The sequence below is a fragment of the Pezoporus flaviventris genome, unplaced genomic scaffold (assembly GCF_033815535.1).
Source record: "Pezoporus flaviventris isolate CSIRO_AGI_PZ_B2104156 unplaced genomic scaffold, CSIRO_AGI_Pfla_v1 ptg000021l, whole genome shotgun sequence".
In the NCBI taxonomy this organism is placed as follows: Eukaryota; Metazoa; Chordata; class Aves; order Psittaciformes; family Psittacidae; genus Pezoporus; species Pezoporus flaviventris.
The window spans coordinates 9570081-10707138 of record NW_026892569.1 but is presented as its reverse complement, the minus strand read 5'-3'; the positions used below and the strand labels follow the sequence as shown (position 1 = coordinate 10707138).

The 1137058-nt window shown below is 48.7% G+C and overlaps 34 protein-coding genes and 7 long non-coding RNA genes across 89 annotated transcripts; 14 read left to right on the top strand and 27 right to left on the bottom strand.

The window, feature by feature from the left end:
• Positions 1–7591: 7591 nt before the first annotated feature.
• Positions 7592–17196, bottom strand: GATA2 (GATA binding protein 2). Of its 2 annotated transcripts, XM_061456037.1 has the most exons (6): positions 17059–17196; positions 16126–16589; positions 14897–15496; positions 12219–12364; positions 9191–9316; positions 7592–8358 (listed from the first exon to the last, which is right to left on the bottom strand). In XM_061456037.1, the coding sequence occupies exons 2-6, from the start codon at positions 16352–16354 to the stop codon at positions 8059–8061; spliced, it is 1401 nt and encodes a 466-aa protein (XP_061312021.1). In that variant the 5' UTR covers positions 16355–16589; positions 17059–17196; the 3' UTR covers positions 7592–8058. The 2 variants fall into 2 exon arrangements, with proteins under 2 accessions (XP_061312021.1, XP_061312022.1); XM_061456038.1 differs by lacking the exons at positions 16126–16589; positions 17059–17196 and adding an exon at positions 15774–15901.
• LOC133270618 (uncharacterized) lies at positions 12414–14982 on the top strand. Its single transcript, XR_009743852.1, has 4 exons — positions 12414–12594; positions 14089–14154; positions 14262–14414; positions 14863–14982. It is a non-coding gene; the product is annotated as an uncharacterized LOC133270618 (long non-coding RNA).
• Positions 17197–20406: 3210 nt separating the features above from the next.
• LOC133270617 (uncharacterized) lies at positions 20407–24830 on the top strand. The gene is made up of 3 exons (XR_009743851.1): positions 20407–20719; positions 23245–23452; positions 24042–24830. It is a non-coding gene; the product is annotated as an uncharacterized LOC133270617 (long non-coding RNA).
• Positions 24831–55585: 30755 nt separating this feature from the next.
• Positions 55586–62671, bottom strand: RPN1 (ribophorin I). The gene is made up of 10 exons (XM_061456036.1): positions 62408–62671; positions 61803–61867; positions 60664–60970; positions 60011–60220; positions 58868–59060; positions 58461–58560; positions 58055–58193; positions 57798–57917; positions 57110–57355; positions 55586–56154 (listed from the first exon to the last, which is right to left on the bottom strand). Exons 1-10 carry the CDS (start codon positions 62624–62626, stop codon positions 55972–55974), a joined length of 1782 nt encoding a protein of 593 aa, XP_061312020.1. The 5' UTR covers positions 62627–62671; the 3' UTR covers positions 55586–55971.
• Positions 62672–71532: 8861 nt separating this feature from the next.
• RAB7A (RAB7A, member RAS oncogene family) lies at positions 71533–89268 on the top strand. The gene is made up of 6 exons (XM_061456035.1): positions 71533–71682; positions 84923–84983; positions 86022–86148; positions 86910–87128; positions 87662–87790; positions 87930–89268. The coding sequence occupies exons 2-6, from the start codon at positions 84931–84933 to the stop codon at positions 88023–88025; spliced, it is 624 nt and encodes a 207-aa protein (XP_061312019.1). The 5' UTR covers positions 71533–71682; positions 84923–84930; the 3' UTR covers positions 88026–89268.
• A 10994-nt stretch (positions 89269–100262) lies between these two features.
• Positions 100263–101201, top strand: LOC133270613 (histone H1.10). Its single transcript, XM_061456034.1, is given in 2 exon segments — positions 100263–100581; positions 100584–101201. Coding segments are annotated over 2 exon segments (663 nt in total). The 5' UTR covers positions 100263–100388; the 3' UTR covers positions 101054–101201.
• A 3140-nt stretch (positions 101202–104341) lies between these two features.
• Positions 104342–106625, bottom strand: LOC133270612 (histone H2A type 2-B). The gene is made up of 2 exons (XM_061456032.1): positions 106587–106625; positions 104342–106510 (listed from the first exon to the last, which is right to left on the bottom strand). Exon 2 carries the CDS (start codon positions 106443–106445, stop codon positions 106065–106067), a length of 381 nt encoding a protein of 126 aa, XP_061312016.1. The 5' UTR covers positions 106446–106510; positions 106587–106625; the 3' UTR covers positions 104342–106064.
• A 1401-nt stretch (positions 106626–108026) lies between these two features.
• Positions 108027–114614, bottom strand: HMCES (5-hydroxymethylcytosine binding, ES cell specific). Its single transcript, XM_061456031.1, has 6 exons — positions 114356–114614; positions 111024–111167; positions 110651–110770; positions 109998–110158; positions 109450–109642; positions 108027–109078 (listed from the first exon to the last, which is right to left on the bottom strand). Exons 1-6 carry the CDS (start codon positions 114536–114538, stop codon positions 108872–108874), a joined length of 1008 nt encoding a protein of 335 aa, XP_061312015.1. The 5' UTR covers positions 114539–114614; the 3' UTR covers positions 108027–108871.
• A 676-nt stretch (positions 114615–115290) lies between these two features.
• COPG1 (COPI coat complex subunit gamma 1) lies at positions 115291–134615 on the bottom strand. 2 transcript variants are annotated; one of them, XM_061456030.1, is made up of 24 exons: positions 134573–134615; positions 130503–130555; positions 129666–129746; positions 129485–129556; positions 129086–129165; positions 128214–128289; positions 127968–128060; positions 127547–127633; positions 127257–127414; positions 126532–126665; positions 125750–125817; positions 124828–125016; positions 124295–124390; positions 122717–122960; positions 122283–122358; positions 121844–121947; positions 121610–121735; positions 121106–121174; positions 120634–120776; positions 119171–119342; positions 118114–118211; positions 116701–116839; positions 115995–116093; positions 115291–115470 (listed from the first exon to the last, which is right to left on the bottom strand). In XM_061456030.1, exons 1-24 carry the CDS (start codon positions 134598–134600, stop codon positions 115340–115342), a joined length of 2616 nt encoding a protein of 871 aa, XP_061312014.1. In that variant the 5' UTR covers positions 134601–134615; the 3' UTR covers positions 115291–115339. The 2 variants fall into 2 exon arrangements, with proteins under 2 accessions (XP_061312014.1, XP_061312013.1); XM_061456029.1 differs by lacking the exon at positions 134573–134615 and adding an exon at positions 133611–133682.
• Positions 134616–138086: 3471 nt separating this feature from the next.
• On the bottom strand, positions 138087–167014 carry COL7A1 (collagen type VII alpha 1 chain). The gene is made up of 120 exons (XM_061456206.1): positions 166646–167014; positions 164567–164657; positions 164289–164469; positions 164058–164217; positions 163867–163960; positions 163627–163785; positions 163297–163460; positions 163081–163210; positions 162875–162997; positions 162121–162270; positions 161312–161431; positions 161065–161211; positions 160780–160896; positions 160554–160703; positions 160249–160377; positions 159990–160136; positions 159706–159831; positions 159492–159635; positions 159285–159410; positions 159067–159213; positions 158862–158990; positions 158642–158788; positions 158376–158495; positions 158149–158295; positions 157938–158074; positions 157735–157861; positions 157516–157659; positions 157284–157444; positions 157088–157135; positions 156904–156930; positions 156749–156793; positions 156478–156570; positions 156254–156346; positions 155901–155954; positions 155663–155731; positions 155471–155584; positions 155161–155187; positions 154964–155017; positions 154800–154862; positions 154646–154705; positions 154503–154538; positions 154349–154393; positions 154138–154173; positions 154019–154063; positions 153873–153908; positions 153774–153800; positions 153640–153672; positions 153405–153476; positions 153255–153314; positions 153128–153163; positions 152845–152925; positions 152681–152716; positions 152562–152606; positions 152419–152490; positions 152252–152296; positions 152119–152145; positions 151991–152032; positions 151336–151416; positions 151166–151201; positions 151041–151076; positions 150876–150956; positions 150693–150728; positions 150406–150477; positions 150189–150233; positions 149980–150015; positions 149801–149836; positions 149614–149718; positions 149479–149514; positions 149304–149339; positions 149102–149149; positions 148951–148986; positions 148698–148829; positions 148378–148587; positions 148255–148290; positions 148050–148094; positions 147826–147897; positions 147686–147730; positions 147481–147543; positions 147357–147401; positions 146894–146929; positions 146673–146708; positions 146509–146553; positions 146380–146412; positions 146183–146245; positions 146065–146100; positions 145859–145939; positions 145711–145779; positions 145595–145630; positions 145383–145424; positions 145235–145279; positions 145067–145111; positions 144915–144950; positions 144767–144826; positions 144514–144639; positions 144351–144422; positions 144133–144168; positions 143839–143898; positions 143686–143730; positions 143568–143603; positions 143408–143443; positions 143268–143324; positions 143048–143119; positions 142745–142816; positions 142612–142647; positions 142441–142521; positions 142311–142364; positions 142084–142137; positions 141947–142009; positions 141780–141842; positions 141436–141552; positions 141057–141134; positions 140926–140979; positions 140665–140713; positions 140514–140561; positions 140312–140356; positions 139987–140076; positions 139721–139789; positions 139175–139297; positions 138663–138842; positions 138087–138515 (listed from the first exon to the last, which is right to left on the bottom strand). Exons 2-120 carry the CDS (start codon positions 164646–164648, stop codon positions 138466–138468), a joined length of 9126 nt encoding a protein of 3041 aa, XP_061312190.1. The 5' UTR covers positions 164649–164657; positions 166646–167014; the 3' UTR covers positions 138087–138465.
• On the bottom strand, positions 154799–155192 carry LOC133270609 (uncharacterized). The gene is made up of 3 exons (XR_009743850.1): positions 155161–155192; positions 154964–155017; positions 154799–154862 (listed from the first exon to the last, which is right to left on the bottom strand). It is a non-coding gene; the product is annotated as an uncharacterized LOC133270609 (long non-coding RNA).
• A 9384-nt stretch (positions 167015–176398) lies between the features above and the next one.
• Positions 176399–184785, bottom strand: LOC133270608 (cytochrome b-c1 complex subunit 1, mitochondrial). The gene is made up of 13 exons (XM_061456028.1): positions 184656–184785; positions 184084–184224; positions 183555–183641; positions 182476–182605; positions 182094–182292; positions 181399–181478; positions 181146–181261; positions 180617–180760; positions 179733–179893; positions 178655–178740; positions 178080–178168; positions 177460–177535; positions 176399–176658 (listed from the first exon to the last, which is right to left on the bottom strand). Exons 1-13 carry the CDS (start codon positions 184725–184727, stop codon positions 176594–176596), a joined length of 1446 nt encoding a protein of 481 aa, XP_061312012.1. The 5' UTR covers positions 184728–184785; the 3' UTR covers positions 176399–176593.
• A 438-nt stretch (positions 184786–185223) lies between these two features.
• On the bottom strand, positions 185224–191392 carry SLC26A6 (solute carrier family 26 member 6). Of its 3 annotated transcripts, none has more exons than XM_061456044.1 (20): positions 191218–191392; positions 189955–190109; positions 189553–189692; positions 189358–189468; positions 188924–189096; positions 188674–188838; positions 188434–188586; positions 188185–188267; positions 187950–188097; positions 187740–187853; positions 187559–187636; positions 187336–187431; positions 187148–187254; positions 186996–187065; positions 186752–186844; positions 186569–186673; positions 185924–186109; positions 185735–185789; positions 185355–185476; positions 185224–185273 (listed from the first exon to the last, which is right to left on the bottom strand). In XM_061456044.1, the coding sequence occupies exons 2-20, from the start codon at positions 190098–190100 to the stop codon at positions 185250–185252; spliced, it is 2169 nt and encodes a 722-aa protein (XP_061312028.1). In that variant the 5' UTR covers positions 190101–190109; positions 191218–191392; the 3' UTR covers positions 185224–185249. The 3 variants fall into 3 exon arrangements, with proteins under 3 accessions (XP_061312028.1, XP_061312029.1, XP_061312030.1); XM_061456045.1 differs by lacking the exon at positions 191218–191392 and adding an exon at positions 190404–190481; XM_061456046.1 differs by lacking the exon at positions 191218–191392 and adding an exon at positions 190172–190290.
• A 2522-nt stretch (positions 191393–193914) lies between these two features.
• Positions 193915–223158, bottom strand: CELSR3 (cadherin EGF LAG seven-pass G-type receptor 3). 6 transcript variants are annotated; one of them, XM_061456043.1, is made up of 35 exons: positions 220050–223158; positions 213812–214444; positions 212120–212342; positions 211576–211691; positions 210660–210748; positions 210095–210252; positions 209731–209894; positions 209208–209333; positions 208894–209063; positions 208505–208690; positions 208257–208367; positions 207842–208010; positions 207450–207591; positions 207187–207307; positions 206705–206888; positions 206524–206625; positions 204335–204429; positions 203484–203693; positions 202902–203085; positions 202280–202429; positions 201809–201977; positions 201378–201545; positions 200929–201055; positions 200553–200759; positions 200277–200451; positions 199754–199866; positions 199365–199444; positions 198641–198767; positions 197945–198058; positions 197664–197800; positions 197453–197559; positions 196718–196891; positions 196391–196591; positions 194962–196033; positions 193915–194297 (listed from the first exon to the last, which is right to left on the bottom strand). In XM_061456043.1, the coding sequence occupies exons 1-35, from the start codon at positions 223117–223119 to the stop codon at positions 194270–194272; spliced, it is 9402 nt and encodes a 3133-aa protein (XP_061312027.1). In that variant the 5' UTR covers positions 223120–223158; the 3' UTR covers positions 193915–194269. The 6 variants fall into 6 exon arrangements, 4 of the variants coding, with proteins under 4 accessions (XP_061312027.1, XP_061312024.1, XP_061312025.1 ...); XM_061456040.1 differs by lacking the exons at positions 193915–194297; positions 194962–196033; positions 196391–196591 and adding an exon at positions 205922–205936 and having other exon boundaries at positions 196671–196891; positions 201809–201989; XM_061456041.1 differs by lacking the exons at positions 193915–194297; positions 194962–196033; positions 196391–196591 and adding an exon at positions 205922–205936 and having other exon boundaries at positions 196671–196891.
• Positions 223159–226116: 2958 nt separating this feature from the next.
• NCKIPSD (NCK interacting protein with SH3 domain) lies at positions 226117–261858 on the bottom strand. The gene is made up of 13 exons (XM_061456004.1): positions 261598–261858; positions 246137–246249; positions 245172–245373; positions 242096–242180; positions 239437–240059; positions 237964–238134; positions 236989–237075; positions 236086–236224; positions 231722–231802; positions 230333–230461; positions 229834–229926; positions 228218–228390; positions 226117–227685 (listed from the first exon to the last, which is right to left on the bottom strand). Exons 1-13 carry the CDS (start codon positions 261766–261768, stop codon positions 227482–227484), a joined length of 2271 nt encoding a protein of 756 aa, XP_061311988.1. The 5' UTR covers positions 261769–261858; the 3' UTR covers positions 226117–227481.
• A 5790-nt stretch (positions 261859–267648) lies between these two features.
• On the bottom strand, positions 267649–287894 carry IP6K2 (inositol hexakisphosphate kinase 2). 3 transcript variants are annotated; one of them, XM_061455987.1, is made up of 6 exons: positions 287805–287894; positions 273950–274248; positions 271634–271856; positions 270660–270835; positions 269813–269988; positions 267649–268431 (listed from the first exon to the last, which is right to left on the bottom strand). In XM_061455987.1, the coding sequence occupies exons 2-6, from the start codon at positions 274149–274151 to the stop codon at positions 267934–267936; spliced, it is 1275 nt and encodes a 424-aa protein (XP_061311971.1). In that variant the 5' UTR covers positions 274152–274248; positions 287805–287894; the 3' UTR covers positions 267649–267933. The 3 variants fall into 3 exon arrangements, with proteins under 3 accessions (XP_061311971.1, XP_061311972.1, XP_061311970.1); XM_061455988.1 differs by lacking the exon at positions 287805–287894 and adding an exon at positions 287593–287614; XM_061455986.1 differs by lacking the exon at positions 287805–287894 and having other exon boundaries at positions 273950–274339.
• A 17490-nt stretch (positions 287895–305384) lies between these two features.
• On the bottom strand, positions 305385–311486 carry SEC13 (SEC13 homolog, nuclear pore and COPII coat complex component). The gene is made up of 9 exons (XM_061455984.1): positions 311299–311486; positions 311096–311140; positions 310266–310381; positions 309942–310093; positions 309055–309188; positions 308135–308268; positions 307516–307636; positions 306621–306767; positions 305385–306213 (listed from the first exon to the last, which is right to left on the bottom strand). The coding sequence occupies exons 1-9, from the start codon at positions 311299–311301 to the stop codon at positions 306103–306105; spliced, it is 963 nt and encodes a 320-aa protein (XP_061311968.1). The 5' UTR covers positions 311302–311486; the 3' UTR covers positions 305385–306102.
• Positions 311487–311705: 219 nt separating this feature from the next.
• On the top strand, positions 311706–327581 carry LOC133270592 (cullin-associated NEDD8-dissociated protein 1-like). 5 transcript variants are annotated; one of them, XM_061455981.1, is made up of 16 exons: positions 311719–311876; positions 314108–314251; positions 314902–314956; positions 315985–316139; positions 317783–317906; positions 318515–318771; positions 319362–319467; positions 320134–320276; positions 320914–321206; positions 322238–322379; positions 323560–325062; positions 325404–325499; positions 326021–326190; positions 326299–326463; positions 327014–327121; positions 327321–327581. In XM_061455981.1, the coding sequence occupies exons 2-16, from the start codon at positions 314221–314223 to the stop codon at positions 327546–327548; spliced, it is 3576 nt and encodes a 1191-aa protein (XP_061311965.1). In that variant the 5' UTR covers positions 311719–311876; positions 314108–314220; the 3' UTR covers positions 327549–327581. The 5 variants fall into 5 exon arrangements, 4 of the variants coding, with proteins under 4 accessions (XP_061311963.1, XP_061311965.1, XP_061311967.1 ...); XM_061455982.1 differs by lacking the exon at positions 311719–311876 and adding an exon at positions 315228–315361 and having other exon boundaries at positions 314233–314251; XM_061455979.1 differs by lacking the exon at positions 314902–314956 and having other exon boundaries at positions 311708–311876.
• A 1201-nt stretch (positions 327582–328782) lies between these two features.
• Positions 328783–330814, bottom strand: RPL32 (ribosomal protein L32). The gene is made up of 4 exons (XM_061455978.1): positions 330713–330814; positions 329966–330066; positions 329566–329747; positions 328783–328957 (listed from the first exon to the last, which is right to left on the bottom strand). The coding sequence occupies exons 2-4, from the start codon at positions 330059–330061 to the stop codon at positions 328828–328830; spliced, it is 408 nt and encodes a 135-aa protein (XP_061311962.1). The 5' UTR covers positions 330062–330066; positions 330713–330814; the 3' UTR covers positions 328783–328827.
• Positions 330815–331305: 491 nt separating this feature from the next.
• Positions 331306–337938, bottom strand: MBD4 (methyl-CpG binding domain 4, DNA glycosylase). Of its 2 annotated transcripts, XM_061455976.1 has the most exons (7): positions 337814–337938; positions 336714–337543; positions 336074–336148; positions 335603–335737; positions 335206–335355; positions 334503–334606; positions 331306–331581 (listed from the first exon to the last, which is right to left on the bottom strand). In XM_061455976.1, the coding sequence occupies exons 1-7, from the start codon at positions 337933–337935 to the stop codon at positions 331504–331506; spliced, it is 1494 nt and encodes a 497-aa protein (XP_061311960.1). In that variant the 5' UTR covers positions 337936–337938; the 3' UTR covers positions 331306–331503. The 2 variants fall into 2 exon arrangements, with proteins under 2 accessions (XP_061311960.1, XP_061311961.1); XM_061455977.1 differs by lacking the exon at positions 336074–336148.
• Positions 337939–338334: 396 nt separating this feature from the next.
• Positions 338335–768018, top strand: IFT122 (intraflagellar transport 122). 7 transcript variants are annotated; one of them, XR_009743844.1, is made up of 30 exons: positions 338335–338390; positions 339018–339084; positions 339994–340078; positions 340884–340962; positions 341754–341830; positions 342256–342322; positions 343410–343556; positions 344511–344586; positions 345090–345281; positions 345918–346056; positions 346670–346872; positions 347372–347509; positions 348227–348391; positions 349216–349413; positions 351001–351141; positions 352859–352912; positions 355673–355834; positions 358170–358336; positions 359157–359328; positions 360396–360498; positions 362008–362148; positions 363166–363263; positions 364101–364201; positions 365335–365500; positions 366454–366565; positions 366990–367118; positions 367942–368018; positions 368598–368762; positions 369439–369622; positions 768002–768018. XR_009743844.1 is itself a non-coding variant. In XM_061455995.1 (29 exons), the coding sequence occupies exons 1-29, from the start codon at positions 338350–338352 to the stop codon at positions 369687–369689; spliced, it is 3504 nt and encodes a 1167-aa protein (XP_061311979.1). In that variant the 5' UTR covers positions 338335–338349; the 3' UTR covers positions 369690–369887. The 7 variants fall into 7 exon arrangements, 4 of the variants coding, with proteins under 4 accessions (XP_061311979.1, XP_061311978.1, XP_061311980.1 ...); XM_061455995.1 differs by lacking the exons at positions 369439–369622; positions 768002–768018 and adding an exon at positions 369648–369887; XM_061455994.1 differs by lacking the exon at positions 768002–768018 and having other exon boundaries at positions 369439–369641.
• RHO (rhodopsin) lies at positions 372664–376675 on the top strand. The gene is made up of 5 exons (XM_061455975.1): positions 372664–373845; positions 374698–374866; positions 374960–375125; positions 375356–375595; positions 375963–376675. Exons 1-5 carry the CDS (start codon positions 373485–373487, stop codon positions 376080–376082), a joined length of 1056 nt encoding a protein of 351 aa, XP_061311959.1. The 5' UTR covers positions 372664–373484; the 3' UTR covers positions 376083–376675.
• Positions 378765–380479, top strand: LOC133270736 (histone H1.8). Its single transcript, XM_061456216.1, has 5 exons — positions 378765–379065; positions 379202–379485; positions 379620–379752; positions 379841–379899; positions 379971–380479. Exons 1-5 carry the CDS (start codon positions 379050–379052, stop codon positions 380346–380348), a joined length of 870 nt encoding a protein of 289 aa, XP_061312200.1. The 5' UTR covers positions 378765–379049; the 3' UTR covers positions 380349–380479.
• Positions 383680–458383, bottom strand: PLXND1 (plexin D1). Its single transcript, XM_061455989.1, has 36 exons — positions 456959–458383; positions 439220–439396; positions 436280–436411; positions 434458–434558; positions 433656–433785; positions 432151–432325; positions 430526–430634; positions 429547–429649; positions 425794–425898; positions 423453–423542; positions 422540–422633; positions 420154–420317; positions 418299–418450; positions 417958–418057; positions 415249–415388; positions 414564–414731; positions 412255–412345; positions 411836–412111; positions 410778–410927; positions 407671–407785; positions 406525–406632; positions 405760–405872; positions 404481–404588; positions 403257–403387; positions 402641–402839; positions 396947–397093; positions 395438–395594; positions 394825–394928; positions 393835–393898; positions 393180–393214; positions 391879–391983; positions 390941–391104; positions 389381–389528; positions 386905–387045; positions 386078–386152; positions 383680–385517 (listed from the first exon to the last, which is right to left on the bottom strand). The coding sequence occupies exons 1-36, from the start codon at positions 458285–458287 to the stop codon at positions 385401–385403; spliced, it is 5817 nt and encodes a 1938-aa protein (XP_061311973.1). The 5' UTR covers positions 458288–458383; the 3' UTR covers positions 383680–385400.
• Positions 461627–466684, bottom strand: LOC133270588 (uncharacterized). Of its 2 annotated transcripts, XR_009743842.1 has the most exons (4): positions 466525–466684; positions 465301–465441; positions 464435–464513; positions 461627–463821 (listed from the first exon to the last, which is right to left on the bottom strand). It is a non-coding gene; the product is annotated as an uncharacterized LOC133270588 (long non-coding RNA). The 2 variants fall into 2 exon arrangements; XR_009743841.1 differs by having other exon boundaries at positions 461627–464513.
• TMCC1 (transmembrane and coiled-coil domain family 1) lies at positions 481288–565076 on the bottom strand. 13 transcript variants are annotated; one of them, XM_061456011.1, is made up of 7 exons: positions 563240–563483; positions 562767–562840; positions 548196–548252; positions 544853–545094; positions 490901–491835; positions 484485–484620; positions 481288–481899 (listed from the first exon to the last, which is right to left on the bottom strand). In XM_061456011.1, exons 4-7 carry the CDS (start codon positions 545051–545053, stop codon positions 481585–481587), a joined length of 1587 nt encoding a protein of 528 aa, XP_061311995.1. In that variant the 5' UTR covers positions 545054–545094; positions 548196–548252; positions 562767–562840; positions 563240–563483; the 3' UTR covers positions 481288–481584. The 13 variants fall into 13 exon arrangements, with proteins under 13 accessions (XP_061311995.1, XP_061311994.1, XP_061311989.1 ...); XM_061456010.1 differs by lacking the exon at positions 562767–562840 and adding an exon at positions 551400–551489; XM_061456005.1 differs by lacking the exons at positions 548196–548252; positions 562767–562840 and adding an exon at positions 564940–565076 and having other exon boundaries at positions 544853–545557.
• Positions 566913–603310, bottom strand: LOC133270607 (uncharacterized). Of its 3 annotated transcripts, XR_009743849.1 has the most exons (6): positions 603221–603310; positions 594336–594463; positions 586319–586378; positions 582091–582246; positions 578602–581130; positions 566913–567838 (listed from the first exon to the last, which is right to left on the bottom strand). It is a non-coding gene; the product is annotated as an uncharacterized LOC133270607 (long non-coding RNA). The 3 variants fall into 3 exon arrangements; XR_009743848.1 differs by lacking the exons at positions 578602–581130; positions 582091–582246; XR_009743847.1 differs by lacking the exons at positions 578602–581130; positions 582091–582246; positions 586319–586378; positions 594336–594463; positions 603221–603310 and adding an exon at positions 570478–571284.
• On the top strand, positions 593149–596246 carry TRH (thyrotropin releasing hormone). Its single transcript, XM_061456024.1, has 3 exons — positions 593149–593273; positions 594272–594490; positions 595672–596246. Exons 2-3 carry the CDS (start codon positions 594295–594297, stop codon positions 596244–596246), a joined length of 771 nt encoding a protein of 256 aa, XP_061312008.1. The 5' UTR covers positions 593149–593273; positions 594272–594294.
• Positions 603709–616520, top strand: RBSN (rabenosyn, RAB effector). 2 transcript variants are annotated; one of them, XM_061456003.1, is made up of 12 exons: positions 603709–603732; positions 603912–604183; positions 606386–606529; positions 606955–607055; positions 607664–607709; positions 607823–607984; positions 608873–609114; positions 609956–610026; positions 610959–611045; positions 611510–611612; positions 612067–612141; positions 613017–616520. In XM_061456003.1, exons 2-12 carry the CDS (start codon positions 604021–604023, stop codon positions 614151–614153), a joined length of 2331 nt encoding a protein of 776 aa, XP_061311987.1. In that variant the 5' UTR covers positions 603709–603732; positions 603912–604020; the 3' UTR covers positions 614154–616520. The 2 variants fall into 2 exon arrangements, with proteins under 2 accessions (XP_061311987.1, XP_061311986.1); XM_061456002.1 differs by lacking the exon at positions 603709–603732 and having other exon boundaries at positions 603785–604183.
• On the bottom strand, positions 616862–618216 carry MRPS25 (mitochondrial ribosomal protein S25). Its single transcript, XM_061456025.1, has 4 exons — positions 618064–618216; positions 617855–617961; positions 617458–617545; positions 616862–617236 (listed from the first exon to the last, which is right to left on the bottom strand). The coding sequence occupies exons 1-4, from the start codon at positions 618195–618197 to the stop codon at positions 617044–617046; spliced, it is 522 nt and encodes a 173-aa protein (XP_061312009.1). The 5' UTR covers positions 618198–618216; the 3' UTR covers positions 616862–617043.
• Positions 625817–657827, bottom strand: NR2C2 (nuclear receptor subfamily 2 group C member 2). 5 transcript variants are annotated; one of them, XM_061455969.1, is made up of 16 exons: positions 657690–657827; positions 654490–654573; positions 648932–649042; positions 645331–645531; positions 644031–644133; positions 643766–643864; positions 642795–642974; positions 640084–640231; positions 638446–638539; positions 637893–638026; positions 636103–636280; positions 634660–634781; positions 634015–634154; positions 630218–630355; positions 628588–628693; positions 625817–626403 (listed from the first exon to the last, which is right to left on the bottom strand). In XM_061455969.1, exons 2-16 carry the CDS (start codon positions 654547–654549, stop codon positions 626229–626231), a joined length of 1989 nt encoding a protein of 662 aa, XP_061311953.1. In that variant the 5' UTR covers positions 654550–654573; positions 657690–657827; the 3' UTR covers positions 625817–626228. The 5 variants fall into 5 exon arrangements, with proteins under 5 accessions (XP_061311953.1, XP_061311954.1, XP_061311955.1 ...); XM_061455970.1 differs by lacking the exon at positions 657690–657827 and adding an exon at positions 656495–656749; XM_061455971.1 differs by lacking the exon at positions 643766–643864.
• Positions 666592–756707, bottom strand: FGD5 (FYVE, RhoGEF and PH domain containing 5). Of its 3 annotated transcripts, none has more exons than XM_061455991.1 (21): positions 756594–756707; positions 741658–744598; positions 722110–722239; positions 710850–710908; positions 710708–710738; positions 700599–700750; positions 698477–698633; positions 696188–696275; positions 693642–693692; positions 692057–692115; positions 686353–686424; positions 684799–684867; positions 680573–680656; positions 679286–679365; positions 675565–675664; positions 674010–674147; positions 672915–673017; positions 671138–671268; positions 669756–669884; positions 667966–668114; positions 666592–667083 (listed from the first exon to the last, which is right to left on the bottom strand). In XM_061455991.1, the coding sequence occupies exons 1-21, from the start codon at positions 756643–756645 to the stop codon at positions 667047–667049; spliced, it is 4812 nt and encodes a 1603-aa protein (XP_061311975.1). In that variant the 5' UTR covers positions 756646–756707; the 3' UTR covers positions 666592–667046. The 3 variants fall into 3 exon arrangements, with proteins under 3 accessions (XP_061311975.1, XP_061311976.1, XP_061311977.1); XM_061455992.1 differs by having other exon boundaries at positions 696188–696272; XM_061455993.1 differs by lacking the exon at positions 756594–756707 and adding an exon at positions 755973–756136.
• THUMPD3 (THUMP domain containing 3) lies at positions 756251–1107042 on the top strand. Of its 2 annotated transcripts, XM_061456021.1 has the most exons (10): positions 756251–756270; positions 1101229–1101485; positions 1101729–1101806; positions 1102304–1102843; positions 1103895–1104025; positions 1104424–1104493; positions 1104849–1104964; positions 1105158–1105268; positions 1105508–1105631; positions 1105886–1107042. In XM_061456021.1, exons 2-10 carry the CDS (start codon positions 1101270–1101272, stop codon positions 1106015–1106017), a joined length of 1518 nt encoding a protein of 505 aa, XP_061312005.1. In that variant the 5' UTR covers positions 756251–756270; positions 1101229–1101269; the 3' UTR covers positions 1106018–1107042. The 2 variants fall into 2 exon arrangements, with proteins under 2 accessions (XP_061312005.1, XP_061312004.1); XM_061456020.1 differs by lacking the exon at positions 756251–756270 and having other exon boundaries at positions 1101225–1101485.
• On the bottom strand, positions 790805–794872 carry LOC133270586 (uncharacterized). 2 transcript variants are annotated; one of them, XR_009743840.1, is made up of 4 exons: positions 794805–794872; positions 792816–793009; positions 791237–791466; positions 790805–791102 (listed from the first exon to the last, which is right to left on the bottom strand). It is a non-coding gene; the product is annotated as an uncharacterized LOC133270586 (long non-coding RNA). The 2 variants fall into 2 exon arrangements; XR_009743839.1 differs by lacking the exon at positions 794805–794872 and having other exon boundaries at positions 790952–791102; positions 792816–793083.
• CAV3 (caveolin 3) lies at positions 831028–834931 on the top strand. Its single transcript, XM_061455967.1, has 2 exons — positions 831028–831669; positions 834403–834931. The coding sequence occupies exons 1-2, from the start codon at positions 831556–831558 to the stop codon at positions 834742–834744; spliced, it is 456 nt and encodes a 151-aa protein (XP_061311951.1). The 5' UTR covers positions 831028–831555; the 3' UTR covers positions 834745–834931.
• Positions 837113–844381, bottom strand: OXTR (oxytocin receptor). Its single transcript, XM_061455966.1, has 3 exons — positions 844302–844381; positions 842909–844092; positions 837113–838410 (listed from the first exon to the last, which is right to left on the bottom strand). The coding sequence occupies exons 2-3, from the start codon at positions 843831–843833 to the stop codon at positions 838163–838165; spliced, it is 1173 nt and encodes a 390-aa protein (XP_061311950.1). The 5' UTR covers positions 843834–844092; positions 844302–844381; the 3' UTR covers positions 837113–838162.
• Positions 864184–922751, bottom strand: RAD18 (RAD18 E3 ubiquitin protein ligase). The gene is made up of 13 exons (XM_061455968.1): positions 922434–922751; positions 921970–922051; positions 918195–918256; positions 916768–916838; positions 908920–909275; positions 906706–906805; positions 904196–904380; positions 900272–900348; positions 899510–899570; positions 893521–893655; positions 890150–890306; positions 877756–877818; positions 864184–866704 (listed from the first exon to the last, which is right to left on the bottom strand). The coding sequence occupies exons 1-13, from the start codon at positions 922491–922493 to the stop codon at positions 866602–866604; spliced, it is 1512 nt and encodes a 503-aa protein (XP_061311952.1). The 5' UTR covers positions 922494–922751; the 3' UTR covers positions 864184–866601.
• On the bottom strand, positions 929980–932103 carry LOC133270735 (uncharacterized). The gene is made up of 2 exons (XR_009743894.1): positions 931105–932103; positions 929980–930268 (listed from the first exon to the last, which is right to left on the bottom strand). It is a non-coding gene; the product is annotated as an uncharacterized LOC133270735 (long non-coding RNA).
• On the bottom strand, positions 951307–1067189 carry SRGAP3 (SLIT-ROBO Rho GTPase activating protein 3). 3 transcript variants are annotated; one of them, XM_061455999.1, is made up of 22 exons: positions 1066943–1067178; positions 1011273–1011465; positions 1006692–1006854; positions 997851–997913; positions 992011–992196; positions 990750–990878; positions 979424–979645; positions 978834–978935; positions 978390–978587; positions 977009–977093; positions 974592–974619; positions 970685–970787; positions 968033–968093; positions 967550–967627; positions 966350–966484; positions 963042–963147; positions 962521–962748; positions 961272–961351; positions 959029–959209; positions 958323–958472; positions 957630–957957; positions 951307–955350 (listed from the first exon to the last, which is right to left on the bottom strand). In XM_061455999.1, the coding sequence occupies exons 1-22, from the start codon at positions 1067007–1067009 to the stop codon at positions 954934–954936; spliced, it is 3303 nt and encodes a 1100-aa protein (XP_061311983.1). In that variant the 5' UTR covers positions 1067010–1067178; the 3' UTR covers positions 951307–954933. The 3 variants fall into 3 exon arrangements, with proteins under 3 accessions (XP_061311983.1, XP_061311984.1, XP_061311985.1); XM_061456000.1 differs by lacking the exon at positions 970685–970787 and adding an exon at positions 968767–968797 and having other exon boundaries at positions 1066943–1067175; XM_061456001.1 differs by lacking the exon at positions 957630–957957 and having other exon boundaries at positions 955188–955350; positions 1066943–1067189.
• A 187-nt stretch (positions 1107043–1107229) lies between the features above and the next one.
• VHL (von Hippel-Lindau tumor suppressor) lies at positions 1107230–1109796 on the top strand. The gene is made up of 3 exons (XM_061456026.1): positions 1107230–1107462; positions 1107816–1107926; positions 1108283–1109796. The coding sequence occupies exons 1-3, from the start codon at positions 1107276–1107278 to the stop codon at positions 1108465–1108467; spliced, it is 483 nt and encodes a 160-aa protein (XP_061312010.1). The 5' UTR covers positions 1107230–1107275; the 3' UTR covers positions 1108468–1109796.
• A 3867-nt stretch (positions 1109797–1113663) lies between these two features.
• On the top strand, positions 1113664–1131093 carry IRAK2 (interleukin 1 receptor associated kinase 2). Its single transcript, XM_061455964.1, has 13 exons — positions 1113664–1113908; positions 1114905–1115084; positions 1120887–1121054; positions 1121726–1121838; positions 1123213–1123407; positions 1123846–1123910; positions 1124371–1124485; positions 1125203–1125312; positions 1125691–1125886; positions 1126576–1126638; positions 1127679–1127879; positions 1128045–1128555; positions 1128926–1131093. The coding sequence occupies exons 1-13, from the start codon at positions 1113722–1113724 to the stop codon at positions 1129042–1129044; spliced, it is 2223 nt and encodes a 740-aa protein (XP_061311948.1). The 5' UTR covers positions 1113664–1113721; the 3' UTR covers positions 1129045–1131093.
• The last annotated feature ends 5965 nt before the right edge of the window (positions 1131094–1137058 follow it).

The window sequence follows — 1137058 nt, the reverse complement described above, 5'->3', positions numbered from 1 at the left end:
AGGAACAATCACCTACATCTCCTCAGCAATGGTGCAAACTCCAGATCAGATTGTGCCTCCTTCTTCCCTGCCCATTTCTCAAAGCAGAAACTGTAGGCTTGGTTGCTGGAGTTTAGCCCATGAGCTGCCCAAAGCAAACCAGTGTATGAGCATAGGTGCAAGCTCTGTGGGGGTCAGAATAAAGTGATCTATGACCCAGGGGCCACTTTGTGGTACATGGTTCATTAGCCCTGCCCAGAGCTGGAGTGGAAGGCCTCTGGCATGCTCAGCTGTGCTTGTGCATCCTTGGTGCTTTTGTGATCCTGGCAGAAGGGTAGCTGTGAGCAAAGCTTCGTTCCAGTGGATGCTGCACGTAACACGAAGTTCACCTTCAGTTAGAGAGGATCTTAATACGACCTTCTGTCAAAAGGGGCATTGTTTTGAGCTGTTAAGCAGCTGCTGTGTTCCACCCCGTAATGGTTGCGATGCAGCAGTGAATAATATGAGCCTCAGAAAAACAGCCGGTAAAATAATCTGGGATCTTTCCCGGCGGGGGGAAGCAGGCCAGTTACTCTACAAAAATAAATGGTGATTCTCCCTGCCTAGGAAGTGAAGTGTTCTCCTTCATCACCAAGGGGATGTCACGCTACATCTCTTCCCACCCTGGAAGCAGCCCAGTGCCGGCTGCGGTACCCTCTTGCCACCTCCACCTTCACTGGAAGCAAGGGGTGGGTTCAGTTCGGATTCATGCATCTTCTCCTTTTTTTTCCCCTCTTTCCTTCCTTCTCCATCCCATCCCCTGTCTTCTTCAGAACAACCTTCCCAGCTACCGCTCTGCACAGGCACAAACACCATCTCCTCTCAACTGCAGAAGTAAAAGCTTCCCTAAACCACTCCCTCCTGCCAAACAGGGAGTGTGTGCTGGGTACGCGCTGTGTCTGCTGAGCTGGGGCAGGACTGAACCGCGCCGGGCCTTGGGTCTTGGCCTCCATCGGATGAACAATTTCCCGTTGAAGGTTACTCACTTCCTGTTTTCCGTATTTAGACAATCTGGGCCTATGGGGAGGCTTTGATTTGTTGTAAACTTCAGCTGGTTTAAACGTTAAGTGGAGGGACACAGAGGTGAGGGGGAGGAGGGGAAGGGCCTGGAGACAAATTAGGGCTATTTAATACCGTGCCTGTGTTCTCTCGCCGTTTTCTAGTGACCATTAGAGCACGTGAAAGGAAGGTCAGGGGCTGACAGCATGGGAGATGCAGAAAGGGCTGCTTCACAATGAGCCGGGGCTGGCGGCGGTGCGTGCCTCTCGGTGCGTGGGGCTCGCGGTGCGCGCAGCCCTTGGAAGCAGCGGGTGATGTGCTCCAGTGACTAATTTCTGCTATGTGTCCTTCCAGCTGTAGGAGAGGCCAACAGCAGCGAAGGCGAGCAGGGAGGAGCCTCTAACCTAGTTAGAGGGGAGCGCTGTGCCCTTTCCCGGTGCCTATCGGCGCACACCGCTCACTGACATGTGTTAGGACTTGCCCAGAAGTCTGCTCGACGGGAGCGAGTTAGCACTTGTACCGGGCTGATAGAGCAGGTCGTGTCTTCTTTACATCTGTTCTGCAAGGGGAAACTGAGGCACGGAATGCTGTAACTGTGCTCGTTACCCGAAAGGGAGTGTGCGAGGGGCTGGGGTGAGCCCTGACACTGATCAGGCAGTGCTCTGTCTCCAGAGATGTGCTTCTTCATGAAGAACATCTTCCCTGTGCTGGTGGAGGCTGAGTTGGAGAGAGAAAAGCAGTGCATGGCCCGGAGTGCCTGTGGGTGCTATGCTTACGTGAATGGTTTCGGCCTGTTCCTTTTTGTTCACCTACTTCTCTTCTACAGATTAACTGTGAAAATGGGGTGCTTTTGCTTCCAAATTTTACAGGGGTCTGTAAAAAAGATGATTAAAAATAAGCATATGGGCTGAAATGCAGAGGGAGATGGTAAATTAACCTGAATTTTACAGCAAAGTCCAACAGGGATTTCCAGGGATGCCTTGAATTCACTCTACCCATATAACCTGATCCCAGGATGTCAATGTAGGCAGGTGGAGTGAGTGAAAGCACCAGAGATAAAAAATCACAGCCAAAACAGCCAATGTAATGCTCCTGTTTCCAAGGTAGAGAGACCTGCCACATCCCCTCTGCCTGGCAGAGAGCAGGCGAGAGCTGAATGAAGCTCCAGGGGAAAGTAAAAGCCCTGGGGAAGATCTCAGTGAAGCACTCCAGTGTTTAGGAGGAGAAACAAGGGTCCATGTTCATGATCTGGCATTGACGGGCCCAACTCCAAATGATTTACACGTGCTCTTGACCCTGCTAAGCCAGAGTCAACTTTCCTCCAGATAAGTGCCTGCAGCGCAGAGCGCAGGGAGAGGCAGGGGAGCAGGATGGCTGCAGGTAGCTCTTCCTCCCTGGCGTTGCTGCCTAGGCTGGGTTCACATTTTAGTTCCCTGATTCATTTTTGATAGACCAAACAGTAGTAGTTCCCTCCCTCAGTGCTACGGCAAAGCTGTTCCCTGAAGGAGGGGTTAGTTCTCTGTTGTGTTCCTACCTGCTGGATGGTTTTCCTGCTCTATCTCCTACGCTGCAATTGCTTTTTGCTCAGCTGAGCTTTTGGTGCTCAGAAATGCAACTCAGTTCTTATTGCAAATGCAGAGTGTTTTTTACTGCAGCCTCCCCTGTAAGCTTCCTCCGATGGGGCCCTCGACCTTCCAGCAGCACCTTGGTGCCATTTGAGCCCTGGGTTTAGGACAACCCTGGATCCACCAGACCGAATCGGGATTGACTGCAGCGCCGGCACCATGGGGAATTGCACCCAAAGCTGTTCAAGCAAATGGTGTCTCTGAATCAGCACCAGCCACTGCCCTGATGCTGAGGTTTGATCTGCTAGATCCAGAGCAGCCTGGCTTGCACCCATATCACCATGCTCAAAGAGCAGTCGCTTAATCTCACTTAGAAATGTTTACTTGCAAGCAGCAGATGGCCCAGGGAGTTGGGCTAAACAAAGCTTTTACTTCTAGGTCACACCATCTAATCCAGTCCAGGTTGGTGATAAATGAACTTATTCACCTGGTAGCCACTTTGCCTTCATTTTTGGTGTTTTTCAGGCTGGTTCCCAAGGGGAGATGTCACCACAAAACCTCCCTCCATGCCCTGCCACAGTTGGTACTGATTTGACTGTCTCAGTGGAGAAGCCAAGGATCAAATGCTCTATGGCGCCAGACTGTTTTCTTTTGCAGCCTGCAGGTAAGGGGAAGTTGTCCCGTGTCTGGCTGTGTCACGCCTGCTCTGCGGATGGGCAGGATTGCAGTTGGAAAAGCTGCCAGTCCAACCCCCCCCCCCCCACACACACACACAACGTGAAATTCATTAAAAACCCAGGGAAATGTTTAATTGCAGTTGACGTATGGGCACTCTCTGCTATGAACTCTACACGCAATCACAGATAACAGCATCAGAATTAATGCCTGCTTCCCACTTGTCCTGCTATAAGCAATAAACGTTTGGCAAGTCAGTAAATAACAAAATTCTCATGTGGCCATCTACAGGTCACCAGGATACTTAAGAAGTTTGCGTTAATTATACCACGTTTGCCATCAAAGAGGGGATGTTAACCCTTTCGAGCAGCTGCAGGGAAGCAGTGGAGTCGTTTGGAAGTAAGTAAATGAAGAGAGTAAGTAAAAAAAAAAGAGACCTTTGAGGCAACCTCCTCCTGAGACATCATGGAAAATACGGTACCTTTTCAGCTTTCCTTTTATTTATTTTGTATTTTGACATCAAACACTCCCTGTAACCTAATCTTCTTGGCTTTTGATGTGGCCGTGGAGACATGACAATTAAGCACGGCTTAAAACAATAATCCCAACAACGGGAACCAAAGGCAAGTAATGTCAGGGCTCCCCCCTCCCACAAAGCCTGTCCCCCAGTGTTTGGTGGTAGTGAAAGCACCGTAAATCCCAATTTGTTGCCTCGATATCTGCTCTCTGCTTACACTTTACGCTGAACTTTGCACACTTGCTCCATTTCCATTCCCTGCTGTTTGTTTTCCTTCCGCTATGCAAAATGTCTGGAGACGGACACGATGCGCACGCTGCAGAGGGATGGTTTGATCCTTCACAGATTAGTGCCACCTGACAAACATGGGATTATTTATTATCTCTGTGGCAGGAACTGCTGAGGACCCTGCTCAGAGGAGGCACCCTCCTCGGGGTGCTGGGGGCTGCAGCACCCATCCGGACAAGCTGATGGGTTATGTGATTCTGGGACCGGATCAGACCTCCCCAGCCAAATGCCTGCAGAGAGGCAGCCCCGAGGTGAGCCCTCATCAGAGCCTGGACAGGGTGTAATGCCAGCCAAAGCAGCCTGATTATTCTAAAGTATTAGAGAGATGTTGTTAGTTTTGTTCCCTCCTTGTCTCAGCTATTGAAACAGAGGGAGAGCAGCTGAGTTCAGTTGTAACCCCGTTTTAAACCCGTCTGAAAGTGAACATGTTTCTTTTTAAATGAAGCTTGCACGGTATGCCATAAACTGCCTTTTTCTTTCTTTTTTTTTTTCTTTTAATGGGTGTTTGCACTGAGCCTCGCTGAACAAGTTAGAGAGATGATTAACTCGTCTGAAATGATGCAGGAAGGCCTTGTCCCAGTTGCGTGTTCTTTCTTCAGCCCATCTAAAGCCTCTGCGACTCCTTGTCATTCGGGAGCGGGGCTGGGGAGGAGGCTGCAGGCTAAAGAGAAGCACTGATAGAAAGAGCTGGAATCTGAACAGACACACTGAAGAGGAACTGGGGTTATTTCTTTCGTTAACGAGTAAGGGGTTATCCCCAAGTTGGTTTCCACAGAAGTGAGACTCAAACCACGCGGGGTTGGAGGAGGAAACCCAAGGTTCATTAGCAGTTTTCTTGCAAACATGGTTTTAGCAGCAGCAGTGCTCAACCCTACACAAGGCAGGGAGCTCTGTACTGTTCACTTTGTAAGGCCCCAAGGAGTTCCTTGTGTGGGTCGGACTCGACCGCGTGATAAAAGCAGCCGCAAAGTTCTGGCCACTGGGAAGCTGCCTGATAAGAGCCCTTCTCCATCCTTGTGCCAACCCACGGCTGCACCCCTTGTTCCCGGGACAGCATGGAGCAGCTCCAGCCTGGCCAACCCCCTTGCTGCCTTTACACCACTGATGAAGCCAAGCGGTAAGAAACAGGTTTCCAGGTTGATGGTGCTGCCTGTTACCACAGTGCAAGAACCAGCAGAGCCGTGCCTGGTCTGATACAGGCTCTGCCTTGAGCCCCAGCTGCTTTTCTGCATTTATGGTGCTTTAAAAACTTCTTTTTAATTGAAAACTATTTCTCCAAACACTTTAAAAGAACAACCCCAAAAGATCCAACACAAGCCCCCCCCCCCCCCTCCAAGAAGCTTCAGTTCGTGGGCTGCTGCCTTACATTTCACACTGGTTTAGAAACTTCAGTGCATTTAACTGCATGACCCCATCGCCCCCAGGACAACAGCAGAGAAGGAGCTTTTGTACCTGTGCTTTTTATACTAAATCATTCACAACTCCTTTTTTTGTCCTACCCTGGTAGGGTTTTGAAACATAAATAGGCCACTCTGCAGAAGACTTGAAGCTAATAATTCTGCTCACAACAATGCCCGGATCATTTTTCCTCTCTCCCTATTCCAAGGTGCCTTTATGAGACAGAGCTGGGCACAGGTACTTTCACAAAAAAGGTATTTTATTATTCTTAGCAATATTCACCTGGAAGGAATATGAGGAAAGCATACACTTTTTACAGACAATATATAAACATGTTGTACAGAATTAACAATAACTTAGGTCACTAATCCAAAAATAAGCAAAATAAAAATTAAAATAAAACCAGAAAATACTGAAGATTTTTTTTTTTTATGCTGATACAAGTACAAAATAATTTAAATCTCGACTGCCGTTGTCTATGCTGCAGTGACTGACAATATATTGCACTTTGTCAACTGTATCAGTAATCCCTGTCTTCCACCCACATCCCATCCCCACCCCCTGCCCCAATCCTACAGGAATCTGAGTTGGGTACAAATAACATCCAACTGTACCATTGGAGAAGGTTAAAAAGTGAAAAGGTCCCAATTTTTTTCCCTCAGTAGATTAAAAATGCTTCCGATTTCTCCCAACCAGTTTAGTCCCCCGCTTATTTCCACTTCTTTACAAAGTGCACCTATATGCCTACGCAGACCAGAAAAAGGAGGAAAGCAGGATTTTCACGGCTGCTTGGTTCTTAATTCGTTATCAATATTGGAATTACAGGCTTAGAAAAGAAAATTAACGTACATCCATTTTTATTCGTTCTGTTGGGTTTTTTTTCTTTAAAGCAGGACTTCTGCAGGAAAGATACAATTGGTTTGATCCAAAACCAAAAAATAAAAACAAATAAAAAAAAGAAAAATCCCAACAACAAAAAAAGTTAAAATTAAAAAAAAAAAAAAGAAAAGAAAAAGCTTGTCACAGAGTAAAGCTTACGTGGTTTACATCATCAAACCCCTCTGTTCGCCGGGGCCTTTCATCAGAAGTATAGCTAAATATGTACATTGTATGTTATACTGGAGCTTGTGTTCACGAGAGGCATCGGATCATAACAATCAATAGAATACACTTCACATTGGCAATAGCTTGGGTTTCGGTCCTTTACGTACAATATGCTTTAATAATGGGAGATTTAAATTTACTTTATCTTTTTTTTTTTTCCTTTTTTTGTTAGTTTTTCCTATAAAATACGCTGTGGGAAACGGGCGCTTCCCCCGTCCCATCAGCTGCCGCAGGGGCTGGGGGTTGACGGGTGTGTGAAGCTCAAACTGATTGTCTCTTTCTTTCCCCTCTCCAGTGATCTCGATGTGTTTTTGCCCTTCCTCCTCCCTGTGAAGCCCACGGGGCCCCTGGTGCCCATGCGGGTGACCGGTGTGGTGATGGCCACGCTGCCCCAGGCTTACCCAAGCAGCTCATCTACGTTCTTAAGCAACAGCTGCCGACACAACAGAACAAAATGCTTCAACCTCTGAAGTCTGAGAGTCAGATGGGTTTATGCCCCGTGATGATTTTAGCTGTGCTAGAATTTAGCTGCGACACTTTGGGCAATGCCTGCGTCTCACCCCTTGCTAGTGCAGGATTGCCTCCCCGAGAGCTCTTTCCCAATGGTTTATCCAATCTAGCTGTTTAGTTTGAGGAATAAAAGGGTAGCTGGGAGAGGGGCTGAGTTTTTTAAAGAAGTCTTTCATGTTAGGGAAAAAAAAAAATGACAAAATCATGTTAAAATAATGACCATCTTGGGCACGTTAAAATTCTGTATTATTTGCTTTGTTTCCCCCAAATCTTGCTCTCCTTCCTATAGATATTTTGGTATGGAAGATAGATGGAGCTAATCCAAGGGGCTGCTGAGTATGTTCCCCCTCTCCCCTTGTTTCGAAGGCAGGTTTGCTCACAGGGTGGTAGCCATTGCAAACAACAGCACAAGAACATGCAATCAGAGGGGTTGAGGCTTTTTGTGGAAAACAAGAGCAAAATAAATATGACTTTGTGTCTGATTTCCTTTTAAAAATTACGGTTTTATAAAGATGTCCTCTTTTTTTTTTTCTTTCTTCTTTTTTTCCCCATCCCAACTGAAGTCCACGATAGAAATCCAGCATGTCTGGCTTCCAGTGAGCCGGTTCCATCCTGGGAGGCTGCTTAGATCTCTTTACAATATTCACAGTAATGACAAAGAGAGAAAGGAAAGCCAGTTCCAAGCCTTTTCCTTCAGCTTCTGCCACCTTTTGCTTCCTGCTGGACCATGAAGTATTGAACAGGTGAGTTATTTTTCCTTATACCTGAGGGGGCAAAGTGCATTACAGGCACCACTACGTTTCTGCAGAAGACCCATCACTTGCAAGGTTTTAGTCCAGCATTAAGAGTTAAACCACATGGGAGCAAAGATCCCCTTTGTCATCCCTACATTCTCCTCTTGGCAGAACATTTTCTTACTTGGTGTCGTCTTAGGCAAAGCCCCATGTTCTTTAATCTCTGGGTGGGTCTCTTGGTCATCGGGTTTTATCCCATGGCTGTAACCATGCTGGATGGGTGTGGATGTCCAAATGAGATGCTGGAAGATGGGTGGATGGGGGTAGGTGTTGGAAGGATGTGTCCAGAGTGGCTGAAAGGTGGCAAATGCCCCATGGGAGCCATGTGACTAGCAAGGGCAGCAGCGCTGAAGGGAGAGGATTTCTCCTGCATGCACTTGGACAGTTCCTCAAAACACTCGGAGCCTTTCTTGCTTTTCTTTGATTTGTTGGACATTTTCCTATTCCTGGTCTGAATTCCTTCCTTCTTCATGGTCAGAGGCCTGTTCACCTGCAAGAAATGAGAAAATCAGGCTCATGCTGACAAAATGACCTTACTGTGCAAAAATGAAAACATTTGGACAGCCCCCGTGTGTTTTTCCTGGATGGAGACCTTTTTCTGGCCAAAACAAAAAAAGGTGTTTCTTTCTGCAGAACTTGTTTATATGGATTTGTTTGAGTTGTTTAATAAAACCACACACACAAAAACCCCCTAGACATGAAAAACAAATGGAAGCGCATTTGGCAGCCGACGGCTTTTTCCCGTAGGCTTACCCTCGGTCCTCATTCGTTTCCTAATAGAAGAGATCAAACTTGGAGGCACACATTGACTCAAATTCAGTCCTAAAACATGAGCAATCTTGTACCACTAACCTCTATTACAGTTTAAATAATGCTCCAACATGTCAAGTGATTCCTGCTTAGGATTAATTTCTTTAATCGTATACATATTAAAACAAAGTCCTAGATTTAATTATTTAAAGAAAAAAAAACACAAGGAAGATGTCCCATCAGAATTAATTTTTCCTCAGAGCCCATTCCAAGTGACCTCTGCGTTTCTGGAGGGAAGCAGCACACAAACCACGCTTAGTTAAAACCAAGTGTGGTAGCTCTGTTTTGCCCAAGCGTTAGAAGCCAAGCTAATACATTGTAATGTCACTGAACTTAGCATCACTGTGCTGACAAAGAACGGCTGTCACTTCCCAGGGGAACCTTAGAGACGGGGGAAGGAATAAAACAACAACGCAAACCCTGAAACCAATAAAAGCCTGGTGTACACCATGCAGTTGAGACATCAATCCTGGCTGGGCAAGCAGCAACACATGAGATGAGTAAATACTCACATTGTGCAATTTATAGTAGAGTCCACAGGCATTACAAACTGGGTCCCCGTTTGCGTTACGTCGCCATAAGGTTGTGGTGGTTGTCTGACAGTTGGCACAACAAGTCCCTGCTCTCCTGGCCGCTGACTAACAGAAAGAAAAAGAACATTAAAATGTGTTGGCAGGAGGAGGGAGATCCTCACACATCAGAAAGGTCAGGTTGGACTAAATGTTTGGGTTGGGCAGAACGAGTTCCTATGATTTTACACGGCATCAGGGCTGAAGGAGAGCTCCTTCAGTTTTACATTTAGGGTTTTGTTTAAATCCAGGTAGTCTTGGATGCAGACGGCAGCCTCCAGCCCCATGGCACCGTGCATGCAGGGGAAGTAAGGAGAGAAACAATGCATCTCTAACTGCACAAAAATTGTAGAAGGGCAACATCACCTGATGTGTCCAGGTTTTCCCTTTGCAGGATTCTAGATTTTGTCCTGAAAACATATTTGTCTTTTCTTTTTAAACGACCAATTCAGTTTGTGCCAGCATTGGGGCCGGGTTTGAAAAGAGGGGAATGATCTTAAAGAATGTGATTTTTACCCCTGCTCTGTCCCTTTAAAGATGGACACAAAAGAAAACCAACCGCATTGCTTAACTGGGTGCAGTATTTATCAGAGCCATCACTGAAAATTCAGTTTCCATTTACAAGTGAAAGGGGGAAAACAAAACCGGCTCCAACTTTCTTTAAATATTTAGCAAACCAAATTTCATGCCTCGAAGCAATGATTGCGCTGACCCGGCTGCCACCCCTGTCCCTACTCAGTGCCTTGCCTGACAGGCCCTCAAACAACTATCTTCAAGGGGAGAAAAATAGAGCAAAACTCTGCCACCCTTTCCTAAAAGTATTGTTCTGCTGAAACCAAGGTGGGGGGGGGAGAGAAATGCTCAAACATTTCCCCCACCTCCCCAGACAAGAACAGGAAAAGTCAAACAGCAGGCAGCAGTAATCCCTGGATGGGCCCTTGTCTGCCAGACCCCGCAATAATGCGCTCTTTGTGCGTGCACGGCATCGATGGAGCGTTTCGGACGGGCTAATTGCACCCCATGTTTTGGGAATTAGCTTCGTATTAGGAAGCTTTGGCCCTGCCTCTGGGAGCACTAAAACTCAGGCAAGTTTTGTGCAATGCTGAGGACCCAGTGTGTGTTTAACGCAGCAGAGCCCGCTTTCTAACATGGATCAATCCTGGTGGTTTCCCCGGGGCTCTGCTCCCTGGATGTTTTTGCCTTTAGGCACCAGGAGCCATGGGGTGAAGCAGCAGCGTTACAGGGCCAGGAGCAGACCTGGAGTGATGGGTTTCCCACACAAGGACTGTGTGCGCTTCCCTGCTGCCGGCATCGTGCAAAGGCCAGACTGACCGGGCTCCTGTAAGAGGAGCACCGGGTTCTGTTCTCACTTGTTCCTGATTTACTCCAATGCCCTCTGTAAATTCCTCAATGCTAGTGGATGGCTCAGTAGCTTAAGGCAAGAATCAGGCCCTTGGAGACTCATGTACTTGAGTCCTTTACTTGCCCATGAGAACAGGCCAAAGGCAGAAAGAGGGGGTACCCCCCACTGCCACTGCACTCAGGCAACCCAAACACAATTAATGCCAGACGTCCAAACCCTGACATTATGAACATGATCTCTTTGCCATTGCACGTCAGATGAACAAATCCCCAAAGATGGCCATCCCCTCTCCCCCGCAAACAAGCAAACTCCAGCGGAAAAAGGGGCAATAAACAAAGCTGTAAATCAATTACAACAAAACAGAACATTAAAACAAACTATGCTGAGAGAAAACCTCCCGAGTGCCCCCCAAACCCTGGGCACTGAGCTGAGCGTAAGCCTCCAACATATTGGAAGGTGGAAACCTGTGTTTGCATATTTGAGATGGCTTCACTGATACTCAACTGTGCTGCTTAACTCTATGGCCTGTCCCATTCAGGCTGGAAAGCACTTGAGCCTGGGAGACGATAATGTTACACTGTTGTCTTAACATTTTTCTATGTGTCAGTCACTTTAGAAGCCAGTCATTAAGGAGCTTGCATAGTTGAAATTCTGACTCACAACAGAAATCTTCAGTATCCCGTCCCAGTGTTAGAGCAGCAATGCCAATTTTCTGCTCTCCAAACCTCATTGAAACATGCCCACGAATAGCTGAGAGACTTGGGCACCATAAATCACAAAGCTCCAACAAATATATTTATTATTCTTAGCATTTTAAGCATTATTTGTGGAGTGGAGTGTATTAGAAATTTCAAAACAGCAAGCATGACTGGCAAGGCTCGCCTATAGAAACTCTCTAAAGCTTTTAGAGTCAGGAAACAGATACACAAAGTTTCCTTATCTTTACCGTGCAGATATCCGGATAGGAAACTACTACCAGGAGCTTAGAAAGGACTTTTTTTTTTTTAAATCGCTCAAATGAAAATACAAAGTGTAGGTGACTCCATGGAAAAATAATGGGATTTTTTCTTAAACAGTAGGGGATTGTCTGGGGAGGGAACTAATATTAATATTGCCAGAGAATATAAGAGTGAAAATTACTTCATGGCCTTTATACAAATAATTATTAAGTAGGAGCAGTAGCTTTGACTCATCTGATTTGTTTTGCTTTTTTGGAGCTGGAACCCTTTTTGTTTAGTAGCCGGTGGAGGACATTGCGCTGATAACCCTTTCGCTCCCGGTGCGTGCTCAAAGCTCCCAGGAGGCCAAATAAATGAGGAATTAAATTAAAAGCTGTCATCCCAGGATGACCGGGGAGCCGGATACACGATACCCCCTGTGGATTGGGAGCGGCGGGGAGGCTGCGGGGGGCTGCCGGGGCAGCGCTGGCCCCAGGCTCATTGTGACCCCGGCGTGCCGGACCCCATGTACTGGACCCCCTGTACCACAGGGCTCGGCTCCGGGCAGGGGCTGAGCAGAGCTGAGACATGTTTGAGTTTGAATTGTGCCTGTGTGTGTGGTCCCCTTGCCTAATTGATCCCCAAACCCAGGAGAAACAGAGCCACCTACCAGCCTTCGCTTGGGTTTAATGAGAGGTCGGTTTTGACCGTTCATTTTGTGGTAGAGCCCGCAGGCGTTACACAGGTAATGCCCGGTGCCGTCTCTTCTCCAGAGAGGGGTAGCAGTTGCTCCACAGTTCACACACTCTCTGCCTTCTAAATGGAAACACGAAGAAACCGGATTTCTTTCTTTAAAAACAAATTCACAAAAGCTTTCTGCATTGTCCTGTAGGCATTTCCCAGGAGTCAAACAGCGTGTTAGTTCAAGCACAATCAGACAGCAGTGACATCTACAGCACATGCAGCAAGGAGCTCAGCTCCGAGAACACCCAGACTCCAGCATGGATTTTATGTCACGATCAGAAGTGGGCAACGCTCTCTGCCAGGTGAGGAATGACACTGAGTTGTGTCAGGTGGAAGTTACCATCCCAGTGTTGGGCACCGCTGCCCTGCCCTACCGCTGCGCTCCGATGTTAGATCCTGCATTCTCCAAGCACTAACACACACACACCTGCAGACATGCAGCATGTGAAAGAGAGAAGCAGGGGGAGAGGTTTTGTAGAATTAAATCCAAGCAAAAAAGACCTCCCGCCCTGTGCTTTCCTTTTTGTTGCTAATGCTACGGGAGGAGAAAGTGAAGCCGAGCAGACTGGGAAGGGACACAGAATGCCAAAGGCTCCGTTGTGATTTTTGCTCTAAAGGCAGAAAAGCGTTGTTAATGCCGAGCTTTGAGAAAGCCCAGCTTTAGCAAGCACTCTGGAAATCACTGTAAAAAACAGGCTTGGAGTTCTCTGCCTCAGCAATTTTTCAACACCACCGTTTGGGTTTGGAAGGGAGCAGTTTACCTTATACTGCTTCATTATTAGTTTTAGTGGGGAGCACGGCATTGCAGCAGGGCTGTATTAAACCCTAGATATGTACCTCCTAGATATGTATGTTCCTGCCTCAGAAAGCTCTCTGCTGAAAGTTCATTTGCCTCTGACGGTTCGAGGGCAGGTCTGCTTAATATAGAAATCTCTCTTAATATAGTTTATGCAAATCCTACAGTATTTAACTGGAGAGGAAATTCTTCTTGCTAATAAGTGGAGCAGGCCATGCCGAGTTCAGCGGGGCTTGTGTCTTCTTTAATCTAGGGAGTGGGTGGCTTTTAAACAACACAGTCCAGAGTGAAAAATGAGGGGAGCTCTGCGGCGCTGCGCTCGGAGCTTTTGTCCCTCCTAGGCAGGAAGCTGCAGGAGTCGGCGTGTCGTGAGGCTTAGCTCTCCTACAAAAACACGGAGTGGTCACGAACTTTCCCCAGCTCCTTGCACGGGGGCTCCCTCACGGCCAAAGAAAATCCCACTACCCAAAACCCATTAAACAAACAAGGAAAATAGGTGCTCACTTCCTCCGTCCAGCACAGTCATCGGCAGCTGCAGGACAAAATCTAGAGCTACTCAAGTCCCTTTATCTTCAGAGTCCTGGCTCTTGACTGTTTCCAGGCTCGGGCTGTGAACTGCCTTCACTTTTTACTCTCTGCACTACTAAAATATATCTATTTATGATATAAATATATACACATAGTGGCTACTATGTATCTAAAAATAAATATACATACATAGTGGCTATTATGTGTGTGTATGTATATAAAAATAAATACATATGCATAGTAGCAACTGCATTTAAATAATAGGAGATGATAGTATTTTTCCTGAGGAGCCATTTGAAGCAGAGCTGAGGAGCTCATGCAAGAGCTGGTATTTTTGTTGTAAAATTCAGAAGAGTTCACATTTCTAAATTATTGCCTGCTTTAAAAATAAATGTAGTGTCTTTGTAAGCATATATGTGCAATGATACGCAAGAATATACACACAAAGCTTATGTAGCCCTTTTCTTTTAAGGGCTATCTGAATCCAGCCCCAATGTTCGGCCGTGCATCTTCCCTTGCCGAGAATGTTAAATGGGAGGTGAGTAGAATTACACCAATTATCTGAATTAATCTGTCCAGTTGCACATTTAGTGGGATTGCGGAGGGGGATTAAAACTTTGCCCATCACCTAATTTGCTGACTTAGGTCTGAAGAAATGCAAGGAGGGGTTGTGAGATGGGAAAGTCGTTTGGAAGCACAAATAAGGCTGGTTCAGAGGGGAAAAGAAATAAGGGTATTTTCTAGTTAAAGTTGTGCTGGGGAAGGGTAGCTCTGACTGACACCTCCGTCCTTGCGCTGGTATGTAAACTACATTTGAACTTTTGCTCCTGTAAAACGTGAAGGGAATCGGGCCCCGGGCGATGGGGAGCGGCCCGGCCGGGGCGGTTTCGCTTTCGCCCTGCGCTGGGCCGGGTTTGCGCTGATGAGGAGCCATGGAAGTGACTACGGGGGGAAGATCCCTGGCCCACGTCCCCACGCGTGATCAGCGCGGGGGTCTGACCGCCCGGGGGGGACCGAGGTCAGTTTTGCTCTGAGGGGAAACACATTTAGCCTACTAATCCCTCCTTGCCGCAGTGGATCTGCCGGCTCTCACTGCACCGGTCCTCACATCCCCTCCGAGCATGCTGAGGCTCAGCGGTCGCTGTGAATGTATTGGCACCACGGGAGCCTGGAACAAGCTCTATCTCTTCGCTTAAAAAACTCCAGAAACGGGAGAGCAAGCTGCCACCTGTCCCTCTGTCCCCAGACACAAGCACCCCGCATCAAACCCCAGCACTTACCCGAACAGGACCTGGCCTTGCTCCGTGGCTTGGGAGTGAAGCTGGATGCAGGGCCCCCCAGGAAGCTGCCAGGGTGGAAGAGGCTGCTGCTGTAGTCGTGTGCGGCTGGCACATAGGAGGGGTATGTAGGGATGGGGTGGTGGGTTGAGGGTTGGGCCCCCATGCTGGCAAGGCTGCTCCTCAGCGGACTGGCACTCTCCATCTTCATCCCCTCCGACAGCGAGACTTGGTACTTGATGCTGTCTTTGTCCTCCTGCCTGGCCCCGGCAGAGGAGGATGGGGAAGCAGCGCTGGTGGAGTTGGGGTCCGGGGACACTTCCTTGGGAGGGGTCGGGGGGAAGCCGAAGAGGTGGGAGCCGGAGTGCGAGGCTGGGGTGAGCGAAGAGGCAGAGGCGGTGCTGGACGTGCTGCTGCCCGGGTACACCGAGATGGCCCCGGGTGCTCCCGCCGCCGAGGGGTGCAGGGGGGTCTTAGTGAAGGGGTTGACGGTCCAGGGGTTGTGGTGATGGGCGGACAGTGCCGCCTTGCTGCTGTCCAGCCAAGGAATCCCGGGGCTGTGGAGAAGGTGAGGCCGGCACATCTGACTCCCGGTCAGGCGGGCTGTAGGGACACAAGAGCGATTGGTATCAGCGCGGGGCCGCTCGGCACGGGAAGGCCCCAGTCCCTCGGCAGCAACTCGGCCTGGGGGGACTGGAGAGGGCCCGGAGAACCGCAGCCGGGCTGGCACAAAGGCCCCTTTGCCCAATTCCTTCCGAGGGGGACACCGTCTAGCCCAGCGAGGGGGTGCGGTGGGCACAGGAGGGCATCAGGCACCAGGGGCAGGGGTTAAATCTCCCCTTTCCTCCCACTCCACCCCGCCCGGGGATAAGCAGCAAACCCCTTTCTGCTCCATCTTCCGAGCTGCTGCAACGCGCTCTCTTCGGCTCCTAAAACCACCCCCAAATAAAACCCATCGCCGATTTGAACCGGTTTGTATTTTGCATCCGGGAAGTAGCCGCGTCTGAGAAGTTTTAGCCTGTGCGCACACTATTTCCCCTTCCTTTCTAACCTCCCCCCTTTCTTTCCCTCCCCTCTGCCAGTCCTCGGTTATCTCTAGGGTTAAAATCCAGACGTGCCTCCCTTTCTATCCTGTTTTCTCAGGTCTCCTTCCCCCCCCTCTCGGAAACACCGGAGGGTCCCCCCCAGTCGTCATTGCTCGCCTTCAGCCCGGGCCGCGGGTGCCGGTTTACCGTGTGCCTGGCTGTAGGAGACCCTGGCCCTGGCATGGGCGGAATTGGCGTAGTAGGGATTGCCTTGGGAGTCCAGGTGGTTGAAGAAGACATCGACTTCATCCGGAGGTAGGAGCTGCGCTGGTTCCATGTAATTGTGAGCCAGTCCTGGGTGGTGGCTCTCGGGATGCTGCCCGTTGAGCACGGCGTGGTGGGCCATCCAGCGAGGCTGGTCTGTGGCCACCTCCATGGCCTCGGGCCTCCCCTCCCACCCAGCCCCAGAGCAGGAGCGGGCCGGTGCTGCTCGGGGAGGGGGGGCGGGGGGGTTGGGGTTGGCGCTGCTGGTGGGATTTAGGAGATGGAGTGGCTTTTCTTAAGGAGAAGATGGCCGGGCGGCTGGCGTGGGCCCTGGGAAGGGTTGGGGGAGCCCCCCGGAGTCACCGTGTCTCTCTGTCCAGGCGGGCGGCGGCAGGTCCGGGCAGCACCTGTAGGGACAGACGGAGGGGTGAGGGGCTCGGGAGCGCTGTACCGGGCGGTACATGGATGGGGAGGGAGAAGCAGAGCCCCTCCCCCCCTTCCAAAAATGTCCTCTCCCCCAAAGTCTTCTCCTTGCTCCCTCCCTGCTCATTGCCCCACAGAATAAACAGAGATCCCATTTCAAACTCTTTACCAAAAAAAAAAAAAAAAAAAAAAAAAAAGCAAAAAGCTTCCTTTCCCCCCCGCTCTCCCTACAAACGTCAACAGGAGTTTTCCCAGCTGGCTTCAAAAGCGGGGTGAAAAAGGAAGAACGGCAGATCCAATACAGAGTAGTGCCAGCAAGAACTGGGCCTGACACAAAAGGAAAAGGAGGGGGAGAAAGAAGGGGGGAGAAGGCGAAGAGGAGGGAGGAGAAGGGTGTTTAGTGAAAGCAGCGAGTGCGCCCTGGCAGCGGCCCCCCCCGCACCCCGCACTTACCGGCTGGCGGTGGGAGCCGGCGTGGAGACCGCGAATACGGCGGAGAGGGGAGGAAGGAGGGGGGAAAATGGGGAGGGAATTAAAAACAAGAGAAGTCCCGAGCGCGGGGGGATCGGAGCTGCAGGGTGTTACTCAGATGGCAAAGCCGCTGCTCTGGCCGGCGCGGTCCCATCCCCGCGCATCCTATATGAGCGCTGGCGCCAGCTGGCCGCGGCGCCGCAGACGGTCCGGGGCGCGCAGGGCCGGCGGGGCGGCCGGGACAGCCAATCCCGGCAGCCGATCCCGCAGATCCCGCCGCCCCACACCGCCCCCAGCCGCACCCCCGGCCCGAACGGAGCCGGCCTGGGGAGGGGGGGAGCAGCGCGGACCCCCCTCCTCCGCCTCCTGCCCCCCCGCAGCATCCTCCGGCAGCGCCGAGGGGGCTTTCCCTGCCTGGGCGCTGCACGCCCCTGCGGGGCGGGGACGGAGAAATGGGGGGGGTCCCGCCGGGGTGTGCGGGGATGCGGAGGGGCATGGGCCCACGCTTTGGTGCGGGGGGACCGGAGCGGGCAATGGGGCCAGCTCCGCCGGGTGCTGCCCCCGACCGTGGCTTCCAGCGCCGCCGCCGGGATGCCCGGGGCGAGGGGGCTGGAAGTCAGCACCGGGGAGATGAGTACGTTAAAATTCCCTTAAAGCAGGCACAGCAGCGCGCAGCCGGGAGCGGGGCTAACCCCAGCGTGGCTGTTCCCATCGTGTTGGTTTGAAATAACTGTCTGAACGGGGAAATAAATAAATTTCAACCAAATAATTGCGCTGCTCCTCAGAGCCCGGCAGGCTGAGAAGAGGGAGCGGGGCCCCGCCGGGCAGGCGGCGGATAAGGGACGGGTCCTGCCCGGCTCCCGGGGAGGCAGTGCTGGGGTCGGGCCTGGCTGGGGCTCGCTGGAGGCTGCGGCAGCGGGGAGCCGAGCCGACGGGGGCCGGGGACCTGCTGCGGCCTCCCCTACGGGGCTGCGGCGCCAACACCCCGCGTGTTCTGCTTCTCCCCTTAAAATAAAATTGAAAAACCCCACAACCAAACCACCAACAACAGAACCCTCCAAAGATTCAGTTTTAACATTCGCAGTTACTCGTGAGCCAGGGCAGAGGCGCAGCCCTGTTCAACAGGCGTTTTCCGCGGAGTTCGCGGCGCAGCTCGGGTTCTGCCACCCTCGAAAGTGCGGACAAAGCCACCCGCTTTTGGGGCAGAAAATGATATTATTAATACTAATAACAGTGAGAAAGCCAGAGATTGCCCGCGCCCCGGAGCGCTGCCGGGCGCTGTGGGGGTCCCGTTCCCCTGCACTGCCCTCCCGCGCCTCCGTCGTCGCTTTCGCGGGAAATAGGAACAGCTCGTCCCGATCCCGTAAAGCTCCGACCTGGACCTGGGGCGAAGGAACTGCCCCTCACCCGGGAGAGGGCAGGGGGGAGCCGAACACGGCCCGCCGTCCCCTCGGCAGCGGCTCCAGCCCGACGGCGCGGCCGGGGAGGGGGCTCGGGAGCCGGTCGGGGCCGGGCCGGGGCCCAGCGGGGGGGGCCGGAGGACGAGGAAGATGGTGCCGGTGCTGCCCCGGCCGCCCCAGTCACCACGACGCCGGGGCTCTGACGTCACCCGTCACTGCCAAATTCGCCAGGAAATGAACTTTTTTTTTTCTTTTTAATAATAACAATAATAATAATGATGATGACGGTAATAATAAAACTTCTTTTCCTCGCTGCCGATCCCGTCTCACCGGAGCGATTCGGGCTCCCTCCATAGCTATTCCCTCACCACCATCACCCCTTGTTCCCTCCAAGCATCCCCCAGGGGCACCCCCAGCGCAGACCCGGAGAGGAGAACAGGCAACGCGGCCCGGGATGGCTTCTACGGAGGCTGGGGCTGGGGGAGCCAGCTTTGCTCCCCCTCTCCCCGCATCCTTTCCTGTTGCACCCGAAGCCAGGACTCCCCAGGGCCCTGCTTTCGGGGCTTGGCCGTGCCCCTAGCCCCCCTCCGCTGGGGGGATGCCAAGCAGCTGATCCGGGCGGCAGCTCCTCGCTTGGCTGCCGGCCGCAGCAGGGACGGCGGAGCCGGCTTCTCTCCGGCCGGGCTGGGTGGTCGGGGCAGGCCGGGGCCAGCGCTGGGGCTGGGCGGGGAAGCGGGGCCGGGCCTTGGGGTGCCCGGGCGCCCAGGGCCGGAGGTGCCAAGGAGGAAAGGGAAACAAAGCAATAAAAAAAAGAAAGAAAAAGGAAAGTCAAAAGCGAGAGAACCTGGGAGCTTTCGAAAAACCCGGCTTCGACCTCCGAAGCGATTTTCTTTCTGCACGCATCAAAACCCCCACAAATCCACTCAAATATCCCCCCCAAAGGAATTTATTCTTTTTTATTTTCCGAAGAAAGGGTGAGTATAAACTGAACGCGGCCGGTTGCAGGTCGGTCCCCTCGGCGTCTCGTTATCCCCGCAGCCCGGGGGCTGCCGGAGCCGGGGCGCTCCGTGCCCGCGATCCCTCCCGGAGCAGCCGGGATCATCCCGGGCCCGGCCGGAGCGGGCCCAGCGCCTAGCTGCGCCTTTATTAATCAATATGGCTGTTTAATTACTGCCCGCTGCCACCAGCATGGGGCCGCGCTAGGTTTTTTCTTGGGGGGGGGCGAGCGGGGTGGGCTGTTTGTTTTAGGCAGGTGATAAAATCGCAGTTAACGAGCTGATAATTCGTTCGTGTTTGTTTTAAAAGACAAATTGTAAAGATTAATCAGGCGGTTTGATTTATGGCGAGGCAGACCCCGGCGCTGCCCGGCCGGGGCTCCCTGAAGCCCCTGTCTCGGGTTACCGGGGGCCGAAGCGAAACAAAAGGGGCGAACCAGAGACGGAGGCGGCAGCTCCTGGGGTCGGGTCCCGCCATTCCCGAGCCGGGGTCCGGCGCCTTTCCTCGCACCCTCCCCCCGCCTCTAAATCCCTCTGTAACTGAAGGACCCCTTTATCAGGGATGGACCATTTCAGCTGAGGAAGCGGCTGAATTCCCGCGGGAGGTTTTCCTCCAGCCGCCTCCCAGGGTTTCACTTGAGTTTATTTCGCTGTTTCTTTCGCCGCCGCTTCCCGGCCTCGCTGCCAGCGTTTGCCGACCCGGCCGCCGCTGCGGACTCGGCCGCTAATGCCCCGGCGGCAGGGCTGGCGGTTAATTGAATTAATTCCCCGTCGGGAGAAGCAGCAGCAGCAGCTCTGCACCCGCGTCCCGGTGAGCAGCTCCCCCACAACCCTCTGGGGAGGCAGCGGGTCCGGGCATTAACTCCGGTTTATTAACTTCATTTTGTTATTCCCGTTGCATTTCTTTTTTTTTTTTTCGGTTTTAATCAGGAGCTTTCCCAGCTCTGGAAGCACAACTGGTTATTTTGATTTGATTGACAAGTGATGTCATATCGTTAAGGGAGAGGGGGGAGACGACAACGTGTTTTAGCAACAGTTAGGAGCCCTGTGTGATGGAGTTGACACCTACGCCGGGGCAGAGGCGAAGGCAGAACCCCTCTTTCCCTATCCACGCACACGGAATTGGGTTTATTCCTTTTGATTTCCTTTTTTTTTCCCTATTCTGGGTGCTCGGACCCTCGCAGCCGGGAGTGGCTGGGCTGGAACCTCACCCCCAGCGACACTTCCCTCCAGACACCCCCTTCTCTGGTGTGTCCTTGGGTACAATGTTTTGGGGAGGGGAAGTTCTGGCTTTCTGCCTGGTTGTTTTATTTCGGTGTTTTCCTCCCTCTGGTCTTGTCTCCGCTTCGCTTTGCTTCTCCCCCGGCCCCCCCTCCCCGCTAATGGCTGCTAATGGGGCTATAAAGTGACACAGTTACCTCCTAACCGCGAGACCCTGTTTGAGCTGCGTTAAAGGAAAAAAAAAAGGAAAAGAAAAGGAAGGGAAAATTAAAGAAAAGGGAAATTAAAAGGAAAGGAAAAGAAAGGGAAGGAAAATAAGGAACAAGGGAAATAAAAAAGAAAAGAGAGACGGCTCTGGAAATAAATCATGGAATACTTAAATTATTATTTTTTAACCCCGGAGGAGCCTCTCGTTTCCCCCATCCCGCAGCCAGTTGCTGCTGTCCTATCCGCCCCATCTCTCCTTCACCTGCTCTTTGTCCGAAGTTCGTCCCCCTCTTCCCCCGACAGCAAATAAAGGGGAAGAAAATGCTCGAGTGACCCCCGCCTGCCCAAAACGACGGCTTTTGTGCGACTTCCCAAAGCCAAACGCGTGCGGGAGGCGTGAGGAGCTGCACAGCCAGAGAAACCTATCACCATTTATTTTCAGGCGCTACCAGGGAAGATTTCGTTCGCCGGAGCTCGGTTTAATTTTATGTGTATTTTTTCTTCCCTTGCAAGGTTATTTCGGGCTCAGCTGGTGCAGGAAAGGGGCCGTTCCTGCAGGTTTCATTTGCTTCCTCGCAAGCAAAACTCCGCTGGGGAGGGACGGAGCCCGAAACGGGCAGCGGTGCTCGTCTCGCCCGCGGTACCGGTCTCGGCTGCGTTCCCCCTATAAGCAGCGGGGCACGGACCAGGGCGGCATGGGACTTCCGAGGGTAAAAACTGTAGTAACTAATTGCTTTTAATAACGATGCTCCAGGGGAGAAGAACCCCCGCGACAGAAACGCGCATCCCGCTTAGAGAAACAGCTTTTCTTATTGAAATCGCCTCAAATCCAGGCAGCTCTGCTCCTGGGTGCTTCTATTTATTTTTTTCTTCCCCCCCCCGCCCCTCCTTGCCTTCCAGCCCCAGCATCCCAAAGCAAAAAGAGGATAAAGAGGGGAACTTTGCACATACAACAGCAAAAATCATGCAAAGCTCCGTAAAGCTGCCGCACGGGACTGGGACTGGCGGGCTGCGGCGGGCAGGTGCAGGGCCGGCACAGCGAACCCGCATCTCCCTCCGGTTTTCTTTCTTTTGCTTTTTAATGCCCAAATCTGCCAACAATGGGGCGAGGGGACGGGCCGCGGCTGCGGGAGGGGGCGCGGGCTCTGCACGCCCGTGCTCCGGGAAGTGCCTGCCCGGCCGCCCCGGGTGAAATGCAACTTTCCAAGATGGAGATTTAAATAATTACCCGGTGACAATGGGGAAGGGAATAAAACCCAACCAGCCTCAGACGCGGCCCCGCTCCCCGCAGGGTGCCCGTGCAGGAGCGATCCGGTGCGCCCGGTAGAGCCCCCGCGGAGTCTCCGAGCGCTGCACCGGGCTCAGCCGGGCCCGGCCGAGGCTGCCGGGTGGGACCGTACGTGCTGGGGACATTTATTCGTTCTTCACACAACCGTGCCCTGTTTGTCCCCGGGGAAAACTGCCCCGAGCGATGTGTTCCAGAGGCGAGACCCGCATCCCGGTGCGCGGTGGCGGCGCCGGTACGGCAGCCCTGGGGCCGCGCAGCCGCATCCCCTTACCTCGCCTTTCGCTGTTCCTCAGGTTTCTTTCAGTTTTCCGGCCGGTGCCTGGAAAGCGCCGGATCCGCTCTCCCGCGGGGCCGCTCCGCAGAGCCTCCCGCCCGCCTGCGCCGGTTCTCGGCGGCGGACGGTGCGCGCAGGCTGCGCGGGGCTGCCCGAGGTGCGCGCTGCGGAGAGCGGCTGCAGTTTTCGAGCTGAGCCCTTGTTTCTTTTTTCCTTCCCCCCCTTCCCTTCCTCCCTCCCTCCTTCCCTCCCTCCCTCTCTTTCCCTCTCTCCCTTCTTTCCCTCCCCTTCCCTCTCTCTCTCCTGCATTCAAGGATGGCACAGCGAGCCACTGTGTATTTATGTACATAATAAGGCAGCTCGTCCCCTCCACTTCATTTGCATCATTACAATATCTGTACAAGCACATCACATTGTCTGTTGCTTGCACCTTTTGTTACGGTTGCTGTCACAGTCTACGCGACTTGACTTTCATATTTTAAATGAATTGATATTATACCAACAACACACACTCGCATTCCAGGCACTGGGAATCCGGCTCCGGCTGGCTCCCGAGCCGCTCGCTTCTTCCACCGCCTCCAAGGAAGGTGGGGTTGGGGGGACCCGCTTTGCAGGATCAATTATTCGTATAAATTATTCCTATTCGTATTAATTTTGTTTCCACTCCCGTGCGAGGGGAATGTCTGGGGGTTTCTCGGTTTATACTTTTCCTTTTCGTATTGGCCAGCCTGGTTTTCGTATAACCTCGTGTTTCTTCTCCCCCCTCTCCCTTCCCAAACTCAGTCTTTCGGGCTATGCACCTGCAAGTAGGAGAAGCAGCGGAGAAGCTGAAAGAGGCGCAAGCAGCTATTTCGCCAGGAATCGTTGTTGTAGCTAGGAAGGTAACGGTAAAACACACATAGGAGAACCAGCCAAAACGAATGGGTTTGGAAACGTTTGCGCTCCCCAGCCCCGGCTCTGCAGTCCTCACCTGACGGGTATTTTGCTCCCGGTGCGTGTGTGTGTGCGGGTCTGGGTTGGGGGGTCCCCTCCCAAGCGCCCGGTGTCGGGGTGGGGTGGCGGGCCCCGGGGTCGGCAGAGGGGCTCAACATGAATCTCCGGGGGAGAGCGGACGGGACCCCCTGCCCGGGGCTGCGGGGAAACCGTGTTAATGGGGAGACAAAGGCCGGACCGTCCGGCGGGAGTCCTGCGGGAGCGGGGAATCGAAATACGGTTCGGGAAGGGAAGGAGAAAAGTTTCGCGGGAGGCGGAATTATCATCATAATGGAGGTAAAAATGTGAGCAGGGGAAAGGCGGGGTGGGGTGGGGGGGGATCCCATTCTGCTGGCATTTTCTGTCTGTCTTTGTGATATGGTTGGGGGAAAAAGGGTCCTTGATATGCGGCAGATAATTCTTATCAGCCCCACGCAGCCCATTTCCAAAGTAAGTGTTTTAATTACTTCTCCTGTATTACCCTTCATCCTCTGAGAGGAGATGCATCACCAGATTTATGCGGGGAGGGGGGGAATACAAAAGAAAGCGGTATTAAAATAAATACACATATACATATATATATCCCCCTGTCTTTCCCTTGTGCCCAGGAAGAGGGAGACGCTGCTGCCAGCCGCGCCCTGGGATCGCCCCTGCACGGAACGACTCTAAACCGAGGGATCGTCGCTCGGGCGGGAAAACCACGGCAAAAGCGGGGTTTGAATCCTGCAGATTGCTCCCCGCGCGGGGACAAACGAGGGCGGCCGCTCCGGGGCTCGGGGAGGGGCTGAGACCGGCGGAGCGCGGGACCCCGCTGTCCCGGGTTGCCCCGGGCCAGGGCCATCCACCGAGTGCCACCAACGGCATTGGGGGCCGGAGGGGCGCGGGTGCGATTTGCTCTTCTTTCCCGCTGGAAGAGAAGGATGTTTTCCTCTGCTCTTTAGGTTTCCTACTTAAGATGTCATCTGAAAGTCTGGGAAGGAGCGGGGACCGTGCTCTGCTTCTTCCACGGTAACAACCATATTCTGCATATCGAACAATACAACAGACAGTGGGAAAGGCTGAAACCCCCCGAAAAAAATAAGGAGAAAAAAAAATTAAAAAAGAAAAAATCCCCAACCTTTTCAATATTGATTTAAAAAAAAAAGAGAGAAAATTTAAAAAGAGAAGAAGCAGCACCAGCAGCAAGGAGAATATAGGCTCAGCAGCTCTCCAGGTTCGCTTCCTTATTATTACTATCCAGGGGTAATTTTTCATCTCTGCTAGCTAATCTTTGTTCCTTGTGAAGATAATGAATAGCCCAATCCTTATCTCCTGGGCTCCTGGAGGCTGCTGGAGAATGGGGTTGAACAGGGTTGAAAATTGGTTCCAAAGTGCTGCTGAATAAATGGTGTTCCTTATCTCTCGCTTCCAGATTATCGGAACCCTTTCAAAACTCACACAACAAATACAGCCACCGCATCTAATGCATCATTTACCAGAGCAGATCTCCGCGTTTGATCGGCAGATAGGCAAAATCTATGTATTCCTTGCTTTGGTTAGTATGCATGGACGCGGGGCTGCTCTGCAGGCGGTGCCCCCGGCCGGACCCGGGACACCCCAGAGGCTCTCGGCACAAACGGATTTTGCTGTGGACGTGGAGGAGTGAGGAGAGGGTCCCCTGGCTGTCCCCGAGCCAGGGCAGGGTGGTACAGCACCGCGGCTTGCAAGATGCTGCCGTGCAATGGGGATTCGGGGTTGCTCCGCTGGGGAGCTGGTGGATTTACAGGGAGAAGGGAAGAGGGAGAGCATCGTCTTGGGCATCCGCTTGTGCTTATGTTCACTCTGCACTCACAGTCGCATTCACCCGCACCCGGGAGCTGCTCCAGGGGCGCCGAGTTCCCTAAAGCCGTTCTTAGGCTCAGCGGTACCCTGGTCCAGCCCGAGCCCTCGGCACCCTCAAGGTCCAGCTGGTTAAACCTCCCAGGCTGTTCCACCCAGAATCCTGTCAGCGCAGCCAGTCCCTGGGTCCCCCGGGGCTGGGGCAGCTTCCAGCAGCCTCGTGGGTGCTGGGTGAACCCCACATCCCAGCTGCAGGCAGAACAGGGCATCTGTGTTCCTCTTTCTTTTATTTCCTTTCCTTCTCTCCTTCTCTCCTTCTTTCCCTCTTTCTTTCTCTCCTTCTTCCCCTCTTTCCCTGTTCTCTCTTTTTCTTTTCTCTTCCCTCCCAGTTTTCTGGTTCCTTGGTATCTTTCCTGATGTTATTGTTATTATTTTCCCAGAAAAACCCTCTATGTATCAGTGAACTCTCCCAGCCCGGCCATGCACACCTGGTCCAGAGCAACAGATCCCTGGCCCAGCACAAGGAGTGAACGTCCCCTCCACTCTCACCCACCCTGCTCTCCCCAGCAGCACCTCAGCTTGTGCCGAGGTACCAAACAAGGCAGCATTTTGCTATGTGCCACCACAGGCCACTCCTGTGTCCCCAGCCCAGGGGGTGGTGAGATCCCGGGTTGGGGACAGGACCCCCAACCGTGTCCCAGCCCCTCTGCCTGCCCAGCAACACTCGGCCCTTCCCGGCCTGCAAAGGGAGGGGAACTCGGGTGGAAGTTGGTGGTGAGAAGGGCCCAGCCCTGCCCGTGCTCCGGAGCTTTGTGAATGTTCAACTTGTGCTAATTTTTTATGGCTGTATTCGCAGTTGTTCCCTGTAAAAAACAGACCTGTGTTAGTTTATTAATAACCTAAACATTACGTATTAAAGACCTATGAGTGACACAAGATGACAAAAAGCTGTATTTTTCCAATATACACAAGCACACATTTAATAACCTTCTATTGCATCTCAGCTAGGCCTTCTCTCTGATGGTTCCCATGGTAACCCAGATAAAAAAGCAGCCATTTTCCATATCTCTATGAAAGTCTATTATATTGCAGGATTAGTTCATCTTCTGCTAAGGTCAAACACAAAGTCATACAACCTGAAATATTTAGAATCCATGTACATTCATTTTTTTATATGCCCTTTCATTTTCCACAAAAGCCCGGGCTCCTCCGAGGTTTTATTCCCCAGAAAATGCTCAGCAAAGCAATAAAAAAAAATCATGATTAGCAGCTGATGAAAAGTTCAATTGTTTTTTTTTTTTCCTCCATTTTTTTTCCCCTCCCTTAACCCCCCCTCACCCCCCGCCCATCGCCGGCCTGATCGCGCCGTCCCCATTTATCTCTATCAGCAGCCGTGATTGCGGCCGATACCCGCCTCCTAATTGGGCTGGGAGCAATTTGCAGGCGGACGGCGGCACCTTCTGGTAACGGCGGGTGCGGCAGCGCCGGGGCCCGGCGGACCCGGGACGAGACCCGGGACAGTACCGGGGGTGCCAGAGCCCCCCCTTCCGCAGCACCTCCCGCCCGCTCCCCGCGGTGCGCAGCGATGGGGCGGCCCCGCTCAGCTTCCCAAGGACGGACCCGAGCTCCACTGGTTCGCACTCACTGTCCGACCCCATCTCGGTCCAGCCACAGTCAAGCACCGGTGTTCATTCATTTACCTAATCCCTGGCAGTGCTCAAGGCCAGGTTGGACACAGGGGCTTGCAGCACCCTGCTCTAGTGGAAGGTGTCCCTGCCCGTGGCAGGCGCTGGAGCTGGAGGAGCTTTAAAGCTCCCTTCCAACCCAAACTGTTCCATGGTTAGTGTGTCTCAACAGAGGTGCTCAAAACCTTCCAGGGCTCTAGATGCAGCTATTGCACCCTTGCAAAACAACAAGTGTTGGACCCACCCAGGCCAGGATGTGTAGTGTGGTGTGGAGAGCAGAAGTCAAGTCACTTTTCTCCCTTTATGAAGGAGTTGGTGTAATTCAGCTGGGGCTTGCTGACACCTGGAAACCCAATAAAACAAACCCTGCAGGCAGGCTGAACGGTGACAAACGTTATCTGCCGGGACAAGAAGAGCTACAGCTTACTCTTTTCCCAAGGTTACTCCTGAAAACCTTGAATATGGAGGAGAGGATGTGTACGTGTGGCCACCCACACCCGTGGGTATGTCCATGGGTACCTGCCACGATGTGATGTTTATCCCAGCCCCTATTAATGTGAGGCTCTGGGAACGTTCACAAACATGGAGAAGCTCATGGGGGGCAGGACTGAAGATTAATGTTTTCCTTCTTTTCCCGAGCCTCCATCCCCTGGGAGCTCGCAGGGGTATCCCAGTGGCTCTGGCCACGCTGCTGGAGCAGCCTGGGGTGGGTGGAAGGTGTTTTTAGGAGCTGTTTGCAGGTTGGTGATGCAGTGGCCAGAGCCATGCCCACCTCCAGAGCAGGCAACAGACCCGGGGGGTGGCTGGGTGGGGGGTGGTTATCAGGGTGGATTCCCCACCCAGGAACTGGCTCACCTGGAGAACATGAGCATCCATAAAAGCCCACACCTGCACCTTCCCTTCAGGCTCTGTTTCCTTCTGCTCAAGGAAGGGGGGATGATTGCATTTGGGGGCTAATGCAAAGCTTTCTGATTTGAAGCCAGTGATCCTGGGATATGGAGGTCTCCTCTCTCTTCTGTTTTTAATTCTTTTTTCTAGTCTCAGGATTTGTGCTGCAGAGAAGGTGGTCGGAAGCTTGAAGGAGGAGTTCAGAGCATCACCAAATGCAAGTGGATTTCTTTTTCAAGTCTTGTGGTTTCTCTTCTTCTCTACTTCATCTTTCCATCCCAGGCAGCAGCTGATGCGGTGTTTGCAGGTCTGAGGTCTGCAGCCCTGAGAAAGAGAGCCTCTAGAAATCTGTGAGTAACTGTGTTCTCCAGCTAAACCAGGGGTGTCTGGTGCCAGCACCCTCTTGGGTAGCGGTGCTGCTCTTCTCTCATAGCTCTTTCTTGTGAAACGTGCTGGGGGTTGGCAGAGGCTGAGCTGCCCTGGTGCTGGCAGCATGGGGGCTATAGAGTGCCCTGTGAGGGTCCCTATCCTGCAGCGAGTGGGGTGTTTGTGTGCTGGTGTCCACTGGGGTGCTGCTGGGGACCCCGCAGAGCTTTGCTATCGCTGAGCACTGCTCAAACCAAGCAGTGAATATAGGGGGGGACCCAATTCCCCTTTGGGTTGCCAGTGTTGATTCCCAGTGGATGGCTGCTGCTGGGGGATGCCTGGAGCTGTGGGGTTGCCTGCAGGGGCAGGGTGGCTGCTCCAGGATGAAGGGGCTCCTGCATCCAACCCCAGGGACTGGGGGGTGCTGTGCTCTCCTTCCCCTGCCCGGCTGCCCCCTGCTTTGGGCTTCTGGGTAGGGGAGAACTGCCCTGGCCTGGCCCCTGGTTGTTTTTCTGTCTCTGTGACATCTGGTGCGTGGCTGCGAGTTCCCAGAAGAGGCCCTGATGGAGGATGTTGGGGTGGGGAGAGCAGAGCTGACCTTCTTAGCAGAAGGCAAAGGACATGGAAATGTTTCAGGCTGTTCCTAGCAGACATCCCTGGGAAGGGAAGCGCCTTGCTCTGCTCCACCAGGGCAGCTCTTCTCTGCTATTTGTTCACTTGATACCATGCTGGAGATGCTTAATTTATCCTTGTCCCCATTGCTGCACCTGAAAAGGTCTTGTGGAGTTTGAGGATTTAAGTTCCATTGATCCCTCATGACTTTGTGTGTTCCTGGTCTTACAGTGACACCAACAGCCCTGACACGCTCAGGTTAAAGATGCTCATCTTGAAGTGGGAGGAGTGTGGGGCTAAGTCTTGCTCCGAGTCCAGAGCAGTCCCATTGAACCCAGCCCGGTGTGAGCAGCATTCCCAGCAGCACCCTTTAAAGAGGGAATTTCTTGCAACCTTGTGATCCCTGCTCTGGGTAGGTCCCATGGAGGAAGGAACCTTCACCATTGCATGGCTGCCCCTCTTGATGGGGGGGGGGAGTGGAGTCATTGGGATTAAGCAGGAACCAGCTTTGCTTACAGTTTGGGATGGAGGTTTTCAACCCTCTTGGTTTTTTTTGGCTGAGATCAAAAGTGGCATCAGTTTAACATCTGTATCCTTTACGCCCAAGAGCAGGGCTGGAGCCCAGCTCACCACCTCGCTCTGCAGCAGCAGAGCCGCATCCTGCTCCACTGGTCCTTGAAGCGCGTTGCTCCATCCCCACACACCCGGCTGTCAGGTCAGTGGAAGGATGGGATGTCCGTACCTGGGAGGTCTCCAGGAAGGTCCCCAACCCACTGGAGACTAAGTCAATGCTGGGGGCAGAATGGGTTGTGTTTGACTGCCAAGGGCTCCTAAGGCCCTCTGGAGCACCTGGTGCAGCCGCTGTTGGGGACAGGATATTGCAGTGGGGGATATTGGAGCTGCTCCCTCAGCTCCTGTGCCGTGGCTGTGTGCAATGCACCCCGCTGTGGGACACACTGCAGAGTGTGGATGTGGTATTTATTTAGGTGTTGGATGTGAAACGAACCTCCGCTCTTTCTCTGCGGGCCGAGTTTTTACCTGCTCCTGCAGCTGAAAGCCAGCACTGCTGCTCTAGAGCTTGGGAGCTCCTTCCAGCACCATGGGTGGATGTTTCCTGGGCTTTAGGAGAAAATCCCTTTCCTGCTCCATGAAGAGCTTGGTCCCCCTGACTCATTCCCACTCACTTTTGCCTCCATTGTCAAAGGCTGATGGGGCTGATGTTGCTCTGCCTCTTTTCCTTGTTTTTTCCTAGCTGTTTTGGAGCCCAGTGGGTGGTTGGGACAGAAACCTGCCCAGCCCACGGGAGCCATGGAAACACTTCCTATGGGGCTGATAGAAGTGATAAAAGCAGGTCAGGGGTCTTGTTTGGTTTTGTTTTTTTGGGGGGATCTTTTTTGCAAGAACCCAAAATAGCCATTTCCATGGCACAGGCCCATCAGCGCTGCGTCAGCTCAGCCCAGCGACTGCAGATCCTACTTGGTGGTGATGCTCCAGAGGAGCTGCTGCTCTGCCCCAGCACCCACAGGTGAACTGGGAGCAGCCACACCGGGATCAGTGGGGCCATCCCTGGAGCAGTGCTCTCCATAACCCATCGGTCTCATCCCCAGCCTGCTGGGCTGTTCTCCATGCTCTGAAACAAAGCCCATCACTCAGCTGGGAATGTGGCTGTGGATTTCTTCATAAATCATTCCCCCCCAAATGAAGAGGGAAGAGAAGGGGGGGGGAGGGAACCCCCAGCCCTTGTCCTGGTGGCTCCTCACCCCTGCCTTTAATTGACAGACCTTGCTATTAATGCTTTCCAGCCGCCTCTCATCCAGGGCTCAAACCTCCCTTTTAAAGCCCTGTCATGTTAAAAATTGACGTGTGTTGACTTTGGCCTGGGAGAAGCAGGGCCCTGGCTGTAGGTAGGAGCTGCGTATGTTTAGTCTGGCTTACGTTTTATTTTCCCCTTTCATCGAATTAGTTCAGCTGTATTTTTTTGTCTGAAGGGAAGAAAAGAGAAGGAAAACTGTTTGACAATCCAAGGCTCTGGGTTAGAGCTGCAGCCTCGTGTTAAAACAACACACAACAGCTCACAACCGTGGGCTGCGGCGGGATGGGGAGAGGGGGCCACCGGAGCAGGGCTGGGAAAGCCACTGCATGTAAATTCATCCCTGAGGAGGTGCACGGAGACCCCCCCCCTGTGGCCCCACAGCCCCGGATGCTCTTGGTTTGGGTTGTTTCAGTTGGGGTTGCTGCATTCAGCGCTGCTAAAGTCAGTGCTGTCCTGGCTGCGGCAGAACCGGCTCAGCCCCTGCAGCAGCGTTGCTGCAGGCACCTGAGTGCTCCATCTCCATGGGATGTGCTGCAAGCCCATAAAGTGAGCACCAGGCTGAACTGGGCCTGGAAAGCCACGGGAATCCTGCTGCTTGCCCACTAAGTGCCTGGGGTTAGGAACCATGTGGTGCATTTCATCGGGATTACAGTTAAGGTCCAAACTGCATCCATCAGGGATGCTCCTGGCGGTGAATGTGAAGTTGAGGAGATCCCACACGCTGGGGAGAGCGTGTCCTACTGCTCCAGGATTTTACCAGCCCCTTAGGGCCTCGCTGTGGGAGGCATCTGTTCCCCTCCTGGTGCATTTTCCCAGGTACTTAAGGGTTAAAGGCATTCATTTAACACATAGGGGGTCTCCCAGGTCCCCAGGAGGAACCAGGGAAGCACCACCTCCTGTTGTGGTGCCAAGTGGAAAGAAATAGCCGGAACCTCAGGGAGTTCCCAATGTGCTCGTGTCACCGTCCTGCTCTGCCCAGGGAGGATGAGAGACCCCGGCCCAGGGCTGGGAACAGTGAGGGGGGAAACCCCAGTGGGGCTCACAGGAGGCAGGGGAGGATCCTCGTTTGCTCTGGGGCTGTTGGGGACAACCTGTCTTTGCCTCCTGAAATGTCCCAGGTGTGTGCTGGTGAGCATCTCCCCTTGAAGCATTATTCCCATGCATGTAGTATCATTCCCATGCACTGATGATGTATCCATGGGATGCCCACCACACAGCTCTGCATCCTCAGTGCCCACCAAATGTGGTGCCAGACCCCACCATGCTGGCAGCCCCAAACCTTCAGCTGGGATTAGCTCCCTGGATTGTGGCCATATGGGTGGACAAGAAAAGGTCCTATGCATGATGCTGGCTGCCCCACTGGAGTCAGCGCAGGATTCCTGCCTCCCTGATGGACCCATAATGAGAAAGTTGCACCCAGGGAAGTGTGGAGAGATTCAGCACATAGACCATAGCCATGATCCCTTCCCAAAGAGCCTTCTGGGCATCCTGCCCATGCACACACCCAGCCCCGGCCCCTCATGGCAGGGCTGGAATATTTTCTAGCAGCTACTTTTGTAACATCAGGGAAATCAAAGTCAAACGTGTCAGAATTCCCATTAAGACACGTTTAACTTCCCTTGTTTCAAGACAAAGTGTCTTTGCCTGCAGGCAGGTTTCGGGTTTGCCGGGCGGCCATGGGAGACTATTGGATTACAGTCAGCACGGAGCCAGAACTTGCTCTCTTCAGGGTAAAGGCTTTTTCTAATCAGGATCAGTTTAATTCTGTTATCTGAATTATTGGCTTGGCTCCGTTTCTGTGCAGGAGGGAGAGGAGGGGAAGGAGCCTGCTGCTGGAGGAGGAGAGAGGGTCCCAGCCCCAAAGGGCAGAGCCCGTCCATGCCTGGGACCTGCCCTTTGCACTTCAGGCCCCCGTGTTTATGTTCTGGAAGATGATAGATTGTGGAAGGTGTGAAGCCTCTGAGGGCTTTAGTGCTACAGGTTAAGTCTCACAGCGTGGCTCTGCCATAGGAGAGCATCATCCTGGTTCGCTGGTGGGGAGACTGAGATGCGGGGCAGAGGCTGGATGTGGAGCCGTGGTGCTGGCACTGCTGAGCCACCCTTGCCTGCACAGAGGTGAATTCCTCATTAAGTAGAGGAGACAGCAAAAATCCTTCCTTCCCTCCTGGAAAAAAACCAGCATCTCTGCATCCTGGCTCATGTGTCAGCGGAGGCTGTTTGGACCTTACCACATCCTTGCTTTGAAAAGGATACTTTTTCCCCTTCCTTTTTTCCCTTTCTTTTCCCCAGGAGCGAGGGTGTGTATGGAAATTTGAAGCTGGTGTTTTCCATGTTATTCCTCTGATGTCCTCGTTCCCAGTGCCATGGGTCCTGCCTGTGGTCCCCATTCCCCGGTGGATCCAGATGCCTCTGCTCCGGACACAGTCCCGCCAGGAGGATTTTGGCTGTTTTACCTGCTCAAAGGGCACCAGGCAGCAGTGGTAACCAACAACAACCACCACCTTGGTGGGTATTGCTGCTGGCACCGTGAGGAGAGCATGAGCAACCACTGAGCAAGGTTTGGGTTATCTGCCCCTCTGAACAGAGGGGAATCACTCAGGCCATGGCCATTGTAAGGTCTGAGCCGGGTAGGTCTGCGATGTGTTGGCAGAGCTGGAGAAATGGATGAGCTGCAAAGGACCTGGGGAGTCCTTAGAGGATGAACCGCTGAGCTGTATCTTACCATGGTTTTAAATGGTTTCCTTAACACCCATGAAGAACAAGAGACCTGGCTGGTACGTGAGGGGTCTTCAGCCCATTAGGGCTGTGGACAGCCGAGCTGGCTGCTCCCTGGCTGGGGCAGTGCTGGGGTGGGAGCACTGGGTCTGCCCCATCAGTGATGGAGGAGCCTATGACTGGACCCATCCTGGTCAGCATGTGGGGGTCTAACACGTGGCAGAGCTCAGCTCCAGGGGGATGGAGGCTGATGTGATGTTTTTGGCTTTGTTCCTAGGTGGCATAATCAGTCTTCTGCAAGAGATGCTCTGCTCGGGATGTCTGACAGTATCTCATCCCACTGTCAAGTGCAGGCTGAAGCAGTGTCCCAGCACTTTAATTTCAACCACTTAAGCCCTGAGCATTGTTGAAGCCCTGGCTCTATTCTTCCCTCTGCACTTGCATCTCCTTGCTGATGAGTGGCTGTTGCACAGGGATTCCAGCCTGTGTCTTTGGTGTCCTGCCTCAGCAAGGTGCTCCTTTCCTGTCACCTGTTTTGGTCTGTAGAGTCCTTTAGGTTCCCTGTGTCTGACATTATCTGTTTCCTGATGGTCTGAGTTGAGGAACTAGGTGATCCTGGAGTCCTCTTCCCTTGGCATCCTTAATCTGATGAAGTCAACATGATGCTGCTTTTGCTGGACCCAAATTTTTCCATAGAAGGCAATTTTGTGGGGCTGCTGCTGTTTGTGTTATTCTGTGTTCAGGATTGCACTGTGTGTTTTGAAGTGGTTGAGGGTTGTGAGATGTGGCACAGATGTGCAGGTGGATGTCTAGAGGCAGAGTTTGTTCAGGTCACTGCTGTGGGTTTCTGCCATGGAGCTGCTGGAGCCAGTGTCCAGGACACATGAGGTACCAGCTGAGGTGGTGCCTCTTTGAGCATCTTCAACATCTTCCAGCCCAGTCCATGTATCCTGAAGTCCCTTTCACTCTGCTAGAAAGAGGAGAAGGGCGATGGCAGGAGCTCAGGCCATGGGAGCTTCCATCCTGTCATGAGCCACTGGCCATGGGTGGCAGGGATGGAGCTTCCCAGGGCTCTCAGCTGGGGCAGCCCAGAGCCGTGCTTGGCAGTGGGCAAACACCTCCATGGTGCTCCATCGGTGCTGCTTCCCCAAGGGGCTGCTGCCACCTCAAGCAGCTTGCAGCTACTGCTCCATGAGCAGGGGCAGTGCCTGCAGCTCCCATCTGGGTGTTTCATGGTGGGAGAGGGACCTTCTCCCAGCTGCTGGGGGTGGCAGAGCTGTGCTGCTGTGTGCCTGGTGCCGGCTCCCCTCACCCCTGGTGCTGCACCACAATAGCTGCCATGGACGGGGCTTTGTTGGCTTTTTTCTTTTCCTTTTCTTTTTCTGTCCTTTTTCTCCTTCCTGTGCTCAGAGTCCCCTCACGCTCCTCAGGAGGCTCTGGCACATCATCCTACAGATGTGGCACAGAAGCCCTGGTTGCAAAATATATCCGGCATGGCAGTTGGTAGTGTTGTGCAATCTCCATCAACTTACGGAAACCACTGTGAGATACTATTAAAGAGAGACTCCGGCCCCATCCATCACTCCAGCCGCAGTCACGTGTCCCTCTGACAGGCAGAAGGGCACAGGCAGGCAGCACTGGGGCTGGAGGCACCACCAGAGCTTTCCCTTGCCCTGGGTGTTGTCGTGCGGGGCCGGATGCGATAGGAGCGCTCTTCCGGCACGCTTTGCCCTTCAGAGCAGATCTGTTGTATTGCCACTTATGTTCTACCATTAAATGTTCGTCTTGGGTGTTTGTCAGTGCCGTTGGTTTCACACCGGTGACTAAACCTGTGTGGTCGTGAATGGCCTTGCAAAGCTCAGCAGGGAAACATGGCAGGGATGATGGTTAGAGTAGCTCTGAGAAGCCAGACATGGAACGGGAGCATGAAAGCTGCTGTTCACATCTCAACACATTTCCTTTTTCTTAACCCAACAGAGACCTTCCTGTGTGCTCCAGGGCCCAGACCACCCCCTGGGGCCAACAGTGCAGTGTGCTCAGACCATCCTAGTGTGGGACCACCTCTGACACCAGCAACCACTTGTGAGAAGGAGCCGTGGCAGCTGGAGACCCCAGGTATTTCCTTGCAGGAGAAGGATGTTGTGTAAGTCAGAGGATGCTGTAGGGTCTTGAAGGTAGAGGAGGGAGGGTGTGTGCAGGTGTCTGCAGGAACAAGGGCATTCATGCTGTTCCTATGTGGCTGGCTGGCTTTTTTCAACCAAAAGGGAACGCTTTGGATGAGCAACACCAAATGGGGAGCAGGACTCTACCTGCCCCTGTGCAGAGAGGCTCCTGGAAGCAGCGGCTGGGCTGGTGATGGGGCATCCCTCTCCATCCTGCCTCTCTGCTCTCCGGGCTCTCCCTAATCACCATCCCAATGAGTGGAGCCTTGGCTGCAAGGGAGCACTTGTACAACAACCCGCATCTCTTGGACTGGCATGAACATCAAGGGCTGTGAGGATGGACCGGCAGCCTTCAGCCATGGGCAGGCTTGGGCGAAGGGCCACAGGGCACAGGTCTCACCACCCTGATCCACCGTTGTCCTTGGGGCACCTTCCCCACTAACCCCAATGGCTGTGGCAGACACCACAGAGCACAGGGAAGGAACACGGTGCTGGTGTGAGCACCCACTGCTCATGAGAGCCCTGCTCAGCATGGCAGCCCCTATCACCACGGCCTTATTGCACCCCATTGCAGAGCCCCTTGTGGCCCAGCTCAGCCTCTCCTCCCAAGCTGTCTTGTGCCCATCTCACTCTGTGCAGGCATATTAAACCCCTGAGGTCTGCCCAGCAGAAATTGCTGCTGCTCCATTACCCCGCTGTCAACATCCGCTGCACTTGGGAGAATCAGGCTCCGCATCAGCAAATAATAAAGGCAATGTTATGAGCAGAGGGGAGAGGAGATTAAAAAGCTGCCTAAAGAGCCTTCTGGTCCCCGTGCTGTTTATTGCACATCGTGACTTTGGGTTGTATTTGTTGTCACTGAAGTTGGACTTTTAATTTTCCTCTGGTCATCAAGTGTCTGGTTTGTAATTTCCCTGTAGCTTGCAGGATCAAAAAAGGCTGGTTTAAAGTACCTGTTGCTCCACGATGAGGTGGTGATGCTTTCTGTGCCAGCTGAAGTGCTAATTGAAACCTTCATTTAGCCAGACCACAGTTATGGTGTGCGTGAGTCCAGCCCTGAGGCTGAGCCAAGCTCACGGTGGCAGAGCTGCTTGGGAGGAATCTGTGTCCCAGCACTGGGGCAGTTCTGGCTTCCCCGGGATCCCGCTGTCACACTCGTGTCTATCCAGGACTGTTCCTGGGTTTGGATGTGACTTCATTTCCAGGGTGTTTTGGTCAATTTTCACCCTTAATGCCCCTGCCTAATGAGCCTTCAGAATGGCTTTCATGCACTGACGTGTTTGTGCTGTGGGCTGGCAGCACTGTAAAGGGAAGGTATTTAAGTCCTCCAGCTAGAAATGCCGTCTCCTCCACCCTCATGCCAAGTACTTCATTTGTGCTGGGATTTCATTGTTGGCGCTGGTGTTTCTTTAATTAATGGTATCTCCAGACACAAATCCCATGAGGTGCAGCAGCAGTGATGGGTGCTGGTGCTGTGGAGCTGTCACAGGCTGATGCTGCAGCAAGGGCTCTGTGGGTGCATGGTGGCCCTGGTGAGCATGCAGGGACACTGGTTGCTGCCGCTGCCCTGGCTGGGTGCTGCCTGCCCAGCTCTGTGCTGGTGGGTTGGGATTGTACCTCCCCAGCCAAGGGGGTCAAGGCTATTTGGGGTGGCTTAATGCATTTTACTGCAGGTCCTTGTCAGGCCTGGGGAACTTCACTGGTGTGATGCTGGGGTCCATCACATGAGCAGCTCTGCCTGCAGCTCCAGGGCAGACATCATTTCAGCTGGCAAAGCCACAGGAGAGGAAGTCAGTCTTGGAGATGTTGGCTGGAAGCAGCTCATGGAGGACTCCAGGCTGAGAGAGCAAAGCTGTTGCTGGCACTTGATCAGCTCTGGCTTTGCTCACTTAAGCCCTGCAAGCCTCCAAGGATGGGACTCCTTACCCCTCTGGGGAGCGAGCCTGCTGCTGCATTCTCATCCTGCTGATGGCAGGAGGATCAGGTAGAGATGAGAGTGTGATGCTGTGTGCAGCTCCTTCAGTCACAGGGCCATGGCAAACCATCGGTGTGAGGTATCTGATGGAGAAAGGTGGGTGATGATGGATGTGGTCACTGGTCTCTACACAGCGGAAGTGCTGCAGGCACTGCAGGGGTGCCCTGTGAGTGTCTCTGCACTGGGTGCACTTGGCCGATCTGGGAGCTCCGGGCAGCATTCCGTGTTTCCAGTAAGGCAGGGGCCTTGACCGGGGCAGGAAGCGTGCAGCAGGCAGCAGGAAGCTGGCCGCCACGCTGCGGCATTCCTACGCGCTGGAAACCCGAGTCACGCTTCCTGCGGCGTGCCGGGAGCGCCTCCGCCCCGAGCAGCGCCCGCCGGGCTGGATGCGGCCCTAGGGCTCAGGACCCTGCTCTCGGGGATGGGAGCAAAGCAGTCCTCAGAGGCGCTGGTCCTCAGCACGGGATACAGCCCTGGGGAAGGCTCCAGGGATAGGTCCGTGCTGCGGTACCTCTAGTGATGATCCCATGGTTATGCAGGGGTGAGATGACAGCACGTGTGTGTGTTGGTGTGGAAATGAGCAGTGCCCCATGGCAGCGAGTCACAGATGGAGCCCCATGGCAGTGCCCCATTGCTCTTCTCCCACCACAGGCTCATCCCAGCATGTCTTCTCATGCCATGCTCCCATACTGCTCAATGGGGATTCTGTTTCTGCTTGCACTTCTGCTCTGCACCTCCTGAGGTTTAAGTCCAGAGAAATCCGAGCTGTTGGCAACAGACCCGTCCCTAAGGGATGGCATTATTTCCTCTCCTCCACAGCAGGACCATGGCCAAGAGGGAGGCTGGTTATCATGTCCCCTCCAGCTGGGGTTTCCCCTGTTTCCTCCTGTCTACCCTGCTGCCTGCAATCCAGAGGTGGTACATACCCCATCCCTGGCAGTGTTCAAGGCCAGGTTTGATGGGGCCTGGAGCAAGCTGCTCTAGTGGAAGGTGTCCCTGCCCATGGCAGGGGGTTGGAATTGCATGAGTTTTAAGGTCCCTTCCAACACAAACCAGTCTCTGATTCACTTTGCTTCCCTCCAGAGTCTCTGTGATTCTCCCTTATGTCCACAGATGGTTCCATTAATGTGCTGATAGAAAAAGCCTGTGCTCTGTGCTGGCACAACAGCGTGTCTACAGGAGGTTGTCAGCTTTGCTCTCTGACAATCCACCAGGTAAGTTCAGTCCTCTGCAGGATGCTCGTCCAAGTTTACTCCCACACCCCAGAGCCTATTTAGTATGAGCAGGGCTGCAGGATCCCCTGCCTCGGAGCTGGGCTGGTACAGCAGGAAAAGAAGAGGAGAGGATGGGCACAGACAGTGAGAAAAATCCCACTGGGCAACATTTTGGATAGAAATTGGGGTCTTGGTGTTCCCGTGTGGAGCTGACACACGCTGGGACTTGATGACCTGTAAAGATCTTTTCCAACCTAGCTGATTATTCCATGCTAGAGTGGTTTAGGGGTGCAAAGCAGAACAAGGGCAGCCAGTGGGTGTGATGAGCGCGGTCCCCGTATCCCTGCCGCCGCAGCCCAGCAGCGACCCGCACTTGCTAACCCCCCCTGGGCATCCTTCCCCCTGCTCCGGAGGGGTCATCCCGCAGCCAACCCTCCGCGGCGGGGAGCGGCCCCGCGGGCGGCGGCTGCGGTTTCCCGCTGCTGCTTTCGCAGCCGAGATTGCGGGGCTGCAGTGATGAGTTCCGCAGCCCCGGGCGCGCAGCGCTGCGAGGGGAGGAAATCCCAGCGCCCCACGAGCTCCACATCACGGCGGGCAGCGAGGAGCAGGAAGAGCTCGTTAGGAAGGAGCGAGGAAGCGGAGCCGCTGCCTCGGCCCGAGCGCACTTTTTAGGACCGGAAAGTGGGAGTAAGGAAGGCTTAAAAGTGCTCTGAGCCCCCGCAGAGGGCAAAGGGCGAGGGGAGAGGGAGCAAACCCCGGCGCGGCTCGAGGAGCGGAGCCGCCGTGTGCGTGCTTCGCAGGGCGCTTCACGCTGGAGCCGCTGATGAAGCAAGAAGGGCCGGTCCCGGCGGCTGTGGGTTAATCCAGCAGGGATCGCGCAAAGGCAAATTCCTCCCAGCAAGTGTAATTACGGGGCCGGAATTCCTCCGGTTCCTCGTCCTCCCCTAGCGGGAATCCTGCTAAAGCCATCAGGTGAGGACACGAGGTGAGGGGGGGGAACTCGCAAGCCCTGTGCAAAAACAACCTCCCTCCTGGCGAGGCAAGGATTTCACATCAGGGATGGACGGGTTTTCTCTCTGATTATTCCAGGGTGGAAAATACACGTTCAACAAAACAGGCTGGGTCGCAGGGCGGCTTCCCCCAGGTCAGCACGCTCGAGGTGGAGGTGGAAAGAGGAGGGTGAGGGGTCTGGGCAAGTCACCAGCAGGGTTTGGCACAGCCTCATCCTTCTTGCCAAGGGGTGCCTGGCTCTGACCCAGCTGGAGAGGGACTCTTCATTAGGGACTGTAGTGATGGGACAAGGGGTAACGGGTTCAAACTTAAACAGGGGAGGTTTCGATTGGATATAAGGAAGAAGTTCTTTACTGTCAGGGTGGTGAGGCACTGGAATGGGTTGCCCAGGGAGGTTATGAATGCTCCATCCCTGGTGGTGTTCAAGGCCAGGTTGGACAGAGCCTTGGGTGAGATGGTTTAGTGTGAGGTGTCCCTGCCCATGGCAGAAGGGCTGGAACTGGATGATCTTAAGGTCCTTTCCAGCCCAAACTATTCTATGAGTCTATGACACTTCGGGGCTCACTTTGGCACATCAGGGCACATGTTGCTGTGTTTGTGCCCATGCTGCCTGGGCAGCATGCTCATGGGGGCAGCACATGAAGATGTGTCCAGGTACCTCTGGAAACACAGGGACAACGGGGATTATGTGGCATGGGTGGAAGGGGATGGGATGGAGGGCAGGGATGGAGGGTGAGCAATTGGGAGAGGAAGCGGGGGGGATGGAGGAGAAGGGGTGAGCTGGGACCTTACAGAGCAATTAGTCAAAGCTGAATTGTTTTTCTAAACTCTTAATGCAAACAAAGAGCGGGGCATGGCCCAGATGGTGCCAGGGGATCAAATAAATGTCGTGCTCAGGAAGCAGCTGCTACTGGGAATGTTTCCTGCCCGCCCCGCGGCCACTTGTGCTGGGTGTTGTTTTTCAGGGCTGCAGCTGGGCTTTCCCTCCAGCTGTGTGGAAACAGGCTCCAGGCTGGTCCATGTGGAGGGCTCAGCCCTGGCCCGTGGCAGCCCCGCGTATGCAGCATCCCTGCGGCAGCCACAGCCACCCTTCCCCATGGCCAGCCCTCTGATGGAGCCCTGGCGTCCTCCAGCTCCACCCAGCCTGGTCCAGCACCATCCCTGGTACATTGTGTGCCTTTATCTAGTGCAGGGTTTGATCCAAGGGCAGTGTCCTGTTTCCCTGCCCAACCCAAGCACCCAGCAGTGGGAGATCAGCCTGTCCCAGCTCTGTGTGGCTGATGGGAATGATCAGAAATGAAGAAATTTGACAAAAAATGAACACTTTGGGTGTTGTTTTCATCTGCCTGCTGCTCTTCGGAGCCAGAGAGGTGTTTTCTGTAATCACAACAGGTAAAATACCCTTGTTTTTAGGAAAAAAAAAAAATAAATCACAGCCAAAACCAGGCTCCCCTGGCTCCAGCAGCTGGGCTGTAACAAAAGCATCAAACCCACCCACATCAGCTCAACATCATGGGCATCAGTCAGCCTGGGAGCTGGCGAAAGGAGCCTGAGAAGGGACTTTTGTGCTGAGCAGGTTGTGAAGGCTGGTGTTCTTCTGATGGAGGGGCTGGGGGCTGAATGGAGGGGGACTGTGCTCTGTCCATACATTGCCTGGTCTCTTTTTCTTCTGGACACAATCAACCTGGCTGTCACATGCACACTTTCCTGTGCACATCAGTCATGAAAGCTCAGGTTGTGCCAGTCCCATTGATTCTCTGGGCTTTCCAAAGCCATTGAAAATGTGTGTGCAAAGAGCTGACCTGGTAGAGAAAAAGTTCTGTTAGTGCTGCCATGGAGAAAAAGAGCATAACATGTGCTCAGCCTCTTATTAGCCAGCAGAAATTCTACATGGGGCTGTGCTTTTGTGGCACAAAGCAGTTGGAAAGCTGGCTTTGTAGGACAGCTACATTCCAGAGCAATGTGCTTTTAAGACTCAAGGATCGTGGTGGGTTGGTGTATATTCAAGTATTTTAATGGGAGACCAGATGTAGGGACCATTCAGGTCCCTCCAGGTGTGCTCAGCTCCTGCCCCTTGCTTTTTATATGTGGAAAACCACATTAAACACTCCATGTCCAGGTGCAGCCTGATCTCCGGAGGGTCTCATTTTCCACCCAAGCCCTTCTCTCTGCGCCCAGGAGGATGAGCATGGATGGTTTGCTGAGGCTCGTGGCTGGCTTTCACCCAGCGTCCTCCTCCACGGTGGGGTTGGATAACTGAGCAGGCTCCTCCACTGCTCCGGGGTGGGAATTGCCCCAGGCAGCAGCTCTGGGGGCCCAAACAAGGGGAAGGAGCTGGGCAAAAGAAGCCATGGAGCAGTCGGCCCGGGCTCGGATGGTGCAGGAAACAAACCCCTGTGTGCCTGGTTCAGCAGCAGGGCCCTGCTGAGCTCCAGTGAGCTGCCAAGGCAGGACCCGCGCTACCAAGCTGCATCCTTGGAGTTTTGCTCCAGCCTGCAACTTGGAGGTGCCCTGCAAGGGTTTGGGCTGGGGCAGGGCAGGGTGGGGGGGGTGCTGTTTCCCGGCTCCGATGGCCGAGGCTTTGCCAACTCCTGCTGGAGACGTCTCTTCCCTGGCCGTCAGAGCGCCGGGGGCTGCGGTTGTGTCCTCGGAGCTGTTTGATGCGCTGGAGCCGCAGCTGATCAAAGGGGCAGTTCCGAGAACAGAGCACTGGGTGACTTCCTCCGGTGGTGCCAGAGGCAGCCCTTTGGAGGCCAGGCACAAGGAGAAAGCTTTTAACTGCTGAGCGTCAATGCTGCTCAGACCCCTGCTGCTGTAGGGCAGCCTCTGTGGGGCAGCCCTGCTGCACGGCCAGGAAAGAGCTGGGGATGGGGTGTTGAAGAAAGAATGAATAATATTTATATATAATATAATATTTATGTATTTTTGATTTAACATAGGATTCAATTATTTTTTCCTAGACAGGGGAAGAAAGAGGCAGCCAGTAATGCTCAGTTGGCACATGCTGCCCTCCTCCTTGTGACATGGGGAGCACCACCCGTGTGGGAAGAGGAGCATCCCGGGTAGGTGATGCCAGGATGGGTCTTGTCTGCAGTCACCCCTGTGCTGGAGACCCTCCAAAGCTTCATGACTCTTTTTGGCCTGTGTAGTGAATGGGGAGGTTTGCTGTCAGCAGGGATCATGTTGAGCTGGAGCATTCTCCGGAATGGTTGCACCAACCCTGATGGTCTCAGGAGTGGATGGGATGGGCTGTGTAGGAATGATCTCCCTTCCAAAGGGAGCTCAGGTAGGGATTTGGAGCAGCGCTCCTGGGAGGGACCTTCCTGTGCTGGTCCATGTGTTACCAGGACATCAAACTGCTGCAAGCAGCTGGTCCCATTGCACAGCAGTGGGAGGGGACGGGCAGAGAGTGGAAAGTCACCGGTGGTGGAAGCATTAAAGAGGAGCAGGGGGAGCTCCCGCCTGGCCTTGTGCTCTGGAAAACCCCACTCGCTCCCCATGGAGAGGAGGAAGCTGGTGCCGATGCTCCGGAGGTCACTGCCATCAGGAGGCTGTTTGTAGGCCACGTATCGATGGGGGTAGGAGATGCAGGAGATGAGTCTGTGGGGTGACCGAAGCCGTGGTGCCTGTTCCTGGGCAGCTCTGGAGGGGGTCAGGGAAGGAGAATCCCAAAACAATCAAAGCTTTGGGAAGAGGCATTTTGCTGGGATGGTGCCCGGCTGCGGTATGGCCTCAACAGAAGCTGGTACCTGCTTATGCTATCTATGGGGTGCTTCTGTAGGACAGAGCCATCTGTGGTCTGGGAAGCCCCATGAAGTGCTGGTGGCTGTACTCTGTGCTGGGACGTGAGATGGAGCCTTTGGCTCTCCTCTACAGCCATCCTACAAGGGTCCATCTGTCCCTTCTGAGCTCCCCCAAGGGGCTCTCTATCTCTTCTGAGCTCCCCCAAGGGTCTCTCTATCTCTTCTGAGCTGCTGTTGGAGGCTTTGTCCCAAGAGGGGCTCAGGATTAATTCATTACAAGCTGCTAAGTAGAACTGATACCAGCTCAGAGAACACCTTAAATGCCAGTTGATGTCCTCCCAGGTGGGATGCTTTTCTTCCTTGACTTCTTGAGCAAGACATGCTCCTTCCAGCCAGGGGCTGACCTCACTGTTGCCATCAGGCTGCTCACATCAGAGCATCTCAGAGCTTTTCCTTACAGCCTGCAAGGTGCCAGGTTGATCTCAAGAGTGAATCTGGGCAATGTCATGTGCAAGAGCCTGTTTTCTGGCGGTTCTGATGTGAGATCCCAGCCTGCAGTGGTGTGAATGGCAAGCCGGAGCTGGTACAGGCCATGCTGGGGCTGCCTGATCGAGTGTGCTGAGCTGGTGTGAGCTGCAGGAATGCACTGTCTCGAGTCCCCGTTTGGAAATGGTGCTCTTTTCAACGGTTCTGTTATCAGATGGAGCATTTCCTTCATCAGTGTTAATATCCATGTAGTGAAACAATGAAAGGGCTTCCTATCAGTTCCAAATAGGACGTGAAAAGCTCTCAGCGTTAAGAGTAGAGGATGCTGGAATAGGGCAATGGGAAACGCCTGAGTCACTGAAATGCCTCTTTGATTCCAGGGGGCTGAAACGGTCACAAGGGAAGGAGAAAAAAACAAAAGGAGCATGGAGCTGGGGAATGATCCCTGGGATGGGATGGGTCAGGAGGGGCTTGGAGGGGCCGTGCAGGAGGGGGCACAGGGGGGTGCCTGGCAAGAGCTGTGCAAAGCAGAGAGGGTTCGGTTTGGAGAGGGGGGGAGGCGCAGAGGGGAAAACCTTCCCCAGGCTGACCCCGTGCCCCTCATCCCGCTGCCTCTTGGCCGGTGTTTGCTTTGCTGAGTGTGAGGAAATGGGCCAGGGCAACGCTCAGCAGCAGAAGCTGCAAGAGATGAATGCATCCCGGTGCTCAGTGCAGATGCAGCCTCTCTTCGGCTCTCCCTTTGCACTGGCAAAGAGGGTGAAGCCCCTGGATGGAGGAGCCGCTCTGGGTTTTTGCTGAGCAGCATCAGCAGCACCACGGGGCTGTGCTGGAACTCCTGGTATATGGAGGCAGCACCAGGCATCCCATGGGCAGGAACCCTGCTTGCAAGCTGCCCCTGCAGCCAGTGGGGTTTCGGCTGTCAGCCCTGCTCAGCTGGGGGCACTGAGCTGCAGAAGGAACTGCTAAATCATGGGGATTTAATGGGCCCTCCAAGCGATGAAGACTTGAGGCAGGAGAGGGGAAATCTGCTTTGCAACGTGCCCCAGGGGCAGCAGCCCCAGCACAGAGGAGCTGACCCTTCCCTTTGCCTGTTGCCCTGGGGCTGGAGGACGTGGGTGCAGGTGGGAGCAAGGGGACTGCTGATACTGGGCAGGACCTGCTGTCCTGGGGCAGAAGGAGCAGGATATCCTGAGCCTGCAGCAATCCCTGGCCTAGAGCAAGGACTGAAGGTCTCTCTGGCCGTCCCCATGGTCAGGTGTATTTACAAGGCCACCAAGCACACACATGGTCTGTGCCAGGTCAGGGGCTGCCAGCAGATTTGTTGCTGTTACAGGAAGGGCTGCAAATACTTTACCTGTTTTCTCTCTCTGTTTTGCAAACCATCCCCAGCCTGCTGCAGGCAAACACCCCATTGGGAGTAACAGCGACTGCCTCCCTGGTGATGCTATAGAATCATGGAATGGTTTGAGTTAGAATGGACCTTAAAGCTCCTTCAGCTCCAGCCCCTGCCACCGGCAGGGACATCTTCCACTAGAGCAGCTTGCTCCAAGCCCCTGTGTCCAACCTGGGCTTGAACACTGCCAGGGATGGGGCAGCTACAGCTTCTCTGGGCACCCTGTGCCAACACCTCAGCACCCTCACAGGGAAGAGCTTCTGCCTAAGAGCTCATCTCAGTCTACCCTCTGGCAGGTTAAAGCCATTCCAATCAAATGAGTTATTAGTGCAAGAGAGAAGGAACTGGGGAAGAGGAGGAGGTCACAGTTTCTCCTTCATGGTGCTAGGAGCATTTGGCACAGTGAGGAGCCATGGAGGGCTGTACCTGAGGGGCACAGCTGCTCCCTGCACAGGGTTATGGAGCACACCTGAGATCACTCCTCTCCCGGCTGCATGTGGAGGTGTCCCACGGCTGGGAGCTGTGCAGGGCTCTCCATGAGCCTGCTCTCCAGGGCTGTCCTGTCCTCCCAGGACATCCCTCTGGATGCCTGCTCCCCTCACACTGCTGGGAGAACAACCTCTGGGCAATGCTCAGCACACAGCATCCCACCGGAGCTCCTGTTCCCAGGCAGGATAGGGCTGCCCTTTGTGCAGGCGAGAGGAAAGGCGATGAAAAGCCATGGGGAAGTGTGCCAGGGCTGGAGGGAGCCCAGCACCGGGGCTGGGACACAAAGGGCCGTCCTGTCTTCACACCTGCGGGGCTGACAGGGGCAATGACACCGCTGACAGGGGCATGGTGCTGGCAGATGGTGACACAGTGCTTCGGATAAGGGTAAGTGATGCAGTGAAAGGAGACGTGCCTGGGCTTGACTGCACTGGGGATGGTGGCTGCTGTGGGCATAGGCTGGGGACCCTGTGGCGGGGGGATGGAGAGGTCGGGCAGTTGCTTCTCCTCCTCTGTCCCTACAATGCTCAAGCCCAGGCAGTACTTTGGTGTTTGCTGGGATTTGTCTTGGCCAGACTGTTTTCTACCACTGTGGTAGATATAAGTGGTCTGTGTGAGCAGGGACTGGAGCCAGAGCTTGGATAAAGGCTTGGGGAGGTTCTTAGGAAAGATTCCCCCATCTCTACCTTCCTGAAAACACACAGCAGACCTAGCCGATCCATGGGGTCTTTCCAAGGTTTGCTGAAGCCCCAGATCAGGAGCCACTGCAGTTTCCAGCTACTTGTCCCACTGCTAGTCAGATGTGACTCTGTTTGGACCCGTGGCTATGCTGTTCCCTTGGCTTTCTGTGTCTTGTCTGGAGCAGCCAGGCCCTGGCAGGGGCTGGGGTCCAGCATGGTTGGATTCAGAAGGTGCTGAGCCTGGGCTACCCAGCCCTTTCCTTACAGCATGCACCAAACTACAGTGCTTTAACCCTGAAGGACCGATGTTGCCTCCACTGGGAGGGATGTAGCCCAGTGCTGAGCCTTCTCTTGCTGCCCAGAAGGACCAGGAGCCCTTTGGAGCTGGGGGGCACCCGTGCTGTGGCATCACCTGATCCCATTGTGATACCGGGGTCACATCTCCCTGGGTCCTGATCCCCCCCGCGTGTTGTCACCGGCGTGAGGTAATCGGTGCCCGCACAACCCGTATGCGTGCGTGGGTTGAAGATGCTGGGGCAGGAGGAGCGGGGTAGGAAGCAGGTTGTGGGTTTAAGCGGGTCGAGCCGGAGGGGGAGCGTCCCTGCTGCTCCGGGACCGCGGGGCTGGGGCTGAGCCGTGGAGCGGGCAGGAGCGGGCCGATGGTGCCCTCCTGCGGCCCCGGGGCCGGGCTGCCTCGTCCCGAGCACCGCGGACCCCCTGCCTTGTTGGACCAGGCTCTGGCCCGAGCACTGGTTCTTCAGTGCTTTTACTTTGTCTGCCGGGACGGTTTCCCTCCTCTGGCCTCTGCTTTTCCCTGGCTGTTCCCGTTTGCTGGACTCCCACCTCCGTACGGCAGCCAGGAGATGGCCGAGATGCTGCTGCACTGTGGGGTCCCTGCACCCCATCCACATCCCTGCCAGCACCCTGAGCAGGCTCCCACTCAACGGATGGCAGCAGACCCTTGTCTTTAGGATCAGGGTGAGCAGGGAAGGGGCATGAAGGGATGGGGTGACCCTGAGAGAAGCCTGATGGGATGGGCAGCCTGCGGTGGGCTCTGTTTGGTGCCTCGGGAGGGAATGGAGGAGTATCCATGCTGAGGTCCCAGCAGCCCCAGAGCCCTTTGCAAGGGGCTTTGCAAGCCCCAGCCCTTGGGGCTCGGGGGGAGGCAATGGGCAGATCCCATTCCAAGGCTTGCAGGAACTTTTCTCCTCCAGCTGGGTTTTGCTGGGGAAGGGAAGGGGGAGGCGATGGGCTCCCAGAGCCCTCTCCAACGGGCTGTGCTGCCTCCTCACCCCAGGCCGGTGCTGAGAGATGCCTCCTGGAGCTGTCAGGGGATGGCAGCAGGATGGAGGCTCCCAGCCCTGCCCCGCAGATGGGCTGAGGACGGGCTGCCTTCAAAGCAAAGTGCGGCTGGTGCCGGGATTAGGAGGCTAAGGGCTGGCGTTGTTTCCCCAGGTCCAGAGGAGGTGGATACCTGGCAGGATTAGTCTGGCAAAGCTTCCCCATGAGCTCAAAGGGGCACAATAGGACCTTGAAGAGAAGAAGCTGCACTGATGACAGGTGAGGGAGCATCTCTCAGCAGCAGGGATGCTCTGGGCAGGTGCTGCTGCTTCGTGGCTCTGTCCCTGCCAGGGACCCCCCGGCACCACTGGGCCTGCGGGTGGGCAGACGGGGCGCAGTGCATGGAGCTGCCTGTTGGGCAGGTATCTGCTTCACCAGTTATCGGGCTTGTAAATGATACTTGGCTCAAGAGAAACTACATGCACTGTTGAATCTTGGGGCTCCAACAGTACTGTGGGAGCCAGCTTTCTGCCAGGGCATCTCTGTGCCACACAAGGGCATTGGGAAGCTCAGGAGATCCCTGGGATAGTGGGATGGGATGTGTGCAGGCACCAGCAAAGCCTTGGAGCAGGCAGGGCATGCAGGCAGGCAAGTAATAAATAAAAGTTATTTATTAATTAATTCATTCATTTATTTAAACATGATTTGCAATCAGGAGCAATCAGAAGCCTTTGGAGCAGCAAACCCCTGCCGTGCTGGGTTGCTGTTTCCCAGGGCTCTCCTGCCCAGAGACCCACAGCAGCACCACAGGGGCTGCTCTATGCCCAGGCCTCCCACAGGGCTGAGGCTGGGCTGGATGTGTCCCCCCATGCAGGGCTGGGGGAGGGTATCACCTGCAGGGTGCGATGCAATGCCCAGAGCAGGCCCTGGGCAGGGGGAGCCCATGGATCCCCATGTGGCTTTCCCGGGGTGCTCTGTGCTCTGAGCTGGCTCAGTCAGGTTCCTTCTCACCAGATTCTGCTGAAGTTGCAGGCACCAGGAAACAGATTCGGCTGGGCAGAAACGTGCACGCGAGGCCGGCAGCTCAGCGCCAGGGCGGTGAGGAGCTGCTGCAGCAGTGAGCCGCAGTGATTGCCCAGCTCCCTGCTCAAACCACAGCTCTGCAGCTTTTGGTCTGTATGTGATAACTCATTAGCTCCGATAACCCATTAACTGGTGGGGAACTTGAGCGTGTGCCTGGCCCAGCTCCTCCAGCGTGGGTCTTGGCACCGTCCTGCTCCTCCACAGCCCGGCTCACACAGCCCTGCCCGATGGAGGCAGGTCTGTGCTGTGCCATGGATGCACTTGGCCTGCCAGGAGAAGGCAGCTGAGCCTGTGCCTCGCTCGGGGCCTGCCTCGTGCTATCTGAGGCACTGCAAGGCTGAGAAACGAGGAGGCTCAGCTCATCGCAGGCTCCTCACCTGCATGGCTCTGGGGTGGCTGCCCTGGAGCAGAGGCACCAGCCTCAGGCTGGGCTCACTCTGGGGAGCCCCTGGGTAGCGGTGTGGTGTTGGGGAGCAGCCGGAGCATCCGTTAGGCTGCACGGGGCTTGCGTGCCCTGTTTGTGAAACCGCCACGCTTGCGGTTGACCAGAGCGCTGAAATGAGCCCGGCCGGAATTGGTGCAGGGCTCTGTATCCTGATGTGGTGAGCGGCTCCCACCGGCGAGGGGGAGGCTGGTGGCAGCAGGACGGTGGGGGCTCGGCAGCACCAGGCCCAGGCGTAGGGCCCCGCCAGCACCCGGAAAGCTCAGCCTGGCACCAACGGAACTGTGATAAAAGAGAACGTGAGCAGGAGCCAGCACGGGGGAGATTGATGTCAGATTGTGCCAGGGGAGGAAACTCGGGCGGACACGCTCAAACAGACACCGGAGCGCACGGGGGGGGCACGGGGGTAGGCACCGCTTTCCCTGCCATTGCTGCATCTGCAGACCTGCATCCCCCCCTACAGCCTTGCAGCAGGGAGGAAGGGAGGGAGGCTTTGCCTGAAGCGCGTGCATCACCCTTACCAATCCCTGTCCTCAAATCCTCACACCTCTGCAGGTGGGGGTGTCCCTTGCACCAGCCTGAACACTGACATCGGCAGCACTTGCTGCCTAACACATTGCTGCTCATCCCCTGTGGGTCCCTGCCCAGGCCGGGTTTGCTGGTGCGAAGCTTTGGCTGTGGCAGGAAGACTCTTGACTGAAGATGCTTTGCCACGGCTGCCCGCAGGAGTAAAGCTCCCCTTGTCACTGCTCCCAGCTGCTCCGGCCTTGCCAGGGAATCCTGCTGGTTCAGTTGTCTCCTGCACTGCCTCATCCCCTGGTATCACCGCAACTTCTCCAGGACCCCCCAGCTTCCAACCGTGCAGGTACGAGAGCCTCTCAGAGGCCTCCTTTGCTCCATCACCTCTGGTGATCCCGGCGATAGTTTTCCCTCTGTCCCTCCTTTCTCAGCTGCATCACGTGCTCTTTCTCACCCGAATGAAACAATCCATGTCCTTACCCAGCCTCCAGAGCATCACCTTCCCTTTCTGGTCCCTGCTGTGCCCTGGGCTCTTTGTGCATCTCTCACAAGGCAGCATCCAGCCTCTCAAAACCTGCCAGTGGGACCATCCCAAACACAAGACTCTCCAGGTTAGGTCAGAGAAAAGGCAGCCACAAACCAGGGCTTAACTAAGTGGCCACAGAGCTGGGCTCCACGGGGGCTGTGTCTGCCCTGTTCACATCTTCATGCCCCAGCCCTCCCGCATCCCTCCCGCATCCCTCCCGCATCCCTCCCGCATCCCTCCCGCATCCCTCCCGCATCTGTCCCGCGTCCCTCCCGCACCCCCGCCGCAGGACCCGGGTTTGTCCCGCACTGACCGAGCCGGGGCCGGACTCCTCCTGCGGGACGCTGCCCCGCGGCTCCACTCGCGGCCTGCAGCGACCCCTGCTGGCTGCCTGCGGCCCTGCGGCGCCGGGACCGGGACCGCCGTGAGACGGGCTCGGGAGCGGGGAACCGGGAATCCCCCATTGAAACCTGCGGTACGGCCCTGGCACCCCCCGAGAGCTGCAGCTCCTTTGCTGCCGCCAGGAGGGGACCCAAAGCCTTTCCCCACTGCTGGGTGAGGAGTCAGGGAAAGGCATTTTCCGTCTCAGCCCCTTTCTCGTTTGATTTCGCTCTCCCTCCTCTCAGCTCTGCAGGGGGACAACGCTGAGTCCTCCTGCAGCTCTGTCCCACCAGCTCCGTTCCACACAAGCCGTGTTTTATGTACCCTGAACAGCAGCCCCTGCTGTCAGGGACCAGTTTCTCCAGGACAGGAGCTCTGCTGGGATGCTTGCCCCAAAGCTCTGGTTCTATTACTCCTTTTTTAGCTTTAGCACCCAAGCAATTCACTTCCCCTGTGATGGTACTCACTTGATCCTCTATACCTGAGCTCACACCTTGTCCCTGCCAAATGCTGCTGACCCCCACCATGCGGGTTTGCTCTTTCTGCATCACTTCCTCCAATTCCTCCTCGGTCCCCTCTGAATGCCTCCAGCTTGTACAATCTCTCCTGCAGCCAAAGGCTGCAACAAAAGTGTGTTGCCACAACCATCAGCCCCGGAGCAGCAGGGAAGTGGGGTCTGGGCTGCCTGGGACCCCGTGGCAGCAGCAGCAGCACAGGGCAGGGAGCAGAGGTGGATCCTGGTTTGTCTCAGTCCTTACTGGAATGCAGGGAACAGAGGTAGAGGGGATGGGGTGAGCCCCCCTTGAGGCACAGTGACACAGAGGCAGCCGGCAGAGCCCATGTGCCCCGGTTAACATCTCTTGGTGAGGAAGGACCCAGCACAATGTGCGGTGCAGCTCCTGCTTTAGCCGTAAGTTCGCTCTTCCCTGCTCCCTGCCCCTGCGCTCCCAGGGCCGCGGGGAGAGGGCTCCTGTGTTTGGGCTGGGCACAGCGTGGGACACTCAGGAGGTGCGGGATGCTCTCGGGTTTGCTTTCTGCATCTCGCGGCTGTGGGGTTGCTGCAGCCGCATCCCTGCTGGCCAAGCGATGCTCTGCATCCCGCTGCTCTGCCACGTGTCCCACCGCCATGTGCAGCCCTCGTGTCCCCATGCAGGAGGATGCTCCCCACCGCCCATAGAGCCCCTGGCACAGCACCAAGTGTCAGGCTGGGGCGGGTTTTCTCCCCATGGGCACCACGCAGCGCTGGTGGCACCCATGGGGGACGTCCTCTGAAGTCAGAGCCATCACAGACGGGTCTCAGCCACTGCAGCACATGAGGCCCGTGCCAACACCGAGGGATTTCTCCAGCCCTGCTGTGCACAGGAGGAGGAGGCAGCTCAGGGCCGCACATGGGCACCGCTACCAACGGCGCTGGGGAGGACGGGGGTCCCGCCATGGCCACAGTGGGGTGGGTGGCCTCGGCCATGCCTGCAGACCCCAAGGTGGCCCCGGATCAGCTCCCTGGGCCCAGGGGACGTTTCCTGTTTGCTGCCCGTGCTGAAGCATCGGCCCTTCAACCGCCGCCAGCGCTGCGCTTCCGGCCGGGTTCCCGCCGGAGCCCCCCTGCACTATCAGCTCGCCAGATGCCTTTTTCAGGATACTGTGGTAAAACTGCACCGGGCAGGAGCTGTCATTTGGGGTTTTCTCTCGTGTCAGCCCCGAAGACAAATTGGATGAGGAGGAGCGAGAGAGGGGGAGAGAAAGAGGATAAATTTAAACCAGCAGAAAGAAGAACACGGAGATGCCCATGGCCATCCCCACTGCTGGAGCAATGGGTGCCCCAAGGTGTGGGGCCAGGGGGGACCAGGGCAGGTTGTGGTGGTCACCGTGGTGTTGTGGCCACCAGGCCGGTGTCAGCCTCTAGTGGTAGCGGTGCCATGGACCTCACCAGCACCATGGGGACCTTCTCCTGTCCCTCCTGGCACTGCTGCCCATGGGCACGGGGTCCTCTTCCCAGTGCTGGCACTTGGAGAGACATGGTCCTGATGTGGGTCATGGCCCACCCTGTGCGGGAAGCAGAAGCAAGAGGCACCCCAACTCCCTCAGGAACAACAGCCCAGGGTGACCCCAAACCATCCGGGTGCCCCCCAGGCTGCTGGTCTGCAGCCAACAGATGGTGCTGAGCAGCCCCCAGACTGGGCAGACTGGGAGCTGGGCAGCGCTGTGGGGACAGAGGCTGGGAAATGGTGAAAGGGCATGTGGGGAAGTCGGTCTGTCTATCTGCAGTGCTGTGCAGGGGTGGCTGCCAGGCCTGCCATGGGGCTGCAGTACCCGAGGGGCTGCTGGGGTTGCTCCGTGGACAGATGGTGGGAGCAGACCATGGATGCTGTTGAACCTGGGAGCTCACCAAACCCCTGTGCTGGTGCAGGGGGTGTGTGGGGTGAATGTCTCCCAAGGCTGTAACTCAGCAGCGCCAAAGCTCAGCTGCTCCCACGGAGCTCACCCATGAATCCCGGCTCTGCCTCCCTGTAAAGTGGGGCCAGCTCAGCTGGAAGAGGCGTTGTTAAACCAGGCTGGGTTTGGGCTCCCAGACACTTGGCACCTCCCGGGGCTGGCCGCAGACCTGCGGGATCTGCTCTGAGCCCAGCTCAGTGATGATGTGTGGCAGCTGGTCCCTGCGGAGCGGAGGGAGGTGTCACAGGGAGGGGAGGCAGCATCCATGGGGCAGAAACAGCACCGGGCTGTGCCCCGCCTTGGAGATGGATGGGGCTGGCTGGGGCCGGGGCTGTGGGTGCGGGTTACAACACCCATGACTGTAAAACCCGGCTTTCTCTGCAGCCCCTGAGGTCGAGCATCCACTGGAGGAGGGGTTGGACCGTCCCAGGCAGAGCTTTGCTCCCGTGGTTTCCTTTGGAGCACCGTCAGTGTGGAGGTGAGAGGGAGAAGCTGTTCCCTGGCTGCTCAGGACCTCCGGGAGAGGGGCAGCACCCTGGTGAGAGGGGAGCAGTGGGGTGCAAAGGGAGCAGTGAGGAGCACTGGGGACCTGTGGGGAGCCACCCGCGCTGAGCTGAGGCTGCGCTGAGCTGGGGACCTGAAATCATGGCTGCTCGCTTTCGCCGGCAAATCTTGCCTTTGTGTGGTTTCCTTTTCCTTCTTCTACACAGACTCCTTTTCCTCCCCTCTCTCTTCATTTCGTTCCTGTTCCTGCAAAGGCAAACTTCAGCCCTTCCAACCTTTCCAAGCTCTCCACAGGAGCAGAACCAACCACGGAGTCCCAGCGGGGCTCAGCTTTAATCAATCACCCACGAGATGTCAATCTGCTGCAGGCTCTCAGGTGCTGCTCTACCTGAGCCCTCCTTTGCTTCTGCTGCTCTGCAATCCTCCCCACAGACCCACCCCTCCGCTCCCTTTAAATTTGGCAGAGACAAGCAGCTGCAGCCCTGATTGAGCCGTTTCCTACCATCAGCTTTGCCTCTCCTGCAGCTCCTGGTAGGTGCTGGCTGTTCCCTCCTCCTTTCCTGGGTTATCCCCATAACAGAAGCTGCTCTGGTTTGTAGGTCACTGCTGCTATTTGCTGAAGGGGCTCCCTGGGTATGAGCTGTTGTTGCAGGCTGCCCCTGTGGTGGTGCTCAAGGGGGAGTTCTGTGTGCTTTGGGGTCTGCGGTGTCTGCTGCTGGTGGTCTCCACAGTTCTGGGGTTTGCTGACACGGGGGGGGGCCGATAAAAGTTTGGGGACCACACTGCGGGATGAAGCTCACGCTGGGGAGCGTCACAGCATGTGTGTGTCCACCCTACTGCATTCCCCAGTTGAAAAGCGCATAGGAGATGAGCCTTGGACCCACGGTGAGCCCCAGAATGGGACATCCCTGGGCCACTCACCCCATTGCCCTTGCCCTTTGTGTGCACTGGCCCCAAGGGAGCAGCGCTGGGGGCAGAATGGGCTCAGAGTGCAGGAGGCTGCACCCACCCAAGAGGGCAGCAGAAGGGAAAGGAGCAAAGCAGCTCTTTTGCAGCTGCTGTTTTATTCCTGGCCTCTGGAACTGGGGCAGCTCCCACCAGGGACTGGAGGCTTTTTTAGCTGCCTTCATCCTGCCTATTTATAGCTGCTGTCTCTGCAGCCGTGGTTCCCTTTAACAAGCAGGATCTGAAGCTGCCCAGGAGCAGGAGGGCTGAGGTGTGTGATCCAGCAGAGCCCTTGGGATAGGGAGGGAAAGACACGGAGACACCATCAGCCCCCCTGGGCACAAGCTCCACTGCACTCTTGGGGGGCTGGGCTGCCTGTGAAGCCAGGTAGAAGCTGGGAACATGGGGAAGGAAGGGTAGCACTGCCTTCCCTCTGCCACAGAAGGTTAAGGGTGTCGCTGGGACCATTGGTTTGATCCCTCTTCTCCCCTGCACCTGCCCGTGTTGCCCCAGACACACAGCCCTGTTTGGTGTTGGACACTTCTGGTACCTCCCCAAGTACTGTGTGTGTGTTTTGGCTCAATGTGTTCATGATGATTTTAGCTGTTGGTCATCCCCACCCTGGTCAGGCAGGATTGTGGCCTCAGGGCTCCCAACAGCAGCTCCATGGGAAGCAAGGCAGAGGTCAGGACAGGGATTCAGGGATAGTCCACAGTGAGAGGTAGCAGCAGGGGCTATGTCGTGTGCTGTATCTATCATCTCCCCATAAAGGTGTAGAGGCATGCACATCCCTAAGGAGCATGGGCTTGCCTTTCTCCCCGGTGGCCAGGACCTTGCAGGGTGGCAGAGCTCTGCTTTCAAGCAGCCAGGTGTTAGCGCAGTCCCCAGCGCACTGCACTGCCTGGCCCTGGGCAGGATGGGGCCACCCAGGCCCTGCAGCAGCCCCTCTGCCTCCCCAGCCCGGTCCAACACGAGGCGAGGCAGTGGTGGGTTTATTTCAAAGTAGAAGAAAGGTTTTATTCTTCCTGGAGGTGATGCAACATTCAGATTTGCCACGAGCGTGTCTCTGCTCACACTGGCTGCTTGCATGTGCTTAGTCAGGGCACAGCTACACAGGGAAAACCCAGAGTGGGAGACATAACCTGTCTGAGTCCCAGGTCTGGTGAAGAACCCCGTTACCCAGCCAAACAGCGCGATGGTGTGGTCCCTTGCGCAGCACGCTGCTGAGCAGACAGGCTCTACAGGAAAATCTAAACCCAAAACGTACTTTCAGACATTTCACATCAACTTTTCCCCTAATGCTGCTGGGCAGGAGGTTGGGCTCAATGTGTGTCCCCTCCCAGGCTCCTCTCCCCTCCACATGGGCACTGCCAGCAGTTACAGCGCATCGAGGATGTTGTCGATCCTGGTGACCAGGTCCTGGCGCTTGTTGGAATGCATCTTCTCGTTCTCGATGTACGTGTCCTTCTTGAGCTTGCCGGCCACCAGCCGCTCCGCCTCCACCGAGGACTTCAGAACCAGCTCCTTCACCTGCCCATCCAGCTTCTGAATCTCACTGACCTGATGAGGAGAAACACAGGGAATGTGGGAGCAGACAACAAAATATCCCTGCAGTGAAGCTGGAATAGAAGAGATGCTCAAGCTGGAGTAAAAGATGAAGCCTCTGCTAAGTGAAACATCTCCAGTCCCTCACTATTGCCTCCTGAGCCATCCCCTCTCTTGGCCATCACATTATAAGTATCTCACGAATGTGCATTTAAGCAGCATAGATAAAAGGGCTCTAAGGAACCAGGAGCCACACCAGCAAGACAGAGGAGCAATGACTGTTAAAGAGAGCTTAACAACGGCTTCCAGGTAAATCATAACTATGACAGCAGGAAGCTGCATCCCTGCAGTTAATGGTGTGTGAGAAGCAGGTCTGTAATGACAGAGCTACTCTTTGAGTAACAGATTAAGCAAGGTGGACCTTAGACTAAAGTGTCCCTCACTTCAGGTGAAGTGGCTGCTCCAGGTCAGTGTGTGCTCACTGTGCTGTGGCTTTCAACGTGGCACAGTCAAATGCCCCCTGAGGAGCATCACGTTACCAAGCTTCTGTCAGCACCAAATTCACACGTGCAAGATGAGGGAGCAGATTTTGGTCTGGCTCGTGTCAGTAGTGTAGTTGGGACTGATAACGTGTTGATAGCCTCCTTTTTTTGCCTGTCACTGTCACAAGCTCCGTGAGAAGCATCAGGATTGTGTTACAGAAGCATTCATGTGAACAGATCCTGCAGTTGGTTCAAGGGCTGTTTAAGGAACAGCACAAGCAGCTGTTTAGCACCAGCACTTACAGAGCTGCATAACCAGTACTGCAAACAAACCTGATCTTCACACCCTGGCAAGGATCAAGCCATTTCCAGAGGAAAAAAGCCCTAGAAGACAAGCTGCAGAAACTAACCCCCAAATTAAAACTCGCATAGAACAGATGACAGAGAAGAACAGGAGAGCTTAACAAAAATGCATTACAATTTCTTACTTTATCACATAAGTCAGAGCCTTCTGTCTTCAGTTTGGACTGCAGAGAGGCTATTTCGTTTGTCAGGGCCTTGTGCTCTGTCTCCAGAGACTTCTTGCCACTGTTGAGGGTGGAGATGTCCCGTGACTGCTTGTATTTGTTCACTGCCTCATCGAAATGGCGGTACAGCCCCAGCCTCTTGTTCACCAGGGTCAGCACTTGCTCTGTGATGCAGGCCACCTTCATCCTGGCTTCAGCAGCTGGATCCTGCAACAGGACACAAGGGAAGATCAAAGCAGTCCTATCTTTAACCTCCATCAAGCTACAGCTGCAGTCTGGCACAGGACTGTTACAGAACTTGCTCCTTTGAATGGTGAATGGTGCAAGTACTGACTGGGACAAGCACCTTTCAGCAGTCAGCCTAGCCCAAGGAAAGTGAAAACACTGCAGAAGAACTGTGGACATCCCTGCATCTCGGGGGGGAATTCCTTCTCATCCAGAAGGCAAAACTCTGGTCATCCTGAGCACACCAGTTCAAACCCTTCAGGAGTATCAATGCTCAGACAGTATGAAAACGGCTCCGGTTAAGGATCTAGTAAAGTATCTGATCAGCAGGAACATTCAGTAGGAATTACTGGTGTGAAAGATCTCCATCCCTCAGCTGAGTGAAGCCACTAATGCTCCCACAGGGCTCTCCAGCATACAGCACCTTGGTGATGGAGAAATCCAGCCTCACGTAGACAATCACAGTGAAGAACAAGATGTAAAAAGCTCCAACCACCAACAGAGGCTCCTGCAGCATCAGGATCTTGTTGAAGGTGTAATGAACCTAGAAGAGAAGTTCCAAACACTGAGTAAAAGCAGTGACCCCTGTTACTATGGGAGAGATCTCCTCTCCTCAGGCAGCTGGTGAGTTTGGAGGGGACACAAGTGCTCAGACAAACCACACAGAGAGGCCACACTCACCACGATGTCTTGGATGTGCTGCTCCACCAGGTTGCTCTTGTGTGCCACAATAACTGGACGTCCAAAGGTGTCCAGGTAAGTGTAGTGGAGCTCGTCTGAAGCACGATTGATTTCATAGGGGCTGTCCACATGGATATTCCTGTGGATAAAACCACAGTCCCCTATGACTGCACAGTGTCTGAGATGATGTAACCTAAGACTTGGCTGGCCAACCGTAGCCTTGAGCACAAGGCCAATTATGCACTTTAAACACCACTCTAAAAGGAAGCAAAGCTGTGTTCCAAGCTCTCCTCCACAGGCACAGTCATGGTTTTTTTTCACTGTCCTCAGGCCATTCCAGTAAGCTGGAGAAGTGCCACCACCACAGCAGCATCTGCAGTAACAAGGCAGGAGCAATGACACTTACTTGGCACCTTCTGGCAGGACGATCTTGACAGTCAGGGAGTCTGTGACTTGCTCATCAAACACGTGGTCCACAAACCTCATTTTCAGGGCATACTGATCACCTAAGGGAGGGCAGAGCAGGGGGTTACAGCTGCTCGGAGAACAAGGGGCGACCCTGAAGCTCAGCTCCTCCTAGGAGTGAGGGTGCATTGTGCAGCAGGGCCACCAGCTCCCTTGAGTCCATTTCAACCAGAGGTCTGCAAAAGCCTGAAGGCAGCACAGAGAAGGTGGATTTGCACATTCCAGGAAGATGAGCCAGCAACTCTCATTGCTGAGGTGCAGCATGGCACAGCTTTCACTTCTGTACTGTACAGCAACCACCTCTAAACACAGAGAAAGCTTCTTGCTCCCTTCCCCTGTGCCACCCACCGAGGTTGTAGAGGTATTCATAGCTCGGCAGGTTGTAGCCAATGATGTAATGGGTTTTCCATCCCCCAAAGAGCGGGAAGCGGGGCCGGATCTCCATCTCCACAGAGTCATCCAGGACAAGGAGGTGGCTGGTGGAGATGTTTCCAATTTCATCTCGGTAGTAGACATCCTGAGCAGCAGCAGGGAGAATGGTCTGTGGGGAGAGGAGCAGCGGTCAGTGCCTCATTAGTTATTCCCAGTGGAACTGGGAAAAGCAGCAATGGCTGTGCAGGATCAGGACACCCTGCTCCTAAGTGGGAAATGCAAAATGGCCATTCAGCTGCACTGAGCAGTGAAATTGTGCTATTATACGCAATGAGCCACACAAGTGGCTGCCAGCCCCCAGATCACTTGGACTCTAAATGGATGTGCTTCTTCCAGTGCAGTTTCCAGTACCCTAGACAGCGAGGGAGCCCATCCTGCCCACCAGGACAACAATTCCCTCTCCGCTCCAGCCCACTGCCCCACAGAGCTTGCTGCTGCCTTTGTGCTCAGCAAAATGAGAGTTCTCTTTGGCTGCACCACCCTAGAGAATGACAACACCAACCCTGGAGGCTTCCAGCAGTGAGAAAGGGTTTGGCTCGGATGAAAATACAAAACACTTCTCACATCTGGCCAGCAGAGCCACAGCTTGAACTGAGTGCTTTGTGAGCAAGGAATGAATGGATCAGCTTCCAACTAATGCTGTTCAACATGATGAGGATATGACAAGGCAGGCACTCTGAAAATAAGAGGGTGAGGACAGAATGAATGGCCCTTCAACAGTGGAGGATGGAAAGCAGAACTATCCACACAGGGATTAAGGAATTTAGAGGGTGCCTGAGTTTGGGTGGGAGCACAGAGGGACACCACCTGCCCAGGTACACGCAGTTTGTTTGCCCAACAGATGTGATGAAACAAGTAACCTCCTAATTCTACCTCCAGAAGTTATTCCTGTCTACCACGAGCCCTCTGAAAACCCATCAGAGCTTTAATACTTCCTCATTACTTGGGTATGGTACCAAAGAAAAGGACAACTCTATTTTTTCCCCTCTGGGGATGCAAGAAAGGGGGAAGCCACAGGAAGAAAGAAGCCAAATTTCAGTAATTACACAAAATGTCAACCTTAAAGGACTTGACAGAGGAGATGCCGCTGTCTGGCTGGCGCTGGTAGTCATATCTGGAGAAAGGCCCTTTCAGCACTGCTCCTGTGTGCTTCAAATCAACCGTCTCCTCCACCGCGATGTTCCCCCAGTGAGACACCTCGATGACCCGGGTCATACTGGTGATGGTCAGGAACGGGCTGTTGTTTTCATAGTGCACCTTCAGAGTGTCCTGACAAGGGAGAAGATGAACTATCAGATATGAAGTAAGGAGCAGCTTCCCCTTAGAATTATCTTCCTGTCCCACACAGGAACCTCCCTGACAGACTCATAGAGGTGAAGCTGAGTGCACAGGAAGGTTTGAGCCACCCCTGCCCAGCTCGCACAGGGCACTAGGTACCTGGGGTGTTCTCTCACATCTGGCTGAGAACAGTGAGGGATCCAGATGTGCATACACCCCTGCCAGAGCCATGCCCAAGCAGAAATCAGCAATCACATCTGCACGAGGAGCACCTTACTGGAGCACGCACTCCCACCTCCATGCAAGCTAACTCAGGCTTGACCTGTGACTCTTACCGAAAGCCTCTGCTTCTCACTCCCCAGCCTCTGATATGCGGGTGCCATCTTAGCAAGATGCTCTGTGCAGAGCCACCACCTCCCTGCACAGACATTTACCTGGCTGTAGGGAGGAATGTCCCTGAAGGGGCCATACTCGATCGTGTCTTCGGTGCGGGAGGGGTTGCCCAGCTTGGTGTAACTCTCCACGTTCCTGGAGGCCAGTTTGACCCGGGTCGTCTGGCTCTTGGTGAAGTATGGGGAGTAGAAATAGTGATTCCCTTCAAAGACCACAAACTGCTTCTCGCTCTGGGTGATGTGGGTAGGGTAGGGCTGCAGGACGTGCGTGAATACCATCTCCACAGACACCCGGACCTTGGCTCCCGGGGCCAAAGGAGATGGCAGCTTCACTGAGAAGAATTTCCCACTGGAAGGATGGAAGAATGGGTAAGTCAGGAGAGATCTGCCCTGAGAGAGAGCGCTCAGATCCAACCCCTGCAATATCCCCTGTGGATGGAGCCCAGCTATCACAGAATCACTCACTGGTTGGGGTTGGAAGGGGCTTACAGCTCCCACAGTTCCAACCCCCACGGTTGACTGTGGCTCCTCCAAGGTGCACGGATGTCCTGCCCCAGAAGCTGTGCTTACTCTGGACTGGGGAGGCAGTACAGGGTGAACTGTGTCCAGGAGTTAGTCTTTACTTCACAAACCCACTGGTGCCAAAGAGCACTCGGGATCAATCTGTAATTGCCATTGCCAGGCTTTTGGGTAAGAGCATGGTCACAGCTACAATGCTTCTCTTACCTGTATCCCTTAATAAAGGGACAGGGCATTACTCAAGGCACTGAGTACAAACCTAAGCACAGCTGAGACCCCCTGAGCTGCGTTTAAGAGAGAGCCTCTCTCCCTTACAAGTCTGTGCCCTCACTCTCAGATATGGGTGGCTGTGAGGAGCGGGTATGTGCTGCTGGTGCTGGGCTCAGTGCAGAGACCTAAACCCACATGTGCCATCTCCCAGTTAAAGAGCATTTGAGGGAGGGAAATGGCTTCTACTGGGGCCTCCTGGGCTGCAGGGATTGGGTAGGGGTGCCTGTGTGCCCTGGCTCTGCAGCACCCAGTGTGCAGCCTGAGTACGGGGTGGATCTTCTGGGCACCAGAAGACTCTGGGATCTCCAGCTATGTGGGACTGAGGCTGTATTCCTGCTGCACTATGAGGATGATCCTGGAACCCCCATGCACAGCACTAGGTATCGACTCACCTTTTGCCCTTAACTTTTGTCTCTCTCACTTCCAAGGTGTTCTCCTCCTCTTCCTCACCCTTCACCTGTTTCAAAACAGACTGATCAGTGTGCTGCTGTTCAGAGACTTTAATGGGTGTGCGGTAAGCTCCATTTGGCTCCTATCTACTCTTTAGGGGCACGACCCCAGAAGTACAAGCTGATAGAAAGCTATCACAAAAACAAACCCCTTTTACAGTGCTTCCCGTTAACACACACTGCGAGGTGCAAGAACAGACACTGGAGAGGCAGCTGCCTTCGTGACTTTCCTATAGCGGAGAGCGAGCGGGCACGGGACCGCTGCACACGCCGCTGGGCTCAGAAGGACCGCGGGGTGCAGGAGCTGGCTGCCAGCGCCGCTGCTCCGCTGCCGTTACCGAGGACCGCCGTTATTAGAGCCTGTCCCGCCTCCCCCACTTCAGCCCGCACCGGAACAGCATCCCCGGGGCGCGGCTCACGATGCAGGCGCGGGGCCGCCACGGCAGCGGAACCGCGGGAGCCGACGTGGCCCTGCGGCCGGCGGGGCCCACGCAGCGGCCGGGGCCGGGGCCGGTTCCCCCCACGCCGGGGCCGCCGCCGCTGCTCACCTGCACGCCCAGGTAGGCCAGGCGGGGCTCCAGGCCGGGCTCCAGCGCCAGCAGGAAGGAGGAGGCGGCCGTGCCCGCCGCATTGGCGAGGCTGAGCTCGGCAGAGACCTTGGCGAGGTGCGTGCTGAGGTCCACGGAGCGCCGCGCCTCCTCCAGCAGCAGCTCGGCGGCGGCCCCGGCCACCAGGCACAGCAGCAGGCGGCACAGCAGCCCCGCCATGGCCGACTCAGCACGGGGAGGGCACAAGATGGCGGCGCCCGCGCTGTACGGGGAGGGCACAAGATGGCGGCGCCCAGGGAGGGAGGAGGCTCATGATGGCGGCGCCCAGTATCCCCCACCCACCTCAGCCCCGTGCTTCCAGCAGGAGCTGTTCCAGGCCCTCCGCTCTCCGGTGAACCCGTGTTTATCCTGGCCCTGTTCTCCAGAGCCCAGCACTGGGTGGGCAGCTTCAGGGAGACCCAACTGACCCGGAGGGCAGAGCACAGCGTCCTTGCGGGCTGCGGGTGCCATCCCCAGGGACACAGCCATGGGGGGTTCAGCCGGGATGGAGCCGGGGCTGGCCCCGCCAGGCTGAGCAGTGGGAGAGGTCTCATCCATGTCCCTGGCAGGGCTGCCTCTACCTTGCTGCTGTCACAGGGCTGGTGCAGTCCGAGCTGGGGCATCGGTCCCAGTGACCTGTTCACAAGTAGGAAAGGAGGTTCCTGAAGGAACGGGTTGGCTGTGACCACAGGAGGAGCAGGGAATGGGATCTGTCCTGGTGTGATCCAGATGTTGCACTGGGCTGTGCGGGAGCCGCAGAACTCACCCTGGATCCACCTTAGCTTAATACAAATCCCAATGGAACGCCGAGGAGAGCCCCAGGCACATGGCTGCCGTGGTGGCTGAGGAAGAGCTCAGGCTTTATTGGTGCTGCCCTGGTCAAGTCTGTCTGTGTAAAGCCCAGGCAGCTCCTGGCTGGCAGCGGGAGGCAGAAGCCACTCCTCTGTGTTCAATCCTGAGCCAGGTCCTGCAGTTCCCAGGCATGGGAGTGCAGGCAGGACCTGCCTGGGTGCCGTGGTCTGGCCAGGACCCTCAAGGAGCAGCCGGGGGGTAGAAGCTCTTCCAGCCTGGGTCCTTTTACCACCCTGTTTCTGAGCTCTTCAGCACCACTCGCACTGAGCCTCTGCCCAGCAAACACCGTGAGGCCTCTGCCTGCTGTGGGATGGGGAATGGTGGGGCTCAGCTCCACGCTGCCCTGGGTGCATGTCCTGCCTCTGCACAGAGGTGATGCTGCCGGGTGCTGCCTGCTCGGGGGTTCAGTTCCCACAGGAATCTCCCCCCTTCCATGCCCATCTTTCATTGCACCTCTCTCCGCCTGGGTTTACACACAGTCTGGGTTCCTCCCTGCATCAGACCATGAGGCTCAGTGGAATTACTGTGTGTGCCCAGCGGTGGTGCGGAGCATTGGGAGGCACAGAGGGACGATGTGCCGGATTGGGAGAGTGTCTTGTGGGTGCTGGGAGGAGCTGAGCCCGCTGGGTGCTGCGGGAGGGAGGAAACAACGCCGCGAGGGGGTCCCTTCGCTATAAAACCCCTTTTAACCGTGCTCGAACCTCACCGGCAACGGAACCGAAGGAGCCAGGGATGGGTACCGCGGGTGGCCGCCAGGAGGCGCCCGGGGCGCGCCAAAGGGGCGGTACCGGCAGCGTCAGCGCCACCCCTCGGCGGGGCGGACTTGGCGGCTCCCGCGCCCTGTAGGGACAGCGGCAGCAGCGAGGGAGCGGCTCCGGTTCCGCTCCCGGGGCACCCCGTGAGGCTGCACCCGCCCGCTGCCGGTGATGGGTCAGAGCCGTCCAGACCCGCGGGGTAACGGGGGTCACCGCATCAGCGCAGCCTGGCAGTGTTCAAGGCCAGGTTGGACACAGGGGCTTGGAGCACCCTGCTCTGGTGGAGGATGTCCCTGCCCATGGCAGGGGTTGGAACTGGAGGAGCTTTAAGGACCCAAACCACGCTGTGATTCCATGGTTCCATCCATCCATGATTCCATGGTTCCTCACCAGCCATGCTCAGTACAGTAACTTCAGTTTCCATCTCTGCATGGATCAGCTCCTCTTCTGCTTTTGGGAAGGGAAGCACTTGCCGGTGAATTTACTTTGGAATTCTGTTGTTCAGAGATTTGAACCTGGATTTTAAAGCCTCAGTTTTGCAGAGGCTTTAAACAGACAGGAGGAAGTTGAGGATCCCGCTCACAGCAGCAAGAGGGGGTGGAGACCTCATAGCAGCCTTCCAGGATCTGAAGGGGGCTATAGGGATGCTGGGGATGGACTCTTCATTAGGGACTGTAGTGACAGGACAAGGCGTAACGGGTTAAAACAGAAACAGGGGAAGTTTAGATTGGATATAAGGAAGAAATTCTTTACTGTTAGGGTGGTGAGGCACTGGAATGGGTTGCCCAGGGAGGTTGTGAATGCTCCATCCCTGGCAGTGTTCAAGGCCAGGTTGGACGAAGCCTTGGGTGAGATGGTTTAGTGTGAGGTGTCCCTGCCCATGGCAGGGGGTTGGAACTGGATGATCTTAAGGTCCTTTCCAACCCTAACTATTCTATGGCTCTATGTGGAGGTTGGCAGCTCATGCCATGCCTGCTGCTTCCCCAAGCCCCTGTCTGAGCAGTGCTCATTGGGAGATAAGGCAAGTTTCTCACCAGGTTGCTAAACCCTGGAGTCCTCCTCCCCTGGGTGATGCTCTGTGAGTGCCAGCAGGGATTTATGTGTCTCCTGCACAAGCAGCCCTTGTGGCTGAATCAAAGCCTCTGCCCGAGCCTGGTTGTTCACAGGCCTTGGGCATGTGTGTACATGGGCTGGGCAGTGACCCCTTCCCCAGGGGCAGCCCCACTGAGCCCTGGTTCTTTCCCACCGCAGGATGTGTGACCCAGAGAGGGAGCATCACCCCCCTGTGATCAGCACTGGTGTGCAGCAGGGAATGAGACAAACCCAGCGAGACCCTGTTCATCTAAATGAAGTAAAAGGGGCTGTTTTCTGTTTGCCAGGAATTCGGGCAAGGTCTGGAGCCAGCCCTGAGTGCTTGCACAGAATCACTGAAGCTTTAGCATCCTCCTAAACCCATGTCAGTTCCGGCTGATTGTGCCTTGCAGGGCATGCCTTCAGTTCGGGGGCTCGGGGATTGCAAACAGTGAGTCACAACTCCCTGGGATCCAAATGCAGCTGCTGAGGCACCAGCATGGAGAAGTGTTGTCCAAGATAAGAGCAAAGCAAACCTTGCTGCCCACACACCCTTATCCCTCAAGGCTGAGTATCTTTGTCGCTGTCTTCAAAAACACACACTCAGAGTTACACAGGCTTCTTGTGGTTGCCATTGATACAGGATTTGCTGCTTTTAGAGCAGACGAGGGGACTGAAAAGCTGTGATTTGGGAGAGCTGAGCAGATGGATCTGGAGCTAATGTGCAGCACCCCATGTGTGCAGAGGTGGCTGGTGCTTGGGGAGGGAATCACTGCAGGACATGTCCATGGCCTGTGTCCCTCCCAGGGAAGGACCCAGAAGAGCTCTTGGGGCCTCTGTAGACAGGCCCTGGTGCTTTCCATCCCTGGATCCTGGAGAGCCCACATGCAGCCCCGTTTGGCTCTGCCCATGGAGCTTCAGGACACCTCTCAGCACCGCCTCACTGCAGAGGAAGAAGCAACGTGTGAGTCACCTGTCCCATGAAGTGTTCCACTCACAGCACCAGGCTCCTGTCCCATGATACATCCCAGGTACAACATGGCACAGGCACAGAACACCTGGTGCAGAGCTCACGTGGCTGGTCCACCCCATCACACAGGCTCCATGCAGAGCAGTGCTGGCACACGACCTGCAGAGCGCTGCATCCACCTGTCCTGATGGTCCCCAGTGCTTCAAAGCCACCTCTGTCATGAGCTGAAAGGTCTCGGGCACTCCAGAGCTTCACTGTGAAGGCTTCAGAGCTCGGTCAGTAACAGTGTGCAGAACCCAGTGCTGTGGTAGCACACTGCTGTGACAGCCTTGAGTCCTGGGGAAGGGCCGAGTCTGCCAAGGCTGTGCAGCTCTGCTGGTGCTATGCAGCTCTGTGCTGGTGCTGTGCAGCTCTGTTGGCACTGTGCAGCTCTGTTGGCACCGCAGCTCTGCTGGTGCTATGCAGCTCTGTGCTGGTGCTGTGCAGCTCTATGCTGGTGCTGTGCATCTCTGTACCTAGTTTTAACACCACTCCTATGGTTTAAAAGCCTTTCAGAGATGCCCATGTTCAGAGGGCCCTGGGTCTGACAGGGACTGACTCACTGGCCTCCGGGAAGTTACTTCACTCCCTGGATCATCCTCTCCACCTGAGTGCTGGACCCGTCATGGACCACAGACCTCCAACACAGCTGAGCAGGGAGCATTGCTGCTCCGAGCACAGGCTGGGAAGTGGGCAGGAGCTGGGGTTGCTGGGGAAGCTCTGCAGCAGGGGAGGCCAGAGGGGGTCATGGCTTGTGTGCAGCCCTGGGGATGACAGTCACAAACAGGGAGCAGGCATCTCTGTCCCTGAGCCCCAGGGCCATGGCAAGTTCAAGTGTCACAGGGCAAGGGGGTCTTTGATGGGCTTTGGTTTCCTCCACTCCAGCCTACAGGGAACTGGTGGTGCCAAGTGGGTAAGCACAGAGCTGTGGGGTGCATCCCACCCCATGGCCAGCAGCATGCGGGGGGGCTGTCCCTGCCTGCCTGGCCAGGGCCATGGGATGTCCCCTGCAGGGCACTGACTCAGAGCAATGGAGAGATTTGGATCCCAGGGGGTGAGCTGGCTCCTAAGGGGAGGCACCAGCTCTGCCACCTCCCCGCTCACAGCTCAGCAGTGCCTTTGTGCCTGTTGGGCAGGGGAAGGTGTTAGGAGAGCCCCGAGCCACATCTGTGCTCATGTCTCTGTGTGGGGGGCTGAGGGGACATGGGAGGATCAGGCTCTGCAGCACTGGTGTGGGGCTCGGGCTCCACCGCCTGCATTTAGACCCTTTATCAGTTGTTTGATGTTCACCCTCCAGCAGCAGCATTTATCAGCAAGTGCAGGCGCTGGGAATCCCTCACATTATGTGCAATGTCCTCTGTACCTCAGCAGAGATGGGACTGGAGATCTGCCATGAGATAATGTGATTGCAGCTGCTTCCTATGGCTGGTATCTGGTGATCAAGTCCCGTGTGGAGCTAGCTTTCTGCTTTCACGTGCTGATGCTGTATGACTGAAGTCAGCTGAGGCTTGCCAAGGTGAGCGCATCAGTAAATTACTGGGGTGGTATTTGTACTGCAGGCAGGGATTAGGGGAGAAGGTAGGCAAAAGACCATGGGTGTGCTCCTGCCAGTGGGGATGCAGATGTGGTCATGCAACAGCAGAACATCTCCCATGAGCAGAATGCCAGTGGAAGCAGGGTCAATCTGCTATAGACAAGATAAATCAACGGAGGACAAAGCTTGGAGTACTGAAGCAAGATAGTGTGCGTTTACTTCATTCCAGTTCCCCTTTCGTTCTATTATTAAGTTAGATCATTAGAATGGTGCTTTGAGGAAGCTGCTCTGGGAAGCCAGAGGTGACAAGAGGGAAGTGTGGCATCACTGAGAGAGGAGAGCTCTACACAGGGCTCTCCAGAGCTGTACCAGCACTGGGCTGTGGCTGCATCCTCCTGGGCACAGAGAAAGGTGCCAGGGCTGTGCCCAGTGGTGAGGAGGACGAGCTGCAGGACCCAGGGGGCTGAAATGTGCTGGGCAAGTGTCAGAGGAAGGAGCAAGCTCTCCCCAAGCTGCAGTGCCACAGGCAGGAGGTGGGGACCATTCCCAACCCAGGAACCATCAGGTGTTCTTGTGTCCCATTCACTCTTCCATAGAATGGACTAAAAGAAAGGGAGAGTCCTTTTTGGTGCAAGGACAAAAGCCAAGGGGTTGTGTGAGACATCGTGTTTTATTGTCTCCAATTGGATCAGAGAGGTCAGTAAACAGAGATTAGCTGTCACTAGGGAAGGAAATCAAAGCAGGAGACATCCTTACTTCCTGGTTCAGAGGGATGAGTGCAGGAAATAGGGCTTTCTGCACTGGTGAATGTCATTAGACCTGTCACTTGCTCACCGTGCTAAGGTCCCTCAAGGCCAGAGAATGGATTTCTTCAGAGCAGTGTTAGTGTTGGGAATGACTTGCCTTGGTTTTCAAATGGATCCATTTTCATGGGGTTTGGTATCATCAGGAAGGGGTCAGATGAGGAATCCCATTTTCCTGACCAGCTCCTGACACAGAGCTCCGAGCCACCCGCAGCACTAGCTCTGCCTTCCCCAGGCACATGTTTACTCTGGTGGGGAGGTATTTGTGTGTCCATGGGGCCGGGCAAGAGCCAAAGCTCGGTCCTTCCCTTTGCCACTTTCTCACCACTGCCTTTCTCCTTCCATCCTGCCCCTGCGATTGCAGCTCCATCTGTGCCAGGAGACAGGAGTCCTGCTGGAGAGCAAGGACCTCTGTGGCCATTGCTCCTCCCCAGAGCCAGGATCCAGTGCTGTGTCTGAGACCAGGCTGTGTTCCCACCCAGGAGCCAGAACAGCCACTGCATGGCACAGCTGCTGGTCATGCCAAGAGAGGTACCAGGTGTGAGGTTACCTCCTGTGCAGGGATGGAGGGGGTGGTGTGGGATTGCTCTGCAGGAGGGAAGGGGGAATTTCACCCACAGTTTTTACTGCTTTTCATATTGTGCAAAGAGAAAGAAGAAAAGAAACCTTTAAGAAAAGCACGCTGGAGAATGCTCTGTGATTCACCAGTAATGTCTGCTCAGAACAGCCCAGCACTGGGGTCTCCTGTCAATGGAAATGGAACTGTGCTCTGCCCACCACTGCTGATGTGATGTGCCCACAGTCCCAGCGCTGAGCTGATACTTTCCTCCCCATCCAGAGGAATCGTGTGTTCGGGAGAGTTTTCTCCATCATTTCACTAACCAAAGCCTTTCCTATTTTGTCCAGCCCATGTTTTAACTGGGACCAGGTTCTTCTGCAGCTCTTTGCATCTAATGGGGCACCTTAAAAGCACTAATGAACGAGATGTCCCAGGCTCCGCTCTGCTGTGGGGTGTTTGGTAATAGTGACACAGTCCTGCAGGTGGGGAAATGAAGGCACCAAAGTGGCCATGAACTTGCTGTGTCACAGGAGAGCTCAGCAGCCCCGGCTGCCCCGCTGGGCAAGCAGTGATGGCATTACCACCACACTTGCTTTCACACCATTGATCTCCAGCTGCTCTGCCATGAACCCAAACCTGCAGCGCCTCGCCCAGGTGAGCGTTCCCGTTTCCGGGTGACACACAGCACCCTGGCACCCTGCACAGGAGCTGAGCCCTTTGCCTAATGATGTATGGCACATCCGCCTGGTGACAGAGCAAAGGTCTGAGGGCAAACCAGCCCGTCCCTTAGCGAGCCACGGCGGTGTGCTGCGTACTGCTCACCAGGGACTTGTTTTAATGTAGCTGTAAGCGGCTTTGGTCCTTTTCTCTCTCCAATTAGCTCTAAAAATCCTTTTATCCTTGGTTGCTTTCCTGAGCTCACTAAAGCCACAACTCACTGCCTGGGATCAACGCAAGGCAATGCTCAAGTGACTGCTGGATGGTAAAATGAACTTGCTGCCAGGGTCCTATATGAGACAAGGAGGCACAAAAGCACAATGTAATCAGTTCTAAGTAACGTTAAGTTTGATGGCTTTGTAATGGAAAATAACTGTGGTGCTTGAAGGTAGTTGACATAGTTTCAGGTCCTTAGGACCTTAGTACGAAAAGTGTATGAAAAGCAGAATAGAAAAACCGGACCTGGGGATGGGGAGTATGTGGGACTAGCAGATGTCCAGGATGGGCACAGTTAAACTAACTGATAAGTAGGAGGACGGGATGATTGCTATGTTTGTGGTGTTAATGAACCCGTTAAGGTGGTGTAAACATCTACTGGGGAGTATCCGGGACTAGCAGATGTCCAGGATGGGAGCAGTTAAACTGATTAAGTAGAAGGACAGGATGATTGCCATGTCTGTAATGTTAATTAAGCTGGTGCTTCAAAGACTGCCAGAAGTTATGAAGATTGTTGGGAGAAGTAAACGACCCTTAAAGACCACCATTTTTTTTGTATGCATGTGGGAGACTTTCTGGAAGATTACATAATTCATGTGTAGCCTCATATATAAGGATGGCCTGTATAGCAATACAGCGACACACTTAGGAGCTATCCCCCGTGTCTCCTGGCGCCGCAATAGGGAATAAATGCTTGTGAACTTGAAAACTTTGTTGGCGAGTTTGTTCATGGAGTTTTCTCCAAGTCACCTTGTACCTCAGGGTGGCTGTCATCACATGGGTTAAGGTGCCGGAGAGTTCATACGGACCCATTTTACCTGCCTGTGCATTGATCTTGGAATGGGCAATAGCCAAATTAACCAACCCTTTAACTGTATCTAATGGTTGTACTTTATTTTTTCCCTGACAAATGCCGTTGCTGTCACCTCACTCCAGATCAAAGCTGCAAATAAAGAGATCCCATAGCACAGGTTTGTGCCCTTGTGTCCCCATCCTCTATGTCATAGCATCCCAGACTGGTTTGTGTTGACGGCACCTTAAAGCTCCTTCAGCCCCAAACCCTGCCACGGGCAGGGACCCCTTCCACTGGAGTGTGGAAGCCCCTGTGTCCAACCTGGCCTTGAACACTGCCAGGGATGGGGCAGCTACAGCTTCTCTGGGCACCCTGTGCCAGCGCCTCAGCACCCTCACAGGGAAGAGCTTCTGCCTAAGAGCTCATCTCAGTCTCCCCTCTTTCAACGGGTAGATAGAAAGTCTATCGGCCCCTTCAGGCACTGGAGCTACTCAAAGGTCTCCAGGCGCCCCAGCCACCTCTAAACCCAAGGGGTGTGAACGTTCCTCCCGGGGGCAGCCGCAGGGCAGGCACTCCGAGAGGCTGGCCCCTCCTGCCCGCCCCCGGCGCTGTGCGGGCAGCCCCGCAGGAGCCCCGGCTCCGCTGCGGGATGAGCTGGACCCGGCCCCACTGAGCCCCCGGTGCCAGCACCGGGTGCGGCCTCAGCCATACAAGATGGCGGCGCCAAACCGGCGACCACCTGACCCTCCACCTCCTCCGCTGCCCGCCGGGCGGCGCGCTGACGTTACGGGCGGCGGGCGGGCCCCGTGATCGGAAGTTGTCGGGGGGAGGCGGAAGTGAAAGCGGGGAGGCGGCGGCGGGGCCCATTAAAGCGGACGGAGGGGAGCGGGCAGCGGGTCTGCGCGGGCGCCGCGGCACACGCACCGGGTGAGGCCTGCGCGGCGCCGAGGTCCTGCGCGACAGCGGGCGGTCTGGGGTGCGGGATGTTGGCGGCTCGAGCGCCGAGCGCCACTCGGGCCCCTCCCTGCGGCCTTGGGGGGGGTGGGGGTGCGGTGCGGAGCGGGCGGCGGCCGCCGGGACCCTCCGCGAGGTGGTGTGGGGAGAAGGCGGCGTGGCGCTGGCTCTGTGCGCCGGCTGCGTGCGCCTGGGGCCTGCGCGCCGGGCCGCGGCGGCGCTTCGATGTGTCTCTGTCGGCAGCCGAGCCGAGCTTGGCCCGGCGCGGAGCTCCCCCCGGCACAATGCAGCGGGCCGCGGGGGTCTCCTGGGGAAGGTTCCTCCGCGCAGCCCCTTGGGGCCCGCGGCCCTTCCCGAGGTGAGGGTTTCTTGAGGCTTGTGTGGAAGCCTCGTCTTTGGTTTCGAGCGGCCCCAGCGGTGCTTGCAGTGGGGACAGCGCGTTGGCTGCGACGTGCGGGGCCGCTGCGGCCTCCTCTGGTGGGTGAAGGTGCTTCGGGCCAGGCGGTGCCCGCAGGTGGCCCGAGCGGCGGGGTGGGGGATGAGGTGCTGTTGGGGGGGGTGGGTGTCGTTAAGATGAGCCGGCGGCGCTGGGAGCGATGAATGTGACAAAACAGGCGCTGGGGAGCCTGGCAGTTATTGCGAAAGTCGCTCTCAGTGTGTGTAAAGCCTGAGTCAGTTCTGAGAAGTGTTGGAGTGGATGTTGGAAGTGCTTTGGGTTGTGAGTGTATAATGAGGGAAATTAAATGATAGCTGTGTTATTAGTCTGCAGGTATATATAGACTAATAAATATGGAAATACATAATTGTTGCATTGAGGACAACTGCAATGTTTTCTCTGTAAATAGAGGGGTTATTTTAGTAGTAAAACAGCTCTAAAAAGCCTGCCTTAATCTACAGGGAGGTAACTTCAGCCTCCAAATGAGTTTGTCTTACCTGGCACCCCCAAAACCCTTTCACTCGGAGCTGGAATTCTGTGTATTATCTCCCTGAAAACCAAGCTCACCAGCTGATATGAAGAGCTGTTGTGATACGGCCATAAGAGGGGTTTATGTGTAAACTGAGAACACATGGCAGAAGGAAGGCCTCCAATTGCAGGCAAGCTGTTCTTTGTTTGATAGGTGCCAGCATGGAAGCCTTAGAGCTTCGAACACTTACCAGTGGCCAGTGCCTTGCACAGTGTGTGTCCCGCTGGGGAAGTGGGGAGCTCCCCTTAGGAGGGTGGTCCATGGTTATGGACCTGTGTTGGGCTGGCTGGGCCTGAAGGCTGCGGTGGTACCAGCCCTGTGTGCTCCCGGTGGAGCCGGGCTGCTGGAATCCCTGTTCCCTGCTCTCAGTAGCTGTGGTTGAGGTTAAAGTGGGTGGAGTCATTTGAATATTCCTTGTTAAATAAGCGAGGCCTCCTTGGTGCACTTGGGAAGAACGAGTGTATTTGTGTCTTCCCCCCCTTCCCCTTGTGACTCCCAACAGCTGACCCAACACATGACTTGACCTCCATGGACTAATGAGTAGACCCACCATGCCTGGCCTGAGCCCTCACAATCCAAAGCAGCTCTAATGCTGCTCCTTCCACTGCTGCCTTCCCCCCCCCCTTTTTTTTTTTTTGGTGCTGTTATGTTACTACTCCACTCCTGGTGTTGAAAAGCCATAAGGTGGGGTTAATCTGACCCCTCAGAAAGGGAAACTTTTGAATCCAATAGTGGCTTCTTGCTCTCAACATACAGGGAGAAGTATAACTGGTAGGATGCAAGGCGGCAGCAGCAGCAATTAAATTTTCTTCTTCCTTGTGATGTCACACAATGGTCCATGGCCTCAAGTACCTTACTAATTACAGAATGGCTTGTGTTGAAGGGACCTTAAAGCTTCTCCAGCTCCAACCCCTGCCACAGGCAGGGGCCCCTTCCACTAGAGCAACTTGCTCCAAGCCCTGTGTCCAACCTGGCCTTGAACACTGCCAGGGATGGGGCAGCCACAGCTTCTCTGGGCACCCTGTGCCAGCGCCTCAGCACCCTCACAGAGAAGAGCTTCTGCCTAAGAGCTCATCTCAGCCTCCCCTCTGGCAGGTTAAACCCATTCCCCTTGGCCTGTCCCTACAGACCCTTCTCCAAAGCCCCTCTCCAGGTTTCCTGGAGCCCCTTTAGGCACTGGAGCTGCTCTAAGGTCTCCCCTTAAGGAGCCTTCTCCAGGTTGACCCAGCCCAGCTCTCAGCCTGGCTCCAGAGCAGAGCTGCTCCAGGCAAGAGGTGCTCCAGCTTCAATTTCTGCAGCGCCCTCTTAAAGGCCCAGTTGTAAGGCTCTCCTGTTGGAAGGTCATGTGAGTTACCTGTTGGAGCAAATCTCTGGCAAAGCTTGTCCTTGAGGAACCATGACAATTACAATCAAACCATCTGTGCTACACTATAAATAACTTTGTCTCCAACATGTATGGGATTTTGGGCTGACTTCTCTCTGAAAATGAGACTACTTTATGCGGAATCTAACATTTGGCTGTAAACAAAATGGCTTGTGCTTGATTAGGGTGTGTTTTAAATGCTGCAGTGTGAGGTGGTGTCTGGCGAGCCTGGGGTTGGGAGCATGGGATGTGGAATAGGGTGCTTGGACGTTTGTGTTCTCTAGAAGTGGTGGATGTGTGGGCACATAGATACGTACTGGTGGCTGTCCCTGCTGCTCTAATATAGCAATTTCTTCAGTATCAGAAATAAACTGAGCATTTGGTGAGTATGGACCCTTCGGCTTGCATGCTGCTAGTGCTCCCTAATGGCTGCTGGGCTTCCCTCAGCTGTGACCTGAGCTGCTCTAAAGTCTTTGTTACTAGAGCCTGAGGGACGAAGGTACCCCTGCAGAACTGTAGTGATTTAAAGCTTGCTGCCTTGATGGAAGGGAGTCTGGGTAACGCCGTCCCTAAGTGCTCAGCCTGTGCACTACCACCTTGTAGCTGTTGTCTGACAGCAGCCCCGCACCCTCCAGATGCTGGAGTGCTCCATCCTTGCACAGTGCTGCTTTGATAATTGCAGGCTAATTGCCCAATGAGTTGGAGCTCAGTTGCTTTCCCCTTCAGCTTCCCAAAATGATCCCTCGGAGCTGGTGTGTAACAGCCTGCCCTCGGCCGTGCCTCACGTGTGCAGTGGGTTGTGGGGGCAGAAGGGTCACTTTCTGCGGTGTCAATCCGGAGGTGATGGCGTGGGTGCTTAGTGCAGTGGGCAGTGCTCACACACCAGTTCCGCAGCTCAGGGCTCTACTGAAGAGCGTTTCCTTTTAAGTGCCCCTTGTCAGGAGCTCCCGGCCGAGCCCAAGGTCAGGGCTGCACACGGGAGCAGCACCGGAGGGATCCCTGGCTCCTGCCGCGCTCCCCGCTCCCGTGCTGGGCTCGCAGCGCCGAGCCCGGCTGCGCTGCGGCGGCCTCCACCGCGCTGGGAGATGCGCCCGGGTGGGTGATGTCATTGTTGCTGCTCCGAGCCTGCTCCTCCTCCGTGCCGGCAGCGAGCCTCGGCCGCGGTGTCAGCCCCGCCGCTGCCTCCCGGTCAGTGACAGGGAAGCGAGCTCCTCAAGGCCGCTGAGCGGGTTGATTTACTACTGCTCCCCAACAGCCTTGGCGCCTGCTCCCGAGGCTGTTTCAGAGGGCAGTGAGGCTTCCCTCCCACCTCAGATGCAGCACACGCCTCCTGAAGTGGGGGCTTGTGGCACAGGTTGGGATTTTGTGTGGTTGAAAGGCACTTGAGTGATTTGCTTTTGCCTCTCTACTTAAATTTCAGCACAAGGTGACTAACTCTACCTAACTATCTAACTGTACTTGCATGAGCTTAAAGCAGAAATTCTTAAATCCAGCAGGTCTTTATATTGTCAGTTAAGAAAACAGCATTTCTCTGGAGTCTGTCCTCTATGGCTGCACACTGGCCGTTTGGCAGACAGGCTGGGCTGGTGGAGTGGTGGAGCAAAGCAGAGGCAGGCAGCCTTCAAGGCTCTCTGGAGCTGCTGGGGCTGCCAGTTTATCTGAGCCCTTGATGTCTCTCCAGCTGGGAAGCAGCATCCTCTTGAGAGTAACCTGCTTGGTGCTTGCCTCCCTAGAGTGGGCTGGGTCACTTGGCTCTGTAACCTGCTCTTCCTCTCAGCTCCCAGACATGGATCATGGTATCTGAAGTCCATACCAGTACAGTACCTGAAGCATGAGCAGCAAGCTGGTTGTAACCGAGGCATGTCCAGGCCTTATTCCTTTCCCCCTCAACAAGAAGATGCAGTTTACCACTCTCTGAAGCTCACTTAGTCCTGTCCTTGTGGAGCTTCATCGGAACAGCTGAGCTGGTAAAGTACTGATGCAGGATCTGTGCAAGAGGTATGAGGGCATGAAGCATGAGTCTGAAACTGAGTATCCTCAGTAGGAATTCCTTGCTAGACACTGACTCAGCTGTCATGGCAAGCTACCTGTTACATTCCCATCCTGGGACTGAAATACTCGTCCTTCCTGCTCTGCAGACTCCATTAGCATAGTAAGAGGCATTGAGTGTGTGGGATCAGGAGTTGTGCTCCCAGAGCAGGGATTAGTTCTTAGATTGCAGCCTGTCCCTAGAGGAAGCCTCCATTCTAAAGACTCATTCCTGAGAACAGGACCTCCTGGAAGGGATGTAAGGCGTTTTTGCCATCAGTGTTAGTCTTTTACTACTTCTCCATGTCTGCTTGTCTGGTGATAGATTGCCCATCAGTATTTGTTCTGTCCCTTCTATCAAGCTCCTGGTGTTGAGGGAGATAAAATGCTCTCTCATTTGGATCTTGGGTGTGAGGTACAGGGTCTGGCAGGGCTCCTGGGGGCTATTGCTTGACTTGAAAGCATGAACCTTGGTCAAAGTCTCCCTTCAGTCCCTTGTTTCCTGCCCAGCCTCTGAGAAGGCAGCAGCCAGGAGCAGATAAACAAGGCTTGCTTACCAGTGACAAGGTGTAAGAGCTGTGCTTTGCTTACACCTGCAGGGGTTATCTAATGACTCCTATCTGTGCTTCTGAAACTGAAAGCATGACAGGAATGTGTGAAACCTTGGGAAGCTGTAGACAAAACTAGAAATTAATCTCAAAGTACTTGAAAAACACAGTCAGATCTCGTAAAGATCTGACAACTTTCCTGTTTCTTTGGGGCTTGGCTAACTTGTGAAGTTTGGAATTGGTCAGCCTTGAATTCTGGGCACGAAGATTGAAACCCATCTGCTCCTGGCACTGTGCTTGGTTTGTAGGCAGGAATGGGCAATGGTGTTCAGTGGGGTGGCCTGACCTGAGGGCTGGGCTAGTGGTGGTCACATTAGGCTACTCAACTGCTGGGTGGCTCTGCGGGTTGGTGCCTGGGTGCCAGGAGGCTGGTACATGACTGTGTAACCCAGGCTGTATGGGCACTCAGCATGTCCTGTTAGTGTAAGGTTTGTCTTGCTTGAGTTGAGGAGATGCACCTTTATTCTCTACATATCCATCATCATGACACAAAATGCCAACCCAATTCCTGTTCCTTATGGCATATAGTCATTTGGGCAGATAAGGCTGCAGTACAGGTGCTGTGAATGTGAGGAGTGGTCTCTGGGGTTGTAGTGATTGGGGAAGAAATGCCCCCACTCATTTTACTCTCCTATAGCAATCATTAGTTAAGGACATAGGGATGTGTGTTTAGTCTCACCACTTAAATGTTCTTGTTTGGGCTGATTTAGAACCTCTGGCTGTTGCTTTTCCAGCTCTTCACCTATTTCTCAGGCCTTATTGACAGGAGGAAGGCCCATATTGACTTGAGAGAAGACATCTGGTCCTCTTGTTGCAGCCTTCCTTATCTTGAGTCCTTGTAGCCTTGTCCATGACTGTCTTTATACACAATGAAATAGTTGTTCAATTCAGTATCAGTTCCCCCCCTTTGGAAGTAATTTGCTATTTCCCTGATTACTTCCACAAGTGTTTTGCTGTTCCCCTCTTTGCACATCCTATACAGACGCTAACTATTAAAATCAGTGTTATTAATTGGGTATCAGAGGCATGGCAACATGGAAGCTATCCTGGTAGAGCTGAAGTGCTTTGCGTAGGCAAGGCCCTTAGTCAAGACACATGGCTTGTTGCCTGGAGTCTCCCAGCAGCCAGCAATGTGCTCAGCTCTCCTCCCACATCCTGAGATTGTCTCCCCCAGGGCAGAATAGGGGAAGTTGAGCTTGCTCTGATCAAGGGGGAGGGGTGTTAAAGTAAGCATGCCTGTGCTTGTAGCAGCTTCATCCTTGGGGAAAATCAGCTGGGAACCACCTGAGATCCTGCAGGGATTTACAGAGGAACCGCTTCCTCCTGGGAGGCAAGGGCACAGCAGGACTGAGTCTTGAATGACAGCATGAGCCTCCAAAAGGAGGGTAGCTGCAGATCTCCAGATACTTGCTATCAGCCTGTTAGGGCTCTGTGTGTGTCTGCCCATTCCTGGGAGGAGGGTACCCTGTGGTATCGGGGGCTTCAGCTGCTGGAGGGTTTGGTGGACTAAAGCTCCATGACTGGGAACATCCAGCTTTCTGTGAGGCTTCTGGGTTTGGCTTTCCCACAGAGATGCCTTCCTATAACCTGATGGCTTCTCCTTCAGCAGCCCTGGCTTTGTCTGGGAATCCTGCTCTTATGTGTGTCATCAGCTCCGAGGACCTTCCTGCACCCAGATCTAGTCTCCAAGTACCTGCTGTGGAGATGACGGTGATTGTCCTCAAGATGGTGAGGAGCAAAGTGATCCATCCGGGATGGTGATCTAGCATCACAAGGGACACTTACTGCACTCCCCTCCCTTTGGCTCAGGGTGTTTGTCACCTGAAGAGCGTACATATGCTGCTGCAGTCTTGGGCTGAGCAGCAGTCAGGGCAAAGCAGCGTTCTTGTAGCTAGCAAGAAATGATCTCCAGACCTTTCCCACTGCTCTAAGCATACTGGTGGTCTGACTAACCATGCAGAGGTACATCTGCCTTGGTACTGAAAGCAGATGCATTTCTGTGCTTGTTTTGCTCCCACTTTCAAACCATGTCAGATCAGCATGATATCACCTCAAGAGGAGGTGGCTGCTGTGATATCTGAACCGGCAGAGATCAGGTTCTGAGCTTTACACCTTCCTGGATGTCGGGTGGGGACTGGCCCTGCATAGTTCAACATTCTCTAGGGTAGAGTCGCAATTCAGCCAGCTCTGACCTGGAGGAATGCTGGGAGGTGCAACAGGGCTGTGCATCAGTGAGGCTGTGACTGAAGAGCTTGCTTTGGGAACCTGGGCTGTAAGCCTGCCTAATCCTTTGTGTCGGTGCCTCAGGAATGCAGCGCTCCAAATCGCAGCCCTGGGAGCCCTGAGAGAGCTGAGCTGGGAGCTCAGGCAGGGAGACCCCTGCTCACATGCATGTCCTGTGATTCCACTGCAGCCGTGGCTCCTGCCAGCACCATTGCCTGTGCCTTCCCTGTGTCACCTGGGCCCTTTGGCACACTAGCTATTGTTGTATATTCTTCCAGGGAGCTCTTTGAGCCCTTGTCCACAGCAGGGATGCATCCTAGAGCCTCCGGCTGGTGATTGATGGTGTGTTTGAGGTAAGCTAAAACCTCGTTGCCATCAAAAGGAGCATCTCCCCCAGCAGTGGCTCTGCAGCTTCCTTGATCACACCGAGAGCCTTTTGTGCTCACAACTGTTCCAAAGCTTTTGCTTTCCAGCTGGGTTTCCTTCATGCTGCCTCATCATTCTCCTTTTAGCACTGCACTGTCTCAAGAGCACGTTACCCAGGAGCAGAGAGTGTGTGTGTGTGTGTGTGTGGTGGGCCTGGTGTCATCTCCACCCGGTAGCGAGCTCACTAACCACGTCAGCTGGCTGCTGGCACTGTGTCACACCAGCTTGGGTCTGGTGCTCATGCTGAAGCAGCCACTGAACTGAACTGGCAGCATGTGGTTGAGCTGCTGGCTGATTCCTGAGCTTCATTTGGTCCTAGAGCAGCCCCTCTGGCACTGGAGGCTTCAACTCCACCCTCGCAAGGAGGTGGAAACTTACTGCAGACAGCTGTAGTCTAAAAAGCCGATTCCTTTGGGATACTGAAACATGCTTTAAGCTTCTATTTTGATCTGAGCCGTGTCAGTTGCGAGTGAGCATCTAAAGCTCTAGGCTGTTCTCCAAGAAGGTAAAGCTTTTGGCTTAAAGCTCTGGGGTGGGAGGCACTGGATGTACCTACACCTGACAACTTGCAGTAGCAGGTTTTACACAGGGTATCGCAAATCAGCTCATAGCTGAGGTGGTTCCTGCCTCATGGGGAAGGCACCGAGTGATGCTGAAGCTGCAGGCAGCAGCAGGAGCTCACTGATCCTCCTGAGGAGGGAAGGATGAGCCCTGCTCGGGCTCTTGGCTGGGCACCAGCAGGAGGGAATGTGTTGGTTAGAACAGCAGCATGAGTGCGTGGGGAGGAAGGACGTGGAAAGCACTTTGAGATGGCACTGCTAGAGCAGCAGCTCCAGCACACCCTTCTGCGGAGCTGTCACAGAGGGTCTTGCCAGCTGCTTCTGGTGTGGGCTTTGCTTTGACTCTGCTCTGTGGTGCTTCAGTGGGGCCTGGAAGCGCCTCTCATCATCCTCTGGCTGCAGGGAGTGGAGGAGCCCGTTTCCCTAAAACACAGACCACTGACAGCAGTTCTTGTGAGTTGTCAGCTCAAATGGCAGGATGCTCCTGATCTGCTTCTTAGGCCCAAAGCCAGCACATGTCCCCAGTGAGTGTGAGGCTTCCCTAGCTGGGGTCCTCCAGCCAGCTGGGAAAGCTGAGCTGTTGCTGGAGCCGCTGTGGGAGCGGAGGAAGGCATTGTCCTGCTGGTGCAGCCCTGTCAGTGCAGGGCAGCGTGCTGCTGAAACTGTGTGTGTGTCTGGAGCAGTCGGTGAGAGGATGCTATGTGCTTGTTCAGCTTGTAGAGCTCTCCGGTTTGGTAAGGAGTCAAAAATAATCAAAGGCAGGTTTATTTCTAGCTTCTCCTTTAAAGGCAGCCTGGCCCCTCTGAAGCCATGTTCATGTGAAAGTACCAGCCCTGCTGATGGTCCTCTGGCTGCTGCTCCCCTCTTTCCCACCTGAAAGGACAGGGCTCTGCTCTGTGGGCTCTCGCATCATGCAGGAGGATGCAAGTAGGGGATGTCCAGCTCCACCTTGAGCTCCTGCTGCAGTTGGAGGCTGAGGCTTCAACACAGGGTGCTGGGCACTTGGGCAGTGCAAATGGGAATCTGTGATCCTAGTCAGCTCATGGTGATCACAGCCTCTGCCCTTCCTTGGGATGAGGTGTTTTCAGGGGAGCTGGGTTGGAGCAAATGCATGTGTCCACTCAAAGCCTCAGCTCAACTTGGCTTGCTGAATCATGGCAGGGTACTGTGTGACCGTGGGGCAAGTGAGATGTGCCCATCAGGTCATCCTATATTAGGGTAAGTGTCCAGTGGCCTCTCACTTGAGTACCCACAGGTCTGAGCACCCACCCCCCTGAGGTGCCAAACGTGCGGGGGAACTTGCTGCTTTGGGGAAGGAACTGGTTTAATTGGACTGAGCTGGGCCTGAATCATTCTTCCAGCTTCAGTTTCCTTGAAGAAATGCAGAACCATTGGAAGGGGGAGGATAAAAATAGCGCTTTGGTGTAGCACAGAGCCTGAGTGTTTTGCAGCCTCCCCCATGCCAGAGAACAGTGAGCAGATGTGGTGCTTCTGTGGGAAACACAGAGAGCTGCGTTTTGGGACAGAAAGTTCTCCCCGTGTTCAAGCATGGCTCTTTGCTCAGGCTGTCACCAGTGGGGTACTGCTCTGTCCTCGTCGGCTTTCTCATGACTGGGGGTTGTTGCTAAGGGGTCCTGTAATGTAGTGAAGTGAATGCTCTGTTTATCCACAGCACCCAGAGCAGACCTGCAGTGCTCCGCATCCAAATGTGCCTTCTCGTGCAACACCTCCTTACCCTTGTGCTGCCTGCTGGGCCAGGGGAGCAGAGCGGGGTGTCCTGTGTGCCACAGGGAGTTCAGCTCTGCTTGGGGCTTGCTTACCTACTGCTCTGTGCCCTGTCAGCCTTCTCTGAATACCCTGCAAAGCACACAAGGTGAGAGGTGCAGCCTTGCTTCGGTGCTCAGCTGGTTTCTAGCAGAGGATGTAGGTGGCATCTGGTAGATGTAGGAGCAGAGAGGTCCTGGTCAAGTGTCCCCAGTTCCTCAAGCCCCTGCATAAACACGCTTTGGTCCTTGGTTAAGATTGTGACTTGAGCTATTCAATTGCAAAGCTGCAAGAGCAAGGACTGCTCCAGCAGGTTCCAGGCTGCTGCCTGGGGGAGCTGTTGGCCTCCATGGAGGTGAGATTCCCCCCAAGGCTGGCTACTGTCACACTAAAATTGCCCATCAGCAACTTCCCAGGGTGTTCCTGTGTTAAAGGCTAGCTCATCTCAGAGACCTGGTGGGCCATCAGTGCACCCTCCTGTTCTTCTTTGCTTGTACCAATGTAAATATGTTTGCATTGTGACCTGACAAACGTTCACATCCCTGAGGAATCCTTACCCATCCATTTCTGCTTTGAGTTAAAGCAGCTGACCTAATACAGCAAGTGAAAGGGTAGTTGCACTGTACTTTGAAACAACAAGGGAGAAGCTAATGAGATTTGGCATAGGCTTTATTTTCTCTTCTTCTGGGGAGCTGTAGCAATATGGAGCTTCATGGGACAGTTTGGCTCTTCCTTTTGGATCAGTAATCCAGTAACACTTTGGGGCTCAGGTATTAGGGGTTTCCCCTTGCTGCTCCAGGGTGGGCATGAGCATGCTGTCCCAGGTTTAGTCTTATGAGGGTCAGCCTAGTGTTAATGGCTTGCTGGCTTAGAGGGATGGGCAGTAAACATTGAGTGGAAGAGCTCCTCTTGTGTGTCAGAGGCAGCTGTGTCATTCCCTTGGCACCAGCTAAGCCAGGAGGAGGAATGATGCTGACTGGTGTCCTCGTTGATGGGAAGGTTCTGCTGGCTCCGGAGCAGGGTGGGCTGTGTCTGAGCTCCAGGAGATTTCACACAGTGTAAACCAGAACCGATGTCTTGGATCCCATCTTAACAAACAGGTTTTTCTCCATGGTATCTATGCAGGAGGAAGCGTTTGCTCTGGGGCTGGCTGTGGCCCTGAGTGAGCACACTGCCATCTGAAGGGCTTGTGGGCTGCTGCAGGATGCTGCTCTGGAGGAGTCATCCCGAGTGTAAACCAAGACAGGCTGCATGTAGAATGCAGAATAGTCCTGGGTGCACTGACTCAGCACTATCAGTTTTCATCTCGATTCAAGCTGAGCTTCTCTTAGCATGGGGAGCCCTGCACAGCTCAGCTTAGCTCAGTAGTGTTTCTTACAGGTGTGACTGGAGAAACTGCTTGTGTGCACTAACTGTTCCTCCAGGCATTCAAACCTGCTCTGCGAGCTAAAGCTGTGCGCTCCTTGGGCTCTAAAGCGGCATTGATCAAGACTAATAGAGCAGTGGTGAGGATCCCTGGGCCGTGTCCACTGCTGGCCCCTGCAGGACTGGAGTTCCTCCGGGCCCAAAACAAATGCCGAGCTGAGGCAGCTCCTCCTGTGCCATGGCTCATATCCGTTGCATCACCGGGGTGGAAGCTCAGTGTCTCACCTGAGCAGTGTTGCTGAGCTGTCAATAGCCCTTCATGCCCATGGGGTGGGTCAGCAATGACAAGAGGCAGTGTCAGCTCTGACTCTGCTTCCTCCCTTTTCAGGTGCCTGCTCACCTGAGTGGCTTCCCAGGTAATGAGACTTGACACAGCAGTTCCTCCCTTCACAGAGGGACTTGAGGCTGTATTGAACTTTGGTGCTAAGCATGCAGTGTGAGTTAGTGTTGTAACTTAGGGCTCTGCAAATCCCTCCCTGAGCAGGAGAACTGATGCCAGCGTGTCCAAAGCTGCTTGGAATACCAGGAACCAGTGAGCTGCAGCAGCCAGTGGCAAGTGATACTGTAAACACATGGAGAAAATAGAAACAGCATGTGCTGAGCTCTGGAACAGTTACCTCAGGGTGAGTTGTTTTCCTCTGTCCTGAGGAGAACAGGGAACTCTCACGCTGGACCTGAACCTGAATCACAATTCAGTGCACACAGATGTGTTTAGGCTGTTTCAAAGCTCTGTTCTCTTGCTGCTTGCTCCATCTGAGCTGATTGTGCTGCAGAAGTCTCTGGCTTGGCTGTCACAAGTGTCACTTGTGCTGCGTGCCTTGAAAACACAGGAGGTGCAGTCTGCTTGAAGGAGCTTACAGGGTCTGTTCTCTCCATAGCCATAGAGGAGACGAGCTGTGGAGTAGGGGGGGTCTTGGCGAGAGCAGAAGCAGATTAAATGGGGATTATCAGGGCAGTGACCACTTTGAGCTGGCTCTAGCTTGGCCAGGTCCAGGCCTGGTCCAGGGGGATCAGTGAACCTTGGGAAGGAGGTGTTCCTGCCTGTTCTGTGCAGACTCTCTGGTGTCTGTTAACACCTACTAAAGGACAGTGTGAGCAGCACCTCATGGTCTAACAGCAATAGATGGACTTGTGAGGTTTGTCTCTGTGTCCTGACCTGCCCTCCACCGGAGCTGAGGTGGCAGCAGCTCACTTCTTATGCTCTCAGCAAAGCCTCAGCACCTGGTAGCACTTGTAGTTCAGGTGGGTCTGTGTGGTTGTGTGACCACTTCAACCAGTGTGTCCTTGGGCCTCAATGCTTTCACAAAGCACAGCTGCCACTGAAAGCTGCTGCTTCTCAGCTGAACCTGGAAGGTGGAGGAAGCCCCTGGTTTTCCTCTTTTTCTACTAGGAAACTACTGAACAACACAAAAAAGCTTTGAGTGTGGCATTAGCTACATCTCTGCTTACTTCTCACTTAGTAGCCTGTAAGAACTGGCCTGTGTTGGGAGCTGGTGTGTGTTATTTACTGCTCTACCTCCAGCAAAGCTAAGGGAGGTGGCTTAGGCTGGTAAACCCCCACAACAGCCTGGAAATGGGGTCCAAGCTACGCTTGGTGCTGCAAAGGACGAGTGCTTGGCTCACCTCCCTGTTGGTATTCAGTTGCTGCTACTGGCTGGACATGGCCTTGCCTATGAAATGGACAAACACATGGTTAGTGCCCAAGTGTAGCCTTGAATTGATGAGTGTGGCTTCAGGAGCTGCTGGTTCCTGGCTGGGAATTGGATTTCTCAGTCTGTGAACCTGGTGCTGTCTGCCTGGAGGAGTGATGTGCTGATGGTGTCTGATGGGACCTTTCTGCTTCCTTTCCAGTGTAAAAGATGACTTCTAGGAAGAAAGTGTTACTGAAAGTCATCATCCTTGGGGACTCCGGGTAAGTGGAGGAGCCTTTAGCCTGCCAGTCTGCATCCAGCTCTTGACGGGAGAGCTGGGATGTGCTGTTAGAGACCGGCAGTGCCTGTGGGAGAGATTGCACAGTCCCAAGTAGCTGTGTTATCTTACAGCTTTAAGACCTCGGCACTGCCCTCTGTCCTGATTGTGTCCCTGCAGTTTAACAGCTTGAAGTCCTGCCACAATATTAAAGGCAGGGGCAAACCTCTCCAGCAGCAGAAGTGGATAGCAGATAGAATAGCCTTGCTGCAGGGAGCATGTGGGGGGTTGGAAGGAGCATTTCCCTTAAAGGAGAAGCAAACCAAAACTGTTATCAGCAATCTCCAAACCCTGCCTCTGTCACACACAGTTTATACAGAGCCATCTGCTCAGCTCCTGTGTGACCTGGCCCCTTGGAGCGAGCAGCTTTGTTGTGTGCTTTGAGCAGGGAGGCTGCTCCCTGTTGTAGGTTACTGGCTGTGCTGGCTGCAACCTGACTCCATGACGTGAGGCTTATTTATACCCCTGAGCCCGGCAGGCTGCTGATCAGAGGGTGTTTCTCAGCCAGAGAGGGGAGCTGGGCCTGGACACTGGCCCTGTGGGGGATCTGCACCTCTGGCTGCCTGGCAGGTGTGTATTGAGCTGCTCCCAGCTGAGATCCTGTTCCTCCACCTCCTCCTTCTGCAGAGGGTGCAGGTTTCTGGTGGGTTTCTCTGGGGTGCTTCATCTTCTTCCAAAACTGCCCCCATGATCATGATGTGATGTGACCCTTGGTAAGGAGCACATGTTATGATGGGCAACAAGGTTTCTCAAGGTGCTAATCCTTTGTGTCTTTAGGGAGCTAATGCTCTTACTCGGCACGTAGCCTCAGTATCTATTGCTGTAAAAGCCCCTTCTTAGAGAGGTGGGTGTGTTTCCCCTGCCTGAAGGGCCAGGAGGCTGTGGTGGAAGGCAGGGGACACAGGGCTGTTCCATTTGGGGTGGTTAATTCAGGCACTATTGAAGGAGCAGCCTGCATTGTCTCTTTTGTCTTTCTGTACAGGGTGGGAAAGACCTCACTCATGAACCAGTATGTGAACAAGAAATTCAGTAACCAGTACAAGGCCACGATAGGTGCAGATTTCCTCACAAAAGAGGTGATGGTGGATGACAGGCTAGTGACAATGCAGGTAAGGAGAGACCCTGCTCCCTGCTGCAGGGGTGCCTGGCTGCATAGACTACTATGCTACCCCAGTGCAGCCCCAAGCAATGCAGTGGTCAGTGTACAGGGTGTGGATCTTGTTTGCACTGAACTCTTCCGGGCATCCCTACAGATCTGTGCATGGGCTGAACAAGGGAAAGCAAAGATCAGCTTGGCCTCAGCTGAGAGCAGCTTTGCCAGGCCTAGTTTAAAAGAGCAGCATTTGATACTGTCCATAAACTAGATCTTGTTAGAGAAATTCACTTCCCTGGTGGAAGGGGCTGGGAAAGGACTGCTTAGATCAGCTACTCATGGTGCTCTGAGTCCTATGGATATAGTGGTCAACCTGCAAGTCTGCTTATGTCTCTAGTATCTAAGCTTTCACCTCTCTGGTGAGACTGACTGCAAGGCAGCAGAAGTCCTGTCGCAGCCACCAGAGGAGTGTTTGAGCTGTGCTGGTGCCCAAGTGCCCCCCAGCACTGCAGGCAGGTCCCCTGCTAGCCCTGATACCTGTGTCCTGCTTGGCCCAAGCTAGGTTATTCACCTTGCTGAGGCTGGGCACAAAAAGGGTGTTAAACACCTATCTTTAGAATGGTGCTTCTGGTTCTTGGTCCTTAGTGCCTCCAGGAGCTTGTCTCTGGCTAGCGGGGGGCTGTAGGTGCCTGGTGGGGAGGTTTGCAGTGACTGCTCTAACTGTGCACTGACTGTGTCAGAGCGGAGCTGGTTTATCTGCCCTGTCTTTCACTCCAGATCTGGGATACAGCAGGCCAAGAGCGATTTCAGTCTCTGGGAGTTGCCTTCTACAGGGGAGCAGACTGCTGCGTGCTGGTGTTCGATGTCACGGCCCCCAACACCTTCAAAACCCTCGACAGCTGGAGGGACGAGTTCCTCATCCAGGCCAGCCCGAGGGATCCCGAGAACTTTCCTTTTGTTGTGCTGGGAAACAAGATTGACCTAGAAAACAGACAAGTGAGTGCTGGGGCTGAGGGGCCTCCTCTGAGGAAGGTGCTGAAGCGGGAGACCTGGCAGGAGCTCTGGGGGTTAGCTGAGGAATGGGAGGTCCCTGAGTGTGGTTCAGCTGCTGTGTAGCACCAGGGAAGTTCCTGCTGCCTGGAGAGGTCAATCCATGTGTGCAGCACGCTCCTGCCTGCTGCTGGAAGGATTGCAGCAGCTTCCTGGGTAGCAGCAAGGGCCAGGAGCTCATTCCCTTCTCCTCCAGAAGGGTTGAGAAACCCCTATGGGAGCAAGTCCCTGCTCTGGGCATACAGGAGCAGTCTGTGCCCTGTGGCCTTCCTCAGGTGTCGTGCTCCTTTATCATGGGGCTCAATGTGTCTGGTGGTGGGCAGCAGTTTCCTGTGCTCTGTATCAAGGCTGTAGTTCTGATGAGGCCAGAACTGCTGCCTCAGCTCAGGTTGGGTATGAAGGGGCTCTGGCCTTGCCCTGGGAATAAACACCCTTTCCTGCAGAGCTGAAGGTGATGATGCTGCTCTCTGTCCACCCAGGTCACCACAAAACGGGCACAAGCCTGGTGCTACAGTAAAAACAACATCCCCTACTTTGAAACCAGTGCCAAGGAGGCCATCAATGTGGAACAGGCTTTCCAGACGATTGCACGAAACGCACTTAAACAGGTACTGAGGGGGCCGGTGGGTGCCCTGTGCTGGTCCTGCCCACTGAGCTCTGCTGCTTACCAGCGGCTTTCCCAGCTCCATGCATGCCAGGAGCTGCCTGCAGAGCCGTGACACCGACTCCTCTCTTCTCTCCCATTAGGAAACCGAAGTGGAGCTTTACAACGAATTCCCCGAACCCATCAAACTAGACAAGAACGACCGAGTGAAGGCTTCTGCAGAGAGCTGCAGCTGCTGAGGGGAGAGGCAGGGGTTGAGCACAGTCCTTCACAAACGAATATCACACTTAGGCCTTCAAACACACAGCCCCTCTCCTGTGTTTAAAACGAAATTAAAGGTATCTCCATCTCCAGCTGCCAAACCCCCCCCCCATCTCCCATGAGCATCTTTGAGCCCTGCACCCCAGAGCTCACTCCCCACACATCCCATCACACTTCATGGTAACAGACCTTTCTCTTAGTTTAAAATGGAAACTCTTATGTATGTTTGGAACTGAATTGAATTCCAGGTGTCCAAGGGAGAGAAACTGTTTACAGGTAATCTGTGTAACAAGTTCATACATTTTTAAGTGTCTGGTGTTTTCCCCTGTGAAGGCTGCAGCTGGAAAGGCTGGTTACCTGTAGTTCATCGCAAGCTCAGCACTCAGTCCAACTAGGTTGAGTTTTGTATGTATCTCTGTTAATGCTTGTTACTTTTAACTAATCAGATCTTTTTACAGTATCCATGTATTATGTAATGCTTCTTTAGGAGAAATCTTATAGTACATGTTAATATATGCAACCAATTAAAAATGTATAAATTAGTGTAAAATTCCTGAATTTACATGGTCAAGTACTGAAACACAGATTGGGTAGGAAGTGAGGAGGGCACTTGGGAACTGCAGCGTGGTGGTAACACATGGTCCAGAGAGGCAGTGTTCTGTACAGCTGAGCTAGGGGAAGCCTCCTTGGCCTGAGGCTGGGAGGGCTTCATCTCCTGGAAAATCTGTCTGGCTTCCTTGTATCCAAATGGTCAGATTTGCAGAACAGCGTTGATGTGCACACTGGATTATTGGATTTCAAATTAAATACAGCTATGAAACGACCTCATTTGTTCACTCCCCGACTGCTTAACTCCTAACATCCTGGAGCGAGTGTGGGAAGGGGCTGGAGCTGAGGTGTCGCGGGGGCTCTGGGTGCTGTGGGTGAAGCACTCTCCCACCGGTGCTGTGGTAGCTGTTTCTTGATGAATGACCTGGACACTGAATCTTCCCTTTCTTCTTACTGACTGCTAATCTGGATTTTTGGTATGGAAAAACTTGGCAATCTAGTCCCTTTCCTCTTCCTTTCTTCCTGGTATTTGTTCTTGCGTTTGTAGCTTGCTTAAATGGAGCCCTTCTACCTGTTTTCCAGAGGTCTACATTCTAGTACGTAGGCTGAGCTCTTATGTAAAGAGACAAACATGATGCCAATAAACTTAACAAGAACAAACCTTCTTGGTTACTCCTGTTTCTGACTCTCTTTTTTTCCTCCACTAACATGCCTCTTTCCTCTGTCTCGCCACCATTTCAGCATCCCAGTGCCTGCTAATGGAAGGATGTTTGTGCTTCCTCCTTGCTATAAAGTCTGTGGCTTCCAGATGCAGTTCTTGCTCCCCTCCTCTTGGACGGTTGAGGAGCAGGCTGGGCCCTTCCTGGCTCAGCAGTTAAGGAAGAAGCAAGGCCTTGGCTATCCGAGAGCCAGGTAAGGACCTTTCCTTGGTCCAGCCAAGTCAGGGTTAAGCCTTTAGTTTCTAGATGCTGGGCATGCCCCTCTCTTTGCACTTAGGCTGAGCTCACTGCTCCTGTGCCTGCAGGAAGATGGAAAACAGAAATGAGGCCAGTTATTTCAAGAGCCTGCTCACAGTCTTTGTGCTCTATGTTCTATTTTATGGCTTTGTCCCATCACACTTCTCTCACTTGACTGAGCTTTTGCTGCTCCCATCAGTTTCAAATCACTGCTCTGCCGTGGCAATGCATGCTGGTGCCATTCTGTTCCTCTGCATCAGTTTGAAAGGCTCAGACCTTCTGCCCTTCTCCATCTAAAGCATTTGCTGTCGATACAGCCCCACTGTGCAGCATACTGAGTTGGGGAGGAATAACTGATGTTTACCTCCTGCTTTGGCTGGATAAGCTGCCCTGGCTCTTGGTCCCTGCAGCGTGCTTAAAATCACTCCTAGTATCACTGGCCCCTCATGGCTTTTACTTCAGTGCTGACCTCTGTGCAATGGTGTGTACGTGTAGGGGTGCTGTGCTGTGGGGCACAGCGTGGCGGAGGCCTGGCCCTGAGCTGTCCCCAGCCTGCAGCAGCTGCTGGGTTGGTTCTGCTCCTTGCCCATGTCCTGACCAGGCAAAGGGGAGAGACGTGAGGATGGAGCTGCTGCCGTGAGGGCAGGGACCGGTTCCTCACCCCACAGCAAGGGCAACAGCTACAACCCCCGGCTCGTGGGTGAAGCTGGTGCAACTATTGAGGCCGTGGCTGGGCAGCAACCGAGGCCTTGGAGCTGGTTGGGATGCAGCTCTCTTGTGTGAGATGCTGGGGCACATGCGGAAGCTGTGGAATCACAACCACGTCTGTGCTGCAGGGCTGGGGGTAGCATCAAAACCTGGCGCGTGGGAAACAGCACGGAGATGTGGAGGTGGGAAAGCTGGGAGCAGGCTTCAGCCATGGTACCCGGGTGGGTTTGGGGGCCAGACGTGTCCTGCACTGCAGCCTGCACTGGACCCACAGCACAACCAAACCTCCTGCACCCGGGCACCAGCAGGACCATGGAGCATGTGTTGCCTCAGCACCCTTACACAGACACGGATCCCAGGGCTCAGGGAGCACATGGGGTGTTAGCCACAGGTTTCTGGTCATGAGACACGTGTGTTGCAGGCTCACTCGTGCACACACAGGCAACAGGCAAGTGTTTATTTCTTCACATACAGGTATATTCAGAGAAGGAGACAAAATGAGCTCACGCATAGATATGGCTGCCCTCATAGATTTCATGTACATATCAATATGTAAATATATTCATACATAGCTATTAAGCATTTAAATATGAATTGATGTAGATATAGACACAGGTAAGATTAGAGGTATAGAGAAAATGTAGGTATAGATGCAGATACATAGCTAGATATACATACATAGGAACGTGTGTGTATGTACAGATGTTGCCTCTCACCCCATGCATGGAGGGGCAGAGATGATCGTACACACTCAGACACACTTGAAATTATATCATACTTCAAGGCCTCTATTTGGGTGTGTGCATGTGTGAGCTTTTCTCTCTGTCTACACGCACAAACACCCCCCATATATTTTAATATACAGGTGTGTGTGGTATATATGTAAATAAAGATATTCTTTCTATGTTCCTCTGTATTTTGTGTATACATCAACAGGCCGTATGCATGGGGGTGCATGTGTGTGTGTGTGTGGTTTAGGTATCTTCATCTTTGAGCAAGGGAGGGATGGAGGGAGGTGGGGACAGGAAATGCAAGAAGAAACAGACGCATAAATAAATACATCAATGAACTGGCAGTGGAGATGGGATGTGTGCGTGTGCGTTAGGAGACGGGGGATGACCGGCTCCCTCCTGCTCTCTCCCTACACAGACAGAGAACATAAATGGAGATCAGTACCCGCATACATGCAGATGCAGCCCAGACGTTACAGATGGAGTGGAGGAGAGGGGATCCCCACCTGCATTTTTAAGGGTGCAGATGTGTGTGCGGGGCACGTTCTGCCCCTCTCTGTGTAGTTCTTGTCATTCAGAGAACGACAGAAAATGCATTAGTTACATACAGAAGTAAATAAAGTCTCTGTAGGAGAATGTATGGGAATAGAATCATAGAGTAGTTAGGGTTGGAGAGGACCGTAAGATCATCCAGTTCCAACCCCCCTGCCATGGGCAGGGACACCTCACACTAAACCATGTCACCCAAGGCTCTGTCCAACCTGGCCTTGAACACCTCCAGGGATGGAGCATTCACAACTTCCCTGGGCATCCCATTCCAGTGCCTCAGCGTCCTTACAATAAGGAACTTCTTCCTTATATCCAATCCAAACTTCCCCTGTTTAAGTGTATGACTACTGCATGTGCATGCTCATGTATGTATGTATGCACATGTGGGTAGAGCATGAGTATGTGTGTGAGCAGCTCTCACTCTCTAAGTATCTATGTATATACATGCAGAGAGTGTGTGTCTCCAAGTATATATAGATGGGGGATACCATGTGTGTGAACATCTATGATTGTATATGTTGTAATATATAAAAGTATATATTAATATATATACACATAAATCTCTATTAACTTATACATATTAATATATAGAAAGTGTATTGTGTGTTTGTGTCAAGTATGTGCTCACTTGGTGCGTGTATATGTATATATATGTGTAATATATGTATATGTGTATATGTGTATATATGTGTATATATGTATATATGTGTGTATGTATATATGCATAGGTATATGTGCAGAGAGAGGTGAGTGAATGGGTCCCTCTCCCCTCCATATGTGCATTATGTATGTGTGTGTGAGAACAGCTTTCTCTCTCTCTATATACATATATGTATCTCTCTCTCAGAACTTGTGTGTGAAGGTCCCTTTCTAAGCATAGATATATATATATATGTGGTGAAAGAATGCTGCGTGTGTGTGAACAGCTCGCATGTGCTCTGTGTCTGTTTGATCAGCACTTTAACTATGCAAGTATATATAAAGAGGATTACTTGTGTGAAGTGTCTGTGTATATGCAGAAGCATCTATAGAGACATAGCTGTAAGAAGACAGAGCATTGTGTGTGTGAATATAGCTATCACTCCCTCTCTACACACAGATACACATAAGCTTATGTAATGTGAGCATATATTTAGGACCCCCAGAGATCGTACAGGGGAGGGATGAGAGTGTGTGTGAGAACATCAGTGTATGTATATGCACATAGACAAGGGTAAAGGGGGGGGGGGGGGGGAACAGGACTCTTGAAGTTTATATGACTGTATCTGTATGTGTGCATGTGTATATGTATATAATATACTTTTTATATATATATATATACACATACCTATATATATATAGGAGATCTTATGTGTGAGACCAGCTCTCTGAACAGCTCTCTTGGTGTATATGTATACATGGACAAAGGCAAAGGGGGAAGAGACTGTTACCTCTGCCCACCCCCAATAGCTAGGTATATACTTGTATCTATATATGTGTGTATACAGCAAGCGAGACCTGTATAACTGTGTGAGTGAGAAGCTGTCTGTCTACATGTATTTATATAAATATATAGGGGTCTACATATAGGAAGATAGCTGTGTTGACAGCTCTCTGTATACTCTTACATGCGTTATGAGAGAAGCGTGTGTGAAAACAGCAAGCTATATAGAAAACACACCTATATGTGTAGCCATATATGTTACACATATGTATACGTATGAATATATGTATATATGATTACATAAGAGTGAAAAGTAGGTGTGTGACCAATCTGTGTCTATATATGTATATATGCCTCTATATATTCATATACATGTATATATAAAGAGAATAGTGTGTGAGAGGGGCTCTTGCTATCTCTGCTTATGCACACACATAGCGAGAGAATAGATTGTGTAGTATGCACATATTGTTGTGCACCCAAGGATTAGACGTGTGTAGGGAGGAGAGAGTGATGGAAAATGTGTATGTGTGAATTGTTCTTGCTTGTTTTGTTATGTATATATGTGTATGTGTCAATATATAGCCATAGCAAGAGATGGAACGTGTGTGAACAGCTCACGTGTGCTCTGTATATATGTGTGTCTGAACACCACAGTCTCTAACTACGTATGCACATATAAAGAGGATTACGTGTGCTGTGCCTCTGTGTATACAGAAGTACATATATATATAATATACATATATGCATGTATACAGGCATAGCTGTAACAAGACAGAACACTGTGTGTGGGAGCACAGCTATCACTCCATACACACGGATACACATAAGGAGCATATATACCAAGATATAAACATATGGCTGTATATATTTATGCACCCCACAGATTATACAGCGGGTAGACAATTGTATGTGTGTGAGCATCAGTGTATGTATATGCACATAGACAGCGGGTAAGAGAGAACGGGGAATAGGCTATGGAGTTTATATGCCTGTACCTGTATGTGCGTGTGTGCATATACAATATATGATACACAATATAAAATATACCACATAAATATACTTTTTCTATATATATACCCATGAACATACATATATGTACATACATAAATACAAAACACATTTTTATATATAATATATATTATTTAATAAAACATATATTTTTATATATAATTATGTATGTATAAAGTCTTGTGTGTGACACCCATTCTCTGAACATCTTTCTCAATATATACAAACAATATATACATGCATACTATACATAGTATGTATGTAATATAGTATGTATCTATACATATGTATGTAGTATAGTATGTATATATAGATACATACATCTCAATATATATACATAAATATAAAACATATTTATATATAAAATATATATTATTTAAATAAAACATACATATATATTAATATATAATATATATTTATATATGTATGAAGTCTTGTGTGTGACACCCATTCTCTGAACAGCTCTCAGTATATGTATACATGGGCTGGTGTCAGGGGGAAAGAGTGATGCCTCTTCCTCCCACCCCCAGTATCTATGTATATACATGTATCTATATATGTGTGTGTGCATATAGCAAGAGAGAACTTATTTATATATTTCTATTATAAATATATAGTGTATTTATATATATTTTAATATATAAAATGCATATATTTTAATGTTTATAGCTTTTGTTATAATCAATAATCTGATAATACAATATTGTTACTATAATGACAATATATTATTAAAAATATTAATAATATATTAATATCTAATTAATCTACATTTAAATTCTACTAATGAATTATATCACTAATTAATTATATTAATATAACTATTTTTAATATTAATAATTGTAATACATTACATGACATAATTCTATAGAGACCCACACATTTTTTTATATATATGTGTATATATATGTATATATGTACAGTCTTGTGTTTTGAGCCCAGCTCTCTGAACAGCCTTCTCAGTATATATGTACATATGGGCTGGGTTGGAGTGGGGAGAGAGTATTACCTTTGCCCCCCCCTTCCTCCAATATCTAAGTATATACATGTATATCTGTATATGTGTTCATCTAGCAAGAGACCTGTGTTACTGTGTGAGTGAATAGCTGTCTATGTGTATGTATATAAATATACAGGGGTCTATATATTGGAAGATAGTTGTGTCAACAGCTCTCTGTGTACTCTATATACACAGCGAGAGAAGTGTGTGTGAGAACAGCAGGCTATATTGAAAGCACATCCATGTGTATAGCCTTACATGTATACATAGAGAGAGAGTAGTGTTGGGTGTGAAACAGCTCACTCTGCATACAGACATAATGAGGTGTGCAGAGGGAGAGAATAGGGTGGGTTTGTGCAAACAGTACGTGCTCTTTTGAATTGCATACCTATATATGTATAGGTGGCTATGCATCTATATGCATAAGTGTCTTTGTATATGTGCCTGTATCTATGTGCATGTGTCTATATGAGATGTGTATGTGTAGGTATATATGTATGTGTATGGATATGGATATATGAGAAGTATGTGTGTGACCAATCTATGTCTATATATGTATATATGCCTCTATATATTCATATATATATATATATCAAGAGAGGAGTATGTGTGTGAGAAGGGCTCTTGCTATCTCTACTTACGTACACACATACAGAGAGAATAGACTGTGATATATGCATGCATTTTTATGCACCCCAGGGATTAGACGTGGTAGGACGGAGAAAGTGATGGAAAACGCGTGTGTGTGAATTGCTCTTGCTCATTTTGTTACGTATATCTGCGTATGTGCCAGTATATAGCTATAGCAAGAGATGGAACGTGTGTGAACAGCTCTGTATGTACGTGTGCAGAGCCAAAGGACACGGTCCATCTCTCTGTGTGTGAGCAGCTCGCTGTGAGCTGTGGATATGCAGTTTTCCATGGAGGCTGTAAAGGGTGCCTCTGTGTGAAAAGTGTGTGTTCTCTGGTGTGTGTGTATGTATATACATACACACATACATATCTACACACATATATGTGCACAGAGACACATAAAGCAACAGAAGGCAGGCAGGTCTGTCAAAGCAGAGCTCTCCCCACTGTATGCATGTGTATATGCACATGTGTGCTCACTGTGACTGATGTCTGTGTTTGACCAGCTCTCTCCACCCTTTCTGTCAGTATTTACCCTTGTGCGTGTACAGCGACAAAGAACTCTGTGCACCTCTCACTCCCACTCTGTATATGTGGATATATGCGCTCGCGCAAAGAGATGCATGTGTGTGAGAGGTTTGTCTTTCATTATATGTGTATAAATGCGTAGTTTTACACAGTGAGAGAATTATGTGTGTGTGAACAATTGTGTGTGTGCGTCTCTTAAGTATGCATGCCAATGTACAGCACAGAACCACGGCCTGCTTTGTGCTGAAGGGACCTTAAAGCTCCTCCAGCTCCAACCCCTGCCACGGGCAGGGACCCCTTCCACTGGAGCAGCTTGCTCCAAGCCCCTGTGTCCAACCTGGCCTTGAACACTGCCAGGGATGGGGCAGCCACAGCTTCTCTGGGCACCCTGTGCCAGCGCCTCAGCACCCTCACAGGGAAGAGCTTCTGCCTAAGAGCTCATCTCAGTCTATGTGTGTGTGTGCACATGGATGGGTATACGTGTGCATATATATGCATGTATATGTGTTATATGTATATTTATATATAACAATAATGTATGAACAGCTCTCTTCCTAAGTACGCCTGTACGTATAAACATGCAATGACTGTTGTGTTTGCTCCTGTATATATACACATGTGTACAGTATATATGTGTGTGTTTATATGTATATATGCATATATGCATATGGGGGGTGTGAGAGAGAGCAGCTCTGTGTGTACACACATGTGTATGTATGTGTATATATATACAGACTGCAAGAGAATTCATATGAACAGCTCTCCCCCCATGTATACACACATGTGTGTGCGTGTCTAGAAGTGTGTGTATATATCTATATATGCATACATATGGAGAGAGAACTGTGTGTTTGTGTAAGCAGCTCTAATTACATATGTATAGATGCATGTAGAGAGAAGTATGGGTGAAAGGTCTCTCAGTGTCTATGTAAGTGTGCACGTGTGTGTGTGAGAAAAGCTCTCTACATATACCCGCAGTGAGAGAGACTATACACACATATGTATGTATGTGGTTATGGAACCCAGAGGCTGCACATGTGTATGGGGTGGGGAGAGGGAGAATGATAGAAAACGTGCGTGGGCACTGCTCTGGCTCCTACCCTCAGGCCTGTGTGTGGATCTCTCAGGCCTATGTGTGGCAGGGGAGAGTAATGCATGTGAACAGTGTATGGCTCTATGCCTATAGAGATGTATACAGAGAGTACTGTGTATGTGCATTGACAAGTATGGATGTGTATCTGCAGTGCTATACATTGGGGGGTCTGTGTGTGAATTAGCTCGCTCTCCCATTGTGTGTGTATGTACATATATACAGCTGTGCACACAAAGAGGGGTTGAGAGAGAGCAGTATGAGAGCAGGCCTCTCACTCCATGTCAGTCTATGTGTGTGCATTGTGCATCCATACATGTATGTGTGTGTATGTTTGAACAGCATGTGCTCTCTGCCCCCTCCTTCTCTCACACACTCTCTGGAAATAGGTATATAGGCACCTATATACATATGGGGATCTATACGTGTATATATAAATATATATACATATATATAAAAATATGGCGTGAAATGTGTCCATAAGTGCACATGCATACATAGATGTGTATATATAGCGAGAGTGTGTGAGAATAGGTTCCCTGGTGTGTGTATGTATAGAACATGTGAGAGAAGCATGTATGTATGCGTGACCAGCTGGCGTATATGTATGTGTATATATATATATATATGACAGAGAGACACATGTATGTGACCAGGACTCACTCAATGTGTCTCTATAAGCACGTGTGTACATGCAGGGAGAGCACACGTGTTGGGGCTGTTCTCCCCCCCCTTCTCTGCGTATCTATCTGAGAAGCACAGATACACACATGTACATACACACATGTACATACACACACACGTACATACACACACGTACATACACACACACACATGTACATACACACACACATACATACACGGCCTCCTGAAGGCTCGTACTCAAACACATCTTCTTGTACCTACACACGTGTGCACTGGGGGGGGGGGGATATGTGGGTCCACCCCCAGTCACTACATGCTACCAACACACAAGGGGCCATCACAGACCATCACTGCCCAGCCTTGACATCCCCCCACTGGAGAGCTTTGATTGCGATACTGACATGTTTATGTCAATATACAGCATACAACATACAATATTAATATCAATATACATCAATATATGTTAATGTACAATTAACATCAATATACAACATATATACAGCCTGGTGTTTGTGTGGGTGCATTCACTTGCACCTCTCTTACATTCACAGCTATTACAGTAACTAATAACTATTATATATATGACATATTCCAGATCTATAACAGACACGACCCCCCCCCCATACAGCCATGATGAACAGGCAGCCCAGCAGCAAGCTTCCATTTGGTTACAGCACGAAATCTGCACACAGAGACACGCATGTTCCACACACGCACACACACGGATCTATACATTACACAGCTTAACACACACACACGGATCTATACATTACACAGCTTAACACACACACACGCTATGGGGTTCCTGGGGGGGGGGGGGGCGGAATCCGTGCCTCCACCGCAGCACCTCGCAGCTCCCGAGGCCAGACACAACTCATCACAGGATGTCCGGACACCGCTGATGGGGGACACCCCGCTGCTATGGGGTGGTCTCTCGTCGGGGGTGTAGCGGTGGTGATTGAGGGCACCCCGCTGCGGGGAGGAGATGTGGGACACGGCCGGGCAGGACCCGGTCTGGGCAAAGGGAGAATCCAGCGGGTGGCCCTAAGGACCACCCCGGTGGCAGCGGGGGCCCGTCCCCGCCGGTGCGGGGGGCCCGGGAGAAGGAAATGGCGGAAAGGAGCGTGGGGATGGGGAGGGGGGAGGCGGCGGGCGTGAGCAGGGGGCGGGTGCGAGAGTGTGCGGAGCCTGCGTGTGAGTGCATGTGTGTGCGCGTGCATGTGTGTGCCTGTGCATGTGTGTGCGCGTGCATGTGTGTGTGTGCGCGCGTGCATGTGTGCGCGCGTGCATGTGTCTGTGTGTGCGCGTGCATGTGTGTGTGCGCGTGCATGTGTGTGCATGTGCATGCATGTGCATGTGTGTGCGTGTGCATGTGTGCGCGTGTGCATGTGTATGCGCATGCATGTGTCTGTGTGTGCGCGTGCATGTGCATATGTGTGCGCGTGCATGTGTGTGCATGCGTGCCTGGACACCCCCGGAGGGGGCACACGGATCCCCCCCACACTTACAGGGTCAGAGGGAGCCCAGGCCCGGGGCTCTGCGAGGTGGGGACCTTGTGCACACCACCCCCCCCCCCCCCCCCCCCCCCCGGGAAGCCTTGTCACAGCACCGCTGCTGCCCCCCCCCCCCCCCTTCAGCCCATGCAGGGCTACGGAGTGCAGCGGGGGTAGGAGCCGACCCCCCCCCCGCACTGCACCGAGCCGGGGTCCCCAGACCCCCCCCCCAACCAGCCGCGCTTCCCGCATCCTCCGCTGCGGGGCGATGCCCGCCCCAGGGCGGGGGGGGGGGGGGGGAACCACTGGACACGCAGGGCTCCCCCCTCGGGGTCCCGGTCTGGGCTGCCGCGGGTGTGGGGTCGATAGGGGGACGGCCCCCGCCGCTGGGGCGGGGACCCCCGGCCTCGGCTCGGCGCCTCCGCGCTGCTGCCGGCGGCCGCGGGAGGGCGTCGCCTGTGTTAGTTCCCTCCGGAGAACGCGGGGCCAGCGCGGCCGCCGCCGCCCCCGGCCGCCCGCTGCCTGCCCCCCCCCGCGGCGGGCCCTCTTGGGCTGTGGGAGGCGGCGGCGGCGGCGCGGGGGGGGGTCGCGGCAGGGCTGCAGCCGCCGCCGCGCCGGGCGCCCCCTCCTTCATTGCCTCCGCCGCGCCGGGCGCGCCTCCGAAATCGCGGCGGGGGGCGTCGTGCGGCGCGCGCCGGGGGGGGCCGTGGCGGCGGCTGTGCGGGGGGCAGCGGGGCGCGGCGGGAGGCGCGGCGGGAGCGGCGCGGGGGGGCCGGCGGCGGCGCGGGAGCCCCGCGAAAGGGCCCCAAGAAGCACAAGTTGGAGCTGGCGCTGGACCAGGCTGTTGTTGTTCTCAACGTGGTCCGCCCCGCGCCCATATAAAGGGCGGCGGCGGCGCCCGCCCCTTCCAGAGCGCGGCGGCGGCGGCGCGGAGCCGAGCGGAGTCGGAGAGCAGCGCGCGCGCCCGCCGGGCCTCCGCCACGCCGCGGTGCCCCCGCCAGCCTCCGTCCCGCCCACCCCACGGCACCATGTCGGTGGAGCTGGAAGAAGCCGATCTCCCCCTGACCGAGGCGGAGGAGGTGCCGCTTGCCCCGGAGAAGAAAGCGGCCGCAAAGAAGGCGAAAGGCGGCGGCGGCGGCTCGTCGTTGTCGCCGTCGAAGAAGAAAAAGAACAACAAGAAGAAGAACCAGCCGGGCAAATACAGCCAGCTGGTGGTGGAAACCATCGCAAGCTGGGCGAACGCAATGGCTCCTCGCTGGCCAAGATCTACAATGAAGCCAAGAAGGTGGCCTGGTTCGACCAGCAGAACGGCAGGACCTACCTGAAGTACTCCATCAAGGCGCTGGTGCAGAACGACACACTGCTCCAGGTCAAGGGCACCGGCGCCAACGGTTCTTTCAAGCTCAATAGGAAAAAGCTGGAAGGAGGTGGCGAGGGGGGCGCGGGCAGCAGCGCCCACAAGTCCCACAAGAAGGCGGCGGCGGCCTCCACGTCCCGGCGGGCGGAGAAGAAGCCGGCGGCCAAGAGCAAGAAGCCCGAGAAGAAATCCCATAAGAAGGGAGCGGGCGGCGCGGCGACGGAAGAAAGACAAGGGCAAAGCCAAGAAGGCCACCAAGAAGGGAGCCGCGTCCCCGGGGGCAAGAAGGTGAAGAAGTCGGCAAAGCCCAAGGCACTCAAGAGCAGGAAGGCATGAGAGCGGGGCGCAGGGAGCCCCCCGCCGCCCCCGGACTGTGAGCCCCGCGGCACGGACTGCTCCGCGGACGGACCCCAGGGACCCGCTTTGTCTTTGTGTTGCTGACTCGGCTCCGCAGCCGCTGCTGTACGCGGTGAGCGGGGCTGCGGTTGTCCCAGCCCCCCCTTCCAGCCGCCTTATTTCCTCCACCCCCCGCTCCCCCCATCCCGCGGCTTCTCCCCGATCGCGCCCTTTTGTTGTCGCCCCTGCCCCTCTCCGCTTGTAAACGGTTCCCGTTCCCCCGCCCCCCCGCGTCCTCTCCCGTTCCTCCCCGGTGCTTCCCGGGGATTTTTCCCGCCCGGTTTCTATGGCAACCATTGCGCGGCGGCGCCCCGCGCCACGTGGGCCGGCTCCCGCCGCCAGGGCCCGCGCCGCGCCCCGCCGCCTCCAGCAGCCACGGCGCCCCCTATTGGCTCTCGGCCCCCGCTGCCATGGTAACGGCCCGTTGGTCGCCAATTGGTTGCCGCAGCGTCGGGTGCTCTTAAAGGGGCCGTCCGCGGGGCGCGGGCTCAGGGCGCATCGCCAATGGCCTTTAATTCTGTTTGTAGCCGGTTTTGGGTTGATTTCCGTTATTTTTACGTGTGGGGGAGGGGGGCTTGGGGTGACTTTTTGGGTTTTGTTTTTTTTTTTTTTTTTCATTTATCGTCGTTTCGAATAAATTGGTACAAAACGCCGCTCTCCTGTGCTGCCTTCGGCAACGGGAACCCCAGAGGCTGCAGCTCCCCGGACATGGAGGAGACCCCCCCGCACTGCCCTGCCCGGAGCGGGAGTGCGCTGTGCGGTGCGAGCGGCAGCGCGGGAAGGCAGAGCCCCACCGCACACCCAGCCCCGTGCCTATTTATAGCTCCCGCTGCCGAGGTTGCATAAAGCCCTGCCGGGGATCTGGGCCAGCCTGTGCTGTCTGCCTGCAGCCCCGCACCCACCACGGCGACCCTCGGCCTGCAGCGGGGAAAGCCTGACCTGTGTGCTCTGCAGCAGGGCAGGGAGCAGGCAGAGGTGCTGCAGCAGCACCGCACCTCGCAGGGGGCTGGGGTCAGGCCAGCCTGGCTGCAAGGGAAGATGTCAGGAGCAGCCTCACACCACGCTCTGCCACCCCCATCAGTAACAAAGGGGAGCATGAAGCAGGAGCATCTCTCCCTCGAGCTGCTGCCAGCCCCCCTGAGCTGCTGCACCCAGTGTCTGGAGCACAGCACGGATCAACCCCAGGCACAGGATCCCCTGAGCAGGGGACAGAGTGGCAACGGCCATGGCCCCAGACCCTATGCAGCTGCTTTATTCCTTTGCCCCTCAGAACACCAGCAGGGAGAGGGGAAGCGAGTTTGACTCCCTGAAGAAAGATCCATCAATACATTCAAGGCAAGGGAATCTAGGAGAGCTCCTCAGAGCCCAGCGAGGTTCTGCAGCTGGGAGGCTGCAGCCTCCCTCCGGGGCTGCCCACCCCAAGCTTGAGCCTCTGCTCACAATCCCCAGTACCAGGAGAGCTGCCACAATCCCTCACACACCTGGGGTTGCCTCCTTGGTCAACAGACACTGCATGTTTCAGAGGGCTGAGGAGTTGCTCCTGCAGGGTCCCGCTGGTCCCGCTCCAGTGCTTCACTCCAGCCTGTAGTTCCCGAGGCTGCAGGCAGAGGGGTGTCCCCTCCCCAAGACTGGGGAGTCAGACCAAGGGCACCTGCAAGGCACATTGCTCCACTGGTAAGGAACCACACTGCCAAGGTCAGCACCACTGCAAAGGACCAGAGGCATTCTTGTAGGCAAACATTGGGCAGCTGAGGGCAGCAGGAGGCAGTGGGCAACACTTCGGGGTCAGCATTTTACCTCAGAGAAGACTGCCAGGGGCTGTGCTGCTGAAGCATCCTCAGCAGCTCCCACAGGTGCTGACAGCCACAAGGATCAGGCTCTGGAGACAAACCTCCTGGGACCAGTGACTCCAGTCTCATCCCCAGACACAGCCAGTACCACAGCCATGTGGAGGCTGCTGCACGTGCACAGAGACAGCTCCGCTGCCAGCGCTGTGATCTTACCTTCTGGTGCCCATGAGGCGGCAGGGGAAGAGCACACGCTCCCGTAAAAGCAAAGACCCACAGACACCCTTCAGGGTCCCAGGACCACTGGGAAGCCTCTACTCAGCCAAGTCCTTCACATTCCACCAACTCAACTGCTCTGGTGCTGTGAGGCATTCAGAGGAACCAGAACCAGAAACGCTGCTCCACAGAACCTTTCTGCGGAGATGCAGGCTCGAAGGTGACAAAGTCCACTCCAGCTTCCTACCAAGACTATGACTTCTCCTCTGCCGGTGATGAGGATGCTCAGATGTGGAGTTCAGGAGGTAATGCGGGTCAAGCACCTCAGCAGTGCTTGGCAACAGACAGGATTTCCTTCGGGCTCCCTTGTGACAGCCCAGCGGGTTCATCACGTGGCTGGCGGAGGCGGCTCAGCACTGAGAGCACCACAAGTGCCACCAGCTCCCAGTCACAGCTGTGGGCATCACCCCACCAGCATGGGCAGAGCCACACCACACCTGGGGCGGCTACAGAGCTCCTGAGCCCTGGGGGTGCAGTGCAGCACCCCAACACATCCCCATCACTGCCCCAGGGCACCCCAATTTAAAGCCTGTTTCTGCCTTTTGCAGTGGACAGCACTGGGACAGGGCAGGTGTCAGAGACCAGCCCAGCAGCTCCAGTCCTGACCCACACCTTCCATAGCCCCACACAGCCCTCACCAGCACCCAACTGACCATGCTAGAAGCTGTCTGAGACTCACACAACACTTTCTCCCCACGACCCAAGCAGGGAGCAGCTCTGCCTCGCAGACCCATCCCCAGACCAGCAAACCAGGAGATACCCAGCAAAGGGAGTGAGACGCAGCCCCTTATCTGCAGACCTCTCCCCACCCCTTCAGGACCAGCTTTTCCTATCTCTGCTTACTTGCCTGCAGGTCACCCACAGGGTGCCAGTGAACCCATCAGGTGGGAGGAAGCTCGTGGCTCCAGCCTCCCTCCTCAGGGGCAGTTCAGGCTTCCTGGTGCTGGTCACAGAGCAACCAGGCAATGCGACGTTCCCATAGCAAAGAGCCAGGTAAGGGTTTAACCTGCTCCCGGGGCAGGAAGAGACTGCTTGTCTGAGGGAAGGGCAAGCAGGAACTCTGCCAGGCCACATCTGGTGTTACCAGCAGTCCTTGAGGAAGCTGCACCAGAGCTCCTGCAGCCCAGGCATGTAGCAGGGACAAGATACAGCACATTGGACAGCGTTCAAGAGGGAACCAGTTTAATCAGATACAGGGTTTGCACCATTCTTTCCAGTATCACAAGTCTGCATTTGCTGTAAGAGGTACAAAGCACTCAGGTTGTACGGAACATGGGCCTGGGGGGAACGAGAGGGACAGAACAAGACACTGGGATACAGACACATCGACCTCTGCGCTGGGAAACCCCTCGCCCCATTTCACCACAGCAGCAGTCACTTCCAGGAGGAAGAGGAGGGATCCTGGGGTCTGTGCTGGCCACCCCCTACCCCTCCACAGTCAGAGCATCCCAGGGGACATGTCTGCACCCGCATCAGCATGACATATTCCACGTGGGAGTGAAAACCCCTTCATAAACCCACTGACAAGCACCGGGTTCAGCTACTCTACAATAATAACAACAAACTTGGAGCCAAGGCAAGTTACTTCATCACAGGATATAACAGCGGATTCAGAGGTTGAACACATGCTACTTACAGCACATAAGGAGGATGCTCATTCTTGCTGTTTACTTAAAAACCACATTGTGAGGGTCCAATCGCCCGACACTGATGCATGCACACGGGGATCGGCCCCCATGCAAACAGGGCAAGCTGCCTCTGCACCAGCCATCCTGGGTGCCACAGGCAGGAAACCGGCCCCGCGCTCACCCTGAGCCCACACAGCCAGGAAACGGACACGGCACCAGCCGGGAACGGGCTCAATACAGACTCCAGGGGGCTTAAAACCCATTAATCCATGGAGGGTTACAGTTAACGGAGATCATCGTTGCTTTATTTCCCAGAACCAGGAATAATGCGGAACAAACAAACAACGGAAAGGAAAGACACGGGAATGTCATCTCCGGGAGTGGAGCCAGGGCTCGGGGAGCTCCGGGCAAGGCGAAGGGCTGCTGCAGCCGGAGGGAGGCAGGGATGCAGCCACAGCAGAAGATGGCAGCTCCCGCTCCCGCCTGACCTTGCGACGCTCTCCGAGGGGATTTGTCACCGCAGCCTCCACCCCACCCCACCCCAGCAGGACCCACGGCGCAAGGGACCCTGCAGCTCCCACCTGGGGGTGCTGGGGAAGGTGACTTTGCAGGGAGGGACCCGAAATAAGGGAAAGTAAAATAAATAGGAACAGAGCTTCTTGACAGCGGGCGATCAAGAGCTTCACCAGGAGCAGGACTGAGCAGTCACTTCTTGCCAGAGGAGAAACTTTTCCTCCTTTTCACATCCCCAGCCCCTGCCCTCCCCGCTGCAGTGAGGCCGGGGGCGGGAGAATGGCTGGAGGGGGGGGGAAACTGCAGCATCGAGTCCCAGCCTCACACTGGGGTGAGTAGGGGAAGCTGCGGGGGAGTCTGCACAGTCCCGGGGTGCTGGCGGAGAGGAGAAACATCCGGGGGTGCCCGTGGCCACCCCAATGCCAGCCCAACCACCCACAGCAGCTCCGCACCGTGCCCCAACCATACAGCTTCGGGTGCTGCTGCTGCTGAAAGATGCGATCTAGCTGCCTCCTCCAGACTTCCAGAGGGAAGAGGGGCAGGATGGGGGCACAAGCAGGGCCTGGCCTCCCCCAGCGCCCTGTCGCAGCCCGGGCTGGGGGCTAGCGGGGGTCTGGCAGGGTGTTGCCAGGGCTCAGCACCCAGCCCGGGCTGGGGGACAGGAAGGGGGACCCCAACCCCATGAGGAGGGGAGGTGGGGCAGTGGCGAGAAGGGGGCCGGGGGTGGAGGGGCTGAGGGGGCAGCGCTCACTTCTTGGAGCTCTGCGTCTTCTTGGGCAGCAGCACGGCCTGGATGTTGGGCAGGACGCCGCCCTGCGCGATGGTCACGCCGCCCAGCAGCTTGTTGAGCTCCTCGTCGTTGCGGATGGCGAGCTGCAGGTGCCGCGGGATGATGCGCGTCTTCTTGTTGTCGCGGGCCGCGTTGCCCGCCAGCTCCAGGATCTCAGCCGAGAGGTACTCCAGCACGGCCGCCAGGTACACCGGCGCCCCGGCGCCCACCCGCTCCGCGTAGTTCCCCTTGCGCAGCAGCCGGTGCACCCGCCCCACGGGGAACTGCAGCCCGGCCCGCGACGAGCGCGACTTGGCCTTGGCCCGCGCCTTGCCGCCGGACTTGCCCCGGCCCGACATGGCCGCAGGCAGCGGCCCCTCGCCGCCGCCTCGCAAGGAGCACCGCGCACAGACGGTCCCGGCGCCTGCGGGGACACAAACCCCGTTACCCCGCGCCGAGCCCCGCCGTCCCCGCCCGCTGCCGCACAGCCCCGCGCTTACCCGCAGCCGCCGCCGCTCCGCCCTGCGCGCCGCCCGCCGCCGCACTGACAGCGCTGCCCCCGCCGCGCCGCGGATATCGCTGCCCTCCCCACCGCCCGCCCTTCCCATTGGTAGCCGCCGAGGCCGGCGCGGCGCTGATTGGTGGCTGCGCCGATCCCTGATTTGCATAGGGCTCGCAGCGCCCCGGTTCTGCTGCGGGGCCGGCGCCCAGGGCAGCTCCCGGTGGGGAGCGCCCGAGCTCGGCACCTGCCCTGAGCTCCCCCACACGGGTCTTTGGCCGGAGCCTCGGTGGGTGCCCCTGCAGCGCAACCCCACCCCCGCTGCCTCTTTTACCCTGGCCAAGCCCCCTCCCCAGCCAGAGCCGCTCCTGGGATGGTGCCAGGGTACCCGGGGAACCCCACATGGAGCATCCTTCCCGCCGGCAGCGAGCGGTGCCCTCCCTGCCAGAGCATCATCCTTCAAAGAGAAACGCTGCTCCCCAGCCAGTTTTGGTGCCAGGTCACGCCGGGCTGCTGCTGTCATCTCCCACCAGGCAGGAGCAACCATTGCAAACAGCGCTGAGCGAGCAGCCAGGCTCCAGTTAAAGGTGCTGTAGCTCAGCAGTAACGCCTCCTCATTAAACCCTCAGCGTAGGGGTTCTTATTTTGGTGATGCTGCTGCTGGTGCTTAGAGCCTGGAGGGAGATAATCTGTACCCTGCGTGTCTGCATTGCCGCTGCCCCCCCAGCGGAAGGATGATATTCCCGAGTGGATAAGGTGAGCAGCCCCCACTCGTGCTCAGCATCTTCGCTTCCTCCACAGCAATTGGAGACCCGGAATGAACTTGAGCCGATGACCTTCGGAAAAGCCTGAACTGAGCAGCTGAGCCTCTCACCCGGCAGGAGCGACGGCGGGACAGGGAGAGAAACCTGCCCTGGGGCTGCTGACACAGAGGTGACAGCCCCAGGCACCTGAAACCCTCTTTATTGTGCCAGGAACAGTGACTTTCTTGCCTCAAGTCACCATGGGAGTGCTGAGGAGCCAGGCAGCAAGAGGCTTTCTGGCTGGAAATCCTAATCCCACCCCAGCTTCCCATGAGCCAGGAGCCCTTCTGGGCTCATGAGGGATTCAGGGATGGATTTGGCTCCAAGAGCGCTCGGGACTCCCTGGATCCCTGTCTTCTGCCCCACTCTGCTGTCCTCCTCCAGGGATGAGCCCCAGCTACAGCCACCCCTGCAGCTCCCCAGGGACGGATCATACAAGAGGAGACCCAGAATAAATCCCTAGGAAATATCTTCCTCTGGCAAATTGAAATGCTCCAGCAACAGGGCCCTGCCAGTACCCTGAGAGCTCAGCAGTGGGTACCTGGCCTCCCCCTCAGCAGATGGGGAGGAGAGATGAGCTCTCCCTGCAGACCAAGGCTGGGGGGGGCAAGGGGTACACACACACACGGAGCAGGGTATTGTGCAGTGAAGCAGTGAACTCCATTTTATTGCTTCCAACAGCAGTGAATCGGTGCTTTCCACCAAGGGTCCCACCGTGTAAGGCTTTTGGTCTGTAACATCTGGCTGTGTACAAAATCCCTGACCTCAAACCCAAGCGCCCGGCGCTGTTGTGCAGCAGCACTTTGGTGAGCTGAGCTTTCCTGCACGCCCTATGTGAGCCAGAGCATCAGTCCTGTGCAGACCAGGAAAATCCGCCCCGAGCCTTCAAATCCCATTAACAAATGATTGCAGGAACAACGTGACCAGACGCGCTGCCCCAGGCTCCCCTCACGTAGCTCCTGGGTTTGGAGCCAGGGATGCACGTGCTGCAGCACGGGATGACTCTGGGCTTTCCTCCTGGTGCTTAGTACGTGCTCCTCAGTATGACAGAGGGTGAGAGCTTTAGAAAGGAGTTTGTACAGAACCAATAAGGAATGAAACAGAAAAGAGGCATTAGTTTGATACCAAAGTAAAAGGGAACAGCAGGAATATGAACTATGAGCACTGTCAGCAGGCAGCAGCGACTCCTCCCTGGCAGGCTCGGATGCTTCTCAGGGCTTTATCTGTGCTTGGCACAAGTGAGTGGCTGGAGGGAGGCCAGCAGGTTACATCCTCTCCCATCAGCACCAGGCAAAGCCAAAACCTTTAAAGACAAACACCAGCCTTTAACAAAACACCGAGAACAGAGATAACAACCTAGAGCCTTGGATCAATACCTGAGAGGCTCCGAGGATCTCAACACCATCCACAAAGCCTCCCAAAACCACCATTCCTTGTGCTTCAGGAGACCAGGAGGAGGAAAGATGCCTGGGTCCAGCTGGGCCTAACCCTTGTGCTTCTTGGTCGGTGGCTCCCCCTCCTTCCCCAGCCACTGCTGCAGGATTCCTGCACTGGTTTTCCTGGGGGAAGGGCTGTGGCTGAACTGCCTCATCCCCTTGGGCAAATCGTTTTCTTTCTTCTGGGGAGAGCCCTCCTGGGAGTTCTTCAACCAGCCCAGCATCACTTGGTTGCTGGAGGTGCCTTTGGCCTCCTGGAGAGACAAAAGGCAGTGGGAGAGATGTCAGAAACAAGGCGGGAGCTGATCCCAGATGGGATGTGGAGGCTGGAGCATCGGCCCTGCTGCCATCAGCCACATCCGCAGGAGGTTCCCCAGCTGCTGCTGGGAAGAGGCTTGTCCCCAGCCCCATTTCAAATGGGATTTGCCTCATTTGGCAAAGAAAGCCTGGCACAGGGTGAAGGTCTACTCGTGGAAAGGAGGGAAGGGAATCTATGCAGGGCTGTGCACTCCTGCATGGAGCACAGGCAAGCCCTGCACATGCTGCCTGCTGCTGCCCCTCCAGCCAACAACTGTCCCTGCTCAGGGATGTCACCATGGCCAAGCTCTCCCACACCAGCACCCACCTTCTTGGCTCCCAGCTCGATGGGTGCCAGGCACTCGGGTGCGTTGTTGCGGATGCTGTTGACAAAGGTGGAGACCGGATGGAAAACAATGTTCTCTATGGGCTGGATGAGTTTAACCGCTTCCTGGGTTGGCACTTCAGCGAAATCCAGCCATTTTGTGATGGCATCGTCCCCGTCCAGGATGGCTGGCATCCTAGGGGATGAGACAGTCAGATATGGCAGAGTGCGGGGGCAAAAGCCAGGCTTGTAAGCTAGGAAGGAGCCGGCAGCTCAGGAGGAGACCCTAAAACCTCAGTGTTATCAGCGTTGTTCTCAGGTTAAAGACAAAACCACAGCACTGCACCAGCTACCGAGGAGGAGAGCAATGACTGCTACAGCTGAAGCCGGGACATCTGGAAAGCGCATCAGCCAGTGGTTCCAAAGGAGCTGGTGATGCTGTATTTCCCCCAGGACATCAGGAGGAGGCAGGGCTCCCTGCCTGCTGCCAGACCAGTGTTAGGCACAGCTTCCTCCCCTGCCCTGCAGCCCCCTTGTCCCCTCTCACTTGCCTGTGATGGATGAAGCTCAGGTCCTTGGAGGCATCCACAGTGATGATGGTGTATGTGTACAGCGCTTCTCCTCCTGCCGGCGGCTCCCAGCAGTCAAAGATCCCGGCCATGGTGAGCAACCTCCATCCTTTCCATTCCTCATCTCCCTCCTCCTCCTCGGCCTGCAGGAGAGAGGCCCCATTGCCCATCAGAGCTGACCCAAAAGCAGCTGCAGCACCACAGACCAGCTGGAGCTGTGACAGGTCAACAGCTCGGACCTAAGTGATGAACTGAGCTCATCTGAGGGCTTCCAGGAGCCCTTCTCCTGGTTCAAGGTAACTGCAGGAGAGGAAGCAGGAGCCTCATTGTCCCGCAGGAGAGCCGGCTCCTCCCGTGCCTCCGAACACCCATCAGCCAGCTCAGCAAAGAAAGAGGTAGCGAAACTGCCAGCCCGGTCCCCTGAGCCACACATCACCCCCATGCAAATCACAGCAGTGCGGAGCACTGAGCCTGGCGCTGCTGCTGCTGCTGCTGCTGCTCTCTCAGGCCAGGACCGCACAGGGACACCCCCAAGCCCCAGCAGAGACAGCCAGGGATGGGCCCGGCAGAGGGAAGGGGCTCCAGCGGGAGGGAGCAGGGCTCCGAGCTGGGTGTAGGGGTGAGGGATCCCGTACCGCGGTGTCCTTGGTCTGGGGGAAGTGGATGAAATACGGCTGCTTCCCCCTGCTCTGCTGCTGCCACTCGTAGAAGCCATCAGCCAGGACCACGCAGCGCTTGCCCTTGAGCAGAGCACCCTGGGGGGAAAGCACAGGGGTGAGCAGTGGCACTGGGCAGGCTGTGAGGGAGAACGGGGACCCAGCCCAGCCGTGATCAAAGGTGTTTCACCAGCAGCTTCAGTTCTTCTCTTTCAATACAGCCCCAGTGCAGGGACTCACCCCTGCGCAGCTGGGAAACAGGGATTGGTACTCGCCAGCGAGATGCCCCAGCTCTGGTTTTTGCTGGCTCCAAGATCTCCCCAAGCTGGACTCACAGCCAGCAGTAGCTCACCTTGTAGGAGGCCTTGCTCAGCATGGTGTCGCTGCGGCAGTTGGAGGTGTTAAACGGCATTTTGGAGGGGTCGTCCTGTTTGAACCAGGAGGGAACCAGGCCCCAGCGCATGTCCATGAGGACCCGCTCAGAGGAGTCAGCATCCTTAGGAAGGAGACACCCCAGATCAGAGATACATCATGGGGACCACGAGCACCCCTACAGACCAAGAGGGGCCTCACGGAGCCCTGCGGAAGAGGCTAAGAGGCTTCCCCCCCCCACACCATGCAGAAACAGCCGCTTGTTGGAACACTTTGCACATTATTAAAGGCTTTTCTGTATGAATTAATGCTCAGCACAAAGCCCAACCGGGATAAATGATAGCACAGAGCCTCAGCGAGGCTCGCCCTACTGCTCCCTGCAGGAATGAACACGGTTTTCCTTCTGGGCACACCAACGGCCGTGTGGGGCTGGCACTGGGGTCCTCAGCACTTCCCTCTTCGCAGCGAGGTCCCGGGGGTGCAAACCTCACCTTCATTTGAATAACGTGATTTTGGCTGGCCCGGGTCCCTGGCACCCTGTGCTCTGCACAGCACCTGCCCTCGGACACTGGTTGTGGCTTTCACTTCCCCCCCAGCTCGCTCTCACTTTCTGCCCGCAGCACACGGCTGGGGACCGAGCCCTGAAGAACGGCCGTAGATATATACATCTATATATGTAAATAGATATATACATCTATATATGTGTGTATATATATAGATATATACATCTATATAGAATCATAGAATCGTTAGGGTTGGAAAAGACCTTAAGATCATCCAGTTCCAACCCCCCTGCCATGGGCAGAGACACCTCACACTAAATCACATCACCCAAGGCCTCGTCCAACCTGATCTTGAACACTGCCAGGGATGGAGCATTCACAACCTCCCTGGGCAACCCATTCCAGTGCCTCACCACCCTAGCAGAAAAGAATTTCCTCCTTATATCCAATCTAAACTTCCCCTGTTTAAGTTTTAACCCGTTACCCCTTGTCCCGTCACTCCAGTCCCTAATGAAGAGTCCCCCCCCAGCATTCCTATAGGCCCCCTTCAGATACTGGAAGGCTGCTATGAGGTCTCCACGCAGCCTTCTCTTCCCCAGGCTGAACAGCCCCAACTTTCTCAGCCTGTCTTCATACAGGAGGTGCTCCAGTCCCCTGATCATACTCGTGGCCCTTCTCTGGACTTGCTCCAACAGTTCCATGTCCTTTTTATGTTGAGGACACCAGAACTGCACACAATACTCCAGGTGCAGTACTCCAAGAGCAGAGTAGAGGGGCAGGATCACCTCCTTTGACCTGCTGGTCACGCTCCTTTTGATGCAGCCCAGGATATGGTCGGCTTTGTTGAGTCTTAAGCAGCTTGTTGACTGCTTAAGGGGAAATTATAGAATCATCATAGAATGGTTTGTGCTGAAGGCACCTTAAAGCTCTTCCAGTTCCAACCCCTGCCACGGGCAGGGACACCTTCCACTAGAGCAGCTTGCTCCAAGCCCCTGTGTCCAACCTGGCCCTGAACACTGCCAGGGATGTGGGACCCCAAGGCAGGGCAGGAGGGTAGGAGGAATGCCCAGACCAGGGGGGTTCAATTCAGTGCACCCAGCTTCACCCCACTAAGCACGGAAGAGCCGCAGCTCATCGGGCACCCTCTCATGTGGAAACCAAGCGAGACGCAGCAACAGCCGTTGTCGTGGTTTGAGCCCAGCCGGTAACTCAGAACCACACAGCCGCTCACTCATGGGGAGGAGAATGGAAAGAATGTGAACCCCACGGGTTGAGACAAGAACAGTCCGGTAACTCAGGTGTAACACAAACCCACTGCTGCTGCCACCAATAATGATGGTAAGGGGAATAACAAGGGGAGAGAATATAAAACTGAAAGGGGAAAAGGAAAAGAAAGCAATGAACACGAGTGATGCCCAATACAACTGCTCACTACCAGCCGACCGATACCCAGCCCGACCCAAGCAGCGATCTGGGCTTTCCGGGTGACTTGCCCCAGTTTCTGTATTGAGCAGGACCACTCCTGCTGACCCCAGAACCGCTCCTGCTCACCCCAGGACCGCTCCTGCTGACCCCAGAACCGCTCCTGCTGACCCCAGAACCGCTCCTGCTCACCCCAGGACCGCTCCTGCTGACCCCAGGACCGCTCCTGCTGACCCCAGAACCGCTCCTGCTGACCCCAGGACCACTCCTGCTCACCCCAGGACCGCTCCTGCTCACCCCAGAACCGCTCCTGCTCACCCCAGAACCGCTCCTGCTCACCCCAGGACCACTCCTGCTCACCCCAGAACCGCTCCTGCTGACCCCAGAACCGCTCCTGCTCACCCCAGGACCACTCCTGCTCACCCCAGAACCGCTCCTGCTGACCCCAGAACCGCTCCTGCTCACCCCAGGACCGCTCCTGCTCACCCCAGAACTGCTCCTGCTCACCCCAGGACCACTCCTGCTCACCCCAGGACCGCTCCTGCTCACCCCAGGACCGCTCCTGCTCACCCCAGGACTGCTCCTGCTGACCCCAGGACTGCTCCTGCTCACCCCAGAACCACCGTACTGGCCATACTGGCTGGGAAGGCTCTGGAGAGGCTGAAACTCTCCAGGACACGGTCAACCACTGCGGTACCGTTATTCACAGCTCGGAGGTGAAGGGTTTGGCTCTGCTCCCCCCACACCGTGACCCGCACACAGAAGTGCTGTGAAAGGAGAAAGCCCCAGAAACCCCGAGTAAACCCAGCCAAGCACCTACAGACACTGCGGGAAAATCTGCCACAGGCAATCGCTTACATAGGAATTTGGGAGAAAACAGAGCACTGCTGGAAGCGTGGCACCAATCCCCCCCCCCCCCCGCCTTAGGAGCACACAGGTACCAAGAAGAGATACCTGTGCAATGAGAAACTTCACCGCAAGCTGCACACACTGAGCAAAGAGGAGCCAGAGAAGCCGGTGATTCTTTACAGGAGTAACACACACTTCATCCACAGCCTGGGAACTCTTCCCTGTGAGGGTGCTGAGGCGCTGGCACAGGGTGCCCAGAGAAGCTGTGGCTGCCCCATCCCTGACAGTGTTCAAGGCCAGGTTGGACACAGGGGCTTGGAGCAAGCTGCTCTAGTGGAAGGGGTCCCCTGCTCGTGGTTGGAACCGGACGAGCTTTAAGCTCCCTTCAACCCAAACCACTCCATGGCTCTGTGACCGCGGCTCACACCGGGTACCCCCGCCCCATCCCAGCCCGGGCCAACCTCGAGCTACCCCGCAGGACGCGCAGCGGCCGCGGCGCCCTTGTCTCGGTGCGGGAGGAGGAGAGCAGGGCCCGTACCTGCTGGAGGTGCCGGCGGGACAGCAGCACCGGGCCGCTGGACTGCGGGCCCTTGTTGTACGAGGGCCGGTACCTCTCCGCGCGGATCCACTCGGGCTCCCGCCGCCGGCCCCGCCGGTCGCGGTAGGCGCAGGCCCGACGGAGGTTGTCGGCGGCCAGGGAACAGGCGGTGCGGCCGCACATCCCCGCGGAACGGAGCGGAACCGGGCCCAGCGCTTCGATAGGGCCGGGGCAGCGGCCGGGCTCCGCCCCGCGGGGAGGCGGGTGAGGGCGGGCAGGCAGCGGCTCCGCCTCCTCGGGACAGGATGGGAGCTGGGGCACGGCCGGAGCGATGCAAGGGCTGGAGCAGCTCTGCTCTGGAGCCAGGCTGAGAGAGCTGGGCTGGGTCAGCCTGGAGAAGAGAAGGCTCCTTAAGGGGAAGACCTGAGAGCAGCTCCAGTGCCTAAAGGGGGTACAGGAAACCTGGAGAGGGGCTTTGGACAAGGGCCTGTAGGGACAGGCCAAGGGGAATGGGTTTAACCTGCCAGAGGGGAGACTGAGATGAGCTCTTGGGCAGAAGCTCTTCCCTGTGAGGGTGCTGAGGCGCTGGCACAGGGTGCCCAGAGAAGCTGTGGCTGCCCCATCCCTGGCAGTGTTCAAGGCCAGGTTGGACACAGGGGCTTGGAGCAAGCTGCTCTAGTGAAGAACCCCACAGCAGAGGTTGGAACTGGATGAGCTTTAAGGTCCCTTCCACCACAAGCCAGGCTGGGACTCTATGAAATGACTTTATCTGAATAACATCAAATGGCCAGGAAGCAGCTGTCACAGCCCAGACTGGCCTCTCCTCCCAAGCTCCAGAGACAGTCCTATGCCAGGACAAAGCACACTGTAAAACCAGAGCTTTAAAAACACCTTTATTTTATAGACACAAGAGCTGCTGCAGGGAACGTGGCCAGAAGCGATGCCCGCAGGGTTCAGTGCTGGGACAGTCCTGGAAGAGGGGCTTTATCCAACTGAGGCCATGATCACATCCACTGGGAGCTCCTCCACGCTGCGGGCAGTGACCTGCATCGTCACCGTGTCCGTGAGGACGAGCCGGGACCGGACCAGGAGGTTATGACCCCCCCGGAACACACCTGGGAGGGGCAGCGGGAGAGAGACAATGAGCAGGAAGGGAGAGCACGTCTCAGGCCTCCCCTTTGAGCCTGAACATGAACACTGCAGCTTCCCCCCCGCAGCCTTGCTGATCGCAGCAGGGGAGACCCCTGAGCATCACTTCCCTTTCTCATCATAGCAGACCTGGGACTCCTCCTGCTGTGAACCTCCTGAAGGCCAAGTGTGAAATGAACTAACCCCAGCCGAGAAGAGACCCAGACTGCCCCCATCACCACCAGTCACTCATCCCAGAGCTCCAGTACACCTTCATCCAGGCTTACTCCAAACCAGGATGCCACAGATGACAAAGACAGCAAATTCCACCTTGCTGGAGCTGATCCCAACCCCTGCTGTATGCTTCCAGAGACAGAACCCACAGCAGGACAAGCCTCCAGCTCTCATGGGGAGCACAGTGGGCTCCCTCAGACGCTCCTGCCCGAGTCACTGCAGGCAGCTCTGTGTGACATCCCCCCCTCCAAGGTGCTGCTCCCCAGCCCACAGGTACCTGCCAGGTACAGCGTGTGTGAGTTCTTGTTCTCCGGCACCTTGTCCGAGCGCTCGCAGGGCTGCATCCCCAGGAACTTCACGATGTTGCTAACGGCCTCTGTGAAGAAAACAGAACAGGCTCCACACCACAGGTATCATAACAGGGACACAGAGAACACCCAGAGGTGACCCAAGCCCTCCCTGCACATCTGGGTTCATGCTCCTTGTCCTGAGGGACACAGCATTCGCCAGTATGGCTTCTGGAGGCAAAAGCAACATTAAACTCCCCCCCCCCCACCAAGCAGTTCTGTATCTGATGCAGCAAAAGTGCAACAGAAAGTTGATGGTGAATGAGTCAGACCAGCAAGGAAACAGAGTGAAGCTGGGTGCACCTTCCTTCACAGCCTGCTTGCTTCTCTAAGGTGGATGCAGAAGGAAGGAGACATCCTGCAGGAGACACAGGTCTTCAGGAGTGATCTGAAAGGCCTCAGGGAAGGTCTGTCTGCCTGGGATGGTAGAGTGCAAGACGCTCTCCTGCCTCCCACAATCCAGCCTCGTCCCCATAGGACTCAGAATACTCTTGGGTTTTTGAGGCCTGAGCTAACTTATTACAGTAACTGCAGCTCTGCATTTAACAGCTTGTGAAGGGATCTGCCCCAGCAGCCTCCCCGTGAGAGACCTGAAGGGAGCCAGAAGGAATATTAAGAGCTCAGACGCCCCCTCACCTTCCAGGGTTTTAATAGCAGACAAAGTAAAGGTCTCTTCCTTTTCATACTCGTCTCCCACTTCATCCCAGGCTGCTCCGAAGTTTGGCTTCAGAACCCGCTGGATGTGATCGGCCACTGTGACCTCCAGGTCCTCGAGCTGGTGGTGGAAGGGGTCCAAGTGAAACACGGTTGTTCTTAACCCTGCTCTCTGCAGAGTGGACTTTAGAGCAGATGCCCCAAGAGCGGGTGGATGCAGGAGAGGGGCTTCACGCACGAACACATCAGAGCAAGCCCTGCTTGGCCTGGAATTTCCTGGGTTTACAAAACCAGTTCATGTGCTGAGCACAGGCCTTGGCCTGGCACAGATCAAAGTACAGACTAAAGTCCAAAACAGGGAAAAACCCCAAAAGCTAAGAGACAGCTGCTTGTGCTCACACAGATGCAGCATTTGCTTCCCTGGAATGCCCTAAGCTTCTGGTTTGCCCTCCTGGTTTATCCTTTTGTAGGCTGAAGTACAGCGAGGCACTGGCAGATGCCTGCCCTCGTCTAACACTGGGTGCTGGGCTGCTGAACTGCTGCAGGTACCGAGGGGCTCTCGGCGCAGAGCGGGCCAGGCACCCCCTGCATTCATCTCAGCAGCCACTGCAGGGCAGGGAGAATCTCCTGGTTCGAGCTGGAAGAGTTTTAATTACCACTCGAATGCCCTGGTGACTGGTGGGAAGCAAAGAGGGGTTAACCTTGCACATTCCATTGGGAAAACCCTCCCCCTCCTGTGACTCACTGCACAGCAGTGCCTCTGATCAGGCTGCAGCTGCTACAGGAAATACACACAGAAAACAGCCCCTGGAGCTAACAGGCAAGCTGAGGTAGTGCCACAACATTCCTCCCTTTCCCAAGGGTAAGCACCACCCACTGTGAGTCAGTCCCAGGTTCTGACCAAGCACAAGTTCAGCTTCTTCCTTGGTAGTAAACCAGCCCACCTCGAAATGGCAAAGCCTGGAAGAGAGGTGCTTCTGCAGCATCCGTGCCGGAGCAAGGGGGAAAGCCCCATCTTCCCCAGAGCAAGAACAAGGATGGCAATCTCCTAGTATCAGGCAAGCCACTAGGAGTCAAGTGTGACACCAGGAGAGCAACTCGAAACTAAAGATATCAAACAGCCCTTTATCCTCCACAAACCTCCTGCAATTGCTGGAGCCCCTAGGGAGCAGGCAGCCCAACCTGCAGGACACACCATGGCTCCCCAGAACAGGCATCCTGCATAATCAGGATACTCCAAATGAGCAAACCCACATCTGCACCCTGGGACAGACCCCACGGACAGCAAGAACCTCTTCACGTGATGCTGCCCACATCAGTGTCAGGGTCACATCACTACTCGCAGGGATCACAAACCCCTGACAGTAGCAATAATTTGGATGACCAGCTCCTTACCACATACTCATCCTCGTAGCCCTCGTCATCGGTCTCACCCGTGTTGGGATCACAGTCCTTGACAGTGAACTTCATCATGCAGCTGAAGGTACAGGCCACTGCAGGTGGGGAGGCAAAGGCAAAGCTCAGTTACCACCAGACCTGTGCTTCCCTGTGACACAGCAGGGCTGGGAGATTTGGGGAGCTGGGTTCTCCCCATCACTGTCAGCAGCACAGGCTTAGCCAGTGACTCAGAGGGCTCTCCAATGGTTTCTGGCTCTCCAGGACAAGGTATTTATTTGTAATATGAAGGCCAGCAGACACAGATAAAGACAGGCTCAGGATGGTTGTACAAATCTATAATCCTCAGATTAAGTGCTACTACTGATGAACCTCAGGTTGTGTTGGGAATACTAACCTTGTCTGTCAGTGCCTCCTGGAGAGGCAAGATCCTTACCCAGGGATGGTTGCTGCACCTCTGAAATGAAAGCACCTTGCACTGCACACAGCAGCTGATGAACAGCAGAGGAAGCAATGACTTGTCCCTCTGAAGATGGGCACTGCTGGGTGACCAGCAGCAACACAGAGATGAGCACTCCCAGGACACAAACCAAGGAGACCAAAGCACAGGCAAGGCCTGGTTCTGGCCAGTGACAAATGAGGGGATGTTCACTGCAGACAGACATCCCTGGAATTCCAGCGGTCTGAAACACCCCTCGGCTATTCAGAGCCTCTGGGCACCTGCAGCACTTTACAAATACCAGGCTCCCCACACACTAACACAAATAATAGATCAGCTAAAGGACATGCACAGGACATTCAGCAGAGAGCTGAACACTCATCTGCCAGCTCCCACAGCCTGACTTGATAGCACTGCAGCACAAGGGAAGCAGGAGAGGAGAAGGGAGGCCTGACAGCCCCAGGCAGCAGGAGAAGTCATGCTCAGCATCACTCAGGGCTGCACCCACACAAGGGCTATAAATATCTGGCTCGGATGCAAGGTAGAGCGTGTGGGGGTGAGCAGCAGGGTACACTTAACTGGGGGATGTCAGGCAAGCAGAGAGGGCAAACTGCTCACCTGCTGTAGGATCCTCCTCAGACAGAGCCACCAGCGTGTAGCAGGTTCCTGGCTGGTTGTACACCAGGGTTTTGGCAGGGACGTAGCCAATGACCTCATAGCCCTCAGTCGGCTCCATCTGCACAGTGACATTCTCCAGGATCTGGTCGTTCAGGGTGTTGGTGCAGTCAAACTGAAGAGGGAAGGGGAGAGCAGCAACAGCTTGAAGCTGCTTGCTGTGGTTCTGACACTCACCTCAGGCAGTGGGAGCATGGTGGCTGCTCCCAAACCCCCGCTCCTTGTCTCAGCAGCATACCTCACATCAGTGGCTGCTCACAGGGCTCCTGGGCCAGCTTAGTCACAGAGCCACTGACTGACAACTGCTCCTTTAAATGTTTCAGGGGAGAAACTGAAACCACACAGGGGACCCCAGTGCTCCAGCAAACTTCTTTTTTCAAAAGAAACACCACAGAGCCCATCCAATGAACTATCCAATGCTGCCCTCTGCAACCCAGGCAGGAGCACAGATTCAGCAAGGGTACAGATGTGTCAGCTTCTGCCCATTTCCTTTCACCAGCCAGTTGGAGCTTTATCCTCTAAGTGTACTTTGTCCTTTCCCCCAGGATGGTAATTCTCAGGTTAACTCTTTGCTGTATGGCAACGGGTGCTGTTCTACCTGCATCTGCTCACTTGATGCTACAGGGACACAGTGCCCCACAGCAGACAGGCAGATGATCCTTTGCACAGCTCAAGCCAGGGGCAGTTTGAGCAAGTTTCAGCAGCCCCATGGTTTCGGCAAAACTGAACTTGCTGACCAGACTTTGTTCTGGCTGCAGCGACACATCACTTAACCTCATACAACTGCATCTGGTGGATGGACAACAGAAACACAGATCGGTCCCTGCGAGGACTGTGTAAGCAGTTCTGAGCTCTGGAGGAAGGAGCTGGCTAAAGACAAGACTTTGCTGCTCACAGCTGTGCAGGACTCGCTGTGCCTCCATCTCCCCAAGGCCCAGGCAAAGATGCTGGCACATCACTCCTAACATCTCACATGTAGCAGACAAGGCCAAGAAGCACCAGCAACAAAGGTTAAACCAAAACGTAGGAATGAAGAGCTTTCCCCTCCACATCCCTTTCTTGACTGCCCTTTTCAGCCTCTCAGACACAACAAGTTTCACTCTTTTATGCCCAAAAACACATGCCTGAGGGCCCCGAGAGCACAGAATACAGCTTCCCTGCCCAGTGAGAACAGCCATATCTAGTGCTTGATCCGACTGCACCTGTAAGCACTGCCCAGCCACACACATGCCCCCCAGTTCATTTTTCCTGGGGCTCTGCACACTGGATGAGAAGCTACAGACTCCCCCCTCGCAGTGACGGGCTCTGAACACATATCCCTGAGCTGTTTCTTCCCAGTGGAGCTTTCAGGCAGACAGGAGCTCGGTTTTGAGCATCTTGCAGCACCGCAGGCCAGAGCCACTCACCTGGAACACCATGTGGCTGACAAAGGTGTGCTTGGTGCAGCGAACCACGTACTCCGTCTCCAGCTCTGTCAGGGCAACGGGCTCTGGAGAAGACTTGAAGAGTGGGCCCAGGCCCTGGAACTCTGGGATGGCCCCCAGTTGCTCTGAAACAGAGGACACAGAAACCATTGCCTTCCCCAACCCACAGGAGGGAGTCAGCAGCTTCAAAGCCTGAGGCTGCTGCAGCAAGGAACTGTCCATCAAACATCCATAAACCTTCACCAGGTACTAAAAATAAGGCAGAATTATCCTTTGCCCACATCCACTGCAAGACAAAGAACATGCCTGCAGGCGCCCCCACCCCAGGAGCAAACAGTTCATTTAGAGTGGGGACTTTCTGTCACTCTGAAAGGAGCTGGGCAGGAGGCAGAGGGGCTGAGGCAGGCTCAGCAAGAGGGGGCTGAGGCATAGGAGAGGTCTTGCGTCAGTTTACCTTGGAATATTTCTTGCCGTGTTGCTGCCACCTTCTCTGGCTGTTTGACCACAGCAACGGGGGCATTCTCTGAAAATGAGAACATTTATTTGTAATAAATAAATAACCCCAGAAGATTTGCAAGTGAGGACCAAGAAGCAACTGAATCAGGAAAGAGATCAATGTTTGGAGATGGATTTGGCTGAGGAAAGGAAAAGAGCTCATCTCTCATCTTGCTAGGGACTAGACAGCTACATTTCGCTTCCTAAACCCCTCTGGAACTGCAGCAGCTCCAGGGGGGATTACCAACTATTACTATTATTAGCAGTTGGACTAAACCGAAACATTAATGTGGGAGCAACCAGATTTGCTGGCCTCAGTCTTTACAGAAGATGTAATCCCACACCATTCAAACAGGATGGAGCTCAGCAGTTCCCAGCAAGTCCAATGCAGTCTGTTGTCTGAGGGCTGGAGTGCAAGAGAATTATCAGCAGGCTGGACCAGCATTCAGGGAGTGCTCCTCACCTGTCCTCTGCTCGATGACAGGAGCTGTTGCCAAAGGAACGGATTTCAAGTCAAAGGGTTTCTCAGAGGGCTCCAGGGTGTACTGGTGCAGAGCCCTCTCCAGGCCAGGGATGGACACTGTCAACCCTGCAGACAGAACACACAGGTAGGTCATCAAAAGCACAGCCAGTGCTCTGTGTCACCTGTTAAGCCAGGGAACAGGTACAGCCTTGTTCTGAGGAATTCCTGCATTACCATTCAGGATGTACCCAGCATTGAGGGCTTTCTGCTTCTGCTCCAGAACATTCAGGTAGAAGGTGGCTCTGTCTCTCACTTCGTTGTCATCATCCATCACACACCTGAGGGAAAGTGGAAATCTTCCTTCAGTGCAAGGCAGCAGAGTCCACGTGAATGAATCCAGGTGACTAAGTGACTTCACAGGGCCAGAAAGAACATGCCATAGGAAACAACCACCAATCTACTAGTAATTGTATTACAACAGCAATCATCTGCCATATGTGGTTTCATTCCACTTTGCTGTGCTGAATGCAGCTGTGATCCCATCCCAGGTAACCACTGCACCTTCTCAGATCCAGAGCTGCAGAAAGCTAGACATGCATGGGGATGCTAACAAGCTCTCAAGCGCACCGGGGTTTTCACCCAGGATGTTGAGAAACTCTGAGGTATAACTCACCTTTTCAGTAACACCAAGATACTGGGTAACATCTCCTCATTCTGGGCTCCAAACTTGGCCAGGGCACTTACAGCACCTGCAGCACAAGTCATGAAAACAGATTTAGAAAGCAATCAACTGAAGTTTCCTGGCCTTGAAAAAAATGCCACATCAGAGAGGCTAGCACTGGTAATGCATTACTGTGACCAGGAAGAGACAGGTGTATCACAACAAAGTGCCTGTAAATCCTCCCTGTCTGGTTTCAGAGGCACTGCATCTCCCTCCCCACTCTCAGCTGCAGGCCACCTCTTCCATCAATACCACTGCAGGATCTCTGCTACGTAAAAAGATCTGCTCAGGACTAGATCAAATCACAATCCTCAGATCAGAGGATTCACACACTGCATTTCCCAAAGGCCCATCATCAGGCAGACAGCTTCCCATCTGCCTCTTACCTGCCCGCACTTCCTCGTGCTCCAGGACAACCCTGTTGTAGATGAAGCGGATGTATTTGGAGGGGTTGTTGGTTTTGGGCCCTTCCTGCCCCAGGAGGTGCAGGATCCGTGTGGCCAGCACTGTGAACTCGCAGTCCTCAATGAACTCGCAGAGGTGAGACAAGCCGGTCTCCTTGCTCTCCGAGTTCTCCTCGATGATGCTGATGATGCAGTCCACAATGGCTCGCTTGTACTCAAAGCCACCCTAAGGAGCAAGGGGGAACTGCTCAGCTGAAAATCTCTGAAGTGTTTGAGAGACTCTGAACTGGCCAGACAGGAAAGCATTTCCTTCACTAGGTGCCTCACACTCACTGCTTCTAAGCTGTGTTTGACAGGAGAGGGGCAGTGATGCTGCCCCCACTTCTGACCCCATTTACATCCAGAGATGTATTCAGCTAATATTCAAGCTTTCTTGCCAGCTCCTATCAGGATGGCTGCAGTGAAGAAAAACAAGAGAGTAAAAGAATCTATCCACCTGATACCTCCTTCAAAATCCTCTGCTGCTACAATCAGTGCACAAAAACAGCCATATGGGAGGAGAAAAAAACAACACCAGACATTTGAGGATGAATCACGAGAGAAATATATTAAGGATCATACCTGCCACTGCACGACCCAGCGAACAGCCCCATCAGTATGGGAAGACAGGCAGGCAATCCCTGCCAAGTACAGCCCTACCCCAAAGTGTGTTAATGCTCAGTTATCTTCAGACAGTGTTTACCAGTGTCCTCGATACACACCAGGGGATTAAAGTGCACTGTCCTCTGCCAATCACAGTGCTGGGTATTGGGGGTCTTTCTGGAGCTACTTTGGGTTTTATAAAAGCTTTAAACCAGAATGGTCTGAACAGAGAAGCCACATTCAGAACAATACCATCCACCCACAGAAAACCTGGGAATGGAGAATGGCACATTTGTCACAGGAGCAAACGAGATGCTCCAGTTTGCTCCCAAACAAGAGGCTGGCATTGGCAGAAGTGATGTCCGAGCAGGCAGTGGTGCCAGCTGTGCTCTGGGCATGTCAGCCAGGTTACAAACAGCCTCAGCAAGCCTCTGCAAAGCTGCCTTTCTGCCATTTATGTCTGACTGAATGCAGAGAATGGTTGTAGGTCCTCATGATCCCTCCACTGCCACAGCACAGAGAACAGAACAAAAGTGCTCCAATGTCATCAATAAATAGGTTGCTTTCAGATCTTTGTGTACAAGACAAAACTTCTTGGAATTTGCTGTCAAAGTATAAAAGAAAGCTGGTTCAGATGTGGAACAGACAGGAGCTGCCAACAGATCTGCTGCTGCCTGCATTTGCTTTGAGAGCTAATAACCCCCAGGAAAAAATCAAAGAATGAAAACCACAGTACAGCTATGCCTGTGCACAGGACCATGGTGCACAGCTGGCCACTGCTGCCGGTTAGCTGCAAGCCTTTAGAGAGGCTCTTACCAAGTGCTGTGCAGTAAAAACTGGGCTCTCACAGGGCCCCAGTGCACTCCTGCAGCTCACACACACCAGCAAGAAGCACAAAGCAGTGTCCTGCACACATACCTCTTCCCGAAGCATAGTGAAGAGGAAGTTCATGAGGACGGCATGCTTGCGAGGGTACTTCTGACACAGCGCGTTGATGGCCTGCACCACTACCACCTGCAGCAAAGGGGGACAAGGGAAAAGGGATTCTGTTTCACCAGACAGGATAAAACAGTTGAATTGTGTCAGTTCTGTGCTGGTCCCCAGCCTCGAAACTATGGTTTTGCCTTTACTTATCCAACAAATGCAGTCCCAGGAGGTAAAATCCTAGGGACTGGAGGAGACTGACCGTTACGTACAGGGCAGCCCCTAGCAAAAGCCCACACGGGAAAGAAGAAAAAGAGATTTAATTCTTAAAGGGCTTTCCCCAGAAGAGAGCATGTGACTTTGGAGTTGGGTGCTGTGTGACCAAGGCATGGCTTAGGCTGATAGCCTCAGATTCTTTCTCCTCACTGCAAACACTCTGTGGCTCCTGGCAGCAGCTCCATGCAGGTTCCAGGGTACACAGACATGGAGCTTCTTCAGGAATCTGCATTTCTCTCCTCTTTCCCTACCTTGAACTCATCCGAGATCTCTGACATGAAAGAGGAGATCTGCTTCATGAGCCGGTCGATGCTGCTCTCACTGCCAGTCTTCAGCAGCGTGGTGATGGCCAGGGTGGCAATGCTGCGGTTGGAGTCTGTCACAAGGTTCTCCAGGTCCAGGTTACAGGCAGTCACAGCAGATGGGTGCTTCATGGCCACCTAGAGCAGAGAAGGAAGAGTGGAAATCACTCAACAGACCCAAAAGGCCCAGCTGGAAAAACCCACCAAGTCTCTATAGGCTTTCACTCCTTGCTGGAAAATAAATGCTACAGACTGCACGAGGCTCATCCCAGACAAACAACTAAGCTGAGGTTAAAGTAACCAGTTATTTCTTCCTGCAGATCTGCATCTCTCGTTGCAAGAGAAGCAATAGTAATAAACAACCTTTTACTATTTTTAACTTGTTCTCCTCTACATATTATGAAAAGAAAGCTCTGAGCTCTCCACAAAAACGGAGCGAGCCTTGCTGTGCAGAACAGCTCGGTGGGTGGAAGCACAGCAGTTACAGACACTGACAGTCTGTTTCTTCTTTAGAGCTTATGGGGTCAAAGGAAAAGCTGCAGCAAGGATTGTCACGGCACAGGCAAGAAGCAGCAGCAAGGTTTGATCCCTGTTTCACAAGGGGCTCCTTCAGCACGGCAAGCTCAGAAGGGAAAGCAGTAACACATAAGACCAGTGACACTCTCAGAGAGACCTGTGATGGTGATTGCCTTTTTTTGCCCCCTCTCCTTCTGTAAAATGTTCTTTGAGGCTTTATTCCACACCAAAAGCAATGAAATGTGAGGCTGCAGCCCAGGGTAGAGGTTATTCCCACAAAATCATCACAGAATCTTCCCCCCTTTCTCCTGAGTTCTGCACTTCCCTGCACATGGGAACCTCTCACAGCTCCTACCTTGTTGAGAGTCCGGACAGCTGCATACCTCAGTGCTGCTTTGGGGGAGCTGCAGAACAGCTGCAGAACTGCAAGGTGGGAAAACCAATAAAGGCAGATGTTCAGGCAACCCAGTACTGACAAGTGCTCATACCTAGAGCAAGAGCTTCAAGAGAGACAGCTGCAAGTACGAGACAACTAGGAGCATGCTTAAGCAGCAACTGGGAATTCATCATCTTCTTCCCCATTGTCCCCCTTTGCCACACATCCCTGATGACAACTCACTCTTACCCACGTCCCTCTGCTCCCACAGTGCTGCTGTCCTTTGCAGGATAGCCAACTCCATCACCTTTAATCTTTGATCAATTTGAAACACTGCTCCCCATTCCTATGTTTCTGTCTCAGGACTGGCCTATGAAGGGCACCCTCCTGGTGCAGAGCTGAAACAGCCTCCTCACTGCCAACAGTCCCAGCTCAGTGAACGTCTGGACTGGACTGAGCTGGGAAGGCAGGACCCCAACACCCTGGCTTCTTGCACAGTTGCACTCAGGGAGATTTATCAGTTAGAATTTAGTCCCATTTCAAGACCCCTCCAGTAGCCCATACTTGAACACACCAGGCAAATACCTTTACAGGAGCAAAGCTATTCACACACACCACAGGCTCTCAGCAGCAGCATAAAGCAATAAAGGGCTGGGCAGCATTACAAGCCTGAAACTACACAAGGTCCTTGTTTTCTGGGGCAATCTGGAAGTGTCACCACTGCAGGCTCACAGCCCCCTCACCTTGAGGGCCATATTTACCTGAGACAGCCGGAGCCAGCTCTTTGGCCGTGCAGCTGGGCAGGTTCACGATGGCAGATGCAGCTTCATAGACCACCATCTCGTGCTTGTTCCTCAGGCAGCTCTCGATGAAATCAAACAGGGGGCTGTCACGGCTAGGGGGCAAAAAACCCACAAGAATGAGTTAAACCAAAAGGTGCTAACAGACATAAGGAACCCAGCAGCAAACAGGCAGGTCCCAGAGGCTGTGGGAAGGTAAAAGCAACCACAAATCCACTATCCCTGGATTTTGTAGTGGTCATTGCACCACACTTAGAGCGTGCTGGGGCTGGAAGTCAGGCTGCCTTCAGAGAAGGCACCCTGTGCCTTACAGGCTAAAGGGGATCTCCTTCATCCCTCACACACTAAGAGCTGACTCTCCACACCACAAGTCTTATCCTGCAGGAAGCCACGCTGCATACATGGCAGCCAAATAATAACAGAAGACAAAATGAGATAGCTGTTCTTTAGTGAGATATCCTATGCAAAGCAGTCCGAACTAAGAAAGTATTCAGTGTACAAGCATAGAGACGAGACTCACAGAAGCCATCTCACAACTACCACGAAAGCATCCTTCATAATAACAGAGTAGAAGCTGCATGCTGATCTTCAAAGACAGAAATAATTGCCCTGATGAGATGACAAGTGAGCCAGCAAGAGGAGACAGAAGCATGACCTGAGGAAACGCTTCCAGCAGAGCCCCTCACCTGCCAGCCTCCTCCTCCAGCAGCTTGCTGGCTACTCGAATCATCATGCAGTAGGCAAAGGGTGACTTGAGGCCATGGCGTGTGAACTTGCTGAGCATCTTGTTGACGGCCAGGCGGTCGTTCTTGCGCACGTGGTACAGCAAGCCCAGAGCATGGTACTGCACAGGGAAAGAGACTGTCACAAACCCGTGGTGTGCTCTGCCCCCTTCATCCTCTGCTGCACAGGCTGGCAGTTTGCTCTGCTCCCACCCACTGCTTGCTATTCCCCGTGTTGGTGAAGGGTTTCCCACCTGCACCATGATGTTGTCACTGGAAGCTGCCTCCTGAGCCTCATTTACCCAGCGTTTCACCACGTCATAACTGGTCTTCAGCAGGTGCTGGTGGGAGACAAAGCAACAGATAACCCATGACAGGAAGGGGGAAGCGTTGGGAATCACAGCTCATGGTAAGAAGCAACGAGCCTTCCCCCATGAGGGTGCTGCTGGCAGCACCTTATAGAAGGGTGAGGGATCAGCCTGCAGAGACCCAACCATTATGGCTGCAGCCTCAAGAGGCTCACAATTTCCCACAAAATCAGTGCCAGTCCCTCAGTTCACAAAGAGAGAAGCAGCAGCAGTGACACCCTGAAACTCCCAACATCTCCAGTCCCACCACAGCCAAACACTTCCCAGCCTGAGTGTCCCTGCGGCCCGCCCTGCAGGGATTACATACCAGGGAGGACACCAGAGCGGAGCTGGACACGCTCGGCACTTTGTCCACGATGGCCTGCTTCATGTAGCGCTCGATGGCCTGCAACATGGTGCTCTGCAGGGAGAGGGAAACCACAGCTGAGAGGTAAAGCCATTGGGAGTGTGAAAGGGGAGATGCACAGGCATGAAAAGCAGAGTGGGAGCTGGAATGGGGGGAAGTAGGGAAAGTGAAGGGCCCAGGGCTGCCCAAGGGAACAGCAGCACTTACATCAGTGATCTGACAGAGCGCTCTCACAGCAGGGCCGCGGTAGTTGTCATCCTTCCCAGTCATGTCTTTGGTTAGGCTGGTTGGAAACAGGAAGCTCTCAGAGCTGCAGTCCTAAGCAGAGCTCACACAGAGCAGCAGGCAGCCAGCACCACAGCTCAGTGCCAAACAGGCGGCTCAGGAAGGAGGAAAAGCCAGCACTCGGGTTCCAAGCCCAGCAGCAGGCTGTGTGGGCTCCTGAGCATCGAGCAAAGCCAGAGCACACACACAGATACCACTGAGGCATTTGCCTGCATTACTGAAGGCTCATTCCTGCCCTTTCCCCAGGGTCCTGGTCAGTGTGAGACCATCTGTGAAGGGATGGGAGTTCATCACATCACAGCACTTGGCTCACACCCTCAGGCTCCTGTCTCCCCACACCAGCCTTTCAGTGACATGATCAGCAATTCAGGAACAACTCACAGGGAATTTTACTCCTAGGTGAAGCTGCACCCTTGTGCTGCTCGAGGAGCAGTAAACCCTTGTCTACCTGCAGAAAGCCTGGGGATTTCTGCCAGACATCTACTAAAAGCTTTAAGGCATCTAGACAGGGAAGTAGGATTTAATGAAAGGGGACAAACCATCAGTGCTGCCATACCATGCAATCAAAAGATACCATCCAAACCCCCATGGGCATGGGATGTGGGGACACAGCACAGTTCACACGCCTCACTAGGAGCTCAGCGTCCATGCTTTAATGGCCTCTTTTAAAGGAAAACGCCTCACCAAGGGCATTCCCTGTTCTCACCCTGCTTAGGGACAAGTTATCTGCAAGAGGCTGGACAGGCACTGCTGGAGGGCACGTGAATGACAGCAAGAAAAGTGAAGTAACTGACCTGCTGGTAACAATGATCACATCTTCTGCAATCGAAGACATCTCCTTGATAGTCAGGTAACACATCCTGCGAAGAGTTGGCTGACAAGGAAAGAGGGAAGACAGACATTAGCTGGGAGGATCCCAGATAGGAAGGGATCTCAGTTTTCCCTGCTTCTATTGTGAAGATCAAGAAGAACCTGATACCTTCAGAGAGCCCCAGTGCCCATGTGTAAAACATGTACAAGCCCCATACTGTAACAAAACACCTCTTCCTCATTCTACCTGTCCCACCCAGATCAGGCAGCTCCAGGCAAGATGGAAATGCTGACTGCATAAAAACACAGATCTCCAGGCTGAAAAAGACACTGTTGACAGCTTGTCCCATCAGGCAAATACAGCAGAAAACAAGCAGACTTACATCATTGGACTGGAACAGCTTTGTCATAGCAAAGAAGGATTCTGTAGCTTCCATGACACCAAGGTGCTCCCCCTAGAAGATGTTTGGAAGGAAGGAAGGAAATGCCAGTTATCATAACCAGCTTTGGGCCTGCTGCATGTGTTGGTGTAGATTCTATAGGTGTGGATTCTCTCTCCCTTACCTGGTTTATGAGATACAGGATCTTTGTGAGGATATGAGCACATTTTCGTGGGTTTATGGGAGTCTCATTAAACACTCGTGCCTGGAAACAAAGCACAGGCAACACTGCTGGCACCAGTACCCCGCACAAACACCATCCTGTCTGGTCTTGGCCACCGATACAAACACCACAAGGTATGGCAAGATCCTTAATGACTTTGGATCAGATTCTCCTTAATTCCTGCTAAACAGTTGTGTCTACAGCCTGGCATTGCAATTCCAAGTGCAATTAAGGTTTAAAGGCCAGATCCTCATCACACTTGCCCTCCCACCAGTCTGGCCTGTGTGCTAGCTCTGGCTGTGTGAAAGATGCACATGAGCCCTGCGAGGCTGACGGGAGCCAGCACCATTCACAACAACACAAGCAAAAAGACAATACAAACAGCAGGGGCTGGGGACTGAGAAGTTCATCTGCTGTCGAGCAGAAGGGCAATTCAGAGCAGATCCACAGATCACTCAGTAACCACTCACACCCTACTCGTTAACTTTGTCACCTACGAGACACTTGGGGTATCCAGGGCCAATTTCACAACTTTGCTGGTTTAGGGTGAGCTTTCCCAGGTAAGTTTATTCATTTCATCACCAGTTATAGCTCACAGTCTCTCATTTGTTAAAGACCATTCCTGCCTTCTCCCTTCCCTCCAACAATAAAACCAGAACACATAGGAGCACTGCCCGTTTCTTTCAGCAGGACTGTAACAAACCCCCTCCCTTGCTGAAGCTCTCCAGGGGCTGACTCAAGAGAGGGAGAGACTCCATCCACAAAGGGGTGCACAGAGGAGATCTCCTGCGGGTTTACCTCTTGCAGCACTGCACTTTTCTCCAGGTGCTGGAATGGGTTGGAGCCCCCACCTGCAAAACAGAGGGAGTAAAGCTCTTTCCAGGGATAGTGCTATGGGAAAGCAACTTTCTAACCATGCCCATGCTTTAGAAACAGAGTGAGCATTTTGGGATTTCTTCATGAACACCAAGCAACCAGAGCTCCCTCTTCAAAGTCCTATTTATTGCATGTCCTCATAGCAGTTAGGGGAGGCAGAGTAGACAGGACATTCTTTGATTGCCATCCTCTGCTAGCCATGAATCTGGTAGACTGATCAGCTGTAAAGTAACTGCTCCACTGCTATCCCCAGAGACCTGTGTGCAGTCCAGGGCTGGGAGCTCGCTGATATTAGAGAATCAGTAAGGCCTAGAAACAAAAACTCAGCAAGGAGAGGCATCTCTTGCCAGACTGTCAAGTCAGGAGGGCTTTAGCCCTCCCTTACAGACCAACCAGGAAACCACAGGTAAAGTATTGTTGGCTCTATCTCTAATGAGGAGAACAAGAGAATGGACCAGTGAGCCTGGGCCCAGAGTAACTTCCATTGTTCCACTTAACAGAACAAATGCTATTAAATAATTAACCCCCTCACAAATTAAGGATAAGATAATCAGAGGGGAAAGCACTATCACCCTGCATGGTTTCTATTAGCTTGGCTCCTAAGCCTCTCGAGCTGTAGCCTTTCAGAAGCTGGCAGGTATGGATAAGCAGGTTTCAATTAGTACCTATGTTCTGCCTGGCCCTGGGACAAAATGCAGTGATTTCCAGCACTGCTCCAACATTTAACAAGCCTGATCTGCTGGAGAGCAAGGACACAGCTCCTGGGCCCAGCACTGACCTGACCTGGGCCTGAAGCACCCTACCACTGGTGCCAGGAGGCTTTGCATGAGTGAAGCTTACACTGGAAGAGAACAAGTCTGCACTCGGGCTCCTTCCCAGATCATAAACTGCCCTCCTCTGGCTCAGGAGAAGTCTGCAAATGCAGCCAGGAGCTGAACAAAGCAGACACTTAGGTGGAGTTGAGGAAAGAAGAAAACAAGGGGAAGGACAAAATCAAGGTCTCTGGTGTGAATATGAGCCAGTTCTAGCAGAAACATGTGAACATGTTCCCAAAACCTGCCCAGCAGCACAGCATTTCCCACAGCCCAGCACGTCTATGATCCCTAAATCGGGCATGAGTAACAGAGCATCACCTCATCATCTGTCATAGCACTGAGGAGCTTGAAATACGCTGCACTTCTCGGTCCTCACAAGCACTCTGTGTCAGAGCACTCTTCCATCAGAGGAGGAGGATGCCGGGAAGCAGAGGCTGGGTTCAGTCACCTCGTACCAGGTGATTAACAACAACCTGGAACAGCCACGGACCAAGCAAGGGCCTGGGAGCAATTGTGTGCCCAAAATAACATCTCCAAATGCATTGCTGAGAGCCAGTGAAAGCAGCTCGTCCATGGCTACATAAAGAAGACATAGAGAGCAAAGACACAGGAGCCAGTTAAGCAGACATTCACCTCAACAGGAAGCCAGTTCTGTTAACCCTCACGTGGAATAAGCAGGGATACAAGGCCTGTAAATTAGGGGATGACATGCTCCATCTAACACCAAGAATGACAAGCACTCAGGCTGTACGTTTTGGACATACACACGCACAGGAGAAAGGCAAGCACAGCAAATGCTAAGAAACTTCATCTGAGACAGCCGAAATAAGATGAGAAGTAAAACCCAGCATCCCAGACTGGTTTGGGTTGGACCTTAAAGCTCCTCCAGTTCCAACCCCCTGCCAACACCTTCCTCTAGAGCAGCTTGCTCAACAAAATGCAACAGCAAATTAAAGCACGGAAGCTGCAGCGGCAGAAGGAGAGCTCTGTGAGCGCTTGGTATGAACAAAATCAACAAGGGTCAGCACCATCAGACAAGGAAGTGCATCTCCTGCCAGCCCTAGGCACAGGCAATGCCAGTACCTTGAAGCGTGTGGCAGGTAGAGATGGGTACAGTCCCAAAGCAAAAGCCAAGCACAGTTCCCCTCCAACAGCCACTCCACTAAATTCACTGCTTATCAAGACTGACCGAAGGCTCTGGACAAGGAAAGCAATGGCAAAGCGTTCGGTGCTCATGCAAATCAACGGCAAGCTCGGTCCCATGGAACAACCAACCACTGGATTCACACCGAACCTGTTTGCTCAGGAGGTACTGCTCTGTCACACAGAACAAGGAGTGCAGACAGCTTCACAGGGAGAGGAAAACAGCACCAGGCACAAGACAACACTGTCCTGTCTAGCCTCGACTCTGCCTGCATTACACACCCCATAGAACATCAGCCTCTCCTTACTACTCAAGCCCAAAGCTTTGGAAGGTCAAGCAACCTCTCTGTGTGTCTTCACTGCTCTCAGCCCTTCGGCTCCAGAAACACAAACCGGATTCTACTCTGCCTCAGTGCCTGGTCTGTGAGCTGGGTAACTGTGAACAGGGCTAGAACACCCCACAAGGAGTCCCGGGCTCCACACTGGGGGACGCAGCAGGTAACCTTGGTGGACTGTGTACTGAGGCTGGCCTAGCCTCCAGCTACAGCAGTGGGAGCACGGCAGCAGCCCCCCATTGCCGTAGAGGTCTCCCCTCGCAGCCCTCCATTGCCGCACAGGTCTCCCCTCGCAGCTCCCCATTGCCACAGGGGTCTCCCCTCACAGCCCCCCGTCGCCGCACGAGTCTCCACTCGCAGCCACCCGTTGCCACAGGGGCCTCCCCTCACAGCCCCCCACTGCCGCACGGGACTCCCCTCGCAGCCCCCCATTGCCACAGGGGTCTCCCCTCGCAAGCCCCCACTGCCGCAGGGGTCTCCCCTCGCAAGCCCCCACTGCCGCAGGGGTCTCCCCTCGCAAGCCCCCACTGCCGCAGGGGTCTCCCCTCGCAGGCCCCCATCGCCGCAGGGGTCTCCCCTCGCAGGCCCCCATTGCCACATGGGTCTCTCCTCGCAGCCCCCCATCGCCGCACGGGTCTCCCCTCGCAGGCCCCCACTGCCGCAGAGGCCTCCCCTCGCAGGCCCCCGTTGCCCCACGGGTCTCCCCGTCCCAGCCCGGCTCCCCCGCGCCCCCTCACCCGACTCCTCGTCCTTCTTGTCGAACTTCTTCAGCATGGTGCTGCCGGTGCTGCCGCCGCTCCCGCCCCGTGGCACCGGTACCGGAGCCGCCACCCGCCCCTCCCCTTCCTGCCACCCTGTCACCGGAGCCGCACTGCGCAGCCGCGGCACCTCCCCCAGGACGTAGCTCCGGGAGAGCCGCGGGAAGCCATTGATAGGAGGAGAGGGCGGGGCCGATTGGGAACGGCGTGGTCTGATTGGCGGAGAGGAGGGGAAGGGGCTAGGGAGAGCGCTGGGATTGGTGGGGTCATGGGTACGGGGGTACACTGGTACCAGGGATACACCGGTACCGGGATATGCTGGTACCGGGTATGCTGGTACCGGGCTGTACTGGTACCGGGATATGCTGGTACCGCGATGCACTGGTACCAGGGCACACTGGAGGAGACTCAGCACAGGGGTCGTCACACTGGGACTGGGACGGGACACTGGGATCCCTGGGGGGACGCTGGGCAGGGGAAGGGAGGGACAGCACCAGGGGAGACAATGGTGCCCCAAGGGACACCCTGGGGCTCAACAGGGGGAGATGGGGCAGTGAGCAGGACACGGGAAGGGGGAATCCTGGCGGGGGCTCAGTGCTCCGGGAGACAAGGGGGTGCACCGGGGAGAACCCCTCCTGGGCACGGGCATTGGTGCCCTGGAGCATCCCTGCTGTGACACACCGGTGCTGGCTGCTCCTCCTGTCCCCGCTGCCACCGACACTCACAGACCCTGGGTGCAGCGCTGCCCAGGCACCTCCCATGCCACAGGGCAGGCAGGAAGGCAAAGGACCCCTCACCCATCCCACCACCTCACCCCAGCCCGCCCGTGTCTGGCACATCCCCTCACCCACTACCACAACACCGGGTGTGGGGGCACCCCAACTGCTCCCGACCCCTTCCCAAAGCCGGTGCCGGCTCCGAGGCGCGGGGGCTGCACTCACCCTGCAGCGGGTACTCCCCGAAGAGCATGGCCGTATCCCACCGCGTCCCGCAGCCCCGGCCCCGTTCGCACCTCGCTGTACTTTGCACGGGGGCCGCTCCCGCTGCCCTTATCTCCCAGCGGCGGTGAAGACGGTGACGCCGGCAGCACAACACCGTGTCCAGGCCAGGTTGAATGGGGCTTGGAGCACCCTACTCTAGTGGAAAGCGCCCCTGCCCGTGGCAGGGGTTGGAGCTGGAGGAGCTTTAAGGTCCCTTCCAACACAAACCAGTCTGGGATTCCATGACTCCATAAACCACAACAAGTCGTGTTTGATGCCACCTTTAATTGTGCACATGCACCAGCTCCAGTGCCACGGCTCATGGAGGATGTTGTATGCTGCAGCCACCCAGGGAGAGGCAGGATGTGGAAAACCTGCCCGTCTGGATGTGCCCTTTGGAGACACCCCAGTGCCGGGCGAGCAGGGACCCAGGCACAGGAGCACGGCAGCACCTGGGGCTGGACCCAGATGTGCTCAGCGAAGGCAAACCCGGCTGTACCTGCTCTGGTGGTGCCGAGGTGACAGTCATTAAACCAAGTCCTGCCCGTGGCTGCAGCTTGTGCTGTGGGCACCCGGTCCGTGGGCTCAAGGTGCTGTGCCTGCAGCTCCCTGCAGGAATAGTGATGGCACCCCAGTGGCACCCCTCTGTCCATGGCCCCCAGCAGCCCTGCTTCCAGCTCGATCTCTGGCCATGCAAGTCACCTCCTGCGCCCAAGCCGGGCCATCAGCTCGGCATTGGCGGCTGCCTTGGCCTGCAGCTCCTTCTCTCTGGCCAGCTCAAGCAGGGTGCTCAGGACATGAGTGGGGACATCCAGTGACAGAGACACCTTCCTGCCCTTCTTCCTGGGAGCAGGTCTCTTGGCAGCTGGGCTCATTAGCCAGGGAGATGCTTGTCTCTCTGTCTCCTTTAGTGGGCTGGCTTTGTCCGGATGAGCCCCTTCCACAGAGCCATGCTCACCCCTCCTCGTTTTGGGGAGACCCGGCAGCAGCTCTTTAGCACTGATGGTCTCCTGCCGCATCAACTTGGCTCCATCCCCAGCTCCAGATGCCGGTGAGAGCTGCTGGTGACTCAGCCCCTTCCAAGTTCTTGCTGGCACCCCAAGGACCACCAGGAAGGTGAGCAGCATCCTGCAGCGCAGCAGCACGGGCAGTGCCTGCGGGGAGCACACAGGGGGTGCTGATCACCACCGACAGCCCCCAGGCAGCCCCGCAGTCCCAGGCAGCTGCCCATGCCCAGCGGTGGGGATGCCTTCAGTTTTCCACCCTGATTTTAACCTTTCAGCAACGGTGGGGTAGCTCTGGGGAGGCTGAAGGGGACTTGGGAATAAAATGAGCTGGGGAGGCCCTGTCCTTTCCTGCAGCCCCGGGCTGTCCCCTCCGTTTCACACCCTGCAGCCCTTTGCCACCAGCAGAAATAGCTCCCCGGGTGGGGAGGAGTGGCTCTATGGCGACCGCGGGTGCTTCCAGCCCTGCCCTGCCCTTTGGCCCGGGAAGGGTGACGTGTGGGGCTGCCCTCCTCCCACAGCTTCCCAGCAGATGCCATCCCCGCGCTCTCTGGGGCAAAAGCCCCCCCCCAGAGGGGACATGAGCCACTTGGCCTGGAACACGCAGTGGGTGGGTGGCAGCAGGGTGACGAGGGCACAAGTCTGTCTGTGAGCCTGAGTGGTGCTGAGCCTCAGCATCTTCCTCCACCCTGTTCCCATCCTGGAACCAGAGGGACCCCGGGAGTGTGCGGGGTGATGTGCTCTGGGGTGAGGGTCTGGGTGTCGTGCTATGGGTTGGGGGTCAGAGCGGCTGCAGGGGCATTGCCGCACAAATCCTACCCTATGGCAGCTTCCCCCTAACCCTAACCCTGAATCCCCTGGAATTTGAGGGTTGGAACTAGATGATCTTAAGGTCCTTTCCAACCCTGACTATTCTAGGAATCTAGGATTGTAATCAGTCACCTGGAGGGGTTTGACAGCTGAAGGAAGGCAGTAAAATGCATCTGACCTCCTGCACCCCATCTCCAGGGTAAAGCTCTTTGGAAGGTTCTGGAAGGGGTGGCTGGAGCGGATTTGATTCACTGGAAATCAGGTTATTGTCGGAAAAAGTAGAGTAAAGCATTCCCCCCCCCCCCCCATTTCCCAGGCCCTCATCCCCCAGAACCCCCCCAAAGGAAGCTGCACCTCACCATTTCCAGTGGGTCCTCGTCCTCTGCTGCTCAGGCAGCTCCCAGGGTGGGTACCACGGTTTGCCCTGCTCCCCACCAAGCCCTGGCTCTTATCCTGCTCCAGCTCCAACCACAAGGGGTGACGGGGACACACCATGGGTACAGGGGGGGGTGGAACAGACACAACGTTATTAATACACTTTGCCTAATAGCGGGTGAAATCATCCTGACTGTGGGTGGGTGGGTGCTCCCTTGCTGCTCCATCAGTGCATTGGGGGGGGATTCCGGGAACCTGGGGTGGACCAGGGGTCATTGTTTAACATCTGACTCCATCCAACTGAGCCTTCCTGCTCCTGCCAGCCTCGGGTGAGCACTTAAGGGAGCAGAAAGCACAGAACCTGTCCCCCTGGCTGGGAGCTGAGGTGCTGGTGGCATTGCCAGCCCCCGCCGTTCTGCCAAACGAGGATCCCGGCTGTCTCCTGGTGATGCCATGGCCCGATGGGAACATACCAGGAGACATCACCTCCCCGCTGTGCCAGCCCTGGAAAACACAGTGGGTAGCAGGCTGCAGGTGTTAGCCCCACACAGCAGGGTTTACCCCAAAATCCCCCCCTTAGAGACTGTGGGAGCATGCAGGGGCTCTCGGGCTCGGCAAGCACCTGTGAGGTGAGTTGGGTGCTCAGCCTGGAGTGCTGCCCAGGGCACAGTGTTGGGGGGGCTGGGGTCAGGCCGCTGGGGGTCCTGCCCTCCCCATGGCCACAGGGTGACCGATCCCAGCCCAGTCTCCAGCGGTGGCAGCAGAAACAGTGCCAGCTCTGTCCCTGTGCCAGGACCTCCCACCCAGCAGTCAGAATTAGCTGCGGCGCTGATTCATCCCGCAGCACCGCAGCCCCACGTGCCGGCACGTCATGGCCCGGCCGGGGGGTCACGGCCCCATCTGCGTCAGCCGAGCATATTCCGGGCACAGGGACAGGGCACTGGGGTGCCCAGGGAGCAGGGACCCCAGCCCTGATGAGCATCACCTGCTGCCGGGGGCAGGGAGATGCTCGGTTCAAGAGCAGGTTCCCAGCTCTTACACTGCCCATCCTCAGGGGTTCCCCAGTGTTGACTCCCCTGGGTTAAAGGCCGAGGTGCGAGTGGGAGGGTATTGCAGGGAGAAAGCCTCTGCTCTCCACACAGCTCTTTCTTTGCCAAACCATCGCAGCCACAAAACGGGAACCAGGCCCCGGTTGAGGTTAAGGTGAAATTTATTCAGATGGAGGTGGTTGCGGGGAGGGGAGGAGGGATGGGGGGAGGCAGCGCCTCTCCCAGGGATGTGGGATGAGGGTGTTAGATGAGGGGACCCCAACTGTGCCCAGTCCGAGTGCCGCTCCAGGGCCACCAGAGAGGGAGCAGGGGCAAGCACCATCCCATTGGCAGCAAATAACTTAAAAACCACACTGGGAACAGCCCAGGAAACCTCCAGGTGGGAAAGGGGTGAATAAGGGTTGATACAAATTTCACCTTAACAGGCAATAAAACCGATATGAAAGAAAAACCCCATGAGCAGCAAAAAGACAGATTAGAAATAGCACCAGGTTTCTGCCGGGGGTCCCGGCTCTGCAGCAGCCCAGCCCTGGGCAGGGGCAACCGGATGTGCCATGGGACAGCCCAACCTGCAGGATACTCCCTGCAGAATGCTGCCCGTGGGATGATGCCCATGTTATGCCTGTGGCTGTGCTCCTGCCTCACCGCCAGCATCACCACGGGCACCTGCAGAGAGAGATCCGAGGAGCTGGAGCCGATGTTTGTGACCAGCATCATCCCCCCCAGCTCTGCACCGGCTGAGCCCGCGGCACCCGGTGGGGACGCTGCCGGGGCTGCCGGTGCCAGCGCTGTGACGATCCGTGCCGGGCGTACCTGCCCCGAGGCGCTGCCCGCAGCGCAGCTCGCACTCCTCCCGGCTGTCGAAGCGGTTGCTGTTCCCCCCGCAGCCGCTGTAGACGAAGGGCCGGCACTCGGCGCCCCGCTGGCTGTGGTACCAGCGCAGCGTGTAGCGCCGGCAGCCCCCCTCGTCCAGCGGCAGGCTGCAGGGCTCCGCTGTGGGGCAAACAGCAGCAGTGAGGGGGGCAGAGCAGCAGCACCGTGGTGATGGAGGCAGAGGAGTAACCCCCGAAGGCAGGAGACACACACACACACACACACACACACACACACACACACACCACTCTACTGGGGGCTATGAGAACCCCTCCTGCGACTCGTGATCTGCCACGGGCAGGGGACCCCTTCCACTAGAGGAGCTTGCTCCAAGCCCGTGTCCAACCTGGCCTTGAGCACTGCCAGGGATGGGGCAGCCACAGCTTCTCTGGGCACCCTGTGCCAGCGCCTCAGCACCCTCACAGGGAGCAACTTCTGCCTAAGCAGCTCACCACCCATCACAGCCTGCTCTGAGCCGTCCATCTCCGGGACCTCATCGTACTCCTCCTCCTCCTCTCCGTACTCGCTGTCATACTCGAGGTCATCAGCATCAAGTGTGACTCCTCTGTGCTGCCCTGGGAGACAACAACGGGTGTCAGCAGCCCCCCTCCTGCCCCTGCATCCCTCCTGTGCTGCTCTGCACATGCCTGCACGCACAGAGCACACACGTGCACGCCTGCAAGCACAGAGTACACACGTGCACGCCTGCACACACACAGCACACACGTGCACGCCTGCACACACACAGCACACACGTGCACACCTGCACACACACAGCACACACGTGCACACCTGCACACACACAGCACACACGTGCACACCTGCACACACACATTCCTTGCTGCCCTCTCCTTGCCTCTTTCTTTAACCAAAGCCCCCAGAACAAGCATGGGTGCTGCTGGGTTATCCCTCAGTGCCTGACATGGAGGGCAGGATGTGACATACATGGAGCAGGGCAAAAACGGGATGGGGCCTAAAAGCACACGAATGACACTCACCCTCCTCTTCCTCAGTGTGTGACAACTTGAGCACAGGGACTGCAGGGACGGGCTGGGTGGGAAAGAGCCCTGTGAGGGGGAAGAACATGGTGCAGGTATCAGGGAGGAGGCAAGGGGAAGTGGGGCGCATCCCCCCTGCTTGCCAGGGGGAAAACAGCCCTTGCTGGTGTAGAGCCCATCAGATGAGGACGGGGATGAGAAAGGGCACAGGGAGGCACACATCCCGATGGGGCCAGGTCTTGTATGTCCTCTGGGCTCTCCATCACCTGCTTGGCCGCGGTCCCTGTCCTGGCGGACGCTCCTTCCTCCTCCCTGGGCAGAGCGGAAGCTGCTCCTGGCCTGAGCCCCCCAGCCTCCTTGGGGAGAAAGCACCCACCTCACCGCAGCCCCTTTGCCTCCATCCCTCCACCCCACTGCTCCAGCCTCCCATCCCCTGCAGCAGCCCTGCCCCTGCAGCCCCCCAGCCCCAGCTCCAGCACCAGGCATGGATGGGCACTGTCCCTGTGGTCCCTTCCTGGTCAGGCAGACCCCAGCAGTGCCCAGACCCCTTTGGCACCATCCTGAGCTTGGGATCCCTGCGGCACCACGCACCATCCCTTCTCCCTGTACATGGTCCCGCGCTGGTGCTGGCCCTGGCTGAAGGGGTTCCATGAGGGTCACAAAGGGGGTGACAAGGGTGTTTCAGGGGTCCCAGCTGCCTCCAGCACCCCCAAAAACCGGCGGCACACACGAGTACTGGGACCCTGCTGGTGCCACATGCAAAGGGCAAGGGGTAGGAAGGGGAAGCCACAACCTGAGAGCTCACGGGAGTCCAGGCGCTGCGGAAAGCGGCCGCCACAGGCTGCGGGAAACAAGGGGCCGGGGTCAGGGGCAGTGGGAGCAGAGCCCAGCCCGGGGCAGGGGCAGTGGGACCAGAGCCCAGCCCGGGGCAGGGGGATGCTCACCGCAGTGCTGGCTCATCTCCTGCCGCACGAAGGCACGGATCTCCTCCTCCTGCCCCGCAAGGAGGGGGGCAAAAGACCCAAATCACAGCAAAGATAGTGCAGTTAGAGAGGAGGAAGAGCTCTTCCCCAGCCCCAGCAGAGCCCGGAGTGGAGGGAAGCCCCTCACTGGCAGCAGTGGGATGGATCCAGCACCCCGGCTCCCCATCCCATCCTGATGACCTGAGCACCGCGAGTCAGTGCCGGCTCCCTCTTAGCTCTTACCGTCATTCCCGGCTCCCCCTTCTCCCCACGCTGTCCCTGGGTGCCGGGACTGCCCTGGGGACAAGCAGAGGGAGGTGGGAGGCTGGTCCCAGCCGTGGTTGGCCGGGCAGCGCAGGGACCCGCTCACCAACCTGCTGCCCCCTCTCGCCGGGGATGCCGGGCACGCCGCGGGCCCCCGGCACCGACTGCCCGGGGGGACCTCGCTCCCCCTGCAAGGGACACAAGTCAGGACCTGCCTGGTGGCTCTGGATCCCCTCTGCTCACCCAGCGCCATGGATGTGCTGAGTTCCCAGTCCCCGCACCCTGGGACAACTGTGCAGGTGGGGATGGGGATGGGGACAGGGACGGGTCCTCAGGCTCCCACCCCTGGGCAGGGGGGTGCAAGGGGCAGGGACAGAGCTGGGACATGGCTCCTGATGACACCAACCCCTAGCCCACAGTGGGGACAAGACCTTCCCCTTCCCACAGTGCCTAGAGGGGAACCAGCCCCCCGCGGTGGTGGGGTCTCACCTTCTGGCCTTGCATGCCCTCAGGACCTCGTGGGCCAACGCTCCCGGGGGGTCCAGGGGGGCCTGGAGCACCATCACTGCCCCGGGGACCAGGGCCACCGATGACACCCGGAGCACCCTGCAGGAGAGCAGGGGTGAGGCTGGTGGAGCTGGAGCCCCCAGCCCCAGAACAGGCACCACGGGCACCCTAAAGCACCGGCGCCTTCTTGAGAAGGGAGGGGATTTGTTGTCACTTCAGTGACAATTCAGAGCAGCACCGAACGCCTATCCTGAGAGCATCGGGTTCTGAGGTGCTGCTGGGTCCTGGACAAAGCAACGCGGGGCAATGCATGCCAGCCTGCTCACCCGCTCTCCCTTCTCCCCCTGGTCTCCTTTGGCTCCCTGCTGCCCATCAAATCCCCGGTCACCCTGCGAAGAGGAAGGGACAGGCAGCAGGGAAAGGCAGAGGGGACAGGCAGCCGGCAGCTGAAGCGCCAGCCCAGCTTCTCCCGGCACTGCCCCCATGTACATACCTTGGGCCCCATGAGTCCCTCCTTGCCAGGGATGCCGGGCGGTCCGGACAGCCCCAGCTCTCCCTGTGGGTGACAGGGAGGTGTCCATCAGCCACCAGCCGCACGTTCCTCCACCACCCGGTCAGCACAGCACTTACCGGCTCGCCTCTCCTCCCAGGCAGCCCTGAGCGCCCCGGCAGCCCCGGCTCGCCCTGCAGGACAGGGGCAGGACAGGGGCAGGCTGGTCAGTCTTGTGCCCCCATAGTGGGGCCGAGATCTGGTCGCAGCCATCTCCCTGCTCCCAGTGGCTGGCAGAGGGGATCTGAAGGGCTGCAGTCTCTGGGCAGCACCCAGGCTCGGGCAGCACCCTCAGGCACACACTCACCTTCTCGCCCTTGTCCCCATCGAGGCCACAAGCGCCCTTCATGCCCCGGTCACCCTGTGAGGATGAGGGGAGTCAGAGCCATGCCCAAGGGATGTGGGTCCTGGCTGGGGATGGGCAGAGGCCAACCCACCTTTGGGCCGCGCATGCCCAGGGGTCCCATGTCCCCCTTGTCCCCACGTGTTCCAGGGATCCCATCACGGCCGGGCTGACCCTGCAGGATTGAACACATGAGGGGTCTGCTCCCCGTCCTGCCATGGGCTGGCACCATGGGCTGCAGTGGCACCGAGATGCGGCTCCTCACCGGCTCACCGGGCTCCCCTGGTGCTCCCACCTCTCCCTGGGGATGGCAAAGGCATTGGTCAGGGCAGGTGAGGGTATGGTGCCCCAGCAACCCCCCAGCACTCCCCCAGCAACGGGGGGTTCCAGCTCCTCACCTTCTGCCCACCGGGGCCACGGGCCCCTGGGAAGCCAGTGGAGCCCTTCTCGCCTTGCTCCCCTCTTGTCCCCTGCAAGCAGAGACCAGATCAACACAGGGCAGGAGGGAGAGCTCTGGCTATGGCACAGCCCCATGGAGCCACAGGGACCACAAAGACTGGCTCCAGCAGCTCCCCTTGCTGGGGCTCATCGAGCCACGGTGCCCACGGGCATCACACCCTGGTCCCTGGATCCAGCAACAGCCCTCCATGGTCCCCAACCCAGTAGCCCCCAGCCCCACACAAGCCCCCCCAGCCCCATACCTTCTCTCCAGGCATTCCTTGCTCCCCTTTGTCCCCCTTGTCCCCTTCTGTGCCCTTCAGGCCACGGTCTCCCTGCAAAGTGGGAAACACAGGGCCAGGTCAGAGCATGGGGAGATGCTCAGGTAACGTTGGGATGCAGAAAACAGAGCTCCCTGGTCAGGGATGGGGGACAGATGGAAACAGGGAGGATGGGGACAGAGAGGATGGGGACAGCTCTTACCGGCTCCCCCTTGCTGCCCCGTGCCCCAGCAGGCCCCTCCACCACCACAGTATCGCCCTGCACAAGGGAATGACAGAGATGGAGTAAGCAGGGGGTCAGCACTGCTGCCCTCCTCCCGCTGCCCCATGCTGGGGACTCACCTTGTCTCCTTTGGGCCCCGGGGCCCCAGCGTCTCCCTGTGAGGAAGGGGAGATGGGGAGATGCTGCAAGGATGCCAGCAGGGAGTGACAGCACCCCTGGGACTGGGGACCTGACCCCTGGGGTGCATCGTTCACCCCCCTGGCTCCCAGAGCCCCTCACCTTGTCCCCACGCTCCCCCCGGTTCCCTGGCAAGCCCTGTGAGAGAAGAGGAGAGGGAAGGAGTGCTGGAGGCTCGGGGGGGGGGGGGGGCGTTGGGGGCAGCCAGGGGGGTATTTACCACCGGCCCTCGGTCCCCTTCTGGCCCCGGGCGCCCGTCTTCACCCTGCGAAAAGAAAGGGATGTGAGGAGGGGTCTGCGATGGGGGCACCCAGCACCCCCCAGGGACAGCCTCTGGCTTGCCTGGGGACACGGGGGCTGTGCCTGTACCTACCCGTGGCCCTGGGTCTCCGCGCTCTCCTCTGGCCCCTGGCAGCCCGGCCCCCGGTGCACCCTGCCATGGGATGTCAAGAGCTCAGCCCTGCCCTTGCTGCCCCAGCCATGCTGTGTGCCCCCCACGGCACTGGACACCCCACACAGGGTCCCTGCCACCCCCCCGGGGGCTGGGGGTACAGAAGGCTCCAAGTGCCACCATCCAGAGCGGGCTCAGCATCCCCAGGGTAACTGCATCAGGGACACCCTGTGTAAGGAGCAGCCCTCGTGCTGCAGGACCGTGCCCTGTCCCTACCTTGTCACCTTTCAGGCCAGCAGCCCCCTGGATGCCCTAGAGGAGAGGAGAGGGGTGAGTGATCCATGTGAGGAAGGCAATGCCAAGCACCCCATGAAGCACTCCGGGCTCCCAACCGGAGCCCAGCAGCCCCAGCCCGGGGTGGGATGTGCCTGGGGGGGGTGCCCACCACCCTGCCCACATCAGCGGGCACCCGGGCACTGCAGCCCCACACTCACGGCCGGCCCCGGGGGCCCTGCAGGTCCCGGTGCTCCAGGGGTGCCGTCTCTCCCGGGAAAGCCGATAAGACCCTGTAGGGAAATGGTGAAAGGCAGGGACTGCAGTGGGGGGGCAGGGGGGTCCCACTGCCACTGCCCTGGGCTCCAGGGTCACCCACTGTACCCTCTCTCCTGGGGGCCCTGGTGGGCCAGGCTGCCCACTGTCCCCTCTGAGCCCCGGCTGTCCTGGTGTCCCAGCGATGCCAGCTAAGCCTGGGGGTCCTGGCAGTCCTGGCAAGCCGATGTCACCCTAGAACAAGGAGGAAAACGATGTGGCCCATGAAGACAGCCCCTCGGGAGCATGCTCCCCCCTTGGCCAGGGCAGCAGCAGGGCGCTGGGGATGTGGTGCCCCAGGTGACAAGGGGACAGGGGTTACCTTCAACCCCGGCGGCCCATCCTGTCCCCGCGGTCCCTGTGCGCCGACCCCTGGTGATCCCTGCATGGGGCACAGAGCGTGGGGCACATCCCCTGGCCTGCAGGTACCGCATGCCTGGGGCACTGTGCCACCCAGAGCAGACACCCACCTTCTCCCCTTTGGCTCCAGAGGACCCTTTGGCTCCCTGTGAAGACACGAATGCACCGGTAAGGACTGAGCTGTACATGATGAGGGCACAGGTCCTCTGACAGCACCCACCCCCTCCAGCATCCACCCCTGACCCCATGTGCTCCTACTCACATCTTCCCCAGGATCACCCGGCTCCCCGAATCTTCCTGGCTCCCCCTGGCAGCGAGAAAAGAACAGAAAGCAGGAGCAGGAGGTGATGCACGGGGCTGTGTCCGGATGCTCCTGCTGTGTCCAGGCAGACCCAGGACCCCCTCCCTGCCACCCCCTAGCAGCACTCACCTTCTCGCCCTTGGGGCCTGGCAAGCCTCGGTCACCCTTGGAGCCCTGCTGGGGCAGAGTGGGGTTGGGGGGGCACAGGGCTGGCCTTCCCCCAGGAGGTGTGTGTGGGGGGTGAGGTTTAATGGGGGGATTGATGGGGCCAACTCACGGGCTCTCCCAGCAGCACACCCTCCAGCAGCGCCGGCTCGCCCTGCAGCAGCACACGTGTGCTCAGGCACACACGGGGACACAGATGCTCAGGCACACACGGGTGCTCAGTCGTGTCAGCATCAGGTACCAGACCCGTGCCCGCCCCAGCCCCAGTGCCTTATGTAGCACCCAAGGGTGGGGGTCTCCCCACCGAGCACCCCAGCTCCTCACCTTCTCCCCTTTGGCACCAGGAGGGCCGGCGATGGCCTGGGCACAGTAAGGAGGACCGGTGAGCAGGGCTCCATGGGGATGCTCCGCTCATCCCGGTGTTCCAGCTCCGCACTCACCTGCCCTGGCGCTCCAGCATCCCCTGGCTCTCCCTTGGGACCAGCGGGACCCGAAGGTCCTGGCACCCCCTGGCACAAGCAACAGAAGCCTCAGGCACAGCCCCCAGGCAGAGCGCAGGGTTCCAGTGGGGCAGGAGCATACACGTACCATCTTCCCGGGCATCCCGGCCTCGCCATCCTTCCCTGGCACACCATCCCGGCCTGGCACTCCTGGCTTCCCACTCTCCCCCTGCAGGCAGCAGGACCGGCTGTGGGGTCAGCTGGGTATTGGGGTCCTGCAGCCCCAAACAGCCCCACACCTTCCTGAGCACCCCCACAAGTGGCAACCGGGCACGGAGGGGACAACGCACTCACCACTTGTCCCGTCAGCCCAGGGACACCCGGTGGGCCCTGCAAGGGAGATGGGAGCAGAATCAAGTGCGAGCCCACCAGGAATAGCCATGAGACAGGTCAGGGGGCTGTAAATACCTACCCCAGGGCCAGGGGGGCCAGGGGGGCCAGGCAGCCCGATGTTGCCCTGGGGACCAGGCAGGCCCTGCAATGGAAACAGAGGTGTCAGATAGGCTGAAAAGTGCCCTGGCACAGCCAGGACCTCAGCTGGGCCCACCGGAGATGCACCATGGGATGGATAGGTTTGGGGTTCTGGATGGGGAGGGGGCAAGTGCTCACCCGGATGCCAGAGCCAGGCTCCCCCGGATCACCCTGTAATGACAGCACCAGCATCAGCCCCATCACCCGATCCACAGCCACATCCCTGCCCTGCCACTGGTGATGCCAGCATCAGTGCCGCTGCCGTACCTTGGTGCCAGCTGGGCCTGGGGCTCCCGGTGGGCCGGCGCTACCCTGCAGGGGACAAGAGGATGCTACACTGGGGCAGCATTTGCTGGTGGCACAGCCCACCCTGGCTGATGTCCCCTCTTCGCACAACTGTCCCCTGTGCATGGCACAGGGTGGGTCCTTACCGGAGGTCCTGGGGGTCCTGGGTCTCCTGGGCTGCCCTGAAGGGAGGAAGAGATGGGGGTCACTGCAGGGATGGGTTTTCCCCAGTGGATGCATGGGGTGTCCCCTGAGAGAGGAGACCCAGAGAGTGCCAGCAGCTCTGTGAGCACCCACAGCAAGAGGGGGGAGGACACAGTGCTGTGGGGGTGTCACAGGGACGGGGTGGGGGGGTACAGACACCTACCGGGCGTCCCAGCACGCCAGGGAAGCCTGGCAAACCCTGCAAAGAACCACGTCAGAGCCAGGGAGTGAGCAGGAACCTGGCACCCGCAAACAGCCCTGCCTGTCCCCAGGGATGCTCCCTGTTCCCGTCTGCAGTACAGCCTGGGCTCCATGTAGTGAAGAACTTCCTCAGATCCCATCTCAGCCTCCCCTCTGGCAGGTTAAAGCCATTCCCCTTGGCCTGTCCCTGCAGGCCCTTGTCCAAAGCCCCTCTCCAGGTTTCCTGGAGCCCCTTTAGGCACTGGAGCTGCTCTAAGGTCTCCCCTTAAGGAGCCTTCTCTTCTCCAGGCTGACCCAGCCCAGCTCTCTCAGCCTGGCTCCAGCCCTCTGATCTATGCTCCCACTGGTGCTGGTGATGGCTGGTGTGTGACCACAGGACCTTGCCCCTGCCCCAGCCCACATCCCCTCACCATGTCCCCACTCACCGGTTTCCCCTCTGGACCAGACAGCCCTCTCTCACCCGGGAGACCCTGGAGCAAGAGATGGGCACGGCTCAGTGCCAGGCTGGGGAGAGGGTCAGTGCCGGGCTGGGGTCCAAGCAGCACTCACCGGGGCACCATCCCTGCCCTTCTCGCCAGGCTCCCCTCGCTCTCCCCTTGGGCCACCCTCGCCCTGCAGCAGGAAAGGCACAGGTCACAGGACAGGCAGGGACCATCCTGCCCCCTCCCCGCGGGGTGTCCCCGGCAGTGCCCCCCCGCGGGGCTGTGCTCCATGGGGCTGCCCCATTGGCAGCAGCACACTCGCAACCTCAGACCTTATCTCCTTTGGGTCCCCGCTCGCCCTCGGCTCCTGGCTCGCCCTGTGTGGGGGAGAAGACAGAACCCATCAACCCCCATGGCCCCTTTCCTGTCCTGGGTCACTCAGCTGCCCCCTCCCTTCTGCCCATCCACGCACCTTCACTCCCTTGGGTCCAATGGGGCCGCGCTCACCCGGGAAGCCCATGAGGCTGCCCTCGACCACCTCTGCCTGTGGGGGGGACACAGTCAGGGCCAGCACCCAGGGACACCAGCAAGGTCCCTCCGGCACAACCTTCCCCAGGTTCCCCTGCCAGGGCACTGTCCATCCCAGGAGCTGCAGCAGCTCCCTGGTGATGGTCCCCAGCAGCACCCATCACTTACCTTTGGCCCGGGGGGGCCCTGGGGGCCAGGCAAGCCGTCCCTGCCCTGGAGGGAGAGAAAAATAGGTTGAGCATCAAAGGGACAGCAAGGCACAGGGGAGCAGAGCCACCCTGGTGCGACCACTGCTGGTTGCCCTAGAGCATCCTTCTGTCCCCCAAAGCCCCACAGCACAGCAGGGATGGAGGAGACTGTGTTCCCATCTCACCTGCTCACCTCGCTCGCCCTTCTCGCCCCGGTCACCCTGGGAAAGGAGCACGGTGGCCGTCACGGGGCTGTCCCCACACCCCGGCCCCTGCCGCATCTCACACCCCCTTCCCCACACACTCACCTTCTCTCCGGGCCGCCCGGCCTCCCCCAGCTCCCCGGCCCGGCCCGGCACCCCAGGGATGCCCGGCTTGCCCGGCTCCCCCGGCTGCCCCGCCGGCCCCTCGGGGCCCCGCTCACCCACAGCGCGGCCCGTGGGGCCCTGCGGGCCGGGGGCACCCGCGTCCCCTTTGTCACCTTTGGGTCCTCGCTCGCCGGGGAAGCCCAGGGAGCCCTGCAAAACACAGCACCGTGCTGCCAGAGCCGGCCTGCGCCGGGGGCTCCCAGCCCTTACTGAGCATCCCAGGCTGAGCCGGCTCCATGGCCATGCCCAGCGCCGCTCACCTCCCGACCCGGGGGCCCCCTTTCACCCGGCTCTCCCCGGCTGCCCTTCTGGCCCCGCAGCCGCTCCGACACTGGCAGGAAAGAGTCCGAGCTCCCATCATAGGCGCCCGTGAGCTCCTTCAGGGATGAGACCTGGGAGGGAGGAGAGAGCCGCCGGTCAGGAGGTGAGAGCAACCCAGCCACAGCAGCCCCATCAACCCCTGCCGATCTCCCACCACCTCCCGCGTCCCTGCCCTGCAGCCCTCGTGCACACCTTGATGCCGAGCGCTTCCAGGCTGCGTTCCACGTTCTGCAATAAAGACACATTAAAATGAAGCGGGATTTGCTGCTCCCACCACGGGGGCTGCAGAGGGTTCCTGTCCCCTGGCGCTGACAGCCCAGCCCAGCAGGTCCGGGGGACTCACCACTGCAGTGCCGGGGTCTCCGCGTGCTCCAGGGCTGCCAGGTCGCCCCTAGGTGTGCAGGGAAAAAGGGAAGATGTGTGCAGTGCAGGAGCTGAGGTGAGCAGGGCTGGTGCTGCCCTCGGTAGGTTTCAGCGTTAACACTGTCGGTGCTATCACTGCCCCGGGTGCTGGCAGCGTGTGGGGCTCGGCGCTGGGTACTCACAGGCTCCCCTCGCAGCCCGGGGTCCCCCGGGTCCCCCTGAAACACAGCAGAGGCGTCAGTGGGGCAGAGCCAGCACCGAGGTCCGGCCTTGCCCGGCGCAGGGAGTCCCATTAGGGACTCGTCCCTCTGGCACAGGGTCCCCAGTCCTTTGCCTGCGGGTCCGGAGAGCACCTACCTTGGGTCCGGCCGCCCCTCGGAGCCCCGGTGAGCCCTGGAAGACGCGGAGGGGACGGTGTCACCCAGCACCATGGACAGGGGCAGTGCCCCGCGGAGGACTCCGGCGCTGGGTGGCACCAGGGGCACTACGAACCTGTCCTGGGGGCCCGACCTGCCCCGGGACGCCAGGGAGGCCGGGGGGGCCGAGGGGCCCTGGGACTCCCCTGTCCCCCTGCTCGCCCTTGGCACCGCTGCGGCCCTGCGGAGAGCAGAGGCAGCCGCTGGGTGCTGGTGTGTCCCGGTGCAGCAGCACCCACCACCCATGACCACACTGCTCTCACCTCTCTGCCAGGGGGTCCTGCGTCACCTTTGTCTCCCTAACCAGGGGGAAAGCAGTTACAGGGATGCTGCCCCATCTGCATGCCCCAAAATGATGCTCTGAATCAGGCAGGGGGAGCCACCGGGTGTGCAGGGAGCACAGAGGAACCACGCAGGGACCAGCCAGGGCTTGGCTCCTCACCTTTCTCCCATCCTCTCCTGGTGTCCCATCTTCTCCCTGGGGACACAGGCTGCAGTCAGTGCCAGACTTGACCACCGCAGTACAGGGACAGGCACTGGGGGCACAGCTCAGGGCATGGGGGCTCTTGGCCACTAGCCCCATCTGGGGGGATCAGCAGCCCACAGGACCTCCCAGCAAGCCCAAACGCAAGCCCTGCTCCCCCTACTCACGTTCTTGCCACTGAGGCCAGGTTTGCCGTCCTCGCCGGGTTTGCCCTGGGAGGAAGCAGAGGCAGCAAAAGCCGCCCCCCCCAAGCACCCAGGGTTCCTCAGGCCCCATCAAGGCCCCAGGGTGCAGGGAAGTGGGGGCCGGGCACAGGGTGAGCCCAGCAAAAGGACGCAGTGGGGAGGGCACAGGGCAGGATGTGTCCCCATGGCTTGTACTTACAGGGACGCCCGGTGGTCCCAAGGGTCCCACAGGTCCAGGCAGTCCCTGTTCCCCACGCAGCCCAGGCAGCCCCTGCAGGGAAAGGGGATGGGGAGCATTGGGGGGGGGTACAGGGGGTTAGCAAATGGTGGCAGGGCACCAATCTGCTCTGGGACAGCAGCACACTGCTGGGGACAGGGACAATCCTGCTGTGCTTCCCCGGAACAGAAAGCATGGAACAGGACATCGGTTCCTTACATGGCCCCATCAGAGGCAAAGCCCAAGCCCACCCTCCCCAAAGTACTTACATCCCGGCCGGGGTCCCCCTGCTTCCCAGGGTCTCCCTGCAGACAAGGAGAGGTGAGGACAGGGACACCCCTGACATAAAGCTCCCCGTGAGCATCCCCAGCCCGGAGCAGAGGGTGCACGGGGGGCAGCTCCTCCTGCCCCATCGCCCCCCAGCCCCTGCCCCTGCCCTGCCCCACGCTCACCCGCAGCCCGGCAGGACCTGGGGGTCCTGGTTTGCCCTCCAGCCCATTGCGGCCATCCAGCCCCGGCAGGCCACGGTCCCCCTGTAACAGAACAGCACGGCAGGGCTGGAGCCGTGGGGCAGGAAAGGGGTGCTGTGAGGCAGCCCTAGCCTGCAGCCCACTCACCTTCTCTCCTGGCAGGCCTCGGTCCCCGGGGTCACCCTGCGGGTGGGAACAGGAGTGAGCAGCATCCCCCTCAGTGGGAGCCAAGCAGGACATGGACCCCCCTCAGACCCCATGGGGACACTCACCCGAGCACCGGGGGGGCCGCGGGGGCCCTCCACGCCCTGCAAGAGACACACTCAGCAGTGGGGCACAGGGATGGAGTGGGGGGTCCTGGGTGCTACCCACCGACCCTTGCACACCAGGACCCCCCCGCGCTGTGTCCCGGCACCTCCCGCCCCACGGACCCAGCTCCTACCCTCTCTCCCGGCAGCCCCGGGGAGCCAGCGTCGCCACGGGCGCCCTTCGCCCCGTCCTCACCAGGGTCGCCGGCGTCCCCCTGCCAGGGAAGGGCACGGTCAGAGCCTGAGCCCTGCCCCCGGCGCTGCGGCTGTGCCGAGCCGCGATAGAGCCCGTGCGGAGCGGTTTAGGGCGCGATAACAGCAAAGGTCTCAGGACAGAGGCACGGGCTGCGAGGAGGCTGCTGAGCGCAGCGCAGCCCCCGGCAGGGCAGATCATGGCTGCAGAGGAACGCAACGAGCGGCTCTGCTGAGGCAGGAGCCGGCCGGGACCGCGATGGGTCCCTTAGAGCAGAGCCGGAACTGCCCGAGCCTGAGCTGGCTCCTAAGAGCAGAACAGCCGGAGCGCGGGGTCCTCCTGCACGACCCCTGAGCCATGAGCGTGGTGGGGGCTTCAGCCCTGCACCGGGCAGGAGCATCAGCCCTCGTGCCCCTCGGATCCCGTGCGCCCCATCCATGCTCCCATCAGCTCCCCATGGGAGGGGCTGTTTGGAGCAGGGAGGGCTCAGTGCACTGGGATGCCAGAGCACAGGCACAGCCGGAGGGAGTGGGGGGGACGACGACACACAGCATGGGGCACGGCACCGCCAGCACCCCGGGGGGAGTCCTCATTACCTTCTCACCCTTCTCCACCACTCCTCCGAGCCCCACATCGACCTGTGGGGCAGAGAGAGGCTGTTGGAGCACAGGGGGCCAGGCACAAGCCCGGGGGTGGGGGGGGTGGGGGGGTGGGCATAGCTTACGGATCGTCCTGGGGGTCCGGGAAGCCCCTGAAAGGAGAATGGTGACAGGAGGGGGTCAAGGGGAGCTGGTGTGGCCCCGAGGCGGGGCTAGCCCCGGGTTGGGGACGGTGGCACATGGCCCCACATCACTCACCGGCTCCCCACGGTCACCCTTGCTCCCTGGTGCTCCGGGGCTGCCCTGTGGTAAAGAGGGATGGCGTGAGGGGGAGAGGGAATGGGGATGCGTGGGGTGGAGGGGACCCCTTGGGGTGTGGAGCGGTGGTGCCCATGGGGCAGTGGGCACACACACACAGTACTCACGTTCCTGCCTTCAGGACCCGGGTCCCCTGAGTCTCCCTTCTCCCCGGGGGGGCCGCGGTAGCCGGGCAGGCCCTGGGTAGGGGGCAGGGGGGGTGTAAGCAGGACCCCCGGTACCACTGACTGCCCTCCAGCCCTGCACTTACCCGCGGGCCCCTGTCTCCGGGTTTGCCGGGCAGCCCTGCTTCACCCTGTGGGGAGAGAGGGGTCAGTGTGGGGTGGGGGGGGGGTGGGGGGGGCTCCGTCCTGGGGTGTCCTCACTTACCGGGGTGCCTTCATCACCCTTCTCTCCACGCTCTCCCTGTGGCACGGGTCAGCAGCACCAGATGGGGATAAAGCACAAGTCACCAGCGTCCCCCTGCTCCCCACCCCCCCACCCCACCCTCCTGCGGGGCCACAGAGCCCCACAGCCCCCTAGCCCCACGCTACCTCCTTGCCACGCTGCCCAGTCGGCCCCGGGGTGCCGGCTCGGCCCGGCTCCCCCTTCTCCCCTGGCTCCCCTGGGTCACCCTAGGCAAGGGGGGAGACAGGAACAAGGGGTCAGGGCAGAGTGGGGTGAGCATGGGGGCTGCTGTGGGGAGAAGGGCTCAGCATGGACCCCTCTGCTCCCCAGAACAGAATGGGCTGCAGGGAGAGCCCCTCTAGAGCCCAGTGGAGGGAAGGAGGGAGGGATGGATGGACAGAGGGGAAATGACTCCTGCAGTGGCGTTACCTTTGGGCCACTCCTGCCCGTGAGGCCAACGATGCCCTGGTGTTGGGGAGGGAGAGCATGTGTCACCGGGCAGTGGGGCAGAGCTCTGTACCCCACCAGCCACAGTCCCGGACGCACCCAGACTCACCCGATCGCCCTGCTCGCCCTTGGGGCCGGCCGGCCCGGGGATGCTCAGCCCAGGGGCACCCTAGCCATGGAGAGATGCAGTTTGGAGCAATGGCAGGAGCACTGTGAGCCTGGGGGCAGTGCTGAGCCCCCCATCCCCAGGGGTACTCACACGGGTGCCTTTCTCTCCCGCATCACCCTTGGGGCCGGGAGGTCCTTCCGGTCCTGGGAAGCCTCTATCGCCCTGGAGCAGATGAAACGGCACCATCAGCCCCCCCAGACCACCGCCCTTCTCCCCACCACTGCATAGCCCGGCCTGGGGACCAGCACAGTGTCCCCTGGGGTGGATGCCCAGCTCTGCAATCCCGCTCCCCAGCCTCAGCCATGCCCCGGGGGGGCACTGTTACCTTCTCCCCTCCGACACCAGCCACGCTGGGAGCCTGCAGGGGAAGCAGAGGGGACGGTGCTGGGTGCTGCCCGCCGGTCCCTGTGGCGGGGCTGGGTCAAGCAGCGCTGCACCCGCGGGCAGTGTCCCACGTACCGGCTTCCCGGGCGGTCCTGGCTCACCCTGAAGAGACACAGACCCCCTGAAGCACTGCCCGCCCTACCCACACCCCCCACCCCGGGACCCCATCCTCACCTTCTCCCCCCGTGGCCCAGCAGGTCCCGGAGCTCCCTACGGGAGAGAGGAGACCTCAGGTGCTGGCAGTGCAGGGACACGGCACCGGTACATGGCAGCTCCCGCGGTGCCACATCCACCATGCCATGGCCGCTGTCCCAGCTTACCTCCCTGCCCGCCGGCCCTGGGCGCCCTGGGGCTCCCGCCTCGCCCTGCAGCACAGGAGGGAGAGGAGGTGTGAGGGACAGGTTCACCCCAGCACAGCTTCACCCCACAGCACACCTACCTTCTCGCCTTCAGCGCCCGGCGCTCCACGGTCCCCCTGTGGAGCCAAGCAGAGGAGGGTTTCAGGAGCCTTTCTTCTCCACCCCACAGCCTCTGCCCCGCACACTGCCCCCAGAGCACATCCAAGACCACTGGGCTCCCACCATGACCCCCCAGCACAGCCACAAGGACACCAGGACCCACTGATGGTGCCAAACATGGCATGTTCTCACCTTCTCGCCTGTCTCTCCCAGCTCTCCTGGTGCCCCACGGTCCCCCTGGTGCAGGAGGAAGATAGGTCAGGGGCAGCAGGACCCGTGGGGATGGCACAGGTCACTGCACCCAAAGGCAAAGTGAGAGCATCCCTCGAGCCCCTGCATCACTCACCTTCCTGCCCTGCTCCCCTGGCGGTCCCCGGGGACCCTGCAAAGGAGGATGAGATGTCACCTCTGCCATGGCAGAGCACACGCACAGGAGCAGGAGCCCCCTGAGGGCAGCTCCTGCCCCGTACCCTCTCTCAGGAAACTCACCCGGTCTCCAGGGTCCCCGGGGCGTCCAGGTGGCCCAGGGAAACCTTCGCCGCCATCGCCCTGGGGATCAGGAAAGGGACAGCCGTGCCCACAAGATAGGCATGGGGAGCAGCGCGGGGTCTGCCCCACCGGAGCATCCCCACCACCCTCTTACCTTCTCTCCCTTCAGGCCAGGGGGCCCAGCAGGTCCCCGGGGCCCAGGGTCCCCAGGCAGCCCCTGCAAGAGAGCCCAGCTCAGCCCCGGCTGCAGCTCAGCCCTGGTGACGCGCAGCCACCGCAGCCCTCTCCCATCCCTGCTGGCCACGGGACTGAACTCACCGGGGATCCGGGCTCCCCGCGAGGTGCTGCCCCATCCACAAGCCCAGGAGGGCCCTGCAGAGACAGTGATCAGAGCTTGCAGACAGCCCTGGAGGGCTCCGTCCTCCCCTGCATCCAGGGGACTGCAGTGCTCTCCAGCACCAATGGAAGCCCCATCCAGGAGCGCTCAGGAGCCAGGGAGATGCAAAGCCACTCACCCTTTCCCCTCGGTCACCTTTCTCCCCCTGCAAGGGCAAAAAGCAAGTAAGGGCACGCCTGGGCTCTTCCCATTCCTCCCCTTGAATGGAAGGGATGCGCTGGACAGAGCCCATCATCAGTGGCATCAAAGCACATGCGTGCCACATGCCTGTTCCTGCTCTGCCCAGTGCCAGAGCTCATGCATGTGTGTGTGTGTGCATGGACACGTCTGGTGGGGACACAGCCCATGGGCAGGACCCAGGGAGCACACAAGGGGAGCAGCTTCACCCCCATCCCACACCTCCCTTGCACAGCACGGGTGGGATTTACCTTCACAAACTCTCCTGGTGGTCCTGGTGACCCTGGGGGTCCCAGCGGACCGGGGGGCCCTGGGTCGCCAAAGGGCCCCCTTGTGCCAGGGCTGCCGGGGGGGCCAGGGCTGCCCTGGGGGACAGAGATGTTCCATTAGCTGTGGCCGGGGCTGTGGCAGAGACCTCTCAGCATCCCCATCCTCACACGTACCGGCCTGCCCGGCTCCCCTTTCTGGCCTGGCAGCCCCTGCCTTCCGTCCGTCATAACCTGGGGCTCCCCCTGAATGAGGAGGGGAGGAAGAATCAGTGTCCTGCTGTCCCCAGTGCAGGACAGGACCTCAGGGCCAGGAGCCCAGCAGGGAGATGGGGACACCCTGGGGTCAGCAGACACCAAGAGCCAGGAGATGCCCCACCGGGACCCTGCAGGGCAGCCCCTGCCCGTCACCTACCGGCTCTCCCTTCTCCCCCTTCAGGCCAGGGAGCCCCATCGGCCCTCGTGTGCCCTGGGAAGGAAGGACAAGAGTGAAGGGGGTACAGGCAGGCAGTGGGACAGGGGAGGGATGGGGCCGTACTCACAGGATCCCCTCGGGGACCGGGGATGCCCTGGAAAACAACAGCTCAGCAGGTGAATGCAGGTCCCTGCCAGCAGTGGAGCAGGGATGGGAGGGGGGCTCCAGCCGAGGCAGGGATGGACAGTCACACTTGGGACACACAGGGACAGCAGTGACCCTGCCAGCTACAGAGACCCCTGGCACAGGGAAAGGGCCAAGCAATGGGGAAAGCCCATGAGGCAGCAGGGGACACAAGGGACACCCGCACTCACCGGCTGGCCGGGTGATCCAGGGCTCCCGGGGCGGCCGGGGCTTCCTGGTGTCCCATCAGCTCCAGGGTATCCCTGTGGGAGAAAGAAGCCAGCGTTTGATGCACTCGGGCACTACTGGACACCCCCCAGTGCAGTGCTGGTCCCTGCACCAGTAGCACAGAGCTGCGCCCAGGGACCCCGGCTGAGGCCTCGGGGGTGCTCACCCTGTCCCCCTTCTTGCCCGGCTGCTCCACACTTCGTCCAGGCAGACCTTGTGGCCCCGGGGGTCCTGGGGGTCCTGGCAGCCCGTGGCGGCCCTGGAGGGACAGCAAAGAGGATGGGCTGGGTGCTGGGTGGTGGCCAAGGGATGTGCCTCCTCCACCCCAATGGCAAGGGCTGGGCAGGTCCCTGCCCCAGAGCCTGCCAGCAGGACAAGGGGACATGGGGACCATGTCACTGCCCCCCCCCCGGGAGCTGTCCCCATCAGGATATTACCAGCTGCCCAGGGGGGCCCGGTGGCCCCGTGTGTCCTTGTGGTCCCTGTGGAGACAAAGCCAGTGGTGAGCATTCCCTGAGGGCTGGCACTAGCAGGGTTTGGGGGACACATCACCCCCAGAGCTACAGCTGGGATGGGGACACGGAGCACTCACTGCCTCGCCACGGTCTCCCTTCTCGCCCTGCAAGGGGACAGAGTGGGGGGGTCAGGAGCTGCATCCCCATGCTCAGCCCCTCATTGTGCTGCTGCCATCAGCAAGCTGGGGGTCCCTGGCCCCCACTGAGCCCCTGTGGCACAGTACAGCATAGTGCAGCACAGCATGGTGTGGGGATGCTCACCTTGGGGCACTGCACGGTGCAGGGCCTTGGCTTCGGCTCCGGCTCCGGCTGACAAGACCAGAGAAGCCTGCGTGAGTCCAGGGCAGGAGAAGCCCCCCGTGGGGCTGCTCCCCCCCAGCCCCTTACCCTGGTTAAGATGATGGGCAGGAGAAGCCCCCCCATGGGGCTGCTCCCCGCTCCCCTCCCAGCTCCTTACCCTGGTCGAGATGATGGTGCAGAGGTCATCGGTGAGCTCCCCCTCCAGCTCAGCCGGGGCAACGCCGCCATGGTAGATGTACCGCGGGTCCTCCCCGGTCACCATACGCCGGAGCTGCTCCCGGTCTGCTCCCTCCAGTCCCACTGCCAGCACCCGGACCCCTGGCCAAGAGCAGCCTCAGCACCCTGCGGAGCTGCCGTGCACCCTGCGGCACTCATCCATCCATCCTCACCCCCAGCCTTGACATCCCTGGCCGCCGCAATGGCATCGTCCCCGGAGGGGCCGTCAGCCAGGACCACCAGCACGGCCGGCACGCTGGGCCGGCGCCCCGCACCAGGGCTCAGCAGGTAGGTCCTGGCGAAGGTGATGGCTGCTCCTAGGGAGGGAGAAGGAGAAAAGGGCAGTCCGCAGGGTCCCACAGCGCTGCCCGGCTCCCAGAGCCGCCCCTCACCGATGGCATTGCCGCTGGGCTCCTCGTAGCGCATGGTGCGGATCTGCTCCAGCACGACGGACAGGTCACTGGAGCGGTTCAGCAGCAGCCAGGGCAGGCTGCGGTAGCTGTACGTGGCCAGAGCCACCTGCGAGGGCACAGGGAGCAGTGGGCAACACAACCCGCCCGTGTCCCCGGGGATCCCCCACCACCGCAGCCCCTACCTGGGTGCCGTCCGGGCCCAGGCGCCCCAGCGCAGACACAGTGTTGGAGAGGAGCGTACGGATGGCATCAGCGCCAGAGGAGCTGTCGCGGGTGCCGTGCACCAGGAACACGATGTCACCGCGGGCATCCCTGCACACTGGGGACAGGGAGGGGGTGAAGCGGCTGCTGGAGCAGCCACCAGTGACCAGGTCCCCAGTGACCCCATGGTACCTGTGCGCTCACTGACAGACGTCTCAGCACCGGGCGTGCTGCCCAGCAGCGGGCGTAGGGTGAAGGTGTAGCGCTGGCCCAGGCGCAGCCCCGAGACCTGCTGGGAGCTGGCAGTGCCGGGCAGCGTGCGCCCTGACTCCCTGCCCGCTGCCACCCAGGGATAGGGTCAGGGGGGCAGCGAGACCCACAGGGACACAGCCCAACCCAGGGACACCCGCCCGTCTCACCCGTGGGGGGGGTCCAGGAGAGGATGTAGCCAGAAGCACCAGGGACCGGGTTCCAGGTGAGTGTCACCGAGTCCCTCCGTACCTCTGTCACCTGCAGGCTGGTGACACGGCCCAGGGCAGCTGCCAAGAGAGGAGAAGCGTGTCCCAGCCCCATGGGGCAGCCCCCAGCTGGCTCCCACTCCCCACCCATCACCCTCCTCAGCCCAAGGCACTGCCCGGTTCCAAGTCCCCTCTGGGCTTCCCATGCCCTGCACACAGTCCTGTACCAGTAATGCCAGTGATGGTGGCTGGCTCGCTCTCCCGGCCACCGGCCATGCTGGTGATGCTGATGTGGTAGCGCCGTCCTGGCTCCAGCCCCGTGAGGTCGTAGGTGGTGGCGGTGGCTGGGAGCTGCTGGCTGCGCTGGGGCCCCCCTGCGTGGGCACAGAGGGGTGAGGGTGCACATGGGGGGGCCTGGGGGGTGCAGGGGGCTGGGGTCACTCTCACCTTCAGCCAGGCGCCAGACCAGGCGGTACCCAGTGCTGCCAGTGGCCGGCACCCAGGCCAGGCGCAGCCGGTGCTCTGAGGCCTCTGTCACCTGGAAGCTGCTGACGGGGGGCACTGGCGCTGCCTCCGCTGTTGGGCAGAGGAGCAGGGTTAGGGGCACAGCGCCTGGTGTCACCCCAGGTGCTGCCCCTGACCCAGCACTCACGGGTGGTGACGACAATGGAGACAGGGTTGCCCTCGCGGTTGCCGATGAGCGCTGTCACCTTCACGGTGTAGGAGACGCCTCCCTCCAGGTCGGGGATGTCGAAGGAGCTGGTGTGGCCGGGAACGTGGCGGCTGCTCTCCGAGCCCCCTGCCAAGGAGCATGGATCAGCCCCCAGCCCACCACCCCCACAGCCCATCTCCGTCCCCATCCCACGGTACCATCCCTGCGGCTCCACACCACACGGTAAGCCGTGGCTCCTGGCACACCGACCCAGGTGACACGGGCGACGTTGCTCCTGGATGCCTGCACCTCTAGCCTCGACACCGTCCCCACCTGCTCGGGTGCTGCGACACCAAGAGGACCATGTCACCGGGGCTGGCGGCCAGCGGCACCGGCCAGCACTGACGGGCAGGGGGACACCTCACCGGTCCGCGCCGTGGCGGTGACGGGGCTGCCCTCACGCCCATCCACAACGGCAGAGACACCAACGGTGTAGATGACGCCGGGGCGCAGCCCCTCGATGGTGAAGGCGGTGGGGTCGGCGGGGAGGAAGCGGGACTGCTCCACACCTACGGGGGACGGCTGCGATGGGAAGGGCTCTGGCGCCACCGCGCAGCCTCCCGCGGTGCTCGCACTCACCGTCGCTGCCCCGCCAGCTCAGCAGGTAGCCCCCGGCGCCCGGCAGCCCCCGCCAGGTCACCCGGAGCTGCCCGGGACTCGCCTCCATCACCCGCAGCTCCGACACGCTGCCCACCGCCGGGAGCTCTGCACCGCCCCACGGCACCACAGCGTCACCGCGGGATGCTCAGAGGGGCCCTGCGGCCACCCGGCACCCCACGGGGGTAGAGAACAAAGGCATTGGGGGGGGGGGGGGGGAATGCACAGCACTGGGATCCCGGTGCCAAACCCCGGCGGGGACTCACTGCGGCGGACGGTGAGCGTGGCCGCGCTGCCCTCCCTGCTGCCTGCGAGCGCCGAGACGCGCACCAGGTAAGCGATGCCCTCGCGGAGGTCTCCCAGCTCAAGTCCCGTCTGGCTGCCGGGGACGCGCCTCGTCCTCTCCGTGCCATCTGCCGGGAGCGCAGCCACAGGCACTCAGCACCCTCCGGCCAGCCGGGGCCCTGGGCGCTGCCTGCACCCTGCCCGGCTCACCCTGCCACAGGCTGACCCGGCCCCGCTCACCCTGGCTGTTGCGCACCACCACTTTGTACTCGGTGGCTCCAGGGACCCCCGTCCAGCCCAGCCGCAGCCACCGGCTCGACTCCTCGAGCACCCGCAGGTCCGACACAGCTCCCACGGGCACCTCCACGTCTGAAAGGGCACGCGATGAGGCACGGCTGGAGCACGACCCCAGCATCACCCCAGGACAAGGCTGCAGAGCTGGGTCTCACGGCCAAGGGGTCCCCGGGATGAACAATACCTGGGACATCCCTCCATCCCAATGGATTGGAAGGGTGGGGACAACCCAGGGGACCTCCGGCAGTCACCTGTCTGGAAGGTGGTGACAGGGGTGGCCACCTCCCTGCCATCGTAGAGCGTGTAGAGGGTGATGCGGTACTCAGTACCCGGCTGCAGTCCCGTCAGCTGGTAGGTGTTGGTACTGCTGGGGAGCGACACCGTCCTGGGGGGCTCCGGTCCTGTGGGGAGGGGGGGTGTCAGTGCAAGCTGCTGGCACAAGGGGTCCATGGGGGTGATGAGGCACTCTGAGCCTACCTGCGGCTCTCTTCCACTCCAGACGGTAGCCACGGGCATCACGAGCACTGGTCCAGAGCACCTGGATGGACGTGGGGCCCAGGATGTTGGTCCGCAGCATCTGCTCTGCACCTGGCTCTGCAAGAGGGACCCCATGAGCCAGGCTGCCCCGTGTCACGCTGCCACCAGCCCCGCACACCGCAGCAGCATTGCTGTGGTGCGGTGCTATAGGTATGGTCCCTCCCTCATGCCACGGCAAGGGCAACAGGGTAGGAACGGGGTGGCAGCCCCATACCCAGCACCTACCCGTCCTCTGCCGCATGGTGGCTGCTGGTCCCTCCAGCTGCCCGAAGAGCGGGGCCACGGCCACCACGTAGTCAGTGTTGGGTTGCAGCCCCCCCAGCGCATGCGACGTCCGCCCAGCGTCCAGGTCCACCCTGTGCCTGTCCTGCCCTGCAGGAGCCGGCAAAGCCATCCCTTGGGGTGCCACTGCCCCCTCCTGTCCCCTTCCCTGCGGCCACCAGCACAAGGGGCACAAGGGATGGGCACCTACCTGTGAGGGTGGCCCAGGAGAGCCGGTAGCCGGTGGCCCCGCTGACAGGCTGCCAGGCCAGCAGCATGCTCTGCGCCGACACATTGTGAACAGCCAAGTGCTGCACAGCTACCGGGTGCCCTGCGGTGAGAGAAGCCCCTGGGGTTCCCCATGGGACAGGGGGGCACGGAACAGTGGGAAGCACCAAGACACCCGCCTGCTCTGGGGATGGGAACCCCTCTGCCCATGGATGCTGCACTGCACCCACATCACCCAGGGCAGCCTGCACCCGGGTGGCTTCTTCAAAGCAACCCGGCTCCAGAGAACGGGAGCTCCAACACCTTCCTCCTAATGCATTAAATACTTTCTGCTGGTTAAAGCAGCCTGGGGCAGCTGAGGAATTGGTTTGCCAGTTCTGAGGCTTGCAAAGGTGTTCCCTCGGGGGCTCGCCCCCGCGCCTGCCCGGTGATGCTGCCGCCACCCTCCTCCCTGCGGCAACCACGTTTCCCTCCTTCAGAGCCAGTGCTTGAATTCACGAAAACTGCACTTTTCCAGCCGACATTTTTACATCACGTGGGGGAAGTTCCAGTGGAAACATTCCCAGGAGGCGGCCAACGGGCTCGGGAGTGCCCCCTGGGAGCACCTTCTGGGGCTCAGAGCATCACCATCACCTTGTAGTCATGCGCACACACATCCCCATCCGCCCCTTCTCCCCGGCATCAATGGGCCAGGCAGCCCCATCCCTATGGGGCATGGCGAGTGAAGGGGTGTCCCTGTGCTGGGAACCCATTCCCACCCAATGTGATCCCAGGACCTGGCTCAGTGCTTACGTGTCCTTGCGGTGAGGGTGCTGGGGCGGGCGGGCTGCTGCGCGTAGCGGGGCCGCAGCATCACCACGTACTCGGTGTCGGGGCGCAGGTTGCTGAGCGTGGCCGATTGCGCACTGGCCCCCAGGCTCTTCTCTTGCCCCTGGGCTGCTCCTGGTGGGGAGGCTGCGGTGGGCAGGGGCCTGGCACGCTCCATGCCGGCAACCAAGGGGTGTCTGCAGCCTGCCCTGGGGGTGCCAGGCGGTGCCAGGGGTGGGGAGCCTGGGAGAGGCCGGGACCGCAGCCAGGGGCACCCCGAGGGCCGTGGGGCAGGGAGGGGCTGCAGGTGTGCAGCTGCAGTGGGGCTCAGAAGGACGGGGGTGACACCCCCTGCATGCGTGTGCCGGCACCCCCACCTGTGCCGGGCACGCGCCACATGGCACCGGCTGTCATGAACACACTAGCACACACCTGAGCCTCGGGGTGTAGGAACACACACACGGCCCCATGCCTCTGCACACACGTGTGCCCTGCAGCACGGGCACCAGCAGCCACAGTGCTCTGGCCGTGCACCCCTGCACCAAACCCCATGCATGCACCCCGCCATGCCTATGCCCGGCCTATGAAGCAGTGCAAAGGCATCCAGGCAGGACAGCTCCCTTGTAGGCACCATTCCTTCCCCTTGCATGTCCCTCACCTCGCACATCTCTCATCTAGCACATCTCTCACCTTGCCCATCTCTCACCTTGCCCATCCCTCACCTCTCATGTCCCCTCACCTCGCACACCATAGCTGAGGCTGTAGCCCTGTGGGGGCTCAGGGCCGGGCTGCCAGGCCAGCCGCAGGAACGTCGGTCCAGTCTCCACCACGCGGAAATCCAGCACGGAGCCAGCCTGACTCTCTGGGGACGATGCAGAGGCAGGGGTGAACCCCAGCCCCGTGTGCCCCTGCCCATGGCCCCAACCCGTGGTCACGGACACTCACGGGTGCGCGCTCGGCCGGACACGGACTCGCCGACGCTGTTGGCGTACTGGGCAGTGACAGTGACCAGGTACTCGGTCCCCTCACGCAGCCCCCGCAGCACGGCGCTGGTCTCCCGTGGCCCCAGGCTCACCTGGGCAGGGACCGTGTCACCCCTTGGTGTCCCCAGGCCATGCATGGGGCCGCTGGGGACCCCAGGTGTGTGGGTGAGACCCTCACCTCCTGCCTCTCGGCCACAACCGGCTGCCCCAGCCCAGTCAGCGGCACGTGCTGCACCCGGTAGCCGGTGACGGGGCCGCTGGCCACGGTCCATTGGATCTGCAGCTGATCAAGGCCCCGGTCCAGGAACTGCAGGTTTGAGGGGCCGGTGTGGCTTGTCCCGTCTGGAGGGGAGCACAGGGGCCATCAGCTCCAGGGTGCGTGGGGCAGCAGGGAGAGCTTCCCAGGGTGGCACAGCCATGTGCTCAGTGTCACAGGATGGCCAGGAAGGCATTTTGGGGAGGATGGGTGCTAAAGGTGGACCCAAGGGAGGAGGACAGGAGTCCATACCCAGCGTGCGCAGGGTACCCCCGACGCTCATGCACACCCTCCGTGTCATCAGTGGCACCAGCGTCCCTAGCAGCTTGAAGTCACCAACATAGAAGAAGAAAGCATCGGTGGGCATTGAGGCAACACGGATCAGCTCCTTGCGGTCAGCATTCTTGACTCCTGGCAAGGATGGAGATGATGGGTGAGGGCAGGAACCCTGAACCCAGCAGCAGACCCTCTTGTCCAGTGCCAAAGCCTCACCAACGGCAAAGACCTTGATGCCCTGGCTCTTCAGCTTCGCTGCCGGCCCCTCAGCATCATCCTGGGACTTGCCATCCGTGATGAGGATGCAGATCTGTGGTGCCAGGGATGAGCCATAAGCCCCAGCCCAGAGCCCACAGACCTGCTGTGTTGCTCCCTGGGTGCTCCCAGGGCCACAGCCATGCCTGTACCTGGGGGACCCGAGGCCGGAGCTGTGTGGGACCAAAGAAGTTGTCAGCCACATAGCGGAAGCCGGCACCGGTGCGCGTGTTGCCGCCCTTGTAGCTGAGCTGCTGGATGGCCCTCCGGACACTGGTGCCGTTGGTGTGCTGGGAGAAGGAGAACTCCACCCTGGGGAGCAGGGGACACGTCAGCTCCCGTCCCCACCGCCTGCTGCTCCCGTGCCCCTTCCCGGGGCTCACCGTGGCTCGTCACTGTACTGCACCACGGCGATGCGCACGGCCCTCTCGCCCACCGCCGGCATGAAGGGCACCACCAGCTCCTCCATGAATGTGCGGATGGCACGGAAGTTGTTCCTGCCGATGCTGGACGAGCCGTCCACCAGGAAGGCAATGTCGGCCTCCAGCACGTCCTCACACACCGCTGCGGGATGGCAACAGTGCTCAGGGCACAGGCTGGCACCATTGCACGACAGTGCTGGCCCCTCGCCCACTGCGTGCACCCGGTGCTCAGCACCCACCTTGGCTCCTCTTCTGCACTGCGGCAACTGGCGGGCCCAGGAGCACAGGGAGCACAGTGAGGAGCAGGAGCCGGCTGCTCATCGTGGGAGCCTGCGGGAGTGGAGGATGCCACCATTGCCCCATGTCAGCCCCATGCCCTGACACCGGTGACAGCACAGTAGGCCCGGGGAGGCACCAGTACCACACCGTGCCAGGGCACATGGCAGCCTCAGGAGGACAAGGTGCCACTGCTGGTGCCTCACGTACCAGGGAGAGCCCCGGCTTTGGGCCAGGGCAGCGGGATCATGCCTGGCCATGTGTGTCACCACACATCCCCATGCTGGAGGGACAGCTGGCAGTGCCCAGGGCCACCCAACAGGCCGGGAGCTGCCAGTGCCCGGCGGGCAGCCGCTGCCTGTCCCTGCTCGGGAGGGAGCCCCGACGGCAGCGTGCGGGGGGCCCCGACTCCACTCTGCCCGGTGCCTCGGGGAGTCGTGCCCAGGGTGTGCGCGGGCTCTGCCTCCACAAGCCCTTCCCGCTCCCTGCCTGCTCCCTGCCTCCTGCCTGTTCCCTGCCTGCTCCCAGCTCCCTGCCTGCTCGCCCCGGCCCCGGCAGCAGCTCCCCGCAGCCCCCAGCCCTGCTACGGAGACCCCCGGTGCGGGCGGCGAGCTCGGGTTTCTCCATAGCAGCCAGGGTGGGCGAGAGCCGCCCCTCCCCGCGCACACGGCTGCGGGCGGGGGAGCACCCGGCCTGACACCACTGCGATGGCCACGCCGGGTCTCAGCCCAGCACAGCGCGGCCCGGTTGCACCGGGGAGGAGCGCGCCCCCCGCGGGAGGGCGGACAAGAGCCCGCGGGGGGGGTCTGTCCGGTCCGGTCCTGCCCCGCAGCACCCCCCTGCCCCGCCTGCGGCGGGACCCCCGCGGCCGCACGCACTCACCCACCGCGGGGCTGCACCGCTCCGAGCCGCGCCGAGCCGCTCCGTGCCGTACCGAGCAGAGCCGGGCGCAGGCGGTCCCGCCGCGTACCGGCCCCCGGTGCTCCCGCCCCTTTATCGAGGGCGGCCCGGAGCGCGGTGCCGGGGGGGGGGGGAAGCGGGAGCGTCGCGGCTCCCGCCCAGCCCAGCCCGGCCCCCCAAAGAGGGCTTTCCCCACCCCACCGAGCTGATCCCCCCAAAGTGCCGGCCCTGCTGCAGCCCGGGCAGGGGCTGGGGGCTGCGAGGGGTGGGTGAAGCGGGGGGGGGGGGGAAGTTTGTACCCCTGAGGGGTTTCTGCTGGGCTCGGTGCTGTGCTGGGGCTCAAGGCAGTTTTTGCTCCTGTATCTCCATTCTCCATGTCCCAAGAACTCTGGGATCTGCCAGTCAGGAGCCAGCCGTGCACCTCTGTCTATCTCAGGGCAATGTAATGTGCTCCCGGGGACCTCGGGGCACTGCCTGAGCCTGGGCAGAGTGGGATGGAGCTGCTGTGGGGATCCAAGCCCCTGGCCCGCTCCAGGTCAAGGTATGGCTCCAAGCACCAGCCCTGTGAAGGCCAGTGGTGGTGGAGATGGGCTGCTCCGCACACGAGCACAGCTCCCATGAGGCTGCAGGCTGGCTGGGCCTCGGCCAGGACCTCTCCTGCACCCACAGCTCGTGGGACCCCAGCACCCATGTCAAGTACAGTGACTGCCCTCGAGCCAGCAGGAGCATCCTCCTGCCCTGCTCCGGATGCCACCTCCCAGGAACCACCAGCTCAGACCAATGGCCAAAGCCCACCCCAGAGCCAGTGAACACGCTGGGAAGCCCCCGGTGGTGTGACTGCACTGGGCAGGAGGATGCCCAGCGAGGCGGCCAGGGACCTGTGCTGCCCTGGCCTCCCTCTGCCCACCCAGCGACTGGAGGGACTGTCCCCTAGGGCTCCTCCTCTGCCCAGGGTGCACCCCTGACCCTCAAGGTGCCCCTCACCTCCAGGACACCCCATGGGATCACAACTCTCCTTGGGGTGAATCACCTGCACCCCATCCTACTGCTGTTGCCTGTGCTCCCCCGGGGCCCCAGCATGTGCCCCATGTGCCACCTCCCCCTGTTTCCTCGGTCACCCACATCCCCAACACCCCGCGTACCTCCGCCCTCCTGGCTCCCCTCGGCTCCCGGCGGGGCAACGGGCAGCTCCGGGGGCATCTTCCTGCGGGAGGGAGGGGAGCGGCAGTGGGGTCCCCGGGGCCACTGCAGGGATGGGGACCCGAGGCAGGGCCACCTGCCACCGAGCAAAGATGCTCCAGGGCCGGCTGCAGGCAACTTTCCCAGGCACACACAGTTCCCAGGCAGGGGAGGGGCGGCGATGCCACCGCTCTTCTTAAAGGCGCAGCAGGCAGCGCATCCCCTCCTCTTCATTAGCCTTTCTCTCGTTAGGCCCCTGCCCGGCCCCCAAACCTGGCCGGTGGCTCCAAAGTTCACCGTGGCCACGGCTTTCCCCCTCCTTCCCCAGCTCCAGGGATCCGGCATCCCCAGGCCAGGACCATCCCCAAGCCGCTCGCTTAGAGAAGGCAGGATGTCCCAGTTAGACAAGGGGCTGCGTTACAGGGGGGAGTGCGGGGCCTGCCAAGGCGCTGTGCTGGCCCCGGGCCCGGAGCTGGCGGAGCAGCCCCACGGCGTGGTGCCTGCGGCAGGGCAGGGGCAGACGGGGGTCACTGGGCTGTGATGGGGCAGTGCTGAGGCCGGCATCACCGCGGGCATGGGGGCACCAAGCAGTGATGCTCTGCAGCCGTGCCACGGGCTCTGCCTGCCCGTGGTTCATCACGGGAGCATCCTGACCATCGTGCCAGCAGCATCCCGCTTGCACTGGCACTGGAGAGGGGCACGCAGGGTGCTGGGTCCCCAACACCAAGGTGCCTCCCCCATGCGGTGTTTCCCGGCTCTCTGCGCATACCAGGGCCGGGAAGGAATCCGTGGCCGCCGGCACAAGGACAGAGCCTCGGAAGCAGGAGAGCTCCAGGTGTGAGTGATTCACTGGGTGCTGCTGCAGCCGATCCCTCCAGGAACATCCCAGAAAGCCATCGGCCCTTTCCCGAGCCCGGCCGTCTGAGAACTGGCACGGAGAAAGCCTGGGGCTGAGCCCCTCCCTGCCCTGCGTTGCCAGGTGAGCAGCCGCGGTAGGAAACAAGAGGAAAACCTATTTTCTGCGCCCTCGGGTGAGGTTTCAGCTGTGTTGGGTGGCAGGGAAGGTGAGTCACGGTGAGACGCGACGCTGCAAGAAGCGAGCTGCAGCCGCGGTGCCGTGGGTCCCATCCGATGCCCCACATCCCTCAGCAGCTGTCCGCGGCGCTGGGCACGGGCCCGGATTCGGCGCAGCGCGCACAGGGTTTTGGTGTGCCAGCCCCTCGCTGTCCGGCAGCGCTCCCTGCCCCGGCACAGCCTGGGCATCCCCGGCCCGCGGGATGCGCGGGACAGCTCCAGGGCTGCTGGAGGGGACCTGCCCCTTCCCCGGGCCCTTCCACATCAGGGGCTCCGGCAGCAACGGGGCTGGCGCCGCGGAGGGCGAGGGGAGGAGGAGCGGCCGTAGTCAAGAGGAGCCTCGCCTGCCGCGGGACCGGTTGGGACACGCTCCAGGAATGTCTCCCAGCACCAGGCACCGCCAGCTCCCAACCACAGCACCCCGGGATCCCACCGCCATCACCGGCTGGCTCCGGGAGAGCACTGGGGGGTCAGCATCGTGCTCATGGTGTGGCCTCAGGGACTTGTGTGCCACCCCATGGGACTCCCCAGCAAGCCCAGGAGCCACAAAATGGGCCAGGGAGGGGAACTGGTCACCCCTTATCACCTGCTGACCTGCCCCGAGGGCTTGGGGTGGGAGACGGCCATGCCAGTCCCCCCGGAGGCTCCTCAGCACCATAGGGGACCTCCTGCAGCACCCCCCCTCCTGCTGCAGCCCAAAGCCACATCACTGCAGAAGGAAGCAAAGTGTCACATCAAGGGGAAGCCAGGCCCGGTGAGCTGCCCTCTGCCCCGCGGCACTGGGGATGCTTCTGTCTCCTGGGACCGCAGAGGATCTGGTGGGTGATGATAGGGACAAGTGGTCCCTCATCCCTCAGGGCTCCCCCCAAGCCGCTGCAGAGGGATGGGAAGCTTTTCCTGACCATTAACTGTTGTGTCTGGAGGCTGCCGCCAGCATGGCCACACACCAGCATCCCACAAAGCTGTGCTGGACTGCTGCCAGGCCCTGCTGTCCATGTGGACAAGACTCCAGAGGGAATGGTGACACCCCTTGGCTGCAGGAGAAGGCAGCCGTGGTCAGCCTGACACAGGGACTGGGTTGGTTCCCAGGGACAGCGAGGGAGAGGGAAGCCAGGCACTGACCGGGGTGGTGGCACTTTGCAACAGCACAGAACCACAAAGGGATGGTGATGGTGAAGACAATGGCAGCAGCATGAGGAGGCAGCAGCGCTGTGTAGGGCTCCAGAGCCCCCAGTTAACCAGCCATCTCCATCGGCTTTGGGCAATGCTTGGGTGCCCAGAGAGGCTGCAAAGTGGCTGGGGCTGGGTACCAGGGACCTGGAGCAGGCAGGATGCAGTCAGGGACTGAGGTGATGCACTCCATCTGCACTGACCACCCAGGTTCTTCATTCTGCAATGATGGAGGCACGAGCTGCTTGCCTTTGCTCTCACACACAGGAGGGACCAGGCTCTGTAAAATAAGCCCAGCTTCTCCTCGAGGATGGGGACATAGGAAAGGGTGGGAATGCAGGGACCAGACACAGCAAAGCTCCCAGGGGATGGGAGGGAAGGCAGGAGTCCAGCACTGCTCCTGGGGACCTCAGGGGAATGCTCACCAGCACCGTGCGCAGGATGGTGCCACCGCTTCCTGCTGCACACCAGGTTGAGCAGGGAGACGCCAAGGGTTGGGATATACCCAGCATATGGAGCCCAACCCGCAGAGCTGGGGCACTTGCCACACATCGGGACAAGCTGCCCAGCAGCTCCCAAACCTCACAGCACCTCTGAAGCCCATTGCTGCCCATCCCTCCTGCCTCAGCCCCAGTGCAGGGGGAGATGGGCAAGATATAGCAGCTGCCTGACACTGAGCTACTTCCCCTCCCAGGGCTGGGAAGCGGCACTCAGCCAGGCCAGCTGCCCCACAGACATTATGGGCACTGGCAGCAGGAGGAAGGGCAGGCAGCGTTTGGGCCTGGGAAGCTGCAGCCATTCCTGGGATGCCACCAGCTGTGCCATAAGAAGCTGCTCCTCACGGGGGGTTCATGCAGCTCTTTGGGGACGGGATTATTTGTTCTTCCCTCCAACTGCCTCCCAGGCTGTTGCAGTGGCTCAGGGCAGCTGTATTCCCAGGGGAGGAGCGTTGCCAAGAGGAATCAAGGAGCCATCCCTCAGGGGCCCCTATCCCAACCGCAAAGGACAGAGTGAAGACATGCTGAAGCACTGCTCTGGGATGCTGCTGCTGCACTGGGGCTCGCTATGGACGGTCATTGCCTTCCCAAGAGATGGGAACAAGGAGTCACTGGTGGCGAGTGCACCAGCGCTCCTGCTGTGAGCCATGGGTGCTGCCAGCCCCAGCACAGCAGTCACTGGTGGCAAGGACCCGCTCCGAGGTTCTCGGGAGGAATCTGCCCACCCCAGCTCCCCAGACCCAGGCCCCACAGCCCCGTGCCAGGGAACAGCCGCCCCCTGCCCGCTGCCCTTTCCCGGGATGCCGCAGTGTGGAAGCAGGAGCAGCATCGGGACGCGGCTCTGGCGGCGGGAGGCCGGGGGTTGCTCAACGCTTCCTCCCGCCCCTGCTCCGTGTTTCACAACCCGCACCCACACGCCCTAAACCCGGGGCTCGCTGTGAACCCCCAGGGGAGGGGGGGCTCAGGGCACAGCCCCCTTCCCGCTCCGTGGGCTCGGCTGCTCCTTGCGCAAGGGGAGCGACACCCGCGCCCCCGGGCTGGCGGGGGCCGTGCGGGGCGGCACCGCGGGAGGGGACGGGGACCCGGCACGGCCGGCGCCAGGCAGGGGCACGGCGAGGGGTGCGCGCCACGGGAGAGCATCGGCTGCGCTGCATCCGCCGGGAAGGGGCTTGTGTAAGTCCTGGGGCTGGTAGAGAAGTGCGGGGCATAGAACCATGGAAGCGTTTACGGTGGAAAAGACCTTTAAGATCATCGAGGTCAACCCTTCCCCAGCGCTACCAATTCCAGCACTAAACCATGCCCCCGAGCGCTACAAGTCCTTTCAATCCCTCCAGGGGTGATGACTCCACCGCAGCCCTGTTCCTGCGCTTGTCAGCCCTTTCCGTCAAGTACTGTTCCTAATATCCAATCTGGAAGAGCTGGCACTAGCTGCTCTGCCCGCAGGACACCGTTGTGCCTTCCCATACACCAGCCACCAGCGCCGGGGCCCCATCAGCCGCAGGTTCTACACACCGCGGGAAGGATGAGGATCTGCTGGGGCGGTGAGGAGCTGGGGGCTGCAGGAGCACCTCTCGCTGTGGTGGGTGCCGGGGACCGCGCTCCGGAGGGATCGGTGCTGTTCACAGGACCGGGCTCATCCCCAGGGCTCCTCTGGAGGGGCAGAGCCGCTGCTCCCGGCTTCCCTGGCAGGGAGCCCAGCTCCAGAGAGCAGCACAAAGAGAAGGCAGCGCCCGCCCGGCCCGGGAGGCTCAGTCTGTCACCATGGGAACCCCCGATGACTTCATACCCCCACGGAGCGGCACGGCCGCGTCACCGGCGTGGCACGGGCGGGTGGGCACAGGCATCGCACGCACGGGATGTGGGGCAGATGCTGCCGGGGGGGGGGGGGGGGGGGCTGAGCAGCCCGGTGAGGATGCTGCAGGGGACGGTTGCAGTTTGCACCCACAAACAAGGGCTGGGGCTCAGAGCTCCAGCTCCTTGCAGAGAGCATGTCCCCAGCTCCACTTCACCCTCCTTGCTGGCATGGGGAGGCAGGAGTAAAGGATCCTGTCTCTGGACCCCTGCCACCTCCGGGAGTCACCAGCCCCGCACCATGGGTGATACGCAGGTAGACTCCACAACTCATTAAAGTTGTAAAGTAGGTATGCTTTTATTCAGCACTGAGGCGCATCGGGGATCGCTCCTCCAAAGGCATGCCCACCTCAGCATTGTTCTCCTTCCTATTTATCCTCTAAACTATTACATATTCATGAGGTTACACAACACGCCGATACATAATCATTACCTATCCCTGCTTCATATTATAATGAGATAAAAGGTCCTTGCTTGCATAGGGTCTCCTGGTGGTCATGGGCAGTGAGGTGAGATGAAGTAAACGAGTCTTTCCTGAACTTTCCATCTCCAGTTGCTGTGTATGTTCCCTGGTGATTTAGTCACTGTCCAAACCGCAAAGCTGATTTCAGCCAGTTTAGGGGTCCAGAGAACAGGAGTTACTGTTCCTTCCTCCTATCAATAGCCTTGGTCCTCCCACTCTGTTCCGGCCAGCACAATAAGCGTTGAGCATGTATTTGTTGAATAAGCACGAGTAAGCAGTAACATTGTTAAGCAAGTGGCTTAACCCTACCCCCCCTGTACACTGGTTAACCCTTCGCATCATGGGGAGCTCCTCATCCCTGTCCATCCTCCCAGCAAAGCCGGGGCAAGGTCACTGTGAGTCACTGCCGTGCGTGCGAGGCAGAGGCAGGATCCCGTGTTCCTGTGTCCCCGGGGCTGCTGCCAAGCGCTGCACATCTGGAACAGCTGTAAACAGAGCAGGGGATGAGGGAGCAGCTGGGGCCGAGGGACCTCCAGCCTCGCAGCAGCCATGCAGGGAAGGGGGGATGCCAGTGCCCAGGGCTCACCCACACACCCAGCCCCTGGGCACAGCAGCGCTGCCCCTGCACCAGGGGAAAAGGCAGGGACTTGCCGGACTGCCTCCTGTGCCAGCTCCTCACGCCGAGGCAGCAGATGGAGCCTTCAATAGCCCCAGCACATGGAAGGGTCTCAGTGATGGTGCTGGGACATGGAGCAGGAGCAGCATCTCCAGGGTCTCTGGTGCGTCCAGCACAGGCTCCACTCTACCAGCGCCTCTTTCTATCAGTAAAACCCCTGCTGCTCTCACAAAGCTCCCCATGCTGCCCCCAGCAGCTCTGGGCAGGGAGGAACCCAGGCAGAGCCTCGTTCAGGCACCATGGTTCCAGCAGCTTCTCTGGGCATCCCCAGCTACGGGCTCCATGGGCAGCCCCACTGCAAACCTCTGAGACCTTGGGAAGGAAAACACGAATGAAGAGAGAAAGAGCTGGAACATGAGAGCCACTGATCCTCTTTGGATGGTGTGTAGGGTAAAGCAGCTTTTAATGAGGGTGTTCAGGCCTCAGACTCGCCTCTTCCAGACACGCCACTGAAGAAAGAGGCAATACAAAGAGGAGGCATCCTGCAGCCCCGTGTCCGTGGCAGCCTGGGCTGGCTGGAGCTGGCAGTCAGGCCTGGATGGGCCCTTTGTCCCTTGCTTTGCCACACAATGAATACACTAAAACATTAGATGAGCTGTTTCCTTTTCCCAATAGGGTTTCTGGATACAATTCCAGCCACCACTGCTCACCATTCCCTTCTCCGGGTGCACACACGGATGGGCAGGACCTGTGTGTGTGCCCTGTCCCACCCTGCAGCCCTGCTGGTGACACCTGGGGGTACAATCCCTGGTCTCAGCCACGCTGATGCCTCGGTCAGCCCCTGCCCCATGGGTCCAAGCAGAGCAAGGCCTCAGCAGCACCAGACCTCAGCAGAGCTGCACCTCAAACCTGCTCACCCTCTGCTCCCGTTGCCCCGGCAGAGAGGGCAGAGCAGCAGCCCTGGGCTCTGCATTCTCCTCCCAGAGCTCTGGCACCGAGCAGGGGCACGGCTCCAAGTCTCTTGGTGCTGTGAAAGCCTCCGTGCAGCTCCCCACGGCCCCGAGGCCAGGCTTGGCTCAGCACCCATGATCCCTATCAGATGTACTTTCCAGGGTGGGTAATTAGCTCAGGTGAGGCAACTGCTGACAATTGGCTGCTGTGGCCTCTCCTGGCAAGTGCCTAGATCCCAAATAAGCAGCTCACATATCAAAGGGATCCAGGAGATCCACCCTGGGCATCTGCCCTGGTTCCCACAGCTTTTCCTGCTGGGGACCAGGGAACCCAGAGCACAGGGCTCCAGCACATACCCCCCATGTTCGCTGCTGGGTTTCATGTACCTGAATAGCTCTTGATTGGGGCAGAGTCACCCAGGTGCTGTGCAGGCAGCAGAGCCTTTGCCAGGGAGCACACAACGACGCGCAGCCTCCTCCTTTCCAAATCCTCCTCTCTTCCAGCCAACAGTGCCAAGGTGCCGGGGGGGAAAGCAATTACCTAGAGGTAGGTGGAGAGCGCAAGCTTCAAAGAGGGAACCTCACCAGGAGAGGAGAAGACAGCGCTGAGCAGAGGAGCAGGGAGCAAAGGCCCATTGATACCCCAGGCTGAGCTCACCAGCACAGCCTAATTGGGGTGCGCAAGAACCTTCTCAGTGAAGCAGCAGAACAAAACCCTTCAGCCATTGAAAACCAGTGGTCAGAGCCGCGCTGACCAATCCCACGTTGTCCAGGGAGGGAGCCAGGATCCAGGCTTGGGAGGTCACCCCGACCCCCTCCAGTCCCAGGGGATTTGCCCTGTCCCAGCGCCACTTCCAGCTCTCTCCTCTGGCGCTGCCGCCGCTGTCCTTCACCGGCAACGGAAGCGCAGCGAGGCCAGGGTGGGGGCAGCGGGAGATGTCACTTTTCCAAGGTTGAGGAAAAGCAGAGGTTGGGCATTTCCGTCATGCTGGACGCTTCCCAGTTTGGATTCCCTTGGACTGAGGCCTCTCCGGTGGAGGAACAGCAGCACCCCTGCAGCTCAAGCAGGAGGAGCTGTCAGAGGCCAGAGCTTCCGTGCCTCCAGCACCAAGGGATGCGGGTGCCAAATGCCTGGTCTGCACCAGTTCCAGGTTATGCTTCCCAAGCCCCTCACCAAGGCACCAAGTGCCGATGCCTTTGCCAAGCACCAATGCTCCCGACTCCTGAATAGGTCCCCTCTCCCCACCTTTTAGACCCCCAGTCTGGCTGCTTGCTTACCAAAAGGAAACGATACCTCAACCCTCTCACTCCATGCTTCTGGAAGCACAGATAGCCAGAGCACCCAAACACCACCGGCACTACAAGGCAGGGATCCATTGGAACTGCAGCCAGAAGATGCCAACATGTGGGTAGGCTCAGCCTCGGCTGCCAGCAGCATCCACCTCACTGCACCCAGTGCCACTCACCAGGGCACAGCTCCTGGGCCACATCAGCCCAAACAACAATTTGGAAAGTAGCAGTTGCAGAGGGGTTTGAATCTGGTCCTAGTGCAGAAGGGCCTGGAGGATTACTCAAGGAAAACCACCATTCCTAAGCAGATACATCCAGAGAAGAAAACGTGTAGGAAATGCTGAGGCAAGGATGTGCATCTCCCTTTGTGTTCACACCAACTGCAAAACAGCCTGGAAGCTCACCTGAGGGGGGGAAACATACAGCAATGGAAGACAAAGAGGATTACAGTCTGCTTGCAGACGCAAAGCCAAGGCACCATTTACTGGTTCCACAGGCTGGAGGCAGGAGCTTGTTCAGCTTCCAGCCCTCTGTGCACTTGTAACGAGCCAGAGCTTGCAACCACAGTTAAACCAGTTGCATCAAGAACATTGAACAGCTTCAAACTTGCCTGGGACACGCAATGGGTTCAGAAACTGACTCTCTCGTCAAAAATGCACATCCAGCACAAACGCTCAGAGCACTGCAGTAGTCTCCAGTGTAATGACAACTCCTAGAAACTTTTACACTATCTTTAAACCCCACTTGTCAGGGCAGCACCTGGAAATTAGATGAGAATCCCAGGGAGCTCTATCCTGAAGATAAAAGCAGGGATCACCTCGCAGCCTGTGGTGGCTGTGACAGGCGAGTGCTGCCTGGTGGGAAGCTTTTTGCCATCCCCCTTCCCCAGTTTCATCCTTTGGGTTCCACATTCCAGCTTCCCGGAGGCAAGACAAGGGAGCACCAATCACATTACCACCAGGAAGAGCAGGAAGGGCCGGGTAGCTCCTCCAGCCATTCGGACCTAGAGATTACCTTCTAGGTATAGGCCAGGCCACCCTATATTTCAGTCAGCAGCTTCAGTTATGGCATAGCTGAGACTGACCAGACAGATGGAGGCTCATCTGCAAGAGGAATGTGGAGACCAACACCAACATACTCACCACAGTCTGCTCCTTACTGAGCTGGCTTCCAGGGAACTGGGAAGCTTAAGGTGAGAGGTAACATATCCCACAGAGGCTCGTAGCAACAGCTCCAGCTTCTCTCACCATCATGACAACCACCTCCACCGTCCTGAGGCAGCACAAGGCAGGGCTGGGCTGCTCGCCCTCACCAGCCTCTAGAGCTGGTGGGACCTCAGCACCCAAAACTGTCTGTAACTGACTGGGGAGAGAGGGGTGGCACAACCTGCCCCCTCACCACAACAGGAAGGTCCCCAACAGCCAGGCCAGTGGGACTGGCTGTCACCACACCCAGGGGCAGGAAGAGAATCAACCTTCCACAGACAGGTCCCGATCTCCTTGACAAACGGGAGAGCACAGAAGTCCCCTCAAGGCCCTTTGCTCTTAGGTCTGCACAAACAGCACTGCCACAGCCATGCTGCTGCCTGCACAGAAGGGCACAGTGAAACAGCCAGAGCTACCCTGGCAGCCTCATCCCAACAGAAAGACTTCCTTCAAGCAGCCTAAAGCCAGGACCTCTCCCTCAGCACACTGCCAGCTCAGGACAGAGGAGGTGGGGCTGCAGATAGACACCATTCTAGCATGAGCCCTGACAAAGCCAGATTGTGGTCCAGTAACTTATCTATTTGGCAAGATTAACAATAACTCACACATGACCCAGCAGGACACAGCTGACTCAGGCAGAACCAGCTCCGTACAGGATACGTTTATTTTATACATTTAACACCGAGAAGATGTAGTTGTTAGGACTCATCTTGCCCCTGGGTGCACAAGACATTCAGGGCCAGAGGGAACCTGCCACAGTGCACAGCTTTACCATTCCCACTGCAGGGACACGTCTTAGAGACGGACCCAGTACATGCCACTTCGGATGCGGTTGTAATCCAAGAGCTGTTCGATGGGACCTAAGTTAACAGAACAAGAGTTAGTCACCAGAAATGGAGCCAAAATCCCTGCACAGTTTCCCATGGTCTTAAAGCAGATGGCACCAGAGCAGACTGTGCTCACTGCCCAGGGCAGCTGTGCCCAAAATCAGGCGACTACACTTCAAACCTGCACCAGGAAAACCAGCAGGTACCATCTCCTGACACACAAACTGTTATTTCCTCAGAGTAAGTTGTTTCTGGCACTGCTCAGTACAGCTCCACAGGCAGGTATGACTCCCAGGGAGCCACCAAGTCACTGAGACTCTGGCTGGTTCGTTCCTATTTCCTGTTCAAGAACTGCCTCATTTTTCCAAGCGGCTCCGTTCTGAAGGCCAGAGGAAACAGCCGCCTGGAGGAGGGGAACCCACAACACACAGGAAGGAGGCAGCAGAGCAGAGTGAGCTGCTCAGGCAGGTTTTCAGAGAGGAATTTGTCCTTGGCCAGACAGACATGCCAGAGCAGCACAAGGGAATCAGGTCCCTTCACTTCCCTTACATAAACCTGTGTGACCCCAGTGTAAGGACACAGGGCAGGCACTGCCGGGTGAGTGAAGAGGCGGAGCACAGCCAGAGCTCCTGCCACCTCCAGCATGGGCAGTGCTGATCCCCTGGCAAGCGCACCCTGGCACATCTGATGGGCAGAGGTAGGACAGCAACGAAGAGCCAGAGCAGTTATAGAGGCCAGAACAGACACAGGAACTGCCTGCAGCTCCCTTCCATTCAGCTCTTGACCCCTGCCTCGTTTCTGAGCTCCCATGTATCAGCTCCCACAACTACTCACCAACTGCTGCAATTGCTGGGCATTTGTCATAGATGTATTTACTGCAGACCTCTCTCACCATTCTTGCATCAACAGCCTAATAGATATCAAACACACAATTAATGACCCTTCTGGCAGACCTGCATTCCCAAAGCTGGAAGTTACTGTTGCCATTGCACATCAACATCATCAAAAAGACACCAGCAAAACCTTGGGCCATGTGCACCAACTGCCCAGCTCCTGTTTGTGAGAGTGGCTGATGTTCTACACAGAATACCCTTGTGAGGGCATGGAAGACCAAAATCTGAAGCCTTCCAAGGGATACAGTGGCTGCAGAATTACACAACCCTTATGTAGGCCACCTCCAAGAAAACTGTTAAAGGAATTTCATGTTGTGCTGCTTAACTCAGGTAAATGCCCTCTTTCTGGGAGGGACTGAATGCAGCCACAGGGACACAGGATACCCTGAGTCTATGCCAGATTCTGACACACATGTATCAGTGCCAGTGAGTTACCTGCCTCGACTCCAGGCAGCTTCACTAAGGGATAAGTAACCCTCATGTTATTACAGCAAACTGACACCAGCAAATGCCCAAACCAACCATGCTCAGGTACCCCCAGCAAAACAAAGGGATACCTACAGCAATCCTGGCATCCCACTCCTCCAGAGGGATACGGCGTCCGTAGTTTAAGAGATGGCTGCCAATATTCTCACACACTGGTGTAGTCCCTAGATGTTGAAAATAGCACAGTCATCAGAACAGAAAGCCTCCCAGACCTGCACAGTCCCATCATCAGTCAAAGCAGACAGAAGAAACTCCAGCCATTAAACTGGCTCTCAATGAAGCAGAACTCGTAGTTGCCACTACAAGCAGCTCCAGCAGGAGTTCAGAAATCCAAAGATTGCTTCATTGGTCTCCAAAGAGTTCCAGCCAGGGCAGGCCAGTTTGGGGGTCTCAATTCTACCTTCACCACATTATTTCCTCTCAGCAATGGAATAAGTAGAAGTTTACAGAGTTGGAGCTAACCTGGAGCACAGCAGGCTGGGGTCAGCTGCTTTCACAACTGGCAGGAGGAACATGGAGCAGGGCAAGGGAAGCTTTGCCTAGTGCCTGCCAGCAGTACTGTATGTCTGGCAGAGCTCCTGCTCCCCAGGAGAGACACAAGTGGTGACCTTCTGAAAGCTGCAGTGGGCAATCCAGAAACCAGAACATACCATCCAGTTGAGCCACCATGGCATTCCGGAGATAGTTCTTGGCTCTCTCCACCTCTGACTCTGTGGTACTAGTGCACAGGCGCATCCTGGAGAGGAGATGGAAAAACCACCAAACCTTTTAAATGCTTGTCTGCTCTAACAGAAAGTTAAATCCTCCCTTTCCCAGGCCCCTGCAGAAATAAGCTACTGTCAGCATCACTTGTCCTGCAGCCTTGAGACTCATCCTTGAACACAGCTAAGAAATGGGAAGCACTGAACAGCAGGAGGCAAGAGCTCAAGCCTGTAGGCAGGGGCTATCAGCCAGCAGGTTATACAGAGTTACACTCCAAAGGTTGAAGTAGCTCTGCTGCTGACTCTGGTGCACCCATTAGGCACAGTGACAAGCAGCCTGCAGTACACTGCCACAGGAGCTGGAAGGTGTGTCAGTATTGCCAAGCATTGCAAGCTGCTATGGAAACTGATGCTGAAAGAACAAGACAGCTCCACAGAGTCTGCTTGGAATCCAGCTGCTAAATCCCTTCCTCCCCTGCCAACTGCAATGTCTCTGGGGCTAGGGCTAACTCCATCTGCTCCACACACAGCATGGCTCAGCTCTGAACTTCAGATGTAGCCTCAAACCACCACTGGGATACACACGCACACAGTAAGATGGACAGAGGCCCCCAAGCACTGGCATGACTCCAGCAGCGGGGCATTTATCAACCACAACACAATGGTCTGAAAGAACTCTCTGCCTGCTTTGCTCAAGTTTAACAAGACAATGGAGATGTCTTTAGGCACCTGGGAAAGCCTTGTCTCTAAGGAATGATCTCACTTGTCTATGGAAAAAAAACCAAAGCCTCACCACTAATACTTGGAAGCACGAACAAAGACCTGAAGAGCCCTAAGGGGATTAAAACAGCTCCTCAAAAGCCACATCCTAAGACATTTAAAGAAACCACTTACAGGATCATGTAACCAGAATGCAAGTTACCATAACATTCATAGAGACACAGCTCTCTGAAGAGCTAATGTGTTCCCTCCCAGGTCCATCTCCCACAAGAGTGTCAGGTCTTGAAAAGGAACTTCTTGTACTCACCACTCCCCCTGAGCACAAAACATCATGTCATCTATGGACAGGGGATCCGAAACAAAATGGAAACCGAAGAGGCCAGTGTCAGAGTAACAGGTGTTGAATGTCTGGAAACTGTGGCAGAGATTGTGCTCCACAGCAAGCACAGCCAGCCTGCTGGACTGATTCTGTGAACAAGAGATGCCATCAGCCACTTCAGCTTCCTCACTGCTCAAATTCTTTCCAACTGAGCTGTTTTCACAAAGACCACAGACAAGACAGAGCGGAACACTTTGCTGAAGGAGAGCTTAATTTAGACCCTTCATGTGGTCAACAGATGAGAGTCACTGGTGGAGAAGTCACAGACAATGGCCTAGGAGTCCATCCAGCAAAACCATTTCCTTTCCCAGGCTCCTGAGGAGCTGGCATGCACCATCATAGGAGTGGGAGCAAATGGGAAATGCATGGTCTCCCAGTATCAGAGGTTAGCACAGTTAATGCTGGCCAGACAGATTCCAGATGAGAATGGATCCAATATCAGGTTTTAAACAAGTTCCACTCGCTCTGCAGTTGAAAAGCAAGCTTGACACTACAGACTACTCTGTCCTGCTTCCATCACCATCCCCACTGAATGGTTAGTTTGTGAGGGCAGACATAAACTGCTCAGAACTCATCAATTAAACCTCTTCCTAACTCAGCAGAGAAGGTTCAGTTTAGCTGTCAGCAACTCCTCTCAAAACTGTGCTGGATTAGCCTTGATTACTTGATTACACTGTTACCCTGCTTCCCAGACTTGTAACTGCTGCACAGCTGGGAGCTAAGCACAACATAAGGCATCTTCACTTACGGTCTCCAGAATACTTGTATTAAAAGGCTCCAGGCTCTCCCTGTCACACTGACAAGCCTCTTACCTTTCCACCTCCAAAAGTGCGGTCATAGCGTCCCATGATAGCATTGGCCACATTGAGGACAACGTTGTCTGGATTAGCCCATCCTGGCCCCTCCACAGCAAGAGCAATGTGGGCAACGGGCAGGCCATCATCTCTGGCACGGATCTAGAACATGAGCAGGGGAGAACTGCATGAGTAGTGGCTTTGCTGCAGCCTGTGCAATGCCAGGCTGACAAAACGGGGCACCTGATACTACCCCAGTGAAATTAAATAGTCTCGGGCACTACTGAGCTAAACCAGTTGCTCCAATAGGAGTTTTTCAGCAGATGATGTGAGCAACAGCCTCACATTCCTAACGGAATTGGGTCCCATCTAAAACCCAACACGCTGCGGCAATAAGCCCAAAGAACAGAACAGGGACACTACCAAGATGCCACATCATCAGCTTCTCAAGAGATACACAAACAATTTCTCTTCTGAGCTGCAGCTGTAACTGCTTCACATTCAGTCAACAGCTTGGCAAGAGCTGCTTGTTTTGTGCAAGCTTTACCTCACTCCCTGTGAAGCGGCAGCGCGGGAGGACAGGCACAGAATCCTCTTTGTACTTAAAAGGCACCCCACTGAAGTGCTGCTTAGCTGCATCTACCAGCTCTTTGTGGGAAATACCTGGCAATGGGAGAGACAGTTGCAGTCTTAAAGCAGCTTAATTTAACAGTATTTTACATTAAAGGTGTGTGACAGGGGTTTGAGCATCAGCCTGAAGATACCCAGGCTTCCCAGAATCACCAGGATCTAGAACTCACCTCCAGCAGCTGCCAGGACCATACGAGGTGCCTTGAAGTGATTATCAACATATGAAGCTAGATCTGCTCGAGTCAGATGCCTAGAAAGAACAGAGAGAGAGAGACCCACTATATCAGCATCTCTGAGCCGGGAGGGATGAGAGGCTTAGGAGAAGCAAGTTCACAGTACATAGACAGCAGGGATGTTGTTGATTCTCTTAGTTGTGGGCTAACAATGCTTTTTAGAGGCAAGACTGGTGTTGGTGTCTTCCCTGTGCACTAATTCCAGAACACAGAAAATGGAAAATGGTGGCCAAGGTAGAGAGTTAAGAAAAGACTTTGATATAGCCTAGAGAGTGCTGACCCTGGTCATGGAGCTAACAGGCATGTATGCTCAAGGCCACTGCTTTAATGAGTACCCCATGCTCTTAACCTAACAGCATCAAACTGACAAGTATGGGAGAAGGTTCAACCTGGCCCCACCAACCTCATGCCTTCATGAGGGGATTCTAAAGAATGTGGACAAGCACACTGACTGTCACTAGCACCAACGGGGCAGCACAGCCATGACACAGCGAGAAGCCCATGGGCACAGATCGCCTCCAAGTACAGACTGGGGCTGCCTCGTGCAGTCACCACTGCTGACAAGCTGCAGTTGTGCACCCCAAGGACCAAACCCACGGGCTGTTTGCTGCACCCAGCCTGCTGATGCTCACTTGATGTTGTCTGTGGTCCCCTCGACAGTGTGGGCCAGTGGTGTGCCCTGGAAAGCAGTGGCGTGCAGGTAATCAAAGGTAACAGCCTCCATGTTGCTGTCTATTTCTTTCAGCTCCTGAAGGATGACACCACGTTCCTTCTCGACCTGAGAGTCCTCCAGGGCACAGTTCTGCACGATGTCAGCCAGAAGCTCGACAGCTGTAACACATTTCCAATGTTAGCAGTGCTAATGCTCTCTCCAGCTACCAACTAGAACCTCCAATTTACCTCCCAGCTACTTTGCTCCCTGGCCTGTTGTTAGAGGGGATGCTGGTGGGAGAGAAACACAGGCACATGCATTTGCTTAAACTCCAAATGCAGCTCTGTCCCCGGCCACCCTACCTTTGGGCATGTCCTTGGACAAGGCCTTTATGTAATAAGCAGTCTGCTCACGGGAGGTGTACCCGTTCAGGTGAGCACCCATGCTCTCCACCTCCTTCTCAAAGGCAGCACCAGGACGATTCTTTGTGCCCTAAAAGAATAAACACAATTATGAAATGAGCAGATTTCCCTCTCGGGCAGAACTAAAGCAAGGAAAAGAACAACAAAAACCTAAACCAAGAAAACCCGTCACAAGATTCATGAAAGGCAAGAGCAAGTGCAGAAAGCAAGAGAGTTAACACTTGGCTTTACAATACCCAAAGGATGTTGAAGTGTACTTTGAAAGACCAATAAAAGCCCAGCGGGGAAGCAGAAAACCTACACTAAGAGACAACACTGACTGAGGATCACATCCATCAGTAGGAGCAGAAAACTACTTCTAACACAGAGCTCATCTCTTAAGGAGCAAGCCAGATGCTGCAGCTTCCTATGATGGCACAGGCTGGACTCAAGGCAGCAAGTCCCAGGCTCAGACACCTCCTGCCCTAGGGCTGTTCTGTAGACACACTGGGAGAGCAGTAAGGGCTGTAGCCTCAAAACTTTGCTGGTCCTCTAAGAAAACCAAAGGAAAATAAATGGCTACAGGAAATGCTGCTTTGAGCTCTGCCTGCTAACCTGTTGTATAACGTGGTCATCTGTGTGTGCACCACAGCAGCTGGGCCAGCCAGGGACAGGAACCACAGCAGAGATTCAGTCTCACTTGGTACTTATAACTTTTTTTCCCTTTAAGAGGGGAAATACCAACCAGTTAATAAGAATTACATTAATTCATGCATGCTTGCAAGTTGTCGCATACCCAAAGAGCATCACACAGACTAGGTACCTTTTGAAGTTTATTTCTATACTACGTGCAAAGTCTCTGGGATTCAGATGACCCAATTTATGCTCTTAATAGCTACAGCCTCCAAAGCGAGAGCTCAATAGATATGCACATTTGGAACTGGATGATCTTTAAGGTCCCTTCCAACCCAAACCACTCTGTGGCTGTATTGAGAACAGCTCTCCAGGACTGCTGTGCCAGACCCAGCAGAGCTCTTTACCTTAAAGGCCAGATGTTCCACGAAGAAACCAGCCCCGTTGTTCTTCTCATTCTCATAGCGGCTGCCCACCCCGATCCACACACCCACCTATGGCAAAGGCATCGAGGACACATGTCAGGAGAGGAAGCAAACAGTGTGCTCAAGCCTCAGGTCACAGATACAACTGCAGGGACAAGAAGTCTGTTCCCAGGCACTGTACCAGTAGCACCAAAATCAGAATAAGCACCAGCAGCTGTTTCCTGTGCACGTTTTGGGTTTTCACAGAGCAGCCTCACAAAACCCTCTGCATGAGGTGTAACTCCTCCTGGTCACTTGCTGCTTGCACAACAACAGTGAGGCTGAGGAAACCTGAACTTGACTACAGGCTTCATACAAATCCAGACTAGAGCTTTCCCTGCTCTATCAGCCCCACCAGTTAACAAAGAGGCAGGTTGGCCTCTGTGAAAAGCTCTGGTTCCGGTAGGTTTGTCACTCTGCAGCAGGCAGGGCTGAGGGCTCCAAGCAAGCCCTTCACCTGCCTCGCACTCACCGTGCATGTTGGCCCGGTGGATTCCTCCGAAGCCACCCGGAGGCCGTTTTCCAGAGTGGTGACCTGGGTCTCGGGGACATTCTGGAGCGTCTGAGCATACGTGGCAGCGCCTCGGTTCCTTGTCAAAGTCAGCACAGCTGCCTGAAGGAGCAAAGGCTCCCGTCACCGCCTGCCCCGAGCAGGGCAGCCCCGAGGGCGCAGGCTGGGGGCACGCACTGCCCAGAGCAGCTCTTTCACGGCTGCGCTGGGAAGGTGCCGCTCGGTAACCGGTGCCTGCAAACCCTCCGCAGCGCCGCAGGTTCCGGGCGGGCTGACACCCCCGGACAGAGCGACGGGAGCCGGCCAAAGCCCCGCACCACGGCGGCCGGCGGCACCCGGCAACGCCGCCCCCGACCCGGCCCGGGTTTCCATAGCGACCGCCGCCCGGCCGCCGCGTCCCCGTGACCTTCCCAGCCAGTAGGCCCGGCAGGGTCCCTGCCCTCGGGGTCTCTCGCCGCGGCTGCCGTGCCCGGCCCGGCCCAGCCCTGCCTCCCACCCCCGCCTACCGCCGCCGCCGGGCCGCGGTGACTCACGGGGGGACGCGCACCCCGCAGCAGGGCCCGCGCGGCCGCACCACCGGCCCGGCACACCGAGGAAGCCGCCATCTTCTCCTGTCGCGACCGACCGCGCGCGGCGCGCCTGCGCGGCACCGGGGCGGGGCAACGGCGGCTGACGGGCGGAGACACCGTGAGCGGAGTGGCCCGGACGGGCGGCGGCGCCCCCTGGTGGCGGGAGGTCCCGGGTGCGGGGTCCCGCCCGTACCGCGCCTTCAGCCGGTCCCGCAGCGGGTCCGGGTGAAGAGGGGCCGCAGGGGGGCTCAGGCCGAAGGTGCCCCCATGTACCCCCCATTGCCCCCCTTGCCCCGCAGTGCCGGGATCAGCCAAGGCGGCCGTGCCTGAGGTCACCTTTATTGAGGAAAGTGCATTAAACGGAGCCCGGGGAACGCTGCCCGCGTTTACCCGCGACGGTTTCATCCCGCCCCTCCGCCGGGTCTGGCCCCAGACGAGGCCCGCCGGTGGCACAGGAACGGGCAGAGTCCATAGGGGGCCGATGGGGCCCGGGGTGCGTCGGTGCCATGAGGGTGGCAGGTCCCGACTCAGCTCCGCAGATGTCCTCCTCTTGCGGGGCTACATCCTGGTGCTGAGGTCCGGCTGCGGGGTCACACGGGGTTCACGTGGCGGCCCCCATCCGTCACGGGGACGGGGATGGGGACCGTGAGTGCTGGCGCTTACCGGGGCCGGGCGCTGCTCCCTGCGGGCGTGCTCCGCGGCGGCGTGCACGGAGGGGAAGAAGCAGTGCTTGGTGATGGATGCGCTGAAGAAGTTGCCCCGCTCCAGCTGAGCGAGGACAGGCACTGTGTGCAGGGACAGTACCTGAGGCTATGGCACCCGGCTCAGCACCAGACCCACCCTGTGCTGCGGGGGACACAGGTACCACCAGCGGGGACCCAGCTGCCTCGCTGGGGGCTGCAGGCCCATGGGAACCTGCAGCACCTCTGTCGCGGGACACCCCCGCGATGGGGACACTGGAGGGAGCCCCAGGCCAGCAGCGGTGACGCAGAGGTGGGCATGCCCGAGGGGTGGGTGTCTCTGCAGCCGTTGCCATCGCTCACCTGGGCAGCTGGCAACGAGAACGTCCACTTCTATCTCATGGAAATCCCTGAAGATCTGCAAACCGGCAGGGAACGTTCCACCAGGGAAAAGGAGACGGGCAGCGGTCTTCGGGCCCCCACCTCCGGCGCCACGGGGATGCCCTGAATGGGGCTCCTAACCCCCCCAAGCTCCCCCAGCCCCTCCCTTACGTTCTTCAAGATCTTGATGGAGACGGTGTCCACGAAGCTGACGGGGCTGAAGTCCAAGATGACGGTGTGGAAGCTGGGCTGCGGCAGCCCCAGGGTGCGCAGGGTGGGCGCGGGGGGAGCGCCGCCCTCCTCCCCGCTCAGCTCGATCACCGCAACGCTCGGCCCGTTCTGCCCATCCTGCGTGTGCTGGGAGGGACGACACCGGCCTCGCTGCAGGGGGGCCGGGCAGTGTCCCCCCGGCTCACCTTGCCCTGGCTCTTGGCCGCATCAGAGCACGGGCAGCGGGCGCTCCGCTCGCACCTTCACCCACTTTCAGGCTCTTTCCGAATGCGTCAATACCCACCCCTCTACCGGTGCCCTTCTCTGAGCCGGGCTCATTAGCTGGCACCCGGACACCCTTTGTTCCTGCTCTTAATTGTGATTAAGTCGTTAAATGGCCAATGACTCACTGGCTCCACCACCTAATCATTAACGGCCCCGATTTCCCCACCGACCTTGGGTGTGCCGCCGAGGCCCGGCTATGCCCCAGTGCCCCTTCTCACCAGCATGGCCCAGCCTGAACCGGGACCCTGCATGGGCAGGAGGCTGGGACCAGGAGGAAACAGCACAGAGGGCAGTGGCAAGGTCCCTGCGGCAGGGAAGCACCTTTTTCCTCTTTGCCATCTCCTTCTCTGCTTTCTTCTGCTGTTTCTTCAGCTTCTTGAGGGCCTTCTTCTTCTTCTCAATCAGGCGGTCCACGTTGATGCCACTCTACAAGACAATGTGCCCCATCACCACTCTGGTGCTAGCAGCAGAGACATGGGGGGGTTGGCATCTTTTCCTTCGTACCTTCTTCTTCAGGGCCTCGGCATACAGCTCCACATTGGCGAAGTAGAGGGTGGAGGAGGAGTGGAAGATCTTCACACCAGGGACCTCCTGTGCCTTAGGGAGATGGGGAGGTGATACCCCAGGGACAGAGCCCCTGCTCCCCTTCCCTCCCTCCCCAGCTTGCCCCCGCTCTCTTCCCCAGCAATCAGCCCCTGGGGTGCTGCACCCTCTCTGCAGCGGAGCTTCTCCCCACTCGCTATGTTACCATCTGGTATTGAGCCACATCCCTGTAGACATCAGTGTTGGGGATGCGCCCCAGGATGGAGTAGTGGGGCCTGCAGGAGCAGAGCAGGGGCCAGGTCACCACAGGCCCCCCCACCCCTGGGCCCAGGCCCCAGCCCCAGGCCCAACACTCACAGCTGGGTGCGGAAGATGACGGTGAGCAGCCCGAAGGCCACCGAGGCCCCCAGCCCGATGTCCAGGTTCAGCATGAGCGTGGCCACGAACGTCACGATCCAGACGGTCTGTGGGGGGGGGCATGTCAGTGATGGCACCCGCAGGGAACCTCCCCAGGGCCGGGGCCCCCCTGCAGGTCGATGCCTCACCAGGTCCACCCGGTTGGACTTCCAGAGCATGCGGATGTCTTTGAACTGCTTGAACATGCCGTGGAGGTTGATGATGATGATAGCAGCCAAGATGGCCTAGGAGAGAAGGCCCTGCAGCTATGAGGATGCTGAGGGCAGGTCTAGGGAGGGCTCTTGCTGTTCCCCTGCCGTGGGATGGGCACAGGGGTGGGACATGGTGCAGAGGCTGTGGGACCAGATGTACCTTGGGCAGGTCCCGGAAGAGTTCTCCGATCTTCAGGATGGTCACCAGGATGACCAGGGATGCGATGACACCGGCTACCTGCACGGATGGAGGGCAGGAGGCGAGGGGCATTTCCACACTGCCCGCTGTGCTCCTTGCCCCATCCAGCCCCACAGAGGGAGGTGGAGCTGCCCAGACCCACCTGGCTGTTGCCCCCCGTGCTCTCCTGCACCAGGCTCCGTGACATGGAGCAGCTGATGGCGAAGCACTGGAAGAAGCCCCCCAGGAAGTTGCAGAAGCCCAGTGCGATCAGCTCCTGCAGGGACAGAGGGGCAGTGGGAGAGCCATGCATCGTGCTGCGCGCACAGGCTTAGTGTAACCAGGGAAGGGGCCCTGCGTGCCGGAGCATCACCTGGTTGCTGTCCACTTTGTAGCCGTGCTTCAGGGCAAAGATCTTGCCCAGGGAGATGCAGATGGCGTAGCCCACCACGGCGATGGCGAAGGCATTGCCCACCACCTGCCCAAAGTAGCTGACATTAGGGACAACGGGCGGCTTCAACCTATGGCCAAGACAGGGAGATGGGGCTCAAATGGGGGTGCCATGGGCATGTGGGGCCCCCGCAGTGCCTGCAGTGCTGGCTCCTCACCCACTGGGGATGTTGCCCACGACGGAGACACCAAACTTGGCGTTCAGGTTGACACCGTAGGAGATGCCAGTGGAGATGATTATCTGGGGAGGATGGATGGAGTGAGGCAAGGCCCAGAGCAGGACCAGAGGAGGAGGAGGAGGGGATGGGTGCCCTGGAGCTGCACTTGCTGAGGCACCCATCCCACCCTGGAGGGGACAGGGCCACCCACGGCTGCGTCCCCACAGGAGCTGGGGCAGCTCTCGGTACCGTGATGAGCTCGATTGGGATGGGCATGGGGAGCTTGGCGGCGAACTTGTGGTTGAGCTCTTTCACGATGTAGATGACCACCATGGCAATGATGGCGGTCACCAGGGTGCCCACGTTGGTTTCTGGCAGCTTCCGGCAGATCTCGATGACGGTCTAGAGTACACAGCAGGGAATGGGCTCGGGGCAGCCCCAGGGCAGGTCTGGGGGCTCTGTGAGCCCTGGGGGTGAGCAGTCCCTCACCACGAACAGGGAGAGCGGCCCCGAGTGCTCGCCCAGGGACACCCCGAAGACGTTCTTGAGCTGGGAGACAAGGACATGCACGGAGGCAGCTGTGGTGTAGCCGCGCACCAGCGGGTCCGAAAGGTAGGTCACCACGAAGCCGAACTGCAGGAGGCCCAGGGCCACCTGAAGGGGAGGAGGCAGAAGTGACCCACAGCTTGTGGCCTGGGCCACCACGGGCCCCGTTCCCAGCCAGGCTGGGGCCCCTGACCTGGAAGATGCCCGTCAGGACAGTGATGGTGGCCACCAGCTCCACGCGGGCTGCGTCCCGCCGCTCCTCATTGACGGTCATGTTGCTGCCGTTGATGGACTCCAGGAAGTTCTCGCTGGGCAGCAGGGAGTCCGTCAAGCTCCCAATCATGACGGAGATGACGGCGAAGGGGCCTGAGGACAGGCAGGGAGCACAGGGTCAGCACCAGGAGGTCTCTGAGCTCCACAGATACCTGTGCCCATGGGCTGGGCTCACCACTCACTGTGCTTTGGCTCTGGTTTGGCCAACCACCTTCTTGGAGGGGCAAAGTAAAGGCGAGAAAGGTCCCCTCCAACCAGTGATGCGGCCATGCTGTGCCATGGATGAAGGCTTGCCCCTCTCATCCTCGCTCCATCCCCACCATCCCTGTGGGAGCGCGTGGTCCCTCAGCTTACCCACGGAGTTGTGCCTGGACGTCCCGAAGAAGAAGTAGAGGAAGACGGGGTAGAAGGAGGAATAGAGGCCGGTGACGGGGGGCAGCCCAGCCAGCAGCGCGTACGCGAGCCCTGGACACGGAGCAGGGACACACGTGAGGGACGGCCCAGCCTGGCCCCGCCACAGGACCCCGGCAGCCTGGGTCTGGCGCTCACCCTGGGGCAGGTGCATGATGCCCACGCTGAAGCCCGAGGTGATGTCCCCCAGCAGCCAGTCCTTGAGCGGGTACCGTGGCAGCCAGCGCAGCACGGGCAGGAAGCGGAACAGCAGGGACTTGGCGGTGGAGGCCGAGCATCTGTGAGGACAGAGCCGGAGCCGGGCTGAGCACAAGGGCTCAGGGACATCAGTGGGGGGAGCAATGGGTCCCATGGGAATGCAGCTCCATCCACTGGAGCTGCGTGTCCATTCTGACAGGAGGACGGGTGCGGACACGGGTGTATGGGCTGGGGGGAACCAACCCCTGGGTCCGCACTGTGTCCACCACTGGGATGGGGCAGCCGGAGCCAGGCTCCCAGTGGCCGTGGGGCTGGGGTCCCGTCACATGCCCCCAGTCCTACCTGTTCTTGTGGAGGCAGCGGCGCATCGAGGGCTTGGCAGGGGGGTTCCGCGGTGCCACCTCCTCCAGGTCGGCCTCGCTCAGCGCCCCGTGGGGTGCCCGGTGGCTCAGCACCATCTCTGCCGCCATGGCCACCCGGCCCTGCATGTGCCAGCACTGTGGGACAGCAGGAGCAGCTCAGCAATGCCTGGCCCCAGCACACCCACAGCCCCGCTCACCCCATGGAGCCATCAGCCAGGATGGGCCCTGAGGCCAGGGGTGCCGGGATTTGGGAATGGGGCAGCAGCCAATGTGAAGGCAGGGGGGAGCTGGGACCCTGCGGTGAGCACTGCCCATCCTGCCCTGTGCCAGCCATACTGACCCACACAAGCCTCACTGCCCCACACCAGCCCCACTGCCCCGCTGGGCTGCAGGGGGGGCTCCCCCTCCACCTCCTCCCACAGGACCTACCTCGGTGCCAACCACCCTTCCCCTCCGCGTGCTGCAGCACAGCCACCGAGCAAAGCCCAAACCACCCCATCCGCAGACTTTGTCCCTTTACACATGAGGGGAGCAGGAATGTCAGCCCCAGCCAGTGCCACGGACCTGCCGTCTCCCACCGGCGCCCTCCCAGCCCCTGCACTCACCGGGGTGAGCTGAGGGCATGGAGCAGCGGGGCTGGGGGCTGCCCCTCACAGGATGGGATGGGGGAACCGAGGTGTCCCTGCCCAGATCCACAGCCCCAGAGCTGCCCCCACGCTGACCCAGTGGGTGGGTCCTGAGATGCTCACCCACAGGCAAGCGGCCTCACGAGCCACTCGTGGGGTGCACAGACCCCAGCCCTCTGCCCTGGTGGTCCCCACTTGCTGCCAGCCCGGCTCCATTGCCTCATGGATTCACACCAGCCTGAGCCCTGAGACCCGGCTCAGCCCCTGCTGCTGCGCTGGCTCCCTCGGCTGCGGCAGGCCTAGCGCTGTCCCCATGGACACCCCATCCCAGGGACTGCCCTGCCCACTCTTGGCTCCCAGCTGCAGCCATGGCTCCAGTGCCACCATGCCCCCAGTGCCGGGCACAGGGATGGATCTGCTGCTGCTGCTGGGTACCCGGTGCCAAGCACTCACCTCCCCAGGGCACCTCTCAGGGAGCAGCCATCACCCTCCTGTGCCCCCCGTGGGTGCCCCCTGCCCACCCCATGGAGCAGGGGCTGTGTCCAGGGCAGGGAGGGGCCTTGCAGCCTCCAGCTACCGCATCAGGGTGTTCTCCATGGGCCCCGAGCCCTGCTTACCTGCAGGAACGGGTGTGCTGCGCCCTGTGAACTGCCCCGCTCTCCACAGCACACGCAGACCCGGCCGTTATCTTGTTCCAAAGGTCCCCAGCGGGTACCGGAATCCTGCTGATCCCATCACACCTTCCTGGGCTCCACCGTGACCTGGTACCGCCGCAGGTTTTGGAGGATTTGAGTCACGCTTGGCCCATGCCCATGGGGGCACGGCACTGGAAACATGGGCACCAGAGCTGGGCTGAGCGGTGCCAAGGTATGGGGTGAAGTCAAGGGGCAGGATGGGAGCTGGGGAGTCCCAGGTGCCCTGGGCAGTGGGATGGGGCTGGGACAGGCACAGAGGGTGACACCGGGACCGTGCTCACCGGGGTCAGAGCCACTTGTTCCTATCATTGTCAGAGGGGGACAACCCGTGGCCACCCCCTTCCTCCCTGTGGGTCACAGCACAATGGGGTACCACAGCAGCCACACGCAGACCCCTCGGTCTGCCAGCAGCGGGACCAATCCTGCTCCCGCATCCTGGCTCTGCCATCCCACCCTCGTGCCCATGGTCCCACCGCGGCCGGGCAGTGGCATGTGGCTGCTGCTTGCCCATCGCTTCTCCTTCACCCGGCACCACAGGGAGGCTGTCACAGGCTCTGCCCCATAGCGCCCGATAGCGCTGGGCGCTATTTACTGCCTCCTTATCGCTGCTCCCGTCCCCACCCTGTGCTGCTGCTCCCTGCCCCACAGCCCCTCACCCCCCACCCCTCGCCCCTCGCCTCGGGCTGCCGCAGCTCCCAGCACCGTCAGCCTGGACCCTGTGGCTGCCCTGGGCTGGGTTGGGCTCAGGCCGGTGCCAAGGACGGAGTCGAGGGCCGGGGGGTGAGGGCTGGTGGCGACCCTTGCCCAGGCGCCGTGGATCAATCCTGCCCTTTGCTCACCTGCTCCTTCCCCTCCAGCAGCAGCGTGGGGCAGGGATGCAGGCACCAGGCTCGCGCCGTTCTCGTTCCTAGCCCACAGGTGCAGCCGGGGCCGCGCTGCCTGGACAGTGGATTTATGCCCGTGGCCTCACCCGGCTGCTGGCCAGGGGTGCTGGCAGCTCCCGGCTGGGCCCCACAGCAAACCACAGCCCTGCGGCCCCACAGAGCTGCCAGCCGGGGCCAGCACTGTCACCAGCGCAGGCACAGCCAGGTTCAAGCAGCACGTGAAGCCCCAGCCCCCAGCATCGCCTTGAGCCCCAGCCCCAGGTGTGGGTGCAGGACAGATGGCAGTGAGCCCAGCACCACTTTATAGACCTTTATTTCCAAATCTGGCGCTTCCATGATACACTTTTACACAGCCGGGGCGAGGGAGGGCACAGGCATCTCCCTGCCCACAGCACTGGGAGATGGACAGAGGAAAGAAACCAAAACCAACCAAAGCCCCCAAGGAAACAAACCCAAACCAAGCAGGATGCTCCCCAAGCCCAGGCCACAGCACTACAATCAGGGAGGAAGCCACAGACTGACTCCTGCTCCTCGCCCAGCCCGGCTCTGCGGGGGCAGCCGCCAGCTCCACCGCTTGCTTCTTTTTGGCACTTGTCACTTGCTCCCCATTTGGCACCAGCACAAAGAGCCCTGGACCCGGTGCGGCAGCAGCACGGGCCCAGGACCGTGGCACGTGGGAGGGAGCTTGCTCCCGAAGGCGAAGCCGGGTGGCACACTGGTCCCAGCAGCATGTAAACATGGCAGCAGGCCCTGTCCCAGGAGCGGGGCACAGCGAGCACCCAGCCCTTGTGTCCCCTCCATGCGAGTGGGGCCGTAGCCAAGGATGGTGGCACGGCAGCAGAGGCTGCGCGGGGCTGTAAGGCAGTGAGGAGCAGGGAGCAGGGCACCGTGCTGGGCTGGGGTAGGCATAAGGAGTGGTGTCAGCCCATGGCAGCACCAGGCAGCCGGGAGCAGAGGAGCCGCCCGTCAGCGCAGCCTGAGTTCCCAGAGAGGGCCAAGTGCTGCTCATCATTGCCTCCCAAAACCCGGGTGCTCTGAGCTGGGGTCCTCTGCAGCCGCAGGGATGTGGGTACATACACAGAGCCCGCAAGGAACCCGCTACACAGTTCCTGTGGGCAATGCCAGAGCCCAGGGCTCCTGTTCTTGTGGCTATAAATCCCCCATAGGGCAAGTGCCGGCTCTGGGACCAGCCCAGCCCGCTGCTGAGCAGGGCTGTGGCCACCCAGCTCCTCACCGGGACCCACAGCCGAGAGGTTTGCTCTACAACACAGGTTGAAGAGCACAGCACACAGTGAGTAAACCCATGTGCTCACTGCTGAGCAAAGACAATGCTCAGAGGGGTGGGACATCCTGGTACAGGATGGGATCGAACAGCAGAGAACACAGGTCCCTAACATGGAATCTGCTGCTGCTGTGCTCGTTTGTGCTCTCACTGACCCACAGCCCCACTCGCAGCCCTGGAGGGGTCCCAGAGGAGGGCAGGGGAGGACTGGCTGTGGGGCTGAGGGACCCCAGCAGGGAGGGTGGCACCAAGACACGTGTGGAGGTGCAGGGCAGGAGGGCGGCTGCCCTGCCATAGGGCTGGGACAAGGCAGTGCTGCACAGAGCGGGAGGGCTGCCCCGCACGGCGCCCCCGGTACTCTGGGATCACGGTCCCTGGTACCCCAGGGAGGCGGGCAAAGGGCTCTTGGTGAAACAAACACTCCAGGTCCTGGGAACAGACCATCCGTAAAAATAACCATAGAAATTTCTCTTCTCTCTGATTACAAAGATACAAAAAGGTAGAAAACCCTCCCCCAACCCACGTCCGGGGCTGCCCCTGTCCCTGCCCCCCACCCCGCATACAGAGAGCCAGGTCCGGGGTGGGCTGGAGATGCCACCCTCACCTAGCACCTTCACACTGTACCCATCACCCCAGGAAGGCAAGGGTGGGGGGCTCCCGGCCCCCTCGGGCAGGGGCAGGCAGGGCTGGGCTGGGGTCTCTGACCACCACCAGTTCTGGCCCCTGCCCGTGGGACACCAAACCTCAGCTGGCAGCGCCAGGCGAAGGGCCCTGCGGCTTCCATCTCTCCCATGCTCAGCTCCGGCCCTCAGGAATGCCCCTCGTTCCTCGTGATCCTTCTCGGAGGGAAGAAAAGCAGCGTTTAGGCCATGGCATCGCCCCCGGGCTCCAGCTGCCTCCCAGCCATGCCAACGGGGACAGGGCAGAATCCACACCTGCACTGGGGCAGCGATAACCATCTCCAAGTCCCTAAGCTCAAGGAAAGGAATCAGAATCCCAGACTGGTTTGGGTTGAAAGGGACCTTAAAGCTCATCCAGCTCCAACCCCCTGCCACGGGCAGGGACACCTTCCGCTGGAGCAGCTTGCTCCAAGGAGGGATGGGAACGGGAGCGATGCCAGCAGGGAGCAGAACTGGAGGGGAAGGAATGAATGGGACAGGGTTCCTGGGGAGAAACACGGCTGGGGCAGGCAGGGCTCCTGCAGGTCTTGGGCTCCCTCCTCCTCTCCAGCCTGGCCCTCGCACACGTCCCCTCACTGTTACTTCAGCAGTCCCCTCCAGCAGCCCCAGCTCCACCGATGTGTCTGCTCGTGCTGCAATGCGAGCACCCAGAGCTGCTGCTCCTGAAGGTTCTCCTGCCTGCTCACTGCTCCGGGCCAGGAGACGACTGGCCACAGGGGCTCCCCCTCCCACCGCCCACTCCCCCCAAGCCAGCCCCTCTGGGAAGAGGCCGGGCAGGCAGGTGACACCCGAGGCCTGGCCAAGGAAGGGACAGACTTACTCTGAGTCTGGCGACAGCTCGGAAATGCTGTGGGAGGTGGTGGAGTGAGGTGTCGAGGGGCACAGTGCGGAGGGCGTCGAGGTCTGCATGGCAGAGGCGGTGGTCTGCGGGCACGAAGGCGTGCTGGAAGATTGCACCGAGGACAGGACGGAGGAGTTAAAGGAAGCAAGGATGGAGGAAAGGATATCTAACTGTTCCGTGGAAGGGTGTCGGCTGGGCATGGCCTCCAGGGTCTCTCGAGAAGGCTGCCTCCTCGCCAGCGGCTCTAGGCTTTCCCTAGAGAGCTGCCTCCGAGCCAGACTCCCCAGGTTGTCCTGCGAGGGATGCCTGCTAGGCACTGTGTCCAGAGGCTCTCTGGAATTACATCTTCTGGACAGAAAGTCCAGCTGCTCCCTTGAAGTTTGTCTAGCCGATGCTAGCTGGTCCCTTGAAAGCTGTCTTCTAGAAAGCAAATCCAATTGTTCTCGAGAAGGATCTCGACTTGGCAACGTGTCTATTCGGTCTCTGGACACCTGCCTGCTTGGCAATGTGTTTAGCCACTCTCTAGACACCTCTCTGACTGGCCCACAGTCTAGCTGCTCCCGTGACCCAAATCTGCAGGGGAAGGTGTCCAGGTGGTCTCTGGAGCCCTGCCTCCGGGGCAGCGTGCTCCCGCGGTCGCGCTGGCTGGGCCTAGCAGCGAGCAGATCCAAGGTCTCCCTGGACCCATGTCTGCTCAGGACGCTCTCCAGGTGCTCAGAAGAACCATGCCTGCTCGGGATGGTGTCCAGCTCCTCCCTGGAGCCACGGCGGCTGGGCACAGCTTCCAGGCACTCTCCTGAGTTGTGCCTGCTCAGCTGCTCCCGGGACATCTGTCTCCTCATGAGCATGTCAAGCTGCTCCCGTGATGAGTACCGGCTGGCTGGCTGCGACAGGCTGCCCGCCCCCGAGTAGATCCTGCCATAGGAGGCGGCAGGGACAGCCCTGTGGCCCAGCGTGGAGGTCTTGTACCAAGTCAGCTCGTTGGTCATCCTGCCGACGGAGGGCAGCCCTTGCAGAGGAGGAGGGTACTGGAGCCGGTTCTTCAAAATCCCTGCACCAGACAGAAAGAGAAGTCAAACTTTGCCCAGCAGTGAGAAGAGCACGAAAGCTGGGGGAGATAAGCAATACCTCCCCAAGGATATCATAGAATCACAGCACAGGTTGTGTTGGAAGGGGCCTTAAAGCTCATTCATTTCCAACCCCTGCCACAGGCAGGGACACCTTCCACTAGAGCAGCTTGCTCAAGGGCCTGTGTCCAACCTGGCCTTGAACACTGCCAGGGATGGGGCAGCCACAGCTTCTCTGGGCACCCTGTTCCATGACAAGACGGATCTGATGCTGAGCCTTCAGGACCACATCAACCTGATACAGGCAAGGCCACCCTTGCCCATTTGCTCCAGGCTGTTACCTTTCCTTTGCCGTTGGGTCTGGGTGAGGGAGTTTTCGTCCCCACTGGTCAAGGCCAGGTCTGGCTGATTATTGTTGGCTGCATCCTTGTTGATGTCGAATCCCAGCTTCCGCTCAGAGCCCCACTTCTGCAGGGAGCAGGGGTGCACCTCACACTCGCCCAGAGCTGGCCAGTACGACATGAGCTCATTGCCATCCACGTCTGGCGAAGGACAGAGCAGAAGGGGAAGAGGGAGAGAATGTGTGAGCAGCACTCGAAGGCACCACAGGACACAGCCAGGCCCCAAGGCCTGAGCTCAGCCCTTCCCACCGGAGCCCCGGGACCTGCCTTTGGGTGCAGTGTTGGCGGGGTGAGTGAGGAGCCGCTCACTGTGTGCTGAGCGCTTTGCCCCTCGCTGGAAGCGGCCCCGCAGACGCACATTCTCCTCGCTCTCTGAGGACGGGATGGAGAGGCTGCGCTCCTCGTCCAGGGACAGGTCACTGTCCGAGTCCGAGTCCTGGTCTGTAGGGACAGCACGGTGGGGGGACATTTGGGATGACAGTGGGAGAGGTTCCCGGTGGCAGGGCCAGGCAGGCAAAACACTCACGAGGACCCAGCCTGCCTGAGCCCCACTGACCTCCCCCCGGCTGTGCCCTGCGCCTGCTGCTCCTCCTTGAGAGCAGCCTCTCTCTGCTCGCTGTACCTCCTCCTAATACAGCTCCAAATAGCCATAAGATCCCCTTTGCCTCCTCTTCCTTCAGGCTGAGCAAACCCACCTCCCTCAGCCTCTGCTCGCCTGTCTCACGACCCATTCACTGGCCTCACCCTACTGAGTCAAATGTCTTGTGCTGTGCTGGGAAGCTCAATGTCCCCAGCAAACTCACAACAGCCTCTGTCCTCTCCTGCCTCCTCCATTTCTAGCTCCTTGGGGACTGCCTTTTGCATCTGCCTGGGAGGAGACTGCTAAAGCAGCACGGTAACTGCCTCTCTCTCCTACCCAGAGCGCATTTGGAAGTCACCACTGAACACAGAGTGAAAGAGGTAACCACACAGCCACCACGCAGGCATGGGGCTGAACCTTACCTCCCCCAGCATCGCGGTGGAACATGGCCACATCAATGTCCGTGGGGCCGGCGTGAGCCAACAAGCTGTGATCCAGAGCAGAGCCCTGCCGGGCCGTCACGTTGTCTCTGAAAAGCAGGATGCCAAAGGGTCACAGCGGCAGGAGCCTGGCTCTGCCCATGCGCTCCCCCTGGCACCCAGAGTCTGGCTCTGCCGGTGCCGCGGTCCCTACCTGAGGTACGCGCGCTGGCTGGAGTGGGTGCGGGCCGAGCGCACGCTGCTCACCGAGGAGATGGTGGAGGCCCCCAGGGTGATGCGGATGAGCCCGCTCTCCTCGAACAGCGCTGTGTTGTTGTAGGCACTGGGGCCCTGGCGAGGCAGGGAGAGGAGACAGGGCACGTGCCCTGTGAGGGAGGTGCGGCGGCATCCCAGGAAGCGGGACCATTCCCGTCAGCTCCAGTCCCAGGCAGGCAGCCTGTCCCCAGCCCCTGGGCTGCTCCTGCTGTCACCTACCTGCGTGCTCCTCGTGGCCTCCTCGCTATGCCCCTTCTTGCTGAGGCAGGCCAGCTTCCAGGCCTCCCGCACCTCCTCGTTCAGCACGCAGAACAGGACCAGAACAGCCAGCCCCTGCGGGAGAGACACCATGAAGCAGCCCCTCGCTGCCAGCCAACCCACAGCGCCAGCACCAGGACGGGGCCTGCCTCCTCCGCGGTCCAGCACATCAGCCATGGTGGGCACCAGGCCTGGGATGCACCAAATCTCTCCCCAGTGCCTCTGCAGTGGGCAGGGGTGAAGGAGGACAGGCTGGGTAGCCCTGGCTAGCAGCAGCCAAGGAGCCCCTCTCAGTGTCCCCTGCAGCAGCATCAGCCACGGCGGTGGCAGGAGGTCTGTGGGATGCTGCTGTGGGTCGTATGTGGGGTGTTCAACACCTCCACTTCATGCTGCTCTCTTGCTCTGCCCTTGGAGAGTGTGGAGGCGCCTTCCCTCCAAAGATGGTTCTTGCTGCCCCTTAAATGTCACCTCTGAACCATGCACCTTGCAGCCACCTCCTGCTCATGCCGTGCTCACCACAGGCACAGCTGTGAGGAGTGGCAGAGTCACCCACTGCTGCAGGGGTGACAGTGGAGGGACGAGGACCCTGCTCTCCATAGATGCCAGTGCTCTCCTGGGCTAAGCCAAGCCCTCCCCTGGCAGAGCCTGGGCAGTTACCTGGAGGCTGCAGAGGACAGTGTAGAGGTAGTGGAAAGCCAGGACACTGTTGTTGACAGCCAAGAGGCCAAAGAGCCAGGTAGTGCTAATAACTAGAAGCAGAACAAAGGAGCTCCGTAACGTCATGCTGGAGAGAGAGAGACAGACAGACAGGCACAGAGACACACACCAAGAGGTTAGTGTGTATTGTTAATCTACATTTAGAGCTCACAGACAGAGATCCAGAGGGGAACATCCCTACATAGCAGCTCAGCTCCCCCCAGCTGCCAGACCTTCCCTTCTGGATCACACATGGCAAACACAGGGCCCCAAACAACATGGGTCATTTGGAGGCACAAAGAGTGGAGCCAAGCTCCAGGGCTGGCCCAGGAAGGAGCAGGGACAGGTCTCAGAAGGAGCATGTAGGAGAGGAGTAAGCATGGGCTGAGAGTTGGTGAGGGCAGTGTTGAATTCAAGCAGACACAGGGGTGGCTGTGAGAGCAGCCAGTGAAGTGGACACGCTGGCGGGACAGTGTGGAGATGGGGACTTAGGAACAAGAGGAAAGGACAAAGTTTAGGAAGGGTTAACGTGGCTGGGAGGTGTGGGAGAGGAGGGCGGCTGCAAGGCTGACAATGATGCACAGAGTGGCCCTCTGCGATGGTGGAAGGAGGAGGATGGTCACTGAAACTGCTAAAAACCATGAGCCACAGGAGCTCTGCTGGGAGCTGGGCCACTGATACTCACAGAACCGACTTCTTCTTGGTCTCCTTTTGGCCAGGGGAACAGGACATCTTGGCCACAAGCAGGAACATGACCCCATTCATCTGAAAGTGTTGGCACTGATTAGAAGCAGTGCCAAGGGCTGGGTCTGACCTGACATCCCCAGCACAGAGCATGGGCAGACCCCTGCTCTGCCAGGCCCATGTGAGTGTCCCCTCCTTTCCCCTTCACGCCTGAGCCATGGCCTCCCCTGGGTTTGACTGGAGTGAGGAGGGACAGAGCGAGGGCCCTGGCTGAGGAAGGACTGTACAGAGAACAGAGCAGGCAGTGGGCAGCCAAAGAAGGGGTGAGTGCCCGTGGTGTGCAGAAGGGAGGCAGGAGAGGGCTGTGGGGGAAACAGGACAGGGTTTTACCACAATGACGACAGTAATGGGGCCTGCAAAGCTCCAGACCAGCTTATCATGAATGGAAATCCAGCAGAAGTCAGGGTTCCCATAGCCCTCGGGATCCAGGCCAACAGCCAGCCCTGTGGGAGGATGGGAGAGGTCAGGTGCAGATCCACAGCAGCCTTGGACTTGTCCAAGCTATGTCTCATCCCACCACTGAAAGCCCCAAAGGGCTCTCTCTGCCCAGCCCATGGGCATTCACTGCCAGCAACAGGTCACTCAAGTACACAGGCTTGGGCAGCCAGGAGACCGTAACCACAAGCCCCGCAACCGCAGGAGCCCCATGCCCACCGAAGAAGCCATGGGGAGATGTGCTGAGGAATTACTTGTCCCCACTGGCCCTTGATACGTGGTCTCCAGCTGAGCACCACAGCACTGCTGGCTGTGGCAAGCCCACCCTCAGCTCCCCCCATAGGGTAAGTGAGTGGGGCAGCACCAGGGGGTCAGGAGGCTGCTCAGCACTGATGGCTGCAGGACGAGCAGCTCGTACCGGTGATGATGGCAGGCACCCCCCAGCCGATGGCGTAGTAGAAGCGCATGGCCCCGAAGTTGACGTTGCGAGCTTCCGTCTGCATGCGGTAGATGTGGAGGCCCTGGACGAAGAGCCAGGCGAAGGTGGAGAGGAAGAAGCAGTGGAGGAGGATGGCAATCACAGTGCAAAGAAACTGGGGAGACAAAAGCCATTCAGAGATGGTCCCACGGTGCCCATGGTAACTGCACCAACCACGCCTCGTCCCCACCCCATGTGCTTGTTCAAGCCACAGACCTGGTTCTCAGTGCGGTTGATGCCCAGGAGAAAGAGCAGCTCAGAGAAGAAGAGGGTGACTGATATGTTGGAGTGGATGCCACGTGTGTTGGACTTGAGGCCTTTGAGGCAGGCCAGGAAGGAGAAGGTCAGCAACAGAGCCACCAAAGAGAGAGACACCAAGGAATAGGTGACAATTGCCAATGTCTCCAGGTCACCTTCCAGTTGCTGCAGCAGCAGAGAACCAAAGGCAAACAGCAGTGTTAGGGGGAGGCATGGGAAGACTGCTGAGCTCCCAAACTCTACTTGTGTCCCACAGGGAATTTTCTGCCTGTGCCTGCTTATTGTGGGCCTCAGTGGCTAACAGCCCCCTCCAAGCCCTTCAGGCCAGAGTTACCTCTCTGTGTGAGCTGTCCATCAGAACCCCAAAGGTGCCAAACTGGGAGCACTGGCAGTGCACGTGTGTGGTGTTTCGGTACACGAGCTCGCAGTCCCTGGCTGTCCAGAAGCCAGAGGGGTTGGTCCTGCAGCCACCAAAGAGCAGAGAGGAGAGAACACAGATGAGCAGGGTGCGAGGGGAATGAACTGCAGAGAAGAGGGGTGAATAGCAAAGATTTTCCACCAGCAGATACAACTGTGCTCCTACAGCTCAAGTACTGGAGCCAGAGCTCTGCAGTGATCCTACTGTGCCCTCCCAGCAGGAATGAAACCCCTGGCAGAGGGCAGAAACCCCACGTCCCAGTGCTGCCCAGGCACAGCCTGTCATGGCCAGGGCAACTCAGGGACTGCGGAGGCAGGTGCCTGGGAAAAGCAGCTCAAAGAGTGGCCTCGCCGTGCCCAACTCACGGGTTGGAGTGGTTCCACTGGACACAGAGAGGTTTGCTCCTGTTGGCCGTCTCCAGCAGGTGAAACTCCAGCACGAGAGGGGTGTCCAGGGGCCCCCGCAGGAAGGTGTGATTGCTGAACACAGACACACTCACGATGGGAGAGTTCATCACAGGATTCTTGGGAAGCCTGCAAGCAGCAATGGAGCTCTGCCATCAGTGTGCCTGGAGATGTCACTTTCAGGGACTCCTGGGCACCCCGGATGCACCAGTTCTGCCCAGGCCACACCAAGGGGTCAGGAAACACAGGGCTGAGCAACACCAAGGAGAGAACAGGCAGAGCACCACTGGGCCAAGTGCCTGGAACCAAACCCCAGCCACTGCCAGGGGAGCAGGGCAGAGCCCAGCAGCCCCTCTGCCACTGGTGCTCACTGAGGGCAAGGGAGGATGTACCTGACGCTGCGGCGATCCACCTGGTAGCGTGCAGGCAGCAGCCCCCCCAGCGTGCGGTACATGATGAGGATGATGACGGTGAGAGCAGGCTCGGGCTCCGGCAGCACCTGCCCTGGGGAGGAGCTCTCCACCGTGTAGTTCCCTTCACCCCCAGCCGCCGTGGGCACTGCTGTGGGGGCAGCTGAGGACACGGCCGAGTGGTGAGAACACACACACACACACACACACATAGAGGCTGCTCTGAGGCTGGCAGGAGCCTTTGGAATGGGTGAGATCAGAGGCTCTGAGCCCTCAGAGGTGGCAGGTCTCAGCAGGGTACATGCAGACTAAATGACCTTTAAAGGTCCCTTCCAATGCAAACCATTCCATGATTCTATGACTTTTCCAACCCAAACCATCCCATGACTCTACACCTTCCCCACCAGCCGTGCCCCCCCCGCACTGCTCCTCCAGTGATGCTCACACGCTCACCTTCGGCTTTCGGGGGGCTGAGCACCGACAACGGCAGCACGACGTGCGTGTGGGGGTCCCAGGCGGGCTGGCCCCGGAAAAGGTTGCTGTGGTAGCGAGGGTAGCGCCGGCGCACGTGGGAGCGGTTCTCCATGCGGTCAATGCTCAGCACTGCAGCAGGGGAGGGAAGGCAGCTCCAGAATGGCCACCTGGAGACAACTGTGCTCCAGAGCACCCCATGTTTGAAGTTATCGTCAAAGGGACCGTATGAGCCATAGGCTGGGTTGTGGATACATCCCATGTTTGCACATGACATGAAATCCCAGTACCCACAGGCCTCCTTCCCAGCCCAGGTCCTTGCTGTCCTTGCTCTGCTATAGGGCAGACTCCTTCTGCCACTGAGCTTTTTCACTTGAGACTGGGAGGGAACTGGGAGTGGGCAGCACACTCCTGGGCCTGCTGGCTCTTGGTGGTGTGTCAGCTACTGCAGGCAGGGATGGGAGCAGGATGTCTCTCACAAATACCTCCCGTGTTCAAGAGAGCCCTCGCAGAGATGAAGTGCACTGAGAAGGGGACGGGTGTGATGGAGGAGCAGCTCTGCACCGCCCCAGCCAGGCCCCACCAGCAGCCAGCTCCTACTCACTGATGTTGGGGGTGACAACGCCAACAGGGTTGAGGTAGGTGAGCTTCATGTTGCTGGCCAGCGTGCCCGAGTAGTCCCGCAGCTGCTCCATGAGGCTGGCGCTGCCGTGCTCGCTGTGCGGCAGCATGGCCCAGTGCTCCCGGTTCTCCAGCGCCAGCACCGCGCTGCCAGCACGCAGCAGGTTCTGCAGGGACAGGGAGGGAGGGAACTGCTGCCCTTGGGCCCCTCCTGGCTGCCCCTTCAGGCTCCCACCCTCAACACTCATCAACCAGCACTCTACAGAAACACCTTCCCTGCACCACTGCCAGGAGGGATGTGCAGGCAGCTATAAGACATCCCTGTGCCTTCCCAGGTTGAACAAACCCAGCTCTCTGCTACTCTTCATGCACCTTGTGCTCCAGTCCCAACCACAGAGGTGACCTCCAGGGCTGTCACTCCTGTGGGACAGGGTCTGTGTGGCACCGGAGAGCCCAGTGCTCTTGACGTGGTGTCACATCCTGAACCCCCCCAGAGACCCAGGCTCAGGGTGGCTGTTGAAGAGAAGCAGCAGCAGAAGCCACTGTGGTCTGGGGAGGGCCTCACCTCGTTGAAGTGGGCATCCTGTGTGGCTGTGAGGCCGAAGCCACGCTGCTGGCTCTCAAAGGCCATGAGGCGGGACAGCAGGCGGAAGGTGATGTGCACATCATTCCCAAAGTAGTGGTCCATGTGGTCAGTCACAGCCCGGAGCCGGTGGGCCAGCTTCTTGGCTTCAATTGTGTTGAGCTCAGTCTTGTTCCTCTCCAAACCCTCCAGCTGCCAGTGGGGTGAAAGGAAGGGATTAAACCATTAAGCAAGTTTCTCACTGGGAAACTGGGAGGCTGCAGGCACTGCTGGACCCAGGGATTATTTCTGAAGCCACAGATACTCTCAGTGGTGGTCACCAGAACAGGGAGCATCTCCAGCAACACACCAGGGTTGCACTGGGGCCAAGGAGATGAAAGGACAGGGCAAGCATCTAGTGCTCCTTCCCTGCAGCCTTCCTGGTTTCAGTTACAATTGGTGCATGGGTTCAATAAACTGGCCTGGATATTTCAAAGGGATTTGTCACTGGCAGAGTCTGGGGGCTACAGATGTCCCATGGAACAGACACCCACCAGCTCCAAACAGTCCAGCCCTGCTAAACTGCCTTCAGGGAGCAGTTGTGTTCCTCTCAAATACAGGGACAGGACACAGGTCATTTCTGACAGAGACTCTCAGATTAGATTAGATGGAACCAAGGGAAGTTCAGCTGAGCTCAGTGCTCCCACATGATGGGTTTGGGACAGATGAGAAAGGTGCTGAGCACTGTGGCAAGGTCCTCTCCAACTCCAGGTGCCCAAGAAAAGCTGAGCTCTTTGAAACCTTGCTCAGAGAGCTCCTGCTCTGCCAGGGCTGCAGATCAGAGAGAGGATTACCAGCATAGAGAGCTCCTTGAAGGCAGGTGACGTGCAGTTGAAGAGATCTGGCTCCAGCCAGCCCTTCTCCTCATCACAGTGTCTGACGGCTGCACCTAGAGCCAGAAGAAAGGGCATGTTGGAAGTTCAGCACAGGACAGATGCCTCCCCTTTGCATCCCCCACCACAGAGACCCTCTGCACCAGCTAATCCCAAAGAGCAGCACCAGCAAGTGATGGGGAGGGCCTGTAACACCTCAGGGCTATCGTCCTGCTTTGCACCAGTACAGTCCATTCACCCTTGGTATGCACCACCTCGGCAAGCTGCTCGCTGCAGGAGCTGGGTTCCTCTGCGGGCCTTTGGGCTGCATCACACACAGTTGCAGAGGAATAAGTGCCTTGGCAGGGCTCAGGCTGGAGAAGCTCCTGGTCCCTCTGGGGATGTGTCTGTGTACCCAGGGCACATCCGACTCTGAACTTGTGAAGCCCATGCAGCTCCAGGCGTCCCCTGCTGACAGCCTGCAATGTCTGCTGAGGGCCTGCTTCTCTACAGGGCAACATCACCAGAGGAGGACAAGAGGCTTGCTGTGGAGCTGGCAAACCCACCCCACAGATGAGCTCTGGCTGGGGCCCAAGGGCTGCCACACAGCAATGGAAACACCAGCAACAAACAGGGTCAGCTACTGACCACCACCAAAGCACTGCTAAAGCCAGCACACAGAGCAGTGTCCTGGGCTGGGAGCATCACCCTGCACACTCGGAGCATGAGGAACCCCAGTGTACCTGGCAGGACTTGGACCAGAACCTCCTGGAGATGGCACCAGGGCACAGGAGCCCACCCAGGACCACGCCTGGGGGAGGACAGCAGCATGGCCAGGATGGTGAGGGGGAGCCTGCAGCACACTCTTGTTGCTGCTCAGAAAAGCCCCAGTGACCAGCGTGACCCCCGCCACCACCTCCAGCTCCTACCTGTCCTCTCCAACCATGCTTCCCCAGCTGCAGAAGCCCAGGGACCATTGCAGCAGGGAACAGGGAGGACACCTCCCCACTGCTGGCCTTCCCCCAGCAAGGACAGGCATCAGCAGGGAACAGAGATCAACTCAGCTTCAGACCTGGGCAGGATCCAGCCTCCAGGTCCCTCTATCCCCCTTGCCAGTGGGCAGAGGGCACTGGACCTTGTGTTGTGCATGTCCATCAGTTCCTGCCCCTGCTCGAAAAGCAACCCCTTTCCTTCACCCCATGGCCATTCCTCCTTGGCCCCATCACCCACTGCTCATCGCCAGCTCCTTCCCTCCCAGCCTAAGCAAGCAGGTACCAGCCCAGCAGAGAAGGACTCATCACAGCGGGAGCAGAGCGCTGCAGGCTCAGAGCAGGGGGTGGCAGGGGCTGCATGCAGCTGCAGCCAGGTTTGTGCCGGTTAGTGTGCTGAGAGCAGGGAACAGCGTGGAGGAGCAGCGAGGCCAGGCAAAGCATTGGGAAGACACTCGGCAGCTCCAGAAGCGGTGGGGAAAGTGCAGGGGTGAGCAGGGTGCCAGGCAGGAAGCAGGGGGGGAAAGCCACACGGCACAGCCCTTACAGCACAGGGGGAAGGAGATGGGAACAACCTTACCTGCACCCCTCAAGCCTGAGCACGGAGGGCGAGAGAACCGGGGAGAGAAGCGACAACAGTTAGGAGCCGAACCTGCCTCCTCCCGGGGTGAGCGGCTGGAGAAGGACAGCGTTTGTATTGTCCCCGGGGGCTTGCACTGCCCTACAGCCCCAGACCCCTGCTTGTGCCCTTGCTGTCACCCGGGACGGCCTCCTCCAGCCTGGGACACTGACTCCTACCCAGACACTCACCTAACGCACGCTGTGCCCTGCTTCCCTGGCAACACACACCGAGGCTGGGGCTGGTGGAGCCACAGCAAGGCACTGCAGGCACTGAGATGCCTGACCCCAGCCTCAAGCCCTCCAAAACTAAAAAACAGCAGGGAGAAGGTGGGGAACAAGGCCAAGGGAACAGCACAGTCCTGGGGTGGGTGACAGACCCCACAGCCTGTTCCCAGCCCTCTCTGCTCTGCCCAGGCTGTGGTATCTTGTTCTTCAAGTTCCTCCTCCCAGCCCTCAAGCCCAGCTAAATGGGACTGGGCCAGCACAGAGACACTGCTGGGGCTGCTACAGCCCCCAGCAGGACGGCCAGGCTGCCCCCTCCCCATCGCATCCCACACTCACCCAAGGAGCCTTTGGGACACAGCACTGCAGCTGAGAAGCCAAACTTGGTCTGGGGCCACCACACACCCGCCTTGAGGCTTTTGGGACAGCCGTCATAGAGCACTGTGGGGACACATAGGCAAGGGGCTGTCACCAGGTTGCTCACTCTCACCGAGCCCACGCACCCAGTCCCCACACTCACCCTCGCACCCACTGGGTGTCACCTCAGCGAAGGGGCTGTCGCAGCCATTGCACTGGCGGCCGATGACCCCGGGCCGGCACTGGCACCGGCCCGACTCCCTGTCGCAGGAGCGTGAGGTGGAGCCCACGGGGTAGCAGTCGCAGGGCAGGCAGGTATCACTGCCTTTGGGCCGGTAGTGGAAATCCTGGGGGCCAGGGACAGCCATCAGACAACCCATGGGGACAGCAGGCAAGGCCAGCGCCTGGAGAGCCACTGGAGCCAGGGCAGAGAAGGGCCAGGCTCTCCTGAGCTGCCCCCACTGTCACTGAGCCAGGGCAGGAGAGCCCCAGAGGAGCTGAGCAGGGACCCAGCTCAGAAGTGGGCACACAAAGCAAGGCCTGGGTAGCTGCCAGGCCTTTGGATGGCACAAGGAACAACATCAAGGACAAGCAGGGCTACAGGAAAGCCATGGGCCATGTCCCCACATCCCCAGTGCCCCTCACCTTGCAGTGGCACTGCCCATTGGTTTTATTGCAGTCGGGGTCAAAGCCCTTGTTCACATCGCAGTTACAGGGCCCACACGTGGGGTTCCCCCACCAGCCCTTCGGACACTGCTGGTCCATCCTGGGGAGAGAAACAGTCCCACTGTTACAGCAACCAACCCCCCGGCCTCCTCCCCACCAGCCCAGGTGCTCCAAGGAGCCAGGTGGCACCGAGAAGTCCCTGGTCACAGAGCCATGGCCCTGCCCCGTGCCCTGCATCTCACCTGTGCTCACAGTACTGCCCAAAGAAGTTCTCTCCGCACTCGCACACGTAGCCCAGGGGTGAGCCTGGCTTGCGGCGACACACGGACTTGTTCTTGCAGGGGTTGAGGTGACACACATCCACACAGTCCCCCCCGTAGTACCCTGATGGGGGGCCAGAGAGCACCGTGTAAACAGGCACCTTCCCCCTGAGGGGCCAGGGTACCAAGGAGTGGATTGAGGGACTCAGGAGGGACTCTGCCCTCCAGAAGAGTTGATGAGTGTCTGACAGGGATGTGTCTTGCTCAGGTGAGGGACAGGAGAGCAGTGACAGGCCAGGAGGGAGCCATGGGGAGGAAGGAGCACACAGACAGGCATGCAGAGCGAAGGGGTGGCAGGGTGCTGCCCGCCCTACCTGGCTGGCAGACGCAGGAGTAGCTCTGCCACTCGTCCTTGCAGATGCTGTTGGCTGGGCAGGGGCTGGAGTCGCAGGGGCTCGGCACGCTGCAGCCAGCCTCCACCCGCAGGGCATGGCTGGGCTTGGGCAGCACTGTCCCAGTGACACTGTCACCCAGTCGCACACCCTGCAATGCAGGTGACAAAGTCACAGGGGAGGTAGGACACACACAGCAGGTTACACTTCTCCTGCCCTCCACAGACCCACAGAGGCAGCCATCCCCCATCACCCTGCTGTGTAGTTTTATGGCTGCCTCATGGCACCTCAGAGCTTTGAAGGCTCAGAGGGAGTGTCACCAGCAGGACGGACCCATGTTTCCACCCCTCCATGTAACAGAGCCAATGGAAAGGGAAGGCTCAGAGCACGGACTCACCTGTATGCAGCCCCTCAGCCCATTCTGCACCTCGCCAGAGCCCAGGACTCCCCCGACGTGCAGGTGTTTCACCTTCAGGCCATGCAGCTCATTTCCAACAACCACCGTGTCCTGCAGAAGGAAGGCATTAACATGGGACAAGTGCTATTAAGCTCTCCCCCAGCCCTCTCCGAGGGCACTGGGGCCTGTTTATGCCAAGCATCCCTCACAGTTCCTGTCCTGGTGCAGGGGTCTCAGTCAGCACCTACCTGGTAGAGCCCAAAGTCGAGGGTGAGGGTGATGACGTAGCGCAGGTCTCGCCCACTGCGGACGTCGCGCAGCTCCAGCTGCAGGTCGTGCCATCGCCCATCACTGAGCTGCTGCTGGTCCAGGAGGAGGCTGGTGCTGCGCCCGGAGCCCCTGCTCACCATGAAGGAGAGCAGCCCCCCAGACAGCTGCAGAGAGGGAACCACAGCTGTGAGCCAAGGCATTGCCAACTCTGGCTGCATCCAGCCTACCCTCCCTCTGAACTCGGGGAGGGAAACCCAGCCCTGCTGAGCACCCCTCCATAACCACCCTCTGCTGGGGCTGGGGTCAGCAGGGTGGGCAGGGTCCTGCTCTCCTGGGCTGGGGCACAGTGCTGTGGCTGAGGCCGTACCTGGCAGAGCAGCGTGGTGTACTGGCCAGCGTGGGCCTGTAGAAGGACCCCATCCGGCTGGCGTGTCCGAAATGCCAGCCCCAGGTACCAAGGCACCGAGATCTTCACATCCGTCTTGAAGTCCCAGGTCAGGACACTGTTGCCCTGGAAGTAGTGGGCATGATGCATGGCTGGAAAGGAAAGTGGAGGTGAGGAGGAGGGATGAGCACTAGATGCAGGACAGCAGAGCCAGTTCATCTCACAGGAGCCCCTTACTCTGCTTCCACAGCAGCCCTCACACAGCCCTGCACGCAACCCCCTGCCTGTGCACTCACGGTAGCGACAATCTTTGCCCCCGAAGCCCACGGGGCAGTGGCAGGAGAAGGTTCCCCAGCTGACAGAGCAGGTGCCGCCGTTCTTGCAGGGGCTGGAGTCGCAGAAGGTGTGCTTGGCATGGCAGCCTGGAGGAATCAAGGTCACCCACATCAAACTCCACCTGCTCACCACCTCTCCCTGGCCCACAGGCAGAGGCAGCACTGCCCATCAGCCCTTTCCAGGCTGCCAGAGGGGCAAGCCTGGCTGCTCAGCCTCTCTGCACAGGCCCTGCCTGCTCAGGGATTAGGGTCAAGGCTGTTGCTGCTCCTTATGCCAGGCTAGACCTGCAGGCTCTGCGTGTGGGATCAGGGGACATTCTCAGGACATTAGCTGGGGTGGGGACTGAGGATTAGGGGGATCTGGAGGCCCCATTCTCCAATGGGAAGTTGCACAGCTCCAGCTGTGCTGCCGTGATGCTGTTACAGCCCAGCAGTGAACGGCAGTTCCCAGGACAGGGGCTGGCAGGAGCAGAGGTGCTGGTACCTGCAGCAGTGCCGTTGTTGGCGATGTAGGAGGCCAGGTCAATGCGTTTGCTGTCGATATACAGGTCTCTCATGCACCCCACAAAGTCCCGGTGAGTGACGGGGAAGTTTTCTGGCAGGTTGGGGACCCCTCCGAGGAGCAAGGGACCCGTGAGGTCCAGGGACCTACCAAGGACAGAAGCCCAGGGCTATAAGATCCACAGTGACCTCAGGCTGGCCAGCGCTCCCCAGTGCAAGGGCTGGGAAGCAGACATCCTCAGGGACAGGCACACAGAGCCGAGGTCCCAGGTGCACCACAGCAGCAGTGTCCCCACAACAACAGTGTCCCCACTGCAGCAGTGCCCAGCTGCCCCCAAGGAACTCACTTCTTGGAGCTGGTCTGCACACCCTCTGCAGCACAGGAGTAGTTCCCAATCTCGCTGCCGAACTGCAGGGCCACGGAGGTGTCACACTCGTCCACTGTCACGATGGCCACCTTGTCCTTGGAGGGGCCCTGCACCACCCCCAGGGCGCTGACCCTGGGCTGAAACCCAAGGCAGGGCATCAGGAACACACTCAGACCCAGGCACCAGGGTCCCCACCACAGCAAGGAAGGGGCCTGAGCACAGCCCGGTCCTCACTGATCTGCTGGAGGTGTGCATGAAGCAGAAGGAGCCCAAGCCAGCACACAGTGCCAGAGATGGACATGGGCATTCACACTCAGGCAGGTGACACTGGGTGATTCCGACAGCCCCAAGGGCTGACCTGAGGGTCAATCGCCCACTGCATTTGGCTGCCTGCTCCACTGCACCCATCCCCAAGGGCTCAAAACCACCTCTGCCTTCTTTCCAGGGCAGAGCCAGAGAACAGGAGAGCCAGATCTGCTCACTCACACCTTGCAGGGGGTGCACTCACACCATGCATGCGTGGGGACAGCCGTGGCACACACACCTTGTTGTAGTAGCGGAGCTGCAGCGTGTGCCACTGCCCATCACTCACACCTCCTGGCAGGTAGGGGCTCACCACCGTGCTGGACTCCCCTGCAGACAGAGATGATATGAGCTGAGCTCTCCCACAGCACCAAGCCCACAGTGGTCCCCACAGCCTCATGCAGGGATGGAGAAGGGCTTCAGGGAGACAGCTCAGCACAGCGGCCTCTGCTCGTTGTGGCCTTGCAGCAGGAGTGGGGTGGGGGAGTCATAGCCCTGGGACCAGCAGCCAGCGTCCGTGCTGGCTCCCGTGTCCAGGCTCCCTACCAGCATGTCCTGGCACCCTGCATCTGCCCTCCTGCCAGTCAGCCCAGCTGCAGCAGTGGCAGAGTGGCCACCCAATGCTGTGTGCAGGGGACAGGGGAGGAGAGCAGGGCCCAGGATGGGAAGGAAGCCTCTGTTGTTAACACAAGACTCCAGTGCTCCTGGCAGCTGAGCATTACACCCCTTGGGGCAGACAGGATGGGTGCAGGAGGGGCACAGTATGGGCACAAAGGAGCAGAGATGGGAACAACCGGATAGCAACTGCCCTCCCCAGAGGGTCCTCCTCTCCGGACTGGCTCACAGCAAGGCAGGAGGTGGAACTCACAGTGACAGAACGGGGCAAAAGGGCAGCAAAGGCACCAAAAGGTTTTGGGAGCACAAACCAGGACAAGTTCACTGCTGTGCTTGCATTCCTAAGCCCAGGGAGAGTCCTGGGACAGACACCCATCCCCTGGGCCATCCACTGACACTCACCAACACCTCTCTCAGCCCCGTTTGCCTTAACACAGGCTCCACCCAGGGTAGCACCCTCCTTCCCCTGCTCTGCGAGGGCCTCCTCACAGCTCCCACAGCACAAACCCCATAGCAGGGATTTGGGGTCACCCCAAGCCCACCTGTGGAGTACTTGAGCTGGACCTGCCCCTGGATGATCTCCACCGCCAGGAAGTCGTGCCGCTCGTTCAGGCGCCCGTTGTAGAGCAGGAGGCCGCTGGGCTCCACGGTGCTAAACCTGGAGCAAGAAGGAAGCAGGAGGGCAGAGCGTGCACCAGGGGCACGCAGGGATCCCTGGTCCCCCGTGCACACACCCAGCTCGGGGATGGGGGGAGGCCCGGGTCTGGCCCTGGGTGCAAACTGAGGTGGGAAGGGGCTGGGAGCACCCAATGGGTGCTGTGGGAGCACGGGGGCCTGGCATGGAGGCAGAGAGCTGGCAGCAGGGAAGGGACGAGACACTGAAGGAAGGCATGAGCGGACGGCAAGGGGAGACGTGCCAGTGCAGATTCAGAGCCCTCTGGCTGAAAGAGCAAGGGCAGCCCCAAGCCAAGGCAAAGCTCCTAACACCAGGGTGTGGGGAGCACCAGCCAAGCCCTGGCCAGGCCCAGGGCGCACCAAAGGCACCAGAGCAAGGCGAGGTGACCGGCAAGGGAAGAGAGGACTCACGAGAGCGCGAGAGTGAGGTGGAAGCGCTGGCGCAGGCCCCGGAACATGACGAAGGAGCGTGGTGGGAAGGAGCGTGCGGACACCTCGCAGAAGGGGCTCTCAAAGCCGCCCGCCGGGCACTGGCAGCGGAAGCCGCCATCGGCGCCGTTGGTGCAGGTGCCACCGTTGCGGCACACGCCGGGAGCGCAGCGCCCGGAGCGACTGTCCACTTCACAGTTGTCACCTGCGGGTGAGACATGAGAGCTGTGGACACAGTGAGCACCCACCACCCCCCGCCCCAGTGCAGGCCTTGTACCCACCATCCCTGCCCCAGGTCTGGGGGAGGTGGAGCTAGCGAGGGACATGACAACCCGGGTGTCACCCAAGGCTCCCCCAGGCAAGCCAGCACTGCCAGCCCTGCAGCACAAGCAACCAGCCTGGATGCGTTGCCAGCTTTGGCTGAAGGGGAAAGTTTGGACCCAGGACAGGATGGGAATGGGACAGGAAGCGACTGGCCATGGCTGGGGTGTGCAGTCCTAAGGATGGAGAGGCAAGGACAAGCCAGGGAAGTCCTGGCAATGCTGAGAGTGTCTCCTTGGGTACAGAAACTGTACCAGCCTGGGACAGGCATCACAGCCCTGGCTCTGGGGTGTGGGCACAGCCCAGGACCACTGAGCTCCCCTGTCAAGAGCTACGGAAGTCTCACCCACCCTAACCTAACCCTGCAGGCTCTGATGCAGGAGCAAAAGCCAAGAGGAAACCAGCCAGGAGAGGACACCAAATACTCCTGCACCTCACCGGTGTAGGCACCAGGGACGTCCCAGGCCAGCTCAGCGGTGCAGGGTTCTGGCCAGTCCCTGTTCCCACACACCACACAGAGAACTGCTCAGCCTCAGCCACAGTCCTACACCCCAGGGCCCTGCTCCCATTACTTGCTCAATGGCATGAAAGGAGGATGAGGAGACAGCACAAAGTGACAGGGAAACGAGCTCATTAACCCTTCTGCTAATGGCTGTTCATGCCTCAGATGCCGGGGGTTAATTACCACTGACTCTGTTATCTCACCAGGAACCACGATGGGAGAGCAGCTCCGAGGCAGCCATCTGCTGCTGCACTCCCCCTGCAGCCACAGCCCACCATCCCCAATGGCCAGGCATGGGTCTCCACAGCCTGCTGGGGACTTGTGGCTAAAAGACACTGCCTAGTCCAGGGATTACGCCATGGCTGGGACCAGATCCGCATGGATCGCATCCCACCTGGTGGCGCAGCTGGGCCCAGCCTCCCCTTCTGTTCTGGGGGGGCAGCAGCTCCCCGAGCGCACATGGGGCCAGCATGGGCTTCACACCTCTGCAGGCCAGCTGAAGGCTGGCACAGGCTGAGACAAGCACCTCTGATGGCCCCAGAGCCCAGCACTAGCATGGGGCAGGGCCAAGGAGCCTCCTGTGCTCCTGGCAGGGTCCAACCTGGTCCTGCTCTGTGAGAAAAGCTGGGAGGTAGCACTGGGGTCCCCCAAGCCCTCCATCCCACCTCCCTGCAAGACAGATTTCTATGGCAACCTCAGCCCTGCACATCCAGTGCCATGGAAACACGGAGGGCTGGACGCAGAGCTGGGCCTCTGAAGACAAAGAGGGGCCCCAGGACCCTTCTGGGCAGAGCACCCCGCCATGGTGCCAGCCACCCCGAGGGCCACGCCAGCCATGTCCTGGCACTCACCCATGAAGTGCTGGCGGCACACACACGTGTATCCCCCCTCCTTGCGGGTGCAGCTCCCGCCATTGCGGCAGGGGTTGGAGTAGCAGAGGTTGATCTCCGTCTCGCAGTAGTCCCCAGTGAAGCCCTGCGGGCAGCGGCAGCGCAGGCCGGCGATGGGGTGGATGGGCCGGAACAGGGTGGAGGGGGAGGCGATGAAGGGGGCTGAGCTGTCGAACTTGAGGACAGAGATGCACTTCATGTAGTTCTGGCAGGGCTCCCGCAGGCAGACGTTGTCGTCGAAGGGCAGCACCTCCAGCATGGAGGCGCCCGTCAGCGCCATGCGCTTCATGTACAGCTGCTCCTGCAGCTCCTCCGAGCTGAGGTAGCGCCCGCCCCGCGGTGCCAGCGCCGAGAAGCTGACATTGAGCACCGTGCCCCCCACGTCCGTGTCGTTCTGGATGTTGAAGATGAAGATGTCCTCCTTGGGCGTTGCGAGCACGGTGGCCACCCCTTCCAGGAAGGCGGTCAGCAGCGGGGAGAGGAAGCGCTCCTGCCACATGTTCTCCAGCCGCACCGTGATGCTGTTGGCCAGCATGTCCTCCGTGATGATGATCACCCGCAGGACGCACTGGGCCGTCACGCTGTGGATCCCGTCTGCGGGAGGGAACAGGGACATGCTGCAGGTCTTTGCCTGCTGCCCGGAGGGTCTCCTCCCTCCCACCCCGGGGCACAGCCCTGCGCTCCACTGTGGCCCCCAAAAGGCCCAAGTCCTTGGCTAAGGAAGCGTGGAGCCACAGCTCTGCCACTGGGGATGGAGGGGGAGCGGACGGTGTGGCTGCACCTTCTGCCTCCACCTTCTGCCTCCCTTCAGTCTCTCCACTGAGAGAACTCTCAGGTCTCTCGGGTCTCCTCCCTGTGCTGCATCTCGGCAGCAAACTGAGCACTCAGAACAAAGGTGCTTAAGAGACACAGGCAGAAGAGGTCCCAGCAGGAGGTTGGGCAAACACAGGAGCCAATGCCAGGGTCTGGGGTGTTTTGCTTCCCCACTGTGCCCCGTCTGCCTGCCCCACGTGCCTTCTCCTGCACTCTCCTACTGCCGTTTGCTTCCTTTCTCCTCTGGGGTCTCCAAGGCTTTTGTGCCTGTCTCCCTGCTTCCCCCCTTCCCGCCATCTGCTCCGCATCTCTTCCTCCCTCAGTCCATCTCCGGTTTGTTTAATTCTCTTTCATCTTCATTCTCCTTGGAGACCAGCTCCCTCCCCCTGGGACCCTGTACCACCGGAGCCATCTCCCAGGCACGGGAGCACACTTGGAGCCCGCTCTCTCCCTGGACCATGACCCTGAGCAGCATCTCAGCCCCATGTCAAGCACACTCATGTGCCAGCAGTCAGGCTGCAGGGACAAAGGACACGATACAGCCCGGTGGCAGCAGCTCAACCATTCCCCTGCTTCACCTCACCCACCTACCCAGCCCCAAGGCCAGCGGATCCCGCTGCTATTGGGGGATCACACCTCCGAGCCTCATGAGCAAAGCTGCCTTTGCTATTCCTCTCTTGCCGTGGCTGCCGCGCTGCAAAGCCTTTGATTTCCCCCAGCCCTTTTGAAGCCCGCAGAGCAGGAGGATTTAAGGACTGAAATATCTCCCTTTTCCCCCCCTCTCTCTTCTGCTCTTCAGAATGTGACAGCTTTCTGGTGACCCTGCAAATTCTCATGCAAGCACTGGGGCTGGAGCTCTGGAGATAAGGCTCGCGTGGGGCTGGGGAGCAGCGGTGCCAGCACAGTCACCTGGGAGCTGATCTCCCGGAAAAGGGGGGTTGCTTCTCTCTGAAATCCACCTGCTCCTGAGCCGTATGGAAGCAAGGTGAGAAACCACCCCTCGGTGGTGCGCTGGCTCTGACAATGCAGGGCAGCAGGAGAGCAGTCACAAAGAGCTCTGTGCTGCCTGGGCTCAGCACAAGGAACCAGCATCGCCACCTGCACTCCTGAGGCACCTTCTCTCTGCAAGAGGCTGACCCAGGCCGGGGGGGGCTGGAGCACAGTGAGAGCCACAAGCCTGGCTCAGCTGCACTTGGCAGGAGATGCTCCCATACCCCCAGAGCCTGGCGAGGCAGCATCCTGGGACACCAGCACCCTGAGAGCAGCTCCCTCTTCTGCAGGAAGCTGTGCATGTCCCGTTCCAGCTCTTCTCCCTTTGTCCCTTCCTTGCACTCTGCCTCTGGCCAAGGCAAGGCTGAGCACGGCTCAGCCCAGCAACCCCTTCCTCTGCTCCCTGAGCTCCTGCTTCACGTGGAAGCAGCCTGGAGGCCCAGGGGACAGCTCTCGCCCTCCCCAGGGGCTGCCGAGCGCCCAGCAATAGGCAGGCAGACATCTGCCTGATTTATGGCTCCCATTAGGCCTCGGCTGGCACAATGCTGAGCGCTGGAGCAGGCTGGAGGCCAGCAACACCTCCCAGTGCAAGGAGGCTGTGGCTGGGGAAAGTGGGCTGCAGGGTGCCCAGCACCCTTGGCATTGCCCAGCCCATGGCACTGAGTACCCCTTTCCCCACTCCCCACAGCAGCGTGGAGCCAGCCCTGGCCCCACAGCCATCCTTGGTAAGCTCCCCCATACAACCCTGTCCCACCACAGCATCACACCCAGGGCTGGCTCTGTGCAAGGCGAAGCAGATGGTTAGAGAATGACCTGCTGCAAATGGCAGGAGGAAGCTACCAAAGGCAAACCCAAAGCTGGCTGGAGGCACTGACCCCCCTGGGAGGCATTGTCATCACGACTGCTCAGCCTTTCTGATTAAATCCTGTGGCCAGAGAGCTGGTGTCTGGCGAATATTCATGTAGCAGAGCCCTGGAAACATTGCCTACAGGGAAAGGAGCAGGGAGAGGGGACACGAGGGGCTGGGCAGCACCGAGGCATCCTGTTTGCACTTCCACAACTGACAGCAACCAGCTTCAGCAGCAGGGAAGCTGCAGAAGGAAGAGCTCTGGACAGAGGCGGACAGGCAGCAGACTCCTCCTGGGAGCTGCCTGCCCACCTGGGACAGGAGCTCTGGGCCTGAGCTGGAGGCCTCTTGGGGAGAACAGGGCTGCCATCCGCTGCCCGGCTGTGTGCTGTGTCTGCCAGGGCAGGAGCCCACCTCTCCTGCCCCCCCGTGCTGCCAGAAGCTCTCCAGACCCTGGGCAGCACCAGGCACAGGCTTCTGCCAACACTCCCATCCCGAGAGCCCCCGCGCCACTGGCAGAGGCTCCCCATCCCCTGCAGCAAACACCTGGGCCTCCAGCCTCGCACGGAGCTCCAGGGATGGTGCAGGCAGCAATGCAGCTCAAACAGGTCCTGACCCAGAGGGGATGCACCCCTGCCCTCACCTGCAGGGACCAGGAGCTCAGAGACAGGCCATGGTGCATGATCCCCTGCATGTGCCAAGCAGCAGAGCCTGCATCCAACAGTGACAGCCACTGCTCCGCCCGGGACACCCCGGCGTGGCGATGGCCTCTGGGACAGGCAAGGGGCAGTGCTCACATTTGCAGCTGAGGAGCAGTGAAACATCCCCAGAGGAAAAGCTGGGAAAGGAGGAGACAGGCACGGGAAGGTGAGCAGCGCCCAGTGCTTCCGAAGGGCTTGGGCAGACCTCTCAAGGCTGATGGCACTTGACAGGTTAAGAGATCTCAAACGTAAATCACTTCCCTCAGCCAGCATATAGCACAAATGTCACCCTCCTGGCAGCTCAAAGACTGGGGCTAAAGTACAATAACCAAGATAACTCCAAAACCGTGCCCTAGCCAGGACTGGAAAGCCTTGAGTCTCGCACCCAAACTCTGTGGTCCTCACCTCCGGCTGTGATGGACCCAACAGGGGAGGAAGCTCCTTGGAGTGAGCTCCTCACGGGAGGGGAGGCACGCAGGTTGTGAAAGGCCAGGGCAGCCCTGGGACCCCCAGCTGACCTGAAAAGACAGCTCCGACGTGCTCAGCCCCAGGAGCCAGGACAGACGTGCTCTGGGTGAGTCCTCCCTGCAGGCTGGGATTCAGGTGAGGTAACTGGGACACATTGGTCCCCTCCTCAGGGCAAGCCTTTGCGCTGTGCACAGAGAGCTTGAGGGGAGCCCGGCCAAGGCAACAGCCAGAGCTGAGCCTCCCCCCTGCCATCAGCCTGGCCCAGCGAAACCAGGCTGGGATGGTTTGAAGTCAACATGATGGCAGCTTCCTACAATGCCCCCATTTCAGTTTGCTGCGGCCACGGACACAGCCCCACCACCTCTGCCTTGAATCCTGAGTGGCCAAGAGACCCTTTTAACAGCCATAGGTGACTATGCACCTGCAAGGAACTGGGGTCAGTTTTGAGGTATTCAGTCCCTCCGGAAAGGAACTGGTTTGTGACCATGGAATCCCAGAGTGGTTTGTTTTGAAAGGACCTTAAAGCTCACCCAGATCCAACCCCTGCCACAGGCAGGGACACCTTCCACTAGAGCAGGGTGCTCCAAGCCCCATCTGGCCCAAGTCTTTCCTGCTTCCAGCAAGGGGCTGAGCTGAAGACACACACTGCTCACAGCCCCCTTGCCCTGCTTTAGGCAGATCCAGCCTCCCTCAAAGGGACCATAAAGCTCACAGGCAGGCACAGAAGCTGTCCCCTCCTTGGGTGCTGACCCTCGGGGCACCCTCCATGGTGCTATTGTTGCCTTCCTGCAAGAGGAAGGTGCTCCGGCACAGTGCTGTGCGGGGCTGTGCTGGGCAAACAATGCAGACAGCTCTGATGTCCTGGCCACCAGCCCTGCAAAGCCCCCCTGCACCCAGCACCAGCGCGGGGCCACGGGGCCGCCGGCTACACGGGGGGCTGCAAACAACAACGGCAGCCACCAAAGCAGCCTCCACCTCCCCAGCAGCACCAGGGCCAACAAAAGGCCCCTTTCCCGGTGGCTTCCCTCCCCAGGACAGCTCTTCCCCTTCCATCTTCTCCCCCATCACCAGCACACCTCTCCCAGCTGCCCTTCCCACTGGAAGATGACGACACTCTAACTGCAAGGCCCCCTCGATGCAGGACTTCGGGTTGCGATTGTCTCCTGCCTTTGTGCAGGGTTAAGTGTGCGAGGAGGCAGGGCTTGCCTGAGCACACAGGGCAGGGGCTGGAGGAGTCAAACACCCCATCTCTAGCGATGGGCAAGTGCGTGTCTCAGCCAGCCCTGCAGTTACAATTAACCCCCGAAGAGCCCCAAGCCAGTGCCAGACTGGTGCTGGCCGTGCAGGATTGCCTCAAGCACGTCTGCTCCTCCAGCCTCGCTCCACCTTTGGAAGGGAATCCTCCCCTTGCTGAATGAGCTGATAGAGAGGGAAAGGGGAAGGCAGCTGGAAGCTGAGGTCAGGGGAGCTCCACAGCTTAAGGCTCCCCAGGTAATTCAGCGCTGGCCCCTCAAGGGAGGGCTCCTGCCCTCCCCCAGAGCCGCTCCTCGGTTCAGCGATGGCCAGCCGGACGCCTCCATTTCAGATCACGCATCCACGAGCAAAGAAAGGCTGATGTGAAGGCATCAGGCAATGAGGAGCTGCAGGTCCCAACCCCACCTGCTCACACACAGCCCCTCAGTGCATCTGAAGGGGACCCCAACGCCCCCCAAAGCCATCGCCCACCCGCACGGGGATACTCCAGCAACACATATGACACCAGAGCTCAAAGCGCGGTGCTGTGGGGTTGGTCACAGCTGCCCCTCGCAGCACTCATGTGGCTGCAGAAGGTGGTGCCAGCTCTGAGGCCACAGCACAAAGCACCAGTGCCGGCACGCGCCGCAGCCAGAACTGGGACAGAACCGTTTGCTGCCAGCACACGGGTGTTTCTGAGGGGCTCCCACCCCAGCACAGCCGGTCCCAGAAGGGACAAGAGCCACCAGGCCCGGGACACAAGCACTGTTGGCAGCCCCCAGGGTGGCAGCTTGGCCACCGCGGCACCGGCTGCGTGCCCAGCCAGCACCCTGCAGCCACGCCACAGCCTCACTGGCAACAGCAGCCTCAAAGGTGCCTTGGGAGCAGCTACAAGCGATCCTCACAGCTCAGCAATGTTGCTTTGTTCTCGCAGGCCACCTCCGGCCTCGGCCCCCTCACACAGTGCTCCCCGGCACTCCCACTGCTTCCCAGCCCCTCCAGGATTATCCTCCATCGGAAGGGGCTTCCAAGCCAAATCTTGCTGCCAGTCGCCAGTCCACCCCCCCCAACCCCCCCCAGTGCAGAACAGGCTCCCCTGAGGGTTCTGCACTCAGGATTTAACGATAGGGTGTGAAAACCATCCTACCTGTGACAGTGACCAGCATGGAGGCCACAAGCGGCCGGTTGTTGTCCAGCTGACGGCTCAGCCTCAGCTCCCCGCTCGACTGATTGACAATCAACAAGTGCAGTTCATTTCCCCGCTCAAAGGTGTAGAAGAGGCGGTCAGATGCATCCGGGTCATAAGCTGGGACCTTCCCTATGACACCCGAGGGGAAGGTGTTGGACTTATTGGACACGTAGTTATTGAACAGGATCTGGAAGTTCTTGAGAACGGGGCTGTTGTCATTCTGGTCAATGAGTTTGATGTGGACCGTGGCTCTGCTGACCAGAGGGGCAGAGGTGGCCTGCACTACAATCACGTACTCAGGTTTTGTCTCGTAATCCAGGTCTATCAAGGCTGTGAGCTCCCCAGAAAAGATGTCCATCTGGAATATCTCTGGGATGTTGCCTTCCACGATCTGGTACATGATCTGGGCATTGGGTCCCTCATCTGGGTCAACAGCTGTGATTTGGGCCACGACAGAGCCTACAATGCTGTTCTCCTTTACCAAGACCTCAAACTCTTCGGCAGGGAAGACAGGGGCATTGTCATTCACATCCTGAATGGTAACCTGGATGTGGACAGGAGTGCGCTGAGGAGGGATGCCCCTGTCCACAGCATACGCTGTCAGCTCGTAGACAGGAACGTTTTCACGGTCCAGCCTGCGGACAGTGCGAATGATGCCCGAGGTGGGCTCGATGGTGAAGTCTCCATCCCCATCCTCCCCGTTCTGGAATGTGTACTGCACTCGCCCATTGGTGTGGGCATCCCGGTCAGTGGCAGAGATCTGGAGCACGCTGGTGAAGGGAGGCGCGTCCTCGGAGATCATGCCCTGGTAGTGAGGGCTCACGAACTGGGGAGCATTGTCATTTACATCGTTCACCATGATTTCAACATAGGTGGTGTCTGCTTTCTGGGGGATCCCGTTGTCCTTGGCAGTGATAGCCAACGTGTATGTGACCTGGTCCTCGTAGTCCAGTTCTGCCTGGAGAGTGATGGCCCCGGAGTCCGGATCAATGCGGAACTGAGGGACATTGTCTTCCAGATAGTAAGTGATGCGGGCGTTTTCCCCCACGTCATCATCCGTGGCACTGATCACCACCACGGTGCTGCCCACGGGCCGGTCCTCGTTGATGCTCACAGAGTAGTGGGCGCTCTGGAACACCGGCCGGTGAGTGTTGGCATCAGTGATGTTGATGTGAACATGGCAGTTGTCACGCAGGGTGCGATCGGAGGCCGTCACAGTGAGCACGTAGCGCCTCTCCTGCTTGTAGTCCAGCGGCAGAGACAGCGTGATGAGCCCCGTCCCACCCTGCGTGCTGATGGAGAAGCGATTCCGCGTGTTGCCTCCTGTGATCTGGTAGGTGATGGCACTGTTCACGTCACGGTCGATTGCCGTAACGCTGAGGACGCTGGTCCCCACGGCTGCATCCTCATTCAGGCGGATGAAGTACTCCTTCTGGGTGAACTCAGGGCGGTTATCGTTGACATCCATGACAGTAATGGTGACGCTGGCGGAGGCGGATAAAGATGGGGAGCCGTGATCCCGAGCCTCTACCCCAAAAAAGTAGTGCTCGACCGACTCGCGGTCCAAGGGCCCGCTGACCGTGATCCACCCCGTGGCACTGTTCACCACGAAGGGTGTGTCAGCCGAGACCCCCGTCAGTTTGTACTCCAGGCGCGAGTTCTCGCCGTAGTCTGCGTCCACTGCCTGGATGTGGATGACGGAGTGGCCGAGGGGAGCGTTCTCCAGGACGGAGATCTGGAAAGGCGTGCTGACAAAAATGGGGGCATGGTCGTTGATGTCCACCACCTGGATGCTGGCCATGCCGGTGTTGTTGGAGAGGGGAGGGCGCCCCGCATCCTGTGCCCGGATCCTGAGGGCATACTCCCGCTCCACCTCAAAATCCAGCGGGGCCACCACCTGGATCTCCCCAGTGACGCTGTCGATGGAGAACTGCCCCCGGCTGTTCCCGCTGATGATGTTGTAGTGGACCAGCGCGTTGTTGTCCTTGTCCAGGTCGGTAGCGGTGACACGCAGGATCTCGGTGTGGGGCCGTACGTCCTCCCTCACCTGCACGATGTAGCGCTTCTCGCTGAACTGAGGCGTGTTGTCATTCTCGTCAAGCACCGTGATGTAGACCTTGACTGTGGCGGAGCGGGGTCCTGGCTCCCTGCCCTGGTCGTTGGCCTCCACCACCAAGGAATACCGCTCCATCTTCTCCCTGTCCACGGGCCCGCTGGTGGTGATGAGCCCGGAGCGCGGGTCGATCTCGAAGACGGCGTGTGCCGCCTGCTCGTTGACGAAGCGGTAGCGGATGTTGGCATTGGGTGGGGAGTCGACGTCGGTGGCCCGCAGCTGCAGGATGGGGTACCCCTCCTCCACGTTCTCCCGGATGGTCTCCCGGTACTCGCCCTGCTCGAAGACGGGGTCGTGGTCGTTGCGGTCAGCCACGGCGATGGCCACCATGGTGGTGGCCGAGAGCCGGGGCGCGCCGTGGTCGGCGGCCGTCACGCGGAAGTAGTGGAGCTCCATGCTCTCGCGGTCCAGGGCCTGCGTGGTGGTGATGAGCCCTGCCCGCGGGTCGATGCTGAAGAGCTCCCGGGACCGGCTGTTCATCAGCGCGTCCATGGAGTACACGAGCCGCCCCGCCTCGCCGCCGTCGGGGTCCTGCGCGGCCACCGCCACCACCGCCGTGCCCGCCGGCTGGTTCTCCGCCACCTCCGCTTGGTAGTTGTACTGCGGGAACAGCGGGTGCCGGTTGGGGACTGCGCGCCGGCCCCGCCGCCCCGGGAATAGGGATGGGGACGGGGACGGGGACGGGGATGGGGATGGGGACGGGCGCGGCGCGGCGGCGCGGGGCGGGCAGCGCGGAGCCGGCGGAGCCCAGCACGGCTCTGCGGCGGGGCAGCCCCCGCGGGCCGGCGGATCGGCAGCCCCCAGCCCGGGGGGGAACAAAGACAGCAGCAGCAGCGGCAGCAGCAGCGGAGGAGGAGGAGGACGGCGGCGGTGGCGGCGGCGGCTCGGGGCGGGCACCGGCTCCTCCGCCGCCATGGTGGCTCGGCGGCCGCCGCCCCGGCCCGGCGCTCGGCGGCTGGGCTCGGTGCCGCCCCCCACCCCTCTCCGCTCAGCGCCGCCGCCGCGGCTGCTGGGGGTGGCGGCGGCTCCTCCCGCAGCCCCAACATGGCTCCCGCCGCCCCGCCCCGCGCCCCCGCCCGCCCCGCGCCGCCATCTTGAGGAGGGCGGGCAGCGCCAGGCCTCCGCCCCGCCGCGGTCGGGCACCTGCGGGCACCGGCAGCGGCCGCGCCGAGCCTGTGCTGCGGCTACCGCCGGGCTCGGCGGCTTCAGCAGCGGCCGAGAGCAGACCGTGGGGTTGGTGCCTGCTGCCGGCAGAACCAGCACCGGACTGGTTTGTGTGGAAGGCACCTTAAAGCTCCTCCAGCTCCAACCCCTGCCACGGGCAGGGGCGCCTTCCACTAGAGCAACTTGCTCCAAGCCCTGTGTCCAACCTGGCCTTGAACACTGCCAGGGATGGGGCAGCCACAGCTTCTCTGGGCACCCTGTGCCAGCGCCTCAGCACCCTCACAGGGAAGAGCTTCTGCCTAAGAGCTCATCTCGGTCTCCCCTCTGGCAGGTTAAAGCCATTCCCCTTGGCCTGTCCCTACAGGCCCTTGTCCAAAGCCCCTCTTCAGGTTTCCTGGATCCCCTTCAGGCACTGGAGCTGCTCTCAGGTCTCCCCAGAGCACAGCAGAGGGGCAGGATCCCCTCCCTGAGCTGCTGCTCACGCTCTGGGGGTGCAGCCCAGCACACGGCGGGGTGGGGGTCTGGGTTCAAGCACACGCTGAAGCTGGGTCATAGGGAGCTCCTCCTCACCCGGCACCCCCAGTCCTCCTGAGGGCTCCAAGCTGCAGGTTTTTCTTCCAACATCCATGAAAAATAAAACCTGATTTTCCAAGGGAAGTTCAGGTTAGGGCCCTTGAACCATTCCCATTGGAATGGTTCATTAGCGCAATCAGCCTCCAACTTTGCTGTTGGTTTGATCTCAATCAACTAATATCGCAGCCTAATCCACTGAAGCTTGTAACAGGTTTAGGAATAACGGGGATTTAGGTCCTCGTCAGTGTTCAGTGGAGGAAATACCCTCAGCTGTGTCCTGGGAAGAAGAGCGGAGCCCAAGGCGTGGTGGCTGGGGAAGAAAGAGCCACAGCAGGGAGGGAAAGAAATCTGGGAGATGGGAGAATTGAGGGTGGGGTAGGGAGTACACCGGCCACACCGTGCCTCCATGCACATCCCAGCCCCGCGGGGGCTGCAGGAGCCCCCCCGTCACCGTGATGGGCGGGCTGTGCTCTGGGGTGGGTTGGCTGGGGAGCAGGGGACGCCCCGCGCCCGCACCGCAGCCGGGCTGGGCACCGCCGGCACCCCTGGTGTTAACAGCACAGACTCACACCGGGCTTTTCGCTGACCGCAGGGCACAGCAGGGCTGCGGACCTCGAGGGGTGTCCTCCGCACCGGACGGGGCCGCAGCATCCCGCAAGGTGCTGCGGAAGCGCCGAGTCCTGGCATATCGGCACTGCGCCTCTGCCCAGTGCCCCGTGTGCCTGCACTCCCCCAGCAACCGCGGCCACCGCCGGCTCTCCCGCAGCTCCGGTCCTACCGATGGTGACAGATGGTCCCCTATCAGTTACCATCAGTGTAAGCACGGCGGTGGGAAGCGCTGCTGCTGCCCGCTGAGCTGGGCTCGGCTGCAAGCGCCTCCCGCTCCCAGGGTGACTAAGAGAGCACAAAGCGGGGTCTGCAGCACGCCCGGCTGGTCCCCAGCCACCCTACACCGTCCTCACAGCCGGAGCCTCGGGCTTCCACTGCAGGGCTGGTGTTTCCCTTCCACCTCCATCACGCTGGGCTGAGCACATTTCATGGCTGAAGCACCCGTGTGGCAGGAAGGTGCCGGCTTCACACGAGCCCCTGGCGCCGGCTGGATCCTACATCCCACCTCCTCAAAGTGGGGATTTGCCATTAAGAAACCCAATCAGGAGAGGGGAGAGACTTTTAAAACACGGTGAAGGCTTTCAAGTGTATTTGTTGTAATTACCCGACTGACAGCTCAGCGGAGGAGGAGAAAATCGTCAGGGTATTGCTGCCACAAAACAGTTGTAATTGAATCATTCCAGACAATAAAGCAGAGGTGGGGGTCACAGCCAGCGCATCGCTCCCCCCCAGCTTCCCCAGCACCCATCACTGCTGCGCAACAAAACACATCCATACCAGGAGATACTGCTTTAATAAAGGCTTATTACAGCTAACAGAAGCGCGGTGTATGAGCTGTGCCTGTCACCCACACACAGAGCAGGAGCCACCAAGTATCCCCAGGGATAATGCTGCGGTTCAGCTCCCTGCATCGCACCTTTCCCGGGAGCAGGCGCAGCTCTGCCAGGGTGCAGGAGGGGTCACCCCGTGTGGTGGGACAGGGCTGAGCACACCCAGGGATGCAGAAGGAGCCACCAGCTCTGCCCCATCAGGGCACTGTCACAGGAGGCTTTGCCAGGCTGTGCCCCTGGCTCCCAGAGCCATGGATCCTGCCCGCTCCCCAGGGCAGGTGCCTGCCCGCACCCCAGCCTGGTGGAGAAAAGCCTGGGCAGTGCCACTGAGGGCAAGTGCCAAACACATGCCACCACTGCAGCCGGGCACTAGCCAACACAAGCACAAGCAGCACCCAGAGCAAGCCGAGGTTATCCCAGGGAATGTGCAGCTAAACAAGGGGGCACAGGAGAGCCCCACAGGGGGAGCACCCGTAAGTGCTGGCAGCCCTCATGTACACTGTTCCCCATGGGTGCAGCCTGACACAAGAGACACTGGGTCTGGGACACAGCCCTGGCTCCATTCCTGCTGGCTGCTGCATGAATGGGTCACAGCCTGCACCCAGCACATACAGCCCTGCTCCTGCCCACTGGCTCCTGTTCGAGATCAGGACCCACAGCATTGCCTTTGGGGGCTGCAGGCACCCCTCCACATCAGTCCCCCTGGCAGAGGCAGGCAGGGCTATATTCACACAACTCCGGTTAAAGACATTTTATTCCTCTGCATGTTACACCGAGTGTTTAAGAAAATACAGGATCCGTTTTGACATTCATACATTTTTACAGGGGAAAAAATAGGTTTCTCTACGAGGGTGTTATTGAGCTTGGGCACTGCCAGGCTGCCTTCAGCAGGGCCTCACCCCCCTAAGTGCCAGGCCAACCCCTCTGCTCCTGAGCATCCCTGCCCCAGGGCTACAGCCCAGGCTGCAGAGCTCAGGGATCACTTCAAGCTAAAACAACACAGTGCCCAGCATTTCCAGTTCCACTTTCCAATAGCTCCTACACTGGGTACTGTAAAGGAAGAGCTAGGGACAGGGCTTGACCAGACTGCGCACATGAACAGCTAAGAGACCCACGTTAGTGCGTGTGACAGGTTAATCCCACTTGCTAGAAACCTAGAGGGAATATAAATAAGGGTTCCCCACACTCGTGCACGGTCACAAACAGCTACTGGACACGAGGCTGACGCTGCCTCTGAGCGCTGCCGCGTGAGGGGCGGGCAGTGAGGCAGAGCTGCAACGAAGCAAAACCCACAGAGCAGAGCGCATCTACCCATCCAGGGCCACGCTGCCCACCCAGGGCCGTGCTGCCCACCCGGGGCCACGCAGCAGCCTTTGCTTGGCAGGACACAGCTTTGAGCTGTGCCCAGGCCAGTGGCCTCCCCAGGGCAGCAGCACCTGCGTGGTCGTCACTGGAGGCTGCCTCAGGGTGCAAGGACCTTGGTTAAACAGCACTATAGAAAGCAGATCGAAAAAGCAGCTGCTGGGGTAAGATCTGCTGGCCCTGGCGAGTTGCTGCCCAGAGGCAAGGCTGCGGGCCGGGAGGGGGAAGGCTCACTACACGAGGCGTCAGACAGCGAGCGGGCTGCTCCCCTTTGGCAGGGCGGCAGCACATTGGCACTACAGCAGCAAACAGAACAGATGTTACGGAAGCTTCTTCCAAGCACCAGCAGACTCCACTTGGTCACTGCAGGGAGAGATGCACATGGAAAAGAAGTGATGCTCTAAGGCAAAGGCCTTTCTCTTCGGGACCTTGGGACAGCAGCACAGCCAAACACCCCCACTGCCACGTCCCTCACACTCACTGCCCTTCCCACCATCACCAGCTGCCTGAGCACCACCAGCGCCTGCCGTGCTCCAGCCTCCCCAAGCACCAGCCCCGGGGCATCCCGGGCCCTTTCTGCCGCTGGCCTTGCTAAAGGGCTGGTGAACACTGTCCCAACCTTAGGCCTCGCAGGGAGGGGTACAAGGTATGAGCTGTACTGAAGGGAATGGGGAGGAAGTGTCAACAAGAGACGTTGTCAATCCAAGTGGTTCAGGCTCCAGTTCAAGCCGATGGGCGGTTAGCTGGTACCAGGAGAGATTTCTGGGAACTCCTTATAGATCTCCAGGATGATGAGTTTGTCCATCTGGCACTGCTGGTCCTCCTCCTCCTCGCCCAGGATGCGCTGCAGGATGCCCTGCAGGTCGGAAAGGCGGTGCTGGTGCTGCAGATAGGCTGTGGAGCGGATGATGGCGTGCATCAGAGACAGATACTCCATCCTCAGCTGCCAAGTGGGAGGGGAGACAAAACACAGAGCACAATGAAGGATTTAAAGTGAGATAAACAAGCACAGCAGCTGCTGCTGCTCCACCAGTCAGGGAGTGACTCCAGAGGCACCTGCTTTTCCTTAAGGCTCATGAGTAGCTGTGGAAAACCCTGCTTTTCCCCCAGCAGCCTGGTGCTGCTCCTCACCCACTCTCAGACATGCACATCCCTGCCTCTTGCATACAGGGATCCCTCTTACTTCCAATTACTCACATGGGGTCCCTGTTCCCAAATGTCCCTGCAGAAGGGTGCAGACCACCAAAGGCCTGGCAGATCTTTCCTTAAACATGTGTCTCCACTGCTTGGTGCTGGGCAGGATAACAGCCCCCTTCCTCTTCAGCTCCAAGATTGATCTGAGCATCCAGAAGCATCATACCCATACCATGACCCTGCTCATGCCTGCCCCAGCTGGCCCCCACAGAGGACCAAGAGACACACAGTTGCTCTGGGACTCAGCTCCCTGCCCCAGTGCCTGGGGTTACTGCGAGCACCTTGTCTCCTGGGGAGAGATCAGCGATCTGCCGCACCAGGATGTCGATCAGCACCATCATGTCCGTGTGGTAGAAGATGCTGGCTGTGTCCTTGCTGGCAAAGATGTCCTGCAGGAACTTCAGCACCGAGTGCGGGGGCTGAGGCTGATGCTTGAAGATACAAACCGGATCATCTGGGGAAGGCAGAGGGTTCCTGCTGAGCCATCCCCTCCCTGCATCCCAGGGCCTGGAGAGGAACCGGCCCCGGCCCTGGTGCCCGCGGTGCCTCGTGCGGGCAGAGCTCAGTGCCTCGCACAGAACTGCCCAATGGGAGGGATGGAGCTCTGTGGGGCACGGAGCCCAGAGCAAACCCATCAGCATCAATCACTGCAGGTGCTTCACTCACCTCCCCAGGTGAGAGCTCATTAGCACATCACCTCCCTGTGCCCCCTTCAGCTCAACAGCTTCCACCCCTCTTCCCCCTGGTTCATTAGATCTGGTCCAATGACCCCTCCGAAAAGCCCATCAGAGCCTGTACCAGACACAAGCTTTCCCCACAGGGACCAGGCTCGTACCATCCCAGAAAGAAGAAACACTCTCAAATTTAAATGAGCCACCACATCCTGTTCTCTTCCAGAACACATCCCTGCAGACCCCAAGAGGGGCTCTGGAGACTGAAGCCCCCCAGCAGTCATCAGGAAGGCAGGCAAAGGAGATGCATCTTCATTAGGTTGTGGGCCCCTCTTTCTTCTACCAGCCCCCTGCAGTAAGGTGATCCCTGCAGGGAATCTGGCAGGGAAAGGGCTAAACAAAGGCTTTGGGAGGAGGCCAGACAGAACAGCGCTGAGATGCTGGCTGCCCTTAAGCTGATAGAGTGTGGAGACAGTGATTTGCAACCCCAGAGAGAATTAAAGCCAGGCAAAGATGAGCTGCAAGCATCACAGGATGAGTTTTTATCAGCAAATCAACAGAATGAATCTCGGGCAGCAAAGCCCCTGTGCTCCAGAAGGTATTAGAAAGCACAAGAGTGGTGTGCAGCACAGGCAGAACTGCCTGGCACCACTTCTCCTGCAGAGACCTCCAGCCTTCCAGCAATCTGCTTTGCTAAAGCTCTGCACGTTCTGTGGGTTTCACTCTACCTGGAGCAGACACAAAGCTAAGCCTCTGCCAAGCCATTCTGACATGGGAAGGGCTACTCCGGGCAGCGTTTCAGAAGGCAAAACCTCCCTCTGGATCTGTCCCCTGGGGCAGGCGATTGCCAGCACAGGCAGGTCTGTGTGTGCCGGTGCCAAGGGGTCCTGTCTGCCCAAGCACAGGAGGGCTCAGGACCAGGTTTGCTCCCAGACAAGAGCTTGCCCACATTGTAGCCATCCGCAACACGAGTTGGGCTGATCCGAGCCAGGCGCACAGGGACCTGCCAGCCAGAGCCTCCCCTCTCACCCCACGTGCCACCGGCATCACTTGATCCCTTGCGCAGCTCCACCCTCAGCAGCACAGGTCTCAACTCAGAAACCCACAACTCCTCAGCTCCCTGAATCCCCAACACAGCCACCCTTAGTGAGCACAGGGCTCCCCAAGCCTCCATCAGCTGCACACCCCCCCCACACACACACCCCCGCAGTGCCCCAAACACTCACCTCCTCTGTTCAGCAGCAGCAGCAGTTTTTCTGTGAAGGTCTTTACATTCGAGTGCTTGCTTATTGTGGTCATGATCACACTGTGCTCTGGAACTAAGGGAGAAACCTGCTCAGCTCATCCCTTTGTTTCCTCAAGGCCACAATAATAACAACAGATAGCAGAGGGCTCCTGTTCTGCACCAGAGCTCTGGAGAGCTTTGGGGAGCCACAGTCTGTCAGGGGTACGAGAACTCTCAGCCCCACGACATGGCTGAGCAACCAGGAGAGAACACAGCTCATGCCAACGCTGAAGAGCCTGGCCCCAGCACACGGGCATTCAGTGAGCTGCAAGAGGCAGCAGAAGGTTTGCTGAGACCTTTAGACAGTGCAGTGCCTGAGCCTGGGGCAGCTGGGCTGGGTATCAGCACCAGGGAGAGCCAGAGAGATTCTCCCTCCCCATTCTTCACACCCCAGCTCCAAAGCACTGGAATCCTGCCAGGGCAGAGCAGCACCAACTGACCTGGAATGTGGAGGTTGAAGGCCAGCAGGACGTTGACAAATAAGTCAGGCAGCTGGTCAGTGGTGTCTGAGGGCAGCCCGTCCTCAATCACATCCAGCAGGAACTGCACAAACTGAGAGTTGAGATGTTCTGCGCCAGGAGAAAGACACATTTACAGCACTGGGAACACAAACCGAGCAACAGGGGAGTGTGCAAGCCACTTCTCTGGGCTTTTATGCACAAAACCCACCAGCGTAGTGCCAGCATCAGCACCCAGGGAATGAACAACCTGCAAGTGCATGATACAGACCACTGAAGTGTCTTTGTGTGAGGGACCCTGGGCTCAGAACTGCCCCCAAGGCAGGGAAACACTGAGATTTGGTCCCCCACTGGCAGCATTTCAGAGTGAATTAAACACCAAATGCTGCTCTAGCTGCTGCTGCAGCATCACTGCTGCCAGTGAAGGCATCAGGAGGAAGTTTTGTATTCCTGACCACTGGTTTCATCCATCTGTTTTAAAACAGTAGTCATCCCGATCATCAGTACTAACCCAGTTTTCAACGTTGCCATTAGGAAGGCTCAGGAGCTCATGCAAATAAGTCCTGCAGGAAATAACTGCCAGGGTTACCCGAGGAGAGGAAAGCAGGAGGTGTGGGGGCTCATGCCTCAGACTCCACTGCACCAGCTTAAAGCTTGTACGTATGTACTGGGCTATGAGGGTGAAGCTGCTGAGGAGGTGACTTATGAAGATCTCTGCTGCATTTCCAGGAGAAAGGAGCCCAGTGTCCCAGGTACGGGAACACAGCATGGCCTGGGCAAGAACCAGGCAGGGCTTCCTAGCTGAGGGCTGGAATGAAGGGACAGAGTATGAAACAGGCAGATCTGGCACAATGTTGGCACTTTATTGACACAACACCCTTAATCATCTCTGCTGTCCCCGAGGCACACAGGGCTGCAATGTCCTTTTAGGAGGGAGATCAGGAAGAGGCCACATCACACACCTGACAGCTTTAGTGAGTGTACATGGAGCGATGTGGGCTCAGCCTCAGCAGAAGAACAGACATCTCGGGGCGGAGGGGGTCTTTTTACACAGGGCAGAGGTAATCCAAGATGCCACTTAGTCACAGCGATGGACAAATCCACCTCCCCTGCAGCATGGCATTAGTCCTCCTGCTCTGCCCTGGGTCTGTGCTGTCCTCTGTGGAAATCTAGCACCTCAGCCCAGTGTTTCAGCAGCCAGGCTCTGCTGACACAGAGCAGACCCTACCCTTGCCCTGCTGGTGCTGGCTTTCCCCAGCTGTCGCCTCCTTGGCCATAAGGAAAGGTTCCTTCTCCTGTCTGCTGGGACCCCTCAGACGTTTCACATCAGCTCTGCTGTCTCACCCAGCCCTAAGCATCAGCCGCTCTTACCATAGTGATGATAGGGCAGGGGCTCCCCCATGGAGAACATCATGGCCAGAACCAGCGCAGAGTAGCACATCTTCTGATGATCTGAAAGGTGAAGGTCCTGCATTAATGCTCCTGAGGAGCACTGTTTCAACACTGCTCCCCAGCTGCAGCTGGGGTGTCACACATTTAACACAGACATTCAGCACTGGTTGGACTGCTCCTCACCCCTGTGCTTACCGAGCTGTAAGCGTGTTTTGCCCCTGCTCAAGCACCCCCAAGCACACCTTGTTCAAGCACCCCCCTGTGCCACACACTTCCAAAGCAACTGCAAAATAATCACAAGAAGAATCCTCTTTTATTTCCCCTCCACTTGCGAGGATCTGGGCAAACTCAATGTGAATAATTAAAGCCCTCCCCTGCACAGTCTCAGGACACATCCCGTAGTTATGCAATTGCTGAACCCAGAAAAAGCATCCATCTGGCCACTGTGAAATACTGCCTGTTCCCACCAACGCCACCCCCAGCCAGCCCCGCTGCCTGTCACCCACCCACCCCCCCCCCCCCCCGCTCTTTCTGCTGCCACAACTCTGCCTGCAGGTACAAGGGGTCTCTGGGGATACAGATCGCTGCTCACAGCAGGGCCACATATGTATCTCCAGCACTGGCACATCCCACAGTCTCCTGGTCCAGCAGCTTTCCCTGGCAGCAGCTCTCCATGGATGCTCCACAGAAGCACAGCCAGTGCCCTTCCTGAATCTGAATTAACAGATACATCTCAATAGATACTTATAGGAGAAAAAACAAAATCATGGACTAGGATCTGTGTCATCACCAAATGTTATCTCCAACCAGTTCACCAAGTCCAAAGATGGAAGGAAAAGGAGCATCAATTTTATAAGGTAGGTCAGCACACATAGTGCCTAAATAAAGTTCAGCTTCATCTGATCAAGGGGCTCTTGCTACAAGAAAACTGAGGGTGTATTTATAAAAAACTGACCAAAGCCACTTTTCACTAAAGGAGAAGAAAGTGCCTTCAATGTACGATGCTTCTCCCAACAGCTCTGCTTCCAGCACGACACATGCTGGTTCCCAATGTCTGTGCACAGACTGATCCCTCCCTGAGCATCTGCATGCTGCAGTCTGGTTGTGACTGCTCAGGCTGATGCCTTCACTGTCACCACCTTGCTCCTGGACTTGGCCAAAGGACGTGCAGCACTTGGCAGCTCTCAGGTGCACAGTTAGCATGGGGGGGGGGGATTGATAGTGACTGGTTCCAGCCTCGTGCCTCCAGCTCTGTGAGCAAAGCCTCTACAAACACAGGACACACACACTGTGCCAGAGCTCCACAAGATGCCGGAGTTTTCAAATAGCAAATCTTTGAGTAAAAATAGATCATTTGGGGCTTAAACAGAGATACTACAGCATTAACAAGATTAAGAGTTTGTAGAAGAACACTCTAGACCATGTGGCAGCAAAGGGAAGCTGGAAACTGCTGTTTACTCTTGGTAAATAGAGAGGGAGGATATTCAGTGACTGAAATATAACTCACACTTACATAAGAAGCTCTCAGCTATGAGGTGGCAGCGATGCCAAGGCTCACTGCAGCAGAAAAAGAATCTGACAAACTGTTTAGCACATGATTTCTTCATTCTTCCCTCCATGGCTTCAGGAGCTGGGTATCAGCAGCAGGATGCTGCAGCAGGCAGACACAGGGACCTGCTGCTCCTGCTCCTAGCGAGGCTTGCATGAGCAAAACATTTTCTGTCATCACATCAGGAGCAGTGAAATAATGATCTGAGAACCAGAACCCAGCGATGTACATGTGGTTCTAGCAAATAAGGAGGAAAAGATTAACTAGAGATGGGAGGGGCAGGTAGCTCTACACATCCGTGATCCATCTGCCATGAGCTGAAATCCATTCATCTCGGCTGGCAGCAGACTCCATGACTAGATGGGAAATCTTGTCCTATTTGCCTGAGGATGCCAAAGAAAGGGTGCTGAAAACAGCCAGAAAGCTGAACTCGGGACAAATCCACATTAACCTGGTGCACTCGCTCAGCAGCTTTTGGAGTGCCCCAGCTGCAGCAAGACACATCCAAGACGCCCCATGCAGAGGAACAGAGTAATTGCCAGGCAAAGCACAGCTTTTTCTATTCCTTCCAGAGCAGCATCAGTGGCTGCATCAGTAGGACTCTGCTGATGACAGGGTGATGAGCATCCCTCAAGTGATGCCACTTCAAGTGACTGTGGAGGGCAGGAGAGATGCAGCTCTCTGCTCCCCAGCCTGCACTTCCAAAGCCTGCTGAGGTACTGGTGAGAAAGCTGCTATTACCTATGAGAGGTATTTCTCAGAGGCCTTCAAAGCCCTTGTTCCCACCCCTAACCACAGCAGTGCACAAGCCAGTCCCTGGGAGCAGACACAATGGTCTGCAGCTGAAGCGACCAGAGCCCAGCAGCTGACTTGCACTCACCCTGAGCTGCAGCACAGGAGAAAGTCCCGGTTCCAGACTGGATTATCTGTTTTCTTTGGAGTTCTCCTGGCTAATTCTGCCCTGCTGTGGCTTATTATAAGCTCCTCTAACCCTGACAGATGTGCAGGGAAGCGCAGCAGAGGGAAGGGCTGTCCAGGAGCAATAGACCGAAGCATCTGGCAGCAGAAGTGGCCAGCAGCCAGCGCGCCTGCAGCAGCCCCAGGGCAAGGTGCCTGCTCATCAAAGGCGCCAGCATCCAGCACAGAGCTGCTGCCGCGGCTGCTCTTCAGTAACAAGCCAGGAGGGATCCCAGAGCTGCTGCAGCCAGCTCAGCACTCCCTGGCTGCTGAGCGCTGGCACCGACCGCTCTGGCCCCTGCTGCCGCAGAAGGATTAGCGATTCCGCGGCACGTCACGGATCAGCTGCTATTCCCCAGGTTTTAGTACCAAAATAAGCTCAAGTCAGTCTGGATTCAAGGTCATGTTTTCACACTTGCCATTTGCTGGCAGGACATGGAGCGCTAAGCACCAGGGCGGTAGGAGGGAACTACTAATGCCCTAAAACACCTCTGAAGGACAGATGTGTTTGGGTTGAGGATGGTTCCGTCGCTGCAGCCTTGCTGTGAAGGCCAAGAGGGCTGGAGGACACAGAGATGATGTGTGCAAACATAAGCCCGGCACAGCAGGCAGCATGGGGTCAGGACACCGGTCTGGGAGGCGCCTGTAACCAAAGGCTGTCAGCAAAGGGTGAGCAGCTTTTCACCCTTCAACTGCACTGCCTGTGTATTACAGCAAGGAGGGAAAGAATCCACTACGTTGAGATGAAGCTCAGGAAAGAAGAGCTGCTGCAGGGCTGCAGCTCGAAGGACACAGCAGAGCCACTTTTCACTGCAATGCTCTTGAGGTCTCCAAAGCAGAGCTAACACTTGCTGGGAGATAGCCCTGCTTCAGCCACAAGTGCTACCTGCAGAAGTCAGCCAGGTCAGAGCTCACTGCTCCATCACACCAAGAGCCTGAGCTCCCTGTGCCATCTGGGAGGACGCAGCCCTGGACAGCACGGAGACCAGGCAGGAGCCCTGCTGCACAAGGGAGCAGAGCAGGGCACTGAGGCCTGTTTGAGCATGGTGCACAGAACCCTCACCCAGAGACAATCTTTATGAATTAGTGATGGATGCATGATGAAGCTTATTTTTGGCAGTGCTAAATCGGGAGTAATGTCACCACAGAAGCACAGTCATAGTCCCATAACCAAGTATTATCTGCTGCTAGGGCAGTGAAACCTCAGCCTAGGGAAGAAGCTTCTCATGCATAACCAGATAAAACATGAACCTTGTGATAAGCTCACTGCATAGAACTGATAAGCAGCGGCAGCACAAAGGGAAAGCACCAACGTGGTGGTGCCAGTCCTGCACCACACCACCAGTGCTTCACCCTGCCCCCAAACACTCCCTGTATTTGACATCCCCCCTTGGTGCAGTGGTGCAGGAAGGGTCCTTTCCTTTAACCAGCACACATCTCATTCACCAGCAAGAAACACTGCAAAGACATGGCGTAAAGTGCTAAGGAAAGCTGCCAATAAGAAGCTGCAGAGATTTTCCTTAAGATGTGCAAGAGTCTCTTGTCAGCAGCATGAAACAAAACTGGAATAGCTCAAAATGTGCTTTAAGACATCTACAGGATCATCATTAGCGGCATGTTCAAGAGCCAGAGGACCTTGTACCACTGGACTGAAGCATCCCCTCCATGCATTCTCCACTTAGAGCTGTAGGAACCCAAATAACTTAAAACCAGACGCCCTTCTCCCCCAAGCACTGGCATGTGGAGCAGTCAGACTACAAGGGGCCACCAGTGCTGCTGGAGGTCACCTAATGACAGACACGTTCCTAGGGAGCGGGGTACAGCAGCCCTGGCTCACCTTGAGTGTGAGTCTGCATGTCCCGGGCCAGCTCCATGGGCAGCACTGAGTTCACGAGTGTCGAGATGACCGCAGCATCCAAGTTGCACATGGCTCCAAAGCACTTGAGCAGCAGCAGCCGCAATGGCACCCTGTGCTCCTGCAGAGGCAATCACTGGATGAAACAATGTCCCAGAGGAGGGCTCATGCTCAGGCAGAGACATAACTGGCTGGAAGTTCCCGTTGTCAGGAAGCCACAGACCCTCCCAGGGGAACAGTGTAGAAGCTGTATGAGGTTTTACCAGTAGTGCCAGATGAAAGCCAACCACCACAAGGCTTGATGTGCTGTAGCTGGGGACTTACGGACATGATGGGGACAAGTTTCTAACCCCCCCAGAGTCCTACAACAGCACTTTCCAGGAAGCTGAGGGGCAAAGCAACACCACACAGGCACTGAAGGCAAAACTTCCATTTCTTCCGCTGAATATTGATTTCCTTCCTCACTCCCAAGGCTCCTACTCACAACCTACTTTCCTAAGCAAAGCTATTTACTAATGCACGGGAGTGCATCAATTAAAGGAGAAGCAGTCACAGCCTGTCCGCTTTCCCAGGGCATCCTCAGAAATCCTTCCTCTGGATACCAGCGATGCCAATCCTGTCCCTCAGCAGAGCTAATGAGAGCAGCAAACTTCACCTTCTGTAGTGCAGGGACCGCTGCGAAGTCTCTGGCACCCTCTGCTCTCCCACCCAACCCACATGCACAGCACTGACACCAGCCAGCAGGCAGGTGATGCGCTGCAGCTCCTGCTGCTTCACAGAACCGCCCTGCCCAGGAGGAGGTCTCACATCTGTGCGGCACAGCAAGCCTGGCCCTGCCCCTGCAGGGCAATCCCAGGGGAGATTCGATGCCTTCTACCACCTTACCATCTGGTAATAGGCCACAAGGGACAGGACGGACTCAAACTCATTCTTCTTGCACATTTTCTTGCACACTTCTGGGTCTGCATCTGTCTGGAAGCAGGAATGAACAGGTCAGCCCAGGGGCACACCAAGCAGCAAGGACCTGGAGGAAGGCCAGCTGCTTTCACATCTCAGTAGCCCAACCACCTCTCAAAGGAACTGAAGGCAGAGCACCAAGGCAGCTCAGGAACCTCCACCCTGCAGACTCTGCATCAAAGTGAATTCCTGAGAAGTGTCTCTGCCACGCAGCACGTTTGGGCTGAACATCTGAAAAACCCATGACCTGAGCAGCACCTGATGAGTGCATCCTGCAGTCACAGGACAGCTCCATCACTATTGCCATCCTGACAAGTATTATGCATCTCCTCCCAGCCCTAAATGATGAGGAAAGGTCACACAAGATCCCCCTCTACCTTGCCCCAGAGGCACACAGAAGGCAGCCCATGCTGAGTGACAGACACCAAAAAAGAGCTGTTGTGCTTATGTCAGAGCTGGGAAGGGATACACAATAGGTGCCAGAGCAAAGCCCGCACCAGCACCCATAACACAGACCGTGTTGCTGCACTGAGTGGCAGCTCCTGTATCATCACGTTCCCTGCACACAGACGGGCAGAATCAGACTTCCAGGGTTTCTCTGGGAGGTTGGGGTCTTTGGGAGGTGTGGGTTTATGTTCCCCTGTGATTGGTAAATACCACGGCTGCCACGAGAGCAGCTCTAGAAGGACCTTCAGAACAGCTTGGAAAGGTGGAATGGAAAGCAGGAGCTCTGCACCCCACACACAGGAGGGCAGGGCCTCACATCAGCGGCAAAGAATCCACCAGAAACCTATGGCCTCAAACAACAGATCCGATGGCAACACAGGGCAAAGGAGGGCAGAAAACAGAGCTTCACTGGGAGCATCTGCTCTGCTCTGCCTACAAAGAGGGAGGTTTGCTCACCAGGATGCGGAGCAGCTCCTCCAGGTAGCAGCAGATGACGTTCTCGTCCTCGTAGAGTGCCCAGCTGCGCTGCTGAGCATCATCCTTGTGCCTGGCCAGGTCTGCAAAGATCACCTCCAGGCGCTGCTCGTCGTGGCAGATCTGCCCCGAGGGCAGCCCCGCACTCAGGTTCTGCACGACAGCAAAGCGCAGGTTAAGTGGGGTCGGGACCGTGGGTGCCCGTTTCCTCTCCCCCCCTTTGTCTCGGGACTGGCAGCTGACCTCAGTCAGCCAAGAACTGGCAGCAGAAACCCAGCGAGTTTAAGCCACGTGTTACTGCAGCTCTCGTACTCCCGGAGCTCTACCCACCTCCTTCCCTTGCACGGCTAATGCAGTGAATGAATCTAAATAGGTGCCAGAACTGGTGTGCGGTCAGACAGCCTTGAAATCCGAGCTGCCACCATCCTGCTGGAGGATGTTAAAGCTGTCTTCTGAGGATGTTAAAGAACCCAAGAAACCTCACTCAAAGCTACACCCCTCTCTTCTTACTGCATTTAGCAACCTAGGGCTTTTGGAGGAGCATTTTAATGATCGTTTTAACGATCACTCCATTCAGCCTCTTATCACTAATCTACTTTCTCCAATCCTTCATCCTCAGCCTTTACGACTCCACTGAGCACCAAGTTCCTAATGGGCTCGGATGAGATCAATCCATTATCAAGCTCTTCAGCCCACTGCTGTAAGTACACCACGCACCACCTCAGGGCACCCTCAGCACCACTCTCAGCACCACCCCCCAGGGGTCAGGTGTCTGCTTATTAAACATCTTGGCAGCTGCTGGAACCTGCAGCCTCCTCATATGGCTCTTGCCAGGAATCTGCTGAAGAACCCAGGAGCAGGAGGAGGTTTTGGTATCTCTAACGGTGCCTCTTTGCCTCATGCTGCTGCTTCAAACAGCTCCCTCCTTCCAGCCCAGCAGAACAAACTGCTGCAGGGGTTTTGCTCCTTCTCCAAACACTCTGGGAGCCTCAACGCACCCACACTGCTCTGCGGTGGTCACACCAGCCATGCAAGCCCAGCACCATCCTGCCAAGCTCTTCCTCCCCTTCCTTCCTCACTCCACCAGCCACACGGTGGATCACCAGGGCCATGGGTGCACACACCCACCTGCAGTTTTCCTCCAGACGAGCACAGGCCTATCTCAGGTAAACCATACAGCAGCTCTTTAGAAGCTTTTCAGTGGGGTTGCCCTGGGAGTTCTCCCTTCTCTGGGCAGCAAACTGCTGCAACCACAGCACAGCACCGTGTATAAACACCAGGTGGATAATGCTGCTCTTGGGCCACTAAACCTGATTCCCTTGGCAGCATGTTTACCCCTAACACCTTCCCTTTCTTTGGGATCTCACCACACTTCCCATTCCAGACATCAGGAGTGCTCACTGAGCTCACAACACCCTCTGCCTGGTGCCAGGCTGCAGCAGCCCCTGGCATTACCTTGCTCTCCACCACAGAGATGAGGATCTGCTCCATGATGCTGCTGGTGGCCGGGACGGAGGTCTGGATGTGGCCGATGACCACGCCGATGGCCACGCGGGACAGCTCGTAGCTGAGGTGCGTGTTCCTGCGCACCAGCTCAATCAGTTCAGCCCCTATCGTCTTGGGCACGGACACTGCCAGAGCACTGGGCTCTGCTGCCAATGACTCTGCCATCTTCTTATCCTCCAGGCAGAGGGTGCTGAAGGCGTCCAGGCCCGCAGCGGGCACCGGGGCAGCTTTCTTCACCTGAGCAGCCTTCTCCCCATCCACGGCATGGGACCGGTGGGACCCCCCCTCAGCCGGCGGTGCCGGGGCAACCCTCTTGGACTGGGGGGATTTGCTGGTGCCGTCCTTGGAGGAGGAGCCGTGGCGGGAGTGGGCCACGGAGCCCGTGTCCAAGTTGCGTGTGATGGTGGTGTGGACGCTGCGGCTGGGCACGGGCGGCGGGGTGGTGGCAGGGCTGGAGGCGGCCGTGGGCAGCGCGGTCTCCGATGCGGAAGAAGCGGTGTACAGGGTATCCAGGGACGTGGTGCTCACGGAGGAGGCACTCGAAGCTGACCCAGAGATAATTTCAACAGCGCCTGAAAGGAAACAATGAAAACCGCCTCAGTGACAGCACCAAAGGAACAGAGAAAACACACATTGCTCCGGTGCAGCCCATTAAACGGCTCATTGTGCACGGGCCAGAACAGTTTAACTCCTCTTCCTGCCTCACTTATCTCAAAGCAAAATTGGACCAGTTCTTTCTGGAGCATTCCCACACAATCACCTCTTTAGAAAGGGCAAAAGTGCTCTATTGAGATGAATACCCTTCAAAGGGCTTCCTGTTTTAGGCAGGGAAAGGGAGGGAGGGACCCCACTAAGGGACAGAAAAGTCTTTTCCCCCTGGCTTAGCAAGGGCCTGTTCCTGTGCTTGGCATCTCAGCCCTCACTTCTGAAGGATGGTGCTTGGGAGCTGCAGGACCCAGAAGGTTTCCCTCACCCCTCGCTGACCACAGCCACAGCTGGCACTGACGGGGAAGCTGACAACACCTCCAGTCTCTCCCTCTCATCACCTCCAGCATCTCATCATGAACCCTGCTGGCATCCACCGCTTTCACCAGCCTCCACCTTATCTGCTTTACTGTGTTTCTCCCAGCTCTAGTCCTGAGCAGCTCCAGCAGTGGTACCTCCCCCACCAGCCAAGGCAAAAGATCCACTACAAGCAAAGGGATGCTAAGACTTTTCTTTCCTTTAACCTGGTCTAATATGCAGTTTTAGTAAACCTTAACCATTAATTTCCAGGGGGCAGAAATGTATTTGAGTCCTAAGAAAACAGTCGCTTGGGCAAACCCTGGGTTACCTTCACCTAGAGCTTCACGTGAGTGCTGAAAGGGGAGAAGAGCACTCAGGGGTTCTCCCAGCTCTCAGGGAAAGGAGCTCCCCTTCCAAAGGAAGGACCAGTGGTATGTGAAACACCTTTGCGAGCCCTCCACTGCTCCATCCATCACCCCACCCTAAGGCAAGCATAGGCCAGGCAAACAGGGCCCTTCCCTCTCACAGGGGATCATCATCCCTCTTTTTTCCTCCTCCTCCTCACAGTTCTCATGAGTCACCGCTCCCACCATGCTTCATTAGCTGGAGATAATGAGCTGAAGGAAGCTGACCTTTGCGAACTCCTACCTCCATAGTGAAAAACATGGCTCAACACCATTAAGTACCCGCAAATAAACTGGTGCCAGCCCCAGGTTTCAATTAACTACCTGCAAGTCAGCAGCTCTGCCTGCTCCTCACACAGGCACATGAGTGAGCTTGAGACGGGCTGAGTGACACTGTGACTGTCACAGCACAGCAGAACACAGGTTAGTGACAGCAACTTGGAAGGATGACCGCAGCCTCCATCAGCCCAACTGCACTGATGATGGAGAAGCTCCTGCCCCAGCCCTGTGGTCCTGCTCTCAAGTGCTCCTGACTATCTGCTCCCTGCCTATGAGCAGCACATGGGCATCTGTGTTCCTGCTATTAATGCTGCTCCCCGCTGGCACCAGCCACTGATTTCATGGAAACCCCACCTGAGCACTGCACAAGGAAAGCACCTGATAGACTGGGAGGCAAAAGCAAGCTAGAGCCTGTTCTAAGAGCTACCAGTGAGCTCCCCAGGTGAGCTGCCACACTGGACTGCCAGGGAAGAGCCTCTGCCTGGCTGGGGGATGGCCATGGTGGCTGCGGGAGAAAAACACCCGCAAGGACCTTAAACTGCCGTGGCTGTGTGCTAGCCAGGCCAACCGCATCAGCAGGCAGATGTTCCACAGGGCACCGGCACCACAGCACCAGGATGATTCACCCGTCCACGGGCACCAGACTGCCCAGACCCTCCCACAGCAGAGAGGGTTTGAAGGAGCACTGGCCACCAGCTCATGGTCATTAGCATCAAAACCTGTAGGGGTTTAGGAGATACGTGTGCATATACATGTAAGAATATAAAACTTGTAGGAATTTAGGATGTGTGTATGGATATATATATGTATACATAAAAGGATGCTCTTCTAAGCACAAAGCAAAAGCACGCGGGCACTGTGACTGCTCCATCGCCCAGTGTCCATCTGTGCCCGAGGTTTAGGAATTGCCTTGTCCTTACTTTTCCCAGGGTGAGCCTGCGCGCTCCTGCGCTTCTCCGGAGGCGGGGGGGTGACAGGAGCAGCGCGCCGGGGCTGTGGCGGGATCTGTGGGGGAAGATGCAGAGCAGTCAGAGGAGGGTGGCAATAGAGACGTTCTCGGTTATGAAACCTCCTTTTGGCGCGTGTGCATTTGTCCTTACAGCTCTCATCACTCGGGGAAGTTTTCTCAGGAGGACAGATATTAATAGGCGGCTTCCTAGAAGAACAAAGCAGGACTCAAGCTGGCTTCATCCCCTCCCTGTGACAGGCAAAGCAGCCCTTGTTTAATTGCTGTGTTCAGCAGCACGCAGCACACACGTTGTGTAGACCTGTCAAGTGTTTACTCCTCCTTTATTCCACACGCAATCCCACACGCTCACTGTGCCTCCACATTCCCCTCAATAGCCCCGCAGAGGCTGGGAACAGAGCATGTATTTAGGCACTCTTCTGGAGAGATCCATTACATCAGCCACAAACACCCTTGCAGAAAGACAAAGCCAAGGGCTGGAGCCATGTAAATGCCTTTTCCATGCTTCCAGAGCTATTTCTGCTCATGCAGGGAGAAAACAGGGCTAGACCCTCCGAGCAATCCTAGAGCAAGATGCAGTGGGAGAAGCTTTTGCTGGGGGTTGTGCTGGCTCTCCACACCTGGGGTTTCTCCTGTAAGTCAAGGGGTACCAAGGCAGCAGGAATCTGTCTCCAATGCAGATTTCTACACTCACCCTTTCCTGCGAGACCCAAACACCATGGTCACCAACACCACTTTCACCCAGGACTACTCCAGTGAGGTGTAACCTCAGGGATAACCCTGATCAGGAACACCCCCTGCCTGCAGCAGCGATGCGAGGTGGGAGCACACGGCATCAACACTCAAGCCACCACACAGTGCCAGCCTTGCAGGGGTTTTAGCCCTGGAAGAGGAGTTTTGCTGAGACCTGCCAGTGTTGCCAGCGCTGCAGTGAAGGGCTGAGGCCCTGGAAGGTCTCCATCTGAAACAGCTCAGACCAAGAAGGATGAAAAATGTATTTCTTTTATTCCTGGGTCTGGGAAGGCAGAAATCTCCCCTGGAATGGGAGCAAAGCTATTCCTGCAAGACAGACATCTTCAGGATGTCACATTCAAGATGCAATGCCAGAAGCTGACAACACAGCGTCCACAGCCCATGCCTAGACCCGACCAGGCAAGTGAAGACACAGGAGAGTGCACAGCGAATCAAGGCTGTTACAAAGGGACCTCTCAGCCCCCTTCTCCCACCCACACCCAACACACCCAGCCTTCTACTGTGTCAATGTAAGAGGTCACCTCTTTACAAGCCCCTTCAGCTGGTGGGTTAGTACGAGGTACCACTGCAGGCACCCAGCCTGAGCTCTGCTGCTCCTGTCAATCCACCCTGCATTGTTCTCAGGGTAAAGTGCTACATGATATGTGCATCCAGCCCCAAAAATGATCCATGTGGGTCCAAAAAGAGATTGCACAGCTGAGAGAGGCCAAAACAGCTCGGGAGGGGCCTCTGCACCGCATGGCTGGAAGGAAGGCTGGTCCCAGAGCTCAGCTGTGCTCAAGGCAGAGCCCTCTCTGCAGAGCAGGAGGGTCCCAGCATGCTTGGGGCTCCCAGCCCAGCAGGATTTAGCCCCGTAGCTCCAAGCAGGCACATGGCAGTGTTGGAGAGAGCTGAGGCTGGGTGGTCCCAGAGCACTTCCATGGCTTCAGGAGCCCTTGCAAATTGACCACGCAAGTTTAACCCAGCTATTGCAGGCTGGTGCTTACGTTAATAGCTGTGAGCTAATGTTAGCCCAGAGCCCCGCCAGCATCAGAGCCACGCACCCCAATCCGAGCGCCATGGTGAGAGCCTGAAGCATTATATGAATTTCCCTGTGCTGGTGCTGCCCAAACTATGAGCCCCTGCACGGTCAGGAACCACCAGGGACAACCAGGGGCCATTCCCTCCCTCACCCCACATCCTAGCCAAGGTGTGGGGCTGAGGGGAGGATGAACAACACCAAAACCCCCCAAAGGAAGGGGAAGGAAGGGAAGAAAATGTCCTCCCCCCCAACGGGGAATCAGCACTGGGAATGGGCTGTAAGGAGCTCCATTTGCTTTGCCCACCATGCACCGGTGTGAGAACGGAGCTGCCCAGAAAGGAAAACTAAATGAGAGAGCAAAGTGGAGTGAGCAGGGATTGGTGCTGTGCCTGAACCAGAGCTACTTTTCACCTCTGCTGACCCACAGCTCTCCAAGTGTAAAACAAGCCTCATCTGGGACTGACAATGTGTGTCACACCTCATCACCATGCCTCCAACCACTTATCCCAGGGACATGAAGAAAAACCACAGTGCACACATTCAGCTGGAGGGGAAAACTATCTCTGTGCTCATTCTCGCTTGGTGCCGTTACCCCTGACATCCAGCTACATCCACACAGTGTCATCAGCCACATCAACTCATCCCCAGCCACTGCATCCACCCTGGGATACTTCTCTGAAGCCTCATGGGCACTGCACGGAGACCTTGGGACTGTGTGCCACTGAGATAAAACAACCTGCTCTAAACCATGCTTCCTGCAATTCACCTTTAATTCATCACGACAAGCAACATGCAGACCAAGCAGCATCTTTGGGGGTTTTATATTTTCAGTAGTACAAATAGGCAACCGCAGGAGATGAAATACTGCAGGACCAAGGATCTCGTTGTGCGGATCTAACGAAGGGCAAGCAAAGCCGTGCCAGGTGCTCAAGGGAGCTCTGCTGCTCACCTCAAAACCGTCCTTCAAGCTCCAGCGGGCTTGCAACTCTTCTGTCAAGAGACGGTCACGCAATGTAACGTGGATCTCATGTGTCACCGTAAAACCACAGACCCTCCAGGATCCCAAAAAGCATCGCCAGTGTAAATGGCAGAGGGACCATCCCTGACCTCTTACAAAGGGACAGCATCAGCTCGCACTGCAGTAATGGCAGCACAAACGCCGGATTTGTGACTTCAGCTACAAAGTCCTTCTGTTCAACAGGACAAGCCGTGTGCTGCCACCAGAGGAACCAAGAAAGCGCCCAGGCACTGTTACCTGATAGAGACCCTCATCGTCCTCCTCCACCTCGGTGTTGGGCAGGCTGTGGTGCCGCTCATACCCGGTCCGGCACACACCATTGGGCTGCCGCGCCACGTCCAGGTGGTGGTCGCTGGAGGACTGTGTCATGACCATCCCCTGCGGGCTGGGGGAGTGCCCTTTGCGGGACACCGTCTCCTTCCGGTGATGGATCAGCTTCCTGGAACACAGCGGCCACATCAGGAAGAGCAAAGTGAAAGGGACTGACCTTGCTGCAATGTTCAAGTGATATTTTTAATGGTTTATAGCACTTGGGCTATATATATATATATGTACCAGAACGGGTTACAGTACTTAAAACACCAACTCTGGTTTCATTAACAACCAAGGAAGCACTTCTGGGGGAGGAAGGAAGAGGCTTTGCCAGAGCCCATGATTTATTCATTAGTTTGCTGGATTAAAAATGCCTCTTCCTCGGGGGAGAGTCACATATTGCATCGCCAGCGTCAGGAACTGCCGGCACTTCAGACTCGCTGTCCAACCGAGATTAAACCAGCGGTCCCCAGCACAGCCCGAGGTGCCAGAGAAAAACAAAATGCTCCTCACAAGCAATTATCTGAGCACACATTAAGGACCTCGCGTTATGTGCCAACAGCCTCTGCAATTGCTGCCTGGTAGAGAGGAGAAAATGCATCCAGAAAGGTTTTGGATTTCTCCTCCAGCCCCATAATGCAGCTGAGAGTTTCCTCTTTACATGCACAGGGATAGAGGGGCCACACCAAAGCTCTGCTTTGCTGGGTGCTGTTTGACAGGAGGAGCAGCACCGGCTGCCAGCGCAAACACTGGGACACTGAATGCAGCAGCACTCGCAGCACAGGGACTCAGATCAACGGCATCCCACTTGATTCCCAAGACACAGACACAAGCATCACACCCTGACCACCCTCCACCCGCTCACTCTCCCAGGCACCCATTGCACTCACTGGAGGACATCCCTCTGCTCCAGGTTGTACTTCCCTCCATTCTTCATGGCCGCATTGTGCACAGCCTCAATGGCGCGGTCAATTGACTGGAGAACCACATCTTGCTCCAGCACCTGAGAAAATAACACAACATCCCACGTGTTACTGCACTGCTGCAGCTGTGGCCCTGTGGCACCAGAGCTTAGGGCACGAGAAGCCGTGGCAAACCCCCAGAGCCAGCCCCGCACCAGGCAATGGCCTAAAAACAGCTCCCAGAGCCAGAGCCCCAACCCAGAACCATCACACTTTTCCCTCCTTCTTCCAGAGGAAACATATTTGAACCCATGCTTCAAACTGAGTCTGCCTACTCAAGGTTAATGGTTGGAAAAGAAAGTGACTGCTACAAGCACCACAGTCCAATTACCCCTGCAGGAAGACCAGGGACAGAGCCTCAGGACCATGCAGCAGCCTTGAATATTCAGCCCACTGCAGGGAGGTTTCAAGATCCCACTGCAAAGCCCACCTTACCCCAAGCTCAACTGTTTCTGCTCTTGCTGCCCTGCTGGGGAACAAAGGCACAGCTGTGGACATTACAGACCCAAACCTGGTGGCCTTTGGAGTCTGTTGGCTCTGGGTTTGCGTTTTCACTTGCTTTTTTTTCGTGATGGTTGTTTTGCAGCTTGAAGTGCCTTTTCCAAATCTCCACCCAAGCTGTCATAGCAACATTTATCCCTCCTGCCAGCCCGTTTAACTCTGCTTACTGCAGCTGAAATAAACACCAGCCTCGAAGCAAGAACAGCGAAGACATCGTTCCCTGGGCTGGGAGAACTGGAGTGAAGGGGCACAGGAAGGAAAAGCAGGCTCCCACAGCTGGGGCATTCCTCAAGGCTTTACCAACAGCTGACGAGCCTTCAGAAGAAAACACCTTGATGGGACTGAAGGCAAGGAACAAGTGCTGAGTTTGCCCTGGCTCCAGCAGACCCACAGGGCTCCCACAGGCTGTCAGGGATCTCTGCACCACTGCTGGGTACCAGCGCCAGCAGCCTCAGCCCCTGAGGACAGGGAGGAGCGGAGCACTCAGACCCCACCTGGTTGAGCACTGAAACCCTCTTCATCCTCACTTGCTGTGCCCCCCTCCCTGCACCACAGCATCCATCTACCCAGCCAAGGAGTGGCAGGAATCTCATCAAGGATCCACCTTAATTGGCCTTAGGAGGCTGCAGCAGGCGAGCCCTCCCCACGGGGCGGAGGCACGGCCTCCACAGCACCCCCAGCCCAGCCGCTGGTAACGGGCAATGTATTATTTATAGCCTGATTAATTACAAACATGAATTAACAGCTACTGCAGGCTGGGGGGAAAACCATCCCCTCCCCCCCCCCCCCCCCCCCCGGGTGGTAGGAGCAGCCCCTCTGCAATACTCAGCCTTGGACACGAAAAATTTAGGATAGGTTTTTTTTGTTGGTTTGTTTTCCAAGAAAGAGAGATGGGAGAAAGCAACTGGGACAATGTTAACAATACAGCCCAAATTTAAGGTATCGGATCCAGGGCAAACCCAACACTCAGCACCCAACTTCAGGATGAAGCCCCTTACAGCCCCATATGGCGTAGGGAGCATTTCATCACCTCCAACCACAGACCTAAGCAAGGAAACGGAGCAAAGAGCATTGGAACACATTTAGAGGTGCGCTGGAAGGAAAGGCAAGTTATTTCAGAGCACGGATCTCATTTTCTGAGAAAATGAGGACAAGCTGCACGCTTCCTCTGGGGAACGGCAGCAGCAGAAGTCTCCAGGGCTCTGCTCCCAGGGGAATGGCAGCACTGCTCGGAGCACCAAGACATCATCCACATCCCCCAGGAACCCAGGGCTGGAGCCTGCCCGATGCCATTTGTTATGGAGAGGGTGCTTCTTTCCTGATAAAACAGCTCTTTCACACTAATGCAGCCACGCTGTGACAACCGGCTTTTAGCTGCTGCACTCTTTTCTTTGTTCCCACTCCCCAACCCCCTATTAATGGGGCCCTGTCACAAGGGCTGGAATAAAAAGCATTAACTTGCCACTTTCAGTTTATGATGGGGTGGATGCTGACTGTAAATCATCTTCCCCCTTGCTCAGCAGAGCTGGCTGGAGCAGGGTCACAGCACTGGGGGTTTGCAGGACACCCAGCACTGGGGGCCAGCACCAGAGACCGAGATGAGCTCTTAGGCAGAAGCTCTTCCCTGTGAGGGTGCTGAGGCGCTGGCACAGGGTGCCCAGAGAAGCTGTGGCTGCCCCATCCCTGGCAGTGTTCAAGGGCAGGTTGGACACAGGGGCTTGGAGCAAGCTGCTCTAGTGGAAGGGGTCCCTGCCCATGGCAGGAGGTGGAACTGGAGGAGCTTCAAGGTCCCTTCCAACCCAAAGCAAGCTGGAAGTCTGTGATTCTAAGCCAGCAGCACGGTAATGGGACAGAGCCTGTGAGCTCTGTGGCAGGGGCTGGTGCTCAGCAGTCAGCTCTCACCACAGGACCCTGCCCTCTCCCACGCTCCAGGATGCAGAGATGAAGCTCTGCTCATCGCCACTGAGCTGAGGCTCACACAGAAGCAGGGTGCCCTTTTCATGTGCTTTGCTGCTGTCAGAGGAGACGTACCAAGTAAAGCCCTGGAATTCAGTGGGATTTACTGAAGCTGGGCTGGGAACCACATGGAGGGGGCTGGCAGAGCCCCAGCACTGCTGTATCCTTCACCAGCTTCCAGCTCACCACTGGCACAGCCAAACAGCGAGTCCCAGAAGGATGGGATATGGGAGTGCCAGTGGCAGGGAACCAGCCACACGTGCCCCAGGGGTGGGCACAGGGTCTCCTTGGTTGATGCAGGTGGCACAGCACCATGGGCAGCAACAGGACAGCACCTTCTGCCCAGCGTACTGGGAAAACTGAGGGCTATTCAGTGAGGTATCACCCCCATTGACGTGGTACATCACCCCAGAGGGAGCAGCTGCCACTCGTCAGAGATTCCTGCTTTAATCCAATCGAACTCTGCAGCACAGGAACGCTGGGAGCTATGAACAGCCTGCAAGGACCGGGCTCTGTGGGAGCAGAGCAGTGACCCTGGACAGGCTGATGGGGCAGGGTGCTGGAGAACCAGGGCAGTGCCAGCATCAGCATCCTGCAGGCGAGCTGCTGGTAGGAGCAAATCACAGCTCAATTAGAGCCAGGAACATCAGCTGGGAAACAGAATTTCTTCCTTCACAGCCCAGTGTAGGAGAATCACAGAAGCATCAATAAATCATTACTTCCTCTCTCCTTGCTAATAACACCAGCAAACAAAGGGCTTCCCCAGAGCCTGCTGCCAATTTCCTCCTGCCCCTGATGAGGGCAGCTCTAGAGCTCAGCACTGCCTGGGGTGCTCCGCATCCCATCCTGAGGCCAGCAGGAAGGATGCCTTCCCCGTGGCCAAAGCCAGGCTGCTCAGCAGCATCCTTCTGGGATGCCTCCTGCGTCCCTCAGCACGGCCAGCGTGGGCACAGCCATCACCCCAGCTCACACCAGCATCAGCATCACCGCCACAAAAGGGTCACCCCAGAGACAGCACACGAGCACGGGACGTGTCTCTGCACATGGGCTGATGAGACCCCAGCGCTCCAGCCAGCTCTGCCGGTGTCCTCGTGCGGCAGCACGGTGCCTCTCTGGGGCTATGGAAGCCTTGTCCCCATCCCTCTTTGGAGTCCCCCTCCCGTTCTGCCGGCGCTGCTTGAACGCACTCACACAGAAAAACCTGCTCAACGGTCCAGAATAATCACCCCTTCCAGAACAGCGCTCTCCAGACAAACGTGCTGACAGCGCGGAGGGGCTGAGCCTCCCCATTTACAACAGTGGCCCATCAGTGTCCGGCAGGCTCAGCTTCACCTCTGCAGGGGGCTCATCCAGGAAAACAGGGTGGTTTTCCCTCCTGCCTCCCCAGTTTCTAGTGCTCAAAGGCCTTTGCTCTTCTGCGTGTACCGGAGCCGGTGCCCTCGTGCCTCTGGCTCCTTCTGCAGCCCTGGTGGTGCCCAGGCAGGGCTGGCTCCCACCCTCGTGCCCTTGCTCCGGCTCCCACAACACAACACGAGACAGACCAAGTCTTGTCTGCAGGGACAGCTCGGCAGTCACACAGCTGCACCGGCACTGCTGGAACCAGGGTATTTATCCGGCAGTGTGCACAGGCACAGCCTGGCTCTTTGTTACCCGAATCACAGCTCATGGCCACCTCTCGGGTCACACTGCACCCATCCCCAGCCACCACCAGCCTGTCCACGTGCCGTACCCTTCCAGATGTAAATGGACAGACATCAACTCGCCTTTCATGGCGGAGAGATTGTACCACGGTTCCCCCTTTGAACCACACAGTGCAGGCAAACGGGCTGAGGTTCGGTTTTTGCATTGCTGAGGGAGATTCCGCTCCTTTCTCTTCTTCTTTTTGCAACCCCAACCAGAAATCTCCAGCCCCCAGGCTGTTGGCTCAGATATGCATGAACTTGTTCTTGTCAGCACAAAGATATTGTGCCTCGGAGCACTTGAAACCGCACGATAGAACCGCAAGTGAAACAACGGGCAACTGTCCTGGTTACTGAGCAAACAGATGGGACCAGACCTGCAGCATCTCTGACTCGGCAGCGAGCAAACAAAGCCACGGCTGAGCTCCTCTGACAAAGAGGCAGCCCAGGAGCGGGGCTGAATCCCTGCCGCTGTGCGGGGTTTCCACCAGACAGACCAGCGCTGCTGCACCACGCAGCAGCTCCAGCAGCACCGGAGGGGGGGGGGGGGGGCAAGAGAAGGGGCAGCCAGGGAAGGGCTTTGGTTGTGCAAACCAAGCTGGGGCACAAGCCCGAGCTCCTGGCAGGAGATGCACCAGGGGCAGCACCAGCATGAGCGCTGTTTGGATACACAGAAGCTCTCCCCTGTGAGGGTGCTGAGGCGCTGGCACAGGGTGCCCAGAGAAGCTGTGGCTGCCCCATCCCTGGCAGTGTTCAAGGCCAGGTTGGACACAGGGGCTTGGAGCACCCTGCTCTGGTGGAAGGGGTCCCTGCCCGTGGCAGGGGTTGGAGCTGGAGGAGCTGTAATGTAATGGCGTGTTTCAGGCCAGGGACCCAGGAGAGCAAGCACACTTACAAAGTAGGCGCCCCAAAAAAACATCATTTCTCTATAATGTTCTCATAATATGGATCTTGCCAGCAGTTTCTCTTCTGCCCACTGCCCCCCCCCCCCCCCCCCCCCCCCCCCCTCGGGTCTCAGTCACAGCTATGTGGAATATCAGTGCTAGGAAACCCTGGGATACCCAACAACCACCTCTCAAACATTTTCAGGCCATCCCAGACAGTTCCCGTGTGCTGGGCTGGGGATTCCACATGGGAATCCCAGACAAGTTTCCACCCAAGTAGAACGGCACATCCACCCCAGCAGCCTCCCTCCAGCTGCCAGCAGCCTTCAGCACTTTAACCTGGGTACAAAGTACTCTTTAGGGATTTAAACAAGAAGTATGACAGCCAGGCTCCCAGCAAAGGTAACCCTCGAATGCTCAGTTGCTTGCAGGAGAGCCATGGGAAAGCCAAGGGGAGAAGGAACACCTCTGAAAGAAAAGACATCTCCCTCACTCCCGCCATGGGTTTTGGCAGCTGTGTATTTCAGAGCAGCACTATCAAACAGGGGATGCTCATCATGCTTTTGGCTTAGGGCTCCACACAAAAGTGACTCGAGGTTGGGTGAGCAGCTCATTACAGCAAAGCCACTTCAACACTGTCGAGGATGCAGGGCAGCCAGGGAGGGGGCAGAGGGGCTGAAACAGGCTGTACTCCAGAGGTGGATCATGCTCAGTGGCCATGCACAAAACACCCGAGTTTGCCAACACGCCTGTTAGGTGAAGCTGCCCCTGCAAGCACGTTTAGTCCTGGTAAAGCAGCTATTTCTGCCGGAGCAACCAGCACCCAAATACTCAACCAGCACCAGGCAAGCAATGCAATGAGTGTTGCCGTGACAATGATAAAGCTGATGCTAACTCATGCACAAAAATAAACACAGATACCACTGAGATTTATAGCAGTGTCTTACAACTACAACTGTTACATGCGCAATCATAAAGCCAAAAACCCCCAGAGCACTGAGAGCTGCAGCCCCAACAGCCTCCGGAGCTCTTTCTGGCTGGCAGGCAGTGGGAGTGGACAGCACATGGTGGCTCTGAGCTGCAAACTCAGGCAGGCTGACAGCATCACTGCCCTACAAAAGCACCTTGAGAAGCGCATGTTGAGCTCTGTTTATCAGAGTGATGAGGCTGACTCGCTGTTATCTCCAGATTCAGCTCCAGAACAAATTCTGGGGGTTGTTTAGTGGGGTTTGGATGTTAAAAAAAGACTACACGGTTCAGCTGGATGTGCTGACAGTTCACCATAGAGGAGTGAGAGGCGAGCTGTGAAGAAAAGCAATTCACTGGTGTCCCACACTGTCTGTAGAGGAAAACAGCCAACTGCTCTAGCTGTGGGTTATAATCCCATCTCCTGTGGCAGCTTAAAGCAGCACAGGCTGCCCAGAAAGCACCAAGAAATGGGAACAGGGGGGTAATGTCCTCTTAGGACATTGTGCCCCAGGCAGCAGAACAGCCTAATCCTGTTTTCCTCGCTTCCCAGGGCAGAGAACAAGACTCCTGCATTAGCTGGGCTGTTCACTGCTCACGCACAGACCTTGCACCCAGCTCACCTCATTACAGCATCAATCAGTGCATCCCCCTCGTCATACACCGCATCCACCCCATCACCATCCGCCTCGCTCGGCCGCATCACCCAGAGCAGTGCTGTATTTCAGGGAATCTCCCCAGCCACCTCCAGCGGGACAAACCCACACATCCAAAGAGTCACCAAACGCTGCCAACAGGGGCTTTGCTGGGAGAATTCTTCTGTTCAGCCTTTAGTAGCGTATTAAAGGTGTTCAAAAGCTTTCAAAGTGACCAGAGCTCAATATAACTTTGAGGTCACAGAATCCCAGACTGGCTTGGGTTGGAAGGGACCTTAAGGCTCATCCAGTACCAACCCCTGCCATGGGGGTCATCAGGCTCATGGAACACAGACACACAAAATCAATTCTGAAACCAAATTAAAAGGAATGCATTTTTCAGCTTAAGTCGGCAAAGGTAATTCTGGGGCAGCCAAAATCTTCATTACTTAGAACCCAGCACTTCAAGGGACATTGGCTTCTTGATGTCAAATGGAAAATGTCTTCAGCTGCAAGCACTGATTCTGCTGGCTCAGGAAACCCTCAGCCTCGGCAGTGAGTGCATAACGACTGTTATGATCATCCTTCTGACTTGAGGTGCTGGGTTTTCACACAATTCTTCTTTACACTCTGAAGAACGTGGGCTTCTCTAACACTTGAGCTTCTCCCCAAATACTCCTCAGGGACAGCCAAGCCTGGGCATGGAGGGAAATGGGCTCTGGACCTGCCTCCTGGAGCGATTGCTGACCTGCACAGCACACTTGATGGTCAAACCAGAGTGCCTCTCCATCCCCCTGCAAACACAGGGATGTCCTCAGGAGGACAAGGAAAAAGGCTGTGTTCAAGCAGCCTGGAAAACTGCAGAATTCACCGAGTTCACCCAGCAAGGAACTGTCACCACACCAGACTGAGAGGCCACGGAGGTTTGCATGTGTCTGCTCGGTGAGGAGCTTCTGCCTGATCTCTTTAGGCAGCCATCTGTGCTTTACAGGAGCTGCCACAGCTCTGTGCAACCACCGCAGCACAGGCACCGTGCTGAGCTCGACTGATGTGGCCCTGCCTGGCACCTCTGCCTTCTGCCACCTGCGAGGGGTGGAAGTCACCTGCGCGGCCATCAGGGTTTCCTCCACCTCAGGAGCAGGAGGACACAGCTCCAAGGCTGAGCTCAGCCTGGCTAGCAAGCTCGAGGGCGCTGGATCGGGACCGGGAACCGTGGGAGCTGCCACCCCAACCATGATAGCAGCAGCTCTGCAGATACAGCCCCAGGCCTGACGGACGGGCACTGGAGGCCTTTTCATCAGGACACGATCCCAGCTTCCAGGCGACTCCCTCGTCGTGGGTGAGGGTCTATTTCTGCAGCTCTTGCCTCATCTCCTCCCTCATCTCCTCGTTTCTACTCACTATAATGGAAGGTTTGGATCTGGGGCCTGCCCTCAGGTTTCCATTGTACAAGACACTGTCCCCACTTGTAAGAGAAAAACAAATAAACCAAGAAATAATTGCTAGCTCTGACTTACCAGAGATCCAACCCGACCTCGGCACGGTGATTTAGCAGGAACGCCCCACAGCCTGGCATTATCTAAGCACGCTCAGCCCGACAGCTCGATTCTTTTTGTAATGAAAGCTTTGAGCAGCTGAACAAACTAAACCATCAGCCTGCGGTGGCAGCTCCAGATCACGGGCACCAACCTCAGCCTCTCACAGAGCACTGTCCCCAACCATCCCTGCCTGAGCAGGGAAGAGGGACGAAGCCGTGCAGATCAGACCCCACCAGCACGACAGCAAAGCTGGCCACCTACCCACAGGCACACTTCCCTAGCAGGAAAGGTGGCCCGAGTCAGGGGAATGGGCTCACTACACTTGCAGCCAGGCAGCACCGTCCCTTGAGCTGTGCCGATGGACAGGAGGGACATGAGCTTCACAACGCAGTAACCAAGAAGTAAGCAGCACCCAAGGAGGAAGGGAGAGACAGCTTCTCCTCAACAACTTCAGCAAACAGACAACCAGGGAAAAACAAACCCATGAACCTCATTCCAAAAAAGCCCACGCTGCCAAAACGTTACTTTCCCTTCCTGCTGAAGCCTGATGCTAATGGGGACAAGGATTATTAGAGCTTTGCTCCCTTGAGAGGGAAGCGAACAGCTCTTCGTGTCAGGGTGTGGACACAGAGGAGCTGAAACGAAGCCAACCCCGCTCTCCTGCTGCAGGGTGCTGGGTCTTGTCTTCGGGACAGCCCTGTTCCTCTGTTAGCATCAACAGAGCTTTGCCCAGAATAATGCTCAACATCCCCGCAGCAAGAGCGCGATGGGGGCTGGAGAGGAGCGGGCAGGAACAGCTCAGTCCTGTGAATGGCGTCCTGTGCCACTTCCCATGTGACAGGATACAGAACCCTTGTTTGAAATCAAAGGCTTTGCCATGTGATAAAGACCAAGACAAATCAGGCCTGACAAGTCCTTCCTGTAAAGGTCAAAACTCTGTTTGTGAGCCACTGACTGGGGAAGCAAAGGGATGCTCCTCCAGAGGCAGGACCAGGACCCACCAGAGCTCCTGCTTTGGCTCAGGGCCAGAGGGCAATGAGCACAGCCAGGGCCCACAGGAGGGTCTCCAGGGACCTCAATGGACTTTTCATTTCAGATGAGAATATCTCCTCTGAATACAACAAGCCATTGCAGGTCCAGATGCCAACTCACAGGAGCAGCATGAACCGGATTCCTCCAGGAGCACTGGCCTCCACTTCTCTATGCCTCAGCACAGGAACCAAACTGCTCTCACAGCCCATCAGCAGGAGCAGTCCCAGCATTGAGAGCAATTCTTTCTCCTGGACCCATGGCTCTGCTGTGTCATCTCCACTCCCCAGGCAGCCCTGGGAACGGGACCTCCTCCCCATCACAAGATAGCACCCGTTAGCATAGCAGTCTGCAGGCACAGCCTTGTCAGATTCTGGTTACAGCACTGGCCATGTAGGATGTCAGCATCCGTGTGGACTATCTAATGCTACAGTCACGCACTACGGCTGCTTGTCCTTCCCTCCTTCCAAACTACTTCTGGAATTTATCCTTTTTCCAGCACCCAGACTGACAGCTCATCTGCTGAATACATAATCCTGGCTGGGAAAGAGAGTGTTTAAATCCTTCATGGGGGGGGATGCTGGGATGCTCTTTAAAATTCTGTTTGTTTTCATGTACATCTGAGCTACACGAGTAGGGAAGACAAAGAGGCGGCTGCTTCTGCTTCAGGACCAGAGCTCTCCTCACAGCCACCTCCACAGACACGTTCACCCGGTTTCCATGGATGTAAATACCCATTTTACACCACGGGATCTGACCCTCCCCAGGGGATTAAATATGCCTCAGACCTTACAAGGGACTTTCTTAGGTCAGCCAGTGACCACGATATGGCCTGCTGTTGCCAAAGCCACTCCCAGTGCAGAGGCTGCTCTGAGCACGGAGGTTACTCTTCTCTTGTGTGCTGTTTTCCAGCATCACTAACAACACCTGCACGCTGTTCTCCAAGGACAAGCATTTCCTGTATCCCAGCTCTGTATTCTCATGTGTTCTCTGTACAAATTCTCTGCATTTCACACACAGCAAAAATCTCAGAAAAATCAATTTCCATGAACTTTCTGGCTTATTGCTTTCAAGACAAACCTCTCCTCTGGTTTTGTTTGGGATTTTTCCCTACTGAGAGGTCACCTGCTGGGATGCTGGGAACTCTGGAAGGAAACACAAGCCCGGGATCATGACAAGAGATGCCCAAACACAAGCCCAGGCACATGCACCCTTCATGTTCAAAGCCATCTGCCAACCTCCTGCTGAGCTGCTGGTACCCTGTTCAAGGCAAGGACAGCAATGGAGTAATCTCGAGGCAGAAGACAGTGATGGCTGGAGGTGGGACAACTTTAGCAGAGCTGGTGTGTAGCACATCCACCAGCTTGACTTGCTGTTGGCACTGTTATTGTAGAGACATACCTGTGCTATACAACCTACTTTCCCATGAGCAGGCAAGCAGCCACGTTGCTCAAGAGCAGATGTAGGCTCTTGGACATCTCCATACCCAGCCACTGTGCAGCTGCAGTAAGCCCCGATCACCAGCACTGCTCATAGATGGCTGTCGAGGACAATGCTTATGAGATATCAAAAGCCTACTTATTTTTCATCAGAGTAAAAGCGAGAACATGTCTTCACAGCCAAGCAAAAGCAGACACTACAGATCATTAGCGTGTTTCCACTTTAATCATCCTGAACTGTGGAAGACTGCAGAACTTGTGGCTAAAATTCCAAGTCTTCAGCTACAGTAATCAGAAATGGCTCTAATTCCTCTGACTGTAACTCAGCCTCAAGAACAAAACTTCACCCCAAAGCAGCTCTGGCACGATAGTGTCTGCTACTGTGACAGCTCGCAGGAGAATGCTTCATTCTCCGCGTTTCTCGCGTGTGTGAAGCAGCCTCAGCTGCAGCGTGCTCCCAGCTGCTCTGCCTCCAAAATAAAGCTTTAATTTTAGCCTAAGCTCTTATTCAGGATCTGTGAGTATTGCAGCTGAGCTCTCACGCCCATCGACAGCACCACCAAACCTGCAGCCGATGACAAGCAGTGATGCAGGCTCCAGCGCAGGAGATGGTCTGCACCACGACCATTGCCTTCCGTCCAGGAGCAACCAGAGGAGCTCTGCCCGGCTCAGGAATGCCAAGGTTAAAGCTGGTCTTTGCATAGTTGGAGAGAGGAACTCTGAGCCTTGGCAATTGTGCTTTTCTGTAAGTTTCCAGCGCCTGGGGATTTGCGATGGGAGTATCTGATTGTTTCATTGACACTGCACAACCAACACCGTGCTCACAACCATCATCATCATCTCCGCTCTAGCACCACCGAATCAGTACATTTGCTACCCTGGCAGAAAAGCAACCAGATTAAAAGCAGGGAGCTCTCCAGCGAGGCAGTGAACTGAGCTATCTCCTCCACAGGAGCCGGAGGGCGCGGGAGGCAGGCACTGCTCCTGCGCCCACCCGCCCGGTGGTACCTGTGCTGCGCAGGGCTCAGCCTGCAGGAGGGTTTCGGTTGTTGCTAGGCTGCACCGAGCTGACTCGTATTTTTATCACAGCCTGTTTATTCCTGTGGCAGATACAGCGAACAGCAACGAGAGCATCCTCAAACTGCGCTCCCGGCTGGGTCCATTTTCTCACCAGACGGTTCAAAGCTTCTTGGCCATCAGCACCTGCAGCTTCCCACCCAGACAGCCCCTTCCCACTCCCCCAGAGGTACAGGGGGAAAGAGTGACCCACCAGAGAGGCCCTTGGCTGAGCAGAGGCTCTAACCCCACACTGCAAACAAGTTCTTTGTTATTCCAAATAAAGTCATTTGGAAAACACTATCAACAGTAATTTCAAAGCTGTTTCCTAATGGCTTAATGCAGCTGAGGTGCATGCTAACCCACTCCCACTTCACCGGGAAACATCACCCTGCAACTCAGCCCTTGTTTTTGCACCCCTGGCATTTACCAACACAGCACCGAACGGCTGCAGGTCCCTCCTCAGTGCATTAACACGCCCCCTGACAGGGAACACAGCCTGGGGCAGTGCAGACCAGAGAGCAGGCAAGCCCAGCCGTGGTGCCTGGTGAAGGCATAGAGACATACAGGCTGCTCAACCCAAAGGGAGGACACTCACTGTTTGCTAAACTCAGCATTTGTGCCTCCCTGACACCGAGGGATCTCCTGCTCCTACAGAAGCTTTCAAAACTGAGTGAGTGCACATAAAGCTTCAGAAGGTCTCCTGGAGCGGCCGACTCCAAAGGACACGCTAAACTCCAGTGCAGCCTCTATTTCTCTGCCACTCGTACATCTCTTAAGCATCAGCACCAAGCTGGATACTAAAGCCCAGTCTGGTGCTGACAGCACCTTCCACTCCGTGGGAATGGCACTTGTGCCATCAGCCTCACTGCAGCAGGATTTGGCCTTGTAGTGAGTAGCTTGCTCTGCTGCCCCATCCTTCCCTCTCGCTGCCTGATGGCATCAGTATCTATCCCAGCATGGCCCCCAACTTGGAATGGCTCTTAAACCCCCACAATGGAACTCAATGAGAACTACAGAAGAATAAAATCAGCAGGAACATCAACTGAAGTTGGCTGCTTCCAAATGACTTCTAATTAACTTCACATCATCTGCACCTTCTGGTGCCCTGGCTCAGCCCTGATTTGTTTCTTAGAGGCATTATGTGTTTCTAAGAAGGATCTGTTAGCTGTTTTCACACACACACACAACTAACCCTCTTTTAACAGCAACACTGAGCCACAAGGATTGCAGTACAAAATTCTGCCACATTTGTGATGAAAAGGCATCAGCCAAGAACAAGCTTTAAGTAATAAATAGGAATTATTTCTTCCTCCACAGAAGCCAAGGCGTGAATTTCCTGTACCTGTGAACGCCGAGCAAAACCCGCTGAGACTCAAGAGGAGCGGGTAAGGAAGCTTCTGCCCTGGAGAGCCAAGGGCAGCACCACGAGTAGCCCAAACCCGTTCCTTGAGCCTCCTCACAGGGCTGTGCCTGTTTGCAGCCTCCTGTTCACCTGAACCTGCCTGCGCTGCTGAGGAAGCCACGGTGCACCCCTGCAAGGGGACTCCTGTTGGCCCCCTTCCCTCCCTGCCAAGCACCAACCACCATCAGCTGTGGCTTCCCTCTGTCTTGACCAGGGCAGCATTTACTGCTGACACCAATTAGTCCCAGCACCCAAAACTGGGTGACAAGTGCTTGGCCTCATCCCGGACACGCAGCAAAGTCTCGAGCAAGCTCCCAGCCAGCAGGTGCCTTCTCCCATAAATAAAAGCAGGTTCTGACTTCAGAGTAGCTCTTCAGAGCTGGCAGGAACAGCAGAGAGTCACAGACACAGAGCATTACTGCAACTGCAGAGCAGCAAATGAGATCTTGCTGCCTCATGCACCATCAGGCAAGCTCAGGTGCCAGAAATTTAGCAGCCAGAAGGGATGAGCAGATGCAGGGAAAGCTCCTCTGTTTCGCGCTGCCGGCTCTAAGGGCATTTGGGAAAGTTTCATCTGGTCCAGAGGAGAAGGCTCACAAAGCCACCAGCAGCACTGCTTTGATGTGAGTGCGTTTGTGTTGGGTGCTAGGAGTCAGCCTGGCAGGCTGCACACTGCCTTAAGGCTGCAGCAAAACACGATCTGAGAAATGAATGTAAAGTCAGGGCAGAAATGTCCTTCATGTACAAGCTTCGGGAGCCGGTAGGAGCACGGTGGAGAGATGCAGGAAGGCAGCTCCAGAGGCAGCCGGGGAGGAGGCTCCTGCACCCACGGCAGCAGCGAGAAGACGTCACATCACACGGGCAGAGAGCAGGGGACTGCAGAGGGGAAACTGAGGAGCAGCAGCCTGGAGCTGTGCCACGACAGGGCTTAAAACCCAGCAGTTCAGTGCGATCCGTGCTCTCTAACAGCTCCTGTAAATAGCTTAAGGGCTTACTGCCACACAACATGTCCCCTCCAGTCAGGCCAGGTGCAGGCTCGCAGGAAGGGCAGCTCCTGGACCAAGCAGCCAGCTTAGGGGCCCAGCAGTGCCCTAACACTAGTACAGGCTCCCCAGGTCACACTGGCGGCACTGGAGTGCTCTGCAAAGCTCAGCCCACACTTAGAGGCTGAGGGGCTGCTGTTCACAACTTCAGTGGCACCTGAAGGAGCAGCAGCAGCTCACTGGAACACAGGATTTGCCACCCCTTGCAGCCAGACACCCCATTTGTAACATTCACAGCATTTGTGTGCAGTTCCCCATTCACAGATGCAAAGGGTTTCAAGCACACGGCCCCCACAGCTATCCCAAGGCCCAAAAGCACAAAAGTGAATTAGCCTTACATGAAAGGCCTGCTTTAATTTCAGGGGCCACGTTGTCCCTCAGAAGCCCTCACTACAGAGCCCCTGCACTGCACAAGCCGTAACCAACCTCTCTCCCACGACTGCATGGGTGCAGGGCTCTCACCCACTGCTGCAGCACCCGAAAGGTGCCTCCTCCCTGCTCCGACCCAGCGAGGGCTGCAGCAGCCCCCTCGGAGCTTCTTCAATCACCAGCATCGCCAGCCTGGCTGTGACTTCTGCCACTACAGGCACGGGCAGCTGCCGTGGTGCCTCCTAGCCCCGGCATGGTGTGGGTTTAGTACTGGTGTCGCCAGTCCCCCAGGAGCACGATCACCCCTTGGTGCTGGGGGGCAATGGAAGCCCCCGCGGCTGAGCGGCCGGCACGGAGGTGACCGCACCAGCGCTACGCACTGACACCACCGGGGCTGCTGGTGGGAGACCCCAGCGATACCCGGGATCGGGTGCGCTCCGGGAGCAGGGCCCCGCGCAGCACCTCGGCATTTCCCTGCCTTCCTCTCCCAGCTCTGCCGGAGTGAAGCGGGCTCGACCTGCGCGCTGTTGCCCGGGACCCTCACCCGGCCCGAGTCCCCACGGAGCTCTCGCCCTGCCCCGCAGCGCTGGCGCTCTCGGGACGCGGCACCCACAGGACGCGCCTCCTGCCTCCCTTCAACCCCCGGCCCTGCCCCGGCAGGCGCACGGTGCCGCACGCGGGTCGGGTGCTGCAGGGGTAACCCCGTCCGCACTCCCCGCTTCCCTCGGCCGAAGCCGGCGGCTCCAGAAGGGGCATTGAAGGGACTGGGAGGGGCGCGGGCAGCGCACGGGGCTGCTCCGAGCGGCGTCACCGCAAACCGGACCGCAGGCACCGCCGCCCGCCCGCAGTTGCCCGGCCCCGGGTCCCACCGCGCCCCGGCCCCGGGCACCTGCAGCCGTTGGAGGTAGGAGGCCGGCGCGTAGCCCGTCTCGCCGGAGCCGGCGCGGGTGACGAGCCACCAGTGCTGGTTGCTGCGCTCCAGCAGCAGGAACGTCTCTCCGGCGGCGAAGGGCAGCGAGTTGGGCTCTGCCGAGCGGAAGCTGTACAGGGCCCGGTACATGGCAGCGGCGGCACCGGCTCCTCCGGAGCGGCGCGGAGCGGAGCGGCCCGGACCGGCGGGACACGCCCCCACCTCCGCGGGACACGCCCCTCGCGTCACCGCCACGCCACGCCCCCCAACCGCCAACGCGTACCGCCCCCTGCCGGCGCGGCGGAGCTGCCCGCAGCGAGGCTCCGCCCCCGCTCAATACGTAACAATCCCCGCCACGCCCTTGGCCGCGCCACGCCTCTCCTCCCGCCCGGCAGGGGGCAGCAGCGGCTTTGCCAAGGGCCTGCAGGGACGGGACAAGGGGAATGGCTTTAACCTGCCCGAGGGGAGACTGAGATGAGCTCTTAGGCAGAAGCTCTTCCCTGTGAGGGTGCTGAGGCGCTGGCACAGGGTGCCCAGAGAAGCTGTGGCTGCTCCATCCCTGGCAGCGTTCAAGGCCAGGTTGGACACAGGGGCTTGGAGCAAGCTGCTCCAGTGTAAGGGGTCCCTGCCTGTGGCAGGGGTTGGAACTGGATGAGCTTTAAGGTCCCTTCAACCCAGGCTGGGACTGTGGGTTCCTATGGATTGCAATCCCCGCGTGACGCATCCTGGAGCTTCATCCTCGCTGCATCACTGCCGGGTGACTTCTGAAGCTGCAGACCGCAGACAACATCACCCCTTCCCCGCAGGACGCCCAGGAGCGCTGAGGGGCTCGGTCTGTGCGAGGCAGCCCCTTGCCAAAGCTCCAGCAGCTCCATTCCCCCCCCCCCCCCCCGCCTCGCTCCGGGGCGGCGGAGGGCAGCGTTGCACAACAGCATCATGAGCGCAGCACCGCCTCGCCAGCGCCACGTTCCTGACACAGCTGACAGCGCCGGGTCCTCAGCACGTTGCGAAACAGCTGCGGGATCGATCCTGCTACTTTTAGGTGCACAAATATTATTGTGCTTCCACCGGCCCTCGCTGGGCAAAAAAGCACCGGGGATGAGCAGTGAGGGCACGGGGCTGAGCTCAGCCGGGCCGGGACAGTGATGTCCCTGTCCCGAGCGGAGCTGGGTCGAACTCCGCCTTCCCCACCCATCGCTTCCAAATCCTACCCCTCCAGCTCCATCTGCTCCCCAGAACCCGCGCTGCCGCCCAGGGGAGCTCTGCCCCAGCCCCTTGCCGGGACACGGTGCCCCGACACTCCATTGAGGGGCTGCTCTGCCCATGGCCGCTCCCTGCGATCCCGATGCACGGGGAAGAGGTGGCGGCTCCGGACCCGCTCTGCTCCACCTGCCCGGGGCCGAGGCGCCCGCGGGGCTCCTTGCGCAACCCAAGGGGCTGGCGGGAGCCCGGGCCCCTCCCGCGGCGGGGAAGGAGCGGCCGGTCCCTGCCAAAGCTGCGCTTCCTGGAAACGGGGAACACAGAAGGTCGGGAGGGCTGGGGCGGGTGTGGGGGGGATGCTGCCGGAGGACGGAGGCGCTGCACGGGAAGGGGAGCAGCACCAAGCGCGGCCGGCCCCGCTCCGTTGGGACAAACAAGCTCTTTGGCTGCGCTCGGCAGCGCCCTGTTCTTCATTAACTCCCCGGTCACAGCCTGACCTGGAGAGCCCCGGCCAGCCCCGGCACCGGCAGCGCCGCCCTTTGCTGCCCACAGTGGCCATGGGGCGGGGGGACAGGGACGTGTCCCCGCAGCACCCCGCGCCTCAGCGGTGCCCTGGGCGGAGGGAGGGTGCACGAGGCCTGGCGGGTGACTGAGGTGCGCCGGGATGCGGATCCCGCTGGAGCGCACGGCGGGGCCTGGCTCCAGGCACCCCACTGGGTATAGGGGTTTGCTCTGCCCTCACACGGGCTGCGAGTGAAGGACGGGCGAGAGGCGGCTGCAGGAGGCCCCTTGGCCAATCTCATTTCCATACAATTGAAGGAAGCCGGCTCCCCGCCGAGACTGCCGCCGTTCCCGGTCCCCTCTGCCCTGCTCTGGCTCCAGGCTGGGGCACCGCTGCAGCGTGGCCAAGTGACAGCACAGGACACCCGGCTCCACACGGAGCCACCGTGTCCGGAGCAGGGCCGGGGGCAGCCGGACGTGCCCGATGCTGAGTGCTCCGCAGCGCCGGGGCCGTTTGCTGAGCGGGGCGAGCTGCCCTGCGTTGGGCAGGGGTCACAGTGACATTGGGCCGCTGACCTGCGTGGATGCTGCTGCCCGGGCACGGGGAAATGTTGTGCTCTGGCTCCATAAAAGCCACGTTTGTGTCCATCCCCGCTGGCAAGGACCCAGTTCGGGGAAGGAATCCAGCGGCTCTTCAAGGGGCAGCAGCCCAGGACAGGGATAGAGGCATCTTCTGCCCTGGGGGGCCCACGGGCTGTCCTTTGCCTCTTATGGCTCCTGCCCTGCCCAGCCGCAATGCGAGGTGGGGGGCAACTATCGACACGCCCCGGCAGGTCCCCAGCGCCATCAAAGCGGAGCTCCATCCACCGGGAAAGCCGGCGCCGGCCGCAGGAATGCGTTTCATCTCTGGCCAGCCGACCCGTGGCGATTCCCGGCAGCCCCCTCCCCAGTTTGGGGCTAAAAGTGACCAGTTTACGTAAGATGGGCTCCCCGCGAGCCCGGGGCCGAAGGGAAGGGGGTCTGTGGGCAACCGGGAGCCAGGGCTCAGCCAGGGTGGACCAGGCGCTGCCGCTCGCCCTGCAGAGCCCCCGGGGCAGGGCCAGGCCCCGCTGCAGCCTCCCCGGGCGATGGCCTCGCTGGGCCGGGCTGGCAGGAAAAGGTGGGTCCTGCCCGAACGTCCGGAAGCCACCAGGGAGGGGACCAGACCCAGGGGAGCCGCAGGACGTGCGCGTCCTGCACAGAGCAGCGGCCGCAGAGAGGGGTTCCCGTCCGCCTGCCCGGTGCCAGAGGCAGAGCGCAGGGAGCAGCGGGAGCCGCGCTTGGGGCACACGCAGCGGGGGAAGGCTTCGTGCTGAAACGCGCTCCGCAGAGGCTGCCGCGGCTCCAGAGCCTGCCCGAGGTTGTCTCTCTGAGGGGCTGCCTCATCCCCACCGCGCTGGCAGCCCTGGGCACGGACATCACCTCCTGCACCCTGGGTCAGCCTGGTGCCACCGCAGCAGCAGCAGAGCAGGAGCAGCAGAGCCCTCGAGCCTCTTCCCAGCCCGGTCGCAGCTCTCCCGTTATCTATCGCTCCGTGCCCTGGCAGAGGGGCAGCTCCCGCCCCCCCCAGCACCCACGCACCCCTCCCCAGGCCCGGGGCCTGCTGGTCCCAGTCCTGCCCTCTGAGCGCAGCGGTGATGGGCAGCGTGCCCCAGGCTGGCAGTTACACAACTGCCTTTGCACACACACAAGGAACTGCTCGGAGGGATTTGTGCAGAGCAGCACAGAAGGAAAACAAACCTGGTCCTGACCTCATGAAGTAATGTGTCAGTCAGAGGGACCCGGCTGAGTCACCCCTCTTTAACCCCTCAGGACATGGCCTGGGCTGGGTGAGCCATGGTTTACACCAACGTGTGGGCAACAGACTTTTCCTGCTGACGTTTTGCTCTGGCAGATTTTAAAGCAATTGTCCAAGGAGGTCATTCCCGTCCCGCTCCCCTGCTGCAGGCCCGGGAAGCTTCCAAATGCTGGGTGCTGCTCTGCAGTGATGGCACCGCCTCGGATAATCCTTGGGCCAATATTGGCAAAGGGATTGTAGCAGCACAGGCCAGGGGCCAGGTTTGTGCCCTGCCCTCCTACAGCAGCACCAGCTCCACCTGGGGATTAAATGATTATATAGTAATTAATACAAACTTTATTGAAGGCCCCTCCCCTGAAGAGGGGCTTTGGCCAAGGGCCTGCAGGGACAGGCCAAGGGGAATGGCTTTAAGCTGCCAGAGGGGAGACTGAGATGAGCTCTTAGGCAGAAGCTCTTCCCTGTGAGGGTGCTGAGGCGCTGGCACAGGGTGCCCAGAGAAGCTGTGGCTGCCCCATCCCTGGCAGTGTTCAAGGCCAGGTTGGACACAGGGGCTTGGAGCAAGCTGCTCTAGTGGAAAGGGTCCCTGCCTGTGACAGGGGTTGGAGCTGGAGGAGCTTTGTCTGTACCTATATCTGCACCCCCAAGTGCTCTGGGCTGGCTGCTGCCCAAGCACACACCACTAGCAGCATTTCTGAGAAGGCAGCTCCTTGCCTGCAGGCAGCAAACAAAGAGGACTTGTTCTGGAGGCAGCTTGCATCAGAGCAAATGCGATTGTTCTCATCGGATTATTATGAATTCCCTCCGGAGCTCCTACGTAACACAAGTGCATTAGAGGACTTTATCCCTGCTAATTTCAGACTACAAAGTCAAACCGTGTATCTGATGAATCTGCACAGGCTCATTCAAATGCAGCACCAGTGACAGGCTCCCATTAGCTCATTAGCAGAGGGCATCGTGCCCCAGCCAGGAGAACCAAAGGCAAACCCCACTACAAGCACCTGCATCCCCTCACCCTGCACCAAGCTCCACATCTCAGGGGCAGCAGGCAGGGAGTGCTGCCCAAAGCATTTGGCAAGTGATGGTGCCAAAACCAGAACAAAGAGCCCCAGGGGTGGCTGCAGCCAGTGCCAGGAGCAGCGATGGGGCACCCAGCACTGGACACTCAAACAGCATCAAGAAGGATCAGCAAACCCACCCAACGGGGAACCCTGCTGTGTGCAGGCACGGAGCAGTGAGATGACTGCACCATGTGAAAATAACCCTTTAATTCTGACGTTGGTTTGTGCCCAAACACTGTGGAACAAACAAAAGAAAAGCAACCAAACACTAATGCTCCAAGAGCAAAGGTAATGAAACCTCTTTGCAAGTGCAAGAGCACCACCCAACAGCAATCAGGGAGACTTTGATCAGGAGAACTCGATAGCAGCAGCCAGGGAATACAAAACTGAAGCTGCAGCCAACTGGGGGGGGGGGATGGATGTCCCTTCCCACTGTGGACACACAGCACTCCTGCTGCATCCTGCTCTCCAGAGCGGAGCGGGAGAGGCTCTGGCCCCACCAACCACTAGCATCAACCAACCAAAGCATCAAGCGCCTGCTCCTGCTCCATCCTGGGCACCTGAACAGGCAACAACATCCCCACGTGCTCCTCGGCTCCTCCACGCTCTGTGTTCTTACCTCACAATGGGAGGAGGCATTTATCTGTAGTTGGACAAACACATGTCCCTTTTAGAAGAGCCCATGGTTTGGTGTTACTGTTATTTCAGTTACTCACTGTCCTCTCACTTTCCAACACTTACTTCCTGTTCATTTGTCCCAAGGAAGGCACTAAGTGGCTTGGGACCTTCCAAGCTCTGCCCCAGGTGCTGCTGCTGCAGCTAATCCTGGAGGAGTTTTACAGGTATTTCAGCTCAGTTTAGATTAAAAAATGTCAACAGCTCTAGAAACAGGTTCCATGGTGAGAGAGCCTGAAATGGGAAACAGAATCACAGAATGGTTTGGGTTGGAAAGGACAAAGAAAGCTCATGCAGTTCCAGCCCCCTGCCACGGACAGGGACCCCTTCCACTAGAGCAGCTTGCTCCAAGCCCCTGTATCCAACCTGGCCTTGAACACTGCCAGGGATGGGGCAGCCACAGCTTCTCTGGGCACCCTGTGCTAGCGTTGGGATATGTTTTAAGAGACAAGTTCTCACTCATCAGTTGTACCACTATGGCTGGGACCCTGAAGGTCTTTCATCCAATCTCCTGTGCTGGGTCCCTCATCCGCTGTCCACTGCCCTGCTGCCCTGGCCTCCCCGCAAAGGGCCGGTGGTCGTTGGCTCTGCTGGACGTGCTGCTCCTCACCATGACAGCATGCTCGGAGCAGAGGTGCTGTTCCACAGCTGGTCGCATGAGGCAGGGCAGCCTTCCTCGCTAACTGCTGCTTTAGCATCACAGCACCAGAAAGAGCCAAGCTCCACATCCTCCTCAGTCACCAGCAACAGAAGCATCACTTACAACGAACAAAAAGAATTTTATTGGAACGTATACACACAGGGATAACAGAGGTATCTGAGTAATCAAATATGGAATGTTTAAGAAAGTTAAAATAAATAAGGATACCAAGTTTTGCCAGTGCTAGGTCCAGCACCAATGTAAGTAAATGCCCTCTGAACAAGTCTGACCCTGAGGGGACCATCCCTGCAGAGCCTGTAAAGATTCCTACCACCAGAAAGTGGCCAATAATTCTGGAATACAAAGAGTCACAATAGTGCTTTCTACTGACGTGCATCCACAGTTTATTCGCTACTGTCGTCTCTTATTTCTTTAATAATATCTATTAAATTCTGAAGTCCAAAAACGTAACCCGTGTCCTGGCCCTCGTGCACCACACTGTCCTCACCATAGTACTTGCAGGTGGTGTGGGCAAAGTCTATCATCCGCACATCAACAGTGCTGGTGCTCGGCTTGTAGGCGTACGCTCCCGCCGACTCGTCCGAAGACTCCTCCGAAAGGTCCTCCAAGTCCTCTGGGTCCGAGTCGACAGCAACCTCCTGCCTCTCCTTCCCGTCGTAGATGATGAGCAAGGAGCTGGAGTAGAAGCGGTACGACTCCTGCTTCTCCAGGACAGACTTGAGTTCAGTCAGCTTTTTAATAACAGACTCAAAGAGTTCCCTGCGCAGGTATTTGCCGTTATGAAAGAACTGGTAAAGTGCTTCTTTAAACCCTTGCACCGAGAGCTTCCTTCCGTGGTATTTATTCATGAACATCAGCTGTCCGGTGCCTGCCTGGTAGACCTGCACACACAAACACAAGAGAACACGAATAGGTGAATTGCTGGGGATACACTCAAAGCCTTGAGGAAGAATAAAACCAAAAGACAAGTCATGCCACGGAAAGCTTTTACGGGATGACGTGCTACTACTCATTTAAATATTACTCTTGCACAGCTACAACCGCTAACAAGAAATCCAGCAGTTCTGGAACTCGGAGGCACAGAGGAAATGGAAAATTCCTTCAGTTTAAGATCTGGGCTTTTCCACTGGGAATGTCAGAAGGAGTTTAAATGCGATTAGGAAAGCTGCAGCCAAGATCGCCAAAGTCAGGCTACAACTCGCAGCACAGCTGCTCACCGAGCTCACGTCCTGCCCTACTCACAGTACACCAGTCATTCCCAGAACACGGCTCTACGGGACAGCAAACACTCCCGTGTAAAACTGGGGTGTGCCCATCAGCCTCTGCACTTGAAGAAATTAGAGGTGCTCCTGCAGGAAGATTCCTTCCTACAGCAGAATGGTCTGTGCCCCACACAGCTCAGTAATGCCTCAGCAGCTGGGCTGAGCAGGGATTGCAGGTGCCTCCAAAGCTCCTCTTTGTTTCCCAGCACAGATCTGTACTGGAAGGTGAACAACCACCAGGCCCTGATCACATCCCGGCACAGTGGGGCTGGAAGCACAGCACCCACGCTTCCACTTCAGCCTCATGCTTTTCCCTGAAGTTAAACAGTGAGCTGAACACCAAACATGCCAACAGCCATGCTGTGGAACAAGTCTCAGCAAACACTGCTGGCATTCCTGGAATCGACTGGATGGGAGGAAAGAGGCTTCAGAAAAGCCTCAAACACAAACAAGTTGTTTTCCATCTCTCCCTCTAGGAATACAGACACAGGTAAACAAAACACTCAGGTGAAAGTCCACATGACTGTCTCCTTATTTGACCACGAGTCTCCCCACATTGACCAAACCACTTCTCATCTGCACTTTGCAACAACCCTGCTGGAAGCAGTGAAAGGTCTGGGGCTCTTCAAAGCCAGAGACAGCACTGGCAGCTTCTTAACAATGCTGGCAAATTGCCACATGCTGTATTCAACACGTGGGCACTGCCAGACCCCCCTTTCCAGCTGGCTCCTGTGCTACCCTGGAACATCAGCTCATTGGTAATTTCACTACACAGCTTGGAAGTGCTGCTGCTGTGCTCAGAGAATGCATTCAGTGATGCAGAAGGGTGCTCCTGTGGATGCTGCCACCTTCACCGAGTGACACTCAAAAGCCTCACTCCCGCTGCTGAAGGAAACGAGCACACAAGATGGTAACACATGGATGACTACATAAGCCAAAACCCCACTAGCAGAAGCGGGGGCAAGCCCACTGCCCTGCACATAACTGTTTTTCCTCTCACCTGCATGCCACAGACTCGTACTCCAATAACAGCTGATGTACTCTGCTGACACTTGCGGATCTGATTGGCCTTCTTCTCCTCCGAGGCATCATCTCCATGCTGCCGGGTGCCCATTTTAAGGTCCAACACACATGGTACCTCATATCGAGATGTCAGGTTTTCCAGCAGGATGAATTCTGCTTAGTTAAGGAACAATCCTCACAACGAGGAATACAGGTTTTGAAACCATTAGCACAGTGCCACAGTCTTAACTTCAAGCACACCCAAAATATGCCCAGTGTGCAGAAGCCTATCACAGATTATAGTCCCATAAAACAGAAGGGGCATCTAGCTCCAGTTTCACTGGTCTCTAAAGAAGACAAGCTGATTTCCACACTGCATGGGGAAAAAAGTAACCAGGATCATATGGAAATATAGCCTGGCATCAGATCTGGAATTACAAAATAATTCCTGTCTAGCATGAGACTTTTCATGGGGGGTTGGAATGAGGATTTTGTGTGCTTCAGTATCATTAACAAACAATGAAGTGTTTTCATGCCACCTCTGAAGCACTGCAGTTAAAAAGCACTTCAGCAGTCTCTGTTCTCTGTGGAAGATTCAAACCACAGCAAGCTGTAAGAGCAGCACACTGACTAATCCACAACTTGTAGGTCTGACTTAAGCATCTGAACTTCCTAACCCAGCTACTTTATGACATGCTAGAATAGCCACAAAGTCACCAAATCAATCACAGCTTCAGAGAGTCTCCATGCTGCTGTTGAGCCTGCTCTGTACTTTACCCGGCACATACAAGGAACAGACACCAGAGCCCTGCTCACTGTCCTGAGGTATTTTCAGGAAAGGATACTATATTGATTCCGGTGCTTTGCATTTTCCTTCATCCGCTGTAACTGCTGCTGGTGGCATTTCATGCTCCAAGGATTATGGTGTTTAAACTGTGAACTGACATTCCCTTTTTTCTCTACAGTATAATACAAGACTTCAGATTTCTTCAGCCACTCGAATTCTTCCTCCAATTTGTGACTAGAAAACAGAACAAAGCAGCAAATTAGAGGTCAAGTACAAAAAAAGCACTTTAAAAAAGTTGTCAGTGGGTTTAACTTTACAAACTACGTTGCTGACCATCACTAACAGCATCAGCTTTATTTCGCTTTCTGTACAAGTGGACAAGTTGCTCATCAGTAATATTTCAACCTTTATAAAGCTACTTCTATATTAATATAAATTAGCATATAGGCAAATACATTGCAAAACATGTAATGCTACCTCTACACTCTCCACCTGCCTCAATTACTGCCATTACTTGCATTACTTCCTGCAGTAATGCAAGAAGGAGCTGTAAGATTTATCCTTTGCTAAGGTCGCTGCTTCCAGCACACACAGCACAGCTCACCCTATGCAGTGAGCACAATTCACATAACTGAATAAAGGGGAAAATGTTAACAGCGATAAAGCAGGATTCTCACACATGTATTTCTGACCTGGTTTTCACACCTATTGTGCTTTGCAGGGAGGGGGGTTTCCTCTCCACCCCCTTTATTATTTTTTTTTCCCCAGAAGCTTCAAATTTGACCTTTTTTAATCGGCCACAGCAAAATAAAGAAATACAAAATGCACAGACCCAGCACAACGGGGCTGTCTCACCACTGACCCCATCTGCTCTGCAGAGGTCAGGAAAAACAGAAGAAACAAGAGAAGAACCAAAACTGAAAGTTAAAGAGTTCTGGAGAATTCCCTGGAGTTCTCTGGAGACCACATCCTAACTGGACAGCAAAAATTGTTACGCTCCAACACTCCACATTCCAGTTCCCTCAAACTGACCTTTTCATTTTCTCTTCTTTCCTGTGCTGCCGGACCCATTCCTTGGATATCTTCTCATTTTCTAACAACACTGTCTTTTTGTTAGTCCACCGCAACAGTTTACTTTTGGGTTCACAGTCAGAATTATCTAAGTTTTCTAAGTTATCATGGTCCCCATTCAGTGGATATGCTATTAGACACAAGTTTCCATCTTCATCCTCTTCAAAGCTCACCGACACCACACCTGGAGAGAGAAAGGAGAGAGACCATCAGGAATTGCTGAAGTGGTAAGAAAGCCTTTTAGAGTACATGAGTTTACACTGAGAATACAGCAACTTTTGGGGTTTATTCTTACCCTGGTCCTTAGTTTTTATCTTGCCCCAGGCCAAACCTCATCTGCCAACCTAACAAATATCAAAAGACCTAGACAAAAATGACACCTTATAAAAGACAATTCGTTATATTGACAAAATGATACAAAAGGTTCTTTTCTCTCTCTGATGCAGCCAAATAAGAATCAAATAATAACAGGAGACAATTTCAATTAATAAATGCTTTTATTAATCTAAAAAACCTGACTGGTCTGACCCTAAGTGAGATGTAAAACATTTGTTAACATTTTGTAGTGAGAAGTGACCTGCACAAAAATATCTCACGAAAAAGCTTTAAGTTTTGCGTGACAGCAAAGCAAAAAGCACTTATCCAAACAAGATCTGGTTAATAGATCCCCAGGGGAAAGGCAAGACTTGCAAGTAGAGCAAAACAGGGAAAACGTCACATTACAACAGAAACTAGTCCCACAGCTTCCACTCAGAATCACCACGTTGAATTATACATAGTTCTTTTGTCCATTTTGGGATATATTTTATTGATAGTGGTTATGCAGCAGTCTTATGAAATAAGTAACAAAAACACACTACAAACCAGACCTGTCTGTGGTACAGAAACATGGTGAACCTTGAAAGCATTTTCCCCCTGTCCTCCCCTCACGAGTCTCCAGAGCACTGCACTTCAAAAGCCTCAGTCAGATGCGACTTTCCATGGTTAACGAAGAAGCCATAACAATGCCCTGCGCTGGGTTTAATTTTCCTTTCAGTCTCTCTCTGTATTCTCACATCAGTAAGCACAGCTCTTGCAGCTCAACACTAGCTGGGGAGACCTCCTGGTGAGAGACTGGCACTTGTGAGCTGGGATGGTGGCTCCCAGACTGCCAGAGCCAGGCCAGGAGCACAACAGCAGCGACTCACAGTCCTGCTGCCACAGAGGAAGGACAGCAGGAAAGAGGGGGGAGCGAAGCAGCAAACGGCCTTTGGCTTTATCCTGGAAAAAGTAACAGAGATGGACCGAAAGGCCTTTTACCCCTAAATCTCCCTCCCCACACTCCCCCAAAGCCATATACACTAGTACAGTTGTCCTGGTACATCTTGAGAAGTATCAAAGATGCCATTTTCTTCCAGTCCAACAGAACTTGCAGTCAGATGTAAGCAAGTCTCTGTAAGCATGCAGGGAGTGTTAACTGTGACAGATCTCCTCTGAAGTCTTCTGCCACCTTCACACAGTATGCAAAACTTCATCACCCTTAAAGCACATTGATTTGAACAGCCATAAAAAGCAACTCCATTTAAAAAAAGTGCTTCAGACACATTATTTATTAATCACCAGGTGGCAGTGGATGGAATAGCCAAGAGAAGGAGAAGTGTTTCTGTTAACTAGCGCAATTCTTAGGAGAACTGGAATTTCCACTCCTTCATAACATCTGACTCAGCTTCATCACAGCTACTTGATCCTTCCCTACCTAAATGGCATGAATTTTCATTTCCTTAATGGCAGAAACAACACTGCAAACATCCAACAAGACACCTTACTGACGTGTGTTTATTGCAATCAAAACGAGAGTCAGAGGAGAAATCCCAAAACAAGGGAGAGCACGACTGAGTTTACACAAAACATGCCAACCAATCTCCCCAAATCCTGTACACAAACATTACACCAGTGGTGGGGAAAAGGATAAAAAAAGAAAGAAAAGAAGAAAGCAGCAGGGAATTACTGGAAACTTTCACAAGCTGTTCAGCTGCTTACCTGTGCCTAAGGGAGATACATGGGCTATCACCAGCAGAGCTGCCCTACTCTAAAGCTGTTAGTCAGCCCAAGCACCAACTTGGCAAGCCTTTCCACCCTGCATCTCCACAGCCTGCCTCAGACAACATCAAAATACACGAAAAGAAAACCCTAAAATCTCTTCCACACAGAAGAGATTTCAGAGGAAACAGAGAGCACAGCACGCTTGTGTTTACAGAAAAAAAAAGCCCAACCCCATCCTAAGGTTTGGATACTCACCCTCATACTGCGGAGTGAATTTACGCATTTCTGTTGGGAGAGTCTCATAGAACTGGTGTTCCCTCTGGATAAGGGGCTTACAGATGGTCTTGTCATTAAACCGGAGGACACAGGAGTGTCCTCCGACCTGGTGGACAAAAGGCTCGAGCAGAACTCCCTTGGAATAGTGCTCCACTTCCATGGCTCCAAATGCTGGGCTCATCCTTGTAGTACATTAGACAGAAGGCGGCGACAGTCGTGAAGGCAGTTCAGAGCCAGCAGTCTCCGGGACCTGACGGTGTTTATGCCGATCCAACAGTCTGTTAAAGCAAACACAAGAGAGCGCGGGGCCGTCAGTGCCGCCGCACGCCGAGCCGGTACCGAAACCGGCCGCCGAGCCGAACGGAGCCGAACGGAGCCGACTACCACCCGCTATCCGCAGGCGGCCGACTGCGGGGCAGCGCGGGGCGCACCCAGACAAGGCGCGCTGCGACCACGCCCCCGGAGCGCCGCAGCCAACAGGAAGCTCCCCGGGGCGGGGCGGACAGCCCCGGGGGACGCTGGCCCCACCCGACCGGCCGCGCATGCGCGGGTCAGAGTGCGCGGTGGGCGCCGCTCCGGTGTTGCGGGCACGTCGCGCCGGAGACCGGCCCGCGGCCGCGCACCGAGCTCGCGGCGCCCCTCCCGCGCGCACAGCCCGCGGGAACCCGCCGTGGCATCGCATGCGCGGTCCTCTCCGTCCGGACAGCGGCCGCAGCCGCAGAGACCCGCGGGGCCAGGCCGGAGAGCGGCTGGCTCACAACGACACTCGCACGTTTCACGTCTGACATGGGTGATGACTTCCCGCATGGAAAAGTAACGCCAAGAAGCCCTTTTGCAGGAGCGGGCTGTGCCGCTGCCCCCCGTTCCACACGGCAGCACGCACGCATGGGAGCGGGGCCAAACCTCAGCCCCACGGCCCGGCCAGCACCTTCCAGTAAAGTTTTAGAGTCGAGTTGCTCTAATTTTAGACCCAAGCTTTAATCATTAACTTTCTGCAGCTAAAAACAAGCTCATACTTATTTTGTCTCAAGATCATTATGAGAACAATAATGCACTTAATTCAAAGAGACTACAAAGTGTTCTAGGTCACAGGTCTATTTTTATTTGTCCTCCTTAGATCTTGACCAGCTTTCAGTTAACTGGAAGAGCAGGGACCTGCAGGCACCCACGGCGTGCGCTGCACGTAAGGGCATTAACTGCATTAAACAACTAAACTGCTTACAGAAAAACAGATCGATCAGCTGAACTCCTGGAATGCCGACCTGCACCCGCGGGCAACAGGGCAGTGGAGTTTCAACCCCACACACCAACCGCTGCACTGGGCTTGGGTTTAATTCCTGTCTTTCAGAGCCATATTTGGTAAAAAGTTACCGGGTTGCTGGGGCTTTGTTTTGTTGGGCTTTGGGGTTTTTTAATACAGAAGCAGCTCAGGCCACCTCGACAAGAGTACGTCAAATTCAAGCTTCAAAAGTATTTCCTGGAAACAACACTCCTGATATGCCATTTGTATTTTAAGATGAGAGCAAAATCACTGAGCTTCAATCATCATTGCAGCTACTGCATCCCCAGAGAAGCTTCTCACCCACCTCAACATACACAACTCAGCTTCAAGACACACAGGCAAAAACCTCCCACTCCCACCCCAGATACCAGCCGTTCCTATTTAGAAACCTATTTAACTGCAACTAAGCAGAGCCTCACTGCACAGGGAGCAGGGACAGCCACGTGCCCCAGCCTGACCCCATGCCCCAGGCAGCGCACCCACCTCTGCAGGCACCGCAGTCAGAAGGCTCTGGAGACACATCTGCTCCGTGCTTCCACGCAGGAGCACCACTCCACACAGGGCTGTACTGCTCCTCACATAAGGAGTCGACTTCAAGGCCAAGCTGGATGGGGCTTGGAGCAAGCTGCTCTAGTGGAAGGTGTCCCTGCCCGTGGCAGGGGTTGGAACTGGATGAGCTTCCAACCCAAACCAGTCTGGGATTCTACAATTATATGACTTGCCAGCCAATGTGTACTTAGCAAGCCACATCAGTTCACGAGTAAGCTCTGCCTGAGAGTTGCTTCCATTTTCTATTAGAGAAACTTTCAGCATCTATCTGTGTTTGTATAGCACACCAGTAATTTTATAAGCCTCAGGAGTTTTCATCGGGTTTTCTTAGAGCCAACAATGCCTCCCGTCTTCTGGAATTTCCCAGGGAAAGCCATAAGAGTGCCAGCTTTCACTGGGAGGCACAGTTACATGCGTGCATGATCTTGTGGTGACAGAGCTTTACCCTGGCACAGCCACTTCAACAGCATCACAGCAGCAACTCTTTCCAAGACCAGTATTATCATCCCATGGCTGCCCTCCTCATTACCCCTGAGGCAGACACACTGACTGGCAGCTGCACCAATTCGAACTGAGAGAGCACCTTGCAACATCCCCAACCTCAAACACTGTTAGTGCACCAACGCACCCACCTTGTTTACCCAGCTCATCCCCAGAGAGCCATTTGCCTGAACATACACGCCAGTGCTGGAGAGGCACCAGGCGCTCCTGCCAGGCACAGAGCTGGGCAGGACCACTCACACTACTCCACTGTTTCCTGAAGAAGTCAGACCTGGCAGCACATCACACAGGGTCACTTCCCATTTCAGGGATAACAAAGAAAGTTTTTTATAGCCCTGATGTTATAAAAATATCAGTTATGAAATGTTTAGGCAGGGCTGTTTTTCTAAGAAATGTTGGAAGCATCTAAACATAGTCAAACGCAGTGCACTCAGACTGCATGACCACAAGGCAAATGCAAACCTACCAGAGACAAAGGGCAAAACTCTGACAAGTGAAGACATCTACTCTGCCTGCATTAGCGAGCTCTCCTTGGGTTTATCTTTGGAAACCACAGCACAGCTCCCACGTGTTATTTCTAGTATGAGACCTGTGCAGTGTGTGCCCCTGCTGAAGCTGTATTAACACAGCTCTGCGGACAGTACTGTGCTCAAGGACTCAACAGCATCAGCAAGGGCTTCCTTGCTACGGGGCCTTTAATCCAGCTCCTGATTTGTGTAAAGCCATTTGCTGCCTTCTTACTGAACCTGTAATGCACATGATTTGAACAGAGCAACAGCACTCAGGGCAGAAGCAAGCCCCCAGTCTTGCCAGTAACTTAGACTTTAATGAATCCTGAGGTTTTACCTTGTACTTTGAACAACTGAGTATTTTCGCTTTTCAAGATAAGAAGCCCTGTTCACCAATAAGTTCAGTTTGCTTTCATCCAAAGTTACTCTCACTTGCAAAAAAAAAAAAAAAAAAGTTTAGCAAGATCTTTAGGTTTTTTTCTCTTTGTGTTTTAACATCACCACAAGCAGGATCTGTTTGTCATTATGGCTCTACTCATATTGCAAGTTGTGCCTTACAGATTAACAACAATACCTGGAGCACAATTGCAATGTTCATCAGAAATGCTTTGCTGTTTCATTTACAAATACCTCACTTCCATAAACAACTCCACAAGTACATCAAACTGGTTGCACTTCCTTAGAAATAAACCCTCTGACCTAAGCCCAAGAGCCTCAGCAGCATAGCTGTGACCAAGGGAGGCACAATGCCATTCACTGCCTTTCCTCTCATTCTACACCCATCTGTTTCCAACACCTGGGGCAACAAAGAGCCCAGAACAGCTGGTGTTAGGCAATTCTCCAGATCCCAAATGCAGGCTCAGTGTACCTGCCCTTTTCCTCCCATGTGCTTCTAAGGGCCTTTGGCCAGTATCTTTTGTTCAAAGGACATATCAACAGCAAGCATTCAGAGAAAAATCTGCCATAACACAATAACAGAAGCTTGAGCAATGACATTCATACAGTAAGCATCAGAAGGTGTTTAAAACCCGTCTGTAAAATAGAAGTGACATGCAGAGACATCTTATTCTCACACGAGATAATGACCATCAAAACAACAACACAATGAAATAGTGTTGTCAGACACTTATCTCAGGTAACTGCATCCTTTGGAAGGTATTTCATGTCATTACAAAGTCTCATCCCACATGTAACTGCATTGAAGAACAGATCCTCTGCAGAGCACAGAGCTCTCAACTAAGCAGCAGCTCTTTCCTTCATAAGTCTCAAAAATAACACCTTTACCCAAAGCTCTGCAACAGCAGAGTAACTGATGCAGAGCTGGCCTCCTAACTCATTTGTTAGAACAGGGCTCTCCCAAGCACAGACATTTTACTTTGGGAGGTCAGTTCTGCAGCTCCAAATAGCCATAAATCAGCTTCCCAGCAACAGAAATAGCAAGCAGCAAAGCTTTCTGCCTGCCCTTTCCTCAGTTCAGTGGGCAGCTCAAAGAGGAAGCTGATAGGCCAGGTACCTGCAGAGCAGAGCTGCTGTAGGACACCACAGCCCACTGAACCAAAGCAAAGTCCCTTCTGGAGGTCTCAAGGAAGCAGAGGAATGGCACAGCCAGCCAACAGGAAGGAAAAAAAGAGTTATCGGTGACCCATTAGAGAAGCCAAAGAGTGTTGCTTCAACCCATAGAATACTCAAGAAGAAATGAGCATCAGCTGAGCAACGACATCAGAAAATGAGAGTCTGAAGACTAGAGCAGAGCTACTCAAATCCTCTGCTGCCCAGTCAGCCGCTTTAAAACAGCACCAGGAAGACCAAAAAAAAAAAAAAAAAATCACATTTTTAAGATAAGCCACATACAGATTAGGGAGCAAACCCTGTACAACAGATTTTTTACATCTTAATGGTAAACAAAAAACAAACAAGAAAAACTAAACTTGTGCATTCACCCATCACAATGGTTTTAACAAATTCCCTACTTTGAGGATTCATTATACCACTAAATATAATTCAAGTCCTACACTAGGATTGCTTTTGAAGTCTTTTGTATCTTGCATGGTAATAATTGAATTCTGTTAAAGCAATAAACTGGAGGTTTCTGATTTTTTTATCAGATCAACCTAGAAATGCAGAGCCCACGTAAGAACGTGCTCATAAAAATCCTGCAGGTTTGGGAAAAGCCTCAAGAGCAACCTTAAACTCTGCATGATTACAGGAAACAAGCACTCATCCTGGTAACTCATCTGAAGACAAACGTTTATCTACAGTACAAAGCTTCATGGACATTATTGATCCTCAGACATTTTTTCCCCGCCTTGTAAACAAAAAGCTTCCCCTGAACAGAAAGTGATGCCAGTGTGATCCAGCAACTTCAGAGCTTTCAGCATCAGGGGCAAGAGGAGCAGTGCCCCCATCGCACTGGGAGGAATATACCATTCAGGTGAGCACATGGCTTTTAGTTCTCTCATCTTCGGTCTCCCCCATGGAGAAGGACAAAATGTGACACAAGGCACCAACTCGCTGCAGGTCTCTGCAACGGTCACTGACAAGTATGGGCAGTGTCTGGAAACCCCCAGACCCATGAGGTATTTCAGAAAACTACTCCATGGAGCTTGCTTTAAAAGACAGACTAGAGTGGGGGAAAAAAAAAAAACAAACCTCTTTTCCATTAACTGTAACTTTAAACCAAGTGGTTGTAATGGAAAGAAAAAAAGAGGATGCTGAGCTGTAAGTTGCTACACAAGTCAAGGTTATTTAAGCTCTGCTGCAGCAAATCAATGTAGCCATCATTAAATTATCTCCACATGACTTTACCCACAGATGAGTAAGCATGAGGCTTTGTAAAAATACTCAGCAGGAACACTTGCAAGCTTGTCTGCACCTACATGTTGAGGCTACATGTGCATTCCCCTTCCAAGCAGGATCACTTTAGCTGTAGCTTCCACTGGTAAATCATGAGGGTGATGGAGTCGGGCACTGCAGGGATGCATTTACCATCACCTACAGATACAAAAGCCAAAAAAGAGCAAGTTCTTGCTCAATGTAGGGTGCTTGCACAAGACAACAGAAGCCAGCTGGAAGTGCCGATACGCTTTTCTCTTTTTATTAATCTGTCATTATTAAATGGCTGACAACTGCAGCACCACATTGCTGTAGCTTGGAAAAATGAAAACTGATCCAGATAGAATGGAAAAAGAAATCTCTTGAATTAATTCACTTAATCACACAAACCAGACTGAACGTAGGAACACAGAATTACACATGAATTCACGCACAAAGTTTCTACAAACTACATTTGTAACGCTCTTTAGGAATGCTGCAGATCTGCAGGCCTGCCTAGCAAGGTACAGACCCGATCCTATTGTAACATTAGGCTAAGGACCAAAGATTCTCACCAACAAGGGATGCTCATTACAAGGTGGAAAGCACCCATTCACCAGTTCATCCAAGCAGCAGCCCCAGCCTTCCTCCACACCAGTTACAGAAACTTGCTGGAGCAAGTTTATACAGTAAAACTGAACAAAATCCACTGACATTAAGACTTTGAGAAAACCCTGTGCTGTGTGCCAGAGCTCACCCATCACTGGCACAGGACAAGCCACACTCAGCAGAGCATTTAGGTTTTGTAAACAGTGTTCCAACATTCTGTAAACATTTACCAGATCTTCAGAACTACCAAATGGTTTTTATAAATCTCTGGGCAGTTTAAAACTGCAGAACATCACCCTGAAATCTTCTGAGGGCCTCGGGTCAGGTATGTCACACCTGAAGGTACTGCTTCTCTGGGTCTTTTCCCTCCTCTCTACAGAAAGAGTGCAGAACAACGCTGGCTACCATGACAAAGGCCTCTCAAGTGCTACATTCCAGATCCTGCTCTGAGCTCAAGTACAGGCCAGCCTTGAGAGCTCTTTTTTTGTAAAAAGATTATCAGGCTTTTTCTATAAACTAAGAATTTCATCTGTAATATAGAAAAGGCAGTGCATTGAGATGCTCAAAAGTGCACAGAAAGATGCAATCTCAGCAAAAAGCCATTTCTTTAAGCCAGCAGCATGTGCAAGTTATCTCCTTTTACTCTCTAAACATGGACTTCCAGTTTTGACTCCTTTAATTATAACCAAAACACCATAGTAGTTACTATAGGAAATTAACACTACCACACAGGTTAAGACATGTATTTGCACCTGTAAATTTACCACCACAGCTGCAGAGCCACCTCTTGTAACAAATACCAGAAGGACTTTTGAATACAGCTTTAACAGATGAAATGAAGAATTGCAGAACATTAGGAATAACCTATGAAGGGAGCAAGCTATGAACAAACAACCTGAAGCTGCGTAATGTTCAAGTGTTGTTCTTCATGCACAATTATCCCCATCGTCCTTAAACCAGCTCTATGCTCCTAGGAGGAACCCAGTGCCCCAATCCTTGTGCTTGGTAAAGCAGAGAGAGTAACCAAGAGCTTCCAGTTTTTGCTTAACAGAACTTGCAGAGCAGTGCCTCTGCTGCAGTTCCCAAAACCTCAGTCAGGAGGTTACATGCTCAATACAACTAGTATTTAGAGATGCCCCAAAATACAACAGCTTTCAGCTTTCTCAACACCATTTGCAAACTCAGCAACCACATACACAAAGCTCTGGAGAAATGCCAGCTTTACCTCTCAAGTAAAGCTATTTTATCTCTCTAGAACTAAAATAAAGCCAAGTTACAGGTTACTAAGCATACTCAGCCAGAAAAGAACATGCAGTCCTGAGCCATGCAGTTTTTCCAGGGAATATGTAATTTAAGAACTAGCTTCTTTTCCAAGTAAAAATGCCATGGAAACTAAGGAACCCGAACCACCAAAACTAAGCTACTTATACTTCCTATTTAGAAACTGATCCATCTTAAAACAGTATTTGGCACCAGCACTTAAACCACCAGTTGCTATAAAAAGACAATACTACCCTTTGTCGTGGAGAAACCAAAATAGCATTCAGCCTTTAATCTCCCAAAAATATGACAGCAAGAGCTAAATTGTGGATTACACACATGGAAGTATTATTCAATATACCAAAACTGCCATAAATTCTAACACCAAGATTAAAATACATCCCAGCCTTTCTTGTTACCATGAATTTAGCAGTCTGGGAACTGTATTTCTAGCCTCTCAAGAACAAGAACCCAGTATCTTTGTGATTGGCCATTGAGCTGTGAGCACCTCGCCACAAACGAAAAGCTGCTCAAGAGAAGAACTGTGAAGTCCTGTTCAAAGGACACATCACTGAACTACAGAAAGACTTTACCTGTATTCCCTTCAGAAATCCCAGTCCCTAACACATTTTACACTATAAACATTAGCAGCCCACAGAACGAGATTGTTAAATTTAAGCTCAGATGCCCAAATCCTACAATCCAGTTTAACTCTTCGACCAAAAATTTCCAGGAGCACAAAGCAAAGATCAACAGTAAATAAACTATTACAGGAAGAATGGTGCCCAAAATGCACAATTACATATTTCATTCATGTGTACATTCATCCATACAGACCTCTTCATTTGAAGTCAACATACTTACAGTGAAGAAGTTTAGTCCCTTTTTGTTGAAAATGGCCAAGCACCCCAAGAAGTAGACAGTCACCAGGCTTCAAACACCAATCCACATTTTTAACTATAATTCTTCAAGTGTAGGTTCCAAGCCTTTACTTCTGATGACAGATGGGGAGGTTTTGTTCCAAAGCAGCTCAAGCTCATGAGATGCATTTAATGTATCTTTGTCAACTGTATTTGTTTCAAAACATTCCAAATTACTGAAAACACATCTCAAATCAGATAACACAAACCAGACTCGCATCTTAAAGGAAAGAGTGTACATGATGCAGTGACCTCTACATGGTTTCCCTAAAAAATTATGAAAATACCTGGATGCTCATCTCAGAACACTAAAGAATCATTTCACTATGCTTCCTGTTAAACTACAGTAGATTGGAGAAGATCAAGGAAAGGAAAGGAGTCTTACAAGACAAACTCAGAAATGGAACAAACCCAAGGGGAAAGTCGTGAATGTTTCCCATGGTAAACCCCCAGTTTCTCCCTAGTAAGAGGGACAAGACTCTTTTGTAAAAGCTCACCTGCAGTCATCCAAAAACACTTCGGGGGAGGGGGGAACGGGACGGGACGGGACACGGGACACCAAACCAACCAAAAACCAATCCCAAGAATTATTTCTGTATTTCATGTTTCACTGCTCAGTGATCTCACATACACCATCTGGGGCCAATTACAGGCTCACCAGAATAATCACTGTCAAAGAATTAATCCATTTTAATCTCATACAGTTTACATATTCAAACAGCAGTGACAAAACCACTTGAGAAAACTCTTATCCATGTCAGTAACCTGTGAAAGGCAGCTCTGCAGGGGCCCGGCTGCTCTGCTTTCAGCACCCTGCAGGCTGAGATGCGGCATTCACTGCAGAAGAGCCGCTGCTTTTGTAAGGGACACAACCACAGTCAGACTCATTCCCCTAGATACATCTGTTGCTTTACAGGCAAATTTTATAGCAGGTAGTGAATCTACAGCACAAGCAAGTCTGGTTTGCACAACTGTCAGAGAAATTGTCACTGACCAAAAAGGAAGACTCAGACAGGATGAGTGCCACTTTCTCTACCAAATCTTGCAACACAGCCCCTCCATCCCCCCTAGTGCTCATCTTCCAACTCTGTATCTCTAAAATCAGCAGTTAGGAGAAAAGTAAAAATTCAACAAGCTTCTGAAGGATAGTTTATTTTAGAAAGCAAACTGTGCAAAATGAACTTAATACATTATTTGCACTTTCAAACAAGAAATCACCATTCGGCACTTGCATTTAAATGCAGGGAAGGTGGTGCTGCACTGAAGGAACAGCAAGATCTCTCATCACACACCACTCACTGCAGCTCAATCAGCATTTACTACATTTACTGCTCATCCATGAGAGACTATCTCCATGAACTCCAAAATGATTCTCCAAACTATTTTGTTCCCTCCCCATCTAGAACTATATCCTTAACATTAACATTCACAGATGTCAGGAAATTGACTGGTTCCATTACGCCAGATCCATTTCTTTCCTGAGTTAGCTTGACCAGATTCCCAGTTACACCACCAGTTACAGATCAGTATGAACACATCCACCACTGATTTAACCTCCTATCTCCAGTTAAATTGAGTCAACCTGAAAGAGCCAACAACACATACAGCAAGATGATGTCATGTACTTCCTTCTTACAAAGAAGAGAGGTGAAACTGAGAACATTCATGTAATTGATGTCACCATAAAAAAAACACCAAAAACTCACTTGCCATCATATTGCCCCCACAGAGACAGTCAGACCTCAAAGACTAGGTGCTACATGAGCAAAGAAGCTGCAAAAGATTTCAGTGATGATTTCACTAACACCTGATTAAACATAACCAACATCAGACCTTCATTTGAACAAGCAGTTTTGCTTCCAGTACTTCAGATTTTGCAGGGAGAGAAATTTCTAGCTACTTACAGCACATCATACTGTGCTGTATGTAGCTATATTGTAGCATACAGGTTTTTGCAAAAGGAGGGAAGAATTATTCTGAAACACAGTTATTAAGAAAGGCGCAAAAATAACATTCTAATGAGTATTTCTAACAAAAGCTATAGAAATACACGTCTGCAGTTATATCTGAAAACCCTAAAATGTAGCCTCTTGATATTTGAAAACTGTCCCTGTATTGTTTCAAAAATACAATAACCTTGGACAACACAAAGCCAGATAAAAGAATTAGCAGGAGGAAAAATCCTCTCCCCGCAATGGAAAATTTTCCTCTCTGGAGCAGGCAGAGATGCTCAGAGCCCAGCGTTGCCTGGAGACCAACCGCAGCTCCTGCCAACAGGGACAGGCTTAAGCATCAGCAAATTCAACAACTGATAAGTGGATGAACTGAATGAGAGGCAGCAAGCTTTTTCCACACAGCAGTGTAAAAACCTGATAGCTTTCAGATCCAGCCCATGATAGCTTTCAGTTCTGGCCCATGCTCACCAGATACACAAGAATTACTATGAATATAAGATGTCAGCCTAATAAAGCTTCAAACCCCACTGCACTCAGCTCTTACCTACACACTTTTGGGCACAGCCAGAGCAGCAGAGCACATACAGGTTAACATTTTTAGTCACAACTAAATTTCTGCCCTTTCAATCTTTTGATGCAGTAACTGAACTTTTGAAATAGGGTTCTACTCATTAAACAAGTTCTGTGTTTGAGCACTGGTGCAGAAATATTAAGGAAACCAATGAACTACATCAAACAGGAAGAAGCTACACCTCAGCTTCACAATAAAACCCACATCAAATCGTGCTTCAGTTCAGAGCCCTGCCTTTGCCCCAGCCCTTCCCACCCAAAGCGCAGCTACCCGGGCAGGACAGCTTGAGAAGCATTGCTGACAACACACTTGTGTTGCCTGTCCTGGATCTGGAACTGCTCCCAACCTCGGGCAGGCACGGACTCAGCTACAGAAGCAGCACTCCTGACCTCCCAGAGGAACACCTCAGCTGTCTCCTGACTCTCAACCACCACCAAATGAGAATCATCAAAAGTAACCGACATTTAGTATCAGCTACTCCAGAATCCCCCCCAGACCTTATCTGAATCAGTTCATCAGAGGATTCAGACAGTAAAGAATTAAAAGATTTTTCCAAGAGTTACTTCTACTTAATTCTTCTCTTTAGATATAATATCCTTGTGGAATTTATGTCACCAATGAAGTCAGTCTTCCACCATTAACCTGGCAGCACACACTTCCCTGCCTCCACCTACGCCTAAACCAAAGGGCAGATATTTGTGTCCTTAGCACCACAGCTGACAGACTGAGACAGCCTCAGTGCCTCCAGGTTTACAACCATCCCCTCCCCTTCAAAAGAAAAACCAGCTCACGAATACCCCTTCACACTCCCCAGCTGATCAGAGAATAACCAAAGTACCAGCACACCAGTGACCGGGCTGGAGGCCCATTTGCTGACAGGCAACAAGGAGTTTCTAAGACCTTTTCTCATCCCGTTTTTGCAAAGCCACATGCCTGACAAATCTGAAGTCTTCCCTGCAAGCAACTGGCAGGGAAAGAATTTGAGAGCACAAGGCCAGGCATTCACAGGACTGACCACTATGCAGCCTTCCAGCTGCCTTCCAAGCTACCGTACCACATGGGTACAACCCCTCTGATCTACCTTTCCTCAAGGGGAAACAGCAACATAAGGCTGACATTACCTGTACAACGAAAGTACCACGGACAACAGCTAATTTCTTCAGAAAGGAATAAGCAGTGAAGACGGAAAAGGCAGGAGAACAGATTTTCAATTAACTAAATTCACAGATTTATTAAAAGCTACACGGCCGAGTTTAAGTTCTGAAAGTGCCACAAACAAGCACACAGGAATGGCTGGAACCAACCCTTACCCAGGAGCACTCCTGAGCACCTGAAACTCTTTTTTGAAGGGCTTTTTTCCTTAATTCTGGCACTTCAATCATTGGCTTCTTCCTCCCCCAGTGACACATTTCAGGCAAGAAAAGACTCTAACAACAAGCTGGAAAATGTTGTTAGCCTAAACAGGCCACACGTAAACAAATTAACCACCCTTTTCCTAAAACGCACATATTTGTACGGAAAAACACCGGTTCCAGCCCTTAATTTCATTGTAAGCCCTAAAAATACACAAATTAATTTAAAGAACTTTACAAAAATCTTTTCTCTTACATAAGCAAGGTTATGAGCAAAGATGCCAATTCTTAGATGTCTAAAAACCAAAATAACCCTGAACTTGTCATTCTCAGGAGTCACATTTGAACTGTTCTGCCCTCATTTGAGCGTTACATGTTGAGTAATGACCGTTCCAGCTGACTAAAAAGTTTTAACTCACATTAGCGTCAATGTTCCAGGACCAAATATTCAATTCTGACTGCAATATTTGGCACAGAACTTCCCCCTTAGATGTTCACAAGTCTAAAAAAGCATATGGGCACAGAATGCATTTTGAAAACACCTGAGTATATGGGTCACAGAAGGCACTGTGCCAAAGAAAAAAAGAAATAGGCTACAAGTAGAAGGCAATTAAATTCCAGCACATACCAGTAAAGATATCAGCGTACTTTTCACAGTGGAATTAAGGCCAGGACATATCAGGGTGTAGCTACCAACAGCCTGTTACACTATCAACAGCGATAACATTTATTTTCTTAAACGGAATGCCGATCCCCAAAGCCTCCTTCATCGTTTTGTTTGAGAGCCTGAGGGCCCTCAGCCACGTTAAACACGTATTACACATCTGTGACACTCAAACCAGCTCGTAACATCACATCACCCGGTTATTTCCGTTTCACACAGAGGGGTATTCGCGAGCAGCGCGTCCCATTATGCAACAGATCCCCGAACACCTTTTTTTTACGGCAGTTTGTGTCATTTCTGAGTGAGTGCATGAAGCATCCCTCAACCCCGCAGCACATCCATCACCCCGGCATCTCATAATGCAGGCAGCCGAGAACTGCTGAGTAACGGCAAGGGGCGACCACCAGCCCCGGGGTCACCCGGACACGGAGCACTAGCGCAGCCCCACGCCGCAGCAGCGCTGCCGAAGCATCCCCCTCCCGGTAACCCCCCCGCACAGCCCCGCGGCGGGGCCAAGGCTCGGCAGGAAGCGCGATGCGGCCGGGGATGCTCCGTGACCGCTGTCTGTCTGCTTCCCCCCATCCGCACAACCCCTACCCCCGCGGTGTTGCCAGACCAGAACCCGCTCCTCCCGCTGACCTGCCGCCGCCGAACATCCCCCGCGGGGAGCCGCCCGGCTCCCCCAGGCCCGGCACCGAGCTCCCGCAGCGGGTGGGGCTGGGCCCTGCGGAAGCAGCGCCCGCGGCGCCGCACACACCGGCGGCAGCGCCCGGTACCCGGTCGGGGCCGGGCGGCCCGGGGGACACCGCGGAAGCGATGGCGGGCGGGGAGCGGCGGGACGCGCCCGTTACCTGGTGTCAGCCCGGCGGCGGCGGCGGCTTCGCCTCTTTTGTTCCTCAGACGTCAAAATGGCGGCGCGGCGCGTGGCCGGCCCACCCCCACCGCAGCCCGCCCCGCCCTCCAGCCCGCCTCTCCATTGGCTCTGCCCGCAGCGCCGCGCGCTGATTGGGCGGCCGCTAGCGCCGCTGTTGCTAGGGCAGCCGGGGCGGGCGGTGCTCAGCGGGCCCGGGCAGCGCTTGCCCGGGGAGCCGGGCCCGGCAGGCGTGCGCCCGCTGCACGGGAGGCAGCACCCGGGGGAAGCAGCCCTTCCGTGGCTCCCAGCCTCCGTGCGGGCCCTGCCTCTGCCATATGAGGTGATCACAGGGCACGGCTTCTGGCTCCGGGAGGTGATCGCAGGGCACGGCTTCTGCCTTCGGGAGGCAAGTGCCTCTGGCCAAGCTGGAGGCCCCAGGTGCCCTCATCCCGGTGCCAACCCTGCCTGGTGTGAGCCTGGTTCCCTCTCCCCATGCCCTATACAGCCTTTGGAGTTCACCTCCTTGACTTGCGGCAGCAGCAGCCATGGACAGGGCTCTCCGTAACTCGGTGCTGGTTGCAAACAGTTTATCTCGGTTTGTGCCGGGACGTGGCCCTGGCTGAGGAGGCAGAGGAAGGGCAGGTGTGGATCCATTCACGCAGAGGAGGCTCACGGGCCGTGTGCCCGAGCTCACCTCTCAGTGCTGTGTTTCTGTTTCTGTACCACCACAAATCTCCGTCGGTCAAACGCAGCCGCAAGCGCCGGGGGCTGCCCCGGCTCAGCTTCACCCTGAGGGACCGCTTGAAGCCTGTGATCTAAAGTTTTAGATGCCACTGCGGTTGTCGGGGTTTGCAGCAAGCTCCTGAAGTGCCCGCAAGGACACTTGTGAGGAAACACAACTGAATAATGAGATTATTGCAGTTTAAATTACTAAGCAACAGTCTCTCTGACAATGAACTTAGTAACGCTCTGCCATCTATTTAATCACACTAATCAGACAGAACAACTCCTCTTAGATACAAATTACTCTGCATTTCATTTAAATAAAGGTCAGAGAGCTAAAAGCCACACAAGCCACCGCAGTCCTGCTGTACAACACACCCAGCAAAAGGCATCCTTTGTTCCCACAAGGGACCCAGCCTTTCTGCCATGGGCTGCCAAGGCAGGGCTGCATCTGAGCACCCCACACAGACCTCCCGCCTCCGCTCCCCGTTGCCATCCGTGCGTGGGCCCGGGCCTGCCTGGCTCGGGAGCAGCTCCCTGCTCTGGGGGGTGAGCATAGGTTCATCAATGAGATTCAAAGGGCGAGAGAGCTCTGATTTCTCCTTGTTCTAAAGTACAAGCATGTGTACGGTCTTGTGTAAGAAACAATTATACCCCTTGGTTCTCACTGCTTAAAATATGCCTCTCTTGTCCATGAGGCTGCGGGTCGAAGCCAAGCAGGGCTGCCTGTTGAGAGTCTCGCCATTTATCTGGCTGGCGCCATCGTGATTATCTTCATTTCAAAATCTGTTTTTGTATGTGTCTCTCACCATTGCAAACTGATGACTTTCCTTGGGTATTGAAAGGCTTTGTTTGAAATCCGTGCCTCCTTGGGCTGAAGCTGGTCATGAGAGGGCAGGCCTGTCATTTACCCAAGAGCCTGGCAGTTACAGCTGGAGATTATCGACCCATACTGCTGGTTTTAACCTCCCTTCGCAAGCCCAGAGCAGATGTGTGCTCCCCAGCCACGGGGAGAGGGGAGCTGAGGTGCCCCCGTGGGACCCCTCCCCAGTGGGTGCCTGCACGACGCCTCTGGAGGCTGGGAATATTCCCCCATGCTCACAGCAGCATTAGGTTGCCTCAAGCCTTGCTCCTCGCTGCGCTTCTTTCCACTGCTCTTAACAAGCAGGACAGTGACTGCAGGCGAGTCACCGGCCTCCTCCCGCCTCCCCCCCACCAGCGTCCCCAGTACAGCTCATGCCTGTGCCAAGATGTCACCGTCGAGCTGGGCTTGGCAAGGCTTTCATCCCTGCACTGCCCTTGCCCACACACGGTTTAGGGACACTTCCTGAACCTCCAGCCCCCATCCTGTCGGCTCTGGGGTGAGCCTGAAGCTAACTGTGCTTCCAGCACAGAGACAAGGCTGGTCCTGGGGTCACCGGGCACTCCGGGTGACCCTGTGCCACTGCTTGAGAATTTCACCCTGAGCAATGGTGTGGGGCTGGTGAATGTGAGGCACCCGGCTGCAGGAGTCCCTGCACTTGCAATGCCCCTCAGCCCTCCTCCTCGCCAGGACGAAGGAGCAGGCAGCGAGGATCTGCTTGAGGAGGCAATCAGGAAGGAGCCTGTTCATTCCACTGCCAAAATCACTCACAACATAAATAGGCAATAAACATCCCACAAACACCTTCCTCTCCCCTGTGTGTGCTGTGTGTCTGCATGTACATCCTTATACATATTTTTAAGAGCTAATGAAAGGAGCCCGACTGACAGTTTGAAGGAGCAAGCACTTCCTGTTATTTACAGAACTGGTACAATATAGGAAGCAGCAGAGCAAACTTCTTCCTTGGGCTGTGTCAAATCCCTGATCCAGAGGAAACACTTGAGCATAAAGCTCATGTATGTTCATTTTTCTCATCTTCCCTGTTCGGATGCAGGAACCGTTCCTTTTCCTGGGAGCAGAGGGGCTGTTACGGAGTTCCCTGGCTCAGTGCTATTCTTGCCGTGATGATGGCTGCAAATTTTCATTTCTATGGAAATGGACACCTGAATCAAACAATGTAAACCCCAAATTCCACCTCTTCCCACCAAATCAGCCCAGTTCCCACCCAGTACAAGTTTCTAACTGCATAGTCCTCACCCCCTGTCTCAGTCCCGTTCTCTGCCTGCCTGGTGCTGTGGCTGTGTTAGCTCAAATAAAGCACATGGTTCCAGTTATTATTTACTTGCAAAACATTTCATCAGGCCATGTGTCTGATTCAGGACTCAAAAAGCCAGGCCACTAAAGGAGGACAGCACTTAATGTAATGAAGTAGCAGGGAAATGTCGTGCTTTAAAGATGTCTTGCAAGGAAATGGATTCCATGCTGTATCCTCAGAGCTCTCAAGGTCAAAATAATAATTATGAGAAGGGAGCTGGAGGAAGAAGGGTAAGGATGGGGCTTTGCATGGGGCAGCAGCACAGCCTGAGCCCAGCAGGGCAGGCCTGTCCCTTGCCAAGCACTTTCTACTACTCCTGAGCAATTACAGATTGATGGGTGAGTCACAGAAGAAAAACACAACTGGATTTTGTTTACTGGGGCGGAAGCTGGCTCCGGCGCTTCCCAAGAGCTGGAAGCTGGGGCTGGACCAGCCAGGGGATGAGGGACCCTCCTGCAGAAGGCTCTGATCAATTAAAAGGTTTCTTGTACCCCAACGTCGGTCTGACTGACCTGACCAGACCCAGAACCACACACAAAGCCACTTGTAACTGCTGGTTTGAGGTGTACCGCGCTGGCCAGGCTCCAGGGGAGCGGGAGCACACGGTTCCCGCAGTGCGCTGCGAGGGAGCAGGCGGGGTACCCATGGCCCGGGCTGGTGCCACGGCCCAGCTCGCCCTTGCTGCATCCCTGCAGGAGCCCTGGACTGCCCGTGTCCTGCCCCGTATCCTGCCGTGCATCCTACCCCGCGGCTGGGGAGCAGGAAAGAGGGCAGCAAAGAGCTGCCTCTGATCCAGGGCACTCGCAGACCGCTCGCTGGCTGCCCCGGGGAGACTCAGCCCCTTCCGAGGCAAGGGATCTTCCCAGACCCAGCCTGGGGGGCTCAGGTGGCCCCAGCCCCAGCCAGCCGGCTGTCCCGCCCAGTGATACGGAGCCTTGGGGGCAGAGTCCGTGCAATGCCAATAGAGATCCGGATTGGGCTTCCGATACCAAAACTCCAGTTTCTGCTGTGTCCCCTCCCTCCCCTCCCTGCATCAGCCCTGTCTGCTGAGGCTGTGATGCCCCAGCAGGACCCTCTGACCTCGTGAACTGCGGCCAGGACAGAGTTCATGTGTTTTTGTGATATAAAACAATCACTCGTCAAAGCGCACACAGAAAGAACAATACACAGATAGCAAGTGCCCGAAGATTAGGAACGGTCAGAAGTGTTTTTCCATACAATCCTAAGTTTTCCTATGGGGCAGGGCAGAGCCCGCAGGAGCCCACCTCCCGCTGCTGACACCGGTGGCACGCAGCCGTGGCATCGCCCATCCGTGATCTTCCATGGGAGAGCGCGGTGGGGACCTGAGGGGCTGGCGGGGTATGCGGGGGGCAGCTCACAGCCCCGCTGCGGGCTCTGAGCCGGGGGAAGCCCCAGCGCACGGGGCTGGGTCTCTCCTCACTCCTGCCCCGTGCGGCGCTGCCGTGCTCCGGGGGTGACCGTCAGTCAGAGCCGAGGCCGGAAAGCACCGGCGGCGGTTTCGGGCTTCTCCGGTGCTCGTAGGCGCTGCAGCCCCGTCTCTGCCCTGTCCCCTCCCTGCTCCTGCAGCTTCCCGTCTGAGCATCCTTTTCCTGAGCATCCCCCAGGCGCTCCCTGGTCAATAAATCCCCCCGTTCTCTCCCCATCCCACAGGGCCGGGCAGCAACACAAGGGCCATTCCAGCAGGCTGGAATAATTACCTCTAGTTGTGTTATTATTGTGGAATAATTACGTTTATCATGGTGGTGCTTGGGGCCAGACTCCTGTGTCTGGGACTGCGCTTTTCACCCCGGCCTTCACCCAGTGACCCTCAGTCTCTGCTGGTCCACCCAGACCTGCCATGAAGCCCTCGTGCTTGCCCCAGGGCACTGCTCTGCTGTCTGCTCTCTGGTCACAGCTTCATGGCTTTGCCTTCAGCGGAATAGCCCCAGCTCCCCATCGTGCAGAGAGGAGCAGGACTCAGAGCTGAAACTCCTCCAGGGAACATTTTGGGAAGTTCGCAAGCCTGGTGATAGTGGGATTTGGCTGGTGGCCTGTGCCCCACACCCCACCGCACCTACCCTGAGCCTGGTATTGCTCAAATGCCACCGGTACTGCTCAGTGCAGCACAGCAGTGCAGACTATTCAGGGCAGGGAAAGCCAGCTCAGATATAAATATCAATCAAAATAAGTCATCTTGTCCTTCAGCTGCTTCCAACCTGCCACCCCCAGCCCTCAACTGCCATTTTCAACTCAGCGGCTGCTTTGCCCAGCCTGGTCTTGCCCAGAGACACCCCCAACCCCTCTCCCGCTGCATTGCTGTGGGATCAGGGCCAGTCCTAGCAGACCCTTTGGGAGGCATTTGCGGGCAGGAGAAGGTCAGAAGCGTTGGCTTGGCAGCTGCAGACATCCCTCATCGAGTGCCCCGGGGGAAGAACTGGCTACAGACAACTTCTTGTCCCCATTCAACAAATGTAATGTAATGCTTGCAAGATTTTGCACCATTAAGTCAAAGGAGAGAAATAAAGGCTGGCAAAAACAGCGGCTAGGAGGGGACTCTCTGTACTTCACACATCACAGGGTGCCTTTTGGGCAGAAAGGAGGGGGCTTGTGACCCCCCACCACCCACATCACCGCAGAGGGGCCATGCACTGAGGTGGTACCTGCTTCCGAAACTGAGCATGGCTCTGGCTGTGATGGCCCGGGCTCACTGGCAACCCTGTGCCCTGCCAAGCAATCAAGTAACTGCAGATGCTCTGGGACTAACCCCCCGCTGCAGGAACCAAAGCCTCCCTCCCTCCTTTTCCCTTTCCTTTTCTCCTTTCCTTTGCCTTTCCCCTTCCAGTCTTTCCCTGAGGCAGCCCCTGTTGCACTCTCCTTCTACCTCCTGTGGAGGAGCTTGGATGTGTTCCTGTTTCTTCCCCTTCCCTGCTCCTCCTCGTAGCTTTCCTCTGGGTATTCATTAACCAGTCTGCCCCTTACTCCAGGGACGAGATGATACTGCAGAAGTCAGAGCATATGCCCATGTACCTTCTACCTTTGCAGATGAGCATTTTCATCTCACCTTGAAGGGAAAAACTCTACCAGGTTCTCCTAAACAAGGAGCTTCCCTGAGAATAAATTGTCCTTATTCACGGAAGAGTAAAATCCTCCCCTTGTGTGGAGCTGTCCCCCTGAGGAGCAGTGTGCCCATACAGAGCCGCAGGGCTCCAGGGCAGGCCAGCAGCAGCTGTAAGTGCCAGACTGTGAGCCTGCTCTGGGCAGCTCAGCCTCCTGTGATGGGCACCATGGAGGAACAGGCTCATCTGCTCCCCATCAGCTCTCCATAGCCAACGGTGTGAACCAGGAGATCCATACGAGAGCTGGGAAGGATGAGGAGGAGCGATGCTCTCTCCCAGCTGGGGTGAACATGCTCTATTGGGTCTCCAGCAGCAGCAAGTGCTCCTGGCCCACTGCCCTTGGAGCACCAGTGCTCCAGGCAACGCCAAGAGGACAGACTGAATCAGCATTAATTGGGAATGTAACATCTTGTGAATGCAGCCCTCCCATCCATCCCTTTGCTGCAGTTTCTCCTGCTGCTCCAGGGACTCTTCCTTGGGCTATTTTTAGTGCTGGATTACATCACTGCCAGCTCTGCTGCTTTGAAACAGGCACCGGCTGCTAACACCAGTGACGGTGATCTGCAGGGCTGCAGGGAAGGGAGCTGTGAGGACAGGAGCTTGATCGCTCAGCCAGCAGATGACTGGGCTGCACTTGGGAGCCGCTGGAAGGAGCCTGCTTTGGGACAGCAAACAAGGAGCATCATGGTGATGCTGGTGCCCAACAGGGAGAAGGAGCACCCTGCTGTGAGAGCCCCACTTCCACCGGGACTGGGGGATGCTTTCCAGCAGCACTGCCATTGCCTGGCTGTGCAATACCAAGCAAGTTAATTAATCCTCTGTGCTTCTCCCCTTTCCAAAGAAAGAGTTTATGCTGACCTACTTTTTTACACAGAAATCTGCAAAGGGTTCCAGTGTCCATGACAAGCAAGTGATGCTGAATGTGCTGATTATGCCGGCTGTTCCTGGTACCCAGACAACTGTGGAGCCAAAACAGCAGCCAGCAAAGGCAGAACATCACAGCTCTGGAGCAAGTAACAGAGAGAGCTGTTCCTGCAGGCAGGTCACAACTTCCAGCCTGGCAGCCAGCCCTTGCTTTTGGGCAACAGCAACTCACGTGCTGACCGGGCACATGGGAGGGTGGCTCAGGCCATGAGGTGCCACGAGCAGCCACGAGGCACAGAGGAAGTTGGCCTTGCACCACTTGCATCAGGGTCAAGGGGCCCGGCAGCCCTGGGAGGGTGGAAGCCCAGAGCTCGCAGGGAGCCCTTGGCGTGCCTGAGAGGCTGCAGATGCCCCGCGTGCCTCCTCAGGAGTGCTGGCACTGCCACTGCTCATACAAGCACCTCTGGGGCCCCGAAAGGGCTGCCTGGGCCACGGCAAATTCAAACCTCTCCATTGCTGAGCCAGCCTCATGGCCAGGGCTTCAGGAACCTGCGCGGGAGCCGTTAGCAGAACCGAGGGAACAGGGGCACCCAGGCTGGCCGAGCACCTTCCACAGCCTCCCCTCTGCATCCACACCGGCCAGAATCCCTCTCCTGGAGGCTCTGCCCAGAACAGGGGCTGGAGCTCCTCAGGAGGAAATTCTGAGTTAAATTCCTTCCTGCCGAGTCACTGGCAGTGGGAACAGTGTGTGCTCCAGCACCATGACGTCCCGCTGGCCTCCTGCTGCTCCGCGGCTGCCTGGCACTGCAAGGCCAAGGCTCTCCCAGCGAGGCAGTGGGAGGTTTCAAGGACTGGGGGGCATATTTGTGGTGCCTCTGCCCAGGGGAGGGCTGGTGGGGGCCAGGCATCATCGTGGGGGAAGAGGATGCAGCGGGTCGCGAAAGAGCTGCAAAGATCCCCTCCATCACCCAAGGGAGGAGTAACAGAGCTCTGCTGCAGATTATACATGAGCCCAGCATAAAGCACTTATTAGTGAGGGCTCAGTAACCAAACCCAGGATTAAGGAGAAGGACCAAAGCCTCATCCAGTGCAAACAGCCGCAGCTGCACAGAGGCTGTGAGCTCCACACTAACTCATCCTCAGTTCCTCGGCAGCAATAATGAAACAGTTAAAGCATCCCGAGGAAGCTGTTCAGTTTATTTGCATTGAGCTGCTTAAAAAGTAAACACCGCATAAGGCCAGGCCTGCCAGCGGCTGTCACTGGCCTCACATCCAGGATGTGGTGGGCTGATCCCGAGCAGGGCGGGCTGGCACGCAGCCGTGCTAGAGATGGGAACATGAGCTGTGTCCGACATGGAGCAAAGGCTGCTCCCCCCTTCCCAGGGCAGATCTGCCAGTGGAGTCACAGAGCTGGACAAACATCCCTGATGATTTTCTCTCATCTCAAAGATGAGGCAAATACTGCCCTGATCTGGGCAATCTGGGTAGGGATTATTAAACCAAAGTGGTATCTGGGCCAAGGTTAATGAAGGAGCCTGCAAAATCCTCCTGGCCGCAGCGTTTCGGTTCCCTCATCTCGGTGGCTGGCGCTGTGCCATGGGGACACAGAAGCCCAGCAGCTGACCAGGCTCATGCTGAGTTTCCCATCCTCACAGGGGTGACAGGAACCCTCATGCTGCCTCGTGAACCCTGTGCAGCACCTCTGCAAGTACCCGCTACCTCCATCACCCCGCGGGGACACACTCCCCGCTGCTCAGTGAGGGTCACGTTTCCTTGGAGGAGCCCCAGGGCAGAGCTCATACCTGCTATGCCTGCTGCCATGTGGGAGAGCTGCAGCCGATCAGCATCGCAGGCAGAGGCAGGCTGCACCGCGGGATATGCACGTACCCACCCAGGAGAGGCTTCTTCACCCTCCTCCAGGGTCCCAAATCCCACACCTCTGCTTGGGCAGCAGTCTGCAGACTGCCCCTGGGAAGATGGGGAACGTCCTCAGGCTCTTCCCCCCCCTTATTTTAGGTGAACAGAGAAGTTCTTCAAAGTGTGGGCTTGTGTTTCTGTCATTTTCCTGCCTCTCTCACCACCGAGAGCTTCGGAAATGGAGACCTGGGGGCATCACAGCATGAGCTCACACATCTCTGCCCTGATGGGCTCCTTATCACTGGAGTAGTTTCCAACACCTCAGCCCTCATGTTAAAACCATTAAGTCTCTGCCCACCGATGCAAAGGGAAACTGAAACCACAGCCCAGCAGTAATCAGGGAAATAAAGTTTTCTGCTTCCACCAGTTTGAGGCTGCCCAGATCCTGCTGCCTAATCTCCTGGGAAACCCAGGCTCCCTGGTCCCAACCGCTTCCCCAGGGCTCTCACCAGGGCGCTTTCCTTCCAGTGCCAGCTCCTTAACAAACACTGGCTGTTCCTGTCACATTTTTCTCACAGCAGCCAGTGACGCCAGCCCTGCTGGCGAGGGATCAATTCCTTATTCACCAAGTCAGCTCATCAGAAATGACCCCGGATCCAGGGACACAGGCTCCTTGGAGTGCTGGAGGATTCTGAGGGCAGAGCTGCAGCAGTAACCCATGGTCTGGAGATGCAGCTCCACGCAAGAGACTTGGCACCAGCCATCCCTCTTCATCCTGTATGGCAGGGCCAGGAGGAGCCCTTGCCAATGAGGGAAGCAGAACCGGTATCCCTGTCTCTTCTATCTTTTGTCTCTTCAACATCCACCCTTCAATAAAGCACAATTATCTGTTTACTCAAAACAAGGGTAATTAACCACCCAAATGGTGACTGGGGAATGTGAGAGTCACAATAGTCCCTATTATGGGGCAGATCCACTTAATAGAGATCATTCTTCCTGGCCTTAACACGCTGGCAGTGCATGCCAGCACCTTCACCCAGTGCAGCCTGGCACTGAAAACACACAGTGAACTGGTGTCCCTCAAGTGCAGAGGCCGGCCAGGTCAGGACCAGAGCCACCAGCTTGCCACATGGAGCTGGTGCCGGAGCCTTCCCAGCCCAGGAGGCGACAGTGCTAATGTGAATGCTGCAAATACTTGACTTCCATTTGCAGGGTAACCTCACCAGCCCCCAGCTGAGAGTGATTCCCAGTTCCACACGGACTTGGCTGTGCTCCAGAAGTAGGAGCTGCATCACTAGCCCCCAGCCCCAAATCTGCAGATCCCACTGCCCCAGGGAGCATCCTTGGCACCACCAGGCTCACGGCTGGGCTCAGCTCAATCCCTGTCAGGATTTTCCATGTTCTTAACTTCCCAGGGGTGTGTTTAGATGGAGGAGGAGGATGCTGAAGGTCCCCATCATCCCTGCTGACTCTGGCTGCCATCCCAGCAGGGCTGTGGGCTCTGCCAGCACCTTCATCCCTCTCCTCAGCCTGCAGCCACACTGGGGGTATCCATGTCACTGGGCGTATCCATGTCACTGGGCCATGCTTATGGGACACTCAGGTCACTGAGGAGGGACCCATTTGGCAGGTGCAGCAGCCACCTCTGTTTACCTGCTCCCATCTCGCACTGCACACACACGATTCAGCTTTCGGTTTCAGCCTCTCCTCTATTTATATCAAACCCTTTGAGTGATGTGCCACCACCCCCAGGAGCATGGCTGTGCCAGGGCAGCCTGCCCAGCACCTCCTCACCAGAGCTGGCTGCAGGGGCATTTGATTGCAGCATGACAGCACCTGCACAGGGAATAAATCTCCTGTGGTGTTCTGGGGACAGCCCTGTCATCCCTGTCACACTTACAAGGCTCTGAAGCTGCACTCAGGAAATAGGTTTGATCCTGCTGAGACGCAATCAAAGTGCAGGATGCTAAGTGGTTGCATCATCCGCATGCCCAGGGACAGGGATGTGCCACTCACACAGTGGAGCAAGGTCACGGCCTGGATGGTTCTGATCCCCAGCCCCAGGACAGCAGGAGCTGGTCAGTGGCACATGGCAGTGGGATCTTGGGGTCAGCACTAGGAGGACACAAGGGATGCTGGTGAGCAGCAGAAAGAGATCTGCAATGAGATTTAGTCAGAGGCACCTGCAGTCTGTTGCCATCAGAAATGAAAGGAGGTGGTAGCCCCAGAGAAGCCCCCCCTTCCCCATCCCCACAGGCGCACTGCAGCCCCACACACCCCTGCTTACGTCATGATGGGCAAGGAACCGTAATAGCCAGGCACATGTGATCAGGAACAAACCCTATTTATAGCCCTGCATAATAAGCTACATCTGAGAGAAGATGAAAGGGAAGATGATGAGTCAAGAGGGTGAGCGGGGCTGAACTTCACTGCTAACAGGGCAATTGGTTCACACAGAGAGGGATGTTACCAGGAGAGCTTCCCCTAGCAGCAGCACTGCCAATGGGTACCAGCCAGCAGTCACATCCTACCTGGACACATCCAGCCCCCATGGAGGCAGCCCCATGGAGAGAGAGGCTGGGTCTTGGCAGACTCAGCTACAGAGCTGTGTCCCTTTGACTTCATCCTGCTCATCACCTCCAGGCTTTCTCCTTCCCAGCACGAGGGGGATACCAGGGGCTTCATCCCCCCCCCTTGCTGCCACTGCCCCGGAGCATGTGTGCTCCATGCCATGAGCAATGGTCCCATGCAATTCCCTGTGTTCTCACCCCATCAACAAGGCTCACAGCAGGAGAGGGGACATCTCTGCCCTAAATGCCGCACAGCCATGTGCTGTGGCGTGGGGAGGGTTAACCACCAGAAGGATTCCCCGTGGACCACCGTGTCCCTCCGGAGTGTGCACTCCCTGCCCAGCACAGGGCTGCGGCACCCGGCTGCTCAGCGGGGCCGTTCTCAGCCTCCTTACTCAGAGCTGCATTTTACAGCACCCGTGGGAAATATTTCCATTTCATCATGAAAACAACCCTGTGGCAAAAACAAATTATAAGGCTATCCAAGCGCTCACATAAACGGGGGAAAGAAAGTCCTTAAGCCGGGGAGAGCAAAGGGGTGGCCCTGCTTCCTCCCAGCGGGTTGCATCCAAAGCAACCTCTTAAAGCTCTTTCAGAACAAAATAACAATGCAGTAAATGAGCAAAGCAAACGAAAACAGGAGCGGACACCCCAGCACAATGCAGGGAGCCCTAACAGGGCAGGTGGCTTGGCCGTCCCCAAACACCTATGCCAGGATCTCACCAGGATCCATCCCAGGGAAAGCCTGGCTGTGTGTTACCCCTGCTCCAGGCACAGGCTCTGGGTCTCTAGCAGCTCATGAGGCTGTAGGACCCTCTCCCACCAGGGTCCTCAGAGCCCCCCCAGCGCCAGCCTGTGGCTTCCTCCGCCCTTCCAATGCCAGAGGGTGATCTGGAGACCCCATGGAGAAGCTTCTGCACCACAAAGAGCCACAGCAATGCACGGCCATGCTGAGCATAGGGCAGGCAGGCAGCTTTCAAGAGGCTCTCCAAGAGCAGAGCCAGAATCTTCCTTAATATCCTCTTTTATTTCCTTTTGAAGTGCTGCCAATTTACCTGGATAGGAAGGGAATGCTGAAGCATTCTGGCCCCCTCCCTCCCTGCATCAGGGCTGGCACCTCACAGCTGTTAGCAATTACCTGCACTTGGTGGAGGGTCTCTCTTCAGCCCACATTCTCAGTTAAAGGATCACCCTTAGGGGAAACCTCCCTGTGCTGTGTCACTAAGGACAGTATCAGCCTACATTCACCAGGTGAGCATTCCAGGTGGCCGGGGAAGCACTGGAGCCTGCACTGGTGCTGCTGAAGCCCTCCCCTTCGGCATCTCACCAAAGAGAAACCCTGGCTTAGTCTCCTTGCACTGCGCACACTTTCTACCTCGTTGTTTAAGCACCTGGCACAGACAGATGCAGAGGCTTTCTTTGGTACAAGACCCATGCCGGCCCTCCGGGGCCAGCAGCACCGTCAGGAGCAGAGCTGCAGCCTTCAGGCTGTGGGCGGCTTTGTTTGCTTTGGAGTTTGCACTTGCACTTGTTTTCCTTGGTATTTGCTCCAGCAGCTCCAGCTGAACGCTCATCCTGGGCAGCTCGGCCCCTGCGGTCCTGAGCTCCAGCACCGTGCTCCCTGCGGTCCTGAGCTCCAGCACCGTGCTCCCTGCGGTCCTGAGCTCCAGCACCGTGCTCCCTGCGGTCCTGAGCTCCAGCACCGTGCTCCCTGCGGTCCTGAGCTCCAGCACCGTGCTCCCTGCGGTCCTGAGCTCCAGCACCGTGCTCCCTGCGGTCCTGAGCTCCAGCACCGTGCTCCCTGCGCTCCAATTTCAGATCATTTCAGGCTTTGCTGGCTAAAAATACTGCCAAGCAATGCCCCCGGCTGTGATGGGCCTGTGCCCCGCACAGAACACAGGTGGGCCCAGCAGAGTCCTCCCTGATGGAGAATGCTCCCAGAGCTGCACCGGAGCATCCCGGCAAACCCGCAGCACCCCATCCCTGGTGACACGGTTCCAGTGCCAGTGCCCATGCTGGGAACAGGGCCGGTCATTCGGGGTGCTGTGAGGGATGGGTGACATGGGGTGATGCTTCATCTCCTGCAGTCCTGGTCAAGCACTTTGGCTCCTGGGGGGCTGTGTCTCATGCGATGGCCCATTGGGGTCCCCAGCAGAGGTCTGAGGCAGAGCAGACAGATGCACACTCACGTAGAACACCCCAGAACACAAAGGACACAAACCCCCGTGCAGGCACTCAGCCCTGCCCCGCTGCCGGGCTCTGGCCTGGGCTGCAGCACAGGGCTCAGCACAGGGGACGTTACCAGCCCTGTGCTGCATCCACCTCCTGCCCTTCCCCAGCACCTCAGGCTCTCGCTGTCTGGCCTCCACAGCTCTATTTTAGCACCAGCGATGGGTCGTTTCCCTGTCAGAGGTCCATGTCTTTATTTAACTCCCATTCAAGTTCCCAAATTAGCGCAGGGAGGCTCCGGCTCTGTTTGCCTTGGAAGAAGATGCATCGCCACAAATTATTTTTGATTCAAGTAAACAAAGCCTCTGCCTCTCTTTCTCCTGCTCCCCTTTGATGTCGGTGCTAATTCCAATGCCCAAGATGTGAGCGCAGGCGCTGGCGGGGCCAGGCCGAGGCTCCGGGGATGCCGTGGGCTCCCTGCCCTGCCCTTGCTGCAAACCCAGCGCAGCCCCAGCCCTGCTGCATGGGGCTGCTGCCGCCCCTGCCCTGAAACAGCCCCAGGCTGGGGCTCACCCCTGGCCTGCAGCACCAGTTTCCAAGCGCACTACAGGTGGCACAGCCGCTGGCACGGCGCCGGCTGCCCTGACCCCCTGCCCCGCCGGTGTCAGGACAGCGTGCAGTGCACGGCGTGTCAGCACGTGCAGTGTCAGCACAAGGCAGGTCAGTGCATGGGTGTCAGCGCATGGGTGTCAGCACATGGGGTGTTAGGGCAGGTCAGTGCATGGGTGTCAGCACATGGGGTGTTAGGACAAGGCAGGTCAGTGCATGGGTGTCAGCGCATGGGTGTCAGCACATGGGGTGTTAGGGCAGGTCAGTGCATGGGTGTCAGCACAAGGCACGTCAGCACACGGGGTGTCAGCGCGGGGTGTGCCAGCACTGCGTGACACCCAGGCCAGCAGGGGACCAGGTAGGGCCCTGCAGCAGCCCCTGGGATACTGCAGTGAGGGTACATGGCGCAAGGTTCATTCAGTTCATCCCAGGCTGCTTCTGGGACCTGCTCTGCAGCGGGACAGGAGGTCCTCATCCCCCAGCACAGAGCTCCCCTGGGGCACAGCCCAGCCCCACAGCCACAGCAAAGGAGCCACTTTGCAGCCCAGAGCAGAGCCCCCTGTGCTGCAGGGCCAGGCCCCCTTGGGGACAGTGACCCCATCCCTGCGATTGCCCTCACAGCCTGCATGGGAGGCCTCCTCCAGGCATCGATCCACCCAGACACACGCAGCTATTAATAGCTGGGGCTGATGTTGACTTGGATCAAGTGGAAGATAACGAGGTTATTTTTAGGTTTATCTCTCAGCCTGAAGGGAAACGCTCTTCGCTGGCTCAGGCAGGCTCTACCCAACCTGTTGAGGCATGGTCAGGCCCTGGAATGAGGGACTCCTGCCATGGGGATGGAGGATGGATGCACCTTGGATGCACCAAGAGCACAGAGGATGCAGCAGGAGAAGCCTTGATGCACTGGTCCCCATAGTGCCAGCCCAGAGGGTCTATAACTCCTACCTTCATGGAGAGCAGCAGCACAAGGAGTCTCAAAGGAAACGAAACCATTGGAACCTTCCCTGGCTGTGCTCTCTGAGCCCCTGCACCACTCCCAGCGGGTATCCAGAGGAACCCTGTCCCTCCTGGTGCGGCCGTGTCCTCACTGGGACACCGGGATGGAGCACCAGCATTGTTCATCCCTCTGCAGGAAGATTTCAAGCTGAGAGCTCCAGCTTGGCACCATCCCACTGCCAGCACAGACACTTTAATTATGCTGTCCCAAGCAGTTGTGCCGTGCCGAGTGGCATCTAAAAATACCCAGAACACCAACTCACCCATAATGAGACACGGAGCACAAGGAGCCACCGCAGAAACCAACCCAGTGGCGCCGGGAGGCTTTTCCCATCGGGAAAGCTCATGGAACCACCATGTCCTCCAAAACCCTCCAATGAAACCACAGCTTTGGAGGGAGGAGGACTCCTCATGCCAGCTCCCCTTCCCCTTGGCTCCCTGTGCGAGCCCTGCGGACGTGGCCATGGTCCCATGGGGGTTTCAATGCCCGGTCCCAGAGCTGGCTCCCTGCACACTCCGCCTGCCAGCCCGGGGTGGTCCATCACACACCAGTCTCCTCTGGTCCACAGGACAAAGGGTTGGGCATGGGATGGCACCCAGGAGAGCTGGAGCTGCCCCTGAGCTGCTCCATTGGCTGGCACCAAAGGCAAATCCATGGGGAGCTGCGTCCCATGGCTGCAGTGAGGTCCAGGAACAAGCACTGGGTTCCCGTGCCCAGATTCCAGTGGGAAGGCCCTGGGATGAGCTGGGACAACAGCCTGGCAATGCAGAGGGGTTTGCGGGTGGTTGTTCCCTCCCTGTTCACTTCCACCCCACACTGGACTCCTCTCCTGAGCTGAAGGCCTTTTGCCGGTGCACCCCTGGCACATGAGGGGTCAGGAGAGCACCCCCCACCAGCCAAACCACCTGAGATCAAGTAAATGTGGGTTTGTCCAGAAGGCGCTGGTTAGAGAACACAGCTCCGCTGCCCCTGTGCACCCCAGGATCAACCAGGACAGGACCACGCTGGAGCTGGGGAGCAGGGAAGGGGGAAGTGGCAGTGGAGGCGGCTTCGGAGCACAGGGGAGCTCATGTCTCAGCCTAGCCTGGCAGAACCTCAGTCCAGAGCCTACGTGGGTCCTGCACACAAGCGGGGTGAGCTCAGCTGCCCCTGGGGCAGGGGCTCTGTGCCCAAAGCCCACGGCATGGATGAGCAGGCCCCTGCTGAGCTGTCACCTCAGGGCAGGACAGGAGCTGGCTGCAGTGAAGCCATAAATCATGTTTGTGCCAGAAGCCCAGCTCCAGAGGCAACGGGGCCAGGAGCGGAGCTGGGGCAGGCACGGGGATCCCCCAAGTGGGACGCAGCTCTTCAGGGAAGACCAGCCAAGCTCCGTGTCCCCTCTGAGCCTGTGCTATTTAAATCCTTCTCTTGTGAAAGCAAGACCTGAACAAGCAAACAAATATTATCTGGAAACACAAAAGCCCTGACAAATCTCCCAAAAATTCCTACGTGGGCTGCGCTGCGGTTGCACAACAGGAAGAGGCTGTTGATCCCATGTGCTCTGTGCCAGCACCGCAAGCCTCCACCCAGAGCCGCCTCTCGGCTGCAAACACAGCTGCACCCCACACCAAGCAGGAGGACAGGTCACAGTTTGAAGTAGCCCGCGGCCAGGCACATGTCCCACTAACCCAGCCCAGGGTTGCGGCTCTCAAGCTCCGCTGGGAGATGAGCAGGAGCCCTTCTGGCCACAGCACTCTGCTTGTGTGGATGGGAGATGCTCGCAGGGTAGTGGGTGCTGCAGAGGTCTATTGAGAGGAGGATGCTGCATGGGTTCCGCTGAGCTCTGTGGGATGGAAGGTCTGACTGCCCTTCTCTGGAGGGACGCGGGACCCCACATACATCACCTCCATCTCCTCCAGCCCCCCAGGTACAGGGTGGAGGCACTGACACTGCTCCTGGCAATGCTGCTCTGGCCCAGCGCCCCCAAGTTTTCTCCTTTCAGATCCCTCACATTATCCTTGCCCTGAGCCAGAGGTCAGAAACAGCCTTTGTGAGTTGGTGACAAGTGTGCGCAGCTGCAGAGCGGGGTTTGCTTGCAGGCCAGATCAAAGCTCTTGCAAAACAAGTTAATGATTGAACTCCTTTCAGGGGTGGCTTGCCCTTAAACTTCAAAGTCTGGACATGTTATGGAAGGAGATAATCTGACCCGGAGTGCACCCAGCTCTGAACACAGGAATATGGGTGCTGCAGCATCTCCCCACGCTGGTCATTTGCTGCCACCTGGTGTCATCCCTGCACAAGTGCTGGGGACCTGGGGGTGGCAAGGATGGACCCGCGGCGTGCAATGGCACCAAGTTTAACTGAAAGCTTTGGGTTTTCTTACACTGTACGCAGCATCGTCGCGCTAGAGACTGACACTGCCCCAGCCTGGCACAGCCAGTACCGAGCACACTGTCACCAGGGCTTGCGCAGGGGCAGACCACAGCCAGCTTAATGAATACAGCACACCCAGCCTTAACCAATAGGGCTTTATTCTCTTGGTATCTCAACAACAAACCTGAGGTACAGTACACAAGTGTGGCTAAAAAAACCCTAATCTTCCAATTATGGTCTGATTTATTGATGTTGGTTAAATAACCAAGTTTGAGAACACTGTAAAGCAAGACATGTGCGTTCCACTACTCCTTTTCACCTTGAGGAAAGCACAGAGATTTTCACCTATCCAAGCACATTATTTCGAGGAGGATCAAGCACCACTTCACTATCACCAGGGCTGGCCAGCACGCTGCCATCCAACGCTGAGAACTCCACCAGCCCTTCCCTTACCTGAAGCAAAGTTCTGGCCTCTGCAGGGACAGAGTTATTCGTTCCCCTGCACAAAGGAGTTTGCACCTCACCACTCTGACAGCTACCTCCTGTTCCTGCCCAGGAACTTGAAGCCCGACTACACCACATCCACTTAAACCTGATCCCTAAACCCAAAAAGCAGGGTACAACTTCCACAGCATCAAGGAGTAGTATAAGGCACAGTACGTTGCTCTTTACCTTAAATTTAAGGGAATGTCAATTAAGGCCGATTATCAACATATTGTAGCCTCCCAGGAATAGTTACAGAGTGCTCCTAAGATCAGGTAATTGTTTCCCGTGTTCACGTCCAGTTTAGATAAAATCAGTTCTCATCCGGTTCAAGAAACGCTGCGGATCAGAGCGACCACGTGCGGCAGCTGGAATGTCACTGCTCGTTCTGCTGCCCCTCTGCAGCGGCAGACACCCCGCCTTGGCCCTTGTTGACATCGCTGATGCATGCCCACAGTCCATCCACGGACTCCTTCCACAGCGTCACCTCAAAATGAGACCAGGAAGAAGTTTCAGCCTTAAAGTACAGTCTGCTCCTCACAACCACCACAGCACCGGCTTGGTGACAGTCTACAACTACAGAAATCAAGCACTGCAGTGTTGATCTAAGTATCAGGTATTTGTTGCTGCCTGCTGTGCAATCGTCCAATGGTAAGGGGACAGTATGTGAGTTCTGCTGTTAGCGCCCCTCCAAAAGAAGTGAAGCCTGCATTTCAATACTAACAACGCAGCACATGTGGTTTGCTGAAGGTCAGGCTCTTCCTCCCCTCTTGGTAAATCAAAAGGAAAAATGCCACCCTTGCAGCGAAGTCCCATCTCAACCAGACATGACAACAGCCTGTCTCATCTCAGCTCTTCCGAAAACACGGCACAAGCCAAGGCAGAGTTACTCACCTTATTGTCTCCTCCAGACACTGCAAGGATGTTGGCAGTAATGGACCAACTCACATGCCAGACAACATCATTGAACTTGTGCAGCAGCTTCGGTGACCAGGAATTTCCAGAGGCATCATCACATGTCCAGATGAACACTCTGCCATCCTAGAGAAGCAGACCGGCTTGGTGGGACCACCAGGTACAACACAGAAGACCCCACCTCGATGGCACCTGGAGCTACCCTTCCAACCCACAGCTCCAATATGAGCCCCCGATGTGTCTACAGGGATTTTTGCTCAACAAAGGGGCTGGTTTCTTACTACAGCTACAGGCAAGATAGGAGTACAGCATTCTGGTGAGAAAGCTGCGTACCAAAGATGACTTGCAAATACCAGAAGAGCTCACAAAATATCTATGTACCAGCTGATTTTTTTCCCCAGCATGAATTTTTCTTTCCAGCCACATGACAGCAAGGCAGCAGCTTTCTGAGTAGTCTTCTTGATAGGAAAAAAGCATTTACAGAATGATTAGCAGCAAACACTACAGCCAAGGTGAAGGTTGAGGACATCAGAGCTGATTAAGAATGCCAGTTATGAGAAAGTAATATATTTAGCTGGAAGTTCAGTGATTTTGATCCAGAGGTATTAAAATATGATGTTAGTGTGAAGGTTTTCCTCAATGTGAGATCATCCTGCTCATGATTTTCAGAATAAAAGATAAGTCTTTGGTACAGAGCCACACACACAAACATAAATGTTTCTACTGGCTTCCGAGTCTGGGAGGAAAGAGAACCCAAAGGTTCTTGTGCACAGACCCAGACAATAGCAAAGGATTGTTCAGAGGACATGTTCCAGTGAAGTAACTGGGAGCAAGGGCACTGAGCCTACCTCTGTCACCCCAAGGGAAGCCTCACCTGTGAGCAGCTAGCAATGGTGCTTGTGGGCAAACCTATGGATGGAGCCCAGGCTACATCTCGAACCCAGTCACTGTGAGCCTCCAGCTTCTGCTCTTCTTTCCACTGGCCATCTTCCTCCCTGAAAACACAGCTACACAATCAGGAGGGCAGCAGCAGCCATCACATTTCTCATCTCCTGTTCTGGAAGGCTTTGGTTTTCAGATGCCAGGTTTATCCAGATAATACAAAGCACAAGTGTTCTCCGCTCTCCTCCAAAAGCTCTATGACTTTAACAGACAAAATCCCTTCCAGAGGATAGAAAGCAGCCCAGGCAAAGAGTGTTTGATCTTCAGTTACCGCACAGAAATCTGCTATTGCCCAAGTGACAGCAGTAATCAAAGACAATCAGAAAACCACTTTCCAAGTTAAGATGAAGCAGGGCTGACACAAATTGCTGTAACCATGTGAGAGACTGCACATCACTAAGTTGTTTCTAATTTTAAATCACTTCTCTAAGACAGTAATTCAAAGATGAAAGCACAGAGATGCTGAAAATCTTGAGATACCAACAGGGACTTGCAGACTATCAAGAGTATCAGGTTTTGTGAGTTCTTAAGCCTGGCAACAGAGCACTTACTTCCAGATCTTGACAAGGTTGTCGCAGCCACCAGATGCAAATCTTTTGATGTAGTTTGGTTTCTGACCAGACGGTTGTTCTATAAGGCTTCCTGGGACAACAGCAGGAGCCCAGCTAACTGCATTACAGCCAATCTAGTTGATGAAAAAATGCCTCTATTAGCAGCTGCTTACTTCAAACACATAAAAACAGCTGCTGAGGGGGTGGACACCTCACATACTCTCTACTTGGGGGGAATAAGCCCATCTTAAGAAAGCAGGAGTCTTACACAATGCTGGATGGACACTGGACGAACAAGACATCCAAATATAGCCTGTCTCAGTAAGGCACTTACTCAGAACCCCTCAGGTCACCAAGTAACTGTTCTATGTGCAAATATCATCTTGCATATACAAACAGTGGGCACAGAGACAGAAACTGGAAAGACACCAGACACACACAGTTGCCAAGATTCAGGAATGCAGAAACCTTTTGTCTGGAGCCCCATTTCTCCCTATTGAGAGCTGCTGCCATCAGCTTATTAAGTTCTGCTTAAGAAAAAATCCCCACTATTTTGGGAAAAGCATGAGCCCTGCATTTTCCCAGCTCCAGTTTATTCACAGTTAGTTGGCACAGATGTTCTTAGGACCAAAGCCACTTCCTACAAGGTAACTTCCAGCACTGTATTTAATGCTAATGCTTAATAAACAGGTATTATCAGTGTAACCTTCACACATTTGGTTTTCTCCTTCATTTTAGTGACTACATTGTATACCTTCCCACCCTGGAGTAATTTAAAACAAGTTATCCCAATTCCGGAAACTGTTTCACATAATTCCACTGCAGTTCAGTATTCATCTACTCTACAGTTCTTTGAGGCCTCAGCTCAGCATTTCTGCGTGGCTCCAAGGGCTCTGTGCTGCTCGAAGGGACAGACTCACCGTGTGTGCATTGCTGATCTTTTTGACTTCCCACTGCCCATCACCCGTGTAGCTCAGTAAGGAGATGGCCCCATCGGAGCTCCCACAGGCCAGGATCAACCCATAGTCATGCGGTGCCCAGCAGACAGAGTTCACTGGGAAGGGAGAAGCAGGATTACACCAAGGTCACTACCTAAAACTGACTACACAATACACTAAGACTACAGTTACTGAAAGTGAGCAGCTTGGAGAGCTAGGAATGAGTCTTGGCATTCCCAAATTTCAGCAAAGCCAGTCAATGAATTTTACTGAATGACAGAAAACTGCTTTATTTTTGGCACCCTTTTAGAACTAGAACACTAAAAGAACACCTTAATGAGAGACTAAAGACTTTGATTATCCCCTGCAACAGCAAAGAGCACTGCTGACTCCAGAACAAAAAATGACTGGGAAGCAGTATTTGGAGTCAGTAGACCAGTCGTCATTTAGATCAGTAACACAACAAAGCTGGAGGCTTCTTAGATCTGTACCTCAAGGACCGATCATCTGGACAAAACAGTCTCCATTGCACAACAAAACACAGCATGCCAAAATCCTCCTTTCTTTCTCCCTGCAGTGCACACAGAGGATTTCCCCCAAGAATTCAGTACCTTACTGTCTTGTTTATCTGAAAGCTGATTTATTTGTAAAACAACTCCTAGGCAAAAAAGGGATGAACCAGGACTGGAGGTTTTCCAGTGACATGACCTGACATTAATGTCCTGTGTACATGGAACGGATTTACTGACTCTCCACTAATTTATCCCCATTGACAGAGACTTTCCTCCTTAACACCAACAGGTTTATTCCAGTCTCACCCAACTCCTCTCACATCCCCAGTCTCACTCCCAGCTCCAGACCCCGCATACCTGAGGAGTCATGCCCTGTGTACTCATAGGTCTTTTCCCAAGTGCCATTTTCCTCCTTCCAGACGATAACCTTCCTGTCGTAGGAGCAGGAGGCCAGGATATTTCCATACATCGGGTGAGCCCAGGCAACCTGCCACACGGGACCTTCATGCCTGCAACCAACAACGTTACTGGGGAGAGCTTGACTTTGTCTTTTGTTCAGTGACAACCACCAGAGTCATTATGAACTTGGAGGAATTTACCCTCATCTTACATTGCCAAACAGCAAAGTGACAAAACATGAAGCACTTCCACAGTTAAAATCTCCCCTTTCCGACACTTTACCCTCTTAGGTCCGCGATGAGGATCTGCCCTCCATTCCGAACATCAAAGATCTTCACGGATCTGTCTGAAGAGCAGGTTGCCAACCGGGTGCCATAGTAATCCATCTGAGCATCGTGCTGCAGGGGACAGGAAAGCTGCTGTCAGCGCGGGCGATGCTGCTCTGTTAAACAACCTGACTACATCCGAGACATGGTGGTGAGAATGGTGAACAAATGGGGTTTTCCAGCATGGTGGGTCCCAGCCCAGCGGGTCAGAGAGGACGGGTTCAACAGCCCAGATGAGCCAAGCAAGCCACGGAGCTGCTGCTTTCACCACACAAAGGTCACACAGGAGAAACCTGAGGAACCCGGAGCAGGGATGCGTAGTGTTTTCAGGGGCAGACATGAAATCTGTGCCACGGGCTGCAGAGCCCGGAGCAGTTACGTGGTTTTGCCTGTTAATCCATGAAGCGGGTGTGAGGACACCGACGCCTCGTATTTACGTTTGGCACTTTGTTCCTTCCCTGAGCGGGCTCCTCGCTCCTGCACATCACCTGGACCTTGCTGTACGCGGCCGTTTCCGGGCGCACACACACGCGCGGGGCGGAGGAAAGGTCGCAGTGTCACCTGCCCCTGCTCCGTCCCGCTCACTACACGCACACGTGGTGGTCCATGGAAACGGGCGCAAGCGAGCCTGGGCGGGACAACCGCAGCTTCGCGCCGCTCCCCGGTAGCCGCGGGGCCGTGTCCGCACGGAGCGAACCGGCGCTGCCCGAATTCCCCACCGCGCTCCCCGCGGGAGCCGCATCCCGGCGCGCACGAAGGGCGAGGGGACACCGGCTCGGCACTTACGATCATGTCCTCGTGCGAGGTGTCCACCGTGTTAATGACCGAGACCTGCGGGTGAGCAGAGACAAACCTTGTGCCGCGCCCGGGAGGCCGGGCCCGCCTGCTCGGCCCGAGCACCGCGGACACCGCTGGTTCTCCCCCCGCCACCGCTCCGACAGGCGCCGGAGCCCCCCGCGAACCCCCTCCGGCCCCCGGCCCGGCCTTACCATGGCTGCGGCTGCGGCGGCGGCGAACCCGGGGAGCTCCCGACGGCGCAGCTCAGACGTGGCACGGCGGTCCCACACCCGAACGGTCCCGCCGCGCCCCGCCCGCCCGCGCCACGAGGTTCCGCCGCGCCGGGGTTCCGGCGTTCCGCGGGGCTCCACTGGCGGGCTGGCAGCGGGGACCGGCGGCAACGCACTGGCAGTGCTACGGCCCTAACACCCGGACCGTCCCGCCCCGCCCCGCCTCCGCCGGGACCCCTGAGTGCCCCGAGGCGCTCCCGCAGGGCCGGACCAGGCCGGAGCGCGGGGTCTGTTCGGGGTCTGCCCTGCCCCGTCCCGTCCCGTCCCGCCTGCCGGGGGCAGGCACTGGCCGGGCCCACGGACAGAGCCCTCCGAACCCCGCCCCGCTCCCGGCCGGCGGGGCAACTCCAGCCTCAGGGGGGCGCCCCGCCGATGCGGCCCTGAGGGAAGCGGGGACCCCGGCCCGGCGCCATCTTCCCGCCGGCCGCCGCGATGGCCAGCGCGTCGTACCACATCTCCAGCTTGCTGGAGAAGATGACCTCCACCGACAAGGACTTCAGGTACAGGCTCCGCCGACCGGCACCAAGGCCAGGCCAGGCCGGGAAGGACCGGCGGCAGCCTCCCGGGGCCGGCGCCGGGGGGGGGGGTGTGTCCCACGGGAGGGTCCCTTCCCAGTGCGGGGTCCCTGGGTGCGAGGAGCGGCCGATGCCGGGTGTGATCCGGAGCGTGCAGGAGGTGTTGGTCCGGTTCGTTTGCACCGTTCCAAGCCGGCTGAGCGGGCAGCGCAGGGAAAGAAACGTCCCCCTCCCTTGCCTGGATCCCTGCGTAATGGAAGTGAGGGCACACAGTGAGAGGGGGGTTAAGAGTGTTGTTGACAGGCAGGCTTCAGCCCCGTGTTTGCTCGGCAGGTGAAGAACGTGACAGCAGAAACGCCGAAATGCTTCTTAGCTTGTTTTTCTGTTAGGTCAGAGCATGAAGGCTGAGACCCAGAGCCACCGGCTCCCTGGGGCTGGGGGCTGCAGGTTTTGGCTGTGCTCAGATCGCCTTCAGAGCTGTTCCTAAGCAGGGGTGAACACTCCTGTAACAGGACTGAGATTCTTTTAGTCTGCATCAGCAGAAAAAATGACCTTTTCTTAGGGTTTGATCCTTAAAGCATTCCCTAAATAATTGTTGAAATGAGCAAGTGTGATGGATTTCACCCGTGAGCGCATCGCTCTCTCTACATCAACCTGGAAGTTACCATTTGTGCCAGACTTGGTATTTTGAGGTCTCTTAGAAGGGAGGGAGTAGCAGCATCCCCAAATAGGTTGATTTTTGCAGAGGCTGCTGGTGTTTTTCTGGTGTTAGAACAGGCACTTTTTAAACAGGTCAGTGATGGAGTAGTTGCAGTGTTTGTCCAAAGGGTTTATGGTTAACACTCCAAACAAGATGTGCCCAACACAGGGCGTATCATAGGGGTGTTCCAGGGCCATTTCCTCCCGGTGCACGGTCAGACCTGGGCCCGTTGCCTGTCTTCAGCTGCAGGGGCAGTTGCAGGTCTGGGTTTCATGTGCTCTGCTGACCTGGGTGGATCCATGTGGCAGTGTCTGAGGTCCTGCGGGCAGGATGGCAGCGGGTAGTGGGTCGAGAGCTGGATGTGTTGCCCTGGAAGACTCAGCTCAGCCTGTGGCCATAATTGGTCATGGTTGTTGTAGGCAGACGTTGAGGTGCACGTGCAGCTTTAGTGGCTGATGCAGAATCAGATCGTGCATTTTTCCCATCCTGGATTTCAGGCTGTTGCCACCACAGCAATCCCTCCCTCCAGATGTACCTGATACCTGCTGCTCCGGAACGGGCTGCAGATGGAGGACACGAATGTTGCCCTGGTACATGAGGGCTCTTGCATGCTGAGAGAATTACATCAGAGCCTGATTTAGAATGGAGGGTTTGTTTGGCAAGCGAGAGGGAAGAGCTTCTCTGTGGTTCCTTTTCAACGTCCATCCTGGTGCTGGGGCTAACATTGGAAAGCAGCTGATATACAATAACCACACAGAGGTTTCTCAGAACCTCAGGCTTCTCTGGTAGTATCTTTTACATTTCTTGCTCCCAGGAACACAGATACTTCCCAGAACTTCCCAGTACCCATTTTGACGTTGTCCCTGTTAGAACATTACACTGACTAACAGTCAGCTGGGCGTTTGTTTTTCCTTCTGAACTGCAATGATGAATACCTACTTGGTTTTGCTCATAATAATCTAAATACAGCCTAGGGAACTTCTAAGGTATAGTTTGTATGGAGTCATTACTTTATCCTTTGTTTCTGAACTTGATAGGCCTTCTCCATGCATGGGGTCATACTATCAGACTAGGTATGCCAGAAAGAGCAGAGCCAGGCACATTCATAGACTCCAGACTGGTTTTCCTAGGCTGGGCAATTGGTGAGAAAACCCACCCTGAGTTTTTGCTAGCAGAGTTAACCAGCTTGATTTAGTGACTGAGAAAAACAAAACAGCTGGGTGCCGTTTGTAGAGTTTTAGGTTACCCCATCCCTGCCATGTATATTAGGGAAAGAAGAGAACCTACATTTTTCATTTTCACATATTGCTTAGCTGAACCTTTTCACCAGCTGCCTCTGTCTGAGTTTTACACTTGTAAGACAGTAAATTCTTTGTACCTTATTCTTCAGACTGGATTGTGTAAAGGAGTGTAAGTTACTTTTTGAAAGTGTGTTTTCATTTGTCCAGAGTGATGGGAAGGAAATGCTCATGTGTCTGTGGATCAGGCAATCCAGTTCTGCTGTGTGTTCTTTCAGGTTTATGGCCACCAACGACCTGATGATGGAACTGCAGAAAGATTCAATAAAACTGGATGAAGACAGCGAGAAAAAAGTGGTGAAGATGCTTTTGAAGTTGCTGGAGGACAAAAATGGGGAAGTACAGAACCTCGCTGTCAAGTGGTAAGAGCCTTGGCAGCAGTTCTTATTCTCCCTGGCAGTAACAGAGCTGTCTCAGGCTGCAGAGAGTGTGTGAGAGCGGAGCCCAGCCCTGCAGCACTGGCACCTTGCTGAGAGCTCCCTTTGCAGGGTGTCCCTCATGCTGGGCATGGCAGTCTCTTTCTCTGCTGGTACAACCAGTGAGCATACAGGTCTCCCTGTTGAGGCAGTAGGGGGTTTTGGAAGCAGCTCAGTGTTTATGGTATGAATCTTGCCATATTACAAGTATCATGACTAAGATTTTATTTCTCTGGAGGGAAGCCCAGTTTAAAATTTGGGGCTGTAAATTTTCTCTCCTTTGAAATCCAGTGCTGAATTTCCCAGTGGTCCTGTCTTTGATCGAGATGGTACTGAACACGTACAGCCTTTCAAAAATGGCATTTGAATTTGAGGTCCAAATCCTACTCTTCAAGGGCATTTTCATTAACATTTATATTGCACATGGGTTCTTCCCCTGCACTGAGTCCAAGTGCAGCCTGTGCTGCTGCTTTGCTATTGGCAGTTTCAGTATTTTTTTAACCCCATCTGGAAAAGGCAGAAGGTTCCTTTACTACTGAATCACCTGATGAAGTGATCCCACTGCTGACATGTTCTTTCCTGTCTCTTTCCCCCAGTGTTCATTCTAGAAATGCAATTGAATGGGTCAGTTCACCACAGGGCTCCAGAAAGGTGGGCCACTTAAAGACAACCTTGGGTTCCTGTATTGCTTCCTACTGTGGATCTTATTCACATTCCCTTCATTTATCCATATACTGCTTCTATCCCTCTACTCTCTCTGTGACCTGTGGCCCTTTCTTTTTGATTCCTACTGTCCTGACTTTTCCTGGTCCTTTTCCTGTCTCTGCCTGCTTTGGGTTTGTTTATTCTGTTCATTAAAGCAAATGGTTGGGCACCGAACAGAGTATGAATGTCAGGGGCTGTTTATCTGGGGTTGCATTAGCAGTTAATGTCCAGTCAGTTATTCCCAGCCAGGTGCAAGGATCTCTAAGCAGGAGAAATGTGATGGTCTGAAGGACACTGGCAGGTGGATTAGGGCCAAGTGTGGATCTGTGCAGCCCACATCAGGATTCAGGAGTAAGTTAGGAAACTATTGGGAGGTCTTGCAGTTGATTTTATCATCTAAAACTATGATCTTATTTCTTCAGAGGAAAGCTGAAATCACACTTCGTCCCCCAAAATACCACAAATTTGAAATCCGTATGAAAACTTGTCCTGTTTCTGGTTCTGTGGGTTTGTTTGCAGGTTAGGTGAGTTCCTGAGGTTCCCTGTGCCACAGTGTCTGCCAGTAAAGCAGAGAGAGCTATCCATTCTTTTCTGCATAATGAGCTGTAAGATTGAACACTACTTGCACAAGGTCTCAGGATTTAGTATTTCTTCTCTAATTCTTGTATTTCAGAGTAGCTGCTCAGACTCTAAATGGTTATTATTGTCCTGATTGTAAAGTTTAGAAGTAGTCTTACACAGAACAGGCTGCGTGTGAGTTTGCTTGATGAACTCTGCGTTCAGCATGCTGTCAGGGGTAATAGTGCTGTGCCAGCAGGGAGACAGCTACCTGTGCATAGGTGTTCCATACCCTTTGCACTACTGGACTTGGGGCTGAGCTGCCTTTCAGGAGGAGTGAGCCTGAGCATCCCTTATGATGGTGAAAGCATCCCTCTTTCTCTTTGTTCTGACCGGCTTCTCCTCTCCTCCTGCAGTCTGGGCCCGCTGGTTGGCAAGGTGAAAGAGTATCAGGTGGAAACCATCGTGGATACACTGTGCACAAACATGTTGTCAGACAAGGAGCAGCTGCGGGATATCTCCAGCATTGGACTGAAAACAGTCATCTCTGAGCTGCCACCAACTTCCACAGGTAAAGCGTCTGTCCCTGTTTATCTCACTGAGACAACAGGGAATCACGACCTTTGGGAAACAGAGGAAAAGGGGTAGTTCAGAGCCTGAAAGTTACAGATTCCTTATGCACCTGCTAGAGGAAAACCAGTGAAGTAAGGAGAGAGGGTAGGAGCCGAGGCACCAATGTGACTAATAATGGGATGAAATGAAAACTTGAGCTGGTCACCTGGGGGATACTGGAGTTTGAAACGGCATCTGAGTTCTTGGAGAAATCCATTTTTTTTTACAGCAGTCCTACAGCATCCTGTGTATGTCGTGATAGTGCTGTTCTGGCAGGTCCTCATGTCAGCAATGCACTACCGTGTGTGATCTCAGCAGTGCCAGCACTGCACCACCTCCTGTCTGCAGCCCAGCTGGACCAGGTCTCCTGACTGCTCCTGGAGACTTCCATTTCCTCTGTAGCCAGCTCATGTATCTGTTGTTCCTTCATGGTGGGTGGCTGTGGCAGTGCTGCTGGGCTGCTGGATTTTAGGTGGGGAGGAGAAGTAGGATTAGCATGCAGGGGCTTGCTGAAGTCCTCTGCATTTCTGCAAAATGTTCAGTTCTTGTGAGCCATCCTTTCAGAATTCCTTATTTAACATATATCACATGAACTGCGGCTGGTTTAGGGTAGCAACAGATAAGTCAGCTCCTGAAGGGCTAGGATTGATGCTGTGTGGGTGGGAGGCAGCAAAAGCAGTGTGGGTTTGCTGCAAAATGGAGAGGTTGAACATCTCCGTATGTGCTTTCCTCACCCTGAGCCCCAGTCTCTGTGGTTGCTGTTGCGGTGGTGCTGCTGGAGCAAAGGGAAGGTTTGAAACAATGGCCACAAAGCAGCATATGCCTGAGGCAGGCTCCTCTTGCAGTGCTGTTCAGCAGGTCATGGTGTTCCTGGGACATTCCACTTCTGCTTTGGCGCTGTTGCATCACGGAGGCTGTTCAGAATGGTGTGGGAAGCAATTGTCCCTTCCTTTTAAAGCTTTATGGAATTTGAAGCTGCTTATAATTTGCACTGAACAAACTGGGAAAAATCCACAACAAAACCCACTGTTGGGACAGGCACAGCCCAGCGTGAAGACTAAACTGGTATCTAGATGTCAGTCTGGACTGCAGGAGATGGAGGTTTTAGACTGCAGTTGTAATCTCAACACATTCTTGAACCTGGGTTAAATACTATTTTGAGACAGATTTATCCAGGTCTACCCTTAACTTTCAGCATGGAGCTGAGAAATGGTTTCTGTCAAGACTGCTCTTCCTATGGAGAAAACCTTGGTTTGTTGAAACTGAACATTTTCAAGTTAAAAATGGGAAAAACATGCCAGAACCTTCTCACCCACCCCTGCTCCCTGTGTTGATGGGCCTGGGAGCTGACTGGGAGACAGCCAAAGTGCTTTAGGGTGAAAGACACTGTCTGAGAAGCTTTGTCCAGATAGTTACTGCATGGTACCACCGGGGGAGTATGTGCAGCATGTATCCACAATCTCAAACAAAACCTGACTGCTGTGCTGGTTAGGTCTCCCAGGGGTGATTTCTCTTCCTAATGTAGAAGGAAACGAATGATTCTTAGCAGTAAAAAGACTTGTTTTGAATTGACAGTGGAGAAAAAAAATCTCCCTCTTGCAGGTTCCACCATGACAGCAAACGTGTGCAAAAAGATCACAGCCCAGCTGACAGGAGCCATTGGCAAGCAGGAGGATGTGTCCGTGCAGCTGGAGGCCCTTGACATCCTGTCAGATATGCTGAGCAGGTACTAAAGGATTACCTTCTGCAGGGGGCTGTGTTTGCTTTTGATTTCTCTATTTCCGTAATCCTGCTACGAGGACTTAAAGATTTGGATTGGGTGCCACTGGGGAATATCTCAGCAGAGCAGATTCCTTAGCAGGAATGAGGGATGACATGCTGAGCCCTTCCGTGCTTGGGAATGCCAGTAACATTGGTGATGGATCCCACAGAGGCTCAGTTCAAACACATATAGGGAGGGAGAGGTTAAAGCAGGGAAGTTTATTTTAGCCCTCTGATCTGTTTGCACATGCAGTTTTTCTCCTGGCTGCCTCTTTCTCTGGTTACATGAGTCAGAGTGACAGTGTCATCTGTCAACTGCATGCAGGAAATGATTGACAAACCCCCAGGTCATCCAGAAGGACATGGGCAAAATCAAGCTCCTCCATGATGGAGACAAATGACCTTTCCCTGTGTGTAAAACAAGAGCATCAGACCAGGATGCCAAACCTCCCTCCCCACAACACGCACAGGTTCTTCAGAGCTGAAGCAGTTTTATGGTTTTTTTTTGCTGGCAAAAGGGCTTTTTCTCTGAGGCTTTGACTTTTAACTTCTGCCTCATTTTGTTGATTGCAGACTAGGGGGAACACTCTACTCTTTCCATTCCTCCATCCTGAACTGCCTCCTGCCCCAGCTGACAAGCCCCAGGCTGGCAGTACGGAAAAGGGCCATCATTGCCTTGGGACATCTTGTCTTGACCTGCAGCGGAAGCATCTTCTCAGAGCTCACCGAGCATTTGCTTGCTGAGCTGAAGAGGAATGAATCTACTTCTACTACGAGGACATACATTCAGTGTGTTGCTGGCATCAGCAGGCAGGCTGGACATCGCATAGGTAGGATGAGTAGCTTGAAAGGATGCTGGGAATCACACATCTGTTGTAGAGCTGCTCCTTTTAGTGGTAAAATAAGTATGCTTACGCTGTTGCTAACGTATTAGTGGCTTGTGCTTTGTGATTCCTTCTGTGGTTCTGACCTGGCTCTCTGATCTCTGCTTGGAAGGAAGGAGGCACCAGAGTAATCCTCTGGCTGCTCTTCTGTAGTGATTTCATCTCAAGGTCTTGCAGTGCTTCCCTTCCTGAATTAGGTCAGTGGATTCACCACATTTTAAATGAGAGGAGAAACGGAGGGCAACATATTGTATTACGTGTCTAAAGACCTGCCAGAGCTGAGATTAGGTCCTAGATCTCTAATGGCTGCTCTTCCATGACTGAAATACCAGCAGGGGGCTGAAGGCAGGTACCAGGGTTCTTCTGCTGAAAAGCCCTGCAGGGCTGGCCGTTGGTGGGCTGCTGGCTCCTTGCCCCAGTGGTGCTGAGGAACGCTCTGCCTAGCACACGAGGGAAGTGGCAGATGTGTGAGCTGTCAGCACTCGTGGGTGAAGGCTGGAATGGTTTTTCACTACTGCTTACTCTCTCTTTCCCAGGAGAACATCTGGAGAAGATAATTCCTCTGATTGTTCAGTACTGTAACGTGGAAGATGACGAGCTGAGAGAGTATTGTTTTCAGGCCTTTGAGTCTTTTGTGAGAAGGTGTGTGCCCTCGAGGAACAGCCATGCACCATGCTGTGCAACAATGTCCTCCTAGTGAGACTATCCGTATATTCAGCATCCAGGGTGGAGTACCTTTCTGTGTGTGTTCCTGTTGGCAAAAGCAGTTCACAAATGAAATATCTTCTTCACGTGCAGAGTTGGGCTTGAGTTATGAGCTGGTTTGCCTCAGCGTGTGAGGGGGTGTTTCTGAATTGGTTCTGCAGGAATGGGAGTTTTCCTTGTCCCTGGAGGATTCCTCAGCAAGAGGGATCTGCGGGTCTCCTAATTCCTGGGGGACAGGAAGGGGGCTCAGCTCTCCTGCTGAGCTGCAGTTCTCCCATTCTTTGGTCAAACATTTCCTGCTTGACTTGTTAGGGGAGCTCTGCAGAGTGCTGAGGTTTTTGCCCATGGATGGAGGATTCACCCATGTGGTGAAGGCAGTTTATCATTTTTCCTTACAGAAATCATTTCATCCTCCCCAGGGAATGTGCTCTTGGTTTGTGCACAGCAGGAAAGAGCAGCTCCACTTTAATTCATGTTAGCAAAATGTTCATATAGTTTGTGAAGGATTTTGGGATCCTTTTGAAGTTAAATACGTTATTTGGATATTTAAAATAGCTCAATCTTTAATTTATTAACTCTTAGGATTTTCATTTGTCATGACAGGTGCCCAAAGGAAATAGACCCTCACATCCCTAATGTGATGGGGTTATGTTTGAAGTACATCACCTTTGACCCAAACTACAACTATGATAATGAGGAGGAGGAAGAGATGATGGAAACTGAAAATGGGGAGGATGAAGAGCAAGGTGCCTGCTTGTGAGGATGACTGTGCTCTGCAGAACACTGGGTTAACATTTCTCCCTAAAGGGGTACCTTTAATACCTGGTAGTTATAGATGACATTTCATAATGTCTCTATTTATCGCTGCTAAGAACAAAAGTTAGAACAAGTTCCTTGGAAAAAAGCGTTTTTGTTTGCTTTCATACTAACGGGGTAAAATCCTGGCCTGCTTCCTGGAGAACATGTTGAATGTTCTGCCAGTAACACAGTAAATTGTTACACTGTGTTGTGCCATTCAGGAATTGCTAAGACAAATATTTACATGTTTCTGGCATTAAAATCTGGGAACCTCATTCTCCCTTCACAACAAAAGCCTCAGTGCCTCAGCTGAAGCAGCCCTCACTGGCTGCAACATTCAGGTTCATTCTCTGTCAGCTCTTACTTGGAACAGAAGAATCTGCTGCAGGGTAGCCCTGGCTCATATTGGCTGGTAGTGACGCCTGTAGGGACGAGCCATTCTGGACCATTCCATGTTCCCAAATACGTGTGACTTACTGGCATCAGATGTCTGGTCACTGGCGAGGGCAGCTCTGAGGGTCAGGTGATCCTCTAGCTTGTAACGGGTCTCCCATAACGGTGCTCCTTGTTTTCCCTTCTCTCCAGAAAGCGATGATGAGTACAGTGATGACGATGACATCAGCTGGAAGGTCCGCAGGTCTGCAGCCAAGTGCCTGGAGGCCATCGTCAGCAGCAGGCACGACCTCCTGCAGGACTTCTACAAAACCCTTTCCCCGGTCTTGATAAGCAGATTCAAAGAGAGGGAGGAGAATGTCAAAGCTGACATCTTCAGCGCTTACATCTCCTTGCTGAGACAAACGCTGCCCATCCAGAGCTGGCTGCATGCAGCCGATGCCTCCGGCAAAGATGATGTTCCTCTGAGGATGCTTCGGAACCAGGTGAGTGAGAAGCTGTTGGATTTCAATCAGAATGAAGAGAAGTAGATGCTGTGCCACCGATGAATAAACCCAGTAGTTAAGCATGAAAAGGTAGCTAGGAAACTCATTGAATAAACTGTAGAAATAGACTGGAGGAAGCCATGGGAAGCTCAGTGAGGTTTGGGTCTGGTCAGCAGGTGCGGGAGGGCATGCAGCCCTGCTCATCACAGGAGAACAGCCAGTGCCTTCCAGGGGAGCTGACTGTGGCCATACGCAGTCTGCACACCACTGCTGAGCACACCGTAGTGGAAGCACTTTCTCTGACACACTGCTCTAGTTCAGAACAATGCTGGAGTAATTGCAGTTGGCACAATTCAGCCACACATGCTGATCAGGACTGCCTAGCCCAGGGTCCTTGCTAAGACTGTGCTGTACATGTGCCATTTCAGAAGACAAAAGGAACATTGGAAATAACTATGTAGTTATAGAGTAGCATGACCACAAGAGCAGCTTTTTCTGGCTGATGCTGCCTATCACTGACTGGTGAGTCCCTGAAGCAGGAGGATTAAAATCCCTTCCAAAATGAAATTACATCATTCATTATAAGCTATTAATTTAAACAACTTGCACCTCAGCCCTGTGATTTTGATTTCACTGAATCACTGGCAGGTTTCAATACAGGGATGGGGCTAGGTCCTTAAACAGCAGAGAGGGAAGGAATCGCAAAATTCTGAGCTCCTTTAGCAGTGGGGCCTGGTCTGATAATTTTGTTGTGGCTCCTTAAGCGTCTGTGTTAGGGGATAACCTTGGCTTCAGGAAGGGCTGCTTAGTCTGTCGGTAGAACATGGAAAAGAAGAATAGTGTCCCCTCCTGTGTCCTGCCTGGTAATCCAGCCCAGCCCATGCTCAGGTGGTGGGGAGTGCTGTTCCATGCTGTGTTCCTGCTTGTCCTCATGCTGTTAGTGCCTCTGGCATAGCTGAACAAGCTGCTCCGTGTCCTGGAAGTGGGGTGACTGATGTGTGTGTTCCTGGATTTCTTTTTTCAAACTGCAGGTCCCCAACATCGTCAAGGCCTTGCACAAGCAGCTCAAAGAAAAGAGCATCAAATCTCGACAGGGTTGTTTCAGCCTCCTGACAGAATTGGCCAATGTGCTTCCTGGTTGCCTGGCAGATCACGTCCCTGCACTCATCCCTGGTAAGCTTGGTGGTCTGGGGGTTAAGGAGCAGGGTTGGCCAATGCTACCACATGCTCCTTGCCTGTGTGTTCCAGTTTGATTCCTGTATATGCTGTTCAGCATCAGGGCATACACATCAAGTTCTGCTTTGTTGATGTGCCAAACAGCTCCCAGATCAATCCTGGCCTCTGCCTACCACTGAATGCCAGGATAGGAACATCAAGTCCATTTCCACAGTCTCCTGAAGAGATGCTTTTAGGAGCACTAAAACTAGCTGGAGTTATGCTGTTACTGCTGGGGTCAGTAATGAGTGATGTTCTCTTTTACAAAATGCAGTAGCATTTAAAAAAACAATTTGTATTGGTTGCTTATTTAATTTGCAGCACCACATTTTTCCTTGAGCTCTTCTGCCTGTAGGCTCATGCAGCATCCCACTGCTGAGAGGCTCCAATACTTAGGTCCTGCCTCTGCTTTTGGAGTGACTGTACAGTACATATAAAAACATTCTCTTGTGCTTATCCCCAGGCCAGATCCATGCACCTCCCTCTTTGGAAAAACCTAGTCAAACCAAGTGTCAGGCACGACCTTGGGGGGGGCAAGCAGCTTTGTTGTAAGTGCTTCCCATTAAGTCTTCTGGGAAATATGTGCCACAGAAATTGGACTTGGAAGTACCTCCCTTCTGCAGAGGCAGTCCGTCTGTAAGGGGCCACAATTTGTTCTGAACAGTGCTAACAGATGTAAAACTAGGTGAACACAGAGCCCCAGCTTCTAGAAGACTTCTGACAGCAGAATAGGGGGAAAATGAAAAGCTCAGGAAGGGGCATTCCCGCTGCCTGGAGTGCCTGTTGTTGAGACTAGGCTTTGCCAGCCTTAGTTTCGTTCCATTCTCTCATACTTCCTTGCACTTGACGAGCAGTCCCTTCTCCCCTAGGACCAGGGTGACTTTGCAAATTAACTTTCTAAGAAGTGTTTGTAGCCCCCCAGGACTGCTGCAGAGACCAGTTATGTCTGAACTGCCACGTCCTGGAAAGCAGGAAGTCAGCAAGGAGAGCAGCCCTCTCTCTGGGCATACATTTCTTGGGTGGTGAGAGGAAAGTAAGAAAGAAAACCAATTCCAGTTGTGTCCTTCTTTGGGATGTGTGGGTGTGATAAAACCGCTTGCTGAAATAAGACGCAGTCCTTCTCATCTCTTCTGAGCAGGAATTGTTTTCTCCTTGGCCGATAAATCCAGCTCCTCCAACATGAGGATCGACACACTGTCCTTCCTTCACGTTCTTCTTTGCAACCATCAGCCGGAGGTATTCCATCCTCATATCAAAAGCCTGCTACCTCCTGTTGTGACCTGTATTGGAGACCCCTTTTATAAGATCACTTCCGAAGCCCTGCTGGTTACTCAGCAACTTGTGAAAGTTATCAGGCCGTTGGACAAATCCTGCACTTTCGATGCCAAGCCTTACGTGAAGGACCTTTTTCCTGGTACTCTGAAGCGGCTGAAGGCAGCTGACATCGACCAGGAGGTGAAGGAGCGTGCCATCTCCTGCATGGGACAGATTATTTACAATCTGGGAGACCATTTAAGCACTGATCTCCAGCCAACCTTGAAGGTATTTCTAGAGAGGCTCAAAAATGAAATCACCAGATTGACAACAGTCAAGGCATTAACCTTAATTGCTAGTTCTCCCCTTAAGATAGATTTGAGACCCATCCTAGGAGAAGGTTTCCCCATTCTAGCTTCCTTCTTGAGAAAGAATCAACGTGCCTTGAAGCTGAGCACTCTGACTGCCCTAGACATCCTGGTGAAGAACTACAGTGACAGCCTCAAGCCTGCCATGATAGAGTCTGTCCTGACAGAGCTCCCTGCTTTAATCACTGAGAATGACATGCATGTTTCCCAGGTGGCTGTCATGTTCCTTACTACTTTGGCTCAGGTTTATCCCTCCTGCATCTCCAAGATCAGCGGCTCAGTTCTTGCTGAAATCCTGCAGCTCATCCATTCGCCTTTGCTTCAGGGAGGGGCTCTGAACGCCATCATAGACTTCTTTCATGCTCTGGTGCTGACGAAGGCGGCCCCCATGGGGTACGCGGAGCTGCTGAAGCAGCTAACTGCGCCCGTTTACTGCTCCGGGGCAGCGGCGGCTCCGACATTACACAAACAGGCCTATTACTCTGTTGCGAAGTGTGTGGCAGCCCTGTCCTCAGCTTGCCCCAAGGAAGCCCCTGCGACAGTGAACCGGTTTATCCAGGATGTAAAGACCCCCAAGTCCAGCTCTGCTGTGAAGGTGCTGGCTTTCCTCTCGCTGGCAGAGATGGGGCGCACCACCAACCTCAGTGCTCAGCGGGAGCTCAAAACCGTCATCCTGGAAGCATTCACGTCCAGCAGCGAAGAGGTGAAATCCGCCGCTTCCTACGCGCTGGGGAACGTCAGCGTTGGGAATCTTAAGGAGTATCTTCCCTTCATGCTGAAAGAGATCGGAAGCCAGCCCAAGAGGCAGTACCTCCTGCTGCACTCTCTGAAAGAAGTGATCAGTGCCTCCCCGGCCGACAGCCTCAAACCCTACGTGGAGGATATCTGGGCTCTGCTTTTCAAGCACTGTGAGTGCACAGAGGAGGGGACGCGCAATGTGGTGGCTGAGTGCTTGGGGAAGCTGACTCTGGTGAATCCCTCTGAGCTGCTGCCCCGGCTGAAAAACCAGCTGCCATCAGGTAAGGGCAGGGAGGTGGGAGAGCGGGGAATCCTCCTTGTAAACTGCTGGTGGGTACAGCAGGGAGAAAAGCCTGTCTGCAGAGGAGAGAAGGCAACAAGTGGGGTCTCTGCAGGGGGGCTGGAGAAGCACTGGTTTGCACGGGGGGCAGGAGGGTGTTAGCAGAGGGGCTGCACATGGAGAGTGTGTAGAAGGGTTTAAACAAGGAGATTGTTAGGACAAATCCTGTTCTGTCTCTCCAGTGCGTGTGTGATGTGACTGAGAGCAGTGTACACTACAGAGTCACAGCAGTGATTTTACCTCTTGATCCTTCACTGTTTTTTCTCTCCATCCTCACCGCAGGCTCTCCCCATGCCCGGAGCACAGTGGTGACTGCAGTCAAGTTCACAATTGCAGACCAACCTCAGCCCATCGATGCTCTCCTGAAAGGCTGCATAGGTAGGGCAGTGACCTGGGAATGTGAGGTTAGGTGTCACTGCAGCCCTGGGATTTTTCACACCTATGTGAACCTCATCTAATCCAGTTATTTATCTGTGTTTATCTGCTTGTGGGATTAAAAGGCAACACTGTCACGTGGGTCCTTGTTGAATGCTCTCATGCCTTGCTCTCAGGCATATTCCATTGGCGACAGAGGTTTTTAGGGAGTGTAAGTTCCTTAAGAAAAAAACCATACCCCAACTTCCTTGAATGCTAAAGCTTCTGGTTTGATTTCAGGATGAGGCAGCTGGAATCATGGGGCATGTTTTTATGGCCAAATGTAGGGAAGTGGTGTCTTTTCCATTCACCATATCCCAAATGAAGGGAGGGAAAGCACCTCAAATGTCTCTGCAAGGCTGTGCCTCTGGAGCTACCTTACCTGAGCTGTTTTGATAACCAGACTCTTTGGAACACACTGTGATTACTTTTAAACACTTCTCAGTCGCTGCAGCAGAACTGACTGGTGCGGTCTTGTCCCACAGGTGACTTCTTAAAAACCCTCCAGGACCCGGACCTGAATGTTCGACGCGTGGCTTTAGCCTTGTTTAATTCTGCTGCTCACAACAAACCGTCTCTGATCCGCGATCTGCTCCCTGCAGTTCTCCCCAGCCTGTACAACGAAACGAAGGTCCGACGGGAGCTCATCCGGGAGGTACGGCCACAGTCTTCTGGGTGCAGCACAGCAGATGCAGCACGTGAAGCCCAGTGAGGCTTTTGCCCCTCTGCTGCCTGGTGACGGATGGGTTTCTGTCTTGTTAAGGTAGAAATGGGGCCATTCAAGCACACGGTGGATGATGGCCTTGACGTGAGGAAAGCTGCTTTTGAATGCATGTACACGCTGCTGGAAAGCTGCCTCGACCGACTGGATATCTACGAGTACCTGAACCACGTGGAGGATGGACTGAAGGATCACTATGACATTCGGGTAGGTGCTGTGCCCAAGCTGTGTAATTCCTTCTCTAGGGTCTGGGCTTGAACTGAGCTGGTGTGTCACCACAGCATGGAGTGCTCCTGGCATGCCAGTTCCTGTTCTGTGCAATTACCACAGCCTTCATCTGGGGCTGTCCAGCTCTAGCTTTACCCTGGTGTAGCTGGGTTTATAGGAAACTTAACGAAGTCTAAAGTAAGTTTCTTCTGCCTTAAAACTTGTGATTTGTCACTTGCTTAGTGTGGCAGTGATACTCTGTTAGGAACTAGCACTGTCATTGATGATGGCCCCACAGCTGGATGCATGCTGGGGACTCCAGCCCAACCGGGCAACTCCAGTGTGCTGGCTGCCAGTGCCTGCATGTCTGATGCACCCAAAGCTCTCAATAACCCCCCCTTGCACAAATGCACAGGGACTCAACAGCCCTGTGGGTGCCACACGTTGCTGTGGGGAGAGCAACCACGCAGCCCCAGCAGTGGATCCTCACTGCAGGCCTGGGGCTGGTGGGTGCAGCCAAGTAATGCAGTTTTCTTTCCTCCTGGTGTAGATGCTGACTTTCATCATGCTGGCTCGGCTGTCCACGCTCTGCCCCAGCGCCGTGTTGCAGCGGCTTGAGAGGCTGGTTGAGCCACTCCGGGCAACCTGCTCCACAAAGGTGAGACCAAGGAGTGGGATGCACTGGGACGGGTTTTGCATGAGCCTCTGCTGCTGGCTGCCTGTCCCTGCTGCTGAGGAGCCGTTCCCCACACTCCTCTGGAGGGACAGTGCTCGGCTTGGCTCTGTCTCTGCTGTGTGTCCTCTTCCTCCTGCCTGCACCACCTTTTCTAAATGATAACAGCGCTTTGGATTTGTAGGTTAAAGCTGGTTCTGTGAAGCAGGAGTTTGAGAAGCAGGACGAACTGAAGCGATCCGCCATGAGAGCCGTGGCTGCTCTCCTGACCATCCCTGAAGTAGAGAAAAGCCCAGTGATGGCTGAGTTTTCATCTCAGATCAGATCCAGTCCTGAAATGGCGTCGCTCTTTGAGAGCATTCAGAAGGATTCTGCCTCCCTCTCCACCTCAGAGTCAATGGACATGAGCTAAGGTCTGCCCATTTACTTCACCACCTTCCTGCCCTTGCTGATACCCTGATGGGATGAGGACGTTGAGGACAAGGAACACCATAGAGCTGGGCTCTGCTGCAGCAGCCACTTGTAAGTCACTGGGGACTGACAGGAGAAAAAGTCAGGTCCCAGCAGCACCAGACACCTTGCTGACTGCAGGGAGACACACGAGAGGAGGGAACTGAACCTTCCTTACACAGGGGAGGGCTGAGGAGAGGAATATCCTTGTGTTTTTAACGGGTGTACAAAGTAATTGAAATTGAGCGTGGTTCCGTGGGAAATGGAAACTTCCTGAAATATTTCCTTACTGCAGGACAAAGTTTTAAATGGGATTTTTTTAACCACTGCACATGCACTTTCTACCCCAAACTGCCTGAAGAATGTATTTGTATTATTTCACTAGACAACATGGCTGAGAACCAGCAGTCATGTCTGTAATTAGCAATGAGCATCACAGTCACAGGCCCTGCTTCAATGGGAGACCTGCAGGAGCCATGCTGCAGGGGCTGCGTGGGGTTACCTCCCAGCCTCAGCTCCACCATGGCACCAGCAGCTCGTGTTCCTGCACGTTTGGCTGCAAATACCTCAACCAGCAGTCTCTGGAGCAACAGTTTGGGTTACAGTAAAAACCCTGTGCTAGGACTGACTCTGCATTTAACACTGCCTTGTCTTTCCCGCTTGAGCAGCTCAGTGTTTGTGTTGTGACCAGCCACAAAGGTGCAGATCTGTGCTGACTTTGAGCCACAAACAGCAGCAGGAGAGCTGGTGCTCAGTACTTAAGTGTCACAGAAGAGGGGTGACAACAGCCAGAGGTGTAAGCTCATGAGCAGCACCACTATCCCTCTGTCGCTTGAAAACTTAATTGTGTGGCTGCTGTGGTCAGGCCCCACATTGCACAGAGGAACTAAGTAGCCTTAAAAGACAGGGTGTGGAAAGGCCACCATGACACGGTGCCTGTGGCCCTGGAGCTGCAGTGACCTTTAATTTCTCTGCTTATGACAGAGTGGTTGGTGTGAAGAATATTTATAGCGTGTGTGAAAGAACACCCATTGTTTGAGTGGTATAAAAAATAAACCTGTGCTTGCGGAGCTGCGTGTCCTCCAGAACTCACCATTAGCTGCCACACCAACACACATGAGCCAGTGGTACAGGGGAGCCACCCGCTGCCCCCAGCCCCAGCCCTTCCCTCCAGCCATTCACAACACCCACCCCAGTCTGTTTTACACTTTATTAAATACACCTCGGAGGCAGAGGCTGCTCTACTCGTTCTCCTCACTGCGCAGCCTGGCGTTGGGGTTGGTGATCTTAATGGCGAGCTGGGCCGCCCTCTCCACGATTATCTTCCGGTTCTTAGAAGACACGTTGTGAGCGATCTCTGCGCAGTACGACCTGTTGGGAACACACAGTGCATCAGGCTCAGCTCCCACAGCAGCCAAGGCAAAGCAAAGTGCTTCAGAGCCATCCGGCTGGCAGCACTGGGATGCAGCAGAGCACAGCAGTGTCACAACACAATGGGGGAGCTGAACGATGCAAGTCTCCCTATCACCAAGCCCGACCATCCCAGCCTGAGGCAGGAGCTCAGCACAGCGAGACCCTTCTGCTCTTCCTCTTGTGAACAAAGAGCCAGTAAGAGGCAGTGTTTAAGCATTAATTATTACTCTTATTATTTCGTTCTGAAAGTGCTACATGTGGACTCAGGCCTGTGCCTGAACAGGCACATGAAGCTAGCGCTCTCCAATTGCTGCTTTATCAGTAGTACTGAGCACGTATTGAGCTGTTTGCCACCTCTGTGTCACTGTGCTTCACCTAGAAAGGCTGCACAGATGAGCCCTGAGGTCCCTTCCAACCTGGGATTCTGTGACCAAAGGAGGAGTTCATCAACCAGGACCCCACGGGTGCACTACTGGGGAAACCAAGACAACCTTCATGCTCCTGAAGGCAACAGCTTCCTTGTGTCCGCCTCCCCTGACTGCGCTGCCTTTCCCCCGCAGACTTACTTGTTGCTCATCATGAGCACCTCCAGCTCCTTGACGTTGTGGACCAGGAACTTCCTGAAGCCCGTGGGCAGCATGTGCTTGGTCTTCTTGTTGCTCCCATAACCAATGTTGGGCATCAGGATCTGACCCTTGAAGCGCCGGCGAACTCTGTTATCAATGCCCCTCGGTTTGCGCCAGTTGCGCTGGAGAAATGCAGAAAACATTTACTGCAGGGAGCAGTTCTGAGAGCAGCGTGAAGGCAATGGCCTCCAGGTGACAGCTCCAGCCACTACTCACCGTGCCAGGCCGTGACAGCACAGCCCTGCACCTTTCGTGCCTTAATTCACCACCACCCCCGAGGCAGCTGTGCCCAGGTGTCCCCGAATTCACATCCCCATGAACTTCCCCAGTGAGGTTTTACCTTGATCTTGACATAGCGATCAGACTGATGCCGGATGAACTTCTTGGTTCTCTTCTTGACGATCTTAGGTTTCACGAGAGGCCTGAGGGCAGGCATGGTGCCTAAGGCAAACGGGACCGGTGTGAGCAGGGCGGCCTGGCATGGAGGCGATGCACTGCCCGCCTGCAGCGCGTGTCGCAGACTGCCTTCCACTCGCGGGCCACTCCGGAGGCTAGCGAGGGAATGGGTGTTCGCCTGCAGTGCCTCTGCCTCCCGCCTCCGAAGCTGGCAGAGCACTGAGAGCTCTCCAGATGCGATCCTGGGAGGTTGCCCGCGGCCGCGTTCACGTCCCCCTCCCGCCCCGAGCACTCAGGAGCCCTCCCCACCCCGAGCAGGCGGTGCTGCTTCAGCTATCCCTCGGCAGAGCGGCGGGGGAGCCTGAGCGCCAAACCCGGGGGGGGGCTGCGCCGCCTGACGGGAACGGGCCGGCGCTCGCCGCGCTGCCGCTGAACGTGGCGGGTTTGGCGCACACGCTCCGGCGCCGCTTTACCGAGGGAGCGCCGCGGCCAAGCCCGGGCCGGGCCCGAACTCCCACACCGCGACCTCGGTCAGGCCCCAGCCGACGCCGCGGCGGAGCCCCCGTTACCCGGCCGCCGCCTCGCCGAGACCCCACGGAGGTCCCGGCCCTAGGGGTCCGCACCGCGGGGAAGGAGGAAGGGAGGGGAACGGACCCGCGGGGGCAGCGGATGGCGACGGATGGGAACTCACCGGGAGCGCGATGGCGCCTTCCGCGGCAGGCCCCGCCGAGAGAGGGAGGCGGGGCCGCGCGCAGGGGCTGATGGGATATGCGGAAGGTCCTGCCAGGCTCACGCGGCGGAGCAGAGCGGGCACCGAAACGACCCCGGGCCGCCGGCGGAGGATGGCACCGGGCGTGCTCTGTCCGGCGGGGCCGTCCCGGTATCAGCGGATCGGCGCTGCCCCGCGCCCGGTACCGTGCGCTCGGGACGGAGCTACGAGGACCTGCCCGAGCACACACAGCTTCCGCCAATCCCGCCGGGCGCGGGAGCTCCCCCTGGCGGAGCGGCTGCTCAATCCCGGAGCGTGGGAGCGGAGGCCTCCGGGGTCGCACGCCCGAAAGGCGGCGGCGCTGCCGCACATCGCTGCTTTCTCCTCATCCCCCTTCCCCTCCGCACCCGCCCCTGAGCACCTCTGCCATCGCCAGCCTCCACTTGCGCAGCGGAACCAGAGCTGCACCCCCCCCCCCCCTCCAGCCAGGGCTGGGCACTTGCTGGCAGTGAGCGCCGGGAAGGCACCGTGCACCGGGGCTGCGGCTGGGCCCAGGAGGCACCGCGAACAGGCACTACAAAAACTGGGATACGTTTATTAAAAGCCAGGGATCTGAAACATGACATCACAACAATGACCCGAGCCGGGTGCAACACACAGATAAATACTTAATGTAAGAACTTGGTCAGAGTAACCCCTGCGCGGAGCATGTAAGGCTGTGAAGACCAGGAGGTGGGAGCTGTGCCTTTCCGGTGCCTTTCCTTCCCAGTGCCTCAGCCTATGCTCAGTCTGTCCCGGTTCTCCCAGAGCCATGTGTGGTACACGTTTAACTTGTGGTCCTGTGGCTGTACCTAAAACACCATGAAAATGCTCAGCATTCAATAAAAGACCTTCTCTTGAAAAACCTCATTGCTCTGGTGGATTTCCCCTCCTTTGGGACCCCTCCGTGTCTCACAGAGCCATGTGCTATGTGCCCATGCCAACCAAGGAATACAGCACTTGTTCAGCCCTGAAACCACCCACCCCATGTGAACTGGGAGCAGGGTCCCACACTGGAGAGCAAACCGGCCTCTCGCAGACATCTGCCATAAGAGGACCCCAGCACGGCAGAGACCACCAGTGCTGATCACAGAGGGATGCCAGGATCAGGCTGGCAGGAAGCATAAGGAACCTGGTTCATAACTGGAGCAGGGAAGAGACCCACACAGCGAGAGTGGAAAATAACAGGAAAAAAAAAAATGAAGGTGACAAGATTTTAAAGGTTCAGACTTGTAAAAGGGACATTCTGTGAACTTGACCTACTGAAGGTATGGAAATCACCATCTCTTTTCACAGTATCACAGTATCACAGTATGTTAGAGATTGGAAGGGACCTCGAAAGATCATCTAGTCCAATCCCCCTGCCGGAGCAGGAACACCTAGATAATGTTACACAGGAATGCGTCCAGGCGGGTTTTGAATGTCTCCAGGGAAGGAGACTCCACAACCTCCCTGGGCAGCCTGTTCTAGTGTTCCGTCACCCTCACTGAGAAGAAGTTTCTTCTCAAGTTTAAGTGGAACCTCTTGTGTTCCAGTTTGTACCCATTACCCCTTGTCCTATCATTGTTTGCCACTGAGTAGAGCCTGGCTCCGTCCTCGTGACACTCCCCCTTTATATATTTATAGACACTGATAAGGTCACCCCTCAGTCTCCTCTTCTCCAAACTATAGAGACCCAGCTCCCTCAGTCTTTCCTCATAAGGGAGATGCTCCACTCCCTTAATCATCTTAGTTGCCCTGCGCTGGACTCTCTCCAGCAGCTCCCTGTCCTTCTTGAACTGAGGGGCCCAGAACTGGACACAATACTCCAGATGCGGTCTCACCAGGGCAGAGTAGAGGGGAAGGAGGACCTCTCTCGACCTACTAACCACCGCCCTTCTAATACACCCCAGGATGCCATTGGCCTTCTTAGCCTCAAGGGCACAGTGTTGGCTCATGGTCATCCTGTCGTCCACTAGGACCCCCAGGTCCCTCTCCCCTACACTGCTCTCTAACAGGTCATTTCCCAACCTATACTGGAACCTGGGGTTGTTCCTGCCCAGATGCAGGACTCTACACTTTCCCTTGTTATATTTCATCAAGTTACTCCCTGCCCAACTCTCCAGCCTATCCAGGTCTCGCTGGATGGCAGCACAGCCTTCTGGCGTATTAGCCACTCCTCCCAGCTTAGTGTCATCAGCAAACTTGCTGATAGTACACTCAATTCCCTCATCTAAATCATTGATGAATATATTAAATAATACCGGTCCCAGTACTGACCCTTGAGGCACTCCACTAGTTACAGGCCTCCAACTAGACTCAGCCCCATAGACTACAACTCTCTGGCTTCTCTCCTTCAGCCAGTTCGCAGTCCACCTCACTACCTGATCATCCAGTCCACACTTCCTCATTTTAGCCGTGAGGATGCTGTGGGAGACTGTGTCAAATGCTTTGCTGAAGTCAAGGTAGACCACATCCACCGCTCTGCCATCATCCATCCACCGTGTTATTTCCTCATAAAAGGCTAAGAGATTGGTCAAACATGATTTCCCCCTGGTGAAGCCATGTTGACTGCCCCTCATAACCTTCTTATCCTTGATATGCCTTAAGATGGTACCAAGGATAAGGTGTTCCATCACTTTCCCAGGGGTGGAGGTGAGGCTGACCGGCCTATAGTTACCCGGGTCCTCCTTCTTGCCCTTTTTGAAGACTGGAGTGACATTTGCTTTCCTCCAGTCCTCAGGCACCTCTCCCGTTTCCCAAGACTTGGTAAAGATGATGGAGAGTGGTCTAGCAATGACTTCCGCCAGTTCCCTCAGCACCCGCGGGTGCATCCCATCTGGACCCATGGATTTATGGATGTCCAGATTGCTCAACTGGTCTCTAACCCATTCCTCATCGACTAAGGCAAACCGCTCCGTCGACCTGACTTCATCTAAGGTCTCAGGGGTACAGGGCTCTTCAGGACTGCCCGCAGCAGAGTAGACAGAGACAAAGAAGGCATTCAGTAACTCTGCCATCTCTTTATCTTCTGTCACCAGGGCACCCATCCCGTTCATCAGTGGGCCTACATTGCCTCTGGTGTTAGTTTTGTCTGCCATGTATTTAAAAAAGCTCTTTTTGCTGTCCTTGACCCTTCTTGCCAGGTTTAATTCTAAGGATGCCTTAGTCCTCCTAGCTGCCTTCCTACATCCTCTAGCAGCAGCCTTATATTCCTCCCAAGTGGCCAGCCCCTCCTTCCATGACCTGTAAACTCTCCTCTTCCACTTGAGCATACCCAGCAATTCCCTGTTTAGCCACGCAGGTCTCTTGGCCCTCTTCCTTGACTTCCTACGTGTCGGGATGCTCCGATCTTGAGCACGGAAAAAGTAGTCCTTGAATGTCAACCAACTATCTTGGGCCCCTTTACCTTCAAGCAGCCCTGCCCATGGGATTTCCCCTAGCAATTGCTTGAAAAGGCCAAAGTTTGCCCTGCTAAAGTCCAGGGTTGCAATTCTACTTGGTATTCTACTAGTCCTGCCACACAAGATCCTGAACTCCACCATCTCGTGGTCGCTGCAACCAAGGCAGCCCTCAACCCTTACTGCTTCAACCAGATCCTCCTTGTTAGTGAGGATGAGATCCAGCAGCGCTCCTCTCCTGGTCGGCTCATCCACCATTTGCAGGAGGAAGTTATCATCCATCCAGTGGAGCCATCAGTACAATCAGAGGCAAAGGACAGAGCATGGAGCCAGCAGCGCGGCCGCAAACCCACCTCCTTCCACTCGTTGACACAGAAGATCCTGTAAGAGTCATTCCCATACTTGCCAATGCCATGCAGCTCGATAGGGTACTTCCACTGCTTGCTCAGGTACTCATCTGCAACACACAGGTACAGGCTCCAGTGCCTGCAGGCAGCTGCCAAAGCAGCTCTGGACAAAATCCTCATTCTGTGCTACTGTTACTCGGCTCCATTTTGGAACATTTTAGATGGAAAACACAAGTTTTGTCTCTCTCCTGGTGACAGTAGGTGATGAATCCCTACAGGGCACAGCTAAAACACCTCTTAAACGAATCACCATGGGGGAGCTTTAATTACATCTCTCTCCTCAGAACCCACGGAGGAATAGTTTTATTCTAAGTACAGAAAATATCAGAATCATAGCAGAATTCCTACTGGAACGGCCTTCTGGATGTCACCTGATGCAACACAGAGCAGAGCCACTTGCAGAACACAAAGTCACTCTTGCAGGTGTTCACATCTTTTTGCACTCAAGGTCTCTATGTATGTTATTTCATTCTCACAGTTGAGACAGCAGGAGCAGCAGTGCTGCATATGTAAGACCAACGCTGCAAAAACCAAACCACCACCAATATTTGCCCAAGAGAAAGGAAAATCAGAGAGCACTGTCTGAAAGAGCGGTTTGCCTCACTCGTGTAATTTAGACCATTCCACTGGCAAACCTGGGAAATCCTACCTGAGAACTTGATGATTGTTTTTGCTCTGAGCTCATAGAGGCCAAGAGGTTTGAGCAGCTCTGACATCTCTCTCCAGTCTGCATTCCTGGTTATTTCAGGAGAAGGATATTTCTTAAGGAACTCCCAGAGCACAGGAATTGCCATTTTACCTAGCGAGAGAAACCACCATGAGCAGAAGGCTGTGCAGGTCATTCTCTTTATTCATCGTCTGTGTATGCTTTCTGAAGTGAGTTTCTTCAGAGGCAAGAGCTATGATTGACAGATTACTGCTTTTTACACTGACACAAGTTAAAACACATTTATTCTTTCATTAATGCTATTAAAAATGGCAGCTGTTCTGACCCTGTAACACCTCCCGACCATTTATACAACATCAAATTGTATTAGTCTGTTTACCTGAAGTTTTATTGAGAAATATGGTTGCAATGAGAAGTTTCCACGGATCATGGAAAAGTGTTTCTTGGATTAGATTAAAAGGAGAACGTGGAGGAGTCCATTTTCTGAGGGCCTTCCTTCTAGGTGCGCTGGGAGCTGTACATAGAAACAACACAGGATGATTTATTGGATAGTAAAGGATGGGGTTACCTACTTAAATGAAAATAATAAACCCCAATGAAGCCCTTTTGAAGCAGATTCATCTTTGGGGGGGCACAATATGCAGATGGAGGTGTTTGACACCAGCCTTCAGAGCTGTTTGCAAGACACAAACCACTGAAGTGTAAAACAGGACAAGATCAGTTGTGCTGAACCGAGCTCTCTGATGCCACCTGAGCACAGCCAGCCTAAACCTGAAGAAATTCCCCATAGCATCATCTGATCTTGAGCTATCCTATCCCTCCCCCCATAAGAAATATTATAAGAGTATACCTTCTTTACTGTATTTACTTGAAAAATACGGACTTGTTTTCCTCCTATCCACTTGTGTCCGTGGGATAGAGTCTTCTGTAAAGAGATAATACCTCAGCATTAAAAGGGGAAAAAGAACCCAAGCATTTTGCTGTCCTGCCCCATGCACCATTTCCACTTTATGTTGTGATGCAAAGATAAGGATTTCTTCTAGGTGTCCAGAACATAAATATGCTTTAGATTCGCTCCGGTACTGCTCTGCATTTCATGTCTCTGAAAAGTCTTCACAAGAGAAGACTTCCTTTGCTGCAGTCTGAAGAAACAGGCTTAAACTACAGCTGAGGTATTAAATGTTGCCCACACACTCCAGCACACAAAACAAGCCAGGAAGAGCCTTTTCTAAGAATCAAACAGACCAACTGCGCAATGACATTAAGAGGTGGTGCAATGAAGGTAATGAATGCTATTGTATTATATGGCTAAAGAGATCAACAGAGTAAGTTCCAGTTGGAAATAAATCTGCATTAAGTCAAATGCTGTTGGATAAAGAAATGAGACATTCAGATGCTGAAGCAGCCTGACCTGGAACAGAAAATTGCTTGTACGGGTAAACCCCCTGGCGGAATGTTAGGCCCATGTTCTGCTCAATCCATACACGTACCTGGCAGCACTTTAACGGCTGTGAAGCTGCTCTTGTCACACAGCTGCAAGGCATCAGCAGCCCTTTCAGTCTCAGGTTTAGACTCCTGGTTACCCGGACTCTCTCCACCTGTCTCTTTCCCCACTCCCAACCCGCTGGGTTTCTCCTCACACTGTGCACATGTGTCTTTAGATGCTGCCTCTGCAGGTTCCTCCTCTGTCAGGCCCTGCAACCCCCTCTGCGAGCAAGCTGGCACCGCGCTCAGCTGCGAGGCCGACCGTGGCCACAGCCGAGCCGTGCCTGCACCCGCAGGGTCTGCCCCCTGCTCCTCCACACCCCACCTGCCCACCCCACTCGTGTCTATCTGTCTACAGAGCCTCTTGCTCTGTACGCAGCCCGTTTCTTGCTTATTCCCCGCTCTTCTCTGCCTTTTGTTCTGGGTGCTGTTGCGATCCCTCTCTTCTGAGCTCTTCACAGCTTTCCTGTTCTGGACACGTTTTAAATCTGCCCCCTTCTTTTTGGTTTTCAAACACTCCTCTGGGTTCATGCCTTTCCCGATCAACTCTTGGCTTTCCAAAGCGCATGGAGCGTCTCCCAGGTGCTCATTCCCAGCCTGAACACTTTGAATTCCATTCTCTGCACCATTTTGCAGGCCTTGCACTTGACTGTGAGGATCCTCATTTTCTGAATCACTTCTCGTGGCTTTTGTGCTGTAGCTTTTCACCCTCAGACATCTCCTCCTCCCATTAGAGGCTGTAAAATCAAAATCTTCCACTTTCAGCGATGTCTCCCCAGTTTTCCGAAAGTACTCCGCGAGGGCCCTTTTGGATCGCAGCTTACTTCCGTCAGGGCTGTGGCAGGAGAGAAAAGGGAATGAAAGACACCCCCCCTCACCCCTGGCTCTCACTTCGCACCTACTGCAGCATCTCAGCAACCCAAACAAAGGGCAGAGGCAGCTGAGCGCTGGCGCCTGGACCGGAGCAGCTCCACAGCGGCTTCACCGACAGCCCTCCCCGCGCTGTGCGCTTCCTCCCGGGACCCCCGCATGCACTCACACACCCGCGAGCCCCGCCCGTGCTACCGGGAGGGGCCGGCGGCGTTTGCCCCGGGACCGGCCGCACCTGATGAAGCACACGTCGGTCCGCCCCGCCGTCCTGCCCGCCTGCCTGCGCCTCGTCACCCGCTGCCAGCCGACGGGCACGGCGCTGGGCACGGCCGCCGCCGGTTGCTCCGCAAGCTCCATCTCCGCCGCCTCGCCAGTGCCCCCGCCGCTGGCACTAGGGCCGGGACGCTCCGCCGCTGCTGCGTCTCGGCTGCTGCACGGGGGAGCAGAGCACAGATCGATCCCTGCCCGAGCGCGACGGCTCTGGGAAGCGGCGAATTTAGCCCCGGTTCCCGCACGACCCCGGGCCCACCGCGCCCCACGGCGTCACCTGCCGCCGCCTCCCCCGTCCCGCTGGGGGGCGCTGCGGTTCTTTCCCGCCCCGCTCTGCCGCCGCTCCTGCGTCCTGCTCTGCGCATGCGCGCCCTGGCCCCGTTGGCGAGCGCCCCCTGCCGCTGCGGCGGGTCCCCAGGCGCATGAGCGTTGCCCGTGGCGCCGGCGGGGAGGGTGTAAACAAGGACCGCTGAGGAGGCCCGGCCCGGCCCGGCCCGGGCGATGCGGGCCGCGCTCACCTGGCGCGACAAGGCCGAGCACTGGTGAGCGGCCCTGGAGGGCCGGCCTGTGAGAGGTCGCGTCCCGGTGGGGCTGTGGGCCGGGAGCAGGCTGGGCCGCGGCCGGGCCATCGGGGGAGCGGTGCCGGGCATGGCGGCGGCACTTACCCGGCTGGGTGTGCGGCGGAGTCCGCGGCTTGGGGCTGCTGGTTGAGGCCGCGCTGGGCTCGGCGGTACCGGCCGCTGCTCTGCCCCGCTCCCACCGCGCGGGCGGCGGGAGGCCTGGCCTGAGCGTCCTCCTGCAGGCAGGGGTTCTCCTCCCGTGCAGGCCCCCGCGGCAGCAGCGCTGCGCTCCTACTGCTCGATACCGGAGCTCAGTAACGCTGCCCCTTTTCGAGGTGGTTTTTGTCGTTCTCAGCTCCCGTTCAGCCGCAGGGCAGCAGCCGCGCCCGTGCGTATGAGAGTCTGCCCCCGGGGCCGGGAGGCGGGCAGTGCTTGGGCTCCTCGGGGCACAGGGTGACCATCCCGGAGCTCTTAGGCTCCGCTGGCCTCTGGAGTACGCAGTTACCGGTGTTTGTTGTGCGGCATCTTTGACTTGAAAGAAAATCTATTTTCTGTCCACTAACAGGGAGTTTTTCGGGGGGGGGGATTTGTTTCTTCTTTTTCCTTTAGTATTTATGACCTTGCATTCAAACCAGATGGGACTCAGTTGATAATTGCTGCTGGAAATAGACTGCTGGTAGGGAAACTTTTTCCTCTTACATTTATAGTTGTATGCATATGATTCTTTTACATGTACTTACGAACCTATCAAAAATCCTCTTATCTCTACTAGTCCAGCCTCCTATCTGCATACATATTAATGCAGGCTAATTGTAAAGCTTTTCAATGTTTCTTACCAAGTTTTAAGCTCTATTTTCAAAAGTAATGGGATTTAAGTTACTTTCCTCATCTCATCCACTCGCACCTCACCAGGTCGTTTGGAGTCCATTAACTCACTTGTAGCACAGTGGCGTGGCTTGCAAACACTGCATTGTTACAAGTTTCATGCAAAGCTGTGAAAAGAAACTCGAATTGGTGCCCTGGCTTTGTGAGAAGCTTCAGCTGGAGCTTTTTTGTGCTTCCCCGGTTCTGCCTGCCTGTGTCTGACTCGTCAGGAGGAGCAGCTCGGGGCTGTGCTGCTCATGGGCCCTCAAAGCTTTCAGGTGGGGTGGGGGAGGCACGACATAGAAATGTAGTGAGGAGCACAGAGCAGCGGGCTGCAGTTCACAGTGCTCATGGAACAGGACATTGAGTTAGGGTCCTTTCCACTAATTTATTACATTTAAGCATCTAATGAAGAGAAAGAAGAAAGGACTAAAGCACGCAGGTCAAATGAGGTGTTTGGAATCTTCTGTGCGTGTAGTTTTCTAACACTGAGTTTTCTCATTCTGAGAAGTATTGCATTAAGGAAAGCTTCTGCACTTTAAGCCATTTTGTCTTGCATGGACTATATACTGTGTAAAAAAGAACACAAAAGAAGGTGTATAACCCTTTTGGCCTTCAGTAATTTTATCTTAGCCCTCGCTGAGATATTTTTTTATGTATGTCTTTTTGTTTGAATGTTTGGCTTTGTTTGTTGGTTTTTTTTTTTCCCATGTTTAAATAGGTATATGATACTTCTGATGGAACCTTAATCCAGCCTTTGAAAGGACATAAGGACACTGTGTACTGTGTGGCTTATGCCAAAGATGGTAAATACCACTTTGGGGGCTTTGCTAGTCTGGTTTGTACAGTGCATGTCTGTAGTGCCAGTTGCTAGACAGAGAAACCAGGGTTGTTTCACTAACTCATCTGAACACACACGTGAGTGTTGGTGGTTTGTAACGGAGAGATTGATCTGCAGAAGTACCCTACTGTTACATGTGAGGCTACCTGTTAATCCAAGAACTGCAGCCCCCACTTTCTTCCCCCTTGTACTTCAGTGGTGGTAAAGTTAATATTTGTGGGTAACGTGAGGAGAAGCCTTGTCCCAGAGATCCTCTCTCTAGCACCCCACCTGTCTCTGGTTTTTATTTTTATTCCCATAGTTTCTCTGTCCCAAGGCTTTCCCTTCTGATCCCCCACACGCTACCATGCTTACTACAGGCCTTATTCTGTTTCCAGTTCTCATTCTGTGGGGGCTTACTGTGTGGATTCAGAGGACTTCCTCTCAGATCCTGCTGGTTAAGCTTTCGGGGGTGCCTGTGGAAATGGACTGGTTTTCCCTTGACCCTGTTAACATAAATGCACACCCTGTGACTGACAGCATTGGAAAGTCTGGCTGCTTCCTTGCCTGGCTGGGCTTTAGCACGGCCTGCTCTATGGGAGCAGCAAAGTCAAGTCACCCAAGTTCCATGTAGCTGGAGGAGTGCTGTCACATCAAGACACTTGCAGTGTTAGGCCCTTTATTACATGAGCCTTGTCAAGTTCAAGAACTTCTTGCTCTCTCTTTGATTAAATGTTTGGAGTGAAAGTGATTCTTGTATGCGTGGGATTTAAATGATATCTAATTCCTAGGCAAACGCTTCGCATCTGGCTCTGCTGATAAAAGTGTGATAATTTGGACTTCAAAGTTAGAAGGAATTCTGAAATACACGTAAGTGACGCCTTCCAATTCTGTGCCTCTCAAAAGCGGACTTTGATTATGCTCTTCTGCTGTCAAAGAGTGTGTGCTATTAGATCTGGAGGAAGGTTGGCTAAGGTCAGAGAAAATGCCAGGGGGTAATAGGAAAGGGAGGAGGAAGAGAACAGTCAAAGTATCTGAACGAGGCAGGAAAGCAATTAAAGGCTTAAAAGAGGGTGAGAAGTTTGGATAAGACTCTGGGTTTAGAGGGCTGGCAGAGAATTGGGGAAACTCTCTACAGATCAGAATAAAATTAAACAGAAAGTGACTCTTCTTGTAAAACAAACAAGATTAATATAAAGCTGGTTCAAAGAGCAAATTAAACATCAGGTTTGGAGCTTTTGGTGTATTCCATCTTCTGGCTTTGTTTTTACATCACCCCTCTTAAACGGCATCTTCAAATTCTGTTTCTGAATGTGTGTGTGCATTGCTAGTTGTATGCACAAGCCAGTGGACTACTGGGAACATATGCAGCCGTATTTGGTTTAGAATTTGGATATAACCTTTAATCATGTTTCACAAACCACTATCTCTGTACATTTTTAGCTGATCTTGATGAAATACAGTGAATCCTGCCACTTAGAGACAATTTTTGTAAGGTTTATTACTGATCTAGTTTACAGTAATAGCAGATTAATTTGATGTAATATAAACTGATCAAATTATTTCTAGCATCTGGTGAACCTTTCAGCTATCTTGCTGAAAGTCATCAAAGGGGGCATTTAAGAATGATTTATTGAAATATGATTGTAATTTCATTCTAGGCATAATGACTCTATTCAGTGCGTTTCATACAATCCTCTTACTCATCAGCTGGCATCCTGTTCTTCCAGTGATTTTGGTATGTCTTCTTCCTCCAACTTTTCCATTAAGCCAATAAATTCTATTAAAGTTGTATAGCAAAGCTACCTACAGATGGGTACAGTTCTTTATATCCAGAAGAGATGAGGTACAAAATAGATTACCTAAAGTAATATTAGATAGTTATTTAAATCACTTAAACTCCTTTGGAAAGGGCTATGTAGTGAGGAGCCATGGTATAAAATGTACTACTTTGATACTATGATTTTTTGTAGAGACACTCACTGTATTGTTTAAATGGATTTTTTTTTTTTTCCTGATAAATACCATGTATTTAAATGTCCTAGCAGTGGGTGAGACTTTAGTCCCTGGGAAGTTCCAGCTGAGTTTTCTGACAATGTTAGTTTTCAGTCCGAACACTGGTCATTTGTCATTTACTTTGGCTTTTTGTTTGCTTTAATCAAGGCTTGTGGTCTCCTGAGCAGAAATCAGTCTCTAAACATAAGACCAGCAGTAAGGTTACTTGCTGTAGGTAAGTTTTAAGGATTACCTGGGTCATTTAAGTTAGTTTCAATGCAAACCATTCAAGTTAATGTGCAAGCGTAAAGGAAAAAAATGTTCAAGTGAGACAATTCAGTGTATGCAGAGCCAGTGTCCAGCAGTGTGATAGTTCAGTGTATGCAGAGCCAGTGCCCAGCAGTGTGCCAGGCTCTGCTGCCTGGCTGCTCAGTACCATCATGTGTTGCTGCTTTGCCATTCACAGCAGTGAAATACCTGGGCAGTGTTTATAATACTCCAGTAGGAATATGATTAATGTTTATCAGAGATGATTTGTTCTTTCTGGTGTAGTTTTCACAGAGACCGACTGGCCCCTCTCCTCTCCCTGCACCCTTTCTGTTTTCATAGCAAAGGGGTTTGGTTTTTAATTTGGTTTTTATTTGGTGCTCTTTATAACTGAATTCTTCTGAAAGTATCAGAGAGGTGTTCTGGTCTGGAGCAGGTGCCTTCTCTCTGCCTCTGTTAGTCACCTTGTGAAATAGCAGTAATGTGAAGTTAGAGGAAAAATAATTATACTTTTGGCTTATGGAGCCATTCATCCCCTGTGTTCTATTTTCAGCAGAAGGAGATATTAATGATTATGGGGAAACTGAAGCAAGGGTTCATTAGTTTGTATAAAGTGGTCCATCTGACTGCAGTGGAGACAAGAACAGAGCTCAGATCTCCTCTGTCCTGCACTGTGTGGTTTTATCTGATCAGTGTTCTAAACGTGGCTTTTAAAGCAGTCTGGTCTACTGCCAGCACTGTCATTCCCCAAAATGTGTCTGTTACTTAGCACATGTTAGAAGTATTGAAAGCAGATGATAGATTTAATTTTTTCTTTTTTTATTTCTACATATATTTTAATTCTATGTATATTATAAAATGTTCTTGCTGTAGTGCATGCTGTTGCCATAAATGTGGTTTTAGATGCATAAACAAACTGTGGGATTACTGGCTACCTCCCAGAACTCCCTCTTAGAAGTGTATTTCAGTCCTCCCTATTTGAGTATGTTGTGCATCCTACCTTCCTGCTGCTTGTTTATAGTAGTTTGCTCTTCAGTAAATGTGTGTTTTACCAGCTGGACAAATGATGGCCAGTACCTAGCTCTGGGGATGTTCAATGGCGTTGTCAGCATACGGAATAAGAATGGTGAAGAGAAAGTTAAAATAGAGCGGGCAGGGGGTGCTTCATCTCCAATATGGTCAATTTGTTGGAATCCATCCAGGTAAATCATTTCATCCTTCCTTTTTCATGCTAAATAGGTAATCCCTGTCTTATTGATTGCAAAAAGGCTTGACTTTTATCCCTGCTGAAACAGATTAATGCCATGTAGGTTGCCTTTTTTTAAGTGATTGTGTATTGGGGTTTTGGCTTTGCTGCCAGTCTTCAATTGCATGGAGAAAGTGAGAACAAGTTCTATTTAAATCATAGAATCATTTAGGTTGGAAGAGACCACGCATTAACTCAGCACTGCCAATTCCACCACTAAACCAAATCCCCAGGTGCCACATCTACACATCTTTTAAATGACTTCAGGGACAGTGACTCCACCATTGCCCTGGGCAGCCTGTTCCAATTCTTACCAACCCTTCTGGCCAAGAAATTATTACCACCTCCCTTCTTCCTAGGCAAGAAGCTGTGGAGAAGGTACCTCATGATTTACTCCAAGCTGAACAGATCATGTCAGAGTCCTGAAGTTCACAAATTTGAGACCTGGAGCCTTTCCTTGCTCTGCTGTTGGTTCCACAGGAACAATTTTGGTTATTTTTGTTTCCCTGCCTTACACTGGCAGCAGTAGCTGACTCTTGCTCAGCTGCACTGACTGGTGTTATGGTGGCTTTGTACTACAGTAGCTGAGATCCGTATCCAGGCCTGGGTGCTTCACCTGTGTGAGGGACCATAATTAGCTTCACTGTACCAGGGCTTGTGCCCTGTGTGTGCAGTTGTGCCTCAAGCCTTGCAGTTGTTCTGTGAAGGAGACTGAGTGTTCTTTCGTGTCCCCAGGCTGTCTCCATCAGTTTTAAATGGCAGGATGTATCTGCTGTCCTTTCAGGTTTTGGGTTGTTTTAAAGAGTAATATGAAGTAAATCCTGTTATTCTATTACTTGGTTCTGTTGCTCCAAGACATTTGTTAGTAAATCACTGTAGAATAACTACATATTTCTCTTTTGTTCATTAGAGATGAACGCAATGATATTTTAGCTGTGGCAGACTGGGGCCAGAAACTTTCCTTTTACCAACTCAGTGGCAAACAGGTATGTTTCATTAAGTGCATTCAAGAGGGGCAGGGTTTTTCTGATTCTGTTTTGTGTTCTACATTCAAAGTGCTTGATTAGCTCCAGCAAATGTTTTCTGTTTTCCCAGCCTTTTAGGAATCTGCTTTTTCTAACCATCTTTTCCTTCAGCTCTTGTTTCCTCCATGGCCGCTCAGCTGCTCTTAAAATTCCTGTGTCAAAGCCCTTGCAACTTTGCTGACTTTCATGATACATTTTACTGGTCTGGAGAGGGCATTTTAATATTTTTTTCAACTGATTAAAGTGGGTTTTGTGAGGTGCTTGTGTTCTGAGTAGACTGGCTGTGGGGACTGGGGAGATTCTTGGATGTATTTTAGAACTGCCTTTGGGAATCTTAATACAGCCAGTGGTGTTCTGTGGATAGCCAGAGATGAGAAGACAGGTAGCAGTGACAGGAGTTGTTGCCCTTGGGAAAATAAGAAATGATTCTTTTGTTAATGCTTTTGATTATTTTTCCTGTGTAGATTGGGAAGGACAGAATGCTCAATTTTGACCCTTGCTGTGTTAGCTATTTTACCAAAGGAGAGTATATCTTATTGGGAGGTTCTGATAAGCAAGTCTCCCTCTTCACGAAGGATGGTGTGCGTCTTGGTACCATAGGAGAGCAAAGCAGCTGGGTGTGGACATGCAGAGTTAAACCAGACTCCAACTATGTGGTGAGTCAGAACATTTCTCTGGTGTTTTCATAGACAGTTTGTCATGTAAGGTAAGATCATAAATCTTGAACTCAGTCTAGATATTGTGAGTCAGGCTGTAGAACCTGAGCAGAGTCTAGTGAGGTCCTTGAACTGTGACTGAAATGGGAAAATGGCACCTAATAACTTCTAGGTTGACCAAATCTAATTCCATGATGGGAAGAAAATGTTCAGATCTGTTTGAGTTTCTAGCATTACACCTTGTGGAAAATGCCTACAAGGCATCTGTTAGCCATAAATGCTGCACTTTGTGTCATTGTACAAATATGAGGAGATAGAGAGTGAATTGAAAACCGTTCCCCATCCCCCAGAAAATCCAGTCCGCACCACCCCCCTCATACCCAACCAAAAACCAAACACGACAGAACTGAACCAAACCCCACCCTCACAGCGTGGTGGTCTTCATGGCCTGTGAGGAGATCAGTCCTCCTCCTGCATTGTGCTTTCAGCACTGTTTAAGTACCGGTAGGCTGCAGCTGGTATCAATCTATACATTATGCAGGAAAAGGAACATAATGTTCATATAAAAACCACACATTTTGCCAATTCTCACCTACACATACCAATTAACTAAAATTATTTTCTTCTTGTGTGCAGGCAGTAGGGTGCCAGGATGGAACAATATCCTTCTATCAGTTGATTTTCAGCACTGTTCATGGCCTTTATAAAGATCGCTACGCTTACAGAGACAGCATGACTGATGTTATTGTCCAGCACCTCATCACTGAACAAAAAGGTAATTTCACACTTGCAGTCAGGCCAAAGCTTCACTCTCATTCTGTTTTGTTTTAATTAATACCCATCCCCTTGGAATGTATGCTGCATGTACCAGACAGATTGTTGTCACTTTGACAGTAAAACTGAGGAATACTGTTTGCAGGATGACAGTGCAAACTTGGATTCTGGAGCATCAGCGCTGACAAGCTTAATGAAAGATATGGGGATTTGAAAGGACAGTGGGAGGGGCAGAGGCTTTTAAGATAAGGTTTTAATCTCTGTGAAGGAGATACTGTACATCATATTTAGCTCTTCTTTTTTTTCCTCCCTTACTTGCAGCCTCAAGGATGTGTGTTAATTTTCTTTCTTCATATCCATGGCTTTTTATGGCAAGGAGTCAAAATATGGCACCAGAATGTGCTGTTGACAAATAATAAAGGGTGATAAATTGTGATGGGGATAGTAGATTACATAGATGTATAACAACAGACTTCTCTGAGCAGGAATCTGCTTTTAATTTTAAAGGTGCTTTAGAAAGATCGTATCAATAATTTTTCTGATTTCTGTATCCATTATTTTCATTTCAGTCTATACTGTATTGTTTTTGTGGTTTGTTTTTTTATTCTCTCTAGTTAGAATAAAAGGCAGAGAGCTTGTCAAGAAAATTGCAATCTACAAAAACAGACTAGCAATCCAGATGCCAGAGAAAATCTTGATTTACGAGTTATACTCAGATGATTCTTCAGATATGCATTACCGGGTGAAGGAGAAGATAGCGAAAAAATTTGAATGCAACTTGCTGGTTGTGTGTTCAGAGCACATTATTTTGTGCCAGGTATGTGCCTTACAACCTAAAGTCATCTTGGGGTGCATTCAGACTCTAGGGAAGCTGTCCCAGATGCTGGTACTGTATGGTCTGTGACAGCTTTTCCCCAGGGTACCGCTGTGCAGTGCTGTTGCAGTGTACAGTGCTAGCGTGCTCCGAGCAGGAACTGTGGCACACACAGGCTGCTCTGCTGCAGCAAAACACTCTCTAGTCGTTTGATAAATTAGCACATAATCCAGGGGACTTGGGAGTGGGAGTGAGCTACTGGCAACGTGGAGGGGGAAGGTGGTGTTTGTTTATAGCACTGGAAAACCTTAAAAAATTCAAGCTGTCAAACTGACTATTTGACTTTATGATTTTTATATGTAAAAGTAGGCACACACGCTAGTATGGGTATAATGTGTGTGTATACATGTGTATATATGTAGCATGTATAGTATAGGTAGCAAAGACGCAAGGTTTTTATCTTTACCTTCATGCAGTGTTTTATATGTTACTGTTTCTTTAGGAGAAAAGACTGCAGTGCCTCTCCTTTAGAGGCATTAAAGAGCGAGAATGGCTGATGGAATCTCTCATTCGTTATATTAAAGTTATTGGAGGACCACCAGGAAGAGAAGGTCTCTTAGTTGGTCTAAAGAATGGTCAGGTAACATGTAACGTCTCATGGGTGTCTTTTCACTGCAAATAAAATCTCTTCTGTCAAGGGAAGGTCTTAGGAGCAGCATGCTCTAGAATGCCACTTGACAGTCTCATCTTGTGATTAAAACCTGATTTCCTTTATCTTTCACATTCTCTGGCTGTAAAATGCGTGCAAACCTACTTAATTTTGTCTAAAGCCCATATGTTGTTAGGAACAACTGACAAAAAAAAGAGTTCTTGGTGAGCTGAGAGAGAGTTTATCTTTGGGGGGGAGGGGGTTGGAAGGGGGTATGTACACTTCTCCTGACCTTTGGGAAGGTGCGGGTGCTCCAGGGGTGACACTGGTGTCTCTTTCACAAGCCAGTTTGCAGTTGAAAATTTCAAAACGGGGGCCTGAGGTAGTGACACAGAGGACAGGGACGGAGAGGAAGTTGGGATCCTCTTTGTCTTCTGTACCTATGCTGTATATTCCTGTAGCATTGCATTAATGTAATTGTTTAACTAGTAGAGCACTAAAAGAAACCAGGATGTGTAGCCTATCATTTGTCCATATAGGCTTGCAACCATTGTGGAAACAAATCTTCCCAAGATAACCTCAAACTGAAAGCATTTCCTTAGTTTCATGCAGTTCATCTCTGAAAAGAAATGCAGTTGCACACTTTAAACAGCACTGAAGTTGGTGGAAACAAAAGTGGAAGGACTGACTCTGGTTTCACATGTCTAGATTCTGAAGATCTTTGTCGACAACGTGTTTGCAATCGTGCTGCTGAAGCAATCCACAGCTGTGCGCTGCCTGGATATGAGTGCATCCCGCAACAAGCTGGCAGTGGTGGATGAAAACGATACCTGCCTGGTGTATGACATTCACACCAAGGAGCTGTTGTTTCAGGTAAAATTCAAATTGAAATCAAAGGGGGGTGCTGGGGGAGCAGAAAGTCATCTGGAGTACAGAACATACCAAAAGTGTTGCTGCGCAGGAATTATATCTGTTATTTAAGCCATTAATCACATGTTGTAGCATTTAACTGTGATCTATTTCACTATTGAAACCACCTTAAAAGAGGTGGTGGATAAGGAATTAGAAGACAGGAGATATATGTGAGCAACAGCTGAATAAAGGGCACTTAAGCACGTGACTTTTTCGGTTTAATTTAGAGCTCTGTCCTGGTTCCCACTGAAGCATTATAGTTAATGAGCATTTTGACTTTATCATTAATATGAATGACATTAAAACCTAAACCTCTTTGTTATGTATTGCATGAGTATAAAGTGAATAATGATAATTCTCTCTCCACTGCTGTTTCGCAGTCACTCTAAGGGCTCACTCGTTAATGTTGGTGAGGTATTTTCAGAGAAAGCATGAAGTGCTCCAAAAACAGGGTCTGGAACTTTCTTTTTGTAACAGGCAGAAAAATGGTCAACTGAAAGTGCTAGCTAACAGTGTATTATTGTGGAATTTGATATTATGTGCTACAGTTTGATAGTATAGATCATAAGTAAATGCAAACCAAAGGCAAGACAGTTACAGCCGTTTATTAAAACGTAAAGTATGGCCCTGTAAATCAGGCTTTAGAATATTACACGTATAAATAATAACTGTGTGTGTGTACACATCCAGGCTATAGTAGGTCAAACGTTCTGGCTGAAGGATGCCTGTTTCTTAGGAAAGATGTGACTGCACCTGTTGTAATCATCAGTTCCTTTGCTCAGTAGGAACCCAATGCAAATAGCGTGGCTTGGAATACACAGTGTGAGGATATGCTTTGCTTTTCTGGAGGGGGTTACCTCAATATCAAAGCTAGTAACTTCCCTGTCCATCAGCAAAAACTTCAAGGCTTTGTTGTGGGTTACAACGGCTCCAAGATCTTCTGTCTTCATGTTTTTTCTATGTCAGCTGTTGAAGTTCCGCAGGTAATCCTTTAATCTCATTAAGTGCTGCTTTACATTTCATAAACATCAATGTTTAAGAAGTGAAGAAGCTTTTCTGAGATTTACTCATATTCCATTACCAAAATGATTGCAGTTCACACTTTCTTCATCGTTATTTAAATTATATTGCATGATCTAAATGATATTTTTATTTGGCATTAATTAAGCTAACTTCCTTTTTGCTCTTGTTGATCGTGTTCCTAATTCTCCCTTCCCACTTGCAAATGCACATAATCTAAAAGCAAAGGTGAAGATACGGTGTGGGTGTTACCCCACTGCCTGGATTTTTACTGTAGTCTCTCTATGTACCTTTTCTCAAGTTGTAATTTCATGTTTTCTTATGAGTACATCCCACACTGTCTTATTGTTGCTTCACCTAGATGTGTTTAGGCAACATTTAAGCTGTATGTTTGAATATATACTATGTGGTTAGTCTTGACATTGTAAATTTAGAGATTGCCTTCCTCAGAACACCATTTCCTGCATTATGGGAAGCACTGGAAGAATATAAACCAGTCCAAGAAACAAAACAGAAGAAGGAAAAGGAAAAATGGTTGTCCCTTGTGCAGTCAGGTGTGGGCAGGATTTGAAAATGAGGCAACGGAGAAGCAGAAGTGCCCTGTGCTTTTATTCACACCATTGTTCTAGGCACCTGCCTGCCCCGGTGCATCGCTGGGCAGGTCCTTGGTTAGGCACTGGGCTGTGCAGTGTGGCTCACAGCCATGGATCAGCCAGGCCTGGCACACTCTGCCTGTCTTGGTGTGCTCTAGGCACCAGTATACCACACAATTCCTGGGAAGCATCACTGAGGCAGCTTTCTCAAAGTTAGTCTTTTGGAGGGAGAGAGGACCAAAAAGTCCACAATTTTCAGGTATATTAAAAATAATAGAAATGAATCTGCATATACTGCCTTTAGTGCAAGCCCAGAGTTACAGGCGGTCTCCCATGTCACTTAGAGGGCTTGAGCTGCAGATCCTGAGCCTCGGTCTGTGGCAGCCTGCAGCTGGCAGTTTGTCTCTTTAGTTCTGTTTTAGTGCAGGTCCTTGAGGTCAGTGTGTTTTGGGCTTAACAGTCTTGGTAAAACTGCTTTGTCACCAAGGTTGGCACAGCAGGGTTACTTCCTCATGATACCTTTTCCTGCTGTGTCTGAGTATTTCCAGGAGTGCTTCACACCAGGCTGTCGTACCCCTTCTCATGCTTTTAGCTTCGAGAACAAAATACCCTCTCCTTCACTCTGCTTCTGTGGCATGAAAAAAAGCAGCTCTTCGTACATGATATTTAGCACGTACAATGCACAGAAGGATTCACATTCTTAAGTGCTTCCTAATATGCAAGGAACTGAAGATTTCAAGATGGAGGAGTTTGGAATACAATTAACCCAGCTTAGCTAAAGATACAGTAATAATCACCCCAGAATGTTGTCTATGACACAAGCCCTATACCTTTATTCTTTGTGGAGCTTGTAATGCTTGTGATTAGAATATTTTTTTTCCCAGTTATGTAAGAATTTCACTAATACTACATCTCAGTATTTTTTTCTAATATGTGTTTTTCAATGGAAATCCCCAGTCTGCACCCATGTATCAATACCTGGAACGAAAAATGTTTAAAGAAGCCTATCAAATTGCATGTTTAGGAGTGACTGATACTGACTGGAAAGAACTGGCCATGGAAGCTTTGGAAGGGCTGGAGTTTGAAACTGCTAAAAAGGTAAAGCGTTATTTACTTCGCAGAAATAAATAAATATATATAATATATACTTATATATAAGTAAATATATATAGTGCGTGTAAATGATGTATAGTTTATGGCTGGAGTACAAAGTGGGGTTCCTTGGTTACTGTCTTGCTTGTCTTTAGTGTGTATGTTATTACACATACCAAAGAATATGTTGGTTCGATATATATAACTAGGATCTTGAAACGAGGCTTTAAACTGAAGGTCTATTTTATCTCTCTAGATAAATGCCATGTTCTAAATTAGAGTGTTAAATGCAAAGAAAATGGTTTCTTTCATCTACTGCTGTGAGATGCATTAATAACTTTGGGGAGAGAAGTGGGAGGTTGTTCAGTGGTGCTGCTGACCAGCGGGTGGCACCACAGAACGCCTTGGCTGACTCCCCGCTTCCCCAGTGCTGGGAACTTGCTCTGTTTTCCCCTATTTTTCCCTAGTATTTAACATAACCTCCGTTCAAACGTGGAGCTTTCATATTCTTTCATATTCTAGCTATATATTAATGTTATCTGAAGGCAGTGATGATGTAATGTCATTGTTTTAGTCATTTTCTCTCTGGAATGCCTTGTTTTGGGGAATAAATGGGCATATACTGAGGAATGGCATTTTCTCCAGCATGAAATACTTACCTATTTTCTTTCACCACCTTTTCTCAAACAAGAGAGGGTGAACTGATTTTAATATATAATGAATATTGTATGAAGAACAAAACATTCTAAAAATATGCAGGGGGTGGCCTGTAGCAATAGGCATCTTTTAATAACTGATTTTTTAAGAAGGAAATTAAACACTTTATTTTTCTTCTTTTTTCTTAAGTGGAGGCATCAGAATCATTTCAGCTTCATGGATGGCCTTATGCAAATAGATATTCTTGAAAAGAAGTTTTCAGTGCCTCCTTGGGATTTCAAAGTAGTGCCCTGTTAGAATTAGAGCGGATTAACTTGAACAAAAGCAGCTTCTTGACATTAAAGGCTCTCCTAGCTCCTAGTCCGATCTGGTGTAAGCAGAATGTGCTGTGCCCTCTCAGGCATTAGTTTGGTTGGAAGTCTTGAGCGTGCAGTCTAAAGAGTTAAAATTCTGGGTTTTGATGCATGTCAGGAATAAGTGCTAAGCTGCTGGAGCTCACACGTGACTTTGCCACTTGAGACTTTGGGTTGCACATTTATCTCCATTTGCAAAAGATATTATACTGCTTTGCAGTACTTCTGCCTTACCTTTTTTATTTCCCTTCTTCTCCCTGAGCCACCTCCATACTGAGTGTTCAGAATGGTATAAAAGCCCTAAGCCCATGCAGTATGCTTTGGCAATGCCATCAATTATATGTTCTACCTTGTAATAGTTTCTTTAGATTTTCTTTGCCTGTATCATGCCTCGCATCAAAATGGAAAAGCTATGAAAAAGCCAGAATAAAAGTATTGTCATATTTTAAATGGCATTTTGTATTTCTTAGGGGACTGACAGTCCCTGCCTTTGCTGTTTATTTTCAGTCCTAAGCTGTTTGGATTCTGCCCTGGTCTTATTTACTGTGATGCCTCGGGGCTGCAGTTGCTGTGAGAGCCCCTCGGGTTAGGGACTGCACAGACACAAAGCCCAGCATGTTTCTGTCAGGCCTGATGACACTGGATTTATGCATAACAATATTTTGATTCTTCTGGCCTTTCATGTTAATCCCTTTCATTCTTCTTTTCAATAGGCATTTACCAGAGTACGAGACCTTCGATATTTAGAATTGATCAGCAGCATAGAGGTAAGGGAGCATTAAAGACTGCATATATCCTTACACTGAGTGCTGTGCCAAAATCAGTGCTGTTTTGGAGGGAGTTCTGTTCAGAGAGTGCTTCTCACTGTTGGAGATGTGTTTAGGGTGAAAAATCCCAATGAGCAGAGGTGACACAAATCCCAGTCACAGGGCTGAAACTTCATGGGGAAGAAATGGGGGTGTGGAATGAGAACTTCTGGAACTGTCCTCAGGAAAACTGGAGAAACATTCAATATTCAACTAATAATTGGTAGAATACTACTGTGCTACCAGAGCTTAGTACAGCATACTTCATAAACATGAGTTAATTAAGCCTTTCCTTACCCCCTGGAAGTAGGTAATTACTATTATCTCCTCTTTGCAGAGCCAGAAACAGGCCCAGAGAAGTAAAATGACAAACTCAGCATCTCATGACAAGTCTGTGACAACTGGAAATAGAATTTGGGATTCTTTACTTCCATACTGTGCTCTAATCACTAGTTCTTAACTCTTTTCACACTTCTTGATAGAAATTCACTAGACAATAACTGTCTGTCATGAGCACATTAAAAGACATGGTATCACCCTTGTCCTTCTACAAAGACTGCATGATAATGCTTAGTTTAAAGATCAGTGTTGAGATGGCATAAAAGGAATTCCTCTTTCTCATGATAATTAGATTTGCACCTTCTCTGAAAGAATACATTCGTTGTCTTCCAGTTCTGCAGAGCTGTCCTGGTTATGTCAAAATGACAGTTGGCTGCAGTTGACTGCTCTTGGTGTCTAACATGGGACAAAGTTTTGTGTTGCTTTTAAAGGGTAGCTAGGTAGAGGAGAGCATTCTCTCACTACTGCCAGTCTTTCTTTTCCACATATGCTTCTCTAGATCTGTGTCTATGGAGGATATTCTGGATTCGTCATGTTGTATTCTGTTTAATGAGGAAGATTAGGAGCGTGACCAGCAGGTCGAAAGAGGTGATCCTGCCCCTCTACTCTGCTCTTGAGAGACCTCACCTGGAGTATTGTGTGCAGTTCTGGTGTCCTCAACATAAAAAAGGACATGGAACTGTTGGAACAAGTCCAGAGAAGGGCCACGAGGATGATCAGGGGACTGGAGCACCTCCTGTATGAAGACAGGCTGAGAAAGTTGGGGCTGTTCAGCCTGGAGAAGAGAAGGCTCCGTGGAGACCTCGGAGCAGCCTTCCAGTATCTGAAGGGGGCCTATAGGGATGCTGGGGGGGGACTCTTCTTTAGGGATTGTAGTGACAGGACAAGGGGTAACGGGTTAGAACCTAAACAGGGGAAGTTTAGATTGGATATAAGGAGGAAATTCTTTCCTTTTAGGGCGGTGAGGCACTGGAATGGGATGTCCAGGGAGGTTGTGAATGCTCCATCCCTGGCAGTGTTCAAGGCCAGGTTGGACGAAGCCTTGGGTGAGATGGTTTAGTGTGAGGTGTCCCTGCCCATGGTGGGGGGGGTTGGTACTAAATGATCTTAAGGTCCTTTCCAACCCTAACTATTCTATGATTCCCTTAGCAAACAGGCACAGACTTACTTTCAGACTTGAAAATGCTCCTCCTGAAGTAAGAGTTCTATATCATCGCTTACTCTTGCTTGTGGTATATCGGCTTCCTCTTAAGGCTTGTAAGGGTGTAACTAAGCACACATGTTCCATTGATGTGATGGTTTTCTCTCAGTCATGACACCCTTTTTTTCTGGTTGATGACAGGAGGATACATAACTGCCAGATCTCTGTGTCTGGCAAGATTCTGTGAAGTCTGTAAAAATTGGTGTAACAGTTCCTCTGATTATTCTTGTAACAAAGCTTTTAAAGGGAACTTTCAACACCTGTCCAGTGTCAGCCCAGTTCTGAGTGTGACCAGAGGAGCTATGGCTGAGTCTCCTTTGGCAGTACAGAACTGAATTTGTATGCTCATGGAATGCTTTCCCTCCTTTTGTGCAATTTTCTTTAAATTCAATTCAGATCTACATATTTCCATATGAGGTGGGCTAGCAGTAGTAATAGTTTATCCAAAGCAGGGAGTAATGTGTTTCCACGAGACAGGATAAAGCATATATATTAAAACACACACACATATGACGCTGGTCCCTTGAAGCCAGTGTGCCCCTGTGGGTCTGGTTCACATGAGGGGTTTCCCTGTGGCACTGCACTTGCGCTGCCTCTCTGGTCCCTTCCCAGGCAGGCAGTCAGCAGCTGCAGTTAGCAGGAGAGCACATGCCACTGCTGCCTGCCCGACATCACAAGCTCGTGCATGGGGGGACAGCAGTGGGGACACTTTCTGATTCAGAGGCAAGTTAACAGACTTCCTAAGTCTACTTATGGCTAGCAGTTATTGTCATGTTTGTCATCCCACTGTCACAGTGTTAATACAGCCAAATGATATGCAAGTGAGCTTCTCCAGGAGAAAAGAAGGAGCCCATCAGAGGCTGCCTTTAAAATAGCTGAGCGTAATGACAGCATGTGTTCGTTTTCCTGTGTGAAATCAAGAGAAGTGATTTTTTCATCACTTTAGTTTGTATAGTGACATTTAATTTTGCTCTTCCTAATTTTAATTAAGAAGGGATATAATCCTTTAATTATAAATTCACCAGAAATGTAGGAGAGGCATAATTATGATACCCTGTTACTGGTTTTCATTAACAGTTAAAATCTAATCCTGAAAATCTAATTCCTCCATGGCCATTTCTCACCTAGATGCTGGTCATCTAGACTATTTTCTACATCTCTGCTGTATTTCATTTTGCCAGGAACGGAAGAGGCTCGGAGAGAACAACAATGAGCTGTTCCTAGCAGATATTTATGCCTACCAGGGAAAATTCCATGAGGCAGCGAAGTTGTACAGGAAGAGTGGGCATGAAAGCCTCGCTCTCGAGATGTACTCTGACCTGCGCATGTTTGACCACGCAAAGGTAATGGTCTGCAACTGAATATTTAAATGCAGAAATATTAATGTCTGTAACCCCTTTCAAAGTGGGGTCTACCAAAGGATCTAACCTAGTGTATTTTTTTACTAGAGAATTTTCTTCCAATGATTCTATATGTCTTGGCCTTTTGTTTTCTTTTTTTTAAACTCTGTTTACATGTAGAAATAAATTGAATATGGATTTTAAAACCGATGTTTTGATATGCTGATAAGAAAGCATTACTTGGCTTTTAAGTCCTCCGTGGTGTTTTCTTATCAAAATCCCTAAGAATGCATGCACTGGTTAGTCTCATTTGTCACTTGTCAGAGCCTTATTCTGCCCAATACAGACTTGACCGTGACATGCATTTAAGCTGTTCTAGCAGACATTCCACAAACTGGGCCACAGAGAGATCTTTTTCTTCCAAGAGCTTAATATAAATACTTTGGAGCTTTGCTGATGTAAGTCTGACTTCCACTATTTTTGGCTGATGAGTCTTTGTTAGCTTCAGTGTTTTGGCTCTTTTTGAACATAAATGTAATTCATAGATGAAAATTTTCCCAGAAGTCTTCATAAGGCTCTTTCTTAATTCTTGGCTGTAGTCATGTTTATATTTAACTAGCAGAGAGCAAAAGGTCTTGTGTCCCTATCCTTGAGAGTAACTCCATGCAGAGGAAATTAAAGGTAGTTCACAGCATATGAAGGAAGCTTCTTGTGCACAATACATGGAAGGCTATGTAAACACCCCTGTTTACCAGTTATGTTTCCAAGGAAAGATGGGGAGAAGGGCTGGTGGCGTTGCTTTTAATGGTTCCCCAACTATGCAAAGGGAATCTCACAGAGCCTGATTCCTGGTGCTGGACATTGATTAGCTCTGGCTAGGGAGTCCAGCCTGGGAGCAGAGGTCAGGAAGTCCGCTGATACGTGATCATTGGCTTGTTATCGCAGTACCAGATCCCAGAATCCTGAGAACTCGCAAAAACCTCTTTATCCTTTAAAGGAGCTGAGCTTGATTTTGGACTTACTTTGGTGACCTAAGGTAGAAAGCAAGTTGTGTCAAGTATGTTGTTTAACTTCATTCTTTCACTTCAGTTTTTCATGTTCAAGGGTTAACATGACGTATTTATAGAATGAGGCCTGTGTGGCAGCAGATAGTGCTAGAGCAAAACCCTGTGTAGAGCTCGGTGAAGAGCTGACAGGGATGGGGAACAGTTCTGTACCTGCCAACTGCCTGCAGCAGAGAGACTGCTGCACTGTGGTCCTGGAACAGATCTGTGCTGTGTGGCAGCTTTTTGTGGTTTTTTTTTTTTGCCTGTTTGTTGGGGTTCTTTTGTGTTTTAAACCTCAGTCAGAATTTACCAGAAACACAGTAGAAAAGGTAATTTTCCACTCTCTTCTCACCTTTCCCTTTCTCTGCTGTTCTCACTTTTCACTTGCTGGAAGCTGCTTTAATGGGCAGTAGCCTGTTCTGCTGACAGACAAAATTGCCCTAAATCCAGCTTCTGCTGTTGAACTACTTAGTTGTTTTGGGTTTTTTTCCTGGTGATGTGAACCAAATGCTGCCAGGGCTTTGCTATTGGCATGGGAAGCTGAACAAGCTGCTAGAATGATCACCACCAGGGCTGGTGCTCGCATTCCTTGCAGAAGTCCAAGCGGTAGTTGAGTCACTGTCACTTCTGAGCAGCTGTCATTCTGTCCTTATAAAAGAGCTTCTTTGATACAGTCTAAAATAATTATCAAGTGTTTTTGCAGAAAACAAAATTTCAGCCTTTCATTGATCTGTGGCTGGGCATCCTGCTGCTGCTGACATTGAATGAAGTGGGTATACTGCTGTTAACTGAGCATGGGGTAGGGCTGGGTCAGTCTTTGAGACTGAAGAGATACCTTCTTGGCTTGCAAAAGAAAATCTGTACTTGGAATTGATCTATTATGTGTTTTGACATGAATAGTATTTTGTTTCGGAAAGGCATGCTCCTGAAAAGCATGCAGAAATGACAGTTTGTATCCGCTTCAACAGGCTCAACAGAGTGAGCTTCCTGAGGAACCACGTTGGGGCACACTTTCTGCCTCATCCTTCTCCTGGCCCTCCCAGAACCTCCACTTCTTTTTTTAATTGAAAGCTGTCTAACTGGGAGACTTGCCATTGCTTCCTACCAAACACCGAGCCTTGATGATTGGTTGCTGAAGGCTGGATCAGTTCATGCAGTGCTGTGTGCAGTCTTGCTTTTCTTAGGAAGCATAAAGGCATTCTTTGAAAAAGCCTTTATGTATTTTAGAGTCTCAGCTGTGACCATGTTTGTGAGCAGAAGGTAATGCAAACTTCTGTATTGCACTATTGCAGGATTTCCTGGTATCTGGAGACCCCAAAGACACAAAGATGCTCATAAAAAAGCAAGCAGACTGGGCCAAGAATATCAATGAACCCAAAGCAGCAGTGGAGATGTACCTCTCTGCAGGCGAGCACATGAAGGCCATAGAAATCAGTGGGGACCACGGCTGGGTCGATATGTAGGTTCTAGTTCCATCTCAGAGATAATATAGAATAAAACTTCAAATAGATCTGAGTTCTGCATATTTTTAAAATAAGACAAAACTTGTTTGCTGTGTGCTTTATGTCAAATTGAGTACTTGAAGCACACCTACAATTAAAAATGTTTTAAAGTTACATATGTTTAGATGGTAAGGACATAAATACATAATGAAAGCAAATGCATTGCAACAGGAAAGGGTATGAAGAGGTTCATCTGTAGTATGAGGCTGTCTTCTAAAATATGCATGCCTTAAGCTTTTCAGAGTAATCACCACAGCGGCGCTTACATGCAATAGCCTATTTCTCTGGTTTAAGCTGTTAAGGGTGATCACCTCGGGGGTAGAGAAGACAACTGCATCACAGTATCTCCTTGATTTGCAGTAGGTGACACTGGGTTGTTTGCTGAATTGCCTAAGGTCTTGGACAGATCACTTGGCCTTCCCTTCAGCAGTCTTTTCTTAAGTTAGGGAGGAAGTGTGTCCCATGTCACTTAGTCATGTAGGACCTACTCTCTCTCTCTGTCTTCGTGACTCTGCAGAGTCTGAGACATGGAGTTGCATGTAGGAGTGAAGATTGAAGGAATGGGGTTTGAGTTTGTGAAAGGAAAAAATAAGAATTTGGACTGTTAGCTGAAAACTGTTTAAACACCATTGCATGGTACTACTGTTGTGCTGTTTATTAAATGAGAACTGATTAAAGGTGAAGTTAATAATATAAACAATAATTAATAATAATATAAATAATTAAAAGGCAGACCAAGGCAGAACATGAACATCTGCTTCTTTTTACTGGGTCCAGGTTAATTGAAATTGCTCGAAAACTGGATAAAGCTGAGCGTGAGCCTTTGTTGAAATGTGCCTTCTATTTTAAGAAGCTTGCTAATCCTGGCTATGCAGCAGAAACCTACATGAAGGTTGGTGACCTGAAAGCATTGGTCCATCTCCACGTGGAGACTCACCACTGGGAAGAAGTAAGAGAGCCCTCGATTCCTCTGCTTATTGTTGCTGGCTGCAAGAAGTGTCTGGCTCCCCCAGCACTGTAGTGAAGGGAGCAGCAAGCAGGGAGGGAGGGAGACTGCTGTGAATGGGATTCAGAGTATTCAAGTTAATTTTCATGCCAGTGTTTGTTCAGTGGTGGGTTTGGATTTTGCTTTTGCTTTTGTAGTTGTTTCATTTCCTGGCTGAATAATTGGTCTCACATCTGAGCACCTTTTTTGCCTGTGAGTTACCTTTGCCCACTTCCTGTGATAGTCCATGGGATGCTTCTAGCCCACTAGAAAGAATAAATAGTAATTGTATCATGGGAAATTCTGCTTTGAACTGTGCTGTTTGTAATTTGGACACGCCTGACACGTAATTTAGATCTGATGAACGTGTCGGGTGTTGGTGTGGACTCCACTCTATAACTGGATTTATGCTTCTGATTAGATAAAGTTTGGACTTTACTGGGTTTTCCCATAAAACCCCAGGTCTGCTGGTAACACGCCCCTCACAGGGTGGGTCACCATTAATTTTCTTCTTGTTTTTTCACATGCAGCTTTTTGTAGGTCCGGGTTCCTAAGGAAGTGTTTTGAAAGTGCTGCTGGAATTGACAGCCCCCTCCCCAGTTATACGGGTGCTTTGGAAAATTGTAGTCTTGGCCCTTCCCTCACTCGCTCATGGGTTCAGGAAGTGAATCTGAGCTGCATTCAGAGTGTGGGGTCCATTTCTTTAGAAGATCCAGTCTGTAAAAATAAAAACATTTGCCTCTTGCTGTGCAATCCGCTCCATTCCGTAGATGAGCACTTTCAAGCTCCCCTGTTTCCATAACCAGGTTGTGACTGTGCTTTGCTGCTCATCCTTTGTTGGCGATTGCTTTTTATTTTAAAATGCATTCGTTTCATATGGGAGAAAATCTGGAATGCGCTCTCAATTCTGTGTATGCATTTTTATTGTGAGTTTACCTACAGCTAAACTGATTGATCCCGTGGAACATTCTAAACCCTTTAACTGTTCAAACCATGACATATTCTAAAAATGAATTTGTTGTTCACCTCAGGCATTTGCTTTGTATGAAAAGCACCCTGAATTCAAAGATGATGTCTATGTCCCTTATGCTCAGTGGCTTGCAGAGAATGATAGATTTGAAGAAGCCCAAAAAGGTGAGATTGTCACTGATGGGTCACCGGTCACTTGAAATCTGCTCCATACTTGCCTAGTACAGAGCATGCAGTCTGCCCTAGAGTTTCTTAAACCTGAGACTGAAAACCAAATAGAATCCATGGTTTCATATTGCTCTCAAGGTAGTGGGAAGTTTCCTTATTTAATAAGAAAATGTGATGAATCTGTCAAAAATTATGGCATCTAAGTACAGGTCCACGTTTTCCATCTCACATATCTGAGTGTGGCAAGTGGCAACAGTATTTGGCATATAATCTGAGCTGTCTTTAATAGTTTCATAACAATAGAATTAAAAATATGGTGGCCGCCTTACAAACCTGTATGGAAGGCCTGGATTTACTTTATATTTGGGTAACGTTGAGTTTGTACAAGTAGAATTTTCCTGTTTCTTTAAGAATTTGTCTGTTTTGTTAAGTTTTTAAAGTTACTTTTAAAGACAACTCTCAACCTTCCATCATGTGGACAGGCTTCACATTTAATTCATAAACTGTTCCAGGGATGAGATATTGAAGCAAGCTCCATGTGGAGCCAGCACGTTTTTAGTCTGGTTCCTCTTCTCAGGTGCAGCTCCATGTGACTGTTGCATCTGCTGTTCCCCGAGCCAGCACAGATCCAAGTGTAGAACTTCATTCGCTTGTAAGGGCCAAGGCAGTGAACATGCCAGGCATGGTCTGAACTAGCTTGTGTGTCTCAGCACCAGAGCTGTGAGCTCCTGGGTTTAGGGCAGCCTGGGAGCTTGCACATAGGACTCTGAATACAGGCCTGCGGTTCCCAGTTTGTTCCACAGAATACTGGGATGCTGTGGCTCAGCAAATATAAATGCTCCAGAACAGGGTGAGCTTGAGATCGCTGTGGAGCTACATCAGAATTGGTTATAGGTGAGGTAGCTGAAGTCAGGAGGCAGCTGTGCTGTGGGGATACGTTTTGGGTAGGTTGGTTCTCCCCATCCCTGTTAACCCTGTATGAAGACTCTGCCAAATGCATGTTTACGCAGAATTCAGGATCTTACTTTATACTGGCTTCTGAACATCAGATAAATGCTGTTAATAAATGATAGAAGGACATCATAAATGCAGCAGTCTTTCAAAATACCCAGTGTTACAAGCCAGAGCACTAACTTCAGATGTTAATTTGCTGTAGTTTTGGATGAAGTTGTGATTTGCAGTGTCGAGATTGCTCATACAGAGATCTAATCATGGTAGCGTTTTTGCTCTTTCTGCATTTTAAAAAAGCAACTGGCACTGTACGAAACCCATGAGCTCAAGAGCTGCGGAGCCAGTGCAAAAGCCACAAAACAGCTACAGATGTTTCTCATGTTCCATTAGTGTCGCTGCTTTCAAGGAGAAAAATACCAGCGTATAATCCTTTTTATCCTGCCCTGGATAGACTCTGCGATACTGGTTGAATAGACTGCTCTTAATTTAAAAGCATTAATTTCAGTTAATTGATATAATCACACTGTAAAATCCTCTGTTTGGGCTCCCTGGTAGCGTTCCACAAGGCTGGCAGGCAGCGCGAGGCGGTGCGGGTGCTGGAGCAGCTGACACACAACGCTGTGCTGGAGAGCCGCTTCAACGATGCTGCCTATTATTACTGGATGCTTTCCATGCAGTGTTTAGATATAGCCCAAGGTAAGTAACCAAAAGGAAGTTTCTATTCTTCTTGTTACCTCCTTGTGCATGTAGACAAACAATTACCGTATTGTGGTAGCTTTGCTGTGACTGCCTCACTGTTGTGTGGCTTTGTTTTGGTTTTTTAATGTGTGTGTAACTCTGGCTTGTGCTATTTCTGTAGTCCCTTGGTTTTCCCATGTGCTCATTTAAAACAAATAAGCCAAGCAGCAAGAGCAGCATGCGCAGGCCTCCTGAGCAGAAATCCAGATTGTGTCTCCTCGGATTGTGTACCCTCAGGAACCTTCCCACAGCACACCTTATCTAGGGACATGGTTAGAGGGCGAACATACTAGTAAATCGAAGATGATTTGGGAGTGCAAAATGCATGTAGTATTTGAACAGAGGTTGGAGGGGTACTTTACAAATAATTTCTGTCTACAGAGATAAGACTGACTGTTCATTAGCTGTTCTCTTGTCTTCTGAATGTATTTCACTGAGAGAAAGGTGCAGCCAGTAACAACAAGTGGAATTTAGTAATAATTAACACAGAAGATTGATAACACTGCCTTTGGCCTGATGCTCTAAGTACCTTTCTTTTTTTAGTTCAGTTGTTGCATGTTAGTGTAGATCTGTTACCCCTCAGGTATTTTGTAGAGATGCAGATATTTCCAAATGGCTTAGTAGTGTATTTAGCATTTATGAAACAAATGTTTATCCATAAACTCTGTAGTTATGGATGAGGTTTCCAGTGATGCAGACCTGCCATTTTCTCCTTTAAGCTATAGCCTCTAGCTGTGTTAAAACTGTCACTTCAGCCGTTTTGTGCTTTACCACACTTGCTTTAGACCAGAAATTTGCCCAGAAAAATGGCAGGTCTGTACAATGTGTGGTTTGCACAGGGAGGTGGGACACGCGTGAACTGGTACATGCCTCTCTCAGAAGTGCTGGCACCTAAACAATAATACGCTGTTGTATTCCAGCTGAGTCTCACAGGCTCACCTTGGAGACTTACACTGATGCCTTTGCCTCCTGCAGAGAATGAACAGCAGAAGACTGAAATGTTGCAGAAGTTTCATCACTTCCAGCATTTGGCAGAAGTTTACCATGTCTATCATGCTATTCAGAGATACACTGTAAGACGCTCACTTTAGAGGTTTTGTGTTTATGCTTCCTGGCCATTCTTCTTTAGGGAGTCCAGAAATAACCAGGAATATTGAATGACTTTTCAGGCAATTAAATATTGAGTGTAGATTAGAGATTAGTGTATAGTTACTTACTTATTTCTTTAACTTTATTTTATTATACACCCTTCTGCTGTGCTGCACAAGAACTTCTGTTGTCTTAGTTCCTAGAGCCTGCGGTGCAGCTTAGCAGGTCTGGCCTTGTCTCATGTGAACAGATGAGGTGATGATGACCAACTTCCACCCCCAGCCCTTTTTTGCTGGTTGTATCCATTTGGTTCTACAGTAATCTGAGCCTCTGGACCTACAAAGGCTTCCTGATGTGTGCATACTACTCCAAAATGATAAGCAGTCATGAGTGAGGAGCTCCTGCTACTTCCAGCAGTTACAGCAATGTTGCTGCTACTGTTGGTAAAAATACTCTTTGTGTAAAACATTGAGAACACTTGATCTGTGCCCTTGCCCAAGAGCTGGTGCTATGCTATGGAGGTCTTCGCTGGTCAGACTACTTCAGACCTGATGGTTATGGAGACTCCATGCTGCTGGCCAGTCTGCCCTCAGTTTAAAATAGCCAGTTAAAGATTCTGTTTCAGCAACATGAATCTCTTTTTGTGCATGAGGTTTGGTGATAAAGACATGCAAAATCCACATGCTATGTTCTATCAGTACCTCTTTTTATAACTGTATGAAGAAATGCAGTACTTGAGGTGCCCAGTGCAGGGATGCTTAGTGATGTGAGTTGTTGGTTTTCCAGCTTAGAAATACCTGTCTGTATTTTTAATACTGCAGGAGGAGCCATTCAGTTTCCACTTGCCTGAAACCCTCTTCAATATTTCCAGGTTCCTGCTGCACAGCTTAACAAAGGAGATTCCTTTGGGGATCTCAAAAGTGTATCCTTCCAATACAGAAAAAAAAACATAGAAGTTATCTTGTGAGATACATGAAAGGAATAATTGATGTTGAGCCACAATGCAGAGATTTCCTACAGGGTATCTTCCGTTTCAGCTGTTGGCTATAGTTCATGGAAACTGGCTTTTGTCCCTAAGGAAATGATCAGCATCTCTAAACTGTTGTGTGTTTAACTGCATGACTGTTTTTTAAATAGTTTTGGAGAGCTGTACAAATCAACTTGCCCGATTCTCAAACCATCCACCCAGTGTGGTGCATCACCTTTGTCAGAGAAGCAAGTTCTAGGATACCAGTCACTGCAACAGGATGTTGGCTCTGAGTCTTGACAGTGTTGTTGCAAGGAGACTGAACCGAGACAGGAGGAGGGGGGAAAACCAGGAGCTTTTGCTTCCCATGAGGCTGGTATCACTGTGTAGTGTCTGTCAAGCTCACATTTGCACAGCTTTGTTAGTGCATATTGCATCTCTGGAGAGCACTTCAGAAGTGAGCCCCATGGAAAGCCACCTGTCCCTAAAAGATGGCAAGAAGGGTCACTGGATGACATGGGCAGGCCAGATTTTCTTGGTTTCACTCCATTTCTGGTTTTGGATGGGATGTTAGCTTTCCATTTCATCACCTTCTCACTTATGAAAGGCTTTATGGAAATCATACATTTGTTAACATGCCCTGTGATCAGTAACTTTCCAAACAGCAGTTACTGTTACACACTGATGAAAGGGAAGGACAACCTGTGATCAATGACACGGAGCATATGCTTTAGTTCCAGTAAGATCATGGGTATTTAGTTGGTGTCAGTGGGGTTGCTGGTGCTGTAAGGTATTTATTTGTTTAGTCTGGGGGGAAATCCATTCACTCTAAAACTACTGAAATTTTGTAAATGGAGCCAGCATATTCAACCAAAGCAGTGTTTATGGAGGGTCAACTCCTTACCTTGCTAATAATTGCCCACAGACATTTTGATAGTCCTTTCACTCTTGTTTTTAAATGGAGCTATATAAGTATATAAGTGGATTTCTTCTGTTCCAAGCACCAGTGCACAACTGCTCTGGTCAGAAAGAGTACTGCAGTTCTTCTTAAATGCTGTTTTCATTTTTATTCCTTAATTAAGTTATAGCAATACGTTATTTACCCTGGCAAAACAGAGTAAAGCTCTTGGTGCGTACAAACTGGCTCGTCATGCCTATGACAAGTTACAGGGACTGCAGATCCCAGCTAGGTTCCAGAAATCAATTGAGCTGGGCAGCCTGACAATCCGATCCAAGCCATTCCATGACAGTGAAGTAAGTTGTAATGTGTTTCATGTTAATCGTTAATATGCGGCCTCGTCCAAGCATTTGAGTTGTTGTATCCACAAAAGAAGTCTGAAATACATTAAGCATAGCTCTGTGATATAATTATAGTTCTGCTGGAAACAGTCCTTTTATTGTTACTCTTCAGGTCAGACTTCCTTTTGCTCCTGAGAACAAATTAAAATCAGCCCTTTCTTTATGGGCAGCTTCCATCCTCCCTCTCCTGTCTGGCATCTACCTTCCTCTCTGCCTATTAATTCTTTCGAGCCTTTTCTGTCTGATCCACATGCAATTACTCCACAGTCTTGGTCTGTCTCTCCAGCTGGAGGTCACTTTCATTTGTCCCGTTCCGGGCACTCCTCCCCTCCTTCCCCTATACCTTGAATAACCTTCCTTCCTTAAGTCTTATTTTAACACCTTTTCTTCTTTAACTGAAGCCTGACTTTCTGCAGTGTTCTGTAAAGCCGTGTCTCCTGGAGTACTCGGTAAAAATAAATTGTATTGTGCAAGAGAACATGCACCTGCCCACCCGAAATAATAGAAACACAAAATAACTGCGCTCTTGGAGGAGCGGTGAATTAATTGAAGAACTTAAATTTGACCAAACCTTAGAGCAAAAAACTTTGCTTTGGCAGCCTTCTCTTCGACTTCTTTTGTCGCTGTGTATTTGATGCAGAGTTCTGCTTCTGAGATTGCAAAGTCAAGGTGACAATTTAATTGTTACAGTGGTAGATATGGCTATTTTTAATGTGAAAACTTCCTGCTTTATTAAAAAGGGAAAGCATTTTCAGATGTTGAGGGATCTGATTTCACAGCAGCATTTCTCCAGATTAATGATGATGTATCAGTGGTGTTAAGCCTAAGGAACCCATATTTAATTGAAAACAGAGTTCAGGATATGCTGATCTGTTTATGATCACTGTGTTCTGTATGTGTCTTTGCAGGAGCTTGTGCCCTTATGTTACAGGTGCTCTACCAACAACCCTTTGCTGAATAACCTGGGGAATGTCTGTGTTAACTGCAGACAACCTTTTGTCTTCTCCGCTTCCTCCTATGGTGCGTTGGAATATCACATGTGGTTGTGCTTTTCAAGTAGATAAATGTTAACTGAACAGAATTGGCTAGTACTTAATTTCTTCTCTGCAATGTTAGTTGGACAAGCAAACCTTCCCTTTTGATGCTAGATTTGACTGTGTGGCTGCCTCCTGTCCCAGGGATTGCTGGATTTTGTTGCAGGACAGCAGCAGCAGTAAAGCGTTTCTTTGCTCTGAGACACTGCATATGCAAAGTGTTTCATTAACACAGATGCAGTCCTTTGGGAAGTTGAGGGGATTTTGTTTGTTTTATTGCCTTTAACTTGCTTCATAAGAACATGCGGGCAGAGCACCACCATTGTAGAAGCCAAGGGTGTTCATCTCTGAATGGGCACAGTATCTTATGGGAGGCACTGTCTGGGCTCTTGCTTTTCACACCCCTTTAGAAGTGCTGCACCTGGTTGAGTTCTATTTGGAAGATGGCATCACAGATGAGGAAGCTGTAGCTCTCATTGATCTTGAAGCTCCACGATTGAATAAAAGGGAGAGTAAATGGCAAGAGATGAAGAGTGACAGTATCCTTTTGATTAAGATTGGTTTCCAGTCCTTTTCTTAGGGAAAAAAAAAAAACAACACAATTTTGAGTTATTTTGCCCCTCCTTGGGTTTAAAACTTCCTTTCTGTCAGATGACTGATGTGAGTGCAATTGCATTGTTTCCTCTTCAAGTTAGTACAGCCACCAAAGAGGTGTCTGAACTAAACCTAATATTTCATAAAGCTTTTTCACTAGGATGATTTGTTTCTAATCATGTGAACTATTTTTTTGAACAATGGAATGCCAATGCCATGCTTTACCTGTTCTAGCTGATTTCTGTGAGGAATGGGGAGAATCCCGAGTGTGTTATTCACTCCAATAACAGCTCATTTTAGAGGCTGCCTTCTCTTAGCCCAGGAAAGCCAGCATGGACTTCCTTTGTTACTATTCCTGCTGGAATCTGGTTTGGACTGCTTTGGCATCTAGAGCTATCTGTTGCTGTGGGGGGCACGTAATATTATGTGCAGAGTAATGTCCAAGGAAACACCATCTCTGATTCCAGCTGCTCAAAATGTAGTTTAAATAGGCTGCTTCATGTTCAGGAGGGGGCAGAGAGGGAAGAAGGCAGAGCTGGCGTTAGGCTTGGTTGTGGTCAGCTCTGTTGTTCTGCAGCAGCTGCAATGATCAGTTTTCCCAGTCACTGTGAATCACATCCGGCCCTTCTCCAGTGCTTTATGTAATAATCTAGGCCCTGAAGCAGTTTGAGAATACTCTGGAACAAGGACACCAGTCCTGCTGGTTCGCTCATATTTATTCTGTGGGTGCTGGCTACTGTGAAGACAGTCCTTAAGAAATGCATCTAGATGCAGAGAGCTTGAGGCTTGATGACAATACAGATATTGAAGATGATGACCCCTTTACAGCAAAACTGAGCTTTGAGGTAAGAGCTGTACCCTTGTCTTACAGCTGCTTGTTTCCTGCTACCAACAGAAGTGAATAAAAAAACGTAGCTTACAGTCTCTGCCACTCTTCTGGTGTTGAATGTGTTAGAGAGAGACACAAAGCAGGGATGGGAAGAGAGGGACAGTGCTGGAGAGGGAAAGGGATTTACCAGTTAATTGCTCTCTTAAATAAACAACCCCACAAAACCAACAAAGATCTTAAATGTTCCTGGAACTTGGTTTTATCACCATACAGTGGGGCTGTCTCCAGGGTATTCTGTGTCTCTGCAGTGTACCTGTAAATCAGTCCTTGCTGTGAGGTTTTAATAAAGGCTCTGGGCATGGGTGTTATTTACAAGGAGTTGTGTTAAAATGAATCATGGGAGCTCGCTGTGGGTGGATGCTGCTGTCGCTGAAGGTATTGATAATGCTCAGCGAGTCTGGTGGGACTAGACCCAGGCCAGTTCTATATTAGCTTTTTCTACCGGATTTTACTTTGCTGCTTGCAACAGCTTATTAATCCTCAAAGGGCTTTGCAGTTGGTAACAGTAATTCCTTCTGAACCTGCTCTCCTGCAGCAAGGAGGCTCAGAATTTGTTCCAGTGGTGGTGAATCGTGCTGTTCTCCAGTCCATGAGCCGCAGGGATGTCCTCATTAAACGCTGGCCAAAGCCACTGCGGTGGCAGTACTACCGCTCCCTGCTGCCAGATGCCTCCATCACCATGTGTCCATCGTGCTTTCAGGTACGGTTTCATGGAGAGGTTTAAAAAAACCCCAAAACCCTACAGCCGAAACAATTCCAGTCATTGAAACCTCATGCTTTAAAATGTATTCAACAAGTTCCTGAATGATGTAGACAAAGAAGGCAATGAAAACCAAAAGTCAAGCTGTGTGATGCACAGAGGAGCAGCTGAAAACTTTGAGGTAGCTGTATTTGAGAAGTTGCACTGACAGCAAGTCAGAGCCTCTCGAGCAAACCTTGGCTGAACAACAAACGCGGATTTATAGTTCTTTCTTTGCTCTGTCTCTCTGACTTTCAGCCTGCTCTAGCAAGGAAAATCAGTCAGTAACTAAGTTAGCTTGTGGTTTCATCCCTCTCCTTGCCCTATCAGGAATGGCTTTTTGAAACACTGGAATTCAGTCATGTTTGCTTACGCAGAAACTGTCTAATTTTTTCCTTCCTTCTGCAAAAGTAATTAACGGGTTTGTGCTCTTGAGCAGCATTGGCAATGCCCTGTGAAGTGCCTGTTGCTCTGTTCCAGGTCATAGCACGCTCAAGCAGTTGGAAGCAAGAAGACCAATTCTCTTGTAGGGTAGCTTCAGAATGTTGGTGCCGTAAAGAAGCCACTCAGCTTGGTTAGCATTTTCTTTGAGCAAGTCCTAGGCTAACTTGTCCCTAAATCTGCTCCTCATTAACAGATGTTTCACACAGAAGACTATGAGCTGCTCGTACTCCAGCATAACTGTTGTCCCTTCTGTAGACGGAGAATAGATGAGTCAAACCAATGAAGAAAACCAGTCTCGTACCTCAGCTGACAGACTGCCCTCTTGGCTTGGCAGGACACCCCTGAGACTCACAGAGCTTTCCTGACAACTTTGCTAAGTTGTTGCTCCAGTTTGTCCACCAGAGTGGAACCGAGTTGAAGAAATGTAACTTTTTTAAATGCTGAGGTCTGTTGTTTGTGAATGTCCTCTGCATTTCCCACAGCAGCTGAAGTGCCACAGGGTTTTACCAGAATGTTTCTAGGGTCAAGTTCAGTCTTGAAGTAATTGTTATTTTGATTCCAGTTTGTATTAGGACTTGATTTGCTCCTTACTCTGTACCTGTTATGGACAGATCTCCAAATAAACAGGACTATTTTTCACTAGTCTCGGTCTGGGAATGTTTTTTCTTTCTATTCCATTTAAGCAAGGACAGTTGTAGAGTTTAGAGCTCTTAAAATGTGACCTTAAGAGCTACGCTCACTTCGCACTGGGGGCCCTCTCGCAGCCCCGTGGAGGATTTAATGCTGCAGCCGCTTGACCAAGTGCGGTGAGTTGGTCCTGGCAGCAGCTCAGCCCCATGTAGCAGTTTGCTCAGTCCCCCCCCTCCCTGCAGGACTAGGGGGAAAATAACAAGAGCAAAGGCAAAGAAGCTCACGGGTTGAGATAGAGACAGTTTAAATGAAGCAAAGCTGTGCATGCAAGCAAAGCAGTAAGGAATTTCTTGACTGCTTCCCAGTGGCAGGCAGATGTCCAGCCTGCTTCCTGGAGAGCAGAGCCTCAGCATGAGTAACAGTTACTTGGGAAGGCGAACACCACAAACGCAACATCCTCCTTCCTCCTCCTTTCCCTGAGCTTTTATTTCCGAGCACATCATCTGGTGTGGAATGCTCCTTGCCCAGCTGTCCCAGCTCCATCCCCTCCCTGCTTCTTGCCCAGCTCTGGCCTGTTGCTTGTGGGACAGTGGGGAAGAAGGCAAGCTCTGGTCTTGGCTGTAGGCACAGCACTGGTGTTTGTCAGCACTGGCTCAGACACAAACCTGATGGGTCAGGGCTCCCAGGGGTGGCCACTGAGCAGTTCTGCAGTGGGAACTGCTTTGGCTGGATGGAAGCAGGGGAGTGACAGGTCTCTTGATTTTAATCCAGTACCTATTGTGCCTGTGTCACCAAGACTTGTGGTGGTGTTAAAACATCCTGCCTGTTGCAGCTTCCCTTTGTCTGGATCCTGCCTCGCTGTCTGGAGCTGCTGCCTGAGGTGGGTAGGTGCTGGTGAAGCAGCTACGCAGGGATGGGGCTCTGCATGTGAGACTGGTGGTGTGGTTGTGGCTGCTTGAGTTCCTCCTGAACGTGCCACCCTGCCATGGCACTGCAGGATTCCCAGTCCCCTGGGCGTTCCTGACCAAGTTTGCTTAATTTACCACTTCAAAACATTCTGTTCTAATTAGGGCTTGTCTGCTTTCTGACTCATCTGTCACTGTTTGCAGTGAAGACTTTGCTATTGCCATGGATAAACAATGCTGTTGGAGACGGAGCCAGAGAGGAATTCGCTCGTTCCCCAGCACTGACTGAGCTGGCTTTGCACAGTAGTGGGAAGGAAGAATTACACAAATAGAGGGTTTGTTGTGACACCGAGACAAAGTGGATGGAGTGAGGAAGCTTCTTTCTGTCCTTTAAACAATTCTGTGAGTACGGTCCAGGTCTGAAAGTGCAGACACAACTCCAGGCAAAGCCACACTTGGCACATCTCATGTCAGGAAGGTGTATCTAGCTCCATGCTGCCCTGGGCTGCTCAGACTCTCAGCTGCCCCATGATAACGAGTCCCTGGATGTGCAAGAAATCCCACCAGGGCCATTGCTCTTCACTGCCCCTCTGCTCCTCAGTGACGCACAGCACTAAGCACCCAGTGGCAGCTGCTGACCTCGGCAGTGGCTTATTGCATCAGAGCTTAAGGTAGCACATTTGTGCACTGGAAGATAAACCTTTAATCCTTCTTGTAGGCCAAGGTGGGGTGCAAACAGCTGCACTTGCAGTACCCTGGTGGCACTCTCTGGCCTTGGCAACAAGTGTGAAAAGTTAACTGAGAGGACAAGTGGGGGGTGTTTTCACGTAACATAAAGGAAGACCTTTGGGTCTGCCCAGAGTGATCGTGACCTGCCTTGGCTGCAGCCAGGCAGGTCTTCTGTTGTCCATGGGGCCAGCACTTCAGTTCCTTCAGACCTTCCCCACTTGGAGTGAAGGTTTCCAACTTGGTTTCTTCCTTAAAGAGAGGACAGTGCTTGGTGCTTTGTTCCTTTAAACCTTCTGCATGTGCTAACCTAACCCACAGGGAACACGGTAAAACTAAGCCAGGACTGAAGGAAATCTGTTCAGGCCAAGAGGACACGAGCTTCTGCCCACCTCATGCCCGTGAGCTCCAGCAGCTCCAGCACATCCTCCTGTGCTGGATGCAGCACTCACAGCCTCCAGTCAGCTTTGTTGTGTTCCTGCTGTATGTGTCCCACTGCCTCTGAAACACAAAGAGAAGATAATGTGGGACTCAATCACTGGTTGGCGCAAAGAACGTCTCAAGCACGGTCAAGTGCATTGAGTGGGGAGGCAGAGAGACGTGGAGGACACGGGATGCTCTGATGAGTGCTTCCCCTGTGGGATTTGGTGATCCTGGAAGGTTCTGGAAAGACCAAAGATTTTTGTCAAGGGGCGAATGAAGTTGAGTGTGGCTTCAGCCCAAAACCTCCCTTCAGTGCCCTTGTCCAGCAGCTGTCTCAGCACTGGTGCAGAATGATGCCTATCCAGGACAGATGGACTAGGTTACCTATTTGTTGTTACCAATGTAAGTGGCAAGACCCAAACCACGTGCAAAGCCAGTCTCAGAAGGTTGGTACCGCTGGAAATCTGCCAACGGGGTCAGTGCTTCACTCTGGTGTTCCAACCTCCCCAGCCAAATCCTGCAGCAGAAAAAGACGTGGCTGCGAGCACATGGAAGCAGGGTTGGTGATGCTCATGCTGCCTGAGAGCTGCCTTCTGCAGCCTCCCGCAGGGAATGGCAGTTCTGGTGGGGATGGTTTCCCATGGGGACTCTGGAGAGTCACTGACCCACTTCTCTTGTAAGAAGGGGACACCCCTCTGTCACTGGTGGAGCCCACCACAGCGCCGCGCCCTGCCCTGCCCAGCCACCATCTGCAACCCCCAAACCCACAGTTGTGGGGTTTTGAACCTCAAACTTCTCTCCTGTTAGTGGGGGATGGAAAGGAGCTTCTACTTGTTGGAGAGACCTGAAAGCTCAGCCCAGGAGCCAAGATAAGGATTCCCATCTGCCTTGTCATCCCCTGGCAACCTGATGGTGATGCATCCCAACCCCAGCACCTCCCTGTGGGGAAACTGAGGCATTTAATATGGATGGGCAGTGCACACGAATGCCAGTGGAGGGTGGGCTGAAGGCCTTGGGGTTGAGGGTGGCACATGTCCTCCTGGGCAATGGCAGCATTGAGCTGTGGATGTCCAGCTCTGGATCATGGGGTGCAAGGACTCCCATGGGGGCCGGGCCCACCCCAAACCCTTGCTCCCAGGGGAGCACAGCTGTGCTGAGGAGCGAGGCTCCGTGAGTGGAGCTGCTGCCCGGTTTGGGCCCCCCCAAACGAAAGCTGTGGTGCAGAGCTACCCCTGTATATGCCCATGAACCATGGTCCCCAACAATGGCAGTGTAGGCCGGAGACAGGTGTCCCCTTAATACCCTCCCAGAAAAGCCAATTACCCCGCATGATTATGATTAATAATTCTGTAAGCCCCGATCGCGCTGACTCCGGCACCCGCAGCTTACCCCAGGGGGCACTTTATAAGAGGTGCCCGCGGGGGTGAGCGCCGCCGCTTCTCCCCAGGGTGACTGCGAAGGCTGAGAGGTGGCGGGAGCCCCACTCGAGAGGTGAACCCCCTGCGCAGCACCGAACCCCTGAGGAAGAGCACGAGGCACCCCCCGAGCCGCAGCCATGAACGGGACCGAAGGCCAAGACTTCTACGTGCCTATGTCCAACAAGACCGGGGTAGTGCGGAGCCCCTTCGAATACCCCCAGTACTACCTGGCTGAGCCCTGGAAGTTCTCGGCACTGGCTGCCTACATGTTCATGCTGATCCTGCTTGGCTTCCCTATCAACTTCCTCACGCTGTACGTCACCATACAGCACAAGAAGCTCCGGACACCTCTAAACTACATCCTCCTGAACCTGGCAGTCGCCGACCTCTTCATGGTCTTTGGTGGCTTCACGACCACCATGTACACTTCGATGAATGGGTACTTTGTCTTTGGAGTAACGGGGTGCTACATCGAAGGCTTCTTTGCCACGCTGGGTGGTAAGTTTCCCAGATACCAAAACATCTCCTGCTAGAAATGGCCCCGGATTTTAGGAGGGGGAGGGAAGGCACCCAGATGTTCTCGGGAACACAGGATTTAGGGTGGGAAGTGAAGAAAGTGACAAATGGCACTTTTTTTTTTTACCATATTTTGGTAGCCAGCTGCTCAGTACCCAGAGAACAACAGCTCAGCAATGAAAAGCAACCAACCGGCAGCAGATTCAGCAGTCGCTGGATTTGCACATCTCTCTGGCTTGCTTTCTGACTTGAGAGGTGACAGATTTGTTCTTCCTGTTTTGTGGAGCTGAGTCTGCCATGGGCTCTGCTGCCATGCGTGGTGGTGCAGGCTGGCAAAGCTGCCTCTCCCCCCCCTGTGCCAGCCAGGCCTGGACTGAAGCAGATGTTAAATAAAAACTGTGTCTAAAAATGTTCTCCTCCATTCAGCTCTGGCTTCAGCCATAGCCTAAAGTGGTTCTGGTTTGGTCCTTGGGGCACAAGTTTCCTGGGAAGCTTTGAGGGAAAATCCTGGGATGATGGGCACTTGCTGTATCTCGGAGTGAGACCGTAGGCTTGCAAGTGCTGTCTGGGATGTGTGGTAGGATCTAGCCATAAAATACCACAGCAAAGTGGTTACTGTGGTTAAGCGGTGCAGCAAGGAGGTGTCTTCTCATGCCTTCCTACTGCATCTGGGCTTGGCCTCAGTTCATTCCTCTTTCCCAGCCATTGGCGGACGTTTACCTGCTGCCAGGAGTCTTCCTTGGGAACAACAGCCCAAGGGGGCCTCGTGCTGCAATCAGTGTTTCTGCTGCTGCTCCAAGCCCCCGTGTCCTTGTCCCTCTCTCCCTGGCGCAGGTGAAATCGCTCTCTGGTCGCTGGTTGTCCTGGCCATCGAAAGATACGTGGTGGTCTGCAAGCCCATGAGCAACTTCCGCTTCGGGGAGAACCACGCCATCATGGGCGTTGCCTTCTCCTGGATCATGGCGCTGGCGTGCGCCGCTCCCCCGCTGTTCGGCTGGTCCAGGTACGGGCAGCAGGGCCGCGGCTGTGGGAACCTGGTGCCGGCTCGGCCACACTCCACTGGGTGCTGACCTGCCCCGCTCTCCTCTCCTCGCAGGTACATCCCCGAGGGCATGCAGTGCTCGTGTGGGATTGACTATTACACCCTGAAGCCAGAGATCAACAACGAATCTTTCGTCATCTACATGTTTGTGGTTCACTTCATGATCCCGCTGATGATCATTTTCTTCTGCTATGGGAACCTGGTTTGCACTGTCAAGGAGGTGGGTACCTGCCAGTAGTGGGGTTCAGGGCCACCCTGTGCCGAGTGCTGGGAGGGGGCCCGCTCCAGGCTGGTGACAGAAAGGAGCCTTGGTGCCAGACTGGCTGTCCACAAAGGGGGAAACATCAGATGCCAGATGTGCAGCTCAACCACCCCAAGCCCTGACCCCATGTCCTGGGCTGGCACAGCATCCCCCAGCTCCATCATGTTTTCCTTCCCTCCTGCCCACAGGCTGCTGCCCAGCAGCAGGAGTCTGCCACCACCCAGAAGGCAGAGAAGGAAGTGACCCGCATGGTCATCATCATGGTCATCGCCTTCCTGATATGCTGGGTCCCCTACGCCAGTGTCGCTTTCTACATCTTCACCAACCAGGGGTCAGACTTTGGGCCCATCTTCATGACCATCCCGGCTTTCTTTGCCAAGAGCTCCTCCATCTACAACCCTGTGATTTACATTGTCATGAACAAACAGGTAACCGGCCAGGAGCCAGGCAACCTCCCTTCTTGTGTCTCACTTTGCAACAGCTTGCAGAGAGTTTCGGCACCTTGAGGTGCCCGTGGGCCAGGAAGGGGGGTTGTTTCCAGGTGATCTTGTTCCAGCATGCTGGAGGGGAACTGGGCAGCCCAGTATTGCACGGATCTCATGGCCCCTTCCACCTGAAACGAGCCAGGCACTGTGTCACGGGAGCAGCTGGGGCTGTGTGCAGGCTGGCCTGGAGCAGCAGGCAGGGCAGGCAGCGGGGAAGGACACTCCACTAGCGTGGGGGCTTCCAAACTCTGGGCTCGGGGGCAGCTTCGCGGTGCCCGCCTGCCTCACCCCGGGCTTCCCTCTCTTCCAGTTCCGTAACTGCATGATCACAACCCTGTGCTGCGGCAAGAACCCGCTGGGCGACGAGGACACGTCTGCGGGCAAGACAGAGACCTCCTCCGTCTCCACCAGCCAGGTCTCCCCCGCGTAGGCCCCGCGGCGCTGCCGGTCCTCGGGGTGCGCGTCGCCGCCTCGGGAGCACGAACCTGCCCCCGCCACCGCCCGTCCCCGCTGCACCGCTGCGGGCCCTGCGGGTGGGCTCCTCTCTCCTGCACTAGGAACCCTGGGCACAAGGCTGTAAATGTGTACACACGTTTTGTAATTAAAATGCAAAGGCTTTAGCTCCGCTGCCGTAAATCCGCCTTTCTGTTCACTCGCTGAGCGCTCGCGCCCTGCTCCGAGGGCAGACCCCGGCTCCGACGCCTGCGGTGCACGGCCCGAGCTGCCCTCGCCTCCCCGGTCCCACCGTGACGGCCCGGCCGGTGCTGCCCAGCCGCTCGGCCCCGCTGCCCGCGGCAGGTTCGGCTGCTGCGAGGTGCCCCCAGCCCTGCCCGGTGCTCCCCGCTCCAGCCCTGCCCCACCTCCAGCATGGCAGGAGCCCTGCGAGGCTCCGTCACCCCGCAGCCGGGACAGGGCACGGTGCGGTGCAATCGGGCCCCTCCATGCCGCAGAGGTGATGGCTCAGGATCCTGCCCAGCAAGCGGGCAGCACGGAGGGGTCCTGCCGGCACAGTACAGCACAGCACAGCACGGCACAGCATAGCACGGCACGGCACAGCCACGTGTGTCTGCAGCCAGATGTGCCCGGGAGGGCTCTGTGCTTGCTCCTGCAGGCGCCCCGCGCAGCCAACGCGCCCGGTGTCGGCACCCTGGGCACATCCCTGCTGGGTGTCCCCAGCAGAGCCCTCCCCTGGTCCCACCGCTCCTCCGCGGGCACCCTGGCCCGCGCCGCGCTCCTCCCGCTCCGCCGCGCGCAGTTTGGCACCAGCCCAAGTAGGAGGTTTTGGGCAGTGCTTGTGCTTTTGAGGATCCACGGGCGCGTCGCTAAGCTTCCCTCCGCGCTGTAGCAGCAAGACATGGGAGCATATGGCTCAGAGATGTCGACATATGTTTTGAGCACTACAAGATGGCATTCTGCAATTGTAGCAGTGTTCTTCATTTTTATTTTTAGCTCAGTTACACAAATAAGATGTTTTTCTCGCTGTTCAGTGTTATCAACATTTGAAACTATTTTTGTACATTATTATCCTCTCTGATTTCTAATCCTATGCAGCTTTGCAAGGTCTAATACGGAACATATAGAGCCCATGCAAGTTAAACCTTTAATAAAGAGCAATTTGCAAGTACAATTCTCTCATTATTTTTTTTTATCGATACTTCTGCATATTCAGTGAAATCTAAAGATTAGAGGTTTATGAATAATTCAGTGTTTAGGCTGATGCCTGATTCATGTACCTCAAATCTGGGAGCTGGTTTTGGAGGGAAGAGGAGGAAGGATTGGGTGTTTGTTTGCTGTCCATGAGGCAATGCTGGCACCTTGGCTTTCTCACTGCCACAGGACCAGCCCCAGCACATGGCCCGGCTCCAGGCCTGTGGGTTATCGCGCCACAGCATGCCCAGCCCTACGACTGCTGCTGCTGCTGCTGGCAGGGGCAAGCTAGGGTTTGGAATCCCCCTGTCAGCCCAAGCCAGTGCTGGAAACTTCATGGAGCTGCCAGAGAGGTGATGGCCAGATGCAGGAGGAGGAGATGGTTGGGGATGCTCCCAGCCCTGCACGGCACCAGCCCCTGCAGCCCTCCTGTGTCCCCACCAGCCCCTTCCTGGGAAATTTGGAAATGGACTGGAAATGAAGCAGCGAACATGCTGGACAGGGGAGCTGGGCCCTGGGTGCCTCTCCCAGCTCCTTGCTCCCGCTGGCACTTCAGTCCCCTGCCAGGATCTGGTCGCTGCGCTCAGCGGGTGGGTGAAGACCTTGGCAAAGGTCCTTCTGGGCAGTGCTTTGCATGTACATTTGCACAGTAACACGTCCACAAGGCAGGCCATGACCAGGCCAGTGTCACCTAATCCCAGCTTGCAGCTCTCCCCCATGATGGAAGCCCCGTGACTCTTGCATAAAGAAGGGACTGACGCGGCGCTGTGAAGGACCACAGCGGTCCCCAAGGTGGGGACATGGGCACTGTTCCTGCACCAAAGTGCAATTGGTGAATTACTCAGGCTCACCTTGAGAGCACCACAAGTATCCTGCCTCGCTGGAACAGCAGGGAAAGTGTCCATGGGATCACAGGACGACTTCTTTTCAATGTTGTCATGACACAGAAGTGCCCTGGGTGCCTTGGGGACCCTGAACAGCCAAGGGCTCAGCTCATACCTGGCCCATGTTGTCTGTGGCTGCGGGTGGCTGCTGTGCCAGGACCCGGCATGGAGGGAACGTGGAGGGACATGGAGGGGCTGCCCCTCTGTGGGGCTGGGGGTGTTCTCCCCTAAGCACAATGGGATTTGGCAGCCAAAGGCAAGTGAGGTGCTGGTGGTGAGCGCACCCCTGCCTGGGGCTCTGTGCAGGCGTTGCTCCTCCTGCATTCACTGGCCAGCAAAGCAGCTCGCTGTTTTCCTCCTCTCATCTGTGGGACTGTTTCCCCCGTCCCCTGTTCTCAGGCTCCCCGGCAGTGCAGCACCCTGCTTCCCCAGGTGAAGGGAGCCAGCACGTCACAGCAGCGCACTGGGAACAGGTCCTGCATGGGACCCAGCTGCTTCCCCATTCACCCCACAGTGAGTGCCATCAGCAAGCTCCAATCCCAGCTCCTCACCACCCTCCAAGCAGCATGTAGGCCCCTTTGCCCTGTGTGCTCGGGGTCATCACCCCATGACCCTCCGTCTCCTGCCCTTCCCCAAACCCTCTACTCAGACAGGGCCCTGCTCCCCTTGGCCCCTTGCAGAGCTTTGCAGAGGGCTCTCAGCCACCTGCCAACCGCAGTAATTAGCAGCTCATGAACAGCACCTGCAGGCAGGGTGCTGCTCTGATAAATTAGCTGGGAGTGAACGGGGTAAGCCCCTGAGCAAGGGTAGAGGTGTTGTCAGTGGAGCTGCCTGAGAACAGGGTCTTCGGGCTGGTGTGTGCTGCCATGGAGCATCAGCTGGGTAAGGGGTTTGTAGGCTGCTGCGGGGTCCTGGTGGGGCTGGGGCTCTGCTCAGGCTCTGGTGGCTGTGAGACAGCTCCTGGGGGGCTTTGCAGCCCTCGGGGTCCAGGTCCCATGTGGTGTCTCTCTCCCTGCAGACAAAGCTGCTGGCACAGCCCAGCTCCCAGGTTTACTGGCCCAGCGCCGGAGGACTCCGCACCCCTCAACCATGCAGATGATCATCGAGGCACTGCAGGCCAAGGACAGCAACAAGGGTGCCTCTGTCCCAGCCATCACGAAGTTCATCCTTGCCAAGTACCCCACCGTGGATCCCACCCGCCTCAAGTACTGGGTGAAGGTGACGCTGAGCAACGGTCTGAGCCGTGGGGACCTGGTGCGGCCCCGCAACTCCACTGCCACAGGGGCTGCTGGCACCTTCATGGTGAGTAGGGGAATGCTGGTCCTACTGCAGTGGGGCTGAGGCCTTCAGGGTGAGCAGGGGGATGCTGGCCCCACTGCACTGGGGCTGGGGCTGCGGTGGACACCAGCCCTACTTCACCCCTCTCTCACCCCCAGTTAGCCCCCAAGATGCTCAAGCAGAAGAAGCTGCCAGGCCAGGAGGATCCTGACACAGGAGAGCTCTCTAAGCCAGCCCAGCCTGGGGCTAGCCAGCTTGGCCGGGCCCCCGTGGCAGGTGTGCGGCAGCAAGGTAAAGGGCTGGTGGTGCCACAAGACCCTGGGGTGCCCCAGCCCCAGGAGGGGCTCCTGCCTGGGCTCATCCTCTGCCCATCCCGCAGGGGCTGTGGAGGAAAAGCTGACGGAGGCCAAGCAGAAGTCGAGGACGAAGGCCATGGAGGTGAGCATGGTGTGGGGTGGGTGTGTGGGGGGGCTGGTGGCAGTAGCTGGAGGTGCTCTCTCCTCCCCAAGGACCCCCCACTGGCAGCAGCCAAGCCCAGGAGTGATGGAACGAAGCCCCCACGAGCTGTCGGCCGCCCTCGGGGCCCTGGCAAGGGGCGTTCAGGGCCCTCCACGGCTCCAGATGCTGAGGAGGCAGGAGGGGACAGAGGCGCCAGCTCTGCGGGTGCCAGGGCAAAGCGGCCACGGAAGACCCCAGTGGGAAAGAGCAAGAGGAAGGCACCCGAGGGAGCCCAGCCAGGAGCACCGGAGGGGCCCCAGCCAGAAGGGACCAAGGTGAAGGGGACTGAAGGCAAGGTGAGGAAGCCTCGGGTGAAGACAGGAGCAGGCCAGGGGCAGGCCAGCCTGAAGAAGGCAGCGGCCCTCCCAGAGGGCAAGAAGGCCCCATAGTGTGTCCTGGACAGCCCCTCTTCCATAGGAACCCAGCTGGGGTCAGGCCCTTGGGGTCTGTGTTGGGTTTATTCCCAGGATAGGTTTTAACTCTCTGTTAATGCCCTGTTAATAAAGTTGCTTCATTGCCATCATAGCGTGCCTGCTGCCCTGCTCGTGGGATTCTGCTGCTGCACTCCCATCTCCTGGCCTCGTCCCATGTGGCACTGTGCTGCCTGCTCTCCATGTCCCCTGCTCTGGGCTGCAGCGCCAGGGAGCGTTGCGTGCTGTGTGTGTGCAGGCTGGTGGTGAGCCCCACGGTGGGTAACGGCCTACGTGGGGGCTCTGGGACCCACAGGACACAGCACAGCGGCACCTGGGGCACTGTGGAGCTCAGGCATGGCCATGGTGGGTGCCCAGCTCTCTGTCCTCCTGCCTGCCCTTGTGCTAATGCCTGGCTGAGCTGGGATTACAGGAGTGCAGCAGGTCCAGGTCCATGCCATGGGCAAGGGTCCCCAGTATGGGGGCAGCTGCTGGTGCTCTAACCATGGTATGAGGAAGGTAGAAGTGGTTTAGGGCTCAAAAAAAAGGAGTTTGGGATGTCTGCTGAGGACTGCAGCATTGCTTGTGCTCTTGTTACCTATCTGTGGCACAGTTCCCACCTCTAAACCTGTCTTACTGGCTCCTGAAGATCAACATAGCAGCATTTTCATTTAATAGCTTCAAGTGCCTGAATTTCTCTTGCCCTGCATGGAGCAGAGCCTTTCTGAAGGTCAGCCTGATAATGAAAAGGGTTATAGTCCTCCTGGGCAGGAGTAAATCAGTGGAAGTAAAACTCTCTTCCTAAAGAGGATTTTGCTAATCTTCAGCTGGCCTTGCCAATGCCCTCCAAGGCTCCTGGCCTTGCTCTGGGGCTTAAGCAAGAGCTGAGCAAACTAACTTCTCTTTAAACTTCAGCCTTGGCCGTGTTGATCCGTCTTTAATGGAGCTGAAACTCTCGTCGTGCCCGGGGCAGGGGGGAAGATGCTGCAGCAGTAATGGAGCAGAGCTCCCCTGCCCCTCTGGTGTGGGTCAGCCTCGCCAGGCACTGATCCCTGCATGGAAACGTCCCGTAAGGGAGCTGTGTCCACTCACCAGGCTCTTGGTGTGAAACACCAGGTGCTTGCTTTGGCAGAGGCCAAACCATTTAATGGCTGGATTTAGCTTCAGCTTTAGCTTCAAGAATCAGCTTTCTAGTGGGAAAGGAAAATCCCTCTGGTGTCTGGAAAGAGCAGCTTTTACTGGGGGAGGTGGAAAAGAGAGGATTTGGAAATACCACAGTTATTAGGACCTATGGGGTGGTGTCATGGTGCTGAACCTAGAAACTTTGAGGGGTGGTGCTGGTGCAGAACAGGCACCTGGGCTCCCTGGGGCTGCGAAAAGGCAGAGTCTTGAGGGCTGACAGCACTTGACAGAGCTGAGGGTGCCTGACCCTGGGCACTGCTGCAGTGTCACTGAGCTCTGTGTGCGTGGTCATGGGCACTGCTGCGGTGTCACTGGGCTCTGTGTGTGGTCATGGGCGCTGCTGCGGTGTCACTGGGCTCTGTGTGTGTGGTCATGGGCACTGCTGCAGTGTTACTGGGCTCTGTGTGTGGTCATGGGCGCTGCTGCGGTGTCACTGGGCTCTTTGTGCGTGGTCATGGGTGCTGCTGTGGTGTCACTGGGCTCTGTGTGCGTGGTCATGGGCGCTGCTGCGGTGTCACTGGGCTTTGTGCGTGGTCATGGGCGCTGCTGCGGTGTCACTGGGCTCTGTGTGTGGTCATGGGCGCTGCTGCGGTGTCACTGGGCTCTGTGTGCCTGGTCATGGGCGCTGCTGCGGTGTCACTGGGCTCTGTGTGTGTGGTCATGGGCACTGCTGCGGTGTCACTGGGCTCTGTGTGCGTGGTCATGGGCGCTGCTGCGGTGTCACTGGGCTCTGTGTGTGTGGTCATGGGCGCTGCTGCGGTGTCACTGGGCTCTGTGTGTGGTCATGGGCGCTGCTGCGGTGTCACTGGGCTCTGTGTGTGGTCATGGGCGCTGCTGCGGTGTCACTGGGCTCTGTGTGTGGTCATGGGCACTGCTGCGGTGTCACTGAGCTCTGTGTGCCTGGTCATGGGCGCTGCTGCGGTGTCACTGGGCTCTGTGTGTGTGGTCATGGGCACTGCTGCAGTGTTACTGGGCTCTGTGTGCGTGGTCATGGGCGCTGCTGCGGTGTCACTGGGCTCTTTGTGCGTGGTCATGGGCGCTGCTGCGGTGTCACTGGGCTCTTTGTGCGTGGTCATGGGCGCTGCTGCGGTGTCACTGGGCTCTTTGTGCGTGGTCATGGGCACTGCTGTGGTGCTACTGGGCTCTGTGTGAGTTCAGGTGTCGGCTGTGTCCTTATGTGGCTCTCTGTGTTCTGGTGGGAGCTGAGGCACTGGGCAGCAGGAGCTGCAATGTGCTCTGCAGGCAGTCAGGGCTCTGCAGGGCAGAGGGGCTAAACCCTACCTCTTGTGGAAGCAAGCTGGTTATCAGTTTGCACGGTACATCTTGGACATGCAAAGCTCACTGCACACACCCCGGCTGGTGTCTTCCCCGATGTTGTATATCCTCTGCATGCTCAGGGGCAGGAACATCACTAGGCAGGTTTCAGCACCTTGTTTTATTACAAAGATAGGCTTTTCCAAGAGTCTGCCACTTCCACTACACAGCAGGTAAGGGCACTACACCCACAACACGTGCCAAAGTTTAAAAACATGTTACAAAGGGCTCGGGGTTCAAGGCAACACTACAAACCCTCAAGCTTCTGCCCTGGAAAAGTTGTTCCTTTACATTGGTTGTAGCAACTACTTTTTCCTATTTTTTTTTCTTTTTTTTTGCTTTGGAAAAAAATTAAATAATAAAGCAATAGCCCCAGCACACGGCCCACTCACATCACCCGGAGGCAAACCACACTGTCAGCTCCCCCCGTATCCTGTCCTTGCAACAGCATGGGGCTATCGCTCCATGACCCCTTCCCCACCTGCAGCCAAGCTCAACGTTCTCTGCTACCCTGGTGCTCCTGGCCCTCCCCTCCCCCGGTGCTGGGCCTGCCTGTGTCTCTGGCAGCTATTCACAGTTTCTAAAAGGAAAATAAATTCAAGGTTTTTTTTTTGTTTTTTTTTCTGTGTGAAATCACTTTCAAAATAAAATGTAGCCCAGCTACATTCTTAGAGTTTCTATTCTGAAGCCACATCCTCAGCAAAGACATTGAAACCTCCACAGTGTATGCACTTTTTCTGTAGTTCTCTTAAAAAAACCTCTGTTCTCCCCCTTCCCCCCCCCCCCCCTTTAGCATACTGAATAAAGTCTATCCTTTGTTTTAAAATAGATATCTATATACACACACACAGTTCTGGTGTTCCAATTCCTGACAACTGTGGCATTACTGGGAGTGATGGGATAGAGGCCACCTGTCCATGGCAGTGAGTCACCCAGGAGGAGTTTGGTGGACCAAAGTCATCTAAGACCAGGTTGCATCCTCACCAGCTGATGGGTAGCGGAGGCTCACCTTAGACTCTGCCTGGAGTGAGGTAGTAACTTTAAATGTTCTATTTGGCAGTTTGGAAACGCGGTGGCTACGTCTGGGTTATCTTTCATGGGCAGGTTGCCTCTGCCTGCATGCAAACGCTGGCTTCATGTGGCGTTTGCTGTGGTCCAGCCTCTACCGCGGGGCCTCTGCAACGCTGGAGGAGACCAGAGAGGTCACTGCTCCCCTGGCTGCAGAAAAGATGGTGTTACCTGCAGGAAGGAGAACGGGCCACCAAGATGGGGGCTCTGCCCCGGCGCGGGTGCTGCAGGACAGCAGTGAAGTGTCTGGGTTTTGGACAAGCTCTGTCTGCTCGGTGGGACCCTGCCTGCTGGCCCCAGTATAAGTGTGGGTCACCTTCCACCTTTGTTTGCAGTGTGGGGTGCTGGAGCTGCTGTGCTGCCCTCCTGAGCATCATGCTGTCAGGGGTGGGTCCAGTCCATTTACCTTTATCAGCCAAAAAAAAGACTGGACACGAAGCAGAACTGCACTGTCTTTGCTGCTCTCAGATCTCAGCCATGGCTGGCTGGCTCTGAAGCAAGCAGAACAAGCTGCTTCAGGAAGACACCTCAGTAGCACTGACCAGGGATGATCGCAGGGAGATGCTGGAGCACATGGGGCAGAGGGGGGAAGGTGCTACCTTGTATTCTGCCCTGTGTGTGGCTCAAGCCCACTCACGGAGGGTGTCAGCAGGAGCTGACCCCTTTTGTCGTGATACTACCCAGCTCTAGCTCACTGTGCACGCAGGTCGGGGAACCTGGGGAAGGGGGAACAGCCCTTCCGACACTGTCTAAACATGGAACATGCTCCATAACAGCTGTCTCCATTAGGGGATAAAGTGCTTTCACCATGCCCCAGCTACTTGGGAAGCAGCTGCTTTGTCTTAGTCCCGAGTTCCCCATGTTGCCCAAGTCTCCAATGGAGGAGTGGTTATGTTTACACATACAGTACAAAAATTAAAAGGCACAAAAATACACAGAATGCAGCAGATAGTGATCAGCTGACAGAGTCCCTGGTGATGGAAAAACAAGGATGTCGGAGGGATGGTGTAGTAGGGAGCGCAGGCGTTGCTCTGATGGCCTTTGCTGTCTCTGCTCCCTGAGGTTACCCTTCTGCTTTGTGTAATTGTTATGGCTTCTGCAGCCCCATCTCTGTCCTGAGGAACCACAAACAGGGATGCAGGGAACCGTTGACCGTTCAGGTGCTGATCAGAGGGAAATGGTGAACTGAGCTTGCCACAAGGGTCACGTCTCCATTTCTGGCTGGCAACAGCAAATAAATCATGGGTGCCACAGTGCAGACCAGAGGGGGTTTGAGCTGCTCGGAAAGGTGTCTCGTGGCTTCTTGTTGGGTGAGGAGCCCTTCAGCCGTGGGCCAGGCCCACCCCCATTGCAAGGCTGGTTTGAGAATGGCCCTTGCGGAGGCGATCCACAGCGTATCCGCGGCTGAAGGCAGGTTCCCTACGGCACTGCGCTGCGGAGAAGGTCACTTCCAGGGCTGCAGTTGGCCTAGGCTTCGCTGCAGCACTCATAGATGTTATCTTCCATGAGCGCAATCACTTGCTCAAACTTGTGCTGGAGCTGGGTGCGCTTTGTTGTGGGGTTGGTGTCTAGGGCAGCCACGATCTGCAGGAGACACGGACAGGAGGGTGCTGAGACCATGTGGGCAGAACCTGCAGAACCCCAGTGCCAGCTGGACCCCGAATGAGAAGAGCCCACAGCCCCGGCACCCTCTGGCTCTCTAGGGCAGAGCCAAGTCCCTGAGCAAGGGGTGGGAGAGAAACCAAAATCCACTGCGACAGTAAAGCCCATGGTGTGGAGCCAGCCCGTGGTGCAGGGGGTCGGGAGCAGCCAGGGCCGGGGATGGGAAGTTATTCAAGTGTGGACTGCATCAGCGTGCTCTGCCCTCCAGAAAGCATCTGCGAGTCTACACATCAGGACCCTGCTGCAGTCCAGCCCAGCCACACGCTGTTAAACCAGCCAGGAATAGCTGGATTTCTCTTTCAGGAAGGCGTCAGCCAAAGGCTAGGAGGCAGGTGCATCTGTGTGTGCATGGGATTATGCCAGAAACAGTAATCCCTTTGCAGTGGGGCTGGATGCAGGCGTCTGGCCACTTAGTTAACACACACCACTTTGGTGGTCCCTCCACGGGTACGCCGGGGCCGAGTGTGGCTGAACCTGCTTACCTGGGAGCGGTAGCGCTTGGCGTATTTGTAGATCTCGGCCATGGCGACGTTGGTGTTGAATTCATTTCGGTATTTCTTTATAAAGACAGAACAAAGAGGGGAGGAGCATTAATGTGATGCAGCAAGTGAGTTCAAGCCCCATCAGCAGGCATTAGCTAAATTCAAAGAAGGTTTTTGTCTGGGTATTTTTGTTGCATTGATGTAACCAGACTTTTGATTTACCCCTTTAGGGAAATGCATTTCCTCACAACAGAAATGATCTCAGTCTTTCTAAAGCCAGCCTTAGAGCCCACGCTCCACAGCTCAGTTTACCTGTCTGTGCTCAAAGCCATTTCAACGGGTAGGGCAGCACAACAGCCGGGCAGAGGAATGCCAAGGGAGAAACCTGCTCGTGCCTGAGGCTGAAGTGCCACAGGAGATGGATTGATTCCAAGGAAGCCATAGCCCATCATTGGCAGGCCGTGGATCTGGAGCACGCTGCCGGCATTCCGCATGCGGATGCTGCCAGCAGGGCCCTGGGACTGTGCCGGCCCTGGCAGTTGGTGCCTGTGGGCAGCTGGCCGGGGCTGTGGGACTGCAGGGATCCTGTTCCAAGCTTCCTGACTCTCTGGCACTGAATTTTGCTCTCAGCTCCCAGTGGTGCCAAAGCTAGTTCAGTTCAAGCTAACTCGTGGGTGTTTACTGCAGCTCTGGCAGTAACTGAAGATGCTTGGAATTAGGTCAGATGAAGTTTGTGCATGGAAGTTTGAGGCAAAATACTCTTTGTTGCTTGCTCCTTGCAGCACTTAAACAGTTGCTGGAGGCAGCCTGCGCGCCCCATGCCTTACCCGCGACTCCTCGGCCAGGTGAGCGTTCATCTCCTGCTCGCTGAGCGGCGGCATGTCGTGGATTTGCTTGTAGTATCGCTGCACTATCTTCCTGTACTCGGGGATCTCCTTGGCATACAGCAGTTTATTGGTCGGGGAGTCCTAGTGCAAGGGCGAGATACTGAAATCAGACACTGTTGTTCCTGGCTGAACACTTCCTATCCTGTTTGTCTGGCTCATCGGATGCGGACTTCAGCTACAGCTGCTTTCAGGAAACAGCTATGTCTTTGGTCCTGGCTTTACACAGGCAGGAGTGTGGTGGGATGGCACCAAAGCACAACACAGCTAATGACAGAGGCGCTTCCTCAAACACATCAAGGTGCTGCAGACAGGTACCCCCAACCCGTGGAGCCACAGCACTGTCCCCCAGCCCTTCTTCCTAGCATGAGCTCGGCGTTTGTTAGCTGTACTGCCAGTGAAGGTGGTCTATGTGATGATGTTTTAATTGGCAGAAAGGGCAAGCTAAAAAGTATGCACAAGGTCAGGCGGGATGGCCTGCTGCCAGGTAATGTTCTGCAGATGAGTGCAGCACAACTGTGTTAGATAAAACACTTGTGCTCTGTGGCTCTGCCTGTGGAAATTGGTAACAAGGGAAGGGTTTCTGCATGCATTTACTGGGTCTCTTGAGCAGCCAGGCCAGCTTGATGTAAACTGAAGAACAAAGCTCTCTTACAAGCTGAACTTTGTCAGTTGAAATGTTGCTCTTGGATTTTTCATGTAGCTTTGATTTATTTTGCATTGGCTAACCCAGCCTGCCTGGCCTATATTGAGTGCACATAAAGTAATTAACAGCAAATACTGAGTTCTCTTGATTAATGTCAGCTTGGACAAAGCAGTCTTAACCTCCCAGCCACACAATTGGGTTGTACCAGTGAAGGCACAACCCCTCTTGTGCTCCCCTCAGCCACGAGCGTGAATGATTTTAACCTCAAGGCAATCCTGCCCCGCTGACGTCACTACCCGGGAATGAACTTGGCTGACTGGCCCAGTGCTGCGTCCCAAAGGGAAACAGCCCCTGGCTCAGGGGCACAGAAGGGAGTGAGATCACCGTGTCCCACTGCCCTGACATGGGATGCGGGACTGCTCCTGATGCTCTGGCAGGTGGAGAGGGGAGGGAGGACCTTGGGAGGAGACAAGCTCAGCAGAGGAGGCAGCATTTCAGCTGTATCGGGCAGTAAATAAGGAAGCCCGGGGTAACTGCAATCTGCTGCCGCAATATGTAGCTTGGCTGATGCTGCAGGGGAAATGGGAAATGGGCACCAGGCTGTGGCACCAGATCCCACAGCAGTTTATTTTCAAACCCAATGACAAGGCAATGCAGGAATACAGCCAAGCTACAGAGCCTGCTCACTACATAGTTCTTTTTCTTCCCCTTGGAAACACAAAAAATCCCCCCATGCTGCCTCTTGTTTAAGTTAGTTTTTAATTTGTGTCTGATTCGTCTGTATTACGGAGATGTGTACTGGTTTATTAACTGCTTGTGCACTGCAGATGTGTGAGTCCGAGCCTGCTCTCACATTTGCAGTATCAAGAGCAACATGCTGAACCCAGGGGAAGAATCCAGCCTGGAAAGCATTCAGCGATACACTGCGTGTGCATGCGAGCTGATTTTTATGCTGAGGATTTATTCTTCCCACATTACTCAACAATTCCTTCAGTTATGCTATTGTATCCCCGAAAACTGTTTCCATCTGCTGTCTGACTCGGGCTGACCCCTCTTCCCCTCACCCACGGCCTGACAAGGACAAATTGGAGGTGTTTCGTAACCCACCAGAAAAAAACCCCAAACCCAAACAAAGAAAGAATCAAGTGCTCATTAGATCTTCCTGCAGCGTCAGCCCGGAGCGAAGGCTTCCTGCTGCCCTCAGCAGCGCCTGCCTCCTGCCCCCCTCTGTAGGGTCCCCTCGACGTCACACCCTGCACCGCCGGCCCCTGGGGGGGCACGGGGGGGATGTACAGCACTTCCTAATAAAACTTATTTATGTCAGGAAGTTTCAAACGTCAACACCGCGCTTGGCTGAGCCGGTGGGAGAGCAGTGGGAGAGCAGAACATCCCACACAGGATGGTGCATGGGATCCCGGTGGTGGGAGAGGAGACCTGGCCCGTGCAGCCTCGCATGTGCTCAGGGCAGGTTTGGCTTCCTAGAGCCAGCCCGCTGGGCTCTGCCAGCCTGGGGTGGGCAGCGTGGGATGGAGACAGCAGTGCCTGTCAAGTGCTTCCCAGTGCTGAAGCATGGTGTGAACTAAAGTGGAGTGAGAGGGAGAACCCACCCCTGGAGACAGCCAAAACTCAACTGCACGAACCTGAGCAAGGGTCTCTCTACCATCCCTACTGCTGCGGGAGGCTGAGCTGGGAGACCCGACAGTCCCTTCCCACCCACACTGGTGTGTGTCCTGCCTGCCCGCACAGGAGCCACACGTGCTCTCGGGACAGTACCTTGCCCAGCTGCAGGTCGGACAGGGAGCAGGCATCAATGAAAGCCTGGGCTATCACAGAGAGACAGGCATCGATGTGGTCTGTCTTGTCAATGTCGAAGACGAACTGGGGGTTCTTCAGGATGTTGACCCAAAACCTCAGAGGTAGGCTGCGAAGGAAACAAGTCAGGAACACACACCAGGTGAATAGTTGTCCTCCAGAGGGAGAGGGGAGGAAATGCAGGAAAGATGATGATCGAAAGTGAATAGCAAAGAGAAAAAAGAATGAGGAGCTGGGTTCTGCTATTTAATCACATCCTGGTAGCATATGGCCCATTGCCTAACATGAGGGGCAGGCACAGGTCTTCTCCCTCAAGAGACATCTCTTCAGGCTGAAGCACGTGGCACAGGAAGGAACCTCCAAGTCCAGGCTGTCCAGGGGTGCACAGCACCTCGTTCCTTCAGCAGCTGTTGGTGCCCAGGCAGGGTATGGGCAGGTTTGCCTTCACGGGGCTGCTGGAGCAGGTTTCCCCACTCCCTGATTTCTGTAGCAATGGTGTCAGCTCCTTTCAGTCTTCCCTGAGAGTAACCATCACCTGGTTCTGATGGCAAGCCTTGCCCACAAAACGCATTTCCTGTGCCTCTTTTTCTGCTGACCCATAATTTTCTCCTCCAACTATTTCACAGCTCACTTGGCCACAGTTTCAGGGTACTGCTTGCCCTTCCTATCATTCCTCCTCAGCAGCTGAGGAGTGAAAGCCACTGTAAGTCTCTGCTCTCCTGGCAACTAAAGGTAATGAAGGGCAGGCAAAGCTGTAGCTCGGTGCTTGTGTCTGTGTGCCTGCTATCCCAGCCAGACTTGGTTTTAATGTTCACGTTAGGCTGGAAACAGTCACTGTCCCTGCAGCCCCAGAGGCACTTAGACTCTCCGGACACTCCCTCCAGGCTCCCAGCTCTTCCAGTTAAATCTTCTGGTTTCCTCCTGCTCCAATCCCCCTCCCCTTCGGGTCCCCCATCCCATTCCTGGTGCTCATCACATCCCTCAGCACTGCTCCCGGCTGCAGAGCTCCAGCATGCTACTGCCACAGCGCAAGTGCAAGTGAATGCCCTGGGGTCTCAGCTTGGTTACAGAGACAAAGATGCCCCGAGGGCTGAAGAGCCAGAGAGTAAATGAAAAGGAGCCAAACCTGCTGGTTTTAGAATCTCCATGGTGCTTTAAGGCCTGACGTGGTTTTGTCTCAGATCTCCACTGCTCAGAGCTAACACCAGTGCTGTCTCCCATTGTTCATTCCCTCTCCTGTTTTCCCTTTAATTGTTTGTATTAGTGTGCCAGTTTGCCCTTTAGTTGCCTATGCCTCCTCTTCCAGATCACTTTTCCCCTGAGCTCTGTGGTCAAAGCTCTCCAAGCCTGTGTTTGGCCTCATCTTTCACCACCCCCTCCGCCCCTCTCCTGCTTTCCAAGTCCCTCTTCTACTTTTAGCAACCTAGTGATTAGGACACCAAGGCTTTGTAGCTGCTGCTCTGGAGAGATGGAAGGAAGGAAGGAAGGAAGGAAAGAAAGAAGAGATTTCCTCCTCCAAACCTGTTGGTCTTCCAGATGTGCATAGTGTCAGGGTCTGTGATCCCTCTTTTCTCTGCTTGCTCCTCTAGGAAGTCAAAGAAGTACTTCACAGCCACTGGTGGTTTATCGTCTCGGATGCTCAGAATGGCTTTGAACAAGTCATCCAGGAACTTCTGCAGCGTGCCCTGCGGGACAAGCACCCTATGGAGCCTGGGGAAAGCACCCGAGCCCGGGAAGCAGCAGGAGGGGCTGCGACTGCTGTGCACAAGGGGAAATCCTTTTCTCATTTATCCAACTGGCAGCAGAGAAGGAGGATTCCGAAGGAGGGAGGGAAAGGTTTATTTGTGCATAGCGATATAATTAGCTTGCATTTGGGTTTAATTTCTTTTGGCATCGAGATTTTCTTTCTTACTGCTAGGATCTCACATCTGCGATTGTTCTGCACAGTAAATACAAAGAAGACTAGAAACTGCTGGCCATTCTTGTGATCTCTGCTCCAGTGAAGCATCATGCTGGGATTAAAGATGGGCTGGGAGCCCAACTGTTGGAGCTGAGCACTCGCAGAGAGTGGGGAAGTTCAAATCTGAATTAAGATCGCACAGACATTCCCCTGCTCCCAAAGCTGAGCATCTCCATCTCCTTTCCCAGCAGGATTCCTCACTGCGGAAAGGGGCTCAGACCTAAACAGCGCATCACGAGCCTGGAAGCGGTCAGCATCCCTTCCATGTGCACAGACCCCAGACCAGCCTGGGGAGGTCATGGGGGGCTTCCCACAGTACTGCTGCTCTGAGGATGAGCTGGAAAGCTGGAGGGAGCTCAAGGAGCCAGCAGTGCCTGGCAGCCCCACTGACCATGCTCCAGCATCCACTGCCCCTGTGGAGCAACCAGCCCCACTGCACTCCCTCCCTAGAGCAGGCCTCTGGCTCCAAACAGACTGAGCCAGGGCATCCATCTCCTACCTTTGTGGAGAGCAGCCTGGTCAGGTAGATCTCGGGGAGGACTTTCTTCCTATGGCTCTGCCTGTGGGACTTCTTATGTTCAACCGACTCATCAGTTGGGAGAACCTGGTCCGATATAAAACACATGTTCAGAGTGCTCCTCTGTGGAAGTGTCACACTGGATTTTCATTTAAGTATAGAATTTCAACTACATATAAAATTCAATTAAGAAGCAGTTACTGTGTTGTAAATATACCCTTATATGGCTTTAAAAAAGTGATCCATTATACCCCTTTTTCTGATGTTTCTCTTGCACTTTTTATTGCCTCGCTCAAGCTAGACAAAGAAAATGAAACAATCAATCTCACTTTGCACGTTAGTCTGCTGGCCTTCCTGCTCCCAGGTCGCTGCAATTTGGGCTCCCAGAAGCAATGCACAAGGCTTCTGCAGAAAGCAGCTTTTCTTAGGTTTGGGAAAAGCGCAAGAACCATCAGGCAGTATTCCCACCCTCGCCTTTTTGAAAACAAAACCAAATATTCCACTGGGCAGGTCAGTCAGTTACTGCTCTGTAATGACCTAGCAAGCCATTTAAGGCCATCTTGGCATCGTTTCACATGTGCACATTTGGTTTCCCGTTCCTTCTCCCCCCTTGCTGAGTGCACATGTGTGTGCATGCGCTGTATATTTGCACTCCATCCCAGCATGGAAACTTTGGCAGCAAAAAAAAACCCATCAGGCTATGAGGTATTCTTGCTCTTCATAACACTTTTTGCACAGCAGCTTTTAGCATCGTTCAGCACTTGGTCCTTCAGCACGGAGCACAGCCAGGAACTCATCAATCTCCTGGCCTGGGGAAGCCAGTGCCGTGCCAGGGGCTCCCGGTAGATGCTTTGACCAGGGCTGTGTGGGATGCTACTGGCAGCTCCAGAGCTCTCGGTGGCTGTTGACAGCTACAGCACAGGCACAACACCGGTTGTGCCGTCCTGGTGGTTTTATTCTGTCCCATAGTTCTGAAGCTTGTCTACAGATAACCTTTCTGCACCTCTTTGAGCCCCTCTAAAGAAAACTAACAAGCCCTGATCCAGCTTGTTCCTCACATCTGATGTTCCAGCCCACAGAGATGAATTGTGTTAATATCAGTGAGGCTGAGAAGATTTTCTCCTCTTTCATCACATATGCTGAAAAAACAGGACCCACAGACTTCAGTGCAGGAGAGCCTGACTGGTCACCTCTTTGCCCCCAGCACTTCCCAGGCTGCTGCCTTCCAGGGGGACATCTCCCCAGCAGCCAGCCTGGCAGCAGAGGACAACCTCTCTACTCACCAAGTGGAAGTATTTCTCCGTGTCCAGATCCTTCACTGTGAAGAAGAGAGAAACAAAGCAGCTCAGCCAAGGGCACCAAAGCTTAAATGCGCTTCCACAGATACCCTCTGCATCAGGAGGTGTTTCCCTATTCCCAAGAGCCCCAGCACTGAGCTGGCATTCCCATCCCAAGTGACTTCAGCATTTTTCTTTGGTTTGGGATTGTTTATTACCTTCTGAGGCACGTGGCGAGTACCTCGGGAAGTCCTTTGAGGAGGACTTGAGGTCTTCCACGGGGTGTTTTAAGAGAGATGCAGGAGGGCACAAGAGCAGGATGAGCACAGGGGCAAGCCTGCATCATCCTTCCCTGCGATGCCCCACTGCACCCCACAGTGCCCCACAACCCCATGTGTCCAGGACTGTCTCCCAGCCTTGGCAACAGGGCAGCTCCAGCCCGAGCAGCTCCTCGCTCTAGCGAGGTTCCACTGCAGGGATGGGCTCTGTGCAGGTGGCCTGGAGGTGGGGGTCAAAACTCCTTGTTCATGTGATGTTTTGTCTCCCATGGTCCAGACAAGGACCCAGCTCTCAGCACCCCTGGCCAGAGACACCCCTCCTCTAAAGCTACAAGTGTTCCTGCCTGGTCACCAGCAACAGGGGAAGAGCAGTGAGACATTACCTCTGCTCAGTGTAGTGTCCTTCTTGTCCGACAAACTCATGGCCAGTGATGCCCCTTCAGGGATCTGCAGAGGAAGGGAAGAGCAGATGTTGATGATGGGGCCTTAATGGTGCCTCGCAGGGAGCTGGGTACAGCCCCAGGGAGATTTTCAGAGCTGGGGGACACTGGTGCAGCTCCTGCTCTGCCACAAACACCCTTGTGCCTGCCCTGGCCCTTCCCCCAAGATATATCTTTGGATGTTGACACCAAGTAGCTCAGGACGAGGGAGTGCGATGCTGTGCAGATGCTGTTTGCTTCTCACTCAAAGGGCAGAAGGAACCTGGTGCTGCCAGGACCCATGGGCTGGTGACACCTTCCAGTGCCGTGGCTCCGGCTCTGGTGCAGTGTGGCACTGTGCCAGCAGTGGGGCTCTGAGCGTGGCTACTACCCTGATAATCATATTAATAAGTACCCAGCTCCGGTTTGATTTTCCATGCACTGTTACAGACCAGGGAGTATTATGCTCCCAGGAGTAACAGGGAATACAGAAATCATACCCGATTTGCTGGTTTCATTTAATTTCAAAAGGAAAAATGGTCAAGAAAACAGTTTGCTTTGCCACGTTTCTGCACGTTTTTGGCCTCTGCTCCTCGATGCCTCCTTGGCCCCTGCTCTTAGGGCACACAGAGACAATTGTGCCAGTGACTTCAGCAGGAGCACAGATCAAGAGCAGAGTGGTACTAATCAGCCAAGCTGGTGGCCGCTGGGAATAGGGGCTTTTCCCCCTCCTGTTTCTGTTGTCAGGAATAACTTGTTTTGCATGAAGAGGGTTTAATTAGTTTCAGTGTGTTGCAATATTAACAAGCTTCTCGCCAGGGCAGATGTCTATTCCCTGGAAGCTCTCGTGGAGCTATGGCAACCTCCCTGCCTGCTCCTGATGATCCTGTTTTGGGAGGGGGAACCGCAGTTTGCCCCCAAGTCCAGTCAGGCCCTGCTTCCCAGCAGATTTACCTTGTAATGTGCTAGTGTGTTGAGTTTCTTCCTGCCATCCTCCACCACCGAAGTGTCATCAAGGTCCCGCAGGATGTAGCTGTCGGTGCTGGTGGCGAACCACTCTGAGCACAGAGAAGGGGGAAGTGAGACACCAGCCCGAAGGAGGCACATGCCTTTGTTTGGAAGGAGTTGGCCTCTGGGCAGACAAATGACAGGTCTGAATCTATGGTCAGACAGGAGCCCATGGGCTCAGTTATGGCTGCTTATGGAGAGACATGTATTAACAAGCCATCTCCAGGCTCAGGGGTGCTTAGAGGGTACCTGTTCTGGAGTCCAGACTGCAGGCTTTAAAGGCTCCAAGCATCCCCCCGCTCCACTTGGGCTTTCCTAAAGCTTCTTTCCAGTTATGTGCCCTGTTATTTCTGTCCACCAATACTGGTCCCACCACACATTCCTGAAGACCACCAACAGGAAAGGCTGCCCTGAGATCTGCTGTCCTAACTTAAAACATCTGCCCTCTGGTCAGTGCTGCTTCACCCACAACCCTCAAACAGACACAAGAGGTACCATGCAGTGGCAGGTGCTTTCCCTCATTTTAAGGACTGTCTGGTCCAATGCATCTGGTTCTTACCAAGGTCGACATCTTCCACCCTTGGCCACTGGGAATAGGGGACGTTCTTGCAGAAGGCCTCCAGAATCTTCTCCTTCACTTGGCTGAGCGTGTCTGTGTCCATGGCCCTGACGCTAAGGGAGTCCATGCCACAGCCTTGGAAGGAGACGTTGAGGTTCTGCAGGCAGAGGCTGAGTCAGAGGTGTCCTGCCCGGGTCTGCCAGCTCCTGAGGACGCCCGCACAGCTCCCCCTGTGCCCCACACTGCTGGAAATGGCTGAACAAATGTCACCATCCAGGCTTCACCCTCCAGAGAGGCTGAGTTACACCCCAGGGGGCTGCCGGCCCAGAGCCAAGACACGGGGACTGACACTGACACGTCTCCTGCCGCTGCCAGGCTTCACCCTGGGACAGCCCCAGCTCCTCAGCCTGTGTCCTCTGCTTCCCTGAGAGAAACCCTGCGCCGTCCTTGAGTGGTGAACGCAATCCCAGTGCCATCCTGCTGCCCGCCCAGTCAGCCCGGGGCCAGGAGCTCAGGTACCAGGAGCATTGCTTGTGCTCGGGCAGAGCTGCCTCCCAGAAGGACCCTGGTACATGTGAGAGTTATCTGCAAATGCTGCATCTCAGTATCAGCACCCCTGACTATGGGCACTGTGAATGTGCAGGTGAAGTCCAATTTTCTCCACAGCATTAATGAAGATGTCATTTCACACTCGACACTGTGCAGGTGGGTTTTGCATCAGAGGCTAGCAGCAATGCTGAGACTGCCATCACATATCCCCTGCAGCTGCTGCCCCTTCTTTGCCAAGTGGGAAGCGGCTGCACTTCCCCTGCTCACACTCATGGAGTTACCTCTGCTGAGAGCGCCAACACCCTGCGCCTGCTGCTCATCCCCAGCTTTGCTCTGTACATTTACAGGTCAATTCATAACAGGAATCTGCAGAGGATGTGGAAGCTCGAACCTGCTCTGAGTTATGGTGATGCACATCCGGGGTAACCTCCTGACTGCAGCAAAGCTGCTCCAGATTTATGCCAGGTAATTGAAAGCAGGATTTGACCGAGGCTCTGGAAAGGTGTCTGTTGAATCCTGTGTCAGGCACAGAAGGGACCTGGGCCCTCCACATGCACAGCCCTGGCTGCTCTGGTCCCACAGGAGACATTCCGCAGAGCCACTCTCAGCACCGCTCCTGTGACCTGGGCAGAGCCCTCACCCCGGGTGCCAGGTCTGCAGCCAGCACTTCCCCGCTGCTAGTGAAGATGCTTTTTTGCCAGGATCGATAAACCTGCTGCTTTAACTGAATGTGGCAGAACAAATTTTGTCACCTCCCTCCACCATCCGTCTGAGACACTTCAGTGACCCACCAAGGGACAGACATGGAAGCACAGTCATGAGCCTTGTTCTGCAGTCGTGAGCTTAGGCAGTGGCAAGGTGTCTGGCAGGGATACGGTTTATGTGTCTATCCCACCTGCATGGGTACCTCACCGGCCTCATGCACAATTGCCCCCATCAGAACCAGGTCTAGGAACTCACCCTCGGCTTTGCCTCGATGTTCTCCCTCAGGAGCCATTCCTCGTTCAGGGTGTACCTGGCCTTCCCAGTAATGGCGTCGATGGAGCCTTTGTTAATCTGCTGTTTGATCGCACAGATCAGCAGGAAGAAGGGCTCGCCGACTGTCTCCTGGGGGAAGGAGAGAAGACTCAGTGAGCAAATGGAGCTGCTGGTGGTGATTCCTTCCAGCAGTGTGGCCGGGACACTGACAGTGCCCCTGCATGCTGGGGATAGGACCGGTCCAGCCCAGGCACTGGGAACCCATTGGTCCCCCAGCTCCCCCCAGCATCTCTCTGCAGCTGCTCAGAAGTTTTCAGACTTGTGGCAATGTGACAGCACTGATGGGGAAGAGGAGACAAGAGCCGATGAGAGCCACAGGCTGTGTTGGGGAGGGTGAACTGTGCCTGTCACATCAACATGCCCCATCCAACTGCTGCGGCTCCCTGTTAGCACCGCTGCCTCACGGGCAGAGTGCCTGGTACAGCTCAGGAGGGGGCACATGTGTAGCTGTGTGGAGTGGGGATGTGCATGCACGGCGCTCAGCAAACACAAATGTGCATTAATTTACATGTGAAATTACACAGGAACCTCAGGGAGAATCTGGCATAGGCCGGTACAGAGATGTTTCTTGCAGTCTGACAGGACACAGACTGCACAAGGTACTGCACTCAGCAGCACAAGGATGGGGCTGATGTGCACAAAATCCAGTCCTGCAGAGATACTAGGGTGCCCAGCTTTGTCATGGAGATATCAGCAGAACCCCTCTTTGCACTCCCTGGTCTGCCACTGAAATCCATGGAAGTGAGCCCACTGTGTGTGCCTGTGGCCCTGGGAACTGGTGCTCATACTTCTCATACCACAGCAGAGCCCCGATCACAGCAAGGCAGAAAGGATCAGGGTCAACAAGCTGTTCCCATGCGACAGCAAGCAAACACACCATTTAACTCCTTACATTCATCAAACTTCATCTTACAGGAGAGAGGTGAACTGTGACACTGCTGCAAGGAAAACAAAACCACAACAGGGACCAGCTATTTGCGATGCGGTTCAGATACATGGTTTCATGCCAGAGTCTGATCCACTTCTGTCTGCTGTGCTGATGTGCAAGTAAAACATAAGGTATTTTCTTAAGAAACCTTTTGGTGCTCGAGTACATCTCATTCTCCCCAGTGTTCATGTGCAATTTTCTTCCAATGAGGCAAGTGCAAATTATTGCACATTTATGTACTTTCTGAGCATCACACACCCTGCACAAGCATTGCTGCCATCTGAAATCATACACACAACAACAGATACCAAATGATTTGGGTATTTCTCAGCTAGGAGCTGCTAAATCCTGTTCAATCTGCTTCTTAATTAAGACAGTGATTCTTTTATTCTAATTGCCCTATAATTGCTAAAGCAATTAGTTGGATGTTAATTTGGATGTGGCTGCATTCGGCGCAGTAAGCCCCTGGCAGTGTGGTAGGTGGGCACACACCATCTGTGCCAACGGGGCACCCGCTTCGTTTTCTGAGAACAACTTCTTTTACGACCACAGGGAAGCTCCTTGGGGTTTAATGGCTTCTTGCAATGCCCCTGAGCACGCAGCATGAAATGGGTGCTGCAGCAGAGCTGCCAGTCTGGAAATGGAGGAAGGCATGGCTTCCAGAGAGCAGAGAAAGATGTGAAGTCACGGGCATGAGGAGGAGATAAGGAGTGGAGAAAGTGTCAGGAGACATACAGAAGAGTTAGTTTCTGGCAGAAAGGCAGGAGATAACAAGCAAGGAGATGATGACACCAGTATCCCCAAGGGGACATCCTCAGCCTGCAGTACCTGCCTTCCCCATAGTGTGAGTGGGGAGCCCTGCCAAGCTGACCCTACACAGAGTGCTGACAGACCCCAGAGATGACCCTGCTACCAACAGGAACGCTGCTTCTGTCCCATGTGTGTGAGCAGGCAGCAGGGACGAACCCAAGACTGAACTGAGCACCGGGTTTTGGAGCCTGCCCTGTCCCAGCGTGGGAAGCTCCAGCTCCGGCCGCAGCGAGATGTGAGGGGGCTGCCAACAGCTACGCGGCTGCCTCCAAAAACATCGTCCTGCTGATACAGGAGCTCTTCAAGGCTTGAACCCAGCTCTGCTCGGGTAAAGCTGTGCGGGACGGGGCACACTGAACGTGCAGGAGCAGGAGCAGCCCCGGCCTGGCCAGGTGGGAAACGCTAGCGCTCGGCTGGCGAGATCCTATTTCTGCTTGGGTTTATGGCTTTCAGGCTCAGGAACCGTGGGATGTTATGGAAATGTGCAACAGTGCTAATCAGACAGCAGATTTTAAAGAGGGGAAAGAAGGGCTGGCAGACAGGGACTAGAGATAAAATGGCAAACTTGGAAACCTCCAGCATTGTTCAGAAAACTCATCTGGAAATGAATCAAAACTGTCTTTGGATTTGGCTGGTTGGGAGAAAGGAAGTTTAACTTGAAGAGATCAGTGCTGATTCAGGATAAAAAAATACTTAAAAAAACACAGTCTGGGGCCTTTTTTCCTCCTATTGTGAATGTATTTTAATGAGACTTCATTTTCATTTCTGACTGAACTGTTACGGGCTCTTAAAGCTACCCAGGGCACTGAAATAACTTTGCAGTAATGGGAAGCACAGTTCAGGCTGGCATCACTTGAACTGTTTCACGCACATGAGCGTAGGAGGCCTTGGGTTTTATATGCTTGGGAAAAAAAAGAGTTTAGAGCCCAGGCTGGATTCACATGTTGCTGCCCTATTAAAGAGGCTGACAAGTCATTAGAGATGTCCTCCCAGGAACACCACAGCCATTTCCAAAGTGCCTTGGTGAGGCTGGGGTGGGAAAAGCACAGAGAACAGCTGCTTATCCCAAGTGCCTGCTAATTTGGGGGTTATTATCTGTTTGCATTCTGTGAAGAACCAAGCCTCAGCTCCATCCCACACGCGAAACTTTGGGAAGCTTGGACCCAGACCTGAATTCCAGGACGTTAATTTTCCTTCTGTTCCCAGTCCCCTGATCCTGTTAGGAGCCAGGCACAGTGGTATCACAGCGTCTCATGGGAAAGGCTTTTTCTTCCAGTGTTTTCCACCAAAGCTGTAGCAGCAAGTAGAGACATGGACTGCTTTATCTCCACTTCTCACTGGCTTCTACAGAAACAGGGGTCTGCATCGGCTGTGCAGAGGCTGCAAGTTTCCTCTGACTCTGGCCCCAGAAAGCCTCCTGCTAGGTCTTCATTACATCTCCTGCCCGCACTGAGCCAAAGCTCCCTGTCAGAGTGGTGACTCCATCGCCTTCAGGTGCCCTGCACATGTTCAGACCACGAGTGACTGTGGCCTGCAACTCCTTCCCAGCTGAAGACAGCTCCTTCAAATCATTCTCCCCAAAACACAAATGGACGGACTGTTAGGCAGAGCATTAATACGAAACAAATGTTTTGAGCATGTAGCGCTGACTTACAAGGGAAAATACAAGCACTTGGAATTTTTCCACTGCACAATGGCAGGGACCTTTGCAGCAGCTGTTTCAAATAGAGGTTGTGATTAATGGGGATAATTCAGGAATGAAAACCAGACCCATCGTCACACGGCTGACAGGCCAGTGCTACAGGCAGGCGGGCAGCCTTTCTTTTTAACCAAGAAAGGCCTCTGTGAAGGCAAAAGAGTTTGATCCAGAGGAACGCAAGGCACATGGGAGGCATTTGACTATTGCTAGTATTTAAATCACAGCCCTGAGCTGAAACCATCCAGATACAAGGAGGTGTCCGGGGAGGCTGGAGCTCCTCACCACCTCTGAACTGTGCACCGTGCCCGTTGCTCCTCACCAGGACACAGCTGCACAGCGTGCCCATTGCTCCTCACCAGGACCGAGCTGCACTGAGTGCCCATTGCTCCTCACCAGGACCCAGCTGCACAGCGTGCCCATTGCTCCTCACCAGGACCCAGCTGCACTGAGTGCCCATTACTCCTCACCAGGACCCAGCTGCACAGCGTGCCCATTGCTCCTCACCAGGACCGAGCTGCACTGAGTGCCCATTGCTCCTCACCAGGACCGAGCTGCACTGAGTGCCCATTGCTCCTCACTAGGACCAAGCTGCACTGAGTGTCCATTGCTCCTTACTAGGACCAACTGCACAGCGTGCCCATTGCTCCTCACCAGGACTGAGCTGCACAGCGTGCCCATTGCTCTTCACCAGGACTGAGCTGCACAGCGTGCCCATTGCTCCTCACCAGGACTGAGCTGCACAGCGTGCCCATTGCTCCTCACCAGGACTGAGCTGCACAGCGTGCCCATTGCTCTTCACCAGGACTGAGCTGCACAGCATGCCCATTGCTCCTCACCAGGACTGAGCTGCACAGCGTGCCCATTGCTCTTCACCAGGACTGAGCTGCACAGCGTGCCCATTGCTCCTCACCAGGACCGAGCTGCACTGAGTGCCCAAGCCTTGGGCCCACGTGATAGGATTCAACTTTTTCCTCTTTTTTTTTTGTCTTTCCTTTTCCCTGAGAAAGCCTTCTTGCACAATGTCCATTTTTAGCACACACTGGAGCTGGATCAGATGCCTCACATGTGGTCTCCACTCTCCAGAAGGAGAGATCAGCACTTTTTTTTCCTCCAGCGGTTTAACTACAGGCAGAAAAACTGAAGATTAAAACCTCCCTCACTAATTCACTCTTTTCCGCTCTTACAGGCTGGGCCGTGCTGCATCGGCACAGCCACCCTCATTTGCTCCTGTAACTTTTCTTTCATTATTCTGGCTAATTGTGTGAGCTAAAATGAAAGATTATGAACGACAAAACCATGGGCTTTAGGACAGAAAGCGATCATCAGCTGGGATCAGAAGACATTATGATACGTATGAGGACAATGCAGTATTGCTTCTGTGGCTATAGCAAACACTTTGGGAAAAGAGATTTTTCAAAGGCTTTTTCAAGGCTCTGCCCTGTGGGTATAATGGGGTGTCCTCCAATTAACTGCCATGGAATCAATTAAGTTATTGCTCAATTCTTCTGGGAAATTCCAACCAGAACTGGCAGGCATTGGAGATAAAGCACTGAGCAGATGGACTGTTGATGTGCTCTGAGATGCCAAATAGATTCCTTTTCGTTACCATCGGAAGACAGTCAAGCTTCTGGGACAGACATCCCCCTTCTCCTGCTAAGATCCGCCTAGTTGGTGCGGAACACCAGGACATCTCCTGCGTGAGAAGCCCCATATACCAACGGGCACCGGCATGGAGCAGCCCCGGCACCACCATGCCTCCTGACAATGCTGAATGGGCTGGCAGCCAGCAGCACGGCTGCGGGAGCTGGGCAAAGCAAACAACAAATAACTGGAACAGTTTCCAAAACCTCATCCCATTCTGGTTACTTTTCAACTCCCTACGGCTCTCTTCTCAAGCATGGCGAAAACGCTGCTTCGTGCTCTGGCCTTGGCAAAGGCCACCGCAAAGTCTGGTCTCACCAAATCCCCAGGCAGAAGGGGAGAAGCAACTGAACTTAGGGTTGCTTTTCCACACTTGAACCTTTCAATACACCGGAGTTTGTCAACCACTAATGACCATGCAAGTGGCAGTGTTCGCCACTTGAGGTCTTTAGGTCCTCAGCTGCCCCACACATCCCTCACTACCACTGCACACAGTGCTGAGCTGGCACCCACAGCAGCAGTGGTCTGGATCTCTTACTCTGAGATAGCTGTACATGCAGATGGACATCCAGTTGGTGAGCATCTTCTCCACCACAGATTCCGTTCTCCTCAGCATCAGCTTGGGGTTTTTGGAAGCTGAAGCATCTATTAGATCCACCAAGAGGTCCTTCATGATGCTGGTGTAATACTCCAGTTTCCCATGCAACGCAATAGTAAGCAGGGAGGCCAGGTTACATCTGAAACACAGAAATGTGCATGCCTCAAGCACAAATCCAATGAGACCAAACTGCTGACTGCCTTAAAAAACCCCAGAACACAAAGGCAGTATTCAAGGCAATTTTCATCAGCCTTCTCAATGGTGTCAAAACTTCAAACCCTCTTTCAGTGCTGCAGGATCTTGGATCAGCTCCCACCCTTTTACTGGTAAGCCGAGTGTTCAGAGATACCTTCATGAGCGAGTTGCTCATTGTACCTTTTGGTGCTTTTCAGGATAATGGAGGTTTATGGCCATCCGTTTCTAATAGAAACGTGGGAGGCAAGTGCAGCTCAACCTTCAGCTGAAGAGCATGCTCCAGCCATGGGCTGGATTGCTCACAGGTTAGGCATAAACCAGTTTCCTCCGGCTGCCAGGTCTTTTGCTCTGAAGCTCATACCTGTCTCTAACAGCAAAGTCCTTCTGTTGCTCGAGAGCATGGACAAACACAATGAGGAAGTGCTTGTTGTTGAGTAAGGTGGAGAACAGCGAGATTCCTTCTTCCATATTGGGTCTGCAGTTTTCAGGGATCTAAAGGAAAAATAGAAAGCAGAGTAAGAAAACCCCTGGCTGTTGTTTTCCTCTAGCTTTTATACATCCTGACTGCAAGGATGTCCCTGCTGAAGGCGGAGGTGCTGAACTGAAGACCCCTTACTCCCCCTGCTCGGCACAATCCAGCAGCTTGCTTTCCTGGAGAGGGCACAACTGTATGTGATACACAGCTGTATCAGAAGCAGCTTGCTCAGGGGCTTTGCCAGTGGCAGTGCCCATTCCTCTCTGTTCAGCACCTGGGAGGCTACCTGGAGTACCGTGGCCAGTTCTGGGCTCCCCACTACAACAAGGATGTTGGCAAAGTGGAGCAAGTGCAGCTGAGGGCTGCTAAAACAGTTATTGGGTGTACAGGGAGAGGTGGAGAGGGCTGGGTTTGGTGAGCCTTCAGGAAAAGTTCTAATGGGGGATCGTACTGCAGTCTTCAGCTACCCCATAGGAGGGCAGAGAAGACAGAGCCAGACTCTTCTATGCTGGCACAGGGCTAGGACGAGAGGGAAGGGACAGCAGATGGAGCATCGAACACTGATTAAATATAAGGAAGGAAGTTTTCACCCTTAAGGTGGTTGGACAATGGAACAGGGCCCCAAGAGGCTGTGGAACTTCCATACTTGAACACACTTGACACAGCTGGACAAGGCCCTCAGCAACCTCATCTACTTGGAGCTGCTCTAAGCAGATTTCCCTTCCAACCTCTGATCCTTCAATTCCTATTTCTTGTCCACATGAAACCCAGCTCTGGGACAACAGCAGCTTTTACCAAGTACTGCTTGGGAGGAATCTCATTTATGATGAACTGTGCCCAGGACTGAGGTGACACAGTACGATACACCCAGGGAGAAAAGACCACAACAGAGCTGGGGAGGATCTCAGGACAATGATCCATCATGCGAGAGCACATCCACAGAGATGCCTTCTCCAAACAGCCAAAGCTAATCCGATGCTGGTATGTGTTAATTGCTTTGAGTGATCAAGCATCCCCCATGCACCACAAGAAGATACCCAGCACTGTCAACACACACGACTACAGTTAGCAACCACTCGAAAGCATTTGTTCTGTTAGTGGGTTACTCACTTTCCATTCCCCCACCAGGAGCGGATGAGTTTCCTGGACCTGGGAGCCCACCTGGGAGTTGAGCTGCTGGGATGGCAGGATGTAGCACTCCTCGTAGAGTGAGGAACACTGCAACCAAGCACAGCGTTAGGGGAGGGCTCTGCACTCGGCCGGGGACGTCCTCGCTTGCCGTGCACCGAAAGGGAACAAGACAGAGACTTGTAATTGGGACTGAGGACCGCCCACTCTGCACTGGTATGGTTTATAAAGCCTTTAAACACTTTGCAAGAGCCTCTTGAATGAGCAAACACCACAAGAGAGGGGGGAGGCAGATGTGTGCGCAGACACAAGGCTGTTAGGGTAGGGAGACTGCAAATAGACTAATTTGACAGCTAGAAAAACCCCAGAAGAGAAAGCATTATAGAAGACTTAAGTCAAAATAGAGCAGTACTGGGTGTTTTAACATATGTAACTTTTGAAACAGATGGGAAAAATGTATAAATCTCTAGCATTCGTATAGCAGCCTGAGTCTTGAAGACTGCAGTGTGCTGATATGTAGAGATTGGGTAACTGAAAAACCTGAGTAATAACTCCTAATGAAACACTCTGCAGTCATAAATCATCATCTCACTCCTCACCACTGAAATGCAACTGCCTCGGGGGTGAAATACAGCCGCTGTTAAGGGCGCGCAGCGACGCAGCCGAGCAGCCCGTGACAGGAATTACGGCACCGGCGTGTCTGGTGTGGCCCCAGAGGAGGACTCTGGGTAGACAGACTGGGACTGGGTGCCCATGGGGAGTCTACTGGGAGCACCAGGCACCCAGCCTTTGACAGAGAGGAAGGGGGAGACGAGGCATTCAATGAGCCCCTGAGGACTGGCAGAGCAGCAGGGAATGCTCGGTGGCACACTGGAGGGAACAAAAAGCCCCTTCTCCCTGAATGCCAATGGCAGATACACCATTCAGCCTCAGCTGAACAGAGTGGGGTGACACTGGAGCCCCTGGGGACAAGGGGGAGTCCCCAGTCCCTTCTGCTCATGTCACAGAGGGTGTTCAACAGCATCCAGTGGGTGAGCCAGAGCCACGGCCAGCCTCCTGCCATGTGCAAGCTTCATACCCAGGGGTTGTGGCTCTGCTTTTGATGATAACTGAGGCTGAAATATGTGACAAATAAATATACAACAGTGGAATTATCTTGTTACACAGTAATACCCCTATAGCAGAGGGGAAGCAGAGCCCTGATCTGGTTAGGAAGAACCTGGGAGCAATCAGGTGCCAGTGAAACCCGGTACTGCCTTACTTTGGGGAAGAATGTCCGGGTGACAAAGTGCTTGTACTCCAGGAACGGGATCCCCTGGCTGCGGTTTAACTCCTTGGTCAGGTCTGTCATGTCTGTCTGCAGCTCCGCAAAACCTTACACAAAGAGACCCGCAGATGGTGAGAGCTCCGAAACACCAACAGCTGAGGCAGCAGCAGGCTGGCACCAAGATATGTGGCACATCTCAGCTCTGCCTCCTCCAGCCTTTCCCTAGAGTGGGCTGCCGCAGGTTTTCTCAGCGAGCAGCAGATCAGTGTCAGGGTTTAACCATGAGCACTCCACAGCACGTCCTGCAGCACTGACAGGGGGAATGCCAGCCCTGCCTGCAGGAGCACAGCCCCGTCGCTGGTCCTGCAGGACCCCAGCCTGTGCTGCAGCCACGTACCACGGGGACAGAGGCAGATGCTCGTGGCTTCTCCCACTGCTCTAGCAGCAGCGTTCTGCAATTCCTGTTGCACCCACCCATAGAGCACACCGATTAGTGTGGCCTTCAAGCAACCCTCTGACATGGCCAAGGGCCCTTAACCCTGCTTGCCCAAGTCAGGCAGCAAGACAGCAGCAGAGTCACCCTTCCAGCCTTTGAGCCCCATTCACAAACCCTGCCAAAGCTCAAAGGTAATGACAGAAATTCTCCTATAAATAATACTATAAACTTCTACTGAGTAGAAGGTGAATGGCTTCAAGCTGCTATTCCGCCATCTCCCTCCCAGTTCTGGCTCCTCCTTGGCACCCGGCATGGTGACTTACCTTTGCGGATTTCCTCCCGGATCTGTGACTCCATCTCCTCCATCTGGAGCAGGGTTTTCTGCCAGTAGCGCTCGGCTCTGCGGCTCTTTGTGCAAAACACAAAGAGAGCTGGAAAAGAGGAAGGGAACAAGCCTGTTGGAGTAGGGCTTAGGAGCAGCTGCAGCTAAGATCAGAGCGGTCCGCTGCTGGCATGGGTGCAGAAAGCTAAATCCAGTGTTGGTTTAACACCTACAACAAGACTGGTATCTGATCAGGCAGTGGTCGATTATCTGTAAATAAGTAAAACCAGCTGGAATTTAATGACCGTGCTGTAGCTGTCATCTCCAGTTTAGGTCTGGGCTGTCTGCATTCAGCTCAACTGTATATTAATGTATTCCAGCTGATTAATGAATACAGATTTTAAGATGTTTACCACCTGTATTACAGTGTTCATGTCTGACAGTCTGCCCGTGCCACCAGAAATATGTTTCTAATGACGGGTGGTGCCTTAAATAAATAGTGTGCATTAAAACCTTTACTAAAAATAAATTAAATCCTATTAGAAACACCTCATTTGCTGTGAGCTGGCAGATTCCTTCTGCACAGGGTTTGCTGGGCACGCGATGAGGAGCTGCCCAAGCCAGAGGACACAGGTGTGTTGCACTGCTCCCAGTGAGCTGGGCAAACTGTTGCGTCTGCTCCAGGTCTGCAGCTATGGATGCTCGCTCTGTTCTTCGTACTCTTTGCCAGGTGGCTGTCACTGGCTGTTGTTGATGACAGGACCTTGAGCTAGGTGGACCTTTGGGATGGTCTGGGACGGTCATGCCTGTGAGTAAGCCCTGCTCATGTCAGTATGAGCCCAAAACCAGTTTCTCACACTCTATTTTGTATTATCATAGCTACTAAGTGTTTGGGGGAAAAGAGTAAGTTCATAAATATCACAGGCTCAAGTAACAGAGTTGAGCTATGGATTCAGCCAGCAAATACTCCATGCTACAGGAAGCTTTGATCCTGGGTACTGGCTTGATCCATACAAAGAAGAGTGATACTTGCACCCAGACCAGTTTCAGAAGTTTCTTAACATGTGAGTGAGCCATTTTCCCCCCTCCACATGCAAAGAGAAAAAACCTCAGCACAGCCTAGAAACTCATTGTTTTGTTCCCTTACCTACAACAGAGAGAACCAGCAAGATGCTGCAGATGACAATGGAGACGATGATTGCGGTCTCTCCTCCCCCAAGGTGCAGCATTGCAATTGTGTAGTTGAACTTTCCCACTTGGATCTAGAGGAGAGAGGGAGGAAAAGCAGGAGCTCAGCAGCACGTTGCCAAGCAGCTCAGAGGTTGAGCAAGCAGGGACCATGGGGCAGCACTCAGCAGACCTTCGCCTATCCTAAGGCCACCACAGGGACTCATGTCACAGCCCCACCGAACCCACCCCAGAACACAAGAAACCCTTTTCTTAGGGAGCTCACCATACCATAGAGTGCTGCCTAGACTCCTTTTACTAGAAAACCACTTGCACTAAACATCTGACTTTGTTACGCCTCTGAAAGGCCTTTGATCTGCTCCAAAACCAGAACTGCTGCCACTCAGGAGAAGGAAGGAAAAGAAACTTTCAGGTCTTTGAAATACAAGTAAGGGAAAGTTTGGTTTTGTTTTTTTAAAGTTTAACTTTTGAAATAAAGTAAGAGAATAAAAACAAATAATAATGGGACCAGAGACAAGTAATGATCTTGTGGCTGAAGCAGTGGACTGGGTGTCAGAAGTGCTGGCTCTGCTCCCAACCCATACTTCTTGTGACACCAAGCACAAACCACTTGAGCTCAGTTCTGCGGTCTCCTGATCAGCAGAAGGGAGGAGACCAACACGCACACCACAGGCAGGCTGCTGAGTTTATTTGGTGCTGTTTATAAACGGCTCTTTAGATCCCTGGGATGAAAGGGTGCAACAGCATCATCTGATAAGGAGAACTCATGACCACGCAAGTCTTTTGCTCCGGAACTGTGAGTTTCACTTCTCTCAAGGAATGAGAAGCAAGAAAAACTTGAGGGGAAAAAAACAAAAACAAAAAAAAAACACTCAAAACCCCCAAACTGAAATGAGGTCAGGAAGAGGTGGAATCACCTTATGATTGCATCTGTGTCATGGAGCACCTCCAGGAAAGGTGCACTGCCATTAAAGTCAGCTCTCAGCAGCGGGGACAAAGTCCTTCCCACCACATTCACGCATCAGGCAATGTGTAGCACACAGCTCCATACCCACCGGGAAATCTCAGCCCTTGCTTTTGGGAGCACTGCTGAGGGCACCAGTGCTGCCAGCCAAAGACACCCAGACAAGGCTGGAGCTCTGGCCACACCTGCTGCCTCCATGGGCAAGAGAGGAAGGAAAGCCTCATGTGGGCAGCTCCAGCTGCCAGCACCTGGAGCCAGGGGAACCTTCAGCACCTCCAGCCACCAGTGCTGGACACATGGACTGGCTCCCCTGACTCCAAGCCCCAACATGCCCTTGTACCAGCCCCAGATGGGCTCTGACACTGATGGTTTCTGGGGTGGTGCCTCCAGCAAACCCAGACCAAAACTAAGCTCCAGCTCACCTACTGCACTCCCCAAAATGCTGCTTGAAAGTGATCTCCAAAACACAGGGAGGCTTAGGAGCCCCATCTTCATCACCAGCTCCTTTTCTCTACAGACAGCTCTTACTGCCCTGTACAACTTGCTAACATGGACCTTCACAGAATCGCCATACCCAAAATCAGGGTCAGAATTCAGATCACCATTGGGACACATTTTCAAGGGCTGTTTTCCTGTGTTCTGACCACTGCAGATGGGAGCTCTACCACCTAAACAAGAACAGACTGGGCAGTCACAGCAACAGGCATCAGCTCCCCAGCAGAATTTGCATCAGCGGCCCCTGGCTGCTGCCCTGGCTGCAGGTCAGGCAGGGACCACTGTGCTGTGCTATCAAAGCTGCTACGAGTGTTGTAAAGGCAGCTGCTGCTGTGAAGGGGCAAGGAGGAGATAACTCCAACCATGTACAAAGGTCCAATACATGTGCACAGACATGATAAGAGTTGATTGTTCAGCTGCACTCTCACTGCTGGTACACTCTTAATAGCTATGTGATACTTCAGGGCTGGGTATCATTCTCCTGCTTCCTAAGGACCTGCTAGTTCATTGCCTGGAATGTTTTATGTCAAACCAAGACTAGCAAACTCATAAATTGCTTTTCTTCCCCAAAGGGATTTTCCTGTTCCTCAGTTGTAACTAAAAACAAAATACCCTATTTAAAATTTCCATTAAAATGACTTGGGAAATTCTGCTACTTCTGCATTTCCATGTTCCCAGTTTGCAGCAGAATTTCATACACCACAGCTTGTAATCAGTAAACTGGACGAGCCTGTCAGTGAACTGGTGGTGCATTTTCATGCTGTTCTTCCAGGCAGCACAAGCCCACAGCTTCTGCAACTCCCTTACAGCCTTCCTCCTCCTCCTCCCTGCCATGCCGCAAGCTCCCACCCGTTCACAGTTAAACACAAGGGGGCTGCAGGGTCTCAGACCATGAAGACGAAGGCATTTTCTCTCCAGATATGAAGAGGCAAAATCACATCCCTATGTGGCAATGGGCTGCAGATGACATGAGGGAAACTGAGGGCAAGAAGAGCAGGTAAGAACAGCCCTTCATGGAAAGGACACTAACAAAGTGCTGTGAATTCTGCAGACACAAAGAGGAACAAGAGCCCTGAACACCAAACACTTCACGGTGACAAATGGCAGTCCCTGGGAAGCAACACAAAACCTTCCAGCCCTGTGCACTGCTCCTGCCCTGCCCAGCCACACACAGGGACCCATCTCCAGTGGTTCACTGCAGCTTGGTGAGGGTGAACCCTCACACCCACTTGTAGCCCCTGTGCTGGCCGTAGGAGGCCAGCTGGAGGAGAGCTGCATGGAAGTCCCCAAACGTGTCTCATGAGGGGCACAATTACAGCAAGTGACGAACCCTCACGTGCCCGGAGCTCACAGCGCCTTACACAAGAGCTGACAAAATCCCCCCAGCTCACAGCCCAGCTCCTCACCGGTGCCCATGATGCGGAGTGGGCAGCCCCTCTCCATGACTTGGGGCAGCCTCAGCACCCACTGCTCCTGCATCCCGGCAGCGAGCTGCCAGCCGAGGTGCTCTGTCCACCTCCCATGGGGGCAGCATTCCACCCATGCCTGCCGGGTTTGCACTGGGACCCCTGTGCCCGTGCCCAGAGCGTGGAGGCTCCGGGACTCACCGTCACCGGGAGCTGCCTGTCCGAGGTGCTCAGTGACTCGTTGACAGAGCAGTGGATGACTTTGTCCGAAACAATCTGGATCTCACACGAGATAAGGCCAATCTTCACTTGGTACTCGTTGCTTTCCAGGCCCAGGCTGTCAGGCTCTTTCTAATGACAAAAATAGAACCAGGATGTCAGTCTTTAGAGCAGCAGTCAAAATTGCAATGGATTTTCCTGCCTTACTTTCCGTATTCCCTGCTGGTTTTGAGACCTGGGAGGACTCTCCATCATGAAGGACGTTTTTCCAGCCCTTCACGGGAAACCCAGAACTGGGCCATTCCCCATTTTCCTGCTTCCCATTCCTCACTCAGCATGGGGCACAGGACGAGCAAGCCCCTCGTGGAACCTGGAAAAATCTGCTTTTGATCTGCTCTGCTGTGCACTGAAGATAAGGATCTAAGCGCCCACCTGGGAGAGGGGAAGGATGTACAGAGGAGATAGCCAGGGGATGTGTCTGCAGAGCCTGAGAACGGGGGAGTGAGTTTCTGAAGCACGTTGCAAGCAGTGAGGATATCCTGCGGTGAACAATGGCCTTTGAATTACTGTTGCACATTGTCCAAGCCACTCAATTGCTGTACCCTGACTTCCTTGTTAACTCAGCTGAATTCAGTAGCCAAAAGAGAAGAATGCATGACCTGTTTCTGCAAGAATAAATACCTATTGTCAGGACCTTCTGGAGCACCTGCCTGATTTCAGGCCAGTGCATTACCATTCTCTTTCATATACCCAGTATTTTATTTAGCTTCTTGCTACTACATCCTCCAAAGGCAGCGCTCTGCAACCATGCCTCCAAGGGCATCCTCAGGTCAGGCTGTGTCTCCTGGTGAAGAGATGCAGGTGCAGCGGACTGAGCAAGAACTACCAGCTCCTGTATCATTCCTGCCTCTCCCATCCTCATCCATCCCCCATCTCTCTCCTGCCTGTGTGGACAGTCACAGTGTTGAGACTGAAGAGCTTCCCAGTGGGGAGCATGCAGCACCCCGAAAGAAGCAGAGCTGTTAACGCCACGCTCTCACATGTATAACCAGGGTTAAGGGCTCGCCAGGATGGTGCTTGATCCACTTCTCCTTCTTGGCTGTGAAGAACTGGGGGTCAGCATAGTACTCCAGGCTGAACTTGCTGATGTGCAAGGCCTCCTCGGGGTACATCTCCTCATCCAGAGCCGGACGGTCATCTGTGTAGAGGCGACCATTGAGATAGAAATCGACGGGTGCAGGCTTGCTCCCCACAGTGATGTTGGAGGCAGCAGGAGAGGGGCAGGTGATGATGGTGTCGGTGTGAACCTTGCAGCTCTGACAGCAGGAGAGAGCACACACGTCAAACCCTGACATCTTGAGTGCTCCCACCCAGCCCTGCTCCCAGCCCAGTCTGTAGCAGGTGCCCAGGCCTCAGCTTGACACCCTGGTTACTGGGCAATACCCGGGGGGACACCCACCGTCGGCTCTCTGCCAATGCCTCGGACCACCATGGACACGTTCTGGACCAGTTCAAAGCCTCTTCCTTCCAGGGTGATGATCCTGCCGCCGCTTTGACGAGAAGGGAACAAAGAGAGGGTCACTGCAGAGACAACCCAGCAGCGAGGCGCAGTGGCTGGGTCTCCCTGCTGCCATTTTCCCAGGGATGTTTCCCAGGTGCGTGAGCAGAAAGCATAACCCAGCAGCCTGAGCCTTCTTCCTACTCACGGCAAGCATCCACACTGCTGCCAAGACATCAGGGAAGGAAGGAGGAGCAGTGGCTGCTATGGTGGAAAGCTGCAGAAATCTGCCCCCTCACTCCCACTCCCCAGAGGAGCAGCCAGCCTCTGCCTGCTGGTGTACACAGCAGGTTGCCCAGGCCACCAACAGTGTAAGAGATGAACCTCCAACCCCTCAAAGCAAGGGCCAGGAGATATTCCCTCACTGTCTCCACACGACCTGCAGAGAACTGTGAATCCTGGAGAGGGAAGAGCCCCCTTTAATGCTGACAGGGATCCTGCATCTCCCAGACACTTCTGATTTAGATCAGAATGTGAAGTCGTTTTGTGTTTTGGATCTGCTGCCTGGGGAATGTGAAACATGGGCCTCTCAATGTGAAATCAATTAATGACAGTGACGAGAGGACCCTGATGCTCTGCTAGGCAGGGCAAGGGATGGAGAACTGGCACTGCGTTTCTGCCCTGGACAGCAGAAGCTACAACCTGGATTTACCTTCCCCTTTCTTCACATCACATCTGATCTATTCAGAGCATCTGTCATGGAAGTCAGGACTTATAAATGCCATTATCTGAGGACCACTCCAGACACAGTGACTTTGGGCCCAAGGTTCTCTGAAATCTGGGGGTATTACTACGCATTTACGATCCGAGTTTTTAACTAAGGGCCTGTCACATCTGCAGACAAGTTTACAACTTCTGTTCTGTTTTAAACTTCGCTTACATGGATTATTTTAGCAGCATGGCAAGATAAATCAGATCTGGCTAAATTTTTACACAAGTTAATGACCCCTCATGCTCAGCAGCCCAGCAAGGCACCAGAGCAGTGGGGCTACACGAGCCACCAAGTAGTCTGATGAGTGAGACTGCTGTCATGCTCCCGGTGGAATGCAATTTTGCTGTAAATACTAAGAAAGCAGACCAAGGTGACAGAGAAATACCCTGGTGGTTTCCTTTGTGAATGTGGGCACTGACATTCTTCCACTGTCTCTGTGTTCAGATACCGCTCTCACCACTCAGCTCAGTTCGCAAGCCTACGAGGAGCTGAGGTTGGCTGAGTCACTGCTGCGCCTTGTCATTAACTTTCCCACAGCCCAAATCTTTGGTGATGCACTTGGGAATGCTGAGACACGGCTTTGCTCCAAGGGGATCAGACCATCAGAGTCGCAACAGCACTGCTGTCACCATGGTTCTGCAGGCTCAGGCACTGGGCTCTTGGGTTTCTTGGTCAGCCCTGGGTTTCCCAGGCTGCACAGCCAAGGAAGGTGGGATTTCACCATGGTATCCAAAGGAACAGGAGCCTGAGAGCTCCACAGAGAGACATGAAATTAAAAGCAACACGCTTTGAAAATGAAATACCATCACCAGGGAAAGCTGAAATCCAAAATTACAAATCTCAGCTTATCCTCCAACAGTTTTACTGCCGAGAAAAATCCTCAGGGTCTCATACAGCCCACCTGAACCCCCCTAAAGCACCCACCAGGTGTGCATGGTGCAGTTACCGTGTCCTAAATGCACTGAAATGAGCTACAGAGAGTCCTGGTGTGTGAGATCTCTTCTGCTCCTGCTGAGGCACACTGAAGCACATTGAGAGCTGTGGTGCCCTTTCATACCTATCTGCAAGGCACAAGCTGGTACAAGGGCTGAGAAAGCTCCTTTCTGCCTACAGGACCCTCTCCTGCCAGCCTGGAGCTCACCCTCTCTTTTGCAGGTAGACGCAGATTTGGTGCCAGCTCTGAAATGGAAGTCAGGATGCTGCAATAGTGTGGCATGGGCCCCAGTACCAAACCCTGCCTCCTGGTTGTGCTTCAGGGTCTCCTGACATGGGGTTTGCTCAGGATCTACTCTGCATCTGGATGGCTTGAATGACAGGCAGGGCAAGCCTGCGCTGCCTGCACCAGCCTATACCAGGTACTCCAGTTAGGTCCAGGCTTTGATGGGAGAACCCTGTTCACTTTTCAGTCAGCAAAAATTAAGGGGCTGATCTCAACAAAGGTCACAAAGGAAAGCTCAGGTCCCGGCAGCTCGGCTGTCTGCTGGGGGAGGCACATTACCTGATCTGGCTCTTCTTGGGGTTGATGTCTGATATAATCGGGTTCTTCTCATACTTGAAGGTGATGTTGTAGCTGGCACAAGACTTGTTCTCGAACTGAACGCAGACTCGCACGGCCGTGGTGAGCTCCGCAGAGGGCATGGTGCAGGTGATGGTGCTGGCATTGCGGCTGCATTGGGAAAGCCGGGTAAGCTGCAAGGAGCCAGGGCAGGCAGAGCACGGGAGCCTGGCCCCATGGACCTGAGCACCCCCCCAGGAGCAAGGCAGATGGCAGACATGGGCAAGAAGGAGTTCCCAGTCTCATGCCAATCCCTGTTAACTACATTGCTTACTAACGAGCAATCTCAGCCTTTATCACCTCAGGCTGCCAGACTGAGTTGCCATCCAGCCAAAGGGAAACAGCACACTCCTAATTCTAACCACTGACAAGAGAGGAACATACAGGAGGAGAGTTTTCTTCACCGCTCCAGGAACACCAGCCTGACAGGTGCTGGAAATGGAGGCAGCAGCCAAGTGGGCTGCTGGGGATGCTGCACTGGCTCCAAGGCTTAGCAGTAATATGCAGTGATTCCCCCATGTCCCCATCAAACCCCCAGCTCTTCCTGACCTCCCTGGGGACAATGCCACCCTTCCTAACACTTGGCTCTTGTCACTAGATCAGGGCCAGCCCCTAGACCCAGTCCCACCTGAGGTCAGTGCACTGCCTGGAGGTATTGACCAGGACACGGAGCTCGGAGCCGACATCCAGCCTGCTGCCTCTGATGGTCACTCTGGTTCCTCCTGCCTTCGGGCCATTGAGGGGAGCTATAGACTGCACCAAAGGAAGCTAAAAACAAAGGGGACATCTGATTTCTGGCCTGGCAAATTCACAGCTGGATACTCCACATTGCACATGGGAATTGCTTCAGTAAATTTAAGTATCCAGTACTGTCAGGCTCTAATATAGCAGCACAGCAAAAGCTTTCACTGGCAGGGTTTCAGAACAGGGGAAGAAGTGCAAGCGCTGAGGAGTGAGATCATGTAAACCTCTGTGATCCCTAAATTGTGGCAATAAATGAGACATGAGCCCAACTGGATCCCAGACCCCACCAGTCCCTCGAGATTTCCAACAGAAGGTCCAGAGATGGCGACAGCTCAGGAAAGGAAATTTCTCACTCATCCCAGCTCCCACCATCTCTGCCCTTCCAGATATATTTCTTCCTGAATATGAAGATAATGCTGAAGCCCCACTGGATGACGGCTTTGAGATCTGTGAAAACAGCCACATGGCTCTACATAATTGAATATCAAACTCCTCCTTAAGGAACCTTCAAATCCGAATCTCTGGAGGTGACAGGAAGTTACTTTGCCTCTCGCCATTTTCAGCAGAAATTAGCATGTGTGTTATCTGCATCTGCAGCCCCTGCAAATCTTCCTGAGATTCATGAGCTGGAGGCTTTGATAACTAATGCAGCGCTGAGCCCTTGCAGCGCCTACACCGTGCGCCCCAGCAGAGTCTGCTGGGCAGCCGCCCTGCTCGGGTGCGAGCAGGACACCGAGGGCAGAGTGAACAGTTATGTCAAGGCCCTTCCATAGGGCTGTTGGTAATTCCCTGTCAAGCACTGCAAGGCACAGGCTGGGGCCGGCCAGAGCTGCTCCCCTCCTCCTTGCTGCAGCCATCGAGCAGAACTGCAGCAGCGTTCTGAGGAGGGATGAGCTGCTCCACTCCACCTGGTACAGATGCCCTTCCCTGTCAATCTCAGCCACAAACATCCTTATTAAGAGCTACCCTTGCCCTTGTCCTATGCTCAGCCATTTCCACTGCTGTTTCTGATCATTACCCATTTCCACAGGATTCATTTTGTTAATTTGTGTTTCTGAGTGCCTGCAGGCAGCTGCCTCCTGCCCTTGGCCCCTAACCTGTGCATTCAAATGTGCACTTACAACAACAGCAAAGAGGATTATTCATGTTCCCCAAAGCCCTTCAGCTCTTCCCTTTGGCAAGAGCCAGGGCTACTGCTCTCTGAGCACTGCCAGCACGGATTGCCTCCAGCGCCACTTTGGCCAATTCACCTCATCCATAGCCTGCTATAATGTTCTGGAGAGGTCTGTTGATAACGTTTTGCTCTCCTCCTCAGCAGAATCACAGCTGAATTCTGTCCTCTAGATACATCTAATGGGGACCTTGAAAGCTGTAGCACATAGGAAATATTTGGTATTTTACAAAGAACCTTCTTTGGAAGGGCACTTCTAAAAGTCTTAAATCAGATAAATTGCTATCAGTGCTCAGGTGTCAGCGAGACCAGCCATGCATGGCATAGTCTACTCCATCTTAATGCCATCATATGCGAGAGGAGAATCAAGAGAACTCAAGAGTGTTGCTTAGTTTGTAAAGGGGATGGGAGTCACTTTTGGTGTGGCACACACCACCAGCTACGCATCGTGCAGCTCCCCACACGTGTGCACAAAGCAGGGCACTCTCCCACCTCTACCCCAAGCTTTGCTGACATACGCAGACACAAGACAGCTTTGTGCTGTGCCCCCCCAGCAGAAACTGGCTCCTCACTCCCAGGAGGACAGCCTTCTCCTTCAGCCTGCCAGGAGCTGCAGCACAGAGCTGTCGCAGACCTGGTTTGAGTTCAGGAACTGGCTTTTGCTCCTGTTGCTTTGCTTATCACTGCTGCTTCTACAGGTGCTTCCTGAAAGGGCTTTTCCTTGCATGGAGAAAGCCCATGAAGGAGTGCCCAGCCCTTTCCCACTCTTGGAGCCTTCCTTCTCTTTATCAACCAGACAATAGCCCAGCAATGAGTGATGTGCCCAGTCAGCACACAACCTTGTGACAACGCACCAGAGACCCCAAACCCAAAGTCTGTCACTGGGCTGTACCCCCTGGCACCTTGCTCCAGACTGCTGGATCACTGAGAGACTTTGGATGTGAACATGGATGTCTGGAAACGCTGGGAATGCATGCAAAAAATAAGACAATCTCTACAGCAAAATAAATCAGTTCTAAATAGCACGAGTCCATGTGTGAGTCCATGGTATATAACTTAACTTACACAGCACAAGGAGACTTTGCAAGCCTTAAAAAATCTCACAGATTGTAAGGACGAGGAAGAAAAGGTATCTCCTTCCAATAGCAGGAGAGTGATACAGCCAGGATGAGGGAGAAACCTCTGCAGGAGCCGAAATGGGGCTGAGGTTGTGCCTGACGACACCACGGCTGCAGTCCTGCCTGGGTGTGCCAGACCTCGCCCAGGTAACCACGGGTGAGGAGACGCATCTGCTGCTCCTCGAGGACCCCGACATGTTTGTCCTGATCCTCCTTCAGAGCCAGTTGGGGGGGGGCAGCGGCTGTGGGCTTGTTTTAAGGGGTGCAGGAACCACCAAAGAAACATCCAGGAGCAGCTACTCACCACGTAGGAGTACCGCTCCCTGGACTTCCCCTCCCGGCTCACATTCACTGTCACCACATCCGAAAATGCCTCCTGCGCCTCTCCGGTCTGGCATACGATCCTGCGGATGGGGAAGGGGAGGCTGGCAGTGCTGCTGGTGGCACAGTGCTGCTGGTGGCACAGGGGCTGCCCCGCAGCACTGAGCCTGGCACAAGGCACCACATCCCACCCACAGCATGTCCCCATCCCCATCCTGCCCAGGGTGCAGCGCCAGGGCAGGAGCGGGGCGAGCGATGGGGGCCGGACAGCACAGGCAGGGGACACGAAGGGGAGAGGGGCCCCGCAGCTGCCCCGACACTCACGCCTCGGACACGACGTATCTGGCGGGCAGCGGGGCGCACGGCACGCTGCCGATCCGCACGGCGCCCACGACGTCGCTGAAGCGTCGGCCCAGGTTCCTCCCGCGGATGGTCAGCAGGGTGCCCCCCTCCAGCGGCCCACGCAGAGGCTCGATCTGCGGCACCGAGGCACAGGTCGGAGGGGAACCACCAGGAAGCTTCTTGCCTTCACCCCTGTGCCCGTCCCACCTTCCACTCGCCCCCCACCGTGAGGAAGACAGAATTGCTCCTGCTCGCTCCAGCACACCCAGCACCATGCTCCACTTGCTGCAGCTTTGCCAACAAGGAACCATTGCACTTCTGTGCTGGGTTTGGTCAGGGCTTGCTCCAGCTGCAGACACGTCTGGGGTGAAACAGCACTCCTTCCACACCACAGCTTGGAATGGAGTTGGGGCAGAAACAAACCCAGAGGAGGGGTGCTAGTGTGGAAGAGTCCTGCCATCACATTTCTAAGGGCTGTTCTGAACAGAGCAAGACCCTTCAGGACAAGAATAAGACAAAAAGCATCCTGATGCACGGAGCGTGGCCAAGCCACCAGCACTGCAGCCCCCTGGGGTGCAGGACAAGCCCACCACTGCGGGAGAAGGTTGTCCCCCATCCATCTCTTACACCAATGGTGTTTCACTCCACCACTGCGAGGGGACGGTGCTGGTGTGATGCTGCTCCAGCGCATGAGGGGCATCATCGGGCAGCGTGACTGCATTGTTCAGCGGGTGAGACAAACCCTTCCTACTCAGAAATGTCTGATCCCTTCACAAAGGCACAGGCACACAAAGCCAGCGCAATGCTTTACTGCAGCAGCCGGCCAGGGCTGCTCAGGACCCACTCCCGGGCTCGTGCCCTCCTTCACCCACTGCATTGCCCCCTCCAGAAGGGCTCTGCGGGGGCCCCTCTGCTTGCGTGACTCTGGAGGGTTTGGATCTACCAGCTGCTGTTTGCTGAGGAAACAGCGGCAGAGTCCTGTGGCCCTCTGCCACCTGAACCCTGGTTTCCTTCCATTATTTTCTGGTGAGGTGCTGATAACACTTGGTGTGTGCTGGGGCAGGACAGGCCCCTCCTGCCATTAGGAGAGGGGAGAGGCAAGCGATGGGGACCCTGCAGTCCCTCCAGGGGAGGGTGCCGTGTTATAGCACCTGGATTTTGAGCAGCTATCCCTACACACCTCCCTACACACAGAAATCCCATATCCTTGCCCATTTTGATGTTCACATTAGCAGTTTTGACTCTCCAGCTTCTCCCTTCCTAACGAGCTCATTTTAAGATTTCCTCTATATACTTTCTTTACTGCTTGTCAGGAGCAAATGTGTTGGCTCATTTCATGCCTCTAAGCAGTACCCTAGGTCCAAATGCCCCCGACCAACTGTTCATTCAACTATAATTTAAATAAAACTCATTTCAAAATGATAATGCAAAAGGTCCCTCTGCCACTCTTCATCTCGACAGAAGTGCACAGCAACGTGCAAGGAGATAGTACTTATGTTCACGTTTCAGCTACGCTCCATTAAATGCTGATCCTGGTAAGAATCCTTCACCAACCCTACAAATCGTTCTTGCTTTTACCAACCCCAGGAACTTTGGGACATTGCAACTGGGCTGCTGCTTTTCCCCCTAACATGATAAAGATTGGATCTTGTCACCAGCAAGATGTCCTTGGCACTGGGTGACTCAATGGCATAGAAACAGTAATTCAGTGCTGGTCTTGACCCCGTCCAGCATCAGGGACAAAGTGCGGTCCCTCCCCTGCCCCAGGGGCCCGGCACAGCCGGTGACAGCCCCTGCACACCTGCCTTGTGCTCTCCACGTCCCATCCGTGTCTCACCTTCTTAATCTCTGGAGCAGGGCAGGCATCTGAGAGCTGGGGGCTCTCGCTGTGCAGGCGGCAGCTGGAGCTGCTCTCGCTCCAGATGCAGCGGTGCCCCAGGTCCTCCCTCCCCAGGCACTGGGAACAGTCGGCGCTCCCGGTCGCGCAGTTGTACACCTCCACTAAACCACCAGAGACAACAGTAAGAGTCAGCTCCTGGGCCTGGGGCTTTGCTTAGCTTGAGGCAGTCAAACATACCCCCTTTTACATCCCCCCCCAGCTACATTAATCCAAGTAACATCTGAAATCCAGTGTATTCCAGAGCAGCTTGCACATATAGTGAGATGAGGCAGCTCTTGGCTGCCATCCTGAAGATTTCCCAGAAGGACTGGGTGCTTGTTCTCACTGCAATATAATTTAGCACTTTCTTTTCCTTTTTCTTCCCCTTGAAAAACAAACAACACCCAAACTCGGAACCTTTTGTCAATTTATGCTACATGTTTCCAACTCTCAGCATCCACATGGGAAGCTGCTTGGCAAAGCTGGCTCCATCCTGTTAGCAAAGCAATCACATTGCTTCCACACTCTGACAGAAATTGGATGGCTGCAGTGCTTTGTACAGCGTTTACAGTTCCTTCCCTTCCCCCTGGTGACCACGGGCCCCTTTCATTGACTTCTCCCTTCAGATCTGCTCAGCTCAGCTTCCACATCTTTTTCCTACATGGCTTTCACCTCTTCATTAGCTGGTGCCCGAGGTTACATTTCCTCTCCAGCCTAAAGACTTCTGCCGCTGGAGTGTGGGCATCCGCTGAGATAAACAGCCAGAAACACTCAGGAAACGTTATTTTCACGCCCAGCTCCCCAGAGGAGTCTTTGCAGGAGAACATAAAATAAAGAAACAGCCCCATTTTGCAATTCTGTTCACGGAAGGATCTCAAGATGCTTCATAAGCCACTAATGAACCCTCAGCCCTCAGCAGCCCACCTGTGCTCGCGTTAATGAAACGTCCCCGGCACCGAGGGACTCTCCCAGTCTCCACAAAAAATGAGTTTATTTCTTTCACCTTGCCTTGAGTCCACCCAGTGAGTTGCACTGGTTGGTTTTCCACCCCACAGCAATGAGCTGGGGCTCCTTTGGTGGGCTACCAGAACACAGTCTACAATAAATGCTAATAAATATTGAAGTACTAAACACTAATAACACTAATTCCACTAGCGAAGTACGAAAGATGCACACATTTATAATGGGCCCAGCAGATCTCTCTCTCTGCTCACGAGACAGCCTCTCTATTTCACTCTCACCAATCTGATCAAGGCGAGGAGGAGCCGGAGCCGTGCAACGGTCCCATGGGATCTCCAAATATTCTGGCAAATTCAGACTGATGCAAGCAGAGCCTCTGAAAGCGAGTTCTCTCTCCACGCAGGAGGAGGGGGGTCCTGCTGCACTCCTTCCGCTGCTGTTCCTGCTTCCAGCACCACCCACGCCGAGAACTGAGGCTCTCGCACATCACAACGGGCTCTGCTCAGATCTCCCACCCCTCGCCTCCGGGTTACCTCTGGATCTCACAAATACAGACACTCTCTTCCTTCTGCAAGGAAGTCATATCTGATGCCTACCACGCTGGCATTTCAGAGGCTATTTCACCAATGCGGAATGCTCTGCGAGATAAGCCTTCTTTATACACTGGGATTTACTATGGGGAAACCTTTTTATCCTGGGTCAGTGGCCTATGGTGTTAATGTCTCCCTATTTATTACAGCTGTCCTCTGAAGAAAAGCTTCCCTTGGGCAGCTAGTTCACATTTGCACCTAGGGTAAATCAGTTCCTTCTGCTGCAGTTGCTGACACTCCTGACAGGGAAAAGAGCCCCAGGCTGCTGCCCCCAGCCATGGCACCCAGCTTGGTGCATCACCATGAGCACCCAGTTAAGGTGTGACACCAACAACACCCAGCTGGGTTTGACTCCCTGTCTTGGGCAGGAGAGGGAGGCGGCTGTTGCACAAGTGCTGGCCAGGGGCGAGCTGTGCTCAGAGGCTGCGTCCTCCTCAGCACAGGAGGAACAGAGAAAAGGCTGAATTTTTACAGAGGGCTGAGCCTTGCTGCCACGCAGGGCCTGGCAGAGCCTCCCCCATCCCTGCCTGTGTCCTCTGGGAGGAACTTCTCTCAATGCCGGGGACTCCCACACCTCCCTGTGTCCCAGAGCTCCAGCTTGACTGCCTGCGCTCGAGGATGGGCTGAGCTTCTCCTGGGTGTCCAGGGGTGCCATCTGATCTCTGGGCACAGGAAGAACCAAGCTGTGCCCAGCTGAGCCACGGCTCTCTCCTGAACCCATAAACTTTGCCAGGATTTCGGAGTCGTTCAAGCCACCCAGATGAGAGCAGAATAAAAATAGTTTCAACTCAGACCTGTCATCGTCTCTGGACTGTCGATGAATCTGTCCGGTCTATCCTTCAGCTGCAGGCTCACTGGGAAGAGATGGCTTTTTTCTGGTGTGTGGAGCTGCACATAGGAAAAGAACAACAAATGCTGAGGAAATCTAGTCAAATGGGAGGCTCCATGTACACACTGTATGGATTAACATTCCTCGTGAGGCTGCTGCTCAGTACAGGAGGGTCTCATCTTCAGCAGAAACAGAGGGGAGACTGTTCTCTGGTTTAAAGCTTCTGCTGAGGTCTCAGTGAAGGGTGCTGGGCACAGCACACTCCGCAGGGAGCAGAGCCCAGCCTTGCTGCTATTTTGAGTAGGAACGCACAGGAAAGCCAACAGACTGGACAGTGCTGGGCTACAGCACGGAGGTTTGCAGGTGACGTGGTGGGAAAGTGCTCCTCTCCTGCTCTGCTCGCAGTATTCCCATGGGTGGAAGCCCAAACGACCGCTGCATTTCAGAGGTGCAGTTTGCTCTCTCACAACCGCATGCTGCTCTTCAGTGCCTGCACATTTTCTCAGGCCAGCTCCTAGCTCAGAATAAAAGCTACAGAAATAGCAACACTGAAAGGTGGCCAAATTTTTTGCCTGAGCTGAACTCTGCCTGTTTGGAAAGGTAAACAAGCAGCAACCTCCAAACCCCAGTGGAGCCAGGGCTGGAGCCGCTGCAGATACCCACAGAGCAGACACTCAGCATCGTGAACACCCCCCCAGCACCAGCACACACAAAGAGAACCCGGTTTGCACTTATTTCACCTGGAAGTGGAGGTAGGGAGAAGGGGAGGCAGCGTCCAGCTGCGGGTGGGAGTCTGGGGGCAAGACCTCCCCACGCCATGGGAGATACGGGGTGACAGCCGCAGGGGATATGGGGTGATGGCCGCACCCCTGACTCACCAGCACGTGTATGCATTCCACAGCAGAGGAGTTCACCCACCGGGCTTCAAATGTTCTGTCGGTCCCAAAATGGCATTCCAGGGCTGTCTCCTGGGAGAGGGAAGACAAGGGCAGAACTTCTGTGCTGTTCTCCATCTCAGTGAACCGAGAGGGCAGGCACCCTTGTTTCTGCCGTCAGCACCTGAACCGTGCTCAACTCAAATAGATCAGAACCTGGCACTGGAAACGGGGCTGGGATCTGTGTCTAATTAATCCTGCTCTGGTACACACCTATACACAAAACTGCTGCAGGCTCAGCACTGCACGTGGACCCAAGCCCTGTCCCTTGCTCTCACCTGCTGTGACCAGGCGTGGGGCAGCTGCTCCTGGAGCCGGGGACACACAGCACATGCAGGCCAGATGTGCCTGACCCACAGCACTCACAGACCAGGAGATGTGCCTGACCGACGGCACTCACAGACCAGGGGATGTGCCTGGCTGGGCTATGCTCTCAGAACCCCAGCCTCTGAGGTAGCCAGGTTTCACTGGACGGGGGTGTTTAAAGCTCATGCTGCAACCCAGGCCAAAAGCCAATGTGGTCCCAAGCCGCCTCACCCAAACCGGACCAAACCAGTCCGTCATTTGGGCTCAAAGCCGCCTTCCTCCTCCTCCCAACAACTGCACAGAGCAGATCTCTAACTCAAATGAGGACCCAGCTGGGAGTAGGTTCAAAGGCAGATTTTCTGTGCTGCTTTCCTGATAACACAAGGATGATATCCTGCCCTGAGCCACTGCTGTGTCCCGATCCTGCAGGAAAAAATCCTATCTCCAAGCAGGTTGATGCTCCACCACTACTGAGGTCTAACCGCCCTTTGAAAGCTGACAGATCTGATAAAGGACATGAAAGCAAGCATCAGAGTCCTGGCAGGCAGCTGCTGGCCCAGTGAACGCACACACAGAGCCTGGAGGCGAACTGGAGCCTCCTCCAGTGCATTGCTTGTGCCCCAGTAGCTGCTGCTCTGCAGCCGGCCACTGTCCCCACAGCACACAGGGTCCCAGCACACAGGACATGTGTCCCAGATGCTCTGAGCTCCAGTAGCGCTCGTGAGCTCCTGTGGAGAGGAAAGGAGAAGGAATCCTGCTCCATGCCCTGGGACACCTTGCGGATGGTTCCAGGAGGAAGCCGGACTGCCAGAGCAGCCCCTCCAGCCGCTCCGGGAGCGGTGCCTCGGCCCCTTTCCTGCTGACTTCATCTCCTACTGGGTTACAGGCGGTATTGCTTCCTCTTCACCACCTCCAGTATCCACAGAGGAAGAAGGATTTCTCGCCCTTTCTTGCTGATTGTGGCGGCCACATCCTCCCTTCCAGAGTCCAGACCCATGCAGGAAACAGCAGCCCCAGCCGGGGGGAGATCCATTCTGCCCCTGTGCCAAAGGGCAGGAGGTCTGGTGGAAGCAGTGCCTCTGTGGCGTCTGGCAGCATCCCCACTGCCCCAGCACAACATTCCCAACCTTCTCCATCCCCTCCAGAGGAGCTGCAGGGCTGCCCAGTGTACAGGTACCCTTCGCAGGGCACAGCGAGCCAGGCTGAAGACTTGACCCAAAATCACATGAGGTGGCTTTCTACAAGTGCCAGAGCTTAGTCAAGTATTTCCCCAGTGCCCAGCCTCCCTGTCCCGAACTCCTGTTTCCTCCTGGAGTTCAATGCACCTCCAAAGGCACCATTTGATGTCCACTCCCACTTTTCACCCTATGACAATTTGCATGCCAGAAAACTCCACAGGAAGGCTTTTTCACCAAAAAAAAAAGAGCTCTGGGGTGACAAGCAGAAGTTAAGCTAAAATGTGTTTCCAGGCTGCACTCCAAGCAGTGGCTGAGCCAGCGCAGCGCTCTCTGAGCACTGCTCAGGCCTTTGTCCTTCATTCCTAAGTGCAGGGTGGTGGGGCCGGGAGAGCACGACACTGGCACACTCTGCGGTGTGTGCGATCACACAAGGGAACCAGGAACTTTATTTCCCCTAAACATTTTGCTCTAGTGACTGTTTTAAAAGGGGTAAAAGAACCTCCTTTTGCCAGGAAATAGGAAAAGCCATCACTAACTGCAGGAAATCCCTGGAGAATGCCTGGACACAAACAGCGTCTCCCTTCAGCTTTGCAGCGCAAACCTCACTCACCATCAGGGTGGCTGCTTTCCACCAACGTCTTTTGTCAGTACAGGGATTCCACATGCTAACGCAAACTGGAACTGGCCCCGTCACCCACTCCCCAGGCAGAAACCAGCTCATACTTGAAACCCCTTTGGTGCTCACACCCAGCGTGCCTGGGCTCACCTGAACCTTTCTATCTCTCTGGGAACTCATTTACCTTAGAGAAAGTTGCATTAGCCAGTGTGATCGTCATGTCCCGGGGCACTCCCGTGGGCATGGGCTCCAGAGAGGCAGGGACAATCCGCGGGCAGTCAATCTTCTTCTGTTATGTACAAGAGGAAAAAAGAGAGGTTGGCTGGGTTAATGCTGAGCATCCCTAGTGACAAAGCACGACGACACACCAGGGCCCTGGATAAGATTAATTTCACTACATCTGTAAAGTCAGATCACACTGCAACCCGAGGAACTGAAATACCAAAATGGCAACCCTGATGCAATGAGCAATAATGCCACATGGAGCCTTCCTTCCTCGAGGAGGGCTCCAAGTCCAGCCCAGCATGGCACTGCCTTAAAATCCACCCATCTGCATGTCAGACAGCTGTGGCGGTGGCTGGGTTTCCAGGAGGGCTCCTCCATAGCCATGGCCAGCAGCCACAGGAGCAGCGCAGCAGGAATTCCCCTCTCACTCCCGCCAGACTCCTCTGCCAGCTTGGGACATGAGCAGCTCCCAGCCCCAGGCAGTGGGGAGCAGATGCCCAGCCTGCATTTCATCTTCTTGCCTTGGCAAACGTGTGCTCACAGGTGAACAGGGTCCTCAGCTGCCACTGGGCAGCTCCATCATTACCTGCATTTAAACATTAGAAGACGGGGCTGGAGGGACACTAGAAGGAGGCACTGCAGCCTACGAGGGTGACTTTGCCAGGGTGGCAGCCGATGTCTCACACACCACGACACACACTCCTGCAAGCCCCGGCAGAGATTTCACTGCCCAGCGGTGTCCCTCCAGCACAGCGTCATTGCAGGAGTGAGCGGGGTCTGTGTGTGATCACATCTGCATGGGGGGAAAGGGTACAATGAGCTATGGGGGCTTCAGCAGGGGGACTGCAGCACTAGGGCAGCTGAAATTAAAGGCCTAAATGAAGCTGAAAAATGATTTTAAAAGGTCATCTGTCCCCCTACTTTTGTTCTCACTTTAAATTGATGGCTCAGATACTGGAGCTGACTCAGAATCCAAGTCTGTATGACAAGCCCATCCTGTTCTCTCATGAGATGTAAATCACACTGCAAAACTACAGCAAAAACGAAGCCAGATTCTCTGTTGCCCTAGGGTATATCCATATGAATGCCTCTGACAGTGGAGCCATTAGGGTAAAAGACAACAAAATATTTGGTCCATTATGCAGAATGATTTGCAGCAGGCAAGATTTCATTCTCACTTGCATTAAAGGTTACCCCACTGTGACTCTGCCGATGGCAGTGCTGCTGCTGCTCTGCTGAGAGGTAGCCCTGCCCTCCGCAGAACACATCTCTGGTGCTGGACACGCAGTGATCATGAGGTTTCTCTCTTGCCTTCCCCCAGACCTAGCTAGGGCTCAGGGAGCTATCTGGAAATGCCTGTTTTCCTCTGGAAAACATGCTTTGTTTCTATAAGGACACTCATCTTAACCAAGCACAGCTGGTGCTGCCTGAGCAAGGAGATTAAATAACAGAGATGCACATGATAAGAGAAGTAAAACAACAAAGCAAAGCACTGGAGAGAGATTTCACTCACAAGCCTCCTCTTGGAGAATCAAAAGAGTTAAAATAAAACCAGCAGGGCCACAACTGAAAATTCATGTAAAAGCTCCTATGGCCTGGTGTGTCCTCACATGTCACAGCAGCTGGCATAGCTCGCTAGATAAATACACTTTAGAGGACTGATTAACTTGTCGTCTTGCAGCCCCCTCTCCTGCTGTTCATCAACAGCTAGAAATAGAGCTGATTATATTATTCATGTCTGGATCAGGGCAAAGGGTCTGAATGTTTAAAATGCTGTGGATGAAGCCTGTATGGTGCTGGCTTCCCCGTGGACCAGTTTTCAGGTGTAGCCAGCAACCGTGTGTTTACAGAAAGCTCAGACTGCAGGACCAGGCACCATGTTTCCAGGGCTACAGAGCACCTCTTCCTGCAGCTGCTCACCAAACCAGTGGGAAGAGCTAAGAAAGGCAGAGATAAAACAGGAATGTGCCCAAGCCAGGTGCAGCATCCAACCTAACTGAACCTCTGGAGGAGGAGATCAGAGGCAAGAAAGAGAGGATAGGCACAGTTATCCTTACGGAAGGATAGGCACAGTTATCCCTACCAGAGGGGAACCCTGGATCTTGCTGTCTGCTCAAGGTGATGGGAGTGGAATGGGAGGACTGGGTGCAGCTCTTCATTATGTGTAGCTGAGGCTCCTTGAAACCTTTGTCCATGACCCTAATATCCTCCCTCCGTGCAGAAGAGCAGCTATTCCTAATCCGTGCTGGTCCCCAGCCCCTCCTGTGGCCCTGACGCTGCTTGGTGCCACTGGCGGTGCTGATCCTGCCCTGGAGCCACTGCCCCAGTGCCTGGAGCACACGCAGCAGAGACCAAGGGCTCATGTGAGGCCCCAGAGCCCGGCACCCCCAGAGCCCAGCATCACCAGATCCTGGCATCATCACAGCCTGTACATCACCAGAGCCCGCATAGCTCCATGTCCTGGCACTGGGCAGGCACTGCAGAGCCTCAGCACATGGGTCCCTCATGGGGAGCAGCCATGAGAGAGGTTTTTCAAGTGTCCAGCACCCATCCAGACAACAAGAGAAAACACCAGATGCTTTCTGAAACCTGGGAAGTTGACAAAGTGGAGGGTGCTCCCCCCAAACCAGAGGGAGCGAATGCCAGGGCCAGCCCTGGGGTTAGCCCAGGGGGTGAGGGTGAGACATCTGACATGGGCCAATGTGTGCCAGTGATGGGCATGGGGAACGCTGGAAGAGCTGAGATGAGCTGTTAAAGTGTAAAAGCTTGGCTTAGATCTACACCAAGAGTGACTGCTAAAAAGACAATTTTATTTAAATTATCTTCAATTTAAATTTCTGAAGCAGGAACACACTGAGCCTCGGGGTTATTAAAGGTGTAATTTGGAAAGGGGCAATTTTCTCTGTTAGATGAGCACCACCAGTGGTGCTCCAGCAAATTATTAATGTACCACAACGGCCTAGTCAAAGCCAAATGGACTGTAAGGTATTGCTACGCTTGGTGTGTTACTCAAACCCAGCTGTCCAGGAAGTGGAGAAGCAGTGGCATTGCTCCAGACGTGAGAGGTGATGAAGAGCCAAGCGATGGAGCTGCTGAAGGTACGGGGGCAGCTGAATGCTTTAGCCAGGCTGGCAGCCTCCTCACACAGACATGCCTCCAGGCAAGGCACAGCAGGGCACTGCTGCAGCTTCCCTGCCCCACATACATCCCCCTCCTAGTGCCAGCAGAGGAAGGTGCCCCGACTCCGTCCCATGACAAGCCGTGGCCAGCCCGTGCCGGCTGCTGCTGGAGGACACTCAGAGGCTGCTGGAAGGAGCAGTGAGGACTGAGCTGAGCATCAGTGCCTGAAGATACCCAGGGTCATTGGGTGAAGTGAGGCTCAGGCTGGGGACCTCGAGGTACCATGGTACCAAGCCCAGCCTCAGCCCCACGCTCTCCCGCACTGCCAGGGAGCGCTGCAAACATGGTGCATGCAGAGCACCACCCAGAGTGATCCTTCAGCTCTCCATCGGCTGAGCCTCTGCAAGTGCGATGTGTATCACTGCATTTCAGACTGTGAGGCAGCCCACAGCCAGGCAGCAAAGCAGCACTGTCGTCAGAGCTGCCCCACACCCACCAAACCCATCTGCCCCATCCCGGGATAAGGAAAACCACAGCAACAGCACCCAACCACGGAAGGTGTCCCAGGGCAGCAAAGTTTCAGTGGCCTTACCTTCATCTGCAGTGCATCGTCACACTGGGAGTGGTTGGAAACACAAGCATAGGTGGAGGGGCACCAATGACACTTCCACCTGGTCGAGAGGCAGCTGGTGCACCTGAAATGGCAAAGGTGCAGTGAGAAGAGCAGATCTCGGGCTGCTGGTGGAAGCCAAACCTCAGCCGTGAGATTGGTCTCCACACAGTGTTCAGTCTCTAATGGCACCCAGAAAAGCCCACAGCAGGGGCTGGATTTTCCTCTCCTCTTCTCCCTGGGAGCTGGAGTGAGTCCCGCATTCCCTGTGCCACCCCGAAGACAGCTCTGGAGGCATCACCGCCTGCCCCAGGCCCCAGCTGACTGGGAGCTGCCTCCCCTGCTTAGCAAAATATGCCCTTTTCCCCAAAACCCTCTTTCCCCTTGTCCACCTCTCCAGGGAGCCAGGCAATTGATCCTGATAAAGGCTCTGCCCATGGTTTGCACAGGGCATGGGCTGGCTGGTGGGCAGGACATGGGGATCCCTGCGGGCAGGCTCCATGGCTGCACTCCTGAGAAGTGGATGGATGTCTGCGGCTGGCTCCCCTCAGCCCCCCGTGCTGACGAGGGGTACGTGGCTGCTCCCAGCCAAGGCTGGAAGGGGTGAGAGCAGAGGGAACACCTCCCTCCCTCCCTCACCGCCCCACAGCCACCGCAGGGACCGCCGGGAGCCCGGCTCCGCTGCCAAAGGGTTAACAGAACAAGCTGGATATAAAAATATGATTCACATTCAAGAAAACCCAACACGTCCAGATGGCTCGAGGCAGCGCGAGGACCCTCCTGTGTAAATCCCTGGCAGCGCAGCCCCAATGCTCCTGCCAAATCCTGCCCAGGCCCCTGCCAGGGGGCTGTGCTCCCCCATTAACACCCATGGGGGGACCTTTGTCCAGCCTCAACCGCTCCATCCATCTCCATCGCGCCGGTGCCACCCAGCCGCTGCCCACACACCCAAGGCACTTACGCTCTCTTCGGGTAAATGTTTCCAGTTCTTTTGCAATCGTAGATGGTGAAATTGGCCCGGATAATGTTTTTGCTGTTGACCCGGAGAGCAGTTTCGACAACCACGTGGTCTGAGAGAAACAAGCCAAAGAATATTGGGTTGCAAGAGCCTCTCACTCATGCTCACGCTTAGAAGACAAGACAGACCCTTGGGAAAACAAGGGCTAAATCTGATTTGTTTTCTCCAGGGCGTCCTCCGAGCTGCATTTCTGAGCTTGGACCATTCATCTTTTGCCCTTTGACTTCCAGCTCTTCCCTCTTAAATCAACTCTTTACATCACCCTCACCAGAAAAGAACATTGCGACTTTCAGCAGAAAATTCCAGCGCGTGGTGCAAGTGTTAATTAGCAGAGTTCATTATTGCCTTCGCTTACAGTTGGTGCTAAATGATATTTTAAAAAAATGTGGTAATTAAAACATGTTAGTTATCATGTTTTAAAACCCCGCTCACTTTCCCCATGACAACAAACTCGCAGAGAAGAGTGGAAATCCCTTTTTTGGCTACTTAACACACTACACTGACTCCCCATCCCCCAAAATTGCTTATTTTTTTTTCTTTTTCTTTGCAATTTTGCCATATAAGCACCAGGCACAAGAGACAATGCCTCTTTCAGAATATGTACAATAAATCAGCCCATTGGATTCCAGAAATTCATTTGGACATTGCTGTAACCAACAATACAGAACAGTTAATGATCTCCCATTCTTTGGATAGCTAGGGGGAAAAACAATGCAGCTTTATAAACTTGCCTATGAAAAGTGGGATTTTCAAAAGGGCTGGCTAATTCTTCTCCTACTGAAGTCAGCCATCTTCAATAGAGCATTCACTCCAGGCTTGAAAGATGGAAATTTGACAAGCACTCAAGTCTGGAATGAAGCATCGCACTTCTCAGAAGGAGCTACAGAATGGGGCCATCTCCATCAGTAAATGCCAGTATCAGATCTGGTCAGCTTGGCCAGATCTAAAGTCAAGGCTTGATTGACTTTAAGCAGATGTGCAGGTGAATGTCACCTCGTAATGCAGTTCCAAGGAGTCTCAAGATGGACAACCCGTTTGGTACCATCTGAAAACAGGGGCATCCGAGAGAACCTCAGCCTGGCTTTTGATCACATAAAGGGGATTAAGAGTTTCTGAGCTGCCTTTAGGTATGCATTTGCTCTTCCTCCAGAACCTCTCCTGAAAGGTACCACATGTTCAGGGGGGAAATCAAACAAAACCAATTGAAAATATCAATGTAAGTAGCAACATTATTTCCCCAGGGCTAAGATATCTTTGGTTTAGTACTTGCTAAATCTAAAGCAGAAGCTCTAACCAGATAAATCTTAATAAAATAAGTATATGAACTGGCTTTTAAAGTCTGATGCTTAGAACAAAATTGATAGATTTGACATACTGTCAATTCACGTTAAAGACGGTAGAACTCCTACGCTTTAAAGTCATATGCCCTCTAAAACAGAAGCAGCTTGGGTCTTTTTTTCCCTGTACGTGTTATCTGCACGTACAATTGGAGAAAGAAAAAAAAGCCTATGAAAAATTACATCCACAGAAGTGGTGAGAATGAACTGAGCTTGTTTCCCTCTACAAACCTTGGTCCTCTGGAAACGCTGGATATTTCTCACGTGGAAGTAAACTGCAATAAATAAATTGGTTTACATAATCTCCAGCAACTCTGGCTACCGTGTGGATGTTGTTTCCATAGTCACATGAAATATTTGTTCCATTCAGGTTTGGGATAGTCCCATTTATTTGTATTATCAGGACCTACATGGGAGAAAAAATATATCAGTTACCACGGAAAATTATAATTAGAATTTATCAGTGTTTTCCAAGCTTTTCCTTGGCTAGTGACAGCAAAACAAGTCCTCGGGCAGCATTTTCCTTCATTTGGTGCACTTTGAACTCTCAAAGCCATCTGCATACAAAACCTTGCTTTGACAGTAAGAGCTCTGTCACCATGTACTCCAACAGCTGTAGCTGGCATGAAAACCCAGCCCAGGGCTTCCTCAGGAGACCACTCCAAGGAGGCAGGACGCAAAGGCTAAGCCCTCCCCGGCGCCCAGGCTCGCTCGACCCACGCTGTCTGCACAAACCGCTCTGTACCCGGGCTGGGCTCCTCATCCGCTGCCTCCCAACACTCTGGGGAGGGAGGAGGAAGAGGAGGAAGAGCAGAACAACATTAACCCCTGCTTCTGAGTGCCTGAACCTGCCGGATTGCACCAGTCTAGACCAGGGACACGTGGTGGGAGGTGTGGAGCTGGTGAAGCTGCCGGGAGGCTGCGGGGGGCCGGCCGCAAGCCAGCATCCTCCACCACACACAGGGACCGAGCGGCTGCCGGGATTTCTTTCTGCCGTCAGCCCCCGAGGGGAAGGGAGGGAAGTTTTGCAGAAAGGGAATGCTTTTGAGGAGGGCGGCCCAGAGAGCGCACAGCCCCTGTGCCCAGCGGGCTTCCCTGCCGCCGGCGGGTGAGTCCTGGGGGACCTCAGCGCAGCACTCCTGCATGGCAAAAGTGGAGCTGGACTGATGCGAAGGTCCTGCGGGATCCCTTTCTCCAGCTCTGGTCTGGGCTTTGCCCCAGCTGCCTGCTTAAGAGTGATTGCCCCATGCTAGGACAGGCAGAGAGCTTTGGCACAGAGAGATTTCTGCCATTGGGAGAGGGTCTGTCTTTAAATGAAAAATATTTGGATGAAAACACTTGAAATATAATTAAGATATTGTTAAAAATAGCAACAATTCAACCCAAGAGATGAGTTTATCTAGCTGTCTGCAGCTGATGCTCTGTATTTTGACATTTTGCACATCTCTGCACTGTGCAGCGCAGGAGCGTTACAAGTGCTGCTCACCAACAGGCTCCGCAGCCGGTGTCCTGGGGCCTCCGGGCTGTCGAGGCACAGGAGATCACCTCCAGGCACTCAAGAACCTTGGCCTGGCTTGGTAGCACACACCAGAGCTCAGCACCCCACGACCCACCCCCGAGCTGCTTGGAGCTGTGCTCCTGTGCTGGAGAAGGATGGATATTTATCAGCCCTGAGAGCAGGTAATGACTCTACAGGACACTGCATGGGATTAATCCAGTATTCATATCAAACGCACCGGGTTCTCTTTGTCAATATTAATCTCGGGCTCCAAGATGGTCATTGAAGGGCACTGCTGCACTCCTTCACTTGTGCTCGCCCAGAAGTTGGCCCCTGTGAAGTTGGTGCACTCGTGCTGCAGAGAACACCTGCAGGGGAACAATTTGGGGTTGATTATGTTTAAAACAGGCGATAAAAACGTTTTCTTCCTCATGAGGGAAGATCCTGCGTCAATCCTGTGCCTGCATCCCTTCCCTCCATCCATGCAGCTAAGCCTAAAGCTTTGTTGCTATATTTAAAGTGTCTGGTTGCCATGATAAGAGCATGTATTCCCACCAGCATCAGCAGAGCACCAGGACTCAGGGTAAGCAAGAGCAGGCCAGGCTGAACCCAGAACTGCAGAGGAGACGGTGACAATTTGTTTGACCTCCAATTTGTAAATGTGGAGTCTAATTCCGTAAATCCCCTTTTGAGTGTCCAGTGTCTCCTCCTCATAAATGATAACTGCAAGGGCAAAAGACGATCTCTAACAGGGTGTTGGCTCTCTCAGTCCCATGGTTGGATGCCTGCAAGATATTCTCTGCACTGGCAGCTGACTACAGCATAATAATGCAGCTACACTGAAATCCTGGCTCTGAAGAGTATCTCGACTGTTTCAGACCAGATGAAATTGTTTTTAAAAGGATGTATTTCGTAAGGAACAGATGAAAACTAATGGCAGTGTGACTGTGTGGAAATACAGAAGGCACAGGCTTCTACAGAAGCCTAGGCTTGAGAACCAAGGGACACGTCAAAGCGCACTGAGACGCAACCAGTCCTACCTGGTCTCCATCGTGCACCACCCGCAGTAAGCATCCGCAGCAGCCAGGCACTCCGTGCATGTTGAGTACTGGTTGCAGGCAGCCACCTTCACCCGTGTCATCTGCAAACAACAGCACAACTGCTTCCAACTGCTTTACAGCACCACAGAAACCTGACCAGGATAAGCCAGTCAGGCCACGTGTAGCCAGTGAGGAGCCACCAGCATCTTAGCTGTCTTAGCTCACCAGCATCTCGGGCTGCTTTAGCTGTCACCTGGACCAAGCCTTACAGGACAGACAAGCAGCAGACCCTGGCACCACCGTCCTCCACCCCACACTGCCCAGAGGTGGGTGCTCTGTGTACGACCACCCCGACCACCCCTCGTGGAGCTCCCGCTGCCAGTGCCCCAGGGCAGGATGCCCAAGGGACAGGCCCTGCTGCCGCGGGGTGTGCAGCAGCACTGTGCTGGGCTGAGCTGAGCTGCTCCTTTTCGGCCAGCACTTTGGCCATAGCTGTGCAATGGACAGGCTATAGAGAGCCACACCACACCTTTCGATGCATCAGAGATGCTTTCACAGCTTGTCTGTCCCTGTGAAAAGCTCTCACACAGATGTGCAGAAAGCTCCCTTCTAGACAGAGCTGAATGCTATCTGGCTATTTACATAATGACCAGAAAGCAACACCACCCTGGAAACCTTCGTTTGTAAAGAAATCAAAAAACCTCTGGGGACTTGCTCGGCAGGAAAAGTTGGAGCAAAGCCTAAATACTTGAGAAGGAAAACTGAGTCATTTGGTACTGACAACGTGAGGTGCTGAGAGCTCTGAGTTCCCACCAGGCGAGTGCACCATGGGCCACAGGCTCCTTGGCCTGACCCCACTGTACCCACAGCACCTTCCTGCTCCCCAGCCCTGTGGTGCTCAGCACCCCCAAACCCAACCCCATTTTGCTCCTGGGGAGCTTCCCAGGATGGCTGATGCTGTGATTCTATGATGCTAATTGCACCAAAGAAAAATTAACTCATCTGGTTTATTGGAAAAGAAAAAGACAGAGGAAAGCATCACAAGTGCTAGGGCTGCGTGTTTGATCAAACCTGAAGGAGGTGCACAGCCCAGCCGGGAGCTGAGCTGAGACAGTCTGTAACATCAGCTAAAGAGGCATCCCGGAAGGGCTCTGTGAAATGGTAATGACCAGTCTGCAGGGAGACAGGGCTTGAAAACCAAAAATGCAACATATAACATTTGTGGTTCTGCATCTGTTTTGGCAGATTAAAATGTAATTCAGGACAAACCACGAGCGCCTGGAGCGCTCAGCTCTCATCCTCCTCCTCTGCTCACCTGATGGAGATGAGGCAATCTGTTCCTACCTGCTGCAGCATTCCCAGTCTCCACATCCAGCCCTCCTGCCCGCCAGGCTGAGCAGAAACCTCCCCCAGGATCATGTCTGACAGGCAGACTTTTTGTCTGTAGGATCTCCTAAAAGCCTTCTTAAAGACTGTGCACCATATTCTCAGGTTTCTATACAGGAACAACCCCTGTTTGCTTCTGCACTCCCTTAAGTGGGGTGAGTTTCAACAGCTTTCACCCTTCTTTTTACCTGGCCACCACAAAGAGGACCAAGCCAGACAGGCCAGTCAGTTCAGTGTGACCCCCACGCTGCACAGGAGAACAACAGGCACAGGTACCTCCCAAAGCCCTTTGACACCCCAAAGCTCTGAGCTTCCTGACTCTGCCCATTTCTGTGAAAGCAAATTTTAGTGTCCCTTCCTGCTCCCAGCTGAGTGCTGAACGCTAAACCAAATGAGGGGCCCAAAGGACTGTTTCGCTGGAGACTGAAGCTCTCACCTGATAGGAGGTCATCAGATAGAGGTAGGTAGAATCAGATGGGTCGAACTGCATGATAGGGTGGACAGGCTCTCCGTAAGCCACTGAAATGGATCTCCTGCTAATAACCTTCATGGTACTGTCCAGATTAATCTGTAGTGAGAAGAAGCCACTCATTGAGACCATTTGTCAAACACTGTGGGGAGGAGATTATTTTTCCTTGGTTATAAACAAGCATCAAAGTGTTATCCATTGGTGTTCCATGTTTTCAAGCACTGTAAATCTCTACACACAGTTTGCAGGCTGCACAGAGAGAGCTTTACTGAAAAGCCAGCTCTGTGCCACAGGGAAGGCGCTAAGCGGTCTAGAAAGCCCCAGCCATGGCCAGGAGCTAGGTGATGACCAGTCCAGCAGCCCTCGCTCCCTCTGTGCAAAGGCCTCTGTCCGAGAGGCTGCCTGGAAAACTTGCACCCTACGGCTCTGGCACTGCACGGATGCTTCCAGCGGCAGTGCTGCCCTGCCCTAATGGAAGTGGCACCAGCCTCCAGCCCTTGTCATGTACGTATGTGCGTTTCTGTTACAAAGAATGCTGCATTTCTAAGCTTAATGAAAAACAGGGACAATAAATCAGCAACAGGGCTGTGCAGCATGGCATCCCCTGCTCCCCGCCTATCTGAAAAGTAAGAGTTGTCATTCCTGGCAAAAAGCAGCTTTCATCCCTGCTAATTCCAAAGACCACAGCAGCTGCCGCAGGACAGCCAAATCCTACCTTGCCTCATGAATCACCAACTGAAGTGCTGGCAGTGATGGAAGAGGCTGCAAAGCATCAGCCTGCCTTTCAGATCTTAATGTCTTGGCATTTGACTTGAAAACTCAGCAAATTAAATGTGGCATTGCTGAGAGGAAATAACAATAGGGCTACACAATTTCATGTGACAGTCGCTTTTCAGCTTGAACCAGAAAGGGCATGAGGAAAATTCCTACATCCTTACTAGCAAGGGAAGGCAGTAATTGTAAAGACTAAGCATGCTTCTGCTCTCTAAAGTCTGGATTAATTAATTAACATAGGATTAATTAATTCTCACACTAGAGCAGCACCAACACATCCTAGTAAGATAACACAAGCTCAAAGCAGAGCGCTTTGCTCTGCTAAGAGCCATACGCAGGCACTGCAAGCTAGTATGCAGAAAAAGAAGGGAACTATCATGATTCCCAAGTAGAAACTGGCTATCCAGAAGCTAAATAATTTGCCTGAGATCACCCAAGATGTCCATGATCAAAGTCCCAGTGTCCTCCACTGTAGCTCTGTGACCACCCTCTTCACCCTGAGCTCTGCTCTGTGTTTGGCTGTTTCTAGGCACCTGTCCCCAGGTCTCTCTGCTTCAGGGCTTATTTACCCTACACTGTCACTGCGCTGGCACTTGCCCTGGATCTCTGTGAGCTACGGCCGAGGGAACAGCCACAGCAGCAGCGCAGAGATCAGCAGTCCTCTTGCTGGATGACACATGCTGCACTGGCGAGAGCAGAGTGGGCTGCAGCTCCGGGTGACCCCACCACAGCACCTTGTCTACAGACTTACAGACACGTGGGGACTCGCCAGAAGAAACCCTTCCCACCCCCATCTCCTTCCAGGACATCACACCCTGGCACACCATGCCCTGGCCACCGCTGCCTAAGTGCTGTTTTTCCTCTCATGCTGGATGTGACACTGATAATGGCCTGCACGCAATGCCCGTCTGCAGCCTATCTGATTAATCCCCTATACTTACCCCTGGCAGCCATAATTGCTGCTGGCAGGAGCTGGTCGAGCTCTATTCCTGCTCCTTTGCTGTTTGTTCTCAGGCAGCAAATCTGAATGATAACTCACGCAAAGTATCTTGTATCCCGTGCCAAATAACAAGGAGCCCCGAAGGTAAAAAGGCTTCTGGTTATGCAGCTGTGTTGTAGAATTAGATTAGAGCTATCTGAGCAAATTATCCCAGCAAAGGGTAGCCAGGAGCCTCTCCCTAATGGAGGCGCAGCAGATAAGGCTGCTTTCTCGAGATAATAATGGAAGCGGAGCTGTTAATGCTGTGTGAACAGGGGCTGCGCTGCGTGTGGCATGTGTGTCTGCCACCCTGCACCAGGTCGGGCTGCCAGCGCCCTCCCACCCGGCTGCATTACCTGCCCCTGCAGGCAGAAACCAAAGCTGGGGGTTTCTTTGTGATCGCTCCCACATTTCTGCCAGGAGCACTTGGGCTCAAGGGAAGAGATTGGATCCGTTTTCTTCTCTCCAAGCATTTTGATCCAATATTCCACATTACGCACCACTCACCCCAGGCAGGTATCAGCCACGTCTCTGCTCCAGGGTGCTTTTCTCCCCACCCCTCTATGGACTTTTGATGCTGAGAGCACACCAAACTGTTGTGGTGTGTTGGAATCAAAACTTTCTTTGGCAAACTTCAAGCACTAAAGTTGCTGAAGCCCTGGCCTTGCATCTTGGCTCTGAAGCCAGGTTGCTGCAGTGCCTTACATTGCCTTTAGCATGTTGTTTAAAACAGACACTCCATGAGATGCATGGATTCGCACCTGCTTTGGACTCAGCTGAGATAAAGCATCTCTGGGTGATTTCCCCGTCCACAAGAAGCCTTCAAAACCCATCAGCTCAGGGGGAGAATTTATTAGAAGTGCTGTCGAGACTTAAATGCTGCACAACAACATTACCAGCATAGAGTTCATCAAGAACATCCTGCTCTCATGGCAGCCTTCAACAGCAATTAACGGCCACCAGTGGCCAGGCAGCAGGCATCACTGTTCACGTTACGGCAGCACCCAATTGCTTCTTCATTGCCGAACGCGAGCGGGTGCTCAAACCCCACAGGACGCGATGCCCGGTGCACAGCCCCGAGGGGAGCCCACCGCCCGCCCCGCCCCGGCCCCCAGCCGTGCCTGCCCAGGCTGTGTCTGCCGGGCTCCACTTGCCTTCAGGAGTCCTCCGCTGGCGGTGCCCAGGAACACCACGGTGTAGTTGTTGACGCTGGCCACGGCCACGGCGGTGAGGCCGCTGTAGGTGAACACGGGGGTCGCTGTGACGGGGTTGACGATGGCCAGCGGGTGCTGCAGGTGAGCTGCTCCACAGTCCAACTGCTCCGGCTGCAGCTGCAGGGAGATGCACGTGTCAGCGGGTGCAGCAGGCACCAACGGGTCCCCACCACTGCCACTGCCCCAGGCTCCCTGTGCACAGAGTGCTGACAGCCCCGCTGTGCCTGGGGAAAGCTCCTCGCCACCGAGCCATGGGAACAGGAAGATGTAACGGGTTAATTCGGGAGCAAAGAGCTGTGATAGAGACCCTCCTTTGTGCTTCGCAGATCTACCTCAGACCCAAATCCGGACCAGGCTTTGCTGGAGATGAGCTGTTGGAAAAGCTCCGCCCTTGCCCATGCTACCGGCAGGATCAGGGCAGTATGGGGATTGCTGCTGGAGCACTCCAGAACGGCGTCCTCCAGCCAAAGGCCCATTTACTGTAGCAGCACCCTCAGACCTCAACGCAAAAGCCTGGTGCAATGATGAAAGGAGACAAGGGGCTCCTTGTCCCCTCTCCCACCAAAGCAGAGGTCTGTTATCCAGCACAGCGCTAGGGCTGCCTGCAGGGGAGGTTTCTCTGCCCACCAAAGGGAAGTCCTCCCAGGGGCTGCCTGCCCTGGTCCCACGCACTGCCCAGCGCTGCAGGGGGTCTCCCTTCCCGAGGGTCAGCGCTCGGGATCAGGGCTGGGGAGCGTGCGGAGCCGTGCTCAGCTGCAGCCCAGACGCCATCTCCAGCTCCTTCCTTCTCAAACAAAAGATGAAGAAAAAGGTTTTTCCAATAAAAGAGCTCAAAATGTTATTTCCCTGCAAGTGAGTGAGGAAGTGGCTGAGACCAGAGCCAAGGGGAGGAGGGGGAAGCGTGCTGGCGACTCTCCGGACTGTAAAACCTGGCTCTGGTCTTGCTGCTACTGCAGTCAACAGCAAAATTTCCACTGGTCTTCCACTGGGACAGGATGGGATGGAGCAGCTGTCAGGCAGGAGGGGGCACCGCACTGTGGGACATGGAAGGAAGAGCAGCAGCTGCGAAACTGCCCAGAAACCATCGACTTCGTCCACCCTCAGCCCCGGGGCAGAGGCTGGTACAAAGGCACCCATGTCCATTTGCTACCCGGTGCCAAAGGACAAAGGCAGAGAACAATTGCTAAGGACTCCTCACCTGTGAGCCTTGTCTCTAGGCAGGCATTTGGCTCCTTTGGCCGCAAGCAAGACAACAGACTTCAGCATCCCGTGCTAAATTAATTAGCACAGTTGCTGCATGACCGCAGCATTTGGAAACAGGACTGATGCCACATATTCCTCCTACCCTGCCGAGACGCACCCAAGATTTATGACCACTCTTGCCCTGAATCCTCCAAGACTCCCCTTGTAATTTCTGCTCAGACAATGCGGATGGATTCAATGTCTGAACATCACAACAGTCTCGCTGCTGACAATTTACCCGCTGTCACTCCTGCAGCAGCTTTTACGAAGTGCTGTGAGTGCAGCTGAAGCCGTTCAAATGATGGGCACGTTTCAAGGGCCATTACCACATCATCTACACTGTCATTTCAGGCTCAAGAGAAGCCACAACTGGGCTGTCACCCTTTGCAGTGCCGGCATGCAGCTGCAGGGATGACGCGCAGGTACTTGCAGGCTGCCTGGACCACATCAAATTCAGGCCTTGACTGCGGGAAGTGGTTACACAAAGCTCTAGACAAAAGACCACTGGCGGGCTGCAACCCACATCCCTAAAACTAAGCACATTTCACGCCTTACTGAACTCAGCCCTAACATGGATATTCCTTCCAAAATAATCATCAGGAGTGCTAATTTAAGCAGAACAAATGCAGGGATTTGAGGCTGTATCTGTTAAGAAACTGGACCACGTGCTTCCACCAAGCCGAAGTTGACAACCAGCCTGTTCAGCATAGTCTCTCCTCCAAGGACTGAGTGCACAAGGGCCTGTATTTTAATTCCCTTATTATCATTATTATTTCATTAATGGAACCAGACTAAATCTTCAACTCTCCACTCTCTCCATATGGTTTAGAAGATTAGGCAAATCTTCAGGCTTCACAGCGAGAGTGTGAAACCCAGGCAGGATCACCCTCCTGCATGGACCCCTGGCTGGGGTGCACCTCCAGCCCTCCTGGCCATGACATGTGTGGGGTTGGTGCCCCATACTAGAGAGCACATCCCTGGACAACCATGGGGAAGAAACTTGCTAAAACCCAAACTGCATGTGCAGCAACTGGTCTGTGTCTCCATGAGTGAAGAGCTGGGAGGAAAGGAGCCCCCACAGGCCACCATCCACAGCATCCTCTGCACAATGGCACACACAGCAAATTCCCCTGTGTTGCAGAACACCTTATATCCCTGCCCAGCGGCAGCACACTGCTGCAGACACATCCAGGGCCTATTTCCCTGCTGCAAGCATGCTGCTGCGAACACCAGACTGGGTCCTCTCCACAAAACCACCCTGTTCTCAGTCCCTGCACCCCAGCAGACACCAGACCCACGCCACTGCTGCTGCTGCTACTGCTGATCATGTCAGACAAGGAGCAACAACGACTGATTTGAAAAACTTCCTCTGCTAAAGCAAGTGCCAAGCAGGAGGCAATGTGCGCAGAGCTGCAGCTCGGTTCACATGGGACCGAGACGAAAGATCAGGTGTTGTGGATGGAAGGGACTTTGTTAAATGCATTTTGCAGTTTTATGGCATTTCACCTTATTAAAAAAATAAAATCACAGCTCAAATTATTAAGTGTGTCTGTTTGCCCCCGTAACTGGGCTACACAACGATCTTATACCATACAGAGGGCACGGCAAGCCATTCATGTTTCTGATTTAATGGTCCCTGTCACAGCTAGGCCCTCAGACATGCACTTGGGTTTATTTATTTGCCTTGGGAATGATTCTCTCTAGCCCCTCTTCATTACCCCTCACCAGTATTTACCACCTGAAGCTCACAAGCCTCCCTCCCATGGGAAACTGAGGCACATCAGGGCCCACCTGGGAGCCCGAGGGATGCTTAGCACCTCCTCTTGCAGCAGCTGCCTGTGGAGCCGGTACCGGCACTGGTGTGTCGGCAGCTGGCGGACACAGCCCCTTCTTCTCACAGGAGGCCAAGATCACGGGAAGCTCCTTATCTGCTGCGCCTGCCTGCTTGTAAATCATGCGTTTCAGAGCCAATATCAGCACCAAGTGTTTTCCATGGTAAACAGGATGTAACTATTCTAACACTGGCTAAGCTTTATTTGACCGTGTACATCCTTCCTCTGAAACACCTTTCTTTAAACTACATCAGCTCTTCCGACGGCAGGCAGCAGGAGACATATGGTGTTTCCCTCTCTCGGGTCCCAGGGTGGGGTAACACACTGTGCTCTGCTCTCTGTACACCACAACACTGAGGGGACATCTTCATTCTGTCACGTTACAGTAAACAGGATACGGCCAAGCCACATCCTTCTGCAGACAGCAGGCAATCGCCACAGCTTGGGAAAACACACTTAAAGGCTTTTTCCTCGTGGAATGGGTTAAATCTCGCTCCATCTTAAATCAAACTACCCTACCCTGAGGTGGGGAAAGCATAAACCCGTTTTCTTTCAAAACCAATCTCTTTCTATCATCTGCATTTTAAAGCAACACCATGGGCATTTACTGTATTGCCACTACTTTTCTGCTACATGCTCTGGACACTCAGGAACTCACAGAAATACGGGGCGAGTCTAGATTCAAATCCTTCTGCACCCAAACCATTTGACTGGCACTTTGAGGCCTCAGGCACAAGCTGGAGACATCCCGCAGCCAGCATGGGCAGAGCAGTGCTGCGGCCGTCCTGTGTTCCCCTGCTCACAGGGAGCACGGCCTCAGGATTTCTGCACCATTTCACTGGGGACACCAATGAATGCAAACCAGGGAGCCACATCTGAGAGGAGGGTTAGTCAGATCAACCCCAACTGTGACTGCACAAACTAAGTGGGACAGAGAGAGGTTTCCAGCCCCATCACAGCTCAGGAGTTCGGCTGTTTCCACAGCACGAGTTCAGTTCTTTATCCCAGGTCTAAAAGGAGCACAAAAAGCGATTTCCCAGTATTCCCATTACATCTCCCAGAGGCGGGTGCTGCACCCCAAAGGCAGCCGTGCAGGATGTCCCCTCGGGAAGGAAGTCTGCTGGAAACAGAAGGAGGAAGAGGAGTGGTGAGGCAGCACTCAGGAAAACCATGAAACAGACTGATTTCTGCATCCTGTGTTTGTGACCTTAGTTCTTTAGCAAAGGTGGAGTTTATTTCTGAACCAAAAGCAGGCTGCAGTTCAAAAGCCCTGCAGCTTGTGCTTCCAGCAAGGCTTTTCTGACTCCAGTGCAGCGGGGCTGAAAGCTTCACAGAGCAGCACAAAGTGGAAAGGGAGTCCAGCCCCTTTCATGCATCGTATCAGAGCGGATTAAAGTGCTGGCTCTTAGCATGCCTGGAGTCCTGGGAAAATGACACAGCCAGCATCCGATAATCTGCTCCAAACTTGTTGATTTGTGGGACTTAGCCATCATCTTCATAGGCTCAAAATCTGGCAGTTGCTCCCACACAACTGACATTTTCAGGCCATTAAAGGCTGTGGTAAAAGGACTCTAGTTTTATCTCCTGCCTTCCTTAACATAAACCATTAGAGGCTTTTATTACCATTTAGGTATGACTCAGGGAAACCTCGGATTACAGAGAGAATATCCAAAATAATTCAGATACTGCCCAAAAAAACAACAGCAGGACATGGACTCACAGCAGAAAAGAAGCGAGAGGATAAAATTCACAGGAGCCATTGCACAGCGGAGTGAGAGCTGGTGGCAGGGCAGCACGGCTGCATTATGGAAACAGGGAGCACAAGTCCTCCCTGTGACGGGCAGAGCCCAGCCTGGGCAGGAGCCCAATGCAGGCAGAGCCTGGTCCTGCTGAGCACTGTGGCTGCCGGCAGTTTGTACACACAATCACGCATTTATCTGCTGCAGCTTCACCACCAGAGCCGTCAGAAACCGTCTCTTTGGGATGCCTGGAGGAAAATGTCATCCTCAGAAGAGGGCTCTACTGTTAAGGCACTTGAGACGTAAGCGGTCTCTAATTGTAGTGCTGCTGCAAGGGCAGGCATTATCACAGAGCTCTTTTAACTTCCCATCGTATCTTCAAGGCAATGGGAGGCAAATCAACGCACCCTCTTGGCCAGTCGAGGCACTCAGGATGAGAACCTCTAATGAAATGAATCTTGCTGAACCTTTCTCAAGAACCACCACACGAAGCAATCAGCACCCCCACAGCACATGAGACGTCCTTAAAAAAAAGGCTTAAAATGAGGTTTGCATCCTGCTCTCATCGCTTCTTTAGACCACAGGTTCCTTGAGCGAGGAAGTGGTGGTTTTGCTCTGTTTTGCACATTGGCATAGTGGCAGTCCTGGTTCACGGTGCTCTGTGAGCCCCCAGTGATACTAGCAATGGGCTGCCCAATCTGTCTGGCCCCACGGCAACACAGACATGGCCTGCCCCAGCACCTCCATGGCAGTGGCCAGATGCAGCTCAACAGAAGTGCAGAGTCCTGGGGGTAAATCAGCTCTGTCCCACTGATGCTGGGGGACCCGTCAGCATCCACAGGAGCTGATGCTCTCTTGAGCGTGCAAGAGCTGCTCAGCAGCAGCCATCGGGACCTGTCCTGCAGACCTCTGTGTTGGTCCATGCCCCAGGAAACCACAATGATCCATGTGCAGTCCCATGTACCTCACCCCTTCACAGATGGATGGCAGCTGGGACTATCACCTCCAGCCCCGAATAGGGAAAGTTAATGTCTTGCTGAAGAGTAATTGCTAATGAAAAGCTATGTCCAGATTCCCTGTCAAACTGCTCCCCGGCCACAGGCACATCCACCACACCACAGCCAACAGCACCAGCCCCGGAGCACGTCAGCCACACATTGAGAAACGACCCTGTCAGCACACCCGCTGCTCCCTCCACCACTATGTCACCCCATGCCAAAAAGCTCCCGATGCCTGGCAGGTTTTCAGCCTCTTCACTTTTATTTTACAGGAAAGCTTTTGCTCCGCATCTTATAAAACTCATTCTTCACTCTCTCTACTGCAGACTGGTGAGCCCAGGACCACTGGTGAAGGCCGGGTGCAGTGAGCACTCTGCAGACAAGTGGTTCTCCTGGGACTTTTCGCCTCCCTAGACCTCCTCTGTGCTGCATGAGAACCTGCAAAGTCAGAGGCACGAGATGCCCAGCAGCCCTGGGTGCCCATGACACTTGTCCTTCTCTGTGATGATCGAGGTGCTCACCCATCACAGGCGACAGGCTTGGCAGACCACATGCTTAAAGCCAGACTCAGGGCCGGAGCTGATCCCACAGGCTGAGCCCACCAGCCCCTGAAAGCAAATGAGAAACTTTTCCTGGAGTCTGCAAAGCACAGACCTCCTGCCAAACCTCCGGTGCCGAGCCTGGTCAGGCCAACCTGCCATGTCGAAGCAGCAGCAGCAGCAGCAACGTTCACCTCCACAGCAGCCGCAGACCTCAAACCACCAGAGGTGAGGGGCTTGACATGCCGGAAGATGCTTTCCGCGATACGCCTCAGCTCAGACGAAACCCAAGCTTTGGCTGCTGTTCCAGCAGCAGCAGCCCTGCCAGACCTCACGTATGGACGAGCTGCCTGCAGAGCCCACCTCAGAGGGAAGGACTGGGACAGCACCAGGGAACAGCCGGGCTGAAGGCAATGCTACGGTGAGGGCAAAGCCCAACGATTTGAACACGCACAAGCTCCCTGTGGCCATCCATCCTCTGCTGTGTCCTGCAGGTGCAGGAGGAAAGGGCAGGAGGTGTCTGTAACACTTCCCTCAGGGTGCTAGGGAGGATGCAAGAGTTCCGAGGAGTCCCCAGAGGCTCCACCCTCAGCTCCAGCAGTGATACCAAGGTTGGACACCTGCAGCTAGACTGTGATCACCCTCTTGGTCTCCTCTGCCAGGAACCAGTCCAGACTCAAAGCCATCCATCACTGCACAAACCCCTACCCATGTGCTAACCCTGAGGCCGAGCTACTGGCAAAGGAAGCTGAGGGCAATTTTGACAGGAGCCCTGCAGGATCTGCTTTGCACAGCCCAACCCCCAGAACACCTTCCCCCAGCCCGGCAGCCCTGGCACACAGGATCCCTGTCCTTGCTCCGCTCAAGCCAGCGTTGGGCACACACCGGCGCTTTGCCCTGCGGGGAGCCGAGGCAGCACGTGCGAGTGCACGGGCACTGCTCAAAGCACAGAAATACAGAAAAGCAGCAGTCTTTTAACTGAAACTGCACATGCTTCGTGCCGCCAGGAAGGCTGGTCAAGCTTATTATGTTAGCCTTCATCCTGCATTAAATACAATACTTCAGATTATACAATCAAATCCCCCAGGAATGGGCAGGCAGAGGGATTAACAAACAACAGGCTCCAAAGGGGTTGTCATAGTCAAAACAGCAAGCGTTTAAGCAGTGAGAGCTTGTATGTCCTTTAAATTTGCCCCCACTGGAAATGCAGCTTCTCTGCCACGCTCCCCCGGGACAAGGAAAGAGCGGATCAGCCGAGTACGCCTCGTCCCAAGGACACCCGTGCCACACTGAAAGCCCAACTAACACGTCCCCCTGAAACTGCTCAGAGGAAGACGCCTGATTTAGTCAGGCTGTTTTTTCTTAGTTTCTCTTTCCTTGGAGGAACCCCCCTTTCACCGCTCAGGCTGTGTTTCTCATTTATATCGAGCTTTGGCTTCAGTAACCAACCTCAAACTATTCAAACTCCTTCCCACAGGGAGGAGCCCTGGGTGAACAGTGAGTTTGGCTCCTCAGTCTTCAGGGGTTATTTTTTGTTATTGCTACTCCTAACACTTAGCACTTCACATGCTCAGAGTGCTCCAAAGATTTATGTGTGCGATCCTGGGCTGAAAAAAGCATCCATTAAAGTAACAACATCTTACCGAACACAACTGGTCTTTTGCATGTGTCACTTCAGATCTGCCTTATTTAGCAGTAGTTTATAGTAAATGTTTTCCTGTCTTTTCCTCATTAGTTCTGCCAAATCAATTAAGCTCTGAGATAATGAGCAGAACTCTACTATTCTTTTATGCATCCTCAGTAAAACCCACCCCTGAACGCCAGCACTGCCTCACACTACAGAGGCGTCCCCATGGGTACCACCATGCACATCACCTGCACACCAGCTTTGGCACCAACATCCAGAAACACCACCACATGTTCCCAGCACCCAGCCCGCTGCTATAGCTTGGTATGGAAAGGTTAAAAATAAGCCTTTTTTCCTGACTAAGTGAGAAGAAGGGATCTTTGGAGGCCCTCGCTCCCCACCTCATCCCCCCCAGCTAGGAAATTCAGATCACAATAACTGAATAATTTGAATAATTTCAAAATTTGTTAAAAGCCAATGGTCTTACTGGATTCAGCAACTGAGACCTCTCTTTTTTTTGTTTAAGTATGGAAGCCTTTCATTTCTCTACCATTTTATATTTTTATCCAAGATTTGTAGAAACTGATGTTTCCAAAGCAGTTTGCAAAGATCCACTGAGATTTGCAGCTTGCTGCAGAGCTCAGCAAAAACTGACACTACAGTTGGGAGACCCCAAGGACACAACACTGCAACCCCAGCTCCTCCCCAGAGCTTCAAACCTTTCTTCAGCAGTTTATTTGACAGTGCCCAAATCCCTTCCTGCAGCCAGGGAGCCTCAGTGCACCCAGGCGGACGGAGCAGGCGGGATCCCAGGAGGAATGCTCAGGAACACCAACCCCGGCCTCCCACCATTCGGCTCACTCCAGGGACGTACACGATTCAAACCAAATGAGGAAGAGGAGGAAGAAATCACCTGTATCCGCTGCTCTCCAGATGCAGGTGTTTGTTCCCTCAAGCAGAGACATTACTACAGTTTCCTCTCCACGGGATGACCTGCCACTGACAGCCGAAAACCCGACCTGAGCCCATTCCCTGTGTGAGCTGGTTCCCAGACTTGGGTCCACTGCTCACCAAGGAATCACATGTAAGAACACACCAGCCTGGTGCCTTTGTACTGCCTGCAGCTGACATCTGGCTCTACAAGATGTACTGAAGGATGACATGGACTCATAAGTCAAACAACCTTAGAAACTATTTCATATTGCATTAAAATCCACTCACCCTTCACATCTCCCCTTCTTCATTGAGTGCCATCATTATACTGTAGTTTTCCCAGCTCTTCCTAAAAATGTCACTCTACACACAGCCACTTTCTAGACCATGCCAGGTTTTCAATAGCCCCTTTTAATTAGTGGATCCACCAGAGATGGCTTTTGGCCACTAGCAGCTCACAACCCATTGAATGCTGGCAGCAGTCAGCAGACAGTGGGATGAAAACCTAATAGCCAAAGGGCTTTTGCTCCAGAAGGGAGCAGTGTGAAGCAGCACAATACTTTAAACAGAGATAAGATAGAAATGGAAATACAAGTTCCAAATTTCCTTCAAATAATTGAGGTACATGTTTGCAAAATCCAGACTTCTAGGCAATCTTGCTTCTGGATTAGAATCTAAAGATTTCTATTCCAGGGCCACTAGCAATAAGTAAGCTGCAGGCATCTTGTCAAAGCAAAGACTCTCCAATGGTTCAGACCCAAAAAATGAGCAGCCTTGTTCCAGCAGCTGGTCCCAGCCACCCACAGCACTGCTGCCCCACACCAGCCGTGTCCTGTGCCCAGCACAGCCACCGCTGTGGGTTTGGTGCAGCAGATCAAAACACAAGCCTGCAGCTTCACTGAGCCCTGAGACCTGAGCGGGGGTTTGTGCCTGGACTCAACCCACCCCACCACTAGCCCCCGAGCTCTATCTGGGCCCTGCAGCACCCATGGCTGCCATTCACCCATGAGGCAGCACCCTCGGGAGCACGGCAGCAAACCCAGGGAGTGCGACTCCGGCCGTGCCTTCAGAGGAGGGCACAGCCAAATGAGACTCCCATTAGGGAAAAAACCCTGAATACCCAAGTCAACCCCTATCCCATTGCCCAACACAGAAACACCTCAAGCCTACATGCCTCTTGTCCCCTGTCTGCAAGGCTGGGACTATCTGTAGGTCCCTTCCTCCAAAAAGCAATGCATGCTGAACTGGAAAGGAAGGCACAGGGGCTGGCAACAGCAGATCAGCTCTGCTCAGACCACAGAGCAGAGTGGTCACTGCTGCACTGTTGGTGCTGCAGGATGCCATGTCCCCTGCGTCCTCCATATCCCTGGGGATGTCCTAGTCCCAACCGCCAGCACAGATCTGCAGGAGGAGCCAGCATACACTCCCCTCACTGGACAAAACCTGCTGACACTTGGCAGGTAATGAGAGAAAATCATCATGGGATTTGGTACCAGCCCTGCTCATCAGCACACCTCATCTAATGGGCTCCTCCAGGCTGTTTGATACATCCTGAAGCCGTCCCGTGCTGCACCAGAGCGCTGCCTGCCAGCAGAGCTGCTATCCAGATGTTAGGAATTAGGACTGCTCCCTCTGCTCAAAAACGTCAATAAATTCTACGGGTCTCTCCAAGTGGGAGATTGCCGTAGACAGTCTGCCACCTCCTCCACTTGCTGCAAGGTGTTAGAGCCCAGCTGGAAAATAAGGACTTGCAATCACTTATTTACCAACTCAGGAAAAAAAAACCAAACCAAACAAAACAAAACAAAAAGAAAATCAAACAGACAAGCAAAGCAGATCTCTCCTGCAGAGGCAGGGTTATTCACACCCCCCACGCCATGCCCCTGGGTACGCATGCTGGGGACCTCAGTTCAAACGCTGGTGCTGCCAACCATCTAATCAATGACAAGGCACCTATCAGGCAGTCTCTGACCACCCACCCGCCCCTGTGAAACGCTGCAAGAACACTTCCGCAGCACAGATGGGTGCATGTACCAAGGGTTTCCAAACAGACCTGTGAGCGCATGGGGCTGTGGCAACACCACAGGCACAGCCAGGCCGCTCTTTGCACACGGGGCACATGCACCACATGCAGCAACACCTCCGGGCATCAGCCACGTGCCCACGGCCATGGAGCCATTTCTGCCCCAGGTCAGGAGCCCTGACCTGCATCCACCAGCTCCTGGCTGTTGTGAGTGGTCACACTGCTGCACACGCTGTCCCCGCGGGTGCCAGGCACGAGCCCGAGCCGGGAGGAGCAGCCACTCTGCTGTAGGTAGCGTGTGGTGGTGCTCAGGTGGTTGTAATTGATTGCTTCCAACCGCTGCGGGTTCCAGCTTGCCTGGTGTTTGCATTAAATTACCACAGCCAGGGACTCAGACCTATTGTGTTTCCAACAACTCGCTGGAAGAGGTCATCACACCAGAGTATCACCACGGCACAGTCACTTGGGAGTTTGAAGAGGTGCCTATTGGGATTTACAAGGCACAGCACTGCGTTTTTACAGCATCTCCAGACACCCCTCCAGATTTGTATGTGCACATGTCCCCGGGTGCCCTGAGCCCAAATCTTCTCTCTGAATCACTATAAAACAAACTTTGAAAAACCAGAGAAGAGCTGGCAAACCCCTTCACTTCCATCCACTGAGACCCTGCGGCTCCTGTCGGGGCTCCCACAGGGGCTCCCGGGAAGCAGCTTCATGTTCACGTGTGGGAACCAAACATCTGCCCTGGAAAACATCTGGGGCTACACAAACAGAAGTGGTTAAAAGCCCTGAGTGAAGGGCCTGGTCCTGAGATACAATCACCTCTGTATGATCATATGAGCACCTCTCCAGAATGCTTCAGCTTCCTCCCAGCTGCCAGGCACCTTCCACGGGCAGCACTAGACTTGGCCAAAATGATCCTTTTCAGGTTTTCCACCTAAACCATTACTTAGTTACAGGAGATTTGGTGAACTCGCTGGATCAGGTCAGCCTGACCATCTAGCTCCCAAGAATGAAAAGGTCTGTGCAGCCAGCTGCAGTTCTGGCCCTACAGACACCCAAAGGAGAGCTCAGATCCCCCTGCAGAAGGACCTAGTGCTCAGCCAGCACCATCCAGCACAGCCCTGAGCCCCGGGAGCAGGCAGGCACTCTGCCAGGGCCGGCAGCCACTTTCCATTCTCCCACCTACAGCAGCACAACTTCTGGTTTCCAGGCACTGAATCTTCTGCCACTTTGACCGAATTTCCCTTTGCAATCCAGATCTGTTTGAGCTTGAGATGCAAAGCAGGGGCGAGCCCCGGAGCCTGTAAGGTGTGTTCCCACCACCCACCTCTGGCTCGGGGGCACCGACCTGCTCCCTGGGAGACTCCCTGGCTCCGCACAAGGCACCAGCCCTCGGCACCGGTAAAGCCCCGGGCACGGCAGCCCAGAGCTGAGCCTGCCTTCCCAGGAAGGACGAGGTTCACACGGCTCCTGCTCTCCACTCGCAGCCGCCTGCCTGTGCCGTGGCTGCAGGCAGAAGGCTGTGCTTCCACATAAATTCCCAAGGAAATGCACCCAACAGCTGGCCATGACCCACTAATACCAGGTGAGCAACAGGGCAGGTTCGCAGTACTTGGGTTGGGGCCCAGTCTTGCAGAGCCCGGCAAGGCTCAGGCTGTGGCTCGAACCCCTCATACGGGGCATCCCGGCCCCCCCACGGATGGTGGCTCGGAGAAACACCAACTGCCACTGCTTGTACAACATCCAGAAGCAAAACAGATTATAGCAATGCCACAACGTGGTGCAGCTTTGCAGTAACAGCATTTGCACCTTCGGGTGCACGCTGGCAACTCCAAACACGTCACATTCTGTGAAGAGCAGAAATTAAGTCAGCTACAAGAACTCCTTCCCCACCTCTAATGCAGAAATTAAGTGTAAATTCCCAGTTTCCTTTCTGTGGCTAATCCTCCAGATTTATTTGAGAAGATGTAATGTTAGAGGCACATTTATTTTCATGTTTGGAATTTCTAAATTGGTATAAACCAGAACTTCAAAGTAACTCAGTTCCTATAAAACCCAATCCCACGGAGATGCCACAGTATATTTGGACAGTAAGTAGATGCTTTGTCATATTCCCACGTGTATATGAGGTTTTTTTCTTTGGGAACATTTTCTGCCTAGTTTCAAACCACATTTCTATGCCCAGGCATACATATATACTGAGATTGTTTATACAGCCTACCCAAGGAGTTCGTTTTATTTAACAACCCGGTATAGTAAAGCTCACTGGTGGGTATCTCATCATTACACCACAAAATACTGTGCTCAACGAGCATGCAGGATCTGACATGAAGCCACAAGAGCCAGAAACTTGAGAATTAACGCTGAAACGCATGATTATCCCATGCCGCCGTGCCTACGTTTTTCAGCATAGGAAACAAAACGGATTTTCAGCCTTTTTTGAGTTGCAGACCCCAAAACATTTCCCAAGAGAAATGCAGATCCTTGGCAAGCAAATCTAAGCCTAATGAATAAAAGTCTACTTTCCCTAGTTACCTCTCTGGGAGTTTTTAGAAAGACAGCATGGGGCTCGACAGAGAAACCACAGCAGACAAGGAGTCGGGCGCAGCTCGAGTGTGGGATGGGGTCACCAGCTCAGCATGTCCTCAAGCATGCTTGTTCATGACATGGTGCATTTTGTTTTGTTTTAAACTCAGACCCCCACATCAGCCACCGCTCAGACACCCAGAGCAGGGAGGTTTGCAGAGGTGCCTGGACATCCACATTCTCTCGCCCTCGTGCTGCAGCTGGGGCTGGAGAGCAGGGCTGGGACCCCCTGGCAGCCATCCTCATTGTTGGCCAAAAAGGCAACTGCTGGTTGGGGCAGCACAAAGGTGCCTGCACACCAAGTTCAGAGATGGGGCGGTGGTGAGAGTGCTGGAGGGGGTTCACTCCGCAGGGACGTGGCTGTGATGCACGTGGCTGCCTGCACCACGGGAACAGCCAGACCTTTACGTTCAGTGGCACCGGGGGGGAAGGTGCTGGGACACCCACGCAGTCCTCCCAGGCAAACAGGCAGGGGCACAGGGTCCTGTCTGCTCAGGTTTTGCAAGGGCTCTGGATACCACAGCTGCACCACGCTCCAGCCATGCAGCATACATGACCTTCAAACCTACTGGGCCTTAATCCTGTTGGGGCAGAACAGTTCAAATATGAAGTAAACCCACTCAGTGTCCTTGGGATTTGATAAGCTCTGTGAGCGCATTGCTGCCAACGATGTTAAAGACAGTCTGCTACAGAGAGCTCATACTCCTTTTCATTCCTGGGGGCTCGAGTCCAAATTCCACCCAGGCTTCGAGTGGGCAAAACGCAGCAGTGACTCCATGCAAGTATTTCATTTTAGCTGCAGGAGTTACAAAGACAGCCCAGTATTTGACACAAAATTCATTATAAAAAGCTATTTCTGTTGAGGGAAGCAATCCTAGAGCTCACCCACTCACTCTCAGTACAAGAACCCAATCAAACTAAATCCTTCCCCAGTACATCCTTCTTCCCCTAAGCTGCTACTGCAAATTCACCTCCTTGGTAAGTGACTTTTCAGCAGTACTCAAGGAGAACAACCAACCAGCCTCCATTCCTGACCCAGACCATCCTCCTCTGCACATTTTTGCCACATCTCTCAAAGCTCTTAAACATGTGCTTAATGGCAAGTTAGTGCTTCCACCAAAGCGATGGGCCCATTCCCAGGCTGAGCTGGTGACTGCCCTTGCCCAGGCTCGGGGACTCAGGCCAACCAGCCACCCAGGCTCTCCAGCCAGCCAGAGGAGACCCAGCCACCCTCTGCAGCCCCTGCACGGCCAGTCCCAAGTGGTCACCGTGAGAGCAGAACAAATGGCTGCCACCACATTGACCACAACTGTCTCAGTGCTCCTTGCACTGGGGCAAAGCCTCTCCTACCAGTGCCAGCTTCCCGTCATGATGCCGAGGGGTAACAAGAATGCACCCTCACCAGCAAGCACTGCCACAGCGGTGCCATGGGGACAGTGGCATGCTGAGAGCACCCTCCCGAAACCCATCACTGGCAGCGAGTGCTGCAGCTCCCTGGCTGAGTCACAACCGAGTGCTGCAGGAGAGGAGCATTCAATTAGACAGAAGAGCACACAAGGGGGCAATGATTTTCCTTTCACACCACATTACGCCTAACAGCCTGCGCTCCCTGTTTGTAACAACCAACTACTTCATCCCAGCAAGCTCAGAATGAATCAGGCTGTCATTAGGTTTTTATTTTTTCTTCCAGAAGGAGCTTAAAACCCAACCACCCAGTTCACAGGCAGAACCAATAAAGCACACTTTTGATAATACCAGAGCAACCATCAGTGATGCATCGGCTGAAGACAACCAGGAAACCCACTAGCGGGTAGAGAAGTGGAGCTGAGAATGGGAAGGCAGCTACATGCTGATCCGCTCCACCAAAGCAGCTGCTACTTTAATACATTTTCCTGCTGCGTTCCCAGGGCTGGACACAAAGTGTATTAGAGTATTTCATTGTCCTGAAGGTGGAAACTGATGTTAGGTTTTCGCAGCACAAAGAAACACAGTATTACAACTCTTCTCTTGACACTCTTCTCAGCCACTCTGGGACTTGGAAACGAAACAGCTTGTTAACTTGCTGGCAATTCTAATGATTAAGTAAAAAGCAAAAAACCCAAAAGGCTCTCCTTATGACTGGTAGGAAGGCTTCCCAGCAGCCTTGGTCAGCGGTTTTAGAGGAATACACTTCAAATAAATGGGAAGCATAGAAATATTAGGCATGAACAAATATTAATGGTATGCTTCATTTATATCCTGCTGTACTTAACATCAAAGGATCTCAAAGCAGCTTTACAAATGCAATCTCACGCTACATGTGTTTCTGAATAATAGTAATAAGTGCAATGCAGCAAATCAGGGAACTGAGGCATCTAGGGTTGAAGGACGGGTTCAAGGTCAGCAACACAGCAGCAGTGTCAGTCAGGACTAGAATACAGTTTTCCCCATCCAGCCATTCTGCTGTCTCATGTAAACAGGTTTTCTCACAGCCTTGTTTCACTGCAGTGGTAAATACAGAGGGTTTCCACTGACTCCAACAGCACTAGTGAGGCTCCTCAAACCTCGTATTGCCTACCGCTCACCCCTGTCCTCCACAGGCTGCCTTTGTGGCATCAGCTGGCAACACACTTCTGGTCACCTTCCTCACCTTATCAGGAGGATGCAGAAATAAGGACCCCAAGCACGCTCCACAGCAGAGCAGCATGATGGGCCAGACCCAAAGACGGAGTGAAATCTCACTTCTGCACTGAGTCTCCCTGTAGCCCTTAGGGAATTAGCTGTCCAAATAGCTTACTGGATATAGCACTTAGTATCTTCAACGCAAATAGACCGGTGTTAGTCATGATTATTTTCCTTACGTTCTTGGGTGTCCTTCTGCCATTGACCTGCACTCGCAGCTAGGCTGGTAACTCAAAGCTCCTTCCAGAACCCCCAGACACAATGTCTCCCCTTGACCTGCCTGGTAGAAACAGATCACCCTGCCAGGGCTGAGGGCTAACTTGCAGAGTGCTGAGCTTCAGTCACAGCCAACAAGACCTGCGGGTGCCCCCCTGTCCTGCAAACAGCATCCCTGACTCCTCTGAGAGCCATCACTATGCCAAGACTTCAGGACTGGGCACCCCTTGTTTAACGCCCCAAGTCTTTGTGGAGTTAACTCAAGAGCCAGGACAACTACCAGATTTCCTGGCTGTCAGGCAGCTTGCACTTTGCCACTGGGGAAAAAACTATTCAACTTTGCTGGAGTAGGTCTATGAACCACTGCATTAAGGCTATGTATTTGAACATAGTTTAGAGATGCCACACAGAGCACTCGGGTTACCATGGTAAACCTTTCTCTGTATCACTGCCACTGCACAGGGAAGTCTGAGCCCAAACGCTCTGTCTCGCCTTTGAAACCAAACAGATGTTTTTACGATCTTTGACGGAGTTGAGTTATGCCTCCTTCCCAGAGGAAAGGAAAAATGCAGAGCTCAAGCAGCCCCTTTTCCCTTCTTTTTTTCCTCCCCCCAAGCACCGCGTATCTTCAGTGAAACGGAAAAGCGGCGCCTTTATCTCACGTTTACGGTCACTTGGTAACAAACGGCGACAATGGCAAAACTTCTGCCCTGAACGCGGCAGAACAAGGCAGCCAGTGAATAAAGCAGCCGATGTGCGCGCGTCCGGCCGCGGCGGGGTCCCACGCGGGGTGCGCCGAGCGGGAGACGTCCCGCGAGTGACCGGGAACGGGGCATGGGAACAACGGCGGCCCCGACGGGGGGGGGAGGCTCCCCCACAGCGCACACACACACACACATACATACACACACACACACACATACACACACACATACATACACACACACACACACACACACACACACATACATACACACACACACGTTCTGTGTTCCGTACGAGCCCGCCGCCCGGCTTTGACGATGTGACCGGCGTGACACGGCTCCCGCGCGAGCACTGACCGGCGCGGGGCACGGAGAGAGCGGAGCGGGCAGCCAAGAGAGCGAAGCGCGGGGTAGGGGACCGGAGCGCACTCGGTCGCGGGAGGCGCTGCCTCCCGGGGAAGCGGCGCGGAAGCAGCAGGAACGGGACGGGACAGGACGGGATGGGGCCGCTGCCCCCCTCTGTCTCCCCACCCGGGACGCCCCGTCCCCCCTTCCCCCGCGTGCAGGTGCCCGTACCTGTATGTTCCTCTTCTCGCAGGCCGGGCCGGTTCCCTGCACCACGCTGTCCAGCACGGTGACCATGCCGGCGGCCGGGCTGACGAAGCAGGAGTTGCGGGCAGCCCGGATCGTCTCCTCGATTTCGGCGAAGCGGAAGATGCAGAGCGCGGACTGAGGCCGCCCCCCGCCGCCGCCGGCCCCGGCCCGCTCGAAGACACCGAAGAGCAGCTCCTCGGGGGGCGGCGGGGCCGGGCCCGGGTCCGCGGGGCTGCTCCAGGCAGCCCGCGCCGGGAAGACGGAGACGAGGCGGGTGAAGGCGTCGCTGGCGCCGCCGCAGCGCAGCCCCAGCTGGATGTAGGACTCGGTCAGCTTCTTGGTCTCGCCGCTGCCGTTGAGGGTGGTCTCGGCCGCCTCGCCCAGGCAGATGCGGGCCAGGAGGCTGTGCGAGGGGCTCTCCTTGTCGCCCGCGTTTGCCTCGCTGTTGAGCGCCAGGTACGCGTAGGGGCGCCGGGCGGGCGGCGCGGCCCCGCGCTGCAGGAAGGCGCGGACGAAGCTTAGCTTGTGCCGCGCCTTGGCGCCCTGCTTGATCTTGAAGATGTTGTCGTCGGAGGGGTTGATGTCGAAGGTGAAGAGCTTGGCCAGGTCGCCGCGGGCGTTGAGGGCACGGATGGCGATTTCGGGCGTGTTCTCGAAGCGGTGGTCCTCCAAGCTGCGGTTGCGGGGGAAGAAGGGGCTGCCGAAGCCGGTGTAGGTAGCGGCCACCAGCAGCCGCGCCCCGCCGCCGCCGCCGCGGCGCAGCACCAGCCCCACGGTGGAGGCGTTGGGGTGGTTGGCAGCCACGTTCAGCATGCTGGGGAAGACGGTGACCGGGTCGCTGCCGCCCGGCGGGAAGCGCACGGCCACCGCCGAGATGTTGGCCATGCTGCGCAGCTGGCAGAGGCCCTGGTAGATGGAGCCGCAGACGACGAGGACGCCCTGCTCGGGATCGGGCTGCAGGATCTTGTTGTAGTTGTTGGTGAGCACCTTGGGGTGCTCGCAGGAGGCCTGCGGCAGTTGCGGTGCGTGGCAGAGCGGGCTGTCCAGCACCGGTCCCACCGCCGCCTCCGCCTCCAGCGCCAGCTCGCCCCCCGACAGCTGGAAGAGCCGGTTCACGGCAGCCAGGTAGACGCGGGAGCCGGGGCCGTCCAAGGCGAAGTTGTTGGTGGGGGTGGGCGAGAGGAACTTGCGCTGCACCTCCAGGCCGGCGGCGCGGCCGGGCAGCAGCGGCAGCAGTAGCAGCAGCGGCAGCAGTAGCAGCAGCGGCAGCAGTGCAGGGGGCCGCGGCTCAGCGCCGGGAGCCGGAGCCATCCCGCCGCCCGCGCCGCAGAGTGCATGAGCCCTTCGCCGAGCGGCGGGAGGGGCCGGGCCGCGGGGCCGCTTCCTGCGGAGGCAGCGCCCGCCGCCGAGCGACGCCCGCGGGAAGTGGCGGCCGCGGCGGGTGCGCGGCGGGGGGCGGCGGGGCGCGATCGCGACCGCGCCTCCCTCCCTCCCTCCGCCCGCCCACCCCCGCCCTCTCGCCGGTACTCGCTGGGTCCCGGTGCGGGCCCGTCGTGCTAGCGCGGGGAACTGACCGCGCACCGGGCAGCACCGGGCAGGGCGGCGGTCCCCGCCTCGGCCGCGCCTCCTGCGGGTTTTCCACCGCCTCCTTCGCGTTTCCGCGCAGAACGGGCCGGCGGGAGGAGGCGCGGCGGGGCGGGGGTGGGCTGGACAGGGGACAGGACACACCTTTCCAGCGGCGGTACAGCACAGCCAGCCGGAGCGGGGAGACCCGCAGCGCCGGAGCAGGCAGCACGTACAAAGGGCAAACAGGCAAAGCACGTAAAGGGGGTGTCCCGGGGGTGTCCCCCCGCCTTTCCCCCAGCACGGACACCGCCGGGGGCTCCCGGGCCCGTCCCGTCCCCTCTGCGCGGCCGCGCTCGCAGCGGGATGCGCGTTTGAAGGTAGCGGGGGATGTCGGGGGTGTCTGCTCGGCCCCAGGGTCGCCCCGGCCTCGCCGCCCTCCCGGGGGACAGCGACAGCTCTCCAGGGAACGGGGCGGCGGCAAAGCGCGGCCGATGCCGGGCTCCACCCCTAGAGCAGCTCTGCCAAAAGCGCGGCTCACCCGAGGACCGTGCATCTCCTCTGCCCTCCAACGGGCTCTTTTTATACTGTGGAGGGAAAGAGAAAAAAAAAAAAAAAGACATAAAGAAGCGATGATCTTCCCAAATTCCACCTGCGGGAATCCACCGCGGGGAGAACCACCCAAAAGAGCGGAGCCGCTGATCCACACGCCCTTTCGGTTTGGGAACGCTCCACCTGTCAGGGTAAAGGTGTCAGTTCACATCAGCTGCAGCTCTTCCCTCCTCGGCGGGCATGGGAACGTACTCCCTCGTCATGGAGGGGAACGCGCTGAGAGGCTGAGGAGCACTGCAGGGTGAGATGATACAGAGAAAGTGAGTTTCATCCTGGCGCAGGACACAGCCCGGGGCCACGCTCCCTGCAGCGGGTGCCTTGCCTTACAGACTAAGCAAAGAGCCCTGAGCTCTTTGCCCAGACCAGCCCTCACCTCCTGCCACCCTATCGTAACAGAGAGCACAGCAGTAGCCTCCGAGTGCACCCAGGAGGGACCCGACCCCTTGGACACCGGGGGCACGGGTGGGCTCCAGCACACAGCAGATAACCCTGGTCATGTGCTTTCAGTACCGTGTGGATGCTTTAAGCTGAAGCAATGGCAGAGCAGGCAGCCAAGTGAAGCGGTGGTAGGATGTGGGTACAACATCTTTGTCTCAAGACTCAGTTTCCACTAACAGCAGAGACTGGGCTGGAGCACCCACATGGTGGAGGAAGGCAAAGGAGAAGCTCGCGGGCTTGATTTCATCATGCGGCTGAGGAAGTACATCTGTGTAATGACACAGGTCCCCTTGTAAAGGCTGAGCCTGGAGACACCTTGCCATCCACAAACAGCCAACAGCATTTAAAATAAGGGTGGGAAATTGAGCCTGGTATTTGGTCATGACTCCTGGAAACACTCCACAGGCAAGCCCTGGAACACTGTCCTGCTTCCTGTCCCCCTGCTGTGCCTTACTGCCGTGCCTTTTCCCGTGGCATGGATCTTTGTCCATACAAAAACATGCTAGCGAGGTTGATGAGGATTCTGCACGAGTTCTGTTCTGGAGAGAAAAAATCCTCTTGTCTAATCTCATTTCTACACCTGCCAATTTCCCTGTCCCCCTTGCTGATTCCTCCCCCTCTTCCGATCACTAATTAATACACAACTGCCTTGGCCACGCCATGTCCACCAAAAACCTGCGCTGCGTTAAATCCTGGGCTCTTGTGCTATGTCACTCGTTGTCTGTGCTGATCATACCCTTAATTAATAGACTTACTGGCTGGGTTCAAATGTGGGACTCCCGGTTGTTGGGGTTTTTAAACTACAAATTAGCAATTTTTAAACTTGATCATGTCTTTAATTGCGTAGAAATAAACCTCCATGATCCCAAACCCTTAATCTGCCTATTTTAGGATCTCTTATTGCTGCTTACCCTGATAGCTGAGCATCTTCCATGTAAAATCAGCCCTTTAAGGCACATCAAATTAGCTTCCAGATTATAGTGAGTTAAAAAAAAAAAAATAGGCCAAAGAACATAGAAAAATGTGACTTACCCAAAAGTACCCAGTGCTTTGTCAGAGGAAATCCCCAAGGAGCTCTGACTCCCATTTCCTATGCCCACAGTTATCTGCACTGATACAATTAAAGGCAAAATATTTGTGGTATTGAAGGATTATGTGACAAAGATTTTACTGCTGTTGTCGTTAGGAAACAATTCTCTGGTAAGATGCTTTGAAGCAAATATTTTCCAGAAATTATTCCCCACCCCTATTATCTGAGCTGTTAGAAGCGCCAATGAGTATTTCAGGGTAATGCTCCTAATGGAGTAGTGGCGGGTTTTTAATCTCTCATACACAGATCTCACCATCATTTTTTGTTCAGGAATTTTAAAAAAAGGTCAAAATTAAACCACACGCCTCTTGCCATAGACCATCGCCCCCTGCCAGAATCCCTTCCCATTTGGCTCTTCAGCAGGTTTAAAGCTAACAGCCTTTCAGACGTCTCTGTGGGGGAGAGGGGCTGTGTGCACAAGAACTCAAAAACATTTTAATTATTAATAAATATATTTACACGAGAACAGTTTCCCTTTAGGGGAAACATGAGTTACTCATGCAATTACTCAGGTTATATTGATTCAACACTGTCAAAACCCAGGATCTAATCGCTTTAATACAGGGAGCATAAACATCTGTTTATTTAGCGGGGTTTATCTGCAAGGTACCCACAGGAAAGGGCTCTGTGCAGTGGCAAGGGAGCTCACCCCGGCGCCGGAGGTGGCCGGGTTGGGTCGGCAGCACTCAGCGCCCACCGGAAGGGAGGTGCTGCTTGCGGGGTGGGCGTGCGGGGCGCTGCTCGGGAGTGGGTACCTGGGAGAAGGGCAGCGTGCTCCATGTCTTTGCTGGTGACGCTGAGCGCATCGGGAAGGCTGGTGTATGGAGCACTGCTCCTCTCTGCCCCGCACGGCCACGCTGCAAAGATGAGATGCGGTGAACCAGGCACTGCAGACCAGCTTCTGGGCACCCACCAGAGGAAAAGTCACCCCAGGGCAGCAGCAGGTCGCAAGGTGCCTCTGCTCTGACGAAGGCAGCCAGTCCTCCTCTTTCCCTCCCCTTCACTCTTCACCTCTAAGTGGGCTATTTGGGTCATTTTCTGTATGATTGCAGGGCAGGTTGGCAGGAGACCTCAAGGTGCATTCGCAAATGCTTAGCAGACACGTGTTTTGAATTATTTCGGCGGCTCGCTTTCCTTCTCAGAAACCTGGGCTGATGAAAAGTGGCCATTGAGTACTTCTACTGGATCAGAGCAGGGGTCCATCTCCTGCCTTTTCCCCATGCTGAGAAAGACAGCTAGCAGTTATCTGAGAGAAGACAGAAAGAGGCTGGCAAAAGCAGAGCAGACCCGCTGGGACTCCCCTGCCTCAGCCCAGAGCCATCCAGGACAGGGTTCTCTCTCTGGAGCGGTGTTTCTGAACAGAGGGGAGCCATGCACCAGGAAAACACAAGCAGAGCCGAGGAGGAGCCGAGAAACACTTGGACAGAGAGAAATCATTGCCCTAACAAGAGCTATTCGCTGATCACCCCACTCATCTGATGCTCTCCAGTGCTGCCTGCCACCCTGCCTTTATCCAGTCATTTGTTAGTGCCTTGTGTCATCAAGCTGGATACATCAGCAAAATGCTCAGTGAGGCACTTCAGGACACTCAGAAATAACATAGGGCTTGGAAATAGACTGATTAGCAATCCCCTGTATACTTTTGGATGAGTGTGGACCAAATTCCTATTTTATTGCTCTCAGTCTGTATTGCAGGCATTGCTCATGGAGGAGAAGGCCAGACCATCATTACCACTAATGATTTAGCTGCTGGGAGTCTGGTAGGTGCTTAGCAGAAAGATTAAGGCAAGGTCGCTTCCCAAATGTCCCTTAGTTTAAACACATGCTCCATTGTGGTCTCCAGCTCTGCTGCAAATGGCTGTGGCTGAATTGCACGGGCACAGCATGCTCCACTGCCACCCTGCTGCTGGCCTCCAGCCCTGCTCTGAACAAGGGTGAGAGGGATTTATGGGGACCCGAGGCACTTTATGAGTAAAATCATGCTTTTTTCCCCCTTTTTGCTTTCAAAGATGAACCTTTCCCATTGCTGCCTCAGAGTATGTAATGCAGTCATAACCTTGTCTGCAGCATGCAGCCAGCTGACGCACTCACCATGAGGGATTTGCCTCCAGAGAGGAGCTGTGCAGACAGAGGATGTGAGCATGAAAAGGTCTCCTTCTAGGTTAATGACAGATTCGGTACTGGTGAAAAGTTCAGACACACAATAATGGCAGGATTTTCCAGAGCAGGAGGTTTATCACAAGGCAACAAAACATGTGTCTTTTGCAGCCCGTGCTGAGGTTTGACCCAGCTGGAAAGGAGAGCTTTCATGTTTCAGGCCCTCAGCGGGAATACAGAACCAGCAGGTTTCCAGTTTCCCACAGATCTCCCTGGTGACTTGTTGCCTTTATTTTCCTTAGAGACCTAGGAAGGGCTCAGCCCTCAATTCTCCCAGCTTTACACCGGTCAGGGTTGGACCCATGGCTGGCAAGGGAAAATGAATCTCCAGCTCTGTGGTGCGGGAAGTTCGGCACATGCTGAGGTGAGTGGTCAGATGAAGAAGCAAGCATCTGACCGATGCCCTGCAGGGACAGCACAGACACATTCCCTGGGGTATAGAGAAGGGAGGAAGCAAGTCCCCTTTGAACTCCAGCTCACTACACCAACTGTCTCCCAACCACACCTGTCCCTCGTAACAATGCAGACCTTGGGACATCACAGGTAGGCAGGGGTGCATGCACGTATGGCAGAACAAAGTCCCTTCTTCAGCCAGGTCCTAGCCAGCACCAGCCTGAAGGGGTTTCTGGTGGCTGATCAGACTTGATGTGACTACAGGGTAAAGGAGGGTTTCATCCAGTCCTGCTCTCAAATCCAAGGGAAGTGAGGTACATGCCACCTCTTCAAGCTTCAGAAGGGCATCAGGTAAAAGGTGTTTCGAGACCAAGCACCTGACTGGTGTCCTAAAAGGACAGCACAGACACATTCCCTGCAGTAGAGTGGAGGGAGGATGCAAGTCCCCAGTGCATAGGCCCATCCCAGGGCAGCATGACAGCTCCCACTGGAGCAGCAGCAGCATCTGACACAACAGGGACTGGCCATGTCTTGTCCACACAGGCTGCGCATCTTGACTGCGTTCCAGCAGCGTAGGATGCAGCATTTGGCTCTGAGGAAAGGAAGTGAAGGCAACATAAAGCAGAGCATCCCCTCGTGGGGATTCACAGCAGGGGCCATGCTGATTGTTCAAAACAAAGCATGGCTGCATTGGAAGCGAGCCTGGTTTTACCCCAGGAGTCACACATGAAGGCCATAGCTGACCCAACCAGCAAAGCCCTGCAATAACAACCAGCAAGGCTGAGCCTACCAGCTTTGTTCAAACATCCTCTGCCAAAGCCTGGAGGAAATTTCTCCTTATGAAGTCAGGCAGGATCGTGCTGCACTCTTTGCAATATGCTAACTTTCCAGTGAGCAGTTGCTCAATACGTGCCTAAGTAGACAGGCCACCACTACTCGTTAAGCAAAACAAATGGGAAAGGGGGAAAACTTACAACACAACAATTGCTTTCAATTAGAGGAAATATCTATTGCCAAAATATGTCAGCGGGATTTGACAGACTACATTAACTGTGTACTACTGAAGAACTGCCCGAGTTAAAATACAGTTTAAACTAAATAGGATTTTAAGCCCCTTTCCTTCTTTCCCAGAGAACAATCACCAGACTGTAAATATATCATTATGGTCAACACTACCCTTGTTAATTCCAACCAATTTGACTCACCTCAGCAGTTTCACTGAGTGTTCTTCTCTCCCATGTTCAGTGAGCTTGTTGAAGCTTCAGTGTTGATGCTCGTTATGTGCTTTGAAGTGAAAGGGTTAAACGTGGTCGACTGTAAAAATATTGTTTGCTTTGTACATGTTAATACAATCTTAAGCATTTCGGTTAAAAGCTCATATTGCTCTAAAAGTTATATGGTGTTGCATTGAGCTCTGAGTCACCTCTGTATTTGGTGTGTTCCACTGTAAGCATCTCTTCACTAGCTCCAGCCCAGGTCCAGCTGTGCCCTCTGCTTGGCATGGCCTGTCACCAGTAAACCTCTGTATACCCCATGTGGCACCTCCTGGCTCCATCCTACATCCTCAATCCCCTTTTACAAGGGGATTGAAGAGGGTTGGAAATGCTGCCAGATCCAGGGTTCATGTGAATCCATGGGCTTCTGCTAAGGTCAGCCCCAGCTTCAGGTCACCTCTCATCATTATGCCCTTGGGCCACGTGTCCAGCCCTTGCAAGACACAGCCCTATGTGCCACCCCATAACTTCTGCACCCATCTGTCACACTGACCCACAGCCTCTGCTGGCCTGACCCTCCGCTGGTTCTAACCCAGCCTTGTAACACCAGCCAGCCCCAGCCACGAGCCTTGTTCTGACAGCCCTTGACAGCACCATCTCCAAAACCTCCCTGAGCAGTAACTGTCACGCCCAGAAGTAAACTGAGCAAGGCACCTGAACCAGGGTAACCGCAGGGACCCTCCTTGGCCTTTACCCAGCCCTGGCCCATCGATCCCATCCTGCAGCACCATAACCTTCATCCCCTGCACTGTCCCCACTTGAACTCCAGCCCCTACGGTCCCTTGCCAGTGACCTACCTGCAGTCAGCCCCGAGGCTTCCCCTGCACGCAGCCTGCCCACAGAGCACCCATGCCAGGGCAAGGCAGGACACATCACACACAAGACCCTCCTCGACCTTGCTTCTTTCCACATGGCAGATCCAGCTCTTGCACTGCGTCCTGGCATTCCAATGGACATGCAGGTTCAGCCTCTCCGAGTAACTTACTAACAGGCACTAGTTACAAATATATGTGCCCACTGCTTTTCACCAGGAAACCTGGAATGTTTTCATCCCTATGTCTTCAAACAGGCTGCTATCTGCAATTCTGAGATAAATCTCTGACATGCAGCATCCAGCAGCATGTGTTTTACATTGCCTCTAATAGCTGTCTCTCATTACGACGTCACTTGTGGGGTGTCGCCTGGCATTGTCGATTTTTGGACATATTGTAAACAGTGTGATCTCGTTCTTGAGATTTCCCTGGTGACCCCAACAGTCTCAAAGGTTTGCCCATTGCTCACATGCAGTCAATGCGTTCATTAATCTTAGAGATAAGCCAAAAGTTGTAAGTCACACACACACAGAGACATGTGTGAAAAAGATGTGTGCGCAAGCACGTTTAAATGTCTGTACAAGCAGCATTTTGAATTTTGTAGCAGAAAAGCAGAGCTATCAGGCAGTTTCAGGTTAGCCTGCAAAGATACCCTGCGACCTGCATCCCGCTGTGCCTATGTACGTACCTGTGTCTGAGCTCAGCGCAAAATCAATGATGTGAAATACACAAAGTTACAAACCTGGGTACTGATGGAAACAATCACATGAATCCTGATACAAGTGAAACCAGCTTTTTCCTTGGACTCTCTGGATAACCCAGTAAAACAGGTGCTCAAAGTGCTTCCCCCACCAGCAAATGTGACCCTGAAACTCAGCAGAAGTGGTGGCAATGCGAAAAGGAATGGAGCAACCTGCTGATAGGGCTGAGGAAAGTGGAAAAAGTAACCAAGCAGACTCACTAGCTAAAATGACCTCTCAACACTCTGTTGTAAAATGTAAACATCACACAGTTAAGGATTGGGGTACATTTACCACTTGAATGTCAGCTGTTCCATCTGTCTGTCTAAGCATTTTCACATCACTTACCACACTGTACCTAGATATGCGGTGTATTTCAGGGGTCCTGGCTATCACAGGCAGCCCCCTTTTCTCAGCTTGTTCTACCCCACAGGGGCAAAAGGAATCATACAAATAACTGCCATCTTACCTGAGTTCAGTGGAAGCGATGCAGTCGCTTACACAAGGTGCAGAGCAATAGCTTCATGAAGTTAAATGGCCTCCCCAGCCTGGAAAGGCAAGGGAAATAGCAGCAATCCTTCACTGCATTCACCTGAAGAGAGAGCAATAATGAGCTTTAACAATAATGAGGACTAACGAGCTGCAGGCACCAGCTCTGCACTAAAGGCAACAGCCTGGGCACTGAGCTCTGGGGACAAGGTGTTGGGAGGGTTTGTCCACTGGGGACTGGACAGAGCCCAACCTGGTCCACTCACATTGTCAGCTCAGATTTGGGTTCCCTCAGCTTTGGTGTCCTCCCGAACCTGAGAGTTCTACCTCCTGTGATCAGCAGCAGAACCCATACCTGGGGCCGGACCTGGTTTTGTCTCTCTCCTTCTCCAAAGGGTCCCCAGGCGCTCAGGGCCAAACCTGGTGTCCCCAGAGAGCACCTTGGCCATCCCCACCACCCAGGGGAGGGGACCGAGGGTCTGTCAGGGGTCACGGTGGGGAAACAGGCATTTCACTTGGTGACTTTTGGGTGTGCCATGAAACATGGAGCGTTTTTCCTCACTGCCAGCAAGCCCTTTCAGGCCGGGCAGCTAAATACCCAACATTTCTTCCCATCCACGGAGCTGCTCGTGCATAGGAATTAGCTGACACGTTCGGGTCAGTTCCTGGAGAAGGGGTGCAGTAGCACCAAAACTATCACAGCCGGCACTCATTAGGCTCTTGCCTGCAACCCACACAGAGATGCTCAAAACAGAGCTAGCCACTGAGGTTTCCATAACCTGGAATCTGACCTCATAATTTTCTTATCTCCCTCCCGGTGCTCTCTGTCCTTTTGCACAGAGAACAGCTTGTCCCACAAGGGCAGGCTCCTTTAACCTGCATAATGGTACTTTTCACCTTCAGGGTCCACTCATGCACTGGGTTTATCTTTCGATCGATGTCCTTCTTCTAAGTGATGTCTATTTAAGCCTGGGTTTAAAAAAAGAAGCAAAACTTACTTCTGTTTTCAATCAAAACTGTCAATCAATTGCATTGCTCATTTTAGCCCTGCTTAGCAGTGTTTAGACTTCCCTGTGCAGTGCTCACAAGAGAGTCTGAGGGCCAGTCCCTGAGCTCCTCACACACAGAGAGCTTTCCTATCTCACAATCCCACTGATTTTATCAAGCTGTTTGCTAAGCAGTTCAATAGTCATCACTAGCAGGGATGACAGAGCGTGGCCCTGGGTAAACAGTGTCTTTGTTTAAGCTCATTTCTGGGACTGCAAAAAGGAAGCGTGTGTTGTTCCCAGCAGACCTAACATTTCTAGGGCTTTCAGTTAGACACCCACCTCTGGCACTGATTCTGCTTTGCAAAGCTAGACCCGCACCCACAGGGCCTGTCCCGCAATCCTCCCACTTGTATGAAATCTGTGGCATCAGCACTGTGGCAAGAGGGGCGGGATCTGGGCCAGTGGCTGTTGAGATGCAGAAGGTTGAGTAAATATTAGTGGTTAAACCAGTAATTAACCCAGCAGTTGAAATATCCAATAGATCCCATGTTTTCCTCACGGTTGATGCAAATGAGGTTGGTTGTAAACATCTCATGCCTAAATTATACCTCAGAGAACCCAAGTAACACAGCTGGCCCTGGCTAAACTATTTCAATGAAAACAAGGCTGGCAAATGAGTGCAATTGTTCAACCTCCTTCACTCGCTAGCTTTCTGCTTGCTTGGAACTCTTGCAGCTGGATGTTCATGTAAGGTTTTGGAGTTAACTGGTTCCAGATCTGGCACTACAGCAAACCTGGTTTCATTCATTCTAAGATAGAAAGGGTTAGGGGTGTAAAAAATGGGAAGAGCTTGTTTGTGGCCTGTATTTCAAAGGAACATTGCACTCCAGCTCCCAGACAATCATTAAGAAACTGGTGGCCAATACTGTTGCTATTGTGCTGGGGTCTCACACTTAATCAGCTTCAGATCTAATCGCTCTGATCCCATGCAAGAGAGGGAGAAAGACAGCATGTAAAAATACGTCAGTCTCCCTGTGCCACTTGTTGCATGAAACTTTGCATCTGTTTTACACCAAAACCTAATCAGAACAGCTCCTGGCTGGAGCTTTTTGTTCCACAATCAGACAAAAAAAGCCAATGTCGACTTCCTCCCTAAGGGGCCAATGCTTCCCTCCTTTCATGTGCACATCCTCCATGGATGCAGCCTGCAGAGGAAGGGGGGAGGGAAGCTCAGAAGAAGCAACTGAAGAATGAATGGATTTAGGAAACGCCAAGTAACCGAGGAAGCTGGTCCCAGCACAGCTTTGGTTATCATTGTGTGTACATAGCACTCAGTAAAGGTGCTAGACACAGACAATGTGAATATCGCCTGCAAGCCAGAGGATAGGCTCCAGCATGAGGTGAGCAGCCAGACGCCCAGGTGCGCTCTGCTGCTGCTGCATCCCATCACCCTCACCCAGAGGGACTCTGCGGTACCCTGCAGCCATCACCGCACATGCTGAGTTTCAGCCTCCGCGCAGCTGCCGACAGGTGAGCTCTGCTTGCCGAAACGGCAGGTCTGCACGGTGCGGGAGCCAGGGTTTGAAAGCGGCAAGTGCCTTTACAGCAGCCTCCCCAGCTCTTCCTCACATACGTTGTTTACCGGGATTGCAGGAAGGCTGCTGTGGGGAGATGCTTGTTGCAAGGCCAGAGTCGCAATTTGCTGGGAAGAGCTGAGGGGCCGGGCTGGCTTCTCAGGACCAGGAGGGGATGGTTTTCAACAGCACGTCAATCAATCCTGATGCTGGCAGATGCCAACAGAGCCGCACACCGGCCACGCTGCAGGGTGGGCCGCAGACCCCTGCCTCTGTGCATGGGAGGAGAGAAAGGGCAGAGCGCTGAGGGAGGAAAAGGCATCTATTGTACCTTGGCTCTCATTGCACTCTGGCAGAGAGCAGTTGTCTTTGCAAGATGTCAAACAATGCAGCCCTGGGAAAGAAAACAAATCGTTCTTTTCATTTCAGGAGGGCTAATTGTGAGCTTAGAGCTAAACACAGGAGTGAACACCTTCCTGATCTGAGAAAGGAAGAGCAAAGGGCATTGCATTTCCAAGCAGCACACAGCACAACCCTTTCCACTTTGAACAAAAAAAATAATCCCTCTCCTTATCTTTTCCATTGCTGCAGATTCATTGACTCACGAGTTCTTACCGGCTGCAGCATTCATCTGCACACTTAAAAATCAGCCTTGTACAAGTCTTCTTGTCCACAGTGAGTAATTCCTTTGATGGGTGAGTAATTTGTCTCCGTGGAGGGGCTTGTGTTTGGTTTCTGCTTTTGCTGCTTAGGATAACATGCAGTGGGAGCCTGCCTGTTTTGCATAATTGTGTACTTTAACTAAGCATCAAGGGAAGCCAGAGCGAGGGGTGGGTAATTTCATTTTTATTGTTATTAATGGCAACTGAATAAATAAATACAAAATAAACAAAAATACCAAATTATGCCCTGAATCTTTGATTTTTCTCATGATTGTCCCAGTAAAGGATGTAGGAGACAATAGGATGGCTGGGCTGGGAAATTTCCATGGCAGTTTTTCAGGTGCTTCCTAAAATATTTTCCATTAAATGTCCCTAGAGTTCCAGTATTTGTGTGATTATCGGAAGGAAGAGGTCTTGATTTTTCTTTCCTTCTTCTGTTTCCTCCATTTAATGGCTCCTTCAGACTCTGCAACCCAGTTTTGCTTTACAGCACACAAGAAATAGCATCCCTTGTTTTCACACATCAGAAAAGAGACAAAGGAGACCTTTTGGCAAAATGTCAGATTGTGTGACTGATAACACCCCCAATCACTTCAGACTATGACTTGTGGACATGTTAGCCTCAGATGTGGAAACAAAACACGCACATTTCATGTTGGCCACTTCATTTGATTAAATTAGGACTACTCATTAGCTGGCAGAGAGGGAGAAACATTTCCATCCGGAACCAGGGTGGCTGCGTCTGACGTCCCCTCTTCTCCCTCCCCAGCTTTCCAGCATTTTCCCTCCAGAGACATTGGTGTGAAACCAGCTCACATAACAGATTAACGTGATTCATAACCCAGCTGCAGCCTCTGTTGACAAGCCCCATGCAAAGCAATCATGAGGATTTTATGCACCCAGTGCACCCGGGAAGAAGCCTGGCTGCTGGCACACACCGAGCACCCCAGAGCTCTGACGCAACCTGGCCGGATTCATCTGCAGCACGTGAAGGCCAAATGGCTCTCACTTAACAGCAGTTAATAATGTAGTTTTAAAAGGGATATTTTCCCTGCTAAATTAAATTTCCAAGACATCACCATGCATCTTCAGCCTTATCTTTTTGTCTGGATTTTTTTCTTGACTCTCCTATCAGTCTTTAAACACACAAACGGGGACCACACAGATAAGCCTGGGCTATGGTTCATTCTGACAGTGGCTTATCAATCATGCTTAATTAACTTGGTGGATCCATAAGTTAGACAATTCAGCAGAGGTTCACTTTTCACCACTATTGAGTTAGAACAAGCGCAGTGACCATTTTGGATGTGAAAGCCTGTCCTCTGCCCGCAGCGCAGCAACCAAAGTGCAGAGGCCCCTTGCACTCAATGGGAACGTTCCAGCTGCACATGGGTGCGTGCACCCAGGATGACAGCGAGCTCAGACAGGCCCTGTCCTGTCCTTTTCTGTGCTGTTTAGAGAGTGTGGATGGACCAAGAGGTCCTTTAGCAACACACCACCACGTAGCAGAGACCTTGGCCTCCCCACGCAGTGACCAGCACCTGTGAGAAGTGTGTGATGGAAGGCACCACACTGCAGGCTCGAGGGTCTCTGCATCTGGCAGGTGCCCCTGGCCCCCTCTGGGTGCCTGCTGAGATGTTTAGGCCTAGGCCAGACCCATTAGTTTAGGCTGTGTCTAACACAGGACACTGCTGCTCCTCCCCGAACCATGGGAGGGTCTAAAAAGCAGGGGATATCTTGTCCAGACCTCCCATGTCTGTGTGGCATCAAGTGGGTGGTGGTCGCTCTGTGAAAACCCCAAAGGAGGAGGTGTTCAGGGGTATTTCCACTGGTGCCTCTGCTAAGGGAGAAAAGCGGCAGCAAAAATGCAAAGGAGGAAAATGAAGGATTTCAGAATAATGACCCAGGCTGATTTTAACTCCAGAGTAGATGAAGGGAACAGAGCTGGGATCTGCTCCCATCAGATGGAAGCAAATTGGACTATTTCCCGGACAGATTGGTCCCAGCTGGGACAGATCGAAAGAAGACAAGGAAGGAAGATGGTTCAAGTAGGAGAACAGCAGCTCCGAGTTACTGGGTGTTTTCAGGAAGGCCACATTAGATATATTATCAAATCAACAGCATTAGACACGGCTGGCAGTGCCGGAGGAGCCGAGACAGAGCTTGTCGGAGCCCAGAGTAAATTGAGGTAGAAAAGCAACCAGGCTTCGTGTGGTGTTTTTGTGACTGACAAAACCTGTGCTCTGCCTGTTCCTGCAGCTCAGGGGGCTGAGGGGAGGCACTGGCAGCTGCTGGGGTGTCCAAAACACCCCCACCTCTCAGAGACTTTAGGCAGTGGCTGGAGCCTGGCGTGCCCCGTTCGCTAGGGGAGCAGGACCCTGCCCATCGCTGCACCACCGGGCACCCCGCGCCTGGCAGTGAGCCCACTGAGAGGCCCCATAGCACCCGAGCTGCCATTCAAGAGCCCTGTCCCCAGCCCTGCCACTGTGCTGGCGGTGGCCTCAGGGGTGTCGTTCCACTCCCTGTGCCTGGCAGGGGGGGCTGCTCTGCCAGGCTGCTTGGCAGGAGACCCTGAACATTAATGGATGCACCCTTAGCCACAGCTTCAAGCACGTGTTAGAAGCTTCTGTGCAGAAAATCTCCAGCCCTCCCCAGATCCTCCCCTCTGAAAGGGCAGGGATGTGTTGTATGTATGCTGTATGCTGTACAGCTGCCTGCACCGCGTGAAATTCTCAGGGTTTCCAGATGCTCCAGGCAAAACACCCCAAACATCCTGGGCGAGAGCCCACAAACTCAAAGCCAGCAACAAACAGAAACAAACACAAGCACTGATCAGAGTGGGCTTGACCCTTCTGAGACCCATGGTGGGGAATAGGTTTTAGGGGAGCTCAGGAATGTCCTGGGCCTCAGCCTGTGTGTCTGTGAAGGGGCAAGTTACCGAAACTGCTCATGTGGAAGGAAATGGACCAAAGCACGACAGGAGCTGCTGCAGGCTCCCGGGTGAGGGCTCACAGAGGGACCTCCTACAGCATGCGCCAGCAGAGCATCGGTGGGAAAGGAAGTGAGTCAGGGCTGAGGCGTGCTAATGGAGAAGCAAAACCAGCACCTTAAAAGCCATGATCTGTCTTTGGGCTGCAGGGATGGCCACAAGCAGTGGAAACGGGAAGTGTGGCAAGGAGCAACACCCAGGTCCTGCTCTCCTCTGTCCCTGCTCCCTGCCCAAAGCCCGCACAGATGGGGTGAGACACCGGGCTGGGGCCCAGCACCAAACCTCCAGCCTTTGGGTGCAAATCTGGGGCTCATCCTGCAGGGCCTCACGTGCTGCTGCCAGTGGGGCGGGCAGCGAGCCCCGACTGCCACCAGGACTTCCCTGGTCCTCTGCCAGTGCCTTGAGCCTGGTGCCGCAGGGGGAGGCACTTGGGGCACCGGTGCTGTGTCCCCACTCCCCCACTGGATCCACGAGCTGCCGGCAGCTGATGCAGCACTGGGGGCCTCAGCAGGACCGTCAGCTCCCTGGCTACATGGGGGCCCCTGGATGGACCTGCTCCTGCCCCATCCCCAGTCTTATCAAATAAGGGAGTCACCTCAGCAAGGGAGACCCCGGAGTGAAGCCTTCTGGCTTGGGTGATGTAGCCAGGAGGAGACCTCCATGCTCCTGGCGGGCCTTGTCTGTCCCTGGACTGAAGACTTTCTGGATGCTGCCATCCCAGAGGGAAAAAAGCAGTCTCCCACCAGCGGAACCTCACAGCAGCTGCCCCATGCACAAGCTCAAGGGGGAGTCTTAAAACCAGAAAGCAGCAGATGCTCTGCTGGGTGCCACAGTGAAATCAGTGTGGGCCTGAGCCAGGCCAGCGGTGCAGGCTGGGCTGTCAGGGGTCCTGCAGCACCGAGCCGGGCTGCTGGCACTGGTGAGCCCTGTGCTGGCACTGCAGGAATCCAGAGGCAGAGGAAACAAATTGAGTGTGATCAAATAAAGGCCAGATAACCCAGATAGTAGCAATCTATCTACTCTGCTGCCATTATCACTCCTGCTCACTGTTATTTCTGTGCGTAAAACAAGTTAAGGTTAGCCTAGCAAGAGCTATTATCTCAACCTACAAACTGTGCTTTGCCCGTGTTTCTGTATCAGACATGGAGACTGGGCAGTCCATCTTTGCCTCTCTTCTTCATACACATGGTGCTTATCAGCCAGCACAGCAGAGAGGAAAAGCAGATGCTCCCTGTGTATCAGCACTCTGCAGCAGCTGGCTCCAGGCTTCACAAGGGGCTGTGCCAGCATCAAGTCCTGTCACAAGCCACCATCCCCAGAGCAACTGCCTCAGCCCCAGGCTCAAGTCTCTGCTCAGAGGCTTTTCAGGCAACATCCTGTGGGGCTGAGCTTTCCTCACGGAGCCCCACAGAAGGACCTCAGTCTTTTGGGGGTCAGATGGGACATCCCAGCTTACTTACTTGAGTCAGTGAATACCCGTGTGGGTCCATGTGCCAGAGCAAAACAAAAGCCTGCCTGGGGCAGCAGAGCCGCAGGTTTCCTTATGCTGACTGAGAGAAGAGAAGGATTTTTAGCAGCCCAATTAAAAGACAGCTCCCGGTCAGCTCCCTTCTCGTACCAGCTCCCAGCCGTGCTGTTTCCCCACCACGAGCAGCCCTCACTCTGCCCTCCACCCCCTCCCCATGGGGGCCGTGTCTCCACCTCGCCCCCAGGTAATCAGCTGCACAATTAGCACTTGGCAGGAGGTGGGAGCTGTGAGCAGCACCTGAGAAGGGGGACGCGGCAGAGAGACGAGGGGCATTTTGCTAACAGGAAAGAGCAGCTTCAGGCGGAACCTCTGCAGGCCCCTGTCCCCCCGGGGGAGCAGGCAGCTTGTCCCTGCCCGCATCGGTTTGGGAACCATCCACTTGTGCCGTGAGCTATGCCCTAGAGCAGCTCCCTCCAGAGCCGCGGCGCGGAGCCGCACGGTCCCGTTGGGCGCAGACGCGGGACCTGGCGCTGAGCTGTCACGTTGTGCGCAGCGCCCGGAGAGCAGCTGCGAGCCTGAGCGGGAGAGGCCTCTGCTCCTCCGGGCCAGCCCCGGGGGTTGCAGCCGAGCGGAGGGCTTGGACCAGCGGATCCAGAGGGATGGGAACGGGAAAGGGAGGCGGTGGCGCCAGGCGACCGCCAGGGGTCGCCAGACACTGTGAGAGCGCTGAGCAGGGGCGCGTAGTCCCAGGTGACGCCACCAGGTGGCGCCAGAGACCGGAGGAGGCCGCGGCCTCGGGTGGGGCCGGGAGCGGGGAGTGGGGTGTGACGGCCGGGTCAGCTCGGCCCCTCGGCGGGAGCGGGCGCAGGGCACCGGCGCTGCCGGCTCCACGGGAGAGCTTCGGGGAGGGTTTTTGCTGGGGAAGGGCCCGTGTTCTTTAGCTGGGGGTAAGTTAGACCAGAACCATTAAACCGCCCCGTTCACCCCAGGGATTAAACCGATTTGGACGGGGGTGGCTCAGAGCAGACCCCGCGGGAGGCCCCGGGCAGCGCCGCGCCCCGACCCGGCTGCCCGGTCTGTGGGGCTCTGCCGCCCTTTGGGGCTCGGGGCGCCCGCGGTCCGGCCCCCCCAGCGACAAGGTGCATGTCCCGGCTGGAAAGGGAGGGACGGGGCAGGCAAACACCGATGGCTGTCACAGCCTATTTGCAAAGCGGGGGAAATGCAGCTGTGAGCAATGCAGGAGCGGAGCTGCCCCGACACACGCGAGGGAGCTTGCAAAGGAAGGTTTTGGGAAGGAACAGAGCCGAAGCTCCCGGGCACTCTGGCAGAGCTCGGTTGTACCCATGGCGCGGATTACAAGCGCCTCAGGACGGAGGCAGCGCCGGGCGGAGCAGAGGGATGCCGTTTCCTTGAAGATGCTTTCGGCTGAGGAGCGCTCCGCCACAAACGTGACCTGCAGGGATCCCACGGGCCCTGCTCTGCGGATCGATGTGAGCAGGATGTTGACTTCCGAACACCCCACCTGGCTCCCAGGGCGTGCCCGAGGCGAGGACGAGCCGAGCCCGCTCACAGCAAAACGAGCGGCTCCCGCCCTCGGTCCTCTCACCCGGGTCTGCGTCTCCCTCCGGTGACGTTTTCAGCCAGACCAAGGGTGAATGGGAGTTGCCTTGGCCCACGGCTTGTGTTCCCATTACAGGGCTGGAGAAACACACGGGGCATGTGCGGGCAGCAGTGCCTGAACCAGCTCTAACGGAGAAGCTGCCGTGTCACACTCACAGTGTGCTGTCACACTCACAGCCCTGTGTCACACAGCCCAGTGTCACACTCGCCTCACTCTGCTGGCCACAAGCTCATGGGCCACTTCTTAGGGCTCCCACTCCCTGTGCATCACAGCCAGTGCTAGGCAAAAAAGGTCTCTTCAGACCATGGAACGAGATACGGATGTCCTGAGGGCTGTCACGGCTGAGATGTGGTACCTGACCCCTGTGGGATTTCAGTGCTTTTGTGTGTGCGGTGGAGGAAGTTTCACACTCCTTCAGGCCTTTTTATTGCAAGGGAACCTGGGTGTCAGCCGCGCACAGGAAGGGCTACAGGCAAACCTGCACTGGGGAGGTAGGCTGGAAGCACCACAGCTTCCCACCCTGCTCTGACTGCTCTCTTCAGGCAGTATTTTCTCTGTTTCATCAGCATTCCCTGTTGTGTCCCTTCGGGAAAGGACCAGCACAAGGCTGGAACAAAGGCCATGCCTTGGTGGCTCTTAACTCCAGGGGCATCTGGGTAGGGAATGAACAACCCAGCAGAGCTGGTTTGCCCTGGGATATTTTGCTTTCATGCTAACTCAGGCAGCAGAGAACTCACTTCCCGTTTCTGCTGACTTCAGTCACAGGGGGAGGCTCCACTGAGGCCAACAAACCACCAACCAGCACTGTCTTTTACAGGAGACAGTGGATTTGGCGCTTGCTAAAAACCAGCTTGAAGACAGAAGTGTCGTAGGGAGCTGTCTGGTTGCCCGTTTCCACCACCAACACATCAATGTGTTCTGATCTGACCCATCAGAACAACTGCTCCAGTGAGAAAGATCACCCAGTTCTTCATCTCCACCATGTCAGCCCAGCCTAGCTGTACCCTTGCCACATTCCTGTTTGCCCCCCCAGGCCTGGGTGGAGCTATCACACCACTTCCCACAGGATAACTAAAGAACTGAGTAAGGACTCCTAATCCTCTGAATTACGGGATTAGAATGCTGGCGTGGGAGGTGGCCACTGCTTTCACCCTCAGTCATCACGTCCTGTTGATCCTGAGCCACGTTCAACAACCACACCAAGTCAAACCAGCACCGACCAGGTGATTACCCAAAAAGCATGCAGAAGCATCACACTTCACACCCAGCACCATGTCCTGTCTAGAGCCAGGCAGCTCTAGCAAAAGCAGCACCATGCACTTGCCTCATTCACAGTCTGCTGGAATTAGCATTCTGGTTGTGGGGAGACACTGGGATCTGCTGCTGCAAGCAGCTGCTTTGGCTTTTTGAGCTCTTGCTGGGTTTACAGCACTTCCACCTTTTTGTGCAAACAGAAAATGATGTGGTCCATTTCCCCTTAACAAAGTTGTTGCCAACTTGGCATCTGTGGGGATGGGAATGGTGGTGACCTTGTGGAGAAGCTCCCAGGCTCCAGGTGGACTGGAAGGAAACAATGAGGAAGAACAGAGTGCTGCTCTTCCTCCTCCTCTGCCCGCAGAGATCAAACAACGCAGCCAATGGTGGTGCATGGCTGATTATAGGATGGAGTTGGATGACAGGATCTATGGAGAATTTGCTCAGATTTTAAGCTTTGAGGGCTCAGCACAGCTTTGACACCCCCCACTTCCTTCTTGACCACCCTTTCTCCTCCCCATCCCTTTGGAAACATCCAGACTGGCAAGTATTAATAGCTGAGGTCTTTATTTAAAGTTTTTTATATACAGTAAAAGTGTCACAGATAAATCTGTGACAATCAGACAAGACAAATGTAAATCTCTCTCAACAATTAGCAGCTTAAGATCTATAACTACAGTGTTACGTTCACAAGTGTCATTTCTGTACTTTTCAACCCGTGCAAGTGAGTTTTCTGTTTATTTTTTTTACACTTTTAAACCACACTTACAGCTAAGTCAATTGCCTACTACTATACCACCTGGCATACACAACACAGACACACAGGAGGTTTAACTCTTTAGCCATATTCAGAATTCACTTAAAAACTGGCAAGATGATCCAATCTTGAACCCCTTTGTAGCTTGGCTTCTTCTGCTATAATGCTGCTTCTTTTTTAATAGTAATAATAATAAACCCCCCCTATTTTCAAAGCTGAGAGACAGGGTTTTTCTGTCCCAGTGCAACACGTACAGAAGTCAACATGGAATCTGCACTCACGGGATTGGAACAGCCCAATTCAGTACTTGCTGTGAGCATGCTGAGTAACATTAAACTAAACTAATGAACCTGAGAGAAAACTTGGTAAAATTTAAAATGGTAAATTTTTTTTGCATCAAGATTTTCTTTGTTCTTTACATTGACAGAAACGGATGAAATTCATTTGAACCCCAATTTTGATGAAAAGCTGCTGCTTTTTGAGCTCTTTTCTTCTTCCCTTTTTATAAGCCAAGTTGTTATGTGCTAAACATATCTAAGCAACTTCAGAACAGTTTCAACTCTGAATACAAAATGTCTTGGGAAACATTCTGCAACTCAGAGATGGTCACTAAAAAGTTTACATCCATAAGGAAGGCTAATGAAAGGTACTCACACGCACACTCACCCACCCGTAGCGGAACTGTCTTCTACACATCATCCAGAAACGCTTCATCAAGAAAGCAAACACAACCACTTACAAAGAAAGGGAGCTTTAAAGCTAGAATCACATTTCCAACAATATGACCATTGTTAAGCTATCAGAAATCATCACAGACCTTCAAATTGAAGAGGGAGAAAAACCCCAAAACATTCTGCTAATGCAAAAGGTGAAACACATGGCAGTTGTGTTGGGATATGAGAAGTGGATGCAGCATCATAATGGCATTACTGCAGACAACTTTCTGGAATGGAAGAAACTGTCGAGAGAGAAAGGGACAGACAGACAGACAGACATTGTCCAGAACCATATGTACATGGCCTTCACCAAACAGTTTTGAGGTGATATGTTTCTATTAAGCCTGCGCCTTCTGGCAGAGTAGCAAGTGGTATTTACTGAAGACTACACAGAGTTCAGACACTAAATTAAATTAGGATATAAACAAAAGGAGGGACAAACACTTCCTTCAAATACTACAGACGAGTGGCACTGTGTGTCCAGATCCATTGGCTCTCAACTCCTTCCTGCTTGAGCAATTCTAGAGTGATCAAATCTGAGAAAAATGGGTGCAAAGGCAGGGTTTCAGAAATAAAGGCAACGAAGTCATGTGCCAAACCAGTTCTCAGAGTTATTCACACCTTTGTTTCTGATAAAAACTACATAACAGGAAAATGATAGCTACCTGTATCCCTTGAATCAGCCCAAGAAGGGTACTAAACAGAACAGAATCTCCCTGGAGCTAGAGGCATGGCTGAGGGAGGGAATATTTATGCAATCTTTGCTCTATCTACAACTCTGTAGAAAGCTGATTATTTTTGGCTTGAGTCAGTTGCAACTGGCAATTTGTGTTTTAAGTAGGACAGGAGCAGACAGTGCACATAGTGACAGGTGGGTGCTGGGGTCCCTGGGGAGGAGGTACCTGAGTTTCCTGTGATTATAGACAACACACAGCATCTCTGAAGGGAGAAGGATGGTGGGATGGTGGAGGGCTTATCCCTGCTCGCAATCAGAGACCCTCAAAGTTGTTTACCTACTCTGAGGGAATTTCTCAGAACCCAGAATTTGCATCACAGCACAAAACCCCAGGCTTCTGTGTGCCTACATGTGATGTGCATGTTCCATGTATGTATAGGTATGACTTTAACTGGTTTAGGTCACTTGGGCAACATTTGGTTCCTAAAAAGAACTTAAGCCTGGAAGGAAGGAAAAGTAAGTCCTAATTTAAAGATAAGATCTAACTTTGAAAGAGAATCCTGGACTCTTTTTGGATTCCATGGGGACAAGTTGAACCTTGGCTTGGTGAAAGGGACACCAGTTAAAAAACCAGCACAGAGTGAACGCAGCTTCCCCGCACACGAAGTGTGGCTGGCAGTACCAGCAGATCACCACCACCAGCACGTGGTGGTGACCTGCTAGGATGTGACAGTTACAGTTAAGCTGACATTTCCTTTAGAGCCTTGGAAAGGTATCTACACCCAGTACCTGCCCCCGTGGCTGAGAAAGAGGATGCTCTCTATGGCACACCACATAAATACAGTGTACAAAGACCTTGACACAGACACACAAATAATCTTACCAGAGCCTGACAGGAGGAAAACTTTGGTTTCACTTTTTAGTGGGTTATTTAAAAATTAAATAAGATAATTCTGAGACAACCATTCTTTTAAGTGGGCTGCTGATTTAGTATTTCTTTCCTTAAAAGAACCTGTCTTTTCCCCAGGAAGGAATGAACAAAAATTCCTTATTCTTATCCTGAGGCCAGGATTGACTGATGACAAGCAAATGATAAATATAAACACACTCTCCTTCACATCTGGAAAAGGGAAGAGGGAAAAAAGCCCTGCATGACAACAATGGGTGGAGACATGTTACTCATGATGCTGCATCTGTACACTCAGGAGGCAGATAAATGGCATAGGAACAGCGCTGCACTCCTGCTAGGCTGGCACTAGAAACTACCCTCTGCCATCCTCAAAACTGTTTCAGGACAAGACGGCTCACAATTGTTCACGCATTTCTTCATTTAAAAACATCACTTCTTTATTTAAAAGGAAAAAAAAAGGAAAAAAAAAAGTAATGACCCCCCCAACCCCTTAAAAAAAAACAAAAACAACAAAACCCCCCCGCAAAACCAAAACAAACAAACCCCAATAATAATAATAATAATAATAATTATAATAAAAACTCCTATTAGAAACAATAAGGAAGCACTGAGAGTTGGAGTATTACACTCTTCAAGTATGCTGTTTGGATTTTTTTTTTAATCTGTGACTATACACATATAAAAAAAACCTTAAAAGTGCGACCAAGGGCTTCTGCTTAAAGGTAAGTATTTCAAGGACTACTTCAAAATACTGTAGCACGACTGTGCAGTTACTGTGTATGGCATGAGGCTTCCACTTCATTTGCTTAGCCAAGTTAGGCAGCCTTACAGACAGTTATTGTAAGTCAGGTTAGCACAAATGGCGAACCCAGATGCTGAGCTGGGAAGGAGATCCACAGGTCGTTGTTTTTCTCTTGTTAAGGAAAGAAACCACTCTGAACGCATACATTTGGACATGGAATGTGAGCAGACTTCACAGTAAAGGTTTAGTGTTACAGGTTTGCTGTGGTACCATCATTCAAGGCTGTGCACTAGATTTAGCTTTGCGCATCTTAAGCTAACCACGTTCTCTTCTTCCTGACAGGTTTAGTACAGTAGTTCAAGCCACAATTTAAATTGCCCATTGGTATGCTCCAAATTTCTGTATTTTATTTATTTCTTTTGTACACTTTAAAGAATCTTAAGATTTGCATCCAAAGAGAACCATGCTACATAAAAATTATCCAGGATTCTCGCCAAAAAGTTCTTGAGTAAAATCTAAAAAATACTATTGCAATGCGTCTTGCAGAGAAAAAACGTTATTCTAAATGTAAACAAATTCACTCGGACACTTTAAAACTTCAGCGCAGTAGCTGCTGACTAATCTTTGCCACATGAGCTCACCAAGAGCGCCGGGGACGCGACGCAGCCGATTCCTGCCGCCATCATCTGGGGGGAGAGAAGAACCGTTCCAAGTAGCCGGTGATGGCGTCCCAGTGCTTCCACAAAAAGGCAATGAAAACCACTATAAATAAAGTGCTGAACGTCCTATTGCGAGTCTTCATGAGGGGCACGACGCAGTTGGCCACAGTGGAGACGAAGACGAGGAGGACGGCCATGACGGCCAGGAGGATGTTGATGAACTTCCCCAGCAGATTCCTGGCCGTGGCGTTCTCCAGCCCCTCTAGCTGCACCACTTGCTGCTGCTGCTGCTGCAGCTCCATCTTGGAGATACGGGTCTGGCACGCTTCCAGTGCCTCCTGCCAGCAAGAACACACAGCTGGGTTGCCAGTGCTCCACAGTGCCAGCCCATGGCTGTGACCTCACCAACAAGGCCAGACCAGGGCCACCCTCCTTAAGCAGGACATGAGTCACTGCACTGATTTCATATCCTGCAGCAGGAGGGCAGGAAGCTGTGCCAAGGAGGGTGAGGAGCCCCTCAACTAGGTGCTGCAGTCTGCAATGCACCATCTCATTTACACCAGAGAGGCTTGACAAAGGTGACAGGCTGGGTACAAGTCAGGCTTCCTTAAAAGCTTCAGCTGCCACTTTGCACTGTCAGCTGGCTGCCTGTCCCTGCATGTGTGGTGCAGTGGTCACCTGAGACTTTACCATCCTTCCTGCCTTACCATGGGAGCCAGAGAGAACAGGATGCTGACAGCCCTCAGCAATCAGCTTTTGTCAGAAAGGGGGGTGTTACCTGGTGGGCTGCTCACTTCTGCTTTGGTTTCAAGGGACCACTGAGGGGACAAAGGTGCTGTGTCTGGCAAGCACTCTTCCTCCTCTTCTGGGATGCACGTTCCCAGACCCTCCCATTTTCATCACCTTCCTTGCTTGTGTTTATCCAACCCTTCTGTAAGCCCATTCAATTCTCTAGTCAACCTGGCAGAAAACTAAGTCAACAGAAACAACTAACCAAAAAGGCTTGGCCACATTCTGCTTGCTTAGTGAGCACGAGCTCAGAGAAAGGTTTGAGAAGTACTAAGGCTGGGGCTGCACAGCAGCATGGTGTGGCATTGCCATAGCTCTGGGTGACACTGCAAGGGCTGGAGAAGGAAGCTGTCTAGGAGATGGGTACGAGGCATGAGATTTAGGAAACTGCCTCTAGGAAGAGGCAAACCGAAACTATGTGGAAGGAAGAGACTATCCTGGACAAAACATCTCTAAACTTTTGACTTGGGGTGATTGTTTATGGACATTTCACCATGTTGAACCTCAAGAGGACCAACACAATCCACAGTACAACACTGATGACATGCAGTGGGTGGGCTAGGGAGAAGAGAGGTTTTAAGGCAATTAATGCAATGAGACATTTCTGCTCTTGGAGATACCAAGTTACAACTTTTCTGTTAACGCTCCCTCAGTGTTACCTTTCTCAGACATAAAGGCCACCATCAGGTAACATCTAGAAATCTGCAGCAAGTAGCAGTCTCTCTCAGACTAATCACTGCAAAAGGAACCAGGACTCTGGTCCTCTGCAGCATCAGCCCATGCTCTTAACTAGTTTTTCATGCAAGAAAACTCAACCTTTTCCCCAGCAATGCTGAGGAATAGTCTGACCCCATTTGCAAGTTCCTGCTTTACGATTCAGCGCTTTTAGTGAAGACTAAAACAACTATTGAGAAATCCCCACCTCAGTTTAAGTTTTGAACCTTTCTTCTTCCTTCTGTGTTAAATTGGAGAGGAGAACAAAACTTGAGTATTGTAACATTCCCCCAAGGGAAAGGCTCCTGTTTACTCTATCAGAGGCCACGGCACAATGTCCACAGACATTGATTTACTTTAACCTCATCTTAAAGGTCATTGTCACCTGTTACATTTCTCTGTCATTGCATCATGTCAGTGGAGGTCAATGAACCATGAGGGCTTCTCTTCAGTAACAGCCCATGAAAGCACAGGGCAAAACTGCTCAGCCTGTTCTCACCACGGGCAGCCTGGAAGGACATGGACCCGACTGGACTTGCAGCTGGATCTACAAGTGTGCCAAAAGCACAGCCTGCTCTGCAGAGGAAATCACCTGGCTGCAGCACCTCGAGGGGTTGGAAAGAGGAAGAACTCTGGCCCACAGTGCTCTGCTCACACTTATAAATATCTCTCATCAGCGATCAGAACAGAGATGCCTGCTAAAACTAGCACAACAAGCACTTAAAATGGATGATAGACCCATTTCTGAACAGGCCTTTGTTTTTTAGATTTGGCATCTGCCCAGATTATTTCCCACGTCTTTTGCCCTGTGGAAAACCCTACAACTTCATTACCTCTGTTTCCATAAGCTTTGGTCCTGTGGAGCAGGAAAGAAATTTCTCTTTTAAAAACACCTCCTTGTTTGGGCAAAACCAGCAGAAATAATTGTTTTCTGACTCAATGCAGTGGATATCCAAAACCATTTTCCCTTAGCTATATGTGACCACTGCTGTAAAATTAGTGACACAGGAACACACCATAGGGTCTGCTTAGTGGAAACACTACTGTAAAAAAGGTGCTTAGGTCACGTCCCATCGCTTTCAAACACTGCCCTCCAAAATCTGTGCAAAACACGGCTGCAGGCTTCCCCTTTGCTACACCTGAATTAAAACCACTGCTCTGGAGGGAGGGGAAGGCTCCCCTGCAGGTGAGCCTGCTGCTGCTGCACCGGCACAGCCATCACAGGAGAAGTTCCTTGGAGAGATACCAGAGGGTCAGAGATTGAATAAAGGCCCTTACAGAACTCTCCATATGGAGTTTAGCAATAAAGCTACGAGGATTAAAACCAAATATTGAACCACAGAAGTCTTTCAAAAGTGAATGAGCTACAGAAAGAGCAGGCTGAAGGCAGGACTTGAGTCTCCTTGCTTCTGTCACCCACCTGGATGTCCCGGGCTCGCTCATAAGACTGATAGGCAATTTTCTCCTCCATGCTGGCCAGCTCCTGTTTTAAATTGAGGATCTCATTCTGATGGAGCTCAGTCAGGTCATTTAGCTGCTCTTCCAGTCTTTCACATCTAGAAATGACACACAATACAGTAGCTTTAATGACAGGAGGATGACAAAGTTATACCAGTAACAATCAAACAATGATCATCATCGACTTTTTACTGCCAACTTTGTGGCATCTCAGTCATTACACACATGTGCATTACAGTGTAAGGCCCTCTCACTGGGAATTAAGGAAATCCTTTCTACCAGGTAAGGCAGTGTTTGTCCTGGGGGAAAACACAGCAGTTAAATACCAACTGTCAAGTGATGCAAGAAATCAAGGACAGAATTAGAATAGAGCAAGTTATTCCCCAAACTTCAGAGTAAAGCCAACAGTTCCCTTCTAATACCATAAGCTCTTAAGCATTTCCATCTACACTTGAACAGTGCAGGCACAGAAATGACACAGACAGGAAATGTGATGATGCCTCAGAGAACACGACAGCCCTGACTGATCTCTGCATGTGAGGTCACATGGATATCTGACTTATTTTTTATCTCCCACAAATGATGCAGCTCAGCTATCAAAGACCATCACATTGGTCACAAGGAGGGCACATGAATCATTAACCTGCAGGCTTATTCTTCAGTTTGGTTCTATGAGTGGCCTGGGAGCAGTTCTGAGTTCCAGGAGTTTGTAACTCAGTTGTAACTCAGTACCTGAGTTACAACAATTCTGAGAGATACCATGTTGCTCCTCATTGAGGGAGTTCTAAAATGACTTCAATGATACCTCCATCCTGTTGTTTTAGCACCTTCAAAGTATGTTAGGGATACTTTGGCATTTGTATGTTAGTGCTTCATTTTTTAAATTCAAAGTCCATATTTACAAGTAACTTCTGCTTCAATACCCGTTCAGAATCAGGCAATTATTGCTATTACTTCCAAAAGGTAACACACACACAGAGTGAGGCTGCAGCCAGAGGCTGGGAGCAGTGAGCAGGGCACCATCCACATCACCCCTTCCACCATTCTTCCCGCCTGCTTCTCACTCCTGCTTCATTACAAGTGCTAGTAACTAAGGAATGGGTACAGCTACTGTGGCCGTGGGGTTTTCCCACTCTTTGTTGTAACAGCATGGAAAAGGCTTACCATACAGCTCTTATCATCTGACCCTTGATACTAATAGCTGAGAAATTTCTAAGGAATTCAACAAAGAGATAATTCCTCATTTTAATTTCAGTTTCCCTCTGACTCCATCTGAATTTAATTCATATACACGCATATGAAATGAATCAACAATATTTATCTAGAATGATGAATTTAATTACAAGTTCTAAAACCAAGACAAAAATCCTGCTTCCGGGTTTTGGTTTTTTTTTTTCATAGTTTTTTTTGGTGCTCCACAAGCTAAATATTCAGGTTGTGTAGGCAAAAGCTTGCCTTTAAAAGCAGTCTTGGGTTTTGTTTTTAATTGAAAAGCCTGAAGAGACCTTCCATTTCCACTCCCAATGCAATATTGCTTCAAACTAAGGAGGAGTCAGGCATAGTATGACCATTTCCAGCAATGAAACACGCGGTCAACTAGCAGTGAGGCTGAGACAACTGCCAGCTAACCCAGCTCAGGCCAGGAGGTGCCACAAGAACTGTGCAATGAGAGGACACACGAGAGAACTGACCACTCAGGAACAACAAGCTGCAAACAAGGGAATAGCCATGGAAAGACTGGCTAAAGAAGGAGGTAATGAATACTGCCATTTGTTCCCACCCAACTTAAAACAAACCAGCTTGCCAACCACCAAGAGGAAACCACAAGTAAATCCATCAAAAAGCAGCATCAATTATTTGAAATATATTCACTTTGTTAATAGATTACAAAAATCTCAAGGGGGTTTATTACACAAAAAGGGACTTCAGCATTTCTGAAAATATCATGATTATGCCTTTTAACCTCCTTCCTTCAGAAAGCAGCTGTTTCCAGGCAGCTTAAATCCTGTTCTCTAGCAAGAAACAATTGTATTTTCACAACTTCAAAACTACCTCAATCTACAGGAAACATAAGGAAACCCTGCAAATCTGTATAGGCAAGAGTTTAAGTACAGTGTTATCTGCAAGAGGCCTGGCTCCTGCCCTGTCTGCAGGACTACAAGCTCGCTCCTGAACCATACTTCACCTCCCTGCTCGACCCCAGAGCTGCTGCAGTTTATACCCAAGAACCACTCCCACTTTCAAAACTGGTGGTAGGGAGCTGCTGGAATTGGGTTATTTAGAAAACAAAACAGCACACCCCCTTCTCACACTTGATTTTGAAATTACTCTTCCTCCATTTACCTCCTTTTCACTCCTTGTGCCATTATCTGCAATTCAGAAAAAGTTTTCCTTGCTGTTTTCTACTGGTGCTCAAATTTGACAAGCTAAGAGGGGTTCATGTGACTTACAGAGCCCAAAGCCAGGGTTTTCCTGCTGAAGGATGGTTCACATTTAATTCAGAGGTATTACAAAAAGACCACTTGTCAAGAGAGTTAAGATTATACTCACACTTCCCTCTCTAACATGAGTGCCAGTCTATGCAACAGACTTTAACTCGTCTGTGAATACTGCACTGCCTTGAATGATGAATTCCACTTTACATCCAGTAAATTCCTCACTGGAGTCCAAGAATTATTTTTTCACTAGCTAAAATGTGATTTTTCTCCTCAAGTATTACTAGCCTCTAGATTGACATGCTCCTGCACCGAAACTTTGCTGCGTAAAAGCCTAGTGCCAACTGTCACAAGTACCTTGGAGAACATCAGAGGTGGGTGCTCGGCTGGAGTGTGGGATATGGAAACATTCTATTCAAAAAAGCCATGTCAGACTTCCACATGTTCTCTGAGGCTCACTGCTTGGGACCAGGGAACTTATCTGGGAAAGGCTAAACACAGTAATGGCCACCACGTTTATTCTTTTTTAAGGGCTTTATGGCATTTTAAGGTAATAGCTGTAATATACATGACTAATACAGCATATGTAAGAGACAGACGAGATGGAAATGACATTTTATCTGCACTCAGTACGTATTCTGGTGAGTAAAGAAACTCACAGCTGGGTAAGCACCTGCCTGACCCAACACGCTGCCCTCACTGCCGGCCACGCTCCAGCATGGCCTCTTCAACCCCCCTAGACTTCAGAGGATTGATCTGGTTTACGTGAAAACAGACTGAAGTCCAACAATTGGACTTCAGCAACAATCAGATAAATGACTGCACCAGCATCTAGCATTACGGCTGATGGATTTCTGTGGACAGGAACATGCGAGACCTAAATATCCTTTCCAAGGATACCAGGCTTAGGAAGAAACCCAAACCCTCAGGCTGGCCACGTTCCAACTACATGAGCTCATGATTTCACTGCGTACAAACAGGTTCCTGAAGGGACACACAAGATGAAAATACTCAGCAGGAACTTTATTTCAGTCTCAACAGCACAGAAAGTCCCTGCTCGTATCAGTAAACAACCGGCACCTTCCCACCGATGAGATAAGCAACAGGCAACCCAGCGCCTGCTCCCAGTGCACAAGAAACACAATGAGGGCCAAGGCACCGCCAGCATCTTCCTTCCTCTGTGACTCAGCCCGGCTGCAGTGCTCCGGGGCTGGCACATGCTGCCAGCAGGCAGGCAGGGCAGCACAGCCCCACACCGCAGCACCAGGGCGGCAGAACTGGAGTGACTGCACCAGCAAGTCCCTGCCTGGAGCCAGCTCACAAACCAGCAGCTATGCAGATTGATATGAAAGGTCTGGAAGCAGGGAGAGGGAAGAGATTGAGGCGGCCACGGAAAATGTGCAAAGTGAGCCATGGCTGATAAACAGAAATTGCACAAACACACAAGGAAAAAAGATCAGGACCTGCAAGAAAAAACATCTAAGAAAGAGGAAATGGACAAAGACCAGGTCAGAAAATGTCATGGCACCTGCTTTGCTCCAGCTTCCAGGTACAACACACTCAGTGTTGCCCTATGAGTAAAGGCTTCTCCAAAATACTTCTTTTAAGCTCTAACTGAACTCAGTGCTTGTTTTTGAAAGCTTCCCAGAAGTAGAGCAAATTTACAACCGGCTTTTAAAGCCAGTTAAGATTAATTTGAATCCTCAGCTCCAAACCACAACCTTCATTCCCATCTTCTCATTTTTTTCTGAAGAGAGCTGGGGAACAGAGGGGTTCCTGCTCAGAGAAACAGGAGCCAGCCACCTCCACCAAGGCAGAATCCCCCTCTGCCCTCAGACATATCAGCTAACCTTCCAGGTCTCAGGGTGATGTTGGCTTTAATCTTAAGTGATGGTTTAAAGTACAGAAGGTATCAAACCAGAATCTAGATTTGTACAATAAGGTGTTAATCTCACTGTGATTAACCCATGAGCTCCTCAGATCATGCAGTTACCTGCTCTCCTCTGAGTTTGCAGGGACAAGGGCACTTCATGTGCCCTTAACTGGTCCTCTTTAAAGGTCATACCTTTAATTAATTCACAGCAACATTCCGAATGGCAGGTCTAAATTACTATCTTTTTAAACATTTATAAACCAAATACAGATTCTCCTGGAAGCTTTTCACACCAAGCTGTCTTGGTGAGTGGTTAGGCTCTAGGCTCACCTCAGTAAAGGTTAACAGCACACAACAGATAAGGCTTCATACTGCACAAGCATGAGGACCTACATGAACCCTGCTATGTGGTGCCAGGGAATAACTAACCAGTTTAGCCGACAACATACATCAGTCCCCAAGGTCTTCTATTATACTTTCAGACCACTCCTTCAGCTGAACAGTGCTTGCACATAGTGTTCCACCATGAATGCCTGCTGCTGTATGTGGGAAACAACAACCTACACACAACAGACAACAGGACCCTCTGCTGGGGAACAGAAGATCAAACTCCGCACAACACTGTTATGTGACCTGGTGACAATGAAGCACTAGGAACCAAAGTTGCTGTGCTGGGCGCCGCTCTCAGCCAAATCGCTGATTGCTGCAAAGCAGGATTAGGAAGTGGTGTTGGGCTGGCTTTGTCTATCCAAGCTTTGCAAAGCACACAGAAAGCTTGCTGTCTCTACAAGATCCTATCAGGCTAAGCCTTTCCAAATGTTTTTCCAGTGATCTGGCACCAGTTTGTCTAAAGAGCTGCAGGGCAGCTTCATGTCGTGCTGTGCAAACCAATGCAGCAAGTGGCACACAGTACCTGTCCCCACACCCAGCAGCTTTGCTGGGCCTCACAGGTTGTGCTTCACAGCCTGGCCAAAGTGACAAAGGCCGTAAGCAACCTATTACAAAAGCCTGCTGTCCTCCATCAGAATGACGACTTGGGCCCCTTGCAGTTGTCTGAAGTTTAAGAAGTGCAGCTTAAGAATCCCACTGATTTAGACTGCAGTGTCCTGAATGGCTACAGAAGGGTAACTCTTCCCTCTGGAGCCTGGGGACAAGCCCTTGCTCCCAGTGTGTGACGGGGAGGATGCAAGACATGTACAGCACAGGGCAGCCTGCTGAAAGCTCTCTCCCACCCAACAAGGAAGGGAAAGGGAAAGTGCTCCCTGGAACCTCTCCATGGGTTGCCTTCCTTGGCAGAAAGGTGGGGGTAGCCTGGAGGTGGTAGGAGGAACTGGCTGCCACACCACACTCTTCCTTCACCTCTCCTCTGTGACCTGATCAGGGACAGCAGTACCGCAGCAACTCCCCAGCCCTTCCATTCCTTTCAGCAAGGGGAAGGCTGACAGAAACACAGATTACCCACTTCCAGAGCCAAGTGACCTCCAGGACAAGAGCACTGCCAATATTTGCATTTAATTTTGCTCAATTTCATTGAACCCTGCCTCTATGGGGCTGAGTGCAGGAGGGAAGAGGATAATCTAGTTTCGGCAAGACCATGTCTTTTTTTGAGAACCCTAAGAAAGCTGGATCTTTCTTTCTCTGGTAGTTACGGATCTGAGCATTGGAGGAGGCAGGTCAGGATACTGCCCACCATAGTTCCCTGCCTCTCGCCTTGACCCAAAGCTTTGCAGGGTTTTTGCAGGGAAATGCTCTGTCTGGACAACAGTAACGGCATCAATATACTCCTGGCCTTTTGGGACACTGTTCTAAACCTCTTTTGTTTACCTTTGTATCTTGAAAACACTATAAAGTAACCTTTCTTCCTCGCTATTTCTTTCTTACACAGAAAGGGAGATGAGCAGCAAGACAACAATATTTACAAAAGACAAAGCTGGAAGAGCAAAATCCTAAGACCACAGAGCTTCCCATCTGAATCAGGCTGCTGGGAACAGCCCACTGAGTAGTCCTGTCCAGGACTGGTGCCCTGCAACTTGCAGTATTTAATTCAAAACACAGTACCAAAACACCTACCTGTACCGCTCCTCCTGCAGTGTCTGCATTATTAGCGAGTAGTCCCTCTGATAGCGAACCTTAAGGTCCTCAAATGATTCTTCCAGTCTTGCCTGTGTCTCTCGAATTTCTTGAATCTCATGCAGTATTGCATCAAACCCTGAGCTCTGCATATCCAGAGTGTTTGTTTTGAAGCTAGAAGCTCCCACAGGGCCCCCTGTTGTGCTGTTGGCTCCCACGGAACCCGATGTGGCACTGGAGCAATCCTCCTCACTGCCATATTTTGGGCTTGACTGAAAGTTCTGAATAACACCTAAAGCCTTGCCTCCTGTCCCATCTTCCTGGCCTTCTTCTAAGGAGTCTTTCAGATTAGCAATGTTGTCTGCACTCCCAAACTTGTTCCTTATGAGGGAGGCAATCTCCCGAGGTTTGGAAACCACAGCTCCTGCTGCTGAATGGGTGGCTTGGGAAAAACTGGAAAGCCCACCTTTCACGCTATCTACTACTCCCTCGCTGAAGCCAGTGACTTTTGCTCCAACATCTTTCAAACCCTGATGCATATCCCTGAAGACATCCTTCGGCTGCCGAGGGATCCCATTCTGCTCAATCTCTCGCAGCTTTCGATGGTAATGTTCTAGTTTCTTCTGCAGCTGCAAGATAGTCTGGGCTGACTTTTGATTTTTCTTCTCAAACACCTGCTTAATGCGGGCGCTTTGCTGCTTGTCTGCGTTATTGGCCAGTTTCAGGTACTCTGCCACATTGTCATCACGGGCTGTTTGTTCAATTTTGATCTGCTCGGTCAACTTCAGTATCTTCTGCTGCAGGTGTGTAATAGCCACTTTTGTACGCTGAGGATCTGGGGTCCCATCAACAGAGTCTGCGTTGATGCTTCCATCAGTGCTCGAGGCCACGGCACTGGAGGTCTGTGCTAAGCTGCTCACGTCCAACCGCTCAATCTAGGTGAGGAGAGAGAGACATGTAAGTGCTAATCACCAGCTTCACTAATATAAACCCCTTCCTTCTTTGTTCTAACACACTTGACAAGCAGATGTAATTCTGCAGAAATGCATCCTTTTTCAGCTGCCCAGGGCATGGTACCAACCGAGCTTCATGTGCTTTACAGACATCCAGTAAAAGCTGAGAAAAAAAGCAAAACCTCTTGTACTTAAGGCAGCTTAATGGCCTCAAACCACCAAAAACTCAACACAGATAAAGACACGGCACCCACGTTTGGCAGGCTGCGTTGTCTGAAGCGTTGGTGCGAGGCCATCAGCTCTGTCAGATGGTGAGTAAAGACAGAGAAGGTAACTGTGGAAGAGCAAAACCCACACACATCAGTGTATGGCAAACCCCGGTTATTACCGGGGCTTTACCTACTGCACGAAAGCAACGTGAAACCAGAGGGTCTGCAACGGCCAGAGCTTAAAGCAGAGACAGAGCCCCCCCGGAGCCTGCGAGCAGGGGCCTCGGCAGGTGGCACTTGCCAGGGCACAAACCCCGCTGTTCCCTCCCAAGTTAAGCGCTGTTCCAGCCCGCAAGAACCGCGCACGTTGACCGAGCCCCGACGTCTCCCCGCCCCGCTCCGCTAACGGTACCGGTACCTTGTTGTTGCGGCGGAGCAGCAGCGCACGCTCCCAGTGCATGGCTCCCGCCCCGCGCCCGCATGGCTGCGCCACCACACCTGAGCCCGGCCCCAACCGAAAAGGAGTCGCGCCCTCCGCTGAGCACCACGGCCCCGCCCCCGAGAAGGGCGCCCCGTGCCGGGTGGGAGGCCTCGCCCCTCCCCTGCCCGGCAACCCCGGCCCGGGCAGACGCGGACGCAGAACCCAGCGGCCGCCAGCCCCACCCCGCGGCGGCCCGGAGCCGGCGTCCGGAGGGAAATCTGCTCCCGGTGAATTCAGACCAAACGCACGTTCCGGCCGCGGCAAACGGCCCTGGGACCCGTGGGACGAACCCGCTGTGATTCGCACCCCACACGCCCAGCAAACAAGCGGTAATGGTGCGTGCTTCTGCTCCCCCTGGACACAGCAGCTCCTCTTAAACACGGGGTAGCGCCCCGGATTATTCTATTCACACAACTACCAGCTAACTCACAGCTCACTCCCCAAATGTAGAACTCATTTCCATATTTCTCTTGTCAATATATACTGCACAAAACAAAAATGCTACTGGAATTAACTGCACCCTCTCCCTGTTCCCAACAGTCTCCATCTAAAGCAACAGCCACGAGGCCCCGCAGCAGCTGGCAGCACTGAGCAGGTCAGCAAGGCCCCTTCCCAGCAGCAAGGTTCTCCAACTGATGCATTTTTTAGAGGACTTCACTTGCTGGAAACCACAGAGTATCAGCCATCAGTCTGCAGTGACTGCAGAAATATCAGCTGCTCTCTGAAGCAGGTTTAGCTGTAGAAACCCCAGCTCTCTGGATTAATGCAAAACTAGTGCTGAGAATTCACATTAATCAGTGGGACCAGCTATATGCACGGCATTAGCACTGCACAGAGGACATGCTGTCTCTGGGATCTAGGCACAAGTATATTTCAAAGCAGTACACACTCAGTAAGACACTCCTCCTTGGGATCTGTAATTTCATTAAGATTTTCCCAGGACTGTCACTGATCCGATCTCTTTGTATCGCCTAGAAGGAAGCACAGACCCTGGGTGCACAGGGCATACACAGTGTCAACCCGTACATCACTGCTAGCTTGTGCTCCTCAGGTCCTCCACGCGCAATAGTGCACAGGCCCATTTGCTGCTTCGCCAGCCTGCCCTAATCCGTATGGCCGCGCGTAGGCTTTTTCCATTCAGCACATTGATACAATCTCATTACTCCTCTTAATTGCCTTACAAAACAAGCTGCCTTCTCAGAAAGACCCTATCAATCCCTCTGTAACAACCTGTGCCTGCTCCAGAGGAAGGAAATCTTAGTATTAAACAGCAGATGGAAAGAAGAAAGACCCACAAATGTGATGCAAATTTTTCAGAAATAAATTTGAAATATTCCCCCTCCCCCCCCCCCCCCAGTATTTGCCCTGGGCACTGATATGGGTGAGCAAGAGTGGGACTGACCAGTGCCACAGACCAAACATTTCTGCAGATCATGTTGGGCTGTCAGCTCTGCCACAGCACAGATCTTGCTCCGAGATGAAAGCCGCACATTTCAGTGCTGTAGAACTAATGGGACTTTAACATCACTTTGCAATAAAGAGTTTCTATCAGCATAACCTACTCCCGGTTGGGTGTGATTAGCATGTGTGTACAAGTACTGTATGCTGCACTAATAGAACACTCTTCCTCTCAGACACGTCTTTCTGAGGAAAACTTTGTACAGACTTTCTCTTCCCCCCTTTTAAAGTCAATTGACTTCAGCGCATCTCCTCAGGTCATCTTCCCATGCCTGTGACAGAAACCAGAACAGCCATAGCAGAAGAAACCATGTTGGGATAATTACTTTAATTACCAGCTGTGTGGATATTATCCTGGAATAGCAAGACAGGTTTTTTCCAATTAAAAAGCAAAGGGCTGGACAAAGTGCTGCTCTGGAACAGAACTGAGACAATTTAAGTACTTTCTCTGTATTGACAAGGCTTTAGAAAGGGAAGACTCAGCACAAACTGGGTCCCTGGGAAACGCTGGTGACATATTATTGATTTAAGATGACTGGCAATCTGTCCTGAAAAGATGCTGGTAAATTAAATACTGTAATGCTCAATGTTTGTCTAAAAATATGGATTACAATTCAATTAGTCAATCTCACTTGCAGTACAGTTTTCCAGCACATTGACTCAGCCCAGCTGGAGTGGACCAGCCTGACCTGCCAGGAGGGACACTGAAAGCTGCCCAGTGAGCCAAGTGGCATCGTGTGAGGCCCTTATGCTTCTTCCCCCTCAAGATCTTACCAAGCTACCAGAATTTCAACTGTGTCAGGGCTTCCCTCCTGCAAAAGGTTTTTGATGTCTCTATTCTGCAATACATCTGCAACCCAAAAAGAACCCAGGATCTGCCTTTTGGCTTTGCTGAAGATTAAATGCAACAGTTCCTTTAAGGGTGTTTCACCCTTCTTTGAAAACTACTTCAGCAAAGGCGCATACCACAGGGCCAGTCGCCAACAGGATGGATTGGTTTTTAAACAAGCAGGGCAGCTGGCTTGGGCAAACAGCAGAACTTGAAGCAAGCCTACTGGAAGGAGACGTCTCAGCTCCTGCCTCTCTTCCCTTATGTGGAGCTTTAAAAATGTGACTGAAAAGCATTGTGTTACTTGGAATAAAAAATATCTAGGGCAAGGTGAGAGAAGGGAGCCAGGAATGACAACCATGAGAGCAGCCCCGGGAGGGAGCTCACGCCGCGCAAGCTGCCTGGATGAACCACGCTTCCCAGTGAGCGGCAGCCAGCACTAATCACAAAGGAACTCAGAAGCTGTGCTGTTTCCTTTTCCCACTGCTGAAGGCAGGACAGTGATGCAAGCAGAAAAATCTGGGAGACTCATTAGAAAGTCCTAAGTTTGGAGCACCATCGCCAGCAGCCTCGCTGGTGGGACAGTGAGATGCAGGGGCATGGGCAGGCATGTGAGCCAGCATTGTTACACAACAGTCCATTCTTTGGTAACATCTCTAAGTAACACCTTCTGGGGAATAAAAATTAGAGGGGAGGAAAATAAAATAGAGCATCCTTTGCATCTGACCACGTCTGCGGTTACTGCATCCACCTTGCACCTTCGCTCAGGAAGTGCCCAGTGCACATACATGCTCCTGCGCTATGTGAAATCTGCCCTGGCTTTCCTGCCAAGAATACAGAAGAAAAACAAAGAACAGGCACAGTGCAATTCCTCATGACACACCATGCAGTTACCCTGCAACACTTCACTGGCCTACTGAATCTCCAGAAACTATAGCAGCTTTGCGTTTTAACAGGCTTCCATCTACTTACCCACAGAAACTGCTGATCATCACTGCTAGCAACTGCTTTGAGCTGTCCCTATTACACTCCCAAATCCAAAAGAAAATGTGAACTGGCTAAGGAAAGCTCACAGACAGATGGGCAGCTCAAGGAGGTCTTGCTGTGTATTTTTCATAGTAGGGCTCACTGGTTAGATTGTAACTGGGGTTTCTAAAAGAGGTAAACAGCCTTTGCCTGCTGGCAATTAACCCTCAAAATGGTGGGAAGATCATCCTGGTTATGGAAAAAAAAGCACTTTGAGAAAACAAAAATGAAAAATGACCCTGAAAAAAAGACAAGGAAAAATTCCAATATAATCTCTTTGCCTGCCCTGGATAGCAGCTATTGCTGGTAAGAACAGAAGGAAATGGCTTTATACCTTACTCATGGTAGTTAAATGATCATGAGTGATGATCACTATGACACGTGTGCTCCTGCACACCACCCAGAGCCAGGTGTGTGCTCCCACATGGCCTCGCTTTGCACAGAAAGGAGGAACTGGCAGGCACCTGACAAAGGGCAATGGAGCTCTGGAGACCTGAGGGCTGTTTAGCATTCCCTGTCTTTGGTGGGGGTGCCAAGGGAACCACCCCGCAACAAGGAACTCAGTGACGTTTCTGTTCTTAGTAAGTTCCCAAACATGGTGCATTGAGAGGCTGCACATACCCGTGGGACTGCAGGAACACTGCGGGAAGGAAAAGTGACCTGGGACTGATTCAGCTGGCACCAGTGCCCAAAGAAACACACAGAGAGCCACGGCTGAGGCACACGTACAAACCCTCACCCACAACTTGGTATCTGGTAAAGCCAGCTGCAGTGTGACTCTCCCCTGGCCTTGTCACCTAGCTCGATACGGAGATGGGAGGGACTCCTCATTAGGAACTGTAGTGATAGGACAAGGGGTAATGGGTTAAAACTTAAACAGGGGAAGTTTAGATTGGATATAAGGAAGAAGTTCTTTACTGTAAGGGTGGTGAGGCACTGCTATGGGTTGCCCAGGGAAGTTGTGAATGCTCCATCCCTGGCAGTGTTCAAGGCCAGGCTGGACAGAGCCTTGGGTGACATGGTTTAGTGTCAGGTGTCCCTGCCCATGGCAGGGGGGTTGGAACTGGATGATCTTAAGGTCTTTTCCAACCTTAACTATTCTACATGACTTAATCTGCTGTTTCAAGTGTCAGAAACAAAGTTCAGCCATAAAGCAACCAAACTCCTATCTCTCAGTAGCAGAAATCCCCAAAGGAGACCAATATCTCAACGTCAGCAGTCACTGGGGGTGGGGGAACAGTAAAAGACACCGTTGCCACGTGACACTGTACTTGCTGTAACAGAAAGAATTGCACACAGCATCCATCACAGCCAACATAACCTATTCCGCAGTGAAGCCTCTTTCAGTGCAGTACTAGGGCTGGTCAGGCCATTCCCTGCAGCATCATGAGGGCTCGGAGAGCTCCACACATTCCCCTTGTGTGAATCAACCTGCCTGGGGCACTGTGCGAATGCTCTCACTAACTGGTTAAGAGGTAACTGAAGTTAACTTACACCTTTCCCACCTGCAATTCATACACACACATCCCTGTCTACAGTGTGCTGAGGCGAAGAGCATCACTCAAGCTGTGTCCTTGGATGGACGGCGACATGCAGGACCAGGCACCAGCTCTGCCTGCAAGTGTTTATTTACACCCCAGAGACAGAAGGGGACTGGCACAGCACAGTGTACCAGCTCCCTGAAGATCATGTCTATGGCCCCTTCGATTGTTTTTAAAATTCCAACTGCTGCTCGAGACCGTACCTTCTTCACCTTAAACTTCTGAAACCTTGAGAAAAGGTACTTCTGAATGCAGAAGAGTCAGCAAGGCTTGGTGCTCCGATTCAGTAATGCTTTTGCAAAGGTACACACCAGTCAGGAAGAAAACCATCAGTGCTGGGTGAATAAATGGGGCAGTAACATTGACATTACGGGTAAGTAAGTCATTATGGGTAAGCAAGTCCAAGGGAACAAGTACACAATCTGTATGGAAAAACAGGGAAGAACTGAATTATACACAAGGGCTTGTAGGAACTTGACTTTTGAGGTGAAAAAGGATGACACTGCAAAAGATGTGGCCAAAACAACATTCATGGATGTTTATTCTAGCAGCTGCAGATTTTAAATCGAGGGGCTGCCAATCAGGCCAGAAGTTACAATAATAAGGATAGGAAATGAGGTAAAGCTGAACAAAATTAAGTATAGGAACTGGGAGGAGAGGGTGGAATTGGAAACAAGTTTATACAAGGTTTTATCAGAAAGTAACTATGTCAAATGTCAGGGGCTTTTGCCTTTTTTTTTAAACTGGTTGTTTTCCCCAGCATGTCTGAATCACATCTCCTTACCTTAGAGAAAAAATTAATCACTAACACTTCCCAGAAGGTAGTTTGCTGGGTTTTTTTTATGCTTCCAGCCGCTATCTGATAAATACAGATTATTATTGCACCTTACACACTCATTTGTAAAGAACAGAGCCTAATTTTCAGACTGCAAGTTAAATTTGACTTGCAAAGGAACGGAGCAAACTGGGTCTGGAGTCTGGGAGAACAGATGTCTGCGTGATCACTGTACAGAACATCTTCACGGCAGAGCAAGGATTGCTGCCCCTTTTTCAGGGGAGGTTTCTCTACTGAATATGCAAGTCATCCCCAAATATTTAGTCCAAAGGACTCCTATACCTGAGCACAGCAACTGCACTTCGACATTTACTTCTCTTTATTTATTTTTAGCTGAAGGTACAACACACAGCCTGCCTGTAACCAAAATTCATCCTGGAAGCAGTTCATCCAGTCAACAGTTTATACATAAGATGTAAGTATTTCAAACCAGCAGATTCATTTTTCCTGTGAACACAGGTTGTCATTCCTGTATAGCCTTTCTTGACATATTGTTCTCTTATTTAAAGCCCTTCTACTGTAACATACACATAGCACACCAGCTAACATGCTGCTTCCCAGAAAGTTACACAACAGAACAGGCTTTAGAGGTTCCTTTCCTGTTCAAAGGTAGCATGTGGTTTAGCTTTCAGTGCTGTAGATGCTCCAACATTAGCAGCAGATAAATCTGTAAGATTGCTCTAAGTGGCAAATGAAGCTTGTCAAGGGCAAGGAGAGGCAATGTAGGCAAAGGGCAGTCCTATAGCACAAGAACATGCACACTCCCAGGGCTGCAGACATGCAGCTTTCAGAAACCTAAGAAGAAAACACTAAGCAATGAGGCATCAGAGGGAAGGATGTGTTCAAGGAATGCCAAGCACCTGGCAGAGCAAGGCCACAGGGCACTTGTCCAGAAATCCACAGAATTAACCAAATACTGAAATCACGATGTTGCTTTCAGTACTCTTGTAAAAAACAAGAAGCCTCATCCAGAGCTCCATCTAGAAACAAACCCTACTGCAGCAGCATCTCCACACCACAGGGTGAAAAGTTGCTCAGGTCCATATCTGGTCTGGAGAGCACAGAACAGGGTGTCCTGCGCTCAGTGCCTCCCTCCCCAGCTCTCAAGAGGTGATGTATTAGCCTGATGTTACACATGCTGAGATGCCAATATACAGATCCATCAGCCTGGAATGTGGAATGTCAACAAAGCCTCTGCTCTGGGGGCCCTACCCCAGCGCCCTGCACTGCTTCAACTCTGCATTTCCAACAGAGCCATTCCCAAAAGCTACCTATGTGTCACTTTTGTTGTGAAGACCAATAAATGCAGTGAGAAAAAGTACATGTCCCAGCATGGGAGACCTGGATCTTCCCAAAGGAAAATAAGGAGTCTATTAAATAAATGTGTTTAGACACACATGCTTCAAACACAACATTAACAGAATGCAACTTCTCAGCCACATTTCCTGCAGATGATAAAAAAACCCCAGGCAAACATTCATCTAAAGCAAAGGCAAATGGCAAAAAGAAGTCTGGATCCTGTATTTCTTGCTTCTTCAAACACCAGAGCCACAATGCACTGGACAGCTAACTGCAGCAGCTCGCAGAGAAGTATCTTCTGTTTTGCATTGGAGAGCAGAGTGTCAAAGCCCTTACTGTCTCTCTTCAATATTTAACAAATGTGGGGCGAAAATACAGCTTACTGTTAATTCAGGCTGTGAAAGGGCAATGCCGAGCTACACAGCTAAAGCAAAGCAAAGTACTTATTCATTTCTGAAGGTCACTGACTCCACGGGAAGCAGTACGCACTTACTCTATTTTTACCTGGAGGAAAAATATGATTCTGCAGTTTGTTTACTACTTCCCGAAAATACATTTTGCACAGCTAAAGCAGCAAACCAAGAAGTCACATTTGAAAAGCCACCGATCCAAACACCTCCCTCTGAGATGGGGCTCTGATTCCTAGCCCCTTCTTCCATCATTCATTATATCACACAAGCCAAATCCCGAAACAACCAAAACAGAAAGCCCCAATAAGCAGCACCACGTTAGATCTTGCTTATAGATTGCAACACTCACTCAGGCAGGAGCTGTTTTCAGACTTCCCAGGTTCCGAAACGAAGAAAAGGTATGTAAAAAACCCACCACAGAGACTCCACAGCAGTGCCTGGAGGGAAAAACAGCATTTCCATGGCTGATGCCACAGAAGGTCAACTTCTACTGGGGATTTAAATAAAACAGCCCAATAAGACAACTAATGCTGTTCCAGTGGTGCTCCCCCATCTTCTCACCTTTGCGGGCTCACACAAGTCCCTCTCGCAGCACAGGCAGGCACAGCAGCACCACATAAGCATCACCCCGGTGCCTGGTGCTGCTTGAGCCGCCAGCCTGGCCCCATCCACCACCGGCCCCAGCGGGCTCCGGGCCCCTGCTGAGCCACCACGGTGGCTCTGCCCAGCCCAGCATCGTGTGCAGGGCTCCGGTGCTGCTGGAGCACACCCACAGCCAGCCCGCGCCCGCTCCCTCAGCTGCCAGCATCTCCTTCAGAGGCACAGAAGGGCCAGGGCTGACAGATTTAAAGCTACAGGGCTTTGGCTTCCCACCCGTGTTCAACGCATGGCACTATTTATAAAAGTGTGCCTTTGAGCCAAAAAGACTGCACAGGGAACAGACAGCCCCATCGGGAGCAAACTGACGGCATCAAGGCCACACACACATTCCTCAGCATACACGAAACAACGACCTGGTGGCAAGATTCAAGCAGAATGAAAAATGGAGATTCAAAGAGGCCCAGCAGGAGAGAAATCCACCCACAAATAGAGGTATGCCCTATTTATAGCACCGCTGAAACACTGCTATTTGATAATGGCGAAATCAAACTTCAGAAAATTAATGCGATCTCCTGAAAGGCTGAAACTCTAATTAGGAAGTAATTGTCACAGAAGGACTCAAGTACAGAGCCAGCGGCAGCATTTTAACCACAGCTGTCACTGATGCACGAAGAACTCTCACTGCCTCTTAACCAATGCCCTCGACCTCCCCGTCAAAGGAAAGGTGTTGTACCGTCTTATTTAGAAGATGTAAAGCAAAGGTTCCTCACCCTGTTTGCGACAGCTCTGACCCACAGCAACTTATGCCATCAAACCCTAACCCTTCAGACACGTCTTTAAAAAGCGACCCTCACCTCATGGCTGCTTCTCCCCTTGCTTTTTCCCTGTCTCACTGATAGTTCCTGTTTGCAGCAAATATCATTACTCACCTAGGACAGAGGCAGACGATCACAAAGTCAAGATCGAAGTTTGACGTCTTCAGAACCATTAACTCAGAGTGTGCAAGGTGCTCCCAAGGCTAAATACCAGGAACTGCCAAATCCACAGACTGGAAGTGGCCATTCAGAGGCCTCCTGCGGTGTTAGCCATGCAGCCTGGCTGCAGCCAGCAGGATTCAAGGACGTATCTCTCCTTTTTGCCTATCTGTTTGAGCCAGATGGGCTCAAATATCTGTCAGAGGCTCTATCAGACATTGCAGTGCTTGGCTTTGGTAAGGTTGGGTTGTTTTGGTTTGATTTTTTTTTTTAGATCATTTTCTTAACTCACAGTAATGCACAGGCAACGTGAAGAGCCTGTGCACTGAAATGTTAATTCAGAAAATATACATAATGCGAGAAAACCCCTTATGGACTCAAAGCATGGGCAATGTGGAAGAAAAGATTCCTAAGAGCAAAATTCAGTTGTCATTAGAAAACAAAAAAAGAGAGAAAAGGAGGAATTAAAACCTGAAAATGTGTTCTGTAGGAGCCATAGATAGAGGAAAAAAAGCTAAAAACCCCATTGCCTTAAATTAACCTAGTATGTTAGAAGGCATTTCTGGAAAAGCATTATAATAAAGTATATTGTAAGGGGCATTTAGAATAGGAATTGAGAATGAAAATACTACATAGAACAAGCAGCAACGTCTGACAAGCCATCTCGGTATGGACATATTAAAGGATACATCCACAAAAGCATTTTTGTGGGCATTTTTGCAGGGCTAGAGAATAGGATACAAAGGGCAAAGGATGAAGGAACAGGAAAAAAGGAGGGTAGCAATCAAACCAGCATGTGGTGCAATCCCGCAACTGGGTTGCATGCAGCCACCAAAGCGGAACGTACTGCACTGCTCCAGTACAGATCTGGGTTCTGCACTGGAGTTCACGGACGTTTTGCTCAGCATGAACATGCAGCAACAAGAACCAGCAGAGCTGTGTTCCTTGACACCCTGTACAACGTCAGCTGCTCAGAGCCATTCCCTGTTCAGCAGGTCTGTGGCTAGGGAGAGATCCCAGGACACACAGCGGCAGTAACTGAGCAGAAACGTGCACAGAACAGGAATGGAAATGAAAACTACACAACTGACCATATCACCATATATTTGATACTTCAATGCAGTGCCATGAAAATGAATGCAAGACCTAGAAATCACAGCAAATCTAATTCAACTGAGATTTTCATTAAAAATTCTCTGTGGCGATTCTCAGGGTTAAATGGTAAGAGGATTTCTAAAAAAGTTACTACCTCATGGGTATATTAGATATTGGGATTCTTTGGTCATGGAGCACTTCTCTAGCAAGAGGCAGACAACATTCAGCCTAGTGGAGCTATGGTAAAGAAGGCTTTTGAAAAGGAATGTTGATATTCCTCACTGACCAAGGCCAGGCGAGTATACTGCGAAACCATGAGATTTCTATTGATGATAGCAGATCCAACCTAAAAGAGGTGAGAGGGAAGGGAGGTGAAATTTCTGTTGCAGAAAAGAACATCATTAGCCACCTTTGGGAAGCAGTTTATGTTGGGTTCAACCCAGCTTGACTCACAGGAATTTCACTACTATTCAGATAGATCATTTCACTGTATAAAGCAACAAACAGATCTATGAAAATACATGAAAATATGCTCATTAGTCTCCTTCATATAATCATAGAGTCTTCATGAGATTTATAGAGCAATAAAACCAAAACCAACCTACCAGGCTGAGTACTACCTCCATCAAGAGAAACCAGTCTCACCCCTCAGCGAAGAGGAATGCGCGTTTTCTTCAGTGCGTTCTGTTACCTCCCTCAAGGGCAGCAACAGCATGCTGATGCTTGGTGCTGCTACAAGCAGGCTTCTATACCCAGGAAGCAATAGAAACATCCTAAAAATGAGCACTGACAGTTACTCCTCTGTGAAAAGAGAACTCAAACAACTCTGGCAGGTCACCACTGCAGCGGTCCGGTGGAGCTGGCCTTGCGCAGGAGACAGTGGCCGCTGCAGCAGGACCACATGATGGGACCAATCCTCGGTTGTGGGGGACAACGACAGTTCCTGGTGTCCAGCCGAGAGCAGAAAAAGCCTCATAAACCAAGAGAGCTCCAAGAAGGGCACTGAGCACCCTAGCTCACCTGCAGGCCCCACCACAATGCAGTGACCATCACCCGTCTGCATTCTACAGCATTTCTGTCCTGAAGTTACTTGGTAAAGCTGGAGAGAGAAGGGGTGGTGGAGGAAGCAAATGAGCTCTAATGCAGCTTAAAAACTTATGGAGATTAGATGCTCACATGACCACTGTAACATGATGAGAACTCTTTCTAAAACCCCTTAAAACCAAAACATTTTGGGAAAAAATACAACAGGGGCTAGATCCAGACATTTGGGGAAACAGGAATGCTGCCAAGTATTAAGGAATGTGAAATAAGAAGCCAGAGAGTGAGAAACTGGTGGAAGAGTCAAGAACTGAGTTGTGATGTTGCCTTCACTGTGCTGTTCCCCAAAGTGGTGCTTGGGCTGTAGAGAAAAGGTGACCTCAGACGTGTCACACTGCACATCTTAGTCTCTTCTGCATCAAGCACTGACACAACCAATCACAGATGTCAGACCAGGCTGGAGGGTCCTCACCAGTGATGGGCTCCTTCAGCTCCCTATACAGGGACAAATGCAGGGCAAACTCACTCAAGCAAAACTGCATGTGTAAGACAAGTCTTACTGAAAATGGAGTTAGACCAAGGCAAGCTCACGACTTCCAGGTACACAAGGGTTTCTGCAATACACCTTCTGTCTCTTTACACATCTAGAAATGTTTCACACTTCCGAGTGTAGTTATAAAGAAGGACAACTTTAAGTTAGTTACATCAGGAAAAAATTTCTACCCGACTGTCCTCAAAGGAGGCCCATAGTAGGCATACAGCTCACAAATCCCCCATGATAAAAAGCCAGCTGAGGAACCTGCTTCTGTCACTGTGTCACTCTCAATAGCTTCAACACTAATACTTCAAATATAGAATCTGTTAAGCACTGATCAGACATTTACATATGATGTTGCAGCTTCAGTCCTCCCACCTAAGGAAAGCGGAATGCAGAGCTGCACAGGGTAAAGGAGCCAATGCAGCTGAAGGTGGAAAGCTGGCCACGAGAGGAAGCACAGCCCATGGGGAAATGCCACACACAACTGCCCCATGCACAGCGAGTTCCAGTGTATGCACTAGTGACCAGACAGGCAGGGTTGGAAGGAGATGAGCAAACAGAAAGCAGGGTTGCATGTACATGTGTATACAGGCAGAGTAACGAAGGAATGGAAGTGTGCACACAGGCAGCATTCAAGACCAAGCTGGACAGAGCCTTGGAACAACCTGGTCTACTGTGGAGTCCCTGCACATGGCAGGGGGGCTGGAATTGGATGATCTTAATGTCCTTTCCAAACTGTTCCATGATTCTATGAAGGAGGAAGAGGAGAAGGAGGTATATACATATGAGGAGAAGGAAAGAAGGGGAGAAGCAAAGGAACAATTGTTTATTTAAACCTTAAGAGAGGAGGACTTGCCTGGCAGCCAACACTTTTTAAATAAGTATTCTATCCAGCTATTGCATGGATATGTATTTAGCTTTTTGTTTTCGTAACACTCAATACTCACAGCAGTGACAGCTTTTTAACTTCAGTCAATTCCTTCATCATGTACTTTTTGTGCCTGACTATACCTGTGGTTGTACATTATAAATACTTTTGCATAACCAAACTAAATGTAATATGAATATCTCTCAGAATACACGTGGACTGTACAGTGCATACATTACTATTACCCACTTGGCAACTGTAAAATAGCAACATCATTACAAAAGCTGTCATAATTTTCAAATTAGTAATCTATATTATCTAGTGGGTTTTCTGCCAGTTCAGCTACAGAGCTATGCGTCAGCAGCTAAACATGGAGCCCACGGACTAAAACCACCAGAGTTCAGCTGGGACTGCATGCTCAACAGCAGTCAACTCATTCTGAGGACTTCAGAAAGAAAACATTCTTCCTAAAGCCCAAAGAATTCATAATTCTCTTGATCTGCTTGAAAAGTAACAGGCTCAGCTTTCTTCTAAACTAGGAAATCCCCCCCTAGATAAAGCCAAAATAAGTGGGTTTATAAAGAACAAACCACCTGCTTTACATGTACTTAATGCTCACATCAGCTCCAAAGGACTCTCTTCGGACAGACAGCAGGCAGGAAGATGCTCAAACATTTTATTTAACTCCTTAAGCAAACCATGGACTCCCTAGAAACATGGATCTGCAGAAACCTCTTACTAACACTGCAAACCTTATTCCTGGTACAGCACTTGAATCCATCAACAAGATTTGTCATCCTCCTCCCTTTCCATCAGCTCCCTCCTGAAGAGCAGTTCACTTCTGCAGCTTTTTCTAAGTCAGGCTAAATGGGATCCTCGATGCTGGAGCTGTAACAGACACGACTCATCTGAAAACGTTTCCCCTCAGTTCGGGAAGTGCTGCATGACACAATGAGGAACAGTGATATTTCCCCGTCTCACAGCCTCTACGATGGCCATTGTTGACTAGGGCTGCATCACTGCTTCTTTGTGGGTCCCAGCTTTGAGTACAACTTTCCTTGTACTTAGCAACATGGAAAATACCAGTTTAATAAGGTAAGGAAAAGGAAAGAAAAATAGGAAAGAAAGGGACCTCATTTGTTGTGTTCAACAAAACTTCTGGTCCCACAAACAGGGATTCCCTCTCAGGAAACAAAACCTTTCTAACTTTTTTAAAAGCTGCTGCTGGGGCTTTCAGGGCAAGGAGGGTCCCTCTTCAAAACCACTGACCTCAAAATCTTATTTGTCAGGCAAATCAAAGATATCTTTGGTATGAAATGATATAACACAATTATAGTTTGCAGTGAAGTTTTAAAACAGGCCGTATTACCTACTATTTTTCTTCACAGCTGGTAAAGTACTAAGCCTTCAGCTAAAGATCTTGGAAAGCCAACTACTGACAATGCTGAAAACACCATCTGATGAGCCATTCCCACAGGTTTTGTGACATTTTGCAGCTGCTGACAACCTTATGAGCACTCCAGGCTCATAAGGTTGAAGAGGACAAGGACATCTCTCTCTTGGGAGGAGGTATTGACTTGATGTCTTTGACTACCTCCAGGCAGATGGAGAACCATGAAATCAGACTTTGGCAAGTAGTGGGAAGAACTAATGGAGTTTCAAAATAATCTTATTTAAATACTTAGTTGGATATTTGTATTTCTGCAATATGTGATATTAAATATTTAAGAGCTCTCAAAGAACTGGATGTTCACGGCTAAGTTTTGTCCAGATACAGAAATTCGTTACAGATAAATCACTAAATTTCCACAGAACTCCTAGAAAAGGCAACATTTAGTAGTGAGATTTAAATTCTCTAAATTCACCAGTGCAATACTAACAGGATGTCAGAGTATCTACACAGTTAATTAACTTACAACATTTTGCTTAAGGAAACAGATGGAAAAGTTAAACAACTGCTACCTTAAGGTAGCCTTAAAATGCAGACAGATTACTGAAAATTCAAAGCCACAAGATTTGCCTTTATTGACTAAAACTTTATTTAGCCAGTGAAGAGTTAGTAATCGAACACTACTCCTGAACCAGTAACCTCAGTGCTAGGAGGCATCTTGACTACGGCTTTCTGGTTTATTACATGGTGATTAGGAAGTTTCTGCACAGCTGCATTCCCTACTCACAGGTACCTGGGCTTGATCCATATTAGCCCCAAAACTGAAAGCCAACAGCCTGTTCCCATGCTTACTGCCAGGGACAAGGGCTAAATCCACCTCCTTGCTGGCATATACAAATTACAAACCCCTGTGTGATTATAAATGCCGCAATAATCTAACAGTATAAAGTACCATTTTGATCAGAAGCACTTTAAGCTAATGCATTATTTAACATTTGCCTTCTAATTTAAGCTCCTAGACTTCAAAGTCACTGCACAGAACTGGAGTTCCCTCCTCTGTACCTAGCTACTGGGATAAAGTCAGGATTGACTGTATTTGTCTTTTTTCAGATTTCATTCCAAGGATGCTCTCCACAGGACTTGTGCTCCCTGGTCACAGTTTGCTTCCCTACTTTTAACCCCTGTAAGAAAACCAGTCCTTCCTTTCCCCACACACATTTCCAGAAGTGTTCAAAATGTTTCTACAAGTACTTTAATAATGAGAGAAAGACCAGTCCCTAGCTGTTGTATCCTGTAGCCCTGAAGTGCAGCTGTACTGATGGTGCTGTTTGTAACCAGTTTAGCACAAATGATGCCAACACCCTGAATGTCAAGGGAGAGGCCAGGAAGGTCCTGAGGATGCACTGAGAATGAAGTGCCATCAGGTATCCAACCACAGCCCAGTGTTATTAGCCAGCATATGGCTCCAGGACCTAGGCTGGAGAGGGAACCTGCTGTGAACAGGCCTGGAGAGGTCCTGCAGGTCCCTTCTCCGAAGGCACCCTCCCCGTTACTGCTGCATCACAGGGACTCTCCCACAGCAGTGATGAGAACTCTGGGTGCTGCCTGCCAAACTGCTACCAAACCAGATCTGCATACATGGTTAAAACAATGTCTATTTAGAAAATGACTTCTCAGTATTTATAACCTAGTGAGGAGAAACTTCAGAAAGTATTTGCTGAGCTTGGCTACTCCTACAGCTATTCATGTGTTTATCTAAAACCTCACTTTACACTGATTTTTTAGCATTGATAAGCTCCACTTCCAAATGCAAAACGGAACTTTAAGGACTTCCATCCAAAGCACATGCAAAACTGTATTATATCCCACTAAAGCAGAGTGAAGAAGAAAATTCTAGCTTGGTGGCAGAAGATCAAGTCAGAAATTTTCTGGTCTGGAACAGAAGGGGGTAACTCACTTTCTTCTTCCTCATGAGGAATCAATTGTCCATCCCTCCTGGTGTATCTGTGCTGCAGTGGAGCTCAATCCTGCCTAGCTACAGGCTCTGTGTTCCCTCTGGCCTACACTTACACGCTGGCTGCTGCATTCCTGAGGAGGCCAAGCAGTTCCTCCAAGAGAAACATCTGGAGATCAGGAGTCACACTGGCCAAGGTCTGCCCTGGCCAGCCACTGCCTGTCTCATGCTCACAGTCCCTCACATCACTTCCCAAGGCACCCCCGTGTCACACTGCCCAGTCTGAGGAGGCTCACGAACAGCCAGGGCAGAAGGAGCTGCCGGGAGCTGGGGTAGCCCTGGCACCGTGCCGCATGTGGCTGATTCCTCCCAGGGACAGTAGACTGTAGCTGTGCCAACTCGCTTGTGCTTGGGCCCTGGCATGGGTCAGTGGCCATGGACCAGCCCGGGGCTGCAGCGCTCCACATACAGGCGGTGTGAGGCAGCCCTGGGCACTCCTTGGGAAGGGAGGAAGATCACCTGTCCACAGGCTCCATTCCTGTCCTTTTTTCCAGGTACAGGAAAAACAATCCAGGATGTTTCAGTAATTATTTTTTTTAAAATAAGCAATTAATTAGTTAACCTGTCAGAAATCTCCACATATAAAACTATCTCCCTTCTTCCTGACATGGTAAAATACTAAAGGCTTCTAGCATGCTCTGCACCATTGCTCTGGCTCAGCAGAAAGCCCAATCAAGGCACATTGCCCAGTCTGCACAAAGGATTAAGTTTACCAATAAAGCTGCAACATAAAACTGCACAGTGATGAAATGAGATTTTCCAACTAGGCTTGGTGTGTCATTTCTCAACACTGCTGTCACAAACACCATTAGCGTCCTATGTAAGTTTAACTGATACAGAATACGCCTACCCCCAAAAACTCATTTCTTTCATTGTTGACACTGTTTTCACCAATAAGGTAACGGCAAGCAGCTGTAGCTGAAATCGCTTTTATTTCTACCAAACAAAATTTCACTCACCAGCTTTCAGTTTTATTGGATTATCTATGTATCAAATTGATTATTTCTGGTTATCACACTATTAAAAATTTTTGAACTACCAAACTCTACCCTCTCACTTTTTTTTCTTATTAAAACATAAGTAGAAGGAAAAAAAAACACCAAAACCACAAAAAACAACAAACAAAAAAACAAACCAAAACCCAAAAAGCATCTTCTCACCCTTCAGCAACTGTCTTGGTGGTTTGGTTAGTGCCACTCAGTGACTGAACTTCCTTAAAGCGTCCCCAAAGACCACTGACACACTGAGCTGCTGTGTGCCAATCACAGTATCTGAAGATGTGAGTTCTTTTGGCCACTGCGAGGCAGCTGCATTGGCCTGAACCTAAAGTCTGTAGATAGAGATTCAAGATTTTGTTCCTACCTTGCAACAAGCTCAGGGTGTGCAATGGCACAGGACACGATGGGTTACTACAGCCTAGCTGACACAGGCTAATTTGTGAACTCGGTAATACACCTGAAGTCTTACATTCATTAAAATGGCTTGGATACATTGAATTTGATAGCTCTGCTCTCAGCTCAAAAGTGAAAGGTAATTTCAGAACATGCTTCTTGATTACTACAGGAGCTTCATGTCCACTGTCATTTACAGATATACTTCCTCTGGAAAGCAGTATGTTTTTCTTTCTCTTTGCTCCTGAATGCTCTTCTGATGAAAAGAAAGTCGCAGCGTAACTGAAAATTTTAAGCTGTATTTGAAATTGACCAAACTTCTACAAAAATCCTAAACCCAGAAAAGGTGATGAAACTTGCTGATAGCAGCACGCATAATTCAGCAAGCCCATCCATCAGATTTGCATAATATGATTTCTGAAGTAAGCTAACACAGCTAGAACTAATAATGTCACAACAGACTGGGTGTGGAGGAAAGCAGATTCCCCCTGAGCCATAAATAAGATGTGAATACGTTCTAGAACACAAACCCAAGACATGAATGGAAACTATGAAGAGGGCCACTGATTACGAGGATGACTTCAGACAAAAGAAAATACTGTTGCTCTTGCAGGTTTCAGAGCAAGCACTGAACAAAACAACTATCCCATCTCTGTGTGCACACTGCGTGCACCATGCACAGGAGGCTGGCGAAGTCAGTGGCTGGCAAAAAACATCCTGAGTGACTTCACTGACTGATCAATCCAAAAGTCACGAGCTCTGATAACCTTTGCTCACCGTGATCCTATCCAGAAGCTTCAGAAATTACATCATATCAAACCATCGTATGTCGGCAGAGCTGTATAATGATAAAATCAAGATGTGTTCAAGCTCAACCCACTGCCAGCAGGAAATTCTGTCCCTCCCCACAGCCTCAAGAGGCAGTTGGCTGTTGCAGAAACTAGCATCCGTGTTTGAGTATTGTCAGGTTATATTTGTCTTCTCCATCAATCTTTCCCAAATTAGCATCCCATTCCTTTCCAAATACTAGTCTATGGGTTGTAGCATATGTGACCTTAAATCCAAACTGATGCATTATTGATGGTGAAGAAATGGCTAAATTGATGTTGTCTTTGGAATCGAGTTCTTGATAAAGCAGGAAGCATTTGCTTCTGCATTTCTCTTAAAGTAATTTGATTAAAAAAATCTTTTAATACTACAGACTGCTCAGGAAGATGCTCCTGGCTCTGACCTTTTTCCATTGGTTTGTCTCCCACTTTGCACCCATTGCAGAACTGGCTCCTGGGGTGCTGCTTTGTGCATTTGGACACCCACGAATGTGTTGTTTCTACATCTGTCCTTTCACAGTTCAGGGAACTCTGACCAGCAATCAAATTGTTTAGAATATGACCCTAGTTCTGTAAACAAATGAACCACTGTTTGCCCTGGCCATGTTAACAGCCACCTTCTCTGAGTTACTGGTAACAAAGAAGACTCCAATTGATAACATCCTGCAAATTTAATAGCTTGGTTGATGTGAGGAGGCTGCGCCTTCCTGAAGAGCAATAACAAAGCATCCTGAACAGTAAGTCAAGTCACTGTCCTGGGCTGGTACCTCGCGGTGGCCTTGGTGAAAGCAGAATGTCAAAACAGTATTTAAACAAACAAACAAACAAACAAACCAACAAAACGAAAACCACAGGAAAAGAACAGCCCCAAAACCCCCAAACACCCATTGTTGTGTTTTACAAAAAAAGAAAACCCGCAACTCAAAGTTGTTTTCAACAGCAAATACATAATTCTTCCTTGCAGATGACCTATAAAAATGTTTTTGTTTGGTTCTTTTAAAGTACACAGCACTGTGCTATTTTTTTCCATTGACAGCATATAAAAGACCACACAGACCATCTCTTTCCCACTATAGAAGTTCTTCCCTTTAAACCACATTTCCTTAAACTATAGGCATATGAATAACAGAAAACCTGATCTTTCCTGGCTTTGTTGGCAAGGTACTGAAGACCCACATACTTGGTGCTATGCAGATGACACATGAAACCTGAACTGTTAAAACTCAAAGTATTAGTCATTGAAATGGAGTACATACCACAGAAAAAGCTGAAAACAGAGTGACTTAAAATATATTCTCCTTTTAAATAGTCCAGTCATCACTTATCTTTTGCACTAGTTCTCCAGGCATCTCAGCCTTGCTTTGGTAATCTCTCATCTGAAAATATAAACCCCTTCCTTGTAAGCTGCATAAAAGCAAAACCCACCCAAGCCAGGGTTTCCTTTCTACTCTCAGCTCACCTCTCAATTCTGTCAGTGGCTCTACATGCTGCTCTGGCCGCCCAGCAGAGCTCCACAAAACAAAAAGGCTCCCCGAATGAAAAGAAAAGAGTTTGAATGCTTTCAGTATTTTCACGTTTCTTTGTCCCAACAATGCAGCTCTGTCCCCCGGGAATGAACGCATGCGGCCCGGCACAGTAGGGCATTCTCCAGCTCTCGTCCCCGCAAGCGCTGCTTGCGGCTGCTCCCGGGAGCCGTGCTCCGGGCTGACCTGCTGTGACCCTGGGGGCCGGTCCCACGCCCCAAGACCCACAGACCCCACAGCCAAGGAGATCCTGCTTCCAGCACCGCCCGCATCAGCCAGGGTGGGCAGGGGCAGGAGGATCGCTGAGCACAGCACCGCAGCGCCAACGGGGAGAGAAAACAGTGCTAATGCCTCCAGCAATGCCAGGACTGATGGAATTTCCTTTAGATGGAAGGACGGGAACTGCTGTGCGGTTCACTGCTATTTTATTCACGAAGCACCCAATTTTAAAGCCAACCAAATACGATAGTGAAACTGGGATATGCACGCAGGCTTTCAAGACCAAGCACGTTTCTCTCTTAAGAAGAGGAAGTTCCCTAGAACTGCCTTAGTGTCCAATAAACACAACCATTAAATGCTAAAGAGATTCTAAACATTACTGAAAGTTGATCTCAGCCAGGTTTCCTCCACTGCTCACCCCGTATGTACAAGGCACCTTCTGACAACTTGTCCAGGTTCTGTGTCGTTTGGGACAAATTCCAGAACACTTTGTGGAGGACTATCAGGAGGAAGCCTGATCTCAAAGCTCCCTGGCAGGAATCACTTACCAAAACTGGAGAAGCCCTAACTGTAAGCCCAAAAGTCATGGAGTTCTGGTATTAGAATCTTTTCTAATCACTAAAACATTCAAACCACAGATTCTCTGCATGCATGGAGAATCTCTCAACCCAAAATCTCTACCCCCACAGCAGGAACAGATCAAACACTTTAAAGACAAACAGCACCTCAGCAGTGCAAGCAGCTTTCCCTGGTTTAATACTGAGCCCAAGCGGGGCCACAAACATCGCTTACTACAGAGCAACAGCAGAGGAAAGAAGTCTAAGTCAGTCTCATGAGAGGACAGAGAGAAGACGCTTGAATTCAACCCTCTGGCACTGCAATAGGCAGCAGCTTGCAGGCTGATTTTTAAAAAGCAAACTCCAGCAGCAAACACAAGTGCTGAGCCTGGGCATCCGCTGGGGACCCAGGTCCCTGCAGAGCAAAGCGGCCGCACACACAACCCTAACACCGAGAAAGGAGAAAGCCCGAGACGTACGGTTTGGGAGGCAGGCAGCGAGCCCTCCATGCTGGGTGCGCGGCGAGGGAAGCGCACGGTCTCACCCCGCACCCCGCTGCCGGCCGGACATGCCGTACCACGGAGTTATGTTAGCAGAGACCAGCCCCAGCCCTGCCAGGCTGAGTTCTGCCCTGACAAAGCAGGACCTTGTAATACGAAGCAGCAGTACCCTGGGCGTCTTGGCAGAAGCCCCGAACGCATGGTTGAGAAAGCAACTGCAGCTCTGAACAAGCGAGGCATGAACGCGCTGCACAAGAGTTACCGAGTCTGCTAAAAATACTTTGTCACTGACCCCGTCAGGAGCACAACTGAAGTGAGAGTCTTGTTTTCTGCAGAATAATAAAACAAAAAAAGCAAAATGTATCTGCTGGCAATGATCTTAAAGTTTATTTAAAACAAACAAACAAAAGCCCAACATAGTCTCAAACAGGAAAACACATCCCATTTTCTTCCAGCAGGAAGACTGCTGGTTGAATGACATGCTTCAGACCTCTTCTAGAGCTCTGGGCAACCTGGAACCTCAGAATCTCTTCCTCTGTACCCTGACAGAGGAGGTTGCTCAGGCTCCCCTGACAAGTTCAGGAGCTAACTAACTGCATACAAATTCAAAGCCTGCCCTGACACAGCATGGGAGCATCCTGCTCTGAGCAGCCTCAGTGCCTGGCCACTGGCCCCTGCACAGCTCTGGGGTGCACTATTGCAGTCAGGATGCCTGAAGAGCAAAGGAAGCTGTCGGATCAGAAACGTGGCTGAAAGATACAAAGCATCTGAACTGTGCCTCCCTGGCGGGACAGAGATTCTTCCAGAAGCAGACAGGGAGCCCTTCTCCTTCCCTCCTCTGCCAAGAGGAATCTACGAGGCACGATGGGCAGAACAGATCCCAGGCAGGATATGGGATGTGAAGAAGCCCTCTGGGGAAAACACACCAAGAGGAGGCTTTTATTTTATGCCTTGAGTAAGCATAGCAAGTACATTTTGGGCAACTGTTGGGTGGTGAGACAGTTTATTCTTCTGGGGAAGGAGAAGTGAGAGAATTTCCCTCCTAGCTTACTGCTTTCTAGTCAGACAACTGTGTTCACCATCTATTCATAACAGATCTATCCTTAAAAATAAAGTTATTTTTAAGAGATGTTAATTTATTCACCAGGCATGTTTTCACATGGAGTATGTTCTGTTAATTGCTAATCAGCCCAGTTGTCTGTACCACACTCATTTAGTAAAGTAGAGGTGATGCTAAGTCTAAGAGACACCACGCTGTGTACTCCCCTCACAGTTTTCCAGGTCACAAACAGGGATAATCTACATTAGCATATTCTCTGGGTTTGTAAACAACCACCTACATAGCAGCAGTCTGGCAAGTTTATAAGGATCCTGTTCCAGGGGCAGCCTGCTCTGTTACAGGCTGTTCCAAGGGGGCCCACCAGGATTCAGCCCCCAGCTCCCAACCTGCCAACTACTCCCACCCGCAGCCACTGCCCACTGGCACCGCGCTTCCCAAACCCCACTCGAGCTCCATGTGCACACAAACACCTCGGCACATGCTGCTCCCTCCAAAAGGTTTTCCGGCTGCACAGCAGCGCCACAAACAGCACACAAACAAACAAACATACAAGCCTTGAACTGGCACTGAAGCAAAACTTGTTTCTATGGGAATTAGCTCATAGACAAAAGTCTTAAACTTCTGTTCCTTTTAATCAACAGCTTGGAAACGAAATGGCAAAGGCAGCATCTTCCCCATCTGAAGGACACACGCTCCCTCCAAGCAGCCTGTGCTGTCCCCAGTTCCAAACACTGCCCTGCACAGTATTTTCCATTAACCCAGCTTATCTGGACTGTTTGGCAGTTAGAAGAGGGTAGTTGAAGTTACACAGCAAATCCCACCAAAAGCCCTATGCCTGTATTGCAGCCGGGCAACCTTCAGCACCAATCTCACGACATGGAGCCATGTACAAACCGAGCAGTGATGTACTTCTCCTTGTACCAACTCTTGACTGCTTAATGACTCTCCTCATTCAGAAACCTGACCTCAAAGGAGGCAATAAAAGTTTCATAAAAAGTAGCTAGTTGTTTTCTGCTTCCTGACTGAAGGCTTTCCACACATTTCTAAATAAAATGGTCACTGATCAGCAGAAGACAGCTCTGCTTTGTTGTAACACAACAAAGAACGTACACAGAAGATCACATACAAACCTCACCCCGGAGACAGTCATAAGTAACACATGAAAATACCCTCCTAAGAAGCAACTCTGCTGAATAATTGCAGAAGAGTGTCACACCCTGTTGAAAATAGAACCGACTCCTGTATTGGCAGATAAGAGTTTTGGTCAAAGTATCCACTGAGCCACTTGAATAATTAAGTGTTGCTTCTCCATGGCTTAACAAAGTATCTGATGCAATTCACTGCCCTTTCTATAAAATGCAATATAAATCTAATTGTTCATTTTTCAGCAATGAAATTAACAGAAATAAGGTTTATAGTACTTCACAGTGAGCCTCCAGCTGAAACACGACCATGGCTGCCAAGACATCAGCCCTGCTCACTACATGCAAACTATTTAATCTTTCAGGTAATTACCTCCTGGAACAGAGAAGTTATTTAATCCAGAAATCAGGTTTACTCAGAAGAAAGCAGAAGAAACTCTAGACTGGTAATGCTCAGTAACCTGAAACGTGGCTTGACAAAGTGACAGACAGTGGCTGGTGCATGGGGAGATTTCTTTTTCAAACTATACATACGGTTTTAAAAGAGCGATACATAAAACGCAGCCTTCACAGTAACACAGACCCTGCACATTGCGCAAACTGCTTGTGTTTCACAGAGTCTAGCTGGGTCTTTCCCAATCTTCCCAGCGTTTCATTTCTATCTAGAGAAACTTCAGAAAACTGCCTTCTTTCCCATGCGTGAAGAGCTGAGTGGTATTTCCTGACTCCAGGCCTCCTGGAGGAACAGTGATATAGGGCTGTGCTGTCTCACTGGGATTACTTGCTCCTACTCCCCTGCTATCTCAGTAACCGTTTTCAGTCTATGAGGGCACTAAGGGCTCTTACCACCCACGGTACCATCAAAATCCTCGGTCTCACTCCAACAGGATTCCTGGGTTACAGCATTAAATCAACTGCAATTTTCAAAGAAAGTTTAAGTCTTGAAAGGAGAGTAAATATCTGCAACGATCTGTCTGTGCTGCAGCTGCGCACTGTGAAGTCCTGAAAGATGGGAAAGGGCACTTTCAACATTAGAAACCAACCAACAAACACACACAAAAAAACACCGCCAACAAGAAAACCCAAACACAGAAGACCACCCCAACAACAGCAAACCCACGCAATGTTCTACTGCAAATGATAAAACACCACAGTAGCTACCCAGAGTCCATCCCTGAAGTCAGCCAAAACCCGGGCCATGGTCCTGGGCTTGGACTAGACAATCTCCAGAAGCCCCTTCCAACTTCAGTGATTTCCAACTCTGGAATGCAATTTAAAGTCCTCAGTGTATGCAATTTTGGACATACTGGCAAATGAATCCAGCCACCAGATCATCATTTACATATCTTTACATATATCTACATATCATTTAAATATCTTGAGATATATATATATATTTACATTTCATTTAAATATCTTGAAACAAACACTGTCAATGAAACCCGATCATGAAGGACCAGGGCATGAGCAGGATGATCCTTGAGAAATATCCAAGTGTATCAGAACTTGCCCATTAGATGAACAGTGACCAGAATTCAGGGGTGATCTCTGGATGCTACAAAACACTCTGAACAAATCAAGTGTAACACATGCAGGCTATATATATATATATTTCACTACCGGTTCACCACAGGCCAGGCTGGTCAGAGCTCCACGGCTCCTGCACCCAGGCTGTACGTGAGGCGATGAGCTGGTCCTTCGGTCTCTTCCCTGCCCCAGTTTTCCCCGGCTCACTAACCAGTCCTGTGCTCCCCAACCCACACCAACACGGGTCACATTTTCCTGTCACGTCCATCCCAGCAGCCAGGGCCTGCCCTGCCCAGTGGGAAAGCCAAGCTCCCGGTCCTGCCCGGGTCTGGCCCAACCCCAGCCCCACCGCATCGACACAGCACAGCCGAGAGCACACTCAGTAAACTGCACAGACAGCAACAATTGGCATCAGACAAAAAGGACCCACAGTAACTCAGTGCAAGAGCTTCTTTAGTTATAAGCAGAGAGCAGCATTATGATTTAGGCCTTCCATTACCCTATTTTCACCAACAGATACATTTAACACAGCTATACAGAAGGTTAAAAATAAATCCATCCCATCCCAGCTAGCAACTCAACCACCAATGTGATCAACTGTCCTCAGGAGAGTTCATAGAGGGCAAAATGTGCTCTTCAGGCTCAGACTGAGGTCATGTCTCAAGACAGCAAAGAGAACCAAACACCACAGAAAAATATTTGTAGCATGAAGCTGTAACAGCAGGAGAAAGGCAAAGCTGAGTACATGTAACTCTGGAACTCCTCAAAGGACAGAAACGGGGAGGGGGGCAGGAGTTTTAAGAATAGCAGGAACCTGGAGCACAGGAATATCTGTTGCTCTGTGCTACCCCCTGCCTGCCCATTTATCAGCTATCTCTGTTACAAGCTAGACTACTTCAAATCCTATCTTCTTCTTGGTGGGCAGAAAAGCTCAGGGAATTTCAGTAGAAATATTCATTACTTCCAAATTACAGTAAGTTAGCTCAGGTTCCCATGATTTCGCGCTGTTTCCAACAGTCAAGGAGTTAGCATGCCGAAATACAGAGAGGACACTTCTTGACATTTATGTTCTGCTATTCCAAGTGACAAGATTCATTAAAAAATGGGCTCAAGCATGCATTTGGTTATATTAAAAATCAGCATGATTTAAACCTTTAAGCCCATTATTATTTCTCCCCTTCCAACTACGTTTCTTGTTTTGTTTTTAACCAGACATAATTAACTTGCAGCAGAGAGGAGGGATAGAGAGGGAGTAACAGCAAGATGTATTGCAAAGCAGAAAATCACTGTCTCACTTAGCAGTAAGACATACTAATGGTGCAAGGCGTTTTTTTGAAGCTATAATAGCAAGTGTAGCTATCAGTGCATAGGTGGGTGCTGTGGCCTCATTCCTCCCTGCTAAAAAAATAATTTTATAGGTTAAAAGGAAGAAAAGAAAAAGTCCTATATCTGAATGTCACTGCACTCCCACAATGCAGATAGGGATCACCTGCTAAGACCTTTTCCATTTCAAAGATCTGTGCTCCTTCAGTTGGCTGCATTAATGCAAACAGCAGCACTGGAGTGGATTTGCCCGTTAGTGGATTGCAGCAGTAATTGAAAAGTCACTTAGCATAATATTCCCTTCAAAGAGAAGGCTCCTTTAGAAGTAAAGTGGCAAACAAGATATAAAGGGCGCTGGAGAATGCATGTTTAACAGTCAAGGTACAGCTGCACAAAAGAAGTTTAACACCAAGTGTCAGGTAATTTTTTTTCTTTACCCTTGGAAATGGTTGGGGGATAGATACTCATCTAAATGTTATGAATACAAAGTTTTGCTGCGACTATGCCTGAGCTATAGCTTGCAGTTCCAGGAGAGTGTGAAAACAAGTGCAGCCAATATGGAGCTTCTCAGCTGGATATGGTGGAGAAAAGAGAAGCTGCAGGAGGGGAAAATGCATCTCCCACCCTGGGATCAGTTGGTTTCAGAGGTAGCAAAATGAAGCACAGCGATTTAAAGCCATCTGCTCAATGTCATTAAGACAGAGGTACAGAACCTACAAAGCTGCAGTTCCACGGTTCATAGGTTCAATCAGGTCTGTGACTGCCCAAAGACTCCAATCACTGACCTGCTCCAACATCCCTGTGGCAGTTCCAGTGTGCTGAGATTTTAGTAAGCTAATTTCTGATGTCAGACTTATACATGACTATGTGTTTGTCCACGTCTTATTTCTGCTAGATGACTACTGACTTCTTTATCAAGCCACTTCTTTTGCTTTCCCTCCTCTGGTGCAGCTGTACCCTGTTTCAGTGCTGGCTGTAACATAAGTTTTCCACCGTCCCCTGAGGAAGCCAGGGTGGTTTTCACCTGCGGACTACAGGGCTCCTGATCATTATGAATACCCACGAACTCCTTCTTGAAATGGAGACTACCAGAAGTACCACCAAGAAAAACAAAGACAAAAGCCTCTGTCAGCTTCTGAATCAAAATAGAAAAGAAATATGCACACAGCAAATTACCATGCACAAAGAGTGTTAGCCATTCTACATCTTCCTTAGACGCATCTGATTAAAATACGCTTAATGTATTTAATTTTCCATTTCCATGTAATCCAAATCAGTTTATGGTGCTGGACAGCCTCTCTGCTTTCTAAACCTTTTCATACTTCTTTTTTTGTACACGTCTAAGCAGTGCCCAGGTTGCAGCAGACTTCCAGCCCCCTGTGAACTGGGGCTGAGTTGAATAAGTGACCCAAAAGGTAAAAAGCTATAGGATTCTTCAGCAACTGCTTCAACAATGAGAGATCCAGTCAAGATGTTTAATACAGCACAAAATAAGACTCTCCATACAATATTGCCTCCTAAGGATTATAAACTGTCAAAACGTATAGGAAGCTTGCTTTCTAGCTTTAAAGCAAGAGTTTAAATTATTTCTTAAGGAAAATTCTGTGGATCTGAAGGATCACTCTATTCTACATATCTTTATAGGAAAACACTCTGATAATAACTGGTATCTGTCAGTAAGAAACTGGGTTAAAGCTTCTAAAGCTGCTGAAGTGCACAGCAATTCATTTCCCCCGTCTGGCTGAAGCAGAGTACTCAATAATTCACAGCTTGCTCTGATCAGGCTCCAGCACAGGTGCTGCGCCGTCAAACCTTAGGCAAGCTACCTGCAACATGCCTGATCATCACAGGCAAAACATGCATAAAAGATGTGCAATGCCTGCCTCTACAGGATTTTTTATCGGTGATAACGCTAAATTGTAAAAGGAGCCCTGCTTTGAAAAGTTCTTTGCATTAGGAGTCCAACAGCTTCTAAGAATGCACAGAGAGGAAGAGGTGGGGTGTTAAGAGGAAAAGTGACAGACTGACCTATGAAAACAAAAATTACGTGATAGACCCACACTCCCTCTTACCAAAAGGTAATTCATTAAGCAGAGCACCCCAGAAGTTTGCTATGGCCACTCCTACTGCTAGTGAAAAATAGCAATTATTTCAAGAACAGAGGCTTTTTCATGGAATCCCAAACTGGTTTGGGTTGAAGGGACCTTAAAGCTCACTCAGCTCCAACCCCCTGCCATGGGCAGGGACACCTTCCACTAGAGAAGCTTGCTCCAAGGCCTGTCCAACCTGGCCTTGAACACTGCCAGGGATGGGGCATCCTCTGGGAACCATTTCTCTGAGCATTCCAGATATAAGAAAGAGTGGCAAAACTCACTCCTGACCACCAAGCATACTTACCAGGCTTGAATCCGTTTCACAACACTAAAGAAGCAAAGGCACCTGGGCATGCATTCACCCTCAGGTAATCAGCAGCTCACCAGAACATGGTAATTGCAAAACCTCAGTGAAAACTACTTGGCTTTTCATTAGGACAGTAAGGAGCAGCAGGCAAGGGCAGAAGCTGTTCTGCAGCTCAGGATGGGGTACACAGAGCCCCTGAGCCCAGAGCCTGCCTGGCAGAGCTGAGAAGTGCTGGGTTAATGCTTGAAAAGCAATGGCAGCCAATTAATTCACAGACAAAGCATGACACCAAGTTGCCTCTATTCATCATTTGATCTCTAAGACACAATGTACCCTACTGTTATTTCTTTATCAAATGCTTATATAAAGAATTGTACATTTAAAAACAATGTAATGGTTTTTTAAGCATTCCCAGAAATGGTTTTTACACTCCTCTGAACCCTGCTATTGCAGAACTACTGTTAGTGAGCCTGAATCCCAAGTGGTTTTAATTTATGGTGGCAGTTATATGGCAGTTTTAACCTTCTCTCCCTCGAAGAACAGGTACACCATGACTAAGCTGGGATGATGTCTGCACACTGAGTGGTCAGAAACATGGCATCACTCACCAGGCCCTAGAGAGCACTGCTACAAAGACCACTTCTAGTCCAATTCATCTTGAATACTGCTCCCTGACTGTGGATACTTGCACTTTGGATTTGTCATTTGCTAATGACAGCAACAGCCTACTTTCTGATTTCAAAGATGTGAGAGATCAGATACAGAAGGGCTGCTTTGTTAACTAAAAGCAACAGTGTGGCTGTAACTGTCCAGAAAAGGAACAGCTCGGAGGAACTGTGTCTACGCAATGGTCTTCTACCCACTGCCACCTGCACCGAGCCCCTGGAGGTGCCTGTGCAAACGAGGACCCCACAATGAGGAGCCAAACAAAACCAGGACATCCCGCAGCTCCTCTCTGTGGGATGGGGATGGATGAGCGGCAGCTCTATCCCAAGCCATGGGGCCGCTGCCCGGCATCAGGCGTCTCAGCAGCACACACACCGCTCGCATCCCTGCACGGCAACACATGGAGCTGCACTTGTTTGAGGGACTCCAGTATTTTTCAACAGTGATGCTCAGTAATAGAAATGTTCCTGATCCTCCTGGAGATTCCACCTCTAGGCAAGGGGCCAAGGTGATGTTACAAGGCCTCTGGCTACCAAGAGACTAGCTCCTTTCAAGTTTCTGCCTGGCAAACAAGTACTACCTGCAGCAAGTTTTCTGCACAATGACAAAAGCAGAAAACGAAGTTAATGTGTCATGGATTACAAATCCATAGATTTGAGTGGATTAACTGAAGTTTTGTTTCTCCAAATCCGGTCACCAGATTGTTACGTTATACTCTGAAAATGCTCCACTTCTGGATGTAACAAATTGCTGACATGTACCTTTTATGGAAAAAAATAAAGTTTATAAGAAGTTGTTCACCCTCCATTCATATGTGAAAAATGTATCTTCTTGTGGGGATTCCATTCTGTATAGTACCTGGATTTGAGAGAAATGCGTGGAATTCCCGTAAGTAACTATTACATTCAGAATTGCAAGTTATCAGAGTTTTCCAAACCCCACAGTAATCTGATCTTGGTAAACAATGCCTAAATGAATGCTACAGCTTTAATTAGACCGCCTAGAGGCTATGTATGGTTGCAACATACTGTGATAGTATGATTTAAGTGTATCACACAGGTCAAAATGCCAATCTAAATGACGAGCTGCCTTTGAAATCTGCAAGATACCACAAACCCCAAAATGATTAAGAAATCTTGGAATTCCTTCCATGTCTGGTTTTATAGTGAGCTTTAGCTACCCAAGGTTCAGCTCTGGAATGCACTCATCATCTCTTTGAGCAATGAGTTAAGGGTTGTAACTGCACCTTGGATAGGGGCAGTTCTCTGCTGATGGTCGTACAGACCCACGTCCCCCACACTGTGCCTTTCACAGCACTGGAGCCATCAGCACACATAACATCAGTGCTCCACAGCCAGCACTTCAGACCGAGGCACACATGAATTGCTTGTCTGCTGCTGACTCCTGGTCCTCAGGAACAGTTTTCAGTTTACAGACAGCGAAGTTTGCAGGGAGAGCGCCAATTCACCAGGCAACTATTTACACATCCACTTATGAAAGATACCAGAAAAGCAAAGCTGATAAATAGTACATGCACTTCTGAGTGTCAAGAAAGCATTCAAAGCACCAACATTTCAGGCCCAGAAACAAAACAGTTACAACAATCTTTCAAATGTCTTTTGCTTACTATTAAAATGCTTGAAGGAAATGGCTCGAATGATACTACAGAACCAGAAGGCCTTTGTCAACCAGCTTATTGTTATTTTGTAACTCTTTAATGATACATAAAAGGTTCAAACATCTTTGCTCTTTGGAGGCAGTTTGGGTAGTCAGCTAAAGATGGCCAGATGAAAGCTACAAAGAGAATGAAAACCAGTATTCAATGAGCAATGTGCAAGTTGCTCAAACTTATGACATACATAATCTATCTGCTGGTTACAGATGGTGCCTGGGGTACGTCCGATTAGCTCAAGACATGACAGTAGGAAATGGCTGGAACACAGCCTCCTCTCTCGAAGCATGAACCATACCCCAGAGTACATCTGGGATCAGGAGATTTTCACTGCAGCACCAGTGGCGTTCTGGGCTGGGACGTGTCCCTCACTCCAACAGCAAGACACAGGTAACAGAACAGCATAAAGACTTTCAGTTGCCCAGTGAGAAGTTCCCTCCTCACTACTGATTACCTCAGTTGTTTGGACAATCCACAACCTCTCTGGCCTGTCCAGTGGACTACCTAACGTTTTTAATGCCTCATTTTGAGTACCTAACATCTCATACCTTATGCAACCATTCACTTCTGGCGGTCTATGTACAAACACTGTTCTCCATCTCCACTAGGGTACAAAAAGGGTAATTTTACACAACGTATGGAGGCTACAGCACCCTCCACACTTCTGTAGCTGTCATTAAAAAGCATTTTAGGGAAAAAAAATATAAACTAAAAATTAAATGAACTCCTATGTAAACTAATGAACAGACAAAAGGATGGAACAAATCAAGGTATCAGAGTATTGCCAATACATTACCTTAATTAAGCAACTATTTTATTCAGAACATTAATATTGAAAGCAGTAAAGAAGTGTGAGAATAGCTCATAATCTGACAAGTATCTTAAATGTACAACACTTTATCCTACCACATAATAATGGTGACTAAGACATAATTTCCCTACTCGGTTCAGGACTCAGTCTCCACGCCTCTGCAATACACTATTACTTTTGAGATTAATGGGCCTGATCCCAAGATATGCCCAACTCCTACTGAAATTGATGCTTTGTGCATAAAAAGCAGGGGAATGCCTCTCCTCTCCTCCTTTTTTCTCTTCTTTTCAGTGTGTGTGGGGCGGCTGCTCTCTAGCGTAAAGAGAAAGGCAACCTACATTTCCCTGACAGAAAGGACACACACAACTAAGAGCTTATTTAAATAGAAAAAATGGCTAGCAATTTTAGTCCCATTCCCAAGCAGTAGTTCCAAATACTGAAGACTTGTGGGCAACAGTTCGGCACTCATACTTCACATGCTTTGCAATCCAGCCTCCAGTGAAACACCTCCTCCACACCAACTCAACGCTCCTCATTTCCTCTGCTCTTATTGTCCTGTTGCCAATGGTATCAAGCTGAAATAATTTATTTCAGTAGAAATATTTCTTTCCCCTGTAAGCTTTGGTTCAGCACAACAGGGTCCTGGGACCTTCCACACAGATGGTGTAGGCAGAGGGTCTCTGTGCACCCCCAGGGGCAGACACGCTTCAGCAAGCAAAGCAAGCTGTGTGTGCACAAAGGCCATCCCTGCTGATTTAAGCACCGCTTCACACTACATGTTCCCTGGGAGCAGTCAGGGTTCTACAACTGAAACTTTCACTAGTTGTGGATATTCCGAACATGACATTTGTGCTCGTGGGCTCCTGAGAGCACAGCAGGACCACAGTGTATGCACATAACATGGAGAAAATATTTCTCTGTGGTTGACTGTTTACCAACAGCATTTGAGAGGAAAAAAAACAACAAAACCCCCTTGCAGGAAGACTTTGCAGCTTGCACTCCCGTGACCTTGGACTCCATTCTTGCCAATACGTGGCTGCTGAATGCCCTACCAAAAAAGTGAAATGCTAGCGCTTACAATGTGTTGCTGCAACGTTACCCTGACTCAAATCTAACTATAATTTTATTTGTACTATGCACACTAAAATGTTCAGAGCAATTCCCTGAAGGATTAGAACCTTGCTTCATTTCCTTAGCAATCTTTCCTGTCTGCTTTAAATAGTCCCAAAGCTCACAACTCATAAAAGGAATGTTTTCTAAGCTGAATTCCCTATTCAAATTCCAGTGGATGTAAGTGGTATCCAAACTATGTCTTAAGTTAGGAAAAAAAACCCCAAAACAAACCTTGCTCCTCTGGTTTTCCTGTCAGTGTCCAAAGTGTCCTGAAACTTAGACTACGTTTTCAAATGAATTAATTTCTGTGTTCAGAAGATGGGCTATTCAGACACACCGTCTCCGAAGTGAGTTGTCTGAACTGCACGTACAACTTCATTTATTGTATTGGAAATTCACTCATCATCAGTCTGGACTGAGTTATTTGATGGGATTGGCCCGATTTCCTCTTGTCATGAATTTTGCAGGGAGATTGGTTTTAAAACCTGGAAGACCTGCTTAAGGATGGGACAGAAAGAATCACTTCAAACACGAGTGCAAGCATGCAGCACTAGGACTAGTATTTTACATACTGTAACATCTAAATCAGGTGTTGAAAAAACATATATTTTCTAAGATGCAAAAGATACCAAACCACATTCAAAAGTAACAAAAAGGAGGTGAGAAACATCACTTGCAAGGTTCTGCTAATTTGTAGCTACCGTGGAACATGTTCATCCTCTTTGATTAACCCCCAACACACTGCAGGGCTGTGAACTTCTACATCAAGTAACAGGTCATCCATGGAAAAAGGTGTCGTGTTCTTATGAACCCCAGAGGGCCCAGGAGATAAAAGTGACATCTAAGGCAGTTCCAGCAGCCAGGGAAAGGGCCTGTCCTGTCACCCCTTCCCATTCCAGCAAACCAAGTTTAAAGCCATCAAAGCACCCCCAGAGGGGAGTACACATGTCCAGGACCAGCCCGGTCCAGGGAGGTACATGAGGCAGGGCTGTGGGTCAGCCCCCACACACAGCCTGACACAGAGCTGACTGTTTGCCTTTCCCACACATGTTCATTTAGTAAGGGGTCTGCGAAGAGACAGAGAGGCTGCTAGTGAGAAGAATTTCATTTTTAAGCCAAACTCCCATGGAGACATGCTACGACAGAGATTTATGGAGCCCGCCAGTCCTGGAGCAACACTGCTGCATCCTCAGCATGCCCAGTACAACTGGGACAGAGAAACATCCCCAAACTCTTACTAACACCAGCATTCTGCAGGCTTGGAGAAGGGCTACAGTGGCACCCTGGACTCCCTTTTGACTGTCAAACCCAGCAGAAGCTCTGCTGTATCATTTACTCTGAGCTGCAAACCCGCTCAGGACTGCCAGAATCCAGCATCCTTCTCACACAGACATGGTGGTCATAACATTATAACCCTGAGGTACCAGGCACACAATGCCAAGGAAAGGGAAAAAAAAAAAACAAAGTCTACAGTCAAAACTACATCACACTGAGCATCTTCCTCTTCTTGAAACAAAGACTGTTTATTTTGAGGGAAGCTGGAATAACAACCCAGTTTAATAATGGAAGAGCCCTATTACCTGTCAGTTTACCTTAAATATAATCCCAAATATGAAATTCCTGGTGTGAAAAGATACTCTAGAACTTCTATTATGTAAGTCAGGTGCTTACATGCCCCTCATGGAAGTGCATTACAATGCAGTTACAGTCTGGTAGAACAGGACTGCAATAGTCCATCCACCTTACAGAAGACACAGCTGCCTCTGAGGGATGCTTTGGGGAAAACTGAGCATATCTGATCAACACAACAGGCAAATCCCATCTTTGAACAATCAAAATCCTCTGACTCAAACCTCTACCATTCTTTTCTCTGCTCAAACACAAGCGTTTACAATTATCTTTGATAAGAATTATTTTGGAGGCCACTATTGCATCCTTTGCCAAGACAGGAAGACCCAAACTGGATGCCATGTAAATCTAACTCCAGTTCTCTTGCTCCCATTATTTAATTTCCCCATAACTTCTGAGGCCTTCCTCCAGTATAAAAGCTTTTCTAGCCTTTCTGAAAAGGACCCAGTTTACATTTGGATTTTTATCACCAATGCTGACATCCGGAATGGAAAGATTTGCAAAATAAGAGCAAACTCCTCTCTGACGAAACACTGGCTGAGGAAGAAACCAGCTGGTTTATCACAGGGAATTGAGGGGAGAGGGGCAAATATTACATAAGGCAAAATCTCTGCAAAGGACCCCTAAAGGTAACTAATTCAGAGTAAAGATGCCACACTTGTAATGCTTCTTTTGATTGCTGCTGGTAGGAAATTCCAATTGTTATTGCTATCCAGCCCCATGTAAGCACAATTACAGAGTATGATGATTTTCTGCAGAGCAAACTCCCACGAACTGTGGAATTTCATTATTAAAAGGAAAGATGCATTTATGTAAGCCACATTCCACTTGTAGTCTGTGTTTACATCCTTTAACATGGGAAGGATTTATCTGTCCATAAACTCATCACATTCAGTTCACCAGGCCCCCAGCACGTATAGGGTTGATTACCTAGCATGTATACAATCAACCCTTTGGACTATTAGTAAAGTCTTGCCATGAAGAGAAGTCCTTAGCCCTACCTCTAACATGTCTGCAGGAGTAGGCTCACATGCCCTGATAACCCCCGGTGTGGGAAGATGCTTCAAGTCTATTTTACTTCTGCAGTGTCATTGCATCCATGAGGCTTACACTGAGACAGGACAAACTCTTCATGAAACCTATTGCTCCTACTTCTGAAAACTGAGTGCCAGAAGCTCGTTTTCCCTTTGTAAGACGAATGTGGTATCTCTGCAACATTTTCCACATGTTCCTCCAAGCAAGATGATGCAGTGGAAGTTCATTCCCTTCCAGGGGGATCCAGCTTGCTTAGAAAAGTGCAAGGTATTTTTTCTAATCACTTGCCAACACTTGCTCAACACCACCATAGTCAGCAATGCTTAGAGACCTATTTACATCCCACCATCTCTCAGCTTTGCTTAGACAAGTCTTTTGCCTAGAAAACCTTATATCTGTAGAGGAACACATTCAAAACTATATGATGTACCTTGCCTTTAAGTCTTAACAATAATTTATGACTCAAATTTTTAAGTTACAGACATTTAAGTTGCTAAACTAACACAAAAGCCAAGCTGTAACCCCCAAATACTAAACGCTGATTTGGCACACGTGAAATAAGAAGTAGCACTTGAAGAGAAGTCTGCGTAAACCTTTCCGAAACTCCCAATACAGATGGGTTATCAAACGCAAACATTCCATACATTAGTATAGGCTAAAGTGCTCACACGTCTGCCGAGCAGTATTTCAGAGTTTGACAGTCATTCTGTAAATAAGAAAAAGGCATTAGCCCCATTTGTAAAAGGAAGACAGAGACCAGGGGGCTTTAAAGGATGTGAGCAAGACATACACAGTGCACACAGCCAGGCTGGGAAGGGAAAGCAGCTCTTTGAGGCTAAGCCCTGCATCACAAAGCCATGGTTTTTGTTCCTGCACAAAGTCCTACATTTTCTCTGCTCAAGTTTGATACATTTTGGTGGCAGCATTTTTCTGTTTGGAACTTCCAAATCTGCACAGTCACATTCTATTTGAAGCCTCCACCATTAAGTATGGTTAAAATGTGATTTTGACCTTGCAGCTGTGTAACCCAAGCACTCCATGTAATAGTGTCCTTTTTCACCTGAGAAACTAATCCATCCTGGGAGCATTCAGGCCCTACACAGATGTTTGCCAACTTCAAAGTCTAAGTCAGCAAAGAAAGAACCAAGATTTTTGCACCAAAGACATTAATAAAGTACTGCTTTATTTTGTATAGCCTGGCAGTCATTGCCCTTTGGCTGATACCTGTATTAGCAATATTCCATGCTTGTTCTAGCAGACGAGAGGGTGTTTTTTACACTATTCACTACCCCTTCTTTCCCACTCCCCAAAGACTCAAAAGGACTTCCCAGTCCCATTCTAAACAGCGCTGAGGAGACAGGGAGATGAAGTTCCCATCCTACATCTAAACCTAGACCATCACAATCCATTCTGATGGATCCTTTGTGCAACTATACTTTGCATTTTGTAGAAATACCCAGCTCTCATTACTTCCTTCAACTCATCATACTGCAAAGGCTGAGCACCTTGTACAACTTAAAGAACTAAGAAGCTGTCAAGGCTCGACAACTGTCACAGTAGGCTTGACACAACCAGAGCTGACTCAGTGCAAGACACAACTCTGTCAGGCAACAGAAAAACAGAGAGAGCTAGAAAACCAAAACTGGAACAGTTCTGCTGTAGCAAAAAAAAACAATCAGCGTAACCACTTTTCCAAACCACCCTGCTCACCCAGACAAGCAAGAATCAAAATGGAGTTATTCAAAGGAGTGCAGTTAAAGGTGTTTTGGCTGCCCCATACAAACAGAGCTTAGATACAGAGTTTATTACTAACTATATTGAGTCTCTTCTGAGGGGAAGATTAAACTTCATAGTGCCTGGGGAGGCATGTCCTGCTTGCAAGGCACAGCTCTGACACAGGACAAGGTAAACCCTTAAAAGATGCAAGTTTCACTTTTTCAAACCCCCTTCAAGCAGCCACATCAGTTTGTTTCAGATGAGGAGACACTCAAAAACATCATAGATAAATAAGATAGATACCAACCCACTACAAAGCCACAGCTTTCCCCAAGACAGTCTGCAGGATGTGGGTTCTGACCTATTTTAAATGCTGATAACAGCATTTTTAAATTCTGGTGAATGCATTTTAAAACCTTTATAACCACACACAGAGAGAGAAGAAGAGCTTAAATGTAAAGTGAAAATTCAGCTTGCCATTTAAGTGCCCAATTAATACTATAATTCCTGTGCCCAGAGCCAAGCCTCCTCAATGGGAATGGTCCAGTGGAAAACTGAGGCTATGCTGGCAGCTCTGGAGACGTGCTCTCACCTGCACTGCACTACCCAGCCTCGCTCTTATGCATGGACTGATTTTCTCCATATGTTTTTCGAAGTACGTACATTGGGTTGATTCAGCAACAAAACTGTTGACACGGGTTTTCTCTCCATTCTCTCCTCTGAAGCAGCTTCTTGAAAAAAGTCACAATACTTGTCATTATTAAACGGCAAAACCTGTTCACAGCAACTCCTTTGTTCTTAAACAGGGTATGAACAGCGAGCGCCGCCAAGCACTTCAAAGCGAGCAGGACAAGCGTTCCTCCCGGTTCTGCAGGTGTGTCGATGGGACAACTCCTATTCCCAACTGAGGACATTCTAGCCAGGACAAAGCACACGTTTAAGTAACCGTCATGGGCAGCGACCTTGCACACCCGCCTACGGGCACAACTGCTAGATCTGTTCCCCTTTCACACCCCTCCTTTCAGTCCCGAGATTAAACTGAGTAAGGAATCCGCAGACTCCCCAAAAACCCTACGCGACAGTTGCAATGTTAAAGGAACAAAGCCTACACCTATCGACAGGCAGCCTGCCTCGGAGCACCGACCCCACGGCAAACAGAACCCCTTTGTGTCTCTAGGAGGCAAGAACAAAGACAAGCTGCCTCCTCCGCAGGGACTCGCCCACCTCGGGCGAGCAGAGCCTCTGCCGACAGCAGCAGCGGGCGGGCGGCGCGACCCACCTTGGAGAGCTGCCTCCTGAGGCTGAAGCGCTGGACCATGGTCTGCCTCGGTGCCCGCACGAAGCGGTGCGCGGCGCGGGCATGGGGGAGGGCGGCAGCCGGCCGCGGTCAGCTCGGGCGGCGCATCCCGGGCTGCCGGCGGGGGCCCCGGACCGCCCCGGGGCTGCTGCGGCTGCAGGGGCGCGCCGGAGAGCGGAGCGGAGAGCGAGGCGGGCGGTCCCCGCCTGCCGCTGCCGGGCACCGGACACACCCGCCCGGCCCCGCCCCGCGCGGCGCACCGGGCCCCGCCCGCCGCGGATCGGCTCGGGCAGCGGCGGGGCCGAGCACCGCGCCGGAGCCCAGGGGCCCGTCCCCGGTTTGGCCCGGACCGGCGAGGCGGGACCCGCAGGAAGGGGCGGGCGGGGCCCCAGCGGAAACAGCTCCAGCGCCAGGGCAGCACCGCGCTGGGACAATGGCACGGCCGGGCCAGGCTCCCGCCCGCACTGCAGCAAGTGAGGCTCAACTCTGCGCTGGGCTCCTTCTCAGAACACTTTCCGTGCTAATCCAGACCGCTCGGTCCCCTCGTACCGGGCCTCAGTGTCCCAGTGACCACACAGAGCCAACAGCACAGGAAACCGGGAAAAACCTCCCACTGCCGGCAGAGCCCAAACCAGATGCTCAGGGGGTGCTGCATCGGTCTCCTCTCTGAACTGGATCAAGTATCTCATTCTGCAGTTTGACTGTATCGAGAAGCCTGGTGCACAGCACTGCATTCCTGATGCAGGAACTCCGTATCATTTTGAACAGACTCCATGTCTGGAAAGCTGCCACACTTACTGTAGTGAGACCACCGAGCCTGTCAGCATTCTTGTGACAACATCCACCCAGGGTGGAAAATAGCTTCTTCAACGAACTCTTGCCATCATCTCCTGGGCTTGTGTGTGTTTGTGTGTGTACAAAGATGCACCCAGGATTTCTGCACTCCATGTGGAAACCCAGTAACCAGTTTGCAGCTTGTGAAGGAAGTGCAGCATGGGAGACAAACGCCCACACAACTGCCCTAGAACGAGGGTAGCCAGGGAAGGCTTTATCTTCTGCATCTAAACTTTCCTGTTTCCTTGCTGACAGCAGGTACGGGCTAGATGTGGCAGCTCTGGGTAAACGCCCTCCCACCCTCAGGGCTTGGTGCCAGAAGTTCCAGGGGACCACCTGGTCCTTCCTCTGCCCATCACTTGGCACACCGAGTGCCTCCACTCATACATGGACACCCAGATCTCTCTTCCCCATCAGCTCGGAGTCTGGGCAAGACAGAGACAAGGGAAAGGAGCCAGCTGGCTCAACTGTAATGCACAGCAGACTGAGATGGAACTGGTAGATTAGCAGAACTGATGATAGTCGCATTCTCCTTTGCCTCTGTAGCAGAGGCCTCACAGTCAGCATTTCCAAACTGATTTTGATGATCTGCAGAGTTAATTAATGGCTCCTACTCTTATGCAGACACAAAAGCATCTTATTCCTCAGTCTCCTTTCACTGGGCTATCATTACTATTTTCCCTAATATTCTCCTCATACAGCAATTCATTCCTGTGAAATAGAGTAATCAGCAAATTGTTCTCTCTCTGCTCAGGAACATAAAACACTTTAACCATTCCAAATAGCTTCTGATCACACTAACACTTCTGAAGCTGCCTATAATATATAGCACCTCTAAAGGCACAGACTAAAGAAGCAATGTGTGAGACATACTACACTTCTGAAGAGATATTCTAAGCACCTTAGTGCATCCAAATTCCTAGAAGCAACGGCATTAAATTATATACAGATGTATAAGTACACAAAAACATGTCATATATAGGCAATCGAGTACATCTGAGTATTTAGCAAATACTGGAACAATGCAAGTAGTAAAGTAAAAGAAAGCTTTCTGTATGCAAAGCAGTATAAACTGTGGTAGTAAACAACCAGCAGGATGTTGTGTAATATAAAGGGAAGAAATGGTGGAAAAATGAGGAAGTACTTTATATTTATGCTAAGTGAGCAGGCACTCCAGCGTCATTTATCAACAGAATGTCCACACGCGAGAATCCCAGAGTTTTAACCTACTTCCACCTGAGGTGCTGTCTTCATGGCTTTAAAACTTCAAGAAGTCTCCTGAAGAAATCAATATTTCCTCCCTGATGTTTTCTTTTTTCGGGAGGGGAGGGTGCGCAATCGCCTGCTCAGTTTACTGCTGAAACAGGACATTTTTAGTAGCAGCACTTTTATGGTAAACAGAGATGATGCAATTAAGGTTGGTGCAAGAGGCTCTACCCTCTTCTCCCAGTTTATACAAATCCAAAATACTTGCAGCAGAATTCAGGGCCTTATTAAGAGCTTTGCCACAAGTCTGGCCAAAAGGAGCATAAAAGCAGCATGTGCTGCACAGTCACCCAAGCAGACACAAGGCAGGGACTCTGCCGGCAGCTCTGCCTCCACTGAACGGAGGCTCCCTCAAATCATGCCCATGTGGGAACTTGTCCCCAACACAGGCAAGGCTTGGAGCAAATGACAGCACATTCCACAGACAACAGGAGAAACTGCTGCCAGCTACTGCTTCACCACCACACTGCCTTTGTGTGAATCAATCCACATGAAGTGCAGCCACCTCTGCAGTGAAATGCTGTTCTAGGCAGAGCAGCACCCCACATAGACGAAACCTCAATTTCCTCCTCTTGCAAAACAAATACTGCAAGTAAAACCTAGGTAAGGAGTCTGAGAAAAAAGACCTTGGCCAGGAACTCAAGATAAGATTAGGTATTCAGAACAAGCATGTAATCCTCAAACAACAAATCGCACACTTGTTCACATGGGGGGTAGGAAAATCTCCCTGTCCCAGGAGTGTCTGTGGGCCTTCTGAAAAGGAACTGTCAGAAGAATCATGCCTACAATTCTCAGCTGAAAAAGAAATAATGTGAAATCAGGCACAGAGACTTGTGCAAAGTGTGTGACACTGTCCTCGTCTCTATACTGGGGGACATCAATTTAATGGATGGACCACTCAGTGGATAAAGAACTGGCTGGATGGCTGCAGGCAAAGAGTTGTGGTCAATGGCTCAATATCCAATTGGAGACCAGTAACGAGTGGTCCCTCAGGGGCCAGTGTTGCGACCGACCTTGATCAACACCTTTGTCAGTGACATGGACGGGGGGATTGATGCACCCTCAGCAAGTCCGCCGATTACACTAAGTTATGTGGTTCAGTTGATATGCTGGAAGGAAGGAATGGCATCCAGAGGGACCTTGACACACTCAAGAGGTGGCCAATGCCAACCCCATGAAGTTCAACCAAGCCAAGTGCAAGGTCCTACACCTAGGTCAGAGGAATCCCAGGCACAGCTACAGGTTGGGCAGAGAAGAGATTCAGAGCAGCCCTGTGGAGAAGGACTTGGGGGTGCTGGTTGATGAGAGAAAATGAACATGAGCCGGCTTCAGTGTGCGCTCACACCCCAGAAAGCCAACTGTATCCTGGGCTGCATCAAAAGGAGCGTGACCAGCAGGTCAAAGGAGGTGATCCTGCCCCTCTAACTCTGCTCTTGTGAGACCTCACTTGGAGTATTGCGTGCAGTTCTGGTGTCCTCAACATAAAAAGGACATGGAACTGTTGGAACAAGTTCAGAGGAGCCCACAAGTATGATCAAGGGACTGGAGCACCTCCTGTATGAAAACAGGCTGAGAAAGTTGGGGCTGTTCAGCCTGGAGAAAAGAAGCTGTGTGGAGACCTCATAGCAGCTTCCAGTATCTCAAGAAGGCCTACTAGGATGCTGGAGAAGGACTCAATAGGTACTGCAGCAAAAGGACAAGGGGCAGTGGAGTCGGACAGGGGAAGTTCAGGTTAGATCTAAGGAAGAAGTTCTTTACTGCAAGGGTGGTGAGGCACTGGAATGGGTTGCCCAGGGAAGTTGTGAATGCTCCATCCCTGGCGGTGTTCAAGGTCAGGTTGGACAGAGCCTTGGGTGACATGGTTTAGTGTGAGGTGTCCCTGCCCATGGTAGGGGGGTTGGAACTGGATGATCTTAAGGTCCTTTCTGACCCTACCTATTCTATGTTTCTAAAAGAAAGTTGCATCGGAAAACCAAGTTAAAAGCATACTCAGCAAAAACATTTAAGAAAACCCAAGAAACAACAAAACCTAGGTTTGAAAGGAATCTTTAAAATTCTCAGCTGAGCAAGTACTCTCCTCAATAGAACTGAATTCCGGAAAAGAAAAAAAATCCCACCCCAAACTAGAAGTATGTGCCACTTTCCAAATTAAAGACAACAGTCATAGATGACACTCATACACTTGTAGATGGACAAACATTTCAACAGATTTCTAGAAGTTTTGGTTCTTCTAGATGAAATTTAAATTATGTGACAACCCAAGGAATAGCACATTGTCTGGGGGGAGAGAGGGCAAAGGAACAGAAAGTGATCTACAGAAAAGGCACCAAACATCACAGATTTGGATGCAAATGGAGCTGCAGGCCAACAAAAGAAAGACAAAGATTTGTGTGTCTGCAAACACATATAAAATACCTTGAGTACACCCTAGGGTGAGGAAGAAGAAACCATGAACCTGAACACTGCATTCTGGAAATGAAGGACTCCAGATGCCGAAAACCTGCTGTAGCCCCACACCTCCATCCTGACCCAAATGGAAGCACCCACTGTAGGACCCAGCTGAGCAGTGGAAGGGGGAGCATAACCCAGAGAAAGAGGGTATAAATTAGGGACTGTGTGCATAACCACTTTAACAGCATTATTCTTACTTTTACACGTTTCCGTAACAATTAGATTGGGACTAATAATGATCAGACCCTTAAGATTTCAATTACACTGAACTTAAATTCTTGTCTCTCCTTATATATAATGCGGTTTCCCTCTGCCCATAAACAAGACTTTGAGCCTGAGGCCATGTGTGTGCTTCACAAAGGTTACTGTTACCGGCCAGGGCAAACCAGCGCCTGGTACAGCATGGTCTGTCAGAGCAATTAAGCAACTGAAGATTAGTTTCTGAGCTTTTGAAATGATCCTCAGCCTACTCCTGACCTATCTCAACCTGCAATTAAGCCATTACAGTGATCTGCCAGTATCTTGTGGCAAGATGCAAGCCTAGCCCCCTACGAAGCATCAACACCTAGTTGTGCGCTTCTGCTGAAGGAGGACAGCCTCTGCCACCACAAGAGCAGGAGCTGTGTCTTCCACACTCACAGGCAGCAGAGCTGTCCATTCGAACCTGCTGGAAGCCCAGGTCTGCAGCTCCAGGTTCTCACAGCACCAGTTTTAAGACAGAAAATAAGTCACTGTTGTCCTGAAATGCTCCTTGTACACCAGTCCATCCGGGTTCTTGCGCACCTTGCTGTCAAGCTACAGGTAACTCCTGCATCACCTTCCCAGCCCTCCCTTAACAGTAACTCTGCAAGATCAGTGCTGGTTTAACATGACTCAGCAGCAGGTGTATATACCTAAACCCATAGGTATAATTTCCAAAAGGGCCTGTGACTAACCCGATCTGTTTGTGACATACTATTTCCAATATGAAACCAGTCCTTTATGGCCAAAGCTACAAAATGTTTCACTCAGGATCAATTTTAAAAGTGTTTACTACCTACATTAGCTGAATGGGAGAGCAAACCTTACAGCAGGATGTTGAGATGACTGCTTGTTCTTTTAGGAAATGGGTTAAAGCCTAAGTGATCTTCTATTCATCTGTAACATACTGTTTATAGCCACAGAGGACTTTCCACAGTCTCTCCCAGATGGGTGTCCCACGTGCGCTGCATGGTGTTCAGGACAAAAGGATTTGTGGAAAATCTTCCTGGCAAGTAAATTATTGCTTTAAAAGACTATTTACAATTGGAGGGAAACTGCTCACTCCTCCACAGTACTGAAAGTGTGGCACAGTTGAACATGCTTCCTTTTTTTGTGTTAATATGTAGTTTGGAGACCATGTGCCTGCTTGGAAACAGTCATTAGAAGCAACCAAGAAAAGCAAGCTCACTGTTAGTACGTTTTTGACATAGGGTCAACATCATCATCACTGGAAAATGCTGAGTCTGCGAATAAAGACCAGAACCTTATTCCAGAAGCACATGTGGTCATTTTTCTAAATGTGGACAGTAACAGAACATACATGTAAGCTGTTAAACAAAATCCAAAGATATCTGGAATATTTATGAAAACTGATCACCAAATCTGAAGAGCATGAGGCCACACAAGCCCTATAAGGGCACAGCAGCATGGAAGCAAGCAGTGCCTCGGAAAGCTGCCCTACAAGGATCTTGCTGCCCAACAGCAAATCCTTTTTCCTATCATTCCTGTAGCCCTGGGCAAGCAAATAGCAACTTGGAAATGTTTGGGGCTACGGAGGCAAAAGGCTGCAAATTCCCTAAGGAACTGGACACACTCGGGCTGGGCTGCCTTCTCAGGGACACCAGAAGGTGTCAGCCGAGGGCTGACAACGATTCCCTGCACAGACACCCGGGATGAACAACCTGACCTCCCCATCACCACCACCTTGTTCTGACACCAGCACGCGGCACGTCCAGATGACAGTAACTACGTAAGATCTCAGTAGAAAAAGGAACAAGGTGCTGCACAGCCAATGATTTCTATTTCAACAAGATGGATTTTGTATTTTTTCCATAAAACCCTAACAATATCAGAAGGCTTCATGATTCCAACACGGAAGCCTATGAAAATGCCAGTCCCCCCAGCAGAGCAGAGAGGGTTTTTACTCTTTTTCTGAATTTTCCTCCATTCTTTCATTCTGTTATTTTAATGCTCTTAATGGTTTTGTTCCTTTGAGGTAATCCTGACTTTATTCCTCTCATATCCCATTATTACCTGTTTGATCACCACTGGCTGCTCACCTCACTTCTGTTCTGCACATTGCTGATCCAATCTAAAGAAAATGACTGGTTGAAATGTATTCATTATCCAGATACAGGGTGCCAATAATGCTCCAAATGTCAATCAGGAAGCTGTAACAGCTCACCAAGGGCCGGGGGCAGCACACATGGACTGAGCAAACCCAGCACAGCTGCAGGTTCGACAGAGAAGAGATTCAGAGCAGCCCTGAGGAGAAGGACTTGGGGGTGTTGGTTGATGAGAAAATGAACATGAGCCGGCTTCAGTGTGCACTTGCAGCCCAGAAAGCCAACTGTATCCTGGGCTGCATCAAAAGGAGCGTGACCAGCAGGTCGAAGGAGGTGATCCTGTCCCTCTGCTCTGCTCTCGTGAGACCTCACCTGGAGTATTGTGTGCAGTTCTGGTGTCCTCAACATAAAAAGGACATGGAACTGTTGGAACAAGTCCAGAGGAGGCCACGAGGATGATCAGGGGACTGGAGCACCTCCTGTATGAAGACAGGCTGAGAAAGTTGGGGCTGTTCAGCCTGGAGAAGAGAAGGCTGCGTGGAGACCTCATAGCAGCCTTCCAGTATCTGAAGGGGGCCTATAGGGATGCTGGGGAGGGACTCTTCATTAGGGACTGTAGTGATAGGACAAGGGGTAACGGGTTAAAACTTAGGGGAAGTTTAGATTGGATATAAGGAGGAAATTCTTTCCTGTTAGGGTGGTGAGGCACTGGAATGGGATGCCCAGGGAGGTTGTGAATGCTCCATCCCTGGCAGTGTTCAAGGCCAGGTTGCACAGAGCCTTGGGTGATATGATTTAGCGTAAGGTGTCCCTGCCCATGGCAGGGGGGTTGGAACTAGATGATCTTAAGGTCCTTTCCAACCCTAACTATTCTATGATTCTATGATCCTGCCCTGTCCCAGGGGACAGGCCTGCCCTGGTCGCTGCAATCATTGCCTGAAAAAGCGCAAAGCATTTTTGTTCCTACTAAAGTGATGGTAAGACTTAAGGGTAAGCTTGGTTTTGTGCAGGAATGAACAACCACCAACATTTTCCTGCCAGCAGAGAAAGGAGCAGGACATCATTCAGGAATCCCATAGCTCTATGATATTCCATGTCTCTATGATAGCAAACATCAGCCTTCGGGTAGCCACCACCAGAACTAACCTGAGGCACTGGCTGCAGCATAACGCAACACAGAGGTTGGCACTGTCATTACTTTCATGGCATCGATAAAAGCCCACATGGACACAGTTCCTCACCAAAGTGCTGCTGCTTTTGTATCTTTCGAACCTGAACATGGCTCTGTTTGTCCACATCTTAACATGTAACCCATTATTCCTCAAAAAGCTCTGACAGCGCAGGAAACCAAAGTGAGACCCCATGACTTCATCATTTCCATACTGCCACAATCCTCATTTCCCAGCTCAGTGGGCTGCCTCCTCTACAAGAAAAGATGTATGCAAAAGTATATGAATTTGGACTGCTTGAAATAAAGACCAAGTGAAACAGCTCAGTAAAACTTTAATTATTACATTATTTTCCATGCTATGACAATCTCATTTCTCAATTTCTATGCAAAGCCTGACAATATGCAGCAGGATTATTACTCATGCAAATGTGTGTAAATGAGATGCTAGAACAAATCCAATCTGTGGTTTTGGGATAACATTTTGCCCTTCTATTCCAACAACAAATTGAGAGAACAGAACAATACTGTGAACTAAAAATATTTTGTGTGCAGAGGATTATTAAGAACTTACTCTCCTTTATGCCAGAAAGTACTCAATGTCCTTAATTCCTACTAGGAGCAGAGGATCTTAGCACCACACAGAATCAGGCTCACTGGAGAACCATACAGACAGGAGTGAACCCTCACAATATCAACTTTTACAAGCCAAGTTACAATAGCAAACAATATGATGTTTACCTGGAAGGGACTATCCCACCCCGTGGTAAACTGACAGCTGCCCTTGACCTATCCCTGCACTTCACATAAAACAGTGCTGTAAAGATACAGAAGAGATTTTATTATGCTTTTGTTTGTATGATATATATTGTATAACATATGTAACACCACCAAGTTACATCAACACACTAAGCAGCAGCTCCACTGCCTTTGCAAGCTGCAGTCACAACACACCCAACACTTCGGTCTAACCCCATTACCTGAGGATGGCGCTACCTCGCTGAGTCCCTGACCCTGGGCCAGGGGCTTTAGACAACACAAAAGTCTCCAAAAGTTTGCAGCACACACACATAAAACATGGGGAAGTGGAAAAGAAATAATATAATCCAAACAAACCACTTTGGGTTAACAATACAATATTCCGGGGAGATTAACCTCCTAAACTTCCCAGCAATGAGCAAGTGGAGAAAGCGGGTTCCAGGATCTGCTCCAGGTCTTGCCTGCTCTGAGGAGTCCTGGCTATTCACAGTGTACAAGGGAAATGAATTACAACATTTCTTTTTGATTTTTGCCAGTTACATCATTGACATGGCCATGCTGATACAGATAAGAAGTTTTTTCCTTCTCCAAACTGTATCTCAGACACAGCACCTAGTGTTAAAAAGCAAGTGTAACAGTTTCCAGCAGGACCAACTGAGCAGCAAATGAATCCCAAACACTAATTAAGCTCAGAACAGCATTTACATAGGCAAAGTTGAGCATAAACTTAAATCACCATGCAGCCTCAGCTCAAACAGAAGGATGGGGCTTGACTCCGCAAAAATGGAAGGTATGGAAATAGTCTGGTTGTGTTTAACTGGTCTTAAGCTTCAGTAGTAAACTCCAGACAGAAGCACATGGGATCCTGTTCATCTGTGCTTCACAAATACATTTGCAACAGGTAAAGCTCCTGCTGTTCCAGTAAGAAGCACTGACAACTCCCCAGCAGCCTGCAAATGCTTTTACAAGCCTCTAATCTCAGTAATCCAAGTCTGGTGACTCCTTACATCTGCATGTAGCAAAGTCTTCTACAGTCACAGGCAAACCTTAGACTGATTAACCGCAGACACTGTCAGCATTATGTAGTGACTACAGGATGCTGTCTTACCAACAGAACACACCACCATGGTTTTCAACACACCGTAGAGTAAGAAGTCATTAAAAGAGAACAAAATGTCCATTACTTTTTCCAAATGACAGAAATTTGAACACTGGGGGGAAAACAAAGAAAGAAGGGAAAGCAAAACAAGGATTTCTGCTACAAGAGCAGTACCAACCCCAGGGGTAGAGATGGATGAGAGGGCAATGATGAGGCACCAGGCACAGACTTGACACTGTGTGGTGGGAGCAGAGAAGCTCCAGAAGACAGGCAGACAGCTACTGTGAGCAGAAACAGGCTGCATCACAGCAGCACTGGGACCAGCAGATCAATTGGTGACAGAAGACATGAATCAGAAAAATGAGAATTAGATCGCTTGACTACAATTATGCTGGGTTTGTCATTATTAAATCACAACTTTTCCGTTACGTATGTTGTGGGGTTTTGTCTTTGTAGCTTGCATAGCCCATATGTTCACAACAGATGGATCAGCGCTGCAGCTCACTGATATTTTTCTAATTATAGTTGGGATTTATGAAATTCTTAAAGAATTTCCAAGGAAATACTCCCTGCTGAGGCCAGGTGAGTCTGAGCATCTTCACTGTCATCAGCAAACACCAAAATCAATGACGTGAAATTGATGAAGGCAAACTTATTTAAGAGATAAGATCACAAGGAGCTGAAGGAGACAAATGTACAAAGTCTTGAGAAAGTGAATATGAAACAAATTAAAAGAAATCAAGTGAAGGTTTGCTCATCTAATTGCATCTTCAATTTAATGCTTTTTAACAACAGGCCATCTTTATCCTGTAATTTTACATGTGTAAATAAATGTACAGCCAGAACCAGTACTGCCTCCACTTAAGTGCACACTTAAACATATCAAACCTCTGAAGTAAAACATAGCTTACACAATGCGAGGTTTTTGCCTTTAGCTTACATGGAAAAGACTGATGTGTCTGAGGGACTCTAGGTTTCTGAGCCCACTTAAGACTATGCACAATCCAGGAAACACACACTCAGGTTTTTCTTTTTAGGGAGTGATCTAAAAGAAAACTAAGTGAGATTTTAAGAAATACACCAAATGAGAACAGAAACGTTCGTACAACAGAACTCCAAGCCCTACCAACAAATGCTGTGGCATTCCCAAAGTGTTTATTTAGGTTCTACCTGCAAGTGTACCCATAGCTTTCAGAACATGCATCAGGAAACAATTCCCAGCTAGAGCAAAGGAACGGGAGGGCTCAGGTTAAGGAAGGTGAGGTATGACATCCCAAAGCAGCACACGTGCTCTGGGTCATGCAAGAGATGAGGTGCGTTATTCCCTAGCTCCCCTCAGCCCTGTACTCCCACACTGCATGCACACCACAGAGACACAAGTACCAAAAGGAGAACGTGACCACTGCTGGAACTGCTGCTTGCCTCCCTCTTGCTCACATGCTATGAGGATGCTGCTGCTGCCACTTCCTGTAACAGCAGTTTGTGAGCAAGCACGCTACATTTTATACCACCAACATATCAGATTTTCCATTCTCATGTTCCAAAGATCTGACAGATCCATTCCTCTCCAGGTACTTCAGGAACTTTAGCTGCTCTAGATCCTTACCCTGCCAAAAGCCTATGTTATAGCGCAGGGGGCATGCTCCAGATGCAATCCAGAGTATACAACTGTATTTTCACTTTAGACCCATAGTATACAACTGTATTTTCCGCTGAAAGCATGGTGCAATATGCAAATACTAAAAAGCAGCTGGAAATTCACTGAACTCTACAGGGACAACTGGTCACAGAGGTTCTTGGATGGTTTAGCCCTCAAAGAAGGCCTTGGTTTACATGCATTTCATTTACTGCTTTCAGACTCCAGTCCCTTCCCTTAAAAGGAGGCGAGCAAGCCTGAACAGACCCTTTTCCTCCAGTCACAGAGCACAGCACCTGAGGACACAGCAAAAAGCAACCAGAACCACTGTCACATCCACCTCAGAGATGACAACTTGGTCAAGTAGCAGACCCAGAGAAAACACTTCTCAATAGGAAGTACAGCTGCTGCTTCTCAATAATCAAAGCCCTTTATCAACCCAAAACTGACTCCTAAATTTGTTACCACACATAGCAGATGTTGTAGCAGAATGCAGTTCTAGCAGCCTAATGGTTCTCATTTTCCAGTCCCTCCTGCCAAATGATCCAATTCATCCAGGCCAGTGGCACACCCCTACCCAGAAACAAATTTTGAGCATGGACTGCCAATACATTTGTATTTATTTATAAGCTGTATAATGTCCTACTGGATACATTATGTACATTATAAAACAAAAATGGAAATTAAAAAGGAAAAGAAAAACATTATTTCAAAAAATATTTTACTTATTAATGGTACAAAAAATACTTTCTTCCCACACTCCAGTGGATTGTCTTTGGCTACCTCGCTCTGGAGACCCCTGATCTAGCTGAAGGTGGATATGAAGCTTGCTTCATAAACTTTGGTTGCTGGATTTGGGTACAAACTCAGAAAACTATCAACATTCCCCAAAATTCTCCCAGAACACAGATCATGAGTTCACTCACAGCAAGCAAATAAGCCTGGAGCTATTAAGAGGCCTCTTAATGGCTCAATCATCATGTCTCAATTGCTAAGTTAACCCATCTGAGGGGAGCCCATGCTTTTCCTGACAACTTCATTACTATTTCTGATCTTTTAACTGTTGGCAAGAAACAAAAGCCTCAGTTGCAGCTGCAGGCAGACTCCTCCAGTGCTTCTCCCAAGAGAAAACTTCACTCACTGCCTTAGAATGCTAGTGCAATATATGCTAACACTTTGTAATTATCATGTATGAATGCAAGATATGCTAATTTCCCCGATGACTATCAGGAAAATACATTGAGAGCGTATTATACCACCAAGAACTCTGAAAAGGTTTTCCCTTAAGAGTATCTCAAAGTAGGTTTCAAGGGGAGGAAAACAACGTACAAGAGAATAACCTTGGTGCAGAGGCAAGGTGAGGCAACCACCAGATGACTAAGGGGATCTTATTCATCCCCAATCCATCATTATCAAGACAACATCAAAGAAACTGTATTATATGAGAGCAAATTTTCGTAATGAAAAATCTACACAAACTTCAGGACCATGCTATTTTAACAGCATCAAACACTAGCAGGATTGTTTCTCTTGGTCTAAGAGTCATGGTCAGAGACTATAATTAAGAGCACACAAACCAGAAACCAATTTCACAATGCTCCCTATCTTTATCAATGGGTTCGTCCTCCAGTAACAAACAACTATTGAACAAGGCTGCAAAGAATTTTAGGAAAATATATATTATATCTCAGGTTGAATGAGAAACCTAGGTTGGGTTGTTGGGTGGGTTTGTTTTTTCTTAAAAAGGTGTGCTTCAACTAAATTGGCAAGATGGTAAGACAGGGACTACTTCTTGATATCATCAACAAGCAGATATACATAGCTTTACAAGAACATGTTCCAGAACAGACAGTGTCATCTCAGCGAAGGCTTTTTCCACGCAGGCCTGACAAACCAGGACAGACTTGCTGATCCCGTATCAGCAAGTAGCCAGGCTGATCTAGATCAGGTGCAGTCAACCTGGCATTGCAGTTCAGTCACAGGCTGCAGCCAGTGTTACCAGAGCCTCTCCACAGCCAAAAAGATCAACAGCACCATTCACTCAAACAGGATTTCCTCAAGTTTATAAAATACACAGTAAAACAAGAGGGGAAGAAAAAAGCCATCTACATAAATGCAAGGTTTTGTTGCAGGAGCTGAGATAACAGCTGCTGAGAACTACTCTGGCTGCTGCTCTTCCCATCACTTCTTGTTTGACTGTAGTGTGCCATCCAACCAACCTAATGTGCTTCAAAAGCAGCTCTCATTTCACTGATCAAATACATATAAAATAAGCCACCTGCCATGTGAGAAAATGACTAACATTTGTATCTTTTAAGCTCTTTGCTTCACCACTAAAGAAACTTTCAAACACAGTAGTACTGGTGTTTGCTGAAAGAAACTTGTTTTTAAAAACAGGATTTAAAAGCCTTAAGAAAACACACAAGGAGATGATAAAAACCAAAGGTAAATCTGAGTAACTTACTGCTGCTGCAGCCTCCTCTCCACCTACATAGATAGAAGAAGCAATCTCCATCACAGACAAGTTCGTGGGAGCATCTGTAGTAGATGACGATCTGGGCCGACCTGATTGAATATCTTGGGCAGACCTCCTGTTGATCTGTGGGCTTCCTTTCGGGGCATCTGCCTTGCCCCACCTGCTGTGCAGGCTCGTCCCTCTCTTCATTTTAGGTGGCACTCTGATCTGCTGGAGCACGCGGTTCAGAGCTGTGGGGTGGGTGGAGACACCATCAATTTCAGCACAGACGCTTTGGCTTTCCAGATCCATGTCAGGCTCCAGATCAGCCTGAGCTTGCTGAATATCATGTGGAGAAACCGAGGACCTCCTGCGCTGATGCTGGAAAAGGTGCTTCAAACCTTGACCAATCACATTAATGTTCTCCAAAGCATTATGGGTTATTTTTGATAATTTTTGCTCTGATTCATGTTGCTTTTTGGTCTCTTGATCTTGGGATTTGCCTCCAGGATCAGGGTCATCACACAACTGTTCAGTGCTAGAGGGCTCCATTGGTGACACCCAACAGGTTTATTTCACTATTCATATATAATTATGTCCCCTGTCTTTGAAAGGCGTGTGTTTTTAAAATGCCAAGATTGTCAGCCAATTAGGTGTGCAATTGCTTCAAGAGTGACTACACATGCAGCTGTGCCACGGTGATCTCATGCTTATCTAGTGTTAAACAAAAGAGTCATTATTATACATCCATGCAGAAAGTAGTGGGTTAAAAAATCCAAAGCGCAAAACATGCCATTAACAAAACAATATGTATCAGTTTTCCAAGCATCCCTCCACGTGGTATTAGTTGCATCTAGGCTGTATGCAGAAGCCAAAGCTTGTATGAGACAAGTCATTCATCACCTGGGGGAAGAAGCCCAGCACAAAGGGTACAGGAAAGCAAGAAGGTAAAAAAAGCTGTTCAAAAGGGGGAGAAGCAAGGAGAAACCAGTGGGGTTTTGTTAAGAACAAGCCCACAAAAATATTTAACAGAGTATGAAGTTAAACTTCTGAAGGGCATGCTAGTCTCTTTGGTAGAACTTATTTTGTTCCTTGACAAAGATCTGGTATTTCGTGCTTCAAATGCAACGTCTGCTCAGCCTACCTGATTTTCCTGTAGAATGCTTAAGTTCGCAGTATTTAGCATATGCAAGAAAACAGAACACTTCCAAATCAGTTATGCATTCCCAAATAGTAAGAAATGGCTTATTACTGCCAACATCCGCTGATGGCAGTGGAGACTAGATGTGAAAATCTGTCTTCAAGCAGGAACAGGCAAGTGAAATGGTTTCAACTGGCACAGTCTTCTCCATAGTTCTCAGAGAAAACAAAAATGTCTTTTTAAAAGTAGAATAAGCAACCAATCTGAACAGGAGCAGCACCGTGTATGTATAGCTCAGTCTCTAGCAGAGAGGAAACACGCAGCTTTTCTCCAAGAGAGCTCAACCTTCCTGTCATCTGAGCTCAGGCAAGAGCTGGTTATAGGACGCTGCAGCTGAGTACTCAGATAGCAACTCACTATGGGAGAAGTACAGCAAAGGAATGAGGAAGGAAGAAAGGAAGGAAGGAAGGACACATTATCTGAAAGAGTTTCACATCAGCACCATGAGATCACATGCTCAGAAGCTGATCATTGTTTTCTTGCAGGAGAAAGCTTTGATTAGGCTTCTCTAAATACAGAAACCAGACCAGAGTTCTACCTCAATTTTGGCAGAAAGCAGCCTGGGGTTTAAATAAAAAAATAAATAAAAACAGCAACAAAATTTCATCTGAAATGCAACATATGTTTGGGATTTGAAAGCATTCTTTCTTATCTCAAAACAGCTGCAGAAGCACAATGCATTGAGGTTACCATTAGAGCACTCAATTTTTGCATCTGAAACCTGACAGAATGGGTTAAACAGATATTCCAAAATGCTTTACAAATTGGCATCCAAAAATATCAGAAGAGCTGCCTCACGCTCTTTTTCAAATGTCACTGCTATCAGCTGGAGGCAAGATGCAATTCTGTACTTACAGAAAGCAAAACGCTGGAGTCATACGGGATTTTCTCTCAGTACTTTGAACATGCTACAACCACTGAGTGTAAATACATTGGCCAGTTTGACATTGAATGCAAAGTAATAAACTACATACCAGAAAATACAATGTATTTACCAATTCATGCAGAAATTGTGCAGCAGAATCAAATATGTAAAAATAAAAGGTTGGCTGTGCATTTTTTAACAGTTTCTTAAACGGCTTCAAGTGCCTTCATGAGCAGTGTCATGCTTTGACTTTTGAGCTCAATCTGTCTTTTCTTTTTTCGTGTGGAATAGGTTTTCCAGAAAGCTGAATTGCAGGTTTCCAGCCAATTTAATTTGGTGGGGAAAAGAGACAAAAACTAGAGATTGCCCTTTTCATCCAACAATGGTTCAGTGAACAAACCTCACTGTCCCCAAGTTATTAGGCATGCAAAACACAAATCTGACAGTTGACCCATAACCGCCTTTTTCATTTTAGCCAATTCCCTCAGTATTCATTTTTCATTCAGGACTCGTGAAGAACCGTAGTTCATATCAAAGATGCCCAATACACCTTCTAACCAGTATATCTATGATCTCCTGCATGCTTCCCATCCAGATTACCACTGGTAATACTGCTGATCTGAAAGAACACCACTTCAGTCTACCTACACTTCCATGCATTATCTTCTGGAAAGCATTATCCTTCTTAAATTAGCTCTGTGTCAATTTATAGACCCGAAACAAGTTAGACAACAGTGAGCTCACAAACATGTCACTACTACCCCTGAAACTACACTGAGCCTTCTCTCCAAGGCCTGGTGGTCTTCTGACTACTTGTGTTCCCATGTGATGAGTCTGTTGTGAGCCTGAAATGAGCTTTTCAAATTGCACACCTGGTATGAAGAGTCTTAAAACTACTTATTTGTCCTAGTATCTACTTTTGGGGGAAATAATGTGAACAATTGTCAATCAGCAGAATTAATCAGCATTAGGATTCAAGTTTTGAACCCTCCCCCCCCCAAAACAAAAACACCATTATATTCTGTTTGAGAGAGGAAACAAAGTACTTTATAGCATGAAGTTCAAAAACATGGGTTTCTTAGTCATACAAGAGTACGATACAGCAGGGACAAAATGCACAATTTCATACAGTCACACTGAGCAGATGTTGTAATATTACACCCCAAGAATATTGCCCTTCATTGTGCAGTCATTTCACATCAGCACACGGAAACAAAACAGTTCAAAGGAGAAACTGGTAAAAAAAACAGTATTAGAGAACTGTGAATATATAAACTAGTACTTGCCTCCATCACTTGCCCTTTAGCATGGCTGACATACAGCAGTCCCTCCACTGAACAAAACTGCAAAAGAAATTAGGTATGAGATGCAGTTCTTGGACATGGGAGGAAAGTTTTACACAAACAAAGTGAGCATGGTTCCATCCTCATCCTCCTCCCCCCTCCTCCTCCCAACATTTAAATGCAGGTGCCTCTGGAAGCTGGGCTATTTTAGACTCTTTCAAATAACTGGAGAGATACAAATATAATTGAAATTAAAACTAAATCTTACAGAGTTAATCAAGAAGTTCTTATTGAAGGAATTCTTTCTTTTGGGGTTTACAGCCACCAATATATGATGAAAGCCCAGGTAGGTTTCAGGGTTCCAGCCTACAAGGTCACACTGGCCCACACAGTTTTTATTTTCTCCTCCTACTCAGTCATCAGTTCTGTGCGTAGTTCAAACAGCTTGCTCGTGTTTACCTGGAGCTCACCTACGAGGACACTAGAACTGAGAGCACTTGAGACATGAGCATCTTCCACTCCATTCTTCAGGGAAGCCTCTGGCACCTTTGGCTGAGCTGCCCCTGCACTAACAGCACTCTCTGCCCGAGGGCAAGTGAAACCAACCCCTGTACAGGGCAGCACCCCCACGATGGCAGACCCTGCACACTGCGCCAGCCTTGCGGGGACATGGCCATGGACCCACTCAGGGGCCCGGCACTGAACGAGCGTGAAGGACTGGGAGACCCGAGCTCAACTGAGGCAAAGCACCTGGCCGAGGACATCATCCCGGCTTCACTCTCCTTCCCTGGATGGGGAACAGAGGATTTTAAGGGCACGTGGATGATCTGTTCAACGTTTCTGCAACAAGCCCAAAGCAAGGCCAGATGCTGGCTAGAAGAACACAGCAGAAGATGACAAAGAGGACAGCAGAGAGCAGATACAACTGCGTTTCTCGGGATCAACAGCCAGACACTTGCACTATCCTGAAACACAAAGGTGAGCAGTTACTCAACTAGCTCTTGAAAACGGGGCCACAAGCTTTGCAGTACATTAGCACTCAGAATACTACAAGCCTCTGCACAGCTGGGCAATTTTACCATTTTATTACATGCCAGATACCCACCTCCAAGACAGCAGAGATAAAGAGAACATTACTCAGAACCACTGGAGTGGGATGCTAGGATACGGAGAACGTGATGACAGCAGATATGAAGAACTTAGAAAAATGAATGAAGGCATTTTTTCAAAAATCTCAACATAGAAGAAGCCACACTTCTGCAACAGGGTGAGTGGAGAGTGAGGCCCAGAGCCAGAGGTATTGTGAGTGTACGAGGTGCCACCAACATCACTTCAGAGCCTTTCTACTTTTTCCTGAGCTCTGCAAAGCTACTGCACTGGGCTAATCAAAATTCCTGCCCTTTCCTGTACTTATGAAGAGTAGACACAGCCTTCTTTTTTTTGCATATATAATGGCCCTATTGCAGAGCCATTTGCTCAGCACAAATGCATCAGCTTAATGAATTCCCCTTCAAAACCACAGTTCTCTGTAAGTAAACTCTGAAGTTACCATTGAGACCCATCTCAGAGCTGACTTGAAACTGCAACTGCACTGCTTGTTACAACAGTACAGAACTGTAGAAATAGGGAAGAAAAAGATGATTTTCAACAAAAGAAAAAGATCCTGCCTTTCTGTAGAAAGTTTCAAATACCTATTATTTACGCTGTATTTGAACATCTCCAAATCTTAATGTCCATGTTGAAGTACAATTACCTAAGGAACCCTCCATAAACAGCTCAGTTTAATAGCTCATCATGGAGCTATAGTCCACAGTTAGCAGGGATTTTAGGTAGGAGATGCTTGCTATTCCTCCTGTTTGGCAAAAGAAAACCAATTTTTAGTTGCTTCAGGTTACGAATCATTCCCATTAAGAAATAGCCCAGCTTAGTCTGAGAAATCCCATTATTATTTTCAGAAATTCATCCCAAAACGGATTCTGTATCTAGGAAAAGAGTTTAGTAAGAAAAAAAAAAACTACAGGGGCAACAGTCACACACTGGAAAACCATGAGAAAACTATGGGAACTGGGAACCCTAGAAATTATTTGTATTTGCAGGAGGATTAAGATATTTTAAAAGCATCATTGTTCAGCAGCAAGAAGCACCAGAGCAAGTAAGGAGAGAAAGCTCCGGGTATGCACAGCTAAGCCTGTCAGAAAGAAGAACTCAAATGAAACTGGAATGGGTGTAAGATTCAAGAGGACTGCAGCTTGGAAAACATTCAAGGAGGAAGACAACAGTGAGAGTAAGTAATTTGACCCAAAAAAAGCAATTGGATAGTGGCACAACTACCCAATACCAGGAGAAACAGGTACATTTAGCCATTATAACAGATATTTTTAGCTATTGTAACAGTTTTTTAAAAGTCAGGGTGGAGAACTGGGCAAGAATATAAGAAAAAGGCCTACAAGAAATAATTAATGCAAAGAACATAAGAAAGATGGCATAACATGGGGGGGGGACACCAACAGAAAACAGTACTACTGTTAATGGAAAGGATAAGTGTAATTTTCAAGACATAATTCTTCTTCCTTCTCCAAAATTCACCCAAGAAAACATATACTGGAATTTTAGTGAAGTCCAAAAGAAAAAACAGGGATAAGAGGTAGACAGCAGACAAAGGCCACCACCTGGCCACAATCCTGACACGGACAATACTCTATGGAAGAACAGAAATGGAGTATGACTGAAAAAAGAAAACAGAGGCAAAACAAGAAAGACTCAGCATATTAAATAGTGCAGCTGGGAGATGTGTGTGCGTGTGCGTGTGTGTGTGTGTGTGAAACATCTTCAGGTATGTGTAAAACAAGTCAGACTTCTGCTGAAGTTCTGCATCTGAGATTTTAGAAAAGGGGAATAGCCTGAAGCCAGCTACTTCTGATGAAACTGGAAGGAATGGCAGGAGGCGTGGGCAGGAATTCACTGAATTAATCCACAAGGCTCTGCAAAAGAGGTCCACACCATCCAGTACATTGAGAAAGGGCGCACCAGATGGACAGAAACTGCCACTTTAATAGGAACAAGGGTCACAGGGCAAAGCAAGAGACCTACAGCCTGGTTTTTAAGTCAGCTGTAGTGTGTTACACAGCAAACCCAACATTGTAGAACAGGTTTTACCAATTTCTGCCTAATAATTTCCCTAAACCCTCCAACCTACTCCCGACTTACCAAAAAGTCAAGAAGGAAGTCAGCTGAACAATGCCATCTCTGCTACCCTTGCTGTCTCTTCTCACACCACAGATTCAGCAGGAACAGAATCTGGTGGATAAAGAACAGGCTGAGAGAACGGAAATCATGGGCTAAACCAGCTTTGTCAGTCTTGTCAGAAGACCTTGAGTAAGTCAAGTCAGCCTCTGGGCCTAATGTTTACCGATACGCAATGTATGAACAACCCAGCTAGCTGAAAAAAGGAGTAACACTGAGGGTAATACCAGTGAAGGTGCTCTACTAAAACACTTCATAATGCAGCAAAACACTTGTATTCCTTTGAAGGGAAGGTGTGCAGATATCCATTAAGAACAACTCAAGCTCAGACTGCCAAGCTGATGAATTTTAGAAAGGTAGCCAACTATATTCTTTTGCTAAAAGGATTCAGTCAACTGACACATGCACTATAAATGAATTCTTCATTTATCAATGCTATAATTTACACAATGAACCAGTTGTATGAATATCAAAGAACATAAAAACTCACACCAGCACATTGTTAATAAAGTAAGAGAGGCTGGTAGAGAACTTATGTATGAATTACACAATCATCACCAAGGAGCAACTAAAGATTTTTAAGATATTCAGGGACAAAACCAGCACTAAGTCTAAGCCCATACAAAACATGAGACATACAATCTCCCTCCTAGAATCCTCACAAGCCTAAAATACACCTACACGGTCTATCCACTCATTTGTTAAGGGTGTGCTGCACATGACACATCAACAAATGGTCATTTCAAGGGGCTCGTCAGCAGAAGATTCATGCTTTGGCACACCAAAACATAATTCACCATTTCTACCACTCCATCCATTAATGGTTCACATGCTTGTATGCGCAAGGGTAGCATGTTCAGAGAGATACCAGAAGGTGATTTTTCAACATCAGCCTCTTCTCAGATCCATATCCTATTGAAACAGTTCCTCACTGCTGCTACCTTCTGATGTAACAGTGTACACTACCATACCTGGAACCTACCAAAACCACTTTAAAACTACCCTTTCCTGGAAAAAGGTACTCGCAGGCTATTTCACATGAAACAAACAAAACCAGTGCTTCAAGAAAGATAAATAAAGATTAAAGAAAGGTTTAACTGGAGCCTTCCAGTTTGCCAACAATTACAATTACATTCTTCATATGCATTTTCTAGGAAAATGTTTGAGCACATACTTAAGTTCAGTGACAACACAAAGTGCAGCCCGCAGGCATTTTAGAAGAAAACCAGATTTGATGGAGCTGGGTATACACCAAGAATCCTTATAAAGACCATCTGTTTTACCAGACAGAAGAGGGAACTTGCCCATTAGCAAGTCTTTCTTTCTAACCAGATGGATTAAAAACTAGTAGTTTTACACTGCATCCACCACAAGCATGTGTCCTGTGGAACAAGTTACACAAGGCTGCAATTTACAACTGCGCAATTCGCCACCAGCTGACTTCCACTTGATTCAGTGATCGGCTTCAGAAGAGCCACATCCTCACCGACCCATCTTTGAAAGCAAATTCAAAAATAGCCAAACTGCAGCATTTCCTCATGAACATCTCTGCTTTCTGCTAACAGGAAGAAAGCTTTAACCATATTCACATGCCCTACGAAGCAAGTGCATTGCATATCCTGGATCCAGTACTCCACTGGAGGAGGACATCTGAAGGGCCCATCTGCAGGTTCAAGCAGGGAACCAAAGCTGGCCTTCCACAATGCGAGGAGTACATCAGAAACAGCAATTCAAAGAATTTCCAACCTCTCTTGCCCCCTGTGGCTCATTTTCAGTCCCACAGCATGGCACCCACATGTGAGCTGCTGCAGGCACAGCTGCTTGTGGGGCTGCGATGAGAGCCAAAACACAAAATAACTCAGCCTGGAACGAAAATGGGCCTGAGGGAAGAATCTGACCACATTGCTGGTTAGAACAGCTTTGGTATAAAGTTAAAGAAGGGAATCAGTAGCGAGACAGGGCACATGACTCCAAAATGGTGTTATCAAAAACCTCGCATCTGAAGCTATGGCCACAATAGCCGGAAAACCAGGAACTCGCATGGGATTCAGCAAGGGCTCGTCAATACAAGAATAACTGCACATTTACAGTTCAAATCCCCCATTTTGCAAACAGATAAACTACCTCCCCTGAGTGAAAAGAGGGAGGATGTAATAAGCAAATACACAAAATACTGGGTCTTCCACAAATAGCTCTTTACCTATCTCTTTTATCTAGGATTACAGGACAGGGGTACAGACTAACATTATCATTAGCAACAAGTCATTTTTTCACTAGATGCCTGCATATAGATGTCTCATTTAAAGTGCAGCTTTAAGCACCGAGTCCTGTTGTCAAATCAAGCCAGTTTGTTGTCTGAAGAAGCTCTTACGCTGCTTTATCAATTTTCACCATTGCAGGGATATACAGCAGCAGAAGTACATTCCAATTTTACCACAGCGCATACAACTTTCATTAATGTGGGTAAGACCAGCTATGGTACACCTTCGCTGGCAGGAACCTATATTGCGCCAGTTCAGAGCAGTACAGCAACAGGAAAAGCCTACCTTCAAATACAAAATGAATTCTATACATGCAAAAGTGAAAAGCAGTAATTCAACTTCTTTTTGCTTCCCCTCTTTAAAGAAATCTTTCACTGGAACAGATTTAATTCCTTGAAGCATCTCAGATGTTTCTGTGGTCAGCTGCGCTCCTACTATCCACTTTTCCTGCTAACATTTGCATTATTTGCGTGAGATTCTCCAGCATCTGGAAAAATCCAGCATTACTACTGTATGCCAAACATTTTGGCAGAACCTTTCCATGAAGAGGAAAGGGCAGCAGGGGAGAGATCAAAAGTGCTCTTATCCTCATTGCCTGTCTGCCAGGAGATGCTGCCACTTTCATTGTGTTAAAGCTGACTCAAATGTCGGGAACAAGTGAACCGCAAAGTGGAAATACAGATACTTTCATTCTACTCCCAAGGAACGACAAAAGGTTATGCTGCAGCTATTTCAGGCATTACAGAGACTTTTAAGCATGGTAGTCATAAAAACAAGAGATGGCCTCTCATTTTAACTCCTAGCAGATTCAGCTGTGACAAGGCCAGCACAGAAGCTGGCAAGATTTAGCAACTCTAGTTCTCAAAGAAAGGCTTATTCCAGGCTTGGAGTTGTAAGAGGGTTAAAGCAAGTTAAATTAGCAGGCTTGTAAAGAAAGATACCATCTACCACCAACCCACGCTATGTGCAATTTTAACATGTGCTTTTAGCCCTGAATTTTGGAAAGTATCACATTTACAATGACTTGTGAAAGAAGAAAGTAGAAGTAACCTGGCACAGAGTGGTAAAATACTCCCCCTGATGACTCAAACCCAGTATTAATTCTCTGATCTTTCAGAAGTGTTGACTCAACTTACTGAGACTAAAAGACAGATCAAAAGAAGTTTCAATTCGGCTCAGCAAAATCACAATGCTTTTCCCCATTGATTCAGGTGGTTTTGGTATTAGGTACATGAAAGCCTTCCACTGATGTTTAGCATTAAATGACTTACAAAGTAGAAGTCTGATTTGAAACAGTTTACAAAGACTCAAACCATACTCAGTCCCAAAATGGGGAAAAGTCTACTAATCCGAACACTGATAACATCCCCACACTGCAACCCAGACCCTTAACACATCTGCCCTAAACAGCGCACCTTAACCATTCCACACAGACACAAAACTTGGACTCAAAAGCAGCAATATGCATCTCATGTGCTAGTTCCCTCTCTACTGTTGAAAAGGGTAACCTGAAAAGCTCTGGAAACCGCTGTCAATGGAGAAACCTCCTTGCAGGCTGCAAAACCTGACAGCTCATTGCGTTAGTATTGCTTAAAACATGACACAAAACAGGCAAGATAACTTCTAATCTGAATCTGTCTAACAGGACTCACTAGCAAACCCATGGCTTACATCACTCTACCACTTCCAAGCTGCCTTTCATATACACAATATAGTAGATTCATCCTGCTCAGAAGAAAACCGTCCTTCCTGATCCTTCAAGTGAGCTGGTCCAGGGAGCTCTTAAGTGCAACTCTGAAAAATTTATGTTAGTATAACAGTAATCTGGAGCTGATTTGTTTAAATGGCTTTTTCTAATTAAGCATTAGCAAGTCCCTCCCTGCAGGGCTACAGACGAGATGTTGTCTGCCCATTAAACACTGCCAACACTTGACAGGCTGGGAGGACCTACCAGAAAAACTACTCTATCCACACCTCCTCACCTACACTCATTCCTAAGAATCTGCTACCAGCTGCCAACAGAAACAGGATACAGGCATGACGTGTTTTTAACTTGACTAGCTATGGCCACTTCTCCAAATCTTCTCCATTGCTTGTGCACTAATGTGGGACCTTTTTAGTGCAAGTTTTGTTATACCAAAAGTATGATCACTGTTCCATATTTACTTTGAGTCACCTTTTTCACATGGACATCATGAATATTTTACTGGAAGGCGAGTTCTATTCAACTTCAGCTGACTAGTCTTGAAAAGGCTTTTAAAAGGAGTGAAGGCCTACACTTTTCAGACTCAAGCAATAAAAATGCTGATGCCCATCTATTGCTCTTTCCTTCTAATAGTTATGCCTTTTTAGCGAGAACACGTGCTAATTGCACAAACATAGCACAGCTAAAGCAGCCACACGCACAAATATGGTCTTCAATATCCACCTCCACATCCAACTGCACAAAGACAGTAAACTCGGTGATTCTGCTATAAAGAAATTGGCTTGACAACTTGCTTGCCAATAGGAATCAAGCAGTCATACATTTAAAGCCTCAGCCAAAATCAGAATGTTTCCTCCTACATTCATGGCAGAGTCCACATGAAAAAAATATCCACAAAATCTTTACCCAAAGCAGCACAAAAGGGAGCAGACTGGTCTGAAATAAGGCTGAAGTTTACATACCACTGAGGAGATGCAGGCTTATAACCAGCGCCAAAACCAAGACCATGTTAATGGCTCCTCACAGAATTCTTGTTCATCCTGTGTGTCCACCAGAACTCCTGGGTCACTTTCTACAGGCATCTTTCCAGCCAGTCAGGCCCCCAGCTTGTATTCAGGTATACAGAGTGGTCATCTAGTCATACAAATGTCTGATGTTTACTTAAGTGAATGTTTGAGTATTTGAATATGAAGACAAAACAAGGTAATGTTAGGTTATGCTCATGGTTCACCTTCAAGTTTTCCCCCGACCTACATTTTTACTGCAAGCTGCCCATATTCCCAATCACATTAAGCATATCCCAAGTCAAAGTTTAACAATTTCCCTCTACCATTCAGTTATCAATTAATTTCTTAGAGCTCTCAGGAGATTGAGATTGTTTGAGCAGTCAGTCTCAGGAAGCTTTCCTCCATCACTTTTTCCAGGTGGACTTTCATTAACATTAATAATAACAAATATTTGAACACGCTTACAGGTGACCATCTCACACATGGATTGAAAAATGCTAAAAACAAAGCGAGGAAAAAAAAGAAGATAATGAAGATTTTAAACAAATTATCTCCCACACACTGGGGCCAGAGAACTCCTAAACCTGAAATCAAGAGGAAGGAGCCAACCTGCTCACCAGCCTCAACTTCTCTCTCAAGCACAGGCAGTCACAGATTTTGGAATGTCAGCCTTCCTTTAGGTGTGGCTTTAAACTTTGCTTTCATTGCCACCTTTGCCTCTTTCAGAGTCTCTGGAGATACTAGATGGAAGTTCTGCAGCTAAGTGATGAGACCTCAGGTGGCTCTTCCTTAGCAACTGACATTGTAAGAGAGCCATACCAACATCAGAATTGTAAAGGTGCCACACTGGCAGCAAACAAACATTTCTTTAGTGACATCCCCAGCAAAAAAAGTTGAAGAACAAACATAAGCTTGAGCATCACAGATGCAGTTACATAACGGGTATTGAAGGGCCACAACAGCAGCTGTTTACAGGAATGTCAACAACTTAAAATAATCAGTAACTCCAATTCCAGAACCTCAAGAAATGAGCTTTCATCCATCAGAGTAATAAATGCACATCTTTTTGACACCATCATTGCAGCTGGTCACAAGACAAGTTAGCAGTCTTTGCCTTTACTGCACAAGAGGCTCCTTTCTGACAGCATTTCTGCTTTGAAAGAAGTTGGTTTGAAACTGTAGGTCAAACCCACTTAAGATCAAATTTGTTCAGAAGTCCCAGTTTCAGTAAACACCATTTTTCACACCAAATTGTTGGTAAATAGCTATCAATTACTCCAAGCTGCCACCAAAGGACATGCATAAGATCAGCTGCAATTTATTACAATCCTCACTACAGAACTTTTGACAGCTTTCTTTTAGAATGCTACTTAAGGCATTTAACAACGAGCCAGACCTGCTGGTGCATCGTGGCATTAACTGCAGAAGGCACAGAGTAGGGAACTTGGTTCCATGAAACAGCCACATCAACAGCTATTTTAAAGTGCAGTCTCGCTGAACCCTGCAGATATCCACTCCTGAGATCATCCAGTCCATCATGTTACCCTGGGGTAAGAGGACTAACAGATACACTTGATCACAATCTTGATGCAAAGCATAGACAGAACATCTCGGGCAGTGAACACAAAGGGGGTGGGGGGGAGTGAATACAAGGATGCCTCCAAATCATGAGTTTTCTTATGCCATCTCATGAGAAACACGGTTCCCTATCTGCGAAACTACTCCAAACAGAAACATCAACATCAACCAACTATTCCCTTTTCTCTAACAGGACAAAAATACACTTCTCAGGCTGTCAGTACTGAGTTCAGGGCGGCAGTAGAGTTTAACAGAACTGGCATCTTTTGGGCACTAGCCCAAAATCCGATAACTGCTTTAAATCTGAGCTGATCCTAAAAACTACTCCATGTCTTCAAGTGACTCCAGGAGTGTCATCCATGAGGCACACAAATTTTTCTTAAAAAAAAAAAATAAAAACAACCAACCAAAAAACAATGCTTTCACAGAATGACAGAATCCTAAGGGTTGGAAGGGACCTCAAAAGATCATCTAGGCCAACCTTCCTGCAAGACCAGGGTAACCTAGAGTACATCACACAGGAACTTGTCCAGGCGGGCCTTGAATATCTCCAACGTAGGAGACTCCACAACCCCCCTGGGCAACCTGTTCCAGTGATCTGTCACTCTCACAGTAAAGAGATTTTTCCTGATGTTCACATGGAACCTCCTATGCTCCAGTTTACACCCATTGCCCCTTGTCCTATCGCTGGACATCACTGAAAAAAACCTAGCTCCATCATCCTGACACTCACCCTTTACATATTTGTAAACATTGATGAGGTCACCCCTCAGTCTCCTCTTCTCCAAGCTAAAGAGTCCCAGCTCCCTCAGCCTCTCCTCATAAGAGAGATGTTCCATTCCCTTAACCATACCTGTGGCTCTGCGCTGGACTCTTTCAAGCGATTCCCTGTTTTTCTTGAACTGTGGGGCCCAGAACTGGACACAATCTTCCAGATGCGGGCTCACCAAGGCAGAGTAGAGGGGGAGGAGAACCTCTCTTGACCTACTAACCACACCCTTTCTAATGCACCCTAGGATGCCATCGGCCTTCTTGGCCACAAAGGCACATTGCTGGCTCATGGTCATCCTCCTATCCACCAGGACTCCCAGGGTCCCTTTCCTCTTCACTACTGTCCAGCAGGTCAGCCCCCAACCTGTACTGGTACATGGGGTTGTTCTTCCCCAGATGCAAGACTCTACACTTGCCCTTGTTAAATTTCACCAAGTTCCTCTCCGTCCAACTCTCCAGCCTGTCCAGGTCTCACTGAATGGCAACACAGCCCTCTGGTGTGTCAGCCACTCCTCCCACTTTACTATCATCAGCAAACTTGCTGAGGGTACATTCAGTTCCCTCATCCAGGTCGCGGATGAAAATATTAAACAGCACCAACCCCTGAGGGACTCCACTAGTCACAGACCTCCAGCTAGATTCTGCCCCATTGCTTTCTTAGACTGTTTCAAGTCAAGCAGACTCCTTAAGGAGGAGACTCTCACCAAGATGTTAAACCAACACTAAAACAAAACTCACTGGATTCTTTTCTTCCAAAAACTGGAAATGCCCCTGAAGCATTTAAAGGGCTTTTGTAAACCAGAACCAAAACATAACTCTTCAGCACAATAAACCATCTGAAAACCAACACCCACAGCAAAAAGCATGACCAGCATGGAAGCTGCTCTGCAGACAGCAAGCAGCAGCTGTGACAGACTTCCCATCCCCACCATTTGCAACAAGCCCTCACTTCTGCACCACAGGACACTCTGCAGACCACACAGTCAAACTTCCCACAGATATTCAACGCAGACTAACTAAGGTGTTCTGGTTAAGGCTAAACGTCCAAGTTCATGCTCCTTCCCAGCAAAGAACTGAATGTTAATCAATGGCCAAGTCAGATCAGCCTGCACTTTCCCCTAGCAAGGACAAAGGCAAATCCCACTTCTGAGACCCTCTCCTGGAGGAGTGTGAGAAGATGGACATGCAGGGGGTTTGCAGCGAGCTGCAGTTCCCATGTCACAGCACTGGCACAGGCAGGTTCAGCCAGCAACACATCTCACTGCCCCATCTTTAACGGGATGAAAACAAACAGTGGTGCAGCACAAACAGCATCCCAGATCCACGAGGAATGCTGAAGACCAGAGCTAGAGGTTATCCCAACTGAAAGCCAACATGGCAAAGGATCGCAGTTCCACACACCTTGAAGAGACTGCTTTCCAACAGCACTTTCACCTTCCTAATCAGTCAGCCATTACTGGGCTGAAACAGGTAAGCTCAGTCATAAGTCGCTCTTTTCTCATTTCCAGTTTTAACCATTATTCAGGCTCAGACTCATGGTAACACACTCACTGCTCTTTACAGACAACTGATACAAGTCCTTAACTACTACAACGCACTACAGCACAAGGTGCTTGTTCAGTGCTCTCCCACAGGCAGTGATTTGCAAACACTATGGTGTTTATGGTGCCTATGGGTGCAGTACTTCAGTCGATCAAAGAAAAGGCCAGTCTTTTTGCTCCAAGCTAGTATACCTTGGAATCATGAAACATTTATTTGCTAAAAGGATAATCACCGTGGCAACTTGCTTGCAGGAAAATAACAGCCAACAACTCCAGAACAAAGACAGACCCCTGAGGAATTCTTTAAGGGAGACCAACCAGCTCACACAAATCTGAAAAATACTCAAATTTGCCAAATTTATTTCTGAAGAAGCTGTAATTAGGCATCTGCAAACTTAGCACAGTCCATCACACAAGTTGAAACAATGGCACTACCACCCATCTCAACATCTGGGTGCCCTTTATGTTCTCTGACACTCAAGACACCCTATAAAGCAGGTTAGGGCAATGGTCCCCAATGTACACAATTTCGCCTTACAGACCATTTCCTTAAATCAAAAGAAAACTTTACCTTATACTCCAATTCTTTGCCACTCCACACATTAGTTTTGACTTTTGGTCATGTGAATTTGAATCATGAAAATGCAGTTATTGCAAGCAACACTTCAATCATGCTTTTCATGAAGTGGAATGTTTACAAAGGTAACTCAACCTCATCTAACAGATAAGGAAATAAAGAGTAATACTTTGCTTAGGGACACACAGTCAAGGACACATGGAACCCGCATTCTTACAGGTTTTCAGAGCTACTGAAGGAGTTGCTGAATTTTCACAGGGCAGCAGTTTTTTGTGGAAATGCACACATGGAAACTTTGCTGCACTAAAATCCTAACAGAGAAATCCCCTAAACTACCACCCCTTGGTTCTCACTCTGCTTGTAGGGAAAGGACAGGAGGAGTAACCACTACACAGGTAAGGATCCCATTCTCAACCACAGCACCTCCCACAAACACAGTTTACACTAGCACTGCAGATACAGTCCATTTTGCTTTCCTGCTGTAGGAACATTATTGGCAGGCTACTAAGCTAGCCAGGTAGGTAGGTTAGATCTGTGTCCCTGCAGTATCATCTCAGCCTGAGTCACCGGAGCTCACAAATAAAAGCTTTTAAGAGAAGTATGACTGCTAAACACACTTTGGAGCAGTGGAGCACACTGAGGGTACAGTCAGGAGCTATTTTCAGACATCATCATTCTATGATTCTATTAGTTTTCCTTTAAAAAAAAAAAACCACCCCCCCCCAAAAAAAAAACACAAAAAAAAACCCCAAAACAAAAAAACAAAAATGAAAAAAAAAAAAAGCAAAGACTCAGACTCATGTTTGGTTCCTTCCCACTATAACCCAGGGCTAACTGTAAAACTGCCACTGCCCTTGAGTGCCAGCATGAACGCCTGTATCACAGGAAAGATAGAATCATAGAATAGTTAGGGTTGGAAAGGATCTTAAGATCATCTAGTTCCAACCCCCCTGCCATGGGCAGGGACACCTCACACTAAACCATCTCACCCAAGGCTTCGTCCAACCTGGCCTTGAACACTGCCAGGGATGGAGCATTCACAACCTCCCTGGGCAACCCATTCCAGTGCCTCACCACCCTAACAGCAAAGAATTTCCTCCTTATATCCAATCTAAACTTCCCCTGTTTAAGTTTTAACCCATTACCCCTTGTCCTGTCACTACAGTCCCTAATGAAGAGTCCCTCCCCAGCATCCCTATAGGCCCCCTTCAGATACTGGAAGGCTGCTATGAGGTCTCCACGCAGCCTTCTCTTCTCCACGCTGAACAGCCCCAACTTTCTCAGCCTGTCTTCATACAGGAGGTGCTCCAGTCCCCTGATCATACTCGTGGCCCTTCTCTGGACTTGCTCCAACAGTTCCATGTCCTTTTTATGTTGAGGACACCAGAACTGCACACAATACTCCACGTGAGGTCTCACAAGAGCAGAGTAGAGGGGCAGGATCACCTCCTTCAACCTGCTGGAAACACTCCTTTTGATGCAGCCCAGGATACGGTTGGCTTTCTGGGCTGCAAGCGCACACTACATGTCCAAGTAGTTTACAAAAGGAGAGTCAACAGATGTTATCAGTGGACACTGGCCTCTTCTAAGTCCACACAGAAGAAGTTAGCAGACTTCCTCATTCCAGGTTTAGAATTCAATACAAAAGTACAGCTAGAAGCCTTCTGGTAAAATACAGCTGTGCAAGCTGGTGAATTTCTGTGCTGCTTAAATAGCTACAGGTCTATCTTCAGCTACCTGGGTGGGACAAGGCTGCACAGTCACAAAGCAAAGCACATCCAGCCCTGCAGAACTGTACATTATAGGCAGACTGCCATGTAAGACTGACACTTTCTAGAGCAAAAGGACCACCGTGCTATGACCTATGCACAGGAAGGCAAGCAAGACCTACTTCTTTTCCAGCCTTCACTGAAGATGCTTTCCAGTTCAAGGCAGTTTTCTCCTAACTTCATCTGAATGTTTTAGCTAACCAAATAGAGAAACCACCATTACCCCCCAGGTACATTTCAGTGACTACTTAAAGTGCCAAATGCTTTGAAGAAGAAAATCTCTACAGACATTTGGTAGCATTTAAGATCTGACTGGGTTAGCAGTGAAGGCTCAGGCCATACAGCAGTAGCCCCTCTGAAAGGAATCTTCTGAATATTCCCACAGCAGGTCCAAACAAGGTCACCCTCCGTACAATGCCAGCTAGATATTCTGGTGCTCACACAGTCCTACTGAACATATTATATCCCATTGCTTAAACTATGAATAATGGGGCAGATCAATCTGAATCTAGAAAACGTACAGCTAGAGTTCTCATCACCTGCATCAGACAGCCCCCTCCTCCCGTTTGTTATAAGGGATAGTAGGCACACCTACCTTGAAATCGCTCAGGCTAGCTTGTCTCTTTGCATAGATATGCTCACAGTATTAATCCAAATGTCTTCAACAGAGGTCTGATTTTCAAAATACTTCGAAGTATAAATTCCACAGGAAACAGTAAAGTCAGGGGAGGGACAGAGACACAAATCAACTTCTACATTTGCAGACGCCTGCAGTCAGTAGCATAGGTCACTTCCAGAGTTAATCTTGGCAACAAAGCTTCTTTGTAGAGGAGAAAGACCTGCCAAAAGTAACAATGATAGTAAAATACCCCATTAACATCAATAAGCAACAAACCAGCACCACAGATTCAGACTCTCCTTCAGAGAAAATAATTTACTTTTATTTGAAATACTGAGTTTCTGTTAGCTTTGACATAGTTAAAATCAGCAGCAGCCTCTAAAGCTACCTCATATTCTGAGTACTTTAATCCAACAAATTATCTCAAGGAGGAAAAGCCTCCAAGAATTCAGATAATGTTTGATCATAGCAGAGCATATAACACTATGCCACAACACAGAGTGCCTTGTTTCAGACAAAATTTCCCAGCTTATTAGATGCCTTGGTGTACTCTGCATATCTTCACACAGGAATGCTTGTGTGAGCAGTGTCACACCAAAAAAATTAAGCTGCTGTCCAAAACGAGGGACACAGAGCACAATAAAAGTCCAGCACAGCACAAATAAAAGGTACATGCAAGAAGACTTCCTGTGCAACATAAATGCTCAGGAGTATTAGTGTGCTTCTGAATTTATCCAATTTGGATTTAAATAATAAAATAATAAAACATAAACCTCTTGGGACTCTTCTATGTCTGCATTTCACATCGTATGGCAGATCAAGGTTCCAAATCAAAGCTTTTGAACGCTATGGTGATACAACCTTCTGTACTTCTGGTACAACAGTAGGATTCTTTATAAATAAAAGAGGTCAGTTAGTTTTGCATCATCCTAAAATGCTCTGGAAGTACAAATGGGTTCCATTTTGCAAAAAAGACATTTAACTTCATACAATCACTTGTTTCCTCCTCTTTTCCTCTTCCCTCTGTGCCCACCTTAACACGCTCACCCATTTTCAGAATGGCATAATTCGAGCTCACTCACCCATCGGCACAATAATTAGTACCGACATTAGCTCCGAAAAGGCAGCGAGAGCGGGCAAGGAGCGGTGAGGCACACACCGAGCCTCGCCTGGCTCAGCAGGCAGCGAGGTCAGACGCAGCCGACTCCGCCAGCACAAAGGACCCGCGCACCGGCAGCGCCGGTCCATAGGCTTCCGCCCACCGGTGCCGGGCTCCGCTCCTCCCGGGAGGGGCCGGCGGCCGCGGGGGCTTCGTACCTTCCGCTGGGTACGGCAGCGCCTCCGCACAGTCGGGGCCGGAGCCAGCCCCGGCACCGCCGCCAAGGCCGCGCTCCGCTCGCGCCCCCGGCCCCGGCCCGCCGGCCGCACTAGCCCCGGCAACGAGGCCCGCGAGCGCCGCCGGGACGGAACGGTGAGCGGGGCGGGCGGTCCCGAGGCGCACTAACCGAGTGTGGGCCTCGGCCCACTCCCGGGGACTCCGAACCGGCTGCAGGAAAACCGGGGGCGGTGGGGCGGGAAAGCGCGGCCGAGCCACGGGCGGGTGGAAGCGGCCGTGCCTGGCACCGGCCGGACCGGGCCGGGCCGGCCCCGCGGGGATCCCTCTCCCCGTCACTCACCGTCGGAGCGGACGCGCCCCGCACTCGCCGCCAGCGGCGGCTCCATCCCGCGCGCGCCGCCACAGCACTCGGCCCAGCTGCGCGCGACGTCACTGCGCAGGCTCGGAAGGGGGGGGGGGGGCCCGGCGCGTGTGATGGCGTCACTGACGGTGGGCGGGCAGGGACACGCCCCCAGCGGGAGGGGCAGCGGGCGGTGGCTGCTGGCGGTCACGTGGGCCGCAGGCCGAGCGGGTGCCTGGTGCGTGCCGTGTGCTCGCGGTCCGGCTTGCGGCGTCCGCGCTGTGCTGCGGGACGGCGGCGTCACCTGTGTGGCTTTTGGCAGCAGCGGGGAGGGCGGCTCCGAGGGGAGCCAGCCTGGGCCGCAGCTCGGCCGGACAAGGTTCGCTTCTCGGCAGCCGGGTACAGGCCGCCCCGGTGACCGCCACGGTGCGGGCAGACCGTGAGCGCCTTCGGGCACCCAGCCCTGGGGAACGGAGCGCCCCCCGCCGCTCCCAGCACCCTGTGCGCACTCGCGCAGCTCGCACCGGGCCCCGGTGCGGGGAGAAGCCTCGGGCGCAGCCGCCGGCCGTGCTGAGCGCGCTGTGCGCTGACAGCCCTGCGAGGTAACGGTAGCTGCCCAGACACCTCGGTGCTGGCCTTCGCTGTGCCCTCAGCCCCCCCGTGGTAGATAGCTCCCGTTTGAGTCTGTGCTGGGTGGCAGTCACGGGTTCTCCATGTACTCTAAGAAGGATTAGTAGGCGGTACTGGTCTCCAATCTGGTTTGTGAAGTCTGATTTACCCTACGGAATAGTGCTTAGTGTTGTGATGAGCATACAGACACTTCTGGAATAGTCGAACTATGGTACACGTTTCAGAAGGGCTCCTTGATCAGCAGCTTCTGGTTTTCCACCATTTTCACCTAACAGTGAGTTAGACGAGGTGCTCTGAGAAGTCACCAAAGACCAGGATATTAAGACTGCCTCAGTGGATATGACCATCTCTCCTCATCTGCACAAGTGTCATCGAGGGTGACTCTGCTTGTGTAGTTTTAGAAGGCTGCACCCTTTCTTGAAGCTGATTCAATGAAAATTTGCCTTGATCTGTATTTGTCTGCAGCAATTAATGTATTTAGCCACAAGGAAGTTGGAATTTATACAACTTGACTTTTATTTCAAATCAGTGCTCATTAGTACTTAAAGTTTTTCACATGAAGTTCAAGAATTTATGAACACCAGCCAGTATTTTTCGCACTCAAATCCTCTCCTTGCCCCCTCGCCCCCAGCTGTCTTGTCTTTCCCCTGTAGCTCTCCCAGGTCACACTAGTATGCCTGAAGCTAAAGCTGAGCCTGGCTGTGACATGCTGGGGTGTACATGGAAGGCAAGAGCTGGATGCTGAATTCAAGGCACTGCCACTTGAGGTTACAGTCACAGGGTGTGCACAGGACGTGGATCCTGACATGCCAAGAAGACCTGAAGGCAGGAAATAAAATGTGGTGAACCTTTGCGACTAAAGCGAATACCCACCCCTGGCATAGTCGGCTCCACTGAGGAGTGTGATGTTGTATCCCTCCTTACCGCCTTCTTCTCTGATGCATCAATAGTCAAACAAAGTCTTATACTTTCCAGAAACAGTTGGTCACTGTGGACTCACTGGGCGTTGAGTGATTTGCAGCATCTAGGAAATGAGGGCAGTTTATTTAAAGCCGATGGGAACTTTGTTCCTTCCCTTATCTCCTAAAAAAAACCCAACAAACATATTGCAGAACTAGTAAGAGATCTTATAATTTCTGTTTAAACCATTTTTTCCACTTCTCCTCCCTTTCAAAGCTGAATTACCAAGCATTGAGATCTTGTGTCAGCACAAGAACAGAAAGTGAGACTGACCAAAAGCAGTAAGCGAACCCGAGTGGCTGACTTGCCCTGGCTAACTTCAAAGCAGGTACAGCATAACAATCAGCATACGTGGTGGCATTTCTATTTAAGATGTTTATTCATGCTATTTTTCTTATTTATTAATTAAAAATATCCAAGTAAGTAACAAATTGTTAGCGTTAGATCTCCAGCTGACATTAAATTTGGCTTTAAACATGTAAGTTTAGTAACTATGACATGATTAGGGTTAGATTAAATTATTAGATTCAAACTATTCAACTATTAGATTCAAAAGTTCACAGGAAATCTGTGGTTGTAGTCAACATACAGAAGTGATGAGCTGGGTAGCCAAGGAAGTAACTAGAGTACAATCATCTCTCGCTGCAGGTACTGGCTATTGAAGTTTTGGCTTATTAATTATATTCTGCCTGTATATACTTTCTCATAGGACTTTATGCAATATATGTCTACATATTTGATCTTGTACAATGTAGGTGATCAATGTGCCAACTTAAAATCAGTTCACTCCTAGCACAGGAGAAAACCATTTGGGCCTCATTGGTCTCTGTCCAACACAGAGGCTTGCGCCAGCACAGAATGAATGCAAAATAAGCACAGTGGTTATTTTTCTGGGCTGGTGGCATTCAGCACAGCTCTTAATGCTCATTTGCACAGGGCAGTCCTGGGACAGGCTGTGGCTCTAAATAGAATGCAGGGAGATGAAAGCTGGGCTAAAACACCAGCACAAATAGCTTGCATGGGGCTGAAACTGGGGAGGGTTTTGTGTGCTTCTGTCAATTGATCTTGATTCCTGTGGGGAGAAAACCCATCATGTGGACTGTTTACATTTATCTTTGTGTGCCTTCCTCAAAACATCACTTACACTGCCCTGGTCAGATCCTATGATGCCACCCTTGGTTTGTCAGGCAGGCCCTTCAGTATCATGAGAGTCCCCAGTCTTGTAGATATGAACCACTGTGCCTCCCTACATTTGGGGGTGGTTTTGGTCCTGTTCTTGTATAAATTTTGCTCTTTCAGTAGGGAGTTGCTGGGAAGAAACCAAGTATCTTATTGAAGACAGACATGAAATAACCTGGTGAATTGAATTGAATGTAATGGACTGATAAATTACATTCAGATTAAAGCTTAGTTCTTTAATCTCCAGTCACTATAGAAACTAACCCTGCCTGACTGCTGGGATACTATTTCAGAAGCACCAGCAGGCATCAGCTATACTTCCAGAAATGGTGAATAAAGGACATGAGCTACCCTGGGAGTTTGTTACAGACAAAAATACAAGCTCAGGAGGGCATTTCTGGTTAGAATGGTGAAAAATCTTTGATGATCTGACTGGAAAAAATATGTCTTTTAATTCAGCACCAGCTCTCAGAGAAGCTTTACAGCAATAACCACAAGTGTTCTGTGACTCCTGAAATCTGATTGCCTTTACATTCCTTCTTGCAGAGCATCAGAAGACGTGGCTACCTTACAGATGTTTCCTAGAGTCCGTGAGACATAGTTCAGTTTTGCAGTGCTCTTGCAATGAGAGAATTACTACTTTGACGTGTACCAGCAGATGTCTGGGGATAGGGTTCAGAATGATACTGGGCAAAAATAAGAGAAAAAGAATTTTTAATGGATTACAAACAATTTCCAATGTTTTGCAAGAGGTTTGGATGCCAGGCAGTTCAAGCAGGGTGAGTATGGCCTGTTTGGCCACCACTTGCAGTGAGCCTTCTGGATTAAGTGTTAGACAAGGGAACTTCCAAGGTGTTTAACTCCCAGGGTTGTAGTGACCAACCCCACCATCTCACCACTTAGACCACATCCCTTGTAGCATGGGTGAGTATGCCCTGTTTAGTCTGCTACCATCTGTCTTTGCAGGTTCCAGTGGCTCACAGACAAGCTGGACAAGGGCCCGGAGCAGATCCTGATGCCACACACCCCATGGGTGATGGGAGCTGTGAGACAGCTGCCCTTCAACTGCCTAAGCCTTGTGTGGGTGCACCCAAGCTCCCAGCATCTTCATTCTGGCAGTGTGTGCTCGCATGCCACCTGAAGCCCTCCTCTTCCCAGAGTCACCAGCCAGGAGGACTGGATGTGTCAGCGACAGCACTCCCGCGGGTGCTCTGCAGCACGAGAGCCGAGGCACTGAAGGGCTGCCCCTGCTCACACGGGGTGGCTGCAGGGAATGGTGTGTAGGGAAAACTCTTTTTTTTTTCTCTAGAAACTGTAAAAGAAGCTTTTTCCTTTGAGGGTAGTGAGACCTCTTTTCTGCATGCAGTGAGTGTAGTTTCATGCCTAATACTGCATGCATAAAGAATAATTCCACTTACTCATGCTTGCAATTTTGCAAGCACAAAATTGGGCATGTACATTTGAAATATGCAGTGAGGTAATGGATGCTGAAAGACAGGAGAATAAATTTAAAGCTGTTTAAGTGAAATAAATTACTGCTCTCTGACAAATTCCAGCCACACCAGCAGTTGTCCAAGAGCAGGAAGAAACTGTGTCCATTCTTTGAAAATAAGAAATAAAGCAGAACATTGAGCCTTGACTGCAAATACAGTAGCAGCAGTCATAACAACACTGCTTGTGCTGTCATGGCAGGAATAAAAAATGCTGAGCTGCAAAGCTTACCATTAAAAAAAGGGGAAGGGGAAGAGTTAGCTGGCAGGGCTTAACTGAAAACAGGCCATCAACTTGGAAGTGTAGAAAGCAGGACAGGGGTCAGGAGTTTGCTAAGAGGATTTTTACAAACACACATGTGATGTCAGTGCTCTCATGCAAAATGACACCTGTTAATCAGGTAAATCTGGAAAGACGGGATAATGTAGGAGAGAAAATTCTCTGAGACTGTTCCACTGGAAGCTATGAGACAGCAAGACCCAAACATCAATTCAGACAGAGACCGAGTCCTCTCAGATCAGGGTTTGGGGCAGGACTGAACCCTAGGAAAGACTGCCAGGAAGTCAGGACTCTTAAGTCATCTGTGGACTGAACCCACAGAATGAACTTGTCTGACATGTCAGGTACCAGATGCTATGGGCAAACTAGGTTAAAACTAACTGGGATTGAATTTTGCAGCTAGTATCTATACCTCTAATTCATACCTGTGCAACTCAGGTTTCGGGGAAGGGAGTTGTGTTGTTTTCAAGAATGCAATGTCAGACACACTGCAACAAAGATCCTGTTAGTCCCTGTGTTTATCTGGATTCTTCATGACTTACAATGTCAAATACTATTAGGGGGGTTCTGGATGGCTCTGTTTGGGGGTTTACAGTATAAGAACAGCCTTCAGGAACTTGGTTTACAGAATTTTCTAACTAAAAGGCTTGATATGGCACAATGGGTTAAGTAACCAAAACTACTACATCGCTTTGAAAATGCAGGAGTAATGCAAGTAATGCAATTGGCTTGTTTCACCAACGAGTTAAAGCCACGCTCCAAGTATAACTGCTGGATTTCCAGCTGAGCTGAGCATTGCTTCCCATACCCATTAGGGCACAGAAGTCATCCACAAACCATGGAGTGTGATGTGCCCAGCTACAAAGCAAAGAGGAGTGCTGCAAACTGTGGAGTGTTCACTGTAGAGCAATGAGACTCTTTCACTGTGTTGTAAGCAAACAGATTTCCCATAAACTCTGCCAGCAAGTGGCTTCCTTAGGCCCTGAAGTCAGCACCGACTTTCAACTGCAGAAAACGTTTTCTCTTCTTCACTTTTGTTCCTCGTGGCTCACAAGTAGAGAAAAGCCTTCCAAGGAGCAGGAAAAAACACACCTTTCATTGGCAAACATGCTCTTGGCTCCCACCTCTATGTCAAAGGAGGAGGAAAGGACAGTGATGCCAAGGTTGGCTCTGAATGGTTGCAATGGCTTGAAATGTCCCTAAAAGGTACAATCCATCCAGTTTCAGTGTATCAGAAACACTTGATCCAACCTGGGGCATATCAGAGCAATAGCATATTGCTATTGGGTATTGAAGGGTTTGTAATTTGATTTTCTGCCTTCTGTGACTAAATTGCTGCATCTTTGCTCTTGTGGTCCAGAAATCCTAGGGAGCCTTCAATGAAATTACAGCTTGTTTTAACTTGAAGGGTGCACTTTACTGCCTGGATATTGGTGTAATGCAATAATATGATGAAAAATACTGTACTTTCATTTGCAAAGTGCTCAGTCTCTTGTAAGTGCTGCAGTTCAGCCAAAGAAGCTAATAAAAATAATTAAGGTAACAGTAACAAAAATGTAGCGTTTTCTATGCGGCATTTCCAAGCAAGTCAGGCTCATATCATTGGTCTTGAGGTAGACAAATATGATCAACCCCCTTTGCCAATGGAGATTCTGTATTAACACACATGGTGTTGAGCTGAAGGAAAGTCTGAGCCTCTCGCAAACACCGATGCCTCTGGCTTGTGGCTATGCCAGGTACCATCCACGTGCCGTCCTCTAAAACAGCAGAGAGGATAGCAACCAACCAGCTGAGTACCTGAGAAAACTTAAAGAATTTTCCAAGGAAGTTATTCTGTGTCCTTTCCATTAGAGGATGTTGACGGAGCAATGCGTTAGAGGGCTGCTCTCTGCTTGTGTGGTTCTCTGGCTTCAACAGAATTACAGCAACAAACCAATCAATGGATTATTAGGCTCAAGTCGCTCTTGGCCCCACATCTCACCCCTCTGGACGGGCAGCCTGAGCCTCTGCCATACCAACCATTCCGCACAGTTCTGTGTCACCTGCAAACTTGCTGTTCGCCTCCCTGAGCAGCCGGACCCCGCTGACCAGCCGGGTTTCTGCCTACAACACGCAGCAGAACCCATGCGTTCCTCCCTGTGTGCCAGGATGACCTCATCTTCCCATCCAGTCAAGTCCAGACTCGGCAAAATCAGCGCAGAGCACTTAGGAGGACACAGCGCTCCCCACGCTGTTACCTAAGCTGCATTACTCCCGCCTAGGTAGGGCAGTGCCTCCCGGATTTCCAGTGCGGGGACTGGGAGGCACAGAGCACGGGTCCAGTTCAGCGCAACGCTCAGCACCCGCTGCCAGCGTGGACCCCGTCATGGCCCCGCAGCTCGTCCGACGGGCGGCCTTCGGGGGGCTGCAATGAAAATCCCCCCTTGGCGGGGCGGAGCTGCTGCCGCAAGGGGAGTGCGAACGCCGCAGCTGACCGCCTGCCGTCTCCTTTTCTTACCCTCCAGTGCCACCTCCTGCCGCCGTCCCATCGCTGCAGCCGGGCTGACAGGCCCAGCCCCACGCTCGCTGCTCCAGGGCCGAAAGCTGCCCAGTGCCAGCTCCCCGCGGCCCGCCGGGCCCGCAGGCCTCTTGCCCGCTGCCGTGTGCAGGAGACTGCGAGAGCCCACCGCCGGGACCGCGGCCACCCCCACGCCGCAGCCGCGGGCCGAGGAGCCCCCCGTGCCGGTGCTGAGGCCGCAGCACCAGCGAGCGTGTGCCCGGGGAAAGCCAAGCCCTGGAGCCAACGGGCAGATGCTGTGCTGTGGCCTGCACACTGCTGGCGTTCAGATAGAACAAATTCACAGAACCACAGAGTGGTTTGTGTTGCAGAGACCTTAATGCTATGGGGCCACCACAAAGTTGGACTGAACCCATCTGAACATAGACACACAGAATCCCAGACTGGTTTGTGCTGGAAAAGACCTTAAAGCTCCTCCAGCTCCAACCCCTGCCACAGGCAGGGACCCCTTCCACTAGAGCAGCTTGCTCCAAGCCCCTATGTCCAACCTGGCCTTGAACACTGCCAGGGATGGGGCAGCCACAGCTTCTCTGGGCACCCTGTGCCAGCGCCTCAGCACCCTCCCAGGGAAGAGCTTCTGTCTAAGAGCTCATCTCAGTCTCCCCTCTGGCAGGTTAAAACCATTCCCTCCCTTGTCCTGTCCTTACATCCCTTGTCCAAGGCCCCTCTCCAGGTTTCTTGCAGCCCCTTCAGGCACTGGAGCTGCTCTAAGGTCTCAAGCCCTAGGGACACTCCGGTATTTCATCTCAGCGGCTCACGCTGGTAACGGCCGGTGACCCCGGTGCAGCCGGTCGATGAGTCCCCACACCCGTAGGGGGGCGCTCTTGCTCCGCGCCACAGAGACCGCAGCAGGCGCGCAGCCGGTGAGCGCGGCGCGCCCGGCACGCGCGTTGGCGCCCCCGCCGCGCGGAGCCCCGCGGGAGGGAGCAGCGGGACCCGCCCGTCCGGCCGCGCCAAAGGGAAGAAGCATCAACGCAAGCATCAGAGAGAGAAACCCGCCTCGTCCTCGGGGCCCCGGCCCAGGACGGCGGCTTTGCGCCGCGGGCAGCTCGCGGGCTGGCTGTGCTGGCAATCCTCCTGCAGCAGGCACCAGCTAACAAATGACGCGTGCGGGACAGGCCCCTGCTGCTGTGAGCAGCCTGCACAGCGCAGCACACCTCCGTTAGAAACCGACAAACCTGACTTACTGGCTCGCAGATAACCGCATGAGCTGGTTCAGGGAAGACGCTGAAGTACAGACTAGCATAGAGCATATTCTCTTTGAGAGACTGCTGGGTGTAGGCTCTGCTTTGGCTGTACGGAGCAAGCTGAATATTCACAATCTGCCTACAAGAACAGATCAGGTTGGGAAAAAAAGAAATGCAAGAACTCAGGAAGTCCTTGTTTTCTGCTTTTTCCCCCCATCCTCTATTTTAACTGTGCATACGAAAGAGGACAAGGGAGTAAGACTGGCTTCAGAACAGCATTGTGCATGCTGTGTGCCTTGATGTGTAGAGTATCTGAAAGATACTGAACTGAAAGATGGTCTGAGGCAAGCTGGACTTTGTGATGAATGCAGATTACAGAGTACAGATCTTGGTGGAAACATCTGAATTTGTGGTATTTTAACCCAGAATTAAAATTACATCCTGCAGATAGGACAGCTCAGGGCACCTTGCTGCCACTCTGTCTGCAAGCAGCAGTAACGAAATTCCCTTCTGTAAAAGACAAGGTCCTCATATAAAGGCTTTAGGGAACCACCGGTGGTTGTTCCAACAGCATTTCTAGGCTAAATAAAGATGTGCTCAGAACCCTCTTTTTAAAAGCTGTCCACCCCATTTTCAGCCTCACTCAGTTTACAGCACCAAGTTTTAGGGATGCACCACGTTTTAGAACACTTAACAGGGTCCTATTACCTTTGATGTACTCCAGTAACCAGTGCTGTAACTGATAACGTCATAAGAACAGAGGGTGGGATCAGTGTGCTGGATCAAGCACAATTCTTGACTCACAGTTAAGTCATGTAATACAGATCTACTTGCAGGTTTTTTTAAGTATACCTTAAAAGGTTGCTCATTCATAATACAGCAAAGAGAACTCCTTGTAGTTTTGTTTAAATTTATTCCAGGGCCCACAGCAGATGTGGCTGACACTTCGGAAAAGATAAAGTATTCAAGTATTTTTGTGTCAACATTATAAGGACAAAAATGCCTCCTGGGTCAGATACGAAATATATCCTGTAGGGACCGACATCATTATGGAGCTGTTAAAGAACACAGTTTGCCTTTACTTAATTCAAAACACTCAGAAAGCAGCAGCAGGAAAGGGGTTGTGGGATCATGTCATTGAGGGAGCACCTGAGCAAAACCTGACATACCCAAGTTCTACGTGAATCCACCCCCCCCACCACCAAGGGAAAGCGAGAGACGTCTGCAGAGGCTGTCTGCAGCTTTATGGCAGGTTCTGTCAGTCTTCCATACTTGGCTGACTCCTACCTAGTCTTGTCACTGTTCCTGGGAAAAGCTGCAAGCACCAAATAGACATGATCTCTAGCAGGATGATCACAGAGCAACAGGAGATTGCCATAATGGTTCATTTTGGAGGCAGAGAAACACAGACTTCTGCCCTTGCTGTTTTATTTCACAGAAATGGGTCAGAATTTAACGAGTGTGCTGCAGTTCCAAGTGCTAGCTCTTTCCAGGTAGGAATATCATGCAGGAGACCTGTTCCCTGAAGTCCACTCTTGAGTACCTGGGCAGACTGGAGAGCAGGCAGGAAACTGCCTATAATGAGGTGCTGCTGACACCTTGTCTGCCACAGCCCAGACACCTTAGTAAGAAAACTGATGAATGCCATCAGAAATGTGTACATATGGAGGGGAAATATATTTAGAACAACAGCTGTCTGGGTATCAGTTGACACCCAAATTCTAATTACAGATGCTGTACATCCAATGCTTCACCTTGTGGCCTGGCTGAGACCTAAATGAGTGTGAAGTGGCTGATGGCATTCCCACCATCACAGCAAATTATTCCATTGGTCTCCTGATGAACAGCAGGTGATGCAGAGGTGCCGAGGCATGACAGGAACACAAGGCAGGAGGCCATGGAAGACATTATTGATCCAGTCACTGGAATAAGATGTTCCAGAATAATTATGATCAACCACAGGGTTTACTTACTCAGGAACAAGGGATCAATACTCAAGCAGCCAGCTTGGGAGGAATGATTCAATGGCATAATGAGTTTCTCTTTGTGACAATGAGTGCTAAACTCCCAGTTCTCATACACTGGGGGAGAAAAAAAACATGTTTCTTCCATTTTTCAATGTAAATAAAACTTGCAGGGTTCACCATCATTCTGAGGATGCATGCAGAAAATCAAGTCTGTGGAGGAGACAAAATGGTCTCAAGCAGGTGAGCACAGTGTACTCCTTTGTGTTTCTCAGAGACTCAGTGCTTTCAGGATTCACAAGGGAAGTACAAAGCCCATGTATACTTCCCCAGCTCTACTTACTGCTAAGAACCTTTTGAATGTTCATTTTGAATGTTCTCACAAGAAGCAGAACACTGTACATGGAGCACTTCAGGCAAAATGCTGGAAGGAAGGACAATAATGATGAGGTTGTAAATTTTAAAGACTAAACCGAATAGTGTAAATACCTATTTCATGGGACATACTAAGAAATACAGGTTCGTCAGACCTTTTGTCCTAGTGTATGTAACAAGAAATGAGGAATGTATGAAGAATGTGTGTAGAAATGAGTGTATGTAATAAGAAACGCAGAAATGCAAACTCAGATACAAGCCAAAAGCAGCAATAAAATCTATAATTTCTGCTTGTGCTGGGGGTGTGTGTGAATTGTCATTAAACAAATAACGCTTCTTCCATTTAAGAATGTTTCCTTCTATCCGCTCAGTATATAAGTAGCAAAGAGGGGTTCCAACTGAAGGGAATTGCTGTTTGACATTAATCCACTCTGTCAATGAGCTCCTGCAGGATCCTGAGCAAGGCTTGCAAGACATTTGCACATGCCAGCCTACACTGCAGAGTACATTCAAAGCCTGATAAAGCGGCATGCATGCTGGGCTGTTTGAGGCGAAGCAGTCAGGAACTGATATATGCATGGCACAGTCAGAACTGCTTGTCACTCCTCCAAACCCAGCTCCTACCAACGCTCATTCTGGGCAGCTCTAAGTCCTACTAGGCCAGATGCTGATCTCAACTACACAAGTACAGGGTCTGAGAAATAACTATCTGACTACAAGACCTACTGGCTGGATGCGTTGTTCTGTCTTGAAGTTCATCTAATTAAAGAGACCTAATAAAATCCCTCATGTCAGTAGAAGGAGGTCCAGTTATCCCATGGGGAGAGTTGGGAAAAGGGACAGATCAACACATGGGTGACACAGGCTCATGTTCCATGGCAGGCTTTTGAGGGAACTGCTGAAAACAGAAGTACTGTATTGGCCAATACTGAAACTATTCCCTTGGCAGTGGAACTACCTGGCAGTTAGGGTTGGCCATAGATCAGGGTTACTTTTGGAAAGGGCAAGGATGCATTTTTTTTCACTTAGACAAGGGTCTGAAGACCAGAGCAGTGGGTTGAGGCTGACTGAACTAGAAAGCACTGAATGATGGGAGTGAGCTCGTGTTAGCAACTGTGACGTTACACAATGGTTCTGCATGTTGAAAAACTTATTTCTTCTGTTGCCATTTACAACTAGTAAAAATAACTAGGAGACAATTTGTGAGAACGATCAGAATCCAGCCTTGCCTGTCCTCATCAGCCTGGCAGTTCTAGTCACGAATGCTCAGAGGACAGACACTAAAATGTTTTATTTGGGGATACATCATTTCATCAGGTTTCTTCAAGCCCTTTCACCTCCACAAAACAAAGAGTGCGGTAAATATGCCTCAAGCTTCATGATGCTGCAGCTTTGCTCAACAAGCACATTATTTTCTGTAATGGAGTATATATATATATATATATATATATATACACACACCTACTTGGAGTCCCAGATTAAAACTATCATTTACTCCAAGTGCTATGTAGTGTAGGCACCTTCTTCACATAATTGAAGATGCTTTATGAAATCAAAGCAGCAAGTACACAAAGAAATAGTTAACACAGAACATAAATTATGGGTATAGCCCAAGCCATTCTGTTTATTGCTTTGTTTTACAAAGATAGCTAAATTTTTTCATGCCTCATACAACAAGCTTTTTTCCTCACTGACTTGGTCAGACATTAAGAAGATGACACAAAAGATTTTTCTGATCTCATTAAGCAAGACTTGCCAGCAAAGTTTGTTCTGCATGAGGTACTGCTGTATCAATAGACAAAAGGCTGAAAGGAAACGTAACCTATCAAGGAATAAAGACGCATTTTGCAGGAACAATGTGTTGTCATTAGGTATAATTGGGCAAATGGTGGTGTGATCCTAAAAGCCTCAGTTGATCATATTCCCTTGAGTGCATTATCCAATTAGGAAAAGGTGCATTGGATACGCCTTGCTTCATTGTGCTGCTGAAGTGGAGAGCAGGTGTGAGAAAACAAACAAGTTTGTAATCCTTGCTTTGCAAATCAGTTCTTAATCACTTGGGCTCTTATTTCCATACCAGATTTAAGTTTTCGATATTTATGAGAGCAATTTGGCAGCAACTTTTCTGTGGCTCAAATGAGTAAGAGGTCCAAGAGATTTTTATTTTTTTTTTAAGGCTTTTAATTACTACTACTAGTGCATATGGTTTATTTCAGGTCAGAACCAGTAGCTGTAATGAGACATCCAAGCAAAAAAGATTGGATGAAGCCCTGCTGAAAAGGTGAGCCACACAATGTGGATAATGTATAGTTTCACCATTTCTTCTCTCGCTGCATGAATATACAAGTATTACAACAGTAAGACCTTGGTATATAATGCCCAACTCGTATCTTCCATTCCTGTTAAGAAGTCACTTCTACCCCTGCATTATTTCATACAGCTACCATCACTATTAGGATAAAAGTGGAAGAAGCCTACTGCCAGGATATTCACATGTTCACCTTTCAATTATGCTCAGTCTTTGGGACCACAGTCCATGTATCTGGCTGGTTATGGTGCAGGAGACATCTGTTTCAACAGATGTTCAAAGGAAGCCAAAGGGTAGGAGGATAGGCATTGGGATGAAGGCAAGCTTTTACTAAGTCTGTTGACTAGAAAATTCCATTTGAGTGGGAGAGAAATAGACATTGTCATGTATTGCCACTATGGCTGTTTTAATTTTTCTCTTCTAAGACATTTTTGTTGAAGAGTGTTAATGGTTTTGAGCAAAATACACCACACATCTTGTGCAATGCTAGAGGCAAGGGATTGGATTTGATGGACCACTGGTCTAAGACAGTACTGTATGACAAGCTGTGCTGTGAGCTGCTGAGATTGCCAGTGGCATCCCTACAAATTGTTCTGTAATCTCCCTACACACAAGCGAATTCCTATGCCTGCCATCCTCTGCTCAACAATTATCAAGAGCACAACACAATAACAGCTTGATTAATAGAGGAACTTTTAATTAAAACCCAAAAGAAACAGGCATTTGACCCACCAGAGAAGAAAGTGGAAAGTACTGGTTTATTCCCTAGGGGTGAATTTCACATAACAAAGTTACTGCAAAGCTGATGTTTTCGTTTCTGTGTCCATGATTCTGTCAGATTTGTGACAGTCTTTCTGCTCTCTGAAATTCTGTGTTTGAACCACCCTACAATTGCAAATGGGATGTTGTTATCAAAGTAGAAAAAGCAGTGCATGAAGAGAATTTAGACTTTCTTCTGATAAAACAAAGATTGTTAAATAAAACAGCACTTGGCAATTGGTGTGATGTTTTCAGATGCCTGATAACAACAGCTTCAAGAGGGAGTTTATCAGCTCAGAAGAGGCAGCTCCCACACTGAACTTAGTACATAAAAACAAAGGCACTCCAGTTTGAAAGGTAACTGTCTCCTGCCAGTACAGAGTTCTGGCTCAACAGTCACTGGCCTTGCTTGGTCACCACTTTGTCTGTGGATGAGGAACAAGAGAGAGCAGGCAGAAGTCTGGCTACAAACTGCCCACACGTGCTGTGACCTCTGCCAAAGAGAGAATCAGAAAAGATACTTCCTGCTGCCAACGAAAACCTGAAGGCTCCGTGAGATGTGCTCCCAATGCATCTGTTTCATTCAGCCTTCCTCCCCGCCTCAGGGGCTGAGCACTCTGCAGGGCTCATCCACATAGTCAGTGTCTGCTGTGGGGTACAGTTATTCCATGGGGTGGTGCTATCATTAACAAGTGCAACAGTTTCTCATTTGTGCAGAAACTCCTATCTAAATTAAATGCAGAACTGCTAATGAAACAATAATATTTACTCCACACTCCACTACCTTGTCATAGTTAAACCAAATTGAGTTGTGTTCCAATTCTACCTGGAAGCATCCTGAGAAGAGCAATGTCACAGGGTGGCCCCAGAGGCCCTGGAATTCTCTCTGGCAAGTGGTAATTAAATAAATGTTTGGGATCTTTCTTTTCTAAATAAGCAGGTTACAGCTGACCCTTGTCAACATAAGCAAAGATCAACAGCACGATGTGTTGCAATCCTAGAATTACTGGCACCGAGAAGCAGGTCTTACCACATCAGGATGAAGGCAGAGTAAATATTTCAGTCTTTGTCCTAGGAATGTCTAACCCTGTGCCAAGAAGTTCTGACAGTTCTTGATCTATCTGATCAGTATTCTGAGTTAGATCCACTGGGGCAATCCCTACAATTTATGCAAGCAAGAATATGGCATGGGTAGGAAAAAAGAGGAATGAGACTATATTTTTCTACAATTACTTGCAATTAGATATGACTAAGCTTAATAGTGACCCAGTTGATGCTGGTCTAAAACCAGGCTGCCCCAATTCTACCCTCCCTATGCCTCCAGCTGTGTGACTCTGTTCTGTCCCTTGCACCAGCAATTAGTTCTAAAACTAATGAGTTCCTTGAACCAAGATAGTAATCTGAGAATTAACTGCTGCTTAATTACAAGGTCATAAATTGAGTATTTTCATTTTCTCCTCAGTCCCTATGCTCCCTAAAGGTAGTTTGTTCACTGTGACAGATACCCTAAGGAAAAACACTTCCCCGACAAAGAACCCTGGTGGAAATACAAGGCCTGTCACCTGGCCAAACAACCCAATGAAACTTCCTTCTTTGCTGTTTAGTGGCTGAATTAGGAAGTCAGAGTGTTCTTATTTTCAAGTCTCGTATGACAAGTAGCAAGACTTAATTTAAAGACATCTTGTTCAGGCAGAAACACCTAAATAGTCATTGATTGTTTTTCCTTGGTTGGATGTGTGAATCTCTGAATTTAAAAGCAGAAAGTGCTTGTTATTTTTGCTCTGTCCCTGCTGCTAGACAGGCTGCAGGGCTTGTGTCAACATTGCTGGAATGAAAAATAAGAGTTGGAAGAAGTCAAGCCTAAAATTGCTCCCGAGAACCAGGAGGATTGCCACTGAATTGAGATGAAAAAGTGCAGGCCCAGTCACTTTGCTTAGTTAGAAGCATCTGCAAAGACTCTGGAGAATAATCACCTTAGAGAATATCCTCATGTATGGACATTTCACAGTAGCTCCACAGATTAGCTGCAGAGACCTGTAAAAGCCCCTTCCATCTTTATGGGCAGAAAACCATTATTATGCCAACATTTGGGAAGGTTGAAACCTAAGTGTCTCTGGAAACTGACTTCAGAAATGCTGCTCCCATCACTGGAATCTAAAAGCAAATTAAATCCTCAAATGAATGTATTATGCAGAAGTAATTAGGTCCTGAAAACAGTGAACATTAAGATGGTCATAGTGTGCTATCCATTAGAACAAGACAGAAGTGTTAAGAGCTGTTTTCCACTCACAGCAAGCATTTGTGTAAACACACTTCTATGCTGCTCACATCCCCCATTCCTTGAGACAGGCAGCACAGGAATAAGGCTGATGCTTTCATGCAGCTGTGCTGATCCCCCTGACTGGAGGCTGGTGCACAGCATATAGATGGGCTGTCCATGCAGATTCCTACTCCTGGATGTTTGTCTAACTACCACTGCAGAGCAGAAACTGCAAGGCTGGTCTACAGTAATGCAGGTAAAAGGGACATTTACTCTTGAGGGAATGAACCAAATATTAATCCTTAGCTTCCATGTATAGTGACATGTTTGGCAAATATTTTGATAATTTGAAATTATAAACTGTAAATTATAGCAAATTTTCCTAGGATTCCCAAAACCATGCTATGTACATTTATTTTGGTAGCTCTTTTTAAGTGGTAGCTTAAAATAGATTAAATATTAAATTAATTTAAATTAAATTAAAATAGATTAAATAATATATACGCATTCACAAGTCTCAGGTTGAGCCTGTGTGAACGGAGATGCAATTTGACTGCCCTGCCAGGCAGGAGCTGTGCGACAGTGAAACGCCCAGGATTGCTGAATCCCTTTGCTTGGTAAGGTCTGTGTGACACTGCACACCCTCATGAAGAGTGTCCTTTTAGCAGTAATCTGTAAAACATGTTTTAAGTGGTAAGGTTGGTTAAATTCACATTTGATTGCCATTTTATTTTGCATCTTATTAATTTCTCACAGTTTTATTCAAATTGAATTATTACTATTCGGATGAACCTAATAATCAGTTTTTAACACCTGCTGAATGGTCTTGCCTGATGACTGTGACCTGGTGGCCAGATTCTGGAAAGAAATGCCACTGAACTGAGGAGTTGCTGTTGTTGACCAGATAGAAAATTTACTGGACTGGCCCAGAAAGTATTAATAGACTATTTCCTAGTCATAAGCAAAAACCAAAACAAAACACCCAAACCGATCTTCGAGTATCGCTCTATTTAATCTTATATCTTCATTAAAAAAAAAAAATCAGGTAAATTCATCCATACTGTAACTCCACTGAAATTATTGCCTCAACTGCAACCCTGATTCAGTCTTGAACCTGAAATCAAGGGAATATTGATAGGGTGAAATTTGGTTTTGTTGGGCTATCAAACATTGCTGCTGCCAATTTAAAATAGAAGATTTACCAATTGCTGTAGCATCCAGTGAACATTCTTCAATGAGATTTCTTTGTGAGGAAACTTCTTCCAGAATCTTCAAAACTTCACAAAACTGTTAGTTTATTAGCACCACTATAACAAAACTTTCTTTTCAGACTAAATGTCGACTTCATTTTTTAGCTTCTGTATTGCAGAAAAAATAATAGGCAGTCACTTCATGAGTCATTTGTTTATCTCAGTGCCTTTGCAGCACAGATGTGATCAAGGACATTAATGTATTTTCTGAAGCAGAAAAACATTAAATAACCAAAGACCTTTAGCAACCTCTAGCGATACCAAACAAGATAATACAACATCACTCATTTAACTTGATCTTTTCACTTGAGTTTCATGGAGATAGCACCTAAACTCTGATAAAATCACAGACTTACTCTAGCTCTGTACTTCCTCTAGCTCTGTACTTCCTCAAGGGCTGAAGCTGATTCACATGCTGTAATAGGACTCTCTTTCCACTCTCACACCCAGAAAGAGGGTACCATTGTTCAGACATACCTGGCACCTAGAGGCTGACACTGTTACATGCATTGTCAGATCTTCAGAAGACAAAAGTGCCAAGACAATGAGTACTTCAGCAAACCTGGCTACTTCATCTATGTCTAGATGGGAAAGAGAAACCTTTGAAAATTTCATGACATAACTGTCAATTTGTGGTCATTAATCTGTTTTTAATTTTTTATGTTGTCAATTTGCCAGGCAGTTGCAAACTCTGAACAATAGAAATTAGTGGTAACAAAGCTGTTGTAGTCCTGCACACTGCTAAAATATAATACTAGGAAGGTCCAAACAATAACACCATGTAGTCACAAGTCTGAAGCAGGAAGCCTGAATAAGCCATGATTTATTTTGTGATCAGATGCTGGTTTACCTTGTGAGGTCCCCAAACTCTCTACTACAATCCATCACTGACCTTGTCATTAAGTGGTCTGCACCTACCAAAGAGTAAGACTTAATAACTTTGCAATTTAAGTCTGCTGTGATTTACTGTGTTATCAGATACTGGTTTACCTCAGAGGTTCCCATCACTGACAGAAGCAAACTGGAGATGAGAGATGCTCAATATAACCCAGTTCCAGCTGAACTATGCAACACACTCACAGATGTGGGTATCGTTAACTTGGTATCAGTTTAGCACTGGTTTTGGGTTCCTCCTTAACAGGCTGTACTGACCAGTGCTATCTATGTACCTTCAAGTAAAGTGCTACATGCCTTCTTCCTTCCTATGCAAGTATGTATTTATACAGCTACTTCGCTCAGTACCTGGCATCATACAGAACTGAAAGTGATTCTAATGAAGATGGAGTTACTGTTTTTCAATAAAGCACAAGTAGTTGTAAAAGGTCAGTAAGATTTACTGTGGTGTTGGCTTAGAGATCACTTGTTATTCAAATGACAAAGGTACTGTGTTTATAAAGTACAGCGGATGATCAATGGCACTGTCTGTTTATCAGGCAATCCTTGGCATTTCCATCATTTCTCCGTGCAATAAAACTTGAGCTTTGCTCACTCAACATGAGCTGTGGAGGCTCAGAAAGAATTACAAGTTATTGCTGAGATCTTCCAGAAAGTATTTTAAAAAGTCTATCAGCATCTTGTTCTTGATAAGCCATTTCAAATGCCAAAATGGTGGCTCACATTTTTTAATAATAGCTACAAAGTAGTGCTATGAAACGTTTAACTCCACATCTCCCATGATGCTTCTGAATCAGTCATGGAAATGAAGGTCTAAAAAATTTCTAAGAATATTTTCTTACTTTTTATAGTTGCTTTACTTCTTTTGTAACAGTTTCTAGATCTACAAGCATCTTCTAGGTAACCTACAGATCATCACCGAGCAAGTTTAACAAAGGGATTGATTTCATCAATGACTTTTCCCTTTGAAGTTGTTCTAAACCCTGCATTGTCGTGTACCACAAGCTGAAAATCACCAATGCATTATAGCTATCTCTGCGTTCAAGGATATGAAGACCATCACTAGACATTCCAGGAATGCATTCAAAAATTCCATCATACCATATAGGTGCCAACACAGAATGTTTCAAATATGGTTACAGCTATAGACAAGGAAATAAAGACATCTGGAGGAGAAAACTGCTTATTATTGGTTCGTAGAAAGAATCATGTGAAATTGCTCACTTAACAGGATAGGCAACAACATCATCATTTGTGGGCCAAGAAAAGTGTTCATACTACAAACAGTCCCACCAAAGCTTCACTGGAGTCCAATCAAACACAACTTTTCTACTTACCATTTTCTTGACTTAAATTTGCACACCAGGCCCACTGGGCTTGGTGAATTCCACGTGCTTCCTAAAAAAACTCCAACCCAACTATTAACAACACTTTTGACTTCTTTTGTCACAATCTGAGACTTTCAAAGCATGTCACGAGCATATAAAGTCACTGTAGTATATTACTATCACTTATTTGTGGATAGGGAACACAAACCTCAAGTATTCAAGGGTCCACCTAATTTCAGATACCATGTATGAAAAGCCTCACTTTATAACTACAGTTGGAATTCTGCGTTAATGCACCATTAAGAGACACAGAGCAATTCACTGAGAGAGACAGAAATAGAATACAGTTGTCCCAGTTCTCAGACTCCATTCTAACCAAATGACCATGTGGCCTCTCAGCTTGGTGCTTAAAAATATACCAGCTGCTGCAGTTTGCATCTGCAAACCATTCTCTAACTGCTTTAAAATGTATCTTTGTTCATATTCAGGCTCTGCTGAAAAGGCCCACAGGGTGACAGAAGAGTTGAGAAGCACAGAGACTTTGTGCCTCACAGTCTTCTCAGCAGAAGCAGGTATCAAATGACTCAAGAAACTTTTACTCCAGTGCTACATGCTCATTCACTCAGCTTCCCTTGGGATGCACAGTGTGCCAGCTGGGCAGATGTGAAGAAGACATGAGAAGATCACAGAACCCTTCTAAAAGCCAGTACTACTCCTGGTCTCAGCATATACCTCACCAGACACGTACATGTCTTTATTGTCCCATAAAGCATGATATCCAATATCTGGCCTATCAAACAGCTTTAATTATAATCTCTGCCCCCAAATGGCATCCGAATACCCACTGATTCTCAGTGTTGTTTCCTTTAAATGAACCCTTAAGCACCAGTGGAGAAGCCTATTGTTATTACAATGACTATGAAAGTTATAAAGATGCAAATAACATAAAGGTCTTCGTCATTATGTAGCTGGTAGCATAACAGGAAAATCATCTTACTTGAACGACTGGTTGTGGTGATCGTCTTCCTCCCCCTAAAGTCTCTGTTGTGTATCAAGCTCCATGAAAATGACTATGCATGATGGACAGGGGAACAGTTCTAAACTGAGGACTCTCAAGTTCCCTCATTAACCAGGTAATTCACTCAACCCTCCAAAGAAGAGACTTGCTGATCTACTGTGCGCTACATAATGTGCACATTTCAGCACTGCATTAGATCTCTGGTGGCTTCTGTGATTAACCAAGTACAAACTGTAGAATTTCCTAGTTGATTTCTAGCCACTAATCCATACTGATACAGTGAAGGCTTGAATTTTAAGTAAGAGATTCCACATTCACTGGTGCCATTAGTGATGAGTGCAAGTGAAAGAAATAAAAAGGCCCTAACTATTCTCTTTGCTACATGCTTCACAGAGACAGTGGGATTAACAGACAGTACCAGAAACTGTAGACTGTATCACTACTGTTTGCTAAGACCTTCCCATAAATGGTCCATGCTGGAATCAGAAGAGCAAAAACTCTGGTTGTTTTCATCCTGCTGGTAATACCAAGTGACCAGCTTTCTTATAAGCTTGTCCTTACACAGGGGAAGAAATACTTGCCTGGATAAAATGACTGTCTTCTTTCTTCCAAGTCCCTTTGAAACACTGCATCAAAGCTTACAAATCCACTGTAACCTAGCCCTGATGAGCTTGATGATGATCTACAGCTACCAAAGCTCTTGAAACAACATATTTATGTTCAACACAACTGATGTAATTATTGCATCCTCTCACTTGCTCAATCAGTTCATACACCCACATGTGTATATACATATATATACATACAAACATATGTTTGGTAGGTGTAGGTCTATGAAGGTGTATGTATATATGCATATATAGATGCATGTACATAACTGCACTTCATTCTAACTCTTTTGGGATGGACAGTTTCAGTTCTACTTCTTTATAGTACTTACCATAATGGGATTCTGACCTTGACCATTGATGTGCTGCAAGACTCTTTAAAAGCTTGTAGCCTAAAAGATAAAATGACTAATCTTACTGCAGGAAGAATACCACAGGGTAAGCAAATTTAACTCCTCATAAAATGAGCTGACCAAATAACTTAGTAACCACTAAGTACAATAAAGCCACATGAAAATGTTAGTAACAATTCATTAGTAAAAAGCACACACAAAGTGCATATGCATAGTCACAGGTACAGAGAAATAACAGAGGAGAACACTTGAAGTAAATGTTACCTGTTTCAACCAGAGAAGCCGATATGGCTGACGTCTGAGATTAACTTTGTTAGTAACACCAGATCACTATTCAGAATTCCTCTCTACACCTGATTGCAGGTGGCACCCCCATTAAGAACAGCTGCTCCTGGCTGCTGTGTATAGGTAGGCACTGATGCAGCTGCCTCGTTGGCACAGTCATGCTACTGGCCACAGTTCCAATATGGACAACTTGAAGGCAAATCATATTTGCACTGCATCCTTTAAGCAAGGCTTGAGGTCACTTTACTGAATAATTTATGCAGATGAACAGCTGTCTTTTACAGCAACTGAAAGCAACAATAAGAAATAAAATTCTTACATTTTAAAAGCTGCAATAGAAAAGTCTGAATTTCAAGAAGAAGATATTCTACAGCCAGCCACAGGGGCCAGTTCTAGAACTTCTCACGCTGCTTTTACTTCATCTTATTTGTGCTCCCACCGTGGTCTCTGACTGTTGGGCAAGCACTATGTATGTCAAGATTTCAGGAGTTTCTGAGCCTTGTACCTTTGACTTCTGAACAAGCAGGGACTGGCAGGTGGGGTTTCAAACGTGCTCTGTGCTGGTTGCTCCCAGTGAACCTGACAGGAGAACTAGCCGCAAGCTGAGGACTGGTGACTTCAAATTCCAAAGCAGCATTTTCAAATGCACCAAACACTAAATCTCTTATCAGCTCTTCTCTCCCTCACACAAGTTTGCTCCCTTTCACACCCAGTTATGGCTTGTCTATCATAATGAGGATGTGTTAGGAGCAAGTGCAAAGAAACAGGATAGAGGAAACAAATTATCATGTTATCCCTTTAATTGCCATGGGAAGTAGTGACTTCCTATTTACAAGCCTCCAACTGACTTTGCAAGGTACATGACAGCATGAATCAAACTTACTTCTTAAAAGGAAGCTGGATGACCACCATTTCTATCATACCAAATCAAATTTCCCTGAATATCTTCTTGCTACATCATGAAACTTGCCCCAGCTTAAAACCAGTATTTTTGCAAGGTATATCAAGCTGTAAATTTGCTTTGTCCAATGACTAATTCCCTGTTGGAAGTGAACAAGAATCTCCTGAGTGCTGTCATTAGCTGGGAAATAACAATAGGCTGAGCAGCTGGGATGTTCTGGTGCCTGGAGACACAGGGTCTTGCTTGTTTCATTAAGTGACATTATTTGGTTGGAAAAACCCTGGACTGTGCCTGAAACAAGAGAGAGGGCACAGTGGTAATCTTTCTGAAGATGGCCACTTTATTCCCAAATTGCAGGACTCTCCTGACTAGAAAGCTCTAGAAATGACCCTGCATAAACACTGCAGAGATAATGACAAAATAAAGAAACATTACTGTGAATCCATTGAGATCTTTAATTTCAAACTGCCACCATCCCACAAGGAACAAACTGTGAGTTAGGCTGACTCTTAAGTATACAATTAAGTCTGTCAAGTTCTGGCTCCATAATATGCTGTTTAATATTGAAAAGTCTGTCAGTAAACCAGTATGTGGGATTATTGTCATAATGCTTTGGCTTTGCTTCCTCATGAAACTATAAAACAATTCAGCTGTTATAAGCAACAAGTTATACTTTTGGCAACAGTTTTAATGTTATGTGGGATACTTCCCCTTTCCTCTAATTTAATAGCCTTCCCTGGCCTTTATGGATTTAAACTGGTGATGGGAGCTGTGTGCATTCCACGTGGAATTTACTCAGTAATTCTATTAAGAGCTTCCCCACACAGAAACTAATGTTCTCATCTCATTCAATACTCATCCTATTCATTATTTAAAACAGAAGACTTAATCTCTTCCTACATTAAGTTTCCTCAAGGGATTTTCTATTAGTTTAAACAAATTCAAAAGATTAAGCTTCAACAAGTCTGTGTTTGCAAAACTACAGAACTCTGGGGCTTACAGTTAGAGAAGAAGGTTTTGCCTTTTCTGGAATTTTTGAGAAAGAGGGTGTCAACTGGAAGTTACAGTCTTCAAAATCGCCCCTGAACTGTTGTTTGTCACCATTTTCAGGTCATGTTTCAAGTGATGTTCAGCATTAGCCAGCAGGGCTCCTCATGATTTCAAGCCCATTCTCTAGGCCAGCTCATTCACCTGGCTTTAACTAGCAGCTACCCCCAAAAGGCCTCAGAGCTCACATCAGACACAAGTATTTCCCACCACAGGTGCTTGCAGTATGCAACAGCAGAAGCATCACAGCTGGGGCTCAGCTGAACAGAGAGCACAGGACAGGAGTTGCCTTCATTTCCCCTCCTGGATTGTATATAACCAATGACTGAAAATGAATGGAAAAAAAAGTGCTATTAGTCCTCAACAGTTTTGGTTTTTGACGAATCACAACAGGCCACCTGGGCTGTGACATGCTGTGCTGCTGGCTATATGAAGCTCCTCTCGCTGGGCATGTCAGCCACAAAGGGGCTCACGTACGCTAGTGCTGGCTGTGACTATAGCAACTGCACTTCCAAACAGAGTTTGTGTGTCATTAAACCCACTAAACACTATCTAGGCCCATTTACTTAGCAAACAAATTTTGAGGACTAGGTAGACACAAATTGTTTGGAACCCTGCCCCCAGAAATGATTAATATTTAATAAAATACACCTTTTATTATAGTCACTTCTATCATGCAAAAAGCTGACAATTCTGGGGCATCGCAAGTTCTTTTTTAGTCCTGAGAAACAAACTTTCAGACACAAATGCCTCTCCTCAGCATTAAGAAAGGTCTGTATCCCTGAAAGCTTGCCTGCCTTGCAAAACTATACTATTGGTCTAATAATAGGGACTATATAAAGATCATAGTGGCTGTGTCCACTCTGGCATTCTGATGTTATTAAAATCAATACGAGGAGAAGCAGGAATTTTACCTCTCACTAAAATACAGTATGTCCTCCTGCAGGGGGAACTATTTACATATTCGGATACACGAGAAGCTGCATTTTATAAAGGATCACACAGAAAGAGAGTTGTTCACCTATTACTGATACCCATCTCCCTTATTTTCTTCCTGATTAGTTCAAGTTAAGGAATGAAGTGGGAGGAGTGGCATAAATAAGCTGTGATTTTAGATTTTCCCAAGAAAACAGAAGAGCTGATTTGCCTCTCATTTCTGTTAGCAAACAAGTCCTTCCTTATTTACAACAACACTATCTCCAAGAGGAAGTTCAGACAGAACAGCTGAGATCTGCAGTCCTTGCAAAAACCAGAATTCAGTAAATAATCAAGAGGATAAAATCAGTTAAAGAGAGGAGATGCTGGAAACAATAGTTCCAGGGACAGTGGACTCTTAATAAGAATTACGGGATGCTTTAAGTAGCTGGTGGAGAGATTTCTCTTAGGCAACCTTTTTTCTCTGAGGCAACCTTTTAAATGAGAAAGATGTGTCTTGTGTTGTATTACCAAAAAACCATGCTCTTTTAATAAGGGAAAGCTAAGTGAGTGGAAGAAAAGCAAATGGATTCTGGTCTCCCTTCCTGACCATGCCACTACAGCTCTGTGACCCAGAGCAAAGCACTTAAACATTCAGCACCTCTCAGTGAAACTGGTAACACAACTATGATGGCAGGAGGCACATTCATTTCACAAAACAGTATTTTTTATCCTATAGCTCAAGAAGAACTGTTTCCATAACAACTCCTACATTCCATGACTCTTAGAGGGGTGACTATACTTCAGTTTCCCATTTCTGACCATGACCACAGCAAAGTATCCCAAGGAAGACATAAAAATGCAGAAATCTGCCAGGGAGAACTTTCTGCCTAACTCCAGGCTGTCATGGTTGACTGACTGCACAAAACACAACTGTTTATATTCCTTAAAACAGAGATCAGGCTTGGGTTAGCAGCAGATTTTCTCATTATTCACCTTCAAGATTTTAGGGACCAAGAACTGTGTGCCCAGTGACAGACGTAAGGCCGAGTGTTAGGAGCACTGACTCTGAGCTGGACAAGTACTCAGGACAAGTAGAGGACCCGGCTCCTGTGCTTGTGGAGAGCAAGCTGAACCAGCAATCCAAGCTAACATGCAGGCTGGAAGAGGAGGAACACAAAAGGCTCTGGGTTTGGAGTTGTCTGTCTCTTTGTTTCTCCATTTAGAAGCCCTTTCAGAAGCTGGGGTGCCCTTGAGAATGTTGTAAAGAAAAATAAGGAACTTCATCAACAGAACTGATAAAGAAGCTCAAGGGATTTGAAGCACCTGTGATAAAAAACAGTGGCTGGGTAAAGGGGATGTGGATCACAGCGGTGCTGAAATATATTTAGGTATTTTGGGCTGAAGTACGATAGCTGGACATCTCTGTGCAATTCTAGAATCAGCAACAGACAGATACGTGCTGGGAGCCAAACCCTGTGCTGAGACAAGCTCTGGGCAAGTCTGGGGTGTCAGTAGGTTTGTGGCAGACAGAAAACTACAGCTTGGAAGGTGGTTCTGGAATTTGAGAAAAGAAACTCTCCCTCCTAACCATGAATTCAAGTCTGTGTCATGAATAATTGTGTAGAGAGTGGGAAGAAAGGACATTAATAATTCTAAAATAAACCTCCAGAAATCTTTTAAACAGAAAAATTGCCTGCAGGGAAAATGAAACAGGAAAAATGTGGCCAAAAAAGCCAAAAGGAATTCTAAAAAGAAAGATAACATATTAAACAGAGACAGTTTTCCAGCTGTGAAATAGGAAAAGGCTATCGTTCATAAGAGAAAAAGACCCTCTGAGGTGCTTAAATTTAACTTTCTCCGTTTAAACAAAGCATTAAAGAGCTACTAAATCAGTCCAAAATAGAACACAAATAAGTGAGCAAAGTGCCAGATGCTTGGCTGAAAGTCCTGACCATTGCACTGTGGATATAACTTTGCACCTACTAAGAAGCTTTCCAGAGAGATGTAGTTTGTAACACAGGATTTCATCCCTGGTGAAGTCCTCAGGCCAAAGGTGTCAAGAAGCAGATTTTAATGAGAATGGAAAGAGACTGACCTCTCTTCTTGTGCTTCCATGAGTAATCTTCGGCACTCTATTTCTGTCAACAGATAAGGGAACTTCTTTGATGAAATTATGGTTGTAAAATGAAGGAGAATACAAGCCAAATTACACCCTGCAGTATTTTACTGAGCCTGACTTTTGGATCCAAAATGCTCAGAAAACATTCCCTTTGAGTTGTCTCCTAGGGGAAAGGAATCCCTGAGCAGTGTACGAAACAGTGTAGGATTTCTGACCTAGCATTGGATTCATTCCTATTCACTCTTATTCATTCTGGCATAGTGGGTATCCCTAAGAGAAGAGGAATCCCTAGCCCCTACCTGTTGGAATGAGGGGTCTACATGCATTTTTATGCTATGTAGAACACCTGTACTGGTAACCAGGAACTCATCTACAATGTCTAGAAGCCAGTTTGGAGCTACTACTGCTGTTCTGACCAGGGGTCAGACACCCAGAAGTCTGCCCAAGCAAAAAAAAAATAAAATGCAGAGCTTTCAAGAGTATTCCCCAGATGCCTTCTGTCTGAGGCTGTGGCACAGCACTCTAGAGAGCTGCAAACACAGCAGTGTCCTGCCAAGAAAGGTGTTCTCAAGCCATGGTGACAAGTTGTTGGGTTTTGTCACTAGCTACTGCTGACTACAACTTTTAACTGAAACACTTCGATGGCAGTGATGAGAGGGACATACAAAGGTGGTTTGTGTTCATGACAATGGTAGTAAATGGGAAAGCAGAAAACCACTGACTCCACACTTGGCTGAAATCTTCCATGCAGCAACAATAAAAAAGTCCCAAATTGCTGCAATACTGTGAGCAGTCTGTACTCCAGTTGTAGTCCTTCGTATTGTCATCAGGATCACTAAGGTTATCAAAGAATCACTAGCTCTTTATCTGTGCCCCTGCATGGTCTGTTTTTAATAGTGCTGTGTGGAAGAATACCTTAAATAGACAGGTTAAAGAGAAGGAGTCTTATTTCTAGTTACAATAGTATAATGCTTTTTGAAACTCATAGCAGCAACATAACTGTATTTTAATACCTAATGCTTTGCACCCCATAGTCTAATGTACTGTTTATGGAAGCCTATACCAAGAAAATACAGAATTGTGAGCCAAAAACTGTCATTCAGAACAAGAACCAGTGGTATAAACTTATGTAAATACAATCCATTAAAATTTTTCATTGGTTTTCTTCCTTAATAAATTGCCTGCCTCTCTGCATTTACTCCACAGTGCTTCCTTAATAGAGAATATACCAGCTTCTTTCAGTTAAGAGAAAAACTTCATTTTCTCTATGCTGTGTTATCAAAAATTCAACATAATCTCTTTAAAGAATGGAAAAATAGCATTTCTGGGATTGGAGCATGGGTATACAGAGGTCAGCAAATAACTATCAGAGTTTTAAAATGCATTCAAAATGCAGAACTCTGACATCAGCAAAAAACCCTGAAAACAGCACATCACATCAAATTACCTCACAGCTATTTGCATAAAGGGTCCAGAGGCAGTACAGTATAAGAACAGAGACACAAGCTATCCAAAGAGAACTTAGCAACAGTTCTATTGGATACTGCGTGTATCTGTAGCAGAAAAAGGGCAAGTCTGGAGCTCAGATGTGCAAACAGCTTTAAGGGACTAAGCAACCTCTTCTTGGCAGATGCATCAAGCAAAAATCTGAAACTACAAACCAGGTAATTTACCAAATCATTTCCTTTTTAGCTGATTCTAACTTTCTGTCTAAAGATTGCTCTGAGCAAAATAGCCTATGTGATACTCTTAGGGCTTTTATGGAAGGACTTCATCAGAAGTGATAGAAACCTGCCATCAAGAGAGGTAATAAATTCATTCTCTATTCTAAAAATTTCTAGAACTTTATAAGATTGTGCATTTCTTTTATGTTCTGAAGATACAATTAAGCTCAATGACAGCTATATTAGTATTAAAGACATATTCCATTCTACTGAAGGAACTCTGCTTACTGGAAAATAAATCCGTAAGTGCATTAGGAAGTCCAGTGCTAGCTAGATGAAATAGAAAAACATTTGTTATCTGGGCAAGGGGTAATGGAGGGTATGACTAAAAAAAATGAGGTGCTTCCCCAAAGCAAGGAATCTCCCTGACGAACAGAGTGTGTAGCTCTTACAATACTGACAAATACACAGACACACAGCTCCTTTAAATACAGAAAGAGATATTAAAAACTAATGGACTATTAAAGCTGGGCTTTAACTAGAGGTGGAATGAAAATGCTGCAAATCCCAGTATTGTTTAAACTGAACCCTTAGCAAAGGGAATTGCCTGGTGGAGATTGTTAGCGCAGAGGTATGTGTGTGTACCTCACTCATGCAGGGCAACAGGTAACACAGAGTTCAAGAGGGAAATTAATTTTTCCTTGTGGCAGAAGGCAAAGCGAAATCACTAGTTTTCAGAGTTGTGTGTGCATCAGGAAGCTCAGTGTTTAAAATGTCCATATTTATTCTGCCAGAAAAACAACCGGGTGCCTGGTTTTAATTCTTTGAAGAATATAAAACAAACTGAGAGGTTAGTAACAAAACTGAGGAAGGACCCTCATAAGCCTTGAATCCCTACAGCAGTGCTGTGTTTCTTTTTCAGTGTTTGGAAATGCTGCTGTTATTGCTATGTTTGTTTGCTTCATTGTCTTCCCCTGTTGCTCTCTCGCCCATGAAAGTTGCAGGAACCCTCAACCCCACAATGGCATCTATCCAGCTGCCACTGCTGCTCCTCTGCCTGACCTTGTGTGGTGTGTGCCTCAAGGAGAGGCCGCCCTTTCCAGAGGGAAGTGAGAACATGGGAAGAAGTCCCCTGGATGACATCCTGCAGAGATCTGACAGCCTCATTCTCCAGTCTGTCTTCAAGAAAGCTGAAAAGGAAGGAGAGATTAATAAAGGTATGTATTACACTGGGGACACTCATCTAGTTTTGCTGGCACAGTACTTGCCTGAGATAATTCGATCCAATGTATAGTTCCCAGGTTCTGATGTATATATATCTTACTCTAAGGGAAAGGGAAGGATAAGAGATCTGCTGTGATACACTGACACAGAATTTCCAAAAGCCACTGTTCTCTAAGATCTCCCTGCTTATGCAATGCTGTACCATCACTAAGCAATTGTTGCATAATAAAAAAGGTAGAAGCCCATCACAGAAAACTTGCTTGTCTAGTAAGTACTTCCCTAAGGAAGCTCTAAGAGGACACATGGAAGACATTCCCCAGTTGTGGACCCCATAGCTAATCTTATTTGGAGGTGGGAGTGCTACCATTCCCCGACAACCTCAACCCAGTGGTTCCTACACCCCAGCAGAGGCGGGCTTTTCCATGGCTGGGAATGCAGAGGCTGCTCCTCCTAGTCTGCAGATGCTCTGCTCTCACTAGTCACTGCAGCAGAAACAAATCAGACTGCAAGAAGCAGCACAGAGGTGCCTGCCACCAAGGAGCACAAAGCTCCTTCAGAGTGGAAAAACAAGCTGGCTCATTTGTCCATAGAAAAAGCCTTCTTCCCTCTTCACATGAATGCTGAAAATTGATTATGTTGGTCCAAGACCTGAAATATTAAGAAGAGCTTAAGAATGAGCATGAGATACTAATGGCATTATGACTGGCAGCTGGAAATACTGAGCTGGCTTTCAGGTGTCCAGATCCCCGCTTCTACCTGTGTCTCAGACCTATCTTTTCCCTGCCTCATGCTGATTTCCAGCTCTTCACCATATGCAGCTTCTGCAGCTGATTTCTTCCAGCTGCTCAGCATCTTTTACTCATCTCCCTTTACCTGAATCTGACACATTTACCTGTATCAACACATTAGGCTTGATTATTGCATGTCTTTCCATTTGGCTGCAGCTAGTTCCTAGTGTGTCAATCATCCTTGCTAAAAATGTACCAGAACTGTTTTAACAGATGCTATCTGGAGTGACCAAATTTAAGACCATACTTGCAGTTACCTCTGCAATTAAATGGGCATAATGAGCAACAGATAATGGTCCTGCACCATACAACTCCACAAATTCCCATTTCAACTACCTTAGTGAGGACTATGGGGGCTCATTAACATTATTCTTTTCCATGGACAGAATCAAATGCGCCTCTGCCAGAATGGCTTTCCAAAAGACAACACTTTGGGAAAAAGTACTTGAGTGAGCTGGAGAAGAGACAGCATCCTGGGAAAAGAGATGTTGAGGAAGACACATCTTATGGAGACATCCAGAAGAGGCAGCATCCAGGGAAAAGAGAGACAGAAGATGACCTTGACAGCTCTCTGGAGCTGAAAAAGCGACAACATCCTGGCAGAAGGTCACTGTTGGCACAGGATGCTGACAACCCTAGTTCACAGCTGACCTACTTGAATGAGTTATCCAAAAGACAGCATCCAGGCAGAAGGTATCTGATCTACAAGCACCAGCATCCTAGCAAGAGAGGCTGGAATGATGAGGTAGACTTAAATGATCGATATGGTGAGAAACACCAGCACCCTGGAAAAAAGCACTGGAATTTTGACAGCCCAGATGATGCAGGCCCCTGCAACTTTCAGGAGTCCTTCAACTGTAACAAAGGCAGCTTGTTGCTTGATCTAGTAGAAGATGCTGGCAAAGAAAAACGTCAGCACCCAGGAAAGAGATCAGCATGGGAGAGTGAAACAGAAGAATGAGAAAATCATTGTGTATCCTTTGCATTGGTGAAGTAAGCTGCCAGATCACTAAAAAGTTCTGTTCACTCCCTTTCTGCTTCCTGCTGCTGACCTCTGCACCCATCTTTCAGTGCATTAATGGCTTTGTCACACACTTAAAGGGACTGAGGGGGACAGTTGCATGGGTCAGGCAAGTACTGAGAATCTCCAACTCACCGGATCCAAAGATAAAAGTGCTTATTTCCTTATGGGCCCAGACCCCAGAAAAATACCACTATGTGTGTCCAATTTCCTATTTCCAAATTACTAAAACAGGCTATTAAATATCTGTTCTGATGCTGCTAAAATGGAATAATTATATGGTTTCTTCTCACATCAGTGAAATCAGTAAATTAATGGAGAGGGAGAAAAAAAGAACAACATACATGAGTTGTTTCAAAATTAAATTGGATAGGTTTTCAATTGAAAATGATACATTAATGAGACCTGAACCCTTGTGTGCTACAATGTCTAGACAGTAAGCACAGAGATAGGAACTGCTCCAACTTGAACAGAATAAATGACTGAGTTTATAGTTTGACTTGGAACTGGCACATGAAGCCCGTTTTCACCTAAGAGGCTGCACAGTGTAAAGTGTTAATGTATCCCAGAGCATCTCAGTTGCAAGTTGTGAACCTGACTGTGTACACCCTATAGCAGAACTCCCTCCCTGGTGTGTCCACACTTGAGTCATGCCACCTAAAATCATGCCTTCTCCTCAGACATTTAAAAATTAAACAAGCAGACATCCTTTTCTTCAAAGAAGGATTTTTGATGTCTCTCCTCTCAAATGAATGCTTTTACTTTTGTGGTGAGATTCCCAAAAGTGTTTGAAATGAATCATTCAATAAACATCAATAATCAACTCTGGGTGTCCTTACTGTTGTGCAAACATGCTGTAATAGAGTGAAAAACATAAACCCAACCCAAGCTAAATAAATATAAACATCAGAGTATTTTTCTAGGCACAATCTTCTTGCATACTGGTGGTCAGCACATGTTTATATATAAGGATGATTTGCCTATAGATAGATTCCCTTTTAAAATCTGCTACCTGTATGACACACAAAGTTATGCATCTGGGCTAAATTCACAGTAACCTTCTTACCTTGTTCACAGGGAACTTTACCAGAAGACTGATTTCCTGTTCACAAGTCTAAAAAATAGATTTACAGGGTTTTGTAATTAATACATGGTTACTGAGTGCGCTGAATTATTCATAGCATCACTTCTTGTCTGTATTTTTCTAAAATGCTATGTTTTTATAAACAAATTAGTATGTTTACCACTGTCATTCATCCTTAATACCATCATGACACAGTGCTTTGAGTGTTCCTTCTAGATATGATTGTTTGCTTCCTCACTCGGGGCCTCAGAGCATTTCCTCAGCTATAGAAGTTAGTTTTGCCATACAGTTTAGTTACTCTGATCATCTCAGTGAGCTTTCCTGATGTTAACACTCCCAGGCTGCTCAGCACTTAACACAGTCTATGTACAGGACATACAGAGCTCTCCTATTGACAGGGGCTTTCTAATTCACAAGTGATGAAGAAATCCTCAGAGGAGGCAGCTGGGAACGTTCCATGCACTTCATATTCCTTCAGCACACTCTCTGTATGGGATGCCTTTTAAAATGTTCATTTTTCATTTTATAAGGAAAAAAGGATGTCTCTAAAGAATACCATTTCACATACTATTTCCAGCAGTGAAGGAATGCTGCTCACACCTCAGGGAACACTACTACCCAAGACCACCACCACTGCTATAAAATTTCCCAAATAAGTGAAAAACAGGAAAGAAAAAGTTATCAAGTGGGTAAACATGGGCACCAGCAAAAATGCATCACAGTTCCTGCAAGACAAGGAGGCTGCTGTGGCTGCTACAAGAAAGCCAAGGCGGGAAAGGGAGAGAAGCATGAAAACCCAAAGTTGTGCACTCGCCTTGCACCAGTCATGCAAAATCTTATTTCCAGCTTTCAATGACACTAAACCAACCATGCACGGAGGAGTTCTTTATTTACCACAGGTTTACATTTCTGGCATGTTACCAGTCATTGTGACACGGGAATTTGATTCCTAAAGCACAACTTTTACAAGTATGTTCAAAATGAACCTTTTTTCTTCTTGTTTTCCTGCAGTGGAAGGAAAAGCTGATGTGAACAAGTTGTACAATCAACATTTCCTGCAACTCCTGTTCTGTGCCCCCTCCCACACACTTACCAGCCTTGACCACTTTGCTAATTGACCACTGTAACTAGCATGGGCTGAGTGTTTTTAAGGGACATGTGGCCCCAACAAACCCCTTTATTACTACTTTTAATGACTCATTAGTTGGAGAAAATTTGACAACATCATCACCATGGCTGAAGTAGAATCACTGCTTGCCTGGTAACTCGGCTAGCATTAAACAGCCAGCTGCACTTCCAAAGCATTGGTTAGGACGTTGCTATGAATAATAACTATGATAAAAATCAGGTACATGGAGAAGCACTGCAGAAGGGATGAGTCTGGGCAAACTCCAGACTGTACAGAGACATGGCACAAAAGATGCAGACAGAGGAATCCTTCTGGTTTTAGGAAAGGGATAAGTGGATGAAGTTCCACTTCACTCCCAGTAAGAAAAGCGTGAACTCTGCAGTCCTACAAGGGTCATGAGGAAGGATTCGGGTTGAATACAAAGACCTCTGATGGGAAAGTTCCTTGAGAAAACAGAATTATCATACTGCCTTGAGGTTACTTTTATACCTCTGTGAAGACATTTGTCCTTTGTTTTCCTTGGTGAAAACACTGCAGCTTTAAAGTCCTAAGAAGGAAACCAAGAAAAGGATGTTTATCAATTATCCGCCAATTCACTCTGTCTGCTTACATGAGATGAAGGACCGCAGGCTGAAGGAGGGTAAAGCCTCCCCTAAGAACCAGAATCTGATTGGATCACAAATTGCACTGGTATGCTGGAACATGATACTGATTCCTGACAGAGACAGGGCATGTTAGATACTAATGTAATCGAACAATCCTAGGCAAAAGGCAAAGACAGCTCTTGAGTTTATTTTCAGCCTCATTCACTCACAGCTAACATGCACTGCACCTTCCTCAAGTTCACATGAACTGGAAAGAAGGGAAATCTGGACTTAATAAATCAAGCAAATACTCTTGCAAAATCGGATGGCGGTAAACCAGGATTCAACTTGCCATATCAAAGGAAGCAATTTCATTGCCATCTTCTCTCTATAATGGATATCCTACCTGAATGCAGTTGAGTATGATGCAGCCTAGAGACTTCAGTAGCTGATTGGTATAGGAAAAAAATGTGAGATTATGACCAAAAAAACTAGGGAAAGTGACGTGCTTTGAAGAGGTTGCCTAAAATATGATTGCTGTTTTAAACTGATTTTCACAGAGAAGCATATGTTTCCAGCCTAAGTTCCTTCCTGATTCTGAAGCTGCTACTGCATGGGGTGTCTGAAGAAACTATTGTAAAAAGAGAAGCAAAGACAAATGAAAAATATAGTAAAACTATACGGAAGGTTCTCTGAGCCAAAGCAGTCAAGACAAAAAGTAAGCTCTTTAAACAAGCAAGTGCTGTTGAAGAAGACAGCAACACAGCCCTGCAAAAAGTCACAAATCATTCACTATTGAACACCCACTGTTGAGGGTATCTGCTTACTGATTTTAGAGATGCTTTCAAGAAGGGAACTGGTTGCTGTACAAATTTATAGGGGAAATAGAATACAAGAGAGGCTACAGGAGACAGCACCCAAATATAAAGGTGCTTGAAATCTGAAATGAGCCCTGAACATAATCTAGACATTGTGGCATATGGATCCTACAGTTAAAACATTAAATAGAATGCAAACACAAAGGAATTCTGAATCTTCCTTACTGCCCTTTATAATTCACCTACCCTATATACAAGTGGTGCCACTCCCCAGCATTCAAGCCCAACATCCCAGATTCTTCAGCAGCAGTAAGGGCCAGATAAATTTATGCAGATGACTGGCCTGCCAGTGCTGAAGCAGTTAATAGGCAAATCAGACAAATGGGGCTCAAAAGCTGTCAGCTGCAGCTCTTACAAATCACCACCTGCCAGTTTTGATTGAGGAGTCTGCAAACACAGGAAAAGCCATGGTTTAGCATGGAAATGGAGCGTCTGTCCTCTCTGTACAAACTACTTAAACGGATTTGGTTTGTATCAAAATGTTTACTCCAAGCAACTGGAGTACACTGAATGTACGAGCTTTGTTAAAAGGAACAGCGATGTGTTCCTTTGTGTTCCTCTATTCAGTTCTATGAGCAAAATGAAAAATAGAGAAAATGTTGGTTTAGATCCACCTAAATGAACAATAATTTTTTTTTTTGCAAATAAATTAAAATCAATGCTGTGGGAAGAATTTCATGCTAATCCCTTTCAATGTTAGGAGATTCAAAATTAATTTTTTTAAATTTATCATTAAATTACAAAACTGAATTTAGGCCAATTTTACACACAGTGCCACTCAAAATTAACTGGCCACTTAGTTTAGGAAGAACACTGATTTTCCAAAGAACACTCTGATTTTCCACTCTGCTTCCACCCCAAAATCTATACTGAACTCAACACAACTTTCAGATATTGAACACATTTTTTACAGTGAGTAAGCTGTACTTGTACAGTGAGTAAGCTGTACTTGTACAGTGAGTAAGCTGTACTTGTACAAAAATGTCCCTGAGAAGTAGACGGGCATCACCAAGAATTACTTCTAGTCTACATTAATCTCTCCCGTGCTGGGATCAGATTCCATTTTTAACATTTCAAATGGCGCTGAAGATATTACAAGTTGGAGAACACATGTGAACATAACTGGAAGACATTTCTGACAGGACTGTGCCACGGCTACAGGGCTGCCTGTCCCCCTTCTCAGTTGTATTCCCACTGTAGCATTTCAGTAAGGTTTAATTTGTCCCTAAATACCTCTCTTCCTATTGCAACTAGCTGGATGAAAAAAATTCATGTTTGAAGAAGTGGAAACTGGATTGCTTTAGACTGACCTGGAGTTTTTCATTTTGGGAACACTCTCCGTGTGGGAAAGTGTGATGAGCCTGACTAAGCGACAAGCAGCCAAAATCTATCCTCATTTACACCAGCACAAACTTGGATTGCGCTCCTCTGTAAAAAGACATGGGGCCCTCAGAGACACGGGAGCCCACATTTCCCTTTGGGAGTGCACAGAGACCATTCAACACATCACTACATCTGGAAGGCTAATGCTGTATTATCACTTCTATAATTCTCTCTGGGAGTCTCCCAACCAGAGTCTAATACTCTCATAAGGATTCAGATCATCCTAAACAGTGCAGTCACTTAATATGCAATGAGTTCCTCAGAAAGTGTTGAAGACTCTTTAAATCCAGAAACATGCAAACAAATGGCACAGTCACCGAAGCTGTAGAGAAGCACAGGTTTAAGGAAAGAGCTTGCTGTTCAGTACAGCCTCGCTTTTCCTTACACCTGGTACTCTCAGCTTCTGAATGACAGGAGAGGACCGGGCTGCCAGCGGCCAGGACCATCCTGCTGCAGGAAAAAAGTCTTTCAAGCAACCTGCCAAGCAGCCCCTGGGTGGGGGATCCACCGCAGGGCCCCGCAGGTCTGCGGTGGGCTCAGCCGTGCTCGGTGTGACACCTAGTGACAGGCACGGCTTCCATCACCCACCTTCCTTGTCTCTTCCCTACACCCATTGAACAAGAAATGCTTGGGGTTCCAACAGCCCCTTCACTTGTTAAATAAATTTAAACAAAAAACCCACAAAAAAGCTCAATGTTCTATAATGTACCTGAGTGCGCTGCAGGGACAGTACCCGACAAGGTCAGCTTTTACAGCATGACAAGATCCCTTACTGGTTTTCAGCCAGCAAAACTGGTTCTGTTTTGCATGCTGAACAGAAGGGGGACTGTGACTGGGTGCCACACTATTTCCACAGCACCTCTTTCTCTACTCGTAACTGAACCAAGACTGCACAGTTTTGAAAAACAGAGCATAATGGTTCCTAACAGCAAACTGTATGTGTAAAAAAAAAACAGAGTTTGATTGTTTCTAACCTTCATTTACTGCTATGGTTAAATCTCCAGTTCACGTTTAGGACTTTGGTTTCCCATTATACTTTTGCTAGATGATGGAACAATAAACACAAACCAGATGAAGTTCACTGGTGATGTGACAAGGTGCACGTAACAGTCAGTGCACAAGGGCCAGATTGCAGGAACGAGACCAAAATTTAGAATGACTAGTAAAAATCCCTCAACCCGTCTGTGAACACCCCATGTGCTTTAGCTGGGATTTGAAGTCCAGAGAAGTTGGGCATCTAGTTATGTAATCCATGCCTTGGAAAAACACTCCCACCCTTTAATGTTTTAAAGGACTTAACTCCAAGCCTAAAAGTGCAGTGAAAAACCACTTTTAATGTCTAGGACTGAAGTATAAATAGCATTGTCACAGAAGATAATCTCTGCCTCCAAAAGCTTGCAATTCTAACAGGTGAAGCAGGAGCAGGCTCTGCGCTGCCGTTATTTCCCCCACACAAGGGAACGCGGGGCAGCAGTTTTCTGCCAGCTGAGACTAAACAGAACCTGGCATCACAAAGGGGCTATCGAAAACCTTCTGCCATTGACACAGCGGTTCGCCAGGTGCTGGCGGGGTCCCGCTTCCCTGCGGCTCCGCCAGCAGCACGGCGCCCGCGTCGACTTTGGAACGCTTTCGTTTGAATGCCTTGGCAAGCTAAGGAAGGGGACACCGAGCTTGTCCCCGTTAGCCATGCCGGTCCCGAGCCCGCTCAGGAGTAACGGCTAGCGGCACAAACCCCCCGGCAGCCGGCACAAGAAGCGACTAAGTGTGGGATGTCTCGAAGCAGCGGGAGGCCCCGGAACCCCTGCTCCTGACAGGATTCTGTCACAGCGATCGCACGCAGCCTCTCTCACACACACCTGAAAGCCTCGGGATGCTGCAGCAGACCCTGGTACCAGGGTCCGTTCCAGGGTGGCTGGAAACAGCGGAGCGGTCACCGCACCCCCATCAGGGGATGTGAGCCTGGGCACGGCCCCACACCGCCGCCACCGGCGCCACCGCCGCCGCCCCGCCCTCCATCCATAGCTCTGCGATCGGCAGCGCATGCCTTAGCGAGGCCCCGCATCTTCCGCCGGCCCCGGATGAGCCCTGCTTGTCCCCACCCCTTCCGCCCATCGATAGCTCGGTGCTCGCCCCACCCTCCGTCGCCCCTTACCGCTCCCGGGCAGCCGGGGGCCTACCGGCGGGTGCCATTGCTATCACGTGCCTCCTGCTAGGCCCGAGGTGAGCCCTTCCCGCGCCCCCGAGCTCCGGCCCCTCGGGCCGGGCGAGGGCCTGTAACGGCCGCCCCTGTGCGGTGGGCGCGGGCGCTAGGCCCTGCTCCTTTCCCTGCGCGCCCGAGCTGGGGGGCAGCGCCCCCGGCGAGTGCAGGGTACGTGCGCCTGCTTAGTGCGCCGCCAGCGACGGGCCGGGCCGGGCCGGGCCTCCGCGCTCGCAGCTGGGCCCCGCCGCGGCCCAGTAGGCCTCAGTGTCTCCGGCGCCGCCGGTGGAGCAGGGGCGAAGCCGTCAGCCCGCTCGCCCGCCTGACGCCGCTGCCTGCGTCTCTTCCAGAAAGCCGCGAAGGACGATGCCGGCCCCGCGCTTCGGCCCTGCGGGGCGGCCGTGCCCTGCTCTGCCCCGCCGCTGCTGCTGAGCCCGGAGAGCGATCGCGGCCTGCACCATGGCGTCCGGCTGCCCGCCGCCGTTCGGGGACCCGGCGGAGATGCGGGAAGGGTTCCTGTGCCCGCTCTGCCTGAAGGACCTGCAGTCGTTCTACCAGCTCCAGACGCACTACGAGGAGGAGCACTCCCGCGAGGACAGGGATGTCAAAGCGCAGCTCAAAAGTAAGAGCCGTCACCGGCATTTTAGCGCGTTCGGTTCTGCCAGGCGGGGGCACCGCGGGGCTCCCGCCGCGCGTTACCTCAGGCCCAGGCAGGAGTTTTACATTATTTCCGATACTTTCGATAAGAAAATTCGGAAGCAGCCACTAAAACCCATCACTCTTCAAGTGTCTGTTTCTGTGTGTGACTTATTATTGGCCCTTTGGGTTGCTTTGTTTTTATCTGAAAACTCTTGATATATGCTGTAACCCAGATGAATTCTCAAGCATTACTTGAAGACCTTACTGAATAAAGGGAATCTCTGGTACTTGCCGGGTACTGGTTTATTAATCCCGTGTTCGGACAGTAGGTAAAACTGCAGTTACAGTGTGTAAAGCTCAGAAAGGTTGTTGGGGAGAAAAAGAAGAATGTGGGTGGAGGTAGCAGTAGCTGCTGGGAACGTCCCGGGGTTGTGCTGTGGATTGCCATCTGCGGTCTGTAAACCCCTTTGAATTCTCTTTAAGTAAAATCTTTACCCTTTTATCCCCCTTGTGTACTCGGTGTCGTCTTACATTGAGAGAAAAATGTGCCAAACCTGGTGATAATTCTGTGTGTTCCTGTAAAAGTCCTTTTGTGTTTATTATATGAGAGAGGGTGGCCTGGCTGCCCTGAATCTTTACTCTTGCCTCTGCTTTTTTTTCCCCTGAGATTGATGACTGTTATTTCAAAAGCCTCTTTCCTCAGTGAAAGCGTTGTGGGTTTAACAAGCCTATCTCAAGGGCAGCACAGAATATTTCAAATCTTTAGGTTGCTTTCCATCAGTCTGGCTACTTCCTGGCTCTTGGCACTGTGCCGCTGTTGGACAGCGAAGGCAGAGTGCTCAGTACTGCAGCTGTGTTCTTACATGGGTACAGTGCTGCAAAGAGCTGAATCACAGGTGCTTCCATGGAGCGTTTAAACCAAAATAACACCGTGGTTTTCACCATGGTAAGAGGGAAGAAAGCAACAAGTTGGGTTGGCAAGATTTCCAAAATGCTTTTATTTAATACAAAACACCTGTGCTTTGATTTTGTTCTCTCAGTGTTCTTTTAATCTAGACTAGTGTACTGTGACTTCTCAGGCCATCTTTCATGCATGTTTTTACATAAAGGACGTTGGTTTTGTCTGCTTACTTTCTGTCCTAGGCTTTCATGTCAAGGTCTATCCAGTGAGGTCCCTTTTAGAAGAAGGAAGGTCAGCAGAACCACTGATTTAAATTGCCTGTTGTAGGGACTGTGCTCAACTCTAACTACTCTAACTGGAGTTCTAGAAATGCTTACAAATCACTGTATTGATTCAGTTGGGTCATATTGACGTGGTTAAGTTGGAGTTCATGGGAAACAAAATTATGAGGATTGCTTGAAAAGCTTTTGTGTGTGTGACAAAGCCATGAGGCATCCCTACTTCTTTTTGAGTGTATCAGGTTTTTGAAGTCTCAGGTGCAAATCTGTTCTTTATTTAGGTGGTGTAAACTTGAACTGCAGGGTCTAGCTGGTGTTTCTGTGCTGGCTTGAGAGTAGGAGGAGAAATCCCTGACAGCTTTGTTGAGAAGTGGATTTTATATCACTGAGTGTAATTTTGGGAGGTAGCATAACTTCCACAGCTGACTGTGTCTGGCAGGAAGAGTAGGGCCTTCAGCTTCTCCTAGCATACAGAGAAGAGCGTAGCTTCAGAAGGTCTGGAGTTTCAAGCCTCAGGAGACTGCCCTCTTGCCAGCATTGACAGGAGATTGGGGCTGTTTAGTGCTTCTGAAAGTATTTATGTGTACAAGCACACTGAAATTCTTAGTTTGTAGTTTGTGCAACAAGACGGTGTTGAACATCCTTGAAACCTAAGAAAGTCCTCAGGAATTCAGAGAATGAAGATATTATCTGCATGATGCCCCAGAATGCTGTGAAATGGGTCCTATAGTTAAAGACAGCTTACTACTTTACAGTGAAGTCCTTGAATGGAATGTCTAAAACTGCTGGTTTATCATTAGGATCATAGTGCTACTTTGCGACAGATAACAAAGAGCATTTCAAGTCATCTGTGATTCCCTGAGCCACATTCTGGTTCTAAGCAGAGTATGTTGAGGGTGAAACTGTCATCAAGGAAAAAGATCAGTGCTAAAAGATGAGAAACTTCACATGACAAATATTTGGTGACTACCTGCCACATTTGGTAACTTGGATTTATCCTTTTCAGATCTAGTCCAGAAGGCCAAAAGAGCAAAGAAGAAATTGCTGAAACGAGAAGGAGATGACAGAACTGATTCTGGATCTCAGGAACGATATGAGTCATTCAGCTATGGTGGAGTAGATCCATACATGTGGGAGCCCCAGGAAGTTGGTAGGAGAGCTAGAAAGTGATATGCAGCAAGGATTTTTCTTTAATTGGGAAAGTGCTACAGTATTGCTGATGCTGCATGGAACTGTGTGGAGTTGGTTTTGAGAACACTACTAACTGGTAATAGCTTGCCAGATGTAACTAAGGGATGAAGAAGGGCAAAAACTTTGTTGCAGATGTTGTCTTCAACATAGTGCCTGTTGTTTTCTGTATTAGAAAGAAAATGCTGTTTTATTGCTAGCCTGGAGGTTGGGCTTTAACCTGCATGTTTTATTTAGGGCAGCACCATGAAAATGTAGGGTTCTAATTTGTCTTTAAAATTTAATTTGAAGATGAGACGTAAGTAGTGGAGAGCTGTCTTTCAAGGGGCATTTAAATCCATTCAGAACACCTGGGTGACTGTGAACACTTTTTTGCTGTCTCTCTAGGTGCTATGAGAAGCCATCTCTCTGATTTCAAGAAACACCGAGCAGCCAGGATTGATCACTATGTAGTAGAAGTCAATAAGTTAATAATCAGGTTAGAAAAGGTAAATTTGATGCTTTTAATATTTTTAATATTTAATATATCTTTAGTATGAAGTGTGCCCATTTATCTAGCAGCCACTTTTATAAAGGATACTAAACTAATACTCTTCACACATTACTGTTTTCCTTTTTTATCCTTGAGTACTGTGCTTGGTCTGAGCCCATACTGTGGATTTGACTTCTGTTTTGTGCACTAGTTTCAAGATGAAGATACTGCATCCACCTGCTTCAGGAACTGTTTCTTTCCCCATATATTTTCTTCATCATTGGCTATATTTCTCCCTGATTTGTTTGTCATGATTCTTCCAGCTTTCCATTCTTCAAAATCTACCAATGATATACTTGCATTTTGTCTCAGATAATGCTGGATGCTGTAAGGATTATGTCCAAAATGCTCTGATTTGTACAGGTTTGGTGTCATTGTTTGGAACTACTTTATGAATGTTGCATTAGAAATAAATAGGGAAGTTGCAGGAAATCGGGTGCAGAACAGGCTGAGACTTCTGTCTCTCCAAATCTATAGGTTTCTTTTTCTCACTGGGCTGGACTGTATTGTTTTTTTTTCTTGCAAAGTGCCATTTTCTTGAATGTGTTGTTTATCTCCTACTAGCTTACATCGTTTGACAGAGCAAACACTGAGTCAGCCAAAATAAGAGGTTGGTATGAGCTTACCTCAGACTGTTTGTTCCTGTAGTTTAACCAGCTGAGGAATTAATTGAATGAGTATTTTATGTTGTGTGTATTCCTCCCTACTCTTGCCGTATCACAGCTATAGAGAAGTCTGTTGTGCCTTGGGTCAGTGACCAGGATGTTCCCTTCTGCCCAGACTGTGGCAATAAGTTCAGTATTCGAAACCGACGTCACCACTGCCGCCTTTGTGGGTCTATTATGTGCAAGAAGTGCATGGAACTTGTTGGTCTTCCTTTGGCAAGTAAGTGCGGTGTGTGATGTTAATTCCTCCTCTCCTTAGCTCACTCAGTGCTAACTCTGTCCTGCCTTTCTGCCATTAGAAAAAAAGCTGCTGGTAACATTCTGTCTATGAGGAAAACTTGGTCCTTAATTCATCATTCAGCCACTTGTGTGTGAAACAGAGTAAAAATGATTTCTCCATTCTTTGTTTCCATTCCTTCTTCAGGTTTGGGAGTGTTACATAACCCTAAAAAAGTTACTAGAAGAAGTAGTAGTATATACTACTAGTAAATACAATTAATATTTAGTATTTGAGTCTACCAAGTACCATAATTATGAAGATATAAGCTCAAGGAATTAAAACTGCCAAGGTTCTTGACATTTGAAACTATTGCATGTATTTCCAGTCTTTGCCATGGCTGTCCACATGCTGACATTAAAGAAATTCAGCCACAGGCCTTTAAGAAACCTGTCAAACTTTAATTTCCTCATTCAGCACATTGGAGAGGACACCATGTTTTCTGTTGAAATAAATAAACTGAACTCTCCAAACAGCTCAGTTAAGCACAAAACATGGGCAACATTAAGGTACCTGTTGTTGCACATGCTGTTCTATAACTGTGCAAGCTCCAGCGTGAGAATGCTTCTAGGCACAAGCCAAGTAGGTGCTTCTCAACAGTCTGCTCTCTAGCTCCTTCTAGGATGGAGCAGGTTTACAGTGAAGACCCAAATTCTGACTTGCAGCCTTGATTGTCATAGGTTCCTGTGTGTCTTTTTCAGCAGATTATTTCAACTTGGTTTTCGGATATGACCTGAATGTGAAGTTTTTGTTAAAGTGCAGTTCATTTGTGTCAGTAAAATCTGTTGGCTTCTCCAGTTGCTGTAAAACTTACCTGTATGTAATTTTTAGGCAAACTCACTAGTGCCAGCAGAGAGGCCTTGGGCTCTCATACGAGCCCAAACTCCTCACCTAACAGTGTCCATGGCTCCCGCCGTGGCAGCATTAGCAGCATAAGCAGCGTGAGCTCAGTTCTGGATGAGAAGGATGATGACCGAATCCGATGTTGTCGGCACTGCAAAGATACCCTGTTGAAAAGAGAACAACAGATTGATGAGAAAGAGCACACTCCAGAGATTGTGAAACTCTATGAGGTAAATCAGAGTCTTTGCTGCTTCCATCCGCAGTCTATCTGCCTGCGGTTGTCACTACTTGACTTCAGGCTTGTTATCTCATGTCCAAGTGCTTACTTGATGACTTAATACTCGCTTGTGTTAGAATAGATTCTACTTCGTGTTTATGCCATGTAACAAAGATATGTCTGAAATGATGGAGCTGATTGCCATGCAGTAGTTATATCATGATAACACCATTTTAAGATGCATCTTCATTCTCATACCTTAGAACTGATAGTTCTGAGATGCACCTCTCAAAATTGTGAACTGTGTCAGCTGGGATTCCCCAGAACAGTTCTTATTTAAACCAATGATACGCGGTGCACTTTGGGCTGCAGTAGCGCTATAGGACTCAATATTGTCAGCACTGTTTGTCATCACACTCATGGCAAATGTTTTTTTTAAACCAGTGAGATCAATCAAGAGTGTATGGTTGGAACATTGTTTTCAACTGTGTTGAAAGCGGGTACTGACAATCATCAGGTATCTTTTAAATTGAGTCCACAACCCCCCCAAGTTAATAGTAATGGGAGTTGGTGCGCTTTGTGAAGAGATTTAAGGCTAGAAGTTGTCCAAGCCACCCATTCTAACAGCTTTTGAATGCAAAATTCACCTTGCAGAAATTCAGGGAGTCTTTCTCTGTTCCTGACTATGCCATCTGTGTTGGAAAAATGGAGGGTCTTGTCATCCTGAATAATTAAATGGCTTTTCTCATGGTTAACTTTGAATGTGCACATGCAGTGTGCACGGTTTATGTCAGCATGTACTTGCATAAGTGTTTAATGGAAGTTCTTTTTTCACGCATTTTGTTTTAAACAAGAAACTCCGATTCTGCATGGAGAAGGTTGACCAGAAGGCACCAGAGTATATAAGGATGGCAGAATCACTAAAGTAAGCCCTATTTGCTGAGTTTATGAATGTATGTATGTACTTTTCTTCCTCAGAAGACTAGGAAGGACTGAGGAACTGTGCCAAGTCTGCAAGAGTGTGTAAATTATTAAAAAAGCACTGTTAGATTATCTGTTGTCTTTTGGACACTCTTCAGAGTAGCACTGAGTTACCTATGGATGGTAACACTGGCACTTCCCACAGAGGTGCCAATCATATTCCAACCCCCCTGCCATGGGCAGGGACACCTCTCGCTAAACCATCTCACCGTAAACCATCTAACCCAAGGCTTCGTACAACCTGGCCTTAAACACTACCAGGAATGGAGCATTCACAACCTCCCTGGGCAACCCATTCCAGTGCCTCACCACCCTAACAGGAAAGAATTTCCTCCTTATATCCAATCTAAACTTCCCCTGTTTAAGTTTTAACCCATTACCCCTTGTCCCGTCACTACAGTCCCTAATGAAGAGTCCATCCCCAGCATCCCTATAGGCCCCCTTCAGATACTGTGCAAGGCTGCTATGAGGTCTCCACGCAGCCTTCTCTTCTCCAGGCTGAACAGCCCCAACTTTCTCAGCCTGTCTTCATACGGGAGGTGCTCCAGTCCCCTGATCATCCTCGTGGCCTCCTCTGGACTTGCTCCAACAGTTCCATGTTCTTTTTATGTTGAGGACACCAGAACTGCACACAATACTCCAAGTGAGGTCTCACAAGAGCAGAGTAGAGGGGCAGGATCACCTCCTTTGACCTGCTGGTCACGCTCCTTTTGATGCAGCCCAGGATACAGTTGGCTTTCTGGGCTGTGAGCGCACACTGCCAGCTCATGTTTATTTTCTCATCGACCAATCTTAGTCATCTTGGGGTAACTTCTAGTGCTGTGTGTATTGTTAGCTGGAAGCATGTCTTACAATGAAGTTGTATTTATTTCTTAGTGCTGGGGAGACAACCTACAGTCTTGACAATGCTAATGACTTGAGGGTGGAGATTCAAAAAGTATACGAACTTATAGATGCCTTAAGGTAAAAGATCTCTCCCTTCCCCCCTCCCCCAGCATGTGTGTGTCTGTCTATTTATGACTTCTCTACAGTTTTTTCCAACTATTGGTGTCTCTATTTGTGTATCACATACCTGCTTATTCATACGGACAGTCAGTTTGTTCAGCTGTAAGGAGCGTGTGAAAAGTTAGATGCTGTCCTTGTGCACCATCAATTTCTACTTCGTTTTCCAGCCTTAAAAATCATGCATTTCTCTGCAGTGCAAATAACTAAGCCAGAGGAAACAAATGGAGGCACAGTTGTTTTTTGTTTGGGTTTTGGGTTTTGTTTGTATTTTTTTTAAAGATGAGTGGGAAGTCTTACAACTTGTAACCCCCACAGTGCTTTACCTAAAAACATGAAGTTTCATCCAGTGTGGTCTCGCTTCCCTTCTGTTGCACTTTTGCTGGCCCTTGTTTCTGAACTCATGAGGCTTTGCTTTGATGCAGTAAGAAGATTTTGAGTCTAGGCCTGCATGAAGATCCCCAGCCTCATCCTAAAACACTACAGCTGCAGAGAATGATAAGATATTCAGCTACACTTTTTGTTCAGGTAATGGAGCATATGTTATGAACTGAATGTAGATTTTTATGTAGTGTTCTCTTCTTTGCCAGGCATCCCTGTGGCTTGCAACAATTTTGACAGGAGGTTTAGTTCTAGACGTTTTCTGTGTAGTCATTAGTTCCCCATATAGTCTGTATGTACTTGCGTAGTCATTGCTTGTCCTAATGACTTACGGCAGCCAAAAATGAGCTAGCTTGAATACAGAGAGTGCAGTCAGAGCAGCATTGAGTTTAGTGACCTAAGCGAATGTGTGAATCTTGGCTTTGTCTCTTGCTGAGGTGTCCAGCTAGCAGGATAGCTCTGGCAGCAAAGACCCGCTCAGGTCTGCAGCAGTGACTGCAGTGTAGATGTACCTTTTCTTTGTGGGGTGTTCTGTTGGTGGCATCTCTCTTTTCAAATACTTGAATGCCTGCAAGCAATGATGTGTTTCAATTTTTGCCAGGAGAAACTGCTTGGCCTGATGTCCCTGCCAACCAAAGATCAGTATGAAGAACTGAAGAAGAGAAGACTGCATATGGTAAGACAGGTTAAGATCTGCTACATCATGGGTCAGGGGCTCCTTCAAAAGCTTAAGCCTCATAGGTGTGTGTGCACGAGTAGCTGGATTTCAGTTTTTCATTTTTTTTTAATGCAAATCGTTCCATGCCTTGTGTAACACAGTCACTGTATCATCCAGAACATAAACAGGTGTGTAGTGAGCAGCTGAACACCTCCAGAAAGCAGCAGTGACTTGGTGGCATGTGCTGTTTCTGCAGCCTTAAACTACGTGTGTTAATCTACATGGGTTTTCAAATTGTATTCTGGAGTTCATTTGCACAAGTAGAATTTGGAGGCTGCTTTTGGTGGTGAAAAAGGATATATGGGAATAAGGATACCTCTTGAGAGAGTTTCTTCAGTTAGGAGGGAGGATATCACTAATTGTAAACTAAAGCAGCTTTATTTTGAGGTAGAAGTTGAGAAATAAGAATTGTTGCACTCCAAAAGCTAATGATATGGATGGCCTTTTAACACAAGATGCTCTACTACAGATGTCTGCTATAGTCAGGTGTGATCCCGTTGCTGTCCAAATCAGTCTTAGAGCACTCTTTGCACAGTTGCATTCAGCATTTCTTGTTCTCTATAAAGCACTGTCACTGCTCTTGCTTGCCTTTAAGTTTGTAGAGGCAGAAGTCATGGGACTTTGCTCAATATCATCACAAACAAACTGAAGGGAAGCATTTGGGTAGTACTATGAAAATAAGTTTTTCTCTGCAAAGTCACCAGAAACGCAGCTGATTCCTTTCAGTGACAGCCAGCAATGTCTAAGATCAGTGAGTTGCTTGTACCTGCAGATGTTTAGAACAGGGTTTTTCATGGTCATGGTGTTCTCTTAGTATGTGTTCTTCACTTTAGGTGGCTCTTGAAACACATGGAAAGCAAGAAGAAAAGCAGAAAGATTTAATCTCCAGATCTGCAGCTGCAGTTAATGGTGATGCAACTCACCTGAAGAAAGAAACTGTCAGGAAATCTGAAGGCTGGTTACCTACATCTAGCATATCACGTGAGAGTGAGATAGCAGACCCTCTTCTTCAGCAGATTGACAATATTACATCCTTTATTAAGCAAGCAAAGGCTGCGAATAGGATAGATGAGGTCCATATGTTGCAAGAGAACCTGAGGCAGCTTCAGGATGAGTATGATCAACAACAAACTCTGAAAGCTATTGAGCTGTCTAAAAAACAGGCAGAAGAGGAAGAGATGCAGAGGGAGGAACTTCAAGTGCTTTGTGAAAAAGAGTGGGAAAGAGAACACCACAAACTCATGTCTCAGCATTCAAGGACACGCTCCTTAGACTTCAGAGAAGTCAAGCAGCATCAGCAGGGAGTTGTAAATGAGAACCATAACTTGACAGCGTGTGCACTGGATTTGGATATTACTCGGGTCAGAGGGGACCCAGGTTTTGAAACTCCTGCTGTTGAGCAGCTGCCAGCTAAAGAGCACTTGATTTTCACGTTTGCACCCCAGAACGTCCCACAGTGTGACAAAGCCCAAGATCAGCCAGCCAGTCTAAACCCCTTTGAAGACGAAGCAGATACCCCTCAGTTAGAGGAAGATCCTGCTAACCCATTTGCCAAAGACACTTCTCCAATGGTTTCTTTCTCTAACACAGCTTTGCAAAGTGATAAAAAGGAATATAATCCATTTGAAAATGAGGAGGAGGAGGAACAAACCAATGGAGCACCTGGCAGTACTTCAAACCCTTTTGAAGAGGATGAAAATCCATTTAAAAAACCAGAGGGCAGCTGGAATTCTGGGAATCCTTTTGAAGAGGGATCTTCTACCAATCCCTTTGAAGTGGAGGACGACAGTGAGAATTCTGGAGAGGAGGCTATAGAGGAAGAACTGCTTCTTCAACAGATAGATAATATCAAAGCTTATATATTTGATGCCAAACATAGTGGACGAATGGATGAGGTGGAGGTACTGACAGAGAACTTAAAGGAATTGAAGCGCACACTAGCAAAGCAGAAGGAGAAATCCAGCTGCTGAAGCAATGGGGCTTGGTAACCATTATTTTAAATCTGCTGTTAAGATATGGGAAGGTAGAGCAGATACTTGCAAAGAGGAGTACAGATCACAAGGGGGAATTGGGGGAGTCTTGACTTTCATGCACTTTCAGCTAGGCATTTCCACTACTACTCAGTCTTGAAGAATCGCTGAGGTATGCTGCTGGTCCCAGACACTTGTGTTAAGGAGTTTTGGAATGACTTGTTACAACAGTGCTGCCTGGTCTTGTTCTGTGTTTATTTTGGTCGCAGTGGCTAAGTGCTAATAGGGAACTGTGATTTGGAAATGGTTGCAATGTTGGTTGTTCTCTTTCCCCCTTTCTGTTACAACAGTATTGGCCTTTCGAGTGGGGGTTTAACTAAAGGGAGACAAAAACTTTTCAAGTTCTGCATCCCAGTAATGTTATGGTGCAGTGCTACAGTGCCTGATGGTGTTAGCAGGAAGTGCTGTAAAAAGGCTACTGTGATTCTTTGAGGTGCGGAATATACAGATCAATTTTGTGCAATGCTAATATGTAAAAGGGATTTTAAGACTGAGAACTTTCTAACTGATCTTAACATGAGTAACTTTTAATATGTTTATAAAAATCTGGATGCTGTGTTTTCATCACCTTTAGTCTCCTTTTTGCTCGGAGCACAAACTACAATAATAGAGCATGCTGGGTTGACTTCAGAGCCCTGCTTCAGGAAGCAAGTACCTACTTGTTTCCGGGGAGAAGAGCATCAGGCTGGCACCATTTCAGACTACAGTAGGAGTGACCCTCCAATTCCTAATTATCTTGTGGAATCTGCACATTCCTTCTCTGGGTGACCGAATGATCACGTGTGTCATTTGTGAGACTGGAACCCTCTTTTTGTAGAATTCAAGGAACAGAAATCTTGTTTACAATGGAGAGCTGCAGTGCCACTGAACTGGAATTCTGTGACAGTTGGGAGACAGTCTGTGGCCATAGGGTCAAATAGCAGTTCTGTTTCATATTTGATTCCCTTTGGAAGTTGTTCTGAGAATCAGGTATGTCTGTTTTAAGTAAGAAGCTCCAAATTTGAGTGATCTTGGGATCCTGTGGTCCAGGGGATGCCTGGGTGATGGCCAGCACTGGTAATGCAGGAGGGCTTAGAGCTGGGCTCTGAAGGTTGGTATCAGAAATGTGGGATCCCTTCAGGTTAGGTCAGCCCGTGTCTTTGCGAGAGATGGGAGTCTGAGCTGCCTGGATTTTTATCTTTGACAGAGGTCCATCATCAGGCATCGGTGTGTGAAAGGGTGGAAGGGAGAAGTTAATCCAAAAGATGTATTTATTTAAAGCTGAAATAAAGGAAATTGTACAGATCACCCTGTATAGCACTAATAGTGGGCTTATTCAGAAGTGTAAACTTTCATGGAATGGGACACGTGTTAACTAAGTCTCTGATAATATATATTAATTAGCACAGCTGTAACCCAAGCGTTGTGTAACATTTTAGAGACACAAATAATTGCACTACCTGGAGAGCGGGGACTCTGGTTTTAGCTCGCTATAAATTGATGGAGGAGGGGATTTGCAGAACTCTTGTTTAAAAAAACCAAGCCACCTCCTCACTTAACAGCACTAGTAACTAATCAAAAATGAGCAGCCCATTAAAGACACTTGATGTTCTTACTGTAGTCTAAATCTGATGTTGAAAGGTGTGCAGAGCAAGACCATGAAGGTTTTATACCAAGATGTTTGATTAGATTTTTAGTCCCTGAGTGTTACTTGGCACCAGGTGAAAGGAGCACAGGATTCTCAAAGCTCATAACCTAATAAAATGTGCCCTGTGGCACCAAATTTACAAAGGTAGGAGAAAACGGATGTTAAGACAGGGAAATGTAACCCCTGGAACTGTTTTAACAGAAGCAGTGTAAGGTAGATATTTAAGGCTGTTCACTGGTCAGGAGGACTGTGCCCTGCACTGTAACCCAGAGCTGTTTTGGAACCAACATGAAAAATAGTTTCAGTGGATTCAGCTTCCATATTTTAAAAGTGTTTTTTCCTTGTTGCAGCTATCCTGCCTTGTTTGTATTTTCAGTCTAATACACTAATAATTAAAGTAGCCTTATTGTACATGTATTTTTACAAGCAGATAACAAACTAGCATACCTCATCTTTTGTCAGTGTTAATGTGACAGACTAGACAACTCATACCTAAAGTCATCTCCAAAGTGAAGACTTTACGCTGATATTTGGGCTGTTGTGAGGCTCACGAGGCACAAAGGAATGAAGACGTCCATAAAGCTCAGTAAATGACTAGCGTTGAATTTTGTTAAAGCTGCATGCGCTGCTCTGTGTGGGAACTTTGTAAAGAGATGAAATAAACCAACATGTTTATTTTGTGCTGTGTTTGGTCTGGACAGTTCTTATAGGACAGGTGAACTGGTGTGAAGTTTTGTACTCGGTCCTTAGCTCCGCAGTCAGCTGCTCCAAATTGCAAGCAATACAGTACAAGCACATGTTTATCTGCTATTAGAGGTATTGTGTGACTGTTTGGTAAGGCAGAAGCTGTGATGATTCAGAAAAGACTTTTAGCCTAGTCTCTATCCAAAACAAACATGATCTCATTATACAACCTTATACATGCAGGCACAAGTAGGATACAGGCGTTGTTTCACTTGTTCTGTTTGCCTTATATGCAGTGTTGACTGTAATGCTTTGTAAAACTGGCACCAAAAAAAGCTGGCTTTCAGCTTCTATTTATTTTTCACTTTAATTATTCTTATTGTAGCTCTGAGAAAACTTTGTCTCCCGTGTATTATATGAACTTGTTTGTTCCTGTTTCCAGGAGCTTTTAGTTCTTTTTCCCACTGAAGTACCTTGATTATCCAGCCCCGAGGAAAAACAACTGCATGGCTTGAGCTTTCAGGCTGATGCTTCATTTTTCATTGCAGCTTTGTATTTTCCCCTCATCTCTTTGGGCAGTGGCACAAAAGCAGGGCAGGGAACCTGGCCTTCAATTTCGCACATACATTCTCGCAGATGGTACTTCTTGGGCCCAAACGTTCCCGGATGTGACAGTTTTTTCTTTTCCTTCTCCTCTTTTTCAAGCGTTTCTCTAGAAACAAGATCCATTTGTTATTATCAGAAGCTTGAATGGTGACATTTCCTCTCCTTCCCCTGGCCCCAGTTTACCAGAAGGACAGATTTACAGTTCCTAGCTCATGCCAAATATATCTGGGAGAAGTTGCATTTCCCTCTGTATACCTGACAGAAGTTTGCAGGGATTGTATTATGACGTATGCAAGAGGGTACAGGAGGTTATTAAGTGTCACTTACTTGCTTTTCCCCAGGATTTTCTTAATGTGCTCAGTAATCTCTTTGTTGGTTTTATCTTCCACATCAACCAAAACTTGTTCTCCATTGTCTGTCAAGACAGATTTGTAATCAGACACTTTCACAATAGCTGGAGAAAAGCGTTCTAAACACCCAGAACTAAGCCATCAGCCTCTCTGCTGCTGTTGGGTAGAGTGTAACGTTTAAGCAGGAAAAGCAAAGAGCATGACTCGGGGCGGAGGCAGAGGGTTGCAGGGGCTTTACTAACCCATGGAGCTGCTTCCCTGCACCCGCTCCCTCCTTCTGCAGCGCAGGCCGCGGCCGGTTCAGACCCCGCTTCCAGCGGGGAAGCCACCGCTGCAGCCGAGGCTGCGCTCAGGCCAAGGCCGGCGGGACCTACCCAGGTAGAACCGGAGGAAGGGCGAGGGGGTCATGTTCTTGAAGAGCATGATCTGCACCCAGGGGTTCTTGTACTGGATCTGCGGGATGTTGAAAAACACAAACTTTCTGGAAGGAAGAAGAACACAGGCGCCAGCCGGGCTGTCTCCGCGAGCCCAGAGGCCGCTGAGGAGGGCGCTGAGCCCCGCGCCCCGTCGCGCCCGCGCTCACCTCGCCCCTTCGCTGAGCTCTCCCCCCGTGTTGTAGTTCACGGTCATCACCTTCACCGAGCTTTTGAAGATGATGTCGCCCTGGTTGAGGTACTGCAGCGTGCGCCGGATGGGGAACCGGCCCTTCATCGGCATGGCGGCGGCCGGAGGTGGCGGGACCCGGAATTGGCGGGAGCCGGAAGTGGAGGAGCCGGAAGTGGCCGGAGCGCAGGCCGGAAATGCATCCGCTGCACCGCCTGTGGGGCGGCGCCGCGCTCGTTTCCTCCGTTGTTAGCCCCACGGGAGCGGGTGAGGGCGCTGGGAGGTTGCTCACCCCGATGGGGTTCTTGGCACGAGCGAGCGCACGTTTCTGTGGGTAACGGGCCCGACCGCTCTGTCAAATGCAAACCCGCGTTTTGTGCCTAAGGAAAACGTGCCCGGCTGGACGCGGGAGTTCACCCGCTGTGCGGAACAGAGCCCGAGCCCGTTACCTCCGTTACAAAGTGTGTGTGAGGGAGCTGAACCGAGACCCAGCGCATCACCTTCACTCAAGAACTGGAAACAGGAAGGAGCTGCCAGGTACAAGAGAGCGTGAAGCACTGGCTGTTAACAGCCAACGGCCTCCTCCAAAACCCGGAGAAAAACAGAAGGCCGAAGAGGATGAATTAAAACCCTGAGGAAAAGGTCCTCCCTCAGGTGGTTCCCTGGTGTCAGGAGGGTTCATGGGACTTACCTTCCCTCTTAAAACCAGTTAAATCACTCAATCACAGCAGTGAAGGGAAAATACAGTTTCCCCCTGAAAGATAATAAATGATGTGTTTGGCTTAGACACCTAATGTTTAAAAAGAAATTAACTGAAGTTAATAATAAAACCCAAGGACACATTTATATTTGTAATTCACTTTAATGGTAAACCTCAAATAGGTAGTATTAAGCCACAACAATATAATGCCACATTACATTAAACAGTTATTAAAACAGCATTTAATAAAATGCATAAGCTAAATCATGCACCGCAATACTCTATATACAAACACAACAATGCAAATCCCTCTTCATGACTGAAGACACAGATCAGATACAAAATTCAGATTAAAAAAGAACATGCTGTTATTTTCGACTGCTGTCGCACATAGTGCTGACTTCACAAAGGAAGCTGTGAGAAATTAACAACTCCTGCAGGATTTTTAACTTGGAATACAGTAACAGAAACAATAGTTTTCTAGATTATCATGAACAAAGACTTCCCAAAAATATCCCAAGGAATTAGATGATTCCTTTTACAAAAACTGCTGTTCTTGTAGGAGCTCAGAACTCCTCGGTATGCCAAATAGACACAACGCATACACAATGTGCAGGCTGCCAGTTAGGAAGCTGAACACAGGCCTGCGATGGATTCTGGAGTAATTACTAAAAAGATTCCCATGTTCACTGTTGACTCCATGTGTGAGAAGGTAACGTGAATGCTCTGCAAGTGACGTGCTTCCTTCTCAAAACACATCCTTTTAATTTGAAATGTCTTCAGACCTGCTTTCAATCCACAGTCATTGAAAGGATTTTAAAATGGACCTGTGCCTTGCTATCATTTATCTACGATGATCAGAAAAACGCACAAGAAGCCAGTTATTCTGGGGTGTTAGAGACCTGGCACGAGATGTGCTTCTCAGAGTTTTGCTCTCTGTGACCAGAGAAAGCTCATTTCACATTCCACAGTTTCCACAGAGCATTACAACAGAGCCTCTGTTGCCACTTACATGTGAGTGCATTTTGTCCTTCGGAATACAAACAATTCAAAAGTGTATATAAAAAAGTTCACAATCTATCTTAAAATATGCTCTTTTCTAAGTTCTCAATTGATCTTTTAAAATGGATTAAATCCTGATCAATACCCCAGCTGGCTTCTTAATCTTTAAAAATGTTCCTGCAGTTCAGTGATGTTAATAGACATTCAGGTTTCCATTCAGCCTTTAAAGAGGAAAGCAAACATTATTCGAACAGCACTAATTGATTGTCAAGACACCAATGAAGGACCATCTGTCACAGGAATTCCTGCCATTAATTTAAATAATTTTCCTGCAGAAAATCTCAATAATAAGGTTTGAAACATTAGAATGGATGCTTTACCATTTTTTTTCCTATATTTGGAACAAAAGTTTACAAACACATACTAAAAGATAAGCAAGAAACAGAGAACATTCTTAGCACTTTGCAGAGCAAAGGCTTTACAAGCAGAGGCGCTGACTCTCAAAGAGGTTTGTGTTTTACTTAAGCTCACATTGTTTTAATTGGTGTCTGCTCATCTGCCCAAGTCTTTGACACATTGAAGATGGCAATAAATGCCCAGAAAATTCCTCTTCACCTTTTTTAATATGACAGAAACGAGACTTGGTGAACTACTCCCCTATGTGGTCTGTGAAATGCTTTTTTAAACAGAGTTAATAGAACTGCTTTACAGAAGGTTTCCTTTGCAACTTAAGTCATCAGAAGGCCAAAGGAACAAGAACTACTTGTATTTTGATAATTGAAATGTTTGAATACTCGCTATGAGTAATTACTTCAAGTCTGATTTCACAAATGCTGCATGTGCCCACCTGTCATGTGAAGAATGGAAACCGCACACAGAGTGCAAGATCTGCAGAGATGACAGGGTCAGGAAAGGATAGAACATGAACATGGACATGGACATTAGTCTGGCGACTAAACGAACTAACCAACTTTGTTCAGTTTAAGCTAGACAATAATGAGAATAACTTTGGAAAGCGAATATACAACTGAAATGCATTGTGAAAAATCTTGATGCTTGCTAAGAAAGAAACTAGGGGCAATTTAATTACCGCTGCAACAGAACTGTCATTGTTTCACTGAGCAGAATCTTGGTTTCATGGTTTGGTTTCATGTTATCATTATGGCCTTACGAGTATTTTTTAAACAGCATCCACTGCATCCTGTTCTGTGTGCTACAGCTCAGTGATAAGGGGCAGCTTGGTTTTCTTCCAGTTAGCCACTGCTGACGACTTAAAAGCAATCAATCCCTTCCAAGCGTCACTGCAAATAAAACTTTTACAAGAAGTCTCTCAGAAGGCTGCAAGACAAGGAGTATGGCTTGGAAACAGGGAGGGCTTTTTTTTATGAGTGTAGTTATGTATTTATAGTATATATTCTATTAACTATTTACTGGCAGACTTCTACACCTCAGATAAAAAAGGGTGAAAGGAGTAACGGAAAAGGACAGAAAATTCATGGAATATATTTGCCAGTTCTGAGCAGAAAATCCTAAAATCAGGCTGGATTTAGAAAAAGGTGCAAATCTCTGAAATTCAGGAGGATTCACCTGCTTAAGTGAGGCTCAGTTTGGGCTAAGAAATAAAAACTAGGAAGCTCTGCATTAGCAAATGAATTAAAAGCTTTAAGAGATAGAATGGTATGAATAAATGGCTACATATCTGTACATATATACATACACTACACACAATCTATACACTGTACATAATATTTAGACAGGTATAAACATATACATTCATACACACAGACATACAACTATGTACATATGCCTTAGCTGCTCAAGTGAGGTTCAGTATTCAACATGCAGAAATGCACAGTGGTGGGAGGCACAAAATAAAGGGGTGTAAAAACTCATCAAATCCTTTAACAAGAAGGAAGACAGGCATGAATGTAACAATTATAAGCCGTTTCCAAAGCGTTCATGTAATCTGGAGGGTAAAACACACTGTGAGAATTATGATGGTATTATCTGTGAGGAACAAACTTACATGACTACACAACATAAAGCTCAGTAACCATTATATGATTCTATGAATAAGGTAATTCAGGGGTTTGTTGTTTTCCAAGTGCAGTATGTATTCAGACTTAGAGCATTTAAACTTTACAAAGAATTTCTCTTTAACCTGCAACCTCATGATAAATAATTTTCTTTTTTTTTCCACATGTATTTCCCATATAATGCTGATCCCATTGACTGCAGCAGAAGCAGAACTGTAGCATTATCTAACAAGAGGGGTTATGGCATTTTTCATCAAACAATAAACTTGAACTTAGTTCAGGGGAATTTACTGTTAAAATGCCTCAGCAGCTTTAGAATCAGGAGGTGCAAAAAGTAAATGCTTTCATTTTCTCCTCTTTGCCATGCCCTCTTGAGAATCTTTCATATAAAGCTGGTTTTTAAACTAATTTTGTGTCATTCAGTATGCAGTAGACACTGGCAGTTTGTCCTTCCTCTCTCTGCCCCTTACTTTCCTCTGTTGGGTGAACATGGCCTCATTTTCTTGATTTTCCATGGACATCTGGAGGCATTAGGACATCTGGAGGATGTTGTGTGCTGCTCTCACAGCAGGCCCATGCTTACCATCAGAGCAAACCACTGCAGCAACTCTTCTGTTGTGGTATGGCAAGTGTGGTAAACTACTGGGACAGATAGTTTGCCACAACCTACTTGTTTGCTTGGTATTTCTCCTTTTTCTATTACAGGCAAGAGTAGAGGCAAAAGAAACAAGCTACCTTATTTGTAACCAAAGGAGAGGATTTCAAACAGAAAATCAACATTTAAAGTGTTTTTCTCTTCAGGATCCTGCAGGTTATTTGCTGGTGCACCTGTGTGTTGCTGACTGGGCTGCCAGCCCTGCTGCTCACACCACGCAAGTCAAACAGGGCTCCACCTGGTGCTGTTAATGCAGAAAGCTGCTTTAGTCCCTGCTTCTCCTGAGCCTGATAATTTCCAGTTCCCTTTTCCTGGCTAAACTGTATCTGATAACCTTGCTATTCATGCTATTCGGTGCTTTTTAAAATTATCCTTTAGTAACTAAATGGTAGGTAATGAAGGAGGAATCCTAACTACCCTCTTAATTTTAGTGAGCAGGGACATGTTCTGGTATCTTCAGCGTCTTGGATGAACTCATTCAGGAAATCTGTGAAAGCCCTGTGTAGCCCTTGCTACACACAGTGAAAACACTCAAGTTTTTTTATAGTCTCTGCCAAAGAAAGAACAGTCAAGATACTGGTTTCACCTAGAAACTTCATCCCTGACTTGTTTTCCCTATCACACCTCAGAATAGGCCCTTTGCCAAAGGGTACAGCAGTGGTAGGGGGAGCCAGCTGTAACCAGCCCAGCAATCTCCAGTCAGTGCTGTTCCCTGGAGTCATTATGGCTGCCCTGCGGACCAAGGGCTTCAGACTGATGGCCGAAAATGGCGTGGTAAATGGTACCAATGTGACCAACAACAGTTTCTTGCCCCAGGGTGTTCTGAGTCAGCCTCCTTAATAATTGGACATTTCAAGGCAGCTAAAACAAAGGCCTGTAGGATTTGTATGATCTCTTTGAAGAATCTCTCCTTGGAGATTTTTATTTTCTACCAGTTTCATGTCAGAGAACTCCACTGGCACCAGCAGCACTGCATCTGGTTTACAATCAGTGTAAACAGGCAGAGAAAGATGACTGTTGCACATGGTCTTAGTTCTGTGTTTCTTTAGTCCACTGTAAGTAAATTAAAGGAAGGAAAGTAGTAAAGCTTCTTGCCCTTGTCACAAATGCAATAAAAATCATCATTATTATAAAGCTAACTCAGAATGCTCCTATGCAGTTCTTGGTCAGTGTTCTTTTACCTACAAGATTCAAATCCAGTTTCTTCTCAAAAGAGAATAGAAAAAAAATTGAAGTGCATGAAGAATGGCCATTACTGTCTCCTTATCGCTCCCTGCATGCCCCAGCCTCAGCCAGTGCAGAATCCTAACATTTGTGTGAAGCAATTATTACCAGTACACACATGTACTGAAGGTCAGAAAGATCTAGTCGGTTTATCGCTATATTTCTACCGAGTTATTTTCCTTTCAAGAGCAGCAGAAACAGGACCTTGAAAATTCTGGAGAGTGAATTTTAGGCACTAAGTAGAGCTTCGGCGAGATGTCACTTTTCTTACAATCTCTTTCAGACTGTGAACCTTTGCTTCCTAGTTCTGTAAACACAAGTTTGGCATTGAAATTTGGCCTTTATGAAAACAAGCTATTTCCAGACATAAAAGTGTAATTGTTACAATAATAAAAAAACCTCTCCTGACCCATATTCATAAGCTAAAGTTTGCACTTGCAAAGAAGAAACAAAATGAAACTGATCTTAAAGCTTGGAAGATGAGCTTGTTACATCTGCTGGTTACTGCAGTTGAAACAAACCTCAGAACCAAAAAAAAAGTGCTGAACTAGATTTTTGTCACATAAAAACACACAAGTAGAAAATGCCTCTTCCATGCAAATGATTCAGCTGATGTGTGCAGCTGATGAGCCAGGAGCAGATACAGGCATTAACTGCCATGACTTTAAAAAAAACAAAAAAAAAACCTTTGTTTAAAATATTTAATGCAAATAATCATAATAAATAATACTAAACTGAAGCAGTGCTAGCAGCTAATGGCCAATATGGAAAACATGTGGATGGCTCATCCCTCTAGACAAAAAGTAGTTAATTTTATAACTCCATGGAATATCAGTCATTAACTGCAGTGGTATATGATTGACTGTAAACGCTATTTATTTTCAGACTAAGTCGTTGTCCTTTTTTAAGCCCAGCCAGTAACTCAGAACCACGCAGCCACTTGCTCCCCCTCTTCTTCCTCCCCCTGCTACCAGAAGGATGGGGAGGAGAATGGAAAGAACGTAACTCCCATGGGTTGAGATAAGAGCAGTCCAGTAACTAAGGTATAACACAAATCACTGCTGCTACCACCAATAATAATAATGATAAGGGAAATAACAAGGGGAGAGAATACAATTGCTCACCACCTGCTGATTGATACCCAGCCTGACCTGAGCAGTGATCTGGGCTGAGTGACTCCCCCCAGCTTCTGTACTGGGCAGGACATGCTGTGGGATGGAATACCCCTTTGTCTAGTTTAGAACAGGTGTCCTGTCTCTGCTTCACCCAGCTTCCTGTGCCCCTCCTCCCTGGCAAAGCATGAGACTGAGAAAGTCCTCGATCAGAGTAAACATTACTTAGCAACAACTAAAAACACTGGTGTCATCAGCGTTGTTCCCAGGCTGAAAGTCAAAAACACAGCACTGCACCAGGTACTAAGAAGGAATAAAAATTACTGCTACTGCTGAACCCAGCACAGCCATAGGAAAGTTGAGAGCACTCAAAAAATGGGAGTGTTGAGTCAGGGAAGGGGGGGGTGTGCAGAAATAAGAGAGCTTTGTAATGCAATGATAGCCAGGGGTTCTACACATTTCAGGTTTTAAACTGGATTGATGATGAGGGTGTTTAAGGGGTACAGAGGAGTAAATTTGGAATTACAAAGAGCATATTCAAAGACATCACACAGCTGTACTTGAAAATGACTGTTCTTCCAGTTAATGACTGATTCTCCCTGCAGAATACCATTTGACATAACTGTGTTGGTCTGAACAGAAACTTTAAAGAACTTGAATATTTCATCATTACTATGGCAAGAAACACATTTTTTTCCTCTTAGTTTGGGTAATTCCTGTAGCACATAATAGTCACTATGACTGCACCATAGAGTGCATTACAGCTGTGCTAATGGTTGCATATAATGTGGATATCTGAGTTCAGAATCCACGTTACTATCTCCTGCAGAACATAACAGCAAGTGATTTTTTTTTGTAGAATAAATGATTGTCTCCTGTAGCATTCTACATTTTCATTGAAATCACTGGCATTCTGACTAAAGACATAAGCAGGTTTTTCATTTTCCATACTCATAAGCAGGATGTTGATGATGTCACTTTGACAAGAAGTGATTACAAAGTGCTAGTATTATTCCCTGGCATTTATTAGATATTAATTCCAAGGATACTTTTAAATATATACATACTGTTCTTTTTACTTTTAAAGTAATTTTACTATTAATCTCTGATATTATAAAACTCTCTTTAACCACCACTAATTTCTAAATACAAAGCATGTGAAAAGTATGTTCAGTAATCTATAGCCTTTTAAATGAAAGGCATCAAAAATATTCCTTGTGGCAGAAAAGGTCCTATAGCAGGTCTTTTAATAGCTGCTTAAATGTTGTCAATGTCAGCAAACAGACAAGGAGAAACCTGACAGGAAACTGGTAACAAGTTGAAAACAGTTGTACATACCAAAACGCTATTCTTTTAGCTTCATAATTCTATGTTTTTGTGAAAACTACTTTGATCCATCTCATTGCGTTGTTCCCACTACGCAGACGTGCCAGTTATTTGACCATTATATTCTGCGGTTTCCATTTTAAGAATGTAGGGTATTATGCTGTCAATGGGAACATTTCCAATGAGACCAGTAAAAAACAGTTCCTCGGTGATGCTAGAGTTCATCAGCCGAAGTGCTGGAAGGCGAACTAGAATCCGGGCTAGCCTGAAAAAGAAGTTCAGTGGATTATAAATACATGTAATACTAGTTTAAAACACTTTGTGGCTGAAGAGCTGTATCTGCTTTTATGATTACCATAACTCACGAATGGGAGTAAAGAGGCAATAAAAGCTAACTGAGCTATCTTAAAAAGAATGGTTGCTTTTCTATCCTGTGAGTGAAATGAAAAGCCACCATTTTCTCTGTGGTTTTCCAAAGAAAAGGATTTTAATGGCCTTTATAGATACAATGTGTATGTACAGACACAGTCCTGGTCTGCTTTTGAAACTCCCAGCTCTCGAAGCACTTCATAGTTCAGGACAATGCTGAGACGAGTAATATTCATACTGACTGTGCGAGAACATTTGCACAGAACTTTAAAAGTAAATCTAATTAGAATTAAACCATAAGCAGAGGAGTCCTCAGTTACTCAGCAAATTAATGCCAAAGCAGATAGCAAGAATGGGACTGGATATGCATAAAAGAAGACAAGAGAATCTGCTTCTGATGCGAAAAGGAATTTGGAGGGATGTGTTGTTACTCATACATATTGCCAAATGCTGTGGGTTTTTATGTACAAGGATGTTAACAGAGATTGAGCATAATGAAGTGATTCTATCGATTTGCTGGACTATCAGTGCATTTGCAATTTAGGACAGTAATGAAAGTGTACCTGCTGTGCTTATATGGCAGACTTTTAACACAAATGCCAAAATAAATACATTTCCTGAATCACAGCCATGTAATAGCAAACCTTAGGCAGCACTGAACACAGGACTCTGGAAAATGCTTGAATACCTGTAGAGGAAATATATGGTCCATTCTGCTAATATGCCATATATTAACTTGATTGCAAAATTGCAACAAGATTCAAGCTATGCTGCTGGTTTTGTGAAAATTAATACTTGTACTTCTATCTCAATTTGTGCCAGCATTCAGTTGCTCAGAAATAATCACATTTGTACTATAAACTTATTTATAGGTCAGTATAGGGCTACAAACAGTATCAATTAAAATACAGGACATTGGAAAATGCCCTGTATTGGAAAACTCTGATTCTCTTCCTTGAGCCACTATTAAGAGAAGTAAGTATATGGAACAAATTCTGTATTTCTTTTTATGGCAGGTATCTAGCTCTCACACATCAAACCAGAATAAATAATTGTACACAGACGAAGAATGTGGGATTTGAGGATATTTCTGAAGTAGAGAATCCCATCTTTACTACACCTAACTGGGAATCTTGATGCCCTTTCTATTGCTTAGAGGATGTTAACTCTGTAAAATGAGTGCAGAGACCAGTCTTTGAGATGAGAGCCTTTTTTGTCTGTTTTTTTAAGGTTACACGCACCTCAGACCTTTCTTAAATGTATGGGATTGTCCTTCTTTATTTGAGGATACTTTTCACAGTAAAAGAGAGTATGTTCCAGGATATATTGCTAGACAGAAGTTAGTTAGAATTTCCTTTGTAGTGCAGAGAAGCATTATGTTGATGAAATTTAAAATAGTTTTGATGGAAACTATTAGAAATAGGAGAATTATTTCTAGCAAGTAAGAAATGGGAACAGTTGAGACGTGAAAAAAACCCAAGGTATTTTCAAATAGAAGTCACTGGAAATTCCAAAAAAATCAAAGGAGAAAATAAGTAGGATGCGGGAATGTCTTATAAACAGAAGCTTAAGAGTTGGTTATTGTTCCCCACATGTAACCTTTGTTTTTCCAAGGTTTAAAAACTGACAGTTCTAATACTTTTCTGCATAAGTAACTTGCCAAAGGGCAATAATAACCTTTAATTCTCTCAACGCCTCTTTGACAACTAACATGAGAAAGGAGGCAGCTTCAACTGAAGAAGTTTGAGGTGGTTAAGGCAGTTATTCTTCAGACTTCTGTTTACTTTTCTAAACATGGCAATGAGACTCTCTCTCTCAAAAATAAAAAAAAGAACAACAAAAACCAGCAAAGGAAAGTAGTCAAGTTTCACTTCCCTGGAAGAAGCAAGGCAGCTGTTCTTGCTTCTAGTTAGTTGTACACAAACCTGCATGCTTTTGTGAACAAGGTTCTAGCTCTTTCTCATCAGCAGTCAAAGAAGAACAGATGTCAGAAAGACAATTTTTACATCAGTGATGTTATTTTGTACTTTTGCCAGCTACGGCCCACAACATTACTTTGGGTACTATAGACAATAAATACCTATAAGTATCTTCTGGATAGGATTTTTGTACATAGTCCTGTAATTCCATCTGTGCCTTCTCCTGGAATTTTTCTATTTGGGTTGAACTGGTCAGACCAGGGTGATCTAAAGAAACAAAACATTTCTGTATGTCGATTGTTTCCCTATACATTATGAAATATATGTCGTTATAAGATTTTTGCATTTAATTTCATTTAAGTATTTCCCTTGTATTGTGATGTTTAACGTGTTAGCACTATAAAGGAAACCACTGAGTTGAGCATTCGTTTCCTGGCTTCAGAATCAGCTTGCTCATTTTTCTCTCTATAGTTGTGTGTATACACAAGAAAGTGGAAAGAGATTAAGCCTGTAGGTATGTACCAGGCTGTGACGCTCCTTGCTTATGCTGCTGTTCTAAATACATTGCCTCTGACTTTGCCTAGGCTGATTGAGCAGTATCTCGGGTTGTTTTCTTGACAGATCAATTTGTTAACCTTCCTGAGTCTGTCTCATGTTTTAATTCCAGCTGGCTCAGCTCCTCAAAGACAGTCACATGATCAAAAGATCCCAGAAAATACCACATACCTGACTATGCCCAAGTATCTTCAGTGTTGTGTTCAAACTGCTCTTCCCTTGAACGGGACAGAGCTAGCTTGAGTTTGGAGAGCTTCTTGCTCCTCCAGCTTGAATAAAAACCCTAATAAACCCAACCCTAATGGTACAATCTGCAAAAAAGTTTCAAAAGCAAATTTCAGGACAGCAATACCTTCTTGTTAAAGCAAGCTGTAAGCTTTACTGCAAAGAGAAAAATAATACCAACTAAAGAAACCCCACCAACCCGAAAAACCTCCAACCCCTGATTACAAGACGCTCTTCTCCTTTGTATTTTGCTAAATTCAAAGTGGTACACACCTTTGAATTAAAGTAAATAATTCACATTTCTGAGCAAGAATTTACCTTTTACTCAGTTCTAAATTAACCTTTGTGTGTCCTAGGAAAATTTTGCCACCTTTGATAAATATACTGTCACTTCCCATTTCTTTAATGTCCCCACCTTATCATTCCAGAAAATCCCAAGTGGAGTCTTTAAGTAAATCCTCTTATCTTATATACACTATTGATCATGCTTTAGTATTCTGCTGTAATTTCTGGGGGTAACAAATGGAGGACAACCTGTTTACATTTAGTTTTGGAGATGTTGTGGAAGTTCCATATAAAATACAGTTGTATTTCTCCTCCTATTTCAGCCATCCCTCTTAGAAGTGTATTAAAAAATGTTGAAATTGAAGCCAGTTTCTTTTTGTCACTGTAAGAATGTACTTCCTCTAATCCTTCCTGCTATTTACTTCACTAATATTGCTAGTACACATCCCAGATAGCTTACTACTCATAGACTCTCAGCTGAAGGTAGTTGAGAGTCTAGTCTTGTAAAGTGGGTGTACAGGAAACACCCGATATATTGGAACTGAAAATAACATGGATGTGTTGCTCCAAAGTTATTTTTAAAACACATACTGTTTGTGATAAATCATTATGGAACAACCATTTTACTTGCAGTTTGACAGATCAGACTCATAGCAAGACATTAACCTCATTAGAAAAACTGCTAAAACATTAGCATATGATTGTTTATGTTACTAAATATCTTACCAGGGCTAAAGAGGACTATAGCTTTAAGGTATGCATATTCATATCCATCAATATCAAGCTTGGCCATGCTGTTACAGAACTCCTGGAGTTTCCAGATGTGTTCCATGACTTGCTTTATTCTGTCTCCAGAAAGTTTATCTGCAAAAAAGATATTGCTTTCTATGTCATGTGAGCTCAAGTACATCTAATGTATTAACCAATATCCTTTTATAAAACAAGTGACATTTTACAGCATTTCCTGTCATTTGCTATCTTAAAACCACTCAACATGTAAGGATGACCTGAATGATCATGGAATTAAAGATTTACAAAGCTGAGTCAGGCACAGGGCTGGCAAACAGGATGTTAACTCTTTCACACGATTTTGCCAGTTTTGCATAATCTGCAACATGAGTCTAATTCCAGTGATGAACTGTTCTGAGCAGAGACTCAAATTATGGTGAATGATTCTACAAACGGCTGGAGTGATTCTGGGAAACAGAAGCACAAAACAAATGCTATCATGCATTCCTAATTTGAAATTCAAACATGAAGAATAAAAGCATAACCTACATGCCTAAAATTCATTAACTGTGATACAAGTGTTTAATTACTCAAGACAGATCAAGATACATGTGATGTAATGTTTTTATTTCTGTATTGAGAAATAATAGTGCAGGAATACTCTGGAAATGTCCACTTGAATTCCAGAGTTTCCAAATAGCTTCATCACTAATATACTTCCTAGATAAAGTTCTGAAATTTCCTCACTTTGTTTTGAATGTTAGAGTTATAATACACAATATAATAATTTTTCAAAATAGATAACAAATCAAACAAAAAAAAATAGATAAAAATAAATCATCAAGAACTCATGATAAAACAGATCCTCCTCTCCTTGCGGCAGGGCTCAGGAGCATGGTATGACTGCAAGTATGGCTTGAAGAACAAATGTCATTTTTTCATTCTTGAGACATGGGAACCAAAGTGAAGCCAGCTTAAGGCTGGAATAGCCCCATCACTTTCTCCTCCAAAACCCTCCGCTTGGGGTGTAGGTGGAACAGACAACTCTGAGATTATTAAAAGCCTAATTCTGTGCAGAACATAACAATGTGCATGTTTCCCTATTGGTCTTTTAAACTATTGCCTCTCTCTCGGTGCAGGAGAGGAGCATCAGTTTGTTGTACTTTGAGGGCTGTCCAGGCTCTCTTAAATTAAAACAAAACACCAAACACACACAGCTCCCAAACACCCCCCGCCCCCATATTTATTATGAAAGCACATTATCAATTTAAGAATCAATTTTCTAATTTATCATAATGAAGCCAATAAAGTAGATTAAACCAAATGTCCTTTACTGGGACTGAAGGGTATTTTTTGATTATCTACTTTTGCACATTTTATAGTTCTACAATGAAGTTTTACTCTCCTCAGTAAAAGCTTATCTTCCAATTTTTGCTGTGTGCACAATAATGGCACCACCAAAATCATCAAACAAATTGGTACCCAATAGTATTCTGTAACTATTTTTAACTCACATTTAAATTTATCTAGCTTTCATGTAATATGCTGTGTTTGCAGAGTTTAAAGCTGCTAGTGCTGTTTTTTTTCCTCCTATTAAAAATGGAATGTTATTTTCATGTAATCAATCATAGTGCTTGGGAGCATCCTTAAAGAGAAAAGAACGAAAAAAAGCAACTATAAGAGGTTGTCATGCATTCCAGATACAGTCATCATTATCAACAGGCCAACACTGAATTAAAAATTAAAATCACATAAGCGTTAAAGAGTGTCAAGAAAATATGCTGTTTAATGCTTCAGAGGGTACTTCAGAATAAATTAGTCATTACTGCATTACAGCAGTATCCAAAACTATTATACCTGCAAGAATATTCTTGTTGCTCACACCATCGCATCCAACTGGGGAACAAGACAGGTCCACCACAGCAGCGACAGATGTTCCTTAGCTGCCTCCCAAGATGAGAACCAGCAGGCCAACCACCTCAAGGGTGTGTATGACCACAGTGGATCCTCTTGCACCCCTCCTGGGAAACCTGCATGCTCAGTAACCTCTCTGAATTGCCTGTACACCAATGCACGCAGAACGGGGAATAAACAGGAAGAATTAGAGAGCTGTGTACGAGCGCAGGGCCATGATCTCATGGTAACTGCAGAGACATGGTGGGATAGCTCGCATGACTGGAATGCTGTCTTAGATGGCTACATAGTACTTAGGAAAGACAGGCCAGCAAGGTGAGGTGGTGGAGTTGCTCTTTATGTAATAAAGCAACTGGAGTTACTGAGCTCTGCCTCAGGGTGGATGAAGAACAAGTTGAGCGCTTAGGGGTCAGAATTAAGCAGCAGGCTAAAATGGGTGGCACGTCTACTACAGGCCACCTAATTAGAAAGTTGATGAGGTCTTGTGCAGGCAGGTGGAAGGAGCCTCACAATCACAGGCTCTGGTTCTCATGGGGGACTGGGGGCATACCTCATCTCATGGGGGATACCTCCCTGGTATCTGCTGGAATGACAACACAGCTAAGTACACACAGTCCACGAGGTTCCTGCAAACCACTGATGATAATGTTTTAACACAGATGATGGAGAAGCCAACCAGGAGAGGTGTACTGCTGGACCTTGTACTAACAAAGAAAGAAGGACTGGTTGGGGATGTGAAGGTTGGGGGCAGCCTTGGCTGCAGTGACCATGAGATGGTGAAGTTCAGGATCCTGTGTGGAGGAAGCAGGGCAATAAGTAGGATTACAACCCTGGACTTCAGGGAAGCTAACAGTGGACTCTTCAAGGACCAACTTGGAGGAATACTGTGGGTTAGGGCTCTAGAAGGTAAGGGAGTTCAAGAGAGCTAGTTAATATTTAAGCATCACTTCCTCAAAGCTCAAGATTGGGGCATCCTGTGGGTTACAAATCAAGCAAAGGGGGCAGGAGACTTGCATGAATGAGCAAGAAACTTCTGGCAGAAATCCTTCAGAAGGAAATCTATAGAATGTGTAAAAAGGGACAGGCCACTTGGGAAGAATATGGGAATGTTGTCACAGTATTCACAGATGTGACAAGGAAGACTAACATCCATCTGGAATTAAATCTGGAAAGGGATGTCAAGGACAACAAGGGCTTCTTCAAGTACCTCAGTAGCAAAAGGAAGACTAGGGAAAATGTGGGAATGCTGCTGAATGAGGTGAGTGCCATGGTGATGAAGGATACAGAGAAGGAGGAGTTACTGAATGCTGCCTTTGCTGCAGTCTTTACTGCCCAGGCCAGCCCTCAGGAATCCCACACCCTGGAAGCAAGACAGAAAGTCTGTAGAAAGGAAGACTTTCCCCTGGTCGAAGAGGACTGGAGATCATTTAGGCAAACCTGAGACCCACACATCCATGGGCCCTGATGGAAGGCACCCATGACTGCTGGGGAAGCTGGGAGACGTTATTGCTAAGCCACTATCCATCACCTTTGAATGGTTATGGAGAACATGATAGGTGCCTGGGGACTGGAGGAAAGCATATGCCACTTCAGTCTTCAAAAAAGGCAAGAAGGAAAACCCAGGAAGCCTCAGGAAACCCAGGAAGGAGAAGAGTCAGCCTCACCTCCGTCCCTGGAAAGGTGATGGAACAGCTCAACGGAAGCTGTAGATCAACAGAGGAAAGGCAATTAACTATGCAAGAGAAGGCTTCTCCTTCCTCTGGATCTTGGGGAACAATTCTGCCACCAATTAGGAAACACATCATGAGACACGTTATACAAATGTCCCTCTAGTGTTGACAGCACTGAACACATGTAAGAATCACACAATGAAAACATACCTTCTTGTATGCTGTTCTGGAGATGGTTGACAATAGCTGCCAGGATAGTAGACAGACTCATCACCTGTGCACACTGTGCCAGGCCTAAGGTAAATAGCTCATTCCAGCAGGCACGCACAAGGCTTGTATTACAGTCCTGCCTACAAAAAACAGAATATCAGACAACTGTAGGTAGTTTTCATATCAGGTTAGTGCTACCCCATGTGTAATTATGTTAATAATAACAATAATAGGGATTAATGTATTGCAAACCACTTTACTGAAAGGCATATATTAGCATATCGCAAGTATTTCAAAATGCAAAAAGCAGAGATAGGCTAAGTACAGAAGACCATTTCAGGTTATCTGTAAAATGGGGCTCACCAGTTCTATACCAAGATATATTTCTACAAATTAAATGCTTGCTTTTGATTTGGCTTTAGCTGCTGTAATTTCAGTAACATCAGATATTGTAGTTATCTTCTCCTCTGGCATCTTCGATTTTAGTATTCAAAGAGGAGAATATTGCAGTCTTTGCACATTTTAAAAAATTCATTGAAATTAAACATTATAATAATTTAAAAAATCAAAATAGCTGAAAAGTATTCTGATCAGTGTTTAAAATTCATTAGGAAGCAAATCACTCAATGGAGTATGTACATTTACCCAAGAGCTTGAAATGCAGGTATGGACCTAGCCCAGTGCATAGAGAGGAAAAGTAGTCGTGATGCTGACTCACAGATGTAGTGTACATTAAGGTACTCCGGCATCGGACTGGGCATTGTCAGCTGCAAAAAATGAAAGTACAGCACAATATATACAGTTCAGACATAAACCCATTTTGATTATCGAGAAGTAATGAGAGAAGACATTCAGACTACTCTCACAGTCTGTCAGATAAACAACTGTGCGACAAGAAACTGTCATGGGAAAACTGTATAACTAACTCACTACTGCTGGCAAGAAATGCAAAATGGGAATAGAAGACAAGAAGTTATGTGGGAGAGTGCTCAAATGTTTACTTTTAAAATGGTTTTATATTATTTTAATAATAAATCTATACATCTTATTGCTCTGTGAAGCGTTGGCCCTTTTCACAGTGCTGTAAAGTATCCTTTACAACTTTTTAAAAAGCAGCAAAATAAAATCTAAAATCTAAGTATCTCAAATGGGAAAGTCATGTAATAGAAATCTACAATCACAAAACACCATTAACGGCAATAAGGAGATTATGACAAAAGTTTGCCTACATTAAGTATCATGTATTTCAGTAACGATCTTTGTATCTCTTGAAACAGTGCAACTTTACTACAACAAGATGAGCACCCTTATTGTTTCTCACACATTGTTTAGTAAGGGGGCTATAGGGATGCTGGGGAGGGACTCTTCATTAGGGACTCTAGTGACAGGACAAGGGGTAACGGGTTAAAACTTAAACAGGTGAAGTTTAGATTGGATATAAGGAAGAAGTTCTTTACTGTAAGGGTGGTGAGGCACCGAAATGGGTTGCCCAGGGAAGTTGTGAATGCTCCATCCCTGGCGGCGTTCAAGGCCAGGCTGGACAGAGCCTTGGGTGAGACAGTTTACTGGGAGGTGTCCCTGCCCATGGCAGGGGGGTTGGAACCAGATGATTTTAAGGTCCTTTCTAACCCTAACGATTCTATGATTCTATAATATGTGTGTATTTGTATTCAATTGAAGCTGAAGCAACACTAAAATGCAAGACCTTGTTCAGTGGTCTAACCAGAGCTAGATCTAAGAAGGCACTGTAACCTCTGTTTATATGAGGAGCCTTTTAGATGAAAGTTTTACACTTAGAATTACAAATGAATTAAGCAAGACATCAGGGATGATACAGAAAATTATTATCAACAGCACTGGAAAGTGAAATGACTTTTAAAGCATCCTCTTGTCTATGAAAAGGTCTTATGAAACAACACCCATCCTCTTTAGATACAGCATGCGAGAGTGAAAATTGTATTAGAAGACACCAGATGTTACCTTAGATTATATTGCCAAAATTAAATATAAGAAATAAGGAAACAGTGACTTAATTTTGGGTTATGTCCTAAGTGTTAGTTTGTTTAGTAAGACATTTAAAGCACGTACCTTAAACGTGACATGTGTATCGGTAAGTAGGGGTCCTTCCACTTCAATAATTGGTGTTGACTGATCTCTACTGATTACATGAATATTCCCTCCTCCTGTAGGATCCATCCCATCTGCCAAGTTATGAGCTGCTGTACCGTCTGTGGTATTAAGTGCTTTAGCCAAAGTATCAAATGCCCTGAAAGAAAAAAAAAAAGTAATAAACAATGAAAGAGTGCTTCCTTGTACCCCAAAGTAACTGAGAGCAGTGGTCAAAATAAGTGCTATAAAGCATTCTCACCAAGAGGTAACCTATACAGGAACTGTCTGTGCTAAGATAGGGCCAGACTTTTAATTACAGTCTGGCCCTGCTGTACTGTTTGGACATTAACAAAAGGAATAGATCTATCTGCCCATATATAGCTGGTAAGAAATGTCTCCTGTAAGGGGGGGTACTTTTTACTACTGTAAATCCTGCTCTGAATGTTTTATGCTAATATTTATACTAGTAAAGCAGTCTCTTGCACTTGCCATTCACTATCCCCTCCTCACCTTGGAATGTTTAACTGATTAAATGATGATTATAGACCAGATGCACTCAGAACACCCTGCAGTCCCTGTCCTTGATGTCCAATTTCTTGGAAGAGTGGAGAATAGAGTGGTTCTCTTCTATGCAACATGCCTGAATTTCCTTTCCCTTAAGATGAGGTGTGGCCAGATGCTCGTGATCTCACAGTACAGACAGAGCCTTAGAAACCTTGACAGTAACAGAAGGGAGACTAGTCCCCTGGACAGCTTTATACTCAAATTGTAGCTGGCCACTGCCAAAATAAAGCAGTGTACATTCCCTTCTTACGGTAACAAGAGCTTAGATTTAAAGAAGAATTTTGTGCTCCAGCTTTAGACCAGTGGACAGTATTATGGTGTAGTGCTGTTTTGCCAATATTTTGATCAAGATGTTATGGGGAGGGGTTTTTGGAATTTTTTTTTTTCTGTTTTAAAGGAAAAGTTCCAAGTGGCTGTAACTCCAAGCTGCAGTGTCAGGGATTTGTGAATACCTGTTCACTTACTTGAAGAGTTTAAATAAAAGACTCAAGAGCCTGAAGTTAAGGTCCTCTTAAAAAAACCTTCTGCTTGAGAAACAATGGACAGTTTTGAGGCCAAGTATTTTTCTTCTTTCACTATACTGCAGATCTATATTGTCCTTCAAACTCTCTCAAAAAAAAACCCCAACTGTAAAAATCTCAATCTCTGCTGAAAATATTAAGATTCCATGTTCCTGTTTCCTGTTTAACTCATCAATAAAGAAGACTTCAAACTCTTTCTAAACATTAAAAATAAAAGAAAATAAAAAAAATGTTTACTCATCTTAGTTCAACATTTTCCCCACATTACCAGCAGGTATTATGGCAGCACAATCTCAAAATGAAATCTGCAGTAATTCAGACCCCTAAAGAGGAGGGCTAAGGGCATTCTGCAAGAGAAGCTTCCATATCACAAGCCTATCAAATAAAACAGTACTGAAGTGTTGCTATTCCCAGAATCTCTCAAGGTCACAAACTAATCATTTATTATTTTTCTGAGTACGAGATCTGCTTTAGCTCCAGAACGTGACCTTGATAACACAGGGGACAGTTTTCCAAAGGAGGACAACAGCCAAACCTGGTTTTCTAAAGAACTGGTTTTGTGTTTCAAAGTAGGGGGCAATCTCTACTGTGGTTGGTGTCATGGTGCTCATTTACTTCAATGAATGTAAGTATACACCATACAAAATAGAAATTGCTAAATAAGATGCAAATATAAATGCATACCGTGTAATCTCACTTGCAGATTGCTCTTCTTGTTGAACTTCAGAAGTGTCTCCATTATTTAGTGACTCACTGAGATTAGCAAGAGACGTTACAACATTTGCTAATGTTCCTAAAGCACCCTGGCTTGTTTCACCCTAAAAAGGAAAAACCATATTAGTACATCAAAGTTATATAAGGTATCACACATAAATTTTGCCCATTTTTAATCTTTCTGTTCTTTTTCCTTTATGTACCTTTTCTTTCCCCCTGAACACCTAAAGGAAGAACAATTGCTCACAATGATCTTTAAACCCTTTTGTAATCATCAGTCCTAGCCTCAGCTGACATACCATGTGGGGAACTATATGTGGCTGACCTGCAGAAATATGCCCATGAAAAGAAAACTTGTTCCTGTTAATCAGCTGATTACCTCCTTTTGTACACATCTTCATACTTATCCCAACTTTTATCTTCCCTGGAGCAAGAATTATTTGTCTCTATGTACATAGCTATAGTAATCCATAATCTGAACAAATTCATATATATGTTTGGAACTTAACTGAAAGAATAATACCTTGGAGTCAGCAGCTAGGAGGACCGTACCATCATCCCTGATCAAAGGCTGCTGAATATTTACAAGCATTCCTGGATCAAGAAGACCTGCTGACCTGTTCAAAAGCATAAGGCATCTGACAGTCAATAGCATTTTACATTAACAACAAGAATATGTAACAACCTATGTCAGAATAAAAGGGATTACCATCTTTTTTAACAATTTAATGAAACTCAGAGTTTATTCATCCAGACTTAAGCCTTTCTGAAACAGTTTCCAAAAAGAAGCTTGAAAGACAAAGACTAGAATGTTTCCCTTTCCTCTGCAAAAGCAATGACAACTTCCCAAATAGATATCCTCTCATTTGCTTGTTAAGAAATAAGTTACGCTGACATAAAAACTTATGTCAAGAAAATGTACTTTATATTCGAAGATACAGTCATAAACAGTCATGTAATCAAGGTCTGCATAAAACTTCTGCTGCCTTTACTTCTGTTACTTTTTGACCAAACATCCCTTCCTGCTGCTCCGTCTAACTTCGGGATGGAGAGGAAAGTCTCTGAAGTCAGCAAGGATAAGTTTATTTGTTACTCATATAATACTCCAAGTCTGCATAACCCAATACAAATGCAGGCATGACAGGTTCAGGCTGCAGGGAGTTTATAGTTTAAGGGGTGTGACACTAACAACTAACATTGTGAACTACCACAGGCAGCAAATCATCATGTGTTATGTGAATCTGAATCTTACACAAATAATAAGAGTCACACTCAATGTCTCTAATATTGTTTATAGGACTGTAAGGGATCTGTAGCACAAGGAAATCTCAAAGAAGCAAATGTGTCTGTGAGCAGTACTTTTGAACAATCTGACTTGCAAACAAGAACACTGAAAAACAGTTCTACAGGAAATTTGCAGCCCAATCTTCCTAACGAATGGCAGTGTCATTTGTTCAACAAAAGATATATATATATATAAACCAAACTAAACATATATATATATATATATAAACTGAATACTGAGATCTGGTGTCTTCAGGTGGCTATTATCCACTCATAAACTAGTTTCTAAACCATGGTATTTAACCTCGAATTCTTTTTTATTCTAGTCAGAAAAAGACAAATCTTGCTTCTATTTATTATGATATGTATTTCCACAACCAGTGCCTATGGAGACAACTGAGAGCAGAGGAACTGTCTTGCAGTATCTTCTATACAGTAAAATGAAGCTGCTGTTACTGAAATTGGTCTCTTGGGACCTGAATCTCAAGAGTCAGTCACTGCAGTCTGTTTTTTAGATCTTTAGGAGAAGGAAGACAGAGTTTGCCATTTGTAGAACTGATTTCAGAGCAGTGAGAACCTGAATGCATCACACACTAAACCTACATGCTTTTTGCTTGAATCTCACTTATCTGCCATACCTGTGCTTTGACCTGGCTGGACAACAGCCAGCTCTAAACTGAAAACCACCCCTGTACTCAGACATGAAAACCTTCATGAGAAGCAGAACAGTCTAGGTTGGTGTTGGTAATGGGAATAGATATTTGTGAAATGGAGCTCTTTTCTGTTCAATCCTTAGAGCAGGGCAGGGAGGAGTACAGGTGTGCAAGGTCATATGCACACAAACCTTAAACTAGATCCATGACGCTGAGGTACTCACCGCGTCCCATCTTTATCTGCCACAAATGTTGGAGTTGCTATTAGTGGGCTTCGAAGATCTTTCCTGATATAGATTTTCTCAGTGGAAGCCGCACAGTTGGTTGGTTTTTCACGCTGCACATCAAAAGGCTTTCTTTCACTTTGAACAGCTACATAAAGACAGAAACATGCTGATTTGAAAGGAAATAATTCAACTGCAAAATGCAACACGAAAGTAAAACTCTCATGGTAGAATTTCAGCTTGCACAGTTATGATTGTGTATCAGCTCAGTGCCAAACTGGAAATACAAAGATCAAAGAAACACAGGCTCCAATTTTACTATACCTATGATTATGTACATTTTTAACTAAGGAAGTCCCAGGTCAATCATCTGCTTTAAGTTTTGCTGAACTGGAGTCAAAGCTTGCTATTTCATTGGCATTGAATGAGATAGAACATTCCAAAAAGTGTGTTTTCAAATTGTTTATTTATTTTTACAGGTAAACCTGTACCTAAATGTTAGATAGATGCAGTCATACTCTGGATGACTTAGAACAATGTAAACCCAGAATTAACCTCCCCCAGAAAAGTCAAGACAGGCAAGCTACATGAGTGATGCAAGTTAATTCCATTGGAGATGAGCCTCTCCATGACAGGAAAACCACTCCCACCCACTCATTCCAGGGAAAACTGTTCCAAAACCAGCCTCTGCAGAATTTAAAATATTTCTACTTGACAACTGGAAAGAAATAAGCTCAGTCTCCATTACGCCAAGCAAGTGCAGCAAATCTTGTCATGAAAATAGTAAGAAACTGTAACTTTGTAATGTCAAAGGAAGTGAAAAATGCATCTTTATAATATTAAGGTATTGTTATTAAACAGTTTACAGAAAGTTATCTGGAATCTAAGTAGCTGCACTTTACAAACTCCTCTATAGCTTGGCATAACATTCAACTGCATCAATTTTTCATTGAAAAAATGAGGATAATAACATGAATAAAACACTATGAAGATAATATAAAGAATTTTTAAATGTGTTCTAATAATATTAATTCTCACAACACTTTGCCAATGTAAGGCATAATATAAATGGAGACAGTATTTCTGCACTATTCGTTGTACCAATTTATCATACAGCAGTTATTGTTCTAGAAGATTAATATTAGTAACAAGCAAACAAAAGAATTCAACCCTCCCCCACAGCCCTTTTGAATGTAACAGTAAAATACATGGATATGTCTCTCTCTGACCTCATAGCCAGCAAGCATTATTTAGTTCCAGATTTTATTTTTGTTAATCCTGTTACTGTCATCAAAATCTAGGGGCTTAAACAGAGGTATATTCATTTTGTTGGCTTGGTAGATACATAAATATTAATCAGAAATCTGACCCAAACCCCAGTGAAGTCAGTGAGCATATATTCTAATCATACTGGGATAACAAAGGTTTAGCTTCAGAAAATGCAGCAGTTTCTCTTAGAATCATAGAATAGGTAGGGTTAGAAAGGACCTTAAGACCATCTAGTTCCAGCCCCTCTGAAATGGGCAGGGACACCTCACACTAAACCACGTCATCCAGGGCTCTGTCCAACCTGGCCTTGAACACCACCAGGGATGGAGCATTTACAACTTCCCTGGGCAACCCATTCCAGTGCCTCACCACCCTTGCAGTAAGGAACTTCCTCCTCATATCTAACCCGAACTTCCCCTGTTTCAGTTTGAACCCGTTACCCCTTGTCCTGTCACTACAGTCCCTAATGAAGAGTCCCTCCCCAGCATACTTGTAGGGCGCCTTCAGATACTGGAAGGCTGCTATGAAGTCTCCACACAGCTTCTCTTCTCCAGGCTGAAGAGCCCCAACTTTCTCAGCCTACCTTCATACGGGAGGTGCTCCAGCCCCTTCTTGTACAAATGTACCCCCTACACTCAGCACACTGTGTGCAAAGCACAACCATCACTGTAGGTCTGGAGTTCCACAGTGAAAATACAACAATGATCTCCCTATTTACAGCTTAATGTTCTGCCTCCCTTGAACTCAGTGGCTGGAATTTACCCTGCCTAAATTAGAGTAGAAAAGTATTTGTTGCTTCACCTTAAATTCTCCAAAAAGTTATCACAAAACAACCAGATAAAAGGCTTCATGAAGTGTTGGACTGAAGTGCTATAAACTGGAAACAAAATACATTTAAAGAGATGTTTGGATGCTAGCACTTCAACTGGACAAAGCACTGCATACAAACAGGAAAGCATATTCGTTTAAATATGGCACTTTCTACAATGCCTCATCATACAATGCTCACAAACAACTCGCATCAAAATTTTTAAAGAAAAATGATGTCAACTACTTTCTATCACTGGTTGAAAAAGCAGCAAAGATAAACTAGAAGGAAAGCAGATTCTGAACACAGAACATTAGACTCACATTTATGTCCACCCATGTCAAAATATTTTGTATTATAAACATACACTGTGTTTGCAACATGCGTTCTAAGCAAGGCTCTAACTGGGCTCCTTGAAGACTGCAGTAGTATGAGACATGGTTCAAACCAAATCACTACTGCACCTCAGACATAAAATAGTAATAAAAGAAAGGTATAGTTGATGCTCTGGCTGCCAAAAGTTCTGTTTCCTTCAAGCAACATACACTGAAATGGAGAAAACACACTAAAAAGTAGTAATGCACATATTTATTATTTGGTAGGCACAGTGTCACATTGGGTACTTAACACTCACATTCCATTTTCATGCCCATCTCTAGACATTTTCTAAGCCTACAAAACTGGCAGCGATTCCGATGGTGTTTATTGATGATACAGTCCTGGTTGCTACGACAACTGTAGGTCAAATTCTTCCTCACACTCCTTTTAAAGAAACCTTTGCATCCCTCACAACTGACAGCACCATAGTGACGACCTAGGAAAACCATATATATTGTTATCAGGTGGAAATTACTTATATTTTAGCACAGAAATATTTACCTTAAGCAAGTAAAACATTGTAAAATTCACCCTTTAAATTTATTTTATATTCTTACCATCATTTTGGACCATGAAAGCACTGTTAAAGTCTTATAGGATGTTTCTTGTTTATCTGTTGTCAGGGCTTTTTAGTGGGAAGTGGAGAGATGAGAGGAAGGCTAAGCCTATTTCTGAATGAGAGGCCTGTAAAGTAGTAGTTCTCATTCTGGACAAATACAGATGCAATTCTATCTGCTGTTACAGATCATACAATACATTAAAAGAACCTACAGGCTAAGAGTCTAAGTAATTTTAGAATATCAGCAATTTTACAATAAAATTTCAAATGCAATCTTTATTGAAAATTCCTACACATATAAATTCTGGCATTGTTTTAATTACATAAACACTTACAGAAATAGAAGTGAGACAGAGACAAAAAGGTGTCTTCTCCATAGCATGAAAGCAGAGTCTGCTTCCTTGGCTAATGCAGAAATTTTACCTCACAGGCTCCTTGTCAGATCCATGTAGATGGATCTGAAACACTGAGAACTCCCTTGATCTCTACTTGCCTTTTTCTCTGATAGCAGAAGACCAAAATCTACCAGGAAGTCTTAAGTTTGTTGGGGAGCACTAAGAAGTGTTTTCCTGGAGCAGGTAGACTTTTCTAGGTGCCATGCTTATTGCATGGTTGTTCATACCTATGGTTGTTCTACCTGACTAAATGCTTCCAGTAGTCCCAGTTACCAAGATCTATTAAATCATCACTGTCTTTCAGAACATGCCAATTTATCATAGTCCAGTTGAAGTACAAACTAATATTCTTCCAAGCAGAGTTTAAATATTCTGTGTGTACAGATACAAAGTATACTGTTTGCTTTTTCCATTTTAGATTCAATTGCTTTTGCCATCAGCATGGCTAGAATCAGTTAAAATACATGAAACCTCCTCCGTTCATCCCAGTCATCCTTTCAACCAAGTTTCTTGAATACTACATCCTATACATCCTTACCTGATGCTTTATCGCCACAAACTACACAATATTCTACTACCTGGGGCCGCTGAACATCAGCTTTTCCCAGCAAACGTTCCACTGAAGCAGAGTCTGTCACTATCTAAAACAAAATTCCAAACAAAAAGAGGCAATTAGCCAATATTTTCTTCAGACATGAAAGTAAGGAGCTTTGCCTACAGAACAGTATATCAACTGAGAAGAGGTGGCTGGATTTGAGAATGACATATGGAACGAAATAAAGTAGTATAAGTTGCAAGTTAATGAGAGTTTTTACTGTCAATAGTGAGACTGTTGGAATGGTCAGAGCAAAGCAAATTCCAAATAAATCTCCTAGCTTTGTTCAGTACAAGTTTCCTCACTTGTGCAGCCAACAATATTCTTCCATTCTTTTAATTCTCAAACAGCTGCTATATTTTAGCCAAAGATGGCTGTACTTCAGATGTGGTTCCCATCTCTTATCTAGTTATTAGGGGTTTATGGTTCAGAGGGGATAGCCTGAAGCTGAGATCCATTATAAAAACAGTTTAGCTTCCAAAGGCCTTGCATTCCAAAGCATCTGTTCAGAACACAACACAGAAAAATTAAAATACCCCAAATGCCTAAAATCCACAAATAAACCACCCCTCTGCAACATCAGGTAACCCATTTGACACAGTGAAAACCATTTTCAAAGACTGTTGATACAATTTTTCCTATACTTATGTAAGAATGATACTTCTTGTAAAATATTCTCTATTGCAAGAGTAGCAATAGGGATAAGGTGCTTTTTATTTCTTTTTAAAAACTACTAGGAAGAAATCTCAAATTTCACTAGAGAGATATTATTGTTTATATAATTTGTTTTGCAAAGCTCCCATTGGTCTATTATGCTCGAGACCCACAAACAACTATAGAAGAGGACAGCTTCTGCTCCAAAGAACTTTTATGGCAGTCTCTTGATACATTGGTACACTGTGAACATAATTAGTTTGCTCAGGTCAGTTGTATCTCTGTGTATCTGTGACTCTTGAACAGACCATCTGAAATCCAGGGCATTCCTCACAAGCACCATCTTTAAGTACTTGCTTATCTCTTCGGAATTGTGGAGAACACCCCACAAGGGGTGATGAGTGCAATGAAATGCATGAGGAATGTGAAGACAGAGAATAATGAGGCCTACGATTAGAATGGTCTAATCCATGTCAGTAGATCTTTACGGAACTATTGCAATTTGTCTTAAAGCAATTAGACTTAAATAACCTAAAAACCAGTAACTGAAAAACAAAAATCTGTGGTCTATCTCAATTACTACATTTACCTGAATTCTGCCTGGCACGATGTTGTCTGTGGTGGTAAAGATAAGCTGTTTGGCATTAGATGTCTCAGGTGTTGCCAATATCACCTTTCCTGCACCAGTTCCATCTGGACTGGCTAAAATAAACTGTTGCTTTGGAGACACAGCTGAGTCCACTGCTGTCACTATTTGGATTTTTTGACCTGTTTGCTGATCTGTCACAATCTGTAAAAAATATTGAAGAAATTTATCAGCCACAGTAAACCTTATGTTTTAAAACCTTTCATTCTGTCTTAGAATGATAGTTGTCCTTGTTATTTATTATTTTGCTACTTCTACATTTATTACACTGGTGCAAAGTTATTGCAGCTACCTACGTAAGTACAAAACAGTAAAATCAAAACAAATACACATGTATGTATGTATGTATACACGTATGTACGCGTATCTATGCACCTACTGCATAGAGGGAAAATACTACACAGAGTTGTGAAAAGCATGAGTCTGCTATTGTTAATAATGGAGAGATATGGGGAGACCTCGTAATCACATTTAACTGTTCAAATGGAGTTAGATATAGTGGCTGTGAAGGACTGCAGCTGATGAATGGCAGGTGTATATGCAGGGTACACTGCCTAGTGAGACAGCAGCACAGACACTGCAGAGAATCATACAATATCTTGAGTTGTAAGCAACCCAATAAGGATCATTAAGTCCAACTCCCTGCTCCTCACATGACTACCCAACAGTAAATCATGTGAGTGAGAATATCGTCCAGACACTCGTGAACTCCAACAGGCTTAATGCTGTGCCCACTTTGTGGGGAGCCTGGTCCAGGGACCAGCCACCCTCTCTGTGAAGAACCTTTTTCTAATGTCTAACCCAAATTTCCCAACACAGCTTCATTCCATTCCCTTCTGTCCTACTGCTGGTCACCAGAGATCAGCACCCCCGTACTTCTCTGCCCCCCTTGACAAAGTTGCAGAATTAGAGAAAGTAAGACATATGCTAATATATAAATAGGAAGATGATGCTAATAGTTTTATGAAGCTAGAATGCCTCAACAAGGCATTAGAACTACCCTAAGCAGGAGCTGAATTACAGAGCTGATGATTTTTCTAGATGAGAAAAACTCTTTGAGAAAGATTCATTTCATTTTGTGACTACAAACCCAAATAAACATGCACAAAGGAAATAGTACTCAAAGCTGGAATGAGGCTAGCCTACTACTGAATTCTGGACTAGACAGAACTTACTCTTTAGATTCTTATATTTACAGAATAGAATAAGCCATTTTAGGACTCATATGCACAAATGATTCAGTGTGTAAGTATACAGAGTCTACAAACATAAAGCTCCAAAGAAGCTTAAAGGTTTAAGTACAACCATTACCCCTTGGTCTCAGTGTTTTAAAACTTAAATTGTTAAGCTCCCCAGAGATTTCTTCTCCCTGTCAAGAGTTCTTGAGCCTTATTTTCATATAGATTTGAACTAAAGGGACAATCCACAGTGAAATCTAATCTTGGACTATGAATGAGAACACTATAATACTGCCTGTATTTGTTTTGAGGAAGCAGGAATACTCTTTTTTCATAGAATCATAGAACGGTTAGGGCTGGAAAGGAACTGAAGATCATCTAGTTCCAAACCCCCTGCCATGCACAGGGACACCTCACACTAGGCCATGTTACCCAAGGATCTGTTCAACCTGGCCTTGAACACTACCTGGGATGGGGCATTAACCACTTCTTTGGACAACATGTGCCAGTGTCTCACCACTCTCACAGTAAAGAACTCCTTCCTTATATCTAACCTGAACTTCCTCTGTTTCAGTTCGAACCCATCACCCTTTGTCCTATCACTACAGTCCCTGATGAAGAGTCCTTCTCCAGCATCCTTATAGGCCCCCTTCAGACACTGGAAGCTGCTCTGAGATCTTCTTTTCTCCAGGCTGAAGAGCCCCAACTTTCTAAGCCCATCTTCGTATGGAAGATGCTTGAGTCCCCTTATCATCTTCATGGCCTCCTCTGGACTTGTTCCAACAGCTCCATATCCTTTCTTTTTATGCTGAGGACACCAGAGATGCACACAGTACTGCAAGTGGGGGTCTCATGAGAGCAGAGTAGAGGGGCAGGATCACCTCCTTCAACCTGCTGCTCACACTGCTTTTGATGCAGCCCAGGATATGGTTGGTTTCTGGGCTGCAAGCACATACTGAAGCTGGGCCATGTTCAGTTTCTCACCGACAAGTTTCTGGTTCATCCTAGTATTCTCCTTCATCATGGAGTTGTATGCACTTTTCAGAACTATCAGTGATGTAAGGAGGCAGATTATTTTGCAGAATTCAACAAAAGTTGCTGTGTGAATGCCTATCTTACAAATGCTGAATATTCATTATGTTTCAGTTATACATGTTGTGAGAACATTTACCTTGCAATGAAATATTGTTATATACTGATATGGTTACTCTATCTGACAACTGTATCAAAATTAGAAACCTTCCATCATAACAGAATCTTAAGAATCAGCATTTGAAACAATAAGGCTGACTGATTCCACCTTTTGGTGATAAATTTAAGGAATAACATCTTAGATAAAACACATAGATAAACATTGTTGGTAACTGAAGAACATCTCTCCGGGTGCTGTCTGTAAAGAAAGATCATAAAGACTTCTTGCAATTTTACATGGATCAGACATAAATACTGATGAAGATAAATAATTAAGAGAAAAAAACTGGCTGAATAAGAATTGAATGATATTTAGGTTTAGATATATTTAGATATCAGTATATTTAGGTTCATAAGAAAAACTAATGATGTATGTCATTATGCATGCTGCAAGCTGAATCTTTGAAAATAACATTACAGAAAAAAATGTATCATGTCTACTAAGTATAATGACAATGTCTAAATCATTTAAAAAACCCACCCACTCTGATCAAGACACATCCCAAGAGAAATCCATGCTGTGATGTGGGCTGCATTGCCAGGAGTGATCCAAATGCCCTGAGTAAAAGACCTTCTTCTCCACCACCACTTCTGTCATAAGTACATGGGACTATTGTACTGGCACAGAACAAGGTAAAGGAAGGCAAAAGCTAAGTATTGCAATACTGCAACACTTTGGTAACATTTATGCTTGACAGTTCTTACATCATTTGTCACTGCATACATTCTGATACATTAATGATATTCTTCTATTATCTATGAGTAACAAGGACCTACTGTGCAGCATTCTCAAAGTTTAACTTTACCCTAAATAAGCTCCTAAATGTGGCAGAGAGAGGGAGAGAGGAATGCCCTTGGAGATGATCTTAGGTGTTGCATTGACAACATCTAGCCATTCACTATGGCTGAAGATCAGGATATTTGTATACATAGGCTAAGTTTAACCTCTGGAAATACTCCTCACTGACCACATCATCAATACAATTAATACAGCCAACTAAACATCACCAAATATATGCTGAGGGAGAAAAACAATCCTAGTTTGCATTAAAAATGATCTGCTCTCACAAAATTTAAAGTCTTCCATAGACTTTAACATGCTTTCGTATAAACCTAAGCGGGAAGAGGATTAAAAACCAGAAGATGTAATAGTTAAGTAATCAGTGGGGTTTTACCTGAATGCGTTGTGGTGAAGCTACAGAGGAGTCTGTGGAAATTATCTGGATACGCTGGGAAGGACTGGTCATCACTGGAGATTCAGATAGTGAAGTCTGAACAGTCTGCACCTGTAAAAAATGCACAGAATTGTAATTTGCTGTTACAGTACTGAATGCTTTAAAAAATACACATATTTAATAAAGATCAGATGGCCCTATAGCATGGAATCTAAATTTATCAGAAAGGTTACAGTCATTAAACCAACTTAGATTTGTTTTTAATGAATTATCAATAGATCCGGGTTTTTTTTGGCAATTAATCTGATGGATTAATTCTGATCCATCAGATTAATGGAACCACAAAAACAACCACCACCAGTCCCCATTCCCCCAGAATAAATCACTGGATAATTGCTATGTGATCCTTCAGCTCACTGAAATGCAGAAATTCTTTTATCAACTTTTGATTACACATTTGCCTAATTTTTTGCTTCTGTAAAATCAAAAAGCACCATATATACAATAAGGTATAATGCTAAATATTTCACCTTTTAATGATTTTTTCAGCATTTTATGAAAAACTTTTTAAATTTTCAAGTAGCCCATTTTTGAAAATCTTTCTCTATGCCCCTAAATAAAGAATGTTCTCAACCCCAGGAACATATATGTTATAAGAGAATCACAGAACCTGCTGGAAAAATGCACAGAACTCCTATCTGATCAAACTGGCTTTTAGTTTTAATGTCTCCAACCTCATTTAATCTATGAAATCTTCTGAAAGTGTGGTGTCTGTACAGCTCACTTGGAGAAAACAGTGACTTCATTTTGAAAAGAAAGCTCCTCATGACACATCAGTGTGCACTCACAGCCCAGAAAACAATCATGCCCTGGGCTGCATCCCCAGCAGCTTGACCAGCTAAAGGCTAGGTTTAGATTATATATAAAGAAGAAGTTCTTGGTATGAGGGTGGTGGGCCACTGGCACAGAGTGCCCAGAGAAGCTTTGGCTGCCCCATCCCTGGCAGTGTTCAAGGCCAGGTTGGATACAGGAGCTTGGAGCACCCTGCTCTAGTGGAAGGTGTCCCTGTCCGTGGCAGGGGGCTGGAACTTTAAGGTCCCTTCAAACCGTTTCCATGATTCTATGATCTGCAGTGACATGTGGCCAAAATTAGGAGTATCACAAGCTGTTTTTATTAAATCCTCTTTTAAGCCATCTTGGAATGATTTATAAAACCTTGATAGCTGGACAACAGTAGTGTCAATTTAGTCACTGCATGGAAAAATCTTGATTATATAAGCTTTCCTGTCCAGCATACAGAAAAGTGCATTTGTGATGTTTAAATATTCAAGTACATATATTTATTAAACTGAAAACAATATTTTAAGCTTCTCTTGGTTGAGAAGATATGGTGCACAAATGGAGAATAATTTGTCTAATATCAGTGCTTTAGTGTGCACGTACACTTTATTTACATACACTTTATGTGTATTTACATACACTTTATTTACATACACTTTATGTACACATGCATACATACTCGTCATGGTGTAGGACTCTGAAATGCAAAATTTTACCTTCTTTGTAGGCTTGACTACTTAATACTGAGGAATAAGAACAACTTATTGTTCTTATATTCCTTAATACTCAGGAATAAGAACAACTTTCAATTTCAGCTGGCTACTAAAAATCTCAGGTCTATTTTCCAGACTGAAAACACATGCCATTGGTTGACAGAGAACGCTCACCATGCTAAAATAAACCAAATTAAATGCAAAAAGGACCATCTTTTTTGAAGTACACAATTTACAAGAGTGAGGGAAAAAAAAACAACAAACCAAAAGAAAATCTTCTGTCATTCTGTTCAACAGCTGAATTTCTACCTTGAGCATCATCATACACATACAAAAGATCAGAATGGATAAATACGCAATGCTTTACTATGGTCCTACACAGTCAACTGCAGCAAATCTCATGTCTTAGGTAAAACCAACGTATTAAAAAAGGGTAATTAAAGAAAAAAAGGAGGAATAGTAGTTCAAGAATATGCAATGCTCTAAAAAATCTTTATGAGGCATTTACAAGGTTAACTTCAGACAGCTCAAATACTATGGGAAAAATTAAGCTATCATTAATTAGACTCCCAAATAAATTGAATCAAAAGTATTCTGAAAGCAAATGGCTTGTAAGTACTTGTATCAGGAAGATAATACAGTTTAACATTCTATTAGGTCCACTTTCAGGATTAAATTAACAATGCTATTCTGGTCTGTTGTTCAGAAGAAACATGATACCACAAAACATGTATTATGCTTAAAGAAGCTGCTCTGGGAGCTGTACATGCAAAGACCTCGTCCCCCAGTGTCAGTGATGGGATGTTTGTTTAATTCTAAAATATATTTTTAAGAATTAAATACAGTTCCATTTCTTTAAAACTGGAAAGAGTCTTGAGTAAGACTTCATCTTCAAGAGATGAGGAAAGAAACAAAGTAGGCCATATACCATAGAAAACTTCAGTGTACCACATCTGTCAGAGGCTTAATCAACAATCTTTTAAAAGTAAGCACTAACACTGTGAAATAGCCAATAGTCAGAAAATAACACATATGATGCAAGATAGCTCAAACCCCGCTAATTTCCCTACACAAAAGACATTTTAAGAGATGTGAAAAATAATCTGCTTTAATACACGTAGTACTGTTTTCTTCACGGAGCTCCCTAGCTGTACACTGTACAGGTTCTAGTACTTACAGTGTCAAATTCTTCCTGCAGTCTTATTTACATTTTTCCTCAGCAAACCTCTGAGGGCACAACAATCCGAGACAAATGTCGAGGTCACTTTTAGTCATACCACAGACATTTTCATCCAGTCTCCACTGCTGAGTATTCCAATCACAGAAAGCAGTCAGTAATGCTTTAAAGTGCCCTCTCTGTGACCCTGTTCCTCTGAAGGTCAAGTGCACTGTCGTTCCCTGTAACCAAGGAAGCAGAATCGATGTGTTCCTGCTGTTTTGCCAGCTGCTGAAGGAGTTTGTCTAATAGTAAGATTAATTTCATCTGGGGAAGACAGTCCTGGGTTACCGAACTTTCCCTTCCTCCTATTCTCTGTTCTTAAGCCCCTCAATTTGCTTATTCTCTGTGAATTGTAAGAGAGCAAAATGGAATCTGAGAAAAGAGTTGGCCTGTATCTTGAGTTAATTTCAAATCAGCAAAATTAAAAGGAAAATCCACCACGTTCCCTGTAGAGCATCTCCAGCCTTACTTATTTTTGCATTAAGGCTAAAGTTTTTTTTGTGCTTTTCAAAAGTTACTCAGGATAAGGAGGATTTGCTAAAATTCCCTCTGAATCCCCTAGCTCCTCCTTCTCTGATCACACGAACAGCAAGCAAAGGCAACTGCAGACGTTAAAAATGTAACTTTCTCACCCAACATGTTCAGAAATGCAACAAGCAACACCACTACAAAGCAGAAGCATGTCACAGCAATGAAACCATCTGAAACCATTACGAGGACAATTTTACAAGGTCCTAACAATACACTAAGTACAAACGTACACGCAATACTGGAGCACGCTCAGTAACTTCTGTGATACATTCACAGTTTCATAGAAGACAAACCTGATGAACCTTGCTCAAGGAAGAAAAACAACATATGGCCTACCTGCATGACAGGGATTTGGTGCTTGGCATCACAGTTTTCAATAAAACCATGCACTAAAGACATAGCTATCTTGAAAAAATCATGCAGATATAGCTAAAACTGCCAATATTTGCCTTAACTTGTTTACAACTTGTCTCTCACCACTGATAATGTAAAATTCAGGGCATGATTCTTTTTCTCCTTGCATTTAATTTTCCTCAATGAAAAATACGATACTCTGAAAAAGCCTCATTTTTTAAGTCCAGTGCCAAGATCCATGTTACATTTTCTCTGAAAAAATGAGCACATAGAATTTTAGCATACCTCAAAAAACTTCGAAATGTATTTGGCTGTATTAAGAACTGTATCTGACTGAAGACACAAATAGCAGGCAGACAGCCATTTATAAAGAAATGGTTCAATGTTAATACAATCATTGCATTAATTAATTCTTAATGAGATAATGCTGCTTATAACTGCCTTTCCATGAACAAAGTTTTCATGGTGCTATGCAGTGGATTTAATTTAAGAAGAAGGTGAATACTATGAAAAGTTGAACCACTGGCCAGGGAGAAATCACAGAGCTTCATACATTCTTGAGATGGAGCAATCTCTTCAGTGGCAAGATAAACCCATCACACTATGGTGCAATGGTGCATTTCTTGCACAAGGAATTAAAATGCCACATAGTTCATGTGTCTCAGATGTGATTACAGCGCTCAAGTTCTACCAAAAAAAGTCTAAGGTTTGCCAGTATTTCCACAGGGTTTTATTTCCATGTTTGTTTGGCAGTGTTTTCAAAAACTGTGGATTGCCAGATTGATACCTGGCCCAGCAAACTAGAGTGAAAATGCACTTGTTGGTTGTCAGTGACACTTTAGAGCTTTTTGAACTGACTCCTTAGATGTTACTTCCAGGTTCCTCACCAAGCCATTTTCCACACTATATCAAAATAATTTTTTTACATCTTTCATAAATATCAAATATTATTTTTTTTAGGGAAAAATGCTGTAAGGAGTCTCAAATCCATCTCAGGAAGCACAATGACGCACATTTCCTTCATAAACAAGGCTGCTTCTTGAACTAAAAATATCTTTTAATATCCAGAAGTAAGGTTAGTTCAGCAGGTCAGTAAAAACCCAAAACTAATGTCTAAAAAGTGGCCTTGACTACAGGTCTCTTAGCCTATTTGCCTTAATTCTTTATGAAATCCCTTAATTGTGTAATCATGTGATAAATGAGAGTAAATTTGAAGGATATTAAACCAAGTGGGTTTAAATAGACAAAAATTCTATTTTATTTTTTGACTGAAGTTTGCAAACTGAAGGAAATAAACAGGTTATTTTCTATCGCCATGATCACATGCAGTTTCAGCATTTGTAAGTTGATGCAGACATTTTAGTTGTTGAGCATCCACACTTCAGTGAATATACATCAAGACATTACTTAATAACAACTAGATTTTGTGCTCTTTTTCCTCATATTTGTAGGCAGAAAATGTAAAGCCTGATTTAAATGAATCACCCTACTGTAAATTCAATCTAAGTGAACTTCAAACACTGTTCTGAATTTAGATGACAACTCAAGAGATGAGCAGAAACCATTTATTTTCCAAAATGGTCAAGCTAATCACTGAATGACCAGAAATTTTGTTGCATTAGTTTTTAAATAATCCATAGTAAAGCCAAGTTTTTCAATAATGCATGTTGAATTTCCTACTTGCATTCGTAATACGGAGGCCACCAGAATAAAGTAAGGTAAACAGACCACATATGGGTTGTGCTGGTTTCTTGTTTGTCCCCAAGTGTAAAGCAATACTGTTCTATAAAGATTTTCTGTTCCATTTATGCTTAACTGTAAACAGCAATTTTGGACTGCCCAATATGATCTTCATTTCAAAAGCTCAGACACCAACTGTTGTGATATCATCTGTCACTCACCTCAGCCACCCGCTGAGTCTCCACTACCTGCTGAGCCAGCACCTCCACATTGGTTGCCATGGTGAAACAAGATCATTAGAGAACCTGTTTGAAAAGATGCCAGCAACTTCCATCAGGCACAAAATTAGGTTTCTTATTATTATTAAAGAAAGCTCCGATATGACTTTTTGATCATTTACAATACTGTTTGACATATAAGAAAATATGCCATGGATGCGTGCATGTGCACACATACATACACATATATGTACAGTACATGCATACTGGAATGATACTGTTCAAAAAGCTGAGGCACATTGTTATCCTTTTACTTTGTAAAGGCTCTAATACACTATTTTTACTAATTCAGCTGCAGAGAAGAGACGTTAGTTTCATAAATTAGAAAGGATTAATTTCAGTGTCAACTACTCATGCAGTTTGTGGAATTCAGATCTCTAAGGTCCTTTCCTCAACAAAAGGGAAGAGAAACCCTAAACTGCTTCTACACTACATGCAGAACAAGGAAACAGCAATCTAAGACCGCTGTTTTGAGCAAATTTTTATTAAGTCATTCTATAAAACTGCCATCTTCTTGCACAAATGGGGGAAATAAGCTTTCACATCTAAAACTTAGATTATCTAAACTAGTTTTATTATAATGTGATAGTATTATCACTCTTAGAAGAATATACTGCAGAATCATTTCATCCTATTTTGAGGATTATATTTTGAGAACTTCACATTCTTCAGGGTTATAAAAAATGCCGCAAAGTGAACAGAAAAAAGGAAGAAACAAAAGAAAAAAAACAACCCCACATTTCCAGTATGTTTTTAATGACCATTATTAGGGCTGTGTTTCTCCAAGGGTAAATTTAACTCAGATTACAAATTCAGGCATCCAGTTTTTAATTGTGACTTGGTCATTAAAGAGCCAGAGTTCTGACCCAGGCGTAGGAAATGAAAAGGCAGCCTGAATGATGGCCCATTCAATGTTTTATTGACAACCTTCTGGTGGTACTTGCAAAGCAATCATTTAGCATAAAATTAAAAAAAAAGATGAACAACAGCAAAATATGTAACGGAAAAATGCATTCATGTCTTTAGCACACCCCTTCTCCCTCCAGTTCAAATGCAACTTCTACAACATTAATGTTGAAATGTCAAAATTAATTCCGATAAAAAGACTAAATCATATAGTGGTAAACGAAATGTGAAAATTATTTTGTATATGTCAAAAGAAAACTATTCTTAACAATGCATAATCAAAATTCAGATTTGCCTATGGAAATCATATTTATGCTGGTTTTTCATGCAGCTTCTCATTTTTCTTCAAGTGTTTTCAATTTGTGCTGTGAAGCATTTGCACCAAAGCCATTTAATATCGAAGCTTGTGGATGGTTTCTCAGTGGTTCAGTAATTCCTTTCAGTGTTTTCTCCTATTTTAAATTCATTTTTTTTTATGTTCAGCAAGGAAGATAACCATATGCTTGTAATATGTGGTTTTCCCAGTGTTTAAAGATGCAGGAAGCTTTAAAGATGAGATATGTTGTTCATACGAATACCCTTCTAAGACACAATGAAGTTTTTGTTGTGGTAAGGCTCTGACAGATTTGCTGTTGGTGTTGTTATCCATCAAGGATTTTTGTACTTTCGACCTTCCCAAAACAGCGATAAGCTGAGGCTATCGGATCAAAAACAACTGGAAGCCCAGAGACTGTACACAGCCACACCAAGTAAGCTGGTTAGTGATACTCATGCCTAGAACGTGACACAACGCAAATAAGCTTCCTAGCAAACCCCTGAGCAGCAGAGGTCATAAAGAGAAAACAAAACAAAACAACCCACAAAACCCAAAGCAAGCCAATAAAACCAGGGGAGCCTAAAATTGCAAGAAGGCAGCCGGGCAGTATCTTCAGTGTAAGAGAGTGGCAGCCGCCTCAGCACGTTTAGACACGCTGCTGTCCCAAGCGGCAAACACCCATTAATTTCTGCCCCAGCTGCAGTGACCCTCAGCAGAAAGTTATACCCTCCGTTTGGGACATCCTGCGGGTATGACCCTGGCAGCATGACACGGCGAAAGGCCGAACTCAGGCTGTCTTGAGGGAACAACGTGCTCACACTGCCTGCCCGGCCGCATCAGCGGGGGTCTGGAAAACCGGGCAGGAAGGGCGGGTCTCGCAGGCCTGGCTCCGCCGGGCACCCCCGCTCACCGTCCCTGTGGCAGGAGCCCGGAAGGACTCCGTGCGGCAACGGACACGGCGCGGAGCCCGAGGAGAGAGCCCCGGCCGGCCGCCCGCTCCTCCCGCCCCACCTGACGGCCGCTTCCTTCCCGCCGCGCCGGCGCCTGCCCCCATTGGCTGTGGCCGCAGACGCGCCAGACCCTCCCGCGCCGTGAAACCACGCCCCTCCCGCTCCAGCCAATGACCTCACTGAAGACGCAGCACTCCCCCACACGCCGCCGATTGGCCGAGGCAACCGCCCGTAAGGGCCGCGGCCCCGCCTCTCGAGCAAGAGGGAAAACACCCGAGGGACGCGACTAAGCACAAGATGGCGGCGCTGGCTGGCCGCCAAGGCTCAGGCGGGGCTGCTGTGGCCGCCATTAGGCCCCCTCCCCCTCCCCGCCGGTACATCCTCATGTCAGGCTATAAGAGGCCCGGGAATGGCAGCAGGGGAGCGGCCGGTAAGATGGCGGCGGTCTCAGCCCCGTATGCAAAGTACCCGCCGCCCCCTCCCCTCCGCCCTCCCGGTGGCAAAGGTAAAAGGGTCGGGTTCAAGCCGCCGCCTCCGCCCGCTCAGACTCCATCTTCTCTCTCAGTGTCCGCGTCCCGAGCTCGTCATCGCCGCGACCCCCCGGACAGCAGGCTGCTCTCACCGAGACCGGACCGGCTCTGAGCTCAGGCGGCCCGCATTCCAGCCCGCCGGCTCCGCAACGGGACTCCCGCACCGGATCGGCCCAGCACCTCACAATGGTCCTCCCTCTCCCGCCAGGAGCTGCAGGCCAGCGAACGGCACAGCTGGCTCTCGCTTACCAGCGAAATACCGGAGTCTTCGCATCCCCCCTCCCCTTAAACAGAGCGCCACCCATCCCCTTTGCCGCTCGCGGGGGTGCCCCGAGCAGGGTCCCGGTGCTCACCCCCCCGCACCCCGTCCCTCCTCCTGGCCCCAACGGGACAAACCCCGCCGGGCCGCCTCAATTTTAAAAACCGTTTGTTTTTTTTTACCTCAGGAACTGGCGCCAAACGTGCCCTGGCGGTGACCCTGACCCGGGCCCCGGCGGGCCGGTGTTGGGCAGCGGTGCCCGGCGGTGGCCCTACCCCCGCAGGGCGGCGGCGGTGGTGAAGGGGCTATCGGGGTGCGGGGGGGCCGGGGCTGTGCTGCGGGGCTGCTGTGCGGGGGGTATGTTTTGGTTTGTGTGCCGTGCCCTGTGAAAGGTCAGAGTTCGTGACCCCGCCCGCCGCTGCCGCCGCCGCCTGAGAGCGTGTCCCCGCTTCCTCGTCCCCGCGCTAGGCCGGCCGCGGCCCCTTCATCCCCCTCGCGGGGCGGGGCTGGGGACGGCGGCGGGGAGGGGCTACCTGGGCCTCTCCGAGCCTCTCCGCGAAGGCTCCGCCGGGCAGCGCGGGCCCTCTCCGTCGGGCTGGCAGCGGCGCATGGAGTGCGGGGCGAGAGAGGAGGCTCCGGGCCTTGGAGGCCGGTGCTGGGTCGCTGCGGCTCCCCGACGGGAGAGGACGCAGGGCGGGCACCTGAGCCTGGACGATCCTGGTTCGCGCCCCACTATGGAACGCGGGGCGACGGTGCTTCCCTGCTCAGAGCAGCCCCCCGCAGCCAGGCCCGCGGCTGGAGGTGACAAGCGGAGGCGGTGATTGAGTGCGGGATGGGTGCTGGTGCCCATGTGTGTGTTCCCGAGAGTTGCTCAGCCGAAGGTGCTCTTGCAGTTGATGCTGGCACAGGGGCCGGCAGCAGGCTGGCCTGGGGTTTTCTTGCCTTCGCTAAGATCGGTGTCGTTGATGGGAGCTCTCCTAGCGGAGCTGGCTTGGGGGGGAAACGTTGTGCTTCCGAGTGAGTGACTGTAGGCATGAGCAGATGTGGTTCAGGACCTTACCTGCCACCTCCCGGTGCTTGTCATCTCTTCCTGGGGCTGTCCAATGTTGGCCTGTGACCCCGGTTTGCTGTTGTAGCTGTGTGTAGCTATTTCTTAACTTGCCCTTGTCAGGATATCTTGGTACTTCTACTAAGTTTCTGTTAAGTCTAGTTATTTTGGCAGAAGCTAACTTAAAGAGTGGTCGGATGAAAAAAAACCTTGAAGATCTGAAGTGATAGTAACTCTTGAAAGGAAACATGCAGGAGAAAGCAGCTGAATGTAGCAATCGCTGAAACAGGAGCTGCTGTTCAAGAAGCAGCCTAATTTGTTTGGGGTTTTTGGTTTTGTTTTTGGTCGGTTTTGTTAGAACAGGCTCTTTGGGGCAGGGAGATGAGAAATGAGGAATCGTGTATGAATTGCAGTCTTGTTACAAAACTGGAGTTAACATTCAAGCACGTGTATTTGCAATACATGAATAAAGGATAATGTTTTAAAAAATGTCTTGGGTGTTCACTACTGCAATGTTAAATATATGAAGAATCTTCAAATTCTCAAAATATGGACATGCACATCCCTTCAAAAGCAAATTTTTTTTTTTTTACTTCATAAAACATAGTATCATAGTGTAAGTATTTTTCTGTAACACACATAAATTTAGGGATTTTCCAAATTCTCATAACAGTAGGTTAGATGTTAGGGTAAGGATGTGTTTTCTTGTTATAAATCAAGGACAATGACTTGTGGAGCAGCTTGTATGAGTACAGCATATTTTTTAAATAGAGGATTTGGAAAAAAAAGCCCACCTTTTTAAAGTGAAATAAGGGAACAAACTGTTAGTCTGGCTTTAAACTGTGTGATGTGCATCTGTTGGATCATAGTTGTAAGTGAATTTAAACAATCTGGTTTTGTTCTTTATTTGCTATCCTAAAATGTTTTTATCAGAATTTTAAAAAAAAAAATATATTTTGATTACTTTTTTCACACCAGTTGTGTGTTCATAGTTAGGTAGAAAAGGATTTGAATCTTGTAGTCAGAGAATTCTCTAACAAGGCATAATATTGACAATGGTTATCTTGAGTTGTGCACTCTTCAGTGAACGGTTGTCGCTGAATAAACCAGAGGAGAGTCCAACTGTGAATAAAGATGCTTTTGATTTTGAGAGTTATTTTTATGAACAGGAATATTAGAATGTATAGAATGGGGAGGAAGTAGGCTAGGATGCTTTCAGTTAAATTTCTGCTTTATATAAACATCTCATTTTGAGCTCTTCAGGGAAATAATGTGTTATTTTTTTCCTTGGTAATTATATTTAATTTTGTTTTGCTGACTAGCAGATTCTCTTCCCTACACGCCTTAAAAGGGAGGGCCAGCATTTCAGTAGCTTTTGACTGCTAACCTGCTTGTTTCTACTTTTCTGATCTCTACCTGTCAGTATTTGGAGTAGGTTGAAATTTTGAGGTTTTCAGCTGATGCGTAGAGAGAGCCAGGACTTTTCAGTGACTTGCTGCATGTTTGTGTTTTGCCAGTTGTTAACTTTTCTGCAGTTGTTGTTCTATAATTGCTTACTAGATAAGTCATTTTCCCTCAGTAGGTCTTCTAAATCCTTTTCACTACTCCATGTTCAGAAGTATGCAAGAGTATCCTTGGAGGGGGATGTGTGTGTGTGTGTGTGCCTTTTTTTAACTGGCTTGGTTAAAGGCATGTTAGCTGTCATGACAAAGCTTTGCCAGTGGTCGTGGTGCATCTGAGAATTTACCAATTGGCTTAGCTCTGATAAATTAGAGGGATGAACTCTTGTTTATTGGTTTGCTCACCTCCATCTGTTCTGTCTTACAGTTGTGTTGTAACCTCTTTTGACATAGGTTGCTTTTCTTCTGGCTTTGTATATTGAAAACTGGTGTGATTCTGCACTCAGGCACTGCAGCAATAGCCTTGTGTGCCCTCTGCCCTTCTGCTGTATGGCAGTCCATCAGGCCTCCTGGCTGGGGAGGCTACTTCTCTTGCCTATGTAACTGCTGCTGTTGTTTCTTGGCCTTTTCAAGTGTTCTGCCTCAGCGTTGTGTTTAAGAATGCATCTCTGACTTGTCACTACTTTTTTTTTAATATGAACAGAATTCTTGTTAAAGTAACTTTGGTATTTGTCTGAGAAAAGACTGGAAATACAAGCATGCACATCTGAAGGCTCTACAAGTGCTGTCAAGGATTCTTACATAAACCTGCACAATTAATGATCTGCACTATCAATAGGTATTAATAATCTTTGGTAACTCAAGAGAAAATGAAAACATTTGTGTCTATAAACTGGTGTTAGTTTCTGAAGGATTTTCTTGATAATATGGTATATATTGGTAACTGGATGCATGTGTACTTGTGAAAGTGTTGCTGTGGCATAATGAAGTAGAACAGAAAAGGCCAGCAATCACTGGGATGCTAAGCCTATAAAGCAGGTGTGTGCCGATGATAATTTCCAGGCATGTTATATCATCACCCCACTGGATGCGTACCTGAGTGTACGGCCTGTTTCAGCAGGGTTTCCTCTCCTAGAGGCTTATGCATTGTGAGAATTTTGCTGTGGGAGGACCTTAGCACTGAAGATTGCTCACTTTAGATCCTAACTGATCTAGCAGCCTAGAGAAAAGGTGGGTTTATCTGTTCACATCACCATGCTTTTGAGCATACATGTTTTACTTCCTTGTTAAAGCCCAAGGTCTGAGGTACTTTGGGAAGCAGGGTATTCCACTTAGACCAGTGGTCTAGACTAGACTGTTAAAGCAAAATTCTGTAGCTTGAATGTTGTAGTAATTCTGGTTTGTTTTGAATATTGTGGATGAATAAATTGGCTATTGATTGCTGGAAGACAAATGCTTTAATGCTTTAAAGTTGTATTTTTCTGAGTGGTACTGGAAATGAAAATACAGTGTTGAGAATTCTGTATCTTAGGCAAAATCTGCAGATACCCTACTGGATGTTTTGCACATTTGAATTTGAAAAACCAAGTAAGATTGCTTAGTGTTACCTTGCAAAAATGTTCCAAGGTGTATATGCATGGATAGTTGTGAGGATTGGGGGAGGTGTTCATGAGTTAAAATGACATGCTTTCATAGTATTAATGATTTTATTGAAATAAAAGTACTGGTGTGTCATAACTTCTGAGTGTGTGATTTAGTTTGTTTCTTGTGTTTAAAAATAGTGAGCAAATTCTGAGTTCTGTTGTGCTAATCTCAACTGCGTGAAATTTTGGAAATGTTGAATTTGCAGCTCACAGGTAGTTAGTTGTAATAGTGGGAGGCTCTTATTTCTGTTATTGTTGTTATTTTTTGGGATGCCTCTAGAAGTAGGTGACACAAATGTACTACCTGTGCCCTAGTGAGACAAATGTCTTCTCTGTGGGCTTATTTAAAGTTAGTTAATAGCTAAAAAATACTGTAACTCCAAAATTCTGTGTGTTATGCCAAATTAAATGTAACAAATGGTTATAGATTCTTTAGCGTAGCTTTTAGTTGATGTCCCATCTTCTTTCATTCCTTTTTCATAAACTCCTCGTTCCACTTGCTGGCAAGTCTCTGACTGAAAGAAAGAATGGAAAGATGCTAGAATCAGAGATAATATGCTGCTTTTGCCTCCTCTGCTTCCTGCTCGGCAAGCTGAGGAAAGGTCTGGAGGACAGGAGTTATCTCCTTGTTCTTCCTTGTGTCTGCCACCCAAGAGAAGGCCTTGCAGCAGGTTTACTCTTAAGTTGTGGTGCGGAGTGCAGTCCTGCTTGCTGTGCAGCTGCACTGTGCGCGCTGAGGTTGGCAACAAGAAACGCAGTGATTCTGACAAATTTTGCTGTAGCTCTTGCAATAACTTCAGTGAAATATAGAATGTGTAGGCCCTTAACTGATTTAATAAGGAATACAGTATTGGATAACTCTGAAATTTGCTAAGTTTATTTAACAAACTTCTAAAAGAGCATTAGTAAACCATGCTTGTATAGCCCCTTTTTGGCTTTAGCTGTGACTAGAGAGAAATACGATCAATAGAAGATGCTGGAGGTTAAAAAGATGAGAGAGCACTGGGACACTCTAGAAGTAAAGGTTAATAACTTGATTGGCAGCAAAGAAAATAATGAAATCTGTCTACCATGCTGCGGTGAGCTGACCTTGGATTGCAGCCAGATGCTGACCCAGTCCCTCACTTCCCCCTCCTAAACAGGACAGGGGAAGAAAATGGGATGAAAACACTTGCAGGTTGAGGTAAAGACAGGTCACTTGCCAGTTAGTGTCATGGGCAAAACAGGCTTGACTTGGGGGAAGTGAATTTAACTAATTACCAGTTAAAATGGATTCGGATGGGGCAAAAAAACCCAAAAATTAACCAGTGCCTTCCCCTGCTGACCGTTTCTGCCGGGCCCCGTTTCACTCCTTGCCCCGGACCGCTCCACCTTGCCCTTCCGCTCCCACCCTCACGGTGGTGCGTGGGCGGCGGGGGCTCCAGCCGGGGCCTCACACCGCGTTTCACCTGTAGCCGTGAGAGCTCCTCTCCGCAGGCAGCCGTTCCTCTCAGGAAGTATTTACTGGTCCCAGCCGTGGTTCAGAGAGGGGTTTAGTGATGGTCTTTTTCAAACTGTTCCGCTGGTCACAGGGACCCTTTGGCTGTTCCCTCCGCGATAGCCGCCTCAAAAGAAGAAAAGGCTGTGCAACGCTGCCACCTGAGGAAGAGACCCTGTGGAAGTTGCACATCGCCCAGGAGAGCCGATTGAATTCCTCACTGACCAGAGGTAAGATGGGAGATGTGCACGCTTACAGGGATGGAAAGATGTTTTAGGTGTGGAAACAGGTGCTTTGATGCAAAGGTGAGCTGTGTAACTGCTCAGGCCAAAAATCCTTTGGTTGTGGTGGTGGTGGTGTTGGCAGTACAAGTACGTAATGGACTAAGAGAGGGTCAAAAGTCAGGGCAGGCAAAGAAACACAAAATAAAAGCAGGATTTAGTGTTATTCATGTGTTTGTAATGTTTGGGATTGACAGTATGGTAGAGCTCTCTTGGGCTGAGTTTTTTTGTTGTTGGATTTTGGTGGGTTTTGTTTGTTTTGGTGTGGGTTTTGGGGTTTTTTGTTCGTTTGTTGTTGTTAGTTTTGGTTTGTTGGTTTTGTTTGTTTGTTTTGTTTTAAGTTGTCATTTCAGGTGCTTAAAATCTTCATATAATTTTCCTGAAGCTTTTGAGGTAAAATTTAAAGAGCAAAGCTGGTATCTAGCATGGAAGAATCCACAGTTACAAGTGACTGAGAACGTTTTAACAGTATAAACTGTACAGCCTTGTTAATGCCACATTCAATTTAAATCTTTAATTGTTGTTAGATGACTTTTGAAGTATGAGTCTTTGTGCCTTGTGTTTGGGTTTTAATGGCGGGCAGGGCTGAGGGAAGCTGGTGACCTCCATCTTGTGGGCTTTTTGCCCTCGTATCTCTGTCACTGTCTCTTAGCAAAAGCGGGCTTGTTGTCTGCTCTAGCAGCACAGCATCGGCTCAGGAAGGGTACTGGTGTAGTCCAGGGCTAGACCAGCGGTGCTTGTGTGCCTGGCATGGGGTCTTGTCCTGTCTGAGCGCTCTCCAGCTCTAGAGTGACTTGAACTTTGTTTGAAGAAATAATGTAGCTGATGAAAAAAAAAGATTTTAAGTAGGCATATACTGTAAGATAGATCTCAATATTAATAGTAGATAATGGCTAATAAATTTAATGCTTTTCCATGAGTGGCAAAGTAAGCAGAAAATGAGATCAGCTTGCATCTGAGCTATTGACAGAGTAGCTAGTACATTGTGGCTTCCTACAGATCTGCTTTTTGTAACATTTGTGAAGGCGTGGAACTAAATCTTTGTTTTGAAAGACTAATACTAGCTACAGCTTAGGAAGAAAGAGGCGTTTGCAGGTAAATGGCATCTGGTAAACTGAGTATGTATCTCTAAGATGTTAAAATTTTCTAAAAGGTGATTGAAATGAGGGTAATTTCTGTCTGGTACTTGGCTTTGCTCAAATTAGATTAACAGTTGGACTGAAGTTGTGAGAATGTTTAAAGTTTTTTTTCCTCTTTCTTTGTGCTGTATTGAAACCATTTGTACCTGTAACTGAAGTAGAGTTGATTGGTAGGCGAGCTCTACAGGAGGTAAATGCAGCCTGGACTGAAATATGCCGTTGTAGCAATTAGGTCTAAATCCTGTTTCTACCAGAAGGCCTCCATTACCATATTATGATTTGATGCTCTTTCTTAGTTTGCCAGAGAATTGGTTAATAGGTGTCTGTTAACAGCAGCAAGAACTCCAAAGCTGGAATTAAAGAAGGTAAAAATAGTATAAAGGAAAAGCCTGTAGAACTGCATTTATGTTTTGCTCTTTTATTTTTCCACATTACTTGAAACAATGTTCAATAGCACTGTATCTTATTTTTTACAACAAAATAATTTCATGTATTAATTTCCTGCTTATAACTGAAAACGTCATATGACAGTCACTAAATGTCAGCACCTAAATCTTCATAATACTGTTGTTCTGTAATGCAGTTTTCTTTTGTCTGGGACCATGGTTAGAGATTTCAGTCTGTTGTCAACATAGTCTCTTTTTCTTTTTTCTCCTTTTTTTTTTTTTTTTTTTTGCCAGTGCAAAATATTTTTAAGGGAGGATAAACATTTACAGTGTATTGGTAGCAAGGCTATGGTTGTAACATGAGGGAGGAGTAACATTTACAGTGTATTGGTAGCAAGGCCATGATAACATGAAACAAAGAGTGTTCATTGATGAACATTGGTTTTCATCTATTAACTAAATACAAAAGTTTTACTTTTCTCATACATGGTTTCTGTTTGCTTTATGAAACTAACAGACTCAGATGTATCAACCCCAAAACAACTATATTTTTATTTAGTGGTAGGCATTTGGGGTTTTTAAGCTTATTTTTCCAGGTGATAAATTGAACTACCTTTATCATTTTGATACATATTATAGACCTTTAAAAATTCAGATAATTCTAAACAGTTTGTTAGGGTCAGAAATTCAGATATCCATTAAGCTTCTTGAAGAAAGGTAAAAAAGTAATAAAAATCCACCCCTGAATATATTTTAATGTAAGTAAATTCTTGAACATGGTATTTTTATACAAAGATATATTTTAATCATAAATGCAGTTCTATTCTTCAATCAAATATTATGACAAATATAGGACATAAAACCATTTTATTGTAATGGTTAAAACACAACTTCTCAACCTTCTTTATAGAAAAAAAAAAAGAAACACAACCCCCCCAACCCCCAAAATAAAATAAAATTCAAAATAAAAAACAAACCCAAAACAAACAAATTCAAACCCCCCCGAACTCCAGAGGTCTGTATCCTCAGCTGTTATAAAGCAGCACAGCATCTTTGAAGTCACAGACGCTTGGCTGCTGAGAATCCAGCCCTGGAGATATAGTGCACAACAGCAGTCTGATGGAAGATGCATTTAGCCACAGGAGTTCCAAGCACTCCAGCTGAGCAGGTTCAGACAAGTGCATTTCAGCCCACCAGCATATTGCAAATGGTGTGCTGGTTATATGGATTAAACTTTTGATGACATTTTTCATAACAAGAACAGCAGAAACAATAGGAGCTTTGGAAACAAGGATAGACTATTTAAATAGATGATAGTAAAAATCTTAACACTACTAGGTAGACTAGTGTTAAATAAAAACTGTCTGCAGCTTTATAATAAATTAAAAATAACCTTTGGATTTGAGTCTGATGCAGTATCTAGGGAGAAAAGATATAATTCAATGTTTGGATATTTAGAGCTACTAGAGTGCATTTCAAAGTACTGCAGTGGTATGAAATTAAACCCTTCAACATAAATTAACAGTGATCTTTGTAAAATCATAGATTGATGGTAAGTGATTATCCTGGGTCATAGTCAGTGAAGCATTGATAGACCAGGTCAATTGAATGTGGTGTTCATTTTCTGTGGAGGCATTTTAGCATACACTGGGCATAATTTCACACTGGCACTTGTTACTGGATGAGTAATAAGTTGGGCCACAAAACTCCTTCGAAACATGAAAAACTGAAGTTATAGTTCAATAAAAATAAAGTGCTTTAAATGAGCATTTGTTGTTTACTACATTGTCTCATTTCATGGTAGACATCAAAACCAATCCAATTAAATATGACAGTGCTCTAGAGTGAGTAAAACTAAGCCTGTTACTTACTGTAGTCAGTATTTCCATGTGTTTTCTTGTCTTGATGTTAGACTTAGTTTACTATGGAATTGGAGAAGAAGCTTATAGTGCAGGTTGAACTTGCACAGATATAAAGATCACCATAAATATTATCTATGCGAATGTAAGAAGGAGGAAGGAAAAGGAGCGATCTGGAAACAGTTCATATCCAGTGTACGTAGCCAGTTTGCCTGAAATACACTGTTCAGTTTTGTAAGATAGGGAGTGTTGCTGGAAAAGTATAAAAGTCTGAGAATTTGTTCCAAGTTCATTGAGTGATAGCTGCTATAATATGGATGCTTCTTCCATGGCTTCAATCCACCTAAAAAGGGCAGGAAAGAAAGAATGATGCATATAAAATTATATGCATTACAGAGAAAATACATATTTTAAGGAAAACATTCCTATATTTAATATTTATATTAAATATATTTAATAGAAGTAATTATATTTTAATTATTTAAATATAAGTATTAAATATAAAACTTATATTTAATACTTAAATAAGTATTTTTATCTTCAAACAATACGTGTTTTAAGAAAGTAAAGCCAGAAAAGGACTGGATCTCCTATTGCAGCTCTAATGAGAAGTTACAGTTTTGTTATTAAAGCAGGGAACTGGGTACTGGAACACAAGAGTCCCAGTACAATCTTTACCAGTAATTTATTGTAAAATCACAAAGATAATACAAGTGCTGTCTTACAATAGGAAAGGTGAAACCACTGAAGTATGTTTAAAAGCAAGAAAACCCCACAACTCTCATAGACTCTCACTTCCTTCCCTGTGTGTCTTGGGGTGCTAGCATTTTTATTACTAATGTTATAATAACTTTTATTGTGTGGAAGCAGTAGCATTAGAATGGGAAATCTAAACCATTATTTGTTGATGAGGAAACTAAGAGATGGATAAATAGAACAGATAGAGAAGTTTATGTAAGTAACCATATGTGGTGAGCTTCTAGGCATAACTCTTGAGACTAAGCCTCCTCTTTACCTATACCAAGGATCAAATTCTCCTTCCTGAAGGAAATGAAAAACACCAGGTGGGTTTTTAATGTCACCCATGCCAGTCACGTGACTGGACTTAATCAGCACTCTGAAAGCTGTTTGTTTCGTCTTACGAAAGCCTTCTAAAGTGAAGGAGAGGGAAGAGCTTTTGGACCCGTGCACTGGCTTCCACTAGTGTGGAAGTCTACCCCCGTACCTTTGTGCTGAATTGTTATCCTCTGCTCGGAAGCTATAAAAGAGAGTCTGCTTGTGGTAGAGATGGAAAACTGTATCCGTATTTCCTTCCTCCTTTTCTGGGGTGATGGTGAAACCCAGCAAAGGCAAACTTTCTGTGGCAACTTTGTCCTAAAAGCAAACAAGAAGTGAACCAAAATTCAGAGAAGGCTTGTAACAGTCTGAGGGCTCTTTCTGAAAACAAATAAGGATACAACCCCTCTCTGACATGGCTGCAAAAGCAGTAGTGTGAATCTTCTGCTGGACTTGTGGCTCTTGCCTAACCAGGAGCAGTGTATGTGTGCTGCATGGACTTATCTAGCCTTGGTCCAGAATTCGAATGCTGCCTCTGAAAGTCCAGTTCTTTGTGATCATCCATATGACCATGAAGGCCAAATTAGCCATTACTTTAATCACGTTGACATAATGGTCCAGGAGGTGAACTAGAGGTTACTGAGAGTATGGGACAGGACAGCAACAGTTCTGACAGTCTGAAACCCACGTGCAGTTAGGTTCCTTTTAACCGTTTTTACTGTAAGCACAAATCATAGTCTTTTTGGTACCTTGTCATTTCCTTTCATAGCACTGGCAACTTTTTTAGAGATCTGCGCTGTCTCTGACAGCATACTGGCTTTTCCAAAATGCTGCTTTGAAATTTCTGAGCTGGTAATGCAATTAACTTGCTCCCAAGAAACATCCATTAATTTTGCTTGCCAGACACTGCTTTGTACAAGGTAAAGAAAACAATAATACTTACTCAAACTGCAGTCTAGCTGTTACTGACAGCTGCAGGTTTGGTCACTGTATTTAGCTTTTAGAAGCTAAATTGCAAACTGGGAATATAAAGTGTAATGAAGCGTCTATTGCTTTTTCCCTACTGTTGAACCAGAAATTGTCACTCTTAAGGTTAGCAGAGGTAAGAGAAATGAATTAGATACAGTTTTTGATGCTAATGGTCTTAATTGCTTATTTAAAGGGGATAATATTGTTTCATGCAACTGTCACAATGGTGATGGAAGTGTAAATAAATAATGTTTGCAAAGTATTTTGAAGGCTTAAAGTACCAAATATTGCTGCTACAGCAGTTCTTGCATTCTGTGTCTTTTGTTCAGCACAGTGAATTTTTATGCTTCTGTTTATGAAATCTGCCAGTTATCATCAGACTTTATATTATACTTCCTTGAAGTTTATTTGTTTTGCAGCTCTTCACAAAGGAGAAGAAATTAAGAAAAGGGACTGGGAGGAGACAAAATACATAAAAATAATCTAGCTAATATCCAGCCTCATTAGCTGTAAGGAAGAGCCTACAGGTCAATACACAAGGCGTTACTCTCACCTCTGCAGACTGCTTCCTATCTTTCCCTGTTGGTACTAGTAGGGCAAATATGTTCTGGTTTTAGTTGCAGAGCTACAAGTTTCTCTTCCCCACCAGAAATGGATCATAGCACCATCTATTTTCAAAATATGTGGGAGTTACTAGGTAACCAGAGAATGTGGAAGGACCTTGAAGTCTTTAGGTGTAAATATGTAGACGAAGGTTCACTCTTTATAGTAGCATAAAGAGCAAGAAGTTAAATAATGAAGAGCAGTTTGTGAGGAGGGTTGCCAAGGTCCAGCTGGACTGCTCCCTGGAGACTCAGTCTGTTAGCACCAGGGCTCAGAAGCCATGTAGTTGTGACAACTGCCATTTATACCTTTCACATTTATTTGTGCTGCCTGCAGGGAGTAAAGAAGAGAACACAGGAAACTATTTCAAGTCAGATTGCACAGTACCTCATTTGCTATGTAGGTGTAGAGGACTTTGCCTTTGATAACAAACCAGCGTTTCTTCCATTGTCTTTTGCCTCTCTTAGATCTGCTGAGGTAACCGCTGATGGTAGCTCCCTCTTCTGAGGCTGCCACCTGGAGCATCATAGGAGAAATTAGGATTTATAACAGCAAAAGCTTTTCCCCTCCCAATTATGAGTGTTTGCCTCACACCAGACAACCAGGTCTATGTCTGTTAAATCATAAGTAGACCATTAAAAATACTGAGACAGGAAAGATGCAAGCATGGTATTACAGATCCTTTTAACTGTTTAAAGATTTCTGGTTAAACTTGCTTCTTGGTAACTCTGATGGAAAATATGCAGTCAAGTTACTATTGAGTTCAGCAAGTTTACAGCTATGTTCTGAGGGGCCAAACTTGTCCTCTTTCTTAGTCCTGGTTGTTTTGGTTTTTTCTTGTTTTGTTTTTGTTTTTTTGTAGTGAAAGTACCTGCTTCCAAAAGGGGATTACAGTCTTGTAGTTGAACACTTTCAAAGATGTGGGCTTATCTAGGACATTGCAATGGTTTTACATGAGTTTACGTTAGTCACTTGACTATGACTTGGTTTCATTTGTGAAATAATATTTCTGAGAAGAGTTAACTCTCTCAGAAGTGAGATCTAAGCACTTAATGTTCTTAAAGATCCTGGTTTTGAGTAGATGGGACTATACACACACACGCAATGCAGTGTGTCGTTAGTTACAGTAGTAAACTGCAGTAGTATTGGATTTAGAAACAACATACAGAGAGTCAAAACCAGCTTTTGCAGCACTGTCAGAAGAGAAGACTGGAGCAGGGTAGGAGAAATCAGGAAGCATGTGTTTAGCAGCAGAACAGAAATGTTCCAAGACCTGGGTAAAGCAGGCTGGAAAAAGTTGTGGGGCGATGCCACTGTGAGACAGTTCCTGCTGCTAGACACATGCTGCCTCCTTGGAAACAGAGAAGCAATGCTTTAATGCCCATTCTTTCAGTATTCCATTAGTGTGTCTGTACTACATGCTTGTATCCTTGGCTCAGTTTCACCTCAGCACAAACAAACCTCAAGAAATTCCAGTGCCTGAGCTGTATAATGAGTTCAGCAAGATATTTGCCACCCTCTTCTCTTTGATACAACAACAAATACCTGCTGGTAGCTACCTAGACTATATCAAGGTGATTGGCACCTTGTTCCTGAATAGCTGGGAAAACACTATTGTGAAAAACAGAATAAAAGTAATTGTATGATGAAAGTAGACCAGGGCATGGGCTGAGACCACTGCACACAGAACAGATTATGGACAGAGCTGCTGAACTACAAGCACAGAGTTTTCTACAGTTCCTTGCCTTTCTCAGGCTGCCTGGTCCTACCTCTGTAAGAGCTGAAGGAATTTTCTTCTGTTTCTTAAAAGATGAATAATGCATATTGTGGAAGACAGAGGAGAAGGCACTGCTTGAACACCTGGATGAAGTTGGAGGGAAGCTCACACTCAGTGGCCGCTCTGCAAGGTTGAGAAAATTCAGAAAGGGAAGGGGGAAATGGATGAATTGGTACATATCGGATTAGGGCTAAGAAACACATGCTAATGCAAGTGACTAAGGAAAATGCAAATGTTACTCCATACCTAGTTTTTATCTTAGCTTTTCTTTCAAATTGCCCCTTTAAGTATGATTACCTGGGTAGATTTTGTGTCACCCTAGGTTAATGGTAATAATCTGCAGCTACTTGAATGAAGCCTGCAAGAAAGCTAACAAAACACAGCTTGTTTTCGTCTAATTTAAAATTAGCTTTAAGCAAACGGCTTTTCCATCTGTCTCTGCTCTGTAACACCTTTGCAGGATAGATTTGCTAGTGGGACATTTTTTCTGTATGAACTATTCTCTTTGAGTTCTGCATGGGAGAGAGCTATCCTGGCAATCTCCATCAGTCCCACTTCTCTGAGTTCTTATCTTCATGATCTCACTTTGGCAGTGCACGCTATTTGGAAGCTCTTAGTAAAGCACAATGTTGTTTTAGCACAAATCTGAGTTATCACTTCTTGGACACACAGCGGCTTGGGGATGCTTTTTTGGCTGTTGTGACAATATCTGTTCACATGTTTGCCTAGCTAGTGATGAATTTCTTAAATCGTGATAGAGAAACAAGTTCATCTGTCTCCTCCACCTTTTTATCCTTGCCAGTATAATGTGCCTACTTTTAGAGACTCTACATGAATAGCTGTGCAAGAATGTTATTTCATGTTTGGTCTCTGTTCATATATATATAACCCATGCTTCCCCTTTTATCTTTGATTTGGATGTGTATTTAAATTGGAGAAGGGATGTGTATAGTAGGACAATAATATGGAGTTACAGGTAGGCAGTAACTCTTCTGCTTTGAATTTATGCTTTCATCTGTAGACAGATCAACTCGCCATGTGGAAAGCACTTAGTGACTCTGCAGTTTACTTCAGCATTTCTTTTTGTAAAAGCTACTACATGGATGAGGACAGTGAGCAACTGTAAAGCCATTGTTTTATTTAAATGGATAATTCATTAGAAATTATGGAGAAAAGTTACCGCCTATAATTACATCACAGAATAGAACAGTTCAGTTGGAAGGAACCTCAGGGCTTCCCAAAAGTTAAAGGATGTTATTAAGGGCATTGTCCTAATGCTTCATAAATGTTGACAGGCATGGTGCATTGACCACCTCTCTAGAAAGCCTGTTCCAGTGTTTGACCACCCTCTGGGTCAAGAAATGTTTCCTCATGTCAAGTCAGGACCTCCCCTGACAAAGCTTTGAATCATTTCCATGTGTTCTGTCACTGGATGTCAGGGAAGAGAGATCAGCAGCTCTGTCTCTACCTGCTTAGGAAGCTATGGAGAGCAATGAGGTCACTCCTCAGCCTCCTTTTCTCCAAACTAGACAAACCCTGTGCCCTCAACAGCTCCTTACAGGACATAGTTTTTATTGTTGTTCTGGTTCATCAAAGGCCCTCAGAGAACCTGCCTTGCTAAAACAGTTTTAGCTGTCATGCAGCCTGCCACTCATGGGACCTCAATACACACGCCTTGTGCTTGAACAGAACATGGTAGGCAGATCCTAAAGCCTCCCCATCATACAGACAGGAAATTGTCAGTTTTGCCAAGAACGAAGGAATCTTACCTCTTTTCTTAAGTTCCCCATAGCAGCTATCACAGACTTTGGCTGCTTGATCTTTGAGGTACTTCATAGGGTACTTGTTTCTTGAACAGTTTCGGCATACAATCTGTTCCAGCAAGGAGAGATGCACATAAATATAATTTAAATGGATATATATGCAGGTACAAACAAATCCTCTGAGGTGGTTGGGAGAGGAAGATGGATAGGGGACCACGTATGACTCTCTCCTAAAAATGTGGCAATTGGGGTAAGTCTGTTGACTGGAATGTGATTGTTGTAGATGTGTGCTGTTATAAACCAAGCAGAATTGATCACTGTATTTGGCTGCACATCATTGCTGTACACCTCTTCCCAGGAACTTACACCTTCCGTACTAGCGAATCACAGAAAGACCACTTTAATATTACTTCTGGTTTCATAGGTTTGTTAATAATACTTGTGGTTTTAAGCAAGGTTGCACATTCCCGCTGTCCCTATGTAGGTACAGGTTAATTTTTCTCTGTGGAATTAGAAAAAAGATTAAAAAAATACAGCCATGGCTTAAAACAGGACTGCAGGTTTATGTGTAGGAACAAATCCCTAAGAGTCAGTGATAAAGGGACAAAACCAAGAAAGCTTATAGATCCTCTTGGCTTCAGAACAAAAGGCAGCAGCTCTTCAACGGAGCATAAAGGAAACTTCTCTTTGGTCACTGATCAAACCATGCTCCGCTGCTGAGTTTTTTCACTCGCCTTGGAAGAGATTTTTACTAGCTGCTATTAGGGCCAGGACATGGACTAGATATGCTACTGCTCTGGTCCAGAACAGAGCTTATATTTTTAGTGTGTTGCTTCACTGTCTCGAGCTAGCTAAGATATAATGGCTGGACTTGGCGGCCTTCAACTACTGGCCTTTAGGGGTTAATTTGACCCTCAAAGGAAGGTTACTGTTGTTCCTACTAAAGTCATTGGAAACCTAATTTAGCAAAGCACTAACAAGTTCTGTGAGAAAGCAAATTCTGGTCTTGATGTTGCTAGAAGTTTGCAGCAGTTACAGAACGGAAGCCAGTGTCCTAGAGGTGTGCATAAAGCCTCCTTGAGAAGCTTGTACAGCTCTTACCTTCCCACATGCATGGCAGTGATGTCGTCTCAAAGTGAGGGTAAAGTCGCAGCCACAGTTCATGCACATCATGACGTGGGACACAGGTACCAGAGTGGGAGGCCTCTCACCCAAGGGTATTCCAAGCCTTTCCCTTAGCTTAAAATCAAACAAGAACAAATGAAGCATCTACACTTACAAAGTCCACATAGTCAACCCTGCTCCATCACATGCAATTCTCTCATTTTTGTCTACCTTTACCTGCTAAGATCCCTAAATTTTCTAATTCCTAATGCACCTTGTGAGTGAGAGCTGCTTCAGCACTGAAAGAGTGTGGCCAGTCAGTTCATGGTGCTGTATAGCCAGAGTCACAAAAGGTAAAAATCCACATAAATCTATTACTGGCCAGGCACTGGCACTTCCACATCAGACAAGGATCTGAGTCATTGTTTATACAAATGCCAGGTAAGAATGTGAGTTAAAGCCACCTTTTTATTAGCAGCTTTTGAAGTAATATCCGTAAAAAGCTCTCAGCTTTCAGTCAGAAAGGGCCTTTGAAGGTCATTTAGTCCAAGCACCCCTTTCAGGCGGGGCCACCTAGAGCCAGTTGGCCGGGACCATATCTAGCACTTTTGAATATCTCCAAGGATGGAGACTCCACAATCTCCCTGGGGAACCTGTGCCAACCCTCAGTCACCTTTGGAGTGAAAAACTGTATCCTGACGTTTAAGGGAACGTCCCGTCTTTCACTTCGGGCCCATTGCCTCTAGTCCTGTCACTGGGCACCACTGAGAAGAGCCTGACTCCATCTTCTTTGTAGCCTCACTTCAGGTATCTGTACACATTGATGTGATCCCCCTGAACCTTCCCTTCTCCAGGCTGAACAGCCCCAGCTCTCAGCCTTTCCTCAAGATGGCTGATGAAGAGATGCTTCATTCCCTTAATCATCTCTCTGACCCTTTGTTGAATTCTTTCCAAGGTTTCCATGTCTCTCTCACACTGAGAAGCTCACCACTGAATGTAGTACTCCAGCTGTGGTCTCGTCAGCACTCTTTTTAACTTAGTTAATTTTATTTAGTAAAACTGGGGTTCTACATAACCTAAAATAGCATTTTTACTATTTGTCAGATGCATTTTTAGTGTTCTTTACTGGGAGTAGTACAACTGAAATTGATGACAGTCATATATATGAATTGTGCTGGTGCAATTAGACTGTTGCTGGTGGGTTTTGCAGTGGCTACTGTGTGTATGACGTTAGTGTAACTACTGAGTAGGTTTGTTTTCTTAAAATTTAAAAAGTTTATAGGCATTTTTAGTTCATCCAAACTAATTACCTTTAGGACAAAATAATCTTCCTCCAAAACTCCTATTTAAGGAAAGCCCACAGAGTATAGAGTGCGATTAACATGTCACTGGTGACCCATGAGTGTTGTTTAAGTCTGGCATACTGGTCTAAATGAAGTTATTAAGAACATCTTGCCACTAGGAACTCTGCATTTTATAACCCTCCTCCTTTCCTCTCTCTTTCTCATCCCTCTTTGCCTTTCCAGCATTGAAAGACTTAGCCTCCTTTTACCTCCACGCTGCTGTGAAAAGTGGAAGCGTTGTGAGCTTTGTAGTCATCTGGGATGTGTCTGCTTATGCAGCTGTACCAGTCATCCCTTTCCGAGCAAGAGCTGTGGAATGAAATACAGCAGACCAGTCAATGCTATGCACAGCAGGGACTGAAACAGGGAGTTTTTGGATCAGAGGAGAAAAGTTTTGCTTTATGAATGTTTGTTTTCCCTCACTACTGCATTTAACTGGTCATTTTCTGACCAGAAACAAAATTGACTGTTTGACACATTCAGCAGAATGATTAGTGTAGACCCATGGTTAGGACTGTCACTGAGAAGGAACTAAATGCCCAGATTTTTTTTTCCAAGTAGTCTCTGACTTTACTATAAGCTGCTCAATCCTGGATCACATAGGATGACATGAAATGTCTTTTTTTTTTTATTTTTACAATGTCTGCCCTAGATTTTAGACACTCAAGGCATGTATTGTTGGCATGGGTTGCTCAAAGTAAGCATGTTTATGCTCATCTCTACAGTGGGATGCTCAGATGATATTCATGTTGGGAAATACAGAAGTTATGGTGGAGATGTGAATGCTTTCATTTTCCTCTGGCTCCATCACAGACAATCTCCAGTCTCGTGACAAGAGGCCAGGACAACAATTTGGGGAGGGAGTTCTGCACTCTCCCTCTGCTGTTCTGCATGGAGGCCAGTAGTTCTCCAGACTGGCCCCTAGATGCCCCCTTTGCACAAGGCAAAACAAGTGATCACATTGTACTTCCATATCAATCCAGCTGTCCCCCAAAAAAGAAGCAGGGCTCTTACGGTGCCTGTTACTTCCCAGATGCTTTTGTTCTGTTACAGCCATAAGCTGTCCTGCTTGCATTAGCTGTTTTTCCTGCTGTGACTTCAAACTGCATGCTTCCTGTCCACCTGATACTGTGCACTTTAGCTGTTCCCAGCATCAGTCACGGAGGCAATGCAATTCAGCATGGTCTCCCCACCCTAAGCCATGCCAGCCACTCACATTAAAGCTACCTACTAGACTTTGTTGTAAAAATGAGCAGTGGCATAATTGCCAGCTGCTGTTCAGCTGGGATTTCCTCACACTGTCCTCATGAAGGCACCAAACCAGACATCTGAGAACAATTTGCCTGTTGTGGTCTTAAAAAAAAACGGGGGATGGGGGTGGGGACATGTGACACAAAAAAAGAGAGGAAATGCCAGATTTATCGAGGATCTCTGACTCAGCATACCTCTGTACTTCGAGCATAAGCCCTTGTCTGAAAAACACCAGCCTCTGTAAATTTCAAGGAGCCTGGAACAGAAACTGAGCCAGTGTAACTACTGCATATAGGCTAACCTCTGCAAGCCACAACCCTGTGTTACAGGAGATCATCCCTGGCAAGAGCCACACTACTAGTCAGTCGTCTTTACTACCAAAAGTCCTGTCAAATTACCCTTTCTAAGAAGTCTGAAGATGTCTATTTTCTAGACAAATCGTGTTTGCAGCCTGGAAAACACTAAAAGAAGTTTTGGCTTTAACCTTTTTCTTGCTGATTCCTTTTTGGAAATTCTCTTCACTTGAGAATGAAGGTACGATTTACAGAATAGGATTTAAAAACCCTAAAGGAAATCATGGCCAATATAGTGCTGTAAATTAAAACCTCTTTGGGAAAGACAGGTAAAAGGGACAATCTGGTATTAAATGTCTGATACCTAACTGGCCCCTTTAGCCTCTTCTCCACTTCCTTAAACATCTCTAGGCATAGGTTATTAGTGTCTAAATGTGGGAATAACACCTGTCTGCTGGTGAGTAAGATAAATTATCTCAATTGACACCAGCCAGCCTGTTCTTAATCAGCTATTTCTCTGCTTGCATGAAGGCTCAAAGGGATTTTTACTTAACCTCTGATGCTCAGAGAAGCTCAGACCTTGATTCACCATTGCAACATTGGTTCCTTCTGTGATTTTTGGGCTGCATCTTTTGTGCTGAGCTATCATATCTCTGTTGGCTCATATATTCTTCCTTAAGCAAATAGAGGGTCAAATTGTCATTGCAGTCTCCTGAACAGTAGGAGACATCCATGGAACACAGAAACCGGACTGGGATGGGATTTTGTTGCCATGATATCACTGTCATTCTGTTCCTTTTGATGAGTGTAGCAGGCCAAGAATGTTGTGCAGTGGGGTTAGGAAGAGCATGCTGTCCCACTGGTGTCTCACCAGTGCTGCCAGCCAGTACAGAAAGAGAGGAAAAAAATGTTCTTGGGTGACTTTTACAGCAGTTTGGTCCCAGAATGAGCAGTACAAGGAAGGGAAAGGGGCTCTATCTGCTCTGGTAAGAGCCAGTCTCTGTCTGGCTCTTATCAGAAGGGCAGCCTTAGTCTCAGGCCCTGATTCTGTCTGCTACCAAAGAAACACAGCTCATAGTGGCCCTTGGCCTAAACATGCTTTGTTTAGGCTTACTAAGCAGAGACTTGATATGAGTACAGAAGGCCAAGAAACAACATAACACTTCAAGCAGAACATTCCAAGCTTCTCACTAGGGATGCCAACCTCAGCCGTCCTGAATAAATGGAACATGCAGCAGTTATTTCCCTTCTCCAGTACAGAAGGATTGTACATATCCTCCTTTTGTAACTGACAGCAGGTACTTCAGAAGTCCTGTGTATGTTCTGAGGGGTTTGATGAGCATGCAGCTCTAAGAAAATCTCAGACATCTTCTCGTTTGCTGGTTATAAAAGGAAATGAATACAAAGGCTTTGTCAGGTATCTGAGCACTGCCCACAGGTGGCAAGTGCTCTGGGAAACCTGAGAGCTCCAAATTCTGATTCTGAGTAATAAGTACTCTCCCTGCCTTTCTATTGCACTGTGTAATTCAGGGAAGTCTGTTGTGGTTCCAGCCATGCTGTAACTGGAGACTGATGGTGGAAAAGTCAGTACTTAAAAGCAGTGAAGACTTAATTTTAGTATCACTGCTAGTATTTTATAGTGAACTACACCTGAAAATCAAGTCAACCACCCTTCTGCTATAGCTTTAAGTAAATTGGCATGATAATTTTGAGCTAGAAGCATGAAAAAATACAGTACACTGCTATATTCCAATCAGAAGCCGACCTACAATTTCTTTCTGACATTAGCTTATGATTCCTGGCCAGGGATCCCGACTCCCAGTTGCAATCAGTATGGGCACTACACAAACTCATTAGTGGAATTCCTTTTGAGGAACCCATGAGGTTGCCAGTAAGGTTAAGTTTGGCTTTGTCATTGAAGCACAATTAAATGCTTTTATATCTGTTGCATGGTGTTACTTAATAACTGTTTTTACCAGCAGTTTTGCAACCCTAGTGATACGAGGTAACAAGTGAACCTTATAAAAAGGAGATAAAACGTACTCTCAATGTCACAGGGGAAAAGTGTGAAAGATAATGGAAAGCACTTGGGCTTCTTAGTAACAGACTTTCTTCTCTTTCCTTTAAGATGTTCTGAAGACCCAACTGCTAGTCTTTAGTCAGTAGATGAATTGAATTAGTTATAGTTTATGGGCTTTTTTGCATTTATAACGAATACCTTCATGGCATAATCCCGCACTCATCCATTGTTTGTCACAACAGCACAGACTGAAACTGAGTCAAAAAAGAATGAGGCACTAGTTAAGTCTTAGGTGTTGGTTAGACTAATGTAGAGAGACAGCTCTAGAATGTAACGTGCTCTGCCATGACTGTCTGGGAGCAGTACCTTGCGGACAGGGTCAGGCAGTATTCATCACATTCAATCTTCAGGACGTTTTGGGCTTTTTCTGTCACTAGACGGCTGACCTAGAAACAAATGCCATGAACATGAGTGTGTACATGAGTTAAACTGTCTATAAGCAGTACACCATAGGAGTCTCAGTGCATATGGATTTATGATATCCCAGCCATCTGTTTAATATTTCAATGCAAAGAGATGGGCAGGTAGGGTTTTCTGTCTTGCATTGCTGGAGTAATGAGGAATGCTCTCTACTTCAGTATGGTGGTGGTGCTAAAGGAAAAAATAAATCATTTAATCCAGCTAGAAAAGTAAAGTACCAACGAAGGTTCAATTTTAATGCAACAAGCTTAGGAGAGGTTTAGTCTGACTGACAAGTGTCAGAGCATTTTGGGCAAAAGTTTTGGCTGTTCTTGGAATGAATGGAGATAACTTTCTTCATGACATGCAGGCATTATACACTGAAGCACTGCAGTGAATGCCAGTCTGCCATAAGGCTCTGCAAGAGCAAAACAAACCCTTAAAGCTACAGCTCAGCTAAAACCTTCTCCCTGCCATGTAGTGTATTAGTTGCCTACTAATAGCAACAGCCGCTTAAGAGAAACACAGCTTCATGGTACTAGTGGTACTAGCCAATGAATGCTTAGGGAGTGTAAAACCAGCACAATTGTGTCCAGTTTCTGTAATATGCAATTTAGACATTTCCTGAAGAAGAGACTGTGTTTATGTCATTGCATGTAATAGCTCCCATTGCACCCTTTCCCCCATAAAGTTGGCTAATCATTTTTTGAACCCATTAATGCTTTTGGTGAAACCGGTTGAAGGACACATGAAAACCAAGCATATGAAAGCTTATGTAAATTTCGAGTGGCAGGAGTTTAAAACCAGGCGGACTAAGCCCTAATGAATCTCTTGTAGGGAACAGCCATGCATTGGCTGGAGACATGAAGATAGGAATGGACAAAATGGGATAATAAATCTTTTCTCTCTCCAGTTTCATGATCAGATGGTAAATCTGATTTTAGCTTGCCTTATTTATGCAGCCTGTCATACTATTATGGCCGTCGTACTAAGTCACAGCCTTATGGCTAATCTTTTATATGTTTGCTTTATATTATTTTTCCTTCTATCTATCTGCAGTAAGAGGCAAGGGAATCCCCTGATAACAGGTCTATCCTTTCTTTCCTTTTGCTGGATATGAGACATAAACCAGCAAAGCATTAGCAGCCCACTACACAACTTTAATTCCAGCCTGTAATACAGATGAGGCATTACCTTCATGCCTGACACAGCGAAGGTCTTTTTCAGTCTGTATTTGCCATCCTTCTGGGGATATGTGTACAGCAGAACATCATTCATCTATATGAAGAAAAAGACAAAATCCGTAATTTGCAATATGGCTTGCAGGCCTGTGCATTACTCTTGCGAGGGATACCCAGAGCAAGTAGTAACTTAATTAACTGCTAGGACTGTTACTAAAGACAGGCCTAAGCTGCAGAGCTTAGCTCAAGACCTGCATTTCCACAAAACTCTGGGGAGTCTGCATCGAGGACTTGACTTCTTCCCATTTTTGACTGTCACTATTGGCTAAACAAGTAGATAATCAGCTCTTTTTTATTCATCTTGGGTGAAACAGCTGCTTGTTTTCAGCGCAGTGCCACGTCCAAGCTGCAAAGGCAGGCTCTGCATTTACTACCAGGCAATACCAACTAACTGCCCAGGATGCTGCAGCTCTGGCTCTCTCGAGGTGTGTCCCCCTGTCTCCCCCCCTTGAAAGGTGAAGAGGAGGTGAGGCAAAAAGGAAGTGGAAGTGAGGAGAGGTTCTGCAGTCTGGAGGACTGATTTAAGGAGGAATGGTTTGTGTATTTTGAAATCAGTAACTGTACTTCACTGCTGGCAAAACTTTTCTATACCTCTGACAGCTCTGCTGAGTCTGTGGGCTGCAGCAGAGACCATGGGAGGGCAAAAATGAGAAACTTTATTTCATTTTATGTGGGGAAAAAAATCTGTATCTTAACATCCCAAATATTTACATAATTCTCACAACTCCTTGCAGAATGCATGTTTTTCAAACAGCTTCATACTAAATGGGATAAGTTCTTCTTTGCTGTCTGCCTAACTTTATCAGTTAGACGTTACTGCAGCCTTTCACCTTTGTGCCAAAAATATATGAGGCCAGGTTGGATGAGGCTTGAAGCAAGCTGCTCTAGTGGAAGGTGTCCCTGCCCATGGCAAGGGGCTGGAGCTGGATGAACTTTAAGGTCCCTTCCAACCCGAACCAGTGTGTGGTTCTATGAAACAGCAGAACTGGACCTTGTAGGTCTTTGCTAGCCTCTCTTCCCCTTACTACTAGCAGGAATAGCAGTATCAGTGAACCATAACATTGCCAAAGTAATGCTTGTGTGTATGCATTCTCTGCTTTCCTTGAACGGACAGGTCATGTTCTCTTGTTGTCTTTCCCAGGCCTCACAACAGTATCAATATGCATAGACTCAGTCAGCCCCCTGATCACTGTACTGGGATTCTATGAGCAAAGATGTGCAAGGCAGTGTAAAACCAAGGCACAGGTAATACTTTGTGATGCCAGAGACAAGGCATCTTAAGTGCAGAAATTCTCAAAAAATTAAGTAGTATATGAAAACCAGCTTCATTTGGATTCCACTGTGACAGACATTTAAATACAGCCAATTGGGTGCTAATACTATATTTTTGAATTAAAGCTGTGAAGAGAGATGCAGAGAAGAGAGAAGACAGCAATAATAGAGAGCAGTGCAAGTTTTCTAACCTGCAGTGTCCAAATTTCTTGATCCCAACAAGCTTATCTATGCCATGCTGAACTGCTGGCATCCATATGTAATGCACTCTCTGTCTAAAAGCTTCTACCACATGTTTGTCTTTTCTGAATGTTTTAAAGGGTAATTCATTATGAACCCTGTGGTGTTCTATTCAAGTCTGTGTTAAAACATCCCCCGAGTGTCAGCGAAGCAGCCTGAATGTGTGCTGGGGCTGCATTTTCCAAACTCTTACTCCAAAGCCTCCTGTATTCCAGCCCCGCCAGTTAGAGCACTAAACAGTCTCCCATTTGATAGCAGCTTCCTGCACTCCACTAGCAACACAAGCAGCCTTTGTAGAGAAATTCTTGGGAGGGTGAGATAAGAGACAGTGTCTGAGTTGCTAAGGCCCGTGGTTGGGGGGTAGTTAGGGAGCCTGCCAGTGTCAGCAGCCCATACTGTGCTGCAAAGAGGCCCCAGCATCCTTGTAAACAGAGACTGGACTCAGGAAACAGGCACACAGCAAACATCCTGCCAGGAAGCACCAGATTCAACAATACCAGCAGCGTGGACAAAACAGCCAGCTCAAGTAACCTTGTGATACACACAACATACACCCACAGAAACATATGCACATCAAAAGCCCCTAAATGTGTGTCCTACACACTCATGCCTATATGGGCTTTGCACAGACATAGATCGCTCCTTATGAGCATATATTAGAGCACAAGCACACACACAGCATCAAAGCACACCCTGAACACACAGGCCAAGTAGGAGTCTGGGACACAGCCAATTTTTGTGGCATATTCCAGCTACAACTTTAGTTTGGTGTGCTCTTCTCCTGGATGTGTCAGGGTTAAATTCTCAGGGTTATCCTTCAGTGTATGCTTCTCCACAGAAATTCTCTCCAGGTCCTGAGCTTGATTTAGCTTCAGTCAGAGGAAGTTCACTGCTAAGAACTTCAGGAAATGCTGTTTATGTAAAAATGTAGCTTGGATAGCCGAGGCAAATCCACTTATTTCACCCAAAGCTACACCAGCCGCCACCTGTGCAAGTGTTTCGCGCGAGCTCTGTGAGTGGCAGCTCACATGTGAAGAATCAAAAATAAATAAGTCAGTTCTGAAAGAGGCTTTTTTATTACTACACTGGGACAAATTCCCACCAGGGATCTGCCAGTGGCTGCAAAGGGTTATCGTACGGTCCTTAGAAGAAAAGGGCTTTAAGTAAATGTGGGGCTTAAGAGACGGTGTTTAGGAGATTATTCTAGTCTTTGGGGTTTATGGTTTTGGGTTTTTTAATCACACAGTCTCCCCAGGCATCAGGACCAAGACAGAGCGTTGGGTGGGCTAGATGCACTGCCAGAAGGAAGGGTGTGTTTATGCAGGCCTTGGCTGTTACAAAATGTGTTGGCAGTGATTAGTAGAGCCTTAAGACTGATGCAGTAAAGATACTACATGTCAAGATGAAAACACGTTGCCGTAACTACGCAATAGTTGTCTTAATGTATCCACATTATAGCATGCATGAGTGGTAGCGGCTTGAGTGGTGGTGGTACAGCAGATAATCCACAGCATTAGCAGTGACAAGCAGATAATGCAAAACCAATATTCCACAGTGACTGGCTTTCCTGCAATTTTGCCATACCCCTGAGGAGCTTCAAGGGAGGGGAGACTGAGTAAAAAAATCATTGAACCTAAGCGCAGGTATTTGCCAATAAGTTTGCAGCTGTTTCCAAGCTCAAATCACCCCCGCCACAACAGGAGGCATAACACAGGAAGCCTGAAGTGGTTGCAACTTTTATGTGTTAAAGCAGGAAAGAAGCCAGCTCTGTGTGCCCCTTGTTCTTGAAAGTGGCTACTAGGGTTTAGTCTAGCTTCACCACTTACTTTGCATGACAGCATGTTTTGCCACAGCTTGCCTTTCTGACTGAAAGAAAGACGGAAACGCTGTTTCTGAATACTGAGAGCATCTATCAGCAACAGGGCACTGGCTACTGTAATGTCTTCAGCTGCCAAGAGACACTTCTCTCTTTGCAGTTAACATCTGTGTTTGAGCAGCTGAATCTCCCCAGGAATCAAAAATAGTTTCTAATCTAGAAAGTGCCAGAAACTCACTTCTGTGCTTTGTTCCTGTAATACAGCCTCTTGTAACCTTTAAGCTGGTAGAACCATTCTGGACTACTTGAAACGTATCTCAGTTTATCCCAAGTTTAAATGAATTTCATCTCAATATGTTTTACCAACCAGATATCTGATCTCCCTTTAAAAATTCTCTATATTGGTTACAATAACTAGGTTTCTGACATTTCAGTATTTGCCATAGGTAGTGGATTATGATGGCAGTTACAAACTCACCAGGAGACAAAATGGTAACAACTTTGAATTTGGTCCCAGCTTTAGCCACAGCTTCAGGATATTTTTCCTAATACTAGAAGAGGCAAGTGTTTGAGAAGAGAGATCAGCAAGGAAGCAAGTACCATCTGTTAGGAAGTACTCATCAGTAGGCTTCAGAGTTACTACTGCTGAGATCACTATTTCTTAAAACTAGCTCCTGGAGATTCTGGAATGGCCACTTTCCCTACAGCCCTGTTAGCCACAAAAAACTGACTCAGCACATCTCTGCTGGTGGTTAAATGACTTGCAGCATGAAAGTTTTCTGCCAGGGTTCAGGGCTGCACATAAGTGCAGGAAAAAATACGAGACAGTAAAAATGTAAAAGCAGTCTTACCAAGAACAAGTGCCGAGGGTGTCTGTGTTTGCCAGAGACTTTCATCAGTGTTCCTTCTTTAACAAAGATCTGAAGGAGAAAACAGCAGACTGTAATCCTGAGACTTCTCATTCTGAATCTTACTGAGAAAAGAAAATATTCCTCCTGGGGAAAAGTACTCTCACTGCTTTCATCAGCACAGGAAGAGGTAAATAGTTCAACACTTGCTTCTAGCCTTACTCGTCTTTGCCTGGGTTAGCCCTTCTGCTCTTCACGGCTTGCGCATGTATCAGTACTGAGTTGGACAGAAACCCACTTGTGTCAGCCCACTGCTTCTTCACTGTGGACAGTGCTCAGAGGTGACTGTCACAGATTGCAAAGCTGACATATAATGAGCTTCAAAAAATAACTCTTGTCCTTTAAAATCCACTAAAATAGACCAAAAAGAAAGCCTGAGACCTTGGGTTTCAACACACTACATGCCTGCCAACATAGTCTGTACATACTTGCAAACACAATACTTTGTTAGTCCACACTTTTACTATGTATGTAGACAGGACTATGTATGTAAGCAGCTAAACCAACATACTATAACTTGATTGCAGTAACATTTGAAAAGGTGTAGAATAACTGAACTACATCAGTGGATTAACAGCCGTCTCCTCTTTTTGGATGGAGAACAGAATCTGGCGTAGTTTTTCACTCTACAAGAGTTTACAGTCAGAGAGACCAATCCTGCAAATTCTGTATGCTGGGCTTTGCAGAATTTGTTTAAGCATTACCTGGCTAGGACAGGTGAAAATACTGATGTCAGAGAAAAAAAAACCAGAGGTTGACTCCAGTATTTGGCTGATGAGGATTCTTATACTCTGAGTATACATGCCTTGAAAATCGCTTCATGACTTTTGCTAAAGATATTGGTGGACTGAAGGGAAAGTCAGAGTTGCAGAACTCAAGAAAGAAGTCTCCTGAAGTGTAGAGGCAGGCTGGAGCTGAGGAGACAACGGGTTTAAAAGCCAGGAGAAGAAATGTGCATTTGATGTGGATGGCAAGATGGAGATATGCACTCTCCCATGCTTACGTTCATGTGTGGCTTCTAAACAATGTCTTGCATTAAGAGCACCACTGGGGAATGGGGGGAATAAAAATTTTAAAACAAGTAATTTCCCCTGATTTAAGGCTCTTACCCAGCCAAGTAAAACTCCAAGTCTTTCCAGGCTGCAAGAGATTCCTGCTCATGTTGCAACCTTTTAACAGGAGTATATAGGGAGAAAAACAGCAGCTCCATCAAAACACACTACTCATGGGGTGGCTGAGGACAACTGGAGTGGAAAGTGAAATGCTGCTCTGTGTGAAGGCAGGGCCAATACATGTCTTTCCCAGCCTAAGGCTCTCAGCACACCTCTGTACACTGCCAGAGTGATGGCTTTTTACACAAAGCAGAGCTCTGACCCTTATCACAGTAGCTCATTAAACAATACTTCTAGATGTCTGAAATCTGGCCTTCCACACACCAGAAATACAGCTGGCTGTAAACAATGCCCTTTTCAGCATAGGTCTGCCTGCAGCACTCACCCTTCCTGGCTGGAGGAGACCGCTCTGCCCTCTCACACTGTGCTCAATGTGTATCAGCTTCTGCAAGTTTTCCTGGGGAGGAGAGAAAGAGTGCTTAGAAAACAGCATGGTGGCAACCCTTCCCTCACCCCTCCTTACCACTTCATTTCCCTGAAAATGGTATTACAGAATTCAGTTTCAGTGAGAACTGAGCCCAGGGGTTTTATGCCCAGAAAGTCTTCTTCCAGCCTTACAGATTTTATAAAACCTCATTACCTGCAGTCACATCTGCTGTGGTCTTTGACAGTCCTGTTACCTCTGATACCTCAGTTCACCTTCCAAATGGCCTGCTAGCTCCATACTGTGTTTATACATTGGCCTCTTTGCTGACTTTGTTGCTCTGGGAACTAATAAGCTGGAAGCAGGGACTAAGTATGATATCCACTCCAAAGGCCTGTGCATTAGTGGCATGACACGGATAACCCAGAGATTTATATTCTGTGATAAGGGATTAATGGTTTTGCAATACAGGATTTAGAAGGTTAACTAGTAAGCAGATTTGCCCTGGACTTCAGGTGATACAACTAATGTACCTATCGCAGCTTGCTTTTCCCAGCATGTCTGAAGTGCCTCAGTATGTTACTGCCCTGGTGAAATATAACACTTCTTTAGCATGATGCTAAGTTTAGTTCTTAATCAGTAACCATATATCAAGCAGATGGAAACACCTACAAGCCTTGAACAGCACAAGACTGCATTATGACCATGCAGTGTAACTGGTGATTGACACATTTTCAAGAATTTCAGCCATCAAGTATCTATTTTGCAATGCAGGAAGTAACAAATGGAAATTTTCAGGTCCCTTTTAAAATACTATAGGCTAGCAAAATGGAAACAGAATGTATAAACTAATAGGACAGAAAATACCAGGGACCAGGACAGCTGACATTTGCAAAGAACTTTCCCATCACTAAAGGGTATTTTAGCCCTAGCAAAACTTGTCACATTGATAGCTTCCACAATGGAAACCTGTCCTTCAGCCACAGAAAAAGCAGTGCCCTCCTGTGAGCATTGTTCTCATGGCCAGTGCTAGTATTGGGGTTTCTACAAGAGGGAGAAGAGAAGTTGCTGCAGCTCAGATACACCTCAGCTTTTCTTAGGACTGCTGGCAGAGGCGCCTGCTGTAATGCTGATGTGTGCAGTGTGGACACATGTTCACCAGGAAATGGACAGAGTTGTTTCCAACTAATTTCCTGTAGGAAGTCAAACAGCCATCACATGTGAAGGACAGTCATTTATCTGGGAATTTGGGCAGCAGAGGGGGTGTATAATGTCTTTACAGTAACCCCTAAATTCCCTGTTCAGATAGTTTTTTTCATTCTCTTTAAAACTATCATCATTCTCCTTTCAAATATCCTTCAATTAAAAAACGAAAGCGAAGCTTTGCCCAGCTGGTACTGCAGATGTGGGTGGCTGAAATCCTCTGGTCATTTTAACAGTGAACTGCAGCCTCCATCCTGTTATCATTACGTCCATGTAGGAGGAGCACCTCCCCAAGGAATTTACCAGCTGTTAATGCCAACAATGATTTATAGCTCTGAACATCTAAGGGCCTCTAACAGATTGGAGAAGTTCAGAAAGCAATACACGCCCTGCTTAGTTCAAGTAGTGAATGTCTCCTAGAGTTACAGATAGGCAATGCTATGTGGTGGTGGTACTCCTTACTCCTCTGTTTGCGCAACTGAAAATTGTGAACAGTATTTTTTTGCTTGATGAAAATGCCATGGAGACAGTTAATATCATAATGTGTCTGAAAATCCTGAGTTAATAGATGCCAGGAAAAAACTGCTGGAGTGTTACTCTCATAAAACAAACCAGCTAATCATGAATCACTGTTATTCTGTAGAAAATGTACAGCATAATTCAATGCTCCTGTCAGATTCTAGGAGTGTAGTTTGATGAGTTGATAAGTGGCAGCAGAAATCTTCCTCCTTCCAGGTACATGCCAAGTCTAAATTACTGCTTAGAAGTTCAACCAGATACATGACAAGTTCTGAACGCCCTCTCTCAAGTGGCATTGTTCAGTCTATTCTGGAAGTAGAGCTAGTTCTTAAGTTCTTTGCATTTTTTAAAAAGCTGAGAGAAAGAAAAGAATTGATTGTGACTTTGTAACTTTGATGGTTAAAATCATTGCATGGTAATGCAACACAGCAAATGTGATTTTGGCCACTGAAGGATACTGCTAACTTCAGAAAAGCATTCATACAGGTCTCCCATAAATCTGAGTGAAATCTAAGGAAGCAGAGATGCCAGAAAAGATGTGTAACCTTGATTTGTTAGGAGCTGAGCTCTTACAGTTCTCAACCTCTAATACAGGTATCCCTTAAGTTCTTAGATAATTGTGAAAGCTTTTCTTGAGATCTCAGGTTTATAATGAAGTATGTATTATTTTCATACAAAGAATGCTTAATAATGGAAAAGTAGGGTTATAAATTCTTTGCCTGAGGGGAAAAAAAATCTCAAAATCAACCCTGTTGAAAACTTTCCTTGGTAACTGTAGTTTCAGAGTCATTCTGTAGAGAGCCCAGATGACATTTTTCTTTATGATAAAACTCTAGTCTTGTTAGGCCACATCCTCCCTGCAATCTACATCTGTTCATTTGTCTTGGAGACAGAATAGTGTTTATGTAGCAATTAACTACTAGTTATTACTGTCAGTGCTGAACATCACTCAGAATTAGTCTGTAGTTACATCATCATTTCTAGGTACTTGCTGTTCTGTCAAGTCTTTTTGCTTTTTTCTTTCCCTCTCCTGCTTCACCATTACATTTGGCTGTAAAGCACTGCCATTTCATCTGTAAATACCTCCATCCCAACTTTTGCCCCATCCTATCTGGTGTAATGGCTATGACAAAATAGTTTGTGCTGGTACCCAAAGTATCTTTAAATAAAGCTGAGCGTAAGGAACCAAAGAGCCCAGCACAGCTGATAGTTTATATTCAGCAGAGGTGTTCAGGCTGTCTGCTTGCTGAAGCGGAGTGTGCTGCTTTGTTTACACACGATTCATGTTTGGAACTTCTTCTCAGCAGTCAGGAGCAATAAAAAAAGTTCTGTCTTTAAAATGAAGGTTTGAATGTTTTGGGTTGTCACAGAGCCACAGCAACACAGCAAATGAGCTGATATTACTGTATGAAGGGGGAATGCACTCTGAGGTAGATGTGCCAGGATAGGGTTGGGGGTGGAAAAGCTTGGGGCAGAAAAGCAGAAATGGACTTAAAGCAAATAAGCAGGTCCATACTTTTTACGAAAGCAAATAGACAGGTGCAAGCCTTTTTATGTTTGCACTGAGTGAAAATACAGATCTGAATTTTAAGTTTTGACGTTAAAAACCTTGACCTTCAGAATGCTCAAAATCTTGGGTCATTTGTCATGGCTTGAGGTCATCTCTGCACAAAACCAGAAACCCACTGATGCTGATCTGTGTTATTTTGCCACTAACTTTTGGAGAAGCAGGTTCAGAGCCTCCATCTCAATTTCCAGCTATCAGCTGGGGAAGGAGGCAGATCCATGAAGACAGGTTTCTCTGTTCAGGAAATAGTGGGATTTTTTTAACTACAATTATCCTTTTCTGATACAAATATTAGAAAGCTTGGGTTTTGTCTGTCACTGGCCATGAGAAGATCCTCACTGAATGTGGTGTTCTGAAACAGGCCATAAGCACACAAAGCTCCATTTTTTACCTTGGCACATGTATCAGAGACATGGCTTTTAAACCTGAGCAGCAGAGATTTTCAGATGTGAGCATACGTTAACCTTCTTGGCTCTTGGGTTCATTTGGTGCAAGCAGAGTGCTTCCACTCCTCTGAATGGAGCATGAAAGCTCTGGTTTTAACAGATGAGGGGCACCTTGAGGTTTTTTTTATCTCCCAAGCTGTTGCAGAAGACATCTTTAATCTAGTTTTTAGCATGTCACAATCTGAATTCACTGCGTCACCCAGTGCTTCCATTCCCCTGCAGTCAGAGGGCAAAGGCACTGAAGGGAATATGCTAAGTCAGCAGTGCTGTAGTGACCTCCACCCTAGTTGTAGTGACCTCCCTAACAATTCCTGTGCATTAAGCCTTTTAACCTAAAGTCCTACTTGAAAACAAGCACTTAATAAAAAGGCTACTACCTAGTTTCTTCCCTTTGTCTGCAATGATGCCCAGTGTTTTGGTGCCTGAGTGATTATTAACAACCCGCTGTCTGTTCAGTAAATGAAATGATAAAGAAGTGAATTGATACTAACCATAGGGAAGGATGGTTGCAATATAATTTAGCAAAGGTACAGCAAAATCCCAGTGCAGGGTGCTAAATTCAGCAGTGTTCAAATGAAAAGTAAAATGTGGAAGCTTCCCCAAAAATATGATACATTTCAAATCACTTGAAATCCCTATGACCCAATGCAATGACAAAATACTTCAGATGAGACACCTTTTGAGAAGAAACACTTCAGCGTAACCACTCACTACTGGATGAAATGCAGGATGTCTGGAATGAGGTGCTTTGTTCTCTAACAAGCATGCTCTTGAGCACAGACCACCTAACAGTCAAGATCTTCCTTAGCATCTGCACATCTCCTTAGTGATGAAAATGCCTTAAAAAGGAGTGCTTAAAACAGCATTTGTTGAAATTTGGGGCTGTATTTTGACTATTTCCTTGGTCTGACAAGCCTAGAGTTTTATCACAGAAAGAAATGTAATCTGGCCACTCTACAGAATTGCTCTGAAACTGAGCGACATTTCATTGGACTGTAAAGAATGTAGGTACTTCTTCCTAACTACTTGAAGTGAATGCAGGGCCTGTGCAGGTAATGCAAACATGGCTCTCAGGAGAGAATTTAGCTGCTGGGGTGGGTGGCTGGTATAACAAAAAGAAAAGCACTGCTTTTAGTTATCACCCAGAGATCCACCAAGCTGAATTCCTCTGGAACCTCTTGGATCCTGTGTCTCGAGTTTCTCTGGTGCCTCCTATGCCTCCCAACACCGCTTCCTGATGTCAATAGAAAACTTGTATCATCTTAGACACAAACCAGACCTAGGTCCTTGTAAACAAATCATAAGACCAGCTACATGCAGGCAACCTTTATCAGTAAATTAGGACTCTAATATCACATAAGTGATATTCATAAATCACAGTGACCCTACCGAAATTGTTCATTACTTTGGAAAGCTATGTAACTTACTTAGATACCTAAATCTGTATTTAGACATGAGTTCTAACCTACAAAAGTCTTGGCCAGTCTATTCAATTATGTGATCGTTTGCAAGACTATAAATCGTGACCTATTCTTCTGAATTCTGGATTCCAGAATTGTGGAAAAATCACAAAAGTGAGCTCAGAATATATCTTTTCACAGTACATTTGTGACATCTTCAACAATTCATATCTAAAACCATCCCAGGCTAGAAACAGAACCATAAAAATTCCCATCTCTCACTTCATTGCTCCATATACCATTCCAGCAACCCCAAGATGCTGCTTGCTGTGATGACTTACATCTTGCACAGGGACACTACAGGGCACAGCCCCGCTCCATGTCCACAATACTGTAAACCAGATCTGTATAAGCCCTTCAGTATCACCCTGGAGGAGGCTTCAGAATTTAGCAGAGATATGTATTCACTTCAGCAGATGTGCAGAAAAGAGACTATCAATCAGGAGAGCTTGTGTCTTGGTGGCACTCACCGCTTGGAGCATGCTGTCATTGGCTCGGTCTGTGATTTCAGAAACGATGAATAAGGCAGCTGAGGGATGAAGCAAAACAAACACCATAAATCACATAAAAGAGTAGGAAAATAACCCAAATCCCTTCTGTTTGCAAGGGCATCTTTTTTGTAAAAAGGAAACAGCATCCCCAGCAGCAGCTGCTTTAACTTCTTTGGCACCTTTAGAATGCAACTGCTGAGCAAATTTCGGATATGGCACAGTGCTGTCATTTCCCCTTCACTATTACCATTATCTTGTGTGAAACTCTGCAATCATACTTGTGCCAACCAAGAAAGGTCATGAGGTCCCTTTTTAAGCACCTAGCACAGCACAAAATCTTTTTGTGATGTTTTCTAGTTGCAAGATTTTTGACAGTTGGAGCTTATAGCAGGGAGACATTTATGTAACCTACCTTTAGCCATCCAAAAGCATGGCAGTCTAAGGTGATCTGTTTCCCCTGACTGCCAAGGGAGAGGAGGAGAGGACAGGTCATCCATTCCTGATGGAAGTTGTATGGTGGTATGAATTAACACCTGGCTTGTCCACTGGCAAATGACCTAGGCCAGGGCATGACAGATAGCCCTGACAGTAGTGGCATAACATGGCTCAGATCTTTGTCGCAAATCTCTTCCTCTGTAGAACAGGGCATCCTTTCCATTTCTGTGTGTAATCTGAGAGCATGCTCACCATTGTTTGATAACCACAAACAACACAGGCAATTGTGGCCACAGGCATTGAGCATCTGCCCTGGCCTTGTTTAAACTACTGGTGTGGGTGTAGTCCCACCGTCAGTGACCAGGGCCCTAAATCGTGCATGAGACGACTCTTGAGCAGAAAAGACTGACCTTCAGCCAGCCACAGACCTTATTAGTGTGAGTTGGTTTGGATTTATACTCAGAGTAACACGGGTGAACTGGTTTCTTTCATTAATACAATGCTATTCATGTTTACTCCAGCCTGGAAAATACTCCCAGTGAGGCCACAGCTAAACCTTGCTTTGACTTCAGTGGGAGTAACAGACTTCTATTTTGTCCATTTTACGTGTGGAAAGGATGGTGTTAACAGCTGAACATCTGGATTTGTTCTTGATTGTGCAGAACTGATTTTTATGCAATGTCTTTCAAGTTTACTTAAGCTTAAGAAATCAGAATACAGATACACAATTAAAACCTCCTGGGTTTCTCACAGCAGGCATACCACAGCCAACCAGGTGGAACCATCCCAATCGACTTTACAATGACCAGGCTAAATACAGATGGAGCCAAAAAGGACCAGGATTTCCCCAATGACTAAGCTACTACTGAATGCTTGTGCAGATGATTATTTCTTGTACAAGTTCATTATGCCAAAACCACAGGAAGCCCAGGTTTCAATGAAAAAAAGATGGGGTTCTTGCCCTAAATAATTTATCTGAATCAGTGATCCGTTCTTACAGATTTTATAGCTAACATATTAACAGAAAATCTTAAAAATATCCTCTTCCATATACTGCAGTATAGATCCTGTACCTCTTTAGAAGCAGAGTTAGCAAAGCCGAATACTTGCTCTACTCATATCTTTTTACCTTGTGTGGCTTCATACTCTGTAGAATCAGGGCAAAGATTATTCAAGTAATCTGTAGAAAATAATCAAACACACACAGACATCCAGTAATCAGAATACTGATCCACATGATTTACATTGTTATTAGCTAAAACATAATCTATCTTAATTATAGAATCCCAGACTGGTTTGGGTTGAAGGTTTCTTAAAGCTCCTCCACTTCCAACGCCCTGCCACAGTCAGGGACACCTTCCATTAGACCAAGTTGCTTCAAGCCCCATCCAAAGTGGCCTTTTCTTCTCATCTGTTTACTTCTGAGCTGACTTTACAAATAGCTGACCACAACTGCTTCAGCAAGGAAAGGTTAGGGGTCCAACCTCCATCCTCACACCTTCACAAGTACTGGTGAATTCTTGAGGAGCAAGCACCCTCCTGCCAGAAGCAGATGATGAATCCAGGCTCCTAAATTCTGCATCCAAGCACTGGGCCTCTGTGCTGAGAATAGTGCTGTGCATGGATAGCCATTCCCTTGAATATCCTATCAATATACCATATCCATATTCCCTCAAATATCCTATCCATAGACTTTCTAGTGCTGTGTCCTCCCTGGCATCCTGAAATCTACCTGGCTGTTACATGCTATTCAGGAAAGCATCTGCCTCTACTCAGACAGGCAGGAAGGGGTTGTGTGATGTTACCAGGCAATATTTAGCATTCCTTTTCACAGCTGTAAGCTCTGTCCTTGGCTATGGACGTTTAACTGAGTGGGCAACTCCTCTTGGCTGAAGTGCAGTAATTGGCAACCAATATCCTCATAAAATACCTTTCCTTCTCTGGTAGAAACTGTTATGGACACATAAACATACTTGCACGTTTGAAATTTTTTTCGTTGTCTGGTGAATCTGACTGCAGTTTCAGACCCACTCTGTTCTAGGAGGCAAAGAGGGGCTTGGTTTCCTGAGGTGAAGAATTGAAGCAGTAAACCTATTTCCTGGAATATCTTACTCCAGCAGACCTTACTACATACAAAAGCTTTCATTTTCCCAGTTAGTGCCAGTACCAGGGACAAAGAGGAGCTGAAGTTGCTTCAAACATAGATGGAATCCAATCAATGGAGCTGCACTGAAACCCTTCCAGCTCTCTCACAAAATACCATGCTTGAGGATTGCAAGCAAACCTCTGTTGGACCACAGAGATGGGCAGAGAAAATGGAGCATAGTGGAGCTGTTTCTGACAGGGACTCGTCAAGTCCTTTTTCATAGGTGCAGTGTTCGTGTGCCTGTGCTAAATCCACTATAAGTCTGTTGTGAGCCTGTGAGGTACTGCCTGGAGAAGGGCTTCAACAGAGACATGGCCAGGGAGGACAGAACAGAACAAAAGTCCTGCTATTGACATTCAGTGTTCATTTGTATTGCTTGTACTAAAAAAAAAAACAAAACAAAAGCAGCTGTGAATAATGAGTTGCATCCTTGATGAAAGCATCTGGAGCAAGATGAAACTGCTGCTAATCTGCTGTGAGTAAAAATTTCATATGGTCACTTTGTTCTGCTGCATTTGTAGGAGTCCTTTCTAATATGCTGTGCCCTTCATTGGCTGCTGAGTATGGGCAGGGTTTATGGCTTCCTTTTTACTGTCCCACGCATAACTCATCTTCACCCACACATGTACATACTCCCAAAGCATTTCTTCATCTTTATGTCTATGGATCATTGCTCTTTTGGGTTCTGACTTGACTAAATCACATAACAGCACTGAGACTCATTGTTACGTTTCACCATTTCTTTCACCAAGACATGTTCATTAGTCACACACCTAAACTTCACAGTTCTTTCTAGGGCCCACATCCTGCTTCAGAAAGCTTGCTCCTCTCACAGGCGCTGTGGCTTGCAGAGAACAAGCCACCAGAGGGAACACAACCCCCTCAGAGAGACTCCAGGTGGGAGTGATAGGGATGGTCCTGAATATAAAGGGTGTTAGTGTAAATGTAAGATCTGTAAATGTACTCTTAATGTAGGTTTGAATCTCTGCTTACTACGGTGTGGAGAAATTGGGCTGGGATTTTGACTTAAATTCATCACTAGCATTAGGTTACTGCACATAGGACTTAGGGTGCAGTACTGGACACAACTGCTTTGTTGATGGAGTAGAAAGAGATGGTGCTTGCCACTGTCATCCAGGATGCAGTGCAGAGATCCCTTGCTGGGGACTGCTGTCCCCTACTGCCTCTGATAATTGCCCCTGACAAATAACATCAAAGCCATTTGCTGGCAGTGAGGCTGAACTCTGTGTCTCCTAATTCACAGAAGGAAAAAGACAAGAAGGAATGGCTGAAAGCACCTGACTTTACAGTTTTTTGTGACCTGAAAGGTTGTGCTGAAGAAGTGTGTGCTCCTTCCCAGGCTCCCTGACATTTCCTGAATCCTGTATTAAGCGCATTGAAGTTCCCAGGAAATCCCACACTGCTTCAGCCCTATTTTAGATGTCTTGGCATCAACTCGTGGCACAGTGGAGGTACAGAACATCATGGGAGGGTTTCCACTGAGTGCCTTTGAGAGTGAATTTACTGACCTGTGAGCAGCACACGATACTGAAAGACACGCTGCACCACTTTCAAGAGCTGGTGTTTCACACTCTGAGGGCTGCTACCAGAGCTCTGCTGTCCTCAATGGAAGGAAAAGGAAACACAAGATCAGGGATGTCTGAACTCAGCAGCAAACTGTCATTTCCACCTGATGGTACTGTGAAAATTTACTACCAGTTGCATACACAAATTCCACTGAACCATTCTAATTTACCCAGGTTGCTTTGTGACTATAAAGAAGTCCTGTAAACACCTTATTTCATGTGGCATTATTCACAAATAGTTTGGACTCAGATGGAAATGGGAGGAAACCAAGTATTGTTTAGAAGGTAAAGCTTGGGTAAAGATTTTAGGATAGCATTTAAAGACAGAGGTATCAGATCCTAATGAAGCTTGTCATCATGCCTTTTTTGGACTGGAAGTTTTTTTCAGCCCTATTTCAAGACATAGAATTGAGCAAAATACAGCAAAGCATCTCCCTGTGATTGAGTTGGAACTCAATATTTGGAGAGTGTTTACAAGAAATAATACAAGGTTGTGATCTGCTTTAACACACACATGGAAAAGCAGTACCATTTTTTTCTTTACCTTTACTGCTACCACATATCAGGCCCAGTCAACAAGAGACAGCATTTTCTAAGGCAGAAGAGATGTTGTATTTTACTGTATTACTCCTCTAACTGGCTGGCTAATCTCAACAAATGTGCATTCAGGGTTTTGCTAAGCATTCCCAGTCCCCCATACTCAGGTCAGAGGTGCCAGCAAAAAAAGGATGAGGCCCTAAATTCTGTATTGTTAGACTGGAAATCTGATGGTGGTCATGCTTTAAGAAAATGCTGAAGGGAAGTCTTGAGACATGCCCTCCCCCCCCCCCCCCCCCCCCATTTGTGTGTGCATTCATGCATGCAAGACGGCAAGAAGTTACAGAGCCCACTGATTCCAGAGCTAAATCCTGCTGATCTCATCCTAGGAAAAGCCTCATCTGCTTGCTTAGAAATAAAAGCTAATTCTCAAGGTTAAGAGTTAGGCGTGTGGCTGGGAGGGATGCTGTGAATACAGGCTCTCAGTAGAGAGCCTCTATTTGCCAAGTTCTTGTTCAGAGCAGCGTAAGCCCTCAGAGCTCCACTCAGCTGATAACCGGAAATCATTGTGGTGACTGCAAGGTGTCTGTCTGTAAGTGCTAGCTTCCAAATGTCTTTTGGAATTAATTGTTATCTTTAATATTTTACATGTGCTGCAGAGAAAAACACAATCCATGCCCCACAGAGCTGGCGTTATAAATAACCTTTAAGGTCTGATCACTAATTTATTCCTACAGCCGCTCTGCCACTGAAGTAAACGTTGCTTTTTTTACCAGATAAAGATAATAAGAAACAGGGTTTATAGACAACAATAAAGCAGCATAGCTTTTAACAATTTTAACTGCATAGAGTCAGTGTAGCCCAGCTGAGCTTTCCATCCACATATGGGTTTATGCTTTTGAAGTTATGTGAAGTGGTTACATTGCCAGTACTTTAAAATGTAATCAGGAATCATGGATTTTGTAATATGTATCTTGATGGTGTTTTTCAGTTATTCAGCACGGGTGACTGAGTTAACACAACTGAAAAATGTGTGTTTCTTCCTACACGGCCAGAGGTTATAGGACTAGAGGTTACAGATCATTCAGGGAATGCAGATGAAAAGAATCCTGTATGTGACTGGCCAGTGGAGGCTGTGTCTTCCTGTGCAGTTCAGTATTGCCTGTCACAACATCCTCTGTAAACAGAGGAAGCAGTTAGCAGGCATTTAAAATGCAGAGAAGTGCAATTGTAAAGATGTGGGTTGATCACTGTCAGCAGCCAAGCACCTATACAGGCTAACCCTAACTTCAACCTGCCTAGACTACAAAAGAAAGGATGGAAAATGCAGTGAAAGCAGAGGAGATACAAAGAAATTGTAATAATAATATTAACTCTAACACATCCTCAGAGACCTTACTAAGTTAATATGTGACCGAGAAACTACTCCACTATGTGCATATATTTCACAAAATATACTCAGAACTGTAGATTCACAAATATACATTCTCTGTGCACAGACATGGCTGTATGGGCAGCAGACACACAAACACATCATGTGCACGTGAACATCTCACTTTTAGCACTGGAATGTGTGAAGAGAGCTATTCTCCTACTCAGTGTGAACACTGGTGGAGTTGCAGAAAAAAATATCTTTGATTAAGCCCTGTGGCACAACCATGAGTGGATGCAGGTAAAAAACCATGGGAGCCTTACCTCAAACTCCTGAATTATGGCAGCCGCTTGGGAACATTTAACGCAGGTTTCATCCAGCAAAGCCAAATTCCTATCAAACTGCATAATGTATGCTGTGTGGTGATTCAGCCTTGATTTTCTGGAGAGAAAAACATCGGCAACTTTCTGGTGTTCCTCCCTAGGGGCACAGAAAGAAAAGAACCAGCAAATAAGTAAATATGTAAATAAAAAGGAAAGAAGAGCTGTTACTTCTTTCTCACTGTATCAGACCCACAATGGCTAAAGGCATTGTGCTGCTAAAACTTAGGCTAAATGGCAGGAAAAAGGGAGTGCTTTGCTGACATACTGGGCAACAAAACGGGGGGCTGTAGAATGGGCACCATAAGGGGCTGAGCCTTGGGCTGGGCCTTTGCCACAGCAGCACCATGTGTCACATAGTAGGTAGAATGTCTCCTCTCTGGACACAGCTTCCACTTCTCTAAACAGACCTTCTAGGTGCTGCAATGCTTTGAGCACAGCTTGTGAAGAATAATATAACATCTTCAGCTGTAATATCATACCTTTCACTCCCCTTCATTGCCCCCTTGTCAGCACTATCCCACCATCACCTGTTTCAGCACTGGGTTGCACAGCATTGAAATATTTATGAAGCATGTACAAGGAGAGAACTAGACAAAATCTGAGCTTGCAAAAGAGACATCAGAGGTTAGAGTGGAACACAAGTTTCTGGGGATGTCAGAGCAACGGAGTATTTGGGGGAGCACAGGCACAGGGAAGGACTTACTGGAAGGTTCAGGGGTGATGGTGACCTGGGAACCTGTATGAGCACAGCCCTGTGCTGTATGTCATGCTGTTGTGTTGGCAGCATTTGCAATGCAGCCTTCTGTTTTCCCCACTGCCACAGAGTAGTTCTGGACAGAATCTTTGGGCATTTCCAGTTGTCTCCCTTTTGTCTTAGGGAACAGGCAGCATACTGATGAAGTAGGGCTGTGACTTCTTTAGGACACAAGTCATTTTAGATCCCAGCTGGAAAACACCACTTCTGTTTGTGTTAGGAGGGTATAACTCAAAAACCATTGATGAAATTTTTCAAGTCTTTCCAACATTTGTAAGAGCCCCTTGGTGGACATGAACCAATATACAGTTCTTTTAACCTTTTCTTTCCTTGTGTGCTTTGACTTGAAAGTGCAGGGCTAACAAGGAGAGTTGTGCCCTACATTTAGGATTGTTACTGAAAAGTTCTCCTGATCTAATGGACTTCCTTAACTGCTCAGTGGCAATGCTGGGATAAGATCAGCCATTCTCAGTGATCACTGTCTCCCAGAGTCCAGGAACGTGGAGGTGTGGGGCTAAAGGTGTGTCAATCATAAGTTGTCAGAGCCACGGTTGCTCAGGCCAGGCCAGGGGCTGTGATGGCTGATGTAGGTTTAGTCAGCTTGGGTCTGCAGATGTAATTTCTCTTAGATGTTCCACCAGTTTGATAGATTAGGGCCTGTCAGCCTGGCTTAAGTCACAGGTCTCCTTAACTGAATGAGTTTTGGAGCTTTGTCTGTCCTAGGCATGGTCTTATTCTCTCATGGAAAGACTTGGCCCTGTAAGGATGTTTGGTTTAGGTGGAGGCCCTTAGCAGGCTGGCGGTGTCTATTTGGCTTGGAAGCCTAGCCCATGCAGAGCCTTGGTGGCGGGGACAAGGGGTGCCCTTTGCTGAGAGCTTCACAATTGCTGTGCAGATTTCTGTAAGCAGATGATCTTCTTTACGATCAATTCTCATGTCTGCTGTTCCTGCCTCCCACAGTACGAGTCTCTGACCTTCAGGCCATGAGTGTGAAGCCACTTGGTGATGACCATGAACTGGCATCAGTGGACAATACATATGCAGGCTGTCCTCACACTGGCTGTTTCAGAGCCGTGGGCTGAGCGCTGCATGAATGTTTCAGTATTTGGTTTCTTAGCCTGGCAGCATCTACATTTACTGCCGTCCTACCTGCATGCAAAATCTGCCAGAGTAGTTCAGGTTCTACTCTTTTCACCTCTGCTGGAGTCCCAGCTTCCCTGCTAACGGGGTCAAGGGAACACTGGTGAGTTCACCCACATGCTGCAGAGGGTATGTTAAGGCCATCAAACTATGCCATTGCATACTTACCATTTAAGGACTTTTTCTTCCAATTCTCCCAGAATGTCTTGGTGTAATTCATAGATTTCAGGGAGTTCACTTAAGCCCTGCTTGAGTTTAACTTCTTCCTGTTCATTTTCATCTCCTCCTTCAAGCACTTTCAAGATACGTTCATAGAAATCCTGTGAACAACAATACAGAAATTAGGCAAACAGACTTCAAGTCTCTCCTCTGAAATTATCATTACAATTTCTTGACTCCTAATCTATGCTTTCTAGAAACTAAAAGATATGACAGCTGTAGTGATAGAGTGGGCTCAGTATAGCAAGAATATCACAGCATATGTTTTCTTCCATCCATTAGTTCATTCAGATTTTCAGCTGAACTCCACGATGCTGTCAGCCCAAATTTGAACATTTCAGTTGACCACGCCATCAGACCTTTATGTGTACAATGAGTTTGGTATCTTTTTGTTGCCCTGGCTTCCCCCCCCCCCCCCAGCTTTTCTGGGTGTAATTGGTCTCATTTTTGTAGTGTTTCTTAACCAGAAACATGAGTTTTTTAAAAAAGGATGAGATTCTCCTGTCACTTCATTGGGTCCAACAGCTTGACATGAAAAACATGTCTAAGATTTGCAACTCTTGTCTCCAAATCTGATCTTAAAGAGAGGAAGAAGCTATGAATTTAAGCTATGGAACAAATAGTTTTTCCCATGAAACCTAACTTAGACATTTTTTCCTCATCTTTGAAATGGTTTTGATCCTGAAGTGATTTATAGCTTATGTGGGCACAGGTGCAATTTCCTCTGTATTAAAATGTAGCCAGCTTGATACATAATAGGGCAGCTGTTGAAGAGTGCATAGATGTTTCTGCAGCTTTGACTCAGAAGTGAGGAATAAGGCCACCATCTGAAACTGCAGTGATAATTTGTATTAGACACCAGGCATTAGAAAATCATACCACCAACAGCCAGCAAATACTTTCCATGCAAAACAAGTACATCCCAGTTTGTGATGAGAGCAGAAACCAGGCATTCATGTACAACTGCTTCGAAACAGATTGTGTGAGTGCCTTTTCCAAACTTTTTCTGCATTGCAGTAAGCTATGAAGTGTACAGAGTTTTTATTGCACAAGATGAGGAAAAAAGACGTGAGAGTGAAAACTAGTAAATAATCAAAACAGCAGCTCAGTGGAAAGGCCACATTAACTGTAAGGGTTGAAAGCTCCTGACGAGCATCTAGTCACAGCATAGCTGGTGTTAAAGCCCTGCTTGCATCCTGTCAGCCCAAGGCCATCACACCAGGAGCTGTTCTTCCAGCAGGTTCACACTGAGCTCCGCTTCAGCCCCAGAACTAGAGTGAGGGCAAGCTTTAGTGTCTAACCACTCTGGCCAGATCCATGCTTTGAATGTATTTTTCCATGTGCTACTCTGCAAACAGTGCATTATCATTCAAACCAGTGTTTTTTCAAAGATACATTAACACACTTTGTGAATCCATAGGAGCCAATTAATCAGAAGAAAAAAAATGCAGCTGCTTTAACAGCCACTGAGGTGGTGCTACTGCATGAGGTAATAGAAATGGCAGCTGGATTGTTCCACCCAGAGACCATTTCCTGGCCTCTACCCCACTGTATGTGATGTGGCCACATGTGCTGTGACAGGAAGCAGGGGCTTGATAAAAACAAAACTTCTAAGGTTGCACAGCTCATTGAAAGATGCCAAGCTGCTTTCATCTGGCCCTGAACCAGGATGGGATAGGTTGATTATCTTCCTCTGTGAGGACCTAGTGATCATGAAAACTATTGCCAAAAAGTCAGATTTTGTTGCCTGAACTTTTAGGGACAATCTTACAAAGTTCTCTGGGCCATACTGGGATTTACCATGGCATTTCTCATGACTTTTCCTTCTGTCTAGTAAAGTATTGTATGTGGAATAATTAAAGAGGAGTCTGAAGGAAATTATTTCCATGAAGCTTGCTGATGTTACAGGTATGAGCAACTCAACAGAGTATGATTCACTGGGGATCCATATCTTACATTAGATGGTCCACTTTAGTTTGATTAAGTCAAGGTAGCTGTATTGATTTCAGTGGGCTGAGGGTCTGGTTGGTATGACTGTGGTCAGGCTGAAAGGTTCTGTCAGGAGCAGGAGAGGTTCTGGGCAAAGATCTTCAACATTTCTCTCACCTCACCAGCAGGAGCTGACTCCAGGCAAGAGCAGTTCTTAGTCTCCTCAGATTCAGTCCTGGCTTTTCTGTTGTAACACTGTCAACAGCAATGTACACAGTGGCTCACTATGACCCAGAATGACTGGAATATCTGATAGATACTAGCCAAAGGAAAGTCACACACACCCTGTGGGGTTTTAGCAAAAATGAGAGAGGAAGCATTTTTTTGCTGAAAGCCACTAGAACTAGGTTAGAAAAAAAGATCATGGTGACAGTTTTGGTTTTGAATAGCTATATACTGGATAAAACAAGATCATAAACATTTCTGAAAGCATATTGTGTTTCCTAATTATCTGGGTCTGATTTCCATGTATCCTGCCCCAGTACCATAAATAAACCCAATGTTGTGCTATTCCAGCTCCCATTTTTTTCTGATGTGTGAGTGAGCCTAGCCAACTACCTGCTTCAGCCAGTGTACACTACAGAGGCTTTCCACCCAAGCCAGTCAATCCATCTTCTGGATGCTTTTCCCAAGTCAAAGGAATCTGCAACCTTTCAAAGTCCTCAGTTATCACAATTAATCAAGACTGGGGAAAGGGAAAGAATCCAAAGGGGGCTTACAGCTTATTGTGCCTGGAGAAGTGAATAGATGTACTAAGTTCACTACTGATGTGCTTAGGTAACCTATTATGTTACAGACATGTAATCTTTTCCAAATGAACATGGAACAGCTCTGAATCTGTCCACTTCCCACCATAGCTGAGCAACAAGATTAACGCTCCTTTCCCACAGCATCTCAGTGAATTGAATTAGTCATTACTTGCCTGTGCCTTTCACTCTAGTTAATTCTCAGACAAATGATTTCATTCCACTTGCCTGGATAGCCAGCTTCCTAATGATTACCAACACCCTGCAGCATGACAGGAATCGTTATAAATGTCCATTAAAAAAAATAAGAATGGTGTCACTATTGAAAATGCTGAGTGCCTGGGAAGCCATAAATCAAATGCAAAGTGTTTTTGCAATCTCATTAACTGTAATCAGTCATGGTACCTGAAGGTCCTCAAGTCTGTCACCCAAGCCACACATCCAAACACAGAAGGTACCAAACACTGGGTCTGTATCGTTCCCTGCTCGGTCAAAACTTGTTTAGAACAGCAGCATGAATTGAAGCTGTTCAGTTCAAGGCTCTGGCATGGTGGTCACAGAGCTCAGCCTCATCCAAGGGTGTATGAGCCTATGATCTGACTCCGGTCCTATGTCTACACCTGCACCAGTCTACATACACCAGTTTGTGTGTGCATGTGAAAGCATAACTCAAGCTACCGAGTGACACAGAAGGTTTGAAACTGTGGTATAAAAATGCATTTTTGAAGCATAAAACTTTTCATTACATTTTAGACACCCATATATAAGCCCTTTACAGGCATCCAATGGCCAAATCCCTAACATGCCTGAGATTCAACGTCTGTGTGAAATTTGATATTCTAATACAAAGGCAAAAGGGGTAGTTAATGGGACAAAGTTAGTCCTGGGTTTTGCTTCCCTGATGTTACGAGCAGGTACAGAAACAGTGAGGCTGTGTATTAAATCTCTCCAGTAATAGCGCTGAATATGCTTTGAGTCCTTTGAATATGCAAAATTCAGTTGTTGCAATCCTGTATGCACATCAACAGCCATTTTGCAGGATGGATACATCCCATACGTATTGTGGTCCTTTCTGCATTTCAGCCCTGCTGCCGGTTAGCCTTTATTAACCTAAAAATATTTAACCTTGCAGGACTCTAGTGAAAAGAGTGAAAACTAATCTCTTGTCAGCTAAACCACTGCATCAGGCGTGTAGTTTACCCAGGAGAAAAAACTGCCCATATCTATATGCCTAAATATATATATACATATACATATATATACACACATACACACACACACACATAAAGGGCATGTACAGAGCAGATGCATTAGTGGAAAACTATGGCCATTTTCCTGCCTCAGTCCCCAGGTGGGGATGTTGGCACTTCTTCAGCTGCAGACATCAGGTCTGTACACACCATTTACCTTGTGCACACAAATCCCCCTTGGCATCTGTACTTCCATACCCTTCAGTAAATAACAAAGCCTACGTCCAAAAACCATTTTGCATGTATATCTAGAATTGTAATTGCTTCCTGAGTCGCACTGACATTTTAATGAACTGGTAATGTTGTGAAGCAAGCATATTTGAGCCTTTGTGAGTGGGCCAGGGAGGACAACAGGAAATCTTACTGCAGCCCGAACTTTATTCGACTGAAATCTCCACTGGTCGTGTAAAATGGTGCAGGCTTTAACTTTCACTTCTAAAATGAAGGTGGATTCAACAGATACTGCATATTGCAAGGATCCAGGGCTCTTTTGGACATCTAGGCATTACACCTGAGGGGATGGTGAAGAGTTCAAAGGGCAAGAAGAGAGTCTCCATCTTGAAGCTGACTGCAGGAATGATGTGCTGTAGAGTATGCTGTGAGCCAAGTCTGACTCATGGGTGGTTCTTGGAGGCATCTTCATTAGGGCCAGCAGCCTGTCTCCTGATAGAGAAAGTCAAAGTGGAACCCCTGAATTAGAAAGTGGCACATCTCATGTTGCAGAGTGAGTGACCCCTGATCTGTACTGAGCAGTGATCTTCCCAAATCTCTCCTCCTGAGCTCAGCAGAAATGCTGCCAGGCAAATACCATCGCAGCAGACACAATTAGTCTCTTATCCTGCCATTGCAGGGCACAGTATGGGTCAGGAACCCTGACCTCAGCACACACGCACAGGCAGACAAGTACACAAGATTCATCCAAAACACTGCAAATGAGTTTTAGAACTGGCAAGGTGTAGAGTATGCATTGCAAATACTGTATGAGCGGGGCTTGTTACAGGGAATTTTCCTGATGCCAAATATGCTAGGGTGTCTTCCCTCTCCTTTTATATGCAGATTATCTGAAGGCTATTTTGGCTCAGCATTCCCAATGCAAAAGCTGCCTGGCCAATACAGAGCTATTTTCCCACTGCTGATGGAGACAACAATGAATAAATAAAATAGGACAAAGCCCCAGCCTACTGTAAGTGAGGGCAGGCTATTCTTTTGTAGCAGTGTGTCTTTAGGCTTTGATAAGAGCTTCAGAGGGTCTAACAGCCAGCTACCCCTTATTTGTGTGCTCCAGGCACTAAAGCGTTCCATTAGGAAAGTAATGACTTGATTGGTCCAGCAGAACTTTGAACATCATCCAAGAAATTCACAGTAGCAAAAAAGGCTCAGGCAGTCATTCCCTGCAAGTGTAAATAATCTGAAAGATGGAGTTCTGTTTTGTCTAACATGTAATAGTGGCTCCTAAATTAGATGTTTATTGTTTTGTTCTTGAGGATGTGCTGCCCACAAGATTTGTGAAAGTATAGAGTTTAACCAGCGAGCCTGACTTCATGGTAATCTGCATTTAGATATCTTTGGGTTAGGGACTTGAGTGCCAAGATGATTGGTTCTTTTTTATTTCCTAAGATATATTTTTCAGTCCAGCGCAAGATTGGATCCCAAGCTGCTCCAGAGGCTGGGGAACCAGCACATGTCTATTCATATCATATTCTTATTTATATCTTCAGATGCTGAAGAATAAATCTGGGTCTTGGTGTTTCTAACAATTGTGGCCCGTTGTTATGAGGAAAATGCAAACCAGGAAACAGGATCAACTTCCTTTGAACTGGGAGGTGTTGGGGCTGGTAGTTTTTTCAGTGCAGAACTGTCCTTTTAGGTACCTTAATTCACTAAATGCCTTGGAGTGGAGTAAAAATTACTTCAAAGGGCTTTATGTGCAACAATGGTGATTTTATGTACAACAGCTAAAGACAAAATAACTGTGAGCACGGTACACTATCAAGCAAATGATTGATCCTGTACTGACTGGGATCCTGAGGCAGTCAGAGTCACTCACACACAGTTTGATTTGTGTACTTCTAGTGAAGTCATTTAAAACAAACGGGCTGAAGGGAAGTAAATACACCTAACTGTTGGTTCTCGGAGGTGATGTGTGAAACATTAGGCTGAGAAAGCAACTTGCAGCATTTTTGTTTAGGAGCAGGCACTAAGAAAGAGATGGCAAGCGCAGCCTGCATTACTGGGAAGAAAAATGGGAGGAAAGAATGACAACGTTTGAGGATTAGATGATCCTGAAGAAAATGCAAAGGCTAACCAATTTTTGAAAACTAAATAGTAAGTACCAAGACATCAGGGACTTGAACTGCAAGGCTCTGACAGTCCCATCTGCTCAGTCCAGAATGAGTTCTAACTCCCTGCTCCAGAGAATCACGTTACCTCTGACTAGGGCAAATAACAGCTAACCCTTTAGATTATTATCACTACTACCACACCAACTGATACTGGGTTTGTGAGCTAACACAATGTTTCCACTCTTTCAGTTCAATAGCAGAGTGGGTGTATGGAAATGTCATCGTTCTGGCAATCAATCAATTTATTAAAGTCTCCACTGAAAGGGCAAACAGATTCTGTTACATTGAATGAATAGCAGCTCCAGCCAAGCCTGGGAACTAGATGGGAAACTGCTTTTGCTGCAGGCTTAAGAAAAGCCTTTTATTTTCGTTTCTGAGAGCAGTGGTGTATTTCTGTGCCTTTCTTACCAGCATGTAGGTTTATAAAAGATGAGACTTGAGACTTGAATATGAGCATCTAGAAACTGTTCTCTTGACAAACTTGGTGATGAGAAACAGAGAGAAATGTTTGCCTGAGCTGAGATATGCTGTTGAGGAAGCCTTTGGTCCTAACTGGCTGTGAATAGGGTGTTGTACCTTGCGGGCAGTTTGGTGACTCTGTGGTCACTGTGGTTGCTTGTGACATCTGCCAGTGGGACCTGTGTCAACAGCCAGTGCACAGTGAAGCACAGTTTTTTACTGATGCGACTATTCCTAAGGCTATTCAAATATGCAAAAAAGGAGCAATTGATTCGTTGTAACTTTTTGCACTATGATAGTATTGAAAAGCCTCAGCTAGGCAGTAATACTCCTGTAGTATGAAGGACTTTGACATAAAATTGGTAATGGTTTCTCTAGATTTCTGGAGTAATGCACTGGGCAACAGCTGAATATAAAGATGCAACAGCAGTTGGGGTGGAAAAGGTAACTGTGGGACTGTGGCTTTCTACACAGACATGAACCCTCTGATCCTGTTGCCATAAAGATTTTTGATCTCTTCTAAACTAAGGAGTGTCTGAACTAGCAGTAGTGTGAAAACAGACTGGCTGCTGCTCTTTCCTCTCAGTCTCCAACCCAGGTGCAATTCATACTTCCTCACTACTTTGAAAGCCAGCTCATAGTAACAATTAAATCTTATTTGAGAAAATTGCTTATTGAGTATGCTGAAAGAGCCCTCCAGGAACCCTAAAGGAGTGTGTGCTGGGGCAAGAAGGATACTTTTCCACTGCAGAAGAAAATCATTAATCAAAATTATGCACCCAAGATTTCATCCTCAAATTGATGCAGATCTTTCTAAACTTTCTAACTTGAGACAATGAGAACTGGGACAGGGAAAGTGAAGAGTGTATGGTTACAGTGATTTTGATATTTCACAACTTAGAAGTGGCTTAGCTTTGCAAACCAATGCATTCACTCAAGGGTTTAGTTTAGCTGTATCTCTTATTTTAATTTGAAATTCTAACTCCTCTTTTGGTGCTCTGACTTTTGTAATTAATGAAATCATGAGCATATGCAAAACACTCATGAGATCCCTCTGCTCTAGTGGGATGGGCAGACAGGGAAACAAATCTCAGCAAAATAGGATTCAGTGAAAAATTCTGTTACAGGACTGATACATAAAATCCAAACAAATGCTTCTAAATAAAATTGATGACTGGCAGAAATAGAAGAACTTGCTCAGGTATAGGAGTGCTATTACTGGTATCTTTTCTCTGGTAAATTAATCAGCTGATGCAAACCTAATGATTAAGTATGATGAAACCAGACCAAATTTCCCTCATGCCTCAACACTTTAATTCCAGGACTGCCAGGCCATGCTCCAGGTAATGACACTTATTTTCTGTAGTAAACACATTGCTGCTCAGAGTGTCTGAGTTTCCCAACAGGAGGGCAGGGAGTAGTCGCATTTTTGAATCAAGCCAGGAAAAATCTGTGTTTTCATTCCCTGGTAGCTTGAGCCAACTCCGGAGCACTGAGGCAGATAAATTTAGCAGTCAAGCAGAGGTTTTCCCTGACTAATCTATGAGCTGCAATTTTTATGAAGATTCTTTCTATTAGGGATTACCAACAGTTTGGAGTCCATCCAGCTGGAGTCCAACACTTGCATCCATAACCGTTTTAAAACAGAAAAATTTAGTACAGATATAAACCAGAACCCCTGTCCCATGTTAATGCTGTCAACTTGGAAAAGAGCGCCAAAATGACATTTCCTGTTTCTTTCAAATGTTTTCTACAGGCAGAAAATAGAATTATTGTAAAAATGTATAAATTACTCATTTACACATATAGCCTCAGAGGCAAATTCACCACACAGGGTTTTACTAGAGGAAAGAGGAAATGGCAGAGTAAGTCCTGAAGGCACTGGGAAAGTCCTGAAGCATCCCTTTCCTGGCTCAGCAGCAGCATAGGCAAGGCACCCTGAGAGTACCGTGCTACAGCAGCCGGGAGGGTGTGCAGCCAGATTTGGATCTATATTGAGGGTTTTTCAGGCCATCTTAGTGAGCCGGTTTTATCTCCTAGGGGTATACGAGAAATGCTAGGATAGAAGGCAAAGGAGAGGCCTTTCCTAGACACCTCCACTAAATACTGTGCACTGTACACACACTCTAGTTCAGCCCTGAATTTACATGCTGTCCATAATGTACCAAAGTACAAATGCACTTGGAAATGGAAAATTAAATACATTAAGCATATTTTAATCAGATGCATCTAATGAAGATGCAGAGCGGCTAATACTCTCTGTGCATGGTAATTTCATGTGTGTATATTTCTTTCTGTTTTGATTCAGAAGCTGGCAGATGGTTTTCTCCTTGGTTTTTTTCCTCTATGATTCTTTTGGAAATCCAGAAGGACTTTGCCCAGGGGAGAGTGAATAACTACAGCTATGGCTTTGCTGGTGTCAATGTACAGTAGTGTCAAATAATGCAACACATTACTTTTCTCCCCATCAGCATTCCTGCCCACTGCTAGGGATTGAGGTGTCCTCCAAAGAATAACTGGGGGGTACTTTTTGCCTTCTCAGGGTATTTCTTTCCAAGCAGCAGCAGGCATGCGTTGTGTGGCGCATGTTATTTCCTACTGCTTGCAGCTAACAGCCGAGAAAGATATTGAGAGCAAGGCTACCTAAGCTGTGTACCAGTCTCCAGGGAAAGCAGTGGCAGTTCTGTTAAAGGGACACAAAGTCTTCTGCGACAAAGCCACCAGTAGGTTTATACCATGCAAGGGCTCTCTGTCAGGAACAACAAGTGATTCTTGATGTGTGCTCCTTCATGAGTTTCTGACACCAGAGTCTGTATTTTGCCCATGGTGACCACTTGTGTCAGAGTGAGGATATCCAGGACACACTTGATATTACTGATACTGCATTATCAGAAAAAAGAAGCTTAAAGGAAGCAAACAGAATCAATTCAAACCAAATCCCCATGCTTCATAGCTCTGCTCCTGTCTTTCTGAAGACAGTGGGTTCATCCCTGTTTATCACCATCTCCTCTGCACTAGGCTTATTCTGCATCTTACACGAGTCTTAGAAGCCCAGCAAGCCCTGCTGGCCAACACTCTTCTGTGAATGACAAACACTAAATTTGAGGATCTGTAGCAAGAGCAGATTAGTGGCAGATGTATTCCTTTGCAATGGTTCACATTAAGACATTCCTCCTCAAACTCATCTTAGCCCCTTCAATGCTTTTATGTCTTCTAAATTGCAGCTAACCAGAAGGGCAATTAGGTTTCAGTGATTGAAGTTGTTTCCTTACCATACACAACAGCTGGAGCATCTCCACATATCTGGGGAAAGAGACAAACCTTTATTAATTACTGTCAAACCACTGCTGAAGGGTGGATTGCACAGCTTCAGCTTTAGGAGAACAACAGGTAGGTTTGTAACAGTTCACTCACGCTTTTTCGGAAGACATCAGCTCCTGGGCAATGAGGTAAGCTCTGGACTGGCCTTCTTTCTGTCAACAGCAAAAACCAGAGACAGTTAGAGATGTCTCGTTCCAAGAAGCAAAGCAGTGTTAGAGAGCACTTTGAACTGACATATTCCTTCAGTAAAAATAGCAACCAGGCTTTTATTCTTTGTGTCTGGCATCCTGGAGTCCTTTCCATGACAGGGTGTTTCCGCAATTCAGATTCTAGCAATATAGTACGATATACCAGCTGCTCAGGCAGACATCGAGTTTGAAAAACATATTCTTATTGAAGGAGGAGAGAAATTTTCTGATGATTTTTACAGGTCCAGAATTTATCAGAGAGGTAGAAAGTGCTTAGCTTTGAACAGGTTAGCTTCATGGCTGTTGAGGCACATACCATGTGTTTAGTACTCTTAACTACATGGAAAAGGGAGTTCTTGGTCATATTCCAAACTGTTCTCACTGCTGTGAGATATGTGGAAGCAATTGGCACAAAGGGCTTTATTACATGCTACTCAAAATGTCTAAGCTAAATGGCCATAGATATTTCCAGAGAGCAAAGAGTTCTGTACTCCAGCAGACAGCGTTGTTTGAAATCTCAGAGGCATCCACTTCATTGGTAGGCATCTTGGAAGACACAGAAAACTGTGACAGAAGCAAAGTGTAGGGCTCTAAGGTGTGAGCATCTAATTAGAGTATTTTGCTCCTATTTCATGACTCAACCTTATGTTAAGAAATGACCAAAGCATGGAAATATTTACTGAAAAGAATCTGCTGGGAAAAGTTTGACTTACTTAGCAGTGTTTAAGTAAGGAACTAAAAGAGTGGTCTAGTAGTAGTAAAGAAAAGCAGCCCTCAAGTGACCTGAAGTGGACTCAGGGGAGATGAGCTCAACAGCAAGAGTGCATGACACTGTTTGCCAGACCAGGTATGCTGGAAACCTATTGCTTACAGATCCTGCTTCTGAAAGCCTACTCAGAAGAGACTGGGACTTTCTGAGATATGGTGAAGTCCCTTGGTATAAGTCAGGTGGGAAGTTTGTGGCTATATTTCTTCCACAAATTCTGCATAAGGGGGCTGGAGGGGTCAGAGAACATGAAGCTCGATTGGAAGCCCTCATAAAAAGTATTGATAGGACCCCAACCCTAAATTTACATAGCAGATCTGAGCAATAGAAAATGTCTAAGCCAGTTCAAGATGAATGCATTATAGACTTTTTACTCTCTGTCCTGCCTTCTCATTAGCATTCCCTGGGGATGCAGGTGTTGTGGCACACAATACAAGTATCTGAGTTGCTCAAAGTCCCATTACATCATCCTGGTGAATACCTTTCGTATCTACAGAGGGATCAACTTCTGGATTTCAGGAGGTTTTTTCCCTTTTCAAATTTTATGGTTCATTCTGCCTGCAATACACTGAAAAAAAATGTAGGAAAGAGTGAAACATTTCCTGAAGTGCTGGAAGCTGAAATACTGTCATATGAATACTTGGACTGTAAAAACTCCAGTAGCAAGGTCAGCTGAGACATAAAGCAATTTCATTGCCCAACATCCATAAATTAAGAGGAATATGTGACAGAAGTTACATTTGAAAGATTCTTCCAGTTTTAGTAACTTTAGGTATTCATACAAAAGTGAGGAACTGAAGCACCAACAGGTGGATTGACCCCTGCTTATTTCAGGGGAACTAAGGACCAGTCAAAACATGTTGCAAAGAGATGTCAGTATTGACTGCACACATGAGCAAAGGAAGGGTCACTGTTTCTGTGAGGAGGCTAAAGGTCCCTTGCTGCTTTGTGAGTTTTCATGCTGGGGGTGATAGACCCCCAAGGAGGATTACAATCCAGTCAGTAGTGAATACAAGTGAAAAAGTTCTTGAACACCAGTGATGATGAGCTAAATCAATGAGGCTTCATGTATAGAAAACAAGCAGGGTCACAGTGACTTTTCTTTCATCTTTATTCTATTTCTGTTTACTTTTACTGGGAGGCAAATGAAGACTGCAAGGGTCAAACAAAATACAGAAAATGGACTATTAATCAGTCTCAGATGTCTAATCCATCTCTCCTTTAGAACCAGGAGTCTGAGAGTACGTTCCCTAGTGCTTTGTGTCTTTTAGCTAATGGGTGCCAAAAAGCATGCTTTGAATCCCTTACTTGTGGAGAACGACACTACAGTTCAATAGAATGCACTAGAAAGATGTTTTCCTTAGTTTCATTTTCTTTCTGGGAGCAAATACTGCTGAACCCAGGACACCCCCTTCCCCCTGGTTCCACTTGTGAGCACCTCTTGAAGATGGTAATGATGTGCTTCTCCTGGTTGTCCCAGCTGCTGCAGGAACACACTAAAGGCACCAAGTTCTATTCTCTCCCATTTCCTCTATGCAGGCAAAGCAAATCAGATGAAAATGAAAGGGGGTGTGTATCTTTTGGGGTCACCTGGCCCAATGCTGGTGCCCAACTCGTCCTCTCTGGACGAGCAGTGCCAGGAAGCAGAGAGCATTTCCCCCAGGAAGCCAGGCCTATTTTCCCCTTGCATACACACATTGTCACACTCTGCAATTCCTCCTGTGATTAACATGTCTTAGCCAAGAGCCGGAGCACAGGGACCCCAGTGTCACACGGCCTGTCTAGGGTGAGTTTGAGACAGTGTCTCTAGGCGTTGCCTGTCTTGTGTTACTTAATTGCTGTTTGTTTAACCAGGAAATGAACTCCGAGATTGACGACAGTGTCCGGAGACAGACTTCTGGGAATAGGGGATAGGGGGGGTGCCAGGCCCTCAAGCACCAGGTTTCTGAAATAAAGTCCAAGTGATTACTGTAACACTGCCAAGCTTTTTAGTCACCCTTGCTCCCTGCAGCCTGCGCCCAGCCCTGCAGTGCAGTCCCTTTCCAGCTCCCACTTCAGAAGCTGCACTCCAGTCCTCACTGCATGCCTCTGCTTAGCAGATGGAGGCCATGCAGCCATGTGGGGACCCTTGGCTTTCAGCTTCACTGAGTCTCCTCATCCCACAGTATATTGTATATGCTTGCAATATACAATATGAAATTGCCATATATAACTGAAGTATCTCCCTGTTCTCTCAACTCTGAAAAATACAGCTCAGGTGATCAGCATAACTTGCAAAGCAAAGGTAATACTGTGCAATCATCTCTCCATTGGCTGACAAAACTAAGCCCTACAGCCCTCCTCCAAACAGATACCAAGTATACTGATGGAAAACTGAGACCTGAAGATGACTTGTGACTTGCTTATAGTTTCTCCTCCAACAGCTCATGATTCCCAATGTTTAATGAAGAACACCACCATCAGAAAGATTTTGTTTAGAACAATAAAGACCAAAAGTCCTGCAGCTGTTTACAGAGCACATGTGTGAGCACAGCTGAAGTGCTAGTCTTAAGAAGTTCAAACTGAGAACCTTTAGGTTCCATGTCCCTTTTGTGCCTTCTGATAGAACAAGCGTACTGGCTGAGAAGGCGCAAGTAGTGAGCAGTGGAGAAAGATGGCTAATGGCCCATGTTGAGTGTGCTGATGTGGCACTGAACTAGTGCAGGATTCCCTCTCTGTGTGGTAGTGATCCCATTAATGTAGGGCTCACGTCACCATACTGAGTCATTCATATGCTCTGGCTTTGTCCTGAGCAATGCCAAGGCATCTGATGTAGGCCCTACCAGGCTGTGCTTTGATTAGATGGTACTTTGATGGTGCCAGGCACTCCCCTCTGAGCCCAGCTGTTTACAGGACCTTGATCAGAACCAGACTGGCTTCCTGATCCAGCTTTAAAAACTGTGGGCCTGGGGCAAATCTGTTTGCATGGGGCTGGAACAGAGTTTGTATGGACTAACAGCAGCACAAGTAGGTCACAGAACACTTCACTGAAACTGGAGTATTAGTACTGTGCAAGCCACTCATCTGGAGCACTTAGGGAGTAACCTGAGTTTTGCATTTCAGAAGCAGGGTAACTGATCAAGACAGCAGCTCCATTCTTGTGCGTGCCACTCTCTTGCCATGCTGACATGGACAAACTGCATCTCTCTTAGCCTTTTCCTATGAGTGTGTCTTATTTCACAGATTCCTCAGGGTAGACGCATTGTATCTGGATGGTACCCAGCACAAGAGCACTAGTGTCCTAGGGTCTACAGCAGTTTCCAAGCTTCAGCCTCTGAGCTGAGTGACTTCATAATGCCCCTTTTGTAATTATTATGAACTATGTAGCAGCTCACAGTGATGTCACAGCAGTGCCAACAGCAAACTGAGGCATTACAAGAACAAGTGACATTTTCAGGCTGGCTCTGCGAATCAGCAAGAGAGAAGGAAAAGCTGTTCACATCTCCTGTCTCCCAGGCTGTATAAATCAAGAGCTGTCTCTTGAAATATGTCTGAATCAGGTGCTTCCTCAAGGCACACAAATCTGTCATTCCCAGCTCCAGCACATTTCTTGTGTGTGTGCGTGTATTTTAATATGTAAAGGTTAAAGGTTTGCAAAACAGAATGATTAATGGAGTCTGGAAACCGAGCCCACCCACTGGAAGTGGATAAGGAGCAGCAAAGGCAGCTGATGTACTGCTGCCATGAGTCAGTAGCTGCCCTGCTTGTGGTGAGATTTTTTGTGGATTGGCTTCATGTTCCCTGTTCTGTGCACAGGTCCCCTCCATCTGCCATACTGGGTTGTTGCCCCCCTTTTTGTCCACTGCCTGTTAGTTTGCTATCTGGGAGAAGGGTGAAGCATCCCACCTCGCATGCTGCCTTCTCACAAGTGCAACATTAGGGATCCTTTCTATATGAAGTTCCCCTTCATGCCAGTCTGGATAGGATTAGCTATGTTAGACCTATGTCCTAAATGACTAGCCAGAACGCTTTGAGTTTTCAGTGGCAAAACCCCAGCCACATCTGGTCTGAATTCTGGTCTGAATTTTTTATGCCATTTTGCTCTGGTTCCATGCTATTTGCCTCGCTACAGACTTTCACATTTTGCCACCAGCTAAGGTCACATCTCTCGTATACTGTCTGCATCCAGTCCCTTGTAATACAGTGCTGGGTTTAGGCTAAACTCTACTTTCAGAGCTCATATACAGTTAACTGGCAGACAGAACCGTGTTCTGAATGAAAGAAATGTCTTTATCTTCCAGCTATGGCTGTATTACTTGTCCTAGGATTTGTATTAATTTGTCCTAGAATTTGTATTAATTAATTCCCGAGTGCTTTATAGACTATAATTCTTACAGGTACTCACCCAGATTAATCACTTTTTTTTTTTTTTTAATATATTCTGAGATGCACTTCAGTTCTTCAGCTCAAACTCCATCCTGTGTTTACAGTCCCATTTAAGAGAGTGTTTTTAACTGTTCCTCTGCCTACTGGCTTAATGTAGGGTTAGCTATATACCATTGCTAAGTTAACAGAGTTCATAAAATAGCTGATGCTACAACATCCCATTTACCCAGATGCTACTTTCTCCATCCAAAGTTACCCTGTAAAGGAAGACTCAGCCTTTTATCACTGTGGTGCAAACTGTGCAATGATCACAGTCTAAATGCCTTCCATTAACTATTAGGTTTAATTTTAAGACTGTTGTTTTGTTTGATCAGCATACCTTTAGCATGTGTGTGACACAGTCTGAATCAAGCAGAGTGATGGAAATGGCTCTTGAAGCGTGGCCCAAGACAACGCATTGTATAGTGTTATTACAGGACTGTCTGCATGGCTTTCTGCAAGATGCTGGAAAAAATGAATTCTTAACTTGGTGGATGGGTTACTGCCCTTACTCATCCCCACGGAGTCCCAAAACCTGTGCTTCATCTCCATGTACACTTACTTCAGAAAATTTTCACACCACCATGGGGCCTCTGCTGCATCTCCCTTATGTGGTTTGTCCCACAGGTGTTTGTCCTTCCCCAAGCCTAACCTACTTCCCCAGGTGGAGCTATCAATGTAGTGGTAGGAAGGCAAATGCATTGCTGGTACTATCATCTCAGTGAATCCCTTGAAAGGCTTGATTTTTCCACAATGAACCTAAAGGCTAGCACCTAGCTTTCTGCCTTGCCTGCAAGTTTGATCTCTAATCTGCATCAGATAGGTTTTGATCTTCTCTGGATCCAGCATAAAATTCATGCCTCCCTGCTGGGTGCTTCTCTTCTGCTAGATGGAGGGTTAGGTGTGATAAAAGAATTGTCTTGGGGCTGCCTTCAGTTTTGTAACAATTGGAGATTGAAGCAGGTTAGTAACAAAACGGATCAACTGGCCAGAAGTCCTAAAAAGTGTCTACAAGAAAAGAACTGTCTGAAGACTCTTGCTTGAAGATTTTGACAAGAAAGTGAGAGGCACAAGCTATGGAGGGTAGCTGATGATCCAGCATATGCAGCATCTTCCTCAAACTACTGGGGCAATTCAAAAACTCAGATCGTAACCAGCAATAGGTGAAACCTACCAGCATGTGTTGAATTTAGTCCATTTCAAACCATGGAGATGAGCTTCTCAAAAGTAGACTTTATATTGTCTACTTCTGATCTTCCTTTTAAAACTGGAAATTCTGCTACAAAAACTAAGTTCTGCCAAAGGGAACTCACTTTGAAGTTGGTGTCTAGTCAAATCTGAGCTATTAAGCTCATTTCCCCTTTAATTCCTTTAATGCTCATTAGCTGGGTGAGTCCAAGATGGATTTATCTGGTTTAGTAGTAAAAAACAATCACAGAGTTCAGGTTTGAATCCAGCTCAAAGATGAAAGGAAGAATCTGGGGCTCTACATCCTGGACTTTGAGCATTTGTCTAGTGAGTGAAGGCTGAGAGCTTAGAGATAAAGTCCTTGGTTTATTTGAGACAAGGTTTCTGTTTCTAACTGGAATCCCTAATTCTTTTTTTTGGTTGTTTTGGTTTTGGTGTTTTGTTTTGTTGGGTTTTTTGTTTGTTTTTTTTTTGTTTGTTTTGGGTTTTTTTTTGTTTGTTTACCTCTCTGCATGCAGCTCAAATGCCATCAGATAACCTTGAGGGCCCAGTACAGAAAAGCCATGGGTCACCTTCTGTTCAGCTGGAAAGGATTTAATTAAATGAACATATATAAAAGACACGTGAATGAGAAATGGCTCAGGAGCTCTTCTAAATTAGCTTAGCAGGAGTTAAAAAAAGAGTGAATCTCCATCAGCAGTGTAAAAAACATTGTTTTTTATAGTATAGCCAAGTAGAATCACAGCGGTTAAGAAAACCTACAGCATTCCCTGCATCGGAGTTCTCTGGGCTGTTATCATATGTCAGCAGGCTGAAGAGAAGGAAATGAAGTGCTTATTTAACCAGAAAGAAAGAATTTTCACTGTTAGTCTTATACAGGAGAACCAAAAGCAGCAGGTGACTTCTGATGACAAATGCCCAGCTTCTCCGTAGGCTGAGGCACTCCCAGTGGAATAAGGGCAGAAATGCAAAACCCACCTCCTGTTTTAAATTTTTATACCTGCTCCATTCCAAATAGGTTTTTAGTAATAAAAATTCCTGTGACACAGTAGAGATGAAAGCCTTTCTTTGTCTGATCTTTAAAATAATGCCTATAATGTAAAAAACACCTCAGCATATATTATTGACTATGACTTGAATTGTTCACAGAACAGAGGTTCCAGCAGGCCCTGACAATCTCTCCACACTCATATGAATCTGGTCCCCATGGGGCAGGGATTCAAAGTTGACGAGCTGTTGAAACAATAACAGGAAATATGTGTACAAAGCTATTTTTTAAATTATATTTACATATTAAAATGAGCCTTAAAAAGAAACAGGGGATTTCTGCTGCAAGCTGCAAGCCTTGTGATTCTCCAGCAAGCAGGCTAGAAGAAAGCAGCTGAGAAAAAAACAAAGCATGCTGGAGTTCATGGGGTACATGGAATTCATTGATGACAGCAAAAGGCAGCAGGTAGAATCCAGCCCAATGCAAATGAAAATCATATATCTGAACACAGGGAGGAGATTTTATCATCTAGGCTGTTTCATGCCATTATTTGAACTAAGTTTCCATTATTTAAACTAAACTAAATGGAAACTAAGTTTCTATTGTTTAAATTAGAAATCAAACCCATAAACCCCCAGAAGGTTCTGGGTTTTTTTGTGGATGTTTGTCTCTTGATAAAATCCAAATTCAGCTCTTAGTAGGCCAGTCTCCAACAGTTGTTTTAACAAGATTAGCTCATTTCAAAATCCATGGTACTATTTTTGGCATCCAGACCAACATGCCTTTCAGTTCTCCCCAAGTGACAGTGCTTCTGAACTCTTCCATGTTGTATGGCCATTCTGTGTTGTCCTGAGGATTTTGCTGCAAGGGATACATCACTTCATCAGGAAACTGGACAATTTATTTGTGCTTTGTTATTTTAGAGACAGGTTTTGACAGGGCAGCTGATGTTCCCTTGGAACCCAGAAGATTTGCATAAGACTATAAAAGAAGGCAGGAGCAGTAGCGTAGGAAAACCGTTGTGGGCTGCATGGCACCTTGGAAGATTCCTGTGTTACTGTCCTGTGGTTGGCATGAGTGAAAGACAAAAGTTACATCTGTTGCATCCTTCCCGTCAGAGCCCTGCACTGAATGTTTTCCCCCTTTGTCTGTCCAAAGTGATGCTTATCCTAGTGAAGCTACAAGAACAAAGATGCACAAAAGTGTCTCAGTGCCGCTTCTCATCTCTAGGTCTCTTCTTGGTTCCACATACAAGTACAGATCCCTGACTTGGCTTACTGACTAAGCAAATGGCTTATGCATAGAATCATAGAATCCCAGACTGGTTTGTATTGGAAGGGAACTTAAAACTCCTCCAGTTCCAACCCCTGCCACAGGCAGGGACACCTTCCACTAGAGCAGCTTGCTCCAAGCCCCTGTGTCCAACTTGGCCTTGAACACTGCCAGGGATGGGGCAGCCACAGCTTCTCTGAGCACCCTGTGCCAGCACCTGAGCACCCTCACAGGAAAGAACTTCTGCCTAAGAGCTCATCTCAGTCTCCCCTCTGGCAGGTTAAAGCCATTCCCCTTGGCCTGTCCTTGCAGGCCCTTGTCCAAAGCCCTCTCCAGGTTTCTTGTAGCCCTCTTAGGCGCTGGGAGCTGCTCTAAGGTCTCCCTGGAGCCTTCTTTTCTCCAGGCTGAACAAGCCCAGCTCTCTCAGCCTGTCATCCAGGGCTGAAATTATTGCTCCTCCAACATCTTTCTAGTCTGTAGCTAGAGCGCAGTAGATTGCAGAGTAGCTAATCTTCCTACAGCCAGAATTTATAATAGGCAGGTCAGATAATGTCTACTTTCTGGCCTGCCTCTCAGCAGGGTAAATAGCCACATACACTAATTCATCAGCCATCTTGAAAATACAGCCTACACTCATGTTTTAAGACAGCTCCCCAGGAGCTTGTGGAAGTCTGGTCCTGTGTACTGTGATCCTTGCTGACAGTTATCTCGGGAAGCAAAACCCAACCAACCTACCAGACCTGTCTGATTCTCTATCAGGCATGTACAGACATTTAGTCTGTGTTTGTCTGAAGAGTGGGAGGGATACCTCCAGCTAGACTCTGAAGCACATCCTTGTCAAAGTGCTGCTGCCTTCTGCAGCATAGCTGCACCGCATGGTTACCCCAGCACAACAGAACAATTAAAATGCATGAGATGCAATAAGGGAGACATTTCGAAAACCATCATTTCCTAGTGGTGTGAGTAAAACCCTACAAAAAAGGCACTAAAATTGGTTTTAGCAATTGAATTTACTTCCAAGTGCATAGTGATTGCGCGCATTTCCCTTCTGAACTCAAGTCACAATTTTGTTGTCACTTTTCCACTGGCATCACAAGTAAGAGATGCTAAGAAACATGACCAGCTTGGATAACACACAGGTGTATGCTCTATAAATGCTAATAGTTTGTCAGCTAATAGAACTGGAAAAAAAAAAAATTAACAGGGAATATCAGAAATTTAAAGACTTTTATCTTTCAAAACCAGTGTGAATACAAACAACCAAAAAAATTATGACTCTTAGAGGAAAAAAAAAGAAATGCTTGTGACTGTTTCATTTGTTTCATGTCAGCAAGGAGATCAAACCACAGTCTTTTCCACTGGTACCAGAGGCAGCTCAGCACCCTGCAGGGTAGACCTAAAAGTGACATGACATACAGGGAAATCAAAGGAAACTATTCTCCCTCAGATGAGAGAAGCTTCTACTTCACTCTCTCTACACCTGCCCCTAAATAAAGCTTCACATTCTGGAAATGCTGAAGAGATCCAATCTGTCTAGAAGCAATATACTTACACTCCTCCTTGACAGAGTTGACTCTTATGTAGCCACTAAGTTTGGTTTTGGAGGGCTATCTGCACAGACTTTTGAAGGCTCTGACACGTCTGTGATCAGACACAAGCCATCTATGATCAGGAAGCTATAGCTGTGCTGTACTGACACTGAGAGACCAGGCCAAAATGAATGCCAGAGAGATGTGTAGGAAATCAGCATTTGCTATTTTCCTTTGCAACCTTCATTCCTGGGGATGAAATTGGAAGACTTCAGAAGAACATACTCATCTGTATCATGCATACCAAACAGGCTATGCACTGGATGCTTGTACTCAGAGACACAGATTGTTAGGCTCATACTAGGTTTTACGAACATGTACACAAAATCTCTGGAAAACAAAGATAAACTTGTGCCTAAAACTACTTCATGCCATTTCTTTAATAACTTAATTGTTAATCTGCTTACTGAAGGTTAAAATAGCCTTGTTTGGTCTTAGGCTGTCATCGTATTTCTGTGTTTTTCTGCATTATTTGTTTAAGAGGTGTTTTACTCGTCAGAAGTCAGTAAAATAAACCCAAACATGAGTGCATATTCCCATGATGAGGAATTTTGAGATGGCTGAGACCTATTAAATTATTTATTCAGTTTTTTAGCCAATGCAGAACTGGTCCCTTTAATGTATTTGTCATTATTTCATTCAACGTAGTTTTAAAATTCTCAAGATTGCAGCTAACTCCAAGTGAGATGTTTTCCTGACATTCAAGTCAGGTCTTCCCTGCTGGCTACATTGCCTCCATTGTCCATCTTAGGTCTGCAGTTCTTTGGCTTTACCACATGCTGTAGGGCTAAATTGCTGCTAGAGCACTGGGGAGTATGGTGGCCACAAAGATCTGATGGCTCTGACATTTCTAAATAAGCACCAGGCGAAGAGCAGAGAGACCTGAGAATCCAGGTTCTTCTGCAGAATGTTTCTCCCTCTCCAGGTTTCATGCATTCCCCATTTTCTGCTCTTTTACCTTGTTGATGAGGCTGGGATCACCAGGGCTGCTCTCCTCATCTTCTGAACTCTTCTGTTCCTCATCTGATGTGACGACCTCCATCGATATGACAGAGAGTGGGCACACCTTGTAGGGCTCAGTGTAGGCACTGCAGAGACAAAGAACAAACTGGTTCACTGGTGTTATTCCCAGACACTTGCTGTTGCTCAGAAATAAGAAATGCACAACTGCCCAGAGGTAACCAGTCAGGGGGCAGGGAATCCCTGCAGAACTGCTAGGCATAGATAGATAGCAAGATTTCTCAAGCTTAGTTGTTGGTTTTTTTTTTGCTACCAGGTTCAACAGCAACCATTAGGCAGGTAGAAGGATCTGAAAGGAGCAGTGGTGGTGGGAATTTAACTGAACTTGTTCAAGCTTCTCTAAAGGATTAATATTCTGGCTTAGTCAGGAAAAAAAGCCCAAAGAACTGCTTTGTTTCTCCCTAGTCAGCCCCTCAAAATGGATGTAATAAAATCATACTAATGTCTCAGTGCTCATTAAAAATGAAATACAGATACTGTAACAATCGGTTACAAACAATATGATTTCTTTAGTTCTCATTTCCTTTGAAACATTATTAATTTGCTTTCGCATCTCTGCCTCATGTAATCTCCCTCTTGGGGACCCCAGATTTGAACAAATAACAAAGCTTCAAAGCCAGTGCTAGAGAGACAGGAGGCTGGGCAAAAATGGGTTAAGGTAAGTGGGAAGGCAATGAAGACAGAGACTCCCAGGGCCACTGAGCAGACTCTCATTTGCTTTTGGAAATGAAAGGGAAAAGGAAAGAAAAAGGGAAAGGGAGAGGGAGAGGGAAAGAAGAGGAGGGGAGAGGGAAAGAAGAGGAGTGGAGAGGAAAGAAGGAAAGGGAAAGGAGAAAGGGAGAAGGAGAGAGGGAGAAGGAGGAAGGAGAGAGGGGAGGGAGCTCCCTAAGTATGTGTATTCACCCCAAGCTGCAGACAGGGCTCTGTGTCTCCCCTGTAGGTGCAGCCTGCAGCCTTTGTTTCATGGCACCAGTGCTTCCCTCCTGCAGAGTGAGGAGCTCTCACAGGCTGGCAAGTGCATTTGGTGTGGCCCGGTGGAGGGCTGGGGAGCACCACTGCTCCTCACCATTGCATCTCTTGGTCGTTATTCCTGGCTGCAGGTTTTCAGTATGGGCAGCATGACAGCACTTCCAAAAGCCTGCATGGCCACAACAGCAAAGGGGCCTCAGCACAAGTGAAAGCAAAAACAAGGCAGACACAGGAGCAGCTCAGGATGCTTATTAATAATTTAGCCAGTCTTTCTCCTTACACAGCCTTTCTGCAGTGTGTAATTGTTTGCCACACCAGATGTGAAATTAAGTCACCCCCTCCTTATCTCTCTCTCTGGTAAATGATTGCATTTTGTTAATGTAAGAGCACATTATAATTTGGGAAGAACTTCTCTGTATATAAGAGCAATAATCATTGTGAATGGCATTATTAAAGACTCATAGAGTAGCAAAAACCTACAATACTGCTGAACTGATGCATGGGCTTCATTTATAGTAGTCCTGCAGTCCAGTGGCACTGCCTTGTGTTTAAAGAGAAGTCCCAAAATGTTCTGGGTCTCATTTGCACATGGGATGGGCACAGACATGTTTGTGCCATCCACTCCAATCTTGCCCTTCTCCAGCCACTCCAGCAGCACTCAGGTCTTTACTTCTGGGTCTGTTCCATATTGTCACAGAGCTCCTGGGCAGAACACCTTTGCTGATACCCAGCATGTTTTACTCCAATGAATTCACATCCTTTCATCCATTTTATATGTCTTCACTCTTGTGGTCCCCATACATTCCTAGCTCCTGAAGACTTGAACTGTTCCCAGGAACTGGTCACCAGGTGACAGTGCCCTAGACAGCTCTGTTTTCACTAATCCCACTGCCAGGTGCCTGGAGGAAATCAACAAGGATGCAGGGGTAGGTGGCAATGATGACTTCTGAGGCACAACAGGTTTTGGTAAATTTTATGAAAGGACAATAGAGAAAGTAATTGTAATGCAGGGCAAGGTCTTATCCACAGAGCAAACTTTTCAGGTATGCCCAAACGATTACCATCACCACACATAAAGTCTTTTATCTTAGTACAAGCTGCCATGCACCCTGTGAAAATCACCTGGACTTGTTTTGGCACTTTCCAAGAGATTATGTAGATTGCTTTTGATGTTGGGAAACTGCCACTATTGGAGAAATCGTCCAACTAGGTATTTGAGAACAGAAAAATAAACTGCTTTATTAAGATAATAGAGTCACCAATAAGATGACATCATGACAAATGCATTACCTTAAACTATACCAATAAGGCTAAGATTTTCTATAAAATTAACCATTGTAGTTATATAGACTATAGTTCAAAATTAAATAAATATGCTTATATAATATCTCTATATAGCGATATAGGAGTCATAAATAATTCAAAACCTTGTGTTTCTTTATTCTGCTAATTGATATTTTTCTTTAGTTCTTTAAAAGTCCTGCTAAATACACTTTCTGCAAGGAATAAACTTCAATGCAATGGAAGATGCTCATAAAAGTGCGGGTGTGGAGAATAAGGGCAGAAATAGTCCCAGAGTTGGCAGTACCTGAATGGATATGGTAATCCTCAGCTAATTCTCTTCCCTATAGCAACAATATGGCTGAATGAGAGCAGATTGCAGATTCATTATCTGCTGCTCCTCCAGCAATTGTCTGTAATCATTTCAAGAGTTAGCTAGCACCACAAAGGAAGCAATGGGCCTTCTGGGACAGTCTAACCTTAAACGGACTGAATAAATGCAGGATGACAACTGCAACTCTTTTATTTAGCATCAGTTACATTATAATTAGCAGAACTGCTGATAGGTATGGAGTAGGGAGAAACTGCATAGATGCACTCTACTAATTACCTTCACTGTGAACATGTATTGGTACATCCAGAAAACGTGTTCTGGCATATACAGACTCTCTGGTTGTTCTGCTTCTATAGTGATGTTTGCATTTGACCTCAAAGGAAAAGGATGTTTTAGAGAGGATGAAGCCATCAAGGAGAGAGAAGCTGAGCTGACCACTGTAATAGCACTAGCTATTTTTTGTTAATTTTGTTGATTTTTTGTTAATAAAATCAAGACACAAGTCTCTACTACGTATGATCCTTCCATAGCACAAGTTTGGACAAGTGTGATGAGCACAGGTGGTCTGTGCATGGGAAGTGAGGGAGCACTGTGGAGATACAAAGCAGGTGTGAGAGCTCACAGAACAGGACTCACAGACTGGCAAATACTGTATTTTATCTAACTTGAATGTGCAGTTCTCAAAGAGATACTTGACCTTCTTTTAATTCCACACCTATCCTTCAAATGACCTAGCAAATTCTGCCCCTTTCCTCGGTAGTGATCACCTGAATTCTTTAGGATTTTTTATTCAGTCAGCATTAGTGAGATGTAAGAATTTAACTGGGGGATTTAACAGTGGCAAAAATACCCAGCCAAGGTTACTATAATAAAGGTCTAGGAAGACCATGTATTTTTATTCACATAAGGACGCTTGCCTGTATGCTCATTGCTTGGCCACACACACAGGTGATATCTTGTCTCTTCCCTTAGTGCCACCAACTGCCTCAAAAGAAAAAAAACAACAACAACAAAAAAAACCCAAAACAACTCAGTTGCTGGAAATCTGGAAATCCAAACCTAAGGTCTGTCACTTCCACTGCGTGAGACAAGTCCTCTGCACCAATAAGGATCAGATTACCTGCAGTTTGTTCAATGAATCTGAACATGAAGTGATCCATCCTAAAGAAAGGCTTATAAATGTCACCTGCCTTCTGCTTCATGGCCTGTGCGCCAGCAGTGATCATGAGGGGAGAGGAGTGCTCTTTCCTGTAAGGTGTTTGTATTAATGTATCCCTGGAACTCTCAGTTATGCTCTATGATAGCTCCATTCCATCAAGTGGCTCTTTATACAGCTGAAATGCAGCTGGTTAGGTTGCTAAGTTGTGCTGGCAATGTCCCTTCAAATGCCAGTGCAGTATAGAAGGTATGATCGTGTGTGTTGTAACAGACTTACAACGTATTTCTGCCATGCAGCTGAATCTATTTAGACAGCGTAACTGTGCTAGAATTTTGTGGTTAGTCAGGGGCAATTCAGCACCTTCCTGAAGCAGCAAGTAGTTGTGTAGGGTTCAGATATGCACTTTTAGTGCCACAGGGGTTCCCGCTAGGTCAGTCATATGGGAGGGAGCAGGGCAGTGGGAGACTCCTGTGACTGAGCCCATCTCCAGGGCAAAGCAGGTGTGATGTGGACGTCCAGATTCCCACATCCCAGCTCCCGAGCACTTCCTTCAGGGACGGAGGACTTCTAAAATTTCAGTATAACAAAGTGCACTTTCTGGAGAAAAAGACTGTGTGGCTTATTGGTAATCACAAGAGTGTAACACACCATCACCAGCCAGCTGGAGTAAGCTTCCTTGGAGGACATTGTTTTCGTTTGGAGGTAGGTTTCAGTGCTTCAATACTTTCAGTGTAAAGAGCAGTGTGAACAAGCATTTATGGAGCCTATGCTGTGTTCATATTCAAACCAAACATAATTTGTCTGCTAAGGTATATACAGCATAAAAGATGATCCAAGCTAATAACACTCAAGAGGTCAGGCAAGGGATACGTTGCTGAATGACTTCCAGAAGCAGAGCCCAGAGTGTGCTCAGGTTTTATAACCACTGTGGCAGTAATCAGTAAATGACAACTGGATTATCTCCCTGCCACCTCCACTTTGGTGGGAGTACCAGGGAGGCAAGTGCCGGGACAGGGAAACAGAGAACATTTGACACTGTCTTTAATAGGATCTGGGGAGGAGAACAGAAAAAAAAAAAAGGAAAAAAAAAAAAAAGGACAGAACCTTTCTCTTTCTAGAGATGCTGATAATTCTTTTCTTTGCATCTGATGCAAACTGCAAATGAGATTGTTGTGGTTTCAGCCCAGCCAGCAACCCAGAACCACACAGCTGCTGGCTCACTTCCCCACCTTCCTCCCCCAGCTCCCAGAGGGATGGGGAGGAGAATTGAAAGAATGTAATTCCCATGGGTTGAGATAAGAACAGTCCAGTAACTAAGGTATAACACAAACCACTACTGCTACCACCAATAATAATAATGATAAGGGAAATGACAAGGGGAGAGAATACAACCACTCACCACCCGCCGACTGATACCCAGCCCGACCCAAGCAGTGATCTCGCCCTTCCGGGTAACTGCCCCCAGTTTATATACTGGGCATGACGTGCTGTGGTATGGAATACCCTTTTGGTTAGTTTGGGTCAGGTGTCCTGTCTCTGCTTCCTTCTGGCTTCCCCTGCTCCCTGGCAGAGCATGAGACTCACAAAGTCCTCGATCAGAGTAAACATTACTTAGCAACAACTAAAAACACTGGTGTTATCAACACTGTTCTGCAGGCAGAAAGTCAAAAACACAGCACTGCATGAGGTACTAAGAAGGAGAAAAATGACTGCTACTGCTGACCCCAGGATAGAGATAATGCAACTTAACTACCACCACATACTTGAAGGGCCAAAGAGCCCCCTGATTTAATTTCTGGAAATTTCTTATGGTTTCAAAAGTGCCTGCAAGTAAAGATCAAAGCAGTATTTGATCCAAACTGTCACCACAAGATGAAGAAAGCAGTAGAAGAGGCTAGAAACCACATCCTTGGTCCCATTCCTACAGTGGAACAACTACTATTAAAAGCTGGTGTTACCAGTAATTATCAACACATGGCTCAGCATATTCACTGCTTTCACACAGTGGCAAAAGGAAGTAAGTGAACTCTCTGGGTTTCTTGGCACTTCTGCACTGCCTTCTGTGGGGATATAAAGGCTTTTTCCTTAGGATGTTTCATCCGTTCATTAGTGGAACCACAGATCTAGATTGCTGAAAGACAATTCTTTCGGTTCTTTGCTAGACAGAGGCAGTGGGGTTGAGTTCAGTTAGGTCTAGATCCACCAAAGCTCTGAAACAAATGTCAGTTTTAACCCTAAATAATTTTCTGTCTGTACTGGTGATTGTCTTGGCAATTATTTGACCTGAGTCAGCAACAAAGGTTTGTAGGAACTACATAGGAAGGTTCCAGTAGTTTTTCTTTCTCTGTGGGGTTTGTCCTCGACAAGTACAACCTCCCTGAAGCCATCTGAGTGATGATGAGATCAACACAGAATTGGATATGCTTATTTTACAGAGGACTAGTAAATTGCTGTTACAACTTTCCTGTCCACAGACCCCGGCCTGTGCCCATTCCAATCCCTGTGTCATGGGTATCTTAGCTCGTAAGTGGATATAGGGTACTGAGTGCAAAGGGGAGACCAGAATCTAACCTGAACACGGCTGGGTTATGCAAAGCCCACGTACATAAAATCCCCTCCATCCAGAGGGGAAGGAGAAAAAAACACACACAGCCCTCCAAAAACCCCTCTATTATTGAACCAAATGGATTGAATGCATCTTTTTTCTACATGCAATATCCCCATCCCTGGCTTTCTTTCAAGTCACATGGCCAGCAGAGTGTTCAAGTTCTGTCTTTCTCAGACAGTGACATTTTTATTGCAAAAAATTAAAATCACATGAACTCAGTGCAATGATGGTAACTGGGAGAGGCAGGGGGGTGCTGAACGACCTGGTTTTATTAAAACTGATTATTTATTTCTTGCATCTATTTGTAAATCAGGGTGGTTTTTTTTTAGTCTTTCTGCAAAAGAAAGGCTCATTACTAAAGGAAATTAAAGTCCAAATGCATTTAAAGCCGATAAAGGAAATGCCTGTTAGTGCAGCATGTGTTTAGCCAGCCAGTTCCCTCCTACAGCAGATCATCAAGAGGAATATCACAGCTGAAGTCTGAAAAAGGCATGAAAGGCGTGATGTCTGCTAGTAACATACATAGCCTGACAAGGCAAAGTAACACAGGGATAATCACGTTTCACACTTCAAGGCAAAGCTGTTGGGCTGCCAAGGCCAGAAAGTTCTTCCTCATACCACAAACGTTTCAATCTGAATTTTGCTCTTTCTTGCACTGGTGTGGTGCAGGATATAGTAGAGGGTACGGGGAGTTTTGGTCGGGTGCAGAAGGCTTGTGCTCAGTTCTCAACAGCTTTAGAGACAAAACTCTCCCACCTTCAACCACTGCTCCTGGAGGTGCTCACAGAGCAATGGAGCTGGGGCAGGTCTTGCTCTGGAAGGGCAGGCAGGAAGTGAGGACCAGGCAAGGGTTTGGGCTCCCTTTCAGGGAATGTCTTCTGGCCCAGCCTGGATCAGGATAAGCAGAGGAGGGATAAGAGAAAGCCTGACAGTGAATTTTTACCAGCCACGTCCCAGGTGTGCCGAGATGGATAGGCTGCTCTGGCTTGAGGCTCCTGCACAAACCTGTGCAGCCAGTCCATGTTTCAGGCTCAGCCACATGTACTCCGGATGCAGGATTCCCCTCCCCAGCCCTGTGGCTTAGAACCACTAGGAAAAACAAAGCAACACTAAAAGCTGGACATGCCAGAAAACACAACACAGTAGACTCAGGCCTTGGACAAGTGACACCCCTCTCCATGACCTGTGGCAGCCTCAGCTTGTGCTCAGCCTGGTGCTCCAGCCCTTGTCCTGCATTTCCTGTAAACAAGGAACACTTCCTCCCCAGAGATGACCTGGCAATGAACTAGCAAGGGCTGACGCTTGGCTGGACCGCACCCAGTGCCCCACCATGCCAGAAGGTACAATGGGGCAGCTGATAATACATAATAGGTTATTAAAGGTAGCTCTGCCCTTTATAGACTCCTTTGAGCACATTATTTATATCGCATGTCAGCCACCACAGAGCTTTTACTTTCATTAAATCATTAGCTTCACAGGCACCTAGGACGTTGCTATCCAAAAGCACCAGCAGAGGTTTTCCTTAAGCAATGAGTACAGCTCTTCTTATGCTTCTGTTTTTCTTCTTTCCCTTGCTAAATCATAGCCCTGTTGTTCTCCAGTATACTACTGGTCCCCATCTCTGCCAAACTTTTGCTATGCTGAATCCTTCCAATGCTTGGAAACCTGAACTGAGAAGGGCAAAAAAGACCCAAGTGCTTGGCACTGACAAAAGTCTCTGTTTTGTGCTGTGAAACTCTTCTTCCTTCCCAGACCATGCAGGCCATACATCTCCATCATGTTGGAACTTGCCATATTGCACATCTGTCAAGGGACAGAAGATAGCAAAGAAAATATCTACCAATTATCAGGATGGGTTTCAAGTGATTTGCTGAGCAACCCCTACTCACAACACAAATGGCCTCTGACAGTGAAACCACCCAGCACTTTCGCCCTATTCTCCTCTATAAAATATCTTAGTGACAGTCTGAGTTTGGATATGGTGGTGAAAAACTGGGAGGAATTTACCCTGACTTTAGTGGAGTCACTTGATATTTATACTTATGATCTTTGAGCAGAATAAGACCCTCTGATTTCACTCTGACCCCCCTGAAAGACTTATTCCTCTCATAAATCAGTGACAGAATAAGCCAGGACATAGGACTGCATTAATAAGGAGAAGATCTCTCCTGTAAGAAGTGATCTTCAGCTAGTCCTCTCAGTGTGAGAAGTACACCTTTGTGGGGAGACCACGATCTGGGATGCAAAGCTGAAGCTCCTGCCCTACTGCAAATTCTTTATCATTATCTTCAGCATGTTTCTTAACAACTTTGTGCTTTGGCTGTCATTTCTGTAACAGAAATGGTTAATCCCAGAGCAAGGTCATGTTTAAAAAGCAGGTAAGACTGAGGGCTTTGGACACTGTGGTCTGCACAAAGCACTTGCAGGAGTTTTGCAAATGGAGCTAGGCAGAACAAAGGCATGTTTCTGGTGCAGTGTGGGCTCTTCTGGTGATACCTAGTGTTGGCAGAATGCTTCTGCTTTCCTACAACCATAATAAAGTTTTAAATAGGTAAAAACCTGGGTCTAGATGTGTTTCATGGCTGCACAAGGAGGTTATTGACTACGCTAAGAACCACAGAACTAGAATATTTTGGCAAGTCCTGTTCCTTAGTGTCTTTAGATTTGTACAATATAGCATCCACTCTGTACTTTTGCACATATGGTACAGCTGGGACTACACTACTGATTCTGGAATCTAGCCTGGACTGAGATGTGATTAGGTGTCAGTTAGGCAAATGTGATGCTTACAGTAGCAAATGGATCCAACTCCTTATAATCCTTTTGGAAGATCCAGCTTAACATAATTCTTGATTGGTAATAGAAGTGAAAACTTAAAGGAAAATGCCAGCTTGGAAATGGTGTCAGTGTAATGCAAACACAAAACTGAACTTGAATTAATAATCATTTGCTGCAGCCAGATTTTTTAGTGATCTACTTATTAATGGAAATCTGAATTCTTGGCACCCAGTTCCAAAAGACAGAAGAACTGGTGGAAGACAGAGGGCTTGGCTTTGTGGTGGGCAACATTCTTGGACTTTTTTCTAAGCTGTTCAGAGTTGTGTCAGGAAAGACACAACTTTAGATAACAGAGAAAATGGTACTTCCAAAGCAGGTAATGCCAGTTTTCAGTTTTTCTTTTCTTTCCTTTCTTCTAAAGAGGCATATTTTAGTCTTAAATTAGGAGAAGAAGCAGGAACACACCACCAATACCTGACAAAGTCTGAATCTGCTGGGATACTCTGACAACCTATGAATTTCTTGCAAGTAATGCCGTGCTTAGAAATGAAGTTACAAACACTTTGCATGATAATGAGTCCAGATAAGAGAATTATCTCTAAGCATTGTCATAGCATTATTGATTTCAATTTCGACCAAACAGTTGGTCATGCACATGGGGAAATAAAGGCAGAACATGGAATTTCAAAAGTGGTATTAGAGCAGTAGACACCCATGACTTGTAATGGCCATTTCCAAAGTGGAAATGACACTTCTATGGCTTTAAGGTGTCCCTTTCAATGCAGTAACATCAGTCTTTCAGATCCAGCAGTATAAACGTGTCCAAGTATGCAGCATGAGTACCTTCAGCAGCAGCTGGCAAAGAGATCTCACACAGTGCTTTACATATTTACATCCTGCAATCAGACAATTAGCCTCACAGTAACTTGTCATAAACTCTTCATTTGACATGTGTCTCAGGCTGAGAATCATGCTGGGGTTAGAAGGGAGTTAAGGGAGAGGTATAGGAACAGTGTATCCTGATAAGGTGTCAAACTGCATCCCAGCCTACCAACTCTGCAGAAGAGCAACAAACAAACCAATAGCTACTGTGCAGGATGACATACGTGTGTACAGGACTGGTTTCAACTTACAATACATCAGAACAATAATCTGGTTAGATTCGGTCGGGCTTTCAGAGGTTTGATGAATGATTTTAAGGTTCTGAACTATCAGTGGATCCCAAAGTAAACTTTATGGGGGGAAAAAGCCACAGTGAGTTGATTTACGGGATGAGGTCCAGGTGCTAATTTTAAACCAAAGAATTCTGATTTGGGTGGGGCCCCAAAGTGATATTTGACATTTTCAGGATGAAATATTGTAAACCTATCAGCCTGTTCCTTTCAAATTCAAGCTCTGAGATCTGCATTCTACATTTACCTCAAAACAGCCAAGTCCATCAAAGAGGCTAAAGCAATGTGGGAAGGTAAAAAAGTACTATCTATTTTGATCTGGATATGGTAACCTGAGTGATGTACACACTCCCAGTGGGTTGGCTACATGACTGACATGGGGAAATCACTGATGCGCACAAAAACCCTTTTGCAGATAGGCGTTACTTTACAAGCTGTGGTGTTGAAGCCACTGGCAAAAAAGGTTGTAAAAGGTTAAGAGGTAATTCTAATCACTCTGAAAAGACCTTGTCTGGCCCTATATGGTATGGCATAGCAAGATGTTTTGCAGCAGGTACACTGTTCTCTGCCCTAAACAATGCGTTCACTTATCACTTAAATGAAAAAAATTATCTGGGACAAAAACCAGACCTCAGAGAAGCAGAGACTGGGTTTTCTGTATCTTAGGCTACAGCATACAGGGGTTTCCGTTAAACTCTCTCAGAACAGATTATTGTTCACATAGAACTCTTTATGAATTTTTCCCTTTTGGAAAATGTTTGCTCTCACTCGGTTTTGGGTGCTAGACTGAATTACCAGGGCAGTCAAATCATAAACAGCTGCTCAGATCCTCAAAGGTTCAAATCCACAGAGCATGCCAACATACCCCAAATGAGCATCTGGCACAGTATCGTTTTCTCATCCAGTTTCCACTTACATAGTGACTTTTCTGATTATGCCATGTTTACCAATACTCTTCTGACTATGACCTCTGAATCTGTTGTAGGCATATAGTTAGAAAATTGGGACTTACGTAGATATATAGTTAAAAGCCCAGCATTTGTATTACTATGGAAAAGCCTGAACAAATACAGGGGCCTCCAAAGAGGTCAGGATGACCTGGGAACAACACTGCCTAATGAAGAGTTGATAGCTGTGGAGAAGGCTTTGGCCTTGTATAGGCAGATTAAGAAACAGGGCTAACAAATCTCTAATCGGGAAAAACTATCCTTGAAGACTGATACATCCTGGAAACACATGGACACCATCACGATACAACTTCGACATGTCAGCACAACATGATTAGGGTGTCCTTCAGATCAACTATCCTCGTTATAATACTAAAAATCATGCCTTCAGGTCAAAGTATCCCTTCCCTGTGCATGCATAGTAAAGGTAGTAGTGATGTGATCTTATGTAAATTAACTGACAGATCTTTAAGTGGTGACAGGGTTATGAGGAGTTACTAACCTGAACTGAATTGTCTAAATCTGTGAATTTTGCATGGGGTGGGTGCCAGCTCTGCGGGATACCACCTCACACCCCTTTTTTGCTCAAACTCAGGGTAAGCAAATGCTTCAGCTCTGCATGTGAATTGGTTGTTGCACACTGGGCGATGGACCCTGTTTTCAGGACAACAAATCCAATTAGAAAGAGATGATACATTTCACAGAAAGAAGCTGTCTGATGAAATGGCACATATCATAGATCAGAGATCAGGGGTATGTTCCTGATTATTCTTTATTTATTTATTTTTGGTGGTGTAATCTATTCACTCAAACTTGGAACCAGAGTCTTTATGGTCTATTTTCATTTTATTGCCAGTTCGTTGTTCCATATTTTCCATGGAAAATACAGTAAGTTCAACATAATGAACACCATGCTGCCCTGCAGGACTCTTAAAATGGAAGGGTAGTTGTCATTTCCCTGTATAGCAGGATCACCTGCTTTTTCAATGCCGTGCAGTCAGGTCTGGGAACAAACCAGGGGTAAAATGCAGTACAGCTAGGATCAGAAGGAAAGCTGTCCAGATGACAATAGTAATATTCTCTGTTAAAAAAAAAACCAACCAACCAATAAAAACAAACAACAACCCAGAAACGAGGAGAAAGTATTTTTTTTACTTGAGTGAGACTGAAGAAACTCCTCTCTTACTGCCATCAGCATTACTCCAACTATTTTGCAGCCAGAGGCACAAAGGAATTTGTACAGATTATACAACCTTTATTGTTATTGACCAAAATGTCCTTCACTATTGAGGGCTATTTCATTGATGGTCAGTCCTGGCCTAAATCTCTCCTACAGACTTTCTGAAGCTGTGGCAGTTTATGGTAAATGTGTCTTAGCCTTAAGCTAAGATCCCCAAAATAATTCTGCTACTATGAAAAGTTTGAGGGGGTTTAGACAGATCCTTCAAAACACAAGCCGAGAACTGAGCTGTCTTTTGCTCTCAGGCCAGCTTAGGCTCATCCTGCCATTTTGTCATGGGGTAGCAAAACACTGAAAAATGCTTTTTCTTGCATCATTGTAATAGTAGTTCTTAGTGCTGGTGCTGAAAGATTCAGTGACCTCGGGTAGTGTAAGGGAAACTGTGTTTGAAATGCTTCTCTCCCCCTCACAGAGACCAGTCCTGAACAAAGCAGTGCCCAGCCTCTTGGGTTTTAAAGTTCCTGAGCTCCTGCAACCTGGGTGTGCATAAATACCTCCCTATCAGAAGGGCAGGGAGGTTTGGCAGCCCTTTCTGTGTTTTCGGAGAGATATGGAGACATAGAAAAGGAACTGACACTACTAAGAAACCTCTTAATATTACTGAAAAGTTGCCCTTCCAGCATGGACTCCCTTTGGACCTAAAAGCACTTACTGGATTTGAGAGTCAACTATCCTGCAGCCTTACCAAGAAAACAAATGGAGCTCCTGGAATTCTAAACTAACCATGACCTTCTAGCTGGACTTTTTTTCCCTGGCATTTTGGGGAAACATCAAGTGAACTGAATTTTCTTGCATTTCAGAGGCTCACCCAGTGGTTAACCAGAATATGTCCAGAGAGAGAAACAGCTGAACTGCTGGTACATGAGGCTGAGTGGAAACACTTTCCTCTGCGTGGCTCTCCTCTGCCTCCTGAAATGTCCGTTTCAGTTCCCAGATTCTAATTCGAGCTGGCTACAGTTTTGCTTGGCTGAGGCTTTTTTAACTGAAAAATCAGGCTTGGAATGATTAAAAATTGTGTTGATTTGCGACACTGGCTTGGGATTGATCTATTAATGAATTCTGATCCTGCTGCCCTGGGAAATCAAAATGAACTTAATTCTGCAATTCAAAACTATGGTTTAGTTCTGAATTTACTTCAGTATCTCTATCTTTCCCCATACCCCACTCCCCCACCCCCACAAATGAAACAATCAGAATAAATGCTGGGAACTACAGAATTCCCTTTCTCCCCCCCCCCCCCCTTTTCCTAGGCTTTTCAGTTACACAGACATGTTTCTTAATCTCTTGCAGGCACTGAAGCAGTGTTTTCCCCTAGAAGTGCAGTCAAAGTTAAATTGGCAAGATAAATTGTTTGTCTAGCACAGTTTAAAACATGTTTTTACATTTTTGTCACCTTGCTATATGTTGCTGTTACCCTGAGTGTGTTCACTGTGATGCATTCTTTCTTCACTGCCATTGTCCAGATTTTATTAAGCCTGACAGCGTGAAGGCAGAAAGTTTAAAGGAAAGATTTTGAGGTGCTCAGTTTTAGCTCACATATTGTCCTTATCCAGAAGACCTGACTTCAAAAGATACGTTGTACTGTATGCAGTCCAGTTCTTCTGAAGGTATGTGTGCTAAGGAAGAGACTCTTCTGAGCTCTTGTAGCCAGCTCTCAGAACTAAGAATGCAGTCTGATACCTGGAATGTAAGGGGGTCAGCCAGTCTTCCTGAGAAGCTTTCATCAGAAACACCAAACTAGCTGTCCTTGTATAGGTCCATCTGCCCAGAGGGCCCAACAGGGAGATGTAGTGGGTTAATACCCAAGTTTTTGGCCCAAACTTACTGAATGTATTCAAGACACAAGGACAAACTTCCAACAGACTGAAGAGGTATTTAATTTGAGACAGCTGAAAATAGCTGGAGACTGCTGAATCCAAGCAACTATCACTTGTCTCAGTACTTTAGTACCTACTGGTATTTCCTTGGAGAAGTCTGAGGACGTTCCTGTGATATTGTTAAAGCTGATGCAGCATGAGCCAGAGCACGAAAAGGTGTTCACTGATGAAAGGTCTGTTTGCTCCAGGCCTTTTAAGGATAGCATCTAATTAATCCAGCCAATTACTCAAGTGAAAGGGTTCTTTTTAAAGGGGTCTTGGCAAAACAGATTGCTTCTTAAATATATTCTTCCATCCATTAACTCTAATTGGTTGCTCAAGATAAAATTAATTGTTGTATGGCACTGACCAGCAAATCTTTAAGACAGTTTTTACATTAACCCCCTTGGGTCCTGTAAAAGAAGAACTCTTGTAGGATAATTAAAAATGTGCTGTACATTATAAATAACTTTGCTGGGTGGCACAACAAACCATAAACTCCTAGATTAGATTTTCGTTTAAAATGCAATAGCATTCTGCTGGGTTTGTTGCAAATCTAATCTAGAGATAGCCCCTGTATTGTTGAGCGGTGGATTCTGGAAAGGCGGCAGAATTGTAATGTGCAACCTCTAATTCAATAAATCTTCTCAGTAAGGCTCAGGGTGGGGGTGGGAGAGGAGAAAGGCATGCGTAGAACACTCAGTGACAGTAAGAGACCTGACCATTTTAAACAGGCTGCATCTTGCTGATCTGCAGTCTCATCACCCTGTCTGCAGTACATGCTTTTTTTTGTGTGTGGTGCTGGGAATGCTTAAATCACACCAATATCATGTCTAACCATCATGCAGGGCAAATCTGCAATACACAGCGGACTCTCTCCTCTTGTGTAACCCCACTGAAATGCGTTACTGGCTCATATAATGTAAACAGAGAAGACAAAGAAATCTACCCAGCCTTACAAGCCCTCAGGACATGAAGATGCCCACATGTACACACTCCTCCTTCTCTGCACTGTAATTTGATCAGAAAAGTAGCTGTCAGAATGGAGTCCAGCTGCTAATAAAGCCAACATCTACTGAGGACTTCAGCATAGCAGGGAATTAGCATCTCTATGTTCATGCTTTAATGACAGTAACCTTCCAAACAGACTGTGTTTTGGTTTTAAGGGCTTTTGAGTGCTACATAGTTCAGGCATAGACACTGGATGGCATGAGCTCTGCAGTTAATTCTCTAGCATGCAGGCTATCTGCCCTTTTTCTTTCTCACTTCTTTTCTTACACACACTTTTACAAACACACCTATCTGTGACTAAAGCACATGAGGTGAGTTATCACTAGAGGGGAAGAAGGTTTTTCCTACTTACCCTCTTATTAAAGAGTAAAAGCCTTTAAAGGAAAAGAATGGTAATAACATTTATTATATATAAAAGAAGAAAAAGTGCTTTTTGCTTACAAGCAATAGAGATCTGCAGGGCCAGAGTCTAATCCCAACCATCTTCTGAAAAATCCTTTAAAGTCTCTGTTGATTGTCTAATTAATATTTGAATGAAAGGCATCTCTAACTAGTCATGCAGAGACTTCTGAAACTCTTCTAATATCCTTTACAGAAACCTTCCCAGCTCTCTCATACTCCTGGAATGAGTTTAAGTGTGTGAATTTGAGTAAAGCAGACCACCCTTTTAAAACAATTCTGGTTTCTTTTCTAACAGGAGAACGGAGTTGTTTTATGAACTGCAATTATAGCTACATTTTTTTGAATGACGGACTGAATATGTGAACCACAAGATTCCAAAATACTCCAGGATATTTTGGCAATGAGGAAAGCATACTGAGGCTATGATCTATGGCAGGCAGAAAGAATGACTGAGACTTGGCAAAACTGGTAAATCCATATTATGGATTCTAAGTAGAAAGCAAAACGAGGTAATGAAATTCTGAAAACACCCAGCCTGTGCCATCCTCCTCACTGTACCAAAACTTTGACAAAAGACTCTCTCCATCTCTCTTAAAAGCACTGGAAGTGGTACTATGGTAGACTACAGAATGAGTGTTTGAGGTGTCTCCCATACCCTTGATGTTTATCAGACTGCCATGTGCTTGGCTGATGCTCTGAAGGTCAAGCTGGGTTAATTAAGCTATTCTTTAAGACATGACAGAATACTTCAGTTCTGGCTTTCATGTGATGGAAGTTTAGCCAGTAACTTTGGTGAAATTGCTCTGACTTACAGCTGCCAGGGACAAGGCAATGCCATAAGGTACAGTGTGCTGTCCCAGAGGTGGGGCACACCTGCCTCTTGCTTTCAGGCAGAACAATTGGCTTGTGTTGCTCTGCACTTTATAGCTCAGCTCTTCAGAGGAAAGGGGCTAGAAAGTGACTTTCAAAAAGCAAATGAAAATTGAGTCTGATTCAGGCTATCTGGACTGGAGAAAGAACAGGGGAATTTTGTTCAATTCCACATATGTCCCACTATTTCTATACTGTACAGAAGGCTAATGATGATCTATACTGTCATACACCCGAATCAGAGTTTAATTATTGATACCACATAGCTAAATGTTGGGGATAACTGCACTTCAATAACTGCACTTCAGGGGGCAATATTCCCAGTTCTATTCTTGCAATGGTAATTCTAAGTTAAGATACATTTCTAGAACACTGTCATTATTGTACTTTTTCTATAAACTTGATTGCTTCTAATTAGAAATTATTGCTTTGAATCTACTCCACATGGGCTTTACTTTTAAGCAAGAAAATTAAACAGTGAATCTTCTCACCTGTCAATCTCTGTAAAACCCCCTCCTGCCTTGCTCTTCCCCAGTCAAACAGGGTATTGGAGGTTCCTGGATTATTATAATTTTTTCTAGCACTCTCACATTCTGTTCTCTGAAATGGAATGAAAGTGTTGCACTTGGCCATTCATCAAAAATGTAGCAATTCCATAAGGGATCAGCAGACACTAAATACCAGTGCTCTGCAGGTGAATGCTCCAAAGAGAAGTTCATGGGCTCAAGTCTCACATATTGCAAGGGTTTAATCCAGCACATTTGTAATCTCAAATGGTTGAAGTATGCCTCGGGATATGAGCAGGCAGGAGTTCAAAGTAATTTTAATCCCTGTGTGGTTGTGGTAGGGCTGTGTTTTATAGGTATTCATATTATAGAGCTTAAATCTATTGTGAGATATTTTAGGCAGAACTGCTTTAGTAGGAAATAAAACATTCATGTCCATACATCACATATGCTTGCATAAATAGGTTCATGTCTTTGTCGTTGTAGGATTTGCTTTGCTTTATGATCAAACCAGATGCTGTTTCTCCAAGTATATTGTGCTATTGGATGTGTATTACCCACTTAATTTCATCAAAGCTTCGTCTTTGTCCAAAATATCCTGACAAATAAAGCAAATAGTAGCTATCTCAGCAGCAATGTATGCATTGCTGTCTGCCTGATGCTCTTTCCCTCCACCCTGGTTATTTTGATAAAGGGGCTGGTCAGGAGCCTAGCCTTCATTTCTCCCCAAACAGCAAAAACTGCATGCACAACAAGCAGCAGACTGAAAAAATATGTTCATGCCTTGACCTTGAGACTTCCTGAACCAGTTTGGATTGGCTCTCCCTTTGAAACAACAGGCTTCCACAGGAAGTTCATAAATGGGCCCAAGTCACAGCAATTGACGTAGTTTTAGTATTTTTAACTTGGTTCTTCAAGAACTACCTAAGATGGGCGGCTTTTCATGAACACAAAGGACTGGCCAGCTTTTCCACACGCAAGCATCAGCCTGCTGCACAGAGTGCTAACTGCTGAAAGCAGAGTGAGGAACAGGCTGTCTGGCCCTGCTAGCACAGCTTCTGCCCAGCACTACCCTGCAGATGTGTGTGCTGTGGAGCTCCACTGTGCTCCCCCACTTCCCAGTGTTGGAACTAGGGCTCCCAACACTGTGGGCGGCCAACATGTCCACAGCTGGACCATCAGCCTGCATCCCAGACTCCTCAGCTTTGGGCACATTTGGGTCCACGGCTTGTGCAGTGATGCAACCTTGTTCCCCATGCCATACTTGCCTCCCCCACCCCTGCCAGTTCTTGTCTCTCTCAGAAATACAAAGCACTGTACATCATTCTTGCTTAGAAATCCTTTGCAAGATTTATTCAGAGCTGTTAAAGTTCTTTTACTCCTCAAGTCTGAAATATCAAAAGAGGGACGTGTGAAATGCCCGTTGTTTGTTACATTCACAATGACGAGGAGAAGATCAGAAAAAATAAATGTTGCAAAGAAACAAACAAGAAACAAATAAAGAAACAAAGAAGTATTAAATCTTTAGAAGAATGATAGATGAAAATGGACATGAACCCCTTGCTTCTAAGATGTTTATCTTTTTCACACATTTAACAACGCAACTGCATTAAAGACATTCCTTTTCATTTACTGGCTTTGCACCTTGTTTTCTCATTACCTGTTTAACATGAACTTAATGGCAAACACTCTTATTTACATCTCTGCACTCCACTGATTGTATGCTATAATCTGACCACAGATTCAAACTCAAAGGTCTTGAGTGCACTCCTCCTATATAACTATGAAAAGAACATTTTTTGTTTGCAATTTAACTCATCTATAAATCAGCAGCTCTGTCAGAGGGCAATAATCATAAGCTTTAAAGCAACTTCTAAAATTAATTGTCTAGTCTGATTAGCTCATGATTTGGGATTTTCTGGTCTGTACTTCCCTGATGCATGTGGAAAGATAAATTATGTGTATATTGCTGCTTTGAGAACTTGACTGGAATGAAAAAATGAAACAGGACCCCTTCCAGGAAATTGGCTCTCTTTTCCTTCAGTCGAGAAGTCAGAAACCTTTCCTACTGAACAACAAAGCAAGCTGCCCCCACCCACCCAAGCCACAGAAATTAGACCCATTGGATAAACCAAGTATTTTTAAATGCTTTTTTTTTGCTTGGGTTTTGTTTTTTGTTTTTTTTCCCCACTCACAAAGGCTCATCTTGTATTCTTCCAATCTTTCTCTTAAGCATTTCCTGAGAGGGGTATAGGCCAAGCAACGTGGAGGATCTGCCTATGATACATAGCAGGGGAGGCCTTGCCCATCTGGCCAAGGCTAACAGGTCTTACATAATAGCTTATTACAGTACCTTTCTGTTTCCTGGTCTGTGATTTGCTGCTTGTTCTCAAAGCCAGTGAAGCTGCTCATATCCACATAGCCATCATTCTCATTAGCAGCAGATATTGCCCTGCTGGGATCTTCAAAAAATTCAGTAAAAGTTCCTGCTCTGGTGGATCTTCGAGGAGGAATTTGTATGTTTTCATAATCAGAGCTCATAGCAGGAATGTTCTCATAGTCAGATGTGTCAGCATTGGGAAAAGAAATGGACCTGGGCTTTGTTAATGGGAGTGGCATGAAAGGAGGTCTGGTCCGGTCCTCGAAAGATTCCACTCTTGACACACTCCTGCTGAAGGACTTGGGTGTTCCTTTTCTTTTACTGTCCTTATAGAAAAGCACAGCTGAGGGAGACTCAGATGCACGGAGTTTGCCCACATGTGATTTTAGTTGAGGTGAGTTACTTAGGCTTCTCCTGTCCAGCTCCATCAGCCTTGGAGGCCCATGATAGCTGGACTCTGATGAGGACCTTGAAGAGGAAACATTAACATCTACATGGACTTTACTTTCAGCTTTTTTCTTGAATTTTAGAGTGAGGAACCTCTTAAAGGAAGACTTCTTTTTCTTGGAATACTTATCAGGTGAATCATTCTCTATCAAAAGTGAAGGGGAACTTTTAGTGATTGGCTTTTTGGTGATGTAGGCAAGTTCAAAAGGAGGTGGTATATCCACAACTGAGGATGGAGTAGATAGGCCACATGATGAAGGATGATTTCTCTGGGAAAAACTACCAGAGGAGCCATTGACACAAGGCAACGACAAATTGTCTTCTGTCCTTTTTATTCTACCATCGTCCAGTACACAGCCATCACTTTCTCTGTAAACAGAGACAGGTATCTCTCTCCCCTCAACAGAGTAAGATCGAGGATATAAAATGAAACGTCTTGACTTCGTTCGTAATGCCCTGTTGGCTTCCATTGGTTTTCCTTCCACTGTAAAAAAGCTATTGCTTAAATCTGTACCAGGGCCATTGTGGGAAGATGGCAAACCAGTTTCAGGTCCAGTTTCTTCTGGCACTGTTTCTGGGACGTAGCCTGGCATTTTCCCAGAGAGCGACCGTGTCCTGGTGACAATACTTTTACGATCAATGGGCAGCAAGTTGTTTTCACCATCCATGCCCAATTCATCCTGTTTATTGTGATCAGCTCCTAAATCAGTCTGCCCATCATAAGCAATTTCATTTTCTGTAGGAAGCACGTAAGGGTCATCTAGGGAATCGCTGTTAGTTTCTTTTTCCTCACATTCTTCAGGCACAATCACCACTTCAGGAACTGCTAGATTTTCATGCAAGACATGACTGGTCCCACATTCGACATTCATTTTGCCATGCTTACAGACTCCTAACTCTTCCTCAAGTGGGATCTGTTGAGGTGGACTTGGGACACTTTGACTGAGGCTGTTTGCTTCTACCTCATTGTCTTCAAGTTGCAGCTTATCTGAATTAGAGGTTTCCACCATACTTTCACCATGCTCTTCAACAGTCACATTTTCCAGCTCAGGCTCCATCCCTGGACTAGTAGGTAGACTTTCAGAGATCCCACCATCTTCATCCAGAGAGATCCCTTCTGTTTGAAGATTCTCATCTGAATGTCCCATGGGTATTTCCTCATCACATTCATTCTCACACGGAGCATTTTGACAGCTATCATCCATACTCTGTGCATTCACAGTTTCCTCTTCTCCTCTCCCAGAGTTGTTGCTTGCTTCACAGGCTACCTCTGATGTCTTCTCATCACTCCTCTCAGTGATCTGGCAGCCATCCCCGTCATTTCCTGTGTTTGTATTATTGGACTCATTTGGGTCTGCTTCTTCCTCTTCAGCTACTGCTTGGTGGATGGACGCTCCTAAACCACTTTCAGCACTGGGTTCATCTTCACATGGTTCTATGCCAGGAGTGATTTCTTCATTGGCCTTATCAGGCAGCATGTCAGGGCTTGCACAGCCATCATTTTCTAAGTCCCCTTCTATGTTTAAATCAAGCTTTGCATGTGCAGTGTGGTCACCATCATGTGCTAGACACCCATCTCCCTTTTCTAAAATCTCCAGCAGTTCCTCCTCCTCCTGTCCTGCCTTCTCACAACCTGGGATTGATTCGTCTGCAGGTAGTGGCATTACAGTGGTATCTTTAAGCATATCACCCATTAGTTCCTCATCCCTATTTATAGTGTTATCAGTGTCAGTCTTAAAATCACTGTTGTCCTTAACCAGTTCCAGGTTGTTAGAAGTGTCCTCCTTGTTTTTGGTTTCACTATAATCACCTACGTCCTCCTCCTCCTCATTTACATTTTTGGAAGCATCACTATCCCCATCAGGGGCATTTGAGGACTCCTCACAAAGTGCTTCAGACTGGTCACAGTCTCTGGTTGACTCTTCAGAGTGTGGTTCCATTGATTCAGCAATATCTGAAGAGTTATGGTGTTCATCTTCCATGGCTTCTCGATCACTGGTATCCTCATCATTAGCAATGATATTCTCTTCCATCTCTAGCTCTTGTGGAGTTCCCAAGACTTCATTTTCCACAGAGAAATCTAGGTTCTGATCATGCTCATGTTCCAAGTCATCACAGTCTTTGCTGGTCAGCTGAGCTTCAGGAACTACAATGTATTCATTTTCTGCCTCAGATTCTGAGCAATCAGCACTGCATTGGTTTCCTTCATACAGCTCTCCATCAAGACATACCAGTTTCCCATTTGAGCATTTATTTAAGTTATTGTTGGTATAAACACCTGATTTGCCCTCAGTGTCAGCTGACAATTTTGGCTTGGGAGCGATAGGTGGTTTGGGACCCCTCGACATAGAGTTTGGGCTATGAAGAATATCAGCCCTTGGCAGTGAAGGAGAAAATTTGGAGACAGCTACTGGAGAAAGATGACCAATAATCTTTGGTTTCGGTGCTAGTGGTGGCTTTGTGATTTCTGGAGAAAAGAGAGAAAAGCCATGTCAGTCATCTTGGTTTCTTATTGTCGTGGTTTAAAACCAGTCAGGCAACTCATTCACTACTCACTCCCCCCCCTCCCCCCCTTCTTGCCCTCCCCCTGTTCCCAGAGGGACAGAGAGGAGAATTAAAAAGAATGCAACTCCAATAGGCTGAGATAAGAACAGTTTAGTAACTAAGGCATAACACAAATCACTGCTGCTACCACCAGTAATGATAAGGGAAATAACAAGGGAAGAGAATACAACACCTCAGCACCAGCAGTAATTCCCCCCCCCAGCCCAACCAAGCACTGACCGATACCTCGTCCAACCCTGCAGTCTACCAGCCCTTCCGGCTAACTCTCAGTGACATCCTGGGCATGACGTGCTGTGGTATGGAATACCTCTTTGGTCAGTTTGGGTCAGGTGTCCTGTCTCTGCTTCCTCCCGGCTTCCCCTCCTCCCTGGCAGAGCCTGAGGCTCACAAAGTCCTTGGTCAGACTCAAACATCATTGTTATCAGCTCCGTTCCGAGGCCAAAAGTCAAAACACAGCACTGCACCAGCTACTAAGGAGAAAAAATTACTGCTACTGCTGAGCCCAGGACACTTATTAAAGCCAGCAGAATATACCCTACAGTAGATGTTATCTTATACCAGCAACTTCTAAAGCCAAGGGTGTCCAACCAATTAAAGGTTCAGCACTTAAGAGAGACTTGACAGAGTGAAGCACATACTCTGTGCTTCTATGTGGCACTACGTGTAGCTGTTCCAGGGAACATGGCTTAAGGTCAAAACTGAACTGTTCTGAACTAGATGCAGCCGTAGCACATGTGGGAAAAGAAAGATGTAAGGCTGCAGAGCCAAGAGGGTACCATACACAGGTACCCGCAGATGACCAGTACCCCTGCACTCAGAAGTACTAATGACATCAGAGTCTTCTTGATTCTGCCCCAGAAATCTCTTTGCCCTAAGATTAATATGAACATTTTGATTCAGTGATGCTGAAGTGTTTCACCGCAATGTAAGAAATGTCTTTCAGCTATAGCAGCCGCTCCTGTAACACAGTACAAGCACTTTGTAGCAATGATTTTAATTTCAACACATAGTTTGCAGAATTCAGCATTGAACAAAATTAGTTTCTACCAACAGATCAAGGTTTAACTCAACCCAGGCAAACCGAAGTGAACACATGGTGCCCAGACACACAGGCTTCCCATTTGCCTTTACCCTGGTAACAATACGGAGTTACATGTTGTTTGTCAGCCAACATAATCCTGAGGTATTAAGATGATTTTCTAAAAGCTTGACTAATAGTTTACACTGGTTATGCAGCTGTAATGCACTGGATGAAATACCTCAACCCAAAATATGGAGTTATTAGGTTAAGTTTTCACTGTACAGCCTCTTCAATCCTTTCTTTAGTGAAAATATCCTCTAACCTCCCGTAAAGGCTAGGATCCCTTGCAGGTACAATCTGCACTGACAGTACATGTTTAAAAAAGTGAATTATTTTGTAAATCAAGGCCAACCAGGGTCTCCAGATTATTTCTAGTGAAAGTGCTGACACTCGTGCAGGGGAATTCAAGCAGACTGACAATAAGCTAGATTGAAGCTAGACGAATTAAGTCATATATGGCCATTTTACTCACAGTGCAGTTTACGTGCCACAGCCATTTCTAGCTGTCTTCATCCTGAAATGAATATTCTTTAAATAACTAAATGAAATGCTGAAAGGCCACATAAATAGGCAACAATAGGGATCTTCCCTCATGAGATTTTAGATGAGATGAAATATGTGGTGTGAAGAAGCCAGCACACCAAATGGTTACAGATGGTAAGAAGTAAAGAAAAGCATTTTGCTCTTACTAAGGTTTCCTAGACATCAATAGGTAACTACATGGTCAGTCCATCAAAAATCTTTAATTCTTTTTCTATTTTTAATTAACACATTCTAGTGGAAAAGGGGAAGCTCTCCATTGTAAGAAAAAGCACAGAACAAACTATTTCACCATGAGAGAGACAGGAACAATTCTTTGTGCAAAATCTTCATGCCCTACACACATGAAATAGGGGAACATCATCTCAAGAGACACCATTTGGACATGGTTCCTATGCAAAAACCTATCCTAAATCACAGTATAAGGTTCAGGAGTGTAGCTACTGTGCTGCTATATTTTGAGTATTTTGGAATGCAGACTTTCGACATCTGGAAGTGAATACAATTAAAATTCAGCTGTGCACCATACTGAAATGAAGTAATGCTGGCTGCAAACTGCTTAAAAATGATTCTCTGATTGTTCGATATTTGCTGTCATGGTACTTTTCTTACTGTTATCTTCAACTGGAGTAATCTGCTTTAAATTAATGCTGGCACATTTGTTTCGTTAGACCCTGGGAGATGTAAGAGGCCATTTCTTCTGATCTGCTTAACCTTGCTGAAATTTCTTTCTGCACTCAGAAAAATGCTGTCAGTTTGGCATTCTGTTGTAGTTAGAAAACAGTCTTTCTAGAATTATCAGACATCAGAGAGATTTAGTTTAAAACTGAGTAAGTGATCTTAGCACAGAAGGAGTGAAAAGTCTGTTCTAATCAGTCACATGTACTGATTAAGAATTGTTCTGTATCTGGCTTTTATCTAGTCCAGCTTCAAGAACTTGTGGAAAAGGAGGGAGAGAGAACTGCATATCACCAGTCTCCAGTACTGTAGTGTATGCTGCTGCTTCACAGTATACACTGCTGCTTTGAGCTGCAGGGCATGTCTCATTATTGCAGTCACAGAATGGGGAGCTAAACTTCCCCTCCAGATTATTTTGGAAACATTATGTGCCAAACATTTGTCCGTCACTGAAGTACCATTGCTTCTGTTGCAGCCAGCAGCAAGTCTGCTGCAGTCAAAGGCTGCAGAGTGCTGAAAACTTGCCAGTTAAAAACAGGGAGGGAATAGAAGTGTATTGAGTATCTTGTAAATCCGGCCCCAGCCAGATCTCCCTTTTGGAGTTTTACATCACTTATTATAGAATCATAAAACCATAGAATATTTAGGAGAGGACCTTAAGATCATCCAGTTCCAATCCCCCTGCCATGGGCAGGGACACCTCACACTAAACCATCTCACCCAAGGCTCTGTGCAACCTGGCCTTGAACACCACCAGGGATGGAGCATTCACAACCTCCCTGGGCAACCCATTCCAGTGCCTCAGCACCCTAACAGGAAAGAATTTCCTCCTTATATCGAACCTGAACTTCCCCTGTTTAAGTTTGAACCCGTTACCCCTTGTCCTAGCACTACAGTCCTTGATGAAAAGTCCCTCCCCAGCATCCCTATAGGCCCCCTTCAGATACTGGAAGGCTGCTGTGAGGTCTCCACGCAGCCTTCTCTTCTCCAGGCTGAACAGCCCCAACTTTCTCAGCCTGTCTTCATACAGGAGGTGCTCCAGTCCCCTGATCATCCTCATGGCCTCCTCTGGACTTGCTCCAACAGTTCCATGTCCTTTTTATGTTGAGGACACCAGAACTGCACACAATACTCCAGGTGAGGTCTCACAAGAGCAGAGTAGAGGGGCAGGATCACCTCCTTCAACCTGCTGGTCACGCTCCTTTTGATGCAGCCCAGGATACGGTTGGCTTTCTGGGCTGTGAGCACACACTGAAGCCGGCTCATGTTCATTTTCTCATCGACCAACACCCCCAAGTCCTTCTCCCCAGGGCTGCTCTGAATCTCTTTTCCACCCAACCTGTAGCTGTGCCTGGGATTGCTCCGACCCAGGTGTAGGACCTTGAACTTGGCTTGGTTGAACTTCGTAAGGTCAGCATCAGCCCACTTCACAAGCGTGTCGAGGTCCCTCTGGATGTCATCACTTCCCTGCAGTGTATCAACTGAACCACACAGCTTGGTGTCATCGGCAAACTTGCCGAGGGTGCACTCAGTCCCACTGTCCATATTGCAACCAATTTCAACTGAACATCCTAAACTAACTTTCTTTTAGTAAAATGCATGAAATCAGCTAAAACTGAGTCCCTACACCTTTCCCACCAGAAATCAGTGGACCCCTTACTACCAGAACAAGGCGGTTTCAGGATTAACTCCAAGGAAGAAACATCACTGTGGGGGTATTATACCACTTCCTGCAGTGTCTGGCTTTTCCTAGGATGTACCAACTCCATTCCTGGGATGCAACAAGGCTTGAGCACAGCCTCTGCATCCTCGTTCTTGTTCTTGTGAGACAGAGTGTCTATACTGAAACACTGAGTAATGAGAAGAAGACCGAACTGTAGAGAATGTCAGGATCTCCCAAACTTTGTTTTATAAAGAAATTTGAAATAAAATTATGTGCTGAACTCATTTCCTTTATGTAAAATAACTATGCAGACATCCACTTAAAAAAGTATAGCTTAAGCACAGTTATGCACTTTCTCTTAGGTGAAAATGTCTTAGGTGATAAATGTCTACAGCAAAAGCAATCAAGTAGCCTTGAGTTTTTCCTTCTGCCACCTTCAGTAACATTGCTAGTGGAAGAGAGCTTAAGGTAGTGGACCCTGCTCATAGTATGGTAATAACAGGCATCGCATTGTCCTACTCTTACCCACTTGTGCCAGCTACTGGTCATTACTGATTCCTTCCATAGTTTTTCCTAACTCCTCCGTGTGTTGATCTTGCCTTTCACAAAGTTCCTTAAACAAGGAGGGAGGAGTACTAGTGTTTGTTTAAAAAATAACCCAAATAATTACTGAAAAGAAAGCCTGCTGCTTGCCTTTTACCACCACAATTTCATTCTGCTTCAGTTTCTGCTTCCTTTGCTGTCTGAGCCACTTGAAAGGTCCTGGACACAAAACAACTCTGCCATACACATACCATAAGGAATGTGTATATTCACAAATAATTGTGCATGTTTATTTTAGGATGTGTTTTATGTTGGAGGGAGACACACCCACCTTGTGCTTAAAAGGAAACTCTTGGGGAATAGGAATTTCTTTAGCCTGCTCCTCCCCTTATTGTTCAATGTTTCCTTGTACTGACAAGGACCGCTTCCTCTCCTTACCCACCTTCCTTCAGGCAAACCTGCATTTCAGCATGGTTTCATTCCTGCCATGGCCCATATGAAATTACATTGCTCTCCTGCCCTCCATGTTTCTTAGCAGTGAACAGTAGCCTGGTGGCTCTCCTGAACTGGCCACTGGCCCATACAGCCATCACTGTTCAAGTGTTTCTTTGAAACGATAAACTTTTTGGAGTGGGGTATTGTCTGAAACACTGCAACTGCCCACTTTCAAATGTTGTCCAGATTTAGGAATTAGCCTACAATTTAATTAAGGCTTATGAGATACCATATGCACTACCACCACCCCCTGTCCCCCATCAAGCAGCTTGTTTTGGGGTGAACACTTAATTAAACACTGAGGTTTCACATTTGCAGGGATATTTGTAGACTTGTCCCAGGCTTGTGGTCTTTGATGGCAGCCCAAGAAATTACTTAGCTCCACAATCCAGACACTAGTCCCAGCCTCGACTGCTGCCACAACCCAGTTCAGGCATCTTTTAAGATGCTGAAAGTGACTTTTTCTGACCAATGAACTTTTGTGGACCTGCATTTCCTTCAGGCCTTGGATGTTAATTGAACTCAGACGTGTGCTGAAGTAGGAGACGTTGAGGACAGGGGACAGAAATGCCCTGCATAGTTCAGTGATCTGCAGAGCTCCTGGATGGGAGTGATAATGCAGGTGGAGGGACCACATTGCAACAGTGCATCAAACCTAGAACCCCAGTGGAAACCAATGCAGACAGGTCCTGTCTGTTGCTGATTCTGCCCAGAAAGAAGGTATTGAAATCCACAGATGGAAAGTTCCTGAAAAACAGGTCGTAGAGGGAGAATATCCAAACAGGGACATCAGAAAGTCTCATTCAGCTTCCATCAGGAGCTGCATAATTTCACTCTGCTGTAACAGAATAAAATTAAAACTTGTCTTCTAGAAGGCTTTGTTCTGAAGTCAGCAAAAGGTGGACTATATACCTTAGCAACATCTTTATCTTATTCCTGTAATGAATTGCTCACTTTTAAAACAAAGCCCTTATTTCCAGTTAGTGCTGCCTGGCTTCTATGTCCAGCATTTGTTATTGTTTCTTCCATGGGGTTAAAACTCCTTATATTATTCAGTATTTCCCTGGGGAAGATATATACTTCCCTACAGCTATGTCCTGGTACAGTCTTCCTTTTGGTAAACTGGACAAATGAACTCATTAAATCTTTGCAGTTAGACAGTTTCACCTTTCCTGAAGTCTTTTCTTTTGGATTTTTTCCAATTTTCCAATAGTCCCTATAAAATTAATGGGGCAGACCTATGGAAAGAATTCCACAGTGGGTACAGATGATGCTATCTACAGAGTTCAGTACTGTCTTTCACCCAGTTCTCACTATTCTCCATTAACTTGTTACTGTATCAGGTTGACTTGCTTGTCCATTATGATCTCATTGTCTCTAAACTGTGTAATTATGTGTAAATTTTTTGAATGGATCCAACTTAAGGATCCAGATCTGTTTATATAACTGCACTGCCTACTTTGTTAATTACCCTTTCACTAATCTTTATACCACAAAGTCAACTTTGTCATCTGATACTTTCCTATTTGCTCTCCTACTAAGGAAGATGTTGGACAGTAACAATGTAATCCCGGTCCCAGAACTATGCATCCCACCATTTGATGATGTTACAGAGGTTAGTACCACAAAGATCCATTACTGCCAGTTAGCCAGTCCTCAGTCTAATTAACCCATTCTGTTATATAGATGCTTTCCTTTTAAATCAGAATGCACTGCTAAAATACTACACAACCATCAGTGTATGCCTTTGCATTTATCAAGCAAATCTGTAACTTCTTCCAAAGACTGGAATCAAATTCTCCATTTGAGGCAACCTAAGTCCCAGTTATTGAGGAAATGAGAATAAGCAAACTTAAGAATAATGGTAAACACAGGAATTCATTTCCATGTCACTTGCTGAAACACTATTATAGACACAGAATTATTTGGACCGGGAGGGATAGGAGTTATTTCATGGTAACACTTTTAGTCTATGAACTAGGCAACGACATGAAACAACAAAGTACTTATCCTGCACCAGCAGCCATCATGCTCACACTCCCTCTCACATACAAGCATGACAATGCTGTCTAAGAACTACTACCATTGACAAGAGCCACATGTGCCAAGTGCTGCACAAATGCAGAAACTTCTGGAAACAGTGTGACTGCACTGTACAGTCAAATGAAGACATTTCCACACCTCAGCTACCAAAACAACTCCAATTTCTCACAAAGCAGGACAGAGGAGAAATTCTGTACTTCTGTTTCATCTTGTCTAATACATGGGTTTATATTTTGACCATGGTGCTTACTCCTCACAGAAGAAATTGGTCTGAGGGAATGTAGACAGAGCTTCCTATCAGAATAGCACATAGAGCTCCACTGGGAGTGAAACAGCACATGCTGCTTCACTGGGTTTGGAACTGGCCAGAACATGGGCACCAACTCCTATAGTAATGCTGCCAGGAATGTAAGGGAAACCAAGCAGAGTTGCCTAAAACTCATTTATTACTCTTCCAATACAGGAAGCTGTAAGTTCCAACCTGTAATTACAATTCTGCCAGCTGTCCAAGTCAGACAGTGAGAGTGTGTTTAAGCTGCCTATATAGATAAGCCATTTGAATGTCATTCTAAATTAAGTACCCAGCATAAACTGTGTAACCTGCTTCAATATGTTGGAGATTGAATAAATGAGGTAGCATGATTTACAGGGAAAGCACAATCTCTTTAAAGGTTTCAACTCATAAAACACCAATGCTGTCACTGGTAGGACCCCAGGATGTACTGTAAATAACTGAGATGTCATGAATTTTGCAGTACTTGCTGTAAAAGTAGTTCTTTGTTTTACAGCATGTAAATGCATCACTTACTTTGTACTTATTTCAGAGAAAAGTTTGAAATGACAAAAGTTACATAAAAAAATGGAAACAGGTTGCATGGGAGTCACTTAGAATGGAAATGGTATCTAGACTAAGATTTTCTCTTGACATAGGAGTGCAAGTCTTCCTTTCACAAGGGACCTCAGTCCCGTTTGACTTGAACAGGAATTAGATACTCGAGCATCTTCTGAGGACTGGGGTTTTAAGCACTTGAGATCTGAGGTTCTCTTCAAAGCCAGCAGGTGATTGGCTCCCAAATGCCTCAGACATTTATGAAAACCGTTCTGTGATTCTGTGATTTCAGCTTTTGCATAAATCTGATAATTTTGAAAAACATCTGTCCTCAATTAGGAGTGCATACTCTCCAAATGTGTGACCAAAAGTACTCTGTATATAGCAAGGTTCCACTAGTGGGAGGACAGACTGGTAGTCAGTAGTTAACTATCCCATGGGAATGTTGTCTTCTTACAAATCTTAATTGAAATATTAACAGATGGGCTGTCAGAGCACATCTCACTCTGCAGAAATACAATGCTGTTCTGTACAGTTATTGGAGTCCATCCTCTATGACTAGATCAGTGCATTATGACTCTGGGATATCAGCTCAATAGCTTACAAATTTCTTACTATGTAACTTCATTGCAACTATCTGTAACTGTAATACAACAGCATAACATCCCACAGAGAAACACTGCTAGGAAAGGGGAAACATCTAAATACAAAACAATAAGAAAAGGATGAATTTCAACACACACAAAAAAATCTTGACCCTGAAAATTCTCAAGCATTTTCACTGTCTCTAGCAGACAGTACATACAAGACTTTGGAGGGATGGAAGGGGCTGACTGTGAAAGCCCACATGTACATGACAGTTAACTGATCTTGTTCTAATCTTGCCATTTATGTGTCTAACTGTAAGTGCTAGTGGTATTTCCAATTTCGCTGTGATTTCACAACAGGAAGTTCCTACTAGAGCGGACAGCTTATGTACACCTGTTGTTTCATATATTGCTTCCTAGGAGCCAATGATGTTGGTTACAGTTCTCCAACAGGTACATAAGGCATCTTCCTCCCCATCCCTCCGGGAGCAGGAGGAGGAAGAAGTGGCAGAGTGAGCGAGTGGCTGTGTTGTTCTGAGTTACCGGCTGGGCTTAAACCATGACAGGCAGGTTTTCCTGTATCACTTTCATTAGCAGCTGAGAGAATATATAGTCTGCTTACACCTCTGAACAATCTGGAGTCTAACATATGTACATTCTGCCTGGCAGCACCACTTCAACTCCTGGCAAACAAAGTTGTACTCAGAAGCTGGAAGCTCCTATGAGACTGGGAGATGGGGGTCTGTCTCTTGCCTCATACCACAGATTTCCTGTGACCTTGGGTGGACTGCTTCATCTTTCTTTTCATACCAGTTCTGCATCTCTGAGGATAATCCATATCTCCCTTCCTGTTTTCCGTTTGTCATTATTTTAGCTTCTGTGGCATCAAGGCTTCCATATACGCCTGCACATACAACTCCGTGTACTGGGGCTGTGGTTTACTCACTCTCATACAAAGATGGCTAACGCTGGTCCCCGAGTTGTGTTGGTTAATAAATACCCCTCTCCTTGAGATTCAGTAGGAAGTTCTGCTTTGCACTGATGGGAGAGACATTCCTTGCATTGTGTGAATGTAGAAAACAAAGGCTGAGAAGGGATATGAGCACTCTATAAATACAGCCTGGAGGTAAACACCAGAGGAGGAAAAGAACTATTTTTAAGTGAAAGGACAGTGTAATCACAAGAATAAATAGTGATGAATCTGATCTGGAAACTAGAACTAGCCGTGGTAAAAGGTTCTCAGTTTCGTGAAAGCGATAGGAGGAGAGCTACCTAAAAAGTTTTGGTTTAAGATATAATTTGATGAATTAACAAAAGGAGTAACATGACCTTGTGTTCTGTAACAATGGGTACTGCTTTGGGTAATGAAGGTAGTCCCATTCAGTCTATATTCCCGAAAAAAAAACCCAAACCTGCTAATTTAAGTTCTTACAAATGGATACATCTGATATTTCTTACACTGCTTTTTCTCTGACAACAAGATCAAATTAGAGACAATCTGATTTAAGTAATGGAGAGTTGAGGAAAGAGAGGTTGGAGCATCACAGATAAAGCAATTTTTGGCTGGCCCACTTAACGTTCAACTAAGTTTGTCTCCTGGGAGGGACAGAGCCCAGTCCAGACAGGATCAGAAAATAGAATGGAAATGTCACCACTTTTTTGGGTAGGAGGGTGTCACACTCCTCAATCTGAAGGGGAAAGAGAACCTTTTGGTTTAAACACAGAGGGGTGGTGCGGGAGCAGAGGGCTGGGTCTGACCCAGAAGGTCCTTTCCGACTGTATGCTCCTGTGCTTTGGCAAACAATGATTCACAGTTTCCCAAGACATTAAAGTTTTAAGGCAAGGTATCTCGCGGTGAAATCTTGAGGCTTCAAGATGTACCCATACAAGTGAGGTGCCCACCATAATTTTCAGGTTAACACAAAAGGGACCATTCATCTTCCTCTTTGGTTCTAGACGCAGCATTAGATTTTCCCAAAAAGACTCGAGTTAGCAACAGTTGTTATCTGGATTGCTAGGGTTTTACACACACGGCTCGCCCCTGAAAATCTAAAAGTGTTGCGGGAAAATGTAAAGCTTGACCCGATGTTCCAGTGACTTCCTTTAATGTTTTAACGGTTGAACACCTTGCCTTTGATATTTGCTCCCTTCTCACCCTGTCTCTTTCACCTTCCTAATTTCCATCAAGGAAAAATTCTGGGAAGTTAGTGGAGGAAGGGTTTGGGTTTGCCATGGAGAGAAAATTCTGCAAAAAAAAAGCATCACTTCCTCCAAACTCAGAAACAAGATAACAGCAGATTTCCTACGGGCTCTGTGAAGGGCTCAGTGTTCCCAAAGGAAGGGTGGGCGCAGAGCGCGGCCCCCACCAGGCGCGGCCTTCCCGATCCGCCGATCCCCGGACCCTCGCCTCGCCCGAGCTTGCTGCTCGTCCCCGTGCGGCGAGGCGAGCGATGGAGCCCGCACAACGCCGGGGTGCGGGGAGCGACGCGGGCAGCTAGCGAGCACCTGCCGGGCAGGAGGAGTAAAGGGAAACACGGTCCCAGGGTGCCCGGAGGAGGGGTGCCAACCCTAGTGAAGCTGCCGGCCCCGAAGGAGGGATGCCGGGACGGGGACGGGGTGCAAGCCCAGAGGAGCAGTGCCCGGACGAGGAGGGATGGGTGTGCCATCCCGGTGGTATTGGCTCTGGAGACGGGGAGTGCCGGCCCAAGGGAAGGAGGGTTGCCGGTACCGGAGGAAGGAAACCCGCCCGGCGCTTGCCAGCCCAGAGGAAAAGATGCCTGGAGGCTGAGAGCCATCCCGCCGGGCCCCCGCACTTACCGGCGTTGTTCATCTTCTACCGCAACTTTGCTTGCCGCTGCCCCGAGCGCTCAGCGCATTGTCCCGGGGGGCCGCCGCCGCCCTCGCCCCTCGCGGACGCGCCCGGCCCTGCAGCCCCTCCGGGGCACGGCGGCGCAGCGGCGCGGGCGGGGCAGAGGGGCCGGAGCGGCGGGCGGGGCCGGCGCGGGGGCGGTCAGTGCAAAGGCGCGGGGGGCCGGGCTGGGATAGGATAGGATAGGTCAGGTAAGGTCGGGTCGGGTCTGGTCCTGTCCTGTCCTGTCCTGTTCTGTCCGGTCCGGTTCGGCCCGTGGAGTCCAGTCCAGGCATCCGTTGCCGCGGAGCGAGTCCGGTGGCTCCGGCTCCTACGGGGGGAAGAGGCGGCGAGGAAGGAGCACGGATGCCCAAGGGCGCGAACATTTCAGGGAGCAGAGCACTACCCTGTCCTTCTTTCCCGCTGTCGCGTGTTCACGTCTCACGTTCATCACTCGCTTTCCACAGCCCTTGGTCCGTCTCTGCAATTCTCCTTGGTTCCCCTCTCTCCATTCCCCCTCCTGCCTTCTCCCCTCCCACCGTATCTCCTCCCTCCATCCTTTCTCCTTCCATCCTTTTCCCCATCTTCACCTTTTTCCTCCCGACCATCCTTCACTCCTCTTCGACCTTTCTCCCGCTCCATCCATCCTAATCCGTTCACCCAGGCATCCACGCCCCCATCCGCTCCATTCCCCCACGGGTCACGACCGCCCGCCCCGGGAGCACCGAGGGCGCCAGGCTTCGGGAGTCGTCCCCCCTACCCCGGTCACCTGCCGCTGGAAGCGGCTTCCGAGCGCGGGGGAGCCGCGGACGGTCCCTCGCACGCAAACCACTCTTACCCAGAGCAGTTTCAGGCAGCGCCAGGCTGCTGCCTTTCCGCCTCGCCCATAAGCCAGCTCCTGCCTCAGTGAAGTTAACACGAGCATCCTGTGGCTGGGCCCTGTTTTCGGGTGGGCAGCAGCAGCTCTAACCCCCAGGCAAGGTTGGATCGCCCCCTTCCTCTCAATGGAGGCATAATACAGCCCTGCTGCCTTTTCCCGGGGAGCTCTGCTCTCACACACGAAAGAGCAACTTTGCACATTTCCCTCCCCGGGCAGAGGACCCCCGGGAGCACTGAGCTGTCCCCGTGGGTCCCTCCCTACTCAGGAAACAGCCGTTCCTCCCCAGGGCAGGCTGGTGGTCCGCAGCCAGCCCAGAGCGCCGCACCAGCAGGCTGGAGAGAGGGAGAAGCAGCACATCGTAGCTGCCCCTCGTCCAGGCAGGGTGCGTGTGGAGCACTCAGGTCCTACTTTGACGCTCTGAATGCTACAGAAATCAGGACTGTTGCTAACACCATCCTGAGCAACTTCACTTTAGATGCTGTTAGTTCTGCTTTTGCAAAGTACCTAATGAGTAAGGTCATCCTGCTGGCAGATGCTCTAGTATAGCCAAAGCTTTTTTCTCTGACCTTTCAATGCTGTCTCACTGTGACTGATAGGGTGCAGAGTGCCTTGCACATTAGTGCACAGAGTTCTGAAGAGAGAAAGCAGGCAGTGAGGGAAATGGGAAATCCTTCTTTCTGTGGGCTTCAGTCTCTCTCACTGAGGCTGGTATGCAGGAGTAGAATCACAGAATGGTTTGGGTTGGAAAGGACCTTAAGATCATCTAGTTCATCCACAGGTAGGGACACCTCACAATAGACCATGTCACCCAAGACTCCGTCCAACCTGGTCTTGAACACTGCCAGGGGTGGAGCATTTACCACTTCTTTGGGCAACATGTGCCAGTGTCTCACCACTCTCACAGTAAAGAACTCCTTCCTTATATTTAACCTGAACTTCCCCTGTTTCAGTTTGATCCCATCATCCCTTGTCCTATCACTACAGTCCCTGATTAAGAGTCCCTCTCTGGTATCCTTGTAGCCATGAGATCTTGTAGCTTCAAACTGGGAGCTGCTCTGAAGTCTCTACGCAGTTTCTCTTCTCCAGGCTGAACAGCCCTAACTTTCTCAGCCTGTCTTCATATGGAAGGTGCTCCAGCCCCTTTATCATCTTCAAGGCCTCCTCTGCACATGCTCCAACTGCTCCATGTCCTTCTTATGTTAAGGACAGACATGGAGCTGGGTTCTGGTTCTGTAGGGGACCCTGCTTATGTCACTACACCTCTAAGCAAGCATTTGCAATACTGTATGGTTTTGGAGATGCATAAAGTCACAGTAGCAGCTCTTTCATTAATACTCTGACTGGTGTAGATGAGGAGATGGAAACACCTACAGATTCTATTGTAGCATGAGATGTGGTGTGTGCCCTGGTTCATGGAACTAAATGTGTTTCCCTGGCCCACCTATGACCAGCAGTCATCTGCCCTTCTCCCATCTTCGTGTGCTCGTCCCTGATTTATTCTTGTGATCTACAGCCTTGATGTCCATGTCAATCAACAGAAATAACTTATGTCAATAAAAGCATCATCCGAAGCTGCTTCAGGAATACAGATTTAGTATTTAATCTATTCAGCAAAGTGTGGGAAAAGGTTTATGTGACACAAGGACAAAAAAAATCAAGCACAGTATAGTTGATTTGGAAAAAAATACCTTAAAAATGTTTTCCAGGAGAGTAACATTTTGGTTAAACTGCTGCAAAATACTAATGTGCTAGGGGAGGGGGACACAGGAAGGGAAGAAACATGTTTTCATGAGAATGCGGGCTGTAGAATTTGGGGAATTTTCCTGGTCAGCTGAAAAGCATAGTCTTAAATAGCAAAGTTTTCTCATCACTAGATACATAATGGAAAAATGTCAGTTAAGTACGATGCTAGCAAAATAAAGCCTTTGTAAAAGAGATCCAATGGTCTTGTAGTTGCTGTGCTATTTCTAATGTGCACTTCACTCAAAATCCTTTTTGGTCTGCGGCAGGACAAAGAACTATGATACTTCATAGGTTTTGGTGCAAACAACCAATTTGTGAAAAATGTCATGGAGCAGATAAGGACTTTTCTCTTTCCTGTTTCCTGTGAAAGGAGCTAAACACTCCGGCAGAACCCAGACTTAGCGACAAGGGGACAACCCCTGCTCCTTGTACTGTGCCAGTAGCTCAGAGTCTGGCTGCTGGCAGGCACTACCCATGGTTAGTTTTGTGACCTGGCTCTGGAAAGAGTGGGTGCTTCTCACAAGTTCCTTTTGGCCCGTTCTCCATCTGCTTCCTGCCTGCACTGTTCACCAAGGAAGGTATTCAGGAGCAGTTCAGTCTAATTTTGGACCCCAAAGACTCTGCTGCATGAGCAATTAAGCTGAAATTTGGGTACAGTAGGGAAAAAGAAACAAATATCTGTGCAGTGATCCATCTCTCAAAAAATCCAAAAGTACAATTAGTAAGCAAAAGGCTTATACTCTCTTTATTGTCAGTCTAAAAGACAATCCAGGGTATAATTTCCTGTAGTGAAATGATGAAAAGCTTTAGGAGCTTTATAGCTAAATGCAAATAAGAATCATAAAAGAACTGCTTGAACTTTTTCAGTTTATCCTCTAACTCTCTTCAAAAATAATAAGGAACAATCTGTGTTACAAATAGATGAATGGGAAGGTGAATGCATGTGAACATGTTCAGGAGACCCAAAGAGTCAAATCAAACTTTTGCAGTCAAAAGAGGAATATCCACTTTTGCAAGCAAACTGTAGTGGAGAGTGGCCATACCATATAAAACATTCCTTGGAGCAAGCAGAGTTCAGCACAGAGGAATCATCTTCCCCAGGGAGAATCTGAGACTTACTTGTCTAGAAGTGAAATCATAGAATGATTTGGGTTGAAGGGACCTTAATGCTCATTGAGTTCCAACTGCCTGCCATGGGCAGGGTCACCTTCCACTAGAGCAGGTTGCTCCAAGCTCCTGTGTCCATCCTGGCCTTGAACACTGCCAGGGATGGAGCAGCCACAGCTTCTCTGGGCACCCCAGGCTAGTGCCTCACCAGCCACTTAGTGAGGATGTACCCTGCTGTGCTCTCAGGGGTCCTGCAGGTTGACAGCTATAGATGGTGTTAAAGGAAGAAACAGGGAGAGGATCTGGGTAATGCAAAGGAACCATTTTTCAGACTTCATTATTCAATCACTGAGATAAATGAAGCATATTTAAAAAAAAATAATAATTCCACTAATTTTTAATAATGTCAACTTTTTAAAAAATATCTCCTTCAAAATATAATCCAACTATCCATTTAATAAGTCTGATTCATTTTAAAACTCAGGTGAACATTCTAGGCTTAAAGGTCCTCATCTAGCCTCATCCAAGCAGTTTTAAGTCCATGCCAAAATCTAAGCAAGTGCAGAATCTGTTTCAAGTAGTGCTCATGCACATACCGCTGTGGATCAGGGCTGTCTAGCATGTTGGAGTCTTATTTTTTATCCTTGTAACATAAACTAGCACTCTGTCATTTTAATGAAGCTCTACAAACTATGTTTATCGTATGATACTACCTGTGCATCCTAATTGTTATTTTTAAGCCTCTTGATGTTATTATGTGGATGTGTTCTTCAAGATGAGGTCTGTTTCATTATAAGCAGTCTTTCAGGGCATTTTTTCATGATCTTCTACCCTGCTATCTCTTCTTCATTAGGATCTTTACGTTTGGGTTTTGTGATTCGTGGTTTCTTTTTCACTATTTGGTGTCAGTGGCCTTAACAAAAGAAATTTTCTGGCATCAAACTAACAATACAGCATTGGGGGTTGGGGGGGGAGGCGGTATAGGGAGAACCACCCCCAGAATTACATTGAACTAAACTTTCTATTTTCTGGTAGGTACAATTTTGGAAACTAACATTGCCTTATAAATCTCTGGTCTTAGTTGCCTGAGAAATCATCTACTGTGATGGTATTTTGATATTGATGGTGCACTCACAATATATTGATATTTCCTGGTGCACTTGAGCTGGTAGTATGCTACCTGGGAAACCATGAGAGAGGGATAGGTTCATCAGCACTCATCCCAAAGCCCAGGCACAGAGATCCATAGGACGTAGGACAGCTAGTCCCTTGTGTTTATCTCTGTAAGGCTGCCTGGGACATCTGAAAGTCTTAATGAATGGGGGAATGTCTGCACTGTACATAAGCATTTCAGTTATTCAAAGGTAAGCTGGTGCTGCATGTCACAAAAAATGAAATTGTTTACTAAAGCAGGATGGGAAAAAGTGAATGCATGTTAATAACCACATGGATTCCTTGGGATGGCAGGTGAAATTTAATGTAAAATACGGGCAGCTGTGATGAGTTGAGTATGGTAGTAACCACTTCTAGTAACTACTGATAGGTAACCACCTTTCAGGTATTTATTTTTGCTGTTATGGAATAGCACTGGGGGCAGTTATAGACTGATGTCATACTGCCTGAAGACAATGTCTCCTGTGTCTGTAGAACCGTGCAATCCTTCAGTGACTGGTATGTCAACTCTGCCTCACTTTCTTGGTTTCTTTTTATTCTCTGTTCACAAGCTCACCTCACACCAAGGCTCAGAGTCAGAATAGTAGGGGGTGCTGTACAATACTTTCTGGCATATGAAGATCATGTCTTCTGATTTTTGAACACCAATGTACCTTTTATGATGGATAGTTTGCTCACTGCCTTCACTCTATAGCTGTGCTCTTCTTTACATCAAAACTAATAGCAAAGGACCTGTCAAACATATGTCCCAGTCTTGGGCCCAGAAGAGTTTACATCCTGGTCAAAGGCAAGAGAAGACAAGTGAAGACAAACACAAAGGGAGTGGAGAGGAAGAGAAGAATGGGAGAGTTACAGCAACAAGATGATGAATATTCTTTCCTGTACTAGCAGTTTGTTACTTCGTAGCAAGTATTTTTTGCAGTACCTGTTTTTTTTTTTTTCAATGAAAGGGATTACAATTACCAGTTTTTCCTGACCAACATTGAAATCATGCTGTCCATTACCTACTTGTGGGAGTTGGTCCCAAAGTCAACAGACTGCAGGAGATACTAGATTTTCAAGGATGGTTTATGTGTACAGACTCTGGAATGCTTTAGGAAAAGGAGGCTAGAAGGATAGTGGAGTCAGTTCCTGGGAAACCAGTCTGTATTTGTATTCCTTACAAAGGAACACAACTGTAAAATACTCTAAATATATCCTTGATTCTTACTTAGTCAAATTAACATCTGATTGTTTCACTCAGCATTTTCCATAAACGTACCCTAGCAAAAGCACCAGTCCTCTCAGGAAGGAGGTTTGTGTGTTCGTGGTTCATGGTTCAGACTCATGGTGCCACCAAGGCTCTCTGATGCAAGAAGTTTCTGAGATTTCTGTTGCTTAGCATTTTTGTAAATAAAAATAACATAAAATAAAATTTGTATGCAATGGCACAAAATCTGAGAGCTTATACAATGCCACAGTTGGGTCCACTCATTCCTCACTGCTATGTATATTTGCTTTCCTTCTCAGCTGCCCAGATGCCTAACTGATCAAGTCCTTGATCAGTTTTGGCCCATGTCTTATGGAGGCAGAGCTTTGTTTAATGCAACTTAGCTTGGGCAAGGATGTGTCCAGAAATATTTTTATCTTTACTCAATAGGATGTGACGATCCTGCATGCAAAGCACTAGTGCTTGTATTTGCAAAATGCCTGTAGAGGTTTTCTGGCAACAAACAGAAGTAGCTGAAAATACACTACTATGGATTCGCCTACTGCAGTCACTCTTGGTTTTCTCCAGCCTTTCACACCCTCTGAGATGCTGCCTGTTCCATTAAACACCAGAGGAAATAACATCACAAAGAATCAGACTGGGAGTTGGGAGCTGAAGGATGGCAGATGGATGCTTCAGACATCACTCAGGGTGAGCAAGTGTAAGTGAGGAGCAATACCATTGAGGGTCAGATGTTACACAGGTGTAAAATTGATGTCAGTGAAAGAAAAACTGGGCACCAAGTGAAAAGGCTGAGAGTTGGCACAAAATCAACAGCAGCTCTAGCTTCATTGGGGCCAGAGCTGAATCTCACTCCTGGAGGTCAGCAAACACTCTTGCTAAATTTCATGTGAAAAGGGGGGGGGGGGGGGGAAGCCGCCACCCAGCTGCAGAAATGTTGACTGGTTTCCTGTGTTTGATGGGACTGTGCATTTGACACCCTCAGTACATGCAAGTCTCCCTCAGCAGTGAAAGGTTGTGACCAGGATGACTGTTGCTGCCTCTGAGCATTGTTTTGAGCCACAACAATTCATTACACACCTCTTTTTTATCAGGGCCATATATTGGGCGCAATGTGCTGTGTGAGAAGTACATATAGGGAGGAAGCCAAACACCCATTTCCTCTCAGTATTTGGATTTGTTTTGGTCTCACTCCAGTGTCAGTCTCACTCCAGGCACCTTCCACCACAAGTCCTCCCCTTAACTCTGCAACGCACTTATCACTGGGGCCTTTTTGGCTAGGGTAAACCTTGGCTGCATTGATTAGCACAGCCACTGACCTGGAGAAGGGCTGGCAGCTGTGTTCTCCATTTCCTGCCCAGGCATGTGCTGCCTGATTGGAGGAAAATAGTTCTTAAACCTACTTCAAAACAGGAAACTTCTCTTCTCCCTGCTTCCTGAGGTACAGGAACCCTCTCCACAGCAACCCCTGGACAAAGAAGGCTCTTGTTAACCACTGGGGTGCCATACCAGATATGGTGGGAGGTCATAATTCAAGCTGAAGATTTACACCCTGAAGGCTGGAAAGTGCCTGTCTGTGCGCTGCTGCTCCCGCCCCTCAGTGCCTACACTGCTGCCTCCTTAAACAGCCTGAAGGTTAATTAGCAGATGATAATCCCATCCATTGGAAGCATTTGTAAACCCTTTCCATCTTCATGACTAAATACTGATCCTGTGTCACCTCTGGAACATCATTTTGTAATATTGTCCCTCAACCTTCACATCAAAGAGGTGACTGACCATGGCAATGCTGTCACCCTCAGGGTTTTTGCATGGTGTATCTTCAAAAATGTATCTATGAAAATCGTGTATCTATGAATCATGTAGGGTTTGGGTTTGGGGTTTGTTTTGTGGGCTTTGGGGTTCTTATTTTGTTGGTTTTTTTTGGTTTTTTTTTTTTTTTCCCAAATAACCACTTCTTGAATCCTACAAGTATTGCATGACTAAAAAATACTGACATTTCATGCTTTGGTCATTGAGTAGTTTCCCACTTATGATCAGGCCTCCATGAGAAGTTCTGAAGTGCAGATTTCAGAAAATCGCTTATGGTTTGAATGCAGTCCATTGCAGTCCTGCAGAAAACTATACATATACATATACAGTAGGCAGTTTGCATCATTGAAGGACCATTGCTAGCAGAGCCCGTGGAGCATAGTCAAAATGAGTATTAACGTCTGTAATTTTGTATTTGCACAAAGAGTCAAAAATTTGGATTTAAAGTTTAAATTTGGTAGGTTCTTTTAAAAAAGCATGCAGGTCATCTGTATCTGATGGGCATTAAAGTGCACTTACGGAGAAAAACCAAACACAATAGATGAAAATGGTAAACAGTGAAAAATCCTTGTTCTTATTTTGGTTTGGACATAAATTCTATCTACCCAATCACCTTTTCACAGCAAATATGGATCTGCAGAGCTGTCCCTGTGTGCTCCACCCATAAAACTGAGACATTAGGATGTCTGAGTATTTTTCCTGGTATTCAGGCTTAAGGAAATAGAGCAGTAGGACATAGCAACATTCAGTAACCCTTTCCTCTGCGTTCAGCTCCTTTCTCACCAAATACTTTCTGAGAGTGCTACAGGGGAGGATCCCCTCAGGCTCTCCAATTTCCTGTCAGCGAGCTATGCTGTTGATTGTAGAATGCCTGCCTTCAAACTCTAGGCTAATTATTTCACATACCTCTGTAGCAACAGTAATCTGCAGTGTATCACAAGGGAAGCTGTTGTGTATTTGTAGTTTATGTCTGCTGTTACCTGGGCCACCTGAATGCATTTACCAGGAGTATATAGAGAGGCCTTATAGCAGAAGAGTTTCTCATTAAAGTTCCTGTGATTTTCATAGACCCAGGAGTGGGTCTACAAGTGACTTTTAAACAGAGAAGCAAAGTTTGCTGAGAGAAGCAATTTATTGTGATAGATTGGCCAATCATAAAGCAGACAAGCTCATCTTCACTCCCCTCACCAGATTAGGTAAAGAAACAGCAGGTTTTAAGCTAAATACAAACTGGATGTACCTTTTCTTGGTTTAGCCTACTTACAAGTTGAAGAAGAATGTTATAAGACTCAGGATTGCTGCTGCAGTGTTTCCAGTTCATCACTGTTTCTGTGACTTGTTTGGGGAAAAACTCCTAAACTTAGCTCTTAGAAGTTGATGTTATGCTGCATGAGTAGAGGTAAGATGAAAGTGGTGTGATCATTTGATGAATGTGGAGGAGGGTTTGGATTTGATGATAATGCCCCAGAGAAGGGGTATTGCAAGTGATGGGGCTAAAGGTGCTGACAATGAGAATCAAGCACAAGCACAGGCACCAGAAAGGGAGATGTTAGAGGGGGCTGAAAGATTTTACCCTACAGCAGGGCAAACTAGGGGGAAACAAGGGGAAATTGTGATTGCATCTTTAAGACAAGCTGTGGGCAATGATGCCCTGGTCATGATAAAGATTCCCTTTACCATCATAGATTTGAATATTTGGAAACAAGTGGCTGTAATTATGCATCATGTTTGTGAGAGTGTTGACAGGGATATTATTATTCATATGGCTCGAACTGCAGTAGAGAAGCAAATAATGGCAGGCACATTGGCAGGTATAGTGAATCTTCATGTACCTACCGCCAGTCCTAACTGGGACCCTAATTGAGACCAGGACAGGTAGGTTTTGAAACAATATCAGAAGTGGATTTTATTCAGTATAAAGAATATGGTCCCTAAGGCAGTGAGCTGGTCTAAACTATATGGATGGATACATTTTTCACAATGGCCTGGATTGAGGGATAAACTGCTTGTGATATATCTATCCATTGGAGCCAGCTCTGCTGTGGGAGCCAAAACTGGGATGAAGTTTTGAAATGCCAAAAATGTCTTATCTTGAGCATCTTCCTTCTTGTTTCTTCAGTCTCTCTCATAGGCAGCCAGGATGATTTTCTCCCTATTCTTCCATGTCTACAGTAGACAAGTGCCTTCCAGCTTCTGGGGCTCCTGGCCTGTCTGCAGTGCAAGTCAATGTGCTTCAAGTGGAAGTACATGTGAGGAAGGGTGTGAGCCATTCCTGTAATACTGACTCACTCACTGAACCAGGCGATTAACTTTTTTAGCTTGCTCTTGGGTACTAGTATGTATGGTGAGAAGCCCCACTGATATTGATCATAGTTTGCTGGATAAGCAACAAGGGACACATGAAAGCCTTATGGAACCAATGCACTCAGGTATGCTCCTCATTGGAAGTATCAACACTGAGATCTCTCTCTTCTGCTTGGCATTGCTTTGCCTCCAACAAGCATTTGTAAGCCATTGCAGCTATTCAGGGTTGTAAAGGTCCCTTTCATTCCTAATTTTGACAATAGGGTCAGACTTCATCTTCTCCGTGGAAGGTATTTGAGTGACTCACTTCTTTGGAGCACTTCTTTGTTCTGTAGGCACAACTGCCAAATAAATATTGCCCTTGAACTATTCAGTTCCTGGTTATAGATTTTGAATATCTTTAGACACCACTGGGGGAAGAAAGTGTACACAAAATAAGAAAGTGTCTGAAAGAAGAGCAACAGTGTCTTCTGCTCACTTACTAGTAGTACTTTCAGAAGTCTCGAGCCTTGGAATTAAAGAAACTTCTCATAAATTTGTGTCACACTTACCTTTCAAGTCAAACATAATTTCAAGTCTGATTTAAAGATCTCCCCTCCAGCTGGGCTGTTAAACTTTCTGAATTCTTTACTGTCTGATAAAGAAGGGGGCTCATACTGCAACTTCTCCCATGTTCTATTTTCTTCTCTTTTGTCCACCTGCCAATTCCAGACTCAGATCTTCAGTGACAGGATATCGAGAGAAAGTTCAGCTGCAGTAATTTGAATATGGAGGACTGAAGTGGCAAGACACACAATAATTGTGTATGCTGGGTGATAGTATTTATGATACCTGTAAAGCTGGGTCAGAGACCTCAGGGTCCACTTCTGATCCAAGCAGAAAAAAAGAGGGACACAATTTAATCAAACAACATTATTGGAAGCTATTTAATTTTCTTAAGTGTTTTGATTTGTAAGGACAGATATGGCACACTTAACACCTCATTATTCATATGTCTATGAAGCAGTTGGCCTCTCCCTACTTTCTCTTCTTATATATCCATTAACGAAATTGATTCTAATAATGGAAACAGTGTAGCCATTGTCTCTATCCCTTCCCAGTGCATGTAAGCAGGAGACTCCAATATGTTCCCAAATGTTCCTGCCCTGCATCATTTTTCAGGACTGTAGAGCAGCCCCTAGCTCAAATGTTCTCAGTATGGTTAAAGGTACTTTGCATTCCTAAAATCAGGATATTGTTTGGTTGGGGTTTTTTTGTTTGGTTGTTTTTTTTTTGTGGGTTTTTTTTTTTTTTCCTCAGAAAGCTGGACAATATTTTACCTGCGTTTCCATCACTCCAGGACACCTTTGATTTCCTCTAGCTATGGCTGAACTGGACCCTTTCGTGGTCAGAATGAGAATGGGTTTTGTATGCCTTAGTTAAGGCAACGGTGATGGAACCACTTGTTTTTCAGGGTGAGTTCAGCCCATTATTTTGATATCACTGCAATACAGATACAGTAGTCTCTTTAAATTTCTTTTAGTGTTCTGTATGCCTCTTTACTGGTGCCATTAGAATTCAAGTCATGCTAGTTCTGGGACATTTTTGCATCTCTGTGTTTTCTAAACGTCCTTCTTCCTGCCCTAATGAAGGATTCTTCAGAGTCTTGTGAAGTTCTGCAATTTCAGCATAATGGACACTGAGAAAATGAAGTGGAAAAATAAAGAAAGGGACTTTGTTCTATCTTTTTTTTTTCCTTCCTTGGGCACGACCTGTTTGTAGAAGAGGAGTTTAAGTTCCTTTTTGCAGATCGTGTCTGCCAGGAGTCACATTGCTCCAGCTGCTCTGAATGGTGCGGACACAGAATGTTTCTATGTACCCACCCTTTGCTGATCATTATACTAGCCAATTACTTACAGCAACTGGAGTGGAGTTTTAGATTCTTTTCTTTGTGTACAGCTTTGGTGGCAGCCATTCATGGAGAAGGAAGACTGTGACTGACCAGGAGGCAAAAATACACTGAATTACTCTCCAGTACTGCTGATCTGAGCAGCAAAAAACCTTGGTGACTTAGAGTGAGCAGTAAAGAACAAAACAAAACAAAAGCAGCAAATGGAAAACATGTTTTTCACAGCAGAGGCTTCAAATGTTCTCCATTTTTTCAGTGAACGTAGGACGTATTTGTTTCTGGCTTTTAAAAAAAGATTAGTTTTGTGTGTGTGTCTGTTTTGCCAATGGCTGATAAATATTTCTGTGGATGGACTTTCAAAGAAAAACATGTTTTTCGGTCTCTACCGGACTTTTATTTCCTTACTTCACACAATTGCAGGAGAGAGTGAGCAGTGAGGAAGGCGGGGGTAGTTGTGCCTTTTACTATATGTCTTTTTTTTCCAAGATCCAGTTTTGCTTACAGATACAAGACAAGGCAAAACATGTTTTCCTTCATCAAGAAAGGAAATTACAGCTATTTTTTATTGCTGGCTTAAATATATATATATATGCGTGTGTGTGTATGTGTATTCTTCTGGTTCAAAGGTCAAGCGGATGACCTGCATTCATTTGAAAATAACATTTTGAGACATGCTGGCATTTTCCAGATTGACAATGGAATGAGTGCTTGTGAAGGCTTGTAGTTTTGACAAATAACCACCAAAAATGTTAAGAATGGTTGCAGTTAGGCGTCTGCTTATGTATATAAGCAGAATATTCTTAGAGGTGTTGGTGTATCTGTGCAAATCCATAACCTGATTCTGAATTCAGAAATGGACCTCAAGTTGCCAGCATGGTAAAAGCCAAGAAACTTCGTATTAGCTCACGTCTAGTGTATTTTTTGTAGATTTTACTTCTCATAGAGTAATTTGTAAATGTGATCTTGGATCTTACATCAAAGTGAGCTGTTTAATGTATATGGTATAGATATATCAAATGGAACTACACTTGCAGATAGATGCTCATTTATTGCAGTGCAGGTCCTTGGTAGGTCTTAGTACTGCTCATGATTGCACATTCTAGAAAATCAGGTGTGTGTGTGTAAATGTACAAGCGTGTATTACTGAGTGTGTATGAAATGTTAAGATGCAGTCAGTGGACCTGAGTGCTTTAATTTTGTTGAGTACAGCCTCAGCTCATTTGAACTTGACCTGCAGAAATGCTGACTGTCTAGAGCTCTAGTGGCAGCAGTAGGTGTTGTGGATGTTAATGGGCTAAAAATCATTAACTGGCCTTGCAAAATGCTGAAGAATCTGTATTTTGCTGGCCACTTTGAAAGTTTCTTTATGGGTGTTCTCTGCTTTTAAACTCTTACTTGAGCCTGACTCTACACGTTAATTAGTAAAATATTTTGACTTATTGATGGAGTGATATGAGTGAATAGAAAATTATATGACTTTAGATAAAGTTATTGTTTTACATTTCCTTGGAAAGGCATATGCCCAGTTAAGTGACCTCGGGCAGATGAAACATGGCTATTTGGAACTTCAACAAAGATGGGCTTAACAGACCTGTTTTTAGTGTAGTAGGTGTTGGTGAAGTTAAAATACTTGGTCTGACTTGGTAGTTTATCTGGTGAAACAGATGTACAAAGCAATAGCAATTTTAACGTGTGTTGAGTACTGTGTCAAATAGCAGTTGACTCCGACAAAAGACTGTCTTCTTCAGTTGATTATTGGTGGCAATAATGACAAAATTTAAGGGTTGTAAGTGACATCATGCAGGCCAGGGTGTGATATGTAGAAGCTTGCTTTTTATCTGGGTATTGGAAGAACCAAATTTAGCATAGGGACTGTTAACCTGGAATGTGCTGTGTGTCTCTCACTGTCTAGCTCCATGGTGTGCAGAAGGTGTCCATTCCCACCTGCCAGGGGAATCTCTTGGGATGCTGCAAAGCTGTGCATCATGCCACCAGCTGGCATGAGGGCACTTTGTGAAGACTGAGAGGAATGCCTCGGTAGGCCCGCTAGCTCATGACCATCACACTTACTGCCCTTTTCCCAAGGATCTGGCTGGTACCCAGGTCAGATTGTTGTCTTGGGAATGTTACTTTGATGGACAGCTAAACAAATTCTCCAGGTCACGCAGTGTATGGCTGAGCAGGTCATCTGTCACAATACGTAACTTAAACCTGCATGTTGCACCCCTGTCACCAGTAACACTACTGTCGGGGCCACTCACAGAGCTCGTTGCTGTTTCTCCAGGGCAAGCTCTGCTGTTTATTTTAATTTGACCATTTTCCCTGGGACATGTTCATCTTTTTGCTTATTTTTATACCTTTTGAGTTCCTCCTGCCCACGTGCTTCTGGAAAGGCTGATGGGGTCTGTACCCATTCCCTAGAGCATGACTTGCATTAAATGAAAGTCAGGAGCATTTTGGCAAAGATCTTACCACCCAAGAAGCCACCAGGGACAGGCAGAGAAGAATGCTCTCTTGCACTGAGCAGGCAGGTGCAGCAGCCTATTTTCAGGCACATGCTACTGATTAAATAACTGCTGGTGAGCACCACAGTAAAATTGTCCAATTGCTTTTCGAGAACTGAGATAATGTTGTGCTTTTTTACCTCAGGGAAAGTTATGGGAAAGCAACAAAAGTCCCATTTCCCAAAGCTCCAGCACTTCTCTATAATTTCCTTGGAAAATTTAGCTTCCTGTTTTCAGACCCTCTTCAGAAGAGCTTCCTCATTCCCCAGAGAAGCTTTCACTTTGACAGCCCCATGAGACAATGGCAGCATCTTTTTACCCTGGGCCTGCTGCCCATGGAGGGTCTGGGCTTTGCGGTCACACTGGCAGCCCACTCTGCCTGGGGGCACTTTGCCCCCTTCAGCCTTGTGCCCCAGCAAGGTCAGCCCAGCACGCTCTTGGTGCTGGGGAGCAAAGAGCTGCTCCTGCCTCATGGGCTGCCTTCCCCTTTGCAGGGCTGTGGGAGACGCTGCCCATGTTAGCTTGAATGTACAAATACAGCTGCTGTTTATTGCCTTGTTTTTCAAGGAAAGTCCTCGGTACATTCAGAGGCTCAGGGAATTTCCACTATTTTTCTCAACGTCCTCCCCCCTCCGCTGGCCTTCAGACACTCACATTGTGTTGTTTTGACGTAATTTCAAGCAAATATTTTGCCACGGAGAGGCAGTGGAGGGTCACAGAGGTCCTCCAGGCTTGGGCTTCAGGCTTTCAACCCTCCCCAGTAAACAATAGCTCTATAACTCATTAAAACTCCCTTTTGATTACTTTTTCCTGTTTCTGATTGTTTTGGACCAGCAGGGGTGGATTCCACACTTCACAAACTTCTTTCTCCTGCTACTAAATTTAAATGTCTCTGAACTGAAAGGAGTTGCTAATCTCTTTGACAATAACTCCATCAAATAGAAATGACAACTGTAAACAAGATTTTAGGCTATTTATGAGTTCTGCAGGGGAATTGTGACTCTGTTTTGCAGAATAATTTTTATCCCTAGAAATTTCTTGAACTATCTTTTCAGACACAGAAGTTACCCAAACCCTAGTACTTTCCTGGTTTCCTAGCCTCCTTATTTTCAGATTAAGTAATAGTCATGTTCTCCCATTGTGGCCTGCATGACGCAAAGCTGGTAATCACCTTCCTTGCTTGTCTCCTGTGCTCTTCAAATTCATGCATCATCTTCTGCTTCACGTCATAATTCAGCACTCCTATTTCTGTCTCCATAGGTTTTCAGTGCATGGTTTTCTCCTGCTTTCAAGTCCCCTAGTTTATACGATCTACCTGTAAAACTCCCTTGCCCAGCTGAGCTTCTTGGCCATTTGTACATTCCATTCTTTTTTAGACCAGGAGTAAGCTCCTGACATTTTCCTACCGCCTCCTTTGTCCTTGACCACATATAGATTAATGAATTAATAAATTTCTGCAATGAACAGGAAGGAGAATTTAAGAAAGTGATTTGCAAAGAATCCAATGCAAAGGAAAAATATGTGCATATTTATCCATCACATCTTTGTATCGCATACACTGCCCACACATATCTAGACCCTAATCTGCTCAATCCGTACTAATCTAGCATGAAATCGTTTTTGTACTTATAGTGCAAAAAGTGGTAAAATAATCAGTTGAAATGGAATCTATATAGCATGGGTCTATATGTGGATTTATTTAGGAAGACAATAGCCTATATTATATTAAGCCTACAACTAAGGTCTAAGGGGGAACAAAGTATGAACGTGTGTACTGGTACCGTGTGTCCTGAAGATCTGTTGGTCAATTTACTGTTATTATTTGTTAAGCATGCTGAGGAAAAATACATTTTTCTTGCCCAGAGAGCTGACACCTTAAATAAAACTGTAACAGTGTACGAGAAGCTGATAAACGCTGTTATTTTTATTACTTCTGCTGCTATTGGCTTGGTTTTAAGCACCCTCTGAGCAGAACGGCCCCAAGATAACACAGTGTTGTAGATCCTAGGGTGGACTCTGTGCCTAGAAGGCGGAATGGCAAAAAGGCACTTCCTGGAAGTTTTAACTTTCTAGCAGCCTGGCTACCAAAGTTGTCCTTTGCAGTAGGATCCAGGGACGGGGAGAAAACTGCTCCAGAACAGCAGGTGCTGTGTAGTGCTGCAAAGCTTGCTACCGTGGTAATGAAGTTCTGGTGCCAACCCTGAAGGACTATGGATCCAGGTGTAATAGGCAAGTTGGATAAAATCTGCCTGAGCTTCACAGAAATCCGTCCATAAACCTGCTGGAAAGATCAGGAGGATAAACTGGTGCCCTCCAGAGGGATGAACGACTGCCACTGAGCAAGAACACAGCTTTCGTGTTCTAATAGGACATGCTTATTCTCAGCAGGTTAACAATGGCCTCATGAGGACTACTCCAGAAGAGAATTTGGTCCTATGTTTACCTTCAAGACCGCTCCCAGGACTGTGCTCCCATAATGATACGATTTTGAGTATGACGTAGTTGATCTTACATATGTACTTGTATATGTATTTACACGCAAACAATGATTATTGTGTGCATATATATATATTTATATATATGATTACTGTGTGTAAATATTCACACACTGGTAATTATTTTTAAATAAGAATTAAAGAAAATAACATGCATATGCTGTCCTAAAGAAACTTTGAAAGTGAAGACGACAAGAATTGTTTTCCTGGAGCAAATACTTCTGTGTTTGGTTGGTTGGGATTTTTTGGTAAACTATATAAGAACGTGACTCATACGTTTTTGTGGAACACAATTTTAAGAAAAGCACACAAACGAGATGTGAATTTTACAGCTGAGCCTCAAAACTGTCTTTCTAACTTAACACCTTGAAAAGATGAGCTAAATATAGGAGGTGTAATTACTCTTCCCCATTTGCTGTAGCTCTGTTCTCCAGTTACGCTTTCTTTTTTGATTCTGCCATGCTGCATGCAGTGTGACCTTTGAGAGATAGCAGTGAACTTCCTAGGTGTGTTAGCAGTGTCTCTGGCCTCACGTGAGGTGACCAAATCAATTGTAAGATCCAGATGTGAAGGATGAAATGTGTTTTTCCCAACTACAGCATTTGGGTCTTTCAGCATCTTCCCGACTGCTCTATTACAAACATTTCTTGGCTGACTCTCTGGCTTGCTTTGGGGTTGCTGTGAGGTTTGTGGTTAAGGTTATGTAGGGGAGGAAGGCTGTTCCTTTACACCGTTTAGCTAAGGGAGAGTATGGGGAGCTCACACTGGTCTCTGGAAATCTCTACATTCTGCTCCATTTCAAAGGAAACAAGCATGGGGAGGTGGGGATGAAATGATAACAGCTGGCTGGAACAGGGCTTGTTTTCCACAATGAAGGCATTCAGCCAAGCCATAGAATAAAAGAATGCCTTCCTATTTACCAGCTCTTCTGCAATCTTTCAGAACAAGCTTGATAAGATGCAGGCACCCTGCTGACTTCTAATAGCTTCAGATGGGGTTTTCTCTCTGAAGGGTCATCTTATCCAACTGAGCTTTTCTATTAGCAGTTTCCATCAGAGATGTTGCATTATGCAAGTGCATATCCTTCTTCAGCGACTTGGGAAAAGCAGGTACTTACCTCTAGGTTAAACCTAGAGACACAAGTAATGAAGTCTCTCACAGCTTCTGGTGTCCGTGTGTGTAGCAGTCTTATGAAAATGTGCAGATAGAACAGGGAATTCTTTCAAATGGTGAAGTTGCTGTTTTGTGGAGTAATGTGGTAACTGCCAAATCATTGGTCCTCTACATTTTAGTGGTTTGGAAATGCTTCACCTACACCCATGATTCCCCAACATTTTCAGATCCTGTTTTCCATGTACAAATGATTCCAGCAAGTAGTATTTACACCAAAGGTTTAACTGGAAAGGGTGTGAAGGCAATGACTTCATAGAGAGCATCTTTTCTGTGGCCTCACAAACCACCACATGGAATCCAGCTTGGAGTCCACTGACTGAAAAAGCTTTGTGTTGGAAAAAAAAATTGAGTTTTCAGCAAAAGATGTGCTCCAGTGACAATATTTCCTTTCTATGACAAGTTTCAGTTTTAACTTTAGAAGAATGGGAAAATGCTGTATGCCTTCAAACACCACCACATCTTGGTTCAGGTCAGCATACAGTGTCCTGTGGGCACTGTGCACCTTTATTGTGCTCGGGCCCTTTTGAGGTAAGGATTGGCCCTGCTATGTTTGTGTACAGCATCAAGAGACCATCCCATTTCTGATTTGGGATGATTTTGTGCTAATGCAATATCCGGTGGAAGCTATGATAGTGATTATTCACCTCAATATAGAATGAAAGCAATTAAAACACTTCCTACGGCAAAATATGCCCATAAGAATGAAACTTTGTCTGTTTGGTTTCAACAAAATTTGGAGATACATAATTGGTTTCACATTGACTTAATTTCCTCCTATTGTCTTTCTATTTTTTCTCATTTCACATTTTATTATCTTTTTTTCTCTCCTCTCTTTGACAGAGCTGTTTTTTCAGTCAGGTACTGGACAGTATGGTCCTCTTCCACACATACAAGCTGGACCAAGTGCAGAATTTACTTGCTGCATAAGCAAGTAAAACCAAAAAGACTGCACATTTCTGACCTGCCTTCTACCCCATCTGTTCTGTATGCATGGATAGTCTGTGCAAGTACTTCTTAGGGAGGTTTGCTTCCCCCCCAAAAGGATGAGATAAGTTACTGTTAAATTACTTCAGCAATCACAGAGTTCTGGCATTATGAAGGCAGTGGTGCAGGGAAAACCATCTGCCTTTTTGCAGCACCAACCTGAAAGCGTTAATGTGCCTTAGGGAGAAGACATAACATGGCCTCCATGTCATGAACCCTCATGCAGGTACACTGCCAAGAGATGTACAGCATTTAAACATCTCTTGGCTGAAAGATCAGGGATAAAGCCCGTAACTAGAGGTTATCCATTTCAAATTTAGGTCAATTTATGTACAATTAATGGAGAGAAATGTCTCTCAGTGTAAATGGCAGCTGCTCTGCTGAAAGTCTGTGAAGCTCTATTGTTCTTCACTGGGACTAAACATATCTGTGCTGCATAAGCAGCCAGGCTAGAAATTTAGAGGCCCTTCCTCTAGTTTTTCTGAATGGTATATCACCTTACAGCACTAACATGAGCACTGTTAAGTGCCTGACATTTACCGCTTGCAGCTCTGAAATGTTTTATGGTGGAGGGAAGCTCCAGTGCAAGCCTTGGGGATACTATATATTTGCCCTATGACAAACACGAAAAATTTGCAATCTCTTTTTTAGTAAAAAAGTCTTTATGCCATACTTGTCCTAAGTATTACTGGTACCCAAAGACTTGCGAATTCAGTTCAGGAAGCGTTTTCTACACTCACTAGTTCATCAAATTCTTTGCCTTATCCTCAGACAGGACATGCGCTTCCACTGTTAAAATGGGAGCATTTCCCATTTTGCCTTTCCTTCAGGCTCAGAATACCTTTTTGCACTGTCTGGAGGTGGGAGTGCTGCTAGGTGACAACTAGTGGGTTTAAAATCTGAATGGGAACTTGAAAGTCACCTCAACATAATACCACAGTCTGAGATACCGTTGCTTCCACGGCATGACTCCTGTTCCTGCCTGCATGCACAAGGATGGCTTGCTTATGGTGATCTTCAGGGAGATATAATTGCATGTATCTTTCATGTCTCTGTCATGACAAGCAATAGACCACTATGGAGTATGCTGCAGAGATACAGAATTCTGTATAAACAAAGCTGCTTGAATTTTCCTTTATACTCATGACAGGCTTGTATGAAGCGTAACAAAACACATTGGTTGGATATATTTAGTTAATGATAAGATTTATTAAGTAAATACCACTATGTTTTTACATCATTTTTTAGCTACTCCCAATACATAAAAAAAAAAGCATGAAGCTTCCAGGTATGTGGATATTGAAACTGAAGGCTTTGATTTAGCCTCAGATGAGGAAGTAGGACATGATGCAAAGATCTGTACCTCATAGGTACAGCTAGCAGAGACTGAAGAAGGAGCATAGTCAGCTTTCATGGCTAGAAAGATGAGCTTAAGCACAGTGGCTGTAGAGAACTTCAGCCTTCCTTCTTACCCTGAGACCAGGCAGGGCATGAAGAAACCCCTGAATCCACTTCCAATGACTGGATTTAGCTTATTTCAACCCTGTTAAGGAGAGGACTCTTCCTGTAGCAGTGTGATTCACATATGGCTCAGGTTAGGTTCCCAAGCTAAGGTAGCTTAGCTAATTTAGCTTCCCAAGGAACACCTCATGTGCGAGGTGACACTCACTGATAGCCGATGTCTGTGTACCTCTGCGAAGGAAAAACACAGTGTGGGAATGAAACAGGAACCATTCAGTGTCTCCTTGTTTTGCTGGAGTAACGATGAGGCAAGTTGAAAAGCACACAGTTCAGCCAGGTAAGGACCCAAAATCCAGCACCAAAGATAATTATGAGATACTGAACAGCAGTTGGTCAGCCTTACTCCTTGCAGTTGAGCACAAGCACTCACTGCAGTTGGTTTGAGCACTGCTGACCATAAATGCTGCACATGCTGCATCCAGCATCTGAACTTGTGTTTGCACTGCCCTGAAATGTCTGAGCTATGCAGTATCTACTGCGCAGACACAAAGATACATTAATGCTTGCAAATTACAGCTGTCCCCAAGACTGTCAGAGCCTTCAGTAAATTTGTGAGCTGTATATGTCAGTTGAGGGAAGGTGAAAGGGGAAGGGTGGCAGAGCAGTTGCGCTTGCAGCCAGCTCCTGCAGGACTTGTGTCACGCTGTCCATTGTTTACTGGAAGTCAGCAGCTAAATTAAACTGGTTTGGGGTGGGTTTTTTGGGGTGGGTTTTATTTGTTCGTTTGGGTTTTGGTTTTTTTTTTTTTCCCCTCTCACTGTCTGCAGAAGTCAACTTAAAAAATAACAGTTACTGTAAGAAATCTGTATGACCTGAAGCCTGACGTGCACTCTAGGCTCTGACCTCTGCTGGGTATCAGAAGTGCTTGTGTCTACCTGAATACAGGCTGGAGTGGGAAAGCTTTTAGAATACAAACATACACTTCTGTTAATATGATTTCAGAGGACATCTGTATCTGCGTGAGAAACAGCTTTTTAAATTACAGAATATAAATCTTTAAGACAGGGGTTGTGTGCATTGTTTCAGGAGCCTGAAAGAGCAGTCACTCTTGTGACTGAGGCTCTTTGTGGGATTGAAGGCAGACATGCATTTGTGATTCCTGCAGGTTTATGCAGGTGGTTGACTGGTTTGGAAGAAAGGACTTGTCAGCCTGGATGTGGTTCCAGCTTGACTCAGGTGTTCAGGTTGTGACCTGATGAGCAGGCCAACCCGAGGAATGCAAGCAAGGTGATTTATTGCGGAAATATCATAACTATTCATGTCAAAAATCTACACATGACAAAAAGCAACCTACCCAAACCTTTCTCTAAAAAGACTAAACTTGTCCAAACAGAAAGGGTTGGATACAGTTAACCCCTCATAAGCGATAAAAGGGGGTGTGAACCTTGCTGAGTCTTCATTTCCATGTCCAGGGACAGCTGTAGTCTCAGAGAAGTTGCCCCTGTATCTACGCAAGCCTATGGAATAAACTGTACAGAGGTATAAAACACTGAACAACTTGGCCTAGGAGCTATTTTAGCCCGTATCTCCTGTAAGGCACTTGAAGGTGGATCCAGTGTCTTCCAGCTTTTGTGTCCCTCACCAATGGAGTCCTTTATTTTCTGGAGTTCTTCCAAGTCCAGGCCAGCTACACAATTTCTCTGTTGCCTCTGTTTCCTGCAATGCTTCCCTTGGAGTCCTTGCATGCCACAAAGTGGATGCCTTGTACCAGTGACCAGACCGTATCTGCTGGCCATGGATTTCCCAATTTTAATTGGTTTTCCTGACAGTGCTGACTTGTATCCACTGAATATTCAGGGCTCATTAGTGTTTCTTTTATAGAACCTATAAAAATGTGTTCCAGACTGGAAGTTTGACGGTGTGCTTCTACCTCAGTAGTGGAAACTTGTGAACTGCAGGGTCACATTGGCTCTCTTCAGTGAATGGACAAGATTGGATTTCTCTTTTTTTCCACACCAGTTCTGGTGAAATATTAACCTTGGTCTGATGGTGCTAAATAAATTCATATGATTAATGTTTTTTAGAGCTTTGCTACTTTGTGAGATCATTGGTGGAGTTGGGCAAACTTCCATTTTTCAGTTCAGTGTCTTGTCAAAAAACCTGTGAAGATGATATGAGGAAGACTCATTTAGTCTAAGCTAAACTAAAGCTGACTATTTTGGGCAAGAACAGAGATCCAGCTCAGAAAACATAATCTCAAAATCCACCCAAAGTGGATTTTAAATTCAGTGAAATATTTCAATTTTCCTTTTATTTCTGTGATTATCTGTGTATTCAAAACTTCTTCTTCCACCTTCAGACAGATTTTAAAATAAAAATGCTCCTTCAGAATGAGGAGTTGGAAAGATCAGTCTGGGGCAACACTTAGAAGAAACTTTTTTGTAGTTTTCAGATGAAATGGTTTATTTAAAGGCATTGAAGTTATTTTTTCATGTGTTCCAGAGAGGTCTTCCCTTTGATTTATTTTAAAATTTACGAATTTGTCAGACCTGAGTAATTCTAGTCCACGTTAAGTTTCACTTTTTGGGTAATTCACTATTTTCCAAACATTAAATAATTAGCCAGCTCCTGTTGTTGACAATGGGGATGGCACCTGAGATTAATAACAAGTACCTGTTGTTTGAATACCTCTCCTATATCCATGTTGGAAGTAGATTTGCCATCTTTTGTGGCTTAGAGAGTACCTTGTACAGCCACCCCATCCTAGACACAGAGAGTATTGCTGTAGCCACCTTTCACAGAATTGGTGGTCGCCTTAGGCCAGTGCACAAGATGCGTTGGGAAGATCCTCTCGTTGAGTTACAAGGTTCAGAAAGGATCCCCTTTGATTTCTAGCTAATCCTCAGATATTAGAGGGGCTGAGTATGGATGGATTCAATCCCAGTCTCAGACTTGGTCAACCATTTATGTCTAAGGAAGTGTTTAGTACTGGCATCTTCTGGCAAACACAAGCCTGAAGTGATATACAATCACACTATAATCACTAATAACAGCTACTGTGAGTCATCTAGCACACAGAAGATAAAGCTCTTACCCAATGGGTGTCACTATGGGGGACAAGACAGGTTCAGCCCATTGACTGATCCCAGAAGTTATGATGGAGTCTTCCCTGCTTTCCCTTTCCTAATTTCACATATTTATACAATTTGATCAGGGTTAGTAACTTCCTGTAACCTTCCTGCCATGTATGGAATGGTCACCAAATTTCCATGAGGTTACATCATTTCCTTTGAAAGCACATGCTAGTCATGTTTTGCTGGTGCGTGAAGCCATGTGTTGATGAAGTCCATGTGCTCCCAGGACCTACCAAGCTTCAAGGATAGTCTCTCCTGATTAAAGATTCCTTAGCTTTGTTTCCTAATCTGCCTACACAAGGGCAAAGCCTCCTCTCCCACTATCAGTTGTTTGTCTGTGTTGTTCATCTGGACCTTGTAGGAGAGGCTTCTTCATAGTAATGCGAGTTTCAATTTTTACCTCCACGACTGTGGAGCTGGAGTGGTTCCAGTCACACACACTTTGTTACTGATGGGTGTAAAATCCTCTCGCTTTGCTTTCACAAATACAAGTCTAGTTTCCTTGTTAGGCAGCTGCTGCGTGGTTTATGAGGACATGGTGCCTTCATTCTCCCACTCCTGCAGGGACTGTAACAGAGCCTGGCCACAGGGCCTTCACTCCGCTCCACCCTCTGGTCAGTTTCTCTTGGCATATGCCAAGGTTGCCTGGGGAACTATCACCAGGTAGATACACCAGCTACGTCCCACCCTGGGAGCAGCAGCTGCATTCTACCCCAAGGTTTCCTCAGTGTTATAATAGAACTTTGGGGACTGGGGGAGGTGGTCTCTAATTTCCCCCATATTCCCACACCACCAGCCCTGTCCTCTATCACGACTGCTCTGACACTACATGATGCACTCCTGCCACCTCTCCACTGCTGCATATTCTACAGACCCAGAGGTCACAGCTTGCATTCTGCTCCAGAGTTAGAGGGGAAGTTACCTCGCTTGCATTCCTACACTTGTCTATAGGGGTATGTATCCAAGAGAGGGAATTGGTGAGTTCTTTAGTCATTAAGATGTTATTTCTGTTGCTCCAACATCTGCATCCAGCATGTCACTGAATGGCAATCCACTCATCCTTCCAGATTCCCCAACTCCTTTCCTGTGCAGCTTTCACCCCATCATGTCAGTAAGGTTTGACTACTTCCATAAAGATCTCTGGGGGAAACCACTTCAGAAACAAGGTGATCTAAAAATCTGCAACATATGCACGAAATGCATAGGAGCCATCAGCTGCCTTTGATGTTGAGAAGACAAATCTTCCCAGACATTTTTTATTTCTAGTTTTAGACCAGACTGGAAAATCAGATACTTCTGGCCGTCAAAGACCAGACTTTGTGAAAGCAAGATTTGCCCTTGGATTTGCCATGGCAACTTGCTGTTGAACCCACACGCTGTATATAAGCTGCATAAATTAAAATGTAACTTTCATTGAGTGTTCAGGAATACACTCCATGAACAGCTTGTGTTCAAAATAAAGATTGCTTCACTCACTTCTGTATTATACAAATGAGAGTTGATCACCAGGCTTCCTGGGGAGATCCAAATTATGGCTATTTCCATGAAAATAAAAACTTATCTTGATTCCTCCTAGACAGTTCTTGCCAAGGAGTTGAAGTGACTTGTCTCAAAATAGAGTAGCAGTTCCCCACAGACACGGTATGGTATTTATATAGAAAACAACTGTAAGGAGCCCTTGATGCTTTGGAGACAGAAGATTGTCTGCGATCATCCTTGCAAGGATGGGTTCGCTGGACGTACATACAGAAACACAGCTGCCATCTGCATCCCAGGCAGAGAAAGAGTAACAGCAACAGTTAGTAGGGATGTGACATGGGGGATGAAGAGGGACAAACAGGCTGATGATCTTTGTGTCAGGTTTTCTCATTTCCCAGATCTGAATCTATATGAATTTTGACTCATTCCTAACTGCTTTATGAGGCATCTCAAGCTGTGTAAACAGTAACGCAATAATGGCAGATCACAATACACTCTTCACAGACCATGAAGAATAGCATATGAGCCAAGCAATATGCTCTCTCTAAATTATACAGTGCTTCTTGAAGACAGGAATATTAATCACCCCAGGAACTGACAGAATCTGATGTAAGAGACTGTTATTATTATCTCCCGTGGAAGCCTTTGCAATGGGAATAGTAGTTTTAATAATGCCAGAACAAAATAAGCTGGGTTGGCTGGGCTTGTGGCAAATGGGAACACTGAGAAAGGCAGTATATAAATAGAGAATATTTCATAATATTCTCCTAATAATTCATGAAAGAGGTGGGCCAGATTTCTCTAATGACAGCTCAGACATGATGGGGGGAGGGAGAAGTTTTTGTTTTAAAGGTTGTATTTGCTTCATCAATCATCAAAATCGTGTTAAAAGTCAAATTCAGTTATCATGTTCTTGTTGCTGTCCAGAGACTGAATGTATTAGAGGGACTTTATATACAATTTCTGCCACAAGCAATTTATTGTTATTTTATTATTCTATTCTGGCTGGTTCCCATGGAGTCTCTGAAGCCAAATCGTATCAGAGGAAGATGAATATTAACAATCATATCTCTCTCAGGAAAGCTAATAAAAGAATAGAGATCTCATGCCTTGGTTCAACAGAGCACTATGAAACGTCCATGGAAATGTTGACATTAGTTCTCATGATTGCTAGCTCAGTTATTTACTGCTCAGCTTGAGCACAAGACTTTTCTATACCTGTGCTAAGACCCAGCAAGATTACAATGGAAACCATGAATTTATAAGCTAAATGATGAGGTGTGTGGCCGAAGTAGAACTGTCATCAGGTTTTAGTAGCAAACCAAAGAGCCAAGAGGACATTGATTCCTTCCTTCATTACATTCTGTTTTGCATGTATGTGCAATCTGCCTCAGAGCATTACGTACCAATTAATAATGAAATTAATAATGATAAATTGGTGCAGAGTCTTTAGGCAGATAGCAAACTGCCCATTTTTTTTTTAAATATTAAACCAATCTATGGCTTAAGAGTTAGCTCTGAGTACCCAGTATGAGACATTCAAACTAGGCTGGCAGCTGTGACTGGGAGTGAGTCCACTGATGCTGTATCACTTCCCTTATGGGAGGAGTACAATCAGGCATTTGGCTTTAAAGTTCCTCAGGCAAAAGGGGGAAAAATAAATTGAACTGTATGAATTGAGACATTTTTAAACCTTGTTTTCCAGATCAATTCTCTTTAGTACAGGTATCAACTAAAGAGAAAATTTAGGTTTCTCTTAATATATTTGCAAGATGCACAGAAAATAATGAATACACATATGAATTATCTTATTCCTGCAAAGGGAGTGGTAAGACCCTTAGTTGCTTGTATCAGACAAGATGCTGATAAGAAATTCTGGGAAACCCCTCTCCCTGGCTACCTCCATTCCAGAGCAGAATTATTTAAATAGGGAGGTAACACTACTTTTCCAGCCCCTGCACACTGGTGCCTGAGGTAGACATCAAGCTCCATTCAAGATTGTAATAGCCTTTGGGTTGACACTTTGTGTTGCTACTATGGCCTGGACTCTCAGGCCTCTATTCACAGTAACAGCTACTCGTGACACTTCAGCTAAAAAGGATTTCTATTGAAAAAGGCCAGTCTGTCTGAAAATTTTTGAGGAGGGGGGCAAAAGGTAGAAATTATTAATTTGTGCCGTTTCAACAAAACAAACACTTAAAAACTTCATTAACAAATGAAGGATGCGACAATGGTGGCTTTGCAATGCCTGCTTCCAGTCTCTCTCCTGAGCATGAGAAATACCACATCAGTTAAAATAGGCAACAGCAACTATTCCTTATTTCCTGCTGCATGCTTGGCTTATAGCTGGTTGTGGAGCTGGAATATTCCCCTTTGCCTTACTAAGCTTTTTCCTGATACTGGTTTGAGTCATGCATTATTCTCCACGAGTTAGAGAGGGCATGAGCCCTCGTTGTCCCTCAGTTAGAAATCATCAGGGCAGGTCTCCGATAGCTGGTTCCCTAATATGCTGACTAAATTCTGAGATCTAATAACCAGGATCAGTGACCACAGAGTTATCATATGATAAACTGTGTAGAGGACTGTGCCGGTTTTAGATAACCAAGTGTCTCTCCAGTCAACACTCTTACATTCAGGCTGAACACAGCATGCACATGTGACTCATACAGCCACCTCATACATGCACTACAATTTGTATGATTTCATTTTCATCTGTTTTCATCACGTGTGAAACAAAGGTATTCACAGTGCTATTTTCAGATTGTAGTTGCTGTTTTCCTCCTCCTTTACCAACATTATCAATAGGCTTGAATTAAAGTAGCATTGTGGGTTCAACTGTTTAACATGGTAAGATGAGGTGACATTACAGGCTTGCAATATGGAAACATTTTCACCTGGAAACAGCACTTTCAGCCTTTCCACCTTTTTTTTCTTGTGATAGAAGCTACTTTATAAAAGTGAAGAAGCAACAGAAAAGCAATGAACCTGGCATAAAAGGAGGATGCTTTGGTTGCTCCCAATGTATTTTTTTCCCATGCTTGTTAAATGTCTCCCAGAAAGTTTCTGTTTCCTAAACTGAAAAGGAAATTTAATAAGCCTTTCACTGGCTTGCAGCCTCTGTTGTTGTTTGGTAATATTCACAGGTCTTTGCAAAAGTGTGTTGAGCTGAAGTTAAACCTTGTGTAGGTAAACTGAAGTTAAACTTCATGCTCCAAACCAGTGCCCATGGAGAGGTGTTCTCCTCACCTTCTACTCCGTCAGGTTCACTTACGCTTTCCTGGGAAGAAACAAGAAAATCAGAAAAAATCAGAAAATCCCTATGGGGCAGAGAGCTAATTGAGCAGTGTGTAGTGCTGGCAGCTGCCAGAGGCATGCTGAGGAATGCGCCCAGGTGGTATGTGCCAAAACATAGCTGCTGCCAGAAGAATTCGTACTCCCTCTCTCACCTGGTAGAAAACAGCCAGTACGCAGGAAGGTGACTGTGAGAAGTGGCATGCTTCATACCATAGAGGCTGCTTGGAATCCCTGCTTGTCCCAGCTGGTCCATACTGAATGTACAGAACTATGCCTGGATGAACAGAGGATCGACAAATGGCTGGTACGCTGTATCGCTGCCTATTGCAGCACCAGCCACACACTGCTGCCAACTTATTACCAAATGTATTAAGGTATTTTTGGTCCCTAAATAAGAGCAATAAGTCTATGGTGTTGAGAGTTTGTCTTTACCTTGCAGTAATTTATTATCCTATCATCACTCTTTGAAAACATCTGTCCTCAGTACTTCCTTCCTTGCAGCTATGCAATATTAAACATTCGTAAAGCTTAACCATCAGCCATAAGCTCAACAAACTGCTGTAAGGTGGAACTAAAACCTTTATTTTGGCGATTTATTTTAGGCACAGATGTGATAAAGGAGCCCATAAAAATCACAGCCTACTTGTTTTCTTTTTTTTTTCCCCGCTGCTGTAACACTTGCAGTGATTATTTGACATTTTTAAATGTGTTTGGATGCTGCAGAGGGATTTGTTTTGGTTCTCAGGCAAACACAGGTAACCCAACAAAACTGAGAAGCTGAAAAATGATGTGTTTTTTACAGCTGGAATCTTAATAACTGTTCAGGTAATTGGCTAGCTGCTTACCTATGCTTACTTAATGCTTACCTCTAATGAGGCAAAACTTGCAGACCCATGTTTTTTTTCATACAGTCTGTGCTGGGGGCAGAATTTGAGCAGTGTGTTATCAGTTAAATAGGACTCAATGGAGGGAAGGTGGAGAGAGAGAGGAAGTTCAGTCTTTGAGCTCAAGTTTCCAGCTCATGTCTGATTTGCCCCTGAAGTAACAGGGTGGGATCAAACGTAGTCTCCTCTCTCTCCCTTTCTCTTACAACCTGAGTAAAGATAATGCAGTGAGTAAATTTGTAACATCCTGGGAAGACATGGAAGAAGGTTTGCTTAGCTTTAGCATCATAAGAACATAAATAGCTGTTGTACTAGGTCAGACCAATGGCTCGGTGTCTTGTTGGCCAAAAGTGGATGAACAGCAGGGAGTATGAGAATGCAATGAGTTTATCACTGTACTCCTTGAGAATGCTCTCACTCTCCAGCATTCTTCATTTGTATTCAATTATCCTTCTCCAGCATAGTTCATTTGTAGCCAAAAATGGTACTGTTGTGCTAAAAATCCTTTGGTGGATTTTTCTTTCATGGATGTACTGAATCAATTTCTGAATCTATTTAAACTTTTCATCTCATTATAGCTTCACCATGCATTGCATGAAAGCAATTTTTGACACCACTTTTGTCCGTTTTAAATCTCGTATTTTCTAGCTTCATTTCCTATCTTCTGTTCTAGAATCAGAGGATAGCTGAACACTTTGTCTAAGGAACAATTAAACAAACCAGGTGTCCTCACTGTCTTTACCTTTTATATTTTATAGCCTTTTTCTAACATGGGGCAGGACCATGGTAATAAAGGTGTTACCACAGCATTGCTTTTGTTGTGAGAATAATGGTATCTGTTTCATTGTTTCTTCCTCTTCTAAACATTCCTAGCAGCTTTTTGATCACTACCAAATATGTCTGTTCTATAGCAGAATAGCAAGCATTGAACACAGCTCTATACTTTCAAGAGCTATCAAAGGATCAATTTTAACAGGATGAGCAGCTGAAACTGTGACAAGCACAGTGAAGACCTGTATAGTGGGAAGTGGGAAGAGTGGTCCTCAGTCCCAAGCTGACTGATAAATACCAGATCATGGCTTGCATTTGGATTTCATACATGCAAGATTCAGAAGAATTCTTCAGTGCTGGGGATCAAGCTGGGAATGCTCAGCGTGGCTGGTTGATGAAAACAACTGCCTGTCCCTCATCCCCACACCCCATCAGAAAGTATCTCCCTGGCAAACACTAATTGCTTGTCCTATACATAGGCACAGGTCTTTCATACTTCATCATTAATAACTTAAGGAAGAAATTCTTTCCTGTAAGGGTGGTGAGGCACTGGAATGGGTTGCCCAGGGAAGTTGTGAATGCTCCATCCCTGACAGTGTTCAAGGCCAGGCTGGACAAAGCCTTGGGTGAGATGGTTTAGTAGGAGGTGTCCCTGCCCATGGCAGGGGGGTTGGAACTGGATGATCTTAAGGTCCTTTCCAACCCTAACTATTCTATGATTCTATCTTGTATTTGGCCTATCCTTAAAGGAAAAACAGGCTCACAGATAACTTCTAAAGAGAAGAAAGTTAACTTTCCCTGAACACTCACTAATGGAGGATAGAGCTTTCAGAGCTGAGACCAGCAGCTGATTGTACCCTTTGCAGTGACCTCTGTTTTCATAATCTAATGGCTTTGCATCGATATATGAAGGTGTTTACATCTTGAGGCAACTGCTGAAAGTGGTTGAGGGCAACAGTAAATGCAGTCAAGCATTAGGCAGGGTCATTATAAGAAAGCAGGAAGGTTGTAATGAAATTCACTGCAATATGAAAGCTTCAAGAGGTTACTTCATGTTCCACTTTGTTCTGCAAAATATAATCCAATACAGATTAAAAATACAGGAAGAGGTAGAGTTATTCATGCACAGCTGCAGTTTTGTAATCCAGCTGTGTATTATAGGCTCCTCTAAGATTAGGGGATTTTCCATCTAGGACATCAGTTCAGTTCCTAGTTAAGACAGAAATTCAAATATTCACAGTATATGTGAATTCACAAAGGATGTATGTTCCTTTCCATCAATTGTTGGAAAATGGTGTTTTCCCCCTGCCCCCTTGAACTGGAAAAGCAGCATTGCTGGAAGTGCAGTGGCTCAGTCAGGTTATTCCCTTGGAGATCTTTCAGCATGTTTTGCAAAAGAAAACACGTTAAGCACAATCACTGGGCTAATTTTCCATCTCCATAATTATATTTGTCTAGTTCCCTTCCCTGACTATTCCTACTGGATACAGTGTTTTTCACTTACTGTCTGAAACTGTTCTGTAGCAGCAGTGTCAAAACAGCTGCTACATTTCATCCCAGGGCACTTGGATGATCCTTATGCTATAGTTAGATCTCCTGGTTCTGTTTTTCTCCCATTATCCCTGATTATGCGAAGTGCCTTCAGTAAACCCTGTTTCTACATGCAGGTGATAAACAAATTCCCTCCTCCATTGCCAGTTCCTTTCATAAGGAGCACTTAGTAAAGTCAGTTTGTATTTTACAGGCAGTAAATACCCAGTGGTTTTCCACTGAAGCAAATTCAACTTGTGCATGGGTTATCCAGTTCTCCCCTTCCACATGATCTACCAATCTGCTTAATACACCAAGAGCTGCCTGCATCCTACTTCCAAAGACTCAGCACAGTGTATCTCAACCCTGTTTAGTAACTTTGAGATCCAGCAGCAAAACCTGGAAAGGGCTGTGAAGTAATTACACAGAAGATGCCAAAAGCTTCCTTGACTCCCTGAGAAAGAAGGAACGTCAGGATGGAAAACTGATGCTTACATATCTGGTGCTGGGATGCCTTCTGCCAGCTCATGCCATATTAGTAAGAGGGTCAGCAGGGAGAAGTTAGAGAATGTACAGATAGAGCAAAGAAGGAAAGAAGAGCATGTCCCTGTTCCTGTCACTGCCATGTCCACCTCCCCTGCTGTGGCTGCAGGAACTTGATTATGTATTTTTCAGTGCATGTAAGAACCAAGATCCCATGTGCACCAGATGGAGAGAAATGAGAATTAAACCCTTGTAGAAATAAGAGTGATGAAGCTCCACAGCGCTGAAGTATTTTCCTTTGTGGGTACCACAGCCCTGTAATGATGGTGGTAGAGGCCCAGTGCAGAACCTAATCTTTGCCAGCATATTTACTACCCATATAGTGAAAGACTGGCACTGCTACCCACCTCCATCTGCTGGTCTCCTTTCTAATAGCCACAAGCTCTGAGAGTGATGAACTGCATAACTTTGGCCCAAAGCCACTTAAGGCACATTCCTTTGGGTTAAAAATAAAATAAAAAATTTGTATTTTTAAGATCTAGTTGAAGTCCATCAAGATAGGCACTTACAGTGCAAATACGTGGAGTGTTTCCCTGGACAAACTTCTCTTTGGGCAGTGTGGTTGTCAGTCCCCTGGCAGAGCCAACCTGCCTGGAGCATACTCTCCAGTTCTCATTGCCGTATGAGACATTCTCAGATAAGGGGAAGGCACATTTAATTAGTCCCAACTGACTGAAACCTATATATGTCTCAGCTGGAGTCACAACTTAGCAGGCAAGTGTCACATGCTAAGACATGAAAAAGTGAGACAAACGGACCACAGGACATCCTGACCAACAACAAACGGCAAGCCTCACTGACTAACAGCCTTCGCTTGTGGCCAGTGAATCCTTTACAGTGAGTTCTTCTGCCATCCTCTGCATCTGGCTCATGAAACTGTGCAGCACAAAGGTGACATATTTGAAAAATCACAGCAGTCAGCAGAAGTTTCCAACAACTGGAAAAAGGGAAATATAACCCCCAGTTTCAAGAAGGGAAAAATGGATGACGCAGGGAACTACAGAGCAGTCTCACCTCTGCGCCTGGCAAAATCTTGGAGCAGATTCTCCTGGAAGGCATGCTAAGGCACATGAAAAACAACAAGGTGCTTGGTGACAGCCAGCAGGGCTTCACTAAGGGGAAATCCTGCCTGACCAATTTGGTGGCCTTCTAGGATGGGGCTACAGAACTGATGGACAGGGGTAGAGCAGTTGATGTCATCTACCTGGACTTGTGCAAAGCGTTTGACACTGTCCCACACGACATCCTTGTCTCTAAACTGGAGAGACATCAATTTGATGGATGGACCACTTGGTGGATAAAGAACTGGCTGGGGCTGCATGCAAAGAGTTGTGGTCAATGGCTCAATGTCCAGCTGGAGACCAGTAACGAGTGGTGTCCCTCAGGGATTGGTGTTGGGTCCAGTCTTGTTCAACATCTTTGTCACTGACATGGACTCAGGATTGAGTGTGCCCTCAGCAAGTCTGTGATGACACCAAGCTATGTGGTTCGGCTGATAAACTAGAGGGAAGGAATGCCATCCAGAGGGACCTTGACACACTTGAAAGGTGGCCAATGCCAACCTCATGAAGTTCAACCAAGCCGAGTGCAAGGTCCTGCACCTGGGTTGGGGCAATCCCAAGCACAGCTACAGGTTGGTCAGAGAAGAGATTCAGAGCAGCCCTGCGGAGAAGGGGCTGGGGGTTGGTCAATGATAAACTGAACATGAGCCACTTCAGTGTGTGCTTGAGCCCAAAAGCCACACATCTGTTTCTTCTGAACAGCTGAACTCTTACAAATAAGTTCGTTTCCTCTTTTAGTGCAAAACTATCTTCTCACTATCATTTAATATTAACTACACAGGCACTTCTTTCAGGAAGAGAAAACTAAAAGAAGCTTTGCAGAGGTGTAACATGGTCCACAATGGACCTTATGTTGAGTATTTGCCTTTAAATCTTTCATAAAAAAAACCAGAGGAGACTGGGCACGTTCTTTATGTCATCTTTAAAGGCCATACTACACGCACCTTAGGAATAGTGCAGACTCATCACAGACGTACCTTGTGTTGCAGACCACAATGGATTCCTCCCTCTGCTTTGTCCTTCCACGGCAAAAGAAAGGGTGACCATGGTGAAATGGTGGCAGTTGACATCCAACTGGGAAAGCAAAAAAATACCCAAAAACCTTTACCAGCAAGCTGGGCGGGAGTCTAAAGCTTCCTTTTTTTTGTGAAGGCTATGACTGAGCAGAACAAAAAAGTATTTTTCACCATCTTTGGTACAGTCAGTGAGAGATGGAGCAAGAAAACAGAGTGCAACACCAGAGCATAAAGAGGCTGGGGTGGGGGCAGGGGAGAGGGAGAGGAAGAAAAAGGGAGAGACAAGGACAGTGGTGAGGCACAGGACATGCGGACAGAGAGAAAAAAAGAAAAGAGGACAAAGGGTTCAACAAATAAAGTGTCAGCTCTGTAAGGAGCGACCAAGAAGGAGAAAAACTAAAACCAGAAATGGGCCAGAGGACAGAGACGGAGGAAGAGAGAAAAGGGGTCACAGAGCAGGAGAGAAAGGGAAAAAGGGAGAGGTGGCTGGATGGGGAGGCATAGCAAGGAATGAGGGAATGCCTGCTCTCCAGGCATTCTCATTTCTTTATATCCCTCTCTTAAGTGGGTCTCAAAGATGAATGACTCCAAGCTGCTGGCCGATTTTCTCTCTTTCCTGTTTCTCTAGATCTCTGATCATTAATTCTGGGAGTCTAGGATGTAAAGAGAACAAAAATCAAAAGTTGCAAGTGCCTTTAGCTAAACAGCACACCATATACCGTCAGCTTCTGATGACAGCAGCGCTATGTGAGCCACCACCAATTCCAAAACAATTCACTTCCTTTACCTGGAGCTTTAACCCGGCAGAGCCACTCCAAACATCCTTTTTCATCAAGCTCTTCAGTTTGCCCTCCAGCAGGTCAGGCACATCATTTGCAACCAGTTCCACAGGGGTCTCCCAGACAATCTTCTGCTTCTTGGGTGTTTCTTCCCCTCCTCTGTTTTAGTAACTGTGCTGTCACCGGACCTTTTGGATGGTTCTTCCACTTTCACAGTTTCTCTGTTTCCTTTGGGATCCTGTAACAGAAAAAGTACATTCTCAGTCAAGGGAACAGATTTGCAGGTGTCGTGGCTTAAGCCCAGCCGGTAACTCAGAACCACGCAGCCTCTCGCTTGCCCCCTCCTTCTTCCTCCCCCTGCTCCCTGAGGGATGGGGAGGAGAATCAAAAGAATGTAACTGCCACGGGTTGAGATACGAACAGTCCAGTAACTAAGGTAAAATACAAAACCAGTACTGCTACCACCAATAATAATAATCATAGGGGAATAACAAGGGAAGACAATACAATTGCTCACCACCCGCTGACCAATATCCAGCCTGACCGGAACAGTGATCTGGGCCTTCTGGGTAACACCCCCCAGCTGATATACTGGGCATGACGTGCTGTGGTATGGAATACCTCTTTGGTCAGTTTGGGTCAGGTGTCCTGTCTCTGCTGCCTCCCAGCTTCCCCTCCTCCCTGGCAGAGCGTAAGACTCAGAAAGTCTTTGGTCAGAGTAAACATTACTTAGCAACAACTAAAAACACTGGTGTTATCAGCATTGTTCCCAGGCTGAAAGTCAAAAACACAGCACTGCACCAGCTACTAAGAAGGAGAAAAAAAGACTGCTACCGCTGAACTCGGGACAGTGGATTTTCCAGCTTTTTCCCAGTTCAGGGGACAAACAGGAAAGAAGAGTTTGCCTGAGGAAATTCTGTGAGAGAAAGAGCACTGCCTTCACAATATCTGGGACAGGGCTTTGCAATATTAAGACTTTGCAATACTGGGGCTGGGGCTAAGTTATTAAGGGAACAAAACAAAGGGTTTGAAATACCATGACTTAAACAGACATACTCTGTGCTTAAAGAAAACGTCACCTTCTGGTGACAGACACACTCTGTGATTCAAAAGAATGCTATCTTTGTACAACCTATAAAACTCAGCTGGTGCAAACTGCTGCTGTAGTTGAGCAGTAAGTTGGGGTACCACGTGTGTGCCAGAGAGATATGAAATTGAACCCTAAAAGGAGATAAATAGAGAAATTAGAGGAAGGGGCATACAAAATCGAGTAAGGGGAGGTGTAAACAGAGGCGGGACAGTTAGCATGTAGATTATATGCGCTGGAGAGGCTGTAAACCTTGGAGTACCCAACCAGTGGGGAAACAAGGGAGGGAACTTGTGGATGGGATAGGAAATACAAATCCAAGCTCTGCCTTTGCTGTGTGTGCCTACTTGCCAGGACACCTGTTTTTGCACAGACGTTCAATAAATAGCTGCTTCACTGCTGTGTCTGACTGAGGCCTGCCTGAACCTAGCGACCATTTCTCACCATACAACTTTTCAGACACCAAAATTCAAGACCCATTCCCTGAGCAGGATGCTCACCTGAGACTGCAACTTCTCGCCTTCCTCCTTTTTCTGGGACTCTGCTCTGGGAGGGGCAGTTTCTTGCCTGACCTGGAGACTGATGCTTCTCTTCTCCCTGCTCTTCACTAGCATCTTCCTCACTGTTTTTCTGGTCTTGTTTCTTCCCCTTTCTCTTCTTTACCCATCTCTGCCAGGCGTTCCTCTTCTTCTTCCTGGTCATCACAGGCAAGCAAAGGGGAAAACAAAACAGTTGTGTATATTTTTAAATATAGAAATCCCACACAAGTGTTTCCCTGCAAAAAAATGTATGTGCAAAACCCAGCACTCACAGTGACTGCAGCCATTAGTGAGGGCCTGTGCCTGAGCTACAACAGTAACTAAGAGTCATCTCAGTGCAGGATGTGACTCCGTGACGAAGCATGGAGCCTGCTGGACACCTGCACAGACAACACACGGCCAGGAGCCTGTCCACAGAGCACCAGGACAACCTGGGAATGAGAGACTTCCCCAGAAACAAGTCCTGAAACATTTTCAGTTCATCCTCAAATAACCTCCTGTGACACCACACTCATTTTCAGCCACACGAAGTGACCAGTCAGGTCATACATATTTTATCCTGTAGGGTGCTGTACGCATAGCCTGCACACTGGGCCATCCACAGCTGTCTCATCCATTAAAAGCACTAGGATTCAAAGGGCATTTGTAAAGCTTTAATGAGAGAAACTCCGTTTAGTTTTTAGATGGCAGAAAATTCTGTGAGCAAGCCTTAGACCAACTGCTCCCACATCTAAAGCCTTCAGCTCGATGGCCAGGGCAAATCAGCAGCAGAGCAAATAAAGATTCTGCCTGTTCTCAACAGACTGAGGCTTGAAATGACTTGACATAAACTAGAGAAGCACTAAAGCCACCCAGTCTCGTAACTTGATGCGTCTCCTGCTACAAGCACCTTGCAACACAGAACGAGAGCTGGATCAGCTCCCTCCCAACGCTGTCTCTGCATCTAGAATACTAAGCATTTATGAAGAAACCTGATGACTTTACTGGAGCAAGGCAGGTGTCCAAACCGGGGGAAACCAGGAGAGCAACAGCAGCAACTGAAATCCTCGCTGACAGTCTCGACAGAAAAGCAGCGATGAGCTGGGTGGGCTCCCCCAGGGCACAACACAGCAAGGTCTATTTGCAGAACGAAAGGAGGGCAATGAGCCCTGCCCCTGCTGCTGCTGCAGACCTCACTGCTTTCATGGCGAGAGAATTTCAGTCTCCAGATCTTTCAGCATCTTAAAGCTACGGTGAACAGTCTCATTTCCAAACTAACTGCAAGTTTAGATCAGAGGAAATAAACAGGGAATTCCTTGGCTAGTTTCTAACCGGGTACTTCCATCTTCGTCCCTTTTCCCATCAATGAAGATAACAGTGTGAATTAAAAGATCCTCCCTCCGGATGACTCCCCCGTTTCTTTACTGCCTCCAGTGGGTATGTATGGAATACGCCTTTGACTAGCTCACGTCCGGTGTCCTGTCTCTGCTCCCTCCCAGCTTCTTGTGCCACTCCTCACCGGCACAGCACGAGGGACCGAAAAGTCCTTGATCGGGGTAAGCGGGACCGAGCAACCACTGAAACATCGGTGCGCTACCAGCGTTATTCTCAGAGTAAAGGCGAAGCTCAGGGCTGCACCAGACCCTAGGAAGAGAATTAACTCTGCTGCAGCTGAAACCAGGGCACAGGCAGAGAGACAAGCACAGTGGCACGGCGCAGGATGCCGCGCCAGGAGACTCCGAGGCGCCTGAGATTCATCAGGGGAGATGAAGGCAGAATCAAGCGCCCTGGGGGCTCCTGACCCGGCCCGTCTCAGGCAGACCGCAACCCTGCCGCACCGGGCGCTGTGAGGCTTCCTGCGCCGGGCGGCCAGCGGGCAGGAGACACCCCTCTGCGCCCACCCAAGGGACGGGCGGGCGGGCCCGATCCCCTCCCCAGTAACCCCGGACCCCCGGTGGGCTCGGCTCTCACCTGCTGCCGCCGCTGCCGGGACCAGAACCCTGCCCGCAGCCATGCTGCTCCCGGGAGTTGCGCATGCGACACCGAAACGGCGCGCGGAGGGAGCGGAACGGGTGCGCGGACACCGCGATGCGGCCACGAGCACCCCGTGCCCCCGCCGACACTGGGGTGCCACTGCTCACCGGGAGCCAGCAGCAACGCCGCTGCACCGGCCACTACCGGAGACAGCAGCGGGGACAAAGTGAGCGCCACGGCCAATACGCGGAGCCCGGGCTGCAGTATCGAGCTCTGGACACAGGGCGGCAGCAGCGAGCGGTGCCTGGTGTCCCACCGCGCGCTCCTCCACCTGCTGCACCCAGTTTTGCGGGGGTATCCTCTCCACCATCCCCCGCTGCCTCAACCCTTGCAGACCCAGAATCAAGGGGTTTGGAGTATTTTGGGGCCACCACAGCGGCTCCGGCTCCACAAGCACAGCCCGTCATAGAAAGGGCTTTTGGGGGGAATCAGCCCCAAACCAGCCCTCTTTTCAGCGGTCCCGCCCCAATCCTCTACTCACCTGCTCCTCTGCCGAATCATCGCTCCCCCGACCGGTGACACGGGGGTACCCCAAACGACACCATCCGTCCCCAGATTCCCCACACTCCCGTTTTTATTCCCCCCCCCCCGAAGCAAAAAGAAACAAACAAACAAAACGGGAAAAAGCCCTCAGCGAAGACTGCTCCAAGGAGCACTCCCCGGAGGATGGGAACTGGGCGGGGAGCGGGAGTTTCGGAGCCCGTCGTCTCCGCGGTATCGAAAAAGTGAGAGTGTGCTGCCACCATGTGTCCAAACGTGGTACTGCAGGTGGCAAAGATAGGGAGGGGTGGGAGTGGCTGCGGGCGCCGCTCGCTGCTGCCGGCGTGTGTCCAAGTCTCGGTACTGAAGAGAAAGCGGTCCGCTGCATGGCCCCGGGCAGCGCGCGTACCCCCTCCTCCTGTCCAGACATGTCCTCGCCGTCACGGCGGCCGTGTTTCAAGATGCCGCTGGCGAGCGTGGTGCCGGTAGAGGTTTCGCTCTCGTCCCGTTCCCTCCTCTCGGGGCTCGCAGCCTCCCGGGACCCGGCCGGGTCCCCTCACCCGGCATCGCCGCCCAGCTCCTCCGGGAGCTGCCGCCGCCGCTGCTGCCCGAGCCCGGCATCTACCTCGTGCACGGCACCACCACCCTGGAGCCTTCAGGATACGGACACTGGGGGGACAGAGAGAGACACCTAAGGACCATAGAGAGATGTTGGGGGGTGCTGCGACATATGGAGAGCTCATTGAAACTCCATAGAGACAAACTGGGGGTGGGGGTATGGGCATAGAGACACATAGGGACCCATTAAGAGACACTGGGGGGTGCTGGGACCCATAGAGACCCCATAGGCTTACAATGTGTAATGTGTGGGGTTTGTTCATCAAGAAGTTTGGGGGGAGGGAGGCTCTCTGTGGCTGTCGTTATGTGAAACAATACTCCTTTTTGACTCTATCTGTTGTACTCTGTAAGTAATGGGGGGGAGGTCAGTTGTATCGTTGCACAGGATTGCGAGAGAAAAAGGCTGGGTGGCTCGAAGTGGTGTCTTGTTGCAACGCTGGAGGGGAGGACGCTGGCAGTGGACGCTTCTCGAAGCCTCTGGGAGCTTCTCGAAACTTCCCAAAACTTCTCGGTAATGAGACCCCTGCAACAAAGAGAACCAATGGAGAAGAGCCGTGTCAACATCCGAGTGAGGAGGGGCGACAGGATTGGCTGGGGCCTTGAACCGAAAAAGATAAAGGACCACCTCCCAGGGACCGCGTGTGCGCATCTTGGGCGGAGGGGGGGGACTCCTCCGCGCACCCAGAGCTGTTTTATCAGCTCTCGCTTCCTCAGTTTAATAAAACTTATACTTTAAACCGAAATTGGCTACAATATTGATAACAAATTGGTGCCGTGACTCGGATGGAGAAATTCTGACGGGACTCACATTCTGGGGGGGGGGGCGCGCCGGGCGCGCCCCACTCTCAGGAGTGGCCCCCTGTTTGTGGTTCATTCTGCCAGCTTCTCCACCGACGAACCCAAAATTCGATAGCAGATAAAAGATGAAGCCGGCAACACCTTAATTTTGTGCACGAAGCCCGAACGAAGAGGACAGAAACGAGGACGTGAGTATACTGCGAAACTGAGATCCGTTCGGTTGGGGTTGGGATCCCGGTGTGTGCATGAGTGAGACGTCCAAGTGCGGACGAAGCGAGTGTGGACCTCTTAGTAGTGCGGTTCCCATCTCCCGCGAGGGACTGGGCCACGAGGAGAGGGCGTACGAAAGACTGAGTGAAACAAGGCACACCGGAAGATGGGACAGACAAAGAGTAAGGGTTCTGATCCCATGGGAGGCTCTGAGGAGAGATTAAAGTTATCTCAGATACCTCCAGATAGTCCTTTAGGTTTAATGATTAAGTATTGGAATGATTATCCCTCAAGAAAAGGGAAAGACAGGGCAAAAATGATACAGTATTGTATGGAAGTATGGGGGGGTAAACCGATTAGGACTGATCACCTGTATTGGCCAGTATATGGGTCTTCTGAAAATTCGGTATGTCAGGCCCTGAATATCTATGTCAATTCGAAAAAGCCTTTTGATTTGGAAGAAAGTGAATATGCCCAATTGTGGATAGGATCAGAGACTAGAGCCAATCTATACCCCTTAAAAGAAAAAGGGGGACAAAGACTAGGCCAGAGGAGGAGGTTCCCATGTCGCCCCCACCATATATACCTCCTCCTCCTCTACCTCAGCCTTTGCCCCCCACCCGAGACTCCCTCTAACGTTCCAAGTGTTCCATGTGAGGACCCGGAGGCACCCCCCGATACTTTTGAGACCGAGGGACCGGTCACACGAAGTAAAAGCAAGAAACAAACTGAAGCCCCACTATACCCTTTAAGGGAAATATCAATGGGAGGGGCACACCCAGAAATGGGATATTTTTCAGTACCCTTGAATTCAGCAGATGCTAGGGAATTTAAGAAAGAAATGGGGACTTTGCTGGAAGATCCCTTGGGGGTTGCAGAGAGAGTGGATCAATTCCTAGGGCCTAATGTATATACCTGGGAGCAGTTGCAGGCGATATTGGGGATTCTGTTTACAGCCAAGGAGAGGGATATGATCAGGAAAGCCGGTATGAGAATATGGGACCAGCAACACCAACAGGGTCCCACAGCTGATATAAAACGGCCTCTACAGAGACCTAATTGGAATAACCAAAATGAAATACATATGCAATATCTGAGGACTATAATAATCCAAGGTATAAGAGACTTGGTCCCCAGAGGCCAGAATATCAATAAGGCTTTTAGCGAACATCACAAAAAGGATGAAACCCCCACAGAATGGCTGGAGCGTTTGCGAAAGAGTTTCCAGCTATATTCAGGAGTAGACCCCGACACGCCGATTGGGCAAGCATTACTTAAGGCCCAATTTGTAGCTAGTTCATGGATCCACATTAGGAAAAAATTGGAAAAGTTTGATGATTGGCAGTTTGATTAGAAAAGATCTTAAGAACATTGAAGCAACTGGGTGAGCAGTGACACTTGCAAAGGATATTGCTAATGGTTTACTGTGAACAAAATTTATGGCTGTAAATGGACTGTAAAGTTCCTTACCTCTGTTTTCATTGGCACACAGCTGCCAGCATTTCAGTTTTGGTGTATTCAGTAGCTGCTTGTATGTTCTTCTGTCCAAGCAGACTCTTGCAGGATTAAACTATACACACAGATGCAAATGCTCACAGCAGTGTTGTATCTTATGCTGATCGCTACCCTTCTGCATGATCTTGTTATTCAAAGGTTTCTGTTGATCTCCTGTAGCATTAGGAAGACTTTTTCCTCTCAGTCCAAAGATAACTCTAAACTGAAGAGGAATTTTAAAGAAAAGGGGCTGTTGTCTTCTACTGATCAGAAAGTCTTAGTTCCTGTCTGATCACATGTTTGAAATTTGATTATGCATGGTTTTGGAGTAAGCAGCCTTTCAGATAAATTTAGCAGAAAGCAGTAGATCAGATTTTCCTACTGGGATCACCTGAAGATAATCCTCACAGGCTCTCTGATCCATGTTGTACCATTGAAGAAGCTTGGGACAGTTTGATGTGTCTTATTCTAGTGACAGTAATGCTTAATTCAGTTTAAATTTGCAAGGTGGCTGTTGCAGCAGACAATGATGATCCCTTCTGATCTGAAATGTAATGAAAACTGCAGTAAATTTTTTAAATGTCCTTGTGGAAAAGGGAGAGGAAAGCAAACAACATGGGTAGGTGAATGTTCATGGGAATAGCTTGTCATCTTTTAATCCACTCAGTTGTTTGAGAGCTACATGTTTGGTATATTATAAGGGCATGCTCTAATCCACAAGAAGATATGTATCGTTGGTTTAGTTTGTAGGAGGAAAAGAAACACAGCAGAAAAATAATGTAACAGAAAGAGGCAAGTTTGTCAGGCAAAGGAAAAAAGCAAGAAAAACGGGAGGAATAGAAGCAGAAGTTAGATAATAAGGGCAAGAGGTATGAGAGCCCACAACAGTCTGTTGGAGTCTTTCGACTTAGACCAGGCTTATTTAAAACAGAAAAAAATACCTCCTTTTTGTCAAGAATCACATTTACCCCCACTGCAAACTTTCCTAATTGTTTCTTGAGACTGCAGCTATGAATTTGAATTATACTGTGTATCACAAATAACTGTATTAGAAGAATGCCATCAATTAATGAGCCCTAGTTGGAAAATAAATGCATGGTTTTACTGTGTCTTTTTTTTGCTTCCATAAATACCTTAATGTGACCATTAATGGAGTCACAGCTGTTTTGCTGGCCTGATTCATTACAGTTTCACAGTGACTCTGCTATTTGACAGAAAAAAAACAACCCCATGTCCAAGGTGACAAGCAAAAGCAGCAATGAAACAGGAATGAATCTCATGGAAGAGGATTCAGTCTCTAGTCTTCTAATTTCTAAATGAACTGCAAATATATGACCTGTCTGTAGCAGGGAGAAGAGATGCTGAGTAAAAGAGGCATTATTAATAGGAAAGAATCAGTGACATCTACTTAAAGCAACTATTAATTTAGCCCTTTATTTTTCACTTCCTATATCATAGTGGAATAAGCCATTTAAAATTCCCCTTCACCTGTGCCAAATTCAGTATTATGGTTTCCTGAGTTCAAGCTGTGTGTTTTATTGACAAATCTGTTTCCTTTCACAGTTTTTATCTGAAATAGCCATAAAGTCATCTGTTATACTGCTAATACGCCATGAAATTCCTTGTATGAAAAAAGTATAAAGAATAATTGAAGGCTTAGAGGACTCAGACTTATTCTGATGGTATTCCTGAGCTAAGTTGTTCATCTGTTTATTATTCTAATGTAATTACAGCTGTCCATTAGGTTATGTACATTTCCCACAAGTGAGTTTCAGCTTCGTCATTAAGGGAAAGCCCATTCTCCAACTAGAGGAGAAAAGTATTTTTATGATTCAACACATTGCAATGAAAAGATGCAGGGAATTTGCAGGATGTGATAAACGTAATATGTTAAAAACTCTAAGATAGTTGACTCATCAAAAATGTGCCTTGGGTGAACTCAGGGCAAAGAGGGTGATGAACAGGCTTTGCTGTTTCCTGGATTATGAAGTTGACACTTGATGATCAGCTTTCTGGTTTCTAATGGGGTTACAGGCAGTACAAAGAACCAACATCCAGCCAATTGCATTTTTCAGCTAAAATTCAGCACTTAGGGAAAAGCAGAGAAATTTGGGGAAGAGAGGGAAAAAAAATGAAGGTAAAGAGCATCTCAGTTACTGAAACCTAAACAATGGCATTGTCTGTGGTGGTGTTCCACTTATAGCTAGATGAATTTGCAGTAAAGAAAGGTGTATTTGAGTTGGTTATTCTTAAGGAAGAATTCCTTGTATTTATTTCAATTATACTTTCATGGCAGTAGACATCTCTTATTAGATTTGTGCATTCTTACATGAACTTAGAACATATCACTGATGGTAGTAATAAATGTGAGGCAGCTGTTTGTTGGGGAGACATTCAGAAGCATGAAATTACCCCAAATATAAGGAACTGAAAGAGGATTTAGTTAATGTACCTGTCCTAAGTTTACCTGATCTAAAAAGACCTTTTTATTTGTTCGTAAATATAGATGAGGGTACCGGGTATGGGGTTTTGGCGCAGGATTGGGCCGGACGGAAAAAACCTATAGGATATCTATCAAAATTGTTAGATCCAGTCAGTAGAGGGTGGCCAACCTGCTTACAAGCCGTGGTGGCCACTGCGCTTCTGGTAGAAGAAGCCAGAAAAATCACATTCAGGGGGGAATTAAAGGTATTATCACCCCACAACATTCGGGGAGTACTACAGCAGAAGGCTGACAAATGGATTACTGATACTAGGCTCCTCAAATGTGAAGGAATTCTAGTTTCTTCTCCTAAATTGGAATTAGTACGAGCTTCCAAAACCCCGCTCAATTTTTATATGGGGAACCAGCTCAAGAATTATCACAAAATTATATGCGTAATATAGAGGAACAAGTAAAAGTACGCCCAGATTTGGAGGAAGAAGAATTAATAGGAGGTGAAAAATTCTTTGTAGTTGGTTCTTCAAGAGTGATAGAAGGGAAAAGGAAGTCAGGATATGCCATTATAGACGGGAAAAACGTTAGTGTGCAATTGGGACCCTGAACCCCAGCTGGTCCACGCAGGCATGTGAGCTATATGCAGTATTACAGGCCTTAAAAACTATTGAAGAATAGACGGGGCACGATACATACAGACTCTAGATATGCATATGGTGTAGTACATAACTTTTTGAAAAATCTGGGAGGAAAAAGGATTGATAAATTCTCAAGGAAAAGGATTAATTCATGAAGAGCTAATAATTCAAATCCTCCAGGCCCTGAGAGAACCTGAAAGCATTGCGGTAGTCCATATAAAAGGACACCAAAAAGGAACAACCTCTGAGATGAGAGGAAACAATTTAGCAGACATGGAGGCAAAACGGCAGCTCTGGGGGTTGTAAAAATAATGCCAAACTCCTCTATGGAGTCTGAAAGAATAAACTATGCACATAAATTTACTCAAGTAGAAAAAGAAAAATTGACTAAAATGGGTCTATTAGAACAACAAGGAAAATGGCAATTAGAAGATGGGAGACAAGTTGTCCCAAAGACTTCAGCTCGCCAAATTGTGGTGAGAATACATGAAAAAACACATTGGGGAACCCAAGCCCTTGTCAACCAATTTGCCCTGCAGTATATGTGTATAGGAATATATGATATAGCAAAGGAAATAGATCCTGTTTAACTTGTCAAAGGGTAAACAAACAACATCAACGAAAAACAATTCCAGGAGGTTGCGAATTAGCTGTAAGACCCTTTTCACGAATACAGATTGATTTTACTGAAATGCCTAAGAGTGGTAACTACAAATACCTCTTAATGATGGTAGATCATCTAACCCATTTTGTAGAGGCATTTCCCACCTCCTGGGCAACGACACGAACTGTGGTAAAAATTCCTTTAGAACTTATAATTTCAAGATACGGAATTGTTGAAGCCATAGACTGAGACAAAGGCACACATTTTACTTCAAAGGTAATTAGGGAAACAATCAACTGGGCATAAAATGGGAGTATCACACCCCTTGGCATCCCCAAAGCTTAGGACGGGTGGAAAGAATGAACGGAGAAATCAAGAAACAATTAACTAAAATCATGATAGAAACAAAACTCTCCTGGGCTAAATGTCTACCACTAGCTTTGTTAAACATCAGAACACAACCCAGGTCCGATTTGGGAGTTTCTCCCTTTGAAATGTTATATGGTATGCCTTATAATACAGAAATGCCAGTTGAACATCCAATAATTGAAGACATAATGTTGAGACCATACCTAATTCATCTAACCAAACGAAGAGAGGAGTTACGTAAACGAGGTATGATATCTCAACGACCTCCATTAAATATGCACATTCATTCTACAAAACCAGGAGATAAGGTACTAATTAAAACTTGGAAGGAATCTCCACTAATCCCTCATTGGGAAGGATCCTGTCTTGTTTTACTCACCACAGAAACCGCCATCCGGACGGCAGAGAAGGGTTGGACTCATGCGAGCCATGTAAAAGGACCTATCAGAGACTCGGACCAGTCTTGGGAAGTTGTGAGCCCACCTGGAGATCTGAAAGTTACCCTCAAGACAGTTTAAATGGACATAAAGGGGACTGGGATATGAAATAATAATAACATTTTGAGGTTGGTGTGAAACCGGTTGTCTGTAAGAGTGCCAAGAATGGTGGTAATCGAATACAATAAGTTATATATATAAATTGAATATATCAAAATATTACTCCAAAAGGAATCAGGTAAGGGAACTGTATAAATGGAGGCAAACACCCAAAATAGCACTCCCTCTCCTGAAGACTACCCCTGCTACCGAGACGATGTTATCCCTTGTGGCTCGAAGCAGCTGAGTTGACAAGCAAGGTAGAGACGTAAAATACTGTGGAGAACTGACTCTTGTCATTAGAGCTATACGGGAGTACTGGAAGAACCACTTCAATGCCCAAAGGGACTTGAAAGTCCCTTATAAAAAGTATATCCAAGGTTCTAATTGGAGGGATAATATTGGTATAATTGATCCAAAACTATTAACAACAAAATTGGAAAAAAATTCCACCCTTTTTGGCACATCCTAGGCATACTGTTTATTCTATTTATAATATGTATACCACAAACATGGGCTAAGGGAATGAACTACCAACCCCACCAGCCGTTTAAGTGGACCTTACTCCGATTTGAGGACCAACAGGTTATCGCAACCCAAATAACACCGGGAGAACCAAGCTTTAATGCTCCCCTATGTCAGCTTGTCTCGAGACCCTGATGCTGGGAATACCTGGGATTCTATATGTGCCCTAGTTTGATTCCTGGAAAGGGATGTTGTAACTACAGTAATCAATATTACTGCAGTTATTGGGGTTGTGAGACTATAGCCCCTGGTTGGATACCGAGTAGTGGTATAGACAGGTACCTAAAGGTTCAGTGGCGTCCATATGGGTGCAGACCACCACAAGGGTGGGGAGGACGTGGAAACTGCAAATACCTCTTCTTAAATGTCACCAGCCCTGAAGACGTAGGATGGATAATTGGAAGAGTGTGGGGAGTGAGGTATACGGAACCAGGGACAGATAAGGGCAGTTTAATTCTCATAAAAAAGGAAGTGGTCCCAAATGATCCACTGCCAGTAGGCCCTAGCCAGATATTAACTGATGATTTGGCTGAAGGAACAATGGATAGTACAACAAGAATTCCTAAAATAGACAATATTATAACGATAACTCCTGAAATGAAGATTACTCGAATCACCCAAACTCCTGATGAAACCCTTGGGAATAACCCAACCCCTAACAAAACCCCTGAAATTAATCCCCTTTGGAGGTTAATGCCATGCTAGTTACTTGGTGTTGAACAAAACCAGTCCAAATCTTACGGAACACTGTTGGTTGTGTTATGGGGTGAAACCACCCTTTTATGAGGCTGCTGGAGTAACTAAGAAACCTAAATGCCTAAATGGTGCTAATCCGGCGCAGTGTATGTGGGACACAGAAAAACCAGGAATCACCTTAACCCAAGTGACGGGAAAAGGCCTGTATATAGGAAAAATTCCAGAACACAAAAAGAGGTTATGTGCCAATACTGATAAAATAGGGTCAAAAAGACCCGAGAAACCTGCAAAATGGTTAGTACCAGCTGATAACACCAAGTGGGTTTGCTCCGCTATAGGAGTTACACCTTGCCTGTCGTTAAAACATTTTAATGAATCCTCAGACATTTGTATTCAAGTAACAATAGTCCCTAAAATTTCTTATCACCCTGAGAACTTTATTTATGATGCATACATTACTCAGGGACACCACCTGACTAAACGAGAGCCATTCACAGCATTAACAATAGCCACTTTAATGATCTTGGGGGGCATGGGAGTAGGCACAGGAGTAACCTCATTGATACAACAAAGCCAAGAATTCAAAGCACTGAAGATAGCAGTAGAGGAAGACCTCGTAAGAATTGAACAATCAATAACGGCTTTAGAAAAATCCATTAGATAGCTGTCAGAAGTGGTCTTACAAAACCGAAGAGGACAACAAGGAGGGGTATGTGCGGCGCTTAAGGAAGAGTGCTGTGTATATGCAGATCACACAGGGGTGGTACGGGATACTATGACCAAATTACGAGAAGGATTGGAAAAAAAGACGAAAAGAATGAGAGGCACAACGCCATTGGTATGAATCTTGGTTTAGTCAGTCCTCCTGGCTTACAACCTTACTGTCAACAATAGCAGGTCCCCTGATACTAATTATATTGGGATTAACATTTGGACCATGTATTTTTATAAAAATATTAGAAATCGCACGAGGTAGACTCGAAGCACCTCACCTAATGCTGATAGGAACGAAATATGAACCTGTAGAACAAGAAAATTCATTGCTGTTAAGCCAAGATGTGTTACAATGATTTGATGAACAAAAACGATGAAAAAGGGGGGAATTGTAATGTGTGGGGTTTGTTCATCAAGAAGTTTTTGGGGAGGGAGGCTCTCTGTGGCTGTCGTTATGTGAAACAGTACTCCTTTTTGACTCTATCTATTGTACTTTGTAAATAATGGGGGGGAGGTCAGTTGTATTGTTGCACAGGATTGCGAGAGAGAAAAGGGCTGGGTGGATTGAAGTGGTGTCTTGTTGCAACGCTGGAGGGGAGGGGGCTGCGACGGTGAGGACGCTGGCAGTGGACGCTTCTTGAAGCTTCTGGGAGCTTCTCGAAACTCCCTGAAACTTCTTGGTAATGAGATCCCTGCAACAAAGGGAACCAATGGGGAAGAGCTGTGTCAACATCCAAGTGAGGAGGGGCGACAGGATTGGCTGGGGCCTTGAACCGAAAAAGATAAAGGACCACCTCCCAGGGACCGCGTGTGCGCATCTTGGGCGGAGCGGAGGACTCCCCGGTGCACCCAGAGCTGTTTCATCTGCTCTCGCTTCCTCAGTTTAATAAAACTTATGCTTTAAACCGAAATTGGCTACAATATTGATAACACAATGGGTTAGGAGTAGGCAGAAACAGGTTAGAAATGGAAAAAAAAAAAAGTCTTTAAACATCTTGTAAATGGGAAAAGGGGGTTAGAAATGGGCAAAAAAGGCTTAAAATGGGTTAGAAGTTTGTAGGAAAGGGTTAGAAATGGAAAGAAATCCATAGAAATTGCCAAAACTGGCTTAAAATGGGATAGAAATGGGCAAAATTAACTTAAATACAGGTTAAAAATGGGGAAAAAAAGGCACACATTGTTTTCAAAATGGCCAAAAATGTTTTAGAACAGCTTAGAAGAGGGCAAACCTGGGTTAGAAATGGCCAATATTGGCTTAAAACATGTTAGAAATGCTCGAAAATGAGTCAGAAATGACCAGAAATGGCTTAAAATGGATTGAAATGGCCAAAACCGGGTTAGAAATCTGCTAAGATGGCTTAAAATGCATTAGAAATGGGGAAAATGGGTAAGAAATGGCCAAAAAATGGTTTAGGAGGGACAAAATGGCTTAAAATTGGTTAGAAATAGACAAAAATTGCCTGAAACAGGTTAGAATTGGGCAAAACTGGGTTAGAAATTGCCAGAAATGGCTTTAAATGGGTTAGAAATTGGAAAAAAAAAGTGTTAGAAAAGCTCAAAAATGGCTTAAGAAGGGTTAGAAATTGGGAAAAAAAAAGCATAAAATGTCTTCGAAATGGACAAAAACGGGTTAAACCGCATTACAAGTGGAAAAAAACAGGTGAGAAATGGCCAAAAAATGGCTTAAAACTGGTTAGAAATCAGAAAAAAGGTAAGGAACAGCCCAAAATGTCTTAAAAAGCGTTAGAAATTGAAAAAAAAAAAAGCATAAAACGTGTTAGAAATGGACAAAAATGGCTTAAAATGGGTTTGAAGTGGGCAAAAGTGGGTTAGAAATAGCCAAAAATGGCTTAAAACATGTTAGAAATAAGAAAAAAATGTGTTAGAAATGTCCAAAAATGGATTTGAAATGGCCAAAATGGCTTCAAACAGGTTAGAAATGGGCAAAACTGGGTTCGAAATGGAAAAAAAATGCTTCAAGCCTGTTTAAAATCAGGAAAAAAAAAGGTTAGAAATGGCCAGAAATGGTTTAGAAATGGCTAAAATGGCTTTAAAGGGGTTAGAAATGGGCAAAAATGGGGGTACAGGCAGCGGGTTGCTGTGCATTCAGCAGGCGGTGGTATAGTGTTGCAGGGGGCTGGATCAGCCAAGGTCACGTCCTTTCTGCTCTATGGGGGCTATGTGGTCATAGGCATGGGAGTGGGGTGAATATGGGATGTCAGTGGGGGATATAGATCCTTATGGGGAGCTGTTGGAGGCTATAGGGTGTCATGGGGGTATATGGGGTGTCGATGGGAAAGTTATGGGTGGCTATGGGGTGTTTGTGGGGGGATATGGGGTGATAGGAGTATCATAAGGATGGAAATGGGGGCTCTGTGTGTCTCTGTGGTGGGTCTATGGGGCGTTACAGGTGTCTATGGGTCTTTATGGATTCATATGGGTCCCTATGGGGCTCTGTGGAGCACTCACCCGTTGATGGCTGCTCTAACCACTGACACTTTCCCTGCCAGCGCCATTGGGAGCACTTGGAGCCACTGCCCCACAGCAGCCTCTGCCCTGGGAGGGCAATGGGGGGTCTTGGGGGGGGGCAGAGGATAATGGGAGGCAATGGGGGGGAGGGGGGTAATAGGGAGTTAATAGAGGGGAATGGGGGGGGGAATGGGGGTTAATAGGGGGTTAATGGGGGGCAATGGGGAGGGGTAATAGGGAGTTAACAGGATCTGTCCACTGGGTTGGACAGATCTGAGCTAGTCTAAATGGGGCTGGACTGGGCTGAATTGGAGTAAATTTTTCTGGGCTGGGCTGAACTGGGCTAAACTGGGCTTGAACTGGCTGATCAGGTCTTGGCTTGGCTGGGCTGAGCCAAACCGGGCTGAATTCTGCTAAACTGGGCCTAATCAGGCTGAGCTGGAGTGGGCTGGGCTGTAAACTGGGCTGAACTGGGTTAAATTGGGCTGGGATAAACTGGACTGAGCTAAACTGGGCTGGGCTGAGCTGGCCTAAACTGTGCTACATTGGGCTGGGAAGGGCTAAAGTGGGCTGAACTGTCCTGGGCTGGGCTAAATTTGGTTTAACTGTGCTAAACTGGTCTGGACAGATGTGAATTGAGCTAAAGTAGGCTGAACTGGTCTAAACTGTACTGGCCTGGGCTGAAGTGGGCTCAAGAGGGCTATGGTGTGCTGGACTGGACTGCATTGGGCTAAACCCTGCTGAACTGTGCTAAATTGGTTTGGACAGGTCCAAATTGGGCTGAGCTGGGCTGGGCTAAACTGGGCTGAAGTGGGCTAAACTGGGCTTGAATTGGCTGATCAGGTCTTGGCTGGGCTGAGCTGAACCCACAAGATCTGGGTTATGAATCAAACACTCCTCACAACTAAGAGAGGTAATGTTCCGGGACACGGTGCTCTCAACTCTCTAACCTTAGAGCAAGTTTGTGTGATTCCAGCAGCACAAGTGGAAGGTGAAAATAGATTGAGAAACTTCAGTCAGCTTCAGTTTAATCATCAACTCATTTCTAAACTGTTTTACTTAATACTATAGCACATACAGTTACTAGACTAGGATTTGTAGGTAGAAAAGTGCTCATTTTCTGCCTTTGAGCACTTGGTTTATTCATTTTTGTAGTTTCCCCTCGTTTCCTTCTGCTGATTGTGTTGGTTTTTCATACAAGAAAAATACTTTCAAACATACTGTGTTCATGGGGGGGGGGGGGGTGTGTGAGAAAAAGCGGGTTACTCCCTCCCTGCCTAATTGAGCCCAGTTTTGTTCGCTGATCTCAGCAGTGGCTACAGCTGGTTGAAAGTCAGCAGTTCTCTCGTAAATCATTACTCTCTATAGAAAGAAGCCAGCAACAGAAAGTAGCAAGAAAATGTGGTTGGGGGAGCAAAATAGAGTAAAGGGTTTGAAAAATAAATGTTATTTTCTTCAGATGCTTTTTTTGCTATCTGTTATCTGTAGGCAAGAGTAAGCTTCCCTGAAGCAGTCCTTTCTGGGTTATTGTCTGGAAGTTGAGGTAAGGGAGGTTGTATCTTATTTTATGTTAAATATTTTAGGGCCTGGCTAAAGAGTGTTCTGAATTTCACTGCTAATTCTGATATTACAAAATACCCATTACCATGGAGCTTTGTCTAGCAAAAGAAGGTAGGTCATTGTATCTGATGTTGTATCATAGAATCCTAGAGGAGCATTTGGCTAAACAATATCTAAATGTTTTAAAATACAATATTCTGCCAAAATCATGAGTGCTGCATAAAGAAAAGGGTAGAGATATTATCCAGTTGCAGTTGATGTAGGTGACAAACCTGGAGCTTACTACTCATTGTTGACTGTTCTAGTTGGTTATTTTATCTAGCATGGAAAATAATCTAGTAAACCTATACAAGTAGATTGGATGTACGGAGGAAATTCTTTCCTGTTAGGGTGGTGAGGCACTGGAATGGGATGCCCAGGGAGGTTGTGAATGCTCCATCCCTGGCAGTGTTCAAGGCCAGGTTGAACGAGGCCTTGGGTGATATGATTTAGTGTGAGGTGTCCCTGCCCATGGTAGGGGGCTTGGAACTAGATGATCTTAAGGTCCTTTTCAACCCTAACTAGTCTGTGATTCTAAGTAGGATACGTGCTTAACAGTAAAAGTAATGATGTATTTTTAGTGTTAAACAGAATCACTTATGACAAACACAGTGAGATTCTGCTCTGTCATACTGAAATTTAATGAGGAGAGCTTGCCGCAGTGTGCTCATTTGTGCATTGCAAGGAAATTAACAGCACTAGTTTTAAGTATTACTTAAAGAGCATTCGTTGTAAGTGTTGTCCCTTCATCTGGTGTTTCTAGCATTTGAGCAGCATCTTCAGTGCACCTTCAGACCTAGACAACATGAGGGAGTGTTGAGAGGCACAAGAGCTCCTAGGCAAATGTGGATGGGAGCCAGGTTTAGAGCTGGGGTGAGTGTGCAGAGAAAGGTGCAGCAGCAGAGGCTGCATTGGTGCTGGCAGCATGTGAATCCACGCATTAACCCATCTTGCTGCAGTGGTTTCAGCTGAGGAGAGCAGCCAGGATAAAATACTACCTTCACAGTCTTTATCTGGAGTAACTCCAATGTTCCTGGTATCTCAGCCTATATAGCCCAAATGATCGACAATAACAGGAAAGTGCAGTTTTTGTGAAGCTCTTCTCGAGGTCCAGCAGTTTGACAGGCCTTCCCAAAACTACTTGATTATTTTTTGATGTGTGCAGGATGTTTCTCATCACACACCAGAGTTTTTGCAGAAGTCAAACACATTGGTTTTCCTCTCTTCCCCCAACAAAGGGGAAGTTTGTGGCCGGTTGCAGTGATAGCACATGGAGAGGTGTGGCCCTGAAACAGGATGAAATGGCTGCATCCTTCCAGAAGGCTGTTTCCAAAAGGAGAATTGCCCTGTGAGCTGGAGAGGTGCCCCTGCAGTGAGTGCCCATCCCCAGAGAGGGGTAGGGAGCTGGGGACTTGGCACCTTCCTGCCTATCACCAGGGATGGAAAAATGTCATGATATGAAATGGTTTGGGTTGAAAGGACCTTAAAGCTCCTCCAGTTCCAACCCCTGCCACGGGCAGGGACCCCTTCCACTAGAGCAGCTTGCTCCAAGCCCCTGTGTCCAACCTGGCCTTGAACACTGCCAGGGATGGGGCAGCCACAGCTTCTCTGGGCACCCTGTGCCAGCGCCTCAGCACCCTCACAGGGAAGAATTTCTTCCTAATGTCTAATCTCAGTTTCCCTTTGGCCAGTTTAAAGCCATTCCCCTTGTCCAAAGCCCCTCTCCAGGTTTCTTGTAGCCCCTATAGGCACTGGAGCTGCTCTAAGGTCTCCCCTTAAGGAGCCTTCTCTTCTCCAGGCTGACCCAGCCCAGCTCTCTCAGCCTGGCTCCAGAGCAGAGCTGCTCCAGCCCTCGCAGCATTGCCATGACTGTGAGAATTGTCCTTCTGAGCCCTCTGCAGCTAAATAGGAATTCCACTGAAAAAAAGACATTTCTTGTTTAAATAAGTCCCTGCTTCCTATCCCGCCCCTATGGAAGTGACCCGAGTAAGAACATGAATACTAGTTATTTCAGTGGAGCTGAAGGCATTTCAAAGTACCAGAACTGACACTCATGGTTAGTTTGCCTCACTCCTGTTTCTTTCCTCCCTCCCTTTCATTTAACCCCAGTTTGTGTTTCCTTCCTCCTCCATCCCTCTTGTGTGGCTTCGAGTTGAGCTGAGGTCCGGTTTCACTCTAGTGGTTTGACACTTTCTGTGCAGCCCTGAAGTCAAGCAGAGCTTGGGCCTTTTGAGGTTCCAGAGCAATCTCGACAGCAGGGGAAAACGCTTGGGCCTCTGTTTTGGGCCAGACTTGGATCCTGCAGCTAGGAGTTACGCGAGCTGTTACAACCAGGCGATAATGGAAAAGGGATGCCTAAACCCAGCTCTTATCCCTTCCCCGTATAGTGGTGCTCAGGAGAAGGCAGCCAGCATCCTTGCAGCTCAGAATGCTTTTGGAGATACTCATCAAAAGGACAGCTGTCCTCTTCTTCATTCCTGAGCTGTCTGTGCATCATTTCTCATTAGTGATCAGAGCAGTCATTGACACATCTCTTACTAGTTTTAGCTGCCACTGAATAATGTCCTTGGTGGTAGCATTTGGTGGTCTGCAGCAAGAACTGGAGTTAGGGGTCTGCACGCTGCCTTTCAAGGATTGTGAAAGCTGGTTTGCGTCTCAGAAGCGTTACAGCTTCTGCCACAGTTCCAGGCTCACCAGTGCCGTGGCAGAAAATGTGACTAGCAGCCATGTGAAATAAAGAGGAGAGCTGTGTCTGGTCTACTGAGTGATTTGATCACCCTGGATCTAAGGTCAGTATTCTGTTTGCCCTCCTGTTTTGGAGGAGTTAATGCAGGAGTATATTCAAGGTGCAATTGTTCATGGACAGAAAAGACCTGGGAGGTCTGAGATGTCTTTGGTTTTTCCCTGCAAGGGGAGCATGGCTCGGTGGGTGCAGGTTCCTGGGGCTCAAAAGCATCCTGAGCAGGCAAACCATAGGACAGTGCTGCAGCATCTGTGTGCATCTGCAACTCTTGGCTAGCTTTGAAAACAGTGCTGCTGCAGGAATCAGGCCAGGAGACCAGGTGAGGGAATCATGCCATTCCCTCCAGGTGAGGGAATGTGTAACAGCCAATACCTGCGGCAGCTCTGTGATTTGGACACAAGGAGGAAGTTAAGAGCCCAGAAGATACAAGAATCGACCACAACAGGCAACAGGGAGAACTAGCAAAGGCTGGGACAAGCCTTAAGTGTACAAAACATGTCTAATGGGGCCAGTATCAAAATGAGTCTTTGAAAATACACCAGCTCCAGCCCTCTCTGTTTCTCCACCACAGCTGGGGAGAGGCAGTGCCTTGCAGAGCTCCAATAACCAGGTCAGCACATAGCCAGGAATTACCTGCTCACTCGCTGCCCTTGGAGAGAGTGAATGTTCCTCCTCACCAGATGTGGTGATGTGCAGGCGCCATGAGCCCTTCTAAGCAGTGCTCCTGGTACATGACCAGCAAGGTGTCCTGCAACGTCCATTTGCTGGTGGCTGTGAGAGCAGTGGTGCTGGTCAAGGAAGCACTCCTGCTCCTCCTCAATGCATTTCCCTGCAGTTGAGCTTCCTCTGCCACCAGTAGCATGGCTGAGGAGCTTGCAATAGTGAGGTGAAATGCTCATCTGTTGTGCAGCCCTGCAGCAGTTGGCTGCCCAGGAATCAGCAAGAAGAGGTGATCTTCTGCCACTGAGTTAATGTGAGTGGCAAAATGCTTACTCTGATTGCCAAAAAGACCAAGAGATAACTGGGGATGAAGCTTGGATTTGTATTTCCTCCTGATTGACTGGGAAAAAATATCTTGGATCACCAAACTTCTACAAAAAAGATCAAAGGCACTGTTTAAGAAACAAGAAGCATTAAATCTGGATTAGGACCAAGTCAATACAGGCTTCAGTTGAGATGCACTGATTTACCTCATTGCACAAACTAACCTCTCGAGTCTCAAACTCTGAAATGCTTTTAGAATTAATTGCATAATAAATTAACCCTCTATCTGTAAATGCAACAATTTTGCCTATAGAGGAAATCAGATTATTTTATTAAGTAGAATTATTTGAAGTGTTTAAGGGTTAAACGAAAGGATTTTATCCAGTCTGCAGACATGTGTTCATATGGTGTTTAAGCAGCCCTGCAAGTGAAATGTCACTATTGCATAAGAAGGGTGGGGAGCACTCTAGCAACGTGGTTATTAAATGCAGCTTTTATATGAACTATATGTTACAGATTTTTTGACTGAAATGGGTTGCCACATAACAGAATCCCTTCTTCAAAATCCCTTTGTTTTGTGGGTTCACAATGGGGCAACAGTTCCACCCAAGTGAAAATACAACCTTCCCCAAAAGCGGGTATTTTACATATACATCCAACAACCATATTTGAAGTTATGGCTGTCACTTTACAGAGCTACTTCCTTCTCACACTTGAAGAGAAAATAAATCTCTGCTATTTAACCCAAACCAGATTTTATTCTCAAAAGCAATAAAATACATGAAAGCAGGAGGTCTTGGTGAAACACCTTGTACCTGACTCAAGCACACAAAGCATCTTTATGTGCACAAAGAGCAGCAACTTTGGCATTCCCAAAATTGCTGCAGCTGCTCCACCCAGCTTTTCAAAAACCAAGTATTTTCTCCATTTGAAACCCCAACTATGAAAGATTAACAAGTTTTCTCCAAGTGCTTTATTGAAATAACCCCCAAGGTTGCCCTCTAAGAGAGCCACCCTCCCTGCCTGCACTCTAGATTGAGGATGTATCATCTCCTCCCAGGTATTTTCAGCCATGCACTTTTTCCCAAAAGATAAATTCATACCCTTGAAAGTCTCACCTGAGCAACTCTTTCTCCATCACTGTGCAACGATACAGCTGGAATTGGCTTGAGAAATTAACATCTTGTGTTGGTGCTTGGGGCTGGAAGCACCAGGCCAGGCGAGGAATTGTGCTGCTCCACTGCTGCAGTTTTGGGTGTCGAAAACGTTTTCTGACAACCTGCTTGTGAGGGTGAGGGAACAGAGGCACATGTGCAAAAACAGGGGACCTCCAGGATACTGGGGCCTCTAAAAGGACCATCCTCAGATGCAGATGCTCCTCTGCTTCAGTGGAGCAGCTCCCATTGCAGCGCTCATGTCCACTGTGCCAGCATGCAGGCACACCTGCAGAAGGTTAGAGACTGGAATTATTGCCCTTCAGAGGGTCATTTGCTTCTCTTTTGCTGCCTGCATACCTGCACAGCCAGCCCAGTTTCTTACAGGGCAAAGGTATGCCCCACATTCCCACAGTGCTGCTGTCAGCCTTTCTCCTCTCTTCATCCCCTTCTAGCGAGTCTCAAACATCCAGCCATCTGCTTCCCACTGCCCAGGCAGACAGAAGCCGGGATGCTCCGCTGCCTGCTCTCAGAAAATGTGAGGAAGCCCCGGCAAAGTCTGGCTGTTTTCTTCAGGAAGCAAATACACCAGATCCAACTTTCCCCAAGGAAAACCGGAGCCGTGGCCGGGCAGAATATGCTTCCGGGACCGGTTCTCTCTAGATGGTGCTGTCGGTCCGGGAACGGAGCTCCCTGCTGGAAGGCAGCATCACCGTCCTTGTGCTGCTTATGATAACCAAACCTTTTTCTGCTCGTAGCTCTCCTGAGCGACTTGCTTCCCTACATGCAACCTCAGTGCCATGGAATTATCGTGGAAAAAGTAACCAAGCGCATAAATCTGCTCCATGCTTCAAAGAATTACAGTGAAATACTCCTTGCTTTGAAAGTTTTGCAGTGCTCATCCATAACCACATCAGGGCTGTCTGCCCTCTGCAGAGGTTTAGGTAACACACCTGACATTGCTCAGGGATGCAGGTACAGACAGAGGATGTGCAGCCCTCCTGACTTATGGAGCAAGTCAGAACCCCGAGTCCTCATGTCTGTGTAGAAAAACACATAACATGTGAAAGTTTGGCTTCTTTCTGAACTAAAACAAGCCCTCTAGACTCCAGGAAAAGAAAATGTCAGTCATATTTAGGCTTTTCACTTTGTATTATGTAAAGTACAAAATACTCTGAAATGGAAAACTGTTTCTAAATCAAGGTTTGAAATATTTTGATAGCATCAAAATTCCCCATGTCCAGCTCTACAGTCTCCCATACTCTATTGATCCAAAACAAAGTTCTAGTTAAATTATTCCAATTTGATGAAATATTTAAGGCTGGCATATCTATTACCAGCATTTGCTTTTTTATTCAAAGCTCTGAGGAGCACATCTGTTCTTCAGTCACCTTTATGAACTATTCTTTTCAACTACTTTAAAGACTCTACAAAAGCTTTTAAAGAATAAAGACTATTTCATAAAAGTGCTACACAGCAGAAAGTTCAAACTCTTAGTCTTTACTCTGAATATACTCAATTTCTAGAGCTCCTGCACCAACCACCATCTCATTTAAACTGTTCAACATAAAGTTGGAGGGCTTACATCTGGTTTCCCCACCACCACAACTTTGTTTTCTGAACCAAGTAAAAAAACACCTAATCATTAGGTTTAGGATTAATATAACACGGTAGTTGGTATCAGCTCATTTGTTATAGTCCATCAATGACATTTTAAGGAAGGAAGAGCCATAGCCATGTCCCTGAAACATGCTTTGAACACTGGGGACTGACAGTGCTGAGGATGCCCAAAGTCTTCCCTGGAAGGCGGTGGTGATGCAGCCCAGCTCCAAAAGGTGCAAACCATCATCACTCCTCCTGCCTCTGGTCAAGATGTGATAGCTCAGCAGCACTGGAAACCATGCCAATAGTGTAGATTGACAAAAAAAGCAGTATTTGGCCCTGAGTCCCTCCAATATTTGTTTTTACTATAAAAGGAGAATTGGACTGCAGATGACACATGGGTTAGCTGATTTAGTTATACAAGTAACTGGGAAAGCAGAGCGTTATATTTTCAAATGCCCTTTTCTGCTTTTGACAGTTCAAATTCTTTTTAAGCTTCACCTCAGGCTACACAAGTTGTTCTGTCCCCAGACCTGTAGCTATGTTGTTTTAAGCACTAATAAGCACAGCCTCGCTACCAGGCATTGCTCATCTCAGAGCATCTCCAATCCGACAACTGCCTTGAAGAGCTTGTCAGTAAACCCAGAGCTTGGGTCTTCTGCACACTTAAAAATACTATTCTTCCTAAAGGAACAAAGCCATTCTTGCAGCCACCTAGGTTTGGAAAGGAAGCCCCATGGGGTCTGACAGACCTGTGGCTGCCCCATCCCTGGCACTGTTCAAGGCCAGGTTGGACGGAGCTTGGAGTAACCAGGACTAGTGGACTGCCCATGACAGGGGGTTGGTCTTCAAGATACCTCTCAACCCAAACCAGTCCATGATTTCCCTCCTGATTCGCATGCTGCAAGGACACCACCAATCCCAGTAATCCAGGTTAACACCTTTCTCCTCTTCTTCTCCTGGATTTCCCAGGGTGGACACTTTGCCATCAAGTTTCTGCTTCTTAATGACAATCTGAAGGCCAGTAGCACTGAAGAGAAAACTGGAAGCTATTGCAGCAGATTCCAGCTCTGCTTCCAGTGTTAGGCTCAAAGCCTCAGAGTGTTACTGTTTTTATTTTCATTTTACAGCCATTTTACACAGATTACCAAGCAATAAAAACATACAGCCTCAAAAGCAATAGCAGTAAAAGCAGGATGGCTTAGAGTTTAATCCAAAGTAGCAGAGAGCAATCCACGAGCTTTGCCTCAGCTCCAGCCACTTTATGAACTCGTATCCAAACTGCAAGATGCATGAGGTGGGCTCCCAAACAGAAACCTGAAGCTGCCTGGAGCTGCAGGCAAGTAACAAATACCCTTATGATAAAAGATAATGGGAGAGCCAGGGGGAAGCACTTGCAGTGAAGATGCTGGAAGTGAAAGAGATGGACCCTCAGCAGCCATGCAGCCCTGGCACCATCACTTGCTCTCCACAGGATGCAAGCAAACCTTGGACATGGGAACTCACACCACACACCTGAGCAGCACAGTTCTGCTATGACTGCACTTACAAGCCTCACCCAGTCCCTAGAAGGAACATCAACACTTCCTGCTCCTCCTGTGCTTGTGGGTTTATTTAACGCCACATTTACTAGGGAAAGGAAGGATTTTCTGCCAGTGTAAGACCCACCTGAGATTTAACATTTGTTGTTAGCCTTGGCTTTGCACTTGCAGATCAGTGCAGCTCAGAGGCTGTTCTCGTCCTTTGCATATGGAGCAGACACTGCTCCCTCATCCAAAACAGGAGCTGTGTCTCATCAAAGAAAAGGAACTTCAGTGTCTGGTGAGAAAGCCTCAGAAGCACAATTTCCCATGTGTCAAGTACCTGCATTTCACTTCACTTAGCATAGCAAGAGGGCTCCCATTCAGCTTTACAAGTGCCATACATCTCTATCACCATTCAGCCCCATGAGCTCAACCTCCAACAAGGAGGACCGTCACCACCCTCCATCCTCACCACTGGTCCTGTTCCTCCTAACACCCGACTCTTCCCCAGCACATTTAACCCTGTTATATTCTGCCTTGCTCGTAACAGGTGTGCAAGTAGACAGAGTGACCTCTTTCTCCCATGCACCAGTCCTCAAAGCATTCGCACAATGTCATTGGCAAAATATTGAGCTCAAAATGTCAAAATGGGATTTTTGATTGCTCTGCTTTGGTGGGGGAAGGGCATTTGCAGCCAAGAACATGGCAAAACAGACATGGGCACACAAAATATTCACATGTGTATTTATATTTGTCTGGGAAAATCTGTTGGAAAATGTTGCCCTTCTGCTTATAACCGCTGTGTCCTGAGGATGAATAATTTTGGCTTTTTCCAAGAAAGGGCTCCAAATCTACAATAACAGCAGGGCTTCAGGCTACGTTTTACCACCAAGGGACAAGGGCTGGTCGATCTTCCTACTGACTCCTGCTGACGCTCCTTCAGGAAGGGCAGCTCAGCCATGGAGGTGACTGTGGGCATCCCTGGACTTCTCAGCTCTCTACTACCAAGCTGAGCTGTTGAATCCCAGCTCACTGAGTTGGCCTTTGCCAGAACAAGGACTCACCTGCCCCTTTCAGCAAGGAGACATAGCATCACCTCTCCATGGCATAGGTGACCAAGGCACAAGGGACCCTGCACAGCTCTCCACCAGCTGCATTGTGACACTTTGGAGGCTCTGACATGCTTGGCTTGTTTTCTTCAGGGATGTGCAACTTTCCTCTCTCCATATCTGTGTAACAGAGTTCAAGCGATGGAAGATGTCAGTCTTTAAAGTGATAAAGTTTTCTCACCAAATTCTTTCTCTTGTTATAAAAACAAGGGAAAGAATAACATTTATTTAATCACATGGCTATTACAGCGTCTATTTTTCTGGACTCTGGCACTGCTTGCCCTAAAGACTGAGCATTTTCTTCATGAAATACCAGTGAGTCTTGGGGCATGACTTTAGAGAACACCAGAAATAGTGTATGGAAGGAGAAAAGCAGTATTTCTTTCTTCCACATATGGATACCAGTTCCAATGAGGGATTTGCACAAATATAATCCCTTTTGATCCTGACTTAGCTGGGATCTTGTTAAACTCCCTTCTACTTTTTCCTTCCATCTATTATATACTTGTCTACTCATTTTCTTGTACTCTCTATTTTTGGCCACCTTTTGCCTTAACTTCAGTGTGGCTCGCTCACAGCTGCTTCTTGAGCCCTCGCAAGCACCCCCATTCTTCCTTCCTTGTCCAGCACAAACAGCCCCAAGGTGGACACATTTCCACATCCCTGCAACCCAGCCATGTCCAGGTATCACCACTCCTCTTGGAAGCCCTCACAAAGCAGTGGCTCTTCTGCATTGGACCTGCCTAACGTGCACTACAGTAAAGGCAATTAAACTGTCCTTCGCCTTCACTTCTGCCAACCTTCTCCCTTCATCCTTTGTCATGTCAAAGGTGGTCAGCCCTATCATAGTCCAGGCAGGGTCTTGGTGGCAATTTGTACCCACTCCACTGTGCTCAGTGGCCATGCGACTGTGGTGGGCTGGCCACAGAGCCAACGTACACTTGTACTTAATAGCTGTCTTCATGCCACTTCGCATAACAACCTCTAGATTTGAAGTCAGCCTCAAAGATCACTTTGTGATGCCTGGAAAGCCACTCGGGTCCAGATTCAATAGCCCAGAAGTCTCTGGTCTGCTGATGATCCCCATTGACCAGCTGCCACCAGAGCTCAAGAGATGAAGGGTCACCTTAACTACCGAGGCATGCACCAAGGACTGTAATCACTGTGATCGGCACAGACCTGCTCTGTCACTGCTGAAGGCAGTGGCAGCACTCTTCAGAAACCTTACGTTTGTGCACAAAGACAGTCCAGCCCCATGTAAGCCATGCTGTGGTTTGAACAAGGGACACCGTCACAGCCATTCATGATTTACATTGTATAGTCTGGAGGCATCTATGAATATTAACTCATTTACTTCTGCTGTCGTAAATAGCCCTAGCCAACCAACACCCACAAAAATACAAGCAGCCCAGTGTTAACTGTTTGGAAGCTTCAGCATTCAAACTGAGCAGGCACACAGATCACCATATAGGCTAACTCAGTTGGGATTATAGACTGCAAACATTTGTAACCATGGCAGATACACCAGCACCTCACAGGATTTGGCTCTTTCATAATAGCAAAGAAAAACGTATTATAGTTTTCCCAGCCTTCAACATTTTGTCTTGCAGCTAAAAATGTTTCTTTTAATAGAGTACAGCTTGCTGTATAGAGCAGCTATCCGTCTTGGAGACCTAGGAAAGCATCCCAGGCTCTGGAGCTTAAAGTAAGATTTAAACTTAGGCACAAAAATAAGTCCTAGAAGGAGCAACTCTATCCAACTGGAGTATAGACAGCTCTGTGCCCCATCCCACCACAGAGGGACCTGGAGAGAGGGCTCCTTGGAAAGTTGTGCCCAGCCAAGCATCTTATGTAAAGCCAGTGGGATGAGGGGAAGTGCCCTGACCTGCACTGTCAACATACCAGGAGGGATGTAGCTCCACCTGCAGCCTCCCCTCAACCCCAACATACACTTATCCACAGGTTTTGTTCTATGGAGATGACAGTCGAGGCTGAAATCCCCAGGAGTTTTCTGTAAGATACAGGCAATGGAACAAAGAGTATTACTTCTATTTCTTCCTTTTATCCTAACCGTAGTAATCAATAACATTATGCACTGAAGAATGTTTCAATGAAGAAGGGAAATTCTGCTCAAGATCAGATACATGCCTTTCACTTTTCAGCTCCCCTTAGACACTGGTGAAATCATCTGTTTCCTATAAGGTCTTACGAACAGCCTTGCTTGCCCTGTTTACATTAAAACACCACAAATCAGGTAATAGGTACTGGCTATGCTCCAGTGGATGTGAGAGCATCCGCATTCCTACACGGTTACAATGCTTCCTCTAAAGGCTGGATTTATATCCACATCCAAGCTAAATAAATCATGTACCATGGTCCCTAAAACAGCTCACTTATCACGCTTAGTGTGAATAATGAAATGTCATAATATTTGTCCAGGACAGTGATTTATTTTGCTTTCAATAAATAAGGTCCAGCGGGAAAAAAAAAAGTAGTAATGCTTCCTCTCAGTGTTATTCAGTATCTGCTGGTGGAAATGGACTTTGTATCAGTGGGGGCTGCATAGGAGAAAGGCACCTGGGTTTGGAATCCAGCTTGCCCCTGCAAGGCACCGTCTTCTGTTCAGCCAAGCAAAACCTTAGAATGGGCAGCCTGGAAGCAGCACCCTGTGCTGAGGAGTCCATGACTCTCATCAGCCAACACTGGTGGTCACACTTCAGGGGCAGCCCAGGAATTACCTGCAGGGACACGTTCTGGAGCCCAAGTCCCGTTTTCCATACTGTGCAAATGTGCCTCTGGCTGCACCCTCTGAAGCAACATGCCACTGCCAGCAACAGCAAAGAGGAAAGGCAAGTGTCAATGGGTTTTAGAGTCTTCAAAGCTGGAGGGCAGGCTGCAGGGACGTACAGCACTAATGGATGAAATGGCAAGATCAGAAGAAAATACCTGTAAATGCTGTCATTTATCAAGGGCAAAGAATTAGAACAAAACTGACATGGAGTTCTAGCAATAACCACTGGGTTTTCATTTCCGCTCAGAAGCCCATCTCCCCAGCTGTAAATCAGACTTAAAGTCATGAACTGTACTGAAGCTCTGAAAATGCTGTCTCTTGGCATGCTAAGGTCTGTGCCTGGCTCTCTTGCCATAGAGTCCTTACGGTACAGCAGGAGATGCTCAGGTTTAAGTTCTGTCCCAGTGGCTGCAGCCTGAGATGTCCACATAAGGCGTCAACAGTGAAGAAGCCTAACATATATATTATGCTGCTAAAGCTCTGGAGGGAACAGAAAAGTGACTTGGTCCTGAGCACAATCAAACACCAGCCCCTTCCTGACAGTCTGATCTGCTGTGGAACAGAAAGGCACTTTTGACAAAGACTTTAAGAGAACACACAGACCCTACAAACCTTGGCCACTGGTTTTATATATACTTTATCTGAGCAGACAGCATTTTTCTAGTTGCACACTGCCACGTGCAATGCTATAGATGAAACATTCACCCAAAGGACAGGGAGATGGTAAACTCTTTTCATGTTACTATATTTGCCATCTCTTTAGCACTGTTTTTTAGCAGCTGCCAGCATACTAAGCTGGGATATTAGGTGCTCACAAGCTTGTCATCTTTTCTTCTGGCTTAAAGTAACCCCACTGCCACTTTAGGGCTTATGCTACCGCAGGGAGCCCCCCAAACCCTGCCAGCCAACCCACTGGTGCCACAGGAACACTGCTTGACCATCAAACTTAGTTCTAAAGTTGCTATTTTGGGGGGAAAATGGTCAGCAGTTACATTGGATCCTGAGTCCACACCAGTACTTAGCTTTTAGACAGCCACTGCCAGACAGAGAAGTGCCACAATAGATCAGAACAAGAACAGGGCAGGGCAGAGCAGCTGAAACCTTTCACATGCAAAGCTCGCAGTGCTAGAAATAGGCATCTATATTCTGCGCTGGGTTATTAAGAGGTTAACCCCCCCCTTGAGGGCTTGAAAGGATTTTATCTGTAGGCATTAGGAGCCTCCTGGACATGTCACAGGCAAGCAATATTGATCAACACTGCAAAAATCCCTCTGCACTTCTTTGCCATGACATCATCCTAAGAGCATCATCTTCTCTTATTTATGAGTGGTAACAGGCATTGCTCTCTGCACTCCAGCGTTGGTTGCCTCACACAAACACTTCATGCAGCGTTTTACTCAAAGCCTAACTTAGCCTTTGTGCTTTCAAAGAAAGACTGGGCTTCTGAGCCCCTGTCTTTAAACCATGTTCCCTCTTTTACACAGGAGTATATAACAAGAGGACAGGCTACAGGGAGAGGTGCCACAGTTCTGTTTTCCCACCCTCCTCCATGGAGCCTGGGACAGTCACTGTGCTCCTGCTGCTGCAGCATGGCCCGTGCTCATGAAGGAGCACAACCAGAAGTGTATTTATGGTCTGTCCTTACAGCACAACAGGGGCTCCTCTGCACTGCAGCAGCTCAGGGCTGCAGGATGAGGAAGGATGCCAGGTATATCAAAGATGGGAGCTGGCCGCTGCAGCCAGGCTCCACCATCACATCAAGGCTCACAAGGCAAGTGGTACTGACCCCAGCTCTCCTACATGCACACCCGCTGAACACTCCTGCTTCAACTGATGGGGCTGGAAACATGAGAGTGTCTTGGCCTTGCTGTCCCTGAACACCACTTACACCAGCAGTCAGGCAGCTCCTGCCTAAACAGCTGCCCTGGGCTGTCATGGAAGCACTTGTTTACTTTCACAACTGCTGCTCTGGTTGAGCTGTGTGTAATTTTGGCAGTAGGTGCTGCACAGCGAAGCTGAACAATACAGGGAACAGTGGAATTGGCCATTCCTAAAAATATACTGATAAAGCAGCAAGGCATCTGCTCCCAGCCTCACCTCTGCTGCATCCCAACAACCTGGCTCCTCATGGGATTGATGGGCAGCAGAAAGGTGCTGGTGGAGAAGGGTGCTGGCCCCTGCACCCAGGATACGCTGAGGTCAGGAGAGAACAACATAACTGGGATAGAACCCATCCTGCCGTCCCTGTGCCTCCCAGGGCTCGCTAGGCTCCGGCTCTGCCCAGGGAGAGCAGCTCCCACAGGAGAGCACACTGAGCTTGCCTGGCTGGCTCCCGAACCCACCCGGGTTTGCAAGCTGCAAATCCCTGTGCTTAGCATTGCCACAGGGATGTCTGTTCCACAGGAGGCTTTGGAGCTTGGGCTGAGCCCTTCTGAGCTCTGAAGCCCAGCATAGGACAGCAGCTAGGCCCTCTTCTTATGGGCCCTCCCCAGGGCATATACTGAACACATTCACTTTCTTCTTACCTTAAGCCTGTGTTGAAAATACCCTATTTGGGTCTGTTTTCTTGCCAGCAAGACAGTTTTAACTGTCTGGCTTCCCACTGCATTCACTGTAGCTTGATGCAAAACACTCCTTTAAGCCATTACTGCAATCTTCTGTACACTGGCAGTGCCTCCACTCATTACCTGGCTCCTGTTCTTTGCAGCTTGAAGCTGTGTTTCTCTTTGCTGAAAGGGAAGGCATTATTCTACTGTTACATGGTTTTTTTATTAAATAAAACCTAACACCACCAGGATAAACAATAGCCAAAGGCAAGGTTTGGACCTTGTTCTAATCAACAGCACACCAACTAGTTAAATCTGATTATCAGAGTACCCAACTGGTTATGTCACAAGTGATAAATCACAAAAAGACTCTCACTTGATAAGGAAAAGCCAAGTGAGGCTATTTTAAAATGAAAATCCACAGGAATTTAGAGAGCTGGTGTGAGAGAAAAGACAAGATTAAGAGGAGATATAAATACAAGATAAAGGGGGCCGCTCCCAAACTGTCCTCCTGTGCCTTCAGCAGAGAGGAACAACATCCCATGGGCTGCTTGAAGCTGTTTTTCCTCAGAGCAGGCTTGGCACTGTTTAGCAGCAGCTCTGCACAGAGCCCAGCTTGACAGGGGCTGGTGAGACCCTGCTGCTGGTTCCCCTACCAGGGCAGCAGGAGATACCCCAGCCCTGCAACACGCAGCGCATCCCAGAGCCAGGCAGGCTGCAGACTGTAGGCTTTGGGCATTCCCCACAGACAGGCCTCACAGAGTCATTGCAGAAGGGTCCCAGCTCCCCCAGCACCTGGCAGACTGCTCTCCCTCTCATCTCATCGGGACACAGTCATTTGTTCAACATCTTAAACATTTCTTTGCCCACTGCCAGAAGAATGTGATTAAGAGGGAACTGGGAAATAGCTGGCTGTTGCTTACAGGCTCAATTAGTGCCTGATGAGCTGCATAACAAGAAATATAGATGTTTCACTTGATACCCAGTGCACTGGTATCATTAAACACAGTATTAAAAGCAGAAACCCTTCAGTACCTGGGGTGTCTTACTGTGTTACTATCTCCCCAGGTCTCCCATTGACCTGCTGCATCCCTGCTGGACGGCAGCCCCATCTCCGCAGCCCTCGGGCACATCACTCCCAACAGCTCCGACTGCTGCTGGTGTGCACACAGCATCCACACATCCCAGAGATCCAGGACAACTAAATCTAAAGTGAGAGAATCTCATAACTCAAATGCAGATCATAATTAATAAATGTTCATGATCAAAGGCAAAAGAAAGAATTTGACTGTAGCCCATAGGATGAAATGCAGCTTTACGTCCTTTGTCTCACAGCTGACCTCTCCCTACCTACTCCACATTGAGAGGCTGCACTACAGATAAAGGCAAGGATTTCCACCAGGACAGTCCCAGCTCACATCTGCAGAGTGGCAGCTCCTGCCTGCCCTAAGCACTCACCCTCCAGCCCCAGCCTGATGCATCCTGCCGAGAAGGTTTCAAGCTCGTATCCCACCATTTACAGAGACAATAATGCAAAAAGATCAGGTGGTTGCGTATCCAGAGGGCATGAATTTGATATTCATAGACTTTCTCTTTTAAAGGGCAAAACACTTTGATTTGAAACAAACGACGATGATGACTTGAATGATAAATGAATGTCTGTACTTAGTGAAATTTAATTCTAATTGATATTTAACATGGCACAGCTTCTACTCAAACTTTTATTTGCCAGCCACCTACTCCAGCTGCCTCTGAAAAGGTAATGTCATTCAACCCCTACCCTCTGTATCTTCTGTACTCATTAGCACCTGAGGACTGAAGAGCAAGGACTAGCCAAAATACAAGAGACCCTGAGCCACTTGCAAGGAGGCAGGCACTGGTCTTGGGCAAGGCTCTTCATCTAAGGGCTCTGACACTATTAGCTCCAGCAAGACTGGATTCCTCTTTCACACTATCACAGAGGACATCCAGGCAGGAAAAGGGCAAGGTACCCCTTGTGATCAAGGAGAACCTTGGTTTTCAGTCCCTCTGAGAGGGGGGAGATCAGGAACAGAGGCATCTGAATTTGAGGCAGATGGAGAAGACCCATCCCATTCACTTGAAAGTATGTGTAATTCCCTCAGGTACTCTCAAGTTCACCAGTAAGAATGTGCATTAAACAGTTTTCTTAGCTGGGGCTTTTGCTTCTCTGGTGCATTTTAATCCAACTTGTTTAATAATTATTTCCATACATGAAACTCCAGGTGCTGCATGGTGCAAACTTCTGATGGCGCACAGTCACTGCCCACAGTTGGTGCTTTCAAGCCAGCAAAAGAAGACAAGGATCAGGTATTTGCAGATCCATCGCTAGGTTTGCAGACCTGCACCAGACCTCATCCCCAGCACTACCAAGCCTGCACATGCATTCTCCTGCCACAAAAGAAACCCAGCTCTTTCTTCTGACTTGCAGCACGACAGTGGCAATGTGCAAGGGAAAACAAAGACAGGATCACAAAGCAGCAGCACCACCACTTGTAGGTTCCCGATTTCAGGAAGGAGTAACACGAGGGAATGGATCATTAAAAGTGAGTTTTAACCTGCAACAGACAGAAGAGCTAAAAGGGTTCGTTTGCCTTTTTAAAAAAGGATGAAAGGAGAGCTCTGCTCCAAGCACTGAAGGCAGAGCTGATCTCTTACCCTCACTTCTATCTGGTGGCACCTTCCAGTTGCTTGAAATATTCCTTTGCTCTCATCTTTACACTGAGCCAAAGGATTAAAAGTCCCTGAGGTCAGGACTTACACACAGAATCATTCCTCCTGCTTTAACCTAACAATTTACCAGCATCACTTCGTACCTGGCTGTCTTCTCTTCCACGGCAAGCCGCATGCTCTCAGAGGACTCAATAGCGAAAGCTCCCAATTTCTTTACTATTCCCTTCACTGCAGTTCTGGTCTATTTATTTTCATAGGAGCTTTGATTTCCAAGAGCTTTATTTCAGCTTTATTCTTCTCTGCTCAAGAGAAATACATTTCACTTGCTGGGACCAAACTGCAGGTTATTTATCTGACCCCTAGAAGGCTTCTAAATTCACAGCACCAATCCTTCAATCCCACAGCCAGTCCAGGTTTTGATGATTTATTTACCAAAAAGCAATACCTCCCCTGAAATCACACCTGCGGCTGCTCAGGGACACAATGGTTACTGTTGGTTTCTGCAAAGGAAAACTTGTCACAAGGTTTTATAACAAATGTTCTCAAGATGAAAGATATTGAGTGCAGCTGGGCTTGGACTCCCTCATGTGCCCACAGACACCTGGGATATACGAGAGGAGTGGGCAAGGGAGCAGCATCCTGCTCCGAGCACCTGTAACTCTTTCCATTTTCCTAGGAGAGAAAAAGCCTTCAAGGACTTGGAACGTAGGAAAAACATTCCAAGCTAAACAGCAGCAGTGGAGTCTTCCACATGTCCTAAGCAATGCCGAGCTGTACCTCCTCCTCTGCCAGTGCTGCAGCACAAAGCTTTAAGAGGAGCTGCTCTTAGAGCAGGAAAGCCTGATGGCAGCAAAGTGAACAAAAAGGGCTTCTCAGTGCAGTAGCCACCAGCAACACAGTGTTTACAGGGTAGGAACCATCTGCTGGTCATGAGCACCCCAGATTCCTGCACCAGGGAGGGAGCTGGGTTTTAAACCACCCAGGTGTACTCCACGCATGCAGAAACACTCCATCTGCCCAGCTGTCTGTGGGCTCCCGAACCCCCTTCCTTCATGCTTAATGCTGGACAGATGGACAAGGGCTGGCTGAGGGTAGCTGCACTCACAGGATGAAAGGAACAACTGGAGCTTAGGACTCACCTGGGCAGGCTGATGCATGAAAACCTCTGCAAGGAGAAGCCCCTCATTTGGAAAGAGGAATGCATTTGCTGTATGAAAGCTGGACTTTATACTGAAAGGCAAGACTAATTTATTGCACTAGTTGGTACTAGAGAAGGGCACTGCCAAGAAATTAATGTCTATTGGCATCTCTTGCATCACCAGCTTGGGAAAAGGTCTCCACAGGACAAGGCATGGCCAGCAAATTCTTTCAATGCATATCTATAACCATCCTCAGGGGAGCATTAATAATTGCTGAAATTGCTATTGTTTTATCACCTGTACTTAGCGATTAAACTTCTGGTTGTTATTAGTTACTGACAAACTAATATTATTGTTAGCCCACTGCAGCTTCTGCACACCAGCAGCTTTTATATTGTGTCCCATTCACAGTCTTAAAGTACTCGGAAATACATTTATTTATAGCATCTGTGGTGCAACAGAATATTCCTCCTCTCTCTCCTTGCTACTTGACTCTTACTAACTGCACGTTAACCGCTACGTGGGTCCACATTCTCCTACTCCCACGCCTGGGACACCAAAGCCACATGCCTGGGTGCAGACAGCAAGGACCAGCCCAAGCCTAAAGACAGCAAGTGACTCACGCTGTTAGAAATCCCACACCAGAGATGGGCAGGGCCCAGCAAAGCAGGGGAGAGTGTGTGTGGCACCCCACAACTGTGCTGCCATCCCCTCCACAGCGCCTGGGGCTCAGGGCAGCCGGCTAAGCCCCCCCCTGACCATGGGGACAGCAACCCCTGTCCTGGTGTAAAGCCTTCCAGCAGGATGGGTGGAGGAAAACGCAGCAGAACAAATACCTTGTGTAGTGCTGCTCCGTCTGTCAGGGGACAGCACTGCCAGGAGCAGCTGTGGCTCCTAAATTGGGTGCTGGGCACCAGCCAAGCGAGTGCTGCTCTTCCATCAGAGCACAGTTACTCACGCACACCGCCTCCGCTCACAGTACTGTTATGTGCCTTCAGCTCCGGGTAAGGGGAAACCAGCTTACCTTGCAAAACCATCCTGCACGGTCTATTTTGAAGTGCTCAGCCATGGCAGCAGTGGTGCTACAGAACTCTGATAGAGAGGAATTCAGCTGTGACAGAACAGGACTTAAGCTTTGGAGCATGGAGTTTTTACTTGCAACACCAGCCCATGCTGGGTTTGGGCTCTTGCTGCTGCTGAGCCAGTGCTGGCACTAAGGGCAGAGGGCTGGATCACCAAAAGTGGGTCTCAAAGCCCCACCAAAGGGCAGAGACCAACAGGCAGCTTGTGTTGAACCAAATTCCAGATACTTTTACACCCAGCAAGCTCTTGGCACTTTTTACCACCACCAGCAGCAGCAGCTCACTGCCTGCAGATGCCTCTTAGTACTGCAGCTGTGCCTGTTAACCTAGCAGGAAGGCAAAGGAACAGGACCAAACTGAGCCACCTTGGCTCAAGTCACCAGTGAGAGACCCAGGGACAGGGGACTGGTGCTGCTGAAGAGTTTTCCAGAATCCTTTCTCCTGGAGAAGCACAGCCAGGACAGGGTCAGTGACGGACACTCCCCTCCAGCAGCAGCCCGCCCAGATCTGAACCCACACCTCCATGCTCAAACCTTCACAGAGTTCATCCCTTCTCCGTAGGTGCCTCCTTTACTTTTGCAGCATCCCGTGGGTTTGTATGGTTACTTTCCCACCCCCAGTTCTCCCCTTTCTCTCCCTACAGGAGAAGTCAGAGGTGTCTCGGACAAGATGCAGTCATCACAGCTTTAGCCATGGATGTGTCACACACCAAGGCATCACCACATCTCCTTCCACTAGAGCAGAAATCCCAAGAAAAACAGTTTTCAGACTGAGGTACCATCCTGACTCCTGAAAAACCACCTCGAGCAGGAGTTAGAGGAGCCTGGCAGCCTTCAACCCGCAGTAGTGTTCAGCCAGGCTCCCACCATCACAAGTTCTCAGGAAAAATGAACATGTCCGAGAGACACACCACACCTCAGCCAAATGAAAGAACACAATCCCATTTTTGCACTGTGTTATATCAACTCAGAGGGCTGGAACAAAACTGAAAGCTCCAGGCACCAAGCCACAAAGGTTTGATAAAGTCAGCACTGATGGTTTTGGAAGGCGGCAGCCTTTTGCTGTTAAAATACCTCCCTGCCATGCCAGCTGAACACATTAGCTCTGAAGTGGCCTCTTCCATGCTCAACAGTTGTATAGACATCTCCAGGACACTGATCCCTCCTCCTCAGTCACAGAAGCACAGCATGGTTTGGGTTGGAAGGGCCTTTAAAGCTCATCCAGTTCCAACCCTCTGCCACAGACAGTAATACCTTCCACTAGACCAGACTGCTCAAAGCCCCAAAGTCTTCACTCCTTTCACCACTTTACAGGTGTATGACTTGCAATACCTGAAGGCTTTTATCTGACAATTCAGATTCCGTGGTAGCTGTTTGCTTCCTGCTGTAATAGTCCTTTAAAAAGGCATTCTAGAAATTACACGTTCCAATAATGATCTTCAATTTGTGCCCAGAGTTTTTTGTTTTGTTGTTTTACATTAAGGTCTACTTAGGTTTGTTTCCCAATTTCACTTCACTAGCAGAGACTTAAGCAGGACACTGCACCCTTCTGGGTTTTTCCACTCAGGTCCACAAAGAAATACTGTTTCTTGATGTTAGAGCTACCCAGGCAATGTTTCCTCATCCAAGTAAACATTCCCAGACCAGACTGTGCAGCCCAGAACAAACCTAAACTTATCATGATAACTTGGCACGGAAGGATTAAGCTCCAGAAGCTTGAGGGTATTTGGACCCCACTTCACATATCTCCAAGGAGCTGTAAGTAGGGGTACCTGAGATAGGGGGGGAAATGAGCCAGAGCTGGGTCTGCCTGTGGGCCATCAGCAAGGCTTCTTTGGGTGCTCCTTCCTGCTCTGCTCCCACAAAGCGATGCTGGTGTCATTTGCCAGCGGCAATGTTCCATCCCAGCCACAAACCCCAAAGCACGCCCCAGCTGGAGGTACCACACACATCTTTGCAATTTCACATGTGAAACAGAAAAGAAATAAGGCTCAAGAACAGCTCAGACACATGCATCAATTGAACACTCAATATTAATGGAGGTTCATATACAGTCCCCACCAAAGAGGCTTTGCCCCCATATGCTGCAGTGTGTGGTGCTGACCCAGGGGTAAGTCACAACCACCTGCTGTGTCACCCCTACCGCACAGCGAGTTGTCACCAACCATCACCAGCACTGCATGGGGAGAGTTCAGAGCAGCCGTAACCAAAGGGGCACACGAGGGAAGAACAGAGGGCAGTTATCCCAACACTACTTCACATGAAAATGCCCATAAACAACTGATTTGCCAGGAGCTTTGGGTGGGTGGTTTGATGGTGGTTGGTTGTTTTGGTTTGGGGATGGTTGGTTTGGTTCTTTTCCTACAAGACTGTTTGTTTTAAACAAATCTTTACTTGACAAGACCCAAGAGAGCACTGAGGAGATTGATGAGCGCTATCAAAATACAGCACAAGTTAAATAAAACATCATTAATACACTAAATGTCACTGTGCCCTGTGTCCATTGAGGAAATACTTTGACTGTTGTAGACCTCAGTTGGTCTTGTAGGATTCCTCAAGTTTCTCTGTATGAAAGAGCTGGAACTGAAGGAATCCAAACCGATACCATGAGCTGCTTCTGGACTTCCGCGGGGACCCCAAAGCCTGCTGGCTGTCCCAGGACAATGTGGCTTCCCTGGGTGATCTTTATAGATGTGATTCCCGTCTCCCCTGAGGCTCTTCATTTAGAGATCAGTAAATGGTGATTTCCCTTGTAAATAACCATTTCTCTCAGGCTTTTGAGGACTTTTGCCCCGGTTTGGGCATCATTTCTCCCATGCTGCCTCCCCACACGAGGGTCAAATCCCACCCGCACTGCTGGAGGTGCGTGCCCCCCCTGCACCACCCTGCCCTGAGGGTGCCACCCATACAGGTACCCCCCAGAGGTGACAGCGCAGGGGCTGTCCCCAGCAAAGCCCCTTTAAGGGACACTTGGGGCGGCCTCGGGAGGCAGGACATTAATTTTAGCCTGGAGCTGCGCCAGGGGCAGCTGCTGCGGGCAGGGGGGCCGGTGCCTCCACACCACGTCCTGCCCTGGTCCTCCTACCGCAGAGCCCCATTCCCTCCTCTGTGACCCTCCACGCTGGCAGCAGAGCGGCCATGGCCGAGGAGCAGACCGACCTGGAGGAGAGGATCATCATCAAGGACCAGCACACCAAGGAGATCGACCTGGTGAACAGAGACCCGAAGCACATAAACGAGGACGTTGTTAAGGTAGGACTTTCTCAGCGCTGTGTTTCAGAAGCATCACTGCCTCCTTAACGCAGCCGGTGTGCTGGTATTGACGTTCTGTGTTTGGCTTGGCCTCAGGCAGGGCTGCAGTTCCCCAGTACAAGTGCCTCAAGAGGTGGTTACCTCGGGTAACAGGGAGATAACCTGCTAGAAGCCACAGACCTGCTGCCAGGGGCAGAGAGATGCTGGCTTGATGGCTCCAATTAATGCAGTATTCCCTGCTCCTTGAATGCTCTCTCCAACTTCGCAGTCTGTAGCCTTATACTTACGGAGACGCCTTCCTTTGTACCAGTAAGTGGGAAGTCAAAAATAAACAGGGTCAGCCCACATCACTCACCTAAAGGGAACCTGGGGAAAAAGCTGCTAATCTTTAGGACGCGACTATGTGAGCACGGTTTTGATAGGTGTTGTCCTATTGTGAAGATTGTTTTTCCCCACAGCGGCAGGAGGGTGCAGCAAGTCTCCTCCAGTCTATTTTTGATCAAGAGGAATTCTCATTCTAGCCGAACAGAGAAACTTTTTCCAGAGCGCTCACCACTGAAACACAATTGCTCTGAGCTTTGTTAGTGTTATGCCAAAGATAAGTTTGGACCAAAGGAGAACAGGAGGAGATGGAAAGGTTTTGTTAAAACTGTATTTGAGAGACCAGAGTGGATGACGTGCTAGAAGGGACAGCATGCACTGAGCCTGTTCACAAAGGCTTTGTAACATGCCATGAACCTAATTACACAGTTGAAATGTAAGCCTGCATTTATGCATTAAAACACTATTACAGCTAAACCCCAGGTCAAATTCAAAGCCTCTGGGATGAGCTGACAGTGACAGCCATAGATGGGCACCCTTCCGGCACAGTGAGACGTGGCTGTGACAGCTGCCAGGCACCTCGCTATCTCAAGCATGTTCCCAGCAGCGTGTCCCACATCTGTGTCACACCATGCCAGTGCCTCATCAGCCTTAGCCCATGTTTAGAGAGGTGCGGGGCTGCAGCAGCACCACCCTGCCACTGCCCTTGCTGGTGAGGACTGGGACAGCCTTCAGCCCAGTGGCACTCCATGCCCAGCACTCAGGAGCACACCTACCTGCTCCCCAGCTACTACTGGGGGTAACAGGAGCACCTTCCAGACCATCGCTAACCCTTCACACCAACCCCATTTCCCCACCTCTGCCTGTTCCCACTCAGGGATTCCCAAAAGCCTGTAAAGGATTTCCAAGCTCACACACTCACATGGCCACGCTGCTGCTCCATCAGCTTCCATAGCATTCCTCCCACCTTAAAAATAGCACAGACGATAAGGCTGGGGTTGGGGGGCAGAGCCAGCCCCAGGATAGGAAGCACAGCTCACCCCATGGCTGCTGCAGGGAAAGCCAAAGCCTCCCTGTTCTCTTGTGGGCAGCAACACACTCAGAAACACCCAGTGCATGAAACCATATGATGCTCCTAAAGCACAGCAAGTAGAAAGGCATCTAGTGGAGGTAAGGGGAGAAACAGAGTGCTAAAGCTGAAGGTTAAGGCTGGAGGGTTCAGGTGGCCATAGATAAACCCATCCTGAGCATTACAGTGCGACAGCCAGAATCTGAGACCACATTACAGCTACAGTGGTGGCACCAGCCACAAAGGCTTTGCGGAGCTTTGAAAGCCTCCTCCCAGGCAAAGTATAAAACAACAGAGCAGTACCTGCATGTAAGCACGTTAGGGCAGTGCCTAGGTTCAGCTTGGGATCCAGCACTCTGCCTCCACCAGTCCTCCAGACCCTCCTGGTGCACTGTGAGCAAAGGGAACAGCACTCCTGAGACTCTTCTCTTATAGCCTGGTGCTCTCTTCGTTAACTGACCCCTGATTAGCTCCCCAGGCAGCTGTGCAGTGACCTGCAGCTCAGGCCCAGCCCCTGGGCAGCAGGGCTTTCCCCAGCACCAGGTAACTTGGCTGCTGATTCTTTATCCGTAGCAATGTTTTCTCCCTCCTGCCCACTCTAGGAAATTAAAGATGATGCAGAATGATTTCATGATCCAAGTGCTTCCAAAACCCGAATGGAGGTTGCAGTTTAACATAAATGTACAAACAGACACGTTAACATCCCAAGGAAATGCCCTGCTATTTTTCACAACAAATAGCATGGTTCACGTATTCCCTGGAAATCAGTTACACCACATGAAATGAGATCTTTACACGTAGGTCAGAGGCTTCTGAAAGCATTTATCACAGAGACACTCCCAGTACCTGCGCACAACAGCACTATCCCTGTAAGGGCATGGCCCAGCTGATCTCTCTCCCTCTGCAGAAGGAACCCAGACAGACAGAACAGAGCACTTTGCCCTTGCATATATAAACTAATATATCACAAATGAAGAGGGCAGTTGGATTTTTATCATCACAAGCCACCTTCTGGCTGAGCAGGCAGCCCATGCGCCTGAATGCTAAAAAAGGGTAGGAATGGGCTCTGGCTTCCTCTGGAGTAAACACTCCCATGCACAGCTCCCGTTTGGCAGGCTTGGGCCTGGAAGCATCATCCACAGCTCAGGGTTTGGGACCAGGGAATGTGTCCTGAGTGGTCATGCCTGGTTTAGAGCATCCATCTCCCCAGCACAGCCCTTGCTCTCCATAGCCTCCCTCCATTCAGGTTGTGCTCTGATGTTGCAATGGATCCCCATCCTTGCACTGGAGCCTTGAGGTTTCATTCCCCAAACCTCCTTTACCTCTGTATTCTCTCCTCCCAGGTGGATTTTGAGGATGTGATAGCTGAGCCTGTGGGAACATACAGCTTTGACGGCGTCTGGAAAGCCAGCTACACCACCTTCACCGTCAGCAAGTACTGGTGCTACCGGCTGCTCTCTGCCATCCTGGGCATCCCCCTGGCTGTCATCTGGGGCTTCCTTTTTGCCCTCATCTCATTCTGCCACATCTGGGCAGTGGTGCCCTGCATCAAGAGCTACCTGATAGAGATCCAGTGCGTCAGCCGAATCTACTCCCTGTGCATCCACACTTTCTGCGACCCATTCTTTGAGGCACTCTCCAAGATCTGCAGCAACATCAGAGTTGCTCTCCGGAAGGAGATCTAGGTCGCTACAGCTGCAGTACCCAGCCCCTTGCACATCCACCCTTCTACACAGAATTCCCTGGCTCCTGCAGTGTGCCCTGCCCTCAGGCACATGGACATCCATGCACAGGGACCTGCACAGTGCTGCCAGGCCCTGCAGCAGAACTGGAAGTGAGGGATGCTCTCTGCATTCAGAAGCATGCTGGGCTGCCCATTGCTCTATCCTAGAGCCAGCAGTTTTAGGAGAAGAGAAGCCCAATAAGGCTCAGTGAGAGCCCTTGGCCCTCCAGACCCCCTGCATTGCACCCTGCCCCCATGGGAAGGACAGCAGCATCTCCTGGACCACAGCCCCGGGCTGCAACAAGAAGCCATGGTGCAGAGATGCTGATGGACAACAGACCAAACCCTGCCTGCTTCTCCATCCCTTTGGTCTAGCACGACACTGAGAGAAATACTTGCATATGGATTATTATTTGCTGCAAATAATTGCTGGTGTGGAAGCTTCTGTATTAAGTCATGGTGCACAAAAGTTTTATGGATAGAATAGTGAAAACAAACCTTCTTTTTTCATGTGTGCTCGCATTTCAGCAAAGCTTTGAAATCAGATCGATTAGTGCATGAAATGTTGTGTCTCCCTTCTGGGAGCATATGCCTGGGCCACCGGCAATGGCAAAACCATTTGCGGCAGTTTGATGCTCACAACTTAATCTGAGGGAATCGCTATGCTCTGCAGTAGGATGTTGAACTATGTGGGCAGCGCTGGGGCTGCAGAGGGGGCAGCCAGGCAGCACTGTGGGGAGCAACGAGAACAAGTGGCCCTTGGTAACTTAGCTTGGGACACGACAAGCTTGGCTTCAAGCTTTAGCTTGGTTCTCAGCTAAAGCAGACGTGCTTACTTTGATGCTGGGTAAGCTCTAGCCTGCAGCAGTGTGTGTATATCTGACACAGCAAAGGCAGCAGAGGAAGGAGCCTCCTCCAGGACATTGCCTGCACCCAGCTGCTCTGGCTCAGTGAAAACACAGGGATGAGGGGGAAAAAGTCCAATTTGGAGCTATGTCCTCCCCTGTCAATTAATCTGTTTAGTCCATTGTCCATGAACGGTACTTTAACTCTGAGGCACTCAAATCCTTCTTTGGCTCTGGCCTTAAGTGCTTTGCTGAATCAGGGCCCAGGAGGTCCCGTTCTTCAGAGGTTATTCTCAATTGTATCCATGTGCTTTTTTCCCTTGGCTTCCAACAAAGACTTGGAGCCAAAGTCCCTTCTAGGGCCATGCCAAGGACAAGAAAGAGCCAGATTTTCTTCTGGTGCTCGTCCAATGGCTTGGGATTGTGGACTGCATTATTCCATAGCAATATAGCACCCATGGTCTAGCAACACCGGGCCTCAAGAGGGATGGAGTGATTTAAGATATTTGTATGGAGAAAAAAGTTTCCAAAACCACTTTTATCATGAGCGTTTTTTAAAGCTTTTTTTTGTGGGAATAAAAGAATTAAAAACAATACTGGGATTATATTCTTTTTAATTTTTTAGGGTTTTTTCTAGTAGTTCACAGCCAGAAATGAACAAACCTCTGAAATCCTGGTCTCCCCACTGCAGTGATGCATGGGTTCACGTGTCAGCACCTCTATTTTGCTTCTGACCCCTATAAATGTCTTTTTGCAGAACATCTGATATCCTTCCACTGTGACAAACCTGGAGCTCTGCTCCCCATCCCCTTCCCACTGCAGCCTGGGGATGCTGCAGGAGCCTGGCTGTGGGCTGCAGCATCACTCAGCCAGAGAGAGGGAGGAAGATGCTATATGCTTTCATAAGGATTTAAACCCACCTGGTAAAACATACTGAGAGTGCACGTACTGGGTTGTGTTCAGCAAATGCACTGAGAGCTCACTTGAAGCCACTACAGAAAAATAGAAGGAATGCCATGATATGAAAGGTGAAATGTACTTGTTGATGACAGGGAAAAGATCAAGTTCACATTTAAATGAATTTTTTGTATTCATTCCCAACACATAAGGCCAAATCATATTACCCTTTGCATGCAGGCCTCGCTCCTGCACATTCCCTGGCTGCAGATCCAGGAGACGGCGTGAGCAAAGGTAGGCTCATCCGTCTGCAGCCACTGGATCCCACTGCCACCAAATTCATGGGAAAGCTCCCACTGCCTTCAGCAAGAGCTGCCCTTCACTGCATCCATCCCACCCAGCAAAGGCTGTGGCATGGCGAGATCCATGTTATGGAATAAAGGGGAGTGTAGGTCTTCAGTGCTTGGTGCATTCCTTTCTAAAAGCATCCTTACTTACTTGGGTCTTCTGTTTAAAGCGTTGCTTCCCATCGATTTCCTTCATTTTCTTCGTCTATTGCTCCATCTGCACTTCCTCTCCCGCTTTCCATTAAGACGCAGTCAGAAAACTTTATTTACAGGTATTTCTTAACAATAAAAAATCCATGCCATAAGCATGACCTTGTGCGTTACAGAGCAAGAAAATTGCATTGGTGTAAAAGACTAAATGCAATCTGCGGTAAATCCAAAGCAAAAGCTTAGCCTCAGGGGACTCTGCAGGAGTTCCTCTGTTAAACCCCATGGAGTCCAGCTGTAATTCCACAGGCCTCCCTTCGGAGAAGCTTTAGAGCACACTCAGCAAACAAGTTATTGCACAGATCCCCTGGCCCTGCAGTCGTGTCTGCTCCCCTGGCTCCTGCTGACCTGTGTGCGCAGCCTTGCAGGAGCAGGGCACATGGAGCAGAGCTGGGCAAGGGTAGGGGCACCCAGGTGTTAATGTTGCCCCGTGGCAGGCTTGTCCCCAGCCCTGTCTCCACTGCTGCCCTAACGCATGATGGCAGGACTGCCCTGCTCTGTGTTGGCAGTGCCACTGGCAAGCCCGGGCAGCACTGCACAGGGATGCAGGAATACAAGGATGCGGGGATGCAGGGAGAGGGCTGCCTCTGCCGCACAATACTTCAAGCAAAGCAAATATACCCGTGTTGAGAGCGTGGTGCCTGATGCTCTGCCCCAGCCAGATGCTGGCAGCCTGTGGGGTTCCTGCTGCAGGAGGAGGTGGGGCAGTGCCCAACGCTGTGTGCCAGGGCGGCATCTATCACCCTGCCCCTTGCATCCAATGGGAATAGGGCACACCTGCCCCAGCAGTGTGGGATAGCTTGGGGCAGAACCTGTTCTTCCCAGTGCTATCTAAAAACCACCTATGTCAGTGATTTGGGGGCTTGGAAGTGGGTTTCTGGTGTCCAGTCCCAGGCAGTACTGAAGCCTCGACAACAGCAGTCCTCCCCTCACTCCTGCCTCAGTTAAATAAGATATATCTGTATATTACCTGTACATGCTTACACAGACATATATACACCTATTTATATAGACCCCCCCTTGCTTGTCCGAATCCGAGCTTTCCACAGGGAAGGCAGCACGGTGGCAGCACAAGGCGATGCCCTCACATCATGGATGGCTGCATGAAGCTCCTCTGGCTCGTGCTCTTGCAGCTGAGGACGAAGGAGGAGGAGTTGCTCTTCTTGCTGACGCTCAGGTCGCACGCCGGCTGCGACTTCAGGTAGTGTGTGGAGCAGCAGAGGAAGCGCCGCATCAGGTCGTGGAAGAGGTGCCCCGTGTACAGCATGTAGATCCAGGGGTTGCAGCAGCTGTTGAGGCTGGCCAGGAGCATGGCGATGATGAAGGGGGAGGCTGCAAGGCAGAAAGGACGTCGGCATTAGGGCATGGTGCAGGGGGGGTGAGAGCCAGCACCCTGGGGAAGTAGGCACCAGGCACACACCACCAGCATGACACATCCTCCCATGCCAGGGATAGGCTGTCCTGACTGTAGAAACACCGTGGTTGATGCACTGGTAGAGAAGAGATGGTGAATAAAAAGAGAGAAGCAAGTTTTGGTTTAAGCAATTTGGGTTTAAAGGGTTTTTCCCTCAGAAAGGCTGCATTTCTCCTTCAGCTCCTGCGCTGCTTGGCATTACCCTAGAAATGCATCACAAGAGGAAGAGCTGCTCCCGGCATCACCTGCACAATTTGCCCTTACCATGCCCAAAGTGGGGAGGAGGGAGCATGGCCTCTTGGAGTTGCCATAGCAAAGAGTAGGATGGGAACAAACATTTTTCCCACCAGTAGCTGATTCAGGGCAGACTGGCAGCTTCCATCTGCTCGGGCTGTGGGGAAGCCACTCTCTCCCCTGGCCCCAGAGCATCCCCTGCTCCTGGGCTCTCCCCACCACCAAAACCCAGCCAACAGGACGGTGCCTGTTAGCCCTGCCCCATCCATGCATCTTTGCCCAGTGCTATCCCAGCCCTGGTGACCAGCAGAGTTTTTCTTTCCCCCAAATTAGTTTTTCCCATACGATGCTGTGCCAGGGAAAATGACAGCCATTCCCATTTCAGTAATGAAGCCTGGGAGCATGGCAACGGCTCCTGGCTGCAAGCATGGTGCTGGGGACAGTGACAGCAGGGTGCCAGGACCTCCAGTCCCCAGCTCCTGCTGCTCTTCATTCCCAGCCCACAAAGTACCCAGTTGTCCACCAGAGAGGTCAGATCAGCACCACCAGCTGAGTAGGGGATGGTGGGACTCGCACCCTCATGGCAGTCAGACAGGAGCAGGGAACAGAGCTTTTATTCTGCCCATCCTCTCATCTCCTTGTGCTCTCAGGGGACACGAGCAGTAAGGATGCATATACGTGTTTGGCTGTTTCTGGCCCCTTTCTGCCTCTGCAAAACTTCACTTGCAGTTTTTAAACTGGAGAAGAAGTGTGAATAATGAATGCTAGATTCCAGATTCACCTTTAGCCAACTCATGCATAATTCCTGCTCTAGTGATGTCTGGTCCAACCACTTTTAATTTCAAGCAAACGCTAAAGGAAATCCATGGGGAGTGGTTTACAAATCCTAGGCACAGGACCTGAAATACATCACAGCAATTCTACCCACTAAAAAAAACCCTAGCCAAGGCTGACAGCTCTTCCCTCTCTGCAGGAGACAAATTGAATTTCATGGAGCTTACAGCAGGGCAGGTTTTAAGTGTGGATCTCCCCCTCCTCTGGCAGGACTGCCGGAGAGCCCTGAGAGGCACTGCAAAGAGCAAGCTCTGTCCTTTATATAAGTTCCCTCTCCCCATGCTCTGCACAGCCCCCTGTGCGGGCCTGTGGATGTCCTGCTGTCAGGAAGGATCAGCGGAGGCAGAAGGCTGTGCCTGGGAAGTGCTATGGGACCTCTGCTGCCAGCACTGCTACAGCGGAGAGATGAACTGAGGATTGTTCACTAATTCCCACAAACAGATAGATGCCATCACTCACAGCCCACGCTTCAGGACACCAGTTCCCAAGATTAAAGGATCAATATAACAGTTACGCTGCTTCACAGCCTTGCTATTATCTTCATGACTGCTTTAAGCCAACTCTGACTCAAAGCTCAAAATGCCACATGCAATGTGTATTATCTGTAAGGTGCCCGCAACAGAAACCTCGCTCTAAGCAATGGTCTGTGAAGGATCCCTGGTGCTGAAGCTGGCACCTGAACCATAAAGTGCAGATCCAACCCACACTTACAGGGGCTGTAGGTTTGCATGGCCAGCAAAGGTGGAGATCACTGGGGTGCGGAGCAGGGTGACAGCAGGGCTGGGGGAGACAAGGATTGGGGCCAGGCAGGTGGGCAGCAGCATGGGAGCCCAGCCCCATCCTGACACTGGCACAGCAGGGGCAGGGGTGCAGCTTCTGCGCCTCACTTGCCTTATTTCACTGAGGCTGTTTTGTGAAGTGATGAGGACTCGTGTATACAGCTACGGGGTCGGTATTAGCAGAGTGAGACCTCTCTGACCATCACTTTGCTAGCTCAGAAAGGAGGGCTCCCTCTGTTTTCTTTACAGTCTTATCTCTACCCCCAACACATGCTAAACTGCAGCAGACTTCTCACCCTACAGAGGTGAAAGCACAGCCCTGAACAGCACTGAAGTTGTACCCATGGCAGACCAAGCACCGTGCATCCCTCTGCTAATGCCCAAGATCTGCATCTCACCACGCTCCAGGATGCAATGCACACAAAACCGCAGGGCCCCTGCTCAGCATTAATTAGGATTCAGTAAGGTATAAACAGACTCATCCTTGTCAGGGACATTCTTGATGACATCCTAAGTGGACAAAACTAAACGTTTTCTAAGTAGCTGACCCTCCCTCACACAGCCTTTGTGATCTGCGCATCATCTCCCAGGGTGCAGCCTGCCCACCATCTTCCATTCCTCTCTGATGCTATGCCCATGCAGGCTGCAAAGCCTACAAGATAAGAAACAGCCAAACTCCCTTCCTGTTGGGTACACCTCTGTCAGGCACCCCACCACACTGCCCAGCCGAGGCAGCCTGAGCCTCGGTGCAAAGGGAAAGAGATGCGGGACAACACTGTCTGGAGCGTTGCAGGCAAAGCCTCTTTCTTCTGCAGAGAGGTCTCCATCCCCCTCATGCCTCTGGGCAAACAGTGAGGAGGAGGGTGGGCCTGGGAGGAAGGGTTGGAGTCTCCTGGCTTTTGCTATCCATAATAACCCACCCGAGGCTTTTTCTCCTTGTGCCACGAACGCCAGACTCCCACCCTTTACAACAGACACGGGTTCCCGAGCAATGGAAACGTGAAGGGGAGAGAAGTTTGTTACAGCTCGGCAGGGCTGGAGCTTTCCTCTCAACCTAACAGCAAATCAAAAGAACAGCATCGCAGGCCCAGTTGCACAGGGTGAGGAAAGGAAAGTTCCCGGAGCAGGAGGTAGGGTGCCATCTGTGAACCCCCCCCGTCCCCCTGCTCCGCGCCGCAGGAATCAGCAGAGCGGCAGAGGTTTGTTTGCTGATGAGTCAGGCAAAAGCCCTCGAGATTGCAGGTTTAAAATACAGCAAAGGGGAGAGACGCTGCTTCACCCCAGGGTGAGCTGAAAACTAGAAGTTTAAACAGCCTAAATCAGGTGGAAAACGAGACAGACACAGGGTGCACGTAGGGAGGCTTCAAGAGATGTGCTCCTCTGCCTGAAATAAAAGAGCAGAGAGGCGCAAGAAAGGCGAAGTAAGCCTGCCTGGCTCCTATCAGCTTTGACCCAGGGAGACAAGACATGCGTGGGCTGCAGGAGACATCATGCTCTCCCACACAGAAGGTTAAAAGGTGAGGGTTAGAGCTCAGGGATAGGCTTAAAGAAGGGAAAAGAGTTCATAGTGTAAGCGAACTGTGCCCTACACTGTGAAGCTCTTTGCTGTGGCAGGGCTGCTGGGGAAGCCAGGAGGGAGCTGCAGCTCCTCACCCCTCTTTGGCATCGCCAGAGTCAGCATCTCTGCTGAGCTTGGTAAGCACCCCAAGGAGCTGCCATCCCTGGAGGTGCTTTTTTCCCTTTCTCCCACCTCACAAAGTTGTGCAGAGTATTTCTTCTAAGCTTTCTGAGCAGTTTTCCTTGCAGGTGCAGAGGGACCATCAGACACCTCCACCGCGTGACAGCACAGACTTGCACGGCTATAAGTGTGTGAGACTAATGTATTTTACTCTGCCTCAACCTTAGTGATGACAGGAGCAGCCAGCACCAAGTGTAAGAAATGACAAATCAGTGACACCACATCCTTTAGGGAAAGTCTTTGCTCATAAATCAGTGGCTTTCTGCACAAACCATGCTCCGGTCAGAGATAAAGTAACAGCAACATGGTCCAGGGTGGATGGAAATGGGAGGAGAGGAGAGGGAAAAGAGGGCAAAAGAGTAGAAAGCAAAGAAGTCAGTGAGGACAAAAGAACAAGAAGAAAACTGGGGCACTAATGCTGCTGTTTTCTCCTGCCTCATCCCAGTACCGGGGTGGGCAATCAAACCACCACAGACCCCAGAGCACTCCAGAGGGCTGAGATCACGCCCCCGGGGACAGTGGAAACCTCCCTGGCCACCACAACCACACAGCTTGACCAAACCTGAGCTGTGGTGGCCCTGAACCTGCCAGGGCTCAGCCAGCCAGCCCTTGCTTCCCCTGGGGAAGCTCAGGCACAGACACTGCTGCCTGTGGGGTGGGTTTTCCATGTTCAGGACCTTTTCCTGCCTCCCTCCCAGCCCCCTGAGACCCAGCCTGGAGCAGAGGTTCTGGCTGCCACTTGCAGCTTGTGAGTCTGCTGCTGGTGTCCCCGCAGCCACTGAGCTAAGCAGTCCATGCAAACACAGGGCTACGGGAAGGGAGAGGACATACCTTCCTTCGGAGCATTCATGTCCCACACAGACCACATCTGCACAAAGAAAAAGGGAGTCCAGCACACTATGAAAGCTAACACTATGATGAAGGTCATTTTGACTGTTCGGATCTTGGCTTTGGAGATGAGCCTGGTGCTGCTGACCCTGGCAAATGTTGTCCCACTGTGGGAGCTGGAGCTCACGCTGGGCCCATGCGCTGTCTTAAGCTTCACGTTCTGCCAGATTTTGAAGCTGATCAAGCCATAGCAGATGCTCAGCATCAACACAGGGATGATGTAGACCATCAGGGTTATCCAGGTGACATAGGCTTTAGGTCCCCAGGGCTGGATGAAATCTGCCCAACAGTCGTAAACCCCGTTCCCTACATCCCTCAGAGAAAATATGTGGATCTGTGGGATGCTGACCAGCAGGCACAGCAGCCAGGTGAGGAGAACAGAGACCCGGTCCGCTCTCCTGTGCAGAGACCGCAGCGGCTGACAGATGGCCAAGCACCGGTCCAGGGACATCAGCAAGAGCATGTAGGTGGAAGCAAACATCCCCACTACCTGCAAGTACTTGATCAACCGGCAAAGGAAATCTGGCCCGTAAAACCTAAACGTGATGTCCCAGATGAGCTGGGGCAGCACCTGGAAGATGGCCACGACCAGGTCAGCGATGCTCAAGTGCTTCATGAAGAAGTACATGCGGGACTGCTTCTGCCGGGTGGTGTGGATGGCGAGCAGCACACACAGGTTGCCGGTCAGGGCGAGGAAGAGGATGAGGCAGAGGACCGTCACCTCCACCTTGGCCATGTCCTCGTTCCTCTTCAGGGGGTCTGTGGTGCTGTTCCTCCCGGAGGTCTGGTTCTCCATGCGGAGGCTGCCGTTCCCCAGAGAGCTGTTGATGGTCCATATGCTGCTCCCCGCGAAGTACAACTTCTCCATGGCCAGCTCCGTCCCACATAGAGCCTGGTACAGAGAGGGTGGGTGGCAGATCCTCTGCGAGCGCGTCCCCGTTTGAGGCAGCCGTGTCCTCTGCGGCTCTCCTCTCCGGCGCTCACCTCGGCGGGCAGGGCTGCTCTGCCTCTTCCCCCGGAGCTCCCGTCCGTCCCTGTCCCTGTCCCGGTGCCCGTGCCCTGGGCTGAGGGCTGTCTGCCGGCTCCACCCCGGCCCCTCCCCGGGCTCCCGACGCTCCCGCAGGCTCCTGCCCCCAGACAAAACCAAGGCGCTGGAGGAGGATCAGCGGGAAGGGTCGGGACACGCCGGATCCCCGGCGCAGCGCTCCCGCCCCCCCGGCGCTGCCGCACCCGCACACCCGTCTCCGGCACCTCCTTCCGCACCCCATCCCCGCACCCTCCCCGCTCCCCTCGCCGCCGGGTCCCGCGAACAGCCCCTCGGGGGTCCCGCTCCTACCGCCGGACCCTGCCGTGCCCCGGGCCCGGCCGCACCCGCCTGCGCTCGGAGCGGCCGCCGCGAGAGGGAGCGGCAGCTCGGAGGCTGCCGGCGGGTCCCACGGTGATGGGCGGGGGCTGCAAGAGCTGCTGGCGGGCGGTGTTCCCGGTACCCCCGAGCCCCCCGGGCGTGCGAAGCGTGGAGGGGTGGGAGAGCGCCCATCACTCTTCCTGCCCCCGCCACCCCTCGGTCCCGCAGCCTCGGGCCGGCGCTGGGGAGAGCAGAACCGCCGGGAGCAGACGGGATGTGTCAGACCGCAGCGAGGGCACGGCCCGAGCCCGGGCTCTGCTCCCCGAGCTCTGCCCGCTCCGGCTTGGGGGTTCCGAGTGCCGGGGGGAGCTGCGCTCTGACTGCTGGAGCCGGTCACGGCCACCACAGCAGAGTCCCACTGTATCCACCAGCACAGCCTCATGCAACCAGGAGGCTCCTGCTTTCATTACTTGGCAGTTAAACAACCACCAGGAACTGGTTTTTTTTCTTTTAGGAGAGTATTTTAGATATTATTAAACCATTCCTACGAAAGAGGACAAGGTGGTTGTGTTTAACATTGTTTGCAATCAGTGCCAGTAGCTCGGCAGCACATGGCACTGTTTTTCCCGTTGTTCCACCCCCCTAACAGAACAGTAGGGACCTAAGAGTGCAGGCAGGAATGTTCAGGAGAGCATGGAACCACTTTATCTCCACTCCCCGAGCCCAGCAGCCGCTGGGTCACTCGCAGGCTTCTAACCAAAAATCTGGCTTCTGCAAGAACACTCCTGGCTTGGCTGCTGCAGCCCCCAAGGTCCAAACAGATCCAGCACGCTGATGCACATTCCCCTGCGCTGCCTTCCCCAGAAAGCCACATCTCCAGCTCTACTTAGCCGAGCCTTAGGCCTTGGATAAACATCCCTGCAGTTATTTTTAAAGATTTTGGGAACCTTGAGCTCCATGCAAGATGTAGAAATGTTACATACTTTGGCAAGTTCTTCCCTCCAGGGTTCATGTTCTTCCTCCTTCAGGCAATAAAACTGCTGTGGGAATCGCTGAGGATAACGGCTCACCATGTGCAAGGCTTTTTTTTTTCATTGTTCTGCCTTTTTGGGAGAGTTCTGTAGGAGGAGGTGACTGGGTGAAATCCTGGCTCCAGTGAAGTCAAGGAGAGGTGTGCCTTTGGCTTCTGCACGGCTCCTTTAGTGTCTTGCAGGTCACAGAATGATGGTAAATGTGCTGTGGGACCTGTCTGGGACAGCAGCACTGGTGAGAGAGAGCAGACACTGTTCCTCTTTACCCTCAGATGAGGTGTCACTTGTAATGACACAGGCACTAATTGCTTCACAGACCAGACCTGAGCCACTTCTAATGCAGAAAAGAGGCTTATGCCAATTGTGTTGCTCAGACATGCAGCAGCCTAGTGCCTCAAAGCATGGTGTGTAACTGCAGAATACGTTTTATTGCAATAGTGAATCATCAATGCTAAGCTGTGAAAGAGCTCTCCTAGGATTCATCCTGTTTGTCCCCTTGCCAGTGGCAGACTGCTCCCAGGACTGTTTCTAACGCGCTGCCTGTTGCGGTTCAGAGGCGCAGGAGCGGCTCAGTGAGCCGCGCACTGGTGAGGTGAAGGATCATACGCCTTGAGCCCTGAACTTTGGATTAAAAGGCTAAGTCACGGAAGGTTTTCATTAGTTTTACTTTAAGTGTCTTGGCTGCAGTCTGGGCCCTTTGCTCCCGTTGCACTTGCAGCGGCAGGGTCCTCCCCTGCCCTGCTGGCAGCGGAGGCTGGATGGGAGCACTGCAGCTGCAGCGGGGAGCACGGAGCTGGTCATACAAGGCACAGCCCAGCCCAGCCCCACACCCAGAGGAGCAAGAGGGAGCGTCTCTGCTCTCTCATGGAAGGGGCTGCAGCGTTACCCCTCCGCACCCGAACAGGGGCTGAATTTCAAGCAGTGCAGATGCTGCTGTGTGCTTCGGGTCCTTGTGCTCCCACCAGCTGTGACAGGGCAGCCCCTGTCCCCACTCTCAGCATACAGACAGCTCCCCATGTCCATCACTTTCCTGTCTGCTTTACTAGACCAGCAAACAAGCTCCTCAGCAGCTCCAGCAGCACAGGTCCAAGCTCTCAAGGCAGCCTAGCCATTGCTGCCCACCGGCAGTGCTCCAGCCTGCAGCATTGCTCTCCAGGGCTGCCCATGATCACACCCTGCATGGAAACTGCCTGATTTGGCGCTCTCCTTGGAGCCCAGACCCGCACAGAGGCATGAGAGCTTTTCCAGCTCTCTCAGGATGGCTCCAGAACCTTCCCCCTTCCTGACCATCCCAGAGCTCCCCAGTGCCCTGTGTGGTTCATGGGTGATGAGCACAGCTGCTGAGGGTGCTCTTCAAATCATTCATGAAGCACAGGCAGCAAAAGATGCATAAGCAGAAAAAAAGAGGCTTTTTATTCCTGTTCAACCTTCCTTGGCTTATTTTCTTTTCCTCAACTTCTGCTAGGGGAAAAATTCCAACTGGTTCTCAAAACCATTAAATCGAGTCAAAATAAACTCACCCTGTGGCTGCCATAGGAGTTCACATTCATGTAAATGTTAATTTGAGCAAATTACCATCGCACCGACCCGCAGCTCTGTGCCACATGGCTGGTACCTGTGGCCAGAGCCCACTATCCCAGTGCCTGTGCAGCGGAAGAAGGGCCCTCTTGCAGCGGGTGATGCAGCTCATGGAGCTGGCCAGCAAGTTCAACACTGTCACTGTGTGGAATTAAAATGCTTTACTGCTAATTGTGTGGGGTTGTCGCCTGCTGTGTGTCGGTGCAGCGAGGGAACAGCTTTGGTTCTGCAAATGGAAACTGTTGTACTGGCAGACACCGCTGCTGGGGGGTTCCCTTCATCAAGGCGTGAGAGGCCAATCTGAGATTTCATCATTCCATCCATACGTCAGTTCTCTCACATAAGTGACCACGTACAGAATCCCACGAGGGGCTCAGTAAAGAGGCACTTAGTGAAAACAAGGTCAATGCTGTGCTGGCACAGCCCTGGGCACAGCGATGGTGGGAAAGCAGCCTCACGGATAGACATGAGCCTCGCAGAGCTTCTCCATGGGCTTTGAATGGCCACAGCTGGGGTCTAGTCCTGGTTGGATTGAAGGATCCAGCCATGAGGTTTTAATGGCCACTCCCTTTGCCTGCAGTGGGAAGAGAGTGAAGGGAACTGCGGTAGCAAAAACCTCATCTATGCCAAACAGGACACTGGGGGCTTGGGACAACATCCAACATCATCCAGCAGCAGCAGGAGATGCTCGTGGCCCCTTGCAGCCCCTCTGTCCTTATTCAGGCAACGCTGTGGCCACCCCACAACTGAAAAACAAACACACTTGATCTTACAGCAGAGAATCCTGTGAGAATGAAAGGGTTTTCTGAGTCACCCCCAGCTCCTCCCAGCTTTCAAAATTCAGAGCTGCCATGCACTTGGAAACATTTCTATTTAGAAAAAACATGCTTTGGAATAATCAAAAGCACAAACACTGCATCAAGCTAAATTTAATTGCATTTCGGTTTACTGCTGCATCTGAAATAGCTGTTTTTCCAATAGCTCTCTTGAATCCCAACTTTACAGTCCCCATGATACAAGAGGTCTGGCAAAACTTCAAGTCCAGGCCACTGTTTTACAGCTGTAGTTGCAGCCGCTCAGGAACTCTCGTGTATGGATGTGGCCCATTGCAGACAGTGAGAGCAGGAAAGCCAAGATATTTTATCTGGCTGGTTTTGCATGGGAACTTCTCTTTATCCTAGAGCTTTTTCCTAGTCCTCACCCCCTGCACTCAGTCTGCAAGAGGCCCAGCTTTGGTAAATTCACTAAAATACAGAGATGTGCAGTCGCATGCATGCACCTCCCTGGAGAAAGCAGATTAGTGCTTCAATAGAAAGCTGCTGAATGTCATGGGTGTTGGATAAGGCTTGGGACTATACTAAGGACAGAGATAATTATGAGCGTTTCCCCGTGTCTCCTAAATGTGCACATGAGTAAATCCCCAGCATGATACCTTCATAGCTACCCATCTGGTATACAGATTTTCATACCAAGAGTAAGTATTGTAAAACATACCCTACTTAGGTCAATGAGTCTTTGGTGACAAAAAAGAAACACAAGCAATGCACAGAATTATTTGATCTTGAACACTTATTCAATATTCATTGTGTTAATGAGTTTGCGGATCAGTGGCAACATAGCACAGTGCTACATATCAATTTAAAAGTACTATTAAACTCTTTGGTAATGTCATACCATAGATTGCATCACCTGACTGCATAAACTGTGCTTTTTGCCATGGTATGTCTTTTTGTTAGTTAAAAAACCAAACCAAACCCAAAAAGTAGTCCTCAGATTGCCTGTAGTAAATAAACTCATGGAAAAATACAGCAGAAGCCCATTGTCATCAAGCATTCCTGCTCTAGCGCACAAACTGGCTTGTTGTTGGGGCTCTGCACAGGGCTGCTCTGATAGCTGTTGTTTTGTTTTGGAAACTACATCATCAAAGCATTACTGGGAGGGAAAAACAAGCCAGGAAAGCTGACTTGCACACACACCAGCAAGAGGGGAGGAACAACTTGGATGCTGCAGACTCACACAAGCTTTAGAAAACGTTTGCAGTAGAGAAATTCCATAAATTCATGCCACGTACCAAAAGCATTTCTCTTTTCCTTTGTTTTCGTTTATCTAGGTACACTGAACTTGCTCAAAGAACTCAATGTTAAGATGCTTCTACACCATGTCGCTATAAGGTTCACAGGATTCAAACAATTTCTGTCAAAGAAATCCTTTATTTAAACCCTCCAGCCCCTGCTCACACAAGTGCAGAACCCCAAGTCATGCTCATTCAACTTTTGGAGATAAAGTCTTGAAAAAGAGCCTGAATTTCTTGGCGTTAAACCAGCACTGATTTCCATAATCATTACCATTAATACTGCAGCATTGCAAGTAAAAATCCCCACCAGAGCCTCTGAAGATGCACATGTTTTTTGCTTAGTGCAAAGAAAGGCAGAAGGATGCCACCTCCTGCTCTAGAGCCCAATTCCCCTTGGGATACAGCTGCAAAGCTCCATTCAAATCATGATTTTAAGCCTATTAAAACTAGAGTAGGGTGTGGGTCATGCTGATCCCATAATCCAGGCTGATCTGATAGTCCAGAAAGTTGAGTTTAGGTTGTGGCAGACCTTCACAAGGCAGATGCCCAGGGTTTCTGCAGGGAAACCCACATGCTCCCATCTTCTCCCTGTCACATGCAGGCTTGGGAGTACCTGTTACAGGCAGGGGAGGTACCACAGGGCATTTCCCCTGGGGAGAGAGGAAGGGTGTCAGGGGGTTACGTGGGCTATGCCCAACGTATATAACCTCTGCTAAGGGTAATAAACACTCTCACCATGCACCTCCTTGCAGGAGCTGAACCTGCCTGGCTGTGGGGTTTTTACATGGCTCCATAATGACATTGTTCATGCTAAAATGTTTCTTGCTTCACCTCATTATGGCCTCAAAGCTCATAAAAATCAATGGAGCCTGCACAGACCCTGAGAATAACAAGCTGGCCTAACACAGGATGCTGGAAATACATATACATAATGTTTTCTAACAAAGAGTCTCCAGTTTCAAGCTGTTGGGAGATTATATAATAATTTTTAGTACTTTTTTTTTGCTCGTTTGACTGTTTTTTACTGTGCTTCTGTGTAAACTCATTTATTTCAGTTGCCCTGAATGCTCACTTGTCAGCAAGGAGGAATAAAAAGCAAAACAATTCCAGTGGGATCCGGTACCCTGCCTCCATCATCCTGAGGCTGCTCCAGCTTGGAGGGTATGGCTGTGCCCACGGATATGCTGGGCAGACAGTGTGGCCTCGACCCAACCAAGATGCTGATAAACAGCAGTCAGAAAAGGGCATGTGCAGCAGGAACCAAGGTACAAAGCAATGTATTACTGAGCATCGCCTCCTAACATCTGAGGTATTAACTAAGTATTTCTGTACACATAGCTATGGATCATTCAGCAAACACCAAGTACGTGACGTGCAAGCACTGGCCCCATGCAGTGAGCTTCAATTTATGCACACAAATCGTTACAGAGGAATGCTTTTGTCCGTTAAAATGAGGTGCATTTCTACATGAGCAGAGCATCTTACCTTGTTACAGTAAGGATAGAGGAGCCAGAACAAAACCAAAATGCATCTACCTAATGTATATTATACAATTAATATATATGTAAAAGAAAGTGAATCAACTTTGCTGCTCATCACTACTTGAACAAAATCTATGCCGAGTGATACAAAAGGGACTGCAGTCCTTCCCAGGATAATGAAGTATATATGCGTGCCTGTGTGCATGTATGTGAGCATAGAATTGGGCATATGCCTAGAAATACCCATACATGTGTCCAAGTGTAAGTTTCTATACACCCCAATCCATGACTCCTGTGCCATTTCTCTCACACCAAATACCTGCCCAGGACCCAGGAATGCATCTGTGGGGTCAAATAATTAACCAGGGCAGTGAGCTCCGAAAATGAAGCCCAGCTCCATTTATGCAACCTTTGCTGCCTTGGTAATTATTCCCCTTTTGCAGTAATGTGTTTACCTCCTCCTTCCTGAAGTCAGTGATTTGTCCTTCCCTTTATTTACTTTCAGGTGCTTGATTTTGAGCCAGCTCACCAATTTGTTAGAATCACTTTGAATTCAGGTCCTCTCCTTCAGAGCACTCGCAGCGACTCCTCCACTGCCAGGGGGTGAAAAAACATGATTATTCTTTCTTCTGAACAGAAAATGACTGGTGTCAGGCTTGCCCAACAGTGATGATGATTTGAATTCCTGCACCTGCGTAAGGCATTCCAACTCTGCTCTAGCAAAACGGACTCTCCTTACACCAAAGGACCGTCGATTATTAACTCCTGCTGTCAAATACACAGCCCTTGGAGAAGTCACCTCGACACCACAGACCCTGCCTGTCCCTTGCCCACCTCCAGCCTCCGCAGGTCCATGGCAGGGGCATCCTCAGCTCCAGCCACCCAGCCCTGGCTGCAGTTTCTCAGGTTCAAAGCAGAACCCGGCCAAGTGCCACAAATACAGCTGCTGGATGCAGGATGCAGGACACAGGATGCAGGATGTAGGCTGCTTTTGGCCAGTGCGTGGAAGCGCCCCTACAGCTCTGCTTTGTATGCCTGTAGTCAGTGCCAGCTCTGTGGGATGGGGCTCGACAGCTCCAGGGAAACCTCCCAAAGGCAGGAGCAGTGCCTGCAGGACTTGAGCAGAGACAGCTCAAACCTCCTGGGAATAGTGAGCTACCTTCCTCAGTCTTTATTACTCCAGGCAGGTACTCTTCTATGCTTCTGCTGTGTCAAAATTAATACAGAATAACTTATTATGAATCTTTTTCTCAGCTGAAACCTTGAAATGTGTAAACCACTTCTGTAAAAACACAAGACACCCACCTAAAACCACAGCATGCACTGAACAGGCAGATTTAAAGGCATTTTTTAGGATTATTGCATTAAATTTTCAAGACCACATGCATTTCTCCCCAGTCATTGCATGCTTCATGCTCTGTGTGCTCACAGTTTCACACTCTGTTTTCTCATCTCACACATTGGTTACCTTGCTAGCTCTGGGTCTCTCACCAGCAGGGCTGATCCCTGCTTCCCAAGGCAGGATCACAGTGCTGTTCCCACTAAAACAACAGTGCCTGCATGCACTTTTGCATTCGACCAGTGGCATTGAGTATGGCAAAATGAAAAGATCACACTGAAACACCACAGTGGACGACTTCTACTCAGGCATCCTTTTTAACATCACAAGTTAAAAAGCTGTTTCATGAAGAAAGGCATTGACTGGAAAAATTCCTAATATCAAAATTAATATTTCTGCTGATTAAATATTTCCATTTAAAATGTCTGTTAACACTGGGCAAGAGTTAACTCACTGCAGCACAGTGCCCCAGCTCTGCAATGGATGGGACCCTCCTCAAACTGATTCCCACAGAGCCACGACGGCTTGTATGAGAAAAGGGTCCAGTCACAATGGTCCTTCCAACAGATCAAGCTATGCAATCATAATTTTTTCACTCTATTTGATGTGTCTGGGTGGGTTTTTTAAAACTTAAATGAACTTTTCTCATGTATGACCATTGCTTTAAAAGCCAAAACAACGGGGTACAAGACAGCAGCAATTTTTCCAAAAAGCCCTAATGTTACATGTGCAGCAGTTTTCACTTGTACAAACTGAGTGAAAAGAAGTATTTCTTTTTTTTCATATACTGATTATTCCTTACCTATCTACACGTACTCATCAGGCTTTTAAATCGCAGCCGTTCCTCCAGGTCAGCAATGGAGTTGCCCTCAGGTGAATGCAATCCATCACTGGTTAACTCCTAGCTTCATTAAAAGGGGTCAGCAGCCAGAGATGTCTTAACCGGTGTGAGTGACAACTGAACAAACGAATGCAGCAATTAATGAGCCAATCAGAAAACCAAGCTGTGATTTGTCACCCATTATCGAGGTAACAGGGAATCAGCCAGCTCATTAGTTAATTGTCACTAAGCGTGAACAGGAGCACAACATGTTGTGGTTCCCTGCCAAAGGCTTTCCGGAGCACAGGATGGAGAATGGCTGATCTGCCATGAAACATGGAAACTGGGAGCCTTACCGGCAGTGGCGTACCCTGGATGAGAGCCGTACATGGATTTGCCACGCATGGATTTGCCGTGCGGACCCAAGCCACAGAAATCCTCAGTCACAGAGGCCTTCAAGACCTGCTCAAAGCCCCACTCTGATTCTCCTGAACTGTGAAAGCTGTTCCAAGTGATGGGGATGTAGCACCCTGGAAGACACAACTGTGCAATATATCATCTTGCTGCCTTTCCTTGGGCACCTGCAGCTGAAGCTACAGCTCCAGTGCAGACACAGCACAGCACAGTGCAGGACAGCACAGCGCGGACAGGGGCTGTAGCCTGGCATGTGCCCTGGTTAGTGCAGCCCTGCGAGTAGGAGCCCATCCCTGGCCAGCAGCAAGGGCTGCTCACAGGATCCCGTTGTGAGAGCAGAGCCTGTGCATAAAGAGCATCCCCAGAGAGAGGATTGCTTCTCTGGGAAAGGAACAAAATATGTTCTCTTGTGCCCCGCATGACGATGGCCGTTAACCCAAGCAGGCGCTGGGTTTGGGCTGGGAGCTGCAATCTCAGCATCCCAACTGCTTGGCTATAAAAAGAGACATGATTCAGATGTCAACCTAAAAAAAAAAAGAGGTCCTTTGTAACCACAGTCAGACACAACTCACTGAGCTCATGATGTTACCAGGGGATTTCCAGATCCCTGCAGGGATGAAATGAGTGGGCTGCTGTGCCAGCCTGACCTGCCGGACCACACATCCCTGTCCCCGAAGCAGCCGAACCCCAGCACGGCTCTGTTCTCCCTGGGGACGCCCACAGCCCCTGGCCTGGAGCAGTTGAATTCCACACCTGGAGATTCTGGTGTGCCCACGTATGCCTGGGTGGATCCACTGGGATCACAGTGTGGTTTAGGGAGGCCAGTGTACTTAGAGCCACCAACCACGTGAAAGAACCTCTCCCACCGCTGCCCAGCAGAGATGTACCTGTGACCCACCTGCCACACAGGTGACAAAAGATTTTTGTTGCCTTCATTTTTACTGCAAAATCACTTACTAACAAAGGTGCTTCACTGACATTTCATCACGCCGCTTCATATGCATAAAAGTAATCGCTTAACAGGTACGGCCAAAGGAGAGTCACCCAGAACAACAAGATGAGATAGGGACAAAAAGACCACGTCTGTTGAAATCCCAATCCAAGCATAAAAGTAACTGCTTAACATGTACAGCCAAAGGGGAGTCATCCAGAGCAACAGGATGAGAGAGGGACAAAAAGACCACGTGTGTTGAAATCCCAGGTGCAGATCCTCAGTGCTACCCACCTATAGCCTATTCCCATAGTTCCAGTGCTGGGGGAGCCAAAGGTTTTGCCCACATCTTCCTCTGTGCACAGCTTCACCCGCTGCATTGCTTCACCACCTAACTGTGAATCAAGTATCTCACAGCAAGTGAGGGCAAAGCAAGAAACCAGGTGCCAGTTTTAAAAGGTTAGACTAAACGTGATTAGAAACCTTGTGAAATTCAGGGCAGAGTGTGCAATTAGAATTCATGCTCCACCTCGAGCATGAAATAAGCACAGGGGCAGCGCTGGGCTGGCTCCACTTCCACCCCTATTCTGCCAGAGGGAGCACAGGCTGCAGCGAGCAGGTGAGGATGAGCTTCATTCATCAGAGACAGGCTGAACTGTAAAGCGCTCTGCAGGAGCAGTCCTTTCTGCTGCCAGCATCAAAACCTTCCCGGTTTGGCTTAATCTGCTTCCTGCACACAACGTTGCTCCAAGCATAAAGGCTCTTCTGCAGGAGCACAGTGTGGTGACACGCCACAGAGCGATGCCATCAGGCTTGGTCTCCCCCACCCAAACGGTGCTTTTTCCATCCTCTCACCTTCCCACAAAGCAGCATTATGGGTGCCATGCCCCACATTTGCCCCTCTCAGATCATACTGGGTGTTTCTGTGCTACCTTTGCTATGTGCCATCCATCCCCCTGTTCCCGCTGCTCCCATAGCAGCTTTCCTGGAGCTTTGACCAATGCAGAGCAGCAGACACTGATTCCAAATACCTGTCAAAATACCTCCTTTTATAAGTTTGGTTTGTTTGCTGAATTTTGATTTAATGCAAGCTACGTTGTATTCAGTGTTATCATTTATCCAGTTGGTTTTTCATTGTCATTTTAATGTAACCCTATGGCTTTCAGCATTTCAATTGAGTGAGAAGGGGGAAAGGAGATGCATCCACACAGACACACATCTGTCTCTTCACAGTTCCTCTTCTCCTGGCTATGCGCTGCTAGATCCCCTGCCCTGCAGGTGAACTGCTCCTGCTCCATTTCCACATCAGGTTGGGGTTTGTTTTCCCAGGAAGCAAAGGTGTGTTTGGGATTTTTATCCCTCTGCTGATTCAGTGAAAGAGGAACCTGCATTTAGAGCAGGCTTTCATCACAAGCTGATCACCAGAAACAGGACAAGTATTCACTGCTTTCACACTTGACAAGAGCATTTCAGACCTTCTTTGAAGGCCCACTGTAATACTGGTGAATAAACACACTTTTGCCACAGAAAACATTGCCTGTTTGTTTTAAAGAACATGAACCACCAAAACGTAAAAGAATTCAACCAGACATTAGAGCTAGAAAGGCAAGAAAAGAATCATCAGCGTTAAAGAAAGCAAATACTTTCTGTAAAAGCTTCCATTAACCGGGAAAACGAATGCTCCCTGTGGAAAAAGGGGAGATGGAAAATTTCCCAATCACACCAATTTTCAGAAAATTAAACCATTTTTCCTCTTGTTCAGACTCTGAAGTACCTACAAAACACAGCTACTATCCTGTTATTTCTGACACAAACCAAAGACACGAGGAATTTGACCATCAGCGCAGTTCTCTTTTCAAATCAGACCTAGAACAACAGTAACAGCAGCACCTCCATCCCGCTGCAGGCACATGGTCTGCTCTGGAACAGAGCAAGACAGGGCAAGAGGAGCGAATTCCTTCTTATTTCCTCCACAGCACCAGCGTTCCCAGGGACCGGGAGCGATATTAGAATAACCCCATTGCTCTTCTCAGCGTGTAAAGCGGATGCAGATGCACCATTTGCATTTTCCCCAGGTCAGTTGGTGCTAGAGTGTTTCAGCCCAGGATGCTTTCCCACCATGTCCAGCACCTGGTCACTCACAGGGGCATGGAAATGGGTTCAGGTGTCACGTCTGTGGCAAGTCCTTTTGTTTCCAAAGATATTCCTGCCTGGCAAAACTAGTCTGATAGGAACTGCCCGTACTCTACAAAGCAAAACCAGATAAATGCCTCCTTCCAATCCCCTACTTAACCCACCGGCTATTGCATCTCAGAGGGGTACTTGAGTGGGAGCAAGCAGGGAGCCCATGCCCCATCAGAGGCGACCTCCATTGCTGCTGCTCCAGCATTCCCAGGAATTGTGGCCTTTTCACACGGCTCCAGTGCCGGTCTGTAGGAAGGGAACAGGACAGGACATTTTTACTGTGCCTGTGATTGTTTTGTTTCAAGTTCTGCCCTCCTGCCCTGGCCTGAGGGACTGCTCCGTGACTAAATCAATTTCCTCTCAATGGATGTTCTGCCTAAAGCAGCCGTTCCCAAAGCTTTCTGCTCATGGCCCCCCACATATCCCAGCAGTGTCCCTAGCCCCGGCTGCCAGCAGCAATAGAGGGTTCCCAGGAGCTTCTGCCCTTTTGACATTCCCCCATCATCCCTGGGAGCTGCAGCAGCCGGGGTCTGGCTTGGGATCTGCTGACTTGGGGATGTGTGAAGGGGTCAGGATCTGCAGTGGGGCAGGGCAGAGGGTCCCCAGGATCCTGCATCCCCCTGCACTCACCAGCCAGCACAAGGGGTTAGCCCTGGATGATCATAAAGCGTAACCAGCGGCTTTCAAAATCAGCCCAATAAGGAGGTGTGCAGAGAATGGGGTAACCTGCTTCGTGATCACTCACTTCAGAGGCACAATTGTGCTTTTCCCTGCTTTTACCACCCTCCTTCAGGCTGAGGGCTCTGCTGCAGTGAAGGCAATGCTCAGCAAGCGCTGCTCAGGCAGGAGGAAGCATACCAACATCCGTGCATCACCACTTCTGAGCTCTGCCTTTGCTCCTCTTTGCAGTGACTTTTGTCCCCAGCCCAGTTGTTCACAAGTCCCTGACTGCTCCCCAATTGCCCCTTGACTTGGTGACGGAGGAGTGGAGCTGCCCAAGGGAGCGAGGGGACAGGACAGCGCGCTGAGGACACTGCGTTTCCTTCGCCGTTGTTGTTTTTTCCCTTACGTTATCCAATTTATGTGAATTTAGGGCTGGTGAGAGAAGTGCAGCAAACGGCCCCGGAGGAGTGCTTTATGGCACCCAGGGGACCAGCAGACACCCGCGGCAAGGGCTGTACCCGGCAGCACTCACCCATGGCCGGAGCTTGGCCCCAGTGCTGCGTCTGGCAGCGTGCAGGCAGGACTGCCACAGCCCCTGCCCATGGCCGTGGATCCTGCCCAGGCTCCATCGGGATGGGAATGGGAGGCACCAGCCATCAGATCCACATGTTCTTCCTAAGCTTCCACATTGTCAGAGGTGTCTGCTCCATGCAGCCTTCACCCGCACCTCTACGGCTGGTTCATGCATCCAGACACCTCTCTCGGGTTTGTCATGTGTACAGACAAAATCACCCACCCCTCGTGCTGACGCACGGCTCATTACAGAAGGGAGAACAAACCCCTTGTCCACAGTCCTATGTTGATGTTCCATCTATCTCCACACCAGAGCATGGGACCATGACTGTCCATGCCCCATGTGCTGCACATCTCCAATGGGACCGAGACCTCAGGGTCTCTCTCACAAAGCAACTCACCTGCTGTAAAGCCGTAAGAGGAGGTGGCACAGGCACAGAGTAGCTGATGCGCTGATTGCCTTTGAAAGATCCTGAACAGTCTCTTAAACTCAGAGGTCTGTAAGGACGTCAGTAAAGATGCTTACCACAGGCACATGAATGAAAAAGTCTCTATCTTCAGCAAAGAAAGATAGCTATTTTAGACATTAAATGGGTACTTCAATAATAAGTGATAAAAAAAATGTATCACAAGAGGTTGTCAGCAAACCAATTTGATTATGTCTGTATTGAACACGTCATAGCTGGTTCTGTCTCTCTTCTTTATACCAGGTAATTGCTTCATTTTCTTAATGCTGCAATTATTGTGGTAGCATGGCTCTTCAAATTATTTTCAGTGAATGCACCCACACCATTTCACTGACCAAAGGTGTTGTAGAACTGGTGACCTGCTTCGTCCTTGCATCCTTCCAAGTGATGACCCAGCAGTGGCCTGCCTTGTTTGCCATTGCTTGGAGACAGCCCTTTACAATACTGTGGCTCCTCTCGCACGAAAGGTTTAACAGTTTACTCAGTGGTGCATGGCAAGGAATCACTAACAGCTGAATTTGAATGAAAGGATCACTAATACCATGCCAGCACCCAGAGCCTGCAGGTCCAGGTTTTGCTAGGTGCTCCTGCAGTGTGGAAGAACATCCTGAGGAGGAAACTTGTCTTTCCAGGGCAAGGCAGAGATGTTCTCCATGGGGCTTGCTCAGAGCTTTGTGTGCTAGGTAGGACCCACATTACCCGGTAGAGCCAGTGGTTTGCGGTAGGTGAGAGTGCCCCTCAGAGGCGCCAGCCAGGCCGATGTCAGAGGCTGCATAGAGGAAGCGTGAAGAGGGCCAGTGGGATGCATGCATGTAGCAAATCAGTGCTGCTGTCTGCCCTGGGATGCTGCTTGTCAGGCACACAGGGCACTAGGTTTCTTCACCAACCGGCATCATCAAGCCTTAAAAGAGAATGGGGAAAAAGAGGCTGATGTCATTCCAGCACCTGCAAATACTCCCTGGTTTTGCTGGGTCAGGAGCACGGTGCCTCGGAACCTCAGCAGGTACAGGGTGTATGTGCACAAACCCCCACCAGTTTAGCAGCAATTATCACCCAATTCCTCTTTGAGTAAGTACTCCTAATGGTCAGATTAGTTCAATTCTCCCTCATTTCACCACTGAACACAATAAACAGGTCCCTGGTGGGTCAAAGTCCGAGCAACTCAGTTGACCCTAGATGGAATTAACTTGAGCTTGTTCCACTTGGAAAAAAAATCCAAACACCCTTGATTTGCAACGCTTTAGTCTCACTGTCATGTGGGCAACGGTCAGCCAAGGCAGAGGGTCCCTGCAGGGGCTGGGAGAGGGGCAGGCAGCAGCCCAGCCATGCCCAATGTTGGCAGGGAAATAATGAGAGCAAATCACAGGTGGAAAATCACGAGACAAATACAAGATTTTATGGCATGTCACAAAGAGCACATTTAACTCTGAGAATACCAATGTAATCCCTGTGTGCTACAAGTCACCGAATGGTTTGGGTTGGAAGGGACCTCAAAGCTCATCCAGTCCCACCCCAAGCCATGGGCAGGGACAGCTTCCACTAGAGCAGTTTGCTCAGAGCTGGTTTCACTCGCACCAACCTTTAACACAGCCAGAAGAAAGGGCATCAAATCCCCTTAACTGCCATAGGCACCAGGGAAACTGCTCACTGGCCACTGATCTACAAAACCCTGAAAAAGCCTTTAAAGAAAATAATGTGAGCTGTTCTGTGTCCAGACCTGAGGGGACCCTCATATAATGAAGTAAAATGGACTTTTGCAAAGGGGAGTCCCAGCCTAAAACTTGCTGCTACAGAGAGGCTATAAACCAACAGCAATGCAGTTTGAGATGGCAAGGGACATCATTTCTCTCACGGAATGGCTCATGGTGCCTTAAAAGCTGCTATTTCCCCAGCACATTTGTGTCATTCATCACCAAGCTCTCTGGCAGAGATGGTGTTTGAGGGGCAATTTGACTCATGGAGTTGAAGAATTCCTGCTTGTGCTCCTGATTCCTCCTTGCAGCAGCAGACCTGGGATTTGCCCTTTCTTAAAATCCTTTCCCAAGTTGTATGGGAAACATGGTTCAAACTCAGGCAACTCAGAGGTGGGGAGCTGAGTTGCCAGAACCAAACAGCCTGTTAAACACACCTTGGAATGTTTTTATGGAAAATTAAATGTTTTGATAATTACCACAGCTTTAACATGTGCACAAGCTTTAGCAGCGTGGAGGGAACGGTCGTTTTCCAGTAACATCAAAATCTGCCAATCTGCCTTCCTTAGGGCATTCAGATCACTTTGCAAGGTGCAGTCTTCAGAATAACACTGGTCTCCCTCTTCTGGAAGTCAGGTTTGTGGTTACCTTCCGCTTGGTGTGTGCATGCGCTTTCCCAGTCACCACATCATATTCTTGCTTGAATAAAATGGGGTTTAGTAACTTCTGAACCAAAAGAATCATAGACTCATAGAATGGTTAGAGTTGGAAGGGACGTTAAAGATCATCTAGTTCCAAAGCCTCTGCTACAAGCAGGGACACCTTCCACTATAGCAGGTTGCTCAAAGCCCCATCCAGCCTGGCCTTAAATGCTTCCAGGGATGGGGCAGCCACAACTTCTCTGGGTAACCTGTCCATTACACATGGACAAATTAAGCAACTCTGGAAAACACCAGTACTGGTATGCAAAGACCCATCTCCAGGTTAGCCAATGGGGAACAATATAAAGGATTTGGATAACCAAGCACAGCAAAGAAGAGCTCAAAGCTTGGGTAATTCTGTCTGCATGACCCCAACATACAGTAGGAAAGCCATCAAAGCAAGAAGCTTAGACAACAGTACAACCTTCATGCACATAAACATCTCTATTCTAGCATTTTTATCTGAATGTTCCACAACACCACACATATTCAGCAGTGATGGAGAAACAACACTGAAGAAACAGCTCCTGCCAAACAGACCGCTGCCAAGTGACTGTCATAGGTGAGACAGATCATATAATAATCAAACTTACTTTCTACCTTCACACACTGAGTGCTCAGATTGTGCACATGGGTCGAGGAACAGACAAGCCTCACATTCAGGGGTTTTCACCTCGAAATCCTATTGCTCAAGTATTTATTCGGCAACCATATGGATTAAAAGTGAGGCACTTTGATGTTTAAGGATTTCAGTTCATTTAAATCTTAAGCTAAACATATTGTGGCAGTCTCCCCATTGAATAAGATAATATTTCTATCAATTTTTATTTCATAAACCCCCAAATCACTCCAGAGATATGCTGGGTCTATAAATACTCTCAGACATATTTTTCTCATTTCACTGGTATGATAAACCTTCATTTCAGCCAGTGGAAGCCCTTCAAAACAGCCTTGTTTAACTTCCTAGAAATTAGAGTTTGCAACAAATATCTCTATAAAAACCTTTTCTCAGGCAGACCTTCTGTTTCTGATCACAGAAACCAGACTGGAGGCTCTGGAGGAGGGGTATCAGTGTGCTGGGGAAGTCCTTGGGTTGTTCCAGCCCACTGCAGGCAGGGGTTTGGTAGCAGAAACCACCGCTGATGAGGAAGAATATGAATCCTGCTGCTCCCCTCGCCTCTCCTTCAGAATCTAACCTGTGGGAGCAGTGATGGGCAGGATGGCCATGCGGGCACATTGTGACCCACCAGCACCAGACTGGCTCAGTGGAGCCTCGGGCACATCTGGCTGATGAGGATCTCTTGGAAACCCAGCATCTTGATTTCGTTCAGCTGCAAGGCTGGAGCCAGGCCTTGAAGGCTCTGGTTTCCTACAGAAAAAGAGACCGCAAGAAGAAAGCTGTTTCAGGAGTGCCTCTCCCATGCCTGGGACCTGGCCCCGGGGAGCAGGAGAGGCTGCTGCCTGTGCCCTGGCTCTGCCATCAGCTCCAGTGTGGGGATGGCCACCTCAGGAGGCAGGGATGCTGCAGGCACCACTAGGATGCTGTTAAACCACTCAGTGATGGCTTTATGAGCTCTTGGTGGCTCACGTCCACCACCAAGGACTACTGAGTCACTGCCACACGGCTGCTCCTTGGCTGAAGAGAAGACTTGCCTGGTTTAGGAACATGGCTTCTTTATGAGCATATTTGATAATAAATCATTTCCTTTGTGGCAGATATCCCCAAAGATACCTGGGACCCAGCTGCTTGTGCCAACAACAGCTTGGCTTTGGGCTCCCACCAAAGTCAAAATGGGACCAAGCCTGCAGGGGACCACCGTGACAGTGGAGCTATGGAGATGCCCTCGGATCTCCCTCAACCTCTGTAATGCTGCTTGCACTGCAGGGTTCATCTCCAGGAGGGCACTCCATGGGCACTGTGTGTGTCTTCTGACTGATGAGGTATTTTAAGGAATCTTTCTGAGGAGCAAGATGACATTTCCATGAGTATAACTGTCATGTCTCGACAGTGAATGAAGCTAAAAAACATCTTCAGCTTTACAGCTATTTATAATTACTTGCGAGTCATTTGCTTTCCAGTCCTTAAGAGCGTCACTGAAATAAATACCCTCCATTCAGCCGCTGTGATGAATGGCGCCACATAAAACAGTCAAGAGTTTTCTGGCAGCACTAAAAGCAATACAAGTCACCAAAAAGAAGCCCAAATCCACAGTGGATATGGTGATGCTATTGCTGAAACATAAACCTCTGTTAATTACCATCAGTACAAAGCAGGTGTCAGAAAAGCCCATCAGTTCCCCAGAACAGCACCCTGGTGACATTTCTGCTGGCATACTCAGGTTTCCCATCAGGCTGCTTTTATTTAAGCCCTTCATTGTGGCCTTGGGTGCTTATGGAGCGTGGCATGGTTTAGCACTCAGTTTCTGGCCTGTCCCTCCAGCTGCCAGCCCCTCTTCTGCTGAAGGTCCTGTATTCCTCATGGGGAGCTGTCCCCACAGAGATGCTCAGTAACAGCTTATCTGCTGGGAGAGTGTCCCAGCTTGTGCTCTCAAACCCAGTGACTCCAGTGGGTCACTGCTTCTTTGCAGAAGTTCACTTCACCCAAGGAAAACACGACAGCCAGTTCTGTTTGAACCATAACCTAATAGCAGTATTCTTGTGTTCACCGTCCTGCTGGCTTGTTTTGAATAGCTGCTCTGTTATCACTCAGAGCATGGTAGCCAGGAGAAGGCAAGCCAAGGAGGGTTGCATGAAGACTTGCAGGATCACCTCATGATGGAGTCTTTCACCCATTGAAGTTAGTATCCCGGAATTTATATATGATAGTGTATTTTATCTGATCATTAAATAATTGATTTAAAGCTGCCTATACTGGAAAGTTAAGAAGTTTCCTTAGCAAATGGACTATGGCGTTACAGTGGGCTCCCTAAACAGTCTGGACAAGTAAAATGGTTAAAGAAAGTGGAAGCTGAATTAAATTCTACTTACTGCAAGGAAGACATTGGATGGATTGGTTTCATTTACTACACCACGCAGCTCTTGAACGCAGGACAGAGATCCCAGCCAGGCACCCCTCACTGTCCCAGAGCAGGCGGGTCAGGATCTGCTTCCACCCTCTCCCCCAAACTCACCTCTTTTCCAGGACCACCAGATTCTGCTGTTTCTTCAGAAGGCAGAGCGCCGTGTACTCCAAACGCTGCTGCTGCCATGCTGCTCCCAAAGACCAGCAAAGCCAGTGCTAAACCCCTTCCAAAATCCCACCTCTGCCCGTGGAGCCCGCACTCCCTCAGCAACTCGGCTTCATTTTCACATGAGGGTCTGACATGTTTGCAGGGATGGGAGGGCTGTGATTTGCACTTGGTGTTACTGGTCCCCTCAAGACTTTGCTCCTCCAGTAAAGGAAAAGAGAGGCTGCATCTTCTGAATTCCTCCCTTCTACTCGTCCTCCCCAGTGCACAGCACCAGGAGTTCCTGCACCTTGCAGGAGGAAGGAGCAGAATGTTACACTTGACTCATCACTTAATTATGTGAAAACAGATTATGAGAGCAGTAGAGCCAACACAGCCTTAAGAAGGAGCTCCTGAGCCGCCCCTATCTCAACCTCCATGCACCATCCACAGCCCAGAACACATCCCAACCCAGCTCAGCCACTGCCATAGCCCCCAGTGAAGCCAATGTGACCTATAGCAGCCGAACCAAAGGGGCGGGGATTTGCTCCATCCCACCTCCGTAGGTCCCCAGGGGTGATGGGCAATGCGGATGCAGCTACAGATTTGGCACACAGCATCCTGCAGCACCACAGACACCAGCTAAACAGCCACACTGACAACGCAAGCTAGGGCAGCTGTAGATGCCAAAATCAGTATTAAAACAAGAAACACTGGAGGCTTGTATTTGCAGCAAACAAAGAAGATGCACATAAGAAATCACAGAATCATAAACATTTTGGTTTTTATTTTAGCTGAAAACTTCTCTTTTGGAAAGTCACCACAGATCCAACATAGCAGGTCACTGCAAATGGCCACAGAAAGGTTTATACTGAAAATATATGCAAAAGATTAAACACTGTTAGGAAGGTTCATGTCTCTGCACGTTCTGCCCAGGCCGACAGGAAGGGAGTCTTTCATAATGCACACCAAAGGAGCACCAAGCTCCGGCTTTCTGCTTGGAGAAAGATTTGATTGAATGAATGGAAGGAAAAAAGTCATTTCCACAGCTTACGACTTTTTATACATTAAAGGGTATAGCTTCCAAGGGCAATGCTTTTTCTTGCGTTCCTCAAGTGTCCGGGGACACATTCTGAAGACGTGATGACAGGACCACACTGCTGCTCGCTGCTCTGCTCCTGCCACCCGGGAGGACCCTCGCAAGGGCTGCACTAGCCTCTGCAGCACTAAGGCACACAGTGTGTACTTCATGTTTCATGGGTTTATTCACCCTCTATATTGATTTTTCCACGTACTTCCTAGCTCATACTTACTTAATAAATTTGACTATTCTCCTTATTGGGTATTGAAATACATTTCCACCTCACAGCAGTAGTTACTATCATTAACTACAAATTTAACTCTGCGAGTGGCACCTGGTTCCAAAGAAGTATCTGCTCTCAATACAACATATTTATAGCCCATTCACAATACTCAAAAGGAAAGCTCCCATGTAGATAAGTATCACAGGATCCTAATTTTCCCTGCCAACCCAGCACTGTTAGGGACCTCATGCAGTAAACAGCACCAGGCTGACCTTTAACACGTTGGCCACTGAACAATGAATCAGCTGTCAAGGGCTCCCAGCCTTACAGCTCCCTGCCTAAATCTGTAACTGTACTCTAAAACCAAGCCAGCAATGGTACTGTTTCAGATCCTGCTGCTGTGGGAAGGATGATGGGCTGTGACAGGTCCCTGTTGCAGCAGCCAGCGCTGCTCAGCACCACAAACTGAGCAGAACAGAATGGGCTCCTCCTCCAGCCTCCTCAGAGATACCCTCACACTCCTCCTCAGCGTAGAGCTCACAGTATTGGTACTGATAGAGTTTGAGGCTAATTTTTGGGTATGACAGTGGATATTATTACCACATTAAAGAAAATGAAGAGCTGCTAACTCAATAGTAATTAAAACATAGAATAAAGACCTCCAAGGGATGCTCGGCAGCTGATGTAAACTGGTCCACATGAATTTCATTGACCATTACACATACAAACATTTTTATTCTTCTCTGGTGAACTGCACAGAATTTAGATTGCTCTTGTATTAACTGCTGTGATTAAAAGGCAGACCTACAAACAGAAGTCAAAAAGGCTCACTTTTAGTACAAAATAACCCCAAACAAACAAAACAAATCCGCTCCCCCTTTTTCCTCTGCATCCACTTACCTCAGTGGTGTTATTACAGTTCACATTGGCCTCAGACTTAGCCTGCTCTGAACAAAAACACTGCTGGGAACCGCGGTTTGAGGAAGAGTATTTTTGAAAGTGCAATGTCCGGTCCCAATTACAGCTACAGCCCAAAGTCAAAAGACAGACAACTCTCAATGTTATACAGACTTTGTGCTGTCTTTGCTACGTTTCTGATGGAAGGCTATGAGCAAAGCTCCAAGGCTCAGTGAGAACATCTTTGAGCATTTTGCATGGTATGTATTTTGCTTGCAAGCTGTGCAATCTTGTTCAGGTGTACCTTAATTCTCTTGCATTGCTGTATTCCACTACAAAGCTCTGTCATCTTCTAAGAAAGATGAGACTTTTGAATGCTAATATTTATTTTAAAGCTAGAATACCGAATGTGCAATGACCTTCCAATTCCTTTCAAATGTCATGACTTCAAACTGAAGTAGTGACACATACTAATGAGTACATTTACATGGATGCATTAAAAACAAGTGTATTCCTGTGGACTCAAAGTCTGCCCCATCCCTCAGCTGCCCCATGCCTTCCCCCAGCTGAGCCAAGGAACCAGAGCGTCAGCATCTGCCTGACCCCAAGCAAAACACTGTCCGGTGGTTGCTTCCAAGAGGAGAGAGCAAGCTCCTGCAGGATGAGATGTGAGCAGGAGTGGCTGGAATATTCAAAGCCATATCCTTCAGCAGCAAAGCTGCATGTGGCACAAGAGCTCACTGAGGCTCCAGCTGGACTCCAGCACTTCATACCCAACAAGTTAAATGGCCCTCAGTGTTGTAAAGAAAACCCATCAGCACACCAGTCTGGTTATTTTAAGGCAGTCTAATTGACAGCTATGTGAAAGTTCAGCATTTACTAGTTACCCAGATACACTGAAAACTGGAAAAAAAGTAAGAAGTATCTCCCAGCATTAAGCCTTCTGCGTAGTTTTAAGCTTCGTGGCGCTGGAGCACTAGTTCTTCCTCCTCTTGCTCTCGGGAAGCAGTTGAACATTTTCTAGCACATGGGGCCAACGTGACTCCCTTTTGTTAACTCTTGGACCTGTGGAAGTGCTTCTGGAAAAAGCAAAGAAAAAGGAAAATAGGGGTTTGAAGATGCAAATACCAAAGGCTGTATTAAAGTGCTGTAAGCAGTATGTGGCACACACACATGTATGTGTTACACTGGTGATGGTGAAGAGAAATACTGCTCTGCTGTCTTGTTCGAAGAAGGTGACAGCACACACAAGTCACGCCATCCATCCCAAGCCTGCAGGGACAGTGCGTCTCCTCCTGTCACAGGACCACTGTGGAAGAGGAAGGAGCAGCAGCACCCTCTCAAATTCCTTGTCCATAAATGAGAAGAGCCCCTGGCACTGACTAAATGATTACGTTAGATCAGAAAAGGTCGACTTGAAAGGGAGTCATCTCCAGCGGCACAGCCACCAAGGAAAAGGACAAGTGGTTTTGGTCATGGTTACCCAAGAAGGAAAGCGCGTGGGACTCCCATCTTTAAACAGGCTTTTTGCCAGATGCTCTTCTCATTTATGGACAAAGAATTTTCCATTGGAAACTCAAAGAAGTGTTTTCTTTTTAGTCATACAGTTAATTTTAAAGAAAACGAAAAGTTAAACTAGCCATATTTAAATTAAGCAGCTAATTTCCATCATTCAGCCTCAGAGCTTAAAATTCCGTGTAGTGTTGACATGAAGGATACTGCTCATCTGTCAATAGTTATCACTAATTAAACATGCCTTATAAATGCACTCTTTTTTTGACCAATTGCTAGGATGAATCCATCCTGCAAGGACTATTCATTTGGCTTAAACTGGGAATTCACAACTGGAAACAACAACAGAAAACTCCCAAATATATACCAGAAGAGATTAACAGGAACAACCCATGTTGCAGAGTTCAGTTCAGCACCATGATGGAAACAAGAGTTCACCATGTCCAGGAAGATCCCAGCACTGGTTTATTCTGTACCTCTGGAGAGGGCAGTGTCATCAAACACACACACCTGCAGACAATGCACAGGCACACCCCTTGCTAACCACTATTTTGCATTATTTAAATTCAAAGCAAATGCTAATGCTGAGTTTTGCTACATCTCTGAGCACAGTGCTGCATTGCCACTAGCAGTCCCACACCAAACTAAACCACATGGGCTAACAGATGAAAGGATTCATAAATGGATACACAGATGTTTTAAGAGTGTCATGATACAAATTATTTATTTTCTTTTAAATTAAGCTTAAAGCAGCTACTTTCAACCAAACCCATAGGAGCTGCTGCTCTGTGTATCCACAATACCCAGCTCCTGTACATGGGCTGTATCTTATGTTCTAGGTCAAGAAGAATTTGCCTATCTCCATCCAGCTCTGCAGCTTTATGGCTGAGCAGAGGATAATTAACCTCAGAGGTGAGGTCATTATGAGCTGGAGAATCACGCTTTTAGGGACAGAATAAGGTATGGAAGTGATACACCAACCATCCTCTACAGCACATGGCTTTGGCCACTGATGGATGAAGGACCCTGAGCTGGATGGATAACTTGTTTGATGCAGCTTTATAGCCTATTAATTGTCTTTGCTTTCCCACTCCAGGGCTTTGCCAGCTCACAAGCACACAGCAGCGTTGTAGTTCTCCAGGCCAGACGGAGCCTTTCAGGAGTGTCCATTTGGTACCAGAGAGAACTGTCTCCTCAGCCACACACTCCAATGAATGAGGGAATGAAATTAACTCCCAATGGTCTGCAGAGCACTCCTGATGGCAAAACCAAACAGACAAAGCAAGCTAAGGTTTTTTTCCAAAAGGTAACTGCATAATATAAAGCTAAAACCACATTAAACACTTGCTGTTTCTTTCCTTACCATTAATTGCTGCACTTTCCCAGAGACATCACTTGGGTAGAAAGGCTGTGAAAAAGGGGTGTTTCTACGAATTTGTATTGGTTTATTTGAGATCTTTTTGTCAGATACAATTCCTGCAGTTTGGGAAGAACTGCACTGCTTGCTTACTAATGAGTTGTTGAGGTCTAGCTTCCAGTAACCTATCTATAGGTAAACAGTAAACTGATACAAAGCAATGCTTCAGATTCAGTAAATTATTTCAAATATGATCATATAATTACTACACAGAAAGTGCTGTGAGGCAGGAAGCAGACCACAGTGAGCACAGCAGGCAGGCCAGGCAGCACTTGTGCTGGTGTGTGCCATGGCAGTGGATGGGAGCCCATCCACTAAAAACCTAAAGCCCTGATGGTTTTGCATGGCATCTTCTGAAGCCGAGAGTAAAAATCAAAGTTGCATTTGTCCGTACTGCAGATATGTTTGCTTTGGCACAGTACATTCTCTTAGATGAGTATTCTCCCCTTCCAGTAATGAAAAAACTAAACTTAATTACTTATTTAAATCCAGAGGATGTTATCTCAAAGTATTTCCAAATGTCCTTGCAGCTTATGATGGCAAAATAAACTCTTGTAGCAGCCTTCATCTCACAGCAAATATCCCACTGACAAAATAATTACATTTATTGGAGTTTAAAGTGCTTGAGGACAACTGATTTTTATTTTTACTTCCACAAATACTTTTGCAATCCTGCCTCTATTTATTGGTATTCAATCCACTTTATACATGATCCTACAGATAAATCTCCACTGTCTTTTTATTACATGCCAATTTTGTTCTATAATGAAGTATCTCACATTCTACCTCTGTTTTGCTGGATTTAGGATAGGATGCAAACATTAGAAAAAAAATAACACTCAAAGTAGGAATTAGTAAGTTATTTTCCATGCAAATTAAAAAAAAAGAAAAAAGAAAAAAGAAGGAAACTGAAAAAATGGGGAAGTTAATTTCAACTTTTTGTAATCTAAAGCTTTGTAACTACCACTAAGCCAGAGAAGATATTGGTCACAGAAATCCATTCCAAGAAATAACTGATTAAAATCAATCTAAAGACCCACCCTGCAAATACTATGCCCTTTGTCTTAACTGGGACCGCTCACATGATTTATAGCTGCTTATGTAAGTTTGGAGAGTGCCTAAATAAGATGTTTGTGTGATACTGGAGCCTGAGAAGGCTGCAAGGTATGAACAGCAACCCAGCTGCACCAACTCACTTGAATACCCAAACGTCATCACTCCCACAAGAGACCATTAGGATGCCTCAATGCCACTGCCTCTACGGATTTCATTACAGTGACCATTCCTATCAAGCCTTTCAGAAATAAATAACTATGAAATGTCACATTTCACTAGAGAGAAAGGCAATAATGTCCAAAAATATGCTGGTTAATGGGGTTCCACTGTATTATAGGGAACTTGTGGAGGATGCAAGATATTCAAAAGGCTAAAAAGGAGAAATACAGCTTCTGGATGAGGGTGATGGGACACTAAGGGGCATAAACCAGACCAAACCACGAGTTTTTCACAGAATGCCCCCAGGAGGGTCAGTTCTAGCAAGGTCTCAGCTGGAATCCCAGAACAATGTGTATATGGCACACTGGTTTTCCCCTCATCATTCCCTTCTCCTCTAAAGGAGGCTAGAAAGGGAAAATAACTAGAGGGATTAGAGGCACAGGGAACATGACAAGGGAAAATCAGTTTCTGTAGCCTTGCTTCCTCTGGAAAAGATAAGGCCAAGAAGAAAAGGCAACAGTTTTCCAAAGTGTAAAATGCCCACTTCTCTCCTTACCAGGCTTATACATGTCACTCACTTTGCTACAAAGACATAATCACCCTTTTAATGTTGGCAGTAGTTAAGCAAATTAACGCTAGGAGACTGCAGAATGCTCACCACTGGACATCTGCATCGAGCCATTAAAGACCCAGAAGCCCCTTTCCCACCATCACAAGTACAGGATTTGTGAAGACACCAGACAAATTATTGGAAGCGCAGTAATTAAAGAAAACCCATTTGAGTTCCCAAACTCCATCTGATACTACTTTTACTATAGTTATGAGGAATACAAATGACTGCACCTACGAAACTTTAGAGAGAAAAATATTTTCTTACTCATCTGACACTTCTGTGGGTTCGTCTTGACCTTAACTGAAGACTGCCAGGTATCAGCCAACACCTTCAGACAAGACCACACATACCCTGAAAGTCTGGGGCAAAAAAAGTAGTACTGCCAATCCCAGGTACTCTAGAAAGCATAATATAGACCCCAAAATGAGACAGAAAATTAGCCTTTGTTTTCTAAAATGAGTGTCCAGCTAGCTTTCTCTAGCTTTCTCTGGAAGTGGAGGACGATGGCTGCACACTGCAACCTGCTCACCTGCACTCATCTCACTGCCATAACTGCCTGCTCCAGCAGGCAGCCTCTTCACTGCTCCATCTGGAGCAGAGAGCCCTTCCTAGGGAGCAGCAATGTTCTGAACCCTGTGACTTGGTTCATTCCTCCCCTGAAGCGCCAAAGGTACAAGAGAAAAAACAAAATTCACTAAAAAAAACCCCAACTCTTTTGATGACAAAATACGTAGCTGCATTCACAAAAACATGAATTGGAGACCTGCAGACACAAAAATGGGTTAAACAAGCAATTGTCACCAGGAGGTTTTGCTTAATAAGGCGACTTTTGAACGCAGAGTCCATGTCAGTATAATATTAAATGTTCATCAAACCATGAACCTGCAAAGTCTTAGGCATTTGCATAATTCTATATGCCAGCAACATGCTGAAGTCAACAGAGCTATTCAGATATATAACTGTTTCCAGGAGCATGTGATTCAAATTTTTATGCCTCACCTATTAACTCTTACCTACACAAGGATGCTTGCTCAGGATCAGGAACTTGATTTATATCTGAAGAATTAAAACCTTACTCTCTGAACTTGAATGGAAAACCACTTGTCTGCCAATAAAAGTTAAGTTGCTAACAGCATAGACTAACAAATATGTGTTGTTCATGGGGAAAAATAGGCAATGATTCAGGCATACCTATTCAACTCTGGGACTGAGAGGCACGGACCATAGTTAAAAAGACTAGGTTGAGATGGCTAAAGGACTTGGCTTGTGGAACCAGACAGGGAAGAAATAAATGCATTCTTCTGAAAGCAGTGAAGGTGATTTTGATTGAACTAGGCATGTTCTTCACACAAAGAAAAAGGCAGTCAACTATTTTAATAATTAACTACAGAAGAGGAAAGAAATATTTAACTCCAAACTGTCTCACAGTGGAATAATAAAAGCATGAAGAAAAAAGTTCTCTCCACTGCATGGCTGGAAAGACACACCAAACGTGTGTCTGATCTTTGATATGCTTTCAGAAGGTCTGAAATCAGGATGCTCGTGTACAGGGGATGGCACCAGCCTCAGAGCTGGACAGCAGTAAGTCACCACAATAAGGAGCCCTGTGAGTCTGGAAACTTCTGGGAGTCCCATGGCCTCCCAGGCGCATCTCCTTGTGCAATAAGGACATAAGACTGATTATTTCAGGGGTTTTAAAACAGATTCAACTTTGGTTCACATTCATTTTAATTAGGGTAAGAATATTTTTGTACTCCTAGACTTTAATCCACTGGTCGCATGGCACAGTATCATCACCATTAAGAACGCAAAGCAAATGTACTTGACCTTCTACAGAAACGTGCAAATGTTAGTACTTTGGTAAATCAGATCCTTTCCTGTATCTCAGGGTGGATTTTGTAATAAGGAGGGATAAGAATACCCTGACTACATACTACATAGTCATTTATGCCCATCTGTGGTGAAGTCATACATTGTAATGGTATTTCTAGCACCCTGCCTTACCTGTTCCTCACACACCAAGGTACACTTTGAGATGTGTGGGGAACTTGTATTGCAACAGTGCAGAGTTAATGACTGAAGCTACATCTGCATTTAGGAGTGAAACTGAGCTATGACTTAATGACAAAGTCACAATAAAAGCCTTTTATCAAATCCACATTAATTTTTAGGCATTCAGATCCAACACTGCCCAAAGAACTGACCCAAACCTGCAGTTAACTTGGCATCATCTATGGCTACTTGACATCCATACCAGAGAACTGTGAGACTTTCAGTAAGTGCTCACCTAAAGATTACTGAGAGCTTGAAACCTCAGATCCATCAGATACAGAGCAATATGAACTTATGTCATCCCAATCATATTATTCCACAGCCACTGGATCTGTTACTTAACAGAGGGAAAAAAAGCAAGAAAAAAAATGCTGTTGAAAGCTCAGAACACACTGAAATTGTGCTTAAGTAAGTTTCAGGAAAGGAATGAAGTTTCACTAAAAATATACTCCAGACTGCCACTAAAATATCCCTACACTGCTCCTTTTGGGCAACTTTCATTACAAATTAATAGCGAGGATGTTGTATACAAATACTTGGGTTTATTATTCAGTACTAGTCTCTGTCTCAAAAAGAGACAATTATGGAATTGTCATTAAAAGCTTAAAAAAAAAGCTTTAAAAAAAAAAAAAACAACCCAAACCCCAAAGACTATTTATTCTAAATACAGAATATGAATGTTTAGTGCTTCCTTATTAGATCTGTCATGTAAATAAAAGGCTCAACCACCATTCCCACTGAAAAAGGTATGATATCCTGGTGCAGGGCTTCACCTATTCACATGGGTCTCTCACTGCCTGATAAGAATTAACTGCAGCTGAATAAGCTGTTACGGTCAGACAAGCTTCAGCTTAAGCCCAAACAGACGAGAAGGCTGCTTCCAGAAACCAAAGCTATAGATTTCAATTGAGACCCAGCTGTTCCATCTCACTTTTGTAACTTTTTCATCTGTCCAGGGAAAATAAAGGGTGAGCTTTACATGGTCTAATTAAGGTTGGTTTACATGGTCTAATTCTCTTTCAGAGACCTGCAACCTGAAATTGTTTGAAACCTGTAAATCTCCTGTTAAGAACACTGGCAAACACTAAAAACAGTCACAAAATAGGCAGTGGATTCAGCCCTGCTTATCTCACCCCGACAAACCACCACAGGGACCATCATGGGTTACAGACAGGGATACCAACCTGAATTTTCACAGTGCAAGTGTACTGCCACATGCCTGGCATCCTGTTCTTGCTGGGGAGTGAGGAGGGGAGATAGAAAGCAGGGATCTTTCCCACTCTCCCAGGAATGCATTCCCTGAATGAAGTTAAAATTACTAAGGTATGCTTTCACTGCTGAGCAAAGAACAGCCTGTTCCTATCTCTTTCACTGAAGCTTTAGCTTGAATTTAACCCTTGTAGAGACACAAGAAACTCCTAATCTAAACTGTGGAAACGCATAAAATGGATGGTATTTTTTAGAAGGACTGAAAATCACATTTGACAAAAATGAATCATTCACATGAAAAAAGAAATTTCTGCTAACAAAACAATCCTGCTTTTTAAGGATCGTACTCTGGAACAATACTGGCTTGTCCTTCGGAATGTAAAGCTAAGAGCATCTTAGGATTTGCATCTAACATACTAAGGAAGCATAAATAAGTGTATTCTCCATGCTCACACCTGTAACTAAATGAAGACACTTCCCCTTGGTCTTGTTCTGCAGAGACCTCAGTGAGTTCCAGAATGAGACCTGTCACCAGCAGAGCTGGTACTTCAAAAGTGAGATTCTGTAGGGCATACAGTAATGCTTTGGAATGCTCAGTCCTCGTGCCTTCCTGTCAAATAATGCCATTTAGGATTTATAGGTATCAGAAGACATAAAAGTCTGAATACGGCCCATTTAGAAGTATTCCTACCAGTACAAAATGTGCACTTGAGCCCAGACCATCACTGCATCTTTCAAACTTCAGCAAGAAACACCTAATGAAAATATGCTATCTAATAGAGGAATTCAAGTTGCCCCTTAGCTAAGAGGTTTTGTTCTACATGCAAAAACCTTGCTCCTCATAATACTCACCCACAGGCAAATGTTTATTGTACTCCAGAGGCAAGACAGCAATATAACTCAAAGCCAGTAGTTCAAATATCTGGAAGGCTTAACTATAACACAACATATAGCAAAGATAAACAACATTCAAACTACCAATTTTGCTACTGTGCCACTTTACAAAGAGCATCCATCAGCTCTTGCACCTTCCCTTTTCCCCCATTTCTGCTTGTTTGGTTTTGAGAATTTGCAAAATACAACTACCCTTACAAGAAAAAAATACTTTGGACACAGAATGAAGCAGAAATCTCATTTAGTTTAAGGCTAGCTTTACTGGTTTATAATCTGCCCATTTCTAGCTCTGATGCCTGTCTTTCCACAGCAGAATAGTAATTACCTCATGTTCAAAAGTGTATTAAAACACAAAGCCAAAAACTGGAGCGTTTCAGTCACTTGGTTCTCTTGCTTTGCAAATAAATGATTATTAATTCTTATAAAAATAAAGTAAGAGAGATGATATCTTTCTGGCATAAGTCAACTTCTATAAAATCTGGGCTGGTGATGAAATATACCATCTGCCTGTTCTTTGGTATGCTGGCCTGTGACTTCCTGTGGTAAGTCTGCCAAAGCAGAGCCCTCATTTGACCTACCGTGCCACTGAGCATCCTGCAGGATACAGTTCTGCACTAAACAGAAAGGATAACTTCAATGAAAGTTGTAGATCTGCTTTACTTAACATTCTTCTGCACTCACCAACTTGGGCAAACTTTATTACCACTCAACTTAAAACCACCACATGACCAAGAAGTTTCCTGGGTGAAAGAAATTATCAGAGGAACAAATGATTTTGTTACGGATATATAATCATAACTAACATTAACATCCATTACGGGACAAACACTCCATTAAAGAACTCTAGTACTGTTTTCAGTATTGGCATTCCCATTTCTTCTTCTACTAAGGAACATGTTTTTCCAACTCATGCAACAAGCCACAGACGCCAAACCCATAAGCCATAGCATAGTCTGTACTGCAGAAAACGATTGTGCCAACTGGCACCTCCAGTATGGAGTTCAGGGAGCACAATAAAAAAGAGCAGACAATAATTTTGATTGTACCACCACCAAAATTAATTGCAAGTCACTATCTGTCTGTGGATAAAGAAACGATAGTCCACTACCTGCAAGCTTGGAGCCAGCAGTTTTCCAAAGATACGGAAAATATGACTGGGAAGGTGAAGACTGTTTGCTGGCTATTTGCTTTTACAAAATTTCTCCAAAATGCTTTTAAACTGGATGTTTTTAACATGTTTGGTAGACTAGTTACTACCTAGAAAATTAACACTAGATCATAGAATCATAGAATAGTTAGGGTTGGAAAGGACCTTAAGATCATCTAGTTCCAACCCCCCTGCCATATATTCCAGGCATTACATGAACAATTAAAAACTCATTAGAAGTATGTTAAATATCCTCCTACAGGAAGCACAGACTCATCAAAACCTAAGATTTCCCTCAATAAAAGAGGCTGCAATGAATCCTTATAGAAAACACTGAGAAAGTACACAGTTCCCTGTGGTAATTAATTACAGTTCTCCCATTAAGTGCAGGTTTGTTTTAAAAATATAGACCTCGTTACCGTTCCCTGTGCTAGTGCAGAGCAATTTACTCTGCTGCTGTTACTGCTTGGCCTGCTCCTGAGCCCTCACAAACCAGCAGAGCCCCACAACATCCGCTGGGTGCAGTTTCCAGCCCCACGCTCCCCCACCTCACTTGCAAGTCCTCCAGTTCTGGTAGTCACAGTTCCCCCATTCCTGCTTAAGCATAATTCAGAGCCACAGATCCTTATGGTTTTTATTCAACCCACTGAGAAACAGCCAGCTGAGATTAATACTTCACAGGTAACGGAATTATGCAATGAGGTGGTTACCAAGGACTTCAGTTGATCCCTCATCTCATGATCCCTGACCCAGTTCATCAGTCATGTATAAATCTTGCAGCAGATGTAAAGATACCTGTGAGAGAGCTGTGGCTGCTTGCTCTTTGATACATGGCAGCAGCAGATCATCACCACCAGAAGAGACTAGCAATATGTACAACCAAGTATTTTTTACTTTGCTTCCCCTCTCAAGGGGTCACTTGCAGGTACTACAAAATAAAAGGCACTTGTGAGTGTTCTTCCAGCAAACACCTTCCCAAAGCAATGCCTCCCTGTACAAGAAAGGCTCCGTGATTACTTTCTCCAGTGAAGCACTCTACCTCTGCCACCAATGTAATCAAAGCCATATCGGTGCTACTGTTAAAGCCCCTGTAAAATCCACTAGGTTTTCTAACCACACATTGTAAGGGAATTTCAAATGTTACTCTATCATTAATCAGGAATTTTAGGAGCTGTCACAACATATTGACCACGTATGTATGCAATAGATAACAAATTGTGTCATAAATACTCTTTAAAAAGCAGACTACAAGAATTAAACACAATATGGTTCACATCACGCTGCTAAGATCAGCTACCAAAGTGGATGTGATATTCAAAGAGAGATCCCAGATCAAACCAGTGCCAGCTGCAAGGGTAAACTGTACTACTTTTGCAGACTCTACCAGTCTTGTTCCTGTTCCTTTGTATAACTACACAGCCTTTCAGTTGATATCACACTACAGTATTCCAAATTTCACTATAACTGCACACCTTTAGCACCCACACAGACCCCTGTATTTCCTCTCCATCTTCATGTATTTCATTTGGTTACTTCAGGAATCCTTGGATGGTTTCTTAGTATTTCTTTGTACAAAACCTTGCACAGCTAGACCCAAAATTTAAATATTAGCACTATATAGTACAAATAAGATGTTAAGATTTTAAAAACAAGAAGATGCTCTTCTCTCTTCAAAAAGTAAATCAAAACAGATGCTGCAATTCCAGCATGTTCAATTTGACAGAGATGTGAGCGACAAGAATGCAACTTTAAATACAGTAAGATCAGATTCTCTTATTTTTCCACAAATATCAGTTCCCTCATTATTATTTTTTAAACATCTATTCATATTCAAATATACTTCAGAACAATGATTTTCAACTGGTAAACTGACCCAGATTTTCAACTTGGAGCACCCAGGTATTCAGGGATCCAAAAATACTGACTAAATTGTGATGATTCTCTGGAGATTCTCCAAGAACCTGACTCTTCAGAGGCATTTGCTTCCCCTGCAGAAATCTGTAGTATTCCACAGACTGGAAACTACTACCTAAGTCAGTCACTAGGACTTTACCACTCATATTCTGCTTACTCATCAGAGGAAGCTGAACGTGTCTCAAGTTCTTCCAGATCTCTCAAAATGTCTGAACTGGAGCTGAAAGGGAAAATAAAACAGATGTAAATTATTTCAGTCACAGAGGCTACTTAAGTCAGGATGTTATCAAATTCAGCTACCACTACTGCATCAACATTGGAAGAATCTGTGTGTGTAGATACATGCAGACATGCACACACACGTGTATGTAACTACAAGTATGAGTTTAGCAACATCAGTCAGACCCCTTCTCAAAGTTTCAAAGAAACCAATTCCACAGATGATTTCAGCCTGCAATTTAAATAAGAATTTTTGTCAAAATTCAATAAAATCTGAATTAAGTGAACATCATTCTTAGGTCAAATGTTGATAAATAACTTTTATTGCGTGTTCAGGTTCCATGACATAAACTATTGCAAAGCTCTTAAGTATATGCCAAATTGCAGGGTTGCAGAAATCAACTGGGAAAATGGCGTTTTCTGGAAGCTATCCTTCAAAAAGATGCCTGTCAGCTCAGTCTGTACCTCATTACAGAAATTACATCACAAAGCATGTTACACAAACAGTTGAGAGAGATTCTACTGTAAACCATGGGACAAGCAGTTAGATACCAGTCCTCTTGGATTGACTTTAAAAGGTTTTACAATCAAATGAATGCTCTGTTTGTTAGAAGACAGCAGACATAAACTGTAAAAATACATTCCCCAAGTCATAACTTTATACACAGATTATATGTTTGTTCTAAACACATATTAAGGAAAACAGCCCAAAAATACTCATTCTCACAGGACAGATTCCAGCGTGGCAAAGTGGAGTCTTCATAATATGGATGATTGCTGAGGTTTATAAATGGCATTTCTGCCAAAAAAAATAAGTTTTAACAAACAACATGTCTCATACTAGAGAGGTTGTCTTTGTGTAGAAGACCCATGCAGTGGTTTAGTGGGCACTTCTCAAAGGTGGAGCCACATTTTCAGTCCCTGGTAGAATGGAAGGTGGAAGCATCTCACTGCCCACTTCGGCCTCAGCAGCCCTCAGAGGGTGAGCGCTATGGTCTGCTGCCCTCTTGTACCATTTCAGTATTGTCTTTGCTTTGCACTGTCCCTGTTGGAGTTACAAATCATAGAATCATAGAATAGTTAGGGTTGGAAAGGACCTTAAGATCATCAAGTTCCAATACCCCTGCCATGGGCAGGGACACCTCACACTAAACTATGTCACCCAAGGCCTCGTTCAACCTGGTCTTGAACACTGCCAGGGATGGAGCATTCACAACCTCCCTGGGCAACCCATTACAGTGCCTCACCACCCTAACAGGAAAGAATTTCCTCCTTATATCCAATCTAAACTTCCCCTGTTTCAGTTTTAACCCGTTACCCCTTGTCCTATCACTACAGTCCCTAATGAAGAGTCCCTCCCCAGCATCCCTATAGCCCCCCTTCAGATACTGGAAGGCTGCTATGAGGTCTCCACGCAGTCTTCTCTTCTCCACGCTGAACAGCCCCAACTTTCTCAGCCTGTTTTCATACGGGAGGTGCTCCAGTCCCCTGATCATCCTCGTGGCCCTTCTCTGGACTTGTTCCAACAGTTCCATGTCCTTTTTATGTTGAGGACACCAGAACTGCACACAATACTCCAGGTGAGGTCTCACAAGAGCAGAGTAAAGGGGCAGGATCTTCTTTGACCTGCTGGTCACACTTCTGTTGATGCAGCCCAGGATATGGTTGGCTTTCTGGGCTGCAAGCGCTCACTGAAGCCGGCTCATGTTCATTTTCTCATCGACCAACACCCCCAAGTCCTTCTCCACAGGGCTGCTCTGAATCTCTTCTCTGCCCAACCTGTAGCTGTGCCTGGGATTGCTCTGACCCAGGTGTAGGACCTTGCACTTGGCATGGTTAAACCTCATGAGGTTGGCATCAGCCCACCTCACAAGCGTGTCAAGGTCCCTCTGGATGGCATTCCTTCCCACCAGTGTATCAACCGAACCACACAGCTTGGTGTCATCGGCAAACTTGCTGAGGGCGCACTCAATCCCACTGTCCATGTCAGTGACAAAGATGTTGAACAAGACCGGTCTCAACACCGATCCCTGAGGGACACCGCTCGTTACTGGTCTCCAGCCGGACACTGAGCCACTGACCACAACTCTTCGTGTGCGGCCATCCAGCCAGTTCTTTATTCACCGAGTGGTCCATCCATCAAATTGATGTCTCTCCAATTTAGAGACAAGGATGTCGTGTGGGACAGTGTTGAAGGCTTTGCACAAGTCCAGGTAGATGACATCAACTGCCCTACCCCTGTCCATCAGTTCTGTAGCCCCATCATAGAAGGCCACCAAATTGGTCAGGCAGGATTTCCCCTTAGTGAAGCTGTGCTGGCTGTCACCAAGCACCTTGTTGTTTTTCATGTGCCTTAGCATGCCTGCCAGGAGAATCTGCTCCAATCAAAAAGCAAGAACCGTTTTGTACACCACTTCCATTCCCCAGGTGCAGGACAGCAGTCCAACATTGTAGCTCTTTACAGATTTTTGAGAAGAGGAGTTCACCAAACACTGAATATTCATAACACATTGCATCATTAGAGAGAAGATAATTCCAATAGGAGAAGGAATTTAAACCCCAGTGATGCTGTCAGGCAGCTGACAATGCTCAGGGTGCATTAAGAATGGTTTGGGTGCACTCTGACCATTCATGAAGAGCCCTCTGGGTATAAGAGCTCTTGCAGGCAGTCAGCTTGGCTGCTCCTGCTCAGCCAGTTTGTCGCTGTCACCCTGGGCTCTCCCAGTCACACAGACACGGTTGGTGGCTTCCAGCTCCCCAGCCTGCACAGCATGTTCTCCGTGCCCAGGACACTGTCCCCAGTGCCTCTCACCAGCCTGGACCTCTCCCAAAGACACCAGCCAGCATGTCCTCACAGAGCATCACTTCCACCACCTGAAGATGCCCTGTGTTGAGTTAGGCTTCAGCCATAGAGATCTCCACACTCTCAATGTAATGGCATTACAAAACACCAGCTCCTAGGACATACCTGGAGACTGAGAATCACATGCAAACATAGCTGTTTGTTTGTTTTTTTTTAACAAGCTTTTCTTCAATTAATAAATGGCATGCAACTCTTACAAGGTGGCAGGATTGTCTCATCCATTACCATTTTGTCCCCTCTTGCTGCCTGTCCATCCCTCTGAAGAGGGATTCATCAGATGTGACTGTGGTGATAATCATAGAACCACCAACGGATTACATTAGGAAAACTTTTCAACATATGCACATTTAGTCATAAAAATAAAAAGGAAAAAGATACCAAAAATGTACATAAAGAACTGGTGCCATATGGCGAAAATTATTTTGAACAAAACGGAATTAGAAGTTTCATGTACAATTTTAGAAACTCTGATGATTTCCTGTGAATTTTCATGAACGGCTGCATAAATCTACCAAATTACAAGCATTATCCAACAGAGCACTTTTAATAGGGAAACAAAATTAAAAGCAATGCCTGCACTTATAGGGGAAAAATGTTTCATCCTGCACCAATTACCAATACTACTGCTCCCAACAACCAGCAGAGCAACAGGCCCTGCCCAGAGCCCAGCCCCACACATGAGTGCCTGCACAGAGGTGAAGAAGCCCTGGGATGCAGTCAAGGGGAAGGAAGAGGATCACTGTATCTTCCTTCAGAGCATTGGTTCAGTACAGCTACAACCTGGTAATACAATTGACTGCTAACCTGTTTTTTTCTCTCTAAAGTCCATCAAAACCTCATTTTGGATACACAAACTGGACGCCAAGGAATAAGTTATTATATTTCTGAATCCTATTCCGATGTTCCAGTCACATTTCAAAAAAAAAGGAGGGGGACAACACAAGGGCCTATGTGCATGCTTTTAGTCCCCTAAAATAGAAAAAGAACAGGTCTGATGCCCGAACATGATGTACTTGCTTGTGTTATTATCATTTATTACCAACTGCGTTTGTCACAAGCAAAACAATAGAAGTGAAAAAATCTGGCTAATGCTCAGAACAGTAATGCAAGTTCATAATTCACAAGCGTAATTCACAGTCTATGCCTACCAAATTATTTTAAAACAGAGCACAAAATGTCCTGGAGTGAGTTACCACCTTGGCCTATTCGTGTAGACGTGAACGGGCTATCGACTCACGAGAGATCAGTCCCCCAGCAAACCAAATTAACTCCTGCGCTGTGACTGCCTTGAGAGATGGAGGATGTATGAACGTCACTGTGCAAAACCAAGCTGCAGGGTTATGAACTTTCCAGCTGTAGCTTGAAAGCCCTTTGATTTTGGAATTTCTTCAAACAATCCATTGTTTCAAGCCAACCGCTCTATGAAATAGTTTTCTGCATCTAGTCTCTCTAAATCAGTTTCTTTTAGAAAGACTGAGCAATTGTTTGGTTTTGAGTTGAAGTGATTATATACCTTCTTCCACATGCAGGGGAAACAAACTGTTTGCAAATTAAAAACCGATCAACCAACCAAACCTCCTTAAATATGCCAGACAGTTAAACAATCTAAAAAATCATTTTCAACTAAGCAAAAGGAATTTTGACCACCAACTGAATTCATACTTTAAAAGAAAACTCTTAAGCTCTTCTTATCATTGAATGAGTAGCCCTTAAACTGAAGAAAATTAATTTAATAAAGAAGGAGCAGCTACCTCATTACAGATGTTTCTATACATTTTAGCCTCCGGGGACCAAACAGATCACAGAATTTAGAATAGTTTCATTCATTTCTTCAGTATTTTTTTGTCCATTCACTATCCCATAGATATCTACCTATACTGAGGCCAGACAAAGCAAAACACATCTTCAGACTTTATTCAGCCTCCAGATCAGAAACAATTTCCCACAAGAGATTTTCTGTTCTTTACTAAAGGTCACTGTTCTATCCTAAGATTTTACTTATCAGTTCCAGATGAGTACATTTTTATAGCAAAACCATTAAAGTTCTGAAACTTAACTGCTCAGGATGCAACAGGCTGACAGAGCAGGTGACAGGGTGTGAAGAGATTTCTTTTCCTGGACTTGTTCCTGTCTCCATGTTGAGCAAGTGCAGTAACCTCCAGTGACCTGGGCAACTCCCCAACTCTGCCTCACTTTTCTGCAGAGTTAGTTTCTTCTGAGCACTTATAGGCAACCAAGAGTAAACTATTCCTTTCCTGACCATCATCTGGATTGGACTTCCAATCCCAACCCTTTCTTTTTATTAAGATAAACAGACCACCTTAAAATAGAGAGAAAAAGGCTGATGTAAGTGTGAATAACATGTCTCGTTCTAAAAATGAAAGGAGCAAACGTCTCTTTGTTTATTTTAAAGGCAGATTAAGTTCCTTCTTGGCTTCACGGTGACCAGACAGGGTCCTTTAATCAGCCCATGCTGCTGTGTATTATGTACTGAGCTCTGGCACGTGCATTGTGCATTTTTTTTTCCTCAATGCTGACATTAGAAATGAATTACAGCCTGTCTCATTTTATCAATGTCATTTGAAGGTGAATGCCCAGACACAGGGAGTGAGGGAAAATGGTTTTCTCCACCTTGCAATCCTGCTTCCCCTTTGACTTGCCTGTGATAAACAGTATGAGCTTGGTGCTGGAGTGGCTGTAAGTCCTGTCTAACATCCAAGATTAACTGTTTACTAGAAAGGCTTCCCTGGCTTCCCACTACCTCCTCTTCAAAACATGTGCCCCTGGTACCATTGAACTTCATCCTCCTCTCTTTGGAGGACAGCAGGCTTGCCAGGCTTGGACCTTCTCCACAACTCCCCATGGATGGCTCTCGTCTACACTAAACCTTATGAAAGCTCCACTGTTTTTCTTGACTCTTTCTAGGCTTTCCTGGCTTCCAGTGGCCTCCTCTGCACCTCAAGAGTGTGCCCTTGAGGCTCTGCTTTTAGAAAAGATCTGCTAGATCCATCTTAACTGCTTTCCTCAGCAGTATGGCAAGTGATGTCCAGACCCCATGCCTCTAGACTAAGGACCAATGACCATCTGAGTACATGCCACAATATAATTTTTTCCCCATATACATCTGAGGTCATCAGCTGTTGCTGTTTGAAATGACTTCTCCAGGACACTCTTTACCGTGTCTCACAGTACCTGGTCATTTGCTACAGCTCACATTTTTTGGAAGAAAGGTATGAATCGACAACACAGCAGATAAGTATCATCATCCTTCCAGAATGAACCCATATTTGAGGCCAAAAATCGAAGATAAAACACTCTTATCTAACATCAGAATATACATCATCTCTGAGCCAAAGTAGTTTAAGACCTATTAAGTCAAAAATGCACTGAAAAAGGCAGTTATTCCCCTGATCAACACACTTTCATATACTTCACTCATTTGACAGTGATGGCCAGCCTAGGGATCAGCACACTTTCTTTAAACTCAGACTGCCAGGGAAGAGCTTGCACAGCTTTCCACCGTTCCGTCCTGTCAATGGACAAACTGATGTCTACCAAGAGGTTTTCAGAGGATTGCTGCTATCTGGTGAACTGTAAACTGAAGCACAGCTTCCTATTTCTACCTCTCCTTCTGCTCATGAGCTAAACCCCAAACTCTGCAAAGCACATAAATCCAAGAATAAGTGACTAGCTAGATCCAGATCTTAGATCGTGATCAATAGCTCCTAAACTTAATGCCAAGAAGCCCCATTTACTGCAAACGAGGCCCCTTACTCGGGCATCAATCTCACCTGGCAGAAGCTGCAGCCACTCTGTGCATTCCAATGGCAAAAAAATTTATGCAAGCTGTAGATATAGCACTTCTCCACCAGGATTTCAAAATTAAATCACTGTGTTTCAATGTACACCTTAGCATCCCAAACAAGGTCAACAGTATATATTGTCTACTGTTGCAAGTCCTCCACTCTGGTCATCAAGCACAAACATTTTCTTCTAACACTAAGTTTTAAAGAAAAATAATTTGCTTAAATACCTATTATCCCTATTATATAAAATGCTTTTAATAGAATATTTCCTCTACAGAGTTCATTAACCAGCTTATCATTGTCCCTCCTAGCTTCTTTTCTAAGTTTCCTATTGTTTAAGTAGTTGCATAAAATTTGGCTTCAGTCCCAGAAAGTAAAAGGACACAACAGGACTATTTATATGGAGCACTAAAGCTCTGTGAAAGCTTTATGTATGACTTCATAGCTTTGAAAAATTATCCTTTAAAAGTCATGGCTTTGTTTTGGTGTTTATCTGTTGTGCACATTTTGCTCCCTTGGTGGGATCATCAATTTATGAAGAGACCAAACACATTTGGGTCAATACTATACTCTCTGTGCACGGCCCATATCTTTTTGCCAGCAGGTGTAAAACCTTTCACTTTCTCAATTAAAGTATCAACTTTGAATAATGTCAGTACAACAGTGATTACTATACAATGTATGAATTTAGAACATTGACCAACTGCTCCTTAGAAAATATTGACACAAGACTGACAAAAGACAGAAGGCCCTGAGAAGGAGAAAAGAGTCCCTAATTTACTTGCAGCATCGTTTTACAGAGCAAACATTTCCAGATTTTGTTATATTCTATATACTGCTCAAAATCCTTTTCTTAATCCATCATAGCATCAGCCCTCCATTTAGAAGTGCTCTCTTCATAAAAACACAGCAGATCTGGACTTCCAAATATATTTCAAGTTTTGACACTTCAATGTGAAAAACCTTTACCCTTGTCAAAGGATATCCTCTTATTATCAGAAATAAAATACAAGCCTCAGAAAATCATTACTTGGTACAATAGCACAATGCTACTTAAACCCTCAAAATCTAGATCATTCTTTTTTGATCTGTGCTGTATTTATTTTACTACAATTAACAAAACATTAGCCCCATGGTAACCACAGAGTGACAAAATACATCTCTTACTTTCATGCAGCTTATGTGACTAAACCTCCTTTCTCCAATCCCTGCAAATCCTGCCATAATTCAGGTCCATTTTGGCTGCACTAGGAATGTGCAAGCAGCACACTGAGTACAAACCACCATTCACCACCCAGAGGTCCACAGCCCAAAGCTAGTCCACAGACATGGCAGAACTTGACACAAAGGGCCAAGCAAAGAGCTGGGTATTGCCCAGAACATCAGACTTTTGCAGAGTAGCTATCAGGAACAGAAACAGTAAAGATGAAAAGCACATTTAATTCTTTCTCGTATGTGTCCTCCCACATCACCCCTCTCTTTCTGGAGCAGGTGAGATTCCTGTAACCTGTTTCCCAGAAAACACAGGAAAACCTGGGAGTGCTCTTCAGAAAGGTACAGTGTGGAACAAGGAACAGTTGTCAGCCAAGAGGGGCCTCCCATGCATCATCACAAGGCATCATTTGTCACTTTAACTAAGCTTTCACTGTATTATTGCTGGTTTGACCTCTTCTTGAGAAGAGTATAAAACCAGGGAGTTGGATGTAAAAGATGACAATCTACAGTGTGTACTGCCCCAAGGCACACTCCAGAGCCCAACTGCCACTCAGTTGAGTCTAATGCACAACTGGAAGAGGAGGGGCACATACAACAGAAAACAACCAGCCACACACACCACAAAGCCAAAAAACCCACCACTTCATTTAACTTCTTGAGCAGTGCAGCAGCTCTCTTTTAAGGTTAAAAATAAACTGAAAGCACACCACCCAAACCAGGGATGTGCATAGAGGAGGAAAGTGAAGATCCCAGAGAGATACTGAAAAAACAATTCTGTGCAAACTCTAGTCATTCTGTTCCTGTTGCACAGGAGCTGAATTTAGGAGAAAACCACAGGGAGCTATTAAGCATGCTTTTATCTTATAGAAGGTCCAAGTATCTGTGATATGTACCCACTGGTCTGTACAACTGGGGGACTCTCTCTTTGATTCAATAAGTTTATGGAAATATCTCATTCGGAGAGAATGAATGCACAAAAAGAAGGAACAAACAACTGCCTTGAGCCAGGCATAGCGTACACAAATGCACACTTCCCAACAAAATCTGTCAACTCGGTTCATGAAAGCACGTTCAGATCATTAGTAACTGCCACATGCTAATACCCTCTAGCAAACTTCCTTACAGTCCCTTAGATACACTTTCATCCAGACTTTAGGTTGATATACACTGCTGTCTGCAGAAAAGAAAAGGCAAAGAATAAGAGTTTAATGTCAAAGGCCACTGGAAGAATCATTTATAATGTCATCCACACACCACATTGGCAGTGAAACAGAGATTTAATGATACCATGGATGAATCACAGACTGGTTTGGGTTGGAAGGGACCTTAAAGCTCATCCAGTTCCAACTCCCTGCCACAGGCAGGGACACCTTCCACTAGAGCAGCTTGCTCCAAGTCCCTGTGTCCAACCTGGCCTTGAACACTGCCAGGGATGGGGCACACAGCTTCTCTGGGCACCCTGTGTCAGCACCTCAGCACCCTCACAGGGAAGAACTTTCTTATATCTAATCTAAATCTCCCCTCTTTCAGTTTAAAGCCATTCCCCCTTGTCAAAAGCCCCTTCTCCAGGTTTCTTATCAGCCTGTTTAGCCACTGGAAGCTGCTCTAAAGTCTCCCTGGAGCCTTCCCCAGGCTGAACAAGCCCAGCTCTCTCAGCCTGTCTCCATAGCAGAGATGCTCCAGCCCTCAGCATCTTTGTGGCCTTCTCTGGACTTGCTTCAACAGTTTCATGGCCTTCTCGTATTGGGGGATACAATACTCCAGATGGAGTCTTACCAGAATGGAGTAGAAGGGGAGAATCATCTCCTTAGACCTGCTGATCATGCTGCTTGTGATGCAGCCCAAAACATGGTTGGTTTCTGGGGTGCAAGCACACACTGCCACATCATGTGGAGCTGCTAATCAACCAACACTCCCAAGTCTTTCTCCTCTGTGCTGCTCTCAATGAGCTAATACAACGATGAGCTAACACAAGCCCTTTCTACCACCCAGGAACTCACGCTTTAAGATTAAAACTCCAAATTTTCCAAGGTCCTTAGCACCAAAAGGTTAATTTGCAATTAAGAAAGAAAATAAAAATTCAGTAAAATAATGGAAGAACAGGAATACTTGCTTAAATTCAGGATGAAGAGCCAAGCTGAAGGTGTTTATTTTGTAGAACTAAAATAACAATCTGAGCTCTAGGGCAACTGCAACAGCAGGCACAGGAGGATAAAGCAGCCCCATCTATCATCCCTGCGCGTGTCAAACATGACATCTCGCAGAGATCTGCATGAGCTGGGCCTGTATTAGCCCCAGGGAAGAGCTTCTGCCTGGGCTCCTGCCCACAACCACTACACAAACCAAATGTCAAGATTCCTCAGAACTGCCTGTCAGCACCAGACAGGCCATGGCCCAAGCTGCAAACCGGAAAACTAAGGCTTCAGGCATATAAAACAGAGTCACAGGGACAGCTTCTTCCTTCTAAGTGAGCACTGAAGAGTTGTTTTCCGTGGCCCATTTCATTCTTCAACTGAGATCCTGAGTGGAGCAGCTTCAAGTCACAACCCAGAACAGTGCAAGCCTGCAAGCACCTTTTAAGGGGTGCATCTACCTCCCCCTTCAGTTTAAGGCTTAGTTCTTGGTCCACTTTTAAAAGGGCTTCAGTGTTTAAAATCAGGAAGCAAGTCTCTTCAAGAGTCCAGAGCACTGGACCCTATTTCAAAAGTAAAGAAATTACTGAGATAACAGTTACCTGCATCAAAGGGAAGCAAAAACTATCATCATTTACATGACATCCTGAGAAACCTAGATAAAACCAGTGCATCAGTAATCTTAATAGGTTTGTTACGTATTAGATAGCAAATACAATGATATGGTACGTTTCTCAATTTTACAGTAGCAATTCAGGCAGAAAGACACACACAGGAAAGAGGGGAAAGGCCATCAGGAGGGGAATGACTTTATTGGTATAATGCAAGTGTGAAGCTAAACAAAAATGGAATGATCCTTTGAACCTGCCACAGAGACCCTTTCTGTCTCCACATTAAGTGATCTGCCCAGCCACCATATTGCTGTTTACAGACAGATGTTTAATATATGTTCTCATTTAGTTCAAGTAACTGGAAACAGGCAGCAAAACCTCATCATGTAAAGCAAAGACATTTAACATTTGGTGCTCTATAATCCCTCTGAGCTGATCTCCTCTTCCCTGTGTCTTCCTAGGCTTTCATTCACTGCTTAATATCTGCCTCTGTGAAACACAGTATCTTTAATCCCCACGCTGACTGTGAGCCAAAATGAATTGAAGAAAATCTGTTTCTGTTAAACTTTGACAACTAAATTGTTCTTTTAATAAACAATGATGAAGCCAAGCGCTATATTATTCTTAATATTTCCAGAAAAGGGAAGAGGCACATACTATTGGTGTAATGGATGGGAAATGAAGAAATGTTACTACTAGCCCAGCAGTTGTCCTTCAGTTACTTCCTCTGATTATCTCCCACTTCTAAACACAGGAAACCTTTTTCCTCCTGGTACTGCAGGCCTGCAAAGGGTGCCTTCTCCACTCACTGCTGTTATCAACAAGATAGCAAGATTATTTTCAAGATCAGCTTTTTTGCTTTTAGACAAGCATCAAAAGTCAGTTATTCTGTATTTGTTTTCAATTGCTTTTCACTTTTCCTCCAGCAGCTGGGGCCGCAGCAGCCAGTACTGCAATAGGATGTTTATCTCGCTCATCATTGCCATCTTTGACAATTGAGTAGATAGCAAATTATGATCCATGAAGTAAATATCTTAAACAGATACAAATGCTACCTTCAAAAACCAGATAGACCTTATCAGCAGTAACAGCTGAGTCTCCTTCCAAGAAAATTCACTGCACTATCAAAAGGATACATTACTTATAAAGCCTTCCTTGATCCTTCATTCTCTGAAACCAAGTAAGGCAATTTCAGGAGGCAAATCTAAATGCATGAAGGAGAGAAGTGAATGGCTGTCAGGACTTCAAGTTTCAGTGGCATTCTACCACTGACTGCAAACAATGGGGCATTTAAACTCCGTTTCTTACAGCAATACTCCACTTAAAAAGCTATTAAAATACTTTAGGCTAGATCAATTTTTGGACCTCTCTTCTCTAAATAAAACTTTAAACAGAAGGGAAGATGATGCAGTGGAAGAAAAACACCAAATGGTCTCCTCATTCCCTAGACATTCCACTCAGTGTTACACTATCACTCCTCTATCAAGACATGACAAAACTATTAAGTGAACTCTGAACGTATTTCAGCTCCATCCCTCAAGCAACTAAACAGCCAGAAACATAGAGGAGAATGAATCAGCAACCACAGCTTAGAAACCCATCCTATGAAGCAGGATACATCTATTACTTGAGGTTACTGGCAAAGCTTTTCCATGTTTGGTCAAATCTGGTATGAACCAGGGAGAAGAGACTCTTCTTCACTAACCTGCTTGTTGATTCAGGTAACAGCGAGGACGTAGGAGATTCTGATCTCCGGCCTTCCTCCAAGGAAGGTAATTCACTTCTTTTGTCATCAGGAGTATCAGGTTTGAGTACCTGGTCTTTTCCAAGGGCAAAACCTGTGTGATGCTCTTCCCTGTGTTCTAGCAAGAAAAAAGGCAGAGATTAGCAGGAATGACAAAGCAAAATGCTGTCATTTAAATTTCTGCAGTGTTGAGATAGATGTTAATAAAAAGCACAAAGTTTTATTATTTATTTAAATACCAACGTTCCACTCCCACCTACTTGCTTCCCAAAGCTCTCAGTTTCAAAGGTTTAATTTCTTCTCCTGCACAGTAAAAAAAACTCCAAATCAACAAAATGAAACCCTACCCTCTAAGAATCAGAGACTGAAACAGAAACGTTTCATTGTTATGAGCTTCAAACACAAACAAGGAGAGAAATGAAGGGTAAGGATATTTGTCTCATTTCCTAAGATCAAACTGCATTTCGGAAATTAGCAAACACTTAACAAGACAGCGCTGTTCGCCACTTCTTGCTACCAGTTCACTTCATCCACTGCATGAGGGAGCTTGTTCACTTTAAAGTTTTACATGTCAAGTCCATAGGCTTAATACGACAAACATTATGACTTATTTCCTTATGCACCTAAGACAGTGTCAATCTAGATTAATTGATGTTTCCACTTTTTAATAAGAAAAGTAATTTCTAAACAATGCATCAAGCAAATCATAAAACCATTCCACTGTGCCAAGTGTTTTTACCTATAAAAAGACGGACAGTTCTCTCAAGTACCTTCTACCTCTCCAAGGTGAAAACAAACATAGACTTATGGGATGTGAAGGTAAACTGTCCTTACACCACATACACAAGTGTTTTCAAACGAGTTATTTAACTAGAAAGTTGCACAGGCCATTAAAACCATACTGATACTCATCTCATTAATAATCCTTATTATAGCCATCCACAGAAGTGTTCTGTGCACCCTCATGAACCAAGCTATATTCCTGCTCAAGTCACTTTGACTTTTCTGCCCCTCCAGAAATTACTTTGACAGAAATGGCCAAACAGAACTGCAATTAGAGTGCAGAGGAGCTATACAATCTTTGAATCCAGCCACAGCTTGCCCTTTCCCTTCCGCTGAAATGCATAATTAAATATCAGGAGCATATTTTCGTCTGTTGAAAACAACTGGCAGATTACAGCAAGTCAGTTGCCCACCTAATGAAACATCTCTGAAATTAACAGGTTAAAAATAGCACAGGCCCTGTGCAATAATGCAACCCAGAAGAGCATCATTTTGTATCACAAATATTTATCAAATCCTGATGGTGCTTCCCCTTAGGCAAAGCAAAGCCCTATGTTAAAAGTTATAAACACTGGAAATGAAACACTTTAAGATGATGTAAATCAGGAACTGAGGCTTAAAACATCACCAAAACCAGAGCAAGATTTACAGAGAAGCTTAAAGTTACATCAGCCAATACTACAGTAGAGGGTGATGGAAGATACGCAGGTGTTAAAAAGAAGCACAAAACAAAACAAGTATGATTTAATTCTGTATAATTCCACTGCTTCCATGAGAACCCAAATCAAATGGGGAAGGAATGCATACAAAGCCTTTGGTCTTCTCAGCAGTTATGTTTCAAATGGCAAGTCATCACACCACTGCTGGCTTTCTTCCTTTCATGTATTTTTAATTTCCCATTTGATAAAAAGGCAATTGCTGTTAATAAGAAATACAGGGGGAACAGGCTTTAGGCAGCTGTTCCTCTACCCATAAGCCTTCTTTTATTTTGTTTTGTTTTGTTTAAATGGTTTACAAACAGTCAAACAGATGCAGATATTTGGGATAAAACTAAAAACTGAAACTGAAAAGACTACTGAAAGCTCAGTGCATAAAAAACAATGAAAGTTTTGCAGGTTTGTCAGAACCAGAAGAGGTGGGATCACATACGTAAGTCAACATGGTACAGGATGATACATCTGATATAAAGGTTTTTTCTACCTGAGCACTCTTTTAGAAAAAATATATGGCTTTAATTCAGCTTCTCAAAGTCTGTGGTTCAGCACACGAAGAAAAAGCTTACACAGAAGACACAAACCCAGTAACTCTTAGCAGCCAATCACTCGACAGAGCATAGCTAGAAATCATTATCTAATAATATATTGCTTCTGTCTTTACTATAGAACTGGAAGGTCATTGTAAATTATGTTAAATGACATAAACCTTATCCTTGAGATTCTTTATTCTACCCCTCACATGGAAAGGATTATGTGTCACATCAAGGTCTGCATGAAAGGATAAGGATAAAATTCATACTACCACATTGGTATTTTCACCTCTTTTTATTCCTGAGGGCTTTGCTAGAGGAGACAGCGAAGGGACAGCCAAAGATTAGTTCAGCTCAACTCAGGAAAGCAGAGATTTGTGAGAGCTGATGCAAACTAAATACCAGATTTTCCCAAGGATACAGACAACAGCGCATCCAATTCTAGTCAACGGAATTCTCTCCAAAATCCAGTATCTTGAATAGATTAAAATTTACATGTTAGGCTGAGAAATGCTCTTCTAAATCACACATTCAAAGATATGTGTACACTGCCAAAGCAACCAGCACCATAAAACAAACAAGACTGAAGATACCTATAGGGAACAAGTTAATAACACAAGTGAATATTTCTTTGATGCTGTGGGTAGCGAGTATGACAAACACACACTGGATGTTGTGCCTGACTCATAAAGAACTGAGTAACTGCCGTTGTGCATTCCCACTTTTCACTATGTTGAAGTATATAAACACAAAATGAAGTGAGTTAAAGAGAGACAACATACTGTATGAACAGTCTCAAAGAAGCCAAAGTATTTTTTTTCTTGGACCTCAGCACAAATGAATACTTGTTCCAATCCACACAAATATCTCTGTAGCTCCCAATTTCCAACTCGCCATTGTATTAGTGAAACAGAAAAGCTGAAATCCAGCAAGTAAGCCCTATGATCACCTTCATTTCAAAGATGCAGATAGCCACCTGCCCATTCTCAGCAGCTTCAGCAGATTTGGACTGGAACCTAAGGTCCCATTTCAACCAGGTAATTAAAATAAGCACCTAAATAAAGGTCACCTATACAGGTCCCACTAAAATCAAACAGATTATATATTTATTATGGGTTGTGTTTATGTACCACACTAAAATCAATAGCAGTCAATTTTTTATGCCTATGATTTTTATGCCTTTTTTTTTCCCCTTAAGGACTATAGCAGAAGAACAATGGGAGGAATGAACATTTCTCTTTGGGAAAGCCCCACTCCTTAGTGTGGAACGAAGAGGTGGACTATATTAAACAACATTACTAACCTGTGGCTGCTGGGAGGTCTTTGGCAGTAGTGACTTCTTTGGTTTTAGCACCTTCTATTTTTCTTTTACCACTTTGCTTCCACCGATTATCTACTTGATCCACCAAAAACTGAAATTGACTTCTGTGTTTCTTTCCTGTAAATGGACGAGTGAATTACTAATCATTGCCACAGCACTCTTAAGGTACGCCATAAAAAGTGAAAAGGATGTGAACAGAAATAAACACAAAACACCGAATTAAAAATGTTTTTGCTACAGCAAAGGAAAGCCAACTCATCACTGCAATATGTTCCATAGTCTGTTAATGATCAAAATCTGTGTCTGTGCTTTTACAAAGTTACCCAGTAGCCAAGAACACTTACACAGATGAAAGCTGAATTTTTGCTCAGAAGAACTCTGTTTGCTTGGTAGTCCTGTGAGGAGCCCTCTGCTAGAGAGAAAGATCAAAATCTAACTCACAACTGCTCTGCAAATGGCTTTAAAGTTGCTCTGGGTTTCTTCCCCCATCTCTGCAGTAAAACAATGTCAAAAGCTTTTGTGTCATGCTTATTACCCTGTTTTGATTCAGGTCCTCTAAATCACAGTTAACACTGCAAATACCCTGCACTTTTCAACCACTTCGTATGTTTTAAGCAATCCTCTGGTATTCAGCCAAAGCAATGTTGTTTTTTAATCTAGATACTTCAAATTCTTTACTCAGGCTGGGAAAACACCCGGTCTCCTTAGTCAGACAATGTGGATTACCTAACCCTGGGCACCAAGGGAACATGCTGTTTTCCCTACAGAATGCCGCGACTTCTACGGAAGAAGCATATTAGACTGTTGCTATCCACTGCTAGTACAGCAGGGAAGCCCACCAGTCCATATACATGGCTTTATACTGATACGTTATGGTGAAGGCAGCAAACGTGAATTTCTTTTCTTTGGAAGGACTTTCAACAAAAGCCACTCTGACAGATTTGCCCTTTTGAGACAAATAAAGTATTTCAGATAAAACCTTTAGCTCAATTTTTTGCCTACCAAAAAAGTGTTCATAATGTTTTCCATGCCAGAGGCAGGAAGGCCCAGTGGACATCCAAAATGTCCCTGGGGCAAAGCAACTGTAACAGCATGAGAAGTAAAGTACACATGGCCCTTGTGGGCTCCACACTGCCTCTCACAACAGTACCCAGTAAACTAGCTCACAGAGACATGAGAGCTCCCAGTCAGAGCATTTTCCAATCCATCCTTGCAGGAAGCAGGACTCAACGCAGTGGCCATGGCCAACATGCCTCCCTCCTCTGCCATTGGCAAGGAAATCTTCCTGGCAATTGCAACACAGTGATGGACTAAACAAACAGCTCCCGAGATGAGTACACCTCATAGTGTAGAACCCACTGCGCACACACAGCCTGTTTTCTTTCTTTTCATACGCATAACTGAAAGTCTCTGCTGTGTAGAAGCCACATGCATGCTGCCCAAGTTATACTTGCAGGAAAGACTAAGGTAAACCATAGCAGAGAGGATGGGCAGAAAAGTGAATGGGAATGCTCAGGACAAATGAGAGCCAAGGGCTAGCGATGGGCAAACTGGGCCACTCTCCCCCTGACTGTGACACTGCAGCCCATTGTACTGAGGGTGCACACACCAGCTTCCTCCCCATCCCACAGGTGCCAAGAGCAAAAATCAGCAAAGCAAATCAGCGTCCCACTCAGCACGGCCAACATTAGGATTGGACACCTCTCACAGAGCACTGCATGGAGTATGGCACATCTAACCCTGATCTGTGTCCTGCTGCACTGATGGGAGGAGAGGAAAGCAAAGACAAAAATCGTATCAAGTTCTGCCCCACAGAAGGAAACAGATCTAAAACTGACTCCCTTGCACTGAGTAGCTGAAAATGCCACATAAGGTCAACAAGTTCTTTAATAAAAGGACAGTTCTTGTCCCAGATGCTCATGTCTGAACTGCTGCACATTCATTACCGAATTCCTTTGGCACTTCAGTTTTTCCAGTATCACTTTTTGTTGTTGTTTTGTGTTCTGGTGTAAGTACAAAGCTTTTCAAGTAAAAATGAAATGTCCTGGCAAAACAAGGCACTATTCAGATGCGCTGTAAATCACTGCTGTGCTGACATGACATACCATACACATTTCATAAAATTACAGGCATTTCAATAATAAAACAACCACAGATATAATTACAAATATTTAAAACGCAAGATATAAGTCAATAAGCCTCTGAATCGCATGGAAAAATGAAAGATTTATAAGCAGAAAAAGCAACTTTTTTATCAAATGTACTTCTTTTCCTGTAGATTTTTTTAACTCTTTAGACAGAGGTCTGACCATGAAAAAAGCAGAAGGAGGCTGACACCAAACAGGGTGGCACTGAGTTCCCATGGAGCAGAAGAAAGCCATTGCAGGGGCCAGCGAACTTAATTGTACCTTCCAGGCACAGACTCTGGCGATCGTTCCAGCAGAGCTTCCCGTGAGCATGTAAACCAGCCCCAGGTTCATCAAGCCAAAATATTAATTGGTATTTCAGGAACACTTCACATACCAAAATGGAAAATAAAACCCCCAAAATCAAACAAACAACAAAACCCACCTCAACAGTGTAATCTGCAATTTTCCAAGAGCCTCGAAAACTGTAAAGATTTGGAAAAGTGTAAAGAAAGGAAAAATAAATAAGTTTTCCCATCACAGCTTCTGTTATCTCAAATTTCAACATGGCTGTTACATACCTTCCAGTGTGTGGTGTGTTTCAGATGGAAATAGAGAACAAAATGTATATGGTTGGGTTTATATTTTTAATTCAGAATTTATGCTAGTGTTAACTCATTCATGAATTCAGCCGTGAACTGGGGACCTAGGGTGCAACTGTAGTAAATTAAAAGGAAAAAACCCTACATTGTTTAATAAAGCTTTTTAAAGTCCATCTGTGCTACACTGAAAAAAATGGCATTTGATAAGAGTTCTTTTAATTTCTTCCTGTCCTCTAATTTCAATATCCAGCTCTTTTTTCATGCTTGCGATTTCTTCCCTATTGCTTTTATTAGAAATAATTTGCTGACAGTAGTTAACACTGACCTCTTTGGTCATCACTTTTTATTAATTTTAAAAACATATGTTCCAACTAAAACATGTTTCTATCTTCTCTTTTTCTTCTTTTTTTTCTCTTTTACTTTAAAGTGCTCGATTAAGCTGCCTGAGGCTAATTTAGTCACATCAAGATCTTGCTGCTTTTGAAGCCATATCCTTTTAATAATATAAACTGAATAAAATACTGGTTTTGAAAAATTAAGATGGCATTTAATACCTTCTTGTTTCCAAATGTGTATAATAGGTCAAGAAAACAAAAGCAGCATCCTGACTGATGGGCTCCTGTTTCCACACCCCACCCCAGGCGTATAATGCAATTGTTTGCAAGGCTCCAACAAGAATGCAACCAGGGGTCCAGCTTTAGGAGGAATTTGTGCACATCCAATATGTGAAAACAATGGAGTTAAGAGGGTCTCTTGTGTAGGATGTCTGGTGACAGTGCTGCCCTATAAAAAGCTGTGCAGGCACTGTACCGAGCAGCACATCCCCATGGCCGCTCCTTCACCCTCCTGCTCCCAAACATTCCTCATCAGTGGGAAGAAGGATGAGAAGCCTGCTCACAGCTGACTGTGATTTCAGGTACCTTCCTCCAACAGCTTTTGTTCAGACTCACCTTCCACATTTACAGTACGCTAAGGAGCAGAGCAGTAACAGATAGGAATGCGCTCAGATGCAGAGCATCCTGCAGGCATCGAGCTTCAGATTTGTGCTTTACAGAACTATGAAAGCCTTGCATGGAAAAATAACCAACCTGGGATTAATACTTTTAAAATTATTTTACTTTTTGAGTTATTTAATTTTACTGCTAGAAATTTCTGCATGGCAAGAGAATAATTACTAACCAGTTACTTGGAATTAGAAGTGAATGCTTAAGATTAAAAACGACAAACAGCACATGTACACTTAAAAAATATATATATACTCAGCAACAGCAAGAAAAAGGAAGGGAAAAATTTTTCTAAAGATTTAGGCCCTTATTTAGCCCTCACAGAAACACAAATAAAATCAACAAGGCTAAATCTAGCTGCATTATGGAATAATTTATATGCCTGAAGCAACACAAGGAAACACAGGAAATATGAGAGTATTGCAGATTTAAATACCCTTAAGTATAATCAGAACAAGTTGTCCCTTCATTGCTTTGCTCCTCTGTGGCTGAAAGCAGAGAAGTTTAAAATCTACTGAATGCTGGTTTAACATTACATGGCAAACTACCATGTCTGAGGGTGCAAGCAGAGCACAGGTGAAGCAAAATGAGTGGGAAACAACAGGAAAGAAATTGTGACTAATAAAACACCACTAGAGAGCTAAGTACAAAGTAATTCTATTTAAACCCCGATGTACAAACACACAAAGAAAGGTCGGGAAATCATCTGTAAAAATCGGTTTCCATTAGCCATTTCTGTACTAAATTACTACAACAGGATACAAGTCCTGCAATCTTTAACTCTCACAAGGATGTTTGCTTCTAAACTAACCATAAAGATGGTTAGATGGCTCCATGGAGAGAGAAAACACTATTCTTAAGTTTAAGCACATAGTAAGGAGAAAGACAGTTTAAAATACTGCACTTTCCCTCGGTCAAGTTAAACTGGAATCAGTTCTCTGCTGGAAACTAAAAAGGAAAAACAGCAGTAACAAAAACCCACACCACAAATCACAACACACACCCCCAAAACCCACCAAAAAAAAACCCAAGCAAAATTGTATCACTGAACTACAGCTCTCCCTGTGATATTTTTCTTATTTTTAATTCTCTTTTCTCCTTTAAATATTCTCTTCTTTCCTTTACATATTTATTCCAGTTATACTTCCCAGAACAAATCTGTTACTCTGTCAGGGGAGAAGCAATTTTAATAGCCAACACAGGCCCTGATCTCTTACACAAACATAGAGGACTCAGTGTGAAAAATGAAACAAACAGCAATAACAAAACAAACAAGCAAACAAACAAAATCACCCAGTTTACACTGAATCCCAGTCACTGGCACAGAATGGAGGGGAAGAGGTCAACCAAATGAGCAGAGTGTTCTTCCTGAGAGATCGCTTCAAAATCACAGGGACGGATGGGAGGGGAAAGTAGAAAAGCAGACAGGGAGGAGGCAGAAACATTTGAGTGCTTGTGGAGAGGGGTATGAAGGAAGGGAGAGAATGTGAGGAGCACTGTGAAACCCTGTATGATTTGTGAATCACAATACACAAACACAGTATGGAAAAACCATTTTTGCTCAGTTAAAAAACACCTTTTAGCGGTATGGATGAGTTGAGAACTTGGGATGACCAACAACCACCCAGAATACAGGTGCATCTTAAATAAAACCAGTGTCCTATCATTAAGAGTGTAGGGGAAGAGGGAATATCCCACGTAATGGGAAAACCCACTATCTGTATTACTGTGGTGAGTGCAGAGGCAAGACAATGAGCCAATGCCCCATCTTGCCAGCTCAGCACACTTCATGTCAGCAGAGACACCTCCCTCTGCAGTCGCCCAGCTATACCTGAGCCAGGCTGGTATTCCTGGAGGGCTCACAGCCTCAGCACTGCCTGCAGAGCAAATGCTATAGAGTGCCCAGAACCCAAAAAAAGGGAGAAAATTGTCAAACCTGAAGGTGAGAAAATTCCTAGGAGTGCACGCCATTGTTCACAGGGACCCAACATTAGGTAACAAGGGATTTTTTTGTTTGTTTGGGGCTTTTTTTGGTTGTTGGTTTGTTGGGTTTTGTGTTTGGTTTTGTTTTGTTTTTTAACTTGTGATTTAACACACACAGATTCATATGCTGCAAGCTCAAGTTTTAACAAAGTACAGAACCAGCCAACTGATAACCCAGTTTGCATGAACCTCTAAGTACAAACGAAAAAGGAGGTGAATTTAAAAGCAAAATGAAGTGAAACTTGCTATTACTTACGATAGTCAGAGTGGATCTCATCTATTTCTTCCTCTGTCTTGTCCTTTGTGAAGGTCAAGCTCTACAGAAAACACACAGGTGTTTATTTACAGAAGCAAAAATATAATGCTGTATATTTTGAAACTAGAGTCTTAAAACTGGATGAAGGATCAGCTGTTTTACCCCCACCAGCTCCTACCATCTCATCCGCAGACAGTAATCTATATTTAAAGTACGTACACATGCTGCCTTGCTTTGCTTTCACAAAGTCAACAGGCCTGAGCCCAGCCATCCCACATAACATCCAGCATGTGTGGACCATAAAATCTTTCCTAATGCTATGCAACAAACATACTCCAAAAGTTACAAAAGTATCATATGTCATGGGAAAAGAACAGGCACTATTGCCGACAAGGAAGTGAGGAATTTACTATCTAAATCCTAGAGAATTCTAGGAAGCAAACTATTCCCCACACTGCCATGGAGGGTCAAAATCGTCCAATATCACCAAGGGGAACATTTCTCAAGAACTTTTTTTGCCATCAAAAAATGTTCCTACTTAAATGGTTTGGGCATAGAAACATCAGCAGTACGCAAAGAACTGCCCAGGACAAATGAGTGGTATGAGAAAATCATGTTGATTATAATATGGTATATGTGAATTACAACATACAATCTGGGAATCAGGAAATTCCCATAATAAGGTGATGGGCAAACGTTCAGTACCCCTCTGCAATATCTCCTAATCATCCCCCTCTCTGAAAACAAAGATAATTAGCTTACACTTTCCCCAGGTTTATTCAATTCAAGCAGAAGCCGGATCTTCTCATTGTTTTCCAGCTCTTTAACAATTTCTGCAGCTGTTTGAAAATACAAGAAAAGGATCAGTAAAACAGGAGCTCTTAGATAAAAAGATGTAACAGCACTGACTGAAACTACCACGAATTTTAGCCATAAAGAGACAAACCAGCATTAGCTCTCCAACTGTGAACTCAGACTCCCATCCCAAGCAAATCCACTGAGCCTGGGCTCAGAAGAAGTTTGCTCGTGCAGAGAAAACGCTTCCACACGTAGCAGCTGAGCACTGGAGGCAGTGCTGGAGAGTCGGGACTGGGAGGCACAGTCAGGAGCCATGGCCTTGGCCGAGGTGCCTTGCAGCAGCCCCACTGTGCTTCCCAGTGCCTGGCACTCCGCCACCTCCTGAGCGGCTGTTCCATTTCCTTTGCATTAAATTAATGGGAAAAGGTAGTCTTTTCAATTCACATCTGAATCTTACTCTAGTACGTCTTTTAGAAAAAACAGTTTTCATTTCGCAATGTATCATTCAATGGAAGATAAAACAATGACATCTGCTGTTTATCTTACTTCTACCTCCATGGACTGCCTTCCAAGGCAACACAAAACTGTCTGCAGGCTTATGTCCAAGTTCAAAGATGAATTACAACCTACCCTAATGATTAAGTTGGACACATCAAAAGCATATAAACAGATACAACTGTGTATTAACATTTTAACTAAAACTGCAGCTATGCCGGAGCCTGCATAGCTTATTTTGGCATTCCCTTTTACAAATCTGTTTCTACACTTAACCATTTTCACCACACTACTACATAGCAGTGGGTATTTATTAAAACAAACACTTTCACTAGACAGCAAAGTAGCCAGAGAACAAAAGCTTATTTAGCTGTGGAGGTACAAAACCTGTTCAAAACTGGTTTAAAAATCCAGGAATTTGGCACCTGTGCTTCCTCAGAAGCTCAGCTATTCATGTTATTAGTGACCTCAAGTTCACTGCTACCACTGAAAATGCATGTCTGCATCTTAAGTGCAAGTTTAATAATTCACCCTTTACAAGAAGGTGTTGAGCCAGAATTCAGTAGAAAGTTTGCATTATTTAAGTCACTACATTGTCACACATAGTGGAACTTCATTTAGCTGGCCTGGATGAACAACACAAAGAAATTTGGTGCTACTTCACCACCAACATCAAGTGAAGAATTGTCTCCCAACACGTTCAAGGACTAACAGAGAGCAACCAGCTCTGCACAAAGCCAACCCTTGCACACCCTGAGCAGACATGAGGCTTCAGTTGTACCAGCATCCATTCCTCATGCTGACCTTGCTGCTGCTTAACAGCAGCAGTGCAGCCCCAGCTCCATGGCTTTTCCTTTCCCCTCTCCTGGAGCTGTAGTGGCTCCAGACCAGCCCACTCCACCCTCCTTCAAAACTGCTCAACTCCTGTTCAGCCATCGGACAACAGAGCACCTCCATGACCTGCTGTACATCGACTCCTGCTGCTGGGGGAACTTGGACAGACTCTTTGAGAGCATTTAACTACATTTTCAAGTTTAACATAAACCCTAGCATGACTGAGATTCTGATGCAAGTGCTGTTCTTGCAGACCTAAACCACAAACTCCTAAACTTCTATTACTTCTGAAGGCAAACACAATGTTAACTCTGTGCTGGTTATCATCCCAGAGACTTTCTGAAGTCCTAGAAAATAATTTTTGAAAGCATGTTTATTTTTGGAAGCACTTCGGCACAAGCTAAGCAGTAACACTTGGCACCTAAATCACTGCGGCACTTAACCTCCTTAGTCAAGTTCTTAAAATGGTTAAAGAAGCAAAACAAAAAAAGCAAGTAGTGTTGGTTGCAGACTCACTTTTCTCATATGCTTGCTCCCACATTCCAAACCAAGAGCTGGCAAGTGAAATCAGGATTTCAAAAAGCAGGAGCCTACAGTTTGGCTGCTAAATTCATATTTATAATCCTCAGTGACTGACTGTTTTCCAAAAAGCACTGCATCTGGTGGTTCTGTCTGTTTAGTAAAGCAGTTAAACACCAAAACCCTATTTTACTTTCTAAATGCCAGAGTAGAAGTTATGGATATTCAGCATTTCCAACTGCCTGATCACATACAAAACCACTTACGCACGAAGCTAACAGATGAGCTTTTAATATTCACTTGGAATAAATACTCCCCTATACTGTCATATTTGTTAAATAACTGATGAATTAAGTGAGGTTTAATGTGTTTAAATCTGGCAGCCTTCTCCAAGGGTGCTGGCCCCAAATTATTCCTGTTGCAGATGATCAAACAACAGATGTGAAGCTGAGCTGTGCACCTGCAGTGGTGTCTGTCTGCTGCTGAGCCCAGCTGTGCAGGACCAGCTCCTTGGCCCCCAGCTCACTGTGCTGTCCTGCTTGTTCATTCAGCTACTGACAATCCTACTGCCACAAAAATTTATCTGGTCCCAGTAGCTTCTGAGCCCTTCAACACACAGAGAAACATTCAGAATTGTTTAGAGCTTCTGGAAGAAGCAGTGAACTTGTGCTGCAGGATTTTAGTCTCCGTAAACATGAAAATAAAAGAGATCAAACTGAGAGCGAGGAGCATATTTCTCGTCTCTCTACTTCTGAAGTAGCCGAGACCAGCTCTTGCCAGCAGGAGCACTGACCTAAGCTACAGACCTAGCAGGCAGCAAGCGACATCCTGAAACCAGTGCAGAACATGCAATACCAGCTATACGAGAATCTCCAGGACACCAACGGCTGTGCAGCTCCCAGGAGAGAAATATCAGAACATTATCCTGCTAGAAATTCCTTTAAAAGGATTGTTTGACAAAAGCTTCTAATCAAATAAAAAATAATATAGCTAAATCTGGTGTCTGTCTCTCACCCACATGCGCCAGTGTATTTCTGGTGTCAGTTGTATCGCCTGGAGAACTGAACTGAGATGACAAATGCCAGACCTTTAAAAGAGATGCATGTATTCATCTTGTACAAAACAATACAACAAGAGGAGCTGGGACAGTTCTCCCTCTATCTCATGCATGCTACTCCAAATCTAAAATATGGCCACATTGCCTACAAAGCCAGGCAGCAAAAATACCTTCCTCAGATCTTATCCTCCCTGTTCCAGCCCTGGCATTTTTCAGGCATTAAGCCTAAGCACAGGCAAATAATAGATGGCTGCTTAAAGGAAGTTTATATTGCACTCACATTAGAGACTAAACCACATTCTCCTTATCCCATATAGCTATTTATATATAGTCTGAGTTTAAGTGTATAAAAATACTGCCAAGCACCCAAACTGATATAAACTACAGCAAAACATTAAACACTTTCCTGTTAATTCTTTCTACCGTTACCTGTCATCTCCAAAAAGATATCTAATTTTGAAATTAAATCAACAACAAAAAAAAGTATAATCATGAAATAATAATAATAATAATAATAATAATATGAACATATAAAAAATATGAAAGTCTCAGTGTAGATGAAGAAGAGAACAACTTCAGAACAAAAGATAAATTACTAATCCATTCACTCACTAAGAACTTCAGGCACTTCTCATTTTTTGACTAAAAGCCTCAAAGTCTAGTTTGGAGGCACTCATTAAAGTCAATAAAAACACAGAAAATTTTTCAGAATTTCAGAACAGGGTTAATAAACCAGGAAGTATCAAAAGAACTTCAATACAAATGTACATCCTTGCTGGATACTTCCAGAGTACAGCCACACATTTCTGGCTTTCATTACATTTCCTTTTATTGCATAAACCAAGATTAATACAAGATAAATTCTTCCAGCTCCAGTTTTCCCCAGATACAGAAACCAGCCTTATTCCTACCCTGAGAACAGAAGAAGCAATGCATACAAATAGCTTGCAGTGGTAACAACTTTCCTAGACTTTCTAACTTACCTGATTTGGGATTTAGAGAATCACACTGAGCATTGTACATGTGCACAAATTCTTGGTGTCTTTTAATCAGCTGTTGTCGGGTCCCACGGGTAGACAGACCATGTTCCTTCAGCTTCTTCTTTAAATCACGATCAGAGAGCAAGCTGTAAACAACTTTAGACATAGGCTTCCTTTTGTGAGCGGAACTGCAAAAGGAAAAGGAAACAAACTATGAAAATAAGAATACTGATTTACATGTTTACAAGGTATTTCATCTACTTTGGGCAAGAAATGCCTGAAAGAATCACTTCAGTCATGACAGACACAGCACATCACAGCTGAAATGGCAACAGCTCTAGAAACCAGAGCACCTTTTCCATCTACCACAAAGAACATTTCAAACGTGCAGAAAGCAATAGGTCTCATCTGATTTTCTGTAGGAAATGATGCAAAACTACTCAGGTAACTAGCCCCAAGGCTCAGTTTTTAATATCTACAGCAAAGGCTTCAGAATCACATCAGCAAACACAGCATTGTCCACCTTCATTAGGATCAAGCCTTATATTTACTCTGAGTTCAAGAGGAGGTGTACTGAATTCAGATTGCTAAAACACAAGTTTTCCACCCAAATACTGGCCATGTCTTAGCTGAATCAGCTGGTGAAGTTTTAAAGCATTAAAACTGCAAGCCAATACTTGAATTAGGAGATTTTTCAGCTTTCTGGGAAAATTACTTCGAGAAAGATAGTCATAGACCTGAACGCAAATCTATAGTTCCCATCTAACAGAAGGGTAATCTGGTAATGCAGAAAGTGACATTAAAAAGAACTAATAGTGTTCTCAGATGAGTAACATCTAAAACCAAAATTTACTCCTTCATACTGCCTTATGTCAGAACTCAACGTTCTTGGCACAGCTAGGGAAAACATCTCAATTACAGGAAACTGCCACAGAAAATTCAAGTCCTACTACAACTTTTGTCATCTAATATTAGCAGGACAGTTTCCTTCTGCACAAATTAGCTCAGTCTTCCCTACACCTCCTGGAGAAATACACTTAAACTAGGTACAAAGGTGCCCAAATCCATCTACTGCCTCACTCATCTTCAACTTACATGATTTGTTATAGAAGAACAGCATTTAGACATGTACATATTAAAATTCACCAGCAGAATGACCCAGAAGAGTGACAACAACTTTGCTAGCAGAGAGCTTCATGAGAACAGTTCACAACAGTTTTGAAGCTTAATGTTGGTGGGTTTTTTCCCCCAATTCTTAAGAAACACAGTGTGTCCTTTGTGAACATGCACTTACCTGGTGTAATTACTCCTGTGCAGGTTTTGGGACTAAATTATCAGTTTCACTGAAAGACTGCTCGACTGTTAAAATAGCATGCCATGTGCTCCTAATTTGAGAATAAATAGAGCTAAAATTCCTCAGAAAAGAGCTAGAGATGTTTGGGTTTCGGTAACAGCACAACACGGCCATAAAACAAGTACATTGCCAAAAGCTAGCATTTAACTCACAACAGCAGGTCCCTAAGGAGAAGCATCTTGCATAACACGTTCTTAACATCCAAGCAGAGTAGATAAAATAAGCAAAATTTAAATTTCTGTTAGGGACATGGCCTTGACACCAAAGAAAGATCTGGCTTTTATTTCCATTCATTGAGAATATAGAAAAAACCCACTAAAAACATCCCAATGAAAATTAGGATGTAGCATCAGATTTCAGTATTAATTTATCATTTATTCACCTTTAAAGATCTTAAGCCTATAGACTGCATTCTAAGCACTGGGCAAAACGAGCTTTAACATAAAACTACTTTCTAAGTCAAGGAAGGTTCAGAGGAACTGGAAATACAAGTGTGCATTAAAAGTCCCTCAGAGTCCTTAAGTCTGATCAGTTAGAAATATTAACAGCCTAAATTTATGCTCATAAGCAAAACAAACTGAAATCTACGCTTCTGATGTGACTGTGGTAGCCATGAGAAATTCTAGGATGAAAGCATAAAGCTAAAGGTATGCATTAATCTTGTGGACATCGAGATCTTAAAGAAACAACCTTGACTGGGGCAGCTTGAAAAGAACCACAGTAAGCAGAGTAAGGTGCAATTTTTATTTTAACTTGACAGCTAGTGAAGCAATTGTCTTCTGGAATATCTGAATTGAGGGAAGCAATCCATTCACCAAGTGAAAAATGGGAATAACTCACTGAATGGAATTTTAATGTCAGTGACAGAAACCTGACAAGAATAACGTACAGGCTAAGTTTTCTCCATGTTGAATAATTTAAAACACTGTCTGGTGTTTTCCTGCCACTAAAAGCCAAAAAGTAATACTGCTGGCAATCCACATACTTTCTTGAAAGGGAAAAAATCACCGTGATCATATTTATACAATGATTTCAGGATGGTCTATACAGCAGGTAATGAAGAAACACAATACTATAATCCATCAACTAGTATTCCTTATTTGAAGCAATACAGGAAAACATCTGCATGCACATACAAGTTCTTAGAGTTGCTTCTTACCTTCTGAGGCAGTCCTTCTTCTCTTCTCTTGTCAAGCAGGTATCCAGATGTTTGTTTATGTATTCCTCCGGAATAGCAACCTCACAAACAGGACAATCCACTGAAAGCAAGGGGGAAGGAATTTACTATTGCATATTACAGCAAAGAGCAGATGTTTTCATCTGAAAAAGCTTATTGTTGATAGAAGAAAATGAAAATTCCAGATTTCTTTTTCTTAAAGATAAGGCACATCTATTCAGAATCTTCATTTTTAGCTCTCATTTTTATTCCAGAACACTTACTTCCCTCTCTGTGTAATTACCAGAATGACTGTCATCTTCCCTGCAGTCAGATAGAATAAAATCACTAATAAAAATCTAGAATAACATACATACTACATGGAAACCTAGAGGCTTATACAGACATCAGCATATTTCTTTTTTTTTCTTTCATTTTTGCGGTATTTCACTCCTAAATAAAGGAAGCTGATTCATTTTGATAAGACTATAGCACTTTATTCATATTAACATAATGTTCCCAATCTATGGCTCTCAAGAGGACTGTCAAGACACAAGTTAACTCAGCCTCACAGGAATCCTACCATCCAACCATGCCTCATACTCATTTCTTAGAACAGATAACCAGATTCTGTGACAGGCTCAGAAGCTCAAGTGCCCTATGGTATAGTCCCACTCAACTCTGAATTCCTCTTGCATCTTATTTTCAAGAAGCAGCTATAAACATTACCTGTAAAACCAATCAAAAAACACAGACTTAAAATATTCATCTTTAGTAATCACATCATGTCAAAACTGAAAGGCTGACTTTAAATGAACAGCATCAGAAAGAGATTCTTTAACTGCCAGCCTCTCTATCAGTATGAAGGAAGTCAGTTTTGATTTAAAAGACAAAGCAAAACACAAGCTGTGAAAAAAAAATGAAATCTTGTGGGAACTGAGGAGCTATCTGGTAACACTGCTTCACAATTCCTGGCTCCCATGACATCATATTCTAGCCAAAGGTTAAAAAAAAAAACAGAAAGAAAGAAGTGGGGACATTAACATAACACAGTAGTTCTGAGCCATCTATTATCGTATTTGATGTAACATTTGAATTCTTAACACAGGGAAAAAAAACAACTTACTAAAACCACCTCAGCACTGCCTCAATTTCAAGTCTTTCATTGATATTATTTGACCAACTACTTTGCATTTGTGGAAATAATTTCAATGTAATGCATGCTTGAAGATTTAATAAGGCCATAAAATGGTAAGCAAGTGAAAATTTCAATTGCTCAAGAATAAATGAGCAGTAAAATTTCATACGAGTTTTAAATTACTAACGCAAGTCTGATACATAAAACTTGGAAACATAACTTCTGAGTAATTTGATGCCATTTTCACATGGCTACTTCTCTGGCTGTAATACATCTTTAAGCAGTATTTACCCAGCTAATGAATAAATATGAACTTCAGAGTTCCAGCTGAATAAATTGTTAAACAAAAGAATAGATAAATATGAGCTAGCAAGTATCAGTGTTGTACTCCTACACGGCCTTTTATTTTAGTGTAGGCTTTTATTTGTGTCAATGGGGCGGCTGCCATCGTGTCAAAACTAAGAGGATTCTGTCATTTCATTGTAGTTTATTAGTACAAATAGGCATTTTCATGCTTCAAAATAAATTCATTTTAACACTGTAGAATTATAGGAGAATAAAGCAGAGTACTTTCTTCTGGAAAGTGCTTGAACAGGAATATTAACAAAACTGAAGCCATGATCATTTTGATTTTGAGTGGACTTCTCAAACACACTATAAAATACCTTGCTTCTGGTTACTTAAGAATACAAGAGCAGAATAAATGTCTGTCTGGTCATTAAGGGGAAGGAGAAAAGAAAATTACTTCAGTTTTACTAAATCTGTTGTGCAACTATTGTTTTTTTAGAGTTGTTACTCAAAGCAAAGGAATCTGTAAGCACTCAACTCCATTTAATTACTTGGCATCAGCCCAAACTTCCTCATCAAGATATGCTTGTAGCAGAGCTGCGCCACATAAGCAGTAATCTGAATGAAGCAGTTATATGGGAAGCATCTGAACACGCCAATGCAAGGGAAAACAATGAAGAGAAAGGAGATTAATGCCAAGTACTGAAGGTCCTCTAAAGCATGCAGTCAACCATAGCCATGGACTTGGGGGAGAGAGAGATCTGGGCAAAACCAAAAATTAAGCATCTCACCTTTCCTGACTACTTTTACCACAGATGTAGAAGGCTTTTCCTGACTTTTGGTGCACTTGGGGCTCTCCTGTGATCCCACTTTATTGTTTTTATCATCAATCTCTGCAGAACTGCTGTAAAGGTCACGGTGTTCCTCAGTTTTCGAACTCTTCTCATCTGTTCCTGCCAGGCCGTCTGCCTTTGTTGAGGTGCAAACTTCTTTCTTTGTCAAGAAACTGCCAATCACTGGCACGTCTTCTTTTACAGCTGTCCAAGATACAGAACTCTTAATGTGGCTTTTGCCAGCTGAATGCCTGCTACAGGCCAATGGAGATGAAATCAGTGGAGTATCCAAGTCCAACTGGAACAGCTGTTGTCTAGAAGCATCCAGAAGACAATACGCAGTTAGCCACAATGGACAGTATCAGCTTTTTCTTTGAGAAGAAACCAGAACAAAAACAGATGGAGCTTTTCCTCCATTCCTTCCTCCCTCTCTCCCTCACACGCACACAGCACTGGGGAATTGCTAGCCCACACAAACCAGGAGCACGCCAGCTGAGCCTCACCACGCTCTACAGAGCCTAAAAAGCAGCTTCCTGATTTTCAAACAAAGTATATTGCACTTTGCAACTATAACAAAGTGCCTCTCAAAACACTACTCGGAACACAGCATCCACCATTTCTTTGGTCAACCCGTTCCAGTGCCTTACCACCCTCACAGTAAAGAGCTTCTTCCTTATATTTTTTAATCCTACCCCTGCCCCAGGTTTCTTTGCAGAATCCTATTTATTTTACCATGTATTTTAAACAACTCGATCAAAGACAAATTAAGCCAGAACAGTATCCTTGGCAGGGATGCATTAAGGGCACAGGACAATACAGATGATACTCACTTCTCCCAGGAGACCAGCCCTGTGCACTAGTAACTACAACTGCACAAGATGCTTGGGGTCCCTCAGACATGGATGGATAGCCCCTAAAGACCACAAACAAGTCTGTAACACCAAAGTGTCCTCCTCCTTCCCATCTGTAACACATTGACTTTTTCAGGCACTAGGATTTTTAGTACTGCCAGTGCTCAGCAAGTGCATGCTCTTTATTCAAATGCCGCAGCTTTACAGCTTGGACTGAGACACAATCCACTGCACCAGGGGTGACAAAGCCTCTGAAAGTAGAACATCTGTAGGTCCTCAGCTTGAACAGAAGACTGCGGGTGATGTACCTACAGAATAGGCGCTGCCATAAAATTATCTCTTACAGCACTTTCATGACAACACAAGGCCCATAAGAAGTCTGAAATGCATCTATGCACTCAGATTTCACAGTTGAACACATTTCAGTATTGGGTAAGTACTCAGAAAACTTCTCAGTCTTAAGGTAAAGATTTTTTCTATCTAAGAAGAACAACTAATTAAGAACTGTCTGTACATATATCTTTTAAAGAGAAGTTCACATAAGTCATCGGGTAACCCCACAATACTGCCAGTTTAAGAGGGTGAACCACCACAACTGAATGCCCGCAATAGTTATAGTCAAGCCAGATCCAGAAGGCTGATTTGGAGTTTAAGTTTCTTGGCTTACTGGAGGCAGTGACCACATCTGTCAGTGGCAATTCACATCTGTCCCAGGACTCCCTGACTTTCTGCAGTGCAAGCAAGTGCAATTAAGTGTGCCAGCAAAACTATGTTTTTTCTGTCTGCTCATGCCTAGATATGGACTGGAAGGTTTTAAGGAGGTTAATCCCCCAGCTGACATGAACACAGAGTGGTCTAGCTACTGTTGACAATAGGATCAGCTCCATGGGGACCTCAGGAGCTAGTTAATGGGAACATAAAGGGAGTGCCTTCATACAGCCCTGTCCCACTCTCACCTCGCACTTGCTGTTTATAAGGGGTGTATTTCATCCAGAAGTAGCAGAAATGTCTGACAGCGTATCATTGCTCAACACAGCTTTAGCAGCAATAACTGGCAGACAAAATACCTCATTTTATTGCAGATAAATGCACGGTTTTCTTCTACTTGAGGGTAACAAACTATAGCCTCCAAAGACTTGTCACATCACAGATGGTTATATTCTATGATCAGGTTCAAAATCAAACAAACTTTGTTGCCTTTTATTCCTAACACACTCAGGTAAAGTTTAATCCACAAAAGGAAGCAGCTGGGTAGTCTACCAAAGATAGACTTTTTTAACATTATTCCCCTCTTTATACAAGGAGTTCATCCTATGGTTATATAAAAAGTATCTGTTTCTTCTGACTCCCCCCCATTTTCATACAGGCAGCTTATCATTAAAGTAGCTAATTAAAGTCAACACATTGTCTTATCATATTATTCTTTATGGCTGCTAACGCTACAGCAAGCTAAATTCTGCATGGCTCAGATAACAGAACAGATCCATAAATGCAATCATTGGCATCATATCAGTTTAGTTTTCCCATAAAAAAAAAGAACAACATAGCCCCAAAAGGCAAAAATAACTGAACTAGCCCATTGCCTATATTCACTGTCTTAATCTAGAGAATACAACTGATCCTCTTCATCTTTTCAGTGTATTTCCATTGTTTTTGAGAGCTCGTCCTCTTGTCAAAGTAACACATTCTATTTGTAACTACCAATTAAGTCAGTTTATTTTTCCACAACATGCATTCTCTAGCCAAAATGTATTTCCCAGTGTGTTCCCACTAGCTGACAACACTCCTAAAATTCAAACTTCACATCAGTTTATCTTTTCTCCAGACTTCAAACTGATTCATGTATCTTCTTCTCAACATCTCTTTCTCAAGAAGTATCACAACAGCACAGCTTATAGTCCCTTGAATTCTCCAATGCAGAGACTTTAGTAGTCTGATATGTCCCTCAGGAAGGCTACCAGTCCAGTACACATGCTCGGAGGTGAGCCTGGACCCAAGCAGACTGCAAACCCAAGCAAGGGGCAGCTGAGCAACTCCAAGGGCTGAAGAGAGGCCAGCAGACACACAGCAAAAGGCTGAGTGCAAAGCTTGGCATTTTTACAGTGTGTCCTATACAAAAGGATAGACTTCTGATCTCAGAAGAGGTGCTCCAGAGCTGACAGGATGGACTACCCAAAGGAGGACCATCTCACTTCAAATGTAAGTTGTTAACATTTGCATGAAGGCAGCCAGAACAGAGAAATCTTCTGAACAGAGATTTCAGATTCTGTAGTAACAGTTGTCTCAAGAAAATATGATCTGGTATAAAATAGAGAAATTGGACACGCAATATAAAACCCCAAATTGATAATAAAAGTTGCTTTAATTACATCATTGGTCTGCAAATAATCAAAGAGTTTTTCTTTGTATTGAAGAACAAAGACTTAGGAATAGACTTTCTGAAAGGATCTGATCTTGGCACAGAATCAATGGAAAGAACACTAGGGCAAGAATATGAAAACTTGTTTGCCAAAACACACATGAAATCTCTGTATGCCTTTTTTCTTTTTTGGTGGGATGCATAGAATGCTAGTACTAAATTCAAAAAAGAAGAAAGTTCTGGACTGGCTTTTCCCAGAGTGTGGTATTTTGGACCCACTTAAGAGCTTCACTGGCTATGCAATGACATCTAGTGGTCTCCCCAGACTGGCACCCCACACCGGAGCACCCCATGGCCCAGGGACGGAAGAGCCAGAGGACTACAGGCACACCTCATGCAGCCAAATGCTCACTGACAATACCCTTATCAACTGCCACTCCACTCCATTGCCATCAGAGTTACTCAAACTGCTCATTATCCACAGAGATACCGACAGTTGTCATTGGAGCAACTGGGACAAGTGTGACTACACTGGAAGACTCATCCCTCATTCAGAGACAGACAGCAGTCAAGAAAAACCATGCACTTGATAAAGAATCCCAACCTCTACCCTCAGCAGACTGTCCAGCTCACCTGGAAATTGATTCTACCAGTTAACCACAGGACAACACAGTTTTCAAAGCGCTGTGTTTTGCACGCAGTTTTCAACACTACCTGTTATACTCAGGAATTTAACAGGCTACTATCACTTCTGAAAGGTTTTAACAGATACAGTTTTACCTTCCTGGCACAAAACCAGTAAATGCATCGCAGGTGACAAACCTCCACTTAAGAGCAGGAGCAGCACCCTTTAAAGGCTGAAAGATGCATCAGCCAGATGTTCGTAAGTCCTAACACACTGTTACAACCACTACCCATACCATACCTCTGAGACCCACACTCTTTAACCACCACTGGGTTAGGACAGTGAGTTACACTCCTTTTAGTTCAACTAAAAATGGATGGTTACCTTACTATGCTGTATACAGCATCCTCTGTGCCAGGCATGCTTTAGTAACAGTACAGACATCTTGAGAAACTTCTTCATGTCTGCAAGACCCATAAAAAAATTTCAGTGTCCTCCCACATCGCAATTCAGGTTCCCATTTTCCAGTCTGTTTACTTCTCCTTTGCCAAAGCAGCTATGAAGCAGAGAAAGTGGGCGAGAATCTAATGCTTCCACATAAATGAATTCCAGGGAAGAGATGGAGTTGTGAATCTTCCCAGGAACAGCTCACACAGGACAGTCCTAGCTGTACTAAAAGATAATGTCTTTCCTTGAAACTCCTCCTGTGCTCCTGGAACTTTAATTAGTATATAGAAATGACAGTACCTGCTCTCGAGTGTTCAGAGTAGATGTGTTTATTCCTCTGACTCATAGTCAAGTCAAGTAATCCTGATTAGGAAACCAAGATAACAAACATGAAGGTAAAACATATTTTTCATCCCTATGTATGAAAAAAAAAAGCCCAAATCATTTTCAGCAAGGAGTGCTTTTCTACTTATGCAAGTGTAACTCTTAACTGCTCTTACAAAATTTTCTAACCAGGTGATGCAGAAACTGACAGTTTTTAACAAAATGATCTCTTCCTTAGAGGACAATGAAATTAATTTCAAAACAACCCCAAAACTTATTTTTGAAGACACTGGCCTCATTGAAACTGAAAATATTGTTCATAAAGGAAAGATGGCACAAATAGTACTCCCTGTCTTGTTCTCCTGACCTGGTCAGAGTGATGAATGATGCCTGCAAAGCACAGCACAAGCAGCAGAGAGAACGCTGAGCAAAGGTTGCTCTCACCCTGACAGCAGCCTGTGGTAATAATCAATCAGAGCAATGAACTCCCTTAACTCCTTCACTGCTCAGCATCTTTGTGTGTACCCAAATACAAGGGCAGAACAATGTGAATTCAAACCTATCAAATCCTATTCAGGATGCTCCCCTACCCTTCCACACAGAATATAATATTAATGGGTCATAATGAACAACACAACATCTTCACTTTTACTGGGAAACATCAGAGTCCACCACTTCTACAGGGGGAAGCAGGACTCCGAGACAACACTTACCAAGCACAGATGATCACAAAGGCTCTAATTCTGCAAACACTTGTGCATGAGCTAAACATGGAGCTAAAGTATAAGTGGGATCAACACTCAGGTCTGTTTAGAATGATTTCCATTCCATGCACACGCTGATCTTAGAACACAGCTTTTACTTTGTTGAGTACTACCAACATTAACATTTTCTTTCCCTACAGGCCTGACTTAAGAAGTGTGTTTGCATTTTGGGAAGTACTGAAAAGATTTAAGTCCTAATTTTTATAAACGCTAAAATACCTGAGGCTCAAAGTCAAGTCAGGATTTACTTGAAGAGCTTAGCATGTTTCAAAAAATCAATCTCTAGACTCTGGATTTATTTTGGGAAAGGCCAAAAGGAAAGAAAGCAGATGGGGAAGGAGAGGAGGAGACCAAAGATTTGAGCTCTGCCACCATGACCAGGGCAGAAACTAATAATGCTCTTACGATTTAATGACACTTATATCACATAACCCTCTCCAGGCAAGCAGCGTTCCCCTTGAACTCAAGACCACTTGCAGAGTAAATGCAATCCTGAGCTGAGAGAGGCACAAACGCAACCCTGAGCTGAGAGAGGCACAAACACAGGTTGCCCAGCATTTGAAGCAACATGAGATTTACTCGCTATCTATAGTCCCCTTATAAGTCTGTCTCATTAAAGCAGTTCTCTTAGTAAGCCATCTCTTGTTGAGCCTTTCTTACCAAGATCTAGAAAGAACCTTGCACCGACTCTCACCTACCCCAACCAGCACAGAACAGGACGCTACAGTTTGTGTCTGACTGATCGAACTCTACGTTGAGAAATTGATTGAACTCCAAGTCACAAAAGGAAGGGTTATTAAACTACGTTGACTGGTAAGATTTATACTGATCCATTAAAGCAGTCGTTTAAGATTCAATATCGTAATGCATCCAAGTCAGCACTACTTGTTCCCTACAAAATTAGACATTACCAAAAAAAAAAAAATAGTAATCCATTTATCACTAGGAAACACCAACGATAGAGTTCAAGCTAAAGTAATGGAACTATAGAATCTAAATTCATCAAATAAAATCAATTCAATCTAATAGTGGTCATACAGAAGATTAGATCTTCATGACAGAGACTCTCTCAAGAAACAAAGCCATAAACTGAACTACACTTCCTATCACATATGAAGCCAAGAATCGTATTGACTTCAAGCTCCAAGTTCATTTCAGCGAAAAACCTGGGAGTGTATTTCTCTACTACAGGCGTAGGAATACTTACAAAATACCCAGCAAATCACTGAGCTGCTTCTGATCAAAAGCAAACAAATATAACAGAAGAAATCCCATATATTTACTGTAGTCTTTGCCAAGTCATTCTTACTCTCTTTGAAAGGTGTCCTGGGTTCAGCAGTAGCAGTCATTTTTCTCCTTCTTGGTAGCTGGTGCAGTGCAGTGTTTTGACTTTCGGCCTGGGAACAGAGCTGATAACAATGATGTTTTGGTTTGGCCAAGGACTTTGTGAGCCTCATGCTCTGCCAGGGAGGAGGGGAAGCCAGAAGGAAGCAGAGACAGGACACCTGACCCAAAGTGACCAAAGAGGTATTCCATACCACAGCACGTCATGCCCAGGAGGTAACTGAGAGTGACCCGGAAGGGCTGGTAGACTGCAGGGTTGGACGAGGTATCGGTCAGTGCTTGGTCGGGCTGGGGGGGGCGAGTTATGGGTCGGCTGGTGGTGAGATGTTGTATTCTCTTCCCTTGTTATTTCCTTTATCATTGTTATTGGTGGTAGCAGTAGTGATTTGTGCTATACCTTAGTTACTAAACTGTTCTTATCTCAACCCGTGGGAGTTACATTCTTTTTGATTCTCCTCTCCATCCCTCCAGGAGCAGGGGGAGGGAAAGAAAGGGAGGGGAGTGAGTGAACGAGTTGTCTGACTGGGTTTAAACCACGACAAAAGGGATGAGGAGATCAAAGATTAATTAAAAACTAACAGAAAGGTAATGAAGGTGAAAGCACAACACTCCATATTATTCCTCTTATCCATAAAGCTCACTCAATGCCTGCATTTTTCTGATCTAGTGATGGGAATTCACCAAGAGGCTTCCCTTGCAAGTTGACCATTATCACTGGACAAAACCTAGAAGTCCCCCTACACACATAAGAAGGACCTTTGTAGAATCCTGACACATCTGCTCAACTTCTTGCATGTGGGAGACTGCAACTTTACAGAGCAGCTAACCGGAAGTAAAATCAAAATGAGCTCACACACCTTCCACACATCACCTGAGTGGACAGTAACCTCAAGTCAGAAAACTGTGGGATTTTTCCAAAAGGACAAACATTGGTCTTTGACATCAGTTCTGTGACACCACAATTTTTTCACTCAATTCTCCCACTGCTCCTCGCTCTGCTCCTGTACAAGGACTCCGAGCCTGGCCGCACAAAGCAAGTCACACCTATCCAGCTGCCAAACCAGAAGGAGAATACATAAAATTACAGATTACCTTGCAGAATTAAAGCTCTTTACTAGTTCATCCAATATCCGGTTATTTTTCAGGTCAGATTCTGAGACTGCCTATTAAAAAGAGAAAGAAAAGGGAGGGAAAAATAACAAACAAGCCTTCAGATGCAGTGAAAATAACAGGTACCCAGAAAATGTTCAGGTGATCAATAGTCTGTTTCTCGGATCAATGCCTCAACTACCTCTGCTAAACTGCTATGTGAATGAAGATGCATAAACATTTTTCCTGAAAAAAACCTAAAATAACTGCCTGAGAACTGCAAGTCTGGGAAATGACAGGTAATAGATAAAAATTAAGCATAAAGCTAAAGCAAACAAAATCCAGCGCACCCAGTCTCCAACAGACTGAATACCAAACCAAGGATCCCATGAATTTGATAAGCACCTTAATCAGTGAGGCCTGAAAATAGATGAAGGGAAATGTTAGTCTTCTGATTATTGAATGAAAATATGAATTATGAGATGGCTTTGGGCCTTTAATTAATTCTTTTTATACAATTTCTGATTTTTATCTCTCTGCTCCCTTTTGTTTCAAAGCTTTTATGAGTCTTGCTCATATCAATACCTGTGATTTTTAAGAAGACAGCAGTAAAATGTCCTCTGCACTTGTTTGAATGTTTGGAAACTGGCAAAGCTACAAACAGACCTGCTTTCCAGCCTTGAAAAATCTAGCCTGGTTCATTCTTTAGAAACACAGAAGAAAATTACTTATATTTTGCCAATATTCCTGAAGCGCTATTCATTAGTTTTAGGTAGCCTACCATTTTTAGAAGTTCAATAAAGCCCAACTGGCTTAAGATGAAAAGTTAGATTAAGGCCTAGAATAAATTGCATTCTCTGTTCTTTAATCAAAACCGGGCCTCCAAGTCTGATTGCAATAATCACCCACCTGCAGAGGAGGCTGAACCTGCCTCTAGTGCTTTCCACATTTAACCCAACTCTCCCGGCAAACACCTCCTCTCCCTGGTGGGTAACACAGTCCTCTCATCCCCAGAAAGGCTACACAGTACAGTCTGTGAGTTTTAGGACAAGGTGGTCTGTGGGCACTTCCAAAAACTCCTGGAAAGATGAAGTGAGGCCACGGAAAATTTAAGTGCTTAAATTTCAGCACTCATGCTTTAAACAGTGATGTATTTTAATAAACTAGGAGGCAATGTTAAATGTTTTGTGACGGACTGTGTACACAGCTCTGAGCCAAAACCAAGGTTTGATGCTCCATCTACTTCTGCCTATGCTGACATAAGAGTAGCTGAAACAGGAGAATTCCAGTTGCCCAAAGGACTGCTCACCAAAAGAAAAGGTAGGAATATACAACCAGAATTATTTAGCACAGTTCAAAGGAAAAAGCTCCTTAAATTCACCAAGAAATAAACAGAAAACAAGCCGAGGAAAAGAAAACCAAACACTCACCACACAGCATGTTGGGCACTGAGGTTTGTAGGACAAAAACTTGCGTATACAAAGGGAACAATCTGGAAAAAGGAAATACAAAATTTATTAAGAGGCATTCTTCCAAATGTTCGGTTCAACATCTGTAGTAGTAGATTTTCTTTTCTGTACAATATATGCAAACTATACCACAACACACCAATACTGAAAATACACCATTTCTCCATCAAATTAAGACTGCAGCAAATAAAAGCCAATCTGTATTTTATGCAAGGATTTTTCCACATTTAATCTCAGTCTCTCTGTCAATAGCAGATGTTTATTATCATTTCTTTAACACTTAAATGTTTCCCTGGAACAGCAGTTGGATCATCATCACATGATGCTTCAATAGACTCTGGTGAATTATGCCATAAGCTTCATTTTGTCACAGTAAATTCTTGAAATTAGTCTACTTTCTGTAGTTATCTGTAAGCTTTCATACCACTTCAGATATAAAAAGTCTCATCACACTCTAGCAAAACAGACATTCATTTACTATAACATTACTGGACAGAGTCTTAGCACTAACACACTTAGCAACAGCTACCTAAGCAGATACAGTTCAAAAATCCTCTATGAAGAAGTCAGAGAAGCAACAGGAGCACAAATGCACCAATTTAACACTTAAAACCACAAATCCATCAAACTACTCAAAAATTACATTACATATAAGATGTGATATGGAGGGAGAGATCCATTAAAAAAAGAGAAAGCTTTAACTGTATGAAGATGAATCAAATTACAAATTTGCCTGCCAGCATCTGACACCCAGTCAGTGGGTAAGCAGTGGGACTGACCTCTGTTTGCAACCATCGCTGCTCATAGCCAAGGGCAGCTGAAGCATGTTTGAGGATAATAAATCACATAAGATCTTAGCCTTAACGTTGTGCTTAGGGCTGGCTCTAGGCCCATGCAAAGAAGACTACAGATGCACAATTCTCTGCCCCCGTCCCTTTTCTCCTCCTCTTCCTAGGGGAGGAATGGCCCCACCATGGCGCAGGACTCAGCCTGCCATTCCTGGGGTAACAAAGCAGGTCTCTGTCTACTGTAGGTGGCACATACACTGAAAATTAAAAGGTGTCACAAAGTTCACTTTCATCTGCTCCAACAGACCAAACCCACCTCTAAACCTGCATCTACCAAACTAGTTACAAGACTCAGCCACAGCACCATGTTTCAGTACACAAAAGAGAATCCCAAAGTACCAATTTAAGCTGAGCATCACTGGGTCTCAATTACAGAATGAAAGTATACAAGTTGCTGCCAGGAAGTTACAATGTGGAGTTTAAACTGGAAGTAATAAGGTTGTGAGAAGAAAGAGGAATAAAACAAGCTTGGCACAAGAAAAGTCAGTAATGCCATGACTTATAAACCACGCACTGAATACCATAGGTGTTTTTTTTAAGTGAGCAAGCAGTTCTGAAACCTGCTTAGCTGGAAGCACAGTAGTAATTTCAATACATTTAAAGGAAGGAAAATCATGGGTGACAAAAGGAGCTCACTCCAGAAGCTATAGCCACTTCTCTAAGAGCAAGTCAAACACATCCAGGTTCCCCTGCCAGCCTGCCAAGCTACACTGGCCCCAGGTCAGGGCTGCACTCGCCCAGAGCTGTGCTGGGGATAAAGGTCCCAACTTCAGCACGTTCACTGGGGCTTGTGGCTGCCCCCAGCCCCAGCTCCATCCCTTGCTGGAGGGCAGTGCCCTGATGGCAGAGACAACAGAATGCAGAGCTCAACCACCGCCAGCCACCAGCCCCTGGCTGGTTCCAGCTGCCTGGGCTCTGCAGGGGAGGAACACACTTCCACATCCCCATGCCAGCAGTGGTGCCCACAAGAAGCAGCCAGGCAGAAATAACCTCCCGCATCAGCTCAGCATGAGCCGACCAAGCTTGTCCTCCCAGACTGAAAGTACAAGAAATCTCAGGGTCACAATTCATTCTTCCCTGAGGAGATGTCCATATTAAAGAAGACATTCATCTTCAGGTGCTTTTTATGTGTGAAAGAAATATGAATGGCACACCTATTCTGTCACTAACAATACAATCCAAAGCACTGTGAAAGTTAAACAACCACCATTAAGAGAGCTACTGAATGATCCCTGCTACCTGAATGAGCAGAGGAGGAATTCCATGTGGCTATAGGTACAAACAAATTATAGATGTGCCTGGAAGCCCTGTCATGAAACCATTAAAAGAAACACAAAAAGGTTTCGCAAGCAAATGTATTTCATTTTTATCTATTGACAAATTACTCATTAATGGCAGAGGGCTTTTTGCTCCAACTGTACAATGTCAGTGGATAGAAGAGATTACACAGAGACAATAGTGTAGAAAATACTTCAAGAAATCTTGATTTATCATGGAAAATTTAGGCTTTCTGCAATTTTCAGGGTGGAATTAAATGTGTGTTTTCAAAGTCAAGGCCTTCTGAACTCAGCTGTGTCACAGGCAGGCTCTAACACCAGCTACTGTGGAGAATTATCAGTGCTCCCCACCAGAGATATGCTGTTTTCAACATGATAGTTTTGCCAAGCTAAACTAAATTTCATTGCCCAACTACAATGCCCTCCTTCATGTAAGGAAGAGGAAGTGCTATAGTTTCTGAACAAAACAATTATAACATTTATTTTAACATGAGAAAAGGCAATGAACTTCCCCCTAATCTGACTTGCAGAAAACTGCTTTGCTACCACATTCCAGCAGTTATCAGCCTGAGGCAGACAGAGTAGCATGGAAAATTTTGGTCATAACACTTAATGCTGTCTGCCATACAGCTTTGCATTTTGTTCCACCCTCAAGATGTTATGAAAGATATTTAAATGAAGAATTGTAGGAATAAGTGGCGTTTAAGAGCATTAATCCAGACTAGTGTTTGTGCTGTCAGAAGACTGTAACTGCACAAGGAAGGATTGCTGCCTGCTTTACAGCTTTCACTCAGTGGCAAATGTCCGTGCCGGCTAAGCCACAAGAAGAGCTACATGTTTTATAAAAGAAATAAAGGATGGGTAATCTGTGCTCTACACTCCAGTAAACAATAAATGGTCAAATGATGACTTGTCTCTGAAATTCAAAAGGAGAAAACTTTTTTGAGACATTTTTCAATAGTTTTCTGTCACTTGGCTAAGGCGCAAGAGGATTTTGCTGGCCCACAGGGCCCATACAGTTGTTCTCCAGTCTTGGGTTTCCTGAGAAAGATGTGTGAAGACAAAACCATTCCCTAAAATTTCCTTGAATACACCTTCTTCAGCCCTACCTGACTGCCTTAATCTGTTAAGTGAATGACAAATTAGGCTCAGCTGGAGTCACAGGGCCACAACACACTCCCTGGAACATAAGGCAACATGCCTTATGAAATATGTTGATTCAAAATTCCATAAAGTCACAGGATAAAGGGAAGAATGAACTCACCACCCCTGTAGTGACTTGCCACAAATGCCCCATTTACCTTGGCTCCTACTCATGCAATTTTTTATTAGAACTGCTGTTTCTGTGCAATGTTTTATAAAACTCAAATAAATTTAAACTGCAACCATCAAGTCAATAGTGATGTATTAACTGTCCTTCCATACGTTAATCAAGGACAGGAGGCACGGATTTACAATGGAAAAGAAGCAGCAGTTTTGTGATGACTTCTATGGACCTAGTACTCCTGAAGTTAGTACAGGAGGCAGCAGGATAGAGTGAGTCCTGCAAGAGCAAGAAACTTACAGCCCTTCCAGTGCAATATGTAACGGTGTTCTTTACACTGTACTTACAGTTGTGTGAACACTGTGGGATGATCATGGCTATGCTGAAGTAATCGAAGCATATCCCACACCGCAGCAAGTTATCCACTGCCTGCAAAGGAAGCGCAGGTCACCGGAGGTCTCGCACCAGACAGTGTTTCGCTGCCCGCCCTCACACCGAGGACAGCGCAAACCGCCCGCACCGGGCGAACCGGTGCTCCACGCCTGCCGTTAGGGCGGCTCATGGACAGGAGGGGCGGCGAGCAGCGCCGCGGCACAGCCGCGCTCCGATCGGGCCCGCTGACGGCCCGACGGGGCCCGGAGGAGAGAAGCGGGCAGAGCCTTCATCCCGCCGCGGAGGAGAGACACGGAGTGCCCGGCCCGGCCTCCGCCGCCCCGCGTGCCCGCCGTCTCGCTGACACCCCGGCCGCCATCTCTCCTACCCGTCCTCCCTCCCGCCGTGCCCGCAGCAAGCCCCGCCACTCCTCACGCACCTTCAGCGGGAACAGGCTCGCCGGCCACAGCGGCTCGGGCACCGGCATTGCTAGGGCCATGGCGGCCGGCCCAGTCCCAACCGACCCCGGCCTCCCACTTTCCCCGGCCCCGCCGGCTGCGAGTCCAAATCCCCCGCGCCGAGCCCGGCAATCCGTTACCGGGCCGCGCTTCCGGCGCGCTGCGGCTGCCGGGAGCTGTAGTCCGGGAGTCGGGGCCGGGACTGCCGGGGCCGGGGCAGTGCCACGGGCACGGGCCGACCTCGCTGGGCCGCCGCGAAGCCCGCAGGATCCTCTGCCCCCTGTAAACGGCGCAGAGGAGAGGTGTCCGCCCGCAGCCCTGGAGCTCAGTACCAGAGGCTTGAATAGCCTGTTAGAACTGCTGCTTTCCGTGTCACAGCTAGAGTACATCCCACTTTATAGTGACTTGTAACTAAATACCCGCTTAAAACTTTTAAAACCATAGAATCCCAGACGGGTTTGGGTTGAAGGAACCTTAATGATCATCCGGTTCCAACACCCTGCCACGGGCAGGGACATCTTCCACTAGACAAGGTTGCTCCAAGCTCTGCCCAACCTGGCCTTGAGCAATGCCAGGGATGGGGCAGCCACAGCTTCTCTGGGCACCCTGTGCCAGTGGTTCATAACTGAAGTAATTTTTCAGCACCAAATGCATCATCTACTAGGCACTGTTAATACTTTCCCTTTTTTAATGCATGTGTGGAAGTTAGAACATCCCCAAAGGAGCTAAACTGGTGGCACTGATTTCTACGCATTCATCCTGTTCCTTGAACTCCCACGGACGGCTTATGGATGCAACACAGTTCTCAGGCACTGTGATAAGTTGTTTACTCAGGTGACAAATGATATGTGTCAGGGAGTGATCCCATGAGCTAGGCAGGAGTGTTTTCACCCATATCCTCCAGGATAATTTAAAAACCATCCAAGGCACTGTGTCAATGAGGTGTGAACAGTCCCCTATCTCACTTCCTTTCTGCAATTAACCTACTCCACCACCTCACCATCAGTCCTGATGTCTTGCTTATGCTTCTCCTTACAGGTGTACGTCAGCCCTTTGCTATGGGAACGACCTTCTCAGTAGATGTGTGCAGGGCTGTGCTGGGTTGCCATGGAAATGGGAATCATTACTGTCACCTCTGTCCTGGGGATGGCCAGGCTCTTTGAATTCAGCAGAGGGGACATCACAAAACCCATGTTAAAAATACATGGCCTTATGGATGAAAACAGCAAAATAGCAGATAACAATGACTGTGGATGAGTACTGCCGATGGGCTTTCAGAAGGTTTAATAATTGCCTGAGAGTTGGGGAAACTTAGCACATTGCCACAGTGTGTAGGATAAAATTGCAAAACAAGTTGCCTGTCTCGGTGCAATCCAAATGTCAGAAGCTACTTACCAAGGCTGGCACCAAGGCTATGCCACCAGTGCTCACATTGTCCCCATCACATGTGGTGCCTGCCAAGGGGGAACAACAGCAGTCCCTTTGCAGGTGCTCTGCTGCAATACACTGATACACTCCACACCGTTATGAATATTCCTGTTGATTACACGTGTTGTAGCAGAGGTTTCTGCACACAAACACACACACACAATGCATATTTAATTGTTTTTTATGTTCGTCTGTAGAACAATAATGTGTCTCTTTGCTTCCTTCATTCACGGGTTTGCTTTAAGCCTTTTGCAGCTACTGGTGACGCAAACATGCTGTTACCTGAAAACTGATTTTTCCTATGAGACTTTGTAGGAGGGTAATTTCCACGTCTTATTCCTGATTTGTGAGAGTCTAATTTTTGAATCAGGTAAAATAAAGTCAAGCTCCATGAACTGGCACTCAATAATTCTTACATATATATATATATACACACACACATAAAAGCTACTCCATGACCTACACAATGGAGAAGGTCAGAAGAAATGTTCATAATGGTATCTGCTGGCCTTACACACTATAATGTCTCTGAATGGATCTGCTTACTGTCTGACACTTGCCAAAAGTGCTAGAATTCACAGTATAATTTCATTGCCATTTAAGTGACCATTCCTTTCACCTTAAGCAATCCATTTCTTCTGCTTTTTCTGTGAGCTGTGAAAAAAATCAATGTATCAATCTCTTAGTGTTCTTTTTCAATTTCCTATTCTTTCCTCACACTCACCGCAGATCCCATTCCAGGTTTGCATGCTTTCTGACATGAGCTTATTGGTTGGCAGTTAACTCATCCTCCCTAGGAATGGACACAAGGGTTTCATTACTACAGCAACATGTTTACTTTTTGTTTTGGTAGACAGATGAACAGCAAAGGGCAATAAGTTTATAGCTGGGCACCATCCACACAGACTGCTACTGAATAAAAAGCAACTTAAAACTATTTCCAAGGTAAAAGCACCATATAAAAATAAAGCTGTAAAACCTGTGCTTTCACCTGAGTCCTGTATGACTCAGAAGTTAGAGAGCATCCACCTTCTTGGACAGCGTGGCCAAATTATCCCTGTAGCATGTAGAGAGGGAGGAATGTCAGGGCTGTGGGTTGTGCTGTCTCACAGGCAGTATCCATCCTGCAGTGTCTCCAGGGACAGAAGTGGAGTGGCTTGGATGGAGGCGGGTGTTGTTATCACCCGGGGTCTCACACCACAGTGGGGCAGTTGTTGCTTAGAAGCATCAAAGGACATCTCGGTGCTCTGGCTGGAGGAGCTGTGGATGCTCCCTCAGCCTTGGTGACTACAAGGACACGGTTATTTGGGAGCATGTTCCCTGTGGGGTGCAGTCCTGTGGGCTGTCCCGCAGCAGCTTTCCCACTGCAGGGAGAGGCACTGGGAAGCCGAAGCCTCTCACACTCCTCCAGTCTGGACTGCCAGGAGAATTTGGTCAGGCAAAATGCTCCCGCCTACTCAGCTGGAGCCTGTTTGAGCATGACGGGTCCCAGGGAGCAGATTTAAACCCAAGGACTCCTGCAGAGTGAGGACAGTTATTCTCCTCCATAGGAATACTTCCTGCTGTTACACTGGCATTTTGGTAGCAATACTAAACCAGTTTATTTTGCTGAACTGCCACTAAAACTTGTTATTATACACAGAACACCAAAACAGAGAACAAATACACTTCCCCCAACCCCCTCGAATATTCATTTAAATTAAAATACCAGCAGCGACCAACCTGCATTTCTGTAAACTACGTGCCCTGTTCTATTAGCAAAAAGAAATGTATGAAAAGCTTAGTAGGAGGTAGAGTAGCCTAACATGAAGCAAATCTCCCAAAGCTGCTTATTTGCATATGTACTGTTGAGACAAAGAAAATGTCTAAGTGGAGTTTAACAAACTTCCCAGCTGGTTACACACGACTTAATAATGTTAAGAAGTGTTTGTCCCCAAACGGTGCTTCAGCTCCAGTGCTGCTTACAGAGCTGTTGTTTCTCTCTGTGCTCTTAACAAGTGGCTGGTCTTCTGCTGCCCTTAGTAGATTGTTCTTAAAACTGATACTCCACGAGGATTTGCCTCTCATACGTACGTGTCATTGGACGCACTTTATGACAGAAATACAAATGCACGATGGAAACAAGCCTCTGGGACACGAGCATGTAAATTGGATGAAAATCTGCAGAACATACTGTACTTAAAAAAAATAAAAACAAAGCCCAAACCATGGAACATTTTGAATTGATTGCTTCTAAGTATTTTCAGAGATTCCTTAATATTTAAAGCAGTGGAAAGTTTCTTGTCATGTCATTCCCAACCAAAGAGGAGAAGAGCCTGAATACCACAAGTAAGATTGTTCAAAAACATTTAACATTGACCTAACTCTGCCCTTCTGTTAAAGTTGCCAGTAATTTATTGATTTCTACATGACTAAATTTAGTCTGATGTTGAGAATTTTAGAACAGAAGAATCTCACCATGGAGTACTAACTCTTGAGATGGGACTATATGAAGTCCGTGTCAAAACAATCCTTTCAATAGCAATCTGAATTAAGTATTCACCATGCCAACCAAAATAACATCATTTCAGATCTGACATCTGCCAGTGCAGAAAACCTGAACAGCCCATCAGACCAACACAAGTTAACCAGGACAAGGTTTGGCCCAGAATGTAGCTAAAACCCAGCCCCTTTCCAAAGAAAGAGCTTTACTCATTCTTTCCTGGACTGAATTGACTACACAGCATCAATCAAAAATCTGGAGCAACACAGAGAAGATGTAGTGTGAAACTGTCTTTGGCTAAGGCATGGGTGTGCAATAAGGCTTAGCACCACAGTGTGAGTTTACTATTTAGTGTCAGAGGTTACTTATGTGATAGCTAGCACATCAACTGGCATCATCTCTTTGTAATAAATAGTTTAAGCTAAAACCCAATATCATCTGAACATAGTAATTTATATTTTGTCTTGTTTGTACTCCCAAAGTAGCAGTCAAGATTATGAGCTACAATTATATACATATTTTAATCAATACACACAACCTTTGTCGTTTAGCAAGTCCCAAGGGTTCGCACACAGCTGGAAGTAGAGGGGTGTCTTTTCAATGTCCAGTAAGATGCTTCTACCTTAGTTTTATGCCTTGAGTCAAATGTAATCTAGCTGTGACATTTATTGCGATAGTAACTGATAGCACTAAACACTTTTTGAGGAATCTGTTGGCAGTCTGTTTCCCTCTAAATCAGACCTTCCAGGATGACAGAAGCAAAAGAAGTCACATCCATCAAATGCTCTGTGCAGCCTGTTGACCAAGAAGCCTGCCCAGGTGGGGAGCAGGGTCCCTCCTTCTGGGCCAGGACAGGCTGAGGAGCCACAGCAGAGCTCCCAGGAGCAAGCTCAGGGTCAACCAAGCATGAGAGGGACTCACTGCTCAGCTTCTCATTTTTGATGATACCTGCAGAGAACCTGTCCACACTACAGCATCAGAATCGGGAGTTTGCAGAGTAAGACTGGCTGAGAGCTGCAGTGGTATTTCGGACCCCCCCTCCCCTTTCGAAGCACACTCCAGCGCTTCTTAAAAGGTCTGCTGTTAAGAGTTTTATATGGAAAGAAGTGCGTAAAGCAAGGACCACAAGTCTCTCCAGAGCGTACTCAATTTGGCTGCCTTAATCTTCTAATAATAGTCACTATTACCCAGATTGTCATTTGAGAATGCCTATTGACTATTAGACAAAATTGCAGACAGACCTTTCAGGCATGAAGCTGAAGAGAAGAGTTTAAATGAGACATATAAATTATTTCACTGAAAAGTTCACTCTGGAAGCGTGGCATTATTTTACAGAGTTAAATCTCTCTCTTCTTTCACAAACCACAGCAGGGTACTCAGCATTTGGACTGGCTTGGGATGGGGTAAGAACGAAACACCCACAAGCGTGGCAATGCTTGGTTCTCCCTTTGCTTGTCCTCAAAGGATACACACATTTCTCTGGGACCTTCCCAGGTGCAGACCATAGGATGTTAACACCTTGCAAGACCAGGACATAAATATTTGAAGTATTGCACTAATATCAACGTATTTATTCTCTCAATATTCCTGCAACAGAGACAGCATTTTCTGTTTTCACAGGCCAGAAAACTGGGACATTCCGATGCTCACTGTCAACATTTAATTCCTAGCAAATGTCTATTGCTTGTGCCAAAGTTCTCTTTTCTGAGACAGAAAAAACTATCAGAAGCAGGAAATTTTATCCTTTTCTCCCTTTTTACTTCAAAGCACCATCTGAAATGGTTCATTAAAAATAATAGCATTAGTCTAACAAGATTATGCAGAATTGTTTTCTGCCATATCCCTTTCAGACACAGGCAGCACTGAAGAAATTTAACATCAAGGTCCTTTCCAATCCTAACTATTCTATGATTCTATGATTTCTGCTTCAAGGATTTTTCATGGCAATGAGACGATGCAGTTTTAATACTTGGTCCAGGCACTGTCAGTCAACCAGCAATGCTAAGCACTCCTAAGAGCAATGAACAGAACTCGGGCGAAATGGGTCAGCTTGGGCAGGGGACATCATGACAGCGCTTGGGTCACCACCACTGTGAGAAGAGGACCTTGCTGTCCAGCATGTGTGCTGTTTAATTGTTGAGTCTTTCAGCTGAAAACAGCACGTAGTGAAGAAAATGTGGAATAAAATGTGTCTACACTGGTATAAAAGACCCTGCTGAATCTTTTTGATTTAAAGGAAGCAAAGACAAAACAGAAAAAGAGTAAAGAGAAATACCTAAGTAGCAACTGAAGAGGTTGATGTACATTACCATGCATTTTAGGTGCTTTGTCTTCAGCAAACAGAAAATGAGCTCATGTGGTGCTTTTCACCTAGGAAAGAACACTGGTTTTCAGCAAGACAGTGGCAAAGCCACCAAATCAGGATCAACGGAGCAGTGTGGGGAAGTCAGACATGTGGTGGGGGAAGTTCGGCAAAGAGAAGTCAGCTGGCCCGAGATGGAGAGAGAAAGGAATGTTTTCCATTAACAGCATCCATTGCAACCCAGCAAAGGGCAAGGGAACGCATGAAATACAGAAAGGCCTCCAGCTCTTGGTTTTGGACAAGAGATACATGAAACACCTCCTGAAATTAATAGAAGACTTGTAATGAGATAATATATTAGACCAAAAACTACAAGCCTTTCACTAAATGTTCACAGCCTCTAAGCTGTGATTAAATTGTTCAGTTCCTAAACTACCCCGGCAAAGGGAGTATTGACCAAACAAGCTATTTAGCGTGGCAGAGACAGAGAAAGGGCTGTTCTGCTGGGTAAGCTAATGCTGCAGTCTGCTCCTACCATCGATCCAATGTCCTTTAAATGGTGTAATTAAGCTTTGAAGTAATGGGGCAGAATGGAAAGTTAAACTCTGTGATTGCAACTTATTTGTTTCCTTGCAGTGGCTGTCAGGAAATACTTATGTCCTGCCTCTTTGATGCAGTTTGTTTCAGTGCACTAACCTGGCCAAAATTCACTGTGTTCCGTGTGCTTCACCCTTGGAGAACTGCACAACTGGAGCCCAGGCAGCCCCTGGCACCAGGGCATTTTATTCTGAGTTCCCATCATTCCCATCATTTTCTTGGAGGGCTGTGAACTGTGCAAGTTAGAGCATCGCAGGCAATCTGAATCACCACATAGCAATGATCCACACCTCCTTGTCTGAAGCACAGAGCATGGGGAGCATTTTGCACAAGCACGTTATAAAGGAGGTGGCATTGTGTGGCAAGATGTTTTATAGCTGCTTTTACAAAATCCAATTTAAACGGCAGTTCATCTTTAGAGGCAGTTTACAAATTGATGAACAGCATTTCCAGCTGACACTGGGGCCCTGTGTAAGACACTCATACACTCTGCAGCCTCTTTCCTTTCCTCAGGGTTTCTGTGCCTTTGGTAGCAGTGACACTGCTCTGGTGCTGGAGCTGAGAATGGCACAGGTACCGATATGCTGGTACATTAGTATCTCTTGGCCCATTCCAGTGCTTGCAGCACAAGGATATCACAGCTCCATCTGCCAACACCTTCTGCTTCCCATCGGTATTCCGATGCGCAGGTATGCTCAACCCAAAGCACACACCTGAAGCTGCTGAAGCATTGCTACTGGCATTTATTACTCAGCTCCTTGTTCCTTAGCAGGTAACAGCAGTGGCTCTGTGCAGTGTTGGCTCTCTGGAGAGTTTGGGTCTATTCCCAGCTTCAAACCCACTTGTTCAGCTTCAGGCAAGGACCACTCCTGTGCCTCATTTTCCTTATCTGTTAGGCTGATTGGGCTTCACCTGACTGCTGTGAAGCTTTTAACATCCACAGCTGTGAATGTGAATGACTGCTTTTGTGTTTACAGTTTATATTGCCACTTTTGTCATGCGTGAACCTGCAAGCAGAACAAAACCACTGCGTTATACATTTCATACGTTGCCCTCCCATGAAAATTTCTCCTGATGTGTGTTTTTCATTTTCAAAAGGAATAAAAATGTTTGTGCTGCTGTAACATCTCTTTGAGAGGTCAAAAATGTGATCTTCAAAGTTGAGATATGGAGCAAATTATATACTTGGATTATGATCCTTATCATTGTCCACATCTACAGAATCCTTTCTCTGCATAGGACACAAGGGTCCACAGTCTAGGAAATGTCTTCTTAATCATACCTCACCTTTTCTTTCAGGACCAACAGACAATCATAATGCAATGATAAATTCCCTCTTTTCCAGCCCACGCCAAGTAGGATTGAGCAGTGTGTTTGGGCTGACCTCACTGTGCTGTCTTATTTGGTCAGAGAGGGGAGCAGCCCTCTGCAACAGGGCTTTGGAAAGGTCAGGAGCCACAGCGATCCATGTGCAGCCTCGCTGGGCTCGCAGCTTTTTCCACAACAGGTTTTCCTTCAACTGCTGTGGGGAACCAATCTGCCCAATGCAGGTCGCTCAGCGGTTGTAAATGCGATCAGGATCCGTCCTTGTGTAAACATGCTGATGAAAAGGCCCTTGGCAGGTGGGAGAAGGGCATGCAATGGTTTGGATGTGTTGAGGGGGCAAGACGAAGGTGTGAAAGCTGTGTGGTTGGCAGTCTGAGCTGGCTGTGAGTAGCAGGACCCTCTTTTGGCACCATGTCCTGCTGGGCTACCATGACCTCTTCCTGCCCCAGGCTGCCCTCAACACAAGACCCTCACCCTGGGTTCTGCTCCTTGAACCAGGCAAGCAAATCCTGCTCACCTGAGCACAGCACCAAACTGCTCTGAACTTTATCAGGCCAAGCATCCCTTACCTAGTGGGATTTAAATGCACTGTAAATCAGGCTCTGGTGTTTGCAGCCTAGTGTTATCTTTGCTCTGATGAAACAGGGAAGCCGGTGTTTGCTGCCTTCCAAGACCAAAAGGCAACAGGGAGATGCTAATAACCTTTGATTAGTCAAAATGTTCACAGCCTGTGTGCTGAAACATATTCATCACCCCTGGTGCAGGTTATGCTGGCAGGTAACACTGCACCCAGCTGCAGCCAGCTCCCTTCTGCTGCTATTTATCTGTGCCACAGGTCCATGAGAGTCTGGGTTTCACACAGAAATGCCTTGAAAGCGCAAATGGAATCCTTTCTTCTTTTTTTTTTTAGCCTACTTCAATGGTTTTAGGCCAATGTAAATCAGTGGAAAAGAACTCTTACCATTTTACAGAGCAGCATGGAAACTTCATGAAAAAGCTGTTGGAGTTGGCAGCTGAAGGAGCCAGGAATAATATTTAAACTTTCTCTTGAACTGTTTTGAGATAGACACGATGAGTAAAATCACTCTGGGCATTTCATAATAAACCGATGCTGATCGAGTTGGACCTGACCTAAGGGCAGCATGAAATGCCAGCGACTGCTTAAAAGGCAGCTTGGGGAGAGGAGGCAGCAGATGAACCCATCACAACCCTGACTCGAGACAGGGACACAGATTCAAATAATAAGCCATCGATGAATTAGCCTTTGCTGATTTTGGTCTTCTGCCACAGCAGATGTTTGTTGACGTTAGAGAGACGTTGTTCTAGCACATGCAGATACCTCCCATTTGAACACTGATGCTGATCCAATAAATGTGATGAAAATCATGAGTAATCTAACTAGCTCTGAGTTATTCCAATATAAAAACTATCGAACTGATAGGCAGTGCACAGTTAGAAGCATTGGTAGGTCTGTAATACTTTCCGTTCTATTTGATCGTTCCTGACAGCTTATTCTTTTGCCAGCCTTTTGGTTTAGAGTCTCTGTTTGACTGCTTGGTTCTCAGCCTGGGTGCAAGTCCTTACCCCACTAAAAGGAAAAAAGCTAAACAAAATGAATTCAGCTCTTTACAGAAAAATAAGGATGCTGTGTGTTCTTGAGACAGTCCCAGCAGAAAGAGCCCATCATTAGCATCCAAGCACCAGGAAAGGCAGCCCCTTTCTTTCTCAGCACATGATCGCTTTACTTTCCAGCGCTAAATTTCTTTTAGTGATTTCCCATGCAGTTATTCTCTGTCTTAGGGCATGGGGAACATGCAGTGCTCTGTATTCCCCACCCCCCCAGCAAGAGTTGCAATTAAGGTAACGGACAGTAGCTATCAAATAGGAAACAATATTTTGGATTCTCATGCAGAGGAAGAATGGGTAAAATAGGTGAAACATGAAGGCAAAAATGTCGGTACATTAACTGAAGTGTTTCCTGGTTGAAATTTGAGCTCTCCTGCACAGACTTAGCCTTTCTCAGATGAAGGACTTGGGAGCAGATTTGAATACAAGTTGTTCCTCACCTCTTGTGCCATATTATCTCCTGATCTGCTGCCAAAACACTCATCATTGGGACTTTTTTCTTTTGCTAGAGATTATGTTTGGTTTATTCTGCTGCTGTAATTTATCATTTCACTGGCACCTTCCCCTCTTCCTGAGCATTACGCAGGTCTCAGGCTTCGCAGTGCTGTTGTATACAGCTCCCATTGCTCCCTCCCAGCCCTGCGGGTCTGCTTCCAAACCAGGCATGTGTCCCATGCTGACTCCAAGAGCAGTGCCAGGCAGCAAATGCAGTGGGGTATTATGCTGCGACTGGGAGGGAAGAGCTGAGTCCAGGGGTCAGATTTACTGAAGATCCTGTAAATCCCTAAGGTAAGAATCCATGGAAATCAGTCTCTGCTGTGCATCTAGTTCTTAGATACAGCAACCACAAGAACATCCCTTCTGCTCTGGAAACTCAGCAAGTATCGGAGCAGAGCAGTGTTTGATTTAGTGCAGTCTTATGGTACTGCTACTGCTGAACCCAGGACATAGCCGAAATAAGACGCTCTGGAGGAAGACAAGACAATGTCTAAAATGCTGTGAACATAGTGGGTGAACATACCAGAGGGGGAGCACTTGACCTCAGCAAAAGCTGGGATTTATGCTTCACTGAAGGTGCTGGCTTTGTGTAATTCTGTGTTACAGAAGGGAGTAATTCTGTCTGTGAAGGGAGCAGACAAAGAGCTGCAGAGCTAATAGCCAGGAATGCAGATGCAGCAGCATCACCAGCAGCCGCTGAAAAGAGTTTCTCTAGGAAGAAAGAACAATTTGGGTACTTGAAAATGCACTTGCTTAATACAGAGAGCGGGGTCAGTGGGTCCCTGCACTGGCACTGAAGAGCCCCAGGTGTGATCTCAGCTTCCCACCGCCTGCTTTTCCATGAACCAAAATTACTGGAGGGTCACAGCACCCCATGCCTCAGCACCACAGCCAAGACATGCTCAGCATGGAAACCACCCCTGAGCCACCATTCTGGGAGCAAGACATTGCTCCTGGGATACAGAGTTGGAGAGGGGGTGTGGGATGAGGCTCATTTTAATTCCACCAACTTGCTGAAGGTCATGAGGTTTGTATCCATGTCCTGGTTTCCCTCAGTGCCCAAGAAGTCAACTTTCTAATGCAATTCCAAATCATCAAAAGATATGTGAAATAAAATACATGACTTTTCCTTTCAAAGCCTTGAAATTAAATCTAAACAGACCTCTAGCCCCAATCTCTTCTGCTAAGTAGGCATTTGTGGAATTAAGAAAAGGTTAAGTTCCCCGAAAAAGTTGTTTCAATAATGATTTTAAAAGGCAACATTCTGTGCTATATCATTGTGGGCTGTTTAAGCACAGCAGCTCTGAACAGCTTGCTTTGCTATGGCAGTGGAGAAACAGTTCTTTTGCCGTTTCCCCACATAAGCCAAGAATCTCTTCTCCCTCATCAAGAGGTCTTTGCCTTAGCATTAAACATCTTGTTTGGGAATGTCTTAAAGCAAATTGATCATCTGGTTTTGGTTTCCAAAGATTTGCCTTGTAATCTTCCAGGGCACCATTCTCTCAAGCTCTGGCCCTGTTCATCACTTAGTAAACCTACAAAGGGCTCAAATAATGGCAGCCACGTGCCCAGCGCTGCAGTCAGGGACTGAAAGTCAGGAGGTCCTCCCATGTCCACACATTATTGTGCATAAATCTTTTACAAGCTTCTCTAGCTTTTCTTGGCTTATATTTCCCTTTCCCAGAAGGCAGCCGGAAGAACACCGGGAGGCAGTCAAAGGAGTCAAGCAGCAGGAAGGTGCTGACAGCAAGGCCACTTTGAGTAAAGCATCATTCCCCAAACCTGCTACTGCTCCAGAACACATTTGTTTTCCCACTATTTATCACTCAGTAGTGCAAGAGTGGGTGAAGATCTTTTCACTGGGCTCTGGCCAGCATTTTCCAACTTTGGTTTATTTAGGAATATAATTCTTGCCATCAAGCCCCGCAGCTGATCATGGAATTTCCAACCCAAACCATACTGTGATCCTCCCCTTCCCACCAGCCCTGGCTGCCACAGAGCAGTTTGTCCCAACACTTTCAGCACCTTCTCACCAGGTTGCTGATGAGTCTTCAGCAGCCGCTGCAGATACATCTCCCTGGATCTTGGCTTCACTTACTGTCCCTCAGCAAAGACTTGCTGCTCCTCGTGCTGCTGTGTTTGTCACCTGCGATGCATTTATCTCTTCACTGCACTGGGTTAACTGCTGCTCCTCAAATAAACGGGTTGTAAAATAGCTCGAACAAGAGAACTATGAACGTCAATTTCAGCTCCAAGTCAACTTAGCCTTTTTACGCCTGATTTATGTATTAGCAGTGAAAATAAACAGGGAAAGAAAGAGCAATTCATAACCAGAGGAGCTGCAGAAAAAACAGCTCCAGCCACTTCATGGTACTTGCAGTGCACAAGTGAGCCTGCTTGCTGGATGGTGATAAATAGATATCCATAACTCAGCCTGTAAAGAAAACTCTTCTGCCCATGATAAAGCTGAGATTCTAAGGCATTTCCCAGACCCAAATTTAATGGGACTGAAACGTACAACTAGGGGAGGGAAATCTACAATTTGTGAAAAGGGTTGGTTCAAGATTAACCAGACATTGCTACAATAATTTAGAGCACTTCTACCACTGCCGCTTCTGATTTGCCTTTTTCCTTTCTTGTAATTCAGTCTTCCAAGTAATGACTTTTGCAACAAAAAGTGAGGCTATTTCATTGTGATAAACTCAAAATTAAGTGTGTTTCTAATTCAGCGTCCCATGAGAGCAAGTCCTTTTTCTACCAAACATAATAGATGTTTAATACTTGCTTCCCCACCAGAATTTCACTGAGAATTGTCAGTCAGCTTTATCTGCAAAATCAGAACACTTGAACTCGTATGACATTTGCCAGCCTTTAATTTGCAATTTAATCAGACATCTCAGCTAATTAATCATCTATGAACAAGCAGAACCGAATATATTTGTACACTAACATATGACCTAACAGTGAGGCGCTATTATTGATGTCAATGTCCCCTGGCTTTTATGTGCTGCTATGTTATTGCGGGAAAAACCTCTTCCGTACACTGTTGAATGTGGTACCTATTGGTCCACATTCCTATTGGCCCTGGTGTTCCTACTCTTCTCTAAACAGAGAAGATGAAAGAAACAGAAGTGATTTTTAAGTCACCTTTAAAGCAGCTGCTGTGTATGCAGCTACAGCCGGTGGTTTTAGAGTCATTCTGCCACACAGGTGGACAGAGGGGCTGTGATCTCCCATTGCACAGCCCGACACGGCACATTCAGTGCCCTTTCCCAGACACAGACACACACGTGTGAGACAGGACTGGCAGCAAGCACAGGCAGAGCTCCCTGCAGGCACCCAGCATCCACACAGCTGTGCTCAAAGCTTCCTTTTCCTTGGGAGCTGCTCTTCCAGACCAGGTTCCTGTCCCAGTTTCTCTGCTTGACACCAGTCCTGTCAGAGGCATGAGTGACAAGAATTGCTTCATCCCTCAGAGGCTTTAGCAAAGTGACTGAAAGTTTTCATGGCACTATAAACAGGTGCTCATTCCCTGTTATTTGTGCATCTTCTGAGCAACTGGATGAACAAGATTCTTTGTCATCACTTATCCCATCACACCTTACCCAGATCATTTTAAATGAGGTCCCCTAGTACAGTTCCAGTACCTGGAATCATCTGTTTTCTCCTCCAGTCTCATGTTCTCTGGGACTCCCAGAAATCATGTAACAGGCAAAAGGAGCTTGCTGTCATCCCCGGCCATTAAGCATAGCTAACTCTTGCATTCTTTCTTTCTCATTATTACCCTTCTGCATCATTTCTTTCCACATTCTTACCTTCTCATCCCTAACCCTACACTGCCTTTTTGCTCCCCACCCTAGGGTGTACTCGTGGGGCTGTGTGGCTCCTCCTGCAGTCGTGGCACTGCAGTACTTGCTGCCAGCCGATGTGCTGCCTCTAATTACTGCAGAACAAGAGAAAGAAAATAATGGTATTAATTAAAAATCCACTAGAAGCACAAATCAGTGGAGGTTCGGTGTGGCAGATGGTCACAGAGGCCATGCCCAAGGGTTCTTGTTCTGTAAGTAAGTATTCTTACCATAAACTTGCACGTACTAAACTGTGCTTCCTTCTCTGTATGAATATGGGGTAAGAAGCATTGCATTTTTCACTGAAGCCGGCTTTCTGCATATTGCTCAGAGCTGCTCACTAAATGGCAAAGCTATTCCTGTGGTTACCTCACAACAGGCAGCTGTTCCAGGCTCTGAGAAACCAGTCAGTTCTTTCCTGTAGAGCAGACTACAGGCCTGTATCTCCTGTATGACTGCTGGATATCACATTTATACACAGGCTTCCTTGGTCAGGACTGGGATGATGGATGGGATGCTGATGCTCTCACAGCAGAGGCAGGTCCTGCACATGGTGAAATGCCACAGGGCACAGCCAGAGCTACAGACTCTAGAAAACAGGCTCTGACTGATGCTCCCAAAGCAGCATCTACCACCTGGAATCCACTTGCACTGATCTGCATGGCAGAGAGCACAAACCCAGCCACAGACAGCCAAGATCCACTCTGACATCTGCTTCTGGTCTGCTCCTCCTCCTGGTCAACGCAGCACAAAGGCACCCACAGCACAGCTCTGCAGTGATCCTTGTCCTGTTGGGAATGTGCCAAAGCATCAGCAGCCTCAGGGCTCACACCTGATGTTCACATGAACCGTGCTGGGTGGCTCTGTCAGCGCTGCACTGTGATGAGCTGAATCCTGTTACGGTGATGAAATACTCAGGGTTTAGAGCCCATTCTTCTGCAAAGTCCAGAAGTTGATGTATTAAATTCTCCTGGCCAGCACAACCACACAACTCTGCTGGCCAAAGGATCACACTCCATGCCAGCAGTGAGCACAGCCCTGACTGTGCTGACTCTTACTGGGCACCAGTCAGAAAGTGCCAGGACAGGCTCTGGCCATCCATGACCACTTCTCAAGCCCTGCCACAGGGAGATGGTGAGTTCCAAAGGGCACGAGGGTGCCTGGCTCCCTCACGTCGCCTCACATCCACCTGAAAGCACAGGGCACAGTGGTTTGGACAAATCATTGCTGATGAGTCTGGGGTAAGACGCAGGTAGGGTTTGACGCCAGTGGTAAAAACCAAAAAGCCTCGTATGTTGGGAACTGGAACACCAGGTAATTACTTAATTGAGTCCATGATTTCCACCTTGGTACAGCTGCCTGCAGCACTCAGGCTAAAAGCAGAAGTCCATTAGTAATGCTAGCAGCGGTTTACCTCCAGAACACAGAAAAGCAGAATCCCGGAGCAGTGCAATATTTGGAAAGCTGACACAAACTCTGTGTCCATCCAGCTGCTTCAGCCACAGCCAAGGGAAGAGAAGTGCTGGGGAGAAAGGCATTGGCTGCAGGAAACAAACCAACCCTGTTTCCCCAGCCCTGCAGAGGCAGCCCCAGCCATCATCCTGGACAGCCAGAGCTCCAGGCACCGGCTCCTTCTGCCAGAAGCACTCATCCCTTCCGGACCCAGCACTGCTGCTCCTCCCAGGTGGCACCGTGGCCAGCAGCATGGGGAACAGTGGTGCCAGGGTGCCTTGTGCTGGGGCCAGGTAGGAAGGTCTGACATGAATGTGCTGTCAGATCCCCCACCCGGCTGCACACAGGTTTGTGGGGTCACTGTCTCTGAAAGAAGCTCAATGGTCAGTGCATACACACTCCTGCTTCAGCTTTTTGTGCCAAGAGGCTCGTTTTCAGCAAAACACCCTGAAACCTCAGACTGAGGGATCAGAGTTGGTAACCCGAGCCTTTCTACCATGGGCAGTGAGCTCACACTAGCCTAAACAGAGATGCAGACCCAAAATGTCCAGAATTGAGAGATCCATGTGGGAAAACAAGGGCAAACCTCAAGCAAGATTGATCATTATAAATCCAGCGCAGAAGTGATTTATCCCAATTCCCCACTGGGTGGTACAGAGCAGACCACAGCAGCAGTGTTTCTGCTGGGACACAGAGGAGGTAGAAGGCTTTGCCTGTGCAGAGGGCCCCAGCCCACAGGAGTCTTTGTGGGTTTCCCATTGCAGAGCAGCAGGAAGAGATGGGCAGGGAGCACCTTATTCCCTCCCCACTACATCAGCCAGCTGGACTCATCAAAAGTTTAAACCAGCAAGAGGCAAGCAAGTGAGCAAAGAAGTTACAAAGATATTTCAGAGGAGCGCTGCCAGAATGGGAAAGCTTGAATGAAATAATGTCTTGAGGCTGGTTTAGCTGTCAGGGCTTTAAAACTTTTCCTTTTCTTCCCGCAAGACAACCCAACCGTAACATAATTTTCCCAGCATGTGCCAATACACATCCATAAACCAAAAAGATGCAAATCCTGGGCTGTGCCATTGCACTTGCTTCCCATCAGTGCTTCCCTGGGGAGGCACCGACACCTCTGTGTCTGGGACGGCATGGCTGGTGCCACCCGAGGCTGCCACACCGGGACACCGGTGGGTACCACACTGCACACACCCCAGCGCCATCACTCGGAGCCCACTTGATCCAGCTGTCAGCACTGCACATCAGTAACCTCTGGTTTAAAACAGAGATAACTGTCCCAGTTCAGTTGCCTCTGGCAGGAATAAAGCCACCCTCGCACCAGCCAGGCTGGGAGGAATAGGTTTGGACTTTGTTGTTGAGGGTTCATTTCAGAAATGCAGTGGGTCCAAAACTATGAGTAAACACCACAAGGTAATGGATGGCTGAAAGCAAGGTTTGTCCCCAAAAGGCTTATGAACAATGTATAATTTTTTACAGGAAACAATCATTTATATAATTCCTGTGAACTTCTGTTACTGCGCCAGGGGAGGAGGGAAGGCATTAGTCATGCACCAGCAGATGTTTTGACTTATGTAAGACTTTTTTTTCAGTTTCTTTTTCTTAAAAAAGCTGCATTTCACCCTGGAGGCTTCTCGAGAGCCTCCTTGCACTTGGTCATTTCAGTGGTGAGGCAGCCAGGAGGTCTCGGAATTGCAGAGAAAGCTGCTAAGCTGAGGCTCTGCTCCTGCAAGGAATAATTCAGATTCAGGAGGTGAGGGACATGTTCAGAGGTACACAGCACCCCAAAGGGGCTCCCACGGCGTGCACCAGCTACACTGCACAAAACAGGTTCATGTTTCACAGTGCTGAGGACAGCAAAGTGGAGGTGATGTCCACAGGGGCACACATCAGCATATCTCTGCTGACAGCACAGGACCACCCCAGCACACCGAGCCACTGCCTGCTGGGATGTGCGCATGTTCCAATGCGAAATAGCAATCCCTGCCTCCACGTCCCTGCTGCCATTTTCTCTCTTGTGGCGCATTCACCTGCATTTAGCACTGCGTCCTGACCCTGATCACCACCTCAGTCTCAACACAGTGTGTGCTGAAACACACACGCTGACCAACCGCCCACACTCTCTTCCCTTTTCCTCCCTTCAGCTCCTCCAGCATCAGTGAGCATCCAGGAGGTCCATGCCCATCACTGGCTGCCTTCTACATGGAGGCACAGCTGGAGGCGTTCCTCTGTGGCTCCTGCAGGCAGCCTGGGCCAAGCACTAGCTAGCTCAGCCCAGATCCAGCTCACACTTCCCATACGAAAACACTCCAGAGAAACTCTGGAGAAGCACCAAGACAAAGTCTCCTCCTGGGACAGGCTACTGCTGTCCCAAGAGCCCAATACACTCTTCTTTACAAGCTCCAAGGAGCACCCAAAAGCCAATAACAAACTAGATGATGTCTATCCTGTTAGTTAGTTAAGCTCTGCAAGCGTTTTGTTTCAGCAGTACCACTCACCCCAGCAGGGCTCTGTGCAGGCTCAGCCACCGGCCCACCCTGGAGGTGCTCATGCGCTCCATTGTTTGGTTCCTGCCTTTGAGCATCTCCACAGTAGCAATGTGGCTGCCACATTCCCTTGTGAGCTCCAGCTCCATGCCAGGGCCCTGGTGGCTTCAGCACTTGCCTAGTCATGATTAAAAATGTAATCTTTTAAAAGGCTTTTAGGAAGGGGATGAAAAACTGGATGTGACAACAGTTTGAAGACAGAAATTCATCACGAATTTCGTCAGTCTTCACCAGCAGCACGTCAGGGGATGGTTAAAGCTGCTCTGTCGAGAGCATTTATTGCTTGCTGGCCAAGACAGATCAGTGCGGGAACTGGGCATGCTTGCTTTGAGCCAGTGTGTGAAGGCTTGGGCTGGTGGCCAGCAGCAGTGACACCCCTTCACCACAGAGCATCTCGGGTAGCACTGGGCTGCAGAACTGCATCCTGTCACAGTTGTGAGGACTGCACGAGTTCTCTGCAAGAGCAGCCAAAGTATCTGTGCCAAGCTCTTAATGTGCAGCTCAGCTTGTCTAATCTTCAAAATACCCCAGGCGGTTCCTTACCTTCATTAAGGTATTTATCTTTGTTAAATAGAACCGGACATATTTGCATGTCCACCAAGACATGTCCTATTCATACTGATGGCCACTCAGAGTGGAATTAGGAGCTGTCAAGAAGGTGTCTGGCCTTTGAATGCTGACAACAGGCATTATTAGATTTAAAGGGCTGGGATAAGCTTTGCTCCAGTGCTGGAGCTTCATTTCCAAGACACAAATCTCCAGTGTTTGTGCAGCATCAAGAACTCCCAGCCTAAGACTCTGAGGGAAGGAGCTTCTATGGTACAGAGCAGCACCCATTTACCTGCAACGCTTACTAGACACGAGATACGTTTAAAATTCATTAAATTCCACCTCCTGCACTTGGCTCTCAAGAAACACTTAAACCAAAACGCTCCAACAGCTGTTGCCTTCCACCTAGCTGACAAGTGAAGTGATCCTGAAGCGCACCAGGAACACAGTGCTGTTTTTCAGCCGAGATGCAAGCATAAAAAGGTTTCCAACTCCACACGGCTCTGCAGTACTTACAGAAGATGGATAATGCTGCAATCCCTAAGGCCTGCTAAAATCTGGTTTCCAATGTTTCTATCAAGAGCGAGCCTGTAGGTGTTTATTAAGGAAATAAAGTTAACCAAAGTTGAAGAACTATTCTGATTTTTCCCTCTGCTACAGCAGCCAGCCTAGGCAGAGGGTACAAAACAGCTTCCCCAATGGAGCTGCAGCTCCGGGGAGATGTGGGATGTTGTTCTGATTACATGCTGGAGAAGGAAGACATTTAAAGCAAATATTACAATTAAAACTAAACCATGAAGGCGCTGAAACGGAGCACACACCGCAGTGGTGCTACCTGGTGCCGGTTTCCCCGTGTTCAGTGGCTGTCTCCAGGCAGACCAGCGCCACTTTACTTTGTAAAAATGCTTTGCCAGTTTCAAGAATCAATCTCATCTGGCAAATCCTTTCTCCTTTCCACAGGAAATTAAACATATGCTCACAGGGAAAGTTTCCAACTCACTGTCACCGAAATCCGGGAAATAAACTCTTTAACCAGAATGACAGGTTAGAAACCAACATTACTTTATTATAGTACATGGGGGACCGTTCCACCTATCGCGCACTGAGAAGACACAGTTTACTGCTGATGTATCTTCGTTATATACATACTCATTATAATTTGGTCTAATTTACAACCCTGAGAGGCTCCTTGTGTTGTTTTGTTTTGCAGCCATTTACCTGTTTCTCAGGCTTTATCAACAGGAGGAACCTACATTGGTTTGAGAGAAGATACCTGGTTCTCTTTGTTCCATGCCCTCCTTATCTCTATATCCTCTATACACAGTTAAATTCTAGTTTAAGAATCAGTGCAGCCCTGCCTATGTCTAAGTCTCTATATTCAGTGAAACACTAATTTAATTTGATATCAATTATACAGTGAAATACTAATTTAACTCAGCATCAACACATGTGCATCCATTCAGGAAAATCTCCGCCCTGCAACTGGGGCTGTGTTTGCTCTGCCTTACAGCAGCAAGTCCCTGGGAGGCTGTAGCTATTGGGCATCCCTGGACACCATGGATAGAGGGTATCAGGGAGGAAAAAATGCACCAAGTAGCCCAAGGCAAATGAAGTCCAGATACAAGTGATGATGGCAGAATTAATATAGACCCTTAGCAAGTAACACATACCCTTAGTGACATAGCCAATGCAATGCAGCATCTGTCAACTGCAAGCAAGACAGGGTAGCTCCAAGCAGCTCGGAGCACAGACCTGTAGCTCAGTGCTGCCCAAGGAGACCCACAGTTGTGCCCAAGCTGCAGGCAGCAACAGGGTCTGTAAAATCCCCCCAAAGTGGGATGCCCAGGGTGAGCCACCTTTCCCCCGGATGGCCACAGACCATCCCACGGGGCCCTGGCTCTCACCAGGAGGGGATGCTCCTCTCTCCAAGGGATGGACAGCCATCCCAGATCCCATACTGCCTCCTCAGTGCGACCCGTGACTGTGTGCAGATCTCTGCTGTCACCAGCAGCACCAACACAGCCCTTTCTAGGGCAGTCAGACCCATGGGCAGTACAGTAGTGTTTGTGTAGGGGACAGGATGGCCACACATAGTCCATGCCAAGAGCTTGCTGCAGGCTTTGGGCACACCACAGCAAGTGCTCAGTTTTTGTTCTAAACATGGATGGAAAATCTTTACCTCATTTGCTAAAAGCACTTTAATGTCTTTACACAGGGGAAAAGAAAATAAAATGTATTACTAATTTGAGTTATTTAATTCAGTCAGCAAGACTGAAAGCACTCTCTGCACTTCAAGCCCGGGTTCAAAGCATTAATCACTCAAAATTCTGCCACCGTTTCCTTTACATTTAATTTCTATGTCACTTTTTCATTCATTAGCTATGAGCGTGACAAGTGACAGACTGCCCTTAGGTGCACCTTTAGAGCACATACAGTGAATGGTTGTTGGATCCATCTAAGTACTGAATTATTGGAGCCATCTAAATAAAAGGCAAATTACCCTCGGAGCATTTCTTGACAATTAATTACCCAAAAGATGACTGGAGAATGCCAAGGTTTCACTTCAGCACTTCGTAGCAGTCTCATATTAAACTCTCGGTCCCTGGTAGGGCTCAGACACAAAGCCAGGGCACCCAGCACTAGTATAACCTTTTCAGAAGCATTTGCAGTGTTAAAAATAAGTGCTGTGCTACTTCCCTTCCCCAGTGAGGAGCAGGGCCGGTCAGCGCAGTGCTTTCCACCCAGACATCTTTGTCATCTTCTGCGTTTGCGCTTAAACAGTATTTCATTAGAAAAACTATCTGCCCTCAGCCCTTAAAGAGGCAGGACAGGGGAAGGATGGAGCGCCTTCACCTCTCACTGTGAGATGGGGCTGCGGTGCCATCCGGATCCCTGTCTTGTGCATCGCAGCAGCATTCCCCATGGAGCATCGCTCAGCGACAGCCAAGCCTGGCTCCTGCAGTGCCCCGGCAGCATTCCGAGCTGTAAGCCATGGAGATGGACATGTTCAAGCCCAGAGTGGTTCCAGAAGGGGAAAAAGAGATTTTTATCTTGGTTTTCCCAAAGCAAGACTGGCTCAGAGACACCGGCAGGAGCAGCCCTGGGGGTTATTACAGACCCAGTGGGCAGAGGGCAGTCACAGCCCGCCCCATCCAAAGACTTCAAATAGCAGAGAGGACACCAAGATTTGGCTTTTGAGGGGCAGCTGCGCATGCTGCGAGCTCCTGCTCCGCTGCACACCTGAGTGCTTCAAAGGCAAGGTATTATCCACATCCCCTTGCAAATTGCTCTCATGCTATTATTGTACATGCGCTGTTAATTCAGGGTGGTGAGCACTGGTTTGTAGCCTGATATCTGGTGATTTGCCTCCTAGGCTGAAACGCACTGTATTGGAGAGTGCCAGGGGCTGCGCTGGGCACATCTCGGCTGTGGCAGGTCCCACTGGCTCCAGGGAGCCCCTCCCAACACCAAGCCCAGGCCTTGCTGCAAAAGGGGCCTGGGAGTCACAGATTAGGATGGTGGGGAATGAAAAAGTAAAAGTAAAAGAAAGCAAACAGCATCAATTGCAGGAACAACTGGAAAAAGGTAAAAAACCATGTTCCTGGGCATAAATTCTTCTGCATTTACTGTGTAATTGAAGTCTCCTGTTCCTTTCATCATACCTATAAACAACTTTGTTCTTTACCATGGATGATTCGATCATAAAAGGTAAGGACATAATAATGGGGAAGGCATAAATGAAAGTAAAATGGGAGAAGAGAACCGAGCACAAGACAACCTGGCTGCCCTGCCTGTCCCACAGCCTGGCAGGCTTTGTAACCCTCCTGTTCTTCCCAGCCTGCCTGGGAGAACCCAGTGCCTTAAAACCAGCAATGATGCACTCATACTCATTACATGTAAATGTAATTAGGACCATTAAGACCTCATTCCATGACAATATTGTACTGAATGTGCAGGTGGCTCCACTCCCAGCCACTCACTTGGCACTGGGGGTTTGTGCAGCCCCCACTGGGTATGAAGCTCTGGAGGCTCAGAGGTCCCTGTTCTACTGCAGCAGGGGGGAGTCAAGCTTTAAGAGCAGTACCACCAGCAAGCAGTGAATTTATGTCTCTGTTTCCGCACCTACTCACATATCCAACTGCTTGCTTGCATGTCAGTTGGTCTGACAGAAGATACGTGTCTTCTGACACCATTGGGTGCACCTATGTCCCAGGACCCTTTCAGCACAACCAGGAGTTGTTGTTGTCCCATCCTGGACACAACAGACTGCAAGTCAGGCAGCTGCTCTGCAGTCTGGGCTTTGGAACCATGAAATCTGCACATAAAACCACACACCAAAACCTCTAACACCTTGTATCTGTCAATCACAGGATGCCTCATGACAAGGAGAAATGCCCCTTGGCACCTGCACAATGCTGCTGTGCTCTGCCAGCAAGTGGGATGATAACACTGGACCCTCCGCTGGCCCTTGACCCAGCAGCATGTGCGCCACGTCCATGCGCAACACTTTGTTAGCCTCAGATAGAAACGCCTTCATTCATCCCGCTTTTTGTCACCTCAGGCAAGTCTATTTTATCTTGGGAAAAATCGGTTCTTTACAAGGATGCACCATTTATTGAAAAGAAGAAAACAAAAGAGTCCTCGAGGAGGAGCTGCTTTCCCAGTCAATACTGTCTGAAAAACAAATGGGTCCTGCTGCAAATCAAAGGCGCTGCCACATGTGCTCCATGAAATATTGCATTTGTTCCTGCTCAGCCAAGCAACAATCCCTGGCCCCTCTTCACATTATTGCTCAAGAGTAACGTTGTCATCAAATATCCTAGATAAAAGCACCACAGCAGAGATGACATGCTCTGATGTGTGCTTCACAGAAACAGGCTGCTACAGTGAGAGCAACCTATGTAAGAAAGAAAAAAATACATTAAGTTCCCCCTTAGATTAGAGATCAACTTCATCCCTCCATTGACACTATCATTTGAGTTAGTTCCACTGAAAATACATCATACTTCTAATCTTAAGGACAAGTACAGAGAGTTCCAGCTGTTGTAAGTGTCCTGCACAAGATTTAGAGTCGAGCTTGAGAACAGCCTATTTTGAAATCGGTTTTTTGCTATCATGCTTTTCAGTTCTTTGCTGATTTTCCCTTCTAATAAAAAACCCAATTCTCACTGAGAAAAAAAGTCCTGGAGAAACCTTAGTTCTTGTGTAATGCAGTAACTGTCCCTGGCATCCAGACAAAAGCACACAGCAAAATACTCGGAAATAGCCCAAATAGGTATTTGTTTTAAACCACAATTATTTTGGACGTAAAAGCTCAGGCAGTGGGTACAAGGCATCGCCCTGCTCCTGGGCACAGCAGCAGAGCCCCTCCAGCACGGTGCTTGCACACATCCCAGCCCTCATGGACCCAAAGCCAAGATGTGGCCGGCTGCTCCTAAAGCTCACCAGTGCCATGGGGAGCGCTGGGTCTGAACAGTGGTCTCAGGGGAGACACTGGTCCCTGCACATGCAGGTCATCATGCACATAACTCTCCTTGCACTTGCATACGCCGCCAGATTCACAAGGCAGCACTCAGGTGGACCTGGCAGATAATTACAGCACAATGCATGGGTCATAAATGTACATTTTAATGTCCTTTTTGGTAAGCAGGGAGGTAGTAAACCAAGATAAAGGCACAATGGGACTCTAAATACCAAGAGTCAATTGGTATTTAACACCCAAATGGTGAGCTTGCCCCCAGTTTCCTCCCCCTTTTCAGAAATATTGATGAATAATATCTTAGCACTTTTGTACAGATGTCAGTAATGGGAACCTTTGAATGGCTCTACAATACAGTGCAGACAAAAGTACCCATCTTTCAGAAACCAATTTTAACTTCACCTCCCCAGCCTGCATCCAGGGCACCACAGGCATCTTCGAGCCGTGGGCTCCTCCTGGCCCAAATCCCACTTTGTTCTAACGGGTTTCACTTCCATGTTGTGGGAAGCAGCTCTGTTCAGTAATTGCTCTGATACACCAGACTGGGAAGTACTTACATGTATTCGTGTGTATTTCTAGCTTTAGAGGGAAGTCATCACGTATGTTTGAGTGCAGCAGTGTGGAAAGTTATTTAAATGCAAATGCTACATTAGGCCCATAGAAATTAATGCCCTCGATTGTTTATACTTGAAGTTAATGATTATTAATGATTATTAATGATTATTAACTTCAGGTTCCCACTTCAGCCAGGGAACCAGCCCTATTGGGAGAAACAACTGGGGTCTTAACTATCAGCTGAGCAGAAAGATGCTCAGGTAGAGCCATGGGGCATCTCAAGATCCCCATCCAGGAGAGAGCCTGTTCCTCAGCGGAGCACCACGTTACCCACGGAGCACACAGCATCACACGGGTACAACCAAGGACTGCAGGTGTGCTGCACAGAGCCGTCACGCTCAGGAGCATCACACACCCGCCAATCGCTGGTATTTAATCACTGACTTTTCCCGACCGCGGACCTCTCCGTAGCCGTCCCCTCCTGCAGCCGGAGCCTCAAGGAACCCCTGGAGCACCCCTGTTCATCCCGGCCCACCGCGGCTCGGAGCGGGGCAGCGGTGCCGCAGGACACGGGCTGCGGTCACTGCCGGCCTCTAGCCAGGTACGCGGTCGGCGGGCGCCCTCTGCTGGTAAGAGCGGCTCCGCTCCCGGAGCTGCCGCTGCTCAGCGTGTGTGGAACCGGCGTCAGCCGGGCTGGGAGAGACCTCGATGGTCATCAGGTCCAACCCTGAATCCCGCACTGCCAAGGCCGCCACTGAAGGAGCTCATATATACGGATTTTGAACACTTCCAGGGGTGGCGGCTCCACCACTGCCCTGTTCCAATGCCTGACTACCGTTTTGGTGAGGAAATTTCTCCTAATATCCAATCTGAAGCTCCCCTGGTGCAGCTTGAGGCTGTTACCTCTTGTCCTATCGCTACTTAGGGATGTGCCTCAACACGAGCTTGACCCTCACAAGAGCCCAGCCACAGCCCACGGACCCATCAAAGCCCTATGGGGTTTATTTCCTAGGAAGGTGCCCAGGAGCCTCCCTCAGCTCAGGATGTCTGGCAGCGAGCGCCGGGCTGGGCCAGCACTGGACCCAGGTGCTTACCATTGCTCTGGATGCCTGGGGAGCTGGGGCATGGTGGTGAGCAGCTCCAGAGCAGAGGACCCCAGCAGCCTGGAGCCAGCCCTGCACTCACCTTCCTGGGCTGTGCCCAAAGCTGCCAGAAAGGCCAGGCAGGCAACTACCTTCAGGAGATGGAGCTCCAGCAGCACCTGCCCCTGAGCCCACTCCCTGTTAAGGGCCCACACAAACCACTTCTAAACCAGTGCCAGCTGCTCCTACAGCTGCCATGCATCAGGAAGAAATCAGGGAGGTCCATTCTCCTCTGCACTGCCAGGACTGGGAGGAAAGTGAAGTGAAAAACAATAGAAAGAAACATAATACAGGCTCTGAACAAACCACCAGCTGCAGCCTTTTGTCAGCTCAGGTGTGAAGTGCACTCTGACTTCGCTGGGGCTGCTTATTTAGATGTGGAGTGTTTTATCCACCCAGTAGCCAGAAACATTGCCCAGAGTCCCAACATTCCCAGGGCAGGAGACAGCATTTGTTAGTGCACAGGGCAGGGAAGGGTGCTCCAGCCCCACAGCAATGCTTTGTACTTCTACAGTCTGCAACGGGAACCCTGGAAGGGCTATGGGGAGGGACAGGGCTGACGGTCCCCTATGTCCCCAGGCACCCCATTGCCTGCATTGGGGTGACTCCTCCCCACCCTGCAGTGAGAGGGTCTCCTTCTCACTGAGATCACTGATGATGGCTGAAACTGAATGTGTGCAGCACCGTGCAAGGCAGCGGTCAGCAGAGTGGCAATCAATCAGGAAGAATTATAACAAGGACTGAATTAAGAAGGTACCCAGATGGGATGAAATTAAATATTAATAGCCACTCATCACTCAAGTCATCTCCCCTCGGCAGCATGCTTGGCTGAGGCCACACGAGCCATATGTGCACTGCAATCCACTGGCTGGCTGAATGGCTCCCAGCTCTCCAGGTCCTGGTGTAGCACTGTCACAGCCAAATGCTCCTCACAACAGCATGGGGCTGAGGCATTGCACCCAGAACTGCTCAGTGGGAAGCACCTAGGGCTTCTAACACCATGCCAGCAGCCCTGGGTAACTCATTCTCCCATGGGCTGCAGCTGCAGCTTTGGAACTCCAAACCAGCCTTAATGACCGTAAGTTTATAAAGCTGCCTGCACCTCAGCACAGGTACTGAGCCCCAACCTTAAACATGCCCAATGCCCATTCAATAGATATCCCAGTTCTGGCACTAAAAGCCTTGCTGTCAGGAGAAGAAATGATAAATAGCTTAACATGACCCTGTATTAGTTAGGAGTCCTGGGCAACAGGGAGTTTTAACTGGAAATCAATCACCAATTTACTGATAATGCTGACATTTACTCTCAGACCAAGGCTTCATTTGGCTCATTAAGTACCAGCACCACTGTGGGGGCCTTCTCAACTCGAGTTGGTCCCAGAGGAAGAACAATCTGGAGCAGGGCAGACCTTCGATGAAACCAGCAGTGCGTGTGCATTAGGAAACGGTTTAATTAAGTTGCTTTATCTGGTAATAAATCTCATGGGTTAAAGCTGCCAGTGCACAGTGCTGGGGGAGGAGTGACCCAGTGTGGTGGAGACCACTGGCGAGGTGGTGCCATTGCTGGGAGCTGGCAGGGAGCATGGCACTGTGCCACATGGACACCTCCAGGGCGGAATGTTGGCTGTGATGGACGATGCCCTCTTGCACTCACCATGGGTTTCACATCCACTTAGCTGGCTCTGCTGGTTCTTTAGAAGTAAATGGGGCCAGACCGTGGGACACGGGGCCAACAGGGATCTGCTGCCCTGCAGGAAGGGACTTTGTTCCTCTCCTTGGCTTGAGCAGCCCCCTAATCCCTCTCTCCCCTTCCCTTTGGAAGGAGGTAATTGCTCTTGCCCTTTGTCCAGGGGAAGCAGCTCTGGCAGCTCAGCAGGTGTTTGTGGAGAGGGGGCAGTTGTCATTAGGAGTGGGCAGAGGATGGAGGCACAGAGCCCCTGGTCCTGAGGGGCTGCATCAGGGAGCGGGGTGGGGAGCAGCAGGTACAGGCAGAGCTGCTCAGGGGACCAGTGATGGAGGAGAGGAACAACCCCTAACAGAAACCCACACTGTTGTGGGAGTTGCCACAGATCTCCATCCCTGGAGATCCTATGGGCACTAACAGGCTCGAGGGGTGAGCTGCTGGAGGGACACGAGTGCTGTGTTGTGGTCCCCCTCTCCTGTGGTAATTAACATTTGTGTAATCGGCTCTCTGGAAGCAAGCCTGCTCTTGCAACGCTTCACTGCCAAAGCCGCCCTCTGCATTTTGAGAGCAACACTAACCTCACACTCCCGTGCAGGCAAGCACTCATGTGCTGAACTGCTGACATGGGCAGTCTGGTCCCCCTGCCTGTTCAGTGTTACCCCAGCCTCATCCAGCTGGTAATCCCCCTAAGGCACAGACACACCGAGGTCCTGGGGAGCTGATGTAGGCAGAGGTGATGGTGAGGTCCCCCCGGAGCAGGTGTAGAGTACAGCTCCCTGGCTGCCATCCTCACCTACGCCTTCTCCACCTGAGGCAGCCTGCTCTGTGGGCAAGCAATAACGCACCCAAAGGTGCCCTCACCCAGCAGGAGGCTCGTGAAGGGACTTTGTTACCTAAATGGACTTTAGATAAGATTTTAAAGAAGCAATGGTCCCTCTGAAACATGGGGTGAATCTTGGCTGGTGCAGCTCAGCACAGCTCCTGCACACCAAGGGAAATGGGCAAGTTTACAACCCCTAGGAAGCGGCAGGGTGGTTTTTTACTGGCTCACATCTCTCTTCCCTGTGTATTTTCACCATATGCCCAGGGCTGGGAGGAAGGAGCCCATCTGTGCTCTACAGTGGTTCATCTGAACAGAAACTGTGGAACACACGCCGTCAGCCATGGTGAGCCACTGCTCATGGCTACGGGGGAAGGTGCTGTGGAACGGCTCTGGAGCAGGACCCTGGCCACCTCTGACTGAGGGTGCCGGATCAAGGGATGAGGGATGGGGAAGCCACGAGCACAAGTACAGGCACAAATGCTCCCAGAGGCAGCAAATACTCTGAAACCACAGCCAGTGTTTTTGAGAAAAGTTAAGCAGTTTTATTCAACGGGATGAGTCCACACCCAACCAGTGGCTTCATCTACATGGCATCATCAGCATACATGACAGAGGACCCACTCAGACACTCTAGCTGAACAGCATCTCACCATACATTACAGGGACAACACCAGAGGAGGAGGATGACCATTACAAAGGGCAGCCAGCCAGCGGTTTCCTACGGCTTCCCAGCAGAACCAAACCCATCCTCACCAGACTTCACAGCCCAGCCACTTGGAACCAGACCAGGCTCGGGCCATCTACTGCCGCCCCATGAAAACCACAACACTGCTAGTTAAATAACACAGCCCAGGGTGTACAAAAAGGACCTACCGGGGTACTTCAGCCTAAGGAAGAAAGTGCACTGTCACCACCACCCGGGGACCGACACACTTGCACGCGTTGCTGAAGAGTCTGTACACAGAAGAGGCCGCCATGGGTGCCGCTGCTCTCGAGTCAGCACCATCGAAGGCGATGCTGAGCCCCGGGGAGGGTGGGCAAGCACCAAGGAGCCCCTCGGCATGGGATGGGGAAGGTCTGCGGGAGCCGAACTGGAGGCCAGCACTTGCTCTGCACAGCAGAGAAACAGCTGCTCCATGAACACCCTGCTCTTGGTTGCCCCGGATCCCACCACCCGCTCCCGGCAGCGGCGCGGCCGGAGGTTGTCACAGTGAAAGCTCTGTGAGCTCTCTGAAGCCTACAGTCTTTACACCTTTAGAGAGGTATCAAGGATCGGGGTACAGTCACTCATAGAACATGAGCAGGTTCCAGTTATGATACTCCTACAAGGTAACATGTTTCGATTTTGTGCCAAGTTAGCTTACAGAAAAATACATTTCTTCCCTTAAATTTACAGTAGTTAAAACTACAATTGGAATAGCATGTTAAAAAGGGGTAGTTTATTCTCCAACAAAACGTCCTGGTTTTCTTGTCTTTAAAAAGAAATCAAATCAAATAAAAAAGGACTCTAAAAGCAATCACCCCAGCACAACGCAACTGTACAAAGGAAATCTCGATGTGTACAGCTCCTAGGACGTTAAACTCCAAGCATTTGTTCTGGTGCTCAAAAAGGCACTTAAAGATAAGAAAACAACTGTATTAAAAACCCACAACAAAACAAACCAAAGGAAAACGAAAGGCAATAATTTAATAGAAAGACACTGGAACTCGTACCGCATCTTCAAAAGTAAGAAGGGAGGAAACAAAAACCCCAACCTCATAAACATGGTTTTGCTATCAAGTCATCTTTCAAAGTATATAAAAAAACCAGAACACTGGCAAAGTGAATGTTCTCCAGGAACTAAATGGAAAAGAAAGAAATAGAATTGCTGGCAATGAACAGACAGCTCTCGTGCCAAATGGGTTTCTTCCCACCCCCTAGAAGCACATTTGCTGGTTCATTACCAGACCAGACTGACAGCCTGTTTGAACATCTGCTGCCCGAAATGACAGAGGCGTTGACCTCTGGGTTAGCCTAAGTCAGGAGAAGGGGGAAAATCATGAGGAAAAAATAAACATCAGTACGAACCAATTGTGGTAATTACAAATGTCAACAATGTTAACAGACAAGTACATAAACACCATTTCCCCTCACAGCATTATACGGAGGAACAATGACAGAATCACTACATACAGTACTTCTCCCCCACTGTACACTGAAAGGTTAGCTTTGCGGCTTTGTTTTTCACTTCTTTTTATTATTACCATTATTATTATTACTGGGTTTTATTTTTACATTGAGCTACCTACTAAGTGCAAAGATTTGGTGAGTGGCTTTCATCTAATCTTAGCCTATTTTTTTGTACAGTTTACATGTTAACAGTTACTTTCCAGCATTTAAGCAAGTACAGCAATATATACAGAGCCGGGCAGGGAGGAAGGGACACATGCTTATGCACTGGCATGGGGACACCACCGGGCTGGTCCCGCCGGGGTTGTGATGGGTCTGGCACATGGGAGGAACATAGGGCGAGCTCCCGGCTGAGACACGAGATGCAGCAGGACCCATGGGCTCAGCCATCGCTGCCTTCCTGAAGCCAGGCTGCTCCTCTGGCCATGGGCAAGCTGGGTGCTGCAGTGGTGCTCGAGAGAAGAGCAAGATGAGGAGGGGAACAAAAACCCACCATGGGCAGCGACTGTTGGATGAGGCTCGCTAGCTGCTTTGGCCAGGCACAAGACAACAGCAGAAATCAGAGATAGCAGGAAGAAAGGATGGACATGGAGGAGCCGTTAGTACATGCTCATGTGCAAGTGACCAAATAAACCATGGGTCATTGCATGGAAATCTGTAGAAGAAAAAACTGCAGGAGAAGCACAGAGTGTCTTGAATTCAGCGCTTACAGGAGACTTGATTATCAAAGTACCATGCAACCCCCAGCTCTTTCTGCATATTTTTTTTCTCTGGGTTAAATGTTCAGACGGAAAAGAAAATGTAGATTCTTTTGCATAAATTCAAACTGTTGTATTATATAGTACAGTACAGAAAGTGCAAAATACCACCCCATCAGATCAGTTCTGCATCTGATATGGTCAAATATGGCTCATGCTTTTCATGCAAGAAGATGCAATCTGAATCAAGACCCTCATGTGCTGCTGTGCAACTTCAAATAAAGGAACATTATTGTACCAAAGCCTCCTCTTGCCCACTTAGTCCCATCTGTTGAGATACTATTAGGTTTAAAAATAAAGAAACAAATGTGTGGGGAAAGGGAAATGAAGCATCTCAAAACTGTGTAAGCGACTCTGCTTTACCACAGGTTTGTCACTAGTCCTTGTTCATTCTGAAATCCAGAGTCCTCTGGACCCCACTGCGTAGGCAGGACAGCACTGTACCCCAGTGCAGCAGCAGCATCCTCCTCCCTGTGTGAAGCAATGGAGCACGCCTCGCTTTGTGTCCCTGCTCCCGGCCAGGGCATCACGGCGCACATGAAGGTGTCTCAGGATCCCACTTGAGCAGACGCTCCAGCCGGCCTGACACACACTGTCAATTGTGAACTTCCAGCTCTTCTCCATAGGCCTCCAGTGAACAACATCCACTGTATTTCCCCCCCCCGCCTCCCATTTTGTAAATGCTAAGAGATGCAGAAAGTAAACTCCAGGATTGGCTTGTATTGCTCGACGCACAGCTGCTACGTACCTCCACGCACACACACGCACACGAATAGCCTTGGGGAAAACTCAACTCAACCCAGCATCTCTAGAGGACATTTCAGAGCCAGTTTCTGAGGTAAATCTACTTTTTTTAAAAAGTCACTGAATTCTGTACACTTTGTTTTTTAATATATACTTCTACATAGAGCGTGTATTCTCCAGTGCCAACACGTACACCCACCGCCTCCTCCTGCTGTCGGGCTGCAAGCTTGGGAAGTGTTTCTGTATGGATGGGGAGGTGTGTGTGCACACATATGTACATACACACACACACACACACACACATGTATGTACAATCAACCACCAGGCCTAGGCTACGCACTTGTTCCCATTCAGGAGAGGTTCCTCTTGAGCACGGATGTGACGGATGTGACTTCCCGCTTGGCAGAGCGAGGCTTTGCCGAGCTGCTGGCCCTGCTCCCACCATCCAGGCGCTGGCATTCCCAGCCCCAGCCTACATGGTGCCCGATTTATCCGCCGAGCTGCTGGGGAACAGCTTCTCGGTGGGGGTGACGGCGGGGCTGCCCACCCCTGAGCTGCTGCTGCTGCTGGAGCGGTGCTGTACCACCGGCCGCACCGGCCGCATCGGAGGCGGCCGCAGCTGAGCCCCGGCCAGCCGGGCTGACAGTGCCGGCTTGAAGGTGGTCATCATCTCCGTGGTGGAGCTGCTGCTGCGCCGCATGGCGGCATCGGGGTCCCGGATGAGGATGGTGTGCAGGGGGCTGGCAGGCTCTGAGTTGGCGGCGCCCATCGGGGGGTTCTTCATGGGCTCCAGTGTGTCCAGGACCACGTCGGGAGCCTGCTTGGCTGTGTTCTGCCTCTCCAGCTCCCGCAGCTCGTTCAGTGCTGTGCTCATGGTCTTCTCGATGTCCTGCGAACACCATCGACAAAGGGATGTCAGCACCAAGCCACAGCACCACCCTGCTCTCCTGCATCCCGCTCTGTGGAGAGGCAACCCCATCATGGCATGTGTGTCTGTATGGCAGAGCCTCCAGGCAAAGCAGGAGCCTTGGAACAAGATGTAAAGCCCCATCTCCGCCTGCACAAAGGTGTCCCATGTCTCTCAAGTCAGGAGGAGTTTTATTGCCAGCTGAAAGGCAGCAAACCCCAAGCACCACGAGTGATGGGGTGAACACCAGCCTCTCCACATCTCACAAGACAGGGCATCTCTACACTCCCCCACAGCACTGAGGCTGGTTTTTCCCCCCAGAAAAGAAGGCCCTGCAGCCTCCATTAGATGTACAGGACCTCTGCTGCCCCTGTGCAACTGTAGAAACCCACACAGATGTACGAGGAGTAAGCAGCACAATGGCAGCTTGCTCTAAATAGAAGAGTAAGAATTCTCCCTGCACGCAGGGAAGCAGCAGGGTGAGACCAGCCCCAGCCCCTCATTGTGTCTCTAGCATATGGCCTCCATGGGTCTGGTCCACAGAGACCCTCCAGAAGGTGAACCCAGCTCAGCTAGACGTGTCCCTTTAAAGTAAATCAGCTAAACTGCCTACAACTGCAGTACTGATGGTCTCATTCAGAAATAGAGAGGCTCCAGTTCGGCTTCACTTAAATCTGCCTCAACTCAGTTAAGGCCACTGACTCAGAGAGAGACCATCTCAAAGTGATTTAAGGCAACTGAATCAAGTGTTTAAAAAGTAGGTGTAGTTAATTCTTTTCATTCTCCTAGGATAGATAAGTCCTTAATTTTAGAATGCATACAAAATGCTTGGTGAGCCTCAGAGAGCATTCAGAGGCTCAGCAGAAAGGAAATAATGATCAAGTTTGCTCTAATTCCTTTAGGCTGGTCAGGTAACGAATGAAAATATCCTCTGAGAGCTAAGCCACAGGACTACCAAGTCCAGCAGTCCTGCAGACTCAAGGTAAGTGTTCATTTACATCAGCTGAGTCAGAATCCTTCACAAGGCTTAAAAACAACCCCCCAAAACCCAAGAAAATTGTGCCTATTGTGCTCCATCCTCAGCATTCACCCATCCCTCTGGAGGCTCCACAGCCCTGCACTGCTGCTGGGGACTTCATGGGTGCTGCTATCCCATCCCAAGGTGGACGTGGTCCCCAGCTGAGCCAACCCTCAGGGCACATACTGCACTACAACCGTAACTTGTAAATGGATCACGCCAAACGCAAGCTCTTGATGGTCAGAAAAGCTGGATAGCGTGCTGCAGAGCAAGAAAACAAGGAGCGTGGCTGGTGGAAAAGCAAACAGGACAGCCAGAGTGCTTCATCTCTGCAACCATCATTACTTATCCCACCAAAAGAAGCTGATTCTACACACAACAGCCTGCCTAACCCCATGGCACACAAGCTGCTACATCAGTGACCATCCCACAGCTGCTGCTGCTCCTGCCTGAGGATGGCATGAAGCAAACTGCTGAAACTGGGGACACTGAACAGCCCATCCACAGCACTGCCAGCACCCAGGGCTCTGACACACACATTGGTGGGGACTGTGCCTGAACTAGGTGGTCCCTGAGAGGCTGGGAGTTCTGAAACCTGCTCCCTGAAAGGACCATTCTCTGAGATGTTAACAGGTTTGGTATAACCCATGGCTGGCCGGGGGCCTCCTGCCAGTGCTAGAGAGAAGGGCTGCACGCTATGCTGAAGGTAACATGCATTTAATGAGCAGTGTGGAACCGATGGCTTAATGTGACACTGATGATGTTGTGTGGCTGGAGGCATCATGTTGGGATCAGTCTAACAATTCTGAGGTCGTAGCTACAACAGCCCGTAACAAACGTGAAGCCTTTTCTCCAAACACTGATCATCAGTCAAATTCTGATTTGGCAAATCCAGTTTTCTCCTCTTAAAGCTCCTCATGGAGAGCCAGATGAAGATAATGCGCTTCCTTCCCTGCGGGAGGTAATTGCTGCCAGCGCATTTCAGTGGTGGATCGAATGTTTCTGCCTATTGCTTTGAACAAACACGGTTTGTGGAAGGAGGCAGCATCTTTTATTAGACCAACCGATAGAGTTGGAAAAGCAGGCAAGCTGTCGGCTGCTCATCTTTATCTTTAAAACACTGCAGCCTCAACAGCACTGTAATTGTGGAGTGTGTTGAAGGGGCTCTGCGGCACTACCCCAGTGACTTACACTTTAACCTCTGGATCCCTGGGCACCGAGAGCCACTTCACAACCCTCTTACCTCAGCAAGCGCTTCTGCTTCTAGAGATTTCTGATCTCCGAGACTACTGTGTCTAGTCGATCCACAGGTCGATCTCAGCGGGTGGCCATCAGACAAGGCCTTTCTGTCTGGGAAATTGATGCTGCCTGCGCTGCCGAATGTCGCCATTCTGCGCTTTTCGGGACTGTCAATCCTGCCCCTGTTTAGAGGTATTTTGTGGGGGCTGCTAGGGCAGGCCGCTGCTCGAGGAGGAGTGTCTATGCCAGGACCCATCCCTCGGGGCGGGCTGTGGGTGTCCCCCCCGCTTCGACGGCGAGGGATAGCTGCACCGTCAGACCTCAATCTCACTCTGCAAAGAATCCATCACAAGACTAAGGTCACCGTCCGTCAGGTCAAAAGCATTTGGTTGCATGCTGTAAGACAATTGCTCAGCTCTGAGAGCTCAGATCAAACCAAACTCCAGCCTTTCAGCTCTACAAGACTGAGGTAAGAGGGAAGACAGACATTTTAGCCAGTGCCAAGAAAGGGGCAGCATTGTACCTTCTTTACCTGTTAAGAACTACATTAGCAATGCACCTGAAAACCCCCTCCATGCTTGTATGATTCTGCAGTGCTTACTGGAGCCTTCCCGTCTGCCTTGCCCTGCACCACACACTGACTCTCCCCACACAACAGTAACCACATCTGTGTTCATAGGAAGAAGAGTTTCCCTACCTGCCCATGACTCCCCCAAAGCCATAGTCCACAATATGATCTGTTGGAGACTGGATGTCGTTCTTGGAGGAGGCTTTATCATCCAGCAGTGGTCCACTGCTCGCCTCGCTGTCTGCCTTCTGGCTCAGGCTGTCGGAGAATGCATCATCCCTAGGAAAAGGAGACCTCCATCAGTAACAGGGCTCTGCCCCAGGAGACAGGCTAGGGCCCAGCCACAACACAGACCTGAACATCACCACTCCAGCAGCTCTAGAGATTGTTAACAAAGGCCTGGACCAAGGCCATCACTTCAGACAGCACCCAGAGCTTGGAAAGAGCAAACATCATGTCACCATATCCCCCTGCACTGTTGTTGCCACTTTAATCTATCCAGATACAGTACTTGCAGTAGGAGAGGCATCCGTAAAGGACCCTAGGATGTGCCTACAGGCCAGGTGGACACTAAACAGTGCCAGATCAATGTACACATGGGGCAAGGCCAGTATTAAGCTGGGGGTCAATGACAGTTGGGGTTCAGGCACACTGAAGTACAGTATTTAGTGCTTGGCTTTATCAGCTTGAGGAAACAGATTTCTCACAGATCGAGACTTCTCACCAAAGTCATTAAACCTTGGGAAATCTGACCACCTATTTCAGGTGGCTAAAGTGAACCTTGTGAAGACATGTGATTTTAACATCCCGGATCAACACATGCCACTGTACTCACATGTCTTGTACCACAATGTACTGGTGGGGTATGAGGCCATCCACACCATTGTGTCTCCCTTCCCACCAGTCTTCTGATGCCCGATGGTACAGGAGGAGTGAGGCCCCTTTCTTAAAGGAGAGCTCTCGTGGAGATCGTCCAATGTAGTCAAACTTTGCTATGGCTTCAATCTGCTCCACTTCTGACAAGGAAAGAAGCACAGACAGAGAAGAACTTAATTCAACAGTCCCCAGAGCACAGTAAATCTAGAGACATCTCACCAGCATGGCAGTAATGCTGCTGCCCTAGCTTCCCAAGAGCATCTTTCAATGAGTACAAACCATCTTATTTTTAGATTGATCAAGCCTTTGTGTTCTTCCAGCCTTCCCGGGATTTCTCACAGACTCACAAACTACCAGCAATTACAAAAAGCTACAAACCAGATGGGGAGTAGTTGAAATTTCCCTGTGTGCATATGGCATCACCACCCACATTCCCATTTTCTACCTATAAAGTGATATCTTTAGTTACAGAACCCCATTATCCTCCAGACTGGGATCCTGTCAAGCTCTGTCAGATACTGTGATCAAAGCCCCACCTACCTTCTCTTCCTTTCCTAATCCTGGAGACAGTTTGGCTGAATTATTGATGAGTAACAAATCCCCCTCTGGGAATGCCCACAGAAACGCCGATACCGGCTCTGGCGAGGCAGCTGCTCTGCATCACTCTAATACACCTGCAGACCTTCCAGCACTCTATCTCACCACTTCTCCACTTCTTCTAATTGAAACTCTACCAAACACCAGGGATTCACAAACTGGGAGTTCAGGGCCTGAAATTCAAGTGGGCTGCAGGAGGACTTCACTTTGGGAGGTTGTGAGCACATCAGGAACCTCTGAGCCCCTGGCCATGGGCATCACAGTGGGAGCTGGTGGTGCATCCAGAGAGGAGCCTGTTGGTATTCGGGAGCCTGTGGAGAAGCCCAGCTCTTCTGCAAGTCTGTTTCCAGCTGGGAGCACTGAATCCCAGGGAAAGCACTGCAGCAATCACAAGGCAGTGGCAGTGTTTCTCTCTGCATTGGCAGAAGTCCCTGTCCTGCACTCTGTCTCACCTTGCTTCAAGACAAGGGTGAAAAAGCAGGCTGCTACCACCCAGCTACCTCTATTGGAGCCGGCAAGCAAGCAGTTAATGTACCTTGATTATTTGAGACTCCAGATCATTTTAAACCGCACCTGGAGACGGGCAGACAGGTGATGAAAAAGCTAAAATAGGGCAAATCCACCAGTCCCTGATGATCTGTCATGTTCTCATTAAAGTACGGAAACTGGCTCAGCGCTGCCTGTGCTATCACTAACCGCAGGCTTGGCATCAGCGGCAATCAGGATGTGATCTGTCGCTCTACTCAGCGACAAAACCCACACAAAGGGGGAGACAATGGAGGAGGACATGGGAGATGCTGCATGAGACCCCTGCCTCATTCCCCACCTCATGCGAGATAGGAGAGGTCACTTCAGCAGACTGATTTTGACCACCTTAAAATACACATCCACATCAATAGGAGTGGCGGGGTGTTTGGAATCAACGGGGAATGCCCTGAAGGAAACGTACAGGGGAAGCAGCCAGGAGGGCTCTCACAGCCCTGATGAAATGTTGAGTTTCCCATCAGGGAGGGTGTGTGGGGCAAGAGAGAGGGGAAGAAGGGATATGTAACTTCACGAAATAAAGCTGCTCCTCTTCTCTACACTTGCACCATGGTTAATCACCCAGAAACTCCAATCACAGCTATTAATGTGACCATGCAAGCATAAAATTGACTAAGTGGCAGCTTGCTCGCCTTCATCATCTAGTCCTGTTGTCTCCAGTCTGTAGCTGAAAGCAGGTCCTGAGCTGTCCGGCCCAGCTGTGTCCTTCCCCTCCTCCCTGCATCCAGCAAGCCCTCCACCACCCTGTCAGCCTTGGAAAGCTTCAGCATTTTGTCAGGGCAGGAAATAGCAGATTAATGGAATCTCATTGAACAGCTCCAGAAAACTAATCCTTGTACCCCACCATGGAAGCAGACCACTGCAAAGGTCCATGTGCATCCTATGCAACTTCTTTTAATATTCATTTTCATTACTTAAGCACATAAAACCACTGTCTCCCACCAGAGTGCCAGACACTCTTCCAGCCTCTATTCTGATCAGGACTGAAGCGCACACTGCCCTCCTGCAGGCACAGCTCTCCTAAAACAGACCTAATTTTCTGCTGCTCACATTTATACTCACCATCATCACTGGTGTGTGGCTCTGTGCCGTTGTCATGGTCAACCTCATCAATAGTGCCCGGCTCGCTGTGCGGGCTGTCACTGAAATGAAATACACCATGCTTTCAAAGAAAGAAGGAGATTCTGTTCCTAAGGCACTTAATGAAAGCAAGCTGTTGGGGGAAATTCTGGCCACAGTGATACTTGAGAGAGTTATGGCTTTAGTTTTCATAGGACTCATGGTCATTGTAAATCACAGTAGATCTCTGAAATTGCTTTGAGAACAGCAGACACTCGCACCACAATCTTCAGGCCCAGAACACCACGTTCTGTTGCTCAAGCATCTTACTCATATTTGACGAAACATACAGAAAGTGATACCAAGTTAAAATGTTCCATTCATTCATTCACTTTTGGTTTTAGCATTTTATTCTCCGCTTGCATCAGTAGGGATGGTGGTAGGTGATTGGTGTCAGGGAAGATTAGGTCTCAGAAATGTGTAAAACTTGTACACAAATCAGTTCAAGTCTGTTATAAATACAGGTTTGTTGAAACTCAGATCAGGGTGTCAGTTTAGAATTTCAGCATCCTCCAGACAACTGTGTAATATCAATGTTAAAATCATCATCAATAACTTAGTGTTAATACCACATTAACCACTTCTAATGTGAGAGCTTGTTTAGGGAGTTTCTCCTGAGTCAGCATAAGAAAAAAGAAATACTCATTGAAACCGCCTACTCTGTTTTAACTAGCAAAGCTAACATCAAAAGTAAAACTGATACATCTAAGTAGAGACTAACTGGTCAGGTATGCAAAATCCTCTTTAGTTTTAATGAAGGGAGTTATAACTATGAACCATGCAGACAGCCTTGTATGGAGTAAGATTCTTAACCAGTGTAAAACTGCACAAGCATATCAAATATATGTCACTTGCACCCCTAATTCATAATGTTAACAGGAATAAATGCGAAAAGGCATGCCCCTTCTGCAGAGGGACAAATTCACTCCTGCACTGTGCAGGGCTGCCCTGAAGACTAAGTCTAAATGTCCCTAAAGCTCTCCTCACACCCCATCCTCTTAGGGATCTGCTCCCGAGATCCCTTCTCCTACACTCATGTGAGCTGGGTTCAGCTCTCTGTCTGCCAGGAATCAAGCCAAAGCTCTGCATTTTGTCACAGGCTCACTCTTGATGTACAATGCCAGAAGATAACCCCAGCAGGGGATCTAGCTTTAAGTTCTCCAACCAATGAAGTCCTGTCCCCGCTCCTTACCAGTACTCCTCCCCTCCAGTCATGCACTTCTCATAGACAGGTCCTTCCAGTTCTCTGTGGCTGGGGAAGATGCCCTCGTGGTTGATGATGATGGTTTTGATGACCTCATTGACATGGGCTTGGCAGGACACCGGATCCTGCCCATCTGGAATGTGCATCAGAGTGGGCCCAAAGCAGATGGCCAGGTTGTAGGGATCCATCATGTTCTCATCGCTGTACTGTGACAAGCTGCAAGCACAAGTGTTAGGGAGGCATGGTGCTGACTTCCTCTGCTCTCTCAGAATAACCTCCCAGCACCACCACCACTAAACCCCTACCACCAAGAAAGTGATCATCACTGAGCTGTTCACCTTCCCCAGACATACAGCTGTGACTAGGCAAGGCCCATGTAGAAGCAAAATACAACTCTCCATGGCAATACCAGGAAGGACTTGAGCAACAAAGACAGGGGAGCCCTCAAAAAAAAAAAAAGGGAGGCAAAGAGAAACTTGGTGAAAGAGGAAAACAAAACCCAAACTCACTGATTAAGGAAAGCAAAAAGGTATCTCATGACAACGATGACAGCCCGAGGCAGAGTGATGATGATTTGCTGGATCTGGTGCACTCTCTCGGTTGGGTTCTCGATTTCTGGAACACATGGATAGAAAACACATCTTTAAACCTTCTCAGGACCAGGTAATACAGCACCAGAGGGACTTGTTCCAGATCTAGTAGCCCACTGTGCAAGGAAAAGAGCCTGTTTCCAGATTCAATCCACTGGTTTGGCACTAAGGTGCAAGCAGAGAATCAGGCACAGCACTCTTCCGTGGGTGGATTCACACACAAATTCAGATTCAGTTCAACAGCAAATAAAGACATCTCCACAGTTTCACTTTTAAAATGTTTATGAATTATTTAGTTCATTCCTCAACAACTACTCTGTTCTTCAAAAGCTTGAGTCACCACGGCACTGGAAAATGGAGCACTGCATTTCTAGTGCAGATCTTTAAATGAGGTTCTTATTCACGTTACTCTCACGGGTTAGGCATCAGGTCCTTCTGAGCCTTTCCGCTCCAGTCTCTCATTGATTAAATTCCCACTAGGAATTTAATTGGAACTGATTCTGTGTCAGCACTTCAAGATTCACTTCTCCCCACAGCAGTGCACAAAGCCCATAGCTGCTATCACAAACCAGCTTCTTCCTGCAGGAAGGAAGGTGACTTAGAGCCATCTTGCTCCCAGTGCCAGCTCACTCACCTGGGACCCCAGTGCTGCACCCTCATCATCCTGAAGCCCCACATGAGGAGGATGTGAAAGCCCCTGCTCAGGAGCCTCCTTCACCTGCAGAGCTCCAGCACCAACCCACTGAGGGGGCTCAGCGCCGTCCTGCAGCAGCTGGCAGCACATTGCAGCCCCCAAGGTACTGCTTTTTTAAGCTGCTTAGTGTATTATGTAGTTAATCAGTCCTTTGGCTTTTACTGTATAGAAGGCAGACAAACAGTACCAAAGCTTTCTGAGAGCAGTCAGCCTCAGACGTGTGGAAGAGATGCTTACTTTACTGTGCTGGCTCAAACTCTGACATTTGCTAGCCATAACAAAATCCACTGACAGCATGTGGCTGGGCTGCCATTTGTTCAAAATTCCAAGCGAAATTTGGCTTCAGTATAAAGATGGGAATCTTTATAGTATTTCGTTTTGGCAATTCTTTCTTTTGAGGAACACATTTATCCCTTGTTATTGCTTGCTGCGTTCTGTACTTCTTCAGCTTGCTCTTACTTAAAAGGACATTTGTTAAAAAAACAATAAACAAATAGAAACTGGATAGAAAGCCGCAGCAATAGATATCTGTTCTGAAACCCAGAGGAACATATTGTCTCGAAGCACTTGCCTTTGTCACTTAGCAAAATGTTTCAACTGCCTGGAATTCAGAGGAACTAGAGCAATCATCAATCACTGTACGACACTGGCACACCTCTGAATGAATCTTTGCAAATCCATCTATTTCTCATGTGCATTTGAGAAACACATCCATACAAACTCTCAGTCCCCCATAAGCAAAAGGAAAACCAGCCTTTCCTCTGCCACCAGCAAGCCTGGCTTCCCCATCACATCAGCGTGGCAGCTTCCGCGGACACTTAGAGGCCCTCAGACTTATGAAGCAGCACTTGCTGCAAAAGCTCGCTCAGAATAACCTTATCAGGAGCCCAGGGAATCAGGGTGGCTCTGTGATGCACTGTACTGGGGACCCCAAACCACAGGGCTGCATTTAACCTTTCCACCATAATGACAAAATGAGGCAGAAGCTCTTACGGTGAGGGTGGCGTTTTACTGAGCAGCGGCTCTCAAAGAAGGAAGGCTTCCTCAATCTGTTTGGATTGTGACACCAATTACACAGCCTCTATTTATGTGTCAGAAAGTCAGATGCGCTTAAGGTCAGATTTTTAATGGGAACAAGGCACTTTAATTCATTTAAACTCCATCCTTAATTGCAAGGTAGCAACAGCAGCAGGAAAAGAAAGATGAGAAAAAGGAAAATTCTTGTTAAGATGAGAAAAAACAGAGAAAAGAGGATACTGTTCAGAAAATTAACAGATGATGTTTGCAACAAAAAAAAACCCAAAAGCTTAATAAACTGTGCAAACTGGCATTAAATAGGGATGGTTCCAAAGCACAAGCCTATCAGCAAGCACAGATCACATCACCAAGCACATTTCCTGGCACTGAAGGGGATCCAGCCCCTTCTTTGCAGGCTGTGCCCTCACAGGCTCTGCACTCTGCTGCTGCAAGCCCCCTGGGGAGGGCAGCTGGGGCAAGCACTGCAAGCCAGGCTAAAAATCCCTGTCTGGGGCATAAAACTGGTGCAGAAACAGCTCCTTTTGCCATGTTACAGATGTGTTGCCTGTTTTACACATAAAACAGAAAGGCAACAGTGAATTTCCTAAAGCTAATGTACAAAACAACTGTTCTTGACAAATAAAACACATTCTTCTCCTTCTGGAACAAGCCCATCCCTGCATCATTCCCCTCTAGATATCATCTGTCTGTCTTGACATCACTAAATCTCTAGCACTAATGCACATTAAGAAGGGGGGAAGGAGCCATGAGCAGTGAAAGCCAAATGCAGGACATCAGTACATATTTGCCAGTCATTCCCCCTGAAGCTACCCATGTACTGAGACACTCGAACCCCAAAACAAGCCTGATGCCTGTAAAATAAAGTCATCCTGTAGCCAAAGCATGCAACACCCTCCTCCATCATCTCCGAAACATCAGATTCATTCTGCTTTCTTCTTTTCCCCCAGGGAGTAATTGCCATGACTTGCCAATAAATGTATGTCATTACTACAAGGTACTGAGAGAAATAAACCCCAGCTGGGATATCTGTTTCTTCAGTTGCACCAGAACAAGTGGAGCTGGGAGGAGAATTCAGGACAGGACAGAAGTAACTGGGCTTTCCCTGGCAGGAATCCCAGACCTTTGTGACTAAAACCCCTCACATCTCAGAGCACTTTCTGGCTCCCTTTGGTATGGGGAATCCACATAGCAAACACTTGGAGAATAGCTGATGGAGTGAGCTTGAAACCAACTCTGTAGATCCAGGGGCTGGAGAAGGTTTGTGAGCAGCCAGGAGTTACTCATCTTCACTATGTTTACTACAAGACACTGAGCTAAAGCAGCAAAACTCCTTTGGGTCCCAGGAGCCACAACTGTGTGACACGTGATGGGCAGGCACAGGAACCATTGTTACCCGCAGATCTGTGCAGGCCGGACCACAGCTGACCCTGTTCAAGCAATTAATGACCCCCATTTACTTGTACTTGTTCTCCCCGGAGCTGTCACATGTACTTACTTATAGTAGATATCAAATCTTGAAACCTTTCCTTAGGAAAGAGGGGGTTTTCCAGTCCTCGGAAATACAGCTTCAAGACTCCAGCCACTGAATTAATGTCCCGTTCATTCTGATCATCAGCAAGGGGATCTTCGCCTGCCCAGAGAAGAGTTTTCATTTCCAGCATTACTACTGAGTGGGACTTGATATGTGGTTTTTAGCTAGCTTAGAGGAAACTCTGACTTTCCCACAGACAGAAAACCCTCCTCTGTGTGGTAACGCTCTGCATTTTCCCAGCAAGAGAAGAGCTTAATAAGGTATTCTTATACAGCATCCTGCTGAGACATGCTATAGCCCTACCTACTAAAAACCTGCTTACTGTGGGTATTTTGAACCTTTCCTGAAATTGAGGATGTTATTAATCAGTTTTCCTTCACAGTTTCCAGCCCAGTGCTTTTTGCATTTAAAGCAATAGCACAGAGAGCTGAGCAGAGATAAATGATGGTGAGTGAAAGCCCGAGAAGACAGGCTTAACTGGAGGGTGCCATTATGCCTCTGGAACAGACTGAACGGTTCTGGATAGCATTGTAGTGACTTACATCTATAAAAGGCTTTCAATGCCTAAAGGAGTTGGATCCTCCAGCCTTTGAGAATCCCATCACTGCCTTATTCCTGGCCACGTTCACCCTGAGCCTTCCAATGCTCTCAAAGATTAATGCCACGTAGGCCATTACTCCCATCTAGACTGTCCCTTTCACAGTTCCACCTTCACTTGCTGACAGCAGGACTGCTCTGCCCTATCTTGCCTTGCACCTTCAATGTGATTTTCTCAACAGAATCACCGCAACTCCACAACCAATACTGTTCCCAGGTACACACAGCAATGCTGCTCCTCCCTTGACAAACCACTGCAAGAAGGAGGAAAATGGATCCCAACAAACTATTTTATGACTCTCATGCTCCTCATTAATGACAGTGGAAAAGAACTCTGCACCTACCCCTACTTCTCATACTCTTTCCCTAAGTGATTCTTCACTACTGCTGGAGATACAACACTGAGATAGCTAGAAGGGGATAAAAGCTCCTTGTGTCTCAGCAGAAAAGCCTTCAGCACAGGCTTTACACAATGTCTAATGCACCCACCACACACTGAAACTCCCAACGACCATCTCTGCTCCCAGCAGAGCATCCCAGCTGTAGCTGCACATGCTGGCAACACACCTCTCTCAAATGAATTCTTGATGTCGTTGACTTCCACCTGGGAGCCAGGGACTCTGAAAATGCCCTGCTGCTGAAGGCCTGGAAAAGAACAATGGTTTAGATGAGATTTCTGTAACTGTCTATGTGGTGCTTTCTGGTACTGAACAGGAGAAACCATGAGTCCACGCACCTGGAAAAGCTCAGAACAAGAAGGCCTGTTACAATTCATTCCTGCTTGTATTCTCCAATCAAGGCCCCCCAGATCAAAGTGTTGAAAGGGCTCCCATTGGCTTGGGGCATGAGAGAATCATTTAACCTGAGTTAAGTGCTAACACCACCTAAATATTTGCCAGCCATCAATGCTACATCACAGGCAATGGCACTGTAATTATTACATGAGCCCGTGTATCAAGGGCTGTAGGCATCTCTACTGTATTTCACTGCTAACCACAAATACTTAATTTCCTTTGCACAAAGTTTGTGAGAATTACTGAATCAACTTACCATACAAATTGATGTAACGAATGCAGCTTTCTACTACAAGTGGAATAGCCTGTCCTGAATCCTTCATGAAAGGAAAGGAGAAAGTTAAAAGTTACTGGTTTATTGATAACAAAACACGGGAAATGCATTAAAGATCGCAAAACCAGAGATGTGAAATTCAGTGTCATGGAGTTTAGTAAGAGGACAGGTAAGAAAAGGAGGTGTTACGCACATTAAGCCATCAAAAAGTTCTGAGTATACTATGTGCAGTCAGCTATGCACTAAAAAAGCTTTCATCAGTGCGTGAAAGGCTGCTGCTCACTATCTGGTGGAAACCGGGGACTGATGCAACAGGATCACAGCTACTGAATTTCAAAGGTGTAATGCTGAGCCGAAATAAAACTTGTGCCATATCTGATGAAACAGGCTTCCAATAACAGAGTTTATAACATTATTTTCACCTAAAAAGCCATTGTCAGCAGCCGCTAAAGAAACCCAAACACCAAAACACCACAGGGCATGAAATGAACTGCTGGTATCTGAACCTGTGGTGAGCTTTGGCTTGTGTTTCAAAGCTGCTTCTCTCCAGGCCCCTTGTGGAAGGAGCTCAAGGAGAAACGTGAGCCGTGTCTGACTGCCTAAGTGGACATTTATTTTCCTCAGGGGCTTCGTTTGGTTGTTTTTTTTCCATTAGAGCATGGTTGCATGTCTCTGGTTAATTTACTTCGTCTCATAGACGGGCCTCCGGTAAATACCTGATTTCTTGTTCGCGCATTCCTCCTTCCTCTGAGAACACAAAAAAGCAGCAGAGCGGGAGAAAAAGAAAAGATTAAGCAAGGATAAGTTCAGTTAGAGGTGAGCACCTCTTTCGGAGGCCATGAACGCTCAAATGCAATGGCAGCTTAGCAAAGTCCAACCCGAGCCTTCAGGCTGTGCACCCTCCCTTCCAAACCCCATTTGGCACACTGCACCCAAGCCTCAGCGACCTGCAGAAACAGCCTCTTGGATTTCCTCCCTCCCTGATGCTGCGGCACTCTCAGAGCCCAGGGATGCTGCCCGGGCTGCAGGCAAAGCTCTGGGGAGAGCTACTCTGGTGTGAGGGACCCTGTGTCCCAGACTCGAGGACAACCCCAGCAGCACAGCACTGTCAGTAAGAAGTCCGTGCTGGCACAGGACACCCGTCTGCTCAGATGAATTTCCACTGCAGATAATTCCTCCTCCACAGCCCTAGACAGGCTGGACATAAAAATCAGTTTAAGGAAGGAATAATCACAAGTATTAAAGGGATTACTGGCTTTGTCAGTCAGGTCTGTATATTACTTGTGACTGTGCACTGTTTATAAACTTCACCCTTAGGCTTATGGTTGCACTAAAAGAGCCTAAGAGAATAAATCTGAGATGTACAATGCCCATTAGTTTACCTAATCCAGCAGTTTGTCATGAGTGCTTCCTACAGTGTTTTCACTAAAGCTTTCTTCAGAGCAGGATTTAAACACTCTAAGCAACTGGAACTGCATTACTTCCTTTGGAAATCTTTCCAGCAGCCAAGCAATAGCAAAGTGCTGGATTTTGGAGGATTAGCAGATAGATAGCTGGAGGTGTCCTTTGGGACAAATCCCACATCCACAGCTCTTCATTTTTCTCCTCAAATCACTTCTTCTGGGTAATTTCCTGGGACAGGCAGGGCCCCTTCCATTGGGACTGCACTGATATTGAGTTCATCTGGGTTCATCCCAGTTTAAATGAAGAAAATACTCTAGCCCACATTTATGAAGGCTGCACATTATCAGTGATGGAGGAGGAGGAGGAGACTGGAGGATTGGAGGAGACCATTCACAGCCGCTTAGGAATCGCTTTGCTCCAGCACTGGAAGCTGACCCTGGGGCCCTGGCTGAGTGCCGGCAAGGGTTGCAGTGCAAGCTGCAGTGTCACCTCTCCTGGTGCTTGCAGAGCTCCCATGGGAGCAGCAAACAGCTCCACACTGCCATGGCTCTTGCCTGCCCTCGCTGCCGGCTTTCCCTCCTGCTGGGGCTGCGGGAAGGAGCCTTCAGACTCCCAGTAAGTGCCGAGCTGTACGAGATGGCACCAGCCACTGATCAGCCATTGGCACAGAGATGAGCCAGCTGGGCTGGTTATTATCAATGTATTTTATTTAAGGATAAGGATAGCATGTCTACCCTCCCACACAGCCAGCCATATGTGTAGTATTTCAATTCAAGGCTTACAAACGGGAAGCACTTTCTAGGAGCTTGAGTTATTTTGTCTGCCTCAGCTACAGGGGAAATGACCACGAAAAATGGGTGGAAAAGGGGGAGGTGGGAGGCACTGCTGATCCTTTGAGGGGCAGTCTGATCTTCCTTCCCAGCATGGGTGGAAACAGCACAGGATGATGAGTGTTTTGTGCTACACCGCCTGCCAGCATGGCCACCAGCCACGAGGGTCCTCACTGCTACCTTGCCTCTGTGCTGGTGACAGGATGAGAAATGCAAGGAATAAATGAGGACAGCTATGGAGAGAAATTGTCACTGAGGCTAAGCTTGTACTGGCCACGTCAGCTGGGTGCAGGGCAGACCAGAGACACCCCCGAGGAAGGAAAGCAGCCAGCAGTTAGGACAGGAAAGCCACCATTACATTCAGAGCGTTCATAAACTCCTACTGTCAGCCAGCGAGTACCTTAATGAACGTTTCCATATTGCCGTTAAAGAGTTTATGATTATAGACTGAGAGAGGCCTAGGTCTCCTCATTTTCTGTGGCTTAGGGGGAAGACATGGGGGCCTGGGAGAAAATGGAACAAAATAAATCAACAAAACACCAATGTAAGTGCAATGACAGGGTGAGATCTCAAAGGTTATGACCAAGAATAAGAAATAAATCAAACAGAAAAATCCCTCTGTGAGGACTCGACATGTGGCTCCATGCACTCTGCAGCCGCTCACGCTTCAGCATCTCCAGCATGGACATGGCTCCCCCAGGACCAGGGGACCTGCAAAGCACTGGGCTCCACACCGCCACATCATACAGTGCTACTCGAGCACTAACTTAGCTAACTCATTTTGGAGCCCACGCCACAATGGCCTCACTTCTGCAGGTCCCAAAGGTGAGGCTGAGCCCGGGTGCAGCTGGCGGGTATCTGAAGAGTAGCAGAGCCAACCTGTAGGCTGCCTGGTGCAAAATCAGAGCTGTTCACTATTTTAAGTCAAGGTCAAGACCATAGCCTTTATTTAAGTCATAAATTCAAGTTAATCTTGATAATAGAAGCACTTAACAGCAATAAGCCAAGCTACTATCCATCCAACCACTTTTCATCCACATATTCTTCCAGTATTTCCATGTCAGACACACTTGAGCCGCAGCTACATACAGCAATCTAACTAGCTGTTGCTGCAGGCTTCCTGGAGCCCTAGTTCCTATGGTGGAAAACAGTTGTCTCCAGAAGTAAGACAGTGACAGAGCAGTAACTACACCAGGAACCACAGCCTGAATGAACAACGGGTGGCCAGGAACACTCTTCATACAGGACTTGCTTCATTCAAGCCAGAGAGTAGCAAAGCTGCTAAACACAGCTGGTCCTAACTGTCTTGGGTACCCACAATCTGCAGCTACAATTCTCTCTCTCCGAGATGCCAAGTATCAAAACTGCTGCTCAGTGCTTGTGCTAGTGCCAGGGATGACACTGTAAAATGTCATCGTAAAATGAAGGCTCTGGTGCTCAGCAGGATTGTTAACACCTGCCTCCTACCTCCACCAGTTCAGTGCTCCATCAGCCTGAAAAAGCACTGAGAGCAGCTGAAGAGTTCCTATATATTCCTTGATATATCTGAATAAACCACAGCTATCCCTGGAAAACTCTAGGGTGTTCTGTTTATAGAATCATAGAATGGTTAGGGTTGGAAAGGCCCTTAAGATCATCCAGTTCCAACACCCCCTGCCATGGGCAGGGACACCTCACACTAAACCATCTCACCCAAGGCTCTGTCCGACCCGGCCTTGAACACCGCCAGGGATGGAGCATTCACAACTTCCCTGGGCAACCCATTCCAGTGCCTCACCATCCTTACAGTAAAGAACTTCTTCCTTATATCCAATCTAAATTGCCCCTGTTTAAGTTTGAACCCATTACCCCTTGTGCTATCACTACAGTCCCTAATGAACAGTCCATCCCCAGCATCCCTATAGCCCCCCTTCAGATACTGAAAGGCTGCTATGAGGTCTCCTAAATGGAACAGACAGCCTGAAATAGGAAAGTGGGAACATCTCAACCTCCCTGTAGCTAACTTCTGTTTGGGATTCACAGGGACGTGAATGGGTTTTCATCTTTCCAGCAGACATTCCCAAGACGAAAGCCACCAAACAAAAAGGTGAGCCCAGTCACCACAGATAAGCAAACCCACCAGCACCTCTATAAGAACAGAAAAGGTAGGCATGAGCACTTGGAAGTGGCCTGACCCTCCCCCTAATAGCCAGTGACTGAGAGTGCTCATCAGTGCAGAAGAGACCTTAAAGACCCTGTTGACTTCAGGAAGGGTAACAGACACCTATTACTTCTGGAAATGAGGCCATGGAAACGTGTAACTTATTTTAGTCCAGTGATGAGAGCTGCTTTCATTAATGCTATTCACATTTTTATTTCTTCTTCTGATAATGAAGGACATTAAAAACGAAATGCCTGGATCTAATAAAGGGAGAAAAACAGCATAAAATCTCTATCTCCAACCAATTTCTGATCTGTCCTATACCCTCAAGCTGTATTGATGTCTGTAGAGGAGAGATCATGACTGCAAATGCAAACAAAATGAGTGCTAGGAGCCTTCATGCAAAAGTTCTCACAGAGCAAAGTCAAATGGGCATGTATGATTTACACAGAGCTACGATGCAAAGGTGACAGTTGTGATAGGCTGGTCCCTTAATCAGATGCCTGTAATTAGGAAATTGGACTCAATGCTCCTATAGCTTCTAACCACTCCTCCAACTGGTAACCGAGGAGCAGAAATGACCACTGTCCCTTATAGTGCACATCACCTGAGCAGGCCTGTGCTGCAGACAACAGCCCCAGCGTGGTTTGCTGCTATGTAATCTCCTCTCCTGGGTGATGCCCTAGTGCAAGGTGGCCAGGGCAGCCTGGCCTCGGGCTCTACCTGGTGGGAAGGTTGTTCTGCCTACATTTGCATCACTGCCTCACACAAGGAGATTGTCTCTTGTTTGTTTTCCTTTGTGAAGGAAAAACAACTGCTGAAGCACAAGCAAACAGAAGCAGCAGGGAGTTGTGCCATCATCCTTCATGTAGGAGGCTGCTATTCATTCCTTTGATTGCTTTGGCCTGCAACACCACTACCCCATGGGTACTCACTCCTGATAAACAAAGAACTCCAGAGCAAACTCTCCCTGTGAGCTTACACAGCCCTATAGCTGTGCTTTCCTCAACCAGCTCTGCAGAGCCCTGCTGGCACACCCCAAGGTGCTCACCTCCCAGGCTGTGTGCAGCCCCACCAGCCCTGTGCTTGCAAACACACCAGGGGCACCAAGGGCATCAGGGTGCTGCAGAGCAGCACTAGGACCCACAGGGAAAGGATGCAGCAGAGGTGCTGATGCAAAGGGGACCTGGGAGCACAGTAAAGGGCAGCTCCTCGGAGCACATCAGTGCAGTGATGTGAGGCAGGAAAGGCCCTTCTTTGTCCTCACAGCACCTTGCTGCCCTGCTCTGCCACCCCAGTGGGTGCCCAGTGTTGACGCCACTCAGCCTGGCGCCAGCAGCACAGTTCCCTCCGGCCAGAAGGCATCCTGCTGTCCTGCCGCCCTGTGCTAAGGCAGCCTCTTTCCTGCCTGGAAAAGCAGCCCAGGCTTTGCCATCTGCTGCAACATTTCTGACATGGAATGTTGTTTCTGGGGTTTTTTTTTGCTGGTATGGTATTTCATTAAAAACTGAAACAGGGCTGTAAGAAGATAACACAGAAAGACTGTACATGTTCTGGGGAGACGTTTGCTGGCCCACATCTTACTGTCAGAAAACTCATGGCAAGCTGTGGAGATGCTTTATGGACTGGACACAGATCAAAGCCTCCTCCCTGTTATATCCAACCCCAACACTACCTCCTGCTACAGGGATGAAGGTCTGAATACAGGCATGCACTGCACTACTAGGCAAGGAAGCCAGAGCTGGGAAAGGCTTGCAGAGACTTATCAAAGTCCTCAAATGAACAGGGGCGGTAGGGAGCAGGTAGGCACCCAGTGTCGCACTATGTGAACACAACCCAGCTATGCTACAAGGCACTGCACCGTGCTGACACAGAGCTTCCAAGCACTTCGGAACCAGCCAGCTAGAAATTACACTGCAGCAAAAACAAGGGCCTGTTTGTCATCACCCTAATTAACGCACTCCAGGCAATGCGGCTGAGGAGCAGGGCAGTGATGTGGGGAGCCTGGGATCGCCTGCCCTCCAGCCTGCCAGCCCAGGGCACCTGGTTAAATGTGAGCCCTGCCAAGCTGTGTCAGTAGCAAAGCAAACAACCCTTCCCACAGCCACCCCCTTCCTGCCAGAGCGAGCCCTTCCCAGCAGCAGATGAAGTGGAAGAAACCGCTCACCTGGTTGTTCCGCATTCAGCTCTTTCACCTGTAAGAAACACAAGTCTCTATCATGTCTCCACATTAGTCACCACCAAATGACTGTTAAAACACACTCACACATTCACTCCTGGTTCTGTGAGCCCTAGGTTAAAGGCTTCTGGCAAGAAGCAGCTGAACATGCCCTGCAGACTGGGGAGATGCCGAGCTGGCTGCTATACAAGCCCCCACCACTAAAAGACATGTTGGAAATTCAGGATTCAGCCACAAGAGAGGGGAAAATGTCTTCAAATCCCACTGATATTAAAGGTTTATTTGCAATAGGAAGCCCATCTTGTAAATAACCAGATGCACTGCAGGTCCTCTGCAATAAGTGCTCAGTTACACCAGCTGGGGATTGGCCAAGCCAAATGGAAAAGGGGCAGTCTGATAAGGGCTGAAGCCCCCAGGGAGGCCCCTGAGATTATCCAACTGCCTCATGGAGGACCACTAATAGCACCTGGATGCAGCAGAGTATTCAATTCCCCAGCTTTCCCTGGGAGATAACAGCCTATCTAATCACCATCAGGCAGACTCTATTCTGGCTGTCAATATTCTCATTCCCTTCGTGTATTTTTAGTGCTTGGATCTCAAATAAATGGCAGCTATCACCACTGATAAAATCTGTTCATTTTTTAAGCGCATTTGTCAATCCACTGAAAAAATCTGAACTAGTTTCACGTTCCGTTTGTGCCTTTCTCCCAAGGCCAGGAAACCTGATTTATTCTTCTTCTTTCTACACACATAAAAGGAAGCATTTGGCTGCACATGCCTCCTTCCTGCTCTCCCTTGGCATCTGCGGAAAGCAAGCTTGCAGCCAATTCCTCACTGAAAAAGCAATGAATTCCACACAAGTATTTTGCAAATCCAGACTTCTTCTTAATGAGAATCAGCTCATGCTGAAACGCAGCATTTGGTATTTCTGGACTAAATATTTGCTGAACGCCTACACGGCAAGATGATCCCATGGCCTGGGAGAAATTCAGACAGCTTTCATGTGAAAGTCTTCCATGGGGGCTTTTTGTACAACTCTAGAGAATTCAAACACCTGACCTTGCACTCTTCCTCCTAATTATGGCTCTTGTGTGAGAGAGCAGGATGGTGATCAAATTGACCTTCAACAGATTCATCTGCACCAATCCACAGGAGTCTTGGCACTGTCTCCAATCAATGGAGCTCTTTTCTGCATCAAGATCTGGGATCCTGGGGGAGAGTTTATATGGGTCCAATCTCTGTGCAGCACGTGCTGCATCCCCCTTGCTGAAGTCAAAGCCTGAACTCAGACCCACACTGGAGGAGGATGCAGAAGGGCTGGCATTGACCTGCTGCTGCAGGGTGATGAGGGGCTAAGGTGCTACATGGTGTTCTGAGACTCCTGGGGAAAGCAAGTGTGTTAGTGTCTACCCTTGCAGCCTGCTTTGTGTTTACATATTGTGCCTTGACTTGGCTCAGTGTTCACTGAGTGGATCATACCGCAGGATCTAACTAGAAGAAGGATTTTAAGGTGAAATAAATTTGGCAGAGAAAACGTTTGGCAAAACATAGAAAAAAAAAAAAGCTATTCCTTTTTTTTTTTTTATTAACTCTGCAATGAGGAGTCCAATTTCTGTATCATTAAAACAAGACCATGGACCATTTGTGTATCTTAATTTAAATACATTCTCTCCGCTTGGAGCATTGGGACACAACTCACATCTATCTTCTTTACACTGGAAATCATGCAATTTTTTAAAGCCCTTTGAAAGCACTAACAGCTTCTCCAAGGGATATGGTTGCACATCACTACCCCAGCAGCAATTTAACCCACCTAGAGCCATTTGCTCCTGCCTCCCCCAGGAGGTACTACCCCTCTGTTGTATGAAGCTTGTTTGTGTGTATGTAATAATGTGGGTAATAAAAGCCTCCTATGGAAAAAACTAGTTTAAAAACAAGGATGATTTTGCAGTTCTAGTTTAGAGCAAGTCAAAAACCTGTGTTCAGGGGGGACATTTCCTGCTGTCAAATCTGTAACATAGAAACACAGCATCAAGGACAAGAAAATGGACATGTTCAGGGCTGCACTAAGAGGGGGGAAAAGGGAGAGAGAAAGAAAAAGGCAGAGGGCTGGAGCGGGTGGGAAATCTCCTTGCTGCTGGAGAAGTAACACAGCACTTTAGGACACACAAAGATTCAAACAAATCTCTGTAAGTGCACTCCCAAAGAAAGGTGGGAAAAGAGTAATATTCCAAGGAAATAATGATTTTAGCATGTCACCAGTTAAACTTAGTAGTAGCAGCCAACCGCAGAAGCCATCAGTCACTCAGGAAAACACAGACACAGGTAACACAAAGATGACGCCTGGCTTAAAACTGTCTCCTGTGGTGAGAAGGTTCCTCCCTGGACCTAGCCCCGCGACTCACCTTCTCCAAGAGTCTGCTTCAGCAAGTCGTGTTTAGCCTGGAGCTTCGTGATAAGGTTACTGCCATTCAAATACTCTTTAAATTTCTGGAATTAGAAATAAAACAAACAAGGTGGGTAAAGACTCTTGGCAAAAAACAGCCTGTCATTGATGTACACGTTTGCCCGGGGGGCTGCTGGAAGGGGGCTCGGCGAGGCTGACAGGCTCTAACAACCCAGACATCAGATGCGCCGCAGGGCCGAGCGCGGTCTAATCACTTCTCACTGCTCCAGCCACAGTCCTGATGATCTTATTAGCCTGGTCTCCTTGGTGCTGCACCTCCTGCCTGGGAACGCAAGGAGGTCCAAAGAGTTCAAAGCAAGCTTTCTTTTGTCAGCCTTCTGGGAACGGCCCGGAAAATCAAAAGAGGCTTTCCCTCCACTGCCTTTGTGCAAAAAAAGTGCTACAGAGTGAGAACTCCCAGCGCATGAGACCTCCCCAGGACAGGCGCTTTATGTGCTGGGCAACACTAACTGTGCAGCACAACTCGTCTCATTGTGAGACTGTTTGACACCCAGTAACACTCAGGAGAAGTAATTTTACAGATAAGAGGAATGAGAGAGAAGGAGATAGAACAGGAAAGAGAATGGGAAAGATCAAATTCTTACAAAAAGCATTAAAAAAACCCCCAAGCCCAACTCTAACAAAAATTGCAATTTCCTCCCCCCCCCCCCCCCCCCCTCCCGAATTGGAATAATAATACTGTTAAGAGAAAGTAGAAGCTTTTCTGTACATATGTAATATGTCACAAGATGCTATTATCTTTAGCCTATTAACCATGCTTAAATGAGGGCTATTTTTGCTGAACTAATGGCTTATTACTTATATTCAAGCACTGTAACAGAGTACCCTAGATCTGCCTCTATCCAGTGCACAAAAACCCAAGCTGTCACAAAGCCTCCAACATCCAGCATCAGATGCAAATACTTCAGTTCACCCCATGGATCAAGGGCAAATTTTAGCTGTGTGAGCCAAAAAAGGAAGGGCTTCACTGATGGTTCAAAACTGTAAAGGCTTCCAGGAGCAGGCACTGAATGGTGACATAGTGCGAGGCTGGCTGGAGCCCGCTGCCCTGCTCTGAGCCACTCGCACTGAGATCTCTAAGTTATCAGTCACAACCGGTTGCTCCGGTTGTTCCTTCAAATAGAACAAGGCAGACCCTGGATTGTCATTCCCTATGCATTGCCCTACCACTGAAGAACGCATTCCAAACCCAAATCAGACAGAAGACAAATACTTAAAGAGACTGAATTGGTTCTTGCTCTTTCCTAACGAGCACTTAAATTGTACTCAGCCCTAGCAATTAATGCTTTGTGTCCTCTATCGCATGAGATGAGACTCACTGTAAAATAGAACATTTCAGTTTCCTGCTGGTTGGCTCTCCTCTTGGCGATGTTTATTTTGCTCATGTACGTCTCTGATGCAGCCGATTTGACTGACTCAGTGGAGCGACTATGCTGGAAGGCATCTGAAACATCAAAATCTTCCACTGTCAGCATGTCCTGCAAAGTCTGCATTGTGGCATCCAGAGTTTTTCGTACCTATCAGAAAAAGAAGCAGGGTTTTGAAGCAGACTGGGAAAGTGACATATTCTGAGCCAAAACAAATGGCCAACACACAGCTCCTAAGCATCAGGATTGTGCTTGCCCTCGCTGCAGTCAGTGGGTGCTCTCAGCATCGTTGCTAGACAGACTCCACACCTGAGCACCCCAAGAAACCCCCTGCATAACAGGCAAAGGCTCAATGCTGCCCATGAGGCCAACACAAGACCCAGAGCAACTTCTTACCTCTTCATTCTCTATCTTGAGGGTGGCTAGTCGTGACTGCAGCTGGTGGTACCGCATCAGCAACTCGGTCTGCACAGGCTGCTGGGCACTGACCTGACACACCTGAGACAGGAGAGCATTCAGTGGGTTATGCACTGATCATACATACACATTTAAATACCCAAATGATTCCCTCCAGCACCCACAAGCTCCTCACTGCCTTCAGGGAGGCTATATCACCCAGTTTCCCATCAACAGTGCCCTGGGCTTGGGCCAGCACAAAGCATTTTCTACCCAGCATCTGAAAGCAGCCCTCTGAAATGTTCCAATTACAGCAGGTAAATCAAAGCTCTGCTTTACAAATCTGTTGGGCAGTTCAGCTGAGAATCAAACCACAGGCATTCTAATTGGCAGAGATACAGAGCAAGAGGCAGATTGAAAGGAGGAGCTCTAATGAGCAAAGTGTCTCATTAAGAAAGGAAACACGAATAGCAGTGTGTGAAGACAGCACAGAGGGGTAAGGAGTCAGAAATAACAGTGATGGTTAAGAAGAGAAACCCGGCCCAAGCCAGGCTGTGAGGGCTCTGCAGCCCCTTGGGTGAGTACAATACCTCATCCCCCATGTGAGGCTGGAACTCGAACTTCAGCGGAGGGCAGAAGACCTGGTTGCACATGTCCATGATGGTGTGCTTGTCGCTCCGTGCATCCAGGTTGTCCACAGCGTTCTCGATGATGTCCAGGCCCTCGTGGCGGGAGGTTTCGAGGTTGTACTCAGCAGACAGGTATGTCCTGAAGGTCCGAGCGAGGCTGGCGTGGAATCCCAGATCGCAGCACTGGAACACCAAGGAAGGGTATGGTGACACAAACACTCCCACCCTTGCTCTGGAGGGTCATGCGTACGTTAAACACCCACAGAAGTACTCTGTGTCCCAGAGAAACACTAGCCCTGTTGCAACAGGGCACATTTAACAGTGTACTCAATACCATATGAAAAAGCAAGAAGGAAAAAGGACTGAAGGAGAAGAGGTACCAGGGAGCAAACAGCCAGGCAGTACAGCGACCCCACACTGGACCTTGACAACACACCATGCTTTCATACCCTTCACTTGACTGGGAAGGGCACAGAAGCTTTTCAGACAGGACAGAGGAAAATAATCATCCAAAAGCACAGCTCTCCTGGCTGCTGGCTCAGCCCCAGGGCCACTGTGAGCAGAGAGGCCCCACTGAAGGCAACCCCTACAGAGACCCCCAGGAAAGAAGTGCCCAGAGGTCCTGTGCCACTGCCTGCCCCCAGGGCTTCCCTTCTCACCTTGTGAACTGCCCTGCAAGCACTTTTTACACAAAGAAACCCTTTCCCAAAGTTATCAAACACAGATGGACATTCGAGGAAGGTGGCCCTGAGAAACATGCCCTGCAGTATGTGCAAACGCTTTTATCCTCGCTCTGAAGTTGCCTTCCTCTCTCATGATGGAGCAGCTTTTTCTGCATAACTGATCATTCTCATGTTCACCTTGGGGAAAATGATAAAACTCGGAGCTAATTGCTGCCAAACTACTGTACATTAGAGAAAAGCCTGTTTTTAAACTCTCTTCTCAATATAATTGAGTTTGGCATGTTAAGTATAGCAACAGCATAGGGATTTGCTGCTACGAATGCTTAATCACAGCTGAGCTACAAAGCAACTCTCAGCAACCCTCCTCCCATCCCTGATGGGAGCCTTGACAGAGCAAACCTCTGCAGGGCTGTGGTCTGACTAGCTGGCTCTGTCCTGAGTGAGGCAAGGATAAACACCAAAGCAGCACCCAAAATCCAGAGGTTATCAGATGTTGCTCTGCAGGAAAAGGCAGGACAGAGGATGCTGGAAGCAGGAGGAGTGCAACACATCAGCCTGAGCCATGCTGTGGGGCTGTAAGAGACTGCAGTGGAACAGAAGGGCTGCAGTCCAAAACAAGCACATGTACTTCTGGGATGTAACAGAGGGCTGGAGTTCCTGATAGAGGACATAAAGTTAGACGATTATGGCTTTATCCTCTGCAAAGCATTTCATAATCACACATCCCCAGTGCATTCCTTCCTGTCTCCTGGCACAGCACAGGTACAGCTGTGGCACACTCCTGGTCTGAAGCTGTTCAGGTACCTCTACACGCAAACACTGCAATCTACAGAGATGTGCCCAGGCACCTCCATGAGAGAAACAGAGGGAAGCCATGAGAAATACCTTCCATGGCATGCAGCACCAAACTAACCGTGGCCAGCAACATCTTATTACTTGAAAACTATCACAGGACAATTTATATGGCAGAATAATAATCTGCTACACAGATTAAGGAATGAGTAGGAAGTTCTCACTGTCTGAGCTGTAACACAGCCACCCCAGCACAGCATTAGCAGGCCTACAGTGAGTGGCTTCAATTCCAATGTATCCCCACCAAAGCCACAGCCAGGAGGACCCAAAACAAGACCAAGCTTTCCACAGCAGCTCCTGCTGGGAGCTGTCATTTCAGAGGCACCTTCTCCAGCTTTACAGCACCCACAGGCATTAACTGAACCGGTGCAGAAAGGCACAAAAAGTGATTCTGCATCAGAATATCAGTATTGATAAACTCAAAATGGGAAATCTGAAAACTCAGCTGGTGCCACAAGCACAAAGAAGTCATCTTGTGCCGTCTGCCGATCCGAAGAGACAACCCTCAGCTCAGATCAAGTCATAGGCAGAGCTGTATTTGATTTAGTCTGTGCTAAAGCAGCAGTAAAACCACAGTGGGCTGATTCCTGCTCACAGATACACAACAGCCTGCCTATCCCCATCTAGTCTTTTAAGGCAGTGAAACCACACATCCAATAATGAGGATTTTTACAGGAGCTATCGAACGGTCATAATCCACCACTTATCCTGCTTCTATTTAGCTTCTAATCTTATTAGTTGAAAACACAGGCAGTTAAGGACTGGTACAGCTCTGCCTTAATAAATCACCAAACAACATAAAAACCAAGAAAACAGGGCAAATTTCTCTTCACCACTTGGGGCAAAACCTCATTCTAGCGCCACGAGTCTCTCCCAGGAAATAATCTTTGCATGAATGTCTGTATGAGCGCTCCAGGGTTGCACACAGAAACCGATGAGTCAAGGCAACACAGCACTCCAGCTGCCCTGCTGTCCTCAGCACCCTGCAAGCCAGGAGCCTCAGGAGACGAGAGGCGAGCTCTGTGCTTGGAGCACGGGCGTGGACCTGGCCCCCACAGCCTGTTTGAGGCTGAGACCCCCATGTCAATGCTGGAGAAGACCCTACTCTCCTTCCATGACCAGCCGACTGCAGTTCTGCATCCTGAAAACAGGACTGCGCACATTTCCCAGTGCATCTCCCATCCCCTCGCTGTCATTCTCCCATCCCCTGGAAAGTACTGCTGATTGACAGAAAGAAAATAATAGGAAAAAGTATCTGCTGCTGTTTGAGGGTGGGAATTCCCAAAGCATACAAAACTGAGCTGTTACAAAGGAAAATCACTGAATGCCACAGAACCCGAGGAGATGGGGCTCAGGGTGTTGCCAGATGCTTTTGAGAAAGAATTCCATGTGAAATCTTCCCTTTACTTTGATGCGGAACTCACGCTGAAGCTAGCAGTTATTTGCAATGCCCGGAAATCAGTTGCTACTGAAAACCAGGGCAGGCAGTTCCCTAACATGCTACAGCCCTTGAAGTCCCTGGTGATTAACACTGTGCCGGCTGCTTCACACACTGGTGCCCAGAGAAGAAAAGACAGCTCAGGGACTTCCATGAAATTCTCAGAGAAACACACAAAGGGGAGGGGAAAAGAAAAAGAAAGAATAAAAAGACTTCAAGCTCCTGCTCCCAGCTCCAGAACAAATGGCATTTTCTCACCCCTCTCATCCCTTTGATGGAAAATAAATTAGAACCACAAATAATAATCCTTAGCCCTTCTGCAGTGCCTTTCATCTGGAGAGCTCAAAGCTCTAAGTATATTAATTCATTAAGTCTGGTAACACCCCTGCAAGGGGTGGAAATATTACAGTGTTCAAGTCGAGAAATAAACCGACACCCCAGAGCTCAAGCAAGCTGGTTTGGGCCAAAACACTGTGGAAGCAGCCAAATATATGCGTGTGTGTGTGTCCCACTGCTCACCCTGGAGCTGCACCAGAGGTGGTGCCAGGGGCTGCAGAAGACCACTGCTGGCTGTGAATCCCAGTGCCAGTAACTCCATTTTAGACATAGGAGTGGAAACACTAAAAGGTTCCTCGCTGGTTAAATAATTAAAAGATATTTGATGTGTCTGTCACAAACATGAAATAATGTTTTAACAGAATGATGTTTGTGCTTGGCCATGACAATGCTGGGTGCTATGTGAGAGCCTAACTCACACCTTTACCTTCAGATCTTAGGAAGAATGTTCAAAGAGAATACAAACAGGCTGTTCTCGTTCATTTTTATGTAGAACATTTATTTGCTGGGTGTTAAATATACAGAAAACAGTCACATCTCTGCACCCTGCAATCACTGCACTTCCCTCAAAGCAGAGTAGCATCGAAACAAACCCTGCTATGAAAGGTATTGTAGCCAAGGTATGAGAAATGCTTGTGAAAAAGCAATGCTGCACCACACCAAACAGGCTGCGCTATAAGACGCATCCAGACAGCAAAGGAAATTAAACCACACCAGGAGAAGGCAGAAAGGGCTGAAACGCATCAGCGACCACAATTAATTTCTCAGAAAAGATGGGAAGAAGCAAGCAAATGCAAGTGCTTTCTCCCTTTGATGAATATCACCCCTAACATTCATTCCCCTGCAGGTTTGATGTCACTGCTGGGGATGCTGAAGCGCATGGCAGCACCAAGGAGAGGAGATGCAGTGCTGGAGGCACTCACCACACTGCACCAGGGGGTTCAAGGGCTGCTGAACTTCTCAGCATTGGGAAGCGGGTGCATTCCTAGAAAGTGCACTTCTTAAATAGAGAGGCAATGAAAGACCCTATCTTTAAAGTTTTAGCAATTTGAAGCCTATCCAAATCTAATAAGCAGCTCTTCTGGCAAAGAGGGAGCTGAAAGAACCTGAAACCAACCTGCAGGCAGGTCCCTTCGCCATGCAGAGGTGTGCTGCAGCCCAGCACCACATGGCAAAATCCTTCCCCTGCCCACAAAATGCCAATGCTGGCATCACCCCCCAGACACCACCCACATGGAGGGGCTCGACGCAGCTCACACCCCAGACATCAGCTGCATGGGGTGAAGGTGTGACCTGCACATCTGGCACAGCACGGGACCAAACTACCCTGGATTCCCACTGTGAGTTCCTGTATATCTGACTCACAACAAAACCATGCCTGTATCACAACACAGTACATCAGCTGTCGTAACACATTAAACGGGGAGCTATTAGGTTTCTGTGGTCTGAGGCCAGGAATGGGGAAGCCCATGCCATAACACTAGGTGGATGTGATGTATGCTGCCAGGCAGGCTTTCTCCTATACCCAGTGACAAGTACATGTTTTTAAGGTGTTTCCTGAACTGAGTGAAGGGTCCCCCATGCACGCCACAGCCTGGCTTGCAGTGTTTGACAGTCGCCATAAATCTCTTCCAGAGGAACAGTCCATCAAGTTCAGTGTTTTGCCTGAGGCAGCAACCAAGACATAAAAACTCCTGAACAACTGATTTATTTTTAGCCAAACAGGGAATGATGTGTGGGTACGGCAGGGGAAGGACAGGATCCTCCCTGACCCTTGCAGTAATCAACTCGCGCCCTGAAGCATGAGATTTGATTATCTCTAATCAAAGGTTCCTTAACTGTAAGTATTACAGAGCCAAATATTACGTAGTCCTTTTTGAATTTAACTCTTGTTAATTAACTCTATGGTCCCCCGAGCAGGCTTCTTTCTGGAGGGTTTTTAACCTACACCCTCTCCCATGTGGATTTTCTGGAAGCTTTTCGATGGCGTTTGCGGTTGTTTGGTGGGTTGGATTTTGGGGATGAGGGTTTTTGCTTGTTTGGGTTTGAGGGGGTGGTGGTTTGGTTTTGTTTTTAAGATGAATGCATTGGTAAATCGATCTCTTAAGGACATGAAAACTTCAAGGCTATTCTTTCAAGCCACTGGGAAAAACAACCCGAAGCATCAAGAAGAAAATCTGCTCTCTAAAGGAAAGTACTGTGGCTTTTTTGTACCAGTCTAACAAGGTCTATCAGACAAAGACTGATCATAGTCTTCAGACAGTAAGATTTACAGCCTGCATGACACTTCTAAATCATAAAACAATCAGCACATGGGCTTAATTAACTTAGCAAGCTACGTCCAATGTCTGTGGTATCCACGTGAGGAATAAATTGTTTGCTACATGCAAACTTTGGCAAAAAACCATAGGTTTGCCATATTATTAAAATCCAGGCCTGGCAAAATTTAAGAAGTGGGTATTGCTTCAATTCTTGCAGTTTAATATAGTACTGTGAGAACAGCTTAGTTATTAGAGTATGATGATTTATGGTTCCTGCTTACAAACAGGGAGCTATTATTAATTATTAGTTGCATACAGAAGAGTAATGTAAGTTTACTAAACTGGGGTAGTGGTAGATGAAAAAATTATGTGAAATTTTATGTAAAATTCTATGATCCTATGAAATTCCTGAAAGGAAATCAAGTAAATAAATGCAGCTCCTTCCCCTCCTCTCCTGCATCCACAGCAGCTCTGTGTTGAAAGAAGTCATACATATCTAACCCTTTTTACCCCATTAATTCTCTTGAAATGCATAAAGCATTTAAAGGCATATGGATAGTTCTGGTTTTATTACCCATTTCCACTGACAACCTCTGCCCTGCCCTGGCAATTCACACACCAGGACTACTGCCTGGGGCTCCCTGTAAGCTCAGGTGTGTTTTGTTGCCCCACTGTTAAAGCTCAAGGGTTAGCTCTGCAGCCACAGCAGCTGAGGGCTTTGTTCTCCACCCCCAGGGCAGCACAGCATCCCCTGCATGTGCAGTCATGGACAATCGCTGGCATCCACTGCAGCCTCCCACTGGGAAGCGCTGTCACTCATGTGTCTGTGTAGCTCCCCATCTCACTGCTCCCTGCAAAGTCACTGACAGCACCTCCTAAAAACACCTATTTTCTGTTTTCCAGAGCTCCCTCCCTGGCCACAGGGACAGCTGTGGGCTGTGGTGGCATTCCCAAACTGCTGCCCCTGCGGTAAACTGGGTAAGGGGGACACAGGAGCCGTGGAGTAAAAGGCACTGAGCCTCTTGAGAGAGCCTAATTCCTCTTGGTGGAAGCTGTTTATTCTTTTTATTGCTGCACTGTTGACTTTATTTGAAATACCCTGAAGCCAAGTCTCCTAGCTGCAGCTGCACACGTGGTAAGCTGCTGTACAAACACTCCTCCTGGGAGAGCTCAGGTTTTGAGTTACAGATGTTGCTCTGCAGGACAGTGTGGTGATGACGATGCTTTGCATGGAGTCTCCATGATAAAACATACCTGGCTCTCGGGGTTGGCAGAAGCCTGGTATCTGGCAGAGAGCCCAGCCAAAGGACAGGGTGGGAGGAACCTCTGTGCCTTTGTGGAACTGGAAAGCTCTTTATGCTGGAAAAAAATCACTTCAAACAAGAGAGTAAACCCCCACAAGAGACCCGCTGCTTGTATAAATCAGTATCTCTTCATTAAAGCAAGTGGCATCATGCAGAGCTGCTCAGACCAGGAGAACATCCCTGTGCAGTCACACGGGGAAAGTGCTGCACAAAGCAAAGCTCTGCAGGCACAGACATGCCCAGGCATTAGCCACCGACAGAAACAACCGTGACATGAGCTGCAGAAGATGCCTAAAAATAGATCCTAATAAAGCGATGTGTGGCTTCCACACCTTTGAGTCTCCCTCTTATCTGGCAGGCTGAGCCCCACACATGGAATACAGCCGTGGTGTCTGACAGCCCAGCTCAGCCAGTCCCACTGCCAAGGCTGTTGGCACGGCGCTGGACCCTGTGCCTCACTGGTGCAAGTGGAAAGTCCCAGATTAAAACCTGAGCATCCCTGCTAGTCTGCCATCGATCACCCTACTTACCAGGTAACAGCAGCTTAACTCCTAGTCCTGCACAGTACCCAGTGCTAGCTGGAAACAAATAGCTCTTATTTCCTCTGCTCTGTTCCCTTTCTTCCTCATTTTTTCTTTAGTCCTTCTTTAAAGATGTATTATACACTTATATATATATTTTTTCTGGCCTCTACTCTCTTGACACTGCTTCAAAACTGCAGTAAGTAAAGGCAACTGAAGATCTTTGGCAGAACAACTTTGACTGCCATTTCTGTTCCATAACTTCAATAAGCATCACTTGACCATGTGAAAAACGACAACGCCATCAGCTCAGTTTCCTAGGGACTGAATCATTTGGCAGTAACAATATTAAATTGCTCACAATTCCCCTCTTTTACTTGCTTGTTTGCCTCAGATATGCCAAACACACTAATCCATAGAGAAGCAAGCTGCTGGTTTAAAAGGATTTACAGGAGGCTGAACAAGTTCTGGTGGCTCAGGACGTACTGACACCGACCGTTACGTTTTACCCCACTAAATCTAGTGATATCTTTCATGTGACCATTTCAAAATATTTCACAGCCATTTCACACAGAACTCCAGAGGGATGGATAAGCAGCTTTATCTCCACTTCACATATGGGGCCAAAGAGATTAACTTGGTCACACAGCTAATGACAGAAATGAGAGATGAACCCAGGCGTTTTAATATAAACACAGGCTTCTTTCGAGGGAAGAGGCACAGCTCTTTGGGTCCAAGTCTAATTGGATCTGTCTCTGCTTTCTTCTCTTCCTCTCTGAAGGACAAAACAAAGGCCACTGGAGACGGAGGGAGGGCAGACACGCTCTGTGCCACTTCACGGCTCCTCTGATCGAGTTTTACATTTCTCATTAAAACCACAGCCCCAGGAGGACTCTCCACCCTTTCCCAGAGCAGCTGGGACCTCCTTTCTCGCCAGAGCAGGAGATTAGCAGAATGGCTTTGTTATAGAAGTCACTGCGCTGCAGTGATGCCGAGGGCACAAGATATGTCAAGGCTGTGCCTAATGGGTGAGACTGAGCCAGGTGGGATTTGGGGGAAATGGCGCTAAATTAGCTGCTCCAGCATCCTGACGGTTCAGATTTGCCTGCAAATCAAAACCTGCACATGGCAATTTGTGCTTGATACGAAGGGTGTGCGAGAGCACCATCAACCCTCCTGTGTCCTGGAAAGACTGCCTGCTACATCGTTAATCATCCCCCTTGGTGACACAGGGTGGAGAAGCCAGGAGCACTTCCATAACTGCAGTACACGGGCGCTGGTGGGATCCCATTAAAGCACAGTCAGCCAAGTTCTGAGCTAAACCAGAACTCTGTTCCTACCATGAAGCCCCTCTGCACTCATGTCCTGCAGACGCACTCCCCCTGCACAGACACCGAGGGCCCTGCATCGCCTACTCTGCTCACACTGCTGCAGCCAAGGGCTCTGCTGGCTCTTGATCAATGGTAAAATTCACCTTCTGTGCTCAGAGCCCCTCTGCTGTGTCCCATTAAACAGCAGGGCTACCCCAAGGGACAGAGGACCTGTATCCTGCATATCGCCATGGTACAGACCTGGTGCTTGCAAATAGCACCATCTTCTTATCATGGTTAAACGTACTAAGATGAAAATTCTAACTCTAAAACTACATCTAAAAATATCTGTTTTCTTCATTTCAAAACAATCTCTTTTCTTTATTTTCCTTTATGTGGATTACAAACCTACAGGAAGCCCAATGCTGCTGGATCTGATGACTGCCTGTTCTTTCAGTACTAGTGGGATACAGTGAGTGGAATCTGTGCTGAAACTCTCCCCGCCATGCATGTGCACAATACACTGAATCTGTACAAAAGTCTGCTCAAATAATCTGCTCTTCCTTTGAGGATTTAAAATTAGGACACCTGCGAGCAGCTCCCACAGTCAAGATTTTGTTTTCTTTGGTGAACAGAATGTATATAACTAAGGGAATTTAACTGCACAGAGTTGAAGATGCTTTAGTTAAAGTCCCCTGAAGGGATTCCTGAAGTGCGGAAGAAAAGCCATCTGCTGACTCCAGTGGAAGTGTCAGCAAGCAAATAAAGTTGGGAGGAGCAATACAAACAGCCAGGACTAAAATGGAACTCGGCAGCTCTCCAAGAAGTCCAAGTCCCCAAAACTCCATTAATAAAAGTCATTCTAGCTTAAAAAATAAATGAGAAAGAGAACATAAAAGCAGAAGCTCCACAGACTGATCAAGGTATTATCATACCTTGCTGTTCAAACGTCTCTATCATCAAGTTAGTAGTTTTTTTATATGGCTAAATACATCTTAAAGAGAACAAAGAATATGCTAAAAATATTTTATCTCGAAATCTTGAAGTCATCAGGGGTTTTGTATCAGATTTACTTTAATTAATGCTTAGAAGAGTAATGTAACTGAGTTAGGAAATGAGATAAACACTCCGGAACATTTTAAATTATACAGCTGGGTAACAATGAAACCAGCAGACTAACTCGGTACTTACAGATCAGTTATTTATGTGCTCATTGAAGCGACTCTAGCAGGAAGAAACTGCATCATGCACTCTATGCCACTATGAAGATGCCTATTAAAGAAAGAAATGGAAATCCCTTCTCTCGAGTCATTTAAGAGCAGCTCATAGGAGTCACTGATACAGAAACAATTCCTGCCATCACTAGAAACCTGCTTTCAGCAGCTCCTGCCTTGAGGCTATTTTGTGCAAAGAGCACTTAAGGTACAACTCAGCAAGCTCCTCCCTAGCTAGAAAAGCACTTCCACGTGTGCTTAACTGCCTGCATGTGCTTGATGCCACCAAAGTTGAGGAGAGCTACGTGCCTGCTCATCCTCATAGAAACTGCAGATGCGTGTGGTAGAGAGAAGAAATTCTGTTTCAACAACAAAACCAAGGATGTATCTGGTCTTCATAAGAGTTTATCTGTTTCAAATGCAGACTAATCGATGGGCCAGGAGGAAACCTCAGGCCCACCTGGCTCGCCCCAAGGCAAACTCTCCATCAAAGGCCCTAGACTTTGAGAAGCTCCAGCCCCAGGACACCCCGCTCTGTGGGAATCAGCAGATGAAGGAATTAACACGGTCCCTCCATGTCTGCACGGTTCTGAGGGCAGAACCGAATATACTGGTAACAGGACCTCAACATGCTCATAATACAACATGGAAGGTGCAGAAAATACACAAGCAATATCTAGTTTGTAAAGGAGGTTGCCTGAACCACGAAATTCAATCCAGACTCCCCTGCTTATGCACTCAGCAAAGCGTTTGGCTCGGGCTGGTTCAACACCCTGCAGTTACAATGAGAACGTCCACCTTATTTCCAGGCACTGATGAAAGCAGTTGTACATAGCATGAATACGAATCAATTACTCTGCTGCATGATCATGTGGCCACCATAAAGTTCAGAGAAGGCTGAATATGAGTGGTGCCCAGAGAAGCTGTGGCTGCCCCATCCCTGGCAGTGCTCAAGGCCAGGTTGGCTGGACAGGGCTTGGAGCAAGCTGCTCTAGTGGAAGGTGTACCTGCCCATGGCAGGGGTTGGAACTGGAGGAGCTTTAAAGTCCCTTCCAACCCAAATCAATCTATGATTCTATGACTCCCATGTCATGGCAACTCTGGCTCTGCTCATATATGCCTACATCAACTGAGGGGAAAGTCAAATGTGTGCGTTCAGCTGGAAAGAAAACGCACCATCGCGGAGAAAAACAAAAAAAATTCAACTTTAAAGCACATTTTCAGGCCCCAGTTAAGCATATTTTAAAGCCCCAACAATCACCCTCTTCATTACCACCACATGAGAGCTCATTTAAGGACCCTAAGATTCAGCTGTGCACTTATCAGTGGAAAACGGGCAGGATGCACACAGAGGGAGGAAGCACTTACATCAATGAGGTCAGAGACGTCGTGGATGTAGTATTTACTGACAGCGGCATTGGTGGCTGCTAGGTTCAGCAGGTAGTCGTTCCTGGCTTTAGTACACTTCAGCTTGTTTTCAGAGTATTTGGCTTGTCTCTGAAAAAGCAAAATGCGCTGTCAGAGCACAAACAGGATGCTACTTTCACAGCTTCTCTTGCTGCAGGGCCCCAGAGCACCCTGCAGCCTGGGTGTGACATGTTAATTTGTTATCAGCTATGAAAACAGGCACCCTTTCCAGGATGGAGGAGATCACATCTGAACATCCCTGGCACCGTCAGCCAATGCACAACGAGTGCTTTCTGCTCAGCTGCACCCAGTGCATCCCGAGCACAGCTGTTCCTCCTTCAGCTGTGCATTTATGGAGGTTTTGGCATCAATCAAAATTAGAGGGCCAAATCTCCCTCCCAGAAACACTGACATACATTTGGACTTGCTCCATTCATGCAGCTGTATCAAAGCAGAATCTGGCCCAGAGGCCCAAGCTACAGAATTTAGAACAGGACCCAGAATTCAAAACTGTAGGACAGCAGATGTGCTCCAGAGCTGGGGCATTTGCTCAGGCACACCACTTCAGCACAGAACAGTAACCTTTCAAAGAAGCGCTGCTAGACAATGTCCCAGTGCTGGCTCGGTGTGTGAGCAAACTCCTCCTAACTGGGGAAGCTACTGCTTTTTCCTCCAAAACTGGTAGAAAAATTTCAGTTTTGGAGATCCTGAGACCTGGGGGATTTGTGGAAGCCAGAATGGAGTTTAGTGTTTTGACTAGCAAAGCCAGCGAATATTGCACTTAAACTCCCAGACAGTTTGCAGAGGAAGAAACCCTGATATTCTACATATCGCACCCTTTTTCTGCCTGCCACAAGTCTCTGACTGCAGGAACCCTGGGACAGCTGTTGTCCACTGTTAAAAGTGCTTCTTTTACAAAGCAAGCCATGAGCAAACCATAGACCCTCATAGCAGGGTCCCGTGTCCAGCTCTGAAAGCATCACTGCGCCCAGCCAGACACACCAGTGTGCTGCTCTCCTCAGCCTTCCACACAGCCCCCTGGGTACCAGCCATGCACAAGCACCTTGACCACCAGTCTTTGACACATGGGTTGACATCCCCCCTAACCCTTCCCACAGACACTGGAATGGCTGCATGGAAATGGATAGGGCTGGAGCCAAGCCCTCCTGCCTGCCAGGAGCCCTCACCCAGCCTGGCTCCCCCATCCTTGCCTCTCGCCCACCTTCTCCTTCATCTTCTCAATCTTCTTGACAGAGCTCCGCCGCTGAGGCCTGTCCTCGTGCCGCAGCAGGTTCACACTGATGTCCCCGGACTTGTTGAACTGCTTCTCCTCCTGCTTCTCTGCCTCCTTCAGCTTGCTCTCAGCGCTGATGCTTTCTGCATGATACATGTGGTAGGTCTTCATCACCTGAGGAAACAGAAGTCTGAGAGTCACCTGCCCAACAGGCACACAAAGCACCAGTGCATGAGAGGATGACAGTCATGGGCAGCATAGAACAGCCTCAGTCGTGCCTGGGCTGCCTGAGGCCACTGTGGCAGTAAGAAACAATAAGCTGGGAAGGAAACTCACACAAAATTAACCCCATAACTAGCCGTATTTCAAAATGGCAGAGGGCTGGTGTAAGAATCACTATCCCTGCTCAGTCCCCATTGCAGGGGCAGGCTGAGATGTGCCTCTTGCACATACCGGAGTTCAAAGAGTAATGTGCATCTACCTACAGGGAAATGAGAAATAACAACCAGTGCTCTGCAGCTGGGATAAACGGTCTCCATGACAAGAGACTGTAAGGAGACCAAAGTCAACCTGAAGTCACTTTCGACCCAACCCCTCTATTCCTGCACTTGAACTTGCTAAGCCAACCCATTGACATAACCCCTGCTCTACCATGCTAACAGTAGATCCCATATTGAAGTTACACTTTCCAAGCAGAAATGCTGTTTGTCTCTTATCACCACTTAATTCTCCTCTTGCTGCTGCCAGGAAACAGAATTAGCGCCAGTGTGGACTGCAGCAACACCTAGTCCTTTAAATTCAAGATCACCATCAGTGTCTCTGGATAGACGATGCTGATCTACTGCCAAGAAAACTCCTGCAGGCAAAACTGCTACCACAGCCTTTTCTTTCAGATACAAAAGCCCAAAGGGCACATTGCGATCATTTTAATGGAGCTGGCAAGAGGAACACATCTGCTCTTCTCTCTTTACGCCTTTAGTCACGTTGTCCCCTTTTATCATCTCCCCTCAGGATTTGGATGTTGTACTTCACATTGCCTTGACAAGGCTTGAGATGCCTGACTTCCTGCTGAAGATGAGCCTCACACAGAGCCTGGGCACCACTGGAGTGGCCCTGGGACAGGCTGGCTGAGGTCCATGAAGCAAAAAGGAGCAGGAACCCACAAAAGCAGAGTATCTTTGCACAAGCCTTAATGAAGAAAATACAGAGTTTTCCTCAGCTGCGGCTGTCAGCAGGAACCAGGAGTGTTTAACTTGGATGAGGCTGCGCTGAAACATATGATGTCTCCTCTTGCCAAGCACAAACGTCAGCTGCAAATGAGCTCCAAATGCCGCATCGAAGCCTGCACAAATGTGCCATCACTGGCAGTTATAATTTTAGGCAACTGCAAGGAATCACAAGCCAAGGTGTGCTCCCTGTTTCTGAGCTGCCTTATTCCAAAATCCTGCAAATTCTAAACCCAAATTGCAGTTTCCAAAGCGAATGTCACAGGACACACACAAACCAGATGATTTCTGGGGTCTTCCTAAGGAGAAGCCTAGAAGGCTTCACTGAGCCCTCCCCATCTTTGCTGTCTCCATCTTTCTTTGAAAAACTCAGAGGAAAGGGAGAAAGAAAAGTCCTGCCCTGCAGCATGACTGCATGGGCAGTCATGAAAGAGGTTTCTCCAGCAGCCAGAGATGCCCAAACACAATGCAACAGAAAGCACAACAATTAGTGGTCCAAATTGCATGGGTTTTGTGAAATCTAAAGGTTATGAGACTGTAACCTAATCAGCAAAACTTGAGCACATTTCACTGGTGGTCTCTGCTCACCCAGGGCTACACCACTGCTGCAGGCCTTGGGACACGCTGCTGTAACCCCTCTTCCATGGACTTCAGTGGCTCTTGTGAGGCAAGAGGAATGTTGGAAGAAGGAGTGCAAGGCAGGCCTCCATTGTGCAAGGGGGTCCGAGCCCCACTGCTATCTGGTACCTTTGCACAGGCTCTGATTGATCTATCTGCTAATGACCGGAAAAACCTTCCTTAACAAGGGCCCTTTTTCTCCCTCTCCATGTTTTCTCCCTGCTTAAACCTGGAAAGGTAACATGAGACCCAGGTTTAAAAGTCCTGCAAAAGTCTCTTTAACAAAGTGCAAAGAACCTAACAGCCGTTAAAGTACTTCCGCCAGCATCCATGTAGCTGAAAACAGATGCCTTAAACAGCTCACTGTGCCAACCATTCTCCTCATCAACTGCTGTGCCACCCAGCTCACACTTAGAAATTTGGGGGATACTTCTGTTTTAATATCTGCCTTAATTTTGAATGGGGATTACCTGCACTGCAGCAATCAGCCCTTTGATCCGCAATTCCCTCGTGCCTTCTCATCACTTGCAATCAATCAAGTCACTCTGTACCTGTCTTACACCATTGTGCCATAGAGAAAAACTGCCACAGCTGCGTCCCTGGGATCTTTTCTGTAAATAAGTTAATTAGCTGCAGCGGAGGGAGAAAAACATGTTCCGATATTCATTGGTTATTTAACAACACAAGTTGTGTTTTCCAATATTAATAACATGTTCTGGGTAAAGGCCATTGCCAAAATGCCAGCCACAAATGGCACTGTTTGCTGCCTTCAGCTAGAAGTGCTTTATATTCCTAAAGAGCTGGTGATTAAGGCTCTGACCCAGCAGAGGAGCCAGATCAGAAACAGGGTGACCTGTGTAAGCACAGGCTCAGACCCTCCTGAAGTTGAGGAAACCAAAACACAAACTCAGCACATCGGGTGAAGCAGAGATAAGCAGGGCCATAGGTGGAAGCCTGCAGAAGACCCAAGCCCTTTCTTCTTTGCATGGAGCCTATGGCACAACCTCAGGGACACTCAGGGCATAAGGTCTAAGAAAGGGAGAAATCCATCAGACCAATGCACACTGACCTCCCTCTCCCTGGGAACATGGGAGCAAACATGTCCCTTTCATAGGATTTCTATGGCGTGACACAGAGCAACATTTCCACCATGCCATACAGTCAATGATTTCTACAGCATGACACTGACAGAAAACATCTGTAAGCCACAAAGGTATTGCCTTCCCCATTGCTGCACTTGCAATGGAAAGGGAAAACTTCCAATTCATGACCTCCTACACAGGGAATGATGACTCTTATTTATTACTTTTAATGAGGGTAATGTATCTGTAGATCTTACTGTAATTAATACAATTCATTTCACAGTTATTACTCCTCTTCCATAACACTTTGTGACAAAGAATCACACCGGTTCACATGACAGTACTTCTAAGGACTTCAACACGCTTCTGCCTTCAGCTATAGCCATGTCCCTGCATTATGGCACACAAAGCCCATACATCAAGTAACTCATGGCTAGTGCCATACCCCAAGTGGTACATCATCACCTGAGCCTACAGAAAATACAACCAGAACAGTGTTATGGGGTTACTGCTTTTCTTACCCTAATTCTGGCCTGACTTCCTTAGGTAGGAATGCATACAATACGAAAGGGGACACGTGAGCAGAGGAACAAAGAACCTCCAGCCTCTACAGACTTCAACTTGATATCTGTCTGCTGGAGTCAGTAAGCAGGAATCAAAAGAATGAGGCTGGCTTTAGTTCACAGCTGAATTATTTCTGTGTAAAGCTGTTCACAAGCAACTCCTACTTCAGAATGAAAGTCATCTACTTCCTTTTTAATTAAAATCAGCATGGGTTTTGGGTCTAGTTTTTTCCACGAGTCCACAGGGTGACTCGCATCAGAACAGCGACAAGGCTGGATTAAAATCAATTTAGTTATTTTGGTTTGAGACAGCAAACGCCTGAGAAGGCTGTAAAAAATGTATCATTTCCATACAGTGCACAGAATTTCCCTCTTAAAAAGCAGCCTAGCCAGAGCACAGATGTACTAGGGTTACAAGGCTTAGCCACAGGCAAGACGGACGACTTCCTTGCATTGACAGCAGACAAATGACATTTTACAAGCAACAGCTTTGTGTCCTTTGAGCCAGGGACCCTTATTCTATACCTGATTTTGTCAGCAGCCACTGCTACTGAATGTGCTGCTCTTGGGTAGCCAGTATATGGCAATGAACACATCAACATCATGCCAGTCCCGAAAAACATCCCCAGCATGCCAGATCAGCCTGCAGACCAAGCCTGTTCCACCTGATGTCTCAAGGACAGAAAACTACTGACTGGAGAGGAGCTGCTTTGCATTGAGCAGGTTTAACATGATCTTGCTTGCCCAACACAGCCTGCTTTTTCTTCACATTTCATCACAGTTTCTGAAATAAGCATGTCTCTCCCCTGCTCCCTCTCAGCCAGATGACACAATCGGTTTGTTATCTCAAGGTCAGTTCAAAGAAAACACAAAGCTCTTCCAGCTGTTCCAGCCTGTTTCACCATTCAAACACATTCTGCTTAGCATGTGGGAGCAAAGCAGTGAAGGGGTGGGGGTGTGTGGGGGGGAAATCTCAGCTCCAGCAAAGATGAAATTTGCCACAGATTCAGTGGGAGCAAAACTATTCTCTATGCTCTTCCTTAACCAACTGCACACACTCTGGACCTCAGCACACTTCTGATCCTGATGCTGACCTAACCATGTCCCTCAGGTGATGCTCTATCCCATGTTTGGGTTCTCAGTACACTGGCCCATAGGTATTCAGGTCAGCCCAACCTTAGCCTTTCCTTGTTTTGCATCTGTTTAATTACAACAGTCACGCTGCTGTTGTAATTAATCTTAATTGATCACCACCACAGCTTGTGACATTCAGCCATCAACAACGCACTCCCAAATCTCACACAGGCTTTTGGATCCAATCTGGCTGTCCACCCACACTGCAGGTCTCAGAAAAAACGAATCCTCCAACTACCAATGCAGAAACAAACCTGTTTAGAGAAGATTTATGGCAGAAATTTCAAATAATACCATTCGTGCTCTGGTGTTGTTTAGGCCTATTTTTCAAAAAGATGGAATAAAATGATTGTTTGGGAATAAACCTACTGCAGCGTTATTTATGTACCAGTAACAGATACAACCAAAGAAAGCAAATACATCATCTCAATTTTCCAACACAAGACAGACTTTATATTGCTTTGTTGATCCTAAACCACAAATAAAATAAATAAAACAAACAAAACCAACTGCTACAGGGCAAGAGACAGAAGCAACACAAAGATTTCCACTGCCCTATTATGAAAACCTGCTTGAAGAGCAATGTCCTGAATAACAGCATACAATTTCACCTGGAGGCACAGAGACAGCTCCAAAACCCAAGTGCTCCTGGCAGCAGGGAGATGCAGCTGAAAACACACAAGTCTTAAGTGTTCCTCAGCGGAAGGCTGTGATCAGACATCATCCACAGGCCATGAGACTCGGATGAGCAGGTCAGCTCTCAGCCACAAGCCAGCACTGTCAACTGCTGAGTCATTAGTACCTACTAGCAGCAACCACCAACCCAGTGAAAACTGAAAGGGGCCTAAAGGCAACAACATGGTGTAGAAGGCCTGGCAGGTGATAGCATTACAGACACCAGGGACCACACTGGATCTTGCCTACAACATCTCCATTTATGCTTAAGTGAAGCAGTTAGGTGGCATGATCCACTGCCTGATGCGGCTGCAGAAGCAATTCATGGGAGGACCGCTGGGAAATCCTCCTCTGCAGCCATCAAAACCAGTGAGGAGTGAAACACTCCTAACAACTGCAAGAGGAACCGATGGGCTGTACGGCAGGAGGGAGGCTCCTCAAGCCACTGAAACATTGGACATTTTGTTCTAACAAATCACATTGCCTACGCAGCACAGGGTAGGCATAGGTAGGGTCAGCTCATTACTCACCGTGTAGAGCTCGTTGGTGACTTTCAGAAGCTCTTCATGCATCTGTAAGCCAATCTCCTTACTCTGGAAGACAGGAAGAAGAAGAGTCGAGACTGTTATGCTCACAATATGCATTTCTGAAAGGAAAATACATTTTGGAGGGAAGAGTAAAATTGTGTGACCTCCAAATACTCTCTGCGTGTGCATCTTCATCCTACCCCCAAGCTGCATTCGCCAGAGCTGTCTGCCCACACTGTGGGCAGTACTGTGGCACATCCTCAGCTATGGTCAGCAGCAGAAGTGCGTTGCCCTTAAGGCCCTGCACAGGTTAAGTGCCAACAGCAGCAAACAGACACTCAGCCCTCACTCTGAACGCTCCAGCACACCACAGCTCCATGTCACACTCAGAAGACAGAGAGGAGGCACGGAAAGGAGGAATGGGATCCCTACAAATGCCCAGTTCAAACTCAGGAAGAGGAATTGAGGTGATGGGTTTGTTCCTAACTGGCTGATCAAAAGTACACTGAGGGTCTCCAGTGCTGCTGGAGTACTGATACAGGACACCATGGCACCAGCAGGAGCAACAACGTCTGGGACACTGCTGAGCTGGTAGGACAGGGAAGCAGTGAATTGTTCTCCTCTTTTCTTAAAGCAAGTGACCAACCTGATTCCTGATGAAGGCAGTACTTCTTCCCAGCCCTTCCACCCCTGTGCCCAAGTAGATCCTGTTGGTCCCCAGAAAAGGCTTTGACACCCATCCCACAGAGAACAATACTGCAGCAACCCCTCTCATGCCTGTAGGGTTTTAATTTCCTTCTCTCAGCTGACAATGGGGCAGGTGGACCTTGGCAGCACAACTGGCTGGCTTCTAGTGATGCCCTTATCTTAAATACCTTCTGCTCCCGTGGAGATCTGCCCTCTGCCCCACCAAACACAAGACTTGATGTGTTTTGCGCTCTAGTGGAGTTAAAGCCATGCACCTTTTAAGTCTAGATATTGTTTTAGAAAACAAACCAGCCCCGGCAGCATGAGAAATGCACCAGGGGCTGTATTCACACCACTTCAGAAACCCTGTCTAACATCCTTCTTGCTCCAGGAGCTGGGAAGACATCATCAACAGGGCTGCCAATCCATACCTGGGCTTGGTTTTTTCCATTTCTAAATATTAAAGCCCAAATATAGATGGCCTCCTCTTCCAATCTACCTGCAACAGTGAGTTTAGAAGTAAACTGGTATTTCGATTTCTTTATATTTACTACAAATCTTTAGCAAAACGAAATGTGTGATTATAAACATGAACACATACAGTACAGCAAACCCTCATGCTACTTCAGAATTGCTGCATTCTCATTTGAGGATGATGTTTGCCCATGGATCACTCAACCATCACACCAGAGACCATCACGCAATTTATTTATCCTTCAAACAAACAGGATGAATCTGGAACTACAGACCATATCGCTTTGTCCTTCCACTGGCACTATTTGCCTCCAGCCCACAGCCAAATCACTGCATGGGTATAACACATAACACCCTCCCTCATTTTGTGCACTTGTTTCACATTAAGACTGGCAGAGGGCACAAAAGCTGTGCCTGCTCTATAGCCAGAAGTGTCTTACAGCTTGACTTTGCCTGTTCTTCAGCAAAACCTGTATTACTGGATGTGGGTAAGTGGCTGTTGCGTTCTCCGCACTGAGCTGGCTGTGTTCGGGCTACATTAACTCCCCTGTGTAAGTTAAACTGCACAGTAAGCATTTGTGGGTACACAAATCACTTAGATACACATTCTCCAGTCATACAGTATCATCTGTCAATCTATCTTGATTTGATAGATTCATTAATGACACCTGCTGCTGGACTTGCAATTCCTAATCAACTGGCATTTCAGAATGGGGATTACCATGGCTTCCTAGCCCAGGCATTTCAGGTTTTACTTTGACCACCCTCCCCATTTGTCTTCAGTGGCTCATTTTCACTATTCTGTCCCACATGAACCAAACTTTCTCTCAAAAAGGATATTTTATTATGAAATAGCTACACCACAGTTATATAATAAAGCTTCCAATTTCACAACTGGAGTTCAGCAAGCTCAGGACAAAGCCCACAGAGTATAAGAACTCCCAGCATCTTCCTCCCTCCACCCTCGTCTGCTGAAATCCTATTATCAGCCTGTATTTTCACTCTTCTTGTCAGGCAGGATGAAGCAGATCCAGTCACTGACCTCCTACAGCATCAACACAGCATTTCACAGGAGAGGCCACAACCTTGGGAGCCACAGAACGTTTTAGCTTGGCTGCAGATCAAGTCAACTCCTACTCAGAAAGCCAGCGGTTGGATGCTCCTGGAGATGTTCATGCACTGCTTTCCTGTCCGCCTTGTAATTACACCCCAGATCAGTGTGGAATCTTTTTGGCTAGGAAACATTTATTATAGCTTGGAGACGTATTTAAACTAAGTATAGACACCCTCCTTCCCCCCGCCAAAAACCGAATCGAAACAACAAGCAGTTTCTTTCAGATTTCCTCAAATAACTCCATTTTTGTGCATGCTGTCAGGCAAAACAACATCCCATCAGCTTCTTGGCTGGGTGGCTAAAGAAGCCTATGGCACAGAAAGGTCTAACTACAGCTAAGTGAACAACCTTCAGACTTGAGAAGTTTAATCTTAGGTGATTAAAAGTTAGAATTGAATACAAAGAGGGAAGCAAGGAATATGAAGAGTAAAAGCCCTCTGCATTCAGGGAATATCCAATAATTACAGTTTATCTGTGAGTTAACATCATGGTATTAGGAGAAGTCTCATCCTCAGAAGCACAACTGATGCACACTTACATGTGCACCATGTCAGTGTGCTTCCTTAGATGCATAAAGTGCCAGGAAGATGCCAATCACGAGGGGCGTGATAAATACTCTGTGGAAACCTCTTCTGCTGGAAACCCCAGTGCCTCTTCTCTCCCTGCCAACGCCAGCAGTCACTGGCTGCTCTCAAAAATCTCACTGTGGCTTGCTAAGAAGCAACAGAGCTATTAAAAGTATGCACCCCTCCCAGATACATCCAGAATCTGGTACTGAAGTCAGGGTCTACAAACACGGATTCTGCAGCCCATAGGGTCCAAGCCTGCAGGAGTTCAGCATCACACATAACCCTTCTGGCTGATCGTGCTGTTAGGAGTTGGAGTGTTCCCAAAGCAAAAGGAGGAGGAGAGACTTGCGGTAGGAGCCCTGTCCCCAGGTCGGCTGCAGTTCTTGCCTCTGCCCCAGACTTCCTCTGTGGTAAAGGGGAAGTCCACAAAGCCGTAATTTTCAAACCTAATTTTAGACTCCTAAATAGAGCACCAAAAACCAGCTCAGTAGTCAGCAGTGTGCCATCCCATCTGATGAGGGGGGACCACAGGTGGCTACTACATTTAAAGACCCATTTGCTTACATCCTGCATCCTGTTCCTGAAGACCAAAGCGGTCTCTGGCATCATCACAAGTCTCCCAGCATCCAAGAGGGTGGTGTCCAGCCTCGGGATGCTGAAGCCTCTTCCAGAGACAGGCAGGAATGAAGCTGAAGGACTCACCTCTCCTCTGAGCTTGCTGCCTCCCCTTTTACAACAGAGAAATTACATTTGTGTGTTTATGGAAGACAACATCAAAATGTCATTCCAATTCCCTGGTACCATCTGCAAAACTCAGCTCCAATTTAGACACTTGCTTTATGCCTTCCATTCCTACCAAAAAAAGCAATGCTGCTTGCTGGGGTAGCAATGGTTTCAGTTAGGTGGTTTATTAACATTCCTGCAGCTGCAGATGAAGTGAGGGGAAGCAGCAACACAGACTACTGGCAAGGAAGAATGCCTATTTTAGACAAAGAAAACAACTCCCTCCCAGACAGACACCACTTCTTCATTAAATCTCCATCCAGGACACTGCAGTATAGGGCGTAATTAAATTCACTGTCACGGAACGTAATTAAATCTCACACTGGGGAATAATGCAGCATGGTTATTTCGGACATAGCAATGCTCTGTCCCAAATGTATAATTTCCTGTATTCCATACTTAGAAGAAGCAGCAAACTTCTTTCCTTCAGCCTTGGCAGGAGAGGAAAAGGCAGAAAACACCAGCAGTGTGACCCTCACCCAGGGTTTGCCTTTGCAGGAGGATGTGCTGTGGGATTTCATGGTGATGGAGACTCTCTACAACAATAGATCAAGTCAGACCTCTGCACTGACATATCTTAGCATCTCCATTTATTGCTTGCCTATCAGCAACATTGACACACTTGTCTTGATAACCTCCTCCTGTACCAGGAATGTGACTCATGCTGGAAACTCCAGGGAAATTTGCCCAATTGAGTTTTCTTCTATTTTCCTCATTAGCAGGGCTTGCCTGTCTGCTGGAGCAGGCTGGGAGGCTGCCTGTTCATTCCAATTCCACATGCTAAGCTTCAGGACAGGGATGCTGGGACAGAGGATGCTTGTCCTCTACACTGCCTGACCCATCTTCAGGTCCCCACTGCAGCCATGACACCAGAAGAGACTGCAAGGAGAAGCTGCAGGCTGAGCCACTGCCAAAACAAAACTGCCCAGAGCTGCTCTGATCTGCATTCAGCCACTGGGCTCTCCACAGCAGTCTGAGCTCAGAAAGCCTCCTCTGGCTTGGTCTGCCAGTCCCAGCACTCGAGGATGCTTTTCTGATGTAAAACATCTCAGGCATCAACTATCATGCAACAAGAAGCCATACCCACTAGACGACGAGTGTCCTTCGTCACTGCCACCATAACCACTCAGTGCAACAAGTAAATGATGTCATTAGTGGGCCTTTTAACAAAAATGTTAGGACATGTCTAATATCCCCATGGGCTCCTCCTTCACTGTGACAGACATCAGGAGCAGAGCCTCCAGCCCCCGCTATCGCCATTGAGAGATGTTGGCCTTGGGTCTCTAGGCTCCAGCAAACTCCCACTATGGAAACTACCATATATATACAGCTGTATCTATCACTGCTTCAGATTAGAGGGTTGCAGAAACAGGGCCAGGTGTCAGGAGAACCCCCGATCTACACTGCTATTCCTGCCCTCATCATCCACACCGATGGGATGCAGCTGAAGATCTCCATTATACCAGTAAGCTAAATACTGGATTCTGAAGCACTGCCAGGATTGCACAGTTTGTTCAACTGCTGGGGTAAAAGTGTAAGTGGAGGGTTGGATTCTAACTAACTGTGTAAAACTGCACCGCTTCAGTGTGCAGGGTTTCAGCTGAACAAATCGAGTTCAGAGGGCAAGCCAAATCATACCCTCATGGAACCAGGTCACCAGAGACAGGAATTCCTATATTCCACATCTGGGAAGGGGAAAAAAGGAACAGGAAGAAAGAAAAATCACTGGACAGGAACAACTACACATTTTGTGACAAAAGAACTATCAGAGTCTAAATCCAGACTGGACTCACATTTTGCGCATGGTTCCTGCCTTAACAAATATCAGCTACAAGCATCTCCACACTCTGCCTCAAGACCACCTTTGCACGAACCCCACAGCTCAGTACCCTTTTCCTGCAGGTCTTCAAGAAGGAGGCAAGTTTCTACAGCTACAATTGGTATTCCTTCGGATGCGGTTCAGAAGTACCTGAAAGGCCAACAAGAGGGCTGTGGATGGCTTAACTGACATCTATCACTGGACTTGAACACCAGCGATGCCAAGACTGCAGCTTCCCTGGGAGCATAACCACCAGCCTCGAGGTACCACTGCAGCTCACCAGCACCCTGCAAAACTGTCCTGTCACTGAACGCAGACACAGCCAGAAATCCAGCCTACAAAACCAGACTTGCCAATGATTCAACAAATGTCATCTAATTTCTCCTTCATCTCTAATAGTCAACCTCTAATTCTTGTAAGCCCTGCTGGTAAGTACAGTCCAAGCTGCCCCTGACCCCAGCTGAGATGAGGTCAAACATGGAGTTGGTTCAGTTAAATGTCTCCAACTCAGACACTACCATCTCAGTCCCCAGTGGCTCCTACTTTCCCCCTCTTTTGGGTTTGGGTAAGCCCTGGCACTCCTGAGTGATGCACAGCTGAACACCAGGGATCGTACATTGCTGGTCAGTGGGAGGACAAAACACTTCAGTGGAGATAACAAAACACAGCACTCCAATTTACTGATGAACGACCTCACTGCTGCAAAGCATATCCAGGGAGGCTGAGGGGAGAAGCAGCTCAGCACCCAGCATCTTTCCACCACACTGATCAATTGCTTCTTAGTTATGCACATCCTCATACCCCTGATATTATGTCCCTGCTTTTTTTGCTGAGACTGTTTACATTTACATAATAAACACACAAAACATAAAACCTTCCAGTTCCTCCGTGTACCCACAGCATGTCACAGCCCATTAATGAATTCTAGATGGGAGAAATTAAAACTGACATCTCTGGGAAAAAATGTTACTCTAATTTACCACCAAAGAGCAATCTACAACAAAACCAAGCAGCTGAACCACAACTGCAGATGCCTTTAACCCTTCTGGAGCTGGATTATTTGCCCAATGGTCCTCTATAGCACCGTCTCCCCAGGAGGAGTGCCACAAGCACTTCATTCATCATAGAATCACAGAATGCCTTGGGTTGAAAGGGGCCTTAACGCTCATCCAGTTCCAACCTCTGCCACGGGCAGGGACACCTTCCACTAGACCAGGTGGCTCCAAGCCCCATCCAACCTGCCCTCAAACACTGGCAGGGATGGAACAGCCGCACAATCATACTCAAAGCAGAACAAATAAAAAGCACAGTTTTACTTTACATCTCAAAAATGGGTTCAGAGTAAAGTGCAAACTCAAAGTAGATTTTGAGACAGACTTAGAACTGACCTAACCAATATATCCCAAACCTGTCCCATTTCTGGAGGCCAGAAGCACAGGAAAAGGGGTGATATTTCACATTAGATCAGCAAATCCAAACCTGACCTTGCGGTATAACTTCTAGGTTACATCTATAAACTGGAGGAAACTGGTCATAAAAATATTACATTAAATTTACTCCCTGGTCAGGTTAAAATTTCAAGATAAGCAGTGACTTGAGAGCCCTTCTCCTGTTTGGAGAGGCAAGCAGCCCAGCAGGCTCACCCTGCTCACTAACCACAGTTCTGCAGCTACCCCTGTTGAAAACAAGCAATAAAAAATAAGGAAAAACATAAAAGCCATAGAGCCAAGTGAAAGTTCTGTCTAGCCCAAAACAGCATCCCTAAAGATGGCCATCAGCAAATGCCCAGAAGCACAAGAAAAGGTCCAGTGATGCCACCGAGTACATTCACCATGTGATGAGCTGTAGGGCCATGATTCCCAATCCCAAAGCTCTGCCAGCAGCTGCTGCTGGGGAACTACCCCTCCACATCTGTCTGACTGCCTGAGGACTGAGGTTACAAACACGTACCACTGCCCTCCTATTGTAAGTATAATAAAATATATACAGTATTAATGATGTTAAAAAGCCTTCCTTTTTTACCTTCTCTTTCTGTCCGGTGCCTGCTGACCTCCCTTGCCTTATGGAAGCAGGCACAACAAAGTCCTCATTCCTACTCACTTCCTACAAACTGCTGTGAGTCTTCATGCTCTTACCACATTACACACTCTGCCCTCATTTTCAGCTGAAGAGTTCTGGTCCACCTGACTGTGATTCCTGCAAGTCTGATGTTCATTTTTAATTTGCTTATCATTAATAATTCTGTATCATCAGCAGACTTTGTCATCTTCCTATTCATCTTTTTTTCCAAATAATTTATTAGGAACTCCACTGAAATTCTCTTCCTTTTTTTTCTCTGTCTTTTAACCACTCCTTAATCCAGGAAACCACTACTCCGTATTCTTCAACAGCTTCTTCAAGAACTTCAGCAAAAGACCTTTTCTGAAGCCTGTAAGACACTGAAGGGACCGTGCCAACAGATCACTGGCTCCTAGAAATACCTCCACTAGATTTCTGAGGTGTGACTCTTCAGAAAGCCATCCTCTCTATCTGCCTACAAGCCTGTCATTCTGCTCTTTACTAAAGCTTCACCCAACATGTCTCTTCTTAAATTTGTATTGCTGATCTGGTCTCTGGCACTGACACCAGTTTAAGAATCAGGTCACACCTCACTACTAGCCACTTGACAATTTTATATCTCAGTTTATTTAATAGACTTGGATAAATATTACCTGGAAAGACTTATAAGCAATAGTTCCTTTTACAAATTTGCTCTGCAACATCTACTGACAATTCAGTTGGATAAGGTTCCTCAGGTTGGTAACACCAGCACTTCCCCAGAAAATCCTAGTCTAAGCTTTTCCATAACAAGTACCGAATGAAAAGAAGCCAGCTAGCCTTTGGCTGTTACCGCATAGTGTTTTTTTCACCTCACCATCTATTCCCCTTCATACCCTGCAGCAGGCTTCTTTCTTGTGATTTTGGAGAAGTTTTTGTTAGCTCTGTGTCTTTAGTAAATTGTCTCTCAGAATTTTACTTGGCCTGCCTTAATATGGTTTTACATTTTCACTGCCGAACTCCTCTCCAGTTTTCTCATTAAGATGTTGCATGTACTTTGTAGAAAGCCCTATTGCCTTTCTCTGCTTTTTAATCTTGGCCGTTTTTGTACCTCGTTAGACTTTTGGGAGGGCACAGGCGTGTAGAATTCCACAATAAGCTTCTATTTTTGACCAAAATGCAAGGACGGATCCTCACTGAGCAGAACTCAAGGTCAGGTTGGACAGAGCCTTGGGTGGCATGGTTTAGTGTGAGGTATCCCTGCCCATGGCAGGGGGGCTGGAACTGGATGATCTTAAGGTCCTTTCCAACCCTAACTATTCTATGATTCTATTCTAACTCTCCATCACTGCTTTGGTTACCTTTTTAAAGAGCCTGATGACATCCTCACTGATCTGTGACAGCCGAACGATGACATTGTTCATGAAGATGTCATTGAGGGTGGCGTGATCTCTGCTCTCTCGCCGGGTCTGTGTCAGAACCAGGTACCAGCAGTTCACAGGGGAAAGGAGGTGCTGATCTTTCCTAGGGAATTGGGGAAAAAAAAACAAATCAAAAAGGTCAAGTGAATGAGTCAAAAAGGCACAATCTCCAAATGAATGCTGACAGCATACTAACATTGCCTTCCTTCCCTGCACGCATCCCCTAGAACCCATTGTGTCCCCAAAGAGAAGTGTGTGAGTTCCTCTGGGCTGCCTCCCATCCCCAGAAACCGTACACTATGGGCTCTCTACCAGCCCAGAGCCATGTCCTTGTGGCAGACACTGCAGGGTCATTGGAACAGGTCTGGGTGCTGGCCCAGAGCTGTTGCCCAGCCAGGAATGTGGCCTGGCAGACAGCCCATGCTCAGACACACGGCTGCCTGCCCACCAGCTGACACAGTGGCACCTCCTCTTCAGTGCAAGAAAGATGCTTAAATATCTCTCTGCCAACACAAAAGCTCCCAGGCTAAATATTACATACAAGGGTTTCAGTGAGGCCAAGGAATTCCCATTCTTTGCCCCAGGATGTTCTCTCCTACACCTTCATCCTATTTACCAGCCTCCCACAGCTGGTGTTGGTAGGACAGAAGCTTTCTGTGCAGGGGAGATGGATGCTCTAATGCTGACCCACGCACAGCCCTTTGCTTCATTCAACACACATATAAAACAAAATCAGACTGGTTTGTGTTGGAAGGAACCTTAAAGCTCATCTAGTTCTAACCCTGCTGCCACGGGCAGGGACACCTTCCACTAGACCGGGCTGCTCAAAGCCTCATCCAACCTAGCCTTGAACACTGCTAGGGATGGGGTATAGATGGATCTTCATATATAATCTGCCCTACAGCTTGTTTTTTCTGCCCTAACTCAATTTTTGGAAGCACCCAGTGCACTCTCCGGTCTACTGCTCCATACCTATGCTTTAAAAAGGTCAGTCAGCAATATTATGGTAATACAGTGCAGATGCTCCAGGCAACAGCTGAACACATATCAGCCGGAGGGACCTGAACACATATCAGACGGAGACAACAGGAGAGCTGGTCCCCTGCCCCAGCTGGGCAGGGATCCCATCTGTGGCCCTGCCCCAGTTTACAGGAACCTCTCCCAGAGTTCCTTTCAGTGTTTCCCACAGGGAAGTCTGGTGGCACTTGAGCACACATGCCTAATCTGACCCCAACTAAACCCTTTCCAAACTGGGTGCTGGAAGATGGTACGGGAGAGGAAACACCCCTGGCAACCCCTTCATAGAACAGAATAGAATAGAATAGAATCAACTAGGTTGGAAAAGACCTTTAAGTTCTTCAATGCTTTCCAAGGGATTGCTTCTTTTTTCCACTTTGCACTATTAATACAGCTGTCACTTCCTTTTCAGGAGAGGTTCGCTTGCCACACAATCTGTTGTACTGCATTTAGTCCACTAAACACTGCTGCGGAAAATGTTTTGCATCCAACATTATCATGAAGTGTCTGTGCACAACATGAATACATTCGTGGTTGCTGAATATTTACGAAGCTCTTAATCCAGCTCATGCTGCAGACAACAGAGATTGCTGTGAGCGGCAGCACGCATCAGGGTGGGCAACTTGAAGAGCCCCAGGAGCCAGGCAACATCCTCAGAGCAAGCTCATTCGCACCCAGCTCCACTGGGTGAGACCCTGCACAGGGGCATCCCCAGCCCCTGACTTGTCTGGAAGTCATCGGGGCTCAGAAAACCTCTCTTGAAGGAAATTTCAGCAAACGTTTCACATTTGATTAGAGTTTAACTCATTCTGACACGTTCCATCTCAACACTGAGAGAAACCTGCACTGCTCCCCGTGCGCTGTGTTTAGTACTGAAGGCAAACTAATCAAAACCAAATCAAAATCTCCATAAATGATACAACTGAAACAGAACATTTCACATCATCCAGCTGAAACACTTTGAGATAAATCCTCTAAATGAGGCAGCCAAGCTGTACTTTCCAAATGTTTCACCTACACAATTTTCTCTGGTTAAACCAACACTTTCCTATAAGATGTGCTGGTTCCAGAGATTTGGTCCCGTCTAGCAGAGACCTCCCATGCCACCATCCCTATCATGCCACCATCCCTATGTGCCAACAGCCATGCTCAATGAATGTATTCCAGTCCCAGAGGCTTCTTCCTCCCCAACACCTATCAACATGTGAAAGCTGCCTGGGAGCATCCACTGGGGACACAGATCTGTTGCACACCCGGGTTCAGCAACCTGTGTGCATCAACAGCACTGGCAACGTGGCCATGATGGAGATGGGCCTCAGACCCCCCTGTGCTCAAACAAGAGTGTCCTTCTCAAGAAGTCCTGCAACCAGAAAGCCAGCCCATGCTCGCTACAGCTACAATGTGCAGCCAAAGCCTTCACACACATACTCCTCCTCAACCAAGATGCTCTCACCCATGGTACTGGGGCTGCTGCAGCCCACTTCACTGCCAAAGAGTGGAGGGGAACTCCAGCAAATCTGTGTGTGCTCATATAGACAAAACAACCACATATAAAGCATGAATGAGTCTGCCAACCCTCTGGAACCCCCATGAACAGCCCAGCAGGAGCACTGCAGCAATTACTGCTATTAAGGGCTGGGCCACAGCCTGCTGCACATGGCTACACAGGGACAAAGGAAGAGCTGAAGGTGCTGTATTTCTTAAGAGCGCCAAAAGCCTCATCAGAATAATGACATTCATGAGCAAGCTGGGGAAGCAGTGCAGACGAACCTGACAAAGGGCAGGTAGAAAGCAGTCCAGAAGGAAAACATATTAAGGGAGTCAACACAGAGCGAGACTGTGAGGACTCAGCAGAAGTGAGCACTGAAATCAAGCTGACTCTATTAGCATTATCCATACCATCACAAATCACGAGCACTTGTGCCCAGGTAATGGTCACCTGTAGATACAGCACAACTGCATCCTCCCAGTACTGTAGGTACAATAAGCAATGGTAGGGTTGTAATAGCGCTCTCAGCTGATGGGAGAGGCACACACACACAGCCTGAGCCTCCATGGGCTCTGCCTCTGAACAGCCCATACTGGGCAATACCTCCCCCAGGACAGTTATCCCTGATATCATGGTACAGCAGCACCAGCCTGGCATCACATGACTGACAGGCAACAGTCAGATGCAAAAAGAACAGACAGCATTGGAATGGCAATTCCTTTTCAGCAGACTCTCCATAAGACAACAGTAAAGCTTTGCTCACTAGAGAGACCAAGTAAACAGATTAAATGGGATTTAGTAATACGGAATAAATAGGATTTAGTAACGTAACAGTAGAAATCACTGCTCTTGCAGCGGAACCAGGAAAAAACAAACCCACAATGGGTTAGAGAAGGAAGAAGACTGTGAAGAGCCAGGGGCTAGCAAGGCTAAGTGCATCAGACCAGCAAACCCCTCCATCTTCTAAGAAAAGAGCTAAACAGTGCCTGTAGTCTTTGGCATTGAATTGAATGACACTAGCTTCACCTTGAGCAAAGGGTATAATCCCAGTTGAGAGACTATTTCATGCACACTGCTGTCAGAAGACGACTGAGACAAAGAGGTAAAGGTGGGGAGCTTGAGCTGACATGCAGGGACCAGCTCCTGTGCCAGCAACAGGACAGCAGCATTCACAGGAACCTTGAGGTCAAGCCACTAGCCATCCCACCTAGCAGCACAGGCTATGTATGTACCCTCACCGCACAACACAGCCACCTCCAGACTTCAATTCTGCCTCCAGTTTGGGGTTGTCTTTTTGGATCTTTTTTGTTCCTGCCATTCTCGAGTGTGTGGTTAAACTGAAAAGATGCTGCTTTTGAACACTTGCACATATTCACACATTCTCATCATCAGTTCGAGTTTCACACAATTCCAGCATCCAGTTCATGCTTCCTATTTCAAAGCTTTGTTTCAAAACATTTCCACTGTGGATGTGCCTCGCTTCAACACTGTACGGGTGCCTGCACAGAAAACATACGTACTTCATTTTTACACACTGAAATAAATCAGATTTCCAGAAACTGCTTCCAAGTCTGAGCCTGTGAACAGGTCTGTGCAATGTGAAGCACTCTAAGGATAGGCTACATAGAGAAACCAGGGTTTATAAAATGGGCCTACCATCACTTGCACCATCAAATCAGTGGCTGAATTCAATACTCTTTAAAAAAAATATCATGGGGCTTGACTCCTTCCTAGTCCTTCATTTCTGTTTTTATTGCATTGTATTTATTGTATTATACTCAAAGAAGTGCACAGCAGGTCTTTTCAGGCAGCACAGGTCAGCAATGCTGTGCTGAAAGTCTTGGGAAAAGGCATTTCTAGTTCCTTTTGTGAACCCTGCACAGTGAAAACACAGACAAGGTCAACAATGGTATTTTTCTTACTGCTCTTTCAGGCTGTGCAGCTACAAGCAAGCATCCATCTAGCGCTCTCGAGCCAGTCCCAGTACCACTGTGTCCCCGGCACCGCCTGCTTACTTGAACTGGTGCTCTCTGGAGCTGCGTATCTTGGAAGAGAACCGCTCAGCCAGCTTCTCCAGGCTCCTGGAGTACTCCAGCTCGATCTCGGCCTTCCTGCGGAAGAACTCCTGCAGGTCCTGCAGCAGTTGCAGGCGCGACTCCGACTGCTGCTCCAGGCATTTGAACTGCTCCACCAGCTGAGTTCGGATTTCTGGATGGACACAAGAGAGGAGGAGAAGAAAATGCAACATCAGCAACAGGCACTGGCCAGGACGGTTGTCTTCCTGTCCCAGAGCGACTGCACAAGCTCTGCAAGCCTCAGGTTTAATTCAAGGCTTGATAAAGCTGACAGATCTCTTTCCAAGCGAGAGCTGAAGAACATCATTCACCAGTCTCGTATTCAAACCTTGCTCTTTGTCAAAATAAACCGCTGTACAGTACACAGAGACCAACCCTCAGAGCTTTTCAATTGCCTCTTTGAAACTAGAAAATGATACTTCAATTTATCTAGTACTACCTGAAGTCCTGTATTCTTTACAGATAAATACATCTTTTCTTGATAAATGAACATCTCAATACCTTCCAAACGGCTGACAATGACCTGAAGGAAGCTGGCACTGTAAATGCCAACAGAGGACAAGAGCAGAAACAGGAAAGAACATTATTTTGGTGGCACCAAGGCTTACTATTACAACTAGCATCACCCCCAGCTCAGACCCAGGCCCCAGGACACAGCTTTGCCTCTATCACTTTATGAGCTTACAACACACTAACAGTTAACTTCAAACCCAGTGCATCACCAAATAAGATGAAGCACATGCACACCACCATGCACACAGGAGTAACACAACCTGTGGTTACTGGAGAAGTTGCACATCAGGGCTTATTCAACTGGGCAGCTCCAAGTTCTCTTTCCCAGTACATCTCGGGCTCGATGACCAGCCAAGGAGAGCAAGGACACAACAAGAGGAAGGAGGATGCCAGGCATTTGTGTGTGCTTGTTCAGCTCAAAGGCTTCTCCATACAGCTCAGGGTCTGACCGTTCAGAATAGCAGGCTCCAGGCTCCTAGAATGCTCGGCACTGCTGGACCATGGGCATGTCCTGCAAGAGGAGCAGAGCCCTCACCTGCCTCCCACATTGCAAGGGGTGCTTGGCCACCCAAAAGGATTACCAGGAGCGGACTGCAAACATGAACTGTCGTGGTCTGTGTGACAGCAGGACTCAGTCTGTGCCAAGAAGAAAGTCCTAAAGTTGCTAGAGCTCTTTGGCAAGAGGGCTACACCTCACCCTTGGTTCCTTCTGCAGACGCAGTATAGTGAGATGACAAACAGTAACTTACCCACAAGAGCCACAGCAAACTAGAAGTATCTGTACTGCCTGAGCACATGCGCCTGAAATGGCTGCACTGTAACTGGGAAGCTGAATGACCTAACCGAGACAGTAGAGTGGTGTCATTCCAGTGACTGAAATAATCTTCAGTATACATATACATATGTATTATGCATGCAAGGCAGACTAGCCCTACCAGTTCCCTGCCAGCATCAAGCTGTCCCACAACTTTGCAAGCTCCTATCCAGAGTCATTTCTCCATATTGGATGCTGAATTAATAAATTATTAAGTAATGATGATGCAAAGCACTGACTGAAATCACAAAAGATTTATGGGCAACTTCAAGCTCTTTAAACTTGCGAGATCCCATGTGGAGGAGGTTTAAACTGCCATTATAGGAACGTGGCAGCCTGGTCTTTTCCAACATTTCTTCATATAACAACTTGCACACGAGACTGAGCCACTCACAGCCTGAAAAGTGAACTCCAAAGAGCTGCAGGAACAAGGGCACCTGCAGCAAGCTCATTACTAGGTAATTTAACAACAGCAGTAATGGGACTGGAGGCTGCAGGCTGCGTGAAGGTCACCTAAAAACCAAGAGCTCCTTGGAAATAAGAAATGCTGAAATCTTCTAAGTTAATCAGTCACTTTATGGGGGATCCTCCATGGGCACTGCTTTCACAGCCCTTCCTTTATGCTCTTGATACTTTATGAGAGGATAGCACAACTGTTCATAAAGATGCATCTGAGGCTCATAGACAGTCTTGGCAAGAGACTCGACACACTGCACTGAGCCACAAGCAAAGCCATTTTCCATTCCTTAATATGCCTGAAAAACTGTGTGACCATCCCTGCAGTGATGACCAGTGTCAGAGTGTCTTGGTCTTTACTCTTGCATCAAAATAAGTGGTATCCTATCCCTGTGATATCCAGCACCATGCCAAAACAGAGCTGCACACCTCACACCCGCAGACAATGCCGCTTCTCCATCCCCTGTTGTTCACATTTGTGCTCATACGCAGAAAATAGATCCACTCCCCTTGTAATGGCACTTTCTCTGGAGAGAGAGGAAGGATGCTTTAATGCCACACAGCACCATTTAGCCTGGGTTTGCTACAGAGATGCTACAGGAATGCCAGGAGGAGCTGAGTGAACCTCCAGAAAGCAGTCCTCAATCACCACACCTGAAAGCTGCTCCAGTCCAGCTATGGCTTTACAGAGAGATCACGTGCATGCAGCATTGCAGCTTCGATTCCATGAGGGAGGACTGCTCTTGAGGGACTGTGTGTGTGCACGAGCAGAGATGCCTTATGGGATCAACAGGAGACGGACACCTACACAGCCACGGCTTGTGACAGCTCCCTCACTTTCCACCCGAGCAGAGCCTGGCTGCGGGAGGAGCTGGTGCCGAGCTCGGCTTCCCAGGATACAGCATGCATACCACGCTGCAGCGCTGCTCCACATGCACCCCTTTTGAAGGCACATTCCCCTTACACAGCTGCTGCAGTTAGCGATGGTGCTCACCAGGGCTGAGGGTAGAGAAGTGAAACCGCTTTTGAATTGAGCCTTAGAAACCCACTGCTGTGTTCCTACAGGATACAAAGGTATCGGTTTCATAACAAAACCTTTTTAAAATGTTCACATTCCCCTGCCAACAAGATTTTCCTTCCCACACAAGGTCAGTGGAAACTTCATTACATCCCATATGGATTTTACATTCCTACTCCTGCTGGTGCCAACACAGGACTTGCGTTATAGAATTCTGCTTTCCTGAGCAAGTTTGATACAGATTTTTATTTAAAGCCACAGAGATTTCATCTTTAGCTCACTCTTTTCATAGTGGATTACAACCTGAAGTGGTCTCCAGAACAGCTCTTAATAACCCTGACAATGCACAGAAATACAAGGAATTATCTGTAATGTTTATCCAGCCTTTTCCATTTCCTATCTACTCCCACTTTTTATTCTGAATCTGAGCAACTGCTGCTTATCTGATCTTTGTATCTACATGAAGTCTTCTCCTTGACTCTTACAGGGTCATTCAAGGCAACTCAGACAGCAGCAACACATACAGAGACTCGCTGAGGCTCTTGTAGCTTTCAACACCCCCTGCTCTGAATAACTGGAATGTGCAGTTTGTGCCCACAGGCTCCACCACAAGCTCGGTGAGGCTCATCACACCAGTGAGCAGGCAGGACCCAGCTCCCTCTCCGTCATCATCCCACATGCGCTGGCTCATCCCAGAGTCCTGGCACCAAGGACTCAACAGTGGCACATCAGTCCCACCAGCAGGCAAGGATGCTTTTGGGCATCCCAGCATCAGCAAAGCACCTTTTGACCTTTGTCAACAGAGCTCCTTTGTTTTCTGCACTCCTGCAATGTGTTGCTTTCACACTTTCAAGTTTCCTTGCAGAAGTTCTGCCAGGCCAGCACCATCTAAGCACGCAAAGGGCAGTCTCTCCTGACATGGAGAACCTGCTAGCCATGACCCTAAAGCCACTGAGCTTCAAGCAGTCTGACGAACAAATGGAGACAGCCACCGACCCCAGGAGCTCTTGCTGCATGTTAAATGGAAAAGGTTTGCAGTAGAAAACAAAACTGAGGGCTGCTGGCACCAGTAATGCAAAGACAGAAGCACTAGCACAGAAAACAACATTCTTCAGTGCTCTGGAGGTCTCTGAGTCAGCCACTCACAAATACGGCCCCCGACAGTGCCTGCATTGTCGCTCCCCTGCTTCCACCATTACTTTGCTGCTGCATTTAAGAGGCGTCCTCCATTCAATTAAAATGAACTTGCTCCTAAATGGCCTTTTCAGATAATCATGAAAAAGGAAAAGCAGGCAGGCAGAAAAGCCTTTTTCCACCCTTCACGCCTGCTGCCTAGGGAACGGGCAGGAGCACTCAGAGGACATGCATTTTCTCCTGCCTGCACAGAGGAGCTGGAGACCAGCCCCACCGACAGAGCAGCCATCACTTGCTGTTTGACCCTGACACCCTCCATCCTTCCCCTCTAACCTGGCCTCCCGCTCATGCAGCGGGGAGAGAGAAAGTGGATCCCCAGCAAACCCAAACCCCTCAGGCCTCTTACTAACATCCAAGGTGACAGACACCCTGATGGGTGCCAGCCAACAATCCCAACCAAAACCCACACCGGCTTTACCAGTGCTGTTTGCAAGCAGTTTTCTGGCCAGCAGCATCAACGTGAGCTGCATCAGCCCTGTCCATTATGGGGGGATTAACAGGCTTTAATTATAACCTTCAACTGAGTGCCAGTTATGTTTGCCATGTTAGACAAGTAACTTTTCAGTGTCTGACCCCAAAACCTTAAAACTCGAAGTCAGAGCTAGAAAGCAGAGGATGCTCATGGGAAGAGGTGCTTCTGGAACTGGAGGGAGGGGATTCACCTTCAGGCAGTCAACTGATGTACATGATGGAAACTGGCTTTTACAAATGAACGGATGAGACAAGCCCAAAGCACAGGCGGTTGGGTACAGGAAAGTTCATGCTTCCTTGGACCACAGTAACATCTGCAAGGAAAGAGCTAAAGTGTTAAAACTCTGATGGGGGCCCATCATTACTCGAGGATTAACCCCTTCATTCCTGCTCTTTGGCTGCAGGAACCTGTGGTCAGCCTCACCTTCCCAGTTGCATGCTTCCACATAATGGTTCCTATGAAATTGCAGCAATAGAACTGCTCCTCCTCAGCTGAAGAAACAAGTGCAGAACTGGAATTCACATAATGGCGGTGGGTCCTTATTTACAAGGAATAAAAATAAACTGGCAAACTAAAAGGGAACGGGATACCTCAGAAAGCATCACTAACAAGTTATTCTGTGAAAGCTAAAGGCTTCTCAAAGAAATGACCCAAACTGGCGAGGCCCCTTTCTTGGTTCAACTAGTACATATGGGGGTTTTTAATATCCCATGTTCAGAGCTGTCCTTGCTAGATTCAACTTAAACTTCTTTCCATGAAGAGCAAACCTCACCAGGAAAACTCTCCAACTCCAGCTTCTGCACAGCACCATTAGGATGCAAACAGAAATGCTGCAGATCCGCACAAGGAAAACCGCCACCTCGTAATCCACGTTTCCCAACTTGGAATTTACAGGAACTTTTAGCAGAAACCAATACACAGAAAACTACCAAACTGCTTTAGGAAGAACTGAAAAGATTTGCCAGAAAGCAGAATGTTAAATATAACTGCAGAGCTGTTTCCAAAAGTAGTTTGTCCAAAGTGCTCCCATGTTTTACATCACAGTATAGGAAATCACAAACAGCACCAAGGGAGAAGAAAGTGAGCCATTCTGTAAACAAGGATGCTAAAAAACCCTGAATCCCCTTGAACTCTGCTGGCCAGCTGGCTTCCAAGATTTGCTGCTTTCTTCCTCCCACTTTGTTTGGTTCTCATTATAAGAAAGGAGTTTCCAGTGTGAGCAGTCCTGCTGTTTGAGATGCAGAATCAGAGGTTGCAAATGCAAGAAATATGATTTCCTCAGCTCTTCTGGAACACAACAGCAGAGATGGTGGAAAAAAACAAAATTCCTTGGCAAACCAAGGACAGCAGCAATGCTCAAGACAGGCTGTGGGACCACTAATCCAGCCGGGAGAGGGAACATCTGTAATCAGAAAATCTGGGGATCTGGCTTTGGTAAATATTTTCAAGTCAATTGGCCTGTATCACAGCCAATGCCTGCTTATTAAACCATGCAGGATGTCAGCAGCAATCCGACATCCCAAGGAGACTTGTTCCAGCCCCGGAGCCTGGCAGGGTGGGATGACAGCCACCCCTGCCTCCAGGACCATGTTTAACATGGCCCAGCACAGAGCCCCAGCATCAATACAGACTGCCAAGATCCCAAATGAGGCACAAGTCCCTCATCAAAGTGCCCCAAGAATGCTTACATCCCTCTGAAAGCCAGGGAAAGGACTGTGACAGGGAATGCAGAAGGAAAGCAAATGTGACCATCACGGCACAGGCTGAGTGGGGATAAACCCACCGCAACCAGCCCCATTGTCAGCAGCTAAGTGGTACATGAGTGTTAGAGACAGCACAAAGACAAGAAAAACATCTCACATCCCGCCTTGGGCAGGACTGTAAATGAATGGCAACGTTAGCAAAATGCACCACACAAAACCCCACCCAGAAACTTGACAGAGCTATTCAAAAGCCAGCTCAGGCCAACACCCTGAACATAACACAGTGATGCTTAGGGCCAGCGGGTAGGTGGGATGGCTGGGCAGCCAGTCCCCGATGGCTCTGCTAGCCTATGGTGGGCAAGGGGCTTAGGGGTGGCATGTTTTGACATTATGGTAGCTACAACCCAGCTACAACACTGAGCCTGGATGAAATTCTGTGTGCGTAGTTTGGAGCAGAACGATGTGCTTCTGCAGCAAAAAACTACACAGAGGAAGCAATCCTTTCCATGTGGGTTTTGTAACGTCAGGTGCTGTTCCTCCTCCAGTGCAAGAAGACTTACAGTCGCCCAGGTATCATTTTCTATCAGGAATCAGCCTCTGCGGCGTCAGCACATGAAGGCAGCGTTAGATGTCAACAGAGTAGGCTGTTGCACAAAGCACCAGAAAGATCTCCATGGAAAGGTGTTTCTTGGTTGCTTTCTTAATGTAAGACTCTTCTCCAGCCTCAGACATCCGCAGCTCTCTGCATCAGTGGAAGACAGCAACGCTGTGCCCAGCCCCACGTGCCCACCGGCTGCACTGAGCTCTGCTCCTCAGGGCTCAGGGGTGTTGTAGCAGAACAATGATCACCCCAGGCTTACAGCATGCAGTGCATCACCAACAGCGGCTCACAGGGGGTCCTGAGATGAGCTGATTCTCAGGGGCACTTAATGTTAAACCTCAGGAAACATGGACCTTCAGAAATGCTGGAGTTCATCTGATCACCACCATGGCAGGAGCAACTCTTGTATCTTGGGAGAGCTCTTGTAGCTTGGGAGAGCATTTGGGTTGGAAACTGATACTCATCAGTGTGCTCGTGAAAGAGTAAAGCGAAGGCAACTCCCCAAACCTCTTCAAGACTTCAGAAGTGTTGTTGGGGTTGATGTTAACATCTTGGCCAGCAGATCAGGGTAAAGTCTCATTTCTAACTTTCCTAGGCTGTTCACTTCATCCATTCTCCAGGGAGGACACTGCTGGCAGGCATGCACAGAGCCCGAGAACAATCACACGCATCCAAATAGCATACCTCTGACAACACTGATGATGCAGTGCTTTACAAAGAAAGAAATTATTTGGGACAAACTGTGGCCAATTTGAGTGCTCACATTAGAATTAACATGCTTATATGAAGAGGTCAAGATGAAGACAACACGCTCAGCTCCAGTTCATTATTAACATGCCACTGCTTCTGCTTCAGCTAGTCCCACCCTCAGCTTTGCTGAAGCATATTTTCCATATGGTCTCATTTCTTACATATAACAAACTCTAGATGAATGTCACAAGATCAATGCAACCTCTACCAGCGCTATTCAGTATCATTATTCACTTATTCCTTGTGTTTTCACACAGCTCACATTCTCCTGGGCAGCAGAATCTCTGAATTTCAACAAATACCATGTTGAAATCTTAGCCCCAGCTGAGGCTGTGGCAGAACTCCCACCAGTTTCAATGGAGCTAGGATTTCATCTTTTGGCAGCAAATGGAACAAGTGAGACAATCTTGTTCTCCAGCAGTTATTTTGCAAGCCTCCCCTTCTTCCAGTAACCCCTGGCTCCAATACTTCTTACTTCAGTGCTGACAGGGGCCATGCTCCTTAACTGGCATCCACCACAGTGGAAACCAACACCAGCAGAAGTACATTGGCTGATCCATGGTGTACTGCTACTTTAGAAATTACTTTCTTCATAAACAGTAAAGCACCTTAAAAATCAAAATGAGTTTGAGTGAAACAACCGCAAGCAGAAGGTTCAATGTTTCACAGCTACATTTACTTTTGCTTGTCCCATCTTAGGTCAAAGTGCCACATGAGATGAACAGCGGCACTTTTTGCTGCTGCACCTTCAACACAATGCTCACAGCCCAACACCACGGCCTTTTAACAACGTACACAGTTACTCCAGTAGCAGAAACTAAAGTTGGGTCTCGGCAGAGCCCATTGTCAGAAGAGGCAAGACCGTGGTGGGAGCCAGGACCAGCCCCTGGACTTACAATGTTCACATACAGGCCACACGTGGGAAAAGCAAGATGGCCTTATTAAATATACCAAATTCTACATGGGCAAAAACCAATGAGAAACAGGCAGTGGAAAAATACAGTTAGTTAAGAGGTGCACAGCCTGAACTGAAATGCAAAACACCACAGGAGCCAAGTGTGCTCCAGCACGCAGGAAAGCCTGAAGCTGTGGAGATGCAGCGATGCTCCAGCTGGCAGAGCCATCAGCTGGGAGCCCCGCACACCCCAGCCCCACCAGCTGCATCCCACAGCTAGGCCCCCTGCAAGCCAGCACCCTCCTCCTCAAGGGGATGCTGGGTTTGGCACGCTGCCCCCTCAACAGCCCCCAGGGTCAGGCTCCAGCTGCCCAGACAGGGACAGACAAAAGCAGAGGTTTCTCTAGCAACGGGCTGGCTGGGATGAAAGCTTCCAGAGACCTCCTTCTCCAGCAGCACTGCATGCTTCCGTGAGCCAGGAGAGCGGGACCAAGCCCTGCTGTCAGAGGGCTCCAGCCCAGGGCCATCCACCACCCCTGCCTGGGGATGCTGAGTTATCTGTCCAGAACAGTGTTGTCGGCTGATCCTCCAAACGGGCAGCCTGGGACAGCCGCTGCTCCAACATATGTTTCACCCCACTGATTTGTGACAAGTGAGAAAATATGCTTGGCAACAAAAGCCATTATTTTTCTCACAACTGGGATTAGACCCAATAGTTTATTGCAAATATAGCATGGTAAGTTGGACTCCGAGGAGAATCCAATTCTTCTACAAATATGGAATGCACTAAGGCCATCTGACATCCAATTTCTATTACTCCCTGCTTCAGTCTATTCGTGTGCTGTCTTCACTAAAAGCCGAGCCCTCTTAACCCCAGAATTACCTCTTATGTATTTTCTAATGCTTTGTCATCCTGTTTTTCAACAGTACGCACCATTTCCCTTGGGAGAAACACACTAGTCTGGATTCATGATTAAAACACCAAGCTGGCTCTTGCACCAACCAGAGCCACTTGTTCCAGGCCCAGAGTGGCCAGAACACCCCATGGCATGGTGCTCGGGGACCTGCACTCAAACTCCATGGAATGCTATGTGTGTTTGAAGACAGACACTCCTGTTCCCCAGCACCATCCTTCTCATCTGCCTGTCTCACCCCACTCCACAGCCAGCTCCACCAATGTGGTTCAGCAGCAGAGGGAATCGAGGGATGGTGCTGCCAAAAGAACACCCATCTTGTGATGGCTGAATCCAGGGCAAGGCTTCAGCAGGTCCCAAAGGTGACACTGTTCAGCTTAAGCAGCCAAGGAGGGACAGGGACCATGGACTGGAGCACCTGGAACACAGAGCTGCCAGCCACGCTTCTTCCTGCCACACAGAGCTTCAACCTGCCAGCCTGAGGGTGCCCTTGTGGTGATGAATACATAAGGCTTCAGGGAAGGCACAGAGCAAACAGCAAAGAAAACATAGCAAGAAAACAGCTCAAAGCAAGCCTCCCCCCTTCTCTTACAAGTCACTGTAAACAACCCTGTCTAGGAAGAGATTTGGCTCTCAGTACAACAAAGAGTGAGACAAGCCTTTCATCCAAAACTAGAAGTTTTGGATTTAGAAGAGAAGAAAACACTTCCCAAGCCTGAAAACAATCCATGTGGCATTCACATTTTCCATACAGTTTTTTTCATGTGTGTCTTTAATCCCCAGTCCTGGGGACTGCATCAGGAGCCAGCCGGCTCCCGGACACAGCACCAAACCAGAGGCATTTCCACCCAGCAGTTCTGGTTTTGCCTTTGTGCCCTCACACCATTACTCGCTGGGCTGTAAGGTAACCTCTGATTTCATAATTACTACAATGGGAAGTGAAAGCATCAGAAATCAGATCTTCTCCCTCCCAGCAAAGCCACTTCTCTGGAGGGAGCACAATGGGCTTGGGGGCAGCATCCCCCAAGGTCACAGGATTATGGAAGCCCTAAGTAGCAGCTCAGGGAAAACACCACCTCTGCTTTACTGTGAGCCAAGCTGGCTTCTGGACGTCGCCAAGCTCCTGCTTGCTCACTATCACTCCTGGCAAGGGGCACAGCCAGGTCCTGAGGTTTCCTGCAAGCCTGGACCAAGCACCCTGGTGCACAACAGGCTCCCTACTACACCTGCAGGAAGAAAGTGACCAAGCAGTGAAGAAAAATTCCCCTTCTATGAGGATATTTGCATAAACAGTTTTACACAAGCCATCCTTTCCTTCAAATTAACTCCAACCAAGCATGATAGAAATGAACCGACTGCGCTGGTACCCTTGAGAGCAGGGCACAGATATACCAGAGGGTTGGTGCCCAAAGTCACATCGGTGCCGTGTTCTAGCCCTTAAACACCTACCATCCCATCCCAACAGCTTCCCGAGCACCCATGCCACTGCCACATGGGGAAGACAAAAGAAACCCTTGCAGCATCTCCTCCCAGCAGCACAGCAGCCAGGCAGGAGGTTACAGCCTTCTCCTGCTGACTTTGGCAGCGACACAGTGGGAACATGCTAACTACAGCTCACAGCTGATTTTTCTCCCTCCTGCTCCCTCCAACAGATTTGGTTTCTAACAAGAATCCCCTGAAACCCACAGAAAAGTGAACAAGTAACTAACTGGGTTCAGCTGCTTTCTGCTGGCCCTGTTCCCTGGGTACAGCAGCGCTGGCCAAGACAGGCACACAAAGACCATAGGGTGAACGTGTGCATTAGGGTGCACTGTTTAGTGCTTCACTGCCCTTCATTAGGCTTCTTCCACTAACATTTTAATACTGTGGTCAGCCCATCATATCAGGAATGATCTCTGCTTGCATCCCCTTTGAGACACAAAGTCGAGTGTGGGTAAAAATGGGTTTATATAAGGCTTTCCAGCCACTCCAGGGAGAGTAAATCCCATCTACTGCACTGCATTCCCGAAACAGTGCCCTGGTGTCCTGGTACCCTCCTGACCCCAGGGAACTCAGCCAAACACACAGAATCTGAGGCAAGGGCAGCAAATTGGTTGGACTTGATGAACTTAAAGGTCTTTTCCAACCTAGTTGATGCTTTGATTCTGTGATTCTAAGCATTACTCTCTTCATGGAATCTGCTGGCTCCCATATCCCAGTATGAACAAGCTTTATAGCTCCATAAGTAACCAATGGTCAGAAGGGTGCAGCAAGGTGCTCCTGCCTTCCCTGACAAAGAAGCCAGTGCCTTTGTACAGGGACAACACACAGCAGCTTTCCACAAAACAACACAAGCAGAAGGGTCCAGTGCTGTGGCACCCCAACATGTCACCCATGGAAAAAGACCTGCCAGCCAAGTCATCCTCTTCTTCCCTCGCTCCTCCCCAAGAGTGCAGGAGCCAGACCAAGAACCTGGGGAGGCCAGAGCAGGTACCAGCACAGTGCTCTGGAAAACATCCAGAGCTGGAGGAAGCACCAGACAGTGCTTATGGCCACCTCACTCCCCACTCCTCCTCTCCAGGCCACTAGGACTCCTGGTCAGAAGCAACCATATGGTTAGAGGAGAGACAGGGAGGTGGATGCCAGAGCAGAAGAGTTTGTCCCACCTCCTCTCCTCCACCAGCACAGCATACAACCCCTCTGCAGGGACGACTCAAGCTGTGTAACACAGCATATAGCTACTCAAGGCCTTAACACAGCATGTAAATGGGACCTGACAGAGAAGAAACCTTCCATGGAGGTGCACTGAACCCCGATGGGTCAGGCCACCTGATCCTGAGACTTATGGCAATAGCTCATTTCAAAGTGGCTCTCCCAGCTTGCACCATCAGTGTGGTTGCTCTGCTCTGAAACAGCCTCTCCCAGCTCCACACCAAATATGAGAGAAACTCTACTCTCTCATCCCTTTCTTCTTTTGAATGAAGCACAGACAATCACCTTATAGCATCCAGCACCTCTCAGGCAGCCATTGCATCAAGGGCAACAGGTTTGGCCACATTTAAGAAGATACTGGTAATTTCCCCCTACACCCCCCCCATTGATATTCAAAATGCAAATGAAAGAGTAATAAAATTTCAAAAATAAAGCAACCAACTCATTTTCTTTTGCTTTTAAACTTGCAGAACTTATGTTAGCAAGGCATTCTTCATGAGAAAAGCAGTTGTAGAACAAATCTGATCTTCTGATACTCCGGTTAGAGCTAACGCATCGATTTCCATTTTGCTGTTCACCAGCACTTCAGAGAGGGGAATTCCATCCCACCAGAAGCGATACACCAGATTTCACTTATCTTTCTAGACCATAAAGTATCTTCCTAGATGACAAACAAGCTTAATACCACAAAATGATTACAGGCAAAGTGCAACTGCTAAGACAGCACAGGCTCCCACGGCAGGAGACTGCATGCACAAGGTTTGCCTTACCCACTCATTTACTGCTGCGTAGGACCTGTAATCAAAATCATCAGTGGCTTTTGAATCAGTTGGTGCCATGAACAAAAGGAAATAAAACCATGACACAGATGTAATGGTGACTTTCCTCCAACTGAAATTTCATGGCATCAACCTTTGCCCTGAGAAACTTCTCAAATCAAGTTAGTCCTGGTTTAAGCAGACACCATGCTCACAAAAGCACTAAATTGGGCTCAAGACTTATTTCCCAATCACAACAGCACTCCACCAATAACAGCAGCAAGACTGATGCTTCTTTTCAGGCCCATCTGAAATGCACTGGAGATGCTCAGTCCACGTTTACCGGGGAGGATCCTCCTCAGATGACCCCTGAGCAGCCCCTCATCTTACACAGAGAGCAAGGGAAGATAAGGGCAGCTTCTTGATGCCTGAGAACAAAGATCAAAGCTGAGATGGCAGCAATGAAACTTTGAAATAGTTAAAAATAAGCTGGGCAAGTATTTAAGAACAAGGTACTAAAGCCCTGCTGCCAAGAACCACTGCGACAGTGGATCTCACACTGCTCTTCATGCACTCCCTTTCCCTCTCCTTCTAACCCATCCACAGCTTCAGCTGGTGAGGTGGTGGCATTTGTCATCAGCTTTTGCAATCCAAAGCTACAGAAGTCATTGTCAGTGTATTCCCTGTTAAAAACTGACTCTGGATGCAGATGGAAATGGCCAGCCTGGCTCATGAAGAGACAGTGCCAGCAGCAGGGAATACCTGTTTTGGGTGAAGCAAAGCACCCAGTTTTCTTCCATTTGCACTCGGCATCACCACACTCAGACAACTCCACCCTCCTAGAACAACCTGTGCTCCTTGTCCAGGAAAGGGAAGAAAACCAAAACCCAAACCAACAGAAAACCCAAAGTGTTTATTCTTAACTTCAGCCAAGCCTCAGGACCAAAACTTTCCACGGATAAAGACTGACTGACAACAAGTATAATGGTGTGTTGTAACTATGTTAAGTTTACAAACGGAAATAGAACTTCAAACCTCGCATGCACCAGATGGCAAGCGTAAGCCTGGTGTCCAAGGGAGCCTGGACCAGACACCAACAGGCATTCATGGCATCAACCACAGCTTCCCTGCTCTTTGGGAACACTGACCACAGCAGAGAGTGGTCGCCTCCCTGTGTGCTCACAGCGTGAAACAAGGTGTTGTGCAGGGATGACATTTCCTTCCCTTCCGAGGCCAAGAAGGCAAACCTGCTTCCAGGAGAAAGCCCCACTCAGAGGAGGAAAGGTCACCATGCCATGGAAGCAGGCTGGAAAGCAGGAGGGGTACCAGGAGCAGTAGAGCTCCCAGTACCTGACCTCTGTGCATTATCACAAACAAAACACTCCTTAAGTATTGCCTGCTCATTATAAAACTTAGCGAGGGGAATTATTTCTTTAAAAAAGAAATTAAAATGCTGAACTCCAGAGCCAAAATATCTTTTCCTCATACGAGAGACAAATTCAAGTGTGGACAAAAAAAGAGCCAGATAAATCCATAAGCAAAACTGGTCCTCAAGAAAATGTATTGCAATTTTTTCCATGGGGCATCAGCTGCTCTCACACAGTGTCTAAATGCCAGCCCCTAATGAATTCAACGTGCTGATGACTGCACTGTTTCTAAAGCACTTGGCAAGACGTTCAGCATTATTAGAGAAGAGGAAAAATGAAGCAGAATTTGGACATTTAATACCCTATCTTCCAATAACTGAAGAAACATCCCTGCCTTCTTGAGATAACTACAGACACTTCCATCAGAGGCAGGATGATGACTTAGGAAGGACTACTGGGAAGAATGGCCAAATCTACATGTCTGAATCCCAGTTTCCCATTGGGAATGTCTGGGGGTTAGATTTGTTCTTAGCCAGGATCCTGAGTTTCTACTAGTCCCTCAAAGAAAGAGCAGGTTATATATATGTGAACTTCCAGCTTGGAAAGCAGCCCACAAAGCAGCATCCCAATACCACCACCTTCAGCTTCCACCTGTCAGTAACACTGATGGACAGAACTTATGCTTCCTGGTCCAGTCTTCAAAGAGCAATTTTCAGCAGCTGAGCAGTTGAAATCTGTATGGTAACATGAGTTTAACTTCACCATAAGGGCTCGTCTTCAATTTTGGTTTCTAACAAGCTTTGGCCAAAGATTTTGTGAACAGCAGGGAATTGCCAAACATGTAACACCTAAAAAAAAAAAACTGGTCAGAACACTGACATGGATTATATAGGTAGAAAAAGTTTCCTGGTTTTCAGAGTGAATTCTTTTTGGAGAGTAATTTTCCTTCTTCCTTAACAATAATTGCCATGTCAGCCAGAAATTACTCAGCATTTTGCAACAAAATTCTGGCATAGAAACTACCTCTCAAAACCAGACTGTAACGCAGGAAGTAGGAGAGAGTCAGTGTGTGTGCATGTATGAGTGTGAACATAGAATCATAGAATAGTTAAGGTTGGAAAAGACCTTAAGATCAGCAAGTTCCAACCCCCCTGCCATGGGCAGGGACACCTCACACTAAACCATCTCACCCAAGGCTCTGTCCAACCTGACCTTGAACATTGCCAGGGATGGAGCATTCACAACCTCCCTGGGCAACCCATTCCAGTGCCTCACCACCCTAACAGGAAAGAACTTCTTCCTTATATCCAATCTAAACTTCCCCTGTTTCAGTTTTAACCCGTTACCCCTTGTCCCATCACTACAGTCCCTAATGAAGAGTCCCTCCCCAGCATCCCTATAGGCCCCCTTCAGATACTGGAAGGCTGCTATGAGGTCTCCACGCAGTCTTCTCTTCTCCACGCTGAACAGCCCCAACTTTCTCAGCCTGTCTTCATACAGGAGGTGCTCCAGTCCCCTCATCATCCTCATGGCCCTTCTCTGGACTTGTTCCAACAGTTCCATGTCCTTTTTATGTTGAGGACACCAGAACTGCACACAATACTCCAGGTGAGGTCTCACAAGAGCAGAGTAGAGGAGCAGGATCACCTCCTTTGACCTGCTGGTCACGCTGCTTTTGATGCGGCCCAGGATACGGTTGGCTTTCTGGGCTGCAAGCGCTCACTGAAGCCGGCTCATGTTCATTTTCTCATCGACCAACACCCCCAAGTCCTTCTCCGCAGGGCTGCTCTGAATCTCTTCTCTGCCCAACCTGTAGCTGTGCCTGGGATTGCTCTGACCCAGGTGTAGGACCTTGCACTTGGCATGGTTAAACCTCATGAGGTTGGCATCAGCCCACCTCACAAGCGTGTCAAGGTCCCTCTGGATGGCATTCCTTCCCTCCAGGGTATCAACCGAACCACACAGCTTGGTGTCATCGGCAAACTTGCTGGGGGCGCACTCAATCCCACTGTCCATGGCAGTGACAAAGATGTTGAACAAGACCGGTCTCAACACCGATCCCTGAGGGACACCACTCGTTACTGGTCTCCAGCTGGACACTGAGCCACTGACCACAACTCTTCGTGTGCGGCCATCCAGCCAGTTCTTTATTCACCGAGTGGTCCATCCATCAAATTGATGTCTCTCCAATTTAGAGACAAGGATGTCGTGTGGGACAGTGTTGAAGGCTTTGCACAAGTCCAGGTAGATGACATCAACTGCTCTACCCCCGTCCATCAGTTCTGTAGCCCCATCATAGAAGGTCACCAAATTGGTCAGGCAGGATTTCCCCTTAGTGAAGCCACGCTGGCTGTCACCAAGCACCTTGTTGTTTTTCATGTGCCTTAGCATGCCTTCCAGGAGAATCTGCTGCAAGATTTTGCCAGGCACAGAGGTGAGACTGACCGGTCTGTAATTCCCCAGGTCATCCCTGTGTTCCGACAGTTCCATGTCCTTTTTATGTTGAGGACACCAGAACAGAACATGAGCATGAGACCTTTCTCCCAGGGATGGGAATAAGAAGGCAGAACATGGGATCCCTATAGGGCACAGAGACCAGATCTGCAGCATCAGCACAGGCAGTGGATTGGCAGATCTGTCAGTGAAGTGTGCCCGCTGTAACAGGAAAGGTCAGTGCGTGCAGTGCTGCAGAACAGCCATACCTGACAGCCAGCCACGAGCACGCTGCAGGGCACATGGAACACAGTTCAGGATGTCCACAAGAAGGCAGGGACCCCCCCCCCCTCCAGGGGATGACAGATGTCCTTTGGTTTCACAGCAGTGCAAGGGACAGTGGCAATGATGGTGGATGAAGAACCCAGAGAGACACAGTTGAAGCAAGGAAAACACAGGACACAGGTAACAAACCTGACAGATTTGGTAGAAAGTATTAAAAACAGAAATCAAGGTAAAAATCACAGTGTAAGCAATTCAGCTCCCCAAGTCCCTTAACAATCACTTCAACTAGCGAAGCTCTAAAATTTAGAGCCAGGAAAAATGTGATACTGTTCACCTAAAACCATCACCAGGATTACTCCAGTGCTGCTGAAGGTAGAATCCAGCCCAAAGGAACTGCAGCAAGAACACATTTAAGCAGTCTCTTAAGACACCTATTTTTTCACAGCTGCCTCTAAGCAGTACGGAACATAGATTAGCAGAGATGTGATGGGTTAAATGGAAATGGGCAAAGGCGAGGAGGAACCGAATGAGAAGTAGAATCAGCCCTGGCATGCTAAGGCTGAGCAAACCCATGGGCTCTGTGCGGATGGCAGCTCTGCTGGAAACCATGCCCTGGCCAGCTCGGGCGCTGCGTGGCCAGCAGGCACCCGGCCAGTCCCGGTTCGCAGGCAGGGGGACCAGGTCCACGGAGCCTGCTCTGGCCAAGAAAAACCTCTGCAGCCACAGAGCAGAACCTGCTTGCACAGAGCGGGTTTTCAGCAGAGCCTTGCATTTTTCAGGCTCTTTATCAGCAGTATCTGAGCAGCTTCCCCAGATACAGCCTGGAGTAACTCCTGGAGCTGCCTGGCACTCAGCACAGGGTCTGTTTTATTTCACTCTGTACCACAGGAACTAAACAAATTAACTCAAACTGGTTCTTTTTCCTTCCTCTTTCCAGGAAGAGGAGTATGTGCACAGCCGGAGTCTGTGCAGCAGGTATTTACCCACATCCTTGCTGGAGATATGTTGGAGATGTGGCTGACCCTCACTTTCAACCTGTGGTTTACCACATGAGCTGCCACTGCGACCAAACAAGCTTTGGGGGCTAAATTTAGGCAGCAGAAATGCATATTTTCACGTTTTCTCCTGCTTCGTAAGGCCAGCCAGAAGCAGGATTAGCATTCCTGGGAGAGCAGCAGCAAAGCAGGTTATGACCAGAAACTGCTCCACTTGTGGTGCCCCCGTGAGCCTCAGGCCAGATCTCTCCCGTGGCTGCAATAAAAGCGCCTACCTGCAAAGAGCAGGGCAATGGAAAGCACAGCAAGCACAGGCACATTAAGTTGTCTCATCCATAGTCCACCTCCTGGGAGCTCTGGCAGCTCAATGTCTGCTCCACCACTTTGCTTCATTTAACCATTGCCTGCTTCAGCTGAAGGAAAGTTCATATCAACAGCCTGGTCCTTGCACATCCCACCTCTGACAGCCTCACGGCTTTCCTCCTCTTGAGCCCCATGTAACACAGGGACACCAACACCGACCCAAGCAAGAGCAGCTGTGCAATAAGGGGAAACAAGGCATCCTCATGCTCCTCTTCCCCCCAGCCCTCAGCACCTTCTTGTGTGCTGGTGAACAGAGACACAGCCACTTGTAATTCATAGCAGTGTCTGCAGAGCCCCGCTAGGGACGAGCTGGACATCAATGCTGCTGCCCGAGAGCAGAGAAGGAGCAGCACAGCTCTCAGTCAAGTTAGAGCCACACAACGTGAACCCCACATGCCTGCCAAACACAGTCTCTTCTGTCTCCAAGCTGTATACAAAAGAGGATGCATAGAATAACCCCAGAGATACAGCCACATTTGAGGTACCTCATGGGAATACCATGGATGCCCTCTACATCCTTCCCACAAGAGCACTGCCTGCAGCCAGGCAGCATGGATACAGCTGAAGACAACAGCCGTGAAAAGCCACAATAAATGAGTAAGGGAGCTAAAGAAGCTATTCCAGAGCCTATGGACAATGGATCAAAGTAAAACACACGGGCATCGCCAGAAGCACTGTAATGGGGGAATGGGCACAGAAAACGTAACCACATTGTGTTTGCTGCTGACTTCCCCTTCAGCCACTCCACTCTGTATGAAAAGCTGCTATCAAACATCAAAACCTTCACTGCTGTTTCACCTACACTAACAGTACGTAGACATCTGATTAAAAATGAAACAAAAGTTAGCATCATTAATCTGAAATTCTAGCATCAATCTTCTTGAAGTTATTTACAGTTGCAGTTAAGTAGATTAAGTAGATTACAATTAGAAAGATTTAATTTTCTCTTTACAGAGTCTTTCATGGGATCTTTTAAGACAGCAGAAGATGAAAACCAAGTAGCTAAATGGGAAAACCAGCAGGGTCAGGCATGCCAGAGGAGGAGTAAATGTGGAAGCTTTCAACGCATCCTGCTCTGTTTTGCATGGCCACCAGGCACAGAACCTCCCAGATTCCCAACCAGACCCAAAACTGCATGCAGAACCATAGACAGGCTGCAGCCCTTTGGGAAAACAAATGGGATATGAAAAGCCTGACAGCCTGCCACATTTGACTGGTGTCTCCACTCAGTACTATATTTTTACATGTTTTATGAAGACAAAACTATAGTTCTCTGTTCTTCTATTTATTTGATTTCTAAAGAGTCGCTGTCAGTAAACCCCAAAAGCTTATTTTTCCCATCTCAACTGCAGGTGTCTGCAGCAAAATCAGAAAGCAATTAAATGAAAAATCAGGTTCAAAACACAGGCTCACAATCATCAAAATTGAGGCACTGGAATGGGTTCCCCAAGGAAATTGTGAACGCTCCATCCCTAGCAGTGCTCAAGGTCAGGTTGGACAGAGCCTTGGGTGACATGGTTTAGTGTGAGGTGTCCCTGCCCATGGCAGGGGGGTTGGAACTGGATGATCTTAAGCTCCTTTCCAACCCTAAGTACTCTATGACTCTATGATCCTATGATCAAAATCCACAGCCACAGATTACACACAATTTATTGCAATATGTAAGGACCTCAACCCTGATACCAAATTGAAGAGATGAAGGTGGGAGCTCAGAACAGGACATTCAGATTTTTGGTGGTTTGGGTTTCTTGCAGCTCCAACAGCATCACTGGCCACAACACCCCGAAAAAAAAACAAAACAGAGAGATTCTCACAATGGTGTGGCATGGAAATAAACATAAAACTCCCTTGACTTACTTTTTCCATTTCCAACCCCAATCCATATCTCTACCCAAGCCAAGGAAGTTCTTTGGAGAGGAAGTCTCCAGCAGGCCAAGAAGGGTCATATTCTTCACCAAACCCCAATGCCACCAGCTTTTGCAACTGACAGTTACTGCAAAAAGGAAGGATAAATTGTGCAATTGCATAGAAGTTCAGTGAGAGTCGCCTGAGAGGAAGAAGAGGAAGAAGACGAAGCATCAAGCCAAAGCCCATGTACTGCAGGACTTCTTTCTCAATGAAGAGCAGCCTCTCACCCCAATGCAGCAGGAGATGCTGATCCTGACTCCACAGTCTGCAAACCTGTCAGCATGCAGTGTCTGCCCCTAGTCACGGCTTTCTGGCCCATAAGTCCATGGGGACAAGCAGAGAAGCCCCAGATCTGACCAGGAACCACACAGACCTACACAGGCAGAGGGAACGACAGGGCAACCCCCCTGCATACCTCCCAAGGTCAGCAGAGCTGCACCAGAAGGTAACCTGTAAGCACAGGCAACAAAGACCAAGTCCAACTGACAAGAGTATGGCTTATCACAGCAAGTCAGTTAAATTTTGAACACAGCCAGAACAGTAACCAAGCCCCCCCTGCTGTCATCAGCAAGACCATTAATGACCCATTCCAATCATACACTTTCTTGATATTCCTGATTGACATAGGGACGTATAAGTCTTTCCTTTACTTAAGAAATCAATCCCTGTAATCACCCAATTTCCCCATATTTGCTTCCCTTTAATCCTCTTCTTCCTAGATTTTGTGATGTTTAGGCACCCAGCTTTAAGGAGAAATCTGTGCAGATCACAGCAAAAGGCATTGCTCTTTCTACTTTACAGAGAAGAAGCATTCTCTGACACCAAGGGATATTCTGCACTAAAACCCACAGATGCCCAGAGTGTATTCATCTATCAGCATCCCAAGTATCCTCTGTGAATTATAGCCGAGTTGTGCACAGGCTGAACTGGCTGCATCTGCCTCCACTTCTGTCTGACTGAGCAACACCAAGGAAGTAAATCTCGTTGACTCCCTGATACACCCCGTTGTCCAGGCTACATGGCCCTGTACTGATTATGCTGAAACACTGGGAGGGATAATTTACATGACTGAAGGTGGAGTGAGCCTGAGGAAATACATACCCACACAAGATTTTGGGGCTCAGGGTTTTGGGGTTGGGGTTTTTTCCCCATGTTTTGTGTTGTTTTTAAAGAAACCAAACTTTGAGCGGGTCCATTCCAAGCCTCCAGCATCCAAACACTCCTGGCAATCCTCCGCTGTTCATGTCTTTTGGGGGATCCCTGCCTCCACCTTGTGCACCTCAGCCAAGAATTCTGAGCAAGTGACCTCTGTCCCCAACTGCTCCCTAAGCAGAACAGGACAAGAAAGAGGGAAAGTGAAACAGCTGGCTTAGCTGGGTTTGTTCCTCCTCTACTTTTTCTTGTGAGGGAAACAAGGAAGATGCAAGAAATCCGTAAGAAGCTGTTAAAGCATGAAGAAGAAAGAGCCAAACTGATCCATTGTTGTGCTTGTTCAAGATTTAAGAGCAGCAAAAGGAAGCTTCACAAAAACAGATGGTGGTTTTTTTCCCCCAAAGAAAACAGATCTTCTGGCTGCCCTCCCACCACAGCCTGCATCATCTCCAAGAGCCTTCATATGCCTGCTCTGTCCAGCAAGAAATCACAGTGCATTCAGTGCCGGGCATTGTGTCTCTGGGTTCAATGGAGAAAATCTTTATATGCTGAATGCCCCTAAATGACGTAACCGTAACTAGGGCACTGTGTTTTGGGGCTATTAAGATGCAAAGGAGAATGTATTCAAGCTCAGAGAAAGAGCGAGCTGTACAAGAATGTGAATCACGCCCTGAGCCACTGAAATGGAATAAAGGAGCAGATCATTAAACAGTTCACTCCAGCACCTCACATTCCTTAATCCAGACAAGGAAAGATTTCACAGATCATTAAGAGAGCAGAGCTTTACAGTTAGTTACATGAGTTAGCCTTGGGTATCCCCACGAGCTACCCAACCTCTCATACAGCAGTAACAGGATAACATACTATACACAGAAGTAGGATCAAATTATCGAGCAGCGCCTTCTGGCCTGAAAAATGTGTGCATTCATGGATCCACTGAACCAATTCTCTTCCAGGCTAATGCTTTACACCTCTACATGCATTACAAACACATAAATCCTTAAAGGACTTTTCATTTAACAACTCAAAGCATCCTCTAAACTGTAATCATTTAAGCCTCAAAATCTCTAAGAGAGGGAAGGATTACTATACTAATTTTACAGATAGGTTAAAAAAAGTCTTTCCTCAGGCTTCTCAGCCATTGTTCTGTCCCCCATCATGCCATTCTGTAGTGGAGCCAAGCTTCAACTTCCAAACTGCTCACAATCTGAGAAGGACACAAAAAATGACAAGGAAAAACAAACTGCAGAAGACTCGCATTTTGGACAGTGTAGATTTCAGCATGTCTGAAAACAGCAGTTGCCAAATTTCTTGTATTTGCTTGATTTAACATTCCTAAAAATATCATGGACAACAGTCTCCCTGAAGACTGCACCCAGCATGGATGTGCCCAGCTCTCCCCAGCAACACCAGCACTGCCAGCTCAATGGCAGTGAGGTGAGTGTCACATCCCTTTCAATGGCCATGGAGGGAGACCTCCATCCCAGCCAGTCTCTGCCAACTGCCCACCCTACCTCTTCCAATGCCCCCACCAAAGCAAGACCAGCTTGTCCCAGAGAAAGCCAAGTAGAGGACAAGGACAATCCTAGCTAGGAAAGGCCTGTGAGGTGCCATGAGCACCCAAGGGCAGATGTGCTCAAGGCGAGCGCATCACAGCTAATACCCACTGCAGTCAGTGGGCTGGTCTGCACCAGCAGGATGCTCAGCTCACAAGTCAGCACAGCTCCTCCAGCTGCAGAGTACATCTACACCCCAGGAAGGGCAGCAGAGCTGGCCGCTGCAGGCACACACCATCTTCTCTGCAGGCATCCCCAGGACACCCAGCAGCTCATGCACCATTTGTTCAGGGGCCACTTTAGCATCAGCTGCTTCTGCTCTTTAGGGCAGAGGCTTATTACTTCTAAAGAAAAACAATCACAGACAATAGCCTCAAAGCTGTGCATGAGGAGGAGAGCTCACTGCAGCATAACAGACAGAAAGCAGCCTCTGGTCCTGCTGCTCTGCCTGGATATGACGATCCCATTGCAGAAGCTGAGTGAAGTACAGCGCGCTGCAAAAGAGGGAGATGAAATACAGGGAAAGCCAACATACAAACAGTGTTAGAGGGGAGGTTCAAGGAATTCTGAAGCATAAGAAGCCCTAGAAGGGCTGCCCAGGAGGAAGCTGTCAGACTGTATAACAAACCAACAGGGCACTCCAGAGTCCTGGTACAAGAAATTTGTGGGAAGGTAACTTACGTATGCCATGTACTTGCCTCTCCATACAATCCCTCACTCCCAGTGGGTGGAGTACCACATATATTCAAGGCAGCCCGAAACTTCCCATTGTAAGTGAAAGAATGAATGAGAGTACACACAGACACCCCACATACGCTCTGTTTATAAATACTAACCAAACTGCACAAGAGACCAATTGTTTTCCAGTCTGTGGCAGCATGGATGCCTTGTGCATTAGCTCACAGCTCATCCTGATCCAGAAAGGTTATTACAGCTTTTCCTAGGGCACCAAAAGCATTTCCACATTTAAAGTTTTGACATCCCATGACCCATGAAGGGCTGAAGGCCACAAGCAGGATCGGCTGAGTTCATGTCCTGAGCCTGCTAGAGCATGGGATACCCCCTGCACCAAGGAGGAGACACCAAAAGGAGCAATGCCCACCCTCAGCAGCTCCCCAGACCTCCCCAAGGCTCTCCAGCTACAACCCTGTGCTCTAAGGCTGCAGGAACAGTAGTGCTAAGAGCAGTGACTCTGAATACAAAGCAATGCTCTCCTCCCTCAGCCAAAGGAGGTGGCTGTGCTTATCCCACTCAGCCTCTGCTATGCAGGAATCCCAATTAGAATGTAAAACCTCCCAGTGAAACACCTGAATCAGTGGATTTGTAACACGGACTCATTAAAAATGAAGGTAATGGTGTATCTGTCAGGAAAAGGGTTAAATCAAATCGCTTGGAAGTGTAACTGCTGAGCACAGGGGAGAGCCAGTGATGGGCTGGTACCAAGCACCATGTTTGAGAAAGTTATGCCTGCGGACAAAAAACATCCTGTGCATTTGCAGGGGCTGGTTGTGCTTCACTGGAAGCATATCCTGATTGCCTACAAACACTGCTCTTCCATGTCCCCTTTGTTAATTATCCCCACTGTGCATTTGCAATTCCAGCATGGAAGAGACAGGCTGAGGGCACGCGGAGTGTGCTCTGCCTGCTGCCCTCACCAGCACACGACAGGAAAGCCTCAGCTGCTGCCAGGGAATCAATGGTGCTGCTTCCTCCAGAGCCTCTGCCTCAGAAGGCATCAGCCAAAAGTCAGCCCAAGGCTGCCACTGCTCTCCTCCTTTCCTGGAAACGCATAATGTTGGAACAGCAAAGGAAAACTATGCCGTGACCAATGGAAGCACATTGTCTGTCCTTGGATCCAGCCAGCTTGGGAACCGCAGAGGGGAAGCATAAAGATAAAGATAAGGAGGAATTTCACTTTTCGGTGCCTCTGAGAGGCAATAACCAGCATAACTCTCCCTGATGGCTGCAAAGCCAGTCTCAGACTGGACGAGCACAGACAGCTCTGGCACAGGGAAGAGAGGGGTGGAAGAGATCTGTTTTGGGCCTTTAAAACCTAAATGAAACACAGGTTTGACTGGGGCCCCAACCTCATCCACTCCTCATCCCAGAGGTATGGACATCACACGTTCACATGCACAGAGGACAGCAGTGCGTGCTCCCTGCCGGATCCGGGACAAGCCTCCTGGCTGCCATGTGAAAGCAGAGACCCCTCACATCCTCCCTGCAGCTCTGGGCAGCCATTCAGGTGAGGGGCAGCCAAAGGACATCTCACACATCAAATACAGCCTGCTGATCACAGTCTCTATCACAGAGATGCAGTTAGGAGGCAACTGATGAGTTTTCTTCATCCACATCAGCAGACCCTTTAAACAGAGGGAAGAATTCCCTCCAGAATAGGCATTCAGCACAGACTGCAGCGATGCACTCTGGAGTGGTTTAATATTTGATGAGACTGCTTTGCTCTCAAAATTGGGCCAGGTTTGGGTGCTCATTCGCAAATGCTGAGCCTATTTTTAACTGAACTCAGTTTTAGGGTGAAAACAGACCTGCTGTATCTTACTATTGCACTGCAGAAGGACCATGTGGATATTCAGAAGGTAAAGAGCATATGATAGAGGAACCAACAGCTGTGGGGAGACAGTCTCCAAAGGGCTTTCCATACCAGACAGGATCCAGCCAAATTCTTCACAACCTCATCAGGAGTTCATCATCTGCTCAGGCCCGGAGCATGTTTCAGGCTGCCGACAGCTCAACTTGAGGCTAATAATACACATCGTGTTGGGATCATTGGATTGTGCAGCTGCCACCCACAAAGTAGAGATAATCACCCTCATTTGCTTCATTTCTGTGAGAGTCATCACATCCTCTGGTATGAAGTGATCACATTACTCCCTTCTAAAAGAGGGGAAATCAGCATAAAGCATATTGTCTCCTCTCATCCTCTTCCCCAGCATCCCAGGCTTTATTTATTAGCGGGCACAGAACCAGGTGGTTATAAATAAACAATACAAATGAAAACCCAAGAATAGCCTGTTGCAGTACATGAGTATGAAATTCCCACCCAGAATATAAGAAAGGGCATTAGCGCTACAAAGGTACTGGGGCAGCTCACAAGAGGAAGCAAGTCAGCAGGCAAATACAATCAGTGTGCGCCAATGTACATGCCTTTCCTGAAGCACCATCTGAGCAGAACGTGCTCCCCGCAGCTACAGCTCTGGCTAAAATCAGCTGTCCCTGCAGGTGTCTGTCACTGCTAGAAAATAACCCCTCAAATACTTTACTTTATTCCCTTGGCATGCACATAGCCAGAATTTCTGCAGTGCTCTCCTGCCACACTTGCCTTCTATCACGCATGCAAGGAAGATCTGGATGTAAGCATGCCTTCTGTTAAGGCATCAATTAAACAAAACACCTTCCTTCTTTTCTGCTCGCATTCGTATGTGCAGAACTCATCAATTCTTTGACTTCATATGCCTTCACACATGGCAAAAATATGGGGCTTGCAGGTTGACTGAGGTACCAATGAGATATGGCATTCACTTAAAGAAGTAACGTCATCCTAGCAGGGCAAAGCAAATAAAGGTTTTCATTTGTTTATTTATTTGACTGCCTACCCAGAAGCAGAACCTAACCTTTGTGCAAAGCTCCCACACAGGGTGAACTGGAACATGCCACATTCTCACCTCGGCTTTCACCAGCAACACAAGTAAAGCAGCTCTGAGGGTCATCCTCGAGCAGCCTGCTCCCCTCATGGGGTTTTGCAGCCTCGTTTGAACCTCAGGCTACAGACACATCTATGTGTCCTGTACAGCACTGCTGTGCCTGTGGGACTGCACCCTACACCTAAAACACCTCAGAAAACAAAAGCAAGCATGGGAGCTCCCACATTAATCATTTGCAATTGCTTTATTTCAAATGCTGGCTGTCAGCAGAGATGCTTGCACATAAATGTCGCACTGATGTCCACACAGCCCCATATGCTGCCATAGGGATATACTGGCTGGAAGTTAGTGAGGAGCCCAAGCCCTTTGCATGCGACAGAGCTGGTGTCTGCTTTCTTAATAGCTTCCTTCTGAAGCAGATTGCTCCTGATTTTTGCTCTTCTAAAATAAGCTTCGGCTGCAATCTGCACAGACTAATGAACTGCCCGCCCACCTGAAATCCAAACTTCAGAGAAGGCAGGCATGAAGCCAGCCACTAGCACCACTCGCTATGCCACTGCCACCCCGTGTAGACACCCCTCAGCCTTCAGATGTGTTTCTCTTAAGAGAAACATCAGGGACCCCACAAAACAACACAGAGCAAAGGGAGGAACTCCATAAGGGGGGGACAGAGTGAGGAGGGGGCACACCAGGACCCTTCCCCATAAAGCAATGTATTTCTACCTAAACCAAGCACTGAAAGAGAAGACTAACAGAAAGTGAAAGAAATCACACCACTGCCTTACTCAAGCAAAAGTAGGGAAAGCACTGGGAAGCGGCTTCATGGGCATAACCCTGTAACAGTGGGAGAAGAGGGGATGAATTAAACCTGTCAGTCCCTGGTTACTACCATTCATTAAAAAAATAAAACAGCAACAAATGGGGCTGCAGATGTCAGCTCCAAGGAGCAAAAGGAAGCAATTACATAAACAAATCTCCCAGCAAATAAACATCTCGTGTAACACAGTTCATGACTTTATCACCAGATAATCTTCAATGGCAAAAGCACATCAAAACATTATTTTCTCTTTAATCTTTCTTTGTGAACTGTCAGCTGCGACTGTGACAATGTCAACGCACCCCACCATTTAGCACTAAGCACAGCACTCCAAGACACCTGCCAGCCATCACTGCTTTGACTCTGCTTTCAAACACAAGAACACCACCAGTTCCTCCACTCACCACCCTGCAGGGTATCAAAATGTCTCACATTCAAACACAGTGATGCTCCCGCGGACTAGAGACTCGCTGTCACATCAAGGTAGGGGAAACTCACATGTGAAGCCTGTAAGCCTTTTATTTCCAAACCATCTGCTACACAAAAAGCATGCATGGTCCTGCAGATCAGTGAATACAGAGTGACTACACATAAATCAAGTCCCATGCTTAAATAACCTCATTACTGCACAGTCATGGCAAATACACACGATGGATGCATGATTTGGCACACAGGTGTACACGCCATCTAACATGCATGGGAAAGCTGACAATACTCATGCTAAGCTTGAGCATCCGTACAGGAAAGGGGCCATACCATGGCAGAATACTGTCTTGCCTTACTTACAAGGCCAGCAATGCTCACCCTGACCTCTGTCACTGCCTAGGTGAATTCTCTCTCTGCCTACCCATACACAAGGACAGGCATCTTTATTGTCAACTCTTCACTTTTAGTTGGTGAAAAAAACAACAACAAAAGAATAAACAGTGCAGATGGCTTCCCCACGAAGAAAAGCCCCACCGCAAAGCAAGGGTAACAGAAAGGCAAATGTCTCCTTCAGGGAAGTTCTTAGAAATTAAACCAGTCAGTACACTAGGGGAAAACCATTATCTACCTCTGTGGTCACTGCACTCCTCACGCCACTGGCTTCCCCCAGCACAGATCTCCCTGGAAAAAAAACATGAAGCCTACTGCTGCCGTAGTCCTGGCAAGTATTAGGAAGCCTACTGCTGTTTGGAACTTGTGAATTACTGGTTTTAAGTCAATTTTTCCAGGAGACCAGACAGCTCCCTTCCTTTCCCCCTGTTCCCTCCTGCTGCAAACACAAATTCCAAGCCTTAAGGATTAGACAAAAACATTCCCATTTATCTCATGTTCTGTGCACTTCCTCATTCACTGTGTTTTACTGGGAAGATTGCCCTCACAATCTCTTGCGTAATTATTCCTATTTTTTAAAGCTGCTTCTTGATTTTCACGCATGTTTCCCATCACTGCTGCCCCAGCTACAGCCCACCACACAGGTGACACACTGGGGACCACAGGCAAGGCCAAAACGCAGCTCTCCATAGGAACCTTGCAGCAATGATACAGATAACCCATTCTCAATCCTGCCACCTTCATTCACATAGGCAGTCTTGTCACTGCTCTCTGGCAGCACTGAGGAATCAAGCCTTTAACCCATCCTTCCTCCCTCTGAGAGCAGAGTTCAGCCTTTCCCACTCTCTCCTCTGCATCCCCGTTTGGCAATCCCTCCTGCATTCTCCTCCGTTTCCCAATACCTGCTGCAAGCACTGCTGCCCTGGCATGCATCCTGCTGAGCGAACAACACTCGCTGGAACCCAGCACAGTCTTCTCTGACATCTCTCCTGTTCACCCTCATCTGTTTGTCAGGAATAATTAAAAGATTCCACATGCCATTTTATTTACTCAGGTTATGCTTGCAGCAGGGAACAGCCCTGTGGGCATCTCTTCAATTCCACAGTTACCTGGACCTCTGCTGCCTTACTCATTAGGTGCTAGGGCCTGGGTGAGCATGGGTGCAGCCGAGTACATCCTGAAGATGCTCAGACCTAAACCTTCGCATCTCTCACAACCAGCACCTATAGCTAGTTACTGTACATTTTCTGGCTTAAAACTGTTCAGTTAAGGGCTTATTTACTGCTGTGAACTCTCCCTCCATAATCCAGGACATTTAGATGTAAAAGCAACACTATCACTGCACTGGTGCATGTGAAGTCCACGTGAATCTGCGAGAGCTCCCTTCCACCACCTGCACAACTGAAGTACAAGTCTGAGTCACCACTTCAGTGTTTTCATCAATCTAAGAGGACCTAAGGAAATCAACCATTTCAATCTGCATCATGCATCTTGAGAGCACCTTGTAATTACCAGTTCTGGTTCTCTTCTATCTATATCTCTTCTATATCAAAATACCCTGCAGATCTCTTAGCACATCCCTGAACCTCCTAGCTCACTTCTCCCCCAACTGCCATCCCAGCTGCAGCTGCTGCATCAGCTATGGTATTTATATCCCCTCTCTTTGCTGATCCACTACTGTTCCCTGCTTATTTAGAAGCTGCTTTAACTAAATTTGCTTTTGACAATATCACATTTATCACTCTAAATGGGACTCTGACCCATGTTTTCCCCTTCCAAAACTGATAGAGACATCCTTTGCCACTTTCTGTGTAGGTGGGTGGGGGGTATCGGGTATTTCCTTGCAGTGCACTTTCTTTCCTCCTCCCCACTTCAGAAGATCAAAGTAACAGAACCCTGATAAATCTGTTAGAAACACTGCCAGTTTGGCAAGCGAGCTGAGATCACATGGGGCAGCCAGCTCGGAACATGCCTGGTTTGACGCAGGGGGCATTTATGAGCAAAGATGCAAAAAGCCACTGAGTGGCTGTTCTCTATCTTGAGCTAATGGACAGCTTCTTCTTAACCCTCTCCCCTGTGTATCTCTTCATCTGGTTTTAGGATGCCCAATCACACTACGCTAACATGGCCAACACTAACTTAGGCTAACTGGAAAGAGACCAAAGAAAGCAATTAGAACTGTGTTACAAAGAGAGATGAAGGTTGGACAATTACAACTGACTGACAGATACAACTTTTTTAATTCATCTATGTATTTCTACTTAATATGTATTTATCATAAAATAATTATCTGTTCAGAAGCGATGTTTCTTCAACAACTAAGTCTTGCTCAGGATAAAACACCCACACTTCTTTTTTGGAGCATAATTCCCAAACCTTGAAGAAGACCTTTGCCTAACAGACTAGCTCCCATTCAGAAACTGCCAGGAACTCAATTTAGAACTTATGGGTATTAATACTTCATTAAACCATACAGGTGTAGCAGCATGCCTTACATGCACCATTATTTTTTAATGTGCTTCTGTTATATATAAGTCCATATTCCACATGGAATCTTTTTTCCCAAGCTCTCCCAAAACCCTGTTTTGACACGCTATGGGCAAGTGCCTTGAGCTTCCCTTGGCCCCAAGATTACCTCTTGGGGTCAAGATCCTCAGTCAATTTCTAGTGCATTTTTAGGACAGGGTTTGACATTGGAACAGCCTTGAAAACACAAGGAATGGACCCTCCCCTGTCCACTCCCAACAGGGACTGATTGGAGGCTCTTGCCTCCTTTAATGAAGCAGCACATTTGTAGTCCGCTGAAAACCATTCTCTTTCTTTACTTGACCTGCATGACAGGAAAAAGCTGCTTCTCCTGATTTGTCAGCCCAAGAGTGAAAGAGAAGTGAAATTACTTGGGAATGTGTTTATCCATCACTCCTGCACGTATGAACCCCTCATTGACAGCTTGATGAAATCTGGCAAAACGTTTTCCTTCTAAAAGTAAAAGTAGTACCAAGTTGTTAGACAAGTACCTGATGGCTATCAAAATACACAAAGAAATGACCTTCATAACAAGCGCAGGTCAAGCTTAGTAAAACAGACAACTTAATGTTATTGATATTTGCTTTGTCCAAGTAGCCTGTAGGCTCTTCTATTTTAAACATAATTCCCTGAGCCTATAATACGTGCACAATATGTTATACGTTGGTAGCATTCCAAACACATGCTATATTTTCTGCTCTAATCATTCTGTGTTTTGAAGCCATCAACCACAATTTTGCCCATCTTCAAACTGCAGAATTCATCACAAGAGCTTCTTTGTGAGTGCTCCTCCCTGGCCAGCAAGCAGCTGACTGCCATCAGGCTCCACCTTACAGCTCTTCTCTTTCCTGGAGCAGAGTTCCCTTTGTGCATCACTTTGTCATCATTTATTCTGGTGAGCAGCATCACAAAAGACATCGTCCCTGTTCTCACGGTAAATGCAACAGCTCATTCAGTAGGACCTTTAACCTCTGCCCCCAAGATACCAATCACCACTCGCTTGGATTAACTCTCTTAAGAAATGGGCACCCTACATGCTCCTCCTAAGGCCATTCTTTCCTTGCTTTGCTCCATGTTATTCTCATTCTCTCCCATACATCAGCTTGCTCAAGGTGACAACATTCTGAAATATGCTTAGCACCATCTCTTCACTCAACAGCTAGACCTAAACTAAAGCCTAAATCTCCTCATCTCCCCACTCAACATACAGCTACCGTATAAAATGCCTCCTGCATATTTTTATCCCAGAATGCCATGGGATCTCAGGGATACTGAAGAGAAAATTCTTTATTTCATATCACCCCTTGGCTATAAGGTACTACAGCTTTACTGCAAAGGCAAGCACCACAGACTCCAAGATCAGTACCAAACATCAAAATAATTAAGTCTGGGAGTTCTTCTCCATACCAGCAGTAGCCACCTGCCCTTTTAAACCCACTTGCTTTGTACTTATTTCTATCCATCTAAGGTTTCTCCCAACTGATCAGTATACTAGCAGCCAACTAGCAAGAGAGCCAGAAACATGAGCTATGCTGCATCCTTGGCAATGCAGCAATTCCCTCCCAGCACCAGGGAGAGTAAGGCAGGAGCAACTCCTCAATGCTGCCAGCCACTGCTGACAGCCAGAGATGGGCTGTCAGTCTCCATCATGCAAAGAGACGCCAATATCTCAGGATCAAACACATGTACCCACCAGCAGCAGCACAGCATCCAAAGTGACTTTTCACTGTTTTCAAGGTTTCTACAGCCCTGGTGCCATGCCACCTGCCCCCACTCACAAGCTCTCCCAAAGGCACTGTCCATCCTCCTGTCCCATTGCTAACAGGATTCTCTTTGTGGTATATCAAACACCAGCAGAGCAGGCAGCTTGTAGGAGCACACTGCTTGTTTCCTGGTTTAGGCATGTGATGGTGGTAGAAAACTATTTTCCTCATATCCTTATGCCGGATACAGACTTTTTTAAATATAATTTTTTAAAACAAATAAATGTGGCAACCTGCTGTGACCATTCCTCATGTGAATTCCTGATTTTAAGTTTACATCCTGCCATCAGTGCTAGGAATAAACAAAGCCTACAATCATACAACTGTGTTTTTCCTTTAACGCAAGTCCCTGTGGTGGGAGCAAGCCCTGATACAGCACACACATTCAGAGTATCCTTATTGGAATTTGACAGCACAAAGATGAAGCAGTGAACAAATAAACTTAGGGGGGCTCACTCACTTAGCCATCAATAATGAACATGGAGTGTGCTACAGCATATTAATGATGTGCAGCAGAATACACAAGACCAGCCTGAGCAGCATCCCAGCTCCGCCTGTACCGACGCAGCACATTATCTGAGACTAATCAAACTGACACCCACCCTCCCCTGCACACAAAGTGTGTAACCAGTACCCTGACAAACACTCCTGAATGGAGATTTCTGCTCAGCCACTAACATTTTGTCAATGTCAGCAAAATAACCCAGGAACTGTATGTAATACAACTCACTGGTATTTGGGTTTTGTGCAAGGACCGTTCCTTTTCACAATAAAGATGATCTGTGCTAGCTACAACAGTCAATATTGACCAGTATCACATGAAGCTATCAGGCTGTTCCTGCAGAGCAGCACCAGCTGATCAAACACCCGAGCAATCATGCACAGAAGCAGTTTCAAACTCATTGGAAAAGCAGGAGATTTCTCTCACTGAATTGAGAAAACAAGGTTTCAACTGCTGAAGCACAGCAAGCGCCAAACCAATATAGGGTCATTATTCTTCCTTTCCAATATGCTTATGACCAATGAAGCCTCCATCTACACTCCACTGCTCACTCTGTCCCCTGACCTAAACTTAATCTTGCCCTTTCTTGCCCTTCTCTAACGATTACTCACTCAATATCTTTGTCTACCAAGGCACTCTTATTTCATCACATCACATTTGGCTTTCAGAGCAGCATCTAACCCACTGTAACACAGTGCAAGGAAGCTTAGTAAGTATTTTTAGGCCCTGTGTTTCATGTGACACCAGGATTTTCATCTTCATTGCCTAGCTCAATGTCAGGAAAGACCAAGGGTAATCTAGAGAAAGTAACATTTAACAGCACCCAGATCTGACTGCACTGTCAAAACATTTACCCCTACAGCAGAAGAAACACATCGGCCATGGCAATGAAGATGATTTCAGTGCCCATGTCTGTGGCAGAAGGTAGGCAAGAATCTATTGTATTACCAAGCTGCATGTGCTCCCTGGTAATAAAGCACTTGAGAATTTAAACCTACCTGTTCAGGGTCAGGCAAGAACCTTTATAATGGTAGGATGACCTAGCATGTCTCTTTGCCCATTTTCATACTGCTGCCCCATAAGAGGATGTTTTTCCATGTTAAAGAGATACAGAAGTGAGAAGAGTATGACTGGACTTTTGAGGTGGGGGACACATTTAACAGATGGTCTTTAGCACCAGCCATCAAACTGAGTTCAAGTAACAGCAATTTGAAGGGAAAAAAATGACAGTGACTTGACATGGTCTCTTACATAAAAATGCCCCATATTTCTTTTGTGCCATATCCTTATTCACTTTGATGTATGATAATTCCTTCCTCCTCTTGATTGCTTTTCAAAAGTGATCTAAATTAATGTGAATTGGTAAAGGGTAATTATTCCTATGAATAATTAGTGCATGCTAATAAATGCAAAATAGGACAAATTTTTTTGCTTTTACCAGCACTGACAGTTCTTGTTCATGACACCCACCCCAGTAAAAGGACACCTACTGAACACTGACAAAGGAACAGGGAGAATAGCTGCATCCTTACTGTGACAGCAGAGTTGCTCTGTACGGCAAGGAATGACAGAAGGATAGCTTCTGCTTTTTGTCTAAAGCATGATCTTACCAAACAATGGCTGTTTTTCTCTCAGCAAAATCCTACAGGAACCTGTATTATTAAAGATACATGATAGTACAAAAAGAGGAAGAAGATACTACCAAGAAGAGGAAGACAAAGATGCTGCTAAGAAAAGATACTGACAGCAATAGGAAGAAAATGGAAGGTTTTACCCATACAGATCCTTGTCATTAACCGCCCTGCTTGGCCGATGATCACAAAGAGTTCGGTGCCAGTGAGCACCAGGTACCTGCAGGGCCAGGGCAAGTGCCCAGGAACAGGAACTGCTCGAATCGGCTCCGGCAGTGCCACCAAACGTGACACCACAGGCTGTGCTCCACGGCACACCATTCCATCACCGCACTGCACAGCCGGCCCCGCGCATTGCCCTAAGCAAGCATTTAACATTTATAATGCCCATTAAACTTTATTAAACTGAATAGCTTCACATAGCACTATTTAGAGGCACCTCCAGCACACTAATTGGATTAAATGGCACACAAGAACATGTAAGTGCCTTCTCAGCAAGCGCAGGAAGCTCCACAAGTAAGAAGTAAGATCCTGCCTAAAATAAATAGTTTAGAATTCTCTGCAAGTTGCATTTGTTACCTCCTCAAAGTCACAGCAAACATTCTGGCATCATAATGGGAATGACATTAGTGAATCACGTGAAACATTTTAAATCCAGTTGGAGTCCAGCCCACCGTAATTTATTGGAGTGCTTTTAAAGAAGTTTAGCATGTCACAGTATAATGAGTCTTAAAAGGGCTATTTACCCATCTTTTGGAGAAAGACAAAATTCAAAACCACACACACAACTATCCTATTTGCACTGAGATATGGCTATGCATATCTCTATCAAAGATAATTATAAACATGGTGCAGTCACATTAGCAAGAAGCAGGATGGAGAAAGAGATTCAAGTTTGTCTACAAGTTGTTTTTTAAGCAGACTGTAATTACTAAACTTATTAGAGGTTGAAACACTCTTAGATGGTGCTCCCTCTTTTCCACCCAGGTACGAAAACGAGCACTCCCCCTTCCACAAACCTTGCCCCACAACTCCCAAAACCTAAGAATCAGCACTTACCTTCTCTAAGCCTGAGGTCTCAGAAGCTGCCTGGAGCTTCCACCCACCTACAGGGCTCCAACTTCACAATCCTCTCCCCAAAACACACCTTCTGCTACAGAACTGCAAACGTGCGAGTTAGTCTGGATCTGAGCAGACTGATTTGCACTCCCCATTTCAATCATGCTTTAAACCTGCAAGCAGGAAGCCAATCTCAGTGTGGTTTATATCTGTAATCTGCAGTTATTTTCTTTAGGAAATAACAACTGATTATCAGTGGCAGGCATAAAAACAGCATTCTGCTACACAGGGAGATCCACCTATACTCCTACACACACATTTAACCAATTTTGTAGCTTAAAGCGTGTTTACTTAGAGATTTAATGCTTCTGGTTTTATTACACTAAAAGGCCTTGACCTGATGGAGAAGACCTTAACGCAGCCAGGATGCTCTTGGCCTGCTTTGTCACAAGGGTGCATTGCTGGCTCATGTCCCACCTCATGTCCACCAGGACCCTGAGATGTTTCTCTACAGAGATGCTCTCCAGCCGGTCGCTCCCTGCCTGTGCTGGTGCCTGGGGCTGTCCCTCCCAACATGCAGGACTTAGTGCTTCCCTTTGCTGAACCTCACAAGACTCCTGTTGCCCATCTCTCCAGCCAGTCGAGGTCCTTCTCAACAGCAACACAATCACCTGGTCTATCAACCACTCTCATTTCCTAACACACAGCAGCTTCCTCAAACTGGGCTCTAAGAAGAGTTTTATGATTTCTCCGAAACAGTATTCTCCTTAGAGTCTTGGTGCTCCCTATGCTGCCCCTCCTGCTCAAGCTCAGGCTTAGACTGAGAGCTGACAGTTGCTCTTTATAAGGCAATTTCCAGCTGCTGAGACCAGGCCACTCGTTGCTTATTACCAAGCCACCACAGCACAGAGCACAACAGCCAATGCAGCTAATGAAGCTGCCTTAAACAATAAGATAAATGCATATGCTAATGAGCCAAGGCACCACTGCTTTTCCATTTGCGCACCTCCATGACTGATGGGTTGTGAAAGCATCGCCCATCATCCATCACGCTGAAACTTACTCATCGGGTCCAGAAAAAACAATCCACATTTCCTTCTCGTTCACAGAGCAGTAATGGGTATAAAAGGAGATTTATGCCACCTTCTAAGTTCTTTGCTAAGCAAAGTAATAACACGTTAGCCCATATAACTATTCGGTTTTACAAAGGATGTCTACTCAGTTTAGCACATGGCAGTACAGATGTCAATCTGATTTACAGGAAATGTTGAAAACAGGTTTAGCTTGGATCCATCATGTACCTAACTGGTAGAAGTAAAGTATGGTGGAAACAGCACTGGTGTCACGGCCTGCTTTCAAGAGGGAAGTGTTGCTCAGGCTGGGAAAGACAGAACTGGAGGAAAACATGGTAACAGCCTTCCCCTGCACGAGGAGTTGTGCGAGGGTGGCTGATCAACTGGTCCTCATAAGCACCGAGGGAAACACACAAACAAGTCAGCTTCTCTTCACAATATTTAGTTTAAATAGTGGGACAAAAGCAGTCTAATCAGAAATAGTTAACAGACTAACCAGGGAGGATGTCAGATCTCCCATCACTGCAGGCTTTTATCAACAGATTAGATGAGCATCTGTCAAAGATGCCTATGCTGCCAGGAGAATCTAAACATAGAGGAGACTTTTGGGGGAAATAATACAGAGTTTAATAAGGCAATGGATAAAACATTAGTTTGAAGGGAGGGGGGGAAAACAGCCTCTTCCACACAGTCAGGAGACAGCGAAAGCATCCTCCTTGTCCCCAGCACAGGGGTAGCCAGACCTGCTGAGGACACATACCAGCTGCTAACCTGGCAGCCCACACAACTCCCTCCACAAACACATGAAGTTAAAGTTATCATGACAAAAATGGTACAGCTAATACTGTGTTAGTGAAATAAACATGAAACTTCTCCCAGGAGTTGTGTGCTGCCTCTCGAAAGGAGGGGCAGGAGGTGCCTCATTCATCTGAGCATACAAAGCAGCAGCCGGAGCTCTCAAGGCCTTTTATCATTTTGATGACCTTGTGTTCATTGCCTTTTTGGGTAAAAAAATAAATAAATTCACACATAATGGCCTTTAGGGAACTAATTAAGTAAAATATGCTGGAGCTTCGCAAGGCAGCAGGCTAGGGACAGACCAATCGGGGGGGCCTGAAAGAAAACATCTGAGACCCTTAAAAATAATGTTATTTTTCTAACAACACTGGTAAAGTTATTTTCAGACCAAACTGAGATTTATATTTTTTATTGGAAGCCTTTAAAATGTAAATGATGAATAAAAAATACCATCGCTTCCACCTTTTCACTGAAGGTTACATATTAATATTTCCCCAAAACAATGTCAGGCTGTACGTTATGTGACTGTATCTCAGCAGGGATTAATTCCAAACTCTTGAAGCCAGTGAAAAATCTCCCCTTAACTTAGGAGCCCTTGACTCAAACCAACACTGAAACTGAGTAAAACAAGACAGTGAGGTTGTCCAGTCCTGGTTTATTGCCCAAACTAAGCAATGTGCAAACACTGAAGTAAATTTAGCTATAAATTTAATTAATAATTGTGAGAAAATTAACTTTTTTTAAATACATGGGGTTTATCCTAACAATTGTAATGTAAACGTTAATGGATTATTTTCTCTCCCCCTCTCCCACCAAAAAATGTCACAAGATCCATTTACACATAAATTATATCCAGCAAGTTGCCTCCAGCTAGGATATTTTATTAACTACGGCATAAAGAACAGCTACATTATACAGAGCTATAATTATGTTGTAAGGAAAATATCTTCATTGTGGAAGTATGATTTTCTATTTGGATTTAAAACTAGCGAACAAAATCAACCCCCCATGCCAATAACCATGTACAATCTCAGTCTCCTTTTGAGCATCTCCACATTTCTGGCCTGCTTTAAGAGGAGCTGCACAAGCAGACACATTCGTTGGCAGGGTTGCAGGGATTCAGCTGAAGCCAAAGCATGCTGATCAGCTACAGAGAAACAGGACATTAGCCAGAATCTCCATCACCACCTTACAGCCTTTTCCACCCTGCCCGTAGGACATAGCCGCTTTCACCACACTGATTTCATATGAGAGAAGGAACAGAAAACACAGCATTATTTTACAGCTGCAATGGCCAGGAGAGCTTAGTCCTGATGCACACTGAAAGCTTATGTTACAAGACATGATGCGGGTTCCTTTTTGTATCTATTCTGCTTTCCTTCTGCATTTCCTCCTCCTTTTAGCCATCCATTGTACTCAGTGGTACGTCCTTATTCAGTTGATCTTTATAAAGGAGCAAGAGAGGCTGGAGGACTGCAGAACATGCCCCTGCTGACAGACTAACCAGCAAACTGTCACTCTAAACTGTAAACTGTATTTTCATGAATGATTTTGTCCAAAACAATTTCCCCATGGAACATCATTATCTGCGCTTTTCATTAATAAACTACAGCTTGTTAAACAGGAGGGAAAAGGAGGGGAGAATCAAAGGGTTTCTATTTGTATCCAACGAATTTCAGAAAATTTCTTATTAAAAAGCTGTTAACAGTCCTGCCAGCAGCAGGAAAGAGGCACTGCTTGAAAATGACAGGGAAACCAAGGGTTATAACACAGACACTAGTTTTGGGATGACAGAAGTTATCAGTTTTAGAAAGCCTAACACCAAAAGCCCACATTGGTGGGATACTAAAGATGTGAGCTAAAACAGGGAGTTCAAAGATGACCATCGTTATTGCAAGCAACACAGCTTGCCATCCCATCCTGCTCCAACCACTGCCATGGCACAAGAAGCTTCCACCCATTTGGGGAACATCTGTCACCAAAACTGCCAATCTGGCCACTTCAAGCCACAGACTGCCGCAGGCTAGAACCACAATGCTCACAGCACGTGGCAGCTCTCCATCATTTTGGACACACAGCCACTAAGGACCCATGGAGCAACTTCACCCTGCTTAAAAGCAAGCTGGGGAGCGCAGTGGACCAGGACCACCATGCCAGGAGAAGAATCAGTGGCACTGCAGGGCTGCAACTGCCAGGTCACGCATCCCACACATACTCCTGCCTGGCTGGACCATGTTACAGTGCATTTCTGCCACAAAATGATGGCAGGAATGCATTTTCTCAAACAGACCTTGAATTGGCTGGAGATTATTTTAGAATCATGGAATGGTTTGGGTTGGAAAGGACCTTAAGATCATCCAGTTCTAGCCCCCTGCCATGGGCATGGACATCTCACACTAAACAACGTTGCTCAAGACTCCATCGAACCTGGCCTTGAACACTGCCAGGGGTGGAACATTTACCACTGACAGACCCAGGCACCAGCCCTTGGTGAGGAAGATTTGGGTTCAACTCATTACAGTGCTACCAAATACCCTCTTTGACTCCACACACCCTATTTTCACAGCTCATGTCAAGGGACCAGCAAGTACCAGGCACCCCAACAATCTGGTTCACCATCTCAGCCCCTGGAAGTAAAGTGTCCTATCTCACACTCACATTGCAAGAGTAGTTCACCATTATAGAAAAATGTTCAGTTACTATGGTAACAGGGAAATAAAATTAAAAAACCACCCTGAAAATTCATATCAACACAGGTTTTCATATGCAGATTGCAGCATTCTGTACTTCCAGTTCATGCTGATTTATGAATTTTCAGCTATTCAGCCAGCCAGCAAAAACTGAGTGATTATTTCTGAATTTAAAAGTTAAAGGTCATTCCTAGATAAATCACAAACAAAAATAGGCTTGAAATTTCTCATCTATAATATTCATAATGACTAATTCACCTCCAGTTATATGTCAAAGCCTAGTCATGCTAATTTTAATGGCTTAATGGAGGGGGCAGCTCTTCCTTGTTTCCCTCATGCTAAATTTGTTTCCGTACGTATGTCTCCGCTTTCTACCCTTTGTGGATAACACACATAGTAAACAAGGAATAGAGGCTTTCAGTGAATGCTTCTAAAAGTCACTATATTCAGCTTTGAACTGCTGGCCTGGGGGTGAAATCAGCACTGATTCATAATGCCTCAGATCTTTTTTTAAGCTGCAACTGAACATTCACAGAAAAACTAAAATAGTCTGAAGCAGCTCTGGTTACCAGTTGTGATGGGTTTAAGTTCCAATGTCCTGATACCACTCATCTGTTTTCCTCCTTTTCTGAGCCTTTTCAAAATCGAGTTCCAGGAACACAGTCTCGCACCCCAGATGCCTGCCTACTTCTCTTGCCTATTTTCTACATGAAACCCACCAGGAGACTGCAGCTCCCAAGGAGGAATCTAGTCCTACCTCAGTTATCAAAGAATCTTCTGGAAGATTCAGAATCAGCTGGACCTCTCCCAGGGTGGCCAGCAATCCTGGTTCCCACGGCTGTCGCAGCAGCCAAACAGCATGGAATACACATCAGATGGATATCTACCTCTGGCCCTTCCAAACTGTCCAGGTTTCTCTGCTACCCCGTTCTTGTACTCCCTCCTGCATGCTCCTAATACCAACAGCTACACCTGCCCTTCAGAGAGCTCACCCACCAGCCTGCATCAGAACCAGCCACTGCATTAGCACCCTCCGTCGTATGACACACTCCAACCATGCTGCGAGGCTCCACCCTGCCCGATACCAAGTACACATTTTATCTCTATCTGGTTTACATAGGATTTGTTATTTTAAACATTCATTCCCTCTGTCCTACAAAGGACATGCATACAAATACACGCGCAGAAAGCCACCATGCAGCTCCAGACAATGCCAGCACAGGAGCCCTTCAATAACTCAGCAGCAGCAATAAAGGCCTCATATTATTCTGGCAGTGATACCAGGCAGTCCTCAACCAGATGGACGTATTTGTAAATAAGGCAGATCAGTTTTGTCAGGTTGTAATTGGTTTTAGAACAAGCAATTCCCACAATGACAAACAATTAAAGAGCACAGAGCTCCCACAGCATGTAACACTGAACGGGGTTTTAGAAGAGGGGCAAAAGCAGAGGAGAGCAATGGAAGTCTTACCAACACTACGCAAACAGTTTCATCCTGGTGGGCCTAAGGATGCCACCTATGAGAACGGGACAACCCAGCACCACTGTCAGGGTGCCTCTTCCACCTCCACCATTCAAGCTGCAACTAGAGCCACAGCAAACACTTTGGCAATTCAGAACCTGCAAGGATCAGCTGTCCTTCCCTCTTGGCAAGTCAGCTGGATGGCAGGCAAACAAGGAACAGTTAGGGTACCAGGAAACCTGAGAGTCTTCACACAGAGATGCTACTGGGGATAAGGAGTTCTTTCCAGCAAGCTGTGCACGCATGCAGCCTGGTAAAGACCCCCAGAAAACATAAGGAAGAGGTCATTGGCGATTTTCTTTCTTTCAAAGGCATATTGCCACCACGAATTTCTGCAAGCTCAGTAGTTAGTTTGGTGTCCATAAGTGTCTTATTTTGTTGTCACTGTAAGGTACACCATGGACAAGGACCCTGCAGCAAACACCAGTGACAATGTGACCACCATTCACAAGTCCTTGGCACACTGATGAGACTACAAGTGCTGGAAACCAAGAGGATAGCCGGGGTTCGTGCCTGCCTCTCACTCACAGCTGCAGAACTCCTGAGGATAAGACCTGTGACTGTTCCCATGACCAACCACCACTCTCATGTGGAGCTTACCACCGAAGCTCTGTGCAAACTAACTGCAGTCCAGAGCAGCTGGACTGCCTCCGCAATGACAACATCCTACAGCTAATAAACAAGGGGCCCATTTCACCATATTCAGACCAAAGAACCAGTTCTGCTGGTGTGATCATCTTTAATACACTGTCTTGAACCTGCAAACCACTACCCCTCCTTATGAAATATCTCAGATGCCACCCACTGAGAGAAAACATTGTTAACCCCATTCTCCAGATGAAGAAGCTTTGGAGAGAAGAAGCCTCACCACTCAAAGCCCCAGCACCAATCCGCTCTCAAGCCTGGTGCAGGAGTCAGAACTGCAGACCTGGGTACCTGCTGCTCCCTCCAACATCAAGGAGATACCCCAGGCAAGCTGCTCCCCACGTTTCCACAGTGCACAGCACCCAGAGCTGCGATGCGTTTGGATGCAGTAAGATGCACAGCTAGCTGGACACTCTGCATCGGTTATAGAGTAAAAAGGGACATTTGCCACAAGCTGTCACAGCCCTGATGTTACACCTTCTGAGGGGACTGGGAGCACGTTTGGGTCTGGAAACAGAAAACAGCAAACAAACATTCATATCTAGCTCTGTGAAGTAGCTTCCAAGAAAGGTTCCTGAAGGTATTTTCTTGAATATTCAATTTTAATCCCCAATGCAAGTTTCATTCTGAAGAAGTTATTCTCTGGCTTTGTGACCTGCAAAATTATCTCCTTCCAGCTGGTGCCTCAGGAGAAGTACACCATCTGCTACATGCTCATCTCCCATCTGACACGGATGTCTTCTCATCACACACAAAAAGAAGTGTTTGTAAAGCAGGCGGCAACCACACCAACAGCACAACCCATGAGATGTACCAGAACATGTTGTATGATTAGGAGAGGTAAACAACGAGCATTTCTTTTCTCCTCTTCTTCCCACTCACCCTTAGTTCTGAGCTGACCTCTTATATGAAACGGATCATTGTTATTCCAACAGTGTATCTCAAACTGCCATCCTGCAAGAACAATGACTACAGGAGAACTCTTTTTGTTATGGTTTCACTTTCAAGGGTTTATAGTATGACATTTTCACTTACAGTATCTTTAGTTACCGTTTCTTTAGGGGTTTTAGCAAGAATAGGTCAAGAGCATAGAAGCACTGTGCAGGAAAAACTGCTTTTAAGAAGTGAATCACTCAGCATGACATCATGCAAGGATATTAAAAGAAACAAAATTGCTTTGGAAGAACCTTTTGCTTCCCAACTCACTTGACATAGTCCAAGTTAAAACTGGTTCAATGCTGCTATTTATTTTTGCTTGGTTTGTTGCCATATCTCCTCGGGTTCTTCTTGAACTATCCAAAAAATACAATTACAGTGGAGATCCTGATTTCCAGTTTCATGTATTACAACAGTCGAAGTCCCATTCACTTGAGTGGTAAAAAAGAACAAGGCAAAACAAAAGTCCCTACAAAACATTTAGTGTATTTAGTGGAAACTAAAAGGACAAATGGTTTAAGGAAAATCTGGCATAGCAAGAGGTTAATCTTGCAGAGTTTCTGTATCTGACTGCTGCAGCCATTTCAGAGAGCTCCGACTGAGATGTCAGTCTTTCCGTTTCCTCTGTGTGCAACACTGCATGTTCAACATCTTCACGCCTTCACAGTGTGCTTACAAGCAGTTTGCTGCAGAATGACCTGTGCAGTAAGTCTTGTCTTCTCCATCTCACTCTGGCTGATGCACATACTCAGTCCTAGCCCTAAGACAGATCAGTTCCCCTAAGGTGTGAAACGAACTGGTTTCCATCACAGAGCAAGGGCAGCTGTCCCAAGTTACAGTATTTCTGTACAACACCTCAATAACTCACATTTTCCTACCCATGCTGGATGCAATCTTGCTTTCTCTGGGAGCCACAGTACATCTTCAAAACGTGAAGTCATGCGTTATATGTACCATGGTGGTGAAGATCCACCTATTTCTGCATCACAGACAGAGGAAGACATCATCCTGCCCTGAGGAGCAGACATCCTCACTTGAAAACAGGAAGCGGCAGTTGAGTTGAGCAAACAGGCAGGAGGTGGCCAGGGACCTCGACCACACTTATCACCATAGATCAGCCGATCACACAGCTTTTCAGACCTCACAACACAAGGAGGCTTCAAACAGAGGGGAACTGCACAGCACACATGCTACCCAATCGCTGTGGCAGCACAGAGGACATGTCCAACCAAAGCAGTTTCTGGTCCTCATGTGAGATGCAGAGTTCAAGCACTTGACTTTTGTTCCTGCTCCTAACTACTGCCCTCTTGCCTCCATGCCTCTGCATCACCCTGCCAGCCAAACAGGCAGAACGTTCCTGCCTGCCTCTGGAAACACTGGGAAAATAAAATCATTTCAAACAGTTTGAAACCATTATATGGGTATTTACAGAAATGCCAGAGTTACCTAACCCAGCATTTTGAACACTGCTTTGATGCTGCAAGGGAAACTATAATGTATCCAGCCAATTGTGTAATGCTCTACATGGGGATAGAAATTGGTTTCTGATCTCTCTAGCAATCACATTCCACCCTGAGGCACGATATTCGATTGTGCTGACCTCAGCATGCTTAACTGTACATAGTATTGACTGTAAAAGTACTCAGCCCTTTTGAAAATGTGCCCATCTCCAACAAGAAACAATCATCAGGAAACACTGCAAAACAAAAACACATCATGATATTCCAGCCTGTACTTGGTAAGTGTAACCCTACTAAGCAATCATGTGCAAATAACTTCCTATCAAAGTAGTTAGCATCCTCTTGCACACTACATCACTGCTGAAGTAACTCAGTGTGACAACCAACAGGTCTTTTATCCACAGTAAGAGACATACCAAAGGAGGAGCCTTTGCCAGATGTCCCACCACTGCTGGTTTCAGAGGGGTGAATACAGACAGGCTTCAGTCACTGTGGTATGAAAAGCAAGGTGAAGGATTCACTGTGACTCTTTTCTAACCTTGCAACATACATTGTGGGATTCCTCATGCAAGCAGGGACTTTAGCACATTATCTCAGAGGCATGAAGCACTACACACCAAAGTCGATGGAAGATCTCACCCATTCAAGAGGGCCTTCCCTCAGTGCCGTGCTCAACAGCAGCAGAGTCTTGTTTTCAAACAAAACTATCTTTTGGCCAGAGCAGAACTTTCCCACTCCTTAATGGTCATTTAGTGCACGCTGTCCTTTCGAGGGAGTTAGCACATCGTCCCAAGCAACAGAGGAGCGAAAACCTACAATAACGTTTTCTAAGAAGGCCTAAAACTTCTTCATCAACCAGCAGCTTATCTCCTTCCAGTGGAGGTCACTGCTGGTTAGTAGTCCACAGTCTGGCTCACAAGGTCTGCAGACACAACTTCACAACAACCACAGGTCACCTGCTGCAACATCAGGGTAAATCTGGAGTAACTAATCAGCTTTTGAGGGCAAACAAGAACAGAGATGGGGAGGGGGGAGTTAAGAAAAAGCTAAACATACTCTCTGCTTATGGCAGGGTAATCTTGGAGACAGTATTTCTTCCTTCCCTAACTGACCAGCTCAACACAGTGTCTTCTGATAACTCCCAAACAGCTTTAGTGTATCACTTTCCACTAAGGACACAAAGCAGCTTGCAACAAGGTCAATAGCACTGTTTCCATCTTGTCCTAGGCTACACACAGCCCCCTGTTTCACATTATGCTCCCACTCCATGACTAAATCCCAAACTGGACTTGCCTGCGCAAGGCTTCGCCTCCTGATCATCACTGCCTAACGATGCAACTCTGATCTTCAAGCTCTCTTGCAGCTTTAATCCTGCCACACTGCCAATACCGTCAAATGACAGATCAAAGCCTGTACCTTTAAGATTTCACACACTAACAAGCTGTCTTGATTGAAACATCATTCAGGCTCTTCCCAAATATCAATTAACCTTTTTTCACGCAAAGAAAACCTTGAACTGTCTCTAGAGCCTTTGCCAACACAAAAGCTTTAGACTGCCATACAGTTTGATCTCTAGTTCTTACTCTCTTAAGAGTTCTTCTGTAATCTGTGATTAAATTATAGCATCAGTTTAATTTCCATGAAGTAAATAGAAAAGCGGGGGGACGCAGGCTGCTACCCAAAACCTAGTTTGCTTAAAGCCATTAGATCACTAACACTGGACAGAAAGTCCCACCTATTGCAGTAGAGCCTTGTCTGACCCAGAAGCTTTGAACATCACCATCAACATAAAGAATAACTCACTGCTGGGAGTTCTCTCAGATCTCAGCCGCTGGCAGACTCTACACTGACACAGAAGCTTTCCTGAAAAGCATTTAGTTGATCTGAGTATGTCACCTTCCACTGTGTTTTAAGGAGGAATTCTAGTCACCTCGGGCAGTGGGGAAGCATTTTCATTCCACAGCAAGGGGCTTTACTCCCATGAAACAATTATTGATTAACCAGTGCATTTGACAGAGAGATATGCTGGATACACACAAGGCCAGCAACCTAACATTATCTAACTGGTGATCTTGAGCTAAGAAACCTGCTCCGGAGGTCTTCTCTAAACCAGATGTTCCATGTAGCAGACCATCGCCTCAGGCTCTAACCACACCACAGACCAGCCTCAAGACCACAGACAACAATCCAAACAAAATAAAGTTAATCGATGCTATAACATCTAAAAGGAAAACAATCTTTGGGGCTCTTCCACGGTGAAAGGGAAGCTACTGTTTCATAAGGTCCCTGACAGGGATTTCTGTTGTGGGCTTTCAGTGCGTGACAGTGTTCAACAAAGTTGGAGTTCAGAGCTGAATTTGGTCCAACAGATGGAGAAAGGCAGTGGAAAAAACCTGGCTCCCTTCTCCCTTAATGGGAATCACTGAAGCCAGACCTCTGTCTCCTGATCTCTGGTCAGTTACAGCTTTGTATCCCACTTTCATTTTCAAATATTTACTCTCACAATGCAAGCCATCCAGTAAAACACCACTGAGTCTCACCTAATCACTAGAGGTAGCTTTGCTATCCGGATAATAACCGAAGCAAGAGCCATATGGATGAAATCCTTGCCCTAAAGCCATAGCCCCAGGCATTCCCAAGAGCAGCAGGATTAGCAGTCGCCCAAAGAGCAGCATCCCCTCTTCTCTAATTCACAGACACGCCACTGAGGCTCAGAGTCCTGGAGAGACAGAGCTAAAAAAAACAGGGATGCTCAACTAAGGAGCAACCTCTTTCCCTATCTGTCTGATAGAGACACAAGCAAGAAGCTGTGGACAATTTAACTCCACAGTCATTCTAACAGATTACTGAGCTTTCCTGCACACCTGCTGTTGCTACAAGACAGAGCAATATTTTACAGAGCGACTTTGAGAAGCAAGATGCATTAGAGTGACTGCAATCCCTTGCCACACGACTGTTCCTCCCAAAGGCCTCGGTGAGAAAGGAAAGTAAAACCTTTTTTCTTCCCCTTCTTCAAAGCTACTCTTCAGTTCTGAAGGAAAAGAGCGATAGACACTAACGCAAATTCTTCTCTGAGCTGTTGGACACAGAGGGGCCCGTAGCTTTCCCAAACCCTCCCACTGCCAGACTAGCAGCCTGCAGCACCAGAAATCTTCATGGAGAACCTCCCCCTGAATGTCAGCTGGGCTTCAGCGGTCAGGAAAGGACATCAGTAAAGCTAGCAAACAGCTCTGTCATTCTGGAAGGCACACTGTATAAGGCAGCTCAGCAGCCCAAGATGGGTAAGCAAGAGAACCTCACAGATGTAGCCTTCACGCAGTTTCCATCTCCCTGATCCCTCCCATCGCTCCCAGGCCAGGGGTTTCCAAACTGGGAACTCAGACCAGTACAGACACACCACTCCAAGGCCACATTCGAACAAGAACATGAGCACAAGCCATGAGGCACTGCTGTTCCCCTCAGAGCTAAATCTGGGGACCCACCTTCTAGAAGAGGCCAGGGCTGGGCCAGAAGCACCAGTTTCCACTCTGGAATTAGCCCACCACACCTTTTTTGCATATCTTTGTTTTTAAAACAAAGGGGAAGATTTAAAACAAAGAGAACGAGTTAACACAAAAGGGATGATTTAAAACAAAGAGGATGATTTAAAACCTCTTCCCTCCCTGCCATGGACAGGATCCTAACAGCTGCCTCCTCATTGATGAGTAATGACAACACTGGGACAAATAAAAGGCTGTATATTCCCCAGCCTGGCATGCGAGGGCTGCTGTGCTATCGACAGTGCCATTTTTCACATCAACTCTGAACCAAGCTGCTGACCGCTCACTGTCACTACGCAATCCCACAGCATCGTGGCAGTGAGAAACACATCAGCACTATCACACCAACTCCACCCCAGCCCAGGGAAGCTGACAACAACTACATAAACTCCCTCAGTTCAATGTCAATACTCCACTTCCTCTCTTAAAACTGTATGTTGCAATAAGCTGTTCAGGAGCTGCCTCTTCCCAAAGCACTGCAGTTGTCTTCCAGAGGAGAGACACCAAAATAGAGTCATCTCAGGCCAGGTTTTCAGAGAAAACCTTACAAGCAGGCTCTTGGAGATGTGAACAACTTAAAGTACATGGAACAACCGCAGGCACAAAGCAGGAACACCAGGAGAGGACTGGAAGCCCTAAGGAGGTCATCAGTGACAAGTACAAACCTTTATTACCACTGTCACTGTGTGGGTTCATGCTGTTTACTTGTTTCTGGGTCCTCCCTTGCTGCTATGATACACACCAATAAAATACAGAGGTGGGGCACAACACAATAGCTGTTAGTAAGAAATACTCATCTTTCTAAAGAGGAAGGTTTGCTGGCAGCTCAGCAAAAGCCTCATGGGATTAAATCAACTTTCTGGATTAAAAAGCCACCCAGGTTGTAAGAAAGGGAGATTACCTCATGGTAGCTTCACTGGAAAGTGCCATGAAGAACACAACTGTGCACGCTGCTGTGCCCCTCTCCTGCCTTGAGCCTGATGCCAGGCATTACGGGCTTGAACTGCTCCATCACCAGCTGCCTGTCAGGAGTACAGATGCCTCCAAAGTCAGTAAATGCATTTCAGGAGGTGACTGCTGTTGCTGCCATGGGTGGTGGCTTAACAGCTACTGAAACAAAGCCAAATTCAGGCAAAGAGAAAACTTAAGAGCTCAAGGGGGAAGGTTTCCCCCCACCTTCAATGGGCCAGTAGAAGGAGAGAGTAAATCCTGCTCCTGACAGGTGCTGAAACTGTGTGCGCAGAACTTAAAATACTACACCTTTCAGAGGCTTATAAATATCTGTTAAGCACCTGAAGCACATTTAGTGCTGCACTCTTAGGGCCCTTAAAACTCTTCACCTGGAACCAGGACTAGCTACAGGCCATGAGTAAGTGTTGTAAGAGGTTTTTACTGTTACCAGGGAAAAGGGTAGATTGACAAATAGTGGCCAAAGACAAGCAATAGCAACCGCAGTGCCTTGGCACTCTCCAGTTCAATCTCCTGCACCAGCACCACGAGGCCAACTGCCCGGCTCTGGTGAGGCAGTGCCTGGTGCTGCACCCACACAGAGCTGATGCTGAGAGCATCAGGTCACACATCAGCTGTGTCTGACCCACAGCAAGGAATCCAAGCACACATGCACACACATCTCTGACCAGTCACCACAAGCTGGCAGCTCCTCCTTCCCACTGACCACAGAGGAGGCCCAAATCCAAGGCATTTTAGGAGGGTCGATCCCACCAGCAACTGAACAGAACCACTGATGGCTGGCTGCATGCAGGAGCCTGCTGGCTTCAGTTGAACCATCCCAGCCTCCATCAAAGCACTCAGGACGTTAGCTTTGCAGGAAACATCTCTAATAGATTCAATTTGTTTCCATTAGAGACTGCCAATTCATCTTTATTATGAATCACATACATACTTTCTGCTATTCTTTGCATATGGCTGTCCCTGCACATTGAGGTCTCATGTAAAACCAGGACCACACTATCAGACACCACTGAGGAAACACAACAGATAACAGGAAGATAGCAACAAGTAAATCACCATGGGAATCAACTGAACAAGGAGCAGTGCTGAGCAGTTACTCTGAAGTCTCACAGCAGAAACTAGATCAGATTCATCTATTCTGCTATCTGTTGCCAATGACTCCACTGATGCCGACAGCTACACCAAGACATGCCAGCTGGCCCTCAGGTCACACTTCCCCACATTTTGCTAAGCAAAACAATTAAGTCAATGGAAATTTTATATCCCTTTCCGTGATTAATATTTAGCAGTTTCCCAAAAAGGTGGAACTTCTCTTTTGCACAGAACCATTTTATTAAATGGGCTGTCAAGTTTCAAGCCTTGATGCCTCTTCCAATTGGGAGCCCTGCTTCCCTCCTGAGCAAGCCATAATCCCAGAAAATAATTTGGTATGGGAATTATCCCAAGAATTTCTGAGCTAAGTGGAAAGAGAGGAATAGGCAGCAGTTGATAACAGACATAAAAGAAGGAATGCAGCTACTGCAATAGAAAAAGTAAAATGAAGCTAAAAACTAATGACAAATCAATGTAAGCACACATTACTTTTCTGTGGCCCCAGGTTTGCAAGCCTTTTTAATGGTTTTATATGCTAAATCCATCAAAACTGTAATTCTATTATCAATTTACACAGCAACTAAGAGTCCTAGAAGTGCAAGAAATCATCCCTTCATCGCTATGCAGCCAGGTGCACCATTTAAAGACTACTGTCTTTAAGATCACCAGGGATGCTTTTCACCAGCCAGCCATCTGACAGCAAAAGATGCCACTGACTCACAGCAGTCTTCCTGCCAACAATAACCAAACAGATCATACAATGACCCGGCTTTTGCCAGAGCTAAAGAAAAGCTTCAGGAAGCAATATGAAATTAAACAGCCAACTAACATGATGCCCAATTTTCTGCAAGATTTACAACCTCGACCCTTGGATGGCTGCATCTACATAATTAACATTGGTTAGCTTTAGTGCATTAAAGCATCAAGTCATGCACCTGACAGTAATGAGGAAAAGACATTTGTTTATTTTTCTGGCCAGATAAACCAATTAAAATTGCATGTCTGAAAACATTCGCTTTAAATCGTACATCCAAGGATCTACTGTATTCTGTATTCCACAAGTAGCTTTAAAGTGGCAGTTGTAAATACGCAGCCACATCTTTGTGGCCATTTATTTTTAATGCGACCATTCCTGTCTGCAAACCTCAGACAGACAAATAAGAAAACCTGCCTCCTAAAATGTGTCCTTAATATTTTCTTTCTGGTACCATCAAGCAAGCATCTGCTGGCAATCCTGGGGACAACTCTCTGCTGGCAGCTAAAGAAGGATGCAGATGAGAAGCAGAAGGCAAGGACGGACCCACAGTGTGATAACTGACAGGAGAGACCACACCATGGGACGGTGCCTGTCAGCGATGCGTGTGTTCAGGAGGGGTGAAAGAGAGAGGTCTCCATGCACAGGCAGATGGCAAACACTGCGGATTGCCGCAAGGACAGCCAGCCTGCAGCAGCCACGGGCAGCAATGATTCGGTATTTCCACTCCTAGAAACAGAGTGGGAGCAGCACCGACCCAAAGCCTCAGGCACCCTGTACCACCACCAACAGTGTGTAGCTATGCCCCAGCTATTAGCCCCCCCAGCCCTCTGCAACATCCAGCAAGAGGGTGTGCAGCAGCAGCACGCACTCAGCCCTGCGCACACGCAGCACACACCCTTTATCTCTTCAAAGCATTTCCAGGACAACTCCTTCCCACCATGAGAAAAGCAGGCACAATTCTCCAGGGAGGGAATAAGATAGAGCTGTTACGGCTGACAGATCACCCCTGTGCACAAAGATTACTCACCAGTTAAACTCCACTTACGCCAATCATGCACCCCCCACAAAGTGTGGGCTCATCGATTTTTTTAACTGAGGGTGCAGCACCCTGGAGCACAGGAGGTCGGGGCAGGGCTCAGTTATTGACAGGCTGCCCCTGAACCATCCAGGGCCTTTGCTCTATTCCCAACAGCCTGGGCAAGAGGGCTTTCAGCAAAACCTTCCTACAGACCAAGCGTAAGCAACACTTTATTTCTCCTCCCTACCATCACCACATTATTCCCAGCTGTTTGTGAGTAACTCTCTAGTAATACCTGGGCAAGTGAGGGTGTTTATGCATTTCAGGCACTGCACATTGGTTACTGCTTTGTGAGAGCCTCAGGCGCAGACACCTCACGCCTTCCCAGCTGCCCAGTGGATCAGTCTGGCCAGCACCCTGAACGCTTCCAGTCACCTCCAACATCCATCTTTTAAAAGCATTTTAAACACACCTCTGCTGTGAATTACTCTTCCGCCCATGCCAACGTGTTCCCTGGAGTTCACATCCAGGGTTTTCCAGCTTTCTCCCTGCTATCTTCTTGACCACACCATGGGTCCATCCCTGTACTGCAGTCAGATTTCAAACCCACCCTCTGTAACAAGACACCACTTCTTCACATTTTCATCTATCATCTTCCTACTTCAGGTATTCCTTGGCAACATTTTCTTTGTTAGTCTCACTTGCCACCACTCCCCCTTTTCTTTCTCCCTATTTCTTTTCCATTTTAGTCTTTCTCTGGAGATTTGGGTAACTGTCTCCAATAGGTTAGCACAAATTTAGATATGAATAGGATAACAACTAAATCCCTGAAGGAAATAAATGGGGTATTTGGATAATGAGGTGGCCTACATGAAATCCCTAGGTCAAGCCAAGAGAGACTAAGCTTCACAGAAGGGGAGCAGAAGTGGAGGTGGGTGTTTATGGTCACTGTCACAGCCTCAGAAGAAGGTCTAGATGATGACGAACTCTCCCCATGTCGGGTTTTGCTGATACCAAGGACACACAGGTTGTATTTGCACAGGCAGTACACAACTAACCAAAGAAAAAGCCCCACTCCCTCTGCAGAGTGTCCTCCGCAGCCAGTTCAACTGGGGTCCCCACCAACCACCAACATATCACTAAACATTTCTGCCCAGTTACATTTTCTTTCGCCTCTCCTATTTAGCAATGAAGCACAGGGCACGACAGACCTCTGTGCCAATTCCTCTGGACTCAGATGTTGCTAAACTGTCCTCTAACATTTTAGCAACACAGGAAGGTCAGAGCTGCCCTGATCCCTGCAGGGAGGTGACAGTGAGGGTGACAGCTGTCAAGACACAGCCACGAGCACCAGAGCCCCTTCACCTCACCAAGGTCACCCCAAGACCACCTTGGTCCTGTGGCTGAGCTGATGCTCCTCAGGGATGGAGCTGCCACCACCTCAAAGGTAGCGAGCAGGCAGCACACACAGATGCTGGGGTCTGACTCTGCTTGCCTTGCCCCAGCTTCAGGCACAGTTAATCCCCAGCCACATGGGAATTAACCTTTATTCACACGAAAACACAGACCAAGTACCCAAAACCAGAAAACAGACACTTCTGGAGGTATAATTAGGTACAGAAGAGTATAAAGGAAATTATTACTGGTCCATTAGCAAACTCTGTGTTACAGCTGCCCAAAACGTGATTGCTGTGGTGCAATAAAACACCCTTCTACATAGCCCCAGCATTAACCAACATATGGAAACCATGAGGCTACAGAAGTCGGGCCAAGAATGATCATGGCAAATGAATATTCCAGTTACAAACAACAACAAGAAAAAACACTGGCAATGTCTGCAGTAAAGCTTTTGGCACAGATCAGACCCTGTCCTGCTTCCAGCTACCCCTCTGCAGCCCCAAGCATCCAAGAAGCAGGAGCTGCGTGGCCCAGCACATCATCAAGAAGATGGAGACGTGGGGCAGGCTCCATGAATAAATGCAAATCCCCTCCCATAAAACAGAACAATACCACAGGCTAAAAGAATATTTCATCTGCTTAACTACTGGGTGCAATAACATCAATTTGCCCAAATTACACACAAGCAGAAAGGTAATTGGCACTGAGCAGAGCATGTTGTGACTGCTACTTCACTCTTCAAAGCCAACTACAAAAGACTGAAATGCACGAAAGTAAACAATGGCACAAAATCAACAGACAGCCCCTTCCCCAAATCCCTCCATCTGGCACTGCACTGTAGCATTTCAGCAGCTACTTCTTCAAAATGATGAGACATCATTCAGCCAAGCTCAGGATCCAACACGCCAAGTGACCTCTAGAGAAGGCAGGAAACCTGTTCTGTTTGCACACTCAAGGGTTAACTTGCAGGAAAGCTATTGTATATTTTTTTAATTAACTCTCTCTTAACCAGAGACTTGAACATAACAAAATGGTGATCGTGTACCTGTATAAAACAGCCTTCCAAGGGGAGATTGGAGCCAATTTTATATAACAGCAAAGGGACTTGAAGGGGGCAACTCAATGAGAAGGCATTCAGTAAGCAGTTAAGTACCTTCAGCTGAAAGTGGGAAAAGGAATTGCCATCAACTAACAGGATGAGGAATTGTTGCAATGAGGAACAGATTTACAAACTGAAGTTACCAAAAAATATCAGTTCATACAGTTTGCTACCAATACTAAAACTCCCATTTTTGAAGTAGAGGGATGGCTACACAGACCGATTCGTTCCCGTCTGACCACACACACTCTGACACACTTGGCCCTTCACCAGGCTGCAGGCATTTGTGATGTTTCAGAGAGTACCAACTTTTCCATAATGACTCTAACTGTCACAAAAATTAATCCGGAGCCTGGTGGGTGATGCTTAGCAGTCTCAACAGACACAACCACTAATGATGTTCTTCTCCAATATTTATTAACAAGGCGGTCTGCTTCCCAAGGTCTTCATCCTGCAATAACGCTGGGACTTGCATAATAATGATTATGTCCCTTGAAGTCACTGGGCCTGATGCGCGGCGAAGTTCCTTACGTAAGACCCGCAAGATCAATGTGCTTCCTACCGGGCGGCCCGGGCAGAGCTCACTCTGCAGACACCGGCATCAGCAGGTTCCCTCCCGCTACCGCTCCCGAGCTGCCGCGCAGCCCGCAGCCCCGGCGCTGCCCAGGTGGATGCCGGCCGCAGCCTCGCACCTCCCTCCCCATTCACCGGGAGCCGACTCGGGTTAGGGCTCAGCAATCAGCGACCGCGGGAGCTCCGCACGCCGAGCTTCCCGCAGGGCGATGGCACCGGCCGTGCCCGCTACCTCCGCGGAACCGGGCGCGACGGGAAGGTGCCCGAGGAAGGGAAGGCACCAGGGGCACCGGCCCAGGGAGGTCAGGGCGGTGCAGGCCCCGCAGACAGGGCCAGCCACCGCCCGCCCCGCCCCGCACACAAAGGCGGGCACCGCATCCGTGCCCCGCCGCCCGCCCCGCAATGCAGCGGCCGCACTCCGCACCTTTGACTTGCGCCTCGTAGTCGGCGATGATCTCTTTGTCCTTCTTGAACCTGCCCTGCGATGACATCTTGCGGGGGGGCGCGGGCTCCGCCGGGACACCCGCCCCGCCGCGCTCCGCCGCTCCGCGCACCGCCGGCCCCGCCGCTTCACCCGCCCGCGGCCCCACCGCCGCCCGCGGCTGCCTTCATTGGCGGTGCCGGGGACACAGCGCGCCGCACACAGCCCGGCGGGAGCCGCGGCGCCACCGGCCTCCGCACCGAGCCGAACCCAGCCGCGCTCCGCCGCCAGCCGAGGCGGGGCCCTGCTGCCGATCCCGCGCTCAGGTTGCGCGCTGGGCGAGGCGGGGCCGCCGTAAGGGGCGGGGCGGGGCGGGACGGGACGCGCGTCCCCGCGCCCCTTCCAGTCCCTCCCGGCGGGGACCGGTCCTTGTGGGCGCGGTGCCCCTGGCGGAGGGGCCGCTGGTGGGAAGGGGGGATGCAGAAGGCTCTGTCGTGGGAGGGAGGCAGGGAGGGAACTGCCGCCTCCCCATCCTCAGCCCCGGTCCCGGGTCAGCAGGGCCCGGATCGTACCGCCGCTGTGTTCCCGCAGCTCCGTTAACCGGCGCACACGGTCCTGCGCCGCCCCCAGGCGCGGTGCTCCCCGCCGTGGCGAGGCCCGGCCGCGCTGACCCCGGCACCGCACGGATCTGCTGCGGCCTCTGCATCTCCCCGTTTCCCAAAGGGCAGGGCTGGGATCTCGTTCTTCAGCCCCGCCGGAGCTGCCCTCTCGCAGCCGCGGCACACGCTGCCTGCCGACGAGTCAGTTTCCGTACTGCGGCAGGGCACCGGGCTGGAATCTGCTCTCCGAGGCTGAAGTATCAGATACCACACTGTTAACCCGTATAGTGGATTTGACAGCTGAGGTACCCGGGTGGGCGCCATCACAGCACCCTTGTCCTCAGCACCCCTTGCAGCTCCCCCTTGCCCCCATGACCACACGTCTAAGCCGTACCTACAGGCCAACATCCAGCCACAATGGGTGTATCACCACAAAAGCAGTAATAAACATGAGTACAGTGGCAAGGGAGAGGTTTATGGCACATATTAAACTCAAAGGCCATTTGGCTCAAGCTGGAATATCTTTTGGCTGGTGCTGTCTTTTGAAACTGCATTGGGAAAGCAGCAGGTCCCAAAACACAGCAAGCCCTGTTGTTCAGAGTGACAAACACAAGTTTGGTTTTGGTTTTCCAGCCCCAGGAGAAGGCCCATCACACACATAAAAGGCCATTTTGAGGAGAGAAACTCCTGCTTTGGGTAACACAGAGCATCACCTTGTGGTGCGTCTGTAAGCTGGCTTGTGGAGGTAGCGCTTCGTTCTCCCTTCCGTAATCCGTCTCTACATTAGTGCTGGCCCTCGGTCAATCACAGAAGTACATTTGTTTTGGAAAAATCCTGTTTGGAAAAACCACAGTACAAAAGGCTGGGCTCTGTAAGTGCCCCATGTTTGGGGCAGCCTCCCCAGGCACTGCTGTACTGCTTCAGCTTCTCATCAGTCCTCCCCTGGAAAGTGTGTTTTCTAGCACTACATCCCCCCCCAGGGTTTGGAACTGTGAGTGTTGAGGGGGCAGAATTAACTGCAAACCAAAGTGGCATCTGACTACACTGCTGTCCAAAGGCACACATTTACAAGTGAAGAGGCAGCTTGAGGGGTGGGCCATGGGAGCCTCTCACCAGGCAGGCACTGGCTCGGCAGTCCCAGCACCCATGAGAGCAGCCTCCCCTCTCTCTGGGCTGGGAAAGCTGGCATCCAGGGCAGCTAAATTAGGGGTGTACATGTTGGGAAATCTCTTCTGTGTGGGCACCATTTGTGCAGAAACAGAGCCTTGCAAATAACGACAGAAACGTTCAGTTCAGACCCCCTTGCAAGATAGGGGTGTGACACATGGAGGACTGGGAAGCGAGAGGGAAACCCACCTTGCAGACTAAGGGTCTGACCTTAAGGAGTTCAGGGTGCTTGGATTTCATCCAGAAGCTGTTTTGAGAGAGGGGCTGCACTTGAGCAGATTTGTCATTTTTTGTTACCAACTAGGAAAAAAAGGGGGAAAAAACAGGGAAAATCTGCTCATTCCATCAGAAAGAGCTATGCTATTTAAGGCTCTTTTCCAGGGGTTTTCTGCTTGAGTAAGAAAGATCATTTAGGAGCCTGTGTCATGAAAAGACCCTTACACTTCTGTCAGCAGAGAGTTTTCAAAGCCGCACGTACAAGTGCCCATGTGGCAATGCCTGTGAGCACAGCCTCTTGGGAAGCCAGGCCCACTGTGTGTTTCCCCTGTCCAGCCCCAGCTACACTCCGATTACTGCGCTGCACAATGAATCCTTTTGTTGGTGTCTTGTGTGGAGTGAATTCAGGCAGATTTGATGATTCACAATTATTCTGCCAGCTTACAAAAAATAAACCAAGCCTATTAAACAAATAATTTACCTAGCCCTAGCAAGCAAGACAGAAGAGCATTCTGCATTTCCAGCAGCCATAAAAAGACCCAAAGAGAAGGGAGACAAAGAAAGAGCTGCTAGGGAAGCGGCAGCCCCTGCGGAGTGCCAGGGCTCGGGGCTGCAGGGCTGAGCAGCCATCCCTTCCCAATGCCTGTGGGGGCTGAGGAGCTCAGAACCCTTCCCAGAGGGCAGAAACCTGGGCACAGGGTGAGGAGGGCGGTCACAGGGACCCCAGGGTAAGAAAGGGTGCTGGAACGGTGGCTATGAGCATGGGACAACTTTTGTGGCGGGGCAGAAGCAGCCAGAGTTAGTGATGGTCTCTAGAGCTAGATGTGCTGCATGGATGATGCAGGGCAATGCAATGCTCCAACAGCCCAGGGTCTGCAGAAGCAAACCTCTCTAGGAGGTGAGCAAGCAACCGTCAAGGCATGAAGTGGCAGGGATTCGGTGAAGCTGCTCTGTGGGATTCACCTTGTGCCAGTGTAGACCCACAGGACAACCAGGGACCCCAAATCGGCAGCTGCAGAAGTAGAAGGGTGAGCCAGGAGGGGAAGGGCACAGGGAGCCCCCAGCACACCCAGTAAAGCAGCAGTGCAGGCTGCAAACCCCTGATCCAACGGAGCCAGGCACGTTTGAATGGAAGACAAGTGGGGAGAAAGGATAAGAATGAAGGATCTGATAGGAGGAGGATTGGGTGCAGTCAGCACAAAAGTGGCAGGAGAAAACAAATGGAGAAAGAAAGAGGCCGTGAGTAATCCCCTGGGTGAGCTGAAAGGATGCAGGACAGATCTGAGTGCGGGACATGCTTCCTTGGTCTCAGCAAGGAGGGTGGGGTGGGATTAGAGAAGCATCAGCGAAGGAGTGTTGACACCTCAGTGGAGAACAACTAGGAAGTCTGGAAAACAGCAATTGCTGAGCTGAGATGAAGAAAAGGGGCAAGGGGGAGAAAGCTCTTAGTGTGTGATGGGGAAGCCAGGGCGCTGTGCCCAATCTGTGCCCAGAGATGTGTCTATCCACCAGCTGCACACGCTCAGCAGTGCTGGGAGCGTGCTGGCCCTACCTCTATGGTTTTGTTTGCTTCACTCACCAATACCCTTAATGTTTTGTGTTAAAATATCTTTGAAACACAATTTAGCTTAGTCTAAGCAGTTCTGCAGCGCAGAGACTGGTGGGACAGGACAGATGAGCCAGCTGGCAGTACAACACGTTATCATTTGGTACAATAGATGCAGAAAGCAGACAGGAGTGAGTCAAAATGCTGCATGCAGAGGGGTGGCTGGAAGATTAACTTATCTCCAAAACTTTGCTTAGGTTGTGTTTGGAATTCTTGGAGGTGGGCAGTAAAACAGCTGACATGGGGAAATGGAAGAGAGATCAGAGGTCTGTTAAACTGCTAATGGCTCTGATAAAGGAAAATAGAAAAATAACACAAATTGGTACAGAATGGGAACATGGCAAGATTCTTCACTGAGAGGGATTCTGTCCAGAAAATCAGATCTGTGACAGACCTCGAGAGGAGAGGGCTGAGCAGGGCTGGGAGCTCATTCCTCGGTGTCCGGGTGCAGGCACAAAACCAAGAAAATAATAGGACGTTGTAACTGAAGAAAGGAGAAAATGGAGCATTTTACTGGCCATAATAAATCACCTATCAAACAAAAGGGTTGGGAGATAAACTTCAGTCTGCCTCAGAGAAGATTCTCCATTAACAGGCTGCTCCTCTGCACCGTTCACACTAGATGTTTATCTGCTGCTCCAAAGCATGAGTTTGGTAGTAAATCTTGCTCTACATAGAAACACAGTTTTTGGCAGAACTACTCCAGTGGGAAAGAAGAATAATGACAAGCATTCTGCAAGCCAAGTGACAGTCCTGAGCTGCTGAGCTTGCTGGGGTCCGCATGCTGCTGGAAGCTCCGCACGCCGCAGAGGGCTGCTCCAGTGCTACCCATGGATGAGCAGAAACCTGAGTTTCTGGGAACAATGAACGCAGCTGCCTTCCCTGCCAGGGGAATCCAGGAAGGGGCTGGGATGCTGTGTGTCATACCCAGGCATGGGGTTAGCCTCATGGAAGAAAGGCTGCCCAGGGCTACAGTTGGAACCAGGCTGGAGAGGGGATGACAAGGAAAGCTGAGAGGTGTCAGAGAATGATCCTACAGGAATATCAGGTCTCTACAGAGGGTGCCACTGGAACAAGAATAGAACTGTTGTGTGCAACTATGATATGTAATTTCCCAAAGCAAGGAAAGCTAACTTACATGACAAGTACATGCTTGTAAAGCACAGGGATAATGCTGTTGTGTTCCTTTGCATCAAAGACCACTGTGGTTGGGAACTTATCATTCAGAGCTCACTCTCTGCAAAGAAGAAAATGAATAGAAAAAGAGAAGCACAGGCCATTTTGTAACAGATTAATCCCCATGGAGGTTACTTCTCCCTGTAACCCTCACAAGTGTTAGGAGAGCAAGTACCAACATTTTCTAATAACAAGCTGTGTCATAGGACAGATTTTGATTTTCTTGCCAGATTGGTGCCAACATGTGTGGCTGCCTCTGAGGTCAAAGTGAAGCATCTGGGGGTGTTAAGCATCGTCCATCAGAATGGTCCATAATGTAGTGGTGAAAGAAAAGACCCAAACAATACTGAAATTATATAATAGCATCAGGATTTTCTGCTATTCAGATATCACTGAGAATAAAGAAGCAGAAATGTCTGAAGAAAAATAATCCAATCATGAATTAATGATCTTTAATAAATATCAATGTCTAAGATCATTCCTGGAATTTCTACTTAAAACAGCTATTTAAAAGGAAGGAGTACATTATAATTCACTTTGTGACACTTTCAACACAGAATTTTTCAATGAAGAATGGGATGGGATTTAATCATAATAAATACTTCAAGCTTGAGATATAGGGAAACCAACAGTAACTATGGCAACGTGGTCACTCCAGTAAGGCTAATGCAGATTATTTCCAGGGCAATAGCCTTGTGTGTGCTCAGGAAGCAGAGGTAATGCTTGCTTAAAGCAATTCCTAAATTAAGGAAAATTCTTTAGGCAGAAGCTGTCTTGCACTCTTTGTTTCCAGCCTCAGACTGTAAGAGTTTCATGATATGCTTAACATACACCCAGTTGCCTTAGACGTATATGCAAATACTGTTCCAAGAGGGATACTTACATACTGTTGTCCTAAGTCAGGCAGACCCTCTGGCCATACCAACTCTCATTTAGGTAAGGCATTGAAAAGGTAGGCTGGAGACGGGCTGGATGAGCAAGCCAAGCCTTGACTGATGAGGACATCCAGCTGTTTGTTAAAACCCTTCACAACTTCACACAGGTATTAACAGCTGCAGCATTGCTGCTGGCTACCCATCCCAGAGCAAGGCAGCTCATGCTACATGACCCCAGATCTTTCTTGGTCTTTCTGAGATCTTCAACAGATAGAATTCCCTATGCCATGCCTTGGTTTGATGGAGTTGGGGAAGTAGGATGACTTTCACCTTTGATGTGTTGCAGGACCCTTTGAAACCTATTTGGGAAGTTGCCATAGACCCCTACTTGGTGACAGCAACTATTCCTAGCTGTCCCTCTGTGCCCTTTTTTATCTGTGTGTAGTGAAGTGCATTGTAACTGGGCACTGACATTGCTATATCAATGTATCCTGCACTCAAAAGAACTGCATCCAAACACAAATCTTGATTTCCGTATGCCTTAGGTTTTCCATGTGAAAACTCTGGGAGGCTTCAAGGCTTAAGATGTTCTTGAACTATTTGAGATGCTCAGATAAAAATTGCGTCCCCTTTCTCTAGGAGGGTACAGCTATGGTTCCTTCATCAGCTACAGAGCTGCAGGAACAAACTAGAGAGTAGGTTTAGGAAAAAGTAGCCCCTTTCTGCCCACATTCCATGGTGGAACTGCAGCAGGATCTTGATAGCCTGTCTACTGCACTCAGCTCTGCATCACTGGCTCCTGACTCCTAGCACTACCTGGGGATTCCTTCTCTTCCCCTTTCCCACCAGGAGACTGGAAATAGCCCTTCTCAGCAAAATACCCCAAACCTGTAACTGCCTCATCACAATCTTTGAGAGGCAAAGCACACTTCAGACAGCACGGGAGAGAGCAGTCTCCATGGAGTGATGAGAAAAGAAAAGCTCTAATTGTTAAGGGGGTAAAAAATAAGGTAACTAGAAGCAATTGCTGTCCCTTCCATCCATGGCCTATTATACTATGCAGGTCTTCTGATGCAGATCCACAAGGATAAGGTGATCTGATCCAGAGCCCCTCCTGTAGCAGTCCTGGAAGCAATGCTGTCCATGAGCTGTAGTGATAAAGCTGCTGAGTTCTCCATGTATCCCACAACAGCCTTGAGCCAACACAGCTGTGTTGGGAATCTTTTGGAAAAGTTCCCTGCTGTGAACAGTACCAAACAAGACTTGGGGCAGCAAATCCACTGTAAGCAGCTTCCACTATCTATTCTCCAGATTATTTGCAGTTTACCTTCACTAATGTCCATGGGTAACGAGCCTGTTTTTACTGGGAACTCTCAGCAAAGAGGGAGTCATAGAATAGGGTTTCTTTGCTCCCAAGGAGTTTGCATGGGAGGATGTAATTTGGAAACCAACATGTTTCTTTTCAGCATCCCAGAAGTTTGCTTTTTTATGTTTATTTAGTTTGGCTTCCAGCATCTCGGTTGTAAGTAGAAGGTTATCTTCAGAAAATACGAGCTCAGTATCTTTGAAGACATTGCTATTCAGAGAAGAAAAAGAGCACTCTAAAAAGATGAGATACCATCTGGATACCTGTCTTTGTCGCTGTTACCATTTTTAAGCCTTTGTAGTAACAGCAGAATTTAGTGTTGTGCTGGTCAATAATTCAAATCACTGTAAGAAATGGGAATATTCACTTGTGACTGGAAGCGCGAGGTATTATGATAAACAACGCGGCAACAGCAGTTCTTCCCAGTAACTGTAATTCTCCTGTAAAAGGCATTTGAGTCACACTCAGAATCTGACGTAACTCTGCAAGGCCAAAGTTGCGGCACACATTGCTTAAGCGGTTGTGAAAGGTCTCTTGCTGGCAGTTTCCTGCTAAAGATCTGTTACCTCTTATTTCCTTGGGAAGGTTACCAAGACTGTGTGGTCAAAGCTGCACTGTCCTTTCTCTGCAGGTTCTGCTGGTGCCTGCGCAGCCACTGCTTCAAGGAGAGGGCACATCTGACAGGAGGGAGCACAGGGAGTTGGGCACTGCTGGAAGGTGGCTCAAAGACACGCTTCTTCCGCACAGGAGCTTCCAAACCCACTCACATCCTTCCTCTGGGAGAGGAATATTCACAGCTTTCCCTGCCAAAGGGTCTGCTCTGCCAGGCTATGTAGGAAGGGCATCACCTGCACAACGCTGCCACTTACATATGAATATCCAAGGTGTGCAAGATGTGCATCTGAAATCCAAGTAATTAAGTCCTGTCCATAGGACAGGTTGGAGTCCTTTGCCTAGTACCACTTAAGTCCACAAATAATAAGTGCTTTTGTGTAACAGCTTTGAGGGAAAAGCAACAGGAACCTTATTTCTGGTTAGCTCCAATGGTCTACTTCCTTAGATTTAATCTTGTACAAGACCACAGTGACCCAGACTTGCACTGGGGCTAGTCCCTCCTCTACACACTGCTGAATCTGAAGCTGCTAGAACTATACTGTTATTTATACTCCTATTAATTCAGAGTAAAGCTAAATATCTAATATTTCCTGTGAGACAGTCAACCCCATTCCTGATATGTCGTTGCTCTCTGTCCCCATTTTCCCCTATTTTCTCCCTCACCCTGACCTCTGGCAGAAACAGCTCTATTACACAGCACAATCCTGAGCTGTTGCCATCTCCCACTCACCCCTGCCTGGCTTCTCATGGCCTTCTAGGCTTCGGTACAAACCTGTATCATTTGTTCCACTCGAATGTGTAGTTTGGATGCGATTTGACCTATGCTTTGCTCATAGGGGACTGTGCTTCTCCCCTGGTTATCTGCTCCCAGGAGATCACCACAGTTTTAGAGCAGTCCATGTTTTGTGTCATCTTAGACAAACTTCACTGGCCTTTCTTCCCTTTGCACCCATTTTCCACAGTGATGAGCACAGTTAACCCAGTCCAGAGCTATCGCACACGCAGATGACAGTGGCTCCAAAGGTTTGGCTGTAACTGTCTCCACGCTGAAGTTCTTGACCTCCAACAGCTGAGGCTGGAGCTCTGAAGATGAAGTCCCACCAAAGGCGAGGCAAGTCATTTGTCAAACTGTTCTACCATAACTGGGTGATTCTGCATGTGCAGAGACGAGCCTGGAGACGCACATTCAGCGGCCTTCTCCCAGTCTGCCTATCAGAAATAAGGACCATTGGGTAGAGGAAAAGGAACACAAATGCAGTATTGCCTTAAAACAATTTTACCATTCATAAATTCAGACGAACTCTGTTACAGTAATTTAGATTTTACAGTTCTCATCTACACCACTGGCATAAATTGAACTTTGCCAAACTGAAACTTGCCAAGAACTGTTTGCTTCTTTTGAAAGAATATTAAGGCTTTGGGGATTTTGGTACAGAATATGAGTTGTGGCGTAAAATACATGATGTCCAAATGCAAAAGAAATAAGGCCAAGAAATCCAGTGTTTGTATTCATCCACTGGATTTAAATAAGTTGATTTGATTTAATTGGTCTCTAAGGGGAAGGAGGAAAAAGCAACGCAGGAATTCTTGTCACAGGAAGGCATGATTTCTATCTGAAATCTAACACAATTAGTGGGGTAGGATTCAGTTACTGAAGGCAAAAAAGGAGGCAAATCAAGAGTCAATTGAGTTGCTGCAAAATTTAATATCTTGCTGTCATCTTTGTTCTTAGTAGAGTTGCTGTAGCAACAGACCAAAAAAAGAACTTGCATTAGAGGAGGAGCTTACTGCTCTTTTAGCAACATTTTTATCATCCCTGAATTCGCATCCAGCAGTATCAATGACTACAGATACAAGGCCAGATCCTGCAGATATTAAACCTATCACACAAAGAACTGTGTTCTCAGCTCCTCTCTGTAGGTTATATGATGGCAATTTTCTTTTGGAGGATTAAGCCCATTTTTATCACATGCAAGATGAAGCTATTCCTCGATCCATTTACATCACCAGTGGCTCTGCACCTTGCAGATTAGGACTGCTTGTGACTACCCTATAAATAAGGAACAGCTTTTCCTACCGCTTTCTTTGCAGATAACACAGACAATATGGTAACTGGTGAGGACTGGCATGGGGCAGCAGACTGCGGCAGTTCTGGGGCTCATTCCCCAAGCAGACCCCTCCAGAGCCATGTGTGCCAGGTCTATTTGAAGCCAAAGAAATGCTGCAGTGTGCCAGTGGCTGTCGTGCACTGACTGGCTTTTGGACATTTGGGTCACTGCTCTTTATTGTTTGCAATCAGTTTAGTCACACATGATCTCCGTTTCTCCATCTGCAACATGAAACACACTGATCCCATTTTTAGGCACTTTTAGATCCAGAACTCTTAAGCGCAGGATGGCCGAAGCCTGGACCTGCTTTGGTCACAGTCAGAGGGCAGTCATGGGAGTTCTGCCCAGGGACAGGGCACGCCTGCCTGTGTGCTACTGTGAAACACCCCCTTCACTGACCCCTTCCCAGTCTGGATGTGATGGTCCCTGAACTCCCTGCAACAAAACAGAACCATCATTTGGCAGCAGCGAGACACACAAGGCAGGAGGAGGGCAGGCAGGGGGCCCACTGGGACAGAAATGGGGTTTGATCTGGGGCACAGGGAACTTTAGCATACCCCTGCTTCCTTGCTTTCAGATGGAGTTAGCATTCCTGCTTTCTTCTGCGGTGTCCTCCAATGTCTGTTGATGCAAAGCTTGTGTGCAGACTAGATATCACTGCTGGCCTGCCTGTATTAATGAGCAACATCAACTTGCTGCAGAGGTTGTTTTTCAAACTTCACCCTGTTTTTTCTCACTCCAGCATCTTTACCCATCCTGAACAGTGCTGCAGAGTGGCAAGTCCCTGTACCAGGAGTGCAGGGATATCCGCAGCCACAGAGGCCTCTGATACCAAGCTGCCCAGCACACTGCAGCTCACTGAAGCAGACCATAAGGGCACTGCAGCACTCTGCCCTCTCCAAAGGGACCCCAGGCTGCCTTCACCCTCTGTCCCTGGGGCACAGCACCCTGCCTGCCTATGTTTGAGCATGGCTGGCCCCTGCTTGCACCCCGGGTTGCATCTCTTGCTGACTCAGTTGTACTTGAAGCAAATGACCCGCAAGTACCTGCAGTTGGAGCAGGCAGTGGGGAGGAGGGAACGGTCCCATGCATGGACTCCCCTGCCCCTCGCCTCTTTGTTTGCTACCGGTGGGAGCAGCCTCAGCCCGCTCCCGCATCGCCGGGGGCTTCCAGCAGGAGAGGGGAGCGGAGAAAAGGAAAAGCCTGGGAAACTGAGCCTGCACTGTGCTGCTCACACAAAGCGCTATTGTTCGGGGGGCTCAGAGATGCGTTTTAGTAGGCCAGCCTGTCCTCCTCCGAGCGCGGCCCCGGCGCGGCACACACAGGCTGAAGGGAAGCTGCATGCGGGGCCTTCTGTCTGAAGTGACAGCGATTGATGGAGGAAAAGGAGCCAAATGGAAAACACGTCTTTCAGGGAGAATTTAGCCCTCTCATTAGAGCTGAATGCAGCTGGCCAAAGGGGCCTTCTCGTGGAGAAGCCCCAGGCTTCAGCCACATTCACAACTTCATTGTAAATTCCAGCACGACAGTGTCATTTCCTGGAGCAGAGTGGAAAGTTTTGGGTTTTTTCTAAGCACCCCTTCTCAGGAACACATGCCTCAGGAGGAAGCCCTTCCCCTCCTTCATGGCTCAGCCTTACAGCTCTCCAGACCTGCGCAGCGGGCAGGAAAGCAGTCAGTGCGTTTTCTGCTTTTGAGAAAGAACAATCACGGAGGATCTTGCTCACCTGTTTGATTATTATTACAGTAATTTCATCTCTTAAAACAGAGGAGGCCATGTTCTTGTTTTGTTTTCGGAGCTGCTTCGGACAGTGAAAAGCACTGATAAAGTGATAAAGAGGAAAACATGAGAAAGAAGCGCAGCAAAGAGAAGAGCAAAACGAGAAATTTCAGTGTTATTGTCCACCTAACACCATAACAAGTTGGGTAAACACACTTGCATTGGCACAACTAATCACACAAGTTCACATAAAGCTCTCACCTCTCTGCCACACATCTGTTACCAGATGTGCTCCTGCCTCCACAGCATCTGCTCCCTTTGTCCAAGGGCTGAATACTGTCCCCCTCAAACTGCCCTGTCAGCCAGCACTGAGGCTGCCAAAGCCATGTGGAGCCGTTGCATGGCAATGAGTCTTAACCAGGAGGAGGCAGGCAGTGGCTCCCAGCACAGGAACTTCAGGTGCCCAGCCCGGGGCTGACACAGGAGCTCAGTGGGCGGTAGGGCTGGGGGCTCGCATCCCACATCCCATATTCCCATCCTACATCCTGCTTCAGCATCCCGCACCCTCCCTATCAGCCTCCGCCTGCTCCCTGCCAGGGTGAGCTAACCCTGTCACCACATCCTGCAAGGGGCTCTTCTGGCTGCTTCCCAAGGGAGCGACAGCTTCTCCTCCTGTCTTCAATCAGGGAAACATCTTTACTGACTGCCACCATTTAAAACACTGTGCCAATTGCACACTGAGGAAACAGAACACAAGTGTTCATCCTTTCAGCATTCACTTCTTTGTACACAACCCCATGCTGAGCTGCTAGATGTGCTTGTGCAAGTGGAGTTTCTGCAGAAAACTCAGCGTTAGCGGAATCCAGGAACAAGAGCAAATCGGGAAACCTTCATGTGTCCCAGAGGCTTGGAAGCAAGTTGTTCCAAACAGTAAAGGACACAGCAGCTCTGCTGTTCTGCACAATTCACAATGCAGCACTAAGCTCCCGGTGCGCACAGAGCAGCGTGGCCATGAGTGGTGCTGGCATGCTGAGCAGGATGCAGCTGAAAGGCCTCAAGGAAGGGCTGCACCAGAGCTTCCCATCGCTCCAGTCATGCCAATAGGGTACAACCACAGCTCTCCTCCCCCACCCCCAGTAAGTCTGGCTGAGTCCCAGGTAGGTTTTGCAGCCTGTGTCAATGTCTTTGCTGCTGCAGTCAGGTGAATATTGCCCCAGATAGCCTGTCTGTGCCCCTCTGCAGCACAGATGCACTCAAGCCCAGTGCTCAGAGAAATACTCTTCCCACAGCTAGAGCAAACTAAGGCTCCTCGCACTGCCCAGTCAGAAGTTCCCCCTCTCACACATGGCTCTGCACAGCAAAGGCTCTCTCCTCCACTGCCCAAGCTCTGCTTGCTCAACAGGCAATGTGGGTGCAGGCGGTGAGTAGCCGCAGCACCAACATGCACCGTGGTGGCACAGAGATCCAACAGCCCAACCCATGCACTGCCGCAGCTCCAAGAGACTGAAGGTTTCATTGTAGTATCTGAGGTCTTAGTCACAGCCCACCTGGAGGAATGAGCTTGTTTTAGGAACTCAGGCTAGGCACAGTTCAGTGTGTTATTTATGACTGTTTCATACCATGGATTATCCGCGACTAGCACGTACAAGAAAGCACTAACACAGTTTCAATTACAAGTTGCTTCCCAAGATCTTGGCTTCAGTATTAATTTATCAGACAGGGATTTTCTGATTTCCTCCACCAACTCAGTTGACTGCAAAGTACCTTAAAATAATCCCAGCTATATGAGCTGAAGTGTCAGCATGAAGAGGGAAACAGCCTCTGTATTCATGGGCTGGCTCTCTGGGGTTCTACAGCAAAGGCAGGCAGAAAACTGTCTAGTCTGCACCAGTACTACATGTTGTTTCCAGCAGGTTTTGTTTCCTTGGACATTCCCTTCTGCTAAGGTGCAAATTACACCCAGAGTTGCTTGGTAAGGTAAAGCCAACCCTTGGTACAAGACATATAACAGTACATATGCTCTTGTATTTTGACATGGTAAAAAAGATGAAGAACACTGGTAATCATTATTGTTATTATACAGCTATTAATCTCCTTGTGTTGGATTTGCTTAATATGGATAAGAGAAAGGGGGGAGAAGGAGAGGGGTAGAGGAGTAATGCAAGAAAGAAGAAAAGGGAGGCGGAGGTAAGGCAGAAGGTAACTGACTGCACTGTGGGCACGGGCCTGATTCACAGGTGAAGGCATGGCCTCTCTCAGTGCCAGCCTGCAGCCATGGCACAAGCAAGCACACCCTCATGCAAGAGGAGGGAACCAGGGTGTACCAGAGCCCTCGCTTTGCATTTCACTATGAACTCTCACACTGGGCCCATTTAACACATTTTGCAAATCCTTCCACTTGGCTGTGACTCCATCCCTGGAGCAAAACCAGACTGACATTAACACCTGCACATCCTGAAGGTGCAACCAGGAGCTGACGAACCTGCTAGGGGGAGAACATGATCTTCAGAAGACCAGGAGTGTTTTCTGAGCACACCACCAAGCTGCAAACTTCTGAGCACTCTCCCTCCATCCACAATAAACAGCATTCACAGGTAATAGCTACTGAGAGCTCCTGCCCAGCAAGGAAATGCCTCTGCGGCAGCAACTGCATCCATGCCAAGCCTGGACCACAGCCCAGCGAGACGCTGCAGTTCTCAGTTGTGTTCTCTCTGCTCTTCCCTCCTCAGTGTTACCTGAACACAGGTTTTCTTCACAATTAAACGGCATTAGAGTTGCTGCTCTGACCAGATAAGGCAGCTGCTTTCAAAAACAGGCTACAAGGAGGGCGAGAAAAACTGCACCACAAGCACTGGGGCAAGCAGAAGCACAGGTTTTCTTCTCTTGTGCTAATAAAGCTGCTGCTTTGGGGCCAGAGCACCTGATCCTCCCTCTTTAAGCAGAGGGCTAATCTGCACTGTTTCTGCCAGCTAGCTCTGTTCCTCTGCCCTGTAAGTACAGCCCTGCCAATGGACAACCTGAACCCAGCAGATGCACCTTCCCATCAAGAAGAAAGGCCATTTACTGTAGCAGCATAAATCCAGCTTTCCTGGAATGGCTAAAGCAGCACTTTGCTTATTAATAGATGCTATATCAGCACACCTGGAACTGGCCAGGCACCCTTCCTGGGTCTGCAGTAGGGCCTGGGCGGTTGTAAGGTGTCACCGAGACCAAGCCATGTGCACCACCCTCTGAAGAAGGCCACCGGACCCTCTCAGCTGCAAGGACCCCTTTTAGTTCACTGTAAATCCTGGTACCTTCACACACGCTGCAGCTCAGGCCAAGCTGCAGGGCTCTGCATAGCATAGGTCAGGGCTCACAGAGCCCACTGCGCTCACCACCACGGGGATGCTGTTCCTGCCTTGGGAAGGGGAACAGGCAGTTGGTGAAGAGAGGCAGCTGTATTCCAAACCACCACAGTTGATGAGCCGCGGGCACATCTGCCTAAGCCCCGCTGTGGTGTCCCCTGGTTGTGCTCGCGGAATGCAAAGCCACTCCAGAAGTGAAGCAAGGACAGCAATCTGCTGTTCTGCCTTGTTGTTAAAGCTCTGTTTTCTTACCTCTACCGCCAGCATCACTGTGCTTCGGGTTTGAAAATTGTGTGCATAGTGAATCTAATTTGATTTTTATCACTTTTGTCTCTCTCTTTCTATTTTGCACACTACATTAGGCTTTTGTTCCAACACAGTTAAAAGCAGAATTACTGTGTGATGAGTGGCTGCCTGGCAGTGGCTGGCAGAGCTTCACAGCAAAGACAAGTGCCACGTAATAGATACACTATTGATAAGCTGGGGATGCTTTTACAATAGGGAGACCCAGGAGAGCAGGGATTTTTAACAACAGCAGTAAAAGCAATTGTATTTGAGCAGGTTCCTCCAGTTGGAGAGCTGCACTATGCAAAGATGCAGCACTGTGTTCCTTAGAGCTGCAGCAACTGCGTGGGACTGGGTCAGGAAGGCTAGGCAAGTTCTGACAAAAATAGCAGCCCCGCTGTTGTTCAGTTACACCCTGATGTTTGGTTTCTTCTTTCCCTTTTTTTAAACTCATCATGTGTCAACTGACTGTGCTGCCTTTGCAGCCCTGTGAAACATGAAGGTAGGCAGAGAAACAGCTTGTTTGGCAGCACAGGTCTGTTCTCGCAGTCCTCTGACACAGCTTTGCCCCAGCAGAGCTGGATCGGTCCCTCAAGTGGTGCCACCTAAGGAGGTGCATGTGAATCCTTTCAGACAAGACCAGGAATGTCCCAGGATAGCTGTGGCTGCTTTCCAGAGAAGAAGCTGCACTAATCTGTGTTGGTGCTGATTTGGCACTGGTTTCTCATATGTCAATCATATTGCTATACTGGCTTTTCCTACCTTCCTCTAATCACTGCAGTATGAAAAAACTGCTTTATAGTGACAGTGGTATATCCGTTAGCTATTATTTAAATGTATACAGATCCATAGGCGCTTAATGTCTTGAGGGAGAAAACAGGACAAAAGATATTTTGTCACAAGATAATAAGAAGTACATGGTATACATGGAATTTCACAGCACTGCAAAGCCATCATCCCCAGTTCACGCTCACTTTAAAAACACATCTCTCTTCAGTAAGGACATAACCCTGTTACAAAGCACTGGCATTGCAGGGTTGTGCACTGGATGCAACAGCTCCAAAATCTGAGGGACTGAGTAAAACACCCGTGTAAAATAGGAATCCACCAGCACTCTGCCAGCTGTCCATATGCCCAGAATCAGTGCGAAATGTTGCTGTCAGATCTAACTGGCAACCTCAACAGTAACACAAATGACAACACAGCCTGCTTGCTCACAGGGATTCAAGGCCAGCATTATCATTTGTGTGAGAGGCAGCATTTTGGGAAGATTTTGATTTTAAGTAAAGGCTGGAACGAAGAGAGAAGAGTTCTTTCTTTTATTAACTTAGTATACTTCAAAGAGGCATTTGTTGTTGAGAAAGAGATAATCCTGATATTCCTGTCCCAAACAAATGAAAATCAGGACAGGCTGAGGTTTGAGGAAACAAAGGCACAAAACTCACCAGAAATCACATAGCACATTGCCAGCAGAGCCCAAACCTGGTCCCAGGCTCCCTGCTCCACGCTACACGGGGCTGACAGCACTTGGTATCCACTTGCCAACTGAGTCACTGCGTGGCAGCAAGCATCAAACAAGGGATGTACACAGAGTTAACCTTGCTGCAAGGCCAGGCCAGTCTGCACTCCGCAGCAGCCTCACCAACAGCTAATGGGGAGCCTCATGCTGCACCAGCTAGGAAGCACAGTGGGACCCAGTGACCTGCAGCAGGTAGCACTGGACCAAGTCTGAGGCAGACCTTGGCAGCCAGTGATAAGAAATTAATCTTTCATTTCAGTTTTTAATTAAGTTCCCCTGCCCCAAAGCTGCAGCAAAAAACCCTAACAAGTACAATGCAGGAGCATAGTAAACGCTCCAATGTGAAAGACAAATAGTATCTTGAGCTGCTGTCATTTTAATTGTAATGCCGTTACACTGAAGGAAGCATCTTGGTTTTTAAGAACTCGTGCTTTTCTAGTGCATGCAGTATGACTTTCTGCATGACACATCAAAAGTCAACCAAGGCGTACATATAAGCCCACACTTCTTTCTTGTCACAAGGTGCTGATTTACCTGCGCTCAGGATGGTTTTGCCATCCTCTCACACACTCACTGTTTCTAAAATAACTTAAAAAAAGACCTACTTATATAGCTCTTTTCCTGTCATAGGCTGAAGGACCTGTTCAACCACCACTTCTTTCTTCATAAACAAGTTTCAAGCCTCCTGCTCCCATGTAGTAGGACCTGAGCTATGTGGGATGTCACCACATCGTCACAAACACACACACAGACCCCTTCTATAGTCACTGAACTGCACCACCAACCCTCTCGTATCCACTCATCTTCCCAGTCTCTTTCCCCTTAAAAGTATGTGTGGAACAGGGTGTTTTCATAGGGGTTTTGTCTGGGGTTTTGGTTAGGTTTTTCCCAGGTAGACACGCACACAGCCCAGAAATATTTACAGAAAAAAAAGACTAAAAGTTGTCTCTAGCATTAACAGCTTCTTCCCTCTCTACTGGACCAAGGAAAACGGTGCTGGGTCCTTTCTCAGTTGCCATCCTGGCAGTTGCTGTCTCTTGCTTCCGTAAGCCTTGGCATCCTCCGCACGTCCTCTTTTGCTCCTGGTCTAGGCTCTTCCCAGAGCTGTTTCATTGCCAGCTTTTGGCATGTAGCCCTTGGCGTGCAGTTAAGAGGAGGAAATTGAGCTGACACCAGCACCAGAGCTGCTGCAGCCTAATAGAGAATATGCTGTATGCGCACAGAGGGAGCACCATTTCCTGAGAAAATCACCCAGCAATGTCACTTGTTTCATAACCAGCAAACTTGAGCCAGCCCACAGAGGAACAGGATGCAAAACACTGCGGCCCTTCAACTGCAAGGGCTTTAAAACGCTAAAAATCCCTGCAACAGCACTGTGAGATTTCTGCTCTAACACATCCTACACAAAATTAAATGCCCCTAATCCACAAATGGCTTGCTGTGTAAGTGTAGTTCAGGTTTGAACTGTCACTTCTCATCCAAACCAACTCGAGTTCACAGAGTATCCAGGTTAAAAAGGAGAACCAGGTCAGCAGAGACAGTGACTGACATCTCCATGCTCTCTGACAGTGTGAAAGCTCTGGGGAATTACCAGGCAAGGAAAGCCACAAATTCAGCAAGTCTGATGCCTTCCTAAAGTTCACTTCCACTTCCACAAAATAACTCACAACTGATTGAACACCACTTTTCATTCCCATTCGGGAGCCACATCCAACACACTCTAGCATAATGCTGAAGGTCGTTTTGCACCGCTGTTTTCACCAAAATGCAGGAAAGTTGGTTCCCTAAAGCTATCACACATACATCAAGTAAAACATACAAAACACATCAGAAGTATAGTTTGGTGCAAAAGCAATGAACACACATGGTGACAGGAGTAACTTTATGGAGGGGTTTTGCACCCTCTAAAACAAAATCTTACAGAAAGGAATTGGGTGAGTGACCCGTATCCTCAGCATATTGGGCTCATTACTCCAAAAGTAAAAGGTCATTCTCCGGCCCTATGAAATGAGTCTGATGATCCATCACGTTTCAGAATTCCAAAATAACAAGTCTTGATTCTCTGGCTTCACTGTTTTGTAGCTAAGACAAATCACTGCCTTGTGCTGAAGAGATTCCCTCAAGGACAGGGCGAGGCACACTGGTGGGGCAGCATTAGAAAGCAAGGAGGCCTGGCCAGAGGACTGGTATCCACAGGCCGGGAGACTAACAGACCAGGAATTACTGTGACGACTGCAAGTGTTCCATGTGAGCCACATCTGATGAAAAAAGTCTGCTTCTAGCAGCTACGTAGTCATGGATATAGAACAAACAAAACATCAAATTCCAGAAAATTTAAACCTGGAGCTTGCTTTAGACCGTCCTCCCTGTGGTGTTGCACAACTTTTCCCGTTTCACTTCAAAATACCTTCATAATTCAATGCCAAATAGCTGGGGCTCAACTGAAGTCTGTATTCCCTGCAGCTGATTTCACAGATTGAGTTCAGCAATATCTAACTCAGAAGGCATCTCTCCTTAGCCTCTTAAAAATGCGGTGACATTGAATTTGTTAAGTAATTACTCAGACATCTGCTTAAAAAGAACATTCATCACAGGCAGTAATACTGAAAAGTTCATCCATAAACCAGAACACGCAAAGGGTTTGTTTCTGGCTTAAAAGAGCACAAAAATATATGAAGAATTACTACAGATCAGTGTTGATTCATGAGACCCCGATGGTGACTGCAGGTCTGGAATGGAAACTTAATTATCAAATCTGAGTTTTCATCTTGCTTACATCATCTTTTAAAAATGGTTTAGGATGAAGGTGTAGCAGTAAGCGTACACATTAGTCAGGATTACTTCTTTTCCTAGAAGAGGAATGTCTGTCCTTCCAGGAACATAAAGCACATATAACTCTGCACAAGTCACTGTATGAACTGTGCAAGTACTGGGGACCAAAGGAACTGCTGCCTTTGGCAGAAGAACAGACAAAACAAAACGCTTACACATTGCTGTTTCTCATCATGATGCTCCCTGCACACTTCCAAAAGCAAAGGGGACCACATTGCAATACCCGATACCAGTATTAAACACAGACAATATTGATGCAAAGGTCCCTTAGCCCACAGGAGAAGTAGAGGAGATCCCAGTGGCAAGGCATGTGCAATGAGTCAAGCCACAGATTCAAGCAGCAGCTGCCAGCATGGAGAATAAACATATCGGAGAGGGAATGGGAGGGGAAAAGAGGCACAGATTCGCCTTAGCTGCTCCCAGAGCTTTCCAGCTGGGCCTTGCGGGCAGCTCCCATCTGCCGGCACATCCTGAGCCCGCACTGCAGCTCCCGCATCCCGGTACCCCAAGGAGGTTGAACAGCAACCATCCAAGGTGCCCTGCTTTCAGATGAGCTGTCCTCTCCATTTACTGTCAAGTGCTTAAGAGGAGACAACTCAGGTCTGAGCACTTTCTACGGGGGGGGGGGTGTTAATTGGTTTAAGCCAGCTTTTATGTAGCGGTAATTCAAAGCAATTAATACAAAACACAAGCAGAGAGCACAGTTGTGGAGTCCTTGTGTCACTGTAGAAGCAACAGTTGAGAACAGGAATCCCACTGCAACAGACATGTTCAAACTCAGCACAAACACAGCAGACTCCAAAACCATTCACATGTGTGGGTGGTGGTTTGGGTTTTTTTAAAGCAAGAAAGAAATCACAGCTTTTTTTCCTGTTTTTAATAGTCATTTCCCTATTTTCTCTCTTTAAAATGGGAGTAAAGGTACTGAACACTTTTGAAAGAATGTTTTCAGCATTATCCAGCAGTCTGGCACCACTCACACAGCTAAATCTCTTACCAGCTCCTTCTTATTGTGCCTAGCTGCAGAACAGAGATTTTCTGAATCCTCCGAACCCAACATGCCTTTCTTCTGCCTCACATTTCCTAGCGAGGTGGAAGCACCCAGATGGTTTTCCACTTCTGACTGTCTTCCAATTGTCCTTCCATGTGCAGGAGACAAGTATTCTCTCCACATAACAATTTGTTTTTAAGAAACAGTGAAGCACAAATGGAAGCATGACCTGATTCATGACACTGCTTTCACTATTCTTCATGTACAGCTACCTTGAAATATTACCTGTAAAGGCATGATTCTTTTCACCGAGCAATCCCAAAGCACAGAGGAATGCCAAGTGGATGCAGAGGTGATGTGGCTCTCATGCAAGCCTTCACCACAAGCTTTTCTCACTGTGGTTACTTTCCATTTCACACATCTGCAGCATTCAGACCCCTCACCGTTCAGATGGTATTTTCTGTTGAAATGCACCTTTCCAAATGAGATTTCTGATTTGCGCAATCTTGTGCTCTTAGAGATGAAAAAACTCTGTTAGCAAATGGGCAGAGTTCACTGGACTGAATGAAGTACTTGCCATACCCCACTAACAGGCACAGATTTGGATAGTTCTTGCACTGCACGTGTTGTATCATTTCTTTCTCTGTGTTACACAGACACACATTCAGTCATTTCATTCACAGAAACCCCCTTTCAGAATGACTCACAGTAAGACCAGCTTCCTGTCAACGCAAACCCTGTTACAGTCACTTCTGAGCCACTTTTCTGCTCTATGAAATCGAAAGCACACAGATGTGTTTCCAAAGCTCCATTTTTGTGCAAAATAGAATTCAAGTAGGCGATCAAACTGTCTGTTTCACATGCTAAAAGACAGTGCAGGCTTCCCACTTCAGAGCACTTAGGTTTAAAATAGAAATTAACTTTTACTAGTAGAGATCAGTTTCATAGATTTTAAAAACTAAAACCCCAAAACCAAAGCTCCCCAAAAGGTCTTTTAAGTGTACAAGCATGTGCCAGTCTCCTTTCAAATATTCTTAACAAAAGGATTTCCATTTAGCAATGTAATTTAAAACTTTAAACTTTTACATAGGAAATACTTAAAGAAATCAGTTTAGAATTAAGCTAAACTGCTCGCAGTTGTACTCAACTGCAATGCCTATGCAGGTTGTATGCAAGCTAGGATAATTCTCAGCAGACTCATTGTCACAAGGTCACTCAATTTTCACCAAGTTTCTTCTGCTGAAGAAGTTGTGATTTCTGAGCAAAGTCAACAGACGAACTGCACCGCACACACTGCTATACATAGTGCGTGGTGCTCATTAATTCTCGATACAAATATCACCTCAAATGACAGTGTAGTCTATTTAAAATGCACTAAAATATTTTTGCTTTAGCACAGAAATGACCAATGGTGAATTGGAAGCAATTGCCTAGCTATCAACAAAGGTCTGAAACAACAGCTTTTGCGTATGTATGGACAGTGTTACTGACAGCTGCTTATAACAATGACTTCAGAGAAAGAAAGAGGTCAGAGCTCATACATACTACCACTTTCAATACAACAGCCTGGATTTATAGATAAGAGGCTGAAACTGATTTTTCTCAGCTCAAAATATCAGGGACAGCAGGATTGCTGAGCATCTAATACATTGTTTGAATGTATGATTCAACACAACAGACATCAGAACAGGTAGGAGTCTTACAAATCCTTACATCCCCATGGTAGAGTCACAGAGAATTTGACAGAAGATAAATTAGTAAAACTCTCTTGATATTTCAGTGTTATAGATCTTGTAAGATTCCATCCTAGAGGATAATTAAAATTACTTTATAAGATAGCTAAATCAACTTTATAATTCTATTAGACTCTTTTCTGGCCCCAAAGTGATACTTGGCAGGTCTTTTAATATGCAAGCCTCAATTTACTCACTAATAAATTGGTTGTCAGGAAAACAAGACTTCACATGAAATGTATCAGGAAAGCACAAATGCAAACTATGAAGATGTTCATCAGTATCCATGGTATCTCACAGAAGCTGTATATTCTCATAGCATCAGTATCCTTTCATACTCTGTGAGGAGCTAATCTGACACGTCAAGTGTAACAGAAAATGTGATGATGCACATTGAGGGTCCACAAGATTATCCCCCCCGTCTGAATGATGACAAAGAATAAAGAATTCTGAATGAAGAGTGAGGAATGGGACTAGTAGGGACCTCCTGCTTCACAGGTCCTGTGTCAGCATGAGGAGTTTAGATACCTACCTGCCAGGAAAGTCTCCCCAGTCCCATGCTCCTTTAGCCTTAGCATGGTTAAGAGTGGGGAACAAACTTCTGACACTTAATCTCAGTATTTATAGCTGCAGTTTAAAGGAAATAATCTTTTGACCTTTGTGCTAGGGACAACGGCAAAAGATTGCTCCTTTGCTCTTAGCCTTATGGTATTTTAAAAATGTATTACCCTTGCACACACCTCACCCATTTTGTCTAAGAAAAGACAGTTCAAGGTGGTTAAATTCTCTCAGAAGTCATGCTTTTTAGACCGTGCTCCATTCACCTTTTGAATACTCCCCAGTTTTTGAAAGTGCAGTGCCCAAGACCAGAAACAGAGGAGACCCATTAGAGCCAGTAGAGCAGGCAGATTGTATCCTCTGCTTGCAGGTCATACCTTCCTGTGCATCATCCCAGCATGACACAAGCTCACACCCAGCTTGTGATCTCCCTGAGTCCCCAGGTTCCTCCCAGCACACCCACCCTAGCAGTGCTGGCTCGCAGGGCTGCAGCTCTATTTCCTTGCTCAAGACCAGCACACCTTGCGCTCATCACTGCTGACCAGCATTCTGGGTTTCAGTTCATTTCAAATCCTAATCCTCTCCTCTGATGCTTCTGCAAATGTAGTCAAGCCTTTTCTGTACTCTGTCATCCAAACTGTTAATGAAAATAGGCAACAGAGCCAGCAAGGCAGGAGGGTGTGATTCTGGGATGCCACATAATGCGGACAGAGAACGATACAGACCATGCTGGGTTATTACACAGAGGAATAGAGCAACTGTGCACATGCATCCTCACCCTGCACCCATGCTAGGTCATGCAGACTCTGTAGCTGGTGCCTGTACAAGACAGTCCATGCCCTGCCACACGATTTTCACATGTCTACCATGTGACAGACAAGGACAGCACCCTCATCACAGGGTTACACCACAACAGCCCCAGCAACGCACAAAGCCTGCTCTGTTGTGTGATTAGCATTCACATTTCTTATCACGTAACACAGGACGCCTGCTCTGGGATCACTGGGCAGCAAAAACACCCCTGGGATGGAAGAACCAGGAACAGACTTCAGGCCAAACTAATGTGTTCAGGAGTTCAGATTGCGCCTGTGGGTCACGGGTTAGGAACACAAAACCAGTGGAACACAGTGCAGCACAAACTGCTGGGCAGCTTGTTTATTGAGTGTTTTAAGAGTAGGGGACTGAGAAAAAGGCAAGGACAGATTAGAATAGACAAAATATGGGGCTGTTTATCATCAGCAACAAACAGAGATGGTGTGCTATAAAAATGTACAAAAACATTCCAGAGACAAAGACTGGAACAAATCCCAATACTTAACCCTCACTCCTGCAATAAATCCATGGCACCTTTCTGAGTAGCAGTGAAGTAATGCAGAAGAGGGAGTGAAAACAGTACCAAAAAGCACACAGCAAGAGTGACATTTGAAGAGGAAATGGTAAAGCTATTGCCCAGAGTCCCCTGAGAGCAGTACTTTCTTCAAGAGGTTACAGAAGAAAAGAGCCTGACACCTTTACGTGCTGTTTTCACTGAAAAGCTTCCTATGCTGCTCACAGCTTTTTTATATTGGATGAGAACACTTTTGATTTCACTTCTCAAGGAGACAGCTTGGACTCTACCCTGCAAGATATGAGAAAGAACTCTGCTCCAAAGCTTTAGAAAGTAACACAAGGCAGGGACAGTATACAGCAAGCCTGTAAAATACTGGTTCCTTGTAAAAAAGGCAGTAAGAGTGATTAATCGTGGGAGCAGTTTAACTTTCACATGAGGGATTCTCTACCAGTTGATGGTTTTATGTAAAGTTAATTTTTCCAAACTTTGGCATTGGCAAACTGAATGCAGGAATTATTGAGTGAAGCTTCACGTGACAGACCTGACCAGAAGGCATGAAAACAGCTCTGTCCTTAAAGCTGAAGCTCAAAGGATTTTTCACTGGTTTTAATGTAGTGTGCCAAACCCACACAGTTGTAAAACATACCAACATCTCATCTCAGCAGTGATGGAACTTGATTGTTGTAAAAAGGATCCCACAGTTCTCATTCACAGGGTCACTAGGGATCCCAGTAACAATAAACGGCTGAGGGATCTATTCTGTCAGAACACAAACTGGAAGAACCTGTTGCCTTACATCCAGGCATGAATGTCCTTCCAGCATTAGGCTAAGTCAAAACCTACTTTCCAGCTCAGTAGCAGGAGTCCCAATTAGGTGGTTTGATGAGGAGCACGCTGTGCCAGTTTCTGATTTAGTAATGGCCCAGTGTAGGTGTTGCTTTAAAACAATGAAAGCCCAGCTCACACTACCTACTTAATGGCTTCAAGCTGTTAAAACATAAGTGTATTTTCACAAAGCACCTCTGGAGCTGAGACAGCCCTTTGCAGGATAACATACAGCTTCGAGGGAACAAATTTGAAGCCACAGACTGCTCTCTGTTTCTGAAAATCACCACTCTGAGGCCAATAGTTGCATGTGCTCAAGAGATGGATCTGGTAGGACTGGAAATCAGACTCATACTCTCCAAGTTCTGCTAAACTCTTGTGTTTGTTAAGGACTGAGCCCATAAACCAACAGCCAGAGCAGCGCAGATCCTTCCTCAGGTCACAGGTTTATGGTGAGAGAGTATGCAGGCTGGCTGCCTGCAGTAGGAAGAAAGGGAAAACTGCTAGGAAGTGGGATACAATGTCTGGCATTAAACATTTTAGGAAAAAAACCCACCCAAATCTATTAAATTACATTTGAAACCACTGGTAAAATCCCATTTAATTTCTGAAATTTATTCCCTAACTGGCATTGCTCATGGCATCACCTCATGGCTGTTGCATTAGTGTGACTGCTGAGCCTCCATGGATGAACAGCTCATGGAGAGAAGTGCCATCAACACTGCTCCAGCGCGAGTCCCAGGGATGGGTGTCACACAGGCTCTGGTACCTCTTGAGATGTCAGACCACAGCAGCCACACAGCATCACCCTGCTCTGCCTCCCTCAGGGCACACCTCTGCTGGGGAGGATGTCAGACCCCACCAGGGTTTGATATAAGGCTCTGCAAGAGCACAAACTCACTTAAACACTCCCAATGTCCAGTGAGGTGCCAGTGATTTGCTTTTAGCTTCAGACTGCACAGGAAGGTCAGGCACATGGAAATTGTAGATGTTTACAGGAGACACCCACAGCTGCTTTGCCCTAAATGCCACCCATGGGTGGACACCAGTTTGCTTGCTCAGTCTTATCAGGGCGTCTGGCATCTCTGGGCTACTCAGGCTTCAAACATGTCAAAGTTCCTGGTATATTTCAAACACTTTTTTGCTCTTCTCCTCACTGGGTATGTATTTATTTACCACAGCATTTGCACACCTCATAATTTCATTGACTTTCTCATAACTACCTGAGACATTTTAGAGGTGGAGCACTGCAACAGAGAGGATATTTTCAAGTATGTCTAAACGGTGTAGGAGGCTAGGCTCCATTTACAGTGTGTAATCACACTGGAGCTCAACACTGTGAAAAGCACTGGGATTTGGGCTTAAAGTAGCTTGTGTTATTATGGGGTGGAGAGTAAGTGGGCAGTGTTTTGCTGCCAGGAGATCCACAGTACTGACCAGGGCGTGCAGACAGGTTCCTTCATAGTACCATAATGGAGATGAATGGTTAAATATTCGGCGAGGGATCTAGAAAGCCATCTAAACCTAAGCTAGCCAGCAAGAAATGTGGAGAAGGGAGGTATGGTTCAGACCCTAAAGCAGTTAAATACTTCTTGTGTCCAACTTGAAATTCACCACCTGGCCCGTGGCATGTAAGACAAATTATCTTTTCCTCTGGAAAAATGGCTTTCCCCACACCCACTGGCTGGATTACATCTCCTTGCCCTGACAGGTTCGGAAGGGGAGCTGGAATCATGGTCAGCTTTGTCTCAGGGAAGCACCTCAGCTCCCAGACCAGGCAATGGTCCAGTAAGTACTGACATGGGAGAGGTGACTGCAACAGCAGAGACTTAACCCACACAGAGCTGGAACAAAGGGCTAGGACACCCACAGGGAAGACTTCTCCAGGTCATGTGGAAGAGGAGCTCTGATGGACCCTCTCCCTCCAGCTGATTGACAAGACAAAAGAGAGCCTATAAAGCTAACTGCAGAAGGTCGCAGTATCTTTCTTTTGGGAAGGGATCAGGTGGAGGATGCTTTGATTTAAGAAAGAGATTGGTATCTCTGGATGAGTTTCCATGGGCACGTTGGAAAAAGAGTAAGTCATGTCTGAGAATGTTCCCAGGCCTTGCGCACGAACTGATGAACAGCTTCAGGAATTCAGCAGTTACATTCATGCATGCTGACAGAAATTTGGGTATCCATAGCTTTTAGGTACCTACAAGATTAGGCAAGACTCTTTGGTTGCTGGAGGTACCCGGCAGTTGGATTCAGATGCCTAACAACTGACTTGCACACATTAACAGAGAAGGGAAACAGTGGCTCAAGAATTTGAGACCAGATGGTTGGAGCTGGGAGCTACCACTGTCCTCTTCTTCTCTGAACTAAAGACCAACCCAGTCCATCTACCAGAAGCAAAAAAATGCAATCCAGATCTATATTAGCTGCAATAACAGGAAACTCTTCCTTGAATGTGCCTTTCGAAGAAAGTAATTTTCTATGTTTATCCAAAATCAAAGAAAAACTTTGATTTTCTTGCTCATCTGTCCTCAAATAAGATTTGGGCTTCGGCTAGCTCTGACTACAGCTTTTCAAGCACCTCTCCTTTTTACCCTCTAACTGCCAAATGGAGCAATGGTCTATAAAAATCTTCACAAGTCTGGAGTACCTTGGGAACTCATTTTTAGTAACACTCAGCATCATGCAAGTATTCATTTTGTTGGCACTGCTCTTAACAACCATGCACACAGAGCAGTGATTTCCTGCCCATGTGCAAGACCCGTATACAGGGCTTCATTGGTGGTCTGCAGTGCATTTGTTTTCACTAAGGGCAAGTTGATATCTCTGATACGGAGATCTAAGATAGCTCACCAGAGGGGAAATGCTTTATGAATGTAGGAAGAGATATAAACAGAGCAAAACATTACTATTTCTTGAGTTTCTCCAGATTTTGATTATCACAGTGAACCCAGGATTACCTTGAGATGAGCCTCAAATGTACCTAGTAAAGACAGTAAGGTTATCCCAGAAATTAGTTCACTCTACTGTTTTCGTATGTATTTTAAAAGAAGTTATGGCTAAATAAGCAGAATATAGAAAGCCCATCATTCTTACACAGACATGTGGTTTTCTTCATATCCACAGGAAAATGTGTGGAACTGAGTTTTTGCTGTTCACATATTTGGATCTAAAATGTCTTGTGACCACAACCAATAGATAAGCCTCCTCTGTCCTGCAGTGTGACATGCTAGTGCAAGGACAGAGAGACAGGTGGAAATGTATATATTCAAAACAAAACAGGTGTCATGCAGCACTGAGTTGAAGAAAAAAACCCATGCAGAATACACTGGTACTGAGTCCAAGTAAGACCTGCACAGCTTCCACTGTAGCACTGAATGAAGACAGCAGCATGGTTCTAGGGCTAGCAGTGATAATTATCATGCTTCTGCCACAGGGTACAAAAAGTCATTTGCAGTTACCTGGTAATTCCTAGGAAGACAAGAGTGCTGGCTGCTCTGAGTCCTGATCCACCGGAGGTCAGTGCTTCTCACCTGTTTGTGTTTGCCTTCTTCGCTGTCTAACTGGTGCTGTCACTGTGGTTCCTTCTCTGCCATTCTGCCAAAGAATTGTTTCTAGGGTGTCTGAAATGTTTCTCTCCATTCAAGGACATTTCAGGCAATCAACTCCATTGGCCCTGAAGTTTAACTCATCAAGTAGCCACAAACCACCTCAAATAAATGAGTGAAGGCAATAGTTCCTCCGCTAATGAAGTTAGGTGCAGTACGTCTGGAACCATTCTTGTCTTTTCCACCAGGCATTCCAGGCTATCTGCAGACAGGATCCTGAAAACCCTGACCACTTCATCCTTCCCAACAGCCTCCAAGATTACAATGGACATGGGGACAGATGAACTCGCAGACCATGAAAACTGAGCTACACCCGTATCACTCTGCCAGACCCAACACACGCTGCTGCTACAACACAAAGCCCGCATCACCCTTGGATGAGAGACACCAGGGAAGCACCAGCTGCACATCAGTAATGTAGACCGGCTTTTGCTTGACTGAATGGCTGACACATCTGGAGTGACACATGGTAGCTTACATGGGACTTCGCTGTGAGATGCCAAGGATTTGGATCAATTGTGATGTTTAATTTGGATTAATCATGATGTTTTTCAGTCCAAAGTAAAAACTGAGATGGTCTGTAGCAAATTCCAGACACTGAAAAAGATCAACTGTCTCACTTTAAAGGTTTTGTTTGATGTGGATTTCTTAAGATGATGTGTCACGGATATTAACTATTCCTATCCTCCAGCTTTCCCATGATGGCCTGGAATATTTAGGGATCCCAGCACTCCTTTATGCTTTTTTATAAAACTGGACTTCTCTGAGGAGCCCCACTTGTGCTGTTCTTCTCATGAAGACCAGGATCCTCCTCAGGTATGTCTTGAAAGTCACAGGCTTTGCAGCTGTGTGTTGAGGGACTGGGTTAGAAGAAAATATATTTCCTTTCTCAGAGAACTTCAGCCTTTGCAAAATCAAGTGCTGGATGGGATTTATACAACACATCCCTGTCACTGCAGGACAAATCACACCCGTTCACACCAAATTAATCCTACAGCTCTAAAATTAACTCAATATAAGCAGATTCTCCAGGCAAGGCAGGTGCAAACAAAACTTGCCATCTCTAAATCTGTTTATGCCCTACCAAATTAATTAAACCAATCCAAGAAGTTAATTTCATTTATTCTGGTCCAAGTCAAGCAAGAACTTTTAACACCTTTCACTGCTTTCATGAAACTGTTGATGGTGTGAACTTCTGTGTGCACATTATGTTTCTTGCTAGATGATGCTCCCTCAGCAGAGTTTTCATTTAACACACCTCATAGAGAACAAACCTGGGTTTCTCGAGGCAGAGATGTGCACGATCCAGCACTGAATGGCTTCATCAGTATGACATTTTAAGCACATCTTCTACATTGTATAGTATAAGATTGTTGTTCTTTTATGGCCTTATCACTCATCTGCACACAGCTCTGCAACCTCCATGCTGCCCATACAGAGGCTGCTAATTGAGGTTTATTCATGTGCGAAATCTGCTGGGGACAGGAAAGGTGGGACCATCCCCTTGTTAACAAAATACCTCCAGTAACAAGGGTTTGCTATGCAATTTCTCATTTTAAGTTGTTAACTATTTGGCTCGGCTTATCACCCACTAGTTTCAGTTCACACCTCTTCTGAGCAAGGCACAGGGCTCACCATAAATACTAACTCTCTGCCATCCGGTAACCATTAAGTTGACAATTCACCTCTCTTCTGAACTCTGGGGTTTAAAGTAACATGACTTTATACTTCAGTTGGAGAATCCCAAACACTATACTATATTATCTTTCTCTCTCACATAGGAAATAGCAATACTTAAGAAAAATGAAGTAACTCGATGAAGAACACTGCTAGGGAATGGCTTCCCAGCTCTGCCCTGCAGCCCACTGCTCTGCCAGCCTCGTGTGGCAGCAGGAAGAGCCATCAGGTCTCAATCCCACTGCCTGCCTCACTGCCCAGTGCTCCTGCTCGCAAGTGCTGGCTCTGGCTCACTGGAAGGCTGGCACTGCAGTTCCAAATGGAACCGTGCCAGCCCCTCACCAGCAGCACAGAGGGAAGCTGCTCTTGCAAGCTGTCTGACTGACAGTGGTTTGCAAACACACCGGCATTTCAATCCCCCACAGTCCATGCTAACATCTCCCCCTGCCCCATAGGTTTTGCTGAAATCCAACTTGCTGCAGTGCACCTTGTCCCAGCACAGTGCATCCTTCTCATGCTGCCCTAAAGCCAACAAGCATTCATTTGCTTGATTTTCACTTCTAAGATTCAGAGCTGTTCACCAAAGGACTCCAGAGACTTTCTGGAGAAAACTCTGAACCCTGCAAAACAGGGGCACGGTGGTGCACAAACAGTCCAAAAGTGGCAACTGAGCTTTGGAGAAAGGAAAGGATTTGGCTATTTGAGGTTCTTGGGAGTTTTGTTTGTTTGTTTGCTTCACTATCTCCAGCCAAACAACATCTTTTGAAAACGGAACATTTCTGAACGGTTTGTCACCGAGTTGCCTTATTTAGGTCTGAACTGAAAGAATCCATCCAGTTATCCAACAGGTCACCTATGAAGAAAACCCAAACACCCAAAAAAGACAGAAACCCCAAATTTTCTCATGGGGGAAGCTAGCAACAAAAATGAAAAGAAAACCCCAATTCACCACATAGAGACCCAAACTGTGCTTTTTAAAAACAAATCTGCGAATTATGCCAGACAGCAAGTCAGTGGCAAACTAACCACAGAGCTCTGTGCACACTCATACGCCTATTCTGAGGTACATGATGATGCAAAATCCAGTTTATTCTTTGTTTATATTCATTCTATAGTCCCAATTATAGCATAAGTTATTAGCACGTTAAGTTTGCTGTGAATGTTCTTCAGTTATATGCCAACATTATAAGACAAATAATTTACTCCAGGATAATATTAGCACACTTTCTTTAGTTGGATGGTTGCTGTTTCCATCACTCTGCTGATTAGCCCTGATGAGCAAGAGTGAAGAAAACCACCGTATCCTCTGGGATTCAGCCTGCTGTTGGAAGCGCACCTTCCAAATGGACAGACCCAATTCACCCAGCGCACAAAACCTTACAGACAAATGGACAGTAATGCTCCTCTTCAGGTATGCACTAAACCAGCTGTGAAATCGATGCTGCCAGCTCATCAGGAACCGCTTCAGTCTGTAACAAGCCTAACAGGTCCACCCAACAGGTACCTTCTTGCTTTAACTGGAGGTTTGCTCTTGTGTGAGCCAGTCTGATTTCTTGGTTCTGGGAACAGGGGTTCATAATGGGCATGAAAATACAACTCCGGTTTCTCTTGAAGGCAGTTTGTTGTTTTTCTCTCCTACCAAAACACATGTCCGATATTATCTATATGTAAAAAATTAATTGGCTGCTTGGATAAATGAGAACATGCATGCTGCTACTCCTAGAACAGTATGGCAACAATCCTTTTTTCCATCTACATTTGCAACACTATCTCCCAGCTTATATATTTATGCAGCCCCAATGACCAACATATCTATGGTGTGGTTTTACTGAAAGAGATAGAAATGACATAATACACAATGGAATACAAAAGGTGCTATCTCACATTCACTCAAGAAGCCTTTGAAATATACAGGAGCTTTCTATAACCGAAGGTTGATCAAGGAATGAGAATTAAAGTACTGAGATTCCACGGAAACTGTTCTTAGTTTTGCCAGGTCAGCTCTCTTCTGTCCCATAGAGCGCTGCTGTGCCATCACCACAGGGCATCGCCACGTTCCCACTGAAAGCAACTGCAGAGTTTTCCTAAGGGTTCAACAAATAACATAGATTTCAGCGGCAGCCAAGGACATGCAGACGGCTGAGTCTGCACCTTCCAGATCGTGTGGGAGGCCTGTCCTCTAATTCACTGTGTGGGACCCTTCTCAGGATAAGATCTGAACAGAACACTGCCAGCGTGCCTCCCACACAGGAGGGTTCGTCCTGAATCCTCAGGCAAAAATCTCTCCTCACTCCCACTGTCACATATTGCGCTGTGCAGTGCTGGTCTGAGTGGTTTTGCCTCTGTCATTCACAAAGGTGACATCTCCCCCTGTTTAAACTGAAAGATGCTTCAGCTCTACATCCACAGAGCATGTCAGGAGTTTCTGGGAGGAAAGCTGCAAGCAAAGTGGGGCATTATGCTAAGAGTCTTGTATGGGTATTAGACAAACAGCTGTCTTCAGCTACTGCAGGACCTGGCCACTGGCAGGAAATGGTTCTGCGAGTGATGCTTGGACAGATTTCAGGAGGTGAAGCAAGGCAGGCTCATTACCGGTTCTCACCTTTCAATCTGAGACCAGCTGGGAAGGGTCAGAGCTGCTGCTGATAGACCAGACATATGGGATTAATTTAAGTGTCTGGCAAATACCTTCACCAAAATATGCTGAAAAGTCTGCTGTTGAGAGTAGCTCAGCAGTACGAGTTCGTTATCTCACTTGATCCACAAAGCTCTCCCCCACTACAGGCATTGCTGCAGCATAGAGCTAAGCAAAACCTGTAACATTGATGTGAGCAGCAAGACGCACACCCCAGGACCCAGCCTGCTGGGGCTCCTACTGCTGTTGGTGTGCCCTTGTAGTGCTGCAGGCATGGAGCAGGATGCTCTGATCCCCTGGCTGGCAAACCACACCAACTTCATCTGCACCTTGTAAATACTGCAGTAAAGGGGCAGCACCACAGGCTGCTTCAGCAGTTGCATGGGGATATAAGTTTATGCAGTGCCATCACAGCCGGTATCGTGGAACTGCCACCACACTGGAAAGATCTCTCAGGGTGCCAGCTATAGATCACAAGATGCAAGCATACCCCAGTGGTTTTCTCTGCTTTAGCTTATTTTTAAATTCTCATCATAGAACCCATTTCACAGGAACTTTCTCCAGTGTGTTTATGACCCAAATCCCATGGTTTAAATTCTGTATTTTCAGACTCGAATCACAAGTTAAAAATAAACTGATGGCATAAACCCCACACCTTCCCTCTCTGAGACACACTCTCACACACATACTTCTCATGTGAAAGCAAAGCAGTGCTTCAGAAGGCTCAATGGCAAGTGCAGTGCTTGAGGCACCCTGCTTGTTACTGAAATGCCAGAGCGGAATCAGACCGTACGTGGGAAAACGAAAACAAACAGTGCTGTTGCCAGTACTGCCACTGAGGAAGAGCGAGCTGCAGGGGCGAGCTGGGTTTACATTTATAAATCCAATGCTGGGAACAGGTGAAGACGCCCATGGCAGGCAGCTGGAACTAGATGAGCTTCAAGGTCCCTTCGAACACAAACCAGTCTGTGATTGATTGATTCTATGATTTGGAGAGGAGAGGATGGAAAACAGTGCTCCTTCAGTTTCATGCAGTTCGTACTTCATCACACTGATGCAGCCACGGTTATGAAGATATTTAGAGTGGCCTGTCTCTCCCTCTGTGCCTCCTAAAAAAGCCCGTATAGCGGTTAGGTTCTTATTTACAAATCAGTCCTGGTGCTGGACGCATTCCCAGAGCAGCATCCCGAAGATCCAGGGAATTCGGTACTTCTATAACATGGGCAAATCAGGCAGTGTCCACCCACGGTTTGACACCCGGAGGCAGAGGGCTCTCCCGCCCGCGGCGGCCGGCCGCGCTGACGACCGCAGAGCCGGGACCGGCCGCCCGCCCCACCGAGCGCCCCGAGGCCCGGGGCCGGAGCCGCCGGGCAGCAGGCGGCGCTGTCGCCCTGCGGCTAGTTGGCCGGTGAGCGGCCCGGAAGCGGAAGGGGCGGGCGGCGGCGGCGCGTGGCGCTGTGTGTGCTGTCGGCGGGGCCGGCTGGGTGGTGGGAGCGTCCGGTCAGACCCGCTCCGGTCCGGTCCTTCGGTCCCTCGGCGCGGGGACATGGCGGAGGCGGCCGGCCATGCGGGATCGCCTGGTCCCGGTGTAGCCCCGGCTGGGGAGGGCGCGGAGCTGGCTGCCGTTATCGGCGCCACCGTGCCCACCGGGTTCGAGCTGATGGCGGCCGAGGAGGTGCAGGAGAAGCTGGGCTCGACCTCCCGCATCAGCAGGGACCGCGGGAAGATCTACTTCGAGGTCCCGGCACAGGGCCTGCCGCAGGTCCGCTCCCTCCCGCTGCCGGGGCCGCGGCTGGTACCGGGGCGGTTGTGTCGCGCTCGCCGCTGTGGCTGTGGGCAGCGGCAGGGCCCGGCCCACGCTGAGCCGGGCACCCCGCTCCCGAGGTGGAGTGGGAGAGCGCGGTCCCTGAACTGGGGCCGTAAGGTTCCCGGCTAACGGCAGCAAGCGCAGCCCCCTCCGCAGGCCTGGTCGGTAACGTGCGCCGCGGTTTCTCGTTTCTTCCAGGTCCATCGCCTAAGGTCAGTGGATAACTTGTTTGTTGTTGTTCAGGAGTTCAAAGACTATCAATTTAAAGAAACCAAGGTGAGTTACTCCTCATCCCTCAACTGTTTCTGGGGTTTGTAGTGTTTTGTTTTTTTTTAACGTAGCACTAGTTACAGAAAGTATTGTGTTTTATGAGCAAGTTGGGGGGTTATTTATGGTATTATCCTGATTCCTCGTTGCTGATCTGTCAAACAGAAGCATGGTCATGTTGTCTACCATCATTTCTTCAGTTAAATATGTTGCATGGACAAAATCTGGGATGAAAGCTAATGCCACGCTTGTAGGTCACACAGACGCAAGACAGTGAAGTATCACTTCAGTCATTTTAGTGTTAGGTGTTTATTCGACAAGACAGTTATGAAATACGAGTTCTGTGTCATTCAGTGTCGTTATGCCGTAAGTAGCACAAAAAGCCATAAGCTTTTCTTAAATACGGGCATATGGTTAAGAAACTAGTTTGAGAGGCTTTTTGGAAAATGATAGCTTTTGAAGGGATAGAATGACTATAAATCACAATTTTTTTTTGTCTGTTAAAGGAGGATGCTCTGAAGGATTTGGAAGATTTGGTTAAAAAGCTGCCCTGGAATGATCCATTGAAAGTCTGGGAGCTGAACAACAGCTTAAAAAAGAAAAAGACAAAACGCAAAAAACACAATCCACAGAGTACTGTGAGGAAAGAGAAGCTGAATAGTGACGGAGAAGACAAAGAAGTGGATCAAAAAGACAGCAAGGAAGAGGAGGACTATGCCCAAGACACTGCAGGTGTGGAACCTGCTGATGGTCAGGATACAGAAAAGACACCAGAAGTGGCATCTCAAAATGAGGAAAAAGAGGAGGAGGGTAACAATGAACAATCAGATGCTAAAGATGAATTGCAGGCAGGTGCTGGGACTGAAACCAAGGCTGATGACAGCAGGACGAGTGATGGAGAGGCGAAGGTGTTGAAGTTCCGTGTGACCTGCAATAGAGCAGGAGACAAGCACAGTTTTACCTCAAACGAGGCTGCGAGAGACTTCGGTGGAGCTGTGCAGGAGCACTTCCAGTGGAAAGCTGACATGACTAACTTTGATGTGGAGGTACAGTGTTGTGCCTTGGAAATACTTGCATTTTTTTTGTAAAAACTCTTAGTTCTGATGCATACAGATCTCCAGATGACTCTGGAACTGAAAATTGAAATGCTGAAGTCATGGCCTCCTCAGAGGCACTTATTTTATGGGCACATTGTGTGTGTCCTGACATCCCACCAGTTGCCTTAGCCATCCATCATAGTGATCCCTTTTGTTGGCCCAGTGTGCTCCCCCACATGTCCCCTTCTCTGGGTCCCTCTTTTGCTCTGCAAATGCTGTTGTCTTCTTGAGTCAGCTGACTAACATCACCCAAGTTGGTGCCCAAAACCTTTCCCCTCTCCCTCAATTGCAGCAAAAGCTCGAGTACTGAGTATTGCTTCCTCCTCTATCACTTGGTCTTACTCATATTTAAATACAACATAAGTGCTTTCTGCTTTACTTTCACCCTCAATGGATCTTTCCTTAATCTGCTGTTTTGTATGTAAGTTAGCAGAAGATACACTACCTGGAAGCTGTAGTTTATGGGTGAGGGGGCAGAAACTGTTAAACTGTCCAGTATCTACTCCTTTTCATAGGGAAGGCAGAAGTTAGGTGAGGACTGGTCCACTGTTTTTGAGGGTCAGAAACCCCAATTTTTTCTTGCATGTATGTGAAGAGGTGGCCTGCTGCCCTACAGCAAGCTTTTCACCTTCCAGATTAATACAATGGAGGGGACTAGAAATATGATTTAATTGCTGCTTTGTAGATGCTTCACTGTGATTTGCAGAACCCAGCTTCTCCCCGTACTTATAAAACACAACTTTCAAAAAATCAGCATTGTGGTTATAGCAGTTTCTGAACTCTTGTGTAAAAGGTTCTGTGTGAATGAGCAAATGTGTGAATGCTCTCCAGAATGTTGTCCGTTGTTGCCATAAAACGGTGCATTGCTTTTCTTCAAGGAGTGCTCTTTTATGTGTAGTTCATGTTTTTTAAATTGCCACTTTTGAGTCTCATATTTACCAGTAGTACCATGGATAACTTCTCTTTACTCCTGAAATATAGCTCAAGCTTTTTTCTCTAGGTTCTTCTGAATATTCACAATAATGAAGTAGTTGTGGGTATTGCATTAACAGAAGAGAGTCTTCACAGACGAAATATTACACATTTTGGACCCACAACTCTGCGTTCAACTCTCGCTTATGGCATGCTTAGGTCAGTGCAATTGCATAGTGTTGTAGTATTCTCAGTTAACAAGTCATTTTGTTTTGGAAATTAGATCCTTTGTCCACCCACCCCTTCTTCAAAAGCCTTTTCTGTTAATTCTTAAGAAAGAAAGAAAATAAGCATAGTTGCTGAAGCAGTGTGCTTTGTAATTGACAGCGGATGTCAATTGTTTGCTGTGTTAGCCAACAAAATTATGTATCACATGCTTGAAAGTATTTCCCTGTACTGCTATTTATAAAATGCTAATTAATGAATGGGGGGTTGGGGAGAATCACATAGGAGGTTTTTTTGTTCTAATCAGAGTGATTGAAATAGTTCCATTTTCCTTTCTTACAGAAATTCATGGTTTTAAGAGTTCTCACCACATCTTTTCTTCTGCTCCTTAGGCTCTGTGATCCACAGCCAACGGACATCATAATTGATCCTATGTGTGGTACAGGTGCAATACCAATAGAGGTGATTCCTCCTTTATTTTATAACTTACAAAACATGACAGTATCTACAGCTGAATGATATGTAAGTTCCCTTGTTAATAACTGAGCAGTGAACTAATGAAGTGTCTCGGCAGCTTTCAAACAGGTGCACTTTTCGTAAGGGATGTTTTTTTGCTTCCCAAACCTGTAGCAGGAAGAAACTAAGTCTGAAAGTACATTAAAATTTTAAGGTTCATAATACCTGTAACAGATACAGGATTTTAAAATCACTGTATTCTGTCATGTTTGAGTGATTCTTCTGTTTGTTTTGTTTTGTTTTAAATTCATCAGTTTAAATTCATCAGCTAGTGTTGCTTATTGTCAATATTTCCCCACAGGGAGCTACAGAATGGCCTAGCTGCTACCACATCGCTGGTGATAACAACCCTCAAGCTGTAAAGAGAGCAGCAAACAACATCTGTTCTTTACTAAAGAAAAATGAGAATAAAGAAAGGTGAGAAGTGCAAAGAGAGAAGTGATTTTCTTTTCCTGTAATACTGTGTGCAGAGAAATCCATTTTGCATTCATGCATTTGACTGTCTTGTTTGTATTTTCACATTTGTTCTTTTTGCCCACATTATAGACCTCCTTAATCTAAAAATACTCTCTGTAAACCATGTCTGAGATAACCATCTTTGCACTTGCAGCAATACTTCCCCAGGCGTACCCTTAGACATCATCCAGTGGGATATTTGCAATCTCCCTTTGCGGACTGGATCTGTGGACATCATTGTGTCAGACATGCCATTTGGAAAGAGGTGAGGTGTCGCTGGTAAAGGTGCTGTGCTGAGGTGCTGCTGCTGCATATGCCATCCTGTCCAGTATTCTCCCTACTTAGTTACTTAGCTAATTGAGAAGTATTATATACTTTATATTAAAAATTGAGGTTGAAATTAATAGTAAACATAGTCCTGAATGAGCTAATCCGTGTGTGAAAGACCAACAACACTTAACTGTTCTTCAGTGATCACAAAGGGCATCTTAATTTATGTTGCAGAATCGGGTCCAAGAAGAAGAACTGGGATCTGTATCCAGCCTGCTTGACGGAGATGGGCCGGATCTGCACACCAGGGACAGGCAGGGCTGTGCTGCTTACACAGGACAAGAAATGCTTTGCCAAGGTATGTTCTGTGAAATAAAATCAAACCTGCTTACAGTTGGAAATATATTGAGGAAAAATTGAAAGCTGTCTTTATGACAGAAGGTGATCTATTTTTAGAGCAATAATTAGTAACATTTAAACACAGTTTTGGACCTGAGGAGCCATTTGACATTTTGTTCAGATACAATTTAGAATAATAAAAAATAATTTAACGCAAATTTGCGCTTGTCTGGAAGCCACCACTACTCTTTGGCTGTGTGTTTTGCCGTGTAGGCCTTGTCACGACTGGGCCACATCTGGCGCAGAGCTCAGACTTTATGGGTGAACGTCGGGGGCCTTCACGCTTCAGTGTACCTCCTGAAACGCACCTGGGAAAGAGCAGAAGAAAAACGATCGTTCTGGTAACCTGCACAGAAGAAGGGACACCTCCAGAACTTGTTGAATTGCAGTTTGGTAAAGCAGACATCCAAGAGCGTACACCTGTCATTTCCTAAATAAAAACCCAACGACCTGTGTAGAATTGTGTAACACAAATACTAAACCAGGGATCAACTTCAGAGCTACTGCCTGTACTATGTTCTGAAATGTTGTTATTTAAATCACCTCTTTACTCCCCACCACCCCAAAGTGGTGAAAGTTTGTAGTGGAATTAGTAATGCTTTCCTTTGCCTGAGTCTTCTCCACCATGTTCCAGTGTAGTTTTCAGTTCAATGTTTATTTCCTCTGCTTACAGTAGAAAACATGTTGAGGCAGCTTTGGAGGTAATGGTTAATTTATTTCCCAAACTGTGGAAATTGTATATGTATCTGAAAGTGACTAACAAGACTACTCAGACTGCTGCCTTGAAGGGCTTAGCAATAGTGTCTCTTGAATGTAGGATTTTTCCAGATTGAAGTTTTATAGTTTATACAGTTGCCCAAATGTACACTAAGATAATAAACCACTGTCTGTTTCATTACGGTCTGATAAGCAGATGCCAATTAGCAAACAGGATGCCGATGCTACTGTTTTTCATGCCTGTTACCTCAACTTAGTGCAAGCTATTAGAAAACATCTCATCCATCTTTTAATGTACCACTGCCGTGGGTGAGGGGACACACACACACAGCCTTAGCTAACTAACTATAGTTACTACTGGAGAATGAAACGTTTAGCAGTTCTGTTAGCAAGTTAGTGTTTTCAGTGTCTGCTGTAGGCACATCCACGTGGCATTATGTTTAAATTTGAAGTGATTTAAGTGCCACAGTACTTACCAAAATCTTACCCGTTGAATAACTTGACGTTGCAAACATTTTTTCCTCCTGTAAATGTACTGCGATTTCCCAAGCCTCTTCCTTGGCTCGGAACATGAGTTTGCCATTGAAAACTGTTCACGCTCATTGTGTTTACGGATGAATTAACAACTATTAAAGTTTTTCAGGTTTTCCATAGGAGGCATTGTCTTTACTGTGTTCTTTTATGCTCCGTATCCGGAGCCCTTTGTTACTACATCGTTGTGTGTGATAAAGCGATGACAACGGTGATGCGGGTGTCCGAGTGCCGCTAACCGGCATGAGCGCGCTCCCCTTCGCAGCGGCCGGGAGCGCGCATGCGCCAGGGGGGCGGGCCCGCCCCCCTGGCGCATGCGAGCTCCCGGCCGTCGCGAAGGGGAGCGGGTGCGGTGATGGCGCCGCCGGTGCCGGGCGTCGGGCCGTGCTTGCGCTCCGTTAACACCCGTGAGCTCTCCGAAGTCGTCTTCAACAACCGTAGCCCTCGCTCCGTCCTCCCGGTGTGGGTGGATTTCGACGGCAAGCCCCGTCACTACCCGGTCCTGCAGCCGCGCACCGGGCGGGTCATGCACAGCTACCGGGGTGCGTGCGGCGGGACGGGATGGGGCCTGATTGAGGACGGGCGGTACTCGGGGGGGCGGTGGAGGGGCTCCACCGGGCTTCCCCTTGGGTGCTTGGGGTCAGATACAGCAGCTGCGGCTGCCCGGGGAGCAGGGCCTGCGCTCCGCCACTGGGCCTCTCGGTTCGGCTCCGGAGGCCGCAACCGTGCTTGTCTTCCCCTTCTCCCTCCTCGGTGACACCCAGTCACGCAGGTGGCCAGGGCTGCAGTGATTGCCTGTAAGCAGGGAGCCCAGCTGGAGAGCGTTTTGATTCAGTAGCTCCTCAAACCACTCATTAAAAAGCACTATAAGGCTGGTGTTTTCCTTTCCTCCCAGGTCATCTCTGGCTGTTTCGGGATGCAGGGACAAACGATGGGCTCCTTGTCAACCAGCAGGAGCTGTTCATAGCAGCTCCCAATGTGAACAAAGCAGACATCACGCTGCCAGGTAAGTGAAGAGGGAGCATGCATGCTATGGGGATGGGTGGGCTAAGAATTTGGTCTCTTTGGGCATCATCAGGGTCTAGTGAGAAATGGGATCCTCATATAAGGTCTGCTTCAAATATAAAGAGAGAGAGAGGATTTCTTGACAGAGCTGTGGTGTTAACAGGGCTGTTTGCAGTTTTAAAGAGGTCTGTGATGGGTTTTGTACTGTGCCTTGCCACAGGAAACAAGTTCTTCACACTTGGGGTAGCGTGCCATGTTCTGGGGTCATGTACTTGGGGAAGTACTGTCTGTGTTAGAGTCAGCAGCTAACAAGCACCCTTGTGATGAGGCTATGTGTATGTCTGTATTTAACTACAGTGTTCACCCTGAAAGAACGGTGTCTTCAGGTTGTTCGCAGTCTGGTCAAACCAGTGGACTACAGGAAACTGGACATTGTTCGGTCGTTATACGAAGAGCTGGAAGATCATCCTGATGTTAAGAAGGATCTTCAGCGGCTTTCTCTGGAGAGAAGTGAAATACTGAGGAATGGAGTTCTGGAATAATATGATTACTCCGGACCATTCATATAGCAAACCACAGAGTTTAAGCAGGGAGCATGCCACCAAACATGCTAAGATCTGTTGTCTGTATTTTATGTTCTGAGACATGAGCTCAGTTAACTTGATAAGTCTGCTCCCAAAGACTAAACAGTGCATAGAAGCACACCAGGATCATGATGGTTTGTTATGCGTGTTGCAAACCAGCAACTCTGGAGGAGGAAGCTCAGAAGTTTTATTTGGACTGCATCAGAACACCGCACAGGGATGTAAGATCAGGTCATCTGTTTGGAGCATACAGATTAGCTTTCATTGTATTAGACAGTAAATTACGCTAAAGATTAATTTAATTCAGACTCTAATGATTGTAAGTGGCAGACCCACACCATTTTCATTTGAATAATTTGCATTCAATGGAATTTCACTCTCACACTTGGCCTGGATTTGCCTGTGACCAACCAAGCGTGGGGGGTGTTTGTGTACATGAGAGTTTCAGACACCCCTTCTTGGGACCTGACATGAAACATCAAAACATCATGCTGGTGGAAAGATGACACGTGTAAATGCTTGGGGGTTTTCCTGCCTTTTGGCTTTACATGTGTAAGCCCACTCGGGCTGACGCGTTTTTACACAGATTGTACCTTGGATGCCTTATTTATCCTTCATGCTTGGATCTGAAGGTCATCAACCCAGTCAGCCATGTAGACATAGTTCTGGGGTCCTAGTTCAGGGGCACTTCTCTCCTCTGTAGAGCTTCCCGTTACAGGTTGTGCTTATAGACAGTAGATGCTTTGATCCTGCCTTTTCCCGTGGCAGTGCAGTAGTCCAGTAGTTGGGAGGCCTTTTCAGGGGAGCAGGGACCACTTGAGCTGCTGGTGTCTCCTAAGGAACAGATTGCAAATTGCATCAGCTCAGATGGGCCTGTTGCTAGATCTGTCTCACAGATCCATGCTTTATGCTTTATTGCAGGCTAGATAAGCAGGGAAAACATTTGCTTACCAATGTTCTCTTCCCTCATGCCTCAATTAGGATGCGTATTTGTGTGAACATGCACGTCATTCCAAGCAGTGTAGTTTTTTTACAGATATGTGAATTGTCCACCAAGTAACAGATGCAGTGCTGTTCACTGTTAGAAGCAGAGTGGTAGAAGATTATAGCAGGTTATTTCTGTGACACGTTTCTTTCCAGTTACACATTCTAAGAAACAGCTGTGAAACTGAAGACTGTCGACATGTTCTGTAAGTATGAAATGTCTCCCCTTTTTGTAGACTTGTTTTTTCTTACATATTTGAAGTGTATGAATTGATCTTTGTCGTAAAAATGTAAATCCATGCTGTTTGATTCTTTCACACAGCCTCACAGTGTTTGTGTCTTTATTCTTGTATTCCTGTGATACTCCTGAAAGTCATTATAGCTAATCAGTGACAGATACTCCTGGACTGAGTTTACAAACTGTGCAGCCTCCTGTAGCTGTGAGACTGAGTGGTGGCTAAAACTAAAAACATAGCACAGCTTCAGCCCGTGCTTGCGCACAAATGTAGCTACACAACAATTTGTGCATTCGCCACCTTTTGCAGATCTGCCTGTGCAGGCACTGGGAGCAGACAGCAGGATGTCACCCGGCTCCTGGAAGACCTTGGGTGCTCCTGCAGGTGGGGTCCTGCAGGTTCAAGAAAGGAGTTTCTCTCCTGATGTCCTTGTGGTACTCTGTGTTATGGTTACTGTGACAGCACGGCCAAACTGGTGCAGAAAACTGGTTGCACAACTCTAGTTTTACCGCAGTAGGTATTAGGTTTTACAGATCTGTACATATCACAAACCTTCTGTGTGTTCCTGATTTATGTGGGGTCTATGATCTCCTGTGTTGCTTCGTTTAATAATTTAAGTTTATTCCATTAGTCTGTGACTTCCTCCAGTACAGAGCCAGTCAGTGATGCTTTTCTAGTACAATGTTTGGCTGTTTTTGGATCAGATTCCTTGGATTTCTGCATGTTGGCAGACAGAAAAGCATACTTACATATCTGTGACTTGCCAAAAACATATAAACTACCTCCTGATCTCATTGATCATAGGAGTATCCTGTCTTTGCTGAACTTTACATTTAGTTAAATCATTTCCTTAATGTATAGCAAGAGGCAATCCATGCTTGAAATCTTATACTTTCCTGAGACAAGATAACAATAGAAATATTATTTCCATTTTGCGGATGAAATTGAGTATTCCAAAGTTATGCCAGAAGTTTGGGAGAGGAAAGGACTGAACACAGATATGAAGTCTGAGGCAGAAGCCTGTTCATGCATCTGCCTCCCCTATTCCTCTTGCAATGTGGGTATGTTTTCTTGTGATGTAAATTCTGTGAATACTTAGCTAATTTTAGCTTTCAGATGTGTTGTAAGTGTTGATTTTTCCTCTTGACAAGTCATGGAATGCCCCCCACCCCCCTGCCATACATCAGGTTTAAAAGCTTAGCAACTTCCTCTCTACAATGAGCAGCACTTTACAGCATCTCTCACAAACAGGTGACAAGGTTTTGTTTTCACAGCCCATTGAGTAACATCTGATGTTCCATTTGACTCTTGTGCCACAGTCTGACAGTACTGTTACAGGTTGTGTGGGTTCTTTTTTGTCTTTTTAAAAAACATGGCAGTAATTGTGAGCATGTTAAATAACACCTTCATTTAATAACACCATTAATAACCTTCATTTAATAATACCATTCATGGGCTGGTCGAATGCTCAGAGTCCCTGCCATGGATTAGTTCAGTAATAACATTAGCCCAGCTGTATGGCTTTATATTTGTTACCCAGAGGCATTGTAGCAAAAACCCAATTTGATTACATGTTTGATGTTGGAATGCAATAGCTCCTAACATTTTTGGTATCGTTTGGTTTTCATTCTTCAGCCAAACGCATGGGTTGAGTATTTATTCAAAGTGCTAACAGATGTAAGAAGGTAATTGACATAAAAGCCTCTTCAATTAGAATTGTTAAAGCAGGTGCATAAATGCCAACTAGGAAGGTTTGGTCATTAAAGAACTATTTACAAAATGTTTAAAAAACCAGAAAGAAAACCCAGATGTTATAGGTAAACATGGAGAAATGCTCAGCATATGCACAAAAGTGTATTTTTGGACTGCTCCTTTGGATCAGGGTAAGAAAAGACGAGGAAATAAACCCAGCTGGCTATAATAGATGGGAAATGGAGCCTCCTAGTAATTACTCAGCTGGATCAGTGATGAGTGAAAGTTGCCATTTGGTTGTGACAAGTGCATTACAAACTTGGGTAGTATTCAGTTGGAGTCATGTTAGTGTCTTGTTGGCAGGCAGGGAGCGGCAAAGGTCAGGGCCTGGCTATGCTCCAGCTCAACAGCAGTGGTGGTGGAAATGAGCTGCTGCAGGAAGTGGTGGGTAACAGCTGAAGGTGCAAAACACCACAGACACAAACAAGTTGCTTGTTTAGTTCCCGCAGGCTCGAGGAGGGCAGGGTCCTGCCTAATTAATACCTCATTATTTGCAAGTGGAGGCTGAATAGCAGGAGTAAGATCATTCCAGTCTGCATGTGAAAAAGTAAATTTCACTTCCTTTGTAAAACCCTTCACGCTTTGTCAATGTGTTCTTTCCCCTTGCTCTCCCATGAGGCAAATAGTCCAGAACGTTTCAGTTTCTTTCCAGTACCCAAGGGAAAGAAGAGTCTTCTCTTCCTCCTTTTATCCACTTCTTTGCAACACACATTTCAATCTCATCTTGCGTGATTTTCAGAGATGCTCTGATCGTTTTCCCATGGCTGTGTGTCAGAAGGACACTAAGCAGGGAAAAGGAGGGGAAACCCCCATAAATTCAACTGTTATTATTGAAATAGTGCTGCTGCTAAAACAGGGAGGTCCTGAGGAATCTTTGAATTGTGGTCTTTCAAGTTACACAATTCGGATAGTCTTTTTTCCCTGTCTTTTGACCTTGTAGCTACATTAATATCACATTTTTCAGCTTTTCCTTGCCACAGTGGGGGTAAGAAATTCATTGTTACTTTAATGGTACTTGAAAGGCTTGCGATTTCTGAGGTTAGAAGTATGGAAAATTGCCGAAGTGTGAAAGTTTGATCCTGAAAACAAGAGTTAGCTCTGCTGTGAAATACGAGCAGATTATAAAGAAATAGTAAGTTAAAAGCTCTCTAAACTTACAGTAATGTTTGCAGTAAATACAAAAAGACCTAGGGCTGAACATGAACGAAAAGAATAGGAAGAGGAATGGGTCACAATTGTGTTTGGTGAACTGTCCCATGCTGGCAGAGGTACTGCTTTAAGGCTGTCCAAGTAGATGGTTTTGCCAGCAGGATCTGTAGCATTTACCCTGGCAAAGTCATTACAAATGTTTATAGAAAGCAGCTTCAATACAAAAACAAAGGAAAAATCTATGCATTTAGAAAAATTACTGGCTTTAAGACCACATTTTAAACCCAATCCTCGACTAGCCTGGCTAGATGACCACTTCTCGCGCCCTGCATCTGCTACTGTGCTACATATTATGATAAGTGAAATCCTATATGCTGCAATGAGTGCAAAAGCCTGGCAGCGGTTAGGCAGAGGCATCACTGCTCAGTATTTGCTGACAGAGGTTTTTACTGCCCTCCTGCTTGTACATGTTCGTTGCTTAGATCTTGTGGGATATTTGAAACTTCCTCTATCCCTGGTCGTACAGCATCCAGCACAGTGGGAGCACAGTCAGTGCAGCTCTTGGGGGGATCTATGTTTAAACACACAGACATATCTATACCCACACAGGTGACCAAGCCACTAGCAGACTGCCCTGGGAATGTGGCCAATGGCTGGGCTGAGCGGGCAAGCTCCTTGCCTACCAGCCCTCGCTTTGCGAGCAGCCATTGCCCAGCCTGTCGGCAATACCAGCTGCGCGTAACAGGCAGGAAAGCACCTTTCACCTTCATCCCGTGAAACCTGGCATTTGGCAATCGGGCTGGAGCAATCGGCACTCAATGGAAAGGAAAATCTGATTTGCAACTGGGGCCTGACGTCAGCCAGAGCAGGAAGCAGGAGCGCGGTCTGAGCCTGCCAAGAAACGCTTGCCCGTGTCGCTCGACTCTTCCGCCAGCAAAGAGTGAGTGTGGTGGGGAGGGGACAGGCTGTGAAGGACAGCCCCTTTGAGAAGAGGAAGCGTTTGAAGAAAATCAACCCTCCACAAGCCGCACAGGAGGCAGAGAGTGGCGAGTGTCCCTGCTCTGGGTATGCACCATGTGTAGCCGTGGCTGATGGCCGCGGCGGGGACAAAAGACACTCCGGAGAGGGCCTGCCAAGCAATGACCCTGCAGCAGCCGCCCCTGGCCCTGAAAGGGGGCTCCCCCCCGGTGCTGTACATCCACAGCATGCCTGCCTGGGTGCTGGAGGACTTCTGCCAGAAGATGGACTGCCTGAGTGACTACGACTGGATGCGGTTCGGTGAGCTTGGCATGCGGGGAGGTGGGCTGATGGAGTGCCATAGGGGCACAGCGCGGCAGCATGGCTGGGACGGGCAGTGGAAGGGTGCGGGGTGCTGGCAGGGCACACAGCTGCCCCATGCAGGGCCTCTGGCCCAGCCGCTGCCCAGCACTCACATCCTGTAGACAGGGAATTCCCATGCACCACTCTGGTTTTGGGATCAAGTGAAACTGCTGGTTCATAGGTGGAATTCCGGACTTCTGTGTTTGCTTGGCTTCTCTGCGCAGCCAGGCTCCCGCCTCTCGCGCTCTGCTCTTTAGCACTCCCCTCTCTGCACTTTATCTTCTGCTTCTCCCAGTGTTTGCCTTGCTTAGATGATCTATTGTTTTCTTTCTCTCTTCACTTCATGTATATTCCCTCATACCTTACTGCCCCATTTTTCTTGGTCCTGCTGTGTCCAGTTAGTAAGCATAGAAAATGCAGTCCCTGAGGTTTTTATTCTTTTTTTCTGTATCCCAGTCCAAACAGTTCTAACCTGAATCTTTCCTCAGTTGTCCTCCCTTTCTTATTTAACATAATTTCATTCAAGACTTCACTAACTCTGTCTACTGACTGAACTCTTGCCCCAGTTAAACTTGCTGACTTAGGGTGGGATTCACTTCCGCTATCTTTGCATGCATAAAACTATGTCCAGTGTCCTCTAAAGCCAGCTGAGGACAATCTTTGTTCCCACACTCCAGGCCCCCACACCTCTCCTTCAGGTAGATGTGGATCAACTGAGGCAGGCTGATTTGGACAGACACCTTTGGTGGCATCTCCACCAGCCCCAGGGACCACAAATGAGCACACAACTGAACTTACACAAACTGACCTTTCTTCATGTCCATATAGTTCAGTTATTGCCATCCTTCATTGTAAAAGCGTGCAAAGGCGAAGTGCGTCTCACACCTTAGTTTTCCCTGTTGCACCTGCTTGTATTTTCTAGTTTAAACAGAACTATCCTTTGTCTCCCAATAGCCTCCTACGTGATAACTGACCAAACAGAGCTACGGAAAATCAAGTGCATGGAGAAGACTGGGATCAGCATAACAAGGGAGCTGATGTGGTGGTGGGGAGTGAGGCTGGCAACGGTGCCACAGCTCCTGGACCTGCTGCGAGCACTGCAGCTCTACCGAGCGGCCCAAGTCATTCTGGACTGTGAGTAGCTGCTCCTTCCTCCTGTGGGAATCTGTGTTCTTCCAGAGCACCAGCCCCAGCCCAGTGGATCTCACTGACTGACGAAACCTTTTGCTGGGTGTCTGATGCTTAAGAAGTGACATAGAGAAAGAATCACAGGTCCCTCTCAGTCATCATCCCACCTTTTCAGTGGCTTTGAGAGGTGCCACAGAGATTGGCTGTGCTCCGAGCCAGGGCTGGTACTTTAATGCTTCAGTCAGGGTTTCTAAACAGAGCTTGATTCTGCATGTTTTAATTCTTCATACGTTCTTGTTTCTCTGTGAAACTTTGTCACTATACTCAGTCAGCAAAACCAGAAGAGCAGAAGAACATATAATCAGTTTTCCTATGCAGGTTGCTGTCCTGCACCATGAGAAAAAGATTATGAAAAGGAGAAATGCTTTATCAACTACCTACATTACTCTTTGTTTATTCCATCTCATATTTTCTCTGTTCCTATCGTATGTTCTCCTCTGTCCCTCCCCAGATTAAACTCTAGTTTAACTTGGGGAAAGCTTAACTTTGTAACTCTGCGTGAGATTCTTTTCAGCAATCTCCAGTTTGCTGTATTTCAGGTTTATCTTTTTGAGGTAGGATGGTTAGAGTTTGAGCTCAGTGTGCCTGGTTAAGGTAAACTATTGACTTATAGAAATCACAACACTCTTAAATGTAACTTTCCATTTTTTTCCATTGAAAATTATGTTTAAATTGCAGGGGTTTTGTCAATTTTTGTAAACCAAATTGTACCTTAACCCAGTGCTACCATGAAATCTGTTGAAGCCTGGACAGCATACTGCGTTTCTGTATTGAGTAGCCCCAAAAAGTTGAGAGTGGACCACGTTCCCTTTTTAACACATATTCCCACACAAAGTCTACGGTCTGGAAACCAGATGTTTGTATGATTTTCACCAGTTTTCCATGGGGAATTACTAGAAAGAAACATTACAGATTGTTGTTACGTGGCTGAAAATGGTTAGAGAAACTCTATCCAGGTGTGCTCACGAGGGCACATGCTTCCATAGGTGAGGAATGTGTGGGAGCCCCATCTGCTTCTCCCGTTCTGTGATGGAGAAGCTGTCTGCCACGAGTCATTTTGAGTGACATCACGAGCGGCTCTTGCTCAACAGCAGCCCATCTCCACCGGGCAGGGCTGCCAGCTGGCATGCATGGGAAGTCCAGCTCTGCATCGTGGGTTTCTTGCCACAGCGTTGGTTTGTGTGGCACTGCTGTGTTCTGTAGTTTCCGGGAATTAGTGTGACTGTAAACCTTCATCTGGGTATGGTGGAAAAATCTGACAATGGCATTCCAAATTATGTAATTTTATTGGGTGTTTTTAAAGGAATAGTAAGTGCTACAGCTCAAGCAGCAAATTCTGTCTTAGTACATCTAACACGGTAACCACAGACCCTAATGAGAGTGTTGCTCAGTTAATGTAACTGATTTTGCTGCCACCCTGTGCAGCACTTTGATTCAGCAGATCGACCTCCTGACTGAATTCACTCACAGCATTCAGCATAGAAGACCACAGCAATTCCTACTCCTCATTCTTCAGCAAAACACATAGAGCTACAGGATTTCCAACCCTAATCATTCTATGCTTCTATAGCCTTGGGTGACATGGTTTAATGTGAGGTGTCCCTGCCCATGGCAGGGGGGTTGGAACTGGATGATTTTAAGGTCCTTTCCAACCCTAACTATTCTATGATTCTATGATTTGGTTTGAATCTGGTTTAAGCTGTATCTTGGTAATTCAGTTGTTAATTTAGTCACTGTGAGGGTCATGTCTCAGTTGACAGGATTGAAGATAAAATCTTGATTTAATTTTTTTAAAATTTATACTTAAATTTAATATTAATTTTATCATTTGTATTAAATCTGATCTAGATATCAGCACTGAAATAACCCTGGCTCTCTGATAATGGTATTTTTAAGGATGCTCTGGAGTAGGGAGTGACTTTCATGACGTGATGAGGTTTTTGCTTTGTGCCTCTTCAGTATTTAACACCATCAATTCCCGGTCCATACAGAGAGGTTGTGGGTGCTCTTATATAACACAGTTTAACCTACCACACCTTAAGCTCTAATTAGTTACAGGCCTTGCATTCTTTCCCTGTCGGAGCACATTCTGGGGCCCACCTTTGTTTATACTTCTTGTAACAACTGAGATGCTGCTGCTTTTACCTCTGGGTAGGGGGGTTTCTCTTCTGTTACAGGCCTTTAAAACAAGCCCCTGAACAGATTTCAAACTGAGGTTAGTTCAGCACATTGCAGGGGTGAATCACTTCAACAGAAGCTCCATGTATTTAATCTCAGAGAGCTCTTGCTTGCAAACCACAACGTTGGTGGCTTCGAGCTGATGTTTAGCACATTTAGTGAAATGACCCCCTGAAGCCCAGAGGCTGTGCAGGGGGTCTCTGATTGTTATGTCTGGGCCTGTGTGCAGAGGCCAGAATGTGGCACTGGATCAAACCCTGAGAGGCGGCATTGTAAAGCTCTGACAAGATCGCTTACACAAGAACCAACTAAGGTTTGTCTCGGTGCTTATGTAAAATGCAAAGAATCGGGCTTCCAATCCCAGAGCAACTTCCAGTAATTTAAAGATAGAACCTTAAAGATAGAACACAAACAAAAATAATCATCCCAGCACAGAAAGTCATTATCCTTCTGCTTGTCTGACTGTCCGTATCACTGTGTGGTATGTCAGTATCACTGTATTGCTGTAGCTTGCACAAGATGCAGCTGAGATCAGCCTCTGGTACAAGAGGTATAACCTGTTTTTTCTCTGCCTCTGTGATTTACCTTAAGGTTTTGGGCTTTGTTTTAGCTTTCTCAGAAACGTTCCTGAGACTTTTTGGACTTCACTTGCCGCAAGCTGAAAACCCTGAGGGTTTCCCCTGTTAAAAATAAACCCCAATCAAATTCCTGCAGGCTGGAAGAGAATGTTTTGTAATTACCAAGGAAAAACTCGGTTTGTAGAGATTGTAGCTGGCTGATGCAAGTAAACAAGGGTCTTTATAAGAGTATCTGCAGGCTGAATAGTAAACGGGGAAAGTAAATATTAATAGATCTTGGATAGAAATGGACATGCTCAATTCAGCTTATTAAGACACTGAACTGATGTAATAAATCTAAGATACCTTTGTTTCTCAGATTTCCTTTATGATAGTGGGTGAACTACAATATTGGACTGTTCCACAAAGAGCTGCATAAGGAGTTACGTGATTTGGGGGTTGACTCTGTAAAGCAGCATGAAAGCTAGATAAAGAGGGCTTAAAAGAGGATGGGAAGAGACAAATCCTGTGGAGTGATCAACTTTTACTTACATTTCTGGATGATGGATATTAATGTTAGTCTCAGATCAACTCAAATGCAGTAAGTTGCGAAACTACAATGAAATGATCTTTTAAAAACACTTATTATAGTTGTCTTTTATATTGAAGTCCATAGCAAAGCTTCATATTAATTTGAGTGGCAGAGAGTCTGGATTGTTTTGTTAGTCTGGATTGTTTTGTTGTTCTGGCATGTGGAAGTAGTTATGTTTTTTTGGAATTAACCCAATGCGGACATTCCACAGTGGGCTCGGTCACAAGCTGCAGTGATTTCTAGCATGATCTTTTTAGATTTAGGCAAATCTTTGAAGCCTTTACCCTCTATTTCTGCTTTTTTATTTATATCTGAAAATGCTCACTCAGGTCATTCCTTTGGGGCAGATACGAAGAATACATTGCTTGTTCTACTGGGCACTTTTGAAAACCAGGTGGTCCTTCATCACTGTAATTCTATTCATTCTGACCTAAAGGAATCAGACACAACACACAGGTTGGTTTTCCTGGCAGATTAATTCCAGGAGAACTGTATGTCCCGTCAACAATTTCTTGCACTACTCTAGGCCCACTTCTGAACTCCCATAATAATTGATTTTTTTTCTTATGTCAGCTCTTTAGCTGCAGTGATGACCTGTTTGTCTGATGTGCAGGAAGTTGCTAAATTGATGACAAACCCTGAAAAGTAGGTTGAAAGAGGGAAGTGATTCTAATTTTAGAGACTTCTAGGTTGAAATACAGGAGGGAAAAGCTACCATCTGCAGAATGCAGGGACTGTCAGTTTTAGCTAAAGGCCTGCAGACTTGTTCAGTGACTGATTTTGAGCCCTCGTGAAATTCGGGATTTCTTAGCATTCTGATACAGGAATAAAGAAACATACCTGTTTTTTTTGTGTCTTAATTCTAAAGCCTGGCTTTATTCAAACCTACATTGATACATGAATGAAGATAGTGGATGCAAAACCCAAACAGAGGTCAGAAGGCAAAACTTGCCTGTCACGACCGTGGCCACTTCTACCATTACTGCTTTTCATCTGCTCTTCAATCTTTAGTGCACTGAAATGTGCATAGCTTGTCTTCTCTTAAACAGTTCTACTGAGCCCTGGCTTCTTGTGAGCAGCACTGATTAAAACGAAGCATACTGCTTCCTGCTTGTCTCAGATATTCTAATACTTTGTACAGAAAAAAGGACACAAAACTGTTGTCTAATTTCACATTCAAATAGAGGTCTGTGGCTTTTGATTCCAAGATCACCGCCATGCTTAAGATAGAAAGCTGATAAAACAGCATGACAAAGAAACCTTGTATTAATACCTGTGCTTATTTTCCTTTATAGCAAAATAAAACTTTAATTTTTATTTTTAGGAAAATTCACAAAGTGTTGCTGGAAAAAGGTGGCAGGTGGAAACAAAAATTTACAACTACAACCAGGAAAAGTTGTTAGCATATAGGAAGTCTTTCTTTCATCCCCAGTGCACACGGGGCATTTCCAAGCTCTTTTTCAGCCTCAGTTTTGAATGTATTCACAGATAAGAATTTATCTGCTCCTTCAGGAGATTTTGACAGATTCAAGATATCACAGTATCTTGATTTTTTTTTTTTTTTTTTTACTTCATTTTTTACCATCCTGACTTTAACCTAATCTAATTTCAATAATTCTAAGATGTACGTATTTTTGTGTTCCTGTGCACTGAAAGCATCTTTGTGTCTTTTAACCAGACTTCAAGTTGGTTTTTCAGGCCTGATTCTGAGATTTTTACCAAGCTGTATACAGCACAGGGTCTTTTAGAGCTGCAGTGAATCAATAATTCAGCCTTTATTTTTTTACTTATGTATTAGTAAGTCTTGAACTTTGATTTTTATGTTTTTCCTAGGTTGTCTCCAGCTTGTTTCTTTCTGTTCATGAGTAACAGAATGATTCTTTATTGCAAATAGTTCTATATAGGAAAGTGTTTTCTGGGAATGAGCAGGGTCATGACACTAAAACCACACACTTGAAAACAGTCCTAAAACATTTAACTGGCTAAACCAAACACAATTCTGTTAAACTTCCTCCCAGTCCCACAACAATTAACAAAGAACTAGATGCCTTCTTTAGGCTGGGAGGTATTTGTGATTTGAGATCATTGGCTGAAGGATGCTATACAGAAAATGACACAATAAATATATTGTTAATGTTTTATTGTAAGGGGCTGTGTATATTTTGCATAGTTATCACTGGTATTTGTTTGAAACTCTGACTTCTTACTGATTTTCAGTAGTAGTTAATGTCGTAAGTATGGTCTGAATTTAAATACCAACAATATTCCAGCAATTTCTCAGTGAATTGCTTGAATGTTCGTTTTAATGTTCATGTTAATGTACAGTCTGTTTTCCTGACTAGGGTTGTTTCCTGATAGCTGATTAGAGTCAGGCTGTGTTTTCCCTGGTAATCTTCATCTTTCCTTTGTTCTCTTTTGAAGGGACATCAGCCTCTAATATTGCCGACTCTGGAAAAGAAGAGCTGGTAGAGCCACCTAAACCAGAGAACAGATCTTTAATTCCCACAGAAAACAAGAAGATAGACAGAGAAAACGAGATAAGTCTGTTGCCATCCACAGACTCTTCACGCCCGGGAGTACCACCAGCAGGTAGTAACGAAACACATTCTGAATTTGCGCTAACATTGAAATGACCATGTAGGTAAGACTGCTTCCCATTTGCTTTCAGTATAGTATAATGAATATATTTCTTTTCAGAAGGGTAGCATTTGAATATTTGCCTTTTAACTTTGTGTTTCTTTGTAACTTTATCACATGGCCTCCTGTTTCTCTTTCCTACACCTCTCTTGGCCTTGAGGGATGCTGGCTATATCTATCCTGTGGGATCTAAAGGCATTTTCCAGGTCTTTGTGAACACATGGGTCCCATCCTGGCTCCGTACTACAACTAGACCAGTGCATACATTTCCTGCCCCATGTCCCTGTTGCCATGCAGAATAAATCTAGGCCAGAAGGGAGCCATGCACAGGTCAGCAGGCCCCTCTGCCTGGGAACGGGAGGCAGTAGAACCACAGGACAGATTGAAAAGAACAATAGTATAGACAGAGGGAGCTCTGTGTCCCCAAGCCAGGACTAGAAGGATGTGCACAGTCATCTTGCAAAGAGGAACCAGGAAAACAGCTGCCTGTCTTCACACAGTATTGCTCATTTTGACAGATTATCCCTAGTTAGGAAATTCAGCAAAATATCCCAGACCTCCATAATCAGCCGCAGGCTGTGGCACTGTAAAAAGAACCTGTACTTTCAATGCTCTTATTTCAGTTTCAGGTGCTGTTTCTGAAGGAGCCTTGTATTCACTCCCTTTGCCACCCCCTCCCCCAAGGGACCTTTTGAAATCCTTACAGTCAAATCCTCCTGTCTCATCAAGTGTGAAGGTAAATCCTTTTAGTCCTTATTGACTATAACAATGAAAATTGTCTTCGTTACATTCCATGTTTTCTCAGTTAAAGTTTGTCCCTCTATTTGTATAAAATAGAGTGGAAAAGTAGGGGTTGATTACAAGTTGTTTGGACTGAATACCGATGGATTACTAATGCTTCAATTAGATTACTTGCAGTGTGCATAATTTTTGCCAGTGATGGACCACTGAAGTTAAAAATTAACCATATTGCATGGAAAACATGCCCACAAATAGCAAATAATTTTGGAGGAATTTCTAGCATAGATTTTGCAGAGGACTTAACATTCCTGCTATGAGCACAGGACGGTACCACATATACCACTGACTAGTCAGAACAGCAGACTTCTATTAGTTTGATTATATACTTAAAATGTGTTTTTTCCTGAAACCTGGGCTAGTATCAAGTTTAAGTCAGGTTGCCCAGAGCCTCGTGTAGCTGACAATTGAAAATCTCCAAGGTTGGGCTGTTCTAGTGCCTAACCATCTCACTGTGACAAGCTTTTCCCATGTTCCTAATGATTTCATCACAATCTCTGTTCCTGCCTCCCTACAGCTCTCTTGTCTGTAAGGTAGTCCAGTTAGATCTGTTCTGTGGGTTCTCAGAGTGTTTCACAGATCCATGTGCACGCCCTGGTCCCATCATAGTGCTGTTTTGGCCTGTTTCCTTTGTTTTGTTTTGTTTTGAAGAAGACTGTGGTTTAAACTCTTCCAGAATAACCTGGTTCAAGGGTACCAGCCAGAAGAGAAGATTGCGACAAAGAATGTAGTAGTCTCAGAGCTTTTGAGAGGGAGCTAATGTTTTGTTTTCTCAAGTCTGGAGCACATTAAGGTTGTGAAAGCTGTGTGTTATTACAGTGGAACTGTAATAACAATTGGCATTAGGACTTGCCACACTGGAAGCAACAAATTATTGTGCAACTGATGCCAGATGCTTCAGAAGTAGATGTGAAGTTCCTACCAGAGCATAAATACATTATGAGGGGCCCTACTTTCTGATCCAACTGTTTCTTAGTGTATGCCCCAGCCATAAAGATTAGTTTCTTTGTAACTTAAATTAACATTACTTCAAAAAAAATATATGGACTTTTAAACAAAATTAAGTCTATTTTCTGGGAAGGGTGGACATGCAAATTGGTAATTGACTCTTCTACAAGGCAAAAGTTTTATATCAGCAAAACACGTCAAGACAGTTATAACAAAGGGAAAGCATCACATGTACAGTACTTTTCACAGTTTCTTTCAACAATCACAGTGATTGCTTAGATCATGCAAAAGCAAATACAACTGAAAGAAGGAAAAAGCATATGAATTTTCATAAGAGAAACTTGTTTCTTCTGCACATGTGTAGCCCTGCAGCTCTCTTGCTCCTCAGCAGGAGACAAGGACGGATCTCCCCAGTGGAAGTCTTTTGTGGACCCAGAGGGAAGTTACTAATGCCACAAGTGGTTTCAGTGACAAGAGCAGAATTTGTGAAGGTACTTTTGCAGATGTCTACAAAGGTCGGAGGAACAACATAGAGTATATCATCAAAAGACTGAAAGAGGCAAGTACTCCACCTTTTTCTTTTTCTTTGAAGGGGGTATGTTATTATTATCTCTGAAACATTAGTTGTTGTTTACTATTGTATGGGCAAGGAACCAGAAGGGTACACGAGAGGAGAGGTAAAAAGGAAAGGATGTAAAGTAAGTAAACCTAGATTCAGCAAACACATATGAGAGATACTTAAGTGACTGGTGTTATTAACTCTAGCCATGGGAGTAGCCTGCAATATAGCTGCTTGCATTGATGATTGAATCAGATGTGTCCTTAGGCTGGTTTTTGTTCTAATTTTCAGTTAATTGTTGTGTTTGACCCTAAGTTGCCTTCAGTGATACTTGACGGTTTTCCAAGGTAGCTTGTCATATAGAGACTGAAAGATCTCTACAAATGCAACATTTTAATAATTACTGTTGACATTCTAGCGCACGTTTTCATTTTTCAGACGGAATGCACAAGCCCGGATTCCACCCAAAGGTTCTTCCATACCGAAGTACAGATTTGCTTTCGGTAAGTGTTGGCTTTCAGGTGCAATCAGTGCATTTCCTGCTTGTGGCCTGTGCCCATATCTTTAGTTTAAGACTGATGAGCCTCTGTCTTGAGTGCTGTGCTGCCCTCAATAAGAGGGTTATGCACAGCCTCTACTGGAGCCATGGTAAAGAGCATGCCTCCTGTTGATGCTGCAGGGCAATGCTGAGCAGACACCATGCTCTGCCAGCCCTTGAGGTGGTGAAGAAGCAGTGTCTTCTGCAGCTCGCATCCCTCCTACCTGCACAGAATGGGCTGCACTTAACCATTCTCTTTGCTGCTAGATTAGTCAGCCCTCTGCTGTCCTGCTCAGGGCCATTCTCTGCTTCCAGCTGCAGGAAAATTTCCAGTTGCCTTGAATTTAGGCATTTATTCCAGCTCAGGAGTATTTTCTGTGTTGCTCATATTTCATTTGCAAACCACTGCTGATCTGTGCCTGCAGGTGCTGTCATGTCAACATCTTGCAGCTGCTGGGTTTCTCAGTAGAAACTGGATTGCACTGTCTGATATATCCATACCTGCCTAATGGATCACTACAAAACAGACTGCAGTGTCAAGTAAGCAAATAATCTGGGTCTGTTAATCTACGTGTGATTACAAATCCTGGCCTGTTATTGTATGAAAAGCAATTATATCCTTTGGAATACTGAGAAACAGCCAGAAATTGCCCAGATATCTTGACTACAAGTTCTACAAAGGCTGCAGCTCATTTCCAGTTTCCAACTGCAAAGCAGACCAGGTCAACAAGAAGTTTCTGCTGTGCAGCCTTTAGCCTTTTCAAGTTATAAGGAATCTGGAAACTGTGTCTATTCATATGTAATGTTTCATTGGATTTGGGTTTGTTTCTGTAGAATCTACAATCATATTCATTGGCATAATGTGCTAGGAAGTTTCACAAGGGTTACGAGGGAACAGGTTGAGATGTTTACACCTATTCAAAGAGCATCTGCAGAGGAGATGGTAGGGCAGAGGAACCTTAGAGCAGCAGTCCATCAAAGCCAGTGCTGTGCCTCAGTAATGGGCAGTACCTGACGCTTTGGGCAAGTGTGATCCTTATCTCACTGTGTCCCATAGCATTAAAATGTGTAGCACAATATGCAAGGATAGGTTCTTTCCTTGGCCTAGAAATCGTCACATTCTGCCTTGGACCAAACTTTTGATTTAGGTCAGCAGGAGTTTTGACTGGGACTAAAGCTAAGCCTTTGGTTTTCAAAACTACTGATGTCTTGGAGTCTTTTGTTCTATGATATACCATTTTCTTCATTTCCTTGCAGGAGGATTCTGCTCCACTGACCTGGGCGTTGCGAATTAGCATTGCTGTAGGGCTTCTCCGAGCTACAGAGTATTTACATAATTCCGGAATTCTTCATGGGAATATCAAAAGGTGAGGGATTTGGCAACTCAGCTCTTCCATCGTCACCTCTTATTTCCAGGATTTCTTTAACACTAATGGCTGAAAGGCTGCACAATTGTGAAATCCATTTGCAGTGTCTTTCTGCTGTCTCTTGTTCTGTGGGGTCTTTACCATTTTATGTTTAAGCCATCTCTTTTCTGAGTGATGGAAGTATATTCTTTTGAGGTTATTTCTGGACTGCTTGTTCTTCCCCCTCTCCCTTTCTGCCATTCTTTATCCTTTCACTCATACACAGCAGGCCAAATGCTGGAAGCTTTCAGCGCTTTTCTTTTAAAGTGTAGAACTGTAATTTTTTGCCTCAAGTTAAAGTGATTACTTGACCAGTATTGTTATTTGTCTTTATCACAGCTCAAATGTCTTGTTGGATGAAAACTTTACACCAAAGCTTGGACATTCAGGTCTGCGACTGTATTCTGTTGATAAAAAATCAGAATATGCCACAATGAAAACCAGAGTCCTACAGGCTTCTCTTACTTACCTGCCAGAAGATTTTATCAGGCATGGGAAGTTAACAGAGAAAGTTGATACATTCAGCTGTGGTGTGGTATGTGGCCTTTTTAACACATTCCATTGCATTCTTTGGTGCTTCTAGACAGGAAATTGGATATAAGACTGGATTTGCTGACAGTTTCATATTGCTGACTACATAATGTGTTGAAATACTGGTTCTAATTATGTTCACACTCCAAATATATTCAGTTTTGGCCAAGTGAGGTGAATCTTTTGAACAACACAAACAAAATTGTTTCTTGCTGGAGAAAGTTCTTGCTGATCATTTAAAAACCCAAACACAAAGAGCAGCAGGATGCCTGCAGTTGGGTTCTTGGAATTCTTGCAGATTTGCCACAGGAACTGCTACAGACATCACCTGTCAATTTGGAATTTCAAGTAAAACAATTGATAGGCTTGTTACCTGTATCTGGGTATTTCCATTTAAATAGTCCAGTGTGATTTCTTATCTAGATGTAGAATGACTTCCTTATCATCCTTAGTTTCAACAATGTCTTTTGTACCTAACTATAAAATAGACTTAGCTTTGGAGATAGACCATAAAGATCACAAATCATAAAGATCAAAATCATGACTATTGCCCAGATCTGGCATTGTTAAACCATCTGAAGTAAAAATACAAATTTAAATGCCCTGGCAGTTATTTCTTTAGCTACAAAACGCACTTTAAAAAACAGAATTAATTCTGAACAGATTGTTTTATCTTCCATATATTCTTTCTAGGTTTTAGCAGAGATACTGACAGGGATTAAGGCCCTGGATGAAGGGAGAAACCCTATTTATCTGGTAAGAAGAAGCAGGAATAACTAATACCAACACAAGTGAATGGGGTTACTGTCATAGAATGAATTTTCATTTTATATAATAGTTCATTATTTGGAGTCTGCTGTACACATCCTGAAAAAGGGATATTTAGAAGCCATATTGCAGTTCCATTAACATCAGTAGCCTACCTGCCTTTAGACAGAGGCTGGATACTTATTCTCATTTCACACACCACACTCATGAGTACTGGCCTGATCATCGTAGTAGGGGATACTCCAGAATACTGGTGTTTAAATACATGTGTATTTATTTAAGAGAGAAGACTTTGTGCTGAAATGCTGCTGCATGGGGTTTTTTTATGTGCCAGAAAGATGTCTTATGAGCCAAACTGAATGGGCAAACGTGGGCAGGCGGTAACCACAGTTGCTCAGCATCGTGTTTATCAGGTGCTTATGTGTTGCACTACTGTCTGGAATTTCTATCTTGGCCAATTTGCCCAAGCTGTGATTAGAACTACACAGCAATCAGAATTGGCCAGGCTCACTGAATGCCATTAACACCATCCTCATGAGAACAGACTCCACCTATATTCCTTGTGGGATGTGCTCCTGACTCCCCATCTCATTGAAGCCTTTGAAGGGAAAACTGTAGTGTTCTTATTTACTATTTCTAAGCAATTCATCAATGTTCAAATAGGTTCAGAAAAGAAAGGATCCCAGGTTTATGATTTCTTTAGCACGTTTGAAAAGTCCTGAGCAAGAATGCTGCTCTATATGTATCTTTTTCATTCCTATAAATAGGCATAGGCCTAGAGGAGCTGGGTCTGGTTTAGTGAACTTGACATTAGACACATGCAGAGAAAACCTTTGGCCTTTTAGTGAAAACAAACATTTCTGTCAGCTGCATGAATGGAGATTCTTAAAGCTTTTAGGTCTGTAAACCCACCATTAAGGAGCAATAATAACAAATATATGGCAAGATTCATATTCTCAGTGATTCAAGCAGAAAAGAGTGTTTGTGTTCATTTTGCCTTCACTAATGTATCTGTTTCCTTTGAACAGAAAGATATGATTGCTGATGAAATCCAGATAGCAAAAGAAAGCTCATATTCCAAAGTAAAAAAATTGGAAAAGCTAGCTGCCAAGGAAATATGCTCTAAATATCTAGACAAGAAAGCAGGACACTTGCTGGAAGAGGTTGCTATTGATTTTGCCTCAGCCATCTGCTTTTGTCTGAAAAAGAAGAATTCTAACACAGCAGAGGTAATATTTAAAATACATTGACCAAGATTTTAGTCTTCTTGACAGCAAGGTCTAAAGCTCCACATTCATGCCTTGCTTATTTGTGGGAGTGTTGACATATGAGAACATGTGTAAGGAGGAGTACAGGAATTACTCTGCATTCACAGGTTTTGTTCTTACAAACAGGTTCTTGAAGTGATGGAAATGGCTGAAAATAAACTAAGAGAACATTACATCTGTGGAGGCAGCACTTCTGGATTCTCCATGAACACTCCCGAAGAAACTGATGATGAGACAGTGAGTCTCAGCATGGACGTGCCTTCTGCGGGGAAGAATAAAGAGGACAGCACACAGCCTGCCATCCTGACCAGTGCCAATCCATGCCCACCTTCAGTAGGTGTTGTGTTGCCTGACGTTTACTGTGAACAGATGTCAAGGGTGCCTTGTGAATCAGATGAATTAAGTAGTTTTATATGGAACCCTTCAGAAAAATCTACAGATGAGCTATCTAGCTGTAACGGTGCTGAAAATGTGGCAGCCTCTGATTACAGGATCAAGCAGGAAAAGCCTGTACATGGACTCCAGGAAAGAAATGCGGCATGTGCCAAAAGTGAGGACATCTTGGAAGCAGCATCTACAGCACAGAGCACGTCTCAACAAAAACACACAGCCGGTGACTCTCCATGCTCTTCACAAGGTAAATAGAGATCAATCTGAAGGGTGTATGAGGAACATTCAAACATGCACCATCTTCAAGCTGTTTGTGCAAAACTTCCCATGTTTCTGTTGGGATAACTGAAGCCTTTATAAAAGTGCTCTAGTATCACAATAGTGGGGACAAATTACTCTCTTCTCCAGGATTGCTTAGGTTCTTCTTCCTACTTCCGAACACATCTCAGTAAATCTTTTTGCCTTAGTCATGATTTTACCAATAAATCTACAAAATGTTTTCTGGTTTTCTATCAGCTGTTTTTTTCCTAATCCATTTTTGGATTATTTTATTATCTACTCCTTACACAAGTGGATTTTTTTCTTAATATTTGGGCTTTTCTTTTTTTGCTTTTCAGCATTAGCCAGAGAGACATCTTGGAAAATAAAGATAAATGATAAAAAAAAGAAGCTCATGGAAAATATTTTGCTGTATGAAGAAGACAAATTAAACAGTTCTGAACTTTTTGAATCATAAATCAGATGGATTCACAAACAGTGGCCAGCTCTGAAGAAGAAATAAATACCGTCTCCTCATTAGAACAATGGTAAAATTCTACCTTTCTTGTAAGGCTAAGTAGCAGATTTGGATCAGTATCAGTAACCCTGACTAAAGAAAACAAAAGTGATCACACTGAGAAGAAACAGGAAACATCTGTTCTAAAGCAGATAAAAAGCACAATGCCACTCTGTAAACAGAAATGCCTTCTTCCTTCTCATGTGTAATGTAGAGATATGGCAAACACAAACTGCCAAAATAATTTACCATCCTTTTGCAGTGTGTTTCAGAAAGCATCTACGTAAAATGTATGTCTTATTTAAAAACACAGTCCTAGGAGTTATAGGGCAAGCACTGATCAGTAACCAGTTAGCAGTGCTCTTTACTGTTATTGTACAAATAGACAGAAATCTCCAGAGAGATTGGAGGTTTCAGTTTCCCAAAGAATTTATCCTATTCCATCTAATCTTAGCCCACATACTCAGAACTACTACATTACCAGAGAGGGGATTTTTTTATGCAAGTTCTCAGATGTATTCTACATGACTCAATCGCAATTTGAATTGCACTGAACGTAGCAGTAAGTAAATAATTTAAGCCATATTAGTCTATGAGCTTCTCTACTACATAGATATGACACCTTTGGAAGTTTTAACCTTTCAGCTTCACCGTTAGGAGATGGTGTTTAATGCTTCACAATTGATTCTTGGAGGTTAATTTTTTCTAAGTGTCCTTTATATGTTGTTAAGGTTTCTCATTGTGCTTCACACGGTAACTGTTGTATATTTTGGATTAGGGACAAGATTTTAATTTAAAATGTCTTTAATTTTGTTATAGGTCGCTTGAGGTTTGGTTTGTTATATTTATTTTGGCTATCAGTGAAAGATGAGCTAGTGAGTGGATCTGGTCATGGTGCCACACTCACCATATATTCTGAGAGAGGACTAGTTCTGTGTGTCTCTTGGCTTACCCAGCATTAGCAGCCTTGGGGTCAGGCTTGGTGATCATGCTTAAAAGAATTAAAAAAGCAACAGCCTTGTATTCTATCATATTTATTAGCAAGTGAAAGCCCCTTAAGAAAGTGTCACTTTCATTGCTACAACTATTTATTACATGTGATATTGTTAGCATATTCCACTCTTGTGCAGTCTAAGGAAATGCAGTTTTATTATAAACAAAACTATTGGAACATGTAGCTCGGCTTACAGACAGATCACTGCTGCCTCTTTAGCTTAGCTGATATGGCCTGATGTACAGAGGTGGTTAGAATTCACAATGGAGTTGAGAGAATATTTTTTGAAATCCATGAATTTTGGTGTAATTCTTTTCACTGGAATTGTAATGGTCTGGTTTTCCTAATTCTAGATGAAGGTCGCTGAGAAATACCTCATATCTTCTATATCTGTACAGTACCTAGTTTATTGTAGGTATTATTCGGAGCAAGTAAAAGTATTTTAACTAGAGACCTGAGTATTAGAATCATCCTACACGTTTAGCATATTGATTTCTACACTAGAAACTGGTAAAATGCCATATTTAGAAGTGCCTTGGATACTGTCTGTATGTTTGCCAGTGTCAGATTCTTTATTTTACAAGAATCAAATCAAGACAACATTGGTACTGACATAAGAAGCATTGAGTATATTCAGATTGGTCAATAACTGTTTAATTCTACATGAGATTTAACTGAGATATTTTGTGGTGCTGAAACTGTAATATTTGTTGGTTTTCATGGGTATATTTTGTGAGATCCATGTTAAATACCTCAGGTGTCCTCCAGGAAGAAATGCTCACAGCCACACCCCAGGGCTGAATGGAAAAACCTAAGGTTTTTAAATGGAGAAACATAGTTTATACAGTTCTGTTTCATGAAAATGCTTTAATGGTTTTGTTCTCTTGCAGTCACAAAATGAAGCTGTTATTTTTTTGCCTTGTTCCATGTTAGTTTTAAAGTATTCTGAGCTAATGGTCTGGTGGAGTTACACGAGTACATAATGGAACATCTATAAGACACTGTCTTAAGTCTGAGAATAATGGTACTCTGCTGCGTATCTTGGCTATTCTGTATAATGTATGTTTTTAATCTCAACTCAGCAAATTTGTACATTACCATTTACTAATATTTTGTGAATAAACAAAAAAGAAAAAAATCTTTATAGCTTGCTTTTTTGTGATTTATGGCACAGAAAATGCGTTTCAATCCACTCGGTTTAGATAACTTTGTGATAATTAGTGCAGACATGGTTATTTGGGTTTTGTTCACTGTTGAATAGCTGATTTTTTTTCCTTTGAGATGTCCCTAGAGAAAAATTTCTCTCTAAAATTAATACTTAAGAGCATTACTGAGATACAACTGACATTTTCTGATGTTCAGATGCACAATCTGAAGTATCCTTCATCCTTAAGACATCGTAGCTGTTAGTCAAAAATTAAGGACAACTCTGCTTTGTTTTTATCCATGAACACTAGAATAAGGGCATAGAATATAATTTTTGTTTTAAACACAGTGGTTCTGGAACTGTGCAAGGAAAACTGCCAACAGCAACAACGCCAGTGCTTTGTCTGTGAGTAATACTTTTTGCTGAAGCCTATCAATTGATGGTTGCCTGTGTCTAAAAGCACAGATCTAGGCACAGGCTTTAAATATATACATATACCTAATTGTGTAGGGTTATTTTTTGCCATCATTCAGTCCCACAGAACTTTTTATTATTGGTGTTATCTTGTAGTCTTGAGTTCTATTATTAAAAACAAGCCTGAAGGTGCCCATGTAAATGAAACCTTCGCTTTTATGTCATCATTCCCTTTTGGCCAGTTAATACTCTTAGAGGGCAGCCTAACATCATTTGTGCACTTAAAGACCTCTAGAATCGTTCCTGTCATTTGTATTTTTAGGTATGATGTAATACTTTACAGTGGAAGTCTTTCAAACCTTGTCATTTTTTATAGGAACAGGAAGTCAAGAATGAACATAATGGGTTGAGAAACAATTCCACTTGAATTAGAAAGCAGATGTAAAAATCCTGTGTTGCAGCAGAGCTACTTTATTGTTTTGTTTTGCTTGCTGTAGTTGGTTGCTTTCTATGGACCAAAAGGCACATTTTTATCTGAACAAGTGAGGCGATGAAATACATCGAATTTATGTTTCGTGCTGTCCAAAACCAATTGTAGTCTCTAACTATTTACCCTTTACTTTTGTCTGTATAACTTGATAATGTTGTCTGAACCTTGTTTAGTGTCCTGTGATGTCCGATGGTCATTTAATACTTCCATTCAGATAGACAAATAATGATATGTTTTACTGTAAGCATAATGTGATGACAGCAGAATTGTAGGGAATCGGGCTGCTCCATTTCTAATTGTTGTACTGGCTAGCTGTGGAGTTACATAGCACCTTCCTTTTCCTCATCCTTTGGATTGTTGTTCTCCTTAACTCACACGTTGTTTAGTTGTTGGTAACTGCTTAAACACGTTACATACAATATCATTTACTGTCTAGCTTGAAAACTAAACCAAAGTGCAATGAGGTAAATGCTGTACAAAGAGCAGAAAAATAAGTTCAACTTGAGAGAACAGAATAAAAATCACAGGAAGAAGAAAACAAAGCGCCAGTGATCCACTGTAATATTCCTTAAGGCACTCCAGAGCCTACTTAGAATGTTGGAAGGAGAAATCTTGACTGCATGAAGGTCAGGCTGTTAGACCACAGTGTGGAAGAGTCTGTAGGGTAGGTGGCACCTTGAGAAGCATCCATATCGCTCCTAAACTTGAAGGTGTCTGACAAGTGCAACTGTATTCAGCCAGACAGAGGACAAAGCAGGTGAAAGAACCTGTGGCTGTTCAGAATGACTCAAGGCACCCTGTGACTTGTCCAAGCCCAGCCACTGAAGGAGCATCTGAGTCTGCATTTGTGGATGAACAAAACCCAAACAAACAGGTGAATAGACGTGTTGAGGTATTTGTGGGATCGTGGTGGTTCAAATGCTTTGGAAAAAAATTAGGAAGATGAAATGTTTTTTAGACTTTTTTTACTTCAGGAGTTGGCTGGTTTTGTAAAGCCCAGTCCAGTGATGTGCCATTACAAGAAAAGAGAAACATTAGGTCATGCTTTAGATTGAGGAACTATTATAATTGAAGTGACTGGATATTTTCCACTTCCCTTATCTGTAAAGAATTAAACACTTCAAGTAATTATAAAATATTACCTATTTTGAGTGACTCTTGATTGTTACTACTTTAATGGGACATTACTGTTTAGATATTATTTTGCATAGGAACTAGGTTGATTATAGCCTAATTAGTCACCTTATTTCATTTTCACAATTGAATAATCAAATTAGTGGAAGACAATTTTATGTCTCTATATAAATATATATAATGAAATATATATATTCATATACATATATATTTCATTACCTCAAATTATTAGTAAGAATGATCCACAAAGAAACAAGCATATTCAGCTACACCATTTGATTGAGGGGGGTTTGTTGTTGTTGTTAAATTAGTTCATTGTTAATTCATTGCATCTTCACAAGGTCACCTTGGCATCCACTGTACGCAGAACAACCAGTTGTAGTCAATAGCCAGGTGCTTACCCACCTTCTGTTAGACGTGGGGTTTTTCACCTCAATCAGTGCTTAGAAATAAGATAATGAGAATGCCAGTTTCAAAAATACCAGTACTGTGTCAGAGGGGAGAGACTGAGCTTATTTTGTCAAATAGATTTCATAGCTGCTTTGGAAAAAATCCTAGCTCGGCTATTGTAACGTAGGCTGGTTTATGCTACCCTCTTCTGGTTAATGTCATATTTGCAAGAGAGAATGTGCTGGCACGGATTTATAGGTCCAAGAATATTTTTCTCTAGATCACCAGGAAAAGTTGGTGGGGTTGTGCTGCCTTTTTATTGTATTTTTATTAAGACAGATCAATAAGCTGGAGAAGCAGCAACACAGCATGATAGCCTGTGCCACGCTCTTTATTCTGTGGCCTAGCTTAGCCAGGGCTTTTTCCTCTCAGTGGGTAGACTGTATCCTACCCAACTGTCAGAGATCTAGGAACAGCCATCCTGACTACAGAGCTGTTTATTTTAAGAAGATTCATGCAGTATCTCTAGCTGACAGTTCATTTCCTATACTTTGGGCAGCCGATTGGTTGGCTGTTTCCATGGAATATGTTTAGAAAACATGAAATATAAATAGAACACAAGCCAAAGATCTGCCGTGGAAGTGATGATTAGAGCTCAACTTAATACATGTAGCTTCAGTGGTCTTTCTGACTCTTCCTTTTTATAACACTTCTGCAGGATTCAAAAAGTACGTGTTCATATCCTTACTCTGGGCTACACCCCCAAGATTAATCCTTTTTAACCCACTTCCCTCTTCACTTCTATTTCTTGTTTGCCTTCTGGTGCAGTATAGCACCAGACAGTACTGGTGCCAAAGGGATCACTTCGGTTAGGTGAATAATTCTGTGACAGAAGAGAATATGTTCAGTAAAAACTGTGATTGTGCTTAATTCATTGCATTAGTCTGTTACAAATCTCTTCAGGAGGAAATTATAGGAGACATTCATGGATTATCACAGATCTCTATGTGCTGAGGTAGAGAAGGGAACAAGTGATACACTGGAGCATGTAGGGTGATGCATTTGAAGGCACGAAAACTTACCTTGGACCTCTGATATATGCACCAGTATGGATACGATTCTGAATTCAAACAAACTGGAAAACTCACTTTCTTGGATGGTTTTCTTTGTGTGTGTATGTATGTGTGTGTTGGTTCTTTTAAACTGAAAGTGACATTAGATGGTTTCCTTAATAAGACCCATCTTCACAAATCCCTTGGCAATGAAGCTCATTTGGCAAGTCCTTGTCCATCTTGTTTGTGTAGTTTGTTACAAAAACTGTAGTTTGAGCTACTCTGAAACTACCAAAACAAACCCAGAAGTGCAGTTTCAGCAAAAGCTTTACTCTCTATGGTAGCAACTCTTCAAGAATCAAAAGAGGCTTGCACCAGTTAGTTTTATATATATATATATATATATATATATATATATATATATATACACACTTAAAAATATATTACATGTTATACATGATATATATTTATATGTAAATATAAATATACACATTTATGTACATATATTTACATATTTTAACATATAACTATATGTATATAAAGGTATATAATACATTATATATTTTATATATTACATAATTATACAATAATTTACCTATAAATTTATATTTTATATTTTTATTTGTATGTATTTATATGTTCATTATTATAAATATATTATACATACATTTATATTTTATATATAATTTATATTATCTATATATAATACATATATTTTATTATATTTATATATACTAGTATGTAGTATATAAACATTTTCTATAGAAGCATATTTATAAATACCAATAAATATAACTATATATTATATAATACAAAAATATATAAAGATCTATTAATATACATTTTATAAATCAACATATATATCAATATATATTTATATACTTGTATATTTTTATATATTTATATAAATTTATGTTTTATATATTTATGTGGTCTTTATATATAAATAAAAACATACACACAAAGACATATTTTCTATACATATTCATATTTATATATTTATGAATATTCGTATGTAATTATAGCAATACCTAGATACATATATATTATAAAGCTATATTATTAAACATCATTCTATCATATATATGCTATACATCTATTTATAGTATTATATGAGATATATTTTATATCTGTATAAAAATATATAGATATTATATTAAAATATATAGCTGTTTATAACTATATATAAAGATATTTAAAGATATATGTACATATAACGATATATAAAAATTTATTTAATGATATATTTATATATATCTATATAAAAATATGTTTATATATAGTTATATATATTTATATAAACTTTTAATATATAAATAAAATACTTAATTTTATATATAAAAAATTATCTATGTTTAAATAAAACCTGAGCAGTTTGCCCTGACAGACACTGGAACAGATTATCTTTTAAGGCAGAATAAAAGATCAAGAGCCAAAATAAAGGGCAATGTTAATCACAGGTTATAAATACGTATATAAAATAAGTACATATAATATATGATATTATATAATTATATATTATTCTTAATAGTTTATATAAAATTAATATATTAACTATATATTGATATTGTAATAAATTATAATATATATAAATATACTAATAACATATAATAATAGAATATATTAATATTATATAATAATATTTAAATATAAATATAATATAATTAAAATATATTTTATGCTTATTTTTTATACGGATATTTATAAATCTAAACCTTTTTGTATATAATTGTAGTAATAATTCATATCTATACATAAATATTATATATTCATATTTCATACAATTATAACAATAATTTATAGTTATATATATTCAGACATAAATGCTTATATATACTTACAAATATATAAAATATATATAAGTATATAAATAATAATTCATATTTTATATATATTTTTAAAAACAAATTTATAAATGTTCTATATTTGTATATGATTTATATGTTTTTATATATTTATAAGTATATAAATATATCTTTTATATATTATATAGTCATATATGTAATAATATGATATATATTTATACATATTTACATGTAAATATATAAGTATATATTTATAAATGCATTGTTTATAATACATAAAATATAATATATTGGTATAGTTATATAACATGTATTATATATTAATTATATGTACATTCAGCCTGTGATTAACATTGTCCTTTATTTTGGCCCTTGATCTTATATTCTTCCTTTAAAGATCATCTGTTCCAGTGTCTGTCAAGGCAAACTATTCAGGTTCACATAATTCTTCAGAGTTGTGAAATCAGTAATAATTTCATTTTAAAGTAAAACTGAAGACAAATCAAGCATCCTTGATTTTTTGATTGTTTTTTTTCATCCAGGTTTCTA

Coding starts and splice junctions, on each gene's coding strand:
- GATA2 (XM_061456037.1), bottom strand. CDS start 16,354: ATGGAGGTGGCCACAGACCAGCCTCGCTGGATGGCCCACCACGCCGTG. Junction 12,365..14,896: donor CAAGGCCAGGTCCTGTTCGG/GTAAGTGCTGGG, acceptor GTTTCCATTTAG/AAGGCAGAGAGTGTGTGAAC. Junction 8,359..9,190: donor TCTACTATAAATTGCACAAT/GTGAGTATTTAC, acceptor CATTTCTTGCAG/GTGAACAGGCCTCTGACCAT.
- RPN1 (XM_061456036.1), bottom strand. CDS start 62,626: ATGGCGGGGCTGCTGTGCCGCCTGCTGCTGTGCCTGGTGGCCGGGGCC. Junction 60,221..60,663: donor ACATTCCTCCCTACAGCCAG/GTAAATGTCTGT, acceptor CTCCCTTGTCAG/GACACTCTGAAGGTGCACTA. Junction 56,155..57,109: donor GCTCTGACTTATGTGATAAA/GTAAGAAATTGT, acceptor TCTCCTCATCAG/GTCAGTGAGATTCAGAAGCT.
- RAB7A (XM_061456035.1), top strand. CDS start 84,931: ATGACTTCTAGGAAGAAAGTGTTACTGAAAGTCATCATCCTTGGGGAC. Junction 84,984..86,021: donor ATCATCCTTGGGGACTCCGG/GTAAGTGGAGGA, acceptor CTTTCTGTACAG/GGTGGGAAAGACCTCACTCA. Junction 86,149..86,909: donor ACAGGCTAGTGACAATGCAG/GTAAGGAGAGAC, acceptor CTTTCACTCCAG/ATCTGGGATACAGCAGGCCA.
- LOC133270612 (XM_061456032.1), bottom strand. CDS start 106,445: ATGTCGGGCCGGGGCAAGTCCGGCGGCAAGGCGCGGGCCAAGGCCAAG.
- HMCES (XM_061456031.1), bottom strand. CDS start 114,538: ATGTGCGGCCGCACCGCCTGTTCCCTGGCCGCCGACAACCTCCGTCGG. Junction 110,771..111,023: donor TGAGCAAGGCCTCCTACAAG/GTGAGCTACTGC, acceptor CTTTCCCCCCAG/GGTGCTCTGCTCAAGGGCAA. Junction 109,643..109,997: donor CTGAGCTTCATCCATCACAG/GCAAGTGAGAGG, acceptor CTCATCCCCTAG/GATGCCAGCCATCCTGGACG.
- COPG1 (XM_061456029.1), bottom strand. CDS start 133,647: ATGCTGAAGAAGTTCGACAAGAAGGACGAGGAGTCGG. Junction 126,666..127,256: donor CTGGAGGAGGAGGCTGGCAG/GTGAGGGGCTCT, acceptor TTTGCCCCCTAG/CCGTGACAGCCCCCTGTTTG. Junction 115,471..115,994: donor ACACACGCTGTACCTGGCAG/GTACCTGTGGGC, acceptor TGCCCCTCCCAG/GTGTGTTCCGGGGGGGTCAT.
- COL7A1 (XM_061456206.1), bottom strand. CDS start 164,648: ATGAGCAGCCGGCTCCTGCTCCTCACTGTGCTCCCTGTGCTCCTGGGC. Junction 150,478..150,692: donor AGGGGGACCCCGGCCGGGAT/GTAAGTACTTTG, acceptor CTTTCCCTGCAG/GGGCTGCCTGGGCTGCGTGG. Junction 145,940..146,064: donor CTGGGCTGACGGGACAAGTG/GTGAGTGCGTTG, acceptor TGCTGCCTGCAG/GGGGAGAGTGGGAAGCCAGG.
- LOC133270608 (XM_061456028.1), bottom strand. CDS start 184,727: ATGGCGGCTTCCTCGGTGTGCCGGGCCGGTGGTGCGGCCGCGCGGGCC. Junction 181,262..181,398: donor GGTCCTGGCAGCTGCTGGAG/GTGAGTTCTAGA, acceptor TCCCATTGCCAG/GTATTTCCCACAAAGAGCTG. Junction 179,894..180,616: donor GCACTTTTGGAGGTGGAAAG/GTAAGAGGCTTG, acceptor TCTTGTTCACAG/AATCAGTCCAGCAGGCTGGC.
- SLC26A6 (XM_061456044.1), bottom strand. CDS start 190,100: ATGCAGGGCCGGGTGGCCATGGCGGCAGAGATGGTGCTGAGCCACCGG. Junction 187,637..187,739: donor GCACGGGGGGCAACAGCCAG/GTGGGTCTGGGC, acceptor CCATCCGTGCAG/GTAGCCGGTGTCATCGCATC. Junction 187,255..187,335: donor AGTCCAACCGGGTGGACCTG/GTGAGGCATCGA, acceptor CCCCCCCCACAG/ACCGTCTGGATCGTGACGTT.
- CELSR3 (XM_061456043.1), bottom strand. CDS start 223,119: ATGGCGGCGGAGGAGCCGGTGCCCGCCCCGAGCCGCCGCCGCCACCGC. Junction 206,626..206,704: donor GACACCCAGTGGGTGCGAGG/GTGAGTGTGGGG, acceptor GTGTCCCCACAG/TGCTCTATGACGGCTGTCCC. Junction 202,430..202,901: donor CGTTGTCACCCCCAACATCA/GTGAGTAGGAGC, acceptor CCCCTGCTGCAG/TGCTGAGCATTGACCGCATG.
- NCKIPSD (XM_061456004.1), bottom strand. CDS start 261,768: ATGTACCGGGCCCTGTACAGCTTCCGCTCGGCAGAGCCCAACTCGCTG. Junction 246,250..261,597: donor CCTACCTCCAACGGCTGCAG/GTGCCCGGGGCC, acceptor TTATTTTCTCAG/GTGCTGGAGCAAGATGTGGT. Junction 236,225..236,988: donor TTGTGGCCTATTACCAGATG/GTAAGGTGGTAG, acceptor TTGCCTCTGCAG/GAGCACAGGGTGCCATTGCG.
- IP6K2 (XM_061455987.1), bottom strand. CDS start 274,151: ATGAGCCCAGCATTTGGAGCCATGGAAGTGGAGCACTATTCCAAGGGA. Junction 271,857..273,949: donor ATTCACTCCGCAGTATGAGG/GTGAGTATCCAA, acceptor TTCTCTCTCCAG/GTGTGGTGTCGGTGAGCTTT. Junction 270,836..271,633: donor AAAGAAGAGAAAATGAAAAG/GTCAGTTTGAGG, acceptor TCTGTTTTCTAG/TCACAAATTGGAGGAAGAAT.
- SEC13 (XM_061455984.1), bottom strand. Junction 306,768..307,515: donor CCATTGCTAGCTGCTCACAG/GTGAGGCTTCCC, acceptor CTGCTTCTCTAG/GATGGCAGAGTGTTCATCTG. Junction 306,214..306,620: donor TGTCTGGAGGAGACAATAAG/GTGAGTAACTCT, acceptor TCTCATTTTGAG/GTGACGCTGTGGAAGGAGTC.
- LOC133270592 (XM_061455979.1), top strand. CDS start 311,809: ATGGCCAGCGCGTCGTACCACATCTCCAGCTTGCTGGAGAAGATGACC. Junction 318,772..319,361: donor GCAGGCTGGACATCGCATAG/GTAGGATGAGTA, acceptor TCTCTTTCCCAG/GAGAACATCTGGAGAAGATA. Junction 326,464..327,013: donor AGGATCACTATGACATTCGG/GTAGGTGCTGTG, acceptor CTCCTGGTGTAG/ATGCTGACTTTCATCATGCT.
- RPL32 (XM_061455978.1), bottom strand. CDS start 330,061: ATGCCTGCCCTCAGGCCTCTCGTGAAACCTAAGATCGTCAAGAAGAGA. Junction 329,748..329,965: donor ATCGCTATGTCAAGATCAAG/GTAAAACCTCAC, acceptor GCATTTCTCCAG/CGCAACTGGCGCAAACCGAG. Junction 328,958..329,565: donor GTGCTCATGATGAGCAACAA/GTAAGTCTGCGG, acceptor TGTTCCCAACAG/GTCGTACTGCGCAGAGATCG.
- MBD4 (XM_061455976.1), bottom strand. CDS start 337,935: ATGGAGCTTGCGGAGCAACCGGCGGCGGCCGTGCCCAGCGCCGTGCCC. Junction 337,544..337,813: donor ACCGACGTGTGCTTCATCAG/GTGCGGCCGGTC, acceptor CTCCTGCCACAG/CCCTGACGGAAGTAAGCTGC. Junction 335,356..335,602: donor ATTTCTCAATAAAACTTCAG/GTAAACAGACTA, acceptor TTCTCTCGCTAG/GTAAAATGGCAATTCCTGTG.
- IFT122 (XM_061455994.1), top strand. CDS start 338,350: ATGCGGGCCGCGCTCACCTGGCGCGACAAGGCCGAGCACTG. Junction 346,057..346,669: donor CCTCATCACTGAACAAAAAG/GTAATTTCACAC, acceptor TATTCTCTCTAG/TTAGAATAAAAGGCAGAGAG. Junction 367,119..367,941: donor GCAAGAGATGAAGAGTGACA/GTATCCTTTTGA, acceptor AAATGCATCTAG/ATGCAGAGAGCTTGAGGCTT.
- RHO (XM_061455975.1), top strand. CDS start 373,485: ATGAACGGGACCGAAGGCCAAGACTTCTACGTGCCTATGTCCAACAAG. Junction 373,846..374,697: donor CTTCTTTGCCACGCTGGGTG/GTAAGTTTCCCA, acceptor TCCCTGGCGCAG/GTGAAATCGCTCTCTGGTCG. Junction 374,867..374,959: donor CCGCTGTTCGGCTGGTCCAG/GTACGGGCAGCA, acceptor CTCTCCTCGCAG/GTACATCCCCGAGGGCATGC.
- LOC133270736 (XM_061456216.1), top strand. Junction 379,753..379,840: donor GGCAGGTGTGCGGCAGCAAG/GTAAAGGGCTGG, acceptor CCCATCCCGCAG/GGGCTGTGGAGGAAAAGCTG. Junction 379,900..379,970: donor CGAGGACGAAGGCCATGGAG/GTGAGCATGGTG, acceptor CTCCTCCCCAAG/GACCCCCCACTGGCAGCAGC.
- PLXND1 (XM_061455989.1), bottom strand. CDS start 458,287: ATGGCTCCGGCTCCCGGCGCTGAGCCGCGGCCCCCTGCACTGCTGCCG. Junction 430,635..432,150: donor AGCGTTTCCAGAGGACCAAG/GTTTGTAGAGGG, acceptor TGTTTCTCTCAG/ACCACGTGGTTGTCGAAACT. Junction 386,153..386,904: donor ACCTGGCCGAGGAGTCGCGG/GTAAGGCATGGG, acceptor GTCTTTATAAAG/AAATACCGAAATGAATTCAA.
- TMCC1 (XM_061456005.1), bottom strand. CDS start 545,395: ATGGAGCCCTCTAGCACTGAACAGTTGTGTGATGACCCTGATCCTGGA. Junction 491,836..544,852: donor GAGAGGAGGCTGCAGCAGCA/GTAAGTTACTCA, acceptor CTCCTCACCTAG/ATTGAGCGGTTGGACGTGAG. Junction 484,621..490,900: donor CTGCAGGAGGAGCGGTACAG/GTAGGTGTTTTG, acceptor TGTCATTTCTAG/ATGTGAAAGACTGGAAGAGC.
- TRH (XM_061456024.1), top strand. CDS start 594,295: ATGGCATCTATCCAGCTGCCACTGCTGCTCCTCTGCCTGACCTTGTGT. Junction 594,491..595,671: donor GGAAGGAGAGATTAATAAAG/GTATGTATTACA, acceptor TTCCATGGACAG/AATCAAATGCGCCTCTGCCA.
- RBSN (XM_061456003.1), top strand. CDS start 604,021: ATGGCGTCCGGCTGCCCGCCGCCGTTCGGGGACCCGGCGGAGATGCGG. Junction 607,056..607,663: donor TAATAATCAGGTTAGAAAAG/GTAAATTTGATG, acceptor ATCTCCTACTAG/CTTACATCGTTTGACAGAGC. Junction 612,142..613,016: donor AGAAGAGAAGACTGCATATG/GTAAGACAGGTT, acceptor TCTTCACTTTAG/GTGGCTCTTGAAACACATGG.
- MRPS25 (XM_061456025.1), bottom strand. CDS start 618,197: ATGCCGATGAAGGGCCGGTTCCCCATCCGGCGCACGCTGCAGTACCTC. Junction 617,546..617,854: donor CTTCCTCCGGTTCTACCTGG/GTAGGTCCCGCC, acceptor CTGTCTTGACAG/ACAATGGAGAACAAGTTTTG. Junction 617,237..617,457: donor AAAATCCTGGGGAAAAGCAA/GTAAGTGACACT, acceptor TCTTGTTTCTAG/AGAAACGCTTGAAAAAGAGG.
- NR2C2 (XM_061455969.1), bottom strand. CDS start 654,549: ATGGCAACCAATGTGGAGGTGCTGGCTCAGCAGGTAGTGGAGACTCAG. Junction 644,134..645,330: donor TCGTGCCAGGCAGAATTCAG/GTAAATGTAGTA, acceptor ATTTTGTTTTAG/ATAGTGACAGACTCTGCTTC. Junction 640,232..642,794: donor GATGGGCATGAAAATGGAAT/GTGAGTGTTAAG, acceptor GTCTTTATGTAG/CTGTTCAAAGTGAAAGAAAG.
- FGD5 (XM_061455991.1), bottom strand. CDS start 756,645: ATGGAGCGGGAGAAAGGTCGAAGAGGAGTGAAGGATGGTCGGGAGGAA. Junction 700,751..710,707: donor TGCTCCAGCTGTTGTGTATG/GTAAGGAAACAA, acceptor TGTTGTTCACAG/GATTTCTATGAACGTATCTT. Junction 675,665..679,285: donor TGCCTGACCCTGTCCGCAAG/GTACTGCTCCCA, acceptor TTCATTCCACAG/CTCTTGCTCGGAAAGGGATG.
- CAV3 (XM_061455967.1), top strand. CDS start 831,556: ATGGCCGAGGAGCAGACCGACCTGGAGGAGAGGATCATCATCAAGGAC. Junction 831,670..834,402: donor TAAACGAGGACGTTGTTAAG/GTAGGACTTTCT, acceptor CTCTCCTCCCAG/GTGGATTTTGAGGATGTGAT.
- OXTR (XM_061455966.1), bottom strand. CDS start 843,833: ATGGAGAAGTTGTACTTCGCGGGGAGCAGCATATGGACCATCAACAGC. Junction 838,411..842,908: donor CATGAATGCTCCGAAGGAAG/GTATGTCCTCTC, acceptor TCTGCCTTGCAG/CCTCCCCCTTCATCATCGCC.
- RAD18 (XM_061455968.1), bottom strand. CDS start 922,493: ATGGCCCTAGCAATGCCGGTGCCCGAGCCGCTGTGGCCGGCGAGCCTG. Junction 900,349..904,195: donor TTCTCTAAATCCCAAATCAG/GTAAGTTAGAAA, acceptor ATTTTCAAACAG/CTGCAGAAATTGTTAAAGAG. Junction 899,571..900,271: donor TGAATAAACCTGGGGAAAGT/GTAAGCTAATTA, acceptor TGTTTTCTGTAG/AGCTTGACCTTCACAAAGGA.
- SRGAP3 (XM_061455999.1), bottom strand. CDS start 1,067,009: ATGTCATCGCAGGGCAGGTTCAAGAAGGACAAAGAGATCATCGCCGAC. Junction 1,006,855..1,011,272: donor TCCAGAGAGCACCAGTTCAA/GTAAGCAGGCGG, acceptor CCAATTCCCTAG/GAAAGATCAGCACCTCCTTT. Junction 997,914..1,006,691: donor TCATCAGGCTCTTTAAAAAG/GTAACCAAAGCA, acceptor CCTGTCTTCCAG/AGTAAGGAGATTGGCTTACA.
- THUMPD3 (XM_061456021.1), top strand. CDS start 1,101,270: ATGGCGGAGGCGGCCGGCCATGCGGGATCGCCTGGTCCCGGTGTAGCC. Junction 1,101,807..1,102,303: donor ATCAATTTAAAGAAACCAAG/GTGAGTTACTCC, acceptor TGTCTGTTAAAG/GAGGATGCTCTGAAGGATTT. Junction 1,104,965..1,105,157: donor AAAAATGAGAATAAAGAAAG/GTGAGAAGTGCA, acceptor TTGCACTTGCAG/CAATACTTCCCCAGGCGTAC.
- VHL (XM_061456026.1), top strand. CDS start 1,107,276: ATGGCGCCGCCGGTGCCGGGCGTCGGGCCGTGCTTGCGCTCCGTTAAC. Junction 1,107,463..1,107,815: donor GGTCATGCACAGCTACCGGG/GTGCGTGCGGCG, acceptor CTTTCCTCCCAG/GTCATCTCTGGCTGTTTCGG. Junction 1,107,927..1,108,282: donor AGCAGACATCACGCTGCCAG/GTAAGTGAAGAG, acceptor ATTTAACTACAG/TGTTCACCCTGAAAGAACGG.
- IRAK2 (XM_061455964.1), top strand. CDS start 1,113,722: ATGGCCGCGGCGGGGACAAAAGACACTCCGGAGAGGGCCTGCCAAGCA. Junction 1,113,909..1,114,904: donor CTACGACTGGATGCGGTTCG/GTGAGCTTGGCA, acceptor GTCTCCCAATAG/CCTCCTACGTGATAACTGAC. Junction 1,128,556..1,128,925: donor CTCTCCATGCTCTTCACAAG/GTAAATAGAGAT, acceptor TTTGCTTTTCAG/CATTAGCCAGAGAGACATCT.